Below are 1,153,433 nucleotides of genomic sequence, written 5' to 3'. Positions count from 1 at the left end.
TGACTCTACCCATTTAGAGAGAGTAATCTCTGTCCATTCTAATCTTGGCCCTTTATCCCTGCCACGTGCCCCCTTGCTCACTTCTCTCCAGTCCCACTGGCCTCCTTTCACCCCAGACCCTTCTGCCAAGGGCCTTTGGGTTTTCTGTTCCTCTGCTTCACTCTCCCCCCAGCTCTCGTGTGGCTTGCCCCCTCCCTTTAAGCCTCTGCTCAAGTGGCCCCTTATCAGTGAGGCTTCCCTGACTGCTCTATCTCAAGTGACACACACCCACACCCGTTGCCTCCTTACTCTGCTCTCTGCTTCTCTTCTCACCATCCAACAATGCTGGGAGGCCTGGCGCCTGTCCCTTCTCCTGCAGGGGGAGGTTGGGAGGTTGGGAGCTGACATACCTTTCTCTCTGTAGGAGAAGAGGAGGGAAAAAAGCCAGTACACCCTCTAGTTGTCTGAATCCCTGTTCTTGACTTTCCTCAATCACCTCTCACAATCTGGTCTTGTCCTACCGGAGCTGGTGGTGAGAGTTTCACAGACACCGGGCCGATCTGTTCTCTGGTACTCAGCCTGCCATGAATGTGTCAGGCACTCGCTTTGGAATGTGAGGGCAATTATCTCTTATTCTTCTCAGCTTTGGGACTTCAGCTCAAATAGAGGAACAAAAAGTAAAACTTCATTCGATATGCTTTTAAGAACCTTCTCATGATGGAGCACGTTGCCACTGTCACGAAGAGAACATCTGAATTTGAGGTAACCACCATGAGATGAGCAGACGGCTCCATGGATTCAGGAGGCCCAGTGTTTAGGAACTGGGAACCCAGGCGTTTGCACAGCTCAAATGCAATATAAAACTAGTTACGCAGTGATACTGCTGCTGGATCCAGCCCTGCTGAAGCCAGTGCCTGCATTGTTATATGAGCTAATTTTCTTTTTTTCCTTAAGCCAGGTGACTTGGCTTTTCATCGCTTGCCCCTCAGTGGTCCTGGCTGTCCCCACCATTTCTTGACTTAAACTGTTGCCTGTGTGCGGTCATCAGAGTTAGTACGTTCCTGGCATATTTTTGCAAGATGGACTTTTTCCAGGGAGTGCTGATAAATGAAAGGACTTATTTATTAATGTCCCACTCTGGGATTCTCCTGGCCACTGAGCACAATAAGAGAAATATTATTAATAATTAGTTTTGACAACTTCGGTAATGTGAATTTCAGTGGTCTCCAAAAGTCTGGCTTGGGCACAACTGGATAGGCTTGTTTCCTGCAGGACTTTTCCAACCTTTAACATGCTAACATGCCTTGTGAATCTTTGTGTGGGACCTTGGATTCAGGGTTTCCAAACTTAATTGATCACAGGAACCCTTTTACAGAGCGCTGATGGTCTTCTGTTCTAAGGAGCACACTCAGTAAAATACTGAATCAGATACATTTGATTCTATTACCAACTCTAAGATTTTTTCCCTTGGGCTCTGAAATTCTTTAAGACTTGGAATCACTTTTCCAGAGTGTTTATCCACTACAAGTGAGTGATCTTACATTTCTCAAGCCAGTCTGTCTATATTTAATACTAACTGGACAATGACTGCTTTTCAGAGTCCTTGTTCTAAGGCTATAATTGGATAAAATATGAACATATGTACTGGCCTTAAACTCAGACTAGAACCCTAAGGACCAACTTAGTAGATAATTCAGGAAACGAAAGGTGTGAAAATTAATTTTAAAGAATTAAAAGAAAATAGAAAATAGATAAGCTGTCCCTTTTCCCTCCAGGTGAAGATATTTCCTGATACAATTCAAAACTCAGAATGGGAATTAGAATTCTAATGTGCGGTTTAAACAAAGAGAGATGGAATTTTGGAACCATCTAACGAACATTGTCATTGGGAAAGTGACATTAGGTTGCCTGACATAAGATTTGGGATGTTCTAAAAACCTCTCAAAAACGGGTTTTCTAGTGACTTAATTTAATTCTCAAATTGCAAATAGACTTCAATTTAGATGTCAATTCCAATTAGTTGGCAGTGCTTGAAGTATGAGGTTGCAAAGAGCTGAGAATCTCAACACAGTGGAACAAGTGTGGTGACTGATGAGCAAGATTTGTTTTGTGCGGGGGAAGAGGAGTGAAGGCCCCCCATTCTTGTATTTGCCACCCCAATTTTAAGTCATACTTGGAGGTGTCTTAAGTCATAAATAGTGCAGGTGAGTTGGATCGAGTCAGCTATTTGAGAAATACAGGTTATTTAAAAATGATTCCGAAGCTCCTGTCTAATCACTCAGAATGTATATAACACCCAATGTGTGGGTCTGGGAGAAGCTGGTGTACCAGAGAACCATGTTACACGGATTTAGGTTAGAAATGTGAACTTGGCAGAAATTTGATCCAACAATGGACCCCATAGTAAGGGCTCCTGGCCAAGGAAGTTTATGAATCTCTTTTAGCTTGTGAAATATAAATCTTCAGCTTTAGTATAGTGTCTGTATGGAGAATTTCTGTTGGAGACTACATAATTGGTCTTTTTTGTGAGTACACTGAGTTCACATTCATTATCACCTGTTTTGCCAAGTAGGACTGTAAATCCTTAATGAAATTCTCAATATAAAGGGTAAAAGGTTTTCTTTCCTTTAGCAAAAGGGCTGTGTACCCACAGGGATCCCACAGTCCCTAAAGTGGATGACGCTGTCAGAGGGAGGGCTACTTCACTGGGATAAAGGAGGAAGACAGTAATATGGCCTTGTTGATCACGCAGTCCAGACAGTTTCTGGCCCACATGTCTGGGGGGGGGGGTAGTCCTCTTGGTAGATGAGCTGCCGCCCAAGTGGAGTGACGTCCCCGTGAGTCAGCACCACTTACACCTTGACACCCAGCTTCCTGCCCAAATCTGAGCCAAAGCTGTTTCTTAGCCAAATGACATAAAAAACAACCTGAGGAAAGTACAAAGAAAATTATGCCCCTTCGAGACGGTTTATATCCAGTAATGTCTAGTCTGTGGCTAAAATTCTGGACTTGAAAGTAGGAGAGCTGAGTACAGGTTAGACAAAGACAGAAATGGAAAGTGCTGTGTTCCTTTCCCAGCTTGAACAGGACCTGCCTCAGAAACCTTGACAATTCCACTTCCCTGGGCCTCAGTGTCCTCATATTTTTAATTGGGAAGAGAGGGAGGCTGGAGTTGGAGACAGTGAGGAAAGGGATTTCATACGTCACAAGTTCTAGATATTTTATCTAAAGAATTCCCAGGTTTCCCCCAGACCATAGCCGGTGGGCTCACACAGCCAGTGGTGAGATGGTGGCCCCACAGACTGAGTGACATAGAGGGAAGCCCCCTCCCCCAACCCCTCGCAACTGCTGTAGGAAGTCTCCAAGTTTTATCAGATAAGTGATTTGGAATTTTGGGGGTCTCTCTAGCTACCTGATGGTTTCAGATGCTGCCAGTGCCCTGTGGCTCTTGAGGTGGGTACCATCACGAGCGTAGTACCTCCTTCCTCCTTGTGACATAGCCCACCTCATAACAGTGCTGCTGGGCAATGTGGTCCCATGTCGTTATCTGCCAGCATTTTGCAGGTGTCTTTCTCTAGAATGAACAAAAGTTCCTGAGGGTCAGGCTGGGAACAATCCAATTGCATTCAAAATCACCTTTTCCTGTAGAAGACCTGTACACAGACAGACGGCATGGACCATCTTTCCTTGGGTTAAGTTCCTTAGACCTTTAAACTTTCTGCTCTTAAAAGCTTTACAAGACTTTTTGTAAAACTCAGTATCTCTTTATACATGATCAAGTCAACATCAGAACATGTTGTACAGAGAATCTATTTTATATTATCCTCATCCTTTAAATACCTTTCCTCAAAATCTTGGAGTTACGGGTTCACCTCACTCAGGTCAGAGGGAGCAAACTGTCCGGCCAAAGTAGACCGACTGACTTTTTCTGTCAGGAGAAGGCCGACTTTATTTTCATCTTACTGTTTTTATTGCAAAGCCACATGGTTAAATGCATACCTGTGCAACCTCACTCCTGAATTCAAGTTGAGAATAAATTGAGAGAGAAGGCTCGGAGCCCTGTGGTGACTTTCTTTGCCTTGCTCCCCCTCTCCAGAGATCTCCTCAGGAAATCTCCATTCCCTCAGGGTCCCTCGCTTCGTGGCCCGGAGGTGTTTACCCCTGGCGCAAACACGCAGGGGCTCCATGCCCGGTGTGGCTTTGCCCTCACCATGTTTTGTGCAGTGGCTACAGGGCCTGTGGCTGGGAAAGGGGATGTGGGAAAAGGAACCGCGGGCCACCACAGGTTCTCTTCTGTAAACTCGTGTGACGAGAGGATACGTGAGAGTTCAGGACTTGAACAGTGATTCTGTTCAAACAATCGATCTCTGTGAACCCCTCCAAATTCTTCCTGTGTGTTACAGGCACCGCAGTTTAAGGACCACTGCCTTAAACCCTCTTAATCACCACCAGTTGGTAGGTCTGATTGCTCTCCTTAACTTAGGCCTGCAAATTTGTTGGATATTTGCAGTGTACCAGCCAAAGTTAGTCTTTCTGAAGACCTTGTTACAGATCGTCAACTGTGCCATCCAAAGTCATGTAGCAGAAGACCCAGGAACTAGACGGAGGTTTTTAGTGCCTAAGTTAGCTTTTTCTTTCCTACCACAAAGGCATTCTGAGTTGCACAAGACTTCGTCAGCTGAGTGTGTGAATGAAGGGAAGTATTTTAAAAAGGGAACTTCAGCCTTTGTAGACCATTTCTGATCAAAGTCTGCATCTTTCACCAGCCCCCAGGTAATATCTGACCACCTTGGCTTGCATTCAGCAAGAATCCTGTTAGGTCAGCTTAGCCAGAACCCTCCAGGCTTCTTCTTAATACCTTTCCATCCACTAACACCCCCACCCCCAACTTGTTCCTTGGGATTTCCTTGTGTTTGGAGCGGATCTGTCTTCCCTACTAAAGCCCACCCCCCTTTGTAGTAATTCCCCTTGAATAAAGTCTTCCTTAACTGTCTTCAACAAGTGCCACTAATAATTTTTTCTGTAATATTCCAGTAGGCTTTAAATAGCCTTGTGAAGCAGTTTGATTCACTTAGAGAAGTCTGTATAATGTTATATTAATTAGGTATGGTAATTAATAAGACAATAACTTGTTAATTCATAGAACAATTTTCTAGTGTCTTTTTGAAATTTGCTAAGCACTGGAATAAAAGATTCAATAGCTCTTAAATAGCTTTTATTGGGGAAAAAAGGACAAATTGTTTCAAAATTGCTCCTAAGGATTATGAAAACCTTTTCTCTCTAAAAGTAGCTGGCCAAGAATTGAGAAAAACTCTTCACTATAGAGAATCTCCCTACCTTTTGCTTTTCTTTTCTCTTATGTCAGTCGTTTTATTTGTTTATCCTAGGCAGTAAGAAATCAGTTTTTAACTTTGAAATTGAAGACATTTTTTGTCTTTACATTTTAAAAACTGTACTGTTACTTTTTATAATGCCTTAGGCTAACTTGACAATTTCTAGTTTTTTATTAATTAAGAATTATTACTTTTACTGTCTCTGTCCAGTTTGATATAAAAGGAATAGTACCTAATTATACTCTAACTTTCTAATTTTGTTTTACCTTTAATTGTTAATTTTCCCCCAATTTTCAGAAATTGAGATATAACTCATTCAGGCTTAACCCTTCTAAAGTGTACAATTCATTAATTTTTAGTGGACTAACATTCTTTTAAGATAGCATCTAGGATCACCTTTTTATTTTTATTTTTCTTGTATGTGTGCATTTTTTAAAAGTGAAGTATAGTCGATTTATAATGTGTCAATTTCTGGTGCACAGCATAGTGATTCAGTTGTACATATATATAAATATTCCTTTTCGTATCCTTTTTCATTGTTGGCTATTACAGGATATTGTTCCTGTATATAGTTCCCTGTGCTGTACAGTAGGACCTTGTGGTTTATCTGTTTCATATATGGTAGTTAGTATCTGCACATCCTGAACCCCCAATTTACCCCTCCCCACTAGGGTCACCTTTTTAAAAGGCAGATTTCTACAATGTAGTTCTTCCAGTTGACAAATGAATGGCTTTTCTGTTCTTGAAGCACAGAGCCCAGCACAGTGCCTGGCAATTTATTGGTCCTCAGCAGACGCTTATTGAATAAATGAAAGAATTGAAATGTCTGCCTTTGGTTACTGAGCTGCTCTTCAACAAGCATAGAAATGAAAAGCTTTGAAGGATTTCAGCATCCCCTTGAGCATAATGATTGGCTGCCTCGGATTCTTCATCTTGCCCCCTGTTTGTGAACCATGTTGGCAAACAAAGCACAGACTAAGATTACTGTCCTCACTGAAGTTAACGTTCAAATCTGGGTGATGGGAACTTCATATGGTTAAATGGCGGTTGACATTCATGTTTCTTTAGTTGTATTTCTATTACACATCTCTTTACACGTTTTAAAACATTCATTTGCTATTATACATCTATCTGATTATAGAACGTGGGCCTGCAAAAAACCAAGCAGCTTTCAGTGTGGGATCTGCCAACCCACTCTGAGAACATGTGCATCTGCGTAAAGCAGTTGCTTGCTCCGTCCCCTCCCGGGAGCCTTCTCGAGTCAGAGCCCAGGAACAATGCAGTCTTCAGTGTTTGCTGAAGATAGATCAAGGCCAAGGAATTCAGTTTATAGTGTATAATGTATGAGACTCCAGGGCAATAGGAGTACAGCTGTCCCGAAAGAAGAAAATATTATGTACTTTGAAATAGTTCTGATATGTTGAATTTATTTTTATTTTGTTTTTCATCGGCTTCTTTTTAAAGCCAAATTATTCAAATCATGAGTCCATATTGAATACATGTGTGATTTAAAGAATATTTCCTGAAGGAAAGCTCTATCAACAATAGGGATTTTCAGTTATCATTTTCATGTCAAGTTCAACACAGTAAACAAATTCTATTGAAGTGAAGATGCACAGAGAATTTTCCTCCTACAGATAAATTCCTTTAGGACAGCCCAGCGGGGTGTTAGCTCTTAACTCCCTCTCCAGGAGTAAGTGTTCTGTGAGATACGGCAGCCCCCAGCTGAGCCCCAGCAGACAGTGGGGGCCCCTTATGAATCTAAGCCCGCAGATATGCAACTTGACCCCAAGGGCGGAGTACCCCTATAGGACGTCATTATGCTTCTAATTAAATCAAATTAATTGACTCGATTTTACAGTTTAAACTTTTCATTTATGCTAGTCAATCAAAGAATCCCTTGTGAAACACTAATTTTAGGGCTTCCTTACCTCTTGCCTGAGTTGTCATTGTGTCCTAACCGGTGTATCTGCCTCTGTTCTCAGGGCACTCGAATACCAATTAGAACCTATGACAGATAAAATACAGAATGCCTTGTTAAATGTGAATTCTAGATAAATAAAAGAGATTTTTAATATCAATTCGTCCCAAAACATTTAGTATATTTTGCCCCTACATATTACGTGAGATGACTATAACATATGATGGAATGACTTATGAAATCTTTAAAAAATTCTTTCCATCTGTCAGTGCTGACCACTTCCAGATCTCAGCTTCCAACCTCATCATGTGCTCTAAACTGAGTATCTCCATTATGATCACTCACAGGTAACATGTTGAAATCTAAACTCATTATCTTCCCCACCCATGTTGTCAGTTTCAATGATGTTGCCAACATCCATCCAATTCCTGAACTGCCCTGGACCATTCCCTGCACTACAGGCACACTGGCCTCCTGGTTATTCCTCCATGTTGATCAGATTCCCTCCTGCCTCAGGCCCTTTGCACCTGCTATTTCTCCCACCTCCAGTATTTACAAGGAACTGTTATTTCTACCAGTTTTCTCTAATGACACCTCATCAGTGAAGCCTTCTCTGGTCACCTTATTTAGAATTTCATCCCCTACTCTGGTAGTCCCTATTTTCCTCTCGGCTTTATGTTAATTTATTTTGTTTATTATCTCTCTCCCTCCACTAGGAGGTAAGCTTTTTGATAATGGGGATTTTTTTTTTTCACTGCTAAATCCCAGTACCTGCAATAGTGCTTAGTTTGTAATAGGTGCTCAGTTAGTTTATTTGTTGAGTAAATGAATGAGTCAATAGATACATCTCATATATCCACTTTCAAATCTCATTGTTTTCTTACAGGAGAAGATCCTGTTCTGTCCATCAGTGTACCCACTTTTATTGCCTAGCACATAATATAGATTCAAAAAATAACTTTTAAATTAAATGCATTTAAATTGGGAGTGGTAACAATGGAGAAGGAATAGTGTGTGTGGCTTTAAGCCTCCTTATGTTTGTATTCACCATGTTTGTAACTCTGACGTTACTACTCTGTACACAATCTTTAAAAGAGAAAAATAAATTGTTAGTGTATTTACTTGTTTACTTGGACAGGTGTCAGGCTTATACATGTAAAAACTGAAGGGACATATTATGTGGGAGCATTGGGGAGGAGTAGCGCTGTCCTGCACCGTCCCCGTCTTGCTGTGATTGTAATCACATGGAATGTAGGTCCACAGTTCCTTATATGAAAACCTTTAGGACCGACTGGGTTCAGGATTTAGTCTTTTCACCGCAGGCTTTAGAAGGTAGAATGTTTTTGCTTATTCACTGCATACTCAGCAGACGCGGGCAGCGCCCCACAACCAAGCATATGGTTATAGGGCTTCTGCAGAGAGAACTATGAATAGTCACATTGGGTCGGAAACAGATAATGAACAGCCCAGAGCAATTCCATTCTGGTTTTTCCACAAAAATGAGTTTGACGCCAAAAGCATGGAAAAACTTGGTTTTCGGAGCGTTTGAGTTGTTCTCCCGGCTTGGCAGTGTTATTGCTGCTTAGGGGTAATACTCATGGCTGCGTGACCCAGGGGCTGTTGGCTTCAGGAATGTTCCTGGCCCTGTTCTGAGTTCCAACTCCAGTGATCGAACAAATGATACACAATTCTGATTGGATGGCAATTCAGTGTCACCCAATAAAGTGATTGTTTAATTTTGAGTGATTTCATCTATAAATATGAATAATTCAAGCAAATGGATACGAGAAGGAAAATGTCCTATTCTATTCACTATCCCAGAACCAGGACGAAAAGAACGTGGTCACGTCATTAGTTGTGCAGAAATCAAGGCTTTTATTTGATTGCTTATAGTTTGAAATCCTTAAGGCTGAGTTTTGCAAAGTTTCATGTTAGAATCTATAGTAGGGGTCGGCAAACTTTTTCCATAAAGAGACTGATGGTAGATATTTCCGACTTTGCACATCACATATCTTCTCTGTATGTAAATGTGTTATTTTGAATACTCCCTCTGCCCCCTCCCCCCATTTTCTGCCCAGAGAAAACTGCCTGACCCTGAAATTGTCAACATGTTAGTATAAAACCATCAAAGAAAAACCCTGTTGGCGTTTGGCATTTGGATTTAAAAAGTGTTTTGTAGGAGTTACCCTTGATCACAAAACCACTCTTCTCACTCTGATGGATCATAACCAAATTACTTCTTGCTGGTGAGAAAACAGCTTTTCAATGAAAAGGCACTGCTCGGGGGAGGTTCACCTCCAGAAGGAGCTGCCCCGAGGAAGACCGCGCCGCCAGCCAGGGGCTGGGAGTCACAGCCTGCCTTGTGGGCTCTGTTGTCCTTCTCTAGGACACTGTTTAGGGATCCCTTGTTGGATCCATAGCCTCTAACTAAACTAAATTCGAATTTTTCGGTTTCTTAAAGTTAACAGCCTGCCTAGGATACTTGTGTTAAGAAGTACTTTTAAAAATGTAAGATATTTCAGTTAAATAAATGAAATGTTACTTCAAGCGATAGCTAACATGGTATCATCCACTGCGTTAAGCACCTAACATCAGCTCTTCGGGGTAATCCTCACCCCAACCCTGTGAGGTAAGTATTATTAGGAAGTCAAGACTTTAGAGTAAATGACTTGTCCAAGGTCGCCCAGTTAGTGTCAGAGCTGAGCTTCCAACCCAGGTCTTGCCGGGTCAATTTTTATACTCTTGAGTGTTATAAAACATGGCCTCATAAATATAATTTTTATATATATAAAATATATATAATATATGTAAATATATAAAAATATATAATATGTAATTTTTTGCATGAGAAAGATAAAGGCTTATTGGTTATGCCTTGATGTTTTGTGCAGGTGATCTTACCATGAGAAATATTTGAAAATTGCTTTTGCATGTAGTGCAATCAATGCCATTCTTTTTGTCTGAGGAATGAAGGATGCCATGACTTTTCCCTCTTTTAGGAAGATTGTGTCTTTTCCTTTTAGCACAATCTTCTAGCAGGTTGTTGTTGATTTTTGTCAACTGTGGCTTAAAGAAACAATTAGCTTGAATTTTGTCACAAAGACGTTATTTCTAAGAGACAGTTAAAATCCTTCTGACACTTTTTCCATCCCAAGCCATTAAGACAATTTTAATAAGGTTTGAACCTTCCCTGAGATACATGAAAAACAGAGAAGAAACAGAAAACAATTAAGTTGTTAATTTAGCACCTATGGTATGACTAATAAATAGTCTTTTCTCCATTAACTCATGATTAAAGGCTTTACATTCCTTATTCCCTGGGTTTTCTGTAGAGAAGTAACATTAGTACTAATTATTTTAAGCTCACTGAAATCTTTAACCGTCTATGTTTTATCATTAGCACACGGGCTAGAGACTGTTCTTCTCATTCTATAACTGAAGACTGACTCGGCCTGGAATAGAAAAGCAATAAATGTTCCTTTGGAGACTCTCCTGAGAGAGGAGGTAAGAGGCTGCATCGTAAAGGTGATACGGGAACAAACACCCAGTTGGATAAAGTGATGAAAGAGAAGGAGCAACGGTGCTCCCTTTGCCTTTCGGGCCCAATACAGGGGACTCCAGGTATCAAAACCCACAGGAAATATTTTCTAGCCAAGTCTCCTTTCGCAGAGACAATAATTTTAAGTTCTGCTGCTAATTTCTATTTCTTGATTTATCGATTCTAGGCAGTATGTTCGGACTCATTACTGGAAAGGATGGGGTGAATTCTCATGGATCCTTCTGTCTAAGTCACTGTCTTTTGCCTCCTGATATTCGTTACCCCAGGCACTCTGTTCAGTTCCAGTGGTTGCCTTTAATGGTGAGACTACATAGCTGGCCTCTATTTTCTGACTGACTTTTAGATGTACCTAATGACTTTTCCTATAAAAGTTGAGGAGAGTAGCACAGGTATTCATTGTTCCACTTTTTTTCCTCCCAATTTTCCTTAGTTATGTTCTTGTTTTTACATTGCCATGGTTTCTAACATGCGTTCATTGTCTGCTAACATCTCTATCAGCTCTTGATGGCCTTCGGGATAAAGGCCAAATTCTCTAGTGAATAAAATCCTCAACCATGGGGCCCCATCCTACCTCCTTGGACTAATCTACACGTCAGGAGGTCTCACCAGCCTTAGTGGATCATGGCTTTTTATCTCTCTGGGCCTCTGCACATTTTATTAACTCTAACTCTGAAACTCCAACTGTTTTTCATTCTGGCAAATTTCTACTCCTGCTTCAAGACTCAGCTCCCATGGACTCTTTCATAGAAGCTTTCCTGCCTCCCGTTGTCTGGTGTGGTCCATCCCATGGGTCCCTATGGCCCTCTTCCTACACCTCCATTACAACCGTTTTGTATTAAACTACAATTTGGGGTTTATGCACCTGCTTCCTCTCCTTGAACATGAGAAATAGATGTGTACATTCCATTTCTGTGCCTCTAGCATCCAGGGTAGTTTCCTCACACAAAATGAATGAATGAATGGACGGCTGGGTGGAAAAGAAAAAGTTTTAACTAAAGTTTCGACCCCCAAACCAATACTTTTGGAATATTCTTTCTTTTCTTTTTTTAATGGAAGTACAGTTACAATGTGTCAATTTCTGGTGTACAGCATAATATCCCAGTCTTGCATATATATATATATATATATATATATATATATGAAATGTATATATACGTATATATATATGTATTCATTTTCATTAAAGATTATTACAAGATATATATACTCTTTCTTTTCTAAACTGATTTTATTCAGCAGAGTTTTCAGTGGTCCTTTCCTGGTCTGATTTATAGTTTCCTTTACTTTGAATATCTTATCTACCTCCTTGTGATGGGAGTAATTGAAGGATAAAATAATTTCTGTCTGTATTGCTGGTATATACTCATCTTTGCTACCCTGAGCTTAAAGGTGTGGAAGGAAAAGAGAAATAAATACCTGAAAATGTTTTTTTTTAAATCACTATATACCATTTAAAAAATTTAAATGACAGAACAAATGAAGGGTAAAATTACTTTGAAAGACTATTTGTTATCAAGGACTCTGAAAATAATTTGTCTTTTATTCTTACTTTTGTGTGGTATACTAAGACAATTGAAAAAAACCACTAAATATACATTTGGGAAGAAAATCAATTCCCAGAAGTGATATTTATTTAAAACAATTCCTTAGAAGCTACTGTAACTGCATGACCTATTTTGAGTAAGTTCAGCCTGTGCCCACGGGTTCAGCTGAGTCAGCACAATTTCAGTTCTCTGTTGACTAAAACCAGCCCGCAGGTTGATCCTCATACACTTGTTAAATTTCTGTTATGCTCTTAACTCCTGCTGCTTTAAAACTAATTAAAGCCAGTGGTAAAATGCTGCCACTGAATTGAGCAACCTGGTTTGATTATAGTTCTGTGTGTCCTGAAGCAGTATAATTTTTTTTTAAATTGAGCAATATATAAACATACACCAGTGAATGTACACTTATAAAAGGAAGACTAGGTGGTGAAGACCTGGAGCCTCACCTCCCCAGTTCAAATCCCAGCTCTCTGTTGCTCTCTATATGCATGTCATCTTGCATGTGACTCTGAGCAAGTTATACAACTCCTTTGAGATTCTTTCCTTATCTGCCAAGTGGAGAATACTAATGTGACTTAATATATGTATGAGCTTAGAACGGTGCCGAGGGTTTCATAAATGCTCAGCGACTACTAGCAGTTTTTACTTTCATGGTAAAGAATACAGAGGAGAAAGCAAGTGGTCATTTCCCCATGGTGGTCACTACTAACTGCTTGTGGCATGTCTTCCCAGGACGTTAAATGTGTAGTTTTAACCAAGACGGCACTATTGCAACAGGAACGTTAATGTCCTGTGTTCGCAATGACTTGGTTCAGCAAAACCTAAGTGTACATGTCACCAATAATTTTTCTAAGGAAATTTGCTTCAAAAGCCTGGTTTCTATATTACTTGCTGGTTTTTCAGTAATGAGGAAGATACTGGAAGAAAATACAAGGTGATACAGTTGCTGAAAAATTCATGGTTCAGGTGTATTTGGAATTCTCACACTGTCATTATGAATTCAGTATTCATGACAAGCATTCTGGGCAAACAGCCAGACTACGGGCCTTGGTCTCTCCTTAACTTAATATATGTATATAATATTTTAAACATTGGCCTTCTATGTATTCTACCTCTGGTTCTTGAGAGGAAAGCTGTTGCTTAGCAACCAGTCATTTCTGCTTGGCTGATGTGTAGAATGGAAAGTTGTGCAAATCAGAGGCAAATAATTGTGTCCATTAGGAGTGACAAGTTACTGAATTTAACGACTAAGTTGGCTCCCAACTTAGTTTATGGTTCTTTGCATGGAAAAGATAAAATATGAGGCAGAAGTTGTATCATGGTGTTTACTAATTATCTTTAAAGAACAAGAATTAATTCACAAGATAAATTAGTATATAAAAATGAATAATTCAAGGGTGTTAAAAAATTACCTAGGAGGGGAGGGTCTAGCTCAAGTGGTAGAGTGCATGCTCAGCATGCATGAGGTCCTGGGTTCAATCCCCAGCACCTCCCCCCAAAATAAACAAACCTAACTACCTCCCTCACCCTCACCAAAATAAAATAAATGGTGCCATAATAAAAAAGTACCTAAGTTTTGAAGTGTATGTTTAAAATTTCAGATGGAAAGTATTTATATCTTAGAACATAAAGAGAAAAATAAAACCCATATACTGAATTCTTGAGTTGTAGCTGACAAAAAGCTGTGTATATAACTCTATAATACTTTTAAACATGATTTTATATGTATTTTCTGTTTTCATTTAAGTTTTAGACAAAGATATTCACTAGGAAAAGAGAGGTTAGGTCACATGATGGTAAGAGACTTTGTGGTGGTGAGAATCCCTTGATTGCTGCTAACAAAAGGTGATCCTGATTAAGTGAAGCTGAAGAATATTTATTGATGGTGTTGATGGTGTGCTCAGAACTGGTAGAATATTGGAGAGCAAAGCTTAACCGGCTGGGCACTTCAAGAACTTCTTGTGGTCAGAGCCATTGCTGTTTCCTTGTGTCTCTCAAGTGTCAAGCTCAGGGAAGAGCGCCTGCCTGGCTGCTTCCTAACGTGCCTGCTCTTTGGCTGAGATTAGTGTGGGGCTGGGAAGAATCTGGTCTTCTCACCTTCCATGGAGTCATGCACCTGGATTTATAGGGTGGATCACTGCCCAGTGATCTTTTCCCCAAGAGGAAATCTGGGTGCTCTTGGGAAGAAAGAAATGGATGCTGGAGATATATATATATATATATATATATATATATACATACACACACACACACACACACACACACACACACATATATACATAAATACATACATAGTATGAGACTTACGGTAAGTCCCTAGGGTCTACAATCAACCCATCTGTGACCTAATTGCTTCTTTCTCCTCGTGTTCCTTTTCTCTAAAGTGGATGTAGAAATAACCAACTTCATATATTTATTAGATAGTGTAAAATTTATTTTTTAGTTGGTGGTATCTAGATCATTTTAGAGAAGAATGTAAGTACAGTTAGAATTTGTAAAACAGTGGTGTTGGCATATATTCATATGCAACTTACATTGAGTTAATTTTCATAATTTGAAGTTTTATTCATCTTCATAAAATCCCTGAATATTGAGGACACAGGGGGAAAAATCTATATAATCAAAAAGATTAAATCAAAAATAAAATTAAACCGAAGTCACTGAATCTAACTTTTTATACTGTAGAAGCAAGCCAAAAAGGCAATAAGCCAAATCATTTCTTTTATGTAACTGGATTTTTGACTCAAAGGAAAAGCTCATTAGCTGGGAAAAGGGTTTGTACATATTTCTCTGGTAACACATTTTGGCTTTGATTTATTTTGGCTATCAACATAGTCTTCGTTCTTTAACTTAAAAAAGTCTCTGTTACAATTTGAATCTGCTGCTTGGACTATTTTGGTAGTGGCCAGTGAAAATAAATGGCTAAGAGCCCCAAATCTTCCCTCTGTGTTAAGATACCAGATGAGAGCCTGAAACAGAGATCAAAATAATAGTCTTAAACAAGATGGAAGTTTATTTCTTTCTCACAAAATAGCCAAGCTTAAGTAGACTAGGGCTGATCTGGCAGTTTGATGGGGATGGGCTTTTTCTGTCTAGTTGCTCTGCCATCCTCAACATGAAGTTTTCATCTTGTGGTCCAATATGACTGTTCCTGCAACTACCGCCATGTCCACATTCCAACTGGTGGGAAGTGGACATGGGTAGAGGAGTGGGCATATATCTTTTCAGCTCACTTGTCATTGGCCAGAATCTAGTCACATGGCCACACTTAGCTTCAAGAAAAGTGGGAAACAGAGCTCTTAGTTGAGTGGCTAAGTTCTATTGTTATAGACAGGTAGAGTGGACGTTCTCTGCCATACCATCTCATAACAAACTTATTACTGTCTTATTGTGCTAAAACAGAAAATGTCTATTTAGTAAAAAATAACAATAGGAACCCAAATGGTTAGCCAAAGAAGCAAGCCCTGGAACAAATTAAATAAAATTATAAAATAATGAGTAAAATTCTTACAGTGTGCATTCTCTACGTATAAATTAAACTGTTGTCTTTCAAACTATTAGGGTAATATATCTTGTAATAAGAAATAATTAACCTATTGGCGCCCCAGAGTTCTAATATTCTCAGAAAGTGGGTGATGAAGGCCGCCACAGGTGTAGTTCTGCCACTTCGACTTCTTATATCACTGGCTTGTTGCTTAAATTCTATACAAGTGTTTAAAATGATCCTCAGAAAAAGACATGGTCTTGTATCAAGACCCTTAAAAATATACATTCCTTTTGACCCAGCAATTTTACTTTTGGAAGTTTATCTTAACAAGAATATTGAAGATGCAGAAAAAGATTCATCTATAAGGATATTTATTTCAAAAAAAATTTTTTTGTAGAGAAAGATTAGAAATCACTTAAATGTCCCCAAAAAGGAAAACATGAACATAAATTGTTACATCCATACACTAGAATAACATGCTGCCTTTAAAAATAATAGGTGCAGAAATTTATCTACTGACATGGACTGTTGCTCACGACATATTGTTAAATGAAATACACAGATTAAGAAACAGTATTACAGTGTTATCCAAAGTTTATAAATTAAAGCTATCAATACTCTTTAAGCAGGCACAGCAAAATATGAAAAGTAGTCCTGTGTTTCTGGGTCATCGTTTTCTTTTTGCTGTTGGTGGTTTTGAAATTACAAGAGGAAAAGAACACATACCATTTGTCAAATCATAGGTTTTTGTTTATGTGTTTTGTTTTGTTTTAACATAGAAATAAATTAAAAGCCGTGCTCTCTTTTTCGCTGTTGTTGTTCATATTTTATTTTATTTTTTATTTTTTAATTGAAGTACAGTCAGCTAGAAAGCTGTGTTCTCTTAACTCTCAGCCAGACTCAGAATGGGAAGACGGACAGTCTCCCAGCCTGACCTCCCGGGAGGGTCTTGCTCTGGAAACCGTCCTTCCCCTAAGCCTGTTTGGCCATTTGGTCACCCCAAGAGCAGTCACATCTTCCCTCCCAGACAGGCCCAGATTATAGATGACCTTAAAGGCCAAGAATGGATTCTCCCTCAGAGCCTGTGTAAGGGGAGCAGTGGGGCCTGGCTGACACCTCGATTTCAGCCCCATGAAACCGACTGCAAACTTCTGGTCTCTAGAACTGTTTATGCCACCAAGTTTGTAGCAATTCATTATAGCAACCACAGGAAACTAATACACACTGAAATGAAGAATTATAGGCTAACGTACTTAAAAATTCATTAGGTTCTTACAATAAGAAAATATACTTGCTATGAATTAAAACCTCTAAAAACAGTCTTTTGTGTTAAGTAAAATTTGCCACATCTGAAACATTTTCCTGCCATAGTTTACTATTTGAGTTTTAAAGCACAGTAATTTTCATAATGTTAGCGTTAAGATGGCTTTTGTATACCTTGATTTCCCTATGATAGCTATTCCTGTGGGCAATGAAACAGGTCCTTTTGGGTAGAAGGGAAAAAACAAGAGACATTTTGCTTATAGGTAAGATTTTGCACAAGTTAGAGAGCTGTAATACATCTTCCTTTATGGATAAGAAAATGTTCTTGGAAAATAATAATGGCATTTATTTATGGGAAAATGCTTCATAATAAATATGAGAAGACTATGTGCTACTTGATAAAATATTCAAGCTCTTTTTAAGATATCTGGAACATCTTAATACTTGTAATAATTTGTCTTGTGCACAATGCTTCTCAGATCACTTTCATATATATATGTATGTCTTTCCATTTAATCCTTGCAACTACTCTGTGAGCTGAGCAGGGCAGGTTTTTTAATTTTTCTTATTTTGCAGATTTAAAAAAATGATGCTTAGAAGAGTTAAATGGCCTAAGGTCCCAAAAAAGGTAGATACTGGATGTGAGATTAGCGATTACCCAACTCTGCTGTGTGACGCTGTTTCCAGGGATCCAGCTTCCCTTAGCTGCCCTCAGGAAGGTGTATTAATGTTTGTGGTTGATTAAGCTACAGTTTATTTACATGCTGAGCATCTACTGCAAGTCTAGGAGTGATCTAGTTAATGTGGGGAACACAAAGAAAGGGCCGGACACAGGCCTTGCACTCAGGAGAATGTCTGTCACTATTAGGGAGGAAATGCCTATGTAAGTGAAATGAACGAGTAGAAGAAAGAATAAAACCAAATGCCACAATCTGGGAGGCTTCACACAAAAAAAACTTGGAAGAATGGATCTGACTCTGAGCATCAAGGTAGCAAAAGGGTGAGTGTCTGGCAGGAGGGGGAGAGAATAAACAAAAGTGTAGAGGCTGAAGTAGCCTGTGAAACTGACTGGGAAAGAGTGACCATCAAGCTGCCAGAAGCACCGTGTATGTTCTGAGGAATAGGAGCCAGGCCTCCAGGCCTCAGACAGTCACCCAGCAGAGAATCTTTGATATTTCCAGTGAACACTGTACCCTAGAAAAGTAAGGAAGCAGCAGTCCTCATGTCTAAAAAGAAAAACACAATTTTACTGTAAGCTACTGAAAAAAAAAACTATTTGAAAAACCTTCCATTCTGTTCAATTTTTCTATTCTAGTCCTGTGGACACAGCTCCTGGGAACTGACAGCTCTGCTCCTGTGTTTTTTGAGGGTCATCAGACATCTGTGTGTGTGTGTATGTGTGTGTGCTCATCCATGTGTGTAGGTGTGGGTAAACATAGTATTTGAACACCTGGCGTAAAAGTCCTCTTAGGAAAAGAAGTGTGTTTGTTTAGGAAAATGTTTTGAGAGTGCAAGGTGAGGACACTGCAAGGAGACAGGGAAATCAAAGTAACATTTACAAAATAAAGTGACAGGAATTTGGGAGAGGGGCTTACGAGGGGAGGGTGCAGCCAGAGTGGGTCAAAACTTGAAGAGAAAGGACAATGGGTAAGAAATTTCTGAGGCCACGGTGGTTGAAGGCTTTTAAGAATAGGGATATTTAATTTTTTACCTTTAAATTATTTTTGGTGCTTCCATGTAAATCTTCTCCATTGCCTGGAGTCTTCCGTACAAGTTAGTTGGCACCCAGATCAGGGGTATTTGGGGAAGTACATGAAGTGAGGTGTGTGTGCAGGAAGCAGGGCCCGGTCCAACATGGCGCCTAGCAATGGTAGTGCTAATGCTCTGGCAAGACCATCACAGATCAAACTGAATTGGAGAGGTAGGTGATGACGAGAAATCCAGGTACATTGTCTTCCTGCCCCCGAGTCCCTGGAGAAATTGGGACAGATCTTGAATTTTCCATTTCCTATAGCATGGGGTTCCAGCCAATTTCACTTGAACCACCTACGACATGGTGACCCCTGAGTGTATCTGGATTACACCAGCGTGCGGTCAGTCAATTACAGCCACATTTCAGTCTCTGCTTCACTAGGCTCCTCTGTCACCACAGAAAGGCTTCTCTGTTTGCTGAAAATCCCGCGGCAATCAAGCCAGCCCCTGGAGGAGGAGGCGGGGTTAGACTGGCTGAGGGAAGAGTCTCCAGAGAGTGACTCAGGTTTGGCTTCTCCTGGCTCCAGAGCCTGTTTTCTGTTTACCAGGGGATTAATCATGGTTTCCAAATTGGTCTGCCAGGACGCCAGCAGGACTGGTTAGGAAAAGCAGAGGTGCTGAGTTTGGGGTTTTTCCATGCCCTGGTCAGTGATTTTCAGCAGGAAAAGGAAGGGATGCGATTCCCCCTTCATCACCTCGCAATGAACGATTGAACGCCCTGTAACTCATCTGATTCTGATCACTTATCCCTGTAGAAACACACCAGAGTTACAGCAGCTGAGGGGAGATGCCTCGATTCTTTCTTCCTCAGTTAGCAGAAGAGTGAATTCAGTGTTTGATGAACCGGATTTGGTGGGTATTTAATTTAATTCAAACTAACAACTATTTAATAAATAACCAGCCTGTGCTAGGCTATAGAAGCCTAAATTTGATATTTCCAAGGAAATCTGGAAGAGTTTGGAAATACATAGAAAACAAACAAACAAACAAACAAATATCTTTAGTACTTGAAACAGTGGTTTGAGCCTTTTGCTGGGTTTATTACAGCCGTGTGAGGATGTACGTTATCCAGTGTATTCGCATAAAGCAATGACTCAACACATTATCTTCTTGAGCCTGACAGTGATATCAAGTCTTTTTAGAAGTTGCAGCAATAATGGTGTTGCTGTCATTCGTCAGGCTGTTTACCGTAGGAGCTGGTTTGATTGTTTTGCATGGCGACTACTTCCACAGGTGCCCAGATGGATCACATTTTCCCAATGAGGGCTAAGAAGCTCTTGAAATCACCACAGATGATTTTTAAATGGGGGAACTTGTTTTTCAGTCAGCTGGAATTACTTTAAGTAATTTGCGATACTTTAGCGTCTCATATATAGGTGTTTATCCTTATATTGATAAGAATAGTCCATAGGTGGGGGGAATTGTATTAATCTCACAAAAAGATTTGTTTTGCAGAGCAGGTTCTCTGATCTGCCTCCTTACCTGCCCTATAACCTCCGCTGTAGCATCCCTTAAGTGTTGTTATCCACTTTCTGCTTGAACAGCTACGATGACAGGGGATGAACTTAAATTCCCATTTATGTAGTGGCCTTTCCAGTCCTGTTTACATTTGCCCCCCACACAGCTATAATCTTCTAGGAACATCCTCTTCAGTGTGGTAGCCAAGTGACACTTTACTTCTAGCTATCAGTATCTGAGATTTCCCTGTTTTCATATTAAAATGCCAAGTCAGATCCCACAGAGAGAGTATAGGATTGAATACTATAAAGTAGAGCCCTGGGCTGGCTTTAAGGACATTTTGGTTTAGTGGAGGAATTTAAAAACAAGGCACACACACACACACTGCCTGGGGGGAATAATGGGGGAAGTTTCAGGGAGGAGAAAGTTTGTGAGCTTGGCCTTACAGTGTGGATAGGATTTGGAAAGATTTTTCCAAGAATGGCCTCGAAAATACGCAGAGTTCCATCACATGGGAAAACAATTCAATAGGACTCGAGTTACTTGCCTACGGACCCCACTTCCCAGAAGGCAACATTGGGGAACTTTCCATTAAAGAACCGGCTCTAGGAGTTTAGCTTATTGTACCCTTTGATTTTTCAAAGATGACTTTAGTAGTTCTCTTTTTCAACAGAAGCTTCCTACTAAACCATATTTCCTGTCCCCGGAGTAATCTTACATTGAATAGAAGAAAGGAAGTAAATAGAGTTCCAAAAAGCAATCTTAGACTGTACCCCTTTTGAAAAAAAAAACCAAAGGAGGTATTTTTAAAGGTACATTTCTTCAGAAATTTTTAAAAAGGGATGAACAGAAAGGCAAGCCCCCCAGATGCTGTCCTGTAGAATATAAATGTTGTCCAGCCACGGAGGCGTGGAGTCTGAGGCTTTTTGGCTTGCATTTCCTGGCTGTGCCATGTGGATTACTCACTGCCTGAATGCAAGCTCTCTTGTTCATCTCCCCCTGCCCTGGGCTGGTCCAAACCCAAATCTGCTCTGTCTCTCTGGGCTTGCTTACCAGGCACAGAGGAGGGATATGGTCAGGAGCTAAACCACAGGATAGAATGCAGCCCCTTCTCCACTGACTCACAAGATGACAAACCGGCTCACTTCCCCTTCTGATGTTTCTGTTCCTTTGTGTGGAGTGGAGCCCTGGGAATCCTCAGCACCGCTCTTCATCCCACAGGAACACATGTGTATCTTTGTGAGTGTGCTTTGAGACAAGGATGAAAAGGAGATTCGTTCTTGTCCTCTCTAGGCAAAGCACATAATCACTTTCCCTTCCATCGCTGTTGCACCAACACCACCCATGGGATAGTCCATCAGGGATAAATAGCTGCTTTCTCAGTGTAGGCTTGCTTATTACAGGGTAAGAACGAAATCTTGGGCTGGCCAAGTTACATCCTTATGTTGACTCACTTCCTCACCTTCCTCCCAGCTGCCAGTTGCCAGAGGGCTCATTCTACCCCCCCCCAAACAGGTTGGTGTTTCATCCTTGCATTTAGAATTGATTTTTATTCTTCTAGATACAGAGGTGCATTGCTTTATGCTACAGGCTGTCTATAGGATGAGTTTTGTGAATATCCAATATTGGTAAACAAAGCAAGTTTCTCCCCTAGTTGAAATTATTATCTCAGAAGAATTTCCTCTTTATTTTGAGTTGACTTCTCAGTGTGTAAAGTGGCAAGAGCATCAGAATAAGAAATAGGAGACTGAGCTCCTTATTTTGGTTCTGCTCCCTAATTAGCCATGTGACTTTGGGCAGATGGCACTCTAAAGTCCCACTAGCCTATGACCTGGCCATGTGGGGCCTCAGTTTTGTCATCTCTTAATATTTTGAATTCAGGTTAGATGATCTGGGGAGGGGGGTCCAATGATGGAATTCTTTGAACAATCCCAGTAGTCCATGATACTGTTGCTTTAAACATCTGATTTTTAGCCTTTCCTTAAGGAATTTGAAGTAATAATTATCCACTTGTGAGAATTAATGCAAAAGATGAATCTATGACGGTTAAACAGCAGTCATATGTTTTATAAGCAGGGTTCCAATTTATAATTATATCTTGTCTTTTCTAGCAAGGTATTTGACCATGTATTTCCAGTTGTTTGATAAATAATCTGCATATTCTGGGCCCTGCTTAGCTTTCCAGTTCCTCAGAGTTGCTTCCTTAGAGAGTTTTACACCTCTGGCTTTCAATACCATCCATTACTGATGCCAGTAGATTTACATATCCAGCCCAGGCTTCTCTCCTAAACCCCAGACTCGAATTCTGCAGTCTGTGACATCTTTGTTAGGATTTCTGGTACCTATCTCAAACTCAGCATGGAAACATAAAATGCCTCCCAAACTGCTTCCCCCAGCTTTCTCCCCATCTCCGTGCACCGCAGCTCACACCTTCTAACTGCTCACAGCAGAACCATGGTTGTCATCCTCGCCACCGCTTTCTCTCACCATCCACCTAATTGGTCTCCTTGCTTTCTGCCTTCGTTCCCTTATGAGTCATTTCCCAAACGGCAGTCAGAGTGATCCCTTTAAAAATTAAATCAGAAATCATATCACTGCTCTGGCCAAACCCCCTTAATTGATTTGCATTAGTAATTGATTCCTGATCATTTGGAGCACAAGCCGAAACTCGGGGCCGCTTTAACCTTTTAATTTTCACCTCTGTTCCTCTTCCTTTTGCCCACTCTTCCCTCACCACTGTGGTCTCCTGGCTCTCCCAGGACTTGCCAGTCATGTTCATTCTTGAGCCTTTGCATCTGCTCTTCCCTGTCCTGCCGTGTTCTTCCTGTAGAGATCTGCACAACTCATTGCCTTGCCTCCTTCTGCTTTTTGTTCAAATATCACATCCTACTGTGCTCTGACAGGACCTACTCCCTGCCTGTGCCCCCCATGCCCTGCCCCTGGCATTCCCTGTCGCCTTTTCTCTTTTTTTCTAACTCTTGTCATCATCTAATGCAGGGCTTCTCGCCCTTGGCATTACTGATGTTTGGGGGTAATTCTTTGTCTGGGGGGATTGCCCTGTGTGTTGCAGGATGTTTAGCAGCATCCTTACCTTCTTCCCACTAAATACTAGCAACCCACTTCCTCCTCTGCAGTTGTGAAAACCAAAAATACCTCCAGACATTGCCAAATGTCCCCCTGGGGGGCGAAATCACCAGCTGAGAACCACTGATCTCATACACTATGTGTTTTACCAGTTTGTTTATTTTTTCTCCCTTCCCCACCGCTAGAATATTACCTCCATGAGAACAGAAATTTTTGTCTCTATTGTTCACTGCTGTGATGCAAGCACCACAAACAGAGCCTGGTGCGTAGTAGGTGCTGAACAAATACTTAATGAATGAGTGAATAAGTGACATGGACTCTTGCCTTGTTCCTCAGAGCTCATTAGGCTCTGCTCACACTGGCCTTTTATCTGCCTCTTGTACATCATGAGCTCATTCTCACCTCCCCGCCTTTTTCTTTTAGCTCCTGCTCCTGGAAAGCTCTATCCACAAGTCATCACATGGTGGATCCCAGCTTGTTACTTAGGTCTCTACTTAAACATCACTTACGCAAAGACCCCGTCCTGGCTGATCGCCTTGTCTAACATGACTCTCCCTGACTACCAGAGTTACTCTCCACCATGTCACTCCGATTTAGTTTCTTTATTACATCCATTTCTGACATGATCTGGTTTGTTTATGTGGTGAGTTTCTGTCTTTCCCCCTTATGTGAACGTTCCCTGAGTGCTCAACCTTATCTGCTGTATTTATCATGCCATCCCCACAGTCTAGAACAGTTCCAGGCCCGTAGTTGATGTGCTGATTGAACGACTAAGTCTACCTCCCAGCCGATTTCACCATGCAAGAGATTTCTTTTAAAAAATTAATTAAGTTTTTTATATCTAAACATTTTTTATTGAGTTATACTCATTTTACAATGTTGTGTCAAATTCCAGTGTAGAGCACAATTTTTCAGTTATACATGAACATACATACATTGTCACATTCTCTTTCACTGTGAACCACCACAAGATCCTGTATGTATTTCCCTGTGCTACACAGTACAATCTTGTTTATCTGTTCTACATTTTGAAATCCCAGTCCCTTCCCACCCCCCGTCCCCGTGGCAACCACAAGTTTGTATTCTATGTCTATGAGTCTGTTTCTGTTTTGTATTTTTTTTTTTTTAGATTCCACATATGAGCGATCTCATATGGTATTTTTCTTTCTCTTTCTGGCTTACTTCACTTAGAATGACATTCTTCAGTAACATCCATGTTGCTGCAAATGGCATTATGTTGTCGGTTTTTATGGCTGAATAGTATTCCATTGTATAAATATACCACATCTTCTTTATCCAGTCATCTGTTGATGGACATTTAGGCTGTTTCCATGTCTTGGCTATTGTAAATAAAAATTAATTAAGTATTAATTGAAGTATATCTGATTCATAATGTTGTGTTAGTTTCAGGTATACAGCAAAGTGATTTGGTTATACACAGACATTTACATATATTTTTCCAGATTCTTCAATAGTTGGGAGTTAAGGATTATGTCTATGAGGGTTCAGTTGCAAAGAAGAGAATTCACTTTAGCCAGTTTAGACTGAGAGGGATTAATCACAGCATTAATTCTGTGGTTCACAGAATCACTGAGAAGGCTAAAGAAACAGCTTCCATGTTGAGCTTTCACGGACAAACTTGAAAGCCACACAGTGACTGGCCCACCCAGGGAGAGACTGCTCTTCCATCAGGAAACCTCTAGCTGAACCGGAAGTGAGGTGTCAGCTGCTGGCTCTGAGACCAGACCACCGCTGTCGGGATGGGAGAGCTGGCACGAGAAGGGGGTCAGCACTCTCAGGAGCTGTCAAGATTAGGAAACGGCCCCAGAAGAACCAGGTACAGCCACCCCAGTGTCTGCCGGCAGAGAGGGCAGAATGGCCGAAGCTTGTCCTCCAGCGAACTTGACCTTCCAGCCCCCGTGCCAGTCCTTCTGACTAACGGAACAAACTCAGATGAAAACCTTGGCTGCGAGGAGGTGTGGGAGATGTGACTTTCAGCTTTCCAGTCCTGGCAGCACAGGAAGGCACGTTCGGAGGAGAGTAGAATGAATGTGGAGGGCCAATTTACCAGAGGCAGATGAGATGGGAAGACAGGATGGAGAGACAAATAAAAACAAAACATGAATGAATCTTCAGCTGCTTATCTGCCAGGCAGAAACGTCATACTAAACGCAAGTCAAATAGTCAAGAATCTCTTCTACACGGTACTGATGGGCAGCGTTCATGCAATTTCAGGAAATGATTACTTTTCCCCAAAGATGCAGCAGCATGTGTGTGACCATGAATCGCACCACCATTCCTGAAGCACCAGCCAGGCTCTGAGATCGCCTGCAGGGGAGAACTGTTGACTCTACAAGAAAAGTGTAGGATGCATCAGCCTGGGCACTGTTTTTCATAGCTGGCCGTGTACATTTATTTCCAGCTTAGGGCAGTGGTTAAGCTCAAGTCTTAGGAAAGGCGTAAATTGCACTGAGTCTCAAATTTGTACTGGCTAAGAGAGAAATCCATGATTGGATTTCATTTCTGTTACTTGAAATCCATAAAAGGTTAGTTGTTTTGAATGAATCTATTTTCAAAAAATGTATCACGTATGCTATCTCATGTCACACAATGCAGTTTATATACATATATTTTTTACTTAATTCATTTTATTGTAAGGATAAAAATCCACAACTTCTTTTTACTCTTTACGTTTGCATGTTTTTAACATTTAAAAAGCTCGTTGCAATTATAGATGCTGTTGGTTTATCTGTTTTATTTTTTACACACTTGAAATCTCACTCGAAATAGAATCAATGTGAAATGGTAACTGGGGAGTCCCACTCAACTAATACAGAGGCAGAGAAAAATCTAAACAAAAGTTTAGAACGGGCTTTTCAGAATGTGATTTTATCAAATTTCGGAAACCTGAAACTCTCCACAACTTTAAAATTCTTCCTTTAAGTACTTCAAGCTTAAGATGGCTTAAGGATTTCTTCCATTCTTTCTCTCCATCTTCCCTTGCGAAGGATTTTTTAAATAGCTATTGGTTATTACTTTCTGTGTGCTGGGCCTTGAACATTTTCTCTTTTAATCCTCACAGCTTCCCTATAAGGCAGAGATACTATTTTTTTTTTTTTTAACATCACAATGCAGACATTGAGGCCCAGAGACGTTGCTTGTTCAAGGACAGCTGGCTAGGAAGAGGCAGAGCTGGGACTGGAAACTGGGATTTGGCTTCATATCCTCCCAACTTCAAAGATTACTCCTTCTTCTACATTTATTTATTTACTCCCTCATTCATTCATTGACTCAATTCATGCTACTTGAGGGCTCACTATGGGGCAGGCATGTCCTGTTTGCTTTGATTAAAATAATGAGTCAGAAAAAGGGCACCGTCCCTGCCTGTGTGAAGCTGAGAGACTCTGCTCCCTCCAGTTGGTTGCTTACTCAGGCTTTATGTATGAGGATTAACTGCTGGCCAACACAGACAAGAGTGTAAAGATTGCCTTTTTTTTTTTTTTAATGTAGGAGATGACCATCTTATAAATATTCCCACATGAAAGAATATTGAAACTGATTACCAGCCCTGGGTTATATGTGTTTGCCTAGAGTCCTTGATGACTCCAAGATTAATGAGATTAGAGAGCCTGAAACTCAAGAAATTCCTGGTGAGAAAAATGAGGGTTATCTGAATTTTACACGAGACAGAAGCGATGACAGAAATTGAGTTCCTTTCAGGAAGGATAAGCATCTGAGACATGGTTTAATCATGTTTCTGGGGTGCTAGCAGCCTGAGCACATTGGCCAACCAACACTGCCAAATTCCCGAGTCAAGGTACCAACCTCACCAGCTATCACCTATAAATGACAGAACCCTATATGTGTGCCAGACTTCAATGCCTGGAAGAGCCAGTAGGCTGTGTACCAGGTGTGGAGCCAGGTCTATTAACAGGCAGGAATATCCTTCACTTCCACCTACAAAAATATGTTTTCCCCTGTTGGTAAATCTTTCATTTTTCCCTTTCTGATAAAGATACGGATATAGGAACTATTTCATTTCCCACTTTACCATAGGAAGAACAACAGCCCGGGGGCACCGATGAACATCTGGTATTCAGCCTCCCTCTGGGTGGGGGGGGGGAGTTGGAGTGGCAGGGCCTGTGGGACCCTGGAAATGACATGCCTTGTCTGATGGGACTGCAGTTATTCAGCTCCTGCTGATTGTTGCCGTGACAGAAGGCCCAGTGATGCCAGATATTTCCTTTTTTAAAGAGAAGCCAGAAATCTGAATTGTTCTGTGAAATCACCTGATATTTTAATCTTAGTAACTAATTCAAAATTTAAAAGAAACAGGACAACAAAAAACTTGTGGGCCAAAAATTTTTAAAGGGTGACCGATCATCCTGGTTAGTCCAGGACCAGGGTGCTTCCTGGGACATGGGTCTTTCAGTGCTAAACCAGGGAGCGTCCCAGGCAAACTGACTGTTTCCTCTAGAATGTGGAGGATAATGAAAATATCTCTGTAAGCTGCAGAAAGTCTGTAGGTGGTCAGTTTGTGACCTCTGATGAATAGGGCAGCAAACTAGAATAGGATTTACAACGTCACATTTTCAAAAGAGGAGGAAGATATGTGATGCACAGAGAATGACTATGTACAGGGACCAGAGCACGGCCAGTTGTTCACTTCTGCTCTCCGCACAGTCCACAGCTGATGGCCACAGCCAGGTTAGAAACTACCTAATAAACCGATTGCAGTTCCTTAGGGTTCTTTTTTTTCAACTGCCCGTCTGAAATTTGTTCAACCAAGGAACGCACTGGAGAGTGGGAGACCCACGGGTGAAAGAGGAGGCTGACTTCTGTGAAAGGATACAAATAATCAAAGGAAACATTGGAAGATTATTGGGCAGTATCTTGGGCCAGACTATTTTTAATCTACCTAAGTTTGGTACCTAAATACACAGGTTAAATTTTCACAAGCTTTTCTTTAAAAAAACTTTTTGTTTTTGATTTATAGGCTATTATCATGGGAAAGCAACTTAGACACCATGTAGTCCAGAACTTCTAAAATAAAGTTGGGGAAAGTAAGGCCCAGGGTCCCATAGCTAGTCAGCGGCAGAACGGTTCGGCCTGCACCTGTTTGGATTGGTACAGATGGGTGTCAGTGATGCAGTAAGGGAAGGCAGCACAGCACCTCTAAGAACCGTTTCTAGCGATGGGGAGAGTTTTACGGCACTAAGAAAAGATAACCGTTAAAATCGAAAAACAACAGAAGTTATTTCAAACTCTGCCTTTGTTTATGAAATAAAATACTAATGAATCACTGAATGCTCATATTATTGAAACTCAGTGCAGATTGCTTAAAATGAAGGACAGTGAAATGGAAAAAGGAGAAACGGCTATCAAAACGGCTCTAGATTGTATCTGGGCCATTTCATGTGGGCAGCACACATTCCAAACTAAAAACCGATGATTTGCAAATAGACAAGGAGGTTTTTAAAAAGTCTTTCCAATCATTTTTTATATACTGGCATATTTTAGCCTCATTCAGTTTGAAATGCATCACTTCCTCACAGAAGAATTCTCTTCGAAGTCAGAGAATGAACTCTGTGGTGAAGATATGCCCCCAGGCCCATATGAGCAAGTGAAAACAAGATTTTGGTCTGATCTTGATCTTACTAGCTTTGGCATGCTGCACCAGCCAGAGAACTTACTGGTCATATTTGCAGTCACAGAGAAGTAGCATTAAGGTCCAAAGATTCACAAATTCCTTGTTTGAATAATTAGACTCCTCCTTGCTTCCTTTTGGGAAATATATGATTCATCTTTGGCACCTGTTTTTGTTAATTCTCAGGAATCTCAACACAGTAGAAAAGAGACAATGGCCCAGTAGCTTGAAATGTCACACCAACAGACCACAAAGGCCAACCTAGATTTCTTGCAGAATCTCCTAGAGGCTGGAGGTCAGTGGTCACACACTGTCTTTTTTGTGGGTAGATTGCATGGAGCTCTTGGCCACTTAAACATAAGCCTAGTGAACAGTTCAGGGTCAGAATGATTTGATATGAGAGGCCAACACTTAACCATAGTTTATGGTTAAAGACAAGACTACAGCTGCTCCAGTACTTACCATTCCCCTCCTGATTATATCCAGGAACGCAGTGAGAAGGCAAGGGTATGTTAATTTTTGAGAACCATTTGCTGATTGATGACATAGAAGTAGGACTCAACAAAACACAATTATAAACATTGTGTTGGTGTTCAGGCCAGACTCCCTTCCATAATCTCTAAGGGGATGATTTGGGTACTCTATTTCAAAGGCAAGTCCTAGGAGTATTACTGCTGGGGTGTGTGTGTGTGTGTGTGTGTGTTGATTAAGCTTAAAACAATAAATATTTATTATTGCACATAGTTTGTGAGGGTCAGGAATCTGAGAGTGGTTTAGCTGGGTGGTTTCGGCCTAGGGTCTCTCATGAGGTTGCTCTCAAAGTGTCTACCAGGGCTGTACTCATTTGAAGGCTTGACTGGGGCTCAAGGGTCTACTTCCAAGATGGTACAGCATTGGCTCAAGATGGCTCATTTACATGGCACTTGGCTGGAGGCCTCAGTTCTTTTGGTTTCGCCTTCAACCTGTCTGTGGGCCTGGGTGAGTGTCTTCCTGACAAGACAGTTAGCGTCCCTCAAAGTAAGCGATCTCAGAGAGAAGGGAGGACTGTAATCAACATGGCTTTTGGAAATGGATTTTTGAGGGTGCAGAGTCTTGGCACCACTAAGTTGCTTCATTTCTTCATGCCTCTAACAGCCACTATAGTTGAGGGTAGTGTGTACTTCCCAAGGGTGACTAATTTGCTTTAGCCTGGGAAGTAAATGAGTCCGCTTTGGAAGACGTGGAAGGTGGGAGATGACTCTGGCACTGAAACCAGGAGAAGACTTTTGAATAAATGGCTGTTCTGCATTGCTGAAAGAAGTGGTAAATTATCCTTTTTTAACATTTGAGGTAGAAGGATTTGAGCAAGTGTTTAGCCCAAACCTTCCACTTGAAAGATGGCAGTTAAGGGCACAAGAAGGGAAATTCTACAAAAATATTTCATAGTATTTGTATTTAAAAGAGTCATCATCTTTAATTAACCTTTGTGGGTAGATTACTAGAGTATAGATAAGCCATCTCTGGACTTTCTGAGCTCATTGTGAACAAATACAAGGCAGTGGCTGGCAATGACGAAACCAGACATACAATTCTCAACCACCTTTGAGGCATGTGGATCTGAATGCAGGAGGAGGATCAAGATTATAAACCTAACTCTCCCACATGTGAGTGGGACTATGGGTTGTTGGGAAATTGTAAAGAAAGTTTCTTCTTCTGGGCCTCAAAGCTTTTAGAAAAAGTAATGGAAAATCTTGGGTAACTTGCTTAACCTTGCTAAGACCATTTCCTCTTCTGTCAAATGAGGCTGAGGATAGCAACCCTGGAGGATTATTGTGATGATTAGAAATAATCTATAAATAATCTATATTAAGTGGATGCTCAGTAAATGGTAGCTGATTTTATTTTATTTTGCGGGGTGTGGGTAATTGGGTTTATTTATTTTTCAGTGGAGGTACTGGGGATTGAACCCAGGACCTTGTGCATGCCAAGCATGCGCTCTACCACTGAGCTGCACCCTCCCCTGCAATGGTAGCTGATTTTAAAATTATTATTATTACCATCGTATTGTATCTTCAAGACATTAACCTCACAACCAATAGGCAGTTATTCCTACCTTGGAGAACCTTTATCCCTTTGGTTCTCAAAACTACATTGAGGTATCTGAAAAGTGATGGTAAGAGAAGGGGAAGATGCCCCAGTCTACTGTAGCCTTGTGAGGTAGTGTTTCCCCTGAGGCCACTTGCTGCAGAATCACATGGTTGTTTGCTAAAGATGTAGATTCTTGGATCCTGCCACAGAGCTACTGAGTCAGTACACCTGGGGATGAACCATGTAATGTGCATTTTTAGCAAACAATCCAAATGGGGTATTATGCCCACTAAAATTTGGGAACCACAGCGAAATGTGTTTTAAAATCATCACGGGGCTCACAGAAGTCAAAGCGGTTGAATTGACCTTAACTGGAAGTTTCCAAATTTTTAAAGATTATGTACTCCCATTAATAAAACCTTTTGTATAATGTAATTCTAATGTTTGTATCTTTATATTTATACCTTTATTCATAAATTATTCACATGTACCACTATGATAAATATCCTATACATTATAAAACAAAATAAAAAAAATTTAAAGATGATATAAAAACTTTATGTGTAAATTTTAATATTTTCTTCCCATATCCTAGTGGAGCAAAGAATATACCCCTCAGGATTCATACTCCCTAAACTGCAGACCACTGGCTAAACCAGAAGTGGTCTCTATGGTTGTGTTTATTCAGTCAGTTATTAAGGAAGCATTTACACGGTCCTTTCTAAATGCCAAGCCTGTTCTGGGCTCCAAGGGCTCCCGGTGAGGGATCATTTCCTTCTGTCATGTTGAGGCATTAATTACAGCACTACCTCATCCTGTGTGAACACTTTGTTGTTTCCAGGTTCTGTGGGTTGGAGTGTTCAGTTCATCTGCTCCAGGCAGCAGAACGGTGCTGCATCTAGTTCAAGGCTATATTCAAGGTCACAAATATATAACGTAACTGAATGCTTGTGACTGGGGGAAGTCCAAGACAGTGAGGGCAAGCCACAGGTAAAGTGACTAAAGCCCTCACTGAATTAAACAGAGCACCATCTTTGGGAAGGTTGTGTGGTGCTGTGGAAAGAAGACTGCATTTGGTTCTGTCTGTCCTATATGTCCGTGCTTCGTGCCTCACTGGCTACATGACCTTCTGTAAATTACTTACCCTCACTGAACTTCTGTTTGCGTCGATCCTTTGTAAAACAAGGATGATAACACCTTTTCTGCTTACTTAACACAATTGTTCTCGCAATCGACCTCTCCTCATCTTTGACAACAATACTGTTGAATTCCAAGCTTGAGCAACGAGCTGTCGATCATTGTGTTTTACTGAGTGCCTGGTAGATATTCCAGAGCATCACCAAGTAGGTAAATTTCACTTTTCTGGATTTCACTAGAACAAGCAAGTTCTTATTCTCCTGAATTAATAACTACTGACCTTCCCTCTGTCACCCTTCCACTCCCACAGAAGTTAAGAGAAGTGACTTCAAAGCCTGGCTTTGCCACTTTGACATCTTGTTCCCTTAAATATTGTTCCCTCCTCTGTAGAATGAGGATAATGATATTTACCCCCGCAAGTACTGTGAGGATTAAATGAGATAATTTATGTAAAATATGTGGTACAACTGGAACACAGTAAAAATTGAATAAATGATTGTTCCTTAAATGGAAAATATGGTAAAATAACCTTTCAACATTTTGGTAAATGCACACTGCAACTTGATACATCTGTTCAGAAATGGATTTCACTTGGTGATTCTAAAAGAACAAGTGATTTGACCTTACGTCTTTTATATGATTAACTTTCTTATATTGGTTATTGACAATGAAGTTAGAGAATGAATAATGAATAATTGACAGAGTGGAAATGTTAACTGTTTTAGACTGGTCTAGATTTAAGAACGCCCCAACCATGAAGACTTAATATTTACCAGACATAAAAATAAAAGGAAAAATACGGCTAATAACCTTATTACAGTAAGATGTGACCATGAGGTAATGAGCTGGTCGTCTATATGTGCCACAACAAAGCTTTGATCCTGACTCTTAAATTATGTGATACTCCTTTTGCTAATATTTAATAACAGTGGGGTTTTTTTCCTTGTTACACAAGCTATTGACATAGCTTAAATCACTTACTTAATGACTCATGATGTAATAGACGGCATTTCCTTCATCCTTACTTAAACAAGGATGATTTGATTATACAGGCACATTTTAGCTGATCATAACTTACAGGCCTGCAGTTTAAAAAATGCCCAAAGGACAGACCAGTATTTGTTCCCAAGTGAATTTATATGTCAGTTTCCCTTAAATGGCCTGAGTACAAACCTAATCTTCAAAACAAGGCTGTTTTCCTATTGCCTGTGTTTGCAGCTGATCGTCTGTGCTGTAATTTCTCTTGGTATCTGCCTTCCGGTCAGACTCACAGTCGCAGGGGGTATTAGAACAGAAAAGAACCTGAGAGATCTTTAACTCTCTTCCCTCATTTTCTACATGTGAAAACTATGACCCAGGCAAGTTAATCATTTTCCTCAGCTTCACAGTGGAGAATAGACTCCGGGTCATGACTCTCGGGTCTGTTCATGGTTTATTTCTCCTCAGCTCAGCTTCTTTCAATGTTTCTGACTCCTGATTTGATGGTTTAGTTCAAACGTATAAAAGTGTGGTAAAATCAGATTGATCTGAAACATTGTGTTCAATTCTTTTCTAGAACAGGCCTTGATGTGAGAGTGGAAACACTGGTATTTCCAGGTTCTAACCAATGAGGTGTGGCAAATTGTGCCATCCCATTATATCTTTAGTAACGTGATGCTTATAAATTCAGTATAAAGTTATATACAGTTTTAGTGATTATTCACATTGCAAAACCATGTTTTATCCTCCTTTTCCAGCAGTTGCAACTTAGATGAAGTATTCCTCAGGCAATTAATTATACTGGAGTTCCTTAACCAAATTCAGGATTTTACATATTCAAAATAGATTTTTAAAAACCTACAGTATTGATTAATAAATTAGATATTGAAGAACCCAAACTTATGATTCACCTTTAATTGAAGAGATCCATTACAAATGCTAATCTGATACCTTGGAATTTGTAAATACGGTACAGTAAAAGTATATCTTGAGTGTGGCATCAGAATAACGTAAGACAGGCTCCCAGAATTATCTGTGTTTATAGGGAAAAGTGATATAATGGCAATCTGAAAATATCTGAAGAACACAGCCTAGAAGCTGCAATTTCTGGCTACATAATTGTGAACAAAGAAATCATCCCAGAACCACATATGCACTGTTATATATTAAGGAGCAATGTGAAGAATATTGGATTTCTAGAAAAGTGTAGATTGCATTCACTTCCTTATTTCCTTAGTCTCTGTGTTTAAGTTTCTGCTCCACTATTCTGCTGAAGAACATTCCCAATGAAGTACAATTTGCCAAACTTCCTTTCTCAAGGAGTATGACTCTTGACTCTACTGTCTGCTTCCTCCTGGAAACTCTCTTCTTTTTGGTTTCCATAATATTGCCATTGAATTGTTTTCTGCTGCTCTTCCCCTTCCTTCAACCATTTCTTAAATATTGATATCAAATATCCCATACTTGGTCCTTTTTCCTTTTAATGCTACAGGAAATCGTGAACCTAGCGTATGAACCAAAATCATGCATGCCCATAGCAGACATTGCTAGCTGATTTTGGCAGTTTCCTCTGATTCCCAATGCTATCCTAGACTTCTCAAATATCCTTCAGGGAACAGTCAAAATTTGCAGATGAGGAGAAACTTTTTTCCTTTCCTGTTTTACATACCCATCTTGGGTTTTACATACCCAAGAGCTCATCTGTAATCATGACTTTAAATTCCAAAAATCCTGGGGCTTACTATTAGTGTCTTCAGCACCTTGCATAGTGCCTGGAGAGCATGCTTTAGGCTGGATAAATATTTGAAGGACAAATGCTAAAATGTTTGATGAGCTAACAACATCTGAATATGATCTGACATGTCCTGAGTGCTTGAATGCAATTAAAATTGAAATGTAGTGGTCCTAGAGAATATACAAAACAGTGACAATATTATAATGAGATATGTACATTTTGAAAAATTTTATTTCTGAACAAAACTTACTTTTTAGGGGGGAGGTTATAGCTCAGTGGTAGAGCACATGCTTAGAATGCATGAGGTCCTGGGTTCAATCTCCAGTACCTCCATTAAAAAAACAAATAAATACACCTAATTACCTCCCCCCAAAATAAAAAAAAAATAATTTAAAAAGAACTTACTTTCTATAGAGGACTTTATAATTATTTTCAAATAAGCTTAACATCTATTCAATAATAAGAAACACCCAAGGGAGTTGGGGAAGCTTTCATTAGGGGTTTAAGGAGTTGGTAGCAGACTAATCCAGTGGGATATTTTCCTCAAAGTTATACATTTCAATTCAATGGCCAGTGAGAATAAAATGTGCTTTCTATTTATTCTTAGCCAACATTAAAGTATAGCATATAAATTTGTACTGTACTTGGTAACCTTTTGAAAGAACTATAAATTCACAATAATCAGAGTTATAGCCTGATTATTTTTTGAAAAATTTACATAGTAAATAAATGCCTTTCAACAAAGACGCATCCAATAAAACATGTTGATAGAAGCAGAATGAAGTGCTGTAAACTTTGAGCCTGATTTTTCTCCTTCCTTATTGTCTCTCTTTCAGATTGATCTGTAAAGGAGAATTCTTACACAACAGGGACGTATTTTCCACTGAGGTAATACTGCCTCAACTTTATTTATTTATGTACCATGTTTACTGTTTTTCCTGTATTCTTAGAAAAGCGCAGTCGTACCTAGCTTATAGCGCTAAGTAAGTGTTAGCTGTTATAACTGGGTGTTATCACAGACGCCTGGCTTAAGTTCAGGGTGAGAAGTTTACGTTTTTCAACCCATGGAATAGTGTGGTCCAAAGTGTGATCTACCAGCCTACACAGCATGTACGCTAGTGCGCATTCCATTTCAGGGTGTAATCATGAAAGCAGCAGCTCAGAGCTCAGGACAGGAGGGTCAGCTTGTTTATAATGTATTGATTTTCTCTTGCAGGTATCAGCAAACTTTTCCTCTGAAGGTCCACTTGGTAAATATTTGGGGCTTTGATGGCCATATGGTTTTTGCTGCAACTACTATGTTTTTGTTCCAGTGCAAAAACTACTACCAATTGACTGTTTATTAATAAATAAGTAAATTGGAAGGAGCCTTGCAGTTCTGTTTACAAATGAATTTAACTCATTTTCAGCTCTGTGTAGACTTGATTTATTCTGCTGGCCTGGCTCATGTATGACTTGACTCACTTCAGAACATACATTTTCTAGTTTGTTTTGTCTGTTTGTCTCACATCAAGGCTCTTCCAAATCCTCTCAAGACCTTGTCTTTTGGCCACAAATGCCTTTTCTCATCTCTTGCCACCTGGGATGATGCTGGTTCCACTCTCTCCATTACTTTTCCTATAAAGGAAGCCTTAGTTCTCCTGGCTCTCAATGGCAGAGAGATTGGTCATTGCCTGCTTATGTGTTCACCCAGAGTTTTAGTTATAGAATTTGTCTTTCATTTAATTTGATTGTGGGGTTTAAGGTGAAAGGATTCTATCAAAATCAGGGGCCCTGGCTCCTTAGAAATCTTTTCCCTTGAAAAGATTGATGGAACTTTTTCAGCAGGTCACACTGGGACTTGGGATTTATGGATAGGCTTGGTTTTGTATAGACTCTTTACAATTCCCTACCTCGATGTCTTCTTACAGTATGAGTTTTTTTCACTCTTGGAATTATATGGCTGCAAAATTGAAGTAAACAGTTCTATTCAATAAAAGCGACATCACTGGATGGGATGCACACTTAATTTTCTGATAAAGTGACAATCAGCTAGAAACCCATTATATCTCAGCCTTTGATGAAAATATTTCTCCTCCCTTCATTTGAACATGAGGCGATTAGCTTCATTTGGCACTGACCCGAGGGCTTAATCTGAAAATCAAAGGGTATCTTTGATAATAGCTTGCTTTTGTTTTCTTCCAAAAATAGGGTTTTTTTCATGAAAGAAAATTTGTTTCTTGAGTTCTGATTAATTGAGGTTTGATATTTTTCTATTAGGTCTTGTTTACATGCTACCACAAACGAGGGTGTGGCTGTAACATCTGGTCATTCCGAGTTCCTGTGACATATTATGTCATTGGCATAAGTCCAGGTCTAGTATTTCCAGGTCTCTGTGTAGCCAGTCTACATGAGACCCAAATGATGAACCAAATCTTTTAGTCATGTCCAGTTTTAATGTATTCATACGATTATGACAAAAATGGAAAGAATGGTGGCATACTTCTTTAAGCCATATAGGCAATATATCGAGTATCAGAGTAATTCTGAAAATAATATAACAGATCCCCAGGTTACTACTGTCCAGAGCTAACACAGGAGGCATAGAAGGTGAAAGGTCTTCCTTCCCTTCATTCTCTTCCCTTCCCTCTCTCCCCAGAGGTCATCATTCTGAAGATGGCCTGTGTATCACATATTTACTTCTGTGTAAAAAAATCACCTCTAAGACTTAGTGATGTAAATCAGCAACCTCTTATTATTGCTCATGAGTCTAGAGGTCACCGGGGTGGGTCTGCTGATATGAGATAGGTTGGGGTGATCTTAGCTGGGCTTGGTCATGTGGCTGTGGTCAGCTGGCAGGTCACCTGGGTGCAGGCTTGTGTCAGTACAGCCTTACTCATGTCTAGTGGTTGGCTGACTGTAGGCTGGGGCGATAGGGCTGCCTGGACCGTGGGATGCTCATCACTCAGCAGGCTAGTCCAGGCTGTTCTCCAGGTAGCAGCAGGGTTCTGAGAAGGAGAGTGAAATGGAAGTTGTAGGGCTTCTGGAAAAACTCTGCTTCCACTGAATTCTCTGGGTGAAAATGAATGTCACAAAGACACCAGATTCAAGAGGTGGGAAAATAGACTTCTTGACCAGATTCAAGAGGTGGGAAAATAGATTTCACTTCTTGGTGGAAGGAGTAGTAAAGTCACACTGCAAAAGGGACTGGATTTCTAGGAGGGGTGGAAAATTATGGCCATTTTTGTGATCTACTACAAAGCATATGTATTTTTTCCATGTATGTAGATATGTTTATATTTATAAATAATATTTCCTCTTGTTATAAAGTTAGCATAATTAATATTCTAATCAATATATGGCTTTGTGCATTTAAAAAATTTATAATTATACTTTAAAATTTGCTGTTTTGATTAATTTAATGCATATCATATCACTACTTTATCTATACCTTATCTTGTTGATGGACATTTAATTTAATTCCCATCATTTTTTTGCAATCACAAGCAAAGCTGCAGTGAACATGCTTATACACAATTTTGTGTGCATATATGAGAGTTTCTCTAGGTTCATTTCTAAAAATGGATGGATTGGGTTGTACAATACATACATTTTCAACTTTGTTGGATATTGTCAAATTGCTCTCAAAAGTAGTTAGATCTGTTTACATACCCCCACCAGAGTACACGACAGTTTCGCTTCCCCTACATTCTTATGAACTATGCTTTGTATTATCAGACTTATTTTTCTATTTTGTGGAGCCAGTTGGAGAGTTTCATCATTTTAATTGCATATTCATTTAGCAAGGTTGAATGTATAGTGGCCAGATAAATTTCCTCTTCTGGGAATTAATTGCCAGTTTATATATTCCAACGTTTAAATTTCATTTTAAACATTAAAAATGCTTCCATAGAATTGTCCTTTTTATTACTTGCATTAAAAAGGTGTATAAATACAGGGAACCAGTCTTTTTAAAATTATACATATCATCTTTTAGATTCATGGCATATACTTTAACTTGGTTTATTGTGTCTTTTGTTATATGGATGCTTTTAAATAGAAGTATACTCAAATATATCAATATTTTCCTTAATGGTTTGTATATTTTTTGTCTTGTTTATAACAACTTTTCCTACCAGGATGTCCTAAATATATTTCCTTATATTTTCTTCTAAAGTTTGAAGGTATTTTTATGTTTAGTTTCTTAATCCCTCTAAAAATCTGTTTTGTTCATGATGTAAAATAGGGGTCTAATTTTATCTTTTTCCAAATAGGAAGCCAGTTTTCCTGGCACAAGTTATTAAATACATAAGCATTTCTTTCTCAATGATTAGTGGTGCTGACGTGCCATATCCCAAGTTCCTAGGTAGACCTGGGTTTATTTCTGGGCCATTTATTCTAGTTGACCAGTCCCATTTTTCCATCTCTGCACCACTGATAGACCCTTTTAATGACTGCAGCTTTACAATAAGTTTCATATTTGGTAGGGATAATATCCTTCCTCATTTTCCTTCAAAATTATTTGGCTCTTCTTGGCCCTTTGCTCTTTCATATTAAATTTAGGACTAGCTTGTCAAGTTAAAAGGTAGAAAATTCCATGCGGCAAGAAAAAGCAGAACAAGGAAAGGGGGATTGAGTGTGCAGGGGAAAATTTATGGTACTAAATAGGGTGATGAAGATAGGCATCACTGAAAAGTAGGATTTGAGGAAATACTTATAAGAGAGAAGGAATTTAGCCAGTTTTCTGGGCGAAGAGCCTTGCATGCAGAAGGAAGAGTCAGTGCTAAGGTTCCGAGCCAGATGTGTCTGAGGAGGCCATTAAGCGTGAAGCAGAGAGAACAAGGGAGAAAGTACTAGGAAGTGAGGTCAGAGTGCTTATGGGGACCAGCAAGTCACTGTAAGGGTATCAGCTTTTGCTTTGTATGAGTTGGGAAGTCATTGCAAGGTTTTGAGTGGAGTTGTGACATAGACTGACAAATTTTAAAAGAGTCACTCTGGCCTCTGTATTGAAAATAGAATGTAGAGAATAAGTATAAGAGTAGGAGACCAGTGATGGGGCTATTGCAATAGTCCAGGTGAGAACGTCGATGGCTCGGACCCAGGTAGCAGCAGCGCAGGTATGAAAGGTAGCTGCATTCTGGATGTGCTTTGCAGGCAGAGTCAATAGCATTTCTTGATGGGTTGGGTGTTGGGGTGTGAAGACAGACAGGAGTCAAGGATGAACTCCAGGGGTTTTGGCTTGAGCACCTGGAATAAAGAATTGCTATTAACTGGTTAGGGAAGACTGTGGGAGGAGCAGTTTTAGAGGAAGAGCAGAACTTGGTTTTGGGCATGCTGAGTTTGAGATATCTATTAGACATCTAAGAGGAGATGAGTCTGGAGTTTAGGGGAGAGTTCCAGGGTGGGGATATAGATTGGGGAGTCACTGGTAATTTATCTGGTATTTAAAATGTGGCGATCAGATGAGATTATCTAAGAGGAGAGTATAAAGAGAAGTGGTTCAAAGACTCATCTCCTTGCTCAGAAATCAAAGAAACACATACAAGGGACCTTTCTGGGGTGATAGAAATGTTCTAAAACTGGATTGCAGTGGTGTAGCTGTGTGTCTTTGTAAATTTACTAAAAAATCATTGAACTGTATATTTAAAACATGAGAAGTCTATGTTATGTACATTATGCCTCAATTTAGCAGCCTTAGGTGTTAAAAAATATACATTAAACAAAAGAGGAGTCAAAGAGATGAGGAGGAACTACTAAAGGATATCTGAGGAGTGGCCAGTGTTAAAGGAAGAAGTCAAGAAATTGTGGGGTTCTGGAAAACAACTCTCAGTATAACTTCCATTCTTTTTGTTTGTTCTTCCTTGTATCATTTCTCTACTGTATTTTTCGTAGCTAAAGCTGGAGAAAAGACATGAAAAATGGTGCTACTTGCATTTGCTTGAGTGCATTCTCCATAGTGGTAGTGGGCACCATCTTTGTAAGTAGAGAAGCAAAGTTCACAACAGTTTAAAAGGACATTAAACAACAACAACAAAAATCAACTATACTTCAGTAAAAAAATAGAAAATAAACTTACGGTTTTGCTGGGGGGAGACATAAATTAGGAGTTTGGGATTAGCAGATACAAAGTACTATATATGAAAGAGATAAACAACAAGGCCTTACTGTATAGCACTGGGAACTAATTTCAATATCCTGTAATAAACCATAATGGGAAAGAATATGAGAAAGAATATATATGTATAACTTAATTACTTTGCTGTGCACCAGAAACTAACACAACATTGTAAATCAACAATACTTTAATAAATAAATAAATAAAATGACATTAAACAAATGTGAAAAGTCCTGTGGTAATGACCCTCCCTGCTTTTATAAAGCGCCTAAGACTTGTGGGTCATGCTTTGTGACTTTGGGAACTGACAGAGTAAGAGACACTGGCAGATGCCTATCTTCTAATGTAAGGCCTCTGGTGGCATTATGCAAAGCACCATAGGGCTTAGTCACCAGCCCACGGAAGCCTCCACATTAAAGGGTGTGGTGCGTTGCAAGAGGCATAAAGTCACTTCTCACAGGTGTATTTAATCAGGGAGGATTAAAGAGAAGAAAATACAGTTCTCAGGGATAACTTGTGAGCAAGTACATATTTTAATTATTTATTTTTTTACTCCATGCTGAGAAATTTTGTACAAATCTGAGGACCAAATGGGGAAATGGAAAAATGAACCCTATGTTGAAACATAACGTGTGAGAGGTGAGGAAGTAACATATCACAGGTGGCAAATCAAATCAGAACAAATTCATGCCAACTTTTATATCCTCTACTAGGATATTGTGAGTCCATATGTTTCTTGAGGATGACAAGAAACTGGCTGAAGATCTAGAGTAGGAATTGGAGAGAACACCTGTATTTTGTTAGACTGGCATTTGGAGCGTTGCACTTTCATGGCGACGTTCACATGAAAGATACTTGTTTTAGCACATCTCATCCAAAAGCTCAAAACTAATACATGTGGATTATTTTGGTTAGAAAAAAACCCTTTTTTTTCCTAATAAGTAACAGTTTATCAAGTGATGAGGACCACCGTCCTGGAGGAGTAGGAGAGCCGGTCCACTGGCCCCTGAGGCAGGGTCTGCCTGGGTTGGGGGCGGGCGGAAAGGCGTCGGAGGGTGTAAAGTGCTCAGAGGTGTTTCTGATAAAATGGCGATGACTGGAGAGAGCGGGCTGGTTCCCCGTGGAGCGTGATGATCACGCTCCCGCTCCTGCAGCGGGAGGCGAGACAGCTGCAGAAGGGCAGCTCCGTCTCCCAGGGGAATAGTCCTTCCCGGGGCACTAGACTCATCAGTGAGTCTCTCTCTCGGGCCAAGCCATAGGGACGGCAAACCAACTCTCCCGTTGTGCGGGCTGCTGCTGACCACACAGCAGGGTGTTATGTTGCCCGAAACAGTCTAGGGGATGCAGCAGGATGGAGTAGCCGGCTGGACGGGAGTCCCATTTCCTCACCAATCCATTTAAAATGTTTCTTTGAGTGTTACTGAGGTGCCAAGAATGGGAGTCGGTGCTAAAATACAATAATAAGCTAAGCAGACACGGCCCCTGCCTTCATTAGTTTGTCAGCTAATAAATAAGTAGCACCTGTGTTGAGTATACTGCAAAGGAAGGCACAGGTGCCCGAGGCAGAGGGTCATGAGGGGGTGGGCGGGGCAGGAGCGGAGGTGGGGGGTGGTCCAGGGCCTACAAAGGAAGAGAACCGGCGTGAACCGGCGTGAACCGGCCTTGTGGGCTAGCAGATACGGTGGCGTTGCCCGGCTTTGCAGGAGGTGGAGCGCTGCCTTGAAGGAGCAGGAGGCCAAGAAGAAGGGCCACTTCCAGAGTGGAGACTGCCTCCGTGAGCAGCAGGAGGAGCACAGGTGAGGGGCTGGCGGTGGCGGTGGTGAGGGGGTCGGGGCGGGGGAGGGGTGAAACGGGGTCCCCAGGACAGAGCTAAGGCACACGTGCAGTGTGCACTAAGTGCGGGGGTGGGGGTGCCGCCGCTGCTGCTGCTGCACCGCCATGGCCCATGCAGCCTAGTGGACGTTAAGAAATTAAAAAAAAATTATGTGCTTATTTGAAAACAAACAAAAACAACCCGTAATACAGCAGCCCTCCCTTATCCACAGTTTTGCTTTCTGCAGTATCCGTTACCTATGGTCAACCTCGGTCCAGAACTATTACATGGAAAATTCCAGAAATAAACAATTCATAAGTTTTAAATTGCATAGTGTTTTGAGTAGCCAGGTGGAATCTCACTGTTGGCTCTCTCCAGAATATCCTGCCTGTTGGTCGCTTAGTATTCGTCTTGGTTTTCAGCTCGACTGTCTTGGTATCCGAGTGCTTGTGTTGAAGTAACCCACACCTTTCCCACGGCCACAAATCACAGGGTAGTGGCGCTGGCAGTTCCGATATGCCAGAGAGAAACTGTAAAGTCCTTACTTTTAGTGAGAAGGTTTAAGTACAGACAGATATGAGTCCCAGGATCTCTCCATGGACAGCACCGGGTAAACCCAGATATGTTCTTACTTTGGGGCTATCATTTTTTTTTAACTCCTAAAGAACCACCATCCTTCAGTTAGCCAGTTTACATTTATCATTAAAATAACCAAATAGTGGCCTCATGGCTCTATAAGGCAATTTTTAAAAGTCAGAAGTGAGCAATGATTAGAAATCATTTATTTAAGAAGAAGGCATAAAAAGTTAATGAACAAGAAGGGCCTCCGAAGGACAGCCTCTACATTCAAGGCTGTTTTACTTTTTGTTCCTCATTTAATGTGCGTGTTTTTATTTTTGAAATAGACTTTTAAGTTTTTCTTAGCTTTGTCTTCTTCACTTTGTCTCCTCCGCTCCTCCCTTTTAACTTTCTCAGTTTTAATTGACTATTTTTATTTATACATGGGACTGCAAAACTCAGTTGGGATGTTTCCTTCTTTATTATTTGATTATGGTGCTCTGCTTCCATGTGTGTCTTATATCCTCTCTTATTTTTCATAATTTGGCTCAAATTCCTATTTGGGACTCTCATCCACTCACTCTTCCTTTTTGCTTTTATGAATTACTGAACGAGGTTTCACCACACATTCCTTCTCCCTCCTCCGCAGGCAGTTGTGGTAGTGTTACTGGGAAAAAGGAAAATAAGAATTACCTCGGTTCTTAGTCCCCTGAAAAAAAGATTTTTGCCGAGAGACAGAATGCGTGATATAAGCAAGATTTTTATTAGTGAAGTTAAAAAAAAAAAAAGTAAAAGATAGTACACTCCCGAGAATTGGGAGCAGGCCAATCCAAGAGAGGAAAAATGGCGCTGTTCCTTTGTTTTTTTCTGTTTTTGTATCCTGGTTTCATGATTGATAGATTGATTGACTCAGGTTCCCTGCACTCTGGTTGATTGACAGCTCAGGTTCCTTGTGTTGTGGGTTGTTCCTTTCCCCTTCCTCTCCCCTGGCCCAGTGCTCATTTCTGTCTAAATTCCCTAACAGTAGGAGAGTAACGTTCTCCACTATCGCCTTGGAGGAATTCATCGGTGCATGAGTGGCGGCCCTCCTGATGGGCAGTGGTCACCTTGTGCAGTTCTCACATCACTAAGATGCAGGGTGAGGCCAAAGTCTTTCCTATATTTTATTGACAGATAAATTGAAGTGATAAAGATTAAATAGCTTTCCCAGGAATAATGAGTCAGTAATAAATGTTATGCCAACCATTAGAGGTTGGTCCATTGACAGTATTCTTCTACAATAAATCTCAAATAAACATAATAAATAGCCTAAGCACAAATGCCAGCTTTGTGAAGATCCCAGTGCAGAATCTTGGATGGGTTCCCTGTTTCTCTGCCCTTAGTCCCCTGAAGCATCCTCTTTTTCTCAACAGGCTTAGATGTTCAATCCAACTGCCCTTTAGCCCAATCCCCCTTCTAAGCTGAGATCCTGTGACCTACTTTCTCCTCCCCTTTAACAAGCAAGTATAGAGTTTCCCAAAGATTGCTGAGTGCTCAGTTTGTTTCTACACACTTCGCTTAAGGTCTCTGCTATTATTTCCAGTTTACAGATGTTCTAATACCATATATTTAAGACCAGATTCCATCCCTGGAACTCTCTTGGTTCTCCCTATTCAACCTTATAGACTCCCATAGAATATGCCTTTCAGTTAATGTATTCCCACTGTAGACGTCTTGACTGTTCTAATGGAGAAATCTGGACGCTGGGTATCTGTGTGTGGCAAGATGGGAGTGTTGCCTAAGGACTGGACAAGGCCTTCTCTCCAACCATCCTTGGACAGTAAATGTTTGGCCCTTTTACCCCAGGAAGCGTCACAAAGAAATTTCCTTTCTCTGTTCACAGTGTTGGATCTATTTCTGCTGCATGGCATGAGGTTGTTTTATAAACTGAAATAGCCTCGTCCCTTTATTCTCATTTTTCTGTAACTCCACCCTGCTGCTCTTCTTGTTTCTTCTCTTAGCAAGTTATTGTATTTGCTAAAGGATCTACAAGGTCCGTGATGGGCAGTGCGTGTTACGGTGTGAGGAGGTGGGACTATAAATTGGAAACACAGCTGCAAAATGGAGGGAGGTGAGGCCAATGCTTTTCTCTAATTAAACAAAACTATTTCAAGTTTTCAACGATCATATGGCCATGCTTATTAATCATCATCATGATTCAAATAGTGAACAAAGTGCCATGTTCTTTTACATGTATTGAATCCTATATGATACTTAAGGCATGTTCTCCCATTTTTTTTTAAACTTCCTTTTACGGTTGAAAAAAACTGAAGTTAGAATTTATACAGCTTGTCCAAGGCCACACAGCCATTAAATGGTACAGCAAGTTTCAAGCCCAGGTCGGGATGACACCCAAGCCCACATTGTGATGCTTCTCTGTACTCAAATGTGGTCTGAGAGGTCCAGTGGGAAGAATTTTTTTTTAAATAAAACACATAAACGCACAAAATCTGTGCAATCTGGTATGTTGCAGGATAAATGTAAATGGAATCACACACAGATGGTTCTAATTAGTATCATTCTTAGGCAATCAAATCAATTTTTTTTTTTTTTTTACTGTTTCTTTCCTCATTTTGTTAGTTTTCAACTATCTGCAGTCACTTTCCCCAGATGCCTGGAAGGTCATTTCTTGTCTCCCACGTGGTATGCATGTGATGACAAAGTCAGAGGCTCTTCTATGTTTGGAAGGCCCTGGGTATTACCAAGCAGTTTGTAATTCATCTTTTCTCAAATTCAAACTGTAAATAATTATCCCTTTCCAAATGTATTAGGTTTTCGTGCTACCAGGATTTTACAGAGCAGCGACTCAGAGGCTGGGCTTTGGTATTTCATCAGCCACTGTTTGCAGTTCTCTCTCTGCCATTTTCTAGCTGTGTGACCTTGGCTATATGCTTCCTAAATTTCAGTTTTCCTCTGTAGAAAAGGTATATAACAGTAGTGCTTAGTGTGGTGATTAGGATTCAATAAGCTAAAGCTGAAATGCACTTAGTATAATCCTTGACATAGTAAACACTCAAATGTTAGCTGTTCTACTAAGAGTAAAATACTAATCCCATACTTGTCTCTGTTATGCGATGTGAGAAGGCAAGAAGCGGCTGAATGAATCCTGTGAATTGCATAATGTTCAGATTTTTTTCAGGGTCAACATTATGTTCTATAAATCCTACAGTGTAATAGGAAGTATCCATTCAGAATGGATCCTTCTGAATTAGGAGATTGAAAATACTAGCAGATGGCTTTCTGATGGGTTCAATTCACTTTGTTTTCCCTATTTCTTTTCTTATTTAATTTATATTTATTTTTCCCAGTTTTATTGATGTATAATTGACAAATGAGTATATGTTTAAAGTATACATGATTTTTATAGGTGTATATTCACTTTATTTTTTGTTCAGATTTATTAAGGTTTAATTGACAAAGAAAATTGTCAGGTATTTAAAGTGCACATCGTGATGATTCGATATACATATGCATTGTGAAAAATGACCATACCCAGGTTCATTGACACCGTATCCTTACATAGTTACCTTTTCTGTGTGTGTGTGGTGAGAATGCTTAAGATTTATTCTCTTGGCAGATTTCAGGTATACAATACAGTATTATTAACTGTAGTCACCATGCTGTCCCCAGAATTTATTCATCTTATAACTGAAGGCTTATATCCTTTGATCAGCATCTCCCCATTTCCCCACCCTCTTGGTACTAGCATTCTACTGTTTCTGAGTTCAACTTTTTTTAAATTTTAGATTCCACACATAAGTGACAGCATGCAGTATTTCTTTGTCTTATTTCACTTAGCATATTGTCCCCTAGTTTTATGATATATTCTTTAACCATTCATCTGTTGATGGACACTTAGGTTGTTTCCATACATGAGCTATTGTGAAAATGCTGCAATGACTATAGGAGTGCAGATTCTCTTTGAGATAACTGATTTTGTTTCCTTTGTGTATGTACCCAGAAATGGAATTGCTGGATCACGTGGTAATTTTTATATTTTTTAATTTATTGAAGAATCTTCATACTGTTTCCCTAACGGCTATACCAATTTACATTCTCATGAACAGTGTACCTTTTTTTTGGTGTATGTGTCATGTGTTTTCATGTGGATATAAGAGGATTTCAAACTTAAATTTTAAAATCTGTGTGAGCACTGCTCTTCCCAGAGTTTAAGGTTAACTTGAGGAGAAACTGTATTTTCTGTTCTGGATAGTTTTTCTGGGGAGATGTTTCCAGGACTTGTTTCTGTGTTTCAGAACCAGCCACAATATTGTCTTTTTCTACCCTCACAAACCAGCAGACGTCATCTCCCAAGCCACCTCTAAATAGGGAGCTGGTGGCCGATTTTGATGAACAGCTAAGCACAACTTGTTTATGAGGCATGTGGAAATATGCGTGAAGCTTTTAGGCACTTAAAACTCAAGACTTGGATGTCTAATGCAGTGAGAAGGCTGTGCCTTATGCAGAAAAGGGAAATCTTTCTTCTTACTTGCACTAATTGTTTTCAGTGTTCTTCTTATTTTACCATCCCAGACACTTAAGTCTGTGAGTTCTGCCAGTCTGGTATCTCAAAACAGTTGCTCTAAGGACATTTGTGTCTGGTAAAAGATCATAGGCAGAGTTGAAGTTAATTAGCAAGAGGGCATAGCTCATGATGAAATCTTTTGAGATGTTTGTTCAGAATTGAATTGATTATCTTAAAGTTTTTTTTTTAAGGGAACATGGGCAAAAGTACTCTGTAAACTGTAACGTTATGAATAACTCTTACAATAAACTATGTGAGGGACTTTCTTAAACTTACCCTGAATAATCTTAAGGAGAGAGCATAAGGCTAATGAGAGAGAAGAGCTAGCATGGCAGAGAGGAACTTTCTAATCAACAGGGATGTTTTGGGGAAGCAATGGGCTTTCTTGAGAACTAGTGAGTTTCCAGTCACTCTAAGCATGTTCTAAGCGTGACCTGTGTGTCTGCTTGTCCTGGGTGTTACAGGGAACCTTGGCAACACCAGTGACTTTCATTCTTACTCTCTTGAAAGTGTACAGTGGAGTTTTCCAGAAGCTACATGATCGGTGATTTCACAAGTTAAAATGCAGAAGTAAGTAAGAATCCAGCTATCTTCCATTAAAGTAGGCATGAAAAGATTTGTAAAGATGTAAAATGATACCATTCCTCTAACTGAACAATTTTTGTTTCAGAAAGCTTATTTCTCATAAAAATGCTATTGATGATAACATGTACCCTATTTATTACTATTATTTTAAATGAATTACTACTACATAAGTATTAACACGTCTTACTTTTTATTTCTAATAGGGTAAATACAAACAGTTCTAATTCATATAAGCATAAACTGTCTGAGATCCTCATATTTTTTCTGTTGCTGTGTAACAAATCACCTCCAAACTCAGTGGCTCAAAACCAACAAATACTTATCTCACAGTTTCTGTTGGTCAGGAATCCAGGAGCAGCTCAGCTGGGGAGTTCTGGGTCTCGTGAGGTTGCAGGCATGGTCTTAACCACCGCTGAGGTCATCTGAAGGTTTAACTGGGGCTGGGGAGTCTGCTTCCAGGAAGACTCGTTTGCTGGCTGTGGTGTGGGCAAGAGTCCTCACCACACAGCAGCTGGCTTCCTCCAGAATCAGTCATCCAAGTTAGGACAAAATGGAAGCCACAGTGTCGTCTGTGACCTAGCTTCAGATGTCGAACTTTATCATTTTGCCACATTGTCTTCATTAGAAATGATTCGCTAAGTACAGGACACACCCAAGGGGGAGGTGCATTAGGCCCCACCAAAGGGATGGGTGTCAAGATTTGTGGACTGTTTCAAAACCCCAACAGTCCTCTTGATGAACCGCTGGACTAGATGATCTTAAGGGGTATTTTTAACCCCAAGTTTCCATGCGGAAGGGAGGTGAGGTCAACGTCTAGGTGCGCGTAAAGATCTAAGAGGCCCTCTTGAAAGGATTTCCCTTATTACCTACCTGGCAAATTTCCATTAATTCTTTAAAACTAAATTCGGAAATCACTTCCTTCTGAATATATCTAGGCCTCTTCCTCTGTGCTCTCTCTGCAGCTATGTCTGTTCTTGTGGTTTTCACGCTGTATTGCAAGTTTTTTGTTGCTTCTCTTATTAGACGGTGAGCTTTGGAGGTCAGCATGTTACCCTGTTTCCTTCTCCGGCACCCAGCACTGTGTCATCCTCACTCATCTTCCGAGGTCACATTTACTCTGTGGTGGTCCATTTATTCTTCCACACTGTTCCACCTTGATGGTCAAATACTGTAATAGGCGTTGGGACAAGATTCCCGCTCTCATGGGATATTTTAGTAGGAAGACAGAATATATACACAAGTAAGCAAACAGGATAATTTCAGAAAGTGATCTGTGCTATGAAGAAAATAAATGCAGACTGAATGACATGGGTTGTGGGGAGTGGTGGTGACATTGGGAAGCACGGTCCTATCTGACTCTCGCTGGTCCAGCCTAGTGTCTGAAGCTGGGACGGGCCCAGGACCCCCGGCATGGGACAGGAGTGAACAGACCTCAGAGTTCTGGGGGTAGTGGCCTTAAAATACCCAGCACAATCACAAGTGCCACATAAAAGCCAGAAACAGATCCGAGGTGGACAATCTGTAGGGTCAGTGTGGCCAGAGGTGCGCATCTGTCACTTGTCTGTGGCCATGTCTGCAGACAGAGAATGAGCAAGCTTGTTAGCTCAGAAATGGGAGCACAGACTCAGGGACCCTGGAAGCCCACAGTAGGTAGTAGAGTCGGGCCTCAAACCCGGCCGTGGGCTCAATACAATTATATTCTTGCCCCTGCTAGACTCCTGGGACTTGCCCGAAGGCGATGAGACAGGCCTATTTTAGAGGCTGAGAGCCTCTGGGACACGGAAATGCCAGGCAGGGCAATGAGCATGGGAGTGGCAGAGCTCGTTCTGGCCTTTCGTGCTGGCACTTGTCCCGTCCCGTCAGGCCCAGGTGCCTTCATGCCCTTGTCCTCCTGTGTCCAAGCCCGCTCATAGGGAAAATTCCCCAGTCCAGGAAACCTTCAGCTGGTGTGTGATGCAGGCGTGGTCCAGCAAGTTTCTGCACACCAGACATGCTCAGTTCCCAGAATCTACTGGAGGAAAGATACTGAAGATTTCTCATGACTTTGCAAATATTTTAAAAATTAAGTTTTAATACTCTAAAACAAGCAATTAGCAAACTAAAAAAAGCCCCCATAGCCTCAAATGTTGACTCCTCCATGGAACCTCCCCTGGGTAGTCAACTTTCTTTCTGTTTTGTTCCCATAGCTTTTTTTTTCCTTTTGGGGTGTGTGTATGTGTGTATGTATATATATATATATTTATTGAAGTATAGTCAGTTTACAATGTTGTGTCAATTTCTGGTGTACAGCACAATGCTTCAATTATACATGAACATACATATATTCGTTTTCGTATTTTTCACCATAGGTTACTACAGGATATTGAGTATAGTTCCCTGTACTATACTGTATAAACTTGTTATCTGTTTTATATGTATTAGTATCTGCGAATCTTGAACCCCCAATTTATCCCAGCCTTTTGGATATATCTTTATTTGAGAACTTATCATATTTTATGCAATTAATTGTTTACGGGTCTCCCTTTTTTGAGGGCAGGGACTGCTCTTTACTCACTTGTGGTGTATTTTACTTGGGTAGATGTTCAATAAAGGAAAAAAAGGAATCTAAAACCATGCACACGAAGGTGGAAAAATGCTGGTGTCTTCTTGAGACCCTGCCCCTTCTCCAGACAACACCAGGAGGGTGGTTGGCTGAATAGTGGCATGTTTTTCTTACAAAGAATTCCTAATAAGGGAAATGCTTATGTTATACTATTAAGTAATAATAGAGCTGATTGAACATAATGCATAGGAGGAAGATCTGGAAGGAAATGAATTAAAATGTTGAAATCATAATCTCTGGTAGTATTATTTATGATTTTATTTTCACCTCTAGTTTTATGTGTTTGAAGTTTCTGGAATAAGTATGTATTAATATATATCAGATAATGAAATTGGTTTCTCAGCCCCACCAAATAACTGTTAGGGAAGAGGGAGTCACCTTGCATTCTAGTCCTTCCAGAGTCCTTTCTTTACCTTACGGGATGCTCTCTGACTTTTTTTTTTTTGATCCAGAAAATGCTGTCTGGGGAAGACGCATTAACTTTAAATGACCTCAAGAAATCATAAAATTTTAGATGACTATGGTGATCTAATCTAAGGAAGCAAAGACATTTAACATGAATTCTTCCTTTGGGATAAGATCCCCAAATTGCAAGCCTTAAATGTCATTGTAAGTCAGCTTTCTGAAGATCTCTTTACAAAGCAATACTGTAAGTGGTTATATGGTGAAGATTATGAACTAGACTTGCAGGATAAATGGAACAAACAGTTATCTTAGTGTTCCGTGAACAGGTATTTGTGACTTGGGATAGAAATTCCAATGGCAGTATCATAGTTAAAAAAAAAAAAGCAACAAATTAAATAGAGAAGAGGATGTCTGGGAAACTGTCAGTTGACTCGGGTGTCTCTCGTGATGTGGAGGACACAGTCACTGAAGACACATAGCAACTTTGAATCAAGTACCTTCATGGATGGAAGAGTAGGAGAAAAAATATTTCTAAATCGAATGTTATTTTATATAATGTGATTTTAAACATGTATGCTTAATTAAATTAATGAATTAAACATTGAAATTAGATACATAACAATTTCATTTATATCCTATATCCCTAAAGGTGTATATTCAAGTTGGTTGATACCATTAAAATTTTCTTTTCTCTTTGAGCTAGTGACCTTATGTTAAGGGTCACTTTCTATTCCCATAAACTTTTATAGTAAGAGCAAAATCATAAGCCCAAACTTGTTATCTCTTCCAGGGACTCTTGAAATTTAATAGGCATTTATGCTTTTCTGTAAGAAAGCAAGCTTAAACGGTGAGATCCCACTCATCAGCCGGTGGAGGGGAAGGTGTTTAGGGAGGCAGCTGGGTCTCAGGACACCTGAAACCACGCAAGGCAGAGCCCTGACTTAACCTGAGTGAGGCTGGCTTTGCAGGGGAAGTTCCCATCATGGGAAGCTTCTTGGAGGGGTGACTGGAGCTCAGTCTACGAGTAGGTGATGGACACATTAGGAAGAAAGGAAAAAACAGGTGTGTGTGAGTGGTCTACTGCTGCATTACGAACCACCCCAAAACTGAAGGACTTCAAAAAAAATAGTAATAAGCGGGTGTTGTTTGCAATCTGGGCAGAGCTCAGCTAAGACGTCATATTTCAGCTCTATCTGTTTGCAGCTGTTGGAGGTCAGCTGTTCGTGGACAGCCTCGCTCACAGCACACAGTCTGGGGCTTTACAGCGAAGGACCCTGTCGTGGCTGGACTGCTGGGCCTCTTTTCTCCTCACAGATAGGCTTATTCACATGGCTGCAGTGTTCAAAGAGCATGAAAGTGGAAGCTTCCAGGCTTCTAGAAGCCAGGGCTTAGAAGTCATAGGATGCCACTTCTGCCACGTCCCACTGGGCAGTGGGGAAGTAGTTTCCACCTTTCGATGGGAGTTGCTGTAAAGAATTTGTGATCATATTTAAATTATTATAGGGCATCAGATGGGGGAGAACAGCTTCTGGGAGGGAATAAAGGCTAGAAAATGTAAACTATGTAGTAAAAATTTTAAGGCGCTCATCCTGATTAAAATAGAGGAGGCCTTTTGGCGAACAGTTGGAAACGAGACCAGAACAGCATCGTGAAAGGCCCACAAGGGCTGTTACCTCAGAACCAGGAGTTGCCCGTGAAGGTTAGCAAACCTCAGTGCGCGTGCCCTGTCCACTAGCTCACATGACTCCTTTTAACTCATCTTCACTATTGTTTTCACTTTTAAAATAATTTTTGCTTTGAGATCTTAGAAGACCCTGTGTCATTAAAGTGCCATGTCCAGGAATGGGCTTGGCCAATGAAAGCCCTTCTGGACTTTCAGAAGACAACTGAGCATTCAGTGAGTAAGGACGGGGATGAGCATCGGAGCTCTGGAGCCAGCCAGACCTTGATTCAAATTCTGTCTTCACCACTTGGAAGCCGTGTGACACTTGGTTGATCACTTTTTTTTAGCCTCAGTTCCCTCCAGTATCACATGGAGCTAAAACAGTACCTACCTCACAGGTTGGCTGTGATTAGATAACATACTTACAGATTTACCTGATGGTCTTAAGCATTAAATACATAAGTTGTCAGTTAACTTCAGCTGTAATTACTGCCTTTGGATTTTCACTCTTCATCTGTAAAATGAGGTACTACTGCTGAAATTCCAGGGTCTTAGTCTGGCTAGTGAAGTTGAGCATAAAGAGATTTGCAAATATAAAGGGCTGTGCCCAGTCCCAAGGGTAGTGTTCTTCCTTGTGATGGGATCCAAGGAAGGTCTGTTTCAAAGCTAATCACTTCTCTTCCCTGAAAGAAAACTGACCTCATGGCAAGCGTGTCTCAACTGGAGTTGATGCTTTGAAGAATAAATGCATTCATTCTTTATTTGAATGTATTATATAATATGAAATCAGAATGCTGAAGCCTGCTCACTTTTAACCACATCTTTTTCCTATTTAACAAATACTTTAAGTCTCTTACTGTGTTAGAGCTCCTATACTAGGTATTGGAGAGAAAATGATCAGTGAAATCAACATTGTTGCTCCCAACAGCTGCATTAAATAAAGCCTAAGTAAAAAAAAAAAATTTTTTTTCTCCAGGGAATATTGACAAATAGATTGCTTAATTTTTTTGTCCTCAATCTTAGGCCATTGTTCATATTAATTTAATAGAAGTAATTTAATCTCTTTTGAAAAAATAATTTTTTGGATAGAAAATTCTAGAGCCAACGCTAAGTCAGATAATCCATCTGATTGTCAAGTAGAGTGAAAACCACATTGGCTAATAGTGTAGGGTTTCCCTGACTCACTCATCCAGGGAAGGAGGTTTTGCCAAGGCTGGTTGGACCCCTCACACTTTTGGTGGCCCAACATACAGTAAGGGAGATCTTTAACCAAAGGTATGTTAAAAAAAAAAAAATCTTTACTCATCCAAGTCCAATGAATGCCTCCTGGATCATGTTATTTGAAACTTACCTCTGGCTGTATTCATGTTTCTCACATCTCTACAAATGAATAACCTTATTGATTCAGTGAGTAGAAGGCGTCATAGCCCCATGTAAGGGGGCCCAGTTTAGGTTTTAGAAGACTTCACACTCAAGCTAAGTGTAATGAAACATAATCCATTTGATAGATGATGGAACTAGATTCAGTAGAAAAATAATCCATGTCCTGACTTAATTTCTGTTGCAGAAAAGTGGGTGCTGCCTCATCGAGGATGTATCTGGGTCTCAAACTGGAGGGTATGGCCAGAGAAAAGTGCTTCACATCTTCCAGATTGTTCCATTCAGAGCGTCTGTAGAGGGCACTCGAAAGAGCCTGGCCTCTCCACTCTGTCACTATCACTTAGCTTTCCAAGGCTCTATGTGAAAACATATATCCACCTTCTCTTTCTCTCCCTCCTAACTCACCCCTATAATCCTCCTTTCCATGATTTCATGGGAAATAGTTGCTTCAGTTACATTGTCTTATGTCATATGCTTTCATTATAATCCCAGAAGCAGGAAATGGAAAGTATTGGCATACAACTAAATATCAGACAAAGAGAAAGGAATGTTTCTTCAAGTGCAGTGAATAGAATAGCATTTAATCTGTCAATTAACTATGAATGTGCCTGTTCCAGCATTTTTTTTTAAAAGAATCCCTCAAGAAAACAAATACATTTTTAATGGAGCCCCCTCCCCCCCGTGCCTCCAGGCCTTGAGGACTTTAACAAGAATCAATCTGTGGAAAAGTTGCTATTGGCAGGTGTAATAAATTAAACATGAATTTTAAGTTATTCACTGAATCTTCCTAAGGGATTGAGATGCTGTAGGGGAAAATGAAAATGCAATGTTAATAAGCAATCAGTAGTGCTTTTAAAAAGGAGGTAAGAAGAAGGGTCTATCTAAATTTCACCTTTGCTGAAAAATGAGCTAAAAAGATAACTTCAAATTACTAGTACTAATTAGTAGAAATTTGCAATGCAAGGCATTACTTTATCTTACATATTAGTGTAATTTCATTGGTTCATATTGCTACATGTTTAATCATGTAAACTATGTAGTAATAGAGCTAGAGGAGAAAATAATAGTAATAATAAAAATGGTAAATGCTATTTATGAGTTACTTTGGACTTTTGCAGAAATTATCCCCAGGTGGTACAGGAGGCAGCTGAGTACGGGGAGATTAAATAACTTGCTCATGGTCACTGAGCTAAGAATTGAATACCAGCCTCTATGAGGCTGAAGCCTGTGTATGCTATCCTAGCCAAATCGTATTGCCCCTCCAAAGGTGGATTGATGAAGAGAAGTAGTGATGGGCTCCCGTGCCAGGATTCTTAGTTCAAGCGCCATCTGTCCCTCTAACTAGCTATGTGACCTTGGGTAGTTTCTTCCTATTTAAAATCGAGAGATAATAATGTAGCGGTCAAGTGGGAAATGTATCCTAAGCCATTACCCCAATGCCTGTTACACAGTGAGAGTTCAGTATGTGGCATAGTCATTGTTACTGTTACTGAAAGTAAACAAAAGGAGAAGACAAAGCAGAGCCTTACAGCAGTGCGTGTGTTCTTGCTGGGTCTGGGGGAACAGCGAGTTACTCACTCTGTTGAGTTGGCAAGGCTAAGTGACCCCAGCCTGCCTCACTCACGGACTACTGCCCAGAGTCCCTAATGAATCTGACTGGATGGTGCTCCCATCCCACAGCATCTGGTGACAATGAAGGAGGCCCCTCAGCTTCCTTTGGGCAGCATCACGGCAAGTTCATGGTCAGGAGGGTTTCTTTTTTTAGTTCATGCCCTCCTCTTGGTGCTGACCCAGCAGGGAAATCTCCCACAGGTTTCTCCTTTTTGAAACATCTCTTCCATACTTTAGATGCCAGGACCTTTTCAAAAAAAAAAGCCTGAGTTAGCATTCCTAGCTAAATCAAAGAATGACAGCTTTACCCTTCGGTGACTTTTTGAAATTCCTTTCTGAAGATGGGAGGAGAGTGTGACGGGTTGAATTGTGTTCTTTCAAAATTCCTGTGTTGAAGCCCCAACTCCCAGTACTGCAGAATGTAGCTGTATTTGAAGATCCCTTAAAAGAGGTAGTTAAGGTAAAATGAAGTCATAGGAGTGAGCCCTAATGCAGTGTGACTGGTATCTTCATAAGACAAGAAGATGGGAAGGGAGGGAAGGCCATGTGAAGGTGCAGTGAGAAGGTGGCCACCTGCAAGCCAAGGAGAGAGGCCTCAGGAGAAAGCAGACCTGCCAGCACCTTGATATTGAGCTTCCAGCTCACAGAACTGTGAGCAAAGTCACTTCAATTTAAGTCACCCATCAGTGGTGTTTTGCAGCAGCAGCCCAGGCAGACAAGTCCAGGTAGAATGGTCCTCAGGAGGTCTTGAGGTAGGAGGTACTGCCTCAGCGTGTTCTCTGGTGGAGCCTGAGTCAGAGGAAGAGCCCCCATTGCCAGGACACTGAGGGCCTCAGATTTGTGAGGGTCAGTGGAGGGACAAAAGGCCTGGAAACTTTGAAGTCACCCTCTTGAGAGGGTCTCATTGTAAATATTTTTATCCACAGGTCTGAAATTATATCCTTAAGCAATCTGTATGGAAGTCTTGAAGCCTGTCTGTAAATGGTCAACAGTTCTCGCGATAAAGTAAGAGTGTCCTAGATCACTGGGATGCTGTTGACAGACTGTGGATGCAGATTCGGACTTTGGAGGATTCCAGGAAAGGGACAGTGAAGGCGGAGATGCAGAGGCGCGGATTATCAGGTCCTTCCCCTCCCAGCTCTGCTCGGCGGCCGGGAAGAGCTGTGACAGGGTGCACCGGAAGAAGGGTGGAGTTTTACTTCTTCCTTGGTGCCTCCTTCCCAGAGTGTGAGGCTCTCCCCACTGGGGACACAGGACTCTGTTGATTGCTTCACGATCGATGGTTGAGATGGCTGTCCTTCCAGACCCTTCTTTTGACCTTGTAAGGTGCTGCAACATTCTGAACAGAAATTTCTGCTTTAAGGGATGTGGTACAATTGAGGAAGGAAGTGTGGAGAACAACCAAACAAAACCCTCTGGCCCCACTTCAGTGAAGCAGAAAACAACACCTTCCTGCCCCCTGTCCTCCAGCAAAGTATTTAACTTTTCACTCTTTGTTTTTACTCCTGACTCTCGTGTGGTGTAGTTTATGACTTTGATATTTTTATTTGTCATCATTTTGCCTTAAATGTGAACACAAAGAAGACTCCAACAGCAGTCAACAGAGTAGCTTGTGGAAATGTTTTTGTATTTGAAGCCAGATTAGATTCGTCCTTCAATAAAATGTCTGCTCCTGCCCACGTTCGTTCTGTTTCCTTCCCTGAAACCCTCCCCTCAACCCCGAAGCCCAACCCCGCACCCTCAGGATGGTAGTGAGTGTTAGGAAACAGGATTTACTCTCTTTATGAGATTGTTGAAGACTGCAAAAAAGCCTTTAAGACTCAAAAAGTGAATTTCTAGGTAAATAATTTCCAAACGGTAGGACAGATTTTGTGAGGCAGGAGACCCTCCCAGTTCCCACTAGGTTAGTCTCTGTGATCAATGAGAGGTCTGTGTGTGAATGAAAGAGGATGCTGAGAGGGAGGAGCAGGCTGATTGCACATAGATAAATGGAAATAGAGATAGCCTTCCAGAAAAAGAAGAAATATGCATCACATTTTATTCTGGGTCAAATAAACTGTTCCATGTTATAGGAAAAAATTATCTAGGTAATTTTTATATCATTTCACTTTAAAAGTTTTATTTTATTTGAATGATAGTCATTTCCTATTTTCTTTCTAGCAGTGGAAGTGAAAAGTATGTCAATAGATGGCCCCTAGATAGGGAGTGGTCACAAAGAAGGGCGTGAAAAACGGCCCATCCCAGCCTCAGTGTGCATGCTCACGGGCAAAAGAGAAATACCTCTTAAAGATGTGCAGGAAAACACATACCTTGACTCATGTCATTTTCATGTCAGTTTCATGTCATTCCTCATGATGTTGCAATTCTCTTTAAATAAGTAACCTCCACACTTCCCAAAATAAACAGAACGTGTATCTGAAGTATAGTTAAGACTATGGATCAAACACCAAAATGATACTTTGGAAGAAAATCTTTTTAACATCTACACCACACTCCTTTCAGTCTCTGGCCTAAATAACAAAGATGAACTTTGTAAATGCATTCATGTGGACCTATCTACTGGCAGGCAACTTGCTGGAGAGGCTGTCTGAATTGGACACCATAAGAGAATTGCAAATGTCACCCTTATACCAGAGTACAGAGACAAGTCTGTGTTTAGGGGGATCTCGCCAAGGAAAATTCATTGTGTGTTTTTAGTTCAGTAGTTTTCTCTGCAGCACTTCTTGGACACTATCATAAAGTAGATCAATATGCAGTAGGTGATATTTTCTCTTTAGAACAATGTTAAAATTGACTTTGAAACAAACAAGTCCTGATATGGTCGAGAGTATGTTATAAAAGCAAACACATGGTATTGAATAAGTAAATGTATTTTCTAAATCTTGCAATAGATCTAAATATAGCATACATATTGATTACAGAAAGGGATATGATATAAAGGTATACTTTTCCTGTGCCAAATTTTACTTGCTAACTAGAATTAAACATTTTATTAAGAACTGAATTTGTTATCTAGAAATTTATAAAGTCCCTTTTGGATGCCTTAGATCTCTTCAAAAGCAATTTTATGCATAAAAGAAAGACTTTTTACCCCTCTGCTTATACTCCACAGCAAGAAAAGCATTTGCATCATTCTTCTGATCTTAACTTTACCTTTCCGTGATACTTAAAACATACTCGTTGCCAGGAAGATTTGCGGTGTGTCGTCTACCCAAAGGTTTTTATTTTGAAGGCCTATTACAAAACTGATAACATGTTCCTTATATACAGTTTAAAATATGCAAATAAACAGAAAAAGCAGAAAAAAGAAAAATAACACCTCGTAATTGTATACCTCAGAGATCATCATCGTTTCCTAACATGTCACACTTAACCTTACAGCAAAAGCAAAAAACCAACCCTATACCTGTTAGAAAAGAAAAAAAAGATTTCATTGAGTATTTATAGCATCATTTAAAATAGGTGTATATTAGTTCATTCCAAATACCATACTTTATTTAACGGACACTCATTTCTGGACATCTCAGCTGTATTGTTTCCACCGCTATGCTTGTAGCACGCACGCTTGCTTCGTGGGGCATTTGCTGCATTCAGGTAAAGGGGAAAAGCTTGATGGAATAAATGAAATTTTAAAATTTGAGAATCACTTTTTTGTTAAGGATTTCTAGAAAATATTTTCACTGCTTTCACTCTTCACTATTAAAATCCCTTAAGATTGCAGTCATATTCTGATTATATTTCTATTTTGTCTTCAGATTATAGTCCATTTCCACCAGGAAAACTTACCTTACCACACAGAAAAACTTTTTTTAAAAAATATTTTTGAATATTTCAGAAAACTAATACTGAAATTGTTTACGCCTAAATGCCTATCAAGATCAAAAGGGGGCAGGCAAACAAAAGCTAGTTTTATTCAGAAGATTCGGTTCTCCCTTGGCCTTGGTGACTGTCTCCTGCTTGGGTCACTTCCTCTGAGTGGGTGACACTGGACAGTAGCCTTGAGAGTCAGTGAGAATTGTCTCAATGAACAACAGAACATAGAAACAAACTTTCTCTCACTTTATGATAGTACTTATTTTGCATTGGAAAGTGTGTATAATTCAAACTACTGTAATTCTCATTCTTACACCAAATGTCGTTTTGGGGAAGATGTTGCTGGCAGGAGGTCTGGAGTTTGTACTGCCTCAAAGCCAATAGCTTGTTTTTCAATCTGGGCTAGACACAGAGTTTGCAAGCTTTTTTTTTTTTTTTCCCCGAGTTACTCATCCTCTGGTAAATTCCAGTCTTGGGCTACTGTAGGATATATGCAAGGCTTTGCCCCAAGAACTGGAAATGTATTCTGGCTCTTGTGTCAAAGTGTTTTGCTACTGGAAGTACAGCTAGTTCTGCTGAGGTTTGTGTTGGCCACCTCGGGCTTGTGGGTTCAGTTCAGAGTTTTGATGTAGCCCTACAAGGTTTTACGGCTTGGCTACCTGAGAGACTGGCTCTCACACTGCTCCTTCCTCCCAGCTGGGAAGATCTGCTGGAGTCCTTGGCTAAAGGTTTCCAGATTTTACTGTGGAACAGTCATGATGATGGCTCAAGTGTCCTTGGAGGATGTGCATGTTTGGAATCTCCCTCCCTGGTCTGACCCTTCTCCAGGTGTTGGCTTTTCCTGATGGGAGGTGTTTAAGTATTTCATCTTAGGAATGTGCTGTCTGTTGGACTGAATTGATTTATATAGGTTTCTTCAAAGTTTGGAACCTGTATTTGTTTCCTGTTGCCACGGCAACAAATTCCACAAAGGTTAAATGATGCAAATTAGTTTTCTGATATTTTGGAGTTCAGCAGATGAAAAGAAGTCTTAGGCTAAAATCTAGGTATTGTCAGGGCTGGTTCTTTCTGGAGGCCTCAGGCTCAGGGGACAATCTGTTCCTTTTTTTTTTTTTTAAGTGAAAGTGAGTTTAGAGAGAGACACACTCTGTAGACTGAGTGCAGTCCATCTCAGAAGGCAGGAGGCGGCCCAGAGTCTGCTCCTTATCACTTCTGGCTTCTAGAATACCCCAGCAGTCCTCGGAGGCATCACCTCAAACTCTGTTTTCAAGGTTACACTGCCTTTTCCTCTGCTGTAGGCTCATTCTCTCTACCTTCTTACGACAAGGTCTCTGTGATTACACTTAGCGTCCACGGATAATCTAGAATAATCTCCCCATCTCATGATCCTTAATTACACCTGCAAAATCTCTTTTGCCATTTAAGTGATATTCACAGGTTCTGGGGAACAGAACATGCACTTTTTAGGGGGGGTCATTTATTCAGTGCATCACAGGGTCTGATGCATCTGAGTTTGAATCCTGGCTCTAACAATGTTACACTTTCTTAACCTAAATTTCTCATGTCTAAATGGTGACAATAATGCTTATCTCTCACGAGGCTGGTGTAAGATTTTGGAGTAAAGGAAGTAAAGCACCAAGTGTCGGTGTCACGATACCATGTACATGTACACACCGTATGCGGAGAGAGCTGATGGCTACTCTGAAGCTTTATTAAGTTACATAGTCTTATATAGCAAAGAAGAATGGTAAGGGAAATGGTTAATAGGTAGTGTCTGCCTCAAGGTCAGAAGACTCTTTATGTTTTGGTAAATCATGTTCGTGTTGGCACCAGTGAGCCTTACAGCTTATCAGGGCGGAATGTATGAGAAACAGCTGCTTAACAATATTCTTCTTAGACTCAGGCGGCTGTGCCTGTCTTAGGTTGCCCTCCTCAGGGGATCTTACCTGTCGTTGGCTAGCCAGCCTTCTCCCGTCTGAGCCTGCAGCTTTTTATAACTTGTTTACCATTCCAGCCCAAGGCTTGTTCCTTGGTTCCCACAGTCGGGGGGCTACACCAAGGACCCATAGGTATTCAGTTAATGTTAGACTTTTTTTCCTATCTCCTCTTACAATGTTTGAAAAATTAAAGACTTCAATTTGAAGGCAAGTGAGTCAGCTTTGTAGATATTGCAGTCCAAGTACAAAATACTAAACATGCTTCTTGGTTGAAGTGATTGTCATGCAGACAAAATACTGGTTAATACCAGTGAGGAATCTAAGTCAGCAGGAAACTAATGTAAAGCAACAGAGCGTACTGTTGTGTTTAGAGTTGTATGCATTATAGTATGAATGGATTTAGAAGCTTTCTAACTTAAATACGATATTGAGGACGTTCTGCTTTCAATATCTGCTCTAATTTCAACAAGTCGATTGCTGTGTGTTTTGGGGAAAAGGGGATGAGACGGGGAGACATATCATTCTTCGAATGCTAGTGTGGTTTTTATTTAGGTATGGAATAAATAAGGGCAGTGACGAGTTGTTTAACAAAAGTTAATCAAGCGTCTCTGATATATCAGGCAGTGGCCAAGATGTCAATAACATAAAGATGAAAAGCCCTGGTTTCTGCCTTTGAATGGTTTATAATCTAATGGAGAGGCAGAAAATACATAGATAATTCCCATAAATTAGAGTAAGAATTTTAATGGGTATAATGGAAGCATAGGGGGAGAAGTACTTACGTCTGCAGGAAGAATTGGGTAGGACTATGTGGAGGAGAGGTGATCATTCTTGAGCCAACTCTTGAGGGAGGGGAAGGCATTTTCTAGGTGAATATGGGCATAGTGCAATCTAGGCAGAGGAAGTTGTGTCTAGGTATGTGTGAAGGACCACACTATCACATGCTCACAGAACCAGCACTAGCTTAATGTGGTAGGAGCAGAGAGGGGTAGAAATTTACCTTGAGAAACAAACATCCTTGACATTGAACTCAGGGTTGAATTCAGGCTCATTTTGTGTAGGGAACCCTGGATAACATAATGCCCAATTCATTCACTCAACAGGTATTTTTTGGGAAGCTACTTAAAGGCAGGAGAGAGGGTACCCTGGGCAACCAAGGTTCAGAGGAGTCAGTTCTTGCCCTTCGAGTCCATAAAGTCTAGTGTAAGAGCTTATGATTAATGTGTTCAAATTAGAAATTTGGAGAGTTTGCAGTTAATTGCAAATGGGCATTTCTTGTGCTAAACCTTTACAGAAGTTGAGAGCCATGAAAATTGGAGTTAGAACTTAAAGCCCATTTACTTTATTATCCGATAGCAGTAGTGATGGTTGGCTCTTTACCAAGGATTTGCATTCCCCTTTCAGAGTGAAGGGTAGTTACTGGGGAGTGGCTTTTTGGAAGCAGCCAAGAACTGCACTTTCCAATTCCTCTTGGACTTTGGTGGAGATATATGATTAGCTCTCATGAATGGAATCTGGCACACATAACTTGTTGGCTGAGGTGGTTAAGAAGTAGGTACCCTTCCATCTTCTTTCCTCCCTCATCTTCTGGCTGGATTAAAAAAAAAAAAAACCTCCGTTTCTGAGAATTGTGGAAGAACCAGAAGAACCTGGTTCTTGAATCACCACATCCAAGAAAGTGACTGATCAATTAGAAAAATTCATTCATTGATACAGGAGTGAGACATAACGTTATATTATTTAAAGCGATGAAAAATTCGGTGTTGGTTTCCACAGCTTGTATTACCCAAGTTATTACATAGTAAGAATTCCCTTAGGCAATATACCATGCTTCCTGAGATTGAGTCTTCATCGTATCATGAAGGGCCAGTGCTTTTATTTGACAAATCTGGTTGTTAGACAAATCTCCATTTTATTAAAATAAAATCTGATTAAATCCTGTCATTTTTAGCCATTATCTGGAGCAAGGCCAGGGGAGAAAATGTGTATATGTTTGTGGTGCAGAGGGGCTTCTTTATTACGTCATTGTAGAGGGAAGAGGGAAGTTTTAGAGGCTGGGTCAGGCTGGTAGGCATGTTACCTGGAAGGGAAGCTAAGACAAAACTAAGCTGAGGACAGTGTGGTCAGAGGCAGAGATGGTCTTGGGAGGAGCTATCTAGAAGCTCAAAGTGAGTCTAGGAGCTTATGAAGATTGAAAAGATCCTCTTGTGATAAAGACTGTGAGGACTGAGTTCAGCATAAAATCCACTGATAGGCACGAGGGGCTAGATGGATCTTTCCATGGACGGTGGCTGGGGAGCTTATTCCCGAAAGGAATCAGAGTAGATGAGACAGGAGCAAGAGAAAATAATTTAACTCTTTCTCTATGTCCTGCATGAATTTTCTTTTCCAATTTAAGCAAACCTTTCTTTCTCTTGTTTTTCTTAGTTTATAGAGTTTATAAAATTTGTTTTATTTCCCTCTGGATTCGTTTTGTGTTGTGCAGAATTCAGTACAGCACTTCACACGTGGCCAGTTTGTTGCAGAGGTCCATGACATGAATGTTCTAATATCTGAATGTTATACATATGGTAGAGTAGGGCTGGGCTTTGAAATGAAATAGATTGGGTTTGACTTCTCAGTTTGACTTATAAACTGGGTGATTTGGGGTAAATACTTCTTTAAACTTCAATTTCTACTTTTATAAAATAGGAAATAATGCTGTATCCTATGGCTATTGCTGTTAACAGACCATTCAAAGCTTAATGACTTAAAACAATAACCATATGTTATTTCTCAGGATACGCGACAGTTGGCTGAACTTGGCTGGACTCCCTTACATATTTGAAGTCAGTGTGGTCTGGGAGTTGGTCTAATCTAGGATGATTTCAGCTGTGATGATTTAAATGGTTTCTCATCTTCTAGCAGGCTAGCCTATACTTACTCATATGGTGACAGCATGGTACCAGGAGAGGGAGACTGGAAGCACACAAGGTCTTGTGAGACTTGAATTCAGAACTGGTGTGATGTTACCTTGGTTGCATTCTTTTGGCCAAAGAAAATCTAGCAGAAATTCAAGGGGTGAAGATTCCATCTCTTGATGGGGCAGTGGGGGGAGGGAAAAGGAAGGGAGAGGAGGTATAAAGTCACATTGCAATGTCTGTGGTTGGGGGAAAGTCACTGATGCCAATAGATGCAACCAATCTACCACAAATACCTTCCTCCAAGAGATTTAATCAAGAGTAAATAAAATATTATATATAAACTGCCTAGCACCCAGTAGACAATAAATTCCAGCTTCCCCCTTTCATTCCTCTCTGTTACTACTTTTCTATTAATAAAACCTGAAAGTTTATTTCTTTTCTTAGCTGCTACATTATTATTCTTGGACTTGTATTTTTTGTATGAATCTGTCTCTCACATTCTATATTTATATAACATGATGTATTTTCTCATCTTCAGTTTAAGGCTTAAAATTTATCCTTAAAAAAATCAAAATTTATTATATCCATAATAATAGTTCATATATTGGACAAGATGTTGTGCATAATAGTGTGGCGGTTAGGTGTACCCACTCGGGGAACAAACTGCCTAGACTTGAATCCCAGCTGTGCCACTCAGTAGCTCTCTGACCTTGGGCAAGTTACCTAACCTATTCTTTGTAGAGAGGGAGTAATAATAGTATCCTTTATTGTATGATTGTTATGAGAATAAAATCATATGATATTTTTGAAGTCCTTAGAATGGTGCTTTGCACATAGGAAACTATATGAGTAGTTGTTAAATGAATGAGAGAATAAATACATCTCTTCCTTCACCTTCAGGTTATCACAGTCGACTGTATGATCTCCACTCTGCAACTCCAGACACTGATGAACAATTTTAGCACTTTCCCTCTGAACACACAGGAAACCTATATGAATAGTGAATGAATAAATGAAGTCCTAACTTCAAGATATTGCAGCAAGATACTGTGTTGAGTAGAGGTAGCCACCAAATTTTGTTGGTTGATTCAAGATTCTTCTCCCCAGCCCTGTGTGCCTTTAGAATTCCTCTCAACACAGTATTCCAACAGCTTTTATAAATCATTCCAAGCAGATACCTAAAAAGCAAACTATTTTTCCTACCCAGCCTCCTGGGTGGGCTCCGACCCTGTGTTCCAACTTGTCAAGACGCTTTTGAGTCTTGATTCTTTTGTTTTTTCAATTATCTCCTAGCTTGATTCATCCACAAATTTGAAGATTGTGTTACCTTATTTTTGAGTATACTATTTCAAGACGACCCCTAGCCAAACTCTGTTGTACTCCGTAAGGAACCACTTTCCACGCTGGCACGATTGTATCTTCGCTATCTGGGGCATTTGGATTGTTCAGCAAATTTATAATCCACGCAGGTTAACTTTCTCCATCTTGTCCACAAGGATATTATGAGAAACCCCAAAGATTTGCAGAAATCTGTTTACAAGGTGCCCATTGCATTTTTTAGGTCACCAGCCTAGTAGCAGTTCTATCAATAAAAACAGTGAAGTTAGTTTGAAATCGCATTATTAATAGTAAAATTTTCTATTAATGATTGTTATAGCCGAATTTTTCACAAAAACATGTTTAAGATTTTTTTCTCTAGATATTTGTCAGGGAGTGGTCTGTGTTTTACAGACTCAAGCCTTTTCCCTCCAGTTACTCTTTAATTGATTAGAATCCTTGGACAATATAGCTTTCCTTTAAAATAGCTTCAAAATTACTGTAGTTATACATATACATTGTAATAAATACAGATAGGCAAAACAAAAAATGTTTGAAGTCACTATATATGTATATATATGTGTGTGTGTGTGTGTATGTGTATGTATATATATATATAATGGAGTATTATTCAGCCATAGAAAGAAGGAAATCCTGCCATTTGTAACAACATGGGTGAAACTTGAGGATATTATGCTAAGTGAAGTAAGTTAGAGAAAGAAAAATACTGTATGATCTCATTTAAATGTGGAATCTAATAAATGAATCTCAGAGATTCATGGAAGATTGGTGGTTTCCAGGGACTATAGGAAGATGTTGATCAAAGGGTAAAAAATTTCAGTTGTAAGGTGAATAAGTGCAGCATGGTGACTGTAGTTAATAATACTATATTGTATTTTTGAAAGTTGCTAAGAGAGCTTAAGTGTTCTCAACACACACCCACAAAGGTAACTATGTGAGGTGATGGACATGTTAATCTAGTTGTGTTGTGTTCGCAGTGTATATGTATTCAAAATCATTGCTGTGTATGCCTTAAACTTCCACGCTACTATGTGTCACATATATTTCAATGGAAAGAAAACCACCAAAATTGCTACTGTCCAGAATAAACTGCTGTAAATTGTGGTTTCTCATTCCTGTCTTCCTTCTTTTCCTTTTTTCCCCTCCCTCGCCCCTCCCTCCCTCCCTTCCTTCTTTTATGGAAAACTGCTATCCATACTGTTTCAAAGCTTTTTTCCACTTAACAATCAGTTATTAACATATTCCTGTGTTGTTATTCTTCCACACATCATTTTTGATGGTTCATACAGCTTTGTTGTGTGAAAGTAACATAATTTAATTAGCAGTCCTCTGTTTTGGGGCACTTTATTTCAATTGTTTAATATTATTAATATTGCCATTTTGAACATTTTTCTGGGTAAAATTTTGTACATAATCATGATTATTTTATTAGAATATATTACTAAAAGTAGATTTTTTGAGTCAAAAGATGCATAATTTTTAAGGTTTTAATAAATTTGTCAAACTACCCCCCTCAAAATATTTTTGCTGTTTATATTTTACTATTATCTGTTCTAGGTTTTAATATTAAAAATTTTTTAGCGAATTTGATAGGAATAATGTTATTTAGTTGATTTAATTTGCATATATTTGAATAATAGTGAGGCTTAACTTTTAAATAAATATTGGTCCTTTTAATTTTCTCTTTCATGATTCTTCTACTGACTTCCTTTGTCTACTTTTCTATTACTGTGATCGTTTTTTCTTACTTATACGTATGTTTGATTAGTGTCTGACTCCTTGTCTGTTGCTAATGTTACAAAAACTTCTGTTGCTATTTGTCTTAAATTTTGATTTTGTTGATATACATACCATTTTAAATTGTGTGTAGCCAAATCTAGTTATGACTTGAGAATAAAATTATGTCTTTGGTGTTGTCTTCCAGTAATTTTGTGTAATTGAATATTTAAACTGCCTGGAGTTGACTGTTGTGTGCTGTTGAGGTCAGGACCCCACTGGATTGGCTTCTTTCCTCATCCTTTCACACTCGTGCCAGTGAGAGCAGACACGCTCAGGGCAGAAGCCTGAGTTGGAAATACCACTGTTTTGACTCACGTGGCATTTACCTCGTACTTATCAGTGAAGCCAGAGGGATATTCTGATACAGCTTGTGTTTGCTCTGATCTCATCTTATTTTCTTCCGCATTCTCATCATCACTGTTTTTTTCAGTTGGGATAACCACTTCCTTCCCTTTTCTCTGGAACTTACCTTGGTGAGCTCAGTGGGTGCTACAGGCGGACTAAATCTGGTTTTAAAAAACCTAGCCAGGCCCACAGGCATGATTTTCTTTTATGGAGGCTTTACTATTTTTGTTATCTTTGCTCAGTGGCGTTTGTGGGCTGTGCAGTCTGTCCATGAAATGGATCATCAGATGGAGGTGGGCAATCATGAGCTCCAAAGCCGTAGAAATCTTTGTGTCTCTAAAGAGGTAACATACAGGTGAAAACTCTAGTAGAATGCCAGGTGAATCAGTAAGCAATTGGGATGCAGTGGGATCTGCCAATGACTCCTGATGTAAGGTTGTGCAAGGGAAATGAACTAACATTTATTAGACGCTGTACATACATTTACATAACTGAGTCCAAACTGCAGTTCTGCCCAGGTTACATGTTAGCATTCTGATTTTCAGAAGAAGAAATTGAAGCTAAGGGATTAATCAATTGCCTAAAGTCACATAGCTGGTACAAGATGGAGCTGAGATTGAAACAGAGCTCAAAAACATTCAGGTCACTCAGGATCATGCCTGCTCTTATAATAGTTAAGTAACCAACTGAACTCTTGGCTCAAAAATCTACCTTAAATGCCAAGATCAAGTAGCAAATGGATGTGGTATTGGATAAACTATGTCTACGTCCTCTGAGCTCCTAAGGTACCTAAAGTTGGAGCACAGCTGTTTTGTGGTTCCTCCCTCTGTACCTAGTTTAATGATGGCCAGTAAGACTCAGGAATCTGACTGCTCCAGTACTTCTTTCTTATGTAGTCCCAGAATTTCTAATAAAAGTGAATGAATGCGTCCTAGCCACAGATTTATAGTCCTAGAACCACTGACCTAAACAGACCATCTAATAACCTCACTTTTAATTTTTAACACACATAACCACCCGAATAGGAAAAAAATCTACTTTACCAGAATTTGTTGCAAGACATACTTCTTGGACGAGATGGTAATGAGGCAATGTCTGGTTCCTGTTAAAGGTCATAAATAAATGATTCATAACCCAAACAGAAGTATAGACTGTACCATAAACATCATTACTACCCAGTGTACTCTCAGTAGAACATGCTTTGAGAAACATGAGACATAGCTTTATACCTTAGTTTAGTTGTCACTTGAATCCTTCCTGACAGTTTAGAATCCAGATTATTTTAAAGTGGCTAGAGGAGGAGATAGATCACTCACAACTGGAAAGAGCTGAGAATGATATTTATATAAAGTTCATACCAGGAAGGGACCGATGTGTTGTTTGTTTTGTTCAGACTTACACAGTTTTGTCCCCATTGAAGTTTGAATTTCATGGTCAGGATTAAAAGTAGTAAAGTGCCAACAAACAGTGTTTCTGGGAAAGCTGAGTAAGATTTCAAATCTAAAGCTTGTAAACATTATTCCTTTCTTCCTTGTTTGACTTAGTCTGTTTTCTCTTCCTGTGGAAACTAGCTTTTGTTTTGAAATCTGACATAGTAATTGTTGCAAAGGAAAACAGGAGAAAAGAAACATTGTTTTAAAATATTTCTTATATGCATGAGTATAACTTGTTTATTATTTTTCAGCGAAGCCTTTTTACTTGTTAGGAAAACAACTCTGTGCTACAGTGTATTGCCTGCTAGTACTTCATGGAGCTGTGTATCAGTGGTCGATTATTTTTGAGGGCGGTGAATGGAGGATAAGAATCTCATGCAAAAGCATAAAATGAAACTTATCAGTAAGAGTCTGAGGGGCAACCTGATGTAATGAAAAAATTCCCGAACGCAGAGTCAGGGGATCTTTGTAAATAAGGGGTAGTTGTGTTGGACTTCACTTTGAAATACTCTGTGACAGGAAGTGGATTTAAGAGAGGAAGGAAGAGGGACTTCCGGGGCTTTAGCGTGAGACTGTGAACGTTAAGCAGAAAAGATTACTCTGGACAAGTCTGAGTGATGCCCTGTCCTGGGGAAAGAGCACTACTTGGAGAGGAGTGGGCATGTGAATGAACCTGAGGATGTGACCTTGGAACCCTGTCTGGTACTGGGATGCTTGGTTAAATGCTACCTAACTTCTGCCTGGACTTGTTAGAGCAGGCAGACAGCTAGATATGAACAGAGAAAGGGGGACACGGGCCAAATGGCAGGAAACCATGTAACATGTGAACAATGGGGGTCCTTGGGCAGACAGAGGAAAGCAGGAACCTTGGGACTGATAAGAGATCATACATCTTGGGGTGACAAGTATCCTGGAGGCAGGCAAAGAAAAGTGGGAAAGGGTAGGAATCTCCAGTGTCCCAGTGTAACTTTTTGCTCATTATCCCCTCATTACAATAAAATTAGCCTTGCAGATTAGAAGTACCCATCATGCACTGACGCCATCACATTTCCGGATTCAATAAGGACAAAAACCCCTCCTCCCATTGGGTAGGTGCAGCTGGGATGAAAATGAGTAATATGATCTCAAACCCTTCCCTCCCCAATGAATATTCTGCCCATTCATTTTTACACGCTGTGTAACCAACTTCCCAATGAAACTCCACACAGCTGCTCACTTGAGCCCGCCTGCTCTCTTCAGGAAGGCCTCACTTTACTTTCTTGACCTCCGTGTCTCATCTCTGAATTCTTTCTGCAACGAGACAAGAGCCTAATCACCGGCAGCAGAGTCATCCTTGCGCCTCTCTTTAAAGACTGTGAGGCCCAGTCAGGGATCTCCCTCTACGTTGCTTGTGGAAGTGACTTGAACCAGAGGCTCAGATCACCTAGGGGAATAAATGTAGGTAGAGGAAAAGGAGAAAATCCCAGATCGCTGCAAAGTTCAGAGATTGAGTAGTAAAAGAAGAGCTTAAAAGTGGAGGGGAAAAATAAAAGGTCTGGTGAGGAAAATTAGAGTGGGTGAGCCAAGGCCAACAGAGGAAAGGATTTTAGGAAGTAGGAGTTGCTCAATGAAGCTAAATGTTGCTGAAAGTCTCACTAAGATGAAGGCACAGATGCGCCCATTGGATTTGGCAACATCAGGTCATTGGTGACCATGACGAGAAAATGGAAGAATCAGAAGCTTGACTGAAGTGTTGAGATGAGATTGGGAGGTAGAAAAGTGGAGACAGGAGGTATAATTACTCTTTTGAGGTTTTCCCTATAAAGAGAAGGAAATAAATGGGGTGAAAACTAGAGGGTACCTTGGGTCAAGGGAGGGTGATTTAAGATCAGATAAACTAGTCAGATGAGATTGATTCAGAAAAGTGGGAGAAATGGATGATGTAGGAGAGAGAGGACGTAACTGAAGGTGATGAGAGGACATTGATCAGGAGATCCCAGTGGAGCAGGTGGACTTTTTTTTTTTAGAAGAATGGACACATCTACCTTAGTAATGGCTGGAAAGGAGGTAGAAAGAATAGGTATAGAAGAATGTAGACGTACAGAAAGATAAAGGAACTCCATTTAAATTGCTTCTAATTTCTCAGGAAAATATGAGGTACAGTCAAGGGCTAAGGGGATGTTTGAGGAGAGAGGGAGAAGTATGAAGGAGTTGTCTCCGAGAGCTGGAAAGTAGAAGAACTGGGGAAGTCTAAGTAGAATTGTTGGGAAGGGTCAAATATCCACCTGGGACTCTGAGTCATGAATTTATTATGGAAATAATTAGGGGTATTAAATGGCTTTCTTTATCAAACTTCAGTTACTAGAATATGGCCAGTGTTGAGTTTAAGCAGATCTGGAGATGTTCCAGGCAAGCAGGAAGGAGGAAGAGGACAAAAAGGAATTTGCATGTGAGCAGTTTTCTGGACGTGGAGGATAGTGATGATGTGAAGGGTGATGGACTGAGAAAAAAGTCCTCAGTAAGGAGGGGAGAGATTGGGCCCTTGATATATGTTGTGCTCTATAAGGAGGTGGAAGTGAGTGTATTGTAGTCTGATGGTATAGGCTTCCATGAGCTGGATATTTTATAGAAGGAAAGGCAAACGAAAGCTTTGAAAGTAGCTCTGGGAGCTAGGAGGACACCAACTCAACCAGACTCTGAAGTTCATGGACTGTAAAGAAAAAAGCAAACTTTGCTTGTGTCCTTAGGAAGAACAAGGTTTCAGTTGGATAAAGATGATGGAGAAAGGAAAGACAGACTGGGAGTTCCATATGGCCCCGTACAGAAGAGGGTAGAGAATGTTGGAAAGGATGGACATAGGACTGTGGACCCAGGCTGGAGGGGATGGTTGGATGGATGCTAGGGTGTTAGAGTTCTGAGAGGGTCGAGTAGAAAGGGGTGTAAGGCATGAGAGGTTAGCCTGATGGCCTTATGGAAGGTCCAGCAGTTCCCATCTAAGTCTCCTAATAAAACTGGAAAGAACTGGGAACTGCAGACAAAAGGTGCTGTACAGACACTCTGGGGTTTCCAGACTCTCTTGGTTTAATTAGCTGCATGCCTTGGTTTTGCATGGACAAGTTCTTGTCTGGCTCTCACTTTTTTCATGTATAAAGTGAGTCAGTTCCAGGGCTCACGTGCTGTTTACATTTTCCGAAATGGCCCCTACTTCCTTGCCAGGCTGTTAGAATCCTAGCGATCCTTTAAGAATGCTCTCAGAAGCCGTCTCTACTTGAGGCTTTTCTCAGTTTAATCACCCATTTCAACCAGATGTGACCTTTCTGTTCTCAGAATCACTGTAACACTTTGTCTGAACCCCCTTGCTGGCTGGTGGCAGTTCTCAGTCTTCCAAATAATACAGTTCTTTGTGTTTATCTCTCATCCTTGTCAAAAAACTCCATGAGAATAGGAAATGGGATACATTCTCTTTGCTCAAGTAGATGCTCAGTAAGTGACTTTTGAATGAACCAGTGAAGCATACTTCTGGAGGGCAAAGTAGTAATGAAGTAACAGACTATTAGAAAAAGTCAAAAATTATCTTGTATTATACTTCATATCTGCATGGGACATTTAGATGAGTGAAAAAAATTGACTTCACTAGGTCTAAGAGTTGTTTGTAGGCCTCTTGCTACAAACTTGAAACAGTTACAGATACAGTAAAGCTATTAATAGAGGCTTAAGGAATCCTGTCATGTTAAATGGAAAATAACAGAGGACGAAAGGTAAGAGGAGAAAATTCATATATGTAAAGACTATTGAAAATATAAGGGAAGTAAACTGAAAGTAATAATTCCTAGGCTTTAAAAATGCAAACATAGAATTTGTAGTAATACTCAAGAAGTGAAGAATTTCTCTAGGCTAATGGTTGCCTAAAAATGTATCTTTATTGGGAAATGTATTTACTGGTCTGTGAAATTGCGTGACATGATTTGGAATGCAATGCTGTCTGTTAAGCAGAGTATATTATATATATATTTAATTTACAGGCTACTTTTTTAATTGAAGTATAATTGGCACTTAAAATTTAACGTATGTAAGGTATACAGTTAGATGATTTCATATGTATGTACGTTGTTTGAATAATCACTATAATCAAACTAACTTGTCCATTGATAAAAGGCTACCTTTGAACCAAGAACAAATCTGTCTTTTTTAAGGGGGGGTGAGGATTCATTAGGTTTAATACTGACAAAAATAGAGTTGGACCCTAGACTGTGTAATTTTTCAATATAATTTTTAAAGATTACATTTCATTTAGTTATTATAAAATACTATGAGTGGAGTGTTTTAATAGCTGAATTTTAAAAATCAAGCATTAAGTCAAATGATCTGACAAAAAAAGTACTTATTGGGACCAACAGGACAGAATATTGGAAATTGGAACAGTGCTGGGAAATTCCAGAAGTTTGTGTTACGTAACAATTCCACCACCACTGTTACCATCACCACCACTAACAAAAATAGTAACAGAGACTTTACGAGCCCTTCCTCTGTGTCAGTCTCCATTCCACAGCTCTGCATGCTGTCCCAATTAGGGTTCAACCAGAGACACAGAACCAGTAGGAGAGGTATATTAAGAGATTTGTTTTGAGGAATTGCCATATGTGATTGTGGGGGTCATATGTGAAGTTTGAGTTGTTAAAAAGGGCAAGTGGAAACTCTTGGGTGTGAGCTGAAGCTCCAGTCCACAAACAGAATCTCTTCTTTCTTTGGGATGACTCAACTCTGCTCTTAAGGCTTTTCAACTGATTGAATTAGCCCCATTCAGATTATTGAGGGTAATCACCCTTAAAATCACTTGAGTTATAGTCACTTTACAATGTTGTGTCAAATTCCAGCGTAGAGCACAATTTTTCAGTTATACATGAACATACATACATTCATTGTCACTTTCTCTGAGCCACCACATGATCCTGTATATATTTCCCTGTGGTACACAGTATAATCTTGTTTATCTATTCTACATTTAGAAATCCCAGTCTGTCCCTTCCCACTCCCGCCCCCCCCCCCCGGCAACCACAAGTTTCTATTCTATGTCTATAACTCAATAAAAATGTTAAAAAAAAAACACTTCATTATGGACTTGAATCACATCTACAAAGTGACCTTGAGAGCAACAGTTAGACTCATGTTTGCTTGAATAACTGGGCACTGTAGCTCAGCCAAACTGACAGATAAAACATCTGTTATCTGATTTAAGTCTCAAAAGAATCCCCCTGAAGCAAGTCATACAAATGGTAAATCTTCGAGCAAGAGTTTGAACCCAGGAATTGATGCAGGGCCCAGGGATTACATACCATGCTGGAGAGCATTGTAGGAGAGAAACTAAAGGCATGTGTAGTTTCTTCTCTGAAACATCTCTTGAGTGTTTACAGGGACATACTCCTTGTATTTCCTAGCATGCAATCAGTTCCTTATAACTAGGATTGGTGGCTGCTCTCAGACTGTCACATGGAGGTCATTATCCAGCAGCCAAATTATAATGATAAAAAGAACTTAAAAACTCATTACCTCCCTGGAAAATTGCTTAGTCTCCTTAGTTTCAGAGGGTACAAGGGAAAAAAGCAGTTTGTCTTTGTCATCCTGTTCACCCCCTACACACTTTCCTAAGACCAGGAATTTAAAAATTGGGGAAAAAAAATAAATAAAAATTGGGATTGAGACAAGTGTTAAGCTTAAGTTAAACTTAGGTAACGACTATAGAGGATTTATTTTCATCTAAATCTTTCTTAGCTATAATAAGGAAGAGCCAATCATCTGGTAGAAAGTGTAGAATGAGATGGAAATGCAAACAGATTTGTGAACAGAAAGGGCAGTCCAGGAACTGAACTGCGGAGGGGTGGGTGGGTGGGCGTGTTGTCCTGACTGTCTCTGCAGGAGCCTCTGACTACATGTGAGTCCTGGGGGTCCTGGTGGAGAGGCTGAGATCGGCTGGTGTCAGGGTGGACCCGACAAAACACATATGTAGGTTTTGGAAAGTACTGTTGGTTTCCAGCCCAGTGTCCTGCAGAGAGCTTGGGATCTGTCATCTCTGGGCTGTCTACACTGTTTCCCTCTTCCAGATCCCCTGTTGATTGGATTTTACCTCTCAGGAAGTGCATTCTCTTTCAGGGTCTAAGTTTGGTATTCTAACAATAAAATAACAAAACCACAAACACTTTGCTCCTGTGTCTGTGAGAGACTGCGTGCCTTACTTTGATCGCAAGCTTTGTGTAATATTGATCTCAAAAGGCAAGAACTATGTGAGTAGGCTGAATATTGGCCCTCAAAGAGAGCAGATCCTCTTCTCTGGAACCTGTAAATGTTACCACAGATTGAAAAAGGGTCTTTGCAGTTGTGATTAAATAAATTAAAAAAAAATCTTAAAAGGGGAGATTTTTCTGGATTATCTGGGGTGAGCCCTAAATCCAGTCAGAAGTGTTTTTATAAGAGAGATGGAGATGTCACAGAAACAGAAAAGGAGACAGTGTGAACACAGAAACAGACAGGAGTGATGCGGCACTTGTGGAACTTTGTTACAGCAGCCACGGGAAACTAATACAGTAGCCTAGCTTTTCCTTCAGATGACTGCTACTGTCTGAGAAAATAAAGAATCCCTAACAGCAGTTCTGCACCTCGTCCAGTGCTCTGTATGCTTGATCTTCAGGAGAAAATGCAAATGTTTATTGGTTTGTCGTATTGTATTTACTTTTGGTTTGTTATAAGGAATGGAGGGGATTGTTCATTTACTTTGTGAAATAGCCAACATAATGCTCTATAGATGGTGTTTCAATGATTAAAGAACATATAGAAGACTTTAAAAGGGAAAGAATTATGAGAATAATGGTGTTTAGTTTTCAGATCAATGCCTGGTTTCATTACTGGGGCTCAACGGCCATCTGTCTCCTTTTCTTGTTGTCGCTGCTGATTTCTGGCTCTGTTCTTTACGCTGATGGAAAGGCTTCTATTGTTCTTCAATTATCGTAACTTTTTTAGAATAACAGCTCAGGTAGTCATGATTCTCTGTATTGAAGGCCTTGAATCAGTTTTTAGGCCAATGACCCAATGGTAATAACAACAACAATAATAATGTAAAAGTGGGCTTTGTATCATTTACCACAACAATAACCTGTAAAGGAGGAACTCCTGTAGATGAGAAAACTGAGGTTCAAAGCATTTAAGTGGCTTATCTAAGGGCAGAGCTGTATGCTTAACAATGACATCATGCAGATTTTATTCTTAAATCATTCAATCTCGTTCAATAACAACCACAAATCAGTACCTCAGATACAGCCTAGGCTCTTCAGCTCTCTCCACCTTGGAAAATGGTCACCTCTAGTCTTGGAGATATGTTATGCTTATAATTTTAGTAACTGGGCTCGTCCTCCCTTCATCTTCCGTTTCTCAACTCCGCTTAAACCTCTTTCCCTGAGGATTTGCATATCAATGCCCTTAATGATCCCACTTGGATTTTTCTATTGCTGAATTTAGAGCTAGAAGAGGTCTTAGAAATACCTAGTCCAGCCACCTCCTTTGACATATGAGAAAGACCACATTAAAAAAAAGAACATGTAGAAGACTTTAAAAGAGAAAGAATTATGAAAATAAGGGATTATAAAAAAATCTCTCCTCTTTCATTAACATGGATTTGGGATTTGAACGGCTTGCTTGCCCATTTGCAAAAGTAAGTCCAAGTGGCAAATGTGGAGTTAAGTTATTCTGTGACATTCAGAGTCTTTTTTGCAGATAAGTGCATTTTATCATTTTATTACAACATTTAGAGTTTACTTAGATCCTTTTAATTATCAAGCTTATCTTAAACTCTTATGCATGCTTTAGGATACAGATCGTTGGAATGGCTAATTTGTACACCAAAGATTTGGTTAGAGTCTAAATTCCTAGAGAAGACAAGTTCATTTGCATTTCCAATTTAGGATGTAATTTCATCTTTTTTTGTTCGAAATGTCTTAATTGGTAAAATCTGTGATAATTTGGCTTTTCTGTACTCCTCAACTGAAGAATTTAGAAGAGAAGGAAAGTCCAAGAGTCTGTGTTCAATATACGAGGCAGTATTAAAAACCAGTTCATTTTAACAGCAACATTGAGAATTTATAGTGCCAGCAAATAAGACATGTTATTTTTCTCAAATCTGGATTTGATAAATGACAGCCACATCCATTACTCTGCATGAGCAGCCCCCCTAACATGAACTCTGTCTTCCAGGAAGGGAACAACTGGTTTATTGTACATTTAGGATGGCTGTGTGTACAGAAAGTCTTAGGTAAAAGAATGTTAGCTGCAAATGCTAGGAAGCTGCCCAAGTGCTCACTAATAAGGAACTGGTTAAATATGTTATAAATCTATAAAATGGAACATTCTACTGAAAATGCAGTAGGTGTGTGTGTGTATGTGTATATATATATATGGAATAATACTCAAGACATTTTTAAGTGAGGAATGAAAGATGGAAACTAATATGTACAGAACACTACAATTTGTGTGTTTAATTTAAAATTTACTTTTCATTTTGAAATAATTTTATATTTACAAACAGTTGCAAAAATGGCACAATTTATCCTTCATCTAGTTTCCCCCAAAGTTAACATTCATACATAGCTGCAGTACAGTGATCAAAAGCAGGAAATGAGCATTGATGCAATTCTATTAACTAATCTGCAGACTTTCTGCACATTTTTTTCTGTTGTCCCACTAATGTCCTTTAGTGTACTTTGATCTGGGGCAACACCTCCAGTTCATTAGTCTTTGCCTTTCGAGACCTTGATCTTTTTGAAGAACACTGATTAGATACGTTGTAGAGGTTCCTCCACTGGGTCTTCAGGTTACAATTATTTTTGGCCAGAATAACGTAGAAGTGGTGGTGTGTGCTTCATGGTATATATATATAGGGAGATACATGATGTTGATATGTTTCATTGTGGGGGTGTCACCTTGATCACCTGGTTAAGGTGGTATCTGCCAGGGTTCTCCACGGTCAGGTTATTATATTTTCCTCTTTTAATAAGTATCTAGTGGGGAGTTAATTTGAGATGATGTAAATATTCTGTTTCTCATCATAACTTTCTTTGAGCATCCATTAGTGATTTTTGCCTGAAACAGTTATTACTGTGATGTTTCCACTTCTGTTTTAAAGAGTGACATACGCACCCATGCCTGCATCTGTGTAGAATATCTTGGGAATGATACATCAGAAACTGCAAAAGGTGATTGGCTCTGGGGAGGAGAACTGGGGAAGAGGGCAGCTAGATAGCCAAGTCAGCAAGATGTTTCACCATGTAACCTTTTACGCAGTGTGAATTGACCAGGTTCATATCTCATGATTCGGTGAGGGGCAGTGGTGAGATCAAATTTTTTGATTTACAGAGTGAAATCTTTTCAGGTGACACAAGAAAACCTTTTGCTATCAAATTAATAGTTATAATAAAAATTACTGGTAGAGAAGAGAATCTAAATTCTACTTAAAAAAAAAGGATTGTATGGCCTACTATGAAAAAAACATATGTGTATAACTGAATCACTATACTGTACACCAGAAACTATCACAACATTGTAAATCAACTATACTTCAATTTAAAAAATGATTTTGCTGTTTCCTTAAATACAAACCAGAGACTATTTCGTTATATTTTCTGAAAGCACAACTACTTGGGTTTGTGACCCAGAACTGTAACTTGCTGGTTAACTTAAAATATAAACAGCATGAGCATTTTACTTGTTGCAACTTGTGATGGATTTTTAAATAAGGTCTGCATTGTATAATCTGTCTTTTGGCTTAACTATCAATTCTAAAGAAACCTAGGTTCAGTAGTAACAGACAGTGGCACTCCTACCATTGAGAGAAGCCAGGCTGCGCAAATGTATTAGAGTTTTATTTGAGATGTTCTAATATATTTATTTTCACAACTAAGGAAAAAAATTTGCTTTAAAAATGCCAAGTCTTACATAACTATGATTTCTTACCACAGTCAGTGTTCTAAGAGAAGTTCTGGAACCATTGAGAACGTTTTGGAAGCACTGGCTCTTCCTGAGCCCTTCTGGTCAAATACGGTGTGGTCTGTGCTCCTTGAGTGGCTGATGGGATGCCAGTCTTCCCAGCTTGTGGGCGCGGTGGCTCACATCTACACCTGTAACATGGATGCCTATCCCTTTCTTCATCAGAGGGCTCCTCCTTTAACATGTGAAAGTAAGTAGGAGGCTTGTCTCTTGCGTTCTCCACACAGACATCTGTTCAGTGCCTCTGGGGTTTCCCACCACCCCAAGTTCCGCCATGACTTCCCCTCCAGTGGTGATATGTTGAGCCTTGTTCTGTTTCTCTCCTGTCATCCTTGGCAGAGGTGATGCTCCTCTCACTAAAACCACTGGAGAGACAGTGAGAGGAAAGTGGGTAGTAGTTACAGTAGGTAAAATAGTCAAATGGATCTCTCGGCAGTGATGGAAATGTTTTGTAAACGGCACTGCCTGATACTGTAGTCACTAGCCATACGTGGCTATTGCACACTTAAAATGTAGCCAGTGCAACAGGGAGAATAAATCTTTACCGTGACTTAATTCTAATTAAAACTTAAGTGGTCACATATGACTAGTGGTTACTGTATTGGGCAGCAGAAATGGAAAGCATGGTTTCTGGAATCTGATTGTTGCCAGCTGTGTGATCTTGGGTAAGCCTGATTTTCCTCATCTGGTGTTGGGAGGTAATTATGTACCTACTGCAGAGGCTGGGTGTGAGGATTACATGATGTGTGTGGAACACAATGCTCGCTTTATGAAAAGGGCTCAATGACTAGTGGCTGCTGTTTATTACACAAATTACTGCAGCTCCAGTCCTTTTTATACGCAGGAGTGTTTCATCTGGTGAAAGGGTTACCTTCTGTAAGTATTTGTAAGGTTCCCTTTGATGCACACTGTGACCAAGAGTGAATGCTTTCAGTGCTTCTTTGCTACCACTTGCTGGCGGGGGTGGGGCAGGAAGTTAGTAAATATTTCTTAGTGAACCAACCACTGGCAGATTTTGAGACCTCCTTTGCTTTCATGGTTCCCTCTGACCCTGGGGTAGACTTTGCCCAGGTACTCATGGTGAGAAACAGGTCATATTCCCCCTCAAAAGTATGCTCATTTGGAAACATACCCAAGCAGTGGTGATGGAGCCCGAACGAGCGCTGTGAGGCAGCAGGCCTTTGAGTTCACACACAGAGACGCTTTGTCTGCGGCACTTACGCAGAGCGCCTCCTGACGGGCTCTGGCCGTCGCTGCCTCCCGCGTCCGTGCTGCTGCACCCACCGACGACGGAGCGCTCAGCCGCCGGAGTGGGTGTCCACTTGGAATGTCTGCTTTCCTGTCTTCACTCTGATGTGCTGGCATCCTCTGGGGTCAGCCCTGTGACCTTCACTGGCGGGAATACGGGTCCTGGGCTTTTTGCTTCCGTGAGACTTCTCCTCCTTAAATAATTTGGAGGAAAATGGCTAAGTGGGAGGAGGGACAGCGCCTGCTCTACCTGGTAGTATCTGAGGCCCGAATGCAAGATGGAGCGCCTTAGGGCCTTCACATCCTCTGACCTTTGCCCTTTCCTAACTTAGTCCCTGAAAGTCCTAGCCCCATTCTGCTGTGATTCCGTCCAGTAAGCAATGAATTATCCTAAACAGTCACCAAAATATGAGGGTATTGATCTCACAGCAAATTCTTTTTGATTTAGAGGTTTATTGATATCTGAAGAGATTTCAAGTCACTCCTAGAGAGAATATTTATTTTATATTAGGTTATAATATTGTGAAATATTAAATATGAACTCACTGTACTAAAAATAGGAGTTCTGTCTGTTCAGTAGAGAGGTATATATGTTTCAATTTTTTAACAAGTGTGTTTGTTTCCACCTATTGGTGTTTGAGGCTTTTCCCTCCAAATGTTTATTCGAACAAAGAAATAATCAATAGTTCTTATTTTGAATAGAAGTGTAAAAAATTCAATCCTTTGTGGTATGCAGTAGGGAGAAGCATTCTGAAAGTTCTTGTTTTAACACAATGAATATAATAATGAGTCCCTGAATTTAAGCCTATGGGTTATGTGTTTATGCCTGAAACATTGTTTCAACAATGAAGTTAGAAAACCAAGAAAATTCTGCTCGTAAAAGACCCATAATACAAAAATGAGGGCTACTGAAGGAAAAATTAATATAAAACATCCCTCCAGAGCTCCTTTACTTTGTAATTATTAGTTAATGATCCCCTAGTTTGTGGCTTGACTTTGTTTTGAAATTACCTTTGTGTATGTTGATGTTTTGATTTCATGTGTAGTGTTCACAATTCCTGGGTACATGAGAAAGATGTTATGCATAAAAGTTAATGTTACTGTTTCAGGTGAGAAGAACCATTAAAACGTACAGTATTCATCAAAAAGTGCCTTTAATTATTGAGGAGTATATGGTCAAGGCTAGCATATGGATGGTGGAATATTTCTTATTGTAAACCTGCTGAGCCCTGAGGATTACTATTAATTTTTTCTCTTTTATTTTAGGACTCCAATTACATATTTCTTACATACCTTTATATTCTTTCATAGGTTACTGAACTTCTGTTCATTTTTTTTTAAAGGCTATTTAGTTATTAAACAGGAGAATATCAAACCAAAGAAAGATCCAGGGAAACTGAGTAACCTTTCCGCGTACCTGAAGGCCTCACCTTAAATACCATCCTCAACTAAAAACGTAAGAGGATTTGAGGGTGGGGAGTCCGTTATGGAAGGCTGCCAGGAAAAGCACTTTAATCAAGGATTACCAATTAATTGTGACTAGTTGACATACTGTTCAGGAAGTTGAAGCCCCTTATGTGTGACAACATTGTGTTCATTGTATTGCAAATACTGGTCTTTATGGCAATAGTTGTCAAACTCAAAAGCAAAATTAGCAATATCTGTTTTGTCTATTATTTCAATGGAATATACTGTTCCATGTGAGTAAGTGAATTTTCTAGATAAGTGGAGCTCTGATCTTGTCTTTAAACGATTATAAGCTCCTTGAGGACAGAGATGAAGAGCTATTTATTTACAGTGTATTTTCTAGTGCAAGAACTACAATATTAGGCACAGGCACTTAGAAATAGACCTTTTGACTTCTATGTAATTTATTTTTCACAGCCTCATTAAAGGGAGCCGGGTGGGTGGAAGGAAGCCTACATGCATATTCTGGAACAGTTATTTGTTTATGCGCTTTCATCCGCTCGTAGACACTTAGCTTTCTGTGTAGTTCACACTCTGTATCCTTGGCAACCATCATGTGCCAGCTCCATGGCTCACACTAAGTATCAAATGGCTTGACCAGAACAGCTTTGGAGTTAGATTCTCTGAGTCTGTGTTTTCACTTTGCCAGTTACTAGCTGACTGACTTTTTGCTAATTATTTCCCCTGGGTCTCTGTTTCTTCATCCATTAAGCTGGCACTTGTGTAAGGTGACTCCTGTATGTGCACCTAACCCAGAGTCTGGCACCTAATAAGCACCCAATAAATGTCTCCTTCCTCCCCTCCCTATTTCTTTGCAGGGTGGATATTTTTTTCCCTCATTTTATAGATGAAGGTAACTGAGGTATAAAAAAAGATATGTGACTTATCAGAGTTTACTTTTGTATTTAGAAAAAGCGCCGGAGTTAGACATTTATCACCTGACCTCCTCCTCATGTTGCCGCCTTATGTCAAGTGGGAATGAAATAGATAACACATTTCAAACAAAAAGACAATGAGAATTTTATTAATTTATAGCAATGTTTCATCATTGTAGACTCAGTAAAACCTCTAAGATTAGTCTTATGTTAAGGTTCAAGTGGAATGTGGCCAAGTTACTGCCTTAAAGAATCTATAGGTGGTAGAAATAAAAAGACATGAATCCAAAGGATGGTAATCCAATGCAGTGCATCATAACGAGGAGGGAAGCCCCATAAAAAGACCAGCAGGATCCCCAAGCAGGGCCACTACTCTCCTGCCAGCACCATCTGGTTCCCTGGCCTAACAGGCTCTATCTCACTTTTTGTCTCTGAAATGGCTTACTTACCCCTAAAATTCTATTGGTTCCTTGAGCTCACTCCTGATTGGTTATTTCACTCACTTGTGATTAGTCCACTACCCTAACTTCTGATCGGTCCATTTGTAGTACTTCATTTGCATGGAGCTCACTCCTGATTGGTTATTTCTCCCTCCTGATCGATCCATTTCTGCAAAACTTGTTCTTAATTAGTCAACTTTCCTTATACCTCATTTACATATGATGTTGCAAAGTGTAAACTGGCAGCCCATAAAAGCTGGTATAAACCTACAGACGGGGTCCAGATCTTGGAGTGTTAACTTCTCTAGGCCCACTGGCTTCATAAATCTGAGTTCTCCAACTCTCCGGGTGCTGCTCGGTCTCTTGCCCAGGTCCAGGTTGCTGTCACAACTGAGCTGTAACACTGAGCCATACCACCGAGCTGTAACACATTTTTCTGCAACAATAAGACCCTCACGGGTGGCTTGACGCACCAAGAGAATTCAGAGAGGTGGGAGGCGTCACTTCTAGAGGGCAGCCTGTTTGGGCAGGTGCAAGGATCCTCCCTCCATCATGGGACTTCAGGACTGCTCATTTTCAAGTTTTCTTGCCAATGCTATTTATTCCTTATTTTAGGTACTGTCGTCATAGGAAAACACCTGGATTTTTATTCAAAGGCAAACCTCTTTATAAAACCAGTTGTGCAGTTTTTTTCTGCTGCTTTGTCTCAATCTGGAACAGCTGTACTGGAAAGTATTGCATTTGCTTCCTGCATTTAATTAGTCACTCATGACCAGCATGTACTATAAATGAGTTCTTTGCCTATTGATGATGATTCAGGTCAAGCATGGCAGATGGTTCCTCATGCTGAATTCTCCAGCAAGCATTTATTACAAGGAGATGGAGGCCTCTAGTTCATCAGAACAGCCAAGAGCAAACAATTTGCAAACAGATCAGTCAGGGTTCCTAAAGTGGGGAGATTTTACCACAGGAGGCTTCACCATAAAGTTCAGCCTTCCTTTCAAACCCAGCCTTCCTTCCTGCTTTCTTTTTACTCCTTCCAGGGGGGAGGGTATAGCTCAGTGGTAGAGTATGTGCCTATCATACATAAGGTCCTGGGTTCAATTCTCAGGACTTCCACTGAAAATAAATACAAACCTAATTACCTTCCCTGCTCCAAAAACAACAACAAAAGAACAAAGTATCCTTACTTTCTTTTTGTGGATTTTTTCCCTCTTTATTTCTTGTGTTCCTACCCAAGGGAATTATTTAAAAGAAATAAAAATGATTTCCTTCCAGGTGGAATTGACAATAAATTTAGGGTGATGAAACCTGAAATATAAGATGATTTGTGCGTATAGATAAGTGTAAGGTTAGGCACCCAACCTGTGTGCTTGAAGGTGGAGAGAATTCACAGGAAGTAAGTGATCCATTTGAGGTGGGGTTTGCCAGGAAGGCTTCCTGAAGCCAGTTTGCTTGCTTGCTTTCCTGCTTGCTCCAAAGCAAATTGTTTCAGGTTCTAGTTATTTGATTCCATATGCTTTTTGTTCTTTATCCAAGTCATCAGCGTATCTCCATTTTAGGGGGTTTATCATCCAAGCTAAGCTGACTAATGTCTAGTTTTCTTATTGTTTTCTTCCTGTGTTCAAACTTAAGGCCAATTCATGATCAGTCTTTTTATTCTCCATATATTCTTGCATTGGTGTGACTATAGTTTCCAGCAGGATTACAACAGTGATGAACGGGTGATGGTGATAATAAAAGGGCTTGTTTCTTTAAAGTTTCAAATTTTTATTTTTTATTGAAGTACCATCAGTTATAATGTGTCAATTTCTGGTGCACAGCACAATGTCCCAGTCATGCATATACATACATATATTTGTTTTCATATTTTTTTCATTAAAGGTTACTACAAGATATACATAGCTCCCTGTGCTATACAGAAGAAACTTTTTTTTAACCTGTTTTTATATATAGTGGCTAACATTTGTAAATCTCAAACTCACAAATTTATCCCTTCCCACCCTATTTCCCCTGGTAACCATAAGGTAGTTTACTATGTCTGTGAGTTTGTTTCTGTTTTGTAGATAAGTTCATAGTGTCCTTTTTTCTTTTTCTTTTTTTTTAGATTCCACATATAAGTGATAGGGTATTTTTCTTTTTCTGGCTTACATCACTTAAAATGACGATCTCTAGGTTGATCCATGCTGCTGCAGATGGCATTATTTTATTCGTTTTTATGGCTGAGTAGTATTCCATTGTATAAATAGACCACAACTCCTTTATCTAGTCATCTGTTGCTAGACATTTAGGTGGTATCCATGTCTTAGCTATTGTATGTCATGCTGCTATGGACATTGAGGTGCATATATCTTTTCGAATTAGAGTTCCCTCCGAAAATGTACCCAGAAGTGGGATTGCTCGATCATATGGTAAGTCTATTTTTAGTTTTTTAAGGAGTCTCCATGCTGTTTTCCATAATGGATGCACCAAACTTCATTCCCACCAGCAATGTAGGAGGGTTCAAGAGGGCTTGTTTTGAGCACCATTTGATTCCACATCCCCAATTAAAACTTCCCATTGGCCAGACATTCCCTAGGGGAGTCCTGTGAGTGCAGAGGCATGGAACTAGTATTTACTGAGGATGTGCTACGCTGGATACTGGGCTTTGCATTTTAGACAAATCCACTCAATTACCACTCACAATAACTGCAGCTTACAGAGGAAGGAACTGAGGTTTACAGAGAGAAGTCAGCTTACTTAAGATCATGTAACTGGTGTATGTGGAAGCTAGAATTGAAACCTAGGTCTCTCTCACTCCCAAATCCATACTCTTTCCACCATACTAAAATGCTTCCCTAGTATAAGGCTTAAAAGGATTCCCAGACATGCCGCAACCACCAAAACCACTGTTCCTATGGGAATAACTGGAGTCAAGACTTCGTGGGTGCCCCAGGTTATGCTGTGAAAACTGAGTGATGTGTTTGAGGATGGGGGATAGGGAAAGGGGGAAAGTAAGTGTGTAAAAGATGTTCCTCTATCATCTGTTTTATGTTCAGCTATGAACTCTGCACTGAAGGTCTGTGTTCCTGAAGTTACAGCTCTGTAGTGACACTGGTCCCTCGCCCTGCCTACTGTTCATAGCTCTCGTGAGGGGGTACCAACGTTGTCTCTGTGGAGTCTAGGTAGTGTCATTCACCTTGCAGATCTAGAACCAATGTCGCTTCTGACTGTCTTAGGGCAGGAACCAGTCATCTGATTCAGTTTCAGTCAATGGTTATGGTGTTGCATTCCCTCAAGGATCTCAGTGCCTTTTTTGGCATCCAGCCTTGGACAAAGCCAACATGGTTTGTGCTGTTAGTTTGTATAACTTTAAATCTCTGGGGAAATACGTAGCAATCTTGGTTCCTTTTTAGAAGCCTTTGGGTTCTTTATATAAATTGTACACCTCAATTCCAGAAACCTCCATACTCACTATCTCAGTGGTATGATGGAGGGGTGATTTGCCCTCATCTGCTAAATACAGGAGCTTAGTTTCTAACTCACTCAAAATGTGATCTCTGTGTAATCTGAGAACCAGACTAGCCAAACACATGCTCCTTTCTAAACAAGGTGATGGTACTCTCTGTGGTCTGGGTACTTCTTGAGTCAGCCCCAGTCGTGCATCTCCTAACTTGCCCATTCTGCAGCCACCCATGAGCCAACCCTGACTGGAGGACAAAGAAAGGCAATAGCAGAAAAGCCCACTTGTAACAGGACCCAGGAGTGAAGGAGGGGGCGGTGCATGACTGATGGGTTGGGATGGAAGAGAGGGAATTAAGTTTTATTACAGAAAACTTTTCATTTTCAGGCAGCTTCTTCCCTGTGACAGGGACAGATATACCAGTTGAAGCTAATGAAGCTTAAGCTTCAAGCCTGTCACTTGCATGGCACTCTTTCAGGACCCTGAGAGAGACTACAAATTTTTACCTATAATTTTAGACTCTTTTTATTAAAGGGAATTCCTCCCCCTCACATTGTATACACTTGAGGCTCCACAAAGCCTAGATTCACTCCTGCCCTTTTGGAATGGTTCTTGCTAACGCAGAGACCAATCCTAGCTTGAGCAGTCAAGAATTAAGACTGAACTGATCATTGGAAACCCTTGGCTGAAGGGGCTGCTTAGTGAGAAGAGGCAAGCAATTGTTTCTGGCAGCTCACTTTGTTTGGGCCAGGGATGCTAAATAAGTTTCAAGTGTCAACTTCAAAGACAGCCATGGTAGTGGTTATGTTGAAAAGGATTCTGAAGTCAGGTGCAAGTTCATGAGAATCAAGAAGTGATGGCTACCGTGAATACCCACCTGATCCTAGCCTTGATATGGGTTGGACTCCATCTCCTTAATCCAAGTGGGAAGCTGCAATGTTACACATGAGGCTGGGGAGAAGAAAGAGTAAAAAAGATGTCTTTTTCTGTGGTGAGTGTATTTCGGAGAACAAAGAGTGATTCTTTTTATCTGGCTTCATGAAGTATGAAAATTGTTGGGACACCTGGCAAAGAAAAATTCTTCATAAGACATGTATGAGTCTGGCTAGTGGCTGTCCCCTGAAAGCAGAGCTAAATGCTGAACAGAAAGTGGGCTGCACGCCAGTGCCTCTGAGCGTTTTTCTGTCTCTGCTGTGAGTTTGTGGGTCACACAGAGACTTAGCAGTCACTCTCCATAGGTGGAGTGAGGATGTCAGATGCTGTATTCTGGGCTTAGCATGTTCTCAGTGTTCACAGAATGAAAAACCACCGTTCATTCAACAGTTACTAGGTTACAACAGATTTATACTGTCTACTCGTCCTAATTAGTGTGTGTTATGGACTGAATTATGTACCCTGCCCTTCAGTCTGTTCAGTACCTCAGACTGTGACTGTGTTTGGAGAATGGGCTTTAAAGAATTAATTAAATAAAAATAAGGTCATTAGGGTGGGCCTTAGTCCAATTTATGACTGGTGTCCTTAGAAGAAAAGACTAGAACACAGACACACAGTGGGAGAATGCCATGTGACTTGAAGGTGGCCCTCTACAAGCCAAGGAGAGAGGCCTCAGAAGAAATCAAACTGGTACCCTGGTCTCAGATTCTTAGCATCCAGAACAATCAAATAAATCTGTGTTGTTTAAGCCACCCAATCTGTGGTAGTTTGTAATGGCAGCCCTAGCAAACTAACATGGTACGTTTTCAACATTTCTTTGGAATTTTGTTCTCATCCATCTATGTTAAGTTTCACATATTTTTGTTTTCTGTTGTATTCATATTGAAAAGTTCTCTCCTTATTTTTCGTTTTTTTTCTCCTTTTACCATACATGCTCTGGGCGGAACTTTAACAGTGGTGATTTTTGCCTTAAGCTAGCCTGACTTGATGACATTTCTGTTTGAACTGCCAGCAAGATTTATTGAGAAGCTGGTGAAGAAAGAGGACAATTCAAAGTAATTTCACTGAAATGTACCAGAGGATGTAAATAACCCTTGGTTTGAAAATCTGGTTAACAGTCCTGTCAGTCCAGAAAAATATTGCTGGAGAGAGAATAGCAGAGGAGGTTATAAAAGTGCAGGCTTACCAAGGAAGGGGCTGTTTTGATCTGTATTTGGAATAACATGGTTGAGGTTAGTAACATGTTTATTTTAGAAACAAGATGATAAGTTTCTCTAATTATTTAGCGTGTATCGTAATCATCTGTAGAGTCAGCAAATGATATGCACTGCAGCCCTCAAAGGCTGGGATCACAGGGGATAAAACACCTTGATTAGTATAATTCATTAACCAGAGTTCATTTGCAGTCTGCTCTTAGGAGAAATGTATGATGGTAAAAAACAAACATGCAAGGCATTTAAAAACAATAATCAAGTTTCTAGAGTGTACCCTAGGATTCAGAGTAAACGCAGGCTAATCTCATCTATCATGTACATTTATATCCAAATGTCTATTTAATATGAATTATTGGCAAGAATCAGGATACTGAAGTAATGCAAATCTTCAATCATTGAAAACTGAGTTAATTTAATTTTGTTCATTATATAGCATTTACTAAGGCAAGGAAGTAAACTGATTATATTAAAAGAAAGCATTTTCCATGGCAAGGGTAGAAACAAATGACCTTTCCTATTTAATGGTCATTTAAGCAAAAACTTCAATGAATAAACATCAGCCCTTAAAAATAGAGGTGCTGTGTTTCTAGCTTCACTAGCAAGAGCCCTCTCATGCTAGTCAGCCACATGCAAATGCTGACTTGTTGGCTTTCAAAACTTTCTGATACTTTCATTAAAGGCAATGCATTTTTTAAAAAAAAGCTTTTCCGGGAAGATACGACTGCCAACCCCTGGCATCCAGGCCAGAACTGCGGGGGTGGGGGGAGTCTTCCACCATGGATGCTGCAGCCCCCTGGCCTGAGCCTCCAGCCTCTTTTACCTGGACCACTGCAGTAGCTTCCTGTAGAGTCTGCCTCAGTCCTCTGTGGTCTGTGCTCAACATGATGGCCAGTGTGATAATTTAAAATATGTGTCGTGAGGAGGGTATAGCTCAAGCGATAGAAAGTATGCTTAGCATGCACAAGGTCCTGGGTTCAATCCTCAGTACCTCCTCCAAATATAAATAAATAAATCTAATTATCTCCCCCATCCAAATTTTTTTTTAAAAAGAAAATACATTTTAGAATGAACCACAAATAATTTTTTTAAGACCTGAAAAAAAATCAAAGGCAAAAAAAAATGTATGTGTCATTTAATGGTTTTCTTCAAACCCCCTATGACTTATGATCTGTTTAAAAACCAAAGTCCTGACAGTAGCCTCATGGCCTGCCAAGATCTGCCCTCCCCATCTGTCCCTTCCGTCACCGCCTGACTTGTCCCACTCCTCCCCTCTGCTCCAGCGGTACTGGCATCTTTGCTGTTTCTCAGTCCTGCCAGGCCTGTTCCCCCTTCTGGAATGCTCTTTCTAAAGTGGTTTACATGACTTCTTCCTCCATACCTTTGGGTTTTTGCTCAACTGTCCGTCTCTCAGAGACTCTTACTTGAAACAGCCAGCCGCCTCCGCTGCGCTTCCCAGCGCCTTGTCTTGGTCTGTTTCTCTCTATCAGGCTTGTCACCATATGACTTAGTCTCTACTTATTTGTTTTATGGCCCTCCTTCCTCCACTAGGATATAAATTCCATGAAGGCAGGGATTTTAGTCTATTTTGTTCACTGCCTAGAATTCCTGTTTGGCCCATAGGAGAGCCAATAAATATTATTTTAAGGAATGAATGACTGATGAGGACTTTGCCCTGCGACTTATTTACCCATTTGTCAAAGGAGTCAGCAAGAGAACCTAGAAAGAAGCTAAATGAAGTTCTAACAAGGGGTAGGGGCTCTTAATGAAATGGAATGAAACAGAGGGAAATAGCAAAATATTCTTCGAGTGCCACCTTGCATTTTGTGGGACTTGACAGGGACACAAAAAAGCAAAAACAGATAGACTGATATTTCCATAAGGAACATCTCTTCCGGTATGTTAAGACCATAAAAGAAACAAGTTGGTTATAAAACATTCTCTTTCAAGATAATGTGATTTCTTCCTTTCTTTCTTTCTATTCACTTTTTGTTTGTTTGCCTAATCATATAATTTATGCAAATGAATGAGAGTCCATTTTAGAGAGAGGTCATTTTCTAGAGGTTTGGTCAAAATCCACTGGTGCCTTTGTTGTTGTTGCTGTTGAACAGATTTTTAAGTGAAGTAGTTTAACTACTTGAGTTTTACCATTGCAGGCCTCTGCCGTTAGAACATATATCTGTTCTTAGGAGGTAGATCAGAATATAATTTTTCCCTTTCTTCTCAAAGCAAAACCTGACATAAAAATAGCCATTGCTACTTTGAAGATGGTGGTTTCAGCATTTCACCATTTTGGCTCCCAGTTATTTAGAGTCTTACAGAATAGCCTTTGCTTGACTGCTCATTGGCAAAGGTAAGTGAAGCATTTAAGCAGTAAAGTGATAGGACAAGATTTGCATATACTCTCAAAGGAGGAACCTCCTTCCTGGGTTAGGACGACTTTTGTAATAGTTGTTAGGTACCAAAATATGTAATTTCCCCTTCAGATAGTGACATAGAAGGACTGAGTTTCCCCGCAGTGTATACTCGTTTTTTCCCCCAGCCCCCCACCAGCGCTAGCCTGGCTTGGAGAAGTAATATTTTAAAGCATCTAGGGAAAAGGAAGTAGAAAGCAGTGAGTATTTGTGTGTTAATAATTTTTTTTCCATAATGCAAAGCACAATTTCTTACCAGTTATGTTTCCTTTTTGCTATGGCTGCCGGGACACCTCAAGCCATGTTTATTAATAATTTTAGTAACAAAATTAGCACTTGGGGCTAGCATATTTTCTTCTACTCATGGCTTCCAGATATTCATGCTTTTTCCATTTACTTTTTATCTGTTTTATTAATGTGTATATATTTTTTACTGAAATATAGTCAGTTTACAAAGTTGTGTCAGTTTCTAGTATACAACATAATGCTTCAGTCATATGTGAACGTACATACATCCATTTTCATATTCTTTTTCACCATAAGTTACTGAAAGATATCAAATATAGTATGAACTTGTTGTTTATTGGATTTTGTGAGGGGGAGGGTATAGCTCAGTGGAAAACTGCGTGCTTAGCAGGCACGAGGTCCTGGGTTCAATGCCCACTACCTCCATTGAAAAAAGAAATCCAGTTACCTCCTCCCTAAATAAAAATACTGGATTTTGTGAGACTCCTCCTATATTTCGAAGTGAGAGACACTCTTCCAGGGTTCAGTAGGTGTTCTGTGCGATTCAGTGGGTCTGTAGATGTAATTCTTGGTGTATTTGTGGGAGAGGGCGAGCTGTGAGTCTCCTTGCCATCTTGGCACCTCCCTTTCCATTTCCATTTTAATTGCATTATTGTGTACGTCTGTAGTGAACACCATTACATCCTTTCGTAAAATATAACTCATTTTAGTCCTAAGTGGCTTTTTTTGGTCCCCTTTCCCCCGTTCTTCCTACTCCAATTCCAGCAGCCTGCTAGAAATTTGACATAATGAAAAATAATTGCTTTGCTCAGACTGCATTATGGTCTAATCCTGTGTAACTAAGAGTACTGATAATACTTAAAGGCCTTTTATTAATAATTGGATTGTTATATTGGATTGCTGAATTGTAAAAAACAAATGCAACAACTAAACTGCTTTTTAGGTTTGGAGGAAATTATTAAAACATAAATAAAATACTAGCAAGTTGCAGTGTGGCTGTGGTGCTGTGTTCTCTTGTCTGTGAACAAGAGCAGCAGGTGCTGGGCTGGGAGCTCTGGGCTCGTTGAGGGGCTTCGTTTAACAGTCATTGTCTCCCCAGAGTTTGAAATACAGTGCAGGCTCAAGGAATATTGAGTGACTATTGAGTGAATATAATTTACCATATGTGATGTGTATATAAATTGTACATCTGGAATTAAGTCCCCTCCAATTGTATTTCTAAGTGGGACATGGACCGAGTGGTGATGGAAGGGAAGAAATAATGGAGAAGTTTCTCACTAGAACGCACATAGTTACAATTTTGGTGCTCTTCCTTCCTTGAGTAGATCTAGGTTTCCATTTAGTGTAATTTTTCCTCTACCCAAAGGATTTCCTATAACATTTCTGGTAGGGCAGGTTTGCTGTTTTTTATTTGTTTTATTTTTTAAATAATATATATATATTTTAATGGAAGTACTGGGGATTGAACGCAGGACCTCATGCATGCTAAGCATATGCTTTACCACCGAGCTATTCCCACCACCCAGATTTGCTGTTGATAAACTCTTTCAGCTTTTATATGTCTGAATATTTCTTCATTTCACCTTCATTTTTGAAAGCTATTTTTACTGAGTATAGGATTCTAGGCTGACAGATTTTTGTTTTTAGTACTTTAGAGATGTTGCCCCATTGTCTCTTGATTTCGTTTGCAACCAGAAGTCTGCTGTCATTTTTTTCTTTGGTCCTCTGTACTTAATGTGTCTTTTCATTGGCTTCTTTTTAAGATTTTCTCTTTATCGTAGGTTTTAAGCAATTTGATAATGATGTCACTTGGTGTAGTTTTATTTATATTTCTTGTACTTGGAGTTTTTTAGTTTCTTGGCTCTGTAGTTTTACATTTCATCAAATTTGGAAATTTTGGAAAGTGATTTCCTTAAATGATTTTTTGTTCCTTCACTCCTCCTTTGGGTGAATATTGGTATATTGTCCTGCAAATTCTAGCTGCTTTAGCAATCCTGAACTCTCAGCTCCAGCTCCTTAACTCGGGCAGATTGAGGGTTCTAGCTGGAAAGGCTTGGTTCTTCTCCATGTGTCTTTTATATCTTACTCAACAGGCTAACCTGGGCATGGTTCATGGTTATGGCAAAGGAGCATGTTGGAATGAGAGCAAGCTAATGGGTCAAAGAAAATTGCATGGGTGAGCCCAGAATCAAGAGATGAAACAAATGGAGATTAGGACCATTACTGTAATTAATCTGCATAACCAGTTTTATGGCCCTTGATACATGTTGTCAACTTATTCTTTAGAAAGAATATACAGTGTTACCAGCAATATGTATGTTTATGTATTTTTTACATTGTTCATCTCTGAGCTTTACATTTTATTTCTATTTTCAGTGCTTGGTTATATACTTGGTTTTTCTACTTGAGGAAACTCGTTCTAAGCCATTTATACCATATTACTCTTCTCTGATTCTTGTTTGTGAATATACATAGTGTAATTTCTGTATTGATTGTCCTTGCAAGCAATCATCTAAACTCCAGAAATACAGACTACTGTAAATGTTCTCTCTCTCCACAAGTGGGATTATGCTAATGCTTTAGGAGGTATAACCAGTACTGGTCTTCGTTTCAATGGGAAATTTCCATTTGATAAAGCCAGTTTACTCTGGGACAAGTGTAACTGAGAAACAATATGGAGATTAGAATTAGATTTAGAAGCAAAGACATTTAGAGCTGCAAGGACTGTCAAAGGACTGGTACAATGTCCTCTTGATAGAGATATGTACAAATAAGAAAACTGGAGCATAGAGCAATTTAATCACTTGCCCAGAGTGAAAAACCTGTTAGTGGCACAGAATCGGAATCACACGCATGCAATGTACATTTCTTGAGTGCATAAATACAAGACTGGAATTTAGGTCTCCTATGTTTGGCACTCTTTCATTGCATCATCGTAGAGGTATAATGTCCCTAGGATTGAAAACTAGCCTAAGCTGCAGGACAGAGAGAAGCAAACTGGATCAATTTAGGGAAGCACAAACTTTCAGAGTATTTAAAAAAATCTCTTCAATAAGAGATTGTGATGGCTTTCTACAAGCATCCAAGTAGAAGATAGCTTACCATTCTGCAGAGGTGTGTGGGCCAATGAGTGAAGATATGAATGAGGGAGACTATCACACCCTAATGTTACAAGGGTGATACCAATGTGGCAGCTCCCAAAGCCTTGGGAATGTGGAGATTTAGACTAGATTAGGGGAAAGTAGTCTGATATTGGTGCAGTACAAGCCCAATAAATTCATCTGTGTGAGCAATGAATGGATTGAATGCAAAGAAAGTACATCCATTCCCAATGTCAGGATGCCATTATTATATGGAATTTGGTCTATGTTAATGGTTCTTTTAAAGCGTAGGATGTCAGCTCATCAGGAATGCCTAGTAAATTTTATCTTTTTTGTAAGTTATCTCTTGATCAAGTGAAGTCTTAGAATTTTTACTAAATGACTAATCTGGTACCAGGTACAAGCCTGAGGGTGTTAGCAGTGTTTCAACAGAAAGCAATGAGGACAATGCTCAGTTAACTACTGGTTTTCCACAGATCAAGAAAGGTGATCACTCAGCACAGCCCTTTAGGCTCCTGGGGACAGGGTGAGATGGGGTATGGGACTGGACAAGGGGGTGGCTCTGCAGGAATGAATGGCCCAGCTCCCCAAGAACTGGATTAAATCTCTGTCAGCCTTGTTTAGTAAGAATTTTATGGCTGACCGACCTGCAAAATCTGTTTTCCATGGTCTGTTGGTGTTAATCATCAACAGGTGTTGCTGGGTGTTTGCATCCGGCCCTGATAGGGGTGCTTCCAGGAGAACCAAGACGTAACAGTTCTGGGAATTTGGCAACTGTGGTGATAAGGGGGATAGAAGCTCACCGTATAGATGTGATTTGCATTTTTTGTAGTCCACAGCAATTAAAGTTGGCGAGATTTGTGTAGAAAGTTTATAAAGTCATGGAGAAGCATGCCCAGTGGAGAGCTCTCCAAGGGCAAGAGTGCTTAGTCTTTCTCCCCCCTGAAGAGTTTGCATGCGGCATTTCCTCTGCCTGAAGTGTGCATGCTTGCTTCCCTGTATTTAGGTCTTAGCTAAATGTCACCTTCTCAAAGAGGCCTTCCTTGATTACTCAGTCTAAACTAATTTCCCCTATACCCACTTTGTCTCTGTCAGTCATTCTGTCTGATTTTCTTCACAGCACTTGTCTATCTGTAATCAAATGCTCATGTGCTTATTGTATATCCTATGTTGGTGTTTAAGCACCACGAGACAAGTAATATTTTCTGTCTTGGTGGCTGTGGTATCCCAGAGCTCAATAAATGTTGAGTGATTGAATGGAGCAAACAAAGCTTATTCAGTGAGTCATGGAATCACGTCAGAAGTAGAGGGTATATCTTGACACTAAAAGTCCGTTTTCATGTTCATTAGAGATATGATAGGACATCTGTAGACATTTCTACCCTGATAGTATTAATTGGTCCACAAATGCATGAAATATTAGTGAGTGATAGATCCATTTAAGTTCATTAAAAGGCAGTAAGGATTGTGGCATGTAGATTTTTTATTTTTACAAAATGACCTTCATTTTTTCCTCCCAGAAAGCAGAACACTGTATAGAGTGGTTTGTGGTCTGATCCAGAATACTGTCTAGTTTTTTTGTATGACATCTTTATAGGAGACCCCAGAGGGAGGGCGCATCTCTCAGATGGGATGAGGCAGGGGAGACTTCGGGATATGACATGGAGGGATTTCTTTTCTGAGAATCCACCCAGTTGTGCTGACACCTTGGGGCTCTGATCAAGCAACATTTATTTGACATCAGACAATGTAAAGAAGAAAGAGGAGAGGGAGAAGGAAACAGACTGTGATGTCACAAGGATTTATCTCACCTGAAAACACACTTAATACAAAACCAAAAATAGACACTGTAGGTGGCCTGAGGTTTGAGCAAGGAATTGAGGCAATTTAGCAAGCGTTGCCCGTTGGACCCATACACGGCCCAAATTTGAATCCTGACTCTATATCTTACAATCTTTCGTATCCTCAGTTTCCTCACCTGTAAAATGGGACTAATAATGGTAGCTCCCTCCTAATTTTGTCATGATTATTAAATGAGTTAATATGTTTGAAGAGCTTAGAATGGGGTGGGGCCTGGCACATAACTGTTAGGTTTTTGCTTTTTTACATAAAAGTAGCCAAAAGTATAGAAACTGGAGGTGGAAGAGTCAAGTCTTCAAAGGCACAGAAAAGGGTATTGGAAAAGAAAGTTAGGGGCAAAACAGAATAGGACTGAGGTTATCGTTCAAGAAGCCTGAGGAAGCAACCAGAGGAGACTGAAACAAAGATAAATTTTCAGACTGTGGGACTGCAGCCTTGGGTGGTTGGGGTCTAAAATGCCTTTGGGTGTAAGGTTATCATGGACCTAGGAGAGCGAAATGGACCTGAGTACTGGAAATGGGATTGTAGACTGCCTGCTTGGCAACACATGGTGGCTTATCAGAGCTTATCAAAAGCTTTTATCAACTCCAGCATCAATGTGCTTCCCTGATTTGGAGACCAAATAGGAATTTAAGACTTAACAAAGTCAGTAGCACTGAGCTATCGTATCAGATAGGCATCAGACACTTGGATGCAGATAAAAACACACCTTCCGGCAGTATCTGGATTATCTGCCTCAAAGCCAAATGGATTTACAAGCAGCTTTATTAATTACAGGGTAGGAACCTCTCTAGTTTTCTAATGAGCAGGGGGTGGTAAATGGAAAATAATACTACGGTAGTCATAATTGCTAATTACAAGGCCTGAATGTCATTGACATTGCTTTTATTTAGCAAGTTGGATTGTGGTTTCATTTTACTGAATTTAAAACAGTTCAGGTTTAATGATGTCCTTAGTTCCCTAATCTTGATTTTTCCAGAATGTCTCAAGTTTCTCAACTGCAGATTTTCCTACCGTAGAGGCAGGTGTTCAGACACTGGGGAAGCACTTCTGAGCTACATGGATAGTCAGTGTGTAAGCTGAGAGGCTCCTCAGAATATCAGGCATTTAAGTCGGGTCTTCAATGCATACTAAATGCCTAACACCTAAGTGCACCAGCAACTTCATACATAGCTCAGTTTCCCTCACAGTCACACTGTGTGTTAGAGGGGATTATTCTCATTTTACAGAAGGAGAAACTTGGGGTCACAGACATTAAGTGACTTAATAAGATAATATTGTCAGGGTTCCAGTCAGAGGTGTCTAATTCCATAATCCTTGTTCTTCCTTCCCTACCCTCTCCCTTCAATTATTTTAATAGATGGATATGATGAGGAGGGTGGGGAGAGATTTGTGGTGGGAGAGGAAGGAAAGGGAGACATGGAAAGAGCAACTGACATTGAATAATTTGATAAAATGAATAGAAGTAGAAAAAGTCATTCATTCACAAATCTAAGTGAGCTCTATGTGCAAGACACTGTGTAGAAGTTATTTGATTAGTGAGTTAGAGAATATTGGGGGAACATTGGCTCTATGGCGTGCGGGCAACCAGCGAGACGATAGGAGCCTGTGTAGGTAACTATGGTTTAGAAAGGTAGGCGAGAAGGTAGACTTGGAGAGCCTCGGGAGTGCAAAGAACTCGAGCTGTGTCCTAGGTTGCTTTTGGAATTGACTTGATCTTCTCTTGCTTTGTTGATCAAAGGCAGCCAGGAATCACATGAGCTTCTCTGGGTTGTTTTGGGTGAGCTTGACCCCCGTAAACTCAAACTGGGGTTGACCCTTACTTTGAAGGCAGGTGGGTGGTTGGGTGGGTTACCTGGAGATGGTGGCGTTTGTGCTCCTCTCTCTAATCTTTTTTGGGTCTTATGACCAATCGAATTAATCACTAAGGTCCTAATACAAAAATAAGTGGTTGTAAAATGTGTTTTTCGGGAAAGCAATTGAAGAATGGTTGTGGTAACCTCACTTACTTCTCTGTCAGCAGTGCTGACGTCCCTTCTGGCCATCTAACACTTGTCAGAATGACTGATACGCTCCTTTGCTGCTTTGATATGAATCTACTGCACCCTCTTCCTGCTTTTATGATAGCCGTCATCACAGTTTAGCAAAATTATTACATGTTTGCCTTCACTTCTAGGTAGTTCATAAAGGTGAGGCGAGTTTAATTGCCTCTGTCTCAGTTCAGTGCTTGGAACCTAGTAGGTGCTTAGTAAGTGTTTGTTGAGTTAATTAAAAAAATTACAAAGCTCTCAGACAGTTTGGTAAACTGAGCTTCCACTATAAGTCAGCCTGCTTTTAAGTCCTAAGCAGCAAAATACACAGCTTGCTTTATCAGGCAAATGCTAACTGTCACCTGTAGCACCCGATCATGCTAGATCGTCCTTAAATGTGGAAAGGCATTTGAGGCTTATCACTTAATCAGTACTTAATAGGACACTGGTATGACAGCATCATTTTCCACTGTTAGCAGAATTTTCCACCCAACAAAAGGACACCCAGGAGCCTTGGCGTGGGAGTTCTCACCACTGGGCAGCTCACGCAGGGACCTGGAACTTGTTTTGAACTATATGCATCCACAACCTTGTAACCACTGAACTGAATAAATGCACAAAGTCCTCTGATGCTGCCTGAGGAAAGCAGTCTTTCTCAAAGTTCAAGTTTTTTGTTTGTTTCTTTTTGTCTCAAAAGTCTTGTCTACACAGGTCGGCTACACGTATCCTTTTATGATGACTGGAAATTTGCTTCTAATTTCTGGCCATCAATCTTTTGGAAATTTTCTGCCCTGTGCTCCAAAGATGTCTTTCTTGTCAACCGGTGGTTGAGGAGAATCCTCCTTTCCTCTGTGGAAATTTCAGGGATCCTGGAGATTTAGGTGGCAGCAGCATCTCAGCAAAGAGGATAAATATTTGACCCAGAGCTAGAATTATTCTTGAAGTAAAAATGGTCTCAGTGTCATGCCAACCCAATTATTTGACCCCCTAGACCAAATGTATTGTGTTTATAGAGCAGAAACCACTTCAGTAATTTCTCATCACAGTGGATCCCTACACAGATCCACTGCAAGTGACACCGAGACAAATTAGTCTTCTCCACTCCCCCCTTGAGAATAGTCAGGAAGTTTGATGACTAGCTTTGGGTGGTAATCTTGTTCTTTGCTTAACTTAAACCGTGTTACTAAAGAGTTAATAAATAGCAAGCATTTGCTCTGGCCAAGTACGGTGCCAGGAAGAAAGACACACACACAGTCACAGGTGGCTCTTAAGGAACGACTTACAATTCAGTTGGGGAGAAGGGGCATTTGAAACAGTACAGATATTACAAGCATTGACAAGGCACATTTGTGATGTCTGAAAATGGAAAGAGCTCTATATTTGCAAGATTTTAAAGCAAGACATGATGAATTGCCAACTTGTGCTTTGAAGGAGGAGTGGGACTAGGGACAGGAGGGGTGGATATTCCCACATGGCCTCTGGTCAGGATGCAGAAAGCACAGCGTGACTGTGCTTAGAAAAGTGGGCAGACTTCCTCTTTTACATAAAGCAAAGGTCCTGCACAGAACCATGTCCTTGGAGCAGTAAACCATCTGCACAGGGACTTCACATGTGCAGTCACTGCTACTTTGGAACCACCTGTCCCCACCTTTCCATATGGCTAGGTGCTCTTGTCTTCAGATTCTGTCTCTGGTCTCACTTTCTCTCACCAGTATTCCTCTAATCACATGCATTAAGTGGTTTTCTTGAACTGTAAGCTAACACTAACTTCCTTTAAATGTCAAATGTCTTTTCCCTTCAGCTAGATCGTATGTTCCAATGTCAGGCCATGTGTCCCCCCTCCCCTCTTTGTATTGGACTTGGCCGTTTACTCACTCCTATCCCCTCAAAGATTCTAAGCAGCCTGAGGGCAGGACCAAGTGTGTCTTCTTGATTGTTTTTGGCCCTAGACTAAGCACAGCATCTCACACCTACTAGGGGCAAAGCAACTTGCTGTCAAGTACATTAAGTGATGAGCAAACAATTGAATAGGCTCAGCCTGACTGAAGCTGTAGTATTACTAATACAAAGAGAATGAAAGGCTTTTCCCTTTTTGGAAACTTTGAGAAGAAAATTGTCAGAGGACCAGGGATTAGAGAAATATGGGGTGGAAGAGGAGGGAAGTGATTAGAGTGTCAGAGTGTGAGGGTGAGGAAGGAGGAGGGATACTGTGTTATAACCTGGTTTCTAGTCATTTACCTTCTTGACAGTTTCACTGAGATGACTGTTTTATATCAATCATCTCCCAACCATCAGTTATCTTGATTTAAATTATATTTAATGTCTAATTCTCAAAGCATACTTATCTCCTATTAATTCCTTTTTAAAAATTTATTTAATTTTTTTGAGGGGGCAAGTAACTAGGTTTACTTATTTTTAGAGGAGGTACTGGGAATTGAACCCAGGACCTTGTGTATGCTAAGCTTGTGCTCTACCACTTGAGCTATACCCTCCCCCCCATCTCCTATTAATTCTTGCAGTTGAATAGCCTTCCTGCTTTTCCTTTCATCCGTTGATTCTCATTCACTGTTAACTTGTCTAACAAATTTCTGAGGACCTGCTTTATGCCAAGCTCCTAAAAACTTCGGTAACTGGATATATCTTGTGATACACAGACCGGTATATCAGTTGGTGGTACAGTAATTGTGGTAGATGGGTGTTATTTACAGCTGCTTTGGAGTCGATTTCTAATTTTCCCTTGAAAAATGTTATTTACAGGCACACTAGTTTCGCTTGCAGGTGTGAAATGGCTCTGTGACACATGGAGACAGAGCGAAATGTCACTTCGGAGATTTGCAATAAAATTTCTTGATAGATTCTTCAGGCAGGGTGAGAGGGCTTTCTCATTGCTGTGACGCTCTGTGCTGCCGAAGGGAAAATTCGTGTGCTTTAGCGGAGGGTGCCTGTGGTCCTATCACCGTGTTAACTCTAGTTCCAAGAAGTTTGGTGTCAGTTAATATTTTGTAAATGGAGTTAGCATCTTCTGAGCTTTCAGGGAGTCTGTAGCTTAGAACAACCTGCAGTGAATCTTTTTGCCCAGTGAAGTATCCATTAAAAAATACAAATAATTAGCTTCAGTGAATCATCTTTATGTATTTGGATTCTTATATATTAAATAACAATGTTAATTGCTGGAACAGATTATTCAGTTTTCTACACTAAGCCCTACTCGACATGATACTAAAAAATGTGTTTGGTTTTTTTTTGGACCTAGCTTTCACTGATAACAAAGAGGAAGCTCAGTAGCAGATCAGTCCTCTTTTGCTTTATAAGCAAGGTCAATAGTCCTTAGAAAGTTTATTTTCTATCAGGAGTTCCCTTTTTGATTGCTCTAATCAGGGGAAAGATAGTCTCTCTAAATGAAATATCCCAGTCTTACCAGAATTAGGAAAGACAAACATTTAAAATTAAATTTTAAAAGGCCTGAACTTAAAAGGAGATAGTTAAAATGGTTACATATTAAAGGATGTGTTCCTTCATCTACAACACGTGCTGGCAAGAAAATTTATAGATGTTGATTTGGGAGAGCTTAAAAAAAACGTTCATGAATGTATGTTTGATAATATATGCTCTCTGGTTTTTTCCCTTCCTGTCTAGTGTATTCACACTTGAATCTCTTGACTCCCTGCCAAGTCCTCTCCAGATTAAGATTAGGAAGCTGACTCAGAGAGAGCAGAGTCTGCAAAGGGGATTCTGCTGGTGCAGCGAGCATCCTTCCCTTCTTTCAGCACAGCACACAGCAGGTGGGAAAAGATGAGCTGGCAAAGGCGGGTAGGTCATGGAGGGCATGTGGACCATGCTAAAGATTTTGATTCATTTCCTGCAGGTAGTGGCAAACCATTGGGGGATTTTAGCAGAGGAAGAAGAGAACCAGATTCAGCTTTTAGGATGTGACTGGCAGTGGTGGGGAGGAAGACGGTGGATGGCATGAATCTGGAGCCGGAGACTGGTTAGGAAGCTACTGCAGGAGATGGCTGTTCTCTCCTCCCACCCCAGCTTTGTGTTTAGCCTTGTCTGGTCATGGGCTTAAGCCTCTGCTTCCAGCAAATAGTTGGGAGCGCAAACAGTTGACAGAGATACAGCTTCTTCACCACCTTTCCTCTTCCTTGCAGCCCTGGTCCCATTTCCCCTCAAGGTTTGTAGGAAGAAAATCTTCACTGGTATTGCCTTTCTCTATATTCTTTCTAGGATTGGTTAGCTGCTACCATTACAAAGTTTAGTGCTTAAAAAAAATCAGCAGAATTGGGAAATCTCACTTTGAAAGACAGCCTAGTCTTTCATAACCTGTTTCTCCAAGTAAACTTGATTTTCTTGTTAAAATAGGCATGAAATAGCTCTTCTGTGAAGCTTCCTTTTCAATCTGATGAGTACTAAAGGTCGTGTATTTCAGGAACTTGGCTGTGATCCCCTGGCCAGCGGGTGAAACTCACCACCGCCTCCCCTCATCAGCTCTTGGTGCCATCACGGCTCCCCCGGGGGGCCTTGAGGGGCATGTGATACCTAGGGTGTTGAGTCTTCCCTGGAGTCAGCTGGCTCTTTTCTTGGCATGGAAAAGAAATGAAATTCTTGGTGTATGCAATTCTTGAGCATGTCTGTATCACTGGGGATTTGTCTTCCTATTTTAGGATTGAATCTAATTTCCATGTAAGTGTGAGGCAGGAGATAATATTTCAAGCCAGATTTCCTCCCTAATTGATGCTTCAAGTGAAAAGAAAATTGGCCGGGGGACTAAAGAGCTAAATTTTAAGTGTACTCCATTACTAATTTGAATAAAAATTAAATAACATTTTAGAGTATATATTTTTATACTGACTTTTGCAACCAATTTCAATGATTTGATTTCTCCTTTGATTTTAACAGAGAGACCTATCTCAGAAAAATCTTCCCATTTATCGACCCATGTCCATCGACTGCTCTCTCCATATATATAAATAAAATACTTAGCTCAGTGCCTGGCCTACAGTGTGCGTTGTATAGGTGTTTGTTATTCTTTCACGGCTCATTTTTCCATTGTTCTCTGGCTCCTACCCCCTACAGTCTAGCCTGCTGTTGCTGCCATGACTTTTTCTGCACAGTTTTGCCTCATGTCAGACACTAGCCTTCTGCCTTCATTCTCCCAAAGGCATTGCATGTCTAAGGCTACTCTGGGTAATAATAACACATAATAATAATAGCTGACATTTACTAAGTTCTCACCTTGTGCCAGCATTGTTGTTAGTGCTTAACATCTGTTAGCTCTTTTAATTCTCATACCAACTCTATGAGATAAATGATCCTTATCCTCATTTTACAGATGAGGAAATTGAGGCACAAAGAGGTTAAATAACTTGTCCAAGCTTACCCAGCTGTTAAAGAGTGAAGCTAGGTTTTCAAACGTCATTTACTTACCATTCTCCTGGCCCTTGTACATATGGGGAAGTGTCTTTTTTTTTTTTTTCCCCTTCCTGTGAATGATATCCTTATACTGTTTTCCTAGGGCAGGTCAAATTCTTCAACAGTGATAAAAGTGGGGGGAAGTGCAGAGGGAGGGGAGAGATTCTTAGTACGTAATGACGAGCCTAAGGAAACAACCTGGGGTGCCCTGAGCACCAAGTGTGCGCTGCCCTCGTGTGAGGCCCTCTACATCGTTCTCTTAAGGAATTCTCACAGTCACACTCCCTTTCCATCATTGTCATTTACATGTCTGGAAGTCACGTTTCAGGAAGGCAAGGGCTTGCCCTCAGGTACACTGCTCGTGAGTTGTTAAGACAGATCTGAACCCCAGTCTGTCTGTTCCAGAACAACGCAGAGCGTGCTCCTTCCACTGTACCATCCTGCCTTCCGCAGCATTGACCCTGAGCCTTCATGCCTTCAAGCCCTCCATGCCATGTGACTTTCCTTTTGGCAGTCCTCTTCCCTACATTTTTAACCTCTCTGATTTAGCTTTTCAACAAGTTAATATCATAAGAACAAATATTTGAGTATATTGTTTTTTGTTTGTTTTTTTTATTGAAGTATAGTCAGTTTACAATGTTGTGTCAATATCTGGTGTACAGCAAATGTTTCAGTCATATGTATACATACATATATTTGTTTTCATATTCTTTTCCATTATAGGTTGCTACAAGATATTGATATAGTTCCTTGTGCTATACAGAAGAAACCTGTTTATCTATTTTATATATAGTAGTTAATATTTGTAAATCTCAAACTCCCAATTTATCCCTTCCCCCCAACTTTCCCCCTGGTAACCATAAATTTGTTTTCTATGTCTGTGAGTCTGTTTCTGTTTTGTAAGTAAGTTCATTTGTGTCTTTCCTTTAGATTCCACATATGAGTGATAACATATGGTATTTATTTCTTTCTGGCTTATTTTACTTAGAATGATGATTTCCAGATCCTTCCATGTTGCTGCACATGGTATTTTATTCCTTTTTATGGCTGAGTAACATTCCAGTGTGTGTGTGTGTGTGTGTGTGTACATACACACATATACACCACAGCTTCTTTATCCATTCATCTGTACACAGTCATTTAGGTTGTTTCCATGTCTTGGATATTGTATATAGTGCTGCTGTGAACATTGAGGGTGCATATATCTTTTCTAATTAGAGGTCCCTCTGGATGTATGCCGAGGAGTGGGATTGCTGGATCATATGGTAAGTCTATTTTTAGTTTTTTTGAGGAATCTCCGTACTGTTTTCCATAGTGGCTGCACCAAACTGCATTCCCACCAGCAGTGTAGGAGGGTTCCCTTTTCTCCACAGCCTCTCCAGCATTTGTCATTTGTGGACTTTTGAATGATGGCCATTCTGGCTGGTGTGAGGTGATACCTCATTGTAGTTTTGATTTGCATTTCTCTCATAATTAGTGATATTGAGCATTTTTTCATGTGCCTATTGGCCATTTGTATGTCTTCACTGGAGAATTGAATATCTATATTGTTAACGTGAGGTAGGAGTAGTTAAATGGTAGAAAGCGTCCCGATCTCGCTCTTTCTTCTAAAGTCAGTGTTTACCTCAGACTCTCACGCTGGGAGGCAGAACCTCTTTCAAGGGGGCTGTGCCTGCCTCCCCCCACCCTTCCATCAGTCCCTGGGTTATGTGGTGCGGTAACCTATAACATTTGTATTGTACTTTACAGTTCACGAGAGGGACCCGACGCAATCAGTATCTGCAGTGGCTGAACGTTCTGTCCCCTCCCCACTAAATCTGTGTTGAAATCCTATCCCTTAATACCTAAAGTGATGGTATTAGGGGGATGGGCCTTTGAGGGTGATTAGATCACGAGGGAGCGCCCTCGCTAATGGTAGTTGTGTCTTTACAAGAGACCTCAGAGACATCTCTTTTTGAGGTTACGGCGAGAAGAGCTGTCAATGAGGAAGTGAGTTCTCACCAGACACAAACCTCCCCGAGCTATGATCTTGGACTTCCCAGTCTCCACAACTTGAGGAAAAAATGTCTGTTGTTTTTAAGCCACTGTGTCTATGGTGTTCTGTTAGAGAAGCCCAAATGGAATAAGATGGTATCTTATTTGATTCTTTTCAAAATTCTGTGAGGTAGATATTATTAAGGCTTCTATTTTACAGACGGAATGAGTTAAGATTCAGGAAATTAAATGACTTGTTCAAGTTCACAGAAGGAACAGAGCCAGGACTGGCATTCCTGTTTCTGCCTTCAAATTCAGCACTATTTCCACCTCCCCTCAGCTAAGCAATAAGAGGACACAGAATCATATAAAGACCCAGTTGCGTGTTAAAAAAAAAAAAGAATTCAGATATGAGAAATGACTTCAGTTTGGGTCATTCTTTTTTCTTGTGCTGTTTCAACTCTGATTTTTGGCTCTTTCGATTTTTTTCCAAGTGTATTTTCCCAGAATCCAAATCAGCTTATTGGCGTCATCGTGCATGACCGTGGATGTCCCCCTGGGGCACAGCCATGCCTGGTATGGAAGAAAGTAACTGAAAACAGAAATTATCTATAGTGTTACCTCCAAAAGGAGTTACACCATTTCCACGTTGGCCTCAAGTGTTTACAATTCACATATTTTAATTCAAGTCTAAAAAGATAGGGAATTTTATTATAGGAGATACTCAAGTATATGAAGCTCTCTAAGATTTATGTCTTTGAGGTTCTGTGAATCCCCTTCACAGGACAATTAGCATAAGAACTGATCTACAAAATTTTCTATACAAATCAAGGAATTTACTCATCCTTTGCATGGTTTCTTAGTCCCATTCCTAATGTGATTATTCATGTGTCCATTAATTGCAGAATGAGTAAATTGAGTCGCGATGTAGAATACTGAGTAGGAGGTAGGTTTCTTAAGCCATGCTGCCTGGGTTGATATCCCAGCCCTGCCACTTAACTAGCTGGGTGACCTTGGCTAGTAACTTAATCTCTTTTCCTCATCTATAAAATGGGCATGATAACAGAACCTATTTCTTAGGTTTGCTGTGAAGATTGATGAATTATTAAGTGTAAAACACTTGGAACCATGACTGCCTGTGTAGGCAGGACTTCTCAAATGGCCCTCAAAGATGTCTAGCCCTAATCCGGAGAACCTTTGACCATGATGAAACATCACTTCTGTGGTCATGTTATGTAGGCACCGTTTACCTTAGATAGGAAGGTGGTCTGGTGGACCTAATCTAATCACATGGCCCCTTCAAAAGCAGAGAGCTTTCTCCAGCTGATGGCGGAAGAGGAGGTCAGAGATTCCAAGTGTGAGAAGGACTTCGTTGCCAATGCTACCAATGGCACATTGAGTGGTCCAAGTGGGAAGGAGTGTGCGCATCCTTAGGGCGTTAGTTAATGGATACCCTGGGTTGATAGCCAGCCAGGAAATGGGGACCTCTGTCTTATAGCTGCAGGGAACTAAGTTCAGCTAACAACATGAATAAGCTTAGAAGTGAATTCATCCCAGAACTTCCCATAAGAGCTCAGCTGATTCATATCTTGACTTTAGCCAAGAATCCAATGAGACTCTTGAGATGCTATGCAGAGAACTGAGTCAGGAATGCCTGGACTTCTGAGCTACAGAACTGTGAGATACTGAACAGGTGTTTTTTTGCCACTAAGCTTGTGGTAGATGGTTATGCAGCAATAGAAAACTAATACAGTTACACAGAAGTGCTTGATAAATATTGGACATCATTATCACACTTTATTATTAGACTTCACTGAATGATGTGCTGATACGACACTGGGGAAACAATGCTGAATAAGATACAGTGCTGGTCCTCAAGGAGTTTATAGGCAAGAAGATAAATCATTTCATTTTTTTCTGACATCCAGACGCTTTGAAGATCAATTGCTATTGAATCTCGTATACATTTCTTCTTTCCTTGCTTTGGTTCACTTTAATCACAAATACTCATTTTTTAGGTTTTTTTTTTTTTTTCATTTTTCAGCAGTGGCTAGCTGTGTTTAGTTACCACCGGCAGCTGCTTGCCAGGAGGGAGCTGGGACTAGGGTTTATCAGTTGTCTCTTTTGTGTGACCATTAGGGAGTCTGGGAAGCTCCTGGCACTTGTGCTCAAATATTGTGAAATCATACGGTGGGGATGGCGGTCTCTAACAAAGGGTCTATATAATCCTTTATCTCTGGAATCTGCCACCTGGTGTTCTCAACAGCTTTGAGCACAGAACAATTCCCAGCTTAATCAAACTGAAATACAGAAGGAGCAATGGGAGCCCGCAGTGTGCAGTCCCCTTGAAGTTGTTCTGAGGAAAGGGACCTTTTGTTACAGAGACAGCTCATTTTAGAGTTCAGTGACCTGTGACACTCCCCCAGCTGGCAGCTCAGCAGGGACCTCCTGATACCTTCCTACACTCAAAAGCCGTTTTTGGTGGGCAGGACAGTGAAACGATCATTACGGGCTACTGGGTGGGAGGATGGTGGGGGAAGGTTGGGAACAATAATGAAACGGTGGTATTAACAGATATGCCTGCAGTGATTTTATGATTTGTATTCAAATATGAGCTGCCTTGATTTTCTGAATCTTTGCTTTATGATAAGGTTGGTGGGTGTTTGTGTATATTTACTACAGGTAATGGGGATAATATCATTGGATTGTTTTTTAAAATTCATTTTAAAGGACTTTGGGTTGGAGCTGGGGTGAGAAGGGGGAACCCATATGCTTCCTACACTAATTTTGAAGCACCCAATCCCCTTCCTGAACTGGAAATTAGCCCCTTCCTACTGACGTTTTTTTTTTGGAAGAGAGACATGAAAAATTTCTAAAGCTATTCCAATATCAAAATAAATTTTATAGAAACCTAAGTTGTCAGGCTGGGAAGCATTTCGAAGTCATCTGGTCTCACCAGCCAAACTGCACATATGGGCAGGAGTCCCCATGACTGCCTTCCCAAGGCAGATGACGCAAGAGTTTGAACAGCAAGGCATTCTGAGGAGCAGGAGCTTGGGGGCAGGTGGGGTAGTTTTCAGTTCAGTATTCTATTACTCCCTGGCTGTCTGCTCTGGAATAAATTATTTGGCTTCCCTAAGCCTCAGTTTCCTTATCTGATAATGCGGGTAATAGTATTTAACCTTCAGCCTAATTGTGATAATTAAACTAAATAACATATGTAAAGCAAGCCCTAGTAATTTCCATCCAGCAATAGTTTTAAAATCTCCATGGTTTAAGTTATTGTACGAAATGACTTGGGCAAACCTATGTCTAGTCTAGAGACGCTGGGGGATAGAGAAGAGGAGGGGGTGCTAGATGAAGTCCCTAAACTTCAGACCCTTTTGTCCAACTGCTCTCTTGATATCATCTGTCAGGGACCTAGTAGGGATTTCAGACTTAACATCAAAACTAAGATCCTATTCTCTTATTCCACAAACTTGCTCCTAGTCTTTACATAGCAATAGGAACTCCATCTCTCCTTCTAGTTGTAATGGCCAAAAATTTGATGATGACAACCTTGACTCTTCTCTCTTACCTGTTCGATCTGTCAGGAAATTCTATTGACTCTGCCTTCAGAATATGTCTAGAATCCAACCACTTCACACCATCTCCATTGCTTCTGAATTTGGTCCAAGTTACCAGCATTTTTCAATGCAAGAGTCAGAGTGATTCTGCAAAAATGTGTCAGACCATTACTTTTTGGCTCGAAACTCTTCAGCGGGCTGCTAATGTTATTAACTAAAAGCCAAAGACATTATAATGGCCCATGGCACTGGTGTCTGTCTGCAAACTGCCACTGTAGTGTCCGTGAGGAGTTAGGTGCTTATGTCAGAATGCAGATCAACTATGTCACTAAACATAGTGTTTCATTTGCCTGACATTTTGTTCTTAAAAGTCTCTCAATGAAGGAAGCAGTGCATCAGTTTACATTCTGGTGCAGAGTCCTCATCTACCTGCAATATTCTTCTTCTGACCCCCTTTCCCATAACTGGAGTTGCCTGTCTTGCTGTTTTTAGTCATGCTGACCCTTGTCATCCTTCAAACATGCCAGCCATGCTTCTGTCTCTGCACAGGCTACTCTCTCTGCCTGGAGTGCTTTCCTCCCAGATGTCCAAGACTTATTTCCTCACTACCTTCATGTCTTAACTCAAATAGCACTTCAGTGACGTCTTCCCCAAGGACCCCGACAGTACCTATATCCCATCTTTCTGCTTTATTTTTCTCTGTAGCCTTTACTATCTTTCAAAATGCTAATGCAGTTTACTTAGTCATTTTTAAGTGATCATTCTTGCCACATGAGAATGTAGACTCCATGAAATGAGGGCCTTCTGAATACATTTTGTTTTGTTTCACCCCTGACATCTAGAAGAATGCTGGTAAGTAGTAAACACTTGAGAAATGTTTAGAGAACAAATGACTATATTTGAAATTAATTAAATAGTTTGATGTTATCCAGAGGTAGTAGGCTTTGAACCATGGGTATGGCCAAGATCAGGCTTGGATGGAACTTGGGATGTCCAGGAAGGCAGTGAAAAGACTTAGGCAAATCAAAGGCTTTGTCAGACAAACTACTGATGCTGAAATGTATCAGTATCAGGTTTTTTTCTGGGTGCTCATCATTATTTGGTGTTAATATTACTGCCATTTTTGCTAGTTAGGTAAAAATGATATTATCTTGTTTCAATTTGCTTTTCTTGAATTACAAATAAGGATGAATATTCTATACTTTTGTATCTTTTTAAAATTTTATCTTGTGAACTGTGAGTACTTATTCTTTTGGCCTTTTAATATTTCAGCAATTTATATCAATTTATATAAAAATTTCCCTCCCTATATAAAGGTATTAAATGGCCCTGGGCTTTTTGTATTTGCTGTACATATTATTCTGTAAGATACTTAATGTATTTTTATCTTCAAGATTTACATAATCAAAGTTTTGAAATTTTATTTTTATTTTTTAAACATTTTTTATTGATTTATAATCATTTTACAATGTTGTGTGAAATTCCAGTGTTCAGCACAATTTTTCAGTTATACATGAACATATATATATTCATTGTCACATTTTTTTCTCTGTGAGCTACCATAAGATCTTGTGTATATTTCCCTGTGCTATACAGTATAATCTTGTTTATTTATTCTACAATTTTGAAATCCCGTCTATCCCTTCCCACCCTCCACCTCCTTGGCAACCACAAGTTTGTATTCTATGTCTATGAGTCTATTTCTGTTTTGTATTTACGAAATTTTAATTAGTTGAAAATGTTGGTCTTTAAAATTTTTACTCTCTTCTGTCATTTTGGAGTTTAGAATTCAACTCTCCTTCAGACTTTTAATTTCCAGTTTATGACTTTTTATTTGGAAGTGATTTTTGATTAAAAGTTGCAAATATAGTCTAGAGAGTTCCTGTGTACTCTTCACCCAGCTTCTCCAAATAGTAACATCTTGCACAACCAGAACCACAATACAATTATCAAAACAAAAAAACTGACATTGGTGAGACCCTATTAGCTGTTGATTCTATTTGTATTTCACCGGTTTTCTGCTAGTGGTTCTGTTTCTTTCCCAGTAGCCACTTCAGCATCCCACATCTCAGTTGTCACGTCTCTTTGGCCCTCTCTGATCTGTCACAGTTCCTTGGTCTCCATGAAACTGACACTTATGAGGAGAGCTGGGCAGTTATTTGGTAGAATGTCTCTCTGGTTTGTCTGATCATTTCTCACGAGCAGATTGAGGTTCTGTGTTTTTGGCAGGAAGACCGGAAGTGGCATCAGTGCCCTTCTCAGTGTTGTGACATGGGATTCATGATGTCGTGGGTGTCATCACTGGTGATGGTAACTGAGATCACTTAGTTAAGGTGGTACCTGTAATTAATAAATATCTTGGGGGAGATGCTTTGAGACCTTGCAAATACGCGTTTCTCTTTAAACTTTCCCCGCTAATTTTAGCCTCTGCCTGTGGATTCTGCCTGCAGTAATTACTGCTGCGGTGTTCTGACGGTGGTTTTCTACTTCCTTTGTTTCTTCTGCTTTTATGAGTCAGATTTCTTCTGTAAGGAAGAGCTGTCTCTTCTGTTTGTTGTTTTTGTTTCAGTGTGGACTCACGGATGTTTATTTTATTTTATTTTACAGGTTATAATCCAATGCTATTGTTTGTTTTGTTAGTCACACTATTCTGGCTCAGTACTGTTGAATAATTTATACACACCTCCATCCTTTTTAAATAAAGTATTTTTGAGTTCTTTTCCTTCCTCTAATTTTACTCTAAAAGCGTGTCTGTTTCTATTGAGTATGGGAGGAGAGATGGACGTAGGGTTGGTACGATCTCTTGAAGGCCGAAGTGTCCTTTTAGGTCTTGAAGGCTTTCGAAGACTTCTTTTTCTTTTTTAAATATATTACCTTTAATTTTTGGTGTCACTTTGTCAGCTTTAAAAAAAAAATTACTATTATTTTTTTTCCCTTAATGGAGGCACTGGGGATTGAACCCAGGACCTCGTGACAAGTACATGCTCTACCACTGAGCTATGCCTCCCCTCCCTGAGACTTCTTTAGGGTGGAAGAAGCCTTTGACATAGGGAAGCTGAGTGCCCTGAGTCACATGGCTGTTGCTGTTTAATTCATTTACTGCAAGCAGCGTTGCCAGTGTTGCACTGATTCCAGCTGTGGACAGCAGCAGGCCCCATGTTACCGCAATGATGCCGAAATTGACACCTGATAGAAGAGCTGGGAATCTCAACTTCTCATTTCCAGTCCAGTACTATTTCTGTGTTCTTGAGAAAGCTTGAGGCTGACTGTGGCTCTTCTGAGGATGTACCATCTGGTTGTCTGTCAGCTGTATGGATTTTGAAACACTAGGAAAGATGGAAAGAGTGGCAGTTTCCTGGGGGTGTGTAAACTTGACTAAAGTGAGCATTTTCACTGGGGAAGGGAGTGATACTGCCAGTTAAGGAGCGCTCGATGTCTCGGATAACATAGGTGTTTGTATTGAGAGTCTTGGTGTTGGATCACCTTCTTGGCATCCCAGCTCTCAGCTGCCTTCTTCCAGTTGTCACTTGATACATCTGGCCCGACAGCTTCTAATCCCTGTGCTCTTGTCCGTGACTAACCAGCCCGTCTCTTACTGGATTAGTCTTCAGGGATCACAGGACAGCTTGGCTCCTTCCTTCCTCAAGCAATGTGCTCCTAATGCCAACTACGGGGAACTTGGTGTAATGCAATACAGATACTTGGAATCGCTGACTCACTTCGTGGTGTTATCCATGCCCATGAATGTGAGTGAGTGGTGTGGAGGTAAAACAGTCTTTAAGGACGTGGCTAGACTTCTTAGACCCCCCTAGTCTTTCCTACATTTGTGTTAAAGTTTTGCCAAATAATGAATTCAGGTTAGGTCAAGAAGAATTTCCTGACACCAAGGATTGAGAAAAGTAAATGAAATAATTACCCATGAGGTCATATTGATGAAAGTGGCTTAGATCAAATGAATAACACTTTAATTCTTTCTCCTATATACATAGTCTCTTTTCTTTATTATTTTCCATTTTGGCAATCCGTCCATAATTTGAAAGATAAATCTAATTGTTCAGTAGTTTTTTGTTTTTTTTTTTACTTAATCATTTAAACTTTTTTGTAGAACATTTCAAACATTCAGAAAAGTACCGAGAGTAGCATAATAAATCCTCATGTGGTTATCCTGCAGCTTTGTCATCAACATTTTGCCGATATTGTGCCTACTGCCTACCATTCCACTTTTTGTTTTTTTGTTTTTTTTTTGTTTTTGCTGGAAATTTTTAAAGCAAATTTTAGACATTGTTTATGTATTGTATTGTGCAAACTAATGAAGACATTTTAGTAAAACACATAAACCATGCCATTATGATACTTACTATAATTGTCAATATTTTCTTAATATCATCAAATGTTTGATTTATATCAACCATTTTATCAAATTAGCTTTAAGTATTTTTTTAAATTTTATTTTATTGAATTATAGTCAGTCTACAATGTTGTCAGTTTCCAGTGTAGAGCACAGTATTTCAGTTATACATGAACATACGTATATTCATTGCCACATTCTTTTTCACCTTGAGCTACCACAAGATCTTGTATATATTCCCCTGTGCTATACAGTATAATCTTGTTTATCTATTCTACATATGCCTGTCAACATCTACAGATTTGAAACTCCCAGTCTGTCCCTTCCCACCTTTCTCCCCACCGGCAACCACAAATTTGTATTCTGTCTCAGTAGTTTTAGATGCAGATGCTAACAGTTGAAGCCAGTGATGAGCTGTCCCAACCTGAACATTTAGACCCTATCTCACAGTTGAGTGTGCGAGGCTAGCAGGAGCTCTGATGCCCATGGCAGGCAGGGAGCAGGCATGCTGCAGAGGTAAGCTGCTAAACCCCTTTGTCTCTAGTTGTTAATTTTATTTTTGATTCCTCTTTTTCTAAAAGGAAGAAGCCTACACTTAAATCCTATGTGTCTAGAAAAATTTATTCTTTGAAAATACATTTACCAATCTCATTACTGTGTGCCAGGCACTGTGCTATATCAGCTGCAAATATACTTATGAACAAGATGGCCTTGACCTCATGGGGCTTAAGGCCTCTAGCAGCATCGCCCAATAGGAACGTAATGTGTGCACATATTGTAACTTAGTTTTTTAGTAACTACACTTAAAAAACTAAAAAGAAGCTAGTAAAATGAATTTTAATAGTGTATTGCACTTAACTCAAGATATCTTAAATATCCTCATGTGAACATATAACCAACATGTAAATTATCAATGTGATATTTTACATTTTTTTATTGTACCAAGTCTTCAAAATTTGGCATGTATTTTATACTTACAGCACATCTCAGTTTGGACTAGCCGCGTGTTAAAAGCTCAACAGTGTCATATGGCTTGTGGCTACTGGACTGGGCAAGGCAGGTGTACTGACAGCCTATACATAATTACACAAGTAAATATTTAGCCTACAATGATAAGAAGCACTTGGGAAGAGTCTGGGAATGCTGAAGGTGAGACTGGAGGGGTGAGTTAGCCAGGTGTGGAGGATGGTAAGAGTACTCCAGGAAAATGGAACAATTTGTGTCGATGACTTTGAGTTGAAAAAGGAGAGAAAAGGAGGGCAGTATGCTGACATTTATGAGTGAGGGGGAAGATGATAGCACTAAGAACAGAAAGAGAGAAATTATCCAGAAGAAATCTTGTTTTAAAGAAAAGATGTGATTTTAAGATGCTGACTTTCAGGTGCAAAAAAAAAAAAAAAAAGATGTGGGATAGGAAAATGGGAAGAAGGAGGACCAGAGATTTAGCCTTTAGAGTCGATGGAGCTGGCAAGTTCTATCTTTTGTCAAAGTTCTAATGTCTGGGCTTCGTTTCTGGGGCCACCTGTAAGGTGGAAACTGCGGCTGGGAGGAGTGGGGATAGTTGGTGAAATATATCAGGATGAGTGTAAATTATGCCCTAGAGAGAGCCAAAGGTCATGAAGGGAAGATTGAATTCAGTGATAAAGTCTTGGGACCAACAGGAAAAGGAATGATGTGGGAACAGAAATAAGGGGGGTGCTCAAAGTCAGCAGGTCAAAAGTGATGAGTGGACAATTGCTTCCTTCAGTTGGCTGCCTGCAGCATAGTGGGTGGTGGGTAAACCAGCTTTAAAGTAAAGGTGAATGGTCCAGTAGACACTTTAAACAGCTGTCATGTTACCAATCCTGCATCCTGCCAGTTTCAGTGGAAGTGACCCAGAGTCTGAAGACAGGCCCTGGGAAATGGGCTGATCCCTCTAAGGGCCATCGTATGCTTCTAAGCCTGGAAAGAAGCTTGCTTGTTCGGGCAATGTGGAAACCTGCCCCGACTGTTCCCTCCCATGCTCTTAAAATCTGGCAAGCAAGGTGCCTGCTGCTCTCAGCAAATCTGAAAGAGATGGTGGTGGTTGAAAACTGAGGTTTATCTTTCAGCTGGTGAAGTCTCTCTTCCAGCCATCACCTGGAAAAGGCAGGGCATTCCTACATCACTAGGCCTTGGGTCAACAACCACTGATTTTAAAACTTGAACTTTATCATGATTTGCTTACAGCTTGCTGCATCCGTGCTGAGATCACACGATGAAGCCTGATTCGTAAGCTCCTGGAGTTTGTGTTTCCCAGCCTCTCACCTGGAATGCTGAAACAGCAAAGTGTGCTCTTGGCTGCGTGAGAGAATGCAGCAGTTGGTAAGACGGGTGATGAGCCTGTTTGAAGACCCAGTCGCAAGCTGGGCACCAACTGCAAATGCTGTAATTAAAAACAAAACAAAGAAAAACCATCCCACAGACCAAATGCCTCTGAGCAGGGAAAAAGCTGTGCTCTGTGAAAATAACGCGGCGATGCCCTGCTGTGGAGGTGATCCTGGCTTCCGAGGACAGACGTTCTTCCCAGTGATGTTTGTGGGGCACCGTAATGGCTACTTTCTAGGTCTTAGCTTTGACAGCCCCCTCCAGGCATAATCACTGCAAGCCAGGGCGGTAGGCATGTGCATAACAAGAGGAACAACGTGTGGGATAGCGTCATCCTTTCCGAGACAGGAAGAGTAATTTTGAACCTAAGCTCATCGGAAGAACTGTGTGTCTACCTTTATTGATTATGTTGATTAAACAATGATTGAGAGCGGTGTTAGGTCATTCTGGAACAATGCAGACTTTAAACATTTTCAGTAAATTAAAAGCAAATATGATTTGATTGTAAGCCATCCTTTTGGATGACAGGACATTCAGGCCCTTTGTGGACGAGAAGAGAGAAAGGCGAGGTGGTTGGGGAGGTGGGAAGCTGCATGGAACCCAATCCCTCAGGGCTTGGAGGTCATGCCAAGCAGTTTGCATGTTATTCTGAGTCGTAAGGAGCTAGGCGAGTGTTTCACACAGGGGAGCGTTCACCACATCTGATTTGTGTTTTTAGAAACTTTCTCTGGCTGCCTTGGCATGAAGCTATATTAGATCTGGGGGGAGACTGGAGTTCCCATTTTAATTCTGGTCATGGAGCTGCTGAAAGACTGGATTCCCAAGTGACAGTGGGAAACAAACTCAGAGGCATGAAAGAAGCAGGCCAGCATTGTAGCTAAGGGTTTCCACTGCCCACGTTTCTCACTGGCTTGCAGATGCACAGAAGCAAAGGGAATCCAGCACATGAAAGGCTTTTGGGGAGTAGTTTTGTTTGAAGAGAAGCCCTGTTCAGGAACAAAACCCTGAAAATGATGATCCAAGTCAGGCTTGCCATCGTTCAGTACTGGAACCCAGCTGGTGTGCTGAGCAGACGGCCCAGAGCGGGCCCCACATGGGAGGTTCCCTCGCAGGCTTCAGAGTACTACTTCTCTAGGGTAACTTCCACCCTGAAGAGGGGTCGAAGGGGATTTGCCTCCAGAAGCACCATCTGGGATCGGAAGTCCACCCCTTTCACTCCTCATTGAGACGGATGTCCTCCCTCCCAGCCACCCTCCCTTCATCCAGTTGCTCCAAGTCTGTTCTCCTCTCTGCAGGCCTCTGCCAGATGTGCGTGCACCGCACCTGCCTACACTTGACTCTTCAGATGGGAGATGGTCGTCTTTGTCAGCTAATTTTAGTGCAGATTTCCTTTCTTACCGAGAAGACATTTCTGTCCCATCCTTCTTATCCCCCTTTGATGGAGGCAGTTCATGATTAAGAAGCCCTCCTTGTGCGCCTCCCCCCACCCCTTGGCTGAAGAAAGCCAGGGTGGACTCCAGGAACCCGTCAGCCTGAGTCTGCGGAGCTAAATTCTTCCTTTCTGTCTCATCCTGCCTCCCGCCCTCCAGAGAGGGACTGGACTGGTTCAGCTGACCTCTTTGTCTCTGCTTCTGAGGTTTTCTGGAGAAACAAAATCCATTTAGGTCTGGGCTTATCTCACACTCAGCTGCAGGCTGGAGTGATCATTGTTGAAACCGCATGAACCCTCAGGCAGTTAGTAATCTCTGGGTTTTGTCCTTGAACCTTACCAGGTTTTTGTTTGCCGCAGACTGCTGGCTCCCCAGCCAGCTCTGCCCTGCTAAGACTCTGGTCTCCATCCGCACCATCTCTTCTCTGGCGAAGGCTTGGCTTTCTAGTCTGCCCTTGTTTGTTGAACTTCATCTCTCTTTACAAGGCGTCACCACCTAACCTTTCCTGCACAGGTTAGCATGCCCCTTCATCTTTCACATCTTGTGCCCTGGAACCTGATAAATGTGAAACAAACCTGGTCTCATGTCGTATCTCAGGGCCTCTCTGCAATAAATTTTGCAACTTCAATATTTTGAAAATTCAGCTCAATCATCTTAAAGGTCATTCGTGTGGAGTTTTAGTAATTAAATTTCCTTTAAAGTTTTTTTTTTGAATTTATATTTTTATTTCAAAAAGTTTCACCCTCTATAGAAAATTTTCTAAGCACCTCAGATCCCCAAATTTATTAATATATCTCTTTAAATATCTGTTTTTCTTAAAGAATATTCTGCTGTCTATGGATCTCTAAGGTGAAATGACTTTTATATAAAGCATTCAGAATATTTTCAAGTGTACATTTTGAACTTTAAATTGAGATGTGTCAGAGCTTTTTACTTCAGTAATTGCAGTTAAAAGTAATTTTAGCTCCAATATTTAAAGAAGTAGACCCTAATAATTACGTCGCTTTGTGCTCTAGTAAAGACTGATACTCCTGTTACAGAACAAAGGTTTACTGGAATTGGCCCTTTGCCCAGCGTCTGGCTTGGTTGCAAGTGCATGAGGAAGGATTAAGGTAGAGGGGTGGAGTCTGTACCTTCAGTGTTTCACCACTGCAGGCTTAATGGGCTGGTACGGGAAGAAACAGCATTTGTCTTGGATGTTGCTGGGGTCAAGCTTTGGGAACTATAATGACTTCTCAGAACTTACGGAAGGTAACTCACTGATCATTCTTGGATCTTTTGTTTTTCCAGTTATAAATTCTCCTGTGGCTTTTAATTGTACATGAAAACGTCAACAGAGAAGGGTCATCAAGCAGCCTTTAATGAGTCAAAGAGCCTGTGGATTCTCCACCAGCCTTTTGTTGGGTTACACATTAGTATTTCCTGGTAATGGACAACAAACTAGGTGTTCAGAACCTTTCAGGATTCAAACAGAAAAGGTGCCTTTACCGTGGCGCAACCCAGAGTGTTTGCGAAATTCCATGTCTGCCCTCTCTGCTTCACCTTGACCTATGGCTTTTAACAGTTTATGCATCGACGGAACTTCTTATGGCAGTCTTCTCTCTTTAAAAAATTAAGACCAAAGGGAATACAGTTTAGAAATATAATCCTTTTTTTTTCATTATTTCATATTCCTCCCACCTGACACTGTTTCCATCAAGATGATTTTTTTTTCATTATATGAGCACTCCATGTTCACTGTGAAAGTTGGGCAATGCAGAATAGCAAAATGAAAAAAAGTTACCTCAGATTCCACCACGCGGAGGTGACCAGTTTGGTTTATAACAATGTTCTTTTTAGGGTGCATTCGGGTGCACACTAGTTTCTATGAACTCTTCTATTGTGGGTCTATGTATAAAATTTACTGCTACTGGAAGCAAGAGAGACAAACTGTTCCTGAGACTAAGTATAGCAGGGTGATGAGAGGGTGGTAACACTGCACTGTAACGTGCAACCAGGGCCAAGGAGAGATGGCGCCATTGCATGTTCCCCATCCCGTAGAACCCCTTGTCTGTGTGAGGACAGAGGAGGTCCCCGTCAGGGCAGTAAACAGTTCGGCTCTAACAGACTCGGACTGCAGCATGGCAAACTGAAGAGCATGGGATTACTGGGGGATTGTATAGTGCTTTTTTCTTTAAAAAGTCTTTGAATTCTTTTGAGTGTCTGGCTTCATTTATAATTAAACAAATATTAATGGAAACAGCTCTGAGGTCTACTACTTATTAGCAAAAAATTAGTTACAGTGGCAAAACCCAATGCTAGTGGAAGTGTGGGAGAATAGATCAATTCATACGTTGTTAGCGACATGTCAGTTGCTCCATTGATTCCGGAGTACATTTTGTTCAGTTATAATAAGAGGATCACAACTGATTTTGTGCCCTTTTACTCAGCTATTGCCCACGTCATGGGATGTAGCTCGAGGAAATAATAATAAAAAGAAAGAAAGAAATTTATACTAAGAAAAAAAAAGTTGTAGTTTAAATTATGGGTAATCAGGAAAATCACTGTCAAGAGACTTTCCTGTTTTGTCACTGTCAGAATGTGTGTTATTCGCTTAGGAGAGCTCTTCTAAGTACTGCAGTCTTTCAGTGGTGACTGAGCCCAAGGCTGTAGGAGAGAAACTTCTCTTGTTTAAGCGGAAGGATACAGTTGGTGACTTTCTGCACAGAAAAACTGCTTGTCGATTTTCTTCATTCCTACTAGATTTTCTCCATGTATACACTATTGTTGATGGGTATTTTAACAGAATACAGAATTAATAAGCCTCTTAGAGGTCATCTGATTTAACTCAATAACTGAGTCAGAAACGTCCTCTAAGTACACAGGCAGATGTCTGGTCATTGCTTCAACTCCTTAACCCTTGGGACGATTTGGTGGGCACACACACCATTATTTAAGAAGTTCTTCCTTGAACTGAAACAAAGTCAGCTTACTTGCAAATTCCACCTGTTAATTCCACTTCAATCTTCTAAGACATGTAGAATAAATTTGGTTTCCCTTTAAGCCTTTTTTTTTCCCCCTCCCTAGGCTGAAAATAGCTCTTTTAGACTTTGCTCAGATGTTCAACATATGGTTCTTTTTCTCTGGAAGCATACCAATGTGTTGATGTTCTCCTTAAAGCATTGCAGAAGAAAATGACTGCAGTACCCTAGCATCGTCTAAACATTGCAGAGAAGGCTTAGTAGGGATTGTTCATTCTTGACACCACAGTTTTATGAATGTTAAGACCTTGTTAGCTTTTATAATGCCGTTTACCCATTATTATGTGTGTGTGCAGCTAAAAGCCATTAGTATCTTTATTTGTGTGGCTGGATTCCTCTCTATTCTACAGACTTGCTTACTTATATCTAAGTACAGTTCTTCATTATATGTAAATATTTTGATGAGGAATCATTTACAGACAGTAACAAGCACTAATCTGCATTATTACATATATAAATGCCCATCTAACCACCACTCAGATCAACATAGAAATCCTCCACCACCCCAGAAGGTTCTCTCATGCCCCTCACAGTCAGCAGCTCCCCAGAGGTAACCATTATTCTGAGTTGAATAACTATAGATTGACTTTGCCTGTTAGAATTCATATGAATGGAGTTGTGCAATTCCAACTCTCACATTGGTGTGAGATTTATTCAGACTGTTGAGTGAGGTGTACACTTACACTTTTTTATTGCTATGTTGCATTCTGCACTATGAATTATAGCACAATTTATCTATTCAACTGTTTGGTTTTTTTGAATAAAGCTACCATGACACTTCTAGAAGATGTCTTTTGGAAGATGTAAGTACTCCTATCTGCCGGTTATACATCTGGGAGTAGCACTGATGAGCTGTGAGGTATATACATGTTTTGCTTAGTATACACGGTCAAGTAATTTCCAAAGTGGTTGTGCTAGTTCATGTACTCACTAGTAATATACAGAGTTCCAGTTCTCCAAGTCTTTTCCAGCACTAGCTATTGCAAGCTCTTTTAATTTTAGCCATTTTAAAGAGGTGTATGGTGTTATCTCATTGTTTTATTTTGTATTTTCCTAGTGACTGGTTATCCACATAATTGTCATGTAAAATTAAGTGCGTGATTCAGCTCTATTGAATTCATTTTGGCTTGCTACTTTATTATCCCATGAATTTGCTATTCTGTCTAGCTTTTTGTTATCCACTCATTTTAATAATGTCATTTATCCTCTAAGACTCCTTAATACAGGGATGTGTACAGAATATGGCATAAAGCCCCTCTAAGTTGATATCAGTGTTTTAATTGGCATCCTCAGGAAGGCCCTTCAACCAGTTATTAAATCAGCCTACCTATATGATTATCAGCCCATCCATCAGTCTAGTTGATATTTCTATCGAAAAATGCAGTAAGTTTAAGTTGGTATTCTTTGTGAAAGCAGGATGGCTCCTATTTTTTTTAACATTTTTTATTGATTTATAATCACTTTACAATGTTGTGTCAAATTCCAGTGTTCAGCGCAATTTTTCAGTCATTCATGGACATATATACACTCATTGTCACATTTTTTTCTCTGTGAGTTATCATAACATTTTGTGTATATTTCCCTGTGCTATACAGTATAATCTTGTTTATCTATTCTACAATTTTGAAATCCCAGTCTATCCCTTCCCACCCTCCACCCCCCTGGCAACCACAAGTCTGTATTCTCTGTCTATGAGTCTATTTCTGTCCTGTATTTGCACTTTGTTTTTGTTTGTTTGTTTTTGTTTTTTAGATTCCACATATGAGCGATCTCATATGGTATTTTTCTTTCTCTTTCTGGCTTACTTCACTTAGAATGACATTCTCCAGGAGCATCCATGTTGCTGCAAATGGCATTATGTTGTCGGTTTTTATGGCTGAGTAGTATTCCATTGTATAAATATACCACCTCTTCTTTATCCAGACATCTGTCGATGGACATTTAGGCTGTTTCCATGTCTTGGTTATTGTAAATAGTGCTGCTATGAACATTCGGGTGCAGGTGTCATCCTGAAGTAGATTTCCTTCTGGATATATGCCCAGGAGCGGGATTCCTGGGTCATATGGTAAGTCTATTCCTAGTCTTTTGAGGAATCTCCACACTGTTTTCCATAGTGGCTGCACCAAACTGCATTCCCACCAGCAGTGTAGGAGGGTTCCCCTTTCTCCACAGCCTCTCCAGCATTTGTCACTTATGGATTTTTGAATGACGGCCATTCTGACTGGTGTGAGGTGGTACCTCATTGTAGTTTTGATTTGCATTTCTCTGATAATTAGTGATATTGAGCATTTTTTCATGTGCCTTTTGATCATTTGTATGTCTTCCTTGGAGAATTGCTTGTTAGGTCTTCTGCCCATTTTTGGATTGGGTTGTTAATTTTTTTCTTATTGAGTCATATGAGCTGCTTATATATTCTGGAGATCAAGCCTTTGTCAGTTTCATTTGCAAAAATTTTCTACCATTCCGTAGGTTGTCTTCTTGTTTTACTTCTGGTTTTCTTTGCTGTCTAGAAGCTTGTAAGTTTCGTTAGGTCCCATTTGTTTATTCTTGCTTTTATTTCTTCTAGGAGAAAATTTTTGAAATGTATGTCAGATAATGTTTTGCCTATGTTTTCCTCTAGGAGGTTTATTGTATCTTGTCTTATGTTTAAGTCTTTGATCCATTTTGAGTTGACTTTTGTATATGGTGTAAGGGTGTGTTCTAGCTTCATTGTTTTACATGCTGCTGTCCAGTTTTCCCAACACCATTTGCTGAAGAGACTGTCTTTATTCCATTGTATATTCTTGCCTCCTTTGTCAAAGATGAGTTGACCAAAAGTTTGTGGGTTCATTTCTGGGCTCTCTATTCTGTTCCATTGGTCTGTATGTCTGTTTTGGTACCAATACCATGCTATCTTGATGACTGTAGCTTTATAGTATTGTCTGAAGTCTGGGAGAGTTATTCCTCCAGCCTCTTTCTTTCTCTTCAGTAATGCTTTGGCAATTCTAGGTCTTTGATGGTTCCATATAAATTTTGTTATTATTTGTTCTAGTTCTGTGAAATATGTCCTGGATGTGTCAGTTTCTGGTGTACAGCATAACAGTTCAGTCATAAGTATACATACATATATTCCTTTTCATATTCTTTTTTATTATAGGTTACTACAGGATATTGAATATAGTTCCCTGTGCTATACAGTATAAACTTGTTGTTTATCTATTTTATATGTAGTAGTTAGTATCTACAAATCACAAACTCCCAATTTCTCTTCTCACCCTCTTTTCCCTGGTAACCATAAATTTGTTTTCTGTGTCTGTCTGAGTCTGTTTCTGTTTTGTAAATAGGTTTATTTGTGTCTTTTTTAAAGATTCCACATATGAGTGATATCATATGGTATTTTTCTTTCTCTTTCTGGCTTACTTCACTTAGAATGACAATCTCCAGGTCCATCCATGTTGCTACAAATGGCATTATTTTATTTTTTATGGCTGAATAGTATTCCATTGTATTAAAAAAAACTACAACTTGTTTATCCAGTTATCTATTGATGGACATTTAGGTTGTTTCCATGTGTTGGCTATTATAAATGTGCTGCTATGAACATTGGGGTATGTGTGTCTTTTCAAATTAAAGTTCCCTCTGGATATATGCCCAGGAGTGGGATTGCTGGATCATATGTTAAGTCTGTTTTTAGTTTTTTAAGGACTTGTCATACTGTTTTCCACAGTGGCTGCACCAAAATGCATTCCCATTAACAGTGTAAGAGGGTTCCCTTTTCTCCACACCCTCTATGACCTTTATCATTTGTGGACTTTTTAATGATGGCCATTCTGGCTGGTGTGAGGTGATACCTCATTGTAATTTTGATTTGCATTTCTCTGATAATCAGTGACATTGAGCATTTTTTTCATGTGCTTATTGGCCACTTGTATGTCTTCATTGGAGAATTGCTTGTTTAGATCTTCTGCCCATTTTTAGCTTGGGTTGTTGTTTTTCTGTTGTTGTTACTAAGTTGTATGAGCTATTTATATATTGTAGAAATTAAGCCCATGTCAGTCTCATCTTTTATAAATATTTTCTCCCATTCCACAGGTTGTCTTTGTTTTGCTTAGGGTTTCCTTACCTGTGCAAAAGCTTGTAAGTTTAATTAGTTCCCATTACTAGAGCTAATAAAAGAATTTGGCAAGGTTAACATACAGAAATCAGTTATATTACCTTACACTAACAATGAAATACCAGAAAAGGAAAGTAAAGAAAAATTCCTTTTTAAAATCACATCCAAAAAATCAAATACTTCAGAATAATTATGACCGAGGCAGTGAAAGACTTATATGCAGAGAAGTACAAAACATTGACTAAGAAAATTAAAGATGACTTAACAAAATGGAAAGATATCCAATGTTCTTGGATTGAAGGAATTAATATTGTTAAAATGGCCATACTACCCAAAGCAATCTACAGATTTTAAGCGATCCCTATCAAATTACCCAGGACGTTTTTTCACAGAACTAGAGCAAATAATCCTAAAATGTATATGGACCTAGAAAAAGACCTAGAATTGTCAAAGCAATAGTGAAGAAAAAGACTAAAGCTGGAGGAATAACCCTCCTAGATTTCAAACAATGCTACAGAGCTACAGTAATCAAAACAGCATGGTACTGGTACAAAAACAGACATGGATCAATGGAACAGAATAGAGAGCCCAGAAATGAACCTACAAACTTTTGGTCAACTAATCTTCAACAAAGGAGGCAAGAATTATACAATGAAGTAAAGACAATGTCTTCAGCAAATGATGTTGGGAAAACTGGACAGCTGCTTGTAAATTAGTGAAGTTGGAACACTCCTTCACACCATACACAAAAATAAACTCAAAATGGCTTAAAGATTTAAACATAAGATAAGAAACTATGAACCTCTTAGGAGAAAACATAGGCAAAACATTATCTGACATAAATCTTAGCAGTGTTCTCCTAGGGCAGTCTACCCAGGTGATAGAAATAAAAACAAAAATAAACAATTAGAACCTAATTAAACTTGTAAGTTTTTGCACAGGATGGCTCACTTATTCCCCCTCTCTGAGTTTACAAATTATCCTTTTGATTTCCTAATGATATATCTTCCACTTTACAAATGTAAGACAGCATTTCTCTTACTTAAGACAAAATATGATTTATGATGGTCTGCTTATTTCATTCAGTTTCTGTGTTTAAGTTGATTTTTTTTACAAATTGAATCCTTCCTTAAATATTTTAAGATAGATCATTAGTTGACAACTATATAAATGATATTTTTCTTGGAGGATGGGAATTAAGAAGTATTTTACAATGTAAATAATCATTCATTAATTTATCTCTAAACTTGAATTTCTAATAATCTAATTTTCCTACTCACATATATATTAATGTTTTACTTTTGCAAGTGGGCAGAATGATAGAAAAGATGGCTAGTAGGAAAGATTTTTTTTAAAAGAGGATAATTTAAAGCTAAAAACCACTGTAGATCATTTAATTAAATTTTATTGGTCTATTAAATGGAATCTCATTGGGATTAAAGAGACAGTCAACTTCTAAAGTGCCTGAGGCATCAAGAGAATCTGGTCTAGCCTTGAGAAATATAGAAGCAATAACAGAAATAACCAGTCTTTATTAGAAGGCTGCAGTTGCTTGTTATATTTCTTTGTGATTCAAGCGGGAAAAGTAAAAATTTCTTGGAACATGCCCAATTAGCTAGAGTGACTGCCTTAACTGATTAAACATTTTTTTTGGCCATCACAGACCCCAGTTAGCCTTGTCTTTTATGGTTCTCATTATATTGTGTAAGGAATAAAGTGTTTGAATCAAAAAGAAACTAGAGATTATCTAGTTCAATGTTTAAAATTTACCATGAAGAAACTAAAAACCAGGGACACTAAATGATTTGCTTAAGTGTTGCCACCCAAGTAGTGGTTGAAGAAGCGTATGGACAATGTTTCTGCTCTCACGAAGATCACATTTTATTTGGAAGGGGACCTGGAAGGAGCAAAACACAAACACTAGAACAAAGTAAATGATGCTAAGTTTTAGACAGAGAGACTGGGATACGTTATATTGAGTGGCCAGATCCTTCGTGATTTAGTTCTTTCTGCTTTAACAAAATGCTTTTTGAATGACTGTTTGAAAGTAATACAGCAGATAATTACCCAGTACTTTGCATGTATATTGAATATCAAAAATATAAACTTTCTATTAACTTATCCCCATTTGTGTGTTTTTTGCGGGGTTATTATTTTACTAAAGTATAGTTGATCTACAGTGTTTTAGTTCAGGTGTATAGCTCAGTGATTAAATTTTTTTTTTTTTGCAGATTATAATCACTATAGGTTATTACAAGAGTTTGGATATTATTCCCTGTGCTACACAGTAAATCCTTGTTGCTCCCATTTGTTTTTTAAGAAATAAAAATTTAGAAAATATTTCCAAAATGAAGATATATGTAAATGAAAAATACATTCAAGGAGATCAGAAAGTTCAGCAGTGTTGCTTAGGTCAACTGAATCATATATTTTCATCTTTTAAACTATTTTTTTCAGATTTGATTAAAGAGAATCTTTTCAGAGGAGTTTGATGAAATGGTATGACTAATGACTAATCTAGAGAATATTTCTATAGCTTTTCTAAGGAAGATTGAGAAGGCACTCTTAGAGGCCTCCACAGATCCTAGCTTTGACATTGAAGCTCTGTCAGTGTACACATCATCTAATTTGGCTGTCCTTCAACTTCCTTGCACCAAACGGGGAAAATATTTAGCATTAAGAACTGTATTGGACTTTAGGGAGAGTTAAAAAAATGTCTGAGATAGGATCCTAGCCCTCAGGGATGTCATACTCTAGTTAAAGTGATAAGATAACAGTACCAGGTAGCTAGCTTATTGAGCAAGTGGTATAGATAGGAGGCTTGGTGGATATCCAGAAGAGAGAGAAATGTCTTTCTGTAGGAAAGGCTTCTTCAGAGAAGTTATGAGTTGGGCTGGACTCTGGAGGGTGCATGCTTTGATAACGAGAATGCTGTAATTGTACTTGTGGAGGGTTTTCCAGATAAAGCTTCTGTGGGGACTGGGTCAGAGGTAACTGTTGTTCCCCAGTGACATAGGTCAAAAGAGTCCATTTGTGATGAACAAGCCTGGGTGGCTGGAAGTAGGGTAGAGCAAAGGAGGAGGTGAAAGATGACTTTGCAGTCTGTGTCTGGGTGACAGATGCTTCATCTATAGGTTGAGGAAGTCTGAAGGAAGAGCAGGTTTGGGGGCCAGGGTTTTATTTAATCGTAGGCATATGAAGATGTTAGCGGCAAATCTGATTAAAAGTGTCCGCCAGATAGCAGGCGTGAAGGACTGGGCTGAGAGTGAGGTGCTGGTAGAGCTGAGGAACCACTTGTGCGAGCACTACTCAGAACTCTAAAATGAAACATTGACCAAGAGCCACTGACTCTTTCCCCTGAGGCGTTTCTAAGTGATCTCTTAGAGGTAAATGATTCCTTGGCAGTTTAAGGGAGCTGAGAACTCTTAACCCAGTACTTACCTCACTCAGTACTTGAAGTCAGTAACAGCAAATGGGATGATCTGTATTAGTACCTACCTAGTCCCACTCCTGCTACTGACAGGATAAAATATATGTGCTATATGTCATAGCTCTGTCTCAGATACTTTGTGACCCAAACCATGGCATATCTGAGGGTGCAAGGAGGGACAATTAAATCATTTTAGGAGAGCAAGTGTAAACCAGGACTGCCCCAGGCAAAGCGGTAAGTATGGACAGCCTACGTATGGAGGAGGTATAACAGAATTGAGAAGAACATAAGGTAAAAAAAAAAGCTGTCTTTAATGTTTTGTTAGCTGTGTAATCCTGAACAAACCACTGAACTTCTCTAAGCTTTGGTTTTCTCATCTGTTAAATTTAAAACAACACCCTTGCCCCTGCACAGTTCTTTTCAACGCAGAAGCCAGTGTGATCCTTCCAAAGTGCACATTAGTTCTGAGCACACAGGTGAAAGCAGGGAAAAACCAGTTAGAAACGTATTGCAACAACCCAGACCAGAGGTGACTTTAGCCTGGACTGGAGCGGTAGTAATGGAAATTGTGGGAGGAAGTTAGATTACAGATATGACTTGCAGGTAGAACCTCCAAGACTTTTGTGTGTGTATGAGAGATTAAGAGATGTTAAGGGTGAATTTAAGTTTTTTGGCCTAAGTAACTGAAAGAATAAAATTGCTATTCATGAAGCTGGGAAAACTAAAAATGGGACAGATTTTGGAGGAAAGTCAGGAGTTGAACTTTGGAAATGTTAAGTTTGAGATGTCTATTAAACATCCAGAGAGAGGTTTTTGAGTAGGATATTGAAGTCTGTAGTCTAGGAGAAAGTTTGAGCTTGAGAGACATGTGCAGTCACTAGGTGACACCACCAAGCATGTGATGGTAGGCACAGAAGAGGGGAGGTCCAAGGACTGGGCCCAGTGCTTTCTATGAGAGAAGGTAAAAGAGAAGGAAGGAAACAGCAAAGGGTATTGAAAAGGAACAGCCAGAGTAGGAGGAGGAAAACCAAGCAAATGTGTCTTGGGAGAAAACAGAAGTGTATTTATAAATGGGGAGGGGATGATCACCTCATATGAGCAGTCATCTGCTGCTGATAGATCAAGTCAGATGAGGATTTAAAATCAATCATTGGATTTAGCAACATGGAGGGGGGCGGCACAGGCCTGAAGTAGAAGGGTTTAAGAGAAGATGGGACGAGAGAAATTGGAGATGGCAAATCCAGATAACTCTTTTAAGAAGATTTTCTCTAACAGAGAGAAGAGAAATGAAATGATAGCTAGAGGGGAAGGTGGAACCAAGAACAGTTCTTCCCCCCAAGATGGACAATGATCAGGTAGAAGAAAAAATTGAAAGTACAGCTGTGATGAATGAGATTTGTGGAGTAAAGTCAAGAAGGAATAGAGCTAGCACACTAATTGGAAGGGGTGGGCTTTGCTCTTAACTCAGGCAGGTCGCAAGGATAGTAATAAGAGTACATGGCAGTAGGTAGATGTGGGGATTGATGCAAAACGAGTTCAGAGCCCCTGGCTTATTCTGGGTATGAGCCTAGTCATTCATTAAGTGAGCTAACGTCCACCCAGGGGCTTTGTGGAAGAGAGCTGCATGTCCACTGTGCCTTTGAAAAAGGATCACTAAAGTCTAGTACACTAATGTGAGTCTGGTGCTTTGTGTGTGGAAGTCTAGACATTGGAAGTCTAGGGTTTTATGTCAGTTCTATGTGAATTTCCCAAAGTGAAGTTATTTCTCTGAAATTGAGTTTCTTCATCTGTTGAGAGAAAAAGGGAACTTTTCTTTACTTTTTTGGTCAGGGGAGTTTAATACTTCCTAATTCTGTGCTTCTCTCTTTCTGCTTCATTAAATTCTTCCACCTCCTCACTTCTTAAATTCCCTTTGTTCAGAAGTCAAGCTTAAACAACTGTTCAAAAAATTTCCTTTCTGTTCGGTGTCAGTGTACTTTTGTTACTGTCTAATGACACTTTGCATTGGAGGAGCATTTTGTGACACACAAGCACTTACTTATAAATTATGTCATGTTGATGGGTGATGAAGTATCTATTTAATGTTTTATATATGGTGGTGTGGGGGCACAGGGAGGTTAAGTGACTAGAACCAAGGACACACAGCCAGTAAGTGGTAGACCTGGACCAGAAATCAAGGTACTTCTCTAATAGTAAAGTGACTGCTTTTCACAGTATTAAATTGCAGTGTTAGAATGGAGGCTTATACTTGAATATAAAATGCAAAGAAAGTAAAGGAAATATCTGAAATGCAGTTCACCTTTCCTTTCTTGTTAAAAAATAAATTATTTTCATTATACAAGTAATACAAGAGTATACCCTTATATTAAACAATTCTGGCAGCACAGGCAAAGGAAGTCCCCCTTCACTCATCCCAGTCTCACTGCCCTTCACAGAGGTGACTGCTGCTATCAGTTTGGAACTTCTCTCTCTCTGAAAGGGTCTTCTGGTGTTTTATCTGGTTTGGAAAGTAGTATGTTGTTATTATAAGGAAAAAAAAAGGAAAAACAATCACTCATTATCTCATTAAACAGAGATAAATATCTTAGTGTGTTTTCTACTAGGTCTCTATCTATGCAAACATTTATAATCATACATATTTTACATAATTGTAACTTTAGTGCATGTACATTTGCCTGGCTTTAAAAAATTTTTAACATTATATCATGGGCATTTTCCCTTATTGCTAACAATTTTTTGGAAACATCTTATTTTTAATGTCAACATATTTCTTTGCTAGACGTGGTCCCACAATTAGTTATTTACTGTAATATTGGAAGTTTACACTATTTTTGTGATTATAAATAATGTTGAGATAAATGATCTCCTTTATAAGGTGAGAATGTTTCTTCTTCTAATAGTGTGCATCTTCCTCTTTTGACCCCATTGAGTGTTCTTGTAGGAAGAGAGACCGGGTACCATGTTTATTATTGAATCTCATTGTCTGGGTAAATGCCTCATATCTACTGAGCCATTTACATCAAAGGGATAATGGTGGGGACAATAATAATGAAAGTACATCTTCAGTTACTCATTAGTGCCATCTGCTCAGCAAAGCATTACACTTATACTTTTGATCTGATCTGTGAAAAGTGCTTTTAGTTACCTTTTTTTTTGCCTTTTTGCTGTTTGAATCTACCAGACTGCTGGATCCTTTGAACATGTGGTCCATTTTTCGGAGTAGCAAATGGGCTGCCTGGTTTTGAGCTGACTTAAACATAATGATAGAAAAACAATGATTAAAAACAATATCCCTTTAAACTTTAGATGTTGTGTTCAATATAGGATGGATGTTTGGGGGTTAAAGGTTTCCACAGTCTACGTTTAATAAACAAATTACAAAACTTTTGAGTAATAGATAATTGCTCAATGATTACAAATGAAAACAAAAACACAAAAATGACCAACCTAAATAGTAATCAAATAAATTAACTACTAAAATTAGATAACCGTTTAAACCTATGAAATTAGCAAAAAGAAATTTTAAAAATGAAGTATCCAGTGTTGTCAAGGATATAGAAAAATAAGCATTCATGAAAAGTTTATTGGCTGGTGATGTAAATTGATTCCATTTGGTCAATTTAGAAATAAGTATGAATGCCTTAAAATCTATTTTCTCTTTGAGCCAGTATTTTGACTTAGAGAAATATATGTTGAAGAAATAATTATTACTGTGGATTCTGGTAAAGATTAGCAACAAAAAATGTTCAGCAATTTTTATACTAAGAAATAAAGAGGAAAAAATCTCACTAATTTATTGAGTTAATACATACTGTGAGTCCTGCTATATGCCAGTTTCCACCATTCCTTAGCATCTGCATACAGTGGTGAACAAGGCATGGTTTCCCCTATCAGATACCTGGTGCCTAGTCAGTACATCCATTCAGTGGAATTCTAGGCACCCATTCAAAAATTATGCTGCAGAGTTTTGCTTCAGCCAAGATGGAGTCACAGGGTTTAGATTTACCATACTGTGTTAAACAACAAAGTACAAGAGAAACTATACTAAGTAATAATTTTCAGGCATTGGACCACAAGCAGTGTAAGACTAAATTTCTGGGAGAAAGGAAATAAATACAATGAGTACTAAAATTGTACCAGCTTACTATTGAGTAGAGGAGGTTTGGTTGGGGGCCAGGCATGTATGTCTCTGCTAGTCTTGCTGAATTGAAGAGATGGAGATCAGAGCTTGGGGAAGTCAGGGCTGCTAGAATTTCCAGAATGGGTCACAGGGGAGGAAGGGTTCCACAAAGAGAGAGCGCCACTGATCAATAGAGGGATCAATCCCCTTGAGTCTTTGACTGGATATTGATCTGTACACGTGTGAAAGGAAACTATCTTGGCTCAGGGAAATAACTGCTCGAAGGAATGAGTAGAACAATAGATAAGTCACACAGGTTTGAGAAATATTCATGTTTCCACTAGCCAGAGTACAAAGATTTCATAGAGGAGAATCCTTACAAAGTTATTACTTTAATAATAGAGATAAATTGGCCTTAGACTAAAGGACCTGTCCTAACAAAGTTTAAAAGCAAGACTCAAAAGTATGCAGCTGATTACAAATAACTTTACTGCACTCCATAACAAAACCCAATACTATTTAAAAGAATTTAAGAAAATCCAACAGTCAGTGATGTAAAATTCACTCTTTCTGACCATCAGTCAAAAGTCATTAGTCATGCAAAGAAGTAGGAACATATGCCCATCGGGAGGAGAAAAATCAGTCAATAGAAAGAGATTCAGAAATGTCAGAAAGGAAGAAACTAGCAGAAAGAGGACATCAAAACAGCTATTACAAGTATATTTGATATGTTCAAAAAGGTAGAGGAAAACATGATAGAAATTGAAGATATAAAAAAGATCTAAGTGGGACTTTCAGAGATGAAAAATAAAATATCGGAAATGACAAACACATTGGATGAGATTAACAACAGATGAGATACTGCAGAAGAAGAGATCCATTTGAACATATCCCAACAGAAACTTTCCAAAATGAGGCAAAGATATAAGACATATTTTAAAGAATCAAAGCATCAGTGATCTGTGAGCCAATATATAGCAGTGTAATACCTGTGTTACTAGAACCAAAAAGTCTTTTTGAAAAGAATGAACAGAAAAAATTGTTTTTCTGGAAGTAATGGGCAGAAGTGGGGGAGTTCATTGTTTGCAGAGGGAGAAAGGTAGCTTTTTGGATGATGGAAATACTCTGTATCATGATTGTGGTGATGGTTATTACCAACTTTATTCATATGTCAAAACTCATTAAATTATACTTAAATTTACAGTCAAATTTACCAGTTTTATCTCCATAAAAATTATAGCCTCCATCCCAAAAATGATGTAGTGAAGCATGAAGTGATATTTAAGAGGTGGTAAGTTAAAACCTTATAAAATATGTATACATTAGGATTCTATTTTTTTAATGTAAGAAAAGGCTGAAGAGCTACATAACTAAGTATTAGTAATACTGATTGCTGTTAATGGGAGAAAGAAAAAAAGTTAATTTTTCTTCTTTTCACTTATGTTTCTATTTAGTTTTAATTTTTAACTTCCCCCATCAATAACATGTATTACTGATGTACAAAAGAAAAAAATTGCTAATTTTTTTTGACTTCGAGAAATCTCAGTTTGGATGATGATCAGCACAGGCACCTGCTAATGGCTCCTGGGAGGGAAGCAAACGTTAATAGTGTCCTTCTGAAATTTAGAAGACAGCATCTTTGTATTACCTCTATTCTACAAATGAGTTGAGTCTTATAATCCTGCATCGTGGCTGTATAAGAGTGGTTTTCTTTTTTTGTGTGTGTGTAGTGTGTTTTAGAAAAACAATTCAACCAGTGAAAACCTGAAAAGAGAATTTATTGACTCTTACAACTCAAAAAGGTGGATGTGGGATTTCAAGTATCAGGGCTTTTCTTCTATCTCCCTAGCTTTTAGCTGTTTTCTTTTTATTCTTTAGTTGCCAGGAAGCCTTGATAAGTATAAGTTCATGTTGTTGAGTCCATGTACAGTTTTCATTTCTGCCAACATGGCTACATTGCTCATGAGATCAGTCAGCAAACCCGGGGGTGGTAGTGGGAGGAGGTGGTCTGTCATCTCGTCTGTTTCCTCAGTGGGGTGTCTTGGTGACCACTCATAGGAGCCACAGATATTCTTACAATCTGAGTCCATTCAGAGAGTTACACACCCTTCCTTCTCCAAACCCCACCTTCAATCCTCATATCTCATTCCTTCCAAAAATCTGAACAGCTGATATTAGCACATTCCTGTGAATCTGGATAGATCTAATCTCGAGCCATCCACATTTACAGGCATCCTGGACAAAGAGATCTCAAACGTCTCTTCACGGTAGGGTTTCCCTTCTTCATTGTCCCTCAGGGACAATGCCTCTAGGTCTTCTGAGACCTTCCAGTGAGGCAGGGACAGTTTTATTAAAAGGATTTGAGGCTTCTTCCTCTGGCAGTAGACCACTCAGCTCAATGAGTCATCTGAATCTTCCTGGGTCATCTGAATCTTCCCGTATGTCCCTATTTCAAATCTTGGGGCTCTGGTCTTTTAATATTGCTGCCCTTAGTTTCACCTAAGAGATTTCTGAGGCTGTGAACTTAACATTTAACGAGTACTATAAATTGGCAACATCTGAAATCAATCTTTGCATTTGTTTTTGAACTATATAGGCGTGTCGGATCAAGAGATGGGAGATTCATATCGGACCATTACAGAAATCCCCCGTTTTTAGCCAGTAATTTTTAGCTTTGAGCATATATACTCTTTTCTTTAAGCTGCCAAATGTCCTTGCATTTCTTCATTCCTTTTATACAGTAGTTAAATGACATCGGGTCTCCCCAAACCTGCCTTCAGTGAGTTCCTCATTGCAGCTGACCACCCATTGTAATCTGATTACTCCCTGGCTGCCATGAGCTGAGTGTTTCATCCATTGACACCGACCGGGGTTTTATTCTGTTCAGCTACAATCAGGTCAGAGGATAGGTTCCAAATTGCCCCTGTTTCCTGAAGCGTCTGTTGCTTGCCAGCATACCTCTTACAGATAGCCACGCTGCTAGGTTCCGTGACGGGTAGAACAATGCCTCCAAGGTGCCTGTGTCCTAATCCCTGGAACATGGGAATGTAAGTAAGTCGCATGGCAACGAAGAATTAAGGATGCAGGTGGGATTAGTACTGACAATCGGCTGACTTTAAAATAGGGCGACTATAGTGGATTATCCAGGTGGAACCAACGTAATCACAAGGGGCTTTGAAAGTGAAAGAGGGAGGCAGAAGAAGGGAGAGTCAAGGGAAGAATAGTCGGAGAGGTGCCATGTTGCTAGCTTTAAAGATGGAAGAGAGAAGCCTCAGAAAGCTGGGAAAAGCCACGGAATGGATGCTTCTCTGGAGCCTCCAGACAGGAATGCAGCCCTGCTGATACCTTGATTTTAGGACTTCTGACTTCCAGAACTGTAAGAGTAATTTTGGGTTGTCTTAAATCACAAACTTTGCGGTAACTTACTGCGGCAGCAGTAGAAAACTGAAGCAGGTTCTTGGTTACAAGCACAAGAAACTGAATGACTTTTGAGTAGAGGAGGTTTATTAAAAGATTTATCGGATGGCTCACAGAATCTCTGGGAGGGCTGCGGGACAAGCCCCGGGGGCTCCGTGTCTGAACCCACAACGCAGTCTTCCGGGGGACGTCGTGCTGTGAACTGCTGTCCCCCGGGGGGCTCAGCCACAGAGCTTGCCCTGAGGATAGCAACACCCAACATGGGGTTTCAAACGCTGTTCCTAGAACTGCAGCCTCTCTCTGGAAAGTGAATGTAGGTGCTGTTACGTATCATCCTTTCTAGACGTAGATTTTGTGCAGTCTCCACTTCTTTGGGTCGTTAACTTCTAATCAAACGCTGGAATCGAGATGTCTGTCCTGGCTTGGTGTTCATGCTTGTACCGTAGCTGTGAGGGAGGTTGAGAAAGTGAGTATCTGGCATAGCTGTTTTTTCTGCTCTGCTTCCAAGGTGGTGGATTCCTTACATAAGAAGGTGATTCAGCTGCGGGTTACCAAAGAGAATGACTAATGTCTACCACGGCATTTACAGTTCTAAAAGGGGAGAGATTCTGTCTGTCTTCCAGGGTCTGATTCAGTCTCTGAGACAGATTCTGATTGCCTTGCCTCGGTCCTTTGCTGACCCCTGTAACCAATTACTGTTTTAGGTGAGTAGAGATTCACTGATTAGCTGGTTTTGGTGGAGATCGTTGATTGACAGCCTTTTATGGAAAAATGTAGGTACCCAAAGGAAAAGTGTTTCAGTGTCTGGAAAAAGTGGAAAAGGAAGCAAGCCAGTATGATAAAAAGATCTTTTGATTGTAGCTAGACCTATCTGAGTTCAATCCCAGCTGTACTGCCTGCTAGCTTGCAAAGTCCAATTTACTCAAATGTACCTGCGTTTTACCAGAGGAGTTGAGAGTCCTGAATCTGGTGCCAGATTCCCTGATAGGTGTCCAGGTTCTGTCACTGCTTCTAACTGGGTGATGTTTCAGTGTTCTCATCTGTAGAATGGGTTACAAGCATAGCACTTCATGGAAAAGTTTTAATTAATACGTGAGTTAATAAATGAGCTTGAATAGTGCCTTGTACATAATAACCATCATTAAGTATTATTATTTTAATATAACTCAGACACAAAGAGCGGAACTTAAGATTATTTTTACATAACTGATCTCATCTAGTTTTCATACTGTTATTTTTGCTAATGGTGGTGGGGTGTGGGTGTGGGAAGAGAACTGAAAATTGCTGGTAAGAGGTAATTTAAATACCATCTTTTGGATACAAATGCAATAAGTTTAAAACTCAAACTCCCTGTGAAACTGTCTCCCCTCCTTCATGGGGTCTCACCCTCCTCTCCTTGCCTTCCCTGAAGTGAACGAGATGCAGGAAGAAAAGTCGATCATCATGGTGGTGGGAAGGAGTGGCATTTGGGCTGCCTTCTGTGTCCTCTCAGATGTCCATCTGACGGGTGTGGCTGGTCAGAGCTTGCCCGTGGGATCTTGAGCTGGTGGCCTTTGAAGGATGGCTGGTCCTATCTGTCATCTTCCCCTGAAGAATTCTCACCACAGCCTCTAGAAACAAAGTCCCTGCTCATGGTCACCCTTCATCCAGGCTGCTTGGCTTCAATTTTCCTGGAATGCCCTGAATTTCCATGTTTTCCCTCTACGTTTTGTAGTATGGGTTACCTCCCTGTACCATTCCCACACTATTAACCCGGCACCATGTTGAGAACAGCGTGTAAAATGCCAGTCGTCTTTTAGGAGTTTGTGTTTTTTAAAGGCTATTCTTTTGAGAAATGAGGAAAAGGTCCCTCTGGACTTGGATTCCCCTAGGCCTAACCGGGTGCTTCTGTTCCCACTGGCATCCGCATCCCAAGATTTTGATCCTTAGAGGAGAGTCGGGATGCCAGCATCTGAGCTTCCTTTTCTCTGACTCTCTCCTCTCCTCTCCAGCTCCCTCAGTGACAAAGGTTTTCTTTCCTCCTTCCTCTGAGTTGAGAGTTACACTATATCTTGAATTCTTTCTGGCTTTGTTTCCCTGCTTTGTCTCTCAGGCATTGGGTCTTTGTATTTCAAGGAAATCCCTTTGAGTTTACAGAATTCCATTTCTTCTCAACAAAACCTGGTGATCCAAACTGAAAATGGAAGTAACAAATATAATTGGCAAGTTAAAGCTGAACAGTAACTTCTTGGTTCTTTATCCCTCTTCTGAAAGTGTTAAGTATTCTTGATTTTACTGGATGGGGAGCGGGCAGGCAAGTTCACCATTTTAATATTTTCACAGTATTATCCTTGTTCCACCAGCTATGCAGCGGATACTTGATAACAAGCTATTCTCGTTATTTTATGTAAATACACTTGTTCAAATGAAACCAATAAATAATGCTTAGCTTTATGTGTAAGTGTTGGAGTTGCTCTGCAATATGCTAGAGCCCTACACCAGTCATTTATTCCTTCATTTATTCACTCAACAAATATAGATTGATAGCTTGCTCTAAGCGTTTCATAACTTCCTTTTTAGAATTTCGGCCAAATAGTTGACATTGCTTGTAACAGTGAAATTTTCTACAAAGCACCCCAGATTCTCTAGTAACTAAGTGCGATATGGCTCAAGATCAACCACATGTATACCAAATCTACCCATTAACAGATAATAATTTTTCAATGTAGTGTCCCGGTTGTGTGAGGTTCAGTTGCTTCCTCTGCCCCCTTCTCAGTGTTAGCTAAGCATGAGGTGATTGATCAGGTTGTTGGCAGTGGCCCTGCAGCTCTTTCTGCCTGACCAAACCCAGCCCAGCACTCTGGCCAAGTTCACTGATCTCATGTTGGTTTCCTTTTTCTTATCACCAGCCCTGGCCGAGAGCTCTGACATTGGCCTTGGCGGCAGAGGGTTAATGGCAGGGATGAGTTATACCAAATCCAACGAGAGGTACGCTTGGATCACTCATTTTTGGAGTGGGAAGCCATTGGTAGAATCGATGTCTGTAACTGAGGAGGAAAGTCACTGCTCCAAGTAGCAGAGTCCTATGTCTTTTGGACCCTCTGTTTTTTGTTTCTACGTAAAGCATGGAATCAAGCTCATTGAGAAAGCAGATAATTGGCAATATCTTGGTTATACTGTGAATACCATGTATAAGAATATAGGTAAGTTTACTATAAAAGTAAACTTCTATAACAATTTTACCAGTTCTCAGTAATGATACAATTATAACCAATTTTCCAAAGATCATAAGACTTTCTTTTTAATGTGTCAAGGAGATTTTTTTTTAACTGTTTGGCTGCATGTGAAATGGCATTTTTTCATGTGCGAAAGCAGCTTTTAAAAAGATAGCAATAGATAGGTCAAGATAAAACTGAAGATGCTGGCTGTGCAGGAAAATGTCACATGTAGCCAGACTGGCTGGTAAGATGCAGAAACTTCTTAGAGCTCTTGAATCCTTGGAAACAGTCCTAAGAAAACACCTCGGTAGCTCACCCGTTGTGACATGCCTGCTGTGAGGGCTGTTTCCTTGGAAAATGATCTCAAGTTACCTATACTTCTGGGGCTGCTAAATCAAATGCCTGAGAACCTTTTTGGAACCAAGATGACTGAGACATTTTCCAATTTTTGAGCTGATTCTTTGTAGCATATGTGTTCCTAAAAAGCAGGTTTAAACTATGTATTTGTCAGTTTAATCATTTTCAGTGCACTAAGGGATCTTTTTTTTTGTTAACTTTTTATTGAAGTGTAGTTGATGTATAATGTTAGTTTCAGGTGTACAGCATAGTGATTCATTTGTACATATATATATATATTCCTTTCCATACTCTTTTTCATTATGGGCTACTGCAAGGTATTGAATTTAATTCCTTGTGCTACACAGTAGGTCCTTGTTGTTTATCTATTTTATGTATAGAAATGTGGGTCTGTTAATCTAAAGGATCTTATTTTTTAGAGGAACTCCCAAGCAGTTATCCAGAGCAAAAATCATCTTTCACTCTAATTACAACCTAATTTAGCTTATATATATGTGTGTGTGTATATATATATATATATGTATATAATTTTTTTTAGAAAGCAGGACATACCTGGTTTATATTTCACAATATAAAATAAGGTTTTGAAAATGCTAGATTTGTATTTATTAATGTATAAAGTGCACAGATCTTAACAGTACCTTTTGATGTGTTTTAACAAAGGTATGCACCTATGACTAACATCCCAACAAAGATGTAGAACATTTGCACAACTTGTAAAATTTCCTTCTGTGCCTTTGCACTCAATCCCCTTCCTCCCTCCAACCATTGTTCTGATTTCTATTCTCATATTTCAGTTTAGCCTAATCTTGAACTTGCTGTCAATGGAATATTCTCTCGCATCTGGATTCGTTTGCTCAAAATGTTTTTGAGATTAATTCGTGTCGTTGTGGGTATTAGTACTTCATTCTTCTTTATTGCTGTGCAGCCTTCCATGTGGTGATTACACCACTGTTTGTTGAACCAGATTTCTATCGATGGCATTTTAGTGTCCAGTTTTTGCCTCTTATAAATAAAGCTGCTATGAACATTCTTATAAAAGTCTTTGTGTGGAAATGTTTTCATTTGTCCTGGGTAAGTTTTTAGGAGTGGAACTATTGGGTCTTAGAATAGGGATATATATAATTTACAAAGAACCAAAAAATGATTTTTTGTGATGGTTGCTTCATTTTTCTCTCCCACCAGTAATGTGAGAGTGCCAGTAGTTTCACATGCTTGTAAATATTTATATCGTCAGTTTAAAAAATTTTAGCCATTTGAGTGGTAGTATTTCCCTGTGGTTCTAATTTGAATTTCCCTGAAGGCTAATGATGTTGACTACTTTTTCATGTGCTTCTTGGGATTTATAAGTCTTGCGTTTCCTCTTTTTTTTTTTTTTTTAAAGTATTTTCAAGCTTTGCCTATTTAAAAAATAGGGTCATCTTTATTATTAATTTGTGACCATTCTTTGTACATTTTGGATATAAGTTATTTCTCAGATATATGTGTCACAGATATTTTCTTACTTTCTAGGTTTTTTATTCACTTAATGTGCCCTTTAAATTTTTTTTTAAATTTTAAAAATTATTATTTTTTAATATGCCTTTGAGTAAAAGTGTTTTTTTAAATTTTTTGGAGGGGGGAGGTAATTAGGTTTATTTATTTACTTATTTACTGGGGAGTGAACCAAGGACCTTGTGTGTTCTAAGCACGCCCTCTACCGCGGAGCTATACACTCCCCCACAAAAGTTTTTAATCTTGATAAAGTCGACTTGATTTTTTTTTTTATGATTAGAACTTTACAAAAATCTTGTTTACAAAATATTTGCCCATCCAAGATTGTACAGATAGTTTCTTGAATTTTCTTCAAGAGGCTTTAAAGTTTTAAGTTTTATGATCAATCTCTAATTTTTGCATGGTATGAGATAGAAGTTCAGACTACGTCTTTTTACACATAGATTTACATACTTTCCTAGCACCATTTGTTGAAGACATTCCCCCCATCCAACTGCATTGGCACCTTTAGTCAACAGTCGGTTTTCCATTTAGCACTGATCTATATTTGGACTCTATTCTACTCTACTGATCTATTTGAATATCTATACATTAATGTTACACCATCTTCGTTACTGTAGCTTATAGTAAATCTTACAATCAGGTATTGTAGGTACTTTTAATTTTATTTTTCTTTTTAAGGATTGTTTTGGCTATTTTTAGTCCTTCTCATTTTCATATAAACTTTTAGAAAGAATAGCTTGTTAATTTCTATTTTAAACAAAAGCCTTGTGGGATTTGAATGTGATTACTTTAAATCCAGACATAAATTTTGGGGGGAAAATGCCAAATTAACAAACTTGAGTCTTCCAATCCATGAACATTACATATCCCTTCATTTATTTAGGTCTCTTAAGTTTTCTCAGCAATATTTTTTTAAACATTTTTTTGAGTTATAGTCATTTTACAGTGTTGTGTCAAATTCTAGTGTAGAGCACAATTTTTCAGTTACACATGAACATACATATATTCATTGTCACTTTTTTTTGCTGTGAGCCACAAGATCTTGTGTATATTTCCCTCTGCTATACAGCATAATCTTGTTTATCTATTCTGTATATGCCTGTCAGTATCTACAAATTTTGAAATCCCAGTCTGTCCCTTCCTACCCCTTGTCCCCTTGGCAACTACAAGTTTGTATTCTATGTCTGAGTCTGTTTCTGTTTTGTATTTAGTTTTTTTTTTAGATTCCACTAAGTGAAGTAAGCCAGAAAGAGAAAGAAAAATACCATATGAAATCGCTCATGTGTGGAATCTCAGCAATATTTTATACTTGTCACTATAGAAGTCTTTCACATTTTTATTAAATTTATTCCTAAATATTTTTTGATCATATAATTGGCAATTAAATTTTTTTAGTTTTATTTTTCAATTGTTTGCTGCTAGTATATAGAAACATAACTGATTTTGTTATATGGACCCTGTAACCTGAAGTCCTGCAAAATTATGTTAGTTATACTAGCTCCTTAATAGATTTCTTAGGGTTTTCTGTGTACAAAACTGTATCATCCACAGATACAGAGAACAAACTAGTAATTACCAGCAGGGTGAGAGGAGGGGCAGTAAAGAAGTAGGGGAGTGAGAGTTTCAAACTATTAGGTATAAGATGGGCTCAAGGATGTACTGCATGTCCTGGGGAATATAGCCAATATTTTGTAATAACTGTAAATGGAAAGTAACCTTTAAAGATTGTATAAAAATTTTTAAAAAGTTAAATTATGTCATCTACAAATAAGGACAATTAAAATTTTTCTTTTCTAATATTTGTACCTTTTAGTTTTTTCTTGCCTATTGCACTGGCTAAAGACTTCTAGTTCAGATCTGGCTGGTGTCAGGGCATTGGTCAGTGTTGGGGGAAAACAAACCCACACATCTGTTGTCAGAATTGTTGGTGAAAGCAGAGGAAAGAAAATAGTAGTTTATTTCTGTGCCCTTTAAGCATCTATTTAAGACGCTGCCTTTCTAGTCCTAGTTTTCCAAATTAACGAATTTGAATTTTGTCATATATTTATGCGTTTAATGAGATGCTAGTATGATGAAGTACACTGAATGACTAATCTTGCATTCACAGGAAAAGAGGCTATTGGTCATGATGCATTATAATCTTTATATATTACTAGATTTGATTTACTAATATTTTGTTAAGGATTTTTGTGTTTATATTCCGTAGTTATGGTATGTACTTTTCTTGCAATATTCTTGTCAAGTTTTGGTATCATGTTTATCCTGGATTCATAAAACACTTTGGGACATTTCTTCCTTTTTTTCTGAGTTTGTATAAAATTAGTATTAGTTCTTCCTTAAATGTTTGATAGATGGTTTCATTGCTGATTTCTAAGCCTTGCAGATTCTTTTTGGGAAAGTTTGAATGTTCCCATACACAAAGTTGTATGTCTAAAATTTACAGGGCTGTTCAGATTTTTTTAAATTACTTTTTTGTGTCAGGTCTCATAATTTGTGTTTTTAATCAACTTTTTTTTATGTCATCTAAGTTGGAAAATTTACTGGCATAAAGTTGTTCATGGTATACCCCTATTATTCTCTTAAGGTCTGTAGTCATGTCCTTATTCCATTCCTAATATTGGTAATTTGTGGATTTTCTTTCTTCCTTTTTACTTCTTAATCAGTCTTGATAGTCGATCACGTTTAAAAAACTTTTTCAAAGATCTAGTTTTTAGCTTTAAAATTTTATCTACTGCTTATTTATTATTTCACTGTTTTATACTCTTTTATATTTTCTTTTTTTCTCATTTGAGTTTAATTTGTTTTTTCCAGCTTCTTTACATAGAAGCTTAGACCATTATTTTAAATTATTTCTTCTTTTCTAATATAAGCATTCAAAGTTAGAAGTTGCCCACTAAGCACAATTTAGCTACACCCCACAAATTTTGACTTCATTACCGTTTTGCTTGAGATGTTTTCTAATTTATGTTTAAATTGCTTCTTTAACTTTTGGATTATTTAGACGTACGTTTGGTATTTTCCAGATTCTGTGGTTTTTCTCTTGGTAACTGATTTCTAGTTTAATTTTGCTGCCGTCAGAGAAATAGTCTGTGACTAAATTCTTTGAAAATTTTGAGATTTATGCCCCATTATGTGGTCCTTCTAAATATTTGTTACATGTGCGCCTGAAAAAATATTTTGTGCAGTTGTTACGTTTTATAAAAATCAAGTAGATCTAGTTGGTTGATAGTGTTGGTCACATCTTCCATGTCCTTACTGATCTTCCCCATTTGGTACATTAACATAGTGACTGAGAGAAACTCTGTCTATAGATTTGTCTTTTTCCCCTTCAGTTTTGTCAGTTTTTGCTTCGTGTGTTTTGAAGCTCTGTTACCAGGTGTTCACACATGTTAGACTGCCATATGTTCTTCATGAATTGACACTTTTATCATTGTGGAGTGGCCCTCTGGATCTCTGGTAGTTTTCCTTGTCTTGAAGTCTGCTTTGTCTGATATTAATATAATCAGTCAGAAAATGATAGACTTTTAAATGCCCTGTGTTCATTTCTCTCATCTGCCGACGTAGTGTCCTTCCTGTTGTCCTTTGCCAGGCAGTGTTGGTACATTGGTGGGGGGTTACAGATGGTATCAGGTACTGCTGATCATTGCAGTTTACTTAAAATTGGGCAGTACTGAGACCAGTGCAGGACCTGGAACACAAGTTTATTGGTCTCAGTCTGTATGAATAGGATGACTTGGCTTTATCTACCTTTGGAAATGTTTTTGATCTTTGCTTCCACCAAGCTGCTAGAGGTATTATTTTGCCCCAGAGAGATTAAAACTGAGGAAGTATTTTCCAGTGGGATCAGCTTGCTAAGAATTGGGGAGTCTATTTTTCTTCAATTGTCTTTACTTTCAAAATTTTTACATAGTAGAGGAATTCTGTGGCATTTTGATTTGAAGAGTTTAAGATTCCCTGGTCTGGGATTCCAGTCTGGGAGTCATGAGAATGGTATATTCTTGGTGTTTGAAATTCCAAATATGTGACTTAAGGCAATTCTTTTAGTTCTATCACCGCCCCCCTCCCAAACAAAGGTAGTGATGTTTATCATAGCCTATAACTCATGGAATTTTGTAATTGGATATGACCTTAAAGATGATCTGCTCCTACCCAGTTATTTTACGTATAAGGAGACTGGGGCTTCGGGAGGCTGAATGATTGACCTAAACAACGTTCAACGTTTTCAGAGCAGAGCTGGAGTTTGAACCCTGGCTTCCTGTTACCAGTCTAATGTGATTTTTACTCAAATGTAGAGAACATTTAGAAAGATTCTAAGATTCCAAAATAATGACTCTATACAAATTTTGACGAGTAAGATGTTAAATGATTTAAAACATTTAAAAAAATGCTGTTACCTGTTCATAGCTGGGTTTAAATTGAAAGAGTATGTCAGAAGAGCCCCATGAATCCTTGTCAAGTACCAAATACTCGTATTTAAAGAAGGTAGTTCTTTTCCTCTTTATGTTTGACTTAACAATATCAATTTGCATAGCTTTCAAAGATTACAAATGTTTCATTTGATCCCCACAAACAGCACTGGAAAAATAATACCTAGTATTTAGTGCTCGCTGTGTGCCAGGAACTCTTCTAAGTGCTTTGTGTCTGTTTACTTTGTCCTAAAACAGCCCTGATTACTGTTATTTCCCTCATTTTATAAATGAGGAAAGTAAGACACAGAGTTAAAGTAACTTGCTCAAGGTCACATAGCCTTGAGGGCGAGCTGGAAGTGGCCCTAGAATGGATACATTTAGTCACATTACCATGGAGCTGCTTAGGTAAGCAGGGCAAAGGTATAGATTGTTCTTTGTCTTTTTCCCATGAGGTTTTGTTTTTTCCCCCAGTGCTGCTGTTCACCTGGGACTCTTTCCCAGGTATATTTTCTAAGGCCACATGATGCATTATACAACTTGGCACCTGGCCCTGTCTAAAGGCATTAAGGAAAATGTTTCTCAAGGTATTAATAAAAATCATAAATTTTCTTGTAGTTAAAATGACATCTTGAATTTTTTTGTCTTTGCTATATTTGAAATTTCAAATTACAGCAATTAAACCCTTAGGTAATTCATCTTGTTTTCTACTCCTCCTTCATTACAAATAGCTCTTTCCTCTGTTACACTATTCAATTTGCCAGAATTTTGGAAAAAAAATTGTAGTTTCATATTCTTTCTTTATATGCTAAAGAAAATCAAGAGAATGAGAAGACAGGCCATAGACTGGGAGAAAATATTTGCAAAGGACACATCTGATAAAATCTGTTATTTAAAATATACAAAGAATTCTTAAAGCTCAACAATAAGAAAACAAACAGCTGAATACAAATATGGGCCAAAGACTTTAACAGACACTTCACGGAAGAAGATACACAGATGGCAAATAAGCATATGAAAATGTGCTCCACATCACATGTCACAGGGAAATGCAAAGTAAGACAACAATGAGATGCCACTGCACAACTACTAGAATGGCCAAAATCTGGGACTCTGATAGCACCCAATGTTAAGGAGGATATGGAGAAATCGGATATCTCATTAATTGCTGGTGGAAATGCAAAATAATACAGCTACTGTAGAAGACAATTTGACAGCTTTCTTACAGAGCTAACCATATTCTTACCATACAACCCACCAGTTGCATTCCTTGCTGTTTATCCAAAGGAGTTGAAAACTTATGTCCACAACAAAACCTGCATATGAATGCTTATGGCACCTTTAATAGTAACTGCTAAAACTTGGAAGTAACCAAGATGTCCTTGAATGAATAAGTAAACTAAAATACACCCAAACAATAGAATGTTACTAAGTACTAAAGAGCAATGTGCTATTAAGCCATCAAAAGGCATGGAGGAAACTTTAAACACATATTAGTGAAAGAAACCAATTTGAAAAGGCTACATACTGTATGATTCCAATGCTGTGACATTCTGGAAAAGACAAAACTACGGACACAGTAAAAAGATGAGTGACTTTTAGAGGAAGGGGTGAATAGGTGAAGCCCAGGATTTTTTTGGGTAGTGAAAATGCTTTGCATGACGCTAAAATGATAGATACATATCATTCTGTACAGCAGCAAGAGAACAGTAGTGTAAACTGTGGACTTCAGGTGATCATGGCATGTCAGTGTAGGCTCATCAGTTGTAACAAGTTTACCACTCTAGTGGAGGATGTTGACAATGAGAGAGGCCATGTGTGTAGGGGTGAAAATCTAAAACTGCTCTAGAAAGTCTTAAAAACTGGATATGAGCAGAAAAAAAAATCTCAGTTATGAGCAGAACTAAGTCACCCATTGGATGTAATGTAGATAGAAAAAATGAGGATGGGTCTGAGTGAAAGACAGAGGTTTGCAGGTGGGGATAGTTCAGTTTTGTATTTTATAATGTTTATTTATGGAGCACTTACTATGAACCAGGTACTATATGAGTATTTTATAAGTTAATTTCTACGACCACCTTAGGAAGTAGATACCATATTTGCCCCATCCTGTAGATGTGGATACTGAAGCTTAGAGAGGATTCAGCAACTGGAGTCTTATTAACAAGAAAGAAACAGCTGGGACTTTTGAATCCAGATCAGTCTGGCTCTAAGAGATGAGCTCCTTACTATGTGCCATACTGCCTATGAGACGTTTGTGGGATCGTCTGGGACAGATGTCCATGGGGCAGGATAAAAATGTCTGGAATCCAGGATTGGGAATGAGTTCTTAAGTAACTGTGGAATGAAAGTGGCCATTGAGTTGGAGATGAACTGAAAAGAAGACAAAGGAGATGACTTGACACTTTGGATAAATTTAGGTGAGAGAGACACTTCATAATAGAGAAGACGAGGAAATGTGCCAGCGTAATTGGTGTGCAGGCCCAGAAATGCGTTAGTCATCTGTTATGGATGAGTTGTTACCCGTCTCCAATCAGATGACCCACACTGAGACAAGTCTAACAGACAGGATTTTACTTACAGTTGTCTGTACACAGCAGCTGTCTTACGCACGTTAATCATTCTCCAAGCCGTCTTCTGTCTTTTGGGGATAGTGCTGTGCAAAAATACTTGAATCTGGATATGCACTCACTATGCACCAGTGCTGTATAGAAAATGCAGTATTAGAGCCCTAGTCTGCTGGAAGCTCAGGGATGAGGGCTCTGTGGCCTTGAACTTAAGATAATGACATAAAGTGTGAAAGCAAAGAGTGCAACTTTTATCTGGTTATGTTCTGTTTCTTTACAATTGTTCAGTCTTGAATATCAGTGAAGCCCCGTGACTTTTTCAGCCTCCCACCTCCCATTAAACTAATCCAAAGACAGTTTTCTTTATTTCTCTGTGCTGTTGTCATTTTATATAGAGATTCAAGACAGTCAAAAAACAGCACCCAAATCATATTTTTTTATCTATCCTATTTTTAAGGAAAATTTTTATATCCAAAAGCATGTGAATTTTGTTTCCAAGAAACAACCTGCAGTAAGTTCAACCTTCTTCCTTTCTGCTTTTCTTCTTGCAAAGAGCTGCCTTGGGTCAGAGTCCTGGGTTTCATCGTAGTTCTGTCAGGGACTAGCAGTGTGGCAATGGGAAAGGTACTCAGATACACTGATCCTTAATTTCCTCATCTGTGAAGTGGGGATAAACCAGTGCTTTAGATTGTGAAGATGCAACAAGCTGTATCTTCCATGTCTAGCTGGTTCCCCGGTCTATAGTTGGCATCCAGTACATGCCTGTGTTTCATCTTCTCTCCCTCCCTTTGTAACTTCTACTGCTCTTTCTTTTCTTCCTGCTGGGAGAGAACTGAGGCCAGTCCTTTCATCTCTGGGCTGGCCTTCAGTAGAGCATAGGAGTATTTTCTCTTGATTCTGCCTCTTTCTTTGCTCTCCATTGCAGCCCAGCCTGGCCTCATGCCTCCTGGTTTGAGATCATGCTCCACGTGCCTGTTACCTATTTCTCTCAGATCTTTTATTCCTTCCCCCATTTCTCTACTTTTTAGAGCAGGCTCAAGGATTGTGACATCTAAGAAAGGAAAAACAATACATACGGATAGTTAAAAGGGTGGGATCAGATTGTCCTTTGAAAGCCTCTGCTGCCATTCTGCATATGTCTAGAAACTGGGAATGGCACAGTCTTTGCCTGGAAAAGTAGTTCTGTAGCGTGGAGATCTTCAGCCTTTTTTGTGCTGAGGTGGACATTTGAATGACATTCTCGCGCTTAGCATCCTTCCTTGGAGGCAGAAGTAAGATGGGTTGCAGGTTATGGACAACCCTAGCTGTATCTTCTCCATATTCCCCCCAGTTTCTCTCTTATACAGGAAATGCAAGTGAACTTGAGATGATTGTGGGCACAGCCTTTAATCTATCCTTGTGTATTAAAAAAAAAAGTGAATCATCTTCCCTGCTTAGTACTTTTTAATAAGTTTACTGCCTCTTCATTTACTCTGGGTCTCAAAACTGCAGTTGGTTGGTGGCAAATTGCCACTTTAGAAAGATCAGTTCATTGTCTATAAAATCAGATGGTCAGTTTGGTGATTTCCAGGGTTTCTTTGAGCACTAACATTCTATGTTTTCCTCACATTGTGCCACAAGGTCCCAGATCATATTGGTGACGGATGGCCAGCCTGCTTCTGAAAGGCCTGGTATTGTAGGGTGAGTTGTGTCCTCCCAAAAGATACATTGGAGTCTTTACACCCAGTCTCTGTGAATATAATCTTATTTAGAAATAGTGTGGGTTTTCTTTTTTCTTTTTGGATCAAGTTAAGGTGAGGTTATACTGGATTAGGGTAGAACCTAATCCAGTGACCGTGTCCTTGTAAGAAGAGGGGACTTTGGACTTGGACACAGACAGGGAGAGAATACCGTGTGAGCATGGCGGCAGAGACTAGAGGGGTGCATCTGTGAACCAAGGAACGCGGAGGATTGCTGGCAACTCCTGGAAGCCAGGAGAGGGGCATAGAACACATCCCTCCTCAGCACCTCCAGAAGGAACCAGTCCCCCTGACACTGTAATTTCAGGCTTGTAGCTTCCAGAAGGGTGAGACCATCCATTTCGGCTGTTTTAAGCCACCCAGTTTGTGGAAATTTACTGCAGCCCCAGGAAACTTGATGTACCTGGCCAACTCCGGCTTCAGTTGATCCCGCCCAGTGTGTCAAGTTCTGTGTTCAGTCACCCCTTGCATGTGCTCTGTGACAGGACGTGTCTCTGAAGGCTTGTGCCTGAGCGTGCGTCCTGTGCTCTGTGGGCCTGGTTGTCCTGGCCTCTCCCTATGGGAATCCTGCCGTCTTTCTAAGGTGTTTGCTTTTTGATTTGCCTGGTAACTGGTTCCCATAACCAGCTCCTCTTATGATCCTTCTGTAAGAGTGACTTCAAACCTAGGTTGGAACTGAGATTTTAGAAAACTATTCTTGGCTTCCTTTAGCTGATGTGATTTTAATTTATAATTTTCATGTCAGAGTGATCACCAGGAATTTTTTTTTTCAAAGACATTACCCAACAATCTCATGACAGTGTCATTTTATGCTGATGGAGTAATTCGTCCCTTGAGAGAGCGCTATTTCTTGAGTAATTATTTTGGGTGCTAAGTGACAGGCTCAGACTATTTTAGGCCTCTGTGGCCTTGTCTCATGACACGCATCTACCTTGAGGATAAGGCGGGTGGCAGGTCTTGCCCGTGACTCCCTCCTCGTCCAGGAGCTTCCTGCACTATTCATGTCTTTAGCAGACAGAAGCATGTGACAAGGAGGGCTTGGAACATTTGCTGCCAGTGGGATTTTTATGTAAGACTGGCATAAAAGGTTGTCCTTGTTCCTGACTATGCATCTTTTCACTCACACTAGACTTTTTGGTGACAGCCCAGGAAATTCACTAGATGTGAGGAAAGATGTAATAGCCAAGAATTACGTTTGATAGTTTTATATAAGTCTTCCAATGTGAAGCTGCTTCACTTAAACTAACATGGGTTTATATAAAGTTATCTTCATTTATGGTTCCCCAAATGCAGACTTAACCAGCTGTGTATTATTGTGTACTAAAAGGAGTAGGGGGACATGGACTACTTATATTTTATCTTAAAATTTTTAGGAAAACCCTTCTGACACTTAACAACACATAACACGTTTTCAGGGTGATGACAAATGCGTTAAAATAACATTCAGATCTTTTAGCTTCTCCCTTGTCCCCATCTTTGCTAAAGTGCCTGACATCGCAGGGTCTGTTGTGTATGCCACCTCACCTTTCTGGGGCCTGAGCTGTAATGACAGATTTTCCACAGGTTCTCTGTTTCAAACCCATAGCTAAAGTGCCAAAGCTTTCCAGGGCTTAAGAGACAGAAATGCTACTTTAGTAAGGCTGTTTTTTGAATATACAAAGCTCTGTGAGGACAGGCACGGAGTGTCCGTTGCCTGTAAATGGTCAGACTTGTAATTGTTACCATCTTCCTTTCATATATGAAGAAACTGATATTCAGATAGTTTCCATTACTTGCTCCAAAATATTTAAAACAGCAGCAAAACAGGAAGATTGCTCTGTTCCAAAGGCCCACTGATTTTATATCAAGAGTTCGAGAATCTGCTCTTACAAAAAAAACACATTTGGACAAAATCAGAGTGTAATGCAATCCTACTAATTAATGGATTTTTTACAGTTTTGGCCTGTCCACAATTTAATTACTTTACTGACTATTAGCTACAAACCATTTAGCTCCTTGGAGGTTTTTAAAATGTGAAGAAAACCTCAAGCCAAAGAGCCCAAAGCAAAACACACTGTTTTTGCCTGATAATGACATTTTCCAGACGTGGTTTTTCCTGCTGTCAGAGTGTGATAAAAGGCTTGGGTTTATAACTTGACCTAAGCCTTACCTTGGTCTTGCCCAGCAGAAATATGTGTTTCACTAAATTAACAACAGATCCTAAAGCAGAAAGAAAAGTCAAGCTAACCTCCAAAGTCAGTATTTTGTCTCCATAATCTGCAGGTGTATAAGGACCACAGACATCAGTTAAACATCAGTTTTTCCAGTTTTCTTTCCTTGGCTTCTCAGATGGCAACTGCTGGTTTCAGTTTGGGGATTTCCTCATTCAGAGCTGTTAAGAATTTTAGTTGCTATTAAGAAGAGAACTCTGAAGATAAAGTTTATTGATTCATCACTGCATTCATGTGGAACACTAATGGAATTTTGAATGGCAGGAAATGTAAGAGTTAATGGTTCTTACACTCAAAAAATGAGAATTTGTGCCTAATGAAAGTAATACCTAATATTTGTGTGGTACTTTTCAGTTCAAATGGTGCTTTCATTGAATTCCTACAGTAATCCTATGCGATGGCTGAGTTGTTGAGCTACAGTGACACCCAACACACACACACACACAATCGTATGTACACACAGATATACATACATACATTTGTTCAGCTTTCTCTCATATAAAAACATCCTAATACTGCCATTTCTGTCTTCAAACTGTTACCCCTACCTCACACTTTATTAATTTCTAAAATTCTTGAAAAGGTAACAGTGTTCCCACGATTGCTTTCAAATTCCTTACTACCACTCCATGAAATCCGTTTACTCTTTACCATTATAGAAAAGCTTTTGGTACAAATGACATTGTTCACATGCTGATACCCACTTCGGAAGTGTCCACATCACTGACCTCAGTATCTTCTTTCTGGTAACATATGAGAAGGCAGGCGAGTGAGAGTGGTTGTTGTTTAGATCACCTTGCATCAGTTTTAATTTCGGAAAAAATTAAGTAAATTTTTTGCAAACGTCAGTACTTTAACCTTTATTAGTGGCAGATCACTGGAGACACACCTGACAATTGACTGGAACACATTAGTGTTTCATGACAACATGATTGGGAAGGGCTGATAGGTTAGGCGTTCAAATGACTGTTGCATTGATTTGGATTCAGTATTAATAATCTTAGAGTTACTTTCTGGAGAATTTTGAATCAACAAAATTAAATTATTCCCCACCCCCCGCAAAGGCTCTTTCATTTATCTACCTATTTATCTTACAATCAGGTAAAATTTCTGTTCTTCAGCATACAGGATGGAAGGGGCCCTGTTCTCAAATTCTGAGAATTTAGCAGTGAGAAAAATCATTTTCTTGGGTCTTAATGGTTTTAGGTATCCAAGAGTTCTCTATTACAAAGAGTAGCTTCTAAGGGAACTAAGCTATCATTCAGGTATTAAAGAGACCTCTTCACGGATAAATTCCCTGGGAAAGTAAATGTCTGGAACCTGGAAAGAATGAACTGAATAAAATGCCACACATTACCTGGAGTTGCTCTGTTAAGTTACAATATCTTGAATCTTGGATAGGAAAAGATTAGACATGTATGTAAATCAGGGCAGCTTAAGTCCTGAAACATTGTATATCTTCTCACAGTGGGTTTTAAGATAGCTTTGAATTTCATGATGTCAGTGATTATAAAATCTGAATGGAAAAATATTGTTCTCTATGGATTTATAGCAAGCCCATTCTTTTATTTTTATAATTCGAACTACATACTTCAGTCACAATGAACTATTAGATCTACTTTGTCTTCAATAATTAAGACTCCGAAGGCCAAAATTTAACCTAAAAATATACATTGATTCAGCTCATATTTACTAATATTACCTTTTCCCCTCCCAGCTATCCCTATCTACCTCTATTTTTAGCTTATTTCAGTAAAAGTACGCAACAGCCCTCCTATAGCAAACACATCAACTTACCTCAGCAACATTGTATTAGAAGCTTTTTAAAAGGAAGGAACCACGCCTTACACTTCTATTCAAGTACTTTTAACACAATTGATATGTAATAAATAATTTGAAAAGTTTTTGTCCTATCAACAAGTAAAACATTTATAGGAAATACAGATTTCTTTTAAAGGAAAAAGTATTCATTATTCCTATTAACCAGAGATAATACTGGCTATCAGCAGTTTAGCAGGAACGAGAGGGTGGCAAACTTTTTCTGTAAACAGACAAATAATAATTGAGGCATCTCAGGCCCTGTGGGCTGTTTCAGCCACGCAGCTCTGCTGTTGTGAAAGCTACCGTAGGTGATAGAAGACAAAATAATTCATAAACAATATGTGTGACTGTTCTGATTAAACTTTGTTTACAAAAACAGGCTAGTTGGATTTGGTCTGCAGGCTGTAGTTTGCTGACCTCTGTATACCCTATCCTTTAAGCCCATATATGTGTATGGAGTACAATAATACATATGTAACATAATATATATAGTGGTTTCTTAGAAAGTGATATCATAAAGATATATAGGTAGCCTTTCACACACTGGAACCTCTGGGGATAGTCTGTCCTACAGGGCATAGATATTCAATTTCCCCAAAGGGGGCAAATTTTGTTCTTTAGGAGTGGAAAAAATTCTTAGTTATTACAATGGTGGCTCTCCAAAGTTCAACTCTGCCCAGCAAAATCTTATCCCTTAGTGTTTGATTCGGGAGAGGGGAGGAATAGGTAAAAATGTCTAAAATGTCTCCTTGGGAAGGTAATAATGAAAAAAAGATTGAGAAGTTCTGCTGTAGGGATGTGAACCTTTGTCTTCGATTAGGGTATTTTCCATCTCTATAGTGTGTAGATAACTGACAAATTATTGCAAATGCAAATAATTTTTGTCTATAGACTTGCAAATGATTTCTGTACAGTGGAGAGAAACCCCACCCCCACTCCTCATCACCAGGAAAAAGCCATTTTACGTCCATGTGTACATTTATTTCAGTGTTCATTCATCCCATGTACATTTGTGGTTCTTTAATTTCTTCTCTGAAATTGGTTGAAACTCTGGCCTGATTTCCTCATTTAGTAACAGTGAGTTAAATAAAAATCTCTGACAGGTGTATACTTTATATCTGTATGAGAGTCACGGTTTTACTTTTTCAAAAAAATATAATTAATAATTTCCACTGGTTTGTAGCAGTTGTTTTTCACTTGACAGTGTATCAAAACTCTTCCCACATCACTATATATTTTTTTAACTTTTTTGTTGATTTATAATCATTTTACAATGTTGTGTCAAATTCCAGTGTAAAGCACACTTTTTCAGTTACACATGAACATATATATCTCTGTGAGCTACCATAAGATCTTGTGTATATTTCCCTGTGCTATACATATTTTAAAAGTTGTAAATACTGTGTTAAATGAACATTTTAAAAATGATCTTTCACTGTTGGAAAACAATGAACAATCATTTTATGAGCAAGCATAGATTCCTCTCTTAAAAACACAAGAATACGGAAAGTCACAAAGTGTGTCGGAAGCCTGTTACTTAAGTATTTTGGCGTACTGCTTGTTTGCTTTCAGTTCTACATTGACTTTTTCGAGGACGTGGGCCAGTGGACTTAAAGGCCAGTGCTATTTTCATGGCTCTGTTTGTTGACAGAAGGTTGCATGTGTTGCTACTATGAATCTAAGATCGTTTTGGGGAAAGCACTGTGCCCTGGCCTCGTGAGAGGGACACATGAGGCGTAGGACACTGAGTACAATCCCGTGCTTTACTTGGCTCGAAGTTCCTGGTGGAGATTCCGGTTTGGCTTGCAGTTTATTTCAGGAACATGGAAAGGCCACTGTTTTCCTGGGCTTTATGTTACATGCACCTCTGGGTGCACAGACCCCAGCTTCTAGCTCCTATAGAAATGTTTTCTGTTTTTTAAAAAGTTTAAAATTTAAGCCAACATTTTGGAACTGTATTTTCTCAGATTTTATGTATCCTGTTGAACTCCTTTGTTAAGCCAGCTTCCCTCCGATGCCCGCTCTGGCTCTCCCTCAGCTTCTCACCATCTTTACAATTGCCAAGTGCTTGGGCAGCAAGTGCCAATTCTCAGAAAAACTTTTAATAGTTTCGAGTTTTTAACTTCCTTTCAGGAAACCAAATAAATCAGTGTGTCATACACAGAGGGGAAGGCAAAAGGTATAGTCAATTTTACAAAGTGGATACTAGTTATAGGGTCATAGTGAGGTGGAAGTCACCTCCCCTAATAGCCTATAAAACAAGCCACTGTTATAAATCTGCCACGGCGGTAGAGCCAATCCAATAATATTTTTTTCTCATTCTGTTACAAAGAAAAAAAAAAAAGCAGAGTGCAGCACTTTTAAGATCAACCAGCACTTTGTAAGAGGATACCACATTACATTCAGGCAAGAAAGATAATCTAGATTTCTGATTTTAAACTGAAGATCTCTGATTTTAAACTTCTAAATTTTAACTTCTAGTAAAATCTATTTAACATTTAGGGATGTAATCCTTTGAGAAGTGTCTAATTCCTTTAGTAATCTCTCTGCCTACAGTAGCATCTAAATGAAACACTTGCTTTTTAATATGATAATGGGTTTTTATATAAATGCATCTTGGAAGTTAATAACAAAATGACAATTCCATTAAAAATTTGAGCAAAGGAACTAATCCTAAAGTCAAAATGCATATTATAACATACTCACCCTCACTAACAAAACAATTGCCAATTAAAATGTGTGTGTTTTTGTGTGTGTGTGTTTTAACATCTTAACCATTTTTAGGCGCACAGTTCAATGGCAAGAAAATACCTTCACATTGTTGTGTAACCATCACTGTTCTCCATGTCCAGAACTTTTCATCCTTTCCTCAGCCCCTGGTGATCACTCACCGTTCTACTGTCTTCTGTCTCTGTGAATTTGACCACTGTACATAACTCCTGTAAGAGAAATCAGGTAATATTTGTCCTTTTGTGATTGGCATATTTGACTTAGAATAATGTCCTTAAATTTCATCCATGTGGTAGCATGTGTCAGAACGTCCCTCTTCAGTGTACTTACTCATTTCCTCTACTACCGATCTTGTAATTTATATCACATAAGTTAATGTCAAGTGTCTTAAAACTGATGTAGGACTGAATGAGAAGTCACCCAGTCCAAACACACATCTCAGGCTAGGATTTCTTAGGTATCCAAGTATTTGTTTAACCCAGGAGTTCTCAGCGTGATTCCTTGGGCCCAGCAGCATTAGGTGGGAACTTGTTAAAAATGCAAATTCTCAAGTCTCTTCCTACGTCTACTGAATAGAAGCTCTGAGGTCAGGCCCGGAATCTGTGTTTTAACAAGCCATGCAGGGGATTCTGATACTCTGGTTGGAGAACCACTGATTAAACCTTTGTTAGCTGGTGGAAGGAGACATTAGCTAATAGAAGTGATTTCAATATTTGAATGCCTATTGAATGTGCTTGAATATCTCTAAGTGATGGGGGCACTCATAACCTTATAAAGCAACTGAGTCATTTTTGGGAAACTTTGATTTATGTTGGTCTGAAATCTAAATCTGACATCTTCTTAAGCATCGCTCATATTTGACTTCCTGGCATTACAGGGAGGAAATCAAATCTCCCTCCCACATGACAGTCTTTAAAATATCTCAATATTACTACATTTGCTTCTCCTTGCCTGTCTCTTATCCAGGCTAAAAGTGGCATGACTTTTGAGCCCTTTCACGGTCTTGCTTGCACACAGCTAAACACAATTCTGTTTGTTTACAGTTCTCTTTAATGAGCTCTGCACAGAGCTGAGTGCTGTGGTTTAAGATCCGACAACCTAGAGTGGGGCGATGAATAATTTCTTGCTTCCAGGTACTGTACTCCCATTAATGTGGGCTAAAATGGCCTTGAGCTGGTTTGTTTTTTTGTGTGTGTGGCCACGTTGTTAATGCATACAAAGCATATTGTTAACAGAAATTCTTTGCTGTTTTTCACCCCTGTCTTGGTCTCTTTTTTTTTTTTTTTAAAACAGATGCTAATGCTATATCATATCTCCTCTATTTTATACCTGTAGGGGCAGTTCCTTGGATGCAAGTGTGTAACTAACTCTTTTATTATATTTTTTCTTATTTGTTCCTTGACCATCTGATGATTAACTGACATAATTTACTCTTTGGGAGTTATATATCTCCCGTCCCTTGAAGTATGTCCCAGATGGCATAGTAAATACTCAATAAATAATTTAGAAATATTTTATTGATGTATTGACAGAAATTTTCAATGCAAGAGGTCATCTTGAGTTCTATAATGCTTATATTATAATCAACAAAAAGAATATGCAACTGAGTATACAGCAGAACCAAATACTTATGGTTCATGTTACAAGAAAGATACACTATAAAGATGAAGAAAATACATGAAACACAGATGTGTTATGGTGGCAGAATGGGATTTTATTTGGCCAGACAATGGCAACCCCTCTCCATGCTCTTGGTAGATGGCAATTTGTATATGTGGGGTGGGAAGAAGGAAAGTGTATTTACACGAGGTGCCAAGAAGCTTTCGGAAATCAGAGAGGTTGAGTGCCTCATCTCTTCCCTTTGGAGGCTTTAATGTTGTTAGAACACCTCTTGACCTCATGGACTGAGGTGCTTCAATGAAGTCATTGGTCAGGAGAGGAAACCAGATTTCTCCCACCCAAGAAGGAAGTCGCTATGAAGAAGGGAGTGGGGGAGGTGGTTTATGCTTGTGAAACATGTCCCAAATAAGGTCCTAGATGGTGATGGGAAGACTGGTTCAGGGTTGCTCATCGAACCCTCACAAAAACTCTACAAGGTAGGATCTGATATTATCTCTGTTTTTCACGACAAGACTTAGGCTTAGAGAGGTTAAGAAATTTGCCTGAAGTAAGAATGGCAGGAGGTAACTAACAGCTGGGACTTAAACTTGTCTGTCTCCAGGGTGCTTGCATCTCACCACTGCACTCCATGTCCTATCTGAGATCTTTATATGGCTTTTCTCTTCAGTTGACAAAATAAATGCAAGTTGGTGTTAAGGATTAAGACAAATAGTCCAGTGAGAAAGGTACTGGCAATTAGAGGAAGAGAACCTGAAATGGGCCTTGAGGTTTCCTGGCCTCCTGCGGGAGGGTGATGATTATGTGATATAATCCACATTCTTGCCTGACTTCTGGAAATAAAAAAAAAAAAATTTTCAAGATGCTTGCCTAAGATTAAAGGTCATTCTGTGGCCATGTGTAGTTGGGTTTTTTTCTTATGAAAACTTGATCTTTCCGGACCTTAATGATCTCATCTGTGAAACAAGAGGGTTGTACTAAGTCATTGTTTAAAGTTCTTTCCATGCTTTAATGTTTAATGTTCCAGGAATTCATAAGCTTTTTCTGGTATTTAACCTTTGACCTCAGCCTCTTTAGCACTATGATCAAAACTGATCGACTCAACTTGAAGATTATGTGACAGGTAAGGAAGCCAGGACAAAGGACTTAAGGATGGTTATGAAGCAGGAAGTATGGCAGCAAAAGGTGTTACAGTAACGTATTAAATGGAGTTGAAAGGGAAAGATTCAGGATCTCAGAAATCAATGGGTAATTCCTCAGAAAAGGCTGACGTTCAGAGAAGGCTTTCAGAGGGATTACATAGAGAAATGGATGAGATCTGGTTGTGCCTTAGATGTTAGCAGGCTGTAATTATACTGACCAGTGTGAGTTAGAGGAAGAGATTAGCCATCACAGGGGTGTATTTAATACATGGCTGTCTGGCTCCTGCATCTCTTAAGCCCGAGCCTGTGTCTCTGAAGCTGGTGTAGCTGCAGACTCCATCACCAATAACTCTACTCCCAACTACACAAAGCTTTCTTAGTCTTAGTTTGGGTGAACCAAAGAATAAACCCTAAGTAAAAGTAAAAAAAGAAATCGCAAAAACATAGATAGGAGCAAATGGTACCGAACGTAAGTTTGTAATTTGTTGGAGAGAGTCACCACTTTCTTGTCCTCCTCTTCCTTTTTGCTCATCCACCCATTTCTTTCTCCTTCCTTTCTCTTCAATTCCTTTTCCTCATCTCTTCATTTTTTCTGCCTCAACTCCCAGCACTTACAACACCATGTTTAAAAGTCCATGCCAGCCACCGTGTCCGACACAAGACAGAGGAGGCAGAGTTCTGTTTCTCACGTTGCTATCAGACAACAAGGGAGACAGACACACAGAGTGTGGTGAACCAGTTTCAGAAGAGTCCTCTCCCTGGTTTCTTTTCCTCACCCCCACCTGGTCTGTGCGGCCTCATCCCACATCTGCTAGTGTTCTCTCCCCCCACTGCCCTTCTAAGGCCTGCTCTGAGGGTTAGATGACTAATGGCTAATGATTTTCCCTAAACTGGAAGAAAACATCGCCTGAGGTTCACTGTGTCACATCAAGCAAATTCCAGACATGATGATCACTCACCAGCTGGGGCTTCCTTTGCCATTTATTAAGACAGGTTCACAGAGGGTTTAAAAAAAATCAAGTTTTAGCATTAGGTCTTTTTACTGAGTAGTGATGGTATTTCCAGGACTTTACAGAGTACTTACCATGTGCTAGGTACTGACATGTTCTTTCTAATTCTTGTATTACCACTCCCCTATCATCAGTTCATAGATAACTCAGAGAAGTTAGGTGACTAGTCTAATGTAAAACAGCCAGAGGTAGAATTAAAACATAAATCTGTCTAACTCGAAAACCCATGCTCTTTTCACAGCCTCTGTGCTTTAATGACAAAGGGGTTCCATACAATCTTTTTATTTTTTTAAATTGAAGTATAGTCAGTTACAATGTGTCAATTTCTGGTGTACAGCACAATGTCCCGGTCATTCTATACAATCTTTTTATTCCTCTTCAGAAGAGTTCTACTTCTAAGTACTGTTTTTTGTTTACTTTGGTTTTGTTTTTGTATTTCTTAAACTTATTCATGACATACGGGATATGTTTAAAAAGCTAAGTTACTAGCTTTGAGATACAGCTGGACCCCTTCTCGGTTATACAGTGAGTCTCTGATCTGTTTTTGTCATCAACTGTGAACTCTACTGTGGTATTCAAGTTAAATTATGATTAATTAGAAAAAGTCCGAGAGTGGTATAAGTGCTTAAACTTAAGACTCTTTCCTCTTAAAAACTGACCAATGCTTGCTTATAAAAACACGAAATAAAGTACACTGTATGGTTTTATACTTTAATGTTCATGATGCAAAACATATGAGGACTTACACACATTAACAAAAACAAAAGGCAATTGTAAGTGTTCTTACTGCTTAGTATCATATACAAATTTAGTGTATGTTCACTTGATTTATAGAAGTTCCCAGAAAAACTCACTTTCATATTGTATAGCTTAAACATAACATTGTGAATTTTATAACCAATTCAATTCAAAAGACTATCAGAAAAACCTAATGGATTGTTTAATTTTTTGTATCTCAGCATTGATGTATCATTCTTGCTGCATTCATATTAATTTGCAATGAGGATATTATGATGATATGCTTTTGTTACAAATCAATAATAATAATAACAAATAATAATAGAGGAAAACTTAGCATTGAATTGAGATGAGTTTTAATAGATTGGGACATTAATTTGTACTCATCCTATCATGGAATTTGTATCGAATTATTGAATTGATACAAGTTGTGTCCATACTACAAAAGACACTCATGCCATGTCTGTATGGTGCAGATATTAGAGGCAGCGTTTGAATGGTGGTTCCTTGAACCTCCCTGGCTGTCAGCTCTCTCATCCGTAGGTATAGGTTATATTGCAGCATAAGAGTGCCTGGCACGTAACTAACATTCAGTGTGGCTTTACTGTTACAATTTAGGAACCCTATTTTAAGAGCAGGAAAATTATTAGTAATGTTGCCTCTAACAACTGCAGTTGAAGCCAAACACGCCAGTGGTCAGAGCTATTCAACCTGTTTAAATGTAGACCTACTACAGCCTACAGTCCATGAGAGAGGTTTGGAGAGAAGGACTCTGATAGCATTTGACGGGTGGGATCTTCGAAGAGGGGAGAGCAGGGGAAACATTCAGATGCCAGTCATCAGTTAAGCTCTTCATTTTCCAGGTTTTCCAAACTGTCAGTCCAGGGCGTGTTAAGGAAGAAACTTCAGTGCTCCATCCAATGAAACTTTAAAAATATTGCATAACCTACCCTCTTCTTGGAGATTCACATTATTCATTTACATACCAAAGGCTTAGAGATATGTAAAAAAGAAGCCTGTTTTAACTTAATTTCACCCAGTTCTTCTCAAACTTACTTGGTAATGAAGGCCTTTTAAAATATACCACCTTTAAATAGCCTGTACAGTTTGTCCTCCATGGAACACATCTAGAGAAATGCTGATAGAGAGAAAACTCAAAATTCTGCTGCTTTTCCCTTTTAAAAACTCGTGGATTTAAGACCAATTGTGCTGACAAATGGCCTCCCAAATTTACCTTTTCAGACGTATTTAGGTGTAACAAAAACTTACCAACCATGAGGTAGCTAGCGAGTTCATAAAACCCAGATAAGGAGATGAGAAGCCATGAACATGCCAAATATGTCTCTATTTAATTGATTTTTTTGAATGACTTTTTTTCATTCTTCCTGTTCTTGTTCTTTCTTTTCTTTTCTTCCAGTTTTCTGGAGATACAGTTGACATACAGCACAGTAGAAGGTTATGGTGTACAGAACAATGATCTGACTTACAGACATCACGAAGTGATTATCTCAATAAATTTAATGAATATCCATCATCTCATGTAGATACAGAATTAAAGAAATAAAAAAAATTTCCTTATAATGAGAACTCAGGATTTATTCTCTTAACAACTTGCGTATATAACATATAGAAGTGTTAATTATATTTATCATTTTGTACATTATATCCCTAATACTTACTTACCTTATAACTGGGAGTTTGTACCTTTTGATGGCCTTCATACAGTTTCCCATCTCCTGACCCCCCCCACCACTTCGGGTAACCACAAATCTGATCTTTTTCTGAGTTTGTTTTTGAAGTGTTATTGACCTACCACACTGTCTTAGTTTCTGTTATACAACATAGCAATTCAATATTTCTGTACATTTCAAAATGATCAATATGGTAAGTCTAATTATGATACGTCATCATACAGAAATATTACATAGGTATTGACTGTTCCCCACATGGCACATTTCATACCCATGACTCATTTATTTTTACCTCTTAATCTTCCTCACTTATTTCTTTACTCGTCCACTCCCCTCTCCTCTGGTAGCGACCTGTTTCTTCTCTGGTATCTAAATTCTGTTTCTGTTGTGTTTGTTCACTTGTTTTATTTTTTAGATTCTACGTATAAGTGAAATCAAACAGCATTTGTCTTTCTCTATCTGACTTATTTTATTTAACGTAATACCCTGTAGGTCCATCCATGTTGTCAAATGGCAGTATTTTGTTATTTTTATGGCTAAGTAATAAATACACCATTGTATAGATATACTGTGTCTTCTTTGTCCATTCTTCTATCAGTGGACAATTAAGTCGCTTCCATATCTTAGCTATCGTAAATAATCCTGCAGTGAACATACGGGTGCATATATCTTTGATAATTTGTCGTTTTTTTCAGGTAACTACCAAGGAGTGAAATTGCTACATCATATGGTAGTTCTATTTTACTTTTTGAGGAATCTCCATACTATTTTCCATAGTGGCTGCACCAGTCAACATTCCTACCAGTAGTGCACAAGGCTTCTCTTTTCTCCACATCCTTGCCAACACTTGTTATCTGTTCTGTTTCTTATTAATAGCCATTCTAACAGGTGTGAAGTGATAGCTCACAGTGGGTTTGATTTGCATTTCCCTGTTGATTAGTGATGTTGAGCATCTTTTCATGTGTCTGTTGACCAGCACATGTTTTCTTTGGAAAAAGATCTATTCAGATCATCTGCCCATTTTTAATTAGGATGTTTGTTGGGTTTTTTTTTTTGATGTTGAGTTGTATGAGTTCTTTCTATATTTTGGATATTAACACCTTACTGAACATACTGCTTGCAAATATCTTCCCCCATTCAGTGAGCAGCCTTTTTTGTTTTGCTGAGAGTTTCCTTCACTGTGCAAGAGCTTTTTAATGCAATGTAATCCAATTTGTTTATTTTTGCTTTTGTTTCCCTTGCCTGAAGAGACATATCCAAAAACATTACTAAGACTGATGTCAAAGACCATACCGCTTATGTTTTCTTATAGATGTTTTATAGTTTTAGGTCTTACATTTAAGTCTTTAATCCATGTGGGATTTTTTTTTCTGCATGGTGTGAGAGAGTAGTCTAGTTTGATTCTTTTGCATGTAGTTGTCTGTTTTCCTCAATACCAGTTATTGAAGAGGCTGTCTTTTCCCCATTGTACATTCTTGCCTCCTTTTTCATAGATTAATTACCCATATAAACATGGGTTCATTTCTGGACTTTCTCTTCTGTTCCTTAATCTATGAGTCTGTTTTTGTGACAATATCATGCTGTTCTGATACTGTAGCTTTGCAGTAAAGTTTGGAATGGAGGTTGATACCTCCATCTTTGTTCTTTCTCAAGGTTGTTTTGACTATTCATGGTCTTTTGTGGTTTGATACAAATTTTAGTATTATTTGTTCTAGTTCTGTGAGAAATGCCATTGCTATTTTGATAGGGATTGGATTGAATTTGCAGATTACCTTGGTAATATGGTCATTTTAACAATACTAATTCTTCCAATCCATGAACATGGTATATCTTTCCATTGGTTTGTGTTGTCTTCAATTTCTTTCATCAATGTTTTAGAGTTTTCTGAGTACAGATATTAACCTCTTTAGTTAGATTTATTCCCAGATATTTTATTCTTTTTGATGTGATGATAAATGAGGTTGTTTTCTTAATTTCTTTTTCTGATAGTTTGTTGTTAGTGTATATAAATGCAACAGATTGCTGTAATTTGTATCCTGCAACTTTACAGAAATCATTAATGCACTCAAGTATATATATATATATATTTTTTGGTGATGTCTTTAGGGTTTTCTACATATAGTATCATGTTATCTGTAAACAGTGACAGTTTTACTACTACTTATCCAATTTGGACTCATTTTATTTCTTTTTCTTCTTTGATTGCTGTAGCTAGGACCTCCAAAACTACACTGAATAAAAGTGATGAGAGTGTGCATCCTTGTCTTGTTCTTGATCTTACAGGAAATGCTTTCAACTTTTCACCATTGAGTATAATGTTAGCTATGTGTTTGTCAAATGTGGCCTTTATTATGTTGAGGTATGTTCCCTCTAGGCCCACTTTCTGGAGAGTTTTTATCATAAATGGATGTTGAATTTTATCAAAAGCTTTTTCTGCATCTATTGAGATGATTATATGATTTTTATTCTGCAATCTGTTAATGTGATGTATCACATTGATTGATTAGTGGATACTGAACCATCATTGCTTGCCTGGGATAAATCCCACTTGATCATGGTGTATAATCTTTTTAATGTATTCTTCAATTTGATTTGCTAATACTGCATTGAGTCATTTTACATTTATGTTCATAATGAAATTGGCTTTTTTAAAATGATGTCTTTGCCTGGTTTTGTTATCAGGATGATACTGGCTTTATAGAATGTGTTTGGAAGTGTTCTTTCCCCTGGAATTTTTTGGAATAGTTTGAGAAGCATAGTTATTAACTCTTCTCTGAATGTTTGGTAGAATTCACCTGTGAAGACATTTAGTCCTGGACTTCGGTTGTTGAGAGTTTTTTTTTTTAATGACTAATTCAATTTCACTATTGGTAATTTATCTGTTCATATTTTCTGCTTCTTCTTGGTCCAGTCTTGGGATATTGTACATTTCTAGGAATTTGTACGTTTCTAGGAATTTGTCCATTTCTTCTAGATTGTCCATTTGATTGTCATACAGTTCTACATAGTAATCTCTTAAGATCTTTTTTATTTCTGTGCTGTTGGTGGTAACTTCTCCTTTTTCATTTCTGATCTTATTGATTTGGGGCCTCTCTCTTTTTTCTTGATGTGTCTGGCTAAAGGTTTATCATTTTGTTTATCTTTTCAAAGAACCAGCTCTTAACTGCTTTTTCTTATGTATTATTGATCTTGATTTAATTTATTTCTGCTCTGATCTTTATGATTTCCCTTCCTTCTACTAACTTTGGGTTTTGTTTTTTTCTTCTTTTTCGAGCTCCTTTAGGTATACGGTAGGTTGTTTATTTGAGATTTTTTCTTGTTTCCTTGGGTAGGCTTGTATCAATATAAAGATCCCTCTTAGAAATGTTTTTACCCTGTCCCATGGATTTTAGATCATTGTGTTTGTTTCCATTTGTCTCCAGATATTTTTTAAATTTCTTCATTGAACCATTGGTTGCTCAGTGAATATTGTTTAGCCTCAAAATGTTTGTTTTTTGCAACTTTTTCTCGCAGTTGATTTCTGTCCAGTCTCATAGAGTTGTGGAAGGAAAAGATTTTTATATGATTTCAGTTTTCTTAAGTTTTCTGAGTATTGTTTTGTTATGTAGCATATATCTGTCCTGGAGAATGTTCCATATAAACTTGAAAAGAATGTATATTCTTCTGCTTTTGAATGGAATGTTTTATATGTATCTATTAAGTTTATCTGGTCAAATGTGTCATTTAAGGCAAGTGTTTTCCTTATTGATTTTCTGTCTCGATGATCTGTCCATTGATGTAAGTGGGGTGTTAAAATCCTCGACTATTATATTAATGTCAATTTTTCTCCCTATGTCTGTTAATATTTGCTTTATGTTTTTAGGTGCTACTATGTTGAGTGCATATATGTTTATAATTGTTATATCTTCCTAGATTGATCCATTGATCAAATTCAATAAAATACTGAATGATGAGATAAAGTTGTACTTACCTCAGTTCCTACTAAAAAGTATGCTGTATTTATTTGGAAAGAATGTCTTGATAATCTCTGGTTAGGTGACAGAAGAGGTCTGGAAGACAAGTGTCAGTACTTTGTGTTCAGGGTGATGCCACAGAGTGGAGTTCAGAGTTCACAGCTGTGGAATTGACTGGGCTCTGAGCAGAGTTAATTAGATCTAGATGTCTGAAGGACAATTGCTGACACTGACATCTGGGTTACTCCCGTTTGTCATACGGAGAGTCAAAAATAACCTACAGCAAAAGCTGTAGTCATATGAAGGTGTGACTGGGGCCAGAGGATCTTCTTCCAAGATGGCTTGCTCATACAGCTGTTAGCAGGAGTTCTTCATCAGGTGGACCTCTCCATAGGATTGCTTGAGTATCTTCATGACATATCATCTGGCTTTCCCCAGAATAAGTGACTCCAGGCAAAGAAACAAGGAGGAAGCTACAACATCTTGTATGATCTAGTCTAGGAAGATATACACCATCACTTTCGCTATATGCTATGCATTAGATGTGAGTCATTAAGTCCATCCCACACTCAAGGGGAATAGTTAAGTTTCACGTCTTAAAGGAGTATCAGAGAATCTGTGGACATATTTTAAAACCATCACAAGACATTGGTTGTTTTTCTTAGCAAAATAAACCATTAAAAACAAGGCAAAACTAAATGAACTTCCTAAATATAGCTAGTCCTTGTTACTCATTAGAAGAATACATTTAAGAACGAATTTACCCATGTCTCCTTTCATTGACAAATGAATTATTCACAAATATTCAAAATAAACATATGCCTAAGAGTCTGAATTTCAGGATATTATATTTGAAAGTCAACTCTCAAAAGAGCAAATTTTAGCTTAGCCAACTCTGGAAAAATTGAGGAAAGGACACATAAGAGAAAACTTCTAACTCAGCAGTGTTTATAATAAATAGTTAGCGTTTAAGAATTAAATGAATCAAAAAAAAAAAAGAAATGAATCAAAGTGATTCATGATACAGTATTTTAAAGATCTAAATTCTAAAAGTTTTTCTTCAGCTAAAAAGGATCATTCTGTTATACTTGTTTGCCACAGAGCATGTAAGATTTTCTACAAATGAACAGGTGTAGCAAAAAAGCAAATATAAATCCTTAACAGAATTTACAGTAATCTACCATCTCACTTCTTTCCAGAAGTTTCTAGACTGAAGGTTGCCCTTTTTCTCAATTCCTGAGGTGGAGTACAAAGGCAAGATGAATAAGAGATACTAGGAAATGCTAAATAGCTTTGGCATTAAAACCCTTCCTTTCTTCTAGGGTCAACCTCTATTAGGATTGCTTCTGAATTCTTAGGTTGTCTTGAACTGGGGACACCTTTCCAGAGGGGGGAGTTCATATCTTGCACAGAAAGCTTCTTTTTTTTTTTCATCCACTTTAAAGACACCTGCTACCCCCAGAGAGGTTTGGAAAGTGGAAATGTAGAGAGATGTTTTAGCTATAACCATTGACTAGGAGCTGTTCTTGGCTTTCAGTGGTAACATGCTCCTTATCACAAAAGGATAATCTGATACCACAAATAATTGTCAGGCCTCAAATGCCAATAGTGACTCCAGGTAGAAAACCTCTCCCCCTCCTCTGTCCAGTCCTGCCTCTAGTTTAGGTTGTAAACTCTGGGAAAGAAGGGATGTGGTGGACCCTGTTTATTGCCCTAACGTCCCATTGCCTAGAAGAACACATTACTGCAGTGGATGCTTAGAAATTTTCATTGAAGGAATTGCCATTTTTAAAGACAATGGTTGGTGGACAATAAGATAAATAGAACAAAAACTTGCTGAGCACAGTTCAGTTTCCTTAGGCCTTAAACTGTATGACATGGTGTTGGGATCCTGGATACACTGGCTTTTCAAGTAAAGTTCCTGTTAGATCTTTGTGTATGTTAGGTTTGAGTCTATCACTTTGGGGAATGGTTGCCCTGTGTGCCGTAGTTTACTGTGAATATGGGATGTGAATATAATCTCAGAGGGCTATGAGGTATCATGAATTTAATTTTATCTTGCGTATTTGTATTTAGGGGAAGTTAAAATGTAATATGTACTTTTTGGGTAACAGCTTAACACCAAATTTATAAAGATACTCATTTGAAAATATGGTTCCCTAGATTTCCTGGAAATGTTTGGAAATCTTGTAATTACGCTGAGTCTTGGAGTCTGTTTTCAGTCTGTAAAGTGTGATATTCAAAGTTAAAAGGGGTAAAACAAGTTGTGAGGCTTTGGGTAGGTATAATTAATCGTTCCTGTAAGACTTTCCAGAAAGCAAAGTGGCTGTACATGTTGGACTCTGTTTCCTAAAAATATACAGAAATTGATCAATCATCAGAAATATTGCTTATATGTAATTTGAAACTACATTAAAAGAATTTCTTCTCAATATTTCAAAGGAAAAATTTCCTATTTATGCATTTGTCATTTCTCATCTTTCTTCTCAATGTTAATTTTCATGTTATAAGAAAATTGCTCCCTTAATTAGCATTTAAAATCCCTTCCCTGGGGATGTTTTTGTTTTGCCTTTCTAGTTATTTATGCCATCAAAGAACAACTTGTTTTTAAAAAAGCATTAACTTTATCACAAAACAAATATTTACCAATTATTTTTTCTGGTGGCATTTAGTGTTTATTTCACCTTCTCTCCTCCTTCTGTGTTTATAGTATATTCACACACTAAGTACTTAACATTCCTTCGTGATTCCGCAACAGAACTTCTTTCCCCCCAGACATCTAATTAGTGTTTTCTGTCACAACAGCGTTTTTTTTTCTGGCATAAAATTGCACCCTTTTTTTTTCTTGGTATTGGAGAGGGCGTTTTAACTGGGGGAATTCACTGACTCTGTGGATCTGTCTTCAAGGCTGGGTTCACAGCAGCTATTTCCATAATGGTCCCTGATCAATCCTAGTTTCTAATTTCTTTTTGAATGGAATAACACGTCCTTTGGAAAATAATGGTAGCCAAATAAAGAAAACCACTCCTTCAGAAACACCACTTTCCTGGGAGTAGCTACCATTACTTATAGGCTGGTGTTTGTCTGGTTAGTTGATGTTTACCAGTACGCACAGTGGCTAGTCTTATCAGAATCTGTTGTCCTAGGCATTTCCCCTCCCTCTTGGTGTGTAGAATTGTTCCCTTTTGGTAAATATTTGGATGTTCTGAAGCGAGCTCAATCAGCTGTGCCTTATTTTTGCATTGGGGACAGCTGGTGAGTGTTACACATGCGTGTGTGGTTGGGTTGTTCTGTCCTTTCCTTTCCTCTGAAACCACCTTTTTGAAATAAACTTTATATGGGGAGGGGATTTCGAGGAGGAAGGTGCATTCATAGCCTTTTCTGTGTTAACCAAAAAAACTTTCCAAGGCAGAGCCTGTAGTGAGGTGAGAGAACAGAAGATTCTGAGAAATGGCCACAGGAGAGCCTTGAGTTGGAATTTGTTCTTACCTAGATGGGCTTTGGCATGTCTGTGCAATTCTTGATAAGACTTTGTCTGATTTATAGGAATGGAACAGCACTAAGCAAAATTAAATGTCTAAACTCCTGTCCCTTCATATCGCCAAGGCTTGGGAAATGGAAAATACAGGGTTTGTTCTCATTTTTTTTTCCCTCAGATAAAGTTATCTCAGAAACAGAGATTAGAGTGGGCCCCTCTCTCCCCTGCTCTCTGACTGGGGGGCTTTGAGTACAAAGTCAGTTATGCAAAATGAGTAAGTCCTCAGGATCTGCTGTCTAGCGCAGGGCCTAGAGTTAACAATACCATACTGGGCGCGTAAACATTTGCCGAGGGGTTAGGCTTTGTATTCAGTGTTCTTATCCACACGTACAAAACATAACCAATAGGAGAGTGGGCGGAAGCTTTTGGAAGGGATGGAGTATATGGAGTAGAGTGTGCTGATGGTTTCATGGTTTTACATTCATCTCTAAACTCACCAAGTTGTATACATTAAATGTGTGCAGCTTTTTGTGTGTCAGTTATACCTCACTGAAGTGGTTAAAAAAAAAGAAAAAGTGAGTGTGGAATTTGAATCTTCTCTGAGTTTGCTGGTCCTTTTGCTTTTGCTAGTTTCCCTTCTTACCATGTCTCATTCATTAGGAGTGAAGTGGCAGAGAAAGTGTCCCACTGTTACAGGGAATTTTTAAGAAGAAAGAAGAGGTTCAGCTTTATCCTGTGGCCCCCAGCATGGCAGGTACAGCCGGTGAGCCTTCTGAGATTGTGGAGCGTGGGTGTGCCAGGGTGATACGGTTTGGGTGAGAGGGACAGAGCCTTAAGTCTCCCACAGTCTTGCATAAAAATGGAAGTTATCTTGATCAGATTAGTGTTCTTAACAGTTACCAAAAGTCCTCCTGATTTTTTGGAGGGTTCTTTTTGTCTTGTGCCAAGGAAGACATACCTCTCTATAAAAAATTGGATCAGAGCTCTGTTGTTCAAATCGTGGCTTCTGGATAGGTGCTTCAGGGGTTCTGCAAACATTTGATTCAAATGTTATTCTCATATTTACCTTAACCATTGTACTATAGAAGAGTAAATAATGCTAGCTGCCATAACAAAGTTCCAAACCTTAGTTTCTTAACACAGTAAATGTTGACTTCTTGCTATTTCAAATCTATTATGATGTTCCTGGTTTGCAAGTGGCCTTCTCCATGGTCCTTGCTGGGGAGCCTGGGCTCCTCCCGTCTTAAGGCTTTGTCCTCCTCTCTGGGTCCTCAGAGTCCTTTGCAGCCAATGGGCTGTTGAGGAAAGGTTTCACTTTTTGTTAGGTAGATCTCAGGCAAGTGGCTACCAAGAAGGCTAGCATAATGCTGTACATTAGAAATGGACACATTATAACTGACGATACTTCAATGAAAGTGCAATAGCAAAAAAAAAAAGAAAACGGTTATATTTATATGTGTGTGTAACTGAATCTCTATGCTGTACACCAGAAACTAACACATTATAAGTCAAACATATTTCAATTTTAAAAAAAAAAAGCGCTTGCAAAGAAAATGCAAAAAAAATAGTCTAAAACGGATGTAAGTTTGCAAGTCTGCTCTAAATCCTGATCTCATTCATCCAAAAAAACTTTACTGTTCTTATTGACTAACTTTATAGCAGTTAACGGAACTTATAAATTTATATCCGTAAAATATTTCTCTCATCTGTTCTGGATGCATTGAGGTTGAATGTAAGATTTATCTTTTGAAAAAAAGGGTTCCTCTGCTTAGCAAATTAGAAACAGTGATTTCTAGAGTCTCTTCCAGCTCTAACATTCATGCTTTCTATTTTTATATGCCATTGAAAGAAGACTAACTCTTGATTGCATGTGAATGGTTCAATGCAAATTACTAAAATTCTTTCCTTAGTAGGAAAGTTAAGTTGCACTAGGGAAATTCTTGCACAATGTGCTTCCCCAATTTGTCTTACATCAACTATTTCTAGAAAATCCTAGTGGCTTGAAATCTCCAGAGGTGCTGCCTGCTAGTTGATAATTCATGCTTAGAGTTTCCACAATTTACTTGAAATTTTGCAATTGAAAGATTTTTTTTGGCTTGTTGATATCCACTCTCACCCCTCTTACATTGACTATAGTGTCAAGTCAGGGATCTGTTTAATTCAAGAGCCACAGGCCTGCCAAAGACCAGCACAGATTCTCTCTGCCTTGGATTCCTTCCTGATTAGGTTGGGATATCTGCTTTGGGACTTGCTGGATCGCCTACTGTCCCTTTAGGGAGCAGCCCCCTCCCTGCCTCACTCAGGGGCTGCCTTGTGTCTGAAATACACAGCCTGGCGATTCAGCCATTAATTAGATGTTGCTGAAGCTGGAGGTGCTGGGGCTTTTGTTTTCAGGGTTGCAGGTGAAGTGAAGGTCATAATTCCTGTTCTCATGACTGCTGGCAGCAGCCGCAGGGTTGCTAAGGGAACAGCCACAGTCCAGACTGTGATGGGAGAAGTGAACTCAGGTGACCCCACCTGCTTGGAGAGGTGGAGCCACATGGAGCTGTGCCTCCTCTAGGGAGTCCTTGTGGGGGGCCAGGCTCCTGGATCCACCCTTGCCCTCTACTGGATCAGCGCTGGCATCCTAGATGCACAGTGGGGACTTTTGAAGAACAGAGTTAGCCTTACGGAGCTGAGCCCTGAGGAACTGGAGACTGCAGACCTTATTTCTAACTTCACCTGTGTGCAATTAGCCAGGGACCGTGGTTTGCTTGGTTTGACATCTGCTTATACCGAAACTGGTCGCATCTGTAAGATCTGCTAGATGTGGGTTGTGATTTGCTACACTTGCAAAAATTACCGTTTTGAGTTTGAAAGCAGATGCATTTAGATCAGAGACCAGAGAAGAAAAAATGGTTTCAGAATGCTGAAAAGTGCCGTGGCAGCTTAAAATGGTGTTTTCATTCAGGGCTGAGCATGTATGTCAATGCAGATGTAGGAAAATCCCTTAAAAATTTCCCTTACAAATGACTATTATTTCTGTTACTGTTAGTCTTTAAAAAGCAGAACAGTGTGGAGCTGGGACAGTGACACTCAGATTCGTATTTTCTTTAGCCACCCAGTGTGTCCTTTGTATCCCCTGCATCACTCATGTTAACCTTTCCGTAATTTCTCCGTCTTCCCTCCTATTTTCAATCTCTTTTGGACTCACACCCCTATTTTATTTTTTTAACCAACCCACTGCAAAGAGTGACCCAACTTGAAATGCCATGGAAGAAAAAAATGTAAAGTTATGAAATACATGTTTTATATACTCCTTGGAGAAAATACAGAAAATTCAGATGAGAGAAAAAAGGAAACTAAACCACCCCGTTTGTTCCTCTAGATCCATCCTTCTCCACTCTGCTGACCTGCCTTCAAAGCCCCGCAGCCTTCTGCTTTCCCCTCGAGTTTTGCCAGTGTGAGTGAGGTGTTGGGCTGTTTCCCTCGCTCCTCCCTGTGGTTTGCCGCCGGCTGGCTGTGGGTCTTGATTGACGCGCACAGCACCTATCAGGCAGCCCTCTCAGCAGAGTTCTCTCTCTACAGGTTCAGGAAGCAGTTCCCTCCCCAGCCCCTCCGAGTGTAGGCTGGTAATGGGGTCTACCCTGGAAACCTGTACCGTCCTGCACTTGTGTCTTGCAAATAGTCTCTTCGTATACTCTCCTTAAGTCACTTGGTTTAAGAGTTTCATCTCTTTTCTACTGAAACCCTGGGTAGTACAATCATAATTATGACCCAGAGAAGGGAGGGTATAGCTCAAGTAGTAGGGTGGGTGCCTGGCATGCACAAGGTCCGGGGTTCAACCCCTAGTACCTCCTCTAAGAATAAAGAAGTAAATCTAATTACCTTCCCCCTCCAAAAAAATAAAGCAAACAAACAAAATTATGACCCCGAGATAAGCACTGATAAGCATTTTAGTATATTTCCTTAGCTGCCTTTATGTATGGTCCTATGTATGGGCAGCAGATTTAGCATTATTCTGTGTATACATCTTTATGTCTTTTTTCCCCCAGCAATTGCTTATGAGAGTGATCCTCTATTAGCAAAACCTTCCATTCCCCGAGTCATGGTTTCTATTGGCTACACTTTGTTCCACTGTATGAGTATGACTTGAATTTGTCTTAGGGTGCAAGAGCAGCTCTATGGTCTCTCTTTTCATCCCTTCAAACTGTGTCACTCCCTATTTCTTTCCTGTGTTCATTTCACAGTTCCATTTCACAAGGTAGAGGATTTGACTGGGTCCGTGTCCCCACCCAATCAGGGACACCACCCCTATTGGGCACAATCTTGAGCCAAGTTTCCTCATGGACAATCAAGCCTATTTATGTTCAACCCTCACTCACCTCAGTGGTTAAGTGACTTCTCCAAGGTCTCATCCTAATAAATTGCAGAGCTGGAACTTGAATCCATGAATGCTGCTTCTAAACCCAGGGCTTACCTACTCCAATGTTTTAGGTTTACCTACTTGTAAAACTCACACTCTACCTCTAACCGTGGAGACCACAGTTTTAAGGAAGAAGGTCAAGTATTTTAAAAAAAAATGTGTGGTTTTAAAGAAATGAGCTATCAAGCCATGAAAAGACATGGGGGAAACTAAAGTGCATATTACAAAGTGAAAGAAGCCAGTCTTAAAAAGCTGAATACTGTATGATTTCAGCTCTGTGACGCTTTGGTGAAAGGCAGACTGTGCAGACAGTAGAAGGATCAGTGTTGCTGGAGGTTGGAAGAGATGAACAGGTGGAGCCCAGGGGACTTTTGGGGCAGGGAAAGTACTCTGTATGTTACTACAGTGGTGGGATACGTGTCATCGTGCATTTGTCCGGACCCATAGAATGTATACCCCTAACAGTGAACTGTAACATAAACTGTGGACTCTGGGTGATGACGTGTCAGTTCAGATACATCAGTGGTAACAAGTGTATCTCTGTTGTGAGATGGTGAGGGAGATTGAGTACGCGTGGGGAGAAAAGGGTATATGGGATCTCTCTCTCTTTTGCCTCTAGGAACCTAAAACTACTCTAAAAAACAAAGCCTATTTAATTGGTTTCTTTTACTTTATTTCATTTTATTATTTTTTTTAATTGAAGTATAGTCAGTTACAACGTGTCAGTTTCTGGTATACAGCATGTGGTTCCTTTTAAATAGCCATCATATTAGTTTTTACTGCCAACACATTTGCCGTGTCTGACTCTAGTTTTCCTTTAAGAAAAATGAGCAGCAAATGTCTGCAGTAAATTGACATTCCCATCTCTGGGGCTTTCCCACTGGCAACCAGTTTTCCTATTGTTATTTTAAAGCAGTATCGGTCTGCTATTTTCAGGTAATACAGACACATAATCAGTTATAAAATATATCTAGCTCTGAGGATGTTTTCCTGCTGAAGAGTTTCATACCCAAGCCTTGTAGTGAATATTGAAGAGATCATTTTTATCTGAAGCCCTGGAGATTTAGAGGAATAAACTAGAAGCTTAACTTGAGACTTTCAAAATCCTGAAGTCTATGCAGACATCCATCATACATGACAGAATGATTATATTGTGTTCAGAATTAGATGCAGAACCATATGTATGCTTCACTGAGTTAATCTGACTCAATTCCAGTAGACACCATGTATATCTTTTCTTCAGTATATCTCCAAGTACAAAAATGTAGAGGTCAGAGCTTTGAAATGCCTGTGCATTGATTTCTTTTTGTTTAAACGGTATAAGGAAATACTCTTCATTAGAAAGGATCATAATGAACATATGTGGATAGGTTGCCTTGTTGGTTGCTTAAAAACTAACAACTGAGACCAGAATGTAAACAAGAGTCTTTGATTTAAGAAATGCACAAAGGATCAGTGACTAATTTGCAGTGTGGGAGTCCCTAGTGTGTATATTGACCATTCACCCTTTCATAGTGCCCTTCCTGTTGATCAGAGGTTATGACAATCATGTTTTGGAAATTTGGTCACCTCCTGGTTTGTAGAATTGGGCACAGAGTTTTGTTTTTTCCTTTGTCTTCTGAGATAGATTCATAGGCAACATTCTTATTATTTACACTAAAGGGGGAGGAGAGAGATGTAGGTGTTTAACATTGAATTATCCTAAAAATATTTAAGTAGCCTAAAAAATCTGGATTTAGAATTCATTTTTTATTTTCAAGTAGACGATATACTGTATTCACTTTATTTTCTTTGGACCAACTTGAAATTTATATTACTTGAGCATACAGTGGTAAAAGGCAGCAGAGGCTTTTCTGGACCATGCAAGGCAGCAGGGGAAGAGAATGAGATTTAAATTTTGCTATGGGTATCGCCATATTGCTCACACACACTTAGATAACTTGGTTCTGTGATAGTGGCTCACTGTGCAGTCTTTAAAAAGTTATGTTTTAGATAAGGAAGAAAATAAAATAAGATTCTATTCCTGCTGTCAATTTGCTATTTGGTCAGTGTAGGCTGGGGAGTGACCAGCTATCCCTGTTTGCCTGGGACTGAGGGGTTTCCAAGGATGTGAGATTTTTAATTTTAAAATCAGGATGAATTGTTCCTTTTAGCTCAGGGGAGTAGCTGTGAATAAAGGAAGGGTGGGTTCTCCTGGTGGCCTGGGCCAGATAGATAGTGCTAAGTGTAGAACGTCAGGGACAGTGAGCAAAAATAGTGGGTTAAGGAAGGGGCTAGAGCAGAGTTAATTAGAGAGGCTGAGGTTAGTGGCCAAGTCAAAGCTTGAGAGAGTGAAGGGGTGCCCCTGTGTTAAACCAAATGAATTTAGAACAAGCTAGGCCCATTCTCGGTGGATAATGAGGCTTGCTTCCCCCAGGATTTCCAGAAGAGCTGGCTTCTATAACTGTCTTCTCTGATTCCTCCTGCTGCAAGGCTGGGCCTGCCCAGGCACTTCCAGGGCCAGCACTGGAAGCCAGCACTGTGCTTCAGGGCAGTAGGCAGTTTCCATCCTATGTGCGGGATAAAGTAAACATTTCATCTGAGTAATGAACTCTTGTTACTCATTTTCATATTTTAAAAGTGCTGAGTGTTTTATTTTACGATTGTAGAGGAGAATTGGGTGATACTCCATGATGCTCTGAAATGCATACTCTAAAAGCTACCCTCCCAAGGATGAGGTGGTCTGGCAGCTGACGGTGGTCTGTGATTTCACTGTATTCTTTCTCTATGAGAAGAGAGGCTCAGATCCCTTTCTGGGTCTGCATGGGTAGGATTCCTGTCCAGCCCCAGTGGGGTGTGCTTGCCTCTCTGCATCTGTGGGTGGGAGAGGTGCTGCCCTGACCCGTGGTATTTTTACTACTGTACCATATTAACTAATTCAAAAAATTTGAAAGTGGGACTTCTTGAATGCAGAGAAAATAGGGGGAGGGAAAGAATGATGAATCCAGGAATGAATCAAAAAAATATGTGCTATGATGTTCAGTAGGATGGATGGACAAGGGCCACAAGTTGGCTCTGTGCCCAGAGAGAAACATGAGTTGGTGGCCGTAAGAAAAGAACAAGCCAGAGATGGAAGAGGCGCACAACACTTCTTTGAACCAAAGCGTTTATTCCAGGGGTCTTCTCAAGGAGGACACTTTGAAATATAATGAGTAACCTTCTCAGCAGTACCTTGATAGGCATTTCATAGAAGTGCTTCCTGTAATGTTCTTCACATAAAGGCTAGTGGTGTCAGTCCACGGTTCAATTCAACAAAATTCAGACCTTAAAATTTTTATAGGACAAAGTGAACTATAGATACAGCATTTTAAAACAAAACTAAATAAAATTCATCACAAGATGGAAAGAAAAAGATAGAAAACAAACTGTGGTTCCCAAAGGGGAAAGGGTGGGGAGGGATAAATTAGGGATTGGGGGTTGACAGACATACATTACTATATATAAAATAGATAAACAACAAGGACCTACTGTATAGCACAGGGGAAAATATTCAATTTCTTATAATATATAATGGAAAAAAATCTGAAAAGAAAATACATATGTGTGTATGTGTATAACTGAATCACTTTGCTGTACACCTGAAACTAACATTGTAAATCAACTACACTTCAATAAAAAAGTAAATAAATAAGATGGAAAGAACTAAATGAGGCAGTCTAGATATGAAAATCAATCCAAGGATAGATTTTAGAGTATGAAGAGGAATGCCTGGATTTTCTATCCTTCAGGCAAAGCTCCACAGTGATGTTTCCCCAGCAAGTGTTTGACGTATCAGAAGGAATGAGTTTGATGAGAATTCTGCCTGACAGATACCTCCTGGAATGCTCTCTGCTATGTGGCCAGCTATGCCTAGAACCCAAGATAGACTTCCTCGGGCAAATGTTGAGACTTCAAACATGGATGTCACCTGAGATGAGAGGCCTTTTATTGGGAGTGGGCCGAGGAATGGTTGTGGTAGTGCCAGAGCTCTCCTTACCATTCGGGTTCTGTTCCAACACATGGCTGACTGGAAGCACTCTGACATTCTCAATCTGTAGGACAGTGTGGTGAGAATGCAAGTGTGTAAAAAAGGTTAAGCTTTGGGTCAGGGAGAACTGAGGTCCTTTTATGGCTAGACCTCAGATGAATCTCTTTGGCTTCATTTTGACACTGTTCTTGAAATCACCTCAGATACCTGTGCTTCACTCACTCTCTGAATTTTACTTTGGTTTTCAGAGCACTGCTGAATGTCCCCAACTCTGAGCATCTTGGCCTATGTTTTTTCCAGAACTCTCTATTTTCTTTTTTTTTTTTCCTTCCCTCCTCCCCTCCATCCACTCTTCTTTCCTCATTGACTCCCTGCCTGTCTCCCCAGCCCCTGCTCCTTAATTCATATCTAAATTCACAGACTCCCTCAGAGCTTTAAAAGAAAAGTATTTGTCTTCTCTACCTGCTGCTTAAACTATCTGGGGATACACAGCTCTAATTTCTAACAGAATTTCCACTACTTTCCCAAATTAAATTTTGATGTATATTTTCACACAATTGTTTCTTAAGAAACATACATGAACAAAAACATAACTGTGTATATAATTTATTTCAGTCCAATTATTCTGATTCCAGATAGTCTTAAGACACCCCCAAATAGATAATGATTTGAGGGTAGAGTAAACTGTGGTGTTTTTTTTTGTTTTTTTGTTTTTTTTTTTTTACTATATTCTGTCCTTAACAGGTTTCAGAAGGAGAACTGGACACCATGGGAGTTACATGTTCTTGTTAGTAATTTTATCTTGGGATGCTAATCACATTGTGTACAATCTCCTATTGATCTAATGTTTTCATAATCCTTACAAGCTGGCTATTTCCATGTCACTGGTGAAAACTGATATTTGAGATAATATTTTTAGTTTGAGAGTTTTCCAGAGACAGAGATTGTTTTAAAATCTTATGAGCTATGAGACATTTTATTTACATTGCAGTTTTTCAGTAACTGTTTTACTGATACTCCATATTTTGTGTCTAATTTTGTCAAGAGACATACTTTTTTGACCAAATTTCTCATGTTCTGTTGGTAACCTTGAAGCTGATCTCTTTCCTATTTCAAAATTAGCATTTGGCACCTATTTATAAATTAATAAAGCTGAAATGCCACTTTCCATATCATGCAATGTTTTTTTTTCTCTCTTCTTTGGCATTTCTAGCTACTTTTTTTTTTAAAGTATCCTTGGGGTAGTCATTTATTTTGGATCTTAAATATCAAGCTTTCAGCTTTTGTCCTTTTAGAGGCTGTGTCACGAGGCTGAACTCTAATACTTGAAAATGATTAGTGTTAAATACTTCACAACTGTTTGGGTAGTTTATCACCTGCATTGCCTCCAGCTGGTTCTATAACTTCAGGTATTTAGTTCCTGACTCTGCTTCAAAATGTTTTGACATATTTTAGTAACTAAACAAACCACACAGCGAGGAAGAGGTGCAAACAGCTTGCTTGTGGTTGTGGTTGTCAAGGAAACCATTTCCGTATATAATGTTTGACAACAGCCCTATTTTTTTTTTAATACTATAAAAACAAAGTTTGTTTAATAATGTGGAGAAGTAAGTATACGACGAAATGAGCCACAAGCCAACTGGAAGTTATAAGAATGTGCCCGACTGCAAAATGCTAGATATTAATTAATGTGTTGTTTGATAATATAGACACAAAGCTCAAAGCATGGTAGAATGGGAGTGGGAGCAAAATTTCCTTGTTGAAACAAGTTCAAGTTCCTGCTAGGTTCTCGAGAGATACTGTATGCATTTTTAGGGGAATTGTTTTATTAAACAGACAGACAACCCCATCTTTGCCATGCACAAATTCATGGGATGGAAGTTTAAACAGATCTGATAACATAATCAGTTGGAGTTTTGACTGTATTGCCCAGTGATAGACTGGGCCACTGGAGTCTACAGGGGCTGCAGGAAATGGACAGCCTGTTGGGGATTTTTTTTCTGGTTTATGCTACGTTTTGCTTTAAAAGGGAAAAAGTGAGTTGTGGTATATGGTGATGCTAAAACTCCTTATGGGGGGGGAAAAAGATCCTAGAATGTTAATAATGGATGAAGTCTATTTTGTTTAGCCTTTTCTCAAGGTCTGTATGTGTAGAACAAGACCCTAAAGAGGAAAAGATGATGTTGGTTTAGACACTGTAGCTTTGGATTCTGAAATTTTGGGGTTCCAGTTTATAAATCATGAATGTAAAGTGTGATAAGATGAGGAGAATGTTGAATTGTAAAGTGAATGGTTTTGCAGAGAAAAGTGGTAAATTGAGCCTCATTTGAAGCTATTCAACCTATGAAAAGGGATATATTATTTAAGAGATGCGATTTGAAATGTTGGCAGTCAGATGAAAGTCCAATTGGAAGAGATAATTTCCAAATAGATTCTAATGGTTAGAAGAAATTGTTTCTTTCTTGACTGAGCAATTTCTTTCCTTATTTTATAAGCCATTGTACTATGTATGTAAACAAAAAAAGAGTTTAATACCTCTCTCTTCCTTTACCTTTGATGTGTGAAAATAACTGCAGCATATGATACAGTAAAATGCTCTTGTTTTGTTTCCTTTACAACTTGCCACGAAGGAAATATTTAGATGACTTAAGATGTCCGAAGATAGAGCTGGCTCATCTTTGATAGCTGTGATATCATCGAAGATAGCTGTGGCCGCACATTTAAGTACATTTTACTTCGAAGAGACTGTGAAATACTTATCTCACCCCCCTGCCCAGCACATCATTTTCATAAGTAGTTTAGTACAGAAGAATACAAAAAGCAAAACAGCATTAATACATTGTAAGGGCATAATAACTGACCTAGTGAAAGAGAATGCTTTCAAGAAAGTAAATGGGAATGAACTGGAGGAGATGAAGAAGGCATCACGAATTAACCTCAGACCCCTGGGGCATTTCGGTTTGTATAAAAAGGTCCTAACCTGGTGCTTAATATGCAGGTGATGAATTTGTCCTCTTCTATTACCGCACCTCCTAGCACTGCCAGCCGTAACTTTCAGTTTTCTTACCTTTTCTGTTCTCTTAGAGTTGCTGTTTTCTAATCAGTCTACAAGCATGAGAATGGCAAAAATGGTGAAGTGTGTGGAAATCGTGTATGAGCCTCAGTTAAAAGGAAAGGAGAGTGTGCGTTTAAAGGGCTGTCACATACAAGAGGAGTTTAACCTGTTCTCTGTGGCTTTCACAGATGGAACTAGGGGCAGTGGGCAGAAGATACATCTCAAAGTAGACATTGTTTCTCAGAGGTGCTAAAACTAGGCTAGGCTGCTTTAGTACCCGGAGAACTCACCACTGTTGGGGGTGGACTTGGATGATTACCTACCCTGTGGTGTGCTTGGGTTCCATTTTGGCAGAGGGTCAGGGGAGTGGTTTTAGGGTTTTCCCTGCACCAACTATCTCCTTTCTCTCAAATGGCTTTCCCCCTTACACTAGAATTTCTCATGCCTCTCTCTTCAATCCAAGCTATTCTCCTAATTTCCTTATCATCCACACTTTCCATCTAAGGGAGAAACAGGTACCCAGTCCTATGGGTTTGATCTCCTTACTGCCTCTTTTCTGCCCTCTTCTTTCTGTTCCACTGGTGCTCCATCATAGATCTTGTCTCTCCCTTGAGACGTGAGCCCCTTGAGGGCATGTGTTGCCTTTTATTATTAGGTTTTGTACCGCTAGTTAGTTAGCATAATAGCTTGGCACTCAGTAATGTATACTCACATGAGTACATGACTGTCAACAATTTACTTTGAAGCCACTTTTGTGTTGAGAGGCACCTTGGTCTGTTCCTTCAATAAATATTTTTGAGCATCAACTCTGTGCATTGGGGATATATGAATGAATAAGACATAGTAATTACCCCCCCCCAAAGATCGTGGTCTAGTTGGGAGGCAAGTATGTAAAGAACATTGCTCAGGCAATGCTATGAAGGAAATATATACCTGAACAACTTGATTGGATCTCCAGGGTATCAGGTTCCCACCACTTCCCAGGGACCAGCTACTTGAGGCGCGTGTTCTTTGGGAAGCCAGGTCAAGGCTGGGGCTTCATAGGACTGAAGCAGCTCCTCCCGGAGGTGACACAGGACACCAACATTTGAGGGGGTTAACTAAGCAAGTTTAGGAGGCAAGCCAGAGTTCTGGTTCTGACTCCCAGTCTCTGCTTGCTGGGGACTGCCTGCCCTTAGTCTAGAGATTCTCATGTTTTTAATTTTCTCCTTGGCCTCATCTGTTTCCACATCAAACTCTGTTCCACACTGGTTCACCCTCAAACTTATCACTGCTTAGAATTAGAGGGTGCATACACTTAATGGAGCTTTGATTTTTCAGCCTGCGATTGTGTCAAGTTCAGACTTTCTGCTTGGCTTCACAATCATTGTTAGCTGTTTTATGATCCCCTAGGTTATTTATTCTCCTGCTTCCAGTTTTATGAATCCAAGCAAATGCACCAAGTGTCAGACGTGGGAGGCTCCTCCAGTGTTACGTAGTCTGTTAACCAGCTCATTGGAAATGCTTGTAAATGCCTGCGCCTTCCCTGTACCAGATATTCTAGTCAAAGTGTTTTTTTCCTGAAGCTTTAATGAGAGTGGTTTTATAGACCACACTGGATTTAAGAAGGAAAAGAAAACTTTCTTGGCTGAGTGTGGCCTCTAAGACTTTCCCTCGTTACTGTAATGCCCTTCTTTCTCGGCTTCTTTCTGGTCTCTAACTTCTAAACGTCCTCAGGCTGTAGTCCTCCTGCAACAAAATGTGATTTTGTTATTTCATCTGTTGTATGCGCCTCCTACACAAACAGGATGGATATTACTATTTGAATAGAGGAGGAGAAGAAATACAGGAACTGTGTCTATGTGCGCATTTATGTACATAGCTATGAATGTACTTGAGCGCATATGAGCACGAGACGCAGAAAAGTCAGGGGATAAAGATCAGAAGAGCGAATAAGAGAAACAAGTATGGAAATAAAACTGTTTTTTCCATTTGTGACCTCACGTTTTCCTTTTCTTTTTGTCTCCAATTTCCTTCTGTTTAATCTCTTACCGTCCTGACATTCAGGACGGCAGGTATCTGACATAAGCTTCGTCTTGTGAACCCTGATTCCCAGCTCTGCCGTCTGTGACTGACGCCATGTGTTGAGCTGGTGACCTGTGACACACCTAATCCACAAAATGCCATCACATCACAGTTAACTGAGGAACAGGTAAAGTCTAAAGTCTGTGAGTGGAATTGTAAAAGATACCCTCAGGTTATTTTCCAAAAGCATTTGACTTTTTAAGAAATGTCTATATTCTGATTTTATGATCTGGCTGTTTACTCATTCACCAAAAATGTTACATGCCAGTGATGCAAAGCTTACTCCATTGAGTTATTCCACTGCCGCCTTGATGATTGGGTGTGGGATAGGCTGGTAGGAGAAACTCCAAAATAACATGTGTTCCACTCTTTCCAACTCATTTAAAAGTTCCAGTTAGTCTAACAGGCACTCATTTGGGTTATTACTTTCCTATTCGTGAAATCTCCTATCCACGTGCCTGCACTAATTTGGCGTTTCTCTCCATCTTTCACTTTCAGTCAGAATTAAGCAACTAAATTCTGCTATCATTTATTATTTAGCTTCTGCATATCAGCTGCAGCATCGCTAGTGTTTTTTGGCTTCACAGGAATGGACATGCCCTGGAGTAAATGCCACCTTCCAACCTTGTGTTCATGGAAGGCTTGGATCCCAAACTTACTTAGAACTCTTGGGCTCAAGATCACATAGATTTTTCCTCAGTGGTTCATTCCAGAGTTGGATAGTAAAGAACTACAATGTGATATGGCCAAGTCCAGATTATTAGGAAAAAAGATTTTGGCCTAGATAAGCTCAAACTTAAAATATGTCAACTTGCATAATGAAAATTAGGCAGAATATTTAAGTCAGGCATGAACTAATCACCTTTTTAAGCTTACTCAATTCTCTCTGAAAATTCCTGATTATGTGGGAGTTGCTGATCTGTTTTTCAGATTCTCTGGGGTCTCCTAAGGTCATGTTCTGTTCTGGGATTCTGATTTCTATGCTTAAATAGAAGGCCACATTCCAGGCTGCCATTTCTAAAGAGGGTAAGGAAGAGATTCCCCCAGTCCCCTGAATCGTGAGAACCGGTGTAGCCCAGCTCTACCTTGGGGCAGATGAAGTGGTCGCTAAACTGCCTGTCCTTGGAAGCCTTCCTGAAAGCACCACCTTACCTTGGTCTGAAAATCTCCTCTAGTGTATTCTAGGTGGAAACTGTTGTCTCCAGACGACTATTGTCAAAACAGCAAGGCAGAGCCAGAACTGATCACTGGTATATAGTACATACTGAGTTCAGGGCTCATACGTGTTTGTCCAATGGATGGATAGTTCTTGTGGGAGAAGGAAGGTCCCGACTAAATCTGATTCCCTAGTTAATGCAAATAGACAGTGTTTGTGACCAGAGAGAGTGAGGCTGGAGAAAGACATTCATGACAGGCAGATGGTGATGGCGTGGAGGGAACTGTGCTGCACATCTGGATACAGATGCTGGGAACAAAACCCTCTAGCAATACTGAATCAGGATCTTTGGGGAGTCAGGCCCAGGAATATGCATTTCCCCTCCCCAAACTCCACAGGGTATTTAGACACAGTCATTGATGAGAATTATTCCAAGAAAAGAAAGCTTCCTAGAACAGGCTTGAATTTAGTACTTTCTGGATATGTGGAGAGACAATAAATGCTTGCTGACTGAATGAATGAAAGAATGAATAACTCAGGGACCAGGAAGAACCTGAGTCCTTAGTTATAGTCACAGCCTTGCTGCCTACATTGCATTCAAGCCTGGAGATCTTTACCAGCACTACCACTGGTAGGAGTCCGGAGAGCAACGAGGAGGCTAGCTGAAGGTGACAATTGACATAGCATCTTGGGATGTTTGGGGTTCTGTTCAGCCTCACTCTCCTCCCCTAAAAGAGGTAGATTGACATCCCATCTCCTCCAGCTGACTTACGGCATGAGCATGATTGAAAGTAATTTATGGCTCCTTTCCAGGCTCAGCCTTGGAGCAGGAAAGCTGATGCAAAAATGGTGCATGTGACAGAAACATGGCCTTGCGGACCCCTGAGGAGCTCCAAATCAGATCAGCCGTCCTTCATTAATCAAAAGTTGGCTGTGGCTCACTCCTCTATTTGGAACAAGGCTAGCTTTCCATCATTATGGCAGAATGGCAGCTTCGTGAAGAAGGTTTTAGCATGCAGCTCGTTACACACTTGTTATTGTAATCTCAGCCTGTGAAAGGAAATGTCTCAGAGGCTGAATCAAGCTTATGATCTGCAGTACCACCTTTAGACCGTCTTGACGCCTTCTCCTCTATTTTTGGATTGCTCTCCTCCTCCTTCCAATGCAAATTGTGGCTGGTGCTCAGTGAGGATGTCCTTATGCATTCAGTTGGAATCTCCAGCAACAAGTTAGGACAGGGACTGTCTTCAAGGAAGAAGAAGCACTGGTAGAGGGGAGAACTTGAGATCAGTGCCATTTAGTTAAACCCTGTGGCAAGTGCTCTGCAGCAGAAATTCATTGAGACAGATATTACTAACCCCACGTTACAGACGAGGAAACTGAGATTCCAAGATTTTGAGAAATTTGCATACACAATAATGTCAGGGGACAGTTAGGAGTGGAGGGTGAGAGGTAGAAGTGAAGAGGAAGGTACAAAAAAGGAGAGGACATGAGAATTAGTGATAAAGCAAGAGGAACTGAGATGTCAAAAAGAACAAAGAGAAGGGTTAATTCAGTGCACTGTTTTGTTTTTGCCTTACCCTATTCACCCGGAGTTCAGCTACAGCTCATTTGGAATTTTGATCAGTTACCTATATACTCACTGCTGATTTAAGGATCTTGTCTCTACATAGTATAGCCCCAGAATCCCAGTAGAGGAAATTCTTTGGGCTGAGCTGGCTCCGGTCTAGTGTTGGATCAAGCACGTGGGGAATTAGATCTGATCAGGGGACCAGACATTCTCTACTGCTGGTATCAAGCCAGTGTGGCCCAGTCTGGAGAGAGCTGTTCCCTGCCCCAGCCCTTCCCTCTTATATGCTCACCAGGCAAGGTCATGCACGTTCCAGGAGCCATGTGTCTGTGCCCTCCTCAGTCTGTCATTGCTCTCTGCCTCTTGCTTCTCACTGCAGCAAGTTGGACCGAGTCACGTCACATCACATCACATGATGCAGTCGGAAAAAATGTTCTGTTTGACAAATGTTTCTGCCACACTCTGCCTGCTCAGCTATAGATAAAATAAATGTGGCAGGAAAGTACTTGCAATGTTAATGATATATTTCTTCTTGTATCTTCTGGTACATGATGAACACTGAAAGTAACTTTAAAATAGTTGCATTTCTTATACACCTGGGCTGAGATTCACTACCTATTAAATAATCTTCAGCCACTGAGGATCTGGTGCTACAGCTGTGACATTTTAAAGCTGAACAAGTCTGATAATTTTAGAAGCCTGATAGTTATGCAGACTTGAGAGGGGATTACAGTTTGTTCATGGTACCTTTATAACTCTCTGGAAGGTAAATATTAGAACTGTATTTTCAGTTAGGGACCTTGTTTTCATTAACCAGGTCCTTGAATAGGGAGCTGACTGAGCACTTAATGAGAGCCTGGGAGTTGCCACTGCTTGTACTTCTCGAGAAATTTTTGTCGTCTGGGAGCACAGTAGTGATGAGAGACTAACATGTTCTTAAGGTCCTGACCCTTGAATTTAACTGCATTGTGATTATATTTTTTCTTTGGTAGTAGGAAGCAAGGCTCAGAAATAGCTCTTCTAAGAATAAGAGTTTGCAAAAAAAAAAAAAAAGAGGAAGAAGAAAAAAGTTTCTTCTCTCAAAAAAAAAAGAGTGTTGTGCTTTTTTTTTTTTTTTAAGATGATGCTTGTATTGTTGATCACAGTGTTCTCTGCCTGTCTCCTCAAAGCTGCCAGCCACCTTGGAAATGACCGGCTTTGATGAGCACCAGTGGAAGAGGCAGATTGGGTCAGAATTTTGACCGGGGGATTGTGAAAAGCACAGCTAAAGCTGTGTATCTCATAAATAAAATTAACCCTCTATCAATTATGGCATGCAAATAAGCCTGATACTGAATGACTGTAGTTACTCTATGAGAGCATTTGAAATAGATTTTATTTTATGTTCCTTGTCTCTAGCCTTTCATCCTTCTGAATTACGAGTGTCACTTGAAACCTTACTAGAATGTCTGTCTGCTCTCTGCAGGAATTGGTTCTCCGAAATAATCAAATAAACTCTCTTAACTAGAATAAGCTGACTAACCATTATACAGACAGAACATTGCAATCAAAAAGGGAGAGCTCCCCTCTGTCCCCCAACACCTGCCACCAGTCGGCCTTTTGACTATGGCTTCCTGTCTAGAAGTGGAGTAATCCAACTTGTTTTATTTAAGAGAATTTAAATGATTATTTAGGAGAAAATTCCAAGTGCTATGATCTGTCTGTCCATCCATCCATCCATCTGTCCATCCATCCATCCATCCATCCATCCATCCAGTAAATATTTACTAACCATTTAGTACGTACAAGCCACTGGGCATATAATGGTGAGAAAGACAGGACAGATGAGAGTTTCAGAGGGCTTACAGTAGAGCAGCAAAGGAAGATAGTTTAAAAAGCAAATATAAAAAAAAAGTGTTATGGTCGACGAAGAACACGATGCATGGGAACACAGAGCAAAAACACATCACCTGTGGTGGTGAGATGGGGGGAGGGTGTCAGAAGCTCTCACAGAGGAATTGAAGTCTGAGCTGAAACCTGAGGCTGAGTGAGCGGAAGTCAGCCAAAGAGCAGGCAGAGCCGCGTTCTGGGCAGGAGAAGGAGCCTGCAGGGAGGGAGAGCAGTGGGTGTTTAGGGCACTGAAATGTTGGAGTTCAGGGAGAGGAGATTCCCAGAGGTAGGGAGGTGTCTACCTACCTCTCCTGAGGAGCTTTGAAAGAAATGTTAATGAGACTGGAATTCATCTTAAGATATTTGTAGGGTTGGGAGCAGGGAAGCCACTCAATGAGATTTCCATTTCCCAGGGATTACCTTGGCTGCAGTATAGAGGAAAGAGGCAGGACTGAGCAAAGGGGGACCACTTGATTGTCACAATCCTGACAAAGGACAAAGGTGGCCTGGACTGGTGTAGCAGTCGTGGGGAATGGCGATGTGCAGGGAGCCGGTGACATAGGGTTTAGTGGCAGACTCTCCGTGGGAGATCAGGGGACATAATAAATCTTCACTGATACTGAGCCTGGATTCTCAAAGGAAACAATGTGAGCAGCATGAAGTGTGGCTCTTCTGGTGCTTGGAACCAGTTGTCACTTGGATTCTGTGTTTGATACTTTCTTGATTCTAGAAGCTTCAGGATAGAAATCGTGCCGTGTAGTTTCTCCCTACCCAATTGGTAATCGTGAAAGAATTCACACAACAATGGGGTTCAAGTCCCAGCTCTGCAACTTAGTAGCTTTGGGATATTCGGCAAAATACTTAATGTCTGATCAGAGCCCACCTCGGGCCCCAGGAAGACAGCAGTGAAGAACAATGACAGCTTTCACTTATATGAGTGCTAGCTGAGAAGACAGGCTAAAAGCAAATAATAAGAAATAGGTAATTACAAATTGTGATAAGTGCTATGAAGGAAATAAAAAGGATCATGAAATAGAGATAAAGAATGAGACTTGGTCAGTCACTAATGAGCTGGGGGAAAAGACATTCCAGGCAGAAGGGACAGCAAGTGCAAAGCCTGCCAATGGGGAAGAGCTTGCTGGGTCAAGTCACAGGCACTCCATGGGGGAAGCCTCGTGGGCTAGGAGGAAATTTCATTTTATTTTAAGAGCAAGAGAAACCATTAGTGTATTTTGGCGGGGAGAGGTAGATAATTAGGTTTATTTATTTATTATTATCTTTTTGAATGGAGGTGTTGGGAATTGAACCCAGGACCTTGTGCATGCTAAGCATGTGCTCTACCACTGAGCCATACCCTCCCCCCAGGAGTATATTTTAAGCACGGAAATCAGCATGTCCAGATTTACATTTTTAGTGTCATTCAGGCTGCTAAATGGAGAATAGACTTAGGGAGGGAGGAAGTGAAGAGAGATCGGCTGGGACACTAGACTGTTAACAGTTGCCCAGGAAAGATAAAAGTGCTCAAATAATAATAATGTGTCTATAACACCTACACTCTTTTTAGTATTTTTTTCCCATGGGTTATTTTGGGTAGGTTTTCAACAAAAAACACTGAAAATATTTTACTTAGTATGTAATTTTCTATCATTTTATTATAAAAATACAGAAAACTTGAAAAAATTAGTGTTACGCTGTATAGCTGCCTCAAAGATTCTGAAATTAACCTCTTACTATTCTTGCTTTTCCATTTATCTGTCCCTCTAATCGTTCCTCTATCGGGCCATCTGTCTTTTTTTTTTTTCCTTGATGCATTTCAAAATAAGCACAGGTATCAACACACTACTCGTAAACATTTCATGAATATAATTAAATTAAAGCAGCACATTGTATCAGGGTCCACATTGATTTGACTTCTTTTGTGCTGTGTTACATAAAATTGACGTTTAATGAATCCTTTTTCTAAGTCATTTCCTTTTAAGCTTTGACAAGTTGTTTAATTCCTTTGTACTTGTTTTCCCGTATTAAAAAACAGATGACAAATGATAAAGAAATATATTTCTTGTCAGAGAGAGGTCCAAACATATTGCTGAGTGGAATAGGGGGTATAAAGAAATAACATATATTGTATAATTCCATTTTTGATAAACTGTATGCACACATCAGTCTCATTTAGTGAATTTATTTCATATGTCAATATCTGGAAAAGTTTTAACAGAATACCAAGATGGAACTATGTTTATCAAAATTTAATAACACGAAATAGTAAAATAGAATAAAGAACAAAACCATGCAAAAAATAGATCATAATATTTTCTTTCATGAGGTAGGACAAATTACTATTTGCAAAAGGATACGTATGAAAATCAAGGTGGCTTATGTGAAATCCAGCTCAGTTTACTTGAGCCTGAGCACATCAAGGACCATGTTAACTCTGACTTTCCCCCAATTGTAAGTGAAGTAAAAACTCAGTCTGAATCTAGGTGTCTTTTGATCCTTCCTTAAACTTTCCCATTTTCTTTATGCCCATCTTTCAAAAAGACCCTGCCTCCATCTGTCTTTTGCTAATAGTACCAGCTCCACTTCCTGACCCATTTCTGTAGTGACTTCTTTTGGCTCTGGCTTTGAGCATTTTGTCAGCTGAACCCTGCAGGCTTCCTTTTATTCTGTGCTTTATCCAGAGAATGCTGAGTCCCAGCTCAATGTCAGTTTTGGAACACAGATTTCCTGCCTAGCTCTGTAGGACAAATGCTACTCTGCCAATTTTTTTTCTTTGTGTGTGTGTGTGGCTTTCTTCCACTGTACCTGCAGTGGCCAATGGTAGGCATCGTGTTCTGGTGCCCTCTGATGCAGTCTGCCACTTGCCCTGCTGCACCGTGGCTTACATCCCTGTGTTCCAGCATTCTTTGTGATTGTCCTTTTTGGATTAGAAATGCTTTATAAGAAATTGATAGCTCTGCTTATTTTTGGCTACTGGGAAGGGAGTCATAAAAGTCTCAATCTTAAAAAAAACATCTTGTGGTTTTCTCAATAATTTTCTTTGTTTTAAAAGGTTGTCTGAAGGTGAAGGAGTTAAAGGACACTTTCTTGGGCTGTTTACTCTGCCTTAGGGAGTTTTTCTTTCCCTTTCTTCTCCTTTCTCCTTATCTGGCCCTTAGTAACTAATGACTCAATTATTTATTTAAATATTGCTCTTTTAATAAGTACAGGGTGCTCTGAGCACCCTGGAGGGTTTGGGAAAGCTCCCCTGGAAAAAGTGATAAGTGAATTTAGATCTGGAAAAGGAATAGGTGTGAACCAGGTGAATGTCAGGAAGAATATTCCAGGCAGAAGGAGTAGCATGTGCGGGGACACTGGGCTGGAGGAAAGCACGGAGTATCTGAGGAATTGAAAGGCCAGTGCTGATGGAACACAGTGGTCGAGTGAGGAGCTGGGTTCTAATGTCTTGCGATTTTCCTGGTATCTGTGCCTATATATTGAAGAGCTCAGTGAATACTTGTTAATGATTTTGTCTACGTCAGCTGGTTCATCTGATTCTTTTAGGGACGAAAGAAAGTGGTTTTCTGGTTAGATGGTGCATTAGTCAGGGCACAGTCAGGAAAACAGAAACCATGCTGGACGTTTCTGTAGCGAGAATTTAATATGACGAGTTGGTTGCATAGGCACTGGAGAAATGAACTGAGGAAGGGGAACATCGAAGTAACAAAGATGGGGTAAACATGAGAAGCCACTACCTCTCCAGACCAGAATCTTAAGCTTTGTCTCTATTTCCTTTCTCTCCCACATCCAGTCTCTCACAAAATCCCATCTTTGTAGCCCAGAGGAGCTGGAACTCGGAACCATGCGTGTGGTGGGAGGGTGGAGGATGGTGGAAGGGAGGCTCTCTGGGCGCTGTCCAGCGGGGGCTGGTGCCTCAGGAGCTCAGAAGAGCCGGGAAGACTTGGTTGGCGCTGGTACTTAAACCTCTGAGAGTGAACTTTTCGTGTTAGTTCTAGGAATACTGAAATAAAGCCGTTAAATAAAGAGGCCAATTGCCCGTCCAGGGTCGGGGGGGGGGGCATTGCTAAGACAACAGTGATAGAAACAGGACGAAAGCGGGAAGGAGCTTACCTTCTAGGCTGGGCTCCCTCTAGCGGCCACTATTGGTGGAGACTGATAGGGGGTTAGCAGGCAAAGCAGAAATGTGATTTGCAGAATCCCAGCCTCAGCGTCAAATAGCGTAGTGTAGAAGGGCAAGTGTCAGCTTTTATCTTTACGATGGGTTTATAGGAGGTACATGGGGCAGGAAGATAGCAAAGGAGGGGAGCATTGATAATCGGACATCAAGGGTGACTTAGTCTTGCCTTAGATAGCATCTGATTCTCTAATTTCTGACCTTCTACCTATAGTAAATTACTTTGAAAGATTGCAGAAAATATATTCCATTAACTTTCTTTGGAAGTAATGAAGATAAGTTCCTCTGCTAATGCAGAAACATAGAGAAAATCTCTTTGTGAGTATATGCCACTCCAGCCTCTGAATTGGAAATGTGTGCATATATGTATGCATATTTATGTATATGGACATATATGCATGTATATAATACATATAAACATCCATATTTAAGTATGTGATATTTATTTAAGTGTATATTTAAAGTTATTGAAAAAGAACAACAACTTTGTAAGATCTCACTCTGGGTCTTAAAGCTGTTGGAAACTAGCACACACGTTCATTAAAAGGAGACTGAAGGTGGTTACGCAGGTCGGTTTCAGATCCTAGAAGGCCTTGCCATCTACCAAATCTCTTGCTGTGCACTCCGGGGGAAGTCTCTGCTTCCCCACTTTTTCCTTGGTGATTGACTTTAGGCTCCCTAGGATTTGGAGAATCACACGTGCCTTTTCTTCCAGCCTCTGATCTAGGTTTTCATTGGCTGATGGAGCTGAGCAAACACCAGCGAGAAACTTTTTTTATTACTCCCTCTCCCCCGAGCCTCATGACGTGGAAGCTTTTGTCACGTAAACCACAAACAATAGGTTATAAGTAATTTCTCACTATCTGTGAATAGCAATATCCTTAAAAGTTAACCACTGTTTTGATACTCGGTTGACTGAATTTCAGCCACAGGCAATGGATGTTATAGTGATCCCAAGCAGTACTAACAAAGACTAAAAGGTGCTGTTCATTGGAGATTTTGGAATATTAAAAATAACAGTTGGATCTCCCAACACTACTTTTAAGTACCTTTGAAGACACAGGGTTATGTATAATTAAAATTTTCTTGTGTGCTATATATTAAAAGATGTGTGTGCATGGAAGGTCTGTTTAGGGCAAAAGTGTGACTTTTGCCCGATTGCTCTTGGTCAATGACAATACTTGGATTAAGTACTTTAGTTCCTTTATTTCAGCTCCTGTGTTTCTCCAGAGAATTAGTGAAGTAAGTCAGCTTTGGTGTGGAAGGAATGAACTTTTCACTTAAAAGGAGCATTGAGATGGTATTTATCAGCATTCAAATTGACTCATCTGTCTCATTCATTTCTTAGAAATAATCCCTTTGTTTTGTTTGTATAGTGATTGGAATCGTATTGTTTTATTTCATCTGCTTTCCCTATTCTGACTTCCAGCGTTACAAAGTAATAATAACCTTGATGAAAGGTAATTCCTGGGGCTCGTTACTCCACGGCCAGTCCTAGCTGGTCCCTTAATCCCTCAGTAATGCCACATACTTTGTTGCTGAAATCAACACGAACCAGAACTACTGGTAGTCACAAACAAAGACCTGATAATTCAGTGTTCAACTGTAAAACAAAATGCAGTTTTTATCAGAAATGCAAAATGCAATAAACAGATAAATGTATTTATTTCTCAGAAATATGGGCTTGTTATAGATTCCTGAAAAATTACCCAGATATCAGTTTTTAAAAATACACTGTGCATTATTTATGTGTTTGTTTCTCTGCTGGTAACAATATTTATGTGAGAAACAAGGGGAAAAAAGCCCACGGTGCAACATAACATAAATCTTTGGTGTGTAAACTCTTTCCATCTTTAATCTGCATGACATGTGCTGCCTCTTCACAGGATCAGTTACGGGTTTGAAAGACCAGTCATCAAAAGTTACCTCATTTATTCTGGATGCTTTGCTTTTCATTAGAATATATTGCCACAGAGTGCTGGCTAGGGCCTTGCTTGTGTTATACAGTCGCATACTTTAACATTAATTATAAAAATATAACTCGTTAACATAGTAAACATAAACATAGGCTTGAATTATGAAACATCAGTATTATTTTTAAAGTAAGTACCAAATGGAAAACAAGATGAAAAGATGTTAATAACCTAGGTACAGCTCTGTACCTATCTTGATGACCCTTAACTGGTGTCAGTTGAACCTCAGCTCTAGTCTGTTCCTAATCTAGAAAGAAGCTGCTCATCCTTAACTTGGCCAAAGACCTTTTCGGGGCGTTCCTACTGTGCTGTGATTTTTAGTAACTTCACTCGATAGTCTTATTCCTGCTACAAGATTTGACTTCCTTACAGATGCAGTCTTCCGATTATCTTTAGCTTCCTTACTTAACATTGCTTCGTTGTCTATGTACCCACTCTCTTACTTTCTCCTTACAGGGTAGAAAATCGTCCTCTAGGTTCACAAGGCTGCTGTTGATGGAGAGAAATTATAGATATGATATGACTCTCCCAGGTAGCAGCACATCTAAGTTAACAGTCACATTTTCCCCCCTTAACTACGTGAAGACTTACTGGTTTCATTGACCCCTTCTGAAAGAAAACTACTCTGAGCTTCTTTTCTTCTTTCTTGGTGAATTGCTTAGCTGAGGGTCTGTAAAATGAAATATATGTTAAATCAAGTCCATATCAAACCTCATACCCCAAATCTAATCTGTTTTCTTTCTGGTCTTACTAACACCATGTGTTCTAAGTTAACTATCAGGTAATATCAGAGTGTAACTTTTATAACCACATTGAAACACTTTCAGCACCAACAAAATTCACATAGTTTCAAGACAAACTCAAATACTGGGGGCAATAATAACTATATGTAACAATAGTCTTTGTGGCTAGATTAAGGCAGCCCCTCACAGTAGTCCTCGGTAGGCAGAGTTGGTCTTTGGGGAAGAGGTAGGGAAATTTGCATAGGAGCGAAGAAAATTTCTGGGAGTGAAGAATCAAGAACCTGGCCCCATCTCTTGAGTTTCAATGTTATTTGTACACCTTCTGTAGACAGCATTGATGCTAACTGAAGTCGGCTGGCAAGAAGGACTCCAAACTCTCCTAAGAAATGTGCAAAAAATTGTGGTGTCTTAATTGTAACAAGGTTGCATGTTGGTGGCACAAAATGTGGATGTATGGTAGAAGCAACTCTTGTCAGAAACATGGGGGGGGCATGCTTTAGATGCAGTGAGTGAATATTTCATCATGACCTAAAAGAATTACAGCAAGGACTGGCAAAAAAGGCATCACAAGTGGATACGCATCCCGTGGGCATGCAGTGCCCGGCAGTCAAGTGATGTGGCTGCTACTGCACAGTCACACCAGCGGTTTTTTTAGACCCCGGGTCCTCTCCATGTGGTATTTGGAAGTAGGACTGGCCACTTGGGCTGAATAAGTAAACCTGGATAGTTCAGAGCAAGTAGTGGTTCCAAAAGGGAAATCCTGGGCTTCTTGCTAAGGAAGTAATTAGTTGATATTAAAAAGGAGGTGTAACTGCCTTTGCATTCCAAACTTGATAAAGTGGGTCATATTAGTATTGTCTATTTGAAAAGGTTAAGATAGTCAGAATTTATTCTGAACTTCCAAAGAATTTGTGTTATGACATTTATCATATTTGTTAATATTAAAAGTATTTTTGCAAAGGTATTATTTCTCCCTTCAAATTTTTTTTTTAGTTAAGAACCATGATTTATCTTTATCTCAATTCTTGCTTCACCTCCCATGGAGGACAGCAAAGTGCCTTGTGTAAAATAAGTACTAAATTACCCACCTTGATACTAAATTGAAAGAATACATGTGGAACACCCAGAATATTTTAAGTATTGAGCCACATGTTTTTAATGAGCAATATCTGTTTTACTGAAGAAATTTTTTTTTTTTACAATTGAAGTTTAAAATAATGGCTATGGTGTTCTGATATTTAGAGAAGTGATTTGAGGAGACAAGTCTAAGGGAAAAGAAGAATTAGCTGTCAGCTGTGCAGCCAGAAATTCTGATTGATGTTTGGTGCTTGCTGTTATATGTTTTGGGGAAGTCTTTGATCTCAATTCTTTCATTTCTTTGTTAGTTTTATGTGTCTTTATATATTTTGTATGTTGTATTAAAGTGTGTTCTGGTGGATTTATTCTCAACATTTGACTTTTAAAAGTTTACATGCCACTCTCTTAAAAAGTCCATATCCTATTTGTAATGATTAACTTTATGTGCCAGCTTGGCTGGCCCACAGTGGCCAGGTATTTGGCCAAACATTATTCTGGATATTTCTGTGAGAGTGCTTTTGGATGAGACTAACACCTAATTTGGTGGGCTCTGATTGACGTAGGTGGTTCTCTGTAATGTGCACGGGTCTCATCCAGTCAGTTGAAGGCCTTGAGTAGAATGAAAGGCTGACCTCCCATGAGGAAGAAAAACTCTGCTAACAGGTGGCGTTCAGACTTGAATTGCAACACCAGCTCCTCCTGGGTGTCTAGCCTGCTGGCCCACCCTGCAGATTTTAGACTTGCCAACCTCCATAATCCTATGAACCAGACTCCTTAAAATAAATCTATATTTATATACATCCTATTGGTTCTGTTTCTCTGGAGAACCCTGACTCACACAAAATTAATGAAAGAAACACACACACAAACCATGGTGTCACAGAAGTTTCTGTAGTTCTATGGCAAAGATGAGTTATGTTCTGCTTTTTCATTTTTGAGGAAATGTAGAGAAAAGGAGAATACATTCAGTGACAGATGTGGGGAGCAGAGTAAGGCATTAGAATGTAATATTGTCGCTAATTATCCTCCCATATCAGTTCTTCTTTTAGTAATAGAATCCTATTTCCCTCCCTCATTTGCAGATATCTGTGTCCTGTGTCTAAGCTCTGGCCAATGGTATGTGCAGTAGACTGGTTTCCTCCCAAATTTTATGTTGAAATCCTAACCCCCAATGGGGTCGTATTTTGAGGTGGGGTCTTTGGGAGGTGATTAGGTCATGAGGGCAGAGCCCTCATGAGTGAGATTGGTGAACATGTAAGAGAGACCCCTGAGATCTCCCTTGTCCTTTCTACCCTGTGAGGACACAGAGAGATGGTCAACTATGAACCATGAAGTGGGCTGCCACCAGATACTGAATCTGCTGGCATCGTGATTTAGGACTTCCAGCCGCCAGAACCATGAGAAATAGAGATCAATTTCTGTTACTTACAAGCTACCCAGTCTGTGATATTCAGTTACAATAGCCCAAGTGGACTATGATAGTATGTGAGTGAAAATGCACGACTTCCAACAAGAATACCCAAAAGGAGGGATCGCATCCTTCTTCCTTTCTTTTTGTAATAGTGGTTGGAACCATCTTGGACAAAGAGGTGAATTAGGGATTGAAAGCCTAGTTCTTGGCAGTGTGGAGGTCCAGACCAGCTTGGACCATCTACCTCTGGATTTTTACATGAAGAAATAATCTCTTAAATTGTCTAAGCCACTTTTTTTGTTTGATATTCTGTTTCTTGCAACAGAGTGTATTCCCAGTTGATACATGTTTCTTAGGGATTTGGAAGCTGATGCTCTCGTGTTTTGCTCTCAAGGAGATGTTACACTTCGTTCTCTAACTTGGGATTCTCTCTGGATGATCTCAGCCTCTCGACTGGGATACACTGTTCTGGCAGGTGAAACTAAAAGTCAATGTCTAGTATAGGGTAAATTCTCAGCCCTGTTATTTAAGTTTCTTCACCACACTGTGTGAAAAGAGAAATAGTTATGAAAGAGTTGGTAATTATTTGACTTAGCACTTCTGAATGAAAGTAAGTTTGTTGCTGTCCTGTACCCTCTTTCCGACTGAAGAGTTTCTCTGACTTATTTTGAGTTTGTATTGTATCTCCTAGGGAGATACAATACTGGTCTCACTTGAATTCATGTAGAATTGAATTTAAACTCACTCTGCCTGAAGTATTGATTGAGGGCTCTTCTTTCTTCCTTCTTTCTTCTCCTCCTCCTCCTTCCCTCCCCCCGCCCCCTTTTCTTCCCCCAAACATCCATAGGCCTTGTAACTAACCGTAAAGGCTCGATGTGGATTGGATGCCCCAAAGTTGCTTGAGCTAATTGTTTTGGATGCTTTCCATTTGTTACAGCGTACTTGGTTCTTACTGGCCTCAGTTGTTACCTTTACAGCTGTAACTTCAGCTTCAGTTGGAATTTAGTACTGCCACTGGCCCTGTGGGTTGGATGTCCATAACTGGTTTTCATGACATTTAGATTTACCCTAAATGATATTTAGCTTGTTTTTACTTTCTACCAATCACATTTTTAAAAAATTTTTTATTGGTTTATAATCATTTTAAAATGTTGTGTCAAATTCCAGTGTAGAGCACAATTTTTCAGTTATATATGAACATATATATATTCATTGTCACATTTTTTTCTCTGTGAGCTACCATAAGATCTTGTGTATATTTCCCTGTGCTATACAGTATAATCTTGTCTATCTATTCTACAGTTTTGAAATCCCGTCTATCCCTTCCCACCCTCCGCTTGACTAAAGTACTTAGCCAGGTACGTTCTCCTCAGTATCCTGGTTGTTGATGGCGCAGAAAGAGCCATTCTGGGGAGCGGGGAGGGGGTTGGAAATACAGGGAAGGTTGGTCATTTTGTCACAAATCTCATTTTTTCCTTTGAGAGAAGATTCATAGCTTTCATCAGATAAGGGGGACAATGAAAGACTTTAGGCAGATGAATGAGCTGATAATATTTGTCTAAAAATGGGACTTCGGTGGCCGTATGGAGGATGGACTGAGGAGGTGGTATTTCAGAGAGTAATATTGGTCAGGTGGTGATTATAACACTCTGGATGAGAGATGATAAATGCCTAAATTTAAGCACTAAGCAATGATGATGCAGAGAAAATAAATTTAAAGAACTATTCAGGACATACAGATAAAGACATAGAGATCAATTGTATCATGGAGGGGAAGTCAGAAAATCTGGAATGACCACCCTCCACCCCCGTCTGTGGCTTGAGAAACCGCTGTGTGATATTCTGTTCCCTGAAATGGCAGAAGGGATGAACAAGAGTAATTTAGAGGGCGGTGATAAGTTTATCTTGGGATATGCTACTTTGAGAGCCCCTGAGCCTTCTAGATGGAAGTGCCTGGCAAGCATTTGAAAATACAAGTCAGCAGGTCAAGGCAGAAATATGGATGGTAGAAATGGAAGTGGAAACCCCCAGTCACCGAGGTCAAGAAAATGGACAAGATCACCGAGGGAGAACACAAGCTGAGAAGACGTGACTTCTTGATCAAGGATAGAATCGCAGAGAAGACCAAAACATGAAGAAACAGAAGAGAATCCTGAAAGAAAGAGGGAGAAAGAGTGGAAAAATGATGAAGGAAAAAGAGAACTCTGTTGTAATTCACTATCATTTCAGGAAAACAAGTTAGGCAGCTGTGCAGATGCAGTGCTCTGTGTTCAGTTCCCCTTTTGGGCTCCAGGAAGCCTGCGTTTTCTGGTCCCCAACTGCATGCAAGTGGGACCAAGAGATTGAGCACTGGCCAGTGGAGAGGAGCCGGAGGTGGAAGTAACACAGTTTGCTTCCAGGCAGGTCCCGGAGATGTTGCAGGTGGTCTGTGCACATCTCTCTCCCAGTCGTGTAAACGTCACGATGGAGAGCCATACAAGAGAGCTGCCTGGTCAGAAATAGTTACCTCAGACTGCGCTTGGGTGAGAAATAGGCCTTTACTGTGTCAACCTACTATTGAGGTTATTTCTTCTAGTGGTCAATATACTTCGATCAATACAACAATTAAAAAAAATTTCAAAATAGGTGTATGTCATTTTAAGTTGTACTTTTTGTATTGCTGACACAGTTTAAAAACTCAGCCATCCTAACGATATGCATCTTTCAAGATACTTGATTTACTGTCTTTTGAAGCAGGGATGTAAGTTTCAGGGTCATTGGAACGGCGTCAAATCTTAAATTTATGTTTAAAACAGACTAATAATAGATGGAGGAACGAAAGGTTAGTCTATGCATACACTCAGTGGTCTCGTCCCGATTATGGTACAGCCTGTCAAGAACACAAGCCTTGCCTCAGCCACCCTCCTGGGGCCATCCAGACCTGTACAGGGTAGGACCTAACAACGAAAAATCCCTAGTGTCGAGGGCTCGTGACATCGCATGTGGCTTCTCTGAATGGATCGTCTGAGCGCTGGTTTACTACCATAACAGGGGCCTCCTGGTCCCAGGATTATGAACAAAATATAACACGTACCTGAGTGGAGAAAGTGGCAAAGACGTGCAAGGACCCTCTTCCAAGTCAGCCTGCTGGGCTCAAAGGCGCCCTGAGGGGTTATGAGCTCCTCACGGGGTGTGTTCAAGAAAGGTAATTCAGCCCCCAAAAGGAATTTAGGCAACAAAAGGAGTAACTTTGGGACTATAACCCGAAGTATAAAATGGGTCCCTCCTCAGATAGACAGATAGATAACGGGAGAAGAGACAAAACTCCGATAAAAATAATTCCAAGTATCTTAGCTACTTCCGCTTCAAGGGGGTGGAGTAGGACCCTAAGTGTGGACTGTGCTTAGGGGCTTGCTCCCAAAAAGCACAGAAAGGAAGGGGGAAATAACCCTGCAGTGGAGAGACCTGGCAGACCCTGCCTCAGCCAGGTGACCAGTGTGGGCAGCGGTAGGTCATGCTGATAGCATGTACCCTCGAGATAATGTGTAAAGAATGACACTTCACCTCTGTGGTCTTCCTCCCCAAACCCATAACTCCAGATAAGTCAGGAGAAAAACATCAGACAAAACCAAAAGTGAGAGCTATTCTACGAAATCATCTGACCAATACTCAAAACCATCAGGGTCATCAAAAACAAGGAAAGTCTGAGAAACTGTCACAGCCAGGAGGAGCCTCAGGAGACGGGAGGAGTAAATGAGGTGTATCCTGTATGGGATCCTGGAATAGGTGAAGGCCACCAGAGAAAACCTAGTGACATTGTAATGAAGCCTGGTTTAGTTAGTAAAGATGTATCCACATTGGTTCATTAGCTGTGACAGGTGTATCACAGCGATCTAAGATGTTAACGGGAAACCCGGTGTGGGATACATCGTGCTCTCTGGACTGTTTTTGTCACTGTTCTATAAATCTAAAACTATTCTAACATAAAAAGTTTGGTTTTTTAGGGGAAAAAGCAATTTTGAAATAGATCATTTATTTTATTCCTTGGAGAAGAAATCTAAGCATGTACTTGACAGCAAAATTGACCACAACCTCCTTTCTGTTCTTCTCTAATTCTCCAGCTCTCTAAAACTCACTGGTGGGCTCTTTCCCCAAATTGATACCCATCCCTCGTCTTCATCTGTCTCCCTGGTCACTTTCTTGCTTACATCCTTTCTTTGAGCTCCATCTTTCTTAATACAAGATGTTCCCCACCAGATGTAGCCCAATAGCAATTTAGTTTGTCTTCTGTTACTATTTATTTTTCTTGGAGAAATTAGGTAATTGGGCTCTTGTCTTCTGCACATCTTCTTGTCTTTGCTTTAGTTCTGGTAGAGGGCTGGGGTGAGCTGTGGACGTGTTGATCATTCTCAGCCCATTGTATGCACAGATGACATTTATAAATTAGCAAATTTAGGAGGAAAAAGCAAATCTCTTTGTTTTAGAAAAGCTACTGCAAAGGTAGTGAAGGAGGATGTAAAGGTAGACCTTAACTACCATGCTTTTTATATTTACCCACCAAATACCGTATGTTTAATTAGAATCACTAAATTAAATCACTATTAAATTTGAAGGGAATTAAGTAAATATCCAATTCTATATTCTCAAGTTGCACATTGGAAGAATAAGGGTCAGGTGGCCTCAGTAGCCAGCCCAGCATAATGCCTTTAATGACCAGAGGACCCGTGACTGTTCTCCTCCTCTTTGCTTTTCATGTTCTTCAAACACCAAATTCAAAATTTTGTCATGATGCAGGAGACTTTGATACGGTAATCCTTCTTTCTTGTCTAGAAGGAAACATGGAAAGACATAAAACAGCAAATGAATACACTAAAAAGATCAGACTAACCAAATAATACTATGTTATATTCTCTTTGATTTAAGGATATATCTAGAGATTTGTGTCCAGTAAAAGAGTCTGAACAAGCAGCATGTCAACCTGTTTGATCAGCCAGCAGCCACTGCCTTCCAGCTCTTGGTGTCCAGACATCTGGGGCTTCTCAGCCCTGTCTCTTAGGTACATTCCTCGTTAAGTACACGACAACCATTGCTTCCCTTACGCCTTCGAGAGCTTCAGAAAACTAACATCTTATTTAATTACTCCTATCTTTATCACTTCCTCCAGTAGCCATTCACTCGTTTGTTCAGGCATCTCTTCGTTCATCTCCAGATACTGAGCAGGGTGCTGGAAATACAAATAAGCATCATTCCCAAAGTCCAGGTGCACACCGTCTACTAATTTAAGTGCTGGTAAAAAGAGCCAGACGACGGTTCATGTCAAATGTACAGAAGTTTTAATTTGCTGTGCTCATGAATTAGTAAACATTATTTCATGACCTATTGTTTTATCATAAAAACAAGCAAAGAAGTCTTCACTAAAGAGTTCAAGAAGAGAAATCTAAATTGTACATTGTTTCTTTATTAAGTGTAAATTTGTATACACATATACGTGCAACAACCTATTTTAATTTCTATACGTCAGTCAACAAAAATTCAATATTGAAATGATGTTGAAACATTATCCTGTTTTAAACATTTTAAAAGAAAATGATACAAGTTTATCAGGTCCTCTGTTTCTCTAGTTCTCTGACTTCCGGATTATCCAGTAATGATTTCAATACTTTGTATGTCCTTTATGCAGCCATAGGGTGCCGAGGCTATCTCAGTGACTGAATCAGGCCCAGACGCTTTAGCCCCTGTTTACAATAGGAATCAAGAAACATTTTCCCACTCAGCTACCAATAAGTGTAGGATTGAATATACAGCCCAGGTTGTAGAAGGAGTTACTAAAAAATGAAGTTATTTTACTAACTTTACTTACACAGCACAAAGTATAACTTCGTCATATGCCTTGTCATGGACAGTCTGCACTCATTTCTTTAGTTCACTACCTGCTGACTTTTCCTTGCAAATCCAGCGTCATTGCAGGAATTGTAAGTAATAGCTCTGTTTGGCATAATCTCTGAGATTAAATAACTTTATTGTCCCACAAAAGAGGAAATTCTTCAAAATAATAATATGTAATTCCCACAGCTGCCACACTCTGTTCATTGCTGCTTTTGAATGTTACAATTTCTTGCACAGTCTTTTGTGCTAATGCTGTTATTCAGTCGAGGTATAATGAAAACAGATTCATTTATCGTCAATCACTATTCAGAGTAAGAGGCAGGGGGAAAAATGCTGCAGAAGCTTTCCAAACAAGCTATTTGCCTGAGTTCTAAGATGTATTCTACCAGAGACTCCTCACAAGAATAAAAATACCAATAGCTTTAAGAGTAGCTGACATTGTGACATTTATTTTGCAAGCGTCACTATCTCAGCCTCCCTGAAACCCTTTGAAGCAAGTATAATTGTTAGCCTTATTTTATAGGTGAGGGTTTTGAAAGTCTGAGAACTTGCTTAAGCTCACACACCTTGTAAATGGTGGGGCTGAAACGAAAGCCCAGAGCATGCTGCCCTTGTAACTATTTAATGTGCTTGTCTTTCAAGAGGGACTGTTTAAACTAAAAAAAGACAGATGCTGTTTAGCTTGGAGCAGGGGTCTAGATTAGTCGTACTTCCAAAGTTGAGTTACAGATTAGAGCTACTCGTTGGAATATGCCCTGAGTTCCATTTTCAGTCCTGCCATTGATAATGGTGTATGTACCTTATATGTGTACAGACACACACATATTGCATCCTTCACCAGACTTCTGTGCTAACATTTTAAGTTTCGAGCTGTGACTCTTCTACGTGCTAAGCTTTCCTGTTTTCCTGATCTTGTTCAGGATCTTTTCTTTACGTGGAGCAGGTTTTCTTCCTTCTCTACCTATTTAGCACTTTCTAAGACCTCCAGGTTTGACCAGTTACCTCACCTGATCCCCATAAGCAGTATTTCAAATTCTCACCATGCGCTGCTGAACCTTCACCTTGTATTAGTTTCTCATTGCTGCTACAACAAATTACCACAGACTCAGTGACTTAAAACAACACAAATGTATTAAGTTGCAAGTTCTGGAGGTGAGAAGTCTGAAATGAGTCTTACTGGGCTAAAACCAAGGTGTCAGCGAGGCTGTATTCCTTCTGGAGGCTCTAGGGGAGAGTATGCTTCTTTGTCTTTTGCACCTTCTAGAGACTGCCTGCATTCCTTGGCTTGTAGCCCCTTCCTTCATCTTTAACGCTAACAGTATAGCAACTTCAAATCTCTGTGATCCTGACCTGCCTACCTCCCTCTTAATAGGACCCTTGTGACTTCATTAGGCCCCCCTAGGTAATCCAGGATAATCTCTCCAGCTCAAAACCAGCTAAGTAGCAACCTTAACTCCTCCTTGCCATGTAAAATAATATGTTCACAGGTTTTGGGGATCAGGACATGGATTTTTTTTTATCTCAAAGAGATATCTGTACTTCCATGTTCATAGCAGCATTATTCACCATAGCTGTGGCATGGAAACAGCCTGTCATCAGTGGATGAATGGATAAAGAATAGATAAAGAAAAAAATATTTATTATTCAACTTTAAAAGAGAAGGAGAGCCTGTCATTTGTGACAAGATGGAGGAAACTGAGGGGTGTTATACTAAGTAAAATATGAAAGACAGAAAAAGAAAAAGTACTGCCTGGTATCACTTAATGCAGAATGTTAAAAAAAAAATCAAACTCATAGAAACAGAGTGGAAAAGTTGTTGCAAGAAGCTGGGGCTTGGGGAAATAGAGAGAGACTGGTAGGAGTACAGACTTTCAGTTATGAGATGAGTAAGATGAATAAGGTCTGAGGACCTAATGTGTAACATAGTGACCATAGTTGATAATCTGTACTGTATAACTGAAATTTGCTGAGAGAGTGGCACTTAAATGTTCTTACCAAAAAAAAAAAAAAGGAAATATGTGACGTCATGGATGTGTTAATTAATTCAATGGTGGAAATACTTTCACAATGTATGCATGTATTAAATCATCACATTGTGCACTTTAAATATCTTGCAAGTGCCTTTGTCATTTATACCTCAGTAAATCTAGGACAGGGAAGAAAAGAAACCTCCCTTGAACCTATGACCTTCTCCAGTAACTATTCTGTCATTCCCTTCTTGAAAGACAGTTAACATTTAGGCTTCATTTGATTGTACATAGTCTATTTTAGGACTCTCTGTTCTGTTCTATCAATATATATATATCTATTCTTACACCAATATCATACTCTATGATTAAACCCTTAGGGTAAGTCCTGAAGTCAGGTTGTGAAATCTTCTAACTTTTTCCTGTGTAAAATTGCTTTGGCTTTTTTATATTTTATATCCTTTGCATTTAAATATAAATTCAAGAGTCATCTTGTCAATTTCTGCCAAAAAAAAAAGTTTGCTGGGATTTTGATTTGGATTGCAGTGAATCTGCAGATCAATTTGGAAAGAACTGACATCTTAACAATATTTAGTCTTTCAACCCATCAACATGGTAGTCCTCATTTGTTTAGTTTTTAAATTTCTCTCAGCAATGTTTTATAACATTAAGTGTACAGTCCTGGGATATATTTTGTTAAATTAATCTCTGAATATTTCATATTTTAGATATTTTGCAGATAGACATTTAATATTAATTTCCAGTAGTTTGTTGCTAGTACAAAGATATGTTTGATTTCTCTATACTTACCTTGACTGTAGTGGCCTTGCAAAACTCAGTTTTCATTTCTGGTATCTACTTTTGTAGATTCTTGAGGATTTTTCATATAGATGTTCCTGTTGACTGCTATTAGACAGTTCTTTTTCAGAATTTAATCTGCTGCTAGTCCCATCCAGCGTATATTAATTTCAAATATTGTATTTTTTCATTTCTAGATGTTCATTTGGGACTTTCAATAATTTATTTCATTTGTCTTCCTCTTATTTGTGTATTCCTCTATTTTCTTAAACAAATTGGATGTATTTTAATGGCTTTTTTTGAGTTAAAAATGACTTTTTTTCTTTTTTTTAAACACCTTTATTGTGGTATGGTTCGTGTACAGTAAACTATACATATTTCATACACACACTTTCATGAATTTTGATAGATGCATACACCAATGAAACCACTACCACAATCAAACTAGTTAACATTTATAATAGTCTTTTAAACATCCTTGTCTGTTAATTTCATCATCTGTCATGTCCGGGTCTGTTTCTGTTAGGTGAGTTTTCACCTGATTATCGGTTATATATTTCTGCTTATTTGCATGCCTGGTAAATTTTGATGAGATGCTTGACATAGTTCATTTTGTGGAGTTGATTATTGGATCTTGTTGTATTCCTTTAAATAGTGTCAGACTTTGTTCTGACATGTAGTGAAGTTAGTTGTAAACCTTTCAGCACTTTCTTTTACGGTTTGTAAGGACACTTACAGAGTAACTGTGGTCTAGGGCTAATTTAGCTTCACTAGTAAGGCAATACCCTTCTGAGGACTCTGTTAAATGCCCTGTGTGTTACAGAGTTTTCTCATTTTGACTTGTGAGAACTTAAACTGTTTCTAGCCCTTTTTGAGTTCTGGGAATTGTTCAGTCTATTGCTTTCTGGAACATCTTTCCTTTGCCTTGTATATTTTTTTCAAATGCAGCATTTCTTAACTGTGGCACTACTGACATTTTAGACATGATTATTTCTTGTTGTTGGGGGTGTCTTATACAGTGTGGGAAGTTTAGGAGCATTCCTGGTCTCTGCTTTCTAGATGCCAGTATCTTTCTCCCAATTATAAAAATCAGAAGTGTCTCCAGACATTGCCAAATTTCCCCTGGGAGGCAAAACTGCCCCGTTTAGAACCACCGCTCTAGCATATTCACAAATCATTAGCAAAATACTCTCTGAAATTATCCAGAGTTCTTTTTCCATGTAACTTGCTCCTTTCTCACAATCTGCCTTACAAATTCTAGCTATTTTTGTCTCCCCAGATTCAGATCTCTAGCTTCTCAACTCAGCAATCACTCTGGGGCTGTTTTACTTTCTCTCTCTCTCTCTCTCTCTGGAAAGCCACTGAAAAGCAGAGTGAAGGTTTGTTTTGTTTTGTTTTTTGCAGTCTTGTGTGACAAAAATTAGAGTTTGGAACTATAAAGAATATGCCATGTACCCAGGTGAAAAACCTAGAAGATACGGGTAAAAGTAAAATGAACTTAAATACAGCTTTGATTTGGCATAGTTCCTAGTTAGATTAAGATCAGTACCACCCTATTAGCCTAGAAGAGAGAAAGTGAACTGTGTCTGGAAAAGGACAGTATTATCTGGAACAGTCATAATTTTCACATAAAAAGTTCAGTATTCAATACAAAAATACTAGACACATCAAAAGACAAAAAAAGACTAAAATTCGAGAAAAACAAAAACAAAAAATCTAAACATATCTACATGTGATTCAGATCTTAAAGTTAGTTGACTTGGATTTTAAATATCTATTATTAATATACTGAAAATAAAGATTTAATGTTAGAGACTAACACCAGATGATTGAAATCCATAAAAACAATAAAATGGAAATTATAAAATTGAAAAGTACAATATCTGAAACTAATAATTTCATGGGTTTTAAAGAAAACTAGAACAGCAGCAGACAAGTCAATAGTAAATATTCAAATTAAAGACCACAGACAAAAAAGGATGAAAAATGCAGACCTCCAAACTCAGCGGGACTCAGTGAAAATGTCTAAAAAGCTATAATCTATGTGTAATTGGGGTCCCCGAAGGAGGAGAGAGAATTGGGCAGCAGTATTAAAAGAGATCATGACTGAAAGAATTATCTCATATTGGTGAAAGAAATTTGCCACAGATTAAAATGAGTCAAAGTAAACTTAAAGGAAAGAAATATTAAGGATAAAGAAGATCATTACACAGAGACAAAAGGTTCAATTTATCACTTCAGAAACTTGTATAAACCTAATAATACGGTCTCAAAACACATAAAGTGAAAACTCACTATATATAGAGCTATAGAGAGAAATTAACAAAATAAGTTATCATGTGAAGTATTTTTGACATCTCTCTCAATAATTCATAGATTGAGTAAACCAAATGATCAGAAATATATATGTAATATTTGAACAACACAAATTAATAAGTGCAATCAAATAACATAGAATAATGTACCCCAGAATTAGAGAACACATACTCTTCTCAAGCACACAAAAATATTTAGGAAAATTGACCACATGCTAGGTCATAAAGTAATTACTTCTTTCTTCCTTTCTTACATTTGTCACTATACAAAGTTATTACAATATTATCAGCAGTATTTTGCATGCTGTACATTTCATTCCCATGCTTCATTTATTTTGTAACTGGAAGTTTGTACGCATTAATTTTCCTCACCTATTTCACTCATCCCTTCAATCCCTTCCAGTCTGGCAACCATCTTTTTGTTCTCTGCATCTATTCTCCATTTCTGTTTTGTTATGTTTGTTCATTTGTGTCATTTTTTAGATTCCACATATAAGTGAAATCATATGGTATTTGTGTTTCTCTAATTTATTTCACTTAGCATAATACCCTCTAGGTCCCTCCATGTTGTCACAAATTGCAAGATATTGTTCTTTTTTATGGTTGAGCAATATGCCATTGTGTATATAGGATAAAAAGTGCACAAAATCTTTATGGAGACTATTTTAGAACTCCATTAAAAGAAGGTGTTACTAAATAGAATAGACTGTGTTCATTTATGGAGAAATGCAAGATTTGAAAGATGCCAACTGCCATCAAACTGTGTATGTATTCAGTGTATTTTTAGTAAATTTTCTGATAGGATTTTTTTTGAGCTTTTGACAGATTGTTTAAAAATTATATGGAAAATGTACATGAAAAGGTACATTTTTTAAAAAGAGAAAAGATACTTTATCAGATATGAACAGTCAATAACAAAAAAATGAGATCTGTTGCAGGAACATAAACTATGGCAAAGAAAGAGAATGGGAACTCAGAACATCTCATTTATGACTGGGAAATTGGCGTATGCTAGAGGTGATATCTCAGAAACATGGAGAAGAGGATGAATTATTAGTAGATGTTGTTGGGGAAAACCATCTGACTCAGTAGAGAAAAAAAATTTGGATTTGTAACTCATATTATATATGAAAATAAACCTTGAGTGGACTGAAGACCTAAAAAGTGAGAGGTAGTGCTACAAAGTTTATAAGGAAAATGTGGAAGATGTATTTGTGACTTAGAGTTGAAATTTGTTTTCTCAATAAAGCAGAAAGGGGAAAACATGAATTTGCCTATAGCACAATTAGGATTTCTGTTCCACAAAACTGAGATAGGTGACTGGGAACAATTGCAATGTCTAAGAATGACAAAAGATTACTATCTAGAGCTCATAAGGAGTAGCTGCAAATCAGAGTAAGAGACAGAACACACAGTAGGAAAATGGGTGAAGAATATGAGTTAGCAAGTCACAGAAGAGGAAGCCCCTGTGGTTAACATGCATAAGAAGAGCTGTCAGTGTCAGCAGTAATTAGATAAATGAGAATTGCAGTCAAAATTTCCTAATTTATACACATCAGATTGGTAAAAAGTAGAAGGCTGGATGATGTCAAATGCTGATGAGAAAAGAAACTCTTAACACTTCCCAGGGAAGTGTAGACTGGTGTGGCCATTTGGAAAAGCAGTCTGGCAGCATGGAGGGAAATTTGATCCACATATACTATTGGAGCCAAAATTTATACTTCTATGTATTTGTTTCATAGAAACCTACTAGGGATCGTGTATTAGAATATTCAGCTCATCCCTGATTATGGTAGCAGGCTACCAGAGTCTGTTACTAGAAAATCAGTAAAGGAGACATCGGAAGTGTACACTGAAGGACTTCACTGCAGTCAGAATTGATGACTTAGATATACATACAGCAATGTGGATATGTCTAAAATGTCAATGTTGAGTGACAAAAGGGAAGAAACAGAATTTACACTATGGCATATTACCATTTATATAAATTAAAATGTACAGGGGTACAAAATTACATTATGATTATATTAGTCAACTCAGACTGTCATAACAACACCACAGGCTGCAGACTGGGTGGCTTAAACAACAGAAATATATTTTCTCACAGTTCTGGAAGCTGCAAGTTTACGATCGGGGTGCCAGCATGGTCAGGTTTTGGTGAGAGCTCTCTTCCTGGCTTGCAGATGGCTGCCTTCTCACAAGGGGAAAAGGGAAAAAGGTATCTTCCTCTTATAAGGCTACAGTCCTATCATAGTAGAATCCCACTGTTATGATCTTATTTATCCTTAATTACCTCCTAAAGGCTCTTTCTACAGATACAGTCATATTGGGGATTAGGCCTTCAAATGAATTTAGGGATGGGGACATAATTTGGCCCCCAGCATTCCACCACAAGCCCCGCCAAATTCATATCCTTATCGCATGAAATACAGTTTTTCCATCCCAGTAGCTCTCAAAGTCTTAACTCATTCCAGCATCAACTCTAAAGCCCAGAGGTTTACCTAAATATCACTGAAATCAGTTACGTTTGAGACTTGAGATAGGATTTTTCCTGAGGTAAAGTTCCTCTCCATCTGTGAGCTGTGAAACCAGATGTGTTACGTGCTTCCAGAAAGCAGTGGTGGGCAGACATAAGATGATAAGATGGATGGTCCCATTCCAAAAGGGAGACATCTGAAGGAAGAAAGGAATGGTGGCTCTCCAGCAAGTCCAATGCCTAGCAAGGCAAATACTATTTGGTCTTAAGTCTCAAAAACAATCCTCTCTGCTCAGTACCTTGCAAGGCCCCCCACCCCTGAGGCATAGGTGAGGTAGTGTTGGCCCCCTGAAACTGGAGAGATGGTCCCACTCCTTTAAATGGAGAAGGAAAGTCTTGCCCTTGAAGCTGTGGTAGGAGTGACAGTGACAATGTCACTGTCAATTGACATTGACAAATAGCAATGATTTGTAAGAGATACACATGTACCTTACACATATTAGAGTGGGTATCTGTATAGGAGGGAGGAAAATGGAAATGTGAATAGGGATAAAGAGAAAAATACTAAACAAGGATGATACCTTGTACAAAGTTGTGATCATGGCATGCAATGAACAGAGAAGCAGGATTAACTCAGCTGTGTGCACCTGAGATCCAAAGAGGAAAAAAATGAACCTAGCCTCCCTCCTTTTTACCTTGTACCTGAATAATTAGTTACAGCTCATAAGAATTCTCCTTGTGTGACCTTCTGCCATGGAAATTGAGAAAACAACTCCTATGAAATGCTGATGACTTGGCTGGATTTTGATTTTTCCAGATGAGTCTCAGAAACAAGTAAATTTATTTATGGTGAGAAAGAACATCTAAATGTTTTTTCTTCCAAAAGGAAAAAGAGGCAATGGAGAGATTCTATCAACAGCTCATTTGGATATTTGACAGAAAGTAGTAAAAGCAATGGCGAAGGGAGAATTTGTTGACTGGTTCATGAGGGTTCTTCTTGCTCTGCATTAAGTCTTGTCAGAGGCATGTTTTGGTTCTAGTCTCACTCCCAGAAGAGGGATGCGTTATCGTGCCTTACAGCCCTGAGCCTTGGGATGTCCTTGAGTACCACATTGAGCAATCGCAACAACTTACCAGAGCAATTTTCCAAGAAGCCTTAGCTTTGCCTGGAGTACAGCAGCAGCTTCTGAGCCAGTGTGGGTGGCCTCTAGGATGCCAGAAGACAAATTCAAATACTCTGTTCTCAACATAAAGCACCATCTTTGTTGAATGTCAGCCCAGCATCTAGAGCACATATATTTTTTAAAAAACAATGAAAAATATCTGCATCCCAATTAATAATCTCTTATTAATGCTCAGACTTTTAATTTTAGTGTTCTAGTCTAAGCTCGCCATGTTTGGGGGTTCAGTCTTTTCAGTGGCCCTTCTACAATTTGAAAATCTCTTCTTTCTTTGGTCCGAGGAATAAGTTGTATCTTTGCTTCTTATTCTGAGATTAAGACATACTGATTTATTTCTCTGGCTCATAGGGGATTTAATGTGTGTTTCTTTTTTTAATTGCCACTAAGAGACTAAGCATAAACTATTTGTTAACTTGTAACAAGAAAGATAATGAAGAAGCATTAAACCAGAAGTTTAATGGCATGATACTACTTAACAGCCATTCTTATTTTTGTTTGGGGGCATTCAAATGAATGTAAACATTATTTGCTAAGAAATAAACAATGATACAGGAAAAATAATGACATTTCTGGAACCGGTTCAGGACAAGCCACTTTTTTTGACAAAGATCCAATTATAAATTCTCCATGCAGTTTTCTTTGCAGACTGAAGATTCCATGCCCAGATTTTAGATTTATGATCTAACTTTCTAATCTCCTTGCTCCTGAAAAGGAGTTGGAAGACTATGTGGCGTCTGAACCAAAGTTGAGGGTGCAACTCAAGCTTCCAATTTTTACTTGGATTTGAGAACTGTTGTAAATTTAGAAAATAAAATGGATGCTATAGAAGAACCTGTTTTTGGTAAGAATATGATCCATTCGATTTGGGGCATGTGGAGCTTAAGATGCCCATAGAATCTTTACGTGTCGTTATGATTGAGCGAGAGCACTTGGCTGAACAGGACAGGAGTGTGGGATTGAATTCTACTTGGGGAGTCGTTGATGTGGTTAATTGAGTTATTATTTATTATATGTCAAATAGTACTGCACATAAAATAATTCATTTTATAGGTGAGGAAACCGAGGTCAGAAGGTTGAGTAAGCATCCTGAGGCCCCAGACCTAAAAGGCAAGCCGGCATTCAAACCCAAATGGTTATGAAGATGCCGCCTGGCTATCAGTAACCTTGCTGAAATGAAAGCGATCCTAGAGGGACAGAACATACAGAAGGGACTGAATGTTCTTTAGAACATACACAACCTATGCTGTGTATAGGGATTGGATCAGTATTTATAATGGAAGCAGGTATTAAGTTTTGAGCCATAGTATGACACAGTTCCAGTTGATGGGGTATTTTATTGAGCTACTCAAAAGAATAAATCTGATTTAGTCAATAAGTATAAGGACTCTGATACGAATTCCGTATAGTGGGTAATCTTGAAATGATTCATCAGAGAAATTTCCTAAATCAGATTGCTGGGATGAAAAAGATAATTCTGCAACAGGCACAGTAATGCTTTCTCCATGCTGTTGATAACATCTGTAAGGTGGTGCAGATGAGAAATTCACCTTCAACAATATCACAGTTTCATTAAATTTCTGGGTTTAGGTGAATCAATATGGGTGCCACACCAACCCTTTAAACGCACATTGGATAAATGGTTCTTCTGTGACAGATCAACAAATGTCACTTTTCCCATTTCCAAACTTTAGTAGAACTGTTTGAAATACTTTGGAGTCTATCTCATTTCTTCCTCTATACTTTTTTTTCGTGTGTGTGTGTGTATGTGTCAAGCTGCCATCTGTCAGTTTAATTTACAGAACTCAGGAGCGGAATCTAAGAGGGTAGAAGGAAAGTTTTTTCCCCCCTATACTTATTTTTTTATTGTAGTATAGTCAGTTTACAATCTTGTGTCAATTTCTGAACAGTATACTGTTTCAGTCGTACATATATGTACATTCATTTTCATATTCTTTTTCACTATAGGTTATCTACCTCTAAAGCTTGAAGACCTCCTTCTGCCCACACTATGCGGGCAGGAAACAAGCCTCTTCATTCCTCAGATTTTCTTTGTTGTTACTATTTTAGTTTCCCCTTTCTTGGCACCCATGCCAATGCATTTTACAAGAATTGTCTGTACAGGGTCAGTGAGAAACTGATGAAAGACCTATATTTGAACCAATCAATTGTCAAAGAGCACTACATTTCCTATTCAGGATTCTCGTTTTTGCTTACTTTCAGATGGAATACAGACCTCTCACCATCTGAATCCTAGGCAGCAGCCTGGAGGATATAGGGCATCTCAGTACTAGGCTGAGTAGACAAAAGATCTATTTGGATAGGAAATCTGTTCCAGTTTTAGGAGGCATTGTTACCGGTTGCTTTCAAAGGTTCTTTACAGTTCTATTGCTGGTAATTATTATGTTTTGCTTACAAAAATTTGAATTATTTCTGCCAAGGATTTGAGAATGAATATGTTTTCTTCTTAATTAAATAACACAAGTAAGAGCCAGGATTAAATCACTGACACAGTAATAGAAACAAACTATCAAGATAATAGCAGAAATCAAAAGGCACAAAAGCCCCTAGTCTATGTAGCTAAAAAACTCCAGTTTAGTAGTTTCTGTTGGATTCACAGTTCAAATTTACAATTTTTGACACCATGTCTAATATTAGACATTATGTCTAATATTTCATTTTTTAAAATTCTGATATCACTTACATTTTTTATTGATATACAGTCATTTTTAATGTGTCAAATATCTTAAGAAGATACAATTTTTCTCTTACAGGACTGGCAGGGTTTGCAGAAAAGTTTGAACTTTTTTGAGCCTCTGTCAGCAGTTCTGGGTAGCACTGGAATACAATTTAAATAATACTAGCAATGATGTTTGTAGTGTCTCCTAGATTCTGTCTTTCCAGAGAAGTGCACCGTTCCACCATATTCTCCACTTTATCAGTTCTACTCTCCATACCAGATTTATAGCTGTGATATTTTTCTTCTATGCCATTTAGCTTTAACTTGACAAGTTAATAAAAGAAAAAATACATAAAATGTTTTTCATACCTAATATGGACTTAATGCTGGGATGGGTGATATGGTTTGACATGTAATCTGATTGGAGAGGAGAGATGTACCTGTCTGTATTAGGGTGGGCTGTAACAAATAGATCCAAAGTGTCATGTCTCGAAAATGATAGACATTTATTCCTCCTTTAGGTAGTTATTTAGGACATGGTTGGTTGTTCTGTGATGGTAGAAGGCCTCTGCTCCGTGCAATCATTCAGGAACCCAAGCTGATGGAAATTTTGCCATGTTTTTCTGGTCATCACTGACATCATTAAGCCTTTGGGAAGCGGGGATAGCATAGAAGGGCACAGGAGTGGCCCAGCAGTGGCATACATTATTTCTACCTTCTTTCCATTGGAAAGAACATGATCATTTAACTACCTAACTGCCAGGGAGTCTAGGAACCATGGTGGAAGGGGAGAAGGGATTTTGGGGGACAATGAGCAGTCTCTGACATAAAATCTGGGAGCGGCAAAACAATGATAAAACAGCAAATGAAGACATGTCACAGTGGGAGGTGGAAATCATTTAAAACGTGTTTAGTAGTTCAGAGAAGGTAGAAATCAGTGTGGTACAAGTCCTTGGGAAGAGCATCACTCAGGAGATGGGGTATGATGGAACAGAAGAACATAAATTGGATAAATGGAGAAGAAAAGTGAGAGGACAGGGATGTCTTTCCCTTATTTTTCCAGTCTTCCTCCTTGTTAGCAAGAATCTCTCGATCTCTTTATAATTCTTTATTGCCAATGTCCTTATAAATCTTGTGACTGTCTCTTTTTGATAACATTTTGACCATCCCATTCAGATATTCCCAGTTTCCTTTTCTTTGTTTTTCTTCTGCACAAATTCCTACACACACAACTTAACCTGTATTTCCTTTGCAAACCTTGCTTTTTGTTCTGTGCCCCCCTACTCTGATTTCTACTTAACTACCTTAGGAATAGCCTTAGGCAATAGTTTAAGAATTAAAACAACTTCCCTTCATTGACATGCAGGGTGGGCACTGTGTTAGGAGCTCTACATACAAAGATGAAAAAAAAAAAGAGTTCTTGCCCTTGAGAAACACACAGCAGGGAAGCCTAATTCTTGAACACTATCTAATTTGGATCCTTGTTCATATTTTGTATGTCTGATAAAATAGATGTTATTATTCTCATTTTGTTAATGAGGAATTTGGAAATTGTAGTTTAACTGACTTCCCCAAAGTTGGGCAGCTATGTAGATAGTGTTAGAACTCATCCCTTTGTGATGTTGCCCCACTGCTGTTCCAACCCCCCCTGCCCCCTCTTTATAAATCCCTGTGCCGGTCCCTTGCTCATTTCTATCCATGGCTATATCCAATTATTTAAATGAGATGTTTCTTACAGTCAGTTATTTGTATTAATTCAGTCTAGCCTTACATTTTCTTACAGTCCTGCTAAAATATTGCTGCTTTGATTTTTAATTAAAGCAGAAAGAATACATGCAAAATGATAAGCATATTTTAAAAGTAAAATATGAAGAGGTGACTTCTGAAATGGAATCAGTATTTATCAGTTAAGAATTTTGTGGGAAATTCAAGAGTTGGAAATTTAGTGGAGAAATGGACTGTATTCTTGCCACAATTATGAAGTAGTGATATCGTCTCATGTGCATTCCCTCTAGTTCTTCAAGCCAGGCATCCATCCATCCATCCATCCACCCATCCATCCGTTTTTTCCCACAACGCAGTTACTGTGGGCCTAGTATATGCCAGGGACTGTTTGGGTGCTGAGAGTAGAGACACAGATTCTTCCCTGGAGGGAAGGCAACTGAACTAAAACTTACAGACCAGGATTCCCTAGCAGCCTGCAGCCCCTTGTTTCAAGGTCAGATCCAGGTCTGACTCCCCAGGACAGTAAACTGGACTCTGGATCTTTCTTTTTCGTGCCTATTAACTCTATCTGTAGAAGATGAATGATTTTTCTCTCACGTGGAGCCTAGAGCTCATTATCTGAAGAGGTGTCACAGGCTAAAAATATAAACAATCACCTACCCAAACAAAAGGATTAAAATAAATGCATATCTGACATCCACAGTTGGCTCCAAATGGAAGCTAGGACACCTCTAACTTCTGAAAGTGATGACAAGAACAGCCATGCTCTTCCAAGTTCCTGTGGAATCACTGTCACCAGGAAAATACGGGGGAGTATGGACAGGGGCAAGAGAAAGAAAGAAATGAAGAGTTCCAAATACACTTCAACACATTGGGCTCCCATACTGGGCAACTTAATTGACATTTTTTTTTCCCAGTTGTGATCTGGGGGCACTTTGGAATTACCATGACCTTCTTTGGCGGGGGGAGAGGGAGGAAAGAAACAAAAAAGATAATACTTTCGAGAAAAATTGGAAGATGGCTTAATTATTGTCTGACCTATAAATAGACTTGAGTAGTTTATTAGAGTCTTTATTGAATCAAGGAAGGGAAACAAAATCTGAACTCAGGGCAGAGAAAAGGCATGTATTTTAAATGATAAATCTGAAGGCAAAATGATGGTGACAACACAACCTTAAAAAGATGGCTTCCTTTTAAGGCCTTCAGCTTTCTAGTTGGTTGAACATGTGTCCCCTGTTGGCGGATTGCTGTGCTCATCCTTGCCAGGCACCCAGGTGCCCAACGCCCGTGTGGACATTCCATCTGACTAGATGTAAAGTGCCAGTGGACAAAGCTGCTGGATTTTGGACCTGGCAGCAAGGTCTTCCAAAGTAGAACATGTGGTAGATGCATTCGGTTTACCACTGCATTGTGACCGCACCATAATATGACTAGACATGACATTGGAGATTGGTTTAATGCCATCCCATACTCTAGTCAATGGTTCTTTTTAAAGATAAACTTTATATCCAAACAATTGTAAAACTCACAACATAGAACCTACAGATAGGATAGTGAGATCCTAGCGAACCAGGAGTCACTGTAATCCCTGGTGTTGAACCTCTTCCCTCTGTGGAGTCGAGCAGTGGAGAACATTATTTGGGGAGATGGGCAAACGAATGGCTTTGGCAGTTTTCCTTTTCCCTCTTGGTCAAAAATTACTCAAGTTTTGAATGCAAATAAGAGACTGCCCATGGCAGCTTCATAACCATCATAATAGCGTACGCATAATGCTGTAGCATAATGAGCTACCTTTGTTTCCAGATTGTAGGTGGGATGTTGACCTACAATCTGACCTCAAAGACTGTCCTTCTGCCTTTAATTCATTCTGGACTAAATAATGTCGGGGAGAACTGGAAAATCAGAATGAAACAAACTTACATTTCTGTCACATAATGAATCAATAACCTTTTGGAAGAAAACTTTGGAAGCTATTGATTAAGAGAAAGAGCGAGTAGGGGAACGAAGATGTCCCACTCATCATGCAGATATTTTACCAAACTCTTAAGGGGGCTTCTCAGCCCAGATTCTTCCTCTCCTTTCAGACAAGGCCACCATTTGGGCTTCATTGCCCAGTGTTTTAATCTCCGTCCTTGAAGTTCACAAATTAACTTGCTCTGTGATTTCCTCCCTGTGACAGCCTCTGGCTGTGTTTTTACTGCCTTAACAGCTACTGGCAAGCAGCTTGTCTCCCACATTCACTACAGAGTAAACAGGAATTTGGTCCCAGGGTAATTGGCTGCTCTCCAGCTTAAGAATGCAAGTTATTCGTGAGGACCGTGGACTTACTTCTGCTTCACGTAGACTGTTTTCACTGGGGAGCACAAAGACAAAAAGAGCTGTGAAGGTTTTGAGTCTTGAGGATTATTCTTTTCAAACATGTGATGCCCTGTGATTCTTTCCCCCAACTATTTGCTAATGTTCCCCCACTTCTGCCATCTTTCACGTCATAGTGATTACCAGAAATTTACCAAGGAAGCAGCCATGAAATGACATGTTTCTTTCAGAAATATAACTGACTCAATAAACACATCCGGGTACATTGTTATTTTGGAGAAAGAATATGTTTACAAAACTTTTAAAATTAAATCTTCATAAGAACGTGGAGGGTAAATGGCAAATGAATTTGTGAGCACCTCGATTAATAATAATTCAAAACAAACATTAAGAAAACAATGGAGAAAAAAATGCGTGGTTTCAAGGATAGGAGTACTTGTGCTTTGAAATTTGAGTTGTTGAACACTAGATTTAAAGTTTACCAAACATTAAGAGATTTAAACAAAATTTAAAAAGACAAAAAGAGTTACTCATTTACCATGGTTGGGAGAAAGTAAAGGAATTCTAGGCTCCTCTAAGATAAGACGCCTAGAAGACTTTATTATCTTATCTGAAAGGTACATACTTTAAAACTGGACACCATGCTTTCTAAATTCTTCCATGAATAACATTTCCTGCAAGACTCTTAAGACTTGATATTATAGTACTAAAATCTACTTAGCAGAGGCAGTAACAATTGTTTGAGATTTGAGAAACAGAAAACATTTAATTGCTTCAGTTTACTCAAAGCCATACAATGAATGATGAAAAGGTAAAATATTAAATACGTTATGCACCCTGATTTATTTAAATATTCATCATTGTTTGCTGAAAACTTGTATGGGAAGATTTGGTGTTTTTGGAATGTAATGTATAAGAGTATCAGTTCCTTCACATTTCATTTCCCAATTGATGTGTGGTACAGTTTCTGTCTTTCTTGATTAGAACTCTGCCTTTTGATCAGAACTTGCTAATTGTGTGAAGTCTTCTGAAACAGACCCACAGAGATTTGCACAGATCTGTTTTTATTAGATGTGTGAGGTACAATATGAGTTCACTTTAGCATGCCACCTGCTGCTTTTGAACTCGGTATATTTCATACATCAAACACTGGCATTCTAGGCACTGGAGCTGTAAAATTGAATGACGTATGATTTTTGCCCTTAGGAGTCTTCAGTCCGGTGGAGAATCTAGACACACAAGCAAACATTGGCTATAAAATATGAGTGCAATAGAGAGGAGTGTGGTAAACTGCCATGGAAATACTGATTAAAAAGCAGTTCATACTGAAAGGAAGATTGGTGTAGGTGAGTCTGGCAGAGAAGGTGATATCTGAGCTTGGCCTTGAAGCTTGTGTTGGAGAAGATGGAGGGAGAGGGTGGGGAAAGGCCCTTCAGGCAGAGGACAGGGTGGACAGAGGTGTGCGGTGTGAACTTCTGCAGAGTGGCGAGGAGGAGGGTGGCCGGACCAGGAGGTCTTCTGTGAGCAGAGCATCTGTGCACAAGTCATGTCACTGCAGCTTCTTTCTGTAGACCGTCAGGAGTCTTCAGAGTAAGTAGCATGATCAGGGTGGGCGCTATTTGCGTTTTTAAATGTGAAGAATGTCCGCATTTGTTAAATGTCTATGGACCAACCTAAACGTAGGAATGAATGCAGATACTGGTTTGTACCTTTGGATTTGAGTTATAATGAGCCAGTTATTCCTTACAGATTTGGTAACTAAACCGCCTCAGCTTCCGTTACGGGAAGAGCAGGAAGATCCTAACTGGGCTTACAGTGTGTCTCTCCAGTACCAGTGAGCAGGATTAAACATTTCCGCGGTCAGACTGTCTCTCTTCAGAGCAGCTGTAGTCGCATGGGAAGACCCAGATGTGATTATGCTGTACACCAGAAATAGACGCGTTGTAACTGACTGTGCTTCAATAAAAAAGCAAACAAACAAACAAACACAGATGTGAGTTCCAGGGTCTGACTGCAGTTGCCAAGCCGGCTATGCCCTCTTCGGCAAGCCACTTGACTTCTTCAAGTCTCAGTTGCTTTATCTATAAAATGGCAGGGTTAGGGGGAGGGAGATGATTATACTTCCTTCTCCTAGGCACTTAGGAAGCCAATTAAATGATCTAATAGAAGCAAAATTTTTTTGAAACCATCAAGTACCACAGAAGTTACGGAGTCCCACTGTTACAATTATGCCAATGATGACAACAGTTATTTACTGAGGATTTGTTTTGTGCCAGCACTGTTCTGAGTTCTTTAAATGACATGAGGATCTCATTTAATCCTCACTGCAATCCTATAAGGGGGTTTTAAAAGAGAAAGACACTTGGCAAGGTTAAGAATTCATGAGCAATGGAGCCAGAAGTCAGATCCATGCTTTCCTGACCACAAGCCTAGACTCTCAACCATAACTTTTCAGTCAATCTTTGCAAAAATTTTACTTCTTTCTTTAAAACCTAGGCAACTGACAAGAGATCAGCAACGCATGGTAATTGCAGAATTACTAGACTAGCGTTTATCAGGGTTTCTTCTCGCTATCTGAACTAGAAATCTAGAGCTGGAAATCAGAAATGCGATCCCTTGTGCTTTATTCCAGAAAAGAGCATAAGCTATTGTTGTTGACTATGAACATAATACGCTAAGAGCTTTTTGTCCAAATACAACTCAAAGAAGAATTTAAGATGGGAGTCAATGTCTCAGAGAGGCAACACCATAGAATCTTTAATGTTACGTTCTCTATATTTTATCCTTTAAAGACAACACTGCTCAAGAATAGAGAAGCACACAGAAAACCTGGAGCACTTGTTCCTAGTCCCCTACTCCAATATCTGATGGTCCACCTTCCCTTAAAGTGTGAGCAAAGAGTTTCTCACTTCCAGGTCCACAAAATACTGAGGAAACGAAAAAAGTTACAGTCATCTTTCTATGATGTTGGTGAGCATTCAAAGACATTATATTGAGTTTTTACTCCAGGAGTAATGAAGCTTGCAAAAGGGATAGGATATAATGTTCTGTGTTAGATACACATATATTAGAAACCCTGGTTTGGTGTAGTAATTTGCAGGGCTGAATTGAACCTAGTGCCTGTTATTTGTTGATGAGAGCCTTCTTGCATCTCCTGGGCATTATCGCAGTGGCTTCTATCTCATTTTTCTCTAAATGAGAGTTGATGCTCCAGCAACGACCCTGGGCACTGGAACAGACTCAGGTCTCAACCATCCATGGTCTCTGCTGCTGCCAGTAGGTGGCAGAATTGAGCTTGGCTTTTGTGATTCTTTCTTCTCACATGTCTTCATTGGTGAAGCTGAAGTAGTCTCAAGCTACTCCTTAAAACAGCTTTATTTTTTAATCAAAAGAGGTTCAATTTGTCTGTTATTCTACTGGAATCTCATCTATTATAGACTGTATGATGCCCTTTAAAAAAAAAGTCATAGTAACTCTTGTGCATTTCTACCTCATCTGGAAATTATCTACTCTAAAAAGGATACCATCCTCATTTCTATACTTCTGTCCAGTCTCATTAAAACTTTCTATTTACTTTCCATTCATTCAGTAAATCTTAGAGTCAGCACCAGATTATTTTTTTCATGTCCTTCAAGTCACTCAAACAACTCTACCAGCCTTAAGACTACATTGAAATCTCCTGCCTCCATCATTTTATGGAAGACCCCATGTAGGAAGGGTACTTGAGGAAGGGAAAGGTGTGAGGCACAGATATTAAGGTGGGGACAGCCAAAGAGCGAGAGAACTTCTGTTATGAGTCTGTGCAGGAGCGATTGCGTCACAAAACTTTACGTGGCAAAGCCCGAGATTGTCACTTGGGTTGTTCCATTGCTTTCCTTTTCCCCTTTGCTTCCCTTTCCCTTCCTTCCTTCCTTCCTCTCTTCCTTCCTCTCTCTCTTTCCTTTCTCTCTCTCTCCAACTGAAAAAAAGAGAAGAGACTGAAGAAGACAATGCTGTGTCTATGAACACTATTTTAAATACCATCTCTTGGTCTCTGTTTCCCGTGTTTATTGACTAGCCAGTCTTTGGCAAGGGAATAATAGTCATTTACTTAAGCCTAAATTTAACAAGACCTGATAACTGTACTTGCTGACAGGAACCAGAGTAAATAAACAAGATATACTCATAGCTCTGTGGTTATTTCTACCCTGCTGAGTCCATTCGGATATGGAGACAGCAAGAATGTGACTTGATTGGAAAAGAATTTGTTCCTGAATGAGGGGTTAATCTCTGTTCTGTGATTTTTAATCCTCTGAATAAAGCCTTTAAGATAATTTGGAGATAACAAATATTACAAAGGAAAAAAATAATCTAAGTGAAGTTGTACCCCGCCATTTCTTTTAGAGAAAGAAAAATCAGTATGGACCTGTTTTCCTGGAGCTGCAAAATGGAGGTTTCAGAACAAATGAGTTCAAGGTTCTCCATCTCTGCTGCACATTGGAATTACCTGGAAAGCTTTAAAAAGACACTGATGCCGGGGCAGATTTAATCAGTCCGTGGGAAAGCCTGGGCATTACATTTTTCAGAGCTTCCAAAGTGGTTCCAAGTTGGAAATCACTCGTGGCTGAAGTAAAGGGCATTTGTTAAGGAATGACGCAAAATGAGATTTGAGAGGCGTTTGTACATCAAGTTAAGAAGTCTGTATTTATCCTACAGATGATGGGCAGTGATTAAGGGTACTTCTGGCAGAGAAGAACTGTAATTTTGCTAGGTTTTGGAGATCATCACCCTTTTGGCAGTGTGGACAGTGAATGGACTGGTGTTGGGAGAGCGGGGGGGCAGGCTTCAAGGGTTGTCCTCACGGTCCGTGATCCTGGGATTTGCCTCTTTGCCCTCATTCCAGCAAACTTTTTAAAAAAAATTTGACTCTGTCTTCCTTTCTCTTTCAAAGTCAGGCAGTCTTGTTAGCATGCCCTCACGTGGTAGCTCCTTTAATGATTTCGTTCTATTTGAGACTTTCTCCAGATTATGCCTTTAAAATAGTTCCCGGAAAATCAACAACTGTTGGCTAATAAAGGCTTAAGTCTCTTTAGTCTCTAAGCCTCTTTAATTTTAAATATATATACTTAGGCTAATCCTTTGGAAATGTGTTTCTCTTTCAGACAACCTGGAATTGGGAATCCTTCTTGAGAAAAAAAAGACAATGATCAAATTTTCACTGTACTGTTAGGAAATTTATGGTTCATAAGTTAGAGTCAAATGGCATTAATTTGAACAAATACAATTAAAAAGAGAATCACCTTTAAAATACAACCTTTTCCGTTTTCTTAATTTAGGCCTCTAGAGACTCTTCATTGCCTGGACCAGGGTCTTCCTTAAGGAGTACTGATTAGGTAGTGGTTTGATGAATGTGTCCTTCAAAATTGCAAAAAGCTTTGAAACGGGCAAAATGTTAGTAGGTGTCTTTTCCAGTAGAATGCTGTGGTCTGTCTGCGGCAGTTGTCTGATTCTGGAAGGGTCTGCGTCTTTCAATGTCTGACTTGTTTTACAACGTCATAAACTGAAGAAAATCGATAGTACTGCAGATTATTTTGTGGAATGCCAGTAATTTCCATCTGCCCTGTAAAGGGGTCCTGTTTCGAGTCTTTAATGGATTTCAGCACTCCTAATCACCCATTGTATCAAATGTCCCCCAGACCACTGCTAAGCTTGATGATTCACGCAAAGGATGCACAGGATTCAGATAAAGCCCTTCTGTTCATGGTTATGGTTTGTTATGGTGAATGACTACAGATGGAAATCAGCCTGAGGAGAAGGTGGATAGAACAGAATCCAGGACAAGCCAGGCACAAGCTTCTAGTGCTGCCGACCTGGGAAGCGGAGCCAAGCCTTGGGGTCCGGAAATTTCACTGGGGGTGAGTTACAGAGGCATGTGGTATGCGCGTGCCAGGCGTTAGCTATGCGGTCTTCGTGCCTCCGAGGTCAAACTGATGCCGTGCGGCCCAAAGCCTCGACATGAAACAGCGCTCCTAGCAGGCAGGATATTCCAGGGCTCAGAGGTCATCTCCCAGGTGTCAGCCATGGACTGGCCCTTTTTTTGGAATGTGCAGAGCTGAGTTGACCCAAGCCTGCTAAGTTATCCCTTTCCTGGTCACACATTCACACACACGAAAGAACACGTGTGTGTACATGTGTGTGTTCTTTGGATTCCCCATTGAACTGGGTGTTGTTGACTTCACCTTACCAGTTCCCTCATCAGTGGGCTCAATAAAATCTCTGATGCATTTATGTTTGCATTAATTGTCAAAATTTAACCCTTGAAAAATTAATTCTTTAACAAATGCGTGAACATAGAAAAATCACTGATCCTTTGTTTTTGCTTGTGTGTTTTGTCTTCCTGTTTTCCTCCCTTTTTTTCCTTCCTCCTTTTCTCCTCTCCCTCTCTCTCCATAAGTGTGTGTATATATGCCAGTAGGGACATACGGAAACACTGAAACAGTATCTTCCCTATTTCACATTTTTCTTACCAACATAAAAAGTTACCTGTCACTAATGAAGCGCTCTGTGCGTCTTTACTGAATTATCGTTTAGAGAGGCCCCTCATATATGCTGCCTCATCCATCTTTCCCTCCATCCTAGTGAGGCAGGCAGGTACTCAGACTCATTTTTCTGATAATGAAACTGAGGCTCAGAGCTACCAGGTGACTTGTCCAAAGTTTCATGCCTGATAAATGGCTTGCCTTCTGCTTACAGATCTAGACTCACATACATAACAGCCCACTGGTGTTTCTATTCGAATGTCTTGCAGACATTGCAAACTTAATGTGCAGAACTGAAACTTCCGTCTTACTCTGTCCCCTTCCCCAATTTTTTCCTGCTGCAGTTTTAATCATTCAGTAAATCCCACGTCATTACCGGGTCACTCAAACCATAAACCTGGTAGCATTCCTGACACCCTCTTCCTTTTCTCCCACCTCTCACATTCAACCTGTCACCAAGTCCTCTGGATCATACATCTGAAACATTAATCTGTCCCTGTCTTTCCGTCTCTACTGCGTCTACTCTAGTTTGACACCAGGTCCTCTTGCAGTTTTTCTTACTGTCTGCCTTTAATCTTACTGCCACATTCCATCCAGAGTCATTCATTCAAAGTAGATTTCATCATCTGTACTTAAAACCCTTCAATGGGACAATAACTTACTTTCTCACATGTCCACAAGTCTCTGTGCAACCTGAGCCTGCTTGCATCTTCAAGCCCCACTTGCCTTTTTGCCAGCCATGCTCTGGCCCCAGGAAGCTCTCTGTGGCTCTGACACGCCAGGCTTTTTCTGCTCTAGAGCCCTGACTGTGCTGTCTTCTCTGATGCCTCCCCGCCGGCTCTTTGTTACCCAGTCCCCTGGCTGATTCACGCTCATCCTTCAGTGTAAGTGCCACTTCTCCAAGAGAGGCTTTCCCTAGACCCTTCGATTCAGTGTAAGTCTTCCTGCATTTTTTAATTACACCCAGTTCTTTTCCTTGTGGTGCTTAGTGTAATTTTAATATATGGGTTTTTTTTCATGTCCCATGAGCTCACAGAGGCAATGATTATGTCTCTTTTGCTCTACCCCAGAAACTACAGAGTCAGAAAAGGGTTTGGCATATAGCAGGCACTTAATGCATGTTTTGTGGCAGAATGAAAGCAAAGCAAATCCCAGAACCAAAGCTTCTAATTATGAATTGGGAAATTTTCCCTGGGGCTACGGTGCCTTTCTGAGAAGCCCTCTTCACATTTTCACAATATCCTTTTCAGTTTCACTGCTACAAATTTAATTTTTTATTACCCAAGTAAAACATGGTTAACTCTTTTATCATTAATATTTTCACGTGTTGCATTAAAGGTATGAAAATGACTATGCCCTGGGAGGTGGTTAAGTCAGTAAAAGGAATTTGAGGCTCTTATCCTTAAGGCATTAAATCTTAGTCCATATTGGACATTTCCATTCACCAAATCACCCCCTTAGCTCATTCTCTTTTCTTCTCTTATTGCCTCAATCAAGTCTGTACTTTTCAAAGACGTGCCAGTTGGCACCAGCATCCACACAACTCAGTTCTCTTCTTTTCAAATTACCTTTAACTTGAGGTTGAAGGAAACCATTTTTTTCTCTAACCATATTGCATTACAAAATTTAGTTGTGTATGTGATGCAGAGAGTAGTTTGCCATATAGAGAAACCACTTGTGATAGTCAGAGCTTCATTTACCGAGGAGAGGCTGTGTAACAAATGAGGCACACAGCACTTCTAACACTCACGACAGTCTTGGAATGAAGGTATTTCCATTTATATTAGTTATCTATTTGTGACAACCCCCCGCCCCCAAAACTTAGAAGCTTAAAACAACACATGTTTCTGTGGGTCAGAAATGCAGGCTGGGTCCTAAACGGCCTTACCTTGGACCTTGGTTTCAGCATCTTTCACAGAGCTGCACTCAAGGAGGTGGCTGACACTGTAGTCATCTCAAGGGTCAACTAGGGGAGGGTGTGCTCCCACGTTTCCAGGAAATTGTGCTTTCACCCCTCATGGCTGTTGACAGGCTTCAGATCTTCACTGTCTGTTGGTCCTGGCAGAGGGAGAGAGAAGAGACACACAGAATATAAACACAGGAGCATCTGATCTTTCCAGTGATATCCCATCACTTTTGCCATATACTGTATTCTAGTGTTAGATGCAATGCACTAGGTTCAACCAACCCACAAAGGGAGGGCACTACACAGGGCATGAATACCAAGAGGCCATTACTGGGGGCTATCTTAGGGGCTGCCCACCACAACATCGTACAGAAAGAAGAGACAGATAAATTCATTCATGCTGAGACTTGCAATTCAAACCCAAGTCTGTCTGATCCAAAACCCACACTCTTTCCATTGCATTTTGTAGCTTATGATATTCAACCAGTGATTGTTGCTGAAGTGATTCTAACATCGCAAACTGGTGCCTGAAAATAACCAAGTGTTTTCCATACTGAGAGACTAAGCTACCAACCCTGGCCATTCATTTAACAATGGCCTACAAGTGTTCTGAAGAAATGTCTGGTTAGATGATGAATACAGTAGAAAATCGTGGGCAGCTACGCAGGGAGCACAGCTTATGAGCAGTGGGCTGTGACACATGTGCGAAAAGCATCTAACTGTGACTGCAGGGTCATGGGATGGGTGTGGCTTCTATCTAGATAAATGGTAGCTAGGCAAAGAGTTAGTGACCCAAGTATTCAAGCAGCTCATAGTTCCACAAATTCCTGCTTGGTTGGGAAATAAGTCTCCTGGAAGATTTTCTCTTATTTCTATTTTCTTCCCTTCAACTTTTGCGTACTATTCACTGTGCATTTCTGTACCCCAAGTTTTGAGATAACTAATAAAGAAAAGTCAGTCTTGCATAATTCCTTCTTTTTTTTTTTTTAATTGAAGTACAGTCAGTTACAATGTGTCAATCTCTGGTGTACAGCACAATGTCCCAGTCATTCATATACATACATATATTTGTTTTCATATATTTTTTAATTCCTTCTTACTTTTAAAAAACACTTAATTTGATTCACTCAGGTAGACAAAAGGTCAATTTAAAAAGCTTTTGGGTGCTGACCACCAGAGGGAACAGGGAATGGCAGGCAGCCTAATCGCCACTCCTCCTCTGTCCCTAATTTCCTTTCTCTGACCTTCTGCTGACACACTCCCAGAGGCTCTGGAGCAGGTGAGCTGCAGGGGTTCCCAGGCTCTTCTTCCCGGAAGTGTTTGTGGCTTGAACTCCAGATATCAAAAGACTTTAAATCCTAACTGTAAAGGTTATTCCTCATACCATAAAGCTAGTCCATAGCTGCAGATTTACGCCTGACTATGAGAAGGACTTGCTGAAATAAAATGGACATGACATTGTCTGATGTCAACTACACAGTCATCAATTGCCTTGTGAATGTGGGCATTTAGTTGTTCTTTAGAATCTGGGGATGAGACTATTAATAGATTGACAGGTTGTATTTCACGTATTTTCTCCTAAGTCTTTTAGAACAAAAATGCAGCTTGATCCTCATAACCCTTCAAGGGTATCCTCTCAATGTCCAGATGCAAAGAAGTTGCTCTTATCAGATCCACTGAATAGTTTCCAGATGATAGAAACAGAAGAAAGGGGGAGGATTTCATGCCAATCTCCTATTTAAATCTCATCCGAAGAGAGAGCTATGTGTTAGTGAAAAGAAAATTAGTGCCCTTTCCTGATAAATGTCAAAGTTCTTGAGCTCTTTGTTCACAGTAAAGACCAGGGAAACCGGATAACCGTAGCTAGCCTGATGGCAGGTAGGCAGCCCTGTGTAATTTGGCTTTCTTTGAGTTTTCTTTTCACGTAACTGCTTTTAAAAAGCACCCTGGCAGCTGTGCGGCTGAATTGCCAGTGCCTTCCTTTCTCAGACAAGAATGACTTCGTAGGATTCATGTGACGGCCAGGACTAATACAGGAATACACTAGGCATGCTTAACTCCCATGAGAGCACTTTACCAGATAGCTCTACAGATCATGATTAAGCTGGGGCCAAAGAACATTCTTTTCCTCCTCTGCTCAGTGACACATTCGGTGCTAAATGAGCTACAGTCAGCTGATGGGCAGTGGAGCTTGCAGAACCCTCAGTATTGGCCCTAATGTAATTAAATCACCAAACGTTCAGAACTCTCTTACTGACTTAGAGTCCTTAAAAGACCTAAGCAATTCTGGAAAAAACTGCTGTCTGATCTGTCTATCGAGAAGGCACACATGCGTGTTGATGAATGAATGAGAAGCACAGGTACTGGGCTAAAATAATACTTACATCTTCACTGAAATTGCCCTAGTGGAATCAGAGAATTTTAGAACTGGAAGGGAGTTTAGACATAAAGCCCCAAATGGTCTTGTTTATAAAGGGATGATCTAATTAACCCAAGTGTTCAGGTGAGCCTGTCAGTCTGCCGATCAGTGGTAGAGCCCAGTTTGGACTCAGCAGGACTCTTAGGTATGGATACAGAAGCGAACTTTGAATGGTCCAGGCAGAAAAGAGGTTTGTCTAGAAGGTATTGGGCGGCTCACCACATCTCCAGGAAGCTGGAGATGCTGGCCCAGAAGGGGCTGGGAGCAGGCGTTGCTGGGTGGTGGACAGCACCACTCTTCCCGGCCAATCCTGCAAGGTTGTGCTGCAGCCGCTGCTGCCCTCTGGGCCCTGTGTGATCCCTGTGTGATGGAGGATGCTGGTGGCACTGCCTTCCCTGGAAACTGGATTTCAGCTGGGGCTTCATCTACCACCAACATGGTGGAACCTCCAGGTCTCTGCTTGTCTGTGTCATGATGTCCCGGTTTAAAATGTGACTAGGGGCTGGGGTTACCAGGGGCTTGGAGAAGTGAGCACCTAGCTTTATACAAAGGGGCATTCATTAAATATAAGAGAGAGGTTCCGATGCTTGAGGCCCCCAAGACTGACAGTGTCCACTGTGTCAGGAGTCTTGTGTTACAGTTCACCAGGGCATGTTAAGGTTCACTCCATAGTTTTATAACAGTTCATTCAACATAACTGATTGAGCAATTAGAGTATCCTGAGCACATAACCATGAATTAGGTCATTTCTATCCTTCACAGTTTCACAGGTAGGCAGACCTATACAGAGATAAATTATAGTAAAGTAGGAAGAATGTATTAATGCAGCATGTTAGTCCATTCTGGCTGTTACATGACAATACCATGTTTCCTTACATAACAAACATTTATTTCTCACAGTTCTTAAAGCTGAGACGTCCACAATCAAGATGCAGGATCTGCCTGCAAGTTCACAGACAGCATCTCGCTGTGTCTTCACAGAGCAGAAGGGGACGAGGAGCTCTCTGGAGTCTCTTTCATAAGGGCACTAATCCCATTCATGAAAGCTCCACCCAGGATCTCCCAAAAGCCCTGCCTCCTAAAATCATCATATTGGGGGTTAGGATGTAATACATAAATTTGGGAGGGAACACAGACATTCAGTCTGTAGCATACATGTATGAGCAAATGTCTCAAGAAAAGAATTTCTCTCTAATCTAGTAAATGGATGGTATTCTTCCTTTTACCCTGGAAATTAAGTAATTTAGATAATTTTGCAGGTTAAAGTAAATTATATATTCCTTGTCTGCTTAGTGATGGTTTAGAAGTTCTGTCTGAAAAGCCCTTAGAGAGACAGATTATGTTGTATCCTTATCAGAAATAAATTTCTTATTTTTATCTCTACACAGAATAAACTTCACTACTTTTTTTTCTCTTCTTGCCCAATGAATATTTAAAAAACCAAAATACTGGTTTGTAGTGAATTTTAATGAGTTTGAAAATTTTATAAATGTGGACTTAGTTTATTCTCATTTTGAAGTTCAATAATAAAGATAAAGAACAAATTTTATTTCTTTTTGCTTCTGTACCAAAAATACATATAATAAAGTTTTCATCAGTTTGTGATCTTTGCTCAGACCTACTTATTAGTAACAATTTAGAAATGAGAACAGACGTGTTTTTGATACCCCCAAAAAGAAAAACATTTTATTTACTCAAAACTGACACATGGGAAAATTGTGAAAGGGTGTTTGTTTTCAGGGCCACTGCTCCTGCCCTCGCTACCCCCGACCCCCGTTAAAAGCCTTTTCTACCGGGTGCCCTGTGTCCTGGGCTTGACCACAAGGTGGGCCCTTAGTGCCAGGTGTCCCTCTCCTATGCAGGGTTTGCTCCTGTTGCTACCTGTTTTTGTTTGTTTGTTTTTTTAATAGACGTACTGGTACTGGGGATTGAACCTAAGATCTCATGCATGTTAAGTATGTGCTCTACGACTGAGCTATACACACTGCCACTACTGTTGTTTTTATTTAACCAATTCCATATTTTCTTTCCTGAATTGGGCTTAAGGTGGCATTTGGCTGAACTGATAAACATATTGATTTTGTAATGAATCAAACAGGGGCTGGAGGGAAACTTCCTGAAGCAATTATGCTCTTTCTTCTGATAATAATAGTTACCAGTTACTGAATGTTTCTGATAGACTGACAAAACTAACAATTCCTACACCAACCTCTGGAAAAATAGTATCATCGGTGATTCCACTGTACAGCTTCGTGAACTTCGTGAACGGCTTCTTTAAAATCACACAGATGTTGCTGGGTTTTCAGTCTAGAGAAGTATGATCATGAAGCAATGTATTTCTATTAAGGGATAATTTCATTTCTGAGAACTGCTTTGCTTTTCCTGAAATTTTAGAGTATTTACAATGAATTATATATATGTATATATATTTTATTGAAGTAGAGTTTACAACATTGTGTCAATTTCTGATGTACAGCGCAATGCTTCAATCTATATAGTAACATACATATATTTGTTTTCATACTTTTCTTCATTATAGGTTACTGCAAGATATTGAATATAGTTCCCTGAGCTATACAGTATAACCTTGTTTATTTTGTTTATTTTATTTATTTTTAATAAACTTTGTAAGTGTCTTATATCTTCTCTTTTCTTTCACCTTTTCTCTTTCAGTGGAACTCTTTCTATTCACTCGCTTCTTGTCTATAATTCCTTCCTTAATTATATGTACCCATGAATGAAGAGCCGACTTTGAAGTAGCCATTGGCAGATCAATCTAGGTTTTGTAAACAGGCAGGGGCCTGCCTGTCTAGGATGCAGAAAAAAACAACCAAAAACCCCCAAAACAACAAAAAATCCTGGTTTGTGCATTAAGTACTAAGAAGGTAGGCTGCGTGTCAGTTTCCTGGGGCTGCCATAATAAATTACTACAAACTGAGTAGCTTAAAACAACAGATATTAATTATCTCAGAGTTCTGGAGGTGAGAGGTTTGAAATCAAGATGTCGCCAGGGCCATGCTCTCTCTGAGGGCTCTGAGGGGGAGTCCTTCCTCACTGCTTCCTAACTTCTGGTAGCTGTGGGCAATCCTTGGAGTTCCTTGGCTTGTAGATACATCACTGCAATCTCTGCTTCCATTGTCACATGGTCCTGTGTGTCTATCACTGTCTCTTCTTGTACTGGTGTAAGGGCCCACCCTACTCTAGAAGGACCTTATTTTAACTTCTTACATCTGCAATTACATCTGTCTTCAGGTAAGTGCTGAGGTTCTATGGGTAAGGATTTCACCGTGTCTTTTTCGGGGGACACAAGTCAGTCCATAATAGGCTGTAACATTTAAGTTGACATTAATTTTCCTTCCTAAGGAAAGGAAAATCCTATCCTAAGAATAATAAAATTTCTTAGGAGTTTGAGTTTGTGCTACCATTATTTTGAAGAAAAAAAAAACACATACGAAAAACAGCCATAAAATACAATTCCCTTTACATTGGTTAAAAATAAATGAGCCCTTGAAAAATTATTTCGTTAGCATCTACTTGTGCCTGGAGCTACGCATTGTGGAGCAGGATACAAGAGACAGAATATTGTAGCAACATCACCTGGCAACTGGTTAGAAATGCAGAGTCTGGGACCCACCTGGACCTGAAGAATCAGAATCTGCATTTTAGCAGGCGCCCCAGGCTGCAACAGAGACCATAACCACCAGAGCAGTGGCGCCAGGACTAGGGTTCTCAGACTCTGTTGCCCACTAGAATCACCTGCGGACCTTCAGAAACATCCCGATGCCCAGGATGCACCCCGTACAAATTAAGTGGAAATCTCTGGGACTGAGCTCTAGGCAACAGCATTAAAAACAAAACACAAAAACAAGCCCATGTGATTCCAGTGTACGGCCAGTGTGACTTAGCTTCTCAGACTTTCAAGCACATACAGATCCCCTGGGGCTCCTACTAAAATGCAGATTCTGATTCACTGGGTCTGAGGTGGGGCCTAAGAATCTGCATTTCCAACCGGTTCCCGGGCGATGTTGATGTAACTGTGTCTCTTGTATCCTCTGCAATGCTTGGCTCCAGGCTCAAGTAGATGCTAATTAAGTAAATGAATTTTTTCAAAGGCAAAATTGTCCAATTACAGGATTAGGAAATATTTCAGGTATGAAGGAAGAAATAGTCTTCAGCAATGTTTGATTTGTTAGTACTTCAAAGGGGTTTTTTTTTCCTCCTCAAACTTGAAGAAGGCAAACACACTTCAAACAAGATGTTTTTTGTTTTCTCAGGATTCTCTATGAGAAAACAGACTCAGTAAGAGATAACAGCTCGGGTTGTTTTCCTGTTCCCCTTACACAGTTGCTTCAGGTTTTGTTATTAGGTTCCCTGGGTACAGCACTCAGGGACCTTTCCCAGAGTGTATTAGGTTCCTGCACAGCGATTATTTCGTTACTACTCATGTACACAGAGCAGTGGTTTGCTAAACAATAGATCACCCAAAACTCTTTAAGTTTGCTGCCACTCATGCACTGTTTTCTATTTCATAGGAAACATCCCAGTTTTGTCAGAGACTTGCTTTGGGGGATACAAACTAGATGATTTCTCAGTTCCTGATCAAAGTTTAAAGCAGTTGATTTGATTAAAAACAATCCTTCTTTACAACAGAACCCACTGCAAGATAGTCTCAGACTTTGGTGGATAAGTCTGTTTTTAGACATTCTAGAAGTAAGAGTACAAAACTACACAAAATGCTGTAAATGTGGCTCATTCTTACTTCCCTCACTCTCACTGCTCCAGACCTCCGTCTCTTCTGGTTGTTTTTTTTTCTCCTCTGTCTTTTTTTAAGGTGCTTCTTTACCTCTGCCTTACATCAAAGAGTGTGTGATTCGTAGAGTTTCATAAGAAATTCAAACTAGATGCAATAAGAATCTACTCGGCCTTGTGTGTTCAGATTCAGGTCCTGCTTAGCGCTCTGCTCGATGTTCCCACCCTCCCTTTACGTCCTGTTCATCCCTCAGGCATTCCTCCACGTTATTCTGTTTGTCTGGGTACTGACATCTGATATGCTGTCTGTTCCAGGTGCTGAGTGCAGGGCGAAGTATGCTGTGATGAATAAAACACGCCATTCCCTGACACCTTTCTGAGTTTACCCTCTGCAGAACGCCTCATCTACTTCCAGTGAGTACAATGTCATTTCGGATTAAGTTGCTCTCTGATTTTTCCCTGCAACTTATTTTGGAATTGGTAAGTAGCTCAAAGGCTGGTGGAAGATTTTGCATGGATAATATTCACAAAGAAAATGCATACCTGGGCTGCTGAAGGGGCCTTGGGAAATGAGAGGGGACAGCCGTCCTAACTTTCAAGGTCATGGACGGCTCATCAGAGGAGACTGCCTGTAAAGCTGAGTGGGATGAGCAGGGGGTGGCTCATCCCATGTCCCTCACATACACGGACAATACAAAGTAGCGTGATTCAGGGTCAAATTGTGCTATCAACACAGACTTCTGTGAGGACGGCCTTCAACTGTGGGCTGTTTTAGAGAGCCGGAGAGGGAGGCAGTAACATTGCAGGCCAGGAATGCGGCGTGAACGAAGGCCCAGAGGTTGGTAGTCATGTTTAGTGGGCCTGCCTGGAACAGGGATTTCTGCTCAAAGGTACAGGAGATGCAAATAGGCCCCATGATACACTGGGATTGCAGAAGCAGGACCACGAAACCAGCTATCCATTCCCTAGAATACAAAATTATTCATTGTCCTCCAGTGTCACTGTTCTTGAGTCCTTGAATGTGCTTTCTTCACCTTTTCAGTATTTCTCATTAATAGTCATACAGTACTGACATCATTTACATCCAAGTTTGCAGCTCAACAGACCAAGTAAGATGTACAGAGAACAATGTGTGATGCACTGAAATAGCGATGATCTTTAGCCAAATCATCTTCTGTCTGGGTCTCTGAAATATTATCGTCATGACCATTTTATTACTCTTACCATTTCTCTTAGCTACTCTTCTTTAAGTTCTTTTTATGTTTCAAGCACTACAAATTGTAAGACAAAAGGGATTTCTGTGTGTCTAGCATCCTTTCCCTCTTCTAGAAATAATGTGTTTTTCTGTTTGGAGACCAACCCTTCCTCACCCTACCTCCACGCAGCCACCCCACTGCCCGTAGGCTCGGTGGTGGTCGTGGTCGTGGCCTGGGTGAGTCCACAGCGACTGGTAACAGGCGGGCATGTATCCCGAGGTGGACTGACACATGCCAGGGCCTAGACTTCCGCTGGAGATTTTGGAGAAGAGCTGCTCTCCTTCGGGTGGGGTCGCTAGGGATAAGAGCCATTTAAACCTGACACTAACCGGGTGCACACAGAAGCAGACCCGACAGGTAGAGAGGGAGAAGCAGCTTCCTCAAGACATGAAATTCTGAAGCCAGCCGTTCCTGAAGGGAACATTCTGCTGGGCCTTTTAGTTACGTGGCCTGAGGCAGTCCTGTTTGTCCTTATTAAGCTAATTTGAATTGGGCTTCCATCCTTGGCCACTGGAATAGGCACAGAACTTACTTCTTTTTTTTTTGTTTGTTTTTTGTGATAAAAAGCTCTCATTCTTAAACACCAATATCTCCAAGGATGTGTGCTGGTGAAATAATGTGAATAAATTTAAAATCAAATCATTCTCCACCTGCCCCCCAATTTTGGGAGCTTCTCTTTAAAGAAAAACATGTTTAGTGTTACAGCTTAGCAAAGTGTGTTGGTCTGTCCACAGGAAAGCGAGTCCACGAGAGTGCTTCTTTTCTCGTGGATGGGGCCTGTCATGGGACAGGAACAGCTGTGGGTGTGTTGAAGAAATGTCCGTGGGTGCCCTGCACTCCTGCCAGAATTCTCCCGGTCCTCATAGGGGTGATCAGGGGCTTGAGACACTCTCCCAACCCAGCCCCAACCAACCAAGGGTCTTGGTTCTTCCCGTCTGAAACTGATAAGCAAACTGGTTTCATCCCCAGGTGAGAAGCCTGCTGGTACAAAACCCAGTTTTGCTTAATTATGGCTGGGCTTGAAATTGATGAAATGGCCCCCTCCGGTGGTTAGAGCAGCTGCTATATTCTCCTTCAAGAAACTTCCTTCAGGTGAGGGACCTAAAATGAACCTTAGTGGACTCACTTGTAGAGTTCGCTGTCCCCTCATATTCACTGCAGTGGTAAGCACTGTACAAACTAGCCCGTGGTGACAACGGTATACAACTTAGATGACATCGTTCAAGAAATCCCAGTCTGAATGACTTCTAAATACTAGAATGGACTTGCTTATATTCTGGGAGTGTTCATTTCACATTCCTTTACAAGGGGAGGCTCATGAGATAAGTTTTTCAGAAGTATACGTTATAGTAAAACAAAGCAATCCTAACATGATAGATTCAATTTATCTATGTTTAGTCTCTGTCCTGCAGAAGGGCACGGTTAAAATGGAGGTCGTATATCAAAAGATCAGGAAAAAAAATGCAGGCTCCTTGGAGTCCCTGAACATTTGGCCAAAATGCTTCCTGGCTTGTTTTTGAATCAGCTGATGCAAATGACAGGTTATAAATAATCCGAGAAGCAGAGTGCCCTGCACGAGAAAGAGACGACCTTTGTGTTCCCTAAACATCTGTTCTCGTGTTCTCCGGGGAAGGCCACCTGAAACTAGAAAGAACAGAGCTTACTGTGGATGTTAAAAATAATTCTTCTTTTCTCTCTAAAATTTTATGAGACTTAAAAGTGATTATATGGCTATTGAAATGAACCTTTGACATATTTTCAGAAATATTTTAACTTTTCATTTTGCTGTTGGATCAGCAGGCCCAACTCCTATAAAATTACTCATTTTGTTTGAAAAATAACTTTATAGGTGTCACTGCAATGTTGAGTTCTTGATCTTTAAATCTTTTTGGTTCTAAAATTCTGATAGACATATGTTGTCAATGGGAGAGAATAGAGTCACAAGTCACAGCGAATAGACAGAGTGGCTCCCTCTGGTTTTGAAATGTTCCTCTGACTTTGAGATACCTGATTCTCCTTGTATTGCTGGCCCTTCACCTCCAGCAAGTGCCTTAAACATTGTTCACCCCAGTGCCCTGCCTGTCCTTGGTTCTCCTCTTAATATATACCCTCCCCCAGGCGAGTTCATTCAACCTCGTGACTCTAGTTAACTACCCTAACCATACATTACAGTTTCCTAAATTAGTATTGCTATCAAAGCTCCAGAGCTGAGCCCTGACCTCCAGACCTGTGCATAACACTGAACGCCAAACAGCTACCCATGCATCCCACAGGGGCTCAAATTTAATATACGTAGTAATTTAATACAGTGCAACTGAACTTACTGTGTTTCTTCCCAGAACCTAGTTTGAGTTCATTTCATGACACCAAAACCCTATACCTGGGAAACAGCCCCACATTGTTCCTTTCCTTCTGTTTCCTCAACCAATCAGGTACCTTACGCTTCATTATCTACCCCTTGCCGTCTCTGGTACCTGTCTTCGCCTTGCTGCCTTCACTGGTGTGCGTCATGTAGGTAGTCCCCATCTCCTACCTGAACTCTTGCAAGAGATTCCCCTTTCAACTCAACCTGCATATTGTAGCTAGTGTTACTTTCCCAAAATGCAAACTAAGTCATTTTTCTCTCCTTTTAACTCCCTTCAGAGATTTCCATTTCCTAAGCATAAATGTAAATTCCTGAGTGTAACACCCAAGATCCTCCACATCTTGCTAAGGACCACCTCTCTGTATCCATTGTCTGTTTCCACAACAACGCTGTGTCAGAAACAACCACAACATCTCAGAGGCATGCTTTTGGAAACGGTTATTGCTGTCTTGTCTGGGGTGGTCTGCTGGGTGGCTCTCTTGATCTTGGCTTGAATTGCTCCTGTGTCTAGGGGTTATCTGACCGCAGCTGGTCTAGGGCAGACTTAGCTGGAATTAGTGGGACTGCCTGGCTCAGACTACACGTCCCTCATCCTCCCACAGGGTAGCCTGGGCGTGGTTTATGGGGATGACAGAGGTGCGAAAGAAAGCATAATCAGAAACACACAAGGGTTTTTGAGCCCTAGACTCTGAATTGGCACACTATTATATTTGCTGAATTTTATTGACCAAAGGAGGTCATAAGACTGTCCTAGATTCAGGGTTCTGTCTGTTTAATGAGAGGAACTGCAAAGTCACATGACAATGGGCTGGAATACAGGGTCAGGGGAAGGCGAGCAGGGGAGAATTGGACTCCCCATCTTCGTCTTCACTAGTCGATGCCTTTACTCTGACTCTTCTGTACAGGATGGGTGGTAGTCTCCTTAGTGTGTTCAGCTTTTTGCTCTTGTGTCTATTTTTAAAAGAAAGAACAGGTCACAATGCGAAAAGAAATTAAGAGAGCATAAAATTTAACATAGGATGACAAAATAAAGAAATCAGTAGAAAGGTTGGAAGATAAAATCAAGGCATATCCTGGAGACGAGAACAAAAAGACGGAAAAAGAGAAAGCGACAAGAGGAAAGAACATGAGATCAGAGTCAATTTAGAAGATTGAATATCTGACTAACAAGGGATCCAAACGAGAGAAGGAAATGATCAGAAGTATAGGAAAACGCAGTTGCCCAGGGTTTATCGCTGGAGAGCTGATTCAAGAGGTCAGTAGGCTGGATTAATGGATTAATTAGAGACCTTTCCTCCAGCTTCTTTGAAGCACTAAGTGTGAAGTGCAGACAAAGCAGACTTCTAGAACTGGTGGAGCCTTATTAGAAGTTGTTTGATTTGAGAATGTGGAGGCTGACTGTGGGAAGAGGGCGTAGGGATGGGAATAACTATGTTTAAAACTTATTTTGAAAGTAGAAAATAGCTACACGTTAGTGTTCGGTGATTACAGGAAGTGGAGACAATGCAGCAGCTGAATGAGTCCTTTAAATATTGACACGATGGATTCTGGTGTGGCTTGTTTGTTAGGAAGTGGAGAGGAAGCAAAAATAGACCAAAGCGAACATTTGCTCAAGATAAATGAAGAGAAATACATCCTCCCTGCGTTCCTCCTCCCCTGTGAAAACATGGCCATGTGTTTATGACAGGTTTTTTTCCCTCACGTTTCTATTGTTATTGTTTATAGCAATGTAGTAATTTATAAAAGACTAATTGTATCATTCCTAATCCATGGTTGTGACTTAGCACGTTCTACTGACCTATTTGTACTTGTTTCTCTGACCAAGTGCTGGTTAAGTATTTTATGTTTATGTTGACACGGCTCTTCAGGGATGAAGGTTACTGCTCTTTTTCATTAAAGACTGGAAAGTATTCAGCAGTAGTCTTTTTTTTTTTTCAGATTATTTTTTTAATGCAATTTCAAGGGATCCCATTTGAAAGGTTATCATACCAGGTAGCCACTGCTATAAAGCTGAAGAAATTGAGGCGACCACTTAAGCAATTCAGAACAGATACTGTTTTTCTGAAGTTTCAGGTAATTGAGGCAAGTTCAGGGAAGTCTGACGTAGTTGGATGATTGCTTTAATGTGCCTTTTATGTGTAATGGCGGCACCTGAGGAGTTTAAATCCTCTGCAGAGAAGTCTCAAAACAAAGGAATGGCGAACACAGAAAGGAGGTTTCTTTTGTCTCTTTTAATGAGTGAAAAAAAAATGTGCTACAACAAGTAACTCACTCAAGCTATACGGAGTGTTAGACAAAAGAGTTTTCTTCGTAAATTGATTCATTATATCCCATTGCTACTGACTGAGAAAAATATATCTAGAGACATGTTAGGTAGAATTGTTGTAAGCGCATTGAGAAAGGTCTGTTCTTACTCTATTTGTCTATCTTAACTGTGCTGAGTAGATCATTTAGAATTAAAGTTTTTTTGAAAAATTAAAATTATAAGCATTCATTAAGTGAAATGATAAAAATTCTTATTCTATCTGACTTTCTGTTTTATTCTTTAGACTGCACTTTTCATTAAAAACTATATATCTAAAAATGAACAATGTATTGGTGATATTAATACTTCTATCCCAGTTTACAGTGGTAAGCAAATACATTCTATAATAAGTATATTCAGTAATAAAATTTGAGAATATATTGGAAGTACTGCTTTTCCAAACACTCTCCTCATGTTTATTAACAATAGCAGATGTATGAGTCAAGCCTGGACCCATAATAAGCCGATTACAGAAAGAGGCCACCAGCAGAGTCCAGCAAGAACTCTGCTACTCAGTTGTGCTTCAACACTTATTTTTTTTAGAGCCTATTTAAAAATTTTTTTTGAGTATTATGAATTCTGATTAACTTTGACAAGTCAGCCCCCATCTCTTCCTAAATAGGTTTAATACAATACTATTAGGCAATAAACTGGAACAAAAAGACAAGGAATAATAGTTATTAGGGACAGTGTATATAAACTCACCAGATCTTTTTAGAAATCGTCAAAGACAGGATAGTATTTCTCCCTAATTCTTAGCTTCTTGCCCTAAATAGGTCACAAAAAGTAAAATAAAGGTTTTTTTAATTCTGGACAAATTTTAAGAATTGTGCCTTTTTAAGATCTAATATTTTTCTTACCATCACCATACTGCCTTACCTTTTCCTTGTCCTTTACTGTAGTTCAAAATGGCAATGAAAAACCTGTCTATATGGAAAATACCCTGTCAGGTATTGTAAGTTGTGTAGCATAAGCAGAAAGGGAGTGAGCTTTATTAACATATTAACAAATATATTATCTACATATGGTTAGGAACTGTAAAAATAGTGTCTTATTTAATCTTTGCAACCAACCTGTGAGATAAGAGTGAATTCCTCCATTTTACAGATGAGAAAGCTGAGACTCAAAGAATTTACATAAATTTCCCAGCATTACATTGCAAGTAAGCAACAGAATTGCCCCTGGGAACCCAGAGTGCATGATTCCAAAGTCTGTGCTCTTTCTGTTCCATCACCTAGACCTTAGGAGCAAAACAGAATAATGTCAAAGCAAGTCAAAGAGAGTAGTGTTGATCATAGCCTGTCTGTAAACGGTTTGTAATCACCTGAAGTGAAGTGAGAAGTTTGCACTAGAATGTAAATCTACAAACTGCTCCCTTCATCAGGAAGCTCTTGCCTTGAAAGCAAATGTCAGCTGAACTAAATAGTGGGCTTAATGTAGTTCTTTTGTTTTCTGGAGCAAGCTCCTTATCACAGACCTGTAACAAATCATTTGGAAGTGGCAGGGTCCTTGGACTACTCTTTGATTAGCATTTGACTCAAAGGAGAGACTGTGGTGAACTAACCAGGTCACCATTAGCCAGGACTGGTTCTGAGCCCCTTTGAAGGTGGAGTCAATTCTGTTGCATGCCTTGCACCTGCCTAGTTTATGACATCGTTACCCATTGCAGAAATTAAAGTGCTCACTCTATAGAAGTTCCACATTTCCTACACAAGGAGAGGGAAATGATTCTGAATTGTAGACAGAATCCTGGCTTAAATCCTAGCACTTTCTGGAGCTGTGGTATGAAGGAAAAAGCAGAGTGCATGTGTGAATTACTGGAACTTTGGTAATTGAATGGACTGGGGAAGGTGTGTCATAGTGAGGATAATAGCATAAGCTTGGAAACTAGACCGATTTGGCTTGAATTATAAAAAGGTCTACTTTAGAAGGCTGTTGTGAATAATGCAAAATGCTTAGCACAGCCTAGCGTGCAGTGCTCAATAAATGGCACCTCTATTATTAGGATCAGCTTTACAAGGAAGCAGATACATATGGAAAGTAATTTGATGTTAATGGTACAGCATCTTATTCAGAGTACATGAAATGCCATCTTAGATTGTAATTTCTTCACATCTTAAAGCCTCTTTAATCTTCCAAAAGCCAAGTTTAAAATGCAAATACTCTGGATATCTTATCTTTGGCTAGTATAAATAGCAGTCAGTTTAAGTTTCTGCTGTGTATTTTGCACATTTTCAGAATGATCATTTCATTTATAATTGTAAAAAACCATGTATATTTCTGGAAAGGATACATTTTAGCTAAACTCATTAGGGATTAGCTTATGTCCTAGTGTTTCCCAAATTGTGTTTTATTTTATAAAAGTGTCTGTGACATATGCTTTGTTTAAAAAGCAACAAAACAGATGTATGAAATAAAGTTGGGATATGAATATCTGAAGGTATTAAAGGCCTGGAACAATTATACAGAAAAGAAATCTTTGTTTAACCTAGAATTTCCAAACCCAGTTGAACAGGGACCACTTCCACTAGGCAGCATCTGTTCCTATGCCATGAAACACATTTTGGTTTAAGCCCATGTAGTGGTTTCAGAAACTATTTTCCAAATAACAGTTAACTGAGAAATCCAGACTCTTTTGGAACAGGACATAGATTAGGCACTTGCAACAAGGGGGCACAAGGAGAGGATCCTAAAAGGGGACGTAGGAGTTTGACAGTGACCCTTGTCATACATAGAAAGAGCAGAGAAGTGAGATCACGTGCCCTTTAGTCTGTTTCTTGTTTATTCACATATTAACCACTGACCTGTGCTTATCTCTAAGTCAGCTAACTTCCTTGGTCTTCAGATTTTTCATCTATCAAATGCACGGGGTCAGGGAAAGACACATTGTAAGGTCTTATCTAGATCAGCTATCCTAGTCTTTAATTATTTTGTTTTGGAAAAAAAAACCGCATGATATGTTTTACTTTGGTGGAAGCAGTGGTGGTATAAATTTGTTTCACATTTTAAGAGGTGTTTAATTTTCTTTCAAATACCCTAGACTCTCTGAAAGGTCATTAAAATATTTACTATAAAGCATTTTAGTAATTGTTTACAGTTTGAAGATTGTTACTTATCATAGCTCAGAGTCAGTCTAGATATGATTTATTAACTCAAAAACTGGATTAAGTTTTTTTTTAACAAAATAATGGGACTTATTTTAGAGAGACAGATCAACTCATGATTCCATTGCCTCCTCTATTATGTCTACTCAGCTTACTGACAAATGGAATGAATTTCTAGACAATGGAGGAACTAGAAGATGCCTCATGCTCAGTGGCTAACTGGAATTAGCCCATAAACCAGCGATTGTATTTCCCTAATGTGCTCACTGTTGACTCAGGTTATCATGGTTTTAGGGAGGGATTAACGTATTTTCACAAAACTAGGCCTGGATGTCAGGTGGTCAACTTTTGTTATGAGATGAGCTGTGGAGGATTCAGATGCTTTATGGACTTCATAGCCGTAAAGTGAGTTGGCTAACAAAGGTGGAGAATAAACATGACTAACCTCTGAACAGTAGGTATGTGTATCGCTGGATTGTTGTTTTTTTTTGTTTTTTGTTTTTTTTTTTTTTCAGAAATAGCAGATGGTCATGAGTCACTGTTTTTAAACTTGTCCACTTTCCTGTTACATAAGGGAGGTGTTTTGGTACAATGCATGGTTATATCGCAAAATAATTTTTCGTCCATTATAGCAATTCCAACGATATCGCTTTGGATACAAATTATATCAATATTGATTGTACCAAATTTAATACTGATACTACTACAATTATATTTCCACTCAACAACTTTGGTTTTTTTTCCCCATCTTTTAATTCCTGGGGGTGGGGAACACTTTCTATAAAATTAAATTTTTTTTTCTCTTCTTAAGACAACATAATTAGAGAGAATGTGACTTTCCTTTTTTTTTTTTAACCAAGTAGGAAGTGCTTTGAACTTGTTGGATGATATGTCAGCAGTTATTTTTAATGAACTTCTCAAGAATATTACAGAGATTTGAATTAAAATTATTTAATAATTTTCATTTAATATTTATTCTTTGGAACTGTGGTCAGCCTGGAGAAATTAAGTCTTCACTCTAATAATCTTTCATCTTTCTAATTTAATTGATACATATTTACTGTTTTCAACTCTCCAGGGGGATGACCATACCTTTCCTTGGTAAAATGACATTGGGATTAGATACCTTAACGGTAGAGTTTAGAGAAGGTGGTGGCTGTTCTTCAATGCTGACAGGTATATAGTTCACAATCAGAGAATTCACATTCCCTGTGATTTTCAAAGAAGTACTGCTCAATTTAGCAAAATGTCACAGTTTTCCAATGATACCTCTTCTCTTGTTAGGTGTTAAATTGTATTTAGACTTTTATGGCCAAACAAGACAAAGATTTCAAGTGGCAAGGAGATAAGTGATGATCACACTTTCTTAGCTAAATGAAAAGAAAGGAATTTAAAACTGGAATATCAAACTAGCTACAATGAAGTAAGGTCTGAGGAAGCTCTAAGCAAAGGAGATCTCCACCTTTTGAAAAATTCCCCAAACTTGCTTTGATGCTAAGCTTTTGAGTTAAGAATAAAGGCCAAATGCAAAACTGAAAAGAAAGAAACAAACCTTAAAAAAAAAAAAAGCCTGTTTGGAAATGTTTAAGGAAATATGTGGGAACATATCCTTCAATCTGCACAGGGGGTTGGAATTTTAATATGAAACATGTATTTCTAAATGTGCATTTTTTGGAAGAGAGGATGTGCAGTGGACAAGAATTTTCTGTAGCGCAGCCTTTGACTTTGTGGAAGGGAAAGCCCTGGTTTTCTACCCGAGTTTTGTCACCAAGTACAAATCACATCATCTGCATGGCCTTAGGGTCCTCATCTGTAAAGTGCAGGACTGTGTTGACTGTTTCACTCATCCTTAAGGCCAGTTTCACCCTGTTAATTAAAAATTCTATGGGAAATTTTTTTTGGCTAATTTTTCTCAAGATATTATTTTTCTCTCAGTGCTGTTTTTCTGACCCATAGCTCCTTTGAGAGTTAATATTTTTGCATTTAAAATAATAGACAGTATCCTTTCAGTTGTCTGAAGAAACAGATAAAAGTTTATTGCAACTTTAGCCTTGTTTTTAATAATCCTAAAAATTTGAGAAATTGAATATTACTAGACACAGGCTAGATCATGAACTGGGGCTTTCTAACATTTTGATCGTCGGAAAGGTATCACTAAAGCACTTGTGTGATGATGTTTCAAGCAACATGGTTAAAATCCTTAGAGAATAAAAGAGCTGAAAAGCAGTAAAATAACTTCAGATCACCGTCAGTCATCCGGATAAACACCTTATCCTTCCAGAAGTTCTCACAAACTCTTTGATAGATACACGCCTTGATCTCATCATCCCTCCAGGAAAAAACAAAATGTACGTGAAGTAAGTTCGCAGCTTCATCACGACTCCTGAGAGAGTGCTTGCGTTAGGGAAGCTCAAGTGTGAAAAGACAATGAGGATTTCCTCCTCTTTGGCAGCACAAGTCGGTTTATAGAGTCAGTCCATGGGCGAGGAAGAGAAAAACAAGCCTCCTTGACCCTGATTGAACTTCCTCAGGCGACTCACCCCAGGGGTGAGGAGCATCGAGCTGACAGGTTCCCAGCATCACAGCCAAGGACGGAGGCGGCAGCTCCGGGAGCCCAGTGGAGCAGCTCCGGGAAGGACCACGTGCACGCACCCACGCTGGCAAGGGAATGAGTGGGAAGATCATACGTGCTGCGGAGCATCAAGTGGCCTTGCTGTCCCTCTGGGCGTCTTCCTCTGTTATGTAACATCCTAGCAAGGCTTCAGCAAGAACCAAACAGCGTTTATTTAGCTGTGAACTGTAAAACCACTGGGGTACGTTCTCCACTTGCAACAAGAAATGATGGTCAGTCAGTTTTCACTATGCCCATGGTACAGATAGAATTATTACCCAGCCAAATGAAAATCGCAATTGATTGTTTCAGAATCATGTCTTTTGCTATGACTTCCCTAAAAGTATACAGCTGGACTGCTCAGCGTCATTCCCTTTCTCGTCTTTGCTTTATAAGATTCAAAAAGATTTTTATGTTCAGAGACAGTCAGGGGAACAGAAGGGAAAATATAGTAGTAGAAAGAAGAAAAAGAACTAGATTATCTGTAAACTGGGCAACAGGACAGAAGTTTCTTGAAATTACTGGCTTAAAACAATACTCCTCATGGATCAGACCAATTAAGTTAATGTTAAAAGTAGGACAGTCGTATTTATTAAATTATTCAATGAATGTGTATTAACTGCTGTGTGCTTGCTACAGCCTGGAGGGGAACTTGCATCTGAGACTCTTCCCTCCTTTCTGAATAGGTTCAACACCTCACCTGTCCTCCTCCTGAGCTCAGCCACCAGGTGGAAACATCCCTCCACCTGCCCCCACCACACACACACTCCCCATGTGCTGCCGCCCCTGTGCGTCTTCCCAGCCTGGTGTCCTAAACTCCACTGGCTCTTTTTTCAGTTCCCTGACTCTTTGTTCCTGACCCTGGTTTGGGGTCCTATTCTTGTCTTCCACAAACTGACTTAAACTTGAAGACTAGGTTAGCAACCCTGAAATACATGCACCTTAAAACCCTGTTTTTCCCTTCTGTAACATTCTCTCACTCGTACTCATAATCTTCTCCATCATGAATGTCATAGCAGTCTGGCTGCTAAGAACTGAATTCTGTCCCCCAGAATTCATATGTTGAAGCCCTAACCCCTCAATGTGATAGTATTTGAAGATGGGGCCTTTGGGAGGTAAATAGGTTTAGATGAGGTCGTGAGACTGGGACCCTTATTATGGAATTAGTGCCCTTATAAAAAGAGACATGAGTGCTTCCTCTCCTTTTCTCCTTTCTCTCTGTCTCTGTCTGTCTCTCTTTCTACCTGCAAACACTGAGGTCAGGCCATGTGAGGACACAGCAAGAAGGTAGCCATCTACAACCCAAGGAGAGAGATCTCGGCAGACACTGACCCTACTGGAACCTCGATCTTGGAATTCCAGTCTCCAGATCTGTGAGAAATGAATTCCTGTTGTTTAAGCCATCCAGTCTGTGGTATTTCGTTATGGCAATCCAGGCTGACAAAGACACTGGCACAGTGCTTGGCACACATTGGGCACTTAATGTATATTTGTTGAATAAGTCAATGAGTACTTTTACTGGATCCTAAGGCATAGATTCCATTACCCTCTGCTCTCACCCTGCAACAACCAGCTCACCCCTAGACTCATTCACATCCTCCTAACTCTGGAATTCTAGCTGAACCAAGGCCCTAGTTTCCTTTTACCTCTCAGAGGAGCTCAGATCCCTACCCTCCCAATAGCTTACCGTCCATTTGGCACATAAATAAAACATTCCTAACTGACTGCCTTCACTTGGTTCTGTTAAATAGCTTGATATTCCCCATGCATCACCATTCTATCAGTAAATGTTAGCCTCTGACCACCAGTGTTTGTGGCAGTCATTCTGGACCTTCTTCCTTTTGCTGTCCTACACTCATTTCTGTCCTTTCCTGCATTTTCCACATCTCGGCTCCATCCTCCTAGTACCATCTTAATCTGATCTCTTGATTCTGGGACATGTTTCTGACCTCTGATTCCTGATTTATGGCTCCCTCTTGTGGAATTGGCTTGGGTTTGCCCCATCAGTTTTATCCATGTTCTGATCCACCCCATTCCTAAGAGAGGAGGAGTTCAAATAATGACAGTATTGTAAATATTAATATGCTATAAAAATATGACTAAGATGCATAGATGTTAGGAAGGCCTAAGTCTGTCTGGGAGAGTCAGGTTAGGCTACACAGAATTGTGACTTGTGAAGGAAAAGTAGGAGTTTTCCAAGCGGACTAGAGGAAAAGATGGTTAGATCATAAGCACAATACACTTTGGTAACGAGGCAGATGAGGCTAGGGAAAAGAGAGCGTCTGAGGTGGAGTTTAAGCCAGGTTTCTAGCATCAGCAACTGGGCGCCATCCTCCACACTGGAGAGCACCGGAAGTTAGGAATGCTTTAGAGGGCATTTCTCTTGGTTTAATAAAATACTTCTTCACATACAATGGAATCTGATACTGTGAATTACTATACTTAAATATTTTAAACACACACTTGAATATATTAAAGTATTTATATTTGGGTAATTGGTCAAAACATAATTTTGACTGTCATTATAGAGGAGTTTCTTTAAAGTCTTTTATCAAGGTACGATTTTTGGCTTTAGTACCTTCTTAGCTTAATAACTATATGTATGTATGTTCTTTTGTAACATAGGCCTTTAACATTTGACTCTGCTTCATTAGTCCAAACTTATGAGAATCAATCACTTATTTATGCAATAAGAATATGTTCAGCTTCTCTGAGTGCACGCCCTGTGTGATCCTAAGACAGTGAAGATCACAGTGAGTTGACCCTTAGTAGAGGTGTCCTGAAGAATTTACAACAGTAATCCTGGCTTCTGTTTTGTTATACCCTGTGGTTTGTTAACAGCTCTTGCAAAATATATTTTATCTTAGAATTGAAGAAATTAAATGTGTGGAAGAATATGTCTAGCTGTCAGATTGAGCCATTACTGAGCAAGATTTTCACAGTTCTGAAATATTGACACACCTCAAGGGCTTAGCAAAGTTAAGGTAAAACAATAAACTGAGTTAAGTGTATATTCTTTTAAAAGTACTCTTTATATGATCTGAATCTTTCTTGGAAGATGATGTAGCTTTACTCAAATTAGAGGTAAGTCATCTCCCAAGATGAGAGGAATATCTCAAAATTAGAGTGAATTATCCATTTTCCTTTATCATAAAGTTGATTTTATTATTTGTACTTAATTTGGGACTGGGAGAGATTGGGTAGAGACTCATATCACCCAGCACTTAAATAAAACCTGTCAGGACTTAGCAAGTTTCATATTATTAGTAGAATAAATTGTGTGTGAGTGTGTGTGTGTGTGTGTATGTTATTTTAATTTAGGAAGCAAATAAACCCTGGGGGAGAAACCAGTTGATTTTATCCTCAGCTAACTTAATCTTGATTAAAGAGGACTAGAAATTATTTTAAAAAACAAAGAATCTTATATTATTTATCGAAATAGAGCATAAAATGAGCAAACAATAATGCTAGATACTGCTATAGAGATACTGACTTGTTTGTTTGCTTCAACTAGACCCTTAAAGGACCAGCAATAAGAAAATAACTGTGTGTGTGTGTGTGTGTGTGTGTGTGTGCGCGCGCTCATGCACATGTACATAGGCACCCCTTCATCTTCCCCTAGTCTTTTATGGAGACAGCTTTTATGGAGATATTCTTCCACACAAGACAAATACCATGTGATCTCTCTTCCATATGGAATGTAACAACAGCAATAACAACAACAAATGAACAAACAAAAGTCAAGCTCTTGGTGGTTGCCAGAGGTGGGGAATTGGGGAGTGGGAGAAATAGATTTTTTTTTTTTTAGTTTACATACATTGTTTAAAAAGCAAAACAAAAAAGATGGCATGCGTGGAAGAAAATTCAAATGAGATCCATACACTGTGCTGTGTTGATTTTGGAGTGTGTTTGAGTGCCATGATTATCCAGTATGATATGTGACTTACGTAGGGCTTTTTGTGTGTTTTGTTCAGTCTTTTGTAATTGCTCTTGTAGTTGTTGCTCACCATTTTGTTCACTCCGTGCCTAGAACAGTGCTCACACATAATAGGTGCTCAACAAATACTTGTTTATAAATGGACGACTGAAAGAACGGGATGAGGAGGCATTTCAAGCTAGGGAGCAGCAGTGAGTGTGAAGGTCTGAAGACCTGTGAGGTCATGGTGCATTTGGGGAACTAGCCATTTACTGCATGGCTGGAGCATAGAATTGGGGTAATGATAAAAAATGTGACCAAACCAAACTAGGGGCCAAGCAGAGTGCTCAGCAGAGTGGAGGACTTTCAGGAGGTGATTGAAAGATCAGATTTGCCTTTTTGAAAGGTTGTGATTTCCAGTTACGCCTGAGGGACCAATAGATCCCTTACAGATGGTGTCACAGTCAGACCACCACCAATTAAGCAATGAAAATTAACTAAAGGGAGACAAAATGTTTATTGCAGTGTCCCAAGAAAATTTCCTGGGGAGATTTCTCAGAGTGAATCTCTAATTTTCTCTCCCAAGTCTCTCTCCTGCTAAAATCTCTTTTATGCACTCTGTTCACACAGGCTGTCTTGGATCTTTCATCTCTTATCCCTTTGTCATCTATTTTGCTTTCCTGTCCTCTAATATGGGTCCACATGGACTTCAGGCCTCTCCTGTGTCCCCGGAGCCCATCAGGCCAGATGAACGTATCATCAGCCCAATGGGAGCAGAAAGGTGGTTCCACTACAGTCCTGTCTTTCCTCTGTCACTTTGACATGACACAAACCTTCTCTAGGCCCTGCAGCACCTGTTTAGGTCACAATGAGACTTTGACTAATGCTTTTTCCCCAGACTGCAAATCCTAATTATTCCCCTTGAAATTGGTCTCTCCTTTTCCACTAGACCACAGCTCTGCTGCATAATAGAAAATTCCATCACTGGTGCCTTGACAGTAGGTACAGTTAATTAGAATCTCGCTATTCAAGTCTCAGAATTTTGCCTGGGTGACCCCACATGCAGTGAGCAGCACCCTGGGGCTCTGAATAGCAGTGAAGGAAACTTCTAGATGGGAGGCGTGGTGGGGAAGTGTCAGGCAGGAAGCCACAAGGGGACTCCCAAGAAGCTGTATTCTGGCAGAATTCAGATTTTAGCAATGCATAAAAGTGTACCCTCTTAGGATCAGACTTGATTCTGGGAATGGATTGTTTTGGATAAAATTTAGAGTAGTTAGTGGCAAAGTAGTGGTTATGCATTCTGGGCCAGTCACTTTATATTTGTGTAACTATTTTATAGTCTACAAGTTGGTGTAGTAGGAATGAAACCTTGATACTTATTTTAGAATTTTATTTAAGCAGCCTGGGTTTCCTAAAGGAAATCTTTCTAAATCAATTATGAGGGTTGTTTTTTTTTCCTTTCCTAAGCAGCTGCTGCCATGCTATCTTTGCTTTTATTGGATTTCTTTTAAAAGCCTACTTAGAAACATGCTTACTTTGAAAAAAGGCTTTGCGAGAACTCTTGTATTAAAAATTTGTTAATATCACTGTGAAAGACACCAAAAATACCCTCTGATGAACTGCTATGAGGAGGGTTTCCTTGCATTTAGAATTAGCACACATTTGAATTGCTGTGTGATATATTATCAAAACAACCTCTTTGCAACTTATTTGAAATTTAAAGAGATTTTTCTCAAATGAATGTTCAAAGGAACAGATGGATTAAGTACCAAACTTGGAGTTTTAAAAACTTTTACATTCCAATAAAATAAAAGAGATCATGAGGTTTCAGTGCTTGCTTTCTGCTATCAAAAAGTTCTTTTTCCACTTCAAAAGATATCAGTGTTCAAACTATTATTAGCAGTTGCTTCTTAAATTTCTGTTAATCCACGACACAGTTTGTAAGGAAAGAATAAGATGTTAAACAGACCAATCATAAGCTTTGTTGACCTGTTTAGCAATTCCGACAATAAAGAAGAAACTCAAGTGTGTTAATGCATTGTCAGCCTCACTACTGATTTCACCTATTGTATAGTTTCTCTCTTAATTTCACAGATAACAGAAAGTGGCCTGTGTGAAGTTAAGTGGCAAAACGGATGCTAGATCTCAACCCTTCTGTCTCTCAGAGCCATGCTTTCTTTTTCTTTTTTATATTACACTTCCATGTGCTCTTCCTTCCTTTTGAAATGAGTACTTAAAACATATACTGATTTGTTAGTTTACAGAGGGTCAGATCATGAAGGGACTTGCATGTTAAAGGACTTTATCTTAAAGGTGTTAGGGAGTTTCTGAGCATTCTGAATTTTAGAAAGTTTTATCTTCTAAACGTCGCTGCTCATTGCTTGTGTAATTTATGCCATCTCTCAATCTCTACATCTCCTTATTTTATATTATCTAGTAATATAAATGTTAGGCTTGCTAATTATATCCTGTGGAAGTTGGTTCAGAGGTTTCTACATTTAGATTTTAGACATACTTGTAGCATATGTATATACTTATGGCTTTGAAGTCCTTTCTTCCACCAAAAAGGAAATAAATTGCAGAATGGTATATAGCATCTGGCAAGAATACCGTTTCAACTCGGTTTTTTTTTTCTTTTTTCCTGAATCTGGTACAAATTATAATTCCTAACACTAGGATTTATTTTTATAGAAAGCTCAATTTATCTTGGAAACTACCGTTAACAGCAATAAAATCTAAGGCCAAATATTGATGCACAATGTCTCAATGGCAAGCACTCAAATCTTTCCACCTTTCAGTAAAATTCAACAGAATCCATTGAATACTTCATGTTACTAAAAGATGATGGAGAATCGTGGTCAGATACGGGACTTTCCTGGGGTAATTAAGAGGTTTCACACAGGCTTTATAAGTTAACAATAGGTTATCTCAACTCTCTTCCATTTTTTCCACTCTAAATTGCATTCAAATTGGCAAACCTTAGGGAAAGACAATCTTATTAATTAATCTTAATCACTCATTTGCATTGACCAAATCCATGTATATCTTAAACTCCTAAAGCTATGTAGAATAAAACAAGCACTATGCTGAGGATTTTATGTACATTCTCTTCAACAGTATAGACACACATATTGTGTATCCAATGCAGAGGACAAAGAGAGGGTTCTATAGCAAATATTGAACATCGGCACCCATGTTCATTATAGGGGCATCAAAGCTGAAGGATTCTCCATCTGGGATACTATTGGCATTTGGGCAGCACAATTCTTTGTCATGTGGGAAGTCCCCAGAGGCAAGAGATTTAGCATCTCTGGCCCCTGACCACAAAGTGTCCATAGCAAGAGAAATGGTAGCTTCCTCAACTGTGGTGGACAGGAAGGCTGTGCTCATGGACATATCCCTCTGTCTCCACTGGGATCATTTCAAATAATGAAGGATCTGATTAGAAAATGTGTTACTGGAATTTGTCCTCACTCTTGGCTGATGCTCTCTCGAGGGAGGATATTATGTAAAATCAATTTAATGTGGCAGCCTACTTCCTACTTACCACACAAAAGATGAAATGCAAATGGTGTGTTCAGGCACCAAGGTGATAGGGCTTTGGGGCAATCTACTCAATATCCCTGAAGTAAAATGAAATATCACTCATATCATAGGGCTGGTTATGTGACACTGTGAATTAGAACTTCATCTAAATTGTGTCAGAGTATTAGAAGGGACTATGAACAATCATGTGGTTCATCTGTAGGCTTTTAGGCACATCCATGCTTAGACCCCCTTGAAGAAATGTCATTTTTTCTTCATTGCACAGATTTCCACTAAAGAAGGTTATAATGAATACTTTACCACCACAAAGTCCAATCTACCACCATTTCTGTCACTGGGCTGTAACAGTAGTGCCCTAAACTGCAGTGACTCTTGCTACTGCTACCCCTTTGCCATTCATTCCGCCTCCTCCTCCCCGTCCCCCCGCACCTGGTAGCCTGTTTGACACTCTGAAGCCCAAGTGATCTTTTAAAAATGCGAATGATATCATGCCAGTTCTCTGCTTAAAACTGTCCTGTGGCTTCCCACTGTTCCTAGGGTGAAGACTTACAAGGCCCTTTGTATTGCTGACTTAGCCTGTCTACCGTCATCACTCTCACCTCCAGCCTTTCTAGTGTCCTTTCGTATCTTCAGAGGTTCCCTCATGCTCCTGTCATTTCACGACCTTGCACAGGTTGTAATAGCTCCTGCAGGCCTTCATCTGTGCTGCCCCAACCCCACTGTCACTGTGTAATTTTAACCCATATTTTTGGTCCATTGCACCTATCACTGTTTCACCTTAGTAATGTACTGCATGCTTATTTGATTAATGTATGCTTTCCCAACTAGACTGCAAGCTCCATGAAATGAGGACTTGGGTCTCTTTTACTCACAAGTACATTCCCATTGTCTCAGAGAGAGACTATAGTATGTTTTTGATAAACATATGCCTGATAAATGGATGAACTAGTCCTTGTATCTGACAACCATCTCATGCTTTCAATTGAACCCATTTTTAAACATTGGAGATGAGAACTGCTGATCATTTTCACTAGCTCTCCCTTTGTTTTGGGATGTAATACACTATTACTTAAATGGAAATACACACATGCCTCATTAACATGGAAACTAGGCAGTATAAATTAATTTTAATATCACTAGAGTAGTTTATTAACATGTTGTTAATTTCCTTCATTTTCTTCAATTTGTTAATTATCTCCTTGTGTTCAAACTCTGATTTGGTAACTGGAGAGGGGTAACTCCACTACATAGGAGTTTAGGCTCCTAGACTTTTTCCATAGTAGAAAAAAATTCTTTTTTGAGGAGGGGGAGTAAATAGCAGGGTAGAGAAATATAGCAGCAAGGACATAATAAAAAAGTAAATGTTAGAATGAGCTTTAAGATGATGGCAATAAAGAAATGGGAATTAAGGACAGGTTTCAAAAAAGAACCACATAGAGCATTCCATCCAAAAGTAGCAGAATACACATTCTTCTCAAGTGCACGTGGAACATTCTCCAGAACAGATAACATGCTGGCCCACAAGACAAGACAGTAAATTTAAGAAAACTGAAATCATATCAATTATCTTTTCCAACCACAACACTATGAGATTAGAAATCAACTACAAGAAGAAGAAGAAAAAAACAACTGCAAAAAACACAAACACACGAAGGCTAAATAATATACTACTAAACAACCAATGGATCACTGAAGAAATCAAAGAGGAAATAAAAAAATACTTAGAGACAAATGAAAACAGAAATTTGATGATCTAACACCTCTAAAGCAGTGATCTAAAACAAAAAGTCTCAAATAACCCTACCCTTACACTTAAAGCAACTAGAGAAAGAAGAACAAACAAAACCCAAAGTTAGCAGAAGGAAAGAAATCATAAAGATTAGAGCAGAAATAAATGAAATAAAGAATAAAAAATAATAGAAATATCAAAGAAACAAAAAGCTGGTGCTTTGAAAAGGTAAACAAAATTGATAAACCTTTAGTCAGACTCATCACGGAAAAAATGGAGAGGGCCCAAATGAATAAACTGAAACAAAAAAGAAGTTGCAACTGACACCACAGAAATGCAAAGGATCATAAGAGGCTTCTATGAGCAACTATATGCAAACAAAAAGGGCAACCTAGAAGAAATGGACAATTTCTTAGAGAAGTACAACTTATCAAGACAAAACCAGGAAGAAATAGACAATATGAATAGACCAATTACCAGTACCAAAATCAAATCAGAAATTTAAAAACTCCCAACAAACAAAAGTCCAGGACCAGATGTTTCACAGGCAAATTCTACCAAGTATTTAGAGAAGAGTTCATACCTATCCTTCTGAAACTATTCCAAAAAATTGCAGAGGAAGGAACACTTCCAAACTCATTCTGTAGGTCAGAGAGGTTAAGAATTTGCCTGGACTCACAGTTTGGGACAGATTCCAGTTTCAGATCCCAAGGGTGACTGATTCTAACCCCTGTGCTCCTGTCTCACTTCCTATTTAAAATGAGATTCCAACGTTTGCAGAGGTTTGTATTTCCCCATTTTCACAAGTAAAATCTCTCAGAGCAGTGGGTCTCCAAGCGGGGTCCTCAGATCAGCAGAATCAGCATCACCTGGTGACTTCTCTGACCCCCCTCCCAGCCCAGACCCACTGAATCAGAAACTGAGTAGGGGTGGGATGAGCCCAGTAATTTGCATTTTAACCAGCCCTCCATGCGATTCTGATGCACAGGAGGGCTGAGAACCACTTCCAGGAGGAATGATGAATTGAGCAGCCCTTATTGCTAAGATTGTAACTGGTCATAAATTTTATAGCCGACGCATCACACGTACTTTCCAGACGCCACTACTGGAGGATGTTTGGGTTTGAAATGGTGTCACATAAGATTATACGGCTTAAGTAAACAGACAACATTTGAACAAAATTTTACTTGGATGTTGTGGTGGATTGCAAAAGGTCATTGTGCTTTTTGGTTAACATTTTCACATTTATCCACTTCCGCTTTCGTCCAGAACAGGAAGCGGAAGTTCTAAACTACCACCGAGCCGGCTCTTGGTATTTCCGGACTCACTCAGACCAGAGAGGAGTGGAAGAGACCGATCTTTCTTGTTAGAGTTCTAATTGGATTTCCAAATCAAGGTGCCCAGGATCAAAGGTCTAAGTACAGATGAGCTTCCCAAACTTCAGTACTTATCTAGACAGCTTGGGACGCTGCTGTACTAGTTATAACAGGCAGGTGATTGAGATAAATCAGCCCTAAAGAATGAGGGGGAACCCCCCCCAACAGCTGAAGGCAACAATCCTTGAGCTTGTGGTTGCCTTCCTTATTAACTTTATAAGTCTAGGTGATCAAAGCCTGTAATGAGTTGAAGAGGCGAAACAATTTCCACAAATGGGTTCTTTCATTATGGCAAAAAATTGCAAAAGAGCATTTTATCTACTGTTGAGACTGATTAGTTTACTTCTGGTGTGTAAGCTCTCAAATAAGTTCAGGTATATGAAAGTAGAAGAAACAAAGAGAGGAAAAAAAAGATCATACTGTGTTTTCTATTTATTATTTAGCTTAGATTTTCACTTTCAGTTTTTGTTTGTTTTAATAGGAAGAATAATTGTTCACACAACAAGAAATCAAAGGAAATACAGATTATTTTTAAAATAATGAAACTTCTAGATAAGTAAACTTGAAAGATAACTTGTGAATCAAACAGGTGCCTTTGGTGTATAATTTTGGAAACTTATGAAACGCACTCCTCTAAAAAGGAGGTGAAAGTTTTCTGCTGCCACCAGGGCTTTGCTTGGTCAGTCCCACTACCATATGCAAATGAGATAAAACTAGAAGGGTATTTTTAGTCATACTCTTGGTTTATAATCTTTGGAATCATTAGTCTGGCACTGCTATCTGTCAGAGTAAAGGGAATTAGTTATTCGATAGCAGCCATAAAAAATCTGGGCTACAATAATCACTTTAGATAGTCTCTTGTTAAATGTGCTCATGATCAAGTGAAAAAACAAGAGTATTCTCCCTACTTCAGACCTAAAACTTGAAATTTCTAAACAGTATTCCCACTTTACTGCCTGACATTGTGCTGCTTAAAGCTTCCTGAAATACTTAGATGCCACATGTATTTCTGATCTATCTAAAACAACAGTGATACATAGGCACTGTGTTTTCCTTTAGCTTAAAATTATAAGTGAATTTCTGGCAAAATCTGAGAACATACGTGACTCTGATCTCTGATGAAAAATTCTGTATTGAAAGCGGAGCCCTGCTGTGAAAACTAATCTTTGCTTTAGATCTCCACCTTGTGGTTAGATGTTTCAAATGTAAATTCCTTTGGATTTTATGATCGTGGTTTATAAAGTCTTGTAAAAAGGAAGTCAGGATGGACATTGTCTGAAAATAACTTAGATGAAATGGCATTGTCTGAAAATAACTGAGATTTATGATTGGATATTTAGAAATTTATCATTCAGATGTAGCTTACTCCTGAATGAATTTTCCCTCTGAGGCAGACATTTGTCACTTGTTGCTCAACTACCTTGAGAAATTAGTTTTAGGTTTCTTATGTATAGAAGAGACATTCAGATACCACTTTTTGAGTTAGAGGTGGTACAGAAGGAACCAATAAGAGGAACCTCATTGTAGTATCTTTCCTTGCCTTCAGTAAACTCCAGGGGTAGATTATAAGGAGTCCAGAGTTTAAAACCTCAGAACTCAAGGGAAAGACGTACAAAATTCTCTAACATGTGGTTTAACTTGGTCCAAGAGAACAGACAGGTGACAACTGGGAATTCTGTGGTTCCATTTTCTAGATTTTCTCATCCCAATATGGAAATGCTGTATGGCATTCACTGGGTGTACGACATGTCTCTGCACCTTACAGACTGTGTATTTCCAGCATGAAGTCCTGCTAAGGGTGGGCCTGATGTGCTGGGATCAAGATCAGAGCTCGTTGGATTTGCATGAGGTTTGATTTACAGAATATGATTAACAAAACACGGTATTTTATTATACTTAGTGGTTTACACATGATCTTTGACTCCCATCTTTGTTTTTTGCAACCCAACAGCAAATGATGACTCTACCTTAAAATCATACCCAGAATCTGATAACCTTTTATAATTTCCATTGTTCGTTGCAAGCAGACATCCTGTTAGAACATAAGTCGCTCCTCTGCTTGAAATCCTTGCAGGACTCCCTTGCACTCAGAGGAAAAGCCCACATCCTCACAGTGGCCTTCGAGGCCCACGCTCCCTGGCTGGTGTTAACTCTCCAACCTTAACATCCTCTGGCTAGCACCTGCCCTCCTGCTGCTGCAGCCGCATAGCCTCCCTGGTGGTCTTGGCACACACAAGGCTTTGCATTACTGCACTGTCTGCCTGGATGCTCTCCCTCCAGACACCCAGAGGTGTTTCTTTCCTGGCTGCCCTATTTAAAATTGCGACATTCCTCCTAAACTCCCAGTCCCACTTCACCGCTGTGAAAAGTTTTCTTAGTCCTGCCAGTTGGCTTACTTGTCTCATGTATTATCCATCTCCTCTAGAATGTAGGCTCTGTGAGTAGGGATTCTGCTGGCTTTGTCCTCTCTTGTCTTCCTAGAGCTTATGACAGTGCCTAGATCCAGGGGGGGGACAGTAAACATTCGCGGAAGGAATGAGCGTCCCACCTGTCGGTCTTTAAGTTCCTTGGGTCCACATCTTGTTTATTTGCGTTTTGGCACCCAGCACAGTACCCAGCACTTAGATTCTTAATGAATGTTTGCTGGGTAAATAAACGATTGTTAAAGTGCCTTCCTAAGAACTCTCAACTTACGGAACGTGTAAACGTGGACTGGTTGTATTTTTTCTTATTACTGATTTCAAATGATCTCTGTTGGACTGCCCATAAAAACATCTTGACCAATTTTATATTATTTTTGTCCATTTGATTATTGGATCAGTCTTACAGGAGTATTTAAGACTGTTCATTTGAAAACCTCATTCATGAACTTTGTCTAAGGCTTTTCTCCTCGCCTTCCCCTGGCACTGTCTACCTACTGATCTGAAAATTGAGGGTAGGTGAACTTTCTTCCATCCTCTTTCTTCTTCTTTTTCCCCTTTGGAACTTCCTTCTCACCTTTCATCAACCCTAGGCTCCTGTGGGTTCCTGAAGTGCCCACAGCAGACGGTTCAGCAGGCAGGGAGCAGGAGCTCTGCTCCCCTATTTCTCAAGCTTTCGTGCATGTATTCATCTCCTACAGGTCTTGCTAAAAAGAAGATTCTGATTCAGGAGGTTGAGGGTGGGGTCTAAGGCTCTGCGTTGCTAGTAACTCCCAGGTGATGCTGCTGCTGCGTATCAGAAGGTCATACCAAGTAGTGAAGCACAGAGGGGGTCCTCTGATTGTCCTGAGTTAGCTTGTTTCTAACAGCGGAAGCCTCTGTTGGTGTAGTGGTCTCTGTCTAGGGACTGTTGGTGGCTTTTAGGGGTTGCGGTTTAGCTTCTGTTTGATCTCGTCATTGCTTCCAGGAGTACAAGTTCTAAGCTCTTCTCTATGTTGAGCTGCTTAGGCAGCCCCTAGGGTTGCCTGTCTGCTAATCTCTGTACCTTCTTCTGGAGCCAAGGCATGAGAGGGAAGACGGTAATACCCTCTAAGGGCTGTGGGAACTGGGACTAGGGTGAGAGTTGCTCCTGTGATGGAGTTTGGTGGTAGCAGGGCTGACCCCAAACCCTAGCAGTGCCAAGAGCTTGCAATGTGGAGGCATGAAATGCCTTGTACCCTTTACTTTGGACTTAAGACGCTGCTGTGGATGATGGGAAAAACCACCTTCCATATTCTGGTACAGTTGAATGAATGAACCGAAACAACCCCGAAACAACTCTCTCCTTCTATTTCCCTTCCTTTCCCAGGGGCAAACCAGTAGATACAGCTTATACAGGTAGGAAGGAAGGGTAGAAATGAAGGTGAGAGGTTCCAGAGTGTTACGGTAATCTGCTAATGAGAAGTGTGACACTGTGAAGAAAGCACAAACTTTAGGTCAAAAATACTCACAGCCCTGTCGTTGGGCAAGTCACTGGACTTCCTTGGCCCCGTTTCCTTACCTGGTAAGTGGGGAAAATAATGCCAGTCTTCTGTCGCTGTTAAATTACATATATAAACATTAAATGCTCATGTACTTAATAATACCAGGCCCACAGTGAGTGCTCAGTAAGAGGTGGACATTCAATGAACTATAGCAGTACCATTTTCACCTTGTTTTTATGACTTTGAAGATTTATCCTCAAAATCTAAGTGTCCCTTGGGAAAAAGCATAGAAGAAAGATTCTTTTTTTTTCCCTCAAAAGAGTAATAAGTCTTTGTTGGAGAGAGAGAAATTGGACAGTGGTATGTTATTAAATGGGAATTACTACACAGTCACTAAAGCTAAAATGTTACCAGTGTTAAGCTTAGAACTACTATTTTAGTTGATGGTCACAACAAACTTATAAATGAATCTGTAATATTTGGCATTAGATAAATTGGATTTCATGTTTTTTGAGATCTTAGGCATGATGCTTAAATTAAAAAGATTGAAACATAACTTAGCTTCTTTTTTTAAACTAATTATTGTAGTATAGGCAGTTTACAGTGTTGTGTCAATTTCTGGTGTACAGCGTAGTGTTTCAGTCATACATATACATACATATATTCATTTTCATGTTCTTTTTCAATCAAATTGACATCTGAAAGTCCATACTATCCTCATTTTTCAGAGCCTATGAACAATAATATGCCATTTGAATTAGTATTAATTCTGACACTATAAAAACATTTTAGAGGCTATTTCAGACGAAGACTTTCTGGTTTGCTAAGAAAACCTCCTTCAACAACTGAAGTTCAATCCTAATACTCTCTCATTGTCAACATGACTTACTTTTGATTCCAATATTTGGACTTTCAATACAGTTAAAAACCTTGGACAGGGATGTAATATTTTTCATTTGCAGGGTAATAAAAGATTACAAATACTATATTGTTAATCTTTACACTCATGAGAGAATTATTGTGAAATCCAAAACTTAATTTCAGTCCTAGACAGGACAGCTTGATGTTACAAGTGAGTTGCACTGAATCAAAAAGAGCATACACAGTTTTGAAGATAAATTTTTCCTTTAGTCCTGAAGTCTTATTTTACCATGGCTGCAACAGTTAACAAACAAATAAACAAAAAACCAGTAAAAAAAAAATGCTATTCATTGAGTAAAACTACATAGTAGTTACTATGTCAGGCATTTTAAATATACTTAGCCATTTAACCTTCAAAATAGATACTATAAGTAACTTTTCTGTCCCCATTTTACAGATGAGGAGACTAAGGCTTTACAAGTTTAAGTGACTTGCCCAAAGTCACACAGCTTGTGAGCATCAAAGCTAGAATTCATGCCCCTGAAGTCTGTTTGCAGTGCCAATCAATGAAAAAATGTAGGCATGACCTACCCTTGCAACTAGCTAAATATCTGTAAATTGGGTAGATCATGAAAAATAGTGCTAGAAGAAAGATCTGGTCTGAGCCCTTATTTTACAATGGCAGAGCGACATGCCCAAGGCCAGACAACGAGTTCTTGGTAAAACTCTGATTGGAACCCATAAAACTTTCTTGACTAGGTGTCCTTTCCCATTCTGTCTCCTTAGACAAAACAAGTCAGCAGCATAATAGATCCAGTGCAGGCCGTGGTCCTTTCTCCTTAAGTCAAGTGATCTGAGGCTCTGTGAGTTCTCTGGCGATTACTTTCCTCATATTACTTTAGGAATGTCTTATGTAATGTGTCCTCTTGAAAGTTGTCTGTAAGTCACGGAATGAAGTTGGATGGAGTCTTAAAATTCCATTAGGCCCACTCATTCATTCCTGGGTAAGGAAATGTTATCCAAGTGAGATGACTAGGTTCCTCTAAGGTCACACACCACCAGTGGTACCAAAGCCTTGCTCATTCTACCACACTGCTTTAAGCGTTCGTGATGCAAAAGAAAGAGAAGAAAAAAATGAAGAGAAAGAAAGTTTAGCGTCCTCGGGAGTTTTGCCTCTAAAAGGTCTTATTAGGAATTATTTTGTACAGTGGAGAATACTTCTATAAAGAGAATAATTCTCCCCATTTATTCATTTTCTGTTTTTCCTATTTTAAATTTGTTAAATTCATTGTAAACCCCAACTTTTGTCCATGCAAGTGTGGATCATGAGAGTAAATTATTCATAAAAATTTAAAGTCAAATCTAAATTGTGCCACATCTCTCTTCTAGACCTTGGGTAGGTGAACCTGTGGGGATCCGCATGGAGTCACGTCTTGAGCAGAAATTTAGCTCCAAGTTTTGCCAAATGGTTTCTGTGATGATGAGCATTACATATTAACAAGGTGTAAAACACCTTAAACCAACAAGCCCACCCCTTCAGAGCCCAGCTTTGTTTCTTCTCCCCTGTTGGCAGGAAAACTGGAATGAAACTGTATCTTGTGTGTGAAGCTAGCCAGACATTGTGAGCATGTGGTGATATGAGCTTATCTCTCAGACCATTGGAATAAGCAAGATTGGAATAAGCAAGAAAGGGAAGCTGATCACAATTGTTTCAGCGATTTTTGAATTCACTGAGAACATGGTTGTGTGAGACCTTAGAACTTCTGCCATCTTACCTTGCTGCAGCAAGTGGCAGCTGTATCTGATCATGCCAATGCCCCGAGCACAGGAAGGCCCAGCTATAGGAAAAAATGCAGAAAAGCTTTGAGTTGATGGATTTCACAGATGAGCTAGAAGGTGATCATTCACATTGCCAAATAGTTTTTCACTTTGTACAAGAGTATGTTAATTACTTTCCTAATAAGCTTTCTCCGGGCTGCTAACATATAATTTTTAGAAAATTAAAACCATGACTCACATGCAAATATAAATGCACGTTGAAGATTTAATTCACTCATTTATTAATGAGGGAATTGGGAAGATGTTAAGACTAGTTCAAAGAGCATGTGAGGCTTAGATACTTATAGGCAATTTAATAAAGGAATGTTAGGATAAGACTGTTGAACTAGATTTAAAAACTGGTGAATACCCTACAGGGCAATAACCATAACCTTTGGGATCATCTGTTCCACAAAACAGACATTATTTGCATCTCTACTAGGCAGAAATCTTTGGTTCATGGTAACATCACTGAAGTCTAGGACCTTTAATCAGTAAATAGTAAATAAGACGATGACATCCCCTAGAAATCCTTGGGTAGGCCTCCAACCATTATGATCCTGACCAGACTTACTATGTACATTTTTTTCCTTATTCCAATTTTGGATACTTTTCCTTAACAAGACTTTAATTTTTAAAAACTTAATTGTATATTTTTAGTAATATAGATATTACATGAATATGTATATAACTATGTGGAAAAGGAATTCCGGTATCATTAGATAAAATGAGAGTTGTGTATAGAAGAACAGAGAGCGCTTAGAGGAACCCTCTGAGATGGTGTGACATGGACTCCAGGCCCCCTTGGATTTACCACTACTATTTGTCAAATACTTACTGTGTGCCAGGTATTACATTGGGTACTTTATTTGCACTGTGTCTAATACTTAGATAATGACCTAAAAATAACTTATGATAAGAAAATTGATAAAGGAGTTAGATAACTTCCCTGAGGTCACACAGCTACTGAGTATGAATCATGGTCTAAACCCTCAATTATTGGGCTCCAAAGCTTGTGCTTTATGGAGGCTACTATACCCTGCCACTTCTCATCATATCATTATAGGGGTAAGGATCTTAAAATTTTGCACATTTAATTTTAAGCACAAAGATGGACTCTCAGTCGTTGCCTCATTGTGAAACCTGGAGCTGCTATTTAATGGATGCTTGCTGATTGCTAGCCAGGGTGCAAGAACCTTGCCCTGCTTGTCTGATCTAATCATCACAACAACTCCACGAGGATGTGATTAAAAAGCACTCTTACTTTACAGTTTAACACAATACATGATATTGAATTAAATCGCTATTTGCTCTAATTTTAAAATCCCCAAGTGGCTTGAGGCACAGTGTAGCTATAAAACCGAGTCTGTTTCCCTCTCAGAGTGTATAATCCAGGAGATACTGTGTAAATTTAAGAAAGTCTTGACATTTATAAAACTATGCAAATATTGAATAGAAACAGATTAAACAGAGATATAAATCAGGTATCATTAGTAGCTTTCCTAAAGCACTGTGAACATTTCACAGAGAAAAATATATCAATTGTACCTTCTGTCTTTTGGGAAATCATGAGCTTGCTTTATTATGATGGTACAGAGACTAGATTAATAATTTGGACTTTCTGACTCCTGGTCCTCAGTTCAGAAAGTAGATTTATATACCCTGATATTCTTTCTTTTCTTTATTTTTCTTTATTTAAAAAAATCTCTAGGCAGGAGATTTCTTGACAGGGAGAAATGCACATTTGTCATATCTGAATTTAATTTTCTATTTTTACTCTAGAGCTAGTAATCCCAAATGGCATTCATGGGATTAATTTATTATGATCCTCTTCTTATATCTTGTCAAAAGAGAATGTTGGAACCTATGGGTAGAGATATGCAGATGCCTGTGGTATTCTGGGAAGCTGAACACATCTGATTTTAAATTGATGGGGTATAGATGAATGCATGTGTTAGTGTGTCTGTCCTTTCTAATCCATCAACCTCAGCAGACAGATATACTGGCATGAGAATTTTACTGGGTGGGTATGTGGAGAATTCCAGAGTCAGGAGGGATCTTTAGAAATCAACAGTCTCTTTCAGTGATCCGTTTCACAGCATCCCTTCTGTATAATTGTCTAATCACAGGGAATTGTCTGTACCTCCTTGGGCTCTTCATGATTCATTGTGTATCCATTTCCTGGGGCTGCCATAACAAATTACCACAAACTGGGTGGTTGAAAACAGCAGAAATGTATTCTCTCACAGTTCTGGAGGCTACAAGTCTGAAGTCAAGGTTCTGGCTAAGCCGTGCCCCCTGCAAAACCTCGGGGGGAGGATCCTTTCTTGTTTCTTCCAGCTTCTGGTAGCCCCGGATGTTTCCTAGATTGCGACAGCATAACTCCAATCTCTGCCTGTGTATCTGTCTCTTCACACAGCTCATGAGAATACTACTCATATTGGATTAAGGGTCTACCCTAATGACCTCATCTTAATTTTGTTATGTCTGCAAAGACCCTATTCTCAAATAGGTTTATATCTGAGGTGCCAGGAGTTGGAACTTCAACGTATCTCTGTGGGGAGAGGGTGAGTCTTAATTCAGTCCATAGCACAGTATATCCAACAGAGGTAGACGAGTTGCCTGGGTTGACTGGGTATTTCCCATTACTTGTGCTTCTTGGCTAAGAATCCTCCACAGCTACTCACCCTTGAACCTGGCTCATCCTTCTTTCCTTGTGACCCTTTACCTACCTGACCTGGAGTTTCAGGGAGATGTCAGACCCTCACAGATCACACTTACCCCTGAACCGGTCTTAACTCAGTCATTCCAGGAAGCTTGGTCTATTTTTGTGTGGTTTAAATCGTTAGAAGTTCTTTTTCATATTTGGTACAAAACTTCCATCTTTGGTCCTAATTTTTTTTCTGTAGTAACACAAAATGAAACACCTATTTGTATTGCATCATATTTTACAATGTGAATGATGCAACCTGGAAGGGGACCCTCACCTGACAGTGCTGGCACCCTCATCTCAGACTTCCAGCCTCCAGAACTGCAAACAGTACATTTCTGTTGTCTATTAAGATAATGCCATATTTTTATATCACTATAAATTTATAATTTACAAAGTGTTTTTATGTTATCACATAAATCTCAATAAGAATTTCTTATAGATTAACAAAATGAGTTGTCCATGGCCACACAACCTTTAAGCTTCAAAACTTGGATTCCCCCAAAAGTCCAGAGCTAGTTCTTTGTGTTGTGTCTTAATAATTGTAGTCCTCTTCCTTAACATGCTCTTTTAAATATTTGACCAAACATTTACACATCCTACTTTCTAGTCATCTTATTCTTACTTATATTCCCAAGATCAACTTTTGTAAAAGTACTCCAGGAGACATATATGAGAAGGTTCTTGGCAGCACTGTTCACAATAGCAAAAGCCTGGACCAGCCTAACAACCCCATTGACAGGAGAGTGAATGTTCAACTTTGTGTATTGAGTCAATGGAATATTATTTAGCAGTAGAAATGACTGAAAAAAAAACAATAAAGAAGGATATTACAAATATAATATTAAGTGGAAAAGTAAGTTCTGAATGAATACATCAAATATGATACCCTTTTTATAGAGTAAAAATCAATTAAAATTAAACATATACTTTTAAGCCTACTTGGAGATGAACTCTAATTACGTAAAATGAAAAGAAGGGATAGATAAACACAGGATACATGATGGTGGTTACTTTAAGTTGCGTGTGACAGGGAATGCAATGGTGATGGCCACATACTGGTATCCAGTGACTGTTGCTGTGTAACACACAACTTAGTGTCGTAAAACAACCATTAATAATGTTCACAGATTCTATAGATCACAGATTTGGACAAGAAACAGTGGGGAGATCTTGTGTTTGCTCCACGATGTCTGAGCGCCAACTGAGAAGACTTGAAGGATGGGACTGACTCGGTGGCAGTTGGGAATTGGAATCACCTGGCGATGTCCAGCTGTCGATGCTGCCTAGTGGCTGGGACACCTACATGTAGTCGCTCCACGTGCATTCTCAGGGTGGACTAATTAGAGCTTCCTTGCTGCATGATGGCTGCTGGATCCCCAGAGCAGGCATCCTGAAGGAGAAAAACAGAAGTCCACAACGTCTTTATGGTTTCGGTGAGTTGCCCAGGGTCACATTTGCCAGGACTTTATTGGTCCAGGTCCAGTTTTGAGAAAAAGGTGCATAGACTTCACCACCCCATTGGCAGAGTGTCAGTATTGCACTGTGAGAACGGGAACTGTCCTGTGGCCATCTGCCAGAGATATCCTTGTGGCGTCGGTCAGAGGTGGAAGAAAGTTGTTGCCAAGGTTCTTATTTCGTTTTGCGGTGGGGATTCGTGGGATCTTGCTGCGTTATTTAAAGTAGGCAAGCAAACAGTGAAACATAGGAACAAATAATTAAGAACATTCATGGATTAGTGGTGAGAATGTGTCTTAAATTGAGTATTATGATTATTATACTTTGATGTTTGAGGCCCAGTAAAACAAATAAAAACAAACCTGAAGGTTCCTATTTATCTCTCTCATCGTGGATGCTCCAGATTTCTTAAACGTTCATCAACCGATGTGGCTTTACAGCTTCTTACCATCTTGGTCGTGCTCTTCTCAGTGTTCTCCAGGTAGTCAGCATTCCTCTTAAAATGTCACTCCAGAGGGCAAACGCGGTTTCTGTCTAATGCAGAACACAGTGGACTCTTTGCTCTTATGATCTGAATAGAATAGTTCTATTAACATTAAAGTTTACACTAACTTTTTAGCAGTCATCTTACCTCATTGGCTCATACTGAGCTGTGGTCATTCGAAACCTTTGCATCCATGCCATTCTTACCATACCATATTTTTCATACTATTGAGTCCATAGTCTCTCATCTTACATTTTAAAATTGTTTTTATGAATCTAAAAAGTCATTTACATTTCTCTTTGTTCAAATTTCAAATAGATGGATTTCAGTCCATTTTTCAGCTCTTTGAGATAGACTCTCCAGTCTCTAATATATTAACTTTCCTCACCAATTTTGTCACGTTCACAGATTTGATTAGTACGCTAATTGTGTTTTGATCCAAGTTGATCAGGACACGGCAAAGAATAAAATCCTGGTAGGTTAGCCTGGCATGATTTGTTTTTAGTGAATCCAGGCTCTCTTTCTAAGGGGTCACAATTCATCTACAAATTTCTCATTTCAAGAGAAGTAGATGATATATTTGCTAGTCTGTGGTTTTTCAGAATCTATTTGAATTTCATTACAAATGCTGTACTAGGTGCTAGCAATAAAAAGTAAGTAAACTCTTGTCTTTAATTTCAAATTAGTTAATACTTACTCTGGCAAGTAAATCAGAGGAAGTAGAATTTCAGGATGTCTTGAAATATTTGATGAATTTTGTTTGAATATTGACTGAATTTTGTTAGATTTGACATAATGTAGAAATATAGTTGAACACAGGACTAATTATTAACTTGTCCTGAACCATGTAGTAAACGTGGACATTTTTACTACTGTTGGAATAAACCCTAGAATGTGAGGAGACTAGCATGCATCTCACACTAAAAGTCGTTTTCTCTTTAAAAAATTAACCTTCTTAAGTTTCCCACTTAGAGTTTTATTTCGATATTCTGTATATGCACGTAATACTAGGCTCAAAAAACTTCTGGAAACAGTGCCTCGGGCATTGGAGAAACAAAGTTTACAAGTTTAATGTAGAACCAACTTTTTTTCCTTCAAAGCAGTTAACTTTTTACTTCCTGGTTGTACTCCATTGTTGTGCTAATAAATCTATAGGGATAAGAAATTGAGATTTTACTAGACGTGAGCCAAGTGTAACTTTCCCCCAAAACTGTGTGCTAGAATTGTCACTTCATCACTAACATGAACTTCATTTTACCATTCAGTTATTCTTTTCAGCCAGAATCTTGCCCATTATGCTGTGGGCATGTGTGTGCATTTTGCTGCTGTTTCCTTGGTTGTCCATTTATTTCCCCACACCTCACAGTTTCTTTCTTCTTTCAGGGAGGAAAAGGGAAAAAAATAACAAAGATTTTCTCAGCTCCTTTTCTTTAGTGTTGTTGTCTCCCTTCTCAAAGACCCTATTTTTGGCCAAATTGAAGGTGGTGAGATGCATTGGATTTGGGGTGGCTTTAGTGACACAGTGGTTTCTCTTTGGGCTACTTAAAAGCCATCAGTCATGGAGAGGTTCTTAAGAAAAAGGAAACAGTAGTAACATAAAGGGTGGAGATGGTGAGGCTGTGAAAACTTGTTACTCACTCAAGGATTTGTCTTCAACTGTGATGTTGGTCAGTCCTGGGCTGACTCCTCTGCCCCCAGAGAAAGTCTACTCTCCTTTTTTTTTTTTTTCCAGTGTTCTTTGTTGGGGAGGTAATTAGTTTTATGTATTTATTTTTAGAGGAGGTACTGGGGAATTGAACCCAGGACCTTGTGCATGCTAAGTATGTGCTCTACCTCTTGAGCTATACCCTCCCCACTGAGTCTACTCTCAATGTTACTTTCCTTCTCTGTTTTTGTGGGAGAGGAGGGTGGGGGAAGCAGGCAGCAGAGGCAGGGCGAGGGAAGAACGCTGAAGAAAGAGAAGGAAAGGATAACGGTAGGGGTGAGATGCCTTGCGTATCGGCAGGAACTTAAATGCAATTTCTTATTAAATTCTGAGCTTGAAGGCAATTTGGGGAAATACATTGGTGAGTTTGGCCAACAGCATATCATATTCCGGTGCTGGGCATAGTAAGGCAAACTCAGAACTTCCGTGGCCTTTTCTATACTTTGATAGAGAAGGAAGATGGACAGTGGCTTGGAACTGACTGCTTCACTTGGCTAATGGGAAGGTGAGGAGAGGAAAACAGTGAATAGTGGCAAATTATAATCCGTTGATTTAGAAATGATTATTTATAAAAATTGGTTATGTACTTTCTTTTTGGACACAGCATGAGCTTATAAACTAGAAAGATCACCTTTGCTTTCCAGAAAGCCTCTTCCAAAAGTTGTGACATACTCTTATTGTTAATACGTTAACTAAGGTAAAATTATGGTAGTAAAATTTCTATTTTATAACCTGCTTTTTTCAAGTGACTCGTCACCTATTTTGCCTGTTGACAAATACACTATTTTTACTCAAGTTTCCTTTACCATGTTTTATCCCTACTTTATTTTGTCTCTAACTTACCCCTAGAGCTCTCCTATTGTTTGAAGTTTTTAAGACAAGAAATATTATTTCCACTGTAAGTTAATGTAAAGGGGTAACTGTCTACAGCCAATTTTCTTTACCCCTTTTCTGAATAATAGATCCAGCTGAGAATCCCTTGAAAGTATCATCAAAATATACAAACCCAAATTTGCATACAATTTCAGGGGGAAAAATTCCCTTAAAGGTTCTGGAACCTCAGTTGAATATACTTTATTTGGGATGTAGGGAGGCAAGGGTAAGAATGAATTATATTGGTAAGATCTAGGCACAGAAATAAGTCTGAAATAGAAACAGTGACAGGAAGGTGTTACACATCTTTATACAGTTTCTTGATGGTGTGGGAGCTTCGTTAATTAAAATATGATGAGAACAGCTGGCCACCAGCTAGCATTGGCGACACAAGAATGTCAATAAACGCATCACAGAAGAAAACTGAAGGCACAGCTGTTTCAGATGGAGACATTGAGTCTGTAGCCCTACAGACAGGAGCTTCAACTTTTCCATTCTGCTCACACTTGCTGTAGCATCTTTAATTTTGAAAATAAATGGAGAACTTCCCCAGAATTGTTAAAAAGTACCACCAAGGGCACTGAGCCTTTGCAAGATGCTGGAAAAGCTGTTAATTCCAAACAGCTCACCACATGCCTCACTGTGAGTCACCGAGGGGGAAAATGAGCTCCAGGACTCATGACTTGGGTGTCTCCTTTAACTAGTAGACCACAATCCCACTGGCAGCAGAAGGCTTGGTTCCAGGATGCAGTGCCCAAAGTCAAGGGCAGGGAGCGCTGGCGACCTGGTAATGGCAGCTCCTCCGGAGAACACGGGATGCAGTGCATCCCAGGTGGGGCAGGAATGATCCCTGGGCAAGTCAGAACACATGGTTTCTGGTTTTATTCCCCGTATTTGGCAGCCCCCCTTTTTCCTCTCAGTTTCCTTAGCTTTAAAATGGAGGCTAATGTGAAACAAAAGGGAAGGGTACAGATTAAAGTGTTTTGAAATCTGCAAATCATTAATCTAATGGAAGGTGTTATAATTTTCTCCACTTTTACTTAATTGGGAAATGATGGTAAGTAAAATAAATTTCCTTAGAGTCTCTTCCAGTGTAAGTAAACTTTTGGAGTCAGTAGAAGCCTAAAGCAGGCAAAACATGGGGGCTTATATATACATCTTATTGCTGGGCGGCAAAAGAAAGGTTTGCAAATTAAACAAATAGAGTAATTACAACACATTTTCTTTCTTCTCTTCTCAAAATGGATCTGAGCTAAATTTGTTCTGTGATACTGATTTAAAAGAAAGAAAGAAACGATAATGGAAGAGAATGAAATTTTTGAATGCTCATTCATGTGCCAGGTCCTTGACATATTTTATCTCATCTAATCCCTACAGCAACACGAGAAGAAAGTATTATGTTTCTTATTTTACAGATGAGAAAGCTGCAGCTCGGAGGCGTTAGGTGGATTTCCTACCACACAGCTGGGTATCCAGGCCGGGATTTAAATCCATTCCTGTCCTACTCCGAAGCATGTGTTCTTCCTACCCAAAGCATATTATTGAGAAATAGGCTTAATTTGATTAAACATAATCAGTGGAATAGGACAATTCATTTATCTAGTCAACAAGCCTTTCTTAAATATGTATTGATCATGGGACACCGTGTTAAGGACTAGAAATACTAAGATAAAATAAGAGAGGGCTTGCTCCCAACTGAAGCTTCCTGTAATCCATCTACATTTACCAAAAAAAAAAAAAAAAAGAGAGAGAGAGAGAGAGAGAAATTCATGAAAGAATGTTGGAGTCAACTGCCAAGTCTGATTTAAATCTTTTTAGCTAACAAGGAGTTTTACTTCATAATACTGCTCAGACTCTTAACATAGGGTCATCTAAAATGGATACAAATATCTTGAAATAGTCACGTCCCCAAATCTCATGCTACATCTGAAGTTTTAACTGGAGTGAATTCACATACCTCAATGGTGAAAAGAAAGGCGTAATTGTCTGTTACATGGTCTGACAAAGACTACTCAAATTTCAGAGCCATCTAGTTAGCAGGAGACTGGAGAGTCTCGGATAATTAGACTCAGGCTCAGTAAGATGAGATTAAGATATCCCTGAGCTGCTGTGCTGTGAGACAATGTCTTCACATGATGTGGACAGAACTGTTTTTTAAAGTATTTATTTTGGTTGATGCTGACTATGCTTGTCATCATTGACTAGACATTTTGGACTTTGTTTCAGAAGGAATTCCAACTATTGCTTATAAGAAGCAAACTCAAATCTCTTAATGTCAAAATATATCCCCAAAGACTGAGAAATACAGTAAAACAGCAAAACAAACACAATGCTTCTTTCCTTGAGGAATCTGCCAGCAGAGGGCAATATTAGTTTTCACACTTGCCAAATACCTCTCCTGATCCTAATTCATTAAGTATGAAATAACTATTAGTAGAAATCTTAGGCAAATAAAACTATTAACATATTAGAAGCAAAGATGAGGCAAATGATAATTAAAATCCCAGCCTTCCTGATAAGAATTAAGTTTATTTCTCTATCTTGCCATGAAAAATCCAGATTTTGGCTGATTATAATGTGACTGGAGGGTTGCCGTTTCTTGATGGTGCTTCCCTAGTGTCTAGCTAATGAGGGTTCTCAGTGACTGCACACCGAGTGACTTGTAAGTAAATAAATGCTGATCAAATATATAATGTGTGGATTGGGGTGGAGGCTGAGGATAGGATGAAACTTTTCCACACTTGCCTCTCATTTAGAATGTAATCATTTTTGTGCATGGTTTCCCTGAATTCTGGCCATTCTGCAAATTTTAGGGTAACCTGAAATCAATGAGCTTAATCTTCATAGCCTTGCATTAGGAGACGCCAAACACAATTGCTGAATTTTCCATAGGAGAGTTCCGAAGTTTACTTCATATTGGTAAAGATCCTTGGTTAGACTGGATTTGTGAAGTGTAAGATTTAGAAAATTAAAATATTGTTGATCAATTGCTGGTTGAATTAAATGAGCCACTTGATGAGAACTAAAGTCAGAAAGAGTGAAAATGTGACTTTTTTAGGCTGAACATAATTGAGAGATGCTGTACAAATTGTGAGTCAAATGAGTTTGCTGGATGTGTTTGTATCTTATTTGGTTAATTTTGGTGTGCAGTTATTTTATTATTATATAGTTCTTTCTATAGGATGATAGCAGAAGTGTTGGTAGTTTGAATTAGTTGGCATAACACCAGTTTTTTTTTGAACATCTCTTAAATATGGTTCTAATTTTATACTCAGTTTTGGCTTATAGCTAAATATTTAGCATTAAAGAATGCTCTTTTGCGATGACTGAATGAGTTTTCATGCTTCCAATAATTCACTGTACATTTGTGTTTAGAAAGTCAACCTTAAACCATAAACTACAAGCCCAGTGGGAAGAAACCTTTTTTGTGTGTGATCTTAATATTCAATTCCTTGGCCAGCCTGTAAGTCACCACAAAAGAAATCTGTGGAGATGTTTTAAATGTAGTACAGAAAATCCTTTCTCAAGAGATTTGGGATTAGCTGCAGTGTGAGTGGAAGGATTTTGCTGAAATTTGTCCATCAGATCTCAGCGAAGTTCTCCCACCAGAGTCAGTTGTGGGGGAACTTGCTTTGCTTCTACTGAGGTTCTTTCCCAGGTCAATACAGGTCAAGTTCCTTAGAAAATAACACACCTGATCTGTCATCGATAGATGTTTTGTTGAAGCAGTTTTTCCGGGGATGGGTTTAGGTTTATCCTGATCTAGGCACACTTTTGTCCCACACTGACTAATGACTGCAGGGCAGCAACCTGGTATGAGTCTAGAATTTGTTACCAAATACAGTTAAACTAAATGTTACACATGTTAGTAACTTTGGTGTCATTAGCAAACTGTTCTGGTTGAAATAGCAGTTGCAATTTATTATAGATAGGTATTTTTTTTCTTTTTTGGGAAAAAAAAATCATGAGTCTATTCTACTCTTGATGTTTCAGTAACTAACACTATAGTTTCCAAGCCTTGCTCGAGCGGCAGTGATTTGCCATATGGCAATGAGCAACAGCAGTATTACTGCTTTAGGGTACATTTTCCCTTGCTTTTTTTATGCTTTATAATGCCTTTAGTCTGATTTCCAATAGGCCCAATAGAATTTCTTTCAGATGTTCTGTCTTTTAAGTGTTAAGATTATTCTGCTCGTAAAATGCATTCACAATTACCATGAATTATTTAATTCACTTCATTGTGTGGATGACAAATGACTAATATAAATTATTTGTATTTTTTGGTGCCGTCCTATTCATGCCTCATTAAAAATAGTTTGGGGCTACTTTTGCTGTTCATTCTATTTTATAAATAACCTTTTTATTTGACAATAGTTTTAGATTTATAGAAAAGTTGTGAAGATAGAACAGAAAGTTTCCATATACACCCATGCCCAATTTCCCCTATTGTTAATATCTTTCACTGGTATTTATATTTATCACAACTGGGGAACCAGTATTAACTAAATATGAACTAACCCCCACCATACTGTATTCATGTTTGCTAGGTTTTTACCTAATGCTCCTTTTTTCCTAGTATCCCATCCAGGATACTAAATTGCACATTAGACTCTCTAGGCTATGAGAAGTCTTGGAAGGAAGACAACATGCTATTACATGTTATTCTCATCACATCGCATCAAGAATACATGCCATTGTTGATGTTAATTAACCTTGATCACCTGGTGGAGGTAATGTTAGCCAGGCTTCTTCCCTGTAAAGTTATTTTCCCTCTTTCTTTACTGTGTTTTTGAGCAAATCACCACATTTAAGGGGTGGTACTTACCTTCCATATCCTTGAGGCTGGCATTTGTACGTACATTATTCTGCATGGGTGAAGAATCCTTTATTTACTTATTTATTCAATTAGTTATTTGTATCCTTACAGACTCAAGGATATTTACTTTATCCTTGGGGTTATAATTTAATATTATGTTTCGTTGAGCAAATTGTTCCAGCTTAGACACTGGGAGTTCTTTCAGTTGGCTTCTGTGTCCCTTTGACCTATCACATTATTGTCTCTGTGTGTGTGTGTGTGTGTGTGTGTATACCTTCTTTGTTTTGTTTTGCATTTCCTTCATGTATGGCTCAATAAGATGCTCCAAGTTCATCTTGTTAATTTCCTGTTCCAATCTTAGAGTCAGTCATTTCTCCGAGAAACCTTGGTTCCTTTTATTGGAAATTGCCACTAGAAACCAAGTTTCTTTGGGGGAGGGTATAGCTCAAGTGGTAGAGCACATGCTTAGCATGCACAGGGTTCTGGGTTCAATCGCCAGTACTTCCTCTAAAAATAAATAAGTAAATCCAATTACCCCCCCCAAAATAAAGAAAAAGAAAAAGAAACCAAAATTTGTCCACTAAGTGTGCTCATTGCTATTGGAGTGTCATTGCTTTTAGGCCCTCTCAGCTGACAGAGCAAGGAATATATGTGTATATATTAACCTACATATGTACAAGTCTCTATAAATGTCTGTATTAAGTCAAACTTTGGTTGATTCTAATGTCTCCAACTCTAACCTGTCACCACAGTATCACTCGAGCCTTATTATTCATTAAAAATTTCCAAAAACGTCTTGATTTTAAACTGAGTATAGGCTGGAAATAAGAAAAGTTTGATTTTTGTTATATACTCCCTTGTTTTTTCAGAGAAACTTGGACTTATGAATCATAGTTTGATTAATGTGATTTGAATAGGACTAAGGTACTAAAAAAAAAAAAGGGAAGGCAGAAAGCTTGGTTCCAGGTTATTATTGAGCTAACACCTTCCTTCTTTCATGAACTAATAGAGAGAAAAAAGTATTTGGAAGGTTGTAACCAAATATTTGTAGTTCCTCTGAAAACCAAATGAGAGGAAAGAGGCTTAAATTATATTAGAAGAAATGTAGAAAAAAATATTCTGATAAAGAAAGTTACTGACTGTTGGAATGTAAGATAAAAAGTTAGAATTTCTTCCTCTGTTTGAAATTAGGACACATTCCCAGCTGTCTAATATAGTAGGTGTTTTCTGATTTCAAAGCTCTTTTCCCTCCCCGAATTCTGGGACTCTTTACATCCACAATCAAAGCTTTGGCCTAGAAAAATCCCTGTTTTGAAGACATGGAAGGGAGGTCTGCAAGAACAGAAGAAAGAGGGTTGCATCCTTAAAAAAAAGAAATCATAGAATAAACGTGAAAGCAGAAACTGGGTTATATCTACCATCTGAACTGTACTCTAATACCTTTTCACAGACTTCAGTATCAAGTAAATCCGTATTAGAACATTGATCTTCCCCTTGTGGTTAATAGAAACTGGTCACAGGCACTAATGCATGTTTCTTTCTAATAAGCTAAATAATAAATTCACAGCTTCACACTATTCCCCATTTTTTTGAGCTGTTTTTTTTTTTCTTTTTAAAGCTATATTCTGCTAAGTTGTTCTCATATCTACAACTCTTTGATTATTTATCTGGAGTTAAGTAAAAACAGTTCCACATAAGCAAGATGATTTAAATAAATATTTTGGCCTTAGAATGAGTAACTTTCTCTGCAGAGAATATTTTTCCCCCTAGAAATGTCATATTCAGGCTAGTAATGAAATTATTTTGCATGGTGGTAATGGAGTGTATTGGAAAGAGTCCTGAAAGACATGGGTTTAACTCCTAGCTGTATCATGAATTACCAATGTGATTTTGGGCAGATTGCTTGCCATTCTTAGATGAGTTTGTTCATCTCTGAAATGGTTTACCTTACAAGATTATTGTGACTATTGAATGTGTTCATGTATATCACTTCACTCATGTGCCCAGGAACACGGTTAAAGGACCTCTTAAAGGGTGGCTGTTGTGATTATTATTGTTGTCATTATTATTATTATGCATTCAGCAATTCATTAAAGAAACATTATTGAATTCCTACTTTCCATTAGGCACTATGTGTTTATAAAAATGACTCAAATACAGCCCTTATTCTCAAGGAATTCATGTATTATTATTCTGAATTGATAAATCATGAGGAAGAAAGATCAGAAATAAGGTTAGGGGAAGGAAAAGCCCATTCAAAGCCAAAGGATGCTTCATGGATGATTGACAAAGCCAAAAAAAAAAAAAGGAAAAGAAAAGAAAATCTAGTTTGTAGTATCATTTTTATAGTATGTTTATTATATTAGTAATCAAACTTTGAAATATACTATAAAGCAGTTATATATTTCAAAGTTTGATTATTAAAATTTCAATTTTACTGTAAAATAATAGGGCCAATCTGGACTGAAGGCATGAGGAGAAGGAGGAGCTGTGAGAACTGAGGCATTCTTGGTTTAAGCCTTGTTACTCCATGAATCATCAGTTAGGCTTTCAAAACTTCTCCCCAAGGAGCCTGAGGATGGCTTGTAGGTCTTTTGGTCTTTATTTGGGGAGGGAGTGAATAGCTGAGGTCCTTATAAAGCGCTCACCATTGAAATGCAAACTAGAATCAGGAGTCCTGGATACCAGCTGAGCCAAAAGGGAAGGCCCCCTTTGGACAAACTGCCAGACTGTGCCCTCTCCCACTTGCTGTGAGCCAGCTCCCTCTTGCCTAGGCAGCCTGCTTCCCATTCCATGACACCACAGGAGCTGTGCCTATGTAAGGAGCTGGAGACTAGGCCCCAGAGCTTTCCCCCCTCCTAGCTGTCCCCCTTGCTGACCGCAGGCTTTGTGGCTTCATTAAAAAAGTAAAAGGAGAGGGTTACATTCCCCAAACTATTCCATGATGGAGTTACTCTGTGCTTTCTTCTCTTGACATTCATACTAAAGGAGAATAAGAATGTAAACATCTGTTTTATATAAGCCAATTGCAGACTTATAACTTGATTAGTATAAGAGACTATTTGATGTGATTAATTTTCTAGTTACAACCCGATGGCATTCCGTCCTTTTATTGCCTTCTTAAGGGAGATGAGAGAAGAAAAAATAATCCAACTTTAATTTTTTTTTAAAGTTTCATAGCAGTGCCAAGTACAACCATTATGGTCGGTGCAAAAGGACTCTACTTTTAATTCAGTTGTAATAGCACGTTACTTACCCTGTAGAAATGTGCTAAAGTAAACATAAAATAATCTGGGCCTCATTACCCAGAGAACCAGACATTTGGGGAAAGATCATTGAGGACAATGTCAAACTATCTAGTGATTTCTAGGAGGCAGTTTACAATAAGGCAGTGTATGCACACACTACTTTATAGTGATCATCTTGAGGACTCTCATTCTTTTAAGGCAATGTTTTTCTGAGCTAGGCTTTATCAGGCCTAGTGTGATAAATGCTTCCAATTAGGTGATCTTTTCAAATACTTAACCAGCGAGCAGAGTCTGATCTTCTCCAGGGCAGGTAGTTTTGCCCCTTGAAATTCTTCTGAATTGGAGAGAGGGTTTTAGTATTGACTTTGCTATAAATGTGCTAGAATGCGTTTAAAAACATGTAAACTTTTCCTACCCTACCTAACCCCAGTATAATAATGATGAGAATCTATGTAAAGAGGCTTTTGAGAGCTAATTTGGCGATTATTAGCATGAAACTGGAAATCTCCATGTCACTACCAAGTCTGCCATTGTGTGTTGATTTCCAGGAGGAGCTACTCCCTTCTTCACCTCCATCCCCTACCTCCTAGGATCTTCTAGGACATCCTGGAGGAAGTCTAGGATAGTGTCTAGGAGAGACCAACGAATGATAGGTGTCAGCTTCCATTAAACTTTTTCCTCTTATCCTTGTCTGTCTGCAGAGACTTGAAAGGGTATTTTTGGCTTGTGTTCATCTGCAGTTACCTACACAGATCTGTCACTAAAAAGTACTGTGAAATTACCAAATACTTTTGATATTGTACTAACCGTCTCTCCTTGTTTTATCCACTGCTTTTATTTTAGTTCATAACTTAGAGCCTGGGGGGCAGCCATGCAAAGCAGTGAGGGACATGAGTTTGGGAATCAGTTTACTTGGGTTCGAATCCTGGTTCTGTTGCTCACTAACAATGACCTTAGGCAAAGTGCTTAAACTCACCAAGTCCCAGTTTTGTTAGATGAAGGATGTTGTTAATGTTATCACTGCAGCCTACTCCTATTTTTGTCTTTTCCCCTAATTTACTTCCCTTATTCCATTTCTCACTCACTGTCTGATTTTGCTGAGGTATAATTCTAATGTTTTTGCTTTTCCACTGAAATTCCTCAGTGTGTTTTCATGCCTTCAGGATATGATTCAAGCTCCAGCCAGCTTCATGCAGGTGCAATGGGATGGCATCTTGCTTCCAGCATCTCCTGTGCCTCTCTTGTCTCTGTCCTGGGCTTTTCTCTTGTTGCCTCGGAGCAGGAGGCCAAGGAAACCAGGTCAGCATCCATGTGTGTAGGACCCAAAAGTGTGGGGATTTTTTTAGCCTCATGGGTAAGTGACCAGTGAGGATGGTTGCTAATGGGTAGGTGCTGTCCTCTTTTACCTCGTTCACTTCCCTTTCTCCTTCACAAAGCGTCGTGAGGCACCTAACATAAGGGTTTCCTGTCAGTTCCATGGGCCCAGTGGCTTACAGCAGAGGCCAAGTTGATAAGGTACTTTTATAGTGGCTCTCCTTTCTCTGCTGCTTAATTCCCCTATCCCTCATGCCTGCACCCTGGAATCACACCCCGGACCTTCATTTCAGGCTCTGCTTTATGGGTAACTTCAGCTAAGACCATCAGAGACTGTTACGGCTGAAATAAATTTTAGAAATTGTTTAGTTTGACCTGCTTGTGAGTGATGGAACTGAATGAAGCAAGACTAGATTCATAGATCAGCCTTCTAACCTCATAGAGACAGTTTGTAATAACAAAAGCAGAAAAAAAAAAAGCTAGGATATATTGTTATTTCTGGGCAATACCCTGACTTAGGCATCACTGTCTTTTTTACCCAACGCTTCCTATTCCTACCCTGGGACGTGCCTTCTTCCTAACTCAATCACTTTCTCCCAATTTACATTCTTGGTGTTCTCAGCTAACTGCCTGCCAACGTCTACTTTGAGGGACTCATTTATTTTAAAGTGTAAGTAAGATTTCCATTCACAGGGCTACTTTGCCTTCAGAGATCTGCATTTCACCAGAGATCAAATTTTATTGAAATGGAGTGGGAAAGCCCAAGTCTCTCCTGTGTCCCAGATCATACAGTCATCAATTACATGAGACTAAAGTGGAGAGATGCACCGGGATTATAGAAATTAATGTGTATTTCTACATACATACATACATAAGTAAAAATGCCTTTTGAGACATTAAATGTTCCTTTCCTTTATCACCCATCTTTCCTCATCATGGTGCCTTGTGGACCTTAAACATGTCCTTAAGTGCTACCGTCCACTTAGATTTCAGGAAGTTAGCAAAGCTACATAAGACCCTCTATAAATAAACAAATAAAAAAGCCTCCCTAGTTATGTGTCCTTTCCAAATCATTGTTCCCTCAGTGCACATACACATAGCTTCAAACTTTTAATGCTTTGTCTTCAAATAAATATAATGGTAATAATAACACTAAACTTTCCTGAGTACTCGCTGCCCCACCAGGCACTTGTCTAAATGCATTATATGCATTTTTCCACTTTATTCTCAGTCAGAGAAGGACAGTGATTCCAGAGAGATGGGAAACAAATGAAGCAAGTCCTATAATTGCCCCAGGGTACCACCTTCAGAGAGTTTCCAGGCCATGGTGTGTGGAGGTGAAACCAAAGTGGAACCCTGCAGGCTGCCTGAGTCAAGCAGATGGAGCTGAAAGTCCAGGGAGAGTAACACAGCTAGAGTTTGCAGTAGAGAGGATCTGAAGGAGCTATGGAGATAGAAACTCCAGAGATCTGAAGGGGGTCCTCCTTGTGGACTTGGCTGAGTACTGACCAGCATATGCATATGAGGAGAGAACCACTAGGAAGGATTCAAGGCAGCTCACACAGGGATGGGGACAGATCTGTCCCCACCAGGCAGACTAGCAAATCTCATGATTCAAAGAGTACTGGGTAGAATACATGAAAGGGTCTTTTCCCAGTGATGGGGAATAATTCATCCTAGCTGAATACTGCTTTGGTCTGACCTAACAAATTTTACTTACTTATTTCTTTTTATTGAGGTATAGTCAGTTGACAATGATCTGTTAATTTCTGGTATACAGCATAGTGATTCAGTTATACGTGTGTGTGTATACATATACATACATACACCTTTTCATATTCTTTATGCACTATTACAAGGTATTGAATTAGTTCCCTGTGCTATACAGTAGGACCTTGCTTATCTATTTTATATATAGTAGTTAGTATCTGCAAATCCTGAACCCTTAATTTATCCCTCCCCATCCTCTTTCCCCCCCAGTAACCATAAGTTTGTTTTCTACGTCTGTGAGTCTGTTTCTATTTGTACATAAGTTCATTTGTGTCCTTTTTTTAGATTCCACATAAAAGTGGTATTTTGTTTTCTTTTTCTGACTTCACTTAGAATGATGTCTCCAGGTCCATCCACGTTGCTGCAAATGACGTTATTTTATTCTTTTTTATGGATGAGTAGTATTCCACTGTGTATATGTGTGTGTATATATATGTATGTATGTACATATGTATATGTATATGACAACATTGGGGTGCATGTATCTTTTTGAATTAGAGTTTCTTCTGGATATATGCCCAGGAGTAGGATTTCTGGATCATACAAGTCTATTTTCAGTTTTTTAAGGAATCTCCATACTGTTTTCCATAGTGGCTGCACCAAACTACATTCCCACCAACAGTCTAGGAGGGTTCCCTTTCCTCCACACCTTCTCCAGCACTTATTGTTTGTAGACTTTTTAATGATGGACATTCTGACCAGTCTGAAGTGATACCTCATTATAGTTTTGATTTGCATTTCTCTGATAATTAGCGATAGTGAGCATTTTTTCATGTGCCTATTGGCTATTTGTGTGTCTTCATTGGAGAGATGTTTAGGTCTTCTGCCCATTTTTGGATTGGGTTGTTTGCTTTTTTGTTATTGAGTTGTATGAGCTGTGTGTATATTCTGGAAATTAAGCCCTTGTCTGTTGCATGGTTTGCAAATATTTTCTCCCATAGGTTGTTTTTTTGTTTTGTTTATAGTTCCCTTTGCTGTGCAAAAGCTTGTAAGTTAGGTCCCATTTGTTTATTTTTGCTTTTGTTTCTATTGCCTTGGTAGACTGCCCTGGGAGAGAACATTGCTAAGGTTTATGTCAGAAAATGTTTTACCTATGTTCACTTCTAGGAGGTTTATGCTGTTGTCTTATATGACCTAACAAATTTTAAAAGTGAGTCCTGAAAGAATCACTCTCTCCAAATAACTTTATTTTGTCCCAGAACAAAGCTCAAGAATATTTATAAAAGTACAGAAATATCTAGTATGAATTCATAATGTAAAGGTAAAATTCATAATATCTGACATCCAATCAAAAATTATGTGGCCTGAAAGGAAACAAGAAAATGCAGTCGATAACAAGCAGAAACACTGATCAGCTGAAACTGACGTAGCACTGATACAGATGTTAGAATTACTAGCCAAGGACATAAAAGGTTATTATAACTGTATTCCAGATGTTCACACACTTAAAAGGAGACATGAAAAATATAAAAAAGATCCAAGTAGAATTTCTAGAGATTAAAAATTGCAGTGTCTGAGACGTAAGGGACACTGAATAGGACAATTGTTAGAACAGACAGTGGAGAAGAAAAGATTACTGAACTTGAAGAAATAACTATGGAAACTACCAAAAATGAAACATAATGAGAAAAGAAAATAATAATTTTCAAAACTGAACAGAGCATCAGTGAGCTATGTAACATCATGTAGCCCCAACTATGTGACCTGGGGTCCCCAGAGAAAAGGAGGTAAACATATTTGAAGGAATAAAAGCCAAAAGTTCTGTATTTGATGAAAACTATACACTTAGAGATGCAAGAAGCTCAACTATCTCTAAGTATAAGAACTACAAGGGGAACCACCTCAAGGCACATCATCATCAAATGGTTCAAAATCAATGACAATAAGAAAACTCTTAAAAGCATCAAGAGAAAAAAAAGACCTTGTTTATACAGAAGGACAAATGTAAATATGATAGAGATTTCTCACTGGAAACAACACAAGCAAGAATACAGTGGGGTAAGATCTTTAAGGTTCTGAAAGAAAAATAAAAAACTGCAAACCTAGAATCCTCTATCCAGCCAAACAAAAACAAAAAACAAGCAAACAAGAAAACCCAAACCAAAATAAAAACTTTCAAAAACAAAGATGAAATAAAGAATTTTTCAAACATACAAAACTGAAAGAATTCATTGCCAGCAGAGCTTCACTACAGGAAATATTAAAGCAAATCCTTCACGGAGAAGGAAAATGACATCAGATTTGAAAACGTGAGTCTACACAAAGAGGTGAACAGCACCAGAGGTGGTAATTACATGGATAAATATATTAATTTTTTAAATTAAATATCTTTAAAAGATAATTGACTACTTAAAAATAACAATATAGTGTGGGGCTAAAATATAGTAATGTAAAATAAAATGGAAGACAATAGCAAAAAAGTTTAGGAGGAATGTAAGTATATTATTCTGAGTGTCTTTTACTATAGATGAAGTGGTATAATACTACATGAAGACTGATAAATAAAAGATATATACTGTAAAACCTATAGCAAACACTAAAATAAAAGTTATAGCTAATAAGCTAGCAAAGGAGTTAAAAATAGAACCATAAAAAATTCAATAAATCCAAAATAAGACAGAAAAATAGGAAAAAAGAAACAAAGAACAGATGGGACAAAGAAAATAAATAGCAAGATAACAGATTTAAACCCAACTTATCCATAATTACATTGAATGTAAATAGTCTAAATAGCCCAATAAAAAGCAGAGATTATTTGCATAAAAAAAGCAAGACCCAATTGTATGGTGACTACAAGAAACAAACTTTAATATAAAGACACAAATAGGTTAACAGTGACAGAATGGAAATGATATATCATGCTAACACTAATGAAAAGAAAGCTGGAGTGGCTATATTAATTTCAGACAAAGCGTATTCCATAGCAAATAACATTAACAGGAATAATGAATGTAACTTCATAATGATAAAGATGCCAGTTAATCAAGAGGACGTAATAATCTTAAGTGTTTATGCATCTAATTACAAGGCTTCAAAAATGCATGAAGCAAAACTGCAAGAAGAGATAGGCAAATACACAATAGTAGTCGGAGATTTCAACACCACGCTCAATAACTGATAAAACAAGAAGGCAAAAATCAGTAAAGACACAGAAGATTCAAGTTAACGCTATCAAACAACTTGACTGTACTGACATTTATAGAACATTCTACCCCACAACATTCTTTTCAAGTGTGCTGGGAACAATTACCAAGATAGCTCATTTAATCCTTATAAGGTAGGAACTATCATTATTTCCACTGACAGCTGAATCAATGAAAGCATGAAGAAGTAGGTAACTTGCTGGAGATACACATTTATTAAGTGTTACAGCTGGGCTTTGAACCCAGGCTCTCTGACTCAGAACTCTTAATCACCAGACTACCATCTCCCTTGAACACCTGGAACAGCTCAGCTCTCAGTGAAATCTCTAGAATTTCTAATGCAATCACTTTTAAATAAACAAAGGGGGTAGGCTACTCAAACAGCGTTTTCTAAATACTACTTGGACAGGAAGTATGTTCCACCTCTCCTCTCACATTCCCACTTAGCCCAAATGGCCAGTCTGCTTCCTTTAACTGACATGACTTATAGGTATCATAAACTCAGGTTCCAGAGTTGCTGGGTCTAAAAGTGAAGACAGTTGCAGACCCTAAAAAGCTCAGGGTAGCTGGCTCTTCCTCAGGCTGCCTCCGTGTTGGTTGGGTGGTCTAACACACATTCCAACTCGAATCAAGATGCCTGCTGGCCCCTTGTTTAAATGCCAGGATCCAGATAAGCGCTCCTTTTGCAGGATGTAAATACGTTTTTACTAAAGAGAAGCAAAGAATCCCTGGCTTGTGGTTTATTTTCTTTGTCCACCTTACCTCTGTTATTAGTACCATAATGTATATAATAATTACAACACGGAAAAACTTTGTTAAGTTTTCCAGGGCGAGGTTTCCTTACTTATCAGCCAGAAAATGCCATAGAAGGGAACACCTTTTTAAGTGAACCTTTGGCTGAGACTTGGCAAATGGGTGTTCTATGGGAGGAAATGTGAAACAAGGGTATTACTCTGCCTCACCATGCTGACGGGAGGATTCAAACTGCCCAGCAAACACGAATCTTGAAATAAAAAAAAAAGACTTTTCTCTTTAATGTGCTCTCTCTCCCCTCCCCTTTCCTTGCCCGCTCTCGCTCCTCATCCTTTTGCACTGAGCTTCCATCCTGTATTCGCATCCAGCTTCTTTCCCTTCTCCCATCTTTCCTAACTACAATCAGTGACTCCCCAGTTCCAGCTGTCTCTCTGTTCCCTTCACAGCCCTTTGCCCTTTCCTCCCGTTTCTAGCCCATCCAGCTCTCTCCTCCCTCCCTTCCCCACAGCTCCTCAGTCCCTGAGGAGTTCAAAGAGTGACAGAGTGGCTGCAGCCCAGCTGGGAGGACTTCCCAGCTCCCTCTCCCGGCTGGGCTCAGGACGGGTGGCTGGCCTGCGGCGTCTCGGCTTTTTGCGGGAGCGCGGAGGGTGCGGATTATTTAAGAGGTGTCTGAAGCAGCCTTGTACACAATAGAAAAGTACAGTTCCCTTTGTGCTGGTTAGCGTGGTGTCCCTCGGCTCGGGTCTTTGCCACACACTCTTGCAAGCCGTTGTTTACACTGGGCTTTTGGAGGTGAGGAGCAGTGCGGGTGGGACACGGGGAGCGCTTCCCTGGGACTGAATCGACCCGAGAATCAGCGGAGGGAGAAGTCGCCCTGCGGCAGGCGGGGCAGAGCCGAGGAACCGGGCCTCCGCTGGCCAATCAGGAGGCGAGGCCGAGCCCGGCTTCCCCTCCCCTCCCGCTCGCCGGCGGGCGCGCGCAGTGGAAAGTTGGGAGCCGCGGCGGCTGGCCGGGCGCAGAGCGGAGCGGCGGCGGCGGCGGCGAGGGCGGCGAGGGCGGCGAGGGCAGCGGACTCGGCGCGGCGCCGCTGGCTCGGAGCGGCCCCCGGGGCATGGGCCGGGCGCGCCGCCCGCACTCCGCCACACGCCGCCCGGGCCCGGGCACTCGGCCGTCCCGGAGGAAGCTGCGTCGGGACAAAAGCGGCCGCATCTCTGGCCGCCCGGCCCCTGCAGGGGTTCGGCTTTGGTGCTTGTCCCCATCTGATTCTCAGCCCCAAACTTTTTGGGAGTTCAAAGAGATTTCAGAAATCGAATGAATTGCCCTGAGAAGAAACCTGCTGCCGGTTGTTGAGGTGGGAGTAAGCACAGGGCTTAGGCGCTCAGGAAAAAAAGAAAAAGAAAAGAAAGACAAAATGAGTTCCTGGGACATTGTCCACACAGTATTCCTGTTCGCTCTTCTTTATTCTTCCCTAGCTCGGGATGCAAGCCCCCAGTCAGACGTCAGGGCTGAGGAAATTCCCGAGGGGGCCTCCACCTTGGCTTTTGTGTTTGATGTGACTGGTTCCATGTATGATGATTTAGTTCAGGTTATAGAGGGAGCTTCCAAAATTTTGGAGACGTCTTTGAAAAGACCTAAGAGACCTCTTTTCAACTTTGCTTTGGTGCCTTTCCATGATCCAGGTAAGGGAGAGATTTATTCTATATTATTTCTTATGCTTACATTTATTTCTTATGCTATGAAAGTGTCAGGAAGTTTCAAAACCATTTTTTTTAAATGTAGCTGAATACAATTGTAACAAAGAATTGCTCGCCTGCATCTGGGTTTGCTCTGTGATACCTACTTAAGTCTCAGCCATGTGGATGGCTTGTTTATAGAGTGCTTGTGAGGTGGTACCCAAACCTGGAAATGTGGAGTTAGGAGAACCAGAGCAGCGACATCACAATAAGAGTTAAGTGATTTAAAAAAAATTTTTTTTTAGAACTAAAGAATGTTTAATTAGGAAGGCAGACTGGGACATGGGTATTCCGCAACAATGCTTTAGGGGCTAACATCCAGGTTGAGAGCGTTCTCAAGATAACTCTCAAGTAAGGGGGAGAAAAACCTGTGTGAGACAAGGGAGGCTGTAAGTAATAACTACTAATGAGTTGAAGAGACGAAAGTAAGAGAGAAGCCATTCATTTCTTAATTGAATCTATTCACCTTTGCACCAGACCATCATTAGTTAGGTTCACAGATAATTATAAACATTATGTCCATGTTTTATCCATTAGAAATGCATGCAATTTGGTATGTCGGTGCTCTTTAAAGGTAGGTGAAGCAAAATAACTATTTTTTTTTTTGCCCTAAAGCCATGGGTTTCAGCTGCTCCAGTGTAATTTGATCCTCTTTGCTTTTTTCAGTTTCTCTTTAAAGTGGCACCTTTCTGTGAGGCATATAGGAGCGCTCATTGTCATCCGCCAGGGTAGCATTGCAGAAGGAGCCCTGGGGCTGGCTGTCTAACATCCACCTGAGTTTCATTAGCACAAGTCCCTGCCCAGTGGAAGAAATAAAGCATTAGTTTCTTAAAAATCCTCCCCCACTGTTTTCTCCCACATTTTTATTGAAATTCCCTCTCTTCGCTGGAAGACCTTTTCACAGCCTCTTCACAATGAGAGCATGATATTGAGAAGCTCAAATTCTTGTGCATTTGACAAACATATATGCGTTCAAATTACTGCTAGATATTCGATGTGGCAGGTTTCAGCCATTAAACAAATTGGCAGGGGGAGAAACTTAGAGGGAACTAGAACTCTGGGTTTTTTTGTTCTTCAAATGAAAAAAAAAAAACTACCTATTCTCTTCCAGGATATACATATATTTTAGTAATTTTTACATTGATTAAACGTGAGATGTTCTTTATATTTGAATAAAGAGTTGAATAATCAGTTATGTTTGCTGCTTTAGTGAGATACCTAGTGTGTTTTATATATAATGTTTTAATTTATTAAATGTCAAGATTCCAGTTGTGATGCAGTTCAAGACCTGTTATTTTGAAATAGTCTAAGTATGTTTCTTCTATAGGGTGAATCTGAAGTTGGCTAAAAAATAAAGCAAACATTTTCTCTAACACCACAATTTACTTTCCTCCAAAAACTCTTATGAAATGTTGCTGTAAACAGAGCACAAAAATTGCCTCAAGTCATAAGGGCAAACTACATCATCATGATATTTTGATACGGTGTGAGGACTTATTTGAATAAACTGTATTGTGACGTGCTGTCTTCTGGTTGTTACCAAATGGGAAAGTTTGTTGTAGTTAACGTTCCTATACTTCAGTAGTTATGATTCAGAGTAGAGGAAAGTTGGAATGCTAATAACAAATGATTAATAAATAAGAGCTAATAAACAAATGATTTTGAAGTAAATAGTATGAGAAAATGATTAATTGGTTCCATAAAATTAATGGTATAATTCAGCAAAATTATTAATTTTATTTCCATTGTGATTCAAAGTAGAGAGAAGCAACCAAGTGTTATCTAAGACTATTTAAAGTATTTTTGAAGAGAAAGGGAAATAGAAATCAAAAATGGTAATAACCTTTAGTTTACTAGCTCACTGAATACTGTCTTTGTGTGACATTTTTGGTTTGTGCGTTTGTACAATCATTAAGAGTTTTTGATTCCCTGGTACTTCTGATTGGTGATCAGCTTGGAACCACCACTGGACAGAAAGGGCCTTGAATGGGGGTTGGCTGTTTTAGTGAGTGACATTAGAAAACTCTGTCTATATCTTGTCTAATTTAAACCATAATGGAAAAGAGAAAAAAGGTCTGCCTTTTTGAATCTGTTTCCTCAAACATGTGATGAGAGAACTGGATTTGAACGTCTCTAAGGTCACTTCTAACTGTACGTTTTATGACTGACAGTTTTACCTGTGGTGGTTTCTCACGGTCCCTGACACATATTCATAAAGTTGATACAACTGACAGGCAAAGAAATGATGTGTGGAATTTAATATAATAATTAGTAACCTTGACTGCTTACAGCTTTTCACAGTCCTTTGAGATCTGCTGTTGCATTTAGCTAGATGAAATAATTAATACGATCTGCGATACAGTCTCAGGCATTTGATCAAGACCTTTAGGCCTTTGTAGATGATTGCTTTGGATCTCTGCATTGTAGTTTGGGGCAAGATGTGTTTCAGATGAGGGTAGGAATTAAAATATATGGAAAATATAGACATTCAAGAGGAGTAAGTCTAACAAGTTGACAAGGAGGTGATAGAATCACTCAGAAGATGTGCATGTAGGAAGCTAATGTTGGAGGACCAGCTGCATACTCATGGTAGAAGGAAGTACCAGAGAGGACCAGGCTCATGGCAAGTCAAGGCAACTTTCTAATGCTAACTCTGCTTAAGATGGGTTTCCCACTTCCATAATCATGTTTAATGTATTAATTTTTAAAACAGATTTATTGAGATATAATTCCCTTACCATACAATCATTCACTTAAAATGTACAGTTCTGTGGATATGCAGAGAGATATGCAGCCATCACCTTGTCAAGTTTGGAACATTTTTCTCGCTTCAGAGAGAAAACCTGGGCCTTTTAGTTGTCAGTCCTCCAGCCCCCATATCATCCTCTTCTCAGTGCTAAGCAATACTAATACCAATACTTTTGTCTCTGTGGATTTTCCTATTCTGGACTTTGACATGAATAGAATCATAAAATACGTGGTCTTTTTTGGACTGGCTTCTTTCACTTTAATGTTTTTAAGACTCATCCATGTTGTAGCGTGTTTATTCCTTTTTTATGGCCAAATAATATTCCATGTTATAGATATACCACATTTATTTATCTTTTAATCTGTAATGGATATTTGGGTTGTTTCCACTTTTTGGCTGTTATGAATAATACTCCTGTAAACATTGGTATACAGGTTTCTGTGTGGATATTATGACATTATGATTTATATGTGATATTGTGATTTATAGTAAGAAATAAATACTTGGTCTTTGTTGCCTTTTCGGGCATGGAGCTCGCTCTAGGGGTACCCCTGTGTGGGCTGCATGCACCCTCTGTTGTGGGTGGACAGACATTGCTGTGGCATGCTGGTGGGTTGGGCTGACCCCTGGCCCAGCCAGCTGTGTCTCTCCACTGTGACAGTTGTGGATGCCCAGGTAGATGGGGCTGGTCCCTGTCCTGGATGTCTCTGAGGTCTGGCTGTCAGTGCATCGGTGTGTTGGCTGTCCCCTCCCACCCTGAGGGGAAGCTACTTTGGAGGGGTCAGTGGTGGTGGGAGCCAGGTTGGGCAGGGCAGGTCCTCTGAGAAATGCTGGGGTAGGGCTCCTGGTGTTAGATAGGTTGATGGAGAGTGACAGAAATGGTGCCTGCCAGTGCCAGGTCAGCTAGGTGGATAGAGAGTAAAAGTTGGCACTCTTCAGTGCTTCCATCCCCAGAGAAAGTTCCACCAGATCCCCACACCTGCCCTAGAATGAGTCATTGAATCTCCTTCTCATATGACCCAGTCCCTTTACAAGCTGCTGCCTCTGCACTGGAACTCAGAGTGAGTGAGTTTGCACACAAGCCCTTCAAGAGCAGAGTCTCGGTTTCCCACAGTCTCTGGCTCTCCTGAACGTATGCCTCACCGGTTTTCAAAGCCAGATGTTATGGAGGCTTGTGTTCCTGGTGCAGGGAGGCTGATGTGGGGCTCAGAGCCCTCGCTCCTCGGGGGGCGGGGGACCTCCATGGTTGTGATTTCCTTCCCGCTTGTTGGTTGCTACACTGGGGTAATGGGTTTGACTAGACCACGTCTCTGCACCACCCCCGTCTCAATGTGGCCTTTTCTTTGTATCCTTAGTTGTGGACTATGTCTTCTGCTAGTCTGCAGGTTCTGAAATAGTTACTCCATATATAGTTGTATTTTGGTGTGTTTGTGGGAGGAGGTGAGCTCAGGACCTTCCTGCTTCCCTGTCTTGATCACCACACAACCATTCTGACTGTTGTTTGAGGATAGTCTAAAGTGGAGCAAAGGCAGAAACAGGGAGGAGGGGAGGCTATTGCATCATTCAGGCAGAAGAGGATGATATGTCTTGGGTGAAGCTGGTAGCTGTAGAAGTTTGGAGAAATAATTGAATTTTGTGTATGTTTCGGAGATGAAATCAAAATAATGTAATGATGAACTGGATGTGATGTGTGAGAGAAATGGCAGGAGATGAGATAGATTATGAGGATTTGGCTTGAGTGAGTGGAAGCATAGCATAGCCATTTGCTGGGATGGAGAAGAATGAGCAAGAAGCAGGTTTGAGAAAGAGTGGGAGACAGGCTTTTATTTTTGGATGTGTTTGAGATGCCTTTGTTACTCAAGTGGAGATATTACAAAGGCAGTTGGATATATGAGATTAGGGTTCAAGAAGTCTGGATCGGAGATAAAATGTGGGATCCAGAGGCACACAGCAGATGGTAATCAGGGCTCTGAGGCTAGGGAGGACCACTAAGGGACTGATTAAATGAAGAACAATGAAGGTCTGAGGACCCAGCCTTGAAATACTCCAGTGTTTAACAGTCGGAGATGAGAATAAAAGAATGAAGTAGCCTGAGAAATTGAAGACAGAGTGGAGAAGAGTATGTTGTACTGGAAGTCAAGAGAGGGAAGCTTCAAGGAAGAAGCACTAATTGGTTAGTTAAGAAGAAGACAGAATTGGCTAATTTGTTCAGCAATGTGGAAATCATTGATGTCTCAAGAAGAAATGATGGGAGTGAAAGCCTGTTTGGAGAGAATTTAAAAGAGAATGGGAGAGGAGGACTTGGAAATGTTTGGCATTATATTGCTGTTTCCAACTACTGGAAAGGTTGTTTTGGTCATGAAGCTAAAATTGAAACCAGTTTTGATAAATGATTCAACCAGTATTTTGCAAAATGCAAATGCAGTGTAGTAGAAAGAACGTCCAATTTGGAAGGGAAGATTTGTGTTCTTTTCATTATTCCTGTCATTTAAGCCAGTGTTTAACCTTGCCAGATTTCTTTTATCTATAAAATCTGTGCATTGGTAAATCATTAAAACCATGGAGTTTGGTAGTAATCATACTATAGTGAAAGATAAGGGACTGCAAAGAGACTCAGAGTGGCAAGGACTTGATTGACAGGGAGAAATCCATTCGTTGATTCTCTGTGATTAAGAGTTTCATTATATTAAAACCTCTGAGTCCTTAGTGACTTTGCAGGGTTCTGCAGGACCTACACAGTGTTAAAGAACACTCCAGGGCTTCTTTCATGAAAAGATTCTTGTAGAAATCTTTTCCTGAGCAATAGAGTAGAAAGATATTTGCAAGAAAAGTATTTCACATTCAGACCTTGAATACCTACACATATTTACATGAATTCAACTTCAAGTTCAGTGTTTTCAGTTTCAATACGTGTGGGAAAAGGAGCCAAGAAGCTGTTAGTCTCCCTTTGCCTACAGCACATCCTACAGGAAAAGGGTTTTTATGAGGAAAAAGCTTGGTCTTGTAAGTCCAAGAGAAATCTAGCTAAAGGAAATGAACTAAAATTTAAGAGCAAGAGATTTTGGTTAGACAATGATAATTTTGTTTCCTATGATGATAGGAGATTTTAACCTGAGGTGGTAGATTCCAACAGACTGGATCTAGCCCTTAGAACATGGAAAAAAGGGAAATATGATTAATTGCCTTCTGTAGGTTAAAGTATGAAATTGACTTACAAAGAAAGAGGAAAGATGTAAAGTTAGCTTTCAGAGATACCATTACTCTCAGGGTGGTAGTCTTGAGAGTAAGCTCCTTATGTATTTATTAACTTATTCAAAATAAAAATCAGCCAAAAGTGTGGAAGGTCAACAATGAAAAAGAGTCATAGAAATAGACATTGTACAACCAACTTCTTTTTTAAAAACTGTGTTATAATTGACATGTAATATTATTAGTTTCAGGTGTACAACATAATGATTTGGTATTTGTATGTATTATGAAATGATCAGCACAATAATTCTAGTTAAGATCCATGACCATACATGTTAAAAAGTGTTTTTTCCTATGATGAGAACATTTAAGATTTACCCTCTTAGCAACTTTCAAATGTGCAATACAATATTGGCTATAGTCAGTGTTGTATATTACATCTCCATGACTTTTTTATTTTATAACTGGAAGTTTGTACCTTTTGACCCCCTTCTCCCATTTTGCCCACTCTCACCCTCTGCCTCTGGCAACCACTAATCTGTTCTCTATCTGTGAGGGTTTTTTTTTTTTTTTAAATTTTTAAACTCCACATGTAAGTGAGAGCGTTTGGTATTTGTATTTTTCTGTCTGACTTACTTCATTTAGCATAATGCCCTCAAGGTTCATCCATGATATTTGCAAATGGAAAAATTTCTTTTTATGGCTGAGTAATACCCGTGCGTGCGCGCGCGCGCGTGTGTGTGTTCGTTCGTGTGTATACCACATCTTTATCCATTCTGTCAGTGGATGCTTAGGTTGCTTCCATGTCTTGGCTATTGTAAATAATGCTGCAGTGAACATGAGGATATATATATGTTTTTGAGTTAGAGTTTTTGGTTGTTTTTTTTTAAATAAATCCCCAGAAGTAGAATTGCTGGATCACATGGTGGTTCTGTTCTTAATTTTTTGAGGAGCCTCCTTCCCTACTGCTTTCCATAGTGGCTGCACCAGTTTACATTCCCACCAGCAGTGCACAGGGGTTCCCTTTTCTCTGCACCCTCACCAACACTATTTCTTGTCTTTTGGTTGATAGCCATTCTGACAGGTTATGAAGTGATCTCTTGTGATTTCGATTTGCATTTCCTTGATGATTCGTGATGTAGAATACTTTTCAGTTACCTGTTGGCCATCTATATGTCTACTCAGATGCTCTGCCCATTTTTTGAATGATTTTTTTTTTGCCAAGTTCTATCTAGGGTTCAGAGAGTTCGTTCATTCTACACTTAAATAACCAGTCTACCATGAGCAACATTCCAACTATGGTGATAGACTGTTTACCCATATAAATAAGTAATGATGTCATTACATATTTGAATCATACTATTTTCCTTGTTTTGGTTGCATGTTCATCAAACAGCCTCCTAATTTAACCTCATGGACTTTGCTTATGGGGAGAGAATGCTCTGGTCAGACTGGCATGTACATTACATTCACCAGACAGTTATATTCCTCATTGGTAACTCATATTTTGGCATACTGGTTTTATACATCTGTCTTTGTTGCTTTAAATATCTTGACAGTGTCAAGTCAAAGTTTCTGAGTTTGCAAGTCTGAGGGCAAGACCTCGGTTGATGGTGAATTTATCAAAGTAAATGCCTCCTTGTATGGATCTGTTTGGGTGGCCTGTCAGTCTCTAGGTTCTACTCCTCAGCATTTCCAACTGTCAGTGTTAGTGTGAATAGTGCCAAGTAACTGTTCTGTCCACTTGAAACTTATGTAGATGACAGCAGACGCTATCGGAATAAATGAGGTCATTTACAGAGAGTCTGGAGACTGAGGAAAGAGGGAAGAAGAAGGCTAGAACTATGGCGCACACAAGCATTTAAAAGATGGTGAGAAGAGAAATGATAAGGGATTCTGGAAAGGAGGATCCAAGTAAATAGGAAGAGAAGTAGGAATGAGCAGTGTTTGGAAATCTAAAAAGTTCTAAGCAGATGTTGTCAACTCTGACCATTCATAAGGTTACTGAAAATAAAAGCTAACCCAAAAGTTCATTGGAGTTGTAGAGTCAGGAGGCTGAAATGACGGGTAAGAAAATGGAGCAAGCGAATGAAGTAGGTTTCTGTCATGGACATTGTGGTTAAAAGCATAGACTCTGGAGTCTGATGCCTGGTTGGAAGACTGGCTCCATCGGTTACTTGTTGTGTGATCTTAGCTACTTTGGGCTTCAGTTTCAGTAACTGGGGATAGTACTATCTACTCTATAAGGTTGATATGAGGATTAAAATACTGGATGTCCCAAACTTAGCACAATCCCTTTCACACAGTCAATTCGCAATAAACAGTGATTGCTTGGGTTTAGAGTTAAGAAAGAACTTTTTTTTTTAAGGTGGGGAGAGGGGAGAGAGTGTTTAAATACTGCTGGAAAAGAGTCAATAGAATAGAAGAGAGAAAATATCCCAAATAGAGGACAGGCAATTCATAAAACTAGGACTTCGAGGAAGCAAGGCAGGATGCTAAGCTGAAGGATTAGTTTTTGGCAGAAGAAGATGTTTGGCTGAGTGTGATGGGAGAGGAGCAGACCATTGACAGGTATGGTCATGAAAAAGCTGATAGGTGAGGATGCAGGATGTTGAGTGATTTCCTATTTGATGGACTCTTGTTTCTCAGAGAAACAGAAAAGAGACTGATTTGATGAGAGGAGGGAGTGGCAGAAGGGTAAGTGAGGGGTTATAGAAAAACGGTGGTGTTTTGGAGGTAGAAGTTGCCTCTGGACACACAGGCAGTTTCCAGGATGAGTTGTAGTTCAGAAGATGAATGTGTAATGCCTGAATACTGCCCATCTGTGTGAATTTCTCAGTGGCTCTCTAGCTCTTAGTAGCCTGGTCATAATTGTTGAAGTTAACGAGTTGTTTGAGCCTGGATTGGGATTTCATTGAGGAGGTGTGCCTACAGAAATAGGATATGGTTGAGAAGACTATTGATAAGAGATTGAGGTGACAGATCATAGGGTCAAATCTAGATGTACTGGACTGACAGGAGTTGAGATTTTGCATGTGAAGGACAAGGTAACAAATTTGGGATTGATTAGTAAAAATATGCAAAGTGAGTGATTGTAGAATGCAGCTTGGGTAGAAAAGGAAGTTAAACCAGAATGAAGATCCTGGGACTGAGATCAGGGGACTTGAGTATGCAGAGTTGGAACATGGATGTTAAAGTTACCCGGATAATAACAGCTTAAAATGGTGAGAAAGGCAGTGAGTCAGGCATCACATTTTTATTTAATAAGAATTATTGAGAAGCCTTCAGGTGGCAACTGACAATGAAGAAAAGAGTTAGGTGGCATTCACCTCAAAATGGCAGGTGTTTTCTCTGAAGATAGAGACATGACACATTGGGTGTGGATAAAATGCTGACCCACCTCCCAACCCTGGTGTGTCTGGGATGTGGGAGGAGGGGCAGACTCCACTGGGGAGGGCCACAGGGGAGGTGGGGGCATCAGTGGAGAACTCTGAGCTAAAGTGAGAGGCAGATGGAGACTTCCTATGGGAAGGTGGCTTGGAAGGGAGGATTTGTGAGGGAATAGGATAGTGAAAGAATGGGTCAGGAGAGAGGAAACAGAGCATGAGAGGGAGAGAGAGGAGGAGTGGTTTGCATTTGGGGCAGCGACTACAGATGATGGTGACATAAAGCGGGGAGGTGGGGGATGTGCTGTTGGGAACTCTGGGGCTTGGATGTGAATGTAAGATGCCGGTTCAGGTCCCCGGAGAGTTGGAGCCTGGTGAAGTCGGCTGTTGAAGATAGCCCCGCTGGCAGGGACTCCTGAGGAAACACTCAGTTCCCATGTAGTGACACAGGCTTAGTAGCATAATTCTTACTTCCAGTAATGACAGCTACCATTTTGTGATTCATTGCTGTGGACCAGACACTGAACTGGGTACATTGTCTGGCTCTAAGTGGTGGATGTTCACTTTATTTCACATATGAGGCAGCTGAGGCTTATCGAACGCTCATGTTATGTAGAAAATTTCCTGAAAAAGAATGATTTTTACAGGTCATTTTTTTGCCACCTTCTTTTGTTTTGAGAACTGTGTGGACTTGAGGATAGGTGCCCAGGAAGGCACGGCAAAGGGTTAATTTGTGAGGGCTGCCGTAACAAAGTACCACCAGCTGTGTGGCTTAAGCAACAAACATTTACTGTCTCAGGGTTCTGGAGGCTAGGAGTCTGAAGTCAGGATGCTGGTGGGTTGTTACTTTCTGAGGACTCTGAGGGGGGAGTCTGTCCTTGCCTCTCGTCTGGCTCCTGGTGGTTCGCTGGCACTCTTTGGTGGTCCTTGGCTTGTTTATGCACTGATCTCTGTCTTAATGTTCACAGGGTGGTCTCCCTGTGTGCTGTGTCAATTCTCCCTTTTTGATTAGGACACCACTCATACTGGATTATTGGCCCAGCCTACTCCAGCATGACCTCATCTGAACTACCTACATCTGAAACAACCTTATTTCTCAATAAAATCACATTCTGAAATGACGGGGCTAGGACTTTAACATATGAGTTTTGAAAGGACACGGTTCAATCCATACTAAGACAATTCAGTAATTAGCATTAAAAAAAATGAACTCTTTAACTCTTTCATAGAGAGACTGTTTATTCTGTAAATTTCTGATAAAATCATTGGATCAGGAAGTATCATGGACTCAACTCTGAGCACTTTTTGGATAGGAACAGGGTTCTCAGTGGAAGTTATGGAGACAGGTATAATATGTTTGGGATGCTATTTAAGTCCTTGAAATAATTTGAATTTTAAAAATCTGAATTTTACTTTTAAAGCATTTAGTACTTAAGGGCATTTACTCTTAAAACATTTAAAAAAGCTTTATTTGATTTCTTTTCTTTCGGAGATAATGAGACATTTAATTTTGAAATAGGGGGAATTTATATAGGAGCTAGGAATTCTGGGAATCGTGTGTGTTCCAAAATATTTTGAGTTTGTATACCTCTAGGTTTTTTTTTCTTGGAAACTTCAAACACACTAATTGGGACAATTTTCCCATTAACACCAAATCTCTGAGAGCTTACCGTTAAGCATTATTTTATTCTCTGGTGGGAGGAATTCCTTAAAGTTCCCAGGCTGGAAGTCACCCTGATTGCCACTGAAAATGCTTCAGGGCAACCCAGTCGCTGCTCTTGCCAAGATCTGACTGGGAGAGGCTGTTAAATGAGCCAGGTGGGTGATGGGGAAGAGAGGAACATGGGAGATGGATCTTGTTCTTTAATATATATCTTTTTTCTTTTTACCAAGTAGAAGGTCCAGAAAATACATTATCTCATGAAGTAGTAGAGAATAAAATTCTGAAAAGATATTGTGCTACCTGGAATATCAATTTTTAAGATTGAAAATGGAATCTGTTTTGCTTTTTGTTTCCACTTCAAAGCCCTTTGCCGGAGCACAGGGAGAACCCCATTTCTATTGTTTCATATTCCACAGAGGTTCTTTCCTGCTCTTCTTAAGTGGACTTGTTCACTAACCCCTTCCCCTGTATCAGGTGATCACAGTTTTGCCTTGAAGCTTTCTCCTAAGCCACACCCTATGTTGGAATGTCTCTGTGTGTGTCAGACATTTTCTCTTCTGTAGCTAAAAGATTGTTCAGAATTTCACCTCTTTCAAAGGATTTTCCTGGAGTGTTGGAGAAGTGTCATTCAATGTTATATGGACTTAATTTGTGCCTTTGATAACTTCACTCCTTTTTTTCCCTTCTACCTTCTAATAGATATTAATAGTTGATTTGATTTTTCTCAGCAAGGTAAACTTTGGCAAAGTTAGACAGAATGGCATAGGTTTTTTTTATTTTTTGTTTTGTTTTGGGATAAATAGATTTTTAAATTTATTATTGTTTGTTTTTTACTTAATGGTTGTACTGGTGATCGAATGCTTGACCTTGTGCATGCTAGGCGTGTGCTGTACCACTGAGCTATACCACCCCCCCCCCCAAGAATGGCATAGGTTTTGAGGGAATGGATTCTTATATCAAATAGACCATTTGATTATTAGTAAATTACTAAGTTCTCAAGGCTTTAGCCTGCTTATCGATAAAGTGGGAATAACAATCATACTTCCTTTGTAGAGCTGTGAACATTAGAGGAGAAAATGCATGTAAAACATTTGGTATGAAGCCCAACATGAAGTAAAAACTCTTATTTCTATAAGAGAAATAATCCTTGACATGGAGTCAAAGCACCTAGGTCCTGGCAGTTCACTTGATCTCTTAGAGATTCAGTTTCCTTCACTCTTAAATAAGGGTCTAGTCTGTGGTGTGCTGATAAATGTGAAACTGTTGGTTCTGGAGCTAGGGGTGGGGAGAGGTCCTTATTTGTAGAATACCCTGCCGTGGCCATTTTCAAACTACCAATATGATGTTGCTGGATGTGCAGCCGAGAACAGCAGTGCAAAGTTGTCTCACCCTTCCACAAAGAAGGATATTTATGTTTATTTATTTTGTTTATTTATTTAATTGAAGTATAGTCAGTTACAACGTATCAATTTCTGGTGTACAGCACAGTGTCCCAGTTATGCATATACATATATAAATTTGTTTTCATACTCTTTTTCATTAAAGATTATTATAAGATACTGAATATAGTTTACTGTGCTATACAGAAGAAATTTTTTTCCTTTATTTTTGTATATAGTGGCTAACATTTGCAAATCTCAAACTCCCAAATTTATCTCTTCCCATCCCCTTTTCCTCTGGTAACCATAAGAGAGTTTACTATGTCTGAGGGTCTGTTTCTGTTTTGTAGATGAGTTCGTTAGTGTCATCTTTTTTGCTTTTTTTAGATTCCACATATGAGTGATGTCATATGGTAGTTTTGTTTCTCTTTCTGGCTTGCTTCACTTAGAATGACGGTTCACCCACGTTGCTGAAAATGGCATTATTGTATTCTTTTTTGTGGCTGAGTAGTATTCCATTGTATAAATACACCACAGCTTCTTTATCTAGTCACCTGTTGATGGACATTTAGGTTGTTTCCATGTCTTGGCTATTGTATATAGTGCTGCTATGAACATTGGATGCATGTGTCTTTTTGAGTTAGAGTTCCCTCCAGATATATGCCCAGGAGTGGGATTGCTGGATCATAGGGTCAGTCTGTTTTTAGTTTTTTGAGGAATCTCCATACTGTTTTCCTTAATGGCTGCATCAAACTACATTCCCACCAACAATTTAGGAGGGTTCCCTTTTCTCCACACTCTCTCCAGCGTTTATGAATATTTATGTTTAAATGAGACAGTATTTGTGAAAGGATTTCGTGTAATAGGCATTCACTAAATGTTAGTTTACTATTGCTTAGAAAACTCCTTTGGGTGGGTGGAAATAGTTCTGTGATAGAGAAAGCAGATTGAATGTTTTCTTCTGCATGACAGTGGGAGAAATTATAACACTGAATCCCTAGACAGGCCAGGCAGGCCACACCAGTGCAGAAGTGAAACTGAAGGAACCTGCTGTCTTCTTAAATACCTACTGGGGACCTAAGAGATACCTCACATTTATCAGCAGCTCATCCATGCCCCATATGTGTCTTTTCCAGTCTTCCCTATCTCAGAAAAGGTGCTACTGTTTTCTCACAGTTGCTTGGGATAACGCCCTTGGAGGCATCCTGGACTTACCTTTCTCTTTCACACCCCACATCCAGTCTCTCCAAATTCTTTTGCCTCTACTTTCAAGATTTTAATTTGACCACTACCTACCCTCTCTACCCCGTTCCTCTAGCCCAAGCCACTTTAACCTGCTGCTCCTCATTGCTGCTCTCCCTCTCCTGATCTCCTTATTCACATCACTTTTAGCATGTTGGTTTCTTTATTGATTATTGCAAGCCAGGCACACACCCTCTCCAGAGCCATTGCTCTTGCTGTTCCTTCTTTCTCTAGTTCCTCGGATGGCTTATATCATGACTTCATTTGGCTCTCAGCTCAGTCCTTTTTTCACAGAGACCTTCCCTGCCACCTGGTCTATCACAGCTCCCACGTGATTCTGACCTGCTAAGCTGCTTTATTTTCCTTTTTATAGACTTAGCACTGCTTGACCTTAGAGATAATGTGAACTTGATTTAAGGTCTAGCTTCTCCGCTCTGAGGGCAGAGACTTCATTTTCATGACTGTATTCCCAGAGCCTCGCGTAGAAGACTCCCTGGCACATAGAAGTCATTCAATAAATAGTTATTTAATGAAAGGATGAATTCATAAATGTTCCATATGTTTTTGAAAAAAAATCTTCTACTTGTTGAGTGCTGAAATCTATGTATGTCCATAAGATCATGCTTGTTAATTGTTATGCAAATACTGTTTCTTTATTATTGCCCAATTGATCTATCCTATTTTGTGTAAATTGTTTTAAAATTTCCCATTGTGATTGTGTTTTTGTTAATTTCCTCTTACAACTTCAATCAATTTTTGCTTTAAGCACATGTTGTTGGGTACATACTGGCTGAGTATTAATTTATGTCCCTGGTGAATTATTCATTTTATCTTTAAATATATGGTCATCTTAACCTTCAATACTTTCTGTTCTTAAACACATTTTGCATATTATTAATAGTGCTATTCCATAATTGGTTGGTATTTCTCCTATATCTTTTTTTCTTCTCTTGTTTTATACTTGTTTTAATAGTCAAGTTTAATCTTGTTACTTTTACTATGGTTATTTGGACTTATTTTTATTGTCTTATTTTTTATTTTCTATTTACTGTGATTTTTATTGATCTTTCCCACTCTTTTTCTGTTATTAAATTGAATTTTCCTTAAATTCTCTTTCTTTCCCCTTGTGTTGGTTTGGATATTATACATTTCATTTCTGTCTTTTCATCATTACTCTTCATGTAGTTGACTTAATGAAGTTAATCAATCTCTGTGATTCCATGTAAGGGAATCCATGTATAAGGAACTTGGAATACTCTGCTCATCTTCCCCCTGTGTTTTATAGTATTAACCAGTTTGTTAGATTCATCTTGGTTTTTTAATTTTTTTGTTCATTTGTTTTTGTACATTGTTTTTTCTTCTCTATTACTTTTATTTTTAATTGTTTAAAATTGAAATATAGTCAACTTACAATGTGTTAATTTCTGGTGTACAGCATAGTGATTCATTTAAATACATATATATATTCCTTTTCATACTCTTTTTCATTATAGGCCATTACAAGGTATTGAATAGTTTCCTAGACTATACAGTAGGACCTTGTTTATCTGTTCTATATATAGTAGTTAGTATCTACAGATCTCAAATTCCCAACTTATCTCTTCCAACTCCTTTTCCCCCCTGGTAACCAAGTTCCTCTGTGTCCATTTTTTTTTCCAAAGATTTCACATACAAGTGATGTCATATGGTATTTTTCTTTCTCTTTCTGGCTTGCTTAGTATGATGGTCTCCAGGTCCCAGGGTCCATCCATGTTGCTGCAGATGGCATTATTTTATTCTTTTTTATGGCTGAGTAGTATTCCAATGTGAGTATGTATGTGTGTGTGTGTATACACACCACAACTTCTTTATCCAGTCATCTGTTGATGGGTATTTAGGTTACTTCCATGTCTTGGCTATTGTAAATAGTGTTGCTGTGAACATTGGGGTGTATGTATCTTTTTGAGTTAGAGTTTCTTTCAAATATATGCCCGTGAGTGGGATTGCTGGATTTATATGGAATCACAAAAGACCCAGTATTGCCAAAGCAATACTGAAGAAAAAGAATGAAGCTGGGGGAATAACCCTCCAGGCTTCAGACAATACTATACAGCTACAGTAATCAAAACAGCATAGTACTGGCACAAAAATAGACATATGGATCAATGGAACAGAATAGATAGACCAGAAGTAAACCCACACACCTATGGTCAATTAATCTTTGACAATGGAAGAAAATGACAGTTTCTTCAACAAGTGGTGTTGGGAAAGTTAGCCACATGTAAATCAATGAAATTAGAACCCTCCCTCACAGCATACACAAAAATAATCTCAAAATGGCTTAAAGACTTAAACCAAAGACAAGACATTGTAAACCTCCTAGAAGAGAACTAGGTAAAACATTCTGACATAAATCATAGCAGTGTTCTCCTAGGGCAGTCTACAAAGGCAATAGAAATAAAAGCAAAAATAAACAAATGGGGCCTAATTAAACTTATAAGCTTTGCACAGCAAAGGAAACTGTAAACGAAATGAAAAGTCAACCTACAGAATGGGAGAAAATATTTGCAGATGATGCATGTGACCAGGGCTTAATTTCCAGAATATACAAACAGCTCATACAACTCAATAACAAAAAAACAAACAACTCAGTTGAAAAAGGGGCAGAAGGCCTAAACATTTCTCCAGTGGAGTCATACAGATGGCCAAGAGGCACATGAAAAAGTGCTGGGCTTTGCTAATTATCGGAGAAATGCAAGTCAAAACTACGTGAAGTGTCACCTCACACCAATCAGAATGGCCGTCATTAAAAAGACCACAAATGATAAATGCCTGAGAGGCTGTGGAGAAAAGGGATCCCTTCTACACTGCTGGTGGGAATGTAGTTTGGTCCAGCCACTATGGAGAACAGTATGAAGATTCCTTAAAAAACTGAAAATAGATCCATCTTATTTTTAAATCCCAATCAGTCATTTTGTTTGTATAGTCAACATTCGTTTGGATTTAACTTGGTGTTTGCTAATTTCTTTGCTCATTGTTAATTCTAGCTTTTCACTCCTTCATTTTGGATTTTTATATATATATTTTCCCATTGTTTCTTAAATTCTTTACACTATAGTGGTTTTTCTGGGGATTGTATATAAGGAAGTGTTGGTTCACAGCCTCAGGAGTTTCCCGGTGAAATTTGAAACTGTCCCTCCAACCCCACCAGCCCCTGTACACAGGGCAAGGAGAGAGCAAAGAAAGAAGCAGACCACTCTGGACTGGTAAGGAGCAATTTTAATACAAAAGAGAACTTGTATCTGAGGCTTGTCTCAAGAGTTGCAAGACAAGTAGATCTCTGTATCCACCAATCAGAACCTTAGAGTTTATGTAGAGGCTTTAATGGGGTTCAGTCATGTATACAGTCAGGATGGTCTCAGAAACCCATTATTCTCCCAAGATTTCGTCCTCTGAAGTAGCTCCTATGTGGGAACCGTGGTCTGAATGCACATTCCATGAACAGGGAAGGGCGTGAGGAGCCTCCAGCTTGAGGTCATGTCCTGTCAGCCACCTCTTCCAACAGTAGGGAATCCTTTTGGTGTTTTGTCTGAGAGTCTGTGCATAGCATCTTCATTCTTGGTTAGTAGTTTAGTTAGGTATAGAATTCTGTACCTAGCTTAGCCCACTGAAGATGCTATTTTATTGTTTTCTGACTTGACAGTTCTTTCAGTTTAATTGTTGTTCCTTTTTAGGTAAGCTGTTTTTTTCTTTCTGGTTACTTTAATATTGATCTCTTTTGCCTTCTTGTTTCTGCAGTTCTTTGTTTTCTAAGCTTGGATTTGATTTGATTTTTCCTGTTTGGAACCTGGTTTGCCTCCACACCCAAGGACTTTAGTTTGTATTTAATTCTGGAAAATTCTTATCTTTCAGATTTTTCTCTCTTTATTCTGTAATATCTCCTTCATAAAATCTTACTAAATGTATTTTGGATCTTCTCTTTCTATTCTCCAAGCCTCTTTATCTTTCATAGTTTGCATCTCATTTTCTCTTTGCTGCATTTTGGGTGATTTTCTCCAATCTTTCATACAGTTCTCTTCAGTGCTATCTAATCTGCTCTTTAAGTTATCCATTGAGTTTTCAATTCCAATAACCATAGTTTTTTTTTTTCCCCCTGGAAACTTCATTTGGTTCTTTTTTCAAATCTGTCTTTTATTTTGTATTGTAGGCTCTTCAATGTTGTAGTCTCTAATATTTTTGTATTTCTACCTCTTAGAGTGGTGCAAATTCTTCCAAGGATTTGGTCTGCTTGCTCTCCCTCATTGTGGTTTGTTTCCTTGTGTGGTTGCTAATTGTTGACTGTGAATGCATCTAGCAGGGAGTCTCGTGTACCCTGGATTTTGTGCTGCTGGTGTTTCTACAGAGTGGTTTTGCATTTGCTTTTGTTTGGGCCCTAGAATTAGCTTGCAGGCTAATGTTTTTTGGCTTTGGGTTCCTACACCACGCAATTAGTACAACTCCTACTAATCTTACGTGTTTCTGGCTTAGGGTTTCAATTTCCCTCAGGAGATTTATTCCCCCAATTAGAGACCTGGACAGATGGCCAGCTTTCTTGCCAATTTTCTAGGTTAGTATGTGGAATTTTTACTGATCCCTCTTTCACCTATAGGACTTGGCTTTAAACAAGGTACTCTATTTTAGTTCTCTGATCCAAAAAACCTGATACCATGAAAACTGTACCCACGTGGGCAATAAAATCTTAGCATCCAAATCCTGTATCAGGATCTGACACCCTCTTTCGCTGCCATGGTGACAACTGAAGTTTACTTCAGTTTTTATTTCCTTTTTTTATTTAGGTACTTGGGAGATTTCCCTTTATTTTATTATTTGAGCTTGGCTCTTTATTAAAAAGGAAATGTTATGGTTTATCCAGCATTTCTATTTTGTAGGGGGAGTGTCTTCCTTGTCAACTTAGTTTGCCATGTTGCTGAAAGATCACTTCTTGTATCCTCAGACTTTGTCCTTGCTTCTGTATTCTTTTCCTGTGTCCACATTTCTTCCATTGAACAAAAGTCTTATTTATAGTAAAATATTTGCCTTCAAGTAAAACTTTAGGCCCATTTGATTGCTAAGGAGAGCATTACCAAGTATTGAAGGAAAAATAATCACAGTTCTACAGAACTACCTCGTGGCAATGGAAAAAAAAGGGGACACTGTCCATGATTCTAGCATAACCCTCATACCAACATCTGTTGAAGATAATAAAGGAAAGAAAAATTATAAGTCAACTTCCCTCAGAAATCTAGATGCAGAAATTCCAAATGAATATTAACAAATCCATCCCGCAGTATGTAAAAAGGAACATATGTAATGACCAGATTATTCTCATCCATGGCTAAGAAGATTAATTTAACACTAGAGAATAAGTCAGATATAATTTATCATATCAGTAAATAAAAGCAGAAGAATCATATAATCATCTCAGTGGATGCATTTGATATAATTATATATGCATTTATTATCAAATGAGAAAACAAACAACTCTTAAAAAACTAAGAATTATATAAACTAGGAAGTTACAGTAACTTCTTAAATCTAAAAGAAAAAAAAACCTCTTCAGAAAACTCTAATCATGATGTTTGGTTAAACTAAAATTTTTCCACTGGTATAAAGGTCCATCAGCAGGCAACTGGATAAAGAAGTTGTGGTATATTTATATACAATGGAATACTACTCAGCCATAAAAGGGAAAGAAATAATGCCATTTGCAGCAACATGGATGGACCTAGAGATTATCCTACTAAGTGAAGCAAGTCAGACAGAGAAAGACAAATATCACACTATATCACTTATATGTGGAATCTTAAAAAAGATATAAATGAACTTATTTTCAAAGCAGAAACAGATTCACAGATGTAGAAAACAAACTTATGATTCCAGGGGGAAAGGGAGGGGAGGGATAAATTAGGAGTTTGGGATTGGCAGATACTACTATATTCAATATCTTACAATAACCTACAATGATAAAGAATATGAAAAAGAATATATATAACTTAATCACTATACTGTACATCAGAAACTAACACAAAATTATAAATCAACTATACTTCAATTAAAAACCTTTTTTTCTCTCTGAAATTGCATTCAAGATAAAGATGGTATAAAAGAGGTTTAACTCATGTATCCATACCAGTGACTCAGTTTTTATGTCTAATATTTCATTGTGCCTTCTTTTTTTTCATGATCGGTTTACATCAGTTTGTCTATTTCAAGCAAACGGCCTCTGGTTTTTTGATCATCTCTATTTTTTTCTATTTTATTAATTTGTGGCCCTATTTTTATTATTTCTTCCACTTTCCTTAGTTTTGTTCTTTTGTCCCTTTTTAACTTATAGATTTATGTTTCTGCCTTTCTTATCCATAATACAGATATTTAAGGCTTTTAACTTTAATTCATACATGTGTTTTCATGAATCACTTTAGTTGCAGCTTGAAATTTTGATCTGTTGTATTTGTGTTGTGGTTAAATTCTAAATACTTTGTAACTTCCATTGTGGATTCCTACTTTAACAATGTGTTATTTAAGAGTGTGGTTTTGCCTCCTACACCGCTGGTGGGAATGCAGTTTGGTGCAGCCACTATGGAAAACAGTGTGGAGATTCCTCAAAAGACTAGGAATAGACTTACCATATGACCCAGGAATCCCACTCCTGGGCTTGTATCCAGAAGGAAATCTACTTCAGGATGATACCTGCATCCCAATGTTCATAGCAGCACTATTTACAATAGCCAAAACATGGAAACAGCCTAAATGTCCATCAACAGGTGACTGGATAAAGAAGGTGTGGTATATTTATACGATGGAATACTACTCAGCCATAAAAACCGACAACGTAATGCCATTTGCAGCAACATGGATGCTCCTGGAGAATGTCATTCTAAGTGAAGTAAGCCAGAAAGAGAAAGAAAAATACCATATGAGATCGCTCATATGTGGAATCTAAAAAACAAAAACAAAAACAAACAAGCAAACAAAAACAAAGCATAAATACAGGACAGAAATAGACTCACAGAGAATACAGACTTGTGGTTACCAGGGGGGTGGAGGGTGGGAAGGGATAGACTGGGATTTTAAAATTGTAGAATAGATAAACAAGGTTACACTGTATATAACACAGGGAAATATACACAAAATGTTATGATAACTCACAGAGAAAAAAATGTGACAATGAGTGTGTATATGTCCGTGAATGACTGAAAAATTGTGCTGAACACTGGAATTTGACACAACATTGTAAAATGATTATAAATCAATAAAAAATGTTAAAAATGTGGTTTTGGTTTCCAAACTTTTTTTTTTCTACTTAAAAAATTATTGAAACTTCTTTTGTGAACCAGTTTGATAACTTCTTCTTTTCTAAATATTTTGAGTGTGTTTGAAAAACATGAGTATTCTCTACTTACTGGATATATGATTCTTTACATATATTTTATATACATTTATTAGTTATTTAAAGAAGGAGTATATCGTAGTGGTTAAGAACTTAGGCTCTGGAGTAGACTGCCTGGGTTTCAAGCCTGGCTCTGCTACTTACTGGCTCTCTGAACTTGAGCATCACTCTCTATCCTCTGTTTCTTTATTCTAAAATGTGCATAATAATAGTACCTTTCCAAAGGGCTATTTTCAGGGTTAAATTAATTAATATGTAAACTGTTCACAATAGTGCCTAGCACATGTTAAGTGCTACAGAATATGTCCAAAGTGCTGTTGTTTAATCTATACTCCTGCTTATTTCTGTTTCCTTGCCCTATGCCTTTGTGATAGAGGTTTATGGAAATCATCTATGATCATCTTTTTTTTCTCCTCGTGCTTCGGATAGTCTTTATTCTCTTTGTTGTGAAGCTCTAATGTTGTTTGCGGGTAAGATTATTTACTCGGTGGATACAGCCGTTTTGTTCTTACATAGTAGTATCCTCCTTCATCCAGGACCTCCACTTTATCTAGGTGCCTTTGTGGGGATTAGAAAAAGCCACATGCGGTGGGTCAGGTGGACAACTCAGGAGGTTGTTCAGGATGATTAATGTCCAGGCCAGACAGCATCACAACTGGCCAATTGTCTGGAGGGCTGTCTTTCACTGGTTTTCCACTGGAGGGCTCTGCTAAGCCTCAGGGCGCAGTGCTGGGGTAGGGCTCTAGAATTCATCCTTAGCCACTGTGAGACCATCGCGTGCTACTTAGACATTCTTGAATGAGGCTGGGAAACCTAGAGAGAAAAGCCTTAAGTATTGATTGCCTCATCACCTGGCTGAGGAGATCACAGCTGCCCTGAAAACCACGCCTGGAGTTCAGGGGTTGGCTGAGGACTGGCAGGCCAAGGCAGCCGTGCCTGATGAGAATCAGAGGAGACTGGAAATCCCGTTGTTCTCTGGGGCTGGTGGGGTTCCAGGGAGATGGGAATGGAGGGGCTACCCATTAGCGGAGCAGAGAAGAACCGAAGTTCTTACTTCCTGTGCAGCACCCTTAGCAAGCATGGCTCTTCTAGAAAGTCAGATCCATAAGATGGGCAGAAAATGCTCACAGATGAAGATTTGGCAGTGGAAGTCAGTAAGACAGTGTGAACGGTATGGGAGGTGGAGCCTGAAGAGATTCTTTAAGCCAAGGTTTTTACAGGGCATCCATGGTGAAATTCTGGGAGAAGAGGTCGATGTTTAAGGCTGTAGCCAGTTCAGTTTCTTCCCATTCCCCTTTGAACATCCGTGCTGCAGTCACACTGAGAATCATTTAAGTGTCCTATGCAGAACTTTGCTTACTTTGTGGCTTTACTGCTATCTTTTCATAGCCCCAGAGATATTCTGGGTCAAAAAAGGACACAGGTTTTGAGTCAGATGGACCTGGATTTGAAACTCTTCTCTCCTAGTCATGGGGTCTGGGACAATTGACTTTACATACTTCTCCCTTAATTTTACCTTAGGGAAAAGGAGAGGGTGATGATAATATCTACCTCTGCAGTTGTTGGGAGAATTAAATAAAATAATTGAATTGATATAAACTACCTAGACATAGCAGGTGACTAAGAAATACAAATTCCTTTCAATTTTTGTCTCCTTTTTACCTTTTTCTCTACCAGTATTCTAAATGGTCAAGTCAGTCAGTTCTTCTGCATCTGTAGATTCAACCAACCAGGGACAGTGTAACACTGTAGTACTTACTACTGAAAAACATCCACGTATATGCCAAACTGGCACTGTTAAAGGGTCAACAGTAAGCATTCTCTAGGACTGCTCTAAACGTACCCCTGCCCTTTTCTCAGCCTTGTTAGATTTGTGCAATTAATTAATTCTTTATTCATTTTTACACAGCATCTCGAAGAAACCACCAGTCTATGGCTTCATTTCTTTTTATTCTTTTAACTTTATAGCTGCTCTGCTTTTGAAGCCAGAGGGTTACAGTTTGCATACTTGATGACATTTAAAACCTTTTCCATTGTCTTCCTTCTCCTCCACCTCTTCCTCCACCACCATCTCCTCCTCTTCTTTTTCTCCTTCTCTTCTTCCTCCTTCTCCTTTTTAAAAAATTAATTTTTGACTCATTAGTTAGAGGACCAAAATTTGTTGGGCATTTCGTGTAGTTTTGTTGAAGTAGCTGTTTTTTTCTGCCATTGTGGAGATGGGATCGGAGAGGTTCAATAGCTTGTCCAAGATCTCCGCAGGGGCTGCAGGAGGATTCAAATCCAGGTGTTCCTACTTCCATAGTCATAACTGCAGACTAACCCAGCAGTGTTCTTAGAACTGTATTCATAAACAAAACAGAATGGAAACATTGCTGAAGGCCATGGTTGGAGATTTAGAAGCACAGATTAAATCTGTTCCTGACAGGCTACAGATAGATTGGAAGAAAAATGCAGGCGTTAAACATAACTTGACTGGAACCTGGTTTTTGTAATGTCTGTAATTATAAACAGTTGAGAATGTTGACCTTCCTCCTGATTTCCGTCTTGCCATATGAACACATTTGCACTGCTTCAACATGGCAGTAACGTGAGTGCCCTGTACAGATGAGGAGAATTGTGGAGGGAGCAGGTCTCTGGCTGTTGAACTTTGCTTCCCTCCCTGCCCTTCTTGGGATGTTCCCTCGAATACTAATACCAGCACATTAAATGAGTTGGTTATTCTGTTAGACTGTATCCTGACCTTAAAATGAAGGGTCTTAAGGAGGGAAAGTTCTTTTGGATCTGTTCTGTGTATATTTAGGGAGACTTAATAGAAATAATATACTTCAAAAGAGATGATTTCAGCAGCTATCCTTCAAGATCATGATCGTACCCTTTTTTTTTTTTTTGGTGAAGAGCAAAATTGGCAAACTATGCTTTTGTTTCAAATGCTTAAGTATTATTTTAACCTAAATTGAAATTCACCGACTTGTGAACTTTTAAAGGCATGAGATGTGATTTATTAATCTTTATATCTCTGTCCTTTATCTTTTTTTATTGACGTATACTTGAATTACAATGTTGTGTTAGTATCTGGTGTACAGCAAAGTGATTCAGTTATATGTGTGTGTGTGTATTCTTTTTCAGATTCTTTTCCATTGTGGATTATTACAAGATATTGAATACAAGTTCCTTGTGCTATATAGTAGGTCCTTGTTGCTTATTTATTTTATATATAGTAGTGTGTATCTGTTAATTCCATACTCCTAGTTTATCCCTCCTGCCTCCATTTCCCCTTTGGTACCCCTAAGTTTGTTTTCTGTGACTCTGTTTCTGTTTTGTAAATAAATTAATTTGTATAATTTTTTAGATTCCATATATAAGTGATATCATATTGATACTTGTCTTGCTGTGTTTGACTTACTTCACTTAGTATGATAATCTGTGTCTATCCATGTTGGTGCAAGTGGCATTATTTGATTATTTTTTATGGCTGAGTAATATTCCATTTTATACACACACGCACACGTGTGCATTCCACGTCGTCTTTATCCATTCCTCTGTTGATAGACATTTAGATTATTTTCATGCTTGGCTGTTGTAAATAGTGCTTCTGTGAACATTGAGGTTCATGCTGCTTTTTGAATTAGAGTTTTCATCTTTTCTGGATATATGCCCCAGAGTGGGATTGCTAGATCATATACTAACTCTATTTTTAGTTTTTCAAGGAACCTCCATACTGTTGTCTATAGTGGCTGCATCAGTTTATGTTCCCAGCAACAATATAGGAGGATTCTTTTCTCCACACCCTCTCTAGCATTTATTATTTGAAGACTTTTTGATGATGGCCATTATAACTGGTGTGATGTGATACCTCATTGAAGTTTTTATTTACATTTCTCTAATAATTGGTGATATTGAGCATCTTTTTAGATGTCTGTTGGCCATCTGTATGTCTTCTTTGGAGAAATGTCTGTTTAGATCTTCTGCCCGTTTTTAATTTTTTTTTTTTTGATATTTAGCTATATTAGCTGTTTATATATTTTGGAAATTGTCAGTTGCATTGTTTGCAATTACTTTCTCCCATTCTGTAGGTTGTCTTTTCATTTTGTTTATGGTTTCCTTTGCTGTACAAAAGCTTTTAAGTTTAATTAGGTCCATTTATTTATTTTTGCTTTAATTTCCATTACCCTAATGAATCTAAAAAAATATTGCTGCAATTTATGTCAGAGTGTTCTGCTTATGTTTTCATCTAAGAGTTTTATAGTATCCGGTCTTACATTTAGGTCTTTAATCCATTTAGAGTTTATTTTTGTATATGGTGTTGGAGAATGTTCTAATTTTACTCTTTTACATGTAGCTGTCTGGTTTTCCCAGCATCATTTATTGAAGAGACTTCTTTTCTCTATTGTATATTCTTGCTTTCTTTATTGTAGATTGATTGACCATAGGTGTGTGGGTATATTTCTGGGCTTTCTGTCTTGTTCCATTGATCTATGTGTCTGTTTTAGTGCCAGTACTGTACTGTTTTACTGTAGCTTTGTAGTATAGTCCAAAGTCAGGGAGTGTGACTCCCTCACCTCTGTCCTTTTTTCTCAAGATTGTCTTGAGTGTATGGGGTCTTTTGTGTTTCTACACAAATTTTAAAATTATTTGTTCTAGTTGTGTCTAAAATGTTCTTGGTAATTTGATAGGGATTGCATTAAATCTGTAGATTGCCTTGGTAGTATGGTCATTTTAACAATGTTGAATCTATCCTTTATATTAAATGCATGGCAGTATGCTAGGAATTCAGTGCATGTTTTTCAATGAACAGGTAAAATAGTACCCTTGAGATGGATTTGTACATAACCTACCAGTATCATTCCGTGACTTTGTTAGTATGAAACACTTTCTGTTAGATGTCACAGACAATAGGATGGTGTTATGAATATAGAAGATCCTTAAACATTATAACTTATAAAATACAGAAGAGTAAATACTCTGATACTGAATGTATTGAATCACATCACTATTAACACTAATCTTCAGTGTACTCTAATGATGAGAAAGTAACAAATAATAGAATTCCAGTTGATATTCAGAACCCATAATTCTTCTTTTCTTTAGAGCCACTTAGTTGGTGAACAAAGTCATGGTTTGTAGTGTTACACTGTCAATTTCCTCAGCGAGTGCTGGGGACCGGGTACAGTGTAAATGTGAGGAAATGCTTGCCCAGGTAGTAACACAGGTAGTGTACAAAGTAACCTTATAAATACTCCAGGAAACAAACCAAGTCCAAACAGTCAGCAAGTCTAAGAATCAAGTAGTTAGTCCAGGAGCCAGAGCATCCTAGAATATTCCGACAGCTGACTCAAGTCCAGAAGCCTCAAAGGCAGTACACAGTGGAACCTGGTGTGAGAGGTCGAGGCGTAATTCCAGAGCAGTCGAACTTCCGTAGTTGTGGGGGGAGGACATGGGCTTGTAGGGATATGGTGTCAGTTCCCTCAAATGGAAGCTGGAACTCATGGCTTAGAGGCAGAGTCATTGTCTGACAATAATTTACTTCTTCATTGATTCATTAAATGTGTGTTGAGTGCCTGTTCTGGACCTTATACAGTCCTTGGTGCTCAGAATGCAAACATTAATGGGCTGGACAAGATCCTTTCTCTTACAGAGCTTCTAATGTTTGGAGGGTCATGTTAGAAGAATCAGAATTATAATATAATGGTAATAATACAGTGTGTCATATAATAGGATGTGGAAAGTCCAGATTTCGTGGAAGTCAATACTAGTAGCTAATGCTTATTGAATAGTTACTGTGCATCAGGTACTGCTCTTAGTGCTTCACATGCGTTAACAGATTTAATCCTCACAAAACTCTACCCAAGATTAAATGTTAGTATTCTTTATATTTCATATATAAGGAAATGGAGGCTCAGAGAGGTGAAGTTTTCCTGCCCCTGGGCTTCACAACTAGTAAATGGTAGATCTAAGATTTGAAATCCAAGATTCATCTCCAGAATCCAAGCTCCTAGTCAGTATACTCTCCCACCTCCCTGTGGCCAATTATTTTGTCCACTCTTCAGTGCAAGGTGGTGGGACTGGGACAAGGAGCCCGGATACATTTCCCCAAGCATGGGCATTACAGTTAGACCTGGGTGAACGGGTGGTTGTGTAGTTAGGGAGAAAGGTGGGTGGCACAGGGCAGAGAGGAAGGGAAAGAGAGAAGGCATGTTCAAGTCTCAAAGACAACAAGGAGATGGTGAAATTGGAGAGCTATCCGACAGTCAGGATTAAGTGGTAAAGCTGTTTTTTTTGCTGATACGTGAGCTTCAATATGAAGTTAGTAGGTTCATAGGGAGAGACTTCTTGTTAGAAGCATAAAAACTAAAGAAAGACATAAGATGGGCAAGTGGAGTCTTAGGAGGGAGATAGTTGACCGTTAATAAGATTGTAAGTCCTGTTTAATTAATCTCAAAAAATGCTAAATTTAAATGTTTTAGCATGTGAGAGAGAATAGTGATAAATATGAAGGCATATCCTAAAACAGTATCTACCTTTAAAATGGACTGTGTACACAGAATAGTTTCCCAGCCCATTACCCTATTTATACAGGTTCACAGCATGCATTTTAGTTTTACCAGTTGTGGGGACCAGAAGGACTTCCATGTAGAACACTTTGTGTGATTTGTATTCTAGGAAAAAAAAGAGAAGAATATTTTAGAACAATGGTTTCCTTTTTCTAGGAGAAGACTCAGCATTCTATCCTACATTTCAGTTCAATCTGGAAAGGAATCATTGATAGTATTATTATTTTTTTAAAGGATTTCCTTGAGAAGTTTTTTGTGTCTCTGCACTTAAAAAAAAAAACTGCTGTAATTTGTTTTAATGAAGTTCTAGTTTCAGCAGGAAGAGATTTGCAGACTTTGATTTACAGATGCCTGAGCATACATGGCATTTTTGAGTGCACATCCCTGGATACTTGCCCCTTGTGTTAAGGTGTTCATATTTTACTTGGACATGGAAGTAATTAAAGTGAAGTGAATGAAGTTTACACTTGTGTGTTTTATAGGTTAATCCTGAAAATTTAGCTCCCATAATTGTGGTTCCTAGGAAAACTGGGGAGACTAGAAGTTGCTGTGCTTTTCAAAACTTACCAGAGGAGAAGCAGATTTTACCCCTGTTAGTGATGAAGTCAAGGAGAGACGCTCACAAGACAGGGCAGATGGATTTCAGCAGTGCTGATCGGAAGTATAAGGTATGGAGTGAAGGGAATCCAGTTTAACACTTGCTCTAATAATAAAACTGCCAATGATAACCTAAAGGAAAAATACCTGAGGAACTTGAATTGAAAGCTCTCAGTGTAGACGAGATTTAGATGCTGGTTAAGACCACAAGATCCCAGTTATTTTAATAATGGAGATGTTTATGCAAAACTTTAAAAGACTTTCACAGCAATTTTTGTCCTTTCCTCTAATATTGTCCACCTCCTTCTTGTCTTTCTCAAGTGATAGAAGTTTCTTCCTTGGTTAACTTATTTATCCCTTTATTTACACTTAAAGCTGTTAAAGGGTAAGAAACAGGGTTAGGGGTATGAGAAGAAGAGGAGGTCTGTCCTTGGGGAGAGGTTGTCTGGAAAAGTTAGCATCGAGTCTGTGAGGACCTAGGCCCCCAAACCTGAGGATGCTGGTAAATTGATCATGCCAGGAGAGATTCTGTTTTCTGCAACAAAATAGAAGGGAAAGCTGATACCAGATATGGTATCAGACACCTAGGAATTAGTACTGGGGTGGCCAAAGACAGGCCAGCAACAGCAGAGATGAACTTACACCTAAGGGAAAATTCCAGGGGTGAAGTGTGGGGTCAGGAGTTGGCCGGAATTACAGAGACACAGAGGCACGGTCCCAAAATGAGGATTTAGTTGCTGAAATGATCCACTTGAGGAGGATAAGAACAATCTAGCTGAAAGTAGAGACACAGAGAAGATTTTGTATGAAATGATACTTACCCATGCTCCCTCCTCCCCTGGCTGAAATCTTGCTCTTTATATTAATTAATTAACTTTTGGAACAAGCTAATGGCGGCTCTTCCAGGAAATCCACAGTATCTCTTCCTAAATCCTTAGTAAAAAATAAAAAGCAATATCACATTTTAAGTTAGGCCCTGTCTTCTAGTATATATTGTAGAAGAAAAGGAAAGGAATTTATGTTTCTTAAAAATAAATACTCTGCCAAGTGCTCACATGCATTAACTCCTTAAACTCTCACGATTTTGGCTTGATGTAGATGTTCTTTGTATCTCCATTTTACAGATGAGAAACGTGAGGCTCTGAAAGATTATGTAATTGACCGAAAGTTACTCCTACCATGTTCTCTCTGTTGGCCAGTTAATCATGCTCTAAATTTTATATGCTGTAGTATTTGTAACATTTCTTATTTTATAATTAAAAGTTCACATGATATGACAGTGCCTTATTGTTGAGGAATACCTGAACAAAAATGTTTATTCAGGTCAGGAAGAGAAAATGTATTCTTGGACCCAGGATCTAGATGATAACCCTGTAATGGAATCTGAGAGGAAAGGTCCAGTTTCCTGAATGGAGAACAAATGTATTTCATTAAGAATAGCTCACAACTCTTACTCACCTTCTTGAATCAGCTGATGGAATCCCATAAAATGAATTCAAGAAAGATACGTATATACCAGCATACCATGTTAATGGACATTTTGAGAAGAGAAACAAACATTATTTCCTACTTCTTTGCACGGTGAAGTGGAGAGTGAGGGAGAAAAAAAGGTGTGCATGTAGTGTTTCAACATTACCACTAGGTTCAGTAAAGATTTCGATAAACTGATGGATGTTGGATCCATAGCCAGTATTTCTGTAAGAAGTTAGGGCTATTGTGGTTGGCGTTTCAAGACGGTGTTTTTAAAGCAACTACCACATTCTGGAAAGAGTTGGAGTGTTTTCATCCTTAGGGATATTTACTGTGCTTTTCATGCGTGTGTTACAGATTTTCTTTTGAACATCACTCTCAGGCAGTCTCTGTGAAGTATCCCTTTTATCATGCTTCCTGAATGATGGATCTAATAGTAATATCAAAGCAGATAATGTAAATATACACTGAGTAGAAGTTCCCCCCGGGATGGGATCAGTTTCTTCCTGTTATCACTCACTTATGAAGGTCTTGCTGCTGACAACCTCCAGTAATCTTAACATGTGTGAAGCACATGACACAAGAGATCAGATATATTTGAGTGAGGTCTGTATAAAAAGAGTAAGTCGTTGGCTACAAGGGAATTTAATCACAGTATTTAATTTTAACGAGAACAAATTGAAGAACAGCAATGTTTTCTGAGCCTGTAAGGATATTTACACATGTCAGTCATGGTTTCTGTCTCATTTCCAGGCCTTTTTAAATGAATCATCCCCATTTGTAGTCACTGCTTGAAGAGCAGCCCTTTGCAGGCTCATTTGATTCTAGTTAGCCCTTCTTATCCTGCTGCACCACAGCTGATTGTAACCGGGAACGGTGAGCTGGTCCCAGGGCAGTGGATTCATGGACTGTGATGTGGCAGGGCAGCAAGTGATAATTTAACCAGTCAGAGTCTCCCCCTGGCATTTAAACTGGAAAAAGTGGGCAAAGTTAAGTATATAACTAAGAAGTATAATTTAGAATTATATAGTAGTCATTAATAAACTCAATATTGGAAACAAGTCATAAGGTAGACAGTCATGAAAGAGGATGGTGAGTCTCGTCTGTAAGTGTCACGGTGAACTAAAGTTATAAGGAAGCTATGTTAGAATATTTTAAAAAACATGTGGGAGGGAGTTGGGGAAAAGCAAGTTAATAGAAAATAAAATTGGACATAGGCAAAAAGGAGAATAAATGCTGAAATATGATTTATTTAAAATAGATGAGTGATAATGATACTAGTTAATAGCTGATAATACCAAGTGCTTGCTAAGCACTGGCACTATTCTAAGCATTTTACATCTTTGATTTGATTTAGTCTTCTCAACAAACCCTTTGCGGTAAGTACCGCCAGTTTCTCTATTTTACGAATGACAAATCTGAGTCACTGAGACAGGAAGCTGAGGCATGGAGAGGTGGGATAACGTGTCAGAGTTGACTCAGGTGTGGCGAGGGGGCTACGATTGGACTCTCAGCAGTGAAGTGCAGGAGCCTTCATTTTTCAACAAGGATAGAGTAGGGCGGTGGTTCTCAAAGGGTGATCTCTGGACCAACAGCATCAGCATCACCTGGGAATTTAGGAGAAATGCAAGTTCTCAGGCCCTCCTTCAGAAACCCTGCAGGTGGGACTCAGCCATCTAAATGTTTTAACAGCCTTCCAGGTGATTCGGAGTCTAAAGTGAGACCTTCTGAAGTGAAGGCTGATCATCTCCTGCTGATCCCAGTTCTTCCCATTTTTCTTGGCCCATCATGAGAACTTCCTTCTCTTCCTGAGGTTTGGATTATTCAGTTACTCCTGGGGTCCTGTGCACCCATATCCTTAGAACTACACTCAGTGATTAGGGGTAGCTTGAGCTATGTTTGTTATTTGCAATTAAAAGCTATAATTAAGATAAAACATTTCAGACATGTGGACTATGTTTGCTTTAATGGAATTTACTAAACTTGGAAATGGGTCTGTTTCTGGAAATATACTGGTCTAGGACACTGAGGCCAATCTTGCCTCTGAAAACAGCTAAAAAAGCTGGGATGAACACATGTATAATCTTAAAAGCATCAGAAAGCTCAGAAATAGTAGGGAGTTACCTGGTTAAAATCTCAGGAAAATGAGAACCCAGAAAGGTCAGTGGAGCACTGAACCCCCTTGTGCTTGAGGACATGGTCAGGTGTTATTCTGGGCTGCAAAACCTGGTCGCCTTAGGCCCAGGACTCAACTATCGTAGGGAGTCTAAGAGGAAACACTGTCCCTGTAGACAGCTGGGATCCCAGGGTTACCCCCTGAGGATCAAGGCGAATCAGAAGTCAGCGCTCCCTGCCCTCCCACCTTTAGTGCTGAGTGGAAGAGGGCACAAAAAGCAAGCCAAAATAAAATAAATCACTGAGAAGTTCCAGCCAAACACAGATGTTCTCAAGGATGTGCTGCTTAAATACACCTCATCTAGGTAATTCAAAGAATGCTAGGTGTGGATTTGGGTTAAGGTGGTCCTGAACGGGTCATGGCCCTGTGTGTACCTAGTAGAAGCACATGAAGGTCCTAGGCCCCCAGGAATCCCCAGAAATAATTCCATGAGTAAAAAGGGGAAATCACAGTAAAATTTAACCAGTCATACCTGTAAGCCAGGCACCAAGGATAGGAATGAGCAGAAACAACCAGCTGCCAAAACAGACCCACAAAAATGTAAGGTTTGAGAATTGTCAGACAGAGCATACAACACAGTTCTCTCTATAAAGGAGTAGGATGAGCTTGAAAATAGTTTAAGAAAATAGGAAGCTAAAAATTCTGGCAGATGTGAGGAAAAAATAGAGTTTAGGGAAATGAAAAAAAAAAATTAAACCGAGGGACTGATAGCAGAGGATTAAAGGTACACTGTTTTCTACTCTGAATAACCTTCTGTATTTTTGATAAGAGTAGATTTTGTGAGATATTATATATTATGCAGTTAACTTTTGATTTAAGTTTGTTTGAAATTAATGAATAAATGACTTACTTAGATTTATGTTTAAATTCTAAATTGTCAATATATAAAGACAATTTAAGGTGCATTAAACTTATTCCAGTTTCTACATCCAACTGAAATATAGATATTGATATAAATGTACGAGTGAGCTTTCCAATAAATTAAACAATGGCCTAAAGTTGGTCTTAATTATCTGAATATATCATGAGTACTTTCTGGATTTTGAGACTAAATATTTCTGTTAAATGGCGTCAGTTCTCTGTTTTATTTATCAACTTTAATTAAAGTGTTTAAAGAGCATAACTTTGGAAGAAATGCAAAGATACGACAGTAGGGTCAGTATTCTAAGCATGCCAGTGGAAAGTTTCTAGGCTCCACTAACATGCAGCTGATTTAACGGTAACACAATCTGTGTTCCCCAGAGAATAATTTCAGTTTTCAGGACTGGTAAAACTTATAACTGAGGCTTAGTGCATGGAAAGGATAGAACCACCATTTTCTAACTGTGAATAAATGTACCTGCAAATGTGGGATATGTAATATCCGATTCACCCCTAAGGATGCTGATTATTCTTTAGGAATGTGGTAATGAGACAAAACATACTGTGTGCCAGCAGGCGTAATAGATCATATTTCATATCATTCATTTAAATCAGAGCATTCATTTTCATTACAAGATAGAGTCAGTGATAGAAGTAGAGGCAAACTATGGGGAAAAGTAAAGCTGAGACATATACAAGCATAGACAATAAGCCACACAATAGTTGGCTCTTAAAATGCTGATCTCATTTACTTGCAGCCAGATTGTTGAAAGATGGCTATCAGAAGAAAAACAAAAATCCCCTCTGTGGTGCAATATTAATGTTAATAGCCCTTAGCAAGGAAAGAACATAAAGTTCAAGTTAAATGCCATAAAAGATAATTCTTTTTGAATGCAATGTGAAGTTGGCAAAAGGGGGATGGTTTCCACTTTTATTAGTCCTCAATATTCATTTGCTGATCACCTGTCACGGCAAGATATAAAGGAAGAAGTAGACCTTGTCCAGAAAGCTTATAATATGTATAACTAAGGGATGAATCTCATAGGTGAATGTAAGTTGGCACCTTTAATGAATGTTTTCGTGGTTTGATTTGTATCCCATCTTTCTCTTCTTCTGTCTACCTCAGTTGTAGATTAGAAGACAGGCTGGAAAAAGTAAGACTTTTCAGAGGAGGTGGCTGATTTGTTTGACAGGAAAGCACATGTAGAAACGGGCAGGTGAAAGTGACTTAGTTCATTGCCATGACCTCTGAGAAGAGAAAAAGCAGGGAGTAGGTTGGTAAACCCTGAGATTCAGTGCTCAAGAGAATGGTGAAATCAAGAGTGCACATTCTGGTGCTGCATCTGTCCCATGAATGAATAAGTAAACAAACTGAAGGGTTTTGGTTTTAGTTCTGTACATTGATGAGAAATTTAGTGTATCTAAGTCTTTCAAGAAATTAGGACATTAGTTACATGCTCTCAAAGGCAAAATGGCCAGTATGGTTTAATGGAAGAAGCATAGGCTCTGGAATCAGAAAGATAGGAAAACATAAATTAATCTATTCTCTCATAGAAAAGATGAAAGGAGATATAGTTTGAAAAATACCTTGCACGTAGCAGGTTATAATCCTAAAAGGAATAAAGATTTGTTTGTATATTACATGACAGTTTTATAATATACCGTTGTATAATTGTACAATTGTACATTTACATTTGTACAATCTACAATAATTATGCAATTGTATATTTTAAACATAAAATCTTAAATATTTGATGCTTGAGGGAAATTTTATGTAATACCTCTTATGATATTGTGGCTAAGAACACCCTTTCCAAATACTTTGGGAATGAGGAGAATTTTTGCACTGAACTATAAGAACTTATACTGTGTGCTAGGTGAAAAGATAGTCTAATTGAGAAATCTTTAGCCTATCATATAAGAAGAAAAGTAGGGTAAAGAAGAGAAGTCTTGGTTGTTAAGGAATGTGTGTGGACAGCTGTATTAGTTAGCATTTGCTGTGTAACAAATTATCTCAAAACTCAGTGGATTAAAACAACAATCATTTAATAAAGTTCACAGTTCTGTGGCCCAACAGTTCTGGCTGAACTCAGCTGGGTGGTTCTTCTGCTTGTGGCTGGCTTTATTGATGCTTCTCTGATAAGCTTCTTAGTCAGCTAGAGACTGGCTACTCTAGGATGATTTCAGCTGGAATGCTTGCTCTGCATTCTTGTGGGCTTCCATCATCCAGGATGCTAGCTTAGGGTTCATCCAAGAGATGGGAGGCGTTCCTAGAGAGTGAGGGGAAGTGTGCAAATGCTCTTAAAGTCTACTCTTGGAACTGGCACACCACTACTTCTGCCATATTCTAATGGTCAAAACAAATAACAGGGCCACTCTAGATTGGGGGTAGGGGAAATAGACTCTACCTCCAGGCAGGAGGCAAAATCACATTGCAGAGGGCATGCATATAAATAGTTGTGGCCAGTTTTGCAAACTGCTATAGCAAGGAAGTGTAATAGATTTTATAACGAGAACAAAAGAATTTCAGAAGAAACTACAAGAGATTGATTCTACCAAAGCCAAATATTTTCTCAACAGAGTTGGTTAGAAAGGTCTGGAAGGGTGATGTAGATCTTGATGGGAACTCTAGGAAGAATACTGAAGAGAGGTGTAAATGAGAATTTAAATTTCTTTGGAGAGACTATATATTTAAGTTATTCTATAGATAAAGTAAATGATTTAACTTCAGAGAGAAAAGAAATTATTCAGCTTTAAACTTTAGATAAAATGTTGAAGTCAACAGTTGGGTAATTGCAATGTAGAGAAAGTCAAGTGGACTGTATAAATGTTAAAAAAGAAGAGAAAAAGAATAAGCAAAGAAAAAATTTCAGATTCTGGCCAAAAATACAAATATGACATATAGCTATCTATGATTTTTTTCCCCTATAGTTAATGTGATGTTTTTGTTTTATAGGGCAGTAAGCTCCATTTTAGGGTACCCAAATGCAAGCAGGAATTTCTGAGAAATCTGATCTTTTTACCCGTGTAAACAGGATGGAGGGCGGAGGGAGGAGAAGTGATGTCTCTTCAGCCCTGCAAACTGCCTCTGGCTCCGGCAGTGTGGGAATGTGCTGTTCCCCTTTTCAGAATTCATACTCTTTATGTGCGCATCACGAATACTCAGTTGCTTCCGCCATGCAGCAATTATTGAGCAGTAACTTTCACTCTGTTCCAGCTGATTAAGCAGGAAATGAAAATACAAGGGACATTTAAGGGCAGGACCTTATTAGGCAGCGTTTGTGATCACCAGACTGTTAGTTAAAGGCAATATGATCACGCCAAACCCAGCTCAACTCAGGCCACCTTATTAGCTCTTACCTCTACCTTGGTGCCTGTGGCAGTTTCACATTATTTCAGGCAAGAGCTGGATCCTGGGCTATTCCTGACAAACACGGTTAAATAGGAATTTGAGGGACAGAGAGGATGGGGCACATTATAATATTATTATACAAATATCACTTTGGATATAAGATTTAGCACTGTGTTATTGGGACACAATTGTATCTCCTTAAATAGATATAGGAGATGGGTTTTATGTGTGTACAAAAAGCAGCCCTTAGAACTGCAGTGTTCAAGAATTCTGACTTCCTTGCACTATGGCCAAGAAGCTAACACAGAGGAGAGGAGGAATCAGCAAGGTTTGGCAGATAATCACAGGTGCAAGGTAAGCGTCCAGGCTGGGGTTTCCGTCAGGGAGCCAGAAGCTGCAAATTTTAGATTTTTTTGAGTGAAACTTCATAAACTACTGCCCGCTAACGCACATTCTTTGGGACATGCTGATAAAGCTTATGAGTCCAGTTGGGAGTTGAAATCCAAGCTCCTGGGACTTTCCAAGAAGTGAGATCAAACTGGGCCTATGCCTCCAGGCTGTGTGGCTCCTTCTCGGTGGTGGTCCACCCAAGCACTAGCCTTTCTAAAGATGGATGCTTTATGCTGCCTGTGCTTGAAGGCACTTGAAAACGGTTGAAATGTATTTGTGACACAGATTCTGTGGTTCTCTTGTCCACTTGACATTAAGCTTCTGAAAAGGAATTTAACCACAGTATAGAAAGTTTGGAAGATAATGAAAATATAAAGTTTAGGAATTGCTAACGCTTGGACATAGCCATTGTCTTTTTTGATATATTTAGGTAGAGCTTTTTCACATATGATTTATTAATATAATTGTGACTAGACTGTAAGTATCAGGTGTCATAAGCAGCTCTTCATGTTTTCACAGAGATGCTACACAGTCTTCAGAGCTAATTTCATTGAATGAATGTAAAAAGATGTCATCAGTCTTTTACAGTGGATTTGTAGGTCACTTTTTTTTTTCTTATTTGTAAAAAAGGCTATAGAAACACAAAGGTGCTTATAGACTTCGTTCTGGGTTTTTGATTATTTACCTGGCAAAGATTCCCAAAGCAGAACCTCTGTGACAAAGAGAACATGCATCTTTATGACTCAACACATATTGCCATTTTGCTTTTTCCATTTATAAGCCTTTATAAATTCTGTTCTTAATATTTATCTTCTACTCAGGGATTTCTTAAAATACAACAGCAGACCAAAAGCAGTCATGTGCCTGTGTTAGTGACTCTGCCCAGATAGTCTGTTTACCCTGACTCCTTTGCTTTGTACTCAGTTTCTACTTTGGTTTGGCTTAAAAACAACAGTAGCAACAACAACAAAATTCAAAAGACCAAAAAACCCTTCTTTCTTATCTTTTGGAAATATGGATTTTGCTTAATTTCTTTAGTTCAGCATCTCTTGGGATCCAGGGACACTTCGTACTCTAACCTATGTTCTCAGAGACCCCGCCCAGACCTTGTTCATCATTGAGGATGGTCTAAGCTAGAAAGAGTAGAAGTTTCTGATTACTTGTAAACAAAAGCATCCTGACTCTACCGTGTTGAGTTGCTTGTGGATGATTCAGAGTGGTAGTGCTAAATAAAATGTGGAAAATGTGATGCTATTGGAGCTTAGTGGAAGGTTAGGACTGAAGTTAGAGCTGTAAAAGATTTCATATAGAGATCGTGATGGGCACAGTCATGGGGCTGGTGATCTAATCCAAGCAGGACCTGGAGACAAGAGGAAGCAATAAAAGTAGAATTTTAGAATCTCAAAATTGTGAGTCTGGGAAGAAGAGGATTCCTCTTAGTAAAAGGCTTACTAAAAGGAATCAGGAAAGCTAAGTACCAAACCTAGTGAGAGAGTGTGATAAAGACAACTTGCTATCTTCTGAAAAGTTGTGCTTTTTGTTCCATACTATGGAAGATTCACTGGGACGCAACTATTCAGCCACAGACTACATTTCCCAGATGCTTATAGCTTGGAGAGAATTTTTAATGCATATCCCCAAGCAGGAAAAAACAGACTCTGGAGTGGAAGAGAAACAATGATAAAAGAAATGGAAGATGTGATTGGTGGACAGCTTTGGAAGAGATGTGAAGAGCTGCACTTGAATTCACTGGATTGGATTTTCAAAGGAGGGTATCCTTTGGAAAAGGAGCACCACGAACAGTACTTTGTCTACTGCAGGAGGGAAAGTGTGCAGAATGGATACATGAGAATCACGAGGAGGGCAGAAGCAGGGAGTCTGGTGCTTGAAGTGAGTGATAAAGGTTTGGAGTAACTACTTGTGGGCATTGGAAAAGGGAGCAGAGGAGAAATAAATTAATGGATTGCTGGGCAGTTGAAGTTGAATATCATAAATTTGTGATGGATCCTATTAGCATATTTATGTGATTCTTCTTGGCAATGCTCAGTGACTCTTGAAAGGAAATAGACAGTTGTCTTAATCCAAGCTTGGAGATTGGAAGGAGTGGAATAGAAGGTAAACTGGCAAAGTAGTAATTGTAAACCTTGATGGGAAAGTCGCTGGCATGATTGAGCATCAGTCACATTGTCAATAGAAACACACTCAGGTAAACCCTGAAACTTAGGGTGCTGAAGAACACAGTAGGAATTATGAATGGTTAAGTAGGTCATTAGCCATCAATTAGTATTTCAGGGATGAGGCTTGTAGGGTGGCGGTAGGGCTTAAACACATTTAAAATGAGAGCAGGATAAAGTATAATGAAAGGTAACATCACTTCTTGGGTATTCTGTTTCACAAATTAAGAACATTTTGAAATAGAAGTGGAATTGCCAAAATTTGCCCACTTCGTAGATAAAGAATCTGAACTGCAGAGATGCCAGGGGCATATACCCAAGGTCAGGTGACTTTTAATAACTAAACAGATTATAACCTGGATATCTTTATGCTTAGCTGAATATGCTCTTCTTGGAGCAGTTCTGGAGTGGAGGAGAGAAAGATACTTGACAAAGACATCAAGAAAAGAACAAGTGAGCCTCTTCAATTGAACAAATATTACAGTTGCCTCGGTTGCCCTGCAGAATTGTTCTGAAAACATTTCTCTAGCATCCTGTAGAAGCTCAAGAAGGCGAGTCACATCTCCAGAGGCTGGCTCCCATGGCCTGGGAAGGGCAGGCTCTGCAGGGAATCTGGATGAAAGCCAGGTGAGGCATTTGCTTAGGAGTCAAGTGACAGGGTGGCAGAAAGTCACTGGAGGGAAACAAAAGGGGATTTGATGTAACTAATTGATTGTAAATGTAGCCTGAGCATGCGAATTGGGGGAGACCTTCACAGTCCACTGGCTAAGTATGTGCTTTCTAATCAAGAGGTTAGTGTTCATGTGAGTTCTGTTTCTCTTTTGAAAGGGGCTTATTCATTGGGGAAGTTATTGGGAACATGTGTTTATTAGGCTGGGCTGGTGAAAGCTTCAACATTGTTGAAAGAGGTCAGCTGTGTTCCTCTACCTCTGCTGTGCACCATAGTAAATGACAGTGCCACTCACAGGAGCAGGATGGAGAGAGAAATGCTATTTTTCCCTGCAGGTTTTAATGACTATTCTATACGTTGAAACGCAATGCTGTGAAGTGAAGGTTTTTTTTTTTTTTTTTAAATGAGCCAAATCATAGCTCAGAGCATATGATTTACTAAGTGATAAACCATTGGTATTTCCTGTTTATGTTTATTATTAGGTCTAGTTTATTGTTTTCACATTTAAATTCTTTGTAAACTCACTCTAGTTTTCCTTTTAGAGTTGTTTATGAACCTTCAAATTGTCTTTTGTGTATTGAATAATTGGAGAGCTGAGCTGTCTTTCTGCATCCTGATTAGACAGATTGTTTTTAGGGGCCATGCACTTCTTTACTCTTTGGGCAGAATGTCGTTGTTGACATTGAATTTTCCCATACTTGGGCGAGTGAGGAACATATCCTTCAGGGGTGATTAATTTTCAGTATCGACAATAATTCTATGTGTCTTTCTTTCTCTTTTCCTTCCTTCCTTCCTTCTTTTTTTTCCCTCTCTTTCTTTACTTCTTTTTTTCAGTCTTCACTCAATGGAAATAGCCATATTACAATGTGGAGTAAATGCAATAAACATTAATCTCTTTTTTTTCACTGTTACATTCCCATGAGTTCCTTTTTCTGTAATTAAAAAAAAAATCTCACTAAGGATGAAGCTCACTTTATTTGGTCTCTGCTGGGAGTAAGTTGTTTTGACAGTTGGTAAAATAAATAGGATTATTATGAGAGTGGGGAAAATATATAAGCTTTTAGTATCCACAGATGCTTCACTTCTAGGATAACAGAAAGCATGATTCCATAAAAATGCTTAATATGAATGTCATGTCTTCTGGTCGCCTACTAGGATGCCTATTTTTATCTTGTTCTTGGTGGGGTACTAACTTTGTAGTTTGTGTTTCAGTAGCAGCTACTTTCATTTGGTGAACTCCCTTTTGTTGTATTATTGCTTATTGTTAAGAATAGACTGCATTGCCTTTTAAAGCATGGTTTGCTCATAGCCAATTAAAAAATTAAGTACAAGAGAGTGCAGTCGGGCTGTTTGTCTTATTCTTCAGACCTCCTGTTCAAGTGTAAAAGTGAAGTCAGTAGATCAATACAGAAAATACTTATTATTACAGTCTTATTTGACATACTTTTCAATACTCAGGAATTGCTTTAAGTTCCAGCGCCTTTTCCCATCCTTTATTTCTGCTTTTTCCCTTTGGCTGCTTGTCTGATAAAGACTAGAGAGGTGGGAACAAAGAGAAGAGGAGAGATGTAGGTTTCTCTCTCTGCCTCTGTTCAAAGACATCAGCCCAACACTTCATCTTCTCATATCTGTTAGGCATTCACTGGTTACATTCAACAACTCACACTCCATAATCTGACAGTTACATTACAAAAGGTGCTGCACATTCAGACGTTTGGACACAATGTCCAAGTGGGATTGTTGGGATTCCAGTCTACACAATTCTGGTGGACCCTGCCATTTCTTTACCATCTTATTCGTGTTAGAGGCAGACAGTCCATCATCATCTAGTTGTGTTATGGTCTTTTTTCCCCCCTTTTTGTATATTTTTTTACATATTTTTTAACCTTGATTAATTTTCTTTGTCTTCCCTCTGTTTGAGGCTTATTTGTCACACACTTAATGGCTCTTCTGGAACTGGCTGTTTTGGATCTTCAATGTGCTTCGACCTGACAGCATTGGGATAGAGGAGGATAGAAGTTGGAAGGGGCTGTGGGTAGCTGTGGTGATTGGTGGACCAGTCTCTGTTTGCCTGAAAGCCAGTGAAAGTATGTGGGCTAGGGTTTCCTCCACCTAGTTCGCAACTTTCTTATGTATTCTTCTGCACTTCAGACCTTGCCCCAGTCTGTGAAGGGACAACTCTGAGTTTGGCCACAGCCTGTTAATTCAGAGCGGTATCAGGACTTCTCCATGGACCTCTCTGTGTTTCTCTCTGAAGGATTCCCTCCGAAAATCATCTTATTTTCCCCTTTGTTTTTCCTCCTGCCACATCCCTCTTTATTGCTGGCAATTTAGTGGGTTGCTTTCAATAATTCTGTTTCCTCATCCCAACTTTCTTTCTAGGCTGGAAAAGTGAGTTGGACAACTCAGTGGAAATTTCCGAACCTGGGAGACACAGTGGTGGTAGGGAGGCCTTACTCATGAGAGGGGTTTCATTATCTTTTCCCCATGCTGTCCACCTTCCCCTCTGCTGCTGCTTTATTCTTTTTTTTTTGATTAAAAAACCAATCAGTATAATTTACATACTGTTATAATTTACATACTGTAAAATATATGGATCTTAACATTATGGTTTGATGAGTTTGACAGATGTATTCATGTAACCTATAGGGCAATCAAACTAGAAGAGCTTTCCACTACCTCCAAATGTTCCCTTATGCCTATTCTCTGCTAAGTCTCCAGCCGTATAGGTAACCATTTTTCTAATAACTGCCATCATGGATTAATTAGTTTTGCATATAAGTGAAATCAAAAGAATATGTATTCATTTGTGACTGACTTCTGTCACTCAATTCAGTGTTTTTCATGATGTATAAATTACTTTTTCATGACTAAGTAATATTCAGTTATATGATATCACAATTTGTTTATTCGTTTTAATGTTGATGGACATTTGGGTTGCTTCCAGTTTTTGACTATTATGACTATTCTTATACAAGTCCTCTTGTGGACATGTTTTCTTTCTCTTGAATAAGTATCTGGAAACACATTGCTTGGTCGTAGGACTGATGTATGTTGCTTCTTTAAAAAATTAGTTGCAGATCCTAGTAAAAAAAAAAAACTTGTAAATTTGTCTCTGCTTACTGCTTTGGTGTGTATAGGATGTGGTTTGGGATGACTGAGCTACTTTCTAGAATCTTCACTTTGTCTCTCTTCTGGCCAAATTTCTTAAACAGAAAGTGGTACTAAGATTGTGCCTCCTACTTTATTTGATTGCTATGATAAATTTCTTGGTTAGTTTTAACCTTCTTTTTTCATTTGTTAGGTCTATGGGAAGGAAGATTCTATGATCTGGCTTCAAACTGCTGATTTTCCTTAGAACTTCAATTTATAGCAGACAAAATATTGAAAATTGCTCAACTAATTCAGATTCTCCTTTCGGTGTATTATATATATTTCTCAAAGCAGATATATATTTTAAAATGAAATTTGACTTGATTCTGCCATCTTGCCTCAGAAGTCCAATAAATCTGTTTTGATTGCCAAATAGGGAAAATATTTTTGCAGCATAACAAATGTAATATGATCCTGTTTGTGGCTGATAGGGGACTCTCTGTCCTTAAAAATCAGATACTTCATTGACATGACCAAATCCTAGGACAGTTCTGAGAGATATTCATCTTTTTTAGTGGGATGTTTTAAAACACATGGATCATTCTCTTCACTTATGGGATTTTAAGTCATTTTATGGTGAATTTACTTGACTTTAAAATAGCATTGCCTACTGGATAGATGACTTCTGTAAATTGAATGACCTGGTGCCTAATCCTGTCTCCACTTATCGGCTACTGTTGGCAGGTGATAACTTTGTCTGTAATTGAAATCCTCAGTCAGTAAAATGCTACATGTATATCTCAGGGAGTCCCACGCCGATAAACACAGAGATGTCTCAGACATTTTGAGACATTTTAGAAGAAAAATGCATTGTGATTTTGTAACATCATAACCATGTTGTTATTTATCTGGCTCCAACGAGGCCTCTTTTAGTTTCCAAATTGAAGGCCCAGAAATCATTTTCCCTAACGTGAGGTTTTCCATGGAAATGCAGAAAACAGTGTTTGGAACTTGTATTTATGCAGTACATGTTCTTCCATGTCCCCTCTGCATGCCCGTTACTTTCTATTTAGCCTTATTTTTTTCTTATTAACATTGATAATCCTTTTTTTTCCCCTGTCATTTATCTCTTTGTAGGGACCTCACTATTTGGCCAGTAAGAAATAATCCGGATTTTGTTTTAGGGTGAAAATGCACATAGGCAAAGGGAGGCTGGGCTTTGTATTAAAAATGGCGTCTTGGCTTTCTTTGCCTCATCTGGGGTTCTCTTGCATCTTGGCGTTCTTTGACTTCCTTGGAAGTCTCTTCTATGGCTCAGTCTGATTCCAGCAGTTGCGATGTATCATTGTGCAAATCTTTGCTAGCTGCAAATACCCTCTTAAAGATGTATTTAACCGCAGATTTCAATCTGCAAATTATTAATGCTAAAACTATTTGAAAAAGGACACATTTCCAGATACCAAGCCAACACGACGCTTTTACATAAATCAAATATGGCAGAACCAAATTAAAACTATTGAGCTTTTCCCAGCCTCTAGGTTTGGGCCATAGTATGGCCTAATTTCCCATTTGTGGTTAGCATCATTATCTCCTATTCTGTGTCACCCCAATGCTATACTGCCAGCAATGCATACAGAGCCCTTTTTCTCTCCCAGCTTGTTACAAGTTAAATGTAGGATGGAGGGATGCGCTTTTTTGACTTGCCTCTGGCTACGTGAGATGACTTTGCTTTTCAACATTTTCTCCTCTTTCTCTATTTTAATGTAATTTCATAAGTTAAAATATGTTTCTTTAAATTTGAGGTGAATGGCTGTGTGGTAGGGTAGAAAAGGGAAAAGGGCATGGAGTGTTTTGTTATGTGTAAATTGTCTTGATGAAAAATTTGCCTAGAAGGCAGATCAAAAAGAATCACTTTTTAGGGGTACCCTCTCTATCGGATATGAAAAGAATTGGATTAAACCTGGGCCTGAAGGTGGCAAGAGAATGCCCTTCTCAGAAGCTGCTATAAACTCCAGCATGGCTTGGTTTCTTATTCTGGGCTGGAAGAGTGAGGATTGGCAGGTACACACCACACTGAATTGGAATCTAGAGAGATTGGCAGAAGCATACCTGGTGCCCAGGGATGCCCCATGACCGAAGCCCATGGTGCAATAACATTGCAAGGCTGATGACCATGTTTTCCAGGAGATTACAGGAAAGTATGCTGGGGAGAGAGTCACCAGGGTGGGAACAAGGAAGACAGAAAACCTTTAAAGTCCTGAACACTTCCATCGCCATTTTTCAGCTCTCCTTGACTGGTCCGTTTTTCCTCTGTGACTGAAATCCTCAGCAAGATGGTGGGATATACTTAATCTGTGCATCTCAGGGTAGAAGGAGCAGAAGCTGGAGAAGAGATAAGGAAGGAAACTAACATCCATTGTGCTTACTTGTATTTTCTCTTAAAAATCTTATGAGATAGTTTGTATCTATAATTAGATTTGCAAAAATATACGTGTATACATACAAATAAATTTCTAAATACCAAATTACAGGTAGTAAGGCAAAGCTCTGAGAAGTCAGATGACTTACAGAAGGCCAAACAGCAGGTAAGTGGTAGCTGGAATTCAGGTCCAAGTGTTTGGATTCTGAGTGTGTTTGGATTAATAGATAAACCTTTCTCCCACTTGCTCACCCCCCAAGTGCTAATACCCATAGTAGCAGTTCTGTCCATATTAAAAACCAGCTTTGTTTGCTCTCTCCTAAAGGCCATAACACAATGAATTAAGTTAAATTAGTTTTAAGCTAATAATTTGGTGAGTTTGAAATGTATGATACTGCCTTTTATTTTGATTTTTGTTCTTGATAGACTGTAAGGATTGTGAAGTTTTGGCATTTCTCTAATGCCAACAGACAGAGGTCAGAGCTTTATTTATGCATTTATTCAACTGCCTTTTTAAAACACTCAGTTAAACACATGTGCATACACACATGTAAGGCACTGTGTCCAGCCTTCCCCTCTGTTATCTTTTTCCAACAAAAGGGGTGGGGGGTAGAGAGAGACAGTGAAAATTAGTATTACATTAGAATACATGCTAGTTTCTTTTTATTTTTGTGGAGCATGTAAAACATGTGGACCCTGAAACAGAACAGATTTAGTATTGGCAGATAATTATACAGATCAGCTTTTAAATCATACAGTTTTTAACCTATGCTAGCAGTTTGGTTGGAGTTACCCATATTGTTTAAATTAGCCCCATTGCCTAGAGGGGGCTTTTGCAGGAAGTCATTGTAATTTTCATCCCTCAGACACTGGTATTTTCATGAGCTGAAGTTAAGTGTCTCAGGGGATAATGGAATAGCAGTAAAACATTTCCTGAGCTCTCCTGAGTTGTGTATGGTTATGCCCATGTCTCTCCTCTCAGAAGAACAGAGCTTTTGTTTCATTTTGTGTGAAAAGGATGTTGCCCTCAATGCAGTTTTTTTAATGGATGTTAAAAAAAAATACATGTTCAGAAAAAAAATAGTTCAAGTAACGTATTCAGTAAAAATATTCCATACTTAGTTTAAAGAAATGAGGATTTGATTATTTTTATCTGCCTTTTCATACCTATGTAATCAAGCAACAAATTCAAAATAATTGGTTAACTAAGGTTTTTTGAAAAATTATGAAATAAAATAAAGCTTCATAGACATTTTGAGATAGAGAAGTAAAAACACTTTAACTACACTTGTTTTTATTAGAAATTTCCAAAGACTTGTAAGTTATTCTTGTGAAATTAAAATTCACATATAATATTTGTCAGAACTTATCTACCACTGATACGTATAAGGCAATAAAAAGCTATCATAAACAGCGGTTACCTTACTGGATATTAATGTGACCCGACAGACATTTTATGTTCTTCGCTTCAGCAGCTGGGTGAATGGGTCTTCTGTTACCAGAGAGAAGGAACCGGAGTGTGGGAAAAAGGAGTAGAGCACTGTCTAGGAATCATGGAGACACTGGCAAGTAGCTCCAGGAAGGCTGAGCATGACCTGGTGTTCAGACCTTTGAAATCACCATATGCTCACTATGACATGATGAAGAATGCTTGGTTATGTTCATTAGAAAGCATGTCATATGCGCTGACTCCTTGGTGATTTTGTGCCATAGAAACATCATTGTAAATATTACACAACCGGAATATTGTAAATTTTAATTAAGTTATGCCACCGATTGTGGTAGCAGTCTCCAGAGTGACATGAGACATTGTTATTTTCTCCACGTTTCTGAGTGGAGACCATTTCTGTGACTATGGCCTTGTAATTAAACTCTGTACCTTGTGATGGTCTTTCAATAATTTCATTGGCTCTGCCCTGGCTGTTGGCAGAGGCACTTTTATTTGATATCTCTTAGCTCCTGTGGGCTCAGGCAGAGAGCCTCTATTCCAGGGTCAGAGGTAATATTTGAGTTTACTGCTTGTTGGTGTAGCTACTAATTTTACCTTTACTCTCTTTTGTTTTGTTTTGTCCTGTCTCTGGGCTCTACCTGCTAAGAACTACGGAATCAGCATTAGTCTTTGTTGGAAAAGCCCTTCAGGGCTTGAGTATTTGTCAGATCCTTACTTCCTCGAAAAACACCTGTTCAGGTTCCATTCCTCCAAGACACTGCTCTTTGGCCAGTTTCTCCTCCCGTTCATGAAGCACGCACATAGCACACACCCTAGATTCCTGAGCAAAACAAAAACAGGAGGAACAAACATTTGCTGCTACAACCCACGGCTCTCTCAAACTGCTGCTTTACTATCATGCGTTTCTTCATTGTCGCATTTACTGAAAGCACATTTTAAACCTCCTTGAAATTTCCACTTCCTAATCACCCCTTCCTGTATTCCTTGTGAAAAAGCTGCTATTCTCCAGCAGTCACCAACAACATGCTTGTTGCCAAAGCAAACAGTGATTTGGTCAGTCTTGTTCCCCTTCCCTTTCCTGTAGACTGATGCTGCAGGCCGCTCCGTCCTCACACGCCGCCTTTGTGCTTGGCTTTCACAGCACAGCTTTATCCCGACCCATGGAAGGAGCGGGGCTTTGCGATCAGAGAGAATCGGTGGGAACCTCGGATGTGGTGTGATCCCGTTGTGCTAACAAATGCCTCACATTCCCAGATGTCCTCTACAGAGGTCATATGGGGCTGGGTTGAGGGGAAATAGAAGGTTATAGTTAACTTTTTCTGGAGCGTCCTTAACATTGCGTGTAAGCCCTTACTCATTTATTTCTTTTGAGAGGCTAGTATGGTATGGCCTATAAGGACCAGCATCATTTCTGTTACCTCTGTCAGAAAATGTGCATCTGTTATCCTATTCATACTTTTCCAAACTTTATTCTTTCCCTTCACTTCCAGGCCTCTGTGTTTATTGATGTGAAACTGCTCTGCTTCAGAAACTCCTATTCATACTTTGGACTACACCAAGGCTTAACCCCTTGACCCCTAGGTATCAGAGCTGCCTCTGTAAGCTCCCTGGCCACCAGCAGCAGAGCGTTTGCCTTAACTGAAATCCACACCTCGTTTTTGTGTCTCTCTCTCAGTACACTCAAGGTCGGAGACTTTATCTTGTTCATGCCTAGTATAGTGTCTGGCACATAGTAGGCCCTCAGTAAACATTTGCTGTTACGTGAATAAAACAAAAAGAAAAGTATCACAAGACTTAGGAGAAATGTTTAGGTGGAAAGAGCTTAGATTAACTGGTCATGAACATTGTAGAGTGAGGTGGGTCGTGTTAAACACTTGACATGCGGAGGGAAGGTTTACTGCTCTTAACCCTGACAACGAGAGTGAGTTAACAAAGAACAGGCGGACTTTGAAGTGGCATCTGCTCTCATTTGAACTTCGGAAGAGTGTCTTTGTAGTCAGCTTAGTTTTTATTTCCGTAATTTTCAAAAACCCCAGAGCAAGATTGAAAAGCTATAATGTTGAAATCAGAAACATGAGGGATGGTGATCATTCAGGAAGATTTCGAAAGATCAGAATGGGGAAAGGAGGAAGAGTTGGGGTCCCTCAACAGGGGTTAGTTAAAAAAAAAAAGGCAATGAGCTGTACCACTTTAATGCAGAGATATAAATGGATTTGGGGAATTTTATTTTTAATAGTTTCTGAACCCCTTATCTTTATCATTGAGGATATTTAAAGCATAAACCTTTACTTTAAAACTTAGCTGCTTCTAGTTGCCAGATTATATTCTCAGCATTCTGTTGCATTCTTATGAGCATGTCTTCAGTTCTCCGTCCAGGGGCTTTATTCCAGCTGTTAATAGTTGGCATAGCTGCTTTGTGTAGAAGCCTTTTTTCCCTTAGCCTGTTGGTAAACACTCGGTGCTACTCAGTGGGCATGAGCACATCTGCTGGTATTTATTTGGCCTTCATCTTCACTTTATTGGTGCTATTTAAGATTTTATGTGGTTCGGGAGACAGGATACTGATTTGCTTTCCTAGCAGTGTTCTCATTCTGTCAATAAAAACTGTGCTGCTGCTCATGCACCAGATCATTGGCCAAGGATCCTTTGTAGTTTCCTTACTCTAGTAGTTAAGAAAGCTAGAAGAGAGATCTTTGCCTTAGGGCCTTACCGTTAACTGTCAATATAACTTACTTGTTTTGAAATAAAAACTTAGTTAGTGCTTGAAACCAGATGAATTCATTTTTTTCTTAGTACTTCTTTTTTAAACTGATTTTATTTGGTAATCTTTGAACCATTAGCTGCCTAGGCATGTACTTCTGTCTTTGAGAAGAAAAAGAAGTACACAGAAGGACTAAATTAGCCATGGTTGGTTCATATAGTCCCACTGAATGATGTAATTTTTAACATATTCATGACTATGCAGGATAGTCTTACATAGCTTAAGTAGACCCATGTAAATCCTGGGATTTTCCTGTACATTGTTGTGGCAAATCTTTGCCCAGGCATACGCCAAGATGAGAATAAAGTGTATTTACTGATGGGTTGATGGATTGATTAATTGAATTAACATTTAAAAATGCCTACTAGGTTACAGGCAATGAGGATATAGAGATGATAAACAGACATGAAAATATAGCTATAATAAAAACTCAAAAGCCATGCAGTGGAAGAACGGAAGTCATTTTAGAAAGACAGCACTGAAGGTGGTGTGGGGATGAGATTGCTGGGCTTTCTTGGTAACGAGCCATCACTGTGCTACTAAGAACAGTTATTTTTACTTGCCTGGACCATTTATCATTCATGCATTCTGTAGCCACAAACTGTATTCCCAATCACAGTCTTGTGATGTGTGGGATACGGAGATAAAACTTTAGTGGTCTGATATCAATCCATCATGACTATAAGGGTAACCATTCAGGGTCCTGTTAGTTATCGTTGGTGGCTAAATACTGTCATATTTTTGAGTAGAAAATAATTTCCCCAGCATGTCCATGTTTAGAGCAGAAACTGTTTGAATTAATGATAGATTTGGTATTTAAATGTCCTGGTTCCAAAAGGGTACGATGTCAGAATATAAATTTGATCCATTCAGTCCCAGTATCTTCTTTGTCCATCTTCTTGGGTTTTATTTCCATTGTTATGATGTAAGTAATAGTATTACGATACATGATTTTTTATGATTAAATCTCTGAAAGTGATTGTTACCTGCTACAACATACACATGACTGAAAATGGTTTCCACTTGGAATTTTTCAGTGAGCCCACAATCACATCACAGTTCTCCCTGGGTCTGGACCTTGTATTTATATTTTATGATTGGGACTGCAGTGACATCACCTACCAACCACTAGTAGGTCCATGATCCCCCCCCCCACTGCAGCAAACTCTACTGTAATTATTAACATGAAGGTGTTTTAAAAATGGGTGACCATTAATATATTATGATAATTTTATAGTTGTTATGAATTATTAGTATATTCTTTTATAACAGTATTTTCAATATCCAGACTTGAGAACAAGCAATCAAGTGTATAAAAGGAGACAGCACTTTAAAAATAGCCAACAGATGGCTGTGATTTCAACACCTTTTTAAATGGCTTTGTCTAGACGTGTTCAGGTTAACAATTTGTCAGTTCTAGCGTGGCTCTGATAGATTTTACAATTCTTGACATCATGGTACGGTATTAGTTTCCTATCATTGCCGTGACAAATGACCACAAACTTAGTGATGTAAAAGAACACTTATTATCTTACAGTTCTGGGGGTCAGAAGTCCAAAAACCAAGGTATCAGCAGGTCTGTGCTCCTTCTGGAGGTTCTTTAGGAGAATCTGTTTCCTTGCCTTTACCACCTTTTAGAAGCCACTTATTCCTTGGCTGGTGGCCTTTGGCATCTCTCCAACTTTTCCTCCATAGTCGTAACTCCTTCTCTGACTCTGGCCTCCTTGCCCCTCTCCTGTAAGAGCTCTTGTCTTGGCATGGGCTCACCTGGATGATCTAGGACGATCTCCGTATCTTTAGATGCCCAGTGACACCTGCTGAGTCCCTTTTACCATGTGAGATATTGTATTTTCAGGTTCTAGGGTTTAGGATATGGACATCTTTTGGATGCTGTATTTCTATCACAGGTACCTTAAAATAAAATTGTCTAAAGAATTAAGAATGATTTAACTAACATTTTAAATGCTGATTAATATTCAGACAAGATTGATATCAAATATTGATATTTGAAATTTTTTAAACAGGGGATGGGGAAGCACTTCAAGAATCATTCAGATTGTAGAGGGACATATTTCAAATAATGCGTATATGCCTCTAAGATTCTTACATACTCCACATGGGATTAAGGGTTACATTCCCTACCCTCTGATCCCCTGAGAATCACTACGTGTAATGAGAGATACTACTAATTGGAGTGTCTTGTGCAGATGAACTGCATGCTGACCTATAAATGGTTCAGAACCGTTAATTCAATTTTTAAGAACTATCAGAGGTTTGAGCCATTAACTGTATTTAGATAAGTAATGTCTCTACATTCCAAATGCTAATAATTTTTGACTTTAATGGCATTAAGTTACCATTGCCAATGTTGTTATTTGAATTCTGTAAAACTTCTCGATAAGTAGACAGCTCTGGGAAATGTTAGGATTGCCTTAATTATCCAAGGTTTTGTCTATATTTGATGAGTCCTCTTGCTGTTTTTGTTTCCTCTTTCTAAAAGGAGAAAACTTTAAAAAATCTTGTTGAAAGTCCTAGAGGTATTCTAACAAGTCTGTAATGCAGCTGCAATCTCAGACCCAAATTACGTATTTTGCGATGTTTTACTGAATGTATGCAAGGCATTAATTTTTAAAAAGTGTTGTAATAACATTGCCAAAATACGACTTTTGTAGGCAAAATGAAAATAATGCCACTGTATTTAGAATAGGAATTCTTAGAGTAGAACCTTGACTTTTGCAATATTAATATTGGTTCTAAAATTCTTTCCATGCTTCGTTAAGATCCACTGTCTATTGCTGGAAGCAGCTAGAAATTGTGGCTTACTATTGAAGGAACAGCATGTATGTATGTTGCATTAGAAAGAAGTGAGTTTATCTTAAAGAGTGTATTCCACCCTGGGCTTTATAAACAGTCCCACAATTGAGTATTGAAGGTTAGGATTTTAAAGGTAGGAGTGGTCATAGTAGAGCTTGTGAAATTTCCTTCCCATAGTAATTGGCCACTAGCTTTCAGAAGCTATAGTGCCATAGACTTACTTATAACGTTCTGTTGCCAACCCAAACATTTCAGTTTCTTAGCTGTCCAAGAAATGGACATTTTTATCTTGTTACTTCATGTAATCACTGAATTGTAAAAAAATTTAATTATTTCAAAATATTTTCCCAAGAGAAACAAAGAACTGCATGTTGAGTTGGTTGTATTACAAATCATCAATTTCTGACTGTTGAAATGACATTGTAGTAACATACTAAATTTGGTGCCCTCATGCCAAGGATGCAACTCAAGAAAATCATGATGAGCATTTGGGTGCCAGATTCTACTTTACATTCCCTCATAGGGATGTGCTGAGTGTGGGGATCTTGCCTCACTGCTTATAGTTCTCAGAAAAAGATGTGATCTCTGTTTACATTGTTAGGTCATGAAGAGAAGCATGTCCAGCATATGAAAAATAAGAATTTTCTTACCTCTTTAATCCTATAAAACAGCTGCTTAAAGAACCAAGGTCTTTTGAGTTTCTCTCTGAAATTGCAACACTGATTTCTTCCTCCTATAGGTTTTTAAAAGATACACTTACTAGCCTCAGTGAGGGTGAAGCACTGTGTCTTGTTTCCTGTAGGATCCTAAGGTCTAGCACCCAATAAATACTCGGTAAATATCTTTTCATTGACTAAGAGAATAATGTTAGTGGTGCTTCTATATTTATGTCATCTTATTTATAACTACATATTAGAAGGCGACCAGTCATCTGTTTCGTCTTTAACATTTTCAAGTTTGAATTTCATGCTCTGTAAGTGTAACTAATTGTCATGTATTTATTATATTATTTTACAGGTTGTTTTGAAGATAAGTGCTAAGCACCTAATACATAGTAGATACTTATTAAATGGTAGGAAATATTATTATAAATAATTATAAGTGGAAGAAGTGCAACTTTATTTCATGTTTATATTGTTTTGCAAATAAATTAGATCTTTTGGTAGACATTTGCATGCATCAAAGTAACTGAATTAACCACATCCAATTTATGAAATGTTTTACTACTTAAGCATTATTTATGTTAAAGAGAAAATAAATGCCTATTATTGAAAGTATGTTAGTCCATGAGACGGGAATATCTGATAACATTGCTTCTATTTTATTTGTGTGGAAAATAAAGCTTTTTTAAAAATAGAGATTCATATGGCAGCTAAGAAAGTAAACTATATTGCACAAAGCAAAAGGTGAGCTGGCTTCAGCACATTTAAAAAGAAAGCAAAGCAACAACTATATCAAAACAAGTAAGTACAGTGGCATAGCACATGGTATAACACCCGTCACACAGGAAACACGTATTGTTTTCAGTTGAATTGAGTAGAATAGTAACTCCTTTGCCAACAAAAGTCATATACTGCTACTATGAAAGTCTTGCCTGGTTAGAGTTTGGTCAGTAATTCAGGATGATTCATGTTAGTGATGAGTGCCGAAATAGAAAAAAGTCAGTTGGCTAAGACATAATCACTTGTGTGCGAAGAGAAAGAAACGTTCTGGAAAAATAACAGCCAAAGTGACTGGATACGTTCCTTTTCCATTTCTTGCTTCAGATCTCCAGCAACTTCACGTTGTTCTGATGGTTTCAGTGGTCTGAAGTTCTAGTTTGGTCATTTACTCTTTTATTCAACAAATATTGTTTCCATAATGTGCTTTCCATAACAGCATTCACTCGGCACTGGGATGGTTGAAAAGCAAAAAACAGATGGAGTCCCTTCCCCCTTTGGTGAACGGTCTCGTGGAATGACAGCAACTTATTAAATAGTCAAAAGTTAAACAGCGGAAAACGTAAAATGCAACTTAGAGAATGTGATGTAGTTGGGGGATTCAGACAAGGCTTTCCCAAGGTAGTGAAGGCAGAAGTAAGTGCCAAGGAGGAATAGGAGTTAACCAGGGAAAGGGACAGAGGAAGAATACTTAACGTTTGGGACACCGAGAGAAGGTTATGTGGAATAAGAGTGAGCAGGTGACTAAGAGAAACTGAAAGATGTGGATAGGATTAGTGATTGCTGGAGGAATAGGTGGAAGCCAGACTGTCATCATAGTCCAAGTTTAGAGGTTTCAGCTTGATCCTAACAGCAATAGGAAGTCATTGGAAAGGTTTAGCTGGCTTTAATCTTGATGTAATTAGACTTATGTCTCAGAAAAATCACTTTGGGGGATGGATTAAAGAGGAGTTCATGGTAAATGATGGAAGACCCATGAGGGCTCTTTTTATAGTTTAGATCCTCTAAGAGATAAAAATGGTGGAGCAAGGACTAAGTTTGTGGTTGAGAAAATTGGGAAGAGTGGAGAGATTCCAAAGCTATTCAGTAGGGAAAAGGATTAGGGTTTGGTGATGGTTTAAGTAGTGGAGGAGTGAACTGGGAAGATGAATAATGATGTATCCTTAGTTTTTGTATTATGCAGCTGGATGAATGTAAGTACTTTTCATAGAAATGGGAAAGAATGTGAGAAGACCAAATTGGAGCATGGAGATGAAATGGTGAGTTTCTCTGTGTTGAACTACATGTAACTTAAAGACATTTTAGTGAAATGTAGACTAGAGACATACATTTGTGAGTCACTGTTGCAAAAGTTTTAACTAAAGTCATCAGCATTGATGGGATCAGCTTGGGAAAGTATCAATAAGACAGCCTGTGAACGAGCCTTTAAGTAACAGCAGGCTCATCCTTGACCAGTAAGGAAGAATGAGCATGTGACTGAGAGACCCACAATCAGTGATAAAAGAGGAGGGAGGAAATCGGGGCACTGTTATGTCAGGGACACCAAAGATAGAGAATATTTCAAGAAAGAGAGTGTTGCAGGGAGAATATAGCTCAGGTGGTAGACCACATGCTAAGCACATACAAGATCCTGGGTTCGATCTCCAGTACCTCCTCTAAAAATAAAGAAACCTAATTACCCCCCCATTAACAAATAAAGTTGTTGGAGCACAATTAGCGTATTTATGAAAAAAAAAGAAGAGACGGAGTGTTGCCAAATGCTGTTGAGAAATCTTGCAAGATGTGGACTTATTTGATTGAGTGGGATGAAATTCATTGGTATCTTTACCCAGAGCTGTTTTGGCGAAATGTTGGAGGAAGAAACTAGATTTGACTAAAGTTGCTTCAGAGGAAGATGAGGAAATGGTGAGCATAGACAAATATTTTGGCAAGTTTGCCTACAAAGGAGAAGGGAAAGATGGGATGGTGGTGGAGGAAAATAAGGGGAACGGTGAGGTTGTTTTTTTGTTGTTGTTGTTTAAATTGGCAACATTTGAAAGGTTTAAAAGCTAAAAGACAAACAAACTTATTTACAAAACAGAAACAGACTCACAGACATAGAAAACTTACGGTTACCAGAGGGGGAAGAGGGTGGGAAGGGATAGATTGGGAGTTTGAGATTTGCAGAGACTAATCAATATATATAAAATAGATAAACAACAAGTTCATACTGTATAGCACAGGGAACTATATTCAATATCTTGTAGTAACTTATGGTTAAAAAGAATATCAAAATGAATATATGTATATTCATGTATGACTGAAGCATGATGCTATACACCGGAAATTGACACATTGTAAACTGGCTATACTTCAATAAAAATATATACATACCAAAAAAAAAAAAAAGCTAATGGGAAAGTGGGAGGACTTAGATACATACTAGCAGAGAAACTGAATAATACAAAAAATAAGGCTCTTACTGCATGTCTGAAATTAATTTTTTTCCCCTTTGCTTATTAATTAGAATCTGATTGCTTATTTGCACCAACCTGTAAGAAGAGGAATGACAGAATTCTCTGTGAACTTCTTGGCACCCCCTAAAGTAATCTTTATAGAAGAAAAATTGTCCTCTTTTTTAAATGCCTCCGCTGAAATTAGCAGAACTCTGAAAACAAGGAGGAAATTACTGTGAGGAGTAAAAATGATGACATAAGAAAGAAAAGGAAAGGTGAATTCCTCTAAACTTACTTCATAAAAACCTTCAAAAAATATATATATATATGTTTTTGACATTTTTATAATTATAAGGTAGTTTTATTACAAGTACCATAGTAACTTAACTCTGTAGAAGCAAAGATGGATATTTATCTGTGGAATTCAGGCAACATCTGGTCATTTAAGCTGAAAGATCTATCTTTTTTTTTCAATGGCCATTTTTTTTTCCTACAGTCAGTTTTACCTTCCAAAAAGATTTGTGGTGGCAAAAAAAAGTAGTTGAAAAGCAAATGTCTAATAGTGTATGTTTTCTTGACATTTAAAAGACCAAAAAAAAGGATGAGGAAGAAAAAGCACTTTTGAAGTCAGTACCTGCTTCGAAAGAGGGGAGTACAGTTAAGTAGAATTCTAGTTGTTTAAAAATCTCGTTATGCTTCTAATAATGTTTTATGCTAGTTTTTTTTTTCAATTTATGTTAAAACCTTCTTATCCTCTCCTACAGTGCCCTCTAACTTATTGTGTAAACTTAAATCCACCCTTCAGTTTTGTCATCTATAAAACAAAGGGATTGGAAGAGATGACATCCAAGTTTCCTTCCTGATCCAAGATTCAGCAAACTTTAGTCATTGCTTCTTGGCTGTCATTTAATTGGTATCCTCAGAATGAGTCTTCTTGGATCCTTTAGATACCTGTCAACAAAAATAAATTATTTGTCTTTGTTTTTGGAATATCCCTGTTAGAGCCATAGATGTGTGACTTGGTACAGAAAAGGGATGGAATTTTTATCCATTTCACAGCACACCTCCTAAGTCAGTGGTTCACAGACAGTTTGCAAGTCAGTGTGTTTTTTGTGTTCATATGAAAAATGAGAAACAGCTGAAGAGTGTGTACCATGTAGTCTGTGCTTTCAAGGTAAATTTTTGGTAGTCAAAGAATGATTGTGATCATTGCAAAAGTGAATAACAATTAATGTTACATGCAGAGTATCACAAAAATAGCGCTGACAAACCCTCACTTGGTATAATGCCTGCTTGCTGAAATACGGACTGCTTTGCACTTTTAAACTGCAGTCATCGTGATTCTGGTGTTTATTGAGCTGTTGTCTGTCTGTTTGTTTGACAATCTGCTGGAATGCTTATGACCTAAATTCAAACGTCTAGATCTCTTCCGTCTAAATGTCCTGAGAGTACTTAATGGAATAATTAAAGAAAAAGCTTGATTTAACTCAAACTCGTAGTACAGTTTCATCTCCTGCAAAATCTCAAAAGTGACTATTGGAACCCCACAATCTAAAGTCCTTATGAAATTCTGTTGTAGTTGTGTATTTAAAAAACACTTTCATGACTCTGAACTCAAAAGATTGGTTCTTTTACTACCAAAAGATCTCCTACCCCCACTTCCTCCTATTACCTCATTATTTATTAATTTCACCTTTAAGACTTGTCTTAAGTGTGTCCTTACTTTGACCTGATTCTGCGGAAATTCTTATTTATGTCTTAATTGTTTCCTGTCCTGACTGTGGCAGTTCCTCTCTTATCGTCTTCCTAAATCCTTGCTCTCTAAACTTCAGAGGGGTTTTAGGATGTTATGACGAGATTACAGATTCCTGCTCTTGGAAAGAATGTGCATTGTATTGAAGTAATGTGTGTTGAACTAGTTTTTTGGTTTTTTTTTAAACTATACTGTTTCCCGATTGACTTGTTATGATTGGTTAGAAAATGGATCAGGCTGGTACTTGGCAGGAAGAGTCCATCTAACAGATTCTATTGGAAACTGTATTCTGAATCATTTCAGTTAGATTTCTAGTGAGAAAAAGTGATTACGATGGTATATTTTTCCTTTAAATTTATGGTAGATTTTTATTTAACTTACCTCACCTTAGACTGGGAGGATGAAAAAAGAATGTGAATTACTTTCACATTTCTCTTATTCTGAAGACATTGGATTTATAGACAAAAAGCTTATAGTAGAATTTATAGTGTTTTGTATTATATTTACAAAGTATTCTTAAATTAGTAATCCAGCCCCCTACGTATGCTTATAAAGTGGACAGCTAACAGGTTTCTACATCCACATTCCACAGTTATCAAGTAGAGAGGCTAAAGTTCAAATATTTTACCTCTGGAAATAATGAAAATTTCATTGCTACCTAATAACATTTGGGTAGAAATGCTTAATTTCTTGTGTGTGAAATGAAAGTCACTGACTATCAAATAAATTTGATTGACACTTTCTTAGTGGGGATGACTGTGGGTTTTTGTCATACCTTATTACTAAAACAGAACAAAAAAAGGAACGTGTGTATTTTATCTCCCTCAGAAAAGTCTTTAGTGAAACTTCTTATTTTTGCTAAAAAAAGTGTAAACATTTGATCTTTTTGTAAATGTGTCTGGGAGACAGGATTTTGCTGTGGCATATGTGCTTTGTCTTTTTACCATGTATGTCTACCATCATCCGTGGAGCACAGAAGGCACTTCTGAAGGTTGTGTGGGCAGCATGGCTTGTCAGCTCTGCCTTCTTCCTAAAGTGTTTCAGTGTTGGTACAGCTGGTACTTGAGTTGATCCTGGTGCAGGCAAAATATATGCTTTACTCATTACCGTTGGTGCCACATGGATGATTATATCTTGGCTCATTTTCCATTAAGAAAAACAATGTGAGTAACAAAAGAATCCTGTTGTTTTTGTTCCTGGGAGAAAGATTCTCCATGGTAGGAGAGTCCTCCTGGCTGATGAAATTAAGAGCTGACTGTAGAGTGAATCTTAAGCATATACAAACTTGACATGATGATAATAATATTGAGAGCTTGACACCAACTAAGGATCACTGTTCTAAGTGGTTTCATTTATTAACTCATTTAAATGTGCAGTGATTCTACAAAGTAGTTCTGTTATTTGGTAGATGAGGAAACTGGCACTAAGAGGTTAAATGCTCGAGTAGCTAAAAAGAGATGGAACTGGGATTTGAACACAGTCTGACTTGAGAGTCCACATTCTTAGCTGCTTGGCTTTGCCGCCTCTGATAACTTAGGAATGCCCTTCTCAGATTCACATTCTGTGTTGCTGAGGTCTCACAGAAGTTTCACTCAGCTGTACTTACCAAGCGTCTGTCGTGTGCACTGGCATTGCTTCTTGGTTCACTTACCTATGCAGACTGTCTTGCTTCTTAGAAAGAGCCTTTTTGTTTTTCAGAGTTTGAAAATTAAATGTAACCCACTGTGGAGATTTGTATTGATGTAGTGTTCTGAATGGATCTGTAAAATGCCCACTGTGTCTTGATTGTGTTTGCTTTATTTGACATGGCTTAATGCAGGCAATATGTTGAGAAGGTTGAATTAGTCAGTCTTGTTAGCAGAGGCCTTCCCTTTTCATTTCCTGTCTTGTAAATTTTTTTCTTAACATTTCATTAATGAAACAATTGGGGTTTCTCCTTACTGATCGAAATTACTTAAAATCATGCACTTGACTTTGAAATAACTTCAATTTGACTAGAATTTATGATTGTAATAGTAAATAGCAAAAGGATAAATGTTAAAACTTTGAGCTACTGGTATGTTGAAGATTATAAAGTAAGTAAAACAGGTTTTCTGTTAAACTCCTTGACCCAGCTGTCTAAGAAGTTTCAAAAACCCTGAATGACATGAAAAATTTTAATACAATTCAACGTGATTGCTTACTGTGTCTTTGCCAAATAAAGAGTGACATTTTGGTACCAGCGTCAACATTCAGACTTTCCATCTTGCTCATTCTCTGCCCAGTAGTTGCATATAATATTTTGGCTCTGGTTAATTCTTATACATTCTACATAGTTCCCAAACAAGAAAATAGATTGCTTCTCAAAACATGAAGAATAAATATGGTTGAGGAAAGTGAATTAGCAAATTAACATTTACTCACATGTAAACATGCACAAACATGTTCATACATATATGCTTATGTACCCTTACGTACATACAGACTCATACACAAATTCAAACACATGCTCATGGCTCATATGCATATGCACGCTAACCTACAAATAACATACATGTGCATACAGACAAGTCTGTGCACACTTACACATACACACTCACAAATAAATATACACATATGCACACATGCTCATATATACATATATTTGAAAGTAAGACTAGTTTTGGCCAAAAGGCTGTTCTTGGATGACTGTGTTTTGGTGTTAGGATGCAAAGACTTCTTTAAGATAAGCTTTCCAACATGGTTTATAATTTGTGAGAATGAGCCTTGCGTTCTTGTCTTTGGTATCATTTCCTTCATGCCTATGAATTTTCTGTCTTTACATTGGATTCTTTATGCAAAAATTCTTTTATGACCAGAAGATTTCTTTTTTCCTCTTGTAGCTGAAAGATAAGAGATAAATTAGGTGGCATAGCCTTACTAGTTTTCTAAAAAAGTAAACATCTTGAAACATTACTGTATTCAGAAAAACAAGCGACAGAAATTTCCTCCTTTAGAAATATTTAAGGCATGGAATTTTCTGATCTAATTTTTGGATGTAGAGAGTGAGAGAGTTCTGGTTTATATTGAAATTTCCAAAAAATTGAAAAAAAATTAATTGAATAATTACGTAAAACCCAAACCCAGCAAATGATCTCTGATTTGCCTTTGTTAATGCCTGTGTTGTGGACTACTGATTACATTTTTAAATGGGTTGTGATGCTTCCTACAAGAATTTCTTTTTTGTGGACATAAGCCTGGAGCTGCATTTCATACTGTATTTCTATTGTATTTCAGTCTTTGCAACTTGATAAACTGAAAGAAATAGGGGAAACCAAAGTACATTCTGCTTTTCTCTACTCCTCAGGCATCTGAATGACATGAGAGGTTAACTGTTCCACTTTTCTTGGCAGATCAATATTTCCTTCTTTGTTAACGACGTGATGGCATCTAATATGAATCTTCGGGCAACTCTTACAAGAGTCAAAAGTATTCAGAAGGGAAATAGCAATAGGCAGTACGTAATGGATTAGTTCTTTGGAATGGATGGCTATTAATTTATACCAGACGACTTGTTCAAGGTTACTTTACCCACCCTCCTCTTGTATGATCTGGGGCCAAAGGATTCAAGTGGGTAATTACCTTCTGTCAGATTACATTTTGACTTACCTTATGATGGTTCTTCCTATAGAATTTTTCTCCCGAAGGACATATAAGCACTTCATTAACATCTCTTTCATTCCTAACATATGTCTAAGAATAAGATAGAGGCCAAATATTTTTCTTCACTGTGGTAAAAACCCCATTTTACTGACAGGGCTGGACACTAAGGCCATTTTCTGGAACACAGACTTTGGCAATTTTCTCCAGGAATTTTAGTTTTGAAATACTTTCTTTTAATAAGCTTTATTAATAAGAATCTTTGAGATACTCATGATTAATAAAATATGTTCGCTTCTTTACTACATTAACAATTATATATACATGCACAATCATATATATGCATTTATACATATACACGTGATTGTATATCACTAGATATTCCTAGACATAATATATGTATTACATAATATTTACATATATAATATGTAAAATATATTTACATGTTTATATACGTATAAATAGTTCAGGCATTCCTGAAATGCCTACTATGTATTTTGTATTCAGTTGGGTGATGAACATAGGAGGATAATGATGAAAAGATTATCCTTGCCCTTATGTAGTTAGCATTTCTGGAAATAATATTAAATAGGATATCAACATACTTTCTGGTATATGGATGTTGGGATCAGCCAGGTGTGAAGTACTCCAGAAGCATTAGATCTTGTCTATACTTAATCAGATTTAGTAAATTACTTTTGGTTATTAATTGTTCACCACTTTGCAAGGCTTTTCAGATAATTTCTGAAGCAATTCAAACTCCTATTGCTACCTACTAGAAACTTCAAAGTGTTTGTTGCAGAATTTAGACCACCCTTATAGTATTATTTTTCTCCTTAGTGTGAACTTTTATTCTGTATTCTGGAATTCCTCTAGTCCTACTATCTAGTAAGGAGATTAAAAGTGAGGAAATCAACTCTTGAAGAGGCAAGGCATTCACACTGTTGAATGAGGAAGAAGACATATTTTGCGGTTAAATTATTCAACCTAGTCCCTTTTCATCTGTCAGTTTTTCCATTGATTAATGAGCTCTTAGTATTTCAATAGGGCAGCTGCATTAACTGAATTTAGGAAGTTTTCCTTAATTACTGAGGAAATTTTACATTTTGCACACAAGTTTAGAAAGAGATGAAAGTGAAACTTATTAAATATAATCAGTGAATATTTTAAGTCTAAAAGGAAAAAAAATTGATTCCGTAAAAAGATTTAGGGGCGTCACAGTAATGACTGGAAGTAAAACTCAAGTATAAGAAAACCTGCATCAGTGTTTTACTTACTGAATTTTTTAAAATTTGATACTTCAATATAGGTAGTTTTGCACATTATACAATGATGAATTCAAACTGCTGTGTGTAGTAAAAAGAAATATTTCATTTCATAATCTATTTATGGACAACTTTAAATATGTTCCCAAAGGGTGACAATTGAATAAATACCAACTCAGTGTGTGTGTGTGCGCGTGTGTGTTTATCTGCACAACATGGGAAGGCCATGAATTCTTATTATAATTAAAATTTATAAAGTACATGGGAGAAAAGTTAAAAGCTGAACAAAGAAATATTGATCAGAAAATATCAAATCTATAATCTCAATAACAGTAAATTGATAAATTCCATTGTTAGCTGGGTAGTCGTTTTAAGAAAAAAAATACTCAGACATTTCAACATCATTTGCTTATGGAAAACATTTGCAGTTCTGCTAGCAAAGAACAGTGTCAAAAATCTAAATGTTTTTCCCTCAACATCTGCATTTGCTTATTGAAAAACACCCCACACCCCCGATCTTTCAAGCAAGTTCCGTTTGTCACGAAATACTTTCAAGTGTCATGAAATTGTCTCAAATTTTTTGTGCATCTGTGAGTTTTAGGTGTTTATTTCATTTGACTTTTTGTTTATTTCATTTCCACATAACCTTACATTTAGGACTTGAGAAAGGAGTGGTCTTATCAAATTTTGAAAAAAAAATTAAAATCACTTGGGGGTCCCAACCTGAGGGACAGAGGAGATTCTCTTATAGGGGCTCCACAAGGAAATACGTATGCCCCTCTCCAAGATGCTTCCTGAACTGAATTTCATATACTTATTTAGGGCCATCCTGTATGCAATTCTCCACATATCAGTCTACTTGAAACAGGGAAATATGCTTTTGATAGAAATGTGTGCATGTCTGTTGGTTTAACCCGCTTTTCTCATGGATCTGATTTTTTACTTAGGAGACTTAAAAAGAAAGAACTGTAACATGATCTCTTTCTCTTGCTTGCTCTGAAAAAAATAATGTATATGTAAACACATATGCAGATGCTTTCACTGGATGGTTTTAGCTAAAAGATTGAAAGAAAATGCTGAACATACTGAACTAACTATGAGATCTTCCTTTTTGACATTATTTTCCTGTTTTTCTTTGTAGTACTTGCTAGATACTTTAAGATTGCCTCAGTTAATGAGATGAGCTAATTTCTAGGGCATTTCCTTAGGAATTGTAATTTATGAAGGTCATTTATTTTCAGCTTAAGGCAGATCCTGTCAGTTAGGGTTACCAAAAGCTGAGTATTCTAGAGCTCTGTCAGCTGATCTTGAGGTGGTATATAGTTGCTTCAGTTGGTCAACTTTTAAAAATTTACATCTGCTTAATAGTATGTTGTTATTTTTAGGGCAAGATAGACGTGATGATAACAAGGAAACAAAGGATATGAGTGATTGGTGGTTGGGCTAATGGCTGCTGTGTCCTCTAAATTATTTAGCTGATTGCTTCTCCATACCTTTCCACTGAAATACTGATTTTAGTATTAAATTTGACATGAAATTTAACTGAAAAACGTGATACACACTCTCAAATGGAAAACACTTTTAAAGAAACTGCATCATTTTAAGAGCTAATTGACATGGAAAAATGAATATAATTTTGGCTTGCTGCAACTCTTTCTTTTTTAAAAAACCGTATTTCCATATTTGGCTCCAAGAAAAATTAAAGTGATTTCTTACTTGAAATGCATTTTAGCTTTTTGGCATTCTCTCGTTGTCTGGTGGTGTTGTACAACAGATAATATTTGAGATCTAAGAAGTGACAATTATTTTTATGATCTGCTTCCCATTGCAGAGTCCACTTTGTGAATTTTTAAAAGTAACTATTTTATGCAGATATTAGGCTCTTAGAACAGTTTATATGTTTGTACATAAAATAAGAATAATTGAGTATTTGAGGGAAAGTATTGAAAATGTTCTTGGTAATTTTGTTACCCACTGAACTGCTTATGAGCTCTTAATCATCCCAATATTAACACTTTCACATATATATATGTGAAAGTGTATGCGCACACACACTTCCATAGGCACATGCTCATTCACTGTGCATCATGCTCAGTGAGATGGGAATGAGCCCTAACTTTTTCTTTTAATCCAAGAGAGAGAATATATAGCATAAAATTTCTAAATTGTCAGTACTATAGCTTCACAGAGATGAGTGTTAATGGGTTTTCTCTACACAGTGTGCGTGGGTACACTACTACATCCCTTCTCCATGAAAGCATTTCCTGAGGATTTCCTCGATACATCTCATTGTCCCCCAGCTACACTGTAAAATCTGTGTCTGCCTTGCTCAATTCTGCTTCCCAGACCCTAACATGGAAATTGGCCCATAATATAGAGATGCTCAATTAATATTTGTGAGTGAATGAATGAATCAATGTATATATACTTCATTATGTAACTTTTGTTCATTTATTAAAATTGAAACGTGAATGCTTGGAAACGGGGTGAACTGAGTTTAATTACTGAAGTTTATTTGACTACCTAGTCAAAATGTGAAAATATAAGACAGAATAGAAAATTAGTACAATAGCAGAGTCATTTCTGTTTCTTTTTACTTTTGGACACATTTTAAGCAAATCAAATCCTAATTATTCTTACAAGATACACTGCTATAGGAGGTTTTAGGTTAGTTTTGAATAAACATAAATTTAGGTAAATTAGTCTACAAAAGGTTTTTAACACAGATCTAGCAGTACCAGTAGGTGGCTCTGCATTCCAATGCTGAATAACAAATGGCCTCTTCCACAGGGTTGACTCATGTTGTAGGACCAAAATCCTGGTCCATAATTTATAAGGAATTTTGTATATCATGGTGTGAAGCATACATCTTAAATTCTATCTATATTATAACCATAATTTGTAGTTTAGTAGAATTTTTCTAATTTTTTACTCTGCATTTGTTTTTGGTTTTGAACCATGAGTTTGTTTCCTATGACTATGAAAATAGTCACAATTTTGCTCCATTACATTTGATCTACCTTAAAGTATACTAACAAAATACAAATGCCAGGAACTGAAACACAAGTAACTACAAAGCCAAGTGTAGACTGATTATGAGGAAAGAGTGAAGAAATGATAAATGACTGAGAAGCTGGAGGGGAGCGTTGGATGTTGTTAGTTCATGTAAGCGTGTTTGGCTTACCTGTCACTTCTACATTTATGGCATTTTTTAATTCACTGCTGAAGACACTGCATATTTTGTTCGAATGATAAACTGGCATTCTGAAAAGTAAAACAGGAACAGTCAAGATTAACCTGTAGCTGGGAGAGAAATAGAGATGGAACATGGTAACTTGAAAATGGAAATATGAGTCGTCGTCTTCCCTTCAACCAATAATTGTATAAGCGACTCTTTTGAAGCAATTATCGATAAGTCTCTGACTTAAATGTTTTATTCTCTTGCCTTTTAAACAGGTGATTTTATCTGGTGCATCTATATTCTGTAAAATTGAAGATTAGTGCTACAAACAAGGGTGAGGAAATGCTTCTCAGTGTGTACTGGTGTTTAGCATAATTAAAGTTGGGTTCTGAGGAATGACTCCCAGTCCTCCCTGGGTGTAGCTGATGATGAACATCTGCTTTCATGCTTCTTTTCTCTTTTAAACATTAACCTACTCAGTAGAAGGCAGATTTGCTGTTTGGTGACATCTAATCAGTTAGGCACTCATCAGTTAGGTACTCATGGGCAATAAATGCATCTATTTTATCTTTCGTACTTATTGTTTCTGAGGATGTTATTTTTTAATTATATTGTCATGCTTAGTATTTATTGAATATTGTATAATTAGCATAATTTAGGGGCTGTGGAGAGTAAAAAAAATAATCAGGATCTTTTGGAAAAGATCTTCATAAAAAAGAGAAAGTGAATAATCTCATTGGTTTGACAAGAAAAGCATGCTTGAAACCAATAGCAAATAAAAGAGCTTTATATCTGAGTAATTTTACATTCATAATGATACACAGACCACTCAAACACTAACTAGATAATTTTGAAGCACAGTATCCTAAGAATTATCTAATTAACCTTTGAATCATATTTGACATGGACCATAAGGAAATGGGGGCAGGTAATTAAGTGGAATGATAAATTTGTCAAGTTCTAAGGTTGAGGATTTTTACATAAAAAGTGGCGTGTCAGTTGTTTATAAATTGAATAAGTTATTCCTATTTTCTTTTTCTTAATAGGATTGTAAGTGTCTGTAGTCATTTAGGATTGTCATAAATGGATACCATGTTTTATCCATACTGCTGAGAACTGTGCTTACCCTTTTTTTTTAATTGAATAGTTGATTTACAATGTTGTGTTAGTTTCTGGTATACAGCATAGTGATTCAGTTTTATTTATATATATTTATATAAACACACACAAATACACATACTCTTTTTCAGATTCTTTTCTACTATAGGTTATTACAAGGTGTTAAATATAGTTCCCTGTACTGTATAGTAGGACCTTGTTTATCTGGTTTATGTATGGTAGTGTGGATCTGTTAATACCAAACTCCTAATTTATCCATCCCTCCCCCTTTCCCCCATGGTAACCATGTTTGTTTTCTATGTCTGTTGAGTCTTTTTCTGTTCTGTAAATAAATTCATTTGTATCATTTTTTTTTTAGATTCCACGTAAAATCGATACCATATGGTATAATTTACATATTGAAGGTACTCCAGAAAGATAAGTGAATGAAAGGATGTGCTTACTCTGAGTAGGAATTTTCAGACCTCTGTTTTCATTATTTAGATTATCTGCTGCAGAGGTAATTTTGATGTAGTGTTAAAAGCATCAAGCCAAGAGGCCTGGATCTTACTACCAACTCTAGCAGTTTAGGTGTGCAACCTAGGGGAAAATGACCTATCTTAGTGTGCTCAGTAAGAAGGTAGTGACAGTGTTATGCAAAATTTGTTTCCTCTAATTTTGAAAATGCACTTAGCTAATCTATGAAAGCAAGCATAACTGACAGTAGTGCCCTTAGACTTTATCAGCCTGGTTGTCCATGAAAACAGCCCTTCAGTGTTGAGACTATTGCTGTTTTCACAGATTGTCACTTCTCACAGCTTGGCCACCTAAGACTTGCAGATGTCTGGAATTCCTTGCTAAAATAGTTGCTATTTTATATTGCTGAACACCATTTTGATTTGTTTATTATCATTTCAAATACTGCTGTATACTGGTGATAATGCTGTTTTTTAAGTAATGTTGTACCCATGAGACTATGTAATGAATGTACTCAGGGGCCAGAATCCAGGCAAGAATTTATGGACTGAGTTTGACATAAGAAAAAATTGGGACCTGTAGAGTGGAAAGTCTTTCACTTTAATCCCCCCCCCAAAAAAATTCCATTTTGCTTCCCTTTTAAGGAAGGGCATCTAGCATGATCATGGAATGTGTCACTATCTGGTCAGACTGAAAGGTTAAGGAACCCAAAAGGAGAACAAATTATAAGCAGTTGCTAATGCAGATCCAGTCAATCCATGTGCTAAGCTGATTTTGTAAAGTGGTCAATGATTGCTCCTCCTACCACTTTAATGTTGGAAACGTTGTCGTTTTATGTTGTTAGATGCTGTAGTATGTTAAATGGAGAAGACGTTCCCAGAATTTTATAACCATAGCTTGCTTGATCACAGCTTTCAAATCTCTGAAACAGTGCTCACCCCATTGTGACTCCCCAATATACATTCAAGTTATTGGCTATAGGAAAAGAGATTAAAACAGTTTACCTCCATTATTCTCATAACAGAATAAGAATTTCGATAATGATGGATGATGTTTATATGATAATGTCAGCTGTATCTGATTATCAATAAAGGCAAATTGGAACATAACATGGAAAACCTCGTGGTCAGTATTGGGTAACATTCTAGTGGTGAGATGACTCAGTATTAATGCCCCAGTGTGGGGGCTCAGGCATTTCAGTACATCTTGTCAGAAGATTTTATGAATGTCAGATGCTGTTAGGGTGAGCGCCTGGAATAGGAGACATCCATGAGTCTGGCTGAGGGGAAGGCAGGAGACAGGAAGAAGTAGAAAGCGCCAGGGGCTTCACCTCTGACTGCCGTGTGGTTGGATGGCTGACTGCAGGGTGTTCTTGATGCTGTGGCCTGGACCTCTTTCTAGGCTGCTGCGTCCTCCCTCCACCCTCCAGTGGCAGTGGAAGCTCCATGAGGGCAGGGTTTGCAGGTGTTTTTTTCCTCCACCTGTGTATCTTTGGTGTTTAGAACAGTGTCTGGTACATAGTAGGAGCTCAGTAAATATTTGTGAATAAACGAGTTTGTTGAGAGATTATTCCTTGCAAGGTAATTTCGTAGAGGTGACAGGAGAAACAAAGATGAGTGAAAAACTCTCCTTTCCTCAGCCAGCCCAGAACCTAGCAGGGAAGACATGTGTATGTAGAAGGTAAGACAGAATGTCCCTGAGGGTCGACAGTGGTGAATGATGTTGTTCTGGCCAGGTGACAGGAGTGAAGTTACAGGGCTTCCCTGGAGTTAGGGACATTCGGCTTTGTCCTCAGGAATGGATTGGCAGCAACTGGCAGCAGTGGAAGGGGTGTGCCCAGGCTGATGGGACAGTTGGAGCAGAGATGGGGGTGGAAACCTCAGAGCGTGATTGCAGAGCTATCAGCAGTAAGGTTGGGCCCGGGGTAGGATATGTAAGAGGGCAAAGTGGGAGAGGAAGCTGAAGGGAGAAGGCTGGGACCAGATGATGGAGACTGGCAAAGCCATGGGAAAGCAGCTCACATTTTAGGCAGTGAAGATTTTACTTCGAATTAGAGGTTTGTGCGTGCTTAAGGGTCAGTTCTAAAATCCTGATGGTTACTAGCCACACTTTATACCTCTTAGCATATTACACAGTTTCCAAAAACTGTTGATTAGATTGTTTCAGGTTAAAATTTACTAAAGCCTTCGCAACATCTTTAATATATTTATTGTAAGGTGGCTCAGGAAAAGCTTAGCCTTTCATTAGTCTTTTTCCATCCAGATTTTGAAGCACAGGTAAGAAAGACTGAGAAAAGCCTAAAAAGTCATTGTTTTGTGTGGAGCACAAAAAGCTGTTTTGGCTCATAAAAGCTCAGAAGTTGGAAAGCAGTGGAATCAAGCTAAAATACTTTTAGTCCTTTACAGCTCCTGTTTTTTTCTCTAATATTAGTGGTTTTATCTGTGTTTATTTTGGACTTCCCTCCACCAACTGTCTGTCTCCTGCATTTGGCAAAACCCAGCACTTTCTTCAAAACTCAGGGCATTTGTTATTTTTTCTGCACTTCTTCTGGAACCTTCCTTTACCTCCCTACCTCGATGAGGCAGGATGTACCTCCATCTGCACCTAGATATATCTTCTCTTCATATTTCCTTATGGCACAGTAATTATCTTTGAGTTCAAGAGTGGCTAAATTAATCATCTCTCATTCCAGGCTTTGAAGTTGATTTTCTAAACTGCCCTTGAATATTTATTTCAAGTGACTAAGTATCTACCTTGTCTTATTCCAGTTTTAATTACAGGCATACCTTGGGGATATTGTGGGTTCACTTCCAGACCAGCACAGTAAAGCAAATCATCGCAATAAAGCAAGACACATAAAGTTTTGGTTTCCCGGTGCATATGAAAGTTATGTTTACACTGTACTGTAGTCTGTTAAGGGTACAGTAGCATTTTATCTAAAAAATGTACATACCTTAATTAAAAAATACATTACTGCTAAAGAACACAAACCATCATTTGAGCCTTCAAAGGGTCAATCTTTCTGCTGGTGGAGAGTCCTGCTTCAGTGTTGATGGCTCCTCTTGGTGGTGGTTACTGAAGGCTGGGGTGGCTGTGACAGTTTATTAAGACAGTTTGCTGCATTGACTCTTCCTTTCACTTGAACTTTTAACGACCACTGTAGGGTTATTAATTAGCCTAATTTCAGTATTGTTGTGTCTTTGGGAATAGGGAGGCCCCAAGAGCAGGAGAGAAACTGTAATGGCCAGCCAGGGGAGCAGTCCGAAAACAGGCAACAGTTATGGATAAGTTCACTGAGTCCTCTGTGGGTGTGGTTCATGACATCCCAAAACAATGACAGTAGTAACATCAAAGCTCACAGATCACCATGACAAACATAATAATGATGAACAAGTTGAAACTACTTTGAGAATTACCAACAAGTGACATAAAGTGAGCAAATTCTGTTGGGTAAGTGGCATTAATAGACTTGTTTGACACAGAATTGCCACAAACCTTCAATTTGTAAAGAAATACAATATCTGCAAAATACACTAAAGTGAAGAACAATGAAACAAGGTCTGCCTGTGCTAGAAAATTCCTCATTATGTTGAGCTAAGTCTGTATCTGTTTCTATTACTGTTTATTTAAACTCTTTTCCTTCCAAGTGACCTGGCTCTTAAGTGTTTGAAGATGATTATCCTGTTACTAAATATTCATATGAAGTAGTTTCTAGAGTAAGACACCTTGCAACCTTGTAGCCCTTCTCTGGATACACTGTAATTGGTCACTTCCTCCTCTTAAAATGTGGAGTTGCATACAGTTCTCCAGATGTGAATTGGATAGAACTCAATGTAGTGAATTCTTACCTTCCATGACGTTATACAACATCTTTATTAACCCCAAGAATTTAGCTTTTTAGTTAGTGATTTCACATTATTGAATGATATAAAACTTGCAGTTGGCTGAAGTCTGAATATATTTTTCTTAAGAATTGAAATGGTATGTGCCCAATAACTTCAGTTTTAGATGTACAAATGAATGACACCAGCCAACACCATTCTGCTCTTTTGTAAACTTAATGTGTAGAATGTAAAACTTACTTTAACTAAATTCGATCTCGAAAAACCTTCCATACACCTGAAACTCAATGTTAAATGCCACTTATATCTCAATTAAGAAAAAAAAGTAAAAACCAAAAGCAAAACCTTTCATTTGGGCTCAAACTGCTATCTCAGTGAACATGAAAAGTTTAAGAAATTTTACCATCTTTCCCTTAAAATCGAGCTGTGTTATACAATTCCTTGATCCATCACAGAAGCCATGTTTTAAAAAGAAACTGCTGCTAGTTTGAGTAGTTTGATATATTTTCTTTTTTATTCACATGCAACTACATCTTTTCCTAAATACTCATGACCACTTTAGATATTTTCTTGAATTTAAAATTAAATTTACCAGCCCATATATGCGTTCCAGTATTTATCGCTCTGTCCCTCTTAAAATTTTTTTTTTCTCTGTCATTTTCTGTTACATTTTTTAAAATCGCCCATGAATTCTGAGATGTTACATAAATCTGTATCCTTGAGTATGGCCTTTCAGAAACTAAATCATAGTTTAGCCAGAAATTGGAGAAAAATACCTCATTTAAATTGATTGATTATTCTCTTTTTGTCTTTTCAGTGATTTTGCACATCCTTCTCTGGTTACAAGGACTTTTTAAAAATAACTCCATTAGTCATTCTTTCTAATGTTTTATTTTTAAAAATAGTCTTTTTTTAATTTGGTAAGAACTGGAGAAAGCAGCAGCCATAAATTGTCCCAAATATTTTTAAAAACAATAGAAATCCAAAGTAAATCAAGGAATTATTGAACCATTGATGTTTTCTCAGTGAAAATAGTCAGTAAACCAACTCTATATTAGGATCCTCAGCCAAGATTCTGAAATGTAGTTTTATTTTCCTTTTACTAACAATGTGTCATACTGTATAGCCTGTTGGGTGGGACTTCTTAAAGGTGCAGTAAGGCACGGGAAAAGAAAGTAAAAACCTAGAGAAGGAGCAGGGAGTAATAAAGGAGTAGCAGAAAGGGACAAAGCACAATGAAGTGTGATAAAGGGTGCAAAAGGGTATGGGAACCACTGCCAATGGGCTGACAAATATGTGCCTGCTGTTTACCTTTGATTGGAAGCTGTCAGCAGGACTAAGTGTGGATATAATCTGTGAGGTACTCTCTTCTTATCCTCCAAGAAACAAAATTGACTTGAGACATGGATCCCAAATGAGACTAGCCTCCTATTTCATTTCATCTGGACCACCTCCCCAAAGGACAGTAGCTCAGTTTTTTGTCACATGCAGGTGATTAAAATTATTGGTCCATACAAGTAAATATTTGGGATTGAATTTTTCTGTATTCATTTTATAAGCCAAGGCATTCTTTATTCATATCCTTTAAATGGGGATTTAAAATTATGAAGCTGAGACAGCCCCAAATAATAGATGTTCTTAGTTGGTAGAACAGACCACCAACACATCTAGATCAGACTAGTCGGAAGAGAAAGACTTGGTTCCAAATGACCTTAATTTCAAGGTAGTTTTTCTCTCTATGAATTAGAATTGTTTTTTTTTTTGATTCAAAGAAGATTACAAATAGTAAATGTTAAAATATAGTCTGAATAGTCTAAAAAAGCTATTTAAGCTTGTAGTACATGTTGCTCTTTGCAGCTTTGGGAGTTAGGGAATTAATATGATTAAAATCAAGCTGAAGGCCGTCAGCCAAATGTGTTTGAGTCATCAGAGAATACTTTGTGGGAAACAATATCAATAGACTATATAACATTTCAGTGCTGTATAACAGTATTTTCTGGCTGTGAAGTGCTTGCAATAAACTATCAGTGAAATGGATTGTCTACTGCCTTGAGCTGGGTAAAGATTCTAGCTCAGATAGAGATTACCACACTGATTTTTTTATATAGAGATTTCCCTTTGCTAGTTCTGATCATAAAATTCCAAACTTTTAAAAATCAAACACCCTTACTGATAAAAATACTGAGCATATATCTAATAATATGTATATTAATTTATAAATCACATGCATGCACTATTGTTCTAATAAATTATGTTAACTGAAAAAATACACCAGAAAATACAACTGGTTGAGATAATTGAATAAAGCAGACATTTCTTGCATACAGATATTTGTATGCACCCTTTTGGGATATGTGTACCTCACTGTGAAGACCACCAATATAAAGGACTCCATTCTCTGGCGTAATTTAACTAAAGGCCCATGCATGGAGAGGAATTTTGAGGTTAGCTCCAAGTTTTATTTTCTCTCTTTTTTAATTTACAGTAGCTGTATTTCATGAGATATTTGACATATGTTTGATCTGAGGGAAATGAATTTTCTTTGGGTAGAAAGGTTTAGGAAACTCATATTCTGTCATATATTAGTGAAAAATGAATAGATGTAAAATCCAAGTTTAAGAGTAGCCTACTGTAATCCTTACTGAGTTGCAGACAGCAGTGGACGATTTATCTCCCCAGAATTGATATATGTAACTCTTGCAATCAAACCAGCTTTTTAGAGTAATTCATTTATCAGATGTATGAGAGTCTGATGACAGTTATGTTCTGTATGTGTATGTGTGTGTGCGTGTGTGTGCATGTGACAACTAAGTTTCAGCCCTGCTGTGCCTCGGCCTTTTCAGCATTGCTGAGAGCTATAGGGTCAGTCTGATTGTCTTATTTTTTGAGCTGAGGAGGATGCTTGGCAGCAGGGCCTGAACCCGTGGTCCCCTTCTGCTTGGCCAAATTGGGGAGGGCACAACGAAGCCAAGGAGAAGGCGAGACAATTGGGACGTAGCTGAGCAGGCAGTGTTGAGGCTGTGAGGATAAGAAATAGTGTTTTTTTTTTTTTCCCTTTTGCAGCCTCTAAGTTTTTAGTAACATGAGAGTTTTTAAAAATAAGTATCCATACTAGCATGGGGGATGAGAGTGGGAGAAGAGGGGAGGGCAGGGGGAAGGAATTTTGTTCCAGTGGTAATAAAGCTCCAGGTTCAGCCCATCGTGGATTTCACAGTCCCCCAGAGACACGTGGTCCTTAAAAATAGTGTACCACTTCAGTATGCTCATGGTCCAGTGGGTGCCAGCTTGGGCTGTGATCAGCTTCTTAAGGTCCCTGATATTGATGTCAGTATTGCATTTAACATGTGCCTTCTTCCCCAGGTCATTTGGCCTAGGATTTGAAATTACTACCTGTTGATTGCTTTGCTGTATATTAAGCTTTATGTTCTTTCTCCATGTGCTAGGGAAGTAGGAGATTCAAACATATCAAAACTAGAGCCCTAGCTCCTGCCTGCTTGGCTAACGTTTTATTAACCTAAAGGACTCAATTATGTTCAGTGTAAATTAAATCAAACCCTTCCTTGTACAACTACATTAATGTACTTGATTAAGTCTGTTAGACCATCTAGGAGTGCTTTCTTGCAGTCAGTAAGTGCTTTTAACTAAAGGGTCAGGTTTTTTTAAAAAAAATGGATCTTAGGCTAGAGTTAGAAATTAGTGGGTTGTTGAATCTGTTTCAATAGCAAAGATTCAGTGGCTTATTGGTTGCCCGGCAGGAGTTAATACATCTAAAATAAATAATACTTTAGCTGCAGATTTGGGCTTCCTCAGTTATGATTTCATAATTTAAAAAATCAGCAGTGTTTTTCTTGATGGAAAACATCCGTGTAGTGGGCAAGAATTATCCTATTTGACAGATAGTACTTCAGATTCAGGATTTTTTGTTTGCTTATTGAAGGAAACTGTGTTTCTTGTAGAAAACCTAGAGACTATATAAAACACAGAGAACAGCAAAATTGGCAAAATTCTAATTCTCAACTGTTAAAATTTGGTATATCTCAATCTCATTTGTCTCTGTCTCTTTCCTTTTGTTTCAAATGGAAAGTATATAGGATTTTTATCTTGTGTTGCCCTCCCTTCGCCACACACATCGTGAGTATTTCCACAGGAAGTTCATGTTATTCCAAGACATTATTTAAATATTACACGTGAATCATCACTTATTTCATTATTTTCTATTGGACAAAAAGATTTTTTCCCCTTAAAAGAGAATATGTGATGAGATATGATAATTTTTTAAAAACCATGTATTCTTGTATTGAGACATTTTTCTGGGGAAATGTTAGTTCATTTTCTTCAAAATCAACAGCAGAATTAAAAATCCTTATGACATTTTCAGTAAGCTTCCTGTCATGTGTAAGGCAAATAGGAAAACAAGTGTGAAAGAGTGGGCAACATAAAAAAATGCTCTTACAGATTTACAGTAAAGTGTAAAATGATGTTTAATGCTAATTTCATAGGTCTAAATATTGATAGGTTTTTTTTTGTTGTTCTGGTTGCCTCAGTTGACTACAGGTTTGATGTTGCCTCATTTTACTACAGATTTCTGGCAAAGATGCTCATTTTTAAGGTCAAAGTTAGTCACGAGCTTCCCAGGCGCCATCTCCTGGCTTTGTGGTTTTGGCGAAATGTAACTCAGGTCTGTCTAGCAGTTGACAAGACTGAATGCCAAGAGATAGAACCAAAGTAAAATATCCCATTCTAGAAAAATAAACCACCCAAAGGATCTGCTTGTGTTTGCTTAAGTCCTTTTATTTCTAAATTAAGAACTAAAATTTAAACAAGAAGCAGAATTTTCAATTTAGACTGAAAACAATCCAGACTCCTAGAAATGAGTAATTAAATTACCTAGTTCATAGTGGAATCAGATGTGTTAACTATGTTTTTATTGCTTTACTAATATGTTACTACTTCTGTGGTATAATATTTCTTCCAAACATATCTGAGCTGGAACCAACAGCAAGTAAGTTTTTGTTTGTTTGTTTAAATCACCATCGTCAACATTCTGTGGGGGAACTGACAGCCTATCTTTGATAGAAATGGGAGTAGATCTAAAAATACTCTGTCCTCACTGTGCAACTTAGATGGTAACAATGGTATTATTGTTGACTCACATGTCCTGACTGCTAAGCCTTATGCTTGTCTGTTTACTCCTCTCAACAACCCTGGGAGGGCGTTTTCTACAAATGAGGAATCTGAGGTTAAAGAATTTAAGTTGCTCAGGGTGATACAGCTGTAAGTGGTTGAGCAGGATCGGCGCACAGGCCGTCTCTCCTTCAGACTCCGTGTGTATAACTGCTGGGCCCCAGAGGAAAGATGCCCTTCTTTGTCTAGACTCCCGTGGCTTTGTTTGCACTACACTTTTCTCACACAGTCTAGTTTGCACTTACTTGGTTCATTTTTACCTTTCTGGTAAATTATAGACTCATTAGGATTAGGGGTTGAAAAAACTGAGAATTCTCAAATTGTGTAACCCAATAAAATACACCCTTCTCTGCAAGGTTCACAGTGTCTTCTAATAGGAAACTAATAGACACTTATGTATTAACACCTACTGTGGAATGAGCTCTGGTTAGATCCCAGGATAAATGGACACATACGTTGGGTGTAAGCACAGCTGGAGTTGTGAAGACTTTCTTCAGTGCTGTCTTTAGAGGATATCCATTAAAATTTTTAAATAAAACTCTATTTTGAAAGAAAGGAAGATTTGTGCCGTGTTTTCTTTGTTTTGAATGGCAGGAAAAGTAAGGTAGCGATTGCTAATTTCTATCTGTAACTGTTTGGAATATTGAACATGTCTAGCATTTTCATTAACGTAGACCTAGTTAACATAATTAATGAGGTGGATCTGATGTAGCAAATTTAAAACACCCATAAAGTAATTGTATCAATTCTGCCCAAAGTGAAGCTTTTGTAATTTATTCTCAAGTTGTCACTTGAACGCTCGCCTGTTTATTATTTATGTTACATTTATTCAGAGTTTAATTTTTAGGTAGGGGTGTATCAACATCTTAATCTTTGTCAAGTCTGTTGGCATTTATAGTAGTGTTTGGTCAGTTGCTTAGGGGACAAAAAGAAACAGCATATTGGTTGTGTTACGTTGGGCTTTGTGGTTTTACAGTTTAAGAAGTCCAGTCGTTGTTCAATATCATGCAACCATTTCTGTTCTAAAATTTTTCCTCTTATATGTAACCAGTGGTTTAAAAAAGTATTTGAAAGAGACTGAAGAAATTTAGATTCCAGAACAAAGAAATGTAATGCCGCATCTAATCAATGAGGAATTCTTTTGTTTCCACAACAATTAAACATTTAATAATTGTCTCTGGAGAAGGAGAACTTATCTGTGTGTGGTTTGAAGTAAATAAGGGAGGCTTTAGAGTCAGATAGATCCAGGTTGAAATCTGGGCTCTGCTAGTCATTTGTAAAATGAAGGTAATAATACCTAACTTGCAGGGCTGTTTTAAGGAGTCCAGAATAAAATAAATATACGTGTACGTTCAGTGCCAGAGACAAAGCAGATGGCTGTTTTTATTTCCTACTATTTCCAACTCAATTCCTAAACATTTAAAACATGTGGATTTTGAGAATGTTCAGTTGTTAAGACTAAAAGTTAAGGAATTTAGGATTGGACCTCTGATTTAAATGTTTCCGTTTAAAGTCACGTTATTCCATCCTCTTCCCGGAAATTATCCAAAACAACAAGGTGAAAGAGAAACAAAGATGTAAACAACCATTTTTGGTGAAACTAGGAGACTACTAAAACCCCAGATTCCCCAAAAAGACGTTCCGCCCAAAGCTGTGGACATTGTACAGTAGGATGTGGAAATGGGTAAGAATGGAGACAGAATGCAGCCCGTGCACTAAAAGAGGACTATTTTTGAAGAAGAGGGGAACACACTGAGGTGCAATGTTTGATCTGCATTTTTATAACAAGGCAAATGGAGTGAACCAGCAGAGGGCAGAACTTTCTCAGACCCAGTTTGGGTCTCAGCAGTGAAGATGGGCTAACCATGAGAAAGCACAGGCCATAGTTGCAGCAAACAGCCAGTTTCTGTTGCAGTGAAGAAGGGAGTGTTTAAGAAAACTGCCACACCTGTTGTGTTCATTGGCTAAGAAATGTAAAGGGCAAATAACATACAAATAAAATCCTTTATCATGAGAAAAAGTGCTGTTATCCTGGAAATGTCCTTGGATCCTTTCCCACGTGAATCTCCAGCAAACAGCTGGTACAGAAGAAAAGTACTAGTCACTGCTGTGATACAAAAAAGAACCAGCGCAAGGTCTTTTTAAAGGAAATCACAAGGGGAAAATGAGGAAGGGGAAATGAAGGGGAAAACCAAAAACTAGGTAAGGAAAGCTCATGAGAAAAACCAGAACAGAGTAGCCATGAAAGAGACGAAAGTTGTTATTGAACATTAATGAAATAAAAGCTATAGATTAAGTGAACAAAGCAAAATAATAATAGATCAAGTGAACAAAGCAAAATAATATAATTAATAAACATAAAAGCAGAAACAAAAGAGTTAGATAAGAGATAAATAGAAGTAACTTTTTCTTTAGGAAAGCTAAAATATTAGCTAATGAAATAAAAAAATGTAGAGGGCACACATATATAATATAAGAAAGGATAGTAGGGAAAAACCTCAAAATGCTGGAAATTTAAGCCACAAGGGATTTTGTTTTCTCAACTCGAGTAATTTGTAAAACTGAATACAGTGGTTAAATTTCTAGTGATAACTTATTGAAAGACTAAAATGTATAGAAAGATAAAAAAGACATATATCAAGTGTGGGTGGGGGTGGGGAGGAGGGCAGAGAAATCTATGCCCTACCCCCATCGCCAGCAAAAGCACAGGGTTCTGATGATTTCACAAGGAAATTATACTAAACCCTTAAAAACCTAATAATGTCAGTGGTACTTACACTATTCTAGAGAACAGGAAAAGGGAATTTATTAATTTTTAAAATGATATGAGCATGAAACTAACAACGAGATTTAATAAAGGTTGCAATTAAAAGAAAACTTTACATCATTCATATTTATGTTCATGCAAATCACTACACAAAGGTCCTAAATAAGATGTTAACAGAATCTAGCATGCATTAAGGGAATAAAACATCCTGATTAAGGAGATTTATTTCAGTGATATGATAATGGTTCAATAAAAGAAAATCATTACATTTAAGGAGAAAAGCAAATGATTATATTCATACATGTGAAAAAGCAACAAAATTTAATGTCCATACTTAACAAAAAAGAAAAACCTCTAATAAAATTGGGAGTAGATAGATATTTTCTTAATATGACAAAATATGTGTATTTTAATTCCAAATACAGTGTCCTACTTAATGTGAAAACACTAGAAGCATTCTTTCTTGCTTAGAAACAATGATGTCCATTATTACAACTATTGTTTAACATTGTTGTGGAGTGCTAGCCAGTTAGACAAGAGAAAGAAATTAGAGGTATAAATATAGAAAAACATTTGCAGCTTAATATTGCAGCTTATTTGATTGTATACCTGGAAAGCCAAGAGAATCAGCTGAAAATTCTTTAAAAGTAAAAAAAAAATTCCAAATAGTGCTGAAAGAAAAAATTAACTTACAAATCAGTAACTTCCCTATATACAAAATTACAACATTTAACAAGTGTAATGGAAGACAGACCCCCTGATTTTCAACATCAAAAATATAAATAAAATAGCAATAAGCTTAACAAGAAATACTCAAACTTCTATATGAAAAATGAATCTTTAAAAAGGTTCTAATATTTTTAAAAGAATACTTCAATAATTGGAACAATACACCATGGAAAATCTCAGCATCTTGTCAGTTTCTCCTAATTCAGACTACAAATGTATGTGACATCCACAACAATGCCTACCGGATATTTTTGGTCCTAGATAGTCTGATCTAAAGTTGGTATGGAAAAATATACAAGCGCAAATATCCAGGAAAATTCAGCAGAAGGGGAGTGATGATGTGGAATTGGCCCCACCAGTGACTAAAACATATTATGGCTCAGTTATTGAGATAATTTGGTTCTGGGCATGAAGGGAAGGATTAATGGAAAAGAATATATTATAGGGTACATACGTGAATTGTAGTGGCATATAATATCAATGGGGAAAAATTGATTTTTCAATAAATAATGACGAGCCATCAGGGTAGCCATCTGGAAAAAAGTAGATCCATACCTCATAGCTTACACCCACAGAAACTTCAAATGGATCATAGATGTAAATCTAAAACATGAACCTTTAAAGTATTAGAAGATATCATCAGAGAATTCTATATGACTTCAGTGTAAAGAAAATTTCTCCCACTGTGATAAAAACCAGGAACCATAGGAAAACTAGTAATAAATTTTACTTACCACATAAAAGAAACTACTTCTACATGACCAGAATTACTGTAAGAGAACTTTCTGCAGCTCATACGACAGACAGAACCTAATTTACTTAATATATTAAGAGCTTTTACAGCTTGACACAGAAAGAGTGATAGCCCAGTATAAAAACGGACAAAGATTATGGGCATTCGTTTTACACAGAGGAAATGAAAGAGGTCTTCCCTTGATACTGTACTGTAAGCAGCCCCTCTGCCCATTGGTTCTGTCTCAATAGCCTGCTTATTTTCATCACAGCACTTATTCCAAACTGTTGCTGTTTTTTCCCTTTGCTTGTTTTGTTGTCCATTTTCTCTCTAGGACTGTGAAATTCCATGGGGAGGGGGATCATGTCTGTCCCCTCCACAGTTGGTTCCCTTGTGACAGGCACAGGGCTATTGAATATGACATTTAATAATTCTGTTCTATTCCTTCCCAGAAAAGTGCCTTCTAAACTTTCTTCATTGTGACCTGTGCCAAACATATTCAGGTTTTTTATAGTAAACTCAATAGATGATTTGAGATTTATAGAACAGCCAGAGTTCATGAGCACAACCTCAAGCTTGTATGTGATCAAGTGAAATTCCTCTCCTTCTCCTTAAATAACCTGAAAATTTTGAGGAAGGAAAAAAGTAATCATTACACCACTTATTCCAAACATCAGTTTTTACTCTGGTGTGACCTTTCAAAATGTGTCCTTATGTTGCCGAAAGTTTGGCCCCCATCCCTGACAAGCCAAATAACTCAGAGACCAGGTCTTGGAACTTAGAAGAAAAGAGGCAGCTTTATTGCTTTGCTGGGCAAAAGGGTCTCACAGCAGACTAGTGCGTTCAAAGCTGTGAGCCCTTCTTGGGGATGGGGTGGGGTGGTTATATAGCCATAGCTTAAACAACAAAGCATTGCTCAACAATCAACAGAATTATTTTCTTCTAGTAAAACTCAGAGTGGCATCATGGTGTCTCCAGATGACCAACTCTATAAGGGCTAGTGGTGGTCACTCTTTCCATCTCTTTATCTTATAAGTGCCCAGGGTGTGGCCTTCTTGGTAATTTCGGACTATTTTGTAAGGCTACAGTCCCGTGGCCTTGTCCTGGAGAACGACTCAGAGACCAAGCATGATTATTACTTTCTATTACTGGAATAAAGTAGAATCAGTAAGATCAGTTGCTTTAGTTTTAACAATGGACCAGGCTTGCTGATCGTTCTAAAAGCAAGCAGTAGGCATAAAGCCAAGAGTTTGTTAGCCCAAGTGTGGCCATTTTATTTCTCCTTCACTTACACGTCTTTGCAGATAGTTGCAAGCAAAGTACCTATGATTCTATGTTTGACTTTTTAATTTCATATTTGATACATTTACTTGTGTTTCTACATGGAAAAACAGTTTAATTGCTGCCTAGTATTATTTAGAGAATCATGTTTTTAATCATTTCTCTATTCCGACATTATTTATTGATTTCCTAGTAATGTCAGTGTTTACTTTTGGTGGATTATAACCAAGTGGGAAGTGACTTTATCACAATATCCTTACAAGACTTATCATACCTAAAGTCGTATCATACATATGACGCTGGCTTGAGTGATAATATTAAACAAAATAATCTTTCTCACAATATACTTCCAATTTGTGACAATTTACATCTCTTTCACTGTAACTAAATATGAGCATTTGCTTCTGGTTTTGTTTCTTTATCATTTTTCTTTTAACGAATTTTCATTTCGTGATTGGTACTTTTTACATAAATTTGATCTTTTTAGATGGTATATATTTTTATTTACTTTAATTGATGACATCCATATTGCCAAATCTGGCTATTTTTTTTAGACTTTAATTTTTACTTGATTTTACATATTCATATCTGTCAATATTTCCCCTTTTTTCATTGAAATATAGTTGATTTACAATATTGTGTTAGTTTCAGGTGTACAGCAAGGTGATTCAGTTACATACATATACATACATACACATGTATATAATATGTATTCGTTTTCAATTCTTTTCCATATAGATTATTATAAGATACTGAATATAGTTGCCGGTGAATCCTTGTCATTTATCTATTTTATATATGGTAGTGTGTATCTGTTAACCCCATACTCCTAATTTATCCCTCCTGCCCCCTCTTCCTTTTGGTAACTGTAAGTTTGTTTTCTATGTCTGTGAGTCTGTTTCTGTTTTGTAAATAAGTTCATTTGTCTAATTGTTTTTAGATTCCACACGTAAGTGATATCATATAATACTTGTCTTTCTCTTTCTGACTTACTTCACTTAGTATGATAAACTCTGTCCATCCATGTTGCTGAAGATGGCCTTATTTCATTCCTTTTTGTGGCTAAGGAATATTCCATTGTATATGTGTACCACATCTTCTTGATCCATTTATCTGTTGATGTACACATTGGTTGCTTTCATGTCTTGGTTATTGGAAATAGTGCTGCTGTGAACATTGGGGTGCATGTATCCTTTTGAATTAGTTTTCATCTTTTCCAGACATATGCCCAGGTATGGGATTGCTAGGTCATATGGTAACTCTCTATTTTTGGCTTTTTAAGAAATCTCTGTAATGTTCTCCAAAGTGGCTGCATCAATTTACATTCCTACCAACAGTGTAGGAGGGTACCCTTTTCTCCACACCCTCTCTAGCATTTATTGTTTGTATACTTTTTGATGATAGCCATTCTGACTGGTGTGAGATGATACCTCATTGTAGTTTTGATTTGCATTTCTTTAATAATTGTGGTATTTCTATAATAATTATCGTATTGTATCATAATAAATAATATTGTTTCATGTGCATGTTGGCCATCTGTATGTCCCCTTTCGAGAAATAAAACCATGCTCTTTAAATGTACTTGCTTTCTCCTGCCAATCTGAACCAACCTTAAGGATAAAGTGCCTGTTTGTTGAATGAATGAATGAATAAATGAATGCAAGTATTTAGGGAAAACTATACACATTACATAACATATATACAGACACACAAAAACATCTTCATCTTTTTCCCATGTCTATGATTCTCTTTTTTGCAAATAAAATGTTTACTTTATAAATATGGTTTTGGACCACTGAATTATATTTTCCTTGAACACATGATCAAAGGACTGCATCCATTTGTTTGTGGCAACAATCAGTGCTCAAGTTATGTCTGTTCTCCTAACCAGTGGAAATTTCAACAATATTAATGATTCTTTTCTAAGGGCTTGGAAACATAGTTTTTCTTCTTTAACATTTTATCTGTCCTTTTGTAATTTTTCTTTTATCTCTCACTGATGTCTAGATTTACTTGGAAGATCATTAGTGCTAAAGAATTGTCTAAGAGAACAATTAAATATTTGAAATTAATTCTAATGCTTTTCTTAAAATTTAAAACACATTTTCCTATAACAGTATCATTATTTAAACTTAAAAATGTTCTTGTACATATTTTCTTCTTGTTTGCTTTCAGAGAACATTGATTGCATTGGAAATCACGTTAATTAAATTTTATTAAATAGCATGACTTAAAATGGTTTCTTATCTAAGTATACTTTATCAACTCTTGGATCTATTTTCATGTTAAAATGCCATTTTATGTTTAGGATTACAGGTAAAACTGCGATTCTGAATTTGTTGGCCATTAAAAATCTCATGGCTGTTTTGGCAAGAGTGCTTGCTTGTAGCCCTGGCCAGAGTCCAGTCTAAGTAGTAACATCCGACTCAGTGTACCTCAAAGTCCTGTGTCAATTATGAAGGCATTCTTCTTTGCTTCCTGCTCTAAACAGCTGTGTAACATTGCTGAAGTCATGTCCACAATTTTTTATACATCCTGTTCAGTCCAAGTGGAATGACCCTTGCATTGTGCATATATTATCTGCAGTTTTACTCAGTGCATGTGTTTAAGGTTATCATACAACTCACTGTTAAGTGAATAATCTCTTTGGATAGTGGAGCAGGATGCCGTTTAATTGATATTAGATAATGTGCTCTGCGTGAATTCATCATTGGCTGAGATTTTATAAAACATACCAAGTTCATCCCTTCATGTTGAAACAGTCATAAGGGCCTTTAAGTGCACTTGAAAATTACCTGTTCTAATGTGAGTGGGAACATACTCAATTAAATGAATCCTGAAATAATACTTGGCATTTTCTTAGCTCAGAGTCAGGAAACAGTTCTGTTTTGGGGATTTAGATGCAGTTCATTTAAAAATGGTGCTGGACAGCAACATTATAATTAAATGAGGATAGAGAAATCTGGAAAGACTGTGTCATAGGCTAAATTGAGAACAATAAAAGTAAATGTACTTATTAATCTGATTCTCTGTAGCATCCCAAAGCAGGAAACATAATTTATTGATTTTTATTTAAACAATTTTAATGCTTTGGAGATATCTATATATATCTATAGATATATATATATAGATATTTATATTAGCTATTTTGCATGTAGGAGACATTATAATTGATTTGTGAAAATGAATTGTAAACAAGTTAATAGACTGAGAGTAGAATTTTTACAAAGTGAGACATGTTAAGATTCAGCTCATGGAAGGCATTCTGAATAGGCCATTTCTCAGTGTCTGGAACTTCTCTGCTCTGATGTCTCCCTTTGTTAATCTGTTCTCTTCAAGTCCCAGCTCATGCCCCATCTCCTCTCTGATGGTGCCTTCACCCTGCCTTTCCCTAGAGCTCAGGGGTCTCTCTGTCCTCTCTGGTCACTGAAAAGATTTGCTCTCCCTCTGCATCTGTATCACTTGGCCCTTCTCTGATACTGCATTAGACTTTTAAACTTTCACAGCTTGCTCTTTTTTAAGTTTTCAGCTATGTTTAAATTTCCATCACAGGCAGACTCTGTGATTTGCATATTTCTTTGGTGCTTTTATAATGCTTTGCAAATATTCATTAATTTATAATGCAGTAGAGGATTTTTCATTTTTACCTTTTCACGTATTTATGTGTTACTATGACTATAAAGCCAAGAGCTCTCTTTTTTTTTAAAAAGCAAAGACATCGTGAACACTGTTATCACCCCGTTCACAGGCAGTGTTGAGACTCCAGCGGGCAGCAGTGAATAGCCCTCTGATTATCAAGGAACCACTTTGAGTAAAGAAAAACTGTAAGGAGCAGAAATCCATTGGTGGAAAGGAAAAAGGAAGTGAGGAACTGGATATTGATCTTGCCAAGTGAAGCAGTGAAAGAAAATACTACATTGTGAACTTCTTTCCATTATTTTCTCAAATTCATTCCAGCAACTCAGATTAAGAGAACAATGGCTGAGATGTTGAAAATAAATCCAACCCATCTGATAAATCCCTAGGAAACGGAAAATAACAAAATTAGTGGGAAGAGGAGAGACTTTTAAGAGTTTCAGACAGTTATTTTTTTAAATCAAAAGTGGTATTCTGAAGCATGGCATATTTCTTACATTTTTCATAATACATGTTACTGTAATGTTTCTTTTGCTCTTTAAGGTAAGCTGTATGTGGGAAAGTTGTATCTGCTGATTATCTAAATCAGTAACTTGATAAGGGAACAACACATTTTGGTTAAAAGAGGAAAGTGAAGTCTTTCTCACTTGGCTCATCGGTGTTGTGCTGATTGCGTAACATGGTCTTTAGCTGTGGTGTGGAGGCTCTGTGGTGTAATGACAAGAGCATGAAATAAAGGATCTGAAGGCCTGGGCTTAACCTTGTTTTTTCTTCTTCTCTCCCTTCTTCCTGCCTTCAAACACTCACTGACAAACACTTACTGAGAATCTACTATAGGTACTGTAAAACACTTCGTCTCCTTGGGCTGACAACCATGTGAAAGAGACATAACAGCAATGACAGTCACACGTGGTAGATGCCATGTGTTACAGGTATACAGTATTGTGGTGGCCTTCAAAGGGACTGGTGGCTTTGGCTTACCACCGAGCCTTCAGTTATTTGTATCTGTTCTAAGTTCTTCGTGAGGTTGCTGTGAGACTCTCAAGGAGCCACTCTGTTACCAAGTGTTGTGAACTGTATAAATACTTGCCAATATGGGTAGTTATAAGTATTCACAGTAATTTGATAAAATACAGGACTGCCTTAGAAACTTGACACATTAGAATTTAAAAAGAGATTTGCATTAATTGAGAACTTACTTATTTTCTCTAATGTGAAATCCTAAATTTTCATTTCCATTTTGAAATCCTCTTGGTTCTGTCTGCAAGAATGTTCTTCCTGTGTGAATTAGTGCTCCCACACTGCTGTTTCCATACTTCTGTTTCTGCACTTACTGCATTGTACTGTGATTGCATATTTAATTTTATTTTCTCCACTAGACCATCAGGACTTTGAGGGCAGGGCTCATGTTCATCTTTATGTTACCAGTGGCAACCATAGATAGTAGGTGCTCAGTGTATGTTTGTTATATAGATTTGAGAAGGCATTTTCTAGTGAGGTTTCTTTGTGTATTTAGTTACGGTATCTACCAGACAAGAGAGGTGATTTTCTTTGTTCTATTAAAGATAATTTCCAGGCATGTGACAGTAAAGAATTCTAGATGTTGTGTGCGTCATATTAGGCACTCTGAACGTGGCCTGCCCTGCCCATGGTCCAGAGGAAAGGAGACAGTAGTGATACAGTCATTGACAGAATGGAGGTCTTGGAAAAGAGGAAACATTAGTGAGCTGTGCAGATTGCTCAGAGTAGGAAATATTGTCAGATATCTTAATCTCTTTCTTCAACACCAAAATTTTTCAATTCATCTTCTCTGAAACTCAAGTTTTCTTGTCTGTAGATAAGAGGATTGAACTAAATTATCTTTAATGCTCCTTCTAGCCTGAGGATTCTATTTGGAGAACTATGGTTTTATTATAATTTTTTGGTATTTCTTTGGTACACAACTGGATAAAATTAATTGAATAAAGTGGGATATGATCTCTGCATCCTGTTAAATGTTATACATCTTTATTCTTCCCATGTCTTTATTATACAGACATTATCAAAACATTAAAGCCAATTGGAGAAAAGGCAAAACATTCAAGGAGAAAGGACTTAAATCAGGTTTTATAGAGTGAAGGTGGTACGGGCAGACGAAAGACACGGCAGGGTAGTGGCCATGGGGTAGTGAGGAGGAGCAGTAGCTTCATACTAAGGGGTGTGATGAAGTTGGAAGATTGGATTAGTAGAAAAGAGGTCCTGGAAAGCGTTGGAGAGTTCCCATTTAATTCTGTAAGCTGTAGAGGACCATGTTCAGGCAGGAAGAGAAGACAAAGTTGTACCTGCTGAATGTCATCAAAGGCTTGGCAGGGGGTGAAACCAACATGAGCGAAAAGGAAGAGAAGAGGAAATTGCTCATGACACAGCTGGTGCAGGGCTCTGTTAAATGAAGAGAAAGACTGGAATGGACGCAAGTCCTGAAAGGGAGGAGGGCTGATTGTTGCCGAATAGTCATATCATTCAATTCAAAAGAGTTGGAAAGGATGCGTTCAGCTGGAGGGATATGACAGCTTGGCAAGCCTTTACCTCTCCTGCGTATTTCTCATAACTGGTAAAAGGTTTATCTCAGCTGTCCAGTGTGATTTGCACAAATGTATATTAATGAGCTTCAGGAGATATTTCCTGTCTATGTTGAAAACAGGTGGACACTTGAGTCTCGATAACTAACTGGAGGCTATCAGTCCTCCTGTTTTAATAGCCTCCCTGGATCCCTTGAAGAACAGGCATGTACCCAGGGCTGTTTTTAAAATTACTATTATAGGGACTGTTCTTACATGTCTGCACTTTTTATTTTCATACAATTGATTTTTTTTTCTTTGTAGTAGTCTTTGTATTCCTTTCTCCTCCTTGAGCTTTGAATTCCAGAATTATTTCAGTATTACGCCATGTGGGAACACAGAGGCTTGACCTGACAGTGCTGCCGACAATTTACACATCAGGGTGTAACGGCCGGGCATATTCTTTGCTGTTTTGCATTCCTTGGCAAAGTATGCCTTTGTTTAGTCTTGAGGGAGTAGGCTTCTCTGATTTTCCATATACTCAGGACTTGACTTTTACACAGCTAATGACTGTTCTGCTCTGTATGGAATGCAGATGTTTGCATTTTCACAGTTTCTCCAGTTGCCTCTCTGTTCCTTTTGCATACTGCAAGGTGTCTAATCTATGATGAAGAATGGAGGCATTTTTTGTGTGTGTAATTTCTAAGAAAAATTACATGGGTTATGGCAGACATATGCTTCCTTTCCAGTTTACCTCATTTATTTCTAAAATCCTATAGTCTGTTTTTGTATCACATTTAGAACATTAGCCAGGAAGTCCTGGCTAATTAATTATCCTTCAAAGTCATACACTTCTTTTCTAGCAGTATACCTTTGAAACTGAAAAATGTCTTATAAAAACGGAATGTTAAGTATTTTTATAGTTTTGTTTTTTAGTCGCACATTATCGTTTTGAATGCAACCTATATCTCTATTAGATAAAATAGAAAACTTTTCATCCACCCTGGGAGTTTGAGGTGATATGTTTGTGCACATGGTACTTGGATTAATTTTAATATTATTACTTGAATATATGGATTTTTTTGGGAGGAAGTAATTGATACCTATAAAGGCTAGTTTCTGCTTATCTATTTTAAAGGTTGATTTTTTTAAAAGAAAATGATCTTTGCAGATTAAAATGTTTACTATAATTATAAGCATGCTGTATCTGTCTGTCTGTCTACTGTCTTACACCACACTGATATCTGGGCTCCTTCTCTTCACCTGACTTAGGTCTTGGTTTTCCAGGATATCAATGGTCCCTACCTGTTTCTGTTTGAAACAGCAGCTTGTGCAGTTTATTAGCGAGTCTTGAGGGAAGCAGTGACCCCAAAGGTAACTGTGGTGGTCAAAGCCAGCTCAGGAGAATGGTGATAGTGAGGGATAGGACCCCAGCCATGATGAAGGACGTGATAGGGACTATTTCTTGAATTTTTACTGTCCTCATATCTGTGCTTCTGCAGGCTCTTAAAACCCCTGTGGGTAGACAATGAAGGGTCGCTTGTTTTCTTTCTGTTTAGTATTAAACTTCTTAATTTAAACATATTTGGACTTAGGACCCAAAAGTTACAGATCAATTCACAATTTATAGTTGAGAAAACAGAATTATAAGATGAATAAGTTATTCATTTAGAGTTCAACAACAAAGTAGGTGTTAAATAAATATTCATTGACTGGTGAGAGTAAAAGGGGGCTTGAAAGTTGGGGTCTCCCGACTCTTTGTTCTCTGACTATTTTGACTGCTCCTTTGCATTTCCCAGGGCTAAAAATCTACTCCTTAATTATGCATAATTTACAACAAATTATAATTGTTCTTTGGTAACTATAAATTGAGACGTGGTCTTTGTTGTTTTGCTGACTTTTTTATTGATAAATAACCATGTAGTGCACAGCAAAAAGACATCTGTGCATACAAGCACATTAAAATCTCTAATCACTGTTTATTGACCTGTATCACTTTTATCTCCACAGAAATTGGCCCAGTGACAGTTACCACAGATCCCAAGAAATTCCAATATGAACTCAGAGAACTGTATGTTCAGGTGAGTGCTTGCTTTCAATTTTATTTTTTTGAGGGGAAAGGAAAATCATGAACTTCTGGCTGATTTTCTTTATTTTTAAATCTGAAAGTAGTAACTACTGTTTTGTTTTGTTTTAATTCTAATATCACTTCTTTTTCTCACTTGAGTCCTGAATGAATTGAATGATAGATACGGAAATTGGGCAGATTGGGTTCAAAATATCACCTCCATTTATGCATTGTCTGCCTGTTTCCATGCAACAATGATGAAACTCCATAGTTGTGACACAGTGGCCAACAAAGCCTAAGGCATTTACTCTATGATCCTTCACAGAATAAGTGTACTGACACCTGCTCTGGGTGACACCTTTCACCGAGAATCATAAGGAACATATGATGTATGTGATGATGTAATTAGGGTAACTTTGATATTCTGTGCTATTGGTCAACTATATACATTTTTTGACTGTAAGTTTAATTTTATTATTAGAGATGATGAATAATTGATTTAAATGTTACTCTGAAAACAGGACTTGAAGATAGGCCTGATAGGCATCTTCTCCTCATTGCTGCTTGGAGGTCATTATTCCCAAATCCATTCATTGAAAAAAATTGCTCCCTTGAGCCTGTTTTATTGTCCCACCCTCCCTGGGTGGTCTCTGTTGAAGTCATGTGCAGATCTTTTGGCCACTCCCCATCACTTATCTAAGCTCTTGGTACCTGGATCCTTGGCTACCTTTGCCCTTTAGGACTGCCGTCAATCATTCCAGGGCACTTCAGCATTTAGGGGAATGAACTATCAGGACCTCCCCTCAGTTCCTTGATCTGCTAGTCCTCTTCCATGACCTTTTCTTTACTCCATCTCAGTCTTCTATTCACATACACTCTCTGGACCTTATCACCCTAGTCCATTGCATCTCTCACATCACTGATTCAGGCATCTGATCTCCAACAGCAGCCATCTGTCCACTGCTTGTTGGTGTGGCTGCTTATGCTATGGCTGTTCCTTCACACTCATTGATCCCTATCCTGTCTCCCAGGCTATCAGCTTTCCTTTTTCACTTTCCTTCTTGTAGCTCTGAGTCCTGTCGTTTCAAAGACACTGTTTTTCTTTCTTGTTTATTGCTTTTCTTTTCAAAAGGCAAAACCTCATTCCTGAATGGCCTCCATTATATCCACTGATGGCCAAATGCTGTTGAAATCTCAGAACATGGAATATTTATTTTGCTGTAAATATATACCACCTGTCTCCCTGGACTCTCAAAACTTCCATGATCCTACTGTGTTTCTTTGGTCAATTACATCTCCCATTCCTCCCAATGAAGGCTTCAGATCTTGTCTATTCTTCAACTTCCATCCCATCACCCTTTCACTACTGTCTATTTCAGCTAATGATCTCCTTTGATCAAGTCATCTCACTGTTTCATAAACAGACACATACAAAGGGAAGGGTTCTGCTTCCTTATCTAGCACTTAATGTGCCTACATCCGGTACCCATCCTCTTCTCATTTTCTACAGCTCCTTGGCTTTCTCAGGATCTTAACGCTATCAAACTGTTTCTTTCAATTGCTTAAGGGTACCCATTTACTTTTAAATATGTTTCACCCCCCACCAAATAAACAAATCCCAGCAAACCAAACCATAAAAAGCAAGACAAAATAAATAAGAACAAATCTTTCTTTTCCCCAAATCCTCTTACGAATAACACCTTTTACCTCTCTCGGTTCCTTCAGTGCTAAGAAAGTTGTCCATATTCACTGCCATCATTTCCTCACACCTCTTCTTCATTCATTCTTCAGTCTATTTCAGTCTGGTTCCCACACCACCACTCCATCCGATAGCACTAGCTGCTGACACATGATCTCTGTTTTGCTGCATACAGTGCAAACATTTCAGTTGTCAGCACACCAGGTGACTATCTTTTAGTCCTTGGCAATACTGGCCTCGCCCTCCTTGAGACATTCTCTTCCCTGACCTACTCTTTCATTTTTCTTACCACTTTTTCTTAGTTTCCTAAACAGCTCATTTTCCTCCAGTTGGCCCATTAAATGTTTATGATCCTGGTTTTGAATCTGGTCTCATTTCTCCTCTCGTTTTATATCTTCTCCTTAGGAAAAATCATTCATACCCATAAATATGTTTCTAGCTTAGACCTCTCCTCTGAGAAATAGACCATTATATCGTTCTCTTGGATGACACAGTGGCCCTCTACAGTGAAACTCACTAATATTCCCTTTCTGCTGCCCCAGATTTGGTCTTAAATCCTTGCTCTTTGTCTTCTGTTATCTTTGTGAGTGATACCTGTAATATTCTGGTTATACTACCAAAAATCTGAGTCATCCTTAATTTACCTATCCCTTTCCCCCCTACATTCAAACCATCAAGTCTTGGTTTTTAATTTTCTAAATAACTTTTTTTTTTTAAATCAAATGACTTCTCTCCATTTCTGTTGGCACCACCTAACCCAATGACTATACCTGTAGGTTAAACTTGTGCAAAAAAGTTGAGTGATCTACTCTGAGCACTTAATAAGTTATCTCACTGTTTGACACACACAGGCACAGACCAATGGAAGCCTTCTGCTTCTTCATACCTAGGTGATTTTCCTGCATTTATTCTTACTTTTATGTTCGAGACCTTCCCTACTCTGACAGGCAGACAAAATGATCTCAAAATACATCTCAGAACAATTCCCCCTAATACTCCGTTCACTCATCTCCTACCCCCACCTCATCAGAGTCTTGCCAGGGTTCTGAGTGACCTGAGACCTGTCTTCCTTTTCACCCTATCTTGAACTATTATCTGTCTTGGGCCCAGAGCTCTGCCCTAGGGGGCTTGCATAGAACACCCCCATATCTGTATCCTCACCCACCTCCCCATGGGGCTTTTGAACCTGCTGTTCTCCTTGTATAGGAAGTTCCTGTTCTTTGTCCTGCCCTCACTTCTATGCGCCCTTAACCTAGATTAAAATCCTATATTCAGAGTCTCACCTGAAATACCACTTCCTCCGAGAATCCTGCTGCCTGTCCTCCAGGCTTGGTCGTATCTCACTGCATCTCTCCGGCACAGAGTAGATGGGATTTCACATTGAAGCACCCTGTCTTATTTAACCCTAGTAAAACACCTGGTAGATAGAACATGCTCACTTTTTGATGAATGAAAGAATGACCACTATGTACAGATCAGCAGAGTCCTGACAGAGTTTGAAGTTTAATGCTTTGATCACCTTGACTGTTGGGTGAATGACTTGATTTGGAACTGTATATGGTATGAGCATAACTGGGACATAGTGTGAGAAAATTCAAAGCTTCCAAATGTGTATTCTATCATGATTGGTTTATTGTGCATCTCTACTTTTAAATTACATACTAAATTGAATAATGTTTCATAAATATCTACATAGGTTTATATAGTCATCCCTTGGCTACTGTTCTGTGTTACTAAATTTCTTCTGATAACCTTTTTATTAATCCTCCATTTGCTTCCTCTTACACCACATCATTCTTTTTCAGTCATTGTCTTGATGCTTATTTATTTTTCTGCTCCTTGATATAGCAAATTCTTTGCCACTTTGGATGTCCAGATCCTTTGAAAAAACTTTTACATAGAAGTTTCTGTCCTGTACCTGGATCATAGGATTTAAAAATCATATTGTCCTGGCTGTTAAAATTTTTATGTTCTCGTATTTTATCATGAACTCCCGAGGTCAAGAGCCTCTGGCCACCTGTGGGATGAACCAGGGTCTGCAGTAGAATAGCCTTAAATAGCTGTTGAATAAATGAATGTCATATGAGGGTGGTTTCTTTTAAAAATGTATTTTTAATAGTAAAACTATATCAAGTATGATACGAACTTTACTTGGTGGTAGGAAAGATACCTTAAAGAACTTAACTGTCAGTTTTCATTCTAAAAAGATTCTGGAGGGCCAAGTCATGGAGATTTCTAGCTGATAGAATGTTAGGGAAGGACTTACTGTATTTATTCTTTTCGTCTCTGCAAGAATACAGCTCGGCTGTGTGTTTGGAAATCTGGCCAGAATGAAAACGCCTGCATTCTCTGTGGATCTGGCACTGGCACTTCCTGATTTCCTGCCTCTCCCTTTCTTTTGTTCTGAAGGATCTTTAGGAAGTGCCCTTATCCTTCTGGCTCCATTTGTCGCCAGGATGAAGGATCATGGCTCTTACTCATGCTCCATTGATTCCTTCCCCAGAGCCCTCCCCCTCCAAGCTCCGAAATTGAACTTGGTACAGATACTCTATAGAGCCATATAGTAATTCTGTTCAAGAAGATAATCTTTTTTGGGGGAATGAAAGTATGTGTCCATTTCTCTGAAGATTTCCTCTAGGACAGTCTGCATCTTACAGGATTTGATTTTGTTTGTCTTGTGATCCAAGAGGATGCTTACTTAGAACAACCAGCCAGGGAAGAAGTGACATATTTACTTTTCCTCTTTGTTCAAAACTGGGCACTGTTTTGACATTGAGGATAACACAGAAGTATTTTTATTTTCAACGCTTCTAGTGAATCATTCCTTTTTAAATCAATAGTAAAAAATGTCATCAAGTAAGTGTCAAATATGAAAGCCTCTAGGCTACATTAACACCTAACCTAAAGAATACATTTTGTTTTCTCTTCAGTGTTTGCTTGGAGAACATTTTATTATTTTGTAAATCGCTCTGAGAAACTAAAATTCACAAACTTCATAAAATTTTAGTATGAGATACCAAAGTTTGTTCTGTGTGTAATTTCCAGACCCTTCTTTAGTTCCCCTTCTACCATTTTTAGTAACTTCCCCCCAAATCACTGATATCAAAAGCAACAAGGGTTCCTGTCTTTTTAAAATTAACTTGGATTAAAAAAAAAAAAACCTTCGAAAGTATTCCCTTCACACTTTAATCATTTTGAAAACAAGTAAATTTAGTCTCAATAAATTAAATAATTGCCCGTTAACTTTTTACTAGGCTCAGCTGTTTTTCTTCTAGAGCAGTGGAATTAACTTGAGAAAAAGCAATTTCAAATTTTCCAGGAAAAATGGAGAAAAAAAATCACTAAATTTAAATCATTACATTTATAACATTAATATCACTTTCCTTCATCCTCTTGCATCTGGAATGCAGAGAAGAAACTTGAAAAGCATTGGAGCTTTCTCTCTGGAGACAAGAAGGGAAAACAAATGATAACAATGGTATTCAAATCACACAGAGCTTTGGGAATTAATATCCTTGTAAATATTCAGTGCTAAGTCCTGCCTCAGGTCACATTCTTTATAAGAAACTATAAAGCTTGTTAAGTTTTAGAAAATAGTGTTGGCAGTGATATGCTTTCAAGCCTTTTATCCAAACGTTTTAAAGAACAAAAAAGCATATTAGTCAAACATTTGAAATTTTAAAAAAGGAAGATATTTCTACAATAATGGAATTACGATTTTTTCGTACAGATGGTTGATCACCCAAACTGAAAAGCTTCTCACATAATTTAATTTCTCTTTGAAGTCTTTTACTAAAATTGACCCTAAAAAAAGTAAGAATAAGAGTGAAAATGCATAGAACAGCATTGTCACAGCGCAACAGGACAGAGTTGTGAATATCATGGTAAGATCCAATTATTGTCATTCTTAAACAGAAACAGGAGAATAAATAGACGAACTATAGTAGGCTGAGGTTAAGGGGAGAAGTGGTTTGCTGTATTATAAGAATAGTTGATGTTAGAATTATGATGTTAGAATTGTTAGATAATAGAATGATGTTAGAATTAACTGCCAATAGAGAATATGAAAAACCATCGCCAGAGAGGCAACGACTGTTTTAACAAAGAGGATGAGGTAATGCTGATTTATGATGTCCGTGTAGTATACATTTTATTTGATTTCTAGCACTCTAAATCATGCTACTATATAAAAGTGTCCTTCTTGTTTCTAGATTTATAGAGAAATCTTCTTTATGAATTTAAAAAATCAAACTGGTATATAACAAAAAATTAAGAAAGCAAAAAAGAAAAGAAATTTACTAGAATAAGAAAAGAGAAAGGATTATATATCAGCATAAGTATAGATGTAATATAGAGCTATAAAAGTTGTGATTTTCATGTTTGGTAGTGGACGTGATTCAACTGAAGAAAGCAGTTTTTATTTTCATTGAAGACTTCTTAATATGTGTTTGATTTATAAATACATATATATGTGTATATATATATACATATATAAATGCATATATATATATATAGTGCACTTTTACAGGAGGATTGGCATGTATTTAATTTCGGGAAGGAAGTAAGATAGAGTGCAGTACATACAACTCATAATACATGTAAATGCTTCAAGAGTGGTAGAACTAGTGTCTGGATGAAAGTAAGGACTTAATAAATGTTAGCTATTGTTACTATTATTAATATTTTACTACGTCTAGTACCCCAAAGATTTTTTAAATGGACATAATCACCTAGTAATTATACCATAAGTGAACAACAATTACGGAACACGTGTCTTGTGAAAGATTTTGCAAGTATTTTAGGGTCATCTTCTTAATTTAAACCCACACATATATTATTGTTCCTTTTTATAAGTGAGCAGACTGAAGCTTTGAGATACTAGGTAACATGTCATGCTCGGGTCATCAGACTGGCAAGTAGCAAAGCTGGTCTCAGAAGTGGAAATATTTAATGTCAAAGCCAGTGTCCTTTTTATCACTTTGCTACTTTCCTTCTAAATATTGGTTTAAGTAACCTTACTAAGTTAATCAAATTAACATTTATTTATAGAAGTTCTCTTTGTGTTTTACTTCAAAGTAGGAAAGTAGAGAATTAAAGACAAATGTAGATCTAGGGCTGGTGTCATTCTCAACGAAACAAATTTTTTTTTTTTTTTAAAGATTTTTACTTCCTCTTCTACCTCCGGTCACTGAGTAATTGGCTCACCTAAAGTTACTGAGCAGCAAATGACAAATTGTAAATTGAAAGTTACTAACTTTGCTCAGCATGTCTTCTTGCTACGTAGTGTAGTAAGCTTATTTAAGTGTGACCTCAGAAATCACCTTGGAGAGACACAAGAAGATTCATTGTAAGAGACTGAAAGGTAGTGTTTATACTGTAGTCACATTGGTAGGTGGTTTTGATTATTTCTGTTGTTAGAGCTGAAACTTCCGGGACCTGAACAAAACATCTATTAAAACTTTAGTTTGCTGCTAGAGTTTTCTGCTAGAGTAATACATTCTCTGAGGGACAGATAATCCTGTATCACCAGGGAGTGCAGGATGGGGACCAAGATAAGTGAATGGAGGGCACTGAGTGGGAATGACTGGCCCTTTTCTAGCCACCCATTCTGGTACCTGTCCAGAAGCAAATAGCTGGTTAATTTCTTAGTGATCTTTTGTGTGCACTTCAAAGGACAGAGAGTACAGAAGGGTATTCTGACTGTTGGATTGCTTCTTCAAAGCAGAATACACACACAGAAGAGGGTGGGTGTGGATAATGATGGGACATTTCTTGATTTTCTTTTTAAAGTGTGAACGTGCCGTTATGTTCTTCAGGGTAAATGCGTGAGTCATTGTCAAGTAAATATTGCAGTTATATGTGACAGAATAACATTTAGGAAGAGGAATCTACTGACCTGGGATACCTGGATTTACTCCATTCATGCTCTTAAGCCAACCGAAGGATTATTCTGTTCCCCACAATAAGTACTGTATCTGATTTTGTTAGCTTTTAGGTGATGGTAAGGATGGAGGTCAAAATGTTTTTCTTGGGAGAATGTTTCTTGATCTAAAGCCACCACTCCTAGAAAAAACTATAAACCTCACTTTCACAAAATGTGTATAAAGGAAACCAAAGAGTTTCTTCTCAATCCAAATTGATCGGAAGCAGTTCTCAGGAAGCTTTTTTTCTTGTTAGGCCTTGAAGAGGTCTCAAGAGGAATTGTGGAGTCTTGGTTTTGGTACTGAGTTCTGAGTATTATTTGTTCAGTGACTCCATCAGATGTTTGAATCCCTTCCAGGAGCCTGTCAGTACCTCAGACGTGAACTAACATCAGTTAGATTTGATAGCACTGGCCTTCATCACCAGTTGATACCTGGGGACCTCCTGTGGAGAATGTCTGGGAGCCTCTGTTGGTGTTTGAGGCTGATAAGGGCTTTCTTTGGCAAACATAACCCAGTCTCCTGCTAAGTCCTTCAGGTTTCCTTATACAAACTTTAAACCAGGTCTCCATTCTTTCATATGCATGTTTTTTTTTTTAAATCCTCATCTATCTACTCTGTCGACGTTAATCTTCTTTTGAGATGGCCTAGATCTTAGTTCACCAGTGTTGTTTAATGACTACCAGTTCTTTAAAAAAACCAAAACACAAAAAACAAAACTTACCTATCTCAAGCTTCCATATAAATATTAATGTTTATAAATTATAATGATTTTATTAATAAAAATACTCTACTGATAGTTTTTTTTATCAAGACCTAATACGACGTACACAGCACAAATAAATTTCTATCACACTAAATAAAAAGAATCATAAACATTGCAACCTCCTTCAACTTCTCAGTAACAAAGATAATGCCAGATGTCTGGAAAGCATATAAAATCCATATGTGAATGTTGGAGCAGAACAGAGAAAGATTTTAGTGAAGGAGTAGAATCTGAGTAGTGCAGACGAAAGACAGAAAAGGGTCATAGCAGAGAGAAGACGGGGGAAAGAAGGCAGCCCAGAGGAGGTGCAAGCAGGGGAAGTGCCCAGTCCTTGGGTAAGCGAGTGGAGATTGCCCACTAGGACTCCTTGTCTGTGCTCCTGCCCTCTTTGGCTCCTTCCCGCTGAGCAGACAGGAGAGCCGTCTGATGGGAGACCAGGAGTCCATTCCACCCGGGGACCAGGGGAACGGCTGAATCTGAGGGGAGAAGAAAAGGTCCCAATAAAAAGGTGCAGAATCCTCAAGGGAGGGAGGAAGGAAGTCTCTAAGTGCAGAGAATGGGGGAATTACTGAAGTGGATACTGAGAATTCTGCAGTATCGTTTTGCAGTTTTCCATTTTTGCCTGCAGTTAACCCTGCACACTTCCACCTGCCTTCTGCTCACTAGAAGCTAGACAGTGGTGTCTTTTGCTGTGCTTGGCTGCCTCCATGCCTTTTCCCTCTTGAAAGGACCAAGGTCCATTATAATTCATGTCAGTTGTGAAGCTTTTGACATGTTTTAAAGTATGAAGGTATGCCATTTCCTGACTTGTTAATCAAGATATTGAATGCCTGGTACCTGGTGTATTTTTATTGTTATTTAAATGGAAGTGAAGTGAATCTCCTTTTAAGACCCAGCATGAAATAAGTTCCAGCAAATGGAAAGATCAGTTGTTGAAGAGTTAGACCCTTACTACTGACAGGGGCTAACGTGAAAACCTGGAAAAGGTTGTAGTTGTTACCCTTTAATGTTCCTGGAATCAAGGTCTGCGGTTCTTTGATGCCTTGATCTGGATTCCACCTTCTTCAGACGAGTAAAGGGCAGCATGATGGACTGCCTGGTTTGTAGCAGCTTCTTGTTTTGATTATGGAGATTAGAAGTCTGAACTCTGAAATACTCTGATTGTCTCTCTGCACATCCCTGCTGTATTTTCTATAAGTGATGAAGACCAAATGTCACTGATGCATTAGAATTCTACAGTCGTTCTGATTTATACTTGCTTGGAAGCAACTTTAAATTAAATTCAGTGTAATTTAATGATTTCCACATGTACATTCTGTTTTCTTGGTTGTAGAATTGCACAACTGTGTTTTAAGGAAGAGAACTGAGAGTTGTCAACTTTTGTTCAGCGTGCGACTGAGTTTCATTCCTAAATTTTATAACGTAAAGGGCAAATGCAGCAAGTAAGGCATTATTTAAAACAGTGGGTGTACCACGTGAAAGGAGTACAGTTTGACTCTGAAGCTAGGCTTAGTGGGTTGTAGTCACGTTAGAAGCAGGGTAAATATTGCAATGCCAGTGGATATTCTTTTGGACTCAGGCATGAGCCTATCAAAAATGTTTTATTTTTTGATTGCTTAGAGTTAGGCATACCTGGGACACAATTGATATAAACAGCAGTTCAGTGAAAATGGATGATGAGAATAGAAGAATTGAAATGGGTTGACCAGAAGAGAAATAAGGCAGGGGCAAGGGCGTGCTCTGAGATTAGCCTCCTTCCTTCTCTCTCCCTCGTTTGATAAGCATTTTCCCATTAGGCTTTGGACAGGACCTCATTTTTCTCCAACTCGTCTCGGGGTTTGAAGGTTCAGTTTATTCCAGTACTGCTCCCACACTGTCGTGTAATTAGAAAAGACCGTGTGATAATCTGGTTTATTACTTACTCCCTTGACTGATAGGATTTCTATTCATTCTTATTTAATCTTGCTTTCCAGGAATTTATTTTTTGAACATAATTATTGTAATTCTGAGGTTACGGTTTTTTCTCCCCCCTCCTTTAATTCTAAAAGCAGTGTTTCCTGTGAAAGGTCACATGCTTTTGTTTTTCTGGTACACATTTTTTTTCTATCTGAAGTGTGTTTGGCAACTTAGTAAATTATAGTCATCAGCAGAATTATAGAGATAAAATGGTGACTGTATCTACTGGTACAAATTAATTATATTTCAGAGTTCAAATAAAAACACAAAGTTAACAATCAGGCCCTTTAATATGCATTTAAGGAACGATTCAGTTCAATACATTCTGCAACTTCATGTCCCTCACAGCTTTCATCTTCATGTATATGTGCAGGTTTATGTGGTTTTGGGGTATACATTTGCATTGCTGTATTGTTTTCTTTTGTTAAGTATTAAACTTGATCTCATGATGCCAGGAGGGGGAGGGTGGGGGGAGAGAGCAAGGGTGGGAGGGGAGAGAGGGAAGGAAAGGAGACGTGGGAGTTAGTTTTAAATACCACTAGGAATATTTATATATACACACATATGTATTCATGTATGTTTTTCTTGGTTAAAGAGCAACTTTTGGCACTTGCATTTTTAGGAGACTTAGCTCTGGAAATGAGATGGGCTAGGTTTGAGTGACGTGCAGACTGAACACAGCAGGTGTGTCTAGATTGAGTCAAGATTGCTTTGCATGTTCTCATTCACCCACTTACCCACTTAATCATTGATTTATCCATTCATTCATCAAACAACAATGGAACACATGCGAAGTTTCCCAAAGAACAAAGATCTAGTGGGAGGAAGCAGATAAATTATGAATGCAGCTCAGTGAATGCTGTAAAAAGAAGGAGCAATATTCTGTGGGCATCCAGAAGAATGAAGATCTTTCGTTCCTGACAAGCAATTTGTAGTCACAGGAGTTGATGAAGGAAATAAAAGCCTTCGCTGGAGTTGGCTTGAACCCTTAGGCCAAGCAGAATTGAGTTTAAATCCATGTTCTTTCACTTACTGGTTGTGTGACACCTGAGAAAGGGGTTTTCAAGATTTAGTGCTCTGTCAATAAAATGTGCTAAAAATAATACTTAACTCATCAGTTGATACAAAGCACAAATAGTCTGTGCTGGTCTCAAAGTTGATATCCATTGGGTGAGTACAAGTAGGGTGTCTTGTTACCAACAGAAGTACCAGTTAAATTAATGAGGCTTTTCATAAGTTCAAGTTCCTGAGTTCTAAATTTCTCCATCACAGGTGTTGTACAGACTATTACTTTACTTTTTTCCCCATTGGTGTTTAGGCTAAAAGAGAAAATGTTAAGACTTCTGAAGGACTACCTTTTTTAAAAGTTTGGAACTAAAAACTTAAAAGTATTTTTTCTAGTTTCAGTCACAATCCCATTACCCTAATTTTGTAATCTGTACATGAGTTTGACACAAATTAACCTGAAGTATCTGACTTTGTGAGGCTTATTTATAAACATGAACATTTTGACAGTGGGCCTCTTTGGACTATTCTGGCTAATTTAGCTTTTAGCCTAATTTAATGATGAGAAGATCAGTTAATGATTTGGGAAACATGACTAGCAAACTTGTGAGTTAAGTTTCCGAGACATTTTCTATGTTTATGTAAATATGTAAAGCCTTTATGAGCTTTGTGTTTGTGTGTGTGTATATATATTTAAACAAAATAGCTGATTTATAGATTTTTGGACTAGGTTGTAGCTTGATTTTTAGACCTTAGTAAATTATAGAAACTTGAGTTTTGTTTCTAATAACTTCTAGGAAGCAAAGTTCAAGGAAGAGTTAGATAAAAGCAACAACCTTACAGGTAACAGTCTAGAACGGAGCCTACATAATGAAACCAAATGTATCCTTCTAAAGCAGGGGTGTCTCACAAAAATATAAAGTGAACCAGATTTGTAATTTAAAAAAACATTTGAAGTTAGTTTTAATAATATATTTATTTAACTTATTATATCTAAAATATTATTTTAACATGTTTTAACAGGATAAAAAATGGTACTTCAGTTTTTTAATTTAAATTTTAATTAATTAAAATAAAATAAAACTTTCAGTTCCTCCATTTCACTAGCCATATTTCAGTGCTCAGTAGCCACATGAGTTAGTAGCTACTATTAGCACATATCTAAAAATCTTCCTTTTATAGGTCATTTTAATGGTTGTTTATGATTTGAAATGATTAGAAAATTAAACTGAAGTATTAGATAGGGAGCTTACCATCATATGTTAACTTATTTTGGGAAAAAGCAGGTTATTTCTCTCTTCAGGAACCTACATCCACAATGAGATAGACAAATAGTTTCACTAATATATGAATTAATGTTAACACTTATTTTTAATTTTCAGTTATCCACTGTAAGCAGTAAGGTGATAATTTAAAAATGTTGTACTTTTTTGGGAAGAAGAAAGTTTTATTCCTAAGAACAACTTATGTATCAATATGTAATCAATATGATTATAATGTAACCTGTCTGCTAATGTGAAATTTAAGGCAGAATAATCATTTTTATTGTAAAGAATACACTGATTTCCACATTTACACAGCAGGAAAAAATTAGGCTACACAGTCCACTCCTAAGGAGTGTGTAAGCTACAGGTTTCTGACATACGTGGGTCAGAACGTTTGCTTCTGACTTGGCATTACCCAGTTTTCTGGCTGCTTTGAGAGCTTGTTCTTCCGTAAAAGTCCAAGAGTTCATTTTGGAGAGTCTGATAGGAAAGAGTTCAAGAAACAAAAAGAATGTGTTTCGTTTGCAACTGTATTTGTGAAATTGTTGTGGAGTTAGAGGTGTGTCAGCTCGTCTCACTCTTTCCTTTGGATATTAGCCAGTACTAAGCATTATATATGTGAGTTGCAGTGTTTCACAAAGGTGTTGTTTTTTCTTTTTTTCCAGGAGAATAAGGTGATTCCAACACTTAAAGTGAATGTTGTTGGATATATTGGTTTTATTAATATGGGCTCGAAACTGTTCTATTTAGATTTACAGAATGAAAATATACTGAATTAAAGACTTGAGAGGTCCCAGTTTCAATACATGTTTTTTAGGGCTACATTCAAGTTTTAGGATGAGCCTGAAGTTATGGAGGGATCTCAATGAGATGAATTAATTAATTACATCAATATGTAGTCAATATAATTATAACATAATAACTTCCAAGGTCTCTCGTGGTCTCTAGAATCTGCTCCTGGGTAATGTTTAGGGATGATCATCCCTGAGTCCTCTGAGAGTAAATCTGAATGCAAGTCAAGTGGCTCAAAGACTGTTCTTCATTCAGTAACTGGACATGGTTTCTCATTCTTGCCATTCCTAGCATGTATCTCTGGATGCAAAGTTGACTGCAAATAAAAATTATTCCTGTCCAGCATACCAGAGTTACTAATGTGCCCAATAGCTGTTTCCGACTTTCCTAACATGCAAATACTCATTCAGGGGCATTTGTTGCACACCAGAATCCCCCCAAATAACTATTATATGAAGGGAAAATATATTATTAAAGAATATAGCAAGTTAGAGTAGATCTGAAGAGTGAGGAAGTATATCTGAATGGGAGCAAAGAGAACATTTTAATGAGGGGAAGGTATATGAGCTCAACCTTGGAAGGAAAATAGTTCAATTTGGCAAATATTTACTCAGTGATTACTATCTGTTAGCAAATGATATGAACCAAGGACTCAAGGACTTGGCACACAGTCCCTGCCATCAAAGAGCTTATGGAAGATGGGAGATTTTAGACATGTGTACATTGGTGAGGAATGCTTGATGGTGGGGATGGAGCAGTAGAAAGAGTATTTGCTTGAAAGTGCTAAAGGAATGAACGTGTGAAGCAAGGGGCGTATTTAAAGAACAGGAAAATAGACTCAGCACTTTATGAAGAAGGAGCAGAAGGAGACAGAAAGCTAGAAAGATAATTTGATTCAACACAGTATTTAGTGAAAGATTTTAAAGAATGTGATATAGACGACTCTTCAGGAAAACTAAAGTTTGGTGGTAGGAAGAGCAGAAGATTAGATAGGAGGCTATACTTGTAATATAATTAATAAGAAGAATGGATTGTAGGAAGTCAAGAGGAAGCGAAGGGACAGATCCATGATGTATGTGGAAGGAAGATGGTTTGAACACTGATTAGGTGACGGACGAGGGGAGGAGTCATAGATGACTCAGGTTTGAACTAAAGTACCATTAACAAAAATAGGGACTTTGTGGTTGGGGGAGACCATAATGAGTTCCCATAGTCGATGTGTTGAATTGTAAATGCCCATAAAACGTCTAGGATATCTAACAAGCAGTTGGAAAATGGAATATTGGAATTCAGGAGATAGGTACAGTCTGCGGATACAAGTATACAGGTTTTTGAGAACGATATTAAACTAAATGGCATAAAATGCACATAAGTAATAGAGGTTAGGAGATAATTACTGCAAAAGTAGAAGGGACTAACTCAGTAAGATTTCTGGGGGTCGATAGCTGTTATCTTCTCAAAAGTGAAGATCAGGTGACTACAGCATCCAGCCCCCTACCACTGAGAAAGTGACAGAATGTTTAATGGGTATCTCAGTTTTAGAAGTAATTTATAATAGTTGGTGCTCTTTTCCAATACATTCAGTAAGTGATATTTTAAAGGCTGTAAGTTTTCAGTGGGATCCAGTGCAAGAAAACATTCTTTAGGCGGTCCAGGCTAAAGTGTAAACAATCCTTATGCTTGGTTTCTTATGACCCTGATTAAATCTGTGGTGCCTAAGACACCCGTATCAGAATCAGAGACTGTCTGGAGCCTCGGGAAAGCCCCAATAGGAGAATCAAATAGAATCTCCAGAGTTTAAAGATAAAACCTTATCCCTTTCATCAAGTACTGATTTCCTTCTTGAGAAAGAGCCCTTACTTACTGGGTTCTGCTGGACTGTGGATAGTGGAACGACAAGGCCCCGCATCATCCCAAGCGGCCCTGCTTCCTGTCTGATTGTCTTTTCTAGACCATCATCTAGGATGAGATACTTTAGCTTATTCATCTCTGTGTGCCTAATTTGTAGCAGGGTGTTCAGCAGTTATTAATTACTCAAAACATATTGGTTGAAAGTCTATTTTCTTGGCCCTGCAGTTATTGATATCTATGCTTAGGAGATAATTAAGACATTTTATATATATAAAAATATATATATATATTACATATATATGTGTATATATATTACATATATATGTGTATATATATAATTTATATTACAAATATGTTTATATTTGTAATAGATTTGTACTTACATATTTATAATAGAAGAAGATTTGAAAGAGCATTAATGTTCAAAAGTAGAGAAATGCCTGACTAAGTTATGGGACGTAGACAGAATGTTATGCAATTATTAAAACCTGTGATTTTGAAGAATGTTGATGACATAATAATATAAACAAGATATAGCCCTAAATTTAATATATAAAACCATAAATACAGTATGCTCACAATTTTATCTATAAATTCATATGTGTTTGAAGGACGTAAATATGAGGAGAATTCCTCTTGGGGTGAGGGCTGTTTTTGTTTAGGAAAATATTTTGAGCCTAATTGAGTAGAAAATAAAATCCAGAAGTCATGTGTCAGTAGGAAAAATGAAGCAGAGTGAAAAGAGTGGTAACAGGGGTGTTTTACATAAAGTGGTCATGGCACGCTTCCCTCCTGGGTCACATTTAAGCAGAAACTTGGAGTATATATAGGAGATAAACCAGTGTATTTGTTTGTTGGTGGGAATCATCCAGGAAAGAGGGAATGTTTGGTGATGGAGTAGAGAGAAGAGATGGCTTCAGGAGCCATGTCCTTGATTAGGCACAGGTAAGAGGTTCGCCTTCGTTGTGAGTGCAAATGATTCCCTCACTGTGAAGGTGGAGCACGTGGCTACCATGTTGCTGTAGGCTAATAGGTATTGGAATGGGAGTTGATGAAAGTTTTTTCAGATTGCTTCTGTCTTCTCAGTACAATAGAAGCAAGGTCATCAAATCAGAGTGAGAAGGGATAAGAAAAGAAGGGATGTATGAAATAGGTACGATAATGAGAGTGAATCAATATGTAGTTAACTAAAAAGTATATAACGATTTCTATTATTTTGCATATTTTGGGTGAATTTTTAGTATACCCATAAGTACAGGTTTGTCTGTCTCCACATCACTTTCTATCTTCTCCGTCTCCTTGTAACCAAAATGGTTAATCTAGTGGCAAACTGGCCAAAAGTAAAAGTGAAGGGAACTTGCTCGGTTCTAGAGCTCCTAAAGTAACCTGTTACACTGTAAGATACATCTTTTCTGCTAATGAAGTAATTGAATTTTTTCTCACTGCTCCTCAACAGGGTGGTGGCGATTGTCCAGAAATGAGTATTGGAGCTATAAAAATTGCCTTGGAAATTTCTCTTCCTGGTTCTTTCATCTATGTTTTCACTGATGCACGCTCCAAGGATTATTGGCTGGCTCACGAGGTGCTGCAGCTCATCCAACAGAAGCAGTCACAAGTGAGTAGGAATCTGCCCCCTCCCCCAGTTTTCCACCTGAATGCAGCTGTGAGGAATACAGCATGCGAGAGATTGCCTCCGCTCTCTGACTGTACTGCGTGTGGCAAATGTCAATAGTTACAACTATTGATCCATATGTGTATGTCATTTAATGTAAACATATTAGATGGATATGTGATACTTGTACATAGCATACGAATGCCTTTTTTAATACAAAGAAATGATGAGGGATTAAGATGCTTATTACCGTCTTACCTTTGTAAGTGACAAAAACATAGCCACTACCAACAAGGCTTGTGTTTCAAATATCACCTCCTACCTAGAATCTTGTCTGTGTCAGTTACTCATTGTACCAGTTAGTTATTGCCACATAACAAGCTGTTCTGACTCTCCATGACTTAAAACAACAATCATTTATCTCTCACATGTTTGCAGGATTCAGTTGTTCTAGCCTTGCTTACTTATTTGTGTATCTGGGCATAGCTGGGGTTTGGCTTATCTAGGCTCATCTCTGGGGTGATTTGGCTCTGCCTCACAGGTTTCTCAGCCTCTTTCTGAGACCTTTGGTTAGTGTAGGCATGTTTTTCTCATGACCAAGGCAGAAACACTAGAGATCAAGTCAAAACATACAAGGCCTCCTGAGTGTAGGGTTGGAGCTGGTAGAATGTCTCATTTGTCTTGCGCTACTGGCTAAAGCAAGTCACAAGTGCAAGCTTTGATTCACAGATGACAAAATAAGCTTCACCTCTTTTGTAAGAGGAATTTCAGAATCATCTGCAGATTGCATGGATATAGGGAGAAATATATACATGTCTGACTGTATTTTTATGTATCCAATTTGCCTTCTAGTGTGTTAACATATAAATGTATATTGATTTCCGAAAACCCTTTAAACTGTCTTCTTTTTTTAAAAAAAATCATAGGTGGTATTTGTGCTCACTGGAGATTGTGATGACAGGGACCATATTGGATATAAAGTCTATGAAGAAATTGCCTCTACGAGTTCTGGTCAAGTGTTCCATCTGGACAAAAAGCAAGTTAATGAGGTCAGTGTAATAAAGTGGGTCTACCTTATTACTAGCTACTTACCAAAATCAGTCAGGCCAACCTAATTGTGACAGATTTGATTTCAAAAACAATTCAAATAAAAAGTTTTATTTTTTCCCCTAGGCCACTGGTCAGTAAAGGCATTAAACCAATGTGGAGAAGCATATCTTTATCTAGTGTTAATTTATAGACTGTATTATGCTATTCTGGTAAATTTTTAAAATTTAAGCATAAATTTATTTAAAATTCATTTATAGGAACTTGAAGACTTTTGTAGTTCTGTTGTTTAATAAGGTCAGTTTGTATTTCTGATACACAGCTCTTGGATAACTGGTACAGTGAAGCTTGGCTTTTACTTGGCTCATTTCACATGTGTTTACTGAAGTAGAACATGAAAAAGTGATTTATTAAGCAAAATTCTAATGAGGTTTGAACTTGAGAGATAAAAGTAAAAAACTATCACTAAGTAACTAGATCCTTATCTAAAAGCTTTTATAGTAAAATCTATAACCTTCATACTAAGAAAATCTTGGTATTTCTAAAAATGTGTTCCAGATGTGTCTAGTTGTCATGATTCTTTCTCCTTTTTTTTTTAACCAAGTCTTGGCCTCACTTGGGATAATACAATTTTATTTATTGATTTATTTGGCTCCCCAGTTCAGTTTCAAGGAACATGCCAGTGCAAAGGTCAAGTTTTATGTGGGCATAATTCACATTTGATTGATGTGGTCATTTTATCTATATAATTCTTTTTTTTTTGTCATTGTTGTAGTTAGTATTGTTTAAAATGTTCCTTAATGAACAATTTTTCAACTGCTTATTGAAGGATAACAAACATGATTAATGTTATATGTATGTATATACATATATATCCACAGATGCACACATGCACATCTATATATAATATATATATATATATACACACACACATAGATGTGTGTATGTGTGTATTTTTTCTTCTTTGTGATCTAATATATAGTAAATATTTCAGTTTCTGATGTGAGCTAAAAATACGGGTTTCTCTTTGTGGCACAAGATTCTGTGTGTATATATATATATTAGCATGGAGGGTATTGTGCTAAGTGAAGTAAGTCAGGCAGAGAAAAGACAAATACTGTGTGTATTATTTTTACTTATATGTGGAATCTAAAAATATAAGGCAAATTTAACAAAACAGGTACAGACTCACAGATACAGAGAACAAACTAGTGGTTACCGTAGGGGAGGGACAAAACAGGTAAAGGGGTTTAAAAGGTGCAAACTACTGGGTATAAAATAAGTTTTAAGAATATAATGTACAGCACAGGGAATATAATCAATATACAAGTTCTATTCATTTCATGATAGGCTCCTTTGTCTTGCATGAAATGGTTCAGCAGACCGCTTTTAACTAAAGAGTCCTGTTACATCATGGTGGACCTAATAGGACATTGCAAATTACTAGAATCAATAGTAAAATATTTTTATTAATATGTAATACACAAACCTGGAAGATTGCTTTAGTCTAATGAGTTTTTTTTTTTTTTCTTGCAAGAGACAGCCTTAGCGTTATGGCTTGAGTCCATATTGCATCCACTGTAGCGATGCCCACAGGGTCTGACACTGCAGGGGGTGGGGGCAGCCGTTATTTGCATAAACATCTGCAGGAGAATGTGGGAGCCTGGGAAGAGCAGTTTGAAGAGTGCAAGAATCTCTCAGAAACTGGGGTTCTTGACCCATCCCATACACTGTTCTTGACCCTAATGATGGAAAGGCCGCTGTTTGGAGTTGTTTTTAACCTGGAATTGTGTAAGACCTTGGGGTGCAGTCAGTGTCATCAGCACAGAGTAGGGCTTAAGTGAGGAAAAGCTGTCTTGCATCAGTGAGGATACCACCTGCTGAGGGGGTTGTGAGGCTTTGGGGGACGTGACAGTGGTGTCCAGTGCAGACAGATAGGGCATTGGTGCCAGCAGACGATACCCTGCCCAGTGGACAGGGTGGTTCCCAGCAGAAGGTACTAGAGAAGGGCCATGACCATGACCTAGAGCAGTTGCTTGAACCTGCTGCGAGCAGTCAGGCATAACCTAGAGATTGTCAAAACAAACTGGGTGAACTTTTAGGGGGAACCATAGGACTTTATTAGGAGTTAGGCCCCAGAATTAGAACATAACATATCCTTTCCCATAAATGTAATTCTATTTTTACTCATATGCCCAGGGAAAATTGACTTGTACAGAACTAAGAACACTGTTGTCCTAAGTGGAGAATATAAACCCTACAGAGGTGTAGGCTTACTTACTAAGCATATGGTGTGATGCATAGTTTTTGTAGTCCTAATGATGCTGATGGTTACCAAAATAATTTATAGGAACAAGTTTCTAAAAAATTGGTGTAAATTGCTGAAACTTTTATAGATACAGATATATAACAGAAATTTAACCCACTGGTATTTGTTAATAGTGTTTTTCTCCCGGATCATTAACTGATATTCTGATCTTTAAGTTTAGCTAGGCAGAATAGGACTAGAGAAAAGCATTGAGAAAATTGTCCATTTTTATAAACTGCAGTTTGATGCCAACAGGAATGGACCTGAGTTCATATGTCAGCCATAGCAATTCCAGTCCTCTTTCCAGTTGGTTCAGGAAGGGTCATCTCATCTACTCTGTGCCACTGAGACTCAAGGGGAATTAAGCGACAGGTGTCTTGGAAAAGTTCTCGTTTTCTGGATTTTGTTCTGCGTGGATGAGAATCCCAGATCTGGTGTAGACATCTTCATACAGTCTGAGGATGAAACAAGTAAAAGGGGGAGCAGAGAGCTAAGAAAACCCAGAGCCTTTGTATTAAGTCAACACTCAGACCCATCCTACCTCCAAGCCCCAGAGATAGGGGAGAGATCTTTTTGCTTCAGCTATTTAGAATTGCATATTAAGTTACCTAAAGATAAATGCACTCTAACAGATAAGAATTCTGTATTTCTTTGTGACATGGTCTCTGTAAGTCCCACTTTCCTTGTTTGTAAAATGGCGATAATAGAATTATACATTTCAGGAAATTGTTATTAAATAAGATAATGCATGTAAAGTGACTCACACAAGGTCCAGTACAGGGCAAGTGCCCAATAAATGTGAACGGATATTGTTACCATCCTCATCATGTTGTTGTTTTGCTTTCAAAGGGGAGAAATTGTGCCACTGTGTTTGTTAGAAACCAGATGGCTAGTCGTTGTTGCTGGGAAATAAATCTGAGTGGAAGAGTCTGGGAAGAGGCTAGAGAGATGGTTCTTCTCTGATGTGTGTGAAAGAAGAGATTCTGCAGGGGTTACTGGAATTGTATAAAACCACTGTGTTCCTTAAAGAAAGCAATCAAGGTAAAAGATCGTATTAACAAAGAGCAGTGACAGTGTTAAAACTGGCTTTGCAAAATTTTTAGCATGTAATTTAACTATTTCTCTTTTCTCATTGTTCCAAATTCTCCTATTGTATAAACATTATAAGCTATAGGGAAAAAGTAGATGCTATAATGGTATCTGCACATTTACTAGGTCATTTAATAGATGTAAGAGGTGCAGTGAAGCCATGCATGTACTGAGTCCTTTCATGTTAATTACCAATTTTTCATGTACTATTTCTAAAGGAAACTGTAGAATATTATGCTTTACCCTCTTAATCCAGTTCATCAATTTCCTAACCTAGTGAGGCACATTTTATATCAACTCTCTCTTAAGATAACTTGAAGTTTTTTTCTTTCTTCCTGTATTTTTTTTAAAGAAAATCTAGGTGTCTTTCATCTTTATTTAACATAAAGGAGAAACCAAAATGAAGAAAGTATTTGGCTTAGCATGAGGGGCCTGTAAATCATTATATGGTATTACATTTTGAAACTACAAGTTAAGACACATCTCAAGGGTGTACTTAGACAATTCACCTTTGAAGATGGAAGAGAAACTAAAAGCTCGTACTCTTTCATTTCTTTGTAAACTGGGTGATTATCAGTGGATCTAATTAATGCTTCCTTTGGTTTAAGAAAAGTCCAGGTTTGAAATCTCAAAGTTGCCCACAGATGTTATATTCTTGTGTCAAAGAACTTAACACAAAAGATCCATTATTAGATGGATAATTCACTTATCCTGAGTTTTCCTATCCTTTCTCTCTGCCTCTCCCAATTCATGTCTTCAAACATCTCCCCTCCCAGGCCCTCCCCAAAACCTACACCTGGACATCACAGACCTGTGGATTGCTTTTATTCCTCACTTCTAAGTAATTCTGGATAGCTGGCTATGTTATATCAGATGGAAGTTTTATTAAACAAGGTAATAATTGTCAAGTAACTTAGATTTTTTGAAGGAGGTAAATGATGATATTTTCAAGTCCCATAAGAATTTATGTCAATGACTATCCTGTCACATAAGTTGCAGGTCTTTGGTGTAGGATGTTTTAATTACAGTGTTCCTTTTTAATACCCAGTGCTTTCCCCTGGGGTGGCTCCCTGCGCTGCTGTTTGATGTGGGTGTACTCTTCTTCTCAACCCTCGTCTTCTGTTAGGCATGGAAGTCTCCCACCACTCTTTCCTTTCTTTGGTGATTGCCCTGTGATTAAGAAAATAATACCAGATCAGAATGATTGAGTATGGGCCATTCAATGAGAGTTGAATTTTATTTCACTTCATTTCATTTTATTTGACATCATCCTTACCACAGCCTATAAGGAAGGCACCATGATCATCCCCTCCGATTCACAGAGGAGGGAAATGAAGCAGAGGGAGGCAAAGCACCTTGCTCACGGCTCAGCTGCTGCTAGCTCAGTGTTGGAACATGGGAGACATATGCGTTCTTTCTCCTGAGACTGCACTCTTAGCCACTGTGAGTCCCTGCCTCTGGTTTCCTCTTTTATTTTCATCAGAGGATGCAGTTTTAACAGTAAAGCGACACATCCAAGATTCCATCATTTGTCCAGCAGATGATTGGAGTACTTGATGCTAGTTCCTGCACTAAACACTGGGAAAGCAAGGACCAACAAGGCACTGTCCTGGTTTTCAAGAAGCCTAGAGGAGGAGAGGGGCTGAAGTTACACTGCAGGGTGATAACAGCTGTTGAAGGCCACTCCAGCTCCTCAGTCAGCCAGGGACTTCAGTCAGGAAGAACCATGGGTCTCACTGAAGACCAGGGCACACGCTCTGTTCCTCAGGCTTGTGACTGTTGCCTTGGCTGATGAGAGTGAACAGCGGGCATCTACTGCTGGACCCTCTGGGTTTGAATCTCAGCTCCACCATGTACCAGATTCATAACCTTGAGTTAGTTATTTACCTCTCTGTGCTTCAGTTTCTTCACTGATAAGATAGGATATATAATGGTACCAACCACATACAGTTAAGCAAATAGGGAGATTTCAGTAGCACCCAGCACATAATAAGCCTTTGGAAAAAAAATTATCTGTTTGTTTTCCAGTAGTTTTTTTCAAGTGGCAAAACTGCAAACCCCATTCCCCCCTGTCCTTTCTGTCTCTTAACAATAGACTTGGGCATCTGATTTACATTTACTACTCTCTAAAAGCAGAGAGTAAGGGGCTGGAAAGGCACTGAAATGCTTTCTACTTTTCTTTGAATAAGCAGCAGGGCGGTAAAAGTCCAGGAGATTAGGAATTTCAGTTTTAGAACAGCCATCCCTCCTCAGCAAGACTGTTTCAACTGCTGCTAAAGTCAACATGCTCTTATTACCAATTTTCTTACAACAGCAAGGAGAGAGGGGAGGTCATCCCAGAATTTTTATTCTAAGAATGATTAAAGAATGATGTCATCTGTTACAGAAGCAGGGTATCAGTAATCATCTGGGCAGAAAACAGATGGCTCACTCAACAGGGGCAAAAGAGAGTTTAATGAATAACAGATTACCAAGGTGTGGGCAGGGCTAAGCGCAACCAGCAGGGACTAAAGAAGCACCAAGCGTCCACCAACAATGGAGGAGAGAGCTTGGAGCAGCACCTAGGGAGATCAAAGCTGGGGGCTCATCAAAAGCTGTGGCCTCTGACATGCAAACAGCAGCCTTGGAAGGATGGAGCCAGGGGAATAAATACCCAACTCCTCTCTATGCCTTTCATTTCCTGGTACCTTTTATTTCTCCCAGTCTAACTAGAAGCCGGGAGACCAAGGAGCCCTAGTGAAGCAATCCATGAAGGTCAGCATCCGTGAACACAGAGCCTCGTGGAGAAGTAGAGAGTGGATCTGAAGGGACACAGTGAAAATACCCAGCACAAACAGTACTGTGCAGTAGTTAAGACTCCAGGCTCAGGGACCATGGCTCGTGGCTCAGCCACATGACCTTAGATAAGTTACATGGTTTTTCTTTCTCAGTTTCCTCATCTGAAAAAGGAGAGAATGATAGTACCTGCCTCATAAGGTAGTTGTCTTTAGAACATATCAGTGAATTTCAACTAGTGTTATTTTTACTTAGTGATACATGTTAATCAAATATTACAGCAACATTTTTACAGTTTTTCCTAGAGCAAAGAAATACATATTTAGTGTCTGTGATGAGATGGCCAAAGGCAGCCTGCTCTGGTGGGGCTCTAGAACCAGGCAGATCTGGGTTTGAATGACTTCTCTGTCTTCTAGCTAGTTGGACAACTTTATGTGGCTTTAATATAAACTTCTCTGAGACTGTTTCTTCATGTGAAAACAAGCATACTGATTAACTCACAGGATTGCTGTGATGCTTAAATAAAATTAGGAATACATAGAATAGGCTGAGTAGAGTCCCAGGAGAATGGAAATCACCAAGGCTGGAGGTCCTTGGGGCAGGAATGGCTCCTTTGCCAAAGAGAGAGCCTGTGGTTTGGCTTTGATTGTAGATCCTAAGGATGCCCTTAGCCTGTGGAGGGCTCTGGAGAGGGGTACTTTGGTGAGCCCCACCTTTACAAATAAATACCTAAGAGAGAACGGACTCAGAACTAGTGAAGACTTTGTAAGATTCTCAAACTTTTCCTATGTCCCTGTGTTTGTCATTTTTCTTATTTTCACATCATAAAAACAAAACCATTAAAAGGGAAAGGGTTTTACTGCTCATTTTGGGAATAATAATAACAGTTATAATCATAATAATATAGGTCACCCTTTTGGGGTGCTTATTATATTCCAGAAACTATGCCGAGTGCATTCCTTTCATCCTCACAGGCTTGTGGGCAACGGGTAATTTTTTAAACAATAAATTATGTCTTTTTTTGTTGTTGTTCTTTTCCCTAAACAAATGGAACCATGACAGTCACACAACTTCATTTAACCATATTAGTCACTTATAAAACACTAATAATAAGCATGGTGAACACGCTACAGGAAGCCTGGAGGAGAATAAATCCCACTCCCCTGAGAGTCTTCCTGGAGTCAGCACTTGTCGCTGCAAGCACTGAGAGGAAAGGAAAGCAGGCAGAGTCCCTGGATTCCCTGCAGGGAAAAAAAGGGCTGATTTGGGTGGAAGAAGCATCCTGGAGCTGAGCAAAGATAGTTTGATGGCCTTCTTCCGGAGGAAGACAGAGCAGATCCTCTTTGCTCTCTGTAACATGAACTCAGATTCTAAGATAAAGAAAACATCTTTATTTTTTCCACTAAGGAATTTCCAATGTGAAGGGGAGAGTTGAACTCACTAGATGTTTCAGAGGAAGTAACTAAAACCCAGGAAAATGAAATGACAATCTTGCAACTCATCGGTGAAAAGTACCAACAGCTTGGCCTCATCCATCAGAGATTACTGGATATATTTCTCTTGCTAGTTTTATACTCTTTTTCACTGGGGTCAGTATGAATATTAGAAAAACTGTGAACTTGGCTAGAGTATGAAATGCAGCACAGTCCCGTCCTGCAATTTTGGCTAAAGGCTACTTGTGACTAGAATTCTGACCAAGAACTTGCTGCCTATGGGTTTGGTGATTAGACTCTGAAACCCAAGGTTTTGAACAGTTAGTGCTCTGAAATGAGGTACTGCCATTTTGTTTCCCCCCGGTTCTGAGTTTCACTCCAGACTTTATTTCAAAAGCATAACCTCATTGCTGACCTTGAAAATAGGTAGAAACGGGTGTTTCCTCTGAAATTTGAAAATGTATCAGACACAACTGTAACATTCTAGAAAGCTACAGGAAATGTGTGAAAACAGTGCATAAATGTTTCCACGTATCCCTTCTTTGCATTCTCCTAATTAAATGTTGAAAATGAAGTGGAGAGCTCAGCGCACATACTTTAAAATAATACGAATGTCTCTACATCCACACACCAAAGAAGGAATACTTAGCTTAGTTCCAGTGGAGTGCTTTCTCCCTCTTTATTATGCTCAGATTGATCTGTTATCCTCATGAGGGTGTGCTGAGAACTCGGGTGCTCCTGTGGTTACCTTATGTCTCCAAGCCACCTGGGAGTGCTTTATAGGTCGCCAATATGGTTAAATGAACCGTGTACTTTATGGTTCCATTCGTTTAGAAAAAAACAAAACATACTTAATGTTTAAAAAACTATTTATTGCTCATAAGCCTCTGTGAGTGTGAACAGTTTTTCGAAATGACATTTTAAGTGTACATAGTACATAATATTCACTGAAGGTGGGGAAGAAAGATAACTGTTCTCAACAGAATCTCATTTAGGCAAAATATGCCAAGAGTCAAGCAGAGCCCTTCTGCAGTGTGAAATAGTGGGGGATAGGATTGCTTAAAAGGATGAGCTCTGTTAAAAATGGGAATTCCATCTTCCATTTCATGATTTCATGTATGTGTTAGTTCTGGGAACTGTTTGAAGCATGAGGTACAAACTGTGGCAGCGTGTTCTCTGAAGGCAGAGGGAGTTATACCCACAAAACAACACCAACTGCCTGTGGTGTGTAAGGTTTAATATGAGGGTGTTCCAAACACAGTCATGATATTTGACCTCTGGTATTACTTGTCTGTAAAACTCAGAAAACAGAATGGATACCATTCACTAAAGCCTCTTTCTGAAATACCAGGAACAAATAGAAGGGAGGAAAAAAAAGCTAACATAAGTGTCTGAGAGAATACTTCTTAAAGGGGAAAAAAAAGATGTTATTTGAGGGCAAATGTTAGCCAATAGGTTACATGCATTCAGCAAGAACCAAAGTAAGTAGAAAAAGAAATCTCTTTACTTAGCTGACTCTATTTTGATTAGAAGCTGAAATAAAATACTGATTTTGACTATGAGATGTCAGCTTTAACTGAATCCATCAGTTACTTGCATAGCTGACTCTGGGTTTGTAAGGGTCTTAACTATCAAAACGTTGTAATGTCAGTCTCAAAGTCTTTGAAAAACTCATTCAAATCTGTACTGACTTGAAAGATACCTGTTTTCTCCATCTAGAAGTCCTGGTTTTTATTTTTACTGGCATTGTATTGGAAACTAAAGATTTAAGTTGGGAGACAAATGTCCCAAATGCTTGGTGCTTAGAGCCAACTAATTAGCCACTGAAGTCACTGACCATGATGTCTTGAAGAGTTCCTTTTGGGAACCACAAAGGAACACAAGAAAACATGAAGAAAATCTGCAATGTTGAAGCAAATAAAATTCTGTTGAGCTATTTTCACAAAGCCTCAACAATTTGGATGTTTCCTTTCATATTTTATCTATTTAGATTTTAAAGGTTCCTTTTAAAACTTTTTTGTTTAGAGAAAGCATATATTTGTGGTCAAATAATAGGCATGCACTCTTTGTCTGCACACCCACACATCAGATTATACCTGATCTTACAGTAATTCAGAAAGAACAAGAGAACTAACATACTTAAGAGGACCTGTTGTTTAAAAAAATACTGTATTTGTATTTTGTAAAAATTTTATCATTGACCAAACAGTAAGGATTTGCTGTATAGCACAGGGAACTATATTTAATATCTAGTAATAACCTATAGTGGAAAAGAATCTGAAAAATGTAATTGAATCACTTTGCTATACACCTAAAGCTAACACAGTATTGTAAATCAGCTATAGTTTAATTTAAAAATAGCATAAAAAAAGAGAAAGCCATTACATGTTAATCTTCCAATCTAGGAGTTATATCAAAGACATATATGGCAGGAATTCTTTTGTGACAATCAGTTGAGGTCATGGTATCCAAACTATTTTGAAAAGGACCTAATTTTGAATCTTGGGAAGAATTTTGGAATCTGTCTCTTCTTTCCCGAAAGCCTCTGAATGTCTAGGCCAGTTGGTCCATCTGACCAAGAAACTTGTGTGCCCAGGTTAACAAAGGTCAGTCTTTTGTTTACCGTAGAAGGCAGGGGGTGGTGCAATTAAAATGGTCTGGTTTCTACCCTTTTATCCGAATCAAGGGGTGCCTACTGCTAGTATTTTCCTGTAATAATGATAAGTAATCTGACCCAAGGTGATTGATTGGCTATTGTTAATCTCTAGACATAGAAGAATTTCTATAATTTTCTAATTTTCTTTTCTTAATTACCTATCCAGGAATCCTATTATGTAATTATTATTCATATGAAAGAAAACATAACTTCTGTACTAAACACAGGAGATAAGTATTACCTTAAAGTTGCAAGAAAAGGCTTGGTTAATACCTTTGGCAGAAATAATTGTTACTAGTTAAAAGTAGCTTAATACATTTGGAAAAAACATTTTTTTTGAAAAGCTGTTTAAGGGTCTTAATATACAAAGAATGAAAAACTCACAGCTTTATTTCTAGTATTTCTGTATGATAATGAACCAGGAGACAACTTTGAAAACAGTAGGCTTATCTAGTGAAGTGGTAAGCAGTTCCATGAGATAGTAGGTTGCAAATGCTAATGTAAATACCAAATACATATCATGATTTATCCCTATTGACAGTTGGTTCAGCATAAAGTAGAAACGGTCATCAGGAACAGTGTATAATTTGGGCTTCTTATTCTGCAGTCACAAAGAGGATATGAGAAAGTTAAGAGTCAAAGCAAGGAAAGCTTTATATAAGAAATTTCCTTATTATGTAGGATAAATAAATGGAAACAGAATCCATGCTTCATGTATTTTCCAGGTTTCTTTGTGCATTCCGGGAATGAACCAACGTTGATAAGGTTATAAAAGCAAAATCTTTGGAGAGATGATGTGAGCTACTTTTGAGAGCTCCCTTGTAATGTTTTGGTCATGGTTTGGCTCTGTGACAAAACCTACAAATAGCTTTTCTCTTTCTTGCTAAAGGCCCCCAAAGAAAAATGTACTTGAAGGTCACTTACCATGCAATTTAAATAGCTTTGGTGTGAGTGAATGAATAAAGAGAGAGGAAAAAAAATATTTCAAAATTCTTAACTAAAATTTAAAATAGGCACAAGTAATTTGTTTACTTTAGAAATATCATTGTTGGGCCATTGTATCACCTTTTACAGTTATGAACTTAGGAAAAAAGGACACATGGTCTGATTAAACCATTTAATGGCTTTATCTTATGAATCTTATGAATGAATGACTCTTTAATCTTATGAATCTTAATATCTTCTGAGAATAGGAAGAAAGTCTTTGGAGTTAGTGAACTTGTTTGTGAAAATCTGTCCATTGTTTATTCAAATAAGGTTTATTAAATTAATACATTAGATCAATAATTTGGTAATGAATTTTAAAATTTAAATAACTTAATAAAAACAAATAATTAAAGTTATTGTTACTTCAAGTGATTTTTATTAAAATTGTATATCTGATAGGATTGCAGTTTTCAAAATACATTAATTCATTTACATATACTGCATATTTCTAGAAAAACTGCAAAGATCATATTCAAATATGTTGATGGCAAGCACTGGACAGGTAGTTTTAATATTTTCTTTTATGTACTTTCTTGATTTCTAAAATAATGAGTATGTATTGTTTTTTAAAATAAACAGTGAAGGCATTTTCACTAAAAAAGATTTCAAACACACTCCACATGCTTAGAAACCAGGTTTATAAGCATGTGAGCTATGAGGATACAAGGTTGGGTCACAAGTAGATCTGATGTCTCCAGACGCCAGGTTGTGGAATCTCGGAGGAGAGCAAGACTCGCTTATCCGAAAGCAAAATTAAGAACCAAACTCCACCTTCCAAGTTTTGTTTCTTCCTCAAGTACAGACCTTTCCTCTTCAACAAACTTCTTGAGTGGTAATTACTTTGTCCCCCGCTCATATCTGTCTGATCTGTCATCTTACCTTTCACTCTCTCCACCCTGTTAGAACCGTTCTCTTCATGTAGTCCAATGACTGTTGCCTCAGTCCTCATTCTTCTTTGTAAAATGTGACACTGTTGACCATTTTTGCTTTTTTGAATCCCTCTTGCCCTGAGCATCCATGATAGGATGTCCTCCCCCAGTAGATCTCCATCCCTTCTCTGCCTCCTTTGCTGGTACTTCTTCCTCCTCTTATTCTCAGTGTCTGTGTTTCTGAACCTTGGCTGGCCTCTAAATACCTTTCTCATGATATTATAATTCAATCTTTACTTCCTTTCTCTGTATGACCCTTTCCCTTAATTTATTTAGATCTCTACATAAATGTCTCTTTCTTCTGATAATATTATTTAAAATAGCACTCCTCATTTTCTGTTCTATCTCCCATGTTCCTTCTCCATTTCTTACAGCATTTCTCTCTGCCCAGTATTGTATTACGTATCCATTGTTTATGCCTAAAATAGTTTTGACTCATAGTGTATGCTCAGTTGATAGTTATTAAACAAATGCTTTGAATGAATGCGTATCACCAATTTTTCTTTTACTCTGTGCAGATGATGTCCACATCTCCAGCCCTGACTGCTTCCTCAGCTCTCGTCCTGTATTCCAACTGCCCTTTAGTCATCTTAACCTGACTACACTGCCCATGGCTCTAAGTTAGATTCTCCCAGTTAGACATGTCCATCTTTAGAGCTCGCCTGTACTGTTGAGGTTACCACCCTTCTTGTAGTCATCCCAGCCCAAACGGACTGAGTCAGCCTCAACACCTTCCTTTGCTGTTCACATTCAGATAGTTGTTAAAATGATTTCCATTTTACTTTTATGGTAGCTTTCCCAGTCAGCCCACCCTTTCCCCGCTTGATGTCTCATTTAGTCTGTAGTGATAGGGCATTTTTGCTTGTCTCTCTACCATTCTCTCATTTATTTACATCTTCACTCTTTGCCTTATTCACTTCACTCATTTGTTCATTGAACAAACCTGATTAAGGCCTGCCTATTACGTGGTAGGCTTTCAGGATTCAGTATTAAGCAAAAATAGATGCAGTGCCTGTTCTCATGGTGCAAAATGGTTTTAGAGAGATTAACTTGGTATAAAGACTGGAGGAGTTGGAGACTCTGGTGAGGAAGTAAGATGTCTGGAGCAGCTCTAAGTGACAGCAAGTCCCATGATGTGGCTGTGGGAGTTTGTGGCTGAAAATGAAGTTGTGATGGGGGTACAGGAGTTGAAGAGGTCAAGATATTCGAGATGTCAGCAGATGATAGATTGTGGTTGTGGAAATCACTGTGGTGTTGAGACTTGGGATAGAAAGACAGGGGGCCAGGTGCTGAAGTCTGCAATAAATCAGGAATAGCAGCAACACAGTGGTAAGGGTGGATTGATACAGGCTTCACAGGAACAGGACTTTATTCAGGGTGGGGTAGGCAATAGTGAGGAAAGAGAAAGCTGCCCCAAGTCCAGTCTCTAAGATGTGTGGGGTACAGGAGAGTGAGCAGCCTTCATTAAAGAAGGTTGTTAGAGAAGAGAGGCATAGGTGAGAGGCATATTTCCCCTGAGGTTAGGGAATTCTTTGAAATTTTTGTTGAAGACTAGGAGTAAAGGGAGTCCATCAATGGAATGGAGATTTTAGAAATTGCAGTAATGACTTTGGGTTTGAAGAATCACTGAAAAGTTAGGTTAATGGAGAGAAAGCATGGAACAGAATGAAGATGAAAGTACAAAAAAGAGATTGATAATTGAACGGACTTCCATACTGGAAGATGACCACGTTTAATGTAGAGTGAGCCATGTGGGTTCAGTTATAATATACTTTTTTTTAACTGAAGTATAGTTGATGTAGAGTATTATGCAGGTGTACAGTATAGTGATTCACAATTTTTAGACATTGTGCTGCATTTACAGTTATTATTATGAAATGTTGGCTATGTTCCCTGTGTTGTACAATATAGCCTTATAGCTTATTTTATATGTATTAGTTGGTACCTTTTAATCCACTAGCCCTGTGTTGCCCCTTCCCCTTCCCTCTTTCCAGTGGTGACCACTGGTTCTCTGTATCTGTGAGTCTGCTTCTTTTTTGTTATGTTCACTAGTTTATTGATTTTTTTAGATTCCACATGTAAGTGATATCATGCAGTATGTCTTTCTCTGACTTATTTCACTTAGCATAATACCCTCCAAGTCCATTCATGTTGCTGCAAGTGGCAAAATTTCATTCATTTGTATGGCTGAGTGATATTCCAGTGTATGTGGGTGAGTGTGTGTATTCTGTATCTTCTTTATCCATTCATCTGTTGATAGACACTTAGTTTGCTTCCATATCTTGGCAATTGTAAGTTATGCTGCTCTGAACATGGGGGTGTATGTATCCTTTCAAGCTAGTGTTTTTGTTCTTTTTGGATATATACCCACGAGTGGAATTGCTGGCTTATATGGTCGGTCTACTTTTAGTTTTTTGCGAAACCTCCATCCTGTTTTCCACCGTGGCTGCACCAATTTACATTCCCACCAACACTGTACAGGGGTTCCCTTTTCTCCAAATCCTCCCAAGACTTGTTGTTTGTGGTCTTTTTGATAATAGCCATTCTGACAAGTATGACAACTGTGAGGTGGTATCTCGTTATTTTAACTTGCACTTCTCTGATGATTAGTAATGTTGAGCATCTTAACATGTGCCTGTTGGCCATCTACATTTCCTCTTTGGAAAAAAATGTCTAGTCAGGTCTTTGCCCATTTTTTAATCAGGTTATTGTTTTTTTGATACTGAATTGTGTGAGCTGTTTGCAAATGTTGGATGTTAACCCTTTATCAGTCATATTTTTGCATATATTTTTTCCCATTCAGTGGGTTGTCTTTTTATTTTGTTGATGGTTTCCTTTGCTGTACAAAAGCTTTTAAGTTTAATTAAGTCTCATTTGTTTATTTTTGCTTTTATTTCCTTTGCTTTAGGAGACAGATCCAAAGAAGTATTGCTACAATTTATGTCAGAGTATTCTGTCTATATTTTCCTCTAGGAGTTTTATTTTTCTGGTCTTACATTTAGGTCTTTAATCCATTTGGAGTTTATTTTTGTATATGGTGTTAAAAAATGTTCTAATTTTATTGTTTTACATGTAGCTGTCCAGTTTTCCCAGCACTACTTATTGAAGAGACTATCTTTTTTTTATTGAATGTACTTGCCTCCTTTGTCATGTATTAATCAGCCATAAATGTGTGGGTTTATTTCTGGGCTCTCTGTTCTCTTCCACTGATCTGTTTGTCTGTTTTTGTGGCAGTACCATACTGTTTTGATTACATAATGTACTTTTAGTTTTTCTGATGTGCTTTGTTTTCTCATCTGAGATTTTGGATCAATTGTTCTTTCTTCCCAGAAAACTTTCCAGACTTTGTACCATTAACCAACTATCAACCCCTCATTCTCATTTGCCTGGCTGATTCCCATTCATCCTTCAGTCTCATGTTAGAAGTGATTTCCCTCAGTGGCCCTCCCTAAATCCCTGTATTTGGGCAAGCTGCCTGTCCTTTGTCCCTCTCTCATTGTATCATCATGTTGTGTTATAACAGTGTATCTACTGCAGTAGGCTATAACTTGATGTGAGCAAAAACTGCTTTTATATTTGCTGTCTGCCAGAGTGCCAAGCATATAGTAGACTAGCAGAAAATTAGTGTCTATTGAATGAATGAATGAAGAATTGAAATAGTGGAATGAAGTTGAAATTTGGACTATGAGAAATCTACAGTGATTTCCATATTTACATAAAATCCCAGCTCTATTAATCTTTGTTATGGAAAATTGACAAAGAAAGGCACTGTCTTGCTAATAGTTTCACTGTGCACAGGAAGGCCCTGTATCCAAATTTAGTGATGTCCCATGTAAGCAGGGGTGCTGATTCTAAGTCAGAGCATGATGTAGAATGCAGGTACCTTGCCTCAGTGTCCAGGGCTCTCTCTATTATTCCTTTCTGCCAAGAGCCTGGAACTTACTTTAATGGAATCTTGGAGCTAAGGAGAGGAAAAAATAATTTTTCCTCTACCCTTCTAAACCTCAGCTAGGAACCTTATAACACAAGACAGATTAACAACAGAAAAAGAAATCAAAGTTTATTAATGTACCTTATCTACGTGTGAGAGATACCCAGGGAAAAAATTAGTAGCTCTCTAAGATAGTTTAGCACTCAGGCTTAAATACCATTTTTAGTGTCGGTCAAAAGAAAAAGGTGAGGGGGGAGCAGTTTTGGGGAGGTGACCAGGAGAAGCAAGGTTAACAAAGGTGGTATGTTAAGCAGATTTAAGTCAAAGCCTTCTCCATTGAAAAGATTAACTTGTAATTTAGAGTTATCCTTTTCTTACTGATAATGGAGAGGAGACGCCCTTACAAATGGAGATTTCCTTTGTGTAAATGTTAATTTCCCTTATATAAGGTAACTTCTACTCTGTCTACAGAGCCTCTCCTGTATCTGCTGTTCTCAAAATAATTAGCTCAAAATAATCCTTGTGCCCAGGAGGCATACTTGGGGGTATCATATCCTGCCACCATTCAGAAGCCCTCCTGGACCCTCTCTAAATTCCTTTGAATTGACCTGTTCATCAGCTGACATTGTGTTCTTTGTACACACACAGATATAGTTGTCCAGATTGTACTTGCCACTGAATATACTTTTCCCTCTGCTTTGGGATTCTTTATTTTCCTAATAAGATAACCAGTACTAAAGATTGTAGTTTTAAAAATTAAAACATGCAGACATATAGACTTTGTTACACAGGTTTACTTTATTGTCATTGACATATGACAAAGATGGACTTTTTGTAGTGTTGCTGAAAAACCAGCCTATGTGTCCTGAAAAAGAAATTCAGACCCAGAGATGGAGTTTTGGGAGTATCAGAAAAGAGCAGCTTCACTGCTTTGCCAGGCAAAGGAGAATCACAGCAGACTAATGTGTTAGAGGCTGTGAATCCACCTTGGGGTTGGTGTCCTGAGATTTTATGGAAAAGCTGGACAGAACAGAAAGGCAACAACAAACAGGACATTTTTCATAGTCTTGGTGAATCCACCTGACATATTAGAGAAATTCCACAGGGTCTGTTCATTCTTCTGAGGCTGTCAACCCGTGAGCACCTTCCTGGAGCACAGCTTCTGGGTTAAAGAATAAGCAATCCTGGTTAAAGAATGTATAGGGAGTGGGGAGTGGATAGTGTAATGGAAAGGTGGGGGTTTGTCAGAGAAAAGAGAAAAACAAGTTGCAAGAATTTTAAGTCAGAAGAAATCAGCAAACAGGTTTAACATCAGGGAAGCCATTTTGTTAGTTTCCTATTCTTTCAGTAACAATATCTACAATAGCATAGACGTTGTGATGGACAAAGTCAATAGTAATATCACACTTTACTCTTTAATGACTTAGCACCGTCTTCAATAATATCTTTAAGAAAATTACAGATAGGGAAAGATCAGACAAAAAGCTCAGTTAGATTGCTAATAAATTTTACTCACTTTTACACTTTTTGTAGGAAATAAATAGCTTATCTTGAATTTCAATTATTTTGTAGTGGTAGAAATGTCACAAAAATAGGTATTCTCATCCTGGCTTTATAGACTTTGGGTTTTTTGTTTGTTTTTTCTACAATGTTCTTCATTTTTATTAGAAATGTAGAATAAGACAATATTTAATACATGGATTTAGACAAATATCATTTATGAATTCAGGGTGCAATATCAAGCAGAATAAAATTTATTTTCAGATGAGATTTCCAAAGTAAACACAAAAGGAATAGCCAATTTTTATAAAACAAAACCAATTTATACTTTTTCTAAAACTTAACCTAAATACTTTCACAGCTTCAAAAATATTTGGTTAAGTCTTTTAGTGTTTGTTCATTTCACTCACTCCTTCTACTTCCTCTTTCAGATGAGGCCTGGAAGTTGAAGTTTAGCATTTCACAAAAGAACTGTTCTTTCAGAAATTTCTAGCTTAAACAGATGTAGAAAAGACTAGGAGTCTAACGGAAAAACATTCATTACACATTTGAAGGTTTGTCAGACTTAATAACTTTTAGAGGTTTAAACTTATTTTTGACTTAGAATATTAGAATTTAAATATTATTTTAAAGGGCACGTAAATGTGCTTGGCTAGCTGTATTGACCACAGAAGACTTTCCAGATGTGTGTTGATTTATAGAGTTGTGGGATGAAGGGAGCTCACTCCCACCTGGAGAGACCCAGTGAGCCTCACTTCGTTGAGTAAACTCTAATGGTGCATCCACAGCTAATTGTTTCCTACCTGAGAGAGTAATACGCTAATTCATGTCTTGTTCTTGTGCCAGTATCAGAGAAATGAATCAGTTGGTTTTTAGTTACAGTTTTATTCTTTGATTATGCAGCAAAGTGATTTTAAGCTGTGCTTAATGGAAGCTTTTTGGGCGTAGGTACTGGGGGCTCTGTGGTAGACTGTGCTCCAGTTTCTAATGGGACAGTTTCTGCCTTTACCTGTTTTCTATGTTTATTTCTGCATAAGGTTTGATTTGACAGATAGTTCTGTTTAAAAAAAAAAAGTTTGGAGGGCATTGATACAGGTTGTCAATTGCTGCTGAAAAGTAAAATTGTTTGGGATTCATTCATGTAAAGCAAGTCTGGAAGTCACTACTTTGCCACTTCAGAAATTAATTTGAATATAAAGAATGATTTAAAAATAACTTTTAGCTTTAAAGATAGAAAAATCAGTTTTTATTTTTTTCTCTGATGTCAGTGCTCACTTCAGCTTGAGCCTTGAACCATAAAATATGATTATTTGTAATGTCAACTCTTCAGAGGTTATCAGAAGAATATTGTTTATATTTAGCAAAAATCGAGGGTAAAAAAATGTATGTTTTATTTATAACTGGTGAGAGAGATGGCATTTATAAAGATGGCAAAAGGTCGAGTTCTCTTTCTCCAAAGCTGCCTCTTGAATCCTTGAGGCCAGTGGAATTAATCTTTCCTTTCTTCACGCTCTCCTGGTTCTCCCCTCTCTATTATGGTGCCAGGTTGTGAGCTTCTGAGGGCAGGGATTTTTGTCTTAAAACACTTTCAGCATCTTGTCCTACTGTGGTGTTCAATTATATGCTCTTTGAACAAGGAATGAGAGAATAAATCACAGTAGACATACACACACACACTTGTATACCTATATATGCATATGTATTTACTACTTTACCCCATGTGAACACAAAGCATGCCTTTGACATGTGTATCTTTGTATTCTTATGACACTAACCATATTTCTCTATATGCTATGCATTAACTCACTATTTTTAACCAGTATTACTGAAGTAGAGTTTGCATGAAGTAAAGTGCATCCATATTTAGTGTACATTTTGATGAATTTTAACAAATTTACACACTTGTGTAATCACCACCATAATCATGATGTAAAAGCATTTCCCTCACCCTTAAAACTTCCTGCGTGCCTAATTCCGGTCAGTTCTGTTGTCTTTCAGCCTGTTAACCACTGATATGCTTTCCATCACTTTATTGATTTAATCTTTTCTAAGGTTTCATATAAATGGAAACTTTTGTGTCTAGTTTTTCACTTAGTTTAATGTTTTTTAGATTCATCCATGCTATTTTATATATCGTTAGGATGTTCTATTTAATGAATATACTGCAATTTATTTATTTGGGTGGTTCCACTGTTTGTTTATTTTGGTTAAAACCACTTTTGTCTGCTCAGTCTGGCTGAAGGGCTGGCAAATGTTAAAGTTTATTTTATGAAAGCAGCTTTAAATTTTATTGATATCTTTTTTTCTCTCTCCTTTTGTCTTTTATCTGTTTTATTATTTTCTATTCTTTATTATTTTCTTCTTTCTTTCTTTGGGTTTAATTTACTTTTCAGATTTCTGAAGGTGGGAGCCCAGATCACTGTTTTACTGTGAGATCTTTTTAATTTTTTTATGGACACATTTAATGCTGTAATTTTTTTCTGTACACACTATTTTAGCTGTTCCCCAGGAATTAGAATCTGTTATAGTGTTTTCACTTTTACTGTTTAAAACATTTTCTAATTTCTTTTTTCTTTTTTTTTTTACTTTGATCCATGAGTTCCTGAGTAGTATGATGCTTAAATTTCCAAATATTCATACATGGGTCTTTGCACTTGAAAATATTGTGCATTTTTCTGTTGTTGGGTGGAGTGTTCTATAAATGTCAGCTAGGTTCAATTCTGTGGTAATGTTTTTCAAATTTATATACTTACTGATTTTGTGTCCACTTGTTCTATCAGTTACCAAAGAGAGGTGCAGAAATCTTGTTGTCTATTTGTCTTTTTAGTTATGTTAAATCTTGCTTCAGGTATTTTGAGGCTCTGTTACTGGGTGCATTTGTACATAGAATTGTTATGTGTTCTTAATGAATTGACCCTTTATCGTTCTGAACTCTCTCTTTTCTTTCTGGAAATGTGTCTTCTTCTGAAGTTTAGTTTTTCTTGTTTTAATAAAGCAGTTCCAGTTTTCATACGTTTAATGTTTATATAAGTCTCTTTTGACATTCTTTTGCAGTCAGTCTACCGGTGTCTTCATATATAAGTGTGTTTCTTATAGACAGTGTATGATTGGATCTTGCTTTTTGTATCCTGAGAAATACTCCCTTTTTAAAAATTAGACCATAAATATTTAATATAGTTATCAATATGCATGGGGTTAAATACATCATCTCACTATCTGTTTTTGTTCCTTGTGTTCTTTGCTACATTTATTTCTTATTTTCTCTTTTCCTTTGCATTAAATGTTTTCAGCTCTCCTTTAATTTCCACTATTGGCTTATTAACTGTAGCTCAATGTTTTACATTTTTTAGTGGTTGATTTAACATTTAATATCAACTTTAACTTATCACAATATACTTCAGAAATATTACTTCACATATCATAAAAATAATGTTTATAATATATTTCCATTTCCCTCCTTTCATCTATTGAGCTATTTCATTAATTTTTTTCTGCATATGTAATGAAACCCATAATATATGGCTACTAATGTACAGTGTTTTGAACAGTTACCTTTTAAATGAGCTTTAAAGATAGTATTGTATGATTACCTTTATATATACACCATTTTTGGCCCTCCTTGTTACTTTGAATTTGTCCAATTTCAACCTGGTGTTTTTTTCCTAGTGCCCAAAATACTTCCTTTAATAGTTCTTATGATGCAGATTTGCTGGTGATAAGTTTTCTCTGTTTGTTTCTCTGTTTCTTTCTTCCTTCCTTCCTTCCTTCCTTCCTTTTTTTCTTTTCCTTTTCCTTTTCCTTTTCCTTTTTCTTTTTCTTTTTCTTTTTCTTTTTCTTTTTCTTTTTCTTTTTCTTTTTCTTTTTCTTCTTTTTCTTTTTCTTTTTCTTTTTTCTTTTCTTTTCCCTTTCTTTCTTTCTTTCTTTCTCTTTTTCTTTCTTTCTTTCTCTCTCTCTTTCTTTCTTTCTCTCTTTCTCTCTCTCTCCCTCCCTTCCTTCCTTCCTTCCTTCCTCTCTTTCTTTCTCTCTTTTTTTCTCTCTCTTTCCTTCTCTCTTTCTTTACTTCTCTCTTTCTTTCCTTCTCTCTTTCTTTCTTTCTTTCTTCTGGAGAAGTACTATTTTTACCTTTGCTTTTTTGCTGTATATAGAGCTCTAAGTTGATTGCTTTTTTTCCTCCTAACACTGGCTTGCTTAGTGTTTGCTGAGAAGTCTGCAATCATTCTTAGGTTTGTTTCCTTGTAGATAATTTCCTCCTTTCTCTGGTCGCAAAGATTTTATCACCTGTTTTCATTAGTTTTATTATGGAGTTCCATGGTGTTTATCTTACTTGGGTTTTGTTGAACTTCTTGGATCTGTGGATGTGGATCTGTTTTTATCAAATTTGGAAAAGTTTTAACCATTATATCTTTATATATTTTTCTGTTCTTTTCTCTTTTGGGGACTTCAGTTACATATATTTTAGACCATTTGACATTAACCCACAGAATATTGAAGTTTTGTTCACATTATTTAATAATTTTTCTCTCTGTGCTTCATTTTTAATAGATTCTACTGCTATTTCTTTAGGTCATCTTTACTTCTGCAGTGTCCAATTTTCTGTTAATCCTGTATGGTGTATTTTTCATTTCAGGTCCTGTATTTTTCATTTTTTAGAAGAAGTTCCATGTAGTTCCTGTTTATATTTTTCATTTTTCTTCTCATTATGTTTCTGTTTTCCTTTGTATCCTTCAGCATATGAAGTATATTTGTAACGTCTGTTTTAACATCATTGTGTGCTAATTCTATGATTTCTGTCATTTCTGTGTCTGTTTCAGTTGACTGGTTATGGTTCATGTTTTCCTGCTTCTTTGTATGTCAAGTGATTTTGGATAATAGGCTAGACATTGTTAATTTTATATCATTAAGTGTTGAATTTTGTTGTGTTCATTTACAGATTATTGGACTTTATATGACAGGGAGTTGAGTTCCTTCTGGTTTTGGTTGATCCTTTCAGACTTGTATTTAAGCTCTAACAGAGTTTAAAAAAAAAAAGACACTATTCTAGGAATAATTTAGTGCTACATATAAGGGATGGCCCTTCTATGATTTCTACGAATTTCACCATGAATTCAACAATGTCTCTCTGCTCTGGCTGAAAAGAACTCATATAATTACTGGTCCTGTGTGATCTGTAGGAATTTTTATCTTTCCTCAAGAAAATTTTCTTTTTTGAGAATTGGTTCTATCTTATCCTCATGAGGTTTACCTAGGCATGCACAGATTGTTAACTCAGACAAGGACTCAAGAGGCTTCCAATGCAAATATCTAGATCTTTTGTCTTCAAAACTCCCTCTTCTCTAGAAATCTTTTCTTGAAATTCTAGTTGCTTCAGCCTCTCCAAACTCAGATCTCTGTGTCATTAACTCAATTTTATTTTCAGGGTGGAAGTTGCCTCCAGCTAGAAATCCGAGGTTCTTCTCATTCACTTCTCATCTTTTAAGGATCACAATCCTTTGCTATTGTTGGATTATGTTTTTTAAATAGTTATTTTCTCTATTGCTTAGTGTTTTTAGTTGTTTTGGGGAAGGTAATTTCTAACTTGGTACTCCCTCATGAGACAAAATTGATTTGACAGTGTCTGAAACATGTTACTAAGCCAATCACTCAAACATTGTATCTGTCCTGGAAAGCACATAGTGCTTTGCTGAGAATCTTTTTATAGAGGGCTCACGGGGTACTAATGGAGGAAACTGCAAAGGGCACAATACCTCAGAATCAGAGCTATTTTACTTTATTGTGTCATATAATGGTTGCTCCCCCCCCCCCCGCCAAAAAGGTGTAAAGAATGGCATTTGTTGTTTTAAAAGATTCAACAGTACTGATTTTGGTGAGGCAGATGCAAACTATTACATACTAAGTGGTAAAATAGGCTACTTGTAAATGGCAAGAAGTCCCAAATCTTAAAATGTTATAAAGTTCAGCATTAATGGTTAAGAAGTAATATTGCACTGATATATATTTAGGAATACTTTATTGTAACCAGTGGAAGAATGCCATCCTTGGATAAGCCTTTATTTTGTATTTTGTTTGGTGGTAATCCTTGTTTGTCACAAGAACTGTGAAAAACTTGAGGGATTCCAGAGGAGCAAAGGTTATTGATGGAATTAATGAATTCAGTATATTAGAAAATATCCATTATTCTTAAGAATGAAGTTACATTACTAAGTGACTTCATAAATATGAAGAGAATATACAGTAAAGGATAGAGAATATACAGTAAAGGATAGATAATGTCTCTACAAACTTATACAGGGAAGAGCAAGAATAATCCGTTTGCTTATAGAAAGGCATACAGATGTAAAGACCATGCTTATGTAGCTTTTTAAAATCATGAAACAACATTTACCACTGTATCTCTTGATAATTTGAGACATAACTGAAGCAGACAGCTAGATGATCTGATTCCATCCTTTTCTAAAACTATTATGTTCCATAGGTAAATAGTAAGTCTTTTGTTGTTAACTATATTATAAACTACATTTTTACTTTTAAGTTGTGACCAAAGTATTTCTTTTTTCTAAACCACAGGCATGATTATAGTACATGTCACTACAGTAAAGGACTATGTTCCTATATTCAGTCCTTTAAATTAGGTCTTTTAAGATACAGGCTTAGCTCCTATTGCTCTGTTATTAAGTTTATAAATATGAATGTGTGTCTATAACTAGATGAATCAGAAGATTTTGAATGAGTAGATATGCAATTCTATTTCCCAGTTCCAGGCACATTATCCCCTTTAATTATATCTACTCTGAGTATAGGAGGGACAACAGCCAGTCTTTTACCCTGCAGTCCATAAAAATTCTAAGAAAAAAAATGGACTCTTTTGTCTCTTTTGCTATGTTGGTAATACTGTGCTTTTCAGAGCATTATGGCTCAAGTGGATAATTATGTGTTATGAATATGATATCAAGTTTAATTTAAAAGTACTCTCTTGACAGCTTTGTAGTCAGTATATAAGGATTCACCAATTGGAAATCTACCTTTTTAAGTTAAAAAACTGTACTTGACTATGTCTAAAGACAAATAATTGTTATTTGTATAACTCAGTGCTGACGATCACACAGATTCTGCCCCATTGAGTAAAGCACTTTATAAATATTCTAAGCCTTAATATTAGTTTATTAGTTCAAAAATTATATTAGTTTAGTATTAGTTTAAATATTATAAGCACTTGAAACCTTGTGGTCTGCATGTTCTGTTGGAAGAAAACTAGCTAGAAGAGAAAAAGGGATAGAGACAGAGACAAACATATATACACACACACAGACACATACACACACACAGAGAAACACAATTATGCACATATTAAATAGCTTATAGTCATTAATGATCTAAGTGAAGTAATCATCCAACATGCATAATTCAGTAGGCAAATACCTAAAAGATTCTTTAGAAACTTTAGATCTAAAAAAGATAAAGCTTGAATGAATTTCCTTTGAAAAGATTGGGGATATTTATTTCTCATTATAACTCTTCTATTCATCTCCTTTACTTGCAAGAGTATATTATATGTATAGATCAAACATTTGTTCAAATTTTTTCGTAAGTCAAATGTTTTCAAGAAAAAGAAAAGCATGTAGTTTGTTTTTAGGAAGTTGTGCTTACTACATCAGATTTGTTTTGCATGTGGAATGCATCATAAAGATAAATGGGGGACATTTTTATTTAGTGCATTTTTTAATGTCAGCACTCCAGTCCAAGTGTTCATCACTTCACGCCTGTATGACTGCAATAATTTCTTCTTTCTCTAATTCTAGTTTCCCCCATTCAGTCCAATAAGATAAGCTTCCTCACAGATCACTTTGATCACGTCTGGTCCCTGTTGTAAGAACTGACCGTTACTGCCTGTTGAAGGGTGTCCAATTTTTTTGTTGTTGGAATTCCAACCCTTCTATAATCTGGCCTTACCTTGCCATTCAAATTTATCTCCAGATATTTCCTAATACTCCATTCCCTACTGTAATTAGGCTATCTCTTCTTTACCTCCACACAGTGTTGAATACTTTGCTGTCTCTGCACTTAACCTGGAATAACTTCGCCTTCCAGCTCTTCACTTCTTTCCTTTCTACCCTTCAAAGATCGTCTTTTGTCGCACTTTATAGATGACTCGTTCCTAGAGCACACCTGCCATGTGGACCCTTTTCTAGTCTGACCACCCACAGTTCTTACTATCTTTCTGACACATTTCTCATCCATTCTAAGAGGCACTTAAAAATAAACTTAATATGTTTTTAATGGAATTTATTTTATAATCAGTGGCATGTCATCGATTGATTAGAAATGTTTGACCTTTCTCATTGGCACATACCTAGTGCACATGGTGCATCTTATAATTGATGGTATCTTAAGAGTTGAAAAATCAATGGGTATATCATTTATTGTTTTCTCATGGTTTCCCGTGTGTCTGGTGTGTATTCAGCATTATTGTAAATTTTTACCATAGGGATCTTTTTTTTTTCATCTTCTTTCAAATACCCTATAGTCTTAGGTATATAGTTGAATTTCTTGAAGTTGATTGATGAAACTTTATTTCAGTTAAATTAAACTTAATATAATTTGCATGCTTGGTTAGAAAAGTGCATTATGAATCACTTAATTTTTCTTCTATTTTCAACTTTTTATTGAAGTAATATATACATTCAGAAAAGTGCTCATAAGCATGCAGCTTAATGTATTTTCACAAACTCAACACACCCTAGTTTACCAACATGCAGATGGTGAAACAGTATATTACCAGGACCCCAGAAACCCTCTTCAGGTCACCTTACAGTCAAAAGGGGTACCCTTGTATCCTGATCTCGAAAAGCATAGATTTGTTTGGCAAGTTCTGTCCTTTGTATAAATGCAGTCATATACCATGTGCACTTTAATGTCTGGGTTCTTTGGCTCAAAAGCGTTGTTTGTGAGATGCAGTTACTTTTTTACCTATGATTGTAAGTCATTCTTCTCATTCATATATTGATTTCTGTTTTATGACTATGTCACAATCCGTTTATCAGTTGCATTGGTAATGTATCTTTGGGCAGTTTCCGATTTTGATCTAAGACAAACAGTGCTGCTCTGGACATACTAGGATGTGTCATTTGTTATATCTGTGCCTTAATTGCTCTTGGCTAAATATCTAGGAGCAAGAATGTTGGGTCACAGAGTATAAATTCACCTTCAGTAGATGCCACCTATTTTCCAAAATTGGTTCAGTTGATATACCCACCAGTGGTATGTAAGAATCCTGGCTGTTCCACATTTTCCAACATTGGTGTTTCTGTCTTTTTCAGTTTAGCCGCTCTGGTGGATGTGAATGATATCATCATCATCATTATTTTTTTTGTACAGATAAAAAAATGCTTCCAGCAAAATTTTTGGCTTTTTCTTCATAAATGTGACAGTTAGTGAATATAATCACTTTAGGTTGAGTTTAAGGATTCACATGAAAATAATTACCAAAGCTGTTACCATTACTCACTTTGGATATTTGCTTGACTATGGTTTAAAGCCTGTATGACTAATGAACACTGTATCTAGGGCTGTTTCTGGTGATATCTTTCTGGTGACATTTAACTATAATCTTTTTTGTCTCTGTGGAAATTTAGTGATCATTTCACCTATCTTCAGAATTACCAATTTGGCTCTCCTGAGTCTTGAGTCTAGAATTTATTATGCTAATTCCTGGGAATTGGGAACAACTTATTTAGCATTTGTTGATTACCTCTTTGGAGTAATATCATTTGTAATTTTTTTGTTTATAAATATCTCTGATTAATACCAGCATTATTTCCTGGGTAGATGAAGGTAGACATGCAACATTGAGCCCCACTGAAACTGTAACTATTATCTACTATGATTATATGTTGCAAGGGAAAGCTGTGGCTTGAAATCTGTGCATTAAATCTTTAATTAACTCATATTTCTCATTGATTTTTTTATGTGCTCCAAGATACTTTATGTACTTAAAGTACTAGATAATTAACTTATAATTCCATTTCTCTGCCCTGTGATTGCTGAGAGAAACACTGTGGTCGTCTTCCTTGCCAATATTCTTTCCTACTTATGTTCAGGCCAAGACATTTGGTTTCTTACTAAATCATAAAGCTGTGTTTTTTGTTTTGAAGTTCAAAGATGCTGACTTCAGTGTATTTAACTCAGAGGTTTGTACAGATTGTGTGACTAATTACCATACAGTTAATTACGGCTTAGAAATGAGAAAGGTGTACTCCCTCTGTGGTAGTGTTCTGTTTACAAAACAAGGTCTTAGACAATAAGCAAAGATCAGTGCAGTGGTTTTATGAAACCATGATGAATTTCCAACTATTCCTTTAGTGGTCTGGAAACTCAGAATGCGAATTAGGTTCAACCAGTCTGTGATGGTTTGCATGTTAAGAGCCTCTTACTGAATGAGCTTGTGTAGGACCTTTCTTACACTGTCACTGGGTAAAGAATATCTAGTCTTGGGATTTGCCTGTTTTCCAGGCTGGACACTGATTAGTTTATTTCCTAGAATAAACTAATATAGAAGTTGCTGCATTTAGTTTGTCTCCTAGCTCCAACCTTGAGTATCTTCTTTCAGTCTAATTTAATAATTTAAAAATTTGCTTCAGGACATAACTCTAATTTCTTTTGTCTTCCCAAAGGTTTGCTAGATGGGTGAGTACAGCATAAATATTTACAAATATGTGTTGAAACAAAACTATATGTGTAGTATAATCAGATATGTCTTTGTGTAGGCTCACATACACATGCACAAATAACAGAAAGAAATATCAAAATATGGAAGTGTAGTTATTTGTAGGTAGTTTAAGAGTGGGTATTATTTATTTTCTTATATTATTGTCTCTTTTCCAATTTTTTTTAACATAGCATTTTATTACTTTTATGATAAGGAGCAGTTTTAATATAAAATTTGAGATGAAAAAGGTAATATTAGTTTATGTAATTTGTCATATGACTTGAAACAAATAGACTGCCAGCTATTTCTCTAGCAAAGATAGGTTTGTTCGGGATCAGCAATTCAAAGATAGAGAATTACAGTTTGGAGTCTGCAACCATGGCGAGCTACATGCAGCTCCCTGTATGGCAAGGGAAGGAGAAAGCTTGTATAGAGACAAAAAGGACGTTGGGAGGGCTCTAACAAACAGAGTCTGTGGCTTTTCACTGGCTGAGTCCTCACCAGGAAAGAAGAGGAGTCTGTCTTCTTCCTTTAGGGCTCTGCTATCTTCACAGGACATGAGAGTGCCTCCTGCTTGTCTCGCAACTCTGTCTAATTGTGGTTTCTGTTTATTAAGTTTTTACATATGTTAGATACAGAAACAGCAGGATCCTTAGAACTGATCCCTCAAAACCTTTGGTCATACTGAACCTCGGTGTTACGTAATTGATAGAGAAACCAGGATTCTTCTTACTGTTCCAATATGTTAATCAGTTTAATAGTCATGAACAGGACAGTTTTTAGGAATCCAAAACTAATGAGCTTACCTACTCTTTGAATTTATAGGTATGCTAGAACTTGAGGTTTTTCTCATTCTTCGTAACTAGTGTAACATTTTATCTTGGTAGCAGATTTCAAATATATTTTCATGTTGTTTCAGTTTTCCCTTTTCCTCTTAGTAGCTGAAATATTTGCCTTCGACTGTGATGATTCTTGAACCTTAATTTCCTTTTGTATTTCTGGTCATGGTTAAAAAGCATCATCATTTTTCTTATTTCTCAAGCCAGAAATCTAAGGGTCATTCCAGACTTTCCTTCTTTTTCATGTCTTGTGTTAAATTGGCACAGAGGTGACATTGAAACCAAGGTATCTTTGAGTTCTGTTTCCCCTTCTTCCTTCCCACTATCATTGGTTCTTTGTTATTTTGAGCCCAGTGTATTTTAACTGCCACATTGCTCATCTCTCTACTTCATCTTTCTCTGACCCTCCCAGTCCATCCTCCGTATTCGTCCAGTGTGATATATCTTAAATATAAACCTGGTTGTGATACTTTCTAACCTACTTCTGTGACTTCAAGATCTTTTGGTAATATCTGGCATCTAGCATGGCGTGTGAGGAATTTCGTGTTCTTCCAAATCCTTCCCACCATTATTGCTTACCACTTCGTACGCACATCAGCCATGACACACTTTTGTACCTTGCAGATATGCCATAGTATTTCTTATCTCTGTGCCTTTGAAATTGTTGTTTCTTCTGTCTCAAATACTCTCCCTCTGCACCTCCATTTGACTCCTTTAAAACCCATCTCAAATATGCTTGGCCACCTTTCCAGGTAAGCCCAGGGTTAACTTTCTTCTGGGCCATCATCCCTGACATACTTTAATTGTTGCATCTCTTAGAGTCCTGTTGTTAATTCATGTTTCTTTCCTCCACTAGAATATACACCCCCCCACCATAGTATGGACCATTCTTTACCCCTTGATGATTCTCTGTAACATTGGATCACTCTCAATTTCTGGGTGACTTTTAAGAGATCAAGTGTCCATTTTAATATTTAACACATTTCCTTTCTTCCAAAGTATATACATTGACTTTTTCTCTTTATAGCCATTGAAGATTGCAGGAGACTACTCTTGGACCCACCCTACCTACTCCAATTAATTCTATAAAATGGGAAAAATAAACAGAAATTGTTCAGTAGGGGTCATAGTATTGTTAATGGCAAAACTGCATTGGAATCTAGAGAAGAGACTTGCCTTTCACCTTCTTTCACATCTGCCTCACACCCACTCACAGGCAGTGAAGCTGGAGGCTGTGCCCCACACAGGGGACTCCCACCAGTGTGTATAATACAAAGAACTTGGAGGAACTTGGGGTGCTTAAAATTAGTCAGCTCCCAAAGAGAGACTTGTGAGCAGTGATGCTGCTCCTGTATAATCTGAGCAATGGATTCACTAAGGTGAGTCACTTCACCCGTCGTGAGGAGGAGCAAGTCAGGAAGCTGAGAGAACGACCTGAGTTGTTGACTCCATTACTCCCAGAGTCAGGAGACTGGACCCTGTCTGTGGTCTGAAGAGGAATATACACTGGGAAATTTGCTTAAAGCAAAGGTAACAATGCTAGTTAAAATAATGAGATTTTTTTTTTTATAACCTAAAAACACAGATGTTTCAACAGGGCTACCACACACAGTGGTGGAGATGAGTCCTGGCTGGTGGGGCCTTGGAAGATGGTCAGGGTCTCCAGGGGTCCTGCTCTGATATTGCTGCATGCTTTTGTAGGTCATGTATCCAAACAACAAGACCCAGATCTCAGCCTAGAAAGTGAATTCAGAAGCAAATATTCCAATGGCAGGGGGTCCACAATGCCCAACTCTAAAGATTGCTATGTGGCTAGCTTAGTTCATTTTAGAGATTTTATGGAACCATTAATGGCAATTACTTAAAATGGTCCCTGGTCATTTACTCAATAATCAGTCCAAGATTGTGATGTAATTGCAGTGTATAGCCTTACCAAACAAGGGAGATACTGAAACCCACTACTGGCAAGTCTTCAAGGGCAAAAAAAGGTGATATTGGTGGTGGCCATCTGATTGGTGTAGTAAGTGGGCAAGGAAGTTGCAATTAATGTGTCCTCCAAAGAGTGGGAGTAGAGGAAGGATTATAGTGAAAGTAATGAAGTTTAAGTCTATGGAATTTTTTTTTGTGTGAATCCCTTCCAAGGCTCTGGGAAGTGAACTGAAACATGTTTTCAGGGTTAAAAATTGAGGGGGAACATTTCCAAAAGTGAGATATTTAAACTGTGGTTGGTTAAGACCACTGTCTCCTTCATCTCCAGCTTCCCCTCTGACGCATGTGCTTGTGTCCAGGGACATTGGGGTGAACTTTTCTATTATTTTAGATCCATAACCCTAGCAATACTTAAGACACCAAGTATGCCATGTATGAAGTTGAAGGCTTTAAAGCATCCCAGATACAAAAAAAAATTTTTTGACAAATGATATTAGAGGAAAAACTAGTTATCCTTCTATTCTCTCTACAGAAAATATTACAATTTTTTTTTGTCATGGCAACAGACACTTAAGGAGTATGCAGCCAAAGATGCAGATACCATAGTCTCTTGTCAGTCAACAATAGCAAATTCTTTAAAATTAATTTCTAGATTTTGTGGGATTTACAGTATTTGTCAGCTTTTAATAATTTGAAATGTATGTAAACTATTTTCTTATTGCAGGTAAGTATCTTTGTACTTATTTTTATAGCTACATATTTGTATTTTTCTTAAAGAGGATCCCCAAGTTGTATAAGCTTTGGGCCCACAGAACCTCTGTCTGCCCCTGAATAGGAGGTACCTGGGGGAGCACTGATGTTCTGTTACCTTTTGCTGAGGCATCTCTCACTGCTCTTCAGTCAGAGACCCAGAGCCAGCCCCCTGTTCAAAAAATAGGAATTTACCAGGAGTAGAATAGAGGATATTTTATCCTAGTTTATGACAGCAAATGCGAAATACCTGTACTCTAGTTATTTGAACCTGGCTTTGTGAACTATTACAGGCAGGGAACTTACCTTTTCATCTTCATGGATCTAGTACAGAACCCAGGATTTGATAAAATGACTTAAATGTTTATCATCTTAATGTAAAAATCTCCTTTTAGGCCATAAATCACTTCCATTTCTCCTTCTGTTGTTAATAAACTGTGGTAATTAGATTTAAAGTAAATATAAATGGCATTTACTCCAAAGACCCTGCTAGGCCACGAGTTGGATGCTTTTCCTTTTTTTCCTCCTCCTTCACTGCCCCCACCCCACAATGTTGAAAACATCCTCCTGCCTCTGTATCATGTTTACTTTCCAGTCTCTTCTTTTTACGACGTCTAGGTTACCTTTTGGTATGTTGGTGGGTCTGACTTTGTCTGACTTATTCCATAGCTTTCATTTACTTCCCATATTGAGATTCTTGCTTTACTCTTCTCTTTTCCCCTCAAGGGCTGCTGAGATTTGTACAGTTGTTTCCAACTGCTGTCTGATGACTGATGACTTAGTTGTGGGGGCTAATAAAGTTTTACTGTTATTTAAAAGGGAGACTCCTCTGTACTTGCTTGGCAAGTACTGAGTATTCACCTAGGATACAGTGTATTGTATCTAATGTTACTGGGAAAACCCAGGCTGTTATGCAAATTTAAGGACCCTTACTAAAGATTACAGGGAATCTGGAAACAGTGTTGCTGAGGTTTTTGTGCATGGTTCCAGATTTAAAAAGCTGTGTAATATTGAAGTTTTACTACTCCTCTAAAGCATTTCCTAATAATTTGAGTCCACATCAGTGGTTTCTTGTGTTGGCCTAAGGCACACATTCTTACTAGCATTTCTGCCTTGTGGAACCTCTGGAGTAATGGGACCTTTCAAATCTTCCAATTTATCTCTTCACTGAATGCACTTAAAACTCTATTATGGGGCACTTGAATGTATACTTCCTAAAACTTCTTGTTTTTGAGTAAGCTGTTAGTCCTTAGGAGGCTATTTAGAAATATGGAAAGTATGATGAGATCTTGAGAATTTCACTTTAAAATCAACATATAATCAGAACAGAGATAGACAAAAGGCTCCTTTTAGTGACTGAATGGCCGAAGGGTCAGCGCAACTTGCCTGCAACTTGATTGTGTTAAACTATCGAAATTTCAGATTGTTAAAATATCTAAAATGTTGAAATAGCCAATCAAAATGGGTGCAAATCAACATGGAAACGTGGGGACAGCTAAGTCATTAAGGGAAGTGTTTCCAGTGCCTATCCAAGTTCTGTCTAAAAGTGAGGGAGCCCGCACCAGCTGGGTTAAGGTCTGTTAGTCCTTTATGGTTCTGATTAATGATGAAAAAAATGTCTGTAGACTGAGATTTTTCTCATCTCATGAAAAGAGCACGTCTATTGTGAGATTAATCAACCAAATGCTATTAGTGTTTGATGCATCTAAATCACTTCTTCTGTTTTGTTCCCAAACTCAACAAGCACATGACAGTACAGTGGATTTACATATTAAGTGTGTGTGTAGAGGGTGCAATCTTAGGCCAGGACATAATTTGAAATTTGCATATAATCAGAATTATGCTTGAAATCTGTTGAATCACTTTTAAATTACTACGACTTAGGTCTTTAGAAGCTCAGAATCTAATTTATTTGTCTTCCTACCTCCTATCTCTTCTTCCTCTCATTCCCCCTACACTCTTTCTTTCTCCCCCTCCCTCCCTTTTACTCTCTCCCTTCCACTCACTCCCTCCTCTATTTCATTTTTTTTTAACCCTGGGCCAGTGTGACTCTTAAGATTTGTTTCAAAGGTAGGAATGAGGAACAATGGGCATTCAAAGAACTTCACCCTGTATTACATGAGAGTGGTTAAGAGACTCCATGCGATTTGGAGTCATGCTTCTTTTTGGAGAATGGGAATCTTATACTTACCAACAATGTGTTACTTACTGTAAAATTTGAGTACTTACAGGATATAGAGAAAATTAAATGAGGTAAAATTTGTAAAGTTCTTTGCATGTAAGTGCTGTTAAAATGGCTGTCATCAAAACAATGCTTCAGTTGTGATTTGGATTTTGGAATAAGTCTGCCTCTAGAAGCCAGTAGAGCAGTCATGTGGCCATAATTGTTCTGATTCCTTTTTCTTGTAAATGTAATGACTTCACATTATCATTTTTGAAGTTTCAATGTATATATATCTACCTCTAAGGAATAAATTCCCCACCCAAAATTGATACTAAATTTAAGAGCCAGATAGTACACCTTAGTGAATTCTTCTTGGGAATGAGGTCTATATTTTGCATTTTGGGGGAGAAAGATGTTGCTAAGTTTCACTGCATGTCTGCTGCGAGGAACTGATAGTATTTTACATGTGAATAAACCAGACAGTCTTGTATTTTAGCTTCCTTCCAATAGAAAGGGGGTGGAGGACAGATCAAGACTCATAAATACCTACTTTTCGTAGTCATTATAAATTAAAAATTTTTTTTTGCATTTGGGAGTACTTTAGCTCATAGTCTCTTCTTTTAATTATTTATTTAATGGCAATAAACAAACCATCTGAAAGAGACTGGAGTCTTTATGAAATTAGCAGTCCTTTGCAGTATGAATTATTGCATGTTCTAATATATCTATTTTAAGTAAAATCTTCAGATACTTTAAAAAATACATTTTTAAGTAATATAAAAGATTGTCCTGTAGAAGAGACGTTACCTCCATGGAGTTGTTTTTCAAACCCCACCCCCGATGATTTGTGAAGAAATTCTTGTAAGTATTCTTGGTTAATTGCCTACCTGTAATAAGTTCACAGGTTCATAAGTTCTTTGTTGAATTAAATTTGATGTTAAAAGTTGAAAAGAAAGATTTCTCTCTCATCTACTTTTGAGAACCTGGCCAAACTATGAATCCTCCTCCCGTGTGCTGTGCCCACATACTATATAAATTCTGCTAAAAAAGACAATTTTACTAGTACCCAAGTACCTCTGTAACTCTGGGATTTTTATTACTCAGAGAGAGCCTGAGTATAGCTTGGACTTCTTCCTGCTTTCAGTGTAGCCAGGAGTAAGAACTGAACAAGTCTTTGTGCGTTTGCATGCATGCGTGTATTTAAGTATATGTATGAATGTGTGTATTTATGTTCTTAGGTATTTTTATAATTTCTTTTCCTTTCATAATCAGGAGGAATTTTAATGGGACAATTTGAATTCGCTGAGATTTTTCTATTCTAAAAGAAAAAGGTATTTAGTAGAGGAGAAAAAAATGAAACAAACAAACAAACAAAAAACCCCAAGCAAACAAAAAGTATTCAGTGGGAGATACAAATGAAAAAGTCAGTTGTTTATTAATTTATTTTTAGTTTCAGCTCTATTAGGTATAATCGACAGCATCATAAGATATTTGAAGTGTGCGCAGTGATGATTTGGTATACATTGTGAAAGGATCTTCCCCATCTAAGTTAATTATCACATCCATCACCTCCTGTACTATATTTTTTTGGAGGGGGAGGTGAGAATGAGAACACTTAAGTTCTGTTCCCTTAGCAAATTTTATTAACGTAGTGCAGTGTTATCAGCATGGTATTTATATGTGGAATCTAAAATAAAGTCAGACTCATAGAAACAGAGGGTAGAAGATTGGTTGCCAGGGCTGGAAGGTTAGCGAAGTAAGGAGAGGTTGCTAAAAAGGGTATCAGCTTTCAGCTATAAGATGAATGAGTTCTGAAGATCTAATGTATAAAAGTCAATCTTTTATATTTTTATTATTTTAAATAATGCCTATTTTTTAGCAAGATAAATCTCCTCAGTCATTTGTAGCACACTGAAGTTATGACACTTAAGAATTTTACAAAGATGAATTAATGAAACATACATTGACTCTAAAACAGCAGGAATGATCTCACCCTTCAAAAATGTCTGGTGTGCTTCTGTTTTTTCAGCTGTTGCACATTAGAGAATTTTCATCATGTTGAAGGTGTGGTGGTTTTGCAGAAGTCTTAGGTGTTCATAGAGTTGAAGCTGAGGGTCACTTTTGTCCAGTCAATCATCTGTAGTGTCCCCCCCGAACCCAGATTTTCTAAGGCTCTTCCAACTTCTAAGCCGTCCCTCAGCTCACATTTCTATATGGATTCAGCAAAATTTAGTTCCACCAGAAAGCCCTTTCTTGACAAAAACTTCATAACACAAGTGATTTCTTGTTTTGCATACTTTCAAGCATGAGAATTTATGGTCTGTAGAATGAATTATCAACCACACTTGCTTATGAGCACTTACTGTTGGAACCTGTCTCATGGTTAGATAATTAAAGTTATTTTTTCTTATATTTGGCAACATGAGAGACCAAAAATCTCACTTTTGGTTTCTGTAGTTTGTAGGGATCTACTTTTATTCACATGTTGGTTATATCTGTGTGGGTTGCATATGTTTTCAATTTGAATTTTTCTTAAGTGGATAAAAAAGTGATTTGAGACTCGTGACAGAAGCCTGTTTATCTTTCGCAACAAGTAATATTATGATACACGGTAATCCCTTTGTGAAAGCCTCATAAATGTTGATGAATTGGAAACTGTATTAAGAGTAAACCAAAAGCCTACTTATGTTCTGTTCTGTTTACACATAATTGCCTTATGAAAATGCAACTAAATTAGAAAGTTTTCCATTTTCATAAGAATACCTAGGACTTAGGGATTTCCATCCATAGCTAATAGACAACAGAACAGATTTCCAGTGATGTATCATAATCTCTTTATACTGGGTTTGAAGGAAAGATGTATTTGAGGAGTCACCCCGAATATACTTTACATCTAAAGAAAGACGTATAAAAATGGATTTCACTTTTGTTTCTACTTAACACTATTACATTTCATTGTTAAACTTGAGATGCTATACTATCCTTGTTTTCTAATTATTTTCCTCCTTTACATTGAAAATTATTAGAGAATTATGTGTCTCGTTCTTAAAATAGGTGTTCTTTCCATTTATCTGATTTCTCCTGTCTTTTGCTGCGTTTAGTCTCTATAAATAAGATGTTATCCTCAAAATATATATCATCAGTCAAGTTTATCAAATGCTTTCTCAGACAGTAAGTCAGTTCTTTTCATTTCCTTGAGTTAGGCAGCCATGTTGTATGTTTAAGACATAAAAATGTCAACACTCTGATTATTAAAATATGTGCTCTGTTTATGTCAAATATTAGCTATAATCAGTCTGATTTCTATAGCCACATGGACAGATTTGAGGAGCAGAATGACTCATACATGTCTGTTCAAGTATGATAGATCACTCAGAACCCATTTTTCAAAATATGGCATTTACTTCTTTAGACTATTTTCTTGATGTATGCTTTACTTTGTATGTAAAATTCCAGGTGTTTTTTGAGGTTAAAATTTGAGGATACATAGCATTTGGCTTATGGGTAATTAACTGTAATAGATTTGTTTTTTGTGTTCTCAGTTTGTGATACCACAAGTTTTTCTTTGTAAAACACCACTTCACTGAAGGGCTTTAAGCAGAGGATTAGTTTTTCATTTGCGTCTTTCAGATAAAATTCAAATACCATAGCTTGATCTTGTGACCTCTGCCTCTGACACAAGCTTCCAGCTTCATCTTCTGCTTCTTTTTCTGAACACTTAACTGTAGCCAGTTGGATGCACTCGTATTCCCAGCAGGCTGGGAGTACTTCTGTCTCTGTGTTTTCCCAGGCCTTCTCTTCTACCTGGAATGACTCTGTGTGTCTTTTTCACTTACAGAAATCTTGTCTTTCATGGGTACAATTTTTTTCCATTTTGCCTTTGAAGTCATTGTTGAAATAGTCAATTAGGGGAAAAGAAGGGAATTTAATTAGAAAGGGAAGAAAACATTTGAGTATCTACTGTGATGGGTCCTTTTCATACAGTATTTCGACAAGGGCTCCATGTTTCTTGAATTCTCATAACATTCTTTTATGTAAGACAGCATCTCATTACTATCATCATAATGACCAACTTCATGGACATCAGTTTGCATGCCACCTTTATTATGTGTAGAACCTGCCACTTGGTTTGGGGTACAATGATAAAGGAGGTGTGGTTCTTGACCTTGGAGGAAAGGCAGAAAGATTTGTTAAAAACAAATAATGCATAATACGTGTGAAAATACTCAGTAAATACTAGTTAATAAGAAAGGTTGTTACTAAATATTGACTAAAACTATGCTCATTAATACTCAGTACCTGAAAGACTGCTTTGAACAATAAGCATTTGTTTTTATGAGTGAACGTAATTGCCTCACACTGTTCATTTTATAATAATAGGTCTTAGCCACTTTTCTCATCCTTGAGGACAAAAGAAAGGGGAGGGATACTTTTTGCAGAGAATGAAGTCACTGAACAGTATTTGTTGTTTGATTAATTTGTTTGCGACTACCACTATTGACATTTTAAAAATGTTTTTATTTTGAGTAGCTTGGCAGTAGCTTAATACCCAGCTCTGTTGTGAGCTTTATGCATAATTACAAGGAAAATTGTTCATGGTAGGATATAATCTTGAAGGATATACGAACGAGAGAGGGATCTGAGGTGGATTAAAAATGAGTATCACTTAGATGTAATTGTAGTAAATTCACCCAAGCAATACCCGGCCAGACATGACCTTTTGTTTAATGAGGAATTGTATTTGCTGTCATAGAACTTCTGTGAACTGGAAGTTTCTGTGTTTGCAGTGAGACTTAACATTCTATTATTAACTAATTTCTTAATATTTTCCCAAAGACTCGTTTTCAAGAATACACTGCTTAAATTGCTTCTGACCTGAAATATTTTTCTAAATACAGTGATCACTTTTCCTATTATTTTTGTACTTACTTATTTTATCACAAAAGATGAATATTTTGTTGGCATTGCAATTACTTTTCAATAATTAATATATCACAACGTATATTACAGTATACAGTCTATAATTACAATGTACTGTATATTACAATAATTCAATACCCAATGTATTGAAATTGAATTTGATAATTTGCTAATTATCATTTGTAAATTGGATCTTGAAATTTAGGAAGAGAGTGGAGGGAAAAGGAATCTCAATATTGCTATTACCATGTTCTGTAGAGGTCCTTTTTGTTTATTTTGAGAAATAGAACTATGTGTAATATCTCTGCATGTATTATCTCTGTGTAAGTGATTTCTAGACACTGTAATTCATTTTGAATATATTATTCCAAGATAGAAAGCTTGAAATTTGAGCATGGGTTAAACTAGCATTTTATTCTGAATCTACTACAATAAGTGGATGTAGGGAAAGGATTGTCTTGACTGTGATGGAAACAAACCTCACATCAGGACAGAAAGTGACTGAGTCATGTAATTAAGCAAAGCCAACTTCTGCACCTGGAGGTCTGTTGCGGTGGTATAAAACTGTAACATTGCTGATAATGCTCACCCTTCTCTTTTTCTCTTACAGGTGTTAAAATGGGTAGAGGAAGCAGTGCAGGCCTCCAAAGTTCATCTCTTATCAACAGATCATTTGGAACAGGCTGTAAACACTTGGAAAATTCCTTTTGATCCTAGCCTAAAAGAGGTCACTGTGTCTCTGAGTGGCCCATCTCCAATAATTGAAATTCGCGATCCTTTAGGTGAGATATATTGCACATTCACATAATAAAATACAAAAACCATGAAAGGTAAAAGATTTTTTGCACACTTCTGTCAAATTAATGCTAACTTTATGAGTAAATTTGATGAATACAAAAGTTACTAGGGAAGATGTTTGAAAAAGAAAGTTACTTTTTTTTAGTCATTAGTATTGTTGAATTAACAGCAGATTCAAAAAGCTAAAACTCCTAATAATTCAAACAGATCACACTTAGTAACTTAACTTTAGCTAAACTACCCAAAAGATATTGTAATTGAACCTGAAATCATAATGTCCTAATTTTATATGAGGAAATACTTCCCAGTAACTTACTCTGTAAAATTCAGTATTTTATGTTACTTTTAAGTGAATCACATTGAAAAACTTCTTTTAAAACAGCTGTCTAATTTTTACCATATCATTTTCTTAATAAAGATTAGCTTTACAGGAGATGACTGTTGAAAGCAAATTTATATTTTTATTAGAGTAATATTTTAATTTGCTTTGCCTCTTCACTTAATTGTATGGTATAACCCTAAATTTTGGCCTGAGTCCATTGCTGGTTGAATATTACAGTAAGACTTAATTGAAAAGTAACTTTGTTATACACCAGAAATGGACACAACATTGTAAACTGACTAAACTTCAATAAGAAAAAAAAAGTTTGAATTAATTAAAAAAAAAAAGTTCTCAGTGAAAAGAAAAAAAGTAACCGAATAAAGACAGTAACTTCATTCTCCCTAATATTTATATTTAGAAATGTTCTTTTACCTATTGTTTGCAAAATATTTTTATTCCCATTGTAGCAGTAGTATGTGTTATATTATTTTTTATGTATTTGTGAAAATTTATAAATGGAGAGGGAGTAACTATCCTTCTCACTTTAATTTATGTCTTAGAAAACAATTAATACTTTAAAGAAAACAGTTTATGAAATTGTTCTCAAAGGCTACCTCCACAGTAACAATCAAGTTGAAATTTACAAAACAAGCAGAATCTATTTTTCAAGACTTCATAGGTTCAGCCTTAGAACTGGATTTGTCTTTTAAGGTAGCACTCTTCTAACGTCCATTTTATCTATCAGGAAAAATCTGTTTTTCACTACCTGGATACTTAAAAGTACCTGTGCCCATTGCGTTATGTTTTTATTACTTTAAGAAGTCATTGACATTGATATTTTAAAAGTCATTTATAATGATTGTAAAGCTTTTGTTACAAACATAGGATTTTTATAATTGATTTGTTTATATAACTACAGAAGTAGTCCACAGAAGAGGCAAGAGTGAAGTGAACAACTAAAATGTGGCTTAATTTCAAATTTGCTTTTCTTCCTCTCTGAGTTCAAACTACTAGATTCTTTAGGTAAATCTCAGATCAGTAGAAGATGATACCACGTTACTTCATTATACTGCCTCCTTTAATTATTCCTATGACAGGTAAAGGCTTGTTCCTATGTTTCACGGAAAACTGGTGAAAGTTTTGTACTTGATGTAAAGATATGCCCAGGGCTCTTATGTTAGTAATACCTTGAGTGATCTTTAAAAAGACATTTATTCTGGCTTACTGTTTTTACCATCTGTTACGTCTAAATGTCTCTAGGGACTGCACATAAGTGCTCGGTAGCCATCATAATTGTTACCTAGGCTAGCTTTGGAAGTATGATTACAGTCTGCTAATTGTTATTCTTTTTAAGATCAAATCAGCATAGCAGAGAGGAATCTGTTACTTCAGTTCCGATGTCCAGAAACCCTAAAATTAGGTGTATTTTAGATAGAAATAAAATCATGTTTTGAGCTTTAGGCTCAAATATCCATCAGGTAATCTGTCCTGGAAATGTACACAGTTAATCTGCATAGCTGAAAGAAAGATTTTGCTTGTTACCTTTATGTCTGTCTTTCAGGGAAGCTGGTGAAAAAGGGATTTGGCCTGAACGAGCTGTTAAATATCCATAACTCTGCCAAGGTGGTGAATGTTAAAGAGCCAGAGGCTGGAATATGGACAGTGAAGGTACTGTTATTTTACAGAGTCTGTTTATTATTTTATTTTGATGTTGGCGTGTTTTACAAAGTGGATACAATAGTTTATTTATATCTTCCCTTGCAATCATGAAGAGTGCTTTTACTGAAAATGAAGTATACGTGGTGCGTTGGTCAGAGGTGTCTTGATCACGTGAATTGATAGTGTTAAGTTTTGATAATCATGAAAGGTATTGATACCACCACAAAATAGGCTTAAAATCCTTGGATGGTTTTCCTGTTGTCAAATCTATAGGTTGATTGTATTGGCTACTCCCTTCCTCCAAAACAATCAGAGATGGAGCCTGGAAAAAATGATGGTTGGGGCACAGGCCCCAGGGTGGAGCTGCCCTGGGTTCGCATCTCAGCGCCACCGCTCAGAAGCTGCCTTGCCTTGGAACTGTAACTCCTCTGTGCCTTGCTGTCCTCCCCTGTAATGTAGGATGGCAGGAGCAATCCTTTACTTCGTGGAATTGTGCTGAGAGTGAAATTAAGATGACACAAATGAAGTACTTAGTTAGCATAGTTCCTGTTACAAAATAAGCACTCAAGCATTGTTGATTGTTGGTATTTGGTGGCTCTGCATTCATTGTTTAACACAAAATGGTATTTGTATCCTACTTAGTATATATTCACTCTTAGAAAGCATTGTATTTTGGTGATATAGAGGAACGAACACATAATCGAAATTCAGGACACCATACATCTAAGGTCTAGTTCTGCTCCAGATTATGTGTGTGACCCGCTCTGGTAGATGGTCCGCGTGGCTTGCCTGTGTATTTCAGAATTTTCAGTGTGCTCTGGCCTCCTTCCAACTGTCGTGTCTGTGTTTCTGTGTCAGAGAGATTTTCTATTTTCTTTTTTTTTTTTTAACCAGAACAGGAGAAGGCTGTTTTGCTGGAGAAGTAAACCCCTCAAGAGCAGCTTTCAGCCCTGGCAGGAATAAGGTCCAGTTGTCTGTAGTGAGAGCAGGCTTAAAAGCATGCCCTTTACTGGCTGCATTCCTTTTCCTGCATTACTCTCCCTCCTCCTGTGCAGCCCTCGCACCTCCCAAACATCTTAACTCTACAATCCTCTGGGAGGACTCAGATGAAGATACCTTTTGCATCACTTACTCTTGCATTGTCTCAGCTTCCCTACACAAAAAATGGGATCAGCGGGCTCATGGTTCAAATTGTAGAGCTGCTGTGAAGGTTCATAGAGGGGCTTTACTGTGGAAAACTGAGGTGCTATTTTTGCAGCCCATTTTTTTTAAACTTTTTTTTTTAATCGAGTTACAGTCATTTTACAATGTTGTGTCAAATTCCAGTGTAGAGCACAGTTTTTCAGTTATACATGAACATACATATATTCATTGTCACATTTTTTTTTGCTGCAAGCCAGCCCATTTTTTTGAAAAGAATGCCTATATTAATGTTCTTGATTTAAAGAGTGAGTTTCCATTGTAACTCCATTCAAATCCTGGAATACTCGTTTATTTTGAGAACTCTCAGACTTGGAAACTAGAAATAGAAATACGGATTTTTTAAAAGGGGGGATGATATGGGATAAAGGTACAAGTAAAAAGGCAGTGTGCAAGACAGTCTAGTAATGTTTTATTGAATGGTCAGAAATGGTCCCATCTGCATGTTATATTCACCAAGTTCCTTTGCACGTGGTGGTTGTTTAGTATTTACTGAGTGTAGCCAGATTTGATTGTACATTTATTTTGACCTACTTACCAAGAATATGACTAGACTGAGTTTGACTTTCTGGGACCACAGTGGAAAGGAGTATAAGAAGCTGAGTCTCTTTATTCCCAGACACTTTAAGCATGACGTCAGCCAGCAGTGTCCTGAGCTAGCAAGTCCACTGCTAGCTCCGTTCTTGCTCTCCGAATCAAGTCATGAAGTTGTCCATTGCTGATTTTGAAATATGTACAAGTGATGCCATCCTTCTGTATTATTAGCAATTTATTGTGAAGTATGTGAACCTACTTGCAGGTGATTTGGATTGCTACCAGAGGTATTTCCTCTAGTAAAAACTCTTGCCTAAAAGAGGGATATTTCACATGTCTGATGTTTTACCGTGTGCCTAACACACCTATTCATTCAGTCAGCCCTTCAATAAACAATGAACATCCGCTTCTGGCTGTGTTCCATGGTACTTAATGGGCACTAAGCATGTCTTAATTGATCATTAGAACAGAGGAGCACTGAAGAATAGTCTGTGAGTGAGGAGGGAGAGGATAAGATGATGGCGACACTGTTTAGACAAGTCTCTAAGCTCAGTCTCCTACAATTAAGAAAACAATAAAAAGGCATAGTGTCTATTATTATATTATCTTAAATTTATATCTAGTCCTCACCAGAAAAGCTTCTGGGTCTCATGGTACACAATTTCTAGAGTGCAATTAGTGATAACTAAACAGAGCATAAGCATTACAATGCAAATAAAGATAATAAACTTATTTTGCTTCTAAATGAAATACCAAACTAATGTACCAGGTTGGTGCAAAGGAAACTGAGCTGAATCTACTGACATAAATATCGATGCTGATTTTGGATCTCCCTTTCGGACAGCTGATGCATGCTTTACATGTGTGCTTTCTCAAGAAGAGAAGTGTCTGAGATTACATGGCACATCCCTCATGCCGTCCCCTGTGCATTCTGCTGTCTGGAAAGTGTCTGCGCTATCAATGGAATTAATAATGGCTTTTTGAATGTTTCACAGAACAGTTTTAATCTTGAGTATGGAGAACAGTCTATCTCTTGTTTGACCTTAGCATAGTATTCAAGGACCACCTGATTGAGCCTCAGTCAATCTTTCCAGTTACCTTCCATCATTTGCCTTTCGACTTTCATCAAATATAATTTGGTGGTGTCTCTCACCCTCTCCTACCACATTCTCTTGGTCCTTGCTTTCTCTCAAGCTGTTCCATCTTCCCAGAATGCTCTTCCGTTCTTACTTAATGTCTGATTCATAACTACCCACTAATGCTCAGTCCAAATGGCAGCTGTCATCCAGACATGTCTGACTTTTTCCATCCAGAATATTCTCTTCCCTCTGGCTTTCTGCTGCAATTTTTCTGCACCTCCCTTTTGGATTATTTTTCCCCTTTACAGTATATTTACTTCTGTACAGATATTGTCTTCCAATTTTGCTATAGACTGGACTTTGTCACTGTTATATGTCACAGTACCTGAGAGAGACCCATGTAAGTATTTATGATTAAAAATTAATACATTTACTGTGATGATATCCAGGGGGGCCAGGCAGAAGCGTTGGTTTAATTAGCCCACAATTGACATACTGACACAGGACACTTTATTTTTTAAAATGCTATGAGAGTGATTTCTTTTGTGGTTTCGTTCTGAAACCCTGGTGATTCCTTTCCTGCGACTTACTAGGATACTTTCACTAAACAGAGGTGAGTCACCTCATCAGTATAGTTCCTACAAATGACTCGAATGTTTTAGGTTGCCTCTGATGCAGGGGAAAATATGTCAAAAAAGAAATAACTGAAATGAACATAAAATATTATTAAAAAAGAGAAGGTGGTTTTATGCCACAATGTTTCCACTTGTAGGAAGCTACAAATCCTGGATCTTGTTTCTGAGAAGAGATGTAAATTTTCCATTCAGGCAGCTGTAATCTATATATAGAGTTTTTGACAATAACCACAGAAACTCTCAGGCAAGATTTTCCCCTCTGCTCTTAAAGAGAAACTTCATGCAAAGATACTAAATAATTGTCAGCACCCATTAGGTTTAGGTGATACAGACTGTTTCCGTTAGTCTAGGATTATCAATGTGATCGATCACATAATTTAGCACATCTGCTGGGGTGTTTCCATAAAGTAAATCTGATCAACTGTCCTTAGATAATCTCCCAAGTAGAGAAGGGACTGTACCCAACTGCGTGATTGTATTGAGATTCTGACACAAGTAGAAATTTCCTGGTTTATGATATTTATTTTGGTTGCCGGAGCTTCCTAATGCATCTTCTGCAGGGTAAGGCTATTTTAGACATCATTGCCAAGTGACATAAACTTGTTAAGGAATCATTATCAAATAACCCTCAAGTCTACAAAGGACCACACAAGCACAATACTATGCTGCCTCCAATTATTCTCACCTAGTGACTCTTTTGAATAAGCCTTCAGACTATACCAAGTATGTTATTTAAATAGACTAGGTGTGGCATTAATTCAATGTTTAGGGTCAATGGAATGCTGCATAGATTTTTTTCCTGGAAAATTTCCCTGTTATTTTGGTCTGCCAATATCAGCTTGTCAACCAAAAGGAATGTTTCCTTTTCTTTTTTCTTTTTTTCTGTATAAATGTGTGTGTGAACATATACTTAAGCAGAATTTATTCTATGTTTTGGGTACATTTCTCTCCTTATATGACATTTATTTAAGCATACAGTGCCAGATAAAATAATAGTATTTAAGTCAAGCTGGCTTTATTATATTTGTGGCTGACACAATGCCTAGCCCACAGTAGATTCTCAGTAAATATTTGATTTAAAACCACAGTGTAAAGAATGGTGTGCTGTTCAAGAGTAATTACTTTGTAAAGAAATGGGCATCTATTTTATTTCAAGATACTCCACTACTTAGAATCTTTTGACCTTGAAGAAGTTACTTAGTACTCCCTAAGTCTAAGAAAAATGGGGGAAAATAATACCTACTTAATACTGTCATGATTAAATTAGATGTTGGTAAAGTGCTTAAACAGTTTGACCCATGAATGGTAAAATTATTCTGCTGAATATGTACAAATTATAAACTGTATCTTTATTTTCTATCAATTCAGATATAAATCAAGGTTCTCTTTTTTCCTTTGGCTTATTTATTATTTTATAAAACACTGAAACTCCTTAGGAGAGAGAAATGAAAGCCAGCCTTATGAGTCACATTTTAATTCCATTTATAACGGGAGGCTTCACAATAGTACCAGGAGGAATTCTCATTGGCTCGGTACAAAAAAGCTCATTCCTCGCTAATGTCACATGTCCTGTGAGGGTGGAAAGGATGTTCTCCCACACTCGGGAACCCAGGGTGATAGAAGTAGCACCATGGAGCATGTGGCCCCTTTTAGTGGGGAAGAGACAGGAGAACGTGCATTGAATTCAAAAAGGAAGGGATTGTGTCACCTCTAGGATGAGGTAGACACTTTGGTGAGTGACAGACACACTTCACTCCCTTTGTTACCCATTGGCCAGAACTTTTATCATGGCCTAATGGTTTGCTGGAGCTGGCTTAGAAATGGCTTGTGAAGAGTCAACTCTGCACTTTCTCTTCCCAGCTCTTTGTTCGGTGACATCATGTTGGGAGCCTGAAATCAGCCACTGTGGTGGTATCTACATCATGGAAATTGGCAAGTGCCCCAAATTAGGGCATTTTTTGTTTTGTTTTGTTTTTTCCAGAGAGAAGTTTGCCAACACTCCAGTAACCTGGCCTCTCCTAAAAGAGTTCATTTAGAAATTTAGAATGGCGAATGAATAGTTGGGGGCATATTATTGTTTTCTGTGCCGCAGGGTCTAGACCAACCCAGAGATTACGTTATCCAACAGTGCTGTGCATAGACTTAGAATATTGAACTTGGAGTAATTGCCATTTAGCTTGCTGTCTAAATGTAGGCAAGGAATCATTTCTTTGAGCCCCAGTTTCTTTATAGTGCTATAAAATCATTTTTGGCTGTAACAGGATTTTATAAGATAATATGTGAACACACTTAGCATAATGCTTCAAGGTAAGTTCAATGAGTTCTTGATGAATCTGGCATTAATTTGTCCTAGGAGAATCTAAGGGAAAGCGCCAACATTAATTAAGCATTTGGATGACTTCAGTATCATTTATTCAATCTACATGTATTAAGTGCCTATTAGGTAATCTTTTATAGGTGATAAAGATGACATAATTATTGCCTTCACGGGCTTTCAGTGTCGAGAGGGCTTTCAATATCTAATAGGCCTTTCTCCTTAAACTGAAAGTAGATCTGGCTGCAATAGAGCTGACCAGGAGGATATCAGAGGAGCAGCTGATTTTCCCTGGAGCTCTCCATGGTGCTTGCTTCCTGGTACTTCAGCCTGTCCTCCTTCATTCCTTGTAGACTCACTCCAATTCAGAAGCCTGCACTCCGGTCCACTCTGCTCCTTCTTTTCTCTGACTGCTTTTGGATTGTGGCCACCTCTTTACAACTTTAGAATGCCAGTAGGTGTCTAGCTGAACTTCATCTTTGCCTCAGCTGTGCTCACACTATAGCAGCCTCTGTATTCCTGACTCAGACCCTTGTACAATTTGACCAACACGACATCCTGCCTCAGAGTAGTAATATAGCTCATTATGAATGTTTAAAAATTGTATGAATAGATATACTGTTTAACATACAACTCTTAGAATTTCTAGCCAATACAAACCCTGTTCAATGTCTGGTGTCTAGAAAATTTCCTGTTATGCTTGGAGCCATCGTGCTGCTCTTAGATTTCCCTCTTCTTAAATACAGAAGCCATGAGGTTAGGATTCCTCTATGCCAGAGTGATAGTTCTGGATATTCTGTGGTAGAGAAATGCTTTTTGGGGCCAAATTCTAATTTTTAATATAACCCACAATTTAAATCTACATGATATAAAGACCAGATAGAAATACATTAAATCATTTTTTGAGTCTTACTAATTTAATTATCTCTATAGAAAAATGGTACTAAGATGGCTAAAATAATTTAGAAGGGAAGAGAGGACACATCTGGACTTCTCCTCTGCTCAACTCAGTTACAGAATTAGCTGAATTTTCTTTGCCCCCAAGACCGTATCATTTATTTCTCCTGCAGCCGTGCTATGTCCGTACTGTGTGAGATGCCAGAGCCTTCTCCCAGTGCTTCTGGAATTTCCTAAAAGCTTGCCTTCTTACAGTCTCCTTGCCTCCCAATTACCTGTGTGTTGATTCTAAGCTTGTGTACTTTGATGCAGGGTACAGCTCAGCCCCTTCAAAAATTTCACTGGAAATCCACTAACAGGAATCTTTCGTGAGTTTAGTAGATTTGCTGATAGGTTTAGGGACATATCTTGAAGTGACTTGTGCCCTTTTGCTCTCTCCTTGTCCCCAGTCCTCCTTTCTCCCTGTTGTGTTTTTTCTTCTCTCCTGTGGAGAGTCTCAGGAGTTCTATGTTACTCTTCTATTGTGGAGAACAGTTGGATGTATTTCAGCCTTTGCCCTGGAACCAGCATAATCTAATTCATTGAAATGATCATGAGAAATGCATGGGGTAGCTGCAGAGGTCAGTTTCTGGAGCCTCACTGAGTTCCCATCCCAGCTCCGCTACCTGCTGTTTATCTGTGACCTTGAGCAAATGACTTTACCTTCCTCATCTGTGAAATGAAAATAGTAATAGTATTGCCAAGTAGTAAGGAGCCACCGTGGTTTTAAGGAAGACTGTGTGGTTTGCAGAGCTCTGGAGCTGGCTTATCTTTAACCATGGTGTGGCTTAATCTAGCTGTTCACCAGAGTAAAATCGTAGAAATATGTATTTCTAGAACGTTATGTCATTGCTGATACCTAAATATGTGCTTCTCAGAGTTGTGATCCATGTTTCCATGTTAGTGCCCTGATGCTAGCATGTGAATGCTTTCTCTTACTCCTGTATTCTGCTTCCACCTAAATGCTGCTATCATGTAGTCACTTTATTTTGAGACCAAAATCTCAGTGATCAATGCAATAAAATAGTGGTGAACTCTTGTTCATAAGCCTTAGGTGGTTTTTGAAATGCACATTCCTAGACTTCTCTGACCAGAGATTCTGATTCAGTAAATCTTGGCTGGAGCTCAGAGTCTGTGTTTTTATGAACAATCCAAGTAATTTTGTGCAGATGTAGGTATAAGTGATGCTCAGATCATATTTGGGGAGACCCCGAGGTAGAGACTAACTCTGACGTACCTTGCCTTTGGGAGACATTGCATGTAGCACTGTGGTGAAGAGCCCAGAGCCTGACCTTTGGATTAAAACCCCACCTCTGCACGTTAGGAAAGTTAGAAAACCCTGTGAACTTGGACGAGCTATTTAATGCTTTGATGCCTCAACCTCCTTATTTTATACAGTGGTGGTAATGAAGATACCTACCTTATAGGATTGTAATGAGGATTAAATAAGCCAGTGTATTCCAAGAGTCTGGGCACAGAGGAAGTGCCCAATAAACGTTAATGTTATTATTTTATCCTGTGGCCCTAATCCAAATTATTTATTGTTTAGGCACATATGAGTAACTTCAGCGCCTAGTTGTTATTTGATATCTTGTCCATCTCCTTTGGGAGGTTTTAACTGAACTACAGGCTAGTCTGTGCTCCCTTTGTATATGCATTTTTATGTACCTTTTATGTAATTCTGTCACTGCATTTACTGCATCATAAAAAAGATTTCTCTTTCTCCATCTACCCCCACTCCCACAGTGGCCATAAACTTTTAGAGGGTAGGAACTTTTTTTTTTTTCCAAACTCACATTTGATCTCAAGCACTGAATGCCTTTGCTGGATACTGCTGAGCTGAAGATGCCCTTTGGCTAAAAGCTGGATAATGGTCAGCTCTTGTGCTTGCCCTGGCTGTATCTTTCCAGAACAAAGAGAAAAGAAATATTTTCCATAATAGTACCTGGATGGTGTTGAGGGGAGAAGATTCAGTCATTTATTCATTTTATGTGTATTTCCTGAACATATACCTCTATATCTTTAACCACTGAGCATGCAGTATAATACTCAAATGTACTTTAGTCACCTGGGATATGTATTACAAAACTTGCATTGAAGACACAGAATCACTCAGATCAGAGCCTCATTGATTTGACATCAATCCCAATTAAACACTCTGCAGTTTCTCATACTGTTAGTGTTTATTGTGACCAGCATCCTGGGTCAGTTACTAATGGGGTTTGTCATTAAACATTTTTCAGACATCGAGCAGTGGAAGGCACTCTGTTCGCATCACTGGCCTCAGTACCATTGATTTCCGAGCTGGTTTTTCCCGAAAGCCTACTCTGGACTTCAAAAAAACAGTCAACAGACCTGTGCAAGGTTTGTATATGCACATTACTTCAATTGGCATGGGAAATGTTTTTCCGACTGTCTGTGATTATATAATTTTGTAGTATTCAATAAAATTGGGAAACATAGCGTCTTTATTATAGCTAAGATTGCACTCTTGACCTAGTCATTGTTTCTCAAAGTGTAGTCCCAAGATTCACATGTTAAAATCACTTAGGGAGCTTGTCAAAAATTAAGATTCCTGGGGCCCGCGCCAGATCTGAATGAAAATCCCAAAAGGCATGGCCCAGGAAAATGCACTTGAATGAGTAACCCACTGATTCCTATACTTACTAAACTTTGAAAACTACTGACGTAGATCTTGAGACTCTTTTCTTACTACCGTCTTACTACCCTGTTGTCAAGGTGAAAATAGGGATTTTGTGTGTGGGTAAAGACATCACATAGCCGTGGGTGTTCAAAGATGAAATTATTGTTCATTTGAAAACTTCTTTCTCTTACTTTATTCATACAAGAAGATTTATATTTTTGTAGCCAAAAAAGAAGGCTCAATCCTACCGTGACTTTAAATTTCTTTTTTCTGATTGTCGTTTATTTATTTTTGTTGCTGCAGTTGCTAGAAGGATACAAAATAGTGAATCTTTAAAAATTGTCATATAATCAGGGGGAGGGTATAGCTCAAGTGGTAGAGTGCATGCTTAGCATGCATGAGGTCCTGGGTTCAATCCCCAGTGCCTCCATCAAAAAACTAAATAAATGAATAGAACTACCTCCCCCTGCAAACAAACAAACAAACAAACAAATAAACAAATAAAAATGGTCACATAATCAAACACCATATAACACAGTATTCATAATTCTAATTTTTCTACATATAAACATACCATAAAGATAATCCCTTAGGAACCCTTTGTCTGCTCATGAAAAAAGCGTCTCTTGTGTAGAACAGATTCTACAGTTGGGCCATAGTTTGTGACTCGGTCTGTGGTTCTCATAAGTATGGTACTCATTGTCTGTTACTATAATGCAAATACTTATTTGATACCTAACCTCAGTGCATGTTAGCTGTAAACAATGACAAGTTCTTTCTCTTGTAGGAATACCTACCTTTGTGCTGCTGAATACTTCTGGAATTTCCATCCCAGCGAGGGTAGATCTTCTTGAACTTCTCAGTATCTCAGGCAGTTCCCTTAAGACTATTCCTGTTAAATATTACCCAGACAGAAAACCTTATGGCGTATGGAATATTTCTGACTTTGTACCACCAAGTGAAGCTTTTTTTCTCAAAGTATCAGGCTACGATAAGGATGATCATCTCTTCCAGAGAGTATCAAGTGTTTCCTTTTCCAGCATTGTCCCAGGTAAGATATCACTCTGTTCAGCACTGGAGTATTGAGAGTTTCAGGGGCTGATGTGGTCTAGGTAAAGAATGGACTCTAAAGTCAAAAATAATATCTTCATGTTATTACTGGGTCACCACGTCAAAGAGCACTCACACATAGGTGACGCACTTTCCTTAACCATGAAATAGAAGCATCCAGCATTTCCAGTTAAGTCTCACAGACTGTAGATCTGAGAATTTTGATTACTTCAGTGTAAGAACTTGAACTGGGAAATTCTGGTGTTCTTACTCCCCCTAAAAAAACCTGGCACATGTGTTTAATGTTTAATTAAGATATCTGATTTGGCTACATTTTTATATACGATTGTCAGAAACCTTCTGTTTCATGAACAGTAGTTGATTGTAAACAACTGGTGATGATTTTGCCTTTACTTGGTTAGTTGGTTAGTTAGTTAATTAGGAAGCTAGTTACTTATATATTTGCTGTTAGTTCTCAAGGCTGATGACTGAACTCTGACCAAAACTTTAGAACTGTATATAGCTTGCACCGTGGACTGACAGACATACAGAAGGATTGCTTCTAGTTTGTGCTTTTGGGTGGAGGGATAAGATTGTGATTTGCGAAATTCAGGAACAACTCTAGCTTTTGTTTAATAGTTTTAGAAAGGTAGTAATAGAACCAACCTCAGTATTTCCTCATGTACAATATTCAAAGTTAGTTGTGTTCACCCCTGAATTGAATGCTTAAAAAAATCTACTGCATTCTTAAAAATGAATTTTGTCGTTCTTTTTTTGGAGAACGATTACCTGGGGAGCTCAGTTCTAAGATACATGGGTTCTTTTCATATTTTCACGTTTTTGAAATTGAACTGTGTTCTACAGTTGATGATGTGTTGTAACTTACTTAGTAGCTTTGTGTTCTGTCTTGGTCTTAAGATCAGTAAGGTCTTAGATTCAGTGAGTACCTTAGGAAAGGGTCCATGGAGCTAATCCAGAAATTAATAAGCTTTGAGCCCAGAAAGACAGCTAAAGTGATTTTTTAGTTGTTTAATTAATTGGAATGTGGAGAATTTACTGGAATAATTTAAGCATGAAGCTTTTGAATGGATTAACAGGAAGTATGAAATATCATTGTGACCTTCTTGCTCATGTTCTTTTTCTTCCTAGATGCTCCTAAAGTTACAATGCCCGAGAAAACCCTGGGGTACTACCTGCAGCCGGGCCGAATTCCCTGCACTGTTGAGAGCCTTCTGCCCTTCACCTTGAGCTTTGTCAGAAATGGAGTTAGACTCGGAGTAGACCAGTATTTAAAGTGTGTAAATGTTTCTATTAGTAATAATTTGGAGCACTACACATCTAAATACAAATAGATACTTCTGTTATTGTACTTCTTCATTAGAAATTTCTCGTTTGTTGGTCCCACAGTCTTGGAATAGAACAGTGAGCAAAACAGACACAGTTCTGTACTCTTGTGGAACTTAATATTGTATGATAAGATAATAAATGCTAGAATACGTTTAAGAGTTGATTCGGTTTTATAGGACTGAATTTATGCAGAGGATCCCTTGTTAAAACAAAGAATGCAAAATTATGAATGCAGAGTTAGATATCGAACCTTTCAAGAGCCTTTACAGATGAAAGACCCTGAAGCTAAGCTTTATTGGCTTCAGGGCAAACTTGTCTCTGAATCTGATTTAAAGTTCTAAGGCGAAAAGTAGAGCAGGTCTTTAGTTGGGTGGGGCGGGTGGTACTGACTGGTTGGTGGGGAGCATGTGGTTTGGGCCAAGTTGCATTTAAAAAATTCAGGGTAGGGGCATTTGAGCAAAGACCTGTACATGATGAGAGAGCTGGTCACGCAGGTATCCAGGGAAGGGTATTCACACACCAGGAATAGTAAATGCAGATGCACTAAGGCAGTGTGGATCAGGTAAGTGGGAAAGGAAGGCAAGAAGGAAACAAGTGTAGCTGGAGCCCAGGGAGCCAGGAGGAGAAGAGTGGAAAAGGGGCTTGTGCCGGGGGGTGGGGGTCGGGGGCAGTGACTGGGGACCAGAAGTGTATGGTTACTGTGGCAGCTAACAATCAACAGAAGTGGGCTAGAAGGCACCGACTTTCCTTGTGAAGATGGGTGAACTTTTTAGACAAATCTAAGTTAGCTAGTGATAAACATTAAGTAGACCTTAAACACTAGAGGGTGATTTCTGGAAAATGTTTTTTCACTTATGCTGAAACAAACTACATTTTGGGAAAAACGCTAGGAATTATTTTATAAAACTTTTACACTGGTAATCCACTATTAATGTAACTTCTACAACATGTTAAATGTTTGACAGTCTTAGCTCATACTCACTCTCATTAGGGGGTCATTTTAAGCAAAAGCTATGGCAAGAATGTTCATAATAACTTTAGAAAATTTTCCAATATTTAAAAATTGGATTGTATCATTTCCTGCTACTTTTTTAAACATACATTTTACATGTATCTTGATGATTTACTTAGCTGCATATTTAATAACCAGCAACATAACTGGCCGGGATATCAAATATGATGAAGCTACATAACTGACAGATGGAATCAAATGATTCTGCTTCATGTTTAAATAGTAACATTTTTCAAAGACACTTGAGATTCTGTATAAACGTTAATTCATTAATTCCACAATTCCTCTGAGGTAAACCACAGGATGCTTTCCCTCATTTTTCCAGCTCTGTGGCCCAGAGATGTGACATGCCTTACTGACATATATTAAGCTCTTTGGATGTGAGAGGCTAAAGAAAAAATTGGTCATGGGTGATGATGGATTGATCCTCTAACGCCAATTCACCCCCGCATCCCTGCCCTAGATTTCCTAATAACTTCAGACATATGACTGGATCTTTGTTATGTGAGTCACTGTGGTCACTAGGGGAACGCAGGAGAGATACATTTGCTTTAGCAATGGGACATATTTCTATTTGATATGTCCCCTCTTCCAAAGACCCTCCCTTCAAAACATTTTATTGTGGCCATATAATCTAAATGCCAACTGATAAGGCTACATGAAAAAGAACTGTTTTTATGTAATATTTCATAAACAAAAGAGAAACAAATAGAACTGTAATGAATATTCTTCAAGCAACCATACACTGGTTCTGTGCCTTTGTCCTTCCTGAATATCAACTTTCTTATTTTTGAATAGAAGGACTTAAGACTAGAAGAATTGTCACTTTCTAGTCTAAAATTTACATGTATCTGATTTTTTGATGAATCCTAATATGTACTTGGCTCTGACTTAGGCACTGGCAGAAGACACGAAAGACATACGCATTTTAAACTGGAACTTAGCAGAACCCCCTAGACAATGACATTTGCAAACCTGGGCTTAACATTACTGTTCTTAAGCATTTAAGATACATCCTAGGTGATCAGTGCAGCACAGAATCAAGTCACACTCCATATTATTCTGAATGTGACTCATAAGGACCACTGGCACCTAGTGTGTACACAAGTGAAAGGAGACAGCATTGGCTGAAGTGAATAGTCTCAGTTACTCAAATATATGGAATAGTCACCTGGCTTATTTTCTACAAAGAACAATAGCAAAAAAACAACAAAACTTACCATCTTTGTAATTTTTTTTTTGGCTCAGAGTAGAAAAGCTTAACTTTCCAATTAAAATACAAAAAGTGTGTAATTTATAAAAAACTCTGCAGTTTAATAAATGTACTTTCTTTACACTGGTTCTTTGGAATGAATCCTTTAAAACAAATAGTGGGATCACTGCTTTCAACTTGGTCTTGTTTTTATAGTCACTGAACAGGCTTCTGTTTTCTCACCCCAGAGAATCTGCCAGCATGACCTGGGATATTGAAAAGGTCGCTTTGTCTGACGAAGGCTCCTATGAGTGCGTTGCCGTCAGCAGTGCGGGGACCGGACGAGCACAGACATTCTTCGACGTGTCAGGTGATTATCACTAATTGCTTTGCAGCTGCCTAATTATTTATGCAGCTATGGAAATGGGATGTGTGTTAATCCAGGCTTCACCACCTATTAGCTGTGTGACCTGCCTTGGGCCAGTAAAGGACTCAGTGCCTTGGCTTCCCTAACTGTGAAATGAGGGTCATACCAGTAACTGTCTCTATCTCACGGAGGAACTGTGAGGATTAAATGAGATAATACATGTTAAGCACTGAGAAGAGGGCCTGGCACAGAGAAGTACCTAATAGACATTAGGTATGATTATTGTTGTTGCTGTGGTTATTATCATTATTGTTATTGTAGAGACTTGATAAATACTTAAGATTGCTATATGGCATTTTCCTTGGAGGAAATAAAATACAAGAAAAGGAGGGGATCTCTTCTGTAATAGCAAAGGTAAACCTTCCCTTTCCCTCTCGCACGTTCATGATGAGCAGAGTGCGCTTGTGAGTGCGTTCTGACATCCAAGTTGAAGACAATTAGGTATCACATTCAAAACACACAGGACATTAATGGCTACCATACTGGTATCAAGAAGGGCAGAAGGCATGCTAATTATTTTATATATAGATAGTATGTTTCCCATGAATAAATGGGAGCCCAGGCTCAGATTACCTTATACAGTAGAATATATTTTAGTGAAAATAATTATTTTTCCTCTAATCTCCCAGAATTCTTTTGAAACCAAAGAGTTTTGTGCATGATCAGTGATCAGGATTTAGGCCACTTACTCAGCATATATCTAGAATTTATTGGAAACTTTGTTTTGACTCAGTTATTTTCTACCTGCCTCTGAGCCTGGGGTTGCTGTGTGTTTAATAGTAAGTCTGTTCTGACCTACATGTGGTGCTGAGTTTATAACAATGTCTGTTTTGTCAGTTTATTATGGATGTGCCTTTTCTTGAATCAAAAGAAGCTTTATCCTTGTGGGACTGTTTAGAAGCTTAGGGCTTATGGTTGTTATCAATAAGTCCCAGCTGAACTTTGAGACAAAAGCATGCAAATATGTTCTGCTTGCAGTAAATTATTTGTATTCTCTTATTCTTAGAAAAATAAACTTTGTCTTCTGAAACAATTTAGCAAGTTGACATGCATCATAAACTATTCACTTTTTTCATCTCCAATAATTATGAAAAGCATTGGAGTCGTGTCAACATTCCTCAGCTTCTGGGAAAACAAACACTTGAGTTCTTGAATTTTTTTTCCTAGCAATATTAATTAAGGGATGGACAACAGGGAAAGAGGTTTGAGTGAGTTGATTCAGACGTCTTGCAAAAATTACTGGGAAGTGCTGGAAAGAACCTGTGAACGGACTGCTGAGAATTTGGCCCTGTGGTGTCCGTCACTTTCGTAGATACGTTCTACACGGGCCCTTCTAGGAGTAATCTATGCCAGTCAAGCAGTGCTGTGTCTAGGAAATTGTACCTTGCTGAAGCCAGTTTTTAGGATTTGTGTCCTGCTTGGTTAATTATGAAGGAAGGGGCAAAAGCACTGATGATAATGGCAGTGAGTGTAACAGCAGAAGTAACAAGCAAGTGCCCCTTTGGACTGGAAAGAGTAGACATTTCTGTATGGGCTAACCTTTGCTTAACCTACCAGCCTCAAGCCTGCTTCTGAATCTTAGACTGAGCTCTCAGCCCAGCCACCCTACTGCCCCTACTAAGCAGTGCGCTGGAATCATGTGTGAATTCACAGGGTAATTAGATCTGATGTCTTGGGCAGCAGTGTTAGGAAGCATGGCATGATGAGGTGGTGATGTTTTTGCCTTACTGTGTATATGATTTTATGAAGTCAAAGAGCACCCAAGAACAGTTTAAAGAAAGGCTGAAGTCCTCCCAATACGTTACCTGAATTTTTTTCAGCTTTTTCTGCTTGCAGACAAGTTTAAGGACTTCTGGTTGACTGGAAGGATAAAGTTTGATCTTGAAGACTGATACTCTTTCACATTTAAACTGAGACAGGCACATGGGTTTCCAGCTAGAGTAGTTCCCCACAGTTTTTACCGCTGTATTCTTGCTCAGTAATGATTTGCTACAACAGGTCATTTTAAGGCAGTTGGATACAGTGAGCTTTACAGGAACATTTAGATTTATTCTCAGACCTAACTAGAGCAATATGTCATTCTCTCTAGAAATGGTGGTTAAATATTTTATTAGTAAGTGGCTTTTAACTACATCTGAAAAGCACATGCATTACACATGCACATATATACATGGCCCTGTGTGTATAATTTTATAAACAGTCTATCCTTACTATTAACTTGACTTTCTTAAACATTCTGCATCTCTGCTGGAGGGACATCTTACTCTACTATTGTACTGTCTTTATGAGATTGTTTAGCTGATACCATAATACCTTTGCCATATCTACTATGCTTTATGTGCTGTTTTCTTTGAAACACTGAATAAATGTCTTTAAATTTAAAAAATCCATAAATGCTACTTTCTTCAAAATTCACATAAAATTTTCTCTAGAATTCTACAATTATAAATCTGTCATATCCTTTTGCTATGCCTCTTTGATTCTCACATATCTAATTTATAGATTTGGACTTGAGTGTACTTTGGTATGTAAACATGCACTGCTATTTAAAGCATTTTTTAACTAGATGATAATGGGGTGCTAAACGTGTATTCATGAATAAGTTCTGCGTCCTGTATATTTCCTACTAGATATTCAGCACATACTTACTAAATTTTTAAACCACATCTAAAAGTGAGCAAATGTCTTCTGAGTCTCTTGATTTGAATCTTTACGTTTCACACAGAGCCCCCTCCAGTCATCCAAGTGCAGAATAATGTTACAGTCACTCCTGGAGAAAGAGCAGTTTTGACATGTCTCGTCATCAGTGCCGTGGATTACAATCTCACCTGGCAGAGGAATGACAGAGACGTCAGACTGGCAGACCCAGCAAGAATGAGGATCTTAGCTAACCTCTCACTGGAGCTGAGGAGTGTGAAGTTCAGCGATGCCGGGGAGTATCATTGTGTGGTTTCCAATGAAGGAGGATGGTCAGCTGCTTCAGTGTTCCTCACAGTGCAAGGTACTGTGCTTACAGTGGCTTCTGAGTTACGATGTCTTTCTTTTCTTCCTTCTTTGATCTCTGTTCCCTTCATGTTCACTCTCTGAGAGTTCGCTGTCTCCCCCACAGTTACAGTTGTGAAGAATAGAATGCTTAAGGACCTAGCATGGTCTGAAGGTGACTGAACTGGAAACTAAAACATCGCTAACACATAGGTGACTTTAAAACAAATTCAACTAATCCTAGTAGTCAAAGACTTTTATTTTAAGATAATGTAAATAGAAATTGTCTCTAGATGATTTAATAGTTTTAAATTCTCCAGTCTATCATGTGAACTTTAAAAAATACTGTGTTAATAATTGGTTAAAAAAGTTCTTGCCAATATAAGTGCATTATTTGCCTACTTAAATAATTTACTTTTGTTGTTTAAATTAAGTAGTAAGATGTTTCTCATCGTGGTGAAATTTTATTGAAAGTTTAGCAGGTTGTTTTTAATCTTATTTATCTATACACATACACAGTGCTTATTGAAAATAAACTGGTGGTAGGCCAATCTTGAATTATGTCTGCATAGGCTAAATGAAATGTTCAGATAGCTGAAAACAAGTGTGTTAAAAGTGTGGCTGAATACTAAATGTGTATGTTATTCAGGACCATCAGATGAAGATCAGAAACTATTCCTAAGTATCTCTGTCAGTAGAATCATTTTTGGCTTCTAAATGTCTCTAGAGTCTTAATGTAATGAGCAGCTTACTATTGGCAGTTTTATGCTGTTTAGCTAAAAGGTTTGATTTCTGCCTTAGCAGAATATTTCATTTCAAATCCCTGATGTGGGAGGCTGATTGCATCAGAATTGGGCCTGGCTTTTGGTTATGGAATTAGGACCAACTGTATAACATGTCTGAATTAATGCTCTCAGATAATTTTTTAACAAGATTATCTAAGAGAACGACCACTGGGTTTCAAGGCTAGGTCTTGGAATGTTATTAGTGGCAGAAAGGTGAAACTACCATGAGAATTAATAAAATGGTTGTCATCTGATTCTAGTTTTCTCACTGGTAGTAGAGATGTGTTCTGTAGTCCGACTGTGGGACTGTGTGTCTTTTGTTTGTTGATCTGGTGGAATCTCTGGAGAAGCGTTGCTTTTGTAAATGGCTCACTACATTTCCACATGGTAAAGTGCCTAGATAATTTGAGTCAATCCAAGTAGTCACTTGAGTTACTAGAATTTTGGATGTGCTTTTACCAAAACTGATTGTTTCAGGTAGAATAAATGCTAATGGACTTCTGAAATGTGACCTTGATTCTTTACCTGAAGTCTCTTTGAATGGGATTATAAAATAAATCAGATCTTTCTTTGTTTCCCCAGGTTAACTTTTTAGTTCTTTGGAATTGTTCAGTCAGTAAGAGCATTGGTGCTTAAGCTTTCCTAGATAAAGAATTATCCAAGGAACTTATTTTTTAAAAATCAGATTTCTAACCCCATGCCCAGAGATGCTGATTTCAAAGGCCTGGTGTTGGGCCTGGGGACCTGTATTTATAACAGACCTCTTAGGTTGTTTCATGAACAACATTTTCCAAACAGTATTTGAATCTGTTCTAAAGTATGAAGCCTATGATACAGAACTGTATATTTTTAAAGGAAATTCTTAATTCTCTTCTTTCTGGTGAAACAGACTGATTATTATCTAACGATTTAAGTTCTGAGGTAAGGTGTTATGTAATATACACAATATAAATATAAAAAATATGTCATTACATGATTACTGGCTAGCCTGTATAATCTCTAGTGGTATAACCTAATTTTATGTAGTTAAATGTTTTAAAAAGCAGGAATGAAAAAGTAGTTCCAGGAAACTTAAAAGATATCATTGTTACTTGGATTGAATACACACTTCAGGAATACTTCTCTGGCTTACAGGCGAATCAGTAGCTTAATTCATAACCTCATTTATGTTGCCCTGCCTCCACAGATCTGTTTGGAAACTGTTTCTATCTGGAATACTTTCAAAAGTTAAACATGTAGATTTAATAAAGTTTTGGTAGTCGTTTTACAAAATATAATTAGCAAGAATTTTCTGGTTAAAAATAGCATATTTCTAGCTACTGCAGCCTCTTCTGATTTACAGTAAAATATCTATAAAGACCTGAAAAAGACAAAACTGAACTATACTAAAAACCAGTTGCAGTTAACAGTGGCAAAAATCTGGGGAGGAATTTTGTATATAGTATATATAAAGATTTTCATATAAATATGTATACAATCTTAAAGTTCAGTGGAATGAAAATTTTAATCAGTAGTCCATCTTTTTTACATTCACATGAAATCAGGGAGGATATATCTTTGTTCCTATGTTTCATGGTTTGTTCTAAAAAGAAAATGTTACTCTTTAGGAAGCCAGAATGCTGGCTGCTTATGCTATTAGTAGCTATAACCATCCAGTTAGGAAAACAGTAGGACAGGAAGTGGACAGGCAATCTTGTATCACATAGAAAATTGTAATCTGAAATGTTTCTCACTGAGCAAAAATATGTGGAATCAAGAGAAACTTGGATAGGTATGTCAGTAGGGATTTTAGAGACAAATGGTAGGAGAGGGGAGTGCTCCATCTCAGCCAGAAGAGCATCACAGGTCAGAATCAGGCAAGGAACTATGCATATCAGACTGTTACTCAGCCACAGAACTGCAAAGAGGGTTCAACCCGAACAGAAGTAGAGATCAAAATTAGGTACATCCAAACACTTTGTTGACTAACACTGAGTCTGGATAGATGTCACAGCATTGGAGGAGGAATAAACAGAAACCTGTTAAAACAAATAAAGCAAAACAGGGAAAAATAAAGCACAGAACCTAAGAAAAAGTACTGGGGGACAAAACAAAAGTGGGAAACACTTAGAATAAATGGATGCTTTGAAGGCAGTAGTTTATTCTAAAAGCTGGGGGAAAAAAATGTTTAGTGTCATCATTGTCTTTCAAAAAGACCTATCCTCCTTTAAGCCTGAGTATATATTTATAAAGGAAGAACTGGCTAAGATAAAAGGACAACAGCAATTGTGATGGAAGAAATAAATTGTTAAAAATACAATATTAGAAAACAACCTGAAGTAGAGGTGCTAAAGAGCAGAATTTATACTACATAAAAATAAAATCAGGGATGTGGTGCATAAACTTGAGAAGTTCAGAATGTTGAGGAAAAGGACTAAGAGCTGTATAATACGACTTTTAAGTAAAAATAAAACAGGTAATGGAACCTAAAGATGTACAGGTATGTAACATGTATTGGTATATAGCAAAGACAGCTGAAACTAAAGAAATAGTTGAAGATGTAATTGAAGACAACTGTCCTAGGGAGAAAAATGGTCCTCAGTGAGCAAATCAAGCCAGATCAGTGAAGGGAGAACTTTGCCTAGACACATCCTGGCTGAAATTTCAAATTACTAGTATGGGGGGGGGGGGACTCCATAGCATACAGACTACATCCATACATTATAAACAGAGGGATAAAATGTTGATGTCATACTTCCCAGATATGCCAAAGGCTGGAAAGTAATTGAAGTGGATATTTGTCATATTTTTGCTCACAGAGTCTGAACATGTTCCCTAATTCGGGGAGGAAATCTTTGCTACCTTGGTGGGAGGTAGAAAACAAATGAGATCAGATAATTCCCTTTCTCCAAATCTTTGCAAGTCAATCCTCTAGGGTGACTCAGATGCTTCCAGTGGGATTTTAACTCTTACTAAGACCATGGACACTAAAAAAACTTCAATTTTGGCAACATCATGGAATTTTGAGTTCAGCAGTATCAGAAGTAAATGTCCCAGTGGCCTTTTACCATCATTCTTACTTTCCTCAGTGACTCCTAGGCTCATTATCAACTCATCAGAAGAGCCATGAAAAGAAATGCTGATCTCAGAAACTGTGGCTATTGAATCAGTCTCACTAATGAGCATGAGACAATGTGAATGGGCTGACATACTATTTCAGTATGAGAATTCCTCACTGTGGAGATAATGGTATAATTAGACACAGGAAATTTTTCGGGAAAGGGATTCCTTCAAGCAGGGCTTACCATATGACTCAGAAGTATGGCTATGCAACCAAGCGAATCGAAACCATGCATAGTTATGCTAGGAGGAAAAAAATTAGACTGTATACAATACAAAAACGTGATTTTTGTGGCAGTGGAACTGTAAGTGACTTTACTTATGTTTTTCTGTACTTGAAAAAAAGTATTGAATAGAAATGAACTGTTTTATAACTTGGTGTAAATAGGATTTAAAAATTTTTGAAAATGCTAACAGTTTTATCAGGGGGATCGAATTATGTATGGGTAATATATTTTCTTTCTTTGTTTGCTAAATATTCTATAAATTTGCTTTATCACTTTTATGTTTAAAATAATTGAGATATAATTAAGAAAGTAAATAAGAAATAATTAAGAAAATAAATTAGGAAATAATGCCTCTCAAAAAGTATCAAGTTAGAACTTTTGACAGTACAGAACTTCACATTTGAAGGCTTAAGGGTCTGAAATTTTATAGGACTACATCACAGAGTAATCTGTTTTAAATCCTTTCTGAACCAAAGTGGAGGGAAAGAAAAAGGATAAATGCAGAATGTCAATTGGTAATTAAATTAGGTTTTCTTATAATGAATAGCCCAATAAGAGAGCCAAGAAAATCCCCTCAACTTCCCCCTTTGCAAGGTTTTTACCAGAATAAATTTTGATTTATAGAAGTCTGTACCCATGTTTGAATAATAAAAATTGAATTTAGTTAGATCATCTATTTTCCTAGACATTTTAATACATGGAAGTCTTGCTGGTTGAGCTTTTAATTTTTGGAGCTTAATCTGAGACATGTATATGTCTGTTTTAAATACTAGTGCCATCTTTGTGGATTTCATTTAGATGCGATGAAATCATATACGTAAAATGAAAATTTTCAAATCATTACTTGCAGTCAAAATTTAATTTTATTCACTGCCTTGGTTCTTTGATGTCTCATTATGAATCAACACAAGTGAATGAAAATGCTCTGTTAAAATACTCTTTTCTTTATTTTGTTTTGTTCTGTTTTGTTTTTGCTGCCTTCCATACTAGGAATCTAATAAGGAATGAATTGGCAGCCTTTAGATTTGAAGGAAAATATTCTAATGAAGTTTTACATCAGGTATTTGCTACAGTGATAACCAAGGAGTACATAGTTTTCCTATAGAAATCTTTGCTTTTGTAGTTCTCTCTATGGTGACTGTAAACTTTATGAAGAGAAAAGTTTAATATTCACTTACTTTATCTAGCAAATGTATTCTACTGACTGCATGGTTGGGGCAAATTTCTGTTACAACTCAGTTGCGTGCAATAATATGTATAAATGAGTATCTTTTTTTTTTTTGTCTTTCATCCAAGGTATGCATGTGCTATATAGTTGTTAGACCACTTTTTTTTTTAAATGAAGTATAATCAGTTACAATGTGTCAATTTCTGGTGTACAGCATAATGTTTCAGTCATACATATACATACATCTAGTCGTTTTCACATTCATTTTCATTATAGGTTACTGCAAGATATTGAATATAGTTCCCTGTGCTGTACAGAAGAAATTTGTTTTTTTATCTATTTTATATATAGTAGGTAGACCACTTTAATTGTAGATATAATCATATTTCTTTAAAGCTTGGAAGGCAGAAGCATTATTAAAATGTCTTTAAATAGGAATTATAAGAAAGGTTAAAGAATTAGAGGTATTTATATTGTAAAAGGAAAGAAAAGGATATGATGACCTAATAAATACTTCAAGTATATGAAAAATTGTATAAAGAAGCTTTACACCAAGGACATTGTAATTTCCAGCAAAAAATGGACCATGAGAAAATGTGTGTAAAGCCAAGCCTGATGGATTTAAGTGAGCTAGAAAGATGTCTGGATGTTGGAAAAGGTGAATGATGGAATGTGATAGATTTCACAGCACAGGGACTGGGAAGAGGTAGAGCAGATGAGAAATCAGCAAACACTTGGATCTACTAAATTATCCAAGTGATGCCACAAATGTTTAAAAAATTCAGATTATTCATGATAAACATTATGCCACCTAACTCTCAAAAATTGTGTGCATTTGTATCTGTATTGTGCCCATAAAGGAGAGGAGTTTCTGAAGGTTAGTGGCTTGCCCTAAGGTACAGAGCCAGCAAGCGGCAGAGCCCAGATCTAAACTAGGTCTTTCCACCGTTCTGCATAGTATACAGAAATATCTATCCATGCTACTAGCAGGTAAATGAAGTGTGAAATGAGAAAATAAATAAAGGGTTCTTGGATATGGATAGGAAAGAGAGTGCTGAAATAAACATTTTTTTAATAGAAAAGATACAAAGTGTTTACAGATTCCTGTCACATGGGTAAAGAATCCCTGGAAATCTAAATCTAAACCCAAAACTTTGACTTTAAGTTCTAGTAGGGTAGCTGGTAAGGAGTAGCCTGGAGGAGAGAGGGAACTGAATATGCACACAGAGTACCTGTAAGATGACTTGAGTGTAAGCTCCAGTAAGGCAGGACCCCGTTTTCTTCAGTTTTGGGTCCTTAGTGCCTGACATAATACTCAGCACACAGTACTGCACACGCACACATCTGGGGGAAGACTGAATGAAAGGAGAGTGTTCCGTTAGGCAAAGGAACTTTTGCCAAGTCTGAAAAATCCATATGTCATAGCATGTACTAAAAATTTCTTTGATTCAGATACCCTTGAAACACTGATTAATGTTACTTTAAGTTATTCATTTAATTTAGCAAACATTCTGTTTCTAAAGATTAGATACTTGCAATACTGGAAAACATAGTAACTTGTAATTTTTATATAAGATGAAAGGGGTTTGATATTTGACTATTATGAATACAGATTGAATTAGAGCTAATAGGCAAAGTGGGAGTACTTACTGCTGCATCTGCAGAAGGGTATGTTAGGAGCGATTGCTTATTGAAAATGCAAACCCAGTAGATAGCTGTTTGGTGTCTTCATTTATGCTATTTCCCACAGCACTGTCTATCATACTATGTCAGGTCTACATTTTTCCATAATAGTGAAACAAGTAGTGAAATGTATGAAATGTCTTGAATGAAAACACATTTTTACAAAAAGCCAGAGCTGGTATCTTGTTTGTTCATTTGTCTATACGTGTATTCACTCATTCATGTATTCACGAAAAATTTAAGTGTCAGGCATTCTGCTCCTTGCTGAGGATATAAACGAGAAGAAAACAGCATCCTTCCCCTCAGTAGGTCCATAATATTAAAAAAGGACATAATTAAATATATACTTATTACACTCTTATCATAGGGACTTTACAAAGGTACAGAAGCCCTGAATACTGTCTCAGTGATGGGTAGAGATTGGGAAGAGCTTCACACAGGAGCTGGTGTCTGAGATATCCACTGGAATATAAGTTAGCGTTTACCAGGTAGAAGTCAGGAAAGCCCTTCTAGATGGAGAACACTGTATGTGCAAAGCCATAGAAGAATGAGGACCCACAGTTGTGGGGTTCCTGAGAGTATGGGTCCAGCTGAATAGGGAGCTCTGGCTGCATGATGGATGGTCTTTTTCCTGCTGTCTTCAGTTATCTTTTCAATATACATGTAGAAGAATCATTTAGGTTTGTGGTTTTGTGATGTTGGTTCAGCAGAAAGACAAGGTAATTGGGGAAAAAAGTTGCAGTGATGCTTTGTGGGGTTTAGGCTGGATAAAGGAAGAAGTGAGGGTTAAAGGCATTCATGGTCTGATAGATTGGAATGAAAAAGAAGGTTCAAAGGAGTTGAGGACGTGATGAACTTGGAGCAGGGAAGTGTAGGAGTCAGGAAGTGACAGCTGGAAGGATGGGAGGTTGTGACTCAAATTGGACTCCCAAGACTAAATGTTCTTTCAATCCCATTGTGGGTTGCTTCCCTGATAAGATAACTAAGGTAGCATATGAATCTGCCTAGCAAAATAAATTAAGTGCCAGATTTAAAAATCTTTCCTTCAAGAAGTACTATGTAGGTCCACTTTCACATGCTTTTGATTCTATGACGAGTGCATGATAATTTGTAAAATTATCCGTTTATAAAATGTGTAACCACATTTTTTAAAAAGCTTATTTTTTTTCAGAGCAGTTTTAAGCTCACAGCAAAATTAAGAGGAAGGTACAGAAATTTTCCATATGCCCCCTGCCCCCACACATGCATAACTTCCCATATTATCAGTGTCTCCCGCCAGAGTGGTACATTTATTACAAGTGATGAACCTACATTGATACATCATAATCACCCAAAGTCCATTGTCTACATTCAGTTCACTCTTGGTGTTATACAGTCTGTGAGTTTGGAGAAATGTACAATAACATGTAGCCATCATTACAGTAACAATATGGAGTATTTTCACTGCCCTAAAAATCCTCTCTGTTCTGCCTATTCATTTGTGTCTCACACTTCCTCAGCCCCTGGAAACCACTCATCTTTTTGCTATCTCTATAGTTTTGCCTTTCCCAAAATATCATATACTTGGAATGATACAGTCAGGAACCATTTCAAGAATGGCTCCTTTCACTAAAGTTCCTCCATGCCTTTTCATAGCTTGATAGCTCATTTCTTTTTAGCACTGAATAAATACTCTGTTGTGTGAATGTACATAATCACATAATTTTTATAGTCAAAAGATAGTCTTGCCATAATTGAGTCTGAATCAGGAGATACATGTAGATATATGTAAAGCTTTAATAATGTCCTAATATGCCAAGAACTAATCATGGTAATTATGATTTGCCACTTTTCTCCAAGTCAAATGAGAATAGAAGTCTAAACTTTGGACTTCTCTTTTATCTGGAAATTCTGTGATTTTGGAAAAGTGTTACAAAGAAGAACCAGTAAAGAACAGACAATGCAGTAGGCAATGCTAGTTATCATTTAGTTAAACATTTTCTAAGTAAGAAAAAATTAAACTTAAAATTCCATCTTTCTTATCAATCATATTTATTGTCTTGGTCTGTTTTGGCTAATTATCCAAAGAATGTCCTGAATTCATGATTTGTTGTTATTGTTAAGGAAAGAAAAAAACATAGCATTAAATTGAGACAGTGTTAATGTATAGGTAATTTTATATTAGGAATTACTTAAATGGATTTTAAGGCAGCAAACAGTTGGTACACTTACATATTCTTGTATCTTACATTAGAAAAATGAAAGTTGTAAATTTTTAAGAGAAGAAATCTTGGTGGGTATTTGCCATTACGATTTTGTCATTAGGATAGAACGTAGTCCAAATTTATCATTGTATGTCTGTGAAATTATTACCTTTCTCTTAGTAGCTGAATTTCATAATCATATTGGGGTTTGGGCATAGTGTTTTTTTTGCAAATCCAGCACATAACTGTCAGTATTTAGTCTTTGCCTATGTGATTGATTGCCAGTGCACGCACTTAGTGGTAAGTCAGTGAATTAATGACCTTCTCTTTGAGATGTAATAGACTTTCTTTCTATCAGCACTGTGCAGTAAAACTTTATATAATGATAGAAATTTTATATATCTTTGCTGTCCCATGTAATAGCTACTAGCTGTATGTGGCAATTGAACACTTAAAATATGGCCAGTGTACCTAAGGAGCTAGTTTTGAAATTTGATTCAGTTTTGGAAAAGTTAAATCCTGGAGAGGATTTTTCCAGGATGCTGCTTCAAATGACATTATTCTCCTTCTAGTTCTATGACTTAGCATATAGAGCTGTTCGAGTTTAGTGTTCCCTGTCTGAATCCTGTGTATACGGCTAAGCCCTTCTCATGAATCACCTCCTTTCCTGGTATCTTGCAGAACTTAATTAATTAATTAAGTGGGATATAATTAAATTTTTTCAATTTTTAAAAAATTGAAATCCAGTCTCTTACAATATGTCAATTTCTGGTGACAGCAAAATGTCCCAATCATGCATATACATACATATATTTACTTTCATATTCTTTTTCATTAAAGGTTATTAGAAGATACTGAATATAGTTTCCCTGTGCTATACAGAAGAAATTTGTTTTTTATCTATTTGTATATATAGTGGTTAATATTTGCAGAATCTCCAACTCCCAAATATATCCCTTCCCACCCCCTTTAACATACTCTTATTTCTTTTTTTGCCGCACAGTTTTTTGTATGGTCATGAACAGCTTCGTATGCCTAGTTGTTTTCCTCCAGTCGTATTGTATGCGCTGTAAGATATGTACTGCCCTGTTTATTTTTTAAATCACAGTGCCTAACACAGAGATAAAAACATAGTTGTACCCAAAACATGTGTGCTCCTTAATTGCTGAATGGACCTAAACCTAACAGTCACAGACTATAGGGAAGACTGGGGTCACTAACCTTATCTTTCATGTTTCCACGTTAACTTCAGTGGCTTATTTGAATCACATGAACACGTTCAGATTTCATTAGATAAGTACTTCTTCCTGTTTAAAGCACATACCAACATATAACTGCTTTTATTTCAACCATATTTTATAACAAAATCTGATTATCTCATGAAAAATTTACAGACATGTTATTTTAAAAGTATTTTTAAACAATTTCACCCTAATTTAAAAATTATACCATGTGAGTTTTGCAAAATTTTATGATAATACGCTAAAGCAATTTTTCACTTATAAGGTGACACAGTGACTGCTAAAAATCCAAATGCTTGTACTGGTCAGGCTTACGAGTGAAAGTTAGAATAAGTGGAGTGGTATTTATATAATATGAGCTTAAAGTTTTGTTTAAAACAGACCATCTTCCTATTTATCTGGGAACAGAAAAAAGTTTCTATTGATTCCATTAACTGTTCCTTTATGAGGAGGATTTTTGAAGCTGAAAATGAACACAGGCATCCTGGTTAAATTTAAGTGTATTCAGTGTAGAGCTGCCATTTCCTCCACAGTCACATGCTGCCACATGGAACACAAAGGGCGGGCCAGAGCCTCCTTTTCTCCTTTGCGTTATGTCTGTATGAATATGAGAAGTATTAATTTGTCTTCTGTGGTGTCTGGAAAGGGTAGATGTCTGTCACTCATTAGTCCATGTCACCAGAGAGAATTTTGCAATAAAAAAGGAAATACTTCTCAAGATGATTGATGAAGTAAGTCCCTAATGACCAGAATTACTTCACTAAGTATGAAATTATCATAACCATATGCTCATTACATCATCATAACTTTTTTAACATGTGCCATGTGACATAGGTATTAGCATGCTTTTTTCCCATCAGTAAAATGAAAGTTATCTATCTTAGTTGAAATTTCTAATAGATTTTGAGTATCTAGAAATATCTCAAATTTCAGAAGAATCAAATAATATAAGTATTATTTCTTAGTAGGATACATAACCTAAATATAATATTACAAGCATGAGAATTAGATCAAGTTTCACTTGTAAATATCTAGATAATACATTTGTATATATGTGTTTTAAATACTATAGTACTTATTTTATCACTCTTTGTCACACTTTACCGTAAAATGGAATATAAATAATAGCAAAAATTGCATGGTGCCTGCCACATACCAGAAATTGTTAAAGTCTTTTATGTATATTTAGCTACTCCACAGTAACCCTGTAAGTTAGATACTATTATTTATCCCCCTTAGGTAAAGACCAGATACCATGGATTATGTAACCATTTCGAGTCCTAGTTGCTTTACCTGTAAAATGGCAGTAGCACTTCATAGGGTTATTGAGGAAAATAAATGATGGGTCTAGAGTTAGATATTTGGCACATAGGCACTCAGTAACTTTTACCCACTTTCCTCTTTCAATGAACTGACTACTAGAAAGAGGTCTAGTCCCTAATTGTACATAATATCTTTTGGTATACAGTATTCTCTGAGATCTTTGAGGTCATAAAGTATCTGAACATAGCAGATACTAAATAAATGTCTGCTTTGTGAAAGAATGAAAACAAAGAAATTTGCCCAAGTACTCTAAATATACCAGTGGTGAAAAATATTTTAAATTATTGCTTAGGTAATTCAAATTATTACCATTATCTGATTAATTTGTTGATGGCAATTAAATCCCCCTTGAAGAGAAAGGCCTTAGGTCTTTTCTTTGAGAGTTTCCTACCGGAGACATAATAGCAACAAATCAGACCCTGCTGACCACTACTAGGGAGTATGCTGCCTGCCTGTGAAGATGACACTGGAGATTTTCAAGAGTTAAGTGAGATTTATCTTCCTTGGTCTTTACAGACAGAGCAATGGCTATTTTCATGGCCTCCTATAATTCATTTTGCCAACCTTTGCATTGATAGTATGTTAAGACACCTTAATCTTAAAGTAGTATTTTTTATTCTTAGTATCCTAATCTATCTTTAACTTTTAAAAATCATTGATGAGGCATTATAAAAGCTTATATATTTTGCTTTTGTTATGATTCAATGAATTAATGCTTTTATTACCTATCGGAGTGCCATGTTCCATTGCTTTGGCTAGTGAATAGTTAGTTGTTATTTACGATGGTGGTGCTGATGACTGACAATAGTGATGTTGATGATAATGGTGCTGAAAAGAGATTGAAAACCAACTAAGAATGGATTTCTTCTCCCCAAAGCCTAGAAGTGGAGTCTGAACTTCAATAGAATTGAACAATGGTTCTTAAATTCCTTATTCTTGCTCCATTAAAACTACTTTTTTAAAATAAGAGGAATTTTTTTCTAGGACTTGAAAAAAAAATCTAACAGTTGAAATAATTATAGTGAGATCTATTGCATCCTTATTTAACCTAAACAAGTAAAGATGGAATCATTCTGTTCATCTTTATTCAACTGTTTTTGGTAGAAATCCAATTACGCTTCCCTGTGTTTGTTCATATCCTTTCTGATTTTCTTATTGTCGGCAGAAATATTCTTTCCAGGCCAGTGGTAAATTTCTCACCTTCTGTGGGATGATGTCATCCCATTTGTATGTTGCACGCAGACTTATTTCATGACCCTAAGCAGCACCCTATATCCAGGCTTTATTTGAAAAACGACCTCTTAGCTCTCTACATCCTGGTTTGGGTAACTGACATTTATTTTCGCTTTGATATCTGAACTACAGAGCTTACCAGTGGGATTCTTGCTGGGAGAGATGCCAGGCCAGTTCTGGCAGCCTCCATTGGAAGGCATCATATTTAGACAGAAATCGTAAGAGCTCCTGAATCTTTGCAGCAATCCTATGTTAAAATGAGGTAGAGAGGAGAAACCTTTTACTTTAAAAAGGTGAGACTGAATAAATGTGGGCATTCAATAAATTCCAAAGAAAAACATGTTCATTTTCCCCCTCTTTCCCTGAAGATTGTCAGCAACACCCCCACAGCATGTGTAGTTCTCCAGCATTTCAGAGTTGATGGACTCCAGATGGAATCACAGTTTGAACTTACTGGCCATGGCTAGTTGCCCTTGACCTCACACATTTCTCTAGCTGTATGTTCACCAAGAATAATCCATGGAATAATGAGGCTATCAACCAAGTCCGCTGGCCGGAAAAAAAGCCCTTTAAACATTGACTTCAAAGACAAAGATTATTTGAAAAACACAATGTAAACAGGAAATTGAAAAGGGGGCGATTATAAGCTGCTAGCAGTTAGGCACGAATTAGGCTTGTTCTGTGTTGTAGCTGCCCAGTCCAGTGGTACCACTTCTGTGTCTTTCAGATGTGTGAGGGTTCCTCAGACTAGTTTTTCTTGGTGGAACTAAGCCACAATTTGCAGACCAACTTATAATAAAGATCCATCATAAATATATCCAGATCTAACTGACTAATGCAAATTTGCAATTTCATTTATAGTAGAAACCCATTTAAATGGAAAGGTGATACCATGTCTGTTTTGGCTCTTCACTATATCCCTACAAAGTTAGCCCAGAGCCTGGAACCTAAACATTCAAAAAACACATGTTGTTGAATTAATTTATTTATTTTTATTTATACTCATGACATCTATTTCAGACATTGTGGACATGATTTTATTATTATTTATCTTATTTAATGGGGGATATTCACACTAAGCAAGTTATTTAAACTACCAGTTATAAAATAAATAAGTCACAGGGATATAATATACAGCAAAGGGAATATACTCAATATTATAATAACTTGTATGGTGCCTAATGTATAAAAATCTCTAATTGTGGAATTTGATATATAGTATTATGAGCCGATTATAATTATACGTCAATAAAATTTTAAAAATGAGCAGATTTTAAGAACTTTGATGATACCTTCTTTGAAGACTAATTCTTACTGTCTAAAACATATAATTGATTAGACCAGATATATGAACATCCGAGTTACCCCACAGAATTCTTGTATCATTTTTGACGATAAATTTCTGATCTAATATTTCAGTTTTAAAAGTCTTTTTTTTGCCATAGTCGTGGAATATAATAAGTACTTTGAATAATTGATATTATCTATTTAGTTAAGATCCTGGGAATCCATGGGCATGAGGCAAATGATTAGTATAGCAGGATGTTGAGAGTCTGGCAGGCATAAAACTTCTCAGAGCCAAGTTACATTTTAGGAATGACCTGTATTGCATCAACAGTTTTAAGTGTGTGTTATTTACAGTCACTGTATGACATGAAAGGAATGTTAGACACTGTGAGATACACTGGAATATGGAATGATAGGAAAGACATGGCCTCAACCTCAACAGATTTATAATCTAATAAATAAAAAGGGAAAGAGCAATTCAAACAAAGGCAGCAGTCAGGATGAGGTTAGCTCCAAACCTATGTTCACTGTTTAGAAAGAGGCAAAAGGCCCTATCTAGAGACTTTTCCTGAAAGCAGGTTTATGTTGAAGCTCTAGATGAGCAGACGGAAGCCAGGGGCCTGCTGGTGTGTGCAAAGTAGCAAGGGGTCCCATGGTAACCAGTAGAGACACAGAAACACTACATTGGGGTCAGATTTATTTTACTCTCAAAGACAATTTATGTCCTGTGGTTTCACTACTTTTGGTTTCTCTTCACTGTTCGAGTCAGATCCCTGATGGGGGTAATCCGTAGAGCAACTTCCCAGCCAGAGCCCAGGCAGGGAGCCTGAGGCCGGTGCCATCTGGGCACCATTATCAACCAGCAATGCAGCAGGACTGTGATGGCCAATGTGGGCTAGAGCATGGTCTGGGAGAACCTCAAAGTGTGGATCTACCTCGAGGGCAAGTGGAATGAAGATAGGGAACTGCCACCTTTCAAGAACAGTACCTTCTACTTGATGATCTAAGTCCAGTTTCTCCTCAGCTGTGTGTTGTACTCCACCTTCTGCTCCTTCTACAACCCCAAGGGGAAGCTCTTTGCCTCAGGAAGGGTTGAGGTGGAGGTACTGGATGTCATCCTCACCAGCAGCCTCCCTGTGGCTGATGTCTCTCAGCTCCTGGACACTTGCTGCCAGTCCATGAGGACTGCGTTCTTCCACATGTCCAAGACACCTCTGAGAAACAGAGCCACTGCAGGGCCTGGTGCCCAGCCAGCCCAGTAGCCAAGGCCATGGATGGGGCAAGAGCTGGGGACAGAATGGGCAGAAGGCAGGTCCTGGCTAGAGAACGGACAGAGGGGCCCCCACCCACCTGCCAAATATCACTGTGTTCTTCTCCCATCTCATCCCTGCCTTACACTTGGGTCCTAGAAGATGGAAGCCTCTTTCTGACATTGACTCAAACCCAGGTCTCTTGATGTCCCCTCAAAGGAAAAGTGTGCTAGACCCCCACCAAGCTCCCAAGGAAAGGCCTCACCCACCCACATGCTCCAAGATCTGAGAGTAGGAGCAGGCCTGGGGCTCCCGATGGGCTGACAGGGCTGGGCTGAGCTGCGAGGCCTCTGGACCGATGGCCAGAGATGAGGCCCTCTGCTGTTGTGCCTGGGCTGTGAGATGCAGAGGCAGGCTTTGGGGTCCCAGCCATAGTCTGTGTTGGTCTTTCAGGAAGAAGAGGGGCTCTGTGGAGTGGGATGGGGGGTGCCCAGGTCTTGTACTACCTGGGCTGCAGGGAGCCTGAAATCAGGGTCTGCTGCTCCTGCCGACCTTGGGGAGCAAGTCTGCTGAGTTGATCGTGCAACTGCATCATCACTGTTTATGAATGAGCTCTTGGAAGGGCCAAATAAATAACTAAATGGATACAACTGAAAAAATAAAGGTGTGATAGTGAGAAGCCTGCAAATCTGCCAACAGAGGGAGCTCTTAACATCGCTGACATTTCACTATGTGTTTTTTTTATTTGCAGAACCGCCCAAAGTCACTGTGATGCCCAAGAATCAGTCTTTTACAGGAGGATCTGAGGTCTCCATCATGTGTGCTGCAACAGGTTATCCCAAACCAAAGATCGCCTGGACCATGAATGATACATTTATCGTGGGTTCACACAGGTACTGGGTTTGTATCATGTTCTTTGTTTTTACTGAGTGAGAAAAGTTGGTGAAATTTCTGAACAAACTAATCTGACCAGATCCCTAAGGTTTGGGCCAGGAAATGTCAATAAAATAACAAATGATGAATGTGTAGAGTCTGGGGTTCTTAAGTAGTGAATTCAAGAGCTGGGAATAAGTGCTTCTCAAAAAAAAATTTTTTTTTTGCAAACATAACACCCTAACTATTGGTTTACCATGAATAATTGAAATGGGGATGATAAGCTTCCTGGGGGTAAAGTAGTGTGTCGTTTTGATCCATCTTGTGAAGGCTTGGTCCTGGGACTGACAGAAGAGAGAGGGAGAGACATAAGGACTGAGCAGTAGCACTGATTAAAGTGTGGGCAGACGTTCTTTATAACTCCTGTTCACTGTTTGCCGTGTTACATTGAGAGGCATTTTATTTTGCTGGATGCTTTTAAAAGACAGTGAATCGTTTTCCTGCTCAAAGAGAGTAATGAACATGTGGGGCATGAACAATGAAGTTTCCAGCCATTGGGCTTCCATTACTCTGGGTTTGGCATGAGGACGAGGGCCGAGGTGTGAGGCAGGTTCTCTTCCTGATGGCTTCACAGGCTCCCTTGTGACTTGTGACGTGAAGAATTGCATCTCTCAGGTTTTCATTTTGAGGAGCCATTTAGCCTAGGAGTTTACACTGGGTTGCCTGGGTGCAGATTCCACCTCGATCCCTTTCCTAGCCCTACCTCGAGGCAAGTTGTATAACCTCTTGGCTCATCTGTGAAACAGGGAGAACGACTGTATCTAACCCGTTGGGTTGTTAGGAAGATTTAAAACATTAATAAACGTAAAGCTACTAGAGCAGGCCTGGCACGTGGCAGGTACTGGGTTTGTGGGATCTATTATCATTGCTGCTGCTGCTTTTGCTATTACTGTTACTGTTTTATTATTATTATAAAATTTCTGCTTATAAAATAATGATGTTAATCATTTCTGCAGTCAGTACCAAAAATATAACTCTAAAACATTTAAAAGCATTTGAAAGGAAGATTATTTAGTTCCTTGATATTATTATTCGGGTATTTTCAATTTTATTTCCTTTTTGTCTGCAGGTATAGGATGACCTCAGAAGGTAACTTACTTATCAAAAATGCTGTTCCCAAAGATGCAGGGATCTATGGTTGCCTGGCAAGTAACTCAGCTGGAACAGATAAACAGACTTCTACCCTCAGATACATTGGCAAGTATAATCAGTCTAAAAGGCAGTTCAAATACGATGAATATCATAACAAGCAACGTAAAAGTCCTTTTCTGAAAAATTAATATTAGGAATGAGTTATACCCAGTCATATAAGTTATTATTCATTTCACACATTGGTTAAAGCAAATACTGCAATTAAGTTTAAAAGTTCAAGGAGTGAATAGCTTCATTAGTTAATAGAAATCAGGGAAGCTTCCAGATTATGAAAGAGTTGCATATTTTGTCCACAGAATTCTGTCCTCCCATGGTTTGTCTCTTCTTTGAAATATTTCACTTACAAATTAATAAATTCTTTATTCTTTCTAGTTGATCTCAACCTGTATTTTATATTTTCCACTTATATTCAAAATGTTTATGACATTTCTGTTATAGTATCTATAATATTTCTGTCATTTGGCTTGTCTGGACATTATTTTTGCTCTTAATCTTCCGTTTTTCCCCTCCAAACTCAAAGATGTACTTCATGGCAACTATTCTGTAGCATAATATAATATTCTATACTGTAGCAGAATATAATATATTCTAACATATATATTTATAATTGTATATTCTAATATGTAATATAGAATAGAATATTTATTTTAATTTGGTCTTTTTTAGACAAGAAAAGGACAAGGGCATTGCATGCTCGATGTCAGATTGTAAATTGTGAATAATTAACGACTAACAATCCACCCTTTCACTTATTCTTATTCACCATCATTCATAGTAAGGTAGTAAAATTGGCAGTGGAGAGGAAGGAATATAAAAGGGCCACAATAAAGGTTGAGAACTGTATTGGTGTGTACAGATGAGGGAAGTAACAAAAGTGTCATAAACACTGAACCTAAAAGTCTGGAGAGAAGTGGTCTCATTTATAGAAATGAGGAAGGCACACGGCGAATACGTTTAGAAGGGAAGACAGGCTCAGATTTAGAGACAAGAATTAAAATTATGTTCACAGGACACCCCTGTGGAGGGGGAACAGACAGTTGGAAATGTAGAAAGGGGGCTGAAACAGATTCTGCGTTGCAAAAATGAGTTTTGGTACATTCACAAAGAAGCCAAACTATTCTACCCGCTTATTTTACTAATTAATCACCCAGAGTATGTAAATTCTGTGCTAGAGATTGTGGAGTATAAAATTTAAAAATGTATGTTATACCGTCCTTACTCTTCAAGAGCTTGAATAATGGGTGTGGATATACATAAAGAAGTATGAGAAGGCAGACAAAGAAGCCTGGAAGGTTGGAAGAGGGAGAGATTAATTCTGACTGGGGAATTTGCAAAGATTTCTCAAAGGAGACAGAATTTAAGCTCAGTCTGGAAGAATGGGATTTGAAGAGTTGCAGCAACGGGCATTTCAGGCAGAAGAAACAACGTGAGCAAAAGCAGGAAGGATGGAGAAAACAGGGCGTGTTCGGACTGCCAGCGTGGTTCCGTAACTTGTGACAAGTAAGGAAGTGTAATGGAGGGTGAAGTTCAAGAGGGAGCCTTGCACTGGTTAATGGGTTTTGAAAGCCAAACTAGAGAATTATGAAATGGAATCACTGAAGATTTTCTCACCAAGGAGTAACCTGATCTCTGAGAAGTTAACTCTTGGCTTTGTTTAAAACTACCTCAATAGACATTAGGAAGAGGTAAAAATACCTCAACAGACATTAGTTGGGAAAAAATGTGAGTGAACTAAAGCGTTAGGCAAAGAGGTGAATCAAACAGAATTAAGGAAAGAAACTTAGAGAATGTCTACATTCAGCATCAAAGGGAAAAACAGTGTCAAAAGCTGAAGTCTCTACTTTTTATAGATGCAAATTTTAGCCTTAGACTACAACTCTCCCTCTGTACATAGACATGAATATCTTTAAAGTCACAATTTGTTAACATGTTTCACCAGCAATTATATTCCCCTGAAGTCTTAATTTACTCAAAACAGTATCAACCTCATAGCTCTTTTGATTATGTTTTTATTACTGTTGTCCTCTGTTTCTTTCAGTTGCTTCTATGAGATGTGTTCAGCTTTCCAAGACTTTCCCTTCCTTATACACCTTTTTTTTTTCCTTTCATAAAAGCCTTTCAATTAGTTTCCTAAACTTTTAGACTCTATTTCATCAGAATTGTTTTTGCTTAATGTCCTTTTGGCCTTAGTAGATGATCTTTTTGTCTCATACATCTGTGTACAGATACATTATAAGAGTTTCTTTCTGTTTATAAGCATATAAATAGTAGTTTTTTTAGTTGGTTCATGTAGCAAACATAAACAAGGTGCGTGTAGCATTGTGCTGTATGTCAGCCATCTGCCTGTTCGTTGTTTTCAGAAGCCCCAAAGTTGATCGTAGTTCAGAGCGAGCTGTTGGTTGCCCTTGGGGATACAACGGTCATGGAATGTCAAACCTCTGGAGTTCCTCCACCTCAAGTTAAATGGTTCAAAGGTACATTTCTTAAGTGTGTTCATGTCTAGTTCGCTGTGTTTTCTCTTTCAGATAAAAACGATTTGTTAAAAATTTGTTGTGTTGTGTGACTTAGCAGCCTCAGTAAAATGTGTTTATGGTCTCACTAGAGACGATAGTTCAGAACTCTGAACTCTGAATTTCGGCGTTTGACATCTGGTGTGGATTACAGGACTGTGAAAATCAAAGCAGGAAAAGTCCGCCTTTGCTAATCCAGCTGAACGTTGTCTTTGTTAGTTTAGGATTGTTTCCTGTAGAAAATTGTCCAAGAATACTCAGTTCGTGTTTAAAATAGCTTCACTGATTTCACTTCACTTTTCTGAGAGATAATGGCTCTCACAATTAGAAAGTTTTCTAGATTCTCCAGGACATTTCCTGTAAAGTGCCCAACTAAAGACACATGGGCGCTGACAGTTGAATGACATGTTATTGAACGACAAATGTATTTGGGGCTCAGCTTCATCGTGCGTGGTAGGTGTTTGCATCAAGTATAGAAGTTATCTGCCTGTTTCTGTGGTACAAAGATTCTGCCTCCATGAGTCTGTAATAAAGAACAGTGATGTGCTGCTTCTCCTTGGTGAGAATGCCGTTGGGTCCTGGTCCGGGCTCAGAGGCTGACAGCAGGCATTTGTGTAAAATGACCTGCTTCTGTTTCTCTCTCAGCTCTTCCCTTCTGTGAGAAAGAAAACTTCCCGCAAATAGCCTAACAAGAGGTTGCTAGGATTATGGAGATGCTGTTTGCAAAATACTCTCTAATCTTCAGATGAAAAATGCTAAATGGTACAAAGCACTATTGTTATGATTCTGTTTGTTAAATCACAGACATTCCCATAGCAACAGGTTGATGTCATAATCACAAAATTGTGAATTCAGCTCGGGTTCAAACTCTTGGGGAACATGAGGTGAAAAAGAAAGGCTCTGTGCAGAAAACACGTACTTTTAAATGACACAAATCAAAAACAGGGAGGGAAACCAGGAGATAATGTCATTTTCATAATTTTCCATGTTAAATGATTTTTAGTCATCACGTTTTTTTCTCTGATAAGAAAGCATTTCTGGATTTGTTTCTTAAATAGGTTTCGGTTGTATTTCAGTCAACATAAACTAACTTAAAACATTTAAATCTTTGAATTGTAAATGAAATAGATAGGAGTTACAAACGCACATCATAATTAAGCAAATCCAGAACAAAAAGGTGTTATAGATGCAGTATTTCCTTTTTTAGATGTCAGTCAGTCTATCACTGGAGTTCATTGGGCCCGGTAAATAATATCCCATTTCTCTGGCTGAGTTACGAACCAGCAGAGCTAGAATGTGGTCATTAAATGCTGACAGGCCATGTTGGGGGACCTGCTCCGATGTTCAGCAACCATCTGCAGAGCTGCCCTGAGCTCCAGGGTCGGGCCAGCTTACTCTCCCAGTCCCAGGCAGGCAATTTACTCCATCAGCAGAGTCTGGATCATAAAGAGCAAAACTAGGGGACCAACTCTTCTACATGCAGGGTGGCTCCAGAAATAAAGGGGAAGGAGGCAGCTGACCTGCCTTCCCCACCTCTGCTGGGGATGAGACACCGAGCAAGTCAGGAAAATCCTACCTTGTGGAAACCATAGGGATGAAGAAGAGTTCTTTCCCCCCCAAGAACAACTTTTTCTTCATACCTTTTCTTTCAGGGAGTTCTGGTTGAATAAAGTAGGTGGTTGTTTATTTTTAAATTTACGATAGTGGGAACACATAAGCTCACCCTCTTAACAAATTTTTAAGTATACAGCACAGTATTGGTAACTCTGGGCACTGCTGTACGGCAGTCTCTAGAACTTACTCATTTTGTGTAATTGAAACTTGATGCCTATTGAACAACTCCCCATGTCCCCTGCCCGGCAGCCCCTGGCAACCACCATTTATTAATAAAGGATATTCCATTCAGATCATCCGAGAAAAGGAATTCCGTTAAGTACAGAGGCCCACCACAATTTTCGATTTTTCATTTTTAGAAATGAGCAACATAAAGTGGGTTCAAAGAAGAATCAAGGACACTATTACAATGTTATATAAAGAATATTTCTGGTAAAGTATTAAAGAAATTGGATTTATTTCTTTAGATTGATGGTAGTTAAAGGGTCATGGGGAATCCCTGGGGGTTCCCCACAATTCTGGGAATCTATGAGATCAAAATTATTTGCCTAATAATACCAAGATGTTATTTGTCTTTTTTACACTCATGGTCTCATGACTGTATAGGGGAGTTTTTGGAGGCTGTCTGACCTGTGGTATCCAACAGAGTGAACGCAGAAACAAATATAAGCACTCAGCTGTCTTCTGTTAAGCTAGACGTTCTAGAAATTGGCAAAAATGTGAAACAATGCCAGTTTTCTCACTAATTTTTTCTTGTTTGGGGAAATAAATTATTTCATAAAATATGTTTATTATATTAAAATGTCATGAGTTTGTTATTGTAAAATAAATACATAATGTTTTAACTTTTTATAGTTTAATTTCTAAAATGCTAAATACAAATAAATAAATCCACATAAAAAAGTCTCTGATAAGTCCCCAGTAGTGTTTAAAGAGTGTGAAAGGGTCTTGAGACATTTTGGAGAACCACTTAATAACTAATAACCATCAGCAATTTATAGGGTCTTATGCCATGAGTGATGGTCTCTCTGCTGGTCCTTAGATCACAGAGCCAGAGTTGAATTGAAACACAGTAGAAGGAGAACCCTCCTCAATGGAAATGATTGTTAAATCCCAGAATAGATTGTCAGGGAAGTTTATATATTTTATTACATATGTGTAACGTTTTTCTAATCTTATCTAATATTAAAACTAAATACTCCCTACTTCATTTTCCTCTCAAAGTTTTGTATTTCTCTATGGCTTCTCAATAATTTCATTACTAACTGTCCAGTAGAAACCAAGAAAGGAGAGATAATCTAAATGTGATCAAAACTCAGACTTGATACAACCAGTGTTTTCCAATTGATGTTTTGTTTCATCACTGCTGTTCTTTAAACATTTTTATTTTGAAAAAAGCTACTGGCAAAAAGGATCTTCTTTTCATTCTGTTCTGTCCTCTGACATACACAGAAGAAATGAGGGAGAAGTAAATTCCAAAAACCTAAATGCATTTTAGTCCAAACATTTTAATGCCTGATGAGCAGCTCGGTCACATCGCATCCTCCCTTAGTGGGAGGAAAGTTTATGTCAACATCATCTGCTTTTATTTATGAAAATTTCCCAGAGGCACACAGACCCGGCTTTAGCTGCTCCTCTCATTCTCGCGTGGTATGCAGTAGCAAGCTTAAAAGGATGATTGAGGTTTTAAATATTGGAATGCTGAAAAATACTTCTGGCACTGACGGTAATGTAATTTTTTGTGTGTTTTTAAATTTATGGCTCCTTTGACCTCTTCTCTCCAGATTATAAAAACAAAAAGAGAATGGTTTGTTTGTTGCCCCGAGTCTGTAGGGTGATGCTTTATGTAGTGTCCTGGAGAATTTCTAGCTCTGGGGATTTAGCCTGTTAAAAGCTAAGGGAGTTACTTCTACAGTCCTCAGGTCCAGGGCACGTGGCTAGGTTAGTATATGGCATTTTGGAGACAGCCTCTTCAGACTTGACATTTCAGCATGCTGTGAAACCCTAAGAGCACTAGCCCTTACACCTCTGGAATTTTTTAGGATCCCTACAGAGAATTTGATATCACCCTTTATGAAAAGAAACAAAAAAGATAAGGACACTAAGCTGGCACTAAACATCAATATTTGCTATTTTTTACGATACTCCTCATCCTGGTTAATTTCATTCTTAGAGGAGGAGAAATCCTGGAGGAAGAGAAGCGGAAGGACAGGCTAACCTGACTTACAGGTGTGTTGAGGCATTGCCTGCCTTCAAGTAGGAATGGTTCTCAGGGGACTTGAGGTGCCGCAGGGGCAGGCAGCCCAGATACAGCTGATCTTTCTTGGGTCATTCTACCCTCACACTCAGTGGCTGGTTCCATCCTACACACATTCATCCCCTGCCTGTTTCTTACCCAAAACCTGTAACTCCAATTTACAGAACTTTGATGTGTAATACAGACTTGATAGTGGTATCATGGGAGACTTACGTAATGACACCCCTCTCTAGCCATCATCAGGGGTTCCTCATCCATTTTTTCTGTTCTCTCAACAAGCTCTTCTGTACCCTCTCTAGCCAGCTGTGGTTCCTTCTTCCCCAGCCATCCTTAGAATCCTCACAAGGTAGCTACTACCTCTCACAGGACAAAATCTAACTGAGAGCCTTCAGCAAACCAGAAACCCGGCCAATTAGCTAAACTAAGAACACCCATAGTCTCCAGAGCATTTCCTGGGTAATTGAAATTCATCCTGCCACAAAGACAGTAGAAAACTTTTCCACCTTCAACTTCTCATTCCCTTCTTCCCTAACACAGCCACGATGACAGCTGCCACTCTTTCCCAGTCCCCTAGCATAGCCTCAGAGTTTGTTCTTATTTAGATACACACACAATGGGAAATATTTGTACGCAGTTCATTTAGGGTCTGATGTTTGGCTGTAGGTTAGCCCGTTGAAATATACAGACTAATAAATCAACTCATCACCATGAAACACTATTCTTTCACTGCGTAAACATTGTTTAAGTGCTGCATTGTGCCAGATACTGGTATTTAAAAACTTGACAATCAATTATCTTCAAAAGTTTTGAAATCAAATCAGTAGCCAACTAGGTAAACACTTTAGTGCTTAATGTTCTCCCCTTGTTTTGATTTAGGGGATCTTGAGCTGAGACCCTCAGCATTTCTCATTATTGACCCCCTCTTGGGACTTTTGAAGATTCAAGAAACTCAAGATCTGGATGCTGGTGATTATACATGTGTTGCTGTCAACGATGCTGGAAGAGCAACTGGCAGGATAACTCTGGACGTTGGCTGTAAGCATCCTAGCTCTGATAGACAAGTTTGTTTTGAAATTGACCTGGTATTTGGTCATGCTTATAAGTTTGAAACATTTGGCAGAGACGTTTGTCAGAATGGCAAGATGAGAGTTAGAATTTCAGATTATGAATGTAATGATGGTAGTCAGCATTGACCAAGTGCTAGGTACCATGCACTGTGCTATCCTCATACCAAACCTGAGAGGAAGCTACAGTAATTTTCTCCATTATGTAGGTAAGGAAATGGAAGCTTACAAAGGCTAAGCGACTTGACCAGGGTCACAGGGCTATGGGGGCCAGATCCTGAATATTTGAACCCAGGTTGTTGGATTTCAGAGTCTGTAAGCTTGACTGATGTACCACCTGTTGCCAAACATTTCCTATCAGGAGTCATCCATTCTGACACCAAATTCCTAAGTATTAACATCTGGAGGTCAAAAATTAGACTTTGGCCTTAGACCATAATTTGAAGATGTTCATGACAGCAAAGATAGCAGATTGTGCTTTTCCTTTTTTTTTTTTTAATTCACTAGCAGTGACTCCTCTGTGTATAAAATAAAATCCTAACCACAGATAAATGTCAATCACAATGTGAATGATACAGCTTGTGCATGACAGCTTTAGTCGGATTACTCGGGAAGTTTGGTCCTCCCCTCCTTCTTTGTCTCTCCATCTCATGTTTCTTAAAAAATAAAATTACACCATGTGGTAACGCATGAAATAAAACAGAGCTTGTTTTGTGTGGAAAAGAACCCTGGCAGCTTCATTTTAACAGATATATCAAATGTTTGCATCACTTAAATTGATAAAGTATGACATTTCGTTAAATTGTATTTTCATTTATGTGATGATTTTCACGCCAAAGCTGGCTTTTGTTTTTTCAACAAAAGTTAGTAACTACAAAGAAAATGCATTTTTTATTTATAATAGAGTAACACAAAACATTTTCTCTCTATTGTCTTAGTTCTTTAAATGAAAATCTTGACCTTCTTAGCTTAGAATTTTGTTTCATATAAACTAACTTGTTTTTTTTTCTCCTGGGATCTTTTATGATCCCCATGCCCCTGAGCTGTATGGTGAACACTGTACATTCTTGGTGATTATGCCCTTGGGGTGGAATCAACAAAACTGGAAATAGCCACAAAGACCACTATAGAATGTCGAGCGCACAGCAAGATGTGTTTGAACCATGACTAAACCCTCTGGTTATTAAGAGAAGTGCCTTGGAAGTAAGATTGAAATCTCTGCATGGAGGGTCTCTGAATCTACTAGCAGAGTGTAAAACATAAGAAATGGTTTTAGAAGTTCAAGGCCCAAATGAAGAGGGCGGTTAGAGACAGAGTTCTTGTTTTCAAGAAATACGCAGTTTCAGTTCTCAACATATTCTGGCTCTGCGTTTCCCTCTCTCCTGCACAGATACTTTCCATTTACCCGGTGTTCTTTTGGAGTTGTCTAGCTCTAGAGTTAGTGTGAAGTAGCCCAGCCAAAAAAGGAATGACACCCTCACCCCCTCCAAGACTGTAAACATTCCAAACATCTTACATGTTTCTTTGCTTACTTTTACTGCCTTCTTGATAATCTTTTTTAGCTTTTGGACTTTCCAAGTTCTCTCTTCTGATTAGTGAAGAACCATATAAGGATTAGAGTTGTCTGTGCTGGAATGACGTGGGGTAAATTAGGAAACATCCTAGCAGACGTTTTGTATTTATTCCTTATTCCTTGCTGTCAATTTTATCTTCACTCGTATTCAAAATCTTCTTGCTCTATGAACCTTTCTAAAAGAACAGCTTTCATAACTTCTATTCCAGTAGTTGTCCTGGTGGAACTACTTACATAAACTCAATTGTTTGCTTGCTGTAACCTTGATCATTATTAACAGTTGCCAGATAACTTAATATTAACACCAGTGCCATTCATGTTTCTCTTAGGCCTTAACTGTTTCCTTATTCACCGTTAGAATCCTGATCGTTGTAGCTCACAAAATTTGATGAGACCTTTCCGTCCACATAAAAGTATTGTTACACATTCTAGCAGACAAAGTAACCGCCAAGAACCATGAAAATCACAGTCACAGTGATGATTGTGATGATTATGTTTAGATTTAAAAGCAAACAAGCGAAAAACACACATTTTCCCCAGAATTTATATAGTGGGTAAGAGAATGGGCTCTAGAGAGAGAGGCTGGGTTTTCTGCCTGACTTTTAATAGTAACTACCTGATAGGTTGGTTGTAAAGGTGAAATGAGACTTGATGACCCACGTGCATTCAGTGTGTCCGTGGTCACTGCTTTTCCTCTGAAATACTTAATGGGACATGTATAAGATGGGGGAACGTTAACTTTACCCAGTGAGTGGTCATTTTGGTTCTTTGAGTTTCGAAAAATAATACAGAAATGCACATACAATGGTGGCACAGCTTTTAAGATTAAGCATTGTGTTTTTAACAGTCACTATTTCAACTAGACTTTTTTGAAGGGGCTTTTTATTTAAAAAGTATGATTTAAGTTCTACTATTAGTGCATAAAATTATTCATTTGAGTTCCAAAACTCTTGGACATAAATTTAAGTAGATTATGACTTAGGAAGAAAACCATGCTTTTATCCATGTCATGTAACCAGTTGCACTTTCAGATTGCTTTTTTGTGGGCCTGTTACTTCACATAAACAATACTAGATTAAAAATAATAATAAAAAGTCTGTTTAATATTAATCTTGAGGCTTAGCTTCTTGTAGTGAGTCTCCTGTTTCCTGTTTCTCATTTTCATGGCTTTAAGTTCTGGACATTTCAGGTCAATGTTCAGGGAATGTTACCAAGACTTTTCATCCTTTTTTAAAAGAGGTAGTGAATTACAGTCATTTGGAAAAGAGGAAGATTGGCTACATCAGACACAAAGTTGGCCTGGCAGTGAGTTTATTTGTAGTATTCCACACCACAGAGGGTGGTGTTTTAGGCTTAGACTATGGTGTCATGTGTTGTGGTTTGGTAGAACCAAAACCGGGTGCTCAGCCATTTCAGGAAAGAACTTCTCAGTTTGACTAATATAATGCAAGAGTTGCCATAGCGGAAGTAGATTTAATGATCACTAAAGAAACTGGAATAATTTTATGGACTACGTTTTAGAGTGAGATGGTCAATCTGTTGGTAACTTTCATATTTCCCAAATAATGTGTGCACACAGGCAAATCACCTGTGACAGCAAAGCTGTACCTTGCATTAACCCTGTGCAGTCCTCAGGGTGCACACAGATATTTAGGGGATCACAGAGGATTCAGCATAATCCTGACAGACTCTCTGCAGGAGCCAAAATTGAAACTAATAGTAGCTATGTTGAATTCCAGAACTATGATTTAATAAATTAACTATATAATATTCCTGATCATTGATAGTTAGTATTTGAGTGATGACCACACGAGAAATGATTGATAAAGATTCTCTTTTTTAACATGAACTAGGACGTATTATTTATCCTCCTTTTGTTCATGGGAACATTTAGACTGGGGGAGGTAAAATAATTTTTCCAGGTTTATAGACTAAGAAATAGTGGAGCTGCTATTGGAAACCACCTGGTGGGCTGTAACTTTCCTAAGCTACTTCTCGAAGCAACTCCTCTATACATGTTCCATGTTTGTACTATAATCACTTCTGCTTCCTTTCCCCCTGGTTTTTTGTTAATCTCTTTACCATCCACCTAGTATAATTCACTTGGAGTCTGAATTGGCCACACTCTGGAATAGGAAGTACTTAAAAGTCTTCTTGGCTTGAGGTAGGAGCTGCTTCCTTTTGAGGTTTGCTTGTCATTGGTGCTGTCTTGGCTGCTTACCTAGTGCCTGCTACTCTCATTTGCCTTGTTTTCTGGGGCCCGTACATATATTCCGTGACCTTATGCTTGTCTTGTGCCTGACGGTGTTCCCCGAGCTTCTTCACCCCAGGTGACTTTTCCCATCTCAGTTGAGCTTTATGGGCACAACTTGACCTTCGCTTATCCTTTTTAAATCCAGTTTTTTCTTGGCTTTCTTAGTTCTGAAAATTCTACTTTGTCTCCGTGTTCACTGATGGCTGCGTTCTACTGTGTTACTAAGCTTGGTTTCCTCCCAGATACTTGATCAATCCCAGCCTTCTGCATATCCTTTCTGTTCTTCTGGAATTTATTTTCTGTCCCATCTGCAGTATCCACCTGTTCATACTCTGAGCCTAACATGACCTGAGACTTTGATTCCTCTATTTTTCAGACAAGCAGCTGGCTCTAGAATAAATAACTAGTATCACTCCAGGGAAAAGTAACCAGGCTTTACACACCTAGGAGAAGCAGTGAGCTGCTTTATAAGCTATTTTTAAAATGTTTTATTTTGCCTATTATTTTTATTAGTCAAATTCACATATGGATGGATGAAGAGAAATCTAACCCAGATACACTCCTTCTTTTTTTTAAACATTGCTCAATTATAGTATCTAACTTGATTTTATTTTATGTAGTATCAATAAACAAAGAAGAGGGCTTCTGAAACTGCCATGTTTTTTCAAAAATGCAAGTTCAAATGTACTGGATCAATGTTACTATCATATACACTTATCTTCACACATACACAAAGACAGACACACACATACTGGGTTTTTGTTGAAGTGTTTTAATGTTGAGTCAGTCATTCACAAATATCTAGCAATCATGTATAATGCACAAAGTACAAAGTACTATGTTAGTTGCTATAAAAGTTAAAAATACAGTTGCATATAAATTCTCTGGGGAAAGTTAAACATACAGTCTAATAAGAGGATGAATGTACCCATTGCCATGGAGACTGCTACAGAGTGGGTTCTTTGAAACCTCAGAGGGGGAAGAAATCATATCCATTTAGGAAGGTAAGAGATGGCATTGAGGAAGGGCCTTTTGAACTGCATTAAAGAGTTGTTGCTACTTTACTAGGCAGAGATCAACAGCAGACATCGCATTTGAAGGGGATGGTGATAACATAGGTGCTGATGTGAGAAATGTCAGCCCTTGTTTGGAGAAGAGTTAGGAGTTTTGATTATCCAGAGAATAGGATTTGAGTAAGAAAATAATGGAAGTTGTTATGCAATAATAATGCAAAGTTAAAGGAGGTCCGTTAGCCCAGGTTAATAAGGCACCAGTGCTGCTTGGGAGACAGCTGTACATCCAGGTCCCAGAACTCACATGACGAGGGAAAGAAGTGATCTCCACACCCATCTTTATAAACCTGATGACCAGCTTGAACATGAGCAGTGATAAGAATTGTGACTCTGGAGTCACAATTTTCAATCCCACTTCTGTTCACCGCCACATGACAGCAAATTAACCATTTGTGTCTCTGTTTTTTCCTCTATACAATTAGAGTAATAACAGTAGTGTTATTATTCATAGAGATAGTGTGAAGATTAAGTGTGATAATTAATGGAGAGCACTTATCACAGTCCCTGACTGTGTAAGTGATGGTTATTGTAATTCCTACCCAGTGTTTAATGTTGACGTTATCAAGGAGACCTTCCTATAAAGAAGATGTGGTATATTTATACAATGGAATACTATCCAGCCATAAAAACTGACAACATAATGCCATTTGCAGCAACATGGATGCTCCTGGAGAATGCCATTCTAAGTGAAGTAAGCCAGAAAGAGAAAGAAAAATACCATATGAGATCACTCATATGTGGAATCTAAAAAAAAAAAAATCCAAAATAGAAACAGACTCATAGACAGAATACAAACTTGTGGTTGCCAAGGGGGCAGAGGGTGGGAAGGGATAGACTGGAATTTCAAAATGTAGAATAGATAAACAAGATTATACTGTATAGCACAGGGAAATATATACAAGATCTTATGGTAGCTCACAGTGAAAAAAATGTGACAGTGAATATATATATATATGTTCATGTATAACTGAAAAATTGTGCTCTACACTGGAATTTGACACATTGTAAAATGATTATAAATCAATAAAAATGTTAAAAAAATAAAAGGGTACTAGGGTACTTAGAGCCCTACAATGAACAGGTTTCATCCATCACCTCTAACAGTGCCCTATGCCTGGTGCCTCAGACATCATTACTCAGAAGTTCTGTGGGGCATATTGCGAGGCTCATCTCTGTGGGCTTGCTGACAGCATCTTCCCTACATTGCTTTCCTGTGTTTTTCAAGATATGCCTCTGATGTATTTCTAATTTTCCCTCTTGGCTGCTGGGGTTGCCTGAATTACGTAGATAACTCTAGCCTTTTTATCTATCATTTTATAATTTCAGCATCCTTATCTCTGAGATTAATCACTCTCTACTCTCTATTTGTCAAATACTGTTCTGTTAATTTGTGTTACTGATGCTCAAGCTTAAATTTCTTTAACTCAAAAATGTAAAAAAAATGTGAAAGATGTTGAGAAGCAAGAATGTGATATACAACAAGAATATAATTTAAGGTTAAATACTGTTAGTTTGTTGTATAGTGATCTGTTGAATGACTCTCATACAAATTTTTTTATATACAAATTCACCCAAAAGGAGTAAGTTTTGGAAAGTGTAAAATGTATTTCTTTGCAGAGCAAACTTATTTATAAGGAAGTTTGAAGAGTTGAGGAATGTGGCATCAACTAAAATTGAAAAATTCCTAGAATGAAAGATTCTCTTTAGTTAAGGCAATCTTGATTTAAATTCCCACTCTTTACACTTTAAGGAAACAGGTGAAGTTCTTTGTGCCTCTATTCATTTATTTTTTTTAAAAAAAAATTGCTATTTCAGTAGCAGACAGGAATACTTAAAGGGTATCTGTATAGTATTATTTGAACAATTATTTGATTCAAATTCAATTTGCTGACATTTTAATAATTAGTTTTATATTTATTGTCCTAGTGTACTATACCGATTACCTTTTTTTTTTCTTTCACTTTAACTCTCTTCCAGCACCTCCAGTCTTCATACAGGAACCTGCAGATGTGTCTGTGGAAATTGGCTCAAATGTGACATTACCTTGCTATGTCCAAGGTTATCCAGAACCAAAGATTAAATGGCGAAGATTAGACAATATGCCCATCTTCTCAAGACCCTTTTCAGTGAGTTCCATCAGCCAACTAAGAACAGGAGCTCTCTTTATTTCAAGTAGGTTAAAGGAAATATACTCTATACAAATACGCACATAAAATTATACATTTTTATGCATAGGTGCTGCTGTGTTTAAAATACTGAATTAATCTTGCCAACACATTTTGTGTTTGTGAATTTCATTTTAAAATAATCTGAACTCAAACCTGGGAATTGTCATAAGTGAATAAGATTTTATTCAACTTTATGTTATTACTCTCATAAAAGGCTTATGAAACAATATGACTTCTTTGTATCTCACTGTTTCTTATTGTGAATAGGGTCGTTTGGGCCTCTAGGTGGATACGTAATCATATTTTATTGACTTTTGTACCACCTGTTGTATAAAGAGGTAAAATATTACTGGTAGTTATTAATTATTTTTGGCCAAGAATACATAACCACATGCGTAGGGACCCTACACAGTATGAAGACTTTTATTAAAAGCTGTATCTATCTGGAGCAGAACATTTTTAAACAAGGCAGATATTCCATCATCTCAAAATTTTACCTGTAAGCTATTAAACATTCAGATATTTGTAAACATTTAGTACTTTTTCATATGAGGTTAACAGTATTTGGATAGTGGCACCAGAGGAGTAAAAACATTCAGATGATTGACTTTTTTAAAAAAATTGCATTTTAGGGTATTTGGTAGAAAGCCCCCAGTAAGTGATTTTCATGTTTACTAATAATATTATGTGTATATCGGCCACTTAAACTTTGAAATACAAATTAAATTAGCTAATTACAAGGGCTTAAGTATTCAGCTCTGTGCTCAGCTCTGTAGAGAAAACAAGTCAAATATGGGGTTCCTCACTCGGGCATTTTACTATGTACTGTCTGAGTGGGAAACCGTGAAAGTTCCTACCAGGAATTACTCATTAGATTGGATCAGATTGTACCGGACCTGAAATGTGCAGGTGATGAAATGTAGTTGGTGAGGTAGCAAATAGACTGCCCAACCCAAGCTTCGCAGGCAGGAAGAGAACTTGTGAAAGTACTGTTTCAGAACAACTCCTCTACAGGACAGGAGGAGAGTGGACGAGCAGGGAGGGTCACACAGCTATACAGGTAGGGTGACGGTGGTGACGAGGAACAGCCCAGAGGGAAACAAATGAGACCTGAAAACAAATCAGTTAGCAGAAATGGCACAAAAGGGAGAATAAAAGAGGGCAGTGTATTGACCGATGGCTGCCCAGTTGTCCCAGTTCAATCTTCTAAAGGGAAGCTAGTGATTAGAAATTAGTTCTCAGTAGTATTTTGCATTTCTAGACTAATTAGCCACGGTTGAGAATAGGAAAACTTTCTTGCTTAGAAACAATGTATAACTTATGAAGCAGCTGATTTGCTGACTTTTCCTTGGCAAATGAGTATCTCCTAATTTTGAGAGGGGATGCTGTCTGTTTACCAGATGGAATCCTGCAGTTACATGCATATGATTAACAGAGGAGTAGAAACTTTGTCATTGGTCTTTATTTGAGATGGTATGGCACTTACTCATAATGGAAAGCTGTATTTTTCTCTATCAAAGTCTTATCTGTAGATTAAATTGTGCTTATTTTAGTTAAGATATTTGCGAAGACAGTCATTCTTCTGTTTAAAATCTTCTCTTGACTCCCCAGTTGCTCACAAGATAAAACTACACTATAAGGCAACACAAAAGCTGTCTCATCATCTTCAGGCTCCTGATTTCACCCACACAACCCATAACCCAGCAGTCCTTGCCCTGGTCCCCAACATGCTCTTTAATTTAAAATGTTTTGTAAATATCCTTTTTATTTTTCTGAGAAAAATTACATATTTGATCAATTTCTGTAATAAAATTATTTTAATATACAAAAAGTAGTACAAAGGAAAATGAAGGAAAGCAATGTTTATTAAAAATAACATGTATTTCAGTAGATAAATACTCTGCAGTGTTCACACAGTGTGCATCCGTGTTTATGTATGTCACTATGAACTTGACAGCTAAAACGAAGACTGATACAGAAATATGGGATGGACGATGCAAAGCTTCCAGTTTGGTGAAGTGATGTTCTCAAATGGTGGGCAGTTCTTGCTAAAGTTCTTTCTTTCTTCCACTTACGCAGAATTAGGGTGTAGGCTCAAGTAATTATGTTTAAAGTCACCAAATCCATGAATTATCAGTGGGACCTTTAAAAGTCTTGCTGAACTTGGGACGTTGTTCCTTTTGTGAATCCACCCCCATGTATCGCCTCCCTAATTTTTGCCCATCAAATGCCAGTTAGACTCCCTGGATCACTGAACCCATGAAAACAATCTCCCCTGCAAACCTCCAAAATGCCCTCAGGGTGGTGGTGTGGCATCCGTTGGTGGTGCAGCTTTCCATTCTTTGAACGGACCGTGATTTTTCAAGTCATGCTTTTGTCTTTGCAGCCTGTTAGGTTTGGACTGCCCTTCCTCTACTCTACCTGCTGTTTAAGGTACAGCTCAGATATTACCTCCTATGTGAATCCTTCTCCACCTCTGCCACGTGCCATCAGCCACTTTTGTCTCTGTGCTCCCATAGCTCGTTGTTTGAAACTCAAATTATAGCACTGATCACCCTGTGGTATGATTGTTGATTTCTTTATGTGTCTCGCCCCCAGAATGGGAACCCCTTGAAGGCAGTACTGTATTTTCCACCCACAGATCTCCACACTGTGCCTGGCATGTAGTAAATGCTCCATAAGTGGTGTTGAATGAGTAAATGATCTCTTCTTTTTAGACTTGTGGGCAAGTGATAAAGGAACCTATATTTGTGAAGCTGAAAACCAGTTTGGAAAGATCCAGTCCCAGACAACAGTGACAGTGACAGGACTTGGTAAGATCGATTATGTGTTTAGACACCATACTCTTAAAAACCATCAGATTTCTCTCACTACCTCATCTCTTGCTTGGGCCTTAAAAAAAAAAAAAAGATAAACATTTGATTAGCCTTCCTTCCTTCCCCCCACCCTATTTCCTATTTCATGATGTTAGAACTGAAAATAACCTTAGAGATGATCTACTTGAAACTTACCTTCCATTTGAAGAAATGAAGGAGTAAATTGATGTAAGTCTAAATATGAGCACACACCCATGTTAGAGTGGTGGAGTTCTTCTCTGGTTACCCTATTTTCATTTATCATTTTAGTCCACATGAAATTATTTCTGTGTATGATATGAAGAATATAAAATATTTTATTTCCAAGTGGTAAGACATTTGTTTCATTATCTTTGATTCAATATTCTCCTCCCACTGTTAAAATACCACTTGGTCACATCATGGCACCAACTTATATTCTTATATCTATTCCTTGGAATTCTATTTATGTACTAGCACTACATTGTTTAAATTATTTTAGCATTATTATTTTTGAATCTGTCAGTGCATGTTTCTTATTAATACACTTCTATAAAATTTCCTTTATCTTTCTTTATTCATCTACATATATTTTAGTTTTTCCAAGATGACTCTCTTAGAGATTTTGCTTTGATTTATTTCTAGGAAAGAGCATGTCTACACTATTTCTTTACCATTCCATCTGAGAGAGTCCACCTCATTTCATTTGCCTGCGCTCTTATGACAACTTCCTCACTAATCTCGTCCCTTCCAGTTTCCCCTTGTCTAATAAGGTCTCAGATAAATATTTCCTGAAAATGATTTAGACGATTTCAACTTTTCTGTTTATGAATGCTTTCAGTCACTCTCCATTTGTCTCTTGAATACGTTGCAGATTTCTTGGCTTGACATTTCTGGCCTTTCAGGCCATAGACTTACTCTATTTCACCTTCTCTGCTTCAGTGCTCTTATCTGTCATCTTGCTGTTCCCTCTGCATAGAAGGATCGTTTACTCTACCTTCCAGTTCATGCCCAGGTGTATTTTAAAGTCCTGTTGTTGAAAACTCAGCTTTTAATAGCATGATTAGTAATCATGTTGGCCTGTAACAGAGCTTGACTTGCTCTGGGGTGATACGGGGTTGATAGTGCCTGTGCTCTCTCTGACTCAGTTGCTCCACTCATTGGAATCAGCCCTTCCGTGACCAGTGTAATTGAGGGACAGCAGCTTACTCTGCCTTGTGCTCTGTTGGCTGGAAATCCCATTCCAGAACGTCAGTGGGTAAAGAATTCAGCCATGGTAAGACCATTTTAAATCCATGCATTCATATTCCTTGTTTTCTTGAGTAAGAGGCAATGTATTCCAACCACTGAAAATTTCATGTAATAAATATACAAAAATATATTTTGTAAGTATATCAAAACTTTTCTTCAGTATTAACATGCTTACTCAGTTTTTATTATTTTGGAGTTAATATGATGGAGAAATAGCAAATGGTATAATTTTTTATAATTTTGCATTAAATTCAATGTAACTAATGAAGTCTTCAGAATATGTAAAAACTGAAGCAAGTATGAAGTTATTTTCATAACATTGAAATATTTTATATCCTTTGTAGGACATAATAAAATGTTAATGTTCTCATAAGTTGTTTCATTTTATATATTAATGTTTGTTATCTTCAAACATTCTTTTATTGTGAACTATTTAAAAATGTGGTTCTATTTTGTGTCATTGTTTTTCAGTGCATAACTTTTGATTATGAAAGAATGTGAAAAATGTTCACAGTTCTATGAAACTATTCTGTAAACTTGCTATCTATGGCAATAAATTTTCATCTAGTTCAGAGCATTTTTTCCTTCCATTTTCCACAGTATTAAGATTCACTCTCTTCTTGAAGTGCCAATTAAAAGTGAATTGATTCCATGAAATAAAATGTAAAAAATATTTGCATAAAAACTTGAGAAAAATGAATGCACCTCGATAATAAATGCCCTTATAACATAGGGTGATACTTTGTGAGTGCTAAGTTACCCTGTGATTGAACAAAATGCATGAATGGTACAGAGTAAGAGGTGATGATTCTTAAAAGAAACTATCATTCATCCGCCTTCCCTGATGCAGTTCCTGCGTTATACCTTGTTCTCTAATATTTGTATCTGTCACTGAAAGGGTGGGTGTTGAAATTAAGTCATATTCCCTCAGCTTGAATGATGCCTATTTGCCAAAATAAAAATATCAAACGGCTTGCAAGTGGTAATAATGTCTTCTTGAAAAAGAACAAATTAAGCCAAACGTAAAAGTGAAATTTGGGTCCTGAGTGATGATAAAGATTACAGAAATGTGAAGCAAGTGGTGTCTCTGTTTCTTTCCCTTTCTAGCATGTGCATAACTCTGACAGATGTTGGTATAATTTTTAGACCATTGATCCTACCCCTGCTAACATTTTATACTCATCATTTTTCACTGCAGGGTGTTAGAATATTTCATTATTTTATAAGATGTTTAATAACCCAGTTGGAAAAGAAAGCAGATCTGGTTTTGGCTTATGCAGCATTGCCTTTTTAATTAAAAATGACTGTTTTCCCCTTCAAGTTGGTCCAAAATCCTTACATCACTGTGCGCAGTGATGGGAGTCTCCACATTGAAAGAGTTCGCCTGCAGGATGGAGGCGAGTATACTTGTGTGGCCAGCAACGTTGCCGGAACCATTAACAAAACTACCACTGTGGACGTGCATGGTAAGAGGCATATCTGTCATCATTCTTTCCAAACCATGTTCAAAGGCTGGGTTCGTATCTCTAAACCGAGTAACTCTGTTCCTCCACTTATAAGAAGTAGATCTTTCCTTATTGTTATTCTTAACACAAAGCCTTATTTTTTGAACAATATTTATGTTGTCAAGGCTGTTTCCAGATTTCCTGTCTATACAAAAAACATTACTGGGAGTCACCAACTGAGTCTGGCCAAGGGCTTTTGTTAAGTGATTTCTTAATTGATAAAAATGAACTCAGTTCTCAAAGAGTTATGTTTAAAAATACATTTTAATTTCAGGCAGGATGAACTTATTATACCATCCAAAACTGCCTTTTCTTTTCAGATTGTGCAACAAGCAAGTCCTTAGTAATGACCCCTTTGTGTGTTGTCTAGAAATGACCCAAACTTTTCTAAAGGCTACGTCATGTGCTCCAAACAATCTTTTTGCGTGTTAAATTACTTAAAGGTCACAAATAAGAAAATCCAGAAGCTATCTTTTTTCCATTCATGAGTAACCGTTACCAGCTTTTTATATCTCAGTAAATAAGTGATAGCTTCATAGTGGAAGAAATTGTCATAACTTTTTTTGTTGTGTATTTCCTTTAAAGACTTTGCAACATTGCATTTTTAAAGTGTGGTTATTAAAAATTAGTTCTGTGTGCAGGGATGAAAGTAGAACAGAACATTTATTTTTAGTAGTTGATTTCAGTCTTTTTGGAGAATCTCATAATTTCCAAATTTTGCTTGGTCTGTTGAAATTTTCAGTGAATGCATGTCATGTTCTTTTTAAAGTGTGCTCCTCATTGTAAATAGCCTCTTCTGCCCTCTGTCTTATACCAGTCTTGTGCCAATCTCCTCCAACATTACATGAGATATTTTGAAGAAATACTAAAGTAATACTGAACTAGTTTTAGTCTAAAAGAGTCTACATAATGTCAGGTTGGATATAGTTGCATTTAACTATTCTTAAAGAAGATCAGTTCATTCATTTCCCAGAGGGTATTTTTGGACTGGTTTGAGAATCTAGTGTAGAAATGCACTGGTGTCATCTCCCTTCAGCGTCTAGCAACTGCCTAGAATTTTGTGTTGAGCAGGCGTCTGATGTAAATTTTCAGTTGGGTGAAAGAGTGACAGGCTTAGTTGTGATCCCTGCCAGACCCAAGGAGTATGGGGAAGACAGACAAACCAATGATGTGGTTTATCAAGATTACAAAAAAAATTTAACAATTAACAGTTAAAAGGTCATGTCACAATATTGTTTCATCCACCTTAGCCCAAAATGAATAACCGATTTAGTCAGTAAGGCTGAGAAAAATTAACCCAGTTGTTTGATGTGAACTAAATAAACTAAGCCAGATTTGTCTTTGAATGGGATCTGATGCAATACCACAACTTCTCTATACTTCTGTGTTTATGTTAATTTCATCCATCTGCCTCTCCACTTTTAAGAATATTTATTAAAGGCTCTCAACCAGTTCTTAAAAGAATTGAATTAATGAATGCAACTGTAAGTGCAAATTAAAATGACAGACCATTCAATTGTCATGTTGATTTGGTATGTCGGTTGACCCTCGGGAAGGAAACGGCTCTTCCGTACTCCAGTGTCATCAGATTTGAAAACTGTTGCCTAAATTTTTCCACTTGCCTACATAGCTATCAAACTCAGTATGCAGTTAAGAAAATGGCTTATTCCATGTTGCCACAAAATGACAGCAAAGCTGAAAGTTGACTATTCCATGATGACTCTGGAAATTAAATTTCTTGCTTTGAAGAGTAGCCTGACATTCTTGTCTGGGGCTGGGAATTTGCTGCCAGTTCTTTAAGAAGGTGTTATCTAAAGAATAAGCCCAGCCTTAGGAAAATGCAAGTCTGTAGTAAAGCTAATCTAAGCCTTTGAAAGGAAGTTTGTTGCACTGAGGTCTCTGGTATCTCATCTGACAAACTTCTCCAGGGTAGCTGGGATAATTCTAGAGAAATTTGACTTAAGGACAAAAGACTCAGTGCTTGAGCACTTGGGAGGGTTACCCCAAAATGTAAAAGACCCCAGTTTTTGTCTTACCTGAAATACAAGATTTACAGACAGGAGACAGTGCATTATGTAGCGAAAGATTTTTAAAGATTTAGTTAAAAAAGGGAAAGTACCCCTCCAAGAACGGAAGGCAGGCTGATCCAAGGGAGAAAAAACAGCAACTCTGGTCTCCACTTTCTCTTATACCCTCGCTTGCAGGTGGTATTTTGATTGATTGACAGCTCTTGTCCCTGGTATGCATAGTCATGTTTGGCCCCTTTTGCTCATGTCCTTACCCATGGTGTACACAGAAAAACCCAAGGTGGGGCAGGAGGCCTAAACCACAGTGTTAATTATATTAAAATGAACTGGATCAGGTCTGGTTAAGTCCTTTCTGCTACCATGCAGTCATGGCTGTCAGGTTTTAATCGGTTTCGTGCTGACACTCATTTAGAAGAAGTGAAGTCCCTTTATACTTGGAGGTGGGCATAACGCATCTTCCGCACCATCCTCCCTCTCCTCCACCTTATCTCCGGGTGTCCCCACTTACCTAACTACCTAACAGGAGCAGCTCCATTCTGGTATTTCTGGGGAAGGAAAGGAAAGGAAATGCCTGATACATATTGGCCTTTTATTGTATTCCTCGCACTATGTTAGGAACTTTCAGGCATGGGAGCTGAGCTTCTTTAATCAAATTCATTCTTTTGAGGGCATTGAATATTGATAATTAATATTTTGTATGTAAGTTGATTATGATTAACAGAGATACACAGAATGGAATGATTAACAGTCTTCCCGTTCCTTTCACTTCTACTCATATAACGGTAATCCTTCAGTCACTTTCTAAAGTCAAAACGTGTTTTATTCTTCTTAGTGAAAGATACTGACCTAGAATCCTATATTTTGGACTTTTAAATGTAAAATCCTAAGACCTTTTCAAGTTTTACTGCTGAATTCCTTTTAAGAAAACAGATTCTATTTTGGAGGTTAAATTTAGCAGCTCACTGAGTGATTTATATGTACAGACAGATATTGAGTGTGTTGGGCTAAACAGTCCGGTTCTCTGGAGGTGAGCTCGAGTCAGCTGACTGCAGCTTAAGGAATAACGGACAGTGATGGAATGTACATATTAAATGTATAACTCTCAGGGTGTAATTCTATCCTGAGTTTTCAGGGAGAAAATGAACTTTCTTCAGTCCTCTCATATTTTTGTTAGGAAAGTCACCTCATTACACATAACTTACAACTTGATTTTAATTGTTTTATTAAATTCTTCAGACTATTGTTATTTACTTTCTTACACTTGCTTACAAGTTACCCTACATTTCTGTCAGAAAAGTTTGACTCTTAACTAGTTTTTACAGATACTTGATGTATCCTGAAAATGTTCAACTTTAAACATATGAAGCTAAACGGAAGGACGGGTGCTCAGATTCTGCATATTGCTTCCTTTCCCAGTTCTGCCGACCATTCAGCATGGACAGCAGATACTGAGTACAATTGAAGGCATTCCAGTAACTTTACCATGCAAAGCAAGTGGAATTCCCAAACCATCTATCGTCTGGTCCAAGGTAAATGACGCACCTAGTGGTATCTGTTAACGTTACGTGTGTCACAACAATATGTGGATATTTTTAGTCATACGTGGAACTTGTCACTGTACAGTCGAACCTTATAAAAAGGAGAATCAGGAAGTCATACCACTCACAAGGGACCTTAAAATGTCCTTAGTGCATTCACCTACCAGATGCTTGTATAGTGTTAATAGCACAGCACTGAACACTAATATAGCACATTCTGTGTGCCAGGAACTTTTCTAAGCACTTTTTATGTAGCAGATCCTTTTTTACCCCTTGCCATGTCCCCTGAGCCCCTTTGATTTCAGCGTGGCTCTGGTGAACAGCTCCATGCTCTCCGCCAGGGTCGCACTTCAGGCATGTGCTTCTCTGATTTTGGGACTCAGGGCTTCCTCTAAAGCCCCACAAGGCCACTCAGGCTGCTGAGTGATCAGGAAGTGCAGGAACACGACCTCCTGGGGAGGGGGACAGGTGTCCATATAAATGCTCCACTTCTCATCCATTAGAAGACTCCTTCTGAGGTGCATCTGCTTAGTCTCTCCGAGGGTCCCCAGCACACTGAGCTTATAAGCCCAGCCACAGGGGAAACCCGGGCAGCAAAACCCTTTATTTGCTTTCTTTCCTTCTTGCCTCATTCTTCCACCTTCCTCTTCAAGCCTCTGGGAATCACTTGCCGAGTAAACTTCCCGACTCCATGTCTTTGTCTTGGACTGTGCTCTTCTGGAAGCCAAAATAAGACACACATACAAACGCATTTATTCCCTTGTATATCCCTGTCATGAAGTTGTCTGGTGTTTACTTGTGTTCTTGCAATGAGGAAAAACCCATTTCCCAAGGAAGTCCTTTCCATCTTCCAGCAGTCAAGGAAGGTGGTATATTTTCTGTAAGTTAATTTAAATCTGATAGAGAAGAATATAAGATAATGGCATAATAATGAAATGTGGCATTTGTATGGTTTTGCCACAACCAAAATATTTTACCTTACCATCTAATTCCATACTTCTAAAAATCTCTGAAATAGAAGTTGGTTTTGAGATCTGTAAATTAAATTGAAAGCTTACGATTTCTGCATTTTGGCACAAAAGTATAGTGGGGAAGCAGATCCCCAAACTGCACAGTGTCTGGTACTGAGTATAAGCCTAATGCATTTTAGGGAAATAGAAAAGTGAAATCTTCCCAGGATGGCCTTTGTGCTGTGATCACGCAGAGGTTGAGTCTGGGCTCCTGAGCCTACCTACTGGGGTTCAAGTTCCAGTTCTGCCACTGACTGACCCTGTGACTTTGGGCAAATTACTCCATCACACCTCCAGATTTAATACTTCCATCTGTAAAATAGGGGTTGTGGTAGTCCCTACTCATAATGTTGTTGTGAGCATGAAAATAGTTAATTCATGAGAAGTGCTCAGAAAAGTGTCTGGCTTAGCAGAGACGCTTAACCACCTGCTTCTGTTCCCTCATCACCTCCACTTTTAAGTGGCTCTGGGATGAAGGGGACCTGGTTTCGTATGAAGAAATGTCACCTTTGCACTATTTAATTTTTCTTACAAATAACCTGCTTCAAATTAGCGTTCTTTTAATCTCGTATTTTCCCCCTCAGATTTTTTTTTCTCCCTCTCTTCTTCTTCCAGACATTAAGTCGCTCCTTTATTATCTGAAAAAATACTTCTCTCTGTGGTATGTTTTGTAGAAAGGCGAGCTGATTTCCACCAGCAGTGCTAAGTTTTCTGCAGGGGCTGATGGCAGTCTGTACGTGGTGTCCCCCGGGGGTGAGGAGAGCGGGGAGTACGTCTGCACCGCCACCAACGCAGCCGGCTATGCCAAAAGGAAAGTGCAGCTGACCGTCTATGGTGAGGGCCCCCATGGAGAAATGTTTTTCTTTGACACTATCTGTCTGTGCCAAAACTCACATTTTTCTCCCAACTAATGTTACCAGAGGGCCGTACCCCTAACGTGAACTGCTTCCCCAAGTTTATATTTGTATTTTTTTTACAGAAATGTATTTTTACTGCCAATGAACACCTCCTCTACTTAGACTCTGATTTAAAGGGAGAGGAATTGTACAGCCATTTGGAAAAATTTTATGGTGTTTTTCCCTAGGAGTATGCTTATGACACCCAACCCTCTTAAGAAACACCACTTAGTTCAAAGTCCTAGAGGAGCCAAACCTTAGCTATGTCTCAGTTAACTCTCTGGTTTAAGGGATCTCTTTCACAGATGGCAGACTCCCAAAGGGTATTTCAGCTGACCTTTTCAGTATGTTCATTTTTTTTCTTTAATTAAACTATAGCCAGTTTACAATGTTGTATCAATTTCTGGTATACAGTATAATGTTTCAGCCATATATGTATACATACAGATACTGCTTTTCATATTCTTTTTCATTATAGGTTACTGCAAGATAGTGAATAGAGCTCCCTGTGCTAGGCAGTAGAAACTTGTTGTTTACCTATTTCATATATAGTCGTTAGTATCTGCAAATCTTGAACTCCCAGTTTATCCCTTCCCACCCCCTTTCCCGCTGGTAACCATAGATTTGTTTTCTATGTCTGTGAGTCTGTTTCTGTTTTGTAAATAAGTTCATTTGTGTTTGTGTGTTCTAAAAGGATGACCCAAAAGGGGAAACTTTCTAGTCATTTCCCTTCAAGTTCTCACAATAAATATTAATGGAATGTTTTAGATACGTCCCAAAACTTTGGAGTAAACAACTTTTTCTTTTTGCAAATGATTTGAGTATTAGTAGTCCACAAGTTAATGCACATTAAAGTGTGCTTTGTTTTCAGTGTCCTATTTCCCTTCCAAAACATGTGTTTATTTTAGTAAGGCCCAGAGTGCTTGGAGATCAACGAGGGCTGTCCGAGGATAAGCCTGTGGAGATCTCGGTCCTTGCCGGGGAAGAGGTGACGCTGCCCTGTGAAGTGAAGAGCTTGCCCCCACCCACTGTTACCTGGGCCAGGGAGACCCAGCTCATCTCACCATTTTCTCCAAGGTAGGACCCTTGGGATGAATCAAAACATGTGAAACATAGTCTCTTGGGACAGTTGGCTGTACCTGTTGAGGTTTTCAAATGTCTCAACAACAACAACAAACACCCCCCCCAAAACCCTTGCAAATTTGAGATAATTTACATGTACATCCTACAGAAAATATATATATCTTTGAAGATACTCCTTAACATCAGAAATGCTAACACCCAGTTTTCACATAATTTCCCACTAGTGCACTTCTACAAGATAGTTACAAAAATGGGGCAGATCAGTATGTAGATTCCTGTTAGCACAAAGTGCATATTACACATAAAATTCCATTAGTCTCAGAGGAGCAATAAAACACAGTAGGTTCTGATGTCTAGGATTTGACTTTCATTAGATGGGTTTATAAAAATCTTCTTGATTACACTACAACTCTTGTACAAGTAAAGGCCCCCTGAAACAGTATATTTGACAGTCTATGCGACAAGGAGAGCAGAATCCCAGAGCCTTTACGAGCACCTTTGTTGCTGTGCAGGTGTGAGTTTCAATTTACCTTCACCACTTAAAGCATACCTGAAACTTTTGGCATTTTTTTCAGTGGGCCTCTGTGAACCTGAGATTTCTTATGTAAAAAATGGTTGTAATACCTGGAAGGATGGTATAAGATAATGTACATTGCGTATCCGCTGTCTCTAGTTCTAAAGGAATGGTAGCAGTTTCTGTTGTAACTTAACATTATGCCCAAAGTTACTGGTGAAATAAAACTGACATCCTCTAGCAAGTCGATTAGACTTGCTGATGTGTAGTTATGAAGCTATAAATTCATGCCACTGTAATTTCCCTACCCCTGGTGAGAAAAAAATGTGCATGATCAAGAACTGCTTTATTCTTTCTTTGAAAAAATATTTGCCTTAAATATTTTTGAGTAAAATAAATACCATATTTCAGATAAAATTGTAGTTTCATTGTTCCTCTCCCCAGTCATCATCTCTTTTCTCCCTTCCCGGAGGCAGACGCTGCTGTAGACTTGGTATGCATCCTGTACAAACATCCTTAAACAGCATAATAGACTATTGTTTTCTCTATTCTAAATTTTGTTTTGTGTACCTGTTTGCAACTTACCATCGTAATGTAATGTGTATTATTATTCTACTGCTTGCTGTATTGAGTCAACATGTATCCATTTTTATACGTTTCCCTGTTGATGGACATTCATGCTGCTTGCTTTGTCTTTCTACTTTTTCTTCTTTTCTTTGGGGGGAAGGGGAAGTTTACAAGTAAGGCTTTTCAGGGAATATCTTTTTGTGCACATGCCTGTTTCTTTGAGACTTTGTACCTAGAACTAGTTTCTAGTCAGAATGAATGCCTGTTTTTTAGCGTTGCAGACATTACCAAACTGCCCTCCAAAAGGACAGTCTTGATTTAACTTCCACCAGAACACAGGTATACCTGTTGCCAAATTAATGCCTTGTGTTGACTGACTGAAATTTTTTTGCCAGCTGTATGGGTGTGAAATGGTGTCCTGCAACTGTCTGAGTTTTTGTGCGATGGACTTCCAGTGAGCCGAGAATGCTTTCCCTTGTTTGCTGACCATTTGTGTTATCTGTGAATTGCCTCTTTAAACCTACTGCAGTGACTTGTTTCCCTTTGTCTTATTGAATGTGGAAAGTCGGTTTTTGTTCTTAATAACAGTCCTTTTTTGTATGTGTTGAAAATATCTCTCAGTCTACTACTAGCCTTTCAAGTTTATTTATGCATGGTGTTTAGTCATACAGAATTTTAAAATTTCTAGGTAGCTCAAGGTGTAAATTTGTTATTTTTCAGACTTGTACTTTAGGAAGGTCATAAACAGAACTCCAGTGTTTTATCGCAATATTTTGTTTGAAGTTTTGTTTTTCACATTTTGGATTTTAATACACCTGAATTTTTATTTCATGTGTAGTATTAGATAGTGCTCTAGTTTTATTTATTTATTTTTTCCACATGGAGAATCAGTTGCCCAACACGATTTCTGGATAGTTAGCCCTTCCCTGCCTTTTTGTACTATCACCTCTGATACTGCATATTACATGCTGAGTTCTCAGATATGCTAGAGTCTTTTGCAGGGCGGGGTGGGGCGGGGGTCCTCCATTTTTAACTATTTATCCATTTGTCTGCCTCTGGGCTGGGAGCACATTTTATTTGTCTTAGCTTTATAAGAAATCTTGATAGTAAGTAGGTCTGTGTTGTCCCCTCCCTCTTAAATACAGCTAACATAATATTTTTATATGTAGATCTGGTTTCACTACATAAGAGGAATATATGCAATATATAAGAATTACATATGTACCTTCTTTTGCTTTTATTTTCTAGCACAGTAAAGTTTTAAATGAAGGATTGTAGGAAAGAAGCAAAAATGTGTTCAAAATATATTCAAAGTTTACTAACACATATGTTTGCTTTGTAGAGCTGCAATTTAGTAAAGCAGAGAGATGTACAATTATTTCACAATTTTAGCCTATTAGATTAGTGTTAAATGTAAAAGAAACCTGCCTTGGTTTTTTGTAAGAATGTCATACAGAATACACAAGATAATTATGAAAATTCCTGACTTTTAAGGTGTTTAGAAATGACATTATAGATGGGAGACTGGTTTCCAAAACTGCTTGCAGAGTAATGATTCCATATTGAAGGGCAGCTGCAGAGGAAACACTTAAATTCCCCTGCTTTATGGTTTACTCTGTGGTTTCTTTCTTTTAGACACACATTCCTCCCTTCTGGTTCAATGAAGATCACTGAGACCCGCGTTTCGGATAGTGGGATGTATCTCTGCGTTGCCACGAATATTGCTGGGAATGTGACTCAGTCTGTTAAATTAAATGTCCACGGTGAGTTTTGAAATGAAGGCATATGCTGTCTGTGGACTGGCCACAGGGAAACCTAGCTCCCCAGTTTCTTTGAGAGTTAACCCTCGTAATCATAGCAAAATTTTCTGAAATCTGAGACTTGTGTTTTTTCTTTCATTGTACTTTGAAAAGTTGATCTGCCATCTATAAATAACTTTCCCCTTCTCCTCCAATGAACAGTATTAAAATTTTGGATCTCAGTTTTACTAGATGTCCACAGTCACTTACGATTATTGTTGATACATCGTTAAAAAAAAAAAAAAAGACATGTGTTGAGAGTGGTGGCTTTTGGTAGAGGTGAATGTGAATTCTCCAAGAAGAATTTAATAGCATAGTTAATGGTCATTTTCAGTGTTTGTAGAGCTCAGCAACTGCAGACATCCTGCTCCTAGGGTTCTTTAACCACACCAGAGCTCTCTTGGTGGTCTGCTTGCTTCCTCGAGTTACCATAGTCTGTCCAGTTACTCATTCATTCAGCACAGGCATACTGGGCACATACACTTAGCCAGGCATCCGCATACTATCAGGAGACATTTTCTCGGCTAGTATCGACCTGATTTCACTCTCAGATCAATCACTACACTGATGTCCTATTGGCCATGGGGTATGAAGTCCAGAGACTTCTGTCATTTACTAGCTCTAGGGCAACAGGCATGTTTCCTACCTACCCCCCTTTTATCTTTTCTCTCTTGTAAAATGATGGTAGTAATACAGGCACATCTTGGAGCTAATACGGAACTGGCACCAGACCAGCTCAATGAAGCAAAATACGGCAATAAAGTGAATATGGTAGTAAAGTGAGTCACATGAATTGTTTGATTTCCCAGTGCATAAATTAAAAATTACACTTATACTATACCGTAGTCTGTGCAGTGGGCAACAGCATTATGTCTAAACCATGTACCTTAATTAAAAAATACCTTATTGCTAAAAAGTGCTGTCTATCATCTGACAATGCAAGGTTGCCATAAAACTTCAATTTGTAAAAATCACAGTATCTGTAAAGTGCAATAAAGCGAAGCACAGTGAAAACCTGCAGAAGTATGTTGGTTAAATACTAAGTTTTAATAAAAGGACAGAGAAATATGGTTTTTTTAGAGACATAAAGTACATAAATTCTAATCATATCCCTATGAGTCAACTTGATTCTATAGTTTACAATGCATGTATGTGAATAATACTTGCCAGTGTTTTAATAAATGATCTCATTTGAATTTCTAAAGGAAGGTAGATAATATGAAATAATAGAGACTTTATCTTGATTTTCTTCTCTGAAATTAGCAAAAGCTTTTATGAGAAACATTTCTTACTGTCTGGCTACACCTGCCACAAAGAGAACATAACTAAGCATATATGGAGAGAAATGCTTTTTGTTTTACTCTTATATTACAGAAATTATCTGGATTGCCATTTAAGAGGATTTTAAACCTTAAGTTACTTAAGAAAGCTGACATCTTTAAATGCTGGCTCTTCCTCAAGTTTGGAATGAAGAGTTTTATATATAATATTTCCCATAATCCTTGCAGTGTGTTGGTATTGAAGAGGCTATTTTGCCTGCATTACCATGAGAACAGGCCTCAGGACATATACTGAATTGCCCTAGATCACACAGCTAGTAAGTGGCCTGAGCTTGGGTCCAAATCCTGAGATTATTTCACTTTCTCTCGCTGCCTCTGGGTAAGGAAATCTCACTTAAAATGAGAAAAGGATGGCATTTTTTCAAAAATTGGATTATTAATACTCAGTTGTTGTTTCCAGTTCCCCCAAAGATACAGCGTGGACCTAACGTGATGAAAGTCCGAGTTGGTCAAAGAGTGGACTTTCCCTGCAGTGCTCAAGGGACGCCTGTTCCTGTGATCAGCTGGTTGAAAGATGGAAATGCCGTGCTGGTTGATGGACTGCAGCATATGAGTAATCCAGATGGAACACTGAGCATCCACCAAGCCACGCTCTCAGATGCCGGCACGTATATGTGTGTCGCTACTAACATAGCAGGCAGCGACGAGACGGAGATAACACTGCACGTCCAAGGTGATTTGGGGCCTAGAAGAATAAACGTGTGGTGGAAGTGGGGAGTAGGGGAAAAGCCCTGGAGTCTGTACAATACATGTCATCTTGGATGACTTCCGGAAGATTTCTGTGTACCTTTTATGTCTCTTTAGTTAACTTTGAAAGGAGAACGATTCCAGAAAGAAATGAAACCGTCCATTACTAACCGTGTTTACTTTTGAAAGTGGAGTTGACATGGATGATATAGATAATGAAGACAGTCCTGAATAAGACCCCCCACCACCACTGTTTTTGGTTTGCGGGAAATTGTAGGCAGAATGGTTTGGAGTAGGATTCAGTCATAGTAGTAGGTTGCACTCAATATCAACCCTTAAAAAAGTCAAGGTCCACTGTTCCCTCTAATGGTGTTGGCCTTATTTTGAGTGTTTAATGATCAGTCTTTATTCCTTCAAGCAAGAAGTATTTATCAGGTTCCTGCCAGATGTCTGTCATGTTCTGGGCAGTGAGGCGAAAATAGTGACACAGGCAAAACACCTGCTCTTGCGAGCTGTTCTGTAAGCAGGCAGAAAGCAAGCAAGCAAATGAACAAGAAATACAGGTCGTGCGATGGGATGTGGAGAAATTAAAATAGGGTGATGCTCCCAGCAGTTAGCTGCTTTAGATTGAATGGTCAGGTCGGGCTTCTCTGAGGAGGTGCTATTTAGAGGGAGATCTTGTTGACTGGAAAGCATCAGCCGTGTCCAATCAGGAGGAAGAGTGTTCCTGTCAGAGAGAATACCAGTGCAAAGGTAAGAGAACAGAAGCAGATATTGTACTTAGCATAGTACTTAGTACTTAGTACACAGTACTTACTTCAGACCTGGCACACTGCAGTTCTTTGTGGATGGATAGCTAGTTCACTGTCGGAGAGCTTGTCCGGTTCATTCATTCACTCCACAAACTTTATTAGGTGCTAATGTTTATGATTGAATAGGAAAGATAGACATTTATAAAATAATTACAAACTGGTTAGTGCCATCATGAAATGGTAGGAGTATCTATTTGAGTTTTTAACAGAAAGGCAAAGGCTTCCTTGGGTTAGGGCCATGCCACTTGAGACTTGAAAAGTGAGTGGAAGTATATTGGATGATGGGCAAAAGTGCAGTGGGGTGGAGAGAACCTTCTAGGAGAAGGACGTAGAGTGTGAAGAGGAGGGAATGTGGTAATTTGGATATACTAGGCTGAGTCAGTAAACCAATCAACAAAGGCCAGCTAGCTGCATTCCACACTGCACTGTGAGTGACATGTGATAAGGCAGGACACCCCATCATGGGCCAGATTATCCAGGACCTGGGAACCCAGATTAAGGAGTTTAGACTTCATTCTAAGTGCAATGAAAAAACTTAGTGGGGTTATTACTGGGGAAGTGGCGTGTCAAATTTGGACTTAAAAAGGTCACTCTTTAGGGAGAGAATTGTTTGGCTAGGTATGGTGAAGGAAAACAGCTGAAGACTACAGAAACAGCTCAAGCAAAGATGATGGCAGCTGGACTGGAGGAAAGAAGGAAATGGACTCAAAATAATTAGGAGAGGAAATCAGGAAATGGACTGGATTTGGGGAGTGATGGAGAAGGAGCCCTCAAGGATGACTCCTAAATTTCTTCGTGAAATGATCAGGTAGTGAGGCTGTTCAGACAGATAGGATGGTGGGATGGCACAACAAAGAAAGAACAAGTGTGAAACTTTATTCTACAAAATGAGTGCAAGTAGTGACTTCAGTCGGGGAAGCCACACAATGAGATTTGTGGTTCAGAGAGAATGTTCCAAGGGCTCGATAGAACATGAATCCAAGGGGGAACATATTTGAGAAAAGGACCCCAGTAAGAAGCCCATTGGAATAGTTCTGGCAAGAAAGAGTAAGGGTCTGAAACAAGCAGTGACCTTAAGGATAGAGAGGAAGATACAGATGTGTGAACATCTATGGTGCCATGGGATTGATCAATGTGGAGGTCAGAAGTAAGGGAGAAAGATATAAGAAACATTAGGTGAACCATGATGAAGGAATAAAGCAAACATAATATGAATGTGGGAAGCATAAAATGATGAATTTTAGGGGATATATTTTGAGTTTTAGACCTCTGGGTCACATTTTGGTAGAAAAATCTGGCAGCTCGAATTATGAGTCCTTTTTAAAAGAAGAATCAGGAAAGATAGAAACTCACCAATGGATGTGGTAGATGATACCTCAGAAGAATTTGATGTTGCCCAAGGAAAGCCTGTGATAATGCTTTTATTTTATTTTTTAAAACATTCTTTTATTGAGCTATAGTCATTTTACAATGTTGTGTCAAATTCCAGTGTAGAGCACAATTTTTCAGTTATATATGAACATACACACATTCATTGTCACATTCTCCTTCGCTGTGAGCCACCACAAGATCCTGTATATATTTCCCTGTGCTACACAGTACAGTCTTGTTTATCTGTTCTACATTTTGAAATCCCAGTTCCTTCCCACCCCCGTCCCCCTGGCAACCACAAGTTTGTATTCTATTTCTATGAGTCTGTTTCCGTTTTGTATTTATGTTTTTTTTTAAGATTCCGCATATGAGCAATCTCATATGATAATAATGCTTTTATTTTTCTGATAGAACCACCTACACTGGAAGATCTAGACCCTCCATATAACACTCCGTTCCAAGAAAGAGTGGCCAGTCAGCGCATTGCATTTCCATGTCCTGCAAAAGGTGTGTAATACTCAGACTTCTGGGCATTGGCAGAATGTTATATTGTCCAGAAGTCTATATTGAACCCCAAACATCATCTTTGTAAACAGTCTTTGTTATAACATTTTGCATAATAGGAACTAATCCTCCTTTCAAATAACAGCTTTGAATAGGTATGTTTCCCTCCCAGGTATTTTATTTCCTTTGACGGAAGGACCCTTCCATTCTTTCAAACTTGCCTCATCAAGTATGTTTTCCAGGTGGTGCATCCTCCTTCCTGTTACTTCTTAGTTCATTGTGTTTCGACAGGATTTCTCTTTAAAGTGTGACAGCTAGGACTATTCAAAATATTGCACATTTATCTCACTTGGTCAGAAGTATAAAATTAAGACAATCCCCTTTTTTGTTCTAGACACTTTTCTAAAAAAACTCTTTTTAAAGATTTATCCTTCACAGGTGATTCTAGAGCCGAGTTATAACTTTGCTCTCTGAGGCTTATTCAAGCCCCTTTTCTCCATGAATCTCTGGACTTCCTGTCCCATCATGTTTCCTGGCAGATGGTTATTATCTATCCTCCAGCTGGAGTGAAAAAGGCACAGTTACTATCACCTTACTCTGGATGTTCAGTAGGTTGGTTAAGAGCATCCTCTCTTTCACATACGCATTCATCTGCAATGACTCAATGAGTCTGTAGCGGTTCTGGCAAAATCCAGTCAGTATTCTTTCCATAAGTACCTGGAGAGCTCTGTGCAGATGGTACCATTAGTGCTCCACACATGCCTCTTAGCAGTTGTTCCAGGAGACAGTGGCAATTGAAGGTCCTCATGACTGTCTCTGTTTCTTTTTTTTGTCTTCGTATATATATATTTTATTGAAGTATAGTCAGTTTACAGTGTTGTGTCAATTTCTGGTGTACAGCATAATGCTTCAGTCATACATGAACATGCATAAATTCGTTTTCATATTCTTTTTCACTGTAAGTTACTGCAAGATATTGAATATAGTTCCCTGTGCTATACAGTATGAACTTGTTTATTTTATATATATATTAGTTTCTGCAAATGTCAAACTCGCAATTTATCCCTTCCCAAGATTTTGCATCTCTTAACAGTATTTCTCTCATCAATGATTATTTTCTACCAGCATTAAAAGAAAAGTAACTTTAACAACCTTTTTAGATACTTAAAGGATTGGGAGTAACTATTCCCAGAGTCAGGGAGGGGAGGAGGCAAGGCATGGAGAGGAATCCTTTAGAAAAGTTTAAGTTCAGGTAAGTACTGTTAGGTGCTCACTACCCGCAGACCAGTAGCACTTTTGCTCTCCACTCTCCACTGGAGCCCGAATTCCCAAGCTGGTTTGGACTTCCCTTTTTCATTTTGAAATACCACCTCTTCATGGTTTACTATTTTCACCTGGGAGATAATTCTTAAATTCATTTACAGTAGCTAGATGCCTTTCCATTGTCTTTGCCATGAATTTCCTCATGACCATGGTTGTTCTACTATTTAGAAATTAAAGATAATAGTTTATTTTTTGCTTGTTTATTTACTTTTTCCTTTATTAACTCAACAAATATTAATTGAGAAATTTTAAAATTCCGTAAAGGGATGAGCAGGATGTAAGGAAATTGTTAAAACCTGCTTTTTTTTTCCTTTACATGGTGAACAATTGCAGTCTATCAATTTTACCTTCTCTTCCTCATCAGTCAGCATCTTGCTATGAGGACGATGAAATGGACCAATCTTTTTGTTTTGTTTTTTCTGTAAATATAATTTTCATAGTCACTTTTATAATTCCTTAATTCAATTTGAGTTTATCCTCAATAACATGTTCTGTATATTCCTGCCATTATTTTGTACCTGTCTTTGGTATACAACCATCTTTAATATTTTATTATCCTTTAAGATTATTAACCATGTCTTATACAATTATTTTTATTTAATATATCTTTTGTTATCTTTATAGAGATTTAGTAAAATGTTTAAGTATTTAGAATAGTGCCTGGCACATTGTTTTCTAAATAATTACATTCTTAAAATAGAGCTAATGTTTGTCTATTTCCAATATGTTCTTTTGGCTCCATTATGCATTTTAAGATGGTTTTATCACTTTTACTCTTGAGTATATAACTTCCATTCACTCTGTTGGTCGTAAATAAATCCAGGAAAGCAGTTCCGCTCACTACTTTCTCAACATTCTTTTCAGTATAAAAAGTCAAGGATTGATCTATTGCCCTGTGTTTAACAGAATGGGATCCCCAGAAGATGCGTGGATAGTAGAAGTTCCTCATCTATGCTATTATCAGGCCTGTTTAAAATGTGAATTATGAAGCATCATTTCTGTACATCATTTTTGCACTCTGGTTGAGCAATCTTCATGTTATGTTCCTGTGATGTATCTTATTTTTGTTTTCCTTTGTTTTCACCAAACCCTCCCAATTTCTAATCCTTTGTATTAATATAGCTTTTTTATCCCACTAATCACCATGACCTCGCTCAAGAAAATGCTTTGCTTGCTATCATCTGAATGTCTTGATAAAAACAACTTTGATCAAACTCTGCACTAAAGACCAAAGATCTTTTAAGACTGACCAGGAACTAGAGGCATCAAATACCGTAATCTCTTCAAAATTCCATGCCAGCAGCAGGATCTTGAAAGCAGCATAGCACCCTGAGGGCACATATTATAATCGTTAACAAATTTTATTTCTCCTCAAGATATTTGATACTTAGTAGTGATTTCTGATTTTGTTGTAAAATATCACAAAGCTTTCATTTCTTGTTTAGGTACCCCCAAACCAACCATCAAATGGTTGCGGAATGGTAGAGAGCTGACAGGCAGGGAGCCTGGTATTTCCATATTAGAAGATGGCACATTGTTGGTTATTGCCTCTGTTACACCGTATGACAATGGGGAGTACATCTGTGTGGCAGTCAACGAAGCTGGAACCACAGAAAGAAAATATAACCTCAAAGTCCATGGTAAATACAGATAAAAATTCTAAAATCATGTAATTGAATATGTAACATTTTCAAATTCTCTTATATACAAGTCATCTTTTGGTGTAGTATCATTTAATATTTATGTGAATAGACATGTTATCAAACAAAACTGGTGATCTAACTGCATTGATTGATTGATTTGATTTAAATTTTATATGATTTTTATTGGGATTTTATGTCATTCAAAGTTCAAATGTAGAAAATGATACATAGTAGTCGAAAGTCTTCTGGCCCTGAGCTAAGCCATCTCTTTATGCTCCCTATGGGCAAGGAAAGTTTTCCCAGAGATATTTTATGCAAATACAAAGAAATATGAATATATTTTATCCTTTTTTTGACATAGAAAAAGATATATATAGTAGACCATTAAATCCATTAACCTGCACCTTGTCTGTTTCATTAAACAGTCTTATCTTGGGAATTATTCAGTATTCCTCTTATTTATACCTACCTAGCATCCCAGTTATACCACGATTTACTTAACCTCCTTCTATTTTTGACTAGCATTTAGTTTGTTACCATTTTTTACTATTTTAAGTAATGCTTCAATGAAAATCATATACGCTGTGTCATTTTACATGAGTCAAAAGGGTATGTACGTTTTAAAATTTGTTGGCTATTGGCTTCCAAACACTGGGCAATATTCACTCTTATCAGCAAGTTAGTGAATCCCACATGACTTGAGACTCTAGCAGTTTGCATTTTGAGTGGTATGTGGAATAAATAGGTCCTCCCTTAAGTTTATCCTTAATTCAAAACCCTGTAATAATAAAGTAGAAATTCAGCCAGGGTTACTTGTAGGTACATTGGTTAAGACTTTTTATTTTATAATAAAGCCTTTTTAACTATCAAATAAATACCTCAGAATTTGCTTTCTAAAGTCCTTTCTAAAGAAATTTTATATAGAATATTTATTTTAAACTATCTGACTACAATTTCTCTCTTTTTACAGTTCCTCCAGTAATTAAAGATAAAGATCAAGTGACAAATGTGTCCGTGTTGGTCAACCAGCTGACCAGTCTCTTTTGTGAAGTTGAAGGTACTCCATCTCCCATCATTACGTGGTATAAAGATGATGTCCAGGTAAATGGAGACATCCAGATATGCATAGTTCCTTGCCTCTGCCTCTGAAATAAGTGTGACTTTCTTATTAATAATAATATTAAAATTTTACTTCAAATTTTAATTATGCATTTTTATTAGGATTGGAAATAACACTGACCCTTTTGGCCCTAAAAGGTGACTGAAAGCAGCACCGTTCAGATTGTGAACAATGGGAAGATATTAAAGCTCTTCAAAGCCACACCGGAAGATGCAGGAAGATATTCCTGCAAAGCAATTAATATTGCAGGCATGTCTCAGAAGTATTTTAACATCGATATCCTAGGTAAGGGAAACATTCTTTTAAAAGACTGCAATTTGGATGTGTTTCGTATTTAGGATCACACTGACTATGTTAAAGAGTAAAGAGATGAAAAATAAATTGATAAGAGAAATATCATTCATTTTATTCTATTATTATTTTTGTCTTCAATATTTAACTAGAACCATATGATATAGAAAATTTATGGGTATTATTATTTTTCATACAGCAACATCTATAGGTATTTGGAATTATCTTGTGCATGAAATAGTAAATTACTGCTCTTGTCAGTTTCTCTAGCAAGGTGGACAGGAAACTCTGGAAAGTAACTATTCTGGATGATACGGAGTAAAATTCATTCATGCTACTGACATCTGAAGCTGCTAGGTTTGCACTTGAACCTAGGAAGATAGCAAATTCACTTTCCCCTGCATTCATTAACTCCTATGACTAAATTATCTCAGCCCTGATTCTAATTAGGGGGAGAGACAATGCAGAGAACATGTAACAGCTGTAATAAACTGAGATTTAAAACATTTTAGATGTCTTACTCATAATCATAAATCAAAAATTTTATAAGTTTAGTTTGTGAAGTTATATTTGCTGATTGAAGTTGACTTTGTGATAAAATGATTCCTTCCTTTTCAATATTTTGCTCATCAAAATGGGCATGTGATTTGTAAGTCTGAAGTAAAAGTGAGATCTGGGAAGGATGCTGCATTAGAATCACCATTCATAAACTGCTACAACATAAAAATAACCCTTCTCATAAGTCTAAAAGCCTGAAGCACTTTGCATTTCCTCGATGGAAACCCTTCAGGGGGCTGGTGGTTGCTCTGAAGATGAAGATCAAACACCTTAACATGATGTGAGGGGAGAGGATTTGAAGGTCAAGGAAGTTTATGAGAGCTCCTTAATATGCATGATAATTCCGAGAATGCAAACTAGAAGAGTCTTTTCACATGGTATCTCATATATAATGTAAGCCTAGGGGCTCTTTAAGAGAAACAAGGGTAATAATATATTTCAAACAACACTATAGTGTAATCTGTAGAATTTGAACATTCTAAGATTGACATTGATTATGTCATGTAGAATGTATAGCAGTAGTAAATTTCATTATATGAGCTTCACTGCTCATTTATAGTCTAAACTCCTTTTGTACCTTGACTTAATACTCCTCGAAATGAGTTCTTTACTCTCGTAATTCTTCCAGGTAATTGTCCTGCTATCAAATCTTTCATGAATGTGTTCCTATATTTGAACTTGATATTTGGGTCCACAGATGTGCTGTGAAAAGGAATTATTGTATGATAGTTTATTTTTAACATTAAGAGCTTGTTGAAATACTATAGAAATCATTATCTCTGTCTCCCCACTTTATTGGCTAAGTCATAGATTTTCATGATAAAATGTCTTTGTTCAAGTTCCACCCACCATAATAGGTGCCAGTTCCCCAAGTGAAGTCTCAGTTGTCCTCAACCATGATACCACCCTTGAATGCCAGGTCAAAGGCACTCCCTTTCCTGTTATCGACTGGTTCAGAGATGGCAAGTAAGTACCTTTTCTGTGTTTGTTGCAAGAATCCAATTGTTTGGAAATAGATGTGGATTTTCTCCCTCTTAATTATCTTACCACATAGAATATATTAAATGAACATGAAGGAAAAGCAGTATTTTTCCAAAAATGGCCTCACATTTATGAATTTAGGAATTACAAGACATGCCAGGAACTTATTTTAGAGACATAGAGGAACTCATATTTGTTACATACTAAATATTCTGCCCAAAGGCTAAGAATGAAAATACAGAGATAATTTTGTCTTTACATGGAACTGTTTGAATTGTTAAAAAAGAGAATTTGCTTATGACAGCAAGATGAATACTTAAGCAATTAGATGTTTCCCAGACTTCAAGTTCAAGGGCTGCTGAAGTTTGCCCGCATTGACACAGCTGCGATGATTCATGTTGCTCCCGAGGTCTTACCACAGTATGGTCACAGTTTGTGTATTATAATTTCTAAGAGCAGGTGTCTAAGGCCTAAGTAGCAAAGAGTAAAGTTTTGCAGTGTATAAAATAAAGAATTGTATAAAAACTTTCTATACAGCAGTAAGAAAGACAAACAACATACATAATGTGTGGTGGATATGAACAGGCAATTTAAAAGTTACCAAGTTAAGCAGAAGTGTGTTAAAAGATGCTCTCCTTCAATAAGTTGGAGAAGGTAAGCAAAGATAATGTGATTTTATTTTTCACAGATCAGTTTGGCAAAAAAAAAAAAGCAGAAGTTTGAAAAATGTCAAGCATTGGCTTAGAGTGTGGGAAATTAGGATACAGAGCTCTGATGGCATAACAGAAATTAGTACTCTGCAAGACAGTGTGCTGATATCTGTTAAAATCTAAATGTTCATATGCTATAATGTAGCAATTACACTTCTGGCGTCTAGGACAGGGAAGCCAGTCCTCTGGTCCACGGGAAGGCTTGTGCGGTAGTACACCCTGAAACACTGTGATGGCAGAAAAGTGAAAACTGCTTAAAGCTTGACATTGGGAGAATGGTAGGTGACAGATGGCATTGTCATATGCCAAACGCTAAGCAGCAACTAACTAAAAAGAGTAAGATCACACCGTATGTACCAAAACTATCTCTACAGCTATTGTCAAATGAAAAGCAAAGTAGAACAATGCCGTAGTACCACTTACGTATAACAACTGTAGGTTTCTTTGGGAATACATTTATGGGTGAAAATGTTCAGAAAAACATGTGGAAGAACACAAGCCAGACTGATAATGATAACACGTCTAGAGAAAATGCTTAAATTAGGGGTAATAAACCAAGGAGACCTTTTCTTATTGTACTTTTTTGTTTGTTTAAACTTTGTTACTTGCATAATTAACCATCAATGAAAGTTTTAAAGTGACTTAAATTTGAGCAGCATTATCAAGTATTTCACTTCTTTAAACAGTTCAAATACATGAAAGTACGGTATATCATTCTCTTAGCTTTAGAGAAAAAGTGTCATACCAAGGAATAGTAAAGTAATTTTCTACCACAGGAAATTAAACAGGTTTCCATTTAATCTTGTAGTCCGTTTCATGGCTTATTAATATAACAATGCATCATCTAATTATTTGTCATGTGGCTAAGTCACTGCAGCTTTTTAAAAACTAGCTGTGGGTCTTCCTGAAAGATAATGGATTTTAAAGGCATGACTCCTAGGATATCGTAGATGTGAATGACTGTTATGTTTTATGTATTAAATAAAGCTGCTGCCAAACATAAAGTATTTTATAGTTGTTAGTAAATGACTCTGTGTTGTAGAAAAAGACTTCCTTGACAAATATATATGAGCTGCTTTCAGCATAAATATCTTCCAGTTTTTATGATTATAAAAGCATTCCTATTTATTAGAATATCTGCTTTTTAGAAAAGTTGGCATGATCATTGTCTTTAGTAAGTAATAACCATTCATTCTATTATGAATGCTTCTCCAGGTGTTATAACATTGGTCTAAAAATAATATTGCTTGGCTTGAAGCTCCTGTACTCTTAGTTTTTCTCTTCTGAATAATGGTAGAAATTCTGGCTTATGTGAACCAAAAAAGGCGGGGGGAATGAATGAATGAATGAATGAATGAAATTAAGTTTTCTGTGAATATTATTCAGTGATTTAAGTTTAACATCAAGAAACGTTTCATCTCAAAGGAATACTTAATCATATTTTGGGTTTTTTTAGATTCATACTAAAAATTTCAACTTTGATTCATAGTTTTAACTTCGGATGTCTTAATGATTTCTGTTGTGATTAATAAGAGAGAAAACATTTAGAAAAATAAAAATAGACCCATGGAATAAAACTTTATTTTTTTCTAGGCCTTTATTTTTGGGAGACCCTAATATTGAACTTCTAGACAGAGGACAAGTTTTACGTTTAAAGAATGCACGAAGAAGTGACAAGGGGCGCTACCAGTGTATCGTGTCTAATGCTGCTGGCAAACAAGCCAAGGACATAAAACTGACCATCTATGGTAAGGGTGATTTTCTTTTGCTTTTTATTATCAGTTCTCATTACAAATTGAAAAGCAAGGTGTACTCTAATGTCAACTGCTGTTTTACTCAAGACTAAATAATTTGGAATGCTACTTACTTTCGAAAAAAGAGCCTATCCTCATGTGTTTTAGTCTAGAACATTGCATCCAATTTTAATGCATTTTATCATTAAGAATGGATTTCTTCAAGGGGTCTAGTGATTTTTGTATGACCTAACTTAAGAGGTCAAGTATTCCCTAATTTGTTAATATATACATAAATCAAATGTCTATATCCCGAAAGGGTTTAAAAAAAAAAACTCTAAAAAAGAGTAAAGGTTCGTGAAACAGAAGGAAGCTGATGGGGTGCTAACAACTCACTCTGTTTTCTTTACACGTTGGCCTTCATTCAGACCACGTAGGAATACTTGAATTGTTTTAGGTTTTAGGTTGTGCTGCTGTTTTCTCTGTTAAGTCCCCATCAGAGATATGTGGCCCTTAAGTTTACTAAAATTCTCAATATCCCCGGAGGAAAGTGACTGCCAAAGTCATTTTATTTATTTATGGGCGGAGCCATGGGAAGGGACATGAGCATTACTTTACAGGCTTGAAGTAAAAAGGAACAGAACTCATTAGGCCAGTCGTGCTTACTGTGGCTCTACCTGGTGCACTGTCTTCTATCTTTCTATAGCATATGACACTCAAGGGAAGTTTAGATACTTCAGGAATGTCACTTCCTTCACAGATACACAATACCGTATATAAAATAGATAAACAAGGACCTACTGTATAGCACAGGGAGCTATATTCCATATCTTGTAATAATTGATAATGGAAAAGAATCCGAATGAGAATAGATACATATATAATTATAACTGAATCACTTTGCTATATACCTGAAACGTTGTAAGTCAATGCTACTTCAATTAAAAAAAAAAAAAAAGAATGTCACTTTCAGGATCTTCCCAATCCAAAGCAGTCACATAATCACTCTCTGTTATGTTGTCCTAATTTCCCCCATAGCACAGATCCCTGTCTGATAGTTTATTGCTTGATTTTGGGTTTACTTACGTATTCACTATTTCTCTCCAAGGAAGCTAAACTTCATAAAAGCGGGGCCTTGTTTAGCACGTTCCCTACTTTAATGTCTGATACACAGTAGCTCTTAAGAAATTGCTAAGTGAATGAACTTCCTAGTGATAAACTGTCCAATATGGTAGCCACCAGCCACATGTGGCTGTTGAGCATTGGAAACGTGGCTAGTCTGATTTGAGACAAGCTATACACACCAGATAGCAAAGACTTAATATGGAAATATAATGTAAGATATCTAAGTAATAATTTTAAATGGAATACGTCTGAAATGATGATATTTTAGATGTATTGGATTAAGTAAAATGTATAATTTTCGTACTTTTTAATGTGACTACTAGAAAATTTTAAATTATGTCTGTAGTCTGCATTATATTTCTATTGAACAGTGTTGGTCTGATCATCAGTAAGAACTTGGGCTTCTGAGATAAGCAGACTTTAGTTCAGACCTAACTTCTGCCACTTACTAGCTTTGCAACTTTGGATAAATTGCCTAATACTTCTGAGCTTCAGTTTCTTCATCTGTAAAGTGGGGATAATATCACCTACTTAATACTATTATTGTGAGGATCAAATGCTAGATACTTACATGTATTACCTGGCTTATTATAAGAGTTCAATAAATATTATTCATTTATCATTATCTATTTAGCAGTTATATTGTCTTATAACCTGAAATAGAGAATATAGCTTGATTCTGTATAACTTCACTGAATTGTCAATCTCCCTTTTTTTAATGTTAGTTGTCTTTATATAAATTTGAAACAGCTTTCTTAAATTAAAGAAATTTTATTTAATGCAGGCTTTTAAATCATTTCTATTTATAAAAAGAAGCCTGTGGAAGCAATCAAGTCATGAACAGACATGTCCTCCAAAAAACAGTAATGTAACTGGAAGATTAGGTGCACAGGCATCCAAGTTAAACAGAAGTGTTTTTGCTACCCCTGGCCTCCTACCAGAAACAGCCTTTTAAACAATAGGTGCAATATATCCCCAAAGCTGTTGAGTAGTCTTCTCTACATTGTTGTATTGTTGCCAGAGTCTGCAATGAATGCGTTTTGGTAATTCAGTAAGACTCCCATTTCCATAGGACTTGGGTTCTTTCATTTCAGACCCTCTTGTTCACTCTGTATGATGCCCTCAGGCACCCAGAAGAGAGGGCTCTATAAATGGTTAAACTTTTGAGATTGTCTCAGATGAATGGCATTGTAACATTGTGAAGTTCTAAGTATTATAATTCAGGAAATAATACCATTTCCTCGGTAGCAAGCTCATCTGCACCTCTGAGTGGGTAATCTTAAGCTTGTTTTATTTCACTTGTGAAAATGCTTTTATTTCTAAGAATAAATGAAACAGATACCATACTTAGGCTAACTCGAGGAGTATTTATATAGATTTCAGATTGAGACTGTGGTTCACACTGTAGTTGATTCATCCATTTTCCTTACATACTAACATGAAGGTGAAACGCCTGGGTCAGTGCACCTGAAAGGCAGAAATGCACATTGGACCTGAATAAAGAAAGAAATGGAGACAAAATATGAGTGAAAAATAAAAGAGATGGAGGGGGAAAAAGAGGGGTACAAATGAATGGAAAGAAAAAGGTAACACAAGAGCTTTTAAAAGCCTATGGGGAGATTGTGGAAATTCACACCTAGCAGTTCTGAGGCAAAGATTTTTAACCTGAGGTCCATAGATAAGTTTCAGAGGTCTGAGAGCTTCCCCAAATGGTGTAAAAGTCTTTGAGTGTATACACATGGTACATTTTAATAAGCAATGGGTTCATAACATTTATCTATAAGAACCTTCCTCAAATGGAAGTACGAATCTCAGAAAAGTGTATATAATTAACTTGAAACAAGCAGCAATATTTATCTGGCAAATTTAAACAGTAGATGGTATGTTGTTCTGCTTTCAATTGGAAATGCTCTTTGAATAATTTTTCTCAGTTTCATAAATATGAACTTTTTAAATAGACCTTTTCAGTACAAATGATATTCCTTTGTAAAACATTTGAGAGTAAAGGGTTGTTTAAAACCTATGTTCTTTATTAATGTATTACCCAAACAGTTAGGCTAGCCAGCTTATTTAGACAATTTGAGCCAAAAGTTTGATAACACATTTCCAGATTAACATATGACATAGATAGTCTCAAATCAAAATCAAAATTTTAAGTGTGAATAAAATGCTCTTAAGATTTCAAGGTGGTGGCTTGAATTTACATTAATTATAGCAGAACTTGACAAAGTTCTTTTTATAAAGGACAAGATATGAATATTTAAGGCTTTGCAGACTGCAAGACAAGATCAGGAGTACAACAAAATAGAAATAAATATCTACCAATTGTTTGATGAAATTCTTTTTTTCTGGTAATTTTAAAAATTGTAAGAGAAAATATTTGCAAACAATGCAACTGATGGCTTAATTTTCCAGAATATACAAACAGCTCATGCAAATTAATAAGAAAAAATTTTGTTAAAGTTTTATAATACAAGTCTACTAATGAGAATGGAATTCTTTGGGGGGAATAACATTTTACTTAATTGGAGTTGAAAATTAATGATTCCTGTCACCAAAATCAAATACAAAAATTTGTCTATTAAATGCTGATTTGTAATGAGATTTTATGTATTTCATCTTTGAAAAAGTCTTTTCACAAGAATAGGTACTGTCAAATGCTGGTGTCAGTTTACAAATATATGATTATAATTGGCCATACTCATTACTTAAAAGGCATTTATAGAATTCTATTATATTCTCTTGATTTTGGCTTTCAGCATGCTATTATACTGCAAATTAACCTATTCCAGTTGAAGATTAGATGGAAGGTCTTCATTTTCAGAGATAAATGGACTTTCAATGTGGACATTTCCTTTGCATTTTCATCAAGGTCTGACAACACATTGCTGAAACTGAAATTTAAGTTCAGAAAATATATTAATTGCAAATTTGTAGTGTAATCAAGATCTCAGTTTTGTTTGACAGCATGGGAAATGTGTGGAGCAGCTTAACATTATTTGTGATTCAAACAACAGAATGACTGCCACGGTATAAATTTTGCATTCAAGTGCTATTGTATCTGGTAATTTTAGATTGAATTCATTAAGAAACATTGTCAAGTTTATAGCAAAATCAAATTCCAGAATCATTCACTATTCAATAATAGTCTTTATGGACAGTTTCTCTCTTTTAGAAAAAATTCAGTCTCAGTTCCTAAGTTCAAAAAATTAAAATAAAACTTTACCACCATGAAGTGGACTGCTATGTGGTAGGATGAGAGCTTCTAATTCTGACAAAAATTCATGGAACTGATGATAATTAAGTCCATAAGAGCAAATAAAATGCATCATGGACCGTGCTGGCTCAATAACACATGAGTATTTTACACAAGTGCTTGATGATGAATCATACAAGGAATAAAGATAGACTTTTACAATTTTATGTTTTAATAAATTTTTGTAAGCTTGTCTAAACCTTTTTCTGCCCCACAAGTATTTTTATCACCATCGATTGTAACACATCTTAGCAGATTCCACTCCAGATTGTAAAGAATAGTGGGTTTTTTTTCAACTTCTTTGGAAATATTCTCTTTTGTAGTTATTCCATGCAGACTGTTCTTAGAGGCTAATTCTTCAGTTTCTTCAAACTTGGCATTGATTCCTCAAATGAAAAAAACAACTAAGCAGTATCAGTAACATCTGTCAATTTGTCAAAAGCCAAGAATTACTATTCAGGAAAGTTGCCTTTAAAAAAAAATTGACTATTGATATTGCTGTCAGTGTTCTCAACTCTTCAAGCAATTATTCTCATGGAAAGGCTGATAATCTTAAAACAAATTGGTTTCTCTAGACACAGTTCTTTGGCGAGTGCAGTCATTCCTGATTTAATTACATTGCTGTTGGTAAATGGCTTTCCTTGCTTGGCTAACAAAGGAGCCACTCAGAAACTTACTTCGATTGTAGCCTCATTTTGACTTTTTATCTTTGTGAGGAAATTCTGCTTGGTGAGACATTCTATTTTACATTATCGAACTTATCTGTTATTTTTCTTGAATGGGAAGTACAATGTTGAGTGCTTAGTCTAGTAGTGTTGGTATACATTGCATTCTTTCAGAACAGGTACAGTGTTATTAAAAAATAAAGGCAGTACTTTGCCATTTAATTTGATTGCAAAATAATCCATACTGTGATGTTACATTTTAAAGCCCACTTTTCTCTTTTCATATTTTGATGGGAGGAGTATGCATGGTAATAAAACTAAAATAAAAATAAATTTCTTCTGTATAGCACAGGGAACTATAGTCAGTATCTTCTAATAACCCTTAATGAAAAAATATGAAAATGAATGTATGTATATATATATATATGCATGCCTGGGACATTATGCTGTACACCAGAAATTGACATATTGTAACTGACTGTACTTCAATTTTAAAAAAAAGAAAAAGTAAAATAAAATATCACAGTATGGTGATATCTATGGCACTTGAAATGCTGTCAGGTAATAACTGTGTCACTGAAATTTATGGTGAGCTGAGCAACAGTGAGAAGCAATGAGAACACCACATTTGGTATTTGTTTCAGTGATGTAACTCTGCCATTGTAGAGTGAAAGTAGCCATAGGCAAGATGTAAACAAATGAGCATGAGAGTAGTCCAATAAAAAAATTATGGATGCTGAAGTTTGAATTTCATACAATTTTATGTACCATACAATGTAATTATTATTTTGATTTTTTCCAGTCATTTGAAAATGTGAAAATGATGCTTAGCTCAGCATCTCCATGCTTGGCCTGTGGGTTGTAACTGACTGCCCTGGTCTATGTAGTAAACCACCTTATAGAAATTCTCTACCATCAAATTTATTCTACCGTCAAATTCACCTCACAGTACAGGCATACTTTGAGGTTATTGCAAGTTCTGTTCCAGACCACCACGATAATGCAAATACCACAATAACATGAGTCTCACAAATTTTTTGGTTTTCCCAGTGCATGTAAAAGTCATGTTTACACTACACTGTAGTCTATTGAATGTGCTACAGCATGAGATCTTTAAAAAAATGTACATACCTTAATTTAAAAGTCCTTTATGGGTAAAAAATACTAACCATCATCTAAGCCTTCGGCAAGCCATAGTAGTCACATTCAAATTGCTGACCACAGATCTCAACAACAATGATAATAATAATGGAAACGTTTTGAAAGGTTGATAGAATTACCAAAATGTGACACGGAGACGTGAAGTGAGGAAATGTTGGAAAAGTAGCTCCAGTAGACTTGCTTAATGCAGACTGGCCACAAACCTTCAGTTTCTGAAAAACACAGTACTTGTGAAGTGCAATAAAGCAAAGCAAAATAAAGCGAGGTCTGCTTGTACGGTAGATCTTGCCTTCATTTATGTGTGAGGAAAAAAATATGTATATGAATGTTTGTCACTGTGAACTAGTTCTAAGAACAGTTATCAGAAATTACTGGGGAATTCCACTCAGCACCCAGATACTGTTTCCTACTATCCTTTCCTACTGAAAGCACCCAGGGCTTCTTAGAGGAATAGTCAATTCTGGGCTGGGGCTGGGAATATGTCACATGAGCCTGGAGCATGTAGTAGGGCCAGAAAGTAAGAAAGGACAAAAATAATACGATGACATGAGTATGTCAAAGGGACCTAGGGCCAATTGGAGTAACTCCCAATGGCCAAAACTGGACTAATTTGAACAATAAAATAAATAATGTAATATTGGATTACAACCCAAAGTATAAAATGTTTCCATGAGTCCATATTGATATAAATAAATAAATTAGGGAAGAAAGACAAATCTCCCCTACAGAAGAATTCCAATAAACTATGTAAGTATTCCCCTCTCAAAACATAGCCTCCCACGCCATAAGTATGGACTAGAAGGAATGATTCTTTTCAAAAGAAAGGGCAAAAGAGTAAATTTACAGCAGAGAAACCTAGCAAAACCTGCCTCAGCCAGGTTATCCAGGTTAACATCATTGGGGATGAGTTGTGATGATTGTGTGTTCCTTTGACAGAATTGATGAGAATGGCACTTCGCCTCTGTGATGCTTCTTCCAAAACCCACAACCCTGGTCCAACCATAAGGAAAATATTCTATTCTAAGACAAAAGTGTGTTAAAAAATGGAGGCACTCAAGTTCAGGCGCATGCCATGTGATTTAAATTACTGCGGCGATAGCACAATCCTGGAATCGTCATGTCCAGAATATGCAGCAGGGCCTGAGCCAGCCAACTTGTTTCCCCAGCAGCACAGTCCTCATGTGGTGTGAGAGGCCAGGCACGTGGCTGCCGAATTGTGGTAGAGACACATGTAGCCAATTAGATGAGGAAAGTTGAGTGAATGAACTCTCGGTGGTTCCAAAAAAAAAAAAAAACGAAAAAAAACAACGAAACAAAGTTAGACTCCACAGCTATTCCCAGTAGCTGGTTCTGAAAGCACTTGGGCCCTTTGAGTTTCCTGGGGAGGGGGCATGCGGTTGTACCTCACCTGACCTTCTTGCTCCCTTGGCCTGATTTTAAACTGACTGTGTTTACTCTGTGTGGGATTTATTTTGTGCTTTATTTGTGAAACATAACTTTCCTAGTTTACTGTAATATGATCCGCTGGACTGAAATGAACCCCTGAATCTAAAACTGACTTTCTGCTTTTACTGAAATCTGAAACCCAGAAGGAGAGGGTGATAAAGATTGTTTTGACAAGAAAGGCAACTTACGATCAGTAGATAAATCACAGACTTCCTGATTGTCTTTAATTCATATTTACTTTAATGCATTATTTCAACATCTATAGCATTTTAGATTTTGATGCAGACGCTAAAGCTTAGAAGACTTGTTTCTGTTCTGAAATCTTTTGTAGTTCCACCTAGTATTAAAGGAGGGAATGTCACCACGGAAGTATCAGCACTGATCAACAGCATAATTAAACTGGAATGTGAGACACGGGGACTTCCAGTGCCTACTGTTACTTGGTATAAGGACGGCCAGCCAGTCATATCCAGCTCTCAAGCACTTTATGTTGATAAAGGACAATTTCTTCATATCCCTCGAGCACAGGTCTCTGATTCAGCGACATACAAGTGTCAAGTAACCAATATTGCTGGAACTGCTGAAAAATCATTCCACGTGGATGTCTATGGTACGGGAAAAAAATACATGTTTAATTATGTGCTTTTCTGCCTTTGCTTTGTACTGTGCCAACTTTCATTTGATTCACTAATCAATCCCTGGTGGGTTGGGTTGCCTTCAATATGCATGGATAGAAATTAGAAGAATTTGTCCCCTGATTTGGAAAAATATTTTTAGAAGCTAAGGTGAGCAAGAAGTGGTCCATTCATTTAGTCAGCCATTTGCCCATGGCACTTGGGCATCTGGACCATTTGGTTTTCACGGAGAAGGTAAAGTAGTTGTTAGGACTAAGATCATTCTCTACAGCTTGTCCTTTATAAGCCAGACACAGTATAGAGTATCCCACAGCATTTAGAATAGTTGCAGAGCAGCTGAACCAGGAAATTCTTTCCTCAATAGCTCAGAGGGAGATGAACATGGAGGCAGTTTCGAGAGTCAAACTACATGAGAAAAAAAAAACCCTATATTTCATGAGGATTTCATGTAACTCCCTGAAATACTCCTTTTTTCTGCTTAGTTCCTCCGACGATTGAAGGTGACTTGGCCGTGCCTCTGAATAAGCAAGTGGTTGTTGCTCGTTCACTGACCCTGGATTGTGTAGCTGCCGGCAACCCCCCTCCAGTTCTCACCTGGTTGAAAGATGGTGTACCCGTGAAAGCCAGTGACAACATCCGCATAGAAGCTGGTGGGAAGAAACTAGAAATCACAAGTGCCCTGGAAGTCGACAGGGGACAGTATATATGTGTGGCTACCAGTGTGGCAGGAGAAAAGGAAATCAAATACGATGTCGATGTCTTAGGTAAATGTGGATGCTACCACCTGTATTCTCATATTCATAGCAAGACCTGTCTAGTTGAGTTGATGCTTTTGTGTTCATGGAATTACAAAACAATCTTAGAAAAGATTTAGTTACCTGTTTAACTCTGGTCTACACATTACTCTGTGGTGATTTTATTACCAGAGTCCCCTCATCTAAAAACCCTCATAAATCTTCAGCTTACTCTGATAGGTATACCTTATACGTATATAGATGCTTTTTTACATCTCTGATGATATCTGATTGCAGTGAATGACAACGTGGTCTCTTGTCATGAGCACTCTGCTAAACGACAGGAAGCTTAGCCTGTGGGCCTTGGAAAGTCATCTTGCAGCCTTGAGTCTCTGTTTCTTTATAAACTGAAGGATTTGAATGCTGGCCCAATTTTTGAGGTTCCTTTCTCTTATTCTTATGAAAGTAAACAACGGAAAATATGAATCCACTTTATATTCATATGGCATCAGCAGCACCATAGTACTAGATGAACTGAGAAAAATGCACAGTGGGTGGAAAGTATATTTATTGATCCTGGCAAATGTATATTATATAAAATGTACTGAATAATACATTTCAGTTCCCCTTCATGTACTAAATGACTATGATGCTTGTCAACCTCCTGAAGTGCAGCTTAGTATTACTTAAAGTGATGCTCTTTTTATCTCTTGTGTGCATTTCTTTGTATATTACATCCCTGCTGTTTTCTAGTGCCACCAGCCATAGACGGAGGAGATGAAACGTCTTACTTCATTGTGATGGTTAATAACTTACTGGAGCTGGATTGTCAGGTGACAGGCTCCCCTCCACCAACTATCATGTAAGGGTTTTGGTATGTCTTCTAAATACCTCCAACTTCTTTATTTGAGTGTTTTAGAGCTGTCTTGAAAGAGGTTCTGTGTCATTAAAAAACAATTGTATAAAATTATACTAATTGATTCCCTCTTTTAAAAAGCTTACTCTGTATACAGGGCAACTTTTGCTTGATACTCGCAGGGTCCATAAATCTGCTCAATTAGAAGAATTCATTATATGCTCTTAGGAATTGCATTTTCATTTCATAGACTGTGAGACAGTAGCTATCAGATCTTCTTGAGGCACTGAAATGTTTAATGAACAACTAAATATAAAACAGTGTACCAGACATATTAGGAAAATAGAGGAAATTAGCATACATATATAATTACCAATTCTTTTTTCTCATTCCTCCATCCACAAAGCATTTCTTTAATACTTACCTTTCATTTCCATCGTGCTATGGGATGCGCAAAAGAACAGATACTCAGCTAACTGTTGGAATAAAACATGTTCACACATAATTATAAAACTAAATGGAGAATGGTAACTCATAAGAGATTAAAAAGTATAATGCTATATGATTTCAGGGTTTTATTTGACAGCGTTTGAGGATTGTACGTGTTTTGCTGGCTAATATTATTTAAACATTTTAAGTGAGTAATAATGTAGGGGCCTCTTTGTGTAACCCATCTTTAATAAAAGAATGAAGAACTCTACATATAGTTATTGGGTTCCAACAATATGCCAGCTTCTTGGTTAGGCCAGGTTTCCTTTTTCTTTTTCCCATTTATAGTTTATCAAATGAACCAATGGGAAATTAGGCTGGTACACAATTGAGAATCTACGTATGTAAAAATGTATTCCATACACATACACATACATATATCTAAATATGTAAATCTGACATATAAATAAATCCAGTTCCTCCAAGATAGACTGATTGATTGATTAAGGATCATAGTTACTTAAAATATAATTAGGAACATAGTCATTTAAAACATAATTAGGAACATAGTCATTTAAAACATATCTCCAGGCTTCTTTTTGCCTTATTTCTATAGGTGGCTGAAGGATGGCCAGCTGATCGATGAAAGGGATGGATTCAAGATTTTACTAAATGGACGCAAACTGGTTATTGCCCAGGCTCAAGTGTCAGACACAGGCCTTTATCGGTGCGTGGCGACAAACCCTGCTGGAGACCACAAGAAGGAATTTGAAGTGACAGTTCATGGTATGCTGAAGGAGGGACAGGAGCATTATGCTGAAGATTAAGTTATGCATCATTTCAATATCTAGTTCAGATCATAGCTCAGTAATCTGGATAAATCTTGTGTTGTGGAAAGCAGTACAAATCTGGATGCAAATATCTGAGTGTGAATTTGGATGCAAATTTGAGCTCAGTATTAGAAAATTTTAAGACACTTTACTGATACAAAAGACTTAACCAGGAGGTACCATGTGAATGAATCGAGACAGAATTTAAATGGCAGGAAGTATATTCTGCATAGAATGCCATGGTCTGAGGAATGAGACCAAAGACGATAGAAGAGACAGGCAGCAGTTCCCAAGTGAAGGGGTGTGTCAGCTTTCAAAGATCCAGCCAAAACAGGAGGGAGTGTGAATAAAGTCATTTCCAGAAATGGAGGCTGAGGGTGTTAGGCCAGATCCAGGATGCATAAGTGCATTCACAGAACTGGCAGGAGAGGGTTAGAACTATAAATCGAATGACAGAGCAACCCTCTGCCAGAGTATTATGTGTTGCATTTGCCAGCAGACCTTAGGAAGGGAGGGACTGGAATGAGAAAATGAAGAGCGTTTGGAAGCCACAAACAAAGGTTTCTATGAACATCAACTTCATTTTTCCCAGGCGGACTGGGTTTTTTTTCCTACTTTTTCAGTCCCGTGATGGAATACGGCTAACCCTGTTTCTCAGTCTCAGTTCCATTTCCTAAGGGAGGGAACCTGGCAGACCCAGCGTAAATCAAGTTACCATCCTAGATTTAATCAGCCTTGCTGGAGGCAGCGTCATGTGGTATAAATATGGATACTGGAAACCCACCCTGATTTAATGAGGTAGTTCTAGAGAAAGGGAGGGTCATAATAGATTGGGAAAACACACCAAAAGGTTGTAAGCTGAACATGCATGTGAATTACAGTTGCTGTAAATACATTTCACTTATTCTTTGGTGAATTAGAGATCTATAGTTAAGAAATAAGTAATCTCTAAAATTGCTGAAAATTGTAAGTGAAATGCGTGGGATGAAATTACTTTGTTTGTTAAAATAGCCATTTGCCCTTTTCTAAGGTCTAAAGTTTCAGGTTCTTGGAAATAGACTTTCAAGTGATCCACTGATGATGGTTTTTGTTCCCTCCCTCACTTCCTTTTTTCCTGCTCTCCTCCTTTCCTTCCTCCTTTTCTCTTTTTCTTAAATCTAGTTCCTCCAACCATCAAATCCTCGGGCCCTTATGAGAGAGCCGTAGTGAAGCACAAGCCCGTGGCCTTGCAGTGCGTAGCCAGCGGCATCCCGCACCCATCCATTACCTGGTTGAAAGATGGCCAGCCTGTCAGCACTGCTCAAGGAAACCTCAAAGTACGTATGACTGTTACTTTGCCCAAGATGAGAAAGCTGTGTATGGAGGTATCACATTCTCCTTTCTTAATTCTGGATTTTCCTGCTGGACAGATTTTGCATAAAACTTACTAAAATAGTGTGTGTTTTCCTTAGGGTTTTTTTTTTTTTAGAATTTAACTGAATATTTTGATTTGAAGAATTGAATTAAAGACTAATAACTTGATCTTAACATAGTAGTTGGTATTTTTGTTATTTCAATTCATGCCTATTTTGACTGTTAAAAACCTGGTGTCTCATGGATGAAAGGTGCATCAGTACTAAGTCAGAGCACCCCCAGTATGTTCACCATTGACTGGGATTAAGGTAAAGTTATGTCTATGTGAACCGAAGTGAAATTGTTTTGAAAAATATAGTTTCACTTGTTTATAAATTTCGAAACAGCAGGAACTCCGTCTCTATGAATAAGTTCACTTCAGTATCCTGCATACTGAGTACTGTCCCTGGCATATACCTATATCTCAGTACATATTTGTTGAGTTAATAGATCACAAACCTCAGTAATCTAAATGATATATTTAAAATAATTAAAAGATTTTGCCACAAAGATCAAGTTAATTGACTAATGTGGGCTTGAACTTTGCTCGAGGTAAGTTTCAGTAACAAGGGATGTGCCAAGCTCTTTTCCCAGCGGAAGTGATGGGTATCAGTTCATTTATTATTCCTATTCCAAATCCAGTGGAACCAGTCTCATACATGTGTGCTCACAAAAGATACAGTACCCAGCCTTCCAACGTAGTGCAGGTAAACAACTGTTTACCTGAAAGACAGACATTTATCATGGATTTATATAAAAGTATAATTGCAAACTGTGATGAGTAAGTTTAAGAGAAAGTATAGAGAGATTTAAGAACAGAAAATGAGGGAAGCCTTTGAACATGGATCGGTTTGCAACCCTAGAGCTTCCCGGGTGTAATCCGAAAGCGGCCCCCATTCACAGAGGGCAGAGGGAGAGCTAAGAAAGAGACACAACACTCCACATGGGTAAGGGGCAGGTTTAAAAGCAAGGGAACTTACTTACAAGGCTTGTCTTGGGGGGGTGGGGCTGTAAGGTGAGTAGCTCTCCACACCTGCCCGTGAAATTTTAAAAATTTATGTGAACTGTCAGTCACATCCCCTACCAGGATGGTCTCAACACTGCTATTCAAGGCTGCGTGCGTTCTGGGGCAGCTTCTGGCACAGAGAAGGCAGGTGGAGTGCATGTTCCAAGGACGGGAGAGGGTGAGGAGCCTCTAAATGCCGGGGACCAGCTCACAGGTCATTGGGGCAATGACCTCTTCCAACAGTTTGAGGGTAATTTATGGAGAGAACCTTTAAGCAGAGACCTGAAGAACATATCGGAATTAAATGGGCAAATTAATAGGAGAGAGCGGAGTAGAATCTCTCAGAGAAGATGTGGAAGGGCAAACAACTTAAAGTAAAGGGGAGCATGGCACCTCTTGAGAACTGGAATGCAAACCAGTGGATTAGGGAACCGAAAACAAGGGCGAGTTGGTAACAGAGGAAACCAGAGAGCACGTAGAAGACATTTAAGTTGTGCTCATGATTTTATTTTCACTTTAAAGCCCATGGGAGCTTTTTGAACAGCTTTAAGAGAAGAGTGTCTTGATCAGGCTTGAGTTTTTCAGTAGTTATCTAGGCCTGTTTTGGAGCGTGAATTGAAGGAGTCGAGAGTAATTATGTGGAACTCAATGGAATTTATTTGCATTTGTCTAGGAGAGAAGAGATGGAAATCTGGACTCCCATGCTGGTCATGGAGATGAGGATACATGGATATATTTGAGAGTTATTTTGATTAAATCGTTAGGGCCTGGTTATAGATTGTGAAAGGTGAGGGAGTGAAGAGCATCAGGGAAAGCTCATAGGAGTCCATCCCACACAGATACGTAGATAGTGGTACCATCCAGTGAGAAAGGAGACTTCGGAGGAAGACAAGTTTGAGAGGGAAAAAACTGTGATTTGAATTTTAGACTTTTGGGAGTTGAGTTCACCTTAAAATAAACTAGTGGAGATGCCAGGTAGACCACTGAATAAATGATCCGGGAGCTGAAACGATAGCTCTGGCTGGGGATACTGATGCATAGATGCTATTTGAAACCATGGACATGGATGAGTTAATGCAAGAGCAGAATAAAGAGTAAGAAGAAATAGGAGAGAAAACGGATCCAGTTCAGAGTCCTAAGAAATGAGGGCATTTAAAGGCCTTGTGCAAAAGTCCAGAAGTGAATGTGAGTATATGAATGTGCTGCTTCACGTGTTGAGTACAGTATGGCTGGAGAAGTAGTTAAGTGGGAGTCTGCGTGGAGTGTATGGAGAGAAGACCGTACGGCGTCAGAATGTGGTAAGCCTGGAGGCCTATGCTGAGTTCAGGTTTCATCCTGGGCAAAGTGGGGAGCCATGAATGAGCTCTGAAGAAGGACTTGTAAAAAGATCAAATTTGCATTTTAGACAAGTTATTCTGGCAACAGTATGCAAGACAGATTAACAGTTTGGGAGGTCGGAGACACTGGAATATAATTTAAGGAGCTGTTATAATCCCACAGTGTCTGTGAGAATGGAGAGAGGGGACGTGAGAAACATAGAGTGGTCTAATTAACAGGAGATTTGATATGGACTCTGAAACCCAGATGCCTGGGGGGAATAGTTGGTGTCATTAAACAAGTTTGGAAACACGCAGTGAGAGGTGGGTTTAGAGATACAAGCAGTCATAAGCTTTGTTTTGAATATGTTAAATTTCACATGTTAACCTATTCAGCAGACAGCTGGAAGCTCAGAAGAGAAGTTGAGGCCAGGGCTGTAAACTTCAGAGTCTGCACAGGATTCTTCATTGAAGCCATGGGTTTAGATGAAAACTATTAGAAAGTTTCCTGTAACAGGACAGGAGGAGGAAGCAGATTCCGTAAAGGAATCTACTGAGAAGGTCAGAGGATGAGAACTGAGGCAATGTTGTGTCTTCACCTCCCAGAGAACAAAGTGATTCAAGGATTAGGAAGTCAGCAGTGCCAACTGCTATACGTGGTGGAAGAGAATATGAGTTCACTTCATAGGCTGCTGGATGCTGTGCCTTGAAGTTACTGGTAACTGCTGAATAATCGGTTTCAAAGAATAACGGCTAAATCACCAGTTCCAAAATGGTGGAGGCAGTGCAGTGCGTTTAAGAGGGAAACGAGGAAAACCAGTCAGAAGGGAATTTATCTGCGTTTCCGTTCCTTATATTTTATAATTTTTATTGTTTTTCTGGCCCTCATGACCATTTAATCAAAAAGATTGTTGTTTTAAAACTATTTATGAAGTGTTATGTAAATGTAGCCTTGTTTTTTTTTTCCCAAATAGTTTAAATTTTCCTCACATACCTCATAGTTTCAGTGCTAAAGTCTTTTATTCAGTGAAGTTTTATGACTACCAGCAAGCTAGCCTTAGGTTATTTTATTTTGTGTTTCCCAATGAACAGGAAAAACTTTTCAGTCAAAATAGTCTATTCTTTGTGCATGATGAAGTGATCTGGCAATAATCTATCAAGAGGTAATTAAGATGCTGGCATAAAAATGTAATTAGGTATTATGAATTTGAATGTTTGTCCACCTCAGCAAATGTCTTCAAGTCCAAGTGTAAAGTACAAAACGCTGCCGTGCTTTCTGCTCCCAATTAGATACAGTCTTCTGGGCGAGTTCTACAAATTGCCAGAGCCCTGATGGAAGATGCTGGCAGATACACGTGTGTGGCTACCAATGCGGCTGGAGAAACACAACAGCACATTCAACTGCATGTGCATGGTAATGGCATCACCACAGCTTAACAAAAGAATATTTCTATGGCTTTTTTTTTTTGACACAGTGGGCTCATTTTTGTTAAATTGTAGTATAAAAGAAATAATTATTTATTTTAGTCTATATGGAAAAATTTCTTTTTTATGTTATTATCGTCATTGCTGATATTAAGGTCTTCAATTTTTCACTTTCAAATAGGATGTGCTAGGGCTCATAAATAAACACACTACCCTGTGTTTTAAACTATTTGAATTCTGTCAACTAATAACTTTGTACAGATGACTCTTTCTGAGAAGACAGCAGTGACAGGGTTTTTCCTTAGCATTGTTTGTGATTTTCTTGCCTGCCTATGAGATGGGTTTTACAAGTAGAAGCTATCCTTGACTCAGAATCTTCTCTTATGCACTTTAATAAAAAGTCTGGGTGGCCATGGAATACCCCATGAATGTTACCACTTCCCAATAAATTTGAAAGACTATCTGAACTTGAGTTTAAGACTTCAGATCTCTGGAGACCCATCACAAAAGGCCAAGAACTGCAGGCTTGGACTTTCCTAATTCAGCCAAGGATATTTGCAGAGAGCTGGCCAAGATCCCCACGTTCATGTTACTCATTTTCTCTAATTCACGTGATTGCCTGTTAAACCTTTTATTTGTTTATTCATTCCATCCTTTCATTCATTCATATAATTACTGCACCTTTACTGAGCAATCTTACTCTAGATTCATTCATTTATTCCATCCATTCATTTATTCATATGTTCACTGCATTTACTGAGCAATCTTGCCCTAGGAGAAACCTCAGAACTTAGCTTAATTCCAGGTATACAGTAGGCAGTCAATAAATATTTAACAAATGAAAGAGTAAATAGTAAGTGAATGAAGAAATTTAATTTTAACATTGAATTCTATTCTGCTTCTTCAAATATTTTCTTTTATTAAATCACCCAATTAAAAGATTCAGATCATCAGTTCTCTAAATGTTTCCAATCAACCAGCTTATTCTTTCCCTGGTTCTTCAAATATGAGCACCTAATTTTTGGATGTCATACACACAAACCGTGCTGCTTAAGAGGACCTTTATATTGTCACTGAGTAATTAACTTAAAGACCACTATCTGGTTGTAACCATCTTGGAACTGGATCACCATGCTTGAGGGTTTGGGGACAGGCTGACCCTGCTCTTTGGTGAGTTACCTTGAATTTATCTTGTTTCTCACAAGGCATTCTGTTCTTTCTAGTGTTCTTTGGCAGCTGTCTCCAGCATATATTCAGACCTCCACTTCTGTCTAAGACTGTGCTTGGGGTGGACTTGCTTTCCTTCCCCTTTTCCTGCCCTGAGTCTCTTTCTCTCCTCCTTGTCGAGGCTGTTTATCTTCTCCCTTCCAACAATTTCAGTCCTCACCTGGTCTCCGTTGTTGGCTGAGTGGAAATAGTTAAGTGGGATGGCATGTGTCACAATCATCTCACACCCTGGAGTCATGCCGACTATGGTTTAAATTCTGTGCTAACCGTGATCTATGTAACCTTGAGCAAACCATTTAAGTTCTTGAGAATCTGACTTAGAGTGCTTTCAAGATTTCAAAGTATTAGGTGTAAAATATCTCCAACTTCTGCTCTTTCAGGAGTTATCAAAAAGAAGGGTGTTTTGTTCCCTAGACTGGTGAAAATTACTTAAATACTCTAGTGAAGAACAGAATTTATGTCACCAGAACTGGGAAGAACCAGACTTCAGTGTGTAGGGCTCCCAAACTTGTGTCCATAAAAGTCATATGTATTGCTTGTTAAAAATGCAGCTTCCTGGGCCCATTCCCAGATCTGAAACAGTATCTCTGTTGTAAGTGGTCTATGCCATTATGTGGAGGAACATTGGCCCAGACTCTGAAGGCTGGCCTAGAGACTTGTCATTGTAGTCAAGAATGACTGAAAGCCAGAGTCCATGAAAGAAATCAAGTATTCCATCAAATATGGAGCAACAACAGAAAAGAAAAAGAAGAAGCAATACCTAAGAAAAATGCAAGCCTAAAAACGTGCTGTCTGAATATGGTTACAAAAATGTTCCACCCACCTATGTGGAAAATCATCAGAGACAGGGGTAGCAGTTTGGAAGATGTCTGGGTTAGTGTAAAAAGAAAGACTGTAAGCATTTATTAAAACCTACCAGATGGAGATTATAAGGCAATCTTGATACGAATCACAAGTAGAAGTAAAATATGTTGGTGCGTTAATAGCTGAAAATATATTTCCTCTAATATGACCTGGACTTGTCTGGATAACAGTTCATCAGCCTGAAGGGAGAATAAATGATGAAGTGAACTTATGATCTAATACTGATTGTGATCAACCTGGAGGAAGTAGTCATGTGACAGGAATGTGGACAGAAAATGGGCATATCGTTTTGGCAGTCATTGATGGCATTGTCACGCTGGATGCAAGTGGCTCCAAACTTGACTCTGTCCTCTCCAATACTTAACAATTTCAGTGAGAATTGGAGGTGTTAAAAAAGATGTAGGCATTTCTAAGGGATTAGTTAATGACAGATTTCAGAGAGACCTCAGAGGTTAAAATGACAAGTTTATCTGATGCGAAGAATTATGTAAGAATATGGTGGAAGAGTGTGGCTTAAAGATACCACACATTGAAATACTTGAGGTATTAATGGCTTTCTCCAATTGCTGTAGATATTATAATTCAATTTCATAATAAAGCTGATCAATCTCAGAAGTCAGTGATAGAAGCTTACAGTAGCCATTACTCTCTTACAGTCTGAATGCTTCCACAGTGTTGTATCTAATTTCGGTGCTATATATTAAGAGGGACATTGAAAAATCTACAGGGAAGCAACTGTCATTTAATTTAGTTCATTTATTAATTTATTTAGCCAATCCTGTAGTTGCTTTTTAAATTAGGGTTTGTTTTAATCCCAGTCCTTAGTGATGGGGTAACACATTCAGCAAATGAGCATTTACTATGATTGTCATCTAAAACTGTGCAGTCCTAAAAACTCAGCTTTCCAGTTGTTTAATATTTTCCTTTTCTTAAAAAAAAAAAGATTGTGGATGCTTTCATCCTTCTCAAGCATGGAAATAAGTGTTTCCAAAAGGTGGAGTAAGGATACATGGTCTCCTGGACTGAAAGATGAAATCATGATCCTAAAAAGGGAACATTCTCATGATCCCCTGGGTCTTCCAGGGGGAGGTCTGTCTGTTACAAAAGGCAGAGGCTCTCAGTAGGTGGTCCTTTTTGATGATCAAAGTTTCATAATTCTGGAAGTTCTAATTCTCTAGACCAAACTATGAAATTATATTTAAACATCAGATATTTGCCAAGTGAGACAGATGTTTCCACAAACAAATGATTATTTGGGGTCTAATGGCTCAAGCATTTATTTCATCTGCACTTAATTATTTCCTAAGAAAAACCAACCAAGGTAAAGCACCCAGAAGTAGAATGTTGTGTTTAAAAGCATGGGCTTTGAATTTGGGCTTCTATACTCTTGAGTAATATCTGAAGGACAGTGGGCTTAGATGTTAGATTTTTTAAAAGCTCAGTTTTCTCATCTGTAAAATGGAAAGAATGAAGATCATAGCATAATCAGGGAGGTGGTTGTGTGGAATAAATGTAAGACTAGATATGAAAAATTTAGTCTGGTCTCTGATTCCTGGTCATCGTCTGTAGTGGTAGCTTAATGACTGTTTTAGCCAAACACGTTTGGCTTCTGGCCCTTCTCACTGCACCATCGTTTTACAAATATATCTAAAGTCTTGTTGTCTTTACTGTTGGCGAGGAACCATCTTAGGTCTGTATTAGTTGGCTGGTGAAAACATTAGTAGAGCACCGTTAATTTAATTGTATTATTTTAAAGTATTTGCTTGGCTAACATCTGCTAACACCCACTAAAAAAGGTTTCTCTATCATTTCTGTGTTTTGCTTAATAGCTCACTTGTGGCCTAAAGGAGACTTGAGAATATTCTGTCTTAAAGGATAACTTCAGTTCAGGGCTCTATGATACTAGTTTCTCAGTATAGATGAATTTATTACTCACTACATTATAATCTTGGTGGTTAGGGAGGATTAACCCTCCCAAATCACTTTGAGATCAGTTACATATTAACTCAGATTTAACCAGGATTTGAAAACATGAATTCCTACCTTTGAGTGGTTTAAGTAATAGGCAAAATCTAGACCCACAATATGTCCAGAAGGTATTTTGGTTTTGGCATGATGTAGACATGGAGCTTTTAGAGGAAGAAAGAAACCAACAACTTGGATGGAATTCAGTCTTCTGCTTAGAGTATGCAGACATCTTCCTGTTAACATAGTATTACCTTTACTAATGCTTCATCTAGAACAGTGTTCACCTAAATTCAGAATTGCAAGACCATTTCTTTAATGCTAGAAGGGAATAATAGAATTTATATTTGTCTTTAGTGTTTAACCTAAAAATGAACCATTTCATGAAATGACTGATCTTTCCTCATTGAGTGGCTTGGTACTCTTTGAAAATCATTTGATTGTAGATATAAGAGTTTATTTCTATAATCTGAATTCTGTTCCACTGCCTAAACATGTATCCTTATGCCAGTACCACGCTGTCTTTTTGTATTTGTTTTTTTTCCCCTCAGTTTATTGAGGTATAATTGACAAAGTTATTTATATTTAAAGTGTACAATGTAATAATTTGGTATATGTCTACTTTGAAATGAGTAGTACAATCAGGTTAGTTAACACCTCCATTACTTCACATAGTTACTATGTTTTTGTGTGTAGTGAGAACACTTAAGACCTACTGTCTTAGCAATACAGTATTAGTAGTAGTATAGTTACCACACTGCGCATTAGATGTCCAGAACTTACTCATCTTACAAAGGAAGGCTTATACCCTTTGACCAGCATCTCCCCATTGCCCCAGCGCCCAGCCCCTGGTAACCATCATTCCATTCTGTTTCTATGAGTTTAACTCTGTAAATTCTACATATAAATGAGATCATTCAGTATTTGTCTTTCTTTCTCTGGCCTATTTCACTTAGCATAATGTCTTAAAGGTTCATTCAGGTTGTTTCAAGTGGCAGGATTTCCTGCTTTTTCATGGCTGAAAAATATTCTGTTATATATGTGTGTGTGTGTATGAGAGAGCGAGTAGTATCTTCATTATCCGTTCATTTGTCTGTGGACACTTAGGTTGTTTCCATGTCTTAACTATTGTAAATAATGTTGCAATGAACATGGAAGTGCAGATACCTCTTTGAGAGGCTGATTTCATTTCCTCCAGATAGATAACCAGAAATGGGATTCCTAGATCCTATGGTAGTTCTATTTTTAATTTTTTGAGGAACCTTTATACTGTTTTCCATAGTGACTGTACTATTTACATTCCTACCGAAAGTATACAAGAGTTTGCTTTTCTCCACATTCTCACCACATTTATCTCTTGTATTTTTTTTTAAAGAATCATCCTAACAGGTATAAGGTAATATCTCATTGTGATTTTGATTTGCATTTCCCTGATGATTAGTGATGTGTTGAGCTGCTTTTCATGTACCTGCTGGCCTTTTGTATAGCCTCTTTTGAAAATTGTCTGTTCAGGTCTTTTGACCATTATCTAATCAGATTATTTGGGTTTTTGCTATTGAGTTGTCTGAGTGTGTCTTTTGGATATTAACCCCTTATCATATGTATGGTTTGCAAATGTTTTCTCCCATTTCGTAGATTGCCTTTTGTTTTCCTGATGGCTTCCTTTGCTTTGCGAAAGCTTTTTAGTTTGTAGTCCCATTTGTTTATTTTGCTTTGGGTGTCATATCGAAGAAATTAATACCAAGACCAATGTCAAGGAGCTTTTCCCCTATGTTTTCTTCTAAGAATCTGTGGTTTCAGGTCTTACATTTAAGTCTTTAATCCATTTTGTCTTAATTTTTGAGTACCATACTGTCTTGAATAATAAATTGATTTCCATATGGTAAATCAACTCTGCCTTCTGGGATAAATCCCTCTTAGTCACAGTGTGTAATCTGTTTTACATGTTGCTGGATTCACCTTGCTAGTGGGTTTTGGTTTTTTTTTTTTTTTTTTTGGTGATTTTTGTGTCTGTATTCATAAGGGGTATTGATCTATAGTATCCTTTAATTGGCTCTCTCTCTCTATGGTTTTGTTATCTTGGTAAAACTTAACCTCTGAGAATGATTTAAGAAGTATTTCACTCTGCTATATTTTGAACGAGTTTGTGAAGAATTCATGTTATTTCTTAAATGTTTGGTAGAATTCACCAGTAAAGTCATGTAGGTCTGACATTTTGTGTGTGTGTCTGAAGTTTTTTAAACTACGAATGTGATTTCTTCATTTTTATATGTCTATTCAGATTGTCAAATTTTTTGGAGTCAATTTCAGTACTTGGTGTCTTCCTAAGAAGTTATTTATTTCATCTAGGTTATCTAATTTGTTGGCACACAACTATTTATAATATTACTGTATAGTCCTTTTTGATTCTGTAAGGTTGGTAGCAATGACCCCTCTGTCATCCCTGATTGTAGTAATTTGATCTTCTCTCTTTTGATTTATCTTGGTCTGTTAAACTAAAATTTTGTCCCTTTTCAAAAAACCGGGTTCTGATTTAGTTGCTTTTCTCTTACTTTTCTGTTATCTATTTATTTGTCTATTATTTATCTGATCTTTACTACTTCCTTTTTGCTTGTTTTGGGTTTATTTTGTGCTTCTTTTTTCTGGTTTTTTTTTTTAGATGGAATATTAAGTTATTTGAGATTTTTAAAATATACTTCTTTATAGCTATAAATTTCACTCTAAGCATAGCTTTATCTGTCTCTCAAAAGTCTTGGTATGTTGTGTTTTTATTTTCATTTATCTCAGAGTATTACCTAATATCACATATGATTTCCTCTTTGACAAATCAGTTACTCAAAAGTGTTACTTCCTTTCTACATATTTGAATTTCCCAAATCTGCTCTTATGATTGATTCATAATTTCATTCCATTGAGGTTTGAGAACACGCTTTGTATGGTTTAATCCTTTTAAATGTATTGAGACTTGTTTTATAGCGTAACATATGGTGTATTCTTGAGAATGTCACATGTGCACTTGAGAAGAATGTGTATTTTGCTGTTCTGGGTGGAATATTCTATGTGTATCTGTTGCTTTATAGTATTATTCAAGTCTTCTATTTTCCTATTGATAGTTTTGTCTAATTGTTCATTATTGCAATTAGAATATTGAAGTCTCCATCTATTATTGTTGAATTGTCTTTCTCCCTTTGATTCTGCAAATTTTTGTTCCATGTATCTTCAGACTGTCTTGTTAAGTGAATGTATTGTTATAATGGTTGTATCTTTGGTAAATTCATACTTTCTATCATTTTTAAATGTCCTACTCTGTTGCTAGTAACAATTTTTCTTTTAAAGTCTGTTTTGTTTGTTTATAACTCAGTGGTAGAGCACATGCTTAGCATCCGTGAGGTCCTGGGTTCAATCCCCAATACCTCCATTAAAATAAGTAGATAAATAAACCTAATTACCTCCCCACAAACAAACAAAATAAATAAATAAATAAACAAACAAATAAATAAATATTAAAAATAATTTAAAAAAAGAAAATTTTGTTTGATATTGATATAGCCTCTCCATTCTTGTTTGGTTACTGTTTGCATAGTGTACCTTTTTCCATCCTTTTACTTACAATCTATTTGTGTCTTTGAATCTAAAGTATGTCACCTTTACTTTACTTCTGAATTTCAGAGTTTCTGTTGATTCTTTTTTATAACTTCTATCTCTTGATAAACAAGATTACACTGTATAGCACAGGGAAATATACACAAAATGTTATGATAAATCACAGAGAAAAAAATGTGACAATGAGTGTGTATATGTCCATGAATGACTGAAAAATTGTGCTGAACACGAATTTGACACAACATTGTAAAATGATTATAAATCAATAAAAAATGTTAAAATAGTATGGAAAATATTCACAATGCATCAAGTTAAAAAGCAAGCTTCAAAGTAGTATGCACAGTAATTTATATACATAAAATGCTTAGAAGATTGGAAAAGTATACATCAAAATGTTGAGTTATTTCTGGGTGGTGGGACTATCCATACTTTTTGCTTTATTGTTTATGATTTTCTACCTTCTCAACATTTCAACAATAAATGTGTAATACTTCAAAAAAAAAAATAAAGTATGTCACCTATAGACAACATATAGTTGGGTCATGTTGTTATTTTTATTTTTTTGTTTTTTGTTTTTTAAATCCATTCTGCTAGTCTGTGCCTCTTGCTTGTTTAATACATTTACATTTAACATAATTACTGAGATTATAGGAATTTATGTCTACCATTTACTACTATATGTTTCTATTATGTATTATGTCATTTATGTTTTTATATTCCTCCATGACTGCCTTGTTGTATTAAGTAGATTTTTTTCTTGTATACCATTTTATTTGTCTTGTTTCATTTAATGTATTTTTTCAGTTCATTTTTAGTGGTTACCCTGAGGACTACAGTTAGCATCTTAATTAATAATAGCATACTTTGAATTAATACCAATTTAATTTCAATAGGATAAAAAGCTTTGGTGCTATATTGCTCCCTTCCCTTTCCCTTTCTTTGTGCTATTATGGTCATACAAATTATATCTTTATTCATCATGTACCTATCAATGCAGATTTATGATTACTGATTTGTGCTATTGTCTTTTAAATCAAAGAGGAGAAAAAAAGTGTTATATGCAAAATACACAGTTTTGCTATCTTTACTACTAGTTAACCTCTTCCAGTGCTCTTTATTTCTTCATGTGTATTAAAATAACTATCTTTGCAGCCTGAAAACCTCCCTTTAGTATTTCCTGTAAGGCTGGGAGCTAGCAAGCAATTCTGTTATGTTTTTTTATTTTTTATTTTTTATTTTAGACAGATGTTTTAATGTCTCCTCCTAAGGGACAGTTTTGCTGGATATAGAATTCTGGGTTGATAATCTTTTTCTTTTAGCACTTTGAATAAGTCATCCTACTGCCTCATGACCTCCATTTTTGGATGAAAAATCAGATGTTGGACTTACTGACAATTCTTGTACTTGATAAACTTCTCTCTCTTGCTGCTTTCAGGATTCTCTCATTGTCTTTGGCTTCAAACAGATGTAATGGTACATCTACATCTGGATTTCTTTGAGTCTATCCAAGTCACAGTTTGTTAAGCTTCTTTCATGTGAAGATTAATATATTCCTTCAAATTTGGGAAGGTTTTAACCATATTTTTATCCCAATATTCTTCCTGCATTTTTTTCTTTCTTTTCCTCTTGGACTCCCATTATGCATAATGCTTGATAGTGTTCCACAAGACTCAGAGGCTCTATTCTGTTCATTATTCTTTCTTTTCTCTTTCTCCTCCTAAAATTGGGTGATCTCACTTGACCCATCTTCAAGTTGCTGATTATTTCTTCTTCCAGCTCGAATACTTCTGAATTTCAGAGTTTCTGTTGATTCTTTTTTATAACTTCTATCTCTTGGTTGATAGTCTCTGTTTAGGCATTATTCTTGTGCTTTCCTTTAGTTCTTTAGACATATTTTTGTTTAGCTCTTGAAACATAACTAAAGTAGGTAATCTAAAGTTTGTGACTAGTAGTTCAACATCTGGGCTTCCTTATGGACAGTTTCTACTGCATGTGTCTTTTTCTGTGTATGAAACATGCTTTCTTGTTTCTTTGCATGTCTCATGATTTCTTGCTGAAAAATAGACATTTTAAATATTCAAATGTGACAGCTTTGGAAATCATTTCCTCTTCTCTCCATGGTTGTTTTTGTTTTTGTTGTCACTTCTGTTACTGTTTTTTTTTTTGTTATTTCTTCTGTTTACTTATTTAGTGAGTAGGTGGAATATCGGCTACCCTCAAAATGTTCATTTCCTAATCCTGAAACTTCTGAATATGTTAGGTTACATCCAAAGGAGATTAAGATTACAGATAGAATTAAGGTTGTTAATCAACTGACTTTAAAATAGGGAGATTATTGTGGATTATCCAGGTGGACCCAATGTAATCATAAGAGTCATGAAAAGTGAAAGAGGAAGGCAGAATTTCAGAATGATAGGATGAGAGGGTCTTATGAGTCCTCCCCCACTTCCTCATTACTGGCTTTGAAGATGGAGGAAGGGGGCCACAAACCAAGGAATGTAAGTGTCCTCTCTAGAATTTAGAAAAGGCAAAAAAAACAGATTCTCCTCTGAATCATGCAGAAAGGAACTGAGCCATTCTGCAACCTTGATTTTAACCCAGTGAGACCAGTTGGACTTCTGACCCATGGAATTGTAAGATAATATATTTATATTGCTTAAACTACCAAGTTTGAGATAATTTGTTATGGAAGGGAAAGAAAACTAATATGGTGACTTCCCTGAACAATCTCTGTTAGGTTTGTTTTTATACATTTTAAAATGCCCCTAGGGAAAAGGCTGTTTGCACTGAGCTAACTCTGGGTCTGGCTAAATAAAGTCCTGTGAATGGGAATTTCCTGGGAAGGGCCAGGCAGGTCAAATAGAAACAGTCTTCGAGGAATGATACTTTTAGGTAGCTTCAAACCCATTCTGCTGGGTTTTTTTTTTTTTTCACCATGGTTGCAGGGCTATTTGTTTTCAAGATTACTGCTGAGGTGAGGAGAGAATAATGGGAACAGAGTAAGATAAAATGCCATAAAACTTACTGTGCTTAATTAAATTTAGCTGTTTTTCTTGAATAAACCCTCTTGGATTATTCCAAGTCTTTGATTAATTTCCAGAGTTGTGAAAAAGTTGGTTTAGATGGTTTTTCCAATAATCTTTCTTTTTTAAAATTTATAATAGAGGAGTGGGTTTTCAGACTCCTTATTCTGCCATTCTTGCTGAAATCCAATCTTTTTTTCTTTAAGCTCTATAATGGAATGAAAAATAGCCAACCCACTCCATAGCTCTTTTATTTCTTATTCCTATCATATTCTTTTATTACAGCAGCTGTATAGTCTGTCAAAGCCTTCAATGATCACTTTAGTCCAGAAGCTTCAAGTTAGTATTTAAATAACTGTTTTGAAGAAATGTGTCATGGACTAATTATTTTCCTTTCCAGTTGGAACCAAGTCAGATAGCCATAGTTAAAGATCATTTGTCCTTAATTAAACACCATAACATAAATCAGAATTTAGTGCAGGAAACAGAAACATTCTAGGCATTTCAAGCAGGAAGGTTTAATACATTGATTTAGATGGATACAAAGAAACTACAGGTGTGAAGGAGGAGTGGAGTCTGAGCTTTATCTTCAGAAACAACTTCCAGTAAAGCAGAAATCTGACTGACCCACAAGGACATCTGCTTTTGAGGACAGATTTTACTTTAGATTTGTCAAAAACCAGCTTTAAGTTTTATTGTCTGTTTTGTTATTTTTCTTGTTTATTTATTTTCTTTGATGTAGTCTTCTGCTTTTATTTTTATTATTTCTTTATTCTTGACAACTTTGGGTTTATTTTATTGGTATTTTTCTGGAATCTGAGTTGAATGCTTAGAACATTGATTTTCATTATTTCCTAGTTTTTAATATATTAATTAGGGCTTTAAGATTTTCTTTGACTAATGTACTGCTTATTGACATTCTATAGGTTTTAGTTTTAATCAGTCTCACTCTGATTTATTTTTCTATTCCTGTACTTTTGTCTTGATTTCCCCTTTAATAAGGTTTCTTGCTCATAGAGAACTTTATATTTTTATCACTGATTTCTGTGCTTTTTTATTACGGTTTTATTGAATTGTGGTTATAAATGCTTTATTGAGATTTTGTGGCCTGATACATAATTTACTTTGAAAATATTCTGTTAGCATTTGAAAATAATACCTATTTTTATTAACCATAAATAACACAAATACGTATCTCTCTATATACATGTATACATACAGAGATACACACACACAATCTGGATGGGTAATTTTAGTTTTCAAATTCCTTATAACTTTATTTTTGTCTCACTGCATAGTCAATTTCTGAGAAAGGTGTACTAGAATATGCTACTTTTAGATTTTTCAGATTTTTTTGCTTTTTAACAATTTTTGCTTTGTTATTATATCCCTAAAGCACTGTCATTATAATGGATTCTTCATGGAAGATAACAGTTCAATCAATAGAAAGCATTTTTCTTTGTCATGTTTAATGATTTTTGCCTTGTGTACCAGTTTGTCAGAAATTGATAGCACCTTGTGGTTCTGGCTTACCTCTGTCCAGCTCATTATTGTCACCATTTTTGCAGTTGTCTTACTTGTGCTTGTTATCCTTTTGGATTTTGTAATTTAAAAAATACCGTTAACCTTCAATAGTGTTAACTCTGTCTCTGTTGACCAAGAAAATGAACTCCTTCACATTTATGCTTTTGATTTATATATTTGATTTTATTTCTGCCATCTTATTCAGTTCTAATCATTTTTCTTGTTCCCCTTTCTACTTTCTTCTTTCTCTGTTTTTGCTAGATTAGATTAGATCAATTGTTTAATTGTATATGAGGTGGAAGTGAGGAGCTCTGGTGCACTGAATAAGTTAAATTTAGCAAATCTTTAAAATATTTTTTATATAAACCTCAACTCTAACATATCTACAGTATCCTCTCCAAATAAGACAAGACCTCTAGTTTATTCGTTATTTTTTTTTTCATCCTGGCATCCCTCCTACACCCCTTGAGAGAGGAGAAAACATAGGGCGTTGCTGTTCTAAGTTGTTACTTTTATACACTGCCTTTTAGACTTCCTGAATTCCTACTTTATAAATACATTAAAAAGTAGAGCAGCAGTATCTGTGATTATTTAAAGTTGAAAATGTAGTTTTCTGTATTATTTTACTGACAATTTAATTGTAAATGTTATATCAAAAGAAGAAAGTCTAATAAGCAAACAAAAAATGATTCTAATTTCTCTGAAATGGTTTAAGGTAGTCTGTTCTACGGTAGTCCATTATTTTGAGAAATATTGATGTCCTTCACTTGAAGAGTTCAAATGCATTAGATTACTTCTTGGTAAAGGCAATTCATCATCAGACTGATCAGATTAATTAGAGTGAAAATATATTCCTTTAACATTCTTTTACTGCTCTGCTAATGTACAATTCTAACAATCTTCTTGTCTGGGTACAGAGAAATGGATGATCCAGAAAACCTATGAAGATCTTTTTTCCCTCCTGTTCTTCAACTCTACTTAATAGTATACTTTAGTTTTATTCCAGATATATCATTGCATGTAAGTGAAAGAAAGGAAGAAATGATGATTTCCACTGAGCAAACAATTTCAGTTTCAGTATCCTATTGGTGTGTATTAACTGTCTGTTTGGGCTTCTTACAGAACCACCCCGTCTGGAGGATGCAGGGAAGATGCTGAATGAGACCGTGGTGGTGAACAACCCCATACAGCTGGAGTGTAAGGCAGCTGGAAATCCCTTGCCTGGTATGTTTACTTGTGGACTCTGTCACTTATTAACATGTTAAGATTTCTGGGAATAGCTCAATCTGTTTATTAGCATAATGTAGTAATTACTAATAAAGGAAATATAGAATACATTTCAAAAGTAAAACATTGATAAGGATAACATCAAGTGGATGCTGTCTTTGAATTTTCATTGCTTTTAAGTACATGAAATTATTTACCCATTTAAATAATGTAGAAATGTGTGAATAACTAGTTATTCTATTGTCCTTATTGTGGCCACAAAATGCACAATAGTATTGTAGATACATTTTGTTGAAAAATATGTTTTTATCTGTCTAAATTGATTATCGATCAGTCATTTGATGAGAGTGTTGTTTTGTTGATTCTCATCATTGGTAAGTTATTCATGAATTAAAACTAGTATAAAAATAGTATAAAAGCTAACAGTGTGTATAGTGTTTGATTTTGATTAGATGCATAGACCAAATTTTTATAGATGAGAAGAATATATACTATATCAAAGAAATAGAATTGGTTAAAAGTTTGCTGTTAAACATTATTGATACATTAGAAATAATGTAAAGAATATCTTTTTTAATAAATTCACTTCAGAACGGTTATATTGGCTTTGCTATTCATGTTTTTCTAAGATTTACCTTCTCCTAGAGATCAACCCTGAAAAGATATTTAGATTAACCTGGAATGATAAATATAAGAATGAAACAATTGTTACTATTGTATTTAAGCTCCAATGTAGTGTATATATTGAGCTTTAAAAGAAACATTTTAAATAGATGGGCTTCTCTCCTCTTCTCCTTGCAGCTATTATGTGGTACAAAGATAATCATCCACTGTCAGGTTCCACTAGTGTGACCTTCTTGAACAGAGGACAGATCATTGATATTGAAAGCGCCCAGATCACAGATGCTGGCATATATAAATGTGTAGCCATCAACTCGGCTGGAGCTACAGAATTATTTTACAGTCTTCAGGTCCATGGTTAGTGCTACATATCCTAGATTCATCCTGGAGTAAAGAAGCATTCAGAATGATTAAGTGCATCTATAAAATTCAAGGGAACTAGCTCAGTGGTAGAGAGCATGCTTAGCATGCATGAGGTCCTGGGTTCAGTCCCCAGAACCTCCATTGAAAAAAAAATGTGCATAAATAAAAATAAAAGAATAAGATTTTTTAAGTTCAATTTCGAAACCTTTTCGCATTGTGTACATGTATCATCACGTTGTACACTTTAAATATATTTCAGCTTCATTTCTCAGTTATATCTCAAAAAAGCTGAAAAAATGATAGATTTTTTAAAAAAGGAAAAAGCATTGAGGGGAAAAACAAGTGAAAAAATGATTAAGTGCGTCTGTAAAATTCTAGTGTGACTATTTAACAAAGTGTGCTATTGTCATCTTTATTCAAGGGTGCAGTATACTAAAACTGATAAGCATTTATATTTTTTGATTCTTATCAAATGCTCTGTTTCCATAGACGGTTGAACTTAAGTTTACTTTAGATGAAGTGCTGAAAATAGTCATCAACAATCTTACCAGCCCTGCTTGTCAATATTGTCTCTCAGTATCATAGGTATTACATAAAGAAATGTTTCCAATTTATTATCTCTAATACTGCTTTTGAGAGTTCTTAGTTAACATACTGGAGTAGATACAGTGGAGGGAAACACACACACACAGATACACACACAAGCCTGGAAATCAAGAAACAAAACTGTAAAACAATACTGTGAACATAATAGTTGTTATTATTTTGAGTTGAAATATTCTGTGATGTGAACATATCTCACTTTTATTTATTTTTTTCTTCCTTTGCAGTGCCCCCATCCATTTCTGGCAGCAATAACATGGTGACAGTGGTGGTTAATAACCTGGTGAGGTTAGAATGTGAAGCCAGAGGTATCCCTGCCCCAAGTCTGACTTGGTTGAAAGACGGGAGCCCTGTCGCTGGTTTCGCTAATGGGATACAGGTACTTTCCATCATTCCTTAGGTGAAATCTACCATCTGAGTGTTCAATACAGGGAGTATAAACAAGTAAAGCTATTAAAAGGATTTGGAGAACAACAGTTTACAAATGTTATCCAAAAATGTACACGTATATATTCATAAATGCCGTGAACATACAATTGGAATTTCTAAACAATTCCTTGAAAACTCAGTTCTCTTATCTCATATGTAGTGCTATATTTTGGCCATTGTTTTGGATACTTTCTACTTCCCCTCCCCCTCCCCTGCCACCACCATAAAAGACACCCTACACGAAGAAATGTTCATCAACAACAGAAACAGGAATTTCCTGGTAGAATTTATCTTTAACTGCCTGGAAATAATAATCAGAGAACCATATAGTGTATATTTACTTCTACAAGAACATCAAATAAAGAAAAATGATAAAGACAACATTAGGAGAAATGAAATTTGAGTCTGAGAAAAAAATTTAAGTACTTTGCACTGACTCAGAATTTAAAATACAGAAACACATATATCTCATTTAAAATGTACTTTAATTTTATTTTGCCTAGCAGAGAGCATTGATCTTCCACTATTCGGCTCCTTTAGCTTTTCTTGAAAATCTTGCTGGTAGAATTTAGAATCGTAGGCTATCCAGAGTCAGTGTCAGTATTTTAGTGATACAACTACATCAGTGGGATGAACGGCAATTGATGTGACTAATTAATTTATTTGGCTGCTACTATGCTGTTAATTTTAACTTTGTACTTGTTCTCCCAAAGAAAAAAAATGGGAGAATTACCTCCTTTTATTCCCCTTTCTTCTCATATTTCCCCCTCAGTGGCTTTCCCTCTTTCTGTAGTAAGTATGGATGAAACTGGATTTTCACTGTATGTAGAGCATTGTGTTCAGTGGTCATTACCAAGTTTGGGTCTAGCCTTTCTGTCTTCTGAGATGCTTAGAGAATATGAAAAGGGATTAAATGATGCTTGCCCTCTTTGAAATGTCCAAGTGGAAATCCTTCCAGAGGCAAATGTTCAGTTGATCAATGTCAGAAACTAAGAGGAAAACGATGTTGACACCTACCATTCTCGGGAGACACGTCAGTTACTTAGCTTTCTGATCATTGATAGGTTCTGTCTGGGGGCCGTATCCTAGCACTGACCAGCGCACAGATCAGTGATACGGGGAGATACACCTGCGTGGCAGTGAATGCTGCTGGGGAGAAACAAAGGGACATTGACCTCAGAGTATATGGTGAGACATTTTAATAATTATTTCTGCTCCGTTAGAGCTGTGTTGAAGTCCTAAGATCACTGAGGAAGTTAAGAGTTTTTGACAATAAAGAACTATGAACAATACAAATGATATTATAAGATTAATTAAATCAGATTCTCCCTTTCTCCCTTATATTTGACTTTAACTAATTTTCCTTTTTTTGAAGTTCTGAGAAATGGAAATGCGTACATCTGGCATGTAGGGTGTTAGTTTTATGGAGTACTCTGAAGAACGTGACTATGGAGAGATCTTTGCAATCTGAAAGACATAATCTTCTTCCTAAAGCATCTGTTCAAGTAGTTCTCCTGATCTATTCTACTTGAAGCCTGTATTTTATTACCTTTTAATTATATTTACCATCAGCATATTTTGTAGTCAATACTATGCCTATGAATTAAAGGCTATTTGGAAAGCAAGGGTAAAGCAAACATAAACTTAGGCAAAATTCAATTATTTTTTCCTACCTACGATGCAGCTGTAAGGTATGAAAGGGAATGTCTGGTTCCGTCACATCAAAAGGCCCCCCAAGTGAAGTTGGGGGCCTCACTGGCCGCCATTCATAGGTTACACTTGTTCCACGTTGTAGTGTATTTTTGCATTTAGAACAGTTTCAGGCTTTTTTCCAGGGTCTTATTTGCATGATATTCCTTGGTTCATGAAAGTAAGAATTTGTTTCTTCTGTGGCCCTCAAAGAGTATCTGTTTCATGCAGGCCTTCTAAATCCTACGTCACTTCCAAATAATTTAATCCTATTCGAAATGTATTACTTGACTTCCTTTTTTTTACCTCCAGGAGATGTGAATTGACTTCCCTTTTTGAGTTTCCCAAAAACAAATGTAATCATCACAAATAACTTATATATAAGAAGTCATAATTTTTTAATAAAAAGGTCCCTTATTACATCATGGATACCATACATGTCTAATTAAGCTAAGAAATCCCCATTGGCATCAGTAGCCTGGTAACTACCCAAGGCTGGCTATGCATCCCTCTTTATGTTGTTTCTGCAGTTGACATGGGTCTGTATCCAGCCCCCAGCTTTGCTAGCGCTCTGTGTCTGAGATAACAGATGGGCCTAAGAATGCCCAACCCCAGGGAATCTAACGCCTTCCCTTAATGGGTCACTTTTATGCTTTATGAAGAGCTGGAATGTTTCCAGTCTAAAATATCCTTAGAGAATGATTGATCAGTCTGAGTACCAGTCACAGTAGCTCCTTCAGGCACTCGCAAGCAAGCAGAGGACTGATGTTGATACTCACTGGGTTTTTAGTCAGCAGTGAAAATCTGGGATTGGCTCCTTACGTTTCTGCATTGGTCAGTGTCAAAAGTGAACCTGAGAGATGATAGAAAGTTGGTATTTTCCAGAGATTATAAAAATGTGCATCGCTCTTTTTTTTATCATTTGTTCAGAATCTCCCATATTACCCTTTTAGTCTGAAAACCGGGATCTTCCCTTTAAAGTCAAACAGCCAGCTAACACATACGTACGCTTGAGAACGTGCCTGTGTGTTTAGCATTTGAAATATGTGTGCATAGCAAGCTGCTAAAAAAGTACCACATTAGAGCAGGTTTTTAATCTGAAATTAGTTTCCAATCTATGCTCTATTTGATGTCTAATGAATGTGCATCCTCAGAGGGTGGGGATGGTAGGAGGAGCAGACAGTGGGTAAATCCTTTTCCCTACAATTATAAGAGGAGCGCATTAAAATATTTCTCCCTGGTATAAATTCAGAGTATGTATTACCATATTCTGAAGTGCTGAAACAAGAGAATTGAGTTTTAAAATGTTTGGATTCCTGTAGCACCTTTTCTGGAAACTTAAGCTCGGAGAAACTTTGTAGACCATCACACATTCTCCAGCGTCCCAACAAGCGTAACCATGTGGCAATTTTGGTTTTGGTGATTAAATTCAACAAGTATAATGTGTAGGATGAGAAACAGGCACAACACACCCTTTCTTAAGCAGCATAATCGCAGAGCAGAACAGGGGTAACATCTAAGGAAGCTGAGGATCTAAAGGGTGGAAGTTTGTTTTCTTCTCAGACTAAATAAAAAGTTGCAAATGAAAGAGCAGAGAAAATAGTGCTTTGGTAATATATATCCTGGACTGTAATTAGATTTGCTTTAAGCTCTGTTCTTTAAGAAACAAATACTCTATTGTTTTTGCATTTTTCCTCTCAATTTAAAAAATACGATTTTCTCTTGAGCTTGATTCAGCTAATTTAGCTGTAAAGAAAAGTAATTGATTGGAAAATATTTGGAAATAAATTAGCATTCTGCTTTCTTGAATTATTTCTGACTTTTACTTCTGTAAGCAGTCATAAAGAATTTACGCTTTTTTGCAAATTCTACAAATAATCTAAGATAAACATATTTTTATACAGTTGTGGTACATTTTTATCCACTGAGACCAGACTTAACCTGAAGTTATTTCCACGCTGTGAAATCGGCTGTTCTATTTAGGACTTTCTATGCTAAGACTGGTGAATGTGGTTTTTTCCATAATATCTTAGAAGATGTCAGTCATTGCATTGATTTTGCTAAGATTATAAAAGTTTTCATCTCAAACACCCTAGTTGTACATCTCTTATCTGATGTGTCACATGTTAAAAATAATCTCCAAACCTGCTGTTTTCTGTCCCCCCTACATAGATTACTGTAAGTTTCTAGAGAGCCAGATGTTTCTGTGTGTATTAAATTTAGCAGAATGGACATCACAAATCTTTGCACTAATGCTCCACTGGTCTGTTCCAGCCATTGTGCATGAAATTTCTTCCTTTAGCATCAGTTCCTTTGGGCTTAGTGTGAGTCCTGCATCCAGAGACAGCACAAAACAGTACCCTCTAGTCCATATGCCTTTCATTCCGCAGAAGACATGGTAGCAGAGGAACCTCCTGGAGACAGAAACACATTCCTAGCGAATGTCTGCTGCATTGGTTGTCTTTTGCCACATGCTGCAGTATCAGGCCAGAAACAATGGTTAATGGACTGTAACGACATTCCTTAGCACAAAAAGCTTGCTTTTACCAAAGCATTTAAAAAATCCTTTAGAATTCATTTCAAGGAAACTTCACTTTTCTTGTAAAAACAAAACAAAACTACAAATATAGTAAGTTTCCTACAGTCCTAAATAGTTACAGGATTTAGTAAGAAATGGCCAAGGAAATTCCCCTCTGTGGTTTCTTGGAGTGACCCTTTTCTAACAGGCCTGATTTCATTATTAGTTCTTGTCTTTAAATTATTATAAGTACAGGCCTGAAACAGCCCTTGAGAGCTCGTGCTCACCCTCTCGTTCTTGGCAGGGCTGTGCCTAAACCGTCCGAGACCATGATTGTTTACTCTATTCTTTAATACACCCAAGGGAAGGCGATTCCTTAAACTTCTCCAAGAACATATTTCAGCATCTGACAGGCCTTGAAGCCAGAGAATTCTCATTTTATTCTCATTAAAATTTCAATTCATTTCTTCTTCTTATGTAATTCTATGTTGTACAGCTGGTCAGTGATTTAATGTATCATTTATCCCACATGGTCTTTATTTCACAGAAAGTTGACAGGGCACTGTGGAAGACCAAACAGCGCTCTAAACTGCAAGTCAGAAGATTGCTAGCTTTGCCACCAATTAGTCATGTTATTTCAAATAAGCTCTTTTTTGTCACCTGTCTAAAATTTTGCACACCAAGAGATGGGGTTGGGTGATCTCTTTCAACTTGATGGTGGGTTGTTGTTTTTTTTTTTGCCTCAGTGTTTATGAAATTTGTTTTCTTTTGCAAAAGACATAAATAAATATCAAAAATGTATTTGCTTTCGATTCATTGTTATTTCCAAAATACTTCACTTAATACTTTGAAAAACTGAAGCAAACAATACCTAATTCAAGAAATTACTTAAACGGGCACCTGGTGAGAACTTCCAGTTCTCAAACTTTTTTACGTGGAAAGTTAATGGAAAGCTTTTTCTGTTCAATAGGAGCACATTAATCGGCGATTTATTAACACTTGATTCTGAGCGAAATGGTGCAGAGGGTATGTTAGAACTGTTGTGATCCTACATCTTAAAAGAACTAGTAAAGTTATTCAGTATATTCCCTGATTATTAATAAAGATAAGCAGTGTGCTGGCCTCTTTTATCCTGAGGGGAAACCCATCTTTCACTTAGTTGCACCAAATATTATGGGAGAAGAACAGAACATCTCTGTCCTCATTAGCCAAGCTGTGGAGTTACTATGTCAAAGTGATGCTATTCCCCCACCTACTCTGACTTGGTTAAAAGACGGCCGCCCCTTGCTGAAGAAACCAGGCCTGCATGTCACTGAAAATGGAAGTATGCTAAAGGTAAGGCTATAAATTTATTTACTTCATATATTATTCTTAAGCTCATGGCTTTGGTATTACCCCTATTAAATTTTACAAATATTCTACTAATTTCATCTTATAAAATTCTAAGAAAATAAACTATGGTTACCAAAGGGGAAAGGATGAGGAAGGATAAATTAGGGGTTGGGGAGTAACAGACACACATTACTATATATAAAATAGATAAACAGCAAGGACCTACTGTATAGCACAGGGAACTGTATTCAGTTTCTTGTAATAACATATAATGGAAAAGAATCTGAAAAGAAAATATATACATATGTATGTTTATGTATAACTGAATCACATTGCTGTATACCTGGATCTAACACTGTGAATCAACTACACATCATTAAAAAAATTTTTTTTAATTTTCAAACAAGAAAATAAATAGAAGTTTACTTGAATAAATTTTTATAAAATTGAAAGAAAAATCTAGGAACCCTTTTATTAATGAGATTTGTAGTATTTTTCAATCTTATGCTTAGTAAGTTTTAAATATTTAAGTATCAGTCCATATGTGTAGCCAGAAGCCATTCAAACAATGCTTCTAGGAAAGTACTATAGAAATATTCTAAGGAGTGCATCATCTTCAGTCATCCAATGAATCAGCAAATACCCACTCTAGGTGCTCTACATACAGATACAAAACAGTAGGACACATTTATGCAAAATGTCTTCCAATTTTGCCTAAATATATGAACATTTCATATATTTCAGTTGGGGAAACACAGTAAGTGCTATAAATCTCTAACTTAATTACCAAGTGGATGATACAGACAATGCATTTGTGGGAACATAGCAAAAAATGAGGCTGTGGTTGCCTAGAATAGTCTTGGTAGGTTGCTTGGCTTTGTATGGGTAGATAAGACAAAAGGCTTGATTGTGGAAAGCAAGTAAGCTACTGTGGCTGAAGCAATTTAACAAAGTGAGTATTTGGATATAATGTTGACAGGGTCGGTTTGAATGAAATAAGAGCTAGCCTAAGGAATTAGGATTGAGGAAGCCAACAGGCCATTGGAATGTTTATAAAATCCTCATAATAACCCTATTTAGAATTGCAAGAATGGCTAAGTAATCTGCCCACAGTTACCGAGTGGCAAAAATGGGATTTGGATACTAAAGTATAATTTCAGAATCCATGCTACTAACCACACCACCATATAGCTTCTTGGTAAAGGAGGGTTATGACTGTCCAACAGAGAGGGTCTTGAGAAGTGAATGATGGTTGTCAAACATAGGAAGCTAAGGAGCTTACAGAAGGAGGTCACAAGTATGGGAGAGAGTGGGCCGGAGGCTGAGGGTGTCTGTTAGAGGTAGGTAGGTAGAGACCTTGGGCACATGATCCTGTAATGATGGAGCTGGGAAGGAAGGAAAAGCCAGAATCACTAAGAGGGCAAAGAACGATAAGTCATTTGGGCTAGATAGGGGAAAAAAAGCAAAAAGCACTGTCGCTTCTCAGAGGCAGAGCCCAGAGTGCTAGAAAGCAGCTGGTAGAATTCTCAAAACCTCAAACCTATGACTGAATGTTAGGAGACGATTGTGCAAACACAAGTCCCAGCACTGGCGGTGGAGAGCTATGCGTGATTAGAACTATCTTAACAAATTTCAGTGAGTAGTGGTATAGATGAGGGTTATTGAATCTTGATACGTATTGAATGTGGGTGGTGGGCATACAGCCATGCATTTTATTATTATTCTCTCTACTTTTTACATGTTTGAAGACCTTCAGAATGCAAATGAAAAATCCAAGATGGCAAATAACATTAGTAGAAAAGCCCCAGTGACTTAGGAAGTGGAAATTGTGGTTTCAAAGCATGATTTTGTTTTCAGATCGAAGACGCTCAGGTTCAAGACAGTGGTCGTTACACCTGTGAGGCAACAAATGTCGCTGGAAAAACTGAGAAAAACTATAATGTCAACATTTGGGGTAAGTGGGATCAGCCCCTGTAAGGCCAATGATGAAGCCCATGGTTTAACCACTGATTCTGTTAATTCTTAAAATGATAACCATAAAACTAAAAATCGTCATCATACATAGATGGACACTAATCAATATGTTGAAATGATACCGAACTGTCTTGAATATAAGCTTATAAAATTAATTCAAGAGCAACTAGATAAGAGCTTCTGAACCTAAACACATTAGTCACTACAACTTGGATGTAGAGTGGTTCTCCTCTCCTGCCTGATTAATAGGCTCTTTAGCTTCTTCAACCAGGATCTTCTAATGACCGATTCTTCTCCATGAACAGAGAGCATGATGCTCAATTGAAAATAAGTCAAAAGACCAAATTACATATGTGAATTATGTGTGTGTGAGAGAGACAGTGCGCATGCGCTTGTGGGTGAGGGAGGAGATTATTCTGCTGACAAATGTGAAAAACTATCCTTGCTTGCAGTTTTACTATTTGTTACTAATTAAGGTAATTCTTAGGCATAATCACAACTCTTACATTGGCTGTGGTTGTCTGCTAATTGTTAAAAAGTGTTCTCATTTCCCATGTAGTTACCTTTATTTTAAGTACTTCTTTAAATTCATTTATAGCATATTAAGCCCTCTTAATTTTTATTCTATTTGTTTAGATTTTTAAACTATTAAGATATTGACCTGAAATTTATCTTTAATTATAAAAGTTAATTCAAAAACACATTTTAAAATAAAAATAGGTAGGCGAAGTAATCTGATTCCAGTGGAGAACAGGTATTTTTTAAAACTTTAGAAGTATACATTTATGCAGAAAATGAGTTAATTATAAATCATTATTTTTAAAATCTTGAAGATTATGAGAAGTGTTGTTATTCACCCTATAACAGGATTAATTTAAATGGTAGAATCTACTATGTAGTAAATTTACTTTCACTACATATTAGTTATGTATCATTAACTTCTGTTCCTACATCCTTCCAACCTTTTTCTCCCTCCATATTTCCTTTCCTTCCCTTCTCATTTCTCTCAAATGTTCATATAACTCCAATATGGACAAGACACTGAGCTAAGTCTTATAAAGTTTGAAAAAAAAAGAAAAATTCAGAGTGATGATGAATAGAAAGTGAGGTGAAGAATTCATTTTAAAAATGCTGTGTGAGAGATACTTGTAGACTGTCCATGTGAAGCTGTCATCCATGCTATCAGAAATACCAGCCTATAGTTCAGGAGAAAGACATAACTGTTAAAAATTAAGATTAGAGACACGAGTATATATGTAGCAGTTGAAATCCCTTAGAATAAAAAGAATGTGTACAGAAGAGTACTGTATAGAATGATCCTCATGTATCACCTAAGAAGGGAGATGGTAAAAGAGGCCCCCAATGGGAAACTGAGAAAGAACAAAGAGAGAAAGGAAGACTGGGTAAAACATATGTCGTGGAATCCAAGGACAGTGGTATTCCCAGAAGAACCAGACAACAAGCAAGTTGGATGTGAATGGACGGATGAATGATGCCACACATTGCAGATTCGTCAAATTAGGCATAAACTACGAAGTGTACTTTACAAATGAGTAGACCAATGCCTCTTGAAGAAAAAAGCAGAACGTGGTAGATAGAAGAATGAATTATAGGGGAGAGGACTCAAGGCTGGATGTACTCAAAAAGTATTTGGTGTGACTTTGTGTTCCAAGAACTATGCCACGTGCAGGCTTTGAAAGGTTAATAAGAAAGATCATGACACTGGTCACACAGAACTTACAGTCTGCTGGTGGAGAAATATCTTTCAATAGCCAAAAATTAAATCTCCTATGAGCTCTTACAGGAAGTTTTGTGGGAAGACATGTCAGGAGCTAATGACATCTAATTGTGATTTTAAGGATGAGTAGGTGTTAGCTCTGTGAAGATGATGGAAGTGTTACAGACCTGCATTCAGTGAACTGAGCAGCATTCACTGTGGAGCCTAGTGTGGTACAGAGGAGAGTAAGAAGATATTAGGTGGGAAAGTTAAAAGGAGCATATTGAAGAGGGCCTCTAAAATCACTTTTTAAAGTATGGATTTGATTCTGACAGCAGTTCAACACCATTAAAGGGATTTAGAGGAGATCTGGAGTGTTCAGATTTGTATTTCAGGCAGAAAGCAGATAAACTCAAGTTTTTAAGTATTAGCATAATTATTAACTTAACCATTATTTACTCTAAGTAAGTAAGAAATTGAGTTAACAGGATTGGTTGATGACATGGAACCAAGAAGAGTAAAGGATGGATGTTGGTGTGGGTTGGCCAGCTGGACTGTGTGGACAGCATGTCCTTCCCTCAGAGAGAGAACAAAGGTGGCAGAGTTCAGTCTGGGGCAAGTTGAGTCTGACAGTGCCTCTAAGGCTTCCAAGTTGAGATGTTGAGTAGTCAGATGTAAAAGTCCAGATCTCAGAGAGTGTCTGTATTACAGATACAGATTGCAAGAATTTGTATTAATGGCAGCCATGGGAGTAGAAGAGTATGGAGTTCAGGTTGGAGATCATGAGTGTATAATGGTGGCAATCTGTCTAGTTGTCATTTTCTTCTGTAGAACTTTCCATGTGTGGGATAGGTGATGATAGAGAGATGCAGGATTCATCCCAAGTAAGAATGTTGCCAAATAGGAAGAGCAGTGGTGCAAAGCAGTTGAGAGTATTGACAAAGTAGTTGAAATTGCAGATCCTGAAATCTAAGCTGGATAGTGAAGTTAGGAAATAAAAGAGTAGGCGGCTAGGTGCGGAGGCTTCTGAGAGGTGTAAGGACTTGAGATTCAACTCGATCAACGGATTGAGAATTAGGAATAATTGAGTGAAAGAGCTAAAAGGATAGAGTAGGTGTCAGAAAGTGGGCTAAATTTATAAATTAATAGCAGAAATGTTCCAGGTGATGAAAAGGAGGCAGCCTCTGATGGAGAAAGAGATGAGCGCATCAAGGAACTGAATAGCCAGGTGTTGAGATGTGTGAATCCTGAGTTCATACAGAGTGATGACAGGTCTTTGTGTGAAGAGGAAGGATAAAAACAAGTACCAAATTGTTCTGTGAATGGTAAAAGAATGACAGGTTCACAGATGGTGGTAAGAAAGAAAAAGAGAAGTAAGTTGGTGGCATGAGTCTCAGCGGAGTAGACTTTCTTGGGGGTGCTTGAGCAATGACTGGAAGCTGCACTGGGGGTGAGGAGGACTCTCCCAGCCTTCAGCTCCCAGGAGCGTGGAGAACAAGCATTTATCACTTGATAATACTGCAGCCAAAAAAGTGAGGGGATAGTTTGGCCAACATATGTGCACTCAGCCATTTTTGAAAAAAATGTGGGTAGTCAGTATTCATTTTGAAGGTTCCAAGGAGAAGCTGGGGGCCAATGGGGAGATAGGCTGTATACTCTAGGAAAGGTAACATGACTGTTTCTTAGTTCACATTCCTGGCCTCTGTCCTTTCCTACATGTTATGTGCCTGATGTCTTTGCATTCTGCTCAGCATCTGAGATGTCAAAGGTGGTGAGGCGCAAATGACCAGGTTAAGTTTAAACTTGGTAGGCGCCTTCATTTTTTGGTGCAAGATGTCAAAATATCTATACCATATTGCCTTCTTTTTATGCCACTCTGAATATTTTATAATTAAGTTTCTGTCTGTGAAAATGGGAAGTCTGCTGTTAGGTATTTATTTTACATCTTAGAATTGACTTTTAATGTGGTGTTGATATGTCAACCTCAGGTGCTAAATGATTTCCTTGTGCTGTTTGGGAATCTTTTTTTTTTTTTAACATGTCAAGTGTTAGGGAAATTTTATGTGAAGTGAGTATAAAATAGTATTTTTTTCTTTAATCTTTCAGTACCACCAAATATTTATGCTTCTGGCGAACTTGCACAGCTTACCGTCATTGAGGGGCACCTCGTTAGTCTACTGTGTGAATCAAGTGGTATTCCACCCCCCAATCTCATTTGGAAGAAAAAAGGTCAGTTTTCATCCTTTGACATTTGTGAAATTAAATATAAATATTAAATGAATTTATATTTTATTTGACAAGCATGTCAGCTTATTAACAGACTTTCCTGGGGTTTGCATTCTGAAATACAAGACAGCGTAATTGCTTTATGTTACTTGTGCCGCATAGGATACTGCTACACTATCAAGCCGAAAACCTTCAGTTTTGAGACTAACTGCTCCCAAGAAGAAATTAATTTTCTGCATTGATCCTTTTTTAAATCAGATGCATTATAAGGCAGCTCTAATGATCAAGAATCCACCATTCAGTGAACCATTTTCTTCTTTAAAATAAGTTTAAAAATTATTCTCTAAAGCAAACATTTTTGCTGTACTGATGGCAGTTTTGTCCTCCATTAAAAAAATTAAGTAAATAAATTAATAAACCTAATTATTTTGGGGGAGGGTATAGCTCAGTGGTAGAGTGCATTCCTAGCATGCACAAGGTCCTGGGTTCAGTCCCCAGTACCTCCATTTAAAAAATTAAGCAGATAAGTACTTATGGCAGTTTTGTAATGTAAGATTGAATTCTGCAGTTAAACAGATTTTCATTTATTTATCTACAAATATCTGTGTCCACTAAATATCAGGTCATCTAAATTTTAGCTCATTTAAAAGGTAATTTTTGTTTTATTGAAATTTCATTTTGCTTTACTACGTACATTTTGTTTTACTGAGTATGTTTGCTTTTAAATGCAATAGTGATTGAAAGAAAAATTTGCCTCCTGCTCCTCTTGTCTCTCTCTTCCTCCTCCTCCTCTTTGCTTAGGATGGTTATACAGTGTCATCTGCCTTTTCAGTACATGAACTAGGAAGTAAATAAATCAGTGTATACACTCATCAGCGTATATTCACAAAATGCCTTATCGTTTTGCTTCGCATTCTGCCACTTGCTTTTCTCTGCAGGCTCCGCGGTGCTGACTGATTCTGCAGGGCGAGTCAGAACTCTGTCTGGAGGCAGGCAGTTGCAGATTTCAATTGCTGATAAATCTGACGCAGGGCTCTATACATGTGTGGCGTCGAATGTTGCGGGAACCGCAAAGAAAGACTACAGTCTGCAAGTTTTCAGTAAGTTCTTGATTAGACAGGCTTTGGCACAGTTTTTTAAAAAAAATGTTTCTATCCTTCCCTTTTACTTTTTCTTCATAGCTTTAAGATTCATTCAGAGTAGTATGGTTATGATATACAGTCAGCCCTTCGTATCCATGGGTTCCACGTACATGGATTCAGCTAACTGCAGGTTGAAAATATTTTAAAAATTCCAAGAGGTTACCAAAAGCTAAACTTGAATTTGCCATCCACCGGGCAACAATTTATGTAACATTTACATTGTATTTACAACTATTTATTTAGCATTGACATTGTATTTGGTATTAGAACTAATCTAGAGAAGATTTAAAGTATAAAGGATGATGTGTGTAGGTTATATGCAAATACTGTTTCATTTTGTGTATAATGAACTTGAGCATCCTCAGATTTTGGTATCTCATGGTGGTCCAGGAACCAATCCCCTGTGGTACCTATCATAAGACCCACAAATTTAAATTGTGCCGACATGTAAGAGAGCAGCTCCTTATTCCTAGCAATATCTATTTAGCAATACAGCTGTCCAGTCTGCATCAGCTTGCTGTTGGCAGACACATCAATGTGGCTGTAATTTGTTGAGGGCAAGACAGCTGACATGTGGAACGGGCAGGATGGCTTTGTGCCATGGGGTATATTTACAATATGTAAAAATATCTCATTTTAAAGTATACTAAATTTATATGTTTGTAAAGTACTTAGAATATTTACAGTATCTCATTTAATATTTACATGAGCTGTGAAAAAGAAGAAAACCATTGCCTCCCTTTTGTATGTATGGAAACTTAAGCCCAGAGAAGTTTCCAGGACCAACTGAAGTCACATGGCTTGTTTGTGACAGTACTGGCACTCAAACACAGGATTACTAACACTGGTCCATTTTCCTTCCCACACACATAGGTATTTGAGTTGGTTTAATCTTCCTTCTCGGAATCAGTATCGATGAGGTGAATTCGGCTGCAGAGTTACAGAATCACTGGCCATCATGGCTTAAACAAGCAGAGATTTATTTTCTCACATAATAAGAAGCCTGAGGTTGGCAGTCACTGAAGTTGGTCAGCTCCTTGCTCTTATCAGGACAGGAGATGTAGGATTCTCCTGGTCCTTCCTTTGCTGTGTTTGTAGTATCAAGTCCCACGTTGAAGGCAAAAAAGGGGGTGGGGGGTGTGGTATCTTTCCCTCTTACCGGGAAAGCAAAAAATCTCTGAAACCTGCCCCCTTCCTTCACCCCTACCAGCAGACCGCCATTTAGATTTTTTAGGCCTGCAGTAATTCATGTGGTCACCTTAATTTTCAAAGAAGACTGAAAAACAGTCTCAGCTTTTCCAACTTCTGTAGGGAAAAGTGAGAGGAAGAGGGGAATTGGTAAAAGATGTTGGGTCATTAGCTCTGCTATCATATCGGTTTCAAGCTGTATATAGGACAGGAAACTATTATTCAATATCTTGTAGTAACTTATGATGAAAATGAATATATGTATGTGTATGTGTGATTGAAGGGTCGTGCTGTACACCAGAAATTGACACAACATTGTAAACTGACTATACTTTAATGAATAAATAAATAAATATTTTTGAAAAATTAGTGCTAGGAATATTTCTGTTGATTAGAACTACAAATCGTAAGTTTGGATATTTGTATAATGTCTCAAAATCAGGGAAAGTAGGTGACACCACATTTAGTATATCGATAGCTTTATTTTAGGTATGAGCCCATTTAGAAACATTGCAGAAGAAGTGTACCTCTCGATACAGCAATGCCACGGCCATTAAGCTTCGGCCTTTTCTTTAGTAGCTAATTTTTTGACATCAGAAATGAATTTAACTGTGGCTGATGGAAATTCCTATATAAGACTAAAGGCCAACATTTCCTATTCTTTTTTTTTTTTTTCCAGTTCAACCAACTATATCTGACAGTGGCAGCCACCCTACTGAAATTACAGTAACTCGAGGGAAGAGCGTTTCCTTGGAGTGTGAGGTGCAGGGTATTCCTCAGCCGACACTGACCTGGATGAAAGACGGCCGCCCCTTGACCAAGGGAAAGGGAATGGAAATCACGGAGGAAGGTCGTATCCTTCAGCTGAAGAACATTCATGTGTCTGACACAGGACGTTATGTGTGTGTTGCTGTGAATGTAGCAGGAATGGCTGACAGAAAATATGACATAAGTGTGCACAGTAAGTATAAAGAGGCTCAGTAAGTCTATTCACTGGCTGATACAGTCTGTAGCATCCTGGGTGAGAGACACAGGCTTTGAGTGTTGAGTCCCTTATTTCTCCCTCCGTGCCGCTTCTTTAGATCAGTCTCATCACTTACTCTCCTCTGCCTGAGCTCCCGTTTCTTACCTTGCTGAAATAAGTATATACTGGATTTTCTTTTAGGAAAGCATATAGTAAAGTAGATGATTATCTTCTTCAAGTACTTTTGATCCAGTGCTATCCCAAGTAATATTCCTTGATTCTATGCTTTACACATTAGCTGCCTTGGACAGTATAAACCTACGTTCCTTAGACTTAACTGACTCGGCATCAGTTGGGCGTGAGTTGCACTGAAGTCAGCTTTAAAATTCTAAGTAATGAGCTATAAAAGTCAGTAGGAATAGACTAAACATACATATACTCAGGGACACCTGTTTGTATGCATGTAATCTGAATTGCAGTTTTTAAATATATAAAAAGAATGGTAAACTTAAAGACACAGTCTTACAACTTGAATCCAGTTAGAACATACGCAGAGTCTGGTATTAACGTCTTATGGTTTGCAGCCAATGTGTGAGCCAAAGCTAAAGATTGAAAAGGAATCGAAACTTTGTTAAATTGTTTTTAAGTTTAGGATTAGAATTATTTGTTAGGAAATCCTGCCTATAAGAAGATAATGAACCCATATTAAAAATAAACAAAAAAGATGAGTGACTCAGAGAGTATCATTCACCACTATTAGAATAGCAATATGAAAGGCATTTGCTGCTATTAGTGAAGAAGACGTGGCATTCTTACTTCCAGGAATCACAACATCAAAATCATCATCACCACTGCCACCACCATCATCATCATCTCATTGTTGTGATTGCTTATTTTGCTTACTATTGACCCGAAAGTGGAAGTCTTATTTTTAACAATAAGCTGTTTAAGATTTGGTGTTTGATGTATATTAGCTACTCTCCTTTCTCATTTACTTCGTTTTGTCTTACAGCCCCTCCAAGCATCATAGGAAACCACAGGACACCTGAAAATATTAGTGTGGTGGAAAAAAACTCAGTGTCCTTAACTTGTGAAGCTTCAGGAATTCCCCTGCCTTCAATTACCTGGCTTAAAGATGGGTGGCCCGTCAGCCTTAGCAGTTCTGCGAGAATTCTCTCAGGTATTAGAAATTCTCATTGCCTGCTAATCTGGTTAGCTTCATATGGCCACAGTTTCTCCTTAATCTCTCATTTCTGCTTGCTTAATTTTTCTTTTTGATGCTAGCTACTTAGTATAATGCCCAATGATCATATTAAGAAAAAATAATTTAGAAGAATATCAGAAGCTATATGATAATGGTGAAAATCTCTCAATATCTCTAGATCCTTTTGAAAAAGAAATCTTGGCCCCTGCTTATCACTTAAATCATAGGGATGTCAGAGGTTTCATGGTATAATGAGTACCAACCAATTTGAAAAGCGAGGAATGGAAGGAAGTACTGAAACAAACCAGAGTCTAAAATGAATCATGTTGTAGAAACCATAGCCAAGTGTTTCAATTTGTTCATGACTCTAATTTGAGTGTGCTTTATATTTCCAAGCTGGGAAGGTTTTCTGTGAGCTAACTTCATCATTATTGTAAAAAAGGTATTTGGTTTATTCCTCATCTAATTATGTAGGAAAATCTATCAGCTTATCCTTATGAATCAGTGCAAGTGGAGAGAGAGGTGTCTTGGGGCATGCAGGAATCTGCACTCAGCTGCTTTTAGTAATGACTTGGATACAGACTAAGAAAACAGTGTTGCCAAGTTTGTGGGTAATAAAAAGCTTGGATACTTAGAAGAATACCTAATGTGTTGAATGAAGGCATCCGAATTCAAACATACCTCACTCTGGAACTTTTGAATTAAGCCTAACAATTTTGAGAGTTAAGTAAACTGCTCTTACATTCGAAAACCAGTGATGAAAATTAGGGTGAGATACAGCTTCAGAATTCTTAATACGAAAAGATCTCTGAAATGTGTTAGTTATTCAGTATGTGTTAACAGGGTAATGTGTTTATCAAGAAAACAAGTGCAGTGTTTTCCCACATGAATAAAATATATTTTCACCAATAAACTAGTAAAAGACCAGTTGTACTCCGGACTTAACTTACTCATTAGGAAGACTAGAAGGGTTTATTTTTACAGTATTTTCAAAGGAGGATAATCATGATGGCAAATTATTGAAAATAAGTTACATGTCTGATTGTATTTAACCTGGAAAAATAAACCTTACATAACCATATAACTACATAGTGAAAATTACATTTAAATACTTGAAGAGCCCATGGTGTAGATAGAAAAAGATTGTGTTAGTTCTGTCTAGTTCCAGAGGTTAAAAGCCATGCCAGTGTATGGAACATTCTAGGGACATTTTGGGTCTGAATATAAGCAACTTAAAAAATTTATATTATTTAAAGTCAAGATGAGCTATTTTAAGAAGTAGTGAGCTCCCTGCCTCTAAATTTGTTCAAGAAAAGTTTTTCCCATTTTTTCTTTACTTATTTTTTTTTTTTTGGAAGTATAGTCAGTTTACAATATTATGTCAGTTTCTGGTGTACAGCATAATAGTTCAGTCATACATATATATACACATATATTTGTTTTCATATTCTTTTTCATTATAAATTACCACAAGATATTGAATATAATTCCCTGTACTAAACAGTATAAACTTGTTGGTTATCTATTATATATATAGTAGTTAGTGTCTGCAAACCTCGAACTCCCAATTTATCCCTTCCCACCCCCTTCCCCATCCCTGGTAACCATAAGTTTGTTTTCTATGACTGAGTCTGTTTCTGTTTTGTAAATAAGTTCATTTGTCTTTTTTTGTTTAAAGATTCCATATGTAAGTGATATTATATGGTATTTTTCTTTCTCTTCCTGGCTTACTTCACTTAGAATGGCAATCTCCAGGTCTGTCCATGTTGTTCCAAATGGCATTATTTTATTCTTTTTTATCGCTAAGTAGTATTTCATTGTATAAAAGTACCACAGCTTCTTTATCCAGTTCTCTGTCGATGGACATTTAGGCTGTTTCCATCCCTTGGCTATTGTAAATAGTGTTGCTGTGAATATTGGAGTGCATGTATCTTTTCAAATTAGAGTTCCCTCCAGATATATGCCCTGAATTCCCACTTCTGAAGACTTTTCCAGAAAAGATACTTTTCTAGTATTTGAAGTAGGTCTCCATATCCTGAGGTTCCTCTGTTTCTATAAATGATAAGGTCTTAATGAAGAATGTAATTGGTGTAATTGTTATATTTATTGCCTCTAATAGTAGATTTATGACCTTAGGCAAGTTATTTAGCTTTGCTAACTTCAGTTCTTCACTTGTAAAGTGAAGATAGTAGTATTTGCCTCTTGGGCATTTTTGTAGGGATGAAATGAGTTAACGTATGCAAAGCAGGTAACACAGAGCCTGTTTCTATCCAAAGCATCCAGTGTATGTTTATTGTTATTGCCATAGACAACCTGGTAAGAGATTTGGGTCTCCCTATCCTGGGAAGCTTTCCTATTTCCTATAATGCTTTCATTTTCCTAGAACTCCCAGCATCTGTTGATCTTAGGGAATGCATGCTGATGGCAGAAATGTTATTACAATTTGAATACCAAAAACCTGAACACATTATTTCTTCTCTTGAAATTATCCTTGTATTGGGGTTTTTTTTAGAATTCTCAATTGCCAAAAAAGTAGGAATTCTTTTTAAATATTATAACTACATCAAGGCTCCTGAAAATGGAAAAGGCAAGACAGAGTGGTGTCCTCTGGCTTACTGTAGATTTCCAGAAGTAGTATTTTAGTTTTACTGTGTAGTTTCGTTTTGCTTGACTAGCAGCTGAAGATCCCTGAGTGAACAGAGTAAAAGTATTTCACCTCGTGGCATTGCCAGAGGAGTCGTTCCATTTCAGTCTGAGCATGTGTGTTATGCAGTCAGTGACTGAGAATCAGACGAATGGTGTATGACTTGCTTGTTCCTTGGTCGGCTGCACATTTCTGTTTCATTAAGATTAGGCCTCCTGGGACTTTAAGGAAAGCTTTTTTGAAAGCAGTACTTTGTTGAAGGCCCAGTCATTGTTAAGAAGTTATCTGCCAAGCTAAGATAGCTGCTATAAAAATTTAATAGGTACAAGAAATGTCTCCATTTAAGTATAACTTACTGTCAGACCCCCTTTTGTCTTTCACTGGAGTAAAGGAGAGGATGAGGAAACAAAGAGAAGAGGAAAAAGCACAAGCTTTATGAGGCTGAGGTTTGCAGAGCCAGAAATGACTCATAAAAGTTGTATTGTTTTAATATCTCAACTGGAATCATATTACGGTCTCACTAATCTGAAGTAGCAGTGAATGCTTGAATCCTTTCCTAATTAACATAAGTTTTGTGTGTTTTTTTTTAACATGTTGAGAGAATTTCTGTATTCAATTTTGCTTACTTGAATTCAGTTGGAAAAAAAAGACTGAATTTAGATACTCAGTTTTGTTTGTCTCGATAAGATACTACAAAGCTCACCTTTCAGTGGGCTGAGGATGAGCAGGTTGCTTATAGGAAAATCTCAGGGACAGCCTGTTGTGTTTATAAAAATAGAAAGCAGATGGAAACTCCTAATGAATTCAGATCCAGGTGAATATTTACATGAAAATTTCACATTTAATTATTTTTTAGGTCAAATTCAGGGTACTACACAAAAATACAGCAACTAGAAAATTATTACAAAGTCTAAGATATGACTTACATTTTTTTCTTAGAAATTACTTTGCCAATGGCTTCAAGGACTCTGCTCTCTCTCTCTCACTGCCTCTCTTCATTCTCTGCAGGCTTTGTTTCAGTCTCATTTGCTGGTTCTTCTTCCTTTGTCCTTCAGCAGAGTTTCCTTCCAGATCACACCCTTCAGCATATCAGAGTTTCATCCGCAATCTACTGGCATATTTCTTTGTTGCATAGAAGTTCCAAATATAAAGAGTAACAAAATCAGAGTTGCACTAATGAGTGAAGTGGCCCTCATAAACTTTGATATAAATAATTCTGTGAATTCCATGAAACTCAGTTGAAAACTGGCAGGCTTCATGGTTTTGTCATTTCTTGTGTATTGACGTCATCCCAGTCTGGGTTGTTGGTGTGGTCTTCTTTCTAACATTCCCGTTTCATATGTTCAATGGCAAACTGGGAATCCTTTCCTAAACATTCTGTCACAGTTGTTTTTCTAAAGTACAAATCAGATCATGACTTCTTTGTTGTTTATATACTTCCATAGCCTTTAATGAACACAGTAAAATCTGGACTCCTTAGCACAGCATTCAAGGGCCCACAGGATCTGGTCATAGGTCATACTCCAGCTAGTCTCATCTCTGTTTTCTCCACCTGCTCTGTTTTAGGTACCACAACTCACATCTACTGTCTGCTCTATCTCCTCACTCATATTCCACTGACAATGGTGTCTCTTGACTCCTCTGTGTGTTAAAGTATACTTACCTTTCAAGGTCATATTCAGACATCACCTCTGTGATGTGAAACTCCATTTCTCAGTTGCTGTCACCTAGGTTTGTATTTCCTCTTTTAATCCATTGAACCAGCAAAATCTTCTGAATTATCTGTTGTGTATAGGCTTAAAACATGCGATTAAAAAAAAAACTTGACATAAATGCATTTTCAAAGCCTTTGAAGTGTATTGATTAAATTTTACCTAAATTGAGCATTCCGTGGCATCTTGTAACGTTACAGATTTATTTCTGAGTCGTCTGGTGGTTTGCTTTTTCAGGAGGTAGGACTCTGCGGTTGATGCAGACGAGAATAGAAGATGCTGGCCAGTATACTTGTGTCGTAAGGAATACAGCTGGTGAAGAAGGAAAAATCTTTGGGCTTTCAGTATTAGGTATTTATATAATTTACAGTATCTACTTGAAAAATAAAATTGGCTTAAATACATCCTGGAAGCAGAGTTAAAATTTATCTACAGCTTGATCTCACATTTATATGTTCTTCAATCCCTGGACTGTCACTCTTGGCAAGAATTCAGTGTTAGAATGGCTTGGATGTAATCAATTGAATTAAAATGGCTGAAATGCCATGTCTTGTCAGTTCACGATTGTTTAACAGTGTCCTAAGACTTTGATAAGTTGTGTAATATGAGTGCTTATCAGAGTTATAGTGGGAGAAATAAAGGTCTAGTAGATGTTACTGATTGACTTGTTGACAATTTTATCCAGATTTTATGATTTATATGCAGTAAAATTCATTATAATTGAATTCATGACATATAACTTTATAGTTTGCCTTAAAATTAGAATTGTTCAAACAATATAATGACATTCTTCTAGTAAACAACCTTTTAAAGGGTACAGGTTAATAAAATTGTAAACATAGATGCCTATAAATAACTGTCCTGCTATCGGAATTGTTACTTACTTTTTCTTTGTTGTTTTTTGTTTTTTAGTACCACCTCGCATTGTGGGTGAAAATACCTTGGAAGATGTGAAAGTAAAAGAGAAACAGAGTGTTACACTGGCTTGTGAAGTGACAGGTAAGGGGCTCAGGTCTTGTATGTCTGCTGTTCCTCAACTGACTGGTTATTTGTTCCCCCTACTATGTGTCTTAATTAGTTGAGAAAAAATCAAGCTTTTGAAATTGAATCCTAGTCCAGTATAGATGGTAGACATGGAGGAGGAAATCTCTCAGATTCTGTGGAGAGAAAAAGGGAATTTCCATGCTGAAAAAAAGAAGGAAGGAGAGGAGGAGGGAAGGAGGAGAGAAAGAAAGACACATTGGCCTTTTGTATCAATTCAATAAATTATTCTTTCTTTTCCACTTCTGCTGCTACTTGTAGGTGTACGTGGTGTTTCCTGTCCTACCTCCTCTTGTTTTCTCTTTCCTTCCCTGCGTTTGTATCTTCCTTTCCCTTACCTGTTTTCTTAAATTTCATTTCAAAGAATAGAGAGGAATTTTGCTGAAAGAACGGCATTATTGACAGTGGAAATTACCCAAGACAAAACGGTCACCTTTTGTTCATGTATAACAGAAAAATTGTGCTCTACCCTGGAATTTAACACAACATTGTAAAATGACTATAACTCAATAAAAAATGTTTTTAAAAAAACGGTCACCTTCTATTAACATGTTTGTGTATTATAAAGGGAATGGAGACTGGGAAAAATAAAAATGAAAATTCTGAAATCAATTTCACCATCTTTACCAGTGAATCACTTTGCTGCATGTAATAAAAATAAACAATTCTCTAAGAGAACATCTCTAGGACTATCTTTTTAGTGTACATAGGGCTTTGCAGCTTTAAAGGAACAAGAGTAGCCATGCTTTATAAAAAGCAAGCATTTTAAAGAAGATAAGATTAGTGTCTTATTTTTTGTTTTCATGCCTTGCATGAACAACACATTTAGGTAAGCAAGAAAATATTTTCATTATAAAAAAGGAACATTTTAAAAGTGTCACATATACTATTACTTAACCTTTTTTTTTTCTTTTTTTCTGAAAATAGTGAGGTAACACTATTACATGGAGACCAGCTGCCTAAATTTTATAGCATCCTATCTTGACTCTTCTAGGTTTTTTTTTCCACATTGACAATTTGGTTTTGAGTTATTTCTTTTTTATTTTTTCCTTCACTTTCGTTGAGATATAATTGACATAATATTGCATAAATTTAAGGTGTACAACAGAATTTATACATATATATGTTGCAAAATGATTGCGATAACGTTTGGTTAACATCCATCACATCACATGGCTACACATTTTTTCTTGTGGTTAGACCTTTTAAGTTCTACTCTCTTAATAGCTTTCAAATATCCAGTGTAGTACTGTTAACTATAATCACGATTTATTTATGTTACAATTGGAAGTTTGTACCTTCTGACCACCCTCTTTCATTTTCTCCACCTTCAAACCCCTGCCTCTACACCAATCAGTTCTCAGTTCTATGAGTTTGTTTCTATTAGATTCCACACGCAGGTGAGATCACACAGTATTTGTCTTTCTCTGGCTGACTTATTTCACTTAGCTTAAGATTTTATGCCTCAGGGTTTATCCACGGTGTCACAAATGACAAAATTTTCTTCTTTTTTTATAGCTGAGTAATGTTTATATAGTAATGTTTATATGTGTGTATGTATATGTATGTATGCCACATTTTCTTTATTCATTCATCTGTCTATGGACATTTAGGTTGTTTCCATGTTTTGGCTATTGTGAATAACACTGCAGTGAACACGGGAGTGCACATGTCTCTTTGAGACAGTAATTTCATTTTCTTTGGATACATGCCCAGAAGTGGATTTGCTAGACATCTGGTAGCAACACTTTTTTTAATGTTTTAATTTTTTGAGGAAACTTGATACATTTTTCCATAGTGGCTGCACCGGTTTGCATTCCTATCAAAGGTACACAAGGGTTTCCTTTTCTCCACATCCTTGCCAACACTTTCCTTTTTTTGATAGTGGCCCTTCTAACAGGTGTGAGGTGATGTCTCATTGTGAGTTTGATTTGTATTTCCTGGATGATTAGTGGTGTTGAACAGCTTTTCATGTACCTGTTGGCCATTTGAATATCTTCTTTGGAAAAATGTCTATTCAAATTCTTTGCCAATTTTTAAATTAGATCATCTGTGTGTTTTTTTGCTGTTGAGTTATATGAGTTCCTTACGTATTTTGGTTATTAACCCCCTTACCAGATGGATGGTTTGCAAATATTTTCTCCCATTTTGTAGGTTGCCACTTTATTTTGTTGATAGTTTCTTCTGATGTGCAGAGCTTTTTAGTTTGATGTAAGCCCACTTATTTATTTTTGTTTTTGTTGCTTATGCTTTTGATGTCATGACCAAGATATCATTGCCAAGACCAATGTCAAGGAGCTTTATCCCTATGTTTTCTTTCAGGAGTTTTATAGTTTCAGTCTTACATTTAAGTCTTTGATCCATTTCAAGTTATTTTTTGTGAGTTGGTGTAAGAGAGGGGTCTAGTTTCTTTTTTTTTTTTTTTTGCATGTGAATACCCAGTTTTCCCACCATCAATTATTGAAGAGACTGTCTTTTTCCATTGATGCTCTTGACTCCTTTCTCTAATATTAGTTGATCATGGATGTTTATTTATTAGTTTATTATATTAGTTGATCATAGAGGTTTATTTCTAGGCTTAGATTATTTTCCATTGGTCCATTTTTTTTTTAGGGCCGTGACATACTGTTTGGATTACTATAGCTTTCTAATACAGTTTGAAATCAGGAAGTCTAATGTCTCCAGCTTTATTTTTTGTCTTAAGATTACTTTGGCTATTTAGGGTCTTTTGTGATTCCAAACAAGTTTTAGGGTTGTTTTTTCTATTCCTTTTTAAAATGCCGTTGGAATCTTTATAGGGATTGCATGCAGTCTATAGATGTCCTTAGGTGATGTAGACATTTTGACAATATTAATTACTCTGATCCATGAACACAAGATACCTTTGCATTTATTTTTATCTTCTCTTTACTTCATCAATGTCTTACAATTTTCAAAGTAGAGATCTTTCACCTTCAAGGGTAGATTTATTCCTAAGTATTTTATTGTTTTTGATGCTATTGTAAATGAGATTGTTTATTTCTTTTCCAGATAATTTTTTGTTAGTGTATAAAAATGCTACTGACTTTTCATGCAGGTTTTTTTATCTGCCAACTTTATTGAATTTGTTGATTAGATCTAATAGGTTTTTTAGCTTAGTTCTTAGGATTTTCTGTATATAAAATCATGTCATCTGCAAACAGAGACAACTTGAACTCTTCCTTCCAGTTCTGTTGCCCTTTATTTCATTTTCTTGGCTGACTGCTCTAGCTGGGGTTTCAGGACTGTGTTAAATAGGAATGCTGAGATTGGCTACCCTCATCTTGTTCTTGATTTTAGAGTAAAAGGTTTCAATCTTTCATCACTGAGTGTGATGTTAGCTGCAGATCTGTCATATATGGACTCTCTTATGTTGAAGAATATTGAAACAATTTGTTGGTTTTTTAAAATCATGATGGATGTTGAATTTTGTAAAATACTTCTCTGCATCTGTTGAGCATATCTTTTTATTTTTTATTCTATTAATGTGATGTTTTATATTGAGCTGCATATCTTGAATAATCTCTGCATCCCAGGGATGAATCCCATTTGATCATGGTGTATGATTCTTTTAATTGGCTATTGAATTCAGTTTTCTAGTATTTTATTTTGAATTTTGTACATCTATATTCATCAGAGATACTGGCCTATAGTTTTTTGTTTGTTTGTTTGTTTTTGTCTCACAGTGTTTTTACCTGGCTTCAGTATCAGGGTAATGCTGGCCTTATAAAATGAGTTTGGGAGTATTCCCTTCCTGTCAAGTTTTTGAAAGACTTGGAGAAGAATTGGTATCAATTCTTTTTTAAACATTTGGTTAAATGCACCAGTAAAACTATCTGGTCCTAGGCTTTCTTTATTGGAAAGTTTTTGATTACTGATTCATTATCCTTATTAGTAACTGGTCCATTCAGATTTTCTGTTTCTTTATGATTTAGTCTTGGCAGGCTAATTTCTAGGAATTTATCTCTCGTAGGTTGTCCAGTTTGTTGGCTATAGTTGTTGAGAGTGGTCTCTTATGAGTCTTTGTATTTCTGTGGTATCAGTTGTAATATCTCCTCTTTCATTCATAATCTTATTTATTTGGGTCCTCTTTCCTTTTTTCTTAGTCTAGCTAACAGTTTGTCAATTTTGTTTATCTTTTCAAAATTCCAATTCTTAATTTTACTAATTTTTTGTATAGTTTCCTTGTACTCAATTTCATTTATTTCTGCTTTAACCTTTATTATTTTCTTCCTTCTGCTTCCTCTGGGCTTACTCTGTTCTTTTTCCCCTAGTTCCTTGATGTGTAATGTTAGATTATTTGAGATCTTTTTTCCTTGATGTATGCATTTATCAGTATAAATGTCCCTCTTAAAACTGCTTTTGCTGCATCTCATAAGTTTTGGTGTGTTGTGTTTCCATTTTCATTTGTCTCAAGATACTTTTTTACTTCCCTTTTGATGTTGTATGATCCATTGATTGTTCAAGATTATGCTGTTTCATTTCCATATATTTGTGTGTTTTCCAGCTCTCTCCTTGTTATTGAGTTCTAAAAAGACATTTGCTATGATTTCAGTCATCTTAAATTTGCTAAGACATTTTGTGGTCTACCATAGATCTATCCTAGAAAATGTTCTCTGTGTGCTTGAGAAGAATATGTATTCTGCTTTTGCGGGATAGAATGTTCTGTAGATGTCTGTTAGGTATATTGGGTCTGTGGTATTTTTCAAATTCTTGTTTTTTTAGTGGTTCTCTGACAAGCTGATCTATCCATTATTGAGAGTGGGGTATTAAAATCCCCAACTATTATTTTGTTGCTGTTTATTTCTCCTTTTAGGTATGTTAGTATTTGCTTTATATATTTAGGTGCTCCAATGTTGGGTGCATAAACATTTACAATTATTGTATCTTTCTGATAGATTTACCCCCTTGTCATTGTCTCTTTTGACAATTTTTAGGTCTAGGTTGATAGGATAAGTGTAGCTGCCCCTGCTTTCTTTTGATTACCATTTGCTTGAAGATCTTTTTATATTCCTTTACTCTCACTCTGTGTGTGTCTTTAAAGCTAAAGTGAGTCTCTTATAGGCGGTGTATTGTGGGATTTTTAAAAAATCGATTCAGCCATTCTGTGTCTTTTGATTGGAGAATTTAATTCATTTACATTTGAAGTAATTACTGATAGGTAAGGACTTAACTATTGCCATTTTGTTGATTTTTTTTTATTGTTTTGTCCATCCTTTGTTCCTTGCTTCTTATTTTGCTCTTCTTTTGTAATTTGTTGACTTTTTTAGTGGTATGCTTTGACTGCTTTATTCTAACTTTCTGTGTAACTACTACAAATTTTTTCCTTTGTGGTTACCATAAGGTTAACATAAAATATTTTATATGTATAACATCCCGTTTTAATCTGATAACTTACCCTCAGTAGAATACATAAATTTTACACTTTGATTTTACATCTTTTGTTATTCCCCTCACATCTTTTGTTATTCCCCTCACATCTTTTGTTATTCATGTTACAATTTACATATTTTCATGTTGTGTATCTGATAACAAATTATTATAGTTATGGTTATTTTTATACTTGTTTTTTAAACTAGAGCTGCGAGTGAATTACACATCATCATTATAATGTTAGAGAATATGACTTTGGCTACGTATTTACCATTACCAGTGAGCTTTGCACATACATTTATGTGTTTTTACAATATTAATTAACATCCTTTTGTTTCCGCTTGAGGATGTCATTTAGCACTTCTTGTAAGACAAGAGTAGTGGTGATGAACTCCCTTAGCTTTTTGGGAAAATCTTTCTCTCTCATTCATATTTGCCAGCTGTAGTACTCTAGGTTGACAGGTGTTTTTTTTTTTCTTTCAGTATTTAGAATGTATCATCCCATTCTTTCCTACACTTTAAAATTTCTTTTGAGAAATCTGCCTATTCTCTTAGAAAGATTTCCTTGTATGTGATGTGTTGTTTTTCTCTTGCTACTTTAAAAATTATTTTATAGTATGTTTTATTGTAGCTCTTTTTTTAGTTCAACCTATTTGGGATCTTTGGGACCTCATGAATCTGGATGTCCGTTTGGAAAATTTTCAGACATTAATGCTATAAATCTACTTTCAGTTCCTTCCTCATTCTCTTCTCCTTCTGCAATTCCCATAATCCTCTGATTGGATAATTTCAAATGAACCATCTTCTTGTTCACTGATTCCCTTTTTTGCTTGGTCAAGTCTGAAGTTGAAGCTCTCTTTTGAAATCTTTAGTTCAGTTACTTTATTCTTCAGTTCTCGGATTTGTTTGTGTTCTGGATTTCGGTTATGGTTTCTATTTCTTTGTTGAACTTCTCATTTTGTTCCTGTATTATTTCCTAATTTTGTTCACTAAACTTCTTTGAGAGGATTATTCTGACTTCGTTGTCAGGCAGTGCATAGATAACCATTTTTTTAGGGTCAGTTATTGGAGCTGTAATACTTCCCTGTGACAGTGTGATGTTTGCCTGATTTCTTACATTCGTATTTGCACATTTGAGTAAAAGGTCTCCTCTTCCAGACTTCACACGTATGCTTCAGCAGAGATAGTCCTTCACCTCTCGGTTCAGCTTGAGATTCTTGACGGGTCATCGGTCGCATCCTTGGGCAGGTAGAGCCTTCTGTCAGAGTCTCAGTTTGGGTGAGGCCGCTGCCTGAGCTGTGAGGTCAGGGCAGGGGGTGCCGTTGGCTAGGAACGGTTGGAGAGGGCTGCTGGCTTTGTTCCCTGCCCAAGTGCAGCTGTAGAATAGGCTCTGTGGTTACCTGGATTCTCTGGTCTGGCTTCCTTTTGGTAGAACTGTGTGCTGTCCTCAGCAGTTGGGTGGTCCTGTGAATCTGCTTTCCTTCTCAGGTGAGGCCATTACGAAAGCAGGCTCCACAGCCAGTAGGGTTGAGCCTTTCAGTTTTAATATAATCTCATCCTAGCCTTCTTTCCTAATAGAATTTGCTTTTTTATGGTTTAAAATTTTTTTTAAATTGAGCAATTTAAACCTAATATTTAACAAAAGCCCTATGTTAAATGTGAAAGATCTTTTTTCTTTAGGCTATAAATATTAGAGGAATAATTACTGTATCTCTGTCTACCTGTCTATGTGCTGGAATCCTGTTCTAAACTCAAAATAGCTGCTTGTTGAATTATTTAATTGTTGATTAACGGATACTTTTTTTTACAGCTTTCTCTCAAAAATGTAAAATCATCTTTAAAATTTGAATATGAATGCAAAGGTATTCATAAGTAATAGTTTTGGTAAAAATGCATGCTCCATTTTTTAAAAAATATTTAATTGTCATAGTCTAAGGTATGGTATGAATTCAGTTAAACCCAAAGACTAATTTAGAATTATTTCACTTATAGATTTTTAAAATCATAGTGTGATGATGATGATGATGATGATGATTATAAATTCATTTTTATGTTTGCAAATTTATTTTAAAATGAATGAATAATGACTGCATTGTTTTAGAAATGGAACATTTAAAAAGGCAAATGAGTGAAAATACATTCTTTTAGTTATCAGTTGGAGACGTGATTACTGGCCAACTCTCAAAAATGGCTTTCTGTTACAGGGAACCCAGTGCCAGAAATCACATGGCACAAAGAAGGGCAGCTCCTCAAAGAAGATGACACCCATCACCTTATGTCTGGTGGCCGTTTGCTTCAAATCACCAACGCCCAAGTGTCACACACTGGAAGATACACATGTTTGGCTTCTAATACAGCTGGTGACAAGAGCAAAACTTTCAGTCTTAATGTGCTGGGTAGGAATAAGCATCGCTTCAAATCTTAAAGAATCAGCCACGGCAAAAAGCTATAAACTCTCTTCTTTTTCTGTTTACTTAATATTTCTACCATAGAATTTCATTATTTAAGAAGGATCAGTGCTTGTGTACATTTGCTGGTTTTCTTTCATTAACTAATTCATGCATTCATTCATTCCATTTGGCACACCTGCTACGTTCCAGGTACCGTGTTTTGTGCTAGGGACACAACTATGAACAAGAAGGACACTAAATAAGCAGTAATAAAGGATTAATACCTGCTACTCAGAGAGAAGCAGGTCACCAGTGAAAGGGGCTCAACCTGAGATACTGTAGCCTTTCTCTGTGGGACTCTGCCATGATTGGTAGTTGTCCATACTAAACTCTGTGTTGTTAGCTGTGATGAGGAAGAATAGATGCAGACAAGCACACCCAGTTTTACGCTTGCCTGTGAGTGATGGTGAATTAGCATGATCCCTGGTGGTCGAACAGTTAAAACAAAACAACATTAAAATGAGTTTATTTTAGAAGTACGCTTTCCTCTGTCTTAAAACACATCTCTCCTTCTTTTCTATGCCAACCTGTGTAGCAATGATGTGAGCGGAACATCTGTTTCCACTGGAATGAGCAACAACCCTAGATTTTCTTTTTCTTCGTATAATATGCTGCTCATCTGTCTTTATGTATGTTTATCTATGTCATTTGCTAACTCACTCGTACCTAAAAAATCTTAAAGTTAAAGGGTACTACTGTGCAGATACATTGCGTGGGAAATGTAAATTTAGATCTGTTACCATCTAATGAATAGTTCTTTTTCCCAGAAAAGTTCCTTCCCTCCCCTTGAAATAAAGATACAATGTGTAAATTCTATATTGAATCAGTGAATGAGCTGTGAAGAGTCCTAGGTCAAAATGGAGACTGAGATCACAAGATAGGTTTTAGACCTCACATAATTTCCTTCTGATTTAACACCTATTAGTTTGTACATTTGCATATCGAGCCCTTTGAGAGCAATGAAATCTATAACCTGAAAAAAATGGACTAGGAATGATGAAATAACTATACATTTAATTCCTACAGCATTAAAGTTACGCTTATGCCTCAAGAATGATGTTAAAGTAGAATCCTAATTTCTGTTCATGTTAGAAATTTAAAATGTACCACCTAAATGTATTGCATTTGATTACTAATATCAAAGCACCTATATTTGAGTATGCAGATTTTTGCAATTTTTTATTTGTTTGTTTTGATAGTTATTGGCTAGACTACGTGGTGCCATACACAGAAACTCCCATTCAGGACACAGTCCTCAGGCAGCTTATAGTCTAATTGAGTAGAAGAGATATAGAGGCAAGAAAAGTTGTCAAAATAATGGATAAAGTGTCAAGTGAATGGTATATATAAATAATAATTGTATGAAACTAAACTCCCTGAGGCGGAACCATTTTTACCTTGAAAAGGATTTAGCCCCAGCACCTAACATAGCACTGAAGAACAGATACGTGGATAAGAATGAATGAGAGTTCATGAGCCAGTTTTCTCCTAACATGCCTGTCTTTTCTGCACGCCCATCAGTATATGGGGAGGCACATGCCCAGCCCTGGATTTCCTCTTCTCTCCCGCAGCCTGTTACTCCTCTGAGTTCCTTGTACCTCCTTCCTCCCAGCACTGATTGACCTTCCAGTTTTGGCTCATGTCCAAATCCTAGCCCTGTCCTCTGGAAACCTGATTTAAAACTCTTTCCAGCTCCTTGCAGTAATTGAAATCTGACTTCCCAAAAGCCAGCTGCTCCCTGAAGGACTCTTTCCAGTGGAGATCATTTATTCTTTATCCCAAGTGTCTCAAGTCATGCTGCCTGACTGTGTCCCTTCCTCCTCCTCCTCCCTCCTTCCTAGTTGTTTATTTCTTGTCTTTTCCCTCATTCATTGAAGACAAGGGGTCTCAATCAAAGCCTTCTTTTCCACCAACTTAATAAATTTGAGGCTATTTAAGTGTGTGTATTTGCACCTTCCAATTTACCCAGCCATAATTCAGTGTCTTTACTCTTTCTTTTTCCAAAGGATGAGTTATCCTTTTTGTTCAGTTACTGCTTCTGCCTTTGACCTCGTATCTTTCCGCCTTCTTTGATATGTTAGCCGTTCCCGCCATCTGCCTTCCCCGCAGCTTCGCCTCCTGCTGTCTCCATCACTTGAAGTAGTCACCCCTCTCTGTCTGTACTTCTTGTCCAGCTAAAAACAGGCTTCCGTCCACACCGTTCTTGACACAGTGGTGAGGACTACCCTGTTGTCAGACCCAACAAATAGTTTTCAGTCCTTATCTAAATGTCTGGACACCGTGTGTCACTTTCTGCTGGACAGCTCTGTTCCCCAGTTATCCTTGCACACCTTGGTTGTCCCTTTCTCCCTCCATTATGGTCATTTATTTAATCTATCTCTTCAACATTAAGTCCCCTCATATTGTGTCCTTACTTGACTGCTCATTTTACTCTCAATATTCTGATCAGATATTAACTTAATTCCCAGGGATTCAATTATCATCTACTATCGACTGAAGCCTTTTTAAATCTGCAACCCACATCTTTCTCCCAAGGTTCAGATTTCTATATACAATTGTTTGTTGGGCATCTATACCTGAAATTCTCACAGATACTTAAAGTTCAAGATATTCAGAACTGAGCAAACCATCTTCCCTTCCTAGAGGAGCAAATATTTCCATATTTTCTATTTATGTTGCTTCAGTGCAGTTTACCTAGCTTCGTTCCCAGGCAAGAAAGCTAAAAGTTGTCTTTGCCTTTGGTTTCCCGACCCCCTAAATTCTATCATCTTTAATCCCACCAATTGACATCCTGAGTCTTTACTTAGTCCTTCCTCTCTATGCCTTCCTCCAGTGCTCTAGTTCAGGCCCTCATTATCTTCTGTGAAACAGATGTCCTATCTCTGTTACACTTCCAGTATTGACCCCCTTGAATCCATCCTCTCTGTTTCCTGCTTGCCTCTCATTGTTTACACTTCTCTGCCCCCAATATGCTTCCTCTTGCCACTAGCCTCCCTTCTTTCACCTTCTGACCGCCTCCAACCCTTTGAAGCTTACTTCAAAATCTGCTCCTTGAGGGGGCCTTCCCTGGTAAGAGTCCTCACGCCCCACACCTCAGGTTAGACTGGATATTCTGCCCCCTCCTGTATCCTGCACCAAAATTCTCATTGTTGCCTTTACTCCATTCTGTTCTGATTCCTTTTTATGAGTCGTCTTCTCCACTACTCTGTGAGCTTTTTCAGGTTCCCACTGCTTTTGTGTAGAATGAGAACAATAATCAGTTGTTTTCTGTAATTGTTAGGGAATGGAATTACACAAAGAAGTACTATGGAAATTTAGAAATGCACGAAGCTATTCCCAAATGTATCTCTTTGATCATGTTTTGAATCTTTTTCAGTATCTCCTACGATTGCTGGTGTCGATGGTGATGGCAGCCCTGAAGATGTCACTGTTATCCTCAACAGCCCCACATCTTTGGTCTGCGAGGCTTATTCATATCCTCCGGCCACCATCGCCTGGTTTAAGAATGGATCTCCTTTAGAATCCGACCGAAACATCCGTATTCTTCCAGGTAATTCACGTACTGCAGATGCCCGGGGTGCCTTTGTGCCATCTACTTTTGCAGAAAAACAGAATTTATTAGTTATTTTTGTAAAAGGAATTATGTTATTGGTGGTGTTTGCTGTTGCTATTTTTGGGGAAATTATTTTCTGTCTTACAATCTACGGTACATACAATTGCTTTTTGGAAAGCCAATAAAATATTTAAATAAAAGGCAAATAAATCAATACTCCAGTGCAGTTAATTGCTATAATATAATTTAGAATGCCAAACAGTGTAGAAATGCATTTCTGGTTGAATTGAACCTTGAAAGGAGAGTTAGTATTTAGGTTGAGAGAGTTTATTTATTTCTCTTTAATGCCTGGCCTTACATGTGAAAATTGAAAGGATCTAAGAGCATGATCACTGGCTTTAAGAAATTTATAGTATTCTGTGGAGGAGAGATAATATGTGTGAAAGTTAATTAACAACATGAATCCATGAATAATCATGGATCATGAATAGTCACAGGATATGATAAATGAGGTAGTGATAAGTTTTATAAGAATTCAAAAGAAGGAATGGCCACTGTTGTCTGAAATGGTCAGGAAATGCTTTGTCATAGCCAGAACTTGAACCAGACCTTAAAGTTACAGAATTTTGTTGGTTGGGAATGAGTTAGGAGAGATTTCAGATCCATCAGGATGACTAATATGGGGAGAGTTGAAAGTGAGAATGGCCTGCGTACAAGTAATTATAAAGAGATGCCTCACCTCCCTCTTGGTGGGGACATTGTGTGTACCTGTGTGTATGGCGGTGGGGGGAGGCAGGGGCAGGCAGGAAATAAGATCAAGAAAGAATGTTGAAATCATGTTTCAAATGCCTGAATTTAAGAGTTTTGACTTTAATAGACTTTAAATTGAGAATCATTGAAGATTTTTTATGGAGAAAGGTACCATAATAAAAACTATGTTTTAGCAAGATCAGTCTCTACTAACAGGCTGGGTAGAGGAGAGGAAGAGAATGACTAAGGCAGAAGACCTGTTTATGAAGAAAGTACAATGAAGACCTTAGTTACAGTGTGCGGAGAGGCCTGGGGGGTCAGAATGAACATGACAGTGATTACCACAGAGGACCATTGAGGACTTGGTGACTGTCTCCACCCACCAAGTAACGCCCATCTAGACTGCAGTTTATCTTGTGTCTATTACAAAATTCGCCTAGAGAAGCAGAAATAGGTTAATAGTAAGAAGTAAAACCTGGTGGTTTGTGCATACTCTGCTGCCACTGTGACTTCAGATTCTTTGATATTCTGTTGCTTTTCAGGAGGCAGGACTCTGCAGATCCTGAACGCACAGGAGGACAATGCTGGAAGATACTCTTGTGTGGCTACTAATGAGGCAGGGGAGATGATAAAGCACTACGAAGTAAAGGTCTACAGTAAGTTCTGAAAGAATGCTGTGTTTCCTATTTTCTCCAGATTTCTAATTTTTCCAATTCTGTTTTTCATTATGGGATCATAATATTTATATTCATCATTAAAGTTTATTGTTTACGTAGCTCACTTTGTTAAGATGGGAGTTGAATTAAGCATTGTGCCCATGACCCCAGTTGTTTAAAGATGTGAAAAGCCCATTCAATCTGCTCACTAACCTTTTGGAGAACTTGTCAGTGACACTTCCTTAGGTTTCTCTATTATTTTCTTCTGAATTACCGTCTGTGCCATGTATAAGCACTTCAGTGCACAAAACCATAACTTAAATATATATGCTCTGTTCAACAGCCTGAGATGAGTTTGTCAGTGACTTTGGGCTGACCCCCACTGTACATTGACCTAAAAAAAAAACAAAAACAACACAAAACTAATGCTACCATCTATAGAGACTGCATTTCAGGGTTTTGTTTTTGTTTTTAAAAAGAAAGAATATCTGATTATCTTTTGTCCTTTGAATCAGTCCCCTTACTGACTATAAAATACATTCTATGGGTTATACTCAGACTGTGTCAGGGGACCTGGAACAAATGAAACCAACTGTTCTGTGAAGGACCTTAGCCTTACTGGCATATGATAATGAAGGACCATGGAGATTTTTCTTCACATTCTGTATCTGAACACTGTCTTTTGATAAGATACTAACTTGGATCCTTGATGAAAGGGGAACATAGAAAATGCCTGAGTTACTTCCTTGTTCTCATGTTAAGTTATCTTCAGTGTGATTTCCATGTCATTTCATGTATTTAAAAGAACTAACGTTTAGAATTTAATGTTCATGTTGATGCAGTTCCACCCCTAATCAATAAAGGAGACCTCTTGGGACCAGGTCTGTCCCCTAAAGAAGTGAAGATCAAAGTAAACAACACCCTGACCTTGGAATGTGAAGCCTACGCGATTCCTTCTGCCTCCCTCAGCTGGTACAAGGATGGACAGGCCAGTCAAGATTTTTCATTTGCTGATGCTTTTTTATAGACTGAAATAGGCAACTAAATTAAAAAATAAAAACACCCTGACACAAATAACGTAGAAAATCAATTTGACCTTAAAACTAGCACAATCTCATGCACCTGGAATATAAAACTGCAAAAAAATTGAACCGTGTTCAACAGTTTTAGTCTTATTTCATCATTGAAAAATTTCAAGGACTGTTATTTTGCACATGAGCAATTGTCTATGGAAATCCAGCCACCTTCCCACTGGGGAATGGTTTTTGTGCTCTGTGGTTTTCAGTCTAAGTAAACTTTGTGGAGAAGAAACAAAAACCGTACTGAGCCAGATTAGAACAATAGGTACAACGCGGGTACCAAGTTCATTCAGACTTCCTCTCACCACTTTTAAGTGCATTTGTAAAGGGTAACATTTTTAATGTTCCAAGATGAAGAAAACGAGCTAAATGTGATGATTAAGTGCCCAATACAGTTAACCAGGGGCAATGAAAAACTTTAAATAAAAGAAACATCTTTCAGTTACATAATCCGACTTTCAGACCACAGCCCTTACTTATCATTCAACTTCATCTTCTTCCATGCAGGTTTTAAAAGCATACGTGCTGGTGTTTTAAGACCAAAATAGCTGTTAATACTCTGCTTAATACAGATGTGACATAGCTACGCTGATACGTGTCCTGTTTTACACATAGTCAGCCAAATGGTCAGTCACATTCCAGTCGTAGAAATTCAGGTCAGAGTCATGATTTACAATGCAGAAAGATATAGCTTTATTTTTTCAGATCACAGATGGATTTTGCAATCCTGGAGGCCAGGAAAAAAAGAAAAAAGAAGTATCTCTTATAAAATAAGCAAGTTTCATCTGGAAGCCATTGCAAAGGGAAAATATGGAACTCCCACCGTGTTCTGTTTACAGTTCTTTTTCTTACTACAGGCACACTTGATGGTACAATGTCAATTCTGTATGAGTTTGCTTGGAAAAATAATTCCTTTCCCCTTTGAAATCTTATTATTTTTAATTTTAACTAAAATCTCTTCATTTCCTTGCATTTTGTACACATGCACACATATACACAAATACATAAAAATTGGGTGACGTCTAGAACAGTACTAGGAATAAGGCATTTTTTAAAATTTTCATAATGAACAATTAATTCGGTTTCACTCCCAGTCTCCAAAATTGATCCAGTTAGGGTACTTTAGTCAAACTGCTCAATTTTTTAAGGTTTGGGATTGGTCGCCTAAAATGTATACAAGAAAATACTGGGTTTTGTTTATTTCCCATATCCTTTCTTCTGTTTTACTTCTCAGATAAGCAACACTACTTGAGTGAAACAGTATTTTTGAGAAAAATCTACCAAAAATATTGGCAGGTTTAGCCACCATACGTTTTAATAGGATCTTTGTGTTTTATTTATTCATGTTTTGGAGTTTTTCTTTGGCATGGAAAATTTAAATTATGCTATTTTTATATAAGTGATATAATGTTAATAATGTTTCTTTGCATCTCAAATTATTTACTGAGCACATACTCTTGGCCAGACACTGTTTTAGGGGCAGGTGATACAGCTCTGAAAGAAAAGGACAAAAATATCTGCTCATATGGAGGAAAAAACTAAGCAGGAAACATAGAATGTGCCAGATAAGGTAAATGGTATGAAGAAAATTCAGTCAGGAAGAAGAATCAAAGGATAGCAAGTGTGGGGAGTGTGATCTCATATTTGTCTAAGGAAGGCCTTGCTGATGAGGTGATACTTGAGCAGAAACTCAAAAAAGTTGAAGGAAGCAGACATAAGTCTGAAAGGGAAATATTCCAGAGAGAATAGCAAGGGGCAGAGGCTCCGAGGCGTCTGGCTGGAGTGCAGCCGTCAGTAGGAACACGGGAAGGTTAGAGCAGAAGACTAATGTTGGGTCAGATCATACTGCCTGTGTCCATCAGCTGGCCTCCTCCTCATGGAAAGCCGCTGGAAAATTTTGAACACAAGAGTGATATATGACTTAAGGTTTTAAAAAGTTACATTGGCTTTTTTACTGATTGAAGAAAGAGGGGCTCCAGAAATGAATTTATTGCTGTGGTCCAGAAGATAGATGGTGGTTGCTTGGATGAAAGTGGTAGCAAGATGTGAGGGGAAGAGATGAGTCAAAGGTGATTCCAAGATTTTGCATGAGATCACTAGGAGAGTAAGTTAAGGTAGAAAGGGAAGAGGTCCAAGGAGGAAGCCTCGGGATACTCCTACATTTAGAGATTGTGAGGCAGAGAGTAAATTGTCCCAAAAGATAAGGGGAGGAATAATTATCAAAATAAAGCCAAGTTAAACTGTGTCAAATGCCACTGATCATGTAAAATAAAGACAGAATTGACCAGTACCTTTAGCAACATGGATGTTGCGATGACCTTGACAAACTCATTTTGGCCACATAGAAATGGTGAAAGTCTTACTGGAGGATTCAAGAAAAGATAGAAGGAAATGGAGACAGCAAATGTAGAAAATATATTAAAGTCATCAGCTATAAAGGAAAGTAGAAAAATGTGGAATTAGGCTGCAGTCTAATGAGATTTTTATAAATGGGGAAGTTACACTGTTGGGTTCAGATAGACATCATCCAGTGGAAAGAAATCAAATGATGGTGGTGCATGTGAGAAAGGACACAGTTGCTCTACTCAGTGTCCTTGAGTAGAGCAGGGGATGTTCAAAATTGACCGAGATTGGAATCAACCAGGGTTAGAGTTTTGCCAGGAGAGTAAAATAAAGGGAGAAGGGACAAAGGAGTTGATTTTTTACACAAATTTACACAAATAGTGATTGCCATAATAAACCTTCTCTGGGTCAGGAGGGAATGGAGATTAGGAGGAGAGTGAGTGACAATGAAAAGATTGCAAAGGCAGTGAATTTTGGGTCCTCCCATGAGCCCAGAAAGTTATGGGAGCTGGGATACTAGAGGAAGCGAGTTAGAAAGTTAACAGAGGTAGCAGTCAGAAAGTGAGATCACGAAACTGAGATTGTGAAGAGATGCGATTTTTGGTAACTATAAGGTCTAGGGGTGATTGTCCTACTGAGTGGCTGAGAGAGGGTTGGGGACCAAAAAAAAAATGAAAGAGAAGAAGTCAGAGCATTAGAGACTTGAGAGAACAAAGCATTAGATGACTGTCTATGTGGGTATTGAAATCACCAAGAATGATGAGAAAAGTATTATATTAGAGAGCTTAAAAATCTTCAAGGAATAAGAGAGAATTCAGTATAAACAGAAATGTTTCAAAGATGAGAAATGTCCTATTAAATTGTAGGTAATGTTATCACTAAAACATCATAATATAAATAGCTCTAGGTTAATTTTTTTTAATTTATGAAGTAATGATATAAAATGAAGTTAAAATCACAATAGTGGTTTTTAGATCAAATCAGACTGCTAATACCTTTTAACGTTTCATTTAAAAACTGTAGCATTTTCTACAACATTATAAAGAAACATTTTTTTAATACTATGTGGGGTCAGCTGAAATATTTTTTTCCAACATGGATAAATGGCTATGGTACCTAAGAACTTTTTTTTTATCATGAATAATTTATAAATGTACCACCCAGATGTGGCACACATGGAAACTATATGACCTATAATTTTCAGTAAATAGAAGCATTACTCAAAAACAATTTATTCAGAATAAATTAAATTATTGTTGTCTTGAGTATTTAACATAAATTTTTATTTTTTAAAGAATCATAAAAACTATCAACTGCATGGTCTAGAGGATTTATTAGAATACTTAATGCTAACATTATTATAATTGAATCACAGCCCCTTAAATCAGATGCCCATGTTACTATTGGTGTGAATGGACACACACTGCAAATAAAGGAGACTCAAATATCAGACACTGGACGATACACTTGTGTAGCATCTAATATTGCAGGTGAAGATGAGCTGGATTTTGATGTGAATATACAAGGTAATGCTAGTATGCTTATTGTGTATAATTTAATTTATATAATCTGTCAGAGCAATGAAAAAGAGGTTCGATTTGTTTACTTTAAATAGTATTTTTTCTATTGACAATAATATAAATTCATTATTGAAAAATTGGACTTGAGAAATTAAAGAAGAAAATAATCGCATCATTCAGAATTACTTTTATTTCGATATGTTTCCTTCTGATATATTTTTGTAAATGTATTCTTCGTTTATCAATTGGGATTACACAATACACACTTCCCTGTTACATCAGCTTTTCCCTAGTATTATATCATGAAGTTTTTTTTTAAATAGCGTTTACGTGGAAGGCAAGAAAGTAGTAAAATACAGAAGTAGGCAGACTTGGACTTGAATGATGATTTCAGCTCCTCCAGCCTTTGTGACTTCAGCAAGTTACCTAAATATTTTAAGCCCCTATTTGCTCACTTTTAAAATCAGTGCCTTGTAGCATCGTGGTGAGTACGAAATAGGGTAAAGTATGTAAAACACTTAGCAAAAAGCCTAAGAAATGGTATCTGCTATTATTATTGTTGATACTGTTACTCTCAACATGATTTTTAATAATTATACCTGTTTTATCAGTTGAGTATCTAAATATTTAACCAGACTCCCATTGTTGAATGTCTGGGTTTTATCCAACCTTTCACTACTCATATATAATGCTTCATTGAACCTCTTTATATATAAAACTTTTGCACACCTTTGATTTTTCATAAGTAGCTAATGAAATTTTAGGTCAAGAGTTAAACACTTTTGTGATGCTTTTGATGTACAGGCAAGTTGTCTTCTGGAAAGTTCGTACTCATCCCCTAGAAAAGTTTGAGAATGTCCTGTTATTTTTGTGAATGGACTTACTAATCCTGACTGCATAACTTCTTTAGCTTTTTTAGTAAGACAACTCACTGAGGAATGCTCTGAACTGAGCCAGTGTCTTTTAATGGTTTCTCAAAATTAGTTTTCCCTGCTATGATCATATTCCTTAGCCATGCTTATTATAGTAGTTCCTTCCTGAGAGCAGGCTCCTTTGTCTAAGTGCTGAAGCCTTTTAACAGAGAGAGAGTGCGTGCAGAACATGAGCCCAGCATTCTGACCTCCATACTTCTTGCTCTTCCCCATGAGAACCAGCTCCAACTTCTGTCTGCTCCTTTTTTTGACTAAGAGCTAGAATTGCTAGGTATATAAGTACTTGAAGAGATTTTCACATATTCTAGTTTATTATGTGTACAAATCACTCTTGGGAAAATACAGCCAAGGTCTTTGTTTAATGAATTGACACTGGCATTTACATGAGTCCAAAATTTCCTGTCATTCCTCCATAGTCCCCCCAAGTTTTCAGAAGCTCTGGGAAATAGGGAACATGCTGGATACTGGCAGAAATGGTGAAGCCAAGGATGTGATCATCAACAATCCCATCTCTCTCTACTGTGAGACAAATGCTGCTCCCCCTCCCACACTGACGTGGTACAAAGATGGCCACCCTCTGACCTCCAGTGACAGAGTGTTGATTTTACCAGGTAACGATTGCTAGGAATGGGGTGAAAATCTGACTGTCTGTCAAATGTGTTTCTTCTCATTTAGTAGACCAGTCAAATTGACTTATTTCTGGTGTTGGAATTTAACTGACACAAGATGCTGAATGCCACTGATCTCCATATAGCTTCAAGCTGGGAGAGTCTGGGCTGGGAATTTGATGTAGGGTAGAACACCTTAGTCAATTTTCAGATCTCCTACAGGGTCATTCCATCAACTTAAGAAAATCCTTTGGCTCCCTAGTGCCTCCATTTTTCTAAATAGTGTGATGAAATAATCCGTTTGGTTTCTATACATTATTAATGATAATTTCTAAAATATATTTGCAAATAGATACTACTCAGTTTATTAAATGGAATTCTCATAAATCGATGGTAAAGATTATGAGTTTCAAATATTTTAGTTATTACGTGGCTCATCAGTGGAGAAAGAGATGTTTAAATTGTAGAATAATGGTATTTTCAAGGCCCCTATCAAAATTTATTGTATTGTACACTTAAGTTCTAGTGCCTTACATTGTATGTAAATTTTATCTCATTTAAATAGAAGAATGTCTTGGAGAAAAAAAGAAACTAAATAGAAATGACAACTAAATGTAAATATGCGATCTTAAATTGGACCTGGACTTAGAAAAAATAGCTATAAAAGGCAATACTGTACTCATAATGAAATTTGAATATGGACTATAGTTCAATAGTAGTTTTTAATTATTTTTTATTGATTTTACATTTTCTAATTTTGAGCATTATACTTTAGTTACGTAAGGCATTATCCTTGCTTTCATGAAATATATATTTATGGGTGTTTACAGATAACGGGGTACCACATCTGCAACAGACTCAGATGATTCAGAAAAAGATTATATATATGTATCTATATCTATATAATATATATACTCAATTTTATACTTTTTCTGGATCATTTGAGAGTATTATACATATAAACAAAAGTTAGTATGTACATATATATGACAGATCAAACAGATTGAGATATAAATAATTGGTAAACAAGTGAATTTTTTATATAATTATTGCAACTTTTCTGTAAGTTTGAAATTATATCAACATGAAAAGCTTAAAAATACAGTTATTCTTTCAAGACTGTATGTATAATGGTATGCTTGATAACTTTTATATCCTTGGCTATTATTTTCCCTAATCAGTACTTGCCTCCAACAGTGTAAACTTCTTTTATGTGTGTCCAAAACTGTAAAAGCAGGAAGTCACTGCATAGTGACATTACACATGGAAGGTGGGAGGGGCAGAGAGCAACATTCCTCCCCGGAGAACCTGCACAAGCTATTCATTCCTCAGGGGATCTTTCACATACTGGCTCACTTTTCAGCAATGCAGTGTTTGTTATAAATACGGTACATGGGATTAAAACTGAAAAGCTGGATGAAGTAAGAGCGTTGAAAAAAAAATGGAAGGAAGTCATCAGACCTGAAAAATTGTATCTCTGTTTATGACCACTTGCACTCTGAGATTTGGAGAAATAAACATGTCTTGGGATGTATTTTCAGGAGGGCGAGTGTTGCAGATTCCCCGGGCTAAAGTGGAAGATGCTGGGAGATACGTGTGTGTGGCTGTGAACGAGGCTGGAGAAGACTCCCTTCAGTATGACGTCCGTGTGCTCTGTGAGGTTTTTTGTTTCTTTGTTTGTTTTGTTTATTATTCATTCTTTCACTCAAAAATTGTTTTGAGGAACTAATTTTTGCAAGATGTTGCACTAAGCATTTTAGAGACATAAGGATAATCAGAAATTGCTAGTTTTCCCAGGGAGTTAATTGTCTTATACCAATTGAGAGCACATGAGTTAGGAATCTTGAAGTATCAAATAACAAACTGATTTAAACCAAATTAAAAAAAAAGAGAGAGAGAGAGAGAGACAGAACCCTTAATTCATGAACCTGAAAAATCCCAGGGTAGAGCTGGCTGCAGCCACATCTGCCTTCTGTGGCTCAGAAGAGGCCCACTTCCCCTTGCTCTTGCTCTTGGCCTTACTTTTCTCCGGTAGCATCGCTCTCAGGTGGGGGGGTCCCTTTGGACAGCAAGCTAGCTCCTAGAAACTCTAATACTCATCTTCCTAGTTTCACATCCAAGTGAAAGTTTTTCTTTTCCAGTATTTACAACTGAAGTCCTAGAATTGGATTTCATTGAATTTAATTGGCCAAGCATGAATCACATATCCATTTTGGAACTAATTACAGAGGCCAAAGCCCTCGCTGATAAGGCCTAGTTCATATGCCTATCCTTGGGCCACAGTCATCTCCATATGAATGTGTGGACGGAGACTGGAAGAAGTATTGTAACTTTAAGGGCAGACAGTGGTGATGTTACTAGAAGCAGGAACAAATAGATGCTTCCATTACAAGGAGCTGAGCTGGAGAAGTAGTAATAGGAATGTATAGGAAGCTTTGGTATGAAAGATTTTACAGAGGAAGTGATTAGGTGATATGAAGCATTAACGCTTATCTCAGAGTATAAGATGAAACTGAGATTTTAATCCCAGATGATTAAGAAAAATAGCAAGATTCATTTAAAAAAAAAGATTTAGGAAAACAACGTGACTTGGGAAGAAGAAAGTCGATTTTGTTTTGCATGTGTTGAATGCACATGGTACCAAGATACTTAGGAAAATGTTGAATGGGACATTGGAAATATGAAGTTACAACATAGGAGTGTCCTGAACTAAGAATATAGATGTGAGAGTTATCCACAAACAGGCGTTATGCAAAGGCATGAGATTTCCTACAGAAAGGTAATAGAGTAGGAGAAGATCAAAAGAAGATCATTGTGAGACCATTTACAAGTAGGAGACAGGAAAAAGAAAACAGAATTAGTGGAGGAACAATCTGAGGAGTTAATGAAAAGCAGTAACCTGCCGGGTCAAAGAATCTAAGGGCAAAAGAAAGGTTATCAAGAAGAGGGTGTTGTATGGAATGCTAAAGCAAGTTTAAGAAAGTAAAAAATGGAGGGAAAAAGCCATTTGGCTTTCAAACTAAGAAATCATTGGTGAAATTCAGAAGAGCAGTTGATGTATAGTGCAGTGTGTACAGAGCACAGGGATAAATACTGAGCAAATGAAAAGAACAGGAAGCAAATATAGAGTACCCTTAAGACCTTTTCTAGAAGCATAAGAGGAAGAATCATGTTGTAGGATAAACAGCTTATTTGAAAAAATACATTTAAGACAGAGTTGAGCTTGTTTAGAGACCAATCAAACGATCCAAAAGAAGGGGACAAAATAAAGTTTCAAGTGTGTGTGTGGAAGGGAGGAGGGTGCAAGGATTGATGGAGTCAGGTCTTAGAACAGGTGAAAATGCAATTAAGGAGCCAAGAGAGGCCAACGAGCATTTCGTGGTAGTGAATTACCATTCCTTGGGATGTAAGAAGGGATATGTGGGGGTGCATATCAACTGTATTTAATCTTTTCCTTTAGTATGAGAACAAGAGGAAGCATGGTAGGGGTGGTATTTGGGCCTGTGGAAAATAGAGAATGTTAGTAATTGCCACTGGGGGGGATGCAATAGACAATCAGACACTGAAGTTGGAGCTATTGGCTTAGTCATTGCCCACCCTCATTAACCTGGGGTCAGAGGTAGATTAGATGATGTGACCTAAGTGTTGGGGAGGAGGTGTTTGTGGGGGCAGTACCACCAGGTAACACAGTACATGTTGCATAAGCCCTAGAGGGCAAGAGACATAGAATGTGCAGTGAGTCAGAGCATCACTGAAATGACCCACTATGAGATCGAGGCAGGACAAGAGGAAACATGAGCTTGGAGGGAGGCTGACAGACTGATTGTAAGGGGGAAGGGGTGAAAGGGCTAGAATTTACAGTGAAAACAAAGAGCCAGCTTATGGAGGAAGCCCGAAAAGAGGTGGAAGAGAGAAAACACAAGCATTCAACATTCATTTATTTGACAAATACCTGTCGCTAGTTCACAATGTGCCAGGAACTGTGCACTGAGGATACAGCTGTAGATACAGTAGACATCAGCCCTTCAGGGGGTTTATAAACTTGCACGAGGACGGGGTGTTCATGTTGAATGGTCTTAAGTATGTCTATGTCTATGGCTGACTGAAGTCGGGTAGAGGTGACATTAGGGTGGGATGGGTCATCAACATCAATTTTCAAGTCTACTAGGTAGTGATAAGGAAAAGGAAAAGGGAAGAGAAGACAATTAAAATCAGTGCTAACATCCGGAACTGTGATGGAGTATCCTAGACCACCTGGCTTAATCTGACCTAGGTTCGGAAAGAATTTAGGACAGAGTGGAAGGCTCTGATAAGGTAGCAAGATAGTATCGTTTGGGAAGGACTGGGATTTGGTTCAATTGAAGTGAAGTCTAGGGATTAGGTAGTCAAGGGGAGATGTTCATGCCTTCGTTTGATTACTTTTAATTAGGAGGTTGGAAAGCGTGTTGGAGATGAGTTTAAAGTGGTAGGAACAAAGCAAGAAAAATGGCTCACACACAACATTGTAAAATGATCATAAATCAATAAAAATGTTAAAAAAAAAAAAAGAAAAATGCTCACAAAGTCTGTCTAAATTAAGGATGTTTCACAATGTTTGATGCTCACCTCCTGTGCCACTGAGTACAATTCTGAGTGATGTAACCCAGGTGGTGGGGCAGGTCAGAGCAAAGCGCTTTGGTGGAGGCCTCTGCAGGTCACACCTTGGACTTGTAGTGCATCACCAGGTAGCTCCTAATGGTTCAGCTCCAGGTAAAAGTTGAAAACATAGAATCTTTATGTCCCAGCATTTCACTTGATTAGTTTTCTTGGTGTGGGAGTCGTGATAGCCTCACTTAATCTGAAATTCAAGTTTAGTATTTACTAATTGGCAGTTCAAACTATATATGTTATGTTATCTAAAGTGTGGTAAAAATCATGTAACTTTGAGTGTGAAAATATGCATTCAAAATAACCCTGAAATTCTGTTACGGGCCTGGTGGCCTGATTTTCCCCATAGATTTTCAGTTTAGTTTTGAGAGGCCCAAACACTACAAGAAGGCATCTGCCTTAAACATAGGGTCTTCACTGATTGATAAAGATATGGTACATCTCAAGAGATTGAAACAAAATAACTGAGCTTTCAAAACAGAACAAAATGATTATTCACTTTGAAAATGAATTCCTATATTTACAAAAGCAGCCCAATATGGGCATTCCTAGTTGAACATTTCCATTTTTTTTTTAATTCTGTGGGTTATATGTGATTTTTCATAACTGACTAGTCTAACATCAGGTGGACATGAACCTGAATTGATTCTATAGTATTATTTTAAAAGAGAATGAATTATATGTAGAAAGATGTAGAGCGTGACTCCCCAAACTTTAGTGTGCTTATGGATCACCTGCAGAGTTTGTTAAAATACAAACTTCTTGGCCCCTTCTAGGGATGCCCTTTGAGGAAGTCTGAATTGGCCCCCAAAATCTGCATTTGTAGCCAAGCTCCCAGGTGATACTTATCGTGATACCACTGGTACTGAGTCTGGGGAAACACACTCTGAGTAACCCAGATGATTCCCTTGCAGATGAGACCAAATCTGTACATTTTAAATACACTTTTAAGATTTACCTGGTTCGTCTAGATGACCAAGTAGACTTAATTACTAATTTGTGCGGATGCTACTTGCAAGTATGTTTGCAAACCCAAAGGGCACAGTGGAAGGGGCTGAGAGAGAAACCAGACAAGGTATATTGGGGAAGAATTGGGATTGACCTAAATGGGAATGAAGCTGTGGGAAGAATTAGTCCAGGATAGGTGAAGAGAGGGAAGAGAATAAAACCAAATTCACATAATTTTTATGACAACCCTCATTTATTAGTGTAAAATGTTACTTCAGGATCATGGTTTCTTCTTAAACTTTTGCTCCTCTATTTTCTAAAACTTCCTAAAGTTGTCAGAAAATGAGAATAACTTAGAAGAGACTTTATTTCCCGTCATTATCTCTTTGTTACAATCTCTCATCAGTGCCGCCGGTTATCAAGGGAGCAAATAGTGATCTCCCTGAGGAGGTCACCGTGCTGGTGGACAAGAGTGTGCTGATGGAGTGTCTCTCCAGTGGCAGCCCCGTACCAAGGAATTCCTGGCAAAAAGATGGGCAGCCCTTGCTAGAGGATGAGCATCATAAATTTCTATCCAATGGAAGAATTCTGCAGGTAAAAGTAAAAAATCTAATTCTAAAATAGCTATTTGACTTTGTATTTTATACTTGTCTCTTTAAAATTTAAGCTTACTTTTATTGGTTTATATATATTTGTAAAAATCACCAACTATAAGAAAGATATAAAATAAAATTCTTCATTTCATTCCCCCATCAGAGGTGAGCAGTTACCTCTAATTAACATATTCTTCCAGAAGCTATCTGTACATTAAACACATGTACCTCCCCCGTAAATTTACTGCAATATGGCCTTTATGATAAAAACCACATTAATAGCAAATTATTATAGAGGGAAAGAGGATGGGAAGGGATAAATTTGGGAGTTTGAGATTTGCCAGTGATAACCACTATATATAAAAATAGATAAAAAACAAATTTCTTCTGTATAGCACAGGGAAATGCATTCAACATCTTTTAATAAATAACCTTTAGTGAAAAAATATGAAAACAAATATACGAATATATATACATGACTAGGACATTATGCTGTACACTAGAAATCGACACATTGTAACCGACTATACATCAAAAAAAAGCAAATTATTATAATCCTTTGCATTGCATATTTCTGATGGTAAAATTCTAGGTGATATAAGGGTCCCTAGATGCTAAAATGTGTCCTATATTGCAAAGAATTGATAATAATAAATAATAATGCAAATCACATAAATATCCAGAGTTATTGTTCACTTACGGGCATGTCTATCTTTTTCAAGTGTCCTAAAAGGAAGTTAGGCACTTATAGAAGTAACACCAACTCTCTTTGGTTAGGATACAACCTAATAAATTATTTCTTGAACGTATAAATGATGTTTTGTAAACCCAAGAATCTAAGCATCACTATCAGTATATCCAACACAGTACAGAGTTCATGAAGTTCTTTATTTTAAAAAAAGTATTAGGTTCACTTCCTGTAAATAAGCTTGAATTATCAAAGTATCTTCTAAACATTAGTGACTTTTTCTATTTGATGATCATACCACCTCGAGCAAAATACTGAAAGGTTTCTGTGTCTTGGGCCAAAAGATATATAAGTGGATAGAAATTTCTGCATAATGAAAAAGAAAATATAACTACTATATTAACTGTTACTGCATGAAATGAACCACTTCAAAACAATGACTTAAACCAATAAGCATTTATTTAGCTCACAGCTCTTCTAGTTGCTGGGTGATTGCTTTGGTCTCAGTCTTACTAATTGTCCGTATCCTGTGGATTGAGTAAGAGGCTCTGCTGGTCTTGGCTGGGTGCTCACACATGTCTGAGGCCTCAGTTGCACTAACGGGGTTGACTCTTGCCCATGTGACCTCTCACCCTCTAGCAGGCTAATCCTGGCTCCCTCCCATGGCAATGGCAGGGTTCCAAACGAGTGAGGAGAAATGCGCAATGCCTTTTCAGGCCTAGATTTGCAGTGGAACACTGTCGCTCCCATCACGTTCTATTTGGTTGAAGCCAGTCACAAGACCAACACGAATTCCACATCTTTACCCCACTTCCTGATGGGAGGAAGTTCAAAGTCACATTGCCGTGGGTATGGCTAGGAAAGTGGGAGAATGATTGGGGACGTTTAGTAGTCAGTATACCGCAAGTATGTGTAAAATTGCCTTTTCTGACTAGTAATCTTTACAAATATTTATTTGACTGACTTGACTAATAAAAGTCAGCATCAGCACGATTACATACAAAATTTTTTTCTTATGTTCATCTGGTATCAACTAGAAAGAATATGTATTGTTTCTTCTCAAAAATTGACAAGTTGCTTTATAAAAAATTTCAGTTGGAATTTCTTCATTTTTTTCCCCTTAGATTCTAAATACTCGAATAACAGATATCGGCAGGTATGTGTGTATTGCTGAGAACACAGCTGGAAGTGCCAAAAAATATTTTAACCTCAATGTTCATGGTAAGAGCTCATTTCCAAAAACATCTGTTAGGGTATATTTGAAAAAGCAGGAAAACTGTGTTTTAGATTATGTTGGCTTATTTTGTATTTCTTAACTTGAACAATGTGTGGAGCCTGCATTCATTCAGTCTCTCTCCCTTTTTCTTCCTACCACAGCTTGTAGGATTTACAAAGTACAAATCTTTTAGGAAGTCTGTTTTTATACTATTTCAGTCCCTCAAGAGAAAGTAATTACTCCTACCTATTTGAAAGTAAAACAGAATCAAAATTTGAAATCCCAAAGATTACAAATTTATATAAAGTTAGAACCAAATGTAGCTCTTCTACTCATTAAAAAAACATATATATCCATTAGTTCTGACTGGAACCAGCTTCAGCCCTAAGTTGTAGAATTCATGTTGAGTTACGTCCTCTAGTACCTAATATGCTCCCTGAAGAAGAAAAAGTCACTTTTGTGGAGTTAAATAATTCCTAAAAACCATCAGTACACCTAATTCACTCATCAGATTTTTAAGTTCGTGATAAATGGTAGACACTCTGTAAATACTAATTTTTTGCTAAAACAGCAGTTGGAGGACTACCTTAAATAGTTTTATTTTCATGATGCCCAGCTGCTTCCAGAATATTAAATTGAAAATAGTGAACAATCATTATAAGAGATTTTTGTTACATGTGTGACTCATAGGCAAAATTCTAGTAGCTCATTTTGGAAATAGCTGGAATTTGACATTTCATGAAAAATGTCTTCCTTCAGGAGACTTCTATTTAGCGTAATGGACATTCTTTTTTGGTGTGATACGTAGGGAGTACTGGTGTCCAGCAATGTTGCGTGTTTCTGCAGGAGATACTTGAAGCACTTTTATCTTTGTATTCCCAGTGCTTGGCAAGATTTTTTTTTTTAATGAGTAAATCTGACCCAAACAGCAACAATGTGCTGTGAACTCCCAGGAGGAATGAATTAAACAAATATGATCATTGTGAAAGCACACATTCTCATCTGTAAAGTGCAGTAGAACAAATGGTGAAAAATAAAAATGATTATTTTTCCTGATTCCCCAAGGCAGAATTAATTTTTCCTCCCTTAGGTTATCAAAAGCATCTTGTTAAATACCCCAGTTTTAGCAGTTACATATGTTACCTTGTTACCTTTATGTGTCTGTGTCTTCACCTCTGTCCCATACCTTTATCATCAATGCTGTAGGCGTTGGTCATTCTGACGGCTCTTGGTCTTCCTAGACCCTCAAGTCGTGGTAGTGACTAAATAAATACTTGTTGTTCCCTTATTTTATTTCCCTGATACCTGTTTCCTCTTCTTAATACATAGCAAAAACGCCTGAACTGGGAGCCTTGTGTGACTTGAAAAGCAGCAGCCTCTAGTGTTAACCACTAAGAATTAGAGTTTAGGAGGGGGTTTCCCCTTTCATCAGTTCATGGCATCTTGAGCTCCTGACTGCAGCCAGGAACGCATACTTAAATATTGGGAGATTCATTTGGGGAAGAAACAATTTAAATTATTCTCATTTAAAAATACCATTTGTTATCTTTTCCTACAACAATGCTCGCTTCTTTTGGACTCTGACCTTCAGAGTTTTTTCCAACCCTCTGTGTCTTTCCTTCACATCCAGCTTAGCTTTCAGGGAACACCGTATCAATCCCTTCTGCTGGGCCCACGTCTTCTCAGTGCTCTTGCTCCATAAAAGCTCAGCTGTGCATTCAGTGACACAGCGTGCTGACTGCTTGATAGTGACCAGGCGCTGAGCCAAGTGTTTTATTTATTTATTTTATTTAACTATCTTGATAACCCCAGCTGGTTGGTACTATTTTATACCTCTTTTACCAAGGGGAAAAAACTGAGGCTCAGTGAGAGTAAGTAACAGGCCCAAAGTTACACATCTGGCAAATACAGAACCAGGATGTTAACTGCGGTGGTCTGAATCTGGAGGTTGTAAACTTAGCTGCTTTGCTGTGTTACCTCTCACTAAATCCCATCCCTGCACCCAGGTAGCTAATCATGGCTGGAGGAACTCTGGGTGCCGGGAATACTGGTGTCACTGCAAATTCATAGGTACAAGCTTGCACTGAGCCCTCCATACTGCCTGGGCTCCTCCTCGTGTCTCTACTCCACAGTGACTCTCTCTCACCACCTCCCCTCTCCTTGGATGTCAGATGGTCCCTGTTTTCATCAGCTCCAGTAGCCATAGCAAAACACCAGAGACCACATGGCTTAAACAACAGAAGTTCATTTTCTCAGCATTCTGGAGCATGGAAAGTCTGAGATCAAGGTTCCAGCAGAGTTCATTTTCTGGTGAAGGTTCTTTCCGGCTTGCAGATGACCACTTTGTCCTCACAAGGCCTCTCCAGTGATCATGCCTGGACAGAAAAGCGAGGAAGCTCACCCGGATCTCTTTTTATAAGGACAATAATCCTACAGGATCAGGGCAACCCCGTAATGACCTCATTTAACTTTCAAACTTCCTTAAAGGCCCTTTAAATACAGTCACACTGGGAGTTAGGGCTTCAGAGTATGAATTGGGTGGGGGGAATATTCGGTTAACAACGGTCTTGCCTTCACTCTCACTTTTACCCCGTGCATGCCCTTACCTCCTGTTTTACGGGGAAAAGAGAAGGCATATCCCAGAAACCACTGCAAATTCCTACCATCAAATCAAAAATGCTAGCTTATCTGTTACCACCACTTTGTCCTTCCTTTGTTACAACACAAGGTAGAGGCACTTCTCCACCTGCCAGAGACCAAAGGCTAACTTAACTCTAGATCCCTGGTCGCTGACTTTTCAAAAATCACACAGATGCTTCCTTTTCAGTATTGAAATCCTCACTTTCACTAGCTTCTTCCCAGGAGTGCATGAATGTACTTGTCTCTTCCCTCTTTAATTAAGGGGAAAAAAACTCTCCCTCATTATTCTCATCAGCTGCCTCCCCTTTTCCCTGTTTTCAAAGCCCCCTGCCCTGATAGCTGTATATATTTACTGTTTCCATTGCTTACCCCCACTCTCCTCTCCCACCACTGCACACCCAGTTCCATCCCCACAACTCCGATGAAACTCCTCACTGAGTTCATGAGATGACATCAGAAGTCCATCCGGCATTTTCCCGACTTCAGCATTCTCACTTTCGAGCAGTTGACATTCTTGAGCATTTGACTCTTTCAAAAGTTCTCTTCTTTTGGCTTTTGGGACACTCCCCCCACCCTGCTTGTTTACATCTTGCCTTTCCAGTCTCTGATTCTCAAAGTTGTCTTTGCTACTTCCTCATTTTCTACTTGCCTTGGAAAATTCTAGTGTTTTCTTCCAGCTGGGAAATACAGAACTGATGGGCATGGGTTTGATGAAGGCATTAGGGAATTCTAAGAAGAAAGACAGTGAAATAATTAAGAGTATCATTAATTCACTGCTTTAGCAGAGTGCGATGATTGGTCTTATATTAATAAATTAGGGTATGTGTTACTGATAATATCAGATTTCACTTTTTAATATATTTCTATTACAGTTCCTCCAAGTGTCATTGGTCCCAACCCTGAAAATCTCACTGTTGTGGTGAACAATTTCATCTCTCTGACCTGTGAGGTGTCTGGTTTTCCACCTCCCGATCTCAGCTGGCTCAAGAATGAGCAGCCCATCAAGCTAAACACAAATGCTCTCATCGTGCCTGGTGAGGAGCCTGATACTCCTACAAAGTGGGCAACGCTTTCTCGTTATTCTTTAATACAAATGGCATGTCAACTTAGTCTCTTTCCAGACTTTTGTCTTGCTCTGTTTCTTTGTTCACATTGAATGCCTCTCAGCCATTTGGGGTCAGATTGTATAGACTTCTGTGATTTTAGCAGGAATGTATAGTACTGGGCTCTACTTCAAGAAATTGTGAAATTGAGAAACAGAACTGCTGAGTAATTCCTTGGAGGTGGTAGACCAGTAAATAGGGCTTTCTTTGCATAAATTCACTGGTGGTTTTTCATCAGTCCTAAAGCTTCTTGAGGATAAACAGACCTACGGACAGAGAGCCACTTCTGCACTGTGGGAGATTTAAACCCAGAAAATACTTGTTAATATGTTTTCACTCTAGTACAATTACTGTTTGCTCACTAGAATCTACATCAGTCAGTTTTACTCTCCATGTTTGGCTACTGGAGAGAAAATTTTATTAATTTCTTCTGAAGTAGAATAAATAATAAAGGAAAGGTCAAAGGAAACTGATTCAGTTCTTTCATTTTAAATATGAAATGCTTCTATACAAACTTTCCTTTAAGGAAAAGGATATATTTTGCCATTTATCTTACTGATTAAAAAGGTTACTACAACACCCTCTATGCCACTCTTCAGTTTGTTTTCTACTTGCCCCCAGGTGGTCGAACCTTACAAATCATCCGGGCCAAGGTATCTGACGGTGGCGAATACACCTGTATAGCTATCAACCAAGCTGGTGAAAGCAAGAAAAAAGTTTCCCTGACCGTTTATGGTTTGTTTTTGCTATTCGCAGAAGATTCTTTTATTTATAAGCCGATATTAGGTATTCTTTATCTCAGCATCGTAATGAAAAAAAAAATCCTCTGTTCTTATTTTCTTCCTTCAGTGCCCCCAAGCATTAAAGATCATGGCAGCGAATCTCTTTCTGTAGTTAATGTAAGAGAGGGGACCTCAGTGTCATTGGAGTGTGAATCAAACGCTGTCCCACCTCCAGTCATCACCTGGTACAAGAATGGGCGGATGGTAACAGAGTCTCCTCACCTGGAGGTTTTGGCAGATGGACAGATGCTGCACATCAAGAAAGCTCAGGTGCATCTTTCATTCTTGTTTGTGTGTCATGACTCCTTGGTGGGATTATGGAAGAGAGCACTGAAAGTTGCATATTCCCATTACTACAGTGAAAAATGTATTTTCACTAAAAAATAACATCATCACTGCCATTATCCTCCTCATTTTTCATTTTAAAAAAAAGGCAGGGTTGTAGAAGGCAATTAGGACTGGGGCATCGGCACATAAAGATGACTGATGATTTAATCAACACTCGACCAGTGTGATTGGTCATCTGTAACTTAATGGAGCACATACAATAGTATCTTTTTCTTTTAGGTATCTGACACAGGCCAGTATGTATGTAGAGCTATAAATGTAGCAGGACGGGATGATAAAAATTTCCACCTCAATGTATATGGTGAGCATCTGCCTCTAATACAAGTCTTTTTCCCCCAGATATGCAAATGAAAGAAAGTGTCCTGAATTCGCTGAATGAGGACACATGATCTTCTGTCTTTTTACAGTGCCACCCAGTATTGATGGGCCTGGAAAAGAAGTCATTGTGGAGACAATCAGCAATCCTGTGACCTTAACGTGTGATGCCACTGGAATCCCACCTCCCACGATAGCGTGGTTGAAGAACCACAAACCCATAGGTAATGTAGCTGTGCATTTTTTAATGATTCTTTTCTTTTGCTCTTAATTCACTAGATTAATAAACTAGTACATGTTCCGTGTTACGCACATAGCTGTGTTCGGTTCAGAAAGCCTAGTATACCATAACATAAGCTTACAAAATAGACTCATAAAGTGATTATTCATTTTATAGAGATTTTTTCTCTTTTCCTTCTTCAAAAGAGGCTCTCGTTTAAAATAAAAAATCCAAAGGAAGAACTTTTAAGAAATACATTTATCACATGAAGCAAGACATTTTTATGGTGGACTGCAGAGATGTGAAAATAAAAGCTCTTTTATGTTTTGTTTTGCTTTGTTTCCACCTATAGAAAATTCTGACTCACTTGAAGTTCATATTTTGTCTGGAGGTAGCAAACTCCAAATTGCTCGGTCTCAGCATTCAGATAGTGGAAACTATACATGCATTGCATCAAATACGGAGGGGAGAGCACAGAAAAATTACATGCTTTCGATTCAAGGTATGTGGTGTACACTGTGACCTGTCAATTTTTTTTTTATCCCATTCTATCTATAGTACAGAGTAAGTGCACATCTAAATAGATCATGTATAATTGATTCAAAATATTTTTGCATGTTTTGGATATTTTTTCTTTTTGCATTTTATTGAGATATAATAGATGTAAAGAACTATTACATTTAGGGTGTACAGCATAATGATTTGACTTATAAAGTATCTTAAGAAATAACTTTAGATAAACAAAAAATATTGTCAATGTTCTGTCCTGCATTTACCAATAGATAGTATTTTCATGAAAATGAACATAAATGTGGGGAAAAGAATAGTAGAAATTTCAAAATCTATTCTCATGGTTCCTGAAATGAGTGCCTTCATATATGAGTATCCTAATGAATGACTTATTTAAAACTGGCATAACTTATTTTGATACTAAGCCTATAGGTCTGTTCCTATTTACATAGATAAGTAAGATTTAATTCATAAGGAGAGTTCTAACTACTGGTTGTGGATTGAGTAAATTTTAAGTAAGCACGAATCTTATACTGTTTGGGGTGGCGTGAATCTTAGCACTCATTTAGGAGGTGTTAATTCATCCAACAAATACTTAATTACCACCTACTATGTTCCAGCATAGGATTGCACACTGCAGGGAGAATTTGCATCATTTTGATTTTCAGTAAGCCTTTGGTTGTTACTTCTGGCCAAATGTTTAAATTGAAATGGAAATCTAACTTGAAACTAAGTTGAAATGCTTGGTTTTTTCAATTTTATTACAGTTACTATGAAAAAAATTTCTCATAAGCTATAAATGTAGTTGTGAATATTATATACCTGTTGTGTGCTCTGCTAAAAGCTAAAATTGAAATTTTTTTCCAGTTTTATTTGAGATCTGATTGACGTATCACATTGTGTAGGTTTAAGGTGTGCAGCATAACGATTTGATACATGTATATATTGCAAAATGATCACCACAGTAAAATTAGTTAAAATTGATCACCTAAAAATTGAAATTAAAGAAAAATTGAGATAATCTATGATTATCAGTGGTTTTCCCTATTATTGATGCTTTAAGATTTCAGAAGCAAAAAGGGAAAAGTATGTATATAGAGATTCACCATCAGAAATTGCATGTTAAGTATATTTAATGCATTAATAATAATAGAGGCCAATCATGGGGTCTGTGGTATGACCAAAGATTTTACCAGACTTTTTAATATAAGTTATTATGTCTTAGGACTAGAAATTATGTATGCACATAGGATCTAGTCTGTGCTTTTCCTATATTAGACACTCACTATAGGATGTCTCATTGACATTCTTACTGATTCAACTTCGTTAGTAAATCTAAATTCTACAGACTTGGTGTAATTATGATGATCTTCTGGACTACTAAAGTGGGATTTGGAGGTATTAAGCAGTGGTGTGCTGGTAAATATTTAACAACTGACTTTGCAGACCAAAAGGTCTTGATTTCTACTAATCGTGTGTCAGTTTCTGTGGTGTAAATTTTCCCACAGTGGCCCATTTCAAGCTACCAATGTGGTGGCACTGAACATGGAATCAGAAAGATGTGGAAAATTGGCTCCTGCAAGCTGGTGGGAACTGCCTCCAACACAGCACTCTTAATTATTTAGAGGAAGAATTTAAACTTGTTTCTGTCTAATATTATTGTCAATATTTTTATTACACATAGTTCTTCACTGAATCATTACAGTGAAAAACAAAGACGGCTAGAAAAAGAGAACAGAAATGACTGACTTTTGAAACCAATAGCAAAATATGCTGTTCAGAATAAATAATGTTATAGAGAAAGAAATAACCAACTTAAATACTTTTCTCAGACTTTTATGCCAAAATTTTATAAAACAGATTCTCCTGGACTGTTTTAATTCTGAGCCATCTATTGAGGATTTAATCCAAGAGTGATTCCATTTGTCCAGGAAGGGTGTCCATGAGGTAGATTTGTCACCAACTCCCATGACCAAATAATTATATCAACTTACAAATATAACAGGGCTATTGAAGTGGTTCCTCTACCCTATTCCTCATTTTAAAATAATTTATAGCAATAACATGAGTTTGATCTTAAATCACAACCTAAGAAGAATATGAAATACAAATGGCATATTGTTCTGTGATTCTGCTGTATTCGTTAGAATTTATATTCTTGTGCCTTGATAATTAAAGTCTTAATTATTCCTCCAAAGTTCCTCCAGATATTGCTGGTGCTGAAATTCCAAGTGAAATCAGCGTCCTTCTCGGGGAAAATGTTGAGCTGGTCTGCAACGCAAATGGCATTCCTACCCCACTTCTTCAATGGCTTAGAGATGGAAAGCCCATAGCTAACAGTGAAACAGAAAGAATCCAGTATGTGTAAAAAGAATCTTTGCATCATTAATTATAAGGTCTTCTGCAATGCTTTATGCGTCAAATTTCACATGAATAATAGCAAATTTGATCTCTTTGGAACTTGGCTGTCATTGTTTTCAGAAAGAAAAAGGATAAAATTTTGGAGAGTTGGACACAGAAATTCTCCCTGGATAATCACTAACATGTATTTGTGTATGTGTGTGTATGTGTTCCCTGTCCATCAATTCTGTTATAAAATCTTTTCACACATTCATTCCTACGAGTGTTAGTTAACTGTTCTAGATTTTATTCCCCTTATTTTAGAATGTTTATACCAAAGTCATGTCATAAGATAATTAGTTCTTTCCTGCTAACATCAAACCAGTTTTATCCTATAAAAGATTCATCAGGCACCTCTTAAATATGATTTTGTGTCCTGAAATTTCCAAACCAACGAACATGCCATAGTGCTTGGCTCATTTTGAGAAAAGGTACAATACCATCGTAACCTGGTTCATTCATTGTAGTGATTTGTCCAAATCCTGTTTTCAGCTGACACTTTTACCCATGCTGCAAATCACATAGAGACAGAATGAATATGTGGTAAGGTCTTCCTGCTACTTTCAAAACCAAATGCCTTTAGAAGGCAAATCCAGAATTCTACACTCCTCTACCTTATTTCATCACAAGGCCTCCTTGCATACACATACCAGAGTAATTGTAACTATTGGAGGAATATATACATAAGCAGGCATTTATTAAATATATTGCAAATTTTATGATTTTGAACCAATATTTTAAATTTAAGGCTTTGGAATGTATTTTCTAGTCGATGAATTGAAGATACATAATATAAAGAAAGATAAATATATGTTAGTTTCTTTGAAGTCATTTTATGTTAAAATTTAGATATGTGTCTCCTTTACAAGATTTGGTAAATTGTCAAATGGTATTTCAGTTTAGAGATACATTTTGAGTTTTATATCTCTGATGTGAGCATTTCTGAATAGTTAACAAATATTTAATTATTTCTATTCAATCAGCTGATATCAACCCTATTCCAAACCAAGTCCCAGATAGTTGGTGGGACCTAACGATCTTCTATAAGATAATATTTGTTCCTAGGAATTTAGAATCTATCACTTCTCTTACATTAAGATCCCAAATATACTTATTCTTATATCTACTTTATTATTTTTTTTTATTTTGTGGGGAGGTAGCTAGGTTTATGTTTTTAGAGGAGGTACTGGGGATTGAACCTAGGACCTCGTGCATGCTAAGCATGCACTCTACCTCTTAAGCTATGCCCTCCCCACTACTTTATTATTTATTTCCAGCTCCACAATATGTATAGGTTTGTAAGTGGGCCAGTTTGTCAGTCAAATTAAGTAGTTTTTCCAAAGTCAACTTACTGCGTTCCTTTGGTCGTGGCAACTTGCTGTTTTGTTTATTCATATGGCTAAATTCATGGGATTTTAAAATCAACATTTTGGAAAAGAAAAAGTAAAATAGACACAGATAATAAAATTGTAATTCTCAGTAACTATATTTGATAACATAATATAGTAGAAATGGAGTATTTACTTTTGACACTGGGAGAATCTAATGAAATCACTATTGTAAGAATAACTGTAGATGGCAATTTAATCTCTTTATAAAACAGAGGAAGTTTTATTTGATAATTAATGGAGTGCGAAGAGAATCAATAATGTAATAAATATTGTTGAGACCCTAATTGTATGGTTATTATTCACTATTAAGTTATTCAAAGGAAAAGCTTTAGCAATTTGAAGAAAAAATTTTATGACCCTGAAGTACCCATTCATGCTACTAAGTTGTTGTCACTGTTTAAAAAAATTATTCTATCCTACTCCTCATTAAGAGTATTACTAAGTTGTTTATAGATGGACTTTTTTACTTTAATTTCTCATTTTAACATTCTTAAATGGTTATAGCAGAATTTTTGTAATTTTCACTTAATTCAAACCTTATGTTGGAAACTAAGGATAAAACATTCTAACTCTGAGAAAAACAAGTCTGCCTATGACCCGGATTGAAAAGTTCCTAACATGAGTTTGTTCATTTCCTTTTTTCTCATAAGGAGGCAGTGGATCTATGAGACCCATTACTGTAGAAGTGTAGTTGGTTGCCTGAAATCTCCATCAGTTTCACTAGCTCTGACTTTAATAGGCTTCTGTGTACTGAGTGAAAAAGATTTGAACCATTACATCCAAGATGGAGATTCATTTTAGGGTGGTATTTTTTCTTTTAAGAACATAGTAGTCTGGAGTGAGTTTTAAGAACTAGATCTGTGTAAATCATCTCTGTGCCTCTGTTATCTTTTCTCTAGGGTGACTGCAGATGGCAGCATGTTAAACATTGATGGTGCTCTCCCATCTGACACGGGGAAATACATGTGTGTCGCTACTAATCCTGCTGGAGAAGAAGACCGAATTTTTAACTTGAATGTCTATGGTAGATATGAAATTTCACCCTCTTTTAACTGTGCTACCTTAGTAACCTATCAGAAGAAATTTTGAAGGTCCAGCAGTAGGTGTCTAAAACATTCAGCTCTAAAATCAGATGTCTTTGTTTCCTTTTGGGATACAAAGCAGAAGTATGGGCACATGTAGTTGAAATGATTTGAACTAGTAATACATGCCCCCCCACCACCTTCTCTCTCTCTCTCCTTTTCTTCATGACATAGTTCCTCCTGCAATTAGGGGAAATAAAGAAGAAGCAGAGAAATTAATGGCTTTGGTGGATACATCAGTAAATATTGAATGCAGAGCCACAGGGACGCCTCCACCACAGATTAACTGGCTGAAGAATGGGCTTCCTCTGCCTCTATCCTCCCACATCCGGTTGCTGTCTGGAGGGCACGTTATCAGGTCAGATTTAACTGTGTGTGATTTGCTAGGCAGATCAGGTCACTGTGATTATAGACTTTTAACGTCCTCTAAACAGTGTTTTTAAAGTGTTTTATACTATTGTGTGTTTGTTTCCATTTCAGTATTTTTTAGAAGAGGGAGTATGGCAGAAGTGAAATTGGGATGGTTTATTACTCTTATTTAAGTGCTCGTGTTTTAGTAAGTTTGCATAAAATAGATCTTTCAAAGACAGATACAGCCGTCACATACCCATTTTTCAGTAACTACTATTTTAGCAAAAATTATATACGGCAAAATGATAAGAAGATGCTATTACAGTTGTGATTTTCATGCCAGCATTGTTCTCTATTAATACGTATTTGAAAAATACTTAACCTCTCTAATTGCACTGTATTTTCAGTGGCTTACTCTTAGTGTCTAATCAACTTTGTAGAATAAATTGCATTTGAGGCATCTGTATAATGTGATGGATGGTTATAAGCTTTATAACTAAAATTTCCCCAAATAAATCACCTTCTGTAAACTCTATGTAAATCACAAGTATTGTATTTGGATATGTTGAATGAGATCTAATTATGAAATGTGGGGTCCAACTGTTTTTCAGGATTGTGAGAGCTCAGGTGTCTGATGTTGCTCTGTACACTTGTGTGGCCTCCAACAGAGCTGGGGTGGATAATAAGCATTACAGTCTTCAAGTTTTGGGTATGTCACCAGAAGTGACCCTAGTACTATACTCTATGTCCAGTGTCATTTAAATGTCAGCGTGTCAGGAAGGAGTGCAGAGTGTGTCAGGAAGAAGGGCAGAGTGCACTTTCTCCCAAGGGGTGCATATGGGTTGGCACATACCATCCTGTCAAAATACTTTTCTAACTTGGAATTTTGCACTAAATGAAGTCTAAAATGTTTATAGAGCATGTCAATCCAGACACAAGAGTAGTCTTTTCTGACAAAGAGAAAGTTAAAATATTTACAATATGAATGGATATGTGCATATATACTATATATCTGTGTGTATGTGTAGTTACAGGTAGGACTCAAAACATTCCACTTCTGAATTATTAAGGTTTGCTAGTCTGGATTTCACAATCCCCAGGAATACTTCAGAACAGTTAAGTAACAATTTACGCCTGAAAATTATTTATATTGGATTATATAAAACTTACTCTAGAACTTGTCATTTTATTTATTCCACATTAAGTGGTTGGAAATGTACTTCTGGACTAACATATATGATAACCAATTAAAGGGAAAAACCAAGATGTTTAAAAATGGCCTAAATCTAAAACACATTTAATTCAGCATATTCTACAAGGAAAGAGTCCTAAGGTCTTATTGCTAATATTTTAGAAGGTTAATAATTGGCCTACATAACACATGTTTTTATAGTAAAGTCATCAATTAATTGCACGCAATTTTAAATTCTCTATAGATTGTGGAAATACGTAGAATTAATTGAACTATTTAAACTTTTTAATCTATATTGATCTCAAGTTATAACAGACATATAAATTTTTCCTGTTTTGTTTTCTGTATAGTACCACCAAATCTGGACAATGGGATGGGAACAGAGGAAGTCACAATTGTCAAAGGTAGTTCCACCTCCATGACATGCTTTACTGATGGAACCCCAAGTCCCAGGATGACCTGGCTTAGAGATGGCCAGCCTCTGGGACTTGATACCCATCTGTCAATAAGCACTCAAGGAATGGTCCTTCAGCTCATCAAAGCAGAAACTGAAGATTCTGGAAGGTACACCTGCATTGCCTCAAATGAAGCCGGAGAAGTAAGCAAACACTTTATCCTGAAGGTCCTTGGTAAGTAAACATTCAGTAATTGGGAAATGATAATCAAGACTTAATAAATAAGCATAATTCTTAGAGTCATTTGCTATGGGACAAAATTTGTAAAAACTTCACTGTACTTCATAGTTCTGTTTTAAAATTTACCTAGGTTTACTTTTACCTGAAGTATGTTAAATTTAAATTATTGTTTCTTATCTATCTAAAAAAAATGGACACTCATACTTGTAAAACATTAGTCACTGACAAAGTCATACAACCAACTGATAAGTAGTTTTTTAACTTTTTCCAAGAACTAAACTCACATCTGATAAAAGTAATTAAATGGAAAAGCTTAATATCTGTACTGTTCTATGTTATTCCAAACAGCTTTTAAATGATCCAATCTGTAGATTATAGTTATAATGGTCATTTCAAATAGTCTAGTCTATTTACTCTTGTTTGCATTAAAATAAATATTTTAAATGTGTATTCCAGTGTTCTACATGCAAACAAATAGCATAAAGAGAAACACATCTTTTCCTTGTTAAAAAATTTTGACTTTGGAAGAGAAATGAAAATGAATGAAATGAACTATTTCAATAATCAATAATTTCGGGGAGTTTTGTTTATTTTTTTCACTGTGATGGAGGTAAAACCTCAGGCTCCTTACATTTTGTTCTAACAAAATGCATCTCACAAGGAACAATAAGAATTTTGGCAAGAGTCTAGCCAAGTGTCTTCAGGATGCCTTATAATCTTTCTCATAGTACCTATTACAATTTTAATTATTTGTGATATACTTATTTTAGAGATTTGCTCAAATCCACTAACCTAATAATATTTGGAGCCAGGATTCCAATGCAGGCTATTTGATGCTATGTCCTCTGCTGTGAACCTTTGTTCTAAACTATGTGCCTGATTTAAAACAAACACACACACACACACACACACACACACAAAATCAGCAAGTCCTTGGTGCTGTCCAACAGCTATTTTGGCTGTCTTGTGAAATAGTAATCTGGAAATGTGCATAGAAAATTTGAAGGATCATTGTAAGGGAAATCTGTTTCAAAGTGATTCCTAAACTTAGGAATAGTTGGACTAACACGTTTAATGTTTCCTCCAAGTGTTTATAGATTCCTTAACATCCTCTTGAGGAAGGTGATTTAGAAGTATAAATAACCAAAAAAAAAGAGAGAAATTATTTCTTCCCAGACATAACAAACGTGTTTTATGCAGAAACAGTCTCCAAATGTACTATTTTTTCTTCTGCTTAGTCATTGTTTCCTTTTAACGTTCCCCAAGAAAAAGATGATAGCAAAATTCCATAACATTTGCCCATTGCTTTTGTAAAAACAATGGGTGTTTAAAGGTGCAAAAACACATTACTGTGTTTAAGTAGCTCTCTTTTAAAAATAGTACAGGATGGGTTTAGTTTTCATTGTCTTCAAATCTTTACAGTTAAGTAAGACCACTCTAATTATCTGAATCCCAATTCCTGAGCTATAATTACCTGTAATGGCTTGCTGTTTATTTCATGGTCTATTACAGTCATGATCCATCTCTTTTAAAATAGTGCCAGTGATAAATGATAACAACATCTAGGAATTATCATTTTGGTATCTAGTTCTAATAAATTTATTTTGTATGAACATAAATTTGAGTTGAATTTTAAAGTTTTTCTAATCTGCAGTATTGTATCCAACAGCAGATTTATTTTCTTGTTGTTTTTAATTCCTTTTAAATAGAACCACCTCATATCAATGGACCTGAAGAAGCTATGGAGTTATCAGTAATTGTTAATAATCCACTTGAACTTCCCTGCATTGCTTCTGGAATCCCAGCTCCTAAAATTACCTGGATGAAAGATGGACGGCCCCTTCCACAGATGGATCAGGTGCAAATTCTTGGAGGAGGAGAAGTACTTCGAATATCTAATGCTCAGGTAAGTTCAAAGTTCATACAGCTGTTTTATCCTAGGTTAAACTTCTCCTTTGCTAATGTATGAGAAATGTTAGAGAAATTGTCTTTGAATCTGAATGTATCACAGAACTCTGTAACTTTAGCAAGGGTAGATTGGTTCTATAACATGCATGATTGGGTAGACACTTACAAGGTAACATGATTAAAAGGAAATGAAATTATCCTATTAAACTCAGAAGAAAGCCAGATAACTGTCACATTAATTTTGCAAGTTTTCACAGTGCTGTAAGTGATCATGTATTTCCTAAAGCTCTTAATTTGTGCCGTGTAGCTCTTTACAGAACTGGCAGAAAGCTATCCAGAGTATGTATGTATGAGGCTTCAAAGAGCACTTTTGATCTCCAAAATGAACTAGTGGACATGAAAATCTGAAGACAGAATTTTTTTAAAAATGATCAATTCAATAAAAGTGACTGTTCTTTTAGTTTGTATTTAAGGAAATTAATCTGAAATGTAAATATATTAAAGAGAAATATGTCTGGGATGTCTTACTGTTACAGTATTCTGTTCTACTAACAAGGCAAACCTTATGTTACAGATATCCATATGCTTCCTACTGCACTCATCTGTAAACTGAGCATAAAAGTAGAAATAATATCATTTTTATGTACTTGGGCATTTAGAGATAATCTAACATGATGTGCTTAGACTGGTGCCACCAGCATGTAGTGATGCTGAAATGGAGTTAGAATTATTGTTGTTGCTGCTGCTTTTTATTTGCCTTATAATCATCATTTCTTTAAAAGTAGAATAACAACTTAGCTAATCATTTGTGTGCATTTTCACTGTAGAAAGAGGAAGGAAAGGGAGCTAGAAAAGAGAGCAAAGAATCATAAATCGTGTCAGTCTCATGTTCAGCTGTGGGTTCTATCACCCCATCATGATGGCTCTAGGAGGCAGTGTCTTTATACCCTTTATACAAATGTAGAAACAGACATGGAGAGATTAAGTAGTCGCTGGCCAAGTCATTAACGCTGCTCAGTGAGGAAGCTGGTCTCAGCCCTGGGTCTGGTGCAAATGCCTGGCCAGTGGAACTCAACCCAGTTCTTGTTTCTAACATTAAGGAGAACACACTGTCCCTCCCCATCTCCTCTCCGCCAAACATTTCAGTAATCCAGAGAAAGCTCAGGTCTAACTGTCAAACCACTTACTGAATCAAACCCCTTGCCTATTATAATGTCAACAGACCAAAAAGGAAGCAAAAGAATTTTGTAACATAAGGAATTGTATGGAGACAGGAAAGTGTATGGACTAGGACCATAAACATAAAAGAATCATGGTAAATAAAGCTTCAAGGGAAAGTTAAGGTCGCATTACATAGGCTCTTAAATGTAAGGATGAAAAGTTAAGTTACAACAAAGGAGGACAAAGTTTCCATGGAGTGTTACCCGGTGACACACATATACAAAGGTAATACCTGGGACATTTCTCAGCCTCCAAGACATTTCCAGTTGTCTAGGAGAAATAAAACTACACATTTGATAAAATTAGGGAAAGAAACAAGAAGAAAACCATTAAAAACATTAGAGAATTGAAACTTAAATATTATCAAGTCCCAAGACTGCTCTAAGTTCCTCTGCCCCTCTGTGTTTTCATAGCATTTGGGGTGTTATCTGTTATAGCACTTGTTACTAAATTATATTTTACTGACCTGAACTTTGTCTTTTTGTGTATGTACCTGTAACATAGCTGTACATGATACATAATGGATGCTTTGCAAATTCTAAATTATGTGGTAAAGACAAGAGTTTGCTAAGACATTTTCTGTCAGACCCTCACTCTGTGATTTATTCTGAAGGGGGAATAATTCTGTGAGCAAAAAGATTTGAAAAACTTCAGGTACTGTACCTTCCCCTCCTTTGTGAGACATAATGCCTGTCAACACCTCTGCAAAATCTTACTCTGAAGAAACCTGATCAACTATCACTTTTCAAACACCCTATTAACAAGACACACTTTAGAAAACGTGGCTACTAATAACTGTCGACATTCAGAAGGGCGTAAGTTGTCTGGAAATGTTTCTTGGAGATGGCAAGATTTAATAACAGTCATGAATCTGGGACATTGTGCTGTACACCAGAAATTGACACACTGTAACTGACTATACTTTAATTTAAAAAAAGAACAGTCATGAATGATGGTGCAAGTTTGACTAAGTCAAGATAAGTGTAGGGGGCAATATCATTTAGGAATAAACTGAGTTGGTGGAGTTGACTGTTAGAGGTTTTAAAGGTACAGTGAGAAACCCAGAAATTCTTCTCTGAGCAGTGGGGTGTCACTTTGAATTCTCAATTTAAGAATGATATGACTGTCATTCTTATAAAGTTGTATTGAATAGTTTTCCAAATGTACTCGTCTTACATTTTTTTCAAAGGAGTTTTTGCAACCTATTCAAAAGTTTTTCCATTACCTCTAAAGTCAGTTTTGAATGTAAGAATTTAAAAATTCCCAGGATTCTAGGACTGTTCAAGTAATGAAATAAATGAAAACAAAATTTTTCTGCTTTTCCGAAATATATTTTTCACAGTAATAAGATCATCTGTTTTCCAGAGCATACTTGACGCATGTATAAGCATTATATGTGTACACAACGTCAGACGTGAAGGAAGACTAACACCTCCAGTGGAAACTATGCATTGGGGAGTTTTAAAGAAATGTTTCTGGTTTCAGTCAGAAAATAGTAGATTTTTGCTGTCAACCTGACCTATTTACAGCCAAATTACATAATATAGCTGTTTTGTTTCACCATGTATGTCAAAGGTAGATTAAAAATGTCGTATTAATTAATGTGCTTTATTTAAGTACCTTGATGTTTTATTTACTTGCTTGTCTGTCTGGTTGATTGGCTGGTTAATATATTTTATTTTCTTCAGGAAGACTCCAGTAGAACTTCTCAGTCTGCAACTTTAATCCATAAATACTTAATTTCTTCAATAAATACTGAGTAGTATCTAATCTGTCAAGTATCATGCTGGGCCCTCTGTGTATCTCTCTTTTCTGAGATCATTAAATATGCCTAACATGCAAATATTCTGAGATCAAATACTAAAATCCTGTTAAATCTGTGTCAAGTAGATTTACATGTAACAGATGCCAAGCAATACTCAGTGTCAGAGTGCTAATCGCAAATGTTAGAACAGTTGAAAAATTTCAGTCCTTGTGTATCTTAATGATATCTTGCTTTGTGTGAGACTTTTATATTCATTCTAATGCATATTTATTCTCATCACCAAAACCAGCATGTTGACATTGTGTGATTCATTTCTTTGAATTTCGTAGGTGGAAGATACAGGAAGATTTACATGTCTGGCCTCCAGTCCTGCGGGAGACGATGATAAAGAATATTTAGTGAGAGTGCACGGTAAATTTGGCAGAATGTCCTGGAGTTTGACGTACACTGATACCTAATCAGAAGCTAATTTATGGAACGCAGGGTGACTACATAGCACATCATAGAGATTTGTTCATGTATCAGGAAATAAGTATTTTGCACATCTGATTTTTATATTTGGTCAAGGGCTTTGGGGAATAGTTTCATGGATTTTTGGGGTTATTTTGTTCCTGTACAAATAATTCATAGTCACTGATTTTAAATCACAGAATATAAAGTATGATAAAAACGAAAATAAAAATCATTCCTAATCCCACTACACAAAGGTAAGACCTTTTTACGTATAAATGTTTTGTCACAGAAATGCAATCATACAGCATGAAGTATTTAATTTTTTTATCTCACTTAGTAGTATGGTGAACATGTTTTCATGTCAAAAAATATATTCTTATAATACTACTTTTTAGTGATTGCATGATGTCCCACTTTATGAATATGCCATTATTTATTTAATACAGTCCTTATTTTGGATATTTAGGCTGTTTCTATGTTTTCACCAATATAAGCAACACTGTTAGAAATATCTTCTATATATGTTTTAGCCTGTTCCTTTAATTATTTTGTTTTGATGAATTGCTGTAAGCACACTTGCTTGATTACATGCACATATGTGTGCGCATGCACACCCGTACACATTTTAAGACCAAATTACCTTCTAGAAAAGTTAAGCCAATTAGACTGTGGCCAGTACTATTTTGACATAGAAATGCAAATTACTCTTCATGGGGAGAAACATTTAAAAAGCTTAACAGAAGATCTTTATAGCCCAAATGAGCAGGCATAGGGCTGGTATATTGTTTGAGGTCCCCCTCCCCCACTAGTCCTGCACACAAATTAGACCTGCCATTATTTGACAAGTAAATTGTGTATATAATTGAGTCATATAAAAAAGATACATTTTTAAATTGTGACATAGTTGATTCGCAATATTATATTAGTTTCAGGTGTATACCACAGTGATTCAAAATTTTTATAAATCATACTTCATTTAAAGTTATTATAAAATACTGACTATATTCAGTGTACTGTGTAATATATCCTTGTAGCTTATTTATTTTATACATAGTAGTTTGTATCTCTTAATCCTTTATCCCTATTTTACCCCTCTGCCTTTCTGCATGGTAATAAAAATGTATACATTTCTTTATATTATGATAGACAGACACTAATTTAGTAGTTTTAAAATACGATTTTCAGAGAAAGGTATTGCCACATGTAGACCTGGACAAGGAAACCTTTCTTCGTGCCTGAGTTTTCTTTACCTGTTAAATGGTAATAAAATGTGGTTATATTACTTCCCTATCATTCATGTAGCCATTGGAAGAATTCCATTAATGTATGTGAAGTACTGAATAAGGTTTTAAAAAAGCACTTCACTCTTTGTAATCACTGTACTATAAACTGAGTAATGTTTCAAGTTTATGCTTCTCATTTCATACAGCAGAAACAACATTCGTTGAACACCTAAGATAATCCAGATCGTTTTCCATCACGTTTGTTAAAAGCCTTTGGTGTATTTGTTCCCACACCCAGTACCCCCTAACATTGCTGGAACTGACGAGTCCCAGGATTTCACTGTGTTACGGAACAGGCAAGTGACACTGGAATGCAGATCGGATGCAGTGCCTCCACCTGTAATCACTTGGCTTAAAAATGGAGAACGATTACAGGTAAATCTTGCCAAGTTCCACAGATTTGTTTTGAGAAAAAAAAAAAAACACAAAACAGCTGAAAATCAGAGTCCCTGCTAGGCAAAGAGCATCAAGCTACTAGTTATTCAGCATTGCAGGAGTGGGCACAGAGTCCTTTAATCAGCCTTCTTTTCTCCACCTTTGCTGGGGTAGTTGGTAGCTAGTTATGAGTCAAAAGACGGGTATTTTCATTTAGACACTGTAAATTGGCCCAAATATGTGTCTCTTGGAGCCCATAAAGTTGGATTGAAACACTCAGCTATGTCTTTACTTGAGAAAGAAGAAATCATCAGGGTCTCAAGAGAACTGCCTGTCCTGCCAAGTCCCTAGGGCAAACCTGTTTCTGAATTTCCTTGGTCTAAACTTGGACCTCAGGAGTGATCCCAAGGATCTGGGTGACACCAGGAGGGTAGGACTGGAATTCTTGTAGAATGCAGTTACTGCCTGTCTCAAGGTTCCCGTGCTCAGGTGGTACCTGTCTGCGGTCACAGAGTCTCACACCCCAGGATCCTAAGCCTGTTAGGGTTGGCTTGACTTTGAATACTCTGATTGTCCTTAACCGAGTAGTTACTTATCCTTTTTTCCCTCCTTTGTTCTCCCTCATCCTGTTAGTGTAACCTATTGTGGCACACTATACCTAACTAAAAGGAAATTAGGTCCCTAATAGCCAAGGCAGAATGACTGCCGCCGCCACCAAAACACATAAACACCAAACACAGAGAGACTAGATTCTGAGGGTAACTTACATGTTAAATCGTCATGCATATCACTTAACACTCTCATGCCTCAGTTTCTCTGTTTATTGTGTACCTACTATAATGCCAGGCACTACGATTGCTACTGAGAGTAGACTTAATCTTCAAGGAGCTCACAGATTATTTGAAAATATACAGAAGTGAATCAAAGATTATGGAATTGATTCTGCTGATGAAGTATGTTAGAGGGATATACAGCATTTTATGGAAACAGAGAGAAGCAAGTAGCCCAGACTGAAGGGTAAAGACTAGCCCAAGGAAGCCTCTGGGAAAGGATGGGTTCAATTTAAATATTAGGTCAATGTTGAATGACAAAGAAGGGGATTCCACACATAGGTGATGGGCATGCACAAAGCCATTGCAGGAAAAGGAATGCTGCTGCCCCAGGAACTGCAAGTACCTTGATATGGCTGGAGTAGACCTTGATTAAAATCCTTTGATGATTCTCCATGAATTTCAGGATTCAGGGTAAACCATCCAGCTTGGCTTACAAAGCCCTTCATGCTCTGACTTTTCCTCCATAGTCTTGTCTCCCAAGTATGCCTTTTACTCTAAACCATTAGCTATCCAGATAGGGACTGAGTGAATGTTGATGATGGAGAAGTTCAAGCTAATCTCAGATGTGACTAAGTGATGTCAGTGTGGGGACAGGGTGAGTTGAACAGTTACGAAAAAAAGAGGTGAGTTAGGTGAGTTCAGTTTTAGATCTTTTGAGTTTGACTTACCTATATATTATCCAAGTGGAGATTCTAAAAAGCACTAAGAAATATGGGCCCATATTTCATCCAAAGCATCTTTCATTTGATGGTCCTCAATGGTATAACATGTTGCTGAAACCAGTGTTTTGTATGAGGTTGACCAGAAAGCACACAGTGTGAGACGACCTATAAATGAGAAGAAAGCCTACTGACAAAAGGTGAGCAGAGAAAGGAGAGAAGAATGGGACTGAGACAGAGAAATCAAGAGACAGGATTAAGTATAGGAGAGAGTGGTGTACTGAAAACCAAGGAAGGAGGAGGGAGTGGTTAACAGTCTGTGTTAAGATAAAAACTGAGTTGTGTCCATTGGCTTTGGCAATATATAAAAGTGATTAAAGTTCTGGACTGTGGTTCTTCAGTAGAGGGATCAAAGTAAGAGACAGGTTACAGTTGTTGGGGGAGTTAAAGAAGAGGAAGTGGAAATAATTGTGAACTGTTCTTTAAATATAAAAGAGATTTGTGGAGGAGGGTATAGCTCAGTGGTCAGAGTGAGTGCTTAGCATGCACGAGGTCTGGGTTCAATCCCTAGTACCTTCATTAGATAGATCGATAGATCAGTAGATCGATAGATTGACCGACCAAATTACCTGCCTTTCAAAAAAAAAAAAGAATTAAAATTTCTTAAAAGAGATTTATGTATGTTTATTTACTAAAAGAGATTGAAGATATAGGAAGAGAAAGAGAAGTTTACAGGGTATAGGTCAGATTGTGTTCAATGGAGAAGGAATTGGACCCTGATCACACAGGTCAAGAGATTAGTCTTGGACAGAAGGGTTGACCTTTTTTCCACAGAGCTGGGAAAATAGAAAGGAAGGTTGCATATTCATAAACAGGAGGAGGAGGGAGAAGTGCAGGCATCTGGCTTTGATTTTCTCAGTGGAGAAGGCAGCAAATTCATACCTGAGAGTGAAGTTCTATCTGAGGAAGTAAGTCAAATTTGGAAGAAACACTGGCAGTAAATGGAAAGAGAATTGGAGAAAATCGTAGTGAAACTGAGTAAGTTAGCAGAACTTACTGGTGTTCATGTAAGACATACATTCTGAGAATCAACTCTGAAATCCTGCTATACCCATATAAAAATTAAAAATTAAAGTATATTTTATAGAACTTGCCATACATGTTTAAGAAATCACTTATTTTCATCAGAGGTAATAAAAGTTTATTACTGATAGCCCCTATAGTGGCAATGAAAGGCCTAAAGAAAAATGTGTAGACTTTTAAAATAAATGGACCTGAACTATCTTAGCCTGAACAACTTTTTTCATTAGAAATATGTGTTTATCTAGGACAGAGCCGATATGATAGAAAAAGCTTATTTGGGCTCTTCCTGAAGTAGTCCCACTTCGGCACAATCAGAAAATATCAATCTTTGATGCTACCTGGCATTTTTTAAAGTTTATGAACAGTGCCCAGTTGGACTTAATAGCAGAGATTAGGTGTCATTATATTTCAGCATTTGATTTCAGTATAAGATCTCTATATTTTCATAATTCTTGGTCCCAAGTCAGGACACAAAATAAATGCTTAACAAATATTTACAGACTAAAATCATTTATTTACTTACTTAAAACATATTAAAGGATCGTTTTTCCTCTAAATTAACAAAAGTGAATTTATTAGTCAGTTTTAAGTGACAGAACTCAAACTCAAACCAACTTGAATGAAAAAGGAGGATATTTATTAGCTACAGTAATTGGTGAACTTAAGCTTTAGGCATTACTAGATCCAGAGGCTCTAATCATGTAATAGAACATCTGTGTCCTTTCTCTGAATCTCAGCTCAGCTTGTGTCTTCGATTCAGAGCAAGCTGTCCACACATGAGGATGCGGCGGCCGCCAGATTTATGTCATTCTCACTACCAGCGATTCCAGCAAAAATACGCCTTATTCCCCAACACTTCCAGCAGCGTCCTTCCGGGGGCCTCTGCTGGACCCAACTCGAGACCTGTCCATCCTTGAGTGGATTATTGTGGCCGTCACTGTGGAGAACTGGAGGCCCTGGCTGCACCACACTCATAGAACTAATTCCCAAGGTGTATTGGGTGACCCATGTGGCTAATTTGACACCAGGATAATGGTTGAGGGGAGCCAACAAAGGTACCAGGAGACAGGCACACTGCAGTTCACTGTAGTTATGTTTGAGGATGTAAAATAATGTTTTATATTTTATTTTCCTGACATTTTAATGGTAAATTTAATCCAGGCAACACCTCGAGTACGTATCCTATCTGGAGGGAGATACTTGCAAGTTAATAATGCAGAGCTGGGTGATACAGCCAATTATACCTGTGTTGCCAGCAACATTGCAGGAAAGACTACAAGAGAATTTATTCTCACTGTCAATGGTAAGAAAAATTAATCACTGTTTCACAATATTAAAATTTAGCCAAGGGCATTCAAAGAGATGATGACATCTTTGTTTTTTATGAGCATACTAAATGAATTCTTGTAATTATCTTATTTCTTCTGAAAAGACAACATGTGATATTTGTACAGTAGCTATGTTCAAACTAACTCAATTTCAGAAAGTAATTAAAGATACATTACTTTATCTTAGAGGATAATATGTGTACAGCTGTTAGCATATCCTGATGTTTTGTGTCATTTAGATCAGAGCCACTGGGAAAGTTAATACACTAAATCTCTGGATGACAAGTGACCAGTTATTTAATCGCCTTTATTAATGTCGGTGTTTGACTATGTGCCGGACAGAGACTGCCATAGGACTGTAATTTTCTCAAATATAAAATCTAAACACTAGAATTTGCCAAATTTCAGGAATATGATACATACTTTTCCCCCAAAACAGTCCCATTGGATTTTTAATATATGAAACTTTACAAGATATTGGGTGACCCATAGAGCTAATATCTCTAACACGAAAATTAAAATTTAAGTTTTCTATTCCCATATGAACTCAATGATTAATAAAATACATGCTCTGAGACTTGCATGATTAATCACAGATGTGCTTTTTGTTAAAAGAGCCCACTGCCTGTTCTTTACTTAAAGTGAAGTTGTTCCAGTGTTAACATTCTCTGACCATTATTTGGCCAAAGAGAAATAAGAAGTATCATCTTTAATTTGTGTCATACCAGAGCTGATCTTTATTCTCTTCAAGCCTCTCTCATAGAAAGGCAGATTTCGCACACCATATCAGGGATTTAAAATCCCCTTCCCCCATCTACTCTTCATTTTAAAATACATTTTAAAGTAAAATCTTAGCTTGAGTAAGACTTTGGGAATTCAACCCCAATTCTGTTAATACAAAAGTGAATTAGCTGCAGGCAAAGCCATACCTTGACTCAAATCTCACCTTGTGTTACCTCTTCAGAGTCTTAGTTCAGGCTATGTTATTGATAGAGATGAAGTTTTCCATATGCATCTCTTGTGCAGTTCCTCCAAACATAAAGAGTGGCCCCCAGAGTCTTGTCATTCACTTAAATAAGTCAACTGTATTGGAATGCTCTGCGGAAGGTGTGCCAACTCCAAGGATCACATGGAGAAAGGATGGAGCTGTTCTATCTGGGAATAATGCAAGGTAACGGTTCTGGGAAAGGATGCAAAATTCTGTAAGAAACGAATTATAAGTTTTTGAATCTTTGTTCTACTGCATTTGCTGGCCCTTGCGATGTTTGGAATGGGTCTCTTCATTTTAATATGAGAATCAAAACATAGTATTTTAAAAGCATAATTCCTAAGGTTTATGTTCCAAACATGATTATAATCTATCCACGATCACAAGCCCATCTACTATGCACCTTTGCAGGATATCTTTTTTTTTTTTTTGCCCCAAGGGTATTGTAAATTTATGAAGCAGGAGAAAGACTGAAAATGGATTTAACTGAGCTTTTTGAAATGTTCTCAGTCAAAATGTGCATAATTGGAAAGGCTGATTCAGGGGACTTCACTTACAATCTTTCTTTATAGATACTCTATCCTGGAAAACGGATTCCTTCGTATCCAGTCAGCACATGTCACTGACAGTGGGCGATATTTGTGTATGGCCACCAATGCTGCTGGGACAGATCGCAGGCGAATAGATGTACAGGTCCATGGTAAACATACTTTTATGAACAACATCCCATCCTTGGGTCAGGTGTCCTTTGATAGCCTAAACCAGTAAGATCATAACGTAAAGACCTCCACACCCAGTGCTGTTTAGATGAATTACACTATGTTATGAACAGTCAAGACCCATTATGATAGCATTATGACAACACTAAGTAAATTCACAGAACCTTATTGTGTCCATAACTATAAAGCAAGTTACCAGTGGTCAATTTCACTTTGGCAGAAACATCTTAAGTGGCATACTACTTGCTGAATCTGTTTCTCTCTTATTTGGTGGCTTCATTTTAGTTCCTCCATCGATTGCTTTGGGTCCTACCAACATAACTGTAACCATAAATGTTCAGACTACATTGGCTTGTGAGGCCTCTGGGATACCAAAACCATCAATCAACTGGAGGAAAAATGGGCATCTTCTTAATGTGGATCAAAATCAAAGTTCATACAGGTAAGGAATAACCTAAGTGGAAAATCCCACCTACTATTTAGAATCGTATTTTTTTAAAGAATTACCATTTTAACCCTGTCAGTGGGGCAACAAATAAAGTATGAAGAATTAGCTAGTATGTAGAGTATGTTGTTCTTCCTTAATATGGGATTAGTTTTTCCATCTAAAATCTTTTTTCTGAATTATAGGTATAACCTCTGTATCCATAGCTCTGTGGATAACTATCAGTGAGCTCTACAGGATTAGATTTCCATTCTGCTTTCATTTTTTTTTTTAGCACCTTTTGGAATTTTATTTTTAAAAAGGGTAAAAAAAATACCATTTGGTATAAAAGAAAAAACTATTCTGTAAAAATAATACAAGCTTTGGTTGCAGAATAAAAATCAAATTTTATACCTTGAAATACAATTTAGGTATTTAGCAGCATGCGTGGAGAGGAAGAACAGTGTTTTCTCCAATTTTTTGTATCCTTCCAGCTTTACTACTATTGCTGTTAATATGACATCATATTAAGGAATTGAATTTCCAGTGCTTTAGATAAGCATCATTTCTCATTTCTCGAGTTAATAGACATCTTGTCAGAGGATTTGCCGTATTACTAAAAACAAATGTCCTTAATAGATCTGCCTTGACAAAAATCAATTCTGATACATCAGGAAATATGAAGCTAGAAGTGTTTCACTTAAAGTTCTATTGCTACTCTCTCTTTCTCACCCTCTTAATCTTTGGACATTGGGGATTTAGTGACTTGAAAGTATACACTATGTGGAAAATGTACAATGCTCTCGAATAAAAAAGCAGGTCAAATACATTGTTGTTAAATCATTTCTCTTTATCAGTGCATAGTTTGAAGTAAGAAAACAGATATTCTTATTTAGATTCTTATTAAATAATTCTTATTCTTATTAAATAATGTATGTGCATTTATTCAACCTTCTAAGCACTTGAAGTGATCCTGATCACTTTAGTTTTAAGTTGATAAAAAGTTAAGGAAAAGACTCCTTGATATATGTACTCTGCATCTCCAAGGTATCCAACACATATAAGGAGACATGTGAAGTAGGGAAAGGGGCAAGACAAACAGGCTTGTAGTAACCCATCTGTCGGTGGAAATAACCAAATACCAATCTGCAAAGTTATTGTGAAATTTAGAGATAATTTATGTGCAGCATTTGAGATGGTGCCAGGAATGCATTCAACGCTCAATAAACAATGGCTCTCTCATCAGTGTGCTCATTTCACTGTATTTCACCTGAGAAAGCATGATTGATTGTGCTTTAAGCATTCAGAAAATGCAAGCTTCCCTCTTAAGATGATCATTCTACACCACTGCTTCCTGCAGATACCAAGGTTGAAGCCCTATTAACCCACTGTCATATAAACTCAAAGTCTGGTACATAAACAGATGCTCATTTTAACATGAGGAAAAAGTTCCATTTCCCTCAGTTCACAACATGGTACCACATTGAACCAACTGGAAACATTTGTCAAAACTGATATATTGCACCTCATTGCTTTAAAATCTCTCCTCTAGGCTCCTTTCTTCAGGGTCACTAGTAATTATTTCCCCGTCTGTGGATGACACGGCAACTTATGAGTGCACAGTGACAAACGATGCCGGAGAGGATAAGAGAACCATGGATCTCGCTGTCCAAGGTAGAACTGGCTTAGTGTGCGGACTGAGCGTTATTCTAACGGTATCATTTCGTCCTTCCACTGCGGCCAGGAGGGCTCCCTTTTCTACTTACCAAACATTCACTTTCAGTGGAGAAAGAGAAGGACGTGTGGTAAGGCTTTGGAAATCTCTAAGGCTTAGAAACGTGTAGTTTTCTTCCTTTTTGGTTGTTGTTTTAGTTCCACCTTCCATAGCTGATGAGCCTACGGACTTCCTAGTCACCAGACATGCCCCGACAGTGATCACCTGCACGGCTTCCGGAGTGCCAGCTCCCTCAATTCACTGGACAAAGAACGGTATAGGCCTGCTTCCCCGAGGAGAGGGCTATAGAATTCTGTCCTCAGGTAAGACCACACATCTGTTGATTGAATTAGTTATTAATGGATGGCCTTACCCGGACTTTTGTTGCACCAAAATAAAAGAATAAAATCCAGCTAAAAAAGAAACACACACACAAAAAATACATCTGCATTCCTGGACTTAGGCATCTGAAAAAATACACAGTTAGAATGAGGAGGAAAACTAGGGAAAAGGATAGGAAAAAAAGTCTAGAAACAAAATAACAAATAATAGCTAAGGCTGATTTGAATATATTAAGTATGACCAGTGGGGTTTTATGTGCATATTTACTAAACCTGAGGTTTTAACAAATTCACTGGTTGCCGTTGAGTGAAACACACTCCAAATAGAATGTCCATTCATTTAACAAACATTTAGTACCTAAAATAGGCTACGTACTCCACTGAGTTTCTGAGAATATAAATCTGAGACAGGGTTCTTGCTTTCAAGGTTTCTATATTTTAGCAAGTAAGGCTGGGTGATAAGTGATAGGATTAATGGTTTTTGAGGATGCTTGTAACAATCATTTATAAAATTTTAATTACTGAAAATTTTATAGTATTAAGTAGAAGAAGTTAATTCACCTAAAGTATAGATGATTCACATTTGTGTTTCTGAAAATTCATCCCGCACTGGGGAGATGGAGGTACATTGGAGATAAACTTAAGTACCAAGTAATATCCTGAACATTCTGGGGTTTTATGAGTATGTGCATATTATTCTCAGATTATTTGTTTACTTCTTCAATAGAAGGGAAATAAAGAAGGATTTGTTCTCAGGCTAGAACTTGACTATCTCAGAAATCTGCATAGATTGGTAGCAAGTAAAATCATAAAATATAAAGTAACTACTCTTCAGCACAAAGTACTGTGCTAAGAAAACAGTTTAGAACTTTCTAAAAATGCTAAACAGAGTTACCACAGGACCCAGCAACTCCACTCCTAGGTGTCTGCCCAGAGAAATGAAAACTTGTGTCCACAGGAAGACTTGTGTGCAGATGTTCATACAGTGTTATTCCCGATAGGCCAAAATTCGAAACATTGTAAATGTCCATCAGCTGGTGAATGGATAAACAAAATGTGGATAACTGGCACGATGAAATTCTATGTAGCAATAAAATAGAGCAAGTATATTAACATGTGCTACAGCAAAAACTGCTCTACTAAAGAAGACAGACATAAAAGACTTCTGTATGATCCCGTCTGTATGAAATGTTTAGAAGAGACAAATACACAGAAACAAAAAGATGAGTCATTGCCTAGGGCTGGCGTTGGGAGTGAGGAGGGACTATAGATGGAATGAGATTTCATTTTGTGGGTAATGGAAATGTTCTAAAATGTGAGAATTGCACAACTCTGTAAATATACTGAAAATTGTTGAATTGTACATTGAAACAGGTGAAATTTTTGGTCTGTAAATTTTGTCTAAAGTTGTTACTAGTGATTAAAAAAAACTGCCTTAGGCACTTCAGCTGGTACAAGTATGAATACAAGCCAAGTACCACTGTGCTAGGGGAATGAAAACACAAAAATTGAAGAGACATGGTTTATCAGACCAGAAAAATGGGGATGCACTCTGCATGAAAACATTCTCCTTTTTAGGAACGATTGAAATATTTGCCACTCAATTAAACCACGCTGGAAGATACACTTGTGTCGCCAGGAATGCCGCTGGTTCTGCACATCGACATGTGACCCTTCGCGTCCAGGGTATGGAAGGTTATTTGTTCCTTGAAATCTTGTGTATTTTTTAAGTATGTTTATTCTTGAAGGGCGGTACTGTCTAGAGTCATAAACCACAGTAACATTTTGGAGATATGAAAGCCTGATATTCTTCAATAGACTTAAAAAAAAATACAGATGACAAACCACACAGAGCAACCCCTCAATTATTTTTCTTCTTGGATTTTTATGATCTGTTTCTAAGTTTAGTCTTTTCTATGGAGTTCTTCTAATGGAAGGTAGCTGTGGTAACAAGACTCAAAAAATGCGATACAGCCAATAGGTGCTTTTCCTTGGGAGAATGAGATCACTAATATTTTGGAATTATGAGTTTGGGCATATTTAACCTCATGACTACTAAGAGACAATTATGCCACTCACTAACGCCCTTGCTTATTTCCATTGATTAATTATTATAGAGCCTCCAGTTATTCAGCCTCAGCCAAGTGAACTAGATGTCATTTTAAACAATCCTGTTTTATTACCATGTGAAGCAACAGGGACACCCAGTCCTTTTATCACTTGGCAAAAAGAAGGCATCAGTGTCATCACTGCAGGTACCTACCACTGTTTATATCAATAAAAACCATGGCAAGTCAGTTTTATATTTCAGAAGTCTATAAGATTTTTTTTTATGAAAATAGGAATTCATCTCACTTTGCTTTCTTAACTGTGATGTAGGTAGAAGCCATGCACTTCTTCCTCATGGTGGCTTGCAGATCTCCAGAGCTGTCAGAGAGGATGCTGGTACTTACATGTGTGTGGCTCAGAATCCAGCTGGTACAGCCTTGGGCAAAATCAAGTTAAATGTGCAAGGTACCTAAATAACAAACCTGTATGTCTTCATTGCAAAGATGCTTGTAACAGTGTATATGAAAATTCATGTATCTAGAGTAATTATGCTGCCATAGTTCTTAACATTCTTAGTTTATGTTACCCTATTTGTTTTTCTATTCCGTTTATGAAGAACAAAAAGTAATGCTTGAGTGTTTCTTGGTATTATTTGTATAAGTAGACTGAGGCATTTCATGATACTTTGAATTTCTTTGAACCTCCCTTTGATACTCTCTTTCATTGTAGCACATGTTTAAAGTGATTTTTAAAACCATTCTCTCCATAATACTCCTTTGGGTACCTTATGAAACAGTGGATTGTAATATCCACTTGAAAAAACAAATCTTAATTTTTTTTTAAATTTGCAAATCATAATAAAACGTCATGAAACAAAAAAATAATCATAACTGCAATTAAAGCAACTTGCTAGAAAAAATTATTCTAAAGACAGAGTTGGGGTTTTTTCATATTAACTGATATTTTCTTGATATAATGTTCATTTCTTGCATGTGTTGCTTCTGTGAATGAAGGTGTGGCCTAGAAATAGGCTCTAAGTTACTGAATTTGCATTAGCTGATTTGAATTTCCTTATAATGTGATTTTCCTATGGTGAATTAATGACCTTATTAAGCTTATTTACCTGCAGACTATAAATCTACTTTCTTTGAACTTTTCAACATTTCTTTCAACAAATATGTATTGGGATAATCAGTGGAAATATATTGAACATTACAGACATGATCCTTTCCTAATGGTATGGAGAAGGGAAAAAAACTAAACTACCAAAAAAATGAAATAATTATAAATTCTGACATATGCTATGCAGAGAGAAAACAGAAGGCTGAGATGGAGAATGGTGGGAAAATATGAGGACCACTTTTACACTAGTGGTTGAAGTAGGTTTCCCTCAGGGACTTGTATCAGAGCTCAGACTTGAAGGATGACCTGAGATAAGCCATGTAAAGGTGGCAGAGTGTCCAAGGGGGAGAGGACAGAATGTGCAGTGGCCCCAAGGCAGGAATAAGGAAGAAGAGAAGCATGCCAGTGTGGCTGACCATGTTGAACGTGGGAAGGCTGGCAAAATGTGAAGAAAGTCAGAAAAGAAGGCAGGACCAGTGCATGGAGGGCCCGGCAGACCAGAGGAGGGTTAAGATTCCCTCCTCTGCAATGTTGAAGACTTTTAAGGGTTTAGCCAAGACTCTTGTTTGGTTTTAGGAAGGTCTCTTTGGCTGTTATGTAAGTAATGGTTTCAAAAAAGCTCAAGACTAGAACTAGGAGAACTGTTGAAGTGCTCTAGGCATCAGGTTACGTAGGCTGGCTGGGAGTGGGAGCGGGTGTATGATTTGCAGGAGTACGTGAGGAAAGGGACGGATTCAAGAAATTTGGGGCGGTGCAGTTGCCTGGATTGCTGATGAATCTGACTGGGAGGTTAGGAAAAGAGAAGAGTTAGTGATGTTTCCTGGGCTTTGGGCTTGAGCTAGTGAGCGGAGAGAGTGCCGCAGGGGAATGACTGCAAGGGGAAGAACTGATTTTGGAGGAAGGAAAACATGACTTCTGTTTAATCGTGTTAGACGTGGGAAACTATTAGAAATCCTACTAGAGACGTTAAAAAGGAATTGAATATTTATGAATTCAGAGCTCAAGGGAGAAGTATAGTCTAAGATACACATTTGGAAGTTACCGGTGTATTTCAGTCCTCAAGACTGCATGAGAATTTGGATGAAAGAAAGCAGAGGACAAAGCTTCAGGATTCTGCATTGTTTTGAGTCTGAGAAAAGAGAGAACGCTGAAAAGAATACAAAGGAGAGGGCAGAGGTGACAGAGGAAACTAGATGGAGGCTAAGAGAGGCCAGTGTTTCAAGAAGAGAGTAGCCTGCTTTCCTGAATGCAAGTGAGAGGTCAGTTAGGATGATGTCCAAGAAATATTAATAGGTTTTTGCAATGCAGAGGTTGTAGAAAAGAATTGTGAGGGTTTTTCACTCACTAATTAATTAAAATTATTGATCGGAGCAATTATGGGACATAGAAACACATTAAACAACTAATAGCGTTTCAACATTCCAAAAGTAACCAGAGATAGTCGCATACTCTGAAGGCATGAAAAATTCTGACTAGAGTCTCTTCGTTCAGATATAATATGTAACAGTGAGCACAAATCCAACCAGATCATTTTGGTTGAAATCAATCATTTTAACATGGTGATGCATATTTTTTCACAACTTGCCGATTTTATTTTACTCATCACCGTTAGTGTACCCTAAAATTTGGCATCTTTGTGGTTGAGCATTTCTCCACACCTTCCTCTGGCAATGCAGCAGACAGTTCCTGGTCTCTGGGACTGGCTGTGCACGAGGCACTGCTTGGGTCTGTAGCGTTCTCGGAGGTCTCTTGCTTCTTGCATGTAGTAACAATGAATGTCTTGAATGGGTGGTAGATATTTCAGAGGATTTTTTTTTTTTGATCTTCACTGTCTTAAAAGAGGTATTTTCACTGTCACTGTCTTCTGCACCTTCTCACAGTCTCCAGACTTGCACTGACCGGCATTGGTGGTTGGGACGAGGGGGTGTGGCAGAGGGTATCATCCTCCCCTTCCTGCCTCTTGTACTCGTGTTTTGTTGTCCTCTCATAATTATTTAACGTGTCTTCAAAGCTCAGTAGAGTATCCAGTCCAATACCCGACTGGTATTTAATCCATTGTAAACCCTACAAAGAGAAATCCTTATCATAAGCCCTTCCACAGTTTTCTGAAGAAGTGGGAAGAGTTCTGTGTCTGTCTGCAGTCAAGCCTAAATCAACATGGGTTTGAACTGTGTGAGTCCATTTATACATGGATTTTTTTTCAACAGTAAATACCACAATACTAAACAATCCAAAGTTGGTTGAATCCACAGATGTAAACCACAGATCCAGAGGTGCCAGGAACACAGAGGGCCAACTATAAGTTATATTCAGATTTTTGGCAGTTCAGAGGGTCATCATCTGTAAACCCTGCAGATGCTGTTCAATGGTTAACTGTAATTCTTCTCTATAAGCTGCTTACTTACTTCTTGATTCATTCAAATAATACTTGGTTAAATATGGCCACTGTACATGAGATCATAAGTACTATACGAAGTGCATGAATGAAAGGATCCCTGAGCAGTTAATTTCCAGACCTTGAAGGGGTCTGTTTTGAAACTTTAAGTAGCTGAAGTGAATCATGTAATACATGTATGTTAAAGAAAACACCTCTATCAACACAGTCTAAGTTTTCTAGCCACAAAGTCCCTTTTGAATCCATGTTTACATCCTTATATTATCATTTACATTTGTTAACCATGTAGAGAATAATTTTCTGAAATGGGTTGAATGACTTCCAACAAAAACAGACTGTAGCAAACCTGATGATGATGATTTGATGAAATCAGGGCTTTGTTTCTCCTCAATGTGACTTCACTTCACTGGAGTAATACTGTGGTATGTAAGTGGTACAGTCATGCTTTTAAGACAGGTTTACACTTCATGTCTTTTAGTTCCTCCAGTCATCAGCCCCCATCCAAAGGAACATACCATTGCTGTGGATAAGCCCATCACACTACCATGTGAGGCAGATGGCCTCCCGCCACCTGACATTATGTGGCATAAGGACGGGCGTGCAATCCTGGAGTCAGTCCGGCAGCGCGTCCTCAGCTCTGGCGCTCTGCAGATAGCATTTGCTCAGCCTGATGATGCCGGCCAGTACACGTGCATGGCAGCTAACGTGGCAGGGTCAAGCAGCACGAGCACCGAGCTCACTGTCCACGGTAGGTGGTTTAGCATAAGTTATTTCGATGTGCTACATCACATGGCAAAGAGAGAAGGCCACCAGGAATACGTATGGAGATCAAAACCACGCAGAACAGTAATCATAGTGGGCTGTGTGGGGGAGGGTTGGGGGTGTAGGTACTCTTGTCCTTCAGATGTTTTTGGCAGGCTGTGTTTATTTGTGTGTGCACATACGTGTGTGAGAAAGAACGGGATTTTATTAATAAAGCCAGGTAACTAATGTGTTGCCAGTCCCCTCACATTGTGACTGTTGGGGTCTATGATGGCTTATGAGCGGTGCATTGGTTTTGTGACTTCCTGCTTTACTCTTCTGCAAGTCATCTTGGCCCCAAACTAATCCCCATGTAATCAGCATTATAAATGTAATGTGAGCCTAATGAGAATTGGAGATCTATTTGATTCATTATTTCAAAGTAGCAAAGTATTTACAGGTTTATTTTTATAATAGAAAAAAATACTTTTTTTCTTTGGATTCAGACAACCAACAGAATATCTAAAGATCAGCACTGAAATATTTTAGCTGTTAATGTGTATTTTTAAGACTAAAGATAGGATATCTATTAAGATCAGAGGCAATTCTTGTATTAATGATGAGTTTCTGCTTTTTCTTTTTAAAAACATTTGGGAAAGCTGTTCTTTATCTTCCGGTGTATTTGAATTTTCTATAATTTTACACCTGCTTTCACTTAATATAATTGAACTAATTAATACTCATTAGTCCTTTAGCTTCAAATAAATAATACTCCTTCCTTCAAGTATTTGTAGAAAATCTGCCAAAACTGACCATACACTAAACAACAAATTGTTAATAATATTTAAAAATACAGGCCACAATTCCTGCCCACAATGCCCTAAAGCTAGAAATGTGTAATGAACTTCTAATGTCAAAACCCCAATCCCAGGCAAATTAAAAAAAAAAAATACCATTCTAGTTAACACGTAGGTCAGAGAATATGGTTTTATTTTCAGATTATTTAGAAAGTAATAAAATTAAGGATGCCACATATCAAAATGTATGGTGTGTGGTCAAAACTAAAATCAAATACAAAGTCACAGCTTTAAAATCCTTATTCTGAAAAAGAAAGAATTTAAGTAAATGTACTAATGTTGCAACTTTGTAATCGTTAGCAAAGTTAAAATATCAACTCCAAGGAAACCAGGATAAAGGAGATGATGACAATACAGCATAAATTAATGAAAAATGAACTGAATGTTTGTGACATACCACTCAGCAAAATAGATTTTTGTTTTTTCCATATTATCTATGATTATGCAGATAATTATTTATATATTATTTGTATGTTTATTCATTTAATCATAGAGAAATAATTTTTACTGAAACTAACCTCTGGCCTGTCACTTTAAAATATATCATTAAGATTGATCCATTTCTCACTGATGTGTTTGAATAATTCCAAACTTTATTGTTTAAGGAGGGGAGTATATTTTTGCTTGCTGAGCCAAGTATTCTTACTATTTTTAAGCCTTTCTTTTAGAAGCCAGTATCTTAGTTCCAAGTCCCCTAAGGTATTTCTTAGTACCCTGAAATAGTCCATTGATCTTTCTATATTGCCTGAATTCCAGTTCAGAACAATTTGAGACAGAGCAAGTATTCGCACAGAATTGTGAAATCACTGTAAAAACTTCCTCTGTGGTAGTATAAAAACTGAATTAAATGTCTTTGCCAATTTTACTTGGCATTTGTTGTAACACATGTGAAATACGGCAGTAATGTTTTTTCTTTAGCACTTTGTGATATTTTACATGTGGTGAGTATTTTACAGTGTTTTAAAGTAGTGAGTCTTACTATTTTGTCCTCACAATATGTTTGTGATACGGATCCAGCACTTATACAATGGTAGAAGCATTGTTTTTAAGTTATTCTTGTTCGTTTTATTTTTCTGCTTTTACTTTAACTTCACTTCTGCTTATACAGAAGAGATTCAATTAAGGAAAAGTCAGAATTCTAAATAAAATCTAGATATTTCTAACCAGTTCTATATCATTTTTTTCAGAAACTATTATAAACATATTCAGCAAGTTCAAATCCATTAGAATTCTTTCTGGCATCGAAAACACTAGTTGCTTTCGTAGTAAAGAACAAGTGTCTTGCCTAAGTAACGAACAAGTATCTTGATAATTTTTTTTAGTATTTCTAGCAAGTTACCCTCAAGAGTATTTTGTGTGTTAATTTGTGTGTTAATTTTCAATGTGAATGTAGATATTATTGAACTCAACATCCTGAATGATTATCTATTTTGAAACTCTCCATAGTACCACCTAGAATCCAGAGTACAGAAGAACATTACACGGTCAATGAGAATTCACAAGCCGTCCTTCCGTGCCTGGCTGATGGGATCCCCACACCAGCAATTCACTGGAGAAAAGGCAACGTTCTTTTAGCTAACTTGTTAGGAAAATACACAGTTGAACCCTATGGAGAACTCATTCTGGAAAATGTGGTGGTAAGTTTAATAAACATGAGTAAGTACATTAAGCCAGGCTATTAATTCACTGTTTTACCTTTAGTGACTTGGCTTAGAAATGTATTTTTAAATAATAAAAGAAAAATACTCTTATAAAATCAAGTCAAAAAATTAATTGTACACATATTTCATTTTATATCCCAGGTTTAAGAATAGTAAAATACAAAAAAGCAATTTGTTTGCTCTTTTCAGGTTTTTAGATAACTCTTTCGAATCACTGACAAGGAAACTAAAATTTTACAGATCTGTGTGAGCTGAAGTTTTTGAATATTCTTAGGTGATACTTCTCCAGTCTGCAAAACAGTACCTAGCAGAAGCAGCTCAGTTTTCAGCGTTAGCCCATCTGAAGAGGACTCTGTATCTACACACACCACGTGACTTTAGAAGAAACAATCATGTGGTCTGAGAGTGTCAACACTTGGCACCAAGTATTAAACATGAGTAGAATGTGAATGCCTTTCAGAGCTTTTGTACCCATTTTATTCCTTTTCATTACTCTTTAAAATGCCTAAATTTCATTACAGAGTCTTTATAGAATTAAATTTGAACAGATTAAAATGATAAAATTGATTTCAGCTCATAGTATAATTTCAGCCTTTAGCCAGCCAGACTCCTGGGATTACCAGGTAAATAGCCCTGGTGACAGGCTATGTCATTAGACCCTAATACAAACACATATACCAGCAGAAATGTATTTATTCAAATCTTAGTTTCCATCAGTTGTGAGATGCGCCATTATTTTATGTACCACTAAGAAAAAAGAAAAATACAGTTAAGTAAACTAGAGAAGATAGTCAATTTTTAAGTTGTATCCGAATGTCAGAGATACTGAAAGTGAAAAATGTGGATTTTAGGATTGTTAAAATAAGGATAAACTGTTTCTTTAAGCTGGTAAGTATCTATTGGAGGTTACTCACAGGTTCAAGAATGTTGACTTTGGCCCCTCAATAACTCTTAGACCTGAAGAAATTAAATGAGAAAAGAAAAATTGAGACTTTCAGTGAAACAATGACTCAGATACATTGAAAAATATATGAACAATAAGGTAGCTTATAAATACCCAGTGAAGGACACAAATGATAGAAGAGGTCTATTTGTGAATAATGTGTACAATCCAGATTTTCAAAAGCTTCACTTCCATAAAATCTTTGATGTAAAACTTTAATTGTCATAACCTGGGAATTTAAGAACAGCTAAGTGGGATGGGGGTGGGGAGACCCTTACAGAGAATCTGATGTATTCCTGATTGCCCTTTAAAAAAAAATAGTATACAACCAACCAAATTTAGATTATATCTATAATGAATGATTACCGTTTTTATGCTGCATTTCCAATCAATTCTTTGAGGTTTCGATGAAAAAAATTTTTTCCTTAAAACTTTTCTTAAACAAAGGAAAGTGTAATATGGATCTTAATACATTCAGAGGCATTCATTCAATCATCAGTTCAGCAAATTCTTTGAGTACGTTCTCTGATCAGCAGTGATTTCGGCCTTTAGGAATAATTACATCAGGGAACAAAAGAATCAAAGATCCTTTCTAGAGGAGGGAGGGAGACAGTAACAAAAGTAAACAACATATACAAGTCAGAAGAAAATAACTGGTACGGAAACTAAAAGAGGGGGGTAAAGGGGGTCAGAAGTTGGAGGAGTACAAGGTACACTTTAAAATAGCACAATCAGAGTGAGTGCCCTTTGGGAACGAGACATTTTTAGCAAAACTTGAAGGGAGAGAGTTAGCCAAGCGAATGTCTGGGAGAGGGGCATCCCAGGCAGAGAAAACTGGAATGTCCCTCCCCTAGATATTTGGGGCACAGAAGTTAAGGTGAGTGCAAAGAACTTAAGAACATAAGGTGGTGTATAACTGAAAAATTGTGCTCTGCACTGGAATTTGACACTTTGAAGCTAGGACTTCCTAGCTAGATTGCAAGTAAAGTATGAAAAAGAAAAGAAAAAAGGATAATGAAGATGTCAGGAACAAAGGCATGAACACCTGGGAGAACAAAATAGCCCTCAGTTGATCTGGTGAAGGCTACAGGTAGAACAGGAAGGGGAGATTGGGAATTCAGTTTTGGACATGAGTTTGAGATGTCTTTTAGACATCTAAGCAGAGAGTTGGAATGAGAAGTTCAATATAATTGGAGTTTGGAAGATAGGTCTGAGCTAGACGTACTGATACTCATCAGCATATGGATGGTATTTAAAGCCATAAGATTGGATGAGATCACCAAGGAGTTGAGTGCAGACCGTGAAGAAGAGGACTAGAGACTGAAGCCTCTCACACGCCAACATGAAGGCATTCACGTGGAGGGGAAGCCAGCAAAAGGAAATAGAAAAGGAGCAACCAGTGAGGTAGGAAGGAAACTAGGGGCATGGAGTATCCTGGAAGCCAAATGAAGACAAGGTTTTAGAAAGAAGGAGACCAGAACTGTGGCAGATGTTGCCAATACATCTAGGAAGATGAGTGCCAAGAACTGGCCACTGGATTTAGCAAGTGAAATTCTGAAATTGCAGGTAATATTGCCCTCACTCTTCACCCTTTTTAATCATTCTGGTGGTCTTTGGTGCCACATTACCCAGAGAACCAAATACGCTGTCAAGATTCTACCAGCCTTTGGGATTACTTGTTCTCTCTCTGTGCATTGCAGAGCAGCAGTACACTTGATGTTTAGTAAACATTGTAAAGTTTTCTGAGACCTTATTACTATAAAATGCTACAGTTCTTTAAGTTCTGGACTTTTGTTTAAATTGTCATATAAGAGCTAGCAGATGGTTCAGACTACAAGATGGAAGTTTAGACTGTCTTTAAATAAGATTGTGCCTTTGGGGACCACGCTATGCATTTTAATGTATTTTATGTAGTATGACGTAAGATTATGTGATTTTTAAGCACTATGACTTTTCTTTCTTTAAGCCAGAGGATTCTGGCACCTATACCTGTGTTGCTAACAACGCTGCAGGTGAGGACACACACACCATCAGCCTGACCGTACATGTTCTCCCTACTTTTACTGAGCTTCCTGGAGATGTGTCATTAAACAAAGGAGAACAGCTACGATTAAACTGCAAAGCAACTGGTGTTCCATTGCCCAAGTTAACATGGACCTTCAATAATAATATTATCCCAGGTTGGTAATTTAATTCTTAAGAAGTGAATAAATACACCCATCCATATAGAACTTGAAACCAATCTCCCTTTTCTTTAACTGTGGAAATTGATGGAAAAATTACATGAAAAGATTGCTTTAAGTTCTGTAAAATGGGTACATTTGCACAGATTTTAGCTTATACCTAGTATATGTTCTTTTCAATCTTTTGAAAGGATAAATTGATCACAGGACCACATATTGCAGGATATAAACAGATTTTTTTAACGTTAAAATAATTCCCCTTTCCCTGAGACAGAATTGTATATATAGGCACCTAAATTTATCCCCTCACCTCCTTTAACATTGATAAATGGATAAAGATGGCAATTGTTGGGAGTCCTGAAGATTCACCTAATGTTACAGAGAAGTCTGCCTCCCACTGTATGAATTAACTTCTGTTATAATGTGGATCAATTAAGTAGAAAATTTATGTACACTACAAGTTCAGGTGGTGCCTGGAGCCCAGGAACACTCATCATGAGGAGGACAAGTATCTATTTGTTAGACTTTATCTGCAGTATAAAGATACTGTCTGGGACATTATACCAGAAAGTCATACATTGTAACTGACTATATACTTCAATAAAAAAAGAGAGATTGTCTATAAAGAGAAAATGTTTCATCCCAAAAGTGAGTTCTGAAATACTGCCACAGTAGAATTTAATGAATGTCTTACTAGAAAATTAGTAGTAAGCTTGAGTTTTCTCTGCTATAAAGATTTCTGTTAATGACTAGAATTCACCAACTGTATTACCTTAACAATAGTAGTATTGCTAACTAAGGAAAAAAAATTCTAAAAAACCTAATCAGTACTATTTTCTGGAGGTATAATACTAATTTAGCTATTTAAATTTTTCAACCTTAATTTCCACTTAATACTCAGCAGTATGAAATTTTAAAAGATCATTTGAATGGAAGAGAACATGGCAAGGTAAACATAACTGGATATTTGCTGGTATAATCAGAATTTTGTTTAGCAATGTTTGTATTAGGATTAGCATGTTTGTCGTATAGTCTATTCCAAGTATTGTAATTACCTTTGTAAGTGTTTGTGTCATCACCACTTATGGAGAAGTTTGAATGATTACAAATTTAATCTTCATTATTACCTAACTTGCAAATGTTTTCATGATTTCCCCTCTGAGCTGCCAGGTCAGTTGAATTATAACTGAAAAGGTTTTCATATTTTTGATGTAAATTGTTTGGGAGGAAAAGTGGTGGTGAGAGAAATGAAACGGAAAATGTCATATTTCTGAATGAAAGATTTTTGAAACCCAGAGACTGTGAGCCAGCTTTAAAAGGCAACACTTTGAGATGAAAGGTGTACTTCAAATGAAAAATAGTTGTAAAAGATGTTTGTTTTTATTCTCTTTTCCTGTTCCTTCTGCTGTTATTTCATTCTTCGGATAAGTGTCTGGAGACAGCAAACAGCTCCAGGAAAGAAATCTGTGGAAAAGGCTCTCTCCTCCGATGTCATAATTAGATCTCTTTGGTTCAGCTGCTGACGGACTCATAAATCTAACCTGCAAAATATGGAGCTGTCGTAATTGTTTTCTGAGGTGGCTGAGAGGCCTTTGTGTTGTTTTCTAACCCTGTTTCCTTCAGCCCACTTTGACAGTGTAAATGGACACAGTGAACTTGTCATTGAAAGAATGTCCAAAGAGGATTCGGGTACTTACGTGTGCACTGCAGAGAACAGCGTTGGCTTTGTGAAGGCAATTGGATTTGTTTATGTGAAAGGTAGGTAGAAGTGCTCTGTGTTCAGTTTGTAATTTATTTGTGATGAATGGTTCACATTTTGCTTCTCTGTTGTGTACTAATACAATATAACTTCAGCCTATTAATCCATTTAGTCTTGTCTCACAGATGTGCAAATGCATGAGATAAAAAATTATGAACATTCAACTCAAAAGTAGGTAAGCAGTAAGTAAAGAGATCATTTGGCACAAAGTATATTCATCCACTTAGATTATTGAGACAGACAAAATTATCTGGTTATTTAGCATGAGCAGTTGTTTCTGGAGAATTCATGGGGTTCGAAAATGCCTTTTCTCCTGTTCACTAAGTTGTCTTTCTAAATAGGTCAAAATCACAAAGAAATAATCAGAGCTTCCTTTCCCTTATAACTTGTCTTTTGTTATTTCCTAGAACCTCCAGTCTTCAAAGGTGATTACCCTTCTAACTGGATCGAACCTCTTGGTGGTAATGCAATCTTGAATTGTGAGGTGAAAGGAGATCCTGCCCCAACCATCCAGTGGAGCAGAAGGGGGATGGATATTGAAATTAGCCACAGAATCCGGCAACTTGGCAACGGCTCCCTGGCCATTTACGGCACTGTAGTAAGTCACACTGGAGTTGGCAGTACACACTTCAGCTGCCACCATTAGTGCCTCTCTGTGGGTGCCATGGATGGGAAAAGTTTCTCATGCATTCCTGTCAAATCTAAATCCCTGGGTTCTTTTTAAAAACTGAAATGATTCAAGTTGATGATTTTTAGTGCTTCCAAAGACGTATGAGCCAAAAAATAATTTTGCTACTTTGTTCCCAATCATTGTCCTATTATTTAACATCCACAGATAACTTCCTCGAATTTGTTTTAGAATGAAGAAATTGGAAAATTACAGACACATTTACAAATAAAATATAGGATAGATTTTATCACTATGCCAGTAACTACATTAGACTTTCCAAAAGCTTCAATGATTTGAAAAATGAGTGATACTTGATTTTAATTTGGGGGTCAAGTAAATGAGATATTTTATCTAAAACTTTCTTAACTAGCCAAAACTTGGGTAATTTGTTAACCCACTGTTGAATTAGTTGAAATAATAATTAGAATATACTATTCAATCACTGCTCCAGTGGGCCACTCTCAGTCTTGTCTTCTCCTTGGTTTTATTTCAGCGTTTGATGTTGTTGATTGTCCTTTCAATGTTGAGATGATTTCTACCTCTGGCTACACTAATAAGTCTCAGGCTTCTTCGTTACCACTTTCCCCTGTTCTCTAATTCTGAAGTCCCTGGTACTTCTAATACCAGTGTTAATACTAATTTTGTTTCCGTTAATACTAATACTAATTTTGTTTCCACCATACAATCTCAGATTCCTAAATGTATATCTCCAACCCTGAAACTTAAGTTCCAGTTGCAGTTTCCAGCTAGAAATTTCTCTGTGGATAATGCACTGACACCCTGATTAAATATCTAAATCAGCGTATCTTCCTGCTCCCACCCTCTTCTGCTGCCTGCAAGTCAGTTACCCTGTATCATTGACGTCGTGTTTCTGTGAGCAAGACCAGAATTCTCTGATTCACAAGACCTTAGCAAAATCTGTCTCTAATCTAACCTAAACTCATATGGTGCTTATTTTCTATACCATATATGCATACATTTGTGACTTAATGTTCTGTGATTTAGTATTACTAATAGTTGTTCACTTTGTCTCCTACATTTCAAGCTTTCTAAATAGAGGTCAAGCTTAATGTTATTTTTTAAATAACCCCCCATTAGAAAGAACTTGATTCCATATTCTATATTCTGTATTCTGTATTTTATATTCTATATTCTGGGTTCTGTATTCTATATTCTGTGTTCTATATTCTGTATTCTATATTCTATATTCTGTGTTCTGAATTCCATGTTCTATATTCTGGGTTCTGTATTCTGTATTCTATATTCTACATTCTGTATTCTGTATTCTATGTTCTTTATTCTGTATTCTGTATTCTATATTCTATATTCTGTATTCTATATTCTATATTCTATATTCTGTGTTCTATATTCTATGTTCTGTATTCTGTGTTCTATATTCTACATTCTGTTTCTACATTCTGTGTTCTGTGATCTGTATTCTACATTCTGCGTTCTGTAATCTATATTCTGTATTCTGTTTTCTATATTCTATATTCTTTGTTCTGCATTCTGTATTCTGTATTCTTTATTCTGTATTCTAAATTCTGTTTTCTATATTCTACATTCCATGTCTGTATTCTGTATTCTGAATGTAGAATATGGAATAAAGAATATAGAATATAGAATACAGAATACAGAATACAGAATTTAGAACATAAAATATAGAATCAGAACACAGAAGATAGAAAATAGAATACGGAATATACAATGTAGAATACAGAATAGAGAACACAAATTATACAATATAGAATACAGAATACAGAATAGAGAATATGGAATTCAGAATATAGAATACAGAATACTGAACACACAACATAGAATACAGAATGCAGAATACAGAATGTAGAATATAGAATACAGAATGTAGAATTAGAATACAGAATACAGAACCCAGAATATAGAATACAGAATGCAGAATATAGAATATAGAATACAGAATATAGGATATATAATATAGACTACAGAATACAGAATATAGAATACAGAACATAGAATATAGAACACAGAATATAGAATATAGAACGCAGAATATACAATATAGAATACCGAACACAGAACATACTATACAGAACACAGAATACAGAATACAGTATTTAGAATTCAGAATAGAGAATAGAGAATATGGATTACAGAACATAGAATACAGTACACAGAACATAGAATACAGATTACAGAATACAGAATATACAATACGGAATACAGACATGGAATGTAGAATATAGAAAACAGAATTTAGAATACAGAATAAAGAATACAGAATACAGAATGCAGAACACAAAATATAGAATATAGAAAACAGAATACAGATTATAGAATACACAACGCAGAATGTAGAATACAGATCACAGAACACAGAATGTAGAAACGGAAAAAAAAAAAAAGAAAGAACTTGATATTTGTTCATTTGTCCTGATTGTTTAATGCTTTTACAGATATCCATAAGAATAGCATTGGCATTTTTCTTTAGTAAGATAATTTTGGATAGATGGCTGTAAAAACAAAAAATGTTATTTTTGCTTTGGTTTCCTACCAGTAATTGTTCCTTCAGAGCAATGATACGTTGTTTAGAAAAAATTGAAGCTGAGAATTTCTCTTCTTCATTTTTTAAAAATCTATGTATGTGGTTAAATATATGTAAGTTTTTCTATTTCCATTAAAGTGCCTTCTCAAAAATGAAATTTCACATTAACAGGCATCATGGTGAAGAAAGTGATTTGCCCTGCTCTATAGCTCTGTGTAGGCTCCTATTTTTATAAAAATGCTTATTCCCGTAGAATGAAGATGCCGGTGACTATACGTGTGTAGCTGCCAATGAAGCTGGGGTGGTGGAGCGCAGCATGCATCTGACTCTGCAGAGTAAGCTACTTAATTAAACTCTCATTAAACCCTTGGTTTAAGAAACGTTTAACTTTTATCATCATTCATGTTAAATGTTCGTTTAGGCTAACTGTTCATTTGACTTTCTGGGAAGTTCATTAATGGTAGCTTTCAGAGTGTCTCATTTCGTTTTCTGCTATTGATGGAGCGACTGTGATAAGCATGACTGATACAGTTTTGCACAGATATTTTTCGCTACTTTGTCTTAACACCTGCAGTTCAAGCTTGCAGTTGCTCAGGAGCAGAGCTTCTTTTGTTGTTTGCCGTATGTTCAGTTGAGTGCCCTTCTAGTTCCCCGCAGTTCTTGAAATGAGCTTACAAAGATGTCATTTTACATCACTGTAAAAATAGATGTTACAAATAAAGGCTTAATGTCAGTGAACTCAGGAGTGCTCCAGATCAGTTGCTATCAATCTGCCAGAAAATACCTATGTATTCTGGGCAGGATTACCATGCACATCATGAAAGCTCTCAGCATAAACTACAGAAGACAAAGTTTTCGTAATTAGAAAAACATGAAAGACTCCAGTGGCTCACTGCACAGTCCCCAGAACCGCTGTCCAGGGGCTGACCCGAGGGCAGTGTCATTAGGTTGAGAATTTAAGCAAACCAGCTTACTTTATAAATAGGCTTAATATTTAACAGAATGAATTTACATTTTCTTTACTCACAATTGAGAGATGCTGCAGGGTAGTGTTTACTAACAGCTGCTTGCCAAACTGCTACTCTCCAAGACTTAAACGCTTAAGAGATACTTAATAGGTATTTAAAACAATGGTTTTCCCCCAGCTTTATTGAAGTATAGTTGATAAATAAAATAGTGTACATCTAAACGGTACCATGTGATGATTTGATATACATCTACATTGTGAAATGATTACCACAGTCAAGTTAATTAACACATTCCTCACCTCACCTCTCACAGTTATTATTTTGGTTTGGTTTTTCTGTTTATTTTTTATTTTTTTGGCAAGAATACTTAAGATCTACTCAGTTGGCAATTTTTAGGTATACAGCAGTACAGTATTACTAACTATAGTCACCATGCTGTACACTAGATCCTCAGAATTTATTCATCTTATAACTGAAAGTTTGTGTGTTTTGACGAGTATCTTTCCACTTCCCCCACGGCCTCTAGCAACCACCGATCTATTCATTTCCTGAGTTTGACTCTTTTTTTTTAAGATTCTGCATTTAAGCGGTAATGCACACTATTTGTCTCTCTGACTGGCTTGTTTCACTTAACATAATGCCCTCTATCCTTGTTGTCACAAATGGCAGGATTCCCTTTTTTTTTTTTTATAGCTGAATGATATTCTATTGTGTGTGTGTGTGTGTGTGTGTATAAATACACACCATATTTTCTTTATCCATTCATCCATCAGCAGACACTTAGGTTGTTTCCATGTCTTGCTAAGACAGTGTTTTATTATTATACATATCTATCAGGTGATAATGTTGTGGGATGTTATTAGGAAAAAAAGTAGAGTTCCATGACTAAATAAGTCACAGAAAAAAATGGATTAAACTAAATATATTCTTTTATTAGATATATAAAGAGCACCTACTATACATATACCAAGCCTTGCTTAGGTGTACCAAGTTTCTTTACTGCAGACCTTTTCAGAAATGTTAATATGTGAATGTGAGTTATAACTCAGCAATTGGAGGATATAATATCCCACATTTCCCAAATAAATGTTATTTACATGAAATTTCCTCCCTTCTTTGTTGGATGAATATAGGTAGGGCGTCACACAATTAATCTCTCCTGGAAGAGTGTTCTGATCACCAGGCTTAATAAAGGCTGCATTAAATTAGCTCATCTACATACTGACAATAAATTCACTGTAATAAATGAGGTATATAAAAAAGCCAAAAATATAATTTGTTTAAAATTAAGATTAAAGCACCAGAAGGAATGACTTCATTTAGATAAAATACTTATATTTAACTGATCATTATGTGACTAATAGAATTAATTCAATCTTGAAAGATGTACATAGGGAATTTTATTGTTGAATTATTTTCTAGTCTTATGTGCAATTGGAAATGTTCAAATACATTATCTAAATGAAGATTCTGAATTGTATTTCACACTTCCATTTTGTCATAATAATATGAGCAGGCAAGCTCATTTAGTCCTTATGTTGTCATTTAGTGTTGAGAGGTTAATCTGAGGCATTTATTTATTCAACAACAGTTTATTGAGTACATAATATAATCTGAACATTGAAAGAGAAGGGAGAGCCCCAGCCCTGAAAGTTCCTAGAGTGAGGTTAATGTAAACATCAAGTGAAAAGGCAGTTGTAAGGGATGACGAGGGCATGTATGTGAATAATACATTAATGATCATTCTAAGTAAGTTAAGCCAGAAAAATACCATATTGATATCACTCATATGTGGAATATAAAAAAAATTAAAAGAAAAAAGAGGACCTTAATGAGCTCATCTACAAAACATAGACAGACTCACAGACCTAGTAAACAATCTTAAGTTACCAAGGAGAATGGGGTGGGGAGGGATAAATCTGAGAGTTTGAGATTTGCAAATGTTAACCACTATATATATAAATAGATAAAAAAATAAATTTCTTCTGTATAGTACAGGGAACTATATTCAATATCTTGTAATAACCTTTAAAAAAAGAAATATGAAAATGAATATATGTATATATATGCATGACTGGGACATTGTGCTGTACACCAGAAACTGACACAGTGTAACTGACTATACTTCAATTTTGTGTGTATATATATAAATATTTTAATACATTAATGACACCCACTGACAGATTCAAACTTTATGTGAGATAATTACTTTTGTGAAAGACATGTCAGTGATACCTTAACATAAAATTCTAGCATATAAACATCACAATAAAACATTTTACTTCTATTTTTGTTTTATGTTGTTATTCCAGATACACTTCTCGATCTGTCATAAGCAGCCATGGCTCTGAGTTATCTGATATGCCTTACCTCTCACTAAGCAAATTGCTCCACCATTCACTTCAGTCTCACTAAAACACTGCTGTCATCCCATCATGTTCTTTCAAGAATTAACAGGCTCCCCTTTGCTTACCTATTCAAACATAAATCTTTACAGTTTTCTTTTAAGATTTTAACCAAATGTTTAAAACCTACTGCTCTCTAGGGCGAATCCTTCTTTCAAAGCTAAATCCATTTCTGTGCTATTCTCTTCTCTCCAAGGAGGCTCCTGTCTCTTATATGTAATCTTTATTTTTATTTTTTGAAAAATCCAGTTCAAGCATCTTCCCCATAAAGTCTTTCTCATTCTATCTTTCTTGATACTGTAGACCAGTATAAAGATAAATGTTCTGTCAGGCACTTTTGACGCTCTTTCCAGCAACTTCATTTGAATAGCTGTCATCCTTTATAGATCCTGTTAACCTGTCCTTCCTTCTTGAAGCTCCCTGTGGCTGCCCAAGATGCCATTTTCTCCTGAGTTTCTTCCTTCCTTAGTGATCAGTTTTTAGTATCATTTATAGGCTCATTTTCTGTCCATTTCTTTCTCTTTTTTTCCATTTTTTAAATAATGATGTTGCAATACTTCCTGTCTTTAGTTTACTCTTTTCCTCTCATTTTAAACTCACTTCTGAAGCAGTCTTATCCACTGATGAAAGATTCACAAATCTATGTTTCTAGCCCATATCTCTATTCTGAGCTCTAGCTATGAATATCCAGCTGCAGTCTGGACATCTCCACTTGAATGTCCTACAGATGTCTCAGCTCAGCAGTTCTAAATGGATGCAAATCTTCATTCCTTACTCCCTCTCAACAAATCTGTTCTTGCTCCTGTCTTGTATTGAATTGTCCAAAGATATACTATATTGCCCAAATCAAAACCCTATAGTCATCAATTCCTCACTCTGTGTCATGCGATTCAGTGGCTAAGTCCTCTCACCCTATTTTCTTAATTCTTTTTTTTAACATTTTTTATTGATTTATAGTCATTTTACAATGTTGTGTCAAATTCCAGTGCTCAGCACAATTTTTCAGTCATTCATGGACATATACACACTCATTGTCACATTTTTTTCTCTGTGAGCTACCATAACATTTTGTGTATATTTCCCTGTGCTATACAGTATAATCTTGTCTATCTATTCTACAGTTTTGAAATCCCAGTCTATCCCTTCCCACCCTCTGCCCCCCTGGCAACCACAAGTCTGTATTCTCTGTCTATGAGTCTATTTCTGTCCTGTATTTGCACTTTGTTTTTGTTTGTTTGTTTTTGTTTGTTTAGATTCCACATATGAGCGATCTCATATGGTATTTTTCTTTCTCTTTCTGGCTTACTTCACTTAGAATGACATTCTCCAGGAGCATCCATGTTGCTGCAAATGGCGTTATGTTGTCGGTTTTTATGGCTGAATAGTGTTCCATTGTATAAATATACCACATCTTCTTTATCCAGTCACCTGTAATAATTCTTTTTTTTTTACATTTTTTATTGATTCATAATCATTTTACAGTGTTGTGTCAAATTCCAGTGTTCGGCACAATTTTTCAGTCATTCATGGACATATACACACTCATTGTCACATTTTTTTCTCTGTGATTTATCATAACATTTTGTGTATATTTCCCTGTGCTATACAGTGTAATCTTGTTTATCTATTCTACAATTTTGAAATCCCAGTCTATCCCTTCCCACCCTCTACCCCCCTGGTAACCACAAGTCTGTATTCTCTGTCCATGAGTCTTTAGATTCCACATATGAGCGATCTCATATGGTATTTTTCTTTCTCTTTCTGGCTTACTTCACTTAGAATGACATTCTCCAGGAGCATCTGTGTTGCTGCAAATGGCATTATGTTGTCGGTTTTTATGGCTGAGTAGTATTCCATTGTATAAATATACCACATCTTCTTTATCCAGTCACCTGTAGTAATTCTTGAATGTATTCCTTTTGGTCTTCATTTCCAGTGACATGGGTTTGTTTGATCTATTGAGTCACTGTGGTTTACACTCCCGTATTACCTCACACACTTACCTATTCTAAATTCTGTTCTACCTAATCTGTTGCTAAATTCTGTAGGTATACGATGGCTAAAGAATCGGTCACTTGTCTGTCTTATCTGTAGACTGTGAACTCCTGGTGACTAGAAATTGTACCTGTGCCCTCAGCATCTAGCACGATGCCTGGCAAATCATAGCTTCTCAATGTATGTTTAATAAATGAATGATGACCAGTAATAAAAGAATAAGTTAATAATGACAGTCTACCTAAAAATGCTGTAAAGGGAAGAACTAAATGTTCACCATGTAAAACACAGATAAAAACAATGATAATAACAACAATAGTACTAAAAATACTGTGTGCTTATCCTGTTGAAGAGCTGTGCTTCCATTATCTTACTGTGAGTCTAACAAGGTCCTCTGAAGTAGGTACTGTTTTTCAGGACACAGTGGTTCAAAAGTGTTGTAAAGAGCAGAGGGAGAATTTTAATCCAGAAAAGCATGACCACAGAGCCCGTGCTCTAGGCTGGACCACTTGGGGATTATCAATTTTTGACATTTACTAAGTAAAACATTCTGTCAATGGCAACTACAATATTAATAGTTAAGAAGCTACAGTGTGTAAAAAAGTCAGCCTAATTTTTTTTTAAATGTTACTATACCATATGGGTTTAAATGTTAATATAATTCCACAAAAACTAAGAAACATTATGTACTTTTTTCCATAGGTCCTCCAGTTATCACTCTTGAGCCAGTAGAAACTATTATTAATGCTGGTGGTAAAGTCATACTGAATTGTCAGGCAACCGGAGAGCCTCATCCAACCATTACGTGGTCCCGCCTAGGGCACTCGATCCCGTGGAATGAGCGAGTTAAGGTCTTGTCCAACCACTCATTATATATCGCCGCAGCTCAGAAAGAAGATACGTCTGAATATGAATGTGTTGCTCGAAACCTGATGGGTTCTGTCCTTGTCAGAGTGCCGGTCATAGTCCAGGGTGAGTGTGACAGTGGTTCACCCTGGGATATTCATGTCAAATAGCACCTGGGGCAATCCAAATCGTGAAAATCACTAAGCATCTTAGTCTAAGTCTCTGAACCCCTTAAGATACTTCTGGATTATGGGGACAGGACAAAAATCACATCACAGTTTACAGACTGAAGGGACTAAAACAATCCTGATTAGAACTGCAAAATACCAAGTTAATAATTCAGATTCCCAAAGTGAATTTATTCAACACTAAGTTAAATTTATTCTAAAAAATTAATGCATATACATTTGCTTTAAAGAATGGCTTGTCTTCAGCATTTAAATTTCTTGGTCACTAACTCTTTCAGCAGCCATGTCCAAATGAGTCAGGACTGGAGCTGGGAAGAAACCCTAGTTAATTGTTCATAGTTCTTCTCTCATGCCTGGGTTTTAATTTTACTGTTAGGGAGAGCTTCCATAAGAAAGATCTCGGCTATTACAGATTAGGTGCTAGACCCAGTGCATATCGTAAATGAACTCTAAGTTACAATTTTTTAATTTACAGAAACAGAGACCAAGTTCAATGTTTTACTTTGCAGTTCACGGTGGATTTTCCCAGTGGTCGGCCTGGAGATCCTGCAGTGTCACCTGCGGAAAAGGCATCCAAAAGAGGAGTCGTCTGTGCAACAGCCCCTCTCCAGCCAATGGTGGGAAGCCTTGCCAGGGGTCAGATTCAGAAATGCGAAATTGTCAGCATAAGCTGTGTCCAGGTACACCTCTTTATTCAACGGACAGGCACGTGTTCAATAGATACTCACTTCCGTTCCCTCACTCTGGCTTGTCTCAGTATTAGCTCTTTCAGTGAAAATAATATCTGATGGTGTAATGTGTCACCTTTGGGTAGTGGATGGTAACTGGTCAGAATGGAGCCCCTGGGAAGAATGCACGAGGAGCTGTGGGCGTGGCAACCGAACCAGGACCAGAACTTGCAACAATCCATCAGCTCAGCATGGTGGGCGGCCCTGTGAAGGGAGCGCTGTGGAAATACTCATGTGCAGCATCCGGCCCTGCCCAGGTAGGAATCCAGCGATGAGCACAACTGGTGTATTTTTAATTCCTACAAAGGAGCTGTAAGTACCTTTTCTTCCTTCTTGTGAAAAGATGTTGTGAACATACTCATTCTCTGTGTTCTTGGTTCTGTCTCATGCATAGACTTGCTGGAGGTAGGACATTAATCACTATTAAGTCAAATACCTGATTTAATGATAAAAGGCTCCCAACTGTGGTGTTTTCTTAACCACGTAGAGAAGATGTATTTACAAATTAATAGGACTTCAGAGATAATGAAGACCTTAGGGAATGGCTAATCCAGCCATTCATTTTCAGCAGAGAAAAATAAAGCTTAAATTAAGGACCTGCCCAGAAAGAGAAATAACAGCTGCCGTTCACTAACTACCTGTCGTGTGTTAGGAACCACACGCAGTGTCTTTTATACATGTTGTTTTTGACCTTGAGTCGAACCTACACCATAGGTGTTTCAGGGCTCTAGGTGTCCTCCTCATGAGAGTCTTTTTTTTTTTTTTTTTTGGCTCTTCTTTTGCTAGTTCCTTAAGGTGGGCATTTAGATCATTTATTTTATATCTTCTTTTCTAATACATGCTTTCAAAGCTATGAATTTCCCTCTAAACATTACTTTTGCTGCATCCTACAAATTCTGATAAGTTGTATTTTCATTTTCATTTAATTCAAAACATTTTTAATATCTCTTGAGATTTCTTCTTTGACCCATGTATTATTTAGAAGTATGTTGTTTAATCTCCACATATTTGAGGATTTTGCAACTATCTTTCTGTTATTGACTTCTAGCTTGACTCTATTGTGGCCTGAGAGCAGACGTATGATTTCTATTATTTTAAATTTGTTAAAGTGTATTTTATGGCTCAGAATGTGGTCTGTCTTGCTCAGTGTTCCATGTGAGCTTGAGGAGAATGTATATTCTGCTGTTGTTGGATTAAGTCATCTATAGTTGTCAACAGTTTCCAGTGGATTTGGCAGAAACATCACAGAAAGGATTTTGCATCCTTCTTGGTGCATCATATCAGACGGCACATGATATCAGAATTTGTCTCAAACTGGTGATGTTAACTTTGTTCACTTGTTTAAAGTGGTGTCCTCTACCATATAGTTACTATTTTTACTTTGCTATTAGTAAGTATTTTGTAGGGAAACTTTGAGATTACATAAACATGTCACTTGTTATCCATCTTTATCTCCTAGTTTTAGCATCTGTTTATGATTCTTGCTTTAAATCACACCCACTGCTGTGGTCTTACAAAACGGTTATTCCTAACTCCATCATATCTCCTACATCTATTATTGGGTTTCTTTTGTAAGGAGGAACTTCTCTTTCTCCTTTCTTTTTTTCTTGAGTTATATCAGTAAGGACTCAAATATAATTTTTTCCAGTGGCTTATAGGGCATTACTGTCCTCATTTATTATGATGCACAAATTGTCCTAGATTTGATTAGTGGAAATCCATCCCTTGAGGCTGGCTTCAATGTCCTCTAGACATGTCCCCATGATTTCTTGAACACATCTACTTTCTGGTACAAGTTGGTATTTTAGACCTATCTTGTCCTGCCTCAGTTAAAAGAGTATTTCTAAACAGACCTCCCTCTAAAATGGATTGGTATCTTCTCAGGTGGGCAATCCTGCTGCCATTTAGAATGAGCTTTTAAATAATTGGAACAGCAGAATTTTTTAAGCTCCATAGTCCATATATAATGACTATGAGCATCAGTAATCTGAATTAATGAAGTAGTCATCTTGAATAATACTTGCCATTTAATTAAAGGCTTTCTTCTTTCCTTTTATGTTTAGTCAAATAATTGTTACTGCAAATTCTCGTCAGCTGGAATAAATTTGTGTGACCTTCTTTCCCAAAGTACAAGAATATGTAGTCAACTCAACCAGAAAACAGTTAATTAAAAGAAAATTCAAGATGTGTTTTAAAATATTTTCTAAACAACGCAACCAAATGATAATTCCATTACTTGGTTTTTAACTTATTCTTATAGGTTGTGTTAAGAGAATATTTAGACACAGACCTTAAGGCCCTATGGTTCGCATCTTGGTTAAACCAGGTGACCACAAAAACAAACGTTTTGAGCCCCATATCTAGAAAATACCCTTAAAACAAAAATGTGACCTGATGCTGACTTATACATAAAAGAAATCATGGTGTTTTTTCTCAGCCCCTGCACCTGGTAGGAAACATAAGGTTGTTCCAGTCCTGTGGTCAGATGATGTAATATGTTAGTTACCAAAGGAAGGCCTTTAATATCATTTCTTGGAAACTACTGGTCAATTTTTTGTGTTGTTTAGGAAGCAGGTGAGTGTGTTATTTAGAACTTTTAATTCATGAACATTATGTAATGGGGAAAAGTTTTCAAAGAGCTAGAACTGTGCAAATCATCATGCGGTTGAAAGGCCCGAGTACATTTTTAAACGTGAAGCTGAATCAGGCTTAAAGATGTGGCTGTGCCGACTGGGGTCCAAGTTATCATTATGGAGACGTTTCTGTTTCCCACAACCACGTCCAGGCTTATTGTACAGCTTTGCTTCTTAGTTTCTGGTCCTTCCACTTTCCCTGGAGCATAGAGTACAAGTACTTAGCTAGGGTTTATAAGCTCCGATTTTGTTCACGTATAGCGGTTTGATTAATTTTGATAAAACAGCCCCTTTGGATAATTTTAGGCATTTATTTTAGTATTAGGTAGCCTTCTGAATTTCCCTACAGACACTAATTCTCATGAAAATCTAACCAGAAGGGGGAAGGAAGAACATTATTTGTTATGTTTCCTTTGGTTCAATGTCATTATTTTAGAATCAGGGCTAATTTAACTCATTACCGAGTTATTTATTTGTATTATTTTGTTTTTTTTAACAAACATCGTTCTGTGACTTGACACACTGTCTCTTGGGATGTTTGCAGTTCATGGAGCATGGAGCACTTGGCAGCCATGGGGTGCCTGCAGCGTAAGTTGTGGGAAAGGTACGCAGACGAGAACAAGACTGTGTAATAACCCACCACCATCATTTGATGGATCCTACTGCAGTGGAGCAGAAACACAGATGCAAGTATGCAGTGAAAGACACTGTCCAGGTAAGAGAAATACAATGTTTGTACCCTTAATAAGTTAACATCTCCCTCTTACCTAGAGATTAATGCCAATAAGAACAACATTCAGCCTATCCATACCCAGGCTTTAACCTGATCATTTTTAAGTAGTAACAGAGCGCATATGTTTTGCTTTCATACAGTTGATGGCAAGTGGGCCAGTTGGACCAGTTGGAGTGCCTGCACTGTGTCCTGTGGAGGCGGTGTCAGGCAGAGGACAAGGGACTGCTCTGATCCTGTTCCGCAGTACGGAGGCAGCGCGTGTGAAGGGAGTGATGTCCAGAGCGATTTTTGCAATAGTGACTCTTGCCCAAGTGAGTGTTGGAAATAGTGAGTCAACATTATTCTTTCTTAAAGTTTCACTATGGCCTGAAGTCCTTAAAGTTATAAGGAGTCTGTTATCCGATTTGTCTACCTTTGGTTTAGGTTATCACAATGTTTTGTGGTTGCTGTCGTGTCGATGCAGTGCCGTGGATGTCTTATGTCCTGCTTCACGTGCTCTCTAGGACCAGCTGCGCAGTGCAAGGACTAGGGCACCCTTCCGTGCTGACTGTTAATGATGTTGACTCCTTTACAGAGGCAGGCAGGTGGCTCTCTCCCTTAACTTTGTCACCAAGCTAGATTTTTAGATCCCAGCAGTACTTGAATTCACTGTATTCTGAATGTTGTAGCTTGATTCCTCAAAAGTAGAGACCTTTTCTCATTCATTTCCCTCAGCTCCTGGAAGACTCTGAGACTCAATAAATGCAGGTTAAATAGAATTGCATAGTCATTGGAATGCATACCCAGTTTCTAGTCAAACTGATGGCCAAATCATCTGCCTTTGGAAGTTGCCTATTGATAGATTTGTATGTTTCTTTTCAGTTCCTGGAGAGAGCCTTTCCATACTTTTTGAATGAATGTTTGGCATTTCTCCAATGGTTCTGTGTTGTAGCTCATGGTAACTGGAGTCCTTGGAGTGGCTGGGGAATGTGCAGCCGGACGTGTAATGGAGGGCAGATGCGGCGGCACCGCACATGCGATAACCCTCGTCCTGCCAACGGAGGGAGGGCTTGTGGGGGCCCAGACTCCCAAACCCAGAGGTGCAGCACTGACACGTGTCCTGGTGAGCTTCCTGCGTTCTGGCCGTAAGACAAGTAAAGCATTTCACTTGGGCTCATTGTAGCAGCCTCATTTCAGATCTAGAAATGAAAGCTGTGTGGACAGAGTCACCCTGTTAGATTTTAAAATTTTTAACAGTGTTAGATTTTAAAACCTGTTTCTTAATATTGACCATTCTATTTTTGTTCCCAGTGGATGGAAGTTGGGGAAACTGGCATAGTTGGAGCAGGTGTTCTGCCTCTTGTGGAGGAGGTGAAAAGACTCGAAGACGACTGTGTAACAATCCACTGCCATCTAAAAGTGGTCGCCCCTGCCCAGGAGATGCTACTCAGGTATCCAGATGCAATATCCAAACATGCCCAGGTACGCTACTAAGTTAGACTTTGGACCACATTTACAGCCTTTCTGCAAATTACCAAAAAAAAAAAAAAAGTTCTCACTCTGAGCCTCAAATTACAAAACGGTGTCAACTCTGGGAGGAAGAATTAAGAAAAGTGCACTTTTTCCCCTTCATTGGTGCAGCTTTATACCTAAGTTCACACTGGATTTTAGCCTCTGCTTGCCCACTTCCAGGCTCCCTCGTTAAAGGATTTCACCTGCACAGCCTGAGCTTGAGGGGTAAAAGGGCATAGAAGAGTGAGAAAGCCATGTTGAGACTCCAGGCTGGAGAATGAGGGTGGGACAGAAACTGAATATCTAATAGAAATACACAATTGGAGGCTGCTCTTTCACAGATGGAAAAATGGAGAACATGAGTGGAAAAGTAAAACAGGGCAAATTCAGTTCAAGGAAGATTAGGGAAAGTTCAACTTCCATAATCCAAGCCGTGAAACATGGCTAGATTATGTAAGTGATGCAAAAATTCAGAAGGAACAGAGTCAGAATTCTAGAACTCATGGACCTGAGAGTTTATTGGAGTCCCAAGAAATGGTGGATAATACTGAGGGTCCTTATCTCAAAGGACAGACTTCCAAAGGGCTGTATAAAGAACATTCTCACATTGTTGAAGTATGGAGAGACCATTGGACTTTCCAAAGCTGCAAGGTTGCTTTAGAAGTAAAATATCCCTGAAAATCAAGAGGACTCATTTGGCAGAGGGAGAGGGAGGAGTTGCATGAAAAGATTTATAGGATCTAGGCAGTCTGAAAGGGTACGTAACTGTCTATCAAATGCTCAACATACCTTCTCAACGTATTGCTGATTACCAAGGATTTTGAGGCTCTAACATGTAGGCATGGTGAGGGGTCTCATTTCAGTCAAGATGTTTTGTAGCTCACGTCTTGGGGTACTGGGGCCCCTGGGAAAGAAGGAGGTCCAAATAAGTAGACAATTTGGATTACGGAGTCTGGGAGAGTTTCTAGGGTCCCAACTAGGTAGGTGGAACTAGAAGATGTCTGTTGAGCACTGGGATTCAGGTTCCTCTTTGAGACTGGAGAATCAGGGTCAAAATGGGAGGCCATGCTCATTTGTGATGTTCCAGAGAACGAAGTAAATTGTTGATCCATCTACCTTTCTCTCACCTGCTTAGGACTAAGGTTAAGAACCAAGATGGCCTTCCAAGCCCTGACTGGCCCTACCATCTACTTTCCTGCATCATCTTGCTGCATGGTTCCCATCACTCTCTAAGCTCCCTACCTTTGGTTTCTCAGGTGTGACAAGCCAGCACCTCCCAGAAGGGTGGCACATGCTGTTTCTTCAACCCGGGAAACCCTTCTCCTGCCTTCCTTGACTTAGCTAAGATCTAAACTTTCTTCAGATCTCCAATCTGTTTTTACCTCCTTCTCAGACTCCCCTGAGTAGTTGATCTCTTGTACATTAGCACATTTCATTTTTACACTTATTTGTGGCATTCTAATTAATGTTTACCACCCCTGTTCAAATATAAATACTAAGAAGGCAGTCCTCGTGTCTTTTTTTTTTCCTTACCATTGCCGCCTCAATGCTGGATGAACAAATGAATATAGTCCAGGACATGAAGGCTGAATCAGTGTGAAAAAACGTTCCTCTCACTAGTAAAGTAATGCAAATTAAAATGGTGAAATACTATACTTACTGACTTCTGTCAGTTTGGATACAACTGTACTTCTCCCAGTATATAATACGTGATAATATCTGAAACATCTTCTGATTGGTTTAAAGTATATTCAGTTGAAAGTCATCAAATAATGAATATTTTAATTTAACTATTAGCTTCTTCCCAGTATGTTTCCCTGTCTTGTCAAAGCATGTACTCATTAAGCACTGTGGTCATAACCAATAATTTTGTTGGACAATGGAAAGCAAGCATAAAATTACTGTAGAGTTACTTTAGAAAGATACTATGATTGCTTTTCAACGTAATTGTCATGGTATGAATTTTGCAGCAACTGTTAAAAGTACAATATTCTTCTCAAATTTCCTCAAGTTAAACATTTTCCCATATATGTGTAATTTGAAGAGCTTGGGGAGCCCTTGATCTGAAACCCTTTCAGTACTTGACGTTTATGTTGAAAGTGACCTGTAACAAGGCTTTGGGGCTGTTTTGTTGGTGACCCCCCTTTTCCCTCTACATTCTTATAAAGGAGGCAGTAGATCAAAGAACATGGATTTTGACGTCAAGCAGATCTGTGTTGATATCCTCGATCTTCTGCCCCCTTGCTCTGTAACCATGGGAGGGTCACTTGATTTCTCTGAACTTTACTTTCCGAGTCTGCAAACTGTGACTATTTAAAACTGTCTTACAGGGTTTTTGCTAGAATTTAAAGAGTTAATGCATACTGAGTGCTTCCTAGAGCACATGACATGCTCAATAAACACTCATTATTATCATCATTTCATCACCATCAATAAACACATACTTTATTTTGGCTTTGGGACTGGGTGCTGAATGTATTCTTTGGATTGTGAAATAATACTACAATGTACAGAGATTGGAAGGACCCTAGATTTATTGTGGGATGATGAGTGTTAAATGAGAGTAGAATGTTTTGAAAGCTTATTTATTTCACTCTTAAATTCAGATGTCATAGGATCTTTTAAATGTTTGAGAGAAGATTTGTAGCATCTCTGAATACTGGCTTTCTTTTCTCCCATGTAATGCTGGTGAAATTGTTTCCTTATCCAAGAATGTTTTTCCTTCCCCCAATAGGTGGGCCCCAGCGAGCCAGAGGAAGTGTTATTGGAAGTATTAATGATGTTGAATTTGGAATTGCTTTCCTTAACGCCACAGTAACAGATAGCCCAAACTCTGACACTAGAATAATACATGCCAGGATTACCAATGTACCTCGCAGTCTTGGTGGGTCCCTTTGCTTTTAAAAGTTGTTAATAAGCCTTGTTGTAAAAACATACATTATTTTTCTTCATCGCCTATTTACACTTAAAATTTCTAGAGGATGCTACCATTAAATGATCGTTATAATAGTCTTTAGTTTCATCCCAATGGTAAACTCTTAAAGGCACATGATTGTTCTTACTCACGTTTATTTAGCATTCATCCTTTTGACTAACATGCTATGAATAATAATGATGGACTGTAGGTATTTGGCTTTGTCACCTTATTTATCCCTTTTTCTCTAGGTCCAGCAATGAGAAAGATAGTTTCTATTCTAAATCCCATTTATTGGACAACAGCAAAGGAAATAGGAGAAGCAGTCAATGGATTTACCCTCACCAATGCGGTCTTCAAGAGAGAAACCCAAGTGGAATTTGCAACTGGTTAGTGCCAGCTGAACTTAATATTCCATTACTGTTGAAAAATAGGATCGCTTTAAAAGTTCATGGTTAAGAAAAGACATTATATGTTCCCACAGAGGATAACTTCAAAGTTTTGATGCCTCTTATCAGAAATGATATAAAAGCAAATTCATAACTCCCTGTAAACTTTTACTGACGTGAGTCTATAAGAGGCCATGTGTTTTCAAACAGTATAGTGATTTTTATAGCCTAGAAGGCTTTTTGCTTCATCTTAACTACATCTTTTTTCTTTAAATTCTTAGAGAGGGTTTTAAAGGCCAAACAGAGCAGGAAGATAGTCATTGCTATTAACTAAAGGCTTTTGTCTATGAACCTGAGATTCAGTGGGGATACCTTCCAGGCATTCTTTAATCGAAAAAATGGGAAGAAAACCAAGCAAATCTAAAGGCTTTTCGCTTTATCCTTAGTCTTAATGAATATGTATTAGCTATTCATGGCCCTTTCCAAGTGCAGACAGGTTTTTATAGATCTCCATTTCAAGCGTCTTCAAAGGTGGTCAGCCTCATGGCAGTGATCTTGAAGGCAGAAGGGCTGAGGGAGGGCATAGCTTTAACCAACACAGAAGACATGTGGGTCTTTGTATGGCAATCCACTTACCAAGATGCCCCTTTTGCTAACAAAGTCCTGGGACGAGACTCGTGGCTATGGCCAGTCCTCTTAATAAAGCCGTCTGTCCCTTCTCATGGACAGTCCATTCTTGTAGAACTCATTACCTTGCTACTGCTTGTGAGTTAGAAGTGAGGAACCCTTCATATAATCACATGCTAGGTTTGTGCCACATAAAAAGCGATTTTAGAATAAATGTGATTCAGTAAACGTAAGTCTTTAATTTGGGGACTAAGTGCTAATTTAATTCTCTTCTGATCTGTGTTTAATGAAGTTTGAAGTACAATTGCATAGCTGAACTGGTATATAAAGTGAATCTATTCTGTGCTTACACAAACCATATAAATACGTGTGTGTATGTGTGTATATATTTTTTTTTTCCGCTGTTCAAATGAGTGAATTGTAATTCCTAGGAGAAATCTTGCGGATGACTCACGTTGCCCGGGGCTTGGATTCCGATGGTGCTTTGCTGCTCGATATCGTTGTGAGTGGCTATGTCCTGCAGCTGCAGTCACCTGCTGAAGTCACGGTAAAGGTAAAATGTTAGGATAACTTGCCTTCCCTGTTTGTTGGAGGAATGGTAATACGAGTAGGAGTCGTAAGAGCCATAAAAAAATCTTGTGTAGTTTCCCTTGTTTGCTTTGGGGAGTAAATGTCTAAACCATTAGAGTTAGAAATGGCTAGCTGGTCTTTGTTTAAAAATCTTTAGGGACAAGTCTTTAAAAGCTCTTAGTGGTTTTTATTACCCTGCTTATCAGGACGAGGATCACAGCTATGTTGAATTTAAACCATTTGTTTAATTTTCTATAGACAAAGAGAGTTTAATTTTCTGTAGACAAAGAGAATAGTAATTCTTGCATAAAAGTTTTTGTATAATACCCATAAAAGTATTTTATAAATTAAAGAATTATACCAGTCACCCTTTCACACTTTTCTTCTCTTGACCTACAACTCTGAGTACCTTATTAAACTAATATTTATGACACTAAAATTGTGAAATTTAAGGTAGCTACAATTTAAAAGTTCAAACTTGGTGGGGGAGGGTACAGCTCAGTAGTAGAGCGCATGCTCCATTTAAAAAAAAAGGTTCAGACTTTAACTTATTTCCTGAACACTACTGTACAATTAGAATCTTATTTAGAACTATATAGTTCTATCCCCTAAGCCTTTTTAAAATCTCATTCTGCATCTCATAGTATCCTCAAGAAAAGAAAGTAGGATGAGCCATGCTGACCCTCGAATTCATATTGTCCTCCTCAGGATTACACAGAGGACTACATTCAGACAGGTCCTGGGCAGCTGTATGCCTCCTCCACCCGGCTGTTTACCATCGATGGCATCAGCGTCCCATACACATGGAACCACACCGTGTTCTATGATCAGGCGCAGGGGAGAATGCCTTTCTTGGTAGAAACACTTCATGCATCCTCTGTGGAATCTGACTACAACCAGTTAGAAGAGACACTGGGTTTTAAAATCCATGCTTCAATTTCCAAAGGTAATTGGGTTAAAGGAAAGTCCAAATCTTTATGCCATGCAGTCCTTTCTAAAATTGATGCCATTCAAAATAAGGATACTAAGGTAAAGTCTGAACACTGTATCGGGTTGTTCATGTGTTCTGTCTGTGTTTTGCGGTAGGTAACATCCTGTGGCAAAGCCAGTCCAGTGGACATCCTAGTGCATCTGGTTCGCTAATACGCTTCATAAAGCATCGTGGAATTGTTACTGGTCTAGCCTATACACAGAGAGGTTTAAAAAGAGATACTCTGTCAGTGATTTTTCTTTGTTAATAAGGACCATTTGTTCTTGTTCTGAATCTTATGTTTGACAAGGAATTTTTTTTAATTCCTGAAACCTGGTGTGAAAGTATATCTTAGTCAAAAAAGTTTCCATATTTTAAAAGCAGCTTTCTAAAACTGGGGAGCAACCATCAGAATTCCGACTGTCATATATTGTTCTTAGAAATTACAGCTTTTGAGCTGCTTTCCCTTGATCTCAGCAGTCTCCCTGTGCTGTGGGCTCCTTTGATGTGTCTATACCCTGAGATTCCCTTTTCAGTCCTAGGAGGCACCATGACAATTAGCATTCCGTTTCCCATGGGGTTTTGAAGCTAGGAGATAAGTTGCTTGATGTTATGTTACAGATACTGTTTCAGTGACTTTAACTTTGAACTTAGGCTCCCGTGAGGACACTTAAAATGACACAGAGTGGCCTTGTAAATGTGGATGTTTTGCTGTGTGCCGGCTTTCCTAACACAGAGCCAAGGAGATTTTTACCCAGCATCATTTTATCATGCTTAGTAGATACATTAAAAATCCATTTTCACTGTTTACTCTTGCTTTCACCAGTTGTGCATGCGACTGTTTTCTTCTCCAGCAGCTGTCAGAACTGCTTCATCAGCTTTGAGGTCATAGTCATGTAGGAGCAGGTTCACATTTCTGAGCGAATCACAGAGAAGCCTCTTAGCCAGTGGGGCCCCGAGCCCACACCTTCTCCATCCACTTGTCATCACCACCACCACATTTTACTATTGTCATGCATGTTCAGGTGACTTGGACAAAAGAAAAGAGCCACTGGAATGAAGAGTTACGTTTTCTTTCGTTTAATAATACCTGCTTTTCAAATTTAACTCTGTTTCTACTTTTTCCAGTATTCCATGTAATTTTTTTAAAAAGGTAACTTGGCACAAGGCTTTGGCTAAAAATGAATTTATATCATCTGGGACTAGAGGAATTTAAATGACTTTTGAACAGTCTTGTACACTTTCTACCCAATCATATAAATCCTCTAAATCTGAAACTTCTGGAAGGTCTTTTTGCTTTCTGTAAGGGTGTTGTTAAGGGATTTAGATCCCTCAATAGAAGGAAGCATACTATAGGACATTTAAAACCCCTTACTACCCTTGGACACTGTGATTTTATGAATTACATCCAATATACGTGCCCATTGGGTGTTCATCTTGTTCCTGTGAGTTGTAAGAATTGTGTACCTGCAATTTCCTTTTAAGTGGCCACCAGGGGGCAAGCTTGCATTCTTAGTTGCTTAACCAGCATGTTCTTTCTGGTTGTTGGGTCTAGACTAGAGCCATGGGTACAGCGCAGTTAGAATCACCTAGAGAGCTTGATGAAAGTTCAAATTTCTAGCACATTTTGGTTTAGCTGGTCTACAGTAGGGCCTTGGAGTCTGTATTTTTAACACAGCCCCTGAATGATTATATTGTATCTGATCTGCACTCAGGCACTTGGCAACTACTCGTCAAGACGATTCACAAATACAAAATCTGTATAATTTTGTTTAAATTTTATATCTTTATAATCAAATGAATTTGTTTTTAAAATACAATTATGAAATATATTTTATAAATTAGTCAAGAAGATATCAGAAACGGTATAAGAAAAAATAAATTTAACTACAAATAAATCTTTTAAAACTTCATAGGAAGAAAAAAACAAAATTGATAAATATACACAACGAAAAACTATTTGCCTTGCTTATTATGGACAACTGTGATTAACCTTAATATATATATATAAGGATCTTAAAAATCAGTATGAAAAAGGCAAAGACCCTCCCCCCCCCAAATTACCTAAAGTCTGTGAACTGGAAATTCACAAAGGAAGAAGCAATAATGACAGAATGAAAACAATGAGGTATCATTTTCTAGTTATTATTGTCAGAGATTTAAAAAGGGGATAACCACTCAGTATTGGAGAGGCATAGGGATACAGACACCTTCCTACTCTGCCAGCAGGGCTGTATGTTTATTTAACATGTCTGGAAAGCAGTATGAATCAGTACTCCTTCAAATGTTCACATCTTGTCAGTTATCTCATTCTAGGAGTCTGTGCTAAGAAAACCACAGAAACGACCAATAATACATATCCTGAAAGTAAGAGATAAATATGTAAATGATGGCACAGCTGGATGAGACTCTTAAATAATCATTAGAGTAATTTTAAAGGAATATTTAGTTATCTGTTTATTTTAAAATATTTGTTGAGTTCCTGCAGTGTACCAGACACGGTTCTAGGTATTGACAATGTAACTGTAAACAGGTGACAAAGGAGTGTGTACATGACATAACCATCACTGAAAAGTAGTGCACAGTGTGATCCAAACTTGGGTTGCCCACATCAGTCATTGTAAGGAAACCTTTATACTGGTTAGAAACATATTCCCAGCCTTCTTCGTTGGCAGTTCTGACTGGGGCAGGAGCGAGGGATCTGTATTTTTCATAAGCTCTCCAAGAGATTTTACGATCGGTAGATTTTGGCAATTATTAGTCTGTAAAGGAGCCTAACTTAATTTTTTGAAGCGTATACTGATAAAAGTGACTACAAGGAAAAGCATCAAAATCTTGGCTGTACTTTGTTCCAAGTATCAGGGTTACAGGGGATTTTATATTTTTCAAAGTTCTGCAGTTATATACTACTATGACACAAATACGTATTTTATGTTGTCCCTCCACTGTGTCAAAATGAAAATCTTAACAACATAATTCAAAATTACGTACTTTAACTACAATATAAAGACTAAACAAAAGGAAAATACTTTATAACACAATTTTATGTATTTCAATATGAAAATCTTTAGACATCACTGCACTGGAAGTTAAGAGAAAAGTATTTATATGGCTGCATCAATATTTAGAGCCCCATTGTGATTTTTTTAAAAAAAACAAACATTGAGCAGTTCTTGGAAATGTTCTGAAAAAAATACACATTTAACCATCAATTTATATGACAGTTGCATTCCTGGAAAAGTCACTGTATATTTTAATCACATAAAAAATGTTCACTGCATGGAAGATGGGTTCTAGCCTTAGATAATTACAAACAGCTTTCTCGGTCCCATGAAAATCTCTCAGGGCAAAAGGACACATCTTCATCTTGCATCATTATCCCACACACTGGAATATTTAAAACCTGCCCCAAGGTCTGTCCCACTCGCTAAATTTGAGTAGGCTTCCCTGTTAAATCATGTCATCATCATGACAACCAAAATACCTCCCAAAGAACTTCCCAGGTGCCACCTAATGGAAGATATCGTCCCTCATTTAGAACCAGAAATCTAAAGCTTCTATCAGATAATAACCTACGTTTATGTGACACATTTTTCCACAACAGTATCCCCAACACGATGCCATATACAACATACTGGCTGGATTAAGGAATGTGTAAATAAGTGAGTTAAAATGAAGCATGAATTACAATCACCCCCTGAGTTGTAATCTTGAGTTCAGTGGTTGAAAGTCAGACAGACTTACCTCTAAATCCTTGCCCCAGATTATATTAGCTCTTTGACTTAAGTCAACTTAACATGACTTCGGTCTCAAATTCCTCATCTGAAAATTGGTTATGATGAGAGTAGGGGACTTCTGAGGTTTAAATGAAACACAGCACATGAAGCTCACAGGAATCTTGACACTCAGCAGTCATTTAGCAACATGTTCTAGATGTTTCTATCCCGTCCATCCTGTCCCCATTCCCTTGAAGGTGCAGGGAGACTTGGATGCTCTCAGGCTCATTTTTACACTTGGGGTGGAGGTGGATCATGGACCTCTGCTTTCTCTTCAAGGACTTAAGCAATTTGATTGCCTAGAAATAGCAAATAGGGCTCTAGCTTTCTGGTTATGGAAAGTTTTTCATTGGAGTAGTGTTTCTTCCACCCTCCAAATGTATAAACGTATAAAAGAGTTTTGAACAGTTTCATATTCTTAGCAGGGCTTAAATAATATTGTAATCAGAGACTCTCCAAAGTAGAATCAATCTGAAAAATTAATGAAGGCCCAGGCTCCCTCTATGAAAGGTAAAATCATAATAAAACAGTAACAATAAACAACTTCATGCATTTAAAACTGAAAGAAATTCTAAGAAAATTTCTAAGAGACTGAATATACAATATGAATTAAATAAAATTTCCCTTAAAAGAAATCTGTTACATTAAGGATTGTCTTTTAAGGTGGGTAGGTGCGCGCGCGCGCACACACACACACACACACACACACACACACACACTTAAATTACTTTGGTAACTTGAAAGATGAGTTTAAGTTTTTGCAGCTCAATAATGTTTGAAAAATATTTACTGAACTGCGTACCCCAGTCAAGACAGTTACTTTCTAAGAAAGAGATTCCCTAACTCACCTGTTTATTCTTATGTTTTTTTCTGACATCTAATTTAAATCTGTCCTATAACAATATGCCTATTTCTTCTTGCTTTGACTGCATGGAAAAGGAAAACACTTGGTCCCACGTGGGGGGCTTTGACCCAGATACCCCACATGGCAAGTGGAGGAGACCCACGAAACAGAGGGTTTCTTCGTTAGAGTTTCCGTTTTTCCCCGGCATAAATTACTCTAAGTGGCTTCAAAATAGCATTCCCATTTCTAGAACAGAGTCAGTAAACGCCTGGAAGAATCGGACTTAGCCTGTGGTTGTGCCTGGCATACACACTGATTTGGATCCTTTTTCATAATCACAGAATAATTAATTTTCCTTTGATTAATATAAACAACTTTAACAGAAAATCCATTCCCAGTGGCTGCTTGCCAACAAGCCCTGTTGTGTGATTCATTGAGTTCTTGGTTGAGAAACAGGAAAAAGTTCTCCATTCGGCTTGTTTTCACCTATTGCATGTGTTGTGTCATGTGTTCCATCTTTGGCCCATCTTCCCAGGAAGACGGTCCTGGAAAGAAACAAGGTGCTAATGTTCTAACAAGCCTGTTAATTTTGCTTTTCTCTCTATGGTAGGAGAACGCAGTAATCAGTGCCCCTCTGGGTTTTCCTTAGACTCCTTTGGACCCTTTTGTGCTGGTAAGTGCAGGAATAAATAATGCCTTTTTATTTTTATCAAAACGTTAAGGGCACCATTTAATGGATATTTACTGTCACTTTGCTAGATTTTTACCGGTGAGGATTTGAGAGGTGAAGAAGTTGAGTGCCTGTGATCACTCAGCCATCAAGTGGCAGAGCTAGATTTGAATTTAAGGTAGACACAAAGCCCATGCTCCTTCGATTTGGTCACAGTCAAGTGTGTCAGGGATCATGATCAAGTACAGGGGCGGAGTGAACACAGGGACAAAACACTGGACTCCGTGGCCACTTGATTGCCACGAATGTGAAACAGCAATAATTCAACTCCACCTAAGTCAACTAACCCTAGAATTGCTCAGTCACAGGATAAGGCTGGACTGCGGGCGGAGGACTAATGACTACACTTCCCTGTCCCATCCAAGTGCCAGTGCAAGAGAGCTGCAGATAAGTAAACAGCTCAGTAAATGGCTGGAGGGGCTCAAGTTTGCATACACAGTGCTTTCCTTTCACTGGTAGGCAGTGTAACGTGGTGTAGTGCTAAAAGGATGGTCTTTAGAAACTACACCACTCAGGTTCAAATCCCAGCTCTGCCAATAATGACCCCTGAGCAATTTATTTAACCTCTTTGTTTCTCAGTTTTATCATGCAAAATGAGGATAGCAATTAAAAAAAAAAAAAGCCTATCTTCTGGGGATGTTGTGAGGAATGAGTTAACATAGGTAAAAAGCACTTAGATCACCATAAATGGTCATTGTATCTTAGCTATATCATCATTGTTTTAGAATTACTCTAACCATCTATTCACTATCAGAGATAATTTGTGGACCCAAAATTAATTTTTATTTAGTGTTTGCATTTTGTGGTACTTAGAACATTACCTGTTGCATTTGATTCATCCATTGGCCTTTATAAGCAATTCTTTTCACCATCTTTAATAACCTCCAGAAAGTAGGAGTTCTGCATACTAATTGGGTTTTTTTGTTTGTTTGTTTCTTCTCTCAGATGAAGACGAGTGTGCAGCAGGGAATCCCTGCTCCCATATCTGTCACAATGCCGTGGGAACCTACTATTGCTCCTGCCCGAAAGGCCTCACCATAGCTGCGGACGGAAGAACTTGTCAAGGTAGTCACAGAGCTGAGTCTCATCAACACACTTACGTGGTGGGAGTGGTGATCTCTGACCCAGGAAAAGCAGGGTAGACCAGTGCTCTCCTTTCTTCCACTTTCTGTCTCCACCTTCATTAGCTTGAAAAAAAGAAAAAGGAGGGAATTCTGCTCAAACACAACCTTCATATTGGGGCATTCTGTGGACAGGGATGCCTGTAGTGACTCGCTCAATCCCTGCATCACAATGAAGAGAGGCAGGCAGGTCTCTTACCACCATACTCATTCTACAGGGATAAAAGTAAGGAAGAAAGAGGTTATAAAGAATTTAAGTAAATTACACAATCCTGGTAGCACTTTGGAAACATGAAAAAAAAAACTTTTCTATCAGATTCTAGGTATGCTTCAAAGTTAGAAATTGTGTAAGAATCTAGTTTTATAAATAAATTAAAAATGATGAAAAGAAGAAAGGATTTCTCCCTCTGTGCCCAAAGAGATCCTCTTCTCAATGCAAAAGAGAGAGAGAGGGAGTGGGGAGGCCTAGGAAGGCACAGGAGTAACATTTATGGAATGTCTCGTGTGGACTGGCCCCTTGTGTACACTATTTCCTTTCATTCTCGGCAACAATGCCGAGAGACAGATACTACCATCCTCATTTTACAGATCAGGAAGCTGAGATGTCAGAAAGGAGAAGTAACTTTTTAAAGCCACCCAATTTATAGTGGTCTGATGGATGGCTCCATCTGTGACGATACCACACTGTGCTGCCGTGAGCCTGTCAGCTACTTAGCCCACCTGAAATGACTCGCCCCCCAAATTCTGCGTTCTTGCTCTTGTGTCTTCTTGCTTTTCTTATCCCCCCTTCACAGCAAGTTCCCGGGTTGCTTTTCCTCAGCTCACCTTAGTTGAGTGACTCACTTTGTTGCAGATATTGACGAGTGTGCGCTGGGGGGACACATCTGCCACGCTGGTCAGGACTGTGACAACACCATCGGGTCTTACCGCTGCGTGGTCCGCTGCGGAATCGGCTTTCGAAGAACCAGTGACGGGCTGAGTTGTCAAGGTATGCAGACGGACGCCCTTGGTTAATTTCACTATGCTAAGAATTAAAACCCCTGCTTTTTGAATCACTTAGAGTCAGATCTGTTTGGTAGATTGAGCTTCTCAGTAGGTTGTTTCGATGTAATATTCCGCGGCTGTTTTAAGTATTTGTAACAAGTTTGAATAAGACTTGCCTGTTATTTCGATGTAATATTCCGCGGCTGTTTTAAGTATTTGTAACAAGTTTGAATAAGACTTGCCTGTTATATTTGAGAGTGATCATACAGCAATACTGTAATAGAATCTGTTTCATAAAACTCCATTATGTAAGACTATTGAATATTTAGTGTAGGACTTTATTAATAACTTTATCTTTAGAGCAGTTTTAGATTCACAGCAAATCTGAGTAGAAGGTAAAGAGATTTCCCCTACTCTCCCTGCCCCAACTCATGCATCGTCTCCCAGACTGTCCGCGTCCTGAGCCAGAGTGGAACATTTCTGATGGAGGATAAACTACATTGACACATCATTACCACCCAAACTCCACAGTTTACATTAGGACTCTGGATGTTGCACCTTCTGTAGGTTTTGACCACTGAATAATGACATGTATCCTCCATTATAGTATCAGACAGAACAGTGTCCCTGCCCTGAGACTCTTCTGTGCTTCACCTAGTCATCCCTCCCTTCCCCAGCCTCCAGCAACTATGGATTCCTTTATTGTCTCTCTAGCTTTACCTCTTCCAGAATGCTTTATAGTTGGAATTATACAGTATGGGGCCCTTTCAGATTGGCTTCTTCCATGTAGTAATAGGCATATAAGTTTCCTCCGTGTCTTTTCGTGGGTTGATAGCTCATTTCTTTTTAGTGCTGAAAAATAATCCATTGTATAAATGGACCGCAGTTTACTTATCCATTCACCTGCTGAAGGACATCTTGGCACTTGCAAGTTTTAGCAGTTATGAATAAAGCTCCTTACCAGGATTTTCCAGAAGAAGAAACAGTGGATACAAACTCAATTCCTATCAATTAGTAGAAAGAATGAATGAATTGTGGTACATTTATTACCATGAACCAGTGTGCTGTCATTATAAAGATTGGAATGAAGCCTAACTGTTTGGCTTAGAGGAATTTCCATGAGGTGTTGTTCAGTGAGAACAGTAAGATGTAGGAAAGTATGTGTAACCCGTGTAGAAAAGATTATGTTAGTGGAAAACAAACAATAACCAAAGAAAAGGGAAAAAGAGCCATATATTTAGAAAGAGACATAGGTGTACATAGAAAAGATACGCTATTATTTATACTAGATTGTTAATGTAGGTTGGCTTTGGTGGACAAGAAGAGTAAACAGGGATAAGGGAAGCCAAGATAAAAGAAGAAAAAACTGCTCTAAGAAAACCTTTCATAAGTATATGATCACATTTGTGCATTTGTATAAACAATGTACCAATTTTGAAAGATTAAATTCGAAGATTTGAAATAGAGGACAAGTACAAAATACAACATGGGAAATCTTGGACCTGGGAATGTAAGGTGAGAACATGGAGAACCTAAAATAGGGTGATTGTTCTTTTGAGGGTCGGAATAGAACAGAAGTGGCAGGATCCTGAGGTGAGTGTAGACCTGAGAGAGGGATTTTGTTAGGATAGGAAGGATTCGATTATGTCTACAGAGTTAGGGGAAAGATGACAGTAAGGAAGAAGGGCTTTAAAAATACCTAAGAGGAGGGAATGATCGCTGGACCAGTCCTCATCTTGGCGAGGAAGGAGTAGACGGGCTGCAGAGATGAAAAGCTCAAAGAGAGGACTTTTTCTTTATTTGGAGAAGTGATCTCTTCTTCTGGGACTGGAAGGAAGGAGAGGGGAGAAGGTATAAAACACAGGCAAGTGCGTATGAGTTTGGGAGTTCCTATCTGCACTTTTTTTTTTTTACTGAGCTATGACCCAGGTGGTGTTCACGAAGATTAATTTGGCGATGACTACAGATGAGGAGAAAAGCTGAAGCTGCTGCAATCATTCTAGCCCAAGGTTATAAAGACCTGCATCAGGCTAGGAGCAGCAAAAATTGGGAGGAAAAGTCAAACTGCAAAAGATACTGCCGAAGACCTTAGCTCCCTCCTGTCCCCATCTTCAGTACTCCAATCTGTCAGCAACTTTCCAGGGCTGAAATTTCCTAGAAACAGGAGTGGGAGGCATACAGTAAGTAAAATAGTTAAAGCAGAGAAGTGTTGCATCGACAGAGTTCTGAATCTCTAGTGAACGTCTACTTGGAGCAGTGTTACAGAGAGAAACCTTCTCCAGCAGTTAATTCTGGCAATTACCAAGCAGGTCACTTGAGAGCAGTTGGATTGGATTCATTTTAGGGAAGATCTTAAACATGATAATGATCACAGATCACTAAAATGTGAAACATTTGGCATAAGTTAACCCAAATTTTCTAATAGCCTGAAATGAATGTTTTATTTTACAGATATTAATGAATGTCAGGAATCCAACCCCTGTCACCACCGCTGTTTCAATGCCATAGGAAGTTTTCACTGTGGATGTGAACCTGGGTATCAGCTCAAAGGCAGAAAATGTCTGGGTAAGGAAAGGGCTTTGAAGTCAAAGCAGTGACATCTTTGTAACTTCTTAGTGGTGTCTAATCCATGTCCTGGGCTGGATTTATAAATAGGACACCTGCCTGGATGTGATCCATGCAAAACCAAAATGGAAGCAAATAGTATAGTGTACAGGTTTCATTTTCTAATTATGTGACCTTTTTTTTTAACATTTCCCCTAGTATATTACCATATCTTTTCACAAAATCATAAAATATATTTACATGAAGTTATTTGTAGTACACATATAATTTTTATTTTTCTAGGAGGCCGGAGTGGTTGGTATGGCTACCCGCTCTGTGAAATAGTATTTCGTTTTTCATTTTTATCATTATGTTTTAAAATAAAGTGTGTTACATACCCTGATGGATTTGAATCCTTTAACCTTATGCCATGATTATATAAACAGCATCTGTATTCGTTTATAACATCCTTAAAATCCAAAGGTATAATTTTTATGGAAAAGTGGAAGAACTCCCTTTCTCAATCTGCATTACCTTCATTCTTTTATGAAGATGTAAATGAGTGTAGACAGAACGTATGCCGGCCAGATCAGCACTGCAAGAACACCCGTGGTGGCTATAAATGCATTGACCTTTGTCCAAACGGAATGACCAAGGCAGAAAATGGAACCTGCATTGGTGAGTGTCTGGCTATTTCAGTGACTGAGATCCGTTTACCATCAACAAGCCAAGTAAGGTATCCATTCTGAAATGATCAGAGGAAATTTACTCTAACAAGGAACTGTCTTTTTCTACAGGTTTTTTTGCTCCCAACTTCTACTGTGGTTGACCTCTGGGATCTCAGAGGCTCCCCCAGGAAATGAAAGCTCATCAGAAAGACTTAGGGCCATTTTGAGCTCCCATCAGTTACACAAGTGGTTTATATAATTTAATACCCACATGAGTAGTAATGTCTCACATAATTTCTAATGTGAAATTTAGCATAGATGTTAAGAATTTCATTGGAGGGGTTAAAAATTATGCTTGTAGAGTTTTAGTAAAAGTTCAAAATACAATTATTTTAAAACTAAATATTCTTTAGCTGGCAAATCACTGACCAAGCAATAAAGTAAATTCTGTTTCTCCCTCGGTTTTTCCTTTATGTGCCTTTTCAGTACCAGTCTGCCATAGTTAGCAGAACTGTGAGCTGCATGATTTACAGAAATAAAACTGGTAGCATTCTTGTTCTCATGTCCTTATAGTCGACTGGGCTAGATCACTCCCCTCACCAAAACTAAAAAAAAAAAAAAGAAAGAAAGAAAGAAAAAAAAGATACAAGGCAGGTTGAAATACCATAAAAGAGGAACAAATAAAATTGTACAAAAGTGCTCGAAAGAGTGATCTACCTAATAAGAGTGATTATCAGAGTTTTTATAGACGTGACCACATTTAAATATAGCCTTGAATGGAATGTAAATAAGAGGAGGTCATAGAAAAAGGAAAGAAGCCCCGTATGAGGGGGAAAGAGCTGGACTACGAGATAGGTAACAGGTTAAATTCATCCTCCCTACTTGACAGCCATCTGGCCTTGAACAAGTCTTAAGATGACACAGAAATTTGAGTTTAAGTTTCTCATTTTAAAAATGGGGCATTTTAAGAATTTCATACTGAAATATTTATTAATAAATTTACAATATGTCTTGGATTTATTTTAAAATAGTATCTGAGTGAGTGGAGGGGGTAGATCTAAATGGCAGTGTATTGAGCACTTGACACTTACTGAGGTACATGGACATTTAGTATGCTTTAAAAAAAAACTCGGGGTAGGGAGTTGTACTATCAGATTTCAAAGACTCTTTTCAACAGTATTAATATAGATAAATACTTATTCTTAACTCCTAAGAATAGTAGCCAAATCAGAGCATCATATGAAGTTATGTGCAACTGTACTTTTTTTAAGAATATTGACTCTGTCATTTATGTGTAAGGTTAATTAGAAATGAGATAATATGAAAGATCCAAAGACTTTAAGAAGCTACAGGAAAACTTTAGCTGAGTGCAAATGGAGTGTGGGGCCATCTGGGTTTGTTAGAAGGAAGTATAATTACTTGGAAACTGAGGGAATAAGTTCAAGATAACTGACGTTTGCTGCCTGGTTGTCTGTTGTTATAAATAAGGGAGTAATGGTAAGACAGCCGGGACTTGCTGAGTTTGAAGTTCTATTAAAACGTGGCAATGGGGGTGACCAGCTAGGAGCTGGAAATCTGGGACTATGGGTAAGACACAGTGTGATACTAAATGTGCTCTAAATGCACATCAGCAAGCTCACTAGAGTCACTGGTATGAATAAGATGGCCACAGCAGGAGGGATATAGAGGAGGGAGGAAAAAGCTAGAACAAAACTCTTTCCACAGTAGGGAGCCAGAGGAGGAAAAGGAGCCAGTTAATGAGTGCCTGGGCTGGGACTTGAACCCAGGTTTTCTGACGGCAGGTCCCAACCACGTGGTGAGAAGTGCAACATTCTAAACAATTAAAATGTTTATTTTAAATATGACAACTAGGTTTTGAAAGAGAAAATGTTACTGCTTTCTATTGCCTCCATGTCCGTAGATATTGATGAGTGTAAAGATGGGACCCATCAGTGCAGATATAACCAGATATGTGAGAATACGAGAGGCAGCTATCGCTGTGTGTGTCCAAGAGGTTACCGGTCTCAAGGAGTTGGAAGACCCTGTATGGGTAAGTCCACAGGAACTCTCGTTGAGGAATAAAGCTGCTGACACAGTCACGCAGCCTTACCAACTTGATTAGGACCACTCTACCCTCAGATGCTTTCTTGCTACAATTAGAAGGTTTGTAAGTTGCTTTAAGTTACTTGTTACCTAATTTGAATTACTTCTTAGAGACTTCATATTGAGCTCAATCTTTGCTGACATTTCAAGTGATGATAATAACCACACAGAGTGCTTACCATACACTACATGTTAATCAAAGGGAAGTTCTGATGTAATTGCCATGACAATTTAATTATGAGATTATCTCATTGATTCTCTCTCTGTGCACATGATATAAATGATTGCATAGAAACATTTTATTTATAAAGTTTACCTGTATGGACTATGAAGGGTTAGTTATGAGGCATTAAAATGTGAACACTGTTTAAGTGAATTGACAGTTACTACTGTACCGTGTGTTTAGTGCCTGTGCCAAGAATCTCACCTAATTCTCCCAATTCCCTAACTGTTTCCATCTTACTTATAATTGAATATAAAGTAAGTCAGGTAAAGAGAATAGAAAATATCTGTAAGCGAGTAAGGATATTTTTTAAATTAATACATTCACAATGAAAAAAATGACCTATAAAGTTATATTCCTCCTCAGAACATTTACCTGCAGCAAAAAAAAAAAAAAAACTGTGTGAGCTTTTAAATACTGGCTTCTGGTTTGCATGCTATTATACTTTTAAAATCAGATGTCTTGGTTGTCTATTTAATTCTTTATAGCAGATTCGTCCATAAAGACATAGATCTGTCTTTAGTCCCTAGCATAGTACTTTGCACATAGCAAATGTTTAAAGTGATACCATTATTAGAAACTCTCAATATAAATGTTTTAATATCAGAAATGCTTATCATTTTAGTCTTCTATTTAGATATCATAATTTATATTAACATCTTGATCAGTCATTACAGTGACCTAGCAGAATGAAATGTGTTTATTTGTTCACTAATTTGAATGAAAGCTGAATGTCAGGAACTGGGCTGGGGGCTGAATCAGCGAAGCGAATCAGCCATTGATTGCCTGAAAGGAATTAAAAATGTTAACTTCAACTTTTACCAACTGAAATAATTTTTAAAGCAAAATTTACTACTTTTACTCTACTTACTCATGTTTTCTTTCATGTCACTGTGGTAATGAGTTAAAGAATTTGGTTTTGATCTCTAGCTTTTATTCACTTCCAATTCACAGGAAGAGTTGTGAGTACAAACTGTGTTGACCTAGAAATACAAAGAAAAGTAACTTTAATTTTTGAAATTTGTGAGTTTATCTTACTAAAAAATGATTGTGTCTTCATTTCCTTTTTACTTTTTTTGTTAAGAAAGTGCACTTGGCATGGTTATTCATTAATAATTATTGATTCAAAAGAGACAAGTGAAAATAAAACTGTTTTCAGATGCAGGAATATTGGTACAGCTACAACTTGTAATTATATGAAAGATCAGAAGTACTAGTGATTAATGTTATAATTTAATGCAAACGAGAGATGGGATTGCATTCTCTCCTCCACCAACAAAATTAAGATCTATATTAGCTTTGTACTCCAGTTTTTCTGGATTCAAGACCACATTTTCCATTACAGCCCTGTATGTTTTGACTGTACGTATGAAGCAGCCTTTAGGGAGAGTGAGTCTTTCTACACATTCATAGCTGAGTGATGAACGCTTTCTCAAAAGTTCAGAACAGTTGAGAAATGACTTGGGAGGGTAGCATAATGTCTTCAGTTTGTTCCACAGACTGATTCTTTATCCCTGTGTTTTCTGTGTGTGTGTGTATGTGTTTTTTTTTTCTCTTTTTTATGTATCATGGCACACGAGCAGACATTAATGAATGTGAACAAGTGCCTAAGCCTTGTGCATATCAGTGCTCCAACACCCCTGGCAGCTTCGAGTGTACCTGTCCACCAGCACAGCATTTATTAGGGGACGGGAAATCTTGCGCTGGACTGGAGAGGCTGCCAAATCACGGCACTCAGTACAGTAGCTCTAACCCTGCCCGGTTCTCCCCCGTGAGGAACAGCTATCAACCTCGGCCGCATTACAGGCAGTACTCACATCTCTACAGCTCCTACTCAGAGTATAGAAACCGCAGAACATCTCTCTCCAGGACTAGAAGGACTGTTAGGAAAACTTGCCCTGAAGGCTCTGAGGCAACCCATGACACATGTGTAGGTAAATGTCAGCGGTACCACATTTCCCGTCTGCGGGCTCACTTACGGACCAGGGTCTAAGCGTATGTACGGCACCTGTGAGCATCTGGGTGCAGTGAACCACGTCTGTCCTCAAGTCTGGGATGGCTCAGAGTTTTAAGACATTGACTCTGGCACCTAAAAACTATTATGGATGTTATCAAATAAATTATATTTATATGTGGGCATTCTGCTAATATAATATTCTATATTGGCAGTTTCTCTTTTTCGATCACCCTGTAAGTGGGACTAAATTTAATGCTATAGTGAAATAAAATTCAGTGGCATCCAGAAGGTAGTTTTTTAAAATGAGAATATGCATATGGCCCATAATATATACTGTCATTATTGCTTTATCTGATGGATGCTGTAGCAGTGGTTTGAAAGTGTTTGCTCCTTGGTCTGTATGACAACCAACAGTGCCGTGACTATTGTCCCACAGTCCCTGTGGACCTTCTCCATTGGATTATTTTGTATATATGTTAAGCCACTGAAAAGATGTGAGCCGGATCCAAATTAACGTGTTTCCATTGTTCTAAAATACATGCTTTCAGTATCTTTATCTAAACTCACAAATCCGTAACTTAATTTGTTTGCAAAAGTGAAGTGTAATTTCCAGCTCGAGGACTGAGACCTTGTTTTCAGTTGAGTTGCAGGCATGATCATCTGTCATTCATTTAATTCCGTTTCCTGTGAGTATCCAGTTTGTATGTCACTGAGCTACGCACCAAGGGGAATAAGCAAACGAGAACTAGCCCCACAATTGGTTAGAAGAAATGAGACAGCGAGGAGGGAGGCAAGAAGGGAGAAAGAAATTCTGTTTAAATTTGAAGACCCCTATCCCAACCTCATGTTCTTGTATTTTTCCTAAGTATTCTATGCTTTGCTTATTCTCTCCCAGATATGCTCTCTTTTAAACATTTTTTTTAAATGCCTTCTGGAGGAAAGGAAATAGCTTGGTGGTAGAGAACATGCTTAGTATGCACGAGATCCTGGGTTCAATCCCGAATACCATCCTTAAAAAAATAATTTAAAAAAATACCTTCAATTTTCCTTCAATTTGACGTTCAACTGCATCATCTCTTTTTCTGCCCTTCTCCAAGCCCTCCCCCTGCATCATCTTTTTACACGGGCTTTCTCCGTCGTGCTTAGGTGGACCCAGCTTCTTTTATCACCTCTACTTAGCCGGACCCTCAAACCTTCGGGATCCTTACACTTTAACCTTTGTTCTTTAGGTCCTTATGTTCCCAGACCTTTTCTGTTAAATGTCTTGACGTACCTGAAGCTTAATATGATGCATATGGAATCCTCTCCCTGTGATCAGCTTCCTAGAACTGTGGACAGCGCTAGTTTCTTTTGCCCCTTGAACTTCAAGCATTAATGGATTTGTTAACAACTCTCTGCATTTTGTCCTATACAGTCAAATACGACTTAATTACTAAACCTCTGGACTTCACTATCCTTGGAGTATATCAAACATCACTCTCAGCCTGCTCCAAACCATTCTTATTGGTTTTTTCCATTGGTAATTTTTTGTGCCCACAGTTGTTACCTCTTTTCACTATTCTTTTATTAATGGAATTAACATCTGACATTTTGTCCTTCAGTTTCTTCCAAATAGTCATTCCCACGAAAGGGTTTTCATCTTCTATTAACATCTGAGTCCCTGCCCTCATCTTCTTCTCTTCTGTCTTTATTTTCATGCACCAGAAATCTTTATGCTATGATAAGTGAATGAAACTACATTCCTCACACCATATACCATTTAGTTGACATCTTCTAAATCATCTGAAGGAAGGTCCAAGTCATTTTAAGGAAGTGTCCCTGATTGATAATCAGTTCTCCATTTCTTTATCACTGTCTATGCCCTGTAGTTTCATCATAGTAGTCTTATGCTTTCTATGTCTTTTGTTTCTGTTATACTAATATGTTTATATGAATTACTTTCCCCAAACCATCTGCAGTGTGAGGCAGCTACTATTTTAGAATGAGGACCAATATTGAAGACAATCTAAAGTAAACTTCTATAATTAGCCTATTACTGGATATTTGAGTTTTATTGGGGGCAATTAATAGGCTTAGATGTTTAGTACTAATAAAGAAATTTACACTAAGACTGCAGACAGCCTTGGAATTACGGAATGAGCAACTTGCAATAAACACCAAATGCCTTTAATTAACCATCTGGAATGAATAACTTACAAAAGATTCAAATTAACACTATGAAATCTTGTGAGACTTGGGCTAAAATTTCACTTTTTAGGGAATTCCAAAGCCTCACAGGAAAAGGGAATGTTGCATTGCTCCCGGACACAGAAATCACCCTTGGGGACACTTTAAAATTCGTACCCTGGAACGTGCAGTGTTGACTACCTGGAATTCAACATCATTTACATTTCTGTTATTATATTATTATCTCCTCTGGTTAAAGCGGATAATAGAGAAAAAGTAAAAATAACTCACCTGAATTCTGGGATGAATGCTTTGGTTACTGAAAATGGGGTAAAAACTAGCAAATTTTTGATGAGTGTTTGTCATTAACAGATTTTGAATCATTGCAATTATATTCTGAGCACATGCAAAATATGCAGAGTGGACAGGGCGCTTTGCTCTGCGTTGTCTCCCAGTCTTCAGTTTGTCTTTTCTTTACTTCCAGCCCACAGCACTCCTACTCCCGTGTCATACCCATTCTCCTCTTCCTCCTTCCACTGGTTGGCAGATTTTAATATTAGTCAAAGCCAAGCTATTGGGGCAAGAAATCTGAGACCTCTCAAGTCCCCCTGATCAAGTATCAATTAATTTTTAACTGTTCCCACTCTCCTTTTTATTGCTGTTTTCTTAGTTTTGTTTAATTGTAGCAGATAGCTAGCTGTTTATAAAATGTTTTCTCCTATATTACCCGACTTGAACCTTCCAACAAAGCTGCGAGGGAGAGTCTATCAATGACTCCTTTTGGCAGAAGAATCAACTGAGATCTTGAGACGCTAAGTGTCTGGCCCAAGGTCACACAGCCCCTGTGTGTATGTAGTCGCCATTAGTATTGCACTTGTGTGAAGTTTGATGACTATTCATATCGCAAAGATAAAAACCACCCCCACTTGGGATGTGTGTGTGGGAAAGCTGTGCATGGCTATTGGAGAGATGGGAGCAGCTAAAATTTAAATAAAATAGAAACTAATATTTCTTTTTCCAGTAAATCTCAAATAGAAACTTTGTTTTTTAGGTAAATTCTATTTTGTCAAGTGCTTAGTACTTTGGTGATTTAGAATCTTAACTGGCCTGTTTCATCTGTCATTCCAATCTTGCTCAACTAATACAGAAATTGGCCATTTTGGGTCTTTAGCTCACAGATACCTATATACAGAAGAGATGTTCATATTTTATAACACAGGACAGTTTACATGGGACTCCACTAAAAACAGATCCTGATATAAAACAGCTCCGAGCATTATTTTTAAACTTGAGTGTAAAATCCCCAAGAAGTTTACTGTTGTATGTCAGCAACTTGTTGATAGCTGGTTCTGTCAGTTTCGTTTCTGTTTGGCATAGTTATACACTCTGCTTTCCTTCTGCACAGATATTGATGAATGTGAAAAGAGAGGCATCTGCCAGCACGAGTGTAAAAATACCTTTGGAAGCTATCAGTGTATCTGCCCACCTGGTTACCAACTCATGCTCAATGGAAAGACATGTCAAGGTAAGAAAATGTTGGGACATTCATTGACTTAAAAACCCACATAGGACAGTGTGAGAAATTCACTGTTTTATTTTTTTGAATAATTATTCTTCTAGTTGCTTTCTTTCCTTTCACATTCCGTGGGTCATACTTACCTGTAAACATTGTTTCTGTAAGTAGGAAAAGCAAGAGAAACCAATTAAGCAAAGGAAGAGTTGAGAAGCATTTTTGGTATGGTCTTACTAGAAGGAGCAGGAAAGCCTGAGCCAGTTCATGTCATTACATTTAAAATAAGTGAGGGGAGGGTACAGCCCAGTGGGAGAGCACGTGCTTAAGCACGTATGAGGTCCTGGGTTCAACCCCCAGTACCTTCACTAAAAACAAATTAATAAATAAACCTAGTTACCTCTCCCCAAAATAAAAAAAATAAATAGAAATAAGTAGGAATAGACCTCTTCAAACATGTTTTCACAGTTCATCTACAAAGGAAGGAGAAATAGGAAGAGTGCTCAGTCGGTGTATCTCAGTGTTAGACATTATTTTAGACTCTGTCTTAGTGATCAGTGAGTGATTAAATAATCTATTCTTTGAGTCAAAGCATGAGTATTAATCATGTGTTAACACTGCAGGATGCAAAAGGTTAAAACAGGTGAACAACGTACACTCTCTTCCCTTTATGATCTTAGAGTCTAGCAGAGACAGACATGCAAGTAAGTGCATGATCAGCCTCCAAGGTTGCAGGTCTTATAACAGAGTTTAGACAATGGGTAGTGATGGTAGGAAGAGGAAAATTATCAATCTCAATAGTACCCTCTTTACACAACAATGTGAAAGGAGCATTGCACTTATATGAGGTGTAGTACATTACAATGTGCACTTAAAGAGAAACATGAACTTGTGTAAATCTTTAAAACTTCTAAGAAATGCCCTCAATTTTGTGGACAAACTATGAGTATTATGTAGGTCTTAATAAGCCTCTGAATTTTATTAATTTCTGCCATGTACAAATTCTGTCCTTTTCTAAAGTGTAGCAAATCTCCAAAAGACTGCTTTATTGCAGTTGAATTTAGATTGGATTTTCCCTTTCTGTAAGATTCACAAAAGATTTGCTAGGAAGCAGGTCATGGAAATGTGTTCTGGGAGGCAAGACCAAGATGGACAATGGCTTCACCATGAGCCTCCCCACCCCTACCCAACCCACTCATCCACTCCGAGAGCACCCCCCCATTGATCGCCTGGAGCAGGAACTTGAACTCAATAAATAAACTCCCAGCCCTCACTCACCAAACATTTAAGAACTTGCCCTATGAGGAACGTTCCACTAAATTTTGAAGTACTTTTGAATAATACGTTTACATTATAATTTTTTTACATTTTTTATTGAGTAATAGTCATTCTACAATGTTGTGTCAAATTCCAGTGTAGAGCACAACCCTTCAGTCATACATGAACATGTATATATTCATTGTCACATTTTTTATGAGCTACCACAAGATCTTGTATATATTTCTCTGTGCTATACAGTATAATCTTGTTTATCTATTCTACATTTTAAAATCCCAGTCTGTCCCTCCCCCCCCCACCCCCTTGGCAACCACAAGTTTGTATTCTATGTCCATGAGTTTGTTTCTGTTTTATATTTATGGGTTTTTTTTTTTTAGATTCCTCATATAAGTGATCTCATATGGTATTTTTCTTTCTCTTTCTGGCTTACTTCACTTAGAATGACATTCTCCAGGAACATCCATGTTGCTGCAAATGGCGTTATGTTGTTGGTTTTTATGGCTGAATAGTATTCCATTGTATAAATATACCACATCATCTTTATTCAGTCATCTGTTGATGAACATTTAGGCTGTTTCCATGTCTTGGCTATTGTAAATAATACAGTTAAGAACATTGGGTACAGGTGTCATTTTGAAGTAGGGTTCCTTCTGGATATATGCCCAGGAGCGGGATTCCTGGGTCATATGGTAAGTCTACTCCTAGTCCTTTGAGGAATCTCCATACTGTTTTCCACAGTGGCTTTCCTTGCTTCCCTCTCCCACTGTTAATGATTTAGATGTCTTCTTTTACAATTTTGTGTTTATTCTTTTTGTAATTCATGGCAGTTATCTCCTTTCCAGTTAGAGTTCTCATTTTTGTAGCATCCTGCTTCTTTGCTATTTAGAGTAGACCTGTCAAAATTTCTTTTAGCATGGGTTTAGTGTTGCTAAACGCTTGTAGTTTTTGCTTGTCTGTGAAGTTCTTTATCTCTCCTTTTATTCTAAAGGATAGCCTTGCTGGATAGAGTATCCTAGGCTGCATCTTTTTTTCATTCAGGACTTTGAATATACCTTGCCACTTCCTTCTGGCCTGTAGTGTTTGTGTAGAGAAATCAGCTGAGAGCCTTATGGTGGTGCCCTTGTAACTCACTCTTTGTTTTTCTCTTGCTGACTATAGGATCATTTCTTTATCCTTGACTCTGGCCATCTTGATTATGATATGTCTTGGTGTGGGCCTGTGTGGGTTCTTCCTGTTTGGGACCCTCTGAACCTCCTGTAGTTGGATATCTGATTCCTTTCGGTTTGGGAACTTTTCAGTCATGATTTCTTCAAATACCTTTTCAATCCCCTTTGTTCTTTCTTCCCCTTATGGAACCCCTATTATGTGTAGATTGGCACGCTTTATATTATCCCATAGGTCCCTTATGTTGTTTTCATTTGTTTTTGTTTTTCTCTCAGCTGTTCTGATGAGTGCTTTCTGTTGTCCTGACTTCTAGGTTACTTATTCATCCCTCTGAATTATCTAGCCTGCTTTGTACAGCCTGTAGGTCAGCTCTCATCTCAGCAAATGAGTTGACTAATTCTAGTTGGTTCTTTATAGCTTCTGTTTCATTTTTGACATTTTATATCTCTAAACACTATTTCTTTTAGTTCCTTTAGTACTTTGATCACTTTTTTGAAATCTTGATCTAGTAGGCCATCAATGTCTAGTTCCTTGATCGTGCTTTCAGGGGATTTCTCTTTATCTTTTAATTGGGAGTGGTTCCAGTCTTCTTCATATTGCTCATACCTCTCTGGCACTGTGGCTTAAGGAGTATGTTATCTAGTTCTCCTGGAGATGGTGTGCTCTTAATGATTTTATTGAGAGGTCTTTGTGTCTTCGCCCTGTTTTGTGAACTCAGCTTGCTGTTTCCAGAGGCTCTCTGTTGGCGCCCTCATCTGTGCTGCTCCCAGTGGCTGTTGGCTAGCAGATCGTGCCCCCTCCCAACACTGAGTCAGGGGCTGAGCTCTTACCCGGTGGGCGGGTGGGTCCTTCTCCCTCCCTCTCCTGATGCCGCAGTCAGATGCTGGGGGGGGGGGGAGGCAGGTGGGCGGATTGCACCCCCTCCCAGCACCGTGGTCAGGTGCTGCTTTCCTGCCAGGAAAGCGGATAGCAGCCCGCCCTCTCCCGGTGCCGGTCGCTCCGCTGCTCTGTGTAGCTGACCGCCCTCGGGCCGGCGCCCTGTAGGCAGGCTCTGGGAAGACCATGGAACAGCCCCACGCCTGCTCTGTGCCAAACCTCAGCTCCTTGTTTGTCTTGGTGGCGGAAGTTCTCTGAGGTGCCAGGCCAGAAAGATCCTACCAGCCTCGGGCTATAAACAAGTCTCAGTCCTGCCTAGGAGGTTGCGCAGTCCCCGGGTGTGGATTCAGGGCTCAGCCTCGCCCGGGCCCTGCACACAGGAGGAGATGGCGGCTGTGGCTGCGTCCTGCCTCTCTTCTCACGAGAAGCACCAGTAATGGCTGTGCAGGTCTGAGGAGACAAAGGCTATGGCACCCCTCCCTCCAGGGCACACCAGCCGTGTTGCTTTGCTTTTTTCACAGTCCATGGGGGACCGAGGTGGTTCTGCTCTGTATCCGCTCCCAGCCACGGTGCGCAGCCCCCTGCAGTCCCCCGGGGCGGCCTCAGTGCAGCCGCCCCCCGTCCTCCGCGCGGCTCGGGCGGCCCGTCCTGGCCCCAGCTGCTGGCTCACATCTCAGGCTGGGTGTCGCGGGGACCCTTTGTGCCTGTTTAACTCAGTTCTGTCAGTCAAGGGGTACTCAGGGGAGCTCTGAGCCTCGGAGGCTCCCCCTCTATCCCGCTGGCCTTTCCTTTGGAGGGGGGAGACCCAGCGAACGAGCGCCAGTCCTCCTTTGCAGCTCCCTCCCCGTGGGATCGGTTCCGCACTGTTTTGCTTTTTCTTCTTTTTTCCTTTTCTCCTACCAGATTTTTGGCGTCTTTGTCTTTCGAAGAGGGTGATGTTCTGTCGGCGTTCGGCAGGTGCTCTGGTTGGCTGAGTAGGTCCGTAGATGTGAGTCTTGGTGTGTTTGTGGGAGAGAGTGAGCTACAAGCGTCCTTCTACTCCGCCATCTTGCTTCTCTCACCATTTACATTATAATTTTATGTTTTTCCAAAACAACTATTATTTCATTTTAAGCAGTATAGTTTTGTTCAGAGCAATAACTTGGACCCATTCTACAGATGTTAAAACTAATTCTCAGTGATGTGAGCCTCAATGTCCTAAAACCATCAAAAGCAAGGGTAGGACTTGATCACAGATCTCACAATGTCTAGAATGATCCTTTGTCTCTGCTATGATGTTGTGAACACCAGGGCCATCGTACTGTGGCAGCAGGAGGAAATGAGAACATTTACGTTGTCCATATTTTATAACTTTCCCCAGCTCTGCACCCCCAAGAATCCTGAAGGGGTGGCAGTGCCCATCACTAACATTACACTCATAGGTACCAAGGAAGGAAGGAGGTAGGTACTGAAGCATTCAAAATAACCAACCAGGTGACAAACCCCTTAGCCAGATTTTTTAAGGGTTGTATTTATTGTCCTATTCTCAGAGAATTTTTCCTTCTTCTCTAAATTATGCCAGTTTGTTTTTTAGTTGCCCTTGTCACTCATTTTTCAAGAGTGAAAAATAATGTGCACAAATAAGAAACAGATGTCATTTGACATGTTTGCAATTTAAATGAGTTAAATATTTTTGTGGCTTAAGAAAAAAGGTGAGAGAAAACAATTATGACATTCAAAGAGTCTTTAAAGAAACACTTGGAATCTATAGCTTTAGACAGTATCTGAGGCATTTATATGGGACACAAGACTACTTTTCATTCAGAGATAATTTTTGAAGCTTTATACATTACAGATAGAAATGTTAACAGTAAAAAGGAAATTAAAGTGAATTTAACATTGAACAAGGACAGCGACTAGTCAAAAATGGAAGTTGGAGGGGAGGTTCTGGCTTAGTGGGAGAGCACACGCTTAGCATGCAAGAGGTCCTGGGTTCAATACCCAGTGATGGAAGTGTTAGCTATCTTGATTCTAGTAGTGGTTTCATTGGTATATACATCTATCAATCAAAATTCATCAAACTGTATACTTGAAATATGTGTAGTTTACTTTACAGAAACCATACCACAATCAAGGTGTTAAAAATAAATAAAATGTCTTTTAAAGAAAAACGTCACCAGACTGCAAAATGAAAAAAAAATAGAAATGATCATGATTTTCTCCAGAACCAGAGAAGACAAACTAAAAAGTCATTATGCTAATTTTAAGCACCACTAATCTAATTCTAAAAATGTAAAAGTATGTGTTGGCTTGCCTTTGAAATGAGTGTTCTAATCCAAGGTTTTAATAAGTAATTCATAATGTTTATCAAGAATCTGAATTACTCTCTACTTTCTCTAAGACAAATGTTTCAAGTATCTTTATCCTAAATTACTTTACTTTAATGTCTCCAGAAGCACTTGGTTAAATGCGTTCATATGGTTCTGAAGTTATTAATATGACAGTTTTTCAGCTCATTTTGGTATTCTTTTCTTGTAGCCACATACTTATGTGATGAAATGCCTATACTTTAATTTTTAATCATAATTTTTGTAATAATATTTTATAAAAACCAGCCATCACTGCATTGTCAGGTAACAGAAGACAGCCCGGTTTCTCCGTTACTGGCTTCTTTTTCAAAAATGAGTGAGTAGAATGAATGCCTACAGGATGCCTAATCCTGAGGAGATAGGAATAGAATACAAGGGAGAGCTACCTTCCCCAAAGCTCCACTGCTTTAATGAAGGCTCTTTGGGGGAGGGGGGTACAATATTATAGAGCTGGAGACAAACACTTTGCATCTGGTATTTCTTCATAGATTCACACTCAGCCAGTAAACATCCGTGATAAGGTAGCTGCCCTTATTATGCCCACAGACATGTGTCCAGATTCCTCCAAGCCCCCATTTTCACAGACCCTAGCAGTTCCACTAGGCTCCATGTTTCTGCATGAGTTCACTTTAAAAATTAGAGGGAAAAAGAAAGGATGTGAAGGGAATAGTTTTTTTAATGAGAGAAAAGATAAGGTTTATTGAATTTCTTTTACATTTTCCTAAAAGGCTTTTTTCATTTCATTCTGGGACAATCTTACTTTGTCAAGGAGATAGAGCACTTCTAACAGATAAGATCATAATTAGAAACTGGTTTGCAGACACCAGATTTAACAGAATTAAAACATGGTTTCACCCTGTCCCATTCCTGGAGGAAAAGTAGTCCTAATATAAATTAATAGAAAGCACAATGTCATTAAAGTCAGGTGATTTACTCTATATCATTCTAGCTCAGTATCTTTTCACTTTGTGCAGACTGTTTAGTTTAAAATTACATTGTTATTTCCTTAGAAAACAGAATCTATTTGGAACCAAATCTAAAATGCTCATTTTTGAGACAGAAATGCAAATGGTAAATAATTTAGAAATTTAATATTTATCCCCCATGATTAATACAGCATCTCTTGGAATGTCTTTTCTCCTTTCTCTTTTTTTATAACAAACAAGTTCAGGAAAGGGCTTTACAACTTTAACCAAAGACCAAATACCTTCCTACAGATACCAAGTCACTTACTACGGTGAAGGGACGTAATGGTTACACATACCCACGGGTCGTGGCACCAGTTCCATAATAGAAGTACATTTGACCTTTAGCACCTACCTCTGCAGAAAACCAATTTGGGTCCAATTAATTGTAACTGTTCCCTCCTGTACATCAGGATGTATGTTTATTCAAATACTAAAGAAAGTGTTACAAGTGTCTGTATGCCACCAATTGGCTTAAACTTTTTCCAAAATAGTCTTCATATTTTGTTTGCCTACTCCAAAAAGAAATTTAAAAACCTTATACTTCACTCGTAGTTGTAAAAAGCAACTTACTGTGTTTAAATAGTTACGAAGGATATGAATTCTGGCATTGTTATTTGGTGTTCATGTGTTTTAAATATACATTCATCAAAACTTTGGAAGTGCAGACTGAACTCAGTTAATGGAGGATGACCAAGTCTGCACTCATTGTTAAACCAGATTGACTGTCAGAAAAGTCTAAGGTTATTTTTCTGTTCAAGTAAAAGTGTTAGTAGGTGCCCCTGTGACAGCCAGCTCACTTATGAAATCTAATTTAAAATGGAGAGGCCAGGCTGTTGGTTTGTAGCTGTGATGAACTACAGCCTGCCCCGACCAATATATACCACCAGTGCGCTCACTGGTCCCACGTGCCTGGGAGCATTTTACACCCTGTAGCATAGAGACTGGGGATTCGGGGAAACCTTTCTTTGAAAGCAGAAGAAAGAAGAGTTTAAGGAGAACTCCAGGCCATAGGAAATTCTCGAGCAGACTGATTTTAGAAAGGAGAACTTATGGGAAATGCAAATCTGGCTGGAAATTGATTCCCTGAAATATTTGTCTGCCCTCATACTGCTGGGAAGCGTTCATGCACCACCAGAGAAGTACAGGTATCACAGTTTGAAACTATTGCTGTAAAATACGATTCTTACCTTTGGGGTCTCAAAAATCTCTTAAAATTGTGTTAAACTCTATGGACACTCCAGAAAACTGATCCGTCGATCTCAGTCCTGGTTTGTCTCGTGCAAACACACACGCACACAAGCACTTTTACTCACAGATACCTTGATGCTCGAACATGCACCTCAGGTGAAGAACCATGGCTTAAAAATGTTCATTTCCAGAAAGCTGCTTTTTAGCCTCATCTTGATGCTGCTTAAGTGTTTTTATTTAACAGCTTTGTGGAAAACAAAGAAAGAGCATCTCATTTGCGTGTTTCCCCAATATCCTAGGGAGAGCCCTTACCCTGGGAGAGGATTCCACCCACAAGTGAGGATGGACTCATCAGACTTGGATCTCTGATCCTGTGTGTTTTTTTCCCCTTTATTTTTTCCACAAGATCTAGCTGACCTGTATCTCCCCTTAATTTATAACTTTTTAAATTTCCACTACCCTACTTCCCACTCAACAATTTGAACTTCTAAAACAAAATCCTATGGAAAAGAGATTCTCTGCTCTACGGAAAGGTTCACAGATGTCCTTTAAGTTTTTAGCTCGTTTTTGTGAATTTGAAGTATTATTTGCTTTACAAAACCCAAATGCACTCTTATTTTCCAATTATAAAAACCATTAGCGTTAATAGCTTCCCTTCTACTTTCATAACTTATTTTTCATAATTTTTTTAATTTAATTAGTCTTTTCACATATGTTTAAAAAAAAAAACCTTATCTTCAGAGCAGTCTGGGGAATAGCACCCCAGGGATCGAGACCCCCACGTGTGGTTGGAGAAGCTCAGGTAGAACGGCCGAGTTCATTCAGGGAGAGGAGAAAGCTAGCTGTCACCCCTCCAGTCACGCCTGCCCGGATGGCCTTTTCTGACCCGAGGTGCTGATGCTGCATGTTCCTTGGGCTGTTGTAGATGTTGACGAGTGTCTGGAGCAGAACGTGCGCTGTGGGCCGAATCGCATGTGCTTCAACGTGAGAGGAAGCTACCAGTGCATTGATACGCCCTGTCCTCCTGACTACCGGCGGGATCCTGTGCTGGGGTAGGTCTCGCCTTCTCTTCCCAGATGTGCTTTTCAAGGTCTTTCTTCCTCTCTCTCTCCTTAACCAACAAACCCTGTCTGCAGTCAGGTTGCATTCACAGGCAGTCAGTCACCCCCAGGGGACATGAGGTGACAGTGTGTTCCTTCTTCAGTCAATGAGCAAGAACTGAGCTCAGGCTGGGTTTCCTGGAGGAAGTCTCCCCAGTGTGTAATCCACCAGACAGCATCTAGGATTCCGCCTCAGCAAAGAATGTTGTATGGAGTGATAGTGCCTGCCTTTCTTTAAGCCCTGAAAACCCTGAGGCCACACCAATGGAAACTAGACAATTTTAGAGTGCTCCCAGAGGACCGTGGCTGTGACGGTGATGAGTCACCGTGACTCCAGGAGAGTGGAGAGGAGCAAGGATGAGTCAGTGGTCTGTCCGTTCACAAGTCATCTTGCTTACATATCGTCTGAAACAGTCTTTTCTGGGTTCTGGATAAGCTTCTGTTTTCTCCTTCCCCTTACAGAAATTTTGCACTCTGTTTAGGTACCAAGTTAAAATTGGGGCGTTTGAAAAATGGTTATTTATGAGAATGGTCAGCAGGAATAGGACCCACTAACAAGGAGGGGGATCTGAAACCAGATGCTGGTTGGGTCTCACACTTTGTTTTCCTCTCAGAGGTGACTACCATGTTGCTGTAACACAGTCAAGGGTGGACTGCCCAGGATCCATCAAAAGCCTATTAGTAATCTGTCTAGGGGGAATATAAAGGGAAAAAATTACAAATACAGACTTACGAGACTTCAGAATACCATGGCTGAGGACTCCGTATCTTCAGGACATAGTCTTTTGTGCATTTTTTCAAGTTTTACTCTTTATTACCAGTGATTTTTAGCAGACAACTTAAGTCATGATGATTCAAAAACAGCCACTGTGAGCTCTAGAAAAAGAAAATACAGTATTTTTAATCTGAAATCATGTGGAAGACAAATACAAAAGGAGGTTTTGTTTTTCAGGGGTCCTAATTGACCTTTTTATTATTTTTAGAAAGATAAATATCAATATATTCTATTTCTGCTTTCAAGTAGGGTAGATGTTAAGATTTTTAATGAGTTTCTGTTCCTCTCGTTAAGAAGTCCTGGTTTCCAATATTTGTGCAGAAGCTTCTCTTTCCAAAACTGACTTTTCATTTTAAAGACACTCTAGTGGTACGTATACTTCAGTGGTTCAGAGGCTTCTGATTTTAATGGCGCCGAGAGAGAGATCTGTGACTCTCGACCAGCACGTTCTCACTGCCATCTGCTTTGAGTTAGTGACACACAACACCGGGTGTTTTGCCGTCAGGCTGTCTCCTGCCTTTAATGCCCCAAAGTTGTCAGGGATCATGATCACCTACATCAGGCCTCCTGCTGCTTCCGAGCCAGATAACTGCATGCATTTCATGAGTTTGTCATCCTTAGGTTCTGCCTCAAGAACTGTCCACCCAATGATCTGGAATGTGCCTTGAGCCCATATGCCTTGGAATACAAACTTGTCTCCCTCCCATTTGGAATAGCCGCCAATCAAGATTTGATCCGGCTGGTTGCATACACGCAGGATGGAGTGATGCATCCCAGGACAACGTTCCTCATGACAAATGAGGAACAGACTGTTCCTTTTGCCTTAAGGGATGAAAATCTGAAAGGCGTGGTGTACACGACACGACCCCTCCGGGAGCCAGAGACCTACCGCATGAGGGTTCGAGCCTTATCCTACAGTGCCAACGGGACCGTCGAGTATCAGACCACATTCATAGTTTATATAGCTGTGTCCGCCTATCCGTACTGAGCAGCTCTCCAAAGCCTAACCCACATGCTTCAACTGCATCGATCATGGGAATCAAGCCGCCTTCTAGACTATGGTCTCCCGAACAGTTGCAACCTTGGCAACTTGAAAACGGTGCTGTGCTCTGTTTCGTGTGCCTGCCTTGGTACTGCCGAGGCGTGTTCCTGATCCCACCATGGTCATATCTCTTGGTAAGATCTAGAAAACTCCCTTAGTATTTTCTTAATTTATTACACTGGAGCAGTTACTTTCCAGAGATTATTCTTAACATCTAAAGGACACATCAGTGATGTTTCGTAGTAGCTAAGATCATTTTCTGTAACAAAACAAATTCAAAGCCAAGTGGATTTTTGAGCATTTAACCACTTTAAGAATGATAATAGGCTTTGACCAAAACATAGTAAACCAGTTTTAAGTAACTTACAGAGATGCCTTTTTAAAGTATTGATACTTTGCAGTAGGACTGTTTTCACTTCAAGGAACAAAAAGAAATACCACTCATTTTAGAAATACAGTACAGCTTCTAGAAGGTCCCTTTTTCCCTGATACCAAATGGTGCTCACCTTGATTGAACATCCAAAAGCAGGGTATTATTTTCAGTGACTTTGTGAAAGCCGACAAGTTATAGAAAAAAATATTACTTTGTCCTCAGATGAGACTGTTGATAGCATGGATCTCTGCTGTAACATTTTTGATATGACCTTCCATTCAATTAGCTCCATAATTTTACATTCCAGCATTTTCAAATTTTCCTGTCAATCGGAGAAAGAAAGTTAAATACCAATGGGACAGTTTTCATTGTTTCTCCTGAAAATCTTGTATGTTCAAATTAGTATAAATGGTAAACGTCAATACACTGTACACGGTGGTAACAGACTCTGGACGCAATTGCCAAGATGTATTCTATTTTTATGAAGTGTATATATATTACCTCAGTGTGTATTTTCTTTATAATATCTTGACGGACTCCTTTGTAAAATTATTTTGTAAAACAACCAACATTGTTACAGTAAAACCTGCCTAAGTAAAAATTTCACATACTTTTTCTTAACTTTTTTGAAAACCTACAGTTTGTTTCCTTACAGCTAGAAGAGGTATTAAAGTTTATAGCCACACCCATACATGTGTTTTACATATCAGGATCCTGGGACTTCGGTAATTTACGTAACTTTCTTAAGACAACACAACTAATTAGTGGCAGAAACATCGTACCTTCTACCTCTTTTATGACTCCAAGTCAAATGATATCTCCATCACTTGACAGTTTCCTCACCTACCTAGACAATTTTTTTATATCTCAACTCAAGTAGATTCATCTACCTGTGATGGAAAATAAACTAGCCAAGGCCTAATAATGGTCTATGATTGAAGGTTTTCTTTACCTAGATCACAGTATTCAGAGAAACCTGGAAAAATCATCTAATCCTCCGTCAGGCAGGTGATTATCTAAAAGAAGTGTTTGTTTGCCAAAGGATATTCTATACAACAGTAGTCCAGTTAAGGTACTCTGAGTCAACTGGGTTCCAATATCAAACAAGTTTCGGAAACACTGTGTAACATTAAATATTTCTATTTCTAATACTTCTATTAAATATTTACTATGAATACTGACACTTAAAGGATCTAAGAAATTCTGTAGTAAACATTTAATTTGTTCAAGTCAACATTTTCCCTTTGATGTATTGTACTGTCTCACAGAACATTTGGAGAAATTCTGGTTTAACATAGTGAAGACATCTGCTCGACTCCTCCGTCCTTAGAAAGGACGTTTTACAGCCTATTTTAGTAAACAATTCCAGTACATGACCCTGGCCATTAAGCTTCTTTTGAAAATAACCCATGTTAACTTTGGTCATTTCCTCTATCCAATATTCTGCAAGCGTAGAGAAGGACACGGCAGTGCCCAGCCACGAGCTACTGCACAGATATTAGTAAAGACAGACTTCTGATTACTATATTTAATTTGGAAAATTCTATATGGAGCCAGAAGGTCCAGCCAGAATCCTGACTTTAGCCAAGTACTTTTAAACACAATTTCCTTGAAATTTATCGTAGTCACCCTAGCGGTTGAGCAGAATTAGGCAATGGTATCCAATATCAAGCTTGAGTGTTCCCTCAGGACGACAGAGCAGGGGGTTGAAGGCCTCCAGCAAAGCTGTAAGAAGCAAGGCCACATCTTGTATGTTGCTGTTATAATCACAATAGCATAAAAGGGAAGGTAGCCAAAGGCAGGAAACCTCGGGGGCAAGTGAGAAACCTGGTAGGCAACAGTAGACCCACACCTGTGTAATTCCTTACATGTCATATCAAGTCTACCTATAACATAATTAACTAGTCCGATGCTAACAGAGAAGTATGAGGTACACCAGCCGCCAGCAAACATTTTCTAAAAAGGGAAAGACGGTAGCTGTTTTAGGCTCTATAGACCATATGATTTCTCTTGCTACTGGTCAGCTCCACTGTTTTATCAGAAAAGCAGCCATAGAAAGTATGTATACATGTGTTTCGGTATCACTATGTTTACAAGACCACTCACTCAGACTCCCCAAATTCAGTTCAAACCATAACTGTCCATCACTACTGCTACCACCAGTAGGCACTACAGACTGTATTGCCCAAAAATTCCTGTGTTGGAACCTAATCGCCAATGTGATGGTAGTTGGAGGTGGGGCCTTTAAGAGATGATTAGTTCATGGGCTTAACTGCAGGACAGGTTGGAGGAGACAGAGACTTCACTCTTAAAAGGTGCACACAAAATCTCATGCACACTGGGACCAAGGGCAAAAGCAGTAACTTTATAGGAGCCTGGGGCAGACCTACCAGCTGGTCTTAGAGGATCTCCTGGGGAGGCAGGGGGCAGCTGTGGCTCACCCTGGGGACATAAAACCTGGTGGTGGACATATTGAAGAGTATTCATCTGCATGAACTCTACTTGAGGCGGACATCTTGCTTCATCAGCATCAAGGGTCTTGGGTCATCAGCATCAAGACCTGCCCCACCCAATAGCCTATAGGCTCTAGTACTGGGACACCTTAGGCCAAACAACTAACTAGATGGTAACACAACCCCACCCATCAACAGAAAGGCTGCCTAAAGTCTTCCAGAGCCCACAGCCACATCTAGACACACCCCTAGACACAGCCCTGCCCACCAGAGGGCCAATCAGAAGGGCCATCATTCAAAAATCCATGAATGATAAATGCTGGAGAGGGTGTGGAGAAAAGGGAACCCTCCTACACTGTTGGTGGGAATGTTGTTTGGAAAACAGTATGGAGATTCCTCAAAAAACTAAAAATAGACTTACCATATGATCCAGCAATCCCACTCCTGGGCATATATCTAGAAGGAACCTTAATTCAAAAAGACACATGTACCCCAATGTCCATATCAGCACTATTTACAATAGCCAACACATGGAAACAGCCTAAATGTCCATCGACAGATGACTGTATAAAGAAGTTGTAGTATATTTCTACAATGGAATACTATTCAGCCATAAAAATAAAATGTCTTTTGTAGCAACATTGATGGACCTGGAGATTGTTATTCTAAGTGAAATAATCCAAAAAGAGAAAGAAAAATACCATATAATATCACTGATATGTGGAATCTCAAGAGAAGACAAACTTACTAACAGACAAAACAAACTTATGGTTACCTGGGTAAAAGGGGTGCGAAGGGATAAACTGGGGGTCTGAAAATCAATAACTAATATATATAAAATAGATAAACAGTATAGCACAGGAAATATATTCAATATCATGTAACCTATGGTGAAAAAGAATATGAAAATGAATGAATTTTTTTTTATTGATGTATGATAAATTACAAGGCAGCAATTTCTGGTGTACAGCACAGTGCTTCAGTCAGTCATACATGAACATATGTTTATTGAAAATGAATGACTGAAGCATTATGTACATCAGAAATTGACACAACATTGTAAACTGACTATAGCTCAATAAATACATATATACAGAAAAAAAAAATACCTGCTTCTACATACTCAGAATCAAAAGATACTTTCCCTATTAAGCCCATAGCATGGGTGCTTCTTGTTAGCTATTATTATCTTACTTACATTTATTCCTCTGCTCCAGGAGCTATGTAAGCAATTAAAGATCAAAAGAGTTACAAGTTGAAGTGTTTATGAAAGAACAGGATTGCCTAGAATCCTCGGTTCTTGTTGCTTTGAGTGGGTAGGGGATAATAAGGTAGCATGGGCACCCAGGTGCCACGGGCACTGGTCTGAAGACCTTCAGTGGTATCCTGGCCAAGCAGACAGGCCATCCAGTTGGAGATACGTGTAACACACAGACTTACTGTGACCTAGGAAAGGCTGCCAGGGATGTCTTCCAACAAAGAACGTGGGCTTGGCATGGCTAAAATAAATCTGAAAACCAAGTCGTGGAGTGGAGTGGAATTTTCTCTGTCTGGTCATGCCTACACTGATACAGGGAAAGCGTCAGGCAATCTAGAGACCAAATACCAAATCTTCAACTATGGGCTTACCTTCACCCAGAAGTGGAACACAGACAATACTCTTGGGACAGAAATCTCTGGAGAATAAGTTGGCTGCAGGGTTGAGACTCCACACCATATTCGTAAGGAACACAGGAAAGAAGAGTGAGAAATTGAAAGCCTTCTACAAACAGATTACTTCAGTCTTGGCAGTAATGTTGATATAGATTTTTCTGGACCAACCAACTATGGCTGGACTGTGTTGGCCTTTAAAGGTTGGCTTGCTGGCTATCAGAAGAGTTTTGACACAGCCAAATCCAAACTATCACAGAACAATTCCACCCTGAGTTACAAGGCAGCAGACTTCCAGCTGCACACTCATGTGAACAACAGCACTGAATTTCGAAGATTGACCTACCAGAAGGTTGAATGAGAAGGCTGAAATGTTCGTAAACCTCGCATGGACTGCTGACAGTACCAACACCTATTTCAGCATTGCTGCTAAGTACAAGCTGAGCTGTAGAACTTCTCTCTCTGCTAAAGTAACTAATGCTGGCCTGACTGACTGGGGTTACACTCAGACCCTTCCACCAGGAGTCAGACTGACCCTGCCCGCTCTAATCAACGGAAAGAACATCAGTGCTGGAGGTCACAAGGTGGGGCTGGGATCTGAACTAGGAACTTAATGCAGTTTTTGAGTAAAGCATCAGCTTTGTCCGTGGAGGTGAAGAGAAATGAACCCACTGTGTTTTGGCCTTAAAATTCTTCTGTGAAATTAAAGGAGGAGAAGGTAGTATGGGTGCTGATGGGGGACAGCGAGGATGAAAGCTAGCAGAAGACATGTGAAAGAGAAAAAAGGCTGACTCTATCAGTTGCCTTAAAAGGGGGGAAGGAAAAAAAACCTCCCATGATTTATTCAACCAACACACCAACTCCCTACTCACCATTCTCAAGGAAAAACTTGGTGAGGCATTATTCTTTTATCCTCCTCTCCTGTTGAGAATAGTTTTTCCCTTCAAAACTTGACCACTCTTCCTTAATTTCACAGAGTGATAATATATGCCCATAGATGAATATGTGTGTTAGGGGGGCGGATGTTATTTGACTCAAGCCCAAGGAGGTCTGTGTCTTAGCCACCCTAAGAATGTTCCTAATGATAATAATGTACTTTGATCCAATGGGACAATGTCTACGTGATTTTCTGGTGTTAGGAGGCTGCCCTGTGTCCTGAGCTCCTTTGCTCCCATCCTGTTGGTTTTCAGGCTCCCTGAATGCCTGATTTTCAAGTTTGTAAGCCACACTTTCCTGATGTTTCCAGTTTCCTCCACCTCTGAGTCAGACAACAGGACGAAGTTCATTGTGCTCTGGCCCCGGCTTCCCAGTAAAGCGGTTCCATGTGTGGAGACAGTGCCTGACATGCCCTGCTGGCCGCAGGTTGTTCCAGCTCTGTAGGGACACTGAAAGAATGTATCAACAGACTTGCCCAGGTATCTAAAACACATTTTCACAATGTCAAGTGACCCTTGATGACCAGACTGCTGATTAACTTCAGCTTCCCAGGGGTCCTTGGAGGGGAGAAGCTGCAGCCAAGTTTTCAGTGTGTAATCACCTCTCCACTGAGTTGGAAAGCTCACCGCCAAGCTGGAGCAGCAGTAGGACATGTAACTGGTCAGAATGATTGCACTTTCCCAACCACTGTCCTCTGCCAAGATTCTGTTTCAAATTCTCTATTCTCAGAGGAACAGCCTGGGAATTTGGAAGTTCTTCATAGAAGTTTCTGGACAAGCTCCTCTCTCCTTTCTCCCACCTCAACCCTCATGCTGTCCAGGAGACATCTCAGTTGCATGAGCTTTCTTCCATCTTTGCTGGTTCCCCCGCCTTTCACAGCAGCTGGCACTCAGTAGCAGAATCACTTTCTGTCAGGATTTGTCTCTCTGGAACCTGAAGTAATACTTGCTAGTGATGTACAGTTGATAGTAAGCCAGTAACCACGGTCCTCAACCATTTGCCACCCAATCAGAATCAGTTTACATGGAAAGACAGTTAAGACAATAATAGAGACTCCTCTTGAACTCAACACCTGCTTACACCATGAGTAGGGCCAAGGACCTCACCAAAATTAGACTAAGGGATATTTTTAGCTTCTATTTCCTAAGCATTTCTAGGGAAGGTGTGCCTCCCATAGTTGCATGGGAGGTAGACTATGGAAGTCAACAGACACTATGAATCTCAAGGGAGAAAGCTCAAAGATAGAAGGAGAACACAGCAGATGGAAGCCCACGCTTTTAACCCTTCTATTCTTTCCAATAAATGCACCACTCCTTAACACCAACGTGGAGGTCCAGAATAATCACTGACAATGTGGCTGCTGTTTGTCATCAGACAAAAGAATTGTCTTTACAGTAAAGAACTTCCAAAATGATAAATGAGAAATTGTACATTAAGCAACTTTAATATTCTTTAAAAAAATGAAATATAGAAAATTTAGATGGACACTTGTATCTCTTATGTATCTTGGTCAGCTTTTCCTAAAGCTCATCTAATTGCTGATATACTTTATACTTACTAGGAGTATACATTTTTAAACTAAAAACAGACTTACCATATGAACCAGCAATCCCATTCCTGGGCATACACCCAGGGAAAACTCTAACTCAAAAACAGACATGCACCCCAATGTTCATAGCAGCACTGTAGCCAAGAACAGAAGCAACCTAAATGCCCATTGACAGATGACGGCATAAAGAAGTTGTGGTGTATATATGTCTCTCTCTCTCTCTCTCTCTCTCTCCATACACACACACACACACACACACACACACACACACATATATATTCTCAATGAAATACTACTAAGCCATAAAAAAGAATAAAATAATGCCATTTGCAGCAAAATGATTGGAACTGGAAGTTGTCATACTAAGTGAAATAAGCCAGAAAGAGAAAGAAAAATGCCATATGCTCTCTCTATATATGGAATCTTAAAAAAAAACACACAAATAACTTATTTATAAAACAGAAACAGACACACAGACATAGAGAACTTATGGTTACCAGGGCAGAAGCAGGTGGGAAAGGATAAATTGGGAGTTTGAGATTTGCAGATATTAACTACAACATATAAAATAGATAAACAAGTTTCTACTCTATAGCACAGGGAACTATATTCAATGTCTTATAGTAACTTATAATGAAAAAGAATATGAAAGGAATATATTTATGTATATTATGACTGAAACATTATGCTGTACACCAGAAATTGACACAACATTGTAAACTGACTATACTTCAATACTAAAATAATACCATATGATATCACTTAAATGAAGAACCTAAAAAAATAACACAAATGAACTTATTTACAAACAGAAACAGATTGACAGACACAGAAAACAAACTTAACAGTTACCAAGGGAGAAACGGGATGCTGAAAGAATAAATTGGGAGTTCAGTATTTGCATATACTAACTACTATTATAAAATAGATAAACAGGATTCTACTGTACAGCACAGAAAACAATGCTCAGTATCTTGTAATAGCCTATAATGGAAAAGAATATAAAAAGGAATATATATACGTATAGCTAAAATTATGCTGTATGCCAGAAATTAACACATTATAAACTGACTATACTTCCATTTAAGAAAAGAAGTATACATTTTTAAATGTGGAAAAGAAAAAAAAATTGACATCCTGGCTTCTTCACATGGGCATCCTTCTGTGCACGTATGTCCCTGGCATCTGTGTCCAAAATTCATCTTACAAGGATACCAGTCAGACTGGATTAAGTATTGCTCTATTGACCTCATTTTAACTCAAGTCACCTTTTTGAAGGCTGTCTCTCCAAGAACAGTCGCAATCTGAGGGATAGGGGTTTAGGACTTCAATAAATGAATTTTAGGGGGCACACAATTCAGTCCGTAATAGTAGTTTATGGTAACTACCTGTTTACACAGTTCTTCTAAGTCCATACCGATGCATTGGTTAAATGTTTCTCCTGTACTAACACAACACAGCAAATGGTCGGACAGGTGGATGTTTTGTAAATGTGTGGGTGAATGTAACTGTGCCTAACACCGCTGTGGTCAGTAAGGAAAGTTTATCGATTAGCCTGGTTTTATGTGGAAGGAAAAAGCCTATATTAAGTATTAACTTGAAGATACTTAAAAGGTGCTCAGAAAATCTTTAGGATGTCCTATATTATTTCTAAAATCAAAGATCTCTGAAGTTATGGTTAATGGGATTAAAACTGCCAATTTTTCTGCCATGCTGTGTTATATTCACTTAATGCTGCATGTTCACTTACATGTGGTATCGGAACTGTTCGAAGAGTTAACAACTAAGTGGAACAGGCGGGACCTTGGGACTACAGAGTAAGACCAAATGAAATATTTAGTGAGGAGGACAAGAGTGGTTACTAAATGGATCAGCTGTTCTGATGTCAAGGAGATAAAATGAGATTAAAGAAACTGGAGCAGAACACAGAAACATCTGGATGGCAAATGAAGAATTCAGTCCTTTCCCCAGATATCTGGTCTACACAAACCCCCCCCCCCCCACTGATAACTGAAAGCATTCAGAAGGGTCTGACGGCTTCGTCCTTCTCCTGGGTCTCTCCTGTGTGTTCAGGCACAGTCAAGCCTCATACTCTTGACTCCCAGTAAGTTCAGGGCTGGAAAAACTGATTTCCTAGCGCCAAATGATCACCACTGCCAACAGAGCAAGATTTTGTGTGTATCCTACAGCATTTTGAGGACGTGGACCATAGCATTATATACGGTAGGAAAAGACGTGTGATGAGACATACGTGCCTCTGTGTGTATTACATGCATCTGCATACGTATCACCCAGTGTGAGGCAGAGCTGGAAACAGATCTGCGACAGAGATTGAACCCCGCAAAACAGCCTGTCCTTTTGGTATAGAGAAACTCGGTAAAAAGAATACGTCCTGCTCCAAAGAAATGGAACAGCTTCCCAGACTGACTGTAAGAACCAGCATGTGAAAGACGTTCTGTGGGCCAAGTAGGGAATGAATGGGATGTTTCACAGATAATGGCTTTTATCTTGTCCTCCTTTGAAAAACTAAACTTTTTACATAGTATCTTGGAGGTGAGTGGTCTGAGAATTAAAGCAGCATTCTTAAAGTGACTGGACTATTCAATACGAGAGGAAAAAGAGATGAAGTATAATTGCCCTATGGTGATAGCAGTAAAAACCTACAAGCAGAACAACACTACCTTATCTCAGCACAGACGTTTTTCCCAAATCACAGTACTGCATGGCAAGTGAGCACGAAGGATAAGCACAGGGAATAATCAGAGCACACGCAGGGTCCCTAACCCAGGATGAAGGGGCCCCTGAGGAAGGTTAACAGCTAAGCTAAAATCGAATCACAAAAATGTTAGCTAACCCTTACTGAGCCAGATACAGTTCTACGAGTATTCCATGTACTACAAAAATTGTTGAATGAGTACTTTAACAGACCCTTGAGGTGGGGACTGTAATTGATTCCCTAGTTTATAGTTAGTCAGTGGGTAAATGTCATACTCTAAAGAGATCTCTGGTTTTGCAGAGGCTCAGAGGTGAGTGAGTAGTTCATTGTGGCTAAAAGCCTGAAGAATCAAGCAGATGCCAAAATATGAAGGGTCCCATAAATCCTTTTAAGGAGTTTTGACTTTATTTCCAGAGGAATGTGAAACAATTTGTTTTGAAAGACCCAGAAGGGCTAGACTCTATGAGACCAACCCTGGGAAGCTGGTCCTTGTCCCAAAAGTGAGGACTATTGAGAAAATGTAAGAATAGATTGTTTTGTGATTTGCTAAAGTTCACTTATTTTACATAAAACAAAGTGAGCGAGTGTCTTTCTAGGTGGTGGAGTCGCATGAGTTTTAGTCTCATCCCTCTTACATGAGCGTGTGCCCATCACTCAGCAGGGAGGCCAGGAAGCCTGAAGACGACTTAACTGGCACCAGAAACCCAGGACCTTTTGTCTCAGGAATGGGATTCCCTCAAAAATCTGAAATTGCCCAACCATTGCTTCTCTGGCAAAGCCTGAATCTGGCCATTAAAAGGCAAAAAGGGTCCTTGCTGCAGCTGATACATGGGGTGTTTGTCTTCATGATAACTCTCATGCCTGGCGTGAGGTCAAAGGTACCAACAACTGTAGAAAATTACAGAAGGAAACAGAGCACTTGGCAACGCGTGGAAATCCATGACAACAGGCCGGCAAAATTCCCAAGTACTTGTTATCAAGTAAGAATAAAAGCAAGGGTAAAATGTAGTAAATTGGAATTATCAAGCTAAATGGTGTTCCATCCTGTTTGCAGGTTTTAATTACACTTTGATCTAAACTACAACTCAAAATCTCAAAGTGTCTGACTGCATTTTGGAAAAATGGTTCTTTAAAAAATGAAAGAAAAAAATCTACATATTCACTTTGAGGAGAAAGAGAAACCATATATTAAGACAATGTATTGAGAGGGAGCTTTGTTCCACAGGTAGCACAGAAACTAGCTTTCATTCAAAGCAGATGAAAATGAACAAGAAGTAATGCTTCTATCCATCCACTTGGCTTCCTGCCTTCAGAGTATAATTCCACAGACTAAAGGTAAAAAATGGAGACACTAATTCTGCTCACACCACAGGAGCTTCATTCCTATAACCTGACTTTTGGGTCCCAGTGGCTACATCTGGTTCTTGAACAAACGAAGCTGACTTTTCTTAGCCTCCAATTAGAACAGGCACATGCATCTGTCCTTAATTGACACACACCCAGCTAAACTGTTGCAGCACTGGCTGGCCTTTTGTCATTGCTCTCTTGACAGCAAAATAACTATCATCTGGCTCAGCTGGATCAAAGAAGGACATGCATTTGATGTAGGGCTGTTCCTTTACAGCATCACACTTCGTTGTTATTACTTCTTTGGCAACAGGGTATGGAGATGAAAAATAGGTATCCTTTGATATGCAACAGAAACAATGACCAGACCTGTTTGAACCTGACTGCTTGCCTGGTAGCCTCTTTCAAACTCCTGCTTCCGCAGTTCCTCCATTCTGTCGGAGGTTGCTTCAGATACTCGGTCTGAGGAAACCTTGAAGTGTGAGCCAAAAAGAAGAAGAAACAGTCTCTTGATACATCTACTCCAATAGAGAAACGAGGATGCAGCTTCTCTGCAGATCCCAGTATGCCAAACAGTAGGGCTTGTTTCAGGCTGTCCTAATCTCCGCCCCAAATCAAAGACCTGTTTCAGAAATGTTGGCTACCCCAGTTTGTTCACACGTATTATTACTTTTCAAGCTGGGTAGTTTAGAGGTCATTTTGTTGCAGAAAAATGTGTTACAGCTTGGTGTTATAGCTCAGTGTTACAGCAGCCTGGATCCGGGCGAGAGACCAAGCAGCACTCGGGAGAGTTGGAGAACTCGGGTTTATTACGCCAGCGGGCCCAGAGGAGTAAACACTCCAAGCTCTGGACCCCGTCTGTAGGTTTACACAGGCCTTTATAGGCTGCCAGTTTTACACTTTGCAATATCCTATGCAAATCAAGTATAACAGAAGTTGACCAACCAGGAACAAGCTTTGTAGACATAGACCAGTCAGGAGTGAGAGTAATAACCAATCAGGAGTGAAGGAAATAACCAATCAGAAGTGAGCTCAAGGAACCAATAGAATTTTAGGGTAAGTAAGTCATTTCAGAGGCAAAAAGTGAGATAGAGCCTCGGGGCCAGGGAACCTGATGGTGCCAGGATAAGAGTAGTAGCCCTGCTTGGTTTTTTTTTATGGGACCTCCCGCCTCAATTTTACACAAGGAAGCTGAGGGGAGAAAGGATGAATGCAGAGATAAGGTCAAGTTGTTTAGGTTCCATCTTAAACTGGAAGCCACTCAATAGAGCATTTCGCAATATTTTCATTTTTGGTTTTACCAAATTTTACCTTAGTCAGCAGAGTATGGAAAATGGAAATAATCCTAACGAAAATAAATGTGGGGAAGGGTTTGCAGGTGGTAGGGGTTATGGGTGTGCACACAGAACATAGAATAGAATAAGAGACTATACCCAGACTATACCCACACACCTATGGTCAGGAGGCAAGAATATACAATGGAGAAAAGACAAAAAAAGATAGTCTCTTTGGCAAGCAGTGTTGGGAAAGCTAGACAGCGGCATGTAAATCAACGAAGTTAAAACACTCCTTCATACCATACACAAAAATAAACTCAAAATGGCTTAAAGGCTTAAACATAAACATGACACCATAAACTTCTTAGAAGACATAGGCAAAACATTCTCTGGTATAAACTGTAGCAATGTTCTCCTAGAGTAGTCTACCCAGGCAATAGAAATAGAAGCAAAAATCAACAAATGGGACCTAATTAAACTTACAAGCTTTTGCACAGCAAAGGAAACCTTAAACAAAAAGATAACCTATGGACTGGGAGAAAATATTTGCAAACAACGTGACTGACAAGGGCTTAAATTCCAGAATGTACAAACGGCTCAAACAACTCAGTTAACAACAACAACAAAAAAGCAACTCAATCAAAAAATGGGCAGAAGACCTAAACAAAACATTTCTCCAATAAAGATATACAAATGGCCAATAGGCACATGAAAAAAATGCTCAATGTTGCTAATTATCAGAGGAATGCAAATCAAAACTACACTGAAGTATCACCTCACATCAGTCACAATGGCCATCATTAAAAAGTCCACAAATGATAAAGGCTGGAGAGGGTGACAAGAAAAGGGAACCCTCCCACACTGTTGATGGGAATGTTGTTTGGTGCAGCCATTGTGGAAAATAGTATGGTGATTCCTTAAAAAACTAACAATAGACTTACCATATGATCCAGCAATCCCATTCCTGGACACAAATTCAGAGAAAACCCTAATTCGAAAAGATAATATGCACCCCAATGTTCATAGCAGCACTATTTACAATAGCCATGACATGGAAGCCGTCTAAGTGTCCATCAACAGATGATTGGAAAGAGAAGATGTGACATATATACATACATACATATGTAAATATATATATATATATATTCACACACACACACATACATACACACACACAATGGAATACTTAGCCATAAGAAAGAACAATGCCATTTGTATCAACATGGATGGGCCTAGAGATTATCATACTAAGTAAGTCAGATAGGGAAAGAAAAGTACCATATGATATCACTTATATGCGTAATCTGTTAAAAAAAAATGACACAAATGAACTTATTTACAAAACAGAAACAAATTCACAGACAGAAAATAAACTTATGGTTACTGGCGGGTGTAGGGGGAAAGGGGTGGGGAGGGATAACTTGGAAGTTCAGGATTAGCAGATACTAACTGGTATACATAAAATAGGTAAATAACAGGGTCCTACTGTATAGCATAAGAAACTATATTCAATATCTTGTAATTGCCTATAGTAAAAAAGAATATGAAAATGAATATATATGTATGTATAGCTGAATCATGATTCTGTACACCAGAAATAAACACAACATTGTAAACCAACTATATTTCAATAAATTTTTTAAAAAGAAATAGACTATAGAATATGAAACAGAATAATGAAAGGATAAAGAACAAGAAGAATACAGGTTGAGTTTTATCTCTCAATACTATAATGTTGAAGTCCTAAGCCCTAGTACCCATGGAAGTGACCTTATTTGGAAATAGAAGTTTTGCAGGTGCTATCAAGTTAAAATGAGGTCTTTATGGTGGGTGCTAATCTAACATGACTGGTGTCTTTGTAAGAAGAGGGAAGTGTCATGTGAAGAGACAGACACAGAGAGAGCACCAGATGGTGGCAGAGGCAGAGGTTGGAGTGGCACAGCTGCAGGCCAGCAAACACCAAGGGTTGACAGCCACCACCAGTAGCCAGGAATAGGCAAGAGAGGATCCTCCCCTACAGGTTTCAGAGGGAGTGTGGCCCTGTTGATACCTTGATTGTGGACTGCAAGCCTCCAGAACTGTGGAAGAATGAACTTTTGTTGTTTTGAGCCACGCTGTTAGTGACGCTTTGTGACAGCGTCCCTGGGAAACTAATACAGGGCACGTGGGAAGCCTAATCCTGACATCACCCAGCGGGACCCTCATGGGAAGCAGAATTAAGGACATGTGTTGGTTCAAACGTGTCCAGCATCTTCTTCACCCTTTAGCAAATAAAAACAATCTGGGCTTCTGCTCAGCTTTGCAGCATCTGTCTCCTTCTTCACGGTGGGACAGAGATCTCTGAAGCCGACTTGACTGCATTTGCCAGTTGGGTTGGTAGCCCAGGATTTAATCTCCCAGTTCTAGGGACTTGAACTCATGGAGGGCAGCCAGCCAGGTGAATCCCAACTCAACTTTATACTGTGCTTTCATCTTGACAGTGTTCTATGTCAACCTGAAGTTCAATCTTCTCAGTAGGCAGAACTGAAACCAATTAGATTTGCAGAAGTTCCATTTCCCCACATTAACAACAGTGGGCATGTGCCAGTTTTTTGCCTGAAATACAACTCTCTGCCTCTGTGGTGGGGTATCTTGCGTTGTGTGAAGGGCCTTATTCAGTCCCTCCCCCAGAAGTCAAGCTGAGAAGAACTCACTTCTCGCCATCCTCCTGTCTGGGACTTCACATAGGGCACAAGTGACACGAAGCAACCAAAAGGGAAGGCAAGGCTGAATTTTTCGAGGCAACTCTGTATTCATGGTTTGCCAGCTGCTGCATCCTGGCCACTTTCTTCTGCTAAGAGGTAATTACTATACTCTCTTCCTTGCTTCTGATTTTTTTCAACATCTACAGTTGTCTGTTGTACATACATGTAAAGTATATTTTCATAACCTAAGAATGATTTCTATATGTGAAATTGCTGGGTAAAAAATTATGCATACTGAATTTTCTGAGAAAATATCCAAATTCTTCTGAGAATAAGTTGTACCAATTTATACTCTAAGGTGGAAAACACTCAATTTTGTCAATTTCATAATACATTTTTACCCTTATCAAATAATAAACTGTGTATATTTTATCATAACCATACCTATGTGTAAGTCTACCTATAAAATATAAACAGATAATTTTACAGTCGATGTGTTACTTCAACACTTGTTATTAACCAAGTACAAAGTCAGAAACACATAAAGAAGCGAAAAGTCAATTTTCTTCCCTTGTCTATGCCTGAATCCCCTACTTTGCTTCGAAGAGGCAACTATGATTGCAGCCAAACAGTTTAAAATGGTATTAATTCACTAAAAGGCATTCCTCAAATTCCATCAATCAATGGACACCATTCCTTTAGATAAAAGCATGTTTTGCAAAGCATTCCACAACTTTTCTTCCTATCCTTAGATGTAGATACAGTGCAGAGGGCTCCATGATGATAGGTGACATCTGGAGACCAACATTACTCTCCACGTGACCCTGGGGAAAGAAGCAAACATCTGTAGTGTGTGCTTTGCCTTCCCAAAGATGGCCTGAACACACGAATGTGTTCTGAGGGTGACATCCACTGGCGTACAATCATAACTGCATGTGCTGTGCCTCTGAGGATCTACAAGCAAGAGATCCTTAACCTAAGCATTCTACCCAGGCATGGTGATTCTCTGACATTCATCCACGCAGTTCTCCTGAGTTTCCAAACATAGTGACCATTTGTCACTGGACATTCATCCATTTGTAGTACATTTAATGTTGAGCATGAACTACATGCCTGTAACTGAATATCACACAGTGCTAGGAACAATAATGAAAAAATGCAGCCATATCCTTAAGGGCACTTTAAAAAAAAAAAGAGGGGCAGGGTAAGATGTCCAGGTAACAGTTGGACATGGAAGTATATGGCAAATCCTGCATTCATCTGTGACCTAGTTTGGTCTTGATATATTTTTATTTAGCCCTCACAGCAACTCTAGAATAAGCAGAATTTTACATATAGGAAATCCAAGGCTCAGAGAGCTTAAGTGACCTGCCCACAGTTAAACAATAAATGTCTGAATCCGTTTGGCTTGACTCCAAAATCAAAGCTTCCAACACCACCCAGTGCAATCCATCAACTTAGCTCATAAATCAAGGGCAAAGCATGTTGTTTTTTTCCAGGTTTTCTAGCCTGTATCTTATTATACATTGTAAAAGGATGTATCTATAGCAGATTCAGTGGAGAATTTCTATTCCTATAAAATTATCTCCCATTAAAACTACTATCAGATATAGTCAGATTATAAATCTATAGGAAAAGAAATCTTGAAAATCATCAAAATTGGTAAACCATTCTCTTCTTTATGTTCAGATTCTTATCAAATTTCCCGCCACCTCACTGATTATTAGCGAACTAGCTGCATGAATACAGGTCCTTAGTTTGTAACTCCTTGTGAGCTGTATTTCTCTAGGGAAAGAAATTCTGGTTTATACACACTTGGGCCCTAAAACAAATCCCAATTGTTTCAGCCATGGTTTGATCAGAGAAGCAAAACTGCTAGGAAGTTACGCATATAATAGATTCCATTGTAGAGATTTGATCTGACATAACTATGGGAGCTGGTTAAGTTGTTTACTTTCTGCGGTTGTTTCTACATCTCTTGTTGGGCCTGAGGTCAGGAGGGCTGGCGGTCAGGAAAGAAAGATGGTTGTGAGATGAGGGAGAGCAATGGTAAATTGGAATCCATAGGACAAGCTGGAACCCACGTTTGTCTCCTACAGACTCCAAGCCTCCAACTTCGATGATGCGGGTCACCTACAGGATGAGTTGGCACTCCTCCCCATTATTCAGCTAACCATGCATTTGGCTCAGGAGTAGAAACTGAAGGGTGAGGCTGGCGGAATTAGGGATTTGAGTTGTCTTACACTGACTAGATGAGCCAGCAGATCCAGGATCATGTTTGCAAGCTGCACCGACTGTCCAAGTGTAACAATAATATGGCTGCTGCTAATTTACACCTCCCAAATCACATGCAAGATGTTTCTTGCGACCCACAGTAGCCTGGAACTATGCAGTAAATTCTGGGAAACACAGTTCTAGCTTAGATAAGTTGACGCAAGACAATGCAAAGCACAATAAACAAGCAGGATTATGTTGCACGTGTTTTATGTAAATATCAGTTATTTCTATCTCTAAGTCACCACTAAGGACAACCTTTAGCTTACTTAGCTAAATTAATATGTCAGTTCCCATCTTATGGCCAGATAGTAACTAAGATAGGCTCACCATCATGAGAATAATCAGCATAAACATTTTGTTTGACCTAATGAAGGTATCTTATAGGGAATCAAGGAAATGGAAAATGGACATAAAAGCCATATGCACCTGAGAAAACCCAAGATCCTTCAATAATCTCAATATCCAACTGAATTCCTTTCATGTCATCATCCCCAGGAAACAAGTATCATTTTGGTGAAAACAGCAGGAGTCCAATGCTGGAGATGTAGGCTTTTTTTTTTTCCTTTTTTTTTTTCAATACAACCATCGATGAGATGAAATTCAGTCTGCTCATGACTTTATGAAGGTGGAATCTGAGGCTACACCCTCCAATTATACATAGCGTGATTCTGTATACACGGCAGCTGCCCACAGGGCTTCCTACTGATCCCACTTTGGCATTACTAAAGTAACAACTAAAGCAAATAATCCTGGAGACTTCACAAGTTCTTTAAGGAGCCGCTCCTAAGGAAATGCTCCTGCATTTAGGGCAGTCTCTAACAGCAGTGGAATGTGTCTCTGGTCATTACAATGCATTCTTTCACATTCAGCCATTTCCAAAATCTCTTCACAGATATGGTGGCTCGAATGGCAACTCCTAACTGATTAATCAAAGGCAGCTTAATTCTTATAAAGATCTTGTATTCACCCACAACTTTAATGCAGTTTTAGTACGGAATTAAATGCTAGCTATAGCATTCTGCTCTCCCAATAGATTTAATTAAAAATCTGAGTTTACTCAATTCTTTTTATTACATTCAATTTATAATGTCTGCTTTCTGAATAAAGCACATGACAGTTCAAAAACTACTGTCTCTGCAAATACGTCATTATTTAAGGAAGCCAGATATCACACTTTTAAGGACTCTATACTTAAGTGAGTAGATCTCTGAGTAGCAAAGGAAAATCTCTACTAAATCTCATCAGATACATGGAAACCTGCCATATGTTGGTGAATTATCATGATATAATTAGGCTGATGGTATCACTGCATTCTTAATACCTCACATTGAGACACTGGATATTTGAACCTTATGAGCTGATCATAATTGTTTTGGATTCTGATCAAAGTATTGAGTTTAAGTTATTTTTAGAATACAAGTATAGAATATGTGCACAATATATGAGACTAAATAAATCAGTATTTTGCATTCCATATTGAAAGCCATCACCAGGGGAAAACATTCTTAAAAATAAAATTGTTATAATAGTATAAGAAGTTTGGTATGAAGGGATTATTAAATCCCAGAATGCTGATCATGAAAATACAATGCATTGCTATATTTGGTCAACAGAAATTTCTGTACAGCAAGTCTATGCTTGCATGACAAGCAAAAAGAGCAACCTTCCAGTTAAAATTATAGTAAAAAGAAACCATATTGCATGAATGCCAAAGCATTGATCAAAACTCATGCCTGCATGTCTGAAAAGCATTAAAAATGTGGGGACTTAGAGAATAATAAAGAACTAAAATAAATGGGCACCCAGTCCCAAATATTGGGAGATCTGAGAGAGGAGCCCAGAAAAATATTATGGGAGATTCCAAATCAACAAGTCAGTGCATGAAACTAGAAATCAACCACAGAAAGAGAAATGAGAAAAAAAATGATTGCATGGGTCAATGATGAAATCAAAGATGAAATTAAAAAATACCTTGAGACAAATGACAATGAAAACACAACCACACAAAAATCTATGGGATGCAGCAAAGCCAGTTCTAAGAGGGAAGTTCATAGTGATATAAGCCTTCCTCCAAAAACAATGACAATATCAAATAAACAACCTAACCTACCACCAAAAAGAATTAGAAGAACAAGCAATACCTAAAGTTGACAGAAAAAAAAAAATAAATATCAGGGAGAACCATCAATAAAAGAGGTTTTAAAAAAATTAGAAAAAATACCAATCAAACCAAGAGCTGGTTTTTTGAAAGAGTAAACAAAATCAACAAACCTCTGGCCAGGCTCACCAAGAAGAAAAGAGAGAGGACACAAACAAAATAAAAAATGAAAACAGAGAAATTACAACCAACACCACAGAAATATAAAAAAAAATCCATTAAGAGAATACTATTACAAACTATATGACAACAAATTGGAAATTTAGAAGAAATGGACAAGTTTCTAGAAACATACAGCCCACCAAAACTGAATCAAGAAGAAACAGATCATTTGAACACACCAATTACTAGAAGTGAAATAGAATCTGTAATTTAAAAAAACTCCCTGTAAACAGAAGTCCAGAACCAGATGGCTTCACTGAGGAATTCTACCATACATACAAAGAAAACTTATACCAGTCCCTCTCAAACTTTCCAAAAGGTTACAGAGGAGGTAATATTCCCAAACTCATTCTACAAAGCCATCATTAACCTGATGCAAAAACCAGACAAAGATACTACCAAAAGGAAAATTATCAGCCAGTATCTTTGATGGATGCAAATGCAAAAATTCTCAACAAAATATTAGCAAACTGAATCCAACAGTACGTAAAAAAATCATACACAATAATCAAGTCAGACTCATTCCAGGGTGACAAGGATGGTTCCATAAATCAATTAGTATGATACACCGTATCAACAAAAGAAAGGACAAAAACCATATGATCATCTCAATAGACACAGAAAAACCATTTGATAAAATTCAACGTCCATTCATGACAAAAACTCTTACCAAAAAAGTGGGTATAGAAGGAACATATCTCAACATAATAAAAGCTATTCATGACAAACCCACAGCCAACATAATACTCAATAGTGAAAAGTTTAAAGCCTTCCCTCTAAAATCTGGAACAAGGCAAGAATGCCCACTCTTACCACTTATATTCAACATAGTATTGGAAGTCCTAGCAACAGCAATCAGGTAAGAAAAAGAATTAAAAGGATCCAAATTGGATGGAAGGAGGTAAAAATGTCACTATATGCAGATGATGTATACTACACATAAAAAAACCCTAAAGATTGCACACAGAAACTATTAGAGCTGTTAAATTCAGCAAAGTAGCAGGATACAAGATTAACATACAGAAATCTGTTGCATTTCTTTACACTAACAATGAAATATCAGGAAAGTAGGGGAAAAAACCCTTTTAAAATTACATCAAACAAATAAAATACTTAGGAATATATCTGATCAAGAAAGTGAAAGATTTATATGATAAGAACTATAAAACACTAATAAAGAAAATTAAAGATGATTTAAAGAAATGGAAAGATAGCCCATGCTCTTGAATTGGAAGAATTAATATTGTTGAAATGGCCACACTACCCAAAGCAATATGCAGGTTTAAAGTTATCCCTATCAAACTACCTAGGACATTTTTCACAGAACTAGAGAAGATAATCCTAAAATTTATATGGAATCACAAAAGAGCCAGAATTGCCAAAGCAATACTGAAGAAAAAGAATGAAGATGAAGGAATAGCCCTTGCAGACTTCAGACAATTTTACAGATCTCCAGTAATCAAAACAGTGTGGTATTGGCACAAAAACAGACATACGGATCAATGGAACAGAACAGAGAGACCAGGAATAAACCCACAGACTTACAGTCAATTAATCTTCAGTAAAGTAGGTAAGAATATACAATGGAGAAAAGACAATCTCTTCAGCAAGTGGTGATGGGAAAGCTGGACAGCAGCATATAAATCAATGAATTTAGAACACTTCCCCACACCGTACAAAAGTAAACTCAAAATGGCTTAAAGACTTAAACATAAACATGATAGCATAAACTTCCCAGAAAAAAACACAGGCAAAATATGTTCTGATATAAATTGTAGCGATGTTTTCCTAGGTCAGTCTAAGAAGGCAATAGAAATGAAAGCAAAAAATAAACAAATGGAACCTAATTCAACTTACAAGCTTTTGCACAGCAAAGGAAACTGTAAACAAAAAGACAACCTGCAGAATGAGAGAAAATATTTGCAAATAATGTGACTAACAAGGGCTAATTTCCAGAATATACAAACAGCTCATAAAACTCAATAACAAAAAAGCAAACAACCCAATCAAAAAATGGGCAGAAGGCCTAAAAAAGCAATTCTCTGGTGAAGACATACAGATGGCCAATAGGCATATGAAAAAATGCTCAATATCACTAATTATCAGAGAAATTCAAATCAAAACTACCATGAGGTATTATCTCACACCAGTCACAATGGCCATCATTAAAAAGTCCACAAACAATAAATGCTGGAGAGGGTGTGGAGAAAAAGGAACCCTCCCACACTATTGGTGAGAGTGTAGTCTCGTGCAGCCACTATGGAAAACAATAGGGAGATTCCTTAAAAAGCTAAAAATAGACTTACCGTATGATTCAGCAATCCCACTCCTGGACATATACTCAGAGGCAACCGTAATTTGAAAGGATATATGCACCCCAATGATTGTAGTAGCACTATTCACAATAGCCAAGACATGGAAGAACCTTAAGTGTCCATCAAGAGATGACTGGATAAAGATGTGGTATATATGCAAAATAGAAAAAGACTCACAGACATAGAATACGAACTTGTGGTTGCCAAGGGGGCGGAGGGTGGGAAGGGATAGACGAGATTTCAAAATTGTAGAATAGATAAACAAGATTACACTGTATAGCACAGGGAAATATACACAAGCTCTTACAGTAGCTCACAGAGAAAAAAATGTGACAATGAATATATATGTTCATGTATAACTGAAAAATTGTGCTCTACACTGGAATTTGACACAACACTGTAAAATGATTATAAATCAATAAAAAATGTTAAAAAAAAGATGTGGTATATATGTACAATGGAATACTACTTAGCCATAAGAAAGAAAAATGCCATTTGTAGCAACACGGATGGCCCTAGAAATTATCATACTAAGTGAAGTCAGAGAAAGACAAATTCATATAATATCACTTATATGTGGAATCTAAAAAAAAAAAGACACACATGAACTTATTTACAAAACAGAAACAGACTCACAGACAGAAAACAAACTTATGGTTACCAAAGGGGAAAGCTGGGAGGTGAGGATAAATTAGGACTTTGGGATTAGCAGATACAAACTACTATATACAAAATAGGTAAACAGCAAGGCCCTACTGCATAGCACAGGGAACTATATTCAGTAGCTTGCAATAACCTATAATGAAAAAGTATATATATATAATTGACTCTTTATGCTGTATACCAGAAACAAACACAACATTGTAAATGAACTATACTTCAATTAAAAAAAAAAAGGAGAAACCTAAGAGAAAAATCTAAATTACACTTACAAAAAAATAGATACTGCCACCCACCAACATGCTAAACCTAATGCAGTGACCTGCTTAGCTCTGCTTTTTAGGACTGTTGCTGTGTGCAGACTAGTGTGGGGCAGAAATGAATACAAGGAGATCGGTGAGCAGACCGTTGCATTAATCTTGACAAGAGCAGACAGATGGCAACCGCTTATATAAAGGCAGTGGAGAGGGAGAAATAGCAAACATATTCGAAAAGTAAAACCCAAAGACACAACTGTGGAGCGGTGGGCATGAGAGAAGGAAGGTGTCCACAAAACTCCCTGTACGTGTGTTTACATCTCTAGTCCTTGCGGCAACCCTGGGATAGAGACACTATTAAAGTAACTAAAGAATCTAGAGGCCACGTAAGAGTGGTGTTGTAATAAAGCACACCATGCTGTTTGGGCTAAGAGTGTTTGACCAAAGCCCCCCACCCCCACCCCAATTCATTGTCAAAACGCAATACTTTCGCTCTTTGTTAGATAACAACAAATTCAGACTTAGGAGACACTTTATTCAAAAAAGATCACTGGATGGCGGGAGGGGGAGGGGACTGTTGCAATGAGAGCACTCTGCCCCTAAGATCTGCAAGTCTCAAGAGTTAGGCAAAGGGGGTTTTCCTTCTTAGAGAGTCATAACAGGGCTGGGAAGGGGGGATTAAAGTGTGGCATGAGCAGGTAGGAGATTAGAGAATGTTTTACCCTGAGCCTGGCACGTTCTCTGGAGGGGCTGTGTGCTAGCCTGAATAAGAGGCAAGTTTCAGGCACACAAGGGAAGGAGAGAAGTGCAGAATCATTTGCTAACAAATGTTTTGTTCTGATTCAATGAGGACAAGTAGTTCAGTTAATTATTTAAGAGGCAAAGAATGGGAACTTGAAGCAACGGTCATGGGTAAACAAAGGGGGAACACTTAACTCTTATCTAAGTCGTATGAGGAAGGGTGATTTTTGCAGTAAGCCATTTTCCTGAACACAAAGGATAGAGTGGATTTCTTAACCTTCACCGCTTCCCAGAATCACTTAAATTAAAGCATTATCATCTTTTATCTGGTGGGTGAGGACAAGGGCTAAAATCCCTGCTCAAAAATGTCATTTAGGCATGGGCGCTGATCTGCTAGCGCTGGACAGTCATTCCACCAGGTTATGATTTGACATTGCCTGGTGCACCTCCCCTTTTAAATGTGCATATTCTTGGAAAACTGTTGAACTTAAAATACTTGATAATTTTTAATGAGATGTCAGAAGGGGAAGAAGCAAATATTTTCCCAAAATCTACTTGGAGCTGAGCACATTCATTTTGTTCATTTATTTGTTCATTCATGCAACAATGTTTAATGACCCTCCATCATGTGCCAGCGGCTCTCCTACGTGGCAGAGATTAAGCCATGAGAAACAGCAAGACAACAAAAAACACCAGCCCTCTTGGAGCCTTTGTTACCAAATTTGTGTGCCCTACACACAGTGAGACCAAACAAACCAAAATGTCAGCCTTTGGAGCAGAGAAATGTTTATTGCAGGGCCAAGCAAGGATAACGGGTGGCTCATGCCCCTAAAACACCCCTGAACTCCCTGAGGGGTTTCAGTTGAGCATTTTCTAAAGGCCCAGGGTATGTGGTCAGCTGTGCACAATTCTCAGAAGGATTGATGGTGATCAATCCTTCCGCACCAGAAGGTCTGGGGGCTACATGCTTATGATCATCAAGTAGTTAATTTCTTCCATTTAGTGGTGGTTTTAGCATCTGAAAAAACTCGGGAAATGTGCACCAGACACCATTATCTGGATATTTCAGAGGAGCTACAGCAGAGGATATGGGAGAGGGGTCTGTCCCAGGAAAGCCCCATAGGGTCCTGCTCAGTTACAATTCCTCCTTTTTCTTCAATACTCCTCAGTCTTGAGGAGAGCAGGTGTTGGACAAGAAGGGGAATAATGTTTTAGAGTGATTAATCATAAACTCAGCTAATCACAAACTTGGCTAATCATAAACTCAGCAGCGAAACTCAGTTTCCATCTCCAACCCTGTTACATCCTTCCCCAAATCTTTCAGGAAATGGGAGAATGACCCTCTGGCTATTTCCTGCTGAAATGGGGTGGAGTCCTACTTCAATATGAGGAATGGACACCGAGCTGGAAATACTCCCATGTTCCAAGTCCTAGATCCAAATCTTGTATGATTAAGATCTCATTCCCTGAGGGATTCAGGAGAGGAAGCCTGAAAACCAGTCTGGACCTGGCACTTTGGGAGAGATTTGTAGCCAGGTGGCAGTTGTCTCCTTTTATCTGACTAGGTTTTAATTTTGATGTGGTATTAACATATATATAACAAAAGCTATTGGCCATTACATGTGTATCCCCCCCCCCCGCTAACATCTGATATAAAGTAATAGTAATGTAACGGTTACAAGAAGACACCTTGAGGTCATAAGGTTGCAGTTGCCATCTGCCAGCAGACACTGCTTAGAGAATGGTTGGTGAGACCCCAAGTACAACACAGCTCAGGAAGCTGGAGGTCTCAGCAACACAGGGAATGTGTCTGAACTCAAGTCCACAGTAGCCACCTAGTTTCACCTTGGATGTCTGAACCACAGCTACCCCATTTTGACTTTCAAATGCATTCCCCTCCTCAAGGCCAAACGAGATGTACAATGTATGTCCTAACTGCCATAAAACAGGTTGGTAAAGTTTAAATCAAACCACGGATAAGCCAGAATGACTTCCCCAGACCTCAATATGGGCAGATTTTCCCATCATGTCCCCTTTTAATTACAAATCTTTCAACAGAAAGCATTGAAGATCAAAATATTTGTCCCTTGAAGCTGGGGTGGTAGTTCTTGCCCCAGATTCAGATCGTGTCCCTCGGTGCTGGGCCTTTTTTATATTTGCCTTGCTATTCACGCTGGGGAAAAACATCAGATATCGTGGGCAGGCTCAGGGGTGTGTTTATGGGGAGACACTTTACAGGTTATAACTGTTAACACAAGCATCACACATGTGCTTTTAGCAACAGACTTAAAACAAGTCTTACTATATACATTCATGAGTAGTTATACTCTATGGCAATTCCAGTAGAGAATTCTTTCTATCCTTAACATTGGGAGGCAATATTGATAGGGAGACAAACATTCGGTAAATAGTTTAAAAGCCAGTGTTATTTCAGATAAAACATCTTAAAAATTATAACCATATTCATCAATATTAACTGTTTCCTAGATCACATGAACTTGAAATTTCTTCTGTCTAGCTTCTTTTACTTTTAGAAGTATTTAATTTGTAAGCATTTACTTTTAGGTCAATTAAATAGAGTTCATTCACAAGTTAATTTTTTACGTAAAGACGGAACCAGAGATCTCAGTTTTTCCACTTGAGTTAAAAAAAAAAAAACTTTTTTTTTTTTTTTTTTACCTTGAGAGCCGAGATATATCTCAAAGGCACAGAAAAAGAAATGCGAATTCCTCCTCTAGCTGCTTTTACAAAACCCCAACCATCTTGGCCCTTTTTAGGGATTCTTCCCCCCCAAATATCCACTGGACAATGATATATATCTATCATTATACATAATTCTCACATCCCTCACTTTCATCAAAACCAGGAAGAGAGAACAGGATTTGAACCGAGGTACTGAGACACACACCAAAGAAAAAAGTTAAATTGCGAAGGGCCCACTTTGATATAATAACAGAGCCATTAGGAGTGATTGTTCTCCAGATCTCAGGAAGTACTAAGCCCACACAGTGTTACAATTTTTAAAAAATCATTTTCTTTCATTTATAAAAGCATAGCTGAAGACCCCCCAGTTCTGCAGAATGTACCCTAATAGGACTAGAAGATCAAACAGAGCTCTGATCATCCATACTTAGTTATTGACAGCTGATGTCATCAAATACCAAGCAAACAATTCAAAACCATCTCTCAGGGTCACAGTTCCCTAGCCCCCAAAGGGAGATTCCCAACCAACACCCCGTCAATCCAAAGTGGGAGACCCCCAACCAATGCCCCATCAGAGATGAAGCTGAATGAGTAACCAAGGCTAGAAAGGGGAAGTCCCGGCCGACGCTCAGCCCCACGGGAAGCCAACACAATAGGAAAGGATACCCTGGTATCTACACACGCGAGCCCGTTACTCACTAAAGACATCTCTCCGGTCAGTGCAGGTCAGTGCAAATACTGACACACTGACTGACACACACACACACACACACACACACACTCCCACAAAGAAAAGATTAGAAGAGGTATAGCCCCAAATTCCACTTCCACTCCCAGACAGAGGCTTCCACAGTGGCCTGGCTCCTTAAAGAGAACAGACCCAGAGTGGCTCCCACTGAGCCCAGAGCAGCTCACTTTCTGCAAGGGGATGAGCCCAGATGGAGTGGAGAGAATTCCCAGCCTGGGAAGGCCAGAGCAACTCACCCACAGGCAACAGCAAATGTGGACCACAGCTCTGGCCATTTCTTGGTTCTAAACAGCCTTGTACGGTGGGGTGGCCAGCGCTTATCAGGGAGACTCCCTCCCAGTTTCAGGAACAAAATGAGTTCCGACAGCCACTGGGATTCAGAAGGGGCTGCCTCGGCTCAGACTCCAAGTCTGGCTTCACCAAAATTGTTACCGAATGCAAGTTCATCTGCCCTGGACACATTGATGTGAAAAAATATTGAAACGTTGGAGTCTGGAGCAGAGAATGGCAGGACTGAGCGAGAAGAAGGGATGGTTCATGCGCATAAAACCCAAACTCCCTGAAAGGTTTCAGCTGAGTATTTCGTAAAGGCCAGGGGAGGGAAGGGCGTCCCGGGGTAAGTGATGTGATCAGCTGTGCAGAATTCTCTAACTGGTTGGTGGTGATCAATCTTTAGGTGCCAGAAGCTCTAGGGGCTACGTGCTCATGATCATCAGTAGTTAATTTCCTCCATTTGGTGGTGGTTTTTAGCACCTGAAAGTCTCGGGAGGTTTGCCTGAGACACTATTATCTGGGTACTTTAGAGAGGAGTTACAGCGGAGGACATGGGGGAATCAGTCTGTCCCAGGAAGGCCCCATCGGGTCCTGCTCGGTTACACTTCAGCTAGAGGGAGAGCTCGTCAAAGAAATAAAGTAAGGCTAAAAATACAGACCATGATGGGTGAATAATCCTTATTTATAAAGAAAAGTCCAGGAAGGCCACTCAGAAGAGAAATTTTAACAGAGACCTGAATGGTAGGGAAGAGGAAGCCGTACAAAAGACATGAGGGAGAATATCCCAACAAAGTAACAGGCATGTGCAAAAGCCCTGAGGCACCCATGGGCCTGAGCAATTTGAGGAAGAGCAGGAGACCGGTGTGGGCTGGAGCAGAGCAAGATAAGGAAATGAAGAAAGAGTGGTAGATAGAAGTAGGGCAAGCCTTTCTTTTTTCCCCTTCCTTCCTATCCTCACAATTACTCACTTTACATGTAGCAGAAAAATGTGGGATTTGAAAGTTTTAGTGTACTTCCTAGGGTCACACACAGAGTAAAGGCAGAGCTCAATCTGACTGGTCAGCCCATCATCACCAACTAGAAGAAACACGAAAAGGGAGGTAGAACCCACTTGGCCAACTTCACATCCTTAAGCTTCCCTAAAGGTCCCTGTCCTATCACTCTCAGGGTCATCAACATGCATTGTGATTTAACTATAACTTGGGCTCCTGAACTCATTTTTTTAGACTCCAAGCCAATTTTCAGGAGCAGGCCTTAACAGTTTGTAGCAGAACTTCTCACTCTTAAACCCACAGGGCTTCTGTAAGATTCCATTCAGGCTACTGTGAAGGGTCCTCACAGCGGCTTTATAGGCACAGCTATAAAGTAAAGTGAAAACCTCTCCTCTGACCTTTTTTTTTTTTTTAAAGAAGTTCTTCCCACCCCTGGCAAGCCTATCCTTTCCCTCTGGGTATCCAATCTCCAAACAAAGTGTGTCAGCCCTCTAGTCAATTACAATAGAGGTTTACTCAAACCTATGTGCCCAACTAAAGTGTTAGCTAAATTGTGTGAGAAGATTTAAGAAATACCAACCCAGCAAGCATTTACCTTCCAAAAGGGAACTCAACAAGACAGAAACCCAAGTTGCGTTTGACTATCCTATCTCTAAAATAAAGTCTCTGGGAAATTACTGGCTGCAATTTGGTCAACCTCTTCACCAAGATTTAGACAGAATTTTTGTTAGTAGCAACCACTCTTCCAGCCTCATTTCCCAACACTCACTCCCCTGTTCCGGTGCAAAACTAGGCAGGAGTCCTAGCTTCCCCACTTTACCCGTGCGTGACCTTCGGTAAGTCACTGGATGTGTTAGTCCAGGTCCCCCTAGAAGCAGATGCCAACACAGGATTAAATGAGCAAGGATTATTCCAGGGAAACATCGGTAAGAGAAAGCAGGGGAATTGGGGAAGGCTGGAACATCATCAGACCATGATGCAAAACTGAGCCTCCCAATGGAAGGAGGAAAGAAAGTGACAGGCAGTCTAAAGTGAGCTCAGCGAGGCCATGAGACATCCTTAAGTTAAAATCATCTGCCAGAGGGGTCCTGTGTCTCCCAATATCCCTGCTGCACTGGCCACTGGCTGGGAACAGCCACTGGAAAGCAAGACCCTCGTGGAAGCAAGTGCAGAAGCAGTGTTTTTAGAACAAAGCTGGAGTCAGTCGGAGTTCTGCAAGGCGCATTCTTATGGCTTACACAGTGGCCCTCCCTGAATCAGTTTCGTCGTCGTTAGAACGAGGATGATGTAGTACCAAAATCACACATCAGCAAAATGCCAAGATGTCTGTTAAAGACAATTCTACTATAATCACTATGGAATTTAAACTTACATAATTTTGCAAGGGAAAAAAATAACATATCTTTCCTAACCCCAAGAGAGTATGACAGCTTTTTATACAGGTTAAGTATAAGAAAATCTTCTAGCTTTAAGATTCCTAAACGCTGTCTTCTCTAAAAAAAAATTATATGTATATATAATTTCTTAATTAAAACAAGTATCACAGACTCAGAGTTAAGGATTATTGGAGCTAGAGCAGATGATTCCCACGGCGAGCTTCTTATAAACAAATCACACAATTTTATGACAAGATACATAGTAAGTATAAAAGTAGCAAGAAAGTTTCTAAGGGGGTGGGGAGGGTTTAGCTCAGTAGTGGAGCGCAAGCCTAGCATGCACAAGGTCCCGGCCCCCACTACCTTCATTAAAAACAAAAATAAGAAAGATAAATAAATAAATATTCTCATCTTCTTTATATATTACAAAAGTGAAATTAAGATTTCTTAACGCTCTGTATTCTGAAAGCACTGTGTTAATAGCTCAACTATTCTAAGTCTCTTAAGGTCCCTTCCATGGAGCCTGTGCTCTCTGGGCACATATTAATTTTCATCAGGACAGAAACAGATATTTTTAGCCTATAATAATTTATCTTCCCATCTTGTTTTCATAATTGAATGAAACCGTAGAGGTAAGGCATTTAGAATAACACCTAACACGTAATGGGTGCTCAGTTGCTAGCACATATTATGATAACTTGTGTTACTTGTTCACCTAGTGTCTGTTGGCTTTTGCTGGATGTCCTTTGGGTCCCTTTCTGCAAGTCCAAATCTGGCTGAAGTTAGGCACGAATGCTGCCTCCTATAGGAAGCCCATTCCCATCTTTCTCCCAAAGTACTTTAGTAGATTCCTACGTTTTTTCCATCCACACTTTGTATTACAGTTTTACGTCTTATACCTTTGGTTAAACAGTTAGCAGTAAGTGCTTTGAAGGGAGGATCTTTGCCGTATTTATTTTTATATTCTTCACAATACCTATCTGAGTGATTGCTGCATAAGGAGTTCAATGAATGTTGACTCATTCTTATCAAGAGGTAAAAAAAAAATCTGGTGGTGAGCAATGGCAAACAAGATCAGCACGTGCAAAGCGAGGAGGAGCAAGGGAGAAGGTCAAGAATTGCTTGGGAAAGAGAAAAAGTCACTTGGAAGATGAGAAGGAAGCTTCTGTGACTTTAGGCATCGTCCACTTGCCTTCCTTTTTACCTTCCTTTCCTCCAAAATTGATTGAATTCCAACTATGTTCCAGGTGCTGAGGAAGAATAAAGAAATAATGCTATCTACTGCTTACTGAAATTGAAATACATTTTGTGTACCAGGCACTTTCCATACATCCTGTTAGCTTCCCAAGAAGACTGTTATTAAGCCACAATTGAGAAAGCTAAAGATTTGAGAAGTTCAATCGTTTATCCAGGGCAACACTGTCAGTAAGTAAGAGAGCTGAGGCTGAAAGCCCAGGTTTGCCTCACTTGCCCATGTTGGGCTGCTTTCCATGTTGATAGATGCTTGGGGTCCAACTGGTCCCTCCCTGCCAGCAAATCATGCAGCTACTTATGAAAAAAACCTGAAAGTCAAGGATGGAAAAGAGATCACCGAGTTTGTTTCAGAACAGTCCATGTATTTCTGTCAAGTCATTTGCTGCTAAAATATCCTTGCATTTGCCAAACTCAGAACCAGCTCTGCACCTGGTTCCCTTACTCTGGACTATTCAACAGAAACAAATGATTCTGAAAATCTTCGACCAATAAAATGTTCAAATATGATTCTGAAACCCACTGCCTCTTGATATTCTGTTATAAAGAAGAACCTTGTCCCCCGCAGGAGTCTGCTGGGAATCTAGACTGGGTTTGGTTCTCGTAATAGCTTGTTATTTGACAAAGCGGATGTCGGGGAGCCGAGAGAAGATGAGAATCTCTGGGATTTGGGTGTGTTCAGAAAAACATATTTGCAGCAGACTGAGATTGTCTCAGTTTATGTCATTGGGTTGGGTCTGACCAGGGGCCAACGCCTCGCACTGGCTCACTAGTGTGCTGGGTTTCCAATTCCTGAATGCCTCAGGACAGTAAAACCCTGGTGGAAAAAAAGAGAAAGCTCCCTGGAGCTTCACTGTACAAAGAACAAGAGAGGAACATTATGGAGAGCCAGAAACCCATGTCTCCACCAGACAAGACTAAAATTGCCTCAACATTCAGAATGTATTACCTCAGTATCATATTCTCATGGAGCAAATACTGAGCTATGTGGGAGAGGAATAGGGTGGGCTACAAAGAAAATGGAAAGCAAAGTGCTGTACTCTTCCAAAAAGGAACTTGATTGTAATGTAAATACCGTGTGGCTGTTTTCACGCAGCTGAAGGAAATTTTTATGTGGCCATGTGACCCCATGGAGGAACAAAGAACAACTAAAATGTCCCTAATCGCAGTTTCATGCTCCATTTTACAGCTCTTAAAACAGTATGTGACAATGTCCCAGAAACAACAGGGTGGATATAAGTGGCTTGAGGTAAAGATAAACCAGCAACTAAATCTGGCTGTTGCACCTTGGACAGGCAAGCTCATCTCTCTGAACCCTGTTTCTGCTGGTGTAAAATGGTGACTATAATATCTACCTTGAAGGACTGTTATGAAGAGTAAAGAAAATAATGTAGGTAAAATTTTCTGGCACAGTACCTAGGACATAAAGGGTATTTCATAGAAGTTTGACATGGTCATAATCAGTGATAGAAGAAAAGCATTTGGTCATTTTCTTCTTTTCCTATCTCACATCAAATGATGGTTTGATGTATTTTCAACCAACTGGGGAAATTGTCCAATTGATCAAATTCATCACTTGCTTTGGCATTCTACTCCAGTTGCTATGGTTTGAATGTTTCTGTCCACCACACCCCTGAATTCATATGTTGAAATCTTACTAATACCAAAATGATGGTATTAGGAGGTGGGGGCTTTGAAACATGATTAGGTCATGAGAGTACAGCCATCACGAATGGGATCAGTACTCTTACAGAAAAGACCCACAGAGCTCCCTAGACCCTTCTGCCACGTCAGGGTACAAAGAGAAGTCCGAGTCCCAGCAGAGGACCCTCATCCAATCATGCTGGCACCCTGAACTCAGACTTCCAGCCTTTAGAACTGTGAGAAATCAATTTCTGTTATTTATCAACCACACAGTCTGTGGCACTGTTATTGCAGTCTGAATGGACTAAGACATCAGCCTTTTAGTTACTCTGCATTCTTTCTCGATGCTTTTCTTAAGAAAAGATTAGGTTAATAAAAGAGAATTACTCTTTAAAATTCCTTCCAGTCACATCCCCCTGCCTTCTAATGTCCACAGCTTTGGCAGCATCCAGGAGGGAGCTTCAGGGCATCTTTAAAATGATGTGCTCTCCATCAACCTCATCCCCCCAGCCCAGCTCTCCATTGCCCCATCATAATTCAAGACAATCTTGTACCCTCATACAGTTAAATTTCCTCACACTCAGTACAGGAGAATTTGAAGTATGTCGCTGCCATGCTAGTAGACCAGCTACTTTGCAGAATCCTGTCCTAAGCCTGACACACAAAATTGATGAAAAAAATCTCAGACAACTGAAGACAACCTATCACACAGGACACAAAAAGTTAGTCCATTATAGTCTTGACATCCATGAGTCTAATTCTTTTGGAAAGCTGCTGTGGTAGGCAGAAAAGTGGACCCCCTAATGCCCATATCCTAATCCCGGGAATTTGTGAATATTTTACCTTATATGTGAATATCCCTTATATAAGAAACTTTACAGATGTGACTAAGTGAAGAATCATGAGACGGAGATAATCCTGAATTATCCAGGTAGGCTCACGGTAAATGCAGAATCTTTGTAAGAGGGAGGCAGAAGGGTCACAAACAGAGATTGAAGCATACAATGCTGATAACTCTGAAGACAGAAGAGGTCAAGAGCCAAGGAAAGTAGGAAGCTTCTAGAAGCTGAAAAAGGCAAGAAAATTACTTTTTCCCCAAGAGCCACCAGAATGAACGCAGGCCTAAGAATGCCTGGATTTTAGCCTAGTGAGACATTTTTAAGAATTCTGACTTCTAAAACTGTAAGATAATTAATTTGTATTGTTTTAAGCCATTCAATTTACAGTTATTTGTTACAGCATCAATAAGAAACTAATATAGCTACTAGAGTTTCTATTTTCCGCATCATATGAGTGCTTACACAGGGTTGTCAAATTCAGCACATAAAATTACTGAGCACGCAATTAAATTTAAGTTTTAGATAAGCAACAATTTTTTAGTGTAAGTACATCCCACGCAACATCTGGAACATACTAAAAACATTTTCTGTTAAATCTGAAAGTCATTTACCTGAGCATCCTGTATTTTACCTTTGCAACCCTAGGTCTGTAAGTTAACTATCCTCTAGGGTAAGAATACTTTACTCTTTTCACCTTAAGCCTACTGTTCTCATGTTTTGAGATCTCTGTTCACCTGGATTTGATTAAGAAGTCAAAATTCATCTCATCTAGTTTCCTTAAAATATTACAGATTTGGGCTCTTTTTTTCCCACATACTTATGATGAAGTTCCAATTATATACACATGGAAGATTCCCGGTGCCGAGTGTCTGCCTTTTGTCATGACCTTTCTCTAGATCTCATCAGAGGAACACATTTTTTTGGAGTGAGGTGCATATGGAAGAGGGTAACTAGAACTGAAGTATGCTAAGTGGGAACTGTGGTTTTGTAACAAGAATAATGCATTCTCTGATGTTTTTATGACATGGGATGTCTCCCCTTTGATGTCTCAGGCACCTTGAATCTCTGCTTCCTCCCTCTCCCACATCAACCTCCTTTTCTCTTTCTTGGGAAGGAATGGCATCACCATCCACCCATTTACCCAAACTATTCTGTATATATATATATTTTTTTATTGACATATAGTCAGTTTACAATGTTGTATCAATTTCTGATGTACAGCACAATGCTTCAGCCATGTAGGAACATACATATACTCATTGTCACATTCTCTTTCACTGTAAGTTACTACAAGACATTGAATATAGTTCCCTGTGCTACACGGCATGAGCTTATGTTTTACCCAAGCTTTTCTGGAGCCTTCTCCTGTCTTACTATCTCATCAGCACAAGTGGGTCACACTGTCTCTTTCATATTTCTCAATATGTACCTTCCATTCCATTTGCCATCACTGCCCTGGGTTAGGGCCTCATTTATCATTTCCTCACTGGGCTTTGCCTCCAGTCTCCCTCTAGAGTGAGCTGTCCAGCCCGATCTGTTTTCAACCCTCTTTCCCCAGTGACCTTTCTGAAACAGATCTGATCACTTTCACCCCACTGATGTAGAACTTTAAATGGCTCCCCAGTGCCTTCATTATTAATTCCAAACCCTAAACACAGGATGAAAAATGCTTCTTGTCCTGACTCTTGTCCTCTCTCCATCTGTCTCCACCATTGCATTTTCCATCACATGTTGTGGTTAAGCAGAACGACTGTACTGAACACCACTCCATTCATTACGGCTCCATTCCTTTACATATTCTATTACCATTGCAGAGAATGGCCTCGCTTTACTTATTTATTTAGCTGACTGCTCTTCATACTCAAAATTCAAGTTTTGTCTCAGTGGACTTCCCTGATTCCCTTCTGAAACTGGAGTTTAAATTTTCACTCAACAATCTAAAATTTCTTCTAAATCACCTTTGATAATCAGTAGTCAGGCATCTCAACAGAGCCACAATGTTTCCGTAGTTTGTGTTCATGACCTCTCCTTCAACGGTGTATTTAGGAATGACATTATACATTTGAGGTTTATCAAAGAACACAATTTCATCTGCACGTCCTACTGACAAAATTCATAATTTTTTTCTTTTTTTATTGTTTTTTTGAGAGGAGGAATAATTAGGTTTATTCATTTATTTATAGAGGAGGTACTGGAGATTGAACCCAGGACCTCATGTCGTGCATGCTAAGCACACACTCTACCACTTGAGCTATAACCCCCCACACACAATTTTTCTCTTCTTAATGAATTAAATGTCATGGAAATTTAAAAACTCCTATTGAAAGTAAGTTGGAAGATTTTGACAAATATGAGCACCTGAGTGACAATTCGTCACTATACATCAGTTGATCACACCAAAATCTTCCCAATTTTGTATAATCTATGATCTATTCTAGAATGTTTAGCACTTCCTACTTTCAGTAATTCAATATTTTGGCTTCAGTGGGCAATCTTCTGGGTATACAATACCTTCTCATTTTAATATTGCATCATAGGTAATTTTTTTCAAATTTCAAATAAGAATCAGAACTTAAGTTAAAATTCAAACCAGAGATTATGTTGCCAATATAAACAAATTAACCAAAATTACAATGCAATAAACAGACTTAATAAAAAGCTGTTTCATACATGCACAACTACATCACATCTTATTCACTGCCTAATTTCTAGAAAATTGCATTATATCATTTGTAAGATACTTTCATATTTTAGAAGCATTCAAATATAAAGATACATATTATAGACTCAAGGAACACAGCTGTATTTGTATTTCTCTCTCTCCCATTAAACTGTATTTTCCTATAGTACAGGTTCTATGTCTTTATCTTCATATCCTCAGACATTTGATGAATATTTGAAAAATGAACAAATGACTGAATGAGTGACAATGTTCAGGAAATCCGTAACATTTTAATCTCTGCTATACCCAATACTTCCCTTTGAGGAAATCATCCAGAGGCAACTTTTTATACCAACTGTCTTGTGCCCTGTTAACTGGTAGGGTTAGTGATGGGTGCTTAACACACAAGGAAGTTCAATAAGCCATGAGGTGACTGAGGAGGAGACACAGCACAATACTGGGTGACCACAAGTACTGATGACTCAATGAAACCCTTTCTCTCAGTGCATTCAGGGAAGGCAGCAGGGACAGCAGACTCCCTCTCAGCAAGGGAACGGAAGATGGCTGGGTCAACAGACTTGCCACTTTCTCTTGAATGGCGATGGGCCATTGTTCAGTTCTTTATGAGGCCTGCTGTGTATTCCATCCCGTCACAAAGAGGAGAGAGAGACAACAAAAGTTTGTGCTGTTTCTAGGAGTGGTTTCCAGTCTTCTTTACTTGACCTTCTATCTTTCAGTAGTAAAGATAATCCTAACTTCAGGTGGTATATAATCTTTACTTCCTTTCGCTGTGGTAGAGTAAATTATTAGTAAGTGTATGTCTCTCTGTCCCTTCCCCATCTCCACAAGAGGAGTATACTTCCTCACTCCACGGATGTTGGGATTGGTCATATAACTTGCTTTGACCAATAAAATGGGAGGGAAGTGACACTGGGCCAGGACTGAACCTAGGCCTTAGGAGGAATTATGTTTCTGCTCACTCCTTTTGTATTTCTTCCTTTTTCCATGAGGAGAACATGCTGCTAGTCCAAGAAGGATGAGGGACACATTCAACAGACCTGTATCCAACCCACAGAATAGAGCCAAGCCCAGCCTAGATCAAAAGTCAGTCCCCCCACCAACATGTAAAAGAGAAACCACTGACATTTTGTGGTTCTTTAGTGTGAAGCAATAGCTAAAACATCCTCTGAATCAGATTTAATCTCCTTCCCTCCCCTCGAATGGAGAAAACATCAAACTGAGTCATTATTGATGTCACCTTCACAAAGATCTCAGGGGTCTTACATAAAGTACAGAGCATTAGGGGAGTCCCTCTGGTTATTAGTCTCTGTAAGTTACTGCTAGTAAATAATTGTCTCTGAAAGCATGGTCCCCAGAAGGTGGGTGACTTCACTGCTCCAATGCTGTATTTATGTGCTAGGATATTCATCAAGGTTGAAACTGACTCCTGTGGCCCAATCTCCTTAGGTCTGGTAGAGATTGATTAGATATTCTCCTTTTGCTCCTAGGAACACAAATAGATTATTTTCCTTCAGATTCTGTTAAAATTAAGTGTAACCATATGACCAAATTCCAGCTGAGTGGAAGCAACATATAGGCAGACCTCATTTTATTGCACTTTGCTTTACTGTATCTCACAGATACTGCATTTTTTAAAAAACAAATTGAAGGTTTATGGCAACCCTGCATCGAGCAAGTCTGTTGACACCATGTTTCCAACAGCATTTGCTCACTTTTTGTCTGTGTCACATTTTGATAATTCTCCCATCATTTCAAACTTTTTCATTAATATTACATTTTTTATGATGATCTGTGATGAGTGATCTTTGACGTTACTATTGCAAAGACTGTAATTTGTGGAAGGCTTAGATGATGGTTTGCATTTTTTAGCAATAAAATGTGTTTAAATTAAAGTATGTGCATTGATTTTTAGACACAATGTTCTTGGATTGGAAGAATTAATACTGTTAAAATGGCCATATTACCTAAAGCAATCTACATATTTAATGCAATCCTTATCAAATTACCCACGACATTTTTCACAGAACTAGAACAAATAATCCTAAAACTTATATGGAATCACAAAAGGCCCAGAATTGCCAAAGCAATACTGACGAAAAAGAATAAAACTGAAGGAATAACCTCCCAGACTTTAGACAATACTACAGAGCCACAATAATCAAAACAGTGTGGTAGTGACACAAAAACAAACATATGGATCAATGGAACAGAATAGAGAGCCCAGAAATATACCCACAAACTTTTGGTCAATTTAATTTTGGCAAAGGAGGCAAGAACATACAATGGAGTAAAGACAATCTCTTCAGCAAATGATGTTGGGAAAACTGGACTGCTGAATGTAAATCAATGAAATTAGAATACTCCCTAACTCCATAAACAAAAATAAACTCAAAATAGCTTAAAGACTTAAACATAAGACAAGACACTATAAACCTCTTAGAAGAAAATATAGGCGAAACATTCTCCGACATAAATCTCAGTAATGTTCTCCCAGGGCAACCAAGCCAAGCAATAGAAATAAAAGCAAAAATAAACCAATGGGACCTAATTCAACTTATAAGCTTTTGCACAGCAAAGGAAACCATAAGCAAAACAAAAAGACAAACTACAGAATAGGAGAAAATATTTGCAAAAGATGTGAATGACAAGGACTTAATTTCCAGAATATATAAACAGCTCATAAAACTTAAGAAAAAAACAAACAACCCAATCCAACAATGGGCAGAAGACCTAAACAAGCAGTTCTCCAATGAAGACATACAAATGGCCAAAAGTCATATGAAAAAAATGCTCAATATCGCTAATTATCAGAGAAATGCAAATCAAAACTACAATGAGATTATCACTTCACACCAGTCAGAATGGCCATCATTCAAAAGTCCACAAACAATAAATGCTGGAGAGGCTGTGGAGAAAAAGGAACCCTCCTACACTGTCAGTGGGAACGTAGTTTGGTGCAGCCATTATGGAAAACAGTAGGGAGAGCCCTCAAAAGACTAAAAATAGACTTAGATGATCCAACAATCCCACTCCTGGGCATATATCCAGAGGGAACCTTAATTCAAAAAGACACCTGCACCCCAATGTTCATAACAGCACTGTTTACAATAGCCAAGACATGGAAGCAACCTAAATGTCTGTTGACAGATGACTGGGGTAAAGAAGGTGTGGTATATTTATACAATGGAATACTACTCAGCCATAAAAAATAAAATAATGCCATTTGCAGCAACATGGATGGACTTGGAGAATGTCATTCTAAGTGAAGTAAGCCAGAAAGAAAAAGAAAAATACCATATACCACTTATATGTGGAATCCAAAAAAAAAAAGGCTGAATGAACTTATTTATAAAATAGAAAGACTCACAGACATAGAGAACAAACTTACGGTATTATGGTAACCAGGGGTGAAAGGGGGTGGGAAAGGATAAACTGGGAGTTCGAGATTTGCAGATACTAACTAATATACATAAAATAGATAAACAAGTTTATACTGTATAGCACAGGGAACTATATTCAATATCTTCTAGTAACTTACAGTGAAAAGAATTTGAAAATGTGTGTTCCTGTATGACTGAAGCAGTATGCTGTACCTCAGAAATTGACACATTATAGACTCTACTTCAATAAAATTTTTTTTAAATGCTATTGCACACTTAACAGATGACAGCACAGTGTAAACAGAATTCTGCTATGCACTGGGAAACCAAAAATTCGTGTGACTTGAATAATCGCATTCATGTGCTTTATTGCAGTGGTCTGAAACTGAATCTGCAATATCTCCAAGGTTGGCCTGAAGATCACTTTTAGGATTGGCTGATGAAGTCCTCCTCCATGTGACCCTCCATGCTCTTCTACTGGCTGGATGCAGATGGGGATGGTACCTTAGGAGCTACATGTTGAAGATAACGGAGCCATGGAATGGAGGGAAACTGGAACCAAAAATCACTTTTAAAAATATTATTTGGTGGGCTGGGATAAAGTCCGATCATGTTTGAATCATTAATACAGTTGAGTTTCCTTGTTACTGCAGCTGGCATTAACTAAAACATTAGGTACCACCACTTCTTAGCGTTTAGCATCTTCTTGGGACACTGTGAGGAAGCAAGACACCTACTGCTTCCAAATCCAAATTCCTAGAATCTGTTTAACTACTCTTCCCAATATCAGAGATCCCAAAATTTCTTCATGTGGGACTTCACATGCTTTCATCCTTCAATTCCAAGCACTTTCCTTAGAACAATTCAGAGTAACTTCCCCCAAGAAATCTAAGCTTTTACAAGGCAGCATTTAGGAAGAAAAAAAAGAGTTAACTTCCTGAAGTCTAGCAACTGCTGCATTTTTGTCCTAAAACAGTAAGGGTTACTTTCTTGGAAGAAAGGATAAGAGGAGAACACTATCAGGAAAAACAAACAGACCAAAAAACTTTCCAATGAATTATCCTGCCTCACTTACAATAACCTCCATCATCCAGGTTAACCTTGCTATGTCCTTCCCTTAAAACCTTAAAGAACCTAAATAAAGTAAATACTTGGCAGTTTTCCTTTAATATATAATGCATAACACACCTTAAATCCCTTTCCTATGAGGTGAATAGCTTACTTTCTCTAATATAAAAATGCATCTTTTAATTTTTCCTCTCACTGTATCAAGTTTGTCCACATTAATTCCGTTTTCTCCATTTTGTTTAATTATATGCCTGCAGCATTTTCCTGTGGTTTGCTTCCTTCAACTCACTACTTCCTAATGCAGATAAAAGAAAAAGACCTCGGTTAGATAAGAATCTATAGACTTCACTCTATACTTACTATTCAGTAACCTATGCAATCTCATGTATGCCCCAATATTTTCCTTCAACTCACTACTTCCTAATGCAGATAAAAGAAAAAGACCTCGGTTAGATAAGAATCTATAGACTTCACTCTATACTTACTATTCAGTAACCTATGCAATCTCATGTATGCCCCAATATTTTTTTTGAGATTTTCATTGTCTTATTGTTCCTAATAAATAATGCTCAAATTTTTCAAATGTTCCATCACATCCAATATTCTATCCTGACCCTTTTCTGAGAGACATTGCCCCAGGAGTACTCCATCTTCCTGCATTGGTCTGGGTTGAAGGACTGAAGTCTACCCTCTGCTGCAAACAGCTGCACACAGCCCAGAGCAGACATCCTGACCTTCCTGATGGGGGCCCCGGACAAGTGGAAAGCACCATTATGCTGAACTTCTCCCCTGTCAAGCACTGGAACAGAACCACCTCAGTCTACTTCTGCCTGATAAAGACTGAGTACTCCCTGATTTAAAAAAAAAAATTCCCAGTGGGGCAGATTCAATGAAAGAAACAGAAAAACAAACTGTTAAGTGGCAATAAAGAAAATTCTTAAGGTCATCCAAGCAAATATTTAAAGGAATAATCAAGAGAACAAAATTGTTGGGGGAAATATTATTCATGTATTCCCAGATCACTGGCTGAGATCTACACATAAACTTGTATACTCACCATGACCTATGTTTGCTGATGTTCCAGAGATTGCTAGTAATGTCACTAAATAAGGTCTTTCTGAAAACACAGATGGACTACATTTCCCAGCTGCCCTTGTAGTTAAGTGTTGCCACATGACTGAGTCTAGCCAATGGGAGGAGAGCAGAAGGTATGTATACCACCTCTAAGACTGGCTGACAAAACCTCCTATAACAGCTTCCAAATTCTTTTCCTTCTCCAGCTGGATGAGAGTGAATACAGCCCTCAGGACAACTTTGGAATCAACTGGTAAAGATGTTGAAGCCATAAAGGGGAAGAAGCTCAGGTACCCTGATGACGCCCTTAAGAATGGTTGTTCGACCAGCAGGGTAATCAACTTCCTCCAGTTTGCCCAGAACATTCCGTTTTAAACACCGACAATCTCACATCCACTGATCCCCCTCCCTCCTAGGCAAACCAGGACAGTTGGTCACTTGATGGACCAGGAGCCTCCCCATCAGCATGTTATGTAAGCTAGAGACAAGCTTTTATTATGATAAGCCACTGAGATGTGGGGATGTATTCATTACAGCAGCCAGTGTTACTGAGACAAACATGTCAATATGCATGGTGGTATGTCATATATGTGATCTGGAAGAAGGTAGGGACAGAGGCATGTAAAATGCGTATCACTGTTCATTCAGCATGTCTGAAATTTTGTTCCAGTTTTTATTTTTATTAAGTCATAATTCTGATGTTGCATCTACACTGTGTGATTCATAAGTTACAGCTGTAACTAGCAGTTTGAATTTACTGCTGGAACTAATAGATATTCTATTATTAATAGAAAATGAATTGTATCCATACTTTTAAACCTCAGTCTGGTATCTACTGTTTTCCCAGTGATGATAGGTGTTACTATTCAAAGTAAACTCCTCCTTCCCTTCTCCTATCACATGTACATATGTACATTTCACTGTAACCATATGATATCTTGGGCGTCTGTTCACACTGGCTTCTCCCTATCTATTTCTAGAATGCAAATGCTTGACCCTGTGTCTGTAGCAATAGTAGGTTATCCAGAAGTCATCCTCCAGGCTCCTATCTCTAGAGACTTCCCCTCATACTTAAAAGAGTCTGGAGAGACCAGTTGATCTCAGACTTCCCTTGATGTACGTAATTATGGTAGAGATCACTGATTCTGATGAGAAATTAGCCTTGGTAAATCATGTCTTGACGTTTATAAATAATGCAAAGCCCCCAACCCTGATAAAAACCCCAGCCTGTAGGGCAGCATGCTTCCCTACAGAAGCCAGTCTCTTCATGGCAGTCTATCCATAGCTCAGTGTCATGCTCAGCGGAGAAGCTCCCAGACAAGATGGCCAGGGTCCTACTGATGGAAGTTCTTTAAATTTCCAGTTCTCCTGCAGGTGTGAAGTTGTGGGGATGCGGCTTGTGAGAGAACCAAGATACACGACAATAGTGGAGTCACGTTGTCAGAAGACACAAGGCAATCCAGAATGAGTCTCAGGATGGGAGATGCTGGAAAAACAAAATTCCATGTACCAAGGCTCTTAACACATGCTGGATCTAAAGACAGAATCCTCTGCTACAGTTGTTTCTATGGGTGCCAGGATATGCCTTGGGAAAGACAATCTCTAGCACTATGAACCCTTTCTCACTGGATCTGAATACGGATTCTTGGTAGAGCCCTATCAGTAAGTTCACTTACACATCAATAAGTTCACAGTTTCACCTACATAGCCACTTCCCTAAACAAGTCACCCCAAGAGAATTGGTCAGCATTCGGTCTAATGTTTGCTAACTCTCAGAATTGAACCCCAAATTTTCAAAAACCCTAAAGTACAGTAGGTTTAATTCCAATCTCTTTCCAGAAATAAGGCTATCCTTAGCTATTCCAAGGTGACCTCTGTCCTGCCCTGCTCTACAGTGGAGACTTCTCTGGCACCTGCAACCCACCACTGCACTTAGAGAAACAGAAACACGTGCACGGATCTGCATGGGCTGAAAGTGTGTGGTTAAGTGTATGGATAATCCATGACGAATACTGGGAAGGCCATTGTTGGCTGTGGATGTGGACTCTTGGTTTGAAGTACCACAGCACTTTACAGGGGTGAATTAAAGAAAATTCGAGACTATCAAACTATTCCCGTGGGACCAGACAGCCACCACTTTTCAGCAGGTTTAAAGGGACAATAGGGTTGATTAACTCCAAGTGGAGTAGCAGGGTTGGTGATGTCCAGGCAGAAGCAGGACAAATGGAACTCAGGAGAGAGAGGGGTGTGTGACTCACTGGGGAGACTTCACATGTCTGATCCCCGATACCTCTTACCCTAGGGTCAAGGGAGCCATTCCTAATGAGGAGATATGTAAGTAACTCCCAGGGGAGCCTCAGTGAAACGACTCCTCAGCTCACAGGTGCACGCAGGAGCAGCAGAACATACAGGTGGCTGTTGCCAACAGAAAGCAAGGCCCTCATCAAATGGGCCCCGGTGACCTGCATTTGACCTCAAGGTTTTCCCAAAAAGGACAGTCAGAAGAAAAGGCAGAAAACAGACTATTTTCAACCAAGTTGCACCAAACAATCTAACTTTTGATATAAATATTCTTTAGTTATTTGAGCTGAGTACCTGCAAGTGAAAATTGAGTACACGTAATGAATTAAAAGCATAAACTCCAGAACCACACAGCCTGGGTTACCTCCAGTGTGGTGCTGGGTAAGTTGCTTGAGCTCCAGGGGTCTCAATTCCCTCATCTGTAAAATGGGAATAATAATAGTTCCCAATCAGCTATCACTATCATCATCATCATTATCTTTAGACATCCATATGCAATGATATGTATTTCCCAGGTTTCTAGGTCAGGGAGTCCACATGTCTTAAGAGGAAACAAGATGAGCTGATTAATTCCTGGAAGATAACTCACACACTCAGCATCCTTAGCATGGGATGGTACAGTCACAGCCAAGCAAAGATGCGGCCACTTTGATGAGCAGCAACAGCACAACACGCATTCACGTTGAGAAGCAACAGTGAGTAAATCTGTGTAATGGATCTGAATAAAATAAATGAGTGGCCATGTACATGCAGAAGATGAAAAGGGGGCAGGCAAGAAGTAGAAAACATACACACAGAAAATCAGCTGAGCTCTTGATTAAATTGTGACACTCCACTTATATTTTTGAAGCCCACATACCTTGATTTCTAACACCTGTCGTCTCCAGATCCCTTCCCAGGGTCCTACTTTCACAGGAACTACTTTGTTGTAGACTGATCCCAAATACAGGACTAGTCAATAACTCTACTGGTTCCTTGTGCAATGTATGTACTTAAATAGGGAATTCTGTTAAAGGAATGTACCTCCTTCATGACCCTGGGGTTTTCCCCCAAGACTCCTCAGTCATGCCACATTCTGTGGGCTCTTGGAGGAGTCTTGCTAGTTAGTGAAAAAACATCACAGGGTACAAGCTCATGTGTAATTTTAAAATTATCTTCCTCTTCAGTAATAAAGTACAAAATGTTCCTCAGTGTGCTGAAATCTGCTAGATGACGCTAGGAATCAGGGAGGAAAGGGAATGAGGGAGCCTGAATTTTTACAAAACAAGCCACTGCAATTTAAGTCTTTAAACTAAGAAACTGTGCATAAATAAAGCAAGCCTTCTTGACTGAAATCCCTGTTCCAAATATTCACTAAAATCCTGGCTTTATTTTTCCCACCCAAGGAATGGCGTTCTCCTTTACATTGACTTCACCTCCATGAACAGGTGGCTACATCCTTTGAGACGTTAATTGTATACATCTCTGAGATGTTGCTTTACAAGAGAAGCATCCTCTTAAGTGTAAGGTCAAAGACACTAACAGTTTTCACCACTATCACCAATCCAGCCACTGATTTATTTAGTATAGTTAAGGCCTCAATTATCCCATAAGAGCCACAGAACATTTGCTTTCCTCTAAACAGCCTCTTCTGTGACCTCAAGAGATCCACTGGGCCCCCAAGGAATATGTTTTCTCTCCAGCTCAAATATGTCACCACATGTTTTTGTTGTGATTGGCTAAGTATGTGGTGACTACTATTTAATTAGGGTAAGATTTAACCTCCTAAAAGAAGATGTGGCTCATGTTTTCAAGAACTGACCATCTTGAGAATGCCTTCCCAAACATAAACCAGTGAAGCCATGATTCTTTTAGTGAAACAGATTTCCACTCCTGTAAAAAGGGAGTAATTTTAATATTTTCTAGTGATACATGAGCACAAGTAAAAATTTCAAAACCTTAGAACATTTGTTTTTTTTTAAAAAAAAAAGGAAAATGCATATTTCTCTATTATATTTCTGCATGTTTTGAGCTGACAAGATTTCATCATGGGTATATTTAGCTGTGATTTCTAATTCAGGATATTTGATTAAAATGTGTCAAATTAAATTAATTACTGTAATTTCAGCCTAATGCGAATTCCCTGCAGACACATTCTCATAATTATCTACATTTTTTTCTTTTTTTTTCCCTCAGAATTATTTTCTTTGCTTTGCACGTTCTATTTTATACTCTTTTCCTTTATACTTCTATTTTATACTTCTTCATAAGTGTTGGAGGTGTATTTTAAATGCCCCCTTTTATGTTATCTGTGGCAGAATTATGACAACCAAGTATCTTCTCCAGGGGCGATTCTCCTCAAAATTGGCACTAGTTGAAGTATTTTTATGTCATAAAGTAAATAAATAGTAATAGAAAATAATTATTATATATCATATAAAATACAGTGCTTACTTGTATGACAATTATACAGTACCTACTTTGAGATAGGTACTAGATGCTTAACATTTATTAACTCATCTAATCCTCAAAACAGTCCCATGAATAAAGATACTACTGCAGTCACTGACTTATGACGGTTTGACTTACAATTGTTCCACTTTATGATGGTGTGAAAGCAATACACATTCAGTAGAAACCACCTGTATGATGATCTCCCCTTTGCATATTAGGGATCTGAACAGCAAAGAGGTTAATAACCTGCCCCCAAGCACCAGCTAATAAGTAATGGAGCTGGTTTTCAAGCACAAACATGTCTTGCTTTATTCATTTTTTTTAACCACCAAGCTGGGCTGCCTCTCTGAACCCTGAACCTTACATCGTTGCCACAAAGATATTTCAAACATTCAAAAATGCTCTTGTTGCTTCCCTGTTGACAAACTTTTGACACTTCCTCACTGATCCAGCTGTCCATTTACTACACATTGCACATATTCAACTCATTGTCCAGCATTATGGCTGTATAACTCTCCACCTAAGAATCTTAAGTTCTACAAGGATAAAAATCATAGTTTTTGACTGTCCATTTGGTTTTTTTTAAAAAATGTGTGCCTCAGTCTCTAACACTCTTCCGTAACTGTGATAGGACTTGTTAAATATATGTACAGTGAAGGGAAAGAAGGACTGAGCAGAGGACTGGGCAGCTATCCCTCGCTGAGACCCACAGTGAGGTGAGCAGCTAAATATGGCCAGTCCTAAGGGGGTAATAGTTCAGTTAGGTTCCAATGAGAAGCAAACACAATCATTCCAAAGGCCAAAGGGATCATGTGGTTGGAAAAAGTAGTTAAGAAAATGCAGTAATGGTCTAACACTGGACACCTCTATATAGTCAACATCATTTGCTCCTCTCAGGCACAGCAAAGGCTGGAAAAGAAAGAAATTAAATAACCTAAACTCTCCTTTTACAGATGAAGAAACTTAAGCCCATAGAGTAAAGTGACTTGTCTAGTTTCACTGCACCGGCCAGAGGTGACACCAGGTTAGGAGTCATGTTCCTCTGACCTCCCTCCAGTGCTCTTCCAGTTCCATCGCAGCTGCTCCTCAGTCAGTTCTGCCTACCTGAAACTGCACACTTTCAGCTCTCATTTTCCTGTTTAACTCAGACTAAATAAGCTTTCACGTGTCAAGGATCTACTGCCATCCCAGATCATCTACTTAAATTGCAATCTCAGGTGGAATCAAGGCATCAGGTTTTTTTTTTTTACATTAAAAAATATTCCAGGCATATACAAAAGTAAAGTTTAATAGCCAAGCATCACCCTGTTACATCAACTCATCAATGATCAACCTTGCTTCATCAAGGCTTCTTCAGGGGATTTTGAAGCAACTTCCATACATACAGAAATATTTACAGAAAATAACATGATAAAAAAACATGGTAAAAAAAAAACTCTTTAAAAACTAAACTGCAATACCATTATTGCACCATAAAATATTAATCCTAATTCCTTCATCTTGACAGATATCCAGAGAGTGTTAAAAATTTCCCTATTTCACTAATGTTTTAACAAGGAGCCAAAGAAGATCTGTATGCACTCAGAAGGTACACTTCCGTAGTCCCTCCTAATTTGTAGGTTCTCCCCCTTCATCATTCTCTCCTTTTCTTTTAATTCTTTCTTTGAAGAAATCAGGTTGTTTTCTGTAAAATTTCCCATAGTCTATATTTTGCCCATTGTATCTTGTAATATGCTTTAATGTCTTTCTCTGCCCTGTGTTTCCAATTTATCAGAAACAAGATAAAATAAATTTGTTTGGCTTCAGCTTCAATTCTTTGCAAGAATACTTGCAAAGAATACTTGCAAAAAGTGGTGCATCTATAATGTCTGGATGTCTCTTTTTGTGATGCTGGCTACTAACAACCTTGCCTAGATCCACTAATTCACTTGGGGTTGCAAAGTGATGATGTGCTAATTTTATCATTCCTTCCTCAGTTATTAGCTAGAATACTATTATAAAGAGAAATTTTTCCTTATTAACTGCATAGTTACCTTAAGGAATATTTCATACAGGAAAAGCAAGAAAGTACTTCTTTTCCTTTATTTACTTCTTTCAAAATAGAGTTGTTTTACTAACAACTTTCAAAAGTGACTATCAAGAGTTTTTGTTCTGTTTCATCCTTTGCCACTATTATTATTAGCTCATGGATGTAAACATATTTAATGTGCATTAATGTCTTGCAACTGTTAACGCTTATTGGCAGGTTGTGCCATCTTCTGGTTAGTTCATGCTTCTTTTTGATATGACCCTAGTAGGATTTAACAGTAGTACTATCTTGCTTTCCAGAATAAGATGTTCCCGATCAGCCTTTTTTTTTTCCCCCAAGAAGTCCTAGTAGCTTTTAAAGGGAAGGGACATTTAGACTTTTGGTATGAGGGGTGTTCAATATTACTGGGTTGGCCTTTCTTTCAGGACGTTTCAGTGAATAGAACCAGATAATTCTTCTTTTTAAGATAAAATAAATCATGAATATATACTTTGAGTTCCAGTTTAAATTAGGACTATAGGATATTTGTTTAATATCAATCTTGATTTCTATCTTCTCACGTGAAAAAAATCCTTACTCTAAACAACACCAACATAAATAACCCAATAAGTTTATCTTACAACTGCATCCACAGCAACATCAATGCTATCAACATTATGATTATTGAATACATTTTAAGGTATTTCTGCAATTATTTTGTTCTTAAAGTATATCACACTAGGGATCCACAGACAAATTACTGTGTTACAAAGTCATTTGAAATAGTCTTTCCCTGTTTGGTAATGCCACTAATTCAATACACAACACTCAATTGTCTTCATTTATTTTTATATTAAATGATAGATATTTTAATTTATGCTTAGAAGTATATGATAAATCTACATGATTCCAATGGCAAATCTACACAAAATATATTCACATAAGTCTAGGTTTTATTCCTATTCAAACTACCCTAATCCCTCAAACTCCCTATTGGTAACCACATTTAAAAAATGTAATGGTTTAGCACAAAAACAGACACATAGATCAATGGAACAGGATAGAAAGTCCAGAAATAAACCCATGAATTTAAAGTCAATTAATCTGTGACAAAGGAGGCAAGAATATACAATGTAGAAAAAAGTCTCTTCAATAAGTAGTGCTGGGAAAACTGGACAGCTACCACTAAAAGATTGAAATTAGAACATTCTCTAACACCATCTAACAGCAAAAATAAAACTCAAAATGGATTAAAGACTTAAATGTAAGACCAGATACTATAAAACTCCTAGAGGAAAACATAGGCAGAACACTCTTGGACATAAATGACAGCAATATATTTTTTAAACCAGCTCCTAGACTAATGCAAATAAAAGCAAAAATAAACAAATGGAGTCTAATTAAACTTAAAAGCTTTTGCACAGCTAAGGATACCATCATCAAAACAAAAAGACAACCTACAGGATAGGGGAAAATATTTGCAAATAATGCAACTGACTAGAGACTACTTTTCAAAATATGCAAACAGCTCATACACCTTAATATATATTAAAAAAAAAAAACCCAACCAACCCAATCAAAAATGGGCAGAAGACCTAAACAGACATCTCTCCAAAAACGACAGACCAATGGCCAACAAGCTCATGAAAAGATGCTCAGTATCACTAACTGTTAGAGAAATGTAAATCAAAACTACACCAGTCAGAATGACCATCATGACAAATAATAAATGCTGGAGAGAGTGTGGAGAAAAAGGAACTCTCTTACTCTGTTGGTGGGAATGCAAATTGGCGAAGCAACTATGGAGGACAGTATGGAGATTCCTTTAAAAACTAAAAATAGACTAACCATATGATCCAGCAATCCCACTCGTGGGCATATACCTAGAGAAAAATATAATTCAAAAAGACACATGCACCCCAATGTTCATAGCAGCACTATTTACAGTAGCCAAGACATGGAAACAACCCAAATGTCCATCAGCAGATGACTGGATACAGAAGATGTGGTATAGAGATATACAATGGAATACTACTCAGCCATGAAAAAGAATAAAATAATGCCATTTGCAGCAACATGGGTGGACTTGGAGATCATCATCCTAAGTAAGCCAGAAAGAGAAAGAAAAATACCATATATCACTCATATGTGGAATCTTAAAAAAATGGGACACAAATGAACTTATCTACAAAACAGAAACAGATTCAAAGACATAGTGAAGAAACTTATGGTTACCAGGGGTTAAAGGGGGTGGGAAGGGATAAATTGGGAATTCAAAAATTGCACCTCTTCGGGAGTGATGGAAATGTTAGCCATCTTGATTGCGGTAGTGGTTTCATGGATGTATAAATCAATCAAAATTCATCTAATTGTACATTTGAAATATGTGAGTTTACTGTACTGGAACCATATCACAATAAAGTGTTAAAAACTGAATGGTTTATCCTATCATATATTTAACATATAGTCATATTTTTTATAGCACATATAGCACATATATTTACATATAGTCATATTTCTTCTCTTTCTTGAATAAATGGAGCAAATATGAGAAACTGCAAGTAAAAGTAGCTTCAACAAGATACAGAGTTGATTTCTCTCATTTAAAAGTGCAGAATGACCTGGCATAGTCATCCTGCTCCACAGAGTCCTCAGGGATCCAGCTCCTCTGCTCAGTACTCTGTTGTCATAAGGGGGCAGTCTTCATGCTCACAATGCAAGATGCTATTATCCATGTTCCAAGTAGGAAGGTGTAGGAAAGGGTGAAGACAAGAGGCAGACAGTGCATGTCAACCATCTCTTTTAAGATTCCTGTGAAAGTGCTACAGGACACTTCAGCTTACAACCCGCTGGCCAGACCCAAGTAACACAGCCACTCCCACAGCAAAGAGAAACGCATCTTTGAGTGCCTATGTGTCCCAGCTAAGAAACAGAAAAATAGAGGGGCAGGATTTTAGAAAGCAAGTAGCAATTTCTGCTACACCTTCTCCGCCTACCTCAAATGGTTATTTTGTGGCTCAAATAAGCAGCAAATATGAAGGATTTTCATAAACTATAAGATATTAACTGTGAAATATTATTAATATTAACTGTACTCTGCTACTAATAAATACATTTAATCTTAGGTTTCCCAACTTTCTATAATTTTAATAAGGGTCTACCTGAAAGTATGCATTTAAAGAAAAATCACTCCAATGATGAGAACTTCCTAAATTTTGGAATACAGAGGAACTTTCTTAAATCTATAATCTACAAAGAAAGAGAAACCTACACTAAATATTATATTCAATGGTTTAACATTAAAAACATCCCTTTAAAAATCAAACATGTTACGAAAGCCACTATCACTGATTCTATTTAACACTGTTCTATGAGTCCTATTCAGCTCAGTAAGACAAGAAAGAGAAAAAATAAACTGCATAAGGATTATAAAGAGGGAAACAAAAGAGTCATTATTCACAGGCAATAGACAACATAGAAAACCAGGAGAATATACAGGTAAATTAGAATTAATAGGAAGTTTATCAAAGTTTCCAAATATAGTATCAATAGGCAAAAATTCATGGTAATTCTATGCACCAATAATAATTAGAATATTCTATTTAAATATTGCTAAATACCAATAGATAAAAATTAAAGATAATTCTATGTGCCAGTTATAATGTGAATATACTATTTTTTTAAATAATATATACGACAGCATGCCAGATCTACACTTTTTTGTCTTGCTTTGTAATGCTGGATCTGAATCCTGCAAACAGTCCTCCTTTGCCAGCTGGCACACTGTTAGGATTTGTCAGTAAGAGGGCACTACTGGGACAGTGCAAGGTGTAACAGAAGAAAGAAGATTCTCTTCCTTGTTTTGGTGTACCTTCCTTCTCCCCCTACAGTTTGGCTGTCAGTGGGGCACAAAATACTCAGTGGTGCCGGTATTTCAACCAGTTTTACTAATACGCAAGGGAGTGACTTTCTTGTCAGTGAGTTACAGGAGCTGCAGTGTTGCACACCCACAAACACGTTTCTCTGGCACCTCAGCAGATAGAGTCCTGCTTGCTGGGTGCTGGCATCCTGATGGTCTGCTCACCAGTTCAGACTCAGCTTTTTTGAACTTCACCATCCAGTGGGCCATACTCTCTAAGGGGAGCTGAATCTTAACCTCAGAAGGAAAGGTTTTCCAAATGCATTCTTCCCTTAGAAATTTTCCTTAAGCCCTAGAAGTAGCAAATATTGCCTACATTTGCTAAATCTGGATTATTTAGAATTCTCTTTTACTGTTTTCAGAAGTTAATCACCTTTTACTGGTTAATAATTCTTTATATTAAATTTTCCTTTATTAAATTATAAGTATGATTTCTGTCTTTTGCATGAATCCCGACTGGTAAGTTGCAACAAAAAAATAAAATAAAATCCAGTAAGTAATTCAATAAAATATGTGTTAAGATCTTTCTGGAAGAGAAAGAAAAAAATTTATTCAAGGACAACTTAAAAATTTAAAAGAGACATACCATGCTCATAGATAAATTCAATAGCTCATCAATCTTCGCCCAAATAATCTATGTATGCAATATAAATATAGGCAAAATATCAATACATATAAAAATATTAGATACAATTAAGTACAATAAATATAATTTAAATAGATACACAAATGTATATAAAATATTAATAAATACATATTATCGATAAATACATGATTGAGTAAGTACAGTTGATCCTTGAGCAACATAGGTTTGAACTCCATGGGTCTATTTACATGTGAAATTTCTTGGGGGGGGTAATTAGGTTTTTATTTATCTATTTATTTACATGGAGGTACTGGAGACTGAACCCAAGACTACCTGCATGCTAAGTATGTGCTCTACCACTGAGCTACATCCTCCTCCACTACACGTGGATTTTTCTCAATAAATATATTGGAAATTATTTTGAGATTTGTGCCAATCTGAGATAACTCACAGGTGAATAACTGCGTAGCCTATAAATAAAAAAAATTTTTTAAGCTACATATATCATGAATGCATACAGTATATGTAGATACTAGTCTATTATTTACTGTCATAAAACGTACACAAATCTATTATAAAAGTTAAAATTGATCAAAACTCACACATAAACACAAACCATACATGATTCTATTCAAAATCAAGAGAAATATGAACAAAGATGCAGTGCTAAATCATAACTTCATAAAAGTAACTACTGTACATATGGTGCTGTTGTAATAATTTTGTAGCCACCTCCTGTTGCTATTGTGGTGAGCTCAAGTGTTGCATCCGCTTAAAACGCCATGTGCCACTAATCATCTCTGTGTGAGCAGTTCTTCTCTCCAGTAAATTGCATATCACAGTAAAAAGTGATCCTTTGTGGTTCATACGTATTTTTCATTGTGTTTAGTGCAATACTGGAAACCGTGAAAAGCACAATGGGACCCATACAAAGCGCCACTAGTGATGCTAGAAGTGCTCCCAAGAAGCAGAGAAAAGCCAGGACATGACAAAAAGAGAGTTGAATTGCTTTATATGCATCATAATTGAGGTTTGTAGCTGCAGTTGCCCTCCACTTCAGATTAAGTGAATCCAGCCTAAGGACCACTGTAAAAAAAAAAAAAAAAAAGGGAAGGGAATTTGTGAAGCCATTACTGCAGCTAGGCCAGCAGGCGTGAAAACCTTGCACTTTTTGCAAAATACCTTTTTATCACATATTGAAAGTGCAGCTTATATGTAAATGCCCGATTCCCTTAAGAAAGGCCTGTCTGTAGACTCTAATGTGATTCAAGTAAAAGTAAAGTCATTATACGATAACTTAAAGCAAAAGGAAGGTGAAGGATCTAAAGCTGGAGAATTAAATGCCAGCAAAGGAAGTTTGATAATTTTAGAGATTTGGCTTAAAAAAATGTCAAGATAACAGGAGAAGCAGCTTCTGCCAAAAAAGAGGCAGCAGACTAGTTCCCAGATGACAAAAAATTTTTAGAGGAGAAAAGCTATCTCTGCCTGAACAGGTTTTTAACCAGAGGAAATTGCCCTATTCTGGGGGGTGGGGGGAGAAGCCACAAAGGACATTTATCACTAAAGAAGAGAACTGAGCACCAAGATTTAAAGGAAGGAAGGGTAAGCTAACTCCAGTGTTTTATGCAAATACCATCAGGTATATGATCAGGATTGCCCGTATCTATAAAGCTCTTTATCCTGAGGCTTGAAAGGAAAAGATAGATGCCCACTGCACTCTTTCGGTTGTACAACACTAAGACTGGCACAACAAGAACATTTTTTCTGGATTGGTTCCATTGATGCTTTGTACCTGAAGTCAGGCGGGTAAGGTACAAAGTCAGTAAGGATCTTTTTTTAAAGTTATAAAAATTTTATAATGATTCATTCAATATAGGCTAGGCTACCGTGAAGTTATGCTAAACTAAATAAAGCAATTGTATTTCTGCTTCTTTGTTATCAATGCATGTAATGGTTATACCCGGAAATAAACTTATTTTTCATGTTATCCTTTCATTTGTGTATCTAATGTTATATGTATAGCATCGATAGTATTTTGTATTATATAAGACAATATTGATGTAGGTACTGAAGGACAATTTATCTTGTAAACAGATCACATAAGCTTATGATATCAATAAGTATAGTTAATATAATATAGTATATTATAGTATAGTACTGTGAATGTATTTTCTCTTCTTTATGATTTTCTTAACAGTTTCTTTTCTCTAGCTTACTTCATTGTAAGAAGACAGTATATATACATCTAGCATACAAAATATGTGTTCATCAACTGTTTATATCATTGGTAAGACTTCTGGTCAACAGTAGGCTATTAAGTAGTTGAGTTTGGGGGGAGTCGAAAGTTATTCATGGAGTTTTGACTGTGTGGGGGTTGGCATTTCTAAGCTTCATGATGTTCAAGAGTCAACTGTAGATAACTGGGGGAACAGAGACAAATTTCTGATGCAGAATACTTCAAAGTAATTTATGTAGATATCTCCTCCTCAAGAAAGCGGAGTATAACTTTTCACTCCTTTATTACAAGTTTTGCCTAGAGACTTATTTCCAAAGGGAGCAGAAAGACAAGAAAAGTAACTTCACAGTGGAGAAACCTGGCAAACACTCCCTTAGCCTGGTGGTCAAGGATAACATCAAAGATATGTCATTTTTTTTTTTTTTGGAGCTGTTTTATTTTATTACAGTGCAGGGATTGTACACCTTCTCAATGAGACTGTTTTTCTCTCATGTTTTTTTCCCCCTTTCCCGGCACCTGTACAGTAACTGGTGGATGAATCACCTGTGTGTAGAGTGTGAATTAGGCAGCAGCCTCCTGAGCCATCAGCTCACTTTTGTTGGCTGTTAGTGAGGTATTTAAAAATAGCACATGTTTGTTTTTCTAAGAGTTGAGGATCATGCCATTAGGAAGAAGGGGCTGGAGGGTCCCCAGGCTCTGGGAATAGGTCCTCTTCACCCTGCACTGCCAGCCAATCACCTGGTGAGTTTGGGTTGGGATAATTTATCCCGGGGGCTGCTAGCCCAATGGAGGGAACCACCGAAGAGGGTGACTTAAATGCAGGCTTGGTTGACGTGTTGAAAGGTGAAGTAGGAGGAAGAGAATGCTGGCAAAGCCACTTGAGAATGCGGGGTGATACTTCCTTGGACAGCATGTTTGGGCCTCAGGTGACTCATAGCTTTCTTCCATTTAGATAGCTCCTGGTTACGTGAAAATACTCTTTTTAGCTCCCACCTCCTGATTATTTTTAGGCTTAATGATCAAAGTCAGTGTTTTAAAGAAACACTGTCCTTAAAAGGATGGGCAGACAAGTGACTTATGACCAAAGACCCTTCAGGTACCCTTCTCCCTCCTACAGGAACACCTCATCACACTGACTGGGAGGGCTTTGCCCCCATGCCTGTTGTGAAGTGTTCTTCGCAGGGGAACTTGGTTCATCTTAGTATTTTGCACACTGCTTTGTACATGCCAAATGTTCCAGAAATGGTGTTGTTCAGCCCAACTCCAGCGAGGATTTGGATGACATAACATTTTTCCAGTTTGTCCTTCTTCCCGTTGAAAGATGTGTCATGTTGATAGCATATACTCTTGATCTGATGTGTTAAGAATGGCCCTTCACCTCTATGGTCTTCCTCCCCAAATCAATAACCTCTCAGGTAAACCACAAGAAAAACATCAAACCAAACTAATTTGAGGACAGTGCTCTCCAAAAACTATCAAGATCATGAAAACTAATAAAGTCTAAGAAACTGTCACAGTTAAAACTAATGGAGGAGTCTAAGACATGATGACTAATTGTGATGTGGTATCCTAGAAGAAATCCTCAATCCTAATGTCAGAAAAAGGATATTAGGGGAAAAACTAATTGAATCTGAATAAAATATGGAGTTTACTTCACAATAATGTATCAATATTGATGCATTAGTTACGACGTAGTAGTGCAAAATGTTAACGGAAACTAGGTGTAGGATGTACGGGGACTTTTCCATATTCTCTTTTATCTGAACTTTTCTATAAACCTAAAACTATTCTAAATTTAAAGCCTATTTAAAATATTTTTAAAGTAAAACTTGAAAAATGTTAGTACAGCTTTTCATGTAACTCTTCAAGCTGATGTTAAACTGTAAGTAGAGGAGCCAAGTATGACTAATATCCAAAACACTTAAGAAGAAAGTGGTAAGACAAACAGCAAGACTTTATGTAAAGCTTCATAGTAATTAAGATACTATGGCATCTCTACAGAGATGGAAAACAGTCATGAATTGTGGAACCTTAATGTATCAGAGTTAGCTTTGTAGATCAGAGAGAACAAGACAGGTTAATCAGTAAATGCTGCTGAGATAGCTTGTTATTCACACAGGAAAAAATAAAATTCAATTCATACTTCACACCACACACACAAAAAAGGCAAACTAGATTAAGATTTAAATTGTGAAAAGTCAAAACTTAAAATTATTTGGAAGAAAACTTAGTATCTTTAAGACCTTAAAAAAAGGGAAGGATTTGTAAAATGGACACAAAAGTACAACTCCAAAGAGGAAAATATTTGTATATACTAATTCACTAAAATTAAAAATTTCTATTCAGAGATATCATAGACTGAAAAGTTGATCTATAAACAGAAAAGATATTCACAGTAGATGTGGCCAAGATTAGTATTCAGAATGTATTTAAATCAACAACAAAAAATACAAACAGGCAAATAGTCAAGTGGACAAAAAATATTTTTGCTATAGAGGCAACATATGAAAAGATACTCAACTTCATTTGATCTTAGGGAAATGAAAAATAAAATTACCATGATTTTTCATTTTCTACCCACAGATTGGCAAAAAATTAAGTTTGACAATGCCAAGTGTTGACAAAGTTGTGAAGCAATGAGAATTTTCATGTTGATCCATGCATACAATGTACACTTTGGAAAATAATTTGGAATTTCCCTATAAAGCTAAAGATGCATAAATCCTACACTCAGCTCTTTTATCCTAAAAACATTCACTCTTGCTCCTATATAAAAAAATACATACACATTATAAGAACACACATAAAACTGCATCAATTAAAATAAATAATGGAAATAATTCAATTTTCCATCTAACTTACAATGAATAGTGAGATACTGCTATGATGGAGTATTATGCAAATCTGAAAAAAAATGGTAGCTATGTATAGCAACACAGATGAACCTCCAAGGAGACTGTTAAATGATGAAAATAAATCACAGAGGTATACATAGAACATAATCTTATGCATTAAATAGTTTTAAAAAGATAAATTAATTAAAATATTTTTAGGGAAAAATGTATTTTGGTAACACTACAAAGAAAACAAAGATGTTCAAGATAGTGGTTATCTGTTGGAGAGGAAAGCAGATAGGTTGGGGTGGTATATCAGGGAATCCTAAAAGTCTTAGGAGTTCCACTCCATAAACTAAATTATAGCCACAGAGGGATCTAGTTTATTATTACTATTTATAATTATTCTTAAGAGTGTACATTTAAATTATGTATATTTTTGTGTGTAATATGTTTAATATTTTATTAGATGCACATGAAAATCAGAAAGGAAAAACATCTGAATGAATTATTCAGCCACATAGGATCAAATAACTGAAAATTAAAACAATGAATAAAAGTTTACCAAATTCACAAATAAAAAATTAAATATTTTTTTAAATATAAAATAAAGGGACAGTGATTCAGGCACCCATGTTCAGTTTATTAGGTTTAAACCATTATATTGCTAGGAAATAGTTTGGCAGTGCACATCAAGAGTCTTAAAAGTGTTTTCATCATTTGATGTAATTCATCTTCTAGTTTCCAAAAAAGTAAACAGAAAGATAATGTACTGATGTATATCATGATGTTTCTCATAAATTCAAAAAGTTTAATGTCAAAGTAAAACATAATATTTAACCTCAAAATAAAATATAAATACAGTATACTCATGAAGTGAAACAGCATGCAAACATTAAAAATATATCTTCAAATTTTAATAACGTGAGAAAATGTTTATATAAAGTTATGAGAGGGAAAAATTAGGATTCTAAATAGCTTACACGATTTCCAGATAGATCTTGAAGTCTTAAAATTAACTGTCTTTGATGCTTTCATTCATCTTTTAGGCATCTATTGCAAAGTATCTGAAAATATGTACTCAGATTTTTGGAGAAACTATGTTGGAATATTAATAGTGATTATCTCTAGAAACAAATATTATAGAGGCTCCTGGGGGCTTTTTTACACTTTTTTTTTTACACTCTTACACTTTTTTTGCACCTCACACTTTTCCATACCTTTCAAAAATCTCACCCGTGAGAATGCATGTTTTATACAAAAAGACATCATTAACGTTTTTATTCATTCAATAAACACGCATTTAATATCTGCTCTGTCTAGACAGGGAGGATTTGGTTGTGAACAAGACTGACACTATCCCTGCTCCCTCAGACCTTACATTCAAGGAGAGGAGACAGAAAGTAAACAAGAAAAAAAGCTCTGCTGGTTTAGAGACAGGAAGAGAGGACTCAAGATGGTCGGAGCAACTAAGAATATGGTGCCACTCACCGAGAGAAGGAGAAAGTGTTTCAAGTGTGTCAGATGCACTGAGAGGTAACTGATCGAGTAATACATCTGAAGTACACGTATGAAGGACACGTGTCATTGGGATTGACACTTGGCTGAATACAATGAAAAGCGAACTCCCCATTTCTCTCCAAGTCATAAAAAAAGAAAACTTCGGTTTTATTATGAAAATTTCATTGTAATGAGTTAAGCACTATTTATCAGCGGGAAAAAATGAAAAATTAAAGGATTTCCAGATTCTCCAGTTCTTTGCAGCTTCGTGTTTGAATTTCTTAACTTGCCTGGGATACTCAATTAGGTGTGGAAGCTTTTGAGAAGCATTTTATAGAATCCCTTCGCCAGATGCATTTCACTATTTGCCAAAATTTTTACAAGCATTTCAAGCATCCTGTAATTACAACCATCTGTACTTCGACGGTGCAGATTAATCGATCTCTTTTTTGCTTCTATGAAAAGATCATTTAAGAATTATGATGTCATCTCCAAATGTTTTAATGTCACACACACCCCTCAGACTTTTGTCAGTTACTTGTAGATGTGTATGTTATTAAATGGCAACCTTGGTTACTGTGGCTTCTCAAGCATCAAATGGTCAAATTATTTTCACACACTCACACACCTGAGGAAAGAGCCTGCACTTCTTACATTCAAATAGAGAAAATGTTCAATATCATATTATGTGACAACCAAAGTCATAGGAGGGTCTCCACAATTTCATCCCTATCTTCTCCCTTCTCTCCCTAGAATGCCCTTCCCCAGCCCCATCTGGTCTATTATGATTCTTTCTATTGTTACTCCTCCTTCACAGCATCCTCTAGAAGATCCCCTCACCTAATGGCCTTCTTTCACCTCCGTTCCCTCCCTGACTGGGTTAAGTGCTGTCCTATCCACAGGGACTCTCCTTAGGCTGCATCAAACTGATTCACTTATCTGCATCATCTATTAGTTATCAAAGTCCAAAACACTGTTCCAGGGCGGGGCATACAGTGCCAAAGAAAACAGTCCCTACTGAAAACCCCTTGAGGAAACAGAGCTTTTAGAGTTCATGCCCACTGTTTTTCAAGTGCATTATGAGTAAATAAATTTGGAAACTAGATACAATTATTATCATCACAGAAATGGCCGTTAAAAAAGTAACTTTGGTGATTATGATATCTTCTGTGATTAGTTCAGCAAAGCATGAAGTAGATTCCAAAAGTTAAGAAAATTTCCATGGGTCCATTGACCTAAAATCTTTTTTTTTTTTAAGGGGGAGGAGATTAGGTTGGTGTATTTATTTTAATGGAGGTACTGGGGATTGAACCCAGGACCTCATGCATGCTAAGCACACACTCTAACTACTGAGCATACTCACCCCTGCCATTGATATAAAATCTTTAAGAAATTAAAACAGCCCTTTTAATTGACAGAAGTAAAAAGCAGTCAGAGTATGAAGGTAAGAGCTTTTCATAAAAGTTGAAAATGCTTTTAAAGCACCAGAGCAGTCCTCTTTTCAGGCCATAAATATGCTTTGTTTTTGTTTTGTTTTGTTTTGACATTTGTGCTCGTGTGCAATGCTTTTAAAATCAGTGCCATATTGTATAAGAAATCCATAACTAAGAAATCAGAAATGTAAGTTTCAGGGCAGTCATCATCATTGCAGACTTTTAGGAGAGGCTCTTAATATCACTTAGTTTAAGTTTCCTCATATGCAATTGGTCAAAGATATTTGTTCTTCTATCTCAAAAGACTGCTACGAGGTTTAATTGAGCAACCATTGATATAGAAGTCTATCAAAACTTAGAATTGATTACAGAAATATATTTTGCGAGGGGTGGAGTTCTGTCATTGCTATCAATGGTAAGCAGACTAATGCCCACTCCCCTACCCCAAAAATGTACAAGTTCTAATCCTGAGAACCTGTGAATATGTTGCTTTATATGCCAAAAGGAACTTTGCAGATGTGATCGAGTTAAGAATCTTGAGCTGGAGATCCAGGTGGTGACAAAGATTCTCTCCTTCATCAAACTCTGGTCTAAGTCGTCTTCTTGACTAGGCTTCAATCACAGCCTATGAAGACTTGAACAAACACTAACGTAGTTTCTAACAGCTCAAGGGTCCATTCCAAGGATGACTCTAGCCCCTCCTTAAAGTGCCTGCCTGAGAAAACTCAAGGGTGCCAAACGAATTTACTGTTTGTTCTGGCTAACACCTGTCTGTGGGAATAGGGACCTGTGATAAACCCAATTAGACGGGTTTCCCGTGGACCAACTCTCACTTCCTGCTTTTTATAATCTTTCATTTCCCTGACTCTGTTCAAGCCATTTCCCCCTCCCTACTTCCTCTTTCTCTTTAAAACACTCAATCACCTCAGCACAAATTGGAATCGAGCTCAGTTCTTTCCCCTATCATCAGTAGTCACTGAATAAAATCTGTTTTCACCACTTTAACTAATGTCTGGCTGTGTTTATCTTTGACAGTGAGCCAAATAAAATCACCTGAAATCAAAATGAAGTCCTTTGACGAGGGAGGTGGGAAAATCAGAGAGAAAGGAGATGTGACAACAGAAGTAGAGGAAGCAATGCAGCCAAAAGCTAAGCAATGTGGGCAGCCTCTCAAAACTGGAAAGGCCAAGGAGAGGACCCTCCTCTAGGGCTGCCAGGAAGAATGCAGTCCTGCTGACACCTTGATTTTAGCTGCTTTGCAGACCTCTGACCTTCAAAACTGTAAGATTATAAATTTGTGATTGTAATCCACTGCGTGTGGTAATTTGTTACAACAGCGACAGGAAACTAATACACCATCCATCCTACATGATTAGCCCAACAAAAGTGTGTTGTTATCATCTGACCACAAGAGGTAGTATTTAATCAGATAACTGCATGGACTTTGGTGGTCATGGAAGCTCAAGAACTTAGAGCAGAATGGACAAAAAGCAAATGCCTTTAAATAAACGTTATTAAATGTCAAAGAAACAAAGAAAGAACTTACAGCAGATTGACAATCAACACATTTCTAAGGACTATATCTTCAAATAGGTGCATGACTCAAAATCAGATGTATTTCCTTGGGAACTTGCAATGCATGCTAAATACCAGAGCCCTTGTAAAAGACTGACTAGAACCTGTTGCCAAATATTCAAGTGTTAAATCAAGATCATTTTCCTCACCACTTTCAACAAGGCTGATTCATCTTTACTGAAATATTCATTTCACAATGTCTACGGGAAAACTTTGACTTATATGATAATGCACTCTTAATTAGCTCTGCTCATAGGGACAAGATAATAAAATTATATACTGTTTGACCCAATACCAGCTTCTTATCAAACCTTTAAAGGGTTGCTTCTGTTTTCTTGGTATCCTGGCTTACAGAAGGGGAAAAATGATGCACTATTCTCCCAGAAACAACATAGAAAGACCAGGCAGGCATCAATCAGCAACTACATGTAGTCTCTATGCTGGACGCCAGCTGTGATTTTTATTTGGTAATTTATTTTTCCTCTCTGGAGTTTAGAGTGACTAAAGATATTTGCATCTCAAGGTATTTTTGTTGTTGTTTGCTTTCAGTCCTGAGAGGCAAAAATGTAACTAATGCCACCATCGTTTTCCTTGATGTCTTCTAACTTACTGATTCGGTAAGTTTCCATTGTTAACGCCTTTCTTAGTTAATATTCAGACTGGCCCAAGTTTGCTCAGTCATTAATATGGCCATTAACATTCCCTCTAATCTCCTCTCTGACATTCTTACATGTATACCTTATAATCTCTATTAACACTGCTGGCCTCTCACAAAGAAATTTCTTCAAGATATACATAACACACACAGATTGTGCCTGTTTCTATTCTGCTGCATTTTTGCCTACCACATCTGTAGGGAAAACAACTGGAAAAAGACTTACTTTCAAGACTCTTTCTGATGTTCATCTATGTTCAGGGATATTAACAATTCAAACTGGATGAACACTTACAGCAAGGGAAATGGAAATTATATTTTTCTGGGAACTCCTGTTTTGTCACCATTAAATCATATTATGAAACAGTTTCAGTTTGGAAAGATTCCATCTCTGCTGGGCATTTTCCTTCAAACTATAAACTTCCTTCAGCTTAGTTTAAGTTTAAGTTAACTTCATCAGGAAAGTAGGTAAAGAAAAATATTGTTTCAACTGTCAGGTTGGAAGGCATTCTGTTGTTGTGTCCCTTCTTGGATTTTGTAATGGCAAAATTGCATTGATGCAAACAGCCCTGGTTTTAACAGATGTGCATGATACACACGGCTTAGAAGAAGGAGACCAGTTATGGCCGAGACCCACTTTTAGTGAAGTCATGTCTCTAAAATTACCACTGACATTCTACCTTCTTTGGTGGCAAGTCTTGCAAAAGTACCAGCTAAATGAATAAATTTCTTCAATTTATGGAGGATTGTAACTGGTACTTTCCCTCATGAGGGTCTTAATGCTTTGTAAGTCGAGAGTTGCATGCTAAATTAAAGAGGACCCAGTCGGAGAAACACAGAGCTAGATGACTTAATTGTGGAGCCTTGGGTTGTAACAAATCTCTAGAAGCTAAATTTCCAAAAAGTTGACTCTGCCTTTAAAAAAATGCAAACTGATTCCTAGAAAGTCAATATCATGATTTGGGAAAACTTATTCTTAATAAGAAACAGTTTGTAAATATGCCATAGCTACATTGATGATTTTATGCAAGAACTTTAAGGATAATAAAATATAATAATTATTTTTAATTAAATAGTATGGATTCACACTTCTAGGAATGGCAGATCATGTCTTCCATAGAAGACTGGAAAATCTAAACAAAAAAATTGTTTTAATTAAGCGATGGAACATTGTAGCTAATAATAGTGAAGAATTACTGAGCCAGAATTCACTGGAGGACACAGGCCTGGGACGGGGGCCTGGAGTTTGGGGTCACTTTTCCCAGCAGATGTTTGCCAATCTGAAGGGCCCCTTCACCAACCCCAGAGAAGGAGGCTGAGGTTGAGTGGTGCTTAATAGCCTCACAAGGCTTAGGAAACAGAGAATAAGGTCCAGAACCTACCAAAAGTGGGTCTGATAAGCCTCCTCTCTTTAATTTTGGGAAAAGAGAATTTCACCCTAGGAGGAGGGGCGAACCAGAATTTAATGGTCAAGAAAATGAAGAAATGAGGCTCAGCTTCAAAGTATGTCAATGCCTACAATTGGAGAACATGAAAGAGCCAGACAGAAGCAAATGTAAACCCACACTAGAGGAAGATCACACCTTGCTAGCATTCCGATTCCAATCTGGCATAACTAGAAATAACCGGGCACATAAAGGAAACACGTAACATGAATGAAAAAACAGACCTGCAGGGGCTTCGGATAGTGAAGGTAACAGACATGGACTCATAATTGTTAAAAAAGGAAAAAAAAAAGTTTGATGTCTGGTTTGTACAGGTGAGAAGGGGAAAGGATTTCTGAAATAGCAAATTGCTGAAGCATCTGTTTGCAGAGTAGACAACCCACAATGTGTCCCTTCTACCCTAATCTCCCCCTAAAACCATTCAACACAAACCCAAACCTTGTGGGAAGCTCCTCTATCCAATCCCTTGCTGACACACCCCCTGGTTCCTTCTAACCACATTCTTGTTGCTCCAGCCAATGAAATAAATAAACCTAACTTTAACTACAAGTGATTTCCTGTAGCCTTTGCTTTGTGGCTTTGACACAATTCAGACAGAGTTAGTATCACTGAAGGTTAGGAAAGCTCTGATGTGACTTTCTAGCAACTGTAGGTATAATAACCTAAGAGTACGAAATATGGATTTTTTGAGTAGTGTGGGTCATCTAAATGATGGAGGAAAGTCTCGGACAGTTAGTGTCTACTAATCACTTATCTAAAGAAGTTAACAACCACAATATAATTCAAAGATTCTTAAAGCTGCACTACCAATCAGTTCCTAGAAGGAACCAAAAAAATGACATAGACATCATGATTTAGCACATCTAACACAGATGATGTAATCCTTCCCATTTTATATAATTCTCGCTTTTACTTCATCTTTTTAAAGTTATAATTTAGTCACTGTAGTTTAAGATAAGCTTTGCCTTGGTCACCAGTTCATAATTTACTTATATGAATACTGAAAGGTAATATTGTTTGATTTTCTTTTACTTTAATTGAAGGCTTGTCCAGTTGAGAGCCAGAGACAACATTTTCATCAGGGCCTGGGCCAATGACATCAAAGTCTCTGGGATGGGGCCCAGGTATTGAAATATTTTTAAGCTCCAGGTGATCTAAAGTTCATACAGGATAGAGAATCACAAGTATACATCTCTGTATCTTAAGGCAAATACAAAAAGAAAACCTTGTTTAGGATAATGAAGGAATTTTTCCAGGTTAAATTATCCTGTTGAGTAAATTAACCAATAAATATTGAAGTAAGGTTTAAGTTACAATCATAACGAAAGTTCTTTTCATAACCAAGGGGAAGATGCCATGTAGATCAGACTTTCCACTATATATTTTTTTATTCTACAAAGATTTACCAGTGCTTACTGTAAGTCAGGCCTTGTGCACTGGAAACAAGAGTGAACCACACAGATGTGGTCCCTCAAGGACCTGTGGTCTAGACAAAGAGCCAGACGTTAACTAAATAGTCATGTAAAAAAGTATTTAAGAATGATCTGTGACAAGTATTATGCTATGAAGAAACAGTAGAGCGCTCTGAGAGAACTGGGAGGCTCCTGTCCCAGCCTGAGATATTAGGGGAGTTTGAGTTGAAATGTCTGAGTTGGGAAATTAATAAGGAAATCAAGAGTATTCCGGAATAAAAGAAGAGTGCGCAATGTTCCTAAGAAGAGGAGTGGTGTAGGGTAATGCTTTTCGAAGTTGAATGTGGAAAAGAATTGTATGGGGGAGTCTTATTAAAGGCAATAGCTCTGAAGCAGAAGCTGGCATTTTCATTGCTAACAAGCTCCCAGATGATACAGTTGCTTTTGGTCCTCAGATCAAACTTGAGTGTCAAGAGGACATTCAAGAAACTGAATGACTAAGTGTGTCTGGACCACAGAGAGGCAGGGAGAAATGAGGCACGAGCCACATCACGCTACGGGTCACAAATGTTATTGAGCGTTAGTGGTTTGCCATTCGATTCAGTTGGTTTTCCTAAAGTGATGATCATTATCATCTAGAAATAATAGTTTTTTCTTTTTTTTCCACTCCGTGTAAATCATTCTTTTGCATTTCTTAGAACCTCCAGTACAATGTTGAGTAGCTGAGAAGAGAGTGCTGTTCTGTCCTCCTTTCTGACTTAAATGGGGGTGCTCTAATGTTAATGTTGGCTTTAGTCTTTATTACATACGCTTCTTCAAGTCCAGGAAAATTCCTTTTATTCCTTGTCCATTAAGTGGGTGGGTGTGTTTACTTGTGAATAGGTGTCGGATTTTATCAAATGACTTTCAACATTTGTTAAGATAGCAAATGGTCTTCCCCACTTAATCTAATTTAGTAAATCATAATAATAACTTTCTAGTGAATGCAGGATCATCCTTACATTTCTGAGAAAAATCTAACATACAAATTTAGGCCATAAAGTATTGTTCTTTTAACTTACTGAAGTATTCAACTTATTGTTTCACTTATATTTATGTTCATAAATAAAACTGGCTTGAAGTTTTCTTGTGCAGTTTTTGTCCGGTTTTAGTCCAGTGTTTATCCTAGCTTAATAAAATGAATTGAGTAGCCTTCTGTTTTTACCCAGATTCTTTGGCATTTGTATAAATGGAAATTGTTTCTTGAAGATGAGCAAACTTGCACATGTACTGTAAAGATCTAGGGTCTTTTAGAACTGTATCTTTTACTTCTATGTAACTTTCTTATATGAATCTTGGTCTATTTGATTTTTTTTTTCACTATGTGATGAGCTGATACTAGTCATTTATATTTTATAAACTGTTGGCTTAATGCTGTATATAGTTTCCTCATAATTAAAAAATATCTTCAGTATCTGAGGTAAGTCCCATTTTTCTTTCTTGATGTTGCTTATTTATAGATTCTCCTTATTACTTGGTTGCCCTGACACACTTTTCTAGTTGTTTGATCTTAACATTAAGGTTGATTTTACTGAGCAACATGTCTTATTTCGTTTTGTTTCCTGTTTCATTAATTTCTTCTTTTTCACTTGTTTCTGTTTTCTTTGGATTTGTTTTTACTGTATGTGGTTTCTTGAATCAAAGGATCATTTAATTTCATCTTGGCCGTGTTCTCCAATGGCAGGTTAGTTTCATTACACTACAGATTTCCTCTACATACTACTTCAGCCGCGTGACACAGGTCTTTCTATGGAGTGTGTTCTTTCCCTTATTCATTCACTGAATACTTACTGAGCACCTACTATGTTCCCAAAATGGTTCTAATGCCTAGGAAAGCAACAGTGAATGAGCTAGATAGTTCTTCTCCCTCAGGAAACAACATTCAACTCCTGTTTTCGACAGGCTGAACAGAAGATGCCCCTCTCAGGAGATAAAGCTGACCAAGAATGAGAAAAAAATCCAAACAAGTATCCAGAAGGAAACCCGAGTAAAGCCTAGAGAACAGGAAGTACAAGGCCTTGAGGTAAACATTCGCTTAACTTGCAGCCGAGGAAGGAGGCTGGTGTGGCAGCAGCACAGAGGAAACAGGAAAACAGAAGTATAACAACCAGATGGGGCCTGGAAGGCCACGGTGAAAATTTTTAGGTTTTATTGTGATATGGGGCCAATGGAAAGTCTTGAGTAGGAAATGACAGGACCTGACTCAAGTTTTTAAAGTATTTCCCTGGCTACTTTGCAGATAATGGACTAAAGTGAACAGAAGAGGGGTGGGTGTAGCTCAGTGGTAGAGTGTGTGCTTAGCATGCACGAGGTCCTGGGTTCAATCCAGGAAAGGAAAAAAAAAAAAATCGACGAATCTAATTACTCCTCCCCCCTCCAAAAATGTTAAAGTGAACAAGAGCCATTCAGTCCTGCAGGGTTTTTAATTTACACTTGGGTTTTTTTTTAAACTTCAAAGTCATTTAGCAAATAGTTTCTAAGTGTTCACATTTTTTAGCTTGACAAATTAAACATTTATTGCATTGAGGGAAGTGAATATACCTCATTTAGTAAGAGGTTTCTTTTATATTATTAAGGTTGAGACTCAATTCGTGATCAAATGATTCAGTCAGGCTCCATAACCTTTTCCTTCCAATCACAGTATGTTTCATAAGCTTTAACTACTTGATTTGTAGATTCCTGTGAAAAGTGTATAAATTCTCCCTCTGTGACTTGACAATACTTTGTTATATTTCTATTAGTTACTCCTCAATGTATTTTGAGGTGATACTGTGATAACAATTCATGGCCTTCTTCTTGGTAGATTGGTCTACTTTCCATGAAGCTTCTATCTCCTCTTTTTTTTTTTTTTGCATTAAATAACATTTTGTTTATATTGTTAATCTGCCATCTTGTGGCTGTTATTTGCCTGGTATTCTCTCCCTCACTGGCTCATTACTTTCCGTCTCTTTTCAATTTTCTTATGCCATTTTTCTTAAGGAGCCAGGCTATGTATGAAATATTCACTTGTTCACTTCTGATTGCCACGTCGTAAGACTTAGCACATGTAGTAATATCTAGAGGACAGTAATGACTGTGAAGGATCCGGAAACCATGTTGTATGAATAGGGTCAAAACCGTAGAGCACAAAAAAAGAAAACCTATAGTTTTTATAATAATAGTTGCCTTCAAATAGCATAAGGTCTTGTGAACATGTTGTTGGAAACTGGATTTGAGAACTGGAAGAGTTTCTCTCCACACCCAAGCTCTTCGTTCTACAGACCAGAAAAGTTAGCTCAGGGAGATTAAAACCTTGATGTGAAAGTCACAGGGCAGTGGCTTTGAGCTGGGACTACAGTACTGAACATCTGATTCAAGTTAATCATAGTATTTATAGCTAGAGAAGACTGATTTAGTGTCCATAATTAAGAAATTTATAGTAATTAGAGTGCTTTAAAAATAGAATGAGCTGTTATAGGATGAACTGTTGAGTCTTAATCCTCAGTACCTGTAAATATGTCCTTTTTTGGAAACAGAATCTTTGCAAATGTAATCAAGTTAAGATGAGTTCATACTGGATTAGAGTGTCCATGTAAGAGGAGGGAAATCTGGACATGGATACACAAGGAAAATGACATGTAAAACCAGAGACAAGAGATTGGAGGGATGTAACTACAAGCCAAGGGACTCCAAGGATGCTGGCAACCACCAGAAACTAGATTGTTAACTGTCAGAAGCTAGAAAGGAAGAATTCTTCTCTAGAGCCCACAGAGAGAACACGGCCCTGCTGACACCTTGACTTCAAACTTCCAGTCTCCTTCAAACAAATTTTCTTTGTTTTAAGCCAAAAAAAAAATTTAATTGCTTAAAACAACTCAGAATTATTATCTTATAGTTCTGGAAGTCAGAAGTCCCAAATACGTGGGCAGGGCTGTTACTTCTAGGGGCTCTAGGGGAGAATTTGTTTTCTCACCTTTTCAAACTTCCTAGAGGTTTCCCACATTCCCTGGCTCATGACCCTGCATCTCTCTGAACTCTGCTTCTGTTGCCGTATCTCCTTCTCACTTTCTGATTCCCCTCCTTATAATTTGAGCTTAGTTATCTGCTAAGTAATTCATTTATGTCATTTCTAGAGATTTTGATAAGAGGAAGATGTAACACGTATTCAATGAATGATCTTTAAACCAACTTTCAAATCAATTATTTGTGATAAAAATTTTATTTTTGTATCTCTTCAACAGGGTAAAAATAAATTTTGTATGAAAACTGGTGATTCACAGTGTGATACAAGAATAAGGACAGATGTGTAGACCAATGGAACAGAATTGAAAGTGCAGAAATAGATGCATACATTTATAACCAGCTGGATTTTTGACAAACATTCCAAGATCATTTAATGGGAAAAACATAGTCTCAACAAAAAGCGCTGAGACAACTGGACAACCACATGCAAAAGAATGAAGTTGGGCTCCTACTTTACATACCATACAAAAATTGATTCAAAATCAATTAGCAACCTAAATATAAGATCTAAAATTATAATTTTTAGAGGAAAACACAGGAGTAAATCTTAACTTGGACTTAGCTATGAATTCTTAGATATGACACCAAAAGCATACGCAATAGAATGAAAAATAGACAAATTAGACTTCACCAAAATGAAGCACAAAAAGTCATTATCAAGAAAGTGAAAAGGCAACCTATAGAACAGGAAAAGCATCTGAAAATCGTATGTCTGATAAGGGTTTAGTATCCAGAGAATATAAAAAACTCCCGTAACTCCACAAAAAGACAACTCAACTAAAAATGGGCAAAGGACTGTAACGGATATTTCTCCATAGAAGATACACAAACGGCCAAAAAGCACATAAAAAGATGCTCAACACCGTTAGCCATTAGAAAAATGCAAATCACAATTGCTATGAGGTGACACTTCACATCCACTAGGATGAATATAATTTTTTAAAAATGGAGAACAATGAGTGTTGGTGAGGATATGGAGAGATTGGAAACTTCGTACATAGCTGCCAGGAATGTAAAATGGTTTAGCCTCTGGAAAAACAGTCAGTTCTTTAAAATGTTAGACATATTATTACCTGATCCTGAAATTCAACTCCTAGCCATATAACCGGAAGTATTCAAAATAGGTACTCGAAAAAGTACACACATACACATACTCATAGCAGCACTGTGCAGAATAGCCAAAAGATGGAAGCAGCCCAAAGGTCCATCAACAGATCAACAAACTGTGGTATATACATACAAAGAAAGATTATTCAGGAATGAAATAGCGAAGCATGCTCCGACGTGGATGAACCTCAAAAACATTATGCTACATGAAAGAAGTCAGACACAAAAGATCACCTATTGTGCGATTTCATTTATAGGCAATATACAGAACAGATAACTCCGCAGAGACAGAATGAAGATTTGTAGTAGCCAGAGGCTGGGGATAGTGGGGAATAAAGAGGAATAGAGAGGAAATGCTTAATAGCTAAGGGGTTTTATTTTAGACTAATTGAAATTCTTTGGAACTAGATAGCAGTGGTGGTTGTACAACATTTTGAATGTCCTAAATGTCACTGAATTGTTTAAGTGTCTAAATTTAATGTCTGAATAATTGACTAAATGTCACTGAACTTTAAAATAGTTAATTTTATGTTATGTGAACTTCACCTCAATAAATAAAAAATTTTTTAAGTGTTGACTGTCTTCTATTTCCATTTCTGGATAAGATGGAGTAGACACTTTCCCCATTCTTCCTATTAAATTTCTCCCCTGGATGTTATATATAAGACAAACATATTGAGACTGTGAAAAGTAGAGAGAAAATTCTAGGGACCTTGGGATCCAAGAAGCAACACGGTAGTATGTTCCTTGGGTTTTCTTTTTGCTTCATGTATCTCAAACTGGGAAATGGAGAAGCCAGAAACTTGGAGACTCTAACAGTCCAAACAAACAAGAAAAATCCCAAAGAAAAGGCCTCTCTCTAGACCCAAAAGACCAAGAAAGGGACAACCTAACAAGACAAACTTTTAAATAATTACCCTATTCTAGGCATACATTACAGAAAAAAAAAATGCAGCTCCCACACTGACCCCCATCAACAAAGGCTGAGTGGGGAACATAGATTCCCACCCCCACCAGAAGTAGAGGGACCCCTTTCTTCCCTACTGAGGTGGTGTCAGAGGAAGTCTAGTGGAGTCAGGACTTTCACAGCTGCATGGTGGTAACAAGGCCACCTCTAGCAGTGTCAGTGGAGGCCATGTGGGGAGACACCTCTGCCCTCTTCAGCCAAGTGATATCAGTGGAAGCCTACTGTGGCCAGAACACTCATCCTTACCCAGCTGTAAAGAGGAGCCTTTCCTCCACCCTATATGTCAATGGAACCTGGACTTCCACCTCCATTGAGCCATAATAAAGCAGCATCATTCTTCCCTGACCAGAACAGTGTCAATGAAGCCTGCTAAAACAGAACATTTAAGTAAGACTCAGAGTCTCATGACAGAATATAAAAATCCCAGGTTCAAACAGAAATCCCTTGTCATACTAAGAACTAGGAAAATCTCAACTTGAATCAACAGCCACTGAAGGGGTATAAAACAAAGTAACAAATTGACTTTCCTGATGCTAAAACTGTTTGCTGATACATTCCTTACTGAGAATAACTTTAACCCAGAGGCTATGTTCCAGGAAGAAGACAACAGGCTGATAATCTCAGAAGAATGGAGTTCCTCCTGAAGATTCACTGAGGTTAAGAGGAAAGTAGCACCCTGTAAAATGCCCTGATTATTAACACTTTTTCTATAAAACCTCAAGACCCTCACCCCAAGATGGGCTCACAGTCTTTAAGGCATTAGCCTGCTGCGACTCCCTTTGCCTGGCAAAGCAATAAAGCTGTTCTTTTCTATCCTCCGAAAACTCTGCCTCTGACTCTCAATTTAGCTAGCGGGGCAGAGGCTGGTTTTTCAGCAGTAACACCAAAACCAAATGATGCAGATGTTAGGATCATCTGGTAAGAATTTTAAGGCAGCCAACTGAACCATATAGAAACTTTAGGACTTAAAAATACAATAACCTCAGTAAAAAAAAAACCTAATGGATAAGCTCAACAACAGAATGGGAGGTGGGGGCTGAGGAAAGAATCAGTGAACTTGAAGATAGAATAGAAACTACCCAATCTGAAAAAAGAGAGATAATAGACTGACAGAAAATGAACACAGCCTTCAGGACCTGTGGGACTATAAACTATAATGAAAGATCTAACATATGTGTAATCAGAGTCCAGAAGGAGAGGAGAAAGAAAAAGGGTTGAAAAGGAAAATATACTGAAAAAATAATGGGTGAAAATTTCTTAAATTTGGCAAAAGACATACAGCTTCAAGAAACTGAGTGAACCCTAAGCAAGAGAAAAAAAAAACATAGTAGAATATCTAAGACATATAGCTTGGTAAAGAGTTATTAGATAGGACACCAAAATCATGATCCATAAAAGACATTATTGATAAATTGGATGTTACCAAAATTTTAAATGAAATAATTTCATTAAATAATACTACTAAAGGGATAAAAAGACACGCTGAAGACCGGGAGAAAATATTTGCAGACCATTTAAACTACAAAGGATTTATATTTAGTGTATATAAAGAACTCTCAAAATTCATCAGCAAAAAAATAAACAACCCATTAGAAAATGGGCCAAAAGACATGTAGAGCTATTTCATTGAAGACGATATACATATGGCAAGTAAGCACATGTAAAGATGCTCAAAATCATTAGATATTAAAGAAATACAAGTTATAACCACAGTGAGCTATTAGTATATACAAATAAATTATAATAGCAAATATTTTTAAACAATAACAATACTAAATGCTGATGAAAATGAAGAAATACGGGATCACTCATACATTGCTGGTGAGAATTTAAATGGTACAACCAAAATAGTTTAGTAGCAGTTTCTTAAAAAACTAAACATACACCTACCATATGACCCATCAATCATGCATTTGGACATCTGCTCCCCCAAAAAGGAAAACTGATCACAAAAATCCTCACACTGTTGTTTACTGCATCCTTATTTGCAATAACCAAAAACTGAAATAACCCAGATGTACTGCAATAGGTGGATAATAAAATAAATTGTAGTAAAAATTCCATCATACCGTGGAATAGTACTCAGCAGTTAAAAGGAATGACTACTGATATACACAGCTTCTATGAATCTCCAGGGAATTATGCTGAGTAGGGGGAAAAAGTATCTCAAAAAAGTCACATGATACATAATTTCATTTGTATAATATTCTTGAAATAACTAAATTATAGAGGTGGATAACAGATTATTGTTCATCAGAAGTTAGAGATGGTAGGGAAGGAAGGGTGTGACAATAAAAGGGAAGCACAAGAGACATTTAGAGTAATGGAATCATTCTGTATCTTGATTGTGTTGGTGGATTTACAAATCTACATGTGATAAAATGACATAGAACATGCATTGTACCAGTATCAATTTCCTAGTTTGGGTATGACATTTTACGTATAGCATAATACTATTATAATACTACTACTACATTATAATTACATAAAGTATAACCCATAGAGGAAAACTAGATATAGGGTACATGGTCCTCCTGCCTTTATAGTCTGTATAATTTCCTCTGACCTATAATTACTTAATTTAGAGGACCTTTGCTTTAGTCATGTTTTCTAATGATTCAACATAACCCTCTGGGACATTTGGTTGAAATTTAAAGGAATTACCACTAGATGACTCCATAGATTGCACAATCAAATCATCAGAATATTCCCTAAGGATTTGAAATTTATTTAAGCCTCTACTGTTTTCATAAACATGAATTTTTAAGAATATAAAAGATGGAATTTACAGTCAGACAAAAGTGTACGTTCTTTTGATCTTAGATCTCTCTTTACGTCTTAAACCTTATCGCCGGTGGGAGAAGGGTATAGCTCAGTGGTAGAGCGTGTGCTTAGCATGTGCGAGGTCCTTTCTTCAATCCCCAGCACCTCCATAAACAAACAAACAAACAAACCTAATTATCTCTCCCCCAAACAACAAAAATCTTACATATGTTTTTTGTTTTTAAATTTTTGGTCCAACTGAAAAAAGTTTTTATTAAAAAAAAATGTCTAGGTGCTAGAGTTATTTTGTGGCAATGACTGAAGATTAGGGAAGCTAGAAATGTCACTAAAGAACTCCAAGAGATGTAAATCCTGTGAGTTAAGTACCAAATCTGTGAGCTAAGCTACAAACCAACTTCAGATCAAAAGGTTTCCGCATGGGTCTTCCCTATTTCCTCTAAGTGTCCAGAATGCTTTCAGGCTAAGTAACCCCACACTTACATTTTTCTTGAAAGTGCATCTGTCTTTCCTGGACTTGGAGTGCAAGAGGTGACGTGTGAGGTGGCAAAAACACATTCCAACCTCAGACTTTGGTTCTTGTCTTTACCTTTTCCTAGAATAATCTCTTTCCAGATGTCCATATGGCCCAACCATACACAAGTTTCTAAAATGTCACCTACTCAGAGATGTCTTCCCTAAGCCACCCTCTCATATATAGCAAACCACCCCCCCAACACCACACTTCTCTAGCCATGTCATCTGCTTTCTTTTATTCTTCCCAATACTTGGAACATTGGACATCGGGGAGTATTTTTCACTCAGGTAGGAACTTAAGTCTATTTTATTCACTACTCCCATCCACCTAGATCAGCACAAACACATGTTTGTGAGATAAATGAAGAATTAAGAGAGAGATATAGCAGAGCATATAAAACATGCTCAATAAATACTGGTTTCTAGTGGTTCTGAGCTTTCCACTTTGCTAGCCAGCCTGTTTCTGGCATCCTCTTCTAACAACTAAAAATTTATAAGCAGAACATAGCTGTTTGAACCTCTTAACAGGTTAATATTTAAAATCTGATGGCTTTTCAATGCAGTTTTATAACTAAGCCATATTTTTAAAAAAAAACATTTTCAAATGGCAAAAAATGTCAAAACACACAGTAACACTTAGAAATTTCTAAAAGAGTTACAACTTTAATTAAATTTTATATTGGTTTTACTTTCTGCCAGTAAAAACCAAAACATGTTGCCTTGGCTAGTTCTTATGAAAAACTAACAAGTCTTTCTTCACATAAGCATAAATCAACAGTAATATCACCTTCTTCTCATGCAGGCAGTATTATAAAATGATGCTCCATAATAGCAACATAAAAAATTAGTACCCATGCTTAACTATCAGTTCCTCATCAGTGCTTCCTCACTGTATGCTGAAAAAGTTTTATTTTTGGTCATACAATTTTGTCATCTTTCATTCAGGTCATATATACTGTGAATGAAAAATACTGCCAGCCATATCAGTAAACAAAGAATGCTGTGGCCTTCAAGTCCTCGGCCACTAGCACCACCTCCCTGACAGTGAGTACAGGGAACTCAGGATGCAGACAAGCAGATAGCCTGCCTCTCTGCAGCCACCTCCAATGGTGCACCCTGAGGGAACTCAGGATGGGAAAAGAACAGGATACTGGTTCTAGATAGGTAGGTGTATATGAAAGTAATGATTTTGATGAGTCCAGACTTTATACCTTTCCATACATAGGAAAGTGGTAAATTCCTTAACTTAAGATACCTGATTTTCGTTAATTAACAGTAATCTTTTGATGTTCTGACTACCTGGTCTTTGTTGTGAAAACTCATATATCCTGGTTTCTGCCTTGTTACTTTGGAACAGCTTCTTAGAGCAATCTGAAATGATGTGTCCTGGGCTTGAGTCCTAATAAAAGTCCACTGAATAAAACATAACTCTCAACTTTTAGGCTGGGTATTTTATTTCAGTCAACAGTATATTGTAAATGTAAATTAGATTAAAAATGGAATGAGAGCATGACTCATATTCAAAATAAAATTTATTCGCAATTCTACAATTCAGAAAAGTTCTGAAAAGTGAAAAATTCTTATAACCTATAAAACTTGACCTGAAAAGCATTTTTTTGGGATGGCAGAATAAGAAGCCCTGAAAATCAACTCCTCCATAAATGCAATGGTAATACTGGCAAAAATTGTCAAATTAACTTTTTCAGAACTCTGAAAAATAGCCTTTTGGATACAAATACAAGGAATATTTGTGAAAAACTGTGACAATGCAATAATAAAAAGACAAATAACCCAATTTAAAAATAGGCAAAAGATTTGACTAAATCTCTCTCCAAAAAGAAAAAAGAAAAAAAGAAAAAAACTACCAATATGTACATGAAAAATGTTTGACATCATTAACCATCATGTAAATACAAATCAAGTCCACAATGAAAACCACTTCACAGACATTGGGATAGCTATAATCAAAAAGATGGACAATAACAAGCATTGGCGAGGTTAAGGAGAAAATGGAACCATCACACATTGCTGATGGGAATATAAAATGGTGCAGCCATTTTGGGAAAAAATTTTTCAGTTCCTCAAAAATTTAAAGAGTCACTACATAACCCAGCAATTCCACTCACATGTACCACATGTTCACATGAAAAACTTGTGCCCAATTGTTCATAACAGTATTATTCATTATAACCAAGAAGTAGAGAACCCAACTGATGAATCAACTGACGAATGGATAAACAGAGTGTGATATATTCATACAATGGAATGCTATTCAGCAATGAAAAGGAGTGAAGAACTGATATATGCTATAACATAGATCAACCTTAAAACATTATGCTAGGTTAACAAAAGTAGACACAAACAGCCACATATTATATAATTCTGATTTTATGAAAGGTCCAGAATGAGCAAATCTCACAGAAACAGAAAAGTAGATTAGCGGTTGCCAGGGGAAGTGGGAGAGGGAAATGGGGAATGATGAATAGATTCTAAAATTAAAGAATGATGATGGTCACACAGCTCTATGAATATATTAGAGAACTCTGATTGTACACTTTAAAATGATAGTGATAGATTTTATGTTATATGAATTGTATCTCAGTAAAGTTGTTTTTAAAAGTAAAAGAAAAAAATCTAGCTACTATAGAATTGTTCACTTCCTTTATGCCACTTAGTGTAACTATTCATATATTTTTCTGCAGAAATATTAATTCATGTCTTTATCAGGTACTGTCCTGGGCCCTGCTAGAGGTGATGCATGTTATGAAATGCATTTGCTCTTTTCCATTTTCAAGTGCTAGAAATTCTGAATACTTAACGATAGGTTCCAGGGGATTTTGAATAATGAATATCAACCTGGATTATTATTGATAACCACTTGCATAGTAACAAATATTGGATGGCAGTTTTAGCTCCCCTCTTGCAGCTCAAGACCAGGGAGAACAGATGGATGTTTAATAAAAAGGCTACTAAGGGTTTACTTGGCCTGAAACTCTTAGACATTTAGAGTAAAAAGGGGCCATCTATGATCTAAGCAGATACCTTTCTAAAGTTGGTTTGTAAATTAGGTTTGGTTCTTAATTCACAGCTCTCAGAGGCCTTTGTTAACGTATCTACCATCTTCCAACTCAATCATGGCCAAAGAAAGTTTAACACCTACAAGAAGGGCTTAGAAGTGTTTTTTTTTCCCCAGTTTCTTATTAGAACCAAAATCTTAAAAGAAAAACAAACAAAAAACCCAACAAAGCCAGATAAACACACACCTATACAAGGTATACTTTCTGATGCAAAGATCTCCACCATCGTCTGTAAGAAGACTAAGGTTTCTCTCAGTGAACCACTGGTGGGATGAAACACGAATTAGTGGAGTACCATCAGCCAATGTTCTTTCCTGTTAGAAGCACAGACCGTCATATTATGCTCACCAATGCTATAATAAAACAACCTATGAGTCTCTGGAGAACTTCAGTGCATCATTAGTAGTTCTTGGTCTACACATTTGAAAGTACTAGATTGAGTTTAATGACAACAACAAAAATTCCATAAGGTGAGACCTAACTTTTAGTTTGCCTCTTGCTGAAAGTTGAAACCCATACAAAGGACTCATGAAAATATATTTAAACCAAAATGGTTTGGGTACCATATACCTAGGCCAGTGGCCCCCAAAGTGGTCCCTGGACCAGCAGTATTAGCATCAGCATCACCTGCAGACGTGTTAGAAATGCAAATTCTTGGGCCTCACCACAGACTGACGGAATCAGGAACTCCTGCCAGGGTGGGCAGCACTGGGTTTTCACAAGCCTCCCAGGTGATCTGATGCATGTTGAAGCTTGAGAACTATGGAATGTCCCCACATATTCCAAGATACATTTGGAAAATGCTTTCTGTAACATTCCCCTTTTAGAAAGTCATGCTGCATATTAACTGTGCATTAGAGGCTCTGAGTAGGCCTACAGTGAAGGAAACCTGTGAGCTCAGGATTCCAGGGGACTAACGCGGGGCATTGCAGCGCCTCTAGGGGCAGCTTGTTGCTTTCCTGGAGATGTGACTTCAGCGTGCAGAGACCAAATCTGTTTTTCCTTTAGGCACTGCAGTAAAAATTATTTTTAATGGTCATTTGTGTTCTCTTTTTGCCTTCCTAGGCTGCCGTTGGTCTTTATGTAGGACACATCTGTCTGCCTGTGATGGGCTATGATAAACAGCTCTGGTTCCCCCAAGGGGACCCCACATGGCTTGGCAACCTCTCCCTGTGGGAGGGCTTGGTTTTAGACTTTTTTTTTTTTTCTCATAAAGAAAAGTAGGGATGAGAGTTCAACCAGAGACAAGTTGCAAAGACTCAGAAGACGGCACAGATGGCGTTCATTAGCAATATTCTAAACAGGCCAGAGGAATTCAAGAGTGGAAACTTCTCTCTCTTGTTCTCTCTCATTCTTTGCATGATATTCTTTTATTTATTTTTTGTACATCAAATTCACCCTTTGCCCTTTCAACATCTGCTTAAAATTAAGAAAGCAATTTATTATTGAAGCCATACTGCCTTTAATAAAAAAAAAGAAAAAGAAAAGAAACACATACTCTTTCACCCCTAGGCTTGAAACCTCAGTCTCAAACGGATCTTGAAAAAATAAGCAATTCAGCTTTTATTATTGTCATCGTAATTGTGCTGTTAAACAAATAATGCTACTTTCCATTCTCAGCAAATGCATTGATCACCAAGTCATACATTTTATGCACTAGCCTTATTCTTATCTCTATATTTCTACCTTAGTTTTTTCTTTGCATCAACCTTCTCTCTGACTTCTAGTTTACATTATATTTTTATCATGTTTTTACCAGGCTGTTTTACATTTTCTAGAAATAATCTGTAAATAGAAGTGAACTTATATCCTCTTTCATTCTTGTATGTAAAGAATAACCAAGTTTTGGTTTTTCCTTTAGCATTGTTTTTACCTTAGCAAATATTTTTTTCCATTTTTTTTTAACTGACGTATACTCATAGTGTTGTATCAATTTCTGGTGTAGAGTATGTTTCAGTCAAACATATACATACACATATTCCTTTTCATATTCTTTTTCATTACAGGTTACTACAAGATATTAAATATACTTCCCTGTACTATACGGTAGAAACTTGATATCTATTCTGTATATGATAGCTAGAATCTGCTTGTTTATGTCTTCTGCCATTTTTGGATTGTGTTGTTTGTTTTTTTGTTATTTGTTATTAAGTTGTATGAGTTATGTATACATTCTGGAAATTAAGCCCTTGTCAGTCATATCATTTGCAAATATTTTCTCTCATTCCATAGGTTGTCTTTTTGTTTTGTTTATAGTTGCCTCTGCTGTGCAAAAGCTTAAGTTGAATTAGGTCCCACTTGTTTATTTTTGCTTTTATTTCTATTGCCTGTGTGGACTGCACTAGGAGAATATTGCTAAGATTTATGACAGAATATGTTTTTAGCAAATATTTTTTGAACTTCCACTGTGTCTGCCCTGTGGCAGGCACCATAGATATACAAAATTATATCACTTTTCTATCCAACATACTAGTAAAACAATGAGGCAGATAAATTGTGCAGTTATGGAACAATTCAAGTAACAGTCCCAGTCCCATGGTGAAGTGAAGAAAGAAACGTGATGAGCAACATTATCAGAATGACCTGCAACCAGACTGCACAAATTTAGAAAGGTGCCCACTTTTGTTTCTTCTCTATTTAAGATATAAATTGGAAATAAGATGAAACATAAGAAATGCTTTGTTTAAATTTACTATTTTAGTGGCTCAAAGTTAAGTGTCATCCAAATATCTATAATATATAAATAGGTCTTTCAAAGTCAAGGAGAAAATCAAAAACTCAGTGAAGGTTTTTTTTTTTTTAAATATATGAACAGTCAGTTCACACACACATGCACAAAGACGTAATAACAGCTCTGAAACACAGGGAAATGATGCTCAACCTCACAAATAATTGGAGAAATGAAAATTAAAATTACATTTAACTACTATTTGTCTTCTGTGTTTTGGCAAAAAAATGAAAAGGATTATAACGCATTCTGGTGGTAGGTTATGAGGAAACAGACACTCAAACATTACTGGTGAAATATTTTAGCAGAAATTTGGCAAATTCTAACAAAACAACATATGCGCTTAATTTCTGATCTGATAAACCCATATCTGGCAATTTACCCTGAAGATATACCTCCAGTGATACAAAAGTGTTATGCACAAGGTTATTCATTACAGTATTGCCCATAATTGAAAAATATTTTAAGCTCTCTAAATGCTTATACAGAGAAGAGTAGTTGAATAAGCTGTGGTATATTCATGCAATGGGGTACTACATAACTATTTAAAAAAAAAGTACAATCTCTATAAACTGATATGGAATATTTTCCAAAATAATTGTTAAATAAAAAAATCAAAGTACAAATGAGTACCTTAATTTGAAAAAAAGGGGGAGGAATAAGAAAATGTATGTTTCTGCTACATTGTGCAAAATAAACAAAACACACAAAGGGTGATAAGTAAGAAACTCATAAAATTGGTTAACTGTAAGGAATGAAGGTAAACATGGTAGGAAAAGTAGAGGAAATGGAATAGGATGAGGGAAAGGACATGATGAATAATATAACCCCTAAGTGAAGTAGGACAGGGAACAACAACAACAACAAAAAAACTGTCCTAAGTAATTGTCTATTTAAACTATATGCTCCAAGGTTAAAAACAAGAACTACTCACAAGTACAGTATTCCGTTAGTAGATTTGTTTTTCATAGGGATATGAGTTAGCATTAAAACTTTATGTGTATTCTAGGACTAAGCAATTAAGTAAATATGTTGTGGATAATGAATGAGAGCCAGGTTTCTCACTGTTGGAGTAAGGTGTTACAAATTTTAAAAAAAAGAGTGAAGAATAGAATGAACACCGCAGCGTTGGACTGGAATTGGAGGTATCAATAAGAACTCATGTTTTCAACATACATGCAAATGGACAGATATAGAAATAGATACAGTGTGAGTGTGTATTTGCTGTTTTATGGCTCTGTCCTCTAAGAGGGTCTAGAAGCAAGGACATCCCAGCACTGGAGGAGCACATCTATTTCTCAGATTTGGTTTCTAAACAACATCCCCCTGCAACCCACCCCACTGGACACAAAGAAAAAGGAACCAAGGCTCCTTGGAGAAGTGACTGGTTTCAGTGCAGCAGAAAAAGTGTAATACTGCAGTATCTTGTAACGCCATAAAGTAAGAAGTACTCTGAGAAGTGAAGAGGATATGTCTAATGGACACGGGAACCAACTTGGTGAGACTCCCAACGGTCAAGTCTGGAGCACTTTAAACAATGAAACAAATAATGATATAACAGATTACAACCCATTCAATAAAGTAAGAGTTCATGAGCCCGTTTTGAATAAGCAAATAGGAAAACTCTTCCTTTTAGGAGGATTCCAACTAATTAATGTAGAAGAAATGAAGAATTGAAAATTATTATTTGCCAACACCACCATAAAATTGATTTAGAAAGAATGGATGCTAACATGAGTGGATAGAAGTATGAGAAAACAGTATATAGTCTTAAATTATCTCCTCATAAGATATTCGTTACAAAAGCTTAGTCACTTTATAGTGGAAAACCTGGCAGATACCACCTTCACCAAGTGATCAAATAGATAAAATATGCTTCCTGATATGATATATTGAGAAGACGACAACATCACTTCTGTGGTATTCTTGACAAAACGGCATAACCTTAATTTAATCATGATGAAAAATCAGACTAGCCTCAATTTAGGGAAATCTGACAAAATAACTGGCCAGTACTCTTCAAAATTGTCAATGGCACTGAAACCAAGTCCCCCGAAGACTGAGTTCTCCGGCCAGGTTCATGATTAACCTCTCTAGCCAAAACTTTATTCCATTTCTTGTCCCACTCCTATTCCCCTCAGGGTTGGGGGATACCAAGAAAAGAGGGGACTGAAACTGAGCAGGACCCTGCAGGACCCACCTGGGTACAAAAGCCCTTCCATGTCCCCTGTTCTTTGTTCGTAGAAAAAGGCTGTAGTCTCCTAGGCCTTCCCTGAGTTCCAAAGAGCAGACCCAAGCAGTTACTAATTAGGGAACTGAGGGAATGCAAAACAAAGGGAAAGCAGTTAAGCTAGATAGCCCGAACAATAGTTCAGTGATAGAACAGAGTCCAGGTTCCTCCTCAAGAAATATACGTAACAATCTGATGCATACCTTTGAGTTATTCTGCAGAAACTAAGATCAGGTGGAGGATGGTGACTAACGTGCTGACCACAAGTAAGTAGATCCCAGAGTGGTTGGAACCAGAAAGTTGATGATTAAGATTCCTGAAACATCACCCTCACCACCAACCAATCAGAAGAAGGTCCATGAGCTGCAACCCTAATCCAAATGTTGCCTTTAAACACCTTTCCCTGAGAGTCATTGCAAAGTTCCGGTCTTTTGAGTATGAGCTGCTTATTCTCCTTGCTTGGCACCCTGCAAATAAATACTGAACTTTCCTTCACCACAACCTGGTGTCAGTAGATTGGCTTTGCTACACACATAGCAGGCAAGTGGACTCAAGTGATGTTCAGTAAAATCACTAAAGAAAAAAAAAATTGAGGAAACATTCCAAAGTAAAGGAGAATGAGGATACATGGCACTAAATGCAATGTATAATGCTGGATTGGATCCTGGGCCAGAAGAGGACATTAGTGGAACAATGAAATCAAAGTTTGTAAAGTCTGTACATTAAATAGTATTATGATATTTCTTGATTTTGAAATGATGGTGGTGTAAGATGTTTGCGTTAAGGAAATCTAGGTGAGAGATATGAGAAATCATTGTATTATTTTTGAAAATTTTTTGTAAATCTGAAATTATTTCAAATAAAGTTAAAAATAATAGTTTTAACATGCTGTTTTGTGGTGTTTTTATTGATAGTTCTCTTTCAACAATGTTACTTGAGTTATGTAAATATACATTCTTCCTCAAAAAAGCTTTTTAATTCAAAAATGCAAATTATAACCATTTTAATTTTTTCTCAATCACCTTCATGAAAAGAAAAGAAAAAAGTTGCCATTGTTAAAGTCAATGAGCAGTTAAGTACAGTAGTCCAAAGGCCAGAACAGAATTTTTGCGGATAAAATACAGCATATATTTATTTTTCTTATGGAAGATATAAATGTTGCTAATGTCAATGGCAGCCTCAAAGAGAAAAGTAAAAAAAGCAAAAAACAAACCCCCCCCCAAAAAACAAACAAAAAACCCTGCAGACTGGAGCAGAAGGAGATAGATGAGGCCATTTCAGCTATTTATTTTGGTGATACTGGTAGGTGCATTCATTTAATCTTTCAACAAATTTCTAGGCACTGAGGCCTGAGAGAAATCAGACATAAACAAGATATAAGCACTGTTCTCAAGAAGCTCACCGTAGGGAGGCGTGTGTGTGTGTGTGTGTGTGTACGCGCGCGCTGCGGTGTTGAGGGAGAGGGTACACTGAGGAGTAAAGAGCAATCACTGAAAGACGTTGGCACACACTGGCGTAGTTGAAGAAACTTACCAGATATCTCTGTAGGGGTGCAAAATCTGCCTCTCCAAAATAAGTCTCTTTTGCGTGAGTATTAATTTAGGCTGATTATTCTAAGAAACAGAAGACTCAGGAAATTTTTTCTTGCTACCTCCTCCGTAATTGCCTAAAAGAATTTAGATACAGAGCCTATTCCTGGAATAGAGCTATCACCAGAGATATCAGCAAAGAATATGGGCCAGGTGTGGTTGGGGGAGACTCAGGGCTTAGAGAGCAGAGTCCACCCTGTATCCCACTGTCTCTGCATTGCCCAGACAATTGTTTACCAAACATTTGCTCTTCAATCTCTATGTGAATGGCCTTTCTCCCCTCTGAAGTCCTCAACCCCCAGCCCCAACATCTTCTCTTGTCTTTAGCTGAGGGTGATATTTAAGGTGAATGTTTCAGTCATTTTTGTGTTTCTCAGTTCCCTGGGTCTCTCCCATCTATTTGTGTTATTAAACTTTGGTTTGACTTTCTCCTATTAATTTGTCTTATTCAACTTATTTCTTAGACCAGCCAGAGGAACCTAGAAGGGTAGAGGAAATTTCTTCCTCCCCAACATTTTCCAGGTAGAAAGGACATCTACGTGGACACTAAAAGAGCCAGAATTACTAACCATGTTTCTTTGAATCCTCTCAGACTGCCATTCCTTCATCACAACCAATTGCCTACTTGAACCTCTATCCAATTCACCTGTCAGGGGGAAAGTAGGAAAGATCTTTACCAGCTCTAAGAAGGGAAACAACATGTACAAAGGAAAGTGTAATTGAGAGAAAACATGGGCAATTGAAGAAAATATAAAATGTTCAAAACGGCCAGTGTAGATTAATAGTGTGGAGTGGAAAGACATGGGGCTGTTAGGGGACTGTAAGTGCCAGCACATGAAAGAGTTACATTCTATACTGAGTTTTTGGACATTACCCCAAGGACAATGAGACATTGTTGCTTATAATTTTTTATTTCAGTGTATCAGTCTTTAGTAGTTTGGAGTTTTGTTTTTGGACCTTCTGTCAGAGCAACTATCCCAAAGATAAGAGAGACTGTCCCTACTTGCTGGGTCCTAGGGAAACTCTGATGATTACAGGATACACTCAAAGATGGAGACCCAAGGAGATTGCCTTGAGGAAGATACTTCTGCCTAGAACACTAGCATCCAAAACTCCATCCTCAGATTTCTTTCCCTTTCTGTTAGAAACTGGCTTGGCCTCTCAATCCAGGAATTTATGGCAAGTAAATATCCTCATGTCCTCACAAAAATAATGGTGATTAATACTTTTTTAAAAATATCATGTAATGGGATTTTTGGTTTCCAGTTCTGCGTGTAAGGAGCTTGAAGTTGAGACAGGAGGGAAGGAGGCAGGGCACAGCCATTCAAGGAATGACAGCAGTTAACACCAAAATGACACAAGATTCAATTCCCAGTAGGCCCTGAGGATTAAGATAGTGGGAGATTTGACTTCTAGTAGACCTTGAGCTTCTAGTAGACCTTGAGATTATATGTTCATTGTAACATATTAGCATGATAAATAGCATGTCCATAGGCGCCCTGACAGTCCGAAGGCTAACTATAGAAGTTCAAAGAGAGGGCAGTGGCCAAATCCCTGGGAGTCCCAGCATCTTCCCCAGGGTAGCTGGAATAGTCCTCCCACTTGTAGGCGTGAAGCTACCGAGCCCATAAAAACTGGCAGCACCACACTTCATGGCCCCCCTCTCACTCCCTTCTTGGAGGCGGCCTGCACTCTATGGAGTGTGTACCTGCTTTCACTTTAGCCTGAGCACCCAACCCCCACACCTTGAGGCCTTTCTCTTGCCTTTTGAAACAGCCTACACTCTATACAGTATGTATCTCTCTAAATAAATCTACCTTTACTCAGCTGTGGCTGGCTCTTGAATTCTTTCCTGCATGAAGTCAAGGACCCACACTTGGTGGGGCATGTCCCAGGGACTCAACTGTTCTTCCTGCATCAAAGTCACCACTCCATGCTAACAAGTAAAACGCTAAAGAGACTAAAAACTAACAACTCTTCTTAAAGCCATAGGAGAAGTGAGGCCACAGGGCAAACTACTACCACAAATTTAGGAATTTGGGGAACACAGAAACACAATTTATCAAAGCAGAAACCCACAAACTGAAACCTCCATGGGAACCAGTGCCCTTTAAGAAAACAAGAACTGTAATTGATAAGTAGCTGGAGGCCCAGATTGGAGAAATCTGAGAGTGAAAAATTCCAGGGGGACTGTCAGCCGAGGGAGGCTGGAGAGGGATTTCAGGAGGTGAGCTGCCCAACTGGAAAAATGCGCGAGGAGCCGACATGGGGCAAAACAGCACTTTATAGCAGTACAAGCGAGCGGCGCACGCCCCAGGTATATGCACTTGTCCTTTTATTACGCTAACGGCGCATGCGTATTGTTCATAATGCTGACTCATGCTACTAGCACATGCGTACATTTACTTCTTACCTCATACACATGCAAGTTATTGTGAACTTTGACCTGGGTCCCACAGCCTACTCACTTAAGAGTGCCGACAGGGACCCAGTCACAGTGTTAGGTAGTTTAGACAGAAATGAGCACTGGGCAGGGGAAGAGGAAGGGGAATGGAACAATCCAGAACACAAGGAACCTGACCTTTCAATCAATTAATCACGAAACCAGGATATAAAAACAGGAAAAACAAAGGAATGGCACCGTTTTTTCCTCTCTTGAATTGGCCCGCTCCCAATTCTTGGGAGTGTACCATCTTTTACTTTTTTTTACTTCACTAATAAAAATCTCGCTTATATCACGCTTTTTGTCTCTCGTCAAAAATCTTTTTTTCAGGCGACTAAGAACCAAGGTAATTCTTATTTTCCTTTTCCCGGTAACAATGGGGGGCACAACACTTTTTTGGGTTTACCTCCAGAAGCTTGACCAGTTCTCATGGCGAATATTGGAGAAAAATCTCCTCTTACTTCCAGCAAGGTTAGGGGGAAAGAAACCATGTTGAAATGCACCAGAGCACTCTTTTTCTTAACAAGTTCTGCCCTCAGGAGAAACTAACCAGATTGTTGGGCTGCACTCCCCACCCCCACCGGCCTACAAGCCCTGTGCTTGCCCAGCTTCAAGACCCAGAAAGAGCCCACAGTCAGCAACAGAGACATAAATGACTTAACGGATACGGGGAACTCACATGTCCGAAGCAAGGTCCTGGACCGACATCCCGCAGTGTGGACAGGACGCGGGGCAAGACGCCGCAGTAGTCTTCGCTTCCCTGAGCAGGGGGAGGTTACCAGTTATAAGCGGAAGTGACGTCAGGTCGGCTCATTGGTAACCAGGGGAACCAGCAGAGAGGCACGCCCCTCACCACCCCCTTGATGAGAACAAGCGCCAGCTGGGGCCTGGGGCAAATTGGTGGGAAGGTCAGGCGAGTGAGCAGGATGCGGCTTGAGCTTATGCTCCACCCCTACATACTCCGCACAGCCCTTACAATCTCGGTCTGCCCGTCTTTTGGGATATCCCCGGGGGTCAGATATGTAGAAGGGCACCGCAACGAGATACCACAAATACAATACAGACAGAAGGGAAGGCCACCCCCGGATTTTGCAAACCCAGGGCCACCCCCGTGGGGACAGGAAGGCCCCAGCTGTAAAAGAAATGTTCCATTGGCTTAGTCAGGAGTCAGCAGTCACAGTACAGGCTTGCCACCTCACGTTGTGTTGAGAGCCATCAGGGCTGGACCCACTAGGTATTTCCAAACCAAAAACAGTTAATCCCACTAGCTGGACTCGTGTGTCCAGAAGCCAGCCTACTCCATTCCACACAGCACTGCCCAGGGGTGCTCATGGGCGGTCAGTTGTCCAGTAACAAACAGAACAAAGACTGAGCTAAACAGAACAGAATATCCACATACTGTGGAATAACTACAAATTATGTAACATATGTGTAATGGGAATACCAGGAGGAGGAGAAAGAGATAAAGGAACAGGAGAAATACTTGAAACAATAATGACTGAGAATGTTGTTGAACCCAGGTTCGTGTGATCCACACCCAGTGAGGCCAAACAAATTGAAATGTCAGAGTTGGAGCAAAGAAAGGATTACTGGAGGGCCAAGCAAGGAGACTGGCAACTTGTGCTCAAAAAGCCCGAACTCCCCAGTGGGTTTCAGGGAAGAGGTTTTAAAGGCAAAATTTACGGTGAGGGCTGCAGGGCGTGTGACTTTCTTCTGATTGGTTGGTGATGATATAACAGGGTAGTATTCCAGGAAACTGAATCTTCAGCCTTCTGGTTCCAGCCAGTCTGGGGTCCATGTGCTTGTGCTCAGTCTGAAGTTACTGTCCTCCACCTAGGTGGGGGCTCCATCTCCAGTAGAAGAACTCAGAGATGTGTATCAGATTGCTATGCACTTCCCCCAAAGAGGAACCAGGATGCTGCTCCACCCTGCATGCTTGTTTCTTGACTGTCTTTTGTTTCTGCATTCCCTCAGTTTCCTATTTAGCAACTGTTTGAACGTTCTCTTTGAAACCCAGGGAAGGTTTAGGAGGATGAAGTCTTTTTCCTATAAACAAGAAACAGGGGACACAGAAAGGCTTTTGTACCTGGGAGGGTCCCACAGAGTCATCCTCAGTTTCAAGAATTTTCCCAAATTAGTATCAGACACCAAACCATAGATTCAGGAAGCTCCGAGAATGCCAAGCAGGACAGATGCCCCCTAAACTACCCCTAGACATATTGTATGAAAAAAAAAAATCCTGAAAGAAGCCAGAGACAAGGAAACCTACAGAAGAAAAAGAAGAATTATATCTGACTTCTTCTCAGAAACAGTCTAAACAAGACAGTCAAGTGAAAGTGTGTTTCAGTGTTGAAAGAAAAAAATGTAATACACTGTGGAATGGAGTAATTTAAACTGCTTACCACAATATTTTGAGGTTTCCAAAATGGTCAGGTTCAGGATTAGTTTTGAGTGGCCAAGCAGAAAAGGCTTAACACTCCTCACAAACTGATGCAAGGGATTTTCCATTCAGTCTCTTTTTACCAGCTGCCACAGGCACTTCATAAAATTACTCACCAGAGATGGGAATGTTTTTCAATTTTATCTCAAGGGTGTGCTCAACTTCGTTGGGAAAAAAAATCAGCTTATGTCCTACCAGTTTTGTAAGATTTCTGTATTAGGTTACAAAAAAAAAAAAAAAGACCCAAAACCCCAACAACTTCTCAAACCTCTAAACCACACTTGAAGGTTATTTCTTGTTCATGGCACAGTCAAATGCAGGGAATAGGAGAGAGGGCCTCTGACCCACACTCAGGAATCCAGGCTTCTCCCATGCGGTGTCTTGACATCATCTAGAGCCTTGGAGACCTTGGCTTCGGGCCGAATGAAAGGGGTATATATCACTTCTGTCCATGACCCATCATAGATGCTCCCTCCACCTAATTGTAAAGGATGTGGACAAAAGCGGTCCAGCTATGTGCCCAGTTTCTCTTCCTCAATTTCCATGTGAAGACTTGAATCAACAGGCCCCATGGTTCTGATTTATTCTAGCAATTTTTTGACAGTTTTTGCTATTGTCTTCCCTTCCTAGGCTATCCTTTGGATATTGATTGCACATTGTCATGACTTTTAGATTCATATCATAAATAGTTTAGTATACTTGCTTTCTCACAAACTGTCTACTGTTCATATTAATTTAAAATGGCAGACAAGAAAATGAATGGCGTTTATAAAACCTGTTTGAACATACATCCTGTCTTTTGTTTGTTTGTTTGTTTCGTAGCAGAGAATTTGTTTTATTGAATCACTGGGATTACTGGCTACTTTACAGAAACAATTATGTGACTCAAGAGGCTCTTGTTATAGTTAAGCCATAAATTTAACTTTAAACTTTCCAACAGTCAATATGAATAGTTAAGTGTTATTTGATCATATGGGGATCCTAATTATTCATCATCACAGTAATTTCATGAAATATTTTGGAAGGTAGGGAAAATAGAGAAGAAAACCAGTGAGTTGGTAAGAGTTACTCAACACCAACGAATCCCTGTGAAATTGTCACAAAAGCTCATAAACTTCTAAAAATGCTATACATATATATTATATACTTTTGTGACTAAAGCATTGAAGAAGTAGAGCTTCAGTGTGTGACATGGGTTGGGGACTTGGATGGGGTTTGAAAATAGGGAGAATCTAAATGAGATTCTGTGACAAAACTGTACAATGTACCACTAAACTCTTTTCATTCCAACCTTCCTTCCTTCTCTACTGTAAACCCACTTCCTGTTGGAAAATGCTATACTTTTTCACATGATCATCTGTCAAATCTCGGAGGACAGTTTTTGTCGTGGAATTTGGTATCATGTCAAGTCACTCTTAAAACTTATCAGATGAAAACAGCAGTGCTGTTGAGAGGTAGCTTTCATTAGCCTTCACTGCGTGGCTAGTTTTATTCTAAGCGCTTTATATGCATTAAATCATGTGGATCACTACGATATCCTTCCAAATTAGGCATTATTGGTGCCCAAGTTTACACAGCTAGTGAGTGGCAGAGCCTAGATTTGAGTTACTTTATTATAGAAATTTTCATATAATATTCTTTTTTTGAAAGGGTCAGTTTTCGACAGCTTTCCAAAAGTTTAATAGATCACCAAATAGATTACGAATCCATGTTTCCCTGTTGGGTCACAGTATAGCAGAATACCCTTTGGAACAAAACAAACACCTCATCTATGTGTTATCACCTTGTTTATGCTATTTTGGCTAAATATGCCTACATATTAGGTACCATATAGTATATTTAAATTTAGGAAGTGTTCTATTATATCTGGATCTGCCTCCAAACTTTACATTCCTGTGCCCTATTTTATGATTATGTAAGTTAACAGCCCTAAGAATCAGAGACCTGCTTGAGTGTGCTCCCAGTTCTCTGCTTAAGGACGAATTGGTCAGAAGCTAGACATGGATCGTTTTCCCAAAGTTTAAAATCAAGGTGTAGAGCTTGCTTATTAAATCACTCTGACAAAGTAGCTGTGATAAAGTTTGATGTTGCAATTGCAGTTATGAGTTTCCATGCTTTTTACAAAATACAGTTTTCTTTAATTCAACACTTGTTAATGTCTTAAAAAACAAGCCAAGGAAAAGTAGGAAAAAATAGTCCCAGTCCTGAGCCAGGGCAGAAGTTTGTGATCTGATGTGGTTAGCTGCTCCTTCTGAGAAGGAATTAGAATTCTACTTGATAGATTTTAATGGGTTTAAGAGCCACGTCTGTGAACCCCACCCTTCATCTCTCAGCCCTGGGAGAAACCTAATAACCCGTGATCTTTATTCCCAAAGGGTCTAATGATCTCAGACTACAGTTCTTTATTTTCTTATCCAAGTATAAAAGTTTAAGCTCTCTACTTTCTATTAAATATCTCTCAGTAGATAAATCATTCACTTGATTTTCTCAGAGAACTTTTCCCTTGTAGCAGGCTTGGAATTTTGACTCCTTGTAATGATTTTGTCTGAGAAATTGCTTTACAGGTATTTTTCAGGGGACTTTGTGATTTTCATTAAAATTCGAATTCAACTGAGAGAGATAAGGCTTAAATCTTCATCACTTCTTTGTTGGATTTTCTCCTTTCCTTCCCGAAGTTTTGCTTTTGATAGGATGGCTTTGATAGGAGGCCACAGCTTCAGGACATTGATGTCTGAAGGGAGATGGGGGTGCATCTCAAAGGGAAGAAAATATTAGATTCAAAAGTCATTATAATTAGAAAGCCGAGAGACCCAGGATGTAATGTGATGTGTTTTAGAGAACAGTCTCTCTAGATCTGTGACTGTAAACTCTAAGAACCAAGGGTGAGATGGTATATTTTCTCTACATTTTATAGAAGATGACTTATTTAATGCTGCCTAACTTTTGGAAAAAAAAAAAAGTAAATTTCTTTCTTCATTAGTTTTTTCAAGAATATTATTTGCTAACTCCCTACAGACCATACAAGGACTGACTAAGAAGAATGGTTTAACTCTTAATATCTGCTCTCTAAATGACTGAAATAGACTTTCCCCACCTATCTTGATATGAACTATAAAATTTGCATTTCTGAAAATACATAGATTTTTTTAAATACAGAAAAACTCATCAATGTCATAAAAATGTATTAACGAAAACATGATTTTTTGAGGCACTTGCCTCAAAAAGTATAAAGTTAAAAAAAAAAAACAAGAAGATAACATTGGACTTCCTAATTCTCCAAACACAGCACTTTTGTCTGCGGAGAAAGGCTGTAAGCGCTATGTCTTTCCAGGGGGTCTGGTCCAATGTCCACCCGATGGCGCTCCACCTCGTCAGGCCTCAGTGTGTCCTCACCTCCTTCCTTTGGTCAGCTCTGCCCCACCCCTCTCCCCAGGGTGCTACCAGATCTACAGTGTCCACGCCCTTCTGTTGTTCGTGGTCCCTCCGAGGGTCTGGGTTGTCCCCCCCCTCCAACCTTCCCCCTTAGAGAGCAGGTACCTTCCCACATCCAAGTCTCAAGTAATGGCTCATTCGTTCCTTCTTTAAACCCGCTCACTGATGTTAGTCTGCTTTACCTTCTACAGTTCCCCACTGGCACTTCCCCGCTAACATTAGCTGTTCTGAAATTGGCTGCTTTTAGGCAAAATAGATTATTCTACTGAGACGTTCCTGAGATTTCTCTTAGGGTTTTTCCCATATAACTTGTATACTCCTCCTGCCTTTAGTTTTAATGAGACTGAGTCAATAACCCCGTATATGCTGGTGAGCCTGTCGGACTCCTAGGGGGAACCCCTCGGTTGTCACAGAAAAGCTCAGCAACAGCTGCAAATAATTAGCGCTGGTCTCGTCTAAAGAGAAATCTTCTGGAAGAGTGAATGGTTTGGAGCGTTGCCAATGGCAGGAAGCCTGGATCAGCGATTAGGTCACCCCCATCGGGTCTTTGATTCATAGGTTTGCTTCCTGTAAGAGGCTTTAAAAAGTCAGTGTTGAACCCAACTTTCCTTGATGCAATGAAACAGAAAAGGATGTTAGGGTGAAATTCCAAGAGCAAAGGGAGAGGAATGGTGGCTCCAACCAGAAGACACAAAGTGACCCTTTACCCAAAAGTTGCTGAAGCCTGTTGACCAGTTTCCCACTATCCCGTCACTGAGTCACTCCGGCTGTCAGACTTCTTTCCGGTTTATAACAGTGCATCACTTATAAGAATTACCATCAAAGAAGAAGGAACTGGCCATAATCCATGAACAGCAAAGAGCCACTCTTACCATTTCCCTTCCATATTCGAAAACTTTCCTTTGCTTTAGAATTGTTTCCTTTATCTCATGATTCACCATTGTTTTGTTCAATGATAAAATATAAATGAGAAACCTCACTGTTCTCTCTCCAGCCCTGAGACACCTCAAGCCAGGGCTCTGGAATTACCCGATGGGACAAACAAGAAGCAGCCCCACCAGGACTCTGTAACTGGCAGAGGCCCCCCGGGGGCATGACAGAGATCTGTCCCATTGTGCTCCATGTTGATCTTCTAGGTCACAGATGTTCTCGTCAACACTGATTAGCTCTGGCTCATCCTTAGTTCTTTGGAGCTGTTCATGCTGTCAGCCCATACCCCTCCTCGGGACTCGAAGCCTCTGAAGCTGCTGAAAGCAGCTCTCATGAGCAGGTGCCTTTTCCTAATATTTCACATATTAGATGTCTCCTCATTATTCAGTTTCCTTAGAAGTCAAGTGTTAAAGTATTAGAGTAGTCCAGACGGGGCTTCTGGTTTTACCCACGTGCCAGTGATGACTATGTAACATACACGTAACAAATCCATTGATACCAAAAGCTTTTGTGGACATTGTGGGATTTAGGTAACAGAGAAAGGAGGAACGACATTGCACACCACACAACACATGACATAATAAATCTTCATTAGTCAGTTGCTGTTTATTTCAGTTTCCCATCAGAGGTGCTTCCCTGTCTCTCCCTCTTCCCTCCAACCCAGCACTCCTTCCTTCAGCTTCCCTTCTGCCCCTCTTTCCTCTGCAGAGTGTCTAGGTGCTGGCCAGCTTTCGCTTTGCTAAAGGCTTATTAAGATCTTATTCCAACCAATCAGCCTCCCTCAAAAAAGCAAGATGGGAGTGCAACATGAGTTGTTGTTTAAAAAAGTAATTTTTCCGGATCATCACATTACACAATCGGTAGTTTCTTTGCTTTTCCCGTGTCAGACTAATTCTTTAGATCCAAAAACAGAACCACAAAATAGTTCACTTGGTTTTTCAAAAGTTTTGAATAATCCCAATTTTAGTTTTACTGGCATTCAGATAAACGACTGCCTTTTTTCCCTCTGGTATTCCTACCTGCCTCCCACCAGATAAAGACAGATGGTTCTGTGCAACTCTGCGTCATCTAGTTACATCTCGATTTATCTTTTTTGGCCTTTTGCTTCTTTTCTCGTTAAATCCCCCACATTCCTCTTCTACAAGAAGCATGGAAGAGATAACAGGAGATGGGAAAGAAATTAGTTTGGGGCTGCTTGCCTCAACTTTGACCTTCAGTGTTCACCAGCTAACTTTCGTTATCTCGTAATATATTTTAAGATGACGAAAAAGAAAAGACAAAGCAGAGAGCACTTTCTGTTTTCAGTGCTACGGAGGGCTAATTGTAAGTCTGAGTTCTGGAATCACTCAATGAAAGATTCCTTCAAAAGCCACTCGTGTCCCAGTGCTGCTGCCTACCTGACTGGGGTTTTACATGTTTCCAAACCCAGAGATCACATCCATCAGTCAAGTCTCATTTCTACAAATGCATGCTGTCCGATGGAAGAATAAACAAGGAGTGTATCTAAGTGCCAACTCATTTCCTTTGTTGGGATGGGAGAAAAAGGAGCTTAAGAATGCCTGTCAGGGGGTGGGGTCATAGCTCAGTTGGTAGAGCGCATGCTGAGCATGCACGAGGTGCTTGGTTTGATTCCTAGTACCTCCATTTGAGGAAAAAAAAGAGAGAGAGAGAAACCCAAAATGCCTGTCACACTGATGACAATTCTATAGTTTCACAAAATCCAACTTGATGTTTCATGAAAAAGTTCTGTGCAAGTTCTTTGCTAGGTGCTGGGGAGACACACGTATAGGAGACAATTTCCTTGCCTGTGATGAATTTACTATAGACAGCAAGATAATTTGACAATGGTTATTGAGTCATAAAAATGTTACCACTCCCAGTAATATATTTTAAAGCTAAAATTCAATACAAACTGGCATGAAAAGAAGGAGTTTACTGCAGCATTAATCATAAGCAAAAGAACTGGAAACAACTTGAACAGAGGTCAATAATAAAGTACAGTTAAGATTGAAATAAAATATCATCATTTAAAATAATAATTGTGAAGATGAAATAGAAAGATTAACCATAGGGATATACTACTGATGTTTACTAAATTCAATTTCATTATGAAGGCAGGCGCAGTCTCATTTTTATAGTTAATCAGACAGAGTTAAGGACAAAGATACCCTAAGAAGTATGGTATATAGGGTCAGGAAGTTTGCAAAAATTAGGACAAGGAGAGGCTATCTCTTTTAAACAGACTAGAATTGTACACTGGCCACTGAGAGAGATGAGACTGTATAATATACTACAAAATGTTTTGGGGCAACAGTTAATTATAGGCTGCATAATAATATAAAATTTTTCTTTGGGACTCAAAGTTTAAATTTATGCAGCTGAAGCTTAGGCTCTTTCTCTGACTGCTGCTTCTAACCTCAAAAATACAAAAAAGTTCAAGTTACCTATATTTTATACATAGAGCCCCCAAGTTGTCTTTAATAGAAGAAAATAGCTAAACGTACACTTTTATTATGAAATAGTCCCCAAAATGTCTTATTATAGAGAAATAGTTCAATAAAATCAAATAATGGTACCTCAACTACATGAAATATTATAGAAGAATTAACATGATGATTAAGAAAATATATACATGTTTGCTAATTCAGTAGGTAAAAATATATATACATAATTTTTTTTGATTTTGAATATATTTATAAATTTTAATTGCATAGGGATAAAATCTGGAAGAGACTATGTAAACATGTAAATAGTTTAAATAGCTTGTATTAGGGTGGTAAAATGATACATGAATGTTTTTCTTTTATTAAAATATTTTTATAGTTAAATTAAAAAGCAAATTAAAAGCTGAGACTTACTTGTCTTATTCTACTGAATTCGTCATCTATGATGTCATCTGTGGTGACAGCCCATTTCTGAAGGAGGAAGCCACATCTGTCTTTTAAACTGGAACAATTTTTAAAGACCCAAAGCTTCTTTAGGGCCTTATAGCAGTTTAGTGTTACAACCTAGAATGTAATATGAAAAGAAATCTATAATTTTCAGACAGACAAATGTAGACTGGAAACCTGCTCCTTCCATTTTCCAAGTATAGCTACTGAAATGCTATACTTGGTTTCCTTACTTGTAAAGAGAATAATAATAAAACCTACTTTATTGTTTTGTTTTTGTTTATGTGTGTTTTTCTTTGATAAGTGCCTGGTACCTATTTTTACTCAGTAAATGTGGACAGGAGTTGGTGGGAGCATTGGCCAAAGCCTGACAGGACTCGGGGGGGCATGACCGGGACCTTGAGTTTGCCTCCCTAAAGGGCACAGCTCCTCACAATACTACTTCCAGGAGGATTGAGAGAACATAAAAATCTGACCTCCATCAACGTCCCTGCCATGAATGTTTCCTCCGCAGAAAGAGCAGAGTATAAACAGAAGGATAAACAACTGTTCTTTTCATCTTCCTTCTCCATCCCTTCACTCTTGCAGTCTGGCACATACAAAGAGCCCAGGGACTGGTAAATAGCAAGGCCCCCCTTCCCAGCCCACAGGAGAGGCAGAACAAAGCGCTAATACTGGCAGTGACATTTATTCATGAATTCATTCAACCAAAATCTATTGAGCCCCCAGAGACGTAAAGATCCTCTGGTGTCTGGTTTCCTAAGGGATCAGCAAAAAGGATCGAGAGGGGAAAAAAATGTTGACTTTTATTTTAAGCTTCTGATTCAGTTTTCCATATAAGGCTTAATAAAAGCTTTCTTGGGGCAATTAATTACAAGTGCTTCTCAATTCTCTTGACAAATTGGCTACTGTGGCAGGCAAAGGGATTTACAAGGATTATTGTGCAATGTTGTACCATCAGCCAAAACTTCATTACACTTGTTACCTTTGAAGAGCCTGGCATTCCTGCTTTGGAATGACTCAATGAAATGTCCTCCACAGTGTCTCTTGGGAGACTTTCCTCCTCTCCCACCTATGTGTGGTCCTTCAACCACACCCAGACTTTGCTCCCACTCTTTGAATTTCCCAATCTCAAGCATTTGTCACACTGAGTTATTAAAGCACCCCAACTCACTTCCACACACTTAAATAGTTATGTGGAAATTACTCATGTTATTATTGGCTATTGGAAAAGAATACTGGAATGATTCTGTCTGAGCTGTCAAATAGCATGCTTCCTTGACATCTGGAATCCAAGTGATGCAGACTGGAGCGATCACAATGCTATGGTGGTAACAGCTGGGAAACAGAAACATGATGGCAAAGTAGCCATTAGAAGAAAGATAGTGAACTTGAGTTAAATTCAATAAGCAGATATAGAATGTCAATCATGTACGAAAAGAAACTATGCTAGCTGTGAGCAAGGTGTAATTACTCTGCAACCTTAAGAAGTTTATGACTTAGTGGGAAAATGGATAATCATAAGCATGAAATGCCATTTTGGAATACAAATAAGATTATGGAGAAGCACAAAGAAAGCAGTTATTAACCCTGGACATGACAGCATACGGGTCATAGAATTGGTTAAAATCATGGGTTTTGTAGCCCGACAGGCCTGGGTTAAAATACTAACTTTACCACTTACTAGCTTTCTAGTTTTGTAACCTTAAGCAGCTTACTTAATCTTTCTAGGTCTCAGGCATCTCAAAGGTAAAATGGGTTTAAGTATACTAATTATCTCATCAGATCAGTGGGAGGCTCAATAAAGTCACACACATGCGCCATGCAGCCTTCTGGGAGAAGGGGGGCAAAGAGGACCTCTAGGAACAAGAAACAAGCAATTTCCTGTTAGGAAAGTGGAGTGGAAGTTGCACATATTCCTTCTCGTCACATTTCACTGGGGAAAACGCAGTCACCTGGCCACGCAGAAAGGGGAGCTGGTCAATGAAATCTCTAGCTGGGCAGCTAGAAAAAGGTAGACAAGATCAGGAGTAATTATCTGATGGCCACCAGCTCCAAAAGCAAATGCAGTAACTCTCGTGGTCAGACTGCTAATCAACATCCAGACAAAAAGCCACAACCCCGTGAAAATGCCATGAACAGAGCAGACAGAGTTAGTCCCCAAATCCTCGTCTCTATTCCATAGGAGAGGAGAGGAGGTACTGTACTTGTAGAGGACACTAATTTGGCACTGCGAGCAAAATTAGGGCAATAAAGAGCAAGTTTGCATCTGTGGTTTTCCACTGGCAGGCAGCCTTCTGTTTTTCCTAGGCTGCTGCTGGAAGAAAATGAAACACATCAAATGTGTGGAAAGGTGGAGAGGAGCCACTAGGTACAGACACACTGGCTATGGGACAAAGTGACAGCTAACAGCAGGGATGGAGACAGAGCACACCAAGGAGAAGGGCACATCAGTCTGGGATAATTTATCGCAGAGAAAATATCCCTAAACACACTTGAGTGTTCTCTGAAAGCATCACTGTGTTGCTGCCAAGCACAGAAACTGGGTGAAAAACACCCCTAGAAGATGAGGATGTAGGATCCAAATATAATTTACATCCTCTCCACCTCTCTTTACTCCCCTCCCCGTCTTCCCTATACCAAAAAAAAAAAAATCACTCCTGGGGTAATTTTTATCCCTATTAAATGAGATTTAAGTGAACATTAAGAAAACACCTTTAATGAGAAAAGAAATCTCAAAGGAGGAAACTGTAACCTAATGGAACGATTGCTCTGTGGTCAACAAGGAAGATTAAATGGCCCAAAATTCCCAGAAACAAGCACTGAGTACAGTTCATAAGATGTATTTAATAGATAAATGTAAAAGGCTGCTATGCTTTAAGGAGAACCTGCACTTACCCACACTGCCTCATTACCCAACAGAATTATGCAACTCAGCTTAAACCTCATGAACTTAACATTTAATGAAGTTTCTCATTCTTTTTCATATTATTGGCTGTAACTGTGTGTGTGTGTTGTTTTACCTGTCAGTTTTTCAAGCCTAGAAGGTGGATTTAGCAGGTGTTACTAGAGCAGATTTTTCCCAAAATCAGTTTAAGAATTTCATTTGTCATCATTCTAATGAACTTGTCCAAAGAAGGAAAATGGTACAGTTGGTTCTAAAAGGCATAATCCGAAAGGAATTTACATTTGTTTTAAGAATATGTGTCTGTATGTATATCTGTATCTGATATTCTTGGTATTCCCAGCATTTCAAACAGATAAGAAAAAACTGTAAAGGTCTGACCTGAAGGGCTTACAAAGCTTCTAGCTTCCCCCTCTCGACATCAGGAACGCTAAGAATTAAGAGAATTCAGTTCAGTTTCATCCAGCAGCATCTTTTGTACATCTACTATGCATAGATGAGTGATTCTAAGTAACAGAAAGCATAATCTTTAGCCAGCTTCAACCCCAAAGAGGGAATCTGGCACAGAAGGAGAGAGAAAGGAGGCACCTGGGTCTCAGGGACAAGGAGGAAGCAAGACTTAGAAAGGTCTCAGATGCTCTGTCTCTGCCTCACTACTTCGTTCGTTTGCACGTCTTTATTCTGAAAGACTTCCTCAGGCCACGGACAGATGTTTACGTGTTGTACGTCTACAGAGACGGATTGGTAATCTCTGAATCGCAATCCCAAATTTCCGGGACACAGAAACATTCTGGCCCCAGGTTTCTACCCCTAACCCTGCCAGCTGAGGGTGATATGGCAAGATCGCAGGTATGAAAGCAATTAAAACACCTGTGAAGGTAGGGAGCTAGGTCCCAGAGAAAGGGGATTACTCAGAGGTCAGCAGTCTCTAAATGGTCCTTGTACATTATATATTTAGCCCAGAATAAGAACTGTGGGAACAAAAGAGATGCTTATATTATAATCTGACAAAGGTCACAGTCTCGGAAACCAGCATGTACACATGAAAGAGTAAAATGTAGCACTATAGGTAACTGAAGTGACAGCTTTGATCAAAAGGGAGCTGGATACAGTGGAAACGTGATGGAACTTAAAACAAATAGACGTGGGTTCAAATCTTGGCTCTGGCCCCTACTCCTTTATGTATCCTGAGATGGGGCACGGATTCTTCATTTGTGGCTCTTCATCTTATTTGTAAATTATAGATGATAATGTTTAACTTAAAGGCATTCTTCGTGATAATTAAGTGCAGCAGTAACCACATAGTATGCAGCAGGATCTGGGTTACCACAGTTCGGTTCAACAAGAGTGTATTAAACACAGCCTTGGTGAAGCACTGAACTAGATGCTGGAGTAGAATTAAGACATAGGTGTCAGTTGTCCTTGGGGAATTTGCTGACTGTTGGAGTAGGGGTGGGGGTGGAAAGGAGACAAATGCACAATTAATTCAGTGATGATTCTGGTTGTGCTTTGGATGGATCTGAAGGTTTCAGGGAGATGCTAGGACATAAACGAGGCTTTATGTAGGTGGATAGGACTTGACCAGGAACACTGCCAATCGAACTGGAGAAAACCTTGAGCTAGCAGACCCAGCTCTGCCAGGTTGACAGCGCATGTTTTCTCTGTGGCTAGGAAGCTAAATTAGTAAGTAAAAACTTACTTTTCCAAAAGGTGGTAGGTTTAAATAAAGGAGCTAGAGGAGATATCAATACAATTTTTAAGCAGGTTTTCACATAGTAAAAGAAGCTATAATATCCACAGTGTGTGTCATCCACCTAGAGGTAATTAAAAGCATATTTTCTGTGCTCAGTGAAAATGAAAATACTCCAGAAAATAAATGTACATTCAAATTAATAATATAAGTTCAGAAAACTTATGCCACAAACTGACACTAGATAAGTTTCAAAATCACTCTTTGCTGGATTAACTGGGGGAAAAAAAGAAAGAAATGACACCAGCATTTGACTATTTTTCAGTTGCTGCAGTAGTCAACGCCTGCTGGAGCAATTTACCATCTCAGAACAATTTGTTCAGTTCACTTAGAAATTAGAAGTGGGTTTGAGCCAATAAATCTGAGTTTATTTGTAGTAGTCATTTTTCTTAATGGAAGTGTTTTCCAGATGTTGCCCAAGTCTAGTCGTCTGGGACTTCTTCCAAGAAATGAGGAAAGTTTGATTTCATAGGTTGTCACTGTTGATTTTGTCTAACCTTTGGACTAATTAGTTCATCCCGATATGTTTGCACTGATATATAAGGCTTCTAGGGCATTGGAGAAATTCATCTCTCCTTTTACGGGTAAGTGTCACAGTTAACTTGTTTTCTGGAATTAAATGTGTTTTCACTTTGATAGGGACATACTTTATAAAAGGGTTTGAATTTTAAGGATAGTAGTTGGGAAGTTTTGAAAAGGATCACATTTATGCAATCCACCTGCTGGAAGCTCATAAATTTATTTTGAGAGTTAAGGGAAAGTTGAAATAACTCTGTTAAATTAAATTTTACTGAAGCTAGTTATTTATGCTTTTTTTTCCCCCAAGATAAGATTTAAATCCTGCAGTGTAGGTACATGCTACAATTTGAATAGTGTTTTCAGATAAGTCTGTTTTCTGTTTTGGGGGGATTTTAAAGCAGAAAAATGGTCAATAACATGACTAAGATGGTGATTTGATGATTTCTTCTGTATAAGATTAAATTTAATTCAGCCATAAAAAGAATGAAGTACATGCTGCATTGTGGATGAAACTTGGAAACACTAATGTTAAATTAATTTGCATTTTTTAAAGTAGTAACAGACACATATACTGAAAGATCTAGTGTGGTAAGAAAAATTAAGTGAAAGTACTGGACTCATAGATATGGATGAGAACTTAAAAATAATTTAATCCAATAGTTGGCTGAATTTTTGTAGATAGGATAATTGAATAAAAATAAAATTACACATAAAGTGAAAAGAAGATTAAATTTAATAGTCAAATATTTACTGTAGAATTAAGACTGATTATTTTGTTTTAACATTTTTTATTGATTTATAATCATTTTACAATGTTGTGTCAAATTCCAGTGTTCAGCACAATTTTTCATTCATTCATGGACATATACACACTCATTGTCACATTTTTTTTCTCTGTGAGTTATCATAACATTTTGTGTATATTTCCCTGTGCTATACAGTGTAATCTTGTTTATCTATTCTACAATTTTGAAATCCCAAGGACTGATTATTTTTAAAAGTCAAGACTGAGGTGGTTTGATCATTAAATTGCATTTTAAAAGTTACTGAAACAGTGTACGTAACACAGGCATAAATTAGTGACGAGATTAAAGAGCAATTTTCTGACCCTGTTCTTTTCTTTTCAGAGAGGGCTCAGTACCTGAAAACAACCATGGAGTGGAAAATACTTCCCATTTACTTGTTGCTGCTGCCTTCTGTTTTCTTGATTCAGCAAGTTTCTTCTCAAGGTAACTTACCCATTGAATATACTTGTATTTAACAACTGTTGTAAATTATTTGGTTCTGACTTTCATGACAACAAAAGAGATTTCCAAAAACATATCTGTTTGAGTTTAATGCATAATACAACCTTAACATTATGTAAGGAGTATGTACCGTATTTATAAGCGTTTTGGATTCTCACTTTTTTTCACGTGTTATGAAGACTTTCAAGAAGTTTTGAGCTTTTCTGTAGAATAATTTTTGCACTCATTATTCCTATGGTTTTCCCCAAAGTTTTGAAAAAATACAGACACATGATAAAACCATGCTGGAGTGATACAGTATCATCAGATTAACTGAAATGAACAATATTTACATAACATAAATTTTTCTACATGTTTACCAAGAAATTTAGCTAATTTTTACATCAAATAAATTAGTAATAAATAACTTCTTTCGGCATCAAGTAGATATGTCTATCATATTACAATGAACATTTGCAATGTTTCAAATGGTACTTTATTAATCTTGAAAGTGCTCCTTTCTTACAAGGACTATTCATCCAGATATGAACTTACATGTTCCTATTCATAAGATGTAAATTCATCCAGTTGTGAAAGTGTGAATGTCATTTTATATTATAATATTGAACTATTCACAGCCCTCCAAAAACAGAGTCAGTCCTGGACGAACAGTTCTTGTTACTCATGATTTGAGAGTACACTCAGTGTAATGATCTTAACAGAAGTCCCTAACATCACAATGTAGATTAATGACAGTAACACCAAGCTTTAGATTTTTGTTTCCTTTTCCTTTTTTTTTTCCTTTGATAAACAAAATCTGAGAGAAGAAAAATCAAGGTGCATGACTGTGATGGCGAAGTTAGATTTACAATGTAGACATTTCCGGAAAAATAATTAAAATTCTCCTGAACTGAGCATGAGATAGATGCCTGCCATGGACATAGTTTCAGAATCACTTAGATAAGAAAAGGTGGAAAACACATGAAGGCAAATATGCATATTTAATCAGAAATGATGACTACTCTGGTATCTCCAAACCCTTCTGCTCTCTCAGAATAATATTACAAGGTTCAATAACACTGGGTACATTTCCTAATCTGCCTCTCCTCTGTAATACAATTTGGTTGTTCACTAAAGCAGTTTTACTCTCCTTTAAATAAATAACTTTAAAATTAGTTGTTAAAATTAACATCAATAGGGTGGGGGTATAACTCAGTGGTAAAGGGTAGGCTTAGCATGTGTGAAGTCCTGGGTTCAATCCCCAGTACCTCCATTAAAAAGTAAATAAATAAAATTAACATCAATAAACATAGGAGAGCCATTAAATCTACAGCAATAAACTTTTCCTGTAAAGATAATTGATTTCCTGTTTCAGAAATCTGCTAGTTTTAAACAATAACCTTTTGATGTTGTCTTGTCTGCTTTTCTTGCCTTCTCAACCTCTTCCCCGTTCTTTTTTCTTTATATATAATATATGTATTTGTATACATACACTATATATGATACGCATTTTTGTATGTACCGTGCATATATGTATGTAAAATGTTCTGAAAGTTGTCCTATTATTTACTGTTTTACTTGCATATTAAGACTTTAACTTTCCTGGACTCATTATTTTGAGATTTTTTTTTTCCAGTGTACTTCAACATCCCTCTTTGGATTTAGGATATTGCACCTGCCAATTTCTAGTCCAGAGATGGATTCGGTTGTTACATTTCTGGGGTTGTCCCTCAGGGAGGTTTTCAAGGTGTTTCTCAGATGATTTAAAAAAATATATTTAAGGATAATTATGCTGTTGTATTTGTTTTTGTTTTGTTTTACCCAGAATAACTCTGTTCATGACCATTATATTCATGCCCAGATGCTTTTCAAGAGTTATCTATATTGTCCTCCCTTTCGCAGTGGTTATAAGCATCTGACTTGCCCAACATTTAAAGAACCCAGTTATCTCCATCAGTGAAAGGAGGAGGAGCCTGGGGAAGTTTGTGCTGGCATAAACCAGCTTGCTGTAAACACATCCTCAGGGATGAGTGGCAGTGGGATCGGGTGGGAAAAATCGGGGCTTTAGAATCGTATGTATCGGAGTTCAGTCTCTAGGGGGACTGTTTACAGAAGAAGACCATGTAGTTTATTATCCAACTCAGGACACTTCTGAGAGTGGAAGAGGTCAATATGAATGGTTCATAGGTGTTTAATTGACCTGTAATACATATATACCAGAACTATTAACTTGTTGGGTGCCTGTGAGCAAGTTATTAAAATTTCTGTGTTCCAACTTTATCTCTAGAAAAGAGACTACTAGTACTTTTCTGGCAACGTTTTCATAAACATTAGAGATAACGTACGACTGAGTGCCCAGCACGGAGATGCTCAGTAAATGGCAACTAGTCGTCATCATCTTAGTAGCAGCATCAGGAGAGCTGTAGCTGTCACCCCTCTCCCAGGAGTACCACCCTCTTTATGCAAAGCCATTACTTAGCCTGATTTTCAAAAATGTATTTATCTTCTTAGTCTAGTAAATAATTAAGTGGCATAATCATGGTACCTAAGAGATCAGGCAAAGATCACCTGAACCCAATGCTAACCATCATTCCCACCTTTCTCCAATTGATACAAGTCTCCCCTCACCAAGTGGCTGCATCCTCCTCATTAAATCTCTTCCTTTTTGTGAAGTGGTTTGGCCATGTTTACGCTAGTATTGTATAATTTTAGATATATCAAGCTGTGCAGGGAGATGTGGGGAAGGGTATTCTAGAGATGCCATCTGCAACTGTGATTATAACTGTCAACACTACATGGAGTGCTGCCCCGACTTCAAGAAAGTCTGCACGATGGGTAAGTCCTGAGAGCTGGTGTCTCCTCTGTCAAGCATGTGTCCTGTGAGAGTCCCCTTGTACCCCTTGTAGTGCTGTTGTCACACTATTTCACCTCTTTGTGCTGAAGTGCCTTTCCCTTCCCTCGCATAAATGTTGCAGTGTGCTGTGCCTAAGGATGGTGTCAAAGCTTGTGACCCCTGTGGGAGGGTCAGGGAATCTGGAAGCCTGTCACTCGCACAAGGTTATTGATCAGTGCCAAGTATCATGTCTTGCTTTAATACTGTGACTCAGGAGTCATTAAGTAAATGGTAATGAGTAATTACCCAGTGAGGTAATTGCTTAGTAATGTGCCCCTTCAATAGCTTCATCAAAAGAATTCATGGGCATAAAAATCATCTTGTCTTCTATTTGTCTTCTTGATATTAATATGTTTCTAAATTACCTGAAACAGGCCCTTTAAAGTGTTTAATGATGAGTGTTTAATGATGAATTTCAGTTGAAACCCAAAGGGTATGAATTTTAAATTATGAGTGGTATTTCACTTTTAAACGTATTTTGGACCATTTTGCTGTTAACACACAAACATTTCACATTTAATTTATGAAGGTTATAATTAAAAGTGGTTCAGAGTTATATATGCTTTAGAGTTTGCATGTGAAGTTGATAGATTGTTGTACAATTTATTTGTTGTGTAAGATAATTACTTCAAGTAGGCCCTGATAAATCATCATGGATCCAACCAAGGCTTTTTTTGAAATGAGCAGACCTCTTTTATATAGTCCATACCATGGGATTAGGCTGAAATCTTTCAACTTGACACCACGCCCACTTTGTCATAATAATGGTCTCTGCATTGGAAGTGATTTTTGAGCCTAAACAATGACCTATTTATATTGAGTCAAAATATAAATCTTTAGAATATATAAAAACCTGTTTAAAAAGTAGTAGTTTGAGGAAGAGAGGATGGAGGGAATTCATACAAAAGGTACTTAACTCTTCAGACATTTCCCAGTTTTCCGTTGTCCATACATGAAATGACTCAGACAGCATTGGAGTGTCTTGTGGAGCCTTGAAGAACAAGAAAAGTTTCCTTAAGTCACCATCTTTCTGGAGTTGGGCTGTCTCCATTTGGAAAACTAGCCGTTTTCCAAATTCCAAATGAAGACTTAGATACACACTTTTGGAACCCAAGTCAGCTGTAAGGTGGGAAATGGGTATCAATACACGGGCGTGATTGCATAATCTATAACCCATGATGTTTTGTTTTGCTCTGGGTAGAGCTTTCCTGTAAAGGCCGCTGCTTCGAGAGCTTTGCAAGAGGGAGGGAGTGCGACTGTGACTCAGACTGTAAGAAGTACGGCAAGTGCTGCCCCGATTATGAGACCTTTTGTGAGGAAGGTAAGCATCCCAGGACCTTCGGTGCCTCTCAGCACCTCCAGATCTGTGCGCCTATCTCAGCTTCACTGCTAATGGCTCACACACAATCCATCTCAGGTCTTGATTTTACTAACTTATAAGCTATTTTGTATTGACCTTTGTTTCACCAACATGAATTAAAGAAGGAATGCTTCTTCTGAAGCACTCCCTGGCTCAGCAGGGAGGATGGGGGCTGAATCTCCTCCAGGTGTGGTTCAGTTTCAGGTTAAACCAACAGTACCCAGCTCAGTTCATTTGATGATTCTTGTCTCATCCTATGGTGTTAACCCCACAAAGTCAACTGTCCTTTGAGCTCTCTGTGTTTTGGCTTTCAGTGTGTTTGAGTGTGTATATTTAAGGACAGGATCAACATGTTCAGCTTCTCCGAACTAGTAAATTTATGTTAGTTTAAAGCACTGAATTTATAGGCAAACCTACCAAGGAGTTGCTAACTGTCCATTGTATGTTCCTTCCCATCTCTACAGTCCCTTCCATCATCTCCATCTAAATGTCTGTGCATGAAGGGGTCAATTAAAAGAGAGAGTTCCATTTTAAAATCCTCTTCTCTGGTGACAGGTCCTAAAGGAGTACACTGAGAGTGTAATAAAACCCTCCAGACTTACAAAAAAATTTTTTTAATATATTTAAATTATGGATTCCTTACCAAATGTTTGTTCTTAAATCCTAATTTGTTAAAACGAGAATATCTGTGGAGGTAAACGTGAAAATAACCATTGCTTGTGTAATCTTATCATTTTATTTAAACAAGGCTACACCTTTTGCTTCTTGCAAATGATGGAGAAATACAGCAGAAAACTATTAATCATCATAGTTGAGGAACTTTTCTTAACTGTTCAATATTTTCCTTGGGAAGCATTCCGAAAATAATGGCGACAACACCCTTGTAATCAAAGTCGCAGAGTGTAGAGTTCCTGCAGTTTCAGGAGGACCCGTGACATGAGCGCCACAGATTTACCCATTACTCAGATCATTGTTTTGGCTGTGAGACAAAAAAACTAAGAATTTATTTTGGGCAGAAGATGGGTGGGGAGGGAATATGGTTAGAGACTGCTGAAACATTGAGAGAACACGTTAATAAAGACAATAGTTTATGCTACCAAGTGGTGGGTTGGATTACCTAAGGTTTATGTAGAACTTAACGAAAAAAGAAAAGAAATGATAAAGGTAATGTTTCATTTATAGAATTCACAGAGATAGTCGGGGTCCAGCTGAAAATAAAGGCACCAGCCAGAGCTCCAGTACTTTATTTTTTAAAAATAATAACCAAACTATCTTTGCTACTCACTGCTTAGTTGTTTTAAGATTGCTATCGATACCACTTGTAGGCATCTATTCATCTTAAAATCAAAATAGTTCAAGAATTAAAGGAATCATAGCAATCGAGGGCCCCTGAATGTGGGTGGGGAAACAGTCCAAGAGGGTATTTTGCTCAAGATCACCAGCTAGACTGTGGCAGGACTATCTCTCAAGCTGAGGTACTTTGTGTCTTTGTGGGATGGGAGAAGAAAGAGGGAGAGGGGCAGGGGTCAGTTCACAGAGATTGCAGAAGCTGAGATCTGAGAAGTTTGGTAAGAGCAGCAGGATTTATGCCACTGTCCTCTACTGGGAGTGCCTCCCCTGACACTCCATTCTCTGCTTTCTTATCTTTCAGAAGTCCCTCTCCTTTTCTTCTGGTTCCTAATGATCAAAACATGTTCCATGTCTTCTTCTCTCCTAAACATGAAAAGGGGCAGAGAGTAGGGGTGATACAAGGCACAAAAGATATGCATCAAACCATTAACAGCTGTTTATCTTGGAGAAGGGAATTAAATTTTGAGGGAAGCACAATGTGAAGGTGTGAAATTCTTATGAGAGGAAAAATTCATATAGAATTTCTTACAATTAAAAAAATAAAATAAATGAAAGGTAAAATGGTATCATTTGCTTTAAATGAATATGAAAACAGGAAAATAGAGCCATTATATTTTTCTTGTCGAGAGCACAAGTATCTGTTGACCACACACAGTGATTATTTTTGTTTCCCAGAAGGCTGGCACGTAGGATGGACCTCAGAGAGGCAAGTATTACTTAGGTAGGCAACTACCTTTGGAAATTATCTGGAAGACACAGCTCAGTTTGCAGGCGAGAAAAGAGGGATTTGAGAGGGTTTGCCTGTTTGCCCAAGGTCACGATGGTAGAGACTTGCAGGTCTAGAACTGGAATTTAGGTCTTCTGACTCCTGAGCCTTTGCTCACAGTCATAATTTACAGCGATTTGAGAATCAATTTTTTTTTTTAAATAGCAATGTATCCCCAGAGTTAAGTAGTTTGGAGTAATTAGTGTTGGTTAAAAGCCTGCCTGCAGTGGTTTTCACCAGTCTGCTCTTGAATCCACATTCATCCGTGCCTTTCACGGTTAGAGTTGCTGATGCATATGAACAAGATGTTAACCAACCTGTCTTGCTTGGCCTCAGTGCATAATCCCACATCACCACCATCTTCAAAGACTGCACCTCCGCCTCCAGGAGCATCTCAAACCATGAAATCAACAAACAAACGTTCACCCAAATCACCAAACAAGAAGAAGACTAAGAAAGTTATAGAATCAGAGGAAATAACAGAAGGTAGGAAGATGACAGGTGTAACACAAGGAAGTTTCTGAGATGAAGTAACCTGAAGGTGAACTACGTTTATAAGACTCCTCATAGAATGGGGTGATCTTCTGAGTCATTAAAGGCTCATCACACTTTCTGTTTGCTTGTTTTAAGTCAAAGTTTAAGCCAAAGTATAAATGCTCAGTTATTTATTCTCCTTATTTATACCGAACTCAGCATGGTCTAGGTTAAAATGATCGGAAGAAGCAAATCTTACTGTTCAAAAAAAAAAAAAAAGTCAATGATTTTCTTTGCAGAATAATCTGATTCTGTGAGATATGGAAAAGTTGAGAGACAGTTATATAGTTATACTGCTAGTGTCTGTGACAAACTCAAGTGCCTTTTAACTGACATTTAAAAGGGCAGTTACTCATATTACTGATAAAACTAAAGCAGAACATAGGCATTTGTAGATCAACAAACAGCATTTCCTGTTGTATTCGGACTGGTGGTTCTGTTTTGCTTTAAATCACAGTTGGTGTGATCAACTTTTTTATTTGATTTATAGAACATTCTGTTTCTGAAAATCAAGAGTCTTCCTCCTCCTCTTCCTCTTCCTCTTCAACTATTTGGAAAGTCAAGTCTTCTAAAAATTCATCTGCTAATAGAGAATTAAAGAAGAAACCCAAAGGTTTGAGCATTGATAAAGATCAATGACTATATCAATGCCATTTTAACAATAATTATCTAAAAGTCATGCATGTGGGTAGAATGATTTGAGGACATTTCAGTATTTGGGGGGGGTATGTAACTTCATAAAAAGTACTTTAGAAGATACCAATGAAAATTTCCTATAGGAAATTAGTGCCAAGCAGCTAAGAAACCATTCTATAAAGCAAAGGATAAGAAGATGCTACAGCAGCACAGATGGCACCAGAGATGACTATTCATGGTTTTCTACTTCATTTCCTGTCTACCTGATACCATCTTTCTTCTCTTTCCTCTGCTGTGTTTTTATTGTTCCTTCCCCAAATTTCTTTTCTTTAACAAACGTTTATATACTTCTTTATGTATTTTAAAATGTTAATCCGTTAAATTCTTATTCATCTCTCTGGGAAAGGCAATATTGTCCATGTTTTACAGATCCTCTTCATTATTTTCCTAATAAATTATATGTCATATCTGGCTGATTTTTCTGTAGTAGAGAACGTACTACAGAACTGGCTATATGAAAAGAGATTCCTTTTGTTCTTCTCTTTATTATTTCCTGAATTTCTAAAATATATTCTCTTTCTCCAGGAAATACTGGATTTTGGATAATGGAGTTTTGAAGAACTCTATTTCCTGGGTGGCTATTTCTCCTGAAGCCGTCTCTCTAGCTGAACAGCCAGATATTTAATTTTGAGACATCCAAAGAGTCTTGCACACAATACAAGTATTTGCTTATTGGAGCTCATCTCATTGGTGTGCCTCTTGGGCTCTGTAGTTTACCTGTGGGGTAGCTGCTGTGGGAAATCCTGTTAAATAGGGTCCTTTTGCTGCCATGGCATCCTGATCGCCTCTCTGCATCCCCTGAGACTGCTGAGTTTAGGTGGGCAGAGGAAAGAAAGCAGCTAACAGTCATGTGTACGGAAAGAAGGCTGAGCAGGAATCGTGGGGGTGACTGGAACAGATTCCTTGCATGTAGTTACAGAGGCCTCTGCGGGAACGGGCACAGTGAGTCTAAAAGAAGTTGGAACTAGGTTTCCAGTAGGAAGGAAGGGGCACTGAGCAATAAGGAATAAGAAGAGTTGAGAAAGTGAGGGGCAAGAGTTGTATTAGCATTACTGGTAATATCAAAGTTGCCATTGCTTCCAAGTATTAATTGTGTTGAGTTTTTGTGCTTTTCACCCCTTGTCCCATTCATCCCCTAAAATAGCCCAGTAAGATATGTTGAGTGTTCACCATTTTATGATAAATTAACAGACGTATTATACTAGACATTAGCAATTTGCTTAGTGACACAGAGCTGATCAGTGATGAGGATGGGAATCTTTATTGCACGATTAAAGAAAAAAATGTACAAAAATAAAAGATGTGTATTTTCTCTCTAGTAAAAGACAAGAAGAAAAGACCTCCTAAAAGGAAACTTACCCCAGAGCCACCAGGTGTAGAAGCTGGAAGTGGGCTGGACAGTGGTGACTTCAAGCTCACCCCAACTCCTGACATTCCTACCACCCAACGTAACAAAGTTACCCCAACTCCCAAAATTACAACTCTAACACCAACAATTACTAAACCCAGTCTTCCACCTAATTCTGATACAACCAAAGAGACTTCTTCAATAGCCAATAAGGAGACAACAGTTGAAACTAAGGAGACTTCTTCAACAAAGAAGCAGACCTCACCTAGTGCAAAAGAGAAGACTAAAGAGTCACGAAGTGCAGAGAAAACACCTACTGAAGATTTTGCACCCACGCCTGAAGTTTCTACTACATCTAAACCCAAAGCTGAACCTATAACCAAATCCCCTGCTCCCACCTCTCCCAAGGAGCCTGCACCTACCACCCCCAAGGAACCTGCACCCACCACCAAGGAGCCTGCACCCACCACTCCCAAGGTGCCTGCACCCACCACCCCCAAGCAACCAGCTCCCACCACCCCCAAGCAACCAGCTCCCACCACCCCCAAGGAGCTTACTCCCACCACCCCCAAGGAACATGCACCCACCACTCCCAAGGAGCCTGCACCCACCACTCCCAAGGAGCCTGCACCCACCACCACCAAGGAGCCTGCACCCACCACCACCAAGGAGCCTGCTCCCACCACCCCCAAGGAACTAGCTCCCACCACCCTCAAGGAACTAGCTCCCACCACCACCAAGGAGCCTGCACCCACCACTCCCAAGGAGCCTGCACCCACCACCCACAAGGAGCCTGCACCCACCACTCCCAAGGAACCAACTCCCACCCCCAAGGAGCCTGCACCCACCACCACCAAGGAGCCTGCACCCACCACCCCCAAGGAGCCAGCTCTCACCACCCCCAAGGAGCCTGCACCCACCACCCCCAAGGAACTAGCTCCCACCACCACCAAGGAGCCTGCACCCACCACCCCCAAGGAGCCTGCACCCACCACCCCCAAGGAACTAGCTCCCACCACCACCAAGGAGCCTGCACCCACCACCCCCAAGGAGTCTGCTCCCACCACAACCAAGGAGCCTGCACCCACCACTCCCAAGGAGCCTGCAGCCACCACCCCCAAGGAGCCAGCTCCCACCACCCCCAAGGAGCCTGCACCCACCACCCCCAAGGAACTAGCTCCCACCACCACCAAGGAGCCTGCACCCACCACCCCCAAGGAACTAGCTCCCACCACCACCAAGGAGTCTGCACCCACCACCACCAAGGAGCCTGCACCCACCACTACCAAGGAGCCTGCACCCACCACCCCCAAGGAGCCTGCACCCACCACCCCCAAGGAGCCTGCACCCACCACCCCCAAGGAGCCTGCACCCACCACCCCCAAGGAGCCTGCACCCACCACCACCAAGGAGCCTGCTCCCACCACCCCCAAGGAGCCTGCACCCACCATCCCCAAGGAGCCAGCTCCCACCACCCCCAAGGAGCCAGCTCCCACCACCCCCAAGGAGCCTGCACCCACCACCCCCAAGGAACTAGCTCCCACCACCACCAAGGAGCCTGCACCCACCACTCCCAAGGAGCCTGCACCCACCACCACCAAGGAGCCTGCTCCCACCACCCCCAAGGAACTAGCTCCCACCACCCCCAAGGAGCCTGCACCCACCACCCCCAAGGAGCCTGCACCCACCACCCCCAAGGAACTAGCTCCCACCACCCCCAAGGAGCCTGCTCCCACCACAACCAAGGAGCCTGCACCCACCACTCCCAAGGAGCCTGCAGCCACCACCCCCAAGGAGCCAGCTCCCACCACCCCCAAGGAGCCTGCACCCACCACCCCCAAGGAACCAGCTACCACCCCCAAGGAGCCAGCTCCCGCCACCCCCAAGGAACTAGCTCCCACCACCCCCAAGGAGCCTGCACCCACCACCCCCAAGGAACCAGCTACCACCCCCAAGGAGCCAGCTCCCGCCACCCCCAAGGAACTAGCTCCCACCACCCCCAAGGAGCCTGCACCCACCACCCCCAAGGAACCAGCTACCACCCCCAAGGAGCCAGCTCCCGCCACCCCCAAGGAACCAGCTCCCACCACCACTAAGAAGCCTGATTCCACTACCACCACCAAGGAGCCAGCTCCCACCACCCGCAATGAGCCTGCACCCACCACCCCCAAGGAGCCAGCTCCTACCAGCCCCAAGGAGCCTGCACCTGCTACCTCCAGGGAACCTGCACCCACCACCCCCAAGGAACTCACTCCAAGTTCTCCTGAGACACCTGCTCCAACCACCTCAAAGGCCTCTACTTCACCTACTACCACGGAGCCTTCTACTACTCCCAAGAAACCTGCTGAATCAACTCCTGAGTTTCCAGTGGAACTCACACCAAAGCCTCTTGGAAACCGTCCTAAGGAGCCTACTGTACCTACAATCAAGTCTCCTCAAGTGACCAAGCCTGAGATAACTCCAACAGCTAAAGACAAGGCCACAGCAAAAGACATACAAACTACACCGGAAACGACAACTGCCGCACCTAAGGCTGTAACAGAGACAGCAACTAAAACAGAAGAAAAGACCACTGAGTCCAGAATAACAAGTACAACCACACAAGTAACATCTACCGCAACTGAAGATACCACGACATCCTCCAAAATTACTCCTAAAGCAACTCTCGCACCCAAAGTCATGACTGCAACAAAAAGGACAACTGGAAAGGCTGTGAGCAAACCTGAACAAACAACAGCTACACCAAAAGGTACAGCCACTAGTTCTAAAGTGACAACCCCTAAACCCCAAAAGCCAACCAAAGCACCCAGAAAGCCCACTTCTACCAGAAAGCCAAAAACACCCAGAGTGAAAAAGCCGAAGACCACACCAGCTCCCCCAAAGACGACGACGTCAGCAAAGCCTACATCGAGCCCTACCTCTTTAGCAGAAGCCACGCTGCAAAGCACCACCAGCCCTAACCTGACTCCCAAACCAGAAATAATTGAAGTAAATCCAGACAATGAAGGTGCAGATGCTGCTGGAGAAAAACCTCACGTGATTCCCAGGCCCCCTGTGTTAACTCCCATAGTGATTCCAGGCTCTGATTTCATAGTGAGAGGACCCAGTCAAGGCATTGGCATCAGCCCCATGTTTCCAGGTAAACTGAATCAGTTACTTTCATGTTTAAAATTGGCAATGTTAGCTTAAATCTTTCTGAACCAGAATGCCCTGATTTAGTATCACTCTACTGATGTAAACTATCTAGAACCCCAAACTTGTTAACTTTCTGCAGTTTCACATCTTCTCTGTAGGTAAGCAGAAAGGTAATCACAGTAAGTTTATTTGGTATTTGGAAAATTGAGTAATAGCCTAGTGTTAGGAGTATGGTGCATCTGTGTCAGAAGCAGAGTGTATAGAATGTAAAAAAAAAAATACTTCGTAGGGAGTCTATCCTTAAAAGAAAGTACAATGCAAAGCAACATCTGCAATGTTCTCTCAAACCAATCCCCCAGGGCAATCAGAACTGAAAAACAGAATCTGATGTTGAGATTAAACATCTAATACGTTACTTAATTTACATGATCAGTTAACCTGACTCATTTCAATTCATAATTTATTTTTATATAAATATACATTTTGAGTAATACTAACTTTAAGTAAAACAACTATGAAATATATCATTTTCACCTCTGATATACATGCACCTCAAACTATACCCTTCAAGAGCTTAGGAAATGGTGAGCAGAGGAAATGGAGCCCAATGGGGGGATCTGAAAAGAACAAAAACACTTTTCTCATTTTGTTTTATATTGGCCTCATTTCTGTTAATTTGTTTTAGATGAGACTAATTTATGCAACGGTAGGCCAGTAGATGGAATGACTACTTTGCGCAATGGGACATTAGTTGCATTTCGAGGTGAGTTATGCACTCATTTCTTTCTCTGCTTCTCATCTTGTTCTTGGTACTTATGAAAACCAGAGCCATGGGATGGTGGAAGTTTGGGTTGAGATTTCTAGAGGGAAACTTGACTGATGTACTTACCTTACACGTATTATAAGAAGCTGAGGGTAAATACAAATATTTCAGGTTAGCAAAATTTGACATATTAAAGTAATAAAATAAAGTCATTAGGTTGTAACTCTGTTGACTTAATGTAAATCACAAAGCCAGAAGGCTCTTTGAAGAGAAACTGGAAAGTAAAATATTTCAAACATTATGCTAAATTTCAGACTTAAGAAATATCGATTCTCAGAAATGTTTGGATACTACCTTCTGTATTAATGCTCACGACTCTGCCTAAACTTCATCAGGCAATGCTTGTTAACATATTCAACTTTTTTTTTTTTTTACAATAAACTGTATTAAAAAGATTTCATTTTGATTTCTTCAGGGATAGGTTTTTGTATTCATTCAGCTTGTAGGCTGATCTCTCACTTTCAATTTTAGGTCATTATTTCTGGATGCTAAATCCGTTCAGTCCACCATCTCCACCTCGTAGAATTACTGAAGTTTGGGGCATTCCCTCCCCCATTGATACTGTTTTTACTAGATGCAATTGTGAAGGAAAAACTTTCTTCTTTAAGGTAAGAAAAAGATCTTTGAGAGAAATCAGTCATTAGTTACTCTTTATTATGATAACATAAATCAGTTTAACCTCCACTTAGGAAGGGTCTCCATATATTCACACACTCTGGAGTTAGTTTCACAAATTCTATCATTAAAATTTAATAAAAAGTTAACATTTAATTTGGTAACATTAACAGTCAACTCATTCAAACACTTAACTAGGTTAAAACTTTCTCCCTATACTTAAATTTAAGAATGAGTTCCCCCCCCTTTTAACCTTTTAAATAAGCTGTTAACATCATTTCCTCTTTTTAATTACCAGGATTCTCAGTATTGGCGTTTCACCAATGATATAAAAGATGCAGGGTATCCTAAACTGATTTCCAAAGGATTTGGAGGACTACATGGAAAAATAGTGGCAGCTCTCTCAATAGCTAAGTACAAGGACAGACCTGAATCTGTGTATTTTTTCAAGAGAGGTATGTGTTATATAATTGACAAAATTAAAAAACTTCTAAGAAGTGATTTGCCAGGAAAATTTTATTCAATATTTTCATTTATTATTGGGTTTACTGTCAAAAGATACCTTTAATGGCTAGAATCAAGCATTTTCAATTAAAAAATAAAAATTAAGGGCGGTAAGAAGTAATTAGATCTCTCAACATGCAAATCAGTTTCATGAGTTTTCAGGACACTGATATAAAGGATGACATCATTTACTTTCAAACAAAGTTAAATGTGTAACTGCAATTTGTTGGTTTTATTCACAAGTATTTCAAGATTTAGTAATTATTTTTATAGTATCTTTGACTAAAAACCATCAACGTCTGGACATACTTTACAAAAAACATGATTTGTTTCCTCCACTTTGTAAAAAGCTCTTTTACATCACTTTTGGGCATTAAAATAAATTTTCATATTACATGTGACTTTCTAATTCATCATACACAGGTGGCAGCATTCAGCAGTATACTTATAAACAGGAACCCATCAAAAAGTGCACTGGAAGAAGGCCTGCTATAAATTATCCAGTGTACGGAGCAATGACACAGGTCAGGAGACGTCGCTTTGAACGTGCGACAGGACCTTCTCAAATTTTACACACCATCCGAATTCACCATTCACCCATCAAAGTCTCTTATCAAGACAAAGGTAATGTTTTTTACTGTGTTAAAAATTCTTACATATGAAGTAAATGTAACATAGTTTCTTACAGAGTAAGGCTTATTAAATATGACTACTGACCAAATAACCCTCATACTTTAAGATTATTAATGAAAACATCCATTTGCCTCAACGAATGACCAAAGATCAGTGCTTTTTCTTTTTGTGTAAGAAATGTAATTTATTCAGTTTTGTTAGTTATAATAAATACCATTTACCAAGAACATTAAATGCAAATCTGTAAGCCTCAAAATAGTCTAGAAGGTAGATGTCTGCACCAGTATCAGGGCCAGTGGAGGCTGAGGCATCACTGTTAACTCACCCATGGTAACAGAGATACTGAGTGACCAAACTGGGAGTAAGGCCCAGGTCTGTCTGACTCTTTATAGCTGCTCTTTCCAATACAGTATATACTGCCTTTCCATCTGACACCTTTGAAGTGTCATACACAGGTTTCCTCCATAACGAAGTTAAAGTGAGCATGCTGTGGAGAGGACTTCCAAATCTGGTTACTTCAGCTATATCACTGCCCAGTGTCAGAAAACCAGATGGCTACGATTACTATGCCTTTTCTAAAGGTAAGTTATTAAGAAAAATCTTAATTGCTTTCTGAAGATGTGATCTAATTTCTGAAACTTGAATAAAATCAAAGCAAAAGCAACAAGTGTTCAGTGGTGACTAAAAGTGAGTACTTGAAGTATATCACTTATTCTAATTGTTTTGAGGAAGAGACAACTTAGATTTTTCGCTTTACTTTCAATTAAACTGAATGGATTGCAATTCAATTCGGCCCTATCCTTCATGAGATAAAAGCTTGTAATGCAAAACATCTCATTACTTGAGTAAAACTGCTGCTGAAAAAAATATTTCACTTCTGTTATCTGTGGCATTTAACAGAGACCTTGTTTGCCACAAAGTTGTATTGATTTGCATCATTACAGTCCTTAAGATCAGAAGAAAGTTCCGGAGAAATTAATTTTATTAATTAAATTGTATTACCTGGGACATTTTTCTGAAAAATTATTCTGCCTATATAAATGACATCAGAATGTATTTTTTTAAAAGAGTAAAAGCCAAGTGAATCATTATTTTCTAAACTAAATCGGATTTTCTCAAATTCTTACTTTGAAAAAGCAGAGTTGAACCTAATTTTATTAAAAGGTGGTAAAAGGTCAAATGTCAAGGCAACTGTTTTTCTTTTTGTCAGAAAGTTCAAATTAATACAAACATTTCTGATACTAAAATAATGAACATTGTCCTTGAGTATAATAATGAATACAAACTATTTTTAAGTTCAAGTGTTTTGTTTTCTTTTTTCATTAAAAAAATGATTTCTCTTTTATTTAGATCAATATTATAACCTCGATGTGCCTAGCAGGACAGCAAGAGCCATTATTGTTCGTCCTGGGCAGACCTTATCCACTGTCTGGTACAACTGTCCTTAGGCTGATGGGCAAAGGAAGAGTCAACTAATGAAAAGGGAAGAGTTCAACTTTTAAAATGAAGAAAAGTCAACTAATTTTGACACTGAAATACATTTTATTAATAAAGAATGTTGAGATAAGCATACCAATTAAATACAAAAATGTTTTTAAACTTGACAACCATTACACTAAACAGGTCTGACAATCTTATTCACAGTTACTGCAGTTTACAGAACATTTAACTGATATTTCCTCTATTTATTCCTCCTCTCCCTCCCATTGCATGGCTCACACCTATAAGAGAAAAAAAGAATTAAACTGAATGCATCCTTTAAAAAGTTAGCTCTAGAGTACTCACTTACCCTAGTCATTATAGAAATTTTCAGTATCAAATATCAGTATATAGACATAAAACTGTGTTAGATATTTCACATCTTCAGTGGAAATCACTACAATTAATGTTTTTGACATGAATGCAATCTCTAATAGCTACATTAGACAACACAGATATTAAAACTACATTTTTTAAATTAGCTAAACATCACAAAGCTTTATTCTGTTGTATAAAAAGTAAAATAACAACAGGCAGAGATGTAACAAATGATTACACAGCAATATAACATTTTAGCTTTTCCAAATCTTACTTTTAATTCAAGGAAGAAATGAATAAAAAATAAAATATAAGTACATATTCATTATACACCTATGGTATACAAACCTGTCTATCTGCAAGAAACTTACAGATTAGTAAACATCACATGCTCAATGTGTAATTATTTAATCAACCCTTGAAACATTTTTTAAAAACTAGATACAAGTTGGAAGCGAGAAAACTCGTTCCATTTATTACTGTCCTACATCCTACCCTGTGATCAGTATGTTAGAAATTTACCTCTCTGTCTGTTAAACTGACGACCACGGACACCTTGTCTCAATGTTGTCTGAAGTCTTACACGTCTGAAAGGCTTTGGTTGACTACTGCTGGTATCTAAGAAAAGCATTAATATACAAGCAAACAAGTCAGTAAGTAAGACAGCAGTTAGTGACAAAAACTAACCACAAAATGAATGCATGGATAAAATGCAGAGATGTCCACTGCTTTCAATATTTAAGTTGTTTGTTTTAATAAGGGGCATTTAACAAAAAAAAAGGTAAAAAGTAAAAACAAAATCTTATTCAAAAACTAGTTTGACTTTTTTATTCATTCATTCAGCTAATTTACTAAATATTTACTTGGTGCCTACTCACTATCAGACACTGCCTAGGAGTTGGGGAATACAATGGGAAACACAATACCACACCCCTCAGGAAACAACAGGCCCTTACAATACAATGTGAGTCATATCTGACTCTTCTCTTTTAGGGACACCCCCAATCTAATCATTAGCAAACCTTGCCAGCTCTAATTTAAATACATATCCCAAATCTGACTTTTTCTCACAAACTTGACTCTACCATCCTGTCTAAAAAAAATCATCTTTACCTTAAATTACTGCAACGTCCCCTTAACTTTCTCCTTTTTTCTGCCATTACTCATTTTCAGTCTCTTCTCTACACAGCAGCCAAACTGATCTGTTAAGTGTTTAAATCAGATCATGCCACCAGTCTGTTTGAAGCCCTCCAAAAGCTTGCTATATCCACGAAAGCCAAAGCAATTACAATGGTCTACCAGCTCTATCCTCCCCATCCCCTTCATCTTCTGCTAGTCTCTCTCTGTCCTTACTGTGCTCCAGCCACACAGGCCTCCTTATTGACCTTGAACATATCACACTGCTGCCTTATGGAGTTTGCATCGGCTATTTCGTCTTGGAATATGCTTCCCTCAATTAGTGGCACAGCTTCAGTCCCTTAGCTCTATCAGGTCTTTCCCTAAATGTCACTTTCTTAGTAACACTTCTGTGAAACTTCCTGGCACCTGGTAGGCACTGAAGTATCTGCTGACAAAATAAATAACTGCTCAGATGGGGAGGTTTAGTGTTTTACATTGTCAAATAAATTTAAAGACATCCCAATTTCATACTTTATAATAAAAAGGAACAAGAACCGTATTTTCTAGTGTAAGCTCTGGTAAAATATAACTAGTGCCAATTCTTCTACTGAGGAAACAATTCTCATGGGACATCAGAATATAACTGGGGGCACAGAACTTCAGTAATTGTACTAATAGTAATTGTGCCAGCTATAATTTTTTGAGCCTTACTGTATGTAAAGCACTGAGTTATAAAATTTACATACATTATGTCTAGTCTTGACTGCAAGATGAGTTATGAATGTCCGTATTTCACAATGAAATAGCAGAGATTTAAAGTTACTAGATATTAAAAGGTAGATACAGGATTTGAACCTAGGAATGCTGGCTAACAGGCTGATGTGTTACAGAAAAGCAGATGAGAGGCAGGAGAAGAGACCTTGAGATAGCAAAGTTCCATGACTGAAAAAAGTAGTAACTGACTTAGGTCTTCCATAAAACTTCAAGGTTCCACGGCAGAGTTTGAGAATTACTATTATAAACAATTTAAAATGAAAATAATCAGAGTGGATGACTGAGTATATATTTCTTTAATAATAAAGGTAATTTCCTACCTAAAAATTTGGGGATAGGTAAGCTAGTATAGCTAATATAGTAGTATAGTATATTTAAAAGTGGAGCCTCTGCAGTCAAACTTCTTGAGTTTGCACCCTGGCTTGCCCTTTATTTACTAGCTATGTAACTTTGAAGGAATTATTCAACCTTTTTGTGCCTCAGTTTCCTTATCTATAAAAGGGGGATGAATGCTTAACAAGTTGGGTTGTTGTGAGAATTAAATGAGTAAATACATATAAAGGGCCTAGAATACTATGATATATGTTAAGCGCTTAATGTTATTTTTTAAAAAGTACTGCAGAAAAATTTTTATTGCAGGAAAGATACATAAAATAGCCTTTTTCAGAGTTAACTTTGAAAACTTGAAAAGCCAAACTTTAAAACTATTCACATCAGTTAATTTCTTTCTTTTTTTTTTTTTTGAAGCAAAAGGCCTCCTAATGTCAACTCTCCATACCAGATCTCACATAGAACCAATTAAATAGAACAAATAAAGAAGGTGCTGCTCTGGTTTACACAGACAGGAGGCCTGAAGTTCTACTCCTTAGCTTCTCTCCCAACAATCCATCCTTCACAGCCCCTGAAGCACCTCTAATATAACCAATTCCCTTTAATATAAACCAAGTTCCCTTTAATAAAGTAAAACTTCCCTTTTAAATAAAGTCTTTTAAAAGTTAAAGAAAAAAGAGTTAGCAAATTGTTACTAATAGTACAGTGTCTTTTGCAAATGAGTTTGATGTATAATAGCTGTATTGCAGTCAAGAGCAGGAACTTACCTACAGAAGAACTGGAAGGAGGGTCCTGGCTGGTGGAAGGAAGATCTGACTCATCAGATGCCTGAACAGGCTCTTCTTCCTGCTGGCTATCAATTTCTAGTCCTGCTTCTGAGCTAATACTAATGAAGAAAAATAAAAATTGATTAGAAAATACAAAACTGATACTAGAATGTATCCTAAATTGTTCCCAAATTGTTTTTCTGATAAGTTTACCATGTAAGTAATTCAGAGCTCCCCTCCAACTCAAAACTTCAGACTCTGATATTGGTAATCACGCATTTTTTCTAAAGGCGGGGAAAAGAAAGCCCAAGCTGCTTTTTCATCATTCCCCCTCTCACTAGGACACATTCCAATTTTAATTTTTGTTTTTCCTCTGTTGTCATTTTTTTTTCCTTTTTGACAAAAGATGTTCACATTCTTGACATTCACAGGAGATATATTATCCTGATTTTGATAAATCCCAAAAAAACTTTCTAGGAGAGTACTAAAATAATTCACAACAATCACAACTATTAATAATATACCACTAACTCACCATGGGCTCTAGCACCCATAGCCGTCTCATCTGGGCTACAAAATGAGGCAGGCTGTGGGCAGGTGAATTCCTGGCTCAATGCTGTAATTCCATCTCTCTCTCTCCCATTCAAGAAAGTACATTAAAAAGCAAGTGAGGCAGATAAGAGTACAAGAATAACTTGAATCTGCTCCAGCTTTTACCATCTACAAACACTAGTACAGTTACTAACAACAGTGTACCTGAAAGCTCTCATGACCCTGCTGAAGTTGAGAAAAACTGGTGAAGTGCAGCCTAACTATGTTGTTTTAACATAGTCAGAGACTGAGCTTTCTCACTGGTAAAAAGGAGATGATACTGTGCAGAGATATTGTGTGGTTTAGAAATGACATATATAAAGCGACCTGAATCAAAGGCAGCTACTATTTTCAGCAGGGTCTGTAACTTCCAAAAACTAAGTAGCACTGCGGTAGAGCACAATAACAGACCTGTATTTTTCCTCGTATGCTAGAGCTGGCCTGTAACTATGCTAAGAAAATGCTGATAAATAAAAACAAAACCTTTGAGCTCTACCTAGGAAATCTGAGTTCTTCTTCTAGCTATGCTTATAACTATGAAGCAGTTCAACTTTTTTATTTTATAAAGAATCAGGTTCCACCTTGAAAGTTACACTTTTCTAGGACCACTGTCCAGTGGTTCTTCTCACTAAAGTACTCCACTTCCTTTGGTGTTTTTTTTTTTTAAATCCAGATGAGTATTTGTTATTAAATACTTCCTTTTGTTAAATTTTGTTTATAACTGTTATGTTAAAAATGTTGTCAAGTCTTAAAAACTACTAGCAAACGTCTAATTTTTAAGAACTTAGTATTTCAGACCAAGTTCTAAATGCATATAAATAAAGAGTAAGTGAGGTCTGCTCGAGAGTCCACTACTAAATGGAAAGTCAATCATTTCCTAGTATTCCTAATTTTCACAGAAAGACTTCTTTCTTGGAGAAAAGTTCAAACAGCTACATTAATTGAAGGGTATCAGTGATTTCCAAGAAATATTTTATTCTAGAATGCATCATGCAATTTTCAGGGAGACAACCATTTTAAGAATTATTTCTCTTCTGTAATAATAATCTCTAAGTCCTGAAATACATTATTACATGCAAAAATTAGTCTTCCAAAACATATGGCAAGATTTACTTTCATTATAGGATGCTATTGAAAATACAGTTCAATAGACTGCTGTTTCCTGGCTAAAGAAAAACAAATGTAAAAATCTGGCAAGTTTAAGTAAGCAAAAATTATAAGGTAAACATTTACCCTTCAGATTCTGCCTCCACAAATACTTCATCTCCATCATCACCTGTTGCTGTTTCATTTGTTGTGGATAAAGTGCCAGTGGACGTTGTCACCATTGGAACAGACTGAGAAGCATGATCTGAAGCATCAGAGGTGGTACTTTCAGTAAAGACGGTCACTTGAAAATGAAAAGAACAGACAAGCAATGCAAACTTTAACTTAGCGGTTTACCTAATTTTTAGCCAGAAATTACATCAGAAGATATATCACAGGTTTCCACTATACCAATAAAACACATAATCTACTGATCTGCCTTAGATACCTACCTGGGGCTGCTACTTGTAAAGGTGTAGTGGGAACACTGCGGCCACCCGACTCCTCTTCATGAGCTAGGAAGAGGGGTGTTTCATACATTCCCAAACCTAAAGACAATTCTGAATATTAATGAATGATTGAAAGAACGAAAAGTTGTTAATATGCCAGGTATGTGAAAGAAAAAATTAATCAGTGGAGACACACAACTTTGTTGACGCCCACAATTAGCCCATCAAGCAAAATCAACCCCTCAAAAATGTAAATACAATTTAAATGTATTTTTAAGCCCAGGAACACTAAATTAAGTACCCTAAAAAAACAGCTAAAATGCCCTTATAGATTCATACAACCTAACTTTATGGAGTACCCAACTATGAACTAGGCACTATGTTTAAATCTACTCCTCACCAAAACTGCACGTTATTACTGGTCTCCTTTTTGCTAAAAAGACTAAATTTCAAGGAGGTTAATTAACTTTCCCAAAGTTAAAAAGCTAGTAAAGTGAAGGCATTCCAATTTAAACACAGATCTAACTTCCAAGTCTAGGAAATGTCCTATAATACAACCACATAAAAATCTGAATTTCTACGAAGTCAACTCACAGTTTCACACTGGTAGAGGGAAACAGTATCAGAACTCATATCCAAACCACCAGGGACTAAGATATATGACTTATAAGATGGCTACAGATTAATCTTCCATGTTGGGCTTACTAAAATACTATGCACTCCCCATTCACTTACAAAATGCCTTAACAGCCTCCCAGAAACACAGCGGATTATATGGATGCCAACCAATGATTAAAAAGTAATTGACTCCAGAAATAACGTAATTCATGTCCAAATAACCAACTGCTATTACCTAATTTAGAGGTCATTTTCTTCTAAGTATTTTAAATACTTTATTTTTCTTATTTTTAATGTTAATGGAAAATATCTAATTAGTTTTATACATTTAACTAGGAATGTTAAATGCCAAACTAAACAGAAAATAAGCTGCATTCCTTCCAACAACTTTAAAATGGCTGGTAGTATGTATATTTATGTATATTTATTGGTACAACAAATATTCCTGATACCATTCTAAGAGCCAGAAGAGATACAAATGCAAAAGCTAGTCCTTAATGCTCAAAGAACTCAAAATTTTGTTGGAAAGACTTATACATAAGGCAATGTTTAAAAAGCAGTAAATATATTCTAGCTTTTCGCACAAATTATGATAAGGATTATTTAGACATAAACTTTTAAATATTAATATTGTTCACTTAAAAAAAGATCATGTCAGAACAGATTATTACCAAATACATGCAAATTCAAGAGACTCAAGCTTTTATTTTGCTATTTACCTCCTTGAGAAGCAAGCTGGCCAAGATCAGAGTGGCTAGAACTTGTTTGTGGCATATCTTCAGGTGGCCCAAACCGGAATCTGGGAACACCAGCAACCTGTGGGGAACTAAACAGACAAAAATTAATTTAAGATGAAATTTAAAGTTACCCTGTTTAAACTGCAACGATGGAAAAAATGTAGGAAGGAAGAATAAGCATAAACAAAATAAGAAGAAAACAGACTGAAAATAAAGTTGATAAAGGAATTCTCACTTATGAAAATATTTTCAAAATATCAGCCGGTAAGAATTTACCAATGTGATTTATATATATGTGATTTATATATAAATAGCTTTCAGTTCTCCTAAACTATGCCTCACATTTCTTGAATCTGCTAGAAATCTCTGTGTAGATATACTGAAAGCAACACAAACAACATGAGATGTAACGAAAAAAGTTAGAATGAGATTATGAAATAGTTTGGTCTCACTTTTCAAAGTTTAGTCATAGATAAATCAGGTCACCTCTCAGGTTCATTTCTTATCTGAAAGAATTCACTAGATGGCTCCCAAGATCTAGAAAAAAATCTAATACTAGATGGCTGGAAACTTGTTTTCTCCCTGTCCTAATAACACTATCATCCATCTTCCTGCCCACAATCCAGGATATAAAAGAGCATTCTCTCACCCTCAGCCCTCTGCTTACCCCCACCTTTCTTGGCTAGCTAGCCAGTGATGTTTATGGATTACACCTCTGTAATAATTCTTGAATCTATTTTTTCTTCTATTTCAACATTATTGCTTTAGTTAAGGACATTCTGTTTCTCAGTTTAAAAATTCACCTGAAAGAAAAAGACCTTCAATTCTTCTGAGCTATGAGAGAATGCTGCTGATTGGCTGGCACTCAGAACTTGTTTACTGGAGTGAGTCTGTTTCTGACTGGCTGACTTTTGGAAGGGTGGGGCTGACACTGATCACTTGGCTTATAAAACTGTGTTAGCTCAAGTCAGCTGTGGTCAACTGAGCAAGTTTAAAACTGGTTCTGATGGCCATGTGTTACCACATGTTACAGAACAATCAATCGTCCCCCAAGTTTGTGAAAACCCCCAAGTTTGTGGAAACATTTTTATTCCGCTCTTCAAGTACATCCTGTCATTCAACTCATACTTCAGCCATAATTAAACATGTGTATTTTCACGTAGAAAGCCTTCATATCTTTTGAGAGGAGTGGTATAGCACAAGAGTTAAAACAGGTTCAAGAGCCAGACTGACTGGTTTGAAATAAAAAACTGCCACTTTCTGGCTGTCTGACCGCTGGAAAATTTGTTAGCATTTCTATGCTTCCTTATCTGTAAAAGGAATAATGTGTCTATTACCATAAAGATTAAATAAATTGATTCATGGGAATGCTCAGGAAGTTTTAGGCATTCTTTTCCAAAACTCAATTTAATGTTGTCCCCATTAAATTCTCTCAGATTCTTTCCCCCTAGTTGTTGGAATAAATTACTCCTTTATTTGTATTAACAAAGCCTACTGCTTATGCTTCTGTTCTCCCCAATTGTTTAGGTTATAGTTAGTTGTGCACATACTCAGCTTTCACAACACTATCCATCATGATCACTGTAATTACCACACCTGCACCAACATCTATAAAGCACTTACTATGTGCCAGGTAATATTAGCAACATGTTAACATAAATTCATTCAATTCTCACAACTTACAAGGTAGGACTATTGTATTATCATTATTCCTATTAACAAAATGAGAATACTCAGGAACAGAAAACCCAGTAACTTGACATAGCTAGGAAGCAGTGCAGCCAGGTTTCAAACCCAGGCATTCTAAATGTCCATCTCCTTAACCATTGCTATACTGCCTTTAAATTTCAAATTCCTGATAGAAGCAACTGTATTTCAGTCACTTGTACGTGATTTTCCCCAACACTACACCCTCAATCCTAGTACACAGCTGCTTAGTGCACAGCACAGAAGGACTTAACAAAAAATGAATCAATCAAAAGTAATCAAGTTAACAGGGGAACAGAAAGAATTTGATCAGTCACAAAGTATGTTTTTCTTTCATTAACTTACTGAATTGCTTCAGCAAATCCATCAGTACGATGTGGCACCACAAGAGTTGGGGTACTTGGAACTGTTCTGTCTTCATCATCAAAAAAATGCTGCTGCTAAACAGACAGAGAACAAGAACTAAACAGGCATGACAAGAACATACGTATGGACTATACAAATACGTGCTGTACAAAAGAATCATTTTTACATGATGGGTAGGTACTTACCATGCCACCTATTCCTGGGGTCAACTGAAGCCCACGTCCCACAGACTGCCTCCGAGTCATCTGAATTCTCTGTGTCAAGGAAGGTGTTTCATTTGTTTTAAGAAAGTAGGCAATGAAACAAACACCAAATATCAACAGACACAGCTTATTACGGTGCTAATAAAATAACTGAAATGTCAGCAGATAACGTAATCATTGGGATTTTTCTTAAGAAAAACTTACTAATCTTGTACCAGTATTAAAGAAAACCATTTTGTACACAATGACACATTTTTAACTATATAGACTAATACTAATCAACAGACCAATATTTTATTAATGAATACATAATATTGACCAATATGTAAAACCAAACTCTGATCCTATCTTATTTGTAGGTAACTAATTTAGTTCTTATCGCCTAAATTTAAATGTTAGTAAGTATCCTTTGGATCTTAAGGCTTAATTATACTTTGGAGTTCAAAGAGCAGTACAGACTACTTATAAATCATTTCCCAGTTTAGACAATTCTAAATTAATATGTAGTAAACTTTGCAAGATGCACGAACAACCCTGTATGGCTTTATCTTTTCACAATGAGTTCTCTTCACTAGTGGTATTTCAGTAGATTCTACACTGAAGAGTGTTTACTTTAGTACACTACAGGGTAAGACGCAGGCTAGGTGATTAATAAGCCTTTGTACTTTTCCTGCTTTTTCTTCAAGAGCTTCTGATGAGATGTCCAACCCTACTGCAAAGAGCACTACGAAGAGTAAAAGGTCATGTACAGTTTCAAGAATTTTAAAAGTGGAAATTAACAAGTGTGATTGCAAAAAAAAAAAGAGAAAAGAAAGTTCTGTTAAACAACAGAATTTTTTTTGAAAATTAAAAAGAGACAAAAAACAGGCACCTTAGAAAAAGAAACCTTCAAAACAAATTGTGGTCAGTTGCTAAAATACATTTTATCTTACTTAAAATCCAAGATAATTTTTTTCCTTTTTAATCTGTAGAAACAGTGATCAGACTTTTATCTTCCCTGACTATAATTATTTCAATTTATATACAACTTTAATAAACCTTGCCTTTCCAAAGTTCACTTCATCTATGATTATAGTAGTGAAGTTACTGTTGTATTTCCAGGAAAATAATTCAGAGATTAGTTTCAGTTCAAAAATTTTATAAAAATATAAAACATTAAAAAGTTCACTTAATTTCTGGGGAAAACCAAAGTAATGTCTAATGGAAAGAAAGGGAGGAAAAGTCAAGATTTTTTAAAATTCATTTTTCAAAATGACTAGTACTTTTAATACCTGAACTGGTGGACCCAATTCTTGAGGTGGAGCATGAATGGTCAGTCTTGGGGGAAGTGGGTGTGGTGGGCGTCTGGGTGACTGAGGTGCTCGAGGAGTCTGTCTTTCAGATGCTGATGATGGTTGTTGTTCTCTAGTAATCTCCTGGGGGAAAGATGACTCTGCAGTACCAGTATTTCCTTCACCTATAGGAAAAGAGCAGCTTATTTTGAACTATTAAATTTACCACAAAGCAACTTGGACAATCCCTAGAATTATAAATCTTACCACTAGGCATGTTCATCACCTCACTAATATTTTCAGAAAAAAAGTAGTGAGGTCAGTGAACTCAGAGATAATGAGTGTAACATGAACAGTTGTATGGCCTTAGGCAAGTCCTTTAGCCTCTTTGAGTACTTTCTTTGATTGGTTAATAGAACAAAAATGTAACCTACAAGAAACATTTTTCTGAAGATTTCAAATAATGAGCATAAGGCACTTAGCTTAATACATGATAAAATAAACATTTAATAAATTTTGGCTTATATTATTGAAACAGGCAAATTACATAAAGACCACACCACACCACTACAGTTAGCAAGTATTATTATTATAAGCCTTACAATAACACTTTTATATTTTGTTTTTTCTAAATCTTGAATTTCAATGGCCCTTCAGATGTCTGGGTTTTCCACATACAAAGTGAAACACAGAAGCTGTCTAAACTGAATAGCATATCAATTTAGTAGTTTAAAAGTCTGAGGTCTAGAATCAGATTCCTGCTCTAATACTTATATAGCTATGTGACCTTGGTTATACCACTCTGCTTCTGTTCCTCAGATTCTTCACTGGTACCTAAATCTGATAAGCTTATTGTAAGAATATAAGTATAGTTGTCAGAAAAAGCATTCTGGGGGGAGGTTAGGTTTATTTGTTTATTTATTAATTTTTTAAATGGAGGTAGTGGGGATTGAACTCAGGACCTCATGCATGCTAAACATGTGCTATACCACTTAAGCTATACCCTCCCAGAAAAAGTATTTTTTATAACTATCAGCAATGTACCAAATCCACCCACTAACTTAGTTTTATCCAGATTGCTATGCATATTTTCACTTGACTGTAAAAAAGAAAGTCTCCAACAAGTATTCAATGATCATCTGTTACATGTTTTATATCTAGGAAAAATGGCTATGACCACTTGCCTTCAACAGACATTAGCTTTCAGTGATAATACCTAAAGAGGCAAAAAATTTCCCTCTATAACCCAATTATATGACACAAAAGATGTTTCTTAAATCTTATAAAACATTTTAGAAAATTATAAGCATTAATCTCTCTCCTTAGCTCCGTACCACCCTTAAAAAGCAACACTATTCTTCATTATGGTTCAGTATTTATTATTTATTTTTCTCTTAAAAAATTTAAAAGTTGAAAAGGTTGTCTGCCTTTGTTTTCCTTAATTCAAATAAGCATACAATTTGTACTTTTTTTTTTCACAATTTGTACTTCTAAATACACAGGCCTATAACAGAAACTCAGATACGCTGTTTTCCCACTAGTCTACATGTATAAGATTTTTACTATATTCTTATTAATGACTTGGGACAGTATTATCTTTAAAACCAGAATATTATACCAGATAATCACCAATTCTTCAAAATACATTTAAAAATGGTTCTAAAATAAAATTATTTTCTATGAATTCCATAATGCTTTACTGCCTACAACATTCCTGGACTCATCCTTTAAAGATTTAATGAAAGGCATGCTGTATTGATCAAAAAATCTTTTATTCACTGGAAAACCAGACAATACTGCAAAAGTTCCTATATGCACAAATCTTGAAACATGTAGCTTCATTAGACTGACCTCTTCTGGCTATGAACTGCTGTTACTAGAAGTTCCTGTTTAAATCTTTCCACTTAATAAGAACATGGCATTCACAATACTCCATACAGATTTCAAGATTTTTCAATCATACAGCAGTCCCATGAGGCAGAAAAAATATTATGACTATATTTTATGGATATAAATATAGTATACTTTATGAAAGAATAACGGTGACAAAGCTAGAATAAGAACCAATCTTTTGGTTGCCAATTTACTAACCAAATTTTATTACCTCTGATAATTAAGTGCAATCCTAGTTTAGAAAATACTAGATTAAAACATTAAATTAATTAAATTAAAATATTAAAAATGTTCAATTAAAAAGAGACTGAAAAAACAAAATATCATTAAAAAAACCCAAAATCAAATCTTACCACTGTTTTGAGAATCAGCTGCTCTCTGATTACTTTCGCCTCCACCCATACTTTCTTCTGTTTCTGTACCTGGATCAGTCCCATCACCACCCTAAAAACAAAATTTAATGCTAAGTGCAAATAAATCGTGCAATTATCTTAAAAAATAATTAACCAAACCAAACCACAGTAGAAACAAATAAAAACCCAAAGATATGAAAAGTTGTAATGTTCTGAGAATATAGGCCTTTTTATACTCCTGGAAAAGTTTTGTAAGCAAGTTCCTAAAGAAAATGGATGGTCAAAATTCTAGCCAGTTACCTCAGCATCATCAGCTTCATACCCATCGTTGCCATCTGCACTACCAGTGCCTTCATTACTATCTTCACCCTCGTCTCCCATCCCTGTGTCATCTTCGTCATCATCGTCTTCTTCCTCATCTTCTTCGTAATCCTAGTAAAAAATGCCCAAGTATAAATAAGGATCTAGGATACAGTACACATGTTTTGCATATTTTGACATCATGCTTAGAAATTTAAGTGACACATCATTGACCAAGATAAAGGAGTTGTCCTGAGAGTTGTACAGGATTAGTTCAGTGGGAGCAAGCAACAAAACTATGAAGCTTATTGGAATTAGTACAGTAATGATCGACTCTGAATTCTAACTGTTTGTATAAGATCAATTCAAAGATTAAATCTCCTAGATGTCCATGGAGTGTCAAGTTGTCTTAAATTCTAAATTTAAAATGTGGCTTTGAACCAGAAAATGATGATATTGTACTATATTATGAGCTTTAAAAAAATAGTTTGATGAATGAATCTAAAAATGAGAAGTTGTCAACATAAAACTAACTCCCAAAATAAGATACTAAGTTTTACTTAGCATATGCTTTAATTATGACACCTCAATTTCTTTTGAAAAGAACTATGGGGCTCCACGAGAAAAAAAAACTCTTTTCATTTCCAGAAACCACAGAGATTACAATTAAATCCATGGTCACTTATCAGTGAGATTTAAGGTTAAGTTTAATTAAACTAACAAACCCTAAAGGATTTAGTAATCATTAAAAAAAAAAAAAACCCCAAAACAAAATTGAGATTTCCCATCGTTTGTTCTATGCGAATTTCATTATAAAATGTTCACTTCACAACTAGTCAGGATAAAAGAAAAGCAGAACAGTCTATTTAGAGTGATGGGGAATCGCATTTTACTGGCTGATGCATTAGTAGTCCGAAGGATTTAGCATTTCATCCAGAAGTCAAAACAATAAATGATTTCAAACTAAATTTACCTCATGCTCCCCATCATTTTCATCATCATCCTCCTCTTCATCATCACTGTCAATTACAATGACATCATCTCCTTTGCCTTGACCATCTTGGGATGAAGTTGTTTGCTGATCTGACTGAAGAGGTCCAAGGTCTATTTGTAGGGAATGAGAAGTTTCTTCACTATCTTCCATTGGAGTATAATCACCCTGGGTAACTCCCTTTAAAAAAAAAAAAATTTAAATTTTCAAAAGTCAAGTATACTTAAAACTATCAGTGACATAGGTAGACATAAGTAAAGACTAAATAATACATATGGACTACTAGCATTTTGTTTTTAAAAATACAGTTCTCAAAAGTAGATTTAATTTAAAATACATGCTTTGGGTTTCTTTACTGTCTTTCTATAGTAGAATTAGTAAAAATCCCACTGGATAAAACTCCAATTAAAAAAAGAGAGAAATATATATATACAGATATGTTTGTCATAACTACCAGTGTGGTATTGGAGATCAGTGCTGTACTATAGAAATATAATGTGAGCCACAATATGTTTCACATACGTAATTCAAAATTTTTTGGCAGTCACTTAAAAAAATACAGGTGAAATCAATTTTAATAATAATCTTCATAACCAAAAATTATTTCAACATGTAACCAATGTAAAAATGATTAATTCTGCATTTTAAAATTTGTACTAAGTCTTCAAAATCTGATATATATTTCACACTTAAGTACATCTCAGTTTGGACTCTCCGTTTCAAGTACTCAACAGCCAATGTGGTTAGCTGACAGCACAGTTGCAGACCAAAGTCAGGAAAAAAAAAAATAACCATGGGACTGCAACATATATTTTTAAAAAGATAAAATATTTCCCCCCAAAAGCAGAAGGTCTGTGAAACACACTAAATGAAATAAGCTATTTTCACAAAAACACTTCTCCCCCAAAAAACTCTCTTAAGCCTTCAAACCACATTAAAGATATACCATATATAAAAACAGTTCTTTGCTTAATCTACTTCCTCATAATTTCATTTTGTTAGCTACTGAAATAAACTAAAATTTAACTTTACTTTTGATATTTACTATAAAAAGTTAAATGTTTACTTTTTAGTTAAGCACTCAGCAAAATCTATTTTTCACACAAATCAGAAATAGTATGTTGTGAGCTAAATCATTCATAAAGATTATGTTTACTATAATGGAAAAAACAAGTAAGTCATGGTATAATTAAAAATGTAACTCAAACTGACATGATTATTTCAAGAAAAGCAACACTTACAAAGAACATCTATTTCACTGTCAGAAAATTAGAAAAATGAACTGTTACACATTCACACATTCAGTAGATAGTGCAGAATGGAAAGCCCAATGGCACTTTTGAGTCACAGACAATCTTGCCAATCTCAAGAAAAAGCTTTGCAAAAAAGATTTTAGTATAATTTAACCAAGTCTGACAATAACATGGAAATTCACATCATTTCAAAATTGTTATTATGCTCTTCAGGTATGACTCTCTCTGAAGGAACACACAAAATCAATGTTATTTAGAATATAATGCATGCATGTTGAAGGTATAGTCTTCTGTCCTTAGCCCAAGAAAACTAAAAAAATTAACTTTCAAAATTAATGCATCTAAGAAACTCAAATTTACTTGCAATTTATGGTTACTTACGATTAGCTTGAAACAATTCCTATATTTTATACAGATAAAGTAATTTTAGAATAACATGATCCTAAAATTTTATCAGGACAGAAAATACTGGTTCAAGCTTAACAGGACAAATGGAAACCAGACAGCTCGAGTTCAAATCCTAGCCCCAATGCTAGGATTTGGGTACATGAGAACTTGGGTACATTTGAGAACTTGGGTACATGACTTATCTGAGTCTCGGTGTCTTCACTAATAAAATACGGTTGTTATGAGGATTAAGTTAGTTAATAAATGCAAATTTCTTAGAACACCTGGCATGTAATAATGAGTTCTGTGTTAACTAATATTACTGTAATTATGAATTCTCAATTCCTAAGGCAGAGGAATGGAAAAAAGGTAAATAATAATTTGAGTGCCTAATTTGTGGCAGGTACTATTTTAGGTACTCTAAAATATTAAAAATTACATTATATTATTCCAACAGATGAGAAAGTTGAGGCTTAAAGAGAATTAATGACTTGCTTATAACCACACAGCTCCTAAGTGGTGGAGTTAGGAACAGAACCTAGTGATTTGTAACTTCAGTGTCTACACATTTCCGCTAGTCAAGCTGCCTCTGGAGAAGCCTCAATGAAAGTTCAAAAGATGAAGACATATACAAATGCATTTCCTTTCATGGATTATTTTAATTCAGTAAGGAAAGCAACAGAGGACCACCAAACGGGGCACTATTGATTAACTCAAGACGCAACCAGCACTCGTCCTTTCAAACAATTAAGAGTGGGTAATCTTTACGCTTGGAAAATCTGTGCTGACTATAAATAAAAACATTTCTTTAATAAAGTTTAGAAGGCAGGATACTAATTAGGGGTAAAACAAAGCAGAAATTGTATTGGTAATTCTAACAGTATTTCATTAAACAAAAAAGCAGCAAGTTAGAAATAAAGTCCAAATAATATTTCAGTTTGTCAAAGCTAATTTCATTCATTAAAAGCAACAATTTGTTTACTTTAAATGTGTTTTACGTACTTCTCCAATGGAATCTTGAGAATCTTGGTTGTATACTTGAGTCTCTACCTCTCCATCAGTACTTTCTTCTGCCATAACTTCTTCCTGAATAATGACAAACAAATGTGTTAACCATACCAGTTCACTAGATGAAGCATCACCTGTTCAGTTAGTTCTTCCAATAAAACAAAACTCAAATCTTTAATTTCATGAAGCTGCACATCAGAAATGCTCATTTATATTTATTTATAAAATATAACTAAATCACATTCTTCTTCAGTATATACAAAATAAGGTTTACAAACATTAAACATACGCTAATGAAATTAATTTAACAGTCTCAGAGTTTGATGATAAAACAATTCATTACAATTTACCCTCAACAAAAGAGAATGAAGGAATATCATCTTGGTTAATCTCAGAAAAAAATGTTAAGTTAATAGATTGAATTTTAAAAAAAGATTGAAATGGAATTCATCCTGTCTTTGTAGCTGTGGTTTTAAAAGTGAAATGGGAACCAATTCAATTAAACATATGCAAATACATAAAAACAATGTTGGCAACAGCAACAATACCTGGGCTGTCAATGGAAACTCTGCAGTAAGGTCAACAAGAGAGTTTTCTGGATTTTGACAACAAAAAATCCATTCATTTAATAATGCTGTAACTGAAAGAATATCTTAGTTCTATCGGTAGAAGTAAAAATAAACAGAACCTTTACGCACCTCAGTTCCTACAGGCGTAACACTTTTCAACTTCTTTGGAAGAGGCATTTCCACTGTGTCATCAGAGATTTGGTCTGATGCTTCTATGGTGCTATCATCTTCCTCTTCACGTGTACGCTTCGGCAAAGACGAACTTGGGGTAGCCGAAACTTTGAAATCACATAATTTAAGTCTTGAATTAGAGCATTATAATAAACCCAATTTAGACAAAAGTTAATTTTAAAAACATTTTGGTCACTTAACTAAAAGCAGACACAGGAAACATTTGTTTGGACAGAACAACATAACTTCTTCCTGCTAACCCATGTATAAACAAAGAGCAATTTACGCTTTGAACCAATGGTTTTATTCAATCAACTTAATCTTTGGTTAACAAAGCCAAAAGCCAATCAATTTTTACAGCAATACATCTGACTCACTGTGACTGTACTGATATATAATTGCTATTCACAAAGCTCATATAGGGCCTTCTATAAGTTTATAAAACTCAGGACTCCTTGGATAAAAACAAATTTCCTTGTATGTTTAGATTTGAAAATCCTTATACAGTCTTCTTTTAGTTCTCCGGACCTGTACTAAGTTACAGTGGACCCTTGGACAACTTGGTGGTCAGGGGTGCTGGCCCTCCATATTTACCATCCCTTTGCATGTGCAGATTCAACCAACTGAGAATGTGTAATACTGTAGTATTTACTACTGAAAAAAATCCACATGTAAGTGGACTGTGTAGTTCAACCTGTGTTGTTCAAGGGTCAACTGCACATACAATGTTACGAGTTGTATCACCATTAAAACCAGTCAAAAAAAAAAAACCTTGAGAGGAAGAAAGATCTTAATGACAAAAACGAGTGACCTAAAATACATTTCAGCATAAATATAAACTGCTAGGAATATACTCATCCATGCTAACACCTGGTAGAAAACAAGAATGTACAAAGAGTACTTAAGATATGTATTATATCCAAGAAACGATAAATGCACAGGTCTACTCTAACTTCATTTTAAAATTAATCTTACCAGTGCCAAATACTGCTGTGGAAGTAGAAGGCCGCTCAACTGGCGAACTCTGAACCACCTCCACTATGTTCGGGGACAGCTCCTGATTTGTAGGCTCAATCTGAGGATGACTCTGTTGAGTGGGTTGCACAAAAGCTGTAGCCTGTGTCTGTTGCTGAACAGTTAAAATAGGTTGAGGGATAGAAGGCTGGACGTTAGGGCTGGTAGAACGAACAGATCCACTTGTGCTTCCGAACACTGGAACATGTTCCACAGGCCCTTCTGATTGCATAGCTGAAAAATAATTATAGTATTTAATATATGAAGGCCTCTGTTCTTACCAGAGCCAGAATCACCCTTCCCTATTCTATGTTATAGGTGACATTTGCATGGTTGTTTGTGTAAACGTCTCTTACCACTCACTAGACAAAAACAATGAGGGTAAAAGTAATGTACTATGCATTTTTCTACTGTCTGTGTGACTGACATGGTAGTGCAGTAAACTGTTGGCTGAATTAAATAAATAAATATCTGTAACTGTTTTTGCATCTATTATTCTATTTAAATTATGACCAAATAAAATATTGAGAAGCTCAAAATCAAATTGTAAGTTTTCATTAAGCATCATTTTGTTTCCAATCGATATAAACTGATCATTAAATTTAACTGGTAATACATCTCATAATCATTTTACTGAATGTAGTTCAAATAAAATATCCTGTCCTTTCACAGCATATATACACTATATATCTCTAAACACTTGAATAATTTACCGAATTCTAACATTTGTTACGACAAGAATCTAAGGAAATTGTGTTCAGTAAAGTTTTACTGACAACCTATCTTGGAGTTGGGTAAAGGGATTAAACAACCAAAAATTAGATTCGTACCCTTGAGGAGCTCAATCTGGTGGAATAAAAAGGCATGTATTCAACTCAATAATATGTAGTTGCAATTGTTGTAATGAGTAAGAAAGCAACACGGGAACAAAGCGGTGAAAGCAATTAAAAGGTCAGATAGTTTCAATGAAGAGGTGGTATTTGGGCTGAACCCCAATTTAGTATGGTTTCCTAAAGTGGATTTCATATCATCTTTCTTAGCCAATAGAGTTAAAATTATGGTCCTAGGAAAAGATGCCATATACTTATAAGGGTGTCTTTACCCCCTTTTTCAGTTTAAAAACAAAACAAAGCAAAAAGGAAGGGAGGGAGGGAATATGCTACATTAACCCAAGCATCCCAGGAGACACACACCTGAAAATATTTTACTATGATGCCCCACTTCTACTATGTCTGATTTCAGCTTTAGTGGAAGCCTCATTCATCCCTGAAGTCACTATCATCTTCTCACGATAAATCTCAGCCTCAGCAATTAGTCCAATCAGATCTATGTTATTTTACTTACCTTCCTGTGATTCCACTTGTGTAGTGGGCATCACTGTGGCTGTTGGAGTAGTAGTAGGATTTGTAACAGTTGCAGGTGTAACCATTGGGCGGATACTAGCCCTGGGTGTTGACTTATTTCCAGCCATAGCTGCAGCTGTCACTTTACTTGGAGTAGACACTACAGGAGTTGGCTTGATATTGGCTGTTGGTGGGTCTGATGTGCTGGCACTTACAGAGGGGAAAATGGAAGAATAACAAATCATGAAAGATTACTACAGATATTCCTTATAAAATACATTCATGCTATCAAAAGCAAAGCACGTATGCTTCCTGAAGTGACTGTCCAGAAATTATGATCTTAATATACATTCAGATCTTATTAATTCTGTTTTTCTTAACACTGCTTTGGGTAGACTTTTGGCAGATTTAAAAAAAAGGAAAGAGACAGCATAGTTCTATATTTTTTGTTCACTAAGTATTTCAAAACTCTTGTTGAAGAGATTTTGAATTTAAGCATTAAAAACTACACAGGAAATGCTCTGCAGTGGTGCATCCAGACAACACAGAATGTATTTAACTGTTGATCACTGAACCTAAGTCTCAGCTCAGCATCCTATACTTGGATCATGAAACAACACAGGGAACATTAGTATCCTACCTTAGAAGTCAATCACAAACTAAAAGACAAAAGATGTTTTTTCTGCCATAAAGCTCTACCTATCTGATAGGATTGAAAGTATGTTTAAAAACAAAAGTTCTGGGAAAAAAAAAATGTTAGCAACTACATGATGCAGTTTTGCACAGGATAAAGAGCTCTTTAGTTATATATTTTTATAACAGAGTATAGATTTTTTTTTTCTCCCCAAAGATCATTAGATCTTCCCCGAACTTTAAAGGAAAAACAGGGAACAGGCTGTAAAAGAGTAAAACTCACATTCCTCTTTCACCAGAAGCTGGAGTTGTTTTCAATGTGATCTGTCTCTGTTGTTCTGGGACCTATAAAAAGAAAAATATGGATTATTATCCTATCCCACAAGAGTCCACTAAACTATGCCATCAAAATATTTTACTTTTGTTAAATCTCTCTGTATACTTGGGCCAAAATTCACTCTGACAAAGGCTCCTAAATCACCAGACACCTCCGAGTAAAATGCAAAAAGAAAAATGATTTGTCATTTAAACAGGATTAGTTAATCACCTTATTAGTAGGTTCCTGAGGCTCATCTCTCTGCTCAAGGTGTCTTTCTTGATGTTCCCTGAGCTCTCTTTCCAAACGACTAATTCGACCTTCATACTGGGACTTAAGAGCAGTCATACGAACATCCAGTTCATCTTTCTGCTGATCTAAGGCTCCATTCCTTTGTTTAAGCTCTTCATTTTCTTTAGTTAGCTGATCTTTTACACCTAAAGTAACCATGTGATTCTATTAATGTCATAATCAAACACTGGAAATAAAAACTATTTATGTGCTTAATTAATAGGTACTCAAAGGTCATATGAGATTCTATTCCTGAACTTTTAACATCTACAATAATTCTGATACACTATACAACTCAACAAGCAAAGTTCTAAACACATCTGTATTTGCTTCATTATTCTAATATAAAATATAGTCCAAAATAAAAACACTTAACTTTTCCAAAATAAGATTTCAAAAACATAAAGGATCTACCATAAACTACGGACAGTCAGCAGAAGCCCTCTTATATGGCATTTAATATTTTGATATATTAGGAATTACAAAATTTTCATTTCATAAAATCTGTAACATATACTCAAAATAATTAAGTACATTTTTTTCTATAAAGTAAGTTGCCAGGGGCACTATCTTAGAGATTATTAAAAAAACTGCTCAAAATAAAAACCAACCGACTTGGCATTTTATTTACGTACTAAGCAGACTGGTAAAAAAGATGCAATAAGGCCCTGAGCATTGCAGCACTGGGCTCCTCATAAACCTGACATGATATTCTTCCTGAAGGGCTAACAGGGGAACCCTCACTGAAGTGATGCACAGAAAAATCACTGGGTTAGTAAGACACAGTGCTGTCTGGAAATTTACAGAAGGCCACTGGACAGTATACTGTGGACCCAAAAGATCTCCATCAGAAGGTAGTAACAGTTTCACGCTAAAGCAGAGAGTCAGCTGTATTTCCCATTACCAGCTAAAAAAATTAAGAAAGGCTTCATAAATAAAGGATGTCTCCATCACTTGAAAATAAAAACTGCTATAATTTTGTATCTAATTTAAATAAGCCTAATACTTAAAGTGCACATGCACACACACACAAAGTTACACTATGGTATTCTGTTTTCTTTTTTCCCATTTCATTTTAAGCCTGCATCAATAACCACTTTTCACCATCAAGTTCAAACCTTCGAGTATGAAGAACTTACCAGCTAAATGTGCAATTTTTGATTTTGCTGCTACAATAGCCTTTCTTGTTTTTTCTTCCTTTTCAGTTATCTGCTGTCGGAGCTGTTCCTCCTGTGTGGTTCTATCTTGAAGGTCCTGACGAAGTCGTGAAAGTTCAGATTGAAGCTGCACGGTCTGTTCCTGGAGATTTTTTGCTTCTGCCTCTTTTTCAGATAATGTCTTTTAAAGGAAAACACAGTATTCACCATGTAATTCAACCAAATCAATATAAACTGTATGTCCTACAGACTTAAAATGTAAAATATTAACTTACATGAATCATTCAAAGTAAAAAGGCTAAAATATATACATTTCCATAGAAGAGAAAATATCAGTGTTTAACATATTTTTCTTTCTTTTTAAAACTCCTTTTTTATTCCTGAATAATATTCAATTGTATTTCTTTAGCTATACAACAAAGAAACAATGAGGAACATACACCTTTCACTACTTTCACACTCGTTATACCTTCTGCAGATTGTCTACTTGATTTTCCAGTGATTTTGACTTTATTTCAGCCTGGCTAAGGGTTTCTTTGAGCTCCTGCATTTCCTGGATTGAGATATGCTGTTCCTGATGGTCTCCAGAAGACTGAGCTGAGGACTCCATGACCTAAAATGACAAATAGTAGTAATATACTTCCACATTTATATTCAATAATTCTATAAATTCATCTAAGGAAATAATCATAGTATGCAAAGAAATTTATCTTTAAGGTTATTCATAAATACATTTTTTATGGAACAACTTCAGTGTCTAAAAATAAGCTTATTAGCTAAATAGTTTAGGGTTTCTATACAACTGGTTATTAACTAGCTAATCAAAATGATGATGCACTGTTTGACATACAATTATTTGGAAAAATAAATTACTTACATGTAAAGAAAAGCATACTAAAGTGGTTAACTGAGGGGTAAGAATTCTGAAAAATTTTTTCTTTATATATTTTCTAATCTCACATATGATAAATATATCAATTAAGTCAATATATAACTTATCATTGAGAACTAAAAACAAAAGATTCAAATAGAACAAAGATTTAAAATAACTTTTTGATAGGTGGTTAATGTATAGTACTTATTTAAAGTATAATACAATCTGATTTTATAAAGAACTAGCATTTTTTGATATACACAATTTTAATCAGCAATGAGTTACAAGAACATAGTTTTGAAAAGAAACAGTATCTAAAACTGAGAAACTGAATTAAAATACCTAGCATTTACTATTATTTCTTTATGAATTTATAGTTAATTTTGGGACATATTAAACAGCTTATCTTAAAACAATCAAAGATATCATATATAAGCTTATATCTAAGTTTAGAATCTAAAAACCAAAAGATTTTTATAAGAGTCATCTAAATATATATGTAAAACTATATAAATTATGTACATCAAAATTGTGTAGATCAAAAAATTATATATATATATATATAAAGAATATATAAAAAGAGAATCACTTTAAATACCTTATCTTGTTGTGCTTTAAGTTCTTCATATTGAGTCTTGTACCTGCGTCCAATTTTCTTGACTTGAGTAATAGTTTTAACTTTTTCTTGGATGTCAATTATTTTGGCATCTAGGTCCTTCTGGATGCTTTCTTTTTCAGCTCTTACTTTATTTAAATCTTCCTTTAGACTTTGGATTAAGTTCTGGTTGTTAGTCAAAGATGCATTTGATCTAAACGAAAAAAATGAGGTAAAAAGGACTAAATATAGAGAATTTTCAAATTTTAAAATCTTTTAATTTATGTTTTTATTATGTTGCTTTATTATGTTTTTCATTAAAAAATCCTAAGGAAACCATACACACACTTCAAAAGATAATTCCTTAATTTATGAACCCGTAGTCCTTTAGGAAGATCTGATTTACTTACTACAAGTCATACATGCCCATTTTAGAGATGACAAAAACTGAGCTACATGTGGTCAGGTAACATGCATAGTTTTACTGTGCGCTGATACAGAGTTTAATCTACATCTGCCAGATAGCAAAATTTACACTATTCCCACTCTACTGGGTGCTGAGTAAGTACATTAGGTTTTGTAGGGCACATAAAGTATTTGTCACATGTTATTCGTCTTCCTTATTACAACACTTTAAAAATGTAAAAATCATTCTTAGCTTACAGGCTGTATAAAAAAAGGGCCTGTGGGTTACAGATCAGATGACCTGAATTAAGAGTATGGGTTTAACAGCTATTAATTCTGTACCCTTCCTGAATCTCAGTTTCCTCATCTTTAAAATGAAGTAATATCTCTCTTACTTAAAATGTCAGACTACTGTCATGAAAAAAGGAAGAGAATAAATATGCCAAAAAATCTGTAAACTCTCAAGCATTACACATATAGGGGCTACGATATGGATAAAGGACACTAAAGCTTAAAAGAGGTAAACCAGAAACATTACTTTTAATATTAAGTTTATCTTTAAAAGGGCAACACTCCACTGTAAATTCATTTAAAAACTTTTTAACTTAGAAACTTCCTTTATTAAAAAACTTTAAAAATAGTCATTAATAAAGGTTAACCAAAAGATAAAAGAAAAACCTACTTGCAAAAATTATTTTGACTGTTCAAAAAATAGTTTGCTTTAGACTTATACCAACTATGTAGTTTTTAAAAAAATAAAATAGAGAAATAATGCATACGTGAAGCCATAAAACTAAATTAGTACATGCCTGGCTCCATAAAGTAATAAAGGGAAAACCACATGTAAGGGCTCTGGCACTTTCCATCCTTTCTAAAATCAGGAAGCATTTGGGGAGTTACGTAAAGAATAGGAATAAACGTCAAGATTTCTTGTATTATATACACATTAAGGCTTCTTCCATATACCTTGCAATTTCAGCTTTAAGTCTCCCAATTTCTTCAGTCAACTGTTGAATACGCTTAGCATGAACTTCCTTTTCAGCAAGGAGCTTCCGATATTCTTCTGTATCTGGATCTTTCTGTTGACTTATTAGATGCTAGAATAGCAAAAATGCGTAATATGGTTTTATAGGTTTTTTAAAACGAACGTGCTATAATAGTAGAATATCTAAATTTGTTTACAATAGCTGCTTGCATACACAGTGATTAAGCACCAAACTATAAGAATAAATAAGATCAAAGCTTTAGTTCCTTTGTTTAGCTATGAAGTTTAGCCAAAATGGAAGGAGAAAATAAAGTAAATGTCATTAATCATTCATTGTATTTTCAGTTGCAAAGGAACATTTCAGAATAGTTACAATGGAGACAAATAAATCCAAAGAATCTATAAGCTTTTAATATTAAAATTAAATATCTCATTTCATTAAAGTGATATTGACAAGGGAAAAATGTTTATAATGCATTACAATCTAAACAAAAATATAAAAGTAACTCTAAGTGTAACTGATTTCATTAACCAGGAAAGGAGGCAGTACAATTTAACAGAAATATATCTAGATTTGGGCAGATCACCCTCTTTTCCTAATTGAGATTCCTTGTACGATTTAAAAAAAAAAGAAAAGAAAAGAAAAGAAAAAGGAAAAGAATAAATGGGCTTTAAAATTCAACAATTCTATTCAGATAAAAGTGGCTTCCTAGAGCATTTTCTAGGTTCTGGGTATTAGGGGCTGAATGAACTGCTTTAGATCATTTAATTTTTGTAACATGAAGAGTAGTATTATGTCCTCATCGTCAAAATGTGGAAAACTGGTTCAGAAAGATTAAGAAACTCTCATCAACAGTTATGTAACTAGTATAAGGTCAGATTCCCAAACTTTTGTTTGAATATAGAGCTGGGGTTTCTAAACATACCTAAATTTGGAATCCAAGTAAATAAATGTTTTTAAAAATATACTAAAATGTAACCAAAAATTAAAAAATTTAATTATAAGTTTAATGTCCATCACGTATGTATAGATAACATATCAGGCTTTCACTTAATAAACATGTTTTTCACTAGTTCATCAAATAGTTTTATCCCCTTAAATTTTACCCTATTATTTCAAATCAACACGTTTCCACGTTTTGGAGTAGGTTTAACTGCATTTACCTGGTTACGTGCTTTCCAACGTTTGACATCTTCTTCCAATAACTTCTTCTCTGCTTGCAACATGCCGCTTTTCTCACTCAGCTCAGCATTTGCTTCTTGTAAGGGTAAAATGTCTAACTCCAGTTTCCTCACCTGAAAACAGTGCCAGTATTTTTTTAATACCTGATATAAAAATTCACTTAAAATATTATTTAAAGTAACATGCTTCTACTTTTAATTAGTAAATTACAAACCTTGGCTTGCATTTGCTGTAGATCTTGTTCTAGTCTCTCCTTTTCTTCTCTCAGCATCTTATTGGTCTCCATAACTACGTTCATTGTTTCAGTTTTCTTCATCAGTTCCTCATGCTGGGCCATTGTTTTTGCAGTTACCTAAAAGATTTCAAACACACATATACAGCAATATCTAACAATAGGTGAAGACCTATCTTTTTCTACCAGTTCTAATATTCCCTACAAAAAGTAAAAAAGATTTAAATATCAACCTTTAAAACAATTTTTAAAAGGTCTTTTATGTTTATTTTTCTGTGATGCTTGCTAATTACAAAGAGTTAAAACAAATGCAAGAAATTACAAAGATGGAAGTAAATAGATACTACAAATCCCACCAACAAATAATCAGTATTTCCGTGAGGTAAAAACATCAATCCAGACTTCTGTCTTTCTGTAGCTATTCTTTTTCTTGCTATACTGAATTTACTAATAGTTCTAAAATGATGTTATTTTGGTTCACAGTTTTTCCCCACTTTCTTCAGAAACTTTCTTTCATTTCACTTAGTTGTTTCATCACTTTGGTTTTGAGCAATTTTACTGAATACTCCTTCATTTGTGAAGACTTTTTTCCTGTTCTCATTGGGTTTAGTTATCCATCTGTGCACATGTTACTTTATACCTTTAAAGCTATGGCTCAAGGTTGCCATGTCGCACTGTTCATCTATGGTAGACATTCTATTATTTTTGATATAATGTGTGTTACTTCTTGAATCTCTTCCGACTATCTGTAAGAGCTAATTGAGGCATTTTCTATTATTACCTGCCTTTCTATCATACAAAGAAATAGCAAAGAAAGCAGAAGAGACTAAGAGAATATGCAATCTGTTGGAAACCCTGATTTGGCCCCTTTCCTCCAAGTGTTAACTCCACTAAATCAGAAGGTCTATTCATTATTTCCATGATGAGATATAGTTGAATTTGTGTTGTTTTCTCAATAGGATGTAATTCTGGAACTTTTAATTTCTATCTAAAAATGTAAATCCCATAAATCTAATTATTCACTTTCCCCTGTTTCAATGGTTTCTCTCTAGCAGTCATTCCAACTACCTATCAGTTAAAAGATTAATGATTCAAAGTCTTAATTTCCTTTCCTCCAGATGTGAGGTTATATTACTCTATCACTCAGAATGATGTCATGCAATAATAAGCTTTCGGGTGGTGGTGTGGGCTAAGGAGTCAAGCTTGTATTGTGACCATGCATTCCCAACAACATCTTTTCCCTTTGGTCAATTCTTTTGACTATTTTTTTTGCACCTTTGCTGAGAAAGAAATATTCTATAGCTATTTCAATCTATCATTTTTTTCCTAGGATGACTATCCAGATACATATATAATGACAGTTACAGTAATAAATTAAGATAACTGAAATTTATTAAGTACAGTGTATGAGACATGATTCTAAATGTTTCCTGTGCACTAACTCAATCCTCATTATTATCACCTCAATATTACAGATGAAGAAGTTTAAGAGCAAGGATGTTAAACATATCCAAGACACACATCAAATGGTATGAAGCTAGAATTCTAAACCAGGCAATCCAGTTACCCTTAGTCTCTTACCACTATACTGTGTCAGTGTTTATTAATGATTAGTGAACTTACAAGTTTAAAAGAATATCTATTTCAAACTGTATTTTATGTTATCAGAAATTGAAGCAAGCTCTTGTCTCGATATAACAAGTGCTTTCTTAAAGCTTGGGATACATACCTGAACTTTTTCCCTTTCAGCATTTAGACTGTCCTGCAGTTCCTGCAGTTCTCTTTCTAAAAGTTCAACTCTTTGTCGATAACGGAGACTTTCAACCTGAGCCACCTCAAACCTAGTTTCAGCAATTTCTTTTTCTCGTCGTATAAATCTACAACATATGAGGTTTTATGTGAATAAAAAAAAATGCTAACAACATAATATTTCAAACTTGAATCATTTTTAAGATGACAAAAATTCACTTTAATAACTATTTTTATATAGTGTTTTCATTAATAAATAATAATGGGAGATATATTTTATTATAGACAGCAGCTTGTCTTCAAAATAATTTAAAAGGCATTTAGTTTTTTAAAGAACATACTCAAGTCCTTACTATTAGATTTAACTTGAAGTCATTTAAATGGGCGTATGTTTAAAACGTTAAAGTGACCACTAATTGGGGGGTTGGGTTTGTTGGCTCATAAGAGATGGAATGAGCTTTAAATCTAAATAGCATATAACTCACATTTGCCTAACTTACACATTTATAGTTTAACTTGGTAACTGCTGCTATACCACAGAAATAAAGCATTAAGAATATACTGGATTTACCTGAGAATTTCTAAAATTTGTTCTTGAGATTTTCCTTCTTCACTGAGAGATACATTCAATGGACCTTGTACACCTTCCTTCATAGAGGCCACAACTTTGTCACTTAATTTTTCAATCTGATCATGAAGTAATCTGTTTTGTTTCTCGAGATCTTCACAGCGAGACACGCTTTTGGAAACTTCATCCTGTAAGCCAAGAGTTCATCATAAGAGCAGATTTTTCAATGTACATTAAAAAAACAAAAACAAAAACAAAAAACAAGAACCTTTAAATTCTCCAAAACATTCTATTATGATGCACAATAATACCTTTAACATCCTCTCTCTTTCCTCCCAAGATGCTTTACACTCCAACAACTGTGATTCCGCTTTCTGCGCCGTTTCTTCCAAATGCTGACGAACCGATGCCATTTTGGAAACCTGTTCCTTGGCAGCTTGTAGAGCTTCAACATCAGCAGCATGTAGCATCAGTTCTCTCTCATACTTATTCTGAGCTTCCACAGCTATTTTGGCCTAGAAGAAATTGTTCCCCCATTGACACAAAGGATTAAAATCCCATGAAGCTAGCCAGGACTTTTTTGAAAAGAAAAAAAAAAATGCACATTGTATCATTTAAAGTGATAAAAATGAAGATAATCTAAATGTACCAAAATACGAGAATAATGAAAAGCTATGCTATATTTAATAAAACGTTAAAGAACTGTTCAAAATGAAACTTAAGAGGATGATGTAGCAATCTGGAAAAGCCTTATGAAATAAAGGCTAAACACAACTCAGCTACATAAAATATACGCATATACACACACAAAGTCAACAAAGAGAAATGAAAATAATATATATGAATACTGAATTACAGATACATTCCTCAATTTTGACTTCTAATGTTACACTCTTTGGCAATAAGCCAAAGATGGTTCATTTTTGCCTCATTTACCTTCAGTTTGAAGCCTTTCCCCTGTAGTATAAAGTAATCCTGATACATATACCTGTTATGTATACGTAAGCAATAAATAGCAACCGAATGAATGGCTATTAATACACCACTAAACATAAAAATGAGAACACCACCAATATCCCTACATGTACTCCTTTCCCATTGTACCATTTCAATAATCCCCATTTTCCTCAACTGTTTTGTCATTTCTTGTTCATAACAAATTACAAAAAGCTTTATCACATATATGTGTGTATATATACTTAAGTAATGTGGTTTTGTATTTTTAAAGCTTTACAAACAGTGTTGTACAGAAATCAGTGTAAGCTCAGTAATGCATTAAAAATGTTTCCAAAAGGTCCTTGTTTTGCTGAGGAAGGTGTCCTACAAGAGCCGGTCCCTAAGATCAGAGCTCACTTTCCAATAACTGGCTTTGAGAGCGGCACTCACTTGCTCCTGACAGTCCCGCCTGGCTTGCTGTTCGTTACTCAAAGCTGTGCCTGCTCTCTGAAGAGCTTCTTGTACTTCATTCTGAACACTATTGAGTGTTTTCTTCAACTCAGATAACTAGAACAGAACAAGATTAAAAAACCAGAGTTAATCGCAAATTTTAAAAATACTGAAAACAGAGTTTTAAAAATCCAATTAGCCCAAAGACTTCTTACTAAATTTGAAAGTTATAACCTGACATAATCTATTGTACAAATTCTGCACGTCTATATTCACTCCATATTAATATGTGCAAAAGTCAGTTTTCAGAAGATTCTAAAAAGCAGCACTGATACCTACTACCATAAAGTAGTCTCAAGTATTCAAAAGGAAATATGTACAGATGCACAGAGCAGAGTAAAACATAAAACTAAAACTGTTGGGTATGTATTCAATCAAGAGCTGTTGAGATAAACTGAATGATAACTAATAAGCTAATTAACAGAATTTAAATTCTTACAACAGAAAAAAAGATTGGTATTGATTAATAATGTGCTTTACCTGTTGTTCCATGCTCTCTATGGCTTTTCTCTTGTCATCTTGAAGTTCCTGTTTTTCCTTCTCTACTTCCATCAACTTCTTTTCCAACTGTGTCTGAAACTCGGCTGATTCTTTTAACCTAACTTCAATATTCTTACGTACTTCTTCTGTCACCTTCACCAAAGAGTAGGATACAAAGAATATACACATTTAAAATTATACAGTTACCTCCCCCAAATCTAAGTTAAATTTAAAAAACACAAAAATTAATGTCTGCCTTGTATTTTTAAAAAAATTCACGAAATGCTGATTAAAGGGTTCTAAAACATCATTTAAAACTATAAGCATAATTAACCTCTCTACCTGGCCATTATTCTCTTTTGAAACTGAAATGAAATTTCTGATATTTACTTCTCCTTCAATCTTCATTTCCACTTGCCAAATCTGTCTGTTCTACCACTGAAAGGGGATTTTTCTCCCACATATTTTGATTTCCATGATGCCAGCCACAAAAGTTATCTTTTAGTAGCCTTAGACTATTGCTACAGCCTCTGAATGAACTTTGTGCCCTCCAATTTACCACATTTCTAATTAATCTTTCTAATTGAAGCAAATTCTGGTTATGACATGTTGGAAAAACAAATCAATGGCTCTTAATAATTTTACAGCATTTAATTTAGTACGACTTCAAAATCTTTCACATTTGGTTCTTGACTACATTTATAATTAAATTCTCCACTGTTTCACTTCACAAATGTAACACACTGGCCTTCTTATCTTGGCTGAGGGTTCCTACTGCACAGGATAACTTTCTATCTTTTAACTAACCAAACAATGCTTTCTTTCAAGGCTGTGCATAAATGCCATCTCTCCTGTGAAGTCATGCAAACTCGAAAAGACAATCTCACTTACCTTCCACTCACATCAATATTTCACCTGTACTTTTCCTAAAGTAATTATACCTTCTATGTTTCACAAATTTTGTGTGCTTTTCTTGTTTGTTTGTTTTATCTGGCTTATCAACTCATACTTTTACACAGTGCCTTATACATAGCAACATCCTAATTAAAAAAGAAGTTAATAACTGCATTCAAAATTGTATACCTGTTTTTCCTTGTTGAGAGACTCTTCTAAACTAGTAACCATTGCTCGGTACTGTTCCACATTGCTAGTACTCGTTTTGAGTCTTTCCTTCAAATCGTTCACCTGCTCTTCTGCCTGCCTTAGCTGACTCAGAAGGTCATCCACATCTTCTTTGTTGTGAGGCTGACCTAAAAGATTTAACAGCTTTCTTAAAATTAACATTTTAAATATTAGAGATGACTGTTATCAAAGAGTTTGTGAACCTAAGATTATAATAGGCTGAAATGTAAAGTATTTAACTATCTGGAAAGTATCAATCCATGCTTAATACCAAAATAAAAACAGGTATTCGACGGGAAGGGAAATAGCTCAGTGATAGAGTGCATGCTTAGCATGCACAAGGTCCTGGGTTCAATCCCAAGTACCTCCATTAAACAAAGCAAACCAAACAAAAAACCACCAGGTATTTAAAAAAGAAAATACAAAATATTTCCACTAAACTGAGATAACTACTTGAAGAAACTACCATTCTTAATTTCTTATCTAAATATTGTTTATTACAAAACACCAAATCATAAATCATTTAGCCCACTTCTCATTCTAAAATCCATGGAAATGGAAGAAACTGCAGATTAAAAAGAATGTTTTCTTATAAGACATCAATAAGAAAGGAGTACTGGATAACTTGTATGTACTATATATATCATAACACATATATGCATAATATGCATATGTACTTATGTTTTAAATTTCTGTTCTATTAAGAAATAAAACCATGTAGAAAGATTATCTGGACACAACAGTTGCATTTGAAATAGTGTACTCACAAAGAGAAGCAAAACCTAATAAAACAAATCTTTTACATGCAGCTATCAATGAGCAAAGATTAGGAATACTGCTCTAAAAGAGACCAAACAAATCAATCATTTCTGTATGTCTTATCATTACAGATTTAACAAGTAACCTCATCTCAAAAGAGAGTTAAAAATTCAGATATTAACCTTCTTCAAAAGAAATATTCTTAAAGTATCAACAAAATGGTTTCAACAATTGCAAAACTAAGCATATCTTGGTTAGCTGCTATACGCAAAACTATTCTGAATCTTCCAAGTCTGCAAATCTACTAAGTGGCAAACTGAGTTTAACATGGGAAGAGAAAAGGATTTTTTTTGTTTGTTAGCTTTTCAAAAAATCTTTTGCTGTTATCTACAAAGAACAGACTATTTATTTACAGGTTACGTTATAAACCTAAAGAAGTATTTTTGTCACTTTACTTACTTACCCTTGCCAGTTCTCTGTGAGGACTGAGAAGCAAGCTGGACTTCCACATTACTGAGATGCTGTTTCAATGTAGCAATTTCCTTTTGAGCATTTTTTAATAGTTCTTTTGTGTTAAAATGAAGATTTGTCTCAGTATCCAGCTGTCTCTTTGTATCTAAAAGTTGAACCTATTAGAAAAAATATATTAACCCTGTAAACACCATCTTTCAAGTTCTTAAGTAACTTAGAGGTTCAAGTTATCTTTTTATAGAACTAGCTGAAGCGAAGAGTATCTGGTGCTCAGAGAGTCAAGAATAATGCCTGTTTCCAGCAGCCTGACAGAAAAAACTCTTAATTCACTGGACACTGGGACCAGCACCCAGGAAGACCCTGTCTCAGTTACTGGGAAGAATTAGTGCTAGACTGAGCACTGCTTTGGGCCTGCCCAGTAAATCACAAAAAGCACACTCAACAGAACCAAACTATCCTCAGTTAACTCTACTGCATCCCAGGACAAAGCTCAAGATTTATAGAAATACAAATGTATCTAGCACCCAATAGGATAAAAGTCACAATGTTATGACACCCAATCAAAAATTACTAGGCATACAAAGAGGCAAGAAAAAAGAGTTTCTAAGAGATCTCCTCAAAACCATGCTTCAATATGAGATTATAGTCTATCTACATACCAGCTTAATTTTTAAACATAAACAATCTATAGAAATTCATAATACCAATGGACTCACATCTAGATTCCTAGTCAGTGTATGCCTTTGTTCCACCTCATTCTCCAACTTCTTCTTTAGATGGGATATCTCATGTTCCAGCTTTTCTATCTGGCTACTAAGTCTTTGTTTAGTTTCTGTTTCAGATCGCTCTAATATGCCCTAAGGTAAAGAAAAGATTTTGGTTATGCTAAAGAAAAAAAGTCAAAAAAGCAACACACAAAAAAAGTCAAAAGCAATAGCAAATTATAGAATTACAACCCATTTCTACATAAAGAGGTTAAGATATAAAACATTTACCAAGAAGGTATTTAGACATCCTCCATATTAAAACATCTATTTAAAAGGGAAAATAAAAATAATATTACCATATCCATTCAGATTTAAGTTTTAAAGGAAAAAAATAAACCAAAGATTTAATCATATAAACAATTAAACTGTATATGACTCTGTAAATATAGACCTGAGGATCAAAACTGCCAACTATGTGGCTCCAATCAGTTCTCTTTCAATGTTTCATTTAGAATACTGACCTGTCTTAAAAAAACCCTCAAAATTCCATGATTATCATAATACATAACAAAAATGATACATTTTCTTATTAAGAAAACGAAGAGAAACAGTGTTAAAGTTATTCAAATTTAACTTAAATTTTCCTATGTGCTTTTTTATTTGGTTACCTGAATTGTTTGCAGATTAGTTAGCAGCAAGTTTTGCCCTCTTTGTTCAGCCAACAAAGATTCTCTTTGCTGAGAAAGACGAACTTCTGACAATTTAAGCATTTCCTTTTCTTTTTTCAAATTTTCTGCTCTTACCTTGATGCAAATACAAGTCAAAGAAAAAATGTTGAAAAACAATATATCAAATGTAATGATACAATTATAAAATTAAAATGATTTTTCATCATTACTTATTTCTTTATGCTAATTGGAGACTATCTCTTTACTATATAAGGAAATATAACTCTTAGTTTCACATACTGAAATATGAGGCAAATATTATTGGGCATACCAACAGATCAAAGGAAAAACTCTTGCAATTATCACTTATGATTTCCTTGTTCTAACAAATCAGATTTTAAAACAAGCAACAAAAAAATCTAAAATGTCAGAATATAAAAATGGAATTATGAAATTGTACTACAGTTATACCTGTATACTATTAAATTGCAAGTTTTAGAATCTAAGCTTGATTTTCAAATATCTGTTTAAGGTGCAAATTGATCTATTAAACTCTCCTCCCAATAAAGAGTACACCTAGGGGATATGGGAGGGTGCTTCAAAAATCAAAATCCTCAAAGTACTCATATTTATATGATGAGTCAAAAACCATCAATCACAAAATTTATTCCACTAGTTTGAAAAAGTGCTACGCTGTCTATTCCCCACAAAAGAATGGGCACAAGAAAGAAATGAAGGAATATAGCCAACAGAATTAGAAAAGCTAGATTTTAAGTCCCAACCAACCCCTCTCTCATGACAGCCCCCTAAACAGGCAAATTACTTAGCTTCTGTGTCTGTTTCTCAACAGGTAAAATAGGAGACAACTGCATCTACCTCATACGTAACAATCAAAAAGCTGTGAGATAACGTTAAAGAAAGTAAAACACTGAAAATTTATCTTCAAATAATTCAGAATTAGTTGAAAGTACCGTCAATTTCTGATTGACATTTATCTTCATGTTGAAATTCAGAAACATAATTCAATGCTAATAAAAATTTTTATATTGCTTTAATTAGAGATGAGCAAGAATGGGCGAAGTATTCATTAGCCTTTGTTGAAACTAGAGAAGCAGTGACATACAAATTTACTGTGAAATGCAAAACCTGTAAGGAAATCTTAGTTCAGGAAAACAAACGTTTTTCCCCTTTCAGTTTTACAGAAACAATCTCCCAACTGATCTGATGCACAAGTGGATATTTGGAAACGATGTAATAAGGACTTGTAATCCACAAACCTCAAATATCCACATCGTACCAACCAGTAAAACCAAAGTAATAACTAAAAAACAAATGCCAAATGCAATTTATAACACAAGTCAGATGAGGGAAACTGATCTCACTTCTGCGACAGCTAGCTTTTCATTAGCTCCTCTCAAATCCTGTGTCATCGTATTGATGATCTGTTCCTGCTTCTGAGTTGTTGCGGTGAGTTTCTGATTTCTTTCTTGTAGGGATGTTATTTCTCGACGATATCCTTCAACATTATCTTGCAGCATTTCATAACTTAGAGGAAAGAAAAACAACTCTATGAGCAACTGAATTACTATATCTAGCTTAGTCTCTGAGTTTCACAAGAGCTTAATTTTACATGATTAGTAATATGAAAAAAGTGGCTTGTGTAATAATGTAAAACTCTTCCTTTTTTCTGAACTCCACATTTAGCAATTAAATTCAAATTCTAAATAAGCACAGAAATTCATGCTGAATTAACTTTTTAATCTTATTCATTTGTAACAATTTAAATCATATTCAAAATAATGCCAATACAATGTTAATACACTAGACATCCACCACAATGCAGTATGCAATTTAAGATATTCATGCATGTGTAGTGATGGATTTTTGCCAATTCTTTTTTCCTACATAATTCTTCATCTTATTTTCTTATGTGCTTGAAAGCTTAGAAAATGGCTGGCAGAGTGATCAATGTATTGAAAAAAAGGTTTTTACTGGGGTGTCAAACTGTTGGAATGTATAGAGATAACACCTCTCCTTATACTTCTTAAAACTCAATTTGATCATGTTTTACACGAGTAAGTTTTTCCCTAACTTGATAAAGTAACAAGTATTTAACAAATCTATAATGACTATGGAACAATTTACTATTATTCCTTTGTGAGGGACCAAGAAAGTAAATTTCCCCAAAATTAACTATCTAGTGCTTGCTTCTCTTCTATTTGGAACAGAAAAGGCTGAATGAAATTTGCTTATAATCCTCTTATCCGTCAGTAGCTACTTCAATCTCAGGAGGGAAACTAGCAACATTCCTTACATTAACTTCAACTTACTAAATGACTATCTGGACCCCTTAAGCATCCTCCAGGAGAATCATTAACCACAATCAAAAACCGAACTCCTGCAACTTTTCATCATGGATCATGATCCATGAAAAAGTAACACTACCGTAAATTAACCCTTGAATTTGATTCAACTGAATAATGAAGTATACTGATTAGACTTAATTTCTGAACAAAAGAAAATGTACCGTTTAGAAGCAAAATCTAGCTGGGTAGAAATTTTGGTATTTTGTGATCGCAAATCTGTGACTTGCTCTTGAAGTTTCTCAAGCTGCTCATTTTGCATTTTTTCATTATCTGCCTTTTCTTTTTTGTAGTTCTCAAAAACTTCCTGCAACTAAACATTGGAGAAATTACTAGAAGATGACAATCCATGTTCTCAAAAAATCCAACTCAAAATAAAGGTATAAAAGTGAAGTCTTTACCTGTTTGAGGGCAGCCTTGGCTTCTATAGCTTCTGCTGATTCAATTAGAGGGGCAGGAGTGGAAACAGTCTGTGATGTACTTGAACGTTTTGGAGTTGACACAAGAGAAATGTCATCTAAGCTTGAAGCTTCAGAAATGTAAAAAGAATGATATAAAATTATTTTGCAAAAACATCATTACCAAAAGTCAACAAGCTAGACTTATTTCAATGAAATCATAAGATTATAGAGATTATGAAACAAATAATCTACTAAACAACATATTAAGATAATTTACGACTTCCGATTAGGTAGAGACAATATTTGCAGATTAAATGTTAAAACAAGACATAACCAAAATAAACACTGTAATTCATTGACTCTCAGATGCACACTTTGCAACAATGATTAGCATTTTTCTTACCTAAAATAATGGTGTGTTTTAGAACTGATGACATGTTATGATCACTCATATATGGAAGTCAAATTTGAAGTTATCATCATTAGAGTAGATAATACTTACGTTGTAAAACCCATTCCCTAATATACATTTCAGAAATATTTCCCAAAAATACTTGGAAACTTTTAAGATAACATATAAAAACCTACCTTGTAAAGGAATGTCAATTCCAGTTGTCTGTGACAACAAAATACGGTACATATCACGCTGACGAACTATGGAATCAACAAGCTGCATTTGATGCTGTCGTGATTCACGGAGTTGTTCCAATTCAGTGAGGGCGTTCTCAAGTTTGACCTGAAGCTCAGTGATTCTGCAGGAAAAGAAATCAGTCTATTATTACACAGGAGTAAGACTGAATGGCAGTTATAACTTCTACCACAAATTGACTGAGCTTTATATTGTCTATTACTAAGCACAGAATTTTCATCTCTCCTATCCTTTCTTTCTTCTTCTCTGATATTTTAAGAACCACTTTTAAAATCCCCACCATACAGGACTCAGGTACTCACTAATGTCATCTGAAAAATTTGTTTGCAAAAATTAAACCAATTCCACTGAGTCCAAACTCCAGTCTTCATGCTTTTAGAGCCATTCCTCCTCCTCTAGCACCAAAAACATTTTTCAAAAAGATTCTTTACTCTGCTTGAGTAATTTCTAAATATTTTATCTACAAAGCCTGTTCCCTAAAATCTAGGCTGGATCTCCCAGATAGGATTCTATGCTCCCAGATAGGCTTTTATCTACTGCAACACTAATTACACTGAACTGAAATTATCTACTTATCAATTTTATTATCAATCTCATCCATAAACTGAGGTCCCTGAGAGTAGAAATTTTTTTTTTGGTATTGCTGTTCATTTTTTCCCTCCTAAATCACTATATTCCCAGTATCCCAGCACTGTTAGGAGCACATAGTAAGTTTTCAATAAATGTCTGTCGACCAAACAGTAATCACTTACTTGGATGAAGTTGTTTCTTGTTCTTCTCTTTCTTTGGTTTCCCCAAGTTCCCTAAGAGCCACTAAGAGACGTTGATTTTGCTGCTGAAGCTCTTCAATGTTTCTGTAAGATACTAGATGCTGTGATATTACTTCAGATGAACTACTTATATCAGCAGAGCTTACTTCCTCATCACGGATTACATGGTTACCCCTTGCCTCTTCAAGTTCCATCAGAAGCACTCTGATCTAAAAAAGGAGTTTTAATATGTTATCAAATAGTGTTGGCTTTGATTCTGTAAATGTTTAGGAGAAAACGAAAATTTCCAAGTGATAACGTTACTTTATGAACACCACTAACTTAGTATTAACATCTTGAAAAACATCAAGCTTATCATTTTAAATATTAAAACCTAAAAAAAAGAAAACTTTAATGGAAATAAATTTTCATTTCTATAAAAGTATGGAATAAAGACTGTTATTTTTTAAAAAGCAGCCAAATTACAATTCCAGAAGCATGCCTCCATTTTTATAAAAGAATGACAAAATAAAACACACAGAAATATATATACATTGTATATGTGTGTACGGCTGCACTTGCTTGCTTATGTATTTTATGGTGGGGCAGAAGGAGAGCATGGAACACAGATGTTAATTTCATTCATGAGAAATATTTATCTATGTTTGTGTGTATATGAATATACCCAACCACAAAAATTCAGATAAAACAGATAACCAAATAGATCTACATTTTCAGACATGTTCAGGTAAAGACAAAACAAAACAAAAAAAAGTGGTACAGTCCTACACTGCTGGTGGGAATGCAGTTTGGTGCAGCCACTGTGGAAAACAGTATGGAGATTCCTCACAAGACTAGGAATAGGCTTACCATACGACCCAGTAATCCAGCTCCTGGGCATATATCCAGAAGGAACCTTACTTCAAAGACACCTGCACCCCAATGTTCATAGCAGCACTATTTACAATAGCCAAGACATGGAAACAGCCTAAATGTCCATCAACAGATGACTGGATAAAGAAGCTGTGGTATATTTATACAATGGAATACTATTTAGCCATTAAAACTGACAACATAACACCATTTGCAGTAACATGGATGTTCCTGGAGAATGTTATTCTAAGTGAAGTAAGCCAGAAAAAGAAAGAAAAACACCATATGAGATCGCTCATATGTGGAATCTAAAAAAAGAACATAAACACAAAACAGAAACATACTCATAGACATAGAATACAAACTTGTGGTTGCCAAGGGAGAAGGGGATGGGAAGGGACAGGCTGAGAGTTCAAAATTTGTAGATACAGACAGGCATATGTAGAATAGATAAACAAGATTACACTGTATAGCACAGGGAAATATATACAAGATCTTGTAGCTCACAGTGAAAAAAAAAAGTGACAATGAATATATATATGTTCATGTATAACTGAAAAATTGTGCTCTACACTGGAATTTGACACAACATTGTAAAATGACTATAACTCAATAAAAAAAAGTTTAAAAAAAGTGGTAGAGTAATGCATATGTAAAATGCATAATTTTAATTCAGTAGAACTAAAGAATGCTTACATATGCTTATAAACGCACATGTGTGTCTGCACAGTTAAGACGTGAAAGAATACACACCAGTCTGTTAACACTGGTTACACTCTGGGACTTGGGCAGGAGGGAGAAAATTTTTATTTATCTTTGAATTATTTCATTTATTATAATCAATACCTACAAATCGAAAATTTATCAAACACTTAAAAGAAAAAAGGGAGGATCTATGAAAAAACAATGACTAGGCTGCAATTCTGCTACAGTAGTTTTCTTAGTCAATGAGAATTTCCTATGTGCTAGTTCTATCTTAGATACCTGCAAACAGATTCAAACATTATTTAGGCAGTCAGTTTGGGGAAAAATAAAATTAAGGAAAAAAAACACAAAAAATTCTAACCTGTTGTGAAAGATCTTTTATTTGTATTTCCATTCTTTGATTGTCTCTTTCAAGCACAGAGGAATGTTTGTTGGCTTTATCTGTGTCCTCCTGCAATCGCTGAATCTCCTTTAAAACGTAAATTCAAGTGAAAATTCTGTATTTCCTTCTAAGAGCTATACAGATAGCAATGATACAAGTAACAAAAATACAGTGCTTAAATGCCATAGTAAAAAATGAAAAATATTCTACATAATATAGTAGCCTTTAAAGAGAAATTCTTTAAAAATATATACACATATATTTCTTAATATCTCAAGTATTGCTTATCATTATAATGCTCATCACTGTATGACAACAATGGGGAATCTGCCACTTGTCTTCAAATTAACTGTGAATTACTACAGCCCCACCAAACTCAGTGTATTATCAAATGATGTCAGCAAAAATTCTCAAAATGCTTTGTTACTAAGACGAAAACAAACGACTGTATTACAATGATGATCATTATTACACTGATTATCTAGAAATAAATGTCCAAAGTAAAAAATGTCAGGTATAATGTATGAAAGACTTGGTTTTATAAAAAATGCATCAGGTGTTAATTCTAAAGAAGCAGCAGCCAATGTCACAAGGCTGTTAAAAAGAAAAGAAATTACAGCATACTGCAGAGCTTTACAAAGTTTTGCATCACAATAACATTAGGGGTTCAGGGCACAGTTTAAGGATCTTGATAGAAACACAAAATATGTTTGAAATTTGTTTTATCTCCAATTCATACAAATTTTGCTTCTTGATGTATTGCTTTGACATAACAATGTTTTAAATACTATTTGAGTGAAAGATGGCTCATATTTATCCTGGTGTTTCAAGTACTTCTGAGCGTAATTCCCTCAGGATATATGCATAAACCAATTTCATTGGAACAAGTATGTGACAAAATGAAGCAGGTAAGTATTCATGAAAGATGGCAATGACACAAATCTACTGAGTTCAAACTGGGATCAATTAAGATGCCAAGGAAGGAAGTAATTTGGTTATAAAACTCTGAGAATGTAATAAATTAGTCTCACAGACTGTAGACTGGACATAATCCATGTTATGGACACAAGATTCAGCTACTAAAAAAGATACAGAAATTATCATTAAATTCTTTGGCAGTTATGAAAAAAGTATGTGAAGAGTTTTTATCACTGTACCTGTATATTAATGAAGAATTAACAAATAGGTTTTTCCCACAACGAACGGCTACCATTATTTGATTCTTAAGCCCCTCTACCTTAACTATCCCCTTCAGACAATAAGTTCCAGGTAAAATGCTCACTCTTTAACAGTGAGAAACTCAAGATCTAATTAGATCCAAGGGCTCTCTTTTCAAACCACACCAGAGGGGTACGAGTGTGTCTAAAACCCAATTTTCTGTCAAGGCAAGACTGCTAGACTTCACATGATTCAGGAGAAAGAGACCATTAGATGTATTACATCCTGACGTAAACTGACATCTAATTTATAATAGCAACAGAAATAACAGTTTGTTTGAATTAAGGATAAAATTTATTTATACTACTCTCTAAAAAAAGAGAAAAAAAGAAAGCAAAAGAAATTAGTTTAGAACAGATATAAATTGATGTAACTCAATTTCCTCAATAAAAACTTGTTTAATAGATCTTGAAGATTTCTCAGTAATATTAGTAATTGTATCCTAAAAACATTATCAACATATAAATACTCTTTAAAAATCATTATTAAAAAGGAATCTGAAGAGGTAAAGAATACTTACAACTTCCTTGGTATTTCTAATATGCAAAGGAAAAGTAATAAAATAAAGTATAGAAAAACTTGGCAAACTATGAAATGTTATCTAAAAAAGGAGTTCTTTTCAACAGTCAAACAATATTATCATTTCTAGACAGAATATCAGAACTGCCTGACAAAGAATGACTATGCTAAATTTAGAAGAGTTCTGTTACAAGGAAAGACTGTTATTTTAATTTGAAGAGTAGTCCAAGGAGATTCGACTATTTATCATCCACTAGAGAACCCTATTAGAAAGCATTCCAAATGTCTTAAAGAATGTAAAAGGCTTTCATAATTTTAGCTAAATAAAGGTAAAGTATTTTGCAATTATAGATATTAATAATGTAATAACAAGATGACAAGTTTTAAAATGTTTAACTACCCTCTTACTGAAAAAGCAGTTAGTCTTTTTTGGCTCAAATATTTTAATTCTAAGAAAGAACTATCTAGTAAATCATTTCTCTTATGTATTTTTTTCTACAGTTAAGATTTAGAAATGGAACCAACCTTCATAGCTTGTTCAAGCTTAACAGATAAACTTGCCACAGCTTTCTGTGCACGTTCATACTCCTCGCGCTGGCGTTTCAAAATTGGTGCTTTGGCTTCAACTTCTTTCACTATTTCATCTAGATACTTATTGATTCTTTTGTTCTCTAGTTTCTCCAAGAGCAACTGATCCTGAGTTTCCATATAAGCATTGTACAGCTGAAAGAAAAGGGTCATTTTAAATCAAGCATACAGAAATATATAGTCTATTTAGCTTCATTATAAACACTCATTAACAATTACACAAGATGGAAATGTTTACTAACTGTTACACAGAACTAGGAACGAAGAAAGCCTTTCATAGAATGATCCACTGATCATGAGATAATTTTAAGAATAATTTTTCCAGAGATTAAGTTTCAGAAAGATCCGAACACTTCTGCTGAGGGAAAATAACAGGATTTAAAACCATTCTTACCTCAGTTAACTTCATGCCAGGTTTCACTATCTTCGCCACAGCTGCTGCAGTAGGAGACATGGCTGCAAGCTCTTCCTCAGACAATATGGCCCCTGTGCCAACACATAGAAATCTAGTATATTTTTGTAAAATTTCAAATTAAAGCCACTAATATTTTTTACAAGTAAAAAGTAACACCCACTGTACATTAAGCATAAAATTCCCATGAAGAGCTTAACATATGATACCAAATGGTCATGTAACAACTTGATTCTAAAAATCATGCAGTAATTTTAGTTAAAACTACTCTAAAAATTGACACAATTACATCTGATAAAATGGTACTTATATCTGATAAAAGTACTACAAGATTTGTACTGTATCTGTACAAAGATACAGATAGAGTAACACCGAATTAAGAAATTCGAATGCTACAACTTAATGAATTTCTTACATCCCAACATGACAGAGAAATACTATTAGTGAAGGTAAGTGAGAAATACATAGGGAAGTTCTAGTATTTCAAGTCATTAACATGCATCTATTGATCCATACCTTTACGTTTGGTGGCAGAAAGCAGGTCATTTGCATTCTCTAATTCCTTCTCCAATTTCCCTATTTTCTCAACCAGTTCCTTTTCCATTTGATCTTTAGATTCCTCTACCTCTAGAAGATGATCTTGTATTGCTTTGTTGGCTAAAAACATTTTTAAAGACAGAATATCCAAATGCAAAATTAAAATCTTTGCGCTTATAAAATGTAACAGAATAGTCATTGTTTTTCCCTTCAGCAGACAATATTAAATTCTAGAGAGGCTGTGGTTGATAGTTACTACTCACTGGAAGCTCGTGCTCTACTTATAATTCTTAAGCGTCCTCGCCTGGTGACTCTATTTCTCCTTTTGATGCCTCTTATATATGGAGAAAATAGAGAACTCAAACTGTAAAAAAAGGGGCTCTAGGTATCTCTTTGGTTTTAATCTGACCTTTAGTCTAGAACACAGGAAATGACTAGAAAAGATCATATATAAATAACTTACATTAAAAAAGCAAGAATGTAAGAATACCAAAGACTTCAAAATACACTGTTTATAACTTACAAAGTAAGGCTTATTCATTGAGAGTACCCAAACTATAAACTCCTATGTATTTATCAAAGTAAATGTTTCAAAAATGGAAGAAAAACTTCCTATTAGAAATCAGAATATACATAAAGTTATTAAATGAAAGAAAAAGAAAAACATTAGCTATCTATAGTTTCAAATATACTATTTGCTGAAACTATAATTTTAAAATTCTTGATCTAAGGATCTTTCTTCTATATCAAATTTTGTCCCTTATAAAGTTAATCTGATCTCTAAATTAAAAAATCTACACAAAGTTAAAGAAAGAAGTACCTTCTATCTAAAAAGAAAATAATCCTCCCATAATTAAAAAGTCTTACCTTCTCCAGCTTCCTTCAGAAGTTTGTGTAATTCATCCACTGCTCGGGTCAGTTCATTGCTCTTTGCCTCTGAGTCATCAGCAGCACTCTAAAATTTAATCCTAAAAAAGTTACCCAACATCCAATAATACAACATCAGGACAGTAAAATGTATGGTTGAGTATTTACCTTGTATAGGTTAGAGAGTTTTATGTGAGCATTTAATTCATTGTGGAATTTCTCTTCCATACTGGCCTGCTGTTCCTTGGCCTGCAAAAAACAAAAAAACCCAAAAGAACAATTACAACAGTCTCATTTTAAGAATTTAGAATGCTTACCAAATGCCACGATAAAAAAATGCAGTTTTGTACAGAGATGAAGATTAAAACACTAAAATTAAAATCAGTTGTCACAATAGAAATGAATTACCTTAAGGATAAAATATTAATGATATTTTTATCTTGAAATAGAACACTTAAATGTCATTAAAATTAACCATACTCATTTTTTAGACAGTACTTTGGATGTAAGCGTATAATTACCATTTCTGATTCTAGTGATTTTAGCCTAGCTACATCATATAAAAATGTCCTGGCCATTTTATGGTGCGAGGAACAGTTAATAACATAAAATCATTTTACAAATTAAGTTTTGTAAGTGTTATAATATTTTTGTAAAAGAGACATTTTAAACTGGTGAACTACACCTCTTTCAGTTTGGTCAACAAATCTTCTACATGCTTTTGAAGATTCTCATTTGATGTTTTTAAGCCATTCATCTGTTCTTCCATTCTAGAAACCTAGAAACAAAAAAGTAGAGTTGGGTGGGCGAGAGAATGTTAAATTAACTGAAATTAACTGTAATTAATCTGATATAAAGTTTAGCTGCCAAATAAAAGCTAAATAATCCTCCACACCCAAAAAAGCATTTTACATAAAATATGAATGTTTAAGAAAACAAAAACTAACAGCTCATAGAATAATGGGTTTGGATTTAGCTCACAAAAACTTACCATCACTTCTTAAACATGCATCTTACAAAAGATACACCATAAGTTATTATATAGTATAAAAATTCACCAAAAAATTTCTTAAGTTCTTTATTTAAACACAATTGGTTAATTTCCTTGGCCAAATGTTTTGAGTTAAGGTCCTCCATATGTGACCCCTAATCTTAAAATATACTTAATCTGGTACTCCACTGACTGAATTTTTATAAGTTGGCACACAGATATACGTTGCAACCAACAGGAAGACACAATTTTACTAACTTACCTCCTCTTTTTTGTTTTCAAGATTACATTTAAGCTCCAGAATTTCATTTCCTTTTTCTCTGCCAAGAGCCAGAAGTTCATCAGTTTTGGTTTTCAACTCTGTATTCAGCCATGTATTCTGATTATGTAACAATTCCTTTTCTTGTTCCAAGCGTTTTTCTCGATACTAAAGAAATCCAAGAAAAAAATGTAGCATATAGTTAAGGATATATATTGCTATTCAAAAGATTTTGTGTGTAGCTAAGGGTCATAAGGAGAATTTTATTTTACATCAGAAGTAAGTATTTGCATAGATTCTTAACAGAAAACAGAATGAGATAAGAATTATATGAAACAATTACATAAGCAAAATAGTTCAATTAAAATTGTCTTAATACTTAATTCCTTGATGTTAAAAAAATGCAGCTTTTAATTACTTTATAGATAACTTGCCTATATTTAAAATTTAATTTAGGTGAGTTGAAGCAAACATTGTACTTTGTGCATTAGAAATTGTTTCTCACCTTAACAGAAACATCAGAAGCTTGAAGTTCATCCAGTTTTAACTGAAGCTCACCCTTTGTTGCATTGCTTTCTTTAAGTTTTTCATTTAGACGTTTAACATCCTCTAGAAATGTCAGAATTGGAAAATAATGACTATTAATGCTCAGAGGAACCAAACATCAAAAAGGCATCTCTAGGACTACAAACATTTAATACAAAGTAAGTAGCTTTCAACTCCATTTTAACTTGATTCTGCCACAGTTAGTAATAAATTAAATTTTAATAAGTAGATGATAAAGAAGCCAACTCCTTGCATTCAACTAAAATATACATTTGGTTATCTTCTTTTAAATGCAGTATCTAAAGCTAAATATATAACATTAACATTAATTTTCCTGACATTACCCAAAGGTCTATTATAATTTCACAAATTAGCCATTTGTTAAGTTAAAAAGCAGTAATACATATCAAAACTTTATACTCAAAACAACCACGATACACACGCTCAATTTTTTTATATTCTTACATCAAAGTTTTTATGAAAAAACTTAATTCTACCTACCCCCTAGTTGATCAACACCATTAACAAATACTTTGAAGTAACTTTTTTCTGAGACTAGAAAAGTATAGTTACCCAACTGAATGTTACTGCATAGTAACAAATACTTGAAAACTCTTCCTTCAGTAGAAATAAAAATTCACAAAAATCTTATAAAAAGGAACCAGCAAACCTGGTACCATTAAACTGCTTAAGAGTCACATTCTGTTTAACACATCAACTGTATAACACACAATATCCTATGTTTAAATATCTTATATTCTTGTTTCTTACTCCTTCAGCCTATTCTTTTAAATATGCGTTCTCCTTTTAGGTCCTTATATTGAATGCTCGTGGACAGCTTATACCAGCAAGGTATCTGTATAAAGCAAAGGAGTTCAGCTTCTACAGCTGAACACTTAAACTATTTTCAACTTGATATTACAAATAACATTGTAATGAAGTATCTCTGCATGTAAACCTTAGTTCAAATTCTTTCTGAGTTGTTTTTCATTTGTGTACTTGTCTAGACACATTTTAAGATCTTTGCTGATGATCTAAAGATAAACGAGTAGGAGAAACAAAATATTACTCGAACTGTATTCTGAGCTATGACAAAGAAACACCAGTCGACAGCAATGGACTGGGGATTAAATCTTAGTACTACCAGAAGAGAAAGAAAAGAGTGAAGTTAGAGGCTAAGGCACTTCTTCATACCTGTTAAATATTCAAGTTCTTGAGACAGTCTCTCATTGGTTCTAATTAAGTCTCTTTTCTCAGCTTCTAATTCTTCCTTTGCCCTTGTAAACTGGCTCTGTCATATAAAGGAGTAAGCACAATACATTTAAATAAGAAAAATTAAGTTGACTAATCAATATAGAAGCTATATATCAATATATATAAATAAATAAAGAATAAGTAGATCAATATATAATATAGGATAAATAATTAAATATATAAAACAAATAATATAAATATAGAATAAATAAATAAATATAGAAAATGGAAAGTTAGTAAGGGGTGGATGTTATGAATGTCTACTTAAAGTTCTATGGCATTTTACTCACAATGCAGTTTTTTTTTTAAATCACGACTTATAATAGCTACAGTGCTAAAAGCAAGTGTTTTTTTAAATATCAAATACAAATACATATTCTAAGGAGTAAAAGGAATACCCAATCAACCAATGAAACACATAAAGATCCTATTGAAGAAATTTATATCTATACATTTTTGTTAGTAGCTTCTCCTAACTGAACATGTTTCACCTTCCCATTGACTAAATAAGTGATAAGCACAATCGTAATAAAAAACTTCACAATTAGCATGTTCATAATTAGCTTTATTCAGAGGAATAACTTTTACCTGAATGGCAATATTGCGATCCTGAGCAACTTCAAGTTCTTTATTTTTCTCAGTTAGTGCCTTCAGCTGACTGTCTGGATAAAAGGAATTTTATGAACATACACACAGAAACTCAAAACTTGCAATAATAGTTTTTATTCAACTGCCATTCATAGATACATTTTGAAATAAAGAAGCTGAGTTTCTGAAAGGCTGAGTTGGACAACACTGCATTCCAAATTCATGAGTATATCCCACACTTACTGTATTTCTAGTACAAATTTTTAAATATACTATCCTGTCTCCAAAATCATATTTGTGATCATTCTAGCCAATATTTATAGGAAATAGCATATGCCATTATCAACTTCCTTATTTTTCAATGACATTTTCTAAGTCAATCAAAATGTGAATTATATTTACAGATAAAAAAACTAAGTAAAAGAGGAGAAAATCAGGAGTAGTATTTAAACTACATAAAATGTATACAGAGTAAGTCACAGTAACGGAGAATTGTAATTCTGCTGGTTTATCATCATAAAGAGAGCTATACTTGATTCTAAATTTTCAGTCTCACAATCTCTGCTCATAATGGGCTATCTCCCGGTTCAGCTTCTCTTCTAAACACATGCTGATAATTAGGAAGAGTATAGTTTCTGAAACTTTCATCTACTAAAACACATATAGGAGGAAGGGTATAGCTTAAGTGGTAGAGTGCATGTTTAGCATGCACGAGGTCCTAGGTTCAAGTTCCAGTACCTCATCTAAAAATAAATAAATAAATCTAATTACCTCCCCCCAAATTAAAAAATAAAAATAAAGCACATCTATATTATGTGCTAACAATTTAATGAGCACATACATTATTATTACTTTCAAACAAGTTAAACTGGCTTATTAAAAAGACCTGCTAACTTAGTCTAAATTTTCTATTTTGTTTTAATACTATTTACTGCTTTCCAAACTCACAGATACAGAACAAACTAAAAAAATATAAACACAGCTGTACATCCCAGGAAGGCATACTAGATGTCTGTCTAGGTTTTTCCCGATCTTCTCACTCTCCCTTTTCCAGATCTCATAAAAGAAGCTGTGATCACAGTCATTTTCCTGAAATTTTTTTAGCACCACTGCTCCACAGACCTTTTTATTATACCAAAATAAAACTATGTACAGATGATGAACTGGAATTAGCTACTTAATAATACCTTCATTACACATGTATACACACTATTGTGGGTATACCACATGTCTTAAAAATGAGACGTGCCAAAATTAGCTGAAAAGAATTTTGACTCAAATAGCTAATGGGTATGGATGCAGTTAAAAAAGATTTAAAGTTTCAATCATTCACTTGATTATTAGCTTTCTGCATTTTCAATCAAATTAAAATCCAGCTACACCTAATAACAGATACTATGCACCTACTCTATAAAGATCTTCCTAACATTTATTTCTTCCGTCGTAAGCAAAACACGTAAAACACATCATCTTCCCAAGAAATGTCAGGATCTTTAAGATCCTGTGTACTTTTCTAGGACTTAATGATATAAGAAAACTAGTTAAGAAAAAAATTAGCTGCTCATCTTTTGCAGAAATTAGGCCTTAAAGAAGAAATTACTTCCTGATAAGCATAAATATTTATAAAAAGTGTAAGTTAAAAACAAGACTACAATTATGGAACTAATAGGCTTTAATTTTTCAACATAAAAATAGTCATGCTCTTTAATTATTTTTTTCAGTTCCATGATACTTTAGCCTTTCCAAAATGCTTTCAAACATACCTCATGTGATCTGTACAGTTGTTAAGTAGATGGACATGTGGTTCTAGCCATTTTATAGAAATAATCAGTTATGATTAACATATGTCAAAAAAAAACTTGTAAGCAGTCGGAATTAGAACCCATGCCTCCCGACCAGTAAGCTCTGTATTCTTAGAAAGTCTTTACCACTGAGTGAAAAATCAAAATATTACCATAAACAAAAACAAGGACAATCAGTATTTTCATATACAGTAAGTAAATGTTTCCGAAGCATGCCAAAGAACATCTGAAGACCTCAATCTTCCAAGAATACTAGAAAGATATAATTAAATACTTACTGAGCTTCTCTAGCTCAAGTCGCAAGCTTTGGCACTCTCGGGTTTCATTCACAAGTCTCTCCTGGCTGTGGGACAGCCTCTTCTCTATCTCAAAGTACTGCTGTTCTGCAAACAGTCAGAGAGGTAAACAAAGTCAAACATGTACACACACTGTCAATATTGCTACTTATTTTTAATAACCTTGATTTTAAAATTTAGAACATAGTATTGGAACTGCACTCCAAATATGAGTATTTAAGTAAAGATAAATAGATCAAGCACTGAAAAGGACTTTAATATTTCCGACTGTCTTAGATGTATATGACAAAAAAAAACCAGGTCTGAAGGGGTTTTAACAAACTATTTATCTGTCTAATCAACAAGATTACCAACTTCTTCAAGGCAGGCAACATGTCTTACTTCTCTTAGTATTTTCTCCATATATCAGTACATTTCTTAGCATAAAGCAAACTAAAAATACATATTTATTAAATGGAGAAAAATTATTTGGGTTAAAAACTGCTTTGCTTTAAAAAGGCTTGTGTTAAACTAGATAAAATATCTGAAACTATAAAATTACTAAATCTATCTAAAAGTAAGTGTGTTAACTTTCCAAGAGAAGCGACTGATAGTGTACTGTTCAGCAAAGTATGGGCACTTAGAAGACACTCAATATTTATTGTGTACATTAATGAATAGACTGCAGTGTGCTATATTCAGAATTGGAATTCGAGAATTAATTTTCAACATCAATTCTGCTTGATCATTACCTTTATTTTTTTGAAGTGAAAATTTTTTCAGATTTCAATCAACTTAGCAAAAACCAGTGCCAATCCCTCCAAACAACAGGTAAACCAAGACACACACCAAAAACTGTATTCTACTAACGGTAATTACTATGCTCTTAATCTTTGTTCAAGGACGTTCAAGTCACTATTGTCAAAAACTTTCTTATTTGAGGGTCTATTACCGGTATTTGTAAACAGATCTTAAGATATTTTCTAACAAACTCCAACTTTAAGAGAGAAGTCTGATACAGTAAACATTTACTGCACGTTCACTGTGCTTCCAGCGCGGTCTTATGGACCTACTCATTTTTGTGAACATCTAGTTCATTATCTGAACGACACACATTCAGAACAAGTGCAGGAAGTAATCAATTAGACAAAGGCCTGTGAATGCTGACTACTAGGAAACAGAGCAGAAATTACTGTCGTTTTATGTGCAATATACAGACGTTGTACCCTAGACTCAGAAAAGTCAAGAGTCGCAGACTCCTAGCCCGGGGTAAACAGACCCAAATCTTCGCAATTCCTGTTTGCCGGGCAACGTTAGGTGCCCCTAAGTGAGACCACCCTAATAACAAAGAAAATGGAACTCAATATGGATTCAGACTTCATAAACGAACAAAGAGGCCCCTTCGTATCAAACTGTGTGAGAGGAGCGGTTAAGAGAAAGCCTACGGCGCCCACGCAACCAGGGAAGCGATGCTACAGTGAAGCCGCAGGCGGTGCGAGGCTGCACGGGGAGGAGACCAGCCACAGCCACCGGGGCCGGCCCCCTGGGACCAGGGCGGGAAGAGCGCCGCACTTACCGCTCTCCACCTTAAATTTCTCGTGCCGCCCCTTCAGGCCATCGATCTCGGACTGCTGGTCAGCGAGGAACTTTTCAAGTTTGTTCTGGACGGTCTTAGGCAGCTTGTTCAGTTCCGTGCGCTCCAGGACTTGCTGCAACACAGCCGCCATGTCGATCGGCCCGGGGACCGCGGGGGCAGCGGCCGACGGAGCAGACACGGAGAAGAAAAGCGAAGACCAAGAAGAGGACCCAGAAGCCTGGGCGGCCGCCTCTGCCACCTCACTCGGGGTCTCGCGCGCGCCCGCCCGCCGGAGACTCCCGCGGCGGGACCCTGGGAAATCGAGTCCTGCGTTAGCTGCAGCCCCAGAAGCGCCGCAGCGCCCGCGGTCGAAGTGCGCGCGCAGCCGCCGGAAACTGTGCACCCTGGGAAGCCGAGTTCAGAGGCGGCCTCTGACCCGGCCGTGCACACCGCTTTCCGGCCCTCTTTTCCACCCGCTTCAAGCCGCGCAGGCCTCTGGGAAACGTATTTTTGTTTTTCAATCTCTTTTCGCGAAGCCCCATTCCGCACCACCCATTCCGTTTCCTCCTTTCTCCCCGCCCCCCGGCTCTCCTATCCGGCTGCGCTACCACTGCCCGCGAGGTGGCGCCACATAGTACTCGTCAACCTACGCTCCTCCCTGAAGAGCTGGACGACCTTACCGTCAAAGCTCCGGGACGCCATGGGTCGTCCTCTTTGGCGGCTTCTAGACACTGAGCCGCTAGAGGGCATCGGTCCCGGCAGGGCCGGACGGCAGGCGCCGGGCTACCGCCACGCTCTCAATGGCGCCCGGAAGGGGGCGGGGTGGCGACCGCAGCCGCTTTGGCTGAGGCGCTGAGGTGAAAGGAGGGAGCCCGCGCGCGTCATCAATCTGCGTCACCTGCTTCCAGAGACCCCGGGTTTGGAGTGGGAAGTGAGGTGTGGGAAGTCCGTCGCTTTCTGATGAATTCATTGGTTGTGGAGTTGAGACCTGTCTGGAGTCTGGTCCCGGAGGCTGGTACTTGCATCCTGAACCACCTCCTCAGGCGGACTGGCGGTTCGACAGATTTGTCTGCCACGCGTGCACGTTCTGAGAACAGGTGAGAACAGGTGAGTCAGCCTGAGGGTGGAGGGGTGGGGGTGTGTGTGTGTGTGAGTTGTGGTGTGTGTGAGTTGTGTGCACTCGGGCACAGAGAGCTTCCTTTTCAAGGAGGAAAGAAAGGGACGGTGTAGGAAACATATGGACGGACACTCCTGTACAACTTAAGTCCAGTTATGACACTCATTTAGGTGCTTTTTTTTTGGTGGCAGGGGTGGGTAACATGATTCAACAGAAATTTAAGGAACTGGATTCATTTTCGAGGAAGAGGACTTTAAGAAACCAAGAGGAGCTTGAGTATTGCTTTTATTTTTATATTTTAAGATAACGTTGCAAAAAATGTTGGCTTGCGTGTGTATCGTTAAAATTGAAAAACTGGTGTAACAGAAGCTTCTAAATACATTCTTAGAAACCACTATTCACCCTGCCGCAATAACAGAACTACTTGTTTCTAGATCCTAATTCTGTGACTTCTAAGCTGAAACCATAGGTTGTTTCATGTATGATTACTCTTTGAAAATAATTTTTAAAATCCTTTATTGAAAAATAAAGGATTCCTAATTTCGTCGTCCCTGCAGTTCCCACAGTAGCAGACCTTTGAGAATATCAGTAAGGGGCTTAAGGTTGATATTTTTCCCCCTAAAATATTTTATATGAGCACTTAATCTAAGGTTGCTGGTATGTGCGGTACAATATTATCCTTATTGATTTACCATTTGGAAAATGCAGATGTTCTGTACTTGGACTCACAGAATCCTTAATTAGATAGGTTTTCAGACCTATTTTGATCCAAATTCTTTATTTTGTAGACTAGGAAGCCAGAGTCCAGGAAAGTTGAGTTGTCTCAAGTCAGTGTTTGAACAAGTTGCAAAGCTTCTGCTGATACAGAGCATTTCAGGAAAACCTTGAACTGTTTAAGATAAGATTTACATGTTTAGTACTGTCCTCTATAATGTATGGTTAGCTACACTTAAGTTTTGAAGGAGCACTAAAGAAAAAGAATATCTGACATTCAACCAGATTTCATAACCCGAAGATTTTCATCCTCTTATTGCGGTTTCTTACACATTAACGTGGCTAGTAGGTGACCCCTTGGAAAAAAAGATCAGAAATTACATATCATAACCTTGGAGTAACTGTCACTGCTATTTCTTGTAAGAATTAAGAATTATCTAGGGCAGAAGGAAAAGGAGTAGAACAGCATGATTAAGTAGAGGAAAGTTTAATATACAGAAAAGCATACCTTAGGTGTAAAAAGTGGAAAGCCAAAACTTTATACAGACATTAATGATTTAGACAGGCAGTTCTAGACTTAGCCAAAAAAAAAAATTGTGCAAACCCAATTTACTTGCATGGTTGTCAGAAAAGAGCTAGGAAGAAAGTTAATGCATTTTGAGACAAAATTGAACAGGCTCTGAAAAAAAGAGCATCTACTAGGCCATTTAAAACTAGAACCAATTCTCTGGGCTTTAGTTTTAGGGTCATGTAAAATCATTGTGACTGGTGGTTTACTTTACTGGTGTCAGATAAACCACCCCAGCACATCCAGAGTTGCCTGGCTGTTGTTGTACTGAATAAGAGTGGAATTTTTTGCAGGACTTAAATGACTATTACCTCTATTCAAAATGCTGCAACTGTGTTTCTTTAGTCTCTGTCTGTTTTATAGCTTTTTGGAATCGTCTCTTTACATTCGTGTATCCCACACTTAATGTGAACTCCTTGAGATCATCATTTATTATTGCCTGGCTCTTTTATTCAATATCTTTGGTTTTAAGCTACAGAAACTCAAATCAAAGGAGCATGAGTCAGTAAAGGAAGTATACTGATTCTCATCCACAAACTGGAGAGAAAGCAGAATAGAAGCTACCCTTAGTAAAAGTTTAATGGAGAGACTCACTTGGGCAAGTTACATTACCTTTTTTTGTTTCAGTTTCTTCATCTATAAAACAAGGGTGTGTATATATATCCCCTACCTCCTGAGGTTTTTCTTTGTGAATATTAAATGTTACCATATGTAAAGTACTGAAACAATGCCTTACACAAAGTGGAAGCTATATAAATGTTTGTTATTATTGCATTGCTGTTTATCTACTTCCATAATTCCTGTTGTACCTTGAATTACTCAAGGGCAAATGTCAAATATTATTCATCTTTGTGCCATTCCACTTGGCACAGTTGCCAGTACATGCTAGTTCTTCATAGTACGCTTACTGAATACACGAATTTGATTCTCTTTACCTCCCATTGAGCAACTCAGAAATTATCATCTTTTCTATTTTAGAAATGAGCCCAGACGGGCTCATCAGTAAATTATCAAAGATGATACAACTAAGAGGTAGCAGATCTAAATAAATCAGGTGTGTTGACTACTAGTTTAGTGTTCTCTTCTTTGTGGAAATAGGTTTTATTTCTCATGTCGACTCTGGTTGATTGGTAATCATTTCCTGCAACACTTGAGAATTCTGAAGCTGCATTTGAAGTTTGCAAGAAAGAATATTCTATTGAATAAGCAATCACTGCAAGGTACAGGGTAGTACCAGGTACTCTGTGCTCTCTCTGTACTACCCCCATAAGAGAAACATTGCAAATTATATTTTTTACCTAAAATTGCATTATATTTTTTCTTGTAACTTAGGAAATTGAATTAGTTCTCAATAATGGGAAGAACCTACATTGTTGAAGAGACTGTTGGCCAGTATCTTTCAAACATCGATCTCCAAGGGAAGTCTTTTGTCTCTGGCCTTTTAATAGGACAGGTATGTATGTTTTCCTGTGCACTTATTGATAAAACAAATTACCTGTTTGTTTAAAGTTAAAATATGCCATTTAACAATAAACTCAAGTTAGGGAATGGAGGGATAGAATGAAGAAGACTGCAGCCTAGGTTTGCCTGAGTCAGAACACATTCCCTTTTGACAATGTAAAAGTAACTTACAATGTAGAAACTCCAAAATTAGAATTTTACTGATCAGATTATTTATATTTTATTGTTTTTCCAAAGTGATTTTTACTCCTTTTTAATCTTTAATTCGCAGTTGTCCAATTCTTTACAAAAGTAGCTTCTGGCAGTGTTATTCCCATTACTAGTTTGTCTTATCTCAGACCAGACCAGACTGGTAGCAAATATAGGTTATATGTTTTATTATACATTATAGTACTCATTTATTGAATTTTTTAAAATGTAGATTTCAATGGAGAGGAAGGGAAAGTAATTAGGAGAAATTTGGAAATTAGACAAACTTTGTTTCCCTCTTAGAATTAAGCTTTAAAAATTAACACAAAATGGAAGTTACCTTTAAAAAATAAAAGCAACCTCTGATTTATTACGATTGAAGGAAGAATGTCTTAATCAGCAGAGAAGACTTGTCAGCAGTACACAGCAACAAAAAAAGGAGAGTCACACAGACAAACTGGCTGCTTCCATCTAAACACTATTTAGGAGAGAGTGTGCTTTGGTCCAGGGTTTGATTTTGAGGCCTAGTAGCAGATAAAACTATTGGGACATAGACTCTTTCTAGAGCGCAATAAAACCACCCTCTTACAAATATATCTCCCACAATTTAGGGGAAACTTCCAGTCTTTCTTAATGCTGCCTTTCCATTCCTTCCCGTGTTCTACATACTTCTTTCTCTTGATTCCAGGGTTCATCACTTTTCTCTCCTCCTCCTCAGGCTTTCAAGTTTGCCTGTTTCCTACTCCCAGGGTCAGTTTTTTGTTTGTTTGTTTCTTTTAAGAATAGAAAGAGCTTTCTTAATTAACAGCTACCTTTTCCTGTGTGCACATTTGCAAGTAACTTTCTGGAAATAACTTTTTGTTGAAGTAATTTCTCTTCCTTTATTTTCTGGTCCAGGATGAAGCGAATTTTGGATCATATGTAAGCATAACATCGTGCTAACTTTTAGTTTTACTCTTTCTTTGTAGGAAATTTTCACTACGAGACTGAGCTGTTAAATGTTTCCTAAATTTATCTTTAGGTTTCCCACTTTTGATTACCATTTAATTGCTATTAAAACTGAGGAACATAAATCTGATATCACTTCAGTTGTGTGTCCCACATACCCTTGTTTTTCTGCAATTCCCTACTGTCATTGTTTCAGTGAAAGTAAGATGTACAAGGTCATTTGTTGCTTTATTTTACTGAGTTTTTATATTTTCTGAGCCATCTAATCTGTTCAAATTATTTAGAAGGTAAATATAACTAGAAAATTGATGAGCTTGGTATCTTTGAGTTTAAACGCAGTTCATTCATTCATTCGTTAAGCCATTTTTAAGGACCACTATGTAATTCACATTCAGCATGCCCAAATAAATAAGGAGCTGATTTTTAAGTACATTAAAAGATAAATAACATGTGAAGGAAATGTTGGAAGACTACCCATGAAAATTAGTTTCCTTGTAGATTCCATTATAATGTAGATATTAACAATTTAAGCTCCTATAAATATTGCTCAGTTTTTGCATCTTTTAAGGGCGTTGCATTCCTCCCTCAGATATCACCCTAATAAGCTTTTCTGATTTGTTTTTAAGTGTTCTTCACAAAAGGATTATGTGATTCTCGCCACTAGAACACCACCCAAAGAGGAACAAAGTGAGAGCCCCAAACATTCCAAAGCAAAGTTGGATAACTTGGATGAAGAATGGGCCACAGAACATGCCAACCAGGTCATCATGTTTTTTTCTTTATATGATTGTTTGTGTTTATTGACTAATAAAATAAAAGCCCTTTATCCTTAAGTTACTATACTAGAATTTCTCAGAGTACTCATTCTTAAGTTTTCAAAACTTGCATAGTATATCAAAAAAGAAGTATTTTCAACTCTGTTTTATTCATGATTATATTTTTATTTATTGATTATATGTATCGAGTTTTTTTTTTAAGCATTCTGTTACTTGAAGTTAAGTAATCCACTCAAGTTTACATAATAGGTAGTGAAACTGGGATTTGAACACAGGAAGTGTGACTTGAAAGCCTTTGATCTTCTATGTTATGCTTTTCCATTGTTAACTTTTATCTATTGTGTTTTTTAACCCATCTCCTATTATTAGTCATTTAGCTTATTTCCAATTTTTCTTTAATATTATACTAATTATTGATAATATTGTTGCTGGTCAGATTGTTTTAAACACTTAATCTAGTTGCTGAGGAAAAGAAAAGATGGTTAATTTTTTTTAATGTGCTCAAAATTTATATTTTAACTGAAGTGAAAGATATTATTACCAAAATCAATTGTGAGAGAAATGAGGTAAAAGTAGAAAAGTACTATAGGAATATATAGTAGGGAATGATGAGATATCTGCTGGTTGTTGAATTCTAACAGCATCACAGAAGGCTCTGAACTTGAAAGATGAATAGGACTTTGCTAGTAGAAGTCGGGAAGCACATTGAATGCACAGAGGACAGTATGGATACATGAACTGAAGGCATGAAAGTTAAAGGTACATTAGGAGGATAGCAAGCAATTGGGTATGACTGAGGCACTGTGAATATGAAAGAATGCTTTTGGACATAAGAATGCACGGGGCAGTGTATGGCTGGTTTTGGAGTGCTGCCCTAGGAAGTGAGGAGTTTATTTGGTAGCTGATAGGTAGCTCTATGGTCGACTTTCAGAGCTGCCTATTTTAAGAAGGACTGATCTGCCAGTAATTGAGAAAGAAATTTCAGTGCCTTGGTGCAGTATAAATAAAGAGTAGAGAGACTGGAGAGAGAGCAGAAAACAAGAGTTACAGTAATAGTTCAAAAAGAGATAATGTGAGCCCAAACAAGACTCTCAGCTTTGTGAGGACAGGGATCACATCTGTTTTATGGCTGTATTCTTAGTGCCAAGCATAGTGTTTCTGTGGTTTATGATGAGAACTCCAAACTACTGGATAAACAAATACATGAATAAACGAACCAGTGCAGTGGGCTGAAACTTCACTGCCAAAACATTTCTGAGAAAGAGCTGATATCAAGATGATTTAGTGACCAAGTGGATTGGAAGTAAAGAGAGATTGTTAGAGAGTAGCTAAAGGTTACTGAGATTTTCCTTCCTGGGTGTCTAGGAAGATGGTGTTGCCTTTACACAAGGAATAAAGAGATTTGGGGCTGGGTGGGAGGGAATGATGAGTGAATTCACTTAAAAGTAGTTATTGAATGGATTATATTATCCAGTAAAGAATGTTAGAGTAAGGTAAAAATAGAATTATTTCCTTCTCCAATTAACTTTAAGTCTTCAAACACACACACGTGTTTATCTGTGTTTGTGATGAGGGACAGTATATAGTTATTTAAAAAATAATCCAAGAAATATTTAATACTATCTTCTATTGCAATATTAACTATTTTAACTTTAAATTCCCATTGGTATGCAAATAACTTTCTACTCTAATTTTGTTTTTGGCCTTTTATAAAATTGTATCTGTTTATCTATATTTATGTCTAATCTATTTGCAAATATACACACAAACATAAAATTTATGTAGCAAAATAGATGACCTTTTTGCCTCTAGAAAGAAATGGTTAATTTTATTTGTTGATGATTTTGAAAAGATACACAGGTCCCTCATGCTAAATATGAAAACATTATTCTTTATGTCAAACTTGTATTACTAGAGTAAATAGAACTTATGAAATCAGAGAGAACCATCAGCAGAAACAAAGCAAATATATTAAGGATTAGACTATGGTATATAATTTTCTGAAGACTTGACTTTGTCATCAGTTTGCTTATACAGTAAGTGCACAAAAGATAACCAAAACACTCTGATCTCTTTGTATAAATGGTAGAAAGAAGTCCATGTGGCATGTAAAACTGGCCGCATCATATGGAAGGGAAATAACAGATTTCCTATGAAGGACAACAGGTAGTATGTATCAAAAACCTTAAAAATATGTGTAACTTTTTAACCTAGTTATCCACCTCAAGAGATTTGTCCTAAGCAGATAATCCTGTGAACACAGAAACTTGCTAGGATTTTTAACCAATATTATTTTAGACTAAAGAAAAAAATTGGAAATATTATAAATGCTTAATATCAATAAATACATTTTAAAAATTGATATAAACCTAAGCAATAGGAAACAATGGATTTCCAAGTTGCACTTCCTCTGTACAAATCCCAGACTCTGCTGAATATTACAGGGATACGAAGGTAGCTGAGAATCAACCTCTTCCCTTAAGGAGCTCCCAGATCAACTAGGAAGGTACACAAATAATCATAATACAGGTTCATGTGAAAACTACACTAAAGTCCTGTAGGAGTTCAGAGATCAAAGGTTCAGGGAAGGCAGCTCCCTCCAGCTGACTCGGAGGTATTCAGTAGAGGTCAGATGTGTAGACATATGAGAGCAAGTCAGTTCAGGCTGAGGGAGCATCCTGAGTGACGGTGTAGAGTTAGAAAGCCTCACCATATGTATGGAGAACAGTGAGGAGTTTTTGACTGATACTTGAGTATTTCATAAAAAGTAGTATCAGATAAGGCTCTGAACAGCAGATCAGCCAGACTTTAGAGAGTCTGGAATACCTGTCTAAGATAAAATTTGTGCTTTATTTAGCTGATAGTGGAAGTCATTGAAAAATTTAGGAGATATTTCAGTCTTTGATCTTATGAGAAAGGAGTTCATTTATTGATGTAGCTGAAGGGTATCATTATTAAATGACTTTACTTATAAAGTAGTTTTAAGGTAAAAAGTTAAGGACACTAGGAAGATTATGTGCATAATGACACCATTCATCTTGGTTATCATCTGTTTCTCAACATTTTAACCATTTTTTCAAAGCCTCTACCTCAATGCTATGCATATTGTTGGTACTAGGTGGGCATTTGCTGGTTTATTATTTAACTTCTCAGGCAGAGAGGATTGCATATAATGTCAGATGCTTATATTAGTTAATACTATATTTCTATTTTAGGTATCCAGAATGCTACCAGGGGGACTTTTAGTTCTTGGAGTATTTATTATTACAACTTTGGAAATGGGAAATGAATTTCAAAGTACCCTCCGTAGAGTAAGTCTGAAATACCAAAAACTTTACAGTTGCATCTTATCTTAGTTGATTATACATGTAAACAGTGATCCTAGGCATATTTAGATTAATGCTTTATTCTGGGATTATGTTGAAACAGCTTTTCCCTCCCAGTTGCTTGATCTCTTGAGTGTAATACATGTCAGTATTTATATTTTTAATCAAAGCTACGTATTTTAAAATATTCTTTACTTTCAAAGATAATTTTTTTGCTACTGTGAAACGTTGTAAAAGTTTAGCATTTTTCTTGTGCGACAGCAGTATTCTACTAGAGCGTCCACTTAGTCCCAAATGATTGCTATAATGTGAAATTAGTGGGTTTTGTAATTCTTTGCCTCTTCATTTCTCTCAGGACATAAAGTAACAACAGTCAGACACTATTGTTTATTCCTGGACAGAGTATCTATCATGAATGCCCTGCTTTTTGTTTAATTCCTGTATCAGTCAGTTGAGTAACATAGTTTAGAAGTAAGTATGAGGGCCCCCAGGCTGTTTCCCCCTAAGCCCAAACCTAAAGCAACCTCTGTGCAGCAGACTTTCATCTTTCTTAGTATTCAAGATGCAAATTAGCCTTCAGAAAGTTGCTTCTCACCCCAAGAGAGAACGGGACCTCATAATCTTGAGAAGTACAAAACCACACAGAATCCCCAAAAAAACTTTTTCCAGTGAAAAGTTTACAGCTAAGAATCCAGGTGCTCCAGATTCTTCCAGTTTGTAACCACGTCTCCTGTCAAATATCCCACCTTCAGACCTTTGATATTAATACCGAGGAGAATAAGGGACGAAAATGGTGTTCATCCCTTCCCTGAGAAGTTATTTAACCTTCTGCCATTTTTACCATTTCAAATAAATGCACATCTTTCACAATTGTCCATCCTCTTTGGCATTTTCAAATGTAACCTAAATATCTGTGTATTAAATAGCTTGGCTGTGTATCTTTTTGTGGTTGGTGCTGGATTGAATGGAGTGAATGTGGGCTCAGCGCTAGAGAGAGAGAGTTAGGTCCTCCTTCTTTTTGCTTTTTGTATCTCTTTTGTTTCTAAGAAGCACATAAGAGTTAAACACAAATTGTAGTGTTTTAGTTATCTAACTTTGTTTCCACTGGCCCGCATTGAGGGACACTATATGAAATAACCTTATAAAATTTGTCACTCTCCCATAAGGTCACTGTTAAGAACTTAGTTCATTATATTACATAATATTGTCTTTGAAGAATTATCTTTTGATATTATTATGAAGAAAGTTGTGCCTCTTCTGATCAATTGTTTTCACCTTATAGGCCATGTGAATTAGGTAACAGATTAGGTTTCTCCGTGCACATTATTTTTAGAAAGCTTTGAGCCAAATTTATGACCCCTATCCCCATATCAAGTATGCATTTTTTATGATTCTTACATGTGGCATAAATTTATGTCACTATTTCTGATTTTTTTCTCTTATAATTTACGTTCTTACTGTATTTTATGTGCCCGTATATATTACCTTACATTTTTTGGTGACATTTAAATAAGAAATGTCAAATGAGTGACATGCTGTATTTTTGCAGGTTAAAAATCACTTGTCACTTCTCATTCTAATTAAAATAAAGTCTTTATTCTATACTTCACTTAAATGTCAGTTGCCCCCAAATCATGTCCAGTTAATTATAATGTTAGTGAATTATGTTTTTCTATTTAATACCCACTTTTTATATATCCCTAAAAATCAATTTCATTCTTTCTTTTGAAGAAAAGAAAATTTAATGATAGAATCATGAAATTTTGAACCTACATGGGAGCTTAGGGATATTATGATTGTCTTTTTCTGCATTCTCTTCTTTTATTTTACATTTAATTACTGTAATTCCTCTCTTTCAGTTAGTATTTGCTGTGGAAAAATCCATGAATAAAAAGAGACTGTGGAATTTCACAGAGGAGGAGGTCTCAGAACGAGTGACACTTCACGTTTGCTCTTCTACAAAGAAGTATCTTTTATTCAGGTGTTTATGTTCTAAAGTATATGATACAAAATAGTGTTCCTTGCAAGTTTTTTCCCCATTTATGTAAATCATCATTTAAAAAATAGACTTAGTTTGTAAGTTTTTCTGTAAATAACACATAATTAGGACTTCTAATAATAATAGTAATAATGGTTGTTAATCATGTCTAAGGGTTGTAAGAGTTTGAGAGAGGTAGCAAGGACTGGGGATTCTGAACTCTTTACCAGCTGTCTACCCCTGTACGTTGAAATATAATAGGTCTCCTACAGAGAGGTACAGTTTAGGCAAAGTAATGCTTTTATTTGCTCACCTCCAGTTCCTATAGATAAATGCTCAATTCAAAGCACAGATGTACTGGGCTGGACAGTTTTAGGACATCCAGGAAATTTTTATGTCTTTGGCCAACAACAAGGGACACTAGAAGCCAGTTATAGGGTCTTCTGAGATTCTTTCCTCTATATGTTGCCAAGCAAGTACCTCCCAAGCATAAGGCAGCCTCACCAAGGGAGTGAAGCAATGGAAGGATCCAATAAATTAGGACTTGGAAAAACCAAATTCAAAACCTGATCTTTCCTGCAGAAGCTGGGCTTTTAACTCCTTTGGTCTTTCTTAAGAAAGTTTCATGCATGGACCCGTTGACCCAATAAATGTTCCCAGGCTTGACTCCATTCAAAACAGCACTCCTATTTGTTGTAGAGGGTGTGTATTTGAGGAAAATTTTCTAAGAGGTTTCATTCTATTCATTGTGATTAGCAGGATTTATAAGCAGGAAGTAGTTTAGAATACCAGAAGTATTAGTAGTATTATAGTCAGAGAAATTCATATACATATATATTTGTTGAAACACAGATATACGTGTATACATATCTTGGAGTGTATGAAGTGGTATGATTTTGTAAAAACTCTTGGATGCATTTACTTCATTTTTATTTTTTGATGGTTTATTGTCTTTTATATTATCTAGAATTGCTTTTTTTTTGCTATTGTTATTTCTATCCTTAATTAGTAAAGAATATTTTGTCGAACTTATGATGTCCTTGATCCAAAGGTAAGAAAAGATTTTTCTGTGTTGCAAACTATTTTTAAATAAAATTCAATTCTTAGTTTTAATAATTTGCATTGCTATCATTTCCTGCTGATGTCCACAACCACCTGTAGTTTTTTATTTTGAAATATGATTAATTTCACTGAAGGCAAGGAAATTTTATATTTTTTATAGTTAAAACTTTTTGTTAAGCTCTTGCTACCTTGTTGATGTGTTTAGTATTATATTTAAAAGGCTGGTAGTAAAAGTGTCTAGGCTTGTGGTAGCCACAGTGCCTAGTAAACAGGCTGTCTGTATTCAGCAGACTCCACACTAACATTTTGGTAGTGTCTGAAGAGCAATGTGAAGAAGTAACTGCAGGATTCTGGTAGCAGGGAAGGGACAGAAAGGAGGATGTCTGTCACCTAGTAGTCACTCAGTGATTATTAATTCCACATCAGAAGCTTCAGAATTGTCACTGGGTTGAAGCTACAAATGAGAACTAGAGGACCGGAGGACTTGCCAGAATTTTAAATAAGCCTTTTGCTGGGGGAGGGAGTTGTCAAGATTGCCTGGGATGTGCTGTAGAATACTGAACTTTTAATGTATGCTTTATTTTTTAGTTCTAACCTGTTTCCCTTTAATGAAGGAATTTGGCCAAATATGTTTAGATAACAGCTTGTATGAGTAATTAGGTTGTACATTTTATGATGTTTTATTGATCTAAGTCACATGTTTTGTTTTTCCCCCTTTGCTAAAGAGTTCTGCAAAACCAGCAGACTGGAAGTATCAAAATGGACTGTCAGCTTCTTGGCTTTCTTTAGAGTGTACAGTTTATATTAATATTCACATCCCACTCTCTACTACCTCAGTCACCTATACTCTGGAGAAAAATACAAAGGTATCAGGTTAAAATGAGTTTTCTTTAATTGCAGAATAGATAATCTGCCTTTATTCTGATTGTCTATGCCATTCATTTTATAATCCTCAAAAATTGCATTTTAATTAAAATAATACTGTTATGGGTAACCAATTTATTACTCTAGCCAGATTAGAAATTTAGAGGGGGGACAAAGTCATCATACTAATGTATTTAGCATAATGAGTGTTCTATAAATATTTGTTTATTAATATATAGTTATGTATATTGTAAAATATAATTATGTAAAAAGATATAGTTTTGTCTTTTTGCTTTTTCTTGGTCTTTAGTTTTGTTTTCCATCTTCCAGTTCTTTTTTGTATTTCTGTACCATTCTTTTGTTCATATCTCATCTCTCTTCTTTTTTGCTGATGAAGAAGTTAAATGGAGCTTGCTTATTTTTTCCTCTTTAATACTACTTTATATATTTGTTTGAGGCTCTTTTCTCACTTTTTTTTAAGATAATGGAAATTATTGAATTTTTTTGGCTGTGGTAATTAAGCCTCCTAAGTATGTGATATAAATGTTAGTTTGGGATAAAGATTAGAAAAACTATTATTAAATATGAGTAAGGTACCAAAAATTGGAGATACGCTTTTTTGTTGTTTATGATACTGAATTTAAACTCCATGTTACTGATACTTAGGGATTTTTAATATTTCAATGTTTCAGTGGAAAAAAGTAGACTTGAGGGAGATTAACTGAGATGGCATTATATCTAAAAGATACCCATGTTGTGTTTCTTTTAAGAATGGACTTGCACGCTGGGCCAAGCAAATAGAAAATGGTGTTTATTTGATTAATGGACAAGTTAAAGATGAAGATGGTGAACTATTAGAAGGACAGGTGAGTTCAGATGAAATCATCCTACTTATGGTATTTGTGCTTAAGGAAGAATAAAGAATGACTTAAACTCAATGGCAAATGTTTTTCTCAGAAAATGATAGATTATTTCTGAAATAATAGGAATTTAGAAACCTGAAGGGAAGAATGTCATCTAAATTCCATCTAATTTCTACATTGTAAACTACTTACTTAAAATTAAAGTGATAGGTACCACAATAAAGGTGTTAAGAAAAAATTTTAAAATAAGACAGATAAACAGCAAGGACCTACTGTATAGCACAGGGAACTATATTCATTATCTTGTAATAACCTGTAATGGAAAAGAATATGAAAAGGAATTTATATGTATGTATATATGTGTATAACTGAATCACTTTGCTGTACACCTGAAACTAACACAACATTGTAAAACAACTGTACTTTAATAAAAATTCTTTTAATTTAAAAAAATGAAGTTGTATTGATACAAAAAAATGAAGTCAGGGCAAACATGAAAAAGAAAAACAAAAAAACTGAAGTGGTATGTTCTGCCCTGATAATAGTTTGAAGACTAAGTTTAGTCATTTTATAGGAGGGGTTTGTATGGTCTTATAAAGGATCTTTGATCTGAAGAGGAGCTTTGGTGATCTGTCCTTTCAGAGCAGGGGTTAATGAACTTTGTGTAAAAAAACAAATAGTACATATTTTAAACTTTGTGGGCCTCTCTGTTGCAACTATTCAGCTCTGCTGTTTTCAAGTTTGTTGTTCCAGCCAGACTTCATTTACAAAGAATGGTAGTAGTCTGGATTTGACCTGTAGCCATAGTTTGCCAATCCTTGCTTTAGAGGAATAGAAGTAGGAAATTAATGGATTTTAAGAGTACACATTGATTGATACAAAATGCACAAAGTAACATATCTATAGAAAAAACTAAGATAAAACAAATAATAAGACTTTTTTCCCCTCTCTAAGTTACTTAGTAAATGTTGCATATTCCTAAATTGTCTTTTATGGTCCAGTTCAATCTCAACAATATAGTTTTTTAATTTTTGTGTTATTTCAGAAAAAATCTTCTAGAGGAAATGCTCAAGCAACTAATCATTCTTTGAATGTCAGAGTGCTAACACAGTTGGTAAATATTTTAAAATACTACTTTTCTAAAATACAGTATTTTTTGGAATAATCTTACTGAAATTGGTTTTATGTTTATGATTATAGAGTCAAAGAATTTTAGAGATTTAAAGGACTATAAAAAATGTTTAGCTCTAAGAAAGTTATTCTCAAGAAACATTATTTTAATAAAATCTATTTGTATCTTTTGTCTCAAGGCTATTAAAATTTTAACATTAAATAGACAACAATTAAATATATATATACATATATATATATACACGTGTGTATGCATGTGTGTGTGTGATATTTGAGGTTGTAATTTTTAGGAGCAATGTTGCAATTCTTAGCTTAAAAATAAAAGATATGTATACATATATGCCAAGAGTTGTTTTATACTTAATTTGAAGTAGATTTATACTTCTGATTTGATAAAAATCATGCAGTATTAGCGAGTTTTATATTTTCATATGATTGTTTTAAATTACATATCTCTTTTCCAAAATTTGAAGTTGGGTAATTATTCCTAAAAGTATGCATACTTTTTATTTTAATCCTGCTTGAAATTATCCTGGAGACCAGGTTGGGTATAAAGTACATTCTTGTTTTTAGAAAACTTTCTATTTCAGTATTATACTGGAAATGTTGAAACAGAGAAATACTACCAGGACTTGTATTTTTTTTTAACTGAATAAAATAGACTTAAAAGTGATTTGTTATATAAGGATGCTTTAATTTGTTCTTTTCCTTCTCTGTGTTTAGCAATAAGAGCATTACTAAATTGTTACTGGACTTTTGCCACTAAACATTTCTCAGTTTCTCTTCTCAGTACCTTAAAAGGATTTTTAGTCTTTAGTTTTCTTCCTTCTTTTCAATTTTAGACTTGCTCTTTGTTTTAAGGCTATTCCTCTACCTATATGCTTTTTACTAGTTACACTTATGTGACCTCTTGGTTTATTAAATAATTCGGTTAAAATTAATTAGTTATAAAATTGCAGTTAGAAGATGTGTAGAGTTTGGGAATATAGAGAAGAGTAGAAGATAATATCATGAGATGATTTATTATTATAATATTTAATATTACATGTTACAATATATTTTTGTCAATCATTCCACTTGTCAGCCAGCTGGAAACTTTAAAATGACCAGTATATAATAAGTAGTCAGTCAGTACTTGATGCCACTTTCCTCCCATTCACCCTCCAGCAAGTCTTGCTGATTCTTTCTTTGCAGAATAGCTCATCTTTTATTTTCCTTATAGTCTCAGTGTTATTAGCCTTACAATATAACTATTTTACCTGGGTTATCACAAGTAACTCTTAACTGGTCTCTCCATCTGTTTATTTTTAACCAAAATGATTCATTCTCCAAAATCCTCATACCTTTGTATATCTCTTGGAATATCTTTCATATTTCTGGTCTATCCAGCATGTAACCTCAGATTATCCTTTCTGAATCACAGTTTGCATTCATACACTGCTCATTTATTTACTAGTTTTTTTCAGTTAGTATTTATTGAGTATATATAAGGGTCAGTTACTGATTGTGTTACTCTCCTTGCTTAAAATTTCTTAATTGATCTATATTGACTAGTTAGAAAAGTCTAATTCGAGGCTCTTCATAGCCTCAGCATGTCTTTCCATTCTTTCTTTTTTAAATGGAGGTACCGGGGCTTGAACCCAGGACCTAGTGCAAGCTAAGCATGCACTCTACCACTGAGCTATATTCACCCTCCTTTTCATTGTTTTCTAACTTACTATTCTAGAGGTATGCTTTCTATGCCTTTAAAATTCTCTGTATTTCCTGAGCCATCTGTCTTACCAGTGCCATTTTTTTTTCTATCATCCTGTCAAACTCTTATCTGCACATTAAAATCTGCCCAAATTTTACTACTTCTGTAAGGTTTTATTTAGTCACCATAACCACAGGGATCTTCTATTTTCCAAAATATCATAGCAATATCACAAAAGTCACTTCACTTATGAATAGGTTATATTCCCAAAGTCGTTAAGCTACTTTGTTCCTAACTCAAAAAAAACTTAAGACAAGTTGAAATTTGTTGAACCCAGATACATTTCTACCAAAAAGGAGTAAATCAGTCTTTTTATCCTTTAAAAACTCTTCTCCTTGATGTGTGTGTATAGTCTTTTATATATAGTCTAGTTTATTTTGGAAAATGATGTTCTAATTTATACATATATAATATACATACTATAAATGTGTTGTACATTATATATTATGTATTGTAAATTATATATTAAATATATAAAATAGGGCATTATTTTCCAAAACAGAATTGCTTCATCTACAGTAAAATTCTATATAGTGGATGAGGGAAGCCCATTATTCCTCCTCCACTCTCACCTTATTGATACATCAGTGATTTCTACAAGTGTCTTAGGAAGCTTATTCCTAATAACGTCAGCATCATCCTGCTGCTTGATTTGATAATAGACATTTTTAAACGAACTTGGAACCTTTTGAATACTTGGTCTGTGACAAGTTTTTTTTTTTTCCTGACAAAACCTTGACAATGTTTAAGATTAAATTCTTAAAAAAAAAAATCCAGCCTTTGCCTGAATTACATTAGACATTGACTACTCATGCTCTTTCAATGGCTACATACTCAAGCCTTTTGATTTCTTCACCATTTGTCCTCATCAATTCCTGTTTGGTTTTTATCACATAGTCACATGGTTAGTTAGCAATGGTCATAAATTGCGTGACTTGTTTTTGTTTTTCAGAATTGACCCTATTGTTGAATGATTTATTTCAGGTGTACTTAGAGCATATATTTTTACCACGTCCATTTTTTTAAATCATGATTTTTATTTCCATTGTGATTTTATAGCCCTCTAGTAGTATTTTCAGTTTCAAAGCTCTCCTCGTTTTGGCATTTATTGAAATGATAAGGTTAAAAATGTCTGTGAAACAGCTCAAAACCAAGCATGAACTAACCAACTTTAGATTAAATAAGAGTGAGTCTGTGAGATGAAAATGAATCACTGATATCATTTTCTGGTGACAGGCATAGTTGACTTGCTTTTTTTTCTGCTGTGGAGCATGTAACATTATTTTCAGTCCGTGGAAGTTACAAGTTGAAAGTGTATAAATAAATGAATGTCCATATGTTGCTTGTAATTTTATCACATTTTTCATATCCTGCTTTATAGTCCAAATCTTGTTGTGCAAATCTTGTATTGCATACCTTCTGTTTCTTACTAGATCATGTCTTCTTTTATATATCTTTTCATCTTGACAGTACTTGTCTGAGTAATCTGCAAATAATATGTTTAGTGAACATATTGAATAAATATTGGTACTTTGTATGGTTATGTTATGTTAAGAAAAAATTTAGATGTGGTGTGTTTAGTTTCAGAGAACATTCAGAATACTCAGAAAATAATACATAACTTATAAGAAGAAATATGAAGCCTTTTAAAAATGTATGGAGAATATTTTCAAGCACTTGGCACTGTTAAAAATTCCTTCTTGCTTCATGAAATGGCCTATATAATGTTTAAATGTTTTAATATAGTTAATAATCATTGGCTATTAGAACTTAAACAGATCTTGTCTTTCAGCTTCTGAGTTCAGACCATAGATCCACAGCCACAGTCCAGGTCTGCAGTGGCTCCGTAAACCTTAAGGGTGCTGTGAAATGCAGAGCTTATATTCATAGCAATAAACCCAAGGTTAAAGATGCTGTGCAGGTACAAAAGGGGTAGCTGGTATATGAAAAAGACAAACATGTTAACATAATTATTCAAAAATTCAAAAATTTTATCTTTTTTCAATCTCAGATTTCATGATTATTAATTTGTTTGTAACTGATAAAGTTCCAATCTGTTGGGCAGTCCAAATATACCAGGAGGTAATTGGTTCCAAGATTTTCATATGTAGAATATCTATTTTATACCTTTTTTAGAGTGATGATTATACAAGCTTATTAAGTGCTTCACAATTGTGACGTATTATTACTATATTTGAAACCATTTCTTCTGAGGGAAATCGAACTTTTTAAATAACAGGAAAGTATTCATAGGAAGAATTATTAGGTAGTGTTCTTTGTATAATTTATATAACCCAGAAATTTTAAAAATGATTACTGGCACTTTTGTCATAGTTACACATTTTCTAATTTGGAGCACTAGAATTATTTATTCAGATACAAAATTTCTTTCATTTATTTGGTTTAAATTTACTATTTAAATAAAGTCTAGGTAAATTTGCTGTTAAACTATAAATGTATTGATAAGCATGTTAAATAAATGGACACTAAAAAATGAAATGATGTACTAGTTATTTTAGTGGACATGATCATACAGGGAAGCCAATTATTTAGGGAGGGGGTTGGTAATAAAATAATCCAAATTTAAATTAGTGGATTTTTTAATTGTGGTTTGTTTTGTTTTTCCATAGGCAATTAAAAGAGATATATTGAATACAGTTGCCGATCGTTGTGAAATATTATTTGAGGATCTACTTTTGAATGAAATTCCAGAAAAAAAAGTTATGAGTATAAAATTAAGTTCTTTTTTGCTTGTGTTCAATTGATCTATTAGGATGTCAAAATATAATAGATAATATCTTTTTAACCACGTATATCTATTTTTTATAACAATGTCATTATTTACTTTTCTTATAGAAGGAAAATTTTCAGTTGCCACCTTAAAAAAGGGGTTTTAAACACCTTATAATAGCAAACTGTCAACATTTAATATCAGGGAGAATTAAAAAATAAGAATTTTGTGTGAATTTTTACCAGAATGGATAAACTGTGTTGTCATTTTACAGCTGTTATTTTTAAAATTGATATCCGTGAAGTTTTTTTAAAGAATTTATTCATAATCAAAATAATTGAGTAATTATTCAATTGATCTCTCTTATTCTTTCCAAAAATTTTTTGTGTGTGTGTACTAGTTTATATACTCCTCATCTATTACTCTAACAGACTTTATTACATTTTAAAAAGCCTAGATCATGGTGTCTTAACCTTTTATAACTATTCCATCTTTTGAGAAATATAAATAATTTATACCTTTTCAGTAATTTGTATTAAAAATCTTTATTACTCAAAAAGAAAATTATAATATTGAGTATATTTTTTGAAGCTACACAAATGTATCTCTGCCTTTCTACTATTCAAGTGTGAATGGATTTTTCAGTTCACAGTTGAATATGTATGTAATTGAAACATACATATTAGCTTGTTAACGGAATATGTTTATTTTTATAGAAAAAAAGCATAGCTTTTCTATATAACTAACTTCTTTTAGTTAATAGCCAGTATATCAGGTTTGGTGGACTGATTATAATCTTTTTTATATTCCTAGTATGTTGGTAACTGCAATTCCAGATTTAACATTTGTCCTTCATGTACTTCACAAATAACCTTAAAGTTCCATCCACTAATAACGTGTAGTTATGCTGAGACATGAATTTGAATCTTACATGCAACGATTGGGTTGAGATTTTTGTATTGGGAAATACGTAAAACCCGCTCACTTAGCCACCCAGTTAGCCTAGTAGTCTTATCTCTGGGGCTTTATTTTTGCTACTTGACTTTGTTTGTGTGATAACTCTTATGGTATTAAACATTACTTCACTTTTTTAGAAACAGCATGTGTTACAACTGAACTGTAAATTTTAGGATTTTCAGTGACATGGGGATATATTCACCATTAATGCCAAAGGTCTACCATATCACATACATCAGTTAAATATTCTATTCCATTATAAATACCTCATAAAAATGGTAATAAATGCTTTAGTATTATTTTATATTAAGAGAGTTAGTATTTTGAAATTTTTTCTGATGTCCAATCAATAAAATTAATTACTTGTAATAGCAATTATGATATTTATACACTAAGTTTGGATATATATTGATATATTGGAAGTTAATGTTATCATCTAATCTTATATTTTTTACAAAATGAAAAAATGTTTTCACTGGTAATGGAGTGGCCTTTGAGGCCATGGGAAGAGAGAATAGGCAGTGTAGTTTGTGGAAAGAACTAAGACTGAAGTTCTTGGGTTCTGTGTCTACTTTACCACTAATGGAGTGACTTCAGGCAAATGATTCAGCCTGTCTAAGCATCCATTGTCTTATATGAAAAACCAGGATTATAGTAGCTACTTTTTGAGGCTGTGAGATTAAATAAGATGATATTTTTAAAGCCCCTAATACAAGTTGGTAAGCCAAGTTCTCATTAGGTGGTAGTTGCTATTATGTTGGGGGTCATGAAGGAAGAGAATTACTTAATGCTGGCTGCCTTTAACTTTTTTAACTTTAATTTTTGTGAAATATAGCCCTTTATTTCAAAAAGAAACCAAGTGTAAATATGTATTTAAAAAAGTTTAGTAATGGTATTAGTCCAGCAACATGTTAGTAGATCTTAAGATACTGAAATTTCAAAATATATTGCAAGTATAATAATACAACCATGTAAATTTCTAAGTTGAATATATATATGTATGCGTGTGTGTGTGTATACACACACATACACACCCTAAATTGTTAAATCTTAGATTTACTCCTCATTGTGCTTAGCTTATCTTTTTTACATACTGGTAAGATCTTGCATGCCATGAACTTAACCTGTACTAGGATATTTTTTGCATGCATGGGAAAGTCTGCAAAGGGCATATTAACTTTACATTCCTACTCTTTAAACATAGTTTTTGAATTTTGGCTTTCCAGATTAAAGAACTTAATACTTCAATGACAGGAAAAAAATATAAGAATTTCAGTCACTCTTTTCACTTACCGCTGTCTTCCCCTTCTCTTTCCTATATCTATTCCAGACCCTCTTCATTATTCTCTGTCAGCCTGCTTTAGGTCCTGCCCAGCTTACACTCAATAATGACATACTCATTGTGAAAATTAAGATCATCAATTGTGAAATCTCTTTTACTTTCTTCCATCCCTGTGTCCACATCCATCCATACTACCTGTCCTTTCAGAATATTTGTATTCCTCTTTGCCTGTAGTCATGATTCCACTCTCTGGATGGCACTTCTCATCCCTTCATGTATATGCCTGTTTATCCTCTAAGTCAGCTCAGGTATCACCTATTCTACACAATTTTCTGTAATACTCCAGTGTGAGTTGGGATTCTCTACTTAACCAGCTAGAACTCAATTCTTAACGTATTGGCCTAAATTTAAAATTTTTTCTCAGTTTTAAACAGGTTGAATTAAATACCCTGCTGTGGGAATATGCCTAAGAGAGATGTATTTTTTTTGAATGATCTCCCTCCCATTTTAAACCTCAGACCAATGAGAAAACTTGGTCTTATTTAGATACTAAATGGTAAATTTAACTTTTAAGTGCTTTTCTTCTTTAATGAGTAGTTTAAGATTATTGCAACCAATTCTTTAAGATTCGATTTTATAGCAAGCAATTTGTCTCTTTTCTGGCAAACCTAAAATTAATGCAGTTTGAAATAGTTTTAAAATTTTGCATGCCTGTTACACATATACATTATAGCCACCTTTGAAAGTTTTAAACTTAACGTGTTTCAAGAAACAGTGACCCAAAATAAAATAGTATATTCCTAAAATCAGTGTGTGGTCAGTTAACACACTACAGTACAAATTGCAGTAATACAATTTTACAACTAGGAGGCAGTCTGGTCAAAGAGTAAAATTCCCCCAGTTCTTACATGAAAGCAATATTGTAAATTATGCGTTCCTGCCAGATTCTGCTTAAGTCATGGCATTTTCTGTGACATGTAAGGCATTCTTCATCATTGTCTGTTTGTAGTTATATAAAACTACCTCTTGTTTCTTGATAGGGAAATTTAGATTACTGTTAACGTGAACCCTAGTTTTCTGCTTGATCTTTGTACATTGTGGTAGCTTTTTAAATCATATCCATTGCTGAAAGAAGTTATTCTTTACATAAAATCACTATCTTTGTTGATACGTCATTTGAGTCATGGTGTTGAGCCAAACAATAATTATGTGTTTATGTGGACCAGTGACTATGTTAGAAATTGAGGGAAATATGAGGAAAGAAGGATGAAATAGTTATTCATTATTTATGTAGAAAATGATTTAAGGCTATTTACAAAAAGGTATTACAAGTTAACAAGATAAAATTAGTGTTAATAATGAGAGTGAGGCAAAGGGAAAATGAGAAAGAAAGCAAGACGGAGATGGTAATGAGATTAGTACAGAAAACATGTATCTTGATATCCTACATATGCTTGATATAGGGAGCTACATCACTTAAAATGAAATCAGTGGTGAGATTAGTGCAGAAATGAATGCTATCGTGTCCTATAACTTGATGTAGGTGAGCCACTAATTTAGCTCTAAACTTACATGAAGAAGGGAAAAGCTGTTCATAAAATTCAGTACTTCTAAGGTTAAAACAAACAAGAAAAACAGTTTCTGAGACCAGGGGCAAAATTATCTCCCAGGTGTTCCTTCATAGGACAGTGGATAATATAAGAATGTCTAATTAACAACATCTTCACACTGAAGGCAGTGGTGAGTTTATATTTCATGGGAGTATCATTTAGGTCCCTTGCAGAGGCCTCAGGTGTTGAGGTAAAGAATTCAATAAGCAATTTTGTGCCAGAAGAATTAAAAAATGAAAAGATCTTTTAGGTTTTATTTCTTTTAGTTTATGCTTTCATATACTTATAAAATACATCTCACTGATACCAGTGACAGGCCTATCTAAATATTGATATTGTTCCTTCTCCTTTAGATTCTGAAAAAGAGTTCCACATCCTCCCTCACCGAGTTTTTGTCCCCATTCCGGGATCTACTGTAATGTTATGTGATTATAAATTTGGCGATGAGTCAGCTGAAGAAATAAGAGACCATTTTATAGAGATGTTAGATCATATGATTCAAATAGAAGATTTGGAAATTGCAGAGGAAATAAACACAGGTAATTATGTGACGTTATTTAAGAACCTGATTAGACTATGGCTGAGGTTACCTATGGGACATGTAGTTTAAATAGCATGTCTTTAGATTTTCTTAAAGCTAGTACTATTTGACACTTCCGGGGCATTTAAAACTGTCTGTTTATTTTCTACATAGTATATAAACATGCAATGTTTTCCTGGAAAATTGTACTAAAATTTAAGATACTTTAGATTTTTCCAAGCCTACCAAGTAGATCTTCATAAAACAAATTCAGCCTTAAATAATTAGAAATATGTAGCTTTAAGGTATTCCTTTTATTTTAAGAGACGTTTTCTCAAAACCCATTATCTTAATAATTATTTGGTTAAGCATTATGTCACAAAGTTTTTTAAACACTCTATTATTAAACATCTCCATACTATTTGCCTTTCTTTTCCTGTTGTCTTCATATAATTAGAATACTAAGCTGAAATGGGCAGTTCCAAAAATTAAATCAAGATTATATTTGCAGAGCAGAGATTTGCCATACTATGTAATTGTGTAACACATTTTCTTCTGCTAGCCATCACTTTCACATTTGACCTTACATTTTCAAAGTCTTTTTTTGTTTTGTTTTATTCTGCTTTGCTTTGTTTTTGTTTTTGTGTCTAGTGAGAGCAGGATATGAAAACATGTCTATAAATAAATGTGTAAGGGTATAGCAGTCTTCGTGAAACATTTAAAAAAATATGCGATGAAAGTAGTTATTTGCAGGGATGGGGTTATACCTCATAGAAGAAAGTCTTTAAGTTACTTCTGAATATAAATGTTTATGAAGTTTGAATTTTTAAGTCCTTTTTCTAATTCTTATTCCTTAGTTATTCTTCTGTTGCTTAACTAATTTCCACCCCCTACAAGAGTAGTATGGTTGAGTTCTCTTTTTCTATGGTGAGTCAAGTAACTACTTGGTGAATTTCAAATCTATCACTAAAGCCTTAGGTTAGTTGGAGACCACCAGGTTTGTTTTTTTCTCAACAACTCCAGGTTCACATTAATCATGTGGAACATTAAGTTTGTTTTAAAGAAGAAAAAGAAAAAGAAAAAAACCCTCTAAATTGCTCAGCACCAAATAGTGAAGCCGCAGCTGTGTTTCAGTGCCCTAAAAACTAATATTTTTAAAGGTATAGCATATTCTCTAACTGATAAGAGATTTTGAAGTAGGCTGGTAGAAATGTTTGCTACTTTGTGAAATATGTTTTTCCAAATTCATGACTATGCTCTTTCTGCCAACCAGTCTTAGAATCATGAGGGCAGGGATGTCTGTTTGCTTTTATTCACTTCTGTCACTAGTACCCAACAGTAGTTCTCTACTGTTGGTAACTTGAATGAGTTTTATGTGGGATCATTAGAGTTGACCTGGTTCGTCCTCTTTCTTGTAATACTGAAATCTTTGGGTATTTAGACTCTATTCTTCCTTATTCTGAATATCGGTCTGCCTTCCTGAAACCTGTGCTTTGTTCAGTAATTTGGAGTAGTAAAACGTGAGTACAGTTGAACCTTCAACAATGTAGGGGCTAGGGGCACAGACCTTCACGTAGTTGAAAATCCATGTATAATTTTGCAGTTGGCCCTTCATATCCACAGTTTCATATCCACAGATTCAGCCAGCCATGGCTTGTGTAGTATTATAGTATGTATTTATTGGAAAAAATCCAAGTATAAGTGGACTCGTGCATTTCAAATCCGTGTTGTTCAAGTGTCAACTGTACTGCTTCTTTATTGAGGCCATGCTTTAAGTTTAACTTGAGGGCGGTTGTCATGTTCTAAATATTTCAAAGCCATATACTCCCATATACCTTTAACTGTTCTCAATATTAGAGTTTCTAGACCTCATTTTCTCAAACCCTCTTTTTTGCCTTCCTCTAAATTAGGAATTTTTAACCTGTGTTATCCAAAACCTTTGAATCATTGCTGGCTGTCAGGAGATCTACAAAACACTTGAAAATAATTGTATAATTTTTTTCTGGGGAAAAGATCTACAGTTTTCAGAGGATTGGTGACCTAAGATCAAAAACTATTTCTTTAAATAATATTCTGGTTTGCCTGTCTTGAAATATATTTAAGTATATTACCCTGAATTGAACCTAATAATCTAATAGTAATGTTAGCTATTACTTTTATAGAACCAGCACATTAGTAAGCACTGTTTTAAGATCCTTACAAATGCTAAATCATTTAATCCTTATATAACAACTCTATATTGATTTTTATATTATTGTTAGCTCAATTTTCCAGATGAGAGAATTGAAGTATAGAAAGGTCAAGTAGCTTTTTTTAAGGTTACTTAGTAAATGGTGGAGCTGGAATTTAAACTTAGGCAGTTTGGGTCTAGAGTCTCTGGTTTTTTTCTAAGAATGTTGTTTTACTACCTTTCTGTGGGACTTAACCAATGCTAACTATAGGACTGTTACTTTTCATGGTCTAGATACTTATTTTAGCCTATCCCTTTTAATTCTGTCCTTAAAAATTTTTTTAACGTAAATAAGTGATGTTTTAATACCCTCACTTAATTTCATTTAATGTCAGTATACTTTCTCAAGTATACTGAGAAGCTTGGATCTGTTGTCATATATGTTTTTCATATTCTTTTGATTTATTTGTCATACTTTTAGTGCATATCACGTTACTGAATTACGAGTGAATAAGGATAGCACTGGATGCAAAATTTGCCCATTCACAACTTACCTTAAAAATCAGATACAAAAGAGTAGGGAGAGAGAGATCTCATTTAGATTTTTTAAATAGTACCATCTGTCTTAAGAAATATTTTTATCTCACTTATTTTCATGTTATATTTTAAACATAAGCATATATAGACTGTAGTTTACTCAGTACTTTTTGAAGTTATACTTTAAAACATAGTTAATTATAGTTGGACTACGCTCAATTAATAACAGATATTAATATCTATTCTTTATACTGCTAAGACATTAAACTAAAAATCCAAGTAGCTCCCATCACTGTCATGTATTCTTATGGAGGTGACTGTGGTAATCTTGCTTGACAGCTTCCCCAAAAGAAAACTAAAAGCCAATAAATTAAAACCCTAATGAAACAATTTTATATATACATTTCAGCAAACATTTATTGATTTTTTTTCCATAGGATTCACAACAGAAATTGCTCCTTTCTTGCTTACTGCTCTATTTCCAGCACTTTACTGAGAACCTAGCCTTAACACATTATAGTTATTCAGTAAATATTTGTTGACTGAACAGATTATTGACTTTGTCAATCCCAGGATTTGGGGTTCAAAGATCAATAAGATATCAATAAGATATTGATCCTGTCTTCAGGGAGCTAAGTAGAATTTTTTTTAACCTGTGTAGATACTTCTTTGTGTTCTGACTGGGTGAATTCCTCTATTATACTTAATTGTAGTTTTGTGTGGCTTTTTTGCATTGCTTTCCATACTTGTGATCATTGAACTTATCAGTTGCATGTTTAATGTTAATCTTCTACATTAGACTGTAAGAGTTTTGAGAGTTAAGTATTTCTCTATCTGAGCTCTTTGCCTAAAACATGATAGGTATTCATAAATATTTGTTACTACCTGACTGACATATACTCAATAGGTCATTTTTAGGAAACTGTGGCACATCTTTTTTTTTATACTTACTTTATGCTTGAAAAAGTATAAGCTTATACATAGCCAGACATGATGTTTTTAAGGTTACAAACCTTAAACACTGAATTTCATCATCACTGAACATGATGAAAATTTTAAAAGGATATAATAATCATAGCTCTATGGCTCAATAGTTCAGAACATTTTAAGGGATATAGAACATTAAAAACATATGACAATATGTAGCACTAATTGTTTCTCCATAAGCATGAATTCTAGCTTACAGCATTAGTGTGACTGTTTATCACATATTTATTAAGTATTTGCTCTGTTGAAGACAATGTAATAGATACAAATCAATGGCTAGAGTCCTTTCTTCAAGAAGCCTATAATCTGATTTGGAAGATACAATTGTATGCATTATTAATTATGCAGAGCATGTAATAAGGGCCTAAGAGTAACAAATAACTTAATCAAGATTAGTGATCAGAATTTTAGGGTCTCCGGTGATTTGGTTAATAATTCAATCATAAAAATATTTTGATGGTAGGTTAGCAATAACCTATAGTCTATAGTAACAAAGGCTTGTCATTAGTATTTTCAAATTTGAATATATTCTTTCAGTTTTTTAATTCTTTATTATTACTATGTTTATGTTTCATTTTAACTGGAGGCACATACCTGTTGTATAAATTAATGGTTTTTAATATATAGTGGATAATCTCAAATGCATTAAAAGCTCCATAGTTTTGAGTGATTCTTTGGATTCTTCAAAATATTTTTACAATTAGAAGACTTATTTTAGCCTTAAAGTAAATATACTTCTTGTCTATTAATATCAGATTTAAATGCTATTCCCTAATGAATTGTTTTATCATTTATATGTATACTACATATATTTTAAACTTGTTTCTCAGATTTCCTTTAGTAAGCGCTATCATTAGCATTGTTTGTATTATGTTAAGTAAGTTAGCATGAACTACTTAGTGACTGAAGTATTTTTAAATTTTAGGTGATACATAAATATTAATCTACTTGTCTTTTGTGGGTTTTGATTTTCATAAGCTTTTAATTTTGGCACAGTTGTATGTTTCGCACTGTATTTTGAAATTATTTCCTGTCTTTGTTCTTTTATGTTTTTATGGCAGACTAGTGTAGAGATGGGTTAACTGAGTAGGAAGAGTTTAATATTACCAGGAGAAAGGAAATAAAACAGCAATCTGGAAGTTTAGGTGTGTATACTTAAATGAGTGCTGTGTCAAACTCATGGGTCTAGATAGTATTATCTATTTCTTCTAATATTATATAATGTATTGAAGGTATTACTTCAGTGTGGTAGATATAATTGTTTTAGGACTCTGTCCTGTTTTTGAAACTTAATCAATCTCAGCACAATGATCGATTGATTACTATTTGTTGATTGCCAGTTATGTATTAGACATTAGGGTTCTAGTGATCAGACATATAGTCCTGACTCTCAAGAAGCACACAGTATAGTGGGAAATACAGAGAAATGGGTTATTCTAAAACAAGATGGTTAGTTCTGCAGTAGGGGAATGAACAGAGGATTATCAGAACATTTAGCACAGACACTATTCTTATAAGTGATTGACTGAAGACTTCTTAGAGCAGGTGGCATTTGAGTTTGTTTTGAAGGATGAATACAGTAAAAGTAATTGTAAATTTTTTAGGAATTGAACAGTGGTATCAAATGTATTGTGGCCAAGAGTAAGGTACATCTAGAATTACATTAGTTTTGCTTCATCAAGTATTTGTTGAACTAGAAGGAATGATTTAGTTATTTAATAGCAAAAGAACAAATTATGGGATGGAATAAAAATGTAAACATTTTAATAGAAAAATTAAGTGCTTTTACATAAACATCCTGTTGGTTTAGAATTATGTTCACTTTTGCACTTACTCATTTATTCAAAAATACTAGATGCATAATTTTACCGAGATAGTATTTTAGCTGAGTCCAAGTCTGCCACTTACAACTGTGTAACCTTAAACAAGTTCCCTCTGAACCCCAGATTCTTTTGGGGTTAGTACCAGAATTTAGTAAAAATATTAGGGAAAATACTTTCTAAGCAGAAAGAGATACATAGCTATAAGGTGATATTTACTAGAATTATGAGACTTTTAAATAATAGATCTTCTGAATTATAATGAAAAACATTTATATTTATTAAAGTAATTCTGTATATAGTGTGTATAGCTAAATATTTGGAATTAGGGTTTCTATATAAAATAAACCATGAAAGGTTTATTCAGTGTTCAAATGTTCAAATTCAAAAATTGAAATCAATTACTATACATTTAGGGTTGTTAAACGTGTTATAAATTTCTAGCTTTATTTTCTAAGTATTTGATGTTATTATTTGCTTGATTATTTAATTATTTCTGTTCTGTAATATAGTTGCCAAGTAGTTGCTATGTTTAAAATACATATTTTGCCAAGTAAGTAGTTTAAAATAACATACTTTTAAATGACTTAAGGGATGAAGAACAATTTGTTTGTCAAAATGACTCACTTAAGGTGAAGGATAACTGTGGCTTTAAAATTTCTTAAATGCATTAGTCATCTCCTAGTTGATATTAACTTAATAATTCAGATGTACTTTATCCATTGTATCAGCTAAAAATTTGGAGACACACCTTTGAAACCTGGTGAAACCCATCTTTGCCAATTCTGTCTTGATATTAGAGGTGAAATTAATTTTTGTTGTTTGGTTAAACATTGATCATTTAGTTACAAAGAAAAAAGTAATGCTGAAGACGTATTTTCATGGCTAAATCACTGACTAGAGAAATCTCATTAACTTAGAATTTAGGGATGGGGAAGAAGACAACTAACTAAGGAGTTCAAGTCCTAACATTTCATTTTAAGCTTCTAAATACTCCTACCTATCAGCAGCTTGGGATAAAATTGAATACATCTACAATTTAGCACGCATTCATCATGGCCCTTGCTCTTTTGCTGACAGCTGCTTAAGAAAGGTTGCTTTCTTACATGATTAATTTAAGATTTGTCTGCAGCTAAAATTACCTGGTTTTAAGGAATGGTTAAGATCTAATTTCCTATTGAATCATATATTATTCACATTTAATGTTCAGTTAACATATTAAAATATTGGTGAAATGACAGTGTTTGAGATTTGAATTAAAATTCTACAAGCCCCACCAAAAACAAACACAAATTTTTAGAAGGATTTACTTGTCCCTGAAAAATGCTCTGGTTCAGTAAAATTATCTCAAATTTATAGCGAATCAATGTGACTTTTTATGACATTTTAAAATGGAAATAGCAAAGCAATGGAATTTTTTTTAATAGAAGTGAATTATTTATGCAGAGGGCTTGACCTATTAGAACATGATTTTCACATATAAGAATTCATTATTAAATATGTAAGTAATATGCCATGACAAATAAAACCATTTTGTGCTCTTTATCAGTAGTTCTTAAGTAAAAAAGTTCCTGTAGCAAATAGATATAATTCATGCTTCATCCATTATTTTTGTTTTTATCTGATATAAGGATTTTAGTGGCCCAAAGAGAAAGCTTTTTGGCAGTGATATATGCTAATAGAAAAGCCAAAGTTGGGGGAGGGGGTAGGGGTGTGGGTATGTTTTTAATATGAATACAGTTGAACTATCTGTTCAACTTTTAGACTTATGGGTGAAGTTAGGGGAAATTTTAGGCTGGTGGGCTAATATGGTCTAAAAGTAAAGTGTTACGGCCTTTGAGAAAACTAGAAGCAGTGGAAATATGGAAGACTGAATAATTCTGGAAACAGTTTATAAGAAGAACTTGTTGGCCTTTGTGACTAATTTGATACGGGGGTAGAAAAACAGAGAAAAGTGTTTTGTGTTGTTTTTAAAATACTCTAGTTATATGCTTGAAGAGGAAAAAAAAGAATGGTGGTCCCTTTGATTCTAATGAGGTAGCTACTAAGGATTATTTCTGAAAATGATCCTTTTCTTCATGGGAAATTGATGAGAAACAGGCAAATTTTTTTCATCCATTTTGATAACAAAATTTCAATAAATGTATGTGTCATCCTTGTGAGCATATCTTTATGTGTAGTATTTTGGGTACAGTGTCTGTAAAAGATATTTAAAATCCAAGCAATAATAGTAGTAGTTACTGTCTCTCACTCTGTGGTTCTCTTTTCTTCTTTGTAAATGTAGGAATAACCATGAAGTACAGTTGACCCCTGAACAACACAGGGTTAGGGGTGCTGACCCTTGCACAGTTGAAAACCCACATATAACTTCACAGTAGGCTCTCCATATGGGCAGTTCTGTATCCATGGATTCAACCAACTGTGGACCAAGTCTTTTAGTGAAAAAAAAAATTGTGTATAAGTGGACCCACACAGTTCAAACCCATGTTGTTCAGTTGTCAACTGCAGTTGCCTTCAAACATAATTCCCTGGAGTTCTATAGAACAGCACTCTGCTATCACCTTTGAGGGGGAAGAGGGAGTCTGGCTCCAGGAGTCCTTCATCGTTTCTTAAACCAGAGTGATTCTGCTTTCATCTATTTTACATTTTGCAGTTTTCTGTCAGATTCTCTAGCACTGGTTAAAAAACAGGAAACCATTGGTCTGTATAATCCCTAAGGATGTTTTCAAATCAAACACTTTTAATCAGTGTTAAATAAATTCAGCTAAGCTAACCTATATCAATTATTGTCAGCATAATGAATAGAAAGAGAACTTGTCTTTGAATCTTCATTCTGTTGCCCATGACCCTCAAATACGCACTTAACGTCCCAGGTTTTATTTTCCAACTGTAAATGAGATAATGTATGTAACTTTGCTTAACATTGAGTTACTTAAAGGGCAAATTTCTGATCACATTGTGCTTATATATTTCAAATTCCAGGTTAGATCACGAATCAGCAAACTTTTTCTATATAAGACCAAGTAGTAAATATTTTAGGCTTTGCAGGGCATGTAAAGTCTGTCCCATGGGCTGCAATTTGGCCCACAGGCTATCGTTTGCAGATTCCTGCTTTTATTATTAATATCAAACTACTTAAAAATGTTAATTGATAAAATCACCAATAAGGATGATATAAATTAATCCCAATTAAGAGTGAAAGTTTACCCTGTTCTACCTAGTTTGATTTTTGGTATCAGTTTATCTCTACTACCATATAGTAATCAGTTTATAATTTGTGGTAGTCATTCAGGACTGATTCTGTGGCTCTCTAGCTTCAGTTATAAAAGTACATAAAATATTTTAAAAATGTATCAGTTTGACATATATTCCATGAAATTTAATTTGCCTACATTTAATAAAGAACAAATTCATTATATTTTAAAAAGTCAGGTTGAAGGAAAATGGAGTTCATTGTATATATTTTTTATAATGTTCTTTAAAACTCATTTTTAAATAGTAATTATTCTCATTTTATTTAGGATTTATTATTATTGTCCTCTTGCAGCTTATATGAGTTCCTCTATGAATACTGAAGTTTCATCGGACAGCACAGATGATGAACAACCAAAGCAGCCAATTAAAACTACAATAGCGTTGAAAATTCAGCAAAACATAGGTATTATATTTCTTCTGTAACACTGAAGATGGTATTTTGGATTTGAGTTTTGTTGTTATTTTAAAATTATTTTCATTTCATTTTGCTTTCTTAAAAGAGCTATATTAGGCCAGTATGTCCTGAGTATTATGGAAAGTGATAGTCCCTAAGAGATAGGTTTCTAAATAAAGCATTGTCCCAAGTGCCCTCAGAGATGGCACTTCCTATTAATTTTTTTGGCATTTTTAGAAGGAAACCATGTTGAGTTTTGGGAATCAATTAGTATAGTAGTGCCAGTATTCTCTAAACTGATGTTCCCAGGATTGCTATTGTGGAAGATTTTGATAACGTGTTCTAAGAAAAATGTCAAATTCAAGTCTGTAAATTCTAATGCACTTCAGTATTTTAAAGGCTCCAAGAAGTGTGGCAGTTACTTTAAAATTTTTCAGATTTATTGATCAAAGAGCATGTAGACTGTTGTCTAGTGGAATACCAATCAAGAAATGTTTTATAAACATTAAGACTTAACTAAGGTATAAGCCAGAAATTTTGGTTATTTTTCTTGTCACTTACTCATTAGGTAAACTTAAGTTAATTACCTAAATTCTTTGTACCTGTGTTTGTGTGTGTGTGTGTGTGTGTGTGTGTGTGTGTGTGTGTTGACTACTATGGTCAGTTTTGTTGTTGTTTTAACTTAACAATACTCAGGAAAAAAAAAAAGTAACTAACCCAAACATAATAATTCTTAAATTTTAGTTTCTGTAGTTTTCAATGGCTGTACAAATGACTTTACATTGTAATTATGGAGAACCCCTGCCTATTGGAGATGTCTTTTGGTTTCAACTAAATAGCATGAGATAGCTGTAATGTCAGTATGAATATTTATAGAAGCCTTTTGAAGTACGTGGTAGTTTGTCTCTTAGATTGTCTCTTAGATGTGTGTGAGTGCACTTATGTGTATAATAAGAGAGACACTTTTTTATTTTAAGGTTTTACTAAGGTGGTGAAGTACATGATTACCAGTTCAACCTTTGTAAATTATTTTTTCAACTTAATGGTATATTTTCCTCTAAGATTTTGCTGGCTTTTAAGACCTGTATATGTATGTGTGTAAGTGTACTATGTATTTGTGTGTGTGTGTGTATTGTTGTTGTTTAGTTCCATCAGTTACCTGCATTTCAAAGCCTAGGATCAGTTGAGCCTTTCTTTTGCTCATTCCATTTCCGTTTGTTTTGTGTTTGTTTTACTTTTAGGTGTGATTGCAGCGTTTGCAGTTGCAGCCCTTGCTGCGGGTATCTCCTTTCATTACTTCAGTGATTAGGGTGAGACACAAAGAGCTTCATGATCATCCAGAGAACACTGACCAACAATTATGAATAATAAAGATGCAAATAATCCATCTGCATTTGAGACAATAGCAGCCAGATCTGCTGCCGTGATGCCTATTAGGTGTGTTTCTAACTAAAATGAGATCACCAGCTGCCTTGTTTAGCCCTGCTTATATTATAGATGGCTCAGGCTTCCAAGAATAAAGTTCTGCATCTGGATAGAAGTTGCATGTAACAAATCTTTCTTATCTATTTTAAAAATGTTCAGAATGATGGTTTATTTTCATAAGTTTTAGTCCTGTTGATCTGAACTACATATTGATCATGACATTGAAAATTTGAGTAGTCAGGCTTAACTGAATATCTTGGTTGTAAAACAACAGGAGAAATTTCTACAAAGTGGGGCAATGACTTATTGGGTAAGTTCATACTCTAGGATGTTTCTACATTCATTTCCACAATACTGATTGAGTTCCAGCTGAAGGGTAGGAAACTTCCAAAGAGGTTTGAATCAGCAAGGATTGTCATAAATCATGTACTTTTTCAGGTTAGTATATCATAACTTAATATATTAAATAAGACTTTTGCTTCTGGTAGTACATTAGGTATTGCAAAACAACTGGATCCTGAATAAAATTTACTTTTATAGTAGAATGAAATGTACTTTTAAATGCATTAATAGACTCAAAGAAAGTAAGGGAAATCTCTAGGAACCATACCTCTATTTTTTCTCCCCAACAAAATGAGTACATTTTGATCTGGGAACTGTGTAAACTATTTTAAGCATACAGGTGGACATTGGTTGCCTAGATGACAAATACCAATTACAGCACTTCCATGTGCCGTTCTCCACAGACCAGAAATGACATAAATCTAAATCTGAGATGCTACCCCAGCCAAGACAGTTGAACTGGATCTCAGTTTATAATACCCTACAGTTCCTGGCAGAAGCAAAATATAAGCCCAAGATTCCTATAGATTAAGATAAAGCAATATTATTTCATGACTAGAAATCACCAGATACAAGTTGAAACCAGCTAGCATGAGAAAGAACCTATAGAAATAAACTTAGGATTCAGTTCTCCAAGATCTCACCTTCAGTATACCTAAAGGATGGAACCATAGGCAGATCTGAAAAAGAAACAAATGGAACTGCTAGATGAGAAATATGTTACTTTCAATTAAAAAAAAATCAGATATGTTGAAAATCATTTTAGATTCAGCTGAAGAGACAATACATAATCTGGATGCTAGATCTAAAGAAATTATCCAGTGTGCGGCAAGAAGAAACAAGGTGCTAGAAATATAAATATAAAAAGAGAAGTTAACAGATATGGAAGGAAGAATTACAGAGACTACAGGTACTAGCAGGAGAGAACAGAGAGGATGGAGGTGTGGCAGTGTTTGAGGAGATAATAAAAACTGTTGGATAAACATGAATTCATAAATTCAGGAAGCACAATATATCCCAAGTATATATAAGTAAAATCCAAGCCTAAACCCAAAGCAGTTTAACTGCGAGATACCAAACAGGATTGTTGAAGCAATCAAAGGGAGGAAAAGATCATCAGCGAAGGCAAGACAGATACTTCAGATGGTTTCTCAGTAGCAACAATGTACCCAAAAGATGGTGGAATAATGCCTTCCAAATTCTGAGAAAAACAAATTATCAACTTGGAATTTGTACCAAGCAAAACTGAAATAAAGACATGTTCACACGAAAAACAGATTTTACCATCAGTGGAGCTTCATTAAAGAAATTGCAGGAGGAGGATCTTCAAGAAGGAGAGTGATTCCAAAAGGATGGTCTGAAATTGAAGAACTAGTGAGCAAATAAATGAAAAACATATGTAAATCAAAAGTGTTATTATTATGTAAGACAATCATAATGAAAGAAGTGTTTATAAGAAGTAAGATTGTAACAAAGTAAAACTAAATAAACATTTTATACAGCATTAATGTGGACTTTTAAAATAGGGTATAATTGAAAAACTGGACAATAGCTTATAAAAATGGGAGGAGGATGATTAGAATTAAAGTGTTCTGAGGAATTTTATTACTCAGAAAATGGGTTAAGATCCTGATTAACTTTGAAATTATGTTAAATATGCATAGTAAAATTTCAGATGTAACAGCTAAAATAATACATATGGGATGAATCATTCCAAAGAAAAGTTTAAAATACAGAGTAGGAAGACAAAAGTTTAAAGTATAGAAAAAGGGAGGAAATTGGGATGAGGGAGGTACAAAATTAGTAAGATAGTAGTAATAAATCAAATAATAACTAAAATAAATATGAATAGAGTAAACCCAGTTAAAAACATTTATTTAGTTTTTTAAAAATCCGCTATAGGCTGGATTTTTTTAAAGATGGAAAAATGCATTAGGGAAATAGCAAAAGAAAACTTGTATAGCTTTAGTGGTATCAAGTCAAAATTAGGCTATAATAGTGTTATTAAAGATGGAGAAGGCTACTAACTAATTGTAAAAGGATCAATTCACTAGGAATATATACAATTTTAGATTTGTATATAATTTTTAAATGACCTCAAAATTTATAAACTATAGGGCTAAACCAACAAATTGAACAATAGTGGGAGAGTTTACCAGCTCTCAATTACTAATCAACCAGACCAAAAAATGAATGAAAACAGATTTGAATAATGCAATTAGCAATATTGATTCAATGAACGTATTTAGAATAATAACAATTAGAGAATATTCTTCATAAGCATTATATATTAGCAAAAATTGACCATGTATTAGGCATGAAGTAAGTCACAGTAAATTTCAAAACAGTTAGTATTAAATGGATAATCAGAAATAAGTTAGAGGTCAGTAATAAAGGTTAATTTTTTTTTATGTTATGGTTTTACAAGTTGGTGAAAGAAAAAAATACTTAGAACCTAATTGTAAGTACTACATTTGGAAAAACTGGGTGATGCAGCAGAAAGAGCACTTTGAGGGAAATGGCTTTAAATGCTTAAATTAAGGAAAAAGGTTATGTGTGTGGCTTAGGAAAAGAACAACAGAATGAACACAGTGTTGAAGCAAGGAGACACAGGAAAGGGAAGAAATCAATGGATTAGAAAACAGAATCACATGTCAAAGTTGTTTTCATGACAAAACAAATTGGCATATTTGAACAAGAAGAAAACAGAGCTAAAGTAAACAACAGAAAGATTGCAAAAGGGGTCCTAACCCGTAGATACAGCAGAGATGAATATGATAACAGACTACCAGGAGCGTCTTAATTGAAAACTTAGACAAAATAGACCAAGGCACCTAGAAAAGTGCCATTTCCTTTAACTGGCTGAAGAATAAATAGACAAGCTACACAGACTTACTCAATAGTGCTGAATAGGAAATAATTTTTAAAATTTTGATAAAGAACATCTAGCTCATGTTTACAGATGTTTTACTCCTCTTTCAAGGACCATGCTATTCCAACATTTTATACAAACTCTTGCAGAGAATAGATAATGAAGGAATACCCTCCAGCTCATTTTATGAAGCCTGAATAACTTTTATTGATACTAGAATCAGACACATTCAGTAGGAGAAAAGAAAATTACAGACTAATAGCACGTATTAACACAGATATGAGAGTCAACAGCATTATTGACAAAGTGAATTCAACATTGTGTAGAAAAGGATAATGCATCTTGACGAAGTTGTATACATTAAAAATAAGGAACATGACAAGGATGCCTATTATCACCACTTCTATTCATCACTGTCCTGTAGAAAAGAGCTAAAGATAGAAACCAGGTATTTTAAGACTGAACACACGAAAAGATGTTTAATCTGAAGTCATCAACTAATACTGCAGTAAGTACCATTTTACATCCAGTAGATTGAAAAATTAAGAAATATGACAATACCAATGAAGATATGCATCAAGAAGACATCTACAGGTAAGGTTGTAAACTGATACACTTTGGAAAGCAATTTGGCATTATCTTGTAAAGTTAAGCATTCACATACTCTAAAACCTGATCATTCTACTTCTGCCTTAGAGAAATTTTTGCACATGTGCACAAGTACATGTGTAAGAAGGTTCAAGGCAGTGCTGTTTGTAACACTGAAATGGTCATTGACAAGAGAATAAAAAATAGTGGATTTTGTAACTTAATTTAGCAGTGAGAATAACGTGAGAAAAATGATGATTAAATAAGGCAAGTCTGAAAAGCCTACATGCAGTTTTTATAAAGCTTTTTTTATTAAAAAAAGCCAATTAAACCGTATTATATAGGGATACATATATTTGTGATAAAAGTTTTTTTGTTTTTAATGTGAAGGATGATATAGCAAAAATTCAGGGCCATGGTTACCATTTCAGGGTGAGAGTGATGGCAGGACAGGAAAACAAGAAGGAAAATGAATAAATGAAACAATATTGATGTTTTAGTTATTGAGTTGAAACTGATAATTTTATTTACTTAATGATATTAACACATGTGTTATTTTGATTGTCTGTTACTGACAAGCCACTTCAAACTTAATGGACTTGAAACAACAACCATTTTATTTTTCTCACAGTTCTGAGTTGACAGGGATCAGTTGGGTGGTTCTGCTCTACATGTTGGCTAGAGCTGCAGTTTTCTAGGAGTTTGATTGGATTTTAAACATCCACAATATCTTATTCACATGGTTGGCCTCTGATGCTGGCTGTCAGCTGGAAACTCAGCTATTACACCTCAATTCTCTGTGTGACCTCTCCATATGACCTGGGGGTTCCTCTGTCGGAGTGCTTGGGCTTCTTCCTATCATGATGGCTAGGTTATCCAAAATATAGCATCCCAAGTGTGAGCATTCCAAAAACAGTAGAAGCTGTGGGTCCCCTTGAGTCCCTGGCTTGGAAGTTGTAGAACATCATTATCACTACATGGTATTGGTCAAAGTAATCTACAGGACTAGCCTAGATTAAAGGGGAAAGGGAAAAAGAACCTTTACCTCTCAATGGGTATGCATATGCAAGAAGAAAAAGGCTTGATGGCAGCCATCTTTGGAAATTAGTTACCATAATGTACCCCTGGCTATAGCAATTCATATTCCTGACGTGTGGAAAATGCATTCACCACTTTCCAAAATACCTTAAAATTTCACACCATCAGATTCAGACTCAAGGCTCATAATCTTGTCATCTAAATCAGGTAGACATGAGCAACCCTTACTGCAGTTTCTCTCAATCTGAAAATGCATGAACTAAAGAACGAAGTTTTCGTCCCCATACCCATCCAGCATATAATGACAAGACAGGAAATAGACACTGTTGTTCAAAAAGGGGGGAAATTAGAGGGACAGAGTAGTGAATGCTCCATAGCAAGTTGAACTCCATTTGGGCACATATCTAATTCATCATGATTCTATGAGCAGGGAATATATGTCAATTAAGGTCTAATTCTCCCTGAGAGTGGTTCTCATCTCTTGGCTCTTCCCTACTAGATTTTGACTCTTTAACCTGAGTCTCTTTCCATGAAAAATGGCTTATATTTGAAGCTGAGTAGCTTTCTCAACCTGCTTGATTTTTGAAGATTCAAGGTCCAGAAGCCTCTTTTTCTTTTGAACTATCTCTCCCTTTTAGACCAAAGTGATGTAATGCCTTTAAAAATATCGTGTATTTTCTTTGAATCAAAGTAGTGATTCCATTAGACAAAAGGCACACCCACAAATCTATTCAAGACAGGACTCTGTACTTTGAGCTGAGTGAGAGTCAGGGTGCTAAAGGACAGTGCCCTTACAAATCTTAGATACCTATTGTCTAGCTAAGTGGACTACAGTCTGTGCTCATAAGATTCTTGGAAGTCTTTTTGTCTAGCTAAGAGATCTATGAGGCACTGGCTTAAGTATTTCTGAGGCCTTAAATATTATTACAGCTGCACCTTGATCCTGACTCTGATGCTATGTCTCACTAGAAGTTCCCTGGATTTGACCTTTGCTCAGAAGATGTTTCCTACTTGAGAACCTCTTGCTGTCTGAAAAATGTGTTCTGGGCCCTTTATATTTCCTATAAATTTTGCTCCAAAACTGAACAGTTTCTTATTTAATTCATCTCTCTCTTACACTTGATCATAGTCAATTAGAAAAAGTCATTGGCATTTTCAATATTCTGTCTTGAAATCTCAGCCAGATCACAAGTTTATTGGGTTATTTCTTCCCCTTAGCGGGAAAGTTTATCAGTTCTGTCTTTCACATTACTGCAGGTCAGTGTTGCCTTTCACAACAAGGGTTGCCTTCCAATAACAATTTCCTCCTTGCTCTTCTAGTCGCCACGGTTTCTTGAAGGTCCCACAGCCTCCATCTCCTGCTCAGTTCCAAAGTTAATGCTACAGATTTTGGTTCTGGCCCAGTAGCACTCTGTTTCTAGGTATCAATTTCTATTTTGGTTATGTCTGGCTTCATAACAAACAGTCTCAGAACTTGTTGGCATTAAACCACCATTTCATTAACTCATGATTCTGTGAGTAGATTGGGTTTAGCTGGCTAAGCTAAGAAAGTTCTTCTCCACGTGATTTTGGCCAGGGCTTCAGTTACCTAAGAACTGTGACATCCAAGATAGCTTATCCACATGATTAGCAGTTTGTCTGTTTCTCCTCCACGTGATCTTTCCCTAGGGCTTAGGCTTCTCATAGCGTGGTGGTTGAATTCCAAAAGAAAGAGCCCTAAACATCAGTGTTCAGAGAGGAAGTAAGTGGAAGTTGTTAGCCGCTTAAGTCCAGGGCTCAGAAGTCCCTGAATGTCATTCCTCTGTATCTTATTGGTCAGAGCAAACAGGACCAGCCTAATTTTCATGAAAGGGGAAAAGAAGCCATTCTCAGTGGAGGAGTAGAAACGCATACAGGGAAAGAATTGGCGGTATTCATCACTGGAGACTTACTACACATATATTCTTTAGTATATGTCAAATTTTAAAAATGATCAAAAATACAGGAGAATGGGAGACCATTAAAGAAGTTCCCTAGAGATATAATTACCATTACCTAAAAACATAATCCACACATCCTTACTGTAGTCTGCCTTTTACTATAACACCTCTGTCTTTCTCCTTTCTGCTGTGACATTTCTGTGGAAACATAAAATGTCTTTCCTTTTTACCTATTCCCATAATGCTCAAAGGTCAATGTGTTCAAATCCATATTACCAAAATTATTGGGGCTAGTAAAACTCTATTACAATTATTATGTTTCTTGACTCATCTAAAAGATTTGTCTAGGTATAAATTAGCCAAAATACAATAAATATCTAGTAATTTAAAAATTTCTAACTTTAACCTAGTAAATAATTATATTGGGAATATCAGGCATGGTGGTAAATATTCACTAAAGGTAGTCAGTGAGTTCTCATACAATTCATACCTATTAAAAGGTAAATTACTATTTAATAGGTTTTGATTTATTGGTTAAAGACAGAGATAAAAGTGGAATTAGAAATGACATTTGTTTTTCTCTCCCCTTGTCATTTCTGAGGTGTTTTCACATACATTATCTCACTGGATTTTTCTTGGAGTGGGGAGGTAATTAGGTTTATTTTTTATTTGTTTTTTTGGTGGAGGAACTTTAGGATTGAACCTAGGACCTCATACATGCTTGGCAAGCATTCTACCACTGAGCTATTCACCCTCCCCCCCCCCACTTGATTTCTATAGCACTCTTGTGTTGTAAGCAGGGCAAAGATTTGTTGAGTGGATCCAAATTTGTTGGATACAATTGAAGTACATATTGACTATTCTGTATTCTATCCAAGGACACATAGTTAGGAAGAAGAGACATTGGGGTAACAATTATCTGTCTCACTAATCAGAAGTAGACCATGCCTTCTTTTTGAATCTTCATAAAAACACTTTGTAAATATTTTACATAACTAGCCCCATCAAATAAAGGTATACTTTATACTGTACTGTATAACTATTGAAATTCTGATCCCAAAGTAACGTTGTACAAAATTTTTAATTAGAAAGACTTATCTTTTAGGAAAAGATTTTTCACTCAATTTGTTCAGTTTGTTAAGGAGATCTTACGTTCACAGAATTGTGAAGGGGAACTTGATTATAGAGATAAAGGTAGTTTAATCAGCTCTTAGATTCTATTTTAGTCAAATCCAGTTTAGTTGTGGAGATACCAGATGCCTGTCCCCGTGATTAAAATTCTGAATGTGAAGCTAAGATGCTGACTGCATCTATATCTAAGCAAAAATAACACGATTTAAAAAAATATTTCTATGCTTTCAAGCTAGAACTACTGAAAATAATTTTCTAGATTTTAATTATAAGTGAAATAACAGGTAATGATAATGGAGAGTTGAGTTATATCCCTAGATCTTCCAATTAGGAAACAACAAAACCTTGGGAAGTCACTTAATTCCTTTGATCTTCAAGTTGAAACAAATTCTAACAATATTAAACTGACTATCATTATATAGAACTTTACAGTTTACAGACTATTTCCATCTTTATCCTACTTTTTTTTTTTTTAAAGCAAATCGAAAACAGGTTCAGGAAAGTGATTTGCTAAACTTAGTAGTTAATGGGACATATACATATGAAGGGGGAAGACTGATGAAAGGGAGTGATTGTGTAGAAGCAACAGGGGTGGCCATATAGAAGTAAGAAAACATGAACCTGAGATTCCTGAGAAGGTGGGAGGGGGTAGTCTCTAAGCATAAGCAGCTATTGGCCTTGAGAGCAGAAACATATTATCTAATATAATAGCTCAGAGAGAAGAAACTTGGTGCAGGTGTACATGGGCTTGTAGATTGGTAGAGGAAAGTTAAAGAAGATTTCAAAGACCTTTTGCAAAGAATGGGAGATCAAATTAATCAAAGAAACAGTGGGATTGCCAGACAGTGGTAAAGCCCCATTTGAAGTTAGTAATAAATGAATGAAGTTATGTGATTTGTCCTGCAGTAGTCTTTGACTTCTCATGTTTAAGAATAGAAAAATTGGAGTATTTGAGGGCCTTGTCTAACAGATATGTTGAAAACAAAGGAAGACTAGAAAATTTAGGATATTGCCAATACTATCATTTAAAGAATATTTAAATGATGAACCATGAAATCTAAGCTGAATAAAAAAGGAATTGAAGAGAGAGATGGCGGGAGAACAGAAAGAAAGAGAAAATGTGTTGGTGAGATGTAAATGCATCAGTGCAGTGGAGATTGAGAAAAATAAAAGATTCGAAATTTTGGTAATTGACAAGTAAATAAGGAGACATGATTGTGATCAGAAGAATGCTTGGAATAGTCATCTGGGAGGAAAGAACACACAGATGCTAGTAAATGAAGCGAGTGATGGAGGTAAAGTAGGTTCTTGGAGATCAAGAGATGAGAAAGTCAAGGAACAGAATCCAGATTATGGAAGGGTGGTCTGCTAGAATAATTATAATACCCAACATGATGGTAGAACTTGAAGCATAAACGAAGGCTGTGTGAATTGAGTATCAGATTTTTGATAAATAAGGGAGAGTGATCAGAAGGTCTCTAGTTGATAGTTTCAAGGATGGAGGGAAAGTGATACAAACAAACAGCATGAGTCTTTTAAAAAGCAAAAAATATTTTTTTTTACAGAAGCAAGTGGGAATTATGATCTGGAGCAAAGGAGAGTGTCAGTGATATTTGGATTTTGAAAGACTATACAATCACCACTTGAAAGCAATAAAGGGAAAGTGTACCTTCTTTGAGGAGCTAGGTTTCAGTTATGGCAAAGAAGTGGAAGGAATGCTTGGAGAAAAGGTTTAAAATAAAAGGAAGTGCGCTACTTTTAGAGAGAAGGGGAAAGGGGATAGGGATGGGGATGATGGTGCAGTAATGTTATGGCAAATGGCAAGTTAGGAAAAGGCAAGCGATAGTGGATGGGAAGAGGTTGAGGGAGCTTTCACTTTGGATGTTGACTGTGATGAATGCAAGGTTAAGAATCATGGAAGATTTAATGTGTCCTAAAATGTGATCTGTTTTGTCATGACCTAGCTTATTAACTTTTGAAAATCTTTTTTGTATGCTAGGTGGGGAAAAATGGTTAGTTCACTAATTATTGGTTGCAGTGTTTTATATATGCTTCTTAGATTAAACTTGTTAATTATGTGGTTAATATTTACATCGATAATTTTTTTGTTATTTGATCTGTTAAGGATTGAAAGAACTGTACTCAAATCTCTGATGGTAGATTAGTCACCTTCTCCCTGTATTTTATTAATTTGTACTGTGTATATTTTATGACATTTTACTAGGTATATATAGGTTTAAAATTGATAGATCTTCATGGTGAAATATATCATTTTATCATGAATGACCAATTGTGTATCTAACAATGCTTTTTCTCTTTAAGCTTATTTTGTCTGAGATTAATTTAGTGATACTTGCTTTAAAAATTATTTGCTTATTATAGCTTTTCCATTTCACTTGCAACTTCTCTGTGTCCTTATGCTTTAAGTGTATCTCTTTTGAACAGAAAGTACCTCGATTTTTAAAGTCTAATTTGAGAATGTGTGCCTTTTAAGTAGTGAGTTTAATCATTTATGTTTTTGTTACTATAGTTATGTTTGGAACTCTTTCTACTTCAAATTTTCACTGTGGAACTGAGAAGAGTAGTAAAATAATTCTCATTTCAAATGGATAACAATTCACTGCTACTCACTTCAGGAAAAATCAAATGGGGATTTAAAATTTCTTTCCATTCCCCTACCAAAACAAAAGCTACAATGAAATTTTTTTAAAAATCCCTTTTCTTCTTACATACCCAAAGTAGGATAAATGATGGGCAAAAATGACATATGTATTTATTTTTAATAAAAGGTAAATATAACGTACACCCATGGTCTTATGCTTCTAAACTTCTTGGGGCTAACATAATGTAGTATGTAGTTCTCTGTAATTCAAATTACCTGGCAAGTTGAATTTCATGTGTGGTTATCATTGCCTGTTGAAAGTGCATAAATTTGTTAGAACAAGAACAGTATAGGGGAGATAATTATGTGTTGTCAGCATTGAATAAACATCAACTTTTAAAAATAAATTAATGTTTTTGAAATAACATGATTAAATCAAGTTAGTATGTGTTCAGAGATTGGGAGCAAGGAGTGGACACTCTGAGAAATAAAATAGCCTAGGTTGAAACACCTGGTTTTATGAAAACTAATTTTTAGAAGCATTGTCTTACATACTATGGAAAAATTAAAAATATGTGAAAGATAAAAGGACTTTTGACATTTGTTACAAGAACCTCAAGTAAAGATAAAACTTAATGTTTTCCTTAAATGCTATTGCCCAAATAAGGAAAGCCCATAATTGAAAACTGGATTACTGTATGCTTAACCCTTGTTCTCTCTGCCAGGGCCGTGGCTACTGCACGAGTTGCTGGAGTTGTGAGACTTACTGAAGCTTTATGAGGATTCCAGGTAACTTCTATTTTGTTTTGTTTTTTCCTGAAGAATTGACACATGGACTTGAAATATATTAAAACAGATCTTCTAATCTTAGAGAACCCAAAATTTGGTTGTTAATGTATTCTTTGTGTTGGTCACTGCTAGCTAGGTGAGGAGTATGATGTAATGTGAAGAGTACAGACTCGAGGCATGAAGTTCAAACTCCATGTCTTACTAGCTGTATAAACCGGGACGAGTCAGCCAACCACAGACACTTCTATTTCTCCATCCTGTGTTAGTTACCTTGATTGGCAGTAGGGGGATCCTCGCACATTGCATACGTATATCAAATCATCATGTTGTACACTTTAGATGCCTTACAATTTTGTCAGTTATACCTCAGTAAGGCTGAAAAAAGTTGTCTCCATCCTTGAACAGGATGTATTAAAACCATTGCTCTGCCTACCTCAGAGAGGAATTGTGAGAATCAAATGAGATAATGTATATGAAATTGTTATATGTGTTGTAAACACATTATAAAAGTATCAGCTGTTATTTGTAGTCTCCAAAGCTACTATTACATAGCATTAGCATGGATAGTATTGCCTTCGCTTGAATTCTTTAGTAATTATGACTTACATGGTGCTTTTGCCTTTATATATGTCTCAGTAATTTAATATTTAACTTGTTTGTGAAATGCTTTATTTTCATAACATGGTATATAAACGGTTACTCATGACAAATGCATTTGTTCTTAACTTTTCAAAATTTTCTTATTAAAGGCACAAGGGTTATTGAAAGAACATATATGTGTATATTCTTTCAAGTCTAGTTGCTGTAAATATAATAACTTTTGTCATAAAACCTGCAGATCTTTATCTGAATTTATGTTATTTCCACAGTAGTCTTTATAATCTTTTCAGGTTTCAAACATTCAATTAGAGAGCAAACTCTTGATAATTGACTGGATGCTTGCTGTTAAGTTTTTTTTTTAATTTTTATAATTTTTAATTGAGGTATAGATGATTTACAATATTATATTAGTTTCAGGTATATGATATAGAGGTTAACAATTTTTATAGATTATTCTCCATTAAAAGTTATTAGAAAGTAGTGACTGAAATTCCCAGTGCTGTACAATATATCCTTGTTTATCTATTTTATATATAGTAGTTCATATCTCTTAATCCCATACCCCAATCTTAACCCTCCCATCTCCCTTCACTCTTCCTCACTGGTAACCACTAATTTGTTCTCTATGTCTGTGAGCCTGTTTCTTTTTGCTATATTCATTTGCTTGTTTTATTTTTCAGATTCCACATATAAGTGATAGCATATAGTATTTGTCTTTCTCTATCTGACTTATTTCACTAAGCATAATACCTTACAGGTTCATCCATGCTGTTGCAAATGGGAAAACTTCATTCTTCTTTATGGCTGAGTAGTATTTCATTGAATATATATACCACATCTTTATCCATTCATCTGTTTGTTTGTTTGCTTGTTTGTTTGTTTGTTTTAATGGAAGTACTAGGGATTGAACCCAGGACCTAGTGCGTGCTAAGCACTCACTCTACCACTGAGCTATACCCACCCCATCAATTCACCTGTTGATGGACACTTAGGTTGCTTCCATATCTTGGCATTTACAAATAATGTTGCTATGAACATTGAGGTGCATGTGTCTTTTCAAATTAGTGTTTTTTGTTCTTTGGGTATATACCCAGAAGTGGAATTGCTGGATCGTATGATAGTTCTATTTTTGAGCAAACTCCGTAATGTTTTCCGTAGTGGCTATACCAATTTACATTCCCACCAACAATGTACAAGGGTTCCCTTTTCACCATCCTCACTGCCATTTATTATTTATGATTTTTTTGATGGTAGTCATTCCACCAGATGTAAGGTGATATCTCATTTTAGATTTGAACTGCATTTCTCTGATGATTAGTGATATTGAGCATCTTTTCATGCGCCTTTTGGCCATCTATATATCTTTTTTGGAAAAATATCTATTTAGATCTTCTGCCCATTTTTAAATTGGGTAGTTTGGCTTTTTGATATTGAGTTGTATGAGCTGTTTATATAGTTTGGATGTTAACGCCTTATCAGTCATATCATTTGCAAGTATTTTCTCCATTCGGTCGGTTGTCTTTTCATTTTGTCAATGGTTTCCTTTACTGTATAAAAGTTCTTAAGTTTTATTAGGTCCCATTTGTGTATTTTTAGTTTTGTTTCCTTTGCCTTAGGAAACAGATAGAAAATATTGCTATATTTATGTCAGAGAGTGTTCTGCATATGTTTTCTTCTAGGAGTTTTATGGTTTCTGGTCATACATTTAGATTTTTAATTCATTGTTGAGTTTTTTATTTTTGGTGATGTGAAACAGTGTTCTAATTTTATTGTTTTACATGTAGCTGTCTAATTTCCCCAGCACCCCTTATAGGAGAGACTATTTCTGCATTGTGTATCCTTGTCTCTTTTGTCATAGATTAATTAACCATAAGTATGTGGGTTTATTTCTGAGCTATTCTGTTGCATTGACCTATGTATATGTTTTTGTGCCAATATCACACTGTTTGGATTACGGTAGCTTTGTAGTAGTCTGAAGTCAAGGAGTGTGGTACCTTCAGCTCTGCTCTTTCTCAAGATTGTTTTGCTGTTCAAGGTCCTTTGTGCTTCAGTGCAAAATTTAAAATTGTTCTAGTTCCGTGAAGAATGCCAATTGGTTTTTGATAGGGATTTCATTTGAATCAATAGGTTGCTTTGGGTAGTATGGTCATTTTAACAATAATAATTCTTACAATTCATGAAGTTGGTATATCTTTCCATCTGTTTGTGTTGTCTACAATCTCTTGAATCAGTGCCTTAAATTTTCTAAGTACAGGTCTTTTACCTCCTAAGGTAGGTTTATTCATAGGTATTTTGTTCTTTTTGATGTGATCGCAAATCTAATTGTTTTCTTAAATTCTCTTTCTGATAGTTTGTTGTTAGTGTATAGAATTGCAATAGATGTATGTATATTGATTTTGTATCCTGCAACGTTACCAAATTCATTGATGGGTAGTTTTTTGGTGGTGTCTTTAGGATTTTCTATTTACAGTATCATGTCATCTGCAAACAGTGACAGATTTACTTCTTCCTTTCTAATTTGGATTCATTTTGGGTTTTTTTTGTCCATTCAGCTACTCTGCGTCTTCTGACTGGAACATTTAGTCCGTTTACACTGAATGTAATTATTGATATGTATGTACTTATTAACAGTTTGTGAATTGTTTTGGGGTTGTTTTTGCAGTTCTTTTTTGTTGCTTTCTTCTTTTGTTCTCTTCCCTTGTGCTTTGATGAGTATCTTTAGTGTTATGTCTGAATTAACTTTCTTCTTTGTGTGTTTATCTATTACAGAATTTTGGTTTGTGATTATTTTAAGTTGCTGATCACTTAATTTCAAATGTATTTTCAGAATCTCACATTTTTTAAATTGAGTTATAGTCAGTTTACAATGTTGTGTCGGTTTCTGGTGTACAGCACAATTTTTCAATCATACATAAATATACATATATTCATTTTCATATTCGTGAACTAATACAAGATCTTGTATATATTTCCCTGTGCTATACTGTATAAACTTGTTTATCTATTCTATATATACCTGTCAGTATCTACAAATCTCGAACTCCCAGTCTGTCCCTTCTCACCCTCCTCCCCGCTGGCAACCACAACCACAAGTTTGTATTCTATGTCTGTGAGTCTGTTTCTGTTTTATATTTAAGTTCATTTGTTGTCTTCTTTTTTTTTTTTCAGATTCCACATGTGTGATATCATATACTATTTTTCTTTCTCTTTCTGACTTACTTCACTTAGAATGACAAGGAATCTCACATTTTTACTCTCCTTTCCTCATGATTACTGTTTTTGACATATTTTACATCTACTTGTTTTGTGTATTCCTTAACTGCTTTTTGTGGATATAGATGATTTTACTACTTTTGTCTTTTAACCTTCCTACTAGCTTTGTATGTGGTTGATTTATTACCTTTACTGTATATTTGCCTTTACTGATGAACGTTTTCCTTTCATAATTTTCATGTTTTTACTTATGGCCTTTTCTTTTTCATTTTGAGAGCTCTCTTTAATATTTATTGTAATGCTGGCTTGGTGGTGCTGAACTCTTTTACCTTTTGCTTATCCGTATAGCTTTTGTCTCTCCATCAAATCTGAATGAGAGCCTTGTCAGAGTATTCTTCATTTCAAGTTCTTCCCTTTCATCACTTTAAATATATTATTTCACTCCCTTCTGGCCTGCAGGGTTTCTGAGGAGTTTCAGAGTTTCTCTGGTTGTTCTTTGTATTTTCTAACTCTTTGTCAAAAACTTCTAACTTCTTACTCTGTTCATCCAGTCTTCTCCCAAGTTCTTTGATCATCTTTGTGATCATTACTTTGAACTTTTTCTCAGGTAGATTGCCTATCTTTACTTCACATAGTTCATTTTCTGGGGTTTTATCTTGTTCCTTCGTTTGGAACGTGTTCCTCTGTCACTTTATTTTGCCTAATCTGCTGTTTTTATATCTATGTATCTGGTAGGTTGTTTACATCTCTTGATCTTGGAGAAGTGATCTTTTGTAGGAGACATTCTTTGCATCCCAGCAATGCACTCCCTTCGGGTCACTAGAACTATATGCTCTAAGGCGCCCACCTATGTGGTCTGCATGGGTCCTTCTGTTGTGCCAAGCTGACTACCGTGGGCAATCTGGTAGGCATGGCTGGCCACTGGTCTGGTTGGTTGCCAGACTCTGCCTCATGTGGAGGCAGGGCCTGACTAATAAGCTTGAGGGAGGATTCAGAAATGGCACTTGACAACACCAGTGTCCACATGGTAGAATGAGCTGTCCAGAGTGGCTGCCACCAAGACTGCTGTTAAGTTTACGTTCTTTGGAAAGGATATATTTTTCTACTGATGGGAAGCACAATATTTCTGCATACAGTCACTTCACTCCCTCAAGTCACAAGTCATGAAGAATGTCTATATCCCCAATGTCAGAGTATGTCAAGAATCCTCGAATTCTACTTTTAAAAGTTTGTATTACAGATGTTCCAAGAAGACTTTCATTTGCATGCCCTGACATCCTTGGGATTCCTTCACGTACCCACTATCTTTTATGGATCATTCTGGTATCAGTGTGGAGACTGGGAGTCATGGAGTCCAATTAGAAAATGATTTGCAGTGGTCCAAATGAGATGGAAATTAACTTTCTATCAGCATGGAACTTAGAAGACAGAAGATATATATTTTGTATGTGGAGGTGAGTGATTCTTGTCTAGGGGTGATTTTTGTCTTCCAGAAGATACTTGGCAATGTCTAGAGAGAGTTTTTTTTAGTCGTCACAATGTCAGTTGGGGTACTACTGTCATCCAAAGGACAGAGATCAAGGATACTGCTAAACATCCTATAGTATACAGGACAACCTCCCACAACAAAGAATCATCTGGCCAAAATGAAATAGTGGCAAGGTTCAGAAGTCTTGATATAGGTGGCACCTGAAACCATTAAAGTGAATAATAGAATCCAAAGTGAGGGGGAGTGGTGCTAATCCAAGAAAACATTGTTATGTAAGGATCATGCCGAGGAAGAAACGCCAAAAGATAAGACCGAAAAGAAGGTTACAGAAGCATCGAAGAATCTGGAGAGTGTTGCCCTGAAAGTGAGGAAAGGATTTCAATTTGAGAGTGGTCACCAGCAGTCAATGGAGCCAATAATCAAGTAAGATGAGGATTTAGAATCTAATGGGCGTGGTGGTTAGGTGCTTGTGTTGGATTATCCCTCAGTTGCCTCTGAACAATGGCTTCATATCCTTTTCCAACCTACTTTGTGCCCGGAGGGGAAGGGGGGAAAGTTGACTTAACTCACCTCATCAACAAGGTTTCCTTGCCTTCTGGCTTCTGGTTGCATTTGGACAATGGAAGGCACTGAGAAGAGATAGGAGAACTGGAGAAGAAAGAGCTCCGGTTATTTATTTTGACATCTCTTCCCCTCCTGGGCCATAGATTGGCAGGGGCAGTGTCCTCTCGTAGCAGCTAAAGTTCCTTTCGGGCAGCACATTTCTATAAGTACAAGTCTTACTGGTTTCCTCAAGGCCCATGGGTAGAAGCCACGTTCACCTGTTGCTATCCCTGTGGTGCTTCACCATCCCTTGTTAGTTTCCTGCCCACACTCTTCCAAATACATAGTCTCTTCATTAAACTCCCCTCAATCATTCCTTTTCTGTTTGTGCTGTTTCTTGCCAGGAATCTGAGTAACACAGAGGCCATTCTTGATCTTTATCAGAATCACTTTTTATTGGAGTGGCTGAGGAAGATAGGTGGAGAAATAAATGGAAAGGAAGAAAGAAAGGATTAAGGACATGGATTTTTTCCTTTCAAGAGTATGGCAGTGAAGGAAAGGAGAATGCTAGAGAGCATTCTCATAGCTAGTGAGAATTCTTAAGAATCAGAGGAAAAATTTTAAGGGGATATGTAGACTTAATTTTAAGTTGTTAATAAGAAATTGATATAGAAGATAAAATTGTATAATATAAACAAAAAAGTTGTGAAATCTGAATATGATACAATCTGGTAAAAGGCAGAGGTGACAGGATTAGCCTTGAACAGAGAGACATCTCTGAGAACAATGAAATGGAGAAGAGTGAGCTAATCTATGTGGCGTAAGTAATTAGGGAAGTTCTTGGTGAGGAGCCTCAATTTCCTCTGTGATGCAGAAGGCAAGGTCATTTGTTCAGAAGGGGAGGGACTTATGAAGGGACGACTGAGGAGATTAATAAAGAATGGTAACTGTGGAAGGTAGAAGAGAGAATTGTTTGCTGTTCAAGCTAGGGACTCTAGCTGCAATGTTCAGAAGTTTTGAGAGTTAAAAGAGAAGTGCTTTGGAAGAATAAGGGGATGAAAATGGAGTGAGCTAGCAGGAAGGTGATTGATGTCATCCACTAAGTGTCTAGGCTGCAGTGGAAAGTCTGAAACCATGAAAATGGAGAAAGTGTTAAAAAGGCAAGATTAAGAAATTGGAGGTCTTTAAAGAACATGCATTGGGAGTAAAGGATTGAGAGATCTGAAAGGGTAGCTGGCTATAATCAGAGAATAGTATATTGAAATTGAAGATTTCAAAGAGAGAGCTAGTAGTGAAAGTAAGAGAAGTTGCCGAATAGATATGACAGTATGTTAGCTAATCAGAGGATCAATAGTCGGTGACAATTTCTTCACTGAAATTCAGTATCAGCTGGGTTCTAGAATATAAGACCTCAAACAGTAATAATCAAAGTAAAAATAAATCTCCGTCTTTTAAATTTATTTATTTATTTTTTTGGCAGGGGTGAAGGTCATTAGGTTTATTTAGTTATTTTTTTTAGTGGAGGCACTGGGGATTGAGGCACTAGGACCTTGTACATGCTAAGCACACAGTCTACCACTGACCCATCTTTTTAAATTTCAGAAATGTGTGTTCCTAGTTGTAAGTCCCCTGAAAAGAAGGAATGACTCTATCCTATCCATTTTAATCACCACCCCTCTATTATCTAACATAATTCCTTGTATATATTAGACGCTCAAATATTTGTAGAATATTTGAAAAAGAGAAAAAGGAAAACAGATCAAGTTTTCATTCTGAGATAATAGCTTACTGGATATATTTGAGCAGCTAAGTATATGATTGTAATTATATTCTGTAATAAATTCAGTATAAAACTCCTCAAAATTCTGTAGATTTCTGTATTAACTGTGTCTTAATGTTTGTTTTGTACCTCTGTTTTCAAAACTAATTTAATTTATATTTATTGTGGTATCTGTAGTCAATTTGGAATAGCAGTTTTTTAGGATCCTTCTCTTTCAATTCAAATATATAGATTTTTAAAATAAGATCCTTATATAGAGGAATGTGAGTGGTATGTTTGGGAATAGATAATTGCAGTTCAACTTCTTCATAAATTAGCTTCTATTTATGAAGCATATCTTTAAGATCTTACGTTTATATACTGCATTATCATTTTACCTCATATATAACAATTAGTAATAATAATTAACATTGAGTAATGCTTTTTATGTGACAGGTGCTGTTGTAAGTAGTTTACACGATTTACTTAATTTTTCCTCAAAACAACCCAATGTGCTATTATTATCCTTATTTATAGATGAAGAAACAGATACAGAGAGGTTAACTAACTTGCCTAAGATCAGAAAATTAGCGAGCAGATCAAACCTAGTGCTCAGGGTATTAACCACCACTACCAATGCAGGCATAGGTATAGATACAAATGTAGACGCTTTTATCATCTACTTCTTGTTTAAATGTCTGTTTTTTTTACCGTTAGGTCCCTGAGATCAAGGACATTGCATGGTGCATTGCTGCTTATCAACAAATTTTCTAAACCTTTCCAAGATAATTTTGCTATTGCTTACAGACTTTCCTCTTACTTTTTCCTATTGTTATTTTCATATTTCACAACTAACACTCTTGGCTTTTCTTTCAGTCTATTCAAGTTATTATTTGGGTGGTTTGTTATGAGACATGTTTTGACATTTTAAACCTTTACCGTTAAATCTTCATTCTTTTGCTGAGACAAAAATGATCTCTCCCTCTCCTCCTGCCAAATATCATAGCAGATTAAGTGTTTACACGAGGGGAGTTTGTAATCCTGGATTTCTGCAGCAGCGAATTTCAAATATTCTAGTCAAATCCTGCCTTTTGTCTGACTTCCTGATGAGTGTTACCATCAAAGCGTCACTCAGGCATCCATTAGTCACCAAGTGCTTATTTGGAGAATGGTTGCTATCATCACTTACTCCCTTTACACAGGTGCCACCTAGTTACTTTTGTTTTGGCAATTATGGGTTAAAGACATTCCAGAGTTTAGTCCTGCTTAAGCTTGCTAGCTCTCTATTTTAAATTAATGCACAGTGGGTTATTTCTTACAAGAGTAAATCTTTCATTGGACAGGATCTTTCAAAGCACTAATTTTTATTCTTCTTTTCCATAGATGAAAGTCTTCTTTCACAGTTAAACTATGCTTTTCTCCTTTTGCTTTACAAAGCTGCACTACACTGCAGTTAATGACGGGTGATTGAAAAGAACATAGATTTTATTCTTAAAATGTTGTTCTCTTTTGAGATACACATTTGACTATCCTTCTCCACTGCCTTGCTATTATATTTTTAAATAGTTACTTCCAATCCATGGAATTAATATCAACCTAAAACAATTGTTCTGCTTAGGAGTTATAAAATGATAAATAACACATACAAGGATCCTATTTTTTTGCTATGGCTTCCAAGTTCAGTAATTCCTCAACAGAGAACTCTGTAAGGCTTTAAATTCATTAGCAATTACTTAATAGGAAAAAACACGTTGAGCTATTTTTTAAAAGCTTGTCATGTTATATATAATTACCCTGTAGTCTCCCTCCTAGCACTTTTCTTCCTTGTGATATGTTTAGCATTCATCAACTTAGAAATAAGCCATAGGGTATTTAAAATGTCTTTCCCAATTTATAAAGAGAAATAGAAGACAGAATTTTAGATTCACAAGCAGAAGCTACTTAATGCAGCAACTACTTGTTAGGGGCTGCTCAGTGTAAGCTGGTCACAGTTAGAAATTCTATCTCACCCACCTTTGTAATACCAATATATAGTACAATTGCAGACCTACTTTTTCTTTCCCATTCTTCTTTTCCTTTTTTCCTCCTTTCATCCAGTTGTGACATAGGATAATGGAGTCTAAGAGAGAGACAGAGCTGGAGATGTGAATTTGAAAGTGGTCTGAATATAAACAGTATTTAAGACTATGAACAGGAAGGGGTTACCTAAGGTGAGTGCTTAGAGAAGTTAGAGAAGGAGACTTAGAAGGAATAGTCAGTAGGATAGAAACAGAGTGTGTTTTCAAAGAAGCCAAAAGAAGTAACTTACGTGTGCCTATTGATCATTTGTATGTCTTCCTTGGAGAATTGCTTGTTTAGGTCTTTTGCCCATTTTTGGATTGGGTTGTTTGGTTGTTTCTTATTAAGTCGTATGAGCTGCTTATATATTCTGGAGATCAAGCCTTTGTCGGTTTCATTTGCAAAAATTTTCTCCCATTCCGTAGGTCGTCTTTTTGTTTTACTTATGGTTTCCTTTGCTGTGCAGAAGCTTGTAAGTTTCATTAGGTCCCATTTGTTTATTCTTGCTTTTATTTCTATTGCTTGAGTAGACTGTCCTAGGAGAACATTTATGAGATGTATGTCAAAAAAAATAATAAAAGCAAAAGAAGTAACTTAAAAAGGGGAAATGGGCAGCTCCAACACATGCATATAGTAGGCAGAATAAAATAAAGAGTAAGACTTACAATAAACTTAAGTTTGACCAGATAACTACAACCATAATTAGAGTGCTTGGGACAAAGGCCCGATTGGAGTGGGATGAAAAAAATTGGAAATGAGGAATAAAGATGAAGACTTTAGACACTTTTTTTTTTGAGAAATATGATTGTAAAGGAAAGCAGAGAAGTAAGGGATAGCTGGAAATTTTAAATTATAGGTGGTGTATTTTAAATAGGGAACAATTTAAAAACTCATTTATAAGCCACTATGAATAATACAACATAGAGAACGTGAGAAAAAGATGATGCAGAGAGAGGGGAAATGTTACTGCGTGGGTGAAGATAGGCTCCACAGCAAGGTTTGATTTCTTGGTCTTAGATACTTGCATGAACTCTCCTTCCACTGTAACATCAGTGGAAACAACGTTTACAGGCAGGTGCACATATTAGATTGGTGAGGGAAAGAAGTAGGGCTCATCTGATAATTTCTGTTTTTTCAATAAAATATAGGCAAGATGAAGTGTTTGGCATGGGGGATAAAAGGTAAAAAAGATTTAAGGAAGGAAGAGAAGGTATAAAATAGTCATTTAGGAGAATGGAGACTAGAGTTTGTGACAAATACCTGGTTTCAACATTGGGTCACCAGGGGAAAATGCACGCTCGCCCCCAGGAGCCCATTTTTGGTTACTTACCAAGACTATGACTTCACTGATAGGCCGTATCACTTCAGCTCTCACTCACTCTACTCGATTCAGACACCTAGAAATTTCTTTTATCTTGCTCTTCAGCTCATTCGTGCATTTAAAAACATTTTTCAGATTATATTTTATTTTGCATTTCCATGTGTCTGTGTAGGAGAGCTTTCCAGGTGTTTTTAAGGTAAATAGAACTACTATGAATTTCAGTTTCATCATTTATGAAATGGGCATAATATTATCTACTTGCAGAATTGTGGCCCATAATATGTAACCAATAGGTCATAGTTGTAATTATTATTACCATTGAATGCTATTCTTTTGTCTAGAGAATAAAAAGACTTTGCTTCTACTCTGCCTTTTTTTCTAGATAAAGTTAGCTTTTGAAACCCTGAAACTGAATTTTTAACATACTTTTTTTTTGTTTTACAATTTTAATGTGGCACAAGGTTTCTATGTTTCTTGTGTATTAGTGTGGTTGGAGCATAAGATATCTTACTGAATAATAATTTTTTTGTAATTTGGGCTATGTAATGTTTTAGGACCTTGATAATGTAATATTTGAGAAAGAATAGACTTCAGATAAAAGGTGTATTTCCTTATGAGATTTTATTCTTATTACACAAGCAAAATTATAATTAACAATGTAATTTGAAAATCCCAATAATAATACCAAGGAAAAAACAAGGAGGAAAAAAGCCAACATATAACTTGAAAGGGATTTTTGAAAACCATCACAATATTATCCACATCCTCTTTGTCTAGAACATGTTGCTGAAGACTACAATGTTTTGTAGTAAAGCACTTTATCAATTTGAGTAACTAATACTAATAAATGCTAATCATGTAATTTTAGTGTAAATCTTGTTTTTTTCCCCAAATTAGAACATCCATGGCTATACCTAGTGTTCTCTAGAGGAATATAAATACTACCAAAATCAATGTTCACTGCTTAAAGGAGAAATTGGAGATATTGACATAGTGAATCTTTATTCCATATCTTCTTCCATGTTGGTCTGCTCTAGGACATGCACCTCTCTTTCAGGTAATAATCCATATTCATTTAGGAAAGACTCCACATCCCCAGTAAAAAATTCTTCAGCAAACTGTTCAGTAACACTAATAAAATTGCTTAGGAGTTCCCCACCTTTGTAGACGAGCAGTGTGGGGAGCACATCTGAGGAAAAGCGGTCCCCAGCACCTGTATTAGAAGCTTTTATTTTACAAAATTTGACCATAGGATATTCGGCTGCAAGGCATGTTAAGCTACTGTTTAGAGCGTCACAGCCCTTAATACCGTCTTCATAAATGTGAACAACGATTGTGGTGATTTTCTGCTCCTTTTCAATGGTTTCCAGGAATTGCTCCCCAGATTCCAGCTCGTACACAAACCCATATCTAGGACCAAAACTCAGCTTCTGGTGCATATCCTGCATACACTGTCTACGATATTTACGAAGGCAGTTTTCATCTTCTTTGTCTCGGTGAACGAGTTCATATTCTTGAATGCTCATCTGGGAATAGATGAAAGAAATAAGAGAGATCATTCAGTCAGAAATTTATATTCCTCATACATCCTATTCTCAACTTAAAGAGTTTGCATTTGCTGTCCCCCCAGCCCTGCTCCTGATCCTGATGTGGCCTTCTCCTTCACATCATGTATTCAAATGTCACCTTCTTTGATTTCTCTAAGAGTCCCAGCCTCATACTTTCTATACCTTATGCTGGCTTATTTTTCTTTGTAGCAATAAATACTACCTGGTATGGTATTATATTTATTAGTTTAATTGTATAAGATTAGTTTTTCTTCTCACTTTTGTGCTGTATGGTGGCAGGGATTTTATTTGTCTCATTCAATCGCTCTTCAATATCTGCCTTAGTGTCTGGCATGTAATGGGGGTTCAGTAATTATTTCATGATTTGATGCATGTGTAAGTATTGCTGAATATAGTTGAGCTAAGAGATGGTCATGCTCTCAGTCAGAAATGTGCCACTTTGGGTGGAAAAAAGCCCAGCAAGTTCTACTCTGGAGTGACTTCCATAAAAATATATACACACACATGTGCACAAGTGCCTGCACATGCAGTTAAATGTGTCCCCAACAAATGCCTTTGGGCATTAGTGTCTCCTCCATGAAAGTTGTTAACAATATTATAGCTTACCATATGCTGATGATTTTTGGAATATGTAGAATGGAGTTTAAGCAAGGCAACTTTTAGTACTTTTTGGAGTTCATCTTAGCCAAGAGACCAGCAGCAGCATCACCATCACCTGAGAAGTTCTGGGAAATGCAAATCTGGGAGCACCACCCCAATTTACTGAATTAGAATCTTCAGGGTGAGGCTGAGTGAGCCATGTTTAAACAAGTCCTTCAGGTGATTCGTATGCACTGTTTTAGGCTAAAATGAGAAAAGACCTAGTTTCCATCTCCTAAGACAGCTACTTCTCACTGCAGCTGGAATATTAAATTACCTGCAGAGCCTTTCTTAATAGCTATATCATTATTACTTAGTAGAATGTTAAACACACTTTCCCTTCACACACACACACACACACACACACACACACGAGTGATATAAAGGAGTGATGATGGGTCATAATGTAATTAAGAGATGTGGAGCAGCCCAGAACCATGGAGGTTGGATGACTCCCAAATTTGTGGAAAATCTACTATGTCTTAGGTATTTTACATAGATAATTTTTCTTAATCCTCACAACAAACCTGTGAGGTAGGTTTTTTACAGACGATACGGAGATTAAGTTGAAGTATCTGGCACATTCATTACTTCATTCTCTTGTTTCTGCCTCCTATGGTGGTTTTTCCAATGTCCTCATTCTTTTTCATATCATATTGTTTTTTTCTGCTTTAGAATTATCATTCCAACTTAATCTGTTTTAACCCTAGACATTGTTATATGTTTTGTGTAATTTTTTAGTTGCTACCATAGTTCTGTTAATTTTACAGACGGAGCCACACAAATACTGATTTACACATGCATTTGAGCATTCTTATGAGAATCTGTTCCATTCATATCTTCAGGCAAATAGATATTCAGGCACTCAGATACATTTCTAAAGCCTAACCTTAGTACACCATCTTTAACCATTATAATGTCTCACATTTGTATAGCATTTTACATGTTTCAAAACACTTTCTCATTTTTTTCTCTTTACATCTCTTTAAAACAAGTGGAGGAGGTGTTGTTACAGTTCCTCAGATGGGAAAATTTAATTATTTCTTTCACATCACATAGTGACCTAGTGAAGGAACCAAAATCTGAAAACAAGATGTTATACTTGAAGATTTTTACAATGACCAGAAACCTGGAACCAAGAATATTTCTGATTCACAGACTCTGTTGAGAATCAATATATAATAATTCATACACACTGGTTTGGAGATAAATAAACCACTAGAGTGATTTTTCTCCACAATGAAAATCACTTTATGATTTCTTCTATTAATATTAATATTGTTGTTCCTTTCATATAAATAATACATGCCAATTATAAAGACTCAAAAATGAACTAAACGCTAAAGGAAGTAATAAATACTGAAATTTCACCACTCAGATTCTCTGAGATAATCCCTATCAAAATTTTAGAGATCAACTTCTCATGTATTGCTCTGTGTATGGATGACATACACATTATATAATAAGAAATAAGTGAGAATTTTAAAAATGCTGCTTTAAAAAAAATTACGGATATTAAAAAAAATGTGTCTTATTCTGCTTACCTTCTTCCTCCTCCTTGGAAAGAGGAAGTTGAGAACTCTCAACCAGTCTCACCCTTCCAATTAATCAATATTGTCAATTTGGTGAGTGTCTTCCCATACTTTTCTAAATACCTTTTGTTGTTTGTTTTCCATTGCTGTAGAGAATTGATCATATATAAAATTCTCTGTAACTTGCCCTCTCATGTTGTGAAAGTACCTCAGGTCAACTCATGTACTCACTTGTATCTCATTCTTTTTAACAGTTGTCACGTATTTCTTAAATTATAGGATGACTTCGTAAACATTTACTAAAGTTTGTTTTTTAAACTTATTTATTTTTTGCTAATACAAACAATACTGTAGTAAATACTCTTGAAATAGATAAGTATTTTATAATATTTCTAAAGTGATTCCATAGAGTCATTCAGACTAAAAACACATTGTAGGTTATTATTGATTTCTTCTTATCTTACCTTTCTGCTGAATCTTTCTTTTGAGTCTTTGTCATCTCTACTTTGAGGAGAAGACATTTGTCTGAGAATCTCTTTCTTGCTAGGTGGGAATGAATCACTATCTTCACTCTCTAATTTAAACTTCCTCCAATCATTTATTACTCCTTTGGGCCCTGGAATAAAATTAAGACAAATTGTTTTCCTTTTTTTCCAAATAATTATGTACATAATTGATATTTGTATAAGTATAACCATGGAAATAGACTTGCCACCTTCTGTGTCAGGAAAAATATCTCATTCGGGCTAGAAATTTCTGACTTCCTTGCTGGTAAAAATCTTCTCCCACATTAATCTTGTTAAATGGGTTTTGGCTAAGAATTTTAACATCTGTGTTTATGAAAATACAAATTATGCACTTTGAACTATTGGCAAAATTTGAAGGTAAAGATATCAAAAATTACTGTAGAGAGGAAACTAGAATTTTAAGAAATTAGTACTTTTATTAAATAAGAAAGAAGCTTCAGCAGTAAACTAAAATTGGCACCACACTATTAACAAAGGAAACTAGGGTTTGGGGTAAACAAATTGAAATGTTACCAAGATCCAGAAAACAATAATAACAATAGCACTTAGGAGACAACCAGTAAGAGGGAGGCCTGACCGCAATTAACAAAACTAAAATGGTTTAAGAAAATTATTACATAACCATTCAATTCCTTCTAAGATTGTAAGGATCTTTTAGAAATATAGAAACTATGAGATATACAGATTTTAGAAAATTAATTAAATAAAGAATAACCCAGCCGGAACTCTGATGTTCATTTGCCCTGATAAATAATAACAGTGCTTGGAAGAACGTCTAGATTCTTGAATATATGCAGTTTTAAATATTCTTCACTAAAGCTTAGCCACATCCATACTTTTAGTATTGTATATGTGTGGATGTATTCTCTCTCCCACATGTTTCCTGATAATTTTTTGTTTTGTAATATACAATTTTAATATAGATTTATTTATTTAATGATTTTCAGGCAATCAGTGTTTTTTACTTGTGTAGTCTCTGTTTTCCAGATGTTTTCTGCATATACAAAATATGCATGTGTATAGCATGCGTTTATGTGTTTAGAAAAGGCAATCTTTTTTTCTCCTGTTTGTTTTTACAAATGGTAGTATATTTTGCACACTTTTTTTCACCTTGCTTTTTTTACTTCATAATATATCTCAAAGATTTTTTTTACATACATACATAAAGAGGTTCTTCCTTTTTCTAAAAAATAGGGACTTGTATTCCAGTGTGTAAATATCAGTTTACTTAAGCAGTGTCTTATAGATGTACATGGTTGCTTCTGCATTTTTTCTATGACATATGATTCTGAGTGAAGAATGTGGCACATACGTTTTTTCTGTCTGTGCAGGTCTACATATAGGTTAGGTCTACATATATTATAGGTTGTAAAATTGCTTGCCATATATGTTTCTAATTTTAATATTGCTAACCTATCTTTAAAGAGATTGTACAAGTTTACACTCCTACCAATAATTTATGAGTATGCCTTTTTCCAAAGTGTGATATTAAACTTTTTCACTTTTACAAACTGTGGGAAAAAATGTATCTTACTATAGTTCTGACTATTCCCAGTGCCATTAAAATTCTTTTTCTAAATAGTCCTGTGTTTTGCCAATTTCCCCATTTGGTTGTTGATTTTTTTAATTGATTTGTAGGAGCTTTTAATATATATTAGGAAATTAACCCTTTGTTAATGTTCTCTCCCAATTTGTTGTTTTTTGGATTCTTCTCTTTGTGACTTTTACCAGGCTGCAGACATTCCCTTCCTTCCCTCCATTCCTTCCTCTCCTTTTCCTTCTTCCTTCCTTCATTTCTGTAGCTGAATTTATTAATCTTCTTCTATGGTTTCTTGGTTTTGTCACGCTTAAAAGGTATTCTTCATACTGCCATTATGAAACTACTTTTCATGCCTTTTGTTTAGTACTCATTGAATTCATTCAAAATTCTGGTTAACTTTAAAGGCTCCAATTCGTATTATTAAAAGAGAGAAGAAAGTATTACTCAAATGAGATTAAGTAGAGTTAAAAGAAACCTGAATTTTAAAATTTAAGCTATGATATTTGACTTTTAAACTTTATTTAGTAATAGCATATGGACAGCCACACACAGTTTAATAGATTAAGAAAACAGGCTCTGGATGAATTGAAATCTTAGGTTTTCTGGAAGAATATTAAAATCCATTTTATTTAAAGATTTTTAATTATTTTCTATATTTTTTATATTAAAAAAATGATTAAAAACTCTATTTATTTATCTTTTGGTCTACTATTATTTACAATGACAAAGAAAATCCATAGTGAGGGAGATTAGGAGAGTGGAAAATGGCTTAATTATAGTGTAGGTAGAGAAGTTTTATGATAGTTGGGCAACAAAGAATTCTCAATAATTGGTGTTTTTCTCATTCTTTGGCATCTGAGTAAAACTTTTTTTTAGGAAACACAGAATGCTATATTTTTTATCACTGTATTTTTTCCAGTTTTGATTTACCATAGTCTTTAGGATTTTAAAATCTTTATTAACAAGATCAATTGTTGTGTATTTAAAGTGACTCCCTGCTTTCAAATAGAGTGACTTAAGAAAAAAGAAAATCTGACTTGCCTCATAGATGCTGAGTGTGATCCTTCCAGCAGGGGAGGCAAAGTGATATAGGGGTGAGGGTGCAGTAGGTTTCATCTCTCAGACCAACGATGATCAGTTGGTTTTTTTTTTTTTAATAGTTGATTTACAATGTATTAGTTTCAGAGGTAGAGCAAAGTGATTCAGTTATACATATACATATATATTTTTTCCAGATTCTTTACCATTATATGCTATTACAAGATATTGAATATCGTTCCCTGTGCCATACAGTAGGTCCTTGTTGTTTATCTGTTTCATATAGTGTATCTCTTTTAATCCCAAACTTCTGATTTATCTCTCTCCCCCTTCCCCTTTAGTAACCATAAGTTTGTTTTCAATGTCTGTTTTGTAAATAAGTTCATATGTACCATTTTTTAAAATTCCACATGTAAGTCATGTCATATGACATTCGTCTTTTTCTTTCTGACTTACTTCACTTAGCATGATAATCTCAAGAACCATTCATGCTGCTGCAAATGGCATTTATTTCATTCTTTTTTTAAGGCTGAATAATGTTCCATTGTGTATATATACCACATCTTCTTTATCCATTAATCTGTCAATAGACATTTAGGTAGTTGCCATGTCTTGGCTATTGTAAATAGTGCTGCTGTGAACACTGGGGTGCATATATCTTTTTGAACTAGAATTTTTGTCTTTTCCAGATATATGCCCAGGAGTGCAATTCCTGGATCATATGGCAACTCTATTTTTAGTTTTTTAAGGGACCTCTAGACTGTTCTCCATGGCTATACCAATTTACATTGCTACCAACAGTGTAGGAGGATTCTCTTTTCTCCTCATCCTCTCTAGTATTTATTATTTGTAGGCTTTTTGATGATGGCTGTTCTGACCGGTGTAAGGTGATAGCTCATTGTAGCCTAAATAAAACTATTTTAAGAGTATTTAATTTCACATTAATTTAGCCAGTCAAATTTTTTTTTTTGGTGATTCCATCAAGCCACTGAAAGGTATTACTTAAATTTCATACTGAATTGTGGCAATACGAACACTGGAGAGCTTCAGATTTAATTTAAATTTAATAATCATCTTTTCTTCTAGCTTTGCTTACCTGTGTGTGTGGCCTGCCCTTCAAAGTCTTCCTCCAAACTTTGGCTTTTGGCTTCTTCCATTTTAGGAATTCAGATTTGATGTAATCTAAAGGAAAAACAAAGTAATGATGACAGATGAATTCTAGGAGAAATATATGTTATGTATTCTACTGTCAGGTTCCATGTAGGTTAAGAGTTATCTCTAAGTGATATAATGTTTAGTTTCCTGTCTACTTTGTAAAAGGATATTAATTTAATATTTGTGTCATTAAAGATATTTGGACCTAAGAACTTTATGTAATTTATAGTTTGTCTCTCTTTTTTTTTTTTTTTACTTAAAAGGCTTCAGTTTAGGTCTGTGTACTTAGTGAACATTATTTATTACTGATTTTATTTTTTATTGCTGTTTGTTACCAAATTTCATGAAATTGTATTCTGATCATTTTATATAATAAAACTGTTTTAATGAATAATAATTACGTACTTACTATGAACACTTACTACGTGCCAGGCATTGTTCCAATCATTTCATGTGTCAAAAGTCATTTAATTCTCGCACCATATGTAACAGGGACAATTGTTAATGCTATTTTACAGCTGAGGAAGCTGAAGGACAAAAAGTTTACTTTTTACTTGCCTAAGCAAGGATCTGAACCTACCTTTCATTTTAGAGCTAAATTTTAAAGCATTTTACTATTTTGACGGTTAACATACTCTATCATTTTTCTCAATATGGTTTGACAAATCCATTTTTTGAATTGGCATTAAAGAATTATGATCTAAGAAACAGTGCTATTCCAAACCTAGCACTATTACTTCTCTCTATACCACAAAGCAAGTTTTGGTCATGTTACCCACCAAGCAAATGAAAACAATCAGTAACTATGCCTGTAGAATTTTGAGAAGCTAAAATATGTCACAAAATCTACCAAAAGCACATGGAATTTTATTCATAGGAAACTCCTTGATGAGCTCGTGTAGACTGTATTTATCCTTGGTTCACATTCAAATCCAACTTATTTGCCTATTTTAATAACCTTTCCATTATCTGGAAAATTCTATTATGCTTACTAACACATTCCCTAAGAGGGTCCATATAGTTGTGATTTTCTTATAATTCTCAAGTCAAGGAGGATATGCTAACAGTAGACATACTATCTTTTTACTCTCTTTCCTTCTTCTACACTTTTCCCTTTGCCTCTTTCTCTCAGAGTCAGTTTTAAGCAGTGATATCATCCAGCTTATGCTTTGATCACATCTTAATTTTTAATTTTTAAATTTTATTTTATTTAAAAAGCCTTTTATTGAAGTATAGTTGATTTACAATGTTAGTTTCCAGTGTACAGCATTATCTTAGTGTTTTATTGATGTGTTCTGAGCTTGGTCTGTTTGGTACTTTCCTAAGGCACAGAATGGTAAACCAGAACTCTTTTTGTCTTGATTCTTTTTTTTCTTTTCTTTCTTTGACTTCTGCCCCTAACATTTGGACTGGCGTCTTAATCTTGTTTTCCTTGCTACAATTCCTACCCGGAATCACTGGAGGTCAAAGGTCTTTGCCAATTTAATTTTACCCAGTTGAACAAGAAAAGGCTTTTAAGAAAAGGCTGTCAAGTGAATGCCAATCCATTCCATGTGACTATAAATGTAATAAAGAATGTTAAATTTGAATGGATTTAATAATGAAAAAGAATCAAAAAAAATGGGAGTAAGAGAAAATTGAAATAAGTAGATGTTGTTGGACAAAAGAATCTACTTAATTACTTACTGCAATTATTTAAAAATAATTTTTTCATCTAAGAAAAATGAATATTATTAATTTGTTTCAAAAGACCACTACAGAACAAAGTAATGGAAACTATTTGATAACTTCAATAACTATTTAGTCCTCAGAAAAGTAGAGACTCAAGCCAGTCTCTTTTATTTTGAAAGAGTAGACTGGGAGTTCGAAAGTTGCAGATACTAACTACTGTACATAAAATAGATAAATAACAAGTTTCTTCTGTGTAGCACAGAAAACTATATTCAATATCTTGTAGTAACCTATAATGAAAAAGAATATGAAAATGAATGTATGTACGTATATGTATGGCTGAATCATTATATTGTACATCAGAAATTGATGCAACATTGTAAACTGACTATATTTCAATTAAAAAAGGAAAAATAGAAAATTTGGGGTAGCTACTGTTCACAAATGTATTTAAGGCTTAAAAAAAATCTGAAAATAATTTTATTTCAAATGTTGAAGAGATAGAATAGCTTGCTTCTTGGCAACCTAGTTGAAATCTAGTGGAGAAAAAAAGAAATTTCTTTTTTCAAAAAGACTTTTTTCAATTTCATAGAATTTCTTTATTGTAAAGATAATTCAGTTACTTGGGAAAAACTTGATTCATTGACTGGATTATATATGTTAATAGGCTATGGGCCAGGCATTTCCCAGGGCTCTGAATTACATTAAGAACAAAACTCTTATAGTATGGTACTCACAAATACTAAGAGTTAAGTCAGTTGGGTTGCCTATGTAGTAAAAGACAGAATCCATTCTTACCTACTGCCTCCATTTGAATTAGAGTACAAAGATAGATGAAATTTACTACTGTTTATATATATTAGGGGAACCAGTGAACAAAGGCAGAAATTGGAAGAAAAATTTGAAATATGATGTATATTTGCTTGCACTGCTTGAAGACACTGTAGAAGAAGACACAAATCTAGTATAATTAGCTAGTGAGATATTTGAGCTATCCAACTGTTAGTACCACCTGTCATCAGCTTACTCTGGGGTTTTCTGATTATCTCAAATAATTTATCGTCTTCAGAATTTGCTTTAGTATCCTAAAATGAATCCAGTTAGTATTTGGAAGGTGCTTAGATCCTTACACACAGTAAGTGCTATATATGAGTCTATAAAATAAAATAAAAAATATACTTTATGTTTTGATATACAATGTAACAGTCATTCAAAGATATGACCAACATTTGGTTTGCAGTAGTACTACTAGGGGTTAAAAAATTACAAGTCTGCTTTTGGTTAAAGGATTTAAAATAACAATAGGATTATTATAAGACTTTGAGTGATAGTAAACACATTGTGTGTTACTGAAAAGTGGTGATAAAGTAAGACAAAAAGACAAAAAAATCTGCTACTTTCCCCGAGATTTACTGTGGCTCAAGAGTTACTGTATGCTCCATTTGCTATATTATAAAAATCTGTGATGTTGTTCCTTTTTGATTTTAGAAAATTATAATACTGTTGCAATGAATGAAATCTGTGTTAAGTAAAAATTGTTTGGATAACCTTTGACAAAATATCACTCATTTGAATGGGTACTACCAAATTCTTCAAAAGTGAAAGTAAAGTTAATTTTGGTGAGAAATACAGTTTAAAATTATAATTCTACCAAGTTAGAATTTATTTTCCTCTTAGTTTAAGATTTTAATAGGAATTTAAAATAATGGCTTATCTGGGATAAGATTTTTCAGACTTAGTCCTCAAAACTGTAACACCTCCCAACCATGGTTTAGTAATTACTAAAAAATGAAATGAGACAATTTTAAACATTTTTCTTTTAGTTCTTGTTTTGCACATAATAGTGATGATCTAGAATAGAAAGGAAGTGAGTAAAGTCCTTAAATAATTGATTTAAAAACTCTCTGAAAACCCCAAATCCACCCTAAAAATATTTCATTATCATCATTATCCTTGTTCACATGATACTGTGATGATGACATTTGTTAATCATTTCATATTTGTTGACTTAATCTAATCAGAATATCTAGTTTAGAAATGACTTTTAGATTCTTGGTGTTCTTGAAGAAGAGCTTTGCTTTCAGTACTAACTGTTACAGTTTATTGGTAGACTTTCAAACAGCAGGATCATCTTACCAGTGTACCTTAGACTGACTTCTCTCCTAGCATCCACAACAATTTACAGGACTTACTTTACTTCACTACTGTAAATTCTTCTGGGACAGAGACTGGTTTTTACTTGTCATTGTCTTACTTCTTATAATTGTTTCACATATTGTGAATACTCCATAAACGACAGCAGCAATTTTTTAAAGAACCTATGTGCTAGGTACATTATATACACTATTTAAAATTCTCACAAAACCATTATCCTCATTTTTCAGATGTGAATTCTCAGGCTCTGGGAGATTCAGTGACTCACCAAAGCTCACGGAGATAGTATAGAGTAGATAGAGCTAAAGTTCAAATTCAGCTTTGTCTGTCTTTTGAATCTCTAGAATCCTTATTTTTTTTTGCACTATGCCATTATCTTTTCAATAATATGCTTAATGAATGAATTAATTAACAAACCAAAGAAGTTTTTTGTATAAGTATTAAAACCAAGATGAGAATATGGAAAATAACAGATCAATAAGTCATCGTGTCCTAATCCTTTGAGATAGTACTTATTTGAATGATACATTTCTCAGTTTTGGATTAAAACATATTTGTCTATAGTGAATATAATAGAAGAATCTTTATTTTGAGTTATCTGAATTAATTCTAAATGACTGATAATGACTTGAAAATTAATACAAAAGACAAAATGGCTTTGCCTGATTTTGATTCTTGACAGTCATACATATTGATTGAGAATTCATTATCAATCCCATGTCTCTGGATCACTTATAAAGCAGTAGATAACATACATCAATTATGTATCAAAATAAATCCAGGATATGCTCTTTATAGAGCTACTTTTGCTTGTGTAGGAAAATTATGGAAACGTAACACTGATCTTTGTGTGGAAATTTGTGCAGGAAATTGAGATATTTCATTCTCATAGTCCAAAGAGTTATATTTGAATTTTTTAATGTAATTGAAGTAACAATTCTATGGCTTCAGCAATCTTTAAGATCAGTTTCTAAAATTAAGCCTATTTGTTTCTTAATCCTGTTTTTAGGTAGCCCAAGTCTTATATAAAAATCTTCTCAATATGTGGTATATCTTTGGAAACTAACACTTCAATCTTTCGAACTTTATTCCGCTTTTCTATTTGGCAGAAATCACATATAAATAGAGTTTGCTGGTAACTTAGTCTGCTTGGGCTCCCATAACAAAATATTATAGACTTTGAGGCTTAAACAACAGAAATTTATTTTCCCACAGTTCTGTAGGCTTGAAGTCCCTGATCAAGGTCTGGCAGGTTTGGTTCTGGTGAAGCCTCTCTTCCTGGCTTGCAGGCAGCCACCTCCTTGTTGTGTCCTTATCTGGTAAAGGGAGAGGGCGCTCTGGTATCCCTTCTTGTAAGGACACTAATGGTAGGGTTAGGCCCTACCATTAAATTAACCTCATTTAACCATTCATTATTTCTTTATTAATTACTGTTTCAAAATACTATCACATCTGGGGTTAGGTCATCAATATATGAATTTTGGGGGACACAGTTCAGTGCATAGCACCTGGCTATTACTTTTGTAAAAAAAAATTGTCTAAATTATGTAGGTACTGGCCACTATTTCTGTGCTCTGGATCTGAACAGCCTGCCTTTTCCTCTGACTTTCTAAGACCTTTGGGGGCCTCTAGATTTCTTGGGGTTCTCCATTAATCATTTAAGAATTGCAGGTAGGGAAATGAGGCATACCTAGGATTAGGTTGTCCGTTTGGGGGATTCTTTATTATTTCTTTCCCTGCTTCTAGACCCATATTCCTGGGATGCCACAAAAGATCCTACCCCTACACATCAAATAATGCAAATGCCAGTTATTTCCTTGGTTGTTCTGATGTCCTCAGGAAATTATTGCTCTTCTGTACTAATTGCAATAGAATCTAGAGTATTGTATTAAAAAATTAAATCAGAAGAATGTTACATAGACTTTGGTAAGAATGTTATGGGTTCACCTTGGTCTAGGTCAGATCAAGTAACTGGTAGTACATCTAAGAATACACTGTGTATCAGTATTTTCCACACAAAGGGGAAAATTGTTTTAAGCATTTCAATAACTATTGTCTTCTGTTGAGAAATAAAAGCCATAAATGCCAAGGGGGGAAAAGGCTCAGTAGAAGTATTCCATTCTATTTCGTAGGGCTGAGGTTCAGGTAAATGTGGTTTCTTTCCTTTTTAAAATTGTAATTAAAGGCTTCAGATGCTGTATTCTGATACTGGTTTCCCTAAGTACAGAGTAAACAGGTTAAACAACCGAACATTAAAATGACCTACCTATGACGTATGTGACATCTTTCCAGGGACGTAAAAAACATGAAAAACAGAGTATTAAAGTAGCTTCAAAGTGAAATTGTCAAGTAAGTTTCTTGTTATGCAATTTAAAACAAATAATCTTTCCTCTCTCTTATACATAAATGCATATATTTCCTTTTGGAAACACATGGAATAAAAGCTGTTTCAGAGAAGGTGCTGTACTAAAAATGATATTATTGTGTCTGAACATGCTTAGCCACGGGAGGTAAATAACTGACTAGAGTAAAGTACTGAAGTGCTTGATTAAAATAATTCTGTAACTTAACTGAAGTGGAAATATAGCAAATTCTCTTTAAGGCATACTTGGAACATACTGTGTTATTAGAGGGCTGAAACCAAGCAAAACTGCTAGATAGGAAAATCTACAGAAATTCTGCTTCACCTTCACTTTTGATAGAAATTTAGATTCTGTGTCTTGATCTCTGCTCCAGAAGAGTATCACACTGTGCTTTTTTACCCTTGCAGGACTTCATGTTCTACTTTTTTCCACCTCTAACCATACATCTTAGATCTCTGCTCTCCTGTGTTTTCCAAGGTGACTGTGAGCTAATCCGATTAACTAAGCCAGGCTAATGTTCTCACCAGTACTAATATATTAACGTCAGGTGTTTTAACCCCTGCCATGACTGTCTTCCTCAATGTCATACTGGACTCCTGTAGAAAACAGTTCTGTTTTTTCTTTCTCATTAAAAAATGTGGTTAGTGGTGGGAATTTCACATCAGATAGGTCTGACAGCACCATGTCAGATCATGGGAGTCATTCCTGGGCTTGTGGAGACCTCACTATCTCTCAAATCATAAAGGTAATGCTGATGATTTCACCTAAGCCATAATTTCCTCTTTCTCTACCCCACCTCACTATTTTATTTATTGACTTTGAGAACTAGAGATTTTAAGTAAGAGTGATGTTGTCTTAGGTTTAGTATCAATATAGAGGGGATTTTATGCCTCATAATATATCAGTTCATTTCTTGAACTGCTCTCTAATTGATTTATTTATATATGTCTTATACCCAATGAAGAATTAGCTTCTTATGGGGAAGAACCATACATTGCAATGCTTCCAAGTGACAGGATAGCATAATGATTAACAATACATAAACACTTGGGTTCAAATCTAGCTCTGCCAATTATCAACTTTGTGACCTTGAGCAAATCACTAAAATTCTCTGTGTTTTAGTTTTCTTTTCTATAAAATTGGAGTAGTGAAAGTATCTACCTCAAAAGGCTATGTAAGAACTAAATGATGTAAACTGTATTATGTAAAATGTATAGTATTTAGTTGTAGGGACTTAATAGCTATTGCATAAAATGATAATTTGTAAATAACTAAAAACTTTAGATACTAAAATCAAGTATTTGAAATTAATAACATAGTCAAACTAATACAAATTTTATTTTAGAATCAATATGTATATGCATTGCTTCTGCCTAGTTATCTCCCCTGCCCATATATGTGTATGTGTGTGTGTGCATGCGCTGTGTGTATGTACACAGTCACACACGATGTACATTTACCTCAAAGCTGTTTTGTATTCTCCTATCTCGTTACCGACTAAGGTCCTTTACTATAATACTTTGATTTACTTCTAGTAAGGTCGGCTTGCCACAGGCAGTTAAGAATGTGAAATCTGAAAAGGATATTAATTTGGAGTCATGAAATATGGGCTAATAAAATGTACGTGAAATTGCCTTAAAAACAATAGTAAAAAGATTTTCTAAAGGTATGTGTGTGCACACATACCTTTAGAAAATGAGAGGTGATGATTTAATTTGAACATGATAAACTTGTTTTCCAATGAATTACTTCTCTACCTCTGAATTTACAAATCATAAGTGATTTTCTGTTTGAATTTCCTTTTAGCATTTATGTCATAGTGATTATATATTTTCTGAATTTCAGTTGTCTAGTGGAGTTGGACTTTGCAGAGACAGTAATAACACTCAGGATTTCTGTTGTCATTTCTGGTTGTTAATTTGGGGGTTGGTCAACTTTTACAGTTTTATATCATAATGAGAGTTTTCTTTAAAAATAAATCCCCAGAAACATGAGTGGAATATAGGACACACCATCCTCAAAATGGCTGTAACAAATAAATACTGAGTAAATGGTTGGCTCTGAGCCAATGTTAATCTTCTTTCTTTTACATATAAAACACACATATTGATACTATTGAAAATACTCCTTACTTTAGTCATTGCTTTTTTTCTCCCCATAGTGTCTAAAGTATATAACTATGTTGCTAGAAGAATTGTGATAGAAACTTTGATGTAAGACACTGCAGAGCGGATAGAATGTTTTTTCAGCTTCTGCCATTCTCAAATAGGTTTGATTTTTCAACAGATTAGACTGAGCAAGTGGGAGATGTGGGCAGGCTTTTAAATAATTTGTATGTCAGGAGTATATAACAAATACAATCTATTTGTCAACCAGTATCATCAGTAAAAATGATTCTGGGAATATAGGAGCTTTTAAATTATATCTAAATTGTTTCTCCTAATAAATGAAAAAGACATGAACTTTTTTCCAGGTTTGCTCTTACAGACAGATATTCTCTTACTTGTTCTGAAGAAAATAGAAATGTCAGAATCTTGCAGGAAATTCAGAGCAGATGTCTTGTTTTGAATATCATTGTATCTTGTCAAAACACTATTCCAGAACATACTGTTTGAATTTCACTATAGACATCATAAATTATTTATATGTATTTTGACAATAATATATCCAGTTTATAAACATAATATTCACATCCAGTTTATAAATGTAATATTTAGGCAAAAAATTACCATGGTGAATTAGGTCATCTCTAAAATTTTTTCTAGCTTTAATGTTAGGTGATTCTAAGTAGCATGTATAATGATCAAAAAAATATATATGTTTAAAATGGATGCTATAGTTAAGAGTATTTTTGCAGTTAATAAAATATTCCCAAAAGAATGGGAAAGCCTTACTTCATTCATTTTCATGATGCAAACTGTAAGATTAGTTACTAATAATAATCACCTCCACAGGAGCAAAATGCAAGAAAAATAACACTAATTAAAAGAAAAATTTCACCTAATTTAACAAATATCAAAAAACTCCATGTATTGTATTTTCTTTTAAAAGTATTTCTCTCATTAAATTTTTGAAGTAACCTGAAACAGACATTATTATCCCCACTTAAATGATGAAAAAAACAAAGAACAAAGCAACAAAAAATATAATATCAAGAAAAAAGCCCAAGAACCCACAACTGGTTAAGTATTTGGTCCCTGAGGTCTGCGAGTACTTTACTGCTGAACATAATACTGCCTTTCACAGCTTGAGAGTCGACTCTGCAGTACAAATTGCAAGGAATCACCACTTCTTTTTCTCCCTTCATTCAAAGGGAGGACTGAAGAATTATACATTTCAAAATTAATCTTCTATTCATGGTTTTATTTTAACTTTCTAGAACATCAGACTCAAAATTGTGTTTACTCTGAACTTACATTAGTCTAGATGACTAGTGCAGATCACTTTAAAATGGAAAGATATGCAGTACTTAACTGTCTTTATAGAAGATAAATATTACTTAAGGTTACTTTGAAATATTTTAAAAAGAACACATAATAATATATAAACAATGAAATTATATTCTTTCCCCTAAGGTAGAATTTAAAAAATTATATTATCAAAAAGACTCTGGTGGACTCACAGTTTAGTTCTCTGTGCCTGGTGTCCTTGACTGTGTTCAGTGGATAAGAATTGTTGTCCACTGAACTCCTCTTGAAATGGAACAGGTTTAAGCTCAGATTTAAGATCCCTGAATATTGATGACCCTTACAGAAATAGCTCTGAACAAGTAATAGGATTGACATAAGAGAATTAACAAAGCCTATTTGTTAACAGTAAGGCAAAAACAAAGAAATAAACTGAAAAAGAGTCCTGTGGTAAATAGAATCTTTGTCCACCAATTTTATGTTCTTTGAGAAAAAGATGTTACCTTTCTTTAGCATGGACTAACAGTTCTCAGAAATTCACTTGCCATTTTCTAAAAGAGAAAATAATTTTTTCTGATCAAGAATTCTTTTTTTCTTTCTTTCTAATTGAAGTACAATCAGTTACAATGTGTCAATTTCTGGTATAGAACACAATGTCCCAGCCATGCATATACACACATATATTTGTTTTCATATTTTTTAAGAAAAATTTCTAGATCCAATTGTAGTAACTATCTTTCTCAACAACTTTATTTGGCATAGTCCATTTTTCCTCTTAAATTGGTCAAAATACTATTTTCTTCTCCCTTTTTTTAGTGTCCTGAAATGTCTTGTGTATTAAAATCTCTGCTACTCCTTATTCTTTTGTTTGGAAAAAGAAATCCTGGAAAAGTTTGAATACAGTTTTGAGTAATATAAACTGATCTTTGCCATATTATACCTTCCCCCTGCTTTATTATAAATCTTTCCTACTTCTTGTTTGTTTCAATTGTTGGTCATTTCACTTTTCTCCCGTTTGCTGTTCAAAACAATGAAATTTTGTTCAACAGCAATTTATTGACTTCTTCCTCTTTGTCAGGGGATGTTTACCAAAAGTGTTATTGCAATCTTCATAAATTACACTTTTGCTAAACTTCTTCAAGGCTACCCCATAGAATGTATATTGGGGTTCAGAGCTACCCTGGATAATGTATATTCTATGATCTAAGAGTAGTCAGCTTATTTATAGTTCACAAGATGCATCACATGGGTGAGAGATAACAATTATGTGAGTATTTATCAGAATAAAATGAATATGTATTTATTAGTCCCATAAACATATATTGAGCACCTATTTTGTTTGAAGGAAGCAGTAACTAGGCACTGAGGATACAAAGAAAATTAAACCGTATTCCCTATGACATGGGGCTCAGTCTAGCAGAAGAGATAGGCAAGTAAAATAATCACAATAAAGTGTTATAATTACTACAAAATCAGGAATGTGTAAGAGAGATTCTTTGGAGTACATAGAGTTTATTTTTATTTTTTTTCTTCTACAGTCTCCTAATAAATTTTTTTTAGGTTGGCTAAGTCATCAGGGGTCTGTTTGCTTTCTGAATTTTAGAGTTTTATTTGTGTTTTCTCCTTTACATTTTTCCCCATTACTACTAGTTTTTACTGTTAAAAAATTCCTTTCCTTCCATTTTAAACACAGTGTAGAGACGTAGGGAAGGTAGATGGTTATATTCAATTTGCCATCTTTTCCTAACACCTTTCATACCCATGGCCGAATTTCTCACCTAACTTTAATAAAGTAGGGAATTTAACTTACTCCAAGCTTAAAACTGGAAATTTATAAAGAAGTCTTTAAAAATTAAGGAGATTGAAATTTTACAAAGTATCTTTTCCAACCAGAATGGAATGAAACTAGAAATCAAGAACGGAAGGAAAGCTGAAAAATTCACAAATACATGGAAATTAAACAACACACTCTTGAATAACTAATGGGTCAGGGAAGAAATCAAAAGAGAAATTAGAAAATATCTCAAGACAAATGAAAAAGAAAATACAACATACCAAAAATTATGAATGTAGCAAAAGCAGCACTAATTGGGAAGTTTATAGTGATAAATGCCTCCATTAAAAAGAAAAATCTCAAACAACTTGACTTTATATTTCAGCAAATTAGAAAACAAACAAAGCCTAAAGTTAGCAGAAGGAAGGAAATAATAAAGATCACAGCAGAAATAAACAAAATAGAGAAGAGAAAAACAATAGAAAAAATCAAGAGTTAATTTTAAAAAAATAAACAAAATTGATCAGCTTTTACCTAGACTAAGAAAAAAGAGAAAACTCAAATAAATAAAATCAGAAATGAAAGAGACATTATAACTGATACCATAAAAATAAAAAATGATCATAAGAGGCTGCTATGAACAATTATACACCAACAAATTGGATAATCTAAAAATAGCCCATGCATTTATGCTCAACTGATCTTCAACAAGGATGCCATGAATACACAATAGGAAAAAGGTAGTCTCTTCAACAAATGCTGGTAAAACTGAATATTCACATACAAAAGAATGATATTAGACTCTTATCTTACACCATACACAAAAATCAACTCAAAATGATTAAAGATGTAAATATTAGACCTGAAACTGTTAATCTCTTATAAGAAAACGTAAGGAAAAAGCTTCATGACATTGGCCCTGGCAGTGATTTCATGGCTATGACATCAAAAGCATAGGCAACAAAAACAAAAATAGACAAATAGGACTACGTCAAACTAAAACATTTCTTCTCAGCAAAGAAAACAGTTAACAGAATTAAAAGGCAACCTATGCAATGGGGGAAAATATTTGCAACCGTGTATCTGATAAGGGGTTAATATCTAAAACGTACAAGGAATTCCTTCAACTCAGTAGGACAAAGCAAGTAATCTGATTAAAAAATGGGCAAATAACATCGATAGATATTTCTCTAAAGACATACAAATGGTCAATAGGTGTATGAAAAGATGCTCAAGATCACCAGTCGTCAGTGAAATGCACATCAAAACCGAAATGAGATATCACTTCATACTTGTTAGGATGGCTATTATTTAAAAAAAAAAGATAACAAGTGTTATCGATCGTGTAGAGAAATTGGAACCCTTGTATACTGTTGGTGGGAATGTTGAATGGTGCAGCCACTATGGAAAACAGTATGGAGGTTCCTTGAAATATTAAAAATAGAAATACCATATGGTCCAGTAATCCCACTTCTGGGTGCTTATCCAAAAGAATTGAAGTCAGGATCTTGAAGAACTATTTGTACTCCTATGTTCATTGCAGTAGCTACTTATTCATAGTAGCTGAGATGGGGAAACAATCTAAGTGACCATCAATGGATGAATGGATAAAGAAAATGTAATATACACATACAATAAAATATTCAGCCTTACAAAAAGAAAGAAATCCTGTCATATGTAACAATATGGATGAACTTTGAGGACATTATGCTAAGTGAAAATAGCCAGTCGCAGAAGGACAAATGTCATGATTCCACTTATATAAGGTATCCAAATAGTCAAACAAAGAAGCAGAGAGTAGAACAGTGGCTGCCAGGGGTTGGGGGAAGGGGGAAATAGGGAGTTGCTATTTAAAGGGTATAAAGTTTCAGTTTTGCAAGATAATTAAGTTCTAGAAATGTGCTGTACAACTTTGTGCCTATAGTTCACAGTATTGTACTTAAAAATTTGTTAAGAGGATAGATCTCATGTTAAGTGTTCTTACAATAATAATAATAGTAATAATAAAAGAATGTCAGCAAATCAGAGGACAAAACATGATCCCCTGAGGACTACTTTTTCTCCTAAAGCTTTGCATTCAGTCTTGTTAAGGGAAGTCACCTGTTGGTCCTCCAGGATATTAAAAATAAGAATTAGGAGCAAAGGAGACAAAAACTAATGACAAATTTTTTTCTTACTATAATTTCTCATCTGTTGTTCTAGTTTCATCCTGTCTGTCTGCTTGTTTCTGGACAAAATCTTATGTTATAATTCCCTTAAGTGGTACCAATAAAACTGATTTTTGAATTTTTTTTCAAGAGCAACTCGGAATGGACCATTTCTTTGTGGTCTTATTCCTAAAATAGATCACAATAGTTTAAGTGGCAATTTTAAAATGTTTCTTTCATTTGAAGTCATATAACATTCTAATCATATTTCTGTAAATTATTCTGTAATGTCTTTTTGGTGGTACTCAGCCCTGGTTGTGCATCAGAATTATCTTTGGAGACTTAGGAAATACACATTTCTGGCCTCTGGAGATTTTGATGCAGTGTCTCTTTGGTAGTTCCTGCATTTTTAAAAGAATTTCCCAAGTGATTCTAATATACTTCCAAGCTTAAGGACTACCATTCTAATAGCCAACAGAGGCTATTTTTGCATTTCTTCACCCCAAGTATTAGTTTTAAAAAACTTCGTTGAACTAGCCAACTGAAGTTAAAGCAGAAAACTAATGATAGGCTCTTGTCTTGTTCCAGCCCAGACCAAATGGAATGTATATTTTCTGCATCATGCTAGCCCAAATGTATTGAAATGGATTTATTTCAAAAAGGAAAAACTCTTACCAATGGGGTTCTAATTGTTTCCAAGAGTTTTTGTTTTTCCTTTATTTGATCAGTTTGACGGAATATTAGTGTCAGTCTGATCATCTGATTTTGCATCTCAGTTCTCCAAATGATGCCATCTGCTTAACCCCGTGGGTCGTATCTCAGTTTGTACTGAGAGATTATAGCCTTATGATATCTACAAGCCAGTCATTTTCATTTCAAACATAGGGGATTTTTGAAAAGTTATCTCTTTATAAAGTATTGCTTTGGGTCAGAGGATGTGAGCTGCATGACAAAAATTGAAATGCACTGAGACTGAGACTTCATTTATGACCTAGTAAATGTTTTTCCAGTGCTTGAAAAAACTGTTTTCTCTAACTGTTGGGTACTACATTCTATAGATGACCATAATATCAAGTTTGCTTCTTGTTTACTAGGTGTTCATATTTCCTGTATACTTACTACTTTTTGTTGGTTTGATCTGTTATTATCACAACTATGATTATGAATTTAACATCTTTATACTTTTGTCAATATATCTTAGGCTTTATTTTTTAGGTGTGCATAAATTTAAAATTCTTAAATCTTCCTATTTAATTTTCATTTATCATATACATTAACCATCTCCTATATATATAGCAATTCTTTTCTGTCTTTAATATCTGTTGGTGGTTTTTGCCTAAGATGTCTTTTCTCATATTTTTACTTTTAATATCCTCATGTTTTATGTATTTCTCTTATAAACAACAATATAGGTATATACTGTCTTTTTAATCCAGTTTACTAACGTCTCTCTTTTAATTAGAGAATTTAGTCCATGTACATTAATTGTGATTACTGATATATTTAATACTTATCATTTTATTTTGTACTTTCCACGTGTTCTGCTTTTTAATGACATTTTTATGCTTTTATTTTTGCCTGTCTCACTCATTTCCAAACTTTCTTTGAGTCAATTATGCTTTCTTTAATCCCATTTAATTTCTTCCTCTAACTTGGAAGGTATATATAAGACATTCTTTGTTAAAAAATATCTTTAACTAAGAGAAGTGCTCATATGCAATAAATGGGTATGGGAAGGTCTCCAGAATTTGAAGAGATGAGTCAGGCTATTTCCTTTCATCATTGCAGCAACCAAAATAGAAAGTTCTCAGATCATTATCTTCCACTAGGGCATTGTCAATCTTTCATCAAAAAAGAGAGACCACTAAATGATTAGGAAAGTAAGTCCTCTAATTCTTCCTCATGCCACCCACATTCCCCCCTACGCCACTGCCGAATGCCCAGCATCGGGGCTTTCAAGGGACTATGGAGTCAGATACTCTGAAAGATCTCATCTCAAAGTATTTAGGTGGGGATGAGAGAGTGACTCCTCTCCAAGTATAATTTTTCATACAGTTTTGACTTTATCATAATCATGCTAATATTTTATTAACTCAAATGAAACCCACAAAGTAAACCCAGTAAGACTGAGGGGAATGGAATACAAACAAACAAGTGAAACTAAGTAATTTCTAATGAAAAATACAACCACATTGAAGGTGAAGGGCAATGAGGCCAAGAAGCTTTGGATACAATATTTTGAAAACTTAACCTGAGAATAAATACCAAAAGAACTGTACACAGATAATGAACTCTAGGCAGTAGGGTTGTTTTTTGCAGTTTTTCAGGTTAGTAATCTATTACTGCTTAATGCAGTGTAATGGTAAAAGAAGTCTAGCTTCTCACTGCTGTTGATAGGAGTACATCTATATACTGGGGGAAGGTTAGCATGAAGCCAGTGATTTCGGACTGGGATTTGAGATATCAGAATGAATTCATGTCTTGTTCTATATTTGTCTGTCTGTCTATCTATCTATCTATCTATCTATCTGTCTGTCTATCTATCTATCATCTTTCTATCTACCTGGCAGTGTGGATGTCTATATTTTATATATATGTACACACACACACACACACACACACATACATACATACAAACACACATTTTCTAGCTCTGTGTACTGAAGACATAGAAACAACACTCTTGTATCAATGAGTATACTTAGACCTGAATCTGGTTTCTAAATAACATCTTCACTAAAAGAAACCAGGGGTCCTTGGAAAAGAAAGAAAAGCTGGATCAGAGAAACTATAAAATAAGCCTGGGATATTATCTTATGCCAAAAATTAATCAATGTTAAAAAATCAGGGGACATGTCAAAATGAAATAGGTATCAGCTTGAAAGGGCCCCACTGATCAAATTTGGGACAATATAAGCATCAAAATAAATAATGGAATAATGGATTATAATTTTTAGAATATGTTTCTATCAGTATATTCCAATATAAATAAATGAGTGAATTAGAAATAAATGGAGGAGAAGGAAAATCTCTCTTCTTTAGAATAAAATACCAATCAACATGTAGAAGGAATGAAGGAGTTAGAAATCACTATTTGATAACCATTGTGGTAATACTTTTTTTAGTGGTGTAAGTAAAATGACCAACATTTATTATGCTCACAATTCTGTGGGTCGGGAATTCAAGCAGAGTATGGCAAGGATGGGGCCTTCACTGAAGTGGCTACAAGGCTGAGGATGTCTGAAATGGCTTGACTGGGGCCATATGTCTGGGACCTTGGTTATTCTGAACATGGCATCTGCTGGGACTGTAATGCCCAAGATAGTAGCTTCACTAACATATCGCATGTTGCCTGGGCTAGAATAGCCAGAGTTTGCTGACATCTTCTCTCTACACACCATTATCAGGACAATTGGACTTCCTACAAAGCAAGAAGTAATAACAAGTTCCAAGAAATCCAGGAACCAGGAAGAAGCTGCAAAGCTTCTTACAAGTTAGCCTTGTAAGTCCCAAAATCACTTCTGCCACATTCTATTGGTCAAGAAAGTCGTTCAGACCAGCTCAGCTCAGATTCAAGGAGAGGGCAGAAATAGACATAGCCTTTTGACTGGGGGATGGCACGTTTGTACAGAGGGAAAGAATTGATGGTGCTACCTTGGAGACAAGTTACCACAGTGAATAGCATTCTTTAACTAGATTTTTCACTCAGCTCTCAGTCTTGGAGAGTTACCCAAGTTAGTGCTCATTTCTTATCATTGTTGAATAATATCTACCAAGATTATACTACAATCTATTTAGGTATTTACTCCTTTCGAGACATATAAGTGGTTTTCATTTTTCTTTTCTAAAAGTTGTTCTTGAATATGTTTATTTTTATGTTCCAGTATTTTAAGATTACTACTGAGAGGTGAAGTTACAGTTTAGCATCTAGGATATGAATGTATTCAATAGATACTATCAACTTGCACTGTCAACTGGCTCATCTAGTTTATATTTCCCAATGAATGCGTGAGAGTACCAGTTTCTGTAATAATCGCTTGATACTATCAAACTCTTAAACGCATGCCAATTTGAATGGTGAAAAATGGTATCTGACTCATTAACTTTACTGATACTATGAAAGTTTACTCAACGTTGGATTCATTGTTTTGTGAATTGTCTGTTCAGGTCCTCATGTGAGACTCTGTTAATTTCTTAACACCATAAACTGGCATACAATGAGCAGACAATAATCTTAACTATTATTATTTTTGTTTCTTCTATTTCTCTCATTTCTATGTATCCTTTCTTTTCTCCTGATGTAATTTAAATACTTTCAGTGTTTACTTTAAAAACTTTATCCTTTCCTTTTACTCCAGCATGTTCAAGACTCATTTCTTTTGTGGGAAACTAATTTAGCACTCTCAGGTATCTATATACCTGGCCTTTGAAGACTAGAAATACATACCTTTCTAATGAAAGTACCCTTATTATTTCTCTTTGAAGATTTTATCTGATTCTTCACTTTGCATTTTGAATCTATAGTTTGAAACTTATTAGTAAAATTTATATAGAGTACCTGTGCATTGTTACAAATCAAGTGTTTAAAAATAAATGGGGAATATACTATTTGTTTTATTGGGTTAGATTATATTTCTTTTAGCTATTTATTTTTCTTATTCTGGCTTAAATACGTGAACAATATAAATACAACATTGAAGAGTTTTTTTTTAATTAGGTGAATATTTACTTGTTATTACTATTGTAATACATTGTTGGCTTATTAGGATTTACAATTAATTGAGCCTCAATTGCTGCTGGGAAAAGTTGTGGGAAAAGGGCTCGTCAGTGCTATTACAAATATTGTATTGCATGAAACACTCCGCCTGGAAAAGGTAAATACTATGTATTAGTAAAAATATTACTCATTAAGTAAGAAGTACTTTGTGGTTCAGCTCTCTGGAACTGAGCAGACATTAAATATAATTGTGAGTCTATAATTCAGACACTTTTACTACAGTAATTTATTCATTGTACTAATAATATTAGAACCATTAATAGCCTTTAAATCAAATTGCTCAGTGGGTTTTCTCCTTCGTGATACTAACTTTCCCTCCTCCCCCTCCTCCTCCTTTTAAGCTAAGTTACATTTAACAGTTGTTTAATTGAAACACCCATTGGTGGTGGGCAGCTGATAAAGAAAGTCTTAGATAAGAAAATAGAGGTTTAGTTTTAAGCCAAATCAAGAAAGATAAAACTTAGGAAAACAAATACATTTAATGTTGTTTTATATTATCTAAACTCAGTGAATAAAGGAGGCATTTACCTGGAAATGATTAATCTGATGTTCTCTTTGTTACACTCATTCATGGTATTTCTTCACTAGATTATTAGCTCCTCCCTGGTCAACGCTGTACTTTAATGGTGCCTTGTACATAGCAGGATCTTCATATGTTTCTGGCAAATCGACACATTTTAGGGAAAGTAATCTCAGTTATATTTTACTATAATGGAGAGCTTGGAATTGATGATTATTACATAGATTATTGGCCAATGATTTGCTTATAATCCTCACAACCTAAATTATTGAATAACATTAGGAATAGTTTTAGAACACATCATTTTGCTCTTGTATAAAACCATAGTATACTCATATTGGAAAAATTGGACTAAGTTAAAAAAGAAATAATAAAGCTAGAAAATTTCCAGAAAAATGATAATTAATATCAAAGTGACTGGAAGCACTCATATAAAGAATATTTTGAATAGAATATTAAGAATTGGGAAAATATTGCCTTAGAATAGATGTACTTATAATTCATAAAATCTTAAAGACTGTGGGCCTTATGAATATGGGCTTATTCAACTTAAGAAACACTCTCAAGTTTGAAAGAAAAAATTTAAGCAAATTAATGCAAAAATCTTTCTTTACACAGAAGTAAGAAATTCTTTGAGATTCAACCTCAGGATGATAGAAGTTGAAAATAATTTGGTTTAAAGAGTTTCAAATTAAATTACTTTTTTGGGGGGAAAAATCTTAACAAATTTGGATTACAAGTGTTTAAAAGTTATAGTTTTATCTTTTGTGGGCCTAAATAATGATAGTTATTTGAATTGATGCCTCCAACTTGTACCTTAAAAAATAACCAACTTGCATGAATAGAGTTTGCATGTTCTAGGGAGAAAAACAATGCAGTTCCTTATCAGAGTTACCTGAGGGTAGCCTAGCGCTTAGGAGTGTAGACTCTGGAGCCAGGCTGCTTGCGTTCCTCACTTACGTGGCCTGGGTCAAGTTGCTTAACATTTCTGTGTCTCTGAAACAGGAATAGTTGAGTTAATTAACTTAAGTGGATTAACCCATGTAAACAAATTTACATTTGTTAAGTGGGCAATAAATCTTAGGTATTGCTATTTTCTCTCTCACATTCATGTGTTACTGAGGGGAACCATGTTTTCTGTGTAGGTGTAGATTCTTTTCCATAACAAGCATCTCTTATTACCTCTGAGTTGTAGTTGTAGTTGCCATGTAAGCATCTGTAATGTTATTTTGTGGCTTCTAATTCAAGAACCAGTTGAGGGAGGATGTAGCTCAAGCAGTAGAGCGCAGGCTTAGCATGTATGAGTTACCTCCTCTAGAAATAAGTAAACCTAATTACCTCCCCCAGCAAAAAAAATAATAATAATTCAAGAAACAGTCTTAAAGGTTGAAATATAAATGGTTCATGATTCTTAGGCATTCTTCTCTCCTATTTTGTTTGTATTTAACTTCATTCATATAGTTTTATTTGAAAAATATACTTACCTTTATGTCTGATATAGAATAAATATTGTTTTAATTTTATTAAATGCTTTAGCTTCATTTTTTCTCTCAATACTTTAAATACTTCACTCCACTTTGTTCTTGTGTGCACGGTTTCTGAGAAGCTGGATGTAAATCTTATCTTTGCTTCTCTATAGTTTAGGTGTTTTCCCCTCTGGCTGCTTTCAGAATTTTCTTTTTATCTTTGATTTTCTATAGTTTAAATATGATATTACTAAGTATAGTCTTGTTTTCTTTTGTTTTTCTGACACTTATCCTGCATTTGTCCCACTGTTTTTGGATACTCTGTTCTGTTTTGTTTTTGTTTTCCACATCTTTTTTCTCTTTGCCCCTCAGTTTTGAAAATTTCCTTTGGCATATCCTCAGCATCCTGAGGATACTGAATATCCTCAGACTCTTTACTCAGCCATGCCCAGTATACTAATGAGCCCATCAAAGGCATCCTTCGTTTATGTTACAGTGGTTTTGATCTCTAGCATTTCTTTTTGATTCTTTTCGTGGAATTTCCATCTCTCTACTTACACTATCCATTTATTCTTGCATGTCGTCTACTTTTTTCATTAGCGCCTTTAGCATATTAATCATAGCTGTTTTAAATTCACATCCTGAAACTGGTTCTGATGCTTGCTGTGTCTCTTTAAACTGTGTTTTCTGCTTTTTGGTATGCGTTGTTATTTTTTACTGAAAGCCAGACATGATGTACTGGGTGAAAGGAACTCCCAGAAATAGGCCTTTACTGATATTCTTTTTTGTTGTTGTTGGGGGAGGTAATTAGGTTTATTTACTTACTTATTTATTAACAGAGGTACTGGGGATTGAACCTAGGGCCTAGTGCCTGCTAGGCAGACACTCTACTGCTGAGCTATACCCTTCCCCCTTTAATGATGTTCTGGTAAGGTGTGGGGGAAGGGAAGTATTTTATAGACTCATGATGAGGTCTCAGTCTTTTAGTGAGTCTGTGTCTATGAACTGTGAACTTCTTAAGTGCCTCTCATTCTCCTAATCCCACACTTCAGGTGGGACAGATGGCTGGAGGGGGCTGGAATGAGTATTTTCCTTTCCTACATGGAAGGCTAGAGGGGATCAGTTAGGCTGTGATAAAACCCTAATGAGTTAGGTGCTGGTAAAATAGTTTCTCTTGAGCACAGGCCTTGTTAAGAACAGAATGTTTTGCATATTCCAAAATGGTTACTTTCCCCCTTTTCCTGCCCGAAGCCCAAGGAGATTTTTCTTCAATATTCACTGTGAGAACTTGGTTGAGCTCCCGGAGTTTTTTCTTTTTTCTTTCTTTTTTTTTTTAGGGTAGGTCTTTTAATGCAGCACTTCAAAATTCGTGATATAATAATTGAGAATTGGTAGGCAGAGAGTGATGAGGGTTTTGAAGGCATCTTGATGAGTAACCATTCATTTGATAAGAGAATAGTTTCCCTGGTTGAGTGATCCAGTGCCCTGGAGGGTTTTGTTTGTTTGTTTATTTGTTTTTTGTTTGTTCATTTGTTTTTGTTTTTCACTTGTTTTTCTTGAAGTATAGTTGATTTACAATGTTTCAGGTGTATAGCAAAGTGATTCAGTTTTTTATGTATATATATATACACACATGTACATATAGTCTTTTTCAGATTATTTTTCATTATGGGTTATTATAAGATATTGAATATAGTTCCCTTTGTTATACAGAGGCCCTTATTGTTTATCTATTTTATATACGGTCATGTATATCTGTTAATCCCAAATTCCTAATTTTATCCCTCCACCTGCCTTTCCCCTTTGGTAATCATAAGTTTGTTTTCTATGTCTGAAAGTCTATTTCTATTTTGTAAATAAATGTATCATTTGTATCATTTATTATTTGTATCATAAGTGATATATGATATCTGTCTGATTTATCTCACTTAGTATGCTCATGTTTAAGTCCATGTTGCTGCAAATGGCATTGCTTCATTCTTTTTTATGGCTGCCTTAGAGTTTTTAAATCTCAGACTGTCTACACTGAGCCTTCAGCAATTTGTCTATTGCAGTTCAGATTTTCCTACCCTGATACTGGTTCTGGAGGTTCTGTTTGTGGGTTTCTGCTCTGGTAAGTTGTGATTCTCTCTGTCTGCCTGTCTGTTTCTCCAATTTTGGGGGCAGTAGTTTGCCTGTGACCTCACTTCTCTGACAGATCAAAGAAGAGTTGTTGATTTTTCAGTTTGTTTAGCTTTTTGCTTATTGTTAGGACAGAGTGGCAACTTCCAAGCTTCTTATAAGCTGGACCTGAAACCAGAAGTTCCCTTGGTTTATTTCTTACTTTTGAGAATACTGATTTTGAAAAGATCAATAAATTAATTTGAACATATTTGGCCAGAATTTTCCTGTTTATAAAATACAGCCGTATGTGTAGAATATTGTTTTAGTTTCCTGTTGCTGTCGTAATCAACTTCCACAAACTTCCTGACTTAAACCAACAGAAATTTATTTTCTTACAGATGTGGAGATAAGAAGTCTGAAGTGAGTCTTATGGAGCTAAAATCAGGGTGTCAGTAGGGTCAGTTTCTTCTGAAGCCTCCACAGAAGAATACATTCCTTGCCTCTTCCAGTTTCTGGAGGCTGCTGACATTCCTTTGTTTATGGCCACATCACTCCAATCTCTGCTTCAGTAACCACAAGATCGTCTTCCCTTCTATAGTCAAGCCTTCTTCTGCTTGCCTCTTAAAAGGACACATGAAATTGCATTTAGGGCACACCTGGATAATCCAGGAAAATCTCCCTATCTCAAAATTCTTAATTTAATCATGCCTGCAAAAGTCCTTTCTGTGTATAAGGCAACTTTCACAGATTTCAGAGATTAGAAGCTGGATATCTTTGGGGCCCACTATAGAGTCTACAACTATTGTGTTCAGAAACATATCATTTCCTCTTCTGATTATTAAATGTACCTTGAGAAATTTTTGTGAATTGATGGCACTAGGTTTTATTGCAGGACAGAATAAATACTATTAGGTAATTGTGTAAGAATAACTTGACAAGTACCACATAGAGGGCAGGAGGAAATACCTTGTTATTTCTTGACTGACCAAAATGGTGTTTAAATTAAACTAAAGGCTTAATTCTAAAGGCAACAAGAAAATAAATTGATATGTACTGATTGTGATAGATATTTGGTTAGGAGAAATTTGTATTTCCCCAGCTGGTTAAAAAAAAATTGATAGGGAGCTACTATAAATATAGCCAGAATGTAACATGTCCAACAAGAGCATTGCTCTTCTTTGCTTCCATATACGCCTTTCTGGACTGTGTTGTGATTTTGCAATTTTCCAATTTAAATTTTACTTTAAATATTTCACCCAAATTGGGGGAGGGTATAACTCGGTGTTAGAGCATGTGCTTAGCATACATGAAGTCCTGAGTTCAATCCCCAGTACCTCCATTTGAAAAAATTTAATAAATAAGCCTAATTACTTCACCCCCACCAAAAAAAAATTTCATCCAAATAAAGTATTTTAGGACAGAATATGTGAAAAGAGCACACAGAGCAATTTGCCCAGGATCTTAACTCCCTTTGGAATAGTTTTAGACCTTAGCGACTCTGGTTTTGGTCAAAGAATCAAAAATACAAAGCTGGAATTGATGAAAGGGTAGTGGCACAAAAACATAACACTTCAAAGTATTTACGGAAAAAAGTAACTTTTGGTGGGTATCTGTGGTGTTTCAGGATAATTGCTGAGAAACAGCATTTGAGATGTCTGACAAAACAATGAAAATAACTTCAAGCTTTATGAATAGTTGAAAGTTAGGTTTAAATGAAAGCATGTTTCAACTTCAAAACACTGAATTTGGCAAGAGAGGTCTATAATTACTATCATCAAATGCTGGGGCCCCCAACCATCATCATGTTAAATTAAACCCTCTGAATTCTTTGCTCATCTTTCTGCTTCTTTATGTGGTAGAGAAAGTGGAGTTCAGAGACAGTTATGATAAAGCCTGAGTATTTCCCCTTGATGGTACACATTTTTATTTCAGTGAGCAGGTCCAATATAAATATTTAAAACTTAAATTCTCCGATAGGGGATAGAATTTTCAAGTGAACCATTATTTACAGGGTCATTTTTATTTTATTTTATTTTATTTTTTCCAGTTGGAAGGCGGCAGTTTTAATAAGCAAGCGAACTTACTTATGAGGCTTGTCTTGGACATCTGCAAAATGAGTACATCTCCACACCCACCCCGCAGAATCTTAAACTTTTATGTAGAGGCCCTGATTGGGTTCAGTCACATATACCGTCCAGGTGGTCTCAGCAACACATCGTTCTCTTAAGGTACAGGGTCATTTTTAAAGTGAGAGCTTAGGCCATAAAGAAGGCATTGGTAGGTATCAGATTAGAAAAAGAAAATGGCAATGCAAATACATAAAGACTGAACAATGCTGCTGACTTGGGAAAAGCTGAAGTTTTAAAAATATCTTATTTGATGTATTACCCATATGACATTTTAAAAAACCAAGATAAAAACATACCCAGGACATATCACCATGCAGTCATATGGTATGAAGTTAGTCTACCCCTCGATGATGTCATTGCTGGTTTCAGACCATTCTAGGAAAAGACTCTGTGGATAGATAAAGGTATATTGTGCTTTCTGGTTTTATGGTATTGGAGTTCAGACTACATTATAATTTGTTTATGTCTGCCCTTTGTGTTAAATTAAATTGCGGATTGCCTAGACAATGAGTGTTTTGTGTGAATGAATTTTTTAAAAGAAGCTAGTATTTACAATGTCATGAATCACACTAAAAATTTCCCTTTATAATAGAAAAAATCCAAAACAACAGTGGATTACAGATTGAGTGAAAACAGACCAAGGGATCAAGAGGTTAGGCTTCAGAGTCAGACACACACTTAAATTCTGGCTATGTCACTTAACAGTAGTGTAATTTTGTGCTAATTACCTAGATTCTTCACACATCGGTTTCCTTATTTGAATAATAATGATGATGGTGATAGCAGCAGCAATAATAATAGCAGCACCAACCTCATAGGTGGTTTGGGAAAAGTTTGATACACATGAACTACATTATTGCTCAAGGAACAGTGGTTGGTACGATTATTGTTGCTGGATGAACTTCATGGTCCAGGCTTCACAGACTCCAGTTCCCTATTCCCAGCAAAGGGGGAAAGGAATGTAGGAAGGGGAAAGATGCCATCGGCCTTGAAAGCTGAGTAAATCTCTTTGTCATCTCATCTGTAAGAACATCCCTCAAAACTTTTTCTAAACAGTTGTTACTATATTTATATGTTCTGTATATAGCAGATATACTGGGAAAGATGTTACACATTTATCTTTAAATTTAAAACATTTCCTTTTATCTGACATTCAGGCCACTGTGAATTTAAAACATGTCTCCTTGCCCTAGGATTTATGATTTAAGAAATAAAGTTTGAGTATACTTTCCATACTGTTCACAACTGAAAAAAAAAATACAAGCTCATTTGAACTCCTGATGTGTTCTAGGTATTGTGCTAGACATTTTACAGACTTCATTTCATTTAATCTTCAAAACAGTCTTATGAGGTAGGAAATATTATTCTTCAAGGAGAGGTTAAATTTGTGGAATCTAATCATATTACCTTTTAGACACCAACGTTCTCAGTGTTTTTAGTCAGTATTCATATGGTAGCCATCACTGTAGCTCCTTTTGTGGTTAACTATGCAGAGTTACACATTAGAGACTGTATTGTGGATTGGTTGAGGGCACAAACTGTGAATTATGAAAGGCCTTGGTTTTGATTCTGACTCCAGACTAGTGTTGACCTTGTGTAAGCTGCTTAACTTTGGGGGCCATTTATTACTTCACTTATTAAATGGGGCTAGTGTTAACTATGTCATAGGTATATTTTAAGGATTAAGTGGCTCAGTTAATATAGTAGAAAATGTTGTAGACAGAGCCTGGCATATAATAAGCACTCATTTTTGATAAACATGCAATGAGCCACTGATTAATAAAACACACACCCAAACAGCACACACACACACATAGACAGCTAGAAACCATAGGAAATGCTCAGCTAAAAATAATATGCTTACAATATTTGGATTTATAATTTGGTGGGAAAGCAACATACATGTATGAACGAATTACTTTTTTTTTTTTAGAACTACAAATGGGGCTTTATAAAGGAATAGGAAATAAAGGTAAATTTTGAGTGTTGGGGTATAGCTCAAACGAGAGGAGGTGGAGAAAATAGTACCTAAACTGAATTTTGAAAAAGAAATAATATGTTACTATTTAGAGAAGGGGAAAATAGAGCTGTCTTGATGCAGGGAACAGCATGACTAAAAGCCCTGAACCAGAGAGTACAGTACTCAAGGTTTACTAACTGTTATGGTGTGTGGTGTGGTTGCAGAATAGCATTTGTGGAGACATCGATTTAGAAATAAGTCCGAAAGAAAGACATGGCCTAGATTGTTAAAGGACTTGCTAAGAATTTTTAATCTTACTGTTTTGAAGACTCCTCCATTAGGAATGTGGAAAATACATTTGGAAATGTGAGGACAGTAGAAGAGTGAAGACATTGTGCAGATGGTTTAGTGGAAATGTGATGAATCCTTGGACAAGGGCAGTGACAACAGGAATAGAACAGAGAACTGAATGAATATAAAAGACGTTTCAGAGGTATAAGCCGAAGCTGCTCGTTTATTACTGCCTGTGGTGGGAGCAGGGATGAGGAAGTGATCAAAGATGATGTAAAGTTTTAGCCGGGTGACTAGAATGAGAATGACACTATATTCACTGAGACCAAAGCCTCACAAAGGAGATTTGGGGAGCGAATGTTTCTGGATATAATGAGGATGAAGTATTCCAATACAGCATGAGTATGGACTATTTGGTAGTCCAAGTAGATTTGTCCTAAATAGATATGGAAATTTGGGCCTGGAGCTTGAGTAAAGAGTCCAAGTTTGGTTGCAGAAAATTACTGTGATAATTGACAGAGAAATGTAATTTACTTTGAGATATCCTTTAAAATACCAGGTGACCTTTTGAATTCTTAGTACAGTTTCTAAAATGTAGGTATATAAAACACACATGATCCCTGTATAACCTACAGTGCATTTTAGGTGAAATACGTCTGTGTAATATCAGCTCCTTATGTTTTGTTCTTAGCTAGAGGTTATAGTTTTTTGGATTAAGAATAGGGTGTGGGAGGGTCAGTGATTCTGGAATACACTTCTGCAAGTACTTTGACAGAACCTGTTTTATTAGCTCACATTAACCCCACCTGCTGGGGCTTTTGCTTGATTGGCAGTTTGGTAATCCTCTTGTGAGAATTAACTGGGTGGCTTTGTCTATAAATAACATTCATTTCCAAGTGTGAGATACAAAGGTGTAGTTATGGTGATGAGAGATTGTCTAGCCTACCGCCTTTTTAATCCATAGTTAGTCCCTAAAGCATTTGTCAAGCTTTTACATTCTTGTCACATTTCTAATAACTTAAGGCATAGCTCATGAAGAAAACAATTTTACTTGAAGAAAATATGAGCCTATTTTAGGGTTTAGCTTATTATTAATATTTTTATTCTAATGCTTAATTAGATAACACTGAATCACTTTTGCCCTCCAGTTTTATTGAGATACAATTTGTACACAGCACTGTGTAGTTCTAAGATACACAGTATAACGATCTGACTTACATCCATCATGAAATGATTACAATAAGTTTGGTGAATATCCATCATCTCAGATAGATTCAAAACAAAAGAAAAAGAAGGAAATATTTTTCCTTGCCATGAGAACGCTTATAAAATTTACTCTTTTAACAACTTTCATATAGAACATTCAGTAGTGTTAATTATATTAATCATGCTATACATTACATCCCTGGTACTTGTTTATCTCATAACTGGAAGTCAGTACCTTTTGACTACCTTCATCCAATCCACCTTGACCCCCCAAACTGTAACCCCAAATCTAATCTCTTTTTTATGAGTTTATTGGTTTGTTTTTTTAAGTATAATTGGCCTACAACACTATTTAGTTCCTGTTACTAACATAATGATTTGATATTTCTATAAATTCAAAATGATCACCGCAGGTAAGTCTACTTAGCATGTGTCACCACACAAAGATATTACGTTATCATTACATTGTGTCACTTTTAATAATTACGAAATACTTTCACTGACATGGTTGCATTTTCATCTTCATGATAACTCAAGTGGAGGCAGAGTTGTGACCATTTAATAAGTGAAAAAATAACCTAAGAGAGATTGAGTAACTTGCTGAAGATCCCAGAGCCAATAAAAGTGGGAACCAGGGCTTGGACATTATCTTGACGCCAGACGGGCTTTTTTGTTCCTGTTACACATGTCTCTACTGTTTCTAGTAATATTTCTACATCTGATATTTAGTATTCCTCCTTGTATAGTCTCAAATGGATATACTATAACGATTCTTATTTTCCATCTTAAAATTTTTTGATCTTTCAGTATGGTAAATGTGCTATTAAAATGTGATCAACACCTTAGGAAGAAATCTGTGTTAACTCACCATATTGGTAGTTTCAAGGTTGTCAGTTGACCGCTGTTTACATACAGAACCTCTTCTAATTGGCCAGTGTGCCGCCTTTCCTTTTTTAAAGAAAATATTTTGAGTATTATCCTTAGGGACTGGAAATTTTAAAAAATTGGTCCTTTTCCTAAAGTATGCTGTCCTTTAAATGGGAGAAAGGGCAGAGACTAAAAGGGATCCCACCTTAGGACACTGCGCTGCCCTTTATCGGAAGGAGCAGTGCTGCCGGTGGTGGCTGCTGTCTTTGTCAGGTTCAGTTGCTAGAGCTGTTCAAGGAATCGGACGCTATTTCTCCCTTATTTAAGTTTGCATTCCTTTCGTCCCTGCGTGTCTTTCCTAGTCATGGAAGAGAAGAATTTAGGCAGAAGGAATCTCAGGATGTTTTCTTTATATGTTAAGTAGCTACTATCATAAACACTAAGAGAAACATTTGGTTCACTGGGAAATGAGTACAGACTGTGTCAGTATTTCCTTGGAAGGAAGAATTATTGTGATGCAATAAGTGTGTTACCTGGAAAAGGACATCACCAAAAAAGGACAAACTAATGATTGCTTTCTCAGATACACAGAAAAAGAAAAAAAAACTTAATTATGTTATTACTTGGCTAACTTTCTAGTGCTCATTTTTTTTTAAACAATTTGGGAGGATTCAAATTATATTTTAAAAGAGTCGTCAACCTCTTTTCTTTATTTGACAGTACATTGTTTTAGTTAATGTTTCTTTTCTTCCCCCTTCTTTTTTAAAAAACATTTATTTTTTCCTAAACATTTAAAGATATAAGGTGAATAAACAGCCCCTTTTAGCGACACAATAAGGGCCTTTCCTAATCCTGGATGAGAAGAGGTGGAAGAGTCTGTTCAATGTTTAGCAGAGGCTTTAGCATTTCAGGATCATTTAGAGTCTTTATATGCAGAATGTTTTATCTCAAAAAAGTGAGAAATTATTTACACCAAAGTCATCAATTTTAAAGTTCTTTACAATAAATCTGGTCATTCCATCCTTTATTTGCTTAATTTAATTTGTCAACTCTGATGAAAATTTCCCTCTTTATTGAATAATTTCTGTGTTTTAGTTTTGGTCAGCAAAGCCAGTCCCACATAAAATTCCCAAGCAGTTTGAGTTTTGTGTTCAGCCTCTACTCCCTTTCCCTTTCGATGTCTGGCTTCTCCCACTTAACGGATCCCCCCTTGTTCCCACTTCTGGCAGCGCACACTGGCTGCTCTTCAAGGCAGTGCTCTGTGCTCTGGACCCTCCTCCCAGCCTCCTGTCCGTTAAGCGCTCCCTGCAGCTTCCCCTCTTCCTTCAAGGTCTTATTTACTGCTTCCCTTTTGACAGTAAGTGTCCTGATAGGTTACTCTACTGTAAAGAATTTGTGATTTATAGTGTCTTATCTCTTCAGACAGCGTTGTATTTTGACATTTCAATATCCACCACCAGAGAAACTCCCAGAAACACCATGTGGTAAGTAGGAAAAAAATGTATCAGTGGCAGGAATCCTAGGCTCCCAAGCAGGCCAGTTTGAGAGAGAATTTGGAGGCATTTTAGTGGCCTCAGAGTCACATTTTCTGCGCAGCTGCCTTTAACATCTGGGGTGGAATTTTGATGCTTTGTTTCTGATTTTTGATTCCACACTCAGTGAAACTATCACATGAAATTACAACCAAGGGGGAATTTTAGCCACTGCCTTTGCAAACCAACAGATTGTTCATTGAGGGAAGAAAGAGGACTTGTTTGAGATCTGCCTTGGGTTTTGTTGTAGGGCACAGTCCCTACAGCAGTTGTTTTATGTAATCAACACAAGATGCTTCCATACTCATAATTATGAATAGAGAATTTAAGTTTAATGTTTTAAATTCCATGTTCAGATGATTAATATTAAAAAGATTTTAAAATGGCAGGCCTTTTCCAGATGTATACTCAAATTGGTAAATTACATACACTTCTGGAGGAATTTCAAAAATTCTCCTGTTTTTTAGAATGTAGTTTTCAATTTAATATATCAACTTCTTGCTACTATCATATTGTGTTCACAGGGAGAGCATTTCTTCTATTTCCTACTACTGAATTGAAAATGCATGTAAAACCTGCAAATACACAGTCCTGCAAAATACCTACACTAGTTAAATAGTCTCCCACTTTGTTTGTTCCTTCTGTGAAGTCAGTTAACTGCTTGTGAAAACTACACTGGCTTTTTGAGGTCGTAGGTGAAAGTGGGTTTGAAAGCAGTCAATGAACAGCGGTGTGGTAGCTACTCTTGGCTCCTCTGAACTGGGCTTCACAGTCTCAGCTAGTCCACTCTACTTGCAGTTTACAACACCTGTCACGTGAGGGCAGCATCATCACACAGTACCGGCCAGCTATCTGATTTGGCTTTAAATCAAAGAACTGATTACAAACTATGCTCAGGAGCATGAAAATGAAGACAATTTTTTTTTCATACACACTGCTCAGCTGATCAAAAAACAAAGTGAAAATATTAGCGAGAGCAAATACCTTCCTATAACTGAAAATCCTTATCCAAAGGACATGTGATTTGCATTACAAAATTATTTGCAATTATGAATTGAAAATTTAGGGTTTAAGAGAGAGGAAGAGAGAGAGAAAGAATGAACGATGTCTTTCCTGTTTGCGGATAGAACCATACACAGAGGTTAAGCCATTTGGCAATAGTGTCAGACTACTTTGTCTTAATACACCGTGATAATTTGGGCAAGTTACTTAACATTTCTATGCCTTAATTTCCTCAAATACGAAATGGGAGGAACATTGTATGCATTCATAGAGTTGTTAAGAGTTAAATGACCAATTTTAATACACATATAGATACATGTAAGTGTACTATAAATGTTAGTTTGGATTATATTCATGAGGTAAATGCTGAACTTTTCATGTAAAAGACCTTAACCAAGTATCAGAGCCCAATGCACAAGAAAGAATTTGAGTGACATGCTTACACTATATTTTATGGTATTTGGTTATAATGATTCTGGAAAAAATATGTTTGATGGAGCTATTTGAGAGGAGAGGAAAATATTAATATTAAAAATATTAAAGAAGAAAAATATTAAAATATTAAAGGTAGGAAGTTTAACATTTAGTGCAAATTAGGGGAGAGATCTCACAAATGGAAGGGAAAATTTTCTTCCTCTCAAAGACTTGAACTATTGCTTTTTAGTCGGTAACAGAGTAGTGACTCTTTCCTACTTAGGAACATATCTGTTACCAATGAAAGCGATATTGTAGTAAATAAGACCCTGAAAAAGTCTTAAAAAAATAAGGCAATTCATTTTCAGGAAAATCAATCTTGTTGAATTTCAAATCCAAAATCAGTTAAGTACTGGACCAAGAATTTGGAAAACTTAAGTGAGCTTAAACTTTCTGGAGATAGACGACCTGCACCCAGGAAGGTGAAACTATATAAATGCCGAAGTGAATGAGATAGAAGAGAGAAAACTGAGCTAGAATGATTAAGTGATAAAGAACTGGAAGTGGGATTTGAATGTGGCCTTAAATATTGGTTGGGATTTGGAAAGGAGAAAGAGGAAGAAGAAAACTTAGGTGGCTATTATGGACTGAACTGTATCCCCCTCAAATTCATACGTTAAAGTCCTAGCCCCTGCACCTCAGAATGTGACTGTGTTTGGAGACAGGGATTTTAAAGTGAGAACATTAAAATGAGATCATTAGGGTGGGCCCTACTGCAATATGACTGCTATCCTTTTAAGAAAAGGAGATACTGGCCTCCTGAATTACAAGAAAATATATTTCTATTGTTTAAGTCACCCATTTTGTGGTTATTTGGTTGTGGTAGTGTTAGCAAACTGACACAGCAGGGGAAGTTATGAACCAAGTGTGGAAGCAAACATATGTGATTCCTTGGAGGAGGATTAGTAGGAAAATAGCGGTTTGATATTGAGAATGTTTAGTTGGCTTCTTGGAGAAATGGGTTGATGTGATACTGTCTTGGAAAAGGTGGGGCTTACCCTAGCAGGATCTCGTCAGAGGTCTGGAGCAGAGGTGGAACTATGAATGCCCTGTTTTTGAAAGCTGAATCTGGCAGTGGCGTGAGGGCTTCGATCAAAGACTGAAGGCAAAAGCCACATACATGGTGAAAGAGATCTGGCCTTTGCTGAAGAAGAAGTCGAGTTATATGTAAATTATAACTTAAAATAAGAGTGGCCTGTACTTGATGGCAAAGAAAGAAATACCTGAATGCACTGAAGTGGTTTTGAGGCAAGTTGCCAAGTGTGGTGGTGGTACCACTGATAATGTAAATGTGCTGAAACCAGACCCTATCCCATCGGAGGTAATGAGACAGGCTGGAGTTCAAGACTAAGAATGTCACGTGTTAAGGCTGGAGCTAAAAGAATGAGTGAAATCTAGGGGAGAGCATTTAATAGTTCAGAAGATTAAATAGAAGGGTGAAAGGACTTTTAAGAACAAGGCTGTCTCCTGTTTGATTTTAGAATTGGTGCTAAATACAGAAGAGAAAGAGAACATCCACAGAAGGTGATAATGAAGTAAGACTGAGTATTCCCTGAAAACATAAGCTCTGAGCCAGAGGTAACCAGGAGGAAAATGAGTCTTCAGCTCCTCTCCCCATCTCAGAATTCCTGAAAACAGCTGTAGGTGGCAACCCTCCAACACATGGGGATTGGAGTTCAAGTCACATTGCATTTAAATCATGAAAGACAGGCTGCTCTCACTTGGGCACCATATAGCACTGGCTCTCTGAATTTTTCTTGTCTTTGATTAGGATAGACATTTCATGTGTCAAAACTAATTCAAAGGGAAGACTTGGGGAGAATAGGGTAGCTGTCTCCAAGTATCTGAGGAAATTTTCTGTGGAAGACAGGTTGGATGTAGTTTGTGTTGCCTTAGAAGGAGAGCAGTATGGAAGTAACAGGAAGGTAGGTTTCAGTTCAGTATGAAAACGAAATCTCCTAGCTGGCTTCTGCTAGTGACTTCACCACACCACCATCCCCTTCAGTCTTAGGCAAAATTCAGATCTTTCCTTACTTAGAAATGTATAACCAAGTAACCCAACTATCTAGATAGCTTTAAAAAAAATGGGTAAGTCAATTGAGAATAATTCTTACGTCTCACCATCACTTTGTATAACAATTTATTTTCTTGACAAATGCTTCCACATGTACTTACATGTTCTGTGTTTGTATGTGACCAACATAACAAGAATCAGAAAAAAAAAATGACCAGTATGACAGTGACCTTAAAATACCTTTCTTTTTCAAGAAAATCACATGTTTTCATAAGAGTATTGCTAATGAATTCTATTCAACTGTTGACTTTAATTCAGACCTTTTTTTTCCTCCATGTCTCCCATTCCTATGTCTATTGGTTCTTGAGGGATGTGAATTCCCGGTATTAAAAATAACAAACCAAATCTTCAAACTTTAAGTTGGAGACTTGCACGATTGATCAGAGGCCAAAAATCATAGCCTTTTTGTTTGTTTTTATTCTTATTAGAATGGCCAAAAAGTGGACATTAACAATAAGGGTTACTAGAAATATTACCCAAACATTTTAGCTGGAAAAACAATGGGATAAATTAGTTACTTTTTCCCACTTCGAAACTTGTTATCTATGAAACCAGTATTACAGTAAAAATCCTGCAAAAGTAAAACAAACAAAGCAGACAATTTGGAAAGAGAAAGCAACACAAGGAGAAAGTCTCCTGGCTTGTAAAACTATCTAATAGTATTGTCACAGAACACAGGCGCATTACAAAAAGGGGAGTAAGAAACATCAACAGTGAATATGAACATTTGATTCCTCAAAAACTCTTCACAATGGGTCACCATCAAATGAAACCTAAATTATGGAAAGTCTAACCTGTGAAGATGTCACTGTGGGTCTATCTGAGAAAGCCTCACGACAGCGGTGGTAGTTTAGTTGGGCCTCAAAAGATGGATAGGGTTCTCTGAAAGTTTACACATTCTGTCATTTAGCACAGGGTGTTTTAACCTTAGCACTATTGATATTTTGGAGTGGATAATTCTTTGCTGGGGTGGGGGCATCCTGTGCATGGCAGGATGTTTAGCAACATCCCTGGCCCTTATCAATTAGATGCTGGTGGCAGTCCTCTTCACCATCCTGAGTTATGATCATCAAAAATGTCTCCTGATATTGCCAGTGTCCTCTAGGGGGCCAAACTGCCCTGGATAGATTCCACTGATTCAGCACCTAAAAGGTAGAGAATTTAGAGAAATTGTCTTCATTTCAGTATTTTCAGAAGCAAGCAAAAGAATAATAGTGCAATTTTGACATATTTAAAGAAAGTTGTCAAGCTCTTTGAAGGAGCTGACTTGGTTCAGTCTCCAGGTGGTGGTCAGTCCTAGAATAACACCGTATAACGCTGACAGTGGGGGATACTCTGGTTCTCACAGAAGAGGTATCATAAAATCTTATACCTGTTTTCCTGAGAGGCCAGTGATGACTGTACTTTTCCTGAGATTCCCTGAATAGTACATACAGACACAATAATTTCTGATGATTCATTAAAATTACAGTTTAGGAACTATGAAGCACATTAAAAATACACTTTAAAGCCGACTCATGTTTTACTTTCCCACTTCAAAAACCAAGTGAATTTACACTTTTTCCATTTTCATCAATTTCAGTAAACTTGTTAGACATAGTTTTAGTCATATGCTCAGCCGAACAGCAGAGGGTATGACTGTCTTAGATTGACTAGGCAGCTTTGGATAGATTTTTAAATTTTATACTCAAAGAATGATGAAGTGATAAAAGGAGACTTGAAAAAAAAGAAAATAACTTACTTTGAGAGAATTAAAATAATAAAATAGGAGAGTCTGGATGGCAGAAATATTTGTGCCTATGTATGGTATGCATTAAAAAATATATGTACCCACCTTAATATCTGATTACACAGACATTGTCAGAATTTTATAAAGGAAATAATTTCTTCTGGCTTAATTTCTTTGAATAATAACATTCAAACGTGGGGTGAGTTTTGCTAGTTTTACCTAGAATAGCATGTATTAAAACAGGAAGCCTGGTCCTTATGAATTCATTTAACAAACATCTCTTAGATACTTACCATGAGTCAGGCCCTGTGGTGGAAGCTACAGACTAATGAGAATGGAGATTAGTCAAACTGGGTCCCTATCCTCAGAGACCTTATAAGCCAAACAGAGGGAGAGTTATACATGAAGAGTAAAGTGCAATTAAATGTTATAGGTTGTGTACAATGGGGCTGCGAAAAAAGAGGAGATTAGTTATGCCAGGTACATAGGAAAAATGGAGAATTATGTCATATTCCTGTCAGCCCTGTGTGCTGTCTCAGTGTATCCTTGCCAGTATGGAGTGTCATTTTTTAGAATATTTTGTTAAGTTAGTAAGCAAAACTGATAGCTGGTTTTGGCTTGCATTTGTATGTTGGAGATATCAGTTTTAAAGTATTTGTTTCCAATTGTATTTCCTCTTAGTGAATAGTCTGTTTAGTGCCTGCACACACTCACATAGATATGCACTTAAATTGCTCTGGCAAATGTCACCCCAAAGAACTTCACTTCTAAATCCAATGAATTAGTTGCAAGTCTTACCTTACTGGACTTCTAGTACCGTCCGCCTGCTTCCTTCCTTAAAAACTCCAGGGCTTCCTCATCAGCTCTGTTTTGGTTTTTATTTTATAACTCTAACCATTTCTTCTCAGCCTTTATTTGTGGACACCTCTTGCTTTGTTCATTCTGAACTAATGATTTTGAGGGCCTTGCCCTTTTTCTGTTTCTGGATCACATTCCTGCTTCCTTCTTCATACTCACTTTTACCAACTTCATGCACCTCATGGCTTCGACTTTTGTGTCAGTGGCTCTCAAATTCTCATCTCCATCCCTGAACTCTTTCTTGGTTTCTATTCTCGTGTTCCACTGATTACTGGATGATTCCAGAAGGCTATCTCACATGCACTTTTAACTTAGCAGGTATGAAATCAAAGCCATTCTTACTCATAGGTCAAAACCCAAATCTTAAGTTTTTTAAGGCAGAATCTGTATCTCATCTTTGTGTCCCCAGTGCTGGGCACAGAGTATGTGCTTAATAAAAGCCCAATAAATATATGTGTCCTTGGTTGTCTAAGGAGTATTCAGATCATGGTAAGTGATCATCCTATTATATTAAAACACATGTGAAATATTGTGATCAATTAGGAGCTTCAAAAATCAATACTTTCAAAAGGACATGATGAACAGGAATGTATCAGAAGGAGAGAGATCATGATGACAGAAATCCAACTGTGTGTAATACCATCTGTGATGCTTCAAACAGAGAGTACCACTGGGCATTTTGAGGAATTTCTTCCCAACACTTTTTCATATGCATACATTTTTTTCACAGAATCTATGGTTTTATGTCTTGTTTTTTAACTTAATATTATGTCACTACCATTTCCCTATGTTATTTAATATTTTTTGAAAATATAATTTTAATGACCATATAATGTCCATAGTGTTCTATTCCATAGATTTATTTAGAATCCATTTTTTTATCTCTCAGAACCTAGTATCAATTTATTGTGTATACTTTTATAATTTTTTTCTGGAGTTTTCGTGCACAGAAATATATATGTGTGTATATATATATGTATGTATAATGATTGATACCCATTGAAGGCTTCATAAACTGTAGTTCTGGTGCTAAGCACATTGCAGTTATTATTTCATTTAGTCTCCATAAAAATCCTAGAAAGTAGATACAATTTATCCCTGTTCACAAAGGAGGAAACCGGAGGCTTAGAGAGATTATGTAATTTTGTCCAAAGTGATACAGTTGTCAAGTGACAAGAGTAGGGGTATAAACAAGGGCTTTCTGCCTCTAAGATTTGCATGAATTTTGTCTTCCCTATCGTGCCGCACCACCTTACTAATTCTTTGCCCCTGTATCAGTTCTGTTGTTCTCTGAGTGGTTAAATCTAGTTATATAACTAAAGAAACACTAGCTATTTCTTAGGACATATTTTAACACACTTCTAACAAAACATATACTCTTTTCAGAATATTTTACTTCACTGATTCCTCCAAAATGGGATTCTAGTAGAGTATTTTCTATGAGTAATTATTTTCTCTTCTGTTTCTATTTAGCCCCTCACCAAACCCCAAACCACTCTTTTTCTAGAATAAGTGAAGCTTGGCTTTCAGCAGCCAATTAAAATATATAATCTGTAAATTATAAGATGTTTCTAACTTTGGCAAAATGTATTCTTATAAACTGAAGTGATCTTTTCAAATATTCCTCATGGGAAAATTTTGTAACTTTTAAATGTTGATTTTTTTTTTTTATGTTTAATTTGTACCTAAGGGATGTAACAGGAATTACTTTGAAAATGAAACTACATTTTCTGTCTGAAGAGTATTTTTAACTCTTATTCTAATTAAAAATGTCCTTAGAGGATAAATTAAGGCAGTCATAAAAGATAACTAATCTATAAAATAATTTGATAATCAAAATCCAGAAGATAGATATATCATACAAATTCAAAACCTTTGATTTGGAATTTTTGATAATTTAGGCAGGATTTGGACCTAGTCTATTTATAGAATAAATTTGTAAAAACTTAAGTAATATTAATTATTTTTCTTTACTTTCATATGCCTAAAAGGGTTATTATGCTATTAGTATTTCACATTTGAAATTTGATATCCCATATATTATGAAAATAATATTTTATAAAAGCTTTAATGATTAATATTTAAATTAATCTGGACTAGCTTTCTCTCAATTAGCCCAAGTTAGCCAGATTTTTACTACTAATCCTTTACTTTCAATATGCTATAATTAAATCCTTGGCATGTAGCTCAAAAAAAATGTAACAGAAATAATAGTAGGTAAGATTCTAGGATCCTCAATATTGCTTATGCCATTATAAACCATAGGACAGATGGTAAAATAGTTATGGTTTGGTAACACAACCGAATAGCTAATGTTTTTATAGTAAAATGGAGATAAGTGAGACAATTCTCTTAGATTTCTTAACTTGTGTTCTGTGATTTAGGCTGCAAATATGATCTGAATATTGTGTTCTTTCCTAATATCAAATAGAAATGAAAAAGACTAAAATATTTATAGATTCGAATCTTGACCAGATACTGCCGATAACTTAAGTCCTTACTCACTCAATGTTGTTTGGCGAGACAAAGAATTTTGAGAAAGATTACTGTTAGTAATTGTCATGTACATGAAAATAGAAGACTGTCTCTTGTAAGGAAAAGGTCATGGAAGATTTTATATGCTGTAAATTTACTCTCCAAAGGTGGCTGGATGCTTAAATAGTGTTTGAGATGCTTGCGAGCTTAACTCACTTCTTAAGGAACAGATGACTATATAACTGCAGTCATAACTGCAAATAGTCCTTACTGGTCTCCCTTTTTAGCAGGAATGTCAATGATTAGATCAGTGGTTGACAAATTATAGTGTTATATCGGTCACTTGGAAAGCTTGTTAAATATGTAGATTTCTGGGATTCACCCATAAAGATTCTTCTTTTGTAGGTCTGAAGTGGCGCCTAGGAATCTAAAAGTTTAGTAATCATTCCAGCAACTATGATGTAGATGCCTCCAGAGCCAAATTTTGTGAATTGCTAGGCCATGCCATGTATCCCTGGCAGTGGTCTTGGAACGGACACTATTATCTGGCTCATTTCTGGAATAAAGTGGAATTTTTACCTCTACTGAAGACTCTGCATGAATAAAGGAGATTACTCATATGGAAATCTCTCAGTTAGAGCCATGAAATCCTAGAATCAGTTAGAAGGGCCCTTAAAATTTTGTCGGACTCTTCTAAAATTTTGGCTAGTACATTTTTTAATATTTCCAGTAATGGAAATTTATTCAATCCTGTGGCTGTGCAGCCTCAATTTGGATTGTTCTAAGCATTATCTAAGCATGTTCATCCATATAGTGAGATGAAATTTGTGCTCCTCACATAACCTTCTATTTTTTCCAAAACATACAACATAAATATTTGTTAGATTTTTAAGGTACTACTTAAAAAAAAAGAAGGGAGATGAGTAAAATACTACTTTTGAGTCAAAAGACAAACTCTGAGCATTCTTCCCAAATTAAGGTTGTGCCAATGCTATAAGTTTAGTGACATTTATGAGTTTAGACTTAGATGTTACCAATATTGATTTCATTTAAAATCTAGAATTTATCATCAAAACTACTACTCAGAGTCAAAATTCTCTTCTATATCTGTATACTTCCCATTTTTCTTCTCCATCAGATCAAAGAGAAATGTAAAAAAAAAAAACTATCCCTTTCCAGAATTTGTTTTATTCTGGAGCTGTGATATGCTTGTTAAAGAATGTAAAATTTATAATTGCCTAAAACTTTATGCATTACATCTCCGTGCCTTCTTGCCCATTCCATTTCCTTTATCTTGAATGCACTTCTCTTCCTCAGGAAGCCTTCTCATATTTATATCACATCATTCTTTTACTCTCATGGCACTTTTTATTCAACACACTTATTGTTTCTTGTTCCTCTAATTATCTTTGAGTTCTTTCATATTTATGTGTAATGTAAGATAATGCATATCTATATATTTGTTCTCCATCTATAGGCTCCTCAAGGATGAAAGCTGACTCTTTAGTTTCTGTTGTTCTACTTATTCAGGGACAACAATATAGTTTGTTGACTGGGCGGCAGGCCGTCTCTATTTCTTTGCCTCCAGTGTCAAATTTCCAACAATGCCTGCCCATTCAAGTTGAATCATATGCTGTGATGGGAACCTGTGGAATCAGAAGGGAAAGAAAACCTGCAGTAGCAAAATCAAGTCCTGCTAGGCTGTTATGCCAAAGAGGACTGAGTTCCGGGGAGGCAGGGTTGGCTGAGTGATCCAGGATCCAGTGTCATGATGCCCACAGGGAGGAAAGCTGTAAGAGCAGGTTGAGGGTTGGAACGCCTACGTGTTGAGACAAACTGGTTTAGAGAATACTCATTTCTGTCCTCCCTGAACTCAAGGTGGTTGTTTTTTTCAATATTTGCAGAACCCAAGCGGGGGGTCCACAAGGTTTCTTTGATGGCTGCTTCCCTTGTTGCTTTCGTAGGTGTGTTCATGTTCCTGGCATAGGTGTTTTTAAAGCAGTCTCAAAAGCCATGAGTTAAGTATGTTGGAATGTCTAGCTTTGGTGGAACTTTTTGAGCCAAGGCTTCATAAGGATGCTACCAAAATTGGAATTTATACTTCCCAGAGAACATTTGGAACTTAAAGCTTTACTCTCTTATATTAATTTTATTCCTCCTGCATTAGTTGGCATATAGTAGATGCTAAATACTTGTTAAATTGGAGAGAAGTTCGCCTCTTTTGAATTTGTTATACCTTGTACTAATTCAAATTCACTTTTGTTTAATATCCCCTCATAGAAGGAATTGAAAGTGAAGTGATTATGGCAGTAATCAGACTCATAATCTGGGCATTGTAGTCCAATACTAGTATTATGCTTTTTTTTCTTTGTACTGCTTCCAAGACATAGAGTTATCCAGATTAAGGATATTTTCTTGGATTTTGGCCATCTTCTACTTCCCTGAACCTAATCTTTCAGTTTGTGAATAATGTTTGCCAAGCTTAAAAGATTTTTGTGAAGCAATAAGCTTAGATAATAAGTGCTTTGGAGAAACATATGATGCAGTTCTTAAGAATTCCTTAGATTCAGGCCTTTAGGCTTTGTAGAATTAATTTTTCTTTTCTCAGCTTGATTAATTTAACAATTTACATATAAAACCTCTTTATTTAAAAGGAATGCACACAACTGAGAAAATTGAAAACTGTGTGACAAAGCGCACACACACACACACACACATACATACACATACACACAAACCCCTGGTAAAGCAGTTAAACTGGTAAATCTCATCAGGTTTCACATACTATGATGAGCCAGTGCATCAGCTTCCAGAAGGAAGTGTCGCAGGCCAAGGGAGAAGTTGCAAAAATCATCAGTTCACTGAAGCAGGAGCATCTTCTCCCTTAGGGCAGCCAGCATCTCCCATATGAAAGGTTTCCCCTATGATGATACTTCTGGAAAGGAAGGGAGGAAAGGAGGAAGTAAAGAAATGACACGGGGAAGGTGAGTGGAGGAAGATGGACTTGTTTCAGACTTCAGTCTGTTTCCTATCTTTCTCAATTCTGCAGCTGCCTTGTATGTCCATGGGAGATCTGAGGACAGCCCCTCAACCAGCAGTAATGAGGTAATAAGGCATAAGCTTTCTCTTTGGAATCTTGTTTATATCATGACTAGAAAAGATTACCTCACATAAACCTAGTTAGGATGGCACCTAGACCTACAGGAATAAGGTGAAGACGCCCAAGTTTTCTCCTCTTTGTAATACTGTTAATGTCACGACTGGAAAATTTTACCTCACACATACCTATACGTACACCTACACTTAAGCACACATATATAGCTACCTGTGTACACAAGTACACATGCACATAATGTGCTTGCACCCGTGAACACACATACTCCTGTGCTTACACACACACAAACACACATACCCCTACATAAACGTATATACATGCGTATTTTTCTCCCTCGATCCCCAACCCTTGCCCACAAAGCATCTTGTCTTTGCTTAGCCAAACCACTTTTCCTATTTGCAAGAGGAAGAAGCATTCTTTCCATTGTATAATTATGTACGATACCTGATACACGTTGCATCAGCAGCATCTTTAATAGCTGCTCTACTGATTTCAGTGCTCTGATTTTATAATGTTGAATTGTCGGTATCCGAATTTTCAGTTCTGCTTCCCTTTCACAATTAGCAGCTATGTCTCCTTAGATTTAGAATGAGGATATAATAACTTAACAGGTTGAAGTTTGCCTATTTGCTCATAGTACCTTGGCTTCACCTTGACTCTTACACATATTAAACAGAATGATAGGAGATTGCCATTTTTGTAGGTTAAAAGTGGTCAAATAATAGCAATTTCACATGCTTACATCTAAATATTAAGTTAATTTTTATTTAGTGGTATTATTTTGATTACTTGTATTATTAAACTCCTTGGATGTGCTGTCTCTTTTCTTTAACCGTTTTGGATCATCTATTATTGATGAGTCTACCATGTACAGATAAGAGAAAAGGAGATTTATTTCTTCATTTCTTCCTTCTTGGACAGAGCCTGGATAATCTTTCCCTTCTTGGCCTGTAGCTGCTTGTTATAGGTAGCCTCATCATGGTCATTCAACAGGCTCTTGTGCACCCTGACTCTCTTTAGCCCAGGCATGTGTTTCATGAGAAATCTTGACTTTCAATATTCATTTATCTCCAGGTATGTGAAATGTTACATGTACTTAAGCTTCAGAAGAGGCTCACCCCCAGGGAGTCCTCTGCTGTGGCAAGAAAACGGGATGGTTAGACCCCTGAAGAAAAAAGATAACATTCGCCAACACCAAATCCTATCAGGAAATGTTTTATATATATATATATATTTTTTTAATTGACGTATAGACAGTTTACAATGTTGTGTCCATTTCTGGTGTACAACACAATGCTTCAGTTATACATGAACATACATATATTCGTTTTCATATTCTTTTTCACCGTAAGTTTCTACAAGATAACAAATAGATGCGATACTGCATCTATCAGCAAATCTTGAACCTGATCAAAAATGAGCTAATCATCTGCAAGTTTGTGACCATCTACTCCTAGAACAATGCCAGAACAGCACTTTGGTGCACTGTAGGGCAGGCATGTGGACACAAACAAGCAAAATGTTTACAGCCAATATTCAAATGCATTAGGATAATAGAGATGAGAAAGATAAGATGTCTGCAAGGACTTCTCAGAAGATAAATTGAATCCAAGGAGACTACCTAACCTGTGGGACCTATGTTTTCATGTCTTACATCTGCTATCCCATAGGCTCAATCACAGGCATCCCTTCCCCAGCTGGTTTTAACAGCCTTATAAAGTGCTTTACTGAATGCCGAGAAAGAAGGAAGACTATTTTCCTGAAGAATAGCATCTCTTAGGATGTGATGATTAATTTTATGTGTCAACTTAGCTGAAACACAATGCCCAGATATGTAGTCATACATTATTCTGGGTGTTTATGTAAGAATGTTTTTGGATGAGATTAACATTTAAATTGGTGAACTTTGAATAAAGCAGATTGCTCTCCATAATGTGGGTGGACCTCTTCCAATCAGCTGAAGGCCTGAATAGAGCAAGAGACTGACATCCTCCATGCAAGAGGGAATTCTACAGCAGACAGCTTTTACACTTGAACTGCAACACACTGGATTTTCCCTCAGTCTTCAACCTGATGGCCTTCAAAGTTGAGCTGCAGCACTGTCTCGTCTATGGGTCTCCAGCATACTGGCCCACTCTGCCAATTTTGGACTTGCCAGCCTCCATAATTGTGTGATTCTTAAAATAATTACCAATTCCTCGAAATAAGTCTCTTTCTACGTACATGCACATCCTATTGGTTCTTTTCTCTGGAGAACTCTAATGCCCAGGGGTTGAAAGCTAATGTTTATTTAGTGCAAGGTGTGTGTCAAGCCATCTATACATATTAACTCAGAATCTTCAGATAAAGCTAGGAGATAACAGAAATTCAAAGAAATTCAGGGACTTGCCCCAAAGTATCTATAAATGACAGACCCTGGTTTGAATTAGGGTTTGTATCATTCCAGAATGCCTTCAACTGTATGACCCTGCAAGAAAAAAAAAATACATTTGATAAGTGAATACTTCCTGAGTTCCTACAGTAGCCTAATAACATGATGAAGCCATAAACCTTTCTTTTATCAAGGACCATATTTTGCTTTCTTTTTATCACTTCCCGGTTAGATGACTTTTTTTTGGTGTCACTGTTGACTAGCATCCATTCTTCTCCATGGTAGAACCTGATTTCTTTGAGGACTTACCTTTCTCCCACTGTGTATAATCATGTTGGGAGGGAATTTCAGGCCCATGCCTCTAACAATGGAACTTCGAAAGGCCAGACCATTCCTCTCCCAGTCCCTAGAACTGCTAGTGGGTGAGATTGCAATCTAAGCCCTTCTTGTGGAAAGACTCTGAAGTCTGAGCAAGTGGTAGAAGGTCAGAGAGAACAGAGATCTTTCCTGGCAGCAACAGCTATTCCAGAACTAGGGTAGTTATTTCCTCCTGATTCTTCATTCCTTGTTTTCTAGAGCTGCCTCAGTTTATCTCCCTTGCCAAGTATGGTCCTCTAATTTCCTGTCTTCTCTGCAAGCTCCCAGTAGCCTTCCAATAAACTCCTCTTTTTAAAGTTAGACAAAGTCAGTGTCTGCTGCTTTCAACCAAGGAACATAAGTGATGAGAAACCTCAGGGTATAAATCTTCAGGGAAGCGGGTGAGATGTCAAGTATGATGCCCTTTGATGGAGCAGCTGAGAAAGTTATCACCTGTGGTCATTCAGAAAAGTTTGGGAGCTTAGAATAGTTTCTGTCACGGAGCAATATAAGTAGTGTGAGGAATTCAGGGTGGCAGGGTAGGGAGGCTTCTGATGGCATTGTATGCGTGAAAACAAAGGAATTGTAGACTCAAGATATTAAACTGTCAATTTAAAAAAAAAGATGTAAATTCAGGGACTTTATATAAACATATTGAAAAAATTTCCTATAACTTGTGCATATTGGATTGAGATAGCCAAGAATCAAACTGTTTAGCTACTGGTTGAATCCAGAGTTGTATCAGTCAGGATAGGCTGCCTGGGTTATGCTGGGGTAACAAAACAAGCCTACAATCTCGGGAATTTAAAACAATAAGTATTTGTTTCTTGCTCATATTACATAGACTAGCTGGGTTGATTCTAACGGTTTGTGTGTGTGTGTGTGTTTGTGTTCGTTAATACACATACACAAACACGCTTAAAAATGCATTCAATAGTCAAAGAAAGTTGGATGTTAGAAATATATTATTTTAGAAATTACAGAAATAGCCAAATTTAGGGGGTCTTAGATGATAGTCTCTTCAATGAACACCTGAAATATGTATTGAAGGATTCACCAATATCTTTAAAACATCTCTTTTTAAATATCTATTTTACATAGCTGTTCTCTGTAGCCCAGAAATGCTGTTATGAAAAACTTCATTAGAAATGAGCAGTACCATGGGGTGGTAGAGATGAAGCAATTCTGTAATAGGCAATGGGACTGACATGATCATCAGACTGGCCTGTCTAGGAGAGCTATCTGGCTATGCGTAATTGATTACGAATGATTAAAAGTTCCCTAGAAAATACTTGGGAGTGGAGCAACCACAAAACATAAAATAAAAACTCTGGGTCTAGTAAACAGAGGTCTTACTTAAGCCATGAAAAGAAGTCATGATCAAATCCTTTAGCCAATTCCTTAACCTAATAGTTTACACTATCATATCACTTTGAATGAAGGGAAGACCAGACAACCTTGATGTCAGATCCCATGGTTAACAGTAAAAGTGCATTCGAGAAATGTCAAGACATCCCCACCAAAGAGAAAAACAACTTGCTGTGCTTTTTGGCTCTGTACCACTAAGAAAAAGGCCTAATACTTGGCACACCTTGAAGGAACAATACCTACTTTGTGCACCCTGCTTTATTCATTTGCTGGGTAACCTGAAAAGGTACCAGCTTTGATTGAGGCCCTCAGCAAGAGCAAATGCCCTAGGCAAGAAGTGTAAAATGCCGTTGAGCTGTTACAAATGCTTATGGCTGAAACAGAGCTGTGAGAGAAAAGAGGGAATAAATGGGTTATAAAGTATAAGACAGTATGCACAATTACATGTGTGTGTACTTTTCCTGGGAACACTGGCAGAAGGCTCCCTAGATTGGAAGCACATGTTCTCTGATTTGGGGCATTCATAAAAAGTGACTTTAATTCTTGAAATTTCCCTGATGAATGGAGAATTAGAACCATTTGTCTGCTCTACAAAATAGAAATATCCATTCAAAACACAGGCTGAATATCCTGGTTTGAACTCTTTGGTAGACCCACAGTTGCATGGAGCTTTCACATAGAAATCGAGGACACAGAATAGTTTTAGCTTGGCATCTAGTCTCTTTCCAGCTACAAAATTTTATTACTAAATGTGAAGTTTCAGGAACAGAAATTCCTTCGTCTTGGGGAGTTACAGTCCTAACGTCAGGTTATAACACCACTGTGGGTACATATAAATGTCTTTAGCTTAATGTTTCACTATTCTTGATTGTCTATTTTAGTTATTGCTTTGGTTATATTTGAAATTTTATTGAGCTTATATTTACTTTTCTGATGTATCATTGTTGATTCAAGTTTTTTGTGTGTGTCTATGTGTTTTTAAAGTTCTTTTGTCTTAATTATTATTATTATTTTTTTAATAGAGGTACTGGGGATTGAACCTGGGGCCTTGTGCATGTTAAGCATGTGCTCTACCACTGAGTTATACCCACCCCATCCCAGGGCTTTTTAAAGTATTGTTTATTGAGTCATACGATTAAACTTTGGCTCATTAGGTATTTACTTTCATAATCTCTTTTTTGTCTTAATACTTTTTTAATTGAATTACTCCTTTCATATTTCTAAAAGTTATTTATGATATCCTATCACCTAGGGTAATTATGTAATTTTTTTCTTGCTATTATGCTTACATTAAAAGAGAATAAAGATTTTTTTGTCTCTATATATAGTGGTGCTATTTTTTTTTACCATATTTACTATGAAAGATAATGTGAAATTATCTATCATTTGTGCTAGAAATACTCCTGGGGGAAAAAATAGGATTTCTAAGACATAGTATTTCAAGCAAAGTTAATCTGGGCATTTTGTTTTGTTTAGCCTTTCAGAGACAATGATTATATGTATCTGAGGGAATAATAGTCTGTTGTTGATGTATGGGTGTTTTGTGAACGTGTTTCACTTGGATTCTCTCCTTTGTGTTTTGTTTTGCTTCTTGAGAGCTATTTTTGAGAGCTATTCTGAGAAGAGCTGTGAATTAGTGTGGAATGAGTCAAAGCCAGTGTGACATGTTTGACATATAAGTTTATAAAAACAAAATTTTCATTCTAGACAAATGACCAGGTTTGCTGTGTGAAATGGACAGTAGGTAGTATACTGTCATCAGCAAAGTTTTATTTGCAGTATATAAAATGCCATGAAAGGCACAAGGAGGAGGGATTTATAGAGTTAAAGTAAGAATATATCTAGATGGAATATGAGAACAGTTGCTGAAAGAGGGACATAGGGCTTTGAATCCTGAGGGAAGAAGAGAGAGGGACAGAAGCCCTCAGTATGGATTTACCTCAGATCAGAGTATCTAGGACAATCAACATTACTTGACCTGTTGTTAGTGTTTCTCAAGTGTCTTTTTTTTTTTGCAGAGAGTATGTCTCCTAAAATCTGAGTGACATAAGTTTTCCCCTTTTTATTACCTTAGATTCAGTATTTGTAGGATTTGGAATGGGGAAGGGGGACTGGGTGGATGAAGGGGGAATCATTGCCTGTCATGTGCTCATTTATTGATTCAGTCAGTACTTATGGAGCATTGTCCTCATTCCAAAGCTGTGCTCCTTGCTGGACAGACAAGTCGGACTCATCCTTGCCTTCCTGGAACTTACAGTTTGGGAGGGAAGACAGACAACTAGTGCTTTACAATAATTTAAGCAAAGTCAAATTAATGTTCCAAAATACAGACAGTGAGTTGCTTCATAACAGTGAAATAGGGGTTCAGGGCCATTGAGAGAAAGTGAAATACATATTAAGACCTGATGAAGGAGTTAGATTTAGGCAGGTAGAGAGTGAGGGACAATCCAAAGGAATGGAGAGATGACAGCCAATGGGGAAGTTTTAAGGAGAGCAAACAACACACATAGTACAGGAGACTAGAAAGTGTCAGTATAAAGACAGAAAGATCAGTATTACTGGCTCTTAACGCTTGATGGAACAAGTAGCAGGAGCTAAGTCTGGGCAAGAAAGCAGGGCCCACAACAAGAAGGGCCCTGAAAGCCAAGTCAAAATGTTTGCATCTTATTTAAAGGCTATGGGACACCAGTGAAGGTTCAAGTGGGCTAATGGGACAGAAATAAGACTGGATTGAGGTCAGGAGAATGCTCTGGCTGAAATGTATAAAGCAAGACTGGTGAACAATTTGACCAACTCTCAATTCACTTAATTTGAAGGCAGAGCTCACTTGGGAAAGGTTGAAATCCCATACAGAACCCCACAAATTTCCCTAAATTTTGGGTTGGCACGGTTGAGGGTGGGTCATGAGTAACTGGAAGGTAGCAAAACTCAGTGACTCAAAGTGCTTCAGGAAGTCCAGTGCTCGAGGCTCAGAGGAATGGAAGACTCTAGTGCTTCCCCTTCAGGTACTCCGGGCCAGTGGATTAAACAATCTCAGAAGCACATTAGAATTACCTGGGAGCCTTTATGAAACTACTGATGACTGCATCTTATCCCAGGAACCAATGAATCATAATCTTGAAATTCAATAGAAGCTCTCCATGAGATTCTAATTCAGGAAGGGTTGAGAACCACCATCCTAGACTAGTCAAAAGAGTGAGCAAGCAAAGTGAGAGGGGAGGAGATAACAATCTCAGTGTTTTTTCATTAGGGTAGTCATCTTAAGTGAAAAAGAGGGGGAGTCTGAATATATTGGCCGTGCTACATTGACTTGCAGAAGAAAGAAACTTTTTGGCTCAGCATGAAGTTTCATTGCTACTCTTACTGTCTCTGATAACATTTCTGGTTTTATAGCCTATTTTATCTTTTATTAATGTGGTTAACTCTGTTTTCTTGTGATTAGCATTTACCTAATACATCTTTTTCTATCCTTTTACTTTCACTTTCTTTCATATATACAACAAAGAGCTACATTTGGTTTTAATTTTTGTTATTGATACTACTACGGATCTATTGATCCGTCTTTTAATTTATAATTTCCATGTAAGTTCCTTTATGGTTATTTTGATTGTTATATATTTGGACCTAATTCTACTATCTTGCTACAGTTTTCTCTATATTTCTTTTCTTCAGCATTCTTGTATTTCTGGTTTTGACTGATTAATTTTTGTTTCTTTGATTTTTTTCCCCTGGGCACATTTTTTTTTTCCCTCTCAACTGACTTGGCATTTATGCATTTTCTATGTAGCTTAACTACATACAAAAGTACATGGTTGGCTGGTTCATTTTTATTCCCATATAGCATTCCATGTATGATTATACCGCAGTTTGTCCACTCAACTATTGATGGCCATTTGCGACAGTTCCAGGTTTTGGAAACTGTGAATACTGTGACCAAGAACATTATTGTGTGTCTATCCTGGTGCGCCATATCTTCGGATTTCTGTCTACGAATGGCATTATTGTGCCCAAGGCAGTTAGAACTTCAGCTGTAGTGGATAATGACAGTTTCCCAAACTATCTGGTTGACCCCATTTCCATTTCCATCTGCTGTGTGTAAGAATTCCTGTGATTCCACATCTTCAATGTGGCATTATTAGTACCTTAGAATTTCTGACAGTCTGGAGAGTGTGTAGTGGTATCTCGTCATGGTTTTAAAATGCTGATTGATACAAAAAGATTAAGCATGTTTTCATTTATTTACTAGCCATTTGAATTCCCTCTTTAGGTAAGTGCTTATTCTGTTCTTTTCCCTACTTTACTGTTTGGTTGTTCTCATTGATTTGTAGGGCCGATTTTTATATATTCTGTCTTTTGATGATTAAATGTTTTAATGCTATTGAAAGTTGTCTTTTCTTAAATTTAATTTTGTAATAGTTGGTTCCTGTTACATAAAGTCTTAATTATATTTCTCTATAGATTTGTATACAGTTGCCTTGGTAGATTCTCTTATTAATTCTCATGATTTTTCCATAGGTTCTTTTAGATTTTCTGCACCAGAAACAATAGTATCTGTGAATAATGATTTTTTTTCCTTTCCAATTCTTTCCTTCCCAATTTTCCTTTCCAATTCTTATAATTTTCATTTCTTTTTCACATGTATTGTACTGATTATGACTTCCAGTACAGTGTCAAATAGAAGTGATGATAATGGTTATCCTTGTCTTGCTCAAGATTACAAGAATAAGCATTTAAACTTCTAAAATTTGTTGTAGATTGTTTTCATCAGTCATTGAACCAAGAATGCTAGCAATTAGAAAAAGAATAGCTAATTAAACTCTAAGATGGTAAAAGTAAGGAAAAATAAATGTTAGAAAAATTAATAAAATAGAAAAAATATATACAATTGTTATTAACTACAGCAGTAGTTCCTTGAAAAGACTAATAACATTGACAAATATCTCTCAGAATTAACCTTATAAAAAAGTGAAAGCACATACCAAAAAAGATTTGTCAGGAATGAGAAAGAGTTCATCACTATCGATATTGCAGTTGTCAACAGATAATGAAATTATATTATGAAGAAATTTTATTATTAGTCAAAACACTTGGCATGAAGAAAATTCTAGTCCCAGATGGCTTTTTTGTTTGTTTGCTTGTTTGTTTGTTTGTTTTTGCTGATTTCTACTTCTACTAAACATTCAAGGAGGAAATAGTGCCAATCTTACACAAACTCTTCCAGAGAATACAAATAATGGGTCTATTTTCCAACACATGTTAGGAGATGCAACAGAAAAATCACATCAAACCATTAAAACAGGCGAGAAAGAATCTATTCAAGACTAAAGCAATAGACAAGAGAGATTGAACTCAACTCCACTGAAAATAACAGGTGGGAGGATTTTTAATAACTGGAATGAGCTAATGGGAAAGAACCTGAGGATGTTAGTGGTGGGGAGATCAATGATTAGGCCATCTGTGTTTGCTAACCTCTCATTGACTGGGAGACCAGGACACCATCTTTCTTGATGATTACATTTCAAAGGGACAACTCCCTGGTCCTAGAGAAAGACATTCCTGGGTTGTAGAAGTTTTACATCTCCAAGTGGCAAAGAAAAAATTTGTGATTGCAGGTTTTCTAAAATAAATGCTTCAAGAAAAGGGAGGTCAAGGACCTATAGTTAGGAAGAAGCTTGTCTAAAGTTTTGTCAAGCCGAGGGGAACAGCAGGGCCATCTTGGTCAGAGGTTAATGTATTATTGATTCTAAAACCTGACAGAAATGGTGTGAGAGGAAAAGAAAATTAGGGGCTAATCCCGCTCATATACATAATGATAAGAATTCTAAACAAAATTTTAACAAACCAAATTCAGTAATACATAAAAAGAATCAAACATCATGACCAAGTTGGTTTTATTCCAGGAATGCAATATTAGAAAATGAATTACTATAATCCATCACATTAATAGATTAAAGGAGAAATATCATATGATCTTCACAATATGTGGATAAAAAGCATTTGTTAAAATTCAACACCCAGTTATGATTAAAATTCAATTAAGACTATGAATAAAAAGAAACTTCCTTAACTAAGTAAAGGGTATTTACAAAAACATACATTAAATCTCATAGTTGATAGAGACTTTTTTAAAAGACTTCCCATTTTTACCAACCCAGAATGACAAGGATACTTGTTTTCACTATTTCTATAAAACTCTACTGGATATTTTAGTTAATGCAGGTAGACATGAAAATGAACAAAATGCATAAGGATTAGAAAGGAAAAATAACAATGCTATTATTCATGGATGATGTATTTTGGGATCATAGCATTTGAGAGTACAAAATTAGAATTGTTGTACCTTCCTTATGAATTAAACCTTTTAATCATTTTGACTTTTCTCTTTTTTACTAATGTTTTGACTAAAAGTGTTTTTTTTTCATATTTATGTGGCTAAACTAGCTTTCTTTTAGTTAGAAATTGCAAGGTGTATGTTGTTTGATACTGCGACTTTCAGTCTATACAAACAGCCTATAATTGTTCTTTTGTTATCCAACTGTCGAATTTCATCTTTAAGGCATTTACTTTATGTACATTGAATGTAATTATTGATATAGTTTAATTTATTTTTGCCATTTAAGTTCTATTTTTTATTTGTCCCAAGTGTTTGTATTTATTTCTCTTACTTTTTTAATTTGTCAAATTGGTTTTTATATTTTTACTATTTCTCTCTTCACTAGTTTAGAAATGATTCACATAGAAGTAAAGCTCCTTCATTAACGCTTTAATGCCATTTAGCACTCCTCCCTTCCACTTAATATGTTATCATCTGGAATTTTAATAGTTTTTAAAAAGTGACAAGATATTATTATTACTTTTTAAAATACGATTTATGTTCATTTAAATTGGCTCGTATATTTACCAATTTTTTTGCTTTTCATTACTTTCTGTGTCTCAGGCATTCCATCTGGAATCACTTTCTTTGTGTCTGAATTTCATCTTTTAGAACTGCGTGCACTGAAAACCTGTTGGTGACAACTCTCTCACTTTTATTCTTCCTGCAGAAGTCCTTATTGATGATTTTCCCCCATGGACGTTGGAAATAAATGGCATTATCTTCTTTCTTTCATTACTGTTGGTGATGTGTCGGCTCCTTGAAGGTAACTGTCTTTTCCCTCTCCCCAAGTGGTTTTGAAAACTTTGTATTGTTTTTGAGTTTTGATATTTCGTTATAATGTATTCAAGTGTGGATTTTAAAAGAATTATCTTCTGAGATTTATTGGGCTTCATGAATTTGTAGTATGTTATCTCTCCTCAAGATCAGCGAAATTCTCCGCCTTTATTTTTTCAGGTGCTGAACCTGCTGCACTTTCAGCTTTTCTCTTCTGGTGACTCTCCAGTCACAGCTACAATAGACAATTTTATTGTCCCCTTCACACCTGTTATCTTCACTTTTGCTTTATTCTTTTTGTCTTTCCATCCTGTGTTCTTCTAATTTCTCTTTTAGTTCACCAATTGTTATTTTATCTACTGTATACAATCATTGCCAGCTATGTCCATTGCTTTTTTTATATATAAAGAAAAAGTTTATTCTCTCTTTTTCTCTCTCCTTCCTCCAAACCCACACTGAGGTGACCAACATTAGGCACTTTGTGTGTATTCTTCATCCCTTTTTCTGTGCCAGACAAGTATATAGAGATACATAAGGTCTCTTTTTCTTAATAAAGACTCTATTTTTCAGAGCTGTTTTAGATTTAAAATAAAATTGAGAGGAAGGTACAGAGATTTCCCCATATAATTCCTGTCTACACAAATGCATTGCCTCCCCCATTATCAACATCATTCACCAGAATTGTACATTTTTTACCAAGAATGAATCTACACTGACACATTATAATCACCCAATGTCTACAGTTTACCTTAGGGTTCACTCTTCATGTTGTGTATTCTGTGAGTTTGGACAAATGTGTAATGACATATGTTCACCGTTATAATTTTATACAGAGTGTTTTCATTGTCCTGAACATTCTCTGTGCTCTACCTATTCACCTCTCCCTCCTCATCCACCCTGGCCACCACCCCAGCAACCACTGATCTTTTTACTGTGTCCATAATTTTGCCTTTCTAGACTGTCACATAGTTGGAACCCTACAGTATGTAGCCTTTTCAGATTGGCTTCTTTCACTTAGTAATTTGAGTTTATGTTTCCTACATGTCTTTTCATGATATGCTAGCTCATTTCTTTTTAGTGCTGAAAAATATTCCACTGTCTGGATGTACCACAGTTTATTTATTCATTTACTAAGCGACATCTTGCTTGCTTCCAAGTTTCGGCAATTATGAATAAAACTGCTATAAATGTCCATGTGCGGGTTTTTATGTGGGCATAAGTTTTCACTTCCGTTGGGTAAGTATCAAGGAACGTGATTGCTGGATCATATGGTGAAAGCATGTTTAGTTTTGTAAGAAACTGCCAAACTGTCTTTGAAAGTGGCTGTACCATTTTGCAGTCCCACCAGCAATGTATGAGAGTTCACGTCCTCACCAGCATTTGGTTGTCAGTTTTCCAGATTTTGGCCATTCTCATAGCCATGTAGTAGTATCTCATTGTTGTTTTAATTTACACTTCCCTGATGACATATGATGTGGAGAATCTTTTCATATTCTTATTTGCCATCTCCATTGCTTTTAAAATTTTTCCTATTTTATTTTTCACTCTTAGATGTTCTGTTTGGTTCTTTCTTACATCTGATATGTCACTTTTCATGATTTCCTTATTCCCACAGATATTTGTAACTTTGTGATTAGTTCCTTGAATATGTCAAGTATAATTGTTCTAAAATCTGATTGATTGTTCTCATGTCTGAAGGCTTTGCTTGTCTGTTTTTTGTTGTTGTTGTTGTTGTTGTTGTTGTTGTCTTGTTTCTGCAATTTCTAGAACAGTGCCGAATGCCTAAAGTAGTGCTTCCTGATAGTAGCTGCATGGTTAAATATTTATTAACTGAACAATTATATACCTCTTTCCTCTGTATCTTATTTTATTGTCTAGCCCATTTGGGTATTTTTTACTATATACTTGTTATAGCTTTTGCAGCTTTGGTAGTATAATGCCTTTTTGTTTTAACCTCTCTGATTGGAGACTTTCTTCCAAAAATTAGCCAGTGAACTCTCCACTGTCGTTAAGATATTCAATACTTAAAAAGTGTTGTTTTCTTTATAATTTCTTGAATACTTCTCATTATTTTCAGCAAGGATTTTATATGAATAACCTAGCATATCATTTTCAGAAATAAGGATTTATCAGTATATTAACCCCTCTCTCTAAAATATAAAAACTTTACAACACTTTAAATCTATTCCTCACTGCACTTATATGATAATTTTGCCCCATATTTTAATCCTGTTCTTTCTTTAGCCCCATGAATTTGGCATTGCTGTTTCTGAATCATATAGTCAATATTTTCTTTGGTTTACACACACACACACACACACATTTACCACTCTGTTCGCATATCATTTCTTCTTGCATTTCAGACCAAGCTTCTGGGTTACGTTTCCTTCTTCTTGGAGTTCCTATAATGTAGATTTCTTGATAATAAAGCTTCTCAGGTTTTAATCTAAGCATATCTTTATTTTATACATTATTGAAAGATAGTTCTGCTGGATTTATAATTCTAGGTTGATAGTTTTGTATCATAACAATTTAAAGAGATTTAAAGAGATTATCCCACTCTTTCCAACTTCCATTAATGCTGTTGCTGTCATTTCTTTGTATGAGAGCTCATGTTTCTAGGATGTTTTAACATTTAGACTAATTAGAATATATTGTGATTCCTGAATCTGTAAAGATTCATTCTTTTTTAAAAATCTCAGTACTTACAGCTATTATGTTTTTAAATTTTGTCTCCCCTCCTTTCTATTCTCTTATTCTGGAACTCTAAGTTTATGTTAACCTTCTCTTTCTGTGGTCCATGTCTCTTTCATATTTCTCATATCCTTGTCTTTCTGTGATGCATTCTGTCTAATTTCTCAAGATACATCATTATTAATTGTCTTTGGATGTGTTTACTGCTTAACCATTGATGGATTTTTAGTTATATTTTCATTTTTAGATGTTTTACTCTCCACTCAAATATATGGGTTCATAACTTTTAATTGTTTATCTTTGTAATAGAATCTTTTATTTCTTTAAATGTTTCATACATATTTGCTCAAAATTCTTTATCTTACAAATCTATACAGAAATCTTGGGGATCTAAATCTGTTGTTTATTGTTTTTACTGACTTTAATAATGTTAACTGCTTTTTTTTTTTTGGTAAACTTTAGTTGTGATCTAATTGCCTTATCTTACTATGTGGCATTCCAGTTTAACTTGGACAAATATTTGAGCAGAGAGGATTTACTTGTGCTTCTGCTGGTACTCAAGGGATTCCAACAGCTAAGGACCATTTTAATTTCCATCAAGGATCATGAATCAATTGAGAGTTAAGGCTCAACTTGATATTTCAGTGCTGGCCTAAGGCTCAGTATCCCAATAGCATGCTACTACCAGCATCTGCCTTCATACTCTAAGGATAACCCAACCCTCTTGGCTGCCTGCTACTCCTACCTCCCAGCTCAGACCACAGCTAACTCTATCCACAACCACTCCTCCTCCCAGAAAGATGCCAAGAGAACTTCCAAAACTTTTGTTAAGACTCACAGTGCCTCACTCTGTCCTATCCACAGCTTACAATTTTGTATGGGGAAGACCCCACAAAAAAAACTTATTCCCCAAAGAGTGCCAGAAATAAAAATTGTAAAGTCAATGCTTAGACTTGATTCTGTAGGCAGAGAGCTATCTGCATTGCTGACTATTAACATCCTTCTCTATCAGGGACATTGGAATAAAACTACTCTGAAAAGTTGTTTCATTCATCAAGAAAATCAACACATATTTTTGGCATGCCAACTAAGTGCCAGGCACTGTGCTTGTTAGGCACTCAGTAAGCAACAGGTAATTTGACAACACTTTGTAAACAACATTTTTCTATTTTCAAATCTTTCTAGCTCCCTTATTGCCATTTCTAACATCTCTACTTTGGATCATGGCTTTACTCTATATTCCTGTCTGATTAAATAACAAATAAAAGGAATTTAGAAGCAGTCATTAAGAGAAGAAGGGGAGAGATGATTGTGCAAAATACATTCCTCTTCCAAATAAACAAATGGACAAAATGAATCAAAATCCCAAATTATTAATAAACTGTTCCAGAAGTTAATTTGAAAATTTAGCTTTCAAATAGACTGATGGGAACGTGGGAACCTATTTAACTCATAATGTAGCAGGTTACTCATATGCTCATTCATTCAATAAATGATTACCAACTGCCTATTATTTTACCAGGCACTGTAATAGATTGCTGGGGGCACAGTAGTAACCAAAATAAAATAGTTCCTGTTCCTGCATGGTTTACTGTTTAGCCAGAGATACAAACTATACAAGCAATAGCAATGAAAATGCAACCAGCCATGAAAACAATGAAGTACAGGGAGATGTGGAAGTACATGAAACATGAAGAGTTTAGCCCGACAGAGGAGAAGGAACAGTGAGAGCTGTTGGAGAAAAGATGTGTAAACACCAAGAGGCAAGAAAAAATATATTACCTTCGTGAAACAAAGAGAAGTTATGAATGATGAGATAGAAGAGAATGTAGGCCACTTTGGGGAAGGATAACAAAAGATGAGTCTGGAAAGATAATCAAAGGTCAGGTATTTGAAAGCAATATTGAAACTTTTTTATTTGGCCTAACAGCAATGGAGAGTCATTGAAGGATTTTATGCGTGGAAGTAACTTCAAGAGGTTTGCGTTTTGCAAGGATTCTTTGGCTAGAATGTGAAAAGTGAAATGGAATGGTGAGGGTAGAAGAGTCTGGGAAACCAGAAAATGTATTTTCAGTAATTCAAGTGAGAGATGATTTTGCCTTTACAAGACTAATGAGGACAAGTATGAAGGGAAATGGATGAGTTCAACAACAATTTAAATGTGCTACTTGTGAAGAAGTAAGAAGATTTAGGAGGATTGTTCAAAAGGTGACTCTAGATTTGGCTTAATTAGCTCTCTCTAGGGGGAAATAGTTGCTGCTGGGAAATTTGATCTTAAGAGCACATGGCCCTTGCTGCCAATCACATTTCCATAAGATACTTGGGTGGAGGAGGTGGAGGTATAGCTCAGTGGTAGAGTGCATGCTCAGTGGGCGTGAGGTCCTGGGTTCAATCCCCAGTACCTCTGTTTCGAAAAAAGCATTCCCTTTTCATCTGCAACTGAGAAAGGAATGCTATCTCCAATATGGGCATTAAGTAGAAGCAAAAAATCAAGTTTTCAGTCTGACTTGACGGAGATGAAGGGAAGACAAAGATTTGTTGAGTTGCTGTTACCCAGGAGTTGGGGAGAGTAAGGATCCCAGCTTGAGTCTAAGTTGGAGCCACTGCTATCTAGCTGTGTCTGGTAGGATTCATAGACTGATGGGATGTGTCCACTAGGAGCCCAGAAGCCTCTTAGAAAAGAGCACATTGAATATCATCTTAAATATTACAGAAAAGGGGTGAATCTGAGTACAGTAAAATGTTTGTAGTATAGAGGTTAAAAAATATGGGCCCTAGAGCTTCAGTGTGATGGTTAATAGCAAGAGTTCAAACCACCTTCACTGCTATATGATCTAGTTTCCTTATTTGTAAAAAGGATAAATTTCCTATTTGTCTAATAGAGTGGTTATGAGGATTAGATGAATTAATCCGTACAAAGCACTTTGAACAGTCTCTGACACACAATGACTCAATAAATATTAGCTAATACTATTATTATTTTAGTTCAGCTCTTCATGGACTTTAGACTTGAGCCTTGAGGTAGAGATGGGATGCAAGGAGTAGGTGAGAATATAATAATGAAATAATGATCTTGACTAAACTCTCTTGAATAGTATTAGGGCACAGGAATCACCAAAGCAGGAGTGTGCGTGGTGTTGTCAGACACACCATGGTGCCCACCAGGGCGGGCTGGATCTGGAAGGCGGTGGCTCTCTCTGGACACCAGAGGTAGGCCCCACACAGATCTCAGGCACTGGGCCTCACCAAAGGAGGTCAGGTCCCCAAAATGCAGGTCAAAGTCATTCCTAGATAAAAGTTCCTTTAGTGCTTTAAATTAGCTTTCACTGTTTGTCATATGATATGTAGTCTTAGAGAGGCATACTACCGATAAAAAAAAGTACAACATTTTTGAATAGAAAATATGGTAATTGAGAGCAATTTAAGCAAACTTCTCAATTGTGTTTCTGCTAACGTACGTGAAGTACATGCTACTCGTTCAGTAGGAAAGACTGTTGGCAGACTGACAAAATGAATCATTGCTGAAATGTATTCAAAGAGAATTAGAGAGCAGAACCAGGGACAGAATCTAACAGGAAATAAGCCCCATGGGTCATTCTGAGTTATGACTTTTTCAGTGTGTCTGTATGAGTTTAAGTTTATTTGTATAATACTAGGATGTACTGAATTGAGCAAGGGGAAGACTTCTCTGTAACATACGGGAAAGTTTTCTTTTATCACTCAGGTTTTATCGTCTGGTTTTTCACTTTTTGTGCAAGTTTTTTTCCCCTTCACATTAGAATAATTTTGGTCAATTTTTTTTCAAGATATGATTAACTTTTATTGTCTTTAGAAAAAGTTAAAAGAGTAATAGTGGCTTTCTTTTATCAGAATGGAACCTATTCTGCACAAAATTTAAAAATCATTCTTGGTTTATCTGAAACTTGACAGGATAAGCAAAATTGATACTTTCTAGTCTTCAGCTTTCAAAGTACTTTTTCCAATCCCTTTTTCACTGTGCATCCAGAAAAGTGTTTTTAAAACTCAAATATGAGCATGTAATTTCCCAACTTAAGACTCTTCAGTGGCATCCGTTGACTTAAAATGTACCAGGCGTGCCCCAATCTGGCACATACTAACCACCCCACCTTTGGCTCCCAATTTGATTCCTCTTTGTTTCTGTGCTCCAGTCACAGAGGATTTACTCCTGTTCTTCAGTGTACAGTCTTCTTTCTAGATCATATATTTAGGACCCAAATACAGACAGAAGCAGAGTAGTGGAAAGTGAAACAGGTTGGGTGTAAGACAGTGGTGAGTGGTGGTATCTTTGGCAAATTACAGCATACCTACTGTCACGAAAGCAGCTGTTCCTTGGTCCAGCTGACTGCTGCCATGTGTTAGATCTCATTTTACAAGAGACCTGGAAATCTGATTCTTTTTTCCTGTAATCTCCAAGTTTTTAAATGTTGGCAACTAATTTTTTTAAGCATTCTGGAATTCAGTTAATCATGTTCTGCTTACTACTATTATTCCTGTAGGCAGCCAGATTGCCACCTCTTAAAGACATTAGTCCTTTTCGTTACTCACCATCCCCCTTCCCAGGAGATTCCCTTTATAATTAAATTCCCTTGCTCCACAGCTCTTATAGCAGCTTTTACAGTTCCCTTTGTAACATTTATCATATTTTTTTGAGTCATCGTGCTCATCAGACTCATGAATTCCATGAGAGTAGAGACCATCTGCATCTTTTTTATTGTATCTAGTACAATGGTTGGGATATAAAAGATCACTCAAAAATATTTATGAATCCAATTGAGATGGATTACAATATTATCCTCATTGTAGTAATGTTAGGTTTATCTATCCTATATTACCTCGATTTTATAGAATGAGAAATTATAACACTGTGGACTTAAAATGACCTTTTTGTGATCATTTAACCCTTAGTAATAAATCCAGCTTCTGACTCAGAGATCATAGCTGTTGCTCCTGGACCATGTTACCTTTCTTAGGAATCCTTAGATTTTCATAATATTGCATGTCTGAAAACTTTAAACACTATGAATTGTTTAAAACTAATTATGAATATGTGTTAACATTTGTTGTATAGGTGGATAGAGTCAGGTTAAAAGGAAATCTAAGAAAGCAAAAACAAACAGCATCATTAAAAGGCATAAATAATGAGTCTAATTTGGAAAGATGTTACTTTTTACTTTTTTCTGAATTCAATACTTTCACCTACAGTTAACATTTGATTAGGTTCTATTAATGATTAATGGATTCATACATTATTCTGAATCTCTCTTTTCTCCACTCTAGGAAATAAAAGTAAATCTTAATCTAAAAAGCCTCTTTTTTGTTTATATCCATGCTGGTTATGTTGGCATCTATGAAATATGCTGGGGAGATGGATAAAGGGAAAGAAAAATGAAAGAAAATATAAGAAGTAGAAGAAATAAAACAAGTTATAGAACTGCTAATGTAACTGAATTATAAGAAAATAATAGGCAATACTTGGTTGCTTTCTGGGTCTACTTTAAAATTATAATCAGAAGGGGTTAAAGATTTCAAGAGGGCAATTTGTTTCTACACTTCAAGACCATAAACAATGTTTACATTCTTTGATTCAACAATGCTACTTTAGCAATTCTCTCCTGAGAAAATAAATATATTCAAAATAGGTAAATGGTTTTATAAGTTATGGCATATCGCAACAATAGGATATTACAAAGCTATTAATGACATTTTAAAAAATATCCAGTTACGTAAGTAAATGGTCACTGTATAGGGTTAAGTCAGGGGAAAAAAAGATCCAAATATTATACAAAATATAATCCCAATGTTTTAAAAAACTGAAAATTAAGGGCTAAAATGAATTTTTCAAAATTTGTTATGTTTGTGCCACAAAATTATAGGTAATTTTTATTTCTTTAAAAAGTTTTTTCTATACTTTATATAGTTCTATATTTAGTTATGGCTTTTTGCATATGTTAAATAAAGGAGAAAATCAAATTGTCAAATAGATCCTTTAAGGCAAGTGATAAATGCATAAATAAAACATGTGACAAAGAAAGATAATATTCTTCCTAACCGAACTTCTTTCACCTTGATTGTATAAATTCTCTCTTTCTCTTTTGGAGGTTTACAGAAATACGTAGAATTAAAATAAATCAATTGTAGCATGCGAGTCCCTGTCGTAGGCCAAATAATGGCCTCTCAAATATGTCCACATCCTAATTCCCTAAACTTGTGAATATGTTTGCTACCTTATATAACAAATGGATTTAATAGATGTGATTAAGTTAAGGATCCTGAGACAGGGAGATTATCCTAGACTATTTGGATGGGCCCTGAATAATCACAAGGGTCCTTAGAAGAGGGAAGCTGGAAGGTCATAGCCATAGAAGGAGATGAGAGAGGAGAGTGATAAAAGGGGAGAGAAGGAGGGAGAGCGAGAAACAGGTAGATATTTGAAGATGCTATACTACTGGCCTTGAAGATGGAAGGACCATAAACTAAGAAATGCAAGGGGCCTCCAGAACCTATAGAGTAATGAAAAGGGTGCTCCCCTGGAACCTCCAGAGGGAGTGCATCCTTGCAGACTCCTTGATTTTAGGTACTTCTGATATCAAAACTGTAAGATAATAAATTTGTGTTGTTTTAAGCTACTAAATTTATTGTAATTTGTAACAACACCAATAAAAAATTAATAGAATCTCAGAAGTTATTTTCTGGTAAGAGAGTAGAGTTTTTAATTAATACTAGCTTTTTAAAACATTTTATTACAGAAATTTTTAGTCATACACAAAACTTTAATTTGTATAGAAAGAAAAATTTGGTGACCCCTTTAGCACTCATCATCTAGCTCCAGCAATTAAAAGCATTTTAACAATCTTCTTTCATCTGTCCCTCACCTTTATTATCTTTTTGCTGGAGTACAGTATTTTATAGCTAATCATAGACATTTTGTTATTTTACCTATAAATATTTCAATGTATATCTTTAATAATAGAGACCTTTTTTAACTTAACCTCATGTGACTGTCTCATCTAACAAAATTAATAGTAATTTATCTAATACCCAGCTTATACTCATATTTCCCATACTGTGCTACAAATGTACTTTTATAGTTGGTTTATAAGAATCAGGATCCCAAAAAAGCCCACACATTACATTTGATTTTTGTCTCTTAGTTGCTTTTATTTTGTAAGTGTCCTTCACCACCCCTTTTCCCTACTGCTACTTTTTTTCTTCCATTTAGTTAAGAAACTGGGTATTTGTCCTATAGAACAGCCTACATTCTAGATTTAAGTGGTTGCTATTTAAATTTTTCCTCTTTTCTCTGTTTCCTATAAACTGATAGTTAGACCTAGAGGCTTAATTAGACTGGCTAGATCCATGTCTTATCTCAGGCTGCCCTAACAAAATACCATACACATTAGTTTTCTCAGTTTTGGGGGCTGAGAAGTACAAGAAGAAGATGCTGGAAAGATAAGTTTCATTCTGAGGCCTCTTCTCTTGGCTTATAGGCAGCCACCATCTCACTGTGTGCTCTTGTTTGTGGGCACACAGAGAGGGAGAGCAAGCTCTCTGGTGTCTCTTATTAAAAGATCCCTAATCCCATCATGAAAGCCCCACCCTCATGACTTCATTTAACCTGTTACCCACCAAAGGCACCATCTCCAAATATCATAACTTTGGGGGCAATGACTTCAACATAAGAGTTTAACAGGGAGGACACAACTCAATCCATAGCAATCCAATTCAGTGGTTTTGTTTATTGACAATTATATCGTATAAGGTGAAACTGCTGTACTTCATATTTTATCATGCTACAAGAATATGTCTGGTTGACCTGCATTTAGTGAGGCTAAGATCAGATGATGTCCACTTGATCTGTCCAGTTTCCCATGAGCATTTTTATCCATTGATAACATCTATTGTTTTATAAGGAGACATTTAACTTGAATAAGTTAAGGGTACAACAATAAAAGGATAAAAACAAGAAATCATAGTTGTTAAACCAATAGAGGGGGAAATGGAATAATAAAAAAACAGTAACTTCCTCACCACCAGCCCCCCAAAAAAAGGCAAGAAAGAGAAAAAAAAAAAGAACAGAACAGATGTTACAAATAGAAATCACAAAATAAAGACAGGAGATTTATATTTAAATCTATTATTTATTACATTAAGTATAAATGGACTAAATGTGACAGTTAAAAGAATGATTATCAGACTGTTTAAAAAGCCCACCTATATGCTGTTTAAAAAAGACATATATAAAACACAAGGATACAGAAAATTTGAAAAGGATGGAAAAATTAAGTAGCATGTTAAAACCAAAAGAAATCTAATATAACTGTATCAGATAAAATGGACATTAATAAAAAAAATATATATGGCAATTACAATGACTAGAATTATATACAACAACATATATGAACCCTATAGAAATGCTAAGCTAAAGGAGAAAGACACAGAAGAATGCATATAGTGTGATTCCATTTTTATTATGCTAAAAATAACAGGCAAAACTAAACTATATTTTTGCATGCATACATGGATTGTAAAAATATAAAGAAAAGCAAGGAAGAGTATAACAAATATCAAGACATTTGTTGCATCTAGTACAAAGAAGATACATTGGAGAAGGGACACATGACAGGGGGGTTGCTGCTAAGGGCCTGGCAATATGTTATTTTTTGACTTGGACGATAGTTGCGTGGCTATTAACTTTTAATTATTTTTATATTGTGCTGTACTCATTTCCTAATGCTGCTTTAACAGATTACCAGGAATGTAGTCACTTAACCAACACAAATTTATTTTCTTACAGTTCTATGAGTTAGAAGTCCAACATAGGTCTCTCTAAGCAAGAATCAAGGAGTCAGTAGGACTATGTTAGTTTTTAGAGACTCTTAAGGAAGTATTTCCTTCCTTTTTCTAGCTTCTGTGGGGAACTGGCATTTCTGGGCTCCTGGTCACCTTACTCCATCTTCAGTACCAGCAACAACTTCTCACATAACATCATCTGACCTCCTCTTCTTCCCCTCTCTTTCACTTTAAGCATCCTTGTGACTGTTTTGGGCCAATAGTGGATAATCAAGGATAAACTCCCCATGTCAAGGTTCTTAATCATCTACATCTACAAAGTTCCCTTTTATCACAGGTCTTGGCGATTAGGACGTGGATGTCTTTGGGGTCATTATTTTGCACAGGCAGACACACACACACACACACAGATATATAATTTAATTCTTAGGTATGTATATTATGTTTCACAACAAGATATTGTGCAGGGGAGGCAGAGAGGGAGTGGAAAAGAAGGAGAAGGAGATGGTAGCAGGAGTGAAATATTTCAAAAGTTGAAATAATGAAATTGGAGTGGTAACTAACTTAGTAGGCCTAAGAAACCTGAATCCTAAACTAGCAGTGAGAAAATCCAAGAAGAAACCTTTTTTCATTTCTCATAGATTTATATCACAGAAGCCCAAAAGCCCCCAAGTCCCCCTGGGAGTCATTTTTAAAGTATTTCCAGTGATTTTTTAATAGATTAAAATCTGTCAACTTTAGATAAATTCATAGAATAGAATTTATCCAGTTTTACATTATTCAAAAAATGAACATTAAAGATAAAAGAGAGAGCATTAAAAGCAACAAGAGAAAAGCCACAATAACATATAAGGGAACTCCCTTAAGACTGTCAGCTGATTTTTCAGCAGAAACTCTGTAGTCCAGAAGGGAGTGGCACAATATATTTGAAGTGATGAAAGGGGGGAAATGAACAAAAGGCATACACTGAGTCCCAGGATTTTATTCAGATTGTTAAAATTGGTATAAATAATGGTAACACTGAAAACTCTAAAATGATGAGGCTTATTGGCTTTTTCTGCTTCATTCTTGATTATCATATAACTAAAGAGACTCAAATAACTAATGGTATTTCCACTGTGACTTTAAATGAGAGTGATTTCAATTTGTTGCATCACCTCTGTGATACTCATCCACCTCATGTATCATCTTTGTGGAAAAAATTCCCAAATTATTAACATATTCAAATTACATTCCAAGTAGACTGAGTAATGGCCACACACTATATGACATCAAATTTTTGTATTTTTATACAGAAATGATAGAAACTGTAATTCAGGAAGCTAATGTTGAGGTAAAGGTAGTTTATTAAGCTTAAGATTATTATTTCATTCCATATGAGTCTTTGGGATGCCTTACCTCTAGGACCTTAAAATCTTCCTGTTGGGCAGACTAAGCTTGAACACATGAAACAACTTAAGAAAAAAATGTAAGTACATGAAATCTAATGTTAAAACAATGGTAAAGATTAGTAATTAACTTTTTTTCGAAGGAGACTATTTAGGAAAAACATATTGAACACTCACCATGTATCAATAATAAAAATTCTGCTGAATGAATAACAAATACATCTAAATTGCTACCTTCAGGGAACTCATCATGATTTACAAGACTTGGGAGATCAAGTGCTAATTTTTCCTTTCTCCTTGCCACTCTAACTGATTTATCTATCTCTATCAGAGTGCTTTTCTCATCCTTTTGAAATTAATATTTGTTGAAATTAATATTATATAAGTGCTATGAATAGAGAGCTGTGAGCTAAGAGAAGAAGATGGTTAATTTTTACTGAGGAAGAAAGGCAAATCATATAGGAAGTGATATTTATAGTGGATTTAAAGAATAAGAAAACATATGTAGAGAAGAGAAGGAGAACAAATTTCTAGGCTGAGTGAAATGAATCGTCAAAGGTAGCTGGCTGTGAAAGAGCATGACATATTCAGGGAAGGATGTATTCAAGCCTCCTGAAAATGTTTCCTGCTTTTCATCCAGGAGTAGGAGCATAGTGGTGGGATCCTAGGAGGCTAAAGATAATGATGGGAGCCAGTTGTGCATTCCAATGCCAGTTTGTTCTGAAGGCAATAGGGATCCAATGGAGTATTAAAATACAGTTATCAGATATGGCCGTGTCAGTGTTGGACAGCATTGGGGAAAATGCTGTTAGGAGTCCAACTGAAGACTATTTCTATTATCCTGGGGAGAGATTTTGAGAGGGCTAAAGCAAGGCAGTGGGAAAGAAGTCCTGGCAGAGAAAGTCCTTCCAAAGTAAAAATAATGGGATAGTCTTTCTTATTTCTTGCTTGTTGGAAGATGGAGTGAGGAAAAGGTATTTGTTCTAATGTGAGACGTGGCTGGGAGCAAGGAAAAACCCAATAAACTAGAGTGAATACACAGGAAAAGAAGGAACACCACTGTATTTTCTCAAACACTGTCTTCTACATCCGTCCTTACAATAATTTCATCTTGCTGATTTTGGATTTTTTTTTTTTAGGTTGCAAAGTTCACTTGAAGTTTTATCAGCTTCCAGCTTTATGTCACCTACATATTTGATAAGACTTCTCTTTTAGTGGAACACAAGGACCTGGATTATCCCTTCTGGCTTATGAGTCTATCTGATGGACAAGGTACAGATTGCCTTTCTTTATAGAGAGAACATTGTTTCTTCCAAGCTACACAACTTTGGGCAAGTTATTGTCTTCTGTAAACTCAGTTTTCTTACCTGTGAAATAGAAATAATAGTATAACCTCAGAGTTATTTTGGGGGAAAGCAATTGATTGACGTAATATGTGAATGTTTAGCATTTTATGGGAACTTAGTTGATAGGATGGTTATTATTAGATAGGATATAAAGCTAGAGAAGAGTGGCTCCACATGATTCAGGATATAGAATCATAATAAAACAGTGAGAAATTATATCAGTTAATATTTTGGCTGTGTTAAATATTCAAAATATTCATAGATCTTTAGGACAATTAAAAAATCTTAGACTTAGCATCTATCTCCAAGTTAGCTCTAAGGAATATTGTCTTCTACAAAGCAAACCATAAAAATGCCTTTTACAGTCTTCTGTGTCAGGTTCTAGGGAAATTATTGTATGGTCATGACTTAATTTTTTTGTTGTAAAATCTCTCTTCCACAGAGAGAATTTGGAAGCTCCATCCTTGTCTAGATCAATTGCCAAAATTATATTGTTTCCTGGAGTATCTGAGGGAAATGGAACATACCATACATTATCATTCTTAATCACATCAATGACCTTATTATTAACATTATATATACTTTTTTGGCTTTCATTAATTTCCTTGTGCTTGGAATCAGAACTTTTAATTGAGGTCTTATAAGCTTTTAAATAAACATATACATGAAAATGAATATTTTCTACATCTTTGAAATTGACATCTAGATTCAAAGGCAAGCATTGTGTGTTTGCATCAACCCAAGAGGTAGGGGGAAAGAGAAGTTAAAATGTATGTTTATAAGTTATATATTTCACCTACAATAATTAATTTTCACATTTATCAAAATGATGTATTCAAGTAGTGATTTGGTATAAATATAAACATGCTTTGGACACAAAGGTAAGAACTGCAGATTATTGTGTTAGACCATAGTGAGGTGCATTCATTTTGCACCATCTCTGAATTCTTTATATATTAGAGAACACTTAATCATTTAAACAAGGCTTTTGGCTTGGTTCACTCAATTCTATGGCTTCCGTTTTCATCATCCTGTCTGTTAGAGAAGGCATTTCAGGCAGAAGTGCCTACCCTGAGGCCAAGGAGGTTGTGTGGGCTCAAGTACCTGCATGTTCAGTCTCAGTGAAAACACCTCGCCTCTGAAGGAGTTTATAATTAGTAACAGTTTGAAAGATCTCACTGTAAGTGGGGAGAAACCATTTAGGGATTAGTTTGGGTATGTGTAAGAAACGAGGAAGTGATGAAAGAAGTTTGATGCCAATCTCTGTTATAGGCGCCTAGTACAATATTCCTTATGTGTAAGAAATTTTCTCCTCTTTTTGGTCCTTCCTTTTCCTGTGATGAAAGTGACCCATCCCTTTGGAATGGGAAGTTTCTGGAGAGGGATTGGCATATGAGAAAAGCAGGTTTGGTATGTGAGATCACATCCTGTGCCCAGTAAAGGTGGAGTTTACCCTAGCACTCCTTTATTACATACCAAACCAATAGTTTCACGTGAAACCAATATAGTTAGCCCTTTGTGGGACCCTTTGCCCTTTCTGTCTATATTCAAAGATGGATATAACAGGATCCTTTGATAACTAACATCTATAAGTTGCTATTGGCTTAAAAACCCAAGAGAATGTTTGTAATAAAATCTCTACTCTTGGTCATTATGTTAGGCTAGTAGTTCTCAACTGGGGACAGTTTTCCCTCCCAGGGGATATTGTCAATTCCTAGAAACATTTTTTTATTGTCATAAGTTGAGGGGAAGGGTAATGGATCTGGCATCTAGTGAGTACAGGCCAAGGATGCTGCTAAATATTACACATTGCCCAGGATATCCCTCTACAATAAAGGCATATCTGGGCCACAGTAACAATAGTACTGAGACTGATAACCTTGCATTAAATAGGAGTGTTTGGGAAAGGGATAGTGGGCTGTTTATAAGCACATTTAGTCTTATAACAAAAGCATAGAGCAGTAAATAACATGAACTCCTTTCCTGAAGGTGTTCAGTCTCCTGGGGAAGCAGGCAAATAATTAAAGCAATGTAGCATAGGCTTTGAAAGAGGTGTGCAGAAGGAACTTCCCTCAAGGAAGGCCTATTATTAGTTGAAATTTATATGATAAACATTTAGCTATTTTCAGCTGCAGACAGCAGAAAAATCTGTCAATAAAAGTGATCCACATAACTGGAAAATCCAGAGGCAAGTGAGCTTCAACATTGGTTTGTTTCAGCAGCTCAGTGACATCATTGAGGAAGGGCTTGATATAATCCTGTGCTTTCTAAAGTGTCAAGCTTCAGTTTAAGACTCATTCACCTTCAACTTCATAAGATGGCTACCAACTACACTTTAATTGCAAGAGAGGTGGAGAGAATGTCAATTTCAGGAGCCCCTCAGAAGAGTCAGGAAATAAGCTTCATCTTATGTCTCACTGTCTGTTATTGGTTCCTCTGAACCAGGAAATGTAACCAAGATGTAAAATTATGCTTATTAGCTAGATCTAAGCCAAGCTTAAACCATATCACCAGGGAAATGTGTCTATTTAAACAGAAATAAGTAGTTATAGAAAGAAAGCAGATGGTAGCAAGGCAACCACAATGGACATTATATAGGAGGAACATTCAAGGCAGAAGAAACAGCTCAGATAAAGACAAAGAAAGTACACAGCATGTTCAAATTAGCTCTCCAAAGTAGTTGGTGTGACCGGAATCCAGGAGATATGGTGAGAAGTAGAAACAAGTGGAATTGGAAAGAAAGGCAGGGGTGAGGTCATAAAAACATTTGAGTGCCATGATAAGGATATTATTCTGTAGCCAATTTAAAACCATTAAAATTTTTGAAAATGTCTGTAGTAATACTGAGAGGAATGGAAAGGAGAAAGTTGAAACTGGGAGCAAATGAAATTCTAATTTCGGACAACTGATGTAATACCTCTGAGTTTTATTTAGAATATGGTAACAATTATGCTTTCTTGTTATAAGCATTAAATGAGACAATGCATTTCATCTGCACCACTTACTGTGGGAACTTAGTCAAATTAATTACCTTGAATAAGAATCCTTTTTCTCTCTAATTCACATCACATGATTATTATAAGGATTAAGTGAGATTGTATCTACAAAAAGCACAGTGTAACTGGAGGCCATAATACCACAAGTCATTCTGTTTATTTGTGATAGAGGAGATAAAGAGAAGTGGGGAAGGTGAAGATATATCTTAAGAGAAAGAATCAACACAGTATGCTGATAGATTGGTTATAGGGAGTATGGGTAAGGGCGAAATTGATTATGACTCTTAGAGTTTTTGGTGTAACTGGGTAGATTGTGATTTCATTTTCTGAGGGAGTCTTTCGGCTGCAGGTGAAAACCAGCTTTCATTTCATGTTTTGAGCATTTTGAATTGGAAATGTTGGTAAGATATGCAAGTTGTGATGTCAGGGAGGAAACTGGATATGTACGTCTGGAAGTTGGTGGAGAAGTCTGATCTGGAAATATAGACATGAGAGTTGACAACACACCTGTGGTAGATGTGCCAAGGGAATTATGAGATAAACTAGAAAGAGTAGAGAAACAGTAGACAGAAGGAGAGTGCGAGATCTGAAGGAGCCCATCATTTAGGGGTTTTGTAAAGAAGAAGGAATCAGCAAAGGAGACTGAGGAGAAGCCAGCTGGTAGGAAAAAAGTCAGGAGCGTATAAATTTTGAAGAAGGAAGGAGTGTTCGATTATATCAAACTCCAATTCAAAGTCCATTGAATTTGGTGGTATCCAGCCTCTAGTGTCCTTAACAAAAGCAGTTTCAGTGAACTTCTGGGAGTGGAATTCAGATAGAAGTGGGCTGGTAAGTGAATGGGAAATGAGGAACTGGAGGCAATGCAATTCTTTTTTTTTTTTCTTCCAAATCACACAAGTGAGGGGAGAGTCTCTCTCTCTCTCTCTCTTTTTAAATTTCTACAATGAAAGAAATCTCTCAAGGAAAGCTGAAAAATGAGGTAGGATATAAAACAGAATATAAGTAATAGGAGGACTTTTGTTGTTGCTTTAGGATAAGAATTCTAAAACATATTTGCCTTTTGATGGAAATAGGAGAAGGAAGGGGGCTAACCAAGGGGGTGAACCTTGAGCAGATGTGAGTTCTCAGACCCGAGGTACAAGTGAGAGAGATTAACTTTTGAGAGGGGGATGGATGCATCTCCTTTGTAAGAGGAGGAAATAAGGAAATCATGAGGCAGAGGCGGCAGGTTGGGGGCTTGGCTTATACACTTAGAGCCGGATGCTTGTCTGATTGCCTCTCTATGGGTTTTTCTTCATTTACCTTGCTCGGCACATTGGGCCTTTCAAACTGAATGCTTGCAGGGTTTTTTAAAGACTGTTTTTTTAAAAAAGCTGAGCAGTATAGGTTTATAATAAAATTGAGAGGAAGGTACAGAGATGTCCCATATATTCCCTGCCCACACGTAAGCATAGCCTCCCCTGTTACTAACATCATTCGCCAGAATTGTACATTTTTTACCAAGAATGAATCTACATTGACACATTATAATCACCCATGTCTACAGTTTACCTTAGGATTCACTATTCATGTGATATATTCTGCGAATTTGGACAAATATATAAATATCCATATATCCATCATTATAATATCATACAAAATATTCTCACTACATAAAAATCCTCTATGTCATTCTAAATGAAGTAAGCCAGAAAGAGAAAGAAAAATACCATAAAGGATCACTCATATGTGGAATCTAAAAAAAAACAAAGACACAGATGAACTTACTTACGAAACAGAAACAGACTCTCAGACATAGAAAACAAACTTATAGTTACCAGGGAAGGAGGTCGGAAGGAATAAACGGGGAGTTCAAGACTTGCAGATATTAACTATTATATATAAAATAGATAAACGATAAGTTTATACTGTATAGCACAGGGAACTATATTCAGTATCTTGTAATAGCCTATAATGAAAAAGTATAAGAAAACGAATATATATAGGTATATGTATGACTGAAACATTATACTGTACACCAGAGCATTATACAGTACACATTGACAACATTGTAAACTGACTATACTTCAATAAAATAAAAATAAAAATCTTCTGTGCCTTGCCTATTCATCTCTCCCCCAACTCCCTCACTGCCACGCCTGGCAACCACTGATCTTTTTTACTCTGTCCATAGTTTTGCCTTTTCCACAATATCATATAGTTGAAATCATGCAGTATGTAGCTTTTTCAGATTGGCTTCTTTCACTTAATAATATGCTTTAAGATTTCTCCATGTCTTTTCATGTCTCGATAGATTACTTCTTTTTCGCACTGAATAATATTCCATGTCTGGATGTACCACAGTTTATTTATCCATTCACCTACTGAAGGACATCTTGCTTGCTGCCAAGTTTTGGCAACTATAAATAAAGCTGTGTAGAGTTCTTCTCAGATCCTTTGGGTAAATACCAGGGAGCGTGATTCTTGAATCATATGGTAAAAGTATAGTTTAGTCTTGTAAAAAACTGCCAAACTGTCTTTGAAAGTGGCTGTACCATTTTGCATTCCCAGCAGCAATGTCTAGAGTTCCTGTTGGTTCACATCCTCACCAGCATGGAGTGTTGTCAGTGTTCCAATTTTGGCCATTCTAATAAGTGTCCAGTGGTATCTCATTGTTGCTGTAACATACATTTCCCTGACAACATATGATGTGGAACATCTTTACATATGCTTATATGCCACCTATATATCTTCCTTGGTGAGGTGTTTGTTCAGGTCTTTTGCCCATTTTAAAATTATATTGTTTTCTTATTCTTGAATTTTAAAACTTCATATATTTGGATAACAGTCCTTTTTCAGATGTGTCTTTTGCAAATATTTTCTTCCAGTCTGTGGCTTGTCTTCCAATTCTCTTGAGATTGTCTTTTGCAGAGCAGAGTTTTTAATTTTAATGAAGTCCAGTTTATCAATTATTTCTTCCACAGATCATATCTTTGGTGTTTATATTTAAAAAGGCATCACCATACCAAAGGCCATCTAGCTTTTCTCCTATGTTATCTTCTAAGAGATGTACAGTATTGTGTTTACATTTAGATATGATTCATTTTAAGTTAATTTTTGTGAAGGGTATAAGGTCTGTGTCTAGATTCTTTTTTATTTTTATTTTTTGCCTGTGGATATTCACTTGTTTCAGCACCATTTGTTGAAGAGACTATCTTTGTTTCAATGCATTGCCTTTGCTCCTTTGTCAAAGATCAGTTGACTCTATTTGCATGCATTTATTCTAGGCTCTCTACTCTGTTCTACTGTTATATTTGTCTATTCATTTGACAATAATCATACTCTCTTGATTATGGGAGCTTTAAAGTAAGTCTTGAAGTCAAGTAGCATTAGTCTTCCAAATCTGTTCTTCTTCAATATTGCCTTGGCTATTCTGGGTCTTTTGCCTCTTTATATAAACTGTAGAATGAGTTTGTCAATATGTATAAAATAACTTGCTGAGATTTTGCTCGGGATTGCACCGAGTCTGTAGACCAACTTGAGAAGAACTGACATCTTATAATATTGAATATTGAGTCTTCCTGTCCAAAAACTTGGAATGTTTCTTTATTTATTTAGGTCTCTGATTTCCTTCATGAGAATTTTGTTAAAGTTTCCCTCATATAGATTTTGTACATATTTTGATAGACTTATTCCTAAGTATTTCATTTTGGGGAATGCTAATGTAAATGGTATTGTGTTTTTAATTTCAAATTCCACTTATTTATTGTTGGCACATAGGAAGACAATTGAGTTTTGTATGTTAACTTGTACCCTGCAACCTTGGAGATGAATCAGGCCTCTTATGTTTATTCTATTTCTATTTCTGAACTGTCCCATTATTTTCTTAATTATTTTGCTCTACATTCTGGAATATTTCCTTATCTTACAGATTAATAATTTGTTTTTTTCCAGCATATTTATTCTGTTAATTTGCCTTTCTGTTTAATATTTTTAGTAAATATTTCAGTATCTAAAATCTATTTCTTTTTCTCTGATTGCTTCTTTACTATAATACTGTTTTTGTTTCATGAATGTAATATTCCCTAATTTCTCTGAGTACAATGATTAAATATTCAACATTTTCCTTCTTTTATTTTACATAGTCTTTTCCTTTTGAATCCATGGTTCTGTTTGTTTATCTTGATCTTTCTGTTTACCTTGTTTTCTTCAAATGTCTGATGATCCTTAAAGACTGACCGATCAGATTTATGAATAAAAGTCTACATTGCGTGGAATTGCTGGATTGTATGGTAGTTCTATTTTTAATTTTTTGAGGAATCTCCATACTATTTTCCACAGTGGCTGCACCAACTTACATTCCCACCAACAGTGTACAAGGGTTTCCTTTTCTCCACATCCTCATCAATGCCTGTTTATTTCTTATAGGCACAATAGCCATTCTGACTGGTGTGAGGTGATATCCCTTGGTGGTTTTAATTTGCATTTCTCTGACGATTAGTGATGTTGAGCATCTTTTCATATGCCTATCATTCAACTGTATGTGTTCTTTGGAAAAGCGTCTATTTAGGCCTTCTGCCCATTATGTAATCAGGTTGTTTGCTTTTTTGATATTGAGTTGTATGAGTTCTTTATATTTCTTTGGATATTAACCCCTTATTGGACACGTCACTTGCAAATATTTTCTCCCATTCAGTAGATTACATTTCCATTATGTTGATGGTTTCCTTTGCCATGCAAAAGATTGTAAGTTTGACGTAGTCCCATTTGTTTATTTTTGCTTTTGTTTCCCTTACTTGAGGAGACAAATCCAAAAATATATATATATTGCTAAGACCAATATGAAAGAGCATACTGCCTGTGTTTTCTTCTGGGATTTTTATGATTTCAGGTCTTTTAACAATTTTGAGTTTATTTTGGTGTATGGTGTGAGGAAATGTTCTAGTTTCATTCTTTTTGAGGTACCTCTCCAGTTTCCCCAACATCACTTACGGAAGAGACTATCTTTTCCCCATTGTATAGTCTTGCTTCCTTCACTTATTTGTGAAATCTAAGAAATAAAATAAACAAATATAAGAAAACAGAAACAAACTCAGAGATACAGAGAGTAAACTAGAGGCTACCAGAAGGGAGAAGGGCAGGGAGAGGAGCAGAATATGTGCAGGAGATTAAGAGGTGCAAACTACCAGGTATAAAATAAGTAAGTTACAAGGGTGTAATGAACAACACAGGGAATATAGTCAACATTTTATAGTAACTTTGTATGGAATACAATCTATAAAAATATCAAATGACTACATTGTACACCTGAAACTAATAATATTGTAAGTCAGCTATACTTCAATCTTTTAAAAAAGTCTGCACAAGATTAATACAGATAGCCAGCTTGTTTTTTGGCAATCGTATAGCACTATTAAAATAAAAAGCCTCTTTTCAAACAAATCGGACTGTGGCCCTGGGTTAGTTGTCATTTCCTATGGACAGGAAGGTTTATCTTTATGGCATGCGACTAGCTTAACAGTTTAGTTCTGACAGATTCTTGCTAGAATCTACTCAGTCTTATTCTCCCTGTTTCTCTCTGTCTCTCTGTCTCTCTCTCACACACATACATATACACAAGTTCAGAGGAGCATGCAGGTCTTTACTTCAGACTTAAGCTGCTTATTTAAATGCATGTGGAGTCCACCCTGTGTGGGAAGCTGCAAGGGTCTATTCTATTTAGCTTGTTCCCTCTGTGCTTCTAAGAGCAGAGCAGCCTTTAGTTACAAAGCTTGGGCCAACGTGTCTCACTCCCCCTCTTCTATGGAGTCTATGGAGTTCTCTTCCTTTACTCCCATCCTGCCAGGTGAATCAGATTTTTAAAACTTCTCCCTACCCACTAATCCTGTCAAACTGTCTTTCAAACTTCTGTGGTGGTAGATCATGCTGTTTCTTCTTAATTAAAAAAAAAAATTGGAACTATTCAAGACTTTGATCCATGAGGTCGCCATCTCTCTCTCTCTCTCTCTCTCTCTCAATCCGATTATTATGGTCAGATGTCAGAACTGTTGCATAATGTGAAGGAGAGGGCATTACCAAATGAGACTCAGATTCTGGCATGACTAGTAGTGTCATTTTCATACGATTTGCTGTAGAAATTAAAAAAGATAAGACACAATTTCTTTCTTCACTAATGATTTTCAAGATAAGATGATAAAACTTAATATAATTATTATGATTATAACTGTCTTACAACTTTTTTTGTTTATATTCCATTTTACCTAGAGAAGAGCAGAATTTTGTTAATGCTTGTTTGTTTCATCTTTCCTTAAATATAACTGTATTTTCACCTATTACCCTTCCTCAGAATAAACTATCAGACATTGTTAACTTTATACGTATATGAGGAGTTTGGTTCATCTATTTCCAACCAAATAGACATGCCACTTAGTCTAAAATTTACCAAAGGCATGGACAAGAACAGCAAACCCAGATTAAATGCATGGATTTAATTACTGTTCTGTCACTACCCAGCTGAAAGGATATTACTTTATATTTTTTTTTATAGAAAATGTTTGTTATTTTGAACTGGACATGACTCTTATTGCTGACAAACCTGTGTTACATTATGACAAGTTTCTGCTGCATTTCATTTCTAGTTCTCACCTTTCTGGCCCAATGACTTATCCCACTGGAAATAAGGTCTAATATCTCTTCTAACTGTTGTTTCTATTTAGAAAATGTTCCTCATTGTCTAGGGATTATTGGAACTAGGTCAGATTTCAAAAATTAGGGAAATTATCATCAAAAGCATTACTATGCTAGCGCTTCTTGCAAATATTGTTGGTTGTTTCTATATAATATACCCCTTTTTGTAGAGCATTTGTCTTCGTGGAAACATTTACACATCTTTCCTCTGACATTCTATTAATTAATAAATGTGTTCTTGAGCATCAGTCTAGCACTTCAGAAGAAAATTTACATAAATTTAAAGGGAATTTTCTGCTTCACTCTAACCTGAAGTACTTGGGGTGTAAATGGGGCTTCACTATTTTGTTTATCTCTGAAAACAGTCAGAGGGTTACCTCCCCCAAAAAACTGACATTGTTAAAACAGAACCAGGCGGTTCTCTTGATCCAAGCTGCTTGGGTCCGGAACAGACAGCCAGAGACCAGGACTGAGTCGTCACTCCATTGCTCACTGTGTGTGATACTTCACTGCTCTGACTGTGAACTACATTGTCTGTAAAGCAAAGATCATAATATTTGTCTTGGACAGTCACTGTGAATATTAGCAGTGAAGCACTAACCTGGAAAGTTCATGGTAAACTCAGAATAAATAGTAGCTACTACAACAACTACTGCTTTTACTACTACAACTACCACCACCACCACCACCACCACCACCACAATTGTTACTACTGCACTGCTGCCACTACTCCTATTCCTGCTGTTAGCACCACTATCACTGCTACTGCCACCACTACCAGTCCTGCTGCTACTTCTACTTATTGGCAGTTTTGGATACTTTGGTAAAATGTGCACCAAAGGACTTTAAATGTCGATTATGATCATTGGCATATTTCTGGACACACTTATCCATGACAAAGGCTTGCAATTTGGCTTCTTTCTAATTGATGTGATAAACTATGGGCAAAAAGATAAAATAACCTATTGTTTGTTGCTAAAACCATTTAAAAAGCAGTAGGTGATTTGTCCTTGTACTTGTACTTCCCCATTCCCAACAATGATTGTTTTCTACTCCGATGACATGTAATACGGCACGAAGCGTGGATCTTTAGTCTTTTAAATGAGGCTTTGGTTCATGTACTTCAAGAGAGCACTGAAAAAACAATGCTGTTTATTCTGTTTTAGGAATTATATGTCACTGTTTGGAGTCTGTGCTGGTTGCCTAGTAAATGGCATTGCCATTTAATGTAAGTACGTAAAATGTGACTAATAAACTGACTAGACTCTAGAGGAAGCTTAAGTAGTAATTTGAGCTAGTTAAAAAGTTTGCTTCCCAGGATTCACAACAGTTATTAGTCAAGCAATGAGTATTTCATTTGTTGTCTCTCCTATCTGGAAAGTTTTCCTATGTACTTAGGTAACCTCTGTTTCTCTTTCAGATCTCAGCTCAGATGTCACTTCTTTGAGGAAGGCTTTCCTGACCCTCTCTAGGCTAAGACAGGTCCCTTGTTAGGCTTTCCCACTGCTAATGCTTCTGTCTTTACTAAGACACCCTGTAGCTCTTTATTTGCATGATTACTTGATTGATATCTGTCTCTCCACTAGAACAAAGACTCCATCAGGGCAGAGATCACTTTTCTTGGCAAATAGTAGATGATAAGGAATATTTATTGAATATATAAATGGCATTTGACCTTTAGACTAAATCTAGATAACTCTAATAAAAACCTCAGCATTATTTTTCACCTCCAGAAAGTCTTTTTACTCATGGCTTTATTTATTTTAAAATGTGTTGCATTACATCAGAGTACATGGGACCAATCCTTGGCGAGAATAAATGCAGGACTTCTCTTGATGGCTAGGAATCATACTTTGAATTCAGAATCAGTGGTTGTACAAAGCCTACCTCATTTCACACTGAACATAACCTCTAGAGGCGCACTAGAGATGAAGTAAAGGGAGAGAACACACCCAAAAAATATTTTTCTGACATACACATAAAATACATTCCAGTATTCCAGTCATTAGCATTTTTGGTTGTCATTGTGAGACTGAGTTATTAACCACTGTGATTGCTTAGTAGCATTAACTGAAAGAAATGTATTCCACCACTGAGAATTCTTATCTTTCTGCTTGCCAAGGATTTGTTCCTGTGTCTTCTAATGTAGTGAGACAAATTTTAGAATAAAAAAGTGCTATGACTGATAGTTTCTTATAAACACTTTATAGATTAAAGAGGAAAAAAGAAACCAAAACAGATAGATGAGTAAATTAATAATCATATAACCACATGAAGAATTGTTATACAAATATTAAGATGGTATTGTCAAAGATATCCATTGAACCCAAGACAATACACAAATTTAGTGCAATCCCTATCAAATTACCAATGACATTTTTCACAGAACTGTTACAAAAAAATTTTAAAATTTGTATGGAAACACCAAAGACCCTAAATAGCCAAAACAATCTTGAGAAAGAAGAATAGGGCTGGAGGAATCACACTCCCTAACTTTAGACTCTACTACAAAACTATAGGAATCAAAACAGTATGATACTGGCACAAAAACAGACACATAGATCAATGGAACAGGATATAAAGTCCAGAAATAAACCTATACACTTATGGTCAATTAATCTATGATAAAGGAGGAAAGAATATACAATGTAGAAAAGGCAGTCTCTTCAATAAGTGGTGCTGGGAAAACTGGACAACTATATGTAAAAGAATGAAATTAGAACATTCTTTAACACCATATACAAAAATAAATTCAAAATGGATTAAAGACCTAAATGTAAGACCAGATACTATAAAACTCCGAGAAAAATACAGGCAGAACATTCTTGAACATAAATTGCAGCAATATTTTTGTTTTTGGATCTGTCTCCTAGAGTAATGGAAATAAAAGCAAAAATAAACAAATGGGACCTAATTAAACTTAAAAGCTTTTGCATAGCTGAGAATATCATCAACCAAATGAAAAGAAGACCTACAGAATGGGTGAAAATATTTGCAAATGATGCGACCAACAAAGGACTAATTTCCAGAATATATAAACAGCTCATACAGTTTAATATAAAAAACAAAACAAGCAACCCAATCAGAAAATGGGCAGAAGACCTAAATAGACATCTCTCCAAAGACATACAAATGACCAACAAGCATGTGAAAAGATGCTCAACATCACTAATTGTTAGAGAAATGCGAATCAAAACTACAGTAAGATACTACCTCACACCAGTCTTCAAATGACAAATGCTGGAGAGGCTGTGGAGGAAGGGGAACCCTCCTTCACTGCTGGTGGGAATGCAGTTTGGAGCAGCCCCTGTGGAAAACAGTATGGAGATTCCTCAAAAGACTAGAAATAGACTTACCGTATGACCCTGGAATCCTGCTCCTGGGCATATATCCAGAAGGAACCCTACTTCAGGATAACACCTGCACCCCAATGTTCATAGCAGCATTATTTACTAATGCCAGGACATGGAAACAGCCTAAGTGTCCATCAACAGATGACTGGATAAAGAATCTGTGGTATATTTATACAATGGAATACTATTCAGCCATAAAAAAGAATAAAATAATGCCATTTGCAACAACATGGATGGACCTGGAGATCATCATTCTAAGTGAAGTAAGCCAGAAAGAGAATGAAAATGCCATATGATAATACTTACATGTGGAATCTAAAAAATCTAAAAAAAAAAACTTATCTACAGAGCAGAAACAGATTCACAGACATAGTGAACAAACTTATGGTTTCCAGGGCTTAAATGGGGTGAGAAGGGATAAATTGAGAATTAGAAAATTGTACCTCTTGAGGAGTGATGGAAATGTTAGCTGTCTTGATTGTGGAAGTGGTTTCATTGGTGCATATGTCTATCAAACTATACATCTGAAATATGTGTAGTTTACTGTACAGGAACTATACCACAATGAAGATGTTAAAAAATGAAATAAAATAAAATAAAATAAAACAAAATAATTTTAAAAACCTAAAAACAGACTTACCATATGATGATGCAACTCCACTCCTGGACATATATCTGGAGAAAATTCTAATTCATAAAGACACATGCTCCCCAGTGTTCACAGCAGCACTATTTACAATAGCTAAGACATGGAAACAACCTAAATGTCCATTGACAGATGAATGGATAAAGAAGATGTGGTTTATATACATATATTTGCAACATGCATGGACCTAGAGATTATTACATTGAGTGAAAGTAACTAAGGCAGAAAAAGACAAATATCATATGATGTCACTTATATGTGGAATCTTACAAAAAAAAAAGATACAAATTTTATTTACAAAGCAGAAATAGACTCATGGACACAGAAAATAAACTGTGGTTACCAGAGGGAAAAGGCAGGGACGGAAGGATGGATTAGAAGTTTGGAATTAACAGACGTACATTACTGTATATAAAACAGATAAACAACAAGGACCTACTGTATGGCACAGGGAACTATATTCAATTTCTTGTAATGAGCCAATAATGGGAAAGAAACTGAAAAAATAGATATGTATGTATGTATATGTATAATTGAATAGCTTTGCTGTACACCTGAAACTAACATTGGAAATCAACTACACTTCAGTAAAAAATGAGGAAAAGAAATTCATTGACATTAAGTTACCAAAGATGTAATATTAAGTAAAAATAATTAGGCTGAAAAACTTCATGTCCTATACAATTTCATTTTTGTCAAATATATATCACAATGATTAAGACTAGATAGTAATGTTATTACAGGTGATTATTATTTTCTTTTTTGTACCTTTATGTAATTGCCAAATTCACTAAAATTAGCATCTAATGCATTTTAATCAGATATAAAATAATAAATATTATTAGCCTCTATTTCAGAAAACCTTCCTTAGTTCCAGTCAAAACAATAAAAATGAATTCACTTCTTAAACCTTCTCACATCCTTACCATATAACTATTTCCTCCATGTAGATTGTTCCTCATGATCTATAAAATTAATCATTTCAAAATATAAACCCTTAATTTTCCAAATGATATCTTTTAAAATAATAACTATACTTAACTTCATAACTAAGATCTCCTCATATCTTCAGCAATGATGTAGAGTATGGTAGACAAATGTTAGATTCCATGATGAAAAATCTTTTACAAAATAATTCATATTCTTTTTTTGGGGGGATGATTAATTAGGTGTATTTATTTAGTTATTTCAGTGGAGGTACTGGGGATTGAACCCAGGACCTTGTGCATGCTAAGCTTGTACTCTAACCACTGAGCTAAACTCCCCCCCCCAATAATTCATATTCTAAGTGTTGACATCTTGAAATACTTGGAATTTTGTTTTAGGATGTTAACCACTGAGTCTAACCAAGAAGCTCAATGGTTTACCATTGCATTTATAATAAATTCCTTGCAATAACCTGGGCTCTACCTTCCTCCTCAGGCTCATTTCACACCTGTCTCCTTGCTTCTGATGCTACAGTTACCCTAGACTCTTTTCCTAGAATAAACTCAAACTGTAGATTCTTGAGGTCTTAGCATGTGCTGTTTTCTGCAAATGGAACCCTTTCACCCAGGCTTTTTCATGTGGCTGGAGCTGTGTCTCAGTTCAAACATCACCTCTCAGAGACGCTGCATGCTATTATATTATTCTATTTGTTTCTTGTTTAGGTCTAATCACAATTTAGTTATCTTACCTAAATTTATTACTTGTTTACTTGTTCAACTGCTTGATCTCCCTGGTAGAAAGTGAGCTTTATGAGGAAAAGGGACTTGTCCCTCTTTTTCACCTCCATTTCCACAGTGCCAAGAATATTGACTGGTTAAGAGTAAGGCAGAGACCCAACAAATATTTGTTTATTTGAATATATAAATAAAGGGAAATTGTTTTCCTGTCCATTCTCCTACCTTCTAACACCCAGATTTTAAAGAACTTGAATATAAAAAGTTACTAAATTCAGATGCAGGTGAAGTTTAAATAATTTCTGAAGTTTAGCCAAAGAATTTTCAGTTTCAAAATGAATACAGCTGGTTGAAAGTTCTCATAAAATAAATACAGAAAACAGATAAAATCTAACCATTTCAGTGTGTTTCCAAATATATTAGGAAGAAAGTCACAGGATTCCATAGGAATTCTAGTGTTTATTCTGAAATACTTTTTGCAGTTAATTCTGTATGTTCTTACTCTAGAAAAACATGCACAGATTTCAGCAAAAGTTGCCCTTTTTCTTTATTGATTGCAAATATATTCATATTTAGAAAGACTTCCCTGCCTCCTACTTATGGGTTTCTCTGTCTTATAGTATTTATATGGGCATGATTTACACCTATGCTGATGATTTATTTGTGACTTCTGTTTGGATATATCCTTTATTTGTTTGTTCATGGGATTTTTCCATCACAATGGAAGCATTTGGGATTTTCCAATCTTTAATCTTCAAATATTCCCCTTTAAATTTCTCGTAATTACATAATTACATTGTGGGATGGCCCCGTGACCCTTTTTTTAAAATGACACATTAGAAAACACCTGGCAAGGAGCGTTTTCAGGGTCACCAAGATCCTTCTCTCTGTTCAGTGACTCACAAGTAACATTTTAGACCCAAACACCAGTAAAGGAAAACCTACTCAGCCTAACTATAAAGTTGTCTTGCAGCTATAGCTGCTTTGGCAAAATTCCATCTTCCTTTTTATGCAAAATATATTAATTCTTAGTTTCCTGTGACACTGTATGATGATTTAATATATGCTGAAATACAGTGTATGGCTAACTCTTTAACAGATGTCACCTTCCAGGGTAGCTTTAAAAAAAATTTTTTTTTGATAAAGCTTTATAGGGAGGGTGGAGAGTTGGAAATTCCAATCAAAATTAAGAGTTTAATGAGAATTTAGTGGATGCTTTTATTGCCCCTGACTTGTCCTATAAAAATAATTTATTCTATATATTTTTCTATATTCTAGAAGAAATAAATGTAATGAAGATTTAATAAACTTACAGTTTGGACAGTAAAATCTTTGTCTAAAACAAAAGTAAATTTAGCAGTCTTACAAACAAATGTACCTAGATACAGTTTTAACTACTAAGCCTGAAAACTGGCTTAATATTCTTTTGTTAAATTGCATCAGATTTCCCCCAAATTCCTAGTTGCTTCATAAATAAAACAAGGGTAATAAAGTTTCCAGAACTTTAAATAAGGATTTGTTAAAGAATCTGACAAACAATTGATTAAAGGTGATGACAATGACCTTGCCCAAGTGAACACGCTCAACTTCTCTTAGCTTCCCAGGCTTTTTCTAGACTTTTTGGAATTGTGTAAGGAGCTCAAGACCCTTACCCATCCTAAGTTTGGGGAATATCCAGGGTCTTAAGAGTATAAAAGGACTTGTGGTTCAAGAGAAATACTCATAATAATAATATAAAATGGTAGCTAGAAAAACAATAAGTTCAAAAATCATTTAAAAGGAATAAGTTTAGAATGTGAACAATTTCCTGCAGTTTATAGAGAATTATGTCTTCCAAAGCCCTTGGAACATAAATGTGTATTGTGATTGTCCAGGAGAGGGCTGTAGTAGGCTGATTTTTCAAAACAAAATTGATCATGAACAATTTTGTCCTAGGGCATTTGATTGGATTGGTGCTTCAAAGAATACTCTTTAGTAAATTCTGCTCTGCTGTCAATTTGTACTTATTCAGGTACTGATTGGCCAACTTTTAAGATATTCTGTCTCTTTATCATTATCTGTTTTATATTGTTAATCAAGTCATTTCAACTAAATCCTAGTAAAGAGATAAAATCTAAAGCAGTTCATTTTGCTTATATTTTGTAGCTCTAGCTCTTGGTTTGTGTGATTTTCTTTGGTTCTGACTTAGTGAATTGGACACTTATTTGATTGGCTGTCCAGAAACTGCCTCCTCCCCTTTTCTAGCAAGTTTCTACTCTCTTTTTCTGGGAATTTCCCCTCTCTTCTCTACTACAGCATGGGAGTTGGGCTGTTTCTACAGTAAGATCCTGTCTCCTGGCCATGGTTGTTAGATTGCAGGTAGCCACCTGACCTAAGCTGGATCAAAAAGAATATGGTATTAGACTGTCAGAAAAAGAGAGAACAGTAACTCACTGAATGACTAAACTTCACCCTTAGGCTCTGTTGGCAGTTGTGTTTTCTGTCACATGGGCTTGGAAACAAGAAAAGTAAGCAGGGTAGAAACAGGGAGGAAAGGTGAAAGAAAAAGGAGGAGGAGAAGAGGAGGAAGAGGAAGAGGAAGGAGGAGGAGAGAAGTGAGAAGAGGGAGGAGGAGGAGATGGAGAAGAAGAAGAAGGGAGAAGGGAAGGGAAGGAAAAGAGAAGAGAGGGGAAGGAAGGGGAGAGTCGGAGCAGAGAGAAGGACACCAGTGAAGTCGTTTCACAAAGATAAGCAAAGATGAAAGTTGAGAGACCCTGACTGTGTTAAGTTCCCATTTCAGTTGTGCTTGAGGCAGCCATAGCCTGCCCTTATGTTCAGTAAGAAAACTGATTACTTACAATACAGTCCTCATTTTGCTTAACTAGTCAGAGTCAGTTTCAGTTACTTATAACCAAGAGCATTATAATTACCTCATCTAAGCATAAGCAATTCAATTATTGAGTATTACGTCTAATTTATGGCAATCATGATATCCGTAGAAAATTCAGATTCAATTATTTTAACTGGCATTTAATATATAAATCCAGATCATTTTAATGGGCACAGTTTATAGAAAATCCTGAATAAGCTATTATTTTGAGGAAACAAATGTCTAATCAATTAACAAAAATATTGAGTGTATATTTTTATTTTAAAAATTTTGCCTTTGGTTTACTCTGCTTTTTCTGTTTTTGTCCTTCCCCAGGTGTGTGCCAGACAATAAGAGTAAGATGTTGTTACATTCTAGATAAAGATAACAAAATAATATGTAAGCCTACTTGCTGCAAAAAGTAGTGTAAATCTCTGATAGCTTGGGATGTGTGAAGTACATTGGCAGAAGACTATAAAAATGTGGAATATGAATAGAAAATTGAGTAAGAATGTGTCATTGAAAAAGGGGAGAGGCATTCGAGGATGGTTAGCAGCAAAAGAAAGGTAGGAAGGTGAATAGCATATTCAGGAAATGGTAGATGGACTCTTTTGACTAGAATGCAAAAAACTTGAACAGTATGAAGGTGAAAAACTGGTTGGAAACAGATTGCAAAGGGTCATGGGCAATGGAAATTAATGAAGGGTTTTAACGCACAAACCGATATGCATAGAAAGATAACTTCAGGGTTACTGCAAAGGATGTCTGTGAGTGGGAAGATGCTGGACAAAAAGTATTATTGTTAATTATTTAAGACATGATGTATGGCTGAACTAAGGCTACAACAATGAAATTCACAAGAAGGATTGTATTTAAGAGGCACTTTGGAGGTATAATCGGCGTTGTATAATAACTGATGTTGGGAGTGAGGGAAAGGAAAGTTGAAGTTGTCTGAAGCCCTTAAACAGAGAAGTGCCTGGATGGCAATACTAACAGAAACAATGCGGAACTGAATGAATAAGGAAACAAGCTGGTTTTGAACATCTCAGAATGAGATGCTTTGGAACAAGTCAGGTTTATGTATACAATAGGCAGTTAGTAATAAATATTCTTCTTGTTATAAAATAGGACCAGGACTAGAATTAAAGACGTGGAAATTATTACTCTCATCTGGGGAACAGAGCAGAAAGAAAACCAGGAGAGAGTGACTTTTGCAAAAACTAGGGAAAAGAAAGTTTCGATGGAATAGTGCTAAGTATACAACATCAAGGCCAAACAAAATGAAAAATGAAAAGGCCCAGTGAATCGGGCAATAAGGGCTCTTCAATATGATCTGCAAGAGCATGATCAGAGGCTAAACATCCTATGCTAACATTTGAGTATCATATAAAGACTTTTGCCTTTTCTGTGAAGCAAAAATTTCTTTGTTTGTGGAACTATTCTTCTAAATTCCCCATAGGATTCAGACATATTTGCATTGTCTGCAAGACTGGGTTGGAAATACCCAAAGGAATCTATTTGCATAAGTGACTGAGGGACCACCAGGAACAGATACTCATTCTAAGAAAAGAGTGAGTCAGCTTCAAGTCAAAGCCCTGAGTAAAGCTGTGGAGGTGCTATTGAGCTTGACCCTTGTCTCCAGACACTTGTGCCAAGAGCCCCCAAAGTGATGATCAAAAGAGATGTATCTAAGAACTTGAGGGGACAAGGAAACACTTCCTTGTATACAGTGCAACAGTGTGGCAAAGCTGTGGAGTAAGGGAGATTTCTCTACTTGTGGTTGTTTTTAGAGTAGGTTGAGTTATGGACCAGGCACAATGCCTGGAAAAGGAGAGAATGTGACACTCAGAGACAACACAGCCGAAACCAAGGACTAGAGGAGAGAAAAGCCTTGCAGTGTGTGTGCTAATTGTGAGGCACAAATGTGATAAACCAAATGTGGTAAACTCAGATGCTTCCAAGCACAAATTGGGAGAAAATAGAGCCCCTCCACTTACATCTGAGAGACAGAGGCAGAGAAGTACTATTTCATTACTATTTTTATGGCCTTTTCTCTTCGTTTAATTTGGAGAAATGCTCCATTTGCTCTGTTTGAAAAATGTAGGTGTATAATTATCTTCATAGAATCATCTTAAACAAAAAAAGAGAATCATGCTGCTTCACCTTCACCCAAATCAAGAGACACTCATGATGGACAGTTAATGTATTTGGAAGTTCTAAAGAAATCACAGTCTGTTTAAAAAATAAATTACTTTCTCATTGATGTACTTTATTTCAGTGCTGCTCTGCTGGAAGTTTTATCTTCTTACTTGGCAGGTCCTTCATTCTTTAGTGTTAAATCACATTGTCCATTGGGCATCTCTGTAGATAGTGTTCTGGAAACAAATATTCAGTTCACATTATTACAAGTTTCTTATGTGTCGCTGACTTCTAAATAGCATTACACATATTGTCTTATTAATTCCTTTAGCAGCTCTGAAAAGAAAGCATTATTACTTCCATATTAGAGATTGCTGATTCAAAAGTGAAACCTTACCCAGGGCCATGCAGTTAATAAATAGTAAAGCAGGAATTTAACCCAACTTTGTGTAACCTGCTCTACGCAGTTAGACAAGTCATTGAGTGCCTCAGGTACGTCAGTGTCATTGTTGCTACATTTTACTTTTCCACTGCTCTGAGATAAGATACTTGATCATTCTGATTTACTGAAACTATCAAATTCTCCGTATCATTCAAGGACTCTACTTGGGAAACACTTTCACCGTTAAACTCTGCATCTCTTTCACTCTGCCCCATTTCTTTATAGTCTGAAATTCATCCTGTAATATCCGCTTCTAAGAATTATTCACTGAGAGCTTTTTCTGAAAAAATCCCGAACTATGAATATCACTATGAGTTTTCTTATTTTCTCTCCTGTTGCTTCTCAACAAGTTGGAGATGGTGTTATAATAATCAGTGATTGCAGGGCTATCATACCAACACCACACATGTTATACATTAAAATAATACAACATATGTTTGTTTCTGTAAAAGGAGAATTTTACTCTTCATAGTATTCTATCACATCCCATTATATGTGGATCTAGCAAAGGTCAAAGTTTTCAAAATAGCAACTTGTTAAACTTAATAGTAAAAGCTACCCTTATTTACATGACTCAGTTGAGAAAATGTTTGGTATTACACCATACCCTGAAGGTTAATAAACTAGGGCTGAGTTAGACCAGGGGGAGAAGATAAATTCCAGAGTGAAGCAAGTAAATAGAGAAAGAATGACATGAGAAAAACTGTCATCAGATTAGAAAATAATCTCTTTGGTTTTCAAGGAAGAAAGAGAACAATAGGGAATAAAAAGAGTGTATAAACAGCTGCAACTAGAAATAACACAATAAAGTGTGTAACTAGTATCTCAGAAGCCATATTGCTTTAATTTTACACAAAATAGGAAAGGAAATCAAGAAATAAGGAAATAGGCAGGTGGATATAGCTCAGTAGTAGAGCGGGTGCTTAGCATGCATGAGGTCCTGGATTCAATCCCCAGTACCTCTGTTTAAAAAAAAAAAACAAACTGTAAGAAATAAGGAAGTAGAGAAATTGTGGGGTGGGGGTGGGGATCATGGTTTAATATCCTAATTTTATTGATAAAGATAATTTAATCTCACCAAATTTTTTTTTAATGCTGCTGGATGGATTTCCTAGCATTAGTTACAGGATTTCCTGAGTACTTTGAATATAATGGAAACTATGTATTCTTAGCACGTTTTAGGTATGTTTTGTGTCCAATATCTTTTTCTACTTCTAATAAGAGATTTACTTTTATGGAATTAACCTTTTCCCCCTCAGATGTAATCTGACTGGACAGTAATGAGCTTTGTCCTCTCTAGCTAAAGGTTGAGCACCTTTTGAATGTTGAACAAGTACTTGTCATTTGTTCAATGTTGAACAAGACTCTACTCTGTCTGGGCTGTGTTCTTGTTGACCAGATTTTTAGATTTGTAGTCTTAGTTACAATTAGGTATTTCATACAAATTGTTCCATTTAGATGCTTTTACCTTGTAATTTGATCTTGAACGAGGAGACAAAGGGTTGGACTTTATTCATTCCATCAATGACGCTTTAATACCCTAACCCAGAAAGTTTCTATATTTCCTACATTTTAGCCATCAAAGATTTTTCTTTGGTTCCTGAGTTTTTCTTAGCCTTCCTATAGGTTTTGTGATCTCCCACTGATCTTCCAGTATATTCTTATTTCTAGTTTTTAAAAAAGCCTGCCAATCAAGCATGGGACTTCTACTTCTTCCTTAATGTTATCTAAGAGTCTTGATTCCTCACTGTCTCTTCAGAAATGGTTTATGTACTTAACAACAAAGAACTTCAGCTGATACATACAGCAGACTTTCCAAATGTGATCAGAGGGAAGCCGTCCATTTATTTATTCAACAAAACTGTAACAAATACTTACTATGTACTAGACACTATTGACAGACATTTGGATGATAAACAAGCAAAACTTGGCTCTTTTCCTCAAAGAGCTTATAGTTTTCCGTATCATAGTGGCTAAGGAGTGTGTTAACATTCTGGGAAGAATTAGAAACCGGGAATGTCAAAAAAGAATGCATAGGGAGTGGCAGGAAGACTCTGGGGTTATAAGGAAAGAGGATAAAGGTTCTATGGCTAATTAATGGTTTTTTTTTAATAAAACGAACTATGTATGTAAATACTAATAAAAATAAATGTGTATTTATATATCTAATTATTTCCCAGATATGCTCCAACTTTGTTTCTGGTTATCAGTTCTTTACTTCAGGTTGTCATTACAAAATGCCGTATTTACTAGCTTCCTCTAGTCCAGTGATACCATTAATCTAGAACCACCCTTCTCTCTACTACTCCTAGCTCAACTTTCACACCATACTGCTTTCAGCATTGTCTTTCTACTTTGCAAACTGTTCATAATCAGTCCTCTGCTCAAGATTTTTCAGTAACTCTCCATTGCCTTTCTAATACATATCTGACATGCAAAGGACTTTAATAATATGACATCCACCTGCTTATTCCAATTTCATACTTTGACACTTTCCCCAACATACTTGTGTTCTATCCCTTGGAAATTAATTGAAGTTCTTGATTTTATCTTGCTTTTACTGGCCTCCGTGACTCTCTTAACTTTCATTCTTTGGATTAAAAGTGAGATTCAGTTAATATTATTGCTATATTTAGTAACCAAACCATAGACTAACTGTATATAAAGAAAAAGGATATAAATTCTATTACATCCAAGAGATAGAACTCCAAAATTATCCATTGCTATATTTATTAGATAGACTTACAAACCCATAAACTAGGTATCACATGAAACAAGCCTCACACAGTACAATCTTAAATATCATGACTTCAAATTCTGTAGTAAACTTCATTGCAACCTATTAAATATCATGGAAAATTTAGGCAGTATAAAATTTTGTTGACTGCCATTTTGTTTTCAGATTACCAAGCTTCAAATCACTCACTTGTCAATCAATCTGTAGCAAAGGAAGCAAGAATATACAATGGAGAAAAGACAGTCTCTCCTGCAAGTGGTGCTGGGAAAACTGGATAGTCATATGTAAAACAATGACATTAGAACATCCCCTCATACCATAGATAAAAATAAACTCAAACTGTTTAAGGCCCTAAATGTAAGTCCTGAAAGCATAAAACTCCTAGACAAGAACATAGGCGGAACACTCTGACATAAATCATAGCAATACTTTCTTGGAGCAGTCTCCCAAGGCAAATAAATAAATAAATGAAAGCAAAAATAAACAAATGAGACCTAATTAAGCTTAAAAGTTTTTGCACAGCAAAGGAAACCATACAAAACAAAAAGACAACCTACGGAATGGGTGAAAATATTTGCAAATGGTGCAACTGACAAGCGGTATCATCTTAAATGACACATTAAAAAAAAAAACTAACCCTTCTCATTTTCAACTCATTTCCATCCTTACTATGTGCAGATACACTATCTTGTTTAATCTTCCTGAGAATGTAAATCAGAAATGTTCCAAAATGCATTTATTTTTCTTACAATAGGTCCATTTTAAAAGGTGGCAGTTATCTGGTCCTTCTGAGTGATCTCTTTCTGAACTGTGGCTTTCACTGTCTCTGTAATAGCAGTCAGGGCTGGGAAGGAAAGCAGCCCTAGGACATGCTGCTTTTTCTTAGCCTTTTCTAACAAACTGAGTAAGTTAACATGTATAAATTCAGGATTTAACAAATGTTGAATGTTATGTTGAAAAGAAGGTCAAGATTCTTTATTGTGTTTTAAGTGTATTTCTACCATTTTTTTTACTTATAATTTAATTGACATAAATTGACATAAAAAGAAAACAAACTGTTTTGACAAACTCCAAAGTAACTTGAAGAGATTTTATGCTTTTCAAGTTACTTACAGTAAGATCAGAAAAATCATAGTTGGGAGGGTAAATATCATAAAGCTTAATGCCATGAATAAATATAATTTTCTTTAAGAAATTAAACAAGAATTTATAGTCTCACAGTTAAAGATTTAATAACTAACACTTAAAAGAATTTCATATGAATAAACTACTTATTTTTATGAGTGTAATCTCATGAGAAAGGATTTTTACCTCTAAACTGGAGAAAGTGTTTATATTCTTAGGTTTTCAAATTATCTGTCATGTAAATATCTTTTAGCTTTTACCCTTATTTGTGTAAGATTATCACAACTAGTTCAGTGCATTATAATTTTAATTTTTAAATTTCATAGTCCAGTTTCTCAATCTGATAAAGTTCATGTTATTAAATTTTGTGTTCTCTGATTCATTTTAATTAAGACCGAACAAAAAATTGTGGGCTTAGGACACTTCTACTCATTTCAAAAAATTTCTGTGAAAAATTAATAGTATGAAGCTTGGCACAAATGCTGATACATAGTAAGTATTCAACAAATGTTAGTTAATATTATTTTTATTATTCTTATTTTCTTAACCTTGCAGAAGGTAGCCTAAGTAGAAGTTAAACAGTTTCTCCTTCAATGTAAATATTTTTCTGTTCTAGACTAAAAGAAGAAGAGAAAATGTTACTTTCACAGTAAATAGACATAATTTTAGATACAAAGCTTTTACATTTGATTGTTTGCACTAAGAATAAGCCTTAGTAGCAACAGGTTCTCTGTTTGTCCCATCTATCCATGGTATCAGACACGTATCTTGTAAATTTCCAAGATCTGCTGATGTGATCCAAAAGCTGATTTACAGAAGCAGACAAATAAAAGAATGAATAGTCTCTCCTTATCTGACACGTTTGACAACACAAAGAACATGCTGTGTTTATGGTGACGGTGTAGAACTCTGTCCTTCATATTTACCGTAAGGGCTTAAATGATGAATCAGCTTTGATGCATTATGCAATAGATAACACTCTCAACTTACTGCATTTATTAAAAAGAAGCCTTTCTTACATTTCAAGAAATCATATTTGTTTTGATTAACTACATAGGTACAACTTTATATCAGAATTTAATAAAATTCTCAGTAAGAAGGTGAATTGTCATATGTGAAAATCTCCCTTTGGGGACATCAAGAGGACGATGTGTTTTTGAACATTACTTCCTCAGAACTTTTAGAGAAAGTAACACATTCCTGTTTGTTCAGGGTTTCCTTTGTGTACTTTTCTTGAGATTCACATAGATTAGGTAGTCATGTGTGTGTTTAGCAATCATTTTTATTTTAAGACCAGCCCTATAAAAATTGACTATTGACTCTCAGATGCTATACAGACAGCTTAGGATGTTACCAGCTCACCTTTGACTTCTTGGGACAAGGGGTTCGTTTTTTTCCCAAGACAGATATTTGAGAAATTGTGTCAACCATGTGTTTAGCCTGTTAAAGGAGGTTTTTAATTAAAACAATGGTCAGATGGGCTTATCTTCTCTTTTCACTACTCACTTCATTACAGGGTGTGATCCTTTCAATGTAACATATAGGATTTATATCTTTCCCTGAATGTTTAATGAATTAATTTTATCTTTTCTTACATTAATCTCAATTTTTCATACCAGTGCTAAGTTGCAAACTTACTCATTCTGAATTTCTATGTTCTAACCTCAATTTCAGCAGTTAAACAAGTTTCTTACGGCTTCTCAAATTGAGGACATCAGTTACCTTCTTACATTTCTGTATGGCTGGTCCTTTTATTCCTCTTTCACATGCAGTGAAACCTCTTTCTTTTATCCTTAGTATGAAACACAAACTTAACCTCCATAATTTAGGCTCACATAGCATCCTTAACTTTTTCAAAGTGATTATTAAAATTATAATTCATACATTTCTTTCAACAAATACTCATTGAATGTCCATTGTGTGTCAAGTACTAATCTTGATGGACTCAGTACGGAATAAAACATTCTAGTGGGGAAGACAGAGAATTAACTAGGTAAATAGGCCAAGTGTACTGTATGTTACTTAGTGAGAAGAATTAGGAGAGAAGGAAAGAAATAGAATTAATTATAATTAATTATTTGATGGATGCTTGTCTTCCCCATGAAATTCAGAGTCTGTGTTGGACTTGTTCAGAGCCATCTCTCCAGGTCCTAGGACCTGGCATACAGTAGGTGCTCAGTAAATATTCACTGGACAAAATATTTTCGCTGCTACAAAACTCCTACTTTTAAAACACACAGAGAAAAACATTTTGAAAAAGTTTGGATTCATTGACAGCAATGGTTATGTTTATTATTTTGTTCTAGCCAATCAAGAAGAGTGTACCATCTTTACAGGGAAGGTTCAGAAAGAAGGGAAGGAAAGGAAAGTCAAGTCCTAGGAAGTGCTGGCACAACACTGGGAGCTTTATATCCACAATCTCACCTAGTCCTTTAGCAACTGGAGCTGAAAGGTATCGCTTCTCTTATTTTAAAGATGAGGGACTGAACTTTTTTTCAAAGGTTTATTAAAGATCATCCTTTAACTAGATTAGCAATTTCATTTGTCATTTCCTTCTTCAGTGTGATTTCTTGCTAGGTAAGTTTTTATCTCTGAACTTTTCAATTAAAGCTATGAAACTGTTTCCTTATATTTGGAATCCCCTCTTGTTTTCAACTTGAGAAACGTTCCTGTAGCATCTACTTTAATTAAAATAGAAAAGTTAGTAGTTGCAAATATGAACACATAGATAACCCCTGCTCTCCAGTATCAGGCAGTTTCTCTTCTGAATAGTAATGTTTGATCCATATTTTCACTAGTAAATTTTAAGGAGTATAGCTTGAAACCAACTTTTCTCTATTTTTCTGATTAAGTTACCCATTTTCATACCCGGATTAGGAAGCTGTACTGTAATTGAGCATTGTAATTATATCACACTGTTGACTAAGGTAAAAAAAAAATTGGCAGGATTGAAGAAACCATCAGCCACAGAAAGTGTATGGGATTTCCCCTAATCTCACATTATTCTGCATCATTAACGTATACAGAGTTCAAAGAGTTGATGTGTGAGGTCACTTTATAAGGTAATAATTTATGTGAAATTGTACCTAAAAGAATAAAGAACATTGGAGGTGATATAGGAGATCCTGGAATTTTTTAAAAGTAAGATGTCGACATCTGGCTTTAACATGTGAAGAGGTTAGAGTTAACAATCTATATGAGTGGTTTATCATGATAGTGGAAGTGATAAAGTAATACAGGAAGTATGTGTATAAACATGTTTTACTGACATTTACTTACATACCTGAGAAAGTGCCAGGATTTTTTTGTTTTTTGTTTTTAGGGTTTTTGGGTTTTTTTGTTTTTTTGTTTTTTGTAGAGTAAATACCCCATAGTATGATTTGGAATTGAAACTTTGGCTTACAAAATAAGTAAGCCAAATTTTTAGCAGACTTTGGGAGAGGAACTGTCTCCCAGGTTCCTTCGTAGGGCCAAGAACCCTCAGAGGTAATATGCTCAAAGCTATGAGCTCTAAGTATGAAAGGGTCATGCTAAATCATTTCTTTGTATCTCTGGCTTATGGAACAGTGGCTGACCTATAGTAACAACTCAATACATATTTGTAAAGTTAATGAATAATGTTACGTGATCCAGTTGTTCTCAGAGTGTGCTCTGGGGATCTCTGGGCACTCATGAAGTCAAAGTCATGTTTGGATAAAAGATTCATTCAAAGTACAAATAGACCAATAGATTTTAATGTAATAGTATGAAAGTTCATTAATATGGTTTCAGAGTGTACATTGTAGCTCATCTTTAAGAAACATTTCTCAAGTTTTACTGAAATGTCAAAGAAGAATATGTGCAATTATCTGAAAAGGCTATTGAAACAACCCTTCCCTTTCTAACTACACATCTAGGTGATACATGTTCTTCATGTTCTGTAACTAAAACAATATATCACAATAGATTGAATAAAGAAGCAGATTTAAGAACACAATTATCTTTTATTAAGCCAGGCATTAATGAGATTTGAAAAATATAAAACTATGCCTCTCTTCTCACTAGTTTTTGTTTTATGTAAAATAATTTTCATAAAATATGGTATTTTTCATAAAGTATGCTATTTATGCCAACATTCCATGGATTTATTATTTTTATTTTAAATGAATGAATAAGTACATATTTTAAATACTTTCCTGTTTTAATTTTAATATAATAAATAAATATGTGTTCCACATAAGCAAAAGCATTTTTAAAATTACTCTATTTTTAAAAGCGAAGAAGGTTCCTGAGACCAAAAAGCTTGAGAACTGCTAATGTAAGCCCCAATGATTTTCATGTACGTTAACCACTGACTCAGACTCCTGGGAGTTATATCTGAGTCCTCATTTCTTCTCATTCTCCACATATAATCAATCATCAACACCTGTAGACTCTGTCTTACATTTGTTCTCCTCCACTGTTCACTGCATCCATTGTTACCGTTTTGGTCCAAATCAGTAAATCTCTCTGTGGATGACTGTATTAGCCTCCTAATGTGTATACCTATCTCTACTCTTGGCTCCAGAGAGTTTATTCTTTATACAGCAGCCAAAGTGGCCTTTCTAAAACATAAAGTAGATTATTTCTCTATTTAAGACATTTCAATGACTTCCCATCATCCTTAGAGTAACATCCAAACTTTCCATCAGCTACTTGGTTCTGCATTACCTGCTGACTTCCGACCCCATGTCCTACCACTCTACTCTTTTTACACCATGCTCCAGCCACAGTGGGTATTTGCTGTTCCTCAGACTGTCAACCCCTTACCATGATTCAGGTCTCTGCTCCAATGTCACCTCCTCAGAGAATGCTTTCTTGATCATGCTTACCTCCATGGCCCCCTATCCCTTGATTTATTTTTACTCTCTAGACTCTTAAACATTCATATTTTCTCCACAGCATTTATCACTATCTTGAGTTTTATATTTATTTATTTTTATCATCTGAATCTCTGCACTAGACTGTAAACTCCATGAATTAAGAACTTAGTCTTGTTCATGACAATATTCCTAGTATTTAAACCAATATGTTTGAACTAATATGCACATAGGAGATTCTCAATAAATATTTATTAAATAATGATTTTTTTAAATGACACACAAACAAAGCCATAAATGTTAAATGAATTGGGACATGGTTAAATTAAATGCTGGTATACCCACCTGTGTCAGTCAGAATCCAGTCAAAAGAAACCACAACAGTAATATGAACAGAGAAAATGTGATATGAAGAATTGTTAACCAGTAAAAGGTGGTTAACCAGTAAAGAGGGGAGGAGAAAGTTCTAAGACATATAGAAGTAGCAAATATGGAAAGAGTTTACTATTCTCTGGGCTAAAGGAAGATGGAGAAGGAAAGAAATAAGAATCTAGAAGCGCCCTCCTCCCTCTGCCCAAGACTGAGATTCAGCCCCCTGGGGTGGGTGTGGCTGCCATAGGAGCACACAGCCTACTGGTGGCAAGAAGCCTGCTGAGGGTGTAGCTACAGCTGGTCCAGAGGACAACCTGCAGGGTGGCAGGAAAACTTGTCAGAACATTGAGGAGCAGAGGTGAAACTGTGAGCGCTACTAGGCCTCTCCCAAGCCCATCAACTGGCTGCCATGCCAAAAATACCACTCTGGAAACAGGAAAGGAAGACCCTCCTGCTCTGACCTTGTGCTATCCCTCCAGCACCCTCTGTTGACAAAGCCTAAAACTGAGCCAGCTGCCCAAAGAGAAACTTTTAAAAAGATGGTTCCAAAATCACAAAACAGGGTGAAGAAGGGTGGATTTGGACATAAAAGGCAAATGAGTTGACAACTGGCACACTATACTGTGGAAAGATCATGCATCTATTAGAAAGAAAGTGTTATAAAATATATAGAGCATGTTTCAGCTTGAGGGGGCCACCTCACCAATATGCTCTTACTTTTGTAGGAACAAATGAAAATAAGAAGCATATTCAATCCCCAAACTGTCAGCTGCATGTATACCAAGGGATAGAGTTAGGGGACAAAATGGGAGAGTAGTCATTTTATTGTAGACACTATTGATGTATTGAATTGCAACAGCGAGTATATGTTATATGCCTAGAAAATGCCTACAAAACGTGGCAGACTTCATCTTTTGCCAACGCTGTAACTATATCCCCACCCCACCACCGTATTGGCACGGTCCTAACCATGTTGGAAAGCACATCCGCCTCCTCTGAAAACATCCTGCTTGATCTATGAAAGTCAAAGTGATCACACTCTGACCCAATTTTGACCAAAGATACATAGTAGTAATTGGCTGGAGAGGGGAGGATTCTGAGAAAACTCTTTGTTCTTAAAAAGAGATCCAGGGAAAGAGATATCCATTTTTCTGCCTTTAGACCACTTGTATGTGAAGATGTGCTGCTCAGAGCTCCATCAATGTCTTGTGACCGTGAAGAGAGCTAGCTCACCCTCTGAGCACGAGGAAACTGAGAGATGTAAGTACTCTGTATCTTTGATTATTCATTTAGCCACAGATGTAACCATCTTCTTACAGCCATGTGGCTTCTAGACTCCTTGCTATGTGAGATAATAAATTTCTTTAATGTAATTCACTTGTAAATGGATCTTCTGTTACTTGAAGGTGAAACTTTCATCTCATGACAGGCATGCATATGGGCCTTTTCTGTACATTGACTGTACAAATAGAGCTTATTTCATACTACTCTTTCACTCTGAAGGTGAAACAATAATAGGAACAATGATAGCTGGTATTTAGTGAGTGTTTTTTGTATATCTGACTCTGTGATAAATGCTTTATTTATTTTTATTGAGGTATAATTGACATACAACAATATACATGATTCCACTGTACAAAATAATGATTGGATATTTGTATATACTGCAAGATGATCACCGTAATAAGTCTAGTCAACATCTATCACCATACATAGTTACAATTTTTTTCTCGTGATGAGGATTTTTCATATTCTGTTAGCAGCGTTTGAAAATATAATACAGTATTATTAACTATAGTCACCATGCTGTACATTATGTCACCATGAATTATTTATTTTATAACTGGAAGTTAGTACCCCATTCATCCATTTTGCCTACCCCCAACCTCTAGCATCTACCAATTTGTTCTCTGTACATATCTGTGAGCTTGGTTTTTATTTATTTTTTTTTGTTATTTGCTTTTATTGTTTATTTTGTTTTGTTTTTTGGTTTCCACACATAAGTGAGATCGTATGGCATTTGTCTTTCTCTGTCTGACTTATTTCATGTGGCATAATGCCCTTAAGGTCTATCTATGTCCTTGCAAATAGCAAGATTTCATTCTTTTTTATGGCTGAATGCTTTAAAGGCTTTAAATATGTTATTTCATAAAGTTCTCACAAGAACACTAATATGTGGTTTATTTAGTGCTTGGGTTACGTAGTTGAAAACATAATCTATACCTGTCCTGACAGGGCTCACACATCAGTAAATAGGCAGATGAACACACTATATTAATACAGTATGAGAAAAGTTGAAGTAGGCCTATGTACACCTCCCTGTCCAGCATCTTTTTGGTGGAATCATTTCTCCCATTCTCAGTTTATGGTTTGGAGGCCAATGACCCTACCCACTACCCTAGTACCTACAGTGGACATGTGACCTAGGCCTGGCCAGCCAAGTTATCTTGTTGTCCTAGCCAAAGTGATTGTTCAGTTAAACAGACATGTGGCCACAGTTAGGTCAATGAGAAACCAGCCTAACATTTTTGATGGAAATTTTAAGGAAGCAGCTGGCAAGCTTCTTTTCCACCGTGTAGTGACAGCCTGTCTGAGAATAGGACCAACATAGAGAAAAACAAAGATAAACATGGAAAAAAATACACAGACTCCTGAGGACATTGGTTAAGCCATTATATTCAACTGTGCTTTAAAATTCACTTCATGAGCTTTCCACTAGCTTTTACTTAATGCATTCCCTGTGGTTCTCCCTTACCTATTTTTAAAGCTGATTTGGATTCAGTCTCAGAATTTGTGAACTAGAGGCCTGGTATAATGCATGTAATAAGATAAGCAAAGATCTACGGATTCCTAAAGGAAGCTCAGTTATTTCAGATGTAGGTTATTTTAACTAAAAGTTCAGATAAGATAAATCTTGATAGAAGTGAAACTGAGATGTTTCCAAAAAGAAGTAATAATTAGCAATGCTGAGCAGAAAGGTGGAAGAGGAAAATAATGGGAAAGTGTGGGAAGAGAGAGAGGGACATGTTTACAAATCTAGAGTTGTGGAGAGTGGCCAGATCTCAGGATGCCTGTGGAGTTCAAAGAGAAGATAAGACTGGCAAGGCAGGTCCCAGGGCCAGATTATGTAAAGCTGTAGGTTTGGCTTCTATCTGGAAGTTGATGGAGAGTTACTGATTTGTGTATTAGAACATTTATTGTGATGGCTTTGGGGAAGTTATACTGGGAGAGATGATACTAAAGGCAGAGGTGCAGTGAGTCTATGACAGGAATCTAGATAAGAAAAGGAAAAGCTCTAAATGAATACTTGAAGATGGACTTAATAAATAGAATTGGCAGGATTTAGCAATCAATGGATATGAGAAATGAGGGAAAGGGGGAGAAAAATTCTAGGAAGACTCCATGTTTTTTTATTTGAGCAACTGGATGATGCCATTTGCCAAAAAGGGAATATAGAGGATAAGAGAGTTTGTGGACCCACATGACAAGTTCAGACTGGCACTCAGGGGACAAAGGTCAGTTTAGACTCAGGTTAGGATGCCATCAGGCAGAAGTAGTAGTTGAAGCCTTGAACAAAGAAGAGATGACCTGGATAAATGTATAAATGAAGGAGAAAGAGGGACCTGTGATGGAATTCTGGGAAGCATCAAGTTTTAAATGATGAGTCTCCAAAATACACAAAAAAAAGGAACAGGAGGTAGAAAGAGAATAGGAAGACTGTGATTTTGCAGAAGCCAAAACTAAACATTTCAAAGAAGAAGTGGTGAAGGGTGGTGAAATGTACAATGCCAAGGTATTCAAGTGAGATGCCTGAAAATTATCTCTTGGATTTGGAAAATGAATGGTCATTAGTGACCATCACTAATAATTTCGTTGGAGTGATTGGAGCAAATCCTCTAACTGCTATGGCTTGAGAAGAATATGAAAGTGAGTAACTTAAGAGAGCACTAAGATGGTTTTAAAGATGGAGGCCAATGATTGTTCAGATACTAGAAGGAGACCTAGAGATCAGGGTTTCCTCTATCTGTCTCCATGTTTGTCTTTTTGTCTCTGTCTCTCTCTGTCTCTCTGTCTCTCTCTCTCAAGTTTCTGTGGGAGAGATTTGACTTGTTTAAATGCTGTGGGACAAAAGCTGGGTGAAAAGAGGAGCTAATGATAAAGATGAACAGATCTAAATGGTGAAGCAAGTTTCCGAGAGCAGGCTGAGAGTTTACTCTTGGACCAGAAAACTTCTCCTCTTTTATTGAATAAAAGAGATTTAGACAAGCCCCAGGGCGGAGCCAGATACATGTTGGAGGGGAGGCAGGAAGTTGCTGCACTGGATTTCAACTTGAAGGAATAGCACTTTTTAAGATCTGCTACTTTATTGTGATGGTAATTACAGGCAAAACTTAAAGAGTTTTTTTTTTCCTTTTCAAAGCAAGAATAAGTTAAAAGTTATGTGAGATATTTTATGTTCAAAAGTTTCTTACAGAGATGAAGTAATGGCAGGAGTATATTATAAAAAGAAGTTTTAAAAAATTCTAACGTGATAAATGAGGCATTTATCTAGTAACATCCAGGACTGATGAAATTATTGAAAAATTCTAGAGATTGATTCCAATTGGCAGCTAACTAGAAGAATAGAACCTGAGAAGTGAAATTTCATAAAGTATGCAGATTTCTTCCCACAAACATAATTAAGCTTATTATTTTGAAATAGACTTTGGGAACATTTGAGGGACTCTATATCCTTTAATAAGAGTGAATTGTTGCCCCTAAAACAGCCTTTTAAAATTACAGTGCTCTGAATGAGAGAAGTCTGTGATAGTTTTGACTAAAATCGACATTACTCAGCCTCACTAGTAACTTTATTCATCAGACATGATGACAAATAATCATTTTATGTTAAAAAAAAAATAAAAAATCCCCAAATTAGAAATCTATGCTCTCATTGGGGATATTCAAAAAAATGCAATACTGGTTTAGTTGGCAGTTCTTAAAGGTATATGTCAAAATATTTTTTAAGTTGTGATTGGAATAGAGATAATACCTAGCAGTTTCTACTTTCATGAGTGTTCACACTGATTTACTTAAATTGTCAATTCTGGTATGCTTGTTAAAATCATAATTTATTTTTTAGTCATTTTTGCTGTTTATTTTTAAAGCATTCATTAAAAAATTTAAACTATACAGATGTATAAACACATGCTTTGTAAAAATTCAAACCATATATGTGTGTCTGCTTGTGTATATATTTTTAAAGAGTGAGAGAGAAGCATATATTTTCCACTTAATATTATATTATCAACACAGTTCCATATTATTCTATCTCATTTTTAATGGAAACATAATATTCTATGGTATAGATTTGCTAAAAATTATTTAATCACTCTTTTGTGTTATTAAAAAATTAATATATTTTCACTCTTAAAGAGTGCCTGGCACATAGTAATCACTCTGTGTGCTAGATCTTATTAAAACTATTGTTATATTTTATCGTGATTATTACTAACACTGCAGATGAGAAAACTGAGTATCAGAAAGATTAGGTGACTTGAACAATGCCACACGGTTAGTGGAGGAGGCAGAATTGGAACTCAGGGCTTTGAACTTATAATTATGAGAGGTCATAGCAGTACCTTGTGTCAATTAAAGAATGGAGAAGAAATAAAAGAAGAACATGAAAGAAAAAGAAGTCTAGTATTGAAGAAAAAACAATTAACTGCCTGGTGGAGCAGGAAAGGATTGCGTTTGAGCTGCTCTCTATTTCCTTGAGACTAAAATGAGGCTGAGAAAGTACATGTACATCTACAGTGTTTTGAAATAGGATAGAGGGCAGTGGATGGGCTTGTCAGAGTTTGGTGAGAAGGAGAGGAAGTTGATTTGGTTTAGGGGACTTTAAAAAGTTTGGGAGAGTTTTCTGGAAAATCAAATAGGGACTCAGAGGACCCTGTAGGGGATTAGAAAAGATTCCTGGATTTGGCAGCATCTGTATTGTGTGGCTGGCAGGGTCCAACGCAGACAGGCCGTAAGGCGACAGTCGGGGGCGGGGTGGAAATCTACAGGCAAGGTTTTAATGAACCATTTTTGGGAACATACACTTTATATGAAGTATTTGTAGAAAGTTGTAGTTTCCAGATTTTCACAAATTAGCTTTTTAAGATAGAGCCATTGTGCGTCTCTCTGTGAGGAGCTGGTTGGGTTCCAAGTGTGGTTCTGCAGAGTTTGGCAGGTGAGACGCCTATGACAGACGAGATGCCTCTCCCAGCAAGCGGGGTGCTGTAAAGGAAATGCCTGCCATCTGTGCAAGGGGGAAGTGGTTGAGTGATTGAAAGCAGTTAGGGGCTTGTGCAATGCAAAGCCATTGTCACAGAAAACTCCAAATACGTTTTAATTTTCAAATGCTGAATTACACGCAGGATTGTGCAAGGGCAGTCTCAGAAGGCTCCTGGACAGACAGCCATAATCACCTTCATGTACCTTGATTCCCTCTCTCTCCGAGAACACATGTGGGACATTTTAAAAAACCTTTCCCCAGGTGATGCAGGAAAAACGGATGTGGGGCGTGAGGAGGGCTGTGTCCCAGGTCTCAGCTGAGTCCCTGGGACGTGCCCCGCCAGGTGTGGGTCCTTGGCTTCACTCAAGAAAGAATTCAAGAGCGAGCCACAGTTGAGTAAAGCCAGATTTATTTGGAAAGATATATACTGCATAGAGTGTACACTGTTTCAAAAGGCAAGAGAAAGGCCATGAGGTGTGGGGGTTGGGTTCTCAGGTTAAAGTAAAAGTAGGTACACACTCCATAGACAGAGTGCGGGCTGTCTTGGAAGACGAGGGAGCGAGAGAGGCAGCAGCGAGGTGTGATGTTGCCAGCTTTTTAAGGGGTCGGTAGCTTCACATGCCTAGAAGTGGGAGGACTATGCCAAGTGCCCTGGGGAAGGGGCTGGGATTCCCAGGAACTGGGCCACAACTCACTTTGACCTTTTGTGGTTAGCCTTGGGAGTGTCATGGCGCCTGTGGGCATGTTATTTGTTATGCTAATATGTTATAATGGGCATATAATCAAGATCAAGGTCTACTAGAAGTCAAATCTCCTGAGATCTTAATCCTCAAGGCCAACTGGGATTAGAATCTTCCACCATTTTGGTGTTAATTGCTGTCCTTCCTTGAATGGCTGAGCCCTGCCCCCTTCCCTCCTGTCTCACAGGGACAAAGAGGAAGGATTTTGTCCCTGAACTTGGCTGGAGTTATTTTCAATTATTTTTCTGATTGTAAACTCACTCATTTTACTACCCTCTGCCACTGCTTATAAAAACATTTTGGAATCACTTTATAGAAGCCTTGTTTGAGTGGTGCCTCTCGAAATAAACGTACTTCTTTACTAATTGTAATATTTTATTTTTAACCCTCCCTAATTAGGGGCATTTAATGTTGTCTGCCCTTTTTGGGATATTTGGTAAAACTGGTATGCTATTTCTATTTTAGGGCAACCTCACTTTCAGTTGCTCAGCATGTTTATACAACCTACTCTATCTGTGCTTTCATTAACAGAAGCCAGAACTGCTCATATGTTCCCACAGGAGATGCCAGGTCTCTTCTAGCTCTGGTCCTAAATTTATACGCAAACAAACCTGGAATTTTTCAGAGTAGACCGTAATGATTCTTACAGATTTTAAATCCTTTCCTGAAATTCCTCGTCTACAAGATACCAAAACAAACACTGATGTAGTGAATCAGGTAAATGGTTTAACCAGAAAAATTCACTTGATTGCAGTTTTTACTTTCAAAATAATGAAAAGTTTTGACAAATTAAGACTCATCTTATGTATTTTGAAGTTTTAATTCAAAATCACTGAAAAATTTCTGCCTAATTGCATTTTATATAATTCACTATAGTTGTTCATGAAAACAGGAATTTTTCACTTTGATGCAATATGACTCAATGTATTAACTTCTTTTTGAAACCATTTATTTGATTTTTTTTTTCTCCTAGAAGTGTTACAGCAGGCAGATAGCTAGATATGAGCAGAGAAAGGGGGACACAGACCAAATGACAGGAATTGGGCAGAAAGGAGGGGCACAAGCTAAATGCAGGTAAACATACATCATGTAAGCACCAGGGGTCCCTGGGCAGAGAAAGAAAAGCAGGAATCTTTGGGCTGATAAGAGGCCACACCTTTTGGCCTGGAGACCAACAAAGAAAGGTCAGAAAAGGCAGGAATTTCCAGTGTCCAAATGTAACCTTTTGATCATTATGCCCTCATTTCAGTAAAATTAGCCTTGCCGTTCAGAAGTACCCATCATGCAATGACTCCATGACACTTCTGATCCAGACTAAATAAGGACGAAAATCCCTCCACCCTTTGGGAAGGTGGAGTTGGGATGATAATCAGGAAATACAATCCCAAGCCCTTCCCTCCTCAATGAGTATTCCACTCATTCATTTTTACACCCTATGTAACTAACTTGCCAAAGAAACTCAGGGCAGCTGCTCACCTGAGCCTGCCTGCTCTCCCCTTGAGAGTGTGCTATCCATCCTTTAATAAATCCTCATTTTACATTTTTTAACCTCTATATCTTGTCTCCGAATTCTTTCTGGGACAGGACAAGTGCCTGGAACACTGGTTGGACCCACTGGCAACAGAAGAACTTTTTTCTTCATTATGATTTCACTAGCCAAACAAACCTTTTTCTCCATAATATAAAAATAGGGTATTTGTTTAAACATTTTTAAAGAAGCTAATGAGAAAATGCAGAACTTTAAGTACTTTACCAGTTTTAAATATATTGATTGAACAGCCTAAATTCAGTGTAAAATATAACTGAAAATAAAGCTGAGAGAGGAAACACTTTTTCCCCATCAATCTAAGAGGAAAAAGTTAAATGAATGTGTTCATAATGTTGCTGAAAGATTGGCACCCGTCCCTGACCAGCTGAACAACCCAGAGACAAGGTCTTGGAGCTTAGAAGAAAAGAGGCAATTTTATTGCTTTGCCAGGCAAAGTGGACTCACAGTAGACTAGTGCCTTTAAAACTATGAGCCCTTCTTGGGGATGGGGTAGGGTGGTTATATAGCCATAGCTCAAACAGTAAAGCTTCAGTAACAATCAACAGAATCATTTTCTCATCAGAAAACTTAGAATGGCGTCATGATGCCTCCAATTCTGCAGAAGCTAGTGGTTGTCGATCTTTCCATCTCTTTACGTTAAAAGCACCGAAGGTGTGGTCTTCTTGGTAATTCAGGCTGTTTTGTAAGGTTACAGTCCTGTGACCTTCTCCCCCTAGAGACTGACTCAGAGACCAAGCATGATTATAGCTTTTGATTACTGGAATAAAGTAGCTTTAGTTTTAACAATGGGCCTGGAACTGTCAGTAGCAACCAGTCAGTCAGGTCAGTTGACCATTTTAAGGGTGAGCATAAGAATAAACAATCTGTTAGCCTAAGTGCGGCCACTTTATTAATCCTCCTTCAATAATGCAATTTAATAATTTAGTAGATTTCCTTCGGATTTTTTATTATATTATTTTTAACGCAAATGCTAGAAAAATAAAGTATGAAACAAAAACTAAGAGCTAAACAGTTTTCCTAACTTTTGCCCACTTTTTAAAGACTTCCCAAAAGTGTGACATTTTGTTACCAACAAAAGTTCGTGTCCCCACCACACAGTGAGGCCAAACTGAAACATTGAAGTTTGGAGCAGAGAAAGGTTTACTGCAAGGCCAAGCAAGGAGAGCAGGTGGCTTGGCTTGGAAAAACCCGAATTCTCTGGTGGTTTTCGGGAAACATTTTTATAGACAAAATTTCAGGTGAAGGCTACAGGGTGTGTGACTTGTGACTTGTGACTTGATTGGTTGGTGGTGAGGTAACAGGGTGGTGTTCTAGGAATCTTGTGCTCATCCTCCACCTAGGTGGGGGCCTTCATTCCTGCAGAAGAATGCAAAGATGTTATGTATACTCCCTGAGGTGGAACCAGGACCTTGCCCTAAGGCTGCACTATTGTTTCTTAAATGTTCCTCCTTTGTTTCTGCATTCCCTCCCTTCCAGCACCTGTTTGAATCTGTCCTTTGGAACTCAGGGAAGGTCTAGGAGGCTGAATGAAGCCTATATCCTTCAAACAGAAAGGATTTGTATCCGGGAGAACCCCACAAGGTCCTGCTCTGTTTCAATTTCTCAGATCTGCTCTCAACTTGCTGGCCTCAGAGAGAACTTCTATGACCTTTGTGGGAGAGAACACTAGTTTCTATTGAGTAGTGATGCTATAATCACCTGTGATTTATCCAAGAACTAGTATGTGATAGCCCTGAGATGGACACCCAGGTCTTCTGAAGGCCCTCAAGCTTTTTCCTTAACATCATGATCTTATTTGTGCATTCATTGTGTTGTTTCTTTTTTGGGAAATAAGTGATTATCGTGACCTGCATACAAAACTAAGGTTCAGCTATAGGCTTAGGTAAATATACCCTATATACCTTCTAATGGTGTTATACTTCAATCCTTTGGGTCAGTGCAGTAGAAACACATTACAAGTGAAGCAGTGTCTAATGAAAGCCATCCAGGAAACTTAGGTCAGGTCCAAAAACGTACCTTTTATCCCTTTAACTTCTATTTATTTAGTTCATGTTACATCCCAGGCAGTAAACACTAGGAAACCCATGATGAACATGAGATTGTCTCAACTGCCTCAAAAAGTTATACTCAAGTGAGGAAGATAGCTCAGAAAGCCAAATTAAAAAAAAAGTTATGATACGGCAAATTAAATACTATCATATGGAACTACACAAGAGGAGTAGCAGAATAAAATCTTAGGTGGTGGTGGGCAGTTGAGGAAGGCAGCCATAATATAAACCGGTATGAAAGGAAGAGGAGCTTTAAAGATCATGTTAGCAGGATCCATGAATAGCATGGGACTGTGTGGTGGGGAAGAGGACTTACCAGGAGAAGGCACTGGGTAATAGAAGATTGCTTCTACTGCTGGAACAAAGGCTAAGGTAATGGTGACTTAATCAGGTTCAATTCATTTTGTCAGCAGATAGGGTAGGCTGCCCAGGAGAAAGAGAACCAGGCATGGCTTTCTTGACATAAGAGCAGCTGTTTTTGATCTAAGCTTGGCCACAATGCTTGCCTTTGAACCCTTCTCAGTGATTAATGATCTTAACAGAACAAAAGAATGCAGGAACAAAGGACTGTTACCGGCAAGAGAAGTACCAGTAGCAAAGATAATAAATCAGTTGTAAAGACTCCTAGTTCTGTCTTTCTTAAGATAAAAGATTAGCCTTTGTTAAGATAAAAAATGAGCCTGAAGCACATTCTTGAGCTGTTTTGCAGAATTTAAACCCTTCTTAAGGGCTCAACCACTAGGTCAACTGGACCCTAAGGGATAATGTTGTTGACTTTTTCTGACCTTAGTGACTTGGACTAAAGTTTGGATTCTGTCAACCTTTTCCCCTATTCTATGCTGAATTTTCCTCTGCCCAGAACCCCTCCTGAAAATGTGTACACCCTTAGCCTAAAACTTCCCTGATTTTGCTGTTCAGGGAGACACTGCTTTGGGAAGGATCCCTGGTGTTCTCCTTACTTGCTGCAAATAATAAATCCTTCCTTCTCCAACTGTTTGGGTTGGTTGTGTCTTTTGGCGTCACACCCACTAAGAGGAGAACCCAATTTTCGGGTAACAATTTCTCTCTCACTTAGTGTTCTTCAGTAGGTGATTCATGGCAAATAGTGCTACTTGTACCGTGAAGTTCCCCCAAGGATCCAGGTTCCTCGAGTGTGGCTTCCATATTGGGTTACAAGGTGACTTTTCACATTTGGCCAGAAGGAAGTGGAGAAGAAGGTTGGGCATACTTGTTTCTAAAACCATGAATAGCAGTGACACACATTAATTCTGCTCACATCCCTTCGCCAAAACCCAGTTACATGGTCATGCTACATGCTACAAAGGAAGCTAAGGAAGAGAATCTTAAGCTCAGCTGAAAGTTTTATTACTATAGATGAAATGGAAAACAGATATTGAGGTCACAGCTAGCAACCTCTATCAAAGTCTGGCACTTTGGTGACCCCAAAATATGAGTGTACTACTTTTTCACATGCAGAACACATTTACCCCTGCAAAAAGGAGACAGTCCCTGAGTATTATCTATTTGCTTCGTTTGCTTAAAGTCCAGGATTTCTGGGAGATGACCAACATTTCTGCATCATATGTGTCCTTTCAATTAGCACTGGATGTGGGTCTAAAGATCCAGCAGCCTATAAACTGAAAGAAATGCTTTCTCCACAAACCTCTACCCCAACCAGTATACAAAGAAGGGATGGGAACCAAATAACTACAATACATTTTCCAATTCAGAAAATGAAAGAATTGGAAATGCATAAAAATCACTGATCTCAAGCAGTTTTCAAATCCCACTATTAGAAATTATAAAAATTCTCTACTCTGAGTAATATTCCAGTGTATGTGTATATCAGCTCTTCTTTATCCATTGATCTGCTGATGGGCACTTAGATCGCTTCTATATCATGGCTATTGCAAATAATGCTGCTATGAACAGTGGGTACATATGTCTTTTCAAATCAGTGTTCTTCAGATAAATATTCCAGAAGTAGAATTGCAGTCATACGGAAGTTCTATATTTAGGAAACTTCCGTGCTGTTTTTTGAGAAACTTTCATACTGTTTCTATATTGTTTCCCATACTGGCCATACCAATTTACATTCCCTCTGACAGTGCACAAGGGTTCCCTTCTCTCCATATCCTCAACAACACTTGTTAATTCTTGTCTTCCTGACAGTAGCCATTCTGACAGGTGTGAGGTGATATCTTGTGGTTTTGATTTGAATTTCTTTAATGATTCATGATGTTGAGCATTTTTTCATGAGCCTGTTGGCTGTCTGTATGTCTTCTTGGAAAAATGCTTATTCAGGTCTTCTGCTCATTTTTTAAACTGGGTTGTTTGTTTTTTTGACATTGAATTGTACGTGTTCTTTAAGTACTTTGGATATTAACCCCTAATCAAGCATATCATTTGCAAATATCTTCTCTTATTCATCAGGTTGTCTCTTCATTTTGTTGATGGCTTCCTTCACTGTGCAAAAGCTTTTTAGTTTGGTTAGGTCACATTTGTTTATTTTTGCTTTTGTTTCCCTTGCCTGAGGAGACAGATCTTTAAAAATATTGCTAAGATCTATGGCAAAGAGAGTATTGCCTATGTTTTCTTCTTGGAGTTTATGGTTTTAGGTCTTACATGTAGGTCTTTAATGCATTTTGAGTTTATGAAGTAGGTTTGGTTACTTTATCTTTCAACCTGATTCTGCTCTCTGGGAGGGATTCCTCTGTCCACTGTTTTCTGTGGTTATATCTGAAGCGGGTAGTAGGGCTATGCTCCTCCTTAGGAGGCTAAACATCTTTCACATCTGTTTCTCGTTGGTGCAGACCTAGAGATTGCTTTAGATACTAAAAAAATTACAGGCTTTTGTGGGCCAGACTTGCAAGCTCTTTTCAGCAGTAAATTCCCTCAAAAACTTGGTATGCTTCTTGTGTTTCCAGGTTAACGACAGCAAACCCTATCATCTAGGCATAGGGTGACTGAAACCTGTCATCTTTTACTTCTTGCCCTTGGTGCTCTATCCACACCTGTCACTCACCCCCAAATTGAAGCTTTCTGGAAGAAAAGCCTTGAGCAAGAAGGTAGCATCCTGAATCTGATTTTTGCCAGTGAGCAATTTCTCCATAAGCAAGTTTCCATTATCTGCTTGGGAAGCCATAATGTGGATGCTTGAGACAGGCTGGGCTACAGCTTTTTTTTTTTTTTTCCTACGCCACCTCTCTAGAACTAGAACCACCTCTTGTATAGCATGTGTTCATGACTCTTTTAGAACTTTAGTAAGAGGCAAGAAGCAGCTTACTCACACTGATATTATGAATTTTTCCAGTTATTTCCAGTTGAATTGTAGGCTTTATTAGCGTATCTTTGAGTGCAAGCTGTTACAAGTGAGTTGTACCAAAATTTTTTTCTCTATAAAACAAGTATCCCTAAACTTTCACTCTGTGATATCTGTCCTTTTGTCACCAACAATCCAGTCTCCCTGTTTGTATGTCAGTGTTCAAATTTCCCCCTTTCAAAAGGACACCTGTCAGATTAGGAGCCTACCCTACAGTAGTATAACTTCATCAGTTTTAACTAATTACATCTGCAAAAACCTCATTTCCAAGTAAGGTCACATTTTGAGATCCTGGAGCTTAGAACATCAACCTATGAATTTGAGGAGGGAGGTACAATTTAACTCAGAATAGAGTGACATCCCTAGAGGTAAGGGATGGAAAGTTGCCAAACTCCCTAAATTAGGAAGGAAGTGCTACCAATTAGATGCAGTTGAAAATAGAGTGGCTAAATTGGAGAATGGAGTTATCTTATAAGGATAATAATGCCTATCCCCTAGTGTTATTATGAGGATTAAAGAAGACAGTACATGTGAAACATTTAACACAAAACCCAGAATGTATAAAAAGTATTCAATAAATTAGTTAAGAATCCTGACTTCCTTTCAATAAACAGCAGTTGCCACTATAAACATAACATTACTGCTAATAATAATATCATTCAATTTACTCATTAATTCAGTTATAATTTATGAACTCCCATCTGTGCTAGCCTCTATATTAAGAGCAGGAATATAAAGTAGATTAAAATTAAACATTTGTTAAATGAATGAGTGAGCTTACAGTCAATGGAACAGAAAGGCATGTAGACAATTATGGGCCAAAGAAGAAAGTGCAAAAAGGCATACAAAGTCCTGTGGGAAGATTGGAGGACCAGGGATGGCCTCAGCCAGAGATGACAGTCGAATATTTACCTATGGAGTGACAGAAAGTAGGCAACAAACACTGATCATTTTTCCATCGTTGACTCAATTACTTCATAGAAGTTGACAGGGAGTGTACCATCTCTCCCCAAATTAAGTTAGCATGTTTTTATATTGATAGTTCCATATAGCTAACAGATTAATTTTCCAGTTTTGGAAGGTTTGAGTCAGAATATAGCTCAAAAAGAATTTAAAGTATTAGAAATAGAACCCATACATAATTACAAATAATATTTGATGAGAATCCTTATGAAGCATATCAAGGTTTAAAAGCTTAACATCTTTGATTACAAAGAAATAGGACAGATCATGTTCATAGAAGTTCAGAAATACTGAATAATACCTAGAACTATTTTTTTGGTTTTGTTTTGCTTTTCTTGTTATTATTTTATTTTTAAAAGCTTTATTCAATGTCTTTAAATTAAGAACAACAAAAAAACCCCAAAACCAAAACAAAAGCAAAAACAAAAAACCCCAAGAAACTGTTCACCTGTGAAACCACCTGGTCCTGGGTTTTCTTAGGATGTTTTTGATTACTGATTCAATCTCTTTACTCGTTATTAGTCTGTTGAGATTTTCTATTTCTTCATAATTCAGTTTTGGTAGGTTGTGGTTGCTGTAAGCCCCACCCAACCTCTCTGTTTCTATATAAACAGTGGTTGAGACCTGCAGATTCCCCCAGTGAACACTCTGGGGCAAGACACTGGTGGATCTCCCAGGATGGTCCTTCTGAGGGAGCTGGATGTCCACCTTGTGCTTTCTTTTTCCCACTAGAGAAATCACAGGCCTAAAGAGACACTCTTGGTGCAGTGCTGTCCTTGCCAGGGGACGGGGGTATTGCAATACAGTCAGAGACCTACAACTAATTCCTGAAGCAAAGAATAGCAGTATTCATTACTTCTCACTCTCCTTCTTCCCTTCTTTACCTCTTTAAGTTATATGTGTGGTATCTCTTACTTTGGCTGGTGAAATTTGAGTAGAAAGATTATTTGTCAATTCCACACAGAAACTCTGAAAGTCAGAGTGTGATAAACCACACTGACTTTTCCTGTCTCAGTGATCAGAAAACATTGCCTAGACAATGGTGCCCCATCAACCTGTGTTTCTGAATGACAGTGATTGCCAAAGACATGTATCAGCCTACATTGCACAGGTGAGTGAGAAATATACCTTTGTGATGCTAAATTGCTGAGACTGGAGATTGTTAATGCAGCATAACCTAGCACATCCTACTGATATAATAATTGAATTTTAAACCAGCATCTGAGGCATCAGTATCTTTGAGGGAACAATTAGAAGCTGTCTTCTTTCTCTTTTACCATGAAACCTTGTTCAATTAATAGGTGGACTTTCCTTACTATAGAAAAGACTTCATATCTTATAAGGGATTTCAGAGATTTTGTCATTGCATTAAACTATAAAATTTTTTTTTGAATTCTTTTGGCCATGCAGGTATTTTTTCTGTAGAGAACTGTTCCTCATTTTTATCTAGTTCCCCAAGAAGCCCATAACCCATGTAAGATTAAGAACAACCACTGTAGAAGCCTGTATTTGTAAATTCCTTCATCTGTGAACAGTTGCATGACAACCTAACATTAAACAGTCGCTACAGTCAGGATGTGGGTTGGAGAGAATATTATTTTGGAAAGTTTAATGAACTGTAACTATGTACAGAGTTCTAAATTAAGTAGTACTCTGGTTTTTGACCTTTAAATTTGATGAGATTTTTTCATCATTAATAACTCCTCAACTTATAACATTTTTTTAAGGTGCCGTTGGATGAAGTATTGTTTTATAAATGGACTCTGTTTACCAGTTTCTGATTTGGGTCTATGGAAAAGACTCACGAACACGTACACATACACACACACACACACACACACACATACATACACATGCACATACACGTGGCAGAAATTCAATCAAAAAGACAACCTGAATGATCTTCAAATATCACTATGAAGTTCAAGGTGTATTCTATGGAGCCTTAGGTACATCATGGCAAGAGAGAGGTGGGTCTTGGGGATCTTTGTCTCCCAATCCTATTCCTGCTTCAACTAGAGTAACTCCTCTTATGTGTTTTACATGATGTTCTCTCTCTGTCTCTCAGCCTCTCCCTCTCTCTCACTCTCTTTCTCCAAACTCTTGCTCTAAAATTTTTCAAATCTACTAATGTAAATTGTACATGAGAACATAATGAGCTGTCTCCAAGAACCTGGAAATGATGTGGACTTCTGAGAGTTCAACTATGAAATCCAAACTAAGGGAAGAGATAAGAAATATGCAAAATATCTTGAAGAAAGAAGATGGTTCTCAGGTCTGAATAATATATGATTTAGCCAAATCAGTAATATATACATTTCTAAAGAAACAATGTTCCCCTCATAAAAGACTGAAGAAAGGATAGGGTAATTAGTCATAGACCATGGGAAAATGAAAGGCAGAAACTTCTCCAACTCCAATTCTGAACAGGAAGGCTTGAGTAAATGGATCCATCAAATTAGTTTTGTTGGGCCTCAAATTCTCTCCTCCTCTTTCTGCCTCAACCCAAAGAGAAGGAATTGTTCTACCCAAGGAAGAAGGGCTTGATCATCAGCTTAGTTAAAGTCATCATTCAGTGACTCCCAAATTTAGTAAACTGACCTGGCTATGCACCTTTGGGACAGTTGGGGATCACTGGCTCTGTGAACACTTGAGACTATGGGGATTAAGCTTTGAGAGATAAACTTGACTTGCTAATGAGCCCTGATTCACAAAATTGTTAAATTGAACCATATGAACTGCTGATACTCAGCCATTGTTAGCCTACAAAAATGGAGGAAAATGGAGGTTGCATATGGTTCTATATAATTTATCTGTCTAAACTGAGGTTTGACTTCAGATTGGTCTAGCTCCAAAGTTTCACTCTTTTCACTGTGAAGCACTGCCCTTTCTGCAGAATGTCTGAAATTTGTTTATTGGCCATTTTGAGAGGTATGTGTATGAGAGGAGGGAGTATGATGATTGAAAGTGGTGAAGTGGTGCTTGTAAAGACTGACCTGGAAACATTGTGTAGGATGGATTGGAGAAGAGGCTTATGGAGAGAGAACAGGTATAAGATGGACCAGGAGACCAGGAAGAAGCATTAAAATAAAAAGATACAGAAAGGATAGGAAGAATGCAAAGGAGAAATACAAAACAAAACAGGAAACTTAACTTCTTCACCGCACCAGATGGGCTCTAAAGAGATCACTCCTTGCTTTTTGGGACAATCCAGCCCTGCCCAGGTCTTCTTAAAGTACAATCAGTAGACAGATCTGATATCCCATCTGATGACTCACCTCTTATGCAATGAAAGTGATTCGTTTCTCTTCTGTCTAAATTTTCTCCCTGGGCTGTCTTTTCCAACCCCGTAGTCTAGGCTGCAAACTGAATGTCACTGACTTACAAGTCTTTATCTCTTGCCAAAACCTTTCTCCTGGCCACAGCCTCCTTTACCTAATTGACAATGGAATATGTTCACCTAGTCCCAGAAGCATCCCAAACTCAGTATATGTGAAGGTGAACTTGTAGATTTCCCCACTAATTAGGTCTTCCCTGTATTTTTATAATTCATTAATTAATGTCATACTAGGGATTCATCTTAGTTTGATTCCTTCTCCTCCATCCTCAACATCTAATCTGTTTCTCTATCCTGTTCTATCTCCTAAACATTTCCTTTGTTCTATCTCCATTACTAAAGTTCATTTGCACACTTTTTTTTATAATGGCCTCTTTATTAGTCTCCCTTCTCTATTTTAAAATACATTCTTCAAGTAAACTGCCACTAATTCCTCCTTCAACAATCATCAGAGAATCAGTTTCAAGCTCCTCACTGTGGCTTATTTTCACCACCTGTTTACTGATTAATTTTCTAGCTTTATCTCCCTCCAGTTTCTCCCGTGCATTTTTTTTCACTTTTTATGATTTCTAGGCAAAAAAGATTGTCAACTCCCCATACATGCCATACCTTGTGATGCCTCCACGCATATATACAGATTTTCCCTCCACCTATAATGTCCTTTTCTCCACCTCTGCCACACCTCATACCCTGCCTTGTCCACCTGGTTCTCTTAGTCATACTTAAAAACAGCTTTTCCATCTTCTCCTTGACTTCTTCCCACACCTCCTTGCTTTTCCCCCAGGCACAGTGACTTGTTCCCTCTTTTCTACTCCCATAATACCTTCTTTCTATATTCACATTGCACTGATTACCTCCTTATATAACAACTCTCTGCCCCATAAACTGTGTATTCTTGATGGTCATGTCTTGAATGGATGAATGAATGATGAAGTCTAAGCCAATGTTATTACCCTTTTATGATGTAAATGTAGCTTAAAACTGAACTATTGAAATGTAACTGATATTTCTAGAAGTCTGTGAAACACTCCCAAACTACCATGATTCAGCCCTATCAAGAAAGGACCAACTCAAAAATGGGCAGAAAGTTTCTCTTCTTACAATCTTTTCTTATTTTCTGTGATTAAATCAGGTAAATCTTGGGTTAGGCTTTGCAATGCATCGGACTTCTGAAAATATATTTAATGTTAAAAATATGAAGATTAGAATGAAATTGCCAATTATAGATATGTTTAAGAATCATTTATATGATAGTGAGGTGGTTAATTGGCCAGAAGATTGCAAGAAACCAAATGCTATGGAAGATATTTTTCTACTTTACAGTCTTTTAGTTACTGTCAGGTATCACTGTGCTGATTTCACTAGAAAAATTCAACATTTGTTCTTTCTTTTGGATTTTATACTGTCATAGAGGAAGTCTTCCATCTTTGTGTATATAGAAATATTAATTGATGATTAATCACTATATTTCACTGATTAGTTGAGAGCTAAACCAATAAACAAGGTCTTAAAAAAATCTATTCATTTCTGTTATCTGGAGTGCTTGTGTCCAGGGAGAGATCATAGTTTCAGAAATGTTGGGCCTTTCTAGCTAGTTCCTAAAAACATTTTCTAAAGTACTTAGAAGTTAAGAATTCAAAATTTTGTTATTATTTTTCAACTCTTTTGGGGCAATTATCATTTTTTGATATGTTGTAGACCTACATTTCATTTCTATTTATAGGCTCAAAGTGTTATTGAACCACTGTTTGAGAGTTGTTCCTTCTTCCAAATAAATACCAACCTTCCAAGGGAGTATTAATCTGATTGGAGCCAAGTCTTAGATACCGTTGGACCATATCTACCTCTGGATGGGGTTATGGTATATTAAAAGGTCCTGCACCTAATTGTGAATGTCCCTTCTTCCTTTTGCCCCATGAATCAAGAGCCACAGAAACTTTCAAGGGATCTTCTTCAAAGGTAATCCTAGCCATCCTACTGTCTTTCTTTGCCCTTCTTAGCAACCACATTCTCATCTCTAGTCTTTTGTACTACGTGGTCACTCTGAAATTAGTAAAACCTTGAGGTATGGATTTGTACTTAAACTGATGAGAAATGCACTTAGAATAATCCTTGTCACCAGGTCACATTTACTAACCCAGGTAACCAATGATGTCTGCATTGGGATTTAAGTACGGGACCAGTTATTAATAAACTGGTAACTTTTTTTTGCCATTTTCCTTGGATCCTTGTGCATATTTCTTCTTTATGGAAATCATAGGAGAAGAAATGATTGGGCAAAAACTAGATTGAAGAATTCTTGAATCTCATGGCAATGATACCATATAAACATTCTCCAAACTCTCATGATCATTCATAACAAGAAGTTTTAGGATTTTGTTTTTACTGTCCTCATTGTCAGAGTTATTGTCATCATCATCATCATATTATCGTCTGGATGTTACTCGGAGTCTTCATGGCTGAATTTCAGAATAATTAAGAAAATATTGGAAGAAACTGAAACGTGTGATGGTCTTAAATGTAAGGCTACCAGGAAAGAATAGTGACAGAATAATGAGATTAAAGATCATTATCATAATAATGATCATAACAGCAATATCAGCAGCTAACACTTATTGAATATTGAGTATGTGCCAGACCCTTTGGCCATTGCCTTATATGTGAAATCTTACTAAATTCTTAAAACAACCTCATGAAGTAGGTACTATTACTATTTCTATTATACAGATTAGAAAACTAAGGGCTGGAAGAATTCCCCAAAGTCCAAAATGTTAGTAATGTTTGATACTATGTTAATTCTTAAATTTAGAAGAAAGGTGATAGCTTCACAAGTCTTGTTTTTAGATTTATGTTCTCATCAATAGTACAAGCAAAATTTGAAAAGGGGCTAAATGTAAATATAATTCTATGGACTTTTTTTGGTAAGATATAGTTATTCAAGTACTGACTTTGCCATCTACTTTTATTTGGAAACTCAGTATTCTTTTATTTAGATTTATAGTCTAATTAAAATTATAAGCTGTTGGATTTCCGTTTTGCCTCTAGAACTGCTTACTGTTAAAAGCCTACAGGGTTTTTTTCCCAATGCACAGCACTGAATAACTGAACTCCAGTCATTTATCAATGAGTGAAAACCTCATTCTCTTTGCTATTCTGTACTTAACAGAAATTTGGTAGAAAGACATATATTTTTAGGTGTTTTTCTTAAGAATATGTAGCCCGTCCACTTTTTTAGACATTTTTTTCTTTGAGTTAAATCACCCAAATTTACTGAGTTGATGTTTGGAGTTATACATTAGCCTACACTGAAAACTATTAGCAAATTATTCCTTTTTTATTGAACCACGTAGGGTTCATTTATGAACTCAAAACCAGGAATAGTCGAGCCTCTCTTGATTAGAGGTCTACTTCCTATGAACAGCAAATTACATTGTTGATCATGTTTCTATTTTACCTTCATTCTAATCTATTTTCTAGCAGCTAGGAAAATTTATATTGTCCCAGTGTTATTGTAAACTAGTAATAGAAGAAATGGAATCATGGAATATTTTAGTACTCTGGACCTTGGGAGAACTATTTCTAACAATTATTTCTTTAATATCAAGATCTTGATCAATAATGCTATCTATAACAAACTATGGTGAAAAGGAGAGATTCTTTGAAGGTGGAATATGGTAGAATAGAATTGAAGGGATTATTTAAAGAAACTTTCAGTTATGGGTTTTAAGTTCTCCATCTTAGAAGCTCCCCACCTGCTCCATCCCCTCCACTGTTGTGTATCATCACATGCTGTGTTTTTCCATAATGCACTGCACATATCCATTGAATATTGACAAGATTCATTAAATACATATTTTGAAACGATATAACGAATGACCATGTGGAAGAGACAATTGAGAACGAGATATAAAAAATATGTGCTTAACTGCAGTCTAATGCAGGACTGTTAGCAAAAGTCACTTTCCCTCTTAGAGTGATCATCACTTTTATTCATAAAGCAGCCAGGGCAATGTTTGTGCAGTTGCATTTCATATGTCAACTTCTCTAATACCACTGATACAAATTTTATCTTGATTTTTTCCAAAAGGATTTTATTTATCTGCATAAAAGACATGCAAAATAATGTTAATGAAATAGAAAGTCAGAGCAAAGGGAAAAAAGAAAATGAAAAATATCTTAACTCTGTGATAATTTATGAAGTCAAACTTAACATTTGTCTCAGAGCTTCCTGACATACTAGAAAAAAAAAATGGAAAATGTGGTCAACAGTAGGGCTTCTTACCTATTACATTATAACAGAACATTGTAATTATTTTAAGGGACATGATGGAAAACAGGTGCCTGCTCTATCCACCCTGGGATCTAGCAAACATGAGGGCTGATAGGATCAACATTTGGGCACACCTATAAACAATGGGGTACACTCATAAGCTATGACGTCATGGGTGGAAAATCTGTTTCATAGTTCACGTTACCAGAGAAAAGGGTATCTCCTAGTTTCTCAGGGGGAGCAGAGGTTGGGGGAAATGCTCTTCCTAGGTCTAAATTCTAAAATACTGCATTTGTCACATTGAGCATAAATAAGGATAGATTTCTCATATTTACAGGTGATATCAGCATAGTCATTCACTTTTGATGTTAATCAGTATAATGATTTGCCATTAAAAATTTTTTTGTTTACACATTTGTTTGGCTTTCACTGTTTCTAGGCTTGGTCTCATCCTACATGGCAGGTTACAGCATCATCTAGCCTCCAGAGGAATTTCTTAGAGTAAGAGATGTAGGGCTTTCCTCCCTGCCTTCTAATAGAAGACATATAATTTCCCTTGGGGAGCCTTAAGACCAGCCAGTTGTTCAGCCATGGCAATGCTGTATGAGTATGCGTTCTGCCATTGCCCTGCCCTTCCAAATCCTATGAATGGCTTGAAGGGCAGGGCACTGCAACTTGATGCCTGCAGGAAACGGGAGACAGATTTTCATGTAAATGTACACTTTTGCATAATATGCCTGCTTCCAACTTATGCAAGTTGTAACAGGTAGTATTTTGGAAACAAACACACAGGTATAATCAGCTACTAAGATACATAAGCAGAATATTTGGGAACTGTTTTTCTCCTACAGGGCCTCGTGAGGGGCGTGGAAAGGAGCTTTTAAAAATGAGGGAGACACCAAATCCCGTTGCCATGCAGAGCTGTAAAAAGTAAACAGTATACACACTCCAGGGGCTTTTCTTTAAAGGATCAGGATTGGAGTGAGAACAGCAGATATCACTTCCAATTGTTGCCATGGAAAGCAGAGGAACTAACCCAACGACCAGAAGATTCATGTGAACAGGTAACTCAGCTGAAAGTTGAAGGAACAACATTGGAAGTGCTCTTATTTACTAGGTAGAGGATATTTCCACCTAGACAATTTTCTTAGTAACTTCGGTTTGAAGTAATGTGATATTTCTTTAAAAATAAGAGTTTTTAAGAAAATATTTTTATTGAAGTATTTTTCAAAGTTGTGTCAATTTCTGGTGTACAGCACAATACTTCAGTGATATAGAAACATACATATGTTCATTTTCATATTCTTTTTCACCATAAGTTTCTACAAGATATTGAATATAGTTTCCTGTGCTATACAGTATAAACTGTTGTGGGTTTTTTTTTGTTTTTGCTGAATTAGAAAAATGTCTTCATCTATGTGGAATAACTAGTTTGCTTATGAATCATCCTGACTACACATCACTACATTGTGTAGAATTGGTTTTCAGGGTGTTACGACCTGAATTTTGTCCCCACAAATCCATATGTTGAAATCCTAACCCCAGTACCTTAGAAGGTGACTGTTTGGAGCTAGGGCCTTTAAGAGGTGATTAATGTAAAATGAGGTCATAAGGTTCAGCCCTAATCTAGTATGCCTAGTGTCCTTATTGAAAAGGAGATTAGGACAGAGACACACACAGGAAGGATCAGGTGAGGACACAGGGAGAAAGCAGCCACCTACAAGCCAAGGAAAGAAACCTCAGGAGAAACCAAACGTTCCAACACCTTGATCTTGGAATTCTGGCCTCCAGAACTGTGAGAAAACAAATTTCTGGTGCTTAAGTTACCCAGTGTGTGGTATTATGTTATGGCAACCTTAGCAAACTAATATACAGGGTATGAGATAAAAAAATAACCTCCAAGTATTTCCTGATTTTTAAAAGATTAATTTCCAGTATGCCTACTTTACAAGATAAAATTCATGACTTTCTTCTAAAGTTGGCTAAAGTTCCAGAGTCCTCAATTTCAATAAGGGTCTCCCTGGCTAGCCTGTAATTTCCTTCAGAAAAGAAACTGAGCCACATTCTTGTTTTCTGTGCGTCCCCTCGGTGATAGCATCTATTAGGTACTCACTCTTTAATTTAATTCTTTCATTTTTCATATAGGAGAAGAAAATGAATTCTGCAAACTATAAGTAAGTCAAAAATCTTGCCCTCAATTTGAATTAGGAATTCAGAGAGATCTTATTAAAAAGGCTTTTTGGAAGGCGAGGGTATATAGCTCAGCGGTAGACTGCATGCTTAGCATGCACAGGGTCCTGGGTTCAATCCCCAGTACCTCCATTAAAACAAACAAACAAACCTGATTACCTCCCTCCTCCAAAATAATTGATTTATCCTTTAATAAAAAAAGGGATGGCTTTTTGGGTTGTGAGGGCACTTATACAATGAATCACTGACTGCAAAATTTAGCATGGTTCTACTAACTACAAGTAGTATTAGCTTAATCAATCACTCAGTAATTCATTGGACATTGGACGTTACTGTCTAGCTCTTGAAACTCTCTCTGCCTTTGACCCTTTGACTTCTAAGACATTGTGTTGATCTCTCTTACCTCCTTGACAAGAGCTTCTCTGTCTCCTTCCGTAGCTTTTCTTCCTCCAGTCTCCTTTCCAAAGCTGTTGGAGTAACTGTTTGCATTGAACAAGCATGCTTCTTACCATGAACAAAACATAACGTTTATTTATTTATTTTTAATGGGGGACAGTAATTTGGTTTATTTATTTATTTTAACAGAGGTACTGGAAATTGAACCCAGGACCTTGTGCGTGCTAGGCATGCATTTTACCACTGAGCCAAACCCTCCCCACAATACAACATTTATTATTAAAAGAGCCTCTAAAATTTATTTATAGGGTAGTCTTCTCCTACTCTTGGATGGAAATTGATGGAGATCCCATTCCTTTGCTCTTATGTCTTAGAACTTTAGGGACTTAGAAGCTGGGCAGTATAGTGCTGGGACTCACCTATTCTTGCTTGATTCTTCATGTCATTCTTTGGTCAGGCTTTTCTACGTGTTGCCTGTACTCTGAGATCAATACTCACAGCCCTAGAAGTTGAGGAGAAAAAGAGGTTCCTATTGATCTGGATTTCTAAGTCATATCTGGCTTAGGTCATTTGCCAGGTTTTTGCTAACTCCAAACTTTTATATTCTGCTTTGTGATGCTGGTGCTGGAAATACATTTCTCAGACTCCTTTGTCAGCTGGTTTCTTACAGGATGTATCGATAGGAGGCACTAGAGGAAAACTAGAGGGCAGGAGTAGAGAAGAAAGGAATTTCTTCCCCTCTTGTCTGTTCCTATCTTATCACTTCAGCAACAGGAGAAAGTGGCTCTAGATTCCAGCTTCTTTCTGAATTCCCAGCACCCTCTTCATTGTGTTCCTTTGAGGAACCAGCAACTACTAGGGCATAGCCCATTGCAGTTGAAGTAACAGTTGTTCTGTTGCATGTTAGCTACTAGGCTGTAACTCCCAGGCCATCCAGGGATCTGCCCAGACAAATATCCTCCTCAAAAGTCCACACCCCAGTTATGGAGAGCTTCCCTTTACAACTTGAAGCATCAGGTCTACAGGAGCCCCTCCCGTGAACTCCTCTATCCCTACTCCTCATTCCTTTTTTCTTCTGCAGATCTAGCAGTTATCAACCTCCCTTTTGCTCTTTCAATCCTTCTGCCCTTAAGAAAATCATTCCCTGGATTAATTCCTGTTTCTTTGAAATACCCAGAATGATTTCTGTTTAGTTTCTTGGCCTCTGAGTTACATAGGTCACAGAGCCAATACCTAATTGCTGAGGCCAGAGAATGATCACAATTGGCCAAGTCTGGGACGTAAGCTTATTTCTTTAGCTGAAAGCATGGTCTTTTACTAGAAAAGGGATGAGTAGGGAGGATGGCACTAGTGAACAGCTATGAGGCAAAAACTACAGTCATCATTGTAAAAAAACAGCTTTTTTTTTTTTCATGGGAAACTGGAGAATGATAACTGGAAAGGAGGAAATGAAATTAAGGAAGGAGTTTAGTTCTCAGATGGACGTGCCTGTTTAAGTGCTGATGGCAAGGGCTAATACATGGAAAGAGGTAAAGAGACTAGAGAAAGAAGAGACACTTGGATGGTGTTGGGCTCACAAGGGACTGGGAACCCAGGTTGAAGCTAGGCCTTGAATAGGAGGAGGGACACATTTGATGAAATAGGAGTGAAGGAGGCCATAGTAGATCCAGGTGCAGGGACATTTTCTAGGTATGATAGAAGGAACTTGTTGGTGTTTACCTCTGCTGGCCTCTATTTTCTCTGTTAAGATGGAGATAGGTCATCTTCAGGGAGCAAGGGGATGACTGAGTCCAGGGCAGAAGTTTGAGGAGAGAGAAAGTGTGAAAAAGCCCTCCTCTTGGAAAGGGAGGAGAAGGTTGGTCAGGGGAACACAGTGGGATTCTGAGGAATACTGAAGGCACATCTGAATTGAGTAATCATGAGTTTGTAAGGGTCTTTCTCTCCTGTGAATATGGAATAAGTATAGAAAAAGTATGAGGGAAGTATGGAGTAAGTGTGGAGAGAGTGTGGGAAAAGTGGATATTTTATTTCTTCCAGGGACTTTACCATAAAAAAAAGGAATGAAAGGGAAACAAGAGAGCTTCAAGTTTTGGTGAGAGAATTGTTGAGGTGATGGATCATTTATTCTGGAAAAGGAGAGAACAATAGACAGAGGGGAGCTTAAAAAAAAGAGATATAGTAGAGATACTAAAGGACTAGAGAGCCCAAGGGGATGCAGGAGTGGTCCCATGGGGGTTGTTCAGACAAGCAGTGTGGAAGGATAGAAGGATATGGTCACAGGGCAGAATGCATGATTTAATAGCCTGATGACTTTTATCTAGTGGTGACCATGGAAGTGAGCCATTAAGAAAGAGTGGAAGAAAATGTACTGAAGAAGAACCTAGGAACCAAGAAATATTCATTTGTAATTACTACAATAACTCCGTACTTCATACATTCAACATTTGTTTTCTTCAGTTAAATTGGAAGCCCACTGAGAGCAGAGACTGTGTCTAAAATATATTTTTGTTCACCAGGAGCCTCACAAAACCTCTTTGTCATAGAATATTTTGATAGATCAACACTATTTTAATAAAATAGTAAAAATGGCAAGATTAGAATTGTTTTCTACATGTTTCACTGTCTTCAGGAAGATAAGACATGATTATTCTCTTTTGCAGGTATAGCAATTGAAGGTCTCTGCATAGGGTAAATTATTACCCAAGGTGAGATAAAACTAACTTCAAATGTACAGAAACTTAGTAGACTTAAGAGAGAACACTTTCTTCTGAATTTGTTGTAACCTAGAACTTTGCCTTTTTTGTGGGTTTTCTTTCCATATATTGTTTTGTAAAATCAATAATGAAATTGCTGTTACAAGACATGCGTGTAGACTCAGAGGGGTGTGGAACTGAGTGGCAGTGACAGTCCAGCCACTAGTAACTTGAGGGAAATGGGAAGTGCAAATGATTTCCGTGGTGTCATCTTTCCTGTTTCAGACCCACAGGAAAGGTGACGCTCTGCTCATTTGCGCACCATTTCCCCCTTTTACCACTCCTGCTCCCCTCTGTGTAACATTTAATCTGGGCCAGCCCTCTTTGTCTCATGCTCACTATCTCTGGTCCCCTCTCCGACCATCTCCTGAGACTTGACACAGTTTGGGATTAAAGTATCAACGGATTAGTGCTTAGAGAATTTTGAAAGTCACCCTCCTGAAGTTATAGTTATTCAAAGTGACATCCCATGTGGTGCTCATTACAAATGGTAGCAGCTTTCATGACCCACCTGCTCCTACCTCTGTCTGCATTCCTCTTGCTCAGAAACTTAATCAGTGAATTAATCACTCCTGGGGTGGATTTAAAGTTATTTATAAAAGTCAAAGACCCACGGTTTGCAAATGTTTACTTCTTTAAAAATAAATCTCAGAGGAAACAACTGAAATGTCTTTCAATGAGTGAATGGTTCAACAAACACAGATACGGTGGAATCTGTACAATGGAGAGTTCAGCAGTGAGAGGGAACTGTTCATACATGTGACAACTTGGATGGTTCTCAAGGACATCATGCTTAGTGAAAAGAGCCAGTCTCAAAGGTTACATACTACATGATTTCATTGACATAACATTCTCAAAATGACAAAACTATAAAGATGGAGAATAGAAAAGAGGACAGGGATGGGGTGGGAAAGTATGACTGTAAAAGAAGAGCGTGAGGAGTTACGATAAGCTGACGGAACATTTCTGTATCTTTTTCCCACCACACATAGGTATGATTTTATTTTTATTATGATGAGAACTGTTAAGATCTATTCTCTTAGCAGCTTTTAATATACAATACAGTATTATTAACTATAGTCACTATTGCTGTACATTACATCCCCAGGACTTATTTATAACTAGAAGTTTGTACCTTTTGACCACCTTCACAACCATTTCACCTAGCCTCCACCTGCTTTGTTCTTTATATCTATGAGATAAGTGGTTTTTATTTGATTTTACATACAAGTGAGATCATATATGGTATTTGTCTTTCTCTGTCTAATTTATTTCATTTATCATACTGCTTTCAAGGTTCATCCACATTGTTGCAAATGGCAGGCTTACCTTTTCTTATAACTGAATAATATTACACATATATTCATATATATGTATTTAATCAAATCATCCATCAATGGACCTTAGATTGTTTCCATGTCTTGGCTATTGTAAATAATGCTACCATGAACATGGGGATACAGATATCTTTTTGAGTTTTTTTTTAAATTTTTTTTCAGATAAATACCTGAAAGTGGAATTGCTGGATCATATAGTAGTTCTATTTTTAATTTTTTGAGGAACCTCCGTACCATTTTCTATAGTGGCTGCACCACTATGAAAATATACATTCCCACCAACAATGTATAAGCTTTCCCTTTTCTCTGTATCCTTGCCAACACTTGTTATTTCTTATCTTTTTAATAACAGCTATTCTAACAGGTGTGAGGTGATATCTCATTGTGATTTAATTTGCATTCCCCTGATGATTAGTGATACTGAGCACCTTTCCATGTACCTGTATGTACATTGGCCATCTGTGTGTCTTCTTGGAGAAAATGGCTATTCAGATCCTTTGCCAGTTTTTAATCAGATTATTGTTTTTATGCTATTGAGTTGTATGAGTAGTTCTGTATGTTGATTTTGATGGTGCTTGCATGAATTTGTATATGTTATTAAAATTGCAGAGAAGTATACACACACACACAGGCAAATAAGTATATATAAAAACTAGTGAAAACTGACTAAGGTATGTAGTCTAATTTGCAGTTGTATTAGACAGGGCTCTTTAGAGAAACAGAACCAGAATTGTGATTTATTATAAGGTATTGGTTCATGCAACCATTGAGGCTGAGACATTCCATGACTGGCCACCTGGAAGCTGAAGACCCAGGAAAGCCAGTGGTGTAGTTTAAAACCCCGAGTTCCAGACTTCTACTCTGTGTGAGATGGAAAATCTTTTCACCCACCCCCTAAAATCTCACACCTGTGACCTAGGAGAACTGTGCCCAGTGTTTTTCTTATATCTTTTTTTTTTTTTTTGGTTCCACCATTTACCCCATTTAACAAATTAAGAGACTAAGTAGGGAGGTTACAGAAATTACTCAAGGTTGTAGAATTAGTCAATTGCAAATTTCTGTTCCAAACCTAGTTCTGCTAACCTCAAAACGCACTCTCTGAACTACTCTGCTCTACTTCTGGAGCATAATCTGATTTAAGGAGTGGAAAGAAATAAGGCTGTAGAGGTAGGCAGTCTTCAGACTGCCGGAGATTTTGTATGACATACATAGTAAGTGTTTCTGTATTTTATCTGTCTGACTTCCCCTCCACTTCCTCCTCAGGCTACCCATCATAATGCCTCCTCCCAGGTCTGAGATAGGCACCCGATCTGTACTTGGCCTGTCAGAGTGACTCATTCACTCCTCCAGCGTCAGTGGTTGAGCCAAAGATGAACATGTGATTCCAGCCAGGCCAACCAGAGGCTTTCACTGAAGATTTTTACTGAAACTAGAGAAGAGAACTTCTCTTCTGGTTCTTGGTGATATAAGTATGTAATGAGGAAATATGATCAATCACCTTTCTTTCCACATGGTGAAATGAGTCTACAATGGGGAAAAAATAATTTGGGCATAGCACTCTTCATTGTCAGTCAGCTCAGGAATGCTTTACGATATAACCCAGAGCAGGGGTGGAAAGAGAGAATAAATGTTCTTTTTGCAGAGTTGCATGAGGCATGTTAATATTAGCCTTCTCAACATAAAGTCAGATATTTGTAAGTGGGTAGAATCTCTCTTTTAGCAATACGTTTCCTCAAGAAAAGCAATCTTCTTGATGATAAGCTGTTTGTGCATTAAGAGAAAATGGACTCCATCTGGACTGAAGAATGAAGACATGGGCTGAAGACCATCCATCATTTTTCCCTTCTTCCTGGACTCACCCTGTAAAGTGAGCAAACATTAAGATTCTTCTCTCTACATAGACATCAGAAACTGCACAGAAATGTTGCCTGAGGCTGTACTTTATAAGAATTCAAAGAGTAGACTGATCCACAAAGTGTATATAGTGCTTGTCACACTTCTGTTCAAGGTCCCCAGAGAATCTCCACCACAATTAGGATAAATCCAGTCATCACCATGGCCTGTGAAGCCCTAGGTGACCCAGCATATGGCTTTCTCTCTGACCTCATCTTCTACTAGTTTCCTTTTTGCACCTTTTGCTCCTTTCCAACCAACTGGGCTCCTTGCTGTTCCTCAAACACTCTAAGCCCTCCTACTTCAGAAGGCTTGCACACTCTTGTTCCTCCTTCTGAAATACCTTTCTTTTAGATACCCAAAGGACGCTTTCACTTCTTTCAAGTCTCTGTTCAGATGTCACCAAAACATTGAGGCCTTTACTGCCCTCCCTAAATAAAACAACCTACCTGAATTTATGTGCCATTTTCTTTATAGTACTTAGGACTACTGACTTATTTCTTAATTGTCTGTCTCTCTCCGCTGGAATGTAGACTCTGTGAAAGCAAGAACTCTATTGCTTTGGTCACAGCAGAATTCCCTGCACCCTCTGGTAAGTGCTCAAGAACTGTTCTTTGATTGGATAAATGAAAGTAATTGTGACATTCATTGTGACATTATGTTAATAACTGATTTGTAATTATTGCTATATTCTTCAAAGTTCCTTGAGTCTTTTCATTTTTACATTAACATCACTAAACATTTTTCTTTTCTAAAATTGGTCACGCATATGTACATGCACCAGTGTAAGAACCACTGAGTTGGTAGAGAAGTAAATGTGCTAAGATCACTCTGGTGATTAAGTGAAGGATAGAATTAAGGGAGAGAAAATTGTCAACAAACTGTTAGGCTTTGAATGATGAAAGATTGAATTAGGCAAGTGGAAATGGATAAAGGATATTTAAAATGTTTAGGTAGTAATATCAGCAGAACTTGGGAAATATTCATCAGGAGTTGAGTTAAAGGAATAGTCAAGGATGACTCCATATTTCTAGGAGTGAATGGTTGATGACAATGCTACCAAATGAGAGGGAATACAAGAAGGGGTGATGTGGAGGTGGGGACAATCACAAAGCTAGTTTTGGCAAGACTGATGAGGTAATGGTGAAGAAAGCATCCAAGGAAATATGACCAGCAGACCACTGGACATACGAAGCTGACAGTTAAAGGCATGGTCTGCAGATTTAAATCTTAGTGTCATGTCCAACAATTACAACTTGTCAACATGCCCCCAAATGAAATAATCACCAGTCCTCTAAAATTGCTCCTGTTCTTCCTTCAGAGTGATATATTTAGGTTTCACCATCTTTGAGTAGAACAGATCAGTGAAGTAACATTTTTAAGTTAAGTATGACTTTACTAAAATGATAAATGTACAAAGTTTGAATATCAAATAAGAAGTCTTATATTGAGAAAAGTCTTCCTTTCCAAACCATTACTACTCCACTGAAACAACTCCTTTTAGCTCTTAGTTTTTTTCCTTTAGGATTAAGCTTCTTATTTCCTTTTTTTTCTTTTAAGTCATTCCTTTTTTTCTTCCACTTTTCCTGAGATATAATTGACATACAACTCTGTATACTTTTTTGAGGGGGTGGTGGGGCAGGTAATTAGATTTTATTTATTTTTATTTAATGGAGATGCTGGGGATTGAACCCAGGACCTTGTGCTTGCTAGGCACACACTCTACCACTGAGCCTATACCCTCCCCCCAATCTTCTTATTTCTAGATATTATGCTTACACTATTTCTTGGTTTGTCAGTTTTACATATTTTCTATTAATTTCCTGTAATGCAGATGAATTTTTTGCTCTCTTACTCTTTGTTCATCTCCTCTCCCAACATCCTAACGTAACTTTATCACAAGTTTTGATCAAATCAACAGTGTTTACATTATTGTGACTGGAATGTGATGTAAAAAGTCCTCAGAACCAAGTAGTATACCAACAGTTCGATTAGCTTTCCTTATTTGGCCCAAATTTAGCTTTTCTTTCAGTCAAATTTAATTACCTTTTTATTTGCTTAGTATTTTTTCCTGAATATCTATGCTCATTTTTACAAATATTTCATCATGCCTATAAAATTGCTATCAGTATTACTTTCTAAAATCCCAAACATGTCAAGTAATCTCTCAGTCTCTCAATTCCATATTTTTCTTTGTCCTCTTATTCCAATTTAACCAGTTGTTTCTAGTCCTGCTAAGTGTCTCATCCTGATTCTTTAAGCTTATCCATCAATGTGGAACTGAATTTTAATCACTATACTATATTGGATACCTTGTTTAACAAGACCCATTATTTTCTCCTTTCTTATTTTATGTTCTTATTTTACTGTAGTAATCTTCTAATAGCTTCTTGTGGATGAGTACTTGAGGTCCTTTTTTTTTTCACATTCTTTCTTTTTTCAATCCTTGCATGGCTGAAAAAGTCTTATTTTAGCTTCACATTTGATTGTGAATTTGGCTGGCTTTAGAATTTCACCTGGAAAATAATTTTCCCTCAGAATTTGAAAGGTATGTTTCTACTGATTCCTGGTGTCTAATGCTGTTCCTGAGAAATCCAATGCCATCTAATTTTCTTTTTTTTTTGATTGTAACTTACTTTTCATCCTTTCTCTGGAAATTTTTCAGTTCTCTCTCTTTTTTTTTTTTTAGCTTTTATTTTTTTATTTTTTTAATTTTTTTATTTTTTGGTATTTTTCTCTTTTTTATTAAAAAAATTTTGAGATAAAATATAATTTTTCAGTTCTCTTCTTCATCATTAGTGTTCTGAAATTTTGTAACATATGGTTGGGTTCTGTTTTCATTTTCTAGGCTGGTTTCACTATAGAACATTTTTTTCTAATAATTTAAACATAATTTCCCTATATTTTTGTTATTTTCTCTTTCTAAATGCCCTGTTTTTTAAGAGCTGGACCTCTTGGATTTCTCTGATCCTTTTATCTTTCCTTTCTCATTTCCCTCACATATCTTTTATACTACTTTCCAGAAGATTGTCTTGAGTTTCTACATATACTGAATTCTTTACTCTTAGTATCATGTGTTTAGTTATGTTTAGGTTCTTCTTTATTTGATGACTAATTCCTTTTCATATCATTGCCTTTTTTAAGAATGTCAAAGCTTGTCCTCTGAACATATTAATTAAGGCAGGGGATTTGCTAAGTAGAGGACAAGTGAGTAGGAGCTTGGCTAGAGGGGGTGGGTGAATGAACCAATATGTTTTAGCTAATGTGCCTAGCCCTTTCTGCTGTCCCTCAGTTATCAGCCCCTCAAGGAGTTTTCTCTTCTACTCTACTTTTCCAAATGTGAATTCCTCATGCATTGAAGACCTAACTGTGAAACACAACACTATACAATTAGTAGAATAATATGTAGACCTTAGAATGAAGAAGTTTTTAGCAAGATTTAAAATCACAAACAATAAGGAATTCATAGTTTTGACTTCATAAAAAAGCAAAATTTCCATTCAAGTTAAGATAATATTGTAATGTTCTTATATGCCAAAATATTAGGAATAGTTATCTCTGGATGGTGAGAACGTATCACAGGGAAGAAGGAAAACTCCAGAGAAGGTTGATTGAAATAAAATAGAGGAATAAGGAATTAGTTCCGCAAGTATGAGTCAAGGTGGGAGATAATTGTTGGTACAGAAGTGAGTGGAATCAAGTTAAACTTTATGAGCTAATGTAGTGCTAAATGATGATGAAGGTTGTCGTGGAAAAGAGTGGATGGTGGTTGAAATGGAGGAGTAGTGAAAATTATAGACCATTAAATAGATTAGCTACATGGTCCCTGTAATCTTTCAAACAGTGGGCAAGAGGTGTGGAGAAGTGTAAGACTCTGAGCCATTATCAAAGTCCTCAGTGTCTGATTAAGGATTGTCCAAGGATATTATAGACTAGGGAATTGGAAGACCACACTTCCAGAATTTGCTACTTTATTCAAAGAAATATCCTATCATACTCACTTTTATCTAAAACTGGTTATTCATAAATTCCAGCTTTTAGGATCAGCCTAGGAGGAGTTGTATTTTTTCACAAAGGACCATTATATTGCATTCAATACAGCCATAGTTCTCCTCTGTTTAGCTTTATCTATGTAGTAAATATTTTCCGTAGTGTTGAAAATCTCCACTTTCCTACTAAACTGACTGTTCTTTCATATTTCAATCTCTTAATTTGTGTGCATACCTAATTGCATCAGTGAATTCAGGCTAAAGGAAGATGAAAAGGTAGGGAAAGGCTGTGACATATGACAAGCAACCTTAAAAAAATTTTTTTTTAATTGAAGTATAATCAGTTACAATGTGTCAGTCTCTGCTGTACAGCATAATGTCCCAGTCATACATATACATACATATATTTGTTTTCATATTCTAAGCAACCTTTTAAGTCTAAAAAATTTTACAAGCCCCCTACTGATTTACAGAAGAAGTCTTCCAATTGTTCATACCAACTGATTGTCTTGTCTGCCCTAGGTCTGCCTGACCCACTTCCTGGGTTGATAAAGATTACTTGAATGCCAAGAAAACACTGGCAAGATTAGTCAGAGTCATTCAAAGGAAGTTACTTAAGAACTCACTTTGCTTATGTTCCTTTATAAACATTTCCACTCCTACCTTTTACCTAAAACCTTCACACTTGCCTCCCCTACTCCACACTACCCAAAACACCCTACCAAAGTAATAATGAAACAGATTTGTATTCTAGTTCTCTGTGGGTGGTCACATGTTTTTGATCAGTGCCCATAATTGGTGCAGATTTTAGATTTTATTTTTTTCCTCTCATAACATGCAGTAAAAGTGATCCTCCTAGTATATACCTCTGTCCATTCAATCTTGAAGTTTGTTTCTTCTTCTGTCTTCATAGTCCTTTAACATTCACTCAATATTTGTGGACACTAGGATTCTCCCTAATGGGTCCAGGAACCCATATGGTTTGAGTAGATTGAATTAACTGCTTTAAATTAAGGAACCATCCTGGGGAGACCATTTGATACATGAATTCTTTCAGTTCTACTGAATTCTAGTCCCCGTCGTGAAAATGCAGGCTGATTTTTATATATAATACACACACACTCACACACGTATACATATTTTTTAGAAGCAGTTTTTATCTTCTACAAATTAAAAATTCAATAGTCTGCTGGCATTCATTCAATATTGTAACTGTATTTTTCTCCTTGAGAAAATATAAGGTTCAGTTTCTTAGTATATTCACAGATTCAGGAGCATTTACTTCTATTAACCTGGTGCTCTGGGAGTATAATCCCCTAGAGGATCAGAGTTCTGGTTTACCCTAAAACTGTGCCAACAATGCTGCAGGAACATTTTTGTTGTTGGATCACCTCTTTCTAAACTACAAAAGAACACATCCTTTTTGGTAACATGTTCTCTCCAGTAATTTAGAAGCATCAATAAGGCTACAGGTTTCTTTCACATTTTGTCATATTTTACGAGATTTCCAGGCCCTTGCTCTCTTGTTCCTGAAGTAATTTCTTCAGGCAATGAATCTCAAACAGTAAGTATGAATTTTGTAACACTATTTTATAGATTCTTAGATGCACATTTTATGTTTGCTTTTTATATACCAGAAACTAGTATTTTATGGTTGATAGCATTTTACAATTAACTGGCATTGTGGAAGGTGTATATGTATGTTTATATCTCCTACTAGTTCTGTCTCTCTGGAGAATCCTGACTAATACGGAGAGTACACGAATTTGACTCACAAAACCCTGGATTACTTTACTGTTGTTATGATACTTTCTACGTTATACGAGTAAAGCCATTGTTATCTTCTGCCAGACATCAGAGGCATATTTATTTATTAAAGATTTGTGTGTTAGAGAAACTCCACATCTCATTACAACAATTCAGAATTTCATTCTAGTTTGAGCCCTTTCCCATTTAATTGAGAAAGAAGAATATTGTAGCCAGCGTCAACCTGCTCCTAATTTAGAAATGTTTATTCTTGGAGATCCATCTGTTTATCTGAGCCATACAACTTTCGTACTAGATAGAATTGCTTTAGCAGAAATATATTTTGACGTTATGGGGATGATTTCCACTCTCAACTATTCTAGGCAACAATCATCTTTGGGCAATCTCTTTGTCTTTTGTCTGTTCTCCAGGCCGTCACAAATTAGGTTGTTCAAAACCACTTAATAGAAAATATTCTGAAAAAGTCCTTGTCAAAGAATAGATTTAGCTCAATTTTTGTTTTATCTTCTTTTGTCTTTCTTTTCTTGGTTTCTTCTTTAGACTTATTTGGTTTTTATTTCTTAATTATTTTGGAAAAAATTCATCATTCCTAATTATTGTAGGCAATATCAAATTATCTTTGAGAATGTATTGAGTTTAAATCCAATGATGATAAAAATTCCATAAAATGTGTGCAGATCTGTATATCTCACAATGTGTAGAGAAATTTTATAACAGGTCGAAACAAGGTCAAACTTACTTTTCTAACAAAAATTAAATTGTATGACTATTTATAAATGAAACTGTATATGTGGACACAGTTAACATTAAGTTCCTCCCAAAAAATTAAGGTGTGCTTAAAGCTATATGTCGTTTTTCACTTTTTTCTTCAATTATTTCTGTGCTTGGTTATAACTCTTGTGTCAAGAACTGTGTTACAGCAATACATTGAAAGACATTTTAAATGATGCCTTATTCTTCCTTAAATGATCATCTTTAATCAGCCTAGTGCATATTTTTTTCCTCATTTGTAAAAGTGATACAAAGAGAGACAGTGAAGTCTACCAAATATAGACAGCTGAATGTCTGATATCCCAACAGATCATTTTACGAAAGATGCAAAGAATGCCCATTTCTAGTTGTTTCTTGTAATGGCCCCCAAACTGGACTAATCAGAGATTTATGACATTATGGAAATAGAAGTGATACTAGCACCTTAGGGATTATTCAGTTGTGTTAGTCTGCTAGGGTTGCCATAACAAAATTCCACAGACTGGGTGGTTTAAAGAACAGAAGTTTATTTCTCACAGGTCTGACAGCTGAGAAGTACAAGATCAAGGTGCTAGCCAATTTGGTTTCTGATGAAAGCTTTCTTCCTGGTTTATAAAGGGCTCTCTTTCACTTAGTAATATGCATTTAAGGTTCCTCCATGTCTTTTCATGGTTTGATAGCTCATTTCTTTTTAGTGCTGAGTAATATTTCATTGTCTGGATGTACCATGTTGTGTCTCTCCTTACAAGGACAGCAATAGATCAGAACCCTGACTTTATAATCACATTTAACCTTAGTTACTTCCTTAGAAGTAAGTTCAACCATACTTGGGGTTAGAACCTCAACATATGAATTTTCAAGGGACACAAACATTTAACTCATAACACTGTCTCTTAGTAGCTTCTCAATTGAAAGTTCTTTCTATGACATTACTACCCTATTTTCTTGTATAATTCTCTTAAGTCTTTTCCAGGTTGTTACTAATTCCCTTTCACTGTGTGAGAATCCACTGCCCTAGCTTCTTAACTTGGATTTTGCTCAAGGGCTTAAGAACTATCAGAAGTTTTACAATAATTTTTGTGTTATCTTTTGTTTTAGGTGTTTAGCTTTTAGCAAATCCTCAAAATAGTCTATGACAACAAAAGTGTTCATCTACTCACTAAGCAGTAATTTTCTCTCTCCTACCAGAGTAGCTTAGTCTTCTCACTTGTAAGTCTTTCAATGCTAGATGAAGCGTATCCACTCAGCCAAAAACCAGTAAGAAGTATTTTGTTTTGTTTTGGGTTTTGTTTTTTTGTTTGTTTGTTTTAAAAATTTATTAATTTTTTTCTTTTTCTTTTCTTTTTTTAAATTGAAGTATAATCAGTTTACAGTGTATCAGTTTCTAGTGTACAGCATAATAGTTCAGTCATACATACACATATATATTCATTTTCATATTCTTTTTCATTATAGGTTACTACAATATTTTGAATATAGTTCCCTATGCTATACAATATAAACTTGTTATCTATTTTATATACAGTAGTTAGTATCTGCAAATCTCGAACTCCCAATTTATCTCTTCCCACCCCCTTTCCCCTAGTAACCATGTTTGTTTTCTATGTCTGTGAGTCTGTTTCTATTTTGTAAATAAGTTCATTTGTGTCTTTTTTTTTTTTAGATTTTATATATAAGTTGATATCATATGGTATTTTTCTTTCTCTTTCTGGCTTACTTCACTTAGAATGACAATCTCCAGGTCCATCCATGTTGCTGCAAATGGCATTATTTTATTCTTTTTTATGGCTGAGTAGTATTCTATTATATAAATATACCACAGCTTCTTTATCCAGTCATCTATCAATGGACATTTAGATTGTTTCCATGTCTTGGCTATTGTAAATATTGCTGCTATGAACATTGGGGTGCACGTATCTGTATCTTTTTGAATTAAGGTTCCCTCTGGATATATGTCTAGGAGTGGGATTGTTGGATCATATGGTAAGTCTATTTTTAGTTTTTTGAGAAATCTCTGTAATGTTTTCCATAATGGCTGTATTAAACTACATTCCCATCAACAGTGTGGGAGGGTTCCCTTTTCTCCACACTCTCTCTAGCATTTACTGTTTATGGACTTTTGAATGACGGCCATTCTGACTGGTGTGAGGTGATACCTTGTAGTTTGTAGTTTTGATTTGAATTTCTCTGATAATTAATGATACTGAGCATTTTTTCATGTGTCTATTGGCTATTTGTATGTCTTCAGTAAGGAGTATTTTGGAGTTCCCAAATAGGATGAAGCTCATGCTAAGAATGAAAAAATGAATATCATGATTCTGTAATAATTACTTAGTGAAAAGGAGATTTATAAGAAGGAGTTGGAGAGAAATAAATTTATTGAGCATACAAGTTTCTCTAACTGTAAAAACTATTATTTTTTCATTTCACCATGCCATGATAATCCTCAGTTTGACTTGCTTCCTCCTTCTGGATCTTATTGAAGCTGAAGGATATTGGGCATGAAGTATCTGACCAGTTTTTTTCTTATTCTGAGCTGACATTATATTGGGAAAGGAAAAAATCTGATGCTGTTGCACTTATTTTGAAAGTGGACAAGTTGAGGCTTTCATTTTCAATTTAAATTCCAATAAGAAATTACACATTCTTTTTAAAAATCTCCTTCCAGCCTACACACAATATAGATTAGAGTGGATCCCAACAGAGATACAGCAGAGGGTGAGCGCACAGGCAAAAAAGATGGTGAATCAACGCTATAGCTAGTATTTGCAGAGAAAAGTCAAAAAACGGAAAGTCTTTGAAGAAATTTAATGATAACTTTATGGGATTAAAGACTGTACTTACAGTGAATTCATAAAACAGGATCTAAAAGAAATAAGTAATAAGGACCTTGAATCAAGAAGCCCACACCTGCCAGTCTACGTGGAATGCCAGAAGCATATCCAAAAGAGACTGTAACATTAAAATGTAATAGGAGACTGAGCTCAAAATGCACTACATGATTTACTGCATATATTTATGTTGAGTAATTTGCACATACTTCCCATGATAAGAGGTGCGTCCCATGACTCCCAGTCTGTTCTCTCATCCACGTTGACTTCTGTATTAGTCTCCTATTGCTGCTGTAACAGATTACCTAAACTTAGTGGTTTTACCAATACAAATTTATTATCTTATAGTTCAGTAGGTAGTTCGGAAGTCCTAAATGGCTCCTGTTGGGCTAAAATGGAGGTACATATTCCTTTCTGGAAACCCTAGGGAAGAATAAGTTTTCTTGCTTTTTCTACCTCCTAGAGGCTGCCCACACTCCTGCATCCCTGGCCCCTTCCATCTTCAAAGCCAGTAATAGCCAGTCAAGTCTTTCTCACATTGCGTCACTCTGACGCTGACTCTTCCGCCTTCCTCTTTCACATTTAAGGACTCTTATGATTACATTGGGTAATCCAGGATAAACTCTATTTTGAAGTCAGATTATTAGCAACCTTAATTCCATCTGCGGCCTTTATTCCTCTTTGTTGTGTAATATGTGAAAATTCTGGGGATTAGGACTTGGACAACTTTGGGTAGGGATACGTGATTCTAACAACAGCTAGGAAGTTAAAAAATTAAGTGCCCTAATTAATGTTCTGTATAATAGTATGACAGGGAAGACCTTTCCTGAGCTGTAAAGCTTCTTATCCCTGGTCTCTTATACACATTAAACCATCTGAGAAACCAAGATTTATTTTGTTACCACAGGATATGCAGATATTAAGTTAATTTAGGAGTCATATATGAGAAGAAGAATTTTGTAGCCATCTCTAAAACTTCTCATGGTATAACTGAAGCAAATGAAACCCAGAGAGATTCCTGGTTCTTGATGTCACAGAAAGCCATTATTAGAACATCAAATTACTTCCACTTTCTCTACTTTCTCAATGCAATATTATTATCAACAGTTATTTACTATATAACTAGAGGAATGAAAAACTTGAAAAGTCATTTGCCTTAAGTTATAGTTTGAAATAGAAAAATAAAAATAGATACCTTAAATTGTATGTCAATCCTGGGCTAGGAATACAGTAGGTAGTACTGTTTCCATAACCTTTTCAAGATGGGGCTCTTATTAACCACACTGCTAGAAAGTGGCAGAGCCCAGATTTGCCCAACTCCAAAGCCCATACCCTGGCTGCAAGCATCTAGCCAGTCCACCACCATGGTATTATCATCAGGATGTGAGAAGTCATGTTCTTGACTTGTAAGATCTAAATTAAGTAATTTACCTTAGAAATTCACAATTGTTTTATAATTCCCAAGGATATGTCCAACTATTTCAAGTGATGCTGTAAATTTCTAAACATAAAATAGAAGTCATATTCTAAATTAACCTATTTATGTTAATTCACTTTATTAAGACTATTTATAATATACAACATCTCTTAAAAGAATTAATAGGAGAAAAGGGATAGCTGAATCAATCTAGTTGGTGTTAAACTCCCCAAAGTTGAAACTTAATACAATTATATTGTTTCTAACATTCAAAATCTCTCTCTCTCTCTCTCTTTAAAAGCAGGCATTTTCCGACTTAAACAGCAATTCATATAACTCAATATTTAGAATATTTCTCAATAGTGGTAAGTCAAGTCTAAGTAAAACAATACCATGATAATGTTACAGAAAACAGACATTTTAAATGGTAGATTTCAGGGTGTGGGTGAAAAGAGACATTCTTCTCCTTTGCATCATCTCCAACTATTTTTTTTTTGTTCGAGGATAAGATTGTTTACCCATTGGCCTTTTTTCCTTGCTTCTTTCAGAGTACTATGTAAGTGTTTTCCACTCCTTCAAGAGCGTGCAAAACATACCCCACCCTGTGTTTTGTGAATGTTGCCATCGTGAACAGATATTGAGTAACAGCCAGGGAAAAAGCCACACCATGATGCTTCCACATCGTCTGTTGGGAACAATCAGGAACATGAAAGGGCAAGTGAATTCTATCTGGATGGAGTCCATTGTACAGAGACATAGAGGCAGGAAAAGCCGAAGCACTAGAGGCTGAGGCACAGGACCAGTCCAAGCTGCTTCTGTGTTTTCAGTGATGAGTCAGTTAGGATGAAACTGATTGGTAAGTGAACTGAGGATAACTGTCCCTGTGTGCTTTATTTTATCAAATAACAATCTATTTTCTGAAGTTTTTCCCATGGGTTCAGCTCATAGACAATTTGGCCATTTTATTATTCTGAGCAAAGTCACATAGACTGCTGAAATACATTCTACTTAGTTTAAAGTATTTAAGTCAGTTATTACAGTGACAATATTCTGATCACTTTTGAATGCCAGTTGTATTTAGTGAGGGTCCTTGAAAGTAGTGCATTTTGTCTGGACTGAAAAAACAGAATGATTTAACTGTTTGCTATTTATATTAAACTAGTTCCCTCTATTTCATACCCAGACTGTGGCTAAGCTGTGCAAAAGCTTGAGTCCTTAATAATACATTGGAATTAAAAAAAAATTGGAATTAGAAGTGGAGTTGAGGGACAATTGTGATTTTTAAATCTTTTTTTAAACCTTAGCTTTGTTTAAAACTATAGGAAAAAAAACAGTTTTGAATTTCCTAAGTCTGTTGTTAAAGTCCTAGGTTGTTAAAATATAATTATTAAATAAGTTGTAACACATGTCAAAGATATCTATCTATGGAAAGAAAGAAAGTGAGGGAACATCAGGGGTTCCATTTTGAAAATGGTAAATAGCAGTTTCTTGATTACTAGAGTGATCATTTAAATAATGTGAAATATGTAATAGCCACGTATCACTTAGATTTTAATTTGGGGGCATATATTTATTTACTTTTCTATTTTATCTATCTTTCTAATTACCATTCTATCAGCAAGTGCCCTAATCAAAAACAAATTGCCTTTCATTGAGGTCCTGAAATGCTTTCTTGTGAATAAAGTACATTAACTTTAGCAGATGAATTTTATAATAATTATTTTCAGTTTTGCAATGATTTGCTTTGATTTTTCATTACTCTTTACTGTTGTGATGATTAAATAGGTTACTTTCACATGGGTGATATGTATTTCAATCTATATACAGTAATTGGTTATGATATGCCAGGAACATGTCCATTTATAAGGAATAAGATGGCCCATGTACATTCCAAGTATTTACTTCAGCTCTAATGTGGTAAATGACTCTATCCAGATAGAGTAACTGGGAGTTCTCTTTCGTATAGAAAAATAGTCTACATAAGCTGGATATCAATAAATCCAATCACTAGTAAATACTGAGTGTGTTGTACAACCAAGACACATAAAATATAGATATCAGCCCACATGTTTTTAGGAGGAGGGATAGAAAAATTAGGTAGCGCCTTACTTCGAGTTATGGAGCTTAGCGTTCTAGAAGAAGGCAGATACAGAACATAAACGTATGTGTGCATTTTTTTTATTCTTTTGTTTAAGTTGTGTGAGAGAAGTTAAATGGATGCCACACAGTTACATTTAAATAATGGGACCTCAACAACCACAACAACAAAAACAGAGAAAAAGGATATCAGTATTCTCCTGAGAAGAAGAAAACTGAAAGATGTGTCTTCAGTTTTGGATGATTCTTATTTGGGGTATGTGGTGTTGAGAGAGCAGAGATGTAAAATAAGCCTCTAAATTTATGAATTTGAGTAGAGAAGTTATTAACTGATCCAAATAGAGGCTGCATCTGGAGACAAATTTGGGAGTGATTAATTAGTGGTTCACTTTTTAAGCTTGGATGGGATTAACCTGGAAGAGTGCAGATAAAGAAAAGAAGGGGGATCAAGACACTTTAATTTATACAGAACTGTATGAAGAGCTTTAAAAACAAACCCTGAATAGCAGCACTCTGTGAATGGGGAGAAAGACCAGGAGAGTATCAAACCATGAAGCCAAAAAAAGAAATATGTTTCAATAAAGAAGCTATAGACATTTGTGTTGAGTGCTGCTGAGAAGTTAAATCATCTGCTTATGCCTGAAATTAAGTTGTACCAGTTAAGTACATGGAGGGAGAGTAGACTGGGAAATGAGGGAGTAAGTCTAAAAATGGGCAATGGAATCTGAGTTACATGTATAAGGAAGGAAATAAAATAGGAGGTGAAAAATAATGATGAGGTTTGAGAAATCAATAGATTCAGTGAAACTGAAGAGTTAGATGTTAGTGTGAGTAGTAAAATAGGTGAGCTGAAAGTGTTGGTAATAAAGGAAGATGATTGAAATCAAGTTTTTGGAAATAGTGCAGTAATTAATGATGAGATAGAAGTATGTATAATCATGGGAAATATGGTGGAAGAAGGCAACACTGGAATGGAGAAGGACAAGGCAGAGAGGCCAGGCAGGATTTTAAATACATGGTCCATGTTGGCATTGAAACCCCCAAGATGTCAAGAGTAGAGTAGGAAAGACAATGTACTAGGTATCAATGGTTTGCTTAACTGAGTGTAATCTCTCCCTCTTTGAACTTTTAAAAACTCTGTACCTCCTTAGTAACTCATCTTGTTCTTTGACTTTTTTGTACTTGGTTTTTTTTCTTCTAAGATGAAGCAATGAAAACAAGTATGTTGCTGTCTCCTACAGCACAAAGCACAGGTTTTCTAATACAATGTTGAATGAATAAAAGATTATCAATAGTGACCCTAGGAAGCCTCTGTATGACTGAAGGCAGAACCATTTCATTAAGGGCAGGTCCAGTTTGGAATAGACAGGAGAATACAAAACAGTCATCTATTTTGAATATAACAATGCTTTAGAGAAATCATATCATATGACAAAGATATGCAGAAACAAGTAAAATTTATTTTAGAACTGATTTTTCAATTCTTAAATAGTACAAAAATAAACAGACATTTGTTTCAACTTAATTTTACATAAATTAATTTAATCATATATTTGTCTGAGGCACCAAAGCATTCAATACATACTCCAAATTCCCAGATTCAGTCAGATATTAACAACAAATCAGTTTTTTTATTTTTATTTTATTTTTTTAAATCAGTTTTTTTAATCAGTGAAGTTGATAGTTTTTTATACAAGCCCTTCTACTACTGACTTTCTTAACCATAACCCCTTTTATGTTTAATACAAAATCTTAAAAGTTCCCCTGAGTTATTTCTCTATAATGAACTTTCATTTTCTTCCTCTGCCAAAGAGGCATGCTTTTCAATTATTTACATAAATACTGATGTTATCTGTAATCAGTGCTGGATAATATTAAGACCCACAGTGCTTTGCAGACCGTCTTCCCCAGAAAGTTACAGTTGAATGAATTCATGAAACACCCACAGGTCCTTCAAAAATGTATAAAATGTCAGTCTTACAGCACATCCAGGCCAATGGAACACAATGTTCTCTGTGGGCTGGTGTATAGGTAAGCCTTAAAGACATAAATTCCAACCTTACATCTCAATATACCAGAGTTGGATTCCTAAAAATTTATTCACAAATCTTAATCCAATCATTTATCTTGTAGTAATAATAATTTATAGAGGTAATCCCGAAAGATACATTGATTCTGACATAATGCAAAAATCAATGATTGCAGCCTTAAACCCAGTTTATAACAATAACCATCCTAATAAAACATAAATAAGAGTCCTCAATAAATTAAATTAATATACAGTACCAGAAAATGTCAGCTGACCATGAGATGTGGAAAAGAAGCATTATCTTCCTGGGAACTATTCAGCGTTTGGTTTTGTTTTTAAATGAGAAAGGACATTCATTAGAATAGGAATAACTTCCTTGCTGTCAAGAACTCCCTATAGTTCTAAGGTGTTAGCCTCTGTAAGGCTTCTTTGGTTACACATGGTTAAAAATTATTTGTAAAGTTCTCTGCCTTTCACTTAAAATGAATGTATACCTTTTCATGAAGGCTCTTTGTAAGTTTTTTCTTCCCTTTTATTCCTCTTAAGAGGAACAAAATAGTAGTCCTGAGCTGAGGTTTTCCTGAAAACTTGCAAAAGTTCAGATAAGAAAATATAGACAGAGTCTAAAGAAAGACAAATTCAGATCTTAAAACCAGGAAGGCAAAATACAAGAAGCAGACTGATCAGAAGAGAATGTCTCTTAGCAAAATGGCTAAAAGATGATCATAAAAGGATCAGTGAGCAGGTAGTTGCTTCTCACATAAAATGGAAGATATCCTGGAAATATCAATAGTGTAGAAACAAATGTGCAGCATTTCGTCATCTTGTAACAGCACTTAAATGTTCAAACATCTTAGCTTTTGTTCTTATTGTAAGTTGAAATTCAAGTAAACAGATGTCATGCATTTCCCATTGGCTTGTACAAAAGAATGAAAACTGTTTTCCCCTTGAACTTGAAAAGACATCTTTAAAATCAACATGAAAATCTTCACAAGTATGACCCCTTTCTCCTTAACAGAAGATGTTAAGTAACGGAGCTTAGTATAAATATTAAATAATTAAGTTAAAAGAAATAGTTCATATAAATAAATAAATATGATCAATAGGCTTCTACAGTTCAGTTGAACGTTCTTTTAGTAGTACTGTGGGGTTGATATCATCTAGTCCAGAGTGGGAAGAGCTTGCATTAATGGTGACTGTTTTGGTGAGCTGTGGATCTTGAACACTGAATGAGGTAAAAGGACAGCCTTTCACATTATTGCAGATGAGAGACTGAATTGAGGCAGTGTTGATGATTTTAAAACCTACTTCTCCACCAAAAGTGCTGGGCTTCCAGTACTCAGGAGAACATATAGGATTACCCATCAGTCCTTTCAAGGAGAATGGTGCTCCAGCTTCTACCATGGTCTCCCCAAAGATGGCATCTGGACGAGGCTTTTCTACCAGAAGGGCAGGATACAGTTCCATGACATCAATGTCACCATAGAGTGCTTCTAACTCTGCAGCCATTTCCTTCTCTCCTGTGAAGGTGACATTGACAGAGATAGAATGTAAAACTTTTACGAAGTCAAAAAAATAATTTTACCCCTTTGCTCAATTTGCTTTCAACTACTCTGTTGTTTCCATTTGTCCCTGATTCTTTTAAGAAGTTTAGAAACTTTCTCACCTGTAAGTTCTTCAAATGATTCATAGGGCTTCAGTAGAAATCGTTTGCGGTACTCGTTAAAAGACTGGTATTTCATCTCTCTGCTCTGGTCAATTGAGGCCTTTGCTACTGTCTGTACTGCAGCTGGCAGATTCCTACCACCAGCAACCTGTGGAAAATGAATTAAATTGTAGAATATGAGTTTTAAGCATATTTATGATTTCCACTCTAAGAACATCCCTTGGGTATGAGGTAGATAAGACTGAGTCTCCCCGCTCACAAATTATTCAAGTGTGAAGTATTTATAGAATATCTCTATAATCTAGATGTTATTGGTAACATTATATTATAATCTAGCTTATGTCTTAGACTTCTTATTTCAAGGAGAAAATTTTACTAGCACATTACTCTTTTAGTAAGTTTAAGAAAAAAATGATTTCTGTTGCAGTCCTTTGTTTTGTTTGGTTTTTCAATAATAATGCTTACCCTCCCAGCAATTTGCCTGCTGAATGATTCAACAAACTGGGTGACGCCGTGTTCTAGTAAGATAGAGTTGTTGTAGATAAACTGCTGATAGTTGTACTCTTGGTCACCAATCTGAAAGCTGTCAGGCAGAAGGGGATGCCAGTGGTAGAGTGTGTTAAATTCAGCAGCAATACGGTTTTGGTACTGGAATTGTTGGTTGAAAAGTAGCTCTGGGTCAAACTTCAGTTTGAAGTGATAGCCACTCAAGTGCTGCACATAGTCTTCAATCACAATCTTAATAGTTTCTCCTGTGGGCACGCACACAAAATTTAGAACATGAATTCTTTCTGCTCACAAACTGTCAAGCCACACTGAAGTGCAGTTTTATTAATGTGCCATTCCTTCACTTTCTATGTTTTCCTTTTTATCATCAAAACAAAAGGTAGATATATCACCACTCAAGCTCAAGGATCAAATTAATGCGGAGCACATGATCTTACATTCACTACGTTCCTCAGAATAGAGAAAACCTAGCAAAGATTCTCCGGGGAAGAACACTTCCCCGGGGAAGAGAGTTTTGTTTAAATGATTTTCTCTTCTTGCTTTACCTATCAGTATGAGCCTGCTCGTCTGGAACAACCGCTCATCATCCCATTCTGGATGCTCCTGCTTCAGCACATCACACACTCTGTTGTGTTCCCGCAGCCAGATTGTGGCGTACATCATCAGACCAGGCACCAGACCAAAGAGCTCCTGCCCCACAGCAAACTGCAGGTGTTCAGGAACATGAGGAGGGTAGATCATCTCGACCTGAGTATCTTTGACTGTTGGAGGATACACCTCTCCACCAATTACCTAAAAAACAACAGTAATAAAAAAGAGGTTAAGAAACAAAATTCAATCATTAGAGATTTTGAATATAGGTAGGTGGTGAGTCATAACTAATTCTTAACATTTAAATGGAACAAACCTGATATTTCATTTTTCCATCCTTGAAAAGACGTAATTTATGCTGTCTCTCCAAAGATTCACCATAAACATGATTTAGGTCCACCTAGAAGATAATGGAAAAATTTCAGTTTGTTGTTTTGAAGTTGTTCTTATATAAAATGTCTGTGATGTATTTATCACTAAATAATTTGATGAGTTTACTTTAATTAAAAGTTTTCAACAACACACATTCTTTTTCATAGCCACAATAATAAATTAACTTACTTATCCACTGAAGCTACAAACCTATATGTGTCTCCAACGTTTAAAGGTATTATTGTCTCATATGGAACCTACATCATGTGCTTCACTATAATTATGTGGTATTCTTTTTAAAAGCATCATAAAATGTATTATTGATAAAAACTCTAATTAATAAGTTAAAGCTATATCATTGAAATCCAAGAGATAATAATGCTGCAAAAATCTCATCTTATAATAAAGCAAGATAATCAGGGTGTAAATGTTTTTGAATGTAACTTTTTGCAGTGCCAATATTTTAAACTAAAAGTATGAGCCAAATTGCAAATAATATCTTTATATATGTAAGTGTGTGTGTGTGTGTGTGTGTGTGTGTGTATTTTTACTAAACTAGTGAATTAAAATGGAAATTCTGTAAGGCTTTTATAGGTAGGACATTTTTAAAAAGAGGATCACTTATTTGGTATGGCAAATATATACATGGCCTTAGTGTTAACACTTCACTATGATTTAGTATAATTCTGATTTAACTCTGTCTTACCCCATGGTTCAGTCCTTTGGTGAAAGCTGGTCCTCGCTTATGATCTGTCTTGAAAAACTGATGGGTGAAGTGCTGGGCAAAGAATGCAAACATCATATTTGTGCCCTGGGGATCAGGGATGAACTTTCTTCTCAGAAGTAATTTTTCCACAACTTCTTTTGAATCAGGAAGCTCTTTCCTCCCTGAAAAATGAGAAAGCCAAGAGAAATACAATTGTGAACAGAGTCATAATATAAATGGAAGTTCAAAGATACAAGGGACAACTTCTTACTGAATACTTTTCTTTAACTAGTACTAACTCGGTTTTAATGAAAGAATTTGAAAACATCATGACATTACACCAAAATGCCCATTCACTTTCATGGAATTGTTTTACATAGATTCATACTTTCAAAAGACTCTCCTATGAGATATTCGTATGTTTTTATTAACAAATAAATGATAGTTTAGGGTCTAATTTTCTAGGTAGCAATCCAATCCCAGAATATATCTCTAACTGCTTCCTCTCACTCACCTTTCACACCCATGGGTGTTGGGCAGTCGTCAGCCACAGGAGGAAGAGCTCTTGTATAATAGGAGAGATTAGAAAAGGCTTCCCAGCTTTTATAGCCATAGTGTGCATTATAAGTTGGTGGGCTGTCAATCAGATTTGATCTTGCTGAAATTTCCAAGGGGGGGAAAAAAAACAAAAAAATTCCATTATTATTTGTTTCCATACACAAGGTAAATCAATGTTTATTTTTATTGTAAAGTGTGCAAAGTGGCACATTTAATTTGCCAGAGAATGAATTTAATTCCAAGAATGATCCTCTATTTTAAAACAATTATACTTTAAAGCCTAAGTGCCATCTGTACTCGAAAAGGAAAGAATGATTCATTAAAATGCATCTTTGATAAAGTATACATACTTTATCAGAAGGCATTATGGTCTACCATCTTGATTTTTCAAATAGGCATGCACTTACTATTCAAGAGGCCTATGAGAAGAATCTCTGGGCTTGGCACTCACTTTAGAAATAAAAAGTTATTTTCTTGCTGACCCCAATCCAAATTATCCACTTATTTTAATGAGTGCAATTCTGTGGCCCTAGGGCATTCAGTAAACAACTGGACCACACTTCCTTCACAAATTGGTAAGAAAAGTGAAGGTTAGAAGAGGTATGCAGGATTTTTAAGTAGAATTCTGACCATGAATCAGAACTTTATAAACTGGAAGGGCCTGAGTTGTCAATACTTTTGGCCAGTAAGGCAAACCAAAAAGGTGTATTTAAATGTTTTGGATTTGGTTTAAAAATCTAAAGTTTTATCAAGTACATTTTTCTTTGAGGCAGCTGAAAACCCTAGAGATTTGTACTTACATATCAACACGTATTTCATAATCATATTTCGCAGGAAGGAAATGTTATTGACAATGTTCCAGATTCCCTTGAAATGGGTAAGTATGTAGTGCACTGTGTTTGGAGTTGGTTTCAGGAGTAATTTTATTTTTGTCAGAAATTCAGCTGAAATGAGAGGGGGAAAAAAGAGGCAGAAATTAACAGGACTCGTTACAAGACACAATTCTGTAAAGTGGTAGCTGTATATATCGCCATTCTAAATGAGGGCACCGAATGGACAAACTTACGTGTTGAACAGTTTTCACCATAGAATCCTGTTCGGGTACAGTCACACTTATACTGGTCAAATCCTATGCTCATACATACACCTCGATTCTGGCATGGGTTGGAACAGCAAGGATTTGCTACAATAGAAGTAAGGACAGTAAATAAATCATTCTTCAGTGTCTTAATCTTGATGTAAACATTGAATTCTTTTACTTACTATGAGTCAACCTTACAATAAAAAAAATCAAGAAATATACAGGTGGTCATGGGAAAACAATTTTCTTTTTTAACTTGCCTCACAGAATGGTTATAATATAGAAATACCACCTTCCTATTCTAAATAAAGGTAATAGAATATTCCATCAGGGAAATCATGTTGCTAAGCTTTTCTTAGTAACTTTTTAGATGTCTGAATTAGCCTTTTTAAGAAGCTCAGAGAAGTAGGACTTTAAAAATTAAAGTGAATGGGTCTAGTACATTAATCAAAATTTAGCTTTTTTTTTTTTTTTGTCAAAACTGCAACTGTAGAAAGATCTAGAGGAAGAGCTTTCCAAGCTGATAAGGAAACAAGTACAAAGGTCCTGAGGCACGTTTGAGAGAGTGTGGCAGAAGCAGTGAGCAGGAGGTCGAAGGTGAGTTCAGAAAAGCCAAAGGCAGATTATATGGGTCTTACGGAAATCTGGGTTTTACTCCATGTGCCAAGGGCAACCACTGGATGGTTTACAGCATTAAAATGGCATAAGTTAATTTACATTAAAAAAAAACAAATTTAGGGAAATTTTCAAAGTAAAACCAGCTTGCTTTTAAAATATTTTGCTTATCTTAAAAAATAATCAGGGCTTTCCTGGGGTAGGAAAGCACTAACTAGGGTATTTAAAATAATTATTTCCATTCAATAACAGTAGATACTACACAAAAACGTTTCGCATATATTGATTAGACCCTGTTTTATCATAAAAACAATCTGCAAATTAGTATCGGTATTCCTACTTAGCAGATGAGAAAAGTGAGACTCAGACGGGTTAAGTAACTGGCCTGTGATGATCAGAGCTAGTGGCAAAGCTGGGCTATCAGTCTAGTTTGGACTCAAGTAGTCCAAATCTTTACCAAGTCATACAGTCTCTGTATTCCGAGGGTGTTCAGAATACCGGGAGGACCCGGGAGAGGTCAGAGCAGAAACTCAGCGCGGGTGTATGGAGTCGCGGAGTACCGGGCGCGGGGCGCCAGGTACTCACTCACCTGCACCGCAGAACGCCAGGGCGGCGCAGAGCAGCAGGGCGCGGGCGAGCATCTCCGCGGCGGGCGGGGCGCGGGCTGATGGTCCGACGGGCGGAGGCGTTGCGGCGTGTGGGCTCCGGGCTGTCGAACTGGAGGCGGCGCTGTGCGGCGTTCTTGGGCGTTCTCTGAAGCTCGCTGCAAGTCCTTCGACTGGAAGCTAACGGAGAGGACCTTCCTTTTATGCTTGAAAACTAAGCCCACGTGACGGCATGACTGTTTCTTTCCGCCTTTTCTTCTCCCTCTCCAAAACTTTTTCCCCTCTCTCTACTTTAATAATTGCGTAAGACCCGGGTGGGGGTGGTACCCACGCAACTGAGAAATTCGGCAGCCCGGGGAGCTGCGCTCGGCTTCCCCAAGGTGGGTGCAAAGCGGTCCCGCCCCCTCCCCGCTCACATCTCCTGCGCCCCTGCTCCAGTTTCTCCGCCTCCGGCGCCGGGCTTTGCGCCTGATTCCTTTCCTTCCTCCTAATATTTGACCCAGGCTTCCGAGAGCCGGTGGGGAGGCATATCTTCTTCAGGGAGGAAGGGCGGCCCCTAGGCTTCCTCTCCGGGAATCAGAGCTGCTGGGAGGTACCGGAGCTACTGGGAGGTTCCGGAGCCCAGGGAATCCCCTCGCGCGCCGCCGCCCCTGGTCTGGTCCCTAGGCTTTGGTGGGTTGAAGAAGTCACAGTCTGGACAGACTCGCGAGGGTCAGGCCGAGAAAGGCTGACATGTTTTACTCATGTCATGTATTTCAAACGTGTGATGATTTTAGTCACGACCCTTAACCTCGTGTGTATACCGCACACACATACACACCTTTAATTATTTAAAAATTTTATTTGGCGGAATGAAATGTAATAGGTATAGTCAGTGTACATATCTGTAACTTCTCTTTATGGCTAAGTTGTTTTCAACATAAGAAATACCGTTCTCCATACTACCACCCCCTCGTTGCTTCTTGGAATGGAGAAGAAAAGGAAAATTCCTCTCCTTAATACTGATCCTGAACAGTTAACCTGTGAATAGTCAATTTGAGATCGAGCGGTCACCACTTTATTTTCTCTCTAATGAACAAGGGAAGCGGAGGTGACCGGAATCTGCAGAGATGCTAGAAGTCTAGCACATCTGCTTAATGCATTTCTTTTTCTGCCGCGTGTGTTTCCACTGTTTTGGTCAATACCTCTTCACAGGAGATTCAGATAGAAGAAAGCAGATTTTTAAAGTTTGCTTTGTTGTCTTTTCTGCCCACTTTTCCAAGATGGTGACTTGTGACAATGAATTAAAGTACATTACATTTACTTTTCAATTACCTGGGCTTATTAGGGCTAGTTTTCTGTTCTGATTTTGGAACATAGTTTGATGAAGAATTTGGATGGAAAGAACGTAAAGGAAGGGAGATTTTGACAATTTTGAATTTAATAGACCTTAGCTTTTGTTTAACGTCTATCTTTTGGTAATGGTTCAGAGGGGTGCGTGAGGGTGAAATGCTAGGAAAAAAAAAAAAGTAGCAACAAAATAAAGAATTAAAAGCTCAATTAACCCAGACATGCTTAATGGAAAAGGACAGCATAAAACCTGAAATAAAACTACAACCAGATACCTCAATTTGTAGAGGTCTTAAAAAAAACGCTCACTAGATTTCATTTTTTATACCATTTTGCTTAATGTACACATTATCTAATTCTACATGAGACACAAATGACTAAAATTCCATCTCATCCAGGAAGCCTTTCTCCTCCTCTCGTCATATTTAATCATTCCACTTGTGACACTCCCATTTATTGTACTGAGTCTTACATGAAATTTCAACTAAGAGCATAGATTTTAAAAAATAATTCCTTTTAATAATTCCAATTTTCTGTTTCATTTAAGAGAGTAGGATGTATCTACTTAAATTTTATGTTGATATTTAGGACTACTAATTCAAGCTTGGTTAAATGCCATGTAAGAATCCATACTCTGACCCTGATAGGATACTAAAATTTTACATTGCAATACTGAATTCATTTTAAAGTCATCATCATCATCCTCATCAGAGCTTAATTGTATACCTACCATGTATAGAAATGTGTTCTGTTGTTTGCAAAGACACTGATTCAAAGGTGAGAACAAAACAGGGTTTGGAGAATAATCACATTAAGACTACTTGGAGCTTAAAGAAATCGAACTCCATTTCATAGTGGAAATTCAATTTAAAAACATCTATTTGGTTAAACTGCTCGGTTTAATCTGTAACTTCTGTAGCACAATAGAGTGGAGACAGTTGCATGTTCCTATGCAATCAGAAAATAGTTCAAAGAGAAAATAGCACTTTAAGGATGGGTACAGTTTAGAAAGGAAGTCCAATTATGGGCTTGAGGAAAAACTATTATGATATTTATTCATCAGTTTTGACAAGTCTGAGACAGTAAAATAGAATGGATAAGTACATTTTGGGGTGCTGGTCATGGGAGGATATTAAATATCCTAAACCAAATCAAAATGACTAAACCTGTTTTATGTGGAAAAGTACTATGATTATTATGCTATGACATATCACACCATAAAAATAAGGTTATGATTATGTACAAATGTAACTCTCATTAGTGTATATATTTAGTGTTTCTGTGTACATTTTAGACAAATATATGCTTCTGTTTTACAAACTTTCTTTCATTAGTCTCTGAAATTTCTTGGAAAATTCTCAGTATGAAGTGAAAATAAGAAAGCCTATTAAAAATCTTCCAGAGCGTTCTGTTGAGTTTTACTGCCCCCTTCTGCTGCTTCAATTTCTGCATTCTTCTTTTTCTCTGTGGTGCTGTGAGGGTCGCTTAGGTAGGTTTTTTTGTCTGATGCTACAGTGTTCTTGAAAGTCATATGTGCAGTGTTCATCTGAGATTTAACTTTCATGAATATACTGAAAAGGAATGAAATATGTACGAATTGAAATGATAAGCCATTTATATGAGTTAAAAGAAAACGAACAATAAAGACTATTAGTACCCAAAATTCCATAGAGCTAGCATTTTCAAGGGAGACTTTTTTTTTTTTTTTTTTTTTTTTACTGTTTTGAGCAGGGTTCTACGTTCAGACACGGAGAGATGCTCATATTCACTATCTTAGGCAAGGAGCGTCTTTCCATTGCCCTGCCTTCTCCTTTGGCTGATTTAGTGATTCACTCAGAGAGTGCAGGTTGCCTTGTCTTTCTTATTCATGACATGCTGGCTAGAAAAAGAACTTTGCCATCTTGCATCTTGTCTTAAGAGATATTTTAGCAAAGTTATGCCACAGAGTGTGTATTTCTTGAAGGACAGGGGAAAAGACCTATAAAAGACCTCTACTTTAGTCTTTTAGTAAATCTTGGTTTTGTAACCATTTCTGGCTACACAAAATAGGCCAAAAACAATTTGTGGACAAAGAATGTCACCTGTCATTTTATTTCAGTAAACAAAGGATGTAAAGCCACCAGCCACTAACTGCACCCCACCCCTGTGTACCCTGAGGGGAATTTAGGATGGAGATAAACAGGCTGCCTCAAGCCACCAGCCACTGCAGCCACCCCTGACTGTGCACCCTACGGAGATTCAGGATGGAGAAAAATAAGACAGTGGCCCTATCAAAGGAGTAATTTCAGTAAACCCAGACTCTTGCATCTTCCCATACGTGGAAGGTACTGTTAAATTCATTAACTTGAGCTACATGATTTTCTTTAATTAGCAGCAATCTTTTGATGTTTGACTACCTGTTTTTGTTTGTTTGTTTGTTTTTGTTTTTGCAAAAACTGTATATCCTGGCTCCTCCCTTACCTCTTCAGAACAGTTCCTCAGAACCATCCGAGGACTGCCTCCTGGGCTTAAGTCTTCAGTAAGTCCACCGACTGAAACATAAGTCTCAGCTTTTAGGTTGTGCAGTTTTTTTTTTTTCAGTTGACAGGCATAAACATTTTCTTAACTAAAAAAGAAATCCTTTTCAAACAAACCAAAGAAATATCAAATAATATCCATTTCTAAGTTTTATTTTAAAAAGTTATCTCTTTTTTATCTCAATTCTCTGCATTTTTCTTTTTCTTTATTTTTTATGGTTGTGTATCATAACTACTAAGATGAGCTAAAGTAGATTGAACATGGTCCTTGTGTTGGAGCTAGGAATCTCAAAGGGGGATCAGGAAGTACAAGAGGGTGTGAGCAGAGCGTGCTGGGGCCAGCAAGAACATACTCACCAATTAAGTATTAGGCTTAAGAAGTCCAGTTTCTGATCCAGCTTGTTGCCACTCTGTCCTAACAACAAATAAAAATCTGAACAAACCGAAAACTCAACACTCTTCTTAGACCCCTCAAAGAACTGAGGTGACAGGATAAAAAGCTGCCCCCCAAATTGGAGAGATCGACTATACAGAGGAGCACAGTTTACCGGAGCAGAGACTCACAGGCAGAAACCTCCATGGAAACCAGTGCCTAGGTAGGAAGACCCAAAGCACGACTGAGGGACTGCTGGCGCTCAACGTGGGTAAACCTGTGACTTAAAAATTCCAGGGGGTCTTTACGCTTCTGAGTGTTTTATTTCCTGAAACTCTTGGAGGTTCCCACAGTGAATATCAGGGGGGAAAAAATAATCCCCTTGAAGAACTGGCAGGGGCTACAGAGAGGGACTAACCATTTTGAAATATGTCAGAGCATTCTGTTCTTCATAATTAGGTCTGCACTCAGAAGAAACTGTTTTGCCAGATCCTAATCTACGGGAATGTTATCAGAGCCTTAATGACTTAGGGGAAAGGAAATACTCAATTCCAGCACTCTCTAGCCATGTGTCTCACTTAAGGTGTGGCAATGAGGGGTGGAGAGGCACTTGTGATACCCACAGCTCAGAGGCACAGGCTCACTAAAAGAATGAGACCTGATCATAGGACTCTAAAAGACTTCCCCCACCCCTACCCCAGGCCTTCCTACCCCATTACTAAAGGTCTGTTTACCAGAATTCCATTCACCCAGTACATGTTGTCCAGCTTGTAACAAAAAATGACAAGTCATGATGAAAGGCAAAAAACACACTTTGAAGAGACAGAGAAACATCTGCACCAGGCTCAGGTATGGCAGAAGTTACAAATATCAGACCTTGAGTTTAAAACAGCTATGATTCATATGGTGAGGGTGTTAACAGTATAGTAGATAATATGCAAGAACAGATGGGTACTATAAGCAGAGAGATGGAAATTCTAAGAAAGAAAAGAAACACTGGAATTAAGAACACTGTCACATATACGAAGAAGGCCTTTGATGGGCTTATTAGTAGACTGGACATGTTTGAGGAAAGAATCTTTGATTCTTGGGCTTGAGGACATGTCAATAGAAACTTCCAAAATCAAAAAGAAAAAATATCAAGGAGAAAAAATACTGTTAAAAAAAACAAAACAGAATAGCCAAGAATTCTTGGGACAACTACAATAGATGTCACATAGGTATAATGGAAATGGAGTAGAAGAAGAAAGATAGAAAGGAACAGGGGCAATATTTGAAGCAATATTGACTGAGAATTTCCCCCAAATTAATGTCAGACACCAAACCACAGATCCAGGAAGATTAGAGAACACCAAGCAGGAAAGTGCCAATGAAACCAGACCTAGGCATGTTACAGTACAACTGCAGAAAATAAAAGGTAGAGAAAAAAATCTTGAAAGAAGCCAGAGGAGGGGAAGAAAAAACTCTTACTGTATATAGAGGAACAAAGGTAAGAATTACATCCTACTTCTCTTTGGAAGCCATGGTAGCAAGAAGAGAATGAAATAAAATATTCAAAATCTTGAAACCAAAGAAATTCACTGACCTAAATTTCTGCATCCCAGGAAATTTTCCTTCAAAAGTGAAGGAACAACTTTTCTCAAAAAAACAAAATTTGGGGGAATCTGTAGCCAGTAGATCTGCCTTGCAAGAAATGTTAAAAGAAGTTCTTCAGAGAGAAGGAAAATGATATGTCAGAATCTCAGATCTACAGAACAAAGAGCATTAGTGAAAAATAAGTGAAGGTAACTTAAAAACTTTTTTTTTATTTTGAATTATGTAGAATCATATAGAATCCTCAACTAAAACCACAATTAGCAGAAAAAAGAGTAAAGACAAAAATAGGAACAGAAAACAAGGGCAACAAAATAGAAAACAGTAACAAATATGGTAGCTATTAATCTAGTATATCAGTAATCACTTTAAACAACAATGGTACAAAGATACCAATTAAAAGACAGATTATCAGAGTGGATCAAAAAAGAAGACCCAAGCATATGGTTTCTACAAGAAACCCACTGTAAATATAAAGACACAGAGAGAGTAAAGCAAAGAGGTGGAGAAAGATATACCCTGCTAACATTAATTAAAAGAAAGCAGTAGTAGCTATATTAATTTCAGATGAAGCAAACTTAAGAGCTAGAAAACTTATCATCGGTATTACATAACATAAAGGGGTTCATTCTCCAAGAAGACATAACAATCCTTAATGTGTACGTGCCTGACAACACAGCGTCAAAACACACGAGGCAAAAATCTGATAGAACTGCAAGGAGAAGTAGATAAAGCCACTATAAAACTGGAAGATTTCAACACTTCTCTATCAAAAATGGACAGATCCAGCAGGCAGAAAAATCAGCAAGAGCATTGGTGAACTCAACAGTACCATCAGTCAATTGGGTATAATTAATATCTACAGACTGCCTTATCCAACAACACATTTTTCCAAAATCACATGAAAAATGCACAAAAATAGACCACATTCTGGGCCATAAAAAACACCTTAACAAATTTAGGACAATAAAAATCATACAATATATCAGAACACAGTGGAATTAAACTAGAAATCAGTAACAGAAAGATAACCGGAAAATCCCCAAATATTTGGAGATTACTCAACACATTTCTAAAGAACACATGGGTCAAATTAAAAATACAAAGAGACCATTTAAAATTTTTGAACTAAATGAAAATGAAAATACATTTTAAAATTTGTGGGAGTCAGCAAAAGCAGTGCTTGAAGGGAAGTTTATAGCATTAAATGAATATTTTAGAGAAGAAGAAAGATCTAACATCAGTAAACTAAGTTTTCACTTGAGAAAACTAAAAAAAGAAAAAAGGAAATTAAATCCAAAGCAAGCAGGATGAAAAAATATGTATTAGAGCAGAAATCAATGAAATTAAAAATTAAAAATCAATAGAGAAAGTCAACCAAAAGCTGAAAGCTGGTTGTTTCAAAAGATCAATAAAGTCAATGTGTCCAGCTAGGCTAAGTAGGAAAAAAGAGAGAAGACACAAATTACTTATATTAGAAGTAAAAAAAGGGTACTTTACTTCAGATCCCATGGAAATTACAAAGCTAATTAAAGTCTAAATCACAATTCTGTGACCATAAATTTCATAACCTAGATGAAATGGACCATTTCTTGAAAGACACACTTGCCAAAACTCATACAAGAAGAGTTACATAACATGAATAGGCCTATATCTACTAAAGAAATTGAAGCAATAATTAATAACCTTCTAAAGCAGAAAGCACCAGCCTCAGATAGATTCATTATTAATTTTTACCAATTAAAGAGGAAATTATACTACAATAATACAATCTCTTCCACAAAATAGAAGCAGAAGGAATACTTCCTAACTCAATCTGTGAGGTTAGCATTACTCTAAAACCAAAACCACACAAAGACATTACAGGAAAAGAAAACCACAAACTAATATTTCTCATAAATATAGGTTGAAAAGTTTGCAAGAAACTACTAGCAAGTAAAGTCCAACAATGTATAAAAATTATACATCATAATGAAGTGGAATTTATCCCAAGTATGCAAGGCTAGGAGCTAACAAAATACAAAATCTATATGAAGAAAACTATAAAACTCTCATGAAAAAAATCAAAGAATTAAGTAATTGCAGAAATATTCCATGTTCATGGATAGAAAGAGTCATTATTATCAAAATGTCAGTTCTTCCCAACTTGATCCATAGATTCAATGCAATTCCAATAAAAATCACAGCAAGTTATTTTGTGGATATAGGAAAACTGATTCTAAAGATTAGGAAATAGAAGAGACTCGGGCTATTTAGCTAAATATTGAAGGAAAAGAACAAAATTGTAAGGCTGACACTATTGACTTCAAGGCTTATTATATAGCTACAGTCATCAAGTCAGTGCAGTATGGCAAAAGAACAAATAGAGCAATAAGACAGAATAGAGAGCCCAGAACAGAACCACATAAATAAGGTCAATTGATCTTTGACAAAGGAGTAAAAGCAATTTTTTTTAACAAATGATACTGAAACAAGTGAACATCTACATGTCAAGGAAAAAAAAAAGAATCTAGACACAGACCTAATTTTCTTTATAAAAACAACTCAAAATAGAGCTAAATGTAAAATGCAAAACTATAAAAGACAGATATAAAAGAAGATATGGAGAAAATCTAGATGATCTTTATGGCAATGACTTTTTTAGAAACAACACCCATGGCATGCTCCATGAAATCAGAAATAATTGATAATCTAGACTTCACTAAAATTAAACACTTCTGCTCTGCAAAAGACACTGTCAAGAGAATGGGAAGAAAAGCCACTTTGGGTGACAATGATGTGTCAATTTATGTTCATCAACCCTAACAAATGCACCGTTCTGGTGGGTTCTGGTGGGGGATGTTGACAGTGTGGGATGTTGTGCATGTGTGGGGACAGGAGGTATATGGGAACTGTATACTCTCTGCATAATTTTGCTATGACCTAGAAGTGCTCTAAAAAATAAAGTTTATTATAATTACAAAAAAAAAAGAACAGAACCTCAGCTCATAAATAAGGACTTTTGATTTTAGTTGTTTTCTTTTTCACTTGTTCACATATTAATTCTACTTTCCTCACAGATGTTTCACTTTATCTTTAGTGATGTATGAAAACAATCTCCACCACATGAGCCACGAGACTGTTTTACTGAAGGCAATGCATATTTGTTTGCCGGCTGTTCATAATCATTGGTAAAAATCTTCAAAGTTGAATGCTGCAGGCTGAAAAACGACAGATGCTAGTTTCTTAACTAAAAACTCATTCTACCCTAGGGACAGTAATTCCTCTGTGAACACCTGAAGAATTTATTCTTTCTCTCATTCCTCTCATATCCAGACATAGCGTTCATGTAAGGCCTCTTACTCCCTTTCTTGAAATGCTGCTGAACCCAAGTTCTTGTGCCCAACGCTCAGTAAGGACAAATGGCAGTGTTGGAGTTTGGAGCAGAGAAGGGTTTATTGCAAGGGCTCAGCAAGGAGAACAGATGGCTCATCTCAAAAACCCTAAACTCCCTGATGGTTTTGGGGGAAGAGTTTTTAAAGGCAAATTTTTAAGTGAGGGCTGCAGGGTGTGTGACTTTCTCTCACTGGTTGGTGGTGAGATAACAGGGTGGTGCTCCAGGAATCTTATGTTCCACACGAAGTTACCACCCTCCACCTGAGCGGGGGCCTTAGTTCCTGAAAAAGAACTCAAAGATATATTGTTCTATGTATTCCTTGAGGAGGAACAGGGACCCCGCTTTATCGCTGCACTGTTGCTTGATTTCTCTTCCTTTGTTTCTGCATTCCCTCCCTTTTCTAATTAGTAACTGTTAGAATCTGCCCTTTGAAACTCAGGGAAAGTCTAGAAGGCTGAAGCCTCTTTCCTACAAATGAGAAATAGGGGATACAGAAGGCTTTTGTACCTGAAGGGCCCCACAGGGTTCTGCTCAGTTACAGAAACACTACTGTCTTAGAATTTTGCATCCATTCCAATTGCTTCTACAAAAGCTTCAGGGTTCCTTGCCTCTAAACCTTTATCTCTACCAAGTAATCTAATTTCAGTTTCAGACACACTCTTCCATTTGTCCCCTGGATCTTTTCATATGACCGTACTAAAAACCAAACTTATCCTTAACATAAAATTATTTTCCTTTAATTATTTATATTTTATTTACTATCTCCCCCACCAGTTAACGTAAACTCTATGAAGACAGAGGTTTTGTATGCTTTTCTCACTGTTATATTCCAAGTGCCTAGAACAGCACTAGTAGTGATCAATAAATATTTATTGAATAAAGGGGTGAATCTATCTTCTGTGAAATTGGTTTTAATAATTAGATGACCTTCATTTCATCTTGTAGTCATTTCCTAAAATCTGAATTTCCAAATCAAAGGTATCTAAATTTTTAAAGCTCTTTTTTAAATGCAATAATTACAGCCCACACTGCTGGAGTCCTCTAGCTTTGCCACTTGGAACTACATTGGCCGTTTGTAAGTCAACATATCAATGAGGTAAGAGAGGAATGTTAGAAAGAAGCTGGGTCCTTGATGGCATCATTGGGATGGAGTCCTGATTGATTTCCTCCAGAGTTTTCTCTACCTATGGATTTCTTATTAATGAGTTCCAACAGCTGCATGTGAGCAGTTGGACTGAACATATGTCAATTTTAGTATTTGGAGTTTTAACTTTTTGAATTTAATTTTTTTTTTGAGGGGAGGGAGGTAATTAGGTTTACTTATTTATTTATTTTTAGAGGAGGTAATGGGGTTGAACCCAGGACCTCATGCATGCTAAGCAAGTGCTCTACTATTTGAGCTACACCCTCCTCAGTATTGGTAGTTTTTTTTTTTTTTAACATTTTTTATTGATTTATAATCATTTTACAATGTTGTGTCAAATTCCAGTGTAGAGCACAATTTTTCAGTTATAGATGAACATATATATATATATATATATATATATTCATTGTCACATTTTTTTCTCTGTGACCTACCATTAGATCTTGTATATGTTTCCCTGTGCTACACAGTATAATCTTGTTTATCTATTCTACAATTTTGAAATCCCAGTCTATCTCTTCCCACCCCCTGCCCCCTTGGCAACCACAAGTTTATATTCTATGTTTGTAAGTCTATTTAGTATTGGTAGTTTTTAAACTTATACTCTTAAAAGGGTTGAAAGCCATCATGTTCCATTTGTCAATTCTAACTGCTTGTTGCTTTGGAAATAATAAGATCTAAACTCTTTACAATGGCCTATAAGGCCTTACCTACCTCTGACTTTTTCTCATAGAATACTTTCTTTCTCACTATGATCCTGTGACTCTGGGCTTTGTGTGTCTTAATTGCATCCAGCTCTTTGCTGCCCAAAGGCCTTTGCATCTGCTGTTATCTTTACCTGAAGTGGTTTTCCTCTGTATGGCTAGATTTTTCTTAGCTATCAGCTCAAATATTGTTTCCCCCAGTTACTCTCTCCATTATATATTCTTGCTTATTTTTCTTTGTACTTTTTTACAATCTAATTTTTAAAGTTTATTTACTTACTTATTATCTCCTTCCCTCTCTCAAATGTGCTCATCATGAGACAGTCCTTGTCTCTTCAGTTCACTACTGTATCTCTAACACCTAGTGCAGTACCTAGTACACATACCTAATTCATGGTCTGTGCTCAAACTATTTCTTGAACAAATGAATAAAATTATATGATGCTCAAGACATAGGTTACATGAAAGAATGTGGACTAGATAAAATTGTTTTAAATATTTATTTATTTTTTTAAATTGCCCACAATAAACAAAATTAAAAAGAAAAATTACACTAAGGAAATTCACTTGGCAAATAGTGATAATATTTACTAAATAAAGAACACTTGCAGGTGAATTAAAAAAATCAAACATACCAGTAGGAAAACAGGCAAAAGCCACGATTAATTAATTCAATAAGGAATTGCTTAGTAATCATAAGAAAAAAAAAGGTTTGCCCCTAAGAAGCAAAGAATTACAAGTAAAATCAAGAAATCATTTTACTTGAAAAATTAATAATTTGATAATAAAATAAAATAAATACTATTAATAGTGTTTGTGTATTGTGTTGTGTATTGAGTATAAATGTAATGTGATGAAAATGGTCACTGTTAGAAATGTTCAAGGAACAGCAAGAAGGCCAGTATGCCTGGTGGGAAGGGAGTCCAGGAGACCTTGGAAAACGAGATTTGAGAGATATTGGTATCTGGTAGCTAGCAGACACTTAATATTTTTTAAAGTGACTTCTCTTTGTGGTGGGACTAAAGGTAATTTTTATTTTCATATTTTTATTAATCTGTATTTCTGTGTTATCCAAACAAATGCTTAATATTTTTATAATAAGGAATAGGTATTTTAATGAAAATCAATGTCTTTTTATCATGTCTTTCTTATTTACAAAGCCTAATTTGATCTGAAATATTTGATATGAAAATATTGAACATATTCTTTATGTCAAGATGCCATAATTATTTCCAACATAGTTTAACGAAAGAAGCATTTAATTTGAGAGATTGACCTTACATCTTTGAACAGGTCTTATATTTGTTATTCCTCAGTTTCTTATCTACTTATAAGTTGATAATGAAGGTAAGTAAAACATTCAGACTCCCTTGAACTGTCAGAAGACATCTAAATCCAGGACATTTTGGCTTCCTGAAGCCCACTGCTTCCAATGCAGTCTGGTCGTTGTTGTGCTCTGCGGTTGAGATGCTGCACGCCTCTGCATTTCCACTCTTCCCATTGTCATCTGTTAAATTTTATACTTTGAGCTATTCTCAGATCAGTCCTTGGGCTGCTGGCTGTTGTTAAAAATTTCATCTGCCTCAGAGATGATCACAGGGCTGATATGACATTCAACATCCAGAGCATGTCTCCTTTTTGTGGTTTATCCTGATTCCATTTTGGCATTATTTGGAGAGTTGCAAACACTGTTTTTAAATTTACATTCTTCACTTGGCATTTAAGTAAAACCTTACTCTGTAAATCAGCTGTTTTCACTTATAAGTGATGCATTAAATTTACTTTAGAAGCAAATGGAAAAAGATCTATTTAAAGAAGGTGCCTGCCCCCAACTTCCTTAACAATTTTTTTTGTAAAAGATAATTTAGAAAAACAAAACAAAAATGACTTAATGAGTGCATCAGTATTTACTAGGCCATTTATTGGTTGTTTCCAAATTTTAACTTTGAGTAATCCTAATACATTAAGCTAAAATTTCTATCTATTTAATATTCACTGAATGCAATATCTATTTTTTATTGCTATACGTATTTTCACAGAATACTTACTTTGGTAAGTATCTTCTGTGGATAGGATATACAAAGCTTATATCTGAGTCAAAATTCAAGGCTTGGTTTATTTAAGTTTTATTTTTTAGAGGGGAGGTAATTAGGTTTACTTCTTTATTTTTAGATGAGGTACTGGGATCGAACCCAAGACCTTGTGTATGCTAAGCATGTGGTCTACCACTTGAGCTATACCCTCCCCTCAGAGCTTGGTGTAAAGCAAGCAAATCAATGACCAGCTTTTATGAGTAAATATGCCAATGGGAGTAGTTGTAAATCTCCACTCATACTAATCATTCAATAGGTGTTTGGCAAATGACAGATTGTGCATGGCTTTGATCTTTCTGGTGCCTTGGAACCATGTTCACTCAGTCATCTACTGGCATTACAGGTAATAACAATGATCACTGATTAACAAAAATAAGGGCCCTGCTTTTATCATTGAGGGGAAGACAGCAGATAAACTAGTAAGGAAGAAATGCATATATTTACAAATTGAAGTAAGTTTTATGAAAACATTGAACGAAGTTCAGTGATTAAGAAGTACAGGTTGGTCAGGGAGGGTCTGTTGATGCAGAAGATAACACATCTTTGATAACACATCTTTGTTCTTTGGTGAACTGTATTATGAATAAATGAACAATTTAAACATACCATATGTGGCAGTTTTAATACAAAGTTTTTGAGCTTTACAGTAAAGAAGCTCTGTAGTAAGAAAAACAAAGCTGAGATACCAATTTATGTCATAAAACATCATTCCTTCTTTTATACTGTTTGATAAAAAAACACTTTAAACTTTGTTACCATGGAGTCTTCTCTAGGCCAATGATTGTTGATAAAGAAAAATATTGAATATCAAGTGTTTATAATAGTCCAGCAATTTAAAATAATTTTCAAGAAATAAGTCAGGATTCTAGTGCTCTGATGAACACTTGGGTAATCATGCTTTCTACTACAGCACTGTCTACCACAGCACTTACTGAATATCTATTTGAAGTGAGGCATAGTATAGAGTGTAATTTAATTTCCACAACAGCTCTGACTGATGCATATTTTAAAGTCTATTCTATGGATAACAACATTTGGCCTCAGAGACGACCATGATCACACACCTAGTGAATTACTAATCTGAGATTTAGTATTTACATATTTGTTTTTCCAACTATACAAAATAAGCTGCATAGCAGTAGGACCCTCTGTAGTTAAGAGAACAGTCTCTGAACCTAGGTTCTGCTAATTTCTTGTTGTCTAGCCTTTAAAAAAATACTTCACTTCTCTGTCGCTTAGTTTCCTTATCTGTAAGTGAGGATAAAAATATGATAATACACAGGAGACAGCTAGAACAGTGCCTAACAACATGGTCAACAGTCTGTAAATCTTAGGTGTTTTTATATTTGTTTGTATTTTGATGTTACTAATATTAACGACAGATAAAATCTATTTTACCCTTTCTGTATGCAAGCCCTGGGGGAAGTACTCTACACATGTGTTCTGACATCTTTAAGTGTTCAGCATCTCTGCATTCATGGGACTGTGTGGGCGGTACAGCTGCTCTAAAAAGTGGCTTCTAGTACTTTTAGGGTCTTTCAGGGATTTCATAAAATTCATTTCATATAATATTGATTTGAAGATCACATCAGGCTTTCCTATAGAGAATTGTCTCTACATTAAATACCCAAGTGTGTACAATGTTCATTGTTAGTAATGTCAAGTAAATTTTTTAGAATTGTTATAAAATATGGGTAAATGTCAAGTTTCTTTCATCAGGAGTGGTGAGGTTTCAGAAAATACCAAGTTTTTTATTTTTTATTTACAATGGAATATCAGATGATAGAGTTTACAGATAAACACTCATACTGTCTGAAATAAGTGACATTTTTTTTCTCTTGTCCTTCCATTTTTAATGATCCTTCTTCTTTTTTCTAATTACTTTGTCCAGTTCTTCAAAAATTATGGTAATAATTAAGGTAATGGGGGTGCTTATCTTGTTCCTGATGTTAATGAGACTATGAATATAGTTTCCCTATGAGGTATGATGTAATTTGAGTTTGAAAAAAATTTACATTTTATTGGGTTAAAAAAAATCTATCCTTCCAGTTTTATGAAATTTTATTTTGAATCAGTAATGGATGTTTAATTTTGTCACACATCTTTTTGGCATCGATAGTGATGATTAAATGGCTTATTTCCTTTGACCTTTTAATTATATTAATTTTAGCAGTAGATTTCCTAACAGTGAAATACCTTCTTTGGGAAAACCCCTCTGAGTCATGGTGAATTATTCTTTTTATAAGCTGCTGAATTCTATTAAATGATTTTTACATTAACATTGATACTTATATGGGAGATGGATTTATACTTTCAAAAGATAACTTGGTCAGCTTCTGTTACCAGTGTTTTATTGTGTGTCAGCCTGGATTCTGAATTGGAAGAAATGGAAACTTATTCTGACCAATAGTAGTAGAAAATGGGTTCATGAAAGCATTTGGGAGGCTCAGAGAATCTCTAAAATACTGAGAACTAGGCTAGGAGATTACACAGCCAGGCGCAATGCCCCAGAGTCACTCTCCAGGGTGCTATGGAGAAGACAGCACTTCTACCACTGGGGAGCACCAGACTTTGTGACCTGAATGGTCTACACAATGAACACAATGCTCCCAATGGCGCCACTGGGTCTGGTGCCACTGTTGTTTCTGGAAACCAGAAATAGCTGCAAACAGTTCTGCTACTTATCAGATTTTACTTAATCAAGGCTCTGGTTCTTGAGTAGCTGCCTGACTTACAGTCCCCACTGGGTACATTTCACAGGTGGAAACTGGGTTTTATGCCTAGCTGTATGGTGCAAAGGATGCTGGGAAACCAAGTGTACGGCACTTCAGGTTTCTATTGTGGAAGTGGCCATTCTTGTGAATAGAGAATTCCTCAGTCAGTGCAATGGGTTCCAGTGTTGACTGACAAAACCAAAGGCCCCAGTCCTTGAAAATTACAAAGCCTATTTTTTCTCTGTAGGGTCTGGAATAAGTAACTATTATTGAAATTATTTGAGTAACTATATCATTTATTTGTGAAACCATGTAGATTTGGTACCATTTTAGCACAGAGGTCTTTGACTACTTGCTCATATTTTTTCTAGTAAAATCAGTCTGAAATTCGTACTTCTTTTTTTATTTCTAATACGGTATTTATATTTTCTGATAACAATTTTTTAAATTCAGATATTCAAATGTTTTTGAATAGACTGGAGCAAAGCATTGAATTTTATTATTGCAATTTCTAGTATATAGGTGTGATTATTTTTTTCTTCCATTAACATTTGTTGTTTGGGAAATTTTTTTCCTTTGATTAGCTATGCTAGCTAGTGGTTAATTAGTTAATTAGTTTTGTTTGTTTATTTATGAAAGTAGATCATGGGCTTATCTATTATTTAATTTGTTTTTCCCCTACCCTTATCTGGTTATTATTTCCTGATTTTATCATGTTGATTTTTTTTTAACAGAGAACCTTCTATCTAGATTCTACTATTTTACTATACTTACTTTTTCATATCTATCTATAAGTCTGTCTACACATCCATCCATTTTATTTTTTCATGCATTTCAAAGTAAATTGTAAATATCTTTCCATTTTCTCTGTTGTTGTTTTTATTTTGAGGGAAGGTAATCAGGTTTATTTATTTTTTAATGGAGGTACTGGGGATTGAACCCAGGACCTTGCGCATGCTGAGCATGCACTCTTATCACTGAGCTATGCCCTCACCCCCTTTCCATTTTCTCTAAATGCTTCAGCATGTGTATTATTAACTAGATTTTAGATTAGATTTTTAGATTAAATTTAGATTTAGACTTTAATACACCATCAGAGCTTTCTTTTAGCCTTGTGACTTCAAATTTACATATAATGAAGTACAAAAATCTTAAGTGTACATTAGCTAAATAATGGACACCCTGGCGTAATGCAGACCATGTTAAGATATGTCACCATCCCCATAGGAAGTTCCTTCATGTCCCTTCCAGTCAGTCTCCCATCTTCCCCCCTTAGAAGCTTCATGACTCTGATACTTTTCCACCATAATTTAATTTGCCTGTTACCTGAATGGAATTAAACAGTATATGACTTTTGTATATGACTTTTTTACTCTGAGCATGTTTTTGAGATTAATTCATGTTGCTGCATGTATCAGTAATTCCTTCCTTTTTATTACTATGAAATGTTCTGTTGTAGGAACATACCACTTTCTTTATATATTTTCCTACTGATGCACAAGTGGGTATTTCCACCTTGGGGAGATTATTATTATTAAGTTGGTTATAAAACATTCTTATGCAAATCTAGTTATGGGCATATGTTTTCATTTCTTTTGGGCGTTTGTCAATTTTTCTAAATACTCCATTATCACTTGAAAAAGCCACATTTTGTATTTTTTTGTTATTTAATTATATTACATAGTATCTATATATTCTTAGCCTATTTATTATGGATTGCATAGGTATTGTGGGTTGAGTCATGTTCCCCCTGCAAAAGGTGGTGAAGTTCTAACCTTCAGTACTGTGTATTGACCTTATTTGGAAATAGGGTTGTTGCAGATGATCAAAGTAAGAAAAAGCCCTAAATCCAGCATAGCTATTTCCTTACAAAAAGGGTAAATTTAGACTCAGAGATGGAACACAGGGAGAATACCATTTGAAGACTGGAATTATGCTGCTACAAACCAAGGAACACCAATGATTTCTGCAAACCACTGGAAATTAGGTGAAAGGCATGGTAAAGATTCACCCTTACAGACTTAAGAAGAAATCAGCCAGCTGACACCTTGATTTCAGACCTTTAGCCTCCAGAATTATGAGATAAAAATTTTCTCTTGTTTAAGCCACCCAGTTTGTGGAAATTTGTTACAGCACTCATAGCAAACTAACACAGTAATGTAAGTTAAAAGTTCTTAACGTTGTTCTCTGTGTATTCATCCTTGTATTAAGTTTATTTTAATTTTGCTCTGTAATTTTCAATACTATTTTATTTCATGTATGAAGATTCACAGCAAATGGATCTTCATTTTTACTTGGCCTCTAGAGTAATTAAATTTTCTTCTGTTTTCATTTAATGCTTTTCTCTTGTATTCAGTTTTGTTTGACATTAATATCTTGGCCAGCCCTTTCCTTTTCTTTCTTTTTTTTTCCACATTTGCTTGCCATGTTAGTTCCTGTTCTCTTTTAGTCTTCCTTAACTTTTAAAAATGTGTGTTTTATATATTGCACAGACAGATTTTGTTTTTGTGATCTCAGTGGTGGTATACACCTCTTGCTTAACCTCTGGACAACAAATATACGTAGCTCTGAGAAATTTTGGAATCTCTTTCCAAGATGCTTTGATCCTACGTGATGTTTTGCAGTGCAGTGATCCTAAGATTATGTGTATGTGTTATTAGTACCTGGTGACAACATTTCATTGTCTAATTTGAGAAATATAACCTGGAAGCCTAGCTTTCTGTGTTAGCTGGTACCTCTCAGAATCTAAAAATTTCCATTGTGTATGAAAGTTTCACATGCCTGGTTAGCCGTAGACTATTTTGGAAATTAAATGTACATATATACATATTTAAAGTAGTAAGAGGCAAGAGGCATATATTGTGGAAGATGGAGTAAAATAATATAACAAGTTTGGACATTTGTTCAGACCTTGTGATACTAAATCCCTCAGCAGTACAAGTTGCTATTGATCTTTTTCGCTTTTAAACTGCCCTTTTCCTTGACTTTCAGAAACAACATTCTCATGGTTTTTCTCATCCATCTCTGATGATGCTTAATCACTCATTTTTTAAGTTTCATCCTTACCTGTCCTATTTTGTTCTTCCTCCAAACAGGATCCCAGGCCCTCTTTTCTCCCTTCTTTGCCTTCTCCCTAGGCTCCATTATATGCAGATGGCTCAAATATTTCTCTCCCTGACTCAGACTTCTCTGAGCTCCAAACCTGAATATCTGAAGGCCTTCTTTTTTTCACTTGACCATTACAGTGATACCTCAAACTTGGCACGTCCAAAATGGAACTCATGGTTTAAGCCTCTCTGCTCTCTTCCTACCCACCTCACTAAATCTGCTTGTCTTTTTTCCCTCTTTGACTGAATTATAGCATGATCCATCTATTTATAAAAAACCTTTTTTCATGATTTTACTTCCTAAATATCTTTTCATTGGTGTAATTTTTTTTTCTATATTCACCACCACTGTCCTGGCTCAGGCCATAATCTCCTCTCACTTCTACCTTCTTTCTGTCTCCTTTCTGTATGTTCTTCTTTGCAGCCAGAATGGTCTTTTCAAATAAAAATTTGACACATCATCCCTGTACTTAAAATCCTTCAATGTCTGTAGATGCTTTTAGGATGAAGAAGAAAATTCTTTACACAGTCTAAGAGGTTCTGCATAACCTGGTATCACCTACTTCCCACCCCAGCTTTGTCTCTCTGTTACTCACACTCACCACTTTCGGTTCTTAGAAATTAGTCAGAGTTCTCCAGAGTAACAGTACCAGTTTGATATAGAGATACATAAGATACTATCTGACTTGATTATGGAGGTTGAAAAGTCCCATGATCTGCTAGAGATCCAAGTAGGCTGGTGGTGGATTGAGAATCAGTAGCACTGAGGACAGAAGATCAATATTGCAGCTCAGTTAGGTAGAGGGACTGTGAACTCAGCCTTCCTCTACCTTTTTGTTCTTTGCACACCCTCAATGGATTGAATGAAGCTGGCCCACTTTGGGGAGATCCATCTGCTTTATTCTGTCAGCCAATTCAAGGGTTGATCTCTGCCAGAAATACCTTCATAGATATACCTAGCCATTATGTTTAATCAGATTTATCTGTGCATCCTGTAGCCCAGTCAAGTTGATGCATAAAATTAACCACCACACTCCTCATGGCACTGTATATCTTTCCTTCATGGTACTATGACAGTTACATTTTTACACTCATTTGTATGATTATTTGAGTAAAAGCCACCTCTCCCACTAGACTGTAAGTTTCATAAGAAGGACCTCGATTGTTTTATTCACCATTGTATTCTTAACATAATATGTATGCTCCATCTAATGACTCAATGAATAATTGAATGGATGATAAATGAGAATGCGTTCTATCTATGTAGACATTAAACTGTCATATTGAAGCTTAACATCACAAATATCTCATTGTAATACTTAAACTTTCTACAAAAATGTTGGATACACTGCATCATGAATTGTAAACTTACAACTACATTTTTTTAATTGTGTAAGTGAGCTTTCTTCGCATATAAGATAGAATTTTACTGAAAAGGGTTAAATTGTAGAATTTTCGGCTTAAGAATTACATCTATACTAAATATTGTCAAAAGAGATGATTCACTTCAGTCAAATGATCTATATTCAGAAGCCCAGTCATGAGAAATAAGTAAACAACCATGGTCCTTAAAAAGAAAATCTAACAATTTACACATTGCTGTATATTTCCACCCTATTCCTCTTGTGTGGCATTAATCAGAATCAACAATTTTATGGTTCAGAAGTACGTCATTGCCATAATCACATTAACTTTGGAGCAGCTTCAGTGACAACATATGTCATAGTTGCAGCAAACATGAATATGTAGAAAGATAATATGTGGAGTGAAAAAAATTAGACAAACTTGTCTTAATTTTGGCTCCATCATTCATAAATTCTTCAAGTGTCAGTTTTCTTTGATCAGGAAAAAATAATTTCTATCTTGTGTTGCTGTAAGGAATTTCTATCAAGTGGTTGGCCTGGTTTCTCTCTTACAGAAGGCATTTAACACATTATCCTTATATTCTATTATCAATTTAATGCCAAATAAAAATAAATGTTTATATTCTATGAATTAATCAAAGATTTCCAAATCTGGCTGATCATCAGAATCACCTCTGAAGCTTTATAAAAAGACAAATTCCCAGGCTCTGTCTACGGAGATTCAGATTCTACAGGTTTGTGTTGGGGCCCAAAGATCTGTTTTTCCAAAGCTCTACAGGTGATTCTGATGATGAGCCAACTGTTCCACCCCTGCTGGGGCATTTTACTTTTTATAACTGCCATTTAGTAAGTGCCTGTGATGAGCCAGTTACTTTATTTTTATTACCCACAGTAATTCCATAAAATTGCTGTGGTACAAAAAAGATGAATAATTTGTCCAAGGACCCAGGGCTAGTAAGTTTAGGAGATGGGATGTGAACTGAGTGTTGATAGACTACAAAGCTCATTTTCTTTACTATTCTGTGCAACATCTCCTCTCTTTCTCCCATTTAAAAACATATTCTTGGTAACTTGCTCAAGATTCTAGAATAATATCTGAAACGTTGCCATATGGAGGGAACATGAAGCAGCCTTTATGGATTAAATAGTACCAGACTGCAGGCGAAAGGCAGGAATGAGTCCCACTCCTGACACTCTAGCTTTGTGGCTTTCGGCAATTCTATTAAGTGGTCTGAGTCTTAGCTTCCTCAACTGCAAAACATAGGTAATACATGAGATTACAAGACTTTTCTCATGAGGTTTATTGTGATAATGAGAGAATGTAATACCACATGCATATAAGGTGATATTATTATATGGGTTTGTAAATCTTGCAATATTTATCTATGTCTATGTGTGTATATATATATATATACATACATATATATATATGTATATATATAGGCACCTCGCATTAGTTTGGGAAATAAGAACTCAAACATTACCGTTAAGATTTATAAATGCAAAGCAATATGACTCCGTACACTTTCATTTATTCAGGCATTATTCTACTACAATAAAAGTGCGTGTGTGTGGGTGTGTGTGTGCGCGTGCTAGTGGGTGTGTTTTCTCATTAGTTGTTAGGCATTTTTACATTTTTAAAATTATCTCACCAGTAAGCATTTTGTCGAACTTTAGAAATGAGCTGGTTAAATGAATGTTGAGTTACATTTTAAAAATCATCATATCATTTACTTCAGAGGGCTAAATACAAACTAGGGTATGGATATCCGGGGTCTTCCTTAAACTTGAACTGGTAATAAAATTCCTATTGTGTGCTAAAATAATGAAAGATATGGGTACTTCTTTTCTGGGAACATTAGTTGCCCTGAGATAAACAGAAGCTTCATCCTTCCTAGATAAAGAATGAGGAAGGAAGTTAGCTGGGGAGGCAGTGGGTACTAGACATTTTATATAGCCAGTAACATAATTTAATACTAAGTTTATAAGGAATATGAGGGGGGAATCTTTGACTAAAGTTGCCACATTTTGTGATGTGTTAGTTGAAAGACTAGAGTTTAGCAATTATAGAGAGTTTGGATTTTTCAGTTTCTTGAAGCACCTGATCACCTTGAACTATATTTACTATTTAAAGTGTATCTTCTGGTCTCTATGTTAAATCAGTATTATAATTTTTTAAAAAAAAATCAGTGGTTATAAACAACAGAGAATCAAAGTTTTGAGCCTTCTATAAAGAAAGCTGTTTTTCAGATCAGTTACCACCATCTCCAAGAATCTCACAGCTTTTTATGAAAATTTTGAAATGGTTGAAACTTTTTGAGAAACTTCCTCTAAGTTCTATATCTGTTTTCAAACAAAGTCTAGAAGACAGAACTGGTTAGAATAAGTCACAATCAGAGAAATATCTGGAAAAATGATCTTTAAGTTTTATCTGACTCAACTGATGGGCACCAAATTTCCTGTGATTTCGTTTGTCCTCGGTAGGGAACTCAACACAGTAAATGAGCTGGAATTTTCCCTCAAGTGTGGGTATTCAAATGGGACCTTCATCTCAAGATAAAATTTGTGTGAAAAATGATGAAGCAAAGAGGAAGAAACTGGTAAAAGAAATCAAAGAAAATATCTTGCATATACTAAAATGCTGATAGGTCATCACTGAAGAATATAATATCATAGTACTGAATAGTAAAGCTGAGTATGGATATTTTTCCTATTGTGGCTTAATTTTACATTAAAAATTATAATTGACTATAAATATTTAGTATCTCATCAGCTTCATTACATAATGTTTACCCAATACTCACTAATCTGGGTTCTAGCTTCTTAAGGGTTCTCAATGTCTTAAGAAAACTTATCTTTCCTTAATATTTCTTAGATGTTGAAAAGAAACATGATATTTAAAATAGTAGTTTTCATTGAATATGAAGTTTTGAGTGAGTTTTATTGTGACATATGTTAACTGTGGAGTAGGGAGACACTGTGCCTCTCTTAAAAACGCTAATAAGAAATTCCACTTTTAGGTAAGGCATGATGCCCAAGTGCAGGGTATCAGAACACAGGTTTTCAGGACACAAGCAATACTTCAAACCCCAGGTCCTGACGGGTGGGAGTGAACAATGAGAGGGAGCTTTAAGGGATGCTGTTCCAAGGGATTTTCATTGAAAATCCTGGCTGCCTAACAACTTGTTAGTGTAGGAAAATCAGAAAGCAAGAAATAAGGCTTTAATTCACTTAGTGGGCAATCTCTCAGGATCACAACACTCTGAGAAGGGAGGATGGTTAGTAAGAAAGTAAAATAAAGCCTCAGGCCTAGGAAGGGGAGGTCCTGGGATAATATTTCTATATTAGAAGGTAGACCCTGATCCAAGGTGGAAGTTTAGTTTATAAGACCTTGGGCACAAGGATCAGGGAGAGATTACTGTTAACAACGGGCTGATGCAAAATCCAACATGGTTGTACTTGTTTAACATGATAAAATCTAGTTTTGAACCTCTGCTCCGCGGGGTCACGAGCTGGTCACTTCAGATAAGCAGGTTAGCCTTTTTTAGCCTTCCTTAACTCCTTTGAACTCTTCACAGTAATCTTAACTAAATTACTATAAAGTTATTATTCCTTTTTTTTTTTTGCAAAATGAAGATTATACTTTACAAGAATGTTTTATGAGTATTAAATGTTAATAATATATCAAAAATACCTGGTGTATAATAGGAAGTCAATGAATAGAAATACTTGTCCTCTTTTCTCAAATACTGTCTGACCTAGTCAGCTTAGTCCTGATGAGTAGAGAATGGGATGAACCAGTGGGTTTCATATTCTAAAGCCTGCATCTTTAAGTCCTATAAAGACCAATGCATGAACTAGAGACCTCAAAAGAAACCCAAAAGCAACAAGTTGCTGTCCTGGTGACCTGTTACGGTAACTGATCTGTCATCACCTTGATCTCAGATTTCCACACAGTCCTGATCCTGGCCCTCATTTGTTCTGACATTTGTTTTGCTTTCCTGCCTTCAGATATGGACTTGTGATGAACTCTGTCTTCAGTCCATAGCATTGGTTTTGGCACTTGATCTTCTTCAACTTGAACCCATTCCTCTCTCTGGAATTCCTCTCACTTCTATCCTCCGGACAGATGTTGACAGAGTGCGTAAAACTCTTGGCACATGCCTATGACCTACACAAGAGGGTACTCCACACAACTCTTTGCTGCATTATGAAGGGCTCTGTGAAGGACATTTTCCAGGATATTATTCGTTGCTTCCAACATGAAATGCCATTTGGGAAATTTATTCAGAACTAAGTGCTAGGAAGAGATTGTCTAAAACACTGTTGTTTTCTCCATTTTGATAATGAAAGACCTGAAATGTATGCTATATCTCTTTCTTCTTTGTTTGTTAGTATGTTTAAAACTGAATCCAAAACAGCCAAAATGTCAATATGAATTAAAAAATCAGAATCAAGTAAATAGGAATTAAATTAGCATGTCAGAATTAGGAACCCAAATATGTGTGACCTTATGATCCTAATTCTGACATGCTAATTTACTTGATTCTGATTTTTCAATTCATATTGACATTCTGCATTTTTATCCTAGTTTTTTTTTTTTCCTGTAAACCCCATTTGGATCCTTTGCAGGAAGAAGTAGGAGATAACAAATCAAATGATTTTATCCAGTTCTCATTCTTATCACTCTAATAATAATTTTTCATGTGTTATTTCTCCCCACAAGGCTTTGAATCCATTTTAAAATTTATCTTCATCATCTCTGAATTACCTATTACAAGTAAATAATCAGCATATGTTTGTTGTATGAAAGAAAGCTAAAAGAGCCTCAACATTGGAAGACACAGATCCTGAACAGTTAGTGCAATTCACTCATTTATTCATCTAAGCTATTAAATAACCACAGGGTGTTAGACACTCCTCTAACCAATAGGGGTATATTATTGTAATAAGAGATGTAAAATATTATTAGGACTTCTAGAATGGGATAAATGACCCTTAATAGTAGGTGGCAATTTCAGGACAAGAACTTTGGGGGAGAACATAAATGTGACTTTAGCATACAAATGTGAGAGCAGCTTAGGCTAACCTCTAGGTGAGAGTAGATTCACTAAGGAACATGGGCAAAATCAAGCCTTCCAGACTTTTGTGTGATGCACAAGAATATAAATGATAACAGAGTTAAAATCTATTACATATGGAAGTCCTAAACCTCAAAAAGAAAAAGATCAACAATTCAGGATGCATAGGGACAAACACACACTTCACAGTAGAAACACAAATGGCCAATACCTATAGGAAAATCTCCACCTCTTTACTTATCTGGTATATGCAAATTACAAACCCAATGCTATATACCACTTAAATCCATCAGACTGTGAAAAATTACAGTCAGTATCTCAAGGGCCAGGATATAGAACAAATCTGTTTGAGATTAGAGAATATGTTTATTTAATTTCAGTAAAAGCTATTGAAACATTGAAAGGCAACATGGACTTATGCTTGAAATAAGTAGTTTTGAAAACATACTGTTTCTGAGACACATTATTCACGGAAGTGTTTTTGCCACAAAAACAAGATAGAGGTCTTTTTTATGTTTGTTTTCGGTGATTTTTCCTTAGCATCTTGTACAGTCCTTACCCATATTGAGTGCTCAATAAATCTTTGTATAATTATAACTAATAAAAATTAACTTCAAGTGGTAGAAGCCCAACTTTATATATTTTGAATGAGAATGTGTTATCTCTGTGAAGAGATTTTTAATGAATCAGTGTTTTTCCATTCTTATTTGAACATGATGAGAACTTGGAAAGTGGAAAATTCCAAATCTTCAGAGATAGTTTTTTAAGAACTATTTAATTAATAAAATTGTTTGCTTTTAACAATCTCAGGCAAAGATTTATTGCTACTGATGTGCTGTCGCAGTTCCTACAAGTAGTGGAGGGAAATTTTAAAGCTTAGCTTAGCATAGTGATTGTGGAAAGAAAATGTTTTTAATAAAGCTCTATATAATCTTTCCCTCTTGTAATATTTTGATCTATTCAGTCTGGTATGGTAGATGAAGCACGGAATTATATTTCACTTACTTGCCCCTGCCACCAAGTCCTGTGTAACTTTGCTAACTTAACTTCTCTGGGTCTTTGTTTTCTTTTGTGCAAGGTAAAACTCTTGTGACCTTTTAAGTCTCTACAAATATAAGGAATTAGCTTATCTACAGGTTCTGCTGGTGGAAGGAAACTTGTTTATTGTATGAATTGAATTTAGGATTTTTGGGGTGGAGGGGCTCTTAAGATACCATCGCAATAATCAAAGATATTCCAAATCATAATTTAAATAGGAAAATTTTATTGTTAATTTTATTGCTAATGTACCCTGTTCTGCTCTGTAGCCCTTGAGTTTCTATTTTGTTTTAGATCATCTGGGGCCATTGGCAAGGCATCTGAGAGATTTTTCTTTCCTAACTTTTCTCGGGAGTTAAAAAAAATCTGTAATAAAAATCTTACTGGAGTCAAAATGTAAATTTCCAGTTTATTCATTGGTCTATGATACATCGATGATACACTTACAAGGCATTATCCAGTAACCTTTTCCCCGAATCCCAACTCTTCCAAATCTATTCATCCTTTAAAGTTCAGCTAAATGTCACATTCTCAAATACCTGTCTTCTTTTGCTTTCTGCTGTCTTGTTTCTATTCTACTGTTCCTTCATGTGGCTCCCTTCTCATCATCTGACTGTCAGCTATCACTGGGCTGTTAATGTCATGAGGACAGATGAGGTATCTTGTTCACTGCTCAATCCTCATACCAAATGACATTAGAAAAAAGCACTAACAAATATTGACTGATGCATAAATTAATGAATTAAACAGGCAACTTGTGTCTTTATTGTTTGAAGACATTTATCTTTGGATTCTCCTTTCCAACTTCTTAACCAATGTAGCCTTTATTTCTACTAGTCCCTATAATTTGTACTTATTGGAAAGACCATTCTGCTAAAAGTGAAAGGCAAAATTTATGCTCCAGCCCAAGGTATTTATTGAATGAGTGAATGAATGAATGAAGAAACAATCAAACCTTTCACTAGATATTTAGAATAAGCCTTTTAAATTCTTTTGTATTCTATGTGTATTTCTGTAATTCAATCAGAAGCAAATGATGCTAAGATTAACCTGATCTGCTCTAAATACAATGAGAGTTGTGAATTTGGGTAGATAGTAAGTGTTAATGAATACTCTGCACTTGAGGGGGAGCTCAGAAGAACATAAGCGTATGTTAAATCTGAAGTTTTTGTGGAGGTAGTAAAGGAATTATAAAGACAACTGAGTTGAGGACATTTTCCCTGAGTCTTTCTTGCATTTCTGTCTCAGGGAATTCTCATGGAATTGTAAGCAGTCAATGGGTAGTTTTCTATTCAGAGTAATGATTCTTCTTGCAAAACTAAGAAGGAACAGAGTAGAGCCCAAGAGAAATATAGAACTGAGATAGTCTAGATAAATGGAGCAAAACTACATTAGGATAGATTGAAATTGGGGCTTGGGCCTAAGACTAAAGCTAAATTTATTTTTAGGATCTTTTTAGGGTAGGATACATTTGTTGGTCCCTATTATATATTTCTTGGATATCTAGCTGTGGTATCATTAACTTGCACAAATGGCTAGTCAAGTGGATTTGTCCTTGACTACCTCTCCCAGAAGATAAAATTAATAGTAGGGTGTCTTGGTGCATTTTTTTGGATTAACATGTGATATGATGAAGACAATATGCTGCAAAGATTAATCTTGTAGCAGTGTTCAGGGACAATTGAAAGAAGGTAATACTAGAACTGGAAAATCAACCAAGAAGTGCTTCGTTAATGCAGAATGTGATAATGAGGAATCAAATCAATGATTTCATGGGAATACAGATGAAAGGAAAAATTAAAGAGGTCACTGTGATTGTGAGAATGCAGGGAAGACAAAGACAAAGACAAATATTACTTGATGTAACTTACCCTTTGTGCAACAGACTAGATTGCAGGCACAAAATTCACTTTCAGCTTAAGAAAAAGTTTCAAGATGTATGCTATTTCTAAGTCAAATCTATAAAACACATTTTCTTAATGTACTATGTTTCTTTTTTTTTTTACTGTCCTTCTACATTTATTTCTTAATTCTCTTATCCAGCTTTCAGATAAAAATACATTTTAATTTAAAGTGAATTTTCAATCAGCCATTAATGTAGCTTCACAAAACTGGGAGCAGTAGATCAGGAAATATGTATAAGGTACCTAAAATAGGAACTGGCATAAAGTGTGTAATCAACAAATATTAATTCCCCTCATGCTTTGTGCCTTTTAATGGCACTGTAACATTGGGATTTGATATGTCTCTATTTGGACTAAGACTTCAAGCAATAGGGGCCAACTAATTTCAAATTCCCAAAAGAAGAGTATTTGATCCCCTTTTGTAAGACTTCAAAGAAGATAGTATCCAGTAGTTTTGCTATTCTGAGCTCCTCAACCCCATTCAGATATAAAACGGTGGAAGGTGAAGTAGCTGGGAATTGAGGGTTTTTCTGAGGAGGATTTTTGTCCTGTGAGGCCCACCCATGCCAAGGGGTAAATTGGGGTTCTTTCCCCTCACTTTAAGCATGGTGAGAGAGGATTTGTGGAGAACTCTTGAAGAGCTGTGTGTGGATCCTGGGGTTAAAAGTACAGAGAGATATATTTATATTTGATTCCGTCATGGGAAAAATGAAATTCCTAAGACAGAAGCTGGCTAAAACTCTCCAAGGCAAAGAATCTGAGGAGTGTTTGGGAAGTGTATCCCTCAAGAATGGGTCAATGATTATTTTTTTAGGGAGCAAATGTGGAATATGAAGTAGGAGTTTTATCCTGGAATTGTTTGAAAGAGATCTTACTGAAGAAGGCTTCTTATAAGGGGCCAGGCAACCTGGCATAAAACTTTTAAAGTAACCCTTTGGATGAAGAAAAGGATCATACATTATCAGCTGAAGAATGCTGCCTGAATGCAAGGGAGGTAAACTACAGTAAGTCCCATTGGAGTGCTCAAGAGGAAAAGAGACATTTTTTAACTTTGGCATCAGAGAGAAGAAACTAGTAGAGATTATATTGATGTCAGTCAAGTAAGACCTTCCTACCTCTTATCTCTACTATCCATTCATCCATCCCTTCTTCAACTTTGGATGAACCAGAGGCTGTCTAGTGAATGGAAGAAAGAAAACAAATTCTACAGGGGATTTCCACTTTCAGTAATGATGGAGTAGGAAACTGAACCAATTCACTCAGTGAGAACAATGAGAAAGCATCACCAAAGTACTTGAAAATGATGAGCTTAATGACATGAGAAGGCTAACAAGACAGTGAAGATGTGTGGGGCCAACATTTGGGAGAAGAAGAAAATACAGAGAGGTAATTCCAGCATTTGGAGCTTCTCTTTTCTTAGAGGTGTCTATGAAGAAGAGGTGGCTTAGAGGATGAGAAGATGGAAAATATATTTGGACAATCTCTAGGACAATATCCAGTTCTAGATATATAGATATATTGATATATATCCCAGCAGACTTTATACATATATTGATATATATATCAGCAGGATTTTTAATGGAAACTATCAAGTAGATGCCATAATTTATAAGGAAATAAGAAACATAGAATAGGCAAAACAAGCTTGAAGAACAATAAAGTTTGGGACTAATACAACCATATTTTCAGACTTACTATAAAGTAATTGATTTTGGCTTACACATAGAAAAGTAGATCAGTGGGACAAAACAGAGAGTCCAGAAACAAACTCACACATATACCATCACTTGCGTTTCTACAAAGGTGTCGATGTAATTAAATAAATGATGTTAAAGCAACTGTATACCCATATGGAACCTCACACCATACATCATGGGCCTAAATATGACACTTAAAATGATAAAGGTCTTAATAAAAACAGTTCTGGAGACAGGGGTGTAGACAGAATGAAAGCAAAGGATAAGTGTAGGGTACACCTAAATGAAAAATTACTGCATAAAACAACAACAATAACAACAATGTATTTGGCAGTGTATAATATACAAGTTAAAATGTTGTAAAACTATGGGATGTAAGTTAGGAGGGGGATAAATGGAGTTAAGGATTCAAATTTACATTAAACTTTAATGATATAAGGTTAACTCTAGATTCACAACTGAGACAATAATAAAAGAGTATAAAGCTACCAAGCTGATAGTGGGGAAATAATTGGAGTAATTTTTAAAAATTTATTCTAAAAGACAAGGAAAGAGAAAAAATAAGAGACAGAACAAGTATAAAACTAGTAAAAAGAGATAGATTTAATATTTGCAAATGATGCAACTGACAAAGACTTAATTTCCAGAATATATAAACAGCTTATAAAACTTACAACAAAAAAAAGCAAACAAACAACCCAATCCAGAAATGGGCAAAAGACCTAAGCAAGCAATTCTCCAGTGAAGACATACAAATGACCAATAGGCACCTGAAAAAATGCTCAATGTCACTAATTATCAGAAAAATGCAAATCAAAACTATAATGATGTATCAACTCACACAAGTCGGAATGGCCATCATTTAAAAGTCCATGAACAATAAATGCTGGAGAGGGTGTGGAGAAAAGGGAATCTTCCCACACTGCTGGTGGAAATGTAGTTTGGTGCAGCCATTATGGAAAACAGTATGGAGATTCCTCAAAAAACTAAAAATAGACTTACCATACGATCCAACAATCCCACTTCTGGGTGTAAATCCAGAGGGAACTCTAATTCAAAAGGATACATGTACCCCAATGTTCATAGCAGCACTATATACAGTAGCCAAGACATGGAAACAACCTAAATGCCCACTGACAGATGACTGAATAAAGAAGTTTTGGTGTATATATACAATGGAATACTACTCAGCCATAAAAAGAGTAAAACAATGCCATTTGCAGCAACATGGATGGACCTAGAGATCATTATTCTAAGGAAGTAAGCCAGAAAGAGAGAGAAAAATACCATATGATATCACTTATATGTGGAATCTAAAAAGAAAAGAAAAGAAAAAAAGACACTGTGAACCCATCTACAAAACAGAAATGGACTCTCAGACATAGTTACCAGGGAGGGGGGGTGGAAAGGGATAAATTTGGGAGTTTGAGATTTGCAAATGTTAGCCACTATATATAAAAATACATTTTTAAAAAGTTTCTTCTGCATAGCACAGGGAACTATGTTCAATATCTTGTAATAACCTTCAATGAAAAAGAATATGAAAATGAAAAAAAGAGGTAGATTTAACACAAATAGATCAATAATTACATTAAATATAAACCAAATACTCCAATTAAAAGACAGAGAATCTCAGATTGCTTAAATATATGAAACCTAACTATATACTACTTACAAGACAAACACTTAATATCTAAAGGCACAGAAATATTGGAAGTAAAACGATGAAATAAAGACATACTATTTAAAAACAAAAAGGTTATGATAGCCATATTATTAAATTAAGTGGACTTTAATGCAAAAATTTACCGTAGATGAAGAGGATCAGTTCATGATATAAGGTTCCATTCATTAGGAAGATAGAGTAACACTAAATTTGAATGCACCTAACAACATAACTTCAAAATACAGAAAGCAAAAATTTGCAGAGATATAAGGAGAAATAGGCAAACGCACAATTATAGTAAGAGACTTTAACACAACTATATTAATAACTAAAAGAAGAAGCAGATAAAAAAGTAGAAAGGATATCAAAGATTTGAACAAGTTGATTGAGTAACGCAACCTAATTGACATATGTAGAACACAGCACCTAACAGTTGTAGAATATATATTATTTTCTAGTACAAAAAGAACATTTTCAAAAATTGACTTTTTCCTGGGCCATAAACAAGTTGCAACAAATTTCCAGCATTAAAATTATTTAAAGAATCTTCTCTGAGCACACTGAAAGTAAGCCAGAAATCAATAATACAAAGATAACTAGAAACACTAGGTAGAGAAATAAAAAAGGGAGCCAGCCCTCTCTTCCCTTTTCTTTCCCCTCTTTGAGTCCTGTAAGCCCTTAACCTGAGACCAGGCAGAAATTGGGGGAAGGAACAAGTTTTAATTTTAAATGCCTTTGGCATTTTATCTATTTGGTTCTGCACATGTTAATTAAAATTAACCTGTTCTAGGTAGTGAAAATAGTCCTTATTATCAAATTAGAGAGAAATTATAGTACCTTCTAGGTTTCAAAAAATGGGGTAGAGCAAAAAGATAAAACAATATATAAAGCAAAAATGGGACAAGTAGGAAAAAAATAAAATGCTATTTCTTTAACATAGCACCATTTGACACCCACTTGTCCAAAGTGACAGCTACATTATGGCTCTCTACAGCTTTACCAAAAAATATACTAAATGAAAAAAAAAAAGTAAACCAGATATTTTACATTCCCAACATTAACAATTAATAGCACTCTGGAGGTAGCCATTTGATTGCCTGGTATTTAATGCTGTTACAGTGGCATTTGGTAGTAAAGAAACAAAATGCATGACCGGCCCCATAGAAATTTTAGCAAACCAAACTAGATTGGACAAACAGTGTAGTTAGTGGGTAGTAGTTAGAAAGTTGGAATCTAGAGGCAGACTGCCTGTGTTCTAATCCTGGTTCTACCACTTACTACAATCCTGGGCAAGTTTCTTAGCCATACTGTGCTATAGTTTCTAAATTTAAACTGAGATAATAATAGGATTTGGTTTAGAATTTTAAATAAGATAATATATGGAAAATGCTAGCATATACTAACCACTCAATAATTCATTATTATTAGTTTTTGTATTTGTTACCTATCTCACCTTAAGGAAATCCCTCTAATTCATTTTGTATAGCTCTAAATCAGTATTTTCAATGGCTACATAATAGACCATTGTATGGATGATAGTATCATTGTGTGGAATACATCCTATTGATGAAAATATTCAATCATTTGCAACGTAAAACACACTGATCATGAAATGAGTTGCTATGACTCATATACTGAATCACTGAGATGTGTCCTGTCATGTAGTTGTTGCAGTGATTTAGAATAATTTTAGTATGAATGTATTCTTTGCAAGAGAAAGGAGACTTATGATAGCCCCTCCCAACCACACCTTCAGCAGCATCTTTTGGGTGACTCGTGATGGTCCCTGTATAGTTGTCTACTGCTGTGTAGAATAAAAGGGTAGGGTAGGAGAAGGTGGGTTTAAAATTGGCTATTAAGAAAAACTGTGTATCTTTAATGCCAAGACACCAATTTTCAAAGTGGAAAGATAAATAGTGTTTTTGGCATTAAACCCTACTTGTTTTCCTTGATCGAATTTGAAAGAATGTTCTCTCTTCTTCTATTATAATTTATTTTCTATTGCCTAGACTCAGAATTCTATTACTTAGTATTCAGACAATCAATTCTTTGGCCCACATGTGTCTTCCAAGTCTTCTATCTTATATTATGCTCTTGCCAACCTGGAACACTTCACCTTTTCCCAACATGCTCTTTCCTCAGCTTCCCTGGGACATCCTTTCATCTACTTCCATCAGTATCAAGCTCAAGGGTCAGCTCCTTCAATGCCTTCTGTTTTCTGCTTCCCCTTCAGTACAGATCTTCCCTCATCTTAACTCTTGTCATACATTAAATCTGTCATGATTTCTTGCATTTTCTATTTGGGTTTTGTGGCAATGTGATTGCATGTCTTATGGCCTCTGTTAAATTATAAGCTTTTTGAAAACAAAGCATCTCTTATTTCTTAAATTGGATTAGCAACAACCTTGCATATATTTTATGCTCAGTAATACTGTTTAAACAAAGGAATGAGAATTACAAGCTAAAAAAGTTGTAAGGTAAAAGTTCACTTTTAGGTAAATCAGTAAGAACACCGATAGGAGGAACATCATTACCTTGCCTAATTGATTGTTAATTCATAGCTAATTAGCCATGGTTACTAGTAAGCATAGAAAATATAAATGATTATTTGAATTACAGAAGCACAAAAAATACTCAAAAGAATGAATTCATTTAGAATACAAGACAAAAAATAAATGTATTTGGTTTAGATGAATTAATTCATTGGAATACACTTCTTTATATTTAACATATTTTGGAAAATATTTCCAGAAATAGACTAGACTACTAAGACCATGTACAGTTGCTTTTTGTCTCTGGTCTGCCAATATCATTCATCTAATGCTTTCTTTGTTTGCGTATTTTAATTGTTCATTAGACATCTTATGTATAAGAGATTTGCCTTATACCTAAAATAGTTCATGTGCATGATTTCTAGTGGTTTATGCATTTCTTTTTAGAAAAGGAATGCAAATATCTTTCAATTAATTATACAATCATTGAAAGAGCAGCACTCTTTTTTTAAGAAAAAACCCACATTTTACATTAGCTTTTTTTAGCTGTATTTTATATAAATAAGAAAAAAAAAGAAATTTTGAAGAATTTTATTAATTATACAAGCTCAGAGCAATGAATCATTTCAGTGGAAATTATTAATTAAATGGCTACTATCCAGTTAAAATCATTCACAACTGGACTGTGAGGTGCTAGACTGGATCATGAAATGCCTGAAGACAAAGTTGATGGCCATATTTGTCTGAGTTCCTGGCTCCTGGTGTCAAATTGGTGTTGGATAAATGTCTGCTGAATCAACAATACACTAGCTAATGAGTAAGTGAATGAATGAATGTTATGCTTCCTGCCGGCTTTAGAATTGGAAGTGACATACTTACCAGTAGAAGGAAACAGGTAAGCCTCCTCTCCAATTGTGCTAAAATTAAATTCAGAATATGATAGGGCCAGCTTCAATCAATTGTCCAATGACATTTCATGAAGTGTGATTAGTTTTAAATAGGGAGAGATTTTTGCTTGTATGTTTCATCCATCTTTCATTCCCACCTCTCTTGCTTGTTTAGAGATTGTTGTTTCTACTTGGACATAATTTGACTTTTGGTCAATGATGATTCAGAAGGGCCCCTTAGGTGATTCAGAGATATGTGCTGCACCCAGGTGACCTATCATTTTCCAAATACCTTTTCCAGTTCTGACAATGCCCAATTTTGTCTAGAATGTGAGTCTCATTACATTACAGGCATTATGGCTACTTGCCAGCAGGAATGTATTTACTGCACATGTAAAATTAATTTATAAAATTCTAGTCTTCATGTGGACAGCCCAGAATTGCTGTTAAAAAAATATGACAGCCAGTAATGGGCATTTCCTGTCCATTCCTTCGTGCATGATAAAGAAAGATTATAAAGTCTGTCATGTTTTCACTCTAAAACTATAATTTATTACTGTCACTCATCAGTTGACCCTTATTGGGCCATTCACTGACAAAACTGAAATCCTGACAAAAAGAAATCCTGCTTTTGAGGGGATTAAAATCTAATTAGGAATACATGACACAAAATACAGAAAAGTGAAAACAACAATACGTTTATCTTTATATTAAGTTCTAAATGAATGTGTCTAAAGACTTACCTGTGATGAGGCAAGCCATATGAATTCTGAGGTGTTATACTTGACTGGAATCAATCTTATAAGTGCTGTGGGCATTTTTATGAGCAGAGTTTATAGGCTGTCACAGTACTTCTGGACCAAGTCTAGGAAAAGTGCTGCCATCTTAAATACCGCCACCTATAAGCAAGGGTAGTCATTAAATAGGGCCACCTCAAATTCCTAATATTATATTTACACGTTTTCTTAAACCTATTTATTTTTTCTTTTTTTCCCTTCATATCAATGGAAGAGTAGCTAGCTGAACTTTACTTCCTTCACTTGTTCTTTAGATACTGCTTTCTCATTCTTTTGCAGGAAGCTCACTTTTTCCAACTTTTTTCTCCCGGTTCCTTCCTATCAACCTTTAGGTATACTCAAGTCAATTTCTTATCTCATCAATATAAGAAGATTCCTCTCATTCCTTAGCCCCTTTATTTATGGACCTCTTTCTCTTTCTACTCCACTTTAAAGAATAATTTTATTCTCTTTATATTCTCATTGCTCGTGAAAGCACTCCAATCTGGTCTACCCCCAAACTCTTCAGAAACTATTGTCAAAAACGTCACCAGTGATCTCCTTGTTGCTTAATCCAGTGACTACTTGAAAAGCCTTATCTTAACTAACGTCATTGTAACATTTCAAATTTTTAATTATTTCCTTCTTTTTAAAGCAGTATCTTCCCTAGGTTTCCATAATGATAGTGTCTCCTTCCTAACATATTCCTTTGCTTTTTTTTTCACTGAACCAGAACTTTCCCCCCAATATTTGGTGACACTGTATTCAAGCAAAGTTTTCCCACTTTGTACTTCAATGATTTATTTGGGAGAGTACACGTGACCTAGTCCTGGCTAAAAAGGTATAAGGAGGACTCTGGTAGAGGGCCATTAGCAAGCCCTCTCAGCCCTTGAATGAGCTGTGTGAAGAAGTGATGTCTAAAGCTGTGATAGTCATCATATAAGTAAAAAGGAGAGGCAGCCTAACATAGAGATTGAGAGTATGAACTCTGAAGTCCGATGTTCAAATTCCAGCTCCCCAATATGTTATTTTATTACTTGGGTAGGTTACTTAATCTCTCTGTACTGACCTTTTCTTATCTGTAAATTGGGAATGATGATAAACTACTTAAGAGGGTCATAGTGAAACTTAAATAAGTTAACTTTTCTGAAATAGTGGGGCTGGTATGGGGTTTATTTGTTAAAAACACCTGAGAACAAAAGCTGATCAAGTGAGTAGGCAGAAGGCAAGAATCTGGGTTCTGGAGGCTTCATGAACTGCTGAACTGACTACTTCCAAATAAGTTGTCTTGCAGATAATAGATCTCTACTTTAAAGCCATATTTACTGTGGTATTCTGTTATTTTCAACTAAAAACATCCTCAATGACCCCTCTCACTCTCCTAGTTTTCTTTTTTTTTTTACATTTTTTATTGAGTTATAGTTGTGTCAAATTCCAGTGTAGAGCACAATTTTTCAGTTATACATGAACATACATACATTCATTGTCACATTTTTTTTCACTGTGAGCGTCCACAAGATCTTGTATATATTTCCCTGTGCTGTACAGTATAGTCTTGTTTATCTATTCTACATTTTGAAATTCCAGTCTGTCCCTTCCCACTCCCCACCCCCTTGGCAACCACAAGTTTGTATACTATGTCTATGAGTCTGCTTCTGTTTTGTATTTATGGGGGTTTTTTTGTTTGTTTTTGTTTTTTAGATTCCACATATGAGCAATCTCATATGGTATTTTTCTTTCTCTTTCTGGCTTACTTCACTTAGAATGACAATCTCTAGGTCCATCCATGTTGCTGCAAATGGCGTAATGTTGTCAGTTTTTATGGCTGAATAGTATTCTATTGTGTAAATATACCTCATGTTCTTTATCCAGTCATCTGTTGATGAACATTTAGGTTGTTCCCTTGTCTTGGCTATTGTGAATAGTGCTGCTATGAACATTTAGGTTGTTCCCTTGTCTTGGCTATTGTGAATAGTGCTGCTATGAACATTGGGGTGCAGGTGTCTTTTTGAAGTAGGGTTCCTTCTGGATATATGCCCAGGAGCAGGATTCCTGGGTCATATGGTAAGTCTGTTCCTAGTCTTTTGAGGAATCTCCATACTGTTTTCCACAGTGGCTGCACCAAACTGCATTCTTACCAGCAGTGTAGGAGGGTTCCCTTTTCTCCACAGCTTCTCCAGCATTTGTCATTTGTGGACTTTTGAATGAAGGCCATTCTGACTGGTGTGAGGTGATACCTCATTGTAGTTTTGATTTGCATTTCTCTGATAATTAGTGATATTGAGCATTTTTTCATGTGCCTATTGATCATTATGTATTTCTTCCTTGGAGAATTGCTAGTTTAGGTCTTTTGTCCATTTTTGGATTGGGTTGTTTGTTTTTTTTTACTAGATTGTATGAGCTGCTTATATATTCTGGATATCAATCCTTTGTTGGTTTCATTTGCAAAAATTTTCTCCAATCCATAGGTTGTTCGTTTTGTTTTATTTATGGTTTCCTTTGCTGTGCAGAAGCTTGTAAGTTTAATTAGGTCCCATTTGTTTATTCTTGCTTTAATTTCTATTGCTTGGGTAGACTGCCCTCGGAGAACATTTTTGAGATGTATGTCAGATAATGTTTTGCCTATATTTTCTACTAGGAGGTTTATTGTATCTTGTCTTATGTTTAAGTCTTTGACCCATTTTGAGTTTATTTTTGTGTATGGTGTAAGGGAGTGTTCTAGCTTCATTGATTTACATGTTACTGTCCAGTTTTCCCAACACCATTTGCTGAAGAGACTCTCTTTATTCCATTGTATATTCTTGCCTCCTTTGTTGAAGATGAGTTGACCAAAAGTTTGTGGGTTCATTTCTGGGCTTTCTATTCTGTTCCATTGGTCCATATGTCTGTTTTTGTACGAATACCATGCTATTTTGATTACTGTAGCTCTATAGTATTGTCTGAAGTCTGCGAGTCACTCTCCTAGTTTTCTTTTTCTTTTTCACATGTTTGGTTTCTCCTACTTTGTTATATTTGAAGGTCCCTTAAGCATTGTCTATCCCTTGGCTTATAGGGGATTCTTAACTGTTCCATTGCTACACCCACTACCCAGTCTTCTCATCAAGTTTCATGGCCCCAATTACTATTAATAATGACTTCAAAATATAAATGTATAACACAGATCTCTCTCTGAGCTCAATTCATATAAAAAATTATTTTATCTCCGTAGATGTCTCAGAGGCAACTCAAATTCAACATTTTCAAAAAGCATTCATTATCTCGTATCCCATCAATTCTAAAGCCAGTCTTCCATGCATGCTCCCTTCTTTAGTGAATGCATCATCATGCCCCTAGTTGCCTAAGCCGCAAATTCCATTATTATCTTTAATTCCATCTCTCCTCTATTCATCAATATCCACATCAACCATTAATTAGATCTTGTCAAAAAATTCCAGGAGCAGCACAGAAACCACTATAGCTGGAGCAGTTAGCAAAGGGGAGAGATTATATGGAGACTGGATCAGAGAGATAAGGAAGGATCATATCACAAAGGCACCTTGATGAAATAAGAAGCCATAGGAAAGGGTGCAGTTCTTAAAGGCATACATAATCTGCTTTCTTTCTTTCTTTTTAAATAATAGATTGAAGGTGGGTAAAGACTAAAGCAGGCAGAAAAATTAAGACGCTATTAAAATGATGCAGATGAGCAATGAAGGTAGCTTGGCCCAGGATTGTTGTAATGATGTGGGTAATAAATCATTCCACTGTGGATATATTTTTATGGAAGAATGGATGTGATTTGTTAACAGATTTATATAAGATGAATGAGAAAGAAAGGGATCAAAGATTACATCAAGGTTTTGGTCCTGAGTAACTGAAAGTATAGAGTTATTATTAACTGAGATAAGGAGAGACTGCACAAAGAGCAGATTTGGGGAGGGCATGTGAGATGTTTATTTTTAATATGTTAAATTTTAGATGTCTGTTAGTAATTTAAGGAGAGAGTTTGGGTGGACTATTCTGTAGACAAGTCTGGATTTAGGACTGGAAATATAAATATGGAAATTATTAACACATAGATGAAATATAAGATCATGAAACTGGATACATAATCAAGAGACTGAGTGTAGAGATAAAAGAGTAATAGTCTAAGGACTGAGCCCAGTAGTATACCAGTACTACTCAGAGCATCTAACAAATAAAGGAGACTGAGATTAGATAGTAGGAAGACCAGGAGAACATGATGTTCTAAAAGCTTTACAAAGGTGTGGAAGCAAACAGGTATGCCAAGGTTGCTGATAGGTCCAGTAAGGGATGAAGATTGAGAGCTGACTTTCAGGCTTAGCACCATGGAAGACAATGGTAAGCTTGGCTTGTTAAATTCTACTTACTTCAAGGTCTTAGCTTAGACTTTAACTCCTTTGGGAAGTCTTCCATGATCCTACAAAACTGGATTAAGGACCCCCAATGTGTGTTATATCACACCTGTCATTTTACACTCATCCTCAGGTTTTGAAGTTGCCCTTTTATTTATCTGTAAGTAAATGCCATATATGCCTCAAAGGCAAAGACTTGAATGTGATCTCTGCTGTACCTTGCACAGTAACTGCCAAAGAGTAGAGACAATATTTGCCAAATGAAATTTAATTGAATTGGCTATCATTTGTACCAGAAGGCCATCCATGCCAGGTGAAAAAAGAAAAAAAAAAAAAAAAGAGGGTGCGTATAACAGGGAGTAGCCAGAACTAGCAAGTATCAGTGACACATCCTTGGATGACAAAGACTAAAGTTTTTACCTCATTTGGTTTACTTACAATTCAGAGAAGCTTGTTAGGACAATCCAAAATGAGCCTCTAGTAGAATATTTAGGTGTGCCGGTTACCTGGGGGCAGAAGAACAACCCAAAGTCAGCTGAGCAAATTAGTGAGCAGCCATCATTAGTCAGCCATGCCCACCTCAACAGTATCTTATCAATGGATTGCTTGTAATTTTCCTGAAGTTTTCATGTAAGCGTTGTTAACAAATGGTACGAGATGTGCATTGTTCAGTTCTACCTACCCACTAACTGAAAAGTTGTCTAAGGCTTCACTGAAACCAAATGTTTTTGTTGGAATCAAGTATGAATTGGTTTCCTTATGATTCCTAAAGATTTATATAATTTTTTTTCATATTTCTTTTAAGGTGGAACTACTTCTAAAAGTAGGCTGGAGGACTATTATAATATTAATTAAATTAGCAATTACATAATAATGTTGATAATTACAAGATTAAATAGTAATTTAGTAGATCATTTTAATTTTAGGGGAAATAAATGGTATACACTAATAATGAAAACTGCCTAACTCTACAGGCTTTGTTTATAGAACTTATGGAAAACTAGTTAGGTTAAATTTATTTCCACAGGCAAAAGTAGACCTTTAATTTTGAACTTTTATATACTAAGTTAGTTTTTAACAGGCTACACCTTACTAGATCACTAAGTTACTCTCCTAAAAAAGCATCTTCAACATACTAACATACTAAGGTTTACATTACATATCTGTGCAATTACATCAATACCTATCAGATTGTGTATATATGTGTCATATATAAGACCTAATATATAATACATAATAACTGTATTATTGTATATAATTTAATATATAATGCTATATTAAATATATATTATATGGTATAATATATTTTATATATGACATATGTAAAACCTAATATATGATTATAACATATTATTATGTAATTATATATAATATATATATCCTTATATATATGAGGTCTTGTCAAAAAATTCTAGGAGCAACACCGAGACCATTATAGCTGGAGCAGAGTGGAGAAACTGCAGCAAAGGGGAGTACTAGACAGATATATATATATATATATATATATATATATATATATATATATATATACACACACATACATAATTTTAAATTAAAGCTATAAAACTCTTGCTAGTTTGAGCATAACCATATAGTGTGATATAAATAACAAAATATAAAAGCAAAAGGTCTCTAAAATGTTTTAGGAGTGGTTTGTAGTGGAATGCAAAGAATAACTACAAAGTAAGTTGATTCACTTTTTAAAACCAAATTACCAGAAATTATTCATCTGAATGAATATTGGTCCCTTCGAAGAAGTAACCTTAAAGGCTACATAGTTCATTTATTGTTTGTTCAAAATTTTCTGACCTCTTTGTGAATTTTGAGCAGTGCATTGTCATTTTAATAAAAGCTTAATATGCTAAGGGGGCTAATGTACTGCAAAATATTCATTTTGGATGCACTGGTACTAGTATTAAAAATCCTTTTACCTTTTTATGGTTATGTAGACTTTTAAAAATATCTCTGTAGTTGGGTCCTAGTTTGAGAATACAATCTTTGATCATTCCATCTGCATGAGACTGAGAAACTTTATGGGTAGAATTCACCTTAGCATCCATTCTGCTTCTATTGCCTTTTCCAAGTTCCATCCTGTGTTTTCTAGAACTTGTGCCACAGCACAGTGACGAGGAAGAGACAAGATCAGTATAGGCAAACCAAAACACAAGCAGAAAAGCCAAACACCTGCAACAACACAAACTATGATCTCACGAGCAGGGTTTAAACCACTCAACATAAAATAGCCTCTCCCCAAACCCATCTCTGTATCATTATCTGTGGAGTTCTTCTTCAGATTTTCCTCCATCAAAATTATCTAACATATTTGCTTGGTTTTTTACTCTCTGTTTCTGTGGTCCTACTTTTCTTTTTCCCAAGGATTGTTTCTTCGTAAAAGCAATAATCTTTTATATGAAGATGTGACTACTTGCTCACTCCTCTGTGCTCTGTGCCCAGAATAATGCTGAACATACACTGAGTGTTCAGTAAATATGAGTGAATGAATAAGGATGTGAATAATTACTCAAATGATCTACAAAATAAAATTGGCACATACATTGTTGCTTCTTTCAAATGGTGTTGGTTTCTGAAATACTACTGGACATAAAATAACATTTTGTTGTCACTTACATAGTAACCTCAAGGATTTTTTTTCACATCAGCTAATGCTTACTCTTTCCTATTTCCATTCCCAAATACCCTTCCAATTCCATTTTAAACACACTCCCTAACAAAAACATCTTCAATATATACTGAGGTTTGCATTACATAGCTGTAAAATTAGACCACCATCTCAGTGTTCTCTTTTTCTTTCCTTTCTCCTCCATTCCTACCTCCTCTTGAATCAGTCCATCTCTCTTTAGTATCAGGTAGCAAATAAACAAATGTGTCACCAAATTAGAGGAAGAGAATTCTAACTTCCTAATCAGAGACAAAGATTAATAACAATTTCTATTGCCTGGCTTGCTGCAGGAAAATTGGACAAACATATCTGGATAAGTTTTTCAAAAAGGTGCTGAATCCACCTGCCACCCCCAACCATTCTCCTTGAGTATGGGCTGCACTTTGTGACTTGCTTCCAAAGCATAGAGTATGGGAAAGGTGAAAAGTAACTTTAGAGTGGAAAAATTTGTCAAATACTACTTTAAGGTTAACATCAAGGTTAACATCTTCAGGAACACAATGTTGATAGTACGTACTCTTGCTATCATGTGATAAGAATGACACTTCACCTCTGTGATATTCTTCCCCTAAACCGATTGCCCCAGTTCAACAATGAGAAAAGCATTGGACAAATTCACAAAGAGGGACATTCTACAAAATACCTAACTAGTGCTTCTCAGAACTGCCAGGGTCATCAAAATCAAAGATGGACAATTTGCCACAGACTAGAGAAGCCTAAGGAGACATGTTGACCAAATGCAATGCGGTACCCTGAATGGGATCCTGAAACAAACAAAAAGGACATTAGGAAAAAACTACTGAACTCCGAATAAATTCTTAAGTTTAATTAATAGTAATACATCAGTGTTGATTTGCTGTGACCAATGTACTATGGTTATGTAAGATGTTAACAACAGGGGAAACTGGATGTGTTATGTATGAGAAGTCTCTGTACTATCTTTTCAACTTTTATGTAAATCTAAAACAATTCTAAAAATTTTTAAAAGACTATGTTAAATAAAAACCACTGAATTCTAATTTGATGTCTCCTACAACTTTGCAGAGATGTTTGTCAAAATATTATAACCCTGTTTCTATGGGGATCATAATTTAAAAGTCTGTTTTCTGGTGATATAATTACTAATATTAAAGTCTGGTACACATATCTCAGCAAATGTCCTTCACTAAGCAACGAATTTAAATATTCTACGAAGATTGTCACTTCTATCATTCCAGATTTTGTATATTTAGCTGATTGCTGCTCTTTCTCTAAGGAACTATTAGGACATCTATAAAAACCTGAGTTCACATGCTCTTTTATATTTTTTTTATACTTGATAAGTTTTTTTAATCGGATGAACTTAATTTTTTATTGAAATCTAGTTGATTTACAATGTGATAGTTTCAGTTGTACAGCAAAGTGATTCAGTTACACATATATATATATGTCTTTTCTTTTTCAGATTCTTTTCCTTTTTAAGTTATTACAAGATATTGAGTCTAGTTCCCTGTGCTATACAGTAGGTCCTTGTTGGGATACTTTGATACGTTAATCCCTAATGTAGAGTGATAAACCAATGCCCACATTTATTCACGGGGAGACGAGAAATTGCTAGCTTTTCTTTATTCAGATCTTTGTTTTTCGATTTGCTATGTGAACTTGTATTCTTAAAGGAATATCTTTAATTCAAAGAAGTAATAAATAATGATTACAGACAAAATTTACTGATCATCAATGAACTCTATTGATGGATATTTACTATCATCTGTTTTTTAGGGAATTATAAATAAATACTGTAAATGGAAAAGAAATAATCACTTAAAACTCACATTTATAAAGCTTCTTCTGTGAATTAATTGAATAGATTTATAGTGTCCTAGGATGGTAAGGTTAGAAAGGTTTTGAACCTCAATTTTGGCCTTAGTTAATAAGTGATATTTTTGCTATGTTAGTTCTTTTTCATTTAGCTTTTTTTCCATTGGCAGGAGTTTTCAGAGGAACAGTTATTTATGGTTTTGAAAATTGCTGGTTTGCTACTATTTATATTCATTAACCACTAAACACTCAGGGAATATGTGCCTCAGGGAGCTGGGGTAATTGTCCATGCTAACTGAGTACGGTGATAAAATGTTTAACAAATGAAACTTTCCACTTCTACTTCCCTTGTAGGAAGTTTATTAGCATCAACAACCACCATGATGTTAGGAAGCAACACTTATTAAAAACCACTTTGTGTAGAAATACTGCCAACTTCATGCCAACTCCTGAGGCCAAAGGGACCCACTGGCACTAAGCATCAATGGGCTTTGCTCCCAGCTACTGGGGCTACTTAGCCTTTAATTCAGATGAGACTACAGCAATTACTAGTTCATGAAGGAGCTAAGGCAACTGGGATTTTCTAAACATTTCAGCAATGTTTCAGAATCTTGGTGAAAAGTATTCTTTTCACCACAAGGCTAGGTATTTCAGAAAGAAGTGAGAGGTAGTGATCATATAATAAAGTGGCCAGGTTTTGATCTGAAAGCAAGTAGTATTGTGTTTCTTATGACCGAGAAATTAAAATGTTAGCTTCATCTGTCTGTGATAAAGCTGCTGTGTACATAATAGATACAAAGTTAATGGCCACTGAGTTTAAAGATTGTGGAAATTTGGCAAAGTCGTTTAAACTGTCTGAGTCTCCTCTAGCTGATCTCTAGTAAATGGAAAAGACAGTACCAATCTTACAGGTCGCTGTAAGGAAAATAAAAAATAATGTATATTAAAATGCTTCTAACAGTGTAAAGCACATGTTGGGTCTTATTATCTGGTAGACACAAGAGAAGAATGAAATTAGCTTTTCATCTTCTTTTTTGGCTGTTGCCACCTCACCCACATGAGTACAATACCAATAAAAAAGGACGCTCCATTGTTTCAGTCATGAATAAAACCATCCCTTGTTAATCTCTTTCGAGAAAGCTGAAGCAAATGACTCAGGAGAAACCTATGTTTTCATTACTTGCTTTGTTATATAAAAGCTGTGGGGTTGCAAAGACACAGGATTCTAAATATTTAACGTAATAACAAGGCATTTAAATTAGGGTTTCCATTCAAATACTTCTGCATAATTAGTGCCAAATTGGAATTTTTACTGCATATTCATTTCTTCATTTGAATCTCAGAATATAAACCAAAACCTCTCTTTGCATGTGTTTGTGTGTGTCTGTGTATGTCTGTGTGGGTCTGACTATTTTACAAATATTTGGAACGTAATAGGCTTTTTTTTTTCCCCAAGCAGATGTTCGCTGACCACTTCCAAGAATTTGTACTTATCATGATTAAACTAACTCCGAGAACATTTATGAATGGAAAACAGGCATCGTTTCTGTAAAAAGAAACGTCCCAAGACTTTCAGGTAAGCATGGTTTTTGAAGTTAACCCAGATTTTGCATCTGCATTATACAATTACAAATGTGTCACTTTTTCCCCTCAAGTGTTGGGTACTGTCCCTTTATCACACTGACCAAATGTCCATATTCATTTTGTCTGTGTTTTGCCTCTCCATTACAAATAAGCCATGTGCATTTTTATTTTTCCTGGTTAGGAAACCACTTATTTGTTAGGTATTTATTTCTAAATTTAAAAATAGAGAAGGGAAATTTCAAAACATCAGGGTCCTACAAAATATGTAGCTAAAGTGTGTATATAAAATACTGCACTGAAGTTGTTCACAGTCATTAATACATGTATATCCATTAACTGCTAAGTTACCAAATTCATACCACTCAGCAGCACAGTAATGCTGACTAATAAAAAAATCAGCATTTTTAATAAGCGTTATGGTATTCTCCGATCTGGTCATGAAAATAATCAGGTGTTCACATGCCCAAGGTGAGTGCTAAAAGGTGCCTCCCAAATTCTTGCACCACCTTTACTTACCCTGGGAAAATATGAGTTAAGGGTTAGAAATATCGAAGATAGCAATGTAACCTGAATTTCGAATCTCCTCACCTCATCCTTCATAAACTGAAATCAGTCTGTTGAGCCTCTTTTGGTAAGTAAGTTGAATTATGCCTGTCAGGGAGCTGGCCATCAGTGTGATGTCAAACTCAAGATATAGTTTAAATCAAAGCTTTTTTTTTTATTCTTATTTTTTATTGAAGTGTAGTTGATTTACAATGTTAGTGTCAGGTGAACAGCAAAGCATAAATCAAAGCTTTTTAAACTAGGAAAGGTTGAGAAAGTTACTTACCACAACACATTGAAAATGACAAGCAATTTATTGATCACCTAAGATCTACTGAATAGTGTGTGGCAAGCCTGGTTCAAGAAACATGATGTTTTGGGTGAAGGGTATAGCTCAAGTGGTAGAGACCATGCTTAGCATACATGAAGGTCCTGAGTTTGATCCCCAGTACCTCCTCTAAAAATAAATAGATAAATAAACCTAATTACCTCTCCTCTTAAAAAAAAAATGTTTTCACATAAAATCCCCAAATAACTGCCTTTAGTCACTAAGTATTAGAATTTGGTCCAGCACCATTCTCAGCTCTCCTAGGAAAGCAACGCTATACCAAGCATTAAATCCTGCCCTCAAATGCTGGCTTCACAGTGAAAACACACATATGGATGCATCAAGAAAATAATTAAGACCGAAATTACATATTTCTCTCTTAAAAACAACCATAATTTAAGAAATTGAAAGATATATGTGGCAGAATATCAGAAAAAGTTTCCTGAAAAAGTTGGATCTTAAAGAGGGTCTTAAAGAGTGAGTAAATCTTAGTCAGTGATTCTCAACCCTGGCTGTGCGTTCAAACCGCCTAAGGATCTTTTAAAAACTACCTGTGCCCCACCCTCAGAAATTCTGGTTTAATTGGCCTGGGGTGGGGCTCAGCATAGTTTTACAAAGCTCTCAGGTGATTTTAATGTGCAGGCAGGGTTGAGAACCTTGGAGTAAGACAATGAGGAAGAATAAAGGAAGGGGGAAGGTTAAGAACATGTGCCAATTCATTCATCCATTTACTCATTCAATAGAAACATTTATTGAGTGTCTACTCGATGCTAGTCATTGAACTAGGTGGTGGGTCGAAGTAAAATGATTGAGAAATGATGCTTGGGGCTTTCCATCTAGTAAAGAGATTCATGTGTAAACAGGTTATTACAATGCAATATGGTACATACATACATACATACATATAGCACATTACAGAAGTGCTGGTTCTCAAACCTGTATGCAAATTGGAATCACCTGAGGAGCTTTAAAAACTTTGCTTTCTGAGTCCCACCTCCAGAGATTCTGATCTAATTGATTTTGGAATCAGAGTTTAAAACAAAAATAAAACCAAAACAAAACACCTCCCTTGGTTATCTTAATGCACAGCAGTGGACAAGAGGGACTGGTCTGACAAGAGTAAAATGTACATTTGGGCGTCAGGTTGAATTGCCAGGCAAAACAAGACTTAGTGAAGCCTTGCATTCAAGGGAGAGGATCTGGGATCACTACACTGAACTGCTGCCCTGGAAAGTTCTCTGTGATCCAAAGAAAGGGAAATTTTAAGAAGTATCCTCTGGCAACAACATGCAGGACGGAATATGGGAGAGACTATCTGAAGGTGATTTATCACGATACATGGTAACGATAGCGTGTAGGATTAAAAAATTTTTTAATTGCCTCTAAAATAAGAAGAAAAAAACTTTTAGGTAAAATAAAAAGTCTGAATAAATAATATTAGCATATTGGTCTTTTTACCAGCACAGTTGTAAAATATAATTTTCAACATCTTTTTAATGGAGGAAGGAGTTCACAGAGGCCAGTGTTTAGGCCCAACAGAAGTCATAGTGAAGTCCTGGGTTGAAAGACTACCCAGTCTCAACTAAGTTTAATTTCTATTAGATTTATGATTTGTGCAATCAAGCAAGCATTTGCTTTCCTATTCCCTTGAGTTTTTACCACCTTGATTTCATGGAACTGGAAAATAAGGGCCAAGTCTTCTATCTTATCAGAATAGTTTCATGCTGGGGAGAGCTGGACGAGTGAATCAGAAAGTTTGGTTTCAAAGGACTGTATACTTTCACAGGATATGTGGTTTTCCTTCATCTGGAATGCTCTTAGACCTTTTGTCCATGTGGAGAACTCTGAGTTAGCCTTTCAAAACTTACCTAAAACATTTCAGTTTTGTGTGCAACTTTCTCTATCCTCCTCTGCATCTGCCTGAAGTAATAATCTCTGGGACTTCTCAATTCATCACCATTTTTTTCATCCATTGATATTGCACATTCACCATGCATTGCCACTAAGTAAGTGTGGGTAAGTCTCTTCCAACATGACCCTCAACACCCTGGTTTATTCACCCCTGTGTTCTCAGATTCCAGAATCATTCCTAACCATAATGGGTGCCCCCAAATATATGGCCATTAATGTAGTAGATCAATATATAATTAAATGTAATACTCTACCAACTTGGACTATACTTCAGAGAAGAGTCTAGTAAATGAATTAAAGATCAGGATAACAACATTGTTTTAATGAAATGAAGTTAAATTACTTCTTGAGGAATTCACACTTCACCTAAGCTAAGACACAAGTTGGTGAAGACTGTTAATTAAAATCTTATAGTTCTTGACAGAACGCAAAGAATTTTGTTTCTTGAACAGTCACAACTGATGGTTCCAAAATAGAAAGGCCTCAGCAAGAAACCATCATTTCTTGAACTTTTATTTTGAACAAAAATTTGGATGTTATCACACATGCTGCACTTTTTTTTCCGCCAGAGTTGGAAGATGTGTAACCTAGCATTGGCCACACATTGAAGAAACCTGAAGAATGTAAATTAATCATTCTAAAATCTACAGTAGCCTTTGTTCATGAACTTTTTTGTTAATAGACCCATCTGTTCATGTTTCAATATGCTTCCTCTATCTCAAGTATGATCAGACTGAAGATCTGGCCACTCATTTGTATTTTCCAGGAACCACCAAGTTCCAAAGTGGTATTTCAAGCTGGGGCACTTGTGTAAAGACTGGTTCTATTAAAGAAAGTGGTGTATTTGAGTTATTTTTACTCTATGAGCTAGTTTTTTTTTTTTAAATCTAGTCCCTAAAAAGCAATTGCATTCATTGTAAAATGGCCCACCACAGTTGAATCTTAATGTCAATAATGCTAGTTTCACCTCTCCAGAAATTATTCCATTGCTTTTTACAGTGTATGTCTGGCTTTGGATCAAAGATGAATTCCTCAAAAAATGAGTTCAACTGAGATTGAGAAAGGAGGAGAATTTGTTCACCTGTGTGGAGAGTCTTATGGGTTGTTGTGGAAAGGTTTAGAGGAGGAAATAATGGAAGAATCCATGACCACAGGAGATTCACAATCGAGCAGTAGCAATTTCAAGTGAAAATTACCATGCATAATGGATGACCCCAACAGAGGTAGGGGAAGAGCAGGGGACCAAATGGGTTCATTAGCACAGTGCTGTGTATCGGTGATGTGAGAAGTTAGGGCATTCTTGATGTTAAGGGAAAATTGTTAACCTTCTGTGTAGGGAATGAAACAGACTCAGAGGCACAGAAAATTCAATCTAAAAGGGACCTTGGAGATCATTACGCTAACCATCTCATTGTTCCGGTGAAAAGAGCAGCATGATTCAGTGGTTAAGAACACAAACTCCAGTCTGAGTTTACCACTTACTAAGTTACTGAACCCTTCTGTATCCCAGATTCTTCAGTAGTACAGCAGGAATTTCTTGTGAGAATTAAATGAGTTAACACAAATAAAATGTTTAGAACAGTGACTGGCAGGTAATAACTGCTCAGTAAATGCTAGCTATGCTTATTTGCAGAAACTTGGATAGGCACCGGGAGACTTCTAGTACCTCCCCACTCTGGCCTTGTCGCATTTGTGCATCAGTTAAATAACAGAACGTCAAGTCTTTGTCCTACTTTTGCTTTTTCATTTGTTTAGTTTTGGTTGTTTTCTGGTTACTCGTGTAACTTTATTAACTCATTTAATAATTGAATTTTTGTTCAATAAACTCAACTTTATTCTTGGGAAGATTATATAAGCTATTATACTTGTATCAGCAGTAAAACTGATGAAAACAACCAATGAGCTAAAATCCCTGGATCTCAGAAGGCCTTGACTACTAAGCTTTATTCCTTTGGGACCTCCTGGCCACTGGCAGCAGTGTGTCTCCCTGCGAGGGCAACCTGGGCTCAAAAACCCCTCGGCAGAGTCTAGCTGAGTCTAGCTAATCTGCCAGCTCAGACCTCTTAGGCTCACAATTTCCTGCCTTTTAGGAAATGAAGCAGCTGAATATTGGCTTCAGACCCAGGCACGCGCACGCATGCACACACACACACACACACACACACACACGCATGCATGAATGCACTTACATACTCCCAAACACAAATAGACCTTGGCACCTGTGAGCTGAACTGTGTGTAGATTGTCATTGACAAAACCATAATTCACAGCTGAAATAGACTGAAGTAGACTGCCCAATAAAAGTGAGTGATTTAAGGCAAGTCTAATAAAGGGCCTATTTACAAGCATGTGGGCAATGTTTCAGAAAATCAAGTTTTGTTGTATAACACTAAGGGGAGTCTTTACCATCATTAGGTTTGAAGTGAGGAGTGAGGGATGGAAGGAATTGTCAGGACCCTGACAGAGCTGTGTAGAGAAGCCAGTCAGTAGAAGCTTGACTCTCTTTAAAGGAAAGCAGTCACCTTGAAGCCAGTTAGCAGGGAGGAAACCCAAGAGAAAACTATGCTAAATTCACTTCTCTCACACGCTTCGGCTCTCGGCCAGTGCCTCCCAGGGACTCAACCCAGTCAGTCTTTATGGGTCAGATTCATGGGGTAAAAACTAAGGTATAGACTGTATCTGAGGGGTGCATCCCAATCCCTTTTGTTGCTCATAATCAATGTTTCTCTGGGTGAAAAATTTGTATCCTCAACATCAAATAGACAAAGTATTACCATATCATCATGGAATGGTCTTGTCATATTCTCACCTCAAACCTAAAATATTAGCCACACTAGTGCTATTCAAATAAAGTAGTAAAAAAAAATAAAGTTGAAGGGGTGTGAAGACGCAATTAACACAAAGATAGCTGCTATTCTTGCTTCTGTAGCTGGCCACAAGTTGACTAATTGGTTTAAGTTGATTCATTATTGCTTCCTTCCTCTCCCACTTATTCCTGCTGCCAGTATGTCAGCTGGTCAGGCACTTGCTTCACTTAATGGGGTGCCCAAGCCTTCTTTCCAATAGGATCTGAGTTCTTGGTGGTCCTATATTTATTGGGGTCCCATAGTTTCCACTGTGTTTTTGCTAAAAGCCATCCTTCCTTATGCATGATGACATAAACTCTCTGAGATGTCTTCTGAGTGATGGTACAGGAGGAGGTAAGGCTAGTATATTCTTGAGCATAAGTTCATTGTGTACTTTCTTTGTTGTTAGGATGTGTTTCCCAGTTGTAGGTAATGTACCCACATGACCATTGATAAGGTAATGGATGGTGATACTAGCAGAAATGCTGCAGGAAGGGAAAGCAGTACACCAGAAATATGTGTCTACTCCTCTATATCATGTGTGAGGGGTTGGGGTTCAATAAAAGCAATTTGTCATTGTGTAGCCAGATGATCACTCTGTTAAATGGTGGCCTCTGATGCTGGCAAGCTGGGCACCCAGCAATGGTTAGCCAGACTGGCCTTTGTGAGTGGAAGTCCATGTTGTGGACCCTACGCATAGTTTCCATCCCTGCCCCATGGCCACTTTGTACCTGAGCACTTTGAATGAGTTTTGTTGTTGAAAGAGGCTTACCGACGTCATGGTCAGGACCATCCTTCTGATAAGCATGTACATTGGACACAAATATTTTCCTATTCTTGTGCTTACCTGAGCTGCCCATTCTGCAACCTCATTTTCTGACCTTCCTATCACAAACTTCCAGCCTTGTTCTTTTAAAGTCCCTATTCGGTTAGTTAACCTGAAGGTGGCTTGGCAAATAAATATCCCAACTTTACTCCCTTCCTGTCCTCCAGATTTCCTGCTGGTGTCTCCTATTGACTAAACCATCTGGAAGTGGAAAGGCAGGGAATCCTACTGATGCATTTCATGAGTCAGGCACCCAGGGAACTGAATAGGATGGATAAGGGGGAAGTATGTACCCCAGGGGTTTCAATCTGCTTACCTGATACTTAATTCTGATACAAAGCATCATGTTTATACAGATTCTTCCTTTGTGAAAAAGAAGTGTGCGTGTGTGCACGCGCACACACACACTGCCCCTTGTTCAATGTCACTAAGATGAGAAATAAAAATGAAATGTCAGTAAGCCAATTGAGCAAGTAAAGGTGAGTACGATAAATAGTTTCAGAATAAGACCAACATCCTAGGATCACAGACGGAAATGAGATTTAGTGGAACAAGCACAGTCTTTAGATTTAGGAGTCTTGGTTTGGAGCTCTGGATTTACCATAAAATAAGTTCATTTCTAGTATACATGGAAATTTTATCAAGACATTCCATCTTATGGGCCATAAAACTAGTCTCAACAGATTGCAAAAGACTGAAATCTTACAGAGTATTTTTTTTTTACCACAATGGTATTAAATGGGAAGATAACAGCAGTAAATCATCCAGAAAAATCCCAAATATATGGGCAGTCTGGACTAGTGTATATCTATTAAAGAGATTAAATTTTTTTATCATAAACCCTCCCACAGTGAAAATTCCATGCATGAATGGCTTCACTGGTTAATACTACCAAACATTTTTGGAGGCAATGATATCAATGCTAAATAAATTTTTTCAGTAACTGGAAGAAGAGGGAGTACTTCCCAACTTAGGTAATGAAGGCAGTGTTACTGTGATACCAAAACCAGACAATGTCACTGTAAGAAAAGGAAACTATAGACCAATAATCCTCATCATCTTAGATGTAAACAGCCTTAACAACATACAACCAAGTCAAATTCAAGAAATGTGTAAAAACAATATTCTATTGTAATCATGTAGATGCAAGTTCGATTCAACACTTGAAAATCAATAAATATAATTTGCTAGATTAACAAATTTCTAAAAATTACATGATCATCTCAGGAGATGTATAAGAGATGTCTGATAAAAGTCATTATTCATTAATGATTAAAAAAACTTTCCAGAAAAGAGAAACAGAAAGGAAAGTTGTCAACTTGATATACAGCACCTAGGAAAAATCTACAGCCAGCAACATACTTAATGTGAAAGACTGAGTTCTTTTCCTCTAAAACTGGAAATAAGCCAAGTCACCACTTCTATTCAGCATTATACTGGAGGCCTCATCTTGTGCAATAAAGTAAGAAAGAGAAATAAAAAGCTTCCAGATTGGAAAGAAAGATGACATGATGGTGTATATAGAAAATCTTAAGGAATTTAAGAAAAAAACCTGCTAAAACTAAATTAATTTAGCATGGACACAAGATTCAAAAATTTTTACAAAAACCAGTAGTATTTCTATATACCAGTAACAAACAGTTTAATTTACAATTGCATGTGAAAACAGAAACTGCTTAGGGATAAATTTAACAAAGTATGTGCAAGACCTGTATACTGAAAACTACAAATCCTTGGTGAATTAAATTTAAGGAGATTTACATAAATAAATGGGGAGATTTACCACGTTTATGAATTAGAAGACTCAATACTGTTTTTTGTTTTTTGTGGGGAGGGTAATTAGGTTTATTTATTTACCTGTTTATAATGGCGGTACTGGTGATTGAACCCTGGACCTCGTGCATGCTAAGCACATACTCTACCAATGAGCTATACCCTCCCCAACTCAATACTGTTAAGATGTCAATTCTACCTAAATGATCTAGAGATTTAATGCCATCCCAATAAAATTTCAGCAGGCTTTTAAAAATAGAAATTGACAAGTTAATTCTAAAATAAATATGAAAATACAAACAACTTAGTGTAGCCAAAGCAGTTTGTAAGAAGAATAAATTTGGAAGAATAACACCACTTTGTTTCAAGGATTATAGTAAAACTATAATCAAGACAATGTGGTCTGAATCAAAGGACAGATCTAAATCAATGGAGCAGAATAGATTCTAGGTGTGCATCTACATGTACAAATCATTTCTCATTTGGCAAAAACGCAGCATATATTAAATTGGAAATAAAGACCTTTTTAACAAGTCGTGCTGGATTACCTGGGTATCTGTATGGACAAAAAAAAAATCAACATTTACCTTATTCCCTTACATAAAAATTAACTCAGAATAAATTCTAGTCTTAAATGTAAAAGATGTAACTATGGAACTTAAAAAAAAAACTCTGAGTGACCCTGAAGCAGACTTCTTAGGTCAGCAGGAGAAAATCATAAAAAAAGATAAATTGGAATTTCTTCAAAAGATACTATTAAAAATAAAAAGAATAGCCACAGATTGGGAAGAAAATAATGCATTTAACAAAGAACATGTATGTCAAATTTATAAAAACATTTGCAACTGAAAAATAAAACATCCCAATTAAGAAATTAGCAAAAGACTAAAGAGACACCTCGCCAAAAAAGATATATAAATAGTCATCAAATTGAAAAGATGATCATCAGTCAATTTCAAATGAAATCCATAATGAGATCATACTACATACACAGTATAAGACAGTCAATAAAAATTATGAAATCCTGCTGTGCACACATTATAAATGTCCCCTTCCCTGAAGTAGGAAAATTCCTTGATTAGAAGTTGATTTTACTCATTTGGAGCAAAGACTCCATTGTTCCTTGGCTTTGCCTTTTGGAAGTTATTTCTTGTTCATTCTCCTCCCTGGCCACCTCTGAAAGGGGTGTTGGAAATAATGTCCTCCCCACAGCATTGACAGTTCACTTCATGGTGGTGTAACTTTGGATACTTGATTGTTCTAAGCATTGAGCAGTTAGAGGCTTATGTGGACTGGGCTTGTGGTTCTTAGCTATGCAAGTCCCTTAAGAGTGTAGGCTTCAAACCTATTTGTTCCAGTCAGAACCCTGTGCCAGTAGCATTCTTAGTCAGAACTGGCAAACTCAATTTCTTTGTTTCCGGCCCCATACCTCTTTCAGCTTAATGGCAGCCATCCAGAGGGTATCAAGCCTGGGGGGAAGTCCAAACCCTTAGATTTTCTTTTTTTTGCTTTTTGTTTTTAAGCAAGACTGAGTCTTACTATATCCTTGTAGCAAAATTTTCCACTGCTTGTCTTCTAGAAACACCCAATTTTCCAACATGTTGAAAGCCCGTATAATGGTACTCTATCCCTCCTTATGCCTGACTTGCTGAAGAGCCACTTCTTGCCCAAGTTTATGTTTCTTTAATAACAAGCTACACGTGGCCATTAATGATCAACACATTTTAACGTTCTATTTATTATCCAACCTCCTCCACCATAGCTACAGGTCTGCCTTAGAACTTACCAAAGACTACGGCATTAGCAAACATTTAGATGCCTAACCTCTAACCCATGTCACATAGTTGAACTTTCCTTATGGCAGTACTTCATGTCTAATAACCATTTCTATATGATTGAAGGATGTCAGAGCTACAAAAGATAAACCCTGAAATCTCAGAGCCTTCCATTCATTTCTTGCTCATGTTGAGGCTGATCTGTGGCAGGAGCAGGGGTTCTGTTCTACACAGTCGTCCCCATCCCAAGTCTACTGTGCTCTGCTTTCTTCAGTGGGTGGCATCTCAAGTCTCCCTGGTTATTGGCATTCTGCTAAATGCTGGGAGAGGATGCCTTGCAGCATTTCTGCCCACATTTCACTACCAAACGAAGTCGTATGGCCACCTGAAACTTCAAAGATGTCTAAAAAATAAGTCTAGTTGGAGATAAAAAAAGTTTAGCCAGTCTCTGTCAAATAATTTAATGGTGTCGTGGGAAATTAGACATTTGTTATTTAGGGATGCTCCACCTAAAACACAGTTAAATGGAGCTGTGCTGGATCATGCAGGAGCTAAAACAAAGTCAGGAAAATGTCACCCTCTGATATTAAAGAAACTGAGAGTAAAAATGAAAATCAAAGAGCTTGGCCTGCTACATGGATGATTTGCCAATGTGCTGAGCATACATTTTCCAAATTCAATCGGAGTGAAATAGTGTATCATTAGGAAGATAAAAGTGTAATATAAATTGTACAAAAAATACAACCTTAATTTTATTGTAGTAGGTTTTATATATTATTTTAAAAATGGAGATTAAAGAGTAAAATCTGTTCGTTTTTATATGGTACTAAAGAAAGGTAGCAGGAGGCCAAATATTTCTGGTGGTTACAAAGGTTCCAATCACTTAGGAGAACATGTTTTCTCTAGTTAAAAAGGATAAAGGATGATTCTCTGTACTTTATCCTAACCTGGGGACAGTATTCCTCAGGTCCATTTGCTGTAACTTTAGTCTTGCTAGAATTATGATTATTAACTTTTACAGGTATTTGGATGATGACTTACTGACAATTTATGATAAGCCAGCCACTATTCTATGCTCTTCAAACAAGTTAATTTGTTCTTCCAACAACTCTGAATTTATCCATTTTAATGATGAAGAAACTGAGTCATACTAATGAAATAACTTGTACAACAGGCTGCTGTAAATTCAGCTGGCAAGTTGCAGAGTTGGATTTGAGTGCAGACTGATCTGATGCCAAATTCCTTGATCTCAGCTAACACACGATCCTGCCTCTTGTGGGAAATAGACACTGCTACTGGAAAGGGGGAGCTCTGGGATAACGGAAATTCATCTCTTCGAGGTAAACAAATAGACTTACTTTCTGGTTTATATGTCTTGTGTAAGTCTTGATGGTTCTTGATAGCGTACCCTCTGTCTTTGCGGGTGCAAAAAAGAAAGATGATTTTAAAAAAACAATATACATCCGTTTTTCGTAAGATTTATATAGTTATTAAGAGGATGCTCAAATACTTGGCATCACTCTTCATTCTGTATAATGAACATCCCACAGTGGTCTCAATTTTACTTTGTGTGCTTCCTAGATCTGACATCATGTCCAAAATCACCTGTTGGAAGGGTAATATGTACACCTCTCTCTGTTAGGAATAAGTCACCAAGCTGGTCTTTAGTATCTTAAGGTAAAATACTTAATTCTACCTAAATGTCCATCAATAGAGGAGTGGATAAAGAAGATGTGGTGTGTGTATATATATGCAAAGGAATATTATACAGCCATTGAAAATGAAATCTTGCCTTTTACAACACATGGATGGACCTGGAGATATTAGGCTAAGTGAAATAAGTCAGACAGAGAAAGACAAATACTGTATGATTTCACCTATATGTAGAATCTGAAAAAACAAAATGAATGAGCAAACAAAACAAAAACAGACTCTTGGATACAGAGAACAAACTGGTGGTTGCCAGAGCAGAGAAGGGTAGGGAGGTGGCTGAAATAGGTGAAGGGATTTAGGAGGTAAAAATTTCATTCATAAAATAAATAAGTCACAGGGATCTAATGTACAGTGCAGGGAATATAGTCAATAATATCTTAATAACCTTGTGTTATGACAAATGATAGCTAGACTTATCGTGATCATTTCATAGTATATAAAAATATAGAATCACTGTGTTGTACACCTGAAACTAATATAATAATTGTAAGTCAATTATACTGCAATTTAAAAATAATTAATTCTATCAGAACCACAAAACACTAGGACTAATGTGAATGAAACATGCAACATACGCATAAATCTGTTCTTGATCTGGTCTTCATCATCTCATTTTATTTAAATATGAATATTCATACAACCTAATAACAAACTGTCTTCTACCCCGATTCTCTCTTGGGTTTGTACTTACTGAGCCAAGTGTCAAAATCAGTAGCAGATAATTCTGCATAAACAAATTTCATTACTCCAATATTCTGAAATTTAATGGGCAGCATGGTTCATTAATATTTTATTTAAATATGACTAATATTTATTCCTATGCTGTTTTTACAGAACTCTTATAGATCTTATTCTGTTTGGACTTGACAATTTGATCAGTGTGTTGTCTCCCTCTTGCTGTGAGATTAATATATCTTGACCATTCTATGAATGTTTCAAAATAGACCCTCTATACCGGAATCTGACTTTTGTTTTGAAACATCTCATAAAACTGTATGATGTTCCAAAAAATATAAGCGGAAGGATGAGGATTGAGAAATCAGTTTTGTAACACAACTTACCGTAGAAAAGTGGCTGCACAGTTTAATTCATTCACATTTAATCATATTTAAAACTAATTTAGACTAGCTTAAATATCCAGGAAATTCACTGATTTATGTTATTAAATAGCAGCCCAACACTAAGGAATTATTGAACTAAGAACCTTGTGCCCACAAATAACCTTTCCTCCACCGTGGGGAATCCTACAAAATTCCAGAAACATGAGCTGATACTTTAGTAACTATAACAATGTTATCAAATACAAACATACAAGGCGTTCTTTTCCAAAGTGAGTCTACAAACTTTGGGGTTTCCTACCTAAGGCTGTTTTCATTGGAGAGAGCTTCAGTAGGGTGAAAAGTTTAAACCGTTAAGAGGCAGTGCAGAATGGGATTCTGAAGTCTCAATATTTCCTCTGTTTTTCTTTCCTTACTGTGATTGACTTGTTTCATGATGCAGTGACTCATTTGGCCTCTTCATGCCTTAGAAGACAATTCTAATGTGATTTTGAGTTATGTCTTTGCTTATTTTTGAGCTTCACTACCAGAGACAAAGTACTGAAAAAGACATGTTAAATAAGATACGAATTCGTTGCTGTCATCTGAATCTATTTACAAGAAACCTTCAGAAAAGGCAAAACTATGGAGACAGAAAGCACCTTAGTAGTTGCTTGGTGCAGGGGTTGGGAGCAAGAGTTACTGTAAAAGGGAGGAGAGCAATTTCCTGAGCGGATGGAAGTGTGCTCAGATAGGACTGTGATGACGGTGGCACTGCACAACTGCGGAAATGTACTGAAAGCCATAGAACCCTGTATACTAAGAATATGGTATCTAATCATCAAAAGGCAGTTCTCCTGTGGCTCCCCTCCCCTCACTGTAAAGGCAGAGTCTTCACTGTGGCCCCCGAGGTCTGGCATGATCTGGCCCCTCACTGCCTCTATTCACTCCCTCCTCTTCCCTCGCTCACCCATCCCTCCCACACTGGCCTCCTCCTCACAGTCCCTGCATCATCCCACACACCTCCCACCTCAGAGCCCTTGCACTGGCTGTTCCCTTCATGCTGAGCACTCTTCCCCCATGTATTAACGTAACTCCCTCTCTCACATCCTTCAGGTCTTTGTTCAGACGTCACCCCCTCAGACCACCCTATTTAAACGACAACCCTCTTCCCCGTTCCCCCACTTCCTCTCCCCCTCCCCAAATGTATTTATCCACGTTGCCCTCTGACCTGCTGTATGTTTTTCTTTTACGCTGTTCACTCTGTGTCCCTGTCCATCCTCTCCCTCTGCCTCACCTCTTCCTTCAGCTAGGACAGAGCTCCAAGAGGGCAAGGCCTGTTTTTCAAAGCTGTATATCCTCAGCAGTGGCACAGAGCCTAGCACATAGCAGGGACACATTAGCTAAAGTAACGAATGGCAGAACTCTGGGCCCTGTGTCTGAGCCCCTGGCTACAGGAGGAGCTGGCTGGCTGGGGCACGAGACTGGGCCGAGGGTCTGCCTGCTCATGTGCTGGACCCCATGGATGGGGAAGGGGGGGTGGCCCCAGACAGAGCAGTGACTCAGAAATTGTTTTTGCTTTTGGACCTGCGTGTCCAATCTCATAAAATGCCCATGAATCTCTGCTAAGGGGCCCATGAGGGCTGAGAAGCAGCTGAGTAGCTGAGACCCCGAGGGCCAGACAGGGGACAAGAGCCAGCCAGACGTTCCAGCATGTCCTCACTGACTGCCAGGATCCTCCCACAGTCAGCATCAGGGGATTCCACCTCAGCCCAGCCTCTGTTTCAAAATCCACTCATCCCACAGACATTGAATTCTTGCTTTGCACCCAGCCCTGTGCTGGGTAACTCTGGGGACCTAGTGTTGATGAAGACTCTGCCTTCCTGGGGTTCTCGGTCCCCAGATGGTGATAACCCCAGGTGAGCGAGGGTCAGGGGAGCCAGGCAGGCTGTGGGAGCCCAGAGGCGGCACCTGACGCAGTCTGAGGGGGGTCAAAGAGGGCTTCTGGGGAAAGGATCTCTGAGATCTCCCGTAGTAAGGATCAGCCAGGCAGAAGGGAGAAATTGAAGGGCTATTATTGGGAAAGAGGTGGTAAGCCACAGTCCTGGAAATGAAAGAGGTGCAGAGTGGCTAATCCTCCTCTAGTCCAGAGCAGGGGTGATTTTGACCCCAGAGGACATTTGGCAGTGTCTGGAGACGTTTTTGGTTGTCATGACTGGGGAGAGCTGTGTGAGCTACTGACATCTAGTATGCAGAAGCCAGGGAAATGCTCCCACACATTCTGCAAGGCATAGGACACCCCTTACCCCAGTCCCAGCCGACAAAGAATTATCCAACCCAAAATGTCAATAGTGGCAAAGTTGAGAAATCCTAGTCTAATCTGAAGAAAAACCAGATCCTGCTGGCCTTGATATACTAAAGAATTTGTACTTTATCCTGAAGGCAAAGATAGACTTGAAAGGTTTTACTCAGAGATGGAAGAGAAATTCTGGGTATGTCTGACAACTCAGAGAAATCAGGGTGCCCTGAGCCCTAGTCTCTCTGATCATCTCCCCACCCCAACCTCCCACAATAAATAACAGAAATTCAGAGTAGGAAACACCTCCTGTCGGCAAGACTGGGAACCCTCTGAGGACAGGGATGAACACGATCTCAGCAGAACATTTCTTGAGCTGCCTCCGGGCCAGGCCCAGGTTGGGGTGGTTCCGCCCAGGCATGTTGTGCTCTTTCACAGCAATCTCATCCTGGCGCCCTCCCCAGATAACGTTATTTTGACCTGCCTCTGCGCTCCTTCAGTCCCTGGCACAGACTTTTATCAGCACCCTTGTCATTTAGGACCTTAAGTCTTTTTATCTGTCAGTCTCCTCTCCCACTGCACTGAAGGCAGGGACAAGGCTGGAGCTTTTGTGGCCCATCGTCTGGCCCTTTTGTCCAGTCCCTCTGCTTACCACTGGGGATGTGAAGCCTCAAAGAGGGAAAGGACTTGCCCAAAGTCACACACAGTCAGCTTCATCCTCACCTCCCAACCCGCAGTCCTCTCCCCTGTGCTGCCTCCCACTTGACGGTGTCATCCTAGTGGATGGGTCTACACAGCACCTTGCTGTCACTCATTGATTCCAGGTACCTGAAAGGTGGCTACCTGAACTGCCTGGTGTGCTCTGCAGCCTCAGTTTAGTTGCGGAGGTAATAGGCAGAGGTCATCAGTGCCTGGACTATTCCCCCATAAGACTAGTTTATGCTAAAAGCATTCTCATCCCAGATCTGACCACCTTGGGTTGGTGATGTCCTGTGACTTCTGCCTGGGGTATATCCCAAACCTAACCTGGGTGATTTTCTGTAAGCACCTCACCTTAGTCTCACTGTGCCTTGGCTTCTAGTCTGTAAAATGAGTCTGTTGGCCTCCACAGCTGGTGCCCTTTATTACAATGTTTACCTGACTTCCCCAGAACTAGAAAACTAGTTAGTCATTGTCCACACCTTGGGTACCACAAGCAAGATCCTGAATGCCGGACCACTCTAAGAACAATCTTGGAACCTGAAATCTCTGAGTGGAGAACCCAGGACATCTGGGTACTAGTCTGTTCTGCTCTGCGCCAGCCCCCCACTCAGCCAAGAACCTGGTGGTTTTCAGGCACTAGTGTGCAGGGCATCCAGAGCACAGCAGGGCCCAGCTCCCTGCACTGCTGGCCACGTGGCCTGGGTCCTGCCTGGGCTTGCTATGCATATTCCCTCTGGGCAAGGCACCCACTGCCTTGGATTCCATGGAAAGGGTCAGGACACACCTGAGGCCTCCAGGTAGGGAAGAACCCCTTAGCCCTACCTCTGCCTTTGTACTTGACCAGAACCCCTACCCCAGTCCCCTCCTGCTCAGCTGATATCCTCTGGATTTTTCAGTATGTTACTTTTAATTAATCTGAGACCCTCACCGTACTTTGAACCAATGGTAGAGTGGTATGCATTGCTGTTCTAATTCTTTGAATCTTAAAATGAGTAGAAAGACACACAGAAGGATAAATGGCAGGATAATGATACTAGAAATTAACTTTCCCAGTTAGACAATTTTCCATATTATCTACCACTGAGGCTTTTTTAAACAAATAATATGCATTAAAAAAAGTTGGATCTTTTATTAAATTTATGAGATGCCATTCATTAAAAATAAGTCATCCTCTCTAAACTTAAAAGTAAAGAGACTTCTTGAGTAATACATTTGATGGTAGAGAACTTTTCAGAAGGTCCTAGTCAGTAACCTAGTCTAAAATTTAACTTTCTCTTGGTTACCTACTATTAACAAAGTGCCTAGGAAATAGTTCTCACTTGAGCATCACGCTGCTCCACAAAAAGTTAGGATGGACCACATCCTTTTTCTCATTTGAAACAAACTGAAGCTAATGAAACTCTTCATGTTCAAAGAACTTATCATGGTGGGCCTATGACAAAAGTCTAGCCTTCTAACTTTTAAGTGTTAATAAATAAAATGGTGAAGATCTTGAGTTCTGCTGTCAGAATAAAATGGGTTAAAATTCTGGCTGTCTTTTAATTGCTGGGGGCACTGGATAAATTAATCTCTTCATCACTCAGTTTTTTTAATCTTTAAATTAGGGATAATAATAGTGCCCACTTCATAGAATGGTTGTAAGAATTAAGTGAGTGCCTATGCAATGCCCGGCTTATAATAAGTACTCTTTGTATGTTTTCTGTTGTTATCAGCCTTGTCCTTTTCATGCTATAGAGGCAACCTCGGAAAAGTGGTAAAAGCTTGGCTTTGAAATCAGCCAGACGGTTTCTGATTTCTGCTTTATCACATGACCTTTATGTAAGTTATTTCCCTATAAACTCTTCTGGCCAGTTTTGTCATATGTGAACCTGTAAGAGAGATTATGAAGATTAAAGTCCTGGTCTATAGAACAGGAGGTTTAATAAAAGTTCAATTTCTTTTATTCCACCTAGAACCTCATCAGAAAGTCTATTTACTAAGTACTTAATTTTATAGGATGCATTTTGCCCCTTGTTTATATAAGCCATCTTTTTCAACAAGGTATCGCCAGTACCTAGTACAGCACCTGCATCTTATTAGGTGTCGGACAAATATGTATTTCATGTTGTAGATTCTCTGAAACTTAGGATGGCCAGAGAGGATTTCTTGAAGGAGACAGGCTTTAAGTGGATCTTGAATAATGTTTGGACAAGATGGTCACCTTATAAGAATAAAGAATGATATTTAGGAGACCTGCTCCCAACGACAAGCAGACCACAAAACCTAAACTTCAAATATGGGCAAGAATGATGATCCTCGTAGAAGTTCTAGAGGCAATAACCTTCAGACCTGACACGGGAGATAATTATTCCATGGCAGGAGTGACATGTATCCTGGAAGGAGCACAGGGAAGAGTGAATGTTTGGTGGTGGTTTTAGAAATGGAAAAAAAAGTTATCTTTTCCATCTTTTGAAAGTGGTGGAAGAATGGTTCATTAGGCTGTATTCACAATTCTGATTGAATGAAATTTAATAAACCAGTTGTTCTTCTATATATTTTCTTTACTTAGATTTTTAACCTTTCTGTTTGGATTGGAATCATTCCACTGATGTTAATAATATTCCACACAGGGATAGAAAGAAGCTTTGGAAACATCACTGTCTTATAAGCTACAATATTGTCAGGAGATGAAGTCTTTTTAATAACAGGAAAAAGTGCAAAGGCATTGGTGTTCCTCTGGAGGTGTCAACAGGTTGGGGTGTTAGTTGAGGTGGTGGACAAACAGCTGCAGAAATTTCATTGCATTTTTCTTCTCCACAGGTCTCCTTGACTATAGGTGCAGAGTTCTCCCATGGCTAAGAGAAGATGATGTGTGGTAGGAATTAAAAGTGCAAAGGGCATGGAAACTGTGGATATTGCCAGAGGTTTTTCAAGGATGTGAGTCCAGGTGTCCTGATTTTGAAATTTCCTTTTGAGGACAATGATTGATTTCTCTGTTTATTCTCATGCTTGAGCTAGAAAAGGATGAGGTTGATTTGAGAGCTTCGGATTATGTTTGACCACTTGCTTAAAAGGACTTTATCTATTCATAAACTCTTTCTCTTCCTTATTTCTTTTGTAAAAACAACTCATTTCCATTCCCAGTGACCAGACTCCGGAGTTTGTCACCATTCAGAACTGCTATACTTGAAGTCAGCTCAAATCTTTCCATTCTCTGGCCATAATGGCTTAGTCAGTTACATTCTTTCTTTCTATTCTATGATCTTGAGAGAATTTGGAATTCCAGGACCCTTTTCTTTTATCTTCACTTATCAGTTTTTTTTTTTCAATAATTCAACCCTTCCCTCCAGCTGGATTTGGAATTCCAGGACCCTTTTCCTTTATCTTCACTTATCAGTTTTTTTTTTTCCAGTAATTCAACTCTCCCCTCCAGCTGGTTCTGTGGTTCACATTCTAACCTTTTCTCTTACCAATAATCTACATTTCAATCTATCATTACCCCTGCCTTGTAAAATTCCAACCATGGATGAATACCATGGGTCCTGCGCCAGAAAAGTAAACTTCTACCCAATGCTTCCCCAATTTCCTTTTTATTCTTAGAACACCTTAATACTTAATTCTGAGAGGAAATGAAGGCCATCAAATAAGAGTCTTCTCAACATCTGTCTAAAAGTTTCACCTGCATCCATATTCACTCTTCCTTCTTCTCTTTTAAAAGACATGGTGTCCCTCTTTCTAAAGTTAATCTCTCTACCTGAGTCCTCTGTATTCCACCTACCCTCTCAAAGACTTTCCATATTCATGTTCCAATCTCTCTCCTATCACATTCTTTATTGTCTCCTTCCTGTGAACATTAAGCTTGCTTAAATCTCTCCTGTCTTAAAAACAACAAAAATACCTACTCTCATCTTTCTTTTCCATTAAGGACACCTCTCTGAAGGCATTATCTACTCTCACCCCTCCACTTCCCAACAACCCCTTACTATTTATAATTTTCTGTATGGTTTTCCACCTTTGCAAGGCAGTTACAATAGATTGGTTCTCACTAAGGACTGCAGTGATTTCTTATAGTTAAGTTCAATGGAAAATTACTATTCCTTTAACTTTCTGTAGCATTTAACATTGGTCCTCAGTTCCTTTCTCTTGTAATCTTTCCTTCCTTAGTGTCTGTGATACTACGCTTTTCAGTTTTCTTTTTTTCCTTTTTTTTTTTTTTCTTGTTCTGTTTTTCCTTGCTAATTTCTCTGACTCAGTCTGTTTTGCTAGCTTGTCTTCTTTTGGCCATTTCTTAAAAGTTGATGTCTCTAAGGGCTTTATTCTCAACTCTCCTATTTATTATAGATAATCCTTCCAGTCAGTCTCATTAAGTTCCATGGTTCAGTTTTCCACCCATTTGCTGATGACTCCCAGATGTACGTCCATTCCAGAAGCTCTTGTGAGTAACAGATTTATGAATTCAGCTCCTCTTGGATTTCTAACAGGTACATGTCTGCCTTAATCTGCTCAGGCTGCCTTAACAAGATATCATAGAATGGCTAGTTTAAACAATATAATTTTTTGTTCTCATAGTGGTGAAAGCTAGAAGTCTGAGAGCAGGGTGCCAGCATGATTGGGCTCTGGTGAGGCCATCTTGCTGACTTGCAGAAGGTCATCTTTTCATTCTGTCTTCATGTGATGGGGGCAGGAGGGGTCTTTTTCTTCCTTTTTTTCATAAGGCCACAGTCCTATCAGATTAGGGTCCTACTCTTAAATTCTCATTTAACCTTAAGCATTTCCACAAAAGCCCTATCTCCAGGTATAACCACATTGGAGGTTAGAGCTTCAACATAAATTTGGGCAAGGAATGGAATAATTCAGCCCAAAGCAATGTCCAAAATTGAACTCATTGGCTTCATATTAAAATCAGTACAATTTTTGGTGTCCCCAATTTTAATAAATAGCACCAGGGACAGTATAATGTAATAATAAAGAAAACAGATGCCAGAGCCAGTCTTCTTGGGCTCAAATCCAGGTTCTTATCTTTTACTAACAATTTGCCCCTGGGCCCCAGTTTTGTTCATGCATAAATGGGATTATTGTGTAGTATTTATCCCATAGGAATATTGTTAGGATTAAATGAATTGATATAATCTTTGAAGCAGTGCCAGGCACATGGATATAATTATCAAAACAGTGCTCAGTACACAAATGAACTTATTTACAAAACAGAAACAGACTCAGACAGACATAGAAAACAAACTTATGTTTACCAAAGGGGAAAGGAGTTGGGTCAGGGATAAATTAGGAGTTTAGGATCAACAGATAACAAACTGCTAAACATAAAATAGATAAACTACAAGGTCCCACTGTATAGTACAGGGAACTATATTCAATATCCTGTAATAAACCATAATGAAAAAGAATATATATATATGTGTAACTGAGTCACTGTGCTGTACACCAGAAACTAAAACAACATTGTAAATCAACTATACTTCAATTTAAAAAAAAACAAAACACAGTGCTCAATAACATTATTATTATTTTCATCCACCTAATAGGATAAACTAAATGCCTTCACATCATCCTTGACCCTTACCTCTCCCCTCTCTCTGGTATTTACTCAACGTCTGGGTTCTGTAGTTTCCATCTCCTCAGTACTCTGGGACTGATTCACGCTCTTCATCACCTTACCTTTTCCAGGCCAGGAATCACTCCTATTTCCTGGATTACCACAATGACATATTAACTAGTCTTCCTTGGCTGACCTCCTTCCAGTCTAGTCTCTCACCACATCCGGAGTGTTTTTCCAATAATGCAAATCTCTCCAGGTCAGTTCTCTGTCTAAATCCGTTCAACGGTTCTCCAGAAATCTTTATCGTGGTCTACAGGCCCTTCCCGATCTTTCCGTGCTTAGCTTTACATGTTAGCCTCATTTCTTTCCAGTCACCCGTTTTCACTCCATGTGGTAGCTACACTTTAAACTACTTTATGTACTGTGAGGCAGTGCTTCCCAAAAAGCTTTTTTACTTCACAACACCCAGAAAATAATAATAGATTCAGGGGACACTGGGGTAAACCAACGAGTTTGCTAGTGTCGAGGGGCAGCGGCCCTGAGAGCTCACCCAGCCCCTCTAGGGTGAGGGAGTCAAGATTTAAACACGTCTGTAACCTTCTCACAGCACAGACCCATAATAGGGCACATGAGTCTGAAAGCTATGTCTAATGACAGATGGCCACACCAGTGCCATGAATTCCACTGTCCCTTCCTAAAGGGACACCTTATCCACTGCCCAGACTCCTCCAAAGTGCAAATGAATCCCTCATATCCCACTTTATTTTTTATTACTCTATAAGACTACGATAACAAAACCCTGAGTTTAAATGTCTAGCTAAATTTTAATAAAAAATGTTAATAAAAATGTAATAGAACATAAATTAGGTAAGTTATATGCTTCATTTTGATTTGTAAGCTCCTTGGAAAAGGATGGTATCTTTGCTCTGTAAAATTTTGCATCATCTCTGAATATATGTTTTAATTAATGAAGGAGCAAAGTCATGAGACAGGATTCAAACAGAAGGCAGCAAGAAAGAAACCAGATGACAAGAGAGCAGACGTTCTAAGTGAGGCAGGGAAGGAGTTAGTGGAGGGCAGAAAAAGGTGAAGCCAGAAGGAATTCCTGGAGCCAGGAGAGCAAACTAGAGGTACTCCTCAAGGACGCTTGCAACTGATAGGTACTGAGCCCCTCACCTCGCACAATTCTAGGTGCTCAGTTAGGAACTGGACGAGCTGCCTTCATGTCATTTGTAAATAAGCAAGAAAAAATTAGACAGAGAGAAAATGAGAAAGAGGAGAAGTAAGAAAAAGAAAGATCCTCACGTCTCATTTTAGATCCTAAACTCCTAACTTATCCCTGACCCAACTCCTGCTGAGAGCCTACCGCTTCATGTCCGGGTTTTTTTTTCCCCGTGTGTTCCAAAGAACAGCTATGTGTCCCCTTTCAGAACTTATACAAAAACATGTTCCTGAGGAACTTTCCACAGATATTGATAATACAGTAATAGATAAAGGCTTAGGATCAAGCGGGAACATTTGAAAATCTGCAGTTTGTAAGAATCCAATACTGATATAAAATTAATTCTCAACAGTGCCTAAAAATTCTGACCAATGCTGTTGCCTCCTGTACTTAATTACATTGACATAAGAAAACAAACACTTTTTACATAGTAAACCAATTTCCTTTTTAGTTAATACAGTTGCACCTGCCTTAGGCACCAGAATAAACTAGCAAGATAATTGCTTTCCTGAAATCTGGAGGGTGTAGCTCTGGGTATGCTTGGCTTTTGGCAGCAATACCAGAGTGACTCTAACTAAATGGTAGATATTTAGATTGTAGGTTCATTTGGGAGGAAATTTTTAAATGCTCTCAAGCATCAGAATCTCTGTATACAAATATAAATCCCACTATATCATCGAAAAAAAGTATGTCTTAAATGCATGATTACCTTACCCTTTTGGATTCTTGACTCAAGTCTATTTCAAACTCTATGAATAATTGAGAACTAACTTGACATTTTAACATCTCTATTCTTGGAAATAACGATTCCACGAATTCCAAAGTGCTTTTTAAAGATAACTCAGTTTATTTAACATTTAATATCTTGTTACATCTTTGGCACTAATAATATATACACAGACATAAATTAATCCCTGTTCTTCCTTTAAGCTAATTTATCTGATTTTGAATTACAACTTATTTTTAAACAAAATTTTTACTTAAGAGGGACATATCTGATATGAGAAAAGTGGTTACAAGAATTTAGGATTGTAAAATAAATTCTTCAGAAGAGGATATTTTGGCATTTTCTACTAATAAAGATCAAAGTCAAATCATTAACTGACACAAATTACACAAGTAATGTCAAAGGGAAATTTAAGAAAACTTACTAGGTAAGGAATTATAACAAACTGACTAGTTAACAAAATAGATTTGAAACCTATTATTGTATTAGGAATTTGGTTTGTTATCATCTCTCTTTATCATCCTTTTCTATTTATCTATCCCCTTTCCACTGTATTTCTGTCTTTTTTGATTCTTTCCCCTTAGTTGCTAACATATTCAAATGACCCAATCATCAAGTAACAAGAACAAAAAGACAAACAAATATTCTTGGTCCTTACTTCCTCCTCTGGCCACCAGCTCATTTCCCTTTCCTCCTCAGGCAAATTTACCTTTTGGGGGATGTGAGGTCATTAGGTGTATTTATTTATTATTTATTTTAATGAAGTACTAGGGTTTGAACCCAGGACCTCATGCATGCTAAGCATACACTCTACCACTATGAGCTGTACCCTCCCCCATTCAGCCAAACTTATTTAAATGGCAACATTTTCCAGTCTTCTGTATCTCCTCAACTTTCTTTAGTCTTCCGCACATCACAGTTTGCCTTTCTCCTATTTTTCTGCTGAAACTGTGGTCAGTAATTTAACTGAAAACCTTTCATCTCTATATCTAGGAGATTTACCTCAATCATCCTTTTGCTCTCAGCAGCGCTTGATATCACTGACAACATCTCTTCTTGATTTTTGCCCTTGAAATGGTAAAACCCAGCCAACGCATCTGGGTTCGGGCCCATCCAGGAAAGGTAGGATACACAGTTGCTGGCAAAATAAATAAACAAGTCTGTAAAAATCCCAGAAGTGAAGACGGCATTTGCAATCAGTAATAACAGGCTCAGTGTCTAAGTAGCTGTGGCTTAATGTCTGTGCGAAGAAAGCAGATGTGGCCTTGAACCTGCAGGAGGCAAGCAGCTGGAACTGAGATGCTTGCATTTAAGCAGCACATGGGAAAGGGGACCTCAGTGAGAAAGAGGATAGAGCACTGAAGAGGAAAACAGCAGACATGTGTGGCAACTGTAAGCTTGCAGTTTGGGTCTGCATGCTCATGGGACACAAATGTTGTGGTAATGCCTCAGCTGAAAAAGTAGTAAAAACTGGTTCCAGAACAATAAAATGAGGAAAATACTGCAACATTTTAAAAACTAAGGGTACCTGGGATTCCTTAGAAAACAATCCCTGTTGAACACAATTTCACAATAAAAGTAACAAACCACAAATTGGCGACTCAGGGATTCAGCTTCATTTATCTCGAAACACTGTCACCTTAAAGTCCTTTCTTCTAACTATAAGCACAGGAATGAGAGTGGAGAAAGTATATCTGCTCTTAATTGCCTCTGACTGGGACTGACACGTGAATTTTACATACATTCCATTGGTGAGAATTCATCATATGACACCACTTCGATAGAGGGGGCCTAGGTAATGTGTCTAGCAGCGTGACCAGAAGAAGGTAACAATTTTGTGGACATATAGCAATTATCTTTGCCACATTGTCCTATCAAAGAGATTAGTAAGAATTATCGATTCTGCCTTGGATATCAGTAACTAATCCATCTTCTCCTTCCAAACGTCTTCGAGCTTGTTAGGCTGTCATCAGCTTCCACTTGGAATACTGCAGTAACCTCCTGACCTGTCTTCCTCCTGTTTCTTTCTGCCACTGTCAGAATTCTTTGATTGTAAATAATACTACCTCTAGCTAGCTTAGGAAAAATTGGGAAATTACCATACAGGGCTGTTTATCATCTTATGGTCTTGTGAATGAAAAATACTGCAAACCATATCAGTAAACAAAGAATGCTGAAGCCATCAATCAAGTCATCAGCCGCTGCCTGCCGCCACCCTCCTCCAGTGAAGACAAGCCTGCAGCCCAGCCTCTGCAGCCACTGGCAATGGTGCACTCTGAGGGGACTCAGAATAAGAAAGGACAAGATACTGGCCCAAGATAGCTAGATGCTTGTCAAAGGAATGAATTCAATGAGCCCAAATATTTGCTTCCTCCCATACACAGAAAAGCACTAAATTCTTTAACTTGAGATGCCTGATTTTCTTTAGATAACAAGCAATCTTTTATTGTTCCAACTACTTGGTCTTTGCTGTAAAGTTCCTATATATCCTACTCCTCCCCTACCTCTTCTGAGCAGTCCCTCAAAGTGATCTGAGAGGCTGTCATCCCGGCTTGAGTCCTCCCACCAAATAACACATAACTCTCAACTTTTAGGCTGCATGTTTATTTCAGTCGACAGACTCCAGAAGCAATAAGAAAGCTAACCCCAGGAAAGTCCTGGAAAAAGAGATTGAAAGGGTATTAGGTCAGATATCCGCAGTTGGCCTTTGTCTTATTTGGCCTCTTTTTAAGAGGAATTTTTTTCCCTCCCAATCCACAGTGGTGTTTCCTGTCTTAATGTTGCAATAGTATTCAGTTGCTTTTCCTCCGATATGGTACCATTTGTAGAAAGCTTTGGCATAGAAGTCTTCTGTCTATAAGGACTAGGACCCAATCTAAGTCATCTACTTCTTTTTATCTCCCGCAGACCCTAACCTGATGTTTTATACAATCCTGGCCGAGTGATTCCTCAATAAACATTCAACAAATCAGTGAATTGACAGCAACATTATGCCATTTTATTCCACTGTGGGCATATTGTTAACCAATTCTGACCTAAGAGTTCTTGCACTGATTCAGACTAGTGAGTCTTTCATCCTTCAAGAAAATTTCTCATGACGACTAAGTTTCTAAAAAGAGGGACAACTGACCCTTTATTTTCTTGATTTCATGCTCCAGGATATACCTTATCAGTTGCGGCACCATAAAATAACTACGTTGTGCCCTGTGTTTGACCTCATTGGAAAGCTCCGTGTATTTGTCATTGCAGATCGCTGTTAACTCAGAGCTTGCTAAGTGCTTTGGCACCCGTTAATTACTCTGACTCTCAAAATTTTCTTTTTAAGAAAATGTTAATAAAATTTAGCTTAATAGATAATTGTATAGTATCTTAGAAACTATTTTATATGTATTAGTGCTTTTTTTTTTTCCGGTCTTACAACAATCCCGTAAGTAGCTAGAGATGGAACTAGTTTTCTCCCCAAGGCATTTTCCCCTTAGTGTTATCTCAAAGCTCAAATCTGATAGCTGATTTTGTTATCAAATCCCACATAATATCGCTGTCCCACATAGCATCTAGTGAAACAGCTTTCTTGGAAGCAAAAACAAATGTCATCAAGAAAAAATTGGACTGTAAATAAATCACACCTCAATTAAAAGAAATCCAAGGGAAAGAAAAAGGAAAAAAATGGAACATGCTTCGGAGGCAGTGTAGGGTGGTGAGCTCTAATACCGGACTGCCTACAACCATGTCTAAGCCTCCTAACTTTTTGGCTGTGGCACTTTGGGCAGGTTAATTTATCCATAAAAATGGATATAATAATAGTACTTAATTCAGAGTTTTGAAGTTTGTTGAGAGAATTAGATTAGGTAATGGGTGAAGAGTATCTGGTACAGTGTGTAACTATGTGGTAAACACCTATGCCCATTGGAAAGGCTGTATGGGGTATTGGGTTAGAGCCTGACTCTGGACCCATGGCACTAGGGTTCAAATCCCAGCTCTACTTTTTTACTATCTGTGTGACCTTGGACAACTGACTTAGATTCTCTGTGCTTTAGTTTTCTCATCTATTTAAATTGGGACCACAATAGTACCCACCTCATAGAATTGTTGTGCAGAATAAATGAGCTAATGCCTATAAGATGCTCAGTAAGTTGTTAATTAAATATTGCTTCCTATTAGAGGAGACCCTCAAGATTTTTTCCAGGGTTGAGTACTTAGTACAGTTAAGCCTGACCAATCTTGTTGTTTTCTTTGAAGTTGGCAAGTCGATATATATATATTTAAATAAACTCCAGTGTTTTCAAATAAATTTATCATTTTTATTGTTGACACTTATTAAATTCCAGCTAAATTTATTGAGCTTACTCCCAGCAAAAAGCAGAAGCAGAAGGAAACCACCCAGTAACCTAGCATGGCATATACAGCTCCTTATCCACTCACTAGCAAGCAAGTCTTTGTTTCTAGCAACCGACATTTTCTTATTCTTGAAACTGGTATTTTGATGTGTAGGGTATCAGACAGATGTGGGTTGCTGCATCCCAGTTTCATTCAAACGACTCCAGATCTAGTGCTTTTGTTCTTTTTCAATCTCCTGCAATGTGCCAGGTAGGTGAACAGACATCTGTTGCCATGAGGGGTTAAACATGGACAGATAGATAGACGGTAGATAGATGGATAAATAGATTTTCAGCTCTGTTATTGAACCAAGCTATTTACGCCAGTTAAATGCACTTCCCCTTTCCCAAATAGGTTTCCAACCAAACAGCCTCAATCCACAAGATTTCTCTTATTTGAAAACTCTTCGTTATATTATTCAACATCAGGAGAGACTGTAGAGGTTGAAAAATCATTATTGGAATACATGGGAGTTGGAACTAAACATATCTAGGAGAAACCAGCACATTTGGAAAAGAGAAAGGAACTATTTCACCTTTAGAGAAACAAAGCAGTAAAAATACCTGTACTGGGAGTTGATTCTGCCCTTACAATGTCCTGGTTACTTCTAAAATTCTCTTTAGACCCACAGTTGACTGGGCTGAAGAGAGGATGTTTTCACATCCTGTGGTCTGTGTAACCCCTTCCTGCTTTATCTGCACTTCAGGTCCCTGCAAATAGTCACAGAAAGCGCTTCTGAAAGAAGTCTCCTTGCTCTGCGAGCCACCTAGAAGTGCACAGAGATGCACATGAAAGTTGTGGGCTCAACCATCCATTGTCACTTCCAGTTATAATGATCTCTGATTAAATGTATGTATCTAAGCTCATCTCAAGCCCATAGTATGTGCTTTCTTTAGAGCTTACTGGGTTTTGGAGCACAACATTTTCTTCAATGTATATTTTATAACTGCCTTATGAATTTAAAAATATTTTATTTTCATTACAATCTCATAAGAGAATTGCCACAACATGCATAACCAAAACTAGGATAGAGGCTGGGCAATGAAAACCCCTTTATGTGAACAAGGGCGTGGCTGCTAACAAATGCAGCTCCTCACTTGGGGAGGCAGTCAGAAGATGGTTGTTTCTTGCTGATTAAGGCTGGTTGCCAGACCGACCTGACGGACTGCATCTTGTCCCACTTTGCTTTCTGTGCTCTGGAGGTAAGGCTTCTCTCTCCTGAGGGATCTTAGGAACCAATAAAACGCTAGAAAACAGGTGGAACCTTCAGCACAGAACAGGTGTAGTGAGATCCTGCATTCTGGAGCTTGAAAGGAATCTTACAGAGTAATTGGTAAAGGTCCCTCATTTTTCACATAAAGAAACTGAGATCCAGAGAAGCTAATGCACTGCCCATGGCCACAGAGAAAGTATGTGGGGCAACCTGAGCCTAGAGGCCAGCTTTCTTCTCTAGAAGCTAGTTTTCTCCCCCTTTGCCATTTTCCTTCACCCTCTGTGAAGATCTGTGAGGATTCACTTGCTGGCTTCATTGTGGGAGACTGGGCTCCAGGATCAGCAATCATCATTTTATCCACTGGAAATTCTTAGCTATAGCTAGGCTGGCAGAGTGGATATTGTATGAATTTTAGAGTAAAATCTCAGAGCTGTTGCTTATTAGCTGTGTGAGGTAGGGTAAATAACTTTATCACTTTTAATTCAGTTTCATCATATCTACATCAGAGAGTTACTATTTCCACCCAGTACTGAATACTCAATACCTTTTGGTTCTTTTCCTCCACTTGTTTACCTCCATGAAGTTCCGTATCTTTTGTCACAGCTTCTTGAAACAAAATAAAACAAAATAAGTTAATAATATAAATATATCCTCTTAAATTGCTACCCTTGGGTCTAAATTTAAGGGGCACTACGTATAATAATCACTTAATAATTAATGCACATTTTCATTTTAGACAGGGCTGAAAGAAAGCGTTTCTGCTCTATTTTTCACTTGAGACTGTAGTATCAGTGACCCTGAGTCTAGTGACAAAAGGCAACTGGAATGGTTCAATTATTCAGGTAAAAACACAACACATAGCCTAGATTTTTCTAATTCTTTTAATAAGCTCCTGTCTTTGAGGAGTTTGTGTTCTTATTCTGAGGGGAAAAAAGCCAACAATAAGTAAGTTGAAACTATAGGCATATTTTGTTTTGCTTTACTTTACTGCATTTTTAACAAATCAAAGGTTTGTGACAGCCCGGCGTCTAGCAAGTCTATCAGTGCCATTTTTCCAACAACATTTTCTCACATCATATCTCTGTCACATTTTGGTAATTCTAGAACTATTTCAAACTTTTAAATTATTATTATATTTGTTATGGTGATCTGTGATCAGTGATTTTTTGATGTTAATATTGGAATTTTGGGGGGCATCACAAACTATACCCATATAGGACAGTGAACTTAATCCATAAACGCTGTGTGTGTTCTGACCGCTCTACTGCTGGCTGTTCCCCCATCTCATTCCCTTTCCTCTGGCCTCCCTGCTCCCTGAGACACAACAACATTGAAATTAGTAAACCAGTTAATAACCCTACAATGGCCTCTAAGTGTTCAGGTGAAATGAAGAGTCTCATGTCTTTCACTTTAAATCAAAAGCTAGAAATAAGATTAAGCTTAGTAAGGAAGGCATGTTGAAACCCTAGATAAGCTGAAAGCTAGACTTCTTGTGCAAAACAGTTAGCCAAGTTGTAAATGCAAAGAAAAAGTTCCTGAAGGAATGTAAAAGTGCTACTGCAGTGAACACATGGATGATAATAAAGTAAAATGGCCTTATTGCTGATATAGAGAAAATTTTAGTGGTCTAGACAGAAGATCAAACCAGTGACAACATTTTTTAAAACAAAGGTTAATCCAGAGCAAGGCCCCAAATTTCTTCAGTTCTGTGAAGGCTGAGAGAGGTGAGGAAGCTGCAGAAAGACAGTCTGAGGCTGGTAGAAGCTGGGTTATCAGGTCACAGGAAAGAAGCCGTCTCCATGACGTAAGAGTGCAAGGGGAAGCAGCCAGTGCTGATGTAGGAGCTGCAGCAAGTTATCCAGAAGATCTAGCTCAGATCATTAATGAAAGTGGTTACACTAAACAACAGATTTTCCATGTAGATGAAACAGCCTTCTATTAGAGGTGATGCCATCTAGGACTTTCATAGCTGGAGGAGAGAAATCAATGACTGGCTTCAAAGCTTCAAAGGACAGGCTGACTTGTCAGGAGTGAATGCAGCTGGTGACTGTCAACGTTCATTTACCACTCTGAAAATTCTAAGGTTCTTAAGAATTATGCTAACTGTACTCTATCTGTGCTCTATAAATGGAACAACAAAGCCTGGATGGCAGTGTCTGTTTACAACATGATTAACTGACTATTTTAAGCCCAATGTTGTAAACTACTGCTCAGAAAAAGAGATTCCTTTCAAAATATTATTGCTCAATGACAAAGCACCTGGTTAGCTCTGATGGAGATGTACAATGAGATTAGTTGTTTTCATGCCTGCTAACAAAAGATCCATTCTGCAGCCCATAGATCACCATTCAAGTCTTATTAGTTAAGAAATAAAGTTTATAAGTCTCTAGCTGCCATAGATAGTGATTCCTCTGATGAATCTGGGCACAGTCAATGGAAAACCTTCTGGGAACAATTCACCATTGCTAGATGCCATTAAGAACATTTGTGATTCATGGAAAGAGGTCACAATATCATCATGAACAGGAGTTTGGAGGAAGTTGATTCCATCACTCATGGATGACTTGGAAGGGTTCAAGATTGAGTGGAGGAAGTAACTGCAAATATGGTGGAAATAGGAGAACTAGAATCAGAAGTGGAGCCTGAAGATATGACAGAATTGATGCAGTCTCATAATAAAACTTGAACAGATGAGGAGTTGCTTCTTACGGATGAGCAAAGAAATTGGTTTCTTGAGATGGAATCTACTCCTGATTAAGATGCTATAAAGACTGTTGAAACGACAACAAAGGATTTAGAATATTACATACACTTAGATGATAATGCAGCAGCAGCAGGGTCTAAGAGGATTGACTCCAATTTTGAAAGAAGTTCTACTTCTGGGTAAAATGCTCTCAAACAGCATTGCGTGCTACAGAGAAATTGCCCATGAAATAAAGAGTCAGTTGATGTGGCAGACTTTATTGTTGTCTTATTTTAAGAAAGGTCCACAGCCACCAGCCTTCAGCAACAACCACCCTGATCTGTCAGCAGCCATTGACAATGAGGCACAATCTTCCACCAGCCAAAAGATTAGGACTCACTGAAGGCTCAAAATATGGTTAGCTTTTTATTTTTTTAGCAACAAAGTATTTTTTAAATTAAGGTACGTACATTGTTTTTTAGACATAATGCTATTGCATGGCTTACTAGACTATATAGTACAGTGTAAACATAACTTTTATGTACAGTGGGACACGAAGGAATTCATGTGATTCGCTCTATTATAATAATTGTTTTATTGCAGTGGTCTGGCACTGAACCCACAGTATCTCCGAGCTATGCCTTTAGTCTTGCCTGCCTCTCATCTGTAATCATAGAGTACTGGCTTATAATTTCTTGATTTGAAAGGAACTTCTAGAATGTAATCCTTAACTGGTGTTGCTCAGTTTCTGTTTAAGAGATCTTGCCTGCCACCTGTGCCCTGAGGCCTTCCTCTCTCTAGCTCCAGGAAATAGCTTCTCTGTTTTCATCTTCTTTCTTCCCCTTAGCCAATAAGCGTGTTAACTTTTCTCTAGATCTACACAAAAAGTAAAATTAAACCTTATCTTTTCTTTCACATATCATTTACATGCCATCTTTTCCATGTCCTTCCCTTGTTTCTCTTACCCCATTGCGCTCTAACCTCAGCCCTTGTTTCTCCTGCTCCCTTACACGCTAACCTCAGCCTCAAGCCCTTTAGCAAACTCTCTTGTTAAGTATTGAAAGCACTGCTACTGTCAAAGCCAATGAGTGTTTCCAGTCCAGATATAACTTGGTTTCTCTTTATATATTTGGCACTCTTCCCTTTCTCTTGATTTAAAAAAAGTTTTTCTTTAAAACAAAACCCAAAATCTCATTTTAGAAAATTAGAAAATACAGAGAAGCAAAAAGAAACAAAAATTACTGACATTCCATTACCTAGAACATACTACCCAAAACAACTGAGTGTGTATCTTTACAGCACATTTACTCACTCCGAGCACACACGCACGCGTGCGTGCGCACACACACACACACATCCTACCTCACACATGAGAATATGCTATTTGTTGTATTTGGTATTGTTTTGTTCATTAACGTATTGTGAACTTTGTTCCATGTCAAAAGGCCCAATTTTAATTTTGTCCATGTTTTAGAACTTATTTTAAAATAAATTAATGAGTATTTCTTACAAATCTAATGAGTAGTCATTAGATTTATAATCCAATGAATACTTCTTACAAATCTTTTTAGCCAATTGTATACATATGTAATACAATATGCAAACAAAACCAAAATAAAGAACATATAGCTATATTAATATTACATCAGATAACATTTTAAGATAAAATTTTACTAGCAATTAGAGGAGTTTATTTTATAATGATTACACTTAATTTCTTGATTTAATTCACCAGAAAAATGTAACAATTTTTAATTTGCATGCAAGAACCTCAAAAAAGATAAAGCAATGATGGTCAGAACTACAAAGAAATTTAAAATATCCATAACCATAGTGAGAAATTTTAACACACTTCTCACAGTATTTGGTAGAACAAATAGGCACACAGAAAATCAGTAGGGAAATACAAGATTTGAATAATAAAGTTAAAAATTACCAAGTGAACAAATATGGAATACTGCATGCAACAATTGCAGAATAACACGTTTTTAAAGTACACATAAAACATTTATTAAAAATTCACTATATTCTAGGTCATAAAAAACTCAAAATTTTACATATTAAAATATATCCTCTGACCTCCTATTAAACTACTGATATAACTGATAATAATGATTTTTTTAATCTCCATATATTTGGAAATTCTAAATAAAACATGAGTCAAAGTTGACTGCAAAACAATCACCACAATAGGCCTAGCTGCCATTCATCACCATTCAGTGTTACTATCTTTTTTTCACCTTATAATGAGGACTTTCAAGATTTACTGTCTCAGTAGCTTTCAAATATGCTAAATAGTATTAAGTATCATCACCATGTTCTACACTACATCCCTATGACATTTATTCTATAATCGTATGATTTGAAAAACTTCATTCTTTTTTAAAGGAGAGAGGATAAAGTTTTTACCATATGATTATTTTTCATTTGTCAATCTTCTGAAAAATATTCTTGTTAATAACCTTTACTCTTATTTTTATTGAGTGCTTTTCTTTGTTATTAAATGAGTTCTCTACATATTAATGATAGCAAACCTTCATATATATGTTGTAAACATGTTCTAATTGTCACTGATACTTTTGATGTATAATTTTTTGATGTATAATTTTAATTATTCATTTCTTTATATGGATTCTTGCAGTGTTGTGACAAATAATGCAGCATTTTGAAAGCAGATTAAGACTGCTACGCAGATATGCCAGAGCTTAGGCATGATGTTGGGTATAAAAAGG

General features: G+C 37.2%; 6 protein-coding genes, 3 long non-coding RNA genes, 1 other non-coding gene and 1 pseudogene across 17 annotated transcripts; 6 read left to right on the top strand and 5 right to left on the bottom strand.

Moving 5' to 3' along the window:
* Positions 1-35,204: 35,204 nt before the first annotated feature.
* On the top strand, positions 35,205-35,277 carry TRNAS-AGA (transfer RNA serine (anticodon AGA)). Its single transcript has one exon. It is a non-coding gene; the product is annotated as a tRNA-Ser (tRNA).
* Positions 35,278-286,799: 251,522 nt separating this feature from the next.
* HMCN1 (hemicentin 1) lies at positions 286,800-687,720 on the top strand. Its single transcript, XM_006198786.4, has 107 exons — positions 286,800-287,483; positions 377,317-377,387; positions 394,086-394,244; positions 395,168-395,290; positions 434,811-434,982; positions 436,882-436,988; positions 445,921-446,041; positions 447,109-447,372; positions 448,521-448,665; positions 451,171-451,292; positions 454,075-454,350; positions 470,562-470,703; positions 471,813-471,940; positions 474,256-474,369; positions 479,153-479,311; positions 486,218-486,412; positions 489,126-489,221; positions 490,391-490,518; positions 491,815-491,959; positions 495,442-495,554; positions 497,248-497,407; positions 498,378-498,546; positions 501,269-501,396; positions 503,173-503,445; positions 506,054-506,149; positions 508,915-509,109; positions 510,083-510,213; positions 510,370-510,517; positions 511,921-512,047; positions 514,366-514,520; positions 522,490-522,768; positions 523,276-523,557; positions 524,281-524,389; positions 525,429-525,598; positions 526,804-526,958; positions 530,647-530,770; positions 544,110-544,211; positions 545,016-545,192; positions 546,029-546,180; positions 547,295-547,418; positions 551,597-551,772; positions 553,627-553,723; positions 557,567-557,689; positions 558,625-558,786; positions 560,696-560,977; positions 561,993-562,160; positions 566,778-566,891; positions 567,453-567,539; positions 575,177-575,368; positions 578,799-578,972; positions 580,268-580,381; positions 581,224-581,369; positions 585,179-585,329; positions 586,672-586,866; positions 588,405-588,518; positions 592,865-593,052; positions 594,864-594,960; positions 598,468-598,629; positions 599,320-599,433; positions 599,548-599,750; positions 600,048-600,129; positions 600,236-600,367; positions 600,716-600,865; positions 603,072-603,231; positions 605,564-605,688; positions 605,921-606,104; positions 606,709-606,806; positions 607,640-607,918; positions 609,634-609,830; positions 613,148-613,229; positions 614,793-614,929; positions 618,666-618,807; positions 619,859-620,003; positions 620,393-620,520; positions 620,825-620,981; positions 622,516-622,637; positions 622,836-623,000; positions 624,597-624,704; positions 625,136-625,273; positions 625,398-625,532; positions 629,063-629,332; positions 631,629-631,819; positions 634,753-634,966; positions 636,593-636,727; positions 637,136-637,326; positions 640,173-640,254; positions 645,990-646,259; positions 646,831-647,001; positions 647,136-647,306; positions 650,227-650,397; positions 650,556-650,726; positions 651,347-651,517; positions 651,706-651,876; positions 654,641-654,790; positions 655,072-655,209; positions 656,268-656,389; positions 657,115-657,352; positions 662,607-662,669; positions 663,672-663,791; positions 664,701-664,835; positions 667,283-667,396; positions 667,928-668,053; positions 669,965-670,093; positions 671,953-672,303; positions 675,898-676,017; positions 684,750-684,876; positions 686,321-687,720. Exons 1-107 carry the CDS (start codon positions 287,216-287,218, stop codon positions 686,685-686,687), a joined length of 16,908 nt encoding a protein of 5,635 aa, XP_006198848.1. The 5' UTR covers positions 286,800-287,215; the 3' UTR covers positions 686,688-687,720.
* Positions 640,291-774,912, bottom strand: LOC140688744 (uncharacterized). Of its 4 annotated transcripts, XR_012063530.1 has the most exons (11): positions 774,823-774,912; positions 687,248-687,436; positions 685,658-685,800; positions 683,956-684,068; positions 671,241-671,352; positions 666,531-666,658; positions 664,673-664,822; positions 663,827-663,913; positions 656,291-656,372; positions 652,696-652,810; positions 640,291-640,614 (listed from the first exon to the last, which is right to left on the bottom strand). It is a non-coding gene; the product is annotated as an uncharacterized lncRNA (long non-coding RNA). The 4 variants fall into 4 exon arrangements; XR_012063527.1 differs by lacking the exon at positions 683,956-684,068; XR_012063528.1 differs by lacking the exon at positions 683,956-684,068 and having other exon boundaries at positions 664,691-664,822.
* Positions 691,033-691,831, top strand: LOC102539939 (non-selective voltage-gated ion channel VDAC3 pseudogene; annotated as a pseudogene).
* A 15,251-nt stretch (positions 774,913-790,163) lies between the features above and the next one.
* PRG4 (proteoglycan 4) lies at positions 790,164-806,341 on the top strand. The gene is made up of 13 exons (XM_072948535.1): positions 790,164-790,239; positions 792,949-793,071; positions 794,331-794,450; positions 796,942-797,091; positions 797,630-797,752; positions 799,155-799,660; positions 799,952-802,322; positions 803,004-803,081; positions 803,613-803,749; positions 804,055-804,211; positions 804,684-804,884; positions 805,349-805,474; positions 806,244-806,341. The coding sequence occupies exons 1-13, from the start codon at positions 790,164-790,166 to the stop codon at positions 806,339-806,341; spliced, it is 4,266 nt and encodes a 1,421-aa protein (XP_072804636.1).
* A 71-nt stretch (positions 806,342-806,412) lies between these two features.
* Positions 806,413-858,988, bottom strand: TPR (translocated promoter region, nuclear basket protein). 3 transcript variants are annotated; one of them, XM_015234772.3, is made up of 52 exons: positions 858,866-858,988; positions 858,186-858,497; positions 856,613-856,717; positions 854,533-854,606; positions 853,885-853,981; positions 852,650-852,753; positions 852,148-852,312; positions 851,580-851,672; positions 851,063-851,143; positions 850,895-850,982; positions 850,007-850,147; positions 849,473-849,564; positions 849,016-849,213; positions 846,733-846,840; positions 844,797-845,023; positions 843,984-844,147; positions 843,396-843,523; positions 843,159-843,307; positions 842,014-842,176; positions 840,632-840,766; positions 839,973-840,113; positions 839,249-839,414; positions 837,988-838,154; positions 836,905-837,057; positions 836,365-836,481; positions 835,290-835,493; positions 834,982-835,166; positions 834,391-834,538; positions 832,644-832,781; positions 832,411-832,542; positions 831,228-831,358; positions 829,860-830,070; positions 828,857-829,000; positions 828,370-828,568; positions 827,171-827,376; positions 826,907-826,968; positions 825,992-826,200; positions 824,609-824,881; positions 823,592-823,740; positions 822,888-822,971; positions 820,228-820,425; positions 819,255-819,386; positions 818,955-819,045; positions 816,709-816,893; positions 815,420-815,488; positions 815,214-815,308; positions 813,144-813,250; positions 811,810-811,917; positions 811,505-811,661; positions 809,681-809,799; positions 807,213-807,308; positions 806,413-806,614 (listed from the first exon to the last, which is right to left on the bottom strand). In XM_015234772.3, exons 1-52 carry the CDS (start codon positions 858,933-858,935, stop codon positions 806,559-806,561), a joined length of 7,326 nt encoding a protein of 2,441 aa, XP_015090258.1. In that variant the 5' UTR covers positions 858,936-858,988; the 3' UTR covers positions 806,413-806,558. The 3 variants fall into 3 exon arrangements, with proteins under 3 accessions (XP_015090258.1, XP_006198846.1, XP_015090259.1); XM_006198784.4 differs by having other exon boundaries at positions 811,810-811,905; XM_015234773.3 differs by having other exon boundaries at positions 815,214-815,305.
* Positions 858,972-892,738, top strand: ODR4 (odr-4 GPCR localization factor homolog). 3 transcript variants are annotated; one of them, XR_012063526.1, is made up of 14 exons: positions 858,972-859,282; positions 861,917-862,037; positions 863,809-863,943; positions 867,174-867,269; positions 869,144-869,250; positions 870,277-870,313; positions 871,050-871,190; positions 871,959-872,054; positions 873,097-873,165; positions 876,728-876,856; positions 877,566-877,656; positions 881,869-882,054; positions 891,071-891,207; positions 892,440-892,477. XR_012063526.1 is itself a non-coding variant. In XM_015234771.3 (14 exons), the coding sequence occupies exons 2-14, from the start codon at positions 861,939-861,941 to the stop codon at positions 892,505-892,507; spliced, it is 1,365 nt and encodes a 454-aa protein (XP_015090257.1). In that variant the 5' UTR covers positions 858,972-859,282; positions 861,917-861,938; the 3' UTR covers positions 892,508-892,738. The 3 variants fall into 3 exon arrangements, 2 of the variants coding, with proteins under 2 accessions (XP_015090257.1, XP_015090256.1); XM_015234771.3 differs by having other exon boundaries at positions 891,097-891,207; positions 892,440-892,738; XM_015234770.3 differs by having other exon boundaries at positions 858,972-859,292; positions 891,097-891,207; positions 892,440-892,738.
* A 22,735-nt stretch (positions 892,739-915,473) lies between these two features.
* PDC (phosducin) lies at positions 915,474-932,758 on the bottom strand. The gene is made up of 4 exons (XM_006198779.3): positions 932,697-932,758; positions 922,828-922,913; positions 919,091-919,242; positions 915,474-916,413 (listed from the first exon to the last, which is right to left on the bottom strand). Exons 2-4 carry the CDS (start codon positions 922,886-922,888, stop codon positions 915,889-915,891), a joined length of 738 nt encoding a protein of 245 aa, XP_006198841.1. The 5' UTR covers positions 922,889-922,913; positions 932,697-932,758; the 3' UTR covers positions 915,474-915,888.
* A 43,374-nt stretch (positions 932,759-976,132) lies between these two features.
* LOC140688742 (uncharacterized) lies at positions 976,133-1,017,480 on the top strand. The gene is made up of 3 exons (XR_012063525.1): positions 976,133-976,215; positions 990,259-990,391; positions 1,017,385-1,017,480. It is a non-coding gene; the product is annotated as an uncharacterized lncRNA (long non-coding RNA).
* A 33,377-nt stretch (positions 1,017,481-1,050,857) lies between these two features.
* Positions 1,050,858-1,051,920, bottom strand: LOC140688740 (uncharacterized). The gene is made up of 2 exons (XR_012063522.1): positions 1,051,795-1,051,920; positions 1,050,858-1,051,312 (listed from the first exon to the last, which is right to left on the bottom strand). It is a non-coding gene; the product is annotated as an uncharacterized lncRNA (long non-coding RNA).
* A 13,716-nt stretch (positions 1,051,921-1,065,636) lies between these two features.
* PTGS2 (prostaglandin-endoperoxide synthase 2) lies at positions 1,065,637-1,073,438 on the bottom strand. The gene is made up of 10 exons (XM_031690033.2): positions 1,072,911-1,073,438; positions 1,071,692-1,071,808; positions 1,071,426-1,071,569; positions 1,070,582-1,070,725; positions 1,070,068-1,070,249; positions 1,069,306-1,069,389; positions 1,068,944-1,069,190; positions 1,068,357-1,068,643; positions 1,067,892-1,068,039; positions 1,065,637-1,067,745 (listed from the first exon to the last, which is right to left on the bottom strand). The coding sequence occupies exons 1-10, from the start codon at positions 1,072,960-1,072,962 to the stop codon at positions 1,067,336-1,067,338; spliced, it is 1,815 nt and encodes a 604-aa protein (XP_031545893.1). The 5' UTR covers positions 1,072,963-1,073,438; the 3' UTR covers positions 1,065,637-1,067,335.
* Positions 1,073,439-1,153,433: the final 79,995 nt, after the last annotated feature.

The sequence above is a fragment of the Vicugna pacos genome, chromosome 23 (genome assembly GCF_048564905.1).
Source record: "Vicugna pacos chromosome 23, VicPac4, whole genome shotgun sequence".
NCBI classification, from domain to species: domain Eukaryota; kingdom Metazoa; phylum Chordata; class Mammalia; order Artiodactyla; family Camelidae; genus Vicugna; species Vicugna pacos.
Note: the sequence above shows the minus strand (reverse complement) of the source record. Positions and strands in the feature narration are given on the sequence as shown.

Excerpts from the sequence above, each read along its gene's own strand:
- PDC (XM_006198779.3), bottom strand. The coding sequence starts at position 922,888 with ATGGAAGAAGCCAAAAGCCAAAGTTTGGAGGAAGACTTTGAAGGGCAG. Across the intron at positions 919,243-922,827 it reads AGGGCAGGCCACACACACAG|GGCCCAAAGGAGTAATAAAT; the intron begins GTAAGCAAAGCT and ends ATTTTATTCCAG. Across the intron at positions 916,414-919,090 it reads AAGAAAGATTCAGCAGAAAG|ATGAGCATTCAAGAATATGA; the intron begins GTAAGATAAGAA and ends ATCTATTCCCAG.
- PRG4 (XM_072948535.1), top strand. The coding sequence starts at position 790,164 with ATGGAGTGGAAAATACTTCCCATTTACTTGTTGCTGCTGCCTTCTGTT. Across the intron at positions 793,072-794,330 it reads CAAGAAAGTCTGCACGATGG|AGCTTTCCTGTAAAGGCCGC; the intron begins GTAAGTCCTGAG and ends TGCTCTGGGTAG. Across the intron at positions 803,750-804,054 it reads GAAAAACTTTCTTCTTTAAG|GATTCTCAGTATTGGCGTTT; the intron begins GTAAGAAAAAGA and ends TTTAATTACCAG.
- ODR4 (XM_015234771.3), top strand. The coding sequence starts at position 861,939 with ATGGGAAGAACCTACATTGTTGAAGAGACTGTTGGCCAGTATCTTTCA. Across the intron at positions 869,251-870,276 it reads GTTTGCTCTTCTACAAAGAA|AATATTTTGTCGAACTTATG; the intron begins GTATCTTTTATT and ends TAATTAGTAAAG. Across the intron at positions 870,314-871,049 it reads ATGATGTCCTTGATCCAAAG|AGTTCTGCAAAACCAGCAGA; the intron begins GTAAGAAAAGAT and ends CCTTTGCTAAAG.
- HMCN1 (XM_006198786.4), top strand. The coding sequence starts at position 287,216 with ATGAGTTCCTGGGACATTGTCCACACAGTATTCCTGTTCGCTCTTCTT. Across the intron at positions 287,484-377,316 it reads GGTGCCTTTCCATGATCCAG|AAATTGGCCCAGTGACAGTT; the intron begins GTAAGGGAGAGA and ends TTATCTCCACAG. Across the intron at positions 446,042-447,108 it reads AGTCAACAGACCTGTGCAAG|GAATACCTACCTTTGTGCTG; the intron begins GTTTGTATATGC and ends TTTCTCTTGTAG.
- TPR (XM_015234772.3), bottom strand. The coding sequence starts at position 858,935 with ATGCCCTCTAGCGGCTCAGTGTCTAGAAGCCGCCAAAGAGGACGACCC. Across the intron at positions 850,983-851,062 it reads AACTCTCTAACCTATACAAG|AGTGCTGCTGATGACTCAGA; the intron begins GTAAATACTCAA and ends ATTAAATTTTAG. Across the intron at positions 830,071-831,227 it reads CTTAAAGCTGAAATTGCAAG|ATCAAATGCATCTTTGACTA; the intron begins GTATATGGAAGA and ends TTTTTCGTTTAG.
- PTGS2 (XM_031690033.2), bottom strand. The coding sequence starts at position 1,072,962 with ATGCTCGCCCGCGCCCTGCTGCTCTGCGCCGCCCTGGCGTTCTGCGGT. Across the intron at positions 1,070,726-1,071,425 it reads TATGAAATACGTGTTGATAT|CAAGATCAAATCTGATTGAC; the intron begins GTAAGTACAAAT and ends TGGAAATTTCAG. Across the intron at positions 1,068,040-1,068,356 it reads GCAGGCAAATTGCTGGGAGG|GTTGCTGGTGGTAGGAATCT; the intron begins GTAAGCATTATT and ends CATTTTCCACAG.